This window comes from Aptenodytes patagonicus, chromosome 1, assembly GCF_965638725.1.
Source record: "Aptenodytes patagonicus chromosome 1, bAptPat1.pri.cur, whole genome shotgun sequence".
Taxonomy (NCBI): domain Eukaryota; kingdom Metazoa; phylum Chordata; class Aves; order Sphenisciformes; family Spheniscidae; genus Aptenodytes; species Aptenodytes patagonicus.
The window spans coordinates 184,823,824-185,977,256 of NC_134949.1; the positions used below are offsets into that span (position 1 = coordinate 184,823,824).

The 1,153,433-nt window shown below is 37.6% G+C and overlaps 1 protein-coding gene across 4 annotated transcripts; it reads left to right on the top strand.

Moving 5' to 3' along the window:
* The first annotated feature begins 256,542 nt into the window (after nucleotides 1–256,542).
* On the top strand, nucleotides 256,543–965,482 carry PCDH9 (protocadherin 9). Of its 4 annotated transcripts, XM_076363055.1 has the most exons (5): nucleotides 256,543–257,083; nucleotides 258,292–261,454; nucleotides 557,015–557,080; nucleotides 705,394–705,595; nucleotides 964,294–965,482. In XM_076363055.1, exons 2-5 carry the CDS (start codon nucleotides 258,419–258,421, stop codon nucleotides 964,665–964,667), a joined length of 3,678 nt encoding a protein of 1,225 aa, XP_076219170.1. In that variant the 5' UTR covers nucleotides 256,543–257,083; nucleotides 258,292–258,418; the 3' UTR covers nucleotides 964,668–965,482. The 4 variants fall into 4 exon arrangements, with proteins under 4 accessions (XP_076219170.1, XP_076219180.1, XP_076219186.1 ...); XM_076363065.1 differs by lacking the exon at nucleotides 557,015–557,080; XM_076363071.1 differs by lacking the exon at nucleotides 557,015–557,080 and having other exon boundaries at nucleotides 705,520–705,595.
* Nucleotides 965,483–1,153,433: the final 187,951 nt, after the last annotated feature.

A 1,153,433-nucleotide genomic window follows, 5' to 3' on the forward strand; every position in this document is an offset into this window, starting at 1 on the left:
CACATTCAGGACTCACAGCAGACACAGGCACAGACAGCCACGTCCCCTCCTCCTCTTAGGCTGGCAGAGGCAGAAGGTCACTGGTGCAGCACACACTCCACACTCTCCAGGTTCACAAGCACATGCACACTCACGGATCCCCTGACCACTGGCACGGCCCCTCTGTCCGCCTGGCACCCCTGCCCAGACCCAGGGCCTTCTACTCGCTGGCTGGTCCAGCTTGGAGTTTGCCAGCAAATCCATATGCACACCCCACGCACACCTGGTTTGGGGAAGGTACAGACACTCACCCGCAGCAGCCAGCACCCGGCATGCGAGATGTGACCTGCGGTCCCAATCCAGCACGAAGCCTCTCACTCACCCTGGTCCCCCCCTAGTAGCTGTTTTTTGGGACATGCACTGCTCCTGCCCCAGTGGCTGGAGGTTAAAGACCCCAGTGACTGGAGGGTAAAGACCCCACTGGCTCCAGCAGCTGATACCACAGGCCAGGGGTGCCCCTGGTATGATCCCAGCAACTGGCACCCAGCCCTCCCAGTAGCTGGCACTGAATCCTTGCAGCACTGACACACATGGGATAGAGAGTAAGATTACACAGAGACATCATTAAGAAAGGATTTAATAAGAAGACAAGATAGGCTGGGGTGATCAGGTGCTGGGCTCGGTCAGACAAGCGTACTGACCAGCATAGGTTTACACACGAGTGGCCCCTTTTATACCACTTCTGTCTGATCCTCCTTTGTTCCTCCCCAATCCCTTTCCCCTAAACATTCCTTCATAAACTTTGCAGTCCCACAGGTCCCCTCAAGAATCCCAAATCCTCATATCCCTCTAGTTTCTCCCCTCTTATTGGCTGCAAAGGCCAGGCTGGCCCTCTCCAAAGCTGTGCCTGCAGTTTCTCAACGGCCCATCAATTAATAATTGGAGACTTTGGATTTTTGGCATTGTCTTTATTATCCCTTGTCTACCAGGTGTGTGTCTCTGTGTGTTTTTGTTTATCGCTTCCCCCTTTACTTACAACTGAACATCCTTTTATGTCTTTTGGTCCACAGTTTCATTGTTATAACTGTTACCTACTGTATGGTGCAATAAAGAAATACGACAGCCAGTGTCAAGCCAAGCCTTATGGTGAAGCAACACTGAGAGAATCTGGTTCCTTGAAGAGGTAGAAGTCAAGAGAGCTTCTGGAGCATGCAACCTCAACCTCAACCAGTCCTAAAAGCATGTCCAAGTTCCCAAGGTGTCAGTAAGGACCAGTGACAGAGGCAGAACCTTGAACATGCCTCCAGCTGATGAGGAGGACATTAATGTCTAGTCTCTAGTCTCTCGTCTCTCCCTCTCCTCCTCTTCTTCTTCTTTTCTCTTTTCTCTCTCTCTGCCCCTTTGTCTTCTGTCTTCACCCCCAATATTACTGGGGTGACCATCTAAAATTTCTTAAACCCCAACAACATTCTGCATAAAAAGCCTAGCTCTTATGACATCCATACAAATTTACATCTGCAGCTAAAATGACTATGTCAGTATATTAATCACCAAGCTGTTTGTTTTTTTTTAACATTACTAATCTAATACCACTTATTCCAAGCAGGCTAATACTACTGGATTTTTCTCAAGAAATATGGTCTGGCCTAATAAATATGACCTAATAAAAACAAATTTAAGGAGGAAAAAGAAAAAAGATAGTGCTCCATCCTTTCACAAGAAAAAAAAATCAGTTCTGACCATTTTCAGGTTAATAGAAGTACGGTATATTGTAATATAATAAAGGTTTACAGGCAGATTGCTACAGTTATGTTTCTGTCAGCAGTTTTATAAATGAAATGTCTCATCAGTCTGCAATTCCATTTCTAAAATACAATCCGTATTTAGAGGTTTGAACTTAGAAGGTGTTACAGTGTTTTAATAATCATGGGGTAGCTCTATTAAAAAAACCCAGATATTAATAACGAATTGTATGAAAACAACACTTCAACACTGATGTTACTTTTATTATTCCTGTAGTGAGATATATATATCTACAATATATTTATTAAATCCACAGCACGGGGGGGGGGGGGGGGGGGGGGGATAAATCCCAGACTGATCTCAATTATATATTTTAATCAGTTTTCATTTAAATCACTTCTAGTGTCAGTAGCATCTATTGATAGAAATATTTTATAAAGTATTTATTATGACTATTTTTAGAGAATATATACTAGTTTCCTCTTCAGACTAGAACTTTACCAAGAATACAATTAACATTATATAACTTTTTTCTTTTTTTAAACATGCTTATTCTTATTCATAAATTGACTAGAAACAGAGTTGAATATGGAAGAAGATAAAATAAAAATTACAGAAAGCTCTGAAGAAATCAATATATTTGCTCAATGGCATGAGTATTTAATGTACAAACTGGAAAAATGTGGTATATTTTTTTGGTTTTTGGTATAAAATCGTTATTCTTATAGAAACACAAAAGATGTATATAATAGGAAGAAAAAAGTGCCAGATTTATAATAAATGTCATCAGACCAGGAAAAAGAAAGAACAATAAATTTACAATTTACATGCATTTGGAATTCTGTTCCTTTTAAAAAATAAAACAAATATATATTTACTCATTCTGCACAGATTCTTCATGAAAGTAAATAAGCACAGCATTACTAAATAGAGCTACACCCAGGTACCCTGAATAAAAAAAGTTTTAAATAACAATCAGACAAGAATCAAGCACTGTCCTAGTTCAAAAAGGTACACAAGACGGGAGGCATACCAACCCATCAAATCCCATAGCTTTTCTGACATTTGTACGAGAGGAGATGTCTTCAGCACATGTCAGATCTGTACAAAAGTACATCTAGACTATCTGCATACCTCCCCGTGAGCATCATTTGTACTTACACCACCGAGAGCACAGCTTGGTTCTCAGAGTTGTAATCCCTCTATTGGAAGCACATAATGTGTGCCGTGCCAGATGTCTCTCTGACTAATTTTGGAAAGCAACATCAAAACGGAACCCTTCCTCACTTCATTTGGCCTTTTTTGTTTTGACAAAACATCTGTATTTCTGCCTCTGGCAGAATTTTATTTACTCAATTTAATTAGGCAGCCTGAATTTAGAATCATATTTTAACTGGAAATGCAGAATTTTGCCCAAAGATCCCAGTAACTTTGCCACATATTTCTAAAAGTGGCAAAAAACTTTGAAACTGTGAGGACTTCAGAGTCACGAAAAAAAAGGGTTTGTTAAATGTGTGTCATGGTTTAACCCATTGGCAACCAAGCACCACACAGCCGCTCACTCACCCTCCTTATCCCTGGCGGGATGGGGGAGAGTATCAGAAAAGCAAAAGTAAGAAAACTTGTGGGTTGACATAAGAACAGTTTAATAATCCAAATAATAATAATAATATAATAATAATAATAATAATAATAATAATAATAATAATAATAATAATGATGATGTAATGAAAAGGAAAGCAACAAAAAGAGAGAGAGGAACAAAACCCAGGAAAAACAAGTGATGCAACCACTCATCACCTGCCAACTGACACCCAGCCAGTCCCCGAGCAGCAATCACTGCCCCCCAGCCAGCTCACCCCAGCTTATATACTGAGCATGACATCATATGGTATGGAAAATCCGTTTGGCCAGTTTGGGCCAGCTGTCCTGGCTGTCCCCCCTCCCAGCTTCTTGTGCACCTCCTCGCTGGGAGAGCATGGGAAGCTGAAAAGTCCTTGGCTTAGTATAAGCACTGCTTAACAACAACTAAAACATCAGTGTATTATCACATTATTCTCATGCTAAATCCAAAACACAGCACTGTACCAGCTACGAGGAAGGAAATTAACTCTATCCCAGCCAAAACCAGGACAAAGTGCTACATGGTGAGTGGAATTCGGCTGTAGATGAATAGATGGGGTTTTCAACACAAGAGGGAACAATACAATTATATCAGTTCCATTTTGCATGTGGTGGAGCAGGAGTTTCCTACAAGGTGTCACATATCCAATAAAATGCAATATGGTTGTCAATTTGTCATTGTTAATAACTCAGCTGCTTACCAGACCTTGGCAGTTTTGCTGACCTTATTTTGTGTTTTCCAGCAGGAAATCTGATAGCTTGTATTCACATTTTCTTATTTTCATTCCCCTCTCATTTTTCTATATTAATTTATTTCTGAATAAAATACTAGTATATATTTTCAGAGAAGAGTAGAAGTATAATAGTATATGGTTAAAAATGTGACTATAAAGTGAAAGTTGTGGTTTATAGCCTGCATTTTCCAGTTTTTCTGCATGAAGAGTCTAACTCTACCTGGGTCAAGAAAAGCTAAATACATGTACAATAACACAGTCACAGAATCACAGAACGATGACGGCTGGAAGTTATTGCTGGAGATCTAGCAAGGTCAGCTAGAGGAGGTTGTCCAGGGCCATTGTCGTGGTTTAATTTCAGTCGGCAATTAAGTACCACGCAGCCGCTCACTCACTCCCCCCCCACCCGGTGGGATGGGGGAGAGAATCGGAAGGGTAAAAGTGAGAAAAACTCGTGGGTTGAGATAAAGACAGTTTAATAGGTAAAGCAAAAGCCACACACACAAGCAAAGCAAAACAAGGAATTCATTCACTACTTCCCATGGGCAGGCAGGTGTTCAGCCATCTCCAGGAAAGCAGGGCTCCATCACGCATAACGGTTACTTGGGAAGACAAACGCCATCACTCCAAACGTCCCCCCTTCCTTCTTCTTCCCCCAGCTTTATATGCTGAGCATGACGTCACATGGTATGGAATATCCCTTTGGCCAGTTTGGGTCAGCTGTCCTGGCTGTGCCCCCTCCCAGCTTCTTGTACACCTCCAGCCTTCTCAGTCAGTAGAGCATGGGAAGCTGAAAGGTCCTTGACTAGGGTAAGCATTACCTAGCAACAACTAAAACATCAGTGTGTTATCAACATTGTTCTCACCCTAAATCCAAAACACAGCACTGTACCAGCTACTAGGAAGGAAATTAACTCTATCCCTGCCGAAACCAGGACAGTATCCACCCCTTATTCTATACCATCTACGTCATGCTCAAGTCCCATATTTTCCAGTGCAACCTCATTAACCAACCACCCCGCTTTCCATCCTTTCATATAACACACAGATATCATTCCCTTAGTCTATGGACCACCCTTGTGGAATGTAAAATGTCCAGAAATGTCCATGAAATATCCATTGAGTTCATTTAGTCCGTGACTTTGGGCTCCATCTGTGATGGTGGTCACTCAGGACAGGAGAGGTGGTGTGTTGCGTGGAGTTACTGGGCACCAAAGCCAGCTCAGGTCAGGTCACTGCTGCACTTACACTGCTTCTTGTAAGGCTTGTCCTCCACTTGTTCGGGTGGTTCCTGCTATAGTAATTCCTATAACACGCAACTCAAATCATGGGTTACAACAATTTAAAGGTGTTTCCATTACAATCTCCACCCCTGGTCCCTTCGGATCAAACCATCGGGTTTAACATTGCAATGAACTCCTCCCCTTGCCCCTGCTCCGGCTTGGACTTATCCACAGACTGCAGTCCCTTAGGGTAGTACCTGCTCCAAGTGGAGCCTTATCTATGAGCCACAGTCTCTCCAGGGGTACGCCTACTGCGGCACAGACTTATCCACAGTCACTTTGAGATGCATCTGTTCCAGCACGGCCTTCTCCATGGGCCACAATGTCTTCAGAGATATACCTGCTCCAGCGAGGCCTTACTCGCAGCCAGAGTCCCTTCAGAAGTAAACCTGCTGTAGCACAAACATAACCGCGGCCACAGACGCTTTGAGATGTACCTGCTCTGGCATGGGCTTATCCACAGTCACAGACACTTTGGGGTGTCCTGCTCCCGCATGGACTCATCCACAGGTCACAGTCCCTTCGACTCGAGTTCACACTGGAGTTCCAGCCTGTCCAGTACAGCAGCACAGAAACAGCAGCGATGCCCTGGCCATCTGCCAGCCCAGGCACATCGCCATTGCGTTATCAAAATGTTCCCAGGCACAGCAGAATACGATGATAAGCAGTACAGCAGTACAGCAAACAGCGAAAGCAAAAAACAGCCACTAACGAGCATTGGACTCTAATATACAGTAAGGCAAGCAAGCCCCATGGCAAGCACAGGAGCCTGCCAATTAATAGCTAAACAGCTATAACAGGTATAAATTCGATCTAGCACATTCCAATCAAACCTGTCATTATCTCGAACCCTTCGAGCCCCACGTTGGGCGCCAAAAAGGACTGTCGTGGTTTAATTTCAGTCGGCAATTAAGTACCATGCAGCCGCTCGCTCACTCCCCCCCACCCGGTGGGATGGGGGAGAGAATCGGAAGAGTAAAAGTGAGAAAAACTCGTGGGTTGAGATAAAGACAGTTTAATAGGTAAAGCAAAAGCCACGCATGCAAGCAAAGCAGAACAAGGAATTCATTCACTACTTCCCATGGGCAGGCAGGTGTTCAGCCATCTCCAGGAAAGCAGGGCTCCATCACGCATAACGGTTACTTGGGAAGACAAACGCCATCACTCCAAACGTCCCCCCCTTCCTTCTTCTTCCCCCAGCTTTATATATTGAGCATGACGTCACATGGTATGGAATATCCCTTTGGCCAGTTTGGGTCAGCTGTCCTGGCTGTGCCCCCTCCCAGCTTCTTGTGCATCTCCAGTCTTCTCAGTCAGTAGAGCATGGGAAGCTGAAAAGTCCTTGACTAGTGTAAACACTACCTAGCAACAACTAAAACATTGGTGTGTTATCAACATTGTTCTCACCCTAAATCCAAAACACAGCACTGTACCAGCTACTAGGAAGGAAATTAACTCTATCCCTGCCGAAACCAGGACAGCCATGTCCAGTTAGGTTTTGAATGTCTCCAAGGATGGAGACTCCACAACCTCTCTGAGCAACCTGTTCCAGTGTTTGACCACCCTTACAGAAAAAAAAGTATTTTCTGTGTTTCAACAGCATTCCTGTATCCTCAGACAATGTCTCTATTTTTCTCCCTGGTCACCTGTTCCTGACTTTATTTCTTCTATGTTTCCTTTTTATGTTTAAACTTAGTCAGAATCTCCTTGTTCACCCATCCAGATGTCCTGTTGTCTTTGCTTGAGTTCCTTCTCATCAGGATGGATTGTTCTTGATCCATTAAAATCAACCAGTTGTCCTCTACCCCTCATTTTTCCAGGACCATATCCCTTGGGATTCTTCCAAACAGATGGAACAGGCCTGAACAGGCCAAAGTCCGCTCTCATGACATCCAGGACTGAGAACCTTCTGTTTGCTTTGCTCCCTCCTCTCAGGATTATGAACACTATCTCATGGTAACTACAGCCAAGGCTGCTTACACCCTTCTCATCTCTGATCAGTGCTTCTTGTTAGCAAAGATGAGGTCCAGCAGAATGTCTCCCCTCATTAGCTCCTTGACCACCTATGCCAGGCAGTTGTCATCAGTATACCCCAGAAACCTTCTGGATTCTTGTGTCCTCTTGGGTTGTCCCTCCAGCAGATATCAGGATTGTTGAAGTCCTTCATGACGATCAGGGCTTGTGAACATGAGGCTTCTTCTGGTCATCTGAAGAAGGCTTTATCTACCTCTTCTTTGTGGTCAGATGGTCTGTAGCAGACATCCACAACATGTTAGACTGCCTTCTAATCCTTACCCACAAGCTCTCAGCCGGCTCAGCTCCTGTCCCTAGGCAGAGCTCCATGCATTCCTGCTACTCACTCACATACAGGGCAATTCCCCACTCCTTGCCTTCCCCAGTGAGAAGAGGAATTTGGTCTTGTGGTTTAAAATACCACTAAGCAACTTGTTCTGCTGGCCTATATACAATTATTGAAGTAAATTGTCTTACAAGAACATTAAAAATGCAAACTAAAATCTTGATCCAAATCGTAGAATCATAGAATCCTAGAATCACAGAATCATTGAATAGTTGCGGTTGGAAGGGACCTCTAAAGGTCACCTAGTCCAACCCCCCTGCCATGGGCAGGGACATCTTCAACTAGATCAGGTTGCTCAGAGCCCCTCCAACCTGACCTTGAAGGTTTCCAGGGATGGGGCATCCACCACCTCTCTGGGAAACCTCTTCCAGTGTTTCACCACCCTCAGTGTAAAAAATTTCTTCCTTCTATCTAGTCTAAATCTACCCCCCTTTAGTTTAAAGCCATTCCCCCTTGTCCTGTCGCAACAGGCCCTGCTAAAAAGTCTGCCACCATCTTTTTTATAAGCCCCCTTTAAGTACTGATAGGCTGCAGTAAGGTCTCCCCAAAGCCTTCTCTTCTCTAGGCTGAACAACCCCAACTCTCTCAGACTTTCTTCAGAGGAGAAGTGTTCCATCCCCCTGATCATTTTTGTGGCCCTCTTCTGGACCCACTCCAACAGGTCCATGTCTTTCTTCTGCTGAGGGCTCCAGAGCTGGACACAGTACTCCAGGTGGGGTCTCACCCGAGCAGAGGAGAGGGGCAGAATCCCCTCCCTCCACCTGCTGGCCACGCTTCTTTGGATGCAGCCCAGGATACAATTGGCCTTCTGGCCTGCGAGCGCACATTGCTGGCTCATGTCCAGCTTTTCATCCAACAGTACCCCCAAGTCCTTCTCGGCAGGGCTGCTCTCAATCCCTTCATCCCCCCATGCTGTATTGAGACTGGGGGTTGCCCCGACCCAGGTGCAGGACCTTTCACTTGGCCTTGTTAAACCTCATGAGGTTCACACGGGCCCACTTCTCCAGCTTGTCCAGGTCCCTCTGGATGACATCCTGTCCCTCTGGCGTGTTGACCACACCACTCAGCTTGGTGTCACCTGCAAACTTGCTGAGGGTGCACTCAACCCCACTGTCTATGTCATTGATGAAGATATTAAACAGTACCGGTCCCAATACAGACCTCTGCGGGACGCCACTCGTTCACCAATCTCCATCTGCACATTGAGCCATTGACCGCTACCCTCTGGAGGCAACCATCTAACCAATTTCTCACCCACCGGACAGTCCACCCATCAAATCCATACCTCTCCAGTTTAGAGAGAAGGATGTTGTGGGGGACTCTGTCAAAGGCCTTACAGAGGTCCAGATAGACGACATCTGTAGCCCTTCCTGTGTCCACTGATGTAGTCATTCCATCCTAGAAGGCCACTAGGTTAGTCAGGCAGGACTTGCCCTTGATGAAGCCATGCTGGCTCTCGAATCACCTCCCTATCCTCCCTGTGCCTTAGCATAGCTTCCAGGAGGATCTGCTCCATGATCTTCCCAGGCACAGAGGTAAGACTGACTGGTCTGTAGTTCCCCGGGTCTTCCTTTTTTCCCTTTTTAAAAATGGGGGTTATGTTTCCCCTTTTCCAGTCAGTGGGAACTTCACCGGATTGCCATGACTTCTCAAATATGATGGACAGTGGCTTAGCAACTTCATCCATCTGTTCCTTCAGGACCCACGGATAGATCTCATCCCATGGACTTGTGCACCTTCAGGTGCCTTAGATGGTCTCAAACCTGATCTTCTCCCACAGTGGGTGGCTCTTCATTCTCCCAGTCCCCGCCTTTGCCTTCTGTGACTTGGGCGATGAGGCTCGAGCACTTGCTGGTGAAGACTGAGGCAAAGAAGTCATAGAGTACCTCTGCCTTCTCCGTGTCCCAGGTAACCAGGTCTCCCATTTCCCTTGCCTTCCTTTTATCCCCGACATACCTATAGAGTCTTTTCTTGTTGCTCTTGATGTCCCTGGCCAGATTTAATTCTATCAGGGCTTCAGCTTTCCTAACCTGATTCCTGGCTGCTCGGACAATTTCTCTGTATTCCTCCCAGGCTACCTGTCCTTGCTTCCACCCTCTGTAGGCTTCCTTTTTGTGGTTGAGTTTGTCCAGGAGCTCCTTGTTCATGCATGCAGGTCTCCTGGCATTTTTCCTGACTTCCTCTTTATTGGGATGCATCACCGCTGAGCTTGGAGGAGGTGATCCTTGAATATTACCCAGCTTTCTAGGGTGCCTCTTCCCTCCAGGGCTTTGTCCCATGGCACTCTACCAAGCAGATCCCTGAAGAGGCCAAAGTCTTCTCTCCTGAAGTCCAGGGTAGTGAGCTTGCTGTGCGTCCTCCTTGGTGCCCAAAGGATCTCAAACTATGTCATTTCGTGGTCACTGCAGCCAAAGCTGCCCTTGAGCTTCACATTCCCCACCAGCCCCTCCTTGCTGGTGAGAACAAGGTCCAGCATAGCACCTCTCCTCATTGGCTCCTCTACCACTTGGAGAAGGAAGTTATCATTGACGCATTCCAGGAACCTCTCATTGACGCATTCCAGGAACCTCTCAGATTGCTTATGCCCTGCCATGTTGTCCGTCCAACAGATGTTGGGGTGGTTGAAGTCCCCCATGAGGACCAGGGCTTCTGAGCGTGAGGCTGCTCCTATCTGTCTATAGAAGGCCTCATCCGCTCGGTCTTCCTGGCCAGGTGGCCTGTAGCAGACCCCCACTCTAATGTCACCTGTCCCTGCCTTCCCTTTAATTCTGACCCATAAGCTCTCGGTCGGCTCCTCATCCATCCCCAGGCAGAGCTCCATGCACTCCAGCTGGTCATTGACATAGAGGGCGACACCCTCTCCTCGTCTTCCCTGCCTGTCCTTCCTAAAGAGCCTGTATCCTTCCATTCCAACACTCCAATCATAGGAGCCATCCCACCATGTCTCCGTGATGCCAAAAGGGTTGTAGCCCTGCAGGCGTGCGCACGTCTCTAACGCCTCTTGTTTATTCCCCATGCTACGTGCGTTTGCATAGAGGCATTTAAGTTGGGCCCCCGATGAAGCTGACTTACTGGCTGGAGTTCCTTTGTGCTGCTACGAGTAGGCAGAGCTAGGACTTTATCACTGAGTCCATCAAACTGCGTAATAAAATAATAATAATAATAATAATAATAATAATAATAATAATAATAATAATAATAATGTAATGAAAAGGAAAACAACAAAAAGAGAGAGAGGAACAAAACCCAGGAAAAACAAGTGATGCAACCACTCATCACCTGCCAACTGACACCCAGCCAGTCCCCGAGCAGCAATCACTGCCCCCCAGCCAGCTCACCCCAGCTTATATACTAAGCATGACATCATATGGTATGGAAAATCCGTTTGGCCAGTTTGGGCCAGCTGTCCTGGCTGTCCCCCCTCCCAGCTTCTTGTGCACCTCCTCGCTGGGAGAGCATGGGAAGCTGAAAAGTCCTTGGCTTAGTATAAGCACCGCTTAACAACAACTAAAACATCATTGTGTTATCACATACATACAAACATACACACAAATTAAAACATATATGAGACAGTCTGAGTGACATTGCTTTCTGAAATGTTTAAGGCAGGAGATATTTAGAATATAGAATCATAGAATCATAGAATCATAGAATGGTTCTGGTTCGAAGGGACCTTTAAAGATCACCTAGTGAAATCTCCCTGCCATGGACAGGGTTGGATGGGGCTTTGGGCAACCTGATCTAGTGAAGAATGTCCCTGCCATGGGCAGGTTGCCCAAAGCCCCATCCAACCTGACCTTGAGCACTTCTAATGATGAGGCATCTACAACTTCTCTAGGTAACCTGTTCCAGTGTCTCACCACCCTCCTCGTAAAGAATTTCTTCTTTATATCTAATTTAAATCTACCCTCTTTCAGTTTAAAACCATTGCACCTTGTCCTATCACTACAGGCCATCATAAAAAGTCTCTCTCCATCTTTCTTATAAGCCCCTTTTAAGTATTGAAATACCGCAATATCTAATCAATGACATGCATAAAATGAAGCCAGAGCTATATTAGTTTATCTAGTAGAATCCTAATGAAACCAAAGCTGATCTCAGAAAAGCAGAAGTGGTTATAATCTTTTATCATCTTGAATCCAGACAAACCACTGTTACCAGAAAAATTAAAGTCAGTTAAAACAAATGGGGTGTAGGCTGGTCATGGTCATAACTGACTGGAAAAAGTGGAAGAAATTTAAAGGTTGAAACAAATTTGCTGAAGTAGGCATTCATAGCTCCTATACTGGAAAAAATAAGCAAATAAAAAAGGTAAAACTTTAAAAGTTATCAATTGAAGTCAATAACACATTATTGTTATTGAATGGAGACAAAAGCTCCAGATACCTAAGTTCCAACTTTTCTGTTATCAGAACGGCCCTAACATGAAAAAATTACTTTCGTCCATCCTCTCTCCTCCTGGGGCATAACACAGTGAAGTCTAAAGATTTGTCTACTGCATCATGAAGAGAATAGTTTCAAAGGCCCTCCCTATAGACCATAAAGGAGATAAATGGCACATAACATGTTCTTGTCAGTTCTTCAGCTTCCTGAGGAAACAGTGATGACTCAGAAATCTGTTTCATCAGGGAAAATTTTTCTTTTGCACTGACACACCTGTAGAGGTAGCAAAACCAGCTTCAAGAATCTGATTGCTATGTGTCACACATCTGAACATAACTCCTATCCAAAATATACGATATGATACCACTATAAAAAACTTTTAGGTTGACCCAACAAAGAAAAGGCTAGGAAGGGTCAAAAAGATCTTGTGATGATTATTCTATACCATGCCAGCTCTCCCTGGAGCCTTTCTTTCTTCATTTTTTTGAGGATTGTGGGGTTTTTTTCCCCCTCTGCAGGTTTTTGTCACAATACTGAAGAACACAAAACATTATAACAATGTAAAGCGTTATAAACAATGTAAGCAGTGTGACAAATTGAGGTTAATAACTATGTCAGCTTGTGAATAGTATTCTGGCTTTCTGAATATCCTGGTATATTTCAATGTCTATTTTGAATGTAATTTTAGAGTAGCTAAATTAATTCATCATTCATTTTGAAGGTAGAAATAAGTTTCATATACGAAATCTTAAGTACCTGAAGTTAGATGTCTAAATCTCAGGTAACCACCTTAATCTCCCATTGTAGTCAATAAAGATAAATGAGAATATACAGTTTCTGAGCTCACATGAGCATAAATGAACATATATGGTTTCTGCCTCATTCTGAAATTTGTGTCTAAATTGCTGGGATAATCTTATTTTCCAGGGGATATATTTAGCTGCTCAAGCATATTCATCTACCACCATACGAAATTTTCTAAGCATCCAAGGCATCCATGACACTTGGAAAATCTGACACATAGGTTATAGGAGAGCTGCACCTTCTGGACCAGCAGCTAGAGGTCAGATATAATGATCAATGGCAGCTAAATAATGCTGAAAATCAAGAAAAGTGAAAACCCTCTTTGTAGGGGCAAGATGGCCAGAATGCAAGATCCTCTTGCACAAAGTAAGTGTCACACCTAGCAACCAGAGCAAGGAAGAAAGCTTGGGACATTTAGTAGCATGGGGATTTTGATAGAGGAATAATTATTGAGAAAATAGGATGGAATCAGGTTGCAGAAACTGGAAAACTACAAAAACTGTCTGGACAGATGGTCATAGATGATTTACCAGAAGCATCTTAACTTCCTTTACCTGTTTTTAGAACAGCATCCTCTCTAGGGACCATTTGTAAACAATAATCAGTCTCAGTACTGTAAATGAATGAAAAACATGCAAACAACATCAGTTGTTAACTGGATTCACTAAAGTAACTGGGGAAAACCAGATTTTTTTCTTGTTAAATAAAAATTTTCTGAGGCTCTTTTTTTTAATGTTTGATGAAATTGTAGTAGGATTTAGTGATAGGCAGAATTTGAAATTTTCACAATATGAGTGCTATCGCTAAATGATTCTGAGATCTGTAGAAATTTTAAGTACCATTTTAAGCACCTGAAAGTTTGAAATATTTTGACCAGTTACAAGTTACCTTCAAATATGAAACAAATTTAGAATATATTATACTTTTCTTGTGTAAAATTTTAATGAGACTAAACTTAATGCTCATTTTACAATAACAGCATAATATTAACTATTAATTTCTTAGTAAATGAGTCCATTGTAACTAAAATTGTAATGGACTATACACTTTACCAACTTTATTCATATTTTGCAGGAGAAAATATAGCTGAGCACTGTCTGTGTTCATTGGATTAAAACTAGCACAGTTATCCCCATCCATGCTATAAAGAGCTCCTCAGTTTACTCTAGATGTTGCCCTTAGATGTGGCTACGTAGGGAGACTCAGGAAAATAAATTCAAACTAAGACTGTGAATTTAAAGTAGACTACTTAAACCAGATTAAGCTCATATCAAAAGAAATTGAATTTATCTAAATTTATGAAGTGGCCTAAGTAATCCATTATAAAAAATATTAACAAAATTATTCAGGTGGTTTAAGTAATTTACTCTCAATGTTAATTTGAGCTAATTTTTTTCTGAAAGATCCCAAGTGCACAAGCCTTTAAAGTTTAAGAAAACCAATATTTGATACAGAATACTTCAGAATTCTCAGGTACCTATGTCTGTCTGTATAAATCTACAGAGATACATATCTATGTATAGATGTGAAGTATAAATATAAGCATTTGTTTACTGTTATCATTAAATATTAAATACAAGGTGGCAAACTACTGAACTGAGAAAGTTTTATTTGATTCTATTAAATACAAATCATTCTAAGGAACAGACACACAGTTCAAACAATGACTAGTTAGCAATTTTCTGTCATGAACATTTATTTGCATTGTTTCTAAAACACAGCAAGAGAATTACAGCACATCCTGCTGAACTATGTGACATCTCATTTGTATTTTCTGTCACTCCACAGATGTAGAGAAAATGCTTCAGGGTGCACTATTTTTGCATAGCAAGCAAGGTTGAATAGTTCAATATAAAAGAATAACATTGATTTTGTATATTAGTAAATCAAAAGGTAAATCCTACAACTTTATTAAAATAAAATCTCTGCATTTCCAGGTTTCTTTGATTTTTACATTCTTCCCTTCCACTCTTAACATATCAGACAGATGCACAAAAACCTTGTCTCTTAATCTCTTCTTAGCCTTCTTGCATTCTGAAAAATGAGGCCTTATTATCAGGTTCACTAGCAGAGATAGAGATGTGATCATCCCACGCTACTCAGCACTTGTCAGGCCACACCTGGAGTACTATGTCCAGTTCCAATCCCCACAATTCAAAAAAGACACAGACAGACTGGAGAGGCTTCAAAGGAAGACCACAAAGATAATCAAAGGGCTGGAAAACCTGCCCTATGAGGAAAGACTGAAGGAGTTAGGTCTCTTTTCTCTGGAGAAGAAAAGGCTCAAGGGGACCTGTACTGGTTTTGGCAGGGTTAGAGTTAATTTCCTTCCTAGGAAGGAAATCACAGTATTCCAGTGCTTAAAAGGCAGCTACAAAGAAGATGGAGGCTCTTTCTTCACAAGAAGCCACATGAAGACAAGGGGCAACAAGTACAGGTTGCTCTGGGAGGTGTTTCATCTCGATATAAAAGAAGTTGTTTACAGTAAGAATAATCAATCACTGGAACAACGTTCCCAGGGACATGGTAGAGTGCCTATCACTGGAAGTTTTCGAGATGCAATTGGACAGGGTGCTAGATAATCTCATCAAGGCTCTCTTTCCCATGAAAGGTTGGACCAGATGTTCTTTCAAGGTCCCTTCCAACCTGGGCTGTTCTATGATTCTATGATTCATTGTGATTTCAAAATTCTTCCTATGTTTTACATAGGAGACAAATTTTGAATTATGCACTATACTAGTATATTTCATTTAGATACTTAAAATGGGTACCACTGGGGCCAGGGCTATTTTGAGTCTGTTTCTACCTATTGTATGAGCTGTACATCTATCTTTGTTGTTCCTTAATGCATTTCCAACAAATAGAGTGGGTACAATGCCATCTAGCCTACTTTCATTAGCTAACACTAAATATGTCTTTGTTGACACTGTTTAAGTGAAACTGATGCCATTGCCACTAAATGTATTTGTACTTTTCCTGTAAACATGCTAAAGAGAAAATTGCCCTACACCAGTGATCCATGGCTTCTGAAAGAAGGTCTCAAATCAAAATAAGCATTTTCCTATTTAATTATATTCATCTTCCCTGTCAAATTTAATAAATTCACTACATTGTTTTTAAATGATGCCACTGGAGTCTTTAGAATTCATTATAATTTTTTATTTCTCAGTAAGTAGGCTTTTAAAGCAAATGTTGCTTGGGGGTTGAAATATATTTTAATTGCATATAATTAAATATATTGGTACTTGATTTATATTTAAAACTCCTTACAACGTGTTTTATATCCAGCATTTTCTCATTTTAAATAACTTACCCATTTTAGATCCACTTTTAAATACAATTTGAAGGTTATTTTCTTTAGACAGGCATTGTTTGTTCCAGGCTTTATTTCACTCCAGATTTTTAAGTTAAGTTTATTAGATGGAAACTCTAGATCTCATTTGTTTCACTTAGAAAAACATACAGAAGACAGGGAGGTGATTAGAGACAGCCAACATGGCTTCACCAAGGGCAAATCATGCCTGACCAACCTAGTGGCCTTCTGTGGTGGAGTGACTACATCAGTGGACAAGGAAGGAGCTATGGATGTCATCTACGAAGACTTCTGTAAGGCCTTTGACACAGTCCCCCACACTATTCTTGCTACTACGTTGGAGAGACATGGGTTCGACTGATGGACTGTTAGATGGATGAAGAACTGTCTAGATGGCTGTGTCCAACGAGTTACGGCCAATTGCTCAAAGTCCAAGTGGAAACCAGTAATGAGTGGTGTCCTTCAAGGGTCCGTACTAGGACTATTTAATATCTTCATCAACGACATAGTGGGACTTGTTGCACCCGCAACAAGTTTGCAGATAACACCAAGCTGAGTGGTGCAGTTGATTTGCTAGAGGGAAGGGATGCCATCTAGAGGGACCCTGACAGGCTTGCAGGGTGGGCCCATGTGAACCTCATGAAGTTCAACAAGGCCAAGTGCAAGGTCCTACACCTGGGTCGGGGCAACCCCTGGTATCAATACAGGCTGGGGATGAAGGGATTGAGAGCAGCCTTGTGAAGAAGGACTTGGGGGTACTGGTGGACAAAAATTTAGACGTGAGCTGGCAATGTGCACTTACAGCTGTCATGGTTTAACCTCAGTTGGCAACTGAGTACCACACAGCCGCTCACTCACTCCACCCCCCCCCCGCCCCGGTGGGATGGGGGAGAGAATTGGAAGAGCACAAGTGAGAAAAACTTGTGGGTTGAGATAAAAACAGTTTAATAATTGAAATAATATAATAATAATAATAATAATAATAATAATAATAATGATACACAAAGCAAGTGATGCACAGTGCAATTGCTCACCACCCGCCGACTGATGCCCAGCCAGTCCCCGAGCAGTAGCCCCCCTGGCCAGCTTTCCCCAGTTTATGTACTGAGCATGATGTCACATGGTATGGAATGTTTCTTTGGCCAGTTTGGCTGTGCCCCCTCCCAGCTTCTTGTGCCCCTCCAGCCTTCTCAGTCGGTAGAGCATGGGAAGCTGAAAAGTCCTTGGCGAGTATAAGCATTACCTAGCAACAACTAAAACATCAGTGCTTATCAACTTTGTTCCCATCCTAAATCCAAAACACAGCACTGTACCAGCTACTAGGAAGGAAATTAACTCTATCCCTGCCGAAACCAGGACAACAGCCCAGAAAGCCCATCGTATTCTGGGCTGCATAAGCAGAAGCATGGCCAGCAGGTCAAGGGAGGTGATTCTGCCCCTCTACTCTCGTGAGACCTCTCCTGGAGTACTGCATGCAGCTCTGGGGTCCCCAGTATAGGAAAGACATGGACCTGTTGGAGCGGGTCCAGAGGAGGGCCACAAAAATGAGAGCTGGAACACCTCTCCTATGAAGAAAGGTTGAGAGAATTGTTATTGCTCAGCCTGGAAATGAGAAGGCACTGGGGAGACCTTATTGCAGCTTTTCAATATATAAAGGGGGGCCTATAAGAAAGATGGAGAGAGACTTTCTACCAAGGCCTGTAGTGACAGGACAAGGGGCAAGTTTTAAACTGAAAGCCCAATCCCATGGACTAGATAATCTTCAAAAGTCCCTTCCAACCCAAACCATTCTGTGACTCTAAAATTCTATGAAAGTAAGAGGTCTCAATTCTAGATTGTATAAAGTTTCTTAGATAAGACTTTTCCTGCAAGCAAAACATTTAAACAGAATATTGTATTAATTATTGACTAGTAGAGCATCTTTTTTCTGGCCCTGTTCACTGCAAGTCAGAACACTATCCAAAACTTCATTCATAGTCTATATCCTTCACTGTATCAGTCAACCCTTTGAAACTCCCTGTTCCCTGTATTTCTCCATGCTTAAATCAAGGTACTTAGCCTTTCAATGTCTTGCCTTACCCTCTATATTTGCCCTTATTCATTGTTATTACCTTGACTCCAGTCTCCAACTGAGCAGTCTCAATTGCTTGCTATTATTTTTTTTTAAGAAACATTCTCTCATATTTGAAAGATGCTCTCCAAATACTTCTGAAAAATATCTCTTTATTATTCCCTGATCTGCTGTAAAAAGTTTCGACAACAGTTAGGCTGCTGGTTTGATGATACCACATGCTGATTTAATATAATGCCTCAAATTAACCTTTCTATGTGAAACCAAGTGATAAAATTCATCTCAGGTTTTGACAAAGAACTTGTAAGACAATAAAGCATCCTTTAGTTCCATGTTTGTATAGTATCTAGTCCCACATAGACTAAAATAATAAGGAAAAATTAATACTAAAGAAAAAAATTACTAAAAAAGCCAAGTATAGATTTCATATACATATGTGTGTGTGATTACTATGAAAAAGTTGTGATTTTGGAAAGATGTTACCTTACACATTGAATATTGGATTGCAGGATATTCCAGTTGCTTGGAATAGGGAACTGATTTAAATTTGAGTATCTATCCTGCAAAATAAAGTATATTTCTCACCAAAAGCTTATTATCAGATGTTTTGCCAAAATGCTTCAATGTAAGGAAGGAAAAGAAACAAGGGTACATTTAATTGGTATTTTAATTTGAAAATATTTTGTACTGTGGACATTACAAGTTATGAAACTTCACAACTGAAAGCAGAATCAGTTGGCGTTTTTTGCCTGGGAAAGGTACAGAAAAGTATGATATTTATTCCAGCACAAAAAGCCATCAAAAAACCAATATTCCAATTAATTCTCATAATCCAATGAAGCAGAATATTCAGCAAAATTTGTGCATTCTGTTGAATTTATGCATAGGGGCAAATTTCTGTCAAGGAACAGTATTCTGTTATAGCTTTAGTTAAAGTTGAAGGTATTTCTAAGTCTAGTTACATTTTATTTTATTGCACTCGTGTCCCCAGACAAAATTAAAGAAAGTACTGAAAGCAAGGTGTTAGTTACATGTTGCTGCTGAAAACTTGGCAGGTAATAAGAAGGCCACGTAATATAATAGGAGGAATATTTTTCTGTAATCTGTCCAACAAAGGGGACAATAAAAATACTTTTAACTTATCTTCCCACATTTTCAATTGTAAATCATTGCATCCCCTTTGTTTCTTCTTTTTCTTGTTGTAGAATTACAGTATATTAAATTTTGTTTTATCTTTGCTACTTCACAATTTCTTCAGAATCTAGACTTCTTTCTTCTTCAGCCTTCAATACATAGTCAGAGACTCCAAGCTGTTAGAATCCAGAAGTCGCGTTTCATAATCCTTTTCTTCACTGCATAAAAAGAAAAGGCTGTCATGGCATTTTTGTATTTATTCATGATGTTATTTATCTCTGAAACACTCAAAACAGTGCTCAAGAGAGTTAGTTTGAAAATGATATCAAGTTATGCCATGCAACAGCATAATGAGTGTGAATGAGATACAACGGTAAAGGATAAAAACAGCTTGTTGATTTTTTTTTTAGGTTTTTTTGTGTTTTGTTTTTTTTTTTTTTTAAATTTGAACTCATCCTTTTGAGTCAGAGAACAAAAAGGAAACAGTAGACAGTCTTCCTTTTACAGAGCTTATGACACACATAGTTAAAATTTTATACCGACTATAAAAAAGACAATGCAATGTATTGTGTAACTTAGGAACATCCTACATGCAGTTTGAACACAAAATATTCGTACATCATTTATGTTTTGATTACACTCTAAGTGCTGACAAGGTACTGCATTTATGAATAATGCAAAGAAACTGGAAGAACGGGCTTTTTATACTCCATTCTGAGCCTCTGTTTTTCAGCCAAAATGATTTAACAATGTAAAACACATGCCATTGATGGAATATGATTAGAAATACATTGTGTTCTTGACAGTTAACAATTATTCCTGTGTGCATTACTGATGCAGTCATAGCAGCTATAAAAGCTAAGTGTCAGGTATCTCCAAAAATATAAGACCACAGTCATTTCCGTAACACCTCGTACTTCTGACTCCATCTGAATAATGTTTTGCCATTAAAATAAATAATCAGACAGGAAAATTAAAATATAACTCTGTGGCATTTCCATTGATCAATTTAGTAAGGAAAAAAATGCAATCACATTAGAAATATATTCAGAAGCACAGTGCCACATACTCAATTAATTCAAAAAGAAACAAACAAACAAACAAACAAAACCCCTTAAGAACCCATGTACCCTCATCCTGCACAGTGAAGCTTAAAACTCTGAAAATTTCTTGTATTTTTAATTGAAATGCATTGCATGATTAATCTTGATTTATGCAGAATCTAATGTCTCTGCTCTTTTCATTTCCCTTTGCTGAAAATATCCTTAATCATCTTTTTAATCAATATTAGGAAAAAATCAACATTGTCACAGTTACAGTAGGATCCCACAGAGCCTAGCTCCAGCATAAGCAAAATTCTCCAAATGGCGAATATTTCATGTTGGGCTACACTAAGAAATCAGCCCACTTCAATGAACAACATCTATATGTTAAAGGATTATTTGTTTCAAGTGACTTAAACAGTTACTATAAGTTTGACATCCACAAATGAGACAATCCTTCTCATTAAGATTTAATGAGAATGTTGTTTCGTCACTTTAACTCTACGGAGTCTTCTGTTGTAGGATGTTCCTCAAGGACTTCTATTCCCACCATTTAATTAGGACAGAAGTCTATTCAGAGCTATATTCTATAATCAGAACACCACCAAGATGTGAATGCCATATTCAGACTTGGTCATAGCTAGAAGAATTTCTGTTTTTTAAAAATAAACCAAAAGCTGAAGCAGTGTGACTTGCGTGGGATGGGAAAGTACTGTGCACAGACTATACCAGCACACTAAGACTTAGATAGGTATGTTAGTATGCCATTAGACACTCACCTGAAAAAAAGGGGATAACTTTTTTTTTGTTTAATCTGTTATTAAGAGTGTGTTAGGATGAAATTTACTCTGCACTGCAAGTGTCTCTGCCTTTAAGGGAATTCTAGACCCCTTGTTCAGGTATAGGTGTCTGCACTGTAGATGTTTATAATTTGGCACGATTTTGCTGATGACCTCCTACCACAGATGGTTTCATTCCTTTCAGTATTCTTAAAGATGAAGGAGACTGTGCATTGCTAGGTTATGATGCTCATATACCACGGTGACGTTAAAATATTCAGAATCAAACTGCTTTCTATTAGATACTTTTGAAGAGGTGCCCCCTTTGCAATACCCAGCAAGAGGTTTAACTTCCCATTTCTACATATTGCTTAAAATAGTTCTGAGTTGTTTGTTTGGGAACACAGAGTATCAAATGCAAGCCATGGGAAAGCAGAGTGTATTTTAGACCTTTATTACAGCTTGCAAAAAAATCTGCTTTCATTCTGACTGTGTCAATGCTATGGAAACCCTTCTTAACTCAAAAAGAGCACGGAATGCTTTGGAGCTAAGGTGCCAGGAAATCAGAAGGAAGGGTGGGACCATCAGTGGTGGCACTAATGAAAAATGTATCCTCTAAGAATTATATGGAATATATGTTAATTATCAGTTGTGAATGGTAGACAGAGCTCTTGATCAAATTCACTGAGTCCCAGACTTTTTTCTTCTCTGTAACCTCCCATGTCTTTCTGCAAGGAGAACCATCTACCTTGGAAAGAAGTTTAAATAGATTTTGATCTTCCTGATAAAGCAAGCAGGTAAATGCCTAACCTTATTTTGTGCTTTTTATTGACTTTGAGGTATATTGTAGTGGTAACTCTTTTATAAATACATTTTCAACCATAGTTTGTTTCTTATGTCAAACAGGATATTAGATTTCATCACAAAATCTTTGAGAATATGCTACAGGATGGAAAGGAACCACTCAAAAAGTGTCTGCTGAGACTCAATAAAATTTGCTTTCAGGCATGAAGGCTTTTTCTAATCTTATGCAGTCATTAGAGATAAAGATATAAAACCTTCTACAAAATGAAGGGAAGAAAGGGACAAAGAAGTTAATTTTGCTTTTATTCCAAAAAAGTCAGTTGCCTGACAAAAGAAGAACTTTGATACATGTACAGTACATGTTATTTTTTTTTAACACAAGTGTGGTTTTATCTCATGGGTAATGCTCCTTGCGATTATTCCAAATTGCTCTGCAATATCCATTTTTATTTTATTTAGTTTAGCTGAAGTCATATACTAGAGCTGGTTACTGATCTCCAGTCAGGAAGACTTTTCCTAACCTATAATCATACCAATGCATTCCAGCTGAAAATGTTTGGAAAGCTGTTCTCAAGACTCAGGAAGGCTTAATTTAATATCAGAATTTTCTACTTTTTTAGACTATCAAATCTCCAGCAAGGATTGAATATCGTTTTAATGCAGTTCATTTTGTATTTATATTTTTCACTCAGAATGCACAGAGTCAGCAGGAAAGAGAGATGTATTTGAATAAGGGGGAGGTAAATACATGATTAAAATTGTTTGGTTTACCATTTTTCAGATGTCAGTCTGCAGTTTACAGTCAAAGTTAACATGCTTTATCTAGATTTCATGAAAACAGGCCTTGTGTCTCTAAGATATCTCACACTGAAAAATCAGAAACAGGTGATAATAGTGCCATCCTTCTCATCATTTGTACCGTTTCTTTTGAGATGAAATTATCTGTCATTCTCACTTACTGGAGCTGTTGCTCACATTCTGGAGCTGTTGCTCCAGAAGGGCAAGGACCTCCTTTAGGTCCTGCTCTGTATATGATAGACTGATGTGGATGGCTTGGATACCTTGTGATGTCTCCCATGGCAGTAGATGCCTGCATTTCAACAACTGAATCGGCCCCGCGAGTAAGATTTAACTCAGATTGCAGACAGCTTAAAATAGATGTCTATGTACAGGTGTTTGCATGTAACCTAGAGCTCTAAGCTCCCATTTTGGGGCTTGAAAAGGAGCCTCTGATCAATGAACCTACTGGAATTCTGAAGAGCTACTCACTTCACTCTAAAAGACATCTATGTTTAGCTAGGTGACTTCTCTCTCAGTTGTATTTCCTATATTGACAGGATCTGCTGGGTTTTGGCATTTAGTTCCTATACAGACACCTTCCTTTAGACCTCTACAGTTAGGTATCAACAGTGTGGAACAGATTACTACCCCAGCAGCATGATCTGTCTTACCTAATTTTAGCCATGAAAAAACTAGTTTACTTGTCTAGACTGGTAGCCTAGTTTTTTCCATATTAACAGATGTTCCAGTCTTCAAAGAATCAATTATACCACTTGTCTTAAGGCAGGAGTAATGGCTTCCTGGAATGAATACTTGTCATTCATTGCAGAAGAAACATACATACTTAGGTTAGACTAATTAGGCACAATTACGATAAACTTCAGGAGATGCAGGTGAGATTAGACCAGTGATATGTGTTTCTTTCTCTGCTGCTACAGCTTCTTTATCAGTGCACTTATATGCATCAGATGTGAATTCTATTTTTTTTCTTTAATTATATGTCAGCTGATGCTAAAAAAATCTGTTTTTTTAATTTTTACTCTCAGTGATCACAATTCAAGTTTTTTCCTGTTAGATATTATCATTATCAGCATCAATTATCATATATTAAGACTTTTAACTGATTTCTGGATTATATATGAGCTGTTTCAGACTCTAACTTTGCCAAAGGACTGGAACTTTTACAGAAAGACTAATTTGGATGTTCAAATATGATACGTATTTTGTTCACCAGTTCATTCTCTCACAGATAATACATTTGGAAATAAACATCTTCTCTGAGATAGAGCCATGATTTTCTTTTTTAATATTGGAATTAATGAATCTAAAGAAATATTGGAATAACACTATAGCAGAGAATGATTACATATCCCACTACTGAAAGATAATATGATTTGTATACAGAAAATTTCACCCACTAACATATTCTTATGTATAGCAGTACAAGATAACAGAATAACTACATTAAATTGTCTGTAAAAAAAACAAACAAACAAAAACCCCAGCAAAACCATTAAATTTTTAGCCTCCCAACTATACAGCTCCTTCTGCAGTATTTCTTTTTTTTCAGGTTTGGTTCTCCCTGAAAAAGAGTGACTGTAAATGACACCTTCATTTCAAAGAGCTGTTTCTTCCGTGTATTCATTTGTAAACTCATATAAACTCATGTAACTCAGCCTAGATACTGAGTTTAGTAAGGGAGGGGGAAGAGAGGAGGGAAGTGACCTTAACTTTTTTTAGGACCAGACAGACACTTCAGGAAAGACACTGGAAAAATGAGAATAGCTGAATTCATGTCGCTCAGGTCATAATCTGAACGTGGGTTTGTACTAGTGGCTCTCTGACCCTCCTCTGTGGAAGAAAGTACATTCTGTGTCAGATCATGAGAGCTGGCAGTAGCAGAAAGGCAGTTTCTTGTTTGAGAAGTGACTAAGTTGAATCTTCAGCCACTGAAAGATGAGAAAAGGAATCCCATTATGTCATTTTTTCAGTCATTTTATTGTACTGTAATAGAATTTTGTTCTTCTGTATGAAGGTTTTAGAGAAAATAAAATTTTGTATATCATCTCTGATATCTATAGAATTTACACATACCTAATGAATTTTAAAAAATACTGAAAGCTATTTACCTAAAAGAAAAATTCCTCACAAAGGCCTTTTTATTACAGAGAAATCATTAACCCACATAGGATGTTCTTACTTTCTCAGTCTAAAGACAATTATTCAATCTATTTTCAATAGCTCACATAACACTGAATTCAGTTCTTGGGTGTTCATGAAAGCCACGTAAATGGTTACTACAGCAAGCATACCATAATGCACCACAGAAATCATGCCAATGAAATAACACAGAATTAGTGACAAAGCATAGGCAAAAGCTGAGATCAGCTCCTGACAATTTGTGTCCTGATATCTATTAATGGGACTAGGTAAAACAGAATCTGCTTGTTCTTGGACTTGATCCTAGGCACTTGTTGCCTGATTCCTGAAGTGCCAGTATAAGGCAAAGGCTGATCACTCAGAAATCTTGTGCTATTTAAGAATGTCACTGCTAGGTCTGACCAAAAGTCCAGCAACCTCTGTTGAGCAACATTAATGTAGCAGATACTTAAGGGCAGAAGTTCAGTATGGATAGAATAAATTCTTCTTGTTTTCAAAAAAACAGTAGATTAGAGACTTCCTGGGCCAAAAGCTGAATTCAGTTTCAATTTGTTTAAGTCTTTTGTGAACCCATTTATGCTTTAGGTCTCCACAGCATTCTGTGGTGTTCAGTTCCATGACTCAACTATGCTGTAAGGAAAAGTATACTTCTTTCTCTTTGTTTGAAACTGTTGTGGTTTAACCTCAGTCGGCAACTGAATACCACACAGCCGCTCCCTCACTCCTCTCCCCCCCACACCTGGTGGGATGGGGGAGAGAATTGGAAGAGCACAAGTGAGAAAAACTCGTGGGTTGAGATAAAAACAGTTTAATAATTGAAATAAAATGATAATAGCAATAATAATAACAATCATGTAATAATAATAATAATAATAATACAGAAAGCAAGTGATGCACAGTGCAATTGCTCACCACCTGCCGACCGATGCCCAGCCAGTCCCCGAGCAGCGGCCCCCCCGGCCAGCTTTCCCCAGTTTATGTACTGAGCATGACGTCACATGGTACGGAATGTCCCTTTGGCCAGTTTGGCTGTGTCCCCTCCCAGCTTCTTGTGCACCTCCAGCCTTCTCAGTCGGTAGAGCATGGGAAGCTGAAAAGTCCTTGACTAGTGTAAGCACTACTTAGCAACAACTAAAACATCGGTGTGTTATCAACTTTGTTCTCCTCCTAAATCCAAAACACAGCACTGTACCAGCTACTAGGAAGGAAATTAACTCTATCCCTGCCGAAACCAGAACAGAAACATAATGCTTGAGAATTTTATTGCATGTCTTCTCTTCTTCTTTGGGGAAAAATATTAGACAATTTTATTTCTGGTGCAGCTTTTCAAACATTCCTTCCTTTCTAGATGTCTATTTCTTTATAAATATTGTGTTCCAAATCCCAGCCTCTTAAGTTTCTCCCCATATAGAAGTTATCATAAAGCTGACCTTTTGCCACCTTTTTTTCTAGTTTTGTCTTTGAAGAGGGGATGACCAGAACTGCACACAACATTACGATGTGGAGGTACCATGGATGTTTTGTACCATGTCAATGGAGCCAGAAAAACTAACACCTGTGTGGAAAAGACACATTTTTACTGAGGAGATGAAAGTTAATGAGTCCCTCTTGATGAAGATCAAAGGATGGATGCATGGAAAAAGAAATTAATAGAAAATGAACCCATAAAATAATATGTTTCTCTAAAATTTAAAATTCTATTCTTTCATAAGATATATAGGAAGCATGAAGAAAAGGTTTAAAAAAGCAAGTAGTTTTCTGTACTTTTCTGAAATTTCCTCAGGCAATCACAGCTACTTGAGTTACAAAATTTAAAGGCAATTTTAATGGTAAATATTCTATTTTACTGCATTTTTTTAATATATATGACAGGTTTTTGCCTTCTTTTGTATTTTCAGTTAATGAAAGTCAAGTTTGATTTAATATTTTTGCACTGTTTCTGCATAGTTCTAACTAACAACTTTTCTTCGATGATGTAGTACTTGTAAGAAACCTTACATTTCACTACTTTCATAGTTATAGCTTCTCCGTGGTTTAAGACCGTTTTTCATCTTAACTATATAGTCTAGCCCTAATGTATTACATGTTTGTCCAGATTTTCTGGGAACACACTTGCTTTGGTCAGTCAGTTATATTATTTGAAGGTATACTAATTAAGCTTTAGATAAATTAAATAACATTTGAATGTAAAATGATGTAAGACCCATTCTATCAAAATTATCCTTTGAGTAATGCATCTTTATCACAGGTCTTTGCTCTGATGAAATTAATCTGCAAAGCCACCTGTGTGACAGAGCTAATGATATATTAGTTTGATTCATTATTAGTGATCATCAACAGCCGATGATGTATTAGTATGTTGCTCCAAGGATGGCACTATCCAGAAAGAATGAACTTCTATAATTAAATTATGGCACAGAAGTCAATGACAAGACCATAGTCTAACACAGTCAACAGCAGGTAGGAACACTGGCACTAAATCAATTTCTCTATATTTTTTTCTTTTGGCTTTGCTAGTGGCAGCTTTGCAACTTTGTTAATCAGGTCTCATTACCCTTGTGGAAAATTATATTTGCTCTACTTCCTTCTCCAGTAGCATTTGGCAACATTTACACTATTGAGCCCTCCAATACTTGGAGAGGGGAACATTTTTCACATAATATAAAAAATGCAAAGCCTTTTGCCAATAGCACTGCTATGCTTTTCTGCGAAGGTGGCAAACTAGGCATCTATAAGAAATTTTTACACTACCACATAAATTAAGTTAATAGACACTTTCCAGCTTTGCCAATTTTTATCTTTGTCATGGTAACAGTCAGCAAAAATTAGAGAGCAGGAAGCTAAGACCAACAAAATGTATTGGACGAGTAGACCACTCAGACCAACCTAATCATTTTATAGCTTTAGGATTAGGTCACAAAATTCAGTTTGGAATGACAGAACTATGACAACATAAAATTACATTCTCCTCCCCTTATATTAGACAAAAAGTCCTCTGGAAGTCTGCTTCTACTACTGAACCACCTTCTTTTCATATCCCACCTAGATGATAGGCACCTGTATCCATTTTTTTTTTCAGAATCTTCCTTCCCATTTTAAGCTTCTCCTAATTCTTATGTCTAGATCCTTGGCCTAACATCTGTAAACAGGTGACGAGGCAGATCCTTGTCTCTATGTTTTGCCCAGCGTACCATCTGCTTATGGTACAGACCCACCGCTCTTGGTATCTAGCTTTCTGTCACTCATCCTTCTCTTTCAGCCAGGTGGACTAAATGACAGGACACAAAAGCATTTCCCAAGGTAACCCAAACTCTAGAGTAAAAATTCTGTAAATCTTCAGAATAGTAGTTTGCAGGTGACCTTGGTTACTGACTGGAAGAGGAAGAGCCTGTTTTACTATAGCAGTTGGGTCACAACCCTCAGGTCCTGCAGAGACTTATGCACGGTACAGGTAACTTAGCCTGAAATATGTTTGTCCATACTGCCCTCTCCTACTTCCAAGAGCCCTGATATGACCATAAGCTCTTTGGTATGCATTAAACAGTTTTACATTAAAGTTTATGAAGAGCATTATTTCCCATAAGACTGTTGTACCTCAAACCCCAGGGAAGAACAGTCCTTTTCCTCTTCTTCCCCCTATTTTCTAGTGTCCAGCTTTTGAGATTTGTCCCAGGAATTCCTCAGGTTGCCTTCAGGACACTCCTTCATTTAAACAACATCTAAGTTCTCCACTTCCAAATCACAAATTAAAAATTGCTACTAAGAACCACTGCTCCATATACTCAGTCCATCCCACCCAGGCATTACCAAAAGCTGGTGGTGATACTAATAAAATCAGCCTTTATCACAAGAGAATCTGGAAGTTTTTTCACAAAATTCTGGGCACACATTCACCTGAAGAGGTCATCTGCACATATGATTTCTAGGCCACAAAGGAAATCTTGTTTCACATATATGCTGAGTATATCAGGTTCCAGACTTTTCTCTAGCTCCTCCAGATTCTGCTACTTTTCCTTTTATATTTTTGCTTATGCAATTCTTATCTGGGACCTCACAAAGCTAAGAGACTTTCTCATTAGTCTCCTTCTGACTGTGGCCAAGCTGGCCATCAAAAGCAACAGAGGGCAGAACAGAACTTTGAGGTGCATTTCCTGAAAAATATGTTCTCATGCCCCCAAGCAGAGCATTTATGGCACCTTGCACATCTCTATGGAGCCATATAGAATAGAATAGAATAGAATAGAATAGAATAGAATAGAATAGAATAGAATAGAATAGTTCCAGTTGGAAGGGACCTACAGTGATCATCTAGTCCAACTGCCTGACCAATTCAGGGCTGACCAAAAGTTAAAGCATGTTGTTAAAGGCATTGTTCAAATGCCTCCTGAACACTGACAGGCTTGGGGCATCAACCACCTCTCTAGGAAGCCTGTCCCAGTGTTTGACCACCCTCTCAGTGAAGAAATGCTTCCTAATGTCCAGTCTAAACCTCCCCTGGCACAGCTGTGAACCATTCCCGCATGTCCTATCACTGGATACCAGGGAGAAGAGATCAGCACCTCCCTTTCCACTTACCCTCCCCAGGAAGTTGTAGAGAGCAATGAGGTCCCCCCTCAGCCTCCTTTTCTCCAAACTAGACAAACCCAAAGTCCTTAGCCATTTGTTCCTCGTAGGACATTCCTTCCAGGCCTTTCACCAGCTTTGTTGCCCTCCTCTGGACGCATTCAAGGACCTCAACATCCTCTTTCAATTGTGGGGCCCAGAACTGCACACAGTACTCAAGGTGAGGCCACACCAATGCTGAATACAGCAGGATAATCACCTCTTTTGACCGGCTGGTTATGCTGTGTTTGATGCACCCCAGGACACAGTTTGCCCTCTTGGCTGCCAGGGCACGCTGCTGACTCATACTGAGCCTGCTGTCGACCAGCACCCCCAGGTCCCTTTCTGCAGGGCTGCTCTCCAGCCACTCCTCTCCCATTTCATACCTCTGCCTGGCGTTACTCCGTCCTAGGTGCAGAATCCGGCATTTGGGCTTGTTAAATTTCATGCCATTAATCATAGCCCAATGCTCCAATCTATTTAGATCCCTCTGCAAGGCCTCCTGTCCCTCAAGAGAGTCAACAGCACCTCCCAGTTTGGTATCATCAGCAGACTTGCTAATGGTGCATTCGACTGCTGCATCCAGATCTTTGATAAATATATTGAACAGGACTGGCTCTAGAATTGAACCCTGACGAACACCGCTGGTGACCAGTCACCAGCCAGATGTAGCCCCATCCACTACAATCCTTTGAGCTCTGCCTTTCAGCCAGTTCTGCACCCAGTGCACCATGAACCCGCTCATCCCACAGCTGGACAACTTGTCTAGATGGATGCTGTGAGGGACAGTATCGAAAGCCATACCAAAGTCCAGAAAAACTACATCCACCACCTTCCTGTCCCATCATCCACTAGGTGGGTGACCTCATCATAGAAGGATATCAAATTAGTTAAACAGGACTTTCCCTTTGTGACCCTGTGCTGTCTGTGCCTGATGATTGCATTGTCCCTTAAATGTCTTTCAATAGCATTTGAACTATCAGAGTGCTCTGCTTCAAGTCCCTGATGGTTTTTGAACCTCTGACCTCATCTTGTCTCTTTTCTTTTTCCTTTTCTTCCCATTTATTACACCTGGATTTACATGGATCTCACTTTCATGTCACCCTCATTTGGGGAAGGCTTTGAGTTTGACAATATTCTCAGGTGAAACACTCTCCTGAGAAACTGAGTAGAAACAATGGCCAGAGCAAAAATAAAGTAAAAAAAAAAAAAAAAAAAAAGGCAAGTGTAATTGATAGTTCTCCCAACTTTTGACAAACTACAGCTCTGGGATTTCTGAGCTGCAACTTGTCCACATCATGAGCATAATGTCCACATCACTATGTCTAATAACCTTTAAAGTACTTTTCTTCTGTGAATGTGTCTAATCTTTGCTTGAACACCTTTAAATATTTTTAAAAATTTTTATGGTCTTGATCCCATTTATATTTTTGGCCTCCACAGCATTCTGTGGTAATAAATCTGACAGCTTAATTATGTGTTGGGTGAAGAAGTACTTCTTTGTTTATTTTAAGCTTGCTGCTGTTTTAAAGTTCTCTGGCCATCACATTGAAGCTGGACCATATTGTAGTCAGGAAGGGATGAGTCAGTGCTGAAATAAATGCAAGATTCATGGAGATAGAAAGGCATAGAGCAGGAAGGTGACTGGTTTCATTCCTCACAATTAACAATTGTTTTTGGCACAGACAGACATGGGTTTCCCATCTATACTCCTGAAATTTCTGCTACAATTTTTGAATTTTTTTAGTAAAGAAATAATCCAAGAGCCATAGCACTCCAAAGTGGAAATGCCTACTGATTTCACGTGCCTGTGGGAGTCAAATGGCATTTGACAGTACAAAAACTAAATCACTTTCCCAAATGTAGACAGTCTCCACTACTGTGAATTCATTTGGCTGGATGTGAATGTTTGCAAGACAAATATCTACACTTGAACTAGTCATCTTCAGTTCTTTTTATAGTCAATGGGAACAGACGGAGCAACTTTAGGAGAGCAGTTATTTCATCCTAGATTAGATATCAGAAGAATCACATTCTAAAAGTGTCAATTCTCCTACATTTTAGAGTCCTAGACAGAACACAAACTAAGGTACTAAAACTTTCTTAAAACCAACCCTACTGTCCCTGACAATGAAAGGGCTCAGGTAGAGAATCTGAATTTATAGCCCTGATAAATTCTATGATGAAAATTGACAAGTATGGTCAGGATCATGTTGACTGACACAGTACTCTTCCAACCATATACACTTGGAGGAATCAAAAAGGTGGGACTAGAGTAAAACACTCTTCAGATACACGATCTGATTAATATCTATCTTGTGAAACACCTAATAAACAGAAAGGAGAATGAATGATTAAATATTCCTATCTTTCAGGTGGAGAGGGTCCTAAATCAGAAATCAATTACCAAAAACATTCCAATTCTGAATTAATTTTGTTTGATCTAGATGGATCACAGCTGTCTATACAGACTCAAGTTATAGCAACATGACATTTTATACGATCTTATAACTCTTGCTGAGAAGTGTGCCACTTCCTTTTCATGGAGAACCCCTCCTCTTCCTTTTCTGGCAAGATGAACATGGCATGGGTGGATCAGAGAAAAGAAGAGGAAGCCCAGTGAAGACTAATGAAAGTACAAGTGCTTATGGGAGGGGAAAGATACAAAATGAAAGGGAAAAATGGTATGGGCACATGTACCTGAATGTACTACATCTTTGCTAGTGGGAAATAGCTTGAGTGTGCTCTAGTACTTTCAGAGGAAAGGTGGAGAAAAAAGTGGACACACAAGCAAGGGATAGATAGAAAAAGAACACACATCCTTCGGTCTTCTCAGAGAGTCCTCTCCTAAGTTAATTGTGTACCTTTTTTTTGGTGACAAGAGGCCTCAAGATGTCACAAATATCTTCCTTTCCTTCTTCCATGGAGAGATCCATTATTTCCAGATTACATCAGACACACAGCAAGACATAGGACCTGCATGGTCCTTGTGGTTGAAAGGGATGCAAGAACGTCTTCCATCCCTCCATCCATCCTGAGTGGTCAGGTGTAAAGTCCTAAATCTTCACATGGTCATCAGCTTCCTGCTCAGTATTAATCTTACCTAAAAATTCTTGCAGAGGCACCTACTTTCCCTAGTAAGATAGGAAGACGTTTGCTCCTACATTGTTCTTTCTAAAAGCTTTATGAGGTGTTCTTTCTGCTTTGATCATAAAAGCATTTTTGGTGCATTACCTTGGCAGTGTAAATCACAGTTCAAGGTACAGGAACCTAATTTTTAAATAGTCTCAAAAAAAAGTAAAGACAAATAATTTATGCTACATGAACATATCCAAGAGATCTTACAATACTCTGAAACAAAAGAATGGCCTGTACAGACTTTAAACCTCATTTGTCCTGTCTTAATGAGGGAAACAAAATAAAAGGAACCCTGAAATCTCATTGGCCTGGCCTGCTTTCCTCCAGACTTTGTAAGATATTTCATCTTCAATGGGATAGAGAAGGCAGAAACCCCATGCACTTGAATTTACATAGCAATGAATAATTGGTCATCCTCAGAGGGAATAATCCAAGTAATCCACAACCTGAAGTCCAGATAAAATTATCAAATGAAATTAGAATAGAAATTCTTTAAAATATGGCTAGTATAGGTAAAAATAAGCTAAGCAGTACAAACCAGATTATGATTTGGTTTTCAAGAAAATAGATCTAAATTGACAGGATAAAAATGGAAATTGAAATTAGAATATCTCAACAACAAAGAGAGGATACTATGAACTGAATAATTTATTTTTTCAAGGACTAACTGTGAGAGTCCAACAACAAAAGAAATACTGCTATTGAAATAAATGTTGGGACATCGAAGGAAAATTGCATCTTTTCTCATTTCTTTGAAATTATCTTCATTTCTAGTATGATATCCAGAGACAAAATTCATTCTGTTGAGTCTTTTCCAATATCAACTTTACTATCAATGCATAATAAATATGAAATAGCATTTATTAAATTTAAAGCTGCCAAAACTATATTCATAGTCAAGTAAGTTGAAAAGTAGAGGAAAAACCACATACGTCATAGGACTGATCTTGTGAAAACTTTTTCGATACACAGCTGCCATATGTGAAAAAGGGGGAAACATAAACATCATAACCATATTGTCACACTTTGGTAAGTACAGTTCATTCTTAATGGACTCAGCATCAGTAAACAGAACAATTGTATCAGTAGAAGAAAGATGTAAATCCAAGAAAAATGTTAGAAAAATACATGGTCATACTGTAAAATTTGCTTTGATGTTACGAACTCTGTGTGTTGTTCTAGAAAACCAGTTCCATCTCTCCAGAATAAACAACAAAAAAAAGGTGTGCCAGGATTTCTCGGAGGAAATTACTGACATTAGAAAAGCTATGGCAGGCAGGCAACACAGCACACTTTCATAACACTGGATTCCTCTATTCCTGTTAAACAAAGTGTGACTAGGTCAGCAGGCCTAGCAGAACAGATTCTGTCTTATTCCACGAGGTCCTGAACAGGCAAGTTATAAAACAGAGCACTCAAAAATGGAAACTGTTGGAAAGAATACATGTGGTTAAGCCATGGGGATATCTATGGCAACTGAGGTTTGGAGTCTGAAGCATCTCAGCCAGCAGACTTCCACACATGAAGAGATAACAGTGAAAGAATTGAAGGGAAAGGCAGACCTGGGGCCTACTCTGCTCAAAAAGCAAAAAAGAACAGAGATTTACTGTTTGAGATCTAAACCAAACAGCTTTGTGGGTGTCCAGCAATCCCACTAGTACTGTAAGGCCAGTATTGAAAACCTTCAATGTGGGTGCTGATCTTTAAACTAGAAAATCTGACTCAATTTTTCTTGTATATGTTTCAGCCTCTGTAGCCTCTGCACTATATAACAGTGGTCAAATAAATGTTGGTATTCTTGTCTAAATATTGTGAAACTGAAAACTGCCTTTGTATTGATTCAAAAGGGAATTTTAATCTCCTTTAACACCCTACAGTAAATTTTGTCCATACTTTATTATTACATCAGTAGATCAGTTTCATAGTGACAGGGGATGTCAAATATATAAACTGAAAATGTGATAGATCAGAAATTTGTGTTTAAATTTAACAACATTTCAAGCCAAAGTGCATTCAAATTTACAATATGTTTATTTATACTTCTGTGTCTGTTGAAAAGACATACGAACTGTGCAATGTCAAGGAAAGTGAAGAATGCTCTGGATATTTATGTTCTTTCAAAGCATACACTGTAACAAAATTTTTACAAGAAATGTACTCTTCCTCAGTATCAGCACTTACTTTCAATATCCCAAAGTTAAGAAAAGGTTTAAAGACATTGATATACAAACAATATCGTCTCCTATAAGGTATTTTAAAAGTTTGATTCAATATTTTAGATGTTGAACTATCATTAATAACTCATCAAAATGAGTAGATTTGTAAGTCCCATAAACAACTTTAATCAGTATTCAGTTCTTGTGGATGATTTTCATGTTTAAGGAGCTGTATGAATATTAGAAAAAGTAGAAAAATTTCCTAAGATTGGTTATTTTCGTATCACTTGGGCACTAGTAAGAATCTGGAAAAGAAAACAGATTGTTCATGGGTATGCAATTATAGAGAGGGACTCTAGGTCACCCAGTTTAAATTGTAGAGTAACTATGGACCCTTTCCATTCCTTTTAATCCAACTAGAGTGGCATCTGAAGGCAGTTCCAACTTTTGGCTTCACAGTTCCTAAAAATTATGTGTCTGAACAATCATTCAAAGAGTTGCAAATATGCTCTTAAAATCTGTCTATAATGCACGGCAAAGTTACAGAATTCAGACATCCTCTAAGTCAAATCTGCTGAGTAGATCGGACTGCTAGAGAGCTCTACTAGTCAAGAAGAAATTATATTATAGTTAAACTCCCAGTGTTCTCTAAACAATAGTCACTTTCCTTAACATGGGAGTCAACAAGTAAATTTCTTCCAGAAAATTGGAAGCCTAAGTAGAACGTAACTGGAGAGAAAACACCGAGGCAAGGCAAGAAATTGACATCTATCTGATTATGAATAGTGATCAAATTTCACAACAAGGAAATAGCTGACCTCAATTCTAGCTCAGATACAACTCTTGAACTTGATAGGATTTGACCCCAACCCCAAGCTCCCACTTTTCAGGAAATATTCTAATTATATATGTCCTTCAACATCCTTTGTTGAATCTGGAGCACTTACAGTCCCAAATACAAGAGGCATGGAAGCAATGGGGAGATCTACTTTATATCTTCAAATTCAGGGCATTTTTCCAAACATTTAACTTTTTCCGAAGACACTATGACTTAGATAGTTTGGATGACCTCCTTAAATTTAGGGAACAAAATTTCAGCCTCGCTTATTTTAGATACCACAATAGTCTTTCTGGATCTGTTCCAAAATCTCCAGGCCAGCTAGTAAGTCATCTGTCATTGTCTTCAATTATGTGTATCATACCTGTCTAAAAAAGATGTAAGAAGGAAGCTGTTCTACATTGATTTTGAATTTTACCACAACTTCCAGCAGTAAGTGAATGACATTACACAATCATCTCCAAACATTTTGTTGTTAACAGAATACAATATTGGTAATCATTAACAAATAGTTAATTGCAGTTAATTAATGCAATTTCTGTGAATTTATATTCACAAGACCTCTACTTACATCAGCTTTTACTGTGATCCTGACTGTTCTTAGTCGCTTAGAAAGGTTGAGGTCAGCTCAAGTGGAAAACTTCCAAGAAAAAGCTAGATGGTACAAGAAATAGTACTAGTGATTTAGTAGGCAATATTTTCCCCTCTGATTCAACACTGGATCAGTGCCTCTGCTTTTAAGGAGCATTCTGCAGTTGTAAGGATGATATTTCAGATGAAAAATTAGTTCTAAAAACTTGACTTCACTATTTCTGGTGAAATGAAGTACAATTGCATATATTTATCTTGTCTTCCTTGCCAAGTTGTCTCCTGCAGAGTTACATTTTGTTGTATACTTCTTTTTATATTACATATAAGGGTGGCGGGTTTTTGTTTTGTTTTGTTTTGTTTTGTTTTTCTTTTCACTTTATGGCTTAAACTATTGAGTATCCACTGGGCAAAGTTACTTTGCCCCTTGAAAGAGCTTTCATGTTCTATATCCTTTTCAGTGATGACGTTTTCCTAATGTAATTTTCACTGCTGCATGGGTATTGTAAAGCACTGGAACAGTGTTCTTAGAGACACTGTAGAATCCCTTTCACTGGAGGCTTTTCAGAACAAGTTAGACAGACTCTTGTCAGAGACAACGTCAGTGCACCTGATCCCATTTCAGTGCAGAATAGGACTGAATAGTGAGTGGTTTCTCACGTCCTTTCAAGCCCTACATTTGTCTTATTCTCACTTTTAGAGTTAATTAGAAGTGCTCATTGAGTACTTGAAATAAAGTTGCCTCTGTCCATGGAAAGTGTCAGTAATAGTACAAATAATAAAAAATAAATAAATAAATAAATAAATAAATAAAGCGAAGTGGCTAGTCTTCAAGTGTTTCAAATGGTAAAAGCCTGAAATGAAACAAAGTATAATTGCAGAGGCTTTCAAGCAATTCTGTACAGGTATGTCACTGAGTTGATCTTTGACCCACAAATACTGCTGACTTACAGTACAGTATAAATATATTGACCATCTACATAGTCACTTTTTCTTCCTGAGCAATAATTGCACTTTCTTTTTGCAGTACTCCCTTAACATTTCTCAAAATACCAGAGGAAATAAGGAGCACAATATCACAGCATCAACCCTCAGGAATAAAGTTGATGCTGACAACAATAACCACATAAGTCACTTAAAATACACAAGAGTTCAATACTAATTTTTCATTAGCAAATAAAAGCAGTCAAATAGACTCTTGAGATAAATTATATACAAAGAATTTTGGGCAATAAAACGTGTGTTTTCCTTCAAAAATGAATGAAACCAATGTAGTGTAATATATATGTGTGTAAAATATTCCCAATTCTCAAAGTTTAATTTTGAGATTGATATATATTTTGCCAAGCTAAATAGTGCCACTTATTTGACCTCTTCCTTTAGGTTGTGCAGCATTAGTTCATTTACTTAATAGTATTCTTAAATATATTTTATCGCTCCAGTGAAAATGATTTATCTAGTAAAAAAATTATGTACAAGAAAATACCTGGGGCAAAATCTAAAATGGACATAAATCAAAATTGTTCTATTAAATTGCATGGCAAGTGGCCAAATTCTCAACTGGTGTGAAAGACTTCAGTTTTGTGAAAATGAGCTCAACCAACCTGTGGAATTATTTGGAGGAGTTTCTTTAATATATCAACAGGCAGCAAAAGTGAATAAAACATAGAGAAACATGAGAAAACAAGAACCAGGGAGGAGAATATATATATTAAATATATATATATAATATGTATATCTTTCTCTCCAGACAGTGTACTAGCATAATACTTATGAGACAGAGAGAGAAAAAGCAAAAAAATCAACTGAAAGATGACTTACACAGGCTACCTTGGGCACTAGTGCTTGATAACGACAAAATAAAATTATTGGATGATTACAAAATGGTAAGAATAATCACAGTGGCCAAATTCTTTTAAATGGAATGGCTCCCTTCCTCTTTCTAGTGCAAATGACAGAATACTCCGTGCGCTCATAAACAGTTAAAGACTCTGAATGTGTTTCAGCTGAGCTTTCCTTATTTTTGTTTGTCTTCAAAGGGTATTCTGCAGAATTACTTTACAACCAGAAAATGAATGGGGAAAAAAAAAAAATAAAACTATCTGAATTTGGGAGGAAATTAGTAAGTCAGTATCACAAACTGACTTTAACACTTATGCTTATCCTGTCAGGAAAGAAAAAATTGCTGCATGACCTTAATGTCCAGTGAAAATTAACCCAGACATCTCAGCTTTACACACTGGAAAGTTATATTGCATATATAGACACTAAGGAATATTTTATAAATTATTCTTTTTTTTAAAAAGAGTAGAACATAAAAGCCTGCTTATGATTAGAAAAGAGAGGCAGATGAAGTTAATTGAATGCATTCCCTATCTGAAATTATTCACTGAGCTATATAGATGTTAAGACTTCTGGCAGCTGCCAGCAAATAAGGGTAGGATTAATCTGCCCTGGTTTCCAGTCATCTGACTAGGCATGTATGTTTGAGCTAATCGCTCCAGGCTTTTTCATAGTCTGTGGAGAATGATCAGTATCTACAGAGCCAAATCATCTCCCCTTAGGCATTTAAAAGAGGCCAATGAATCATCCTTAGCTTGTTTCAGTCTACTATCTCAAAAAGGATAACTAGCTGAGGTATAGACCTATAAGCTTTATATACCTCATCCTAGGGCAGAAGAATAGCAGAATTAGTTGAGGAGTAAGAAAAAAAGACTGACTTAATTACAAAGATGGTTGAGATTTGGTGTTTTCTAAAACAGCAAACATGGACACTATCAGAAGGAAAAGGCTTGTTCATCATTTCCTACCTGCTTACTTTTGTCCTTGGGCTATAATCTGTCAAATGCATTTGCAGACAGTGTGACCCAAATGAAACATATCTGAAAATTTCATGATTTTATTTTTAGGCAGAAATTCAAGTAAAAACATATTTGATATATTCTCCACTTTAAATGCATCATTAAGCTTTCATTATATGCCAAATCCTGCAGCTCTTACTTAGTCCATATCCAGATAATATTTGCTTTTGAAGTCAAGTATTTGGCAAAAAATGCAGAACCTGAAGAGACATGATGAATACTTCATTTTTAAAAATGAAGATGCCAATGAGATCTGTGCTCTCTCACCATTTCAAAGGGACCATCATTAAGAACTGTAAAGGGCTTGGTTGTCCTAAAACATTAGGCTTTCTGCTGAAAGCCAAAAGTTCTGTTTGAGAAAAAAACAGGAATGAGATCCTATTCCTATTTTCATGTCACAGTGGCCTTCTCAGGAGTTACTCTTTGAATCCTCATGTTCCTGTCTCAGGTTTCTGCAGAGTGAGTTCCAGAATTTCCCTGAATATCTTTACTACTAATGTGACCTTGGAAGAACTGTGATATATATCATCTAGTTCTATTTTCCATTTTATCCAAGTTACATTTTTAAATATTCTGGCAGCGATAGATGTTTATATTCCAGAGAAATGTCTTGAACAGACAGAGAGTTAAAAGTTTTCAATTCATAAGTTTTAAGGAGAAAATGGAAAGGGGGGGGGGGGGGGGGGGGAAATGTGTTCTTTAATTTACTTTGGGACTTTCTCCAGAATGTCACAGTCAACAGAAAGACACTGACTCACCTTTAGAATTTGCTTCTAGAAAAGAGAAGGTTGTCTTTGTGGTTTACATGTGCCTGGAATACTGCCTATTTGTCCCTGAGAAATGTTGGGCTCCTTTTATTGAGCTTTCAGAAACGTTAAATCTTATGGTGCTATAAGTTTTCTATTGTTGCTTTGACTGTGTAATTTCTTCCATCTAATCAGTAAAACTCAGATGTTCTTCAGCTTTACATCCTTTTTTGATCATACTTTAACAACTTAACATTACTTTAACAATAATAAAAAAAAGCTCCATCTTCATCTTAGCCCTTGTTTCTAACCCCTCTTCTTCAAATGCTCTGTACACTCTTCTTGCCTTGCCATCTGCTTTGCCACTTCCCAATCTGAAAGAAGTTCAGTCATATTTTAGCCATTTCAGATCACTAAAGCTTGGTTGCCAATTGCTCTCCAAGTGTGCTCACACATCTTATTTCTTTTTTTTTGTATTATTCTGATCATGAGGAAGGAAGTTTCTCTGATCTAGAGGTGGCAATACAAAGGCAGGGATTCTGTAACATTCACAAGAATAGTTTCACAGCCATTGTTAACTTATGAATAAGTAATACAATAGAGCTGGCTTAACTTTCTCATTTAAAAAAATGTGTGGGTTTTTTGTTGTGGTGTTTTGTTTTTTTTTTTTCCCCCTACAGGAACTACATTGCACTGGCTGACAAAGTGACTTGGAATCAAATGCTTGTCTATTTTTTCAGTTAATAAACATCTAATGGAAGATATGGCTTCTTCTGGCACACTCTGCCTCTAAAATTCCATTAACGTCTTTGAAAAATGAGTTTTCCTATTTTTTCACAGAATGCTTTTGATCATGTTCTAGAAAGTAAAGTAAGCAAAGAAAGTACCAAATCCTTTAAATATGTCCTCATCTCTCAGGTCATTTATCCCATTTTCTTTCCTGTATCCTATTTCTTTACTGGTCTGGCTTCTTTGGCAGCTGGAGAAGAAATTGTTACATTAGGTACTATATATCAGCTTATTTAAACAATGAAACTGAAATTGGATATTTTTTCTGAAGATGAAGAAGTTAGAAACTGCTATAGAACACATGGAAAAAAATAGCTTTTTATAATTAAAAATCAAGATGAAATTAAGACAGATTTGAATAGCTCTAAAATATGAAATATTATACAGCAGCATGTTGTGATTGGACACTAAAATAATTTGAGGGGCTCCACACTATAAGGCAAGGGCTAAGAGGTGGGTACAGAGGATGTTTATTATTCTGCTAAAATTACTCAGAAAACTGTTGGGTAGAAAATGTGTTACCTGTACATAGGGCACTGTAATTGTTATCATCTTAAGCTATTTTGAGAAAAGAATGTGTTGTGAGGCAGAAGATTTGTGGAATCCTGTTAGACATTTCTAATTTTCTTCAAGTTTGTTATAAAATTTTGAAAATAATTAAAAGAAAGCTATCTAACTGGGCCATCATCCCATTTTTAGTGATGTGGCTCAAAAGACAGAGTTCAGTAGTTGAGGTCTAAATCCTTTACAGAAAATTTTGCAAAATAGTATCAGACTTCGTTATTTTCATTTAGTTAAAGTAAATTTGTTATTTTCATTTAGACTACTAAAAGTAGTCTAAGGAAATTCTTTTAAATTAAAACAAAATTTGTGAGGTCCTTTGTGCAAACTGCACTATGTTGACATGATATTTAAAAACTATAAATGTTTTGAATACTGCTAATTAAACCACCTGACAACCTGGATGAATTATTATGTATTTGATATGTATGCTCTGTAGAATGAATTAAATTTGAGGTCATGGTAACACACAGTATCTGGGTTGTTACCTGATCAAATATGGCTACTGGTTCTATTGCTTGATTTGCTGTTAACTATTTTTGGCCAAGTAACATTATCTTAACACAATATAGGTGGTGGTGGGTTAATAAAAACATTTAAAACTACTGACATTACTTAAAATACACCTTCTGTGTTTAAAAACATTTATGTCTTATGGGTATGAAACATCTAAAGATAAAAGCAACTATTTAGCACCATTTACTTTAACAGAGTAGTCCATAGCTTTTACAACTTGTTTTTTAAAATCTCCAATAACATGTACAGTTGAAAATAAGTATTTAACTATAAAACAGAAAAGTAAAAATTGATTGGCTACCTGTTCTGATGGCTGAGTTATTTCATAATTAATTTTAGATATGTAATAATTAAGTATCACCCTAAAATGACTAATTTTAAAACACCTGCCATAATATGTTCTTGAAGGTGTGTCTTGTGTAGATTTTAATGGAATGAGCAGTTTTATTATGCTCAATACAACAGCCGATAATACAACCCCTATTGTTATGTCTACATTGCTGTAATATGCACTATAGTTCATCTATGTGTGTATCACATTGGTATGTCTGCTGTATTCTGATATAATGACACATGGTTAGAACTAACTGAATGTTTAAAACATTTCATTTATATACAGAATAAAATAAGTTAGGAGAGCTATGTCTTGCAAAGCTGCTATTGTCATTCATCTGAACCAACTTTTTTTTTATTATTATTTATTAACTTACCCTATGATTCAATTGGTGCAGCAGTCATTTTTTGTATGTGATTGTTTTCAAAACTGTGTTTGAGTGTATGTATATGCATATTTTCAATAAAATGAAAGACAATTCACCAACAAAAGTATTGCATAGCAAACTACATGTTCTGTTGCATTCAGAACAAGTAATCTGAATGCTGAGGATCTGCCAAGATTAGTCTTTGAAATCATATCATGTTGTCTGTTGTGCACTTACTGTATAATAACTTGCCATAAAGCAAAACCTGCAGCTCAGATTCTTAAAAGCCCTTACAGTTTAAACTGGTCTGTGGATAACTCACTTAGATTATACTGATGTAATTTTCAAGAGTGCCTGAGTTGATGCAAAACAACATTTATTTCTCAGACTCTAATTTTCCCAAAACACATAGACAGTAATAGGTAATTATTTTGGGGAAATAAATTTATTTCCTGAGTGTAAATACATGTACTTTCAGTAAATTACATTCAAATTTAAATAATGTTACTTCACTCATGAAGGAAGCAGTTCAAACATTACTTATTGGTCTCAAGATGGTCACAGGTATTTTAATGTAGGCACTTCTTAGAAGAGTAGAGTAGGACATACAAAGTGGAATTGCCTTCAGGAAAACTACAAGGCCCTTTCAGCTGGGAAAACCCGTGGGATAAGTAAATCTGTGGGTACCTGAATTAAATGAATAGGAAAGACTGAAAGTCAAAAACCTAGGTAGACTGAGGGCTTGCACTTCATCAGTCACTGTCATTTAAATGCATGCAAGATACAGGTAAAGCTCTTGCTGGAGAGTCCACTTGAATGAGAATTGTGTACAGGGCCCAGTGAGTCAGAACTGGAGCTTAGTATCAGGTTAAATATGGGTTGGCATGACAAAAAAAAAAAAAAAAAAAAGAAAGAAAAATTACTACCTGGAGTTTCATAAAAGGAGAAATTCAATTATTGAGGCATAAGTTTTAGGTCACTGAAGAAAGCTGTAAGCTGGTTGAAATTATGCAGAAGCAGAACTGGCCATTATTGAAGACAGTGGCAAGCCAAAAGACTTGTGATAGAATCACAGAATCCTAGAATCACAGAATCCTAGAATCACAGAATGGTTTAGGTTGGAAGGTTCCTTTGAAGATCACCTAGTCCAATCCCCCCTGCCATGGGCAGGGACATCTTTTGCTAGATCAGGGTGCTCAAAGCCCCATCCAGCTTGACCTTGAAAACTTCCAATGATGGGCATCCACAACTTCTCTGGGTAAGCTATTCCAGTACTTCACCATCCTCCTCGTAAAAAATTTCTTCCTTATGCCTAATCTAAACCTACCCTCTTTCAGTTTAAAATCATTGCCCCTCATTCTATCAGTACAGGCCCTGGTAAAAAGTCTTTCTCCATCTGTCTTACAAGCCCCCTTTATACATTGAAAGGGCACAATAAGGTCTCCCCGGAGTCTTCTATTCTCCAGGCTGAACAACCCCAACTCTCTCCAATGAAGATTGGTATTTGCTCATCAAAACTATTGTATACATCAAATTTTAGGGAAGATGGACACATTTCCTTACCTGAGAGTTGATGCAGTTTTTAAACTCGTGTTAGGAAGTTAACTTTTTACATACAAAACCATTCAAGGGAAACCAGACAAGCTAGTCACTAGTGCCAACTTGTGGCAGATGACCAGATGACGTGCTCTTTGAAAGTGTCTGGTGTATCAGGGAAGGAACATTGTTTTCACACCAGAGAATGTGGCAACTTAGTATTAATGTTTACAGCAAAGTGACTACCTTCTTCACTGAAGTTTTAACCCTGACAGGAGGAAAAGGCAATGAGGTCCAAGCAAAGCTAGGCACCTGTTGTGATGGGTCACAAAAGGTAGTAACAGCCATTCACTAGGTAGAAAGAAGGAAACAACAAATGATGACCTGAAAAATATTTTTTGCCAAATCGCTCCCAGATGAGTAAATAAAGTTGTGTCCTAATTTAAGTGCATGTCCTCTTGCAGAACAGTGTACCACTGGAAACTACAGTCATCCCACTTTACAATCTTTCACTCAGCCTCATTTCAAAGGGGTATTTTCTCCAACTACACTAAATTCCTTTCACCTTCAGTAGCATTTAATACTTGTCCAGGATTTGCAAGCTCACATTATTTATAATTAATTGTGCTAGCAAATTATAGTCAACAAAAGAGATTTTTTTTTTGGCACCTGAATAGTCATTTGAACTTTTCTTTACTATCAATAAAATGGGAAGTGGAGCTCAGATTCACCAGTTAGTCCTTTCAGTTCACCAGCAATAATTGTGCTCAACAAATGCCAAAGAAGGAATGAGCTTGCAGAATGAAGGGGAAGAAAAAAAAAAAAAAAAAAAACAACCCACACAAAACAAAAGGAGAGTAAGAGAAAAGGGAAAAAATTAGGAGGCGAGGGGAAGGGAGGGGAGGGGAGGGGAAGGGAAGGGAAGGGAAGGGAAGGGAAGGGAAGGGAAGGGAAGGGAAGGGAAGGGAAGGGAAGGGAAGGGAAGGGAAGGGAAGGGAAGGGAAGGGAAGGGAAGGGAAGGGAAGGGAAGGGAAGGGAAGGGAAGGGAAGGGGAAAGGAAGTCACAATAATTCATACAATTTTTGTTTCCTGTGCATCAAATACAAAGGGAATCAGTGGATAACTGGTATTCCAAAATACTCTTTCTGGCATTTATTTTCTCCTTATCCAAAGTCAAATAAAACTGTTTCCAAACTGACAAAGAAATTTCAGTCATACCTGCAATAGTGTGTTGACTAGATGTTTGACCCAATGTGGACAGTATTATTAATCACAGCAGCAAAAAACAATATCACTGAACTACTTAAAATTTTAATAAATTTCCCTGGAATTTATATACATTTGATTGATAGAAACTCAACAAAACATGGCAGGAGTTACTGATGAAATGTCAAATAGGTTTTATTATCACAGGCCCTTTTAGCTGCTGTTCTTGCATGAAAGGTAAGCAGATTAATGCAGTGAATATGGGAAATGTCTGAAAGCTGTTGATCGCAAATTCTGCCTTAAACTATATATTACAGAGGTTGACAGAAACCATGTATTTTGCTAGGATTCTGGTAGAACTGTTACTGACTTCTATTCTGACCACAGTTCCACCCAACACTATTCACAGCGTGTTCTGACACTGTCCCATGACAATAACCATAATTACGACCTCAGGCCTTAAGATCCAGTATGTATTTTCCTGCAATTCCAATGGGTTGTTTTGATTATGAAGTCAGGAAAACAAGCTTCAGGTGCAAAGCACTGGCCAGTTTATACGATTTCAGCTTGAAATACTTGTGAGCATCAGAAACTGAGGCACAAAGAGGGTATAACTCTGAGCTGTGATCACCCAGAAAACAGACAGAAGAGGTAAAAACCCTTCATCAATTGCTTCCTCAGTCTCCACTTCAGTACTTCCCGAAGAATAAAAGCAAGGCAGTGGGAAACTTCTCTTTCCTATGCTTGTACAACACATAAAAAGGCACCTATGCCTCAGAGATGTTATCTCAATACCAGTAATGAATGATAAGAAAGGCAAAGAAACTGGGGCAGCATACTCAAGAGTCAAGAAAACTAAGCATTATGTGATTTATCTAACATCATGTCCCTCCTCTAACGAAATTACTCCAGAAGATGTCTCAGTATATGGCTCACAAAATGTGCACAGAATGACCTAAAAGCCACTGAAATACTGAGGGAAATCACAGTTTCTAATGTATTTCATCTATTATGATCAGTATCGAAGTGTTTTAAGAAACTTCATCTTTTCAGTAGGTATTACCCCTGTTTTGGATAGTTCCGTTTGTAAATGTAGTAGTGATGCCATCTACAGGTTAAATGGAGATGAACCAAAATACCCCAATATACTACAAGCTTGACATACTAATTTACACAAACTGAAGGTTTTATTAAAGACATAAAAATAATAAACAAACTAAAATATATTGAGTTAACTAAAACACGAAAAAGAAGAAACTTTGCTTTTCTACTCAGACTACATTACTGATAGACATTTTTCCTCTACTAATTCTTTGAGAAAAAGAGGATTTATGAGTATGCATCTCATATCCTTATATTGATCCTCAGAGGTCAGATCACATAATTTAATCAGCCTCTTCTAGTTCTCATTGCTACAATAAGGTTATTTCAAATATTTTTTTTTCTGAGGGGGAATTTTGTCCATGGAGTTGAAATTTTATTCAGGCTTTAGTTATGTCAAAAGAATTAAATATTTACACAATGCAGAGGAAATGCATGCTGTTCATCTTTAGTGCCTTTCTTTTTATAATGTGTAGGAGAACATGACTAAATCCATATCCAGATGTCTAAATTATAAAAGCAAAGTGGGAAAGACAGCAAGGGATGGAAGATATGTGGAAAACAAGTAACTACGATACCAAGGTAAACACAGCTAACTCATAACTAGCTGTGAAATTTAAAAAGCTTTCAGAAAGATTATTCCAAGAAACCACTCTATGATCCTATGAAACACTCAGGATGTTATTTTGGTTCCCTTTAATAATTTTATTCCAGTGAACTCACAGCTTCACCCTCTCATACACATTTAAAAGGACTTGGAATATTTCCCCCACAAAGTCATAAGGACAACACCCTTCCTATTTAAATGTGAAAAAAAATTATGTATTGAATATTTAAAGGTTTTTTTACATTAGTTGAATTCCTGCAACCATGTAACTTTCAGTGCAAGTCACTAAAAGGCATATGTAATGCTGCATATAGGAGCTGTATTCAGCTAAATACTTTTCTAATATTACTTGGATGAGGGGCAGAGGAAAGAAAGGAAGGTGAGAGAAAGGCAAGCTTTCCCTCCAGTAGACCTGGCTTTGCTGGAAAAAAGCTTCAAAGCTGTTTTTAAATCTGTATCTACAGAAGTAGGTTTCTCTAGAGTGTTTCCAAACCTTTGTGTTGAAATGGGTTGTTAGGCAGTGCCTGAATATCATTATTCTGGAATAGCATTTGCAAAACATTTTCCTTGCTATCCCAGACCAAACAACTTTTCTGTATCAAAATGATCCTTTTTAATGAAAAGTGTAGATGCTTTTGCATACTTTTTTAGCAGCTTGATCATATCTTGGCATAATCAGCCTTGATGTAAATCTAGTCTACCTCTCAAAGGAGAGTGTTATACTGAATAAAAAAATTGCATAGACTCTGGTTTCCCATGCACAGTTTTAAAAATAATGGTAAAGAAAATTTTACAGAACTGTGCTGTTTAGGCATACTTTTAATGAATCCAGGTGATTGATCGGATTTTCTATAGACAAACAGCCACACAGAAGCAGTAAAACGGAAAGGAGGATTCATAGAATAGCGTTATGCTAATCCCAGGAAACTAATTCTAGTGATGTACTACAACAGCCGCTGTATACGTTCCATTCACCCACACCAAGAAAATATACTGCAGAGACCACTCAAAAGTTTAGTGTTACCTTGCAGTGCTTTACAGCAAATCGATGTAATATGTGTTTCTAGTGCCAATATTAGGAGTTTGTAAGCAGCTATATAAGCTTGCCAGTTCCAAAAAGAGATGGACAACCAGCTTCTCTTAATTCATGGAGGGTAATATGGCACGTGTCTTTCATAATCTAAAATTTCTAATCCTAATGGAACTTTCTTGCAGCAATGTAATATAAACCAATCCATGGATGCACTTTCAATGTGAGCACAACCTCCTGCATCCTCCTCTATTTGTCTTTCCCAGAATATTACTTTTCCTCTCTCTTCCTTTCCCTCCACCACATTTTACTGAAAACTTTTGAGCTTTAGAAAATTTGCCACATACTAATTTCAAAACTTACCAAAAAAGGACTAGACAGAGCCTTTGTAAAAAGCTTCAGAATATATGTAATTTGTATAAATCTCCATTATGTATGCAATTGGATTAGAATGCACGTGCTGGTCTTAAACACATCTATACTGCTACAATTATGTGGTTTTTTAGTGTTATAGTGTAATTACATATGTTTTTAAATTGATTAGACATTTTAACTATCAGTCTCTGCTCTTCTCTAACAGCACTTAGAATCATAGAATCATAGAATTGTTTAAGTTGGAAAAGACCTTTAAGATCATCAACTCCAACCATTAACCTAGCACTGCCAAATCCATCACTAAACCATATCCCTAGGTGCCACATTTATACATCTTTGTCGTGGCTTAATCTCAGTTGGCAACTGAGCACCACGCAGCCACTCACTCACTCCCCCCCCACCCGGTGGGATGGGGGAGAGAATCAGAAGGGTAAAAGTGAGAAAAACTCGTGGGTTGAGATAAAGACAGTTTAATAGGTAAAGCAAAAGCCACGCACGCAAGCAAAGCAGAACAAGGAATTCATTCACTACTTCCCATGGGCAGGCAGGTGTTCAGCCATCTCCAGGAAAGCAGGGCTCCATTACGCGTAACGGTTACTTGGGAAGACAAACACCATCACTCCAAACGTCCCCCCCTTCCTTCTTCTTCCCTCAGCTTTATATATTGAGCATGACGTCACATGGTATGGAATATCCCTTTGGCCAGTTGGGGTCAGCTGTCCTGGCTGTGCCCCCTCCCTGCTTCTTGTGCATCTCCAGCCTTCTCAGTCAGTAGAGCATGGGAAGCTGAAAAGTCCTTGACTAGTGTAAACACTACCTAGCAACAACTAAAACATTGGTGTGTTATCAACATTGTTCTCACCCTAAATCCAAAACACAGCACTGTACCAGCTACTAGGAAGGAAATTAACTCTATCCCTGCCAAAACCAGGACAATCTTTTAAATACCTCCAGGGATGGGGACTCAACCACTTCCCTGGGCAGCCTGTTCCAATGTTTAACCACTCTTTCAGTAAAGACATTTTTCCTCACGTCCAATCTAAACCTCCCCTGGAGCAACTGGAGGCCATTTCCTCTCGTCCTATCGCTAGTTACTTGGGAGAAGAGACCGACACCCACCTCGCTACAACCTCCTTTCAGGTAGTTGTAGAGAGCGATGAGGTCTCCCCTCAGCCTCCTCTTCTCCAGGCTAAACAAACCCAGTTCCCTCAGCCGCTCCTCATAAGACTTGTGCTCTAGACCCTTCACCAGCTTCATTGCTCTTCTTTGGACATCCTCCAGCACCTCAATGTCTTTCTTGTAGTGAGGGGCCCAAAACTGAACACAGTATTTGCTGTGGAGATGCATGATTGACACAACCAGTAATGACATATCACAGCAGAGAATGTGGGCCTGGAGGGGGAACTAACAAAAGCTGCTTGTCAAAAATGCATGATCAAAGTAGCTAGAGATTTCAGGGATTTCTGTTAAAAGAAAATAGATAGAAAAAATAAGTGCACATACACAAAGAGGTCTGCAGTTAGAATTTGCATATGCAGAACATAGCAGAGGGAAAAATTAGATTTTAATGTCATGTTTCTCTACAACCTTTTGTGGTAAAACAAATTCCTTATGTGGTACATATCTATATAGTTTATGCAATTATGAAACTAAGTATCTTAATTATTAATGAGCTTTTATTCCCCCACATCTGTGAAACATCTGTCTTCTTTTATGTCATGAGTGGCTAATACAAAGAAGAGGCCAAGCAAATTCTTCAGATAAAATTATCTTGTCAATAGCATATAAAATACCATTAAAATGTTTTGATTTTTCATTAATAGCAGTAAAACAGAATGTAATTAAGAGCTTGTAAGATGGCTTTAAAACAAAATTTTAAAAGAGATCATTTTTAAGGCTTGAAAACCTGTCAGGTTAGAAAGCACAGAAAGTATATGGACTGCTTGAAGGATCCAAGTACAGAAACAAGTATATTCAAAGGGATTATTCCCCAGCAGTGGCTGTTTAATAAGTAATGCTAATTACATATTAATAGATTTTAAAGTTAAAATTGACTTCTAGCATCAACTGGCCTTGCATGTGATACAGTTTACAGAGATTCTCATTCTCTGCCATGTTTTTTTGGTTTTTTTTTTACATTCAATTAAAAGTCTTCAAGGATGGAGAGAATACACTCCAGTCTCAGGTAACCTGTTTTGTTGAAAATTTCTGTTATTTTAAAAAAAAAAAAAAAGGAATTGCAGTCAACCTCCAACTAGGGGTTCTTGATCTGCTTTTATAGTTTAAGGTAATCTTTAATATCATAAATCCTATCTCTAGGTGACTTGGAAAGGTGCATTAAGTTACTTCTTGACCTTTTTTTTTAATAAGATAAATAAGATTCTCAAATCTCTCTGTAAGATATATTTCTCAGCTTCTGAAATACCCTGAAATCTCCCTTCTAGCTGGGGAGGGCTTAACTTTAGATGTTTAATATTATTGACACCTGTACATGAACTGGCAGTCTGGCATCCTTTTGCAGCTAACAAATAGGCTCTCTAAAGGTCCAGTTCACCTGACCATTTAAGACCTGTGTTTTGCTATAAAAGCTGATAACAGAAATACAGTTAGATTTAGTTAAATTTAGTAAAATCAGTCTTGCACTATGTACATCTTGGTTTCGACAACATGGATGACAAATAACTTGTTAACAATTCTTGACTGATTTTATATTAGTATAAATGACAAAACTGTTACTGCTATAAATCTGCAGTCATAGCACATACATGACTGAGAACATGCCCTGAAAAGGGCACTATGTTTAGGTTGTCTCTTGTGAGCTGTCTGGTCCATGAGCTTGAGTTTATGGAAACCTGGACACGTGTGTCATGTATGGTTGGTACACATCTTGGATTTTACCTGCTTGGAGGGGGGGGGGGGGATATGTCTGAGATGCACAGCTGAGCTCTGGAATTTAGTTGTACTTCAAGCACTAGTGATATTTAAAAGGTCAAAATTATGACATTCACATCTGATCTGAATATGTTTAGATTATTTTCCACTATTTTAAACTATACAGTGTGCACATTATTGTCTTTCAGGACAACAGCATACACTGTTCATAAAGGGGGTTATATGTTCTGAAGAGTGCAAAGATTATTTTAACTCTGCTAGGAAAGAGATTTATGCGTTCTCCAAAGAATAAGAAATTCCTTCAAAGAAACTCAACAAATTCTGTATCCAACCTCTAAGAAAAATCTTTTCAGTAGTTTCCAGTACAGTAATCTCTAACAAATTCCATTACAGTGGGTCAAGATGTAATACTAATCTATGCATAGTCACAAACTCTTTTCTTGAGCTCTTTGGCAATTTCTTACAGCTGGCAATGCTTATGTATGTATATATTTTAGAGACATGACAGAAACAGCTGATCATAAATATGATTTATTAAAAAAAAAGGTCATATAACTTTGGTAAAAGATAAATTTCAAAATGTTGCTTGATCCTGAAAGAAATACTAAAAGTAATAAAATACTTAATGTTTCCTTTTGCAGTTCACTTTTAACTGATAACAGCTCTTACTGTAGGTCTATGTTGGACGTGTATTTTCCTGACTTCAACTTCCAGTCATGGAATCTTCTTTGGCTTTCTTGTGAAATTAATCATCCGTTTGGGAGTTTATATTTTCTCTTTTTTGCAGTACTGAACTATATCTTCATCACTGGGTTTTTGTTTTGTGGGTTTTGGATTTTTGTTTGATTTGTCTTGTTTTGTTTTGTTTTGTTTTGCTTTGTTTTGGTTTGTTTTTATTGTGGTTATCATAGGCTTTGCCTGTGCAGTTTTGAGGTAGAGAGAAGCTAGGTAAGCAGTGGCAATGTTTTGCTCTGTTCCATAGTCTGCAATTTAGAGTCCTTTTGTTGAGATAATGTTCTTTGGGAGCATACTCAAACAGATAGTTCTGCAGATGTCCTAAGGTGCCTACATTTCTTTTACAATGAATTTGGAATCACAAATTTATTTACGGTGAATAAAGAGTTTCCAAACCAATGGAAAGAGTCAAGAGATGTTCAGGAAGAGACATCCAGATTTTTGTCTCTCAGAAATATTATGTACTTTCCCTTAGATTATCACTGGCTAAAATGCCAAACACATATCTTGAACAGGAAATGAAATATCCTGTATCGTTAGTGACTGAGCTGTATAATCATGTGTCCTTTCTCTGCCATCTGATGACCAGAAAAGGGTCCTAGGACACGGAAGAGGTAGATGAACCCCTAAAGTTCTTTCCCAGATAACTACATTAGTATATAATAAGGTGGTCAATAATTATTTTTTCATTGAAATTTTGTATTGTTGTTCTTTTATATACACTTGCCATTATATACTACGAATAGTCAGAGCCTACCCATCAGATAAGATCTTCAAGACATCTAGACGGTTGAAATACCTACTCCAAGATCCTCTTTATGTTTAGGCATCCTAACAACACTAAGCTACTCACCCTTGTCAAGACTATTCAGAAACATACAACTTGGTTCACATAATGAATTCTATTAGGAGTTTTTCAGTGTGCTTTTGGGTTAGTTAGTATCTACATTACATTTTATTTCCATTTTTTGTCTTTTTGTGATTCCTTAAAAGATATGCCCGTCCACTTCCTAAAAGATTTTGAGAACCAGAACAGTAATAGTCCAAAACTAATTATGACCTTTCTTTAAACTCATATAATGGTAATGTGAAACCAATATGTGTCAGGCAAACTCTATTTCAAACTCCACAAAGGATGGATTGACAAAATGGCTTAATAATTTCTAGTTTCTAATTTCTTGTATTAAACTTAATTGTATTGGCAAAATATTCATATCAAAACACTTATGCTAATGAAAACAATTAGTTCCAAGCCTTTAATTTTTATAGCATAATTGCTAAATGACAAAGAATGTGGAATTTACATATGAGTCAGTTAAAGCATGAAGGACTTCATGTTCTTAAATTACAGAATTATGATGATGATAATAATAATACCTTTCATTTTTATAGCATCTTTCATCTTGGAGTATCAAGATGTGTAATAAATAGTAGTGATTCTTTCAAAATAATTCATGTAGTAAAGTTGCAGATAAGAAGTCACTATATTGAAGTAAAAAGTATCAAAAATCCTGACATGGATAAAAATCCAATAAAGTAAATGAAGTTCCCCTGGTTTTTTTAGAGTAGTCCTTACATCAGAAGCTTACGGGAAGTTCTCCATAGTGGCACTGATATGACTGGGATCATAGCAACATGTAATACTGAGAACAGACATTATATACAGATTGAATTTTCAACAGCTACCAAGTACCTACAACTATATGCAGACTATTTGTATCATTGAATGATTACTTTATACACAGGAAAGAATATTCTACAAACACAAGGCTAGTTAAATATTTGGTCCTAGGAAATTCTGTTAACTAAATTAACCACAAGAACATTTATGAACTATTGCAGATATTTAAGTCTGAATAGATCTCATTTAAAAGATGACATAAGTATATGCTCATGTTGCATTAGGCTTGCCACGTATTATTCTTCTTTTTCATTCTTTTCCATTTGCAAGCAAAATGTTAGCAACTTTTACATATTTTCATGCAGAAGAACAATATCAAATTCACTTGCAACTGTTAAATGTCATCAGTGGTCCCTTTGGAAGGAACAAAAGGGTAATTTGTATAAAGGGTAATATCTCCCTGGATGTTGTTTTATGACATGTCATGACCTGACTGAAAATCATAATTATCTTTAGGGAATAGCTGTAATCTTTTGATCAATAAGCTTTCATGACTTGGAACTGCTTGAAGTTTGGGCTCAGATTTAGATCTCTTTTTCAGAAAAATAAATCATAAATAATTATACTGAGTCTGAGGGATTTAAATTAGTTTAAATTTAATATACTAAAGATCAGAATAGACACCAACTTTCCTGAAATTTTTAAATGGCCTCCTTTCACTGTATTTCTTGAAAAGGAAGAAAAATCTTGCAAGAAAAAAAAAAATCTTTTATTATCACTTAAGATGACTGCAGAAACAACTCGAGCTTACAAATAGGAGTATGAAAGTTTGTCAACAGATCTAAAAAATGGGCTGCATGTTGTCTCTTTGGTTAGTGAAGTTACATACCAAGAGGGTTGGGGATTTTTTGCTGGGGAAAGATCACTAACAAATGCAGTCAACGTATTCTGTATGTCATCTCTTGGTATGCAGCCTCACTAACTGAAGTGAAAAAAAGCCAATGATTCTAGAAGTCTTCAATTACTGTCATGCCGTAGTCTTCTTATTCTCCTAGAAATGAGAACTTAATCAAAGCTCTAATGACAAGTTCCAGACGTGGTAATAAAAGTAGTCTGAGTCATAGTGGCAATGTGTTGTCTTCAAACAAAAATTTTCAAATCCATTCTGCACAGCTTTCCTCTTGGAAATCCCCTGCTGTAATCAGAAGAAATATGCAGAGCCAGCTGTTAAGACACAGTGTAGGCATCTCTTAATTACATTCTTCTTTCTGTGGTTGCATTTAGAATTCTTCTAGTAGGCCGTGAAATTCTTATACGCACACAGCTTCTATATTTACAAAAGACAAGTAGCCACACATAAACAACAATGAGCATAGTTTCTTATACTTAAAAATATAACAAAATATAAATATTCATATATGGCATCACTTTTTGCCAATTTGGTATTTCAGATTGAAGAAATAGTATGTGAAATTAAGTCCTGGAAGGTTAAAGAATGATCTTTTTCTAAAAGACAACCTTTTTTGTATTTCTTCTCAGATTTTAGTATTTTTTTTATCCAGAGTTTTTCTTCTCTCAGATTGTAAATGTCTTCCTACAACATAGTCCTTGTCAAAATAGACAGACTACCAGTTCTACCACTAAGCAACAAGAGAAACATGCGTTTGTTAGAAAAAACTAAGAAATATAGTAACAAAATTACTTATTGCAGTTGCCTTTTTTTTTTTCCCCAAAACTCATGTCCTTCATGGACTTTCTATACTTTCAGCACACCACAGAGACAGCTGATGAGCAGAATCAGAGCATATACTACTGTCATCTACAGGAACGGTAAGTCCAAAATATTCTACTGCTGCTCTGTGTTAGAAGAGCAGGTCTCCAAGACCTTTTTTTCCCTTTTTTTCTTTTTTTTTTCCTTTTTTTCTTTTTATATGTTAGTAGTCACTTAGCTTTTTGAGGAAGAAAATTAAGATTCCATTACTTTTTTATAATAAAACTATATCATCTGGTTTTCTCCAGTGTACTGACAAACATTAGTCTTTAGTAATGTCTATATAAATAAATAGGAAAGGCCATAGGCCATTTTCTGACCCTTGAGGGAGAACCATAGCTCTTTTCCATATGATTAAAGTGTCTCCCTCTCCCTGAGAAGGATGGCCTTACAGAAAACGCCAGGGATAAGGTCCCTGGCCCATGTTGTTCCCCAAATCATCCCTGTGTATTGTGCATCAAAGTGCAAAACTATGGATCATTACATACCAGTGCTCTGGGGCCATGCCTTCATTCTGTTTTCACTAGCATAGATACAGTCTCTGCAGTATACCTGGAAATTATGTGAATATTCATGGAGATGTTAACTGCTAGTTCTTTAAAAGGATCATCCACTTTTAAGCATTTTTTGGAGCTGAGTGAGTCTGTAGAAGTTCAATGGCATATAAGAATACTTACTAGCTTGTCACAATTGTCTCTTCTGGTCTTAAAAGTACTAGTGTTTTAATGTTATCTAATGACAACATATACCAAGATATTAGTAATATGCAGTTACAATTGGCCCATGTAACTGCATGTACTCACAAAAAAAGAAAATTAAATTTTCACTTCTGATAGCATAAACAATACTCAAAGAATGTAGGTTTTTATTTTGTCATGTGATGCATTTACTTGCAAGAGTGACCTTAAACTTTTCTTTTGCCTCAGAAGTTTGTATCTTGTTTTTAAGGAAATATCATGCTTACTCTGTGTTTCATAGTAAAGGCTGGACATTTTTGGTGATTCAGTTTCCTAATATGCAGAAGTTAACAAAAAATTCCTGTGTTTTGACATTCAGCCCTTAAAATTAAAGGATAAATTATGTCAGATTCAAATTAATCAAAATGAAGAGTCTTTAACATGTTAAATAATTTTTTTTTCATTCTGTTTTGTATTGTTATTGGCTTTTCTTACTTTTTCTGACTTGATGGAGAGTGCTGAAAAATTACTAAATACATAGAAATTTTGAAAAGAGTAAAAAATAGAATTTTCTTATAAAGTAATTTGCTCATTTTTATGTCTACTCTAGTCAGATGACATCTGTTTCCTAATTAGATGTAAAATTCTGAGAATTGAATGTGTAGGACAAATACTCGTATTTTAAGGTTCAAAATTCATATTCCTTAATGCAGGCTTAAAACTTGTTTCCATGAACATCCTGCCAATAAGGTTATTCAATGAAATATTTACAGACATCTAGCACAAAGGGGATGCAAACTCAGCTTAAGTATACTTCCATCTCTTATTTAAGCAAGTACATAAAGACAGTTTTTGAGGTATTAACCAAGCTGTACAAGTCATTGACCTATATAATTCACAGAACAGTACCAGAGCAGACTTCTGTCAGTGGCAGATAGACTTGTTGTTAAACAGTCCATCACATCCTCAGCAAGTATATCAGTCTCAGCCTACAGTAGGAGTATCTGACAACAACAATCCTGTCATGCTAATTGCTAGGCCAAATTTTATGCTAGCTTTATGTGGAGATAAATTATTTAGAGCAAATAACTTGGAACACCATGAGCTGGCAGTTTAGAGTGCTTTAGTGAAGATATTTACTGAAATTAATTTATGCTTTAAGAATAGGAACAGCTAATCAGAAAATGTGCACAATATAAGCTGTCTAAAAATATTAATTTTTATTTTTGTGTAAAGCTTATACACCAATTTTCATCTTATATTTGTGTGTAAGTAAGAAGTCATCCAGAATTGTTTGTAATATAATCTCTAAAGAAATATAATTTTAAAAGACAGTATTGATATTTCATTTAAGTATTTTTGTTCTTGTCTTTTTTCACCACATATGTAGTTTAACTGTCAGACCGCCATAGGATATTCTTGCTTTTGCTAGGACTATGAATAAAACATATGACAATGTATAAAATCTAAATGATTAATTGATTAAAGAAACCAGACATTATGTTCTTCTAGAGAAGTTCAACTACTTGTATGAGAGAATACGAGTGGCATCCCACAGGGGTCTGTATTGGGACCGGTACTGTTTAATATCTTCATCAATGACATAGACAGTGGGATGGAGTGCACCCTCAGCAAATTTGCAGATTTTGAGTGGTGCGGTTGACACGCCTGAGGGACAGGATGTCATCCAGAGGGACCTGGACAAGCTGGAGAAGTGGGCCCGTGTGAACCTCATGAGGTTTATGAAGGCCAAATGCAGGGTCCTGCACCTGGGTCGGGGCAACCCCCAGTATCAATACAGCATGGGGGGATGAAGGGATTGAGAGCAGCCCTGCCAAGAAGGACTTGGGGGTACTGGTGGATGAAAAGCTGGACATGAGCCAGCAATGTGCGCTCGCAGGCCAGAAGGCCAATTGCATCCTGGGCTGCATCCAAAGAAGCATGGCCAGCAGGTCAAGGGAGGTGATTCTGCCCCTCTCCTCTGCTCTGGTGAGACCCCACCTGGAGTACTGCGTCCAGCTCTGGAGCCCTCAGCAGAAGAAAGACACGGACCTGTTGGAGCGGGTCCAGAGGAGGGCCACAAAAATGATCAGGGGGATGGAACACCTCTCCTATTCAGAAAGGCTGAGAGAGTTGGGGTTGTTCAGCCTAGAAAAGAGAAGGCTTTGGGGAGACCTTATTGCAGCCTATCAGCACTTAAAGGGGGCTTATAAGAAAGATGGTGGCAAACCTTTTATCAGGGCCTGTTGCGACAGGAGAAGGGGGAATGGCTTTAAACTAAAGGGGGGTAGATTTAGACTAGATAGAAGGAAGAAATTTTTTACGTTGAGGGTGATAAAACACTGGCACAGGTTGCCCAGAGAGGTGGTGGATGCCCCATCCCTGGAAACCTTCAAGGTCAGGTTGGATGGGGCTCTGAGGAACCTGATCTAGTTGAAGATGTCCCTGCCCATGGCAGGGGTGTTGGACTAGATGACTTTCAAAGGTCCCTTCCAACCCAAACTATTCTATGATTCTATGATTTTAATATAATTAAAAGTTATTGATAATGTAGACCAAGTAGATCAACTGTAATAAATTAAGTGACCCAAATACTTATAAAAATACTCTTTCTTATTTTCTTATTTGTAGTGATAAACTAAGAAATAAAATAGATCTTCATACAATATGATTTTTATATCAAGCTCAGTTAGATTTTCTGCAGTTCACATTGCCCACTGTATCACTTGGGACACGGATATCCAAGATAGCCTTTGTTGTGCACTGGTTTATCCCACAGGGCTGGACATCTGGCCATGGATCAAGATATGAGAGCCATGTGATTTTAATAACTCAGCTGCTTTCCCACCAGCACCTATCCAAGAGACACATACTTTTTCTTTTAGCTTCCAGTTTCACATTCTGGGCAGGGTTTCACCACCTAGTATTCCTTCTTGGAAGGCAGACTCCACAGTTCACCTCAACCCCATAAATTCAAGTACTTGCTTTTCAGATCTCCATTTGACTTGTAATATTCCTTCTTTAGTGATATCTGATAGCTGGAACAAAGAGACAAAGACTTCTCAGAAGTACACACAACATGATCACTCTGCCATTAAGAGGGCAAAAGATACACACCATTAATCTGGATGATTACCATGTCTGAGGGATTCCTGTTGGAAATACTGCAAAAGTCTTGCTTGCTTTCTCCTTTAGAACATTACCTTCCCATAGATGGATTCTTGATACTGAGGAAGCTCACTTTACCTTCTTTTTCCCTCACCATAAAGCTTTTTATTCATCTTTCTGTTGCATTCCTTTTAATTAGCACATTTTTGGCTCCAGCTTTTGTCTCTGATAGAGCCTTCTGCGGATAAACTAGTAGAATTTTATACAACTTTACTGTAAGAAATATAACACAGCCTCCTTACAAGATTTAAGCGATGCACTTTAAGCACTACATGAGGATTGAAAATTATACCACAGATGGTCAAATTGGGAAAGCAATGTTTAATTTGATTCCAGTATGGCCTTTGTAACACAGGGTGTGCGAGACGATGGCATATGTCCATTATTGTCACTATCATTTCTAATGAATGCTCAACACAGGGGCTCATGGATATATAAGTGAGTTTTTATAGCATTTCTTCTTGATACTCCACACCCCACCCCACACTGATGCAGTTTAGGTTAGCTAATGGCAAACTCCAAAGGACTAAACTGGTTTTCTTCAGATTAAATACAAGTTTTCAATAATTTATTGTTATAATCTTGCAAAATATTTTACACATTTCAGATGAACGTCTATAAACTCAGTTGCCTCATGGTCTATACAGTATTTTTAACTGTACTCATACTGCTTACCCATCACATTTCTCAAAGCCTAGGTAATGTATGGATTTCTAGGATTTCTTCAGTCCTTTAATAGGATTTTTATTTTATTTTTATTAGCTCATTAACTGAGTTTCTAGTGTTGCTTGATTTTCTAGTAAATCTGCCTCAGGTTACTAGTCTACCTTCTTTCCACATCAGCATCTCACCATAATTTTTATTCTAATCAATTGCAAAGATTAATTGAATATGCAGTCTTACTTTTTGATTAGTTCTTAAAACCCAAAACTTTTCTCTTTTTAGCAATTTGTTGTTGGTCGTATGTGTACATGAACAAACTACAGTCTAGAAAAGTTCTTTGCTCCTAATCTTTGGTGTTTACTGATACTTTAGTTCCTACACCCTCAACAGACAAAAAATAAATCAAAGAAAACTGAATACTGCTTCAAAAACAGCAGTCCCTAAAAGTCAGTGTATAACTATCACTTCTATTTCAGAAATTAGCCCCTGGTAGGGCAAAAGAAACTCCTGATCTGATGGCTGTTTCCTGAGGTATGCTGACACCTTCTTCTACTCTCCAGTATCAGAGACAGGAAGGACAGAAAGCAAAACTCCAGACCTCTCTACCATATCCTTTCTACTATATCTACTTATCTCCTCCTTCCAAAAGGTCTTTCTGTGTTTTCTGCAAATGAGATTTTCCTACCTCCTGCTGGGGGGAAGGCTTTTTCTTTTTCCTTTCCCTTTTCCCTAATGTATCAGATTAACATTTCTATTGTATACCTTAATTAGTACATCCTTGTTTTAGGCTGCTTGGCTCTGTTACAACTTTCTGAAGGCACTTTGCTAGAACCTTGAATATAATTTAAAGAAACATTAAATGTGCAGCCTTCTTTCTCAATTTATAATTGACATTATTCTATAACCATCACCTGCTGGCCACAAATGTGGTAAACGGAATGGGATCCTCTGAGTAAATATCCTTCCTTCATCATCCAGTCAGTCCTTGGCTTTACATGGTCTGTTCTTGGGGTCCCCACCACAGGAAGCAGTCAAGGTTTCAGTTTAACTTCTAAAAAGGATAGAATATAAGCAGATTCTTAAAGACAATTGCAGTATAAGGATATCTCTCTGAATCCAAACCTTAAAATGTTTTGTCAAATGTAAGTAGATTTTTATTCTTTTAAGTACAGAAGAAAGAAGCTTCAAAAGGCCTGACAGTGTATCAAATAAGCTTGCTACAAATCCATTAATAATTAAAAAGTGAAAGAGGAAATTAACTGTTTCAAGAAATATGTGTGAACCAACATTGCCATCATCATCATGGCCTTGATTCAACACGATCTAAGTTCCATCATCATCCTCATGCCCTTGATTCAACAAGATCTAGGTTCCATTGGAGTAAATAGGACTGCTGCATGTGTCTCAGAGCTTTACACTTTTTATAGTAGAATCATGAATATAAAGAGGAGGACAAGCAATCTTAATTATAGTGTTACTAAATTGAATAGCACATATGATTACAAGTGACAACTGTGTGTGTGGCTATGAAATCTAATGTGTTAAGATTTTTTATTTCAATTTTTTGTTAAAATTTTCTAGAAGATAGGGAAGAAAATTTTTAATCTGGCCACTCACTTTAATATGAAATCTGAAAAATATCTATTAACTGGAATTTTATCATTATGAAACATATTTCAATTTGGAATACAAATTATTAGAATAAATTTAAAAAGAATAAGACATTTTATATGCAAAGAAATAGTTTCATTTAGCTTATGATGGTAATATTGTAATAGTATCTAATTCTTTTCTCTATTTCGTCAAAAAAAATTTACTTTTACAGGTCTATTACTGACAGAACACTAATATACATATTTATCCTGATATAATCAAAGATACAAATGCAGAAGCCAAAAAACAATAGAGCAATAGACATACTGTCTAATATTTTTCTTTACAAAAAAACCCTACAATACAGTGCAAATAAAGCTGGTGGCTCACGGTTTAGACGGGTGTACTCTTCGTGGGGTCAAAAACTGGCTGGACGGCCGGGCCCAGAGAGTTGTGGTGAATGGAGTTACATCCAGTTGGCAGCCAGTCACGAGCGGTGTTCCCCAGGGCTCAGTTTTGGGGCCGGTCTTGTTCAACATCTTTATCAATGATCTGGATGAGGGGATTGAGTGCACCCTCAGTAAGTTTGCAGACGACACCAAGTTGGGCGGGAGTGTTGATCTGCTCGAGGGGAGGAAGGCTCTGCAGAGGGACCTGGACAGCCTGGATCGATGGGCCCAGGCCAACTGTATGAGATTCAACAAGGCCAAGTGCCGGGTCCTGCACTTCAGCCACAACAACCCCATGCAGCGCTACAGGCTTGGGGAAGAGTGGTGGGAAAGCTGCCTGTCAGAAAAGGACCTGGGGGTGCTGGTTGACAGCCGGCTGAACATGAGCCGGCAGTGTGCCCAGGTGGCCAAGAAGGCCAATGGCATCCTGGCCTGTATCAGAACTAGTGTGGCCAGCAGGAGTAGGGAAGTGATTGTGCCCCTGTACTCGGCACCGGTGAGGCCGCATCTCAAATCCTGTGTTCAGTTTTGGGCCCCTCACTACAAGAAGGACGTTGAGGTGCTGGAGCGTGTCCAGAGAAAGGCAACGAGGCTGGTGAAGGGTCTAGAGCACAAGTCTTATGAGGAGCAGCTGAGGGAACTGGGGTTGTTTAGCCTGGAGAAGAGGAGGCTGAGGGGAGACCTCATCGCGCTCTACAACTCCCTGAAAGGAGGTTGTAGCGAGGTGGGTGTCGGTCTCTTCTCCCAAGTAACTAGCGATAGGATGAGAGGAAATGGCCTCAAGTTGCTCCAGGGGAGGTTTAGATTGGACGTGAGGAAAAATGTCTTTACTGAAAGAGTGGTGAAACATTGGAACAGGCTGCCCAGGGCAGTGGTTGAGTCCCCATCCCTGGAGGTATTTAAAAGACGTGTAGATGAGGTGCTTAGGGACATGGTTTAGTGGGCATGGTGGTGTTGGGTTGACGGTTGGACTCGATGATCTTAGAGGTCTTTTCCAACCTCAGCGATTCAATGATTCTACAATTCTATAATGGTATGCACGTATACAAGAAATATCAGATACTAGAAAAATATTTGAGATATCTCCCAAAATTACAATTTTTTACAATTTTTGTGTGACTTTAAACCATTATTTTCTTCTTAAAACATTGGCATTGAAGGTTGACCTGATAAGGAGCTGAGCCCAGAAGACCAATTCAGGGATCAAGTTCAAGATGAGTTAAAACCCTGCCTAATTCTGCAGGTATTTGAAAAACAGGTACTTATTTTTTAACTAATAAAATGTGCTACATGCCCAGAGTTCTGCACCTGGTTATGACTAGAATTGTCAAGACTCTTTTCTGCTTATGACTACTTCACACAAAGAAGTAGGTTTTGTGTCTATGTCTTGAGAAGTGTTTGAACCAGTTTTTGACCACAGCTAACCCACACTACAAGAATTAATTAAGCTTTAAGCAACAGTCATATCAATTTTTGTGTAAAATCTCTGGTGGAGTAACACCTGGTAGTATACAGGGGTAGTGATAGGGATGTAGTTATTTTTTGTGTTCAATTTTGCATAACAGATTAGTGGTTAGAGTTTATGTTCAAGATGGAAAAACACTAGATTCTGTGTCTTCTTAAGTCTCTAAATACTTCCTCTGGATTCAGATCTTAATTTCTCCTTTCCCAAGAGAAGAACCTAACCACCAGTCTGGGAAAGAAGGAAGGTATGCTTTCTCTGTCATTTGCTAAATCTGTAGAAGCAGGCAGAAAGATATGAAAGACTCTTAAGAACATAATTAAGGCAGAAGAGGAGGCATGACCTGGTAGCCTGATAACTGGACTTTTAATTTGGGAGCAAGAAAGTCCTTAAATCTGATTTCTGCTGCTACAACTGCTTACGTGTTTTCCATTAGATAATATACAAATAAAATGCAAAACAGCCACTTTCTCGGGTGAATGGTCCCATCAGTGGGTTAAGATTCAAGGAACTTCTTATTCTCTCTCATCTCATAAATCTTAAATTCTCAGCTGCAGTGTCAAAGCTCTATCAGAAGAGCTGGAGAGAAAGCTCCCTCCCTTTCCACTGGTTAAGTCAACCTCCTGGGAAATTCAGGTTTGAACTGCCTCAGGCTAAGAAAACCACAGAAATGAGATCTGTTACATCTTGAGCGTGTGCTCTAGGATATCATATGAAAGGTGGACAACAGTGACATTTTCAGACATGTTTCAAAGGAGGCAGAGGGGGGAAAGATCCAGTTCTCCACACAGAGAAAGACTGTCAGCTTAAAAGGAGAAATTTTAACCCTGTTAATTGCCATCTTAAATAACCAGTGAATTTTGGGCAGTGAAGGAGATGCCTGAGTTCCCTCTGCTGTTTTCTATTAGCTAATTTGTGTGTTTCCCTGCTTACTGTGCTGGCTAATGGAAATCTTGTTTCCTAGTGTTGAATTCTTTCCCTAAAATGTAGATGGAAGTTTAGCAGCTGATGAGAAATTACAAATTTTATTCTGGGAGCCAAATGGTTGCATACATTTCCCTAGTATAATTCTGAGAATGGTTTTTGATTTTCCATGTGTATATTTCCCATGAGTCTGAAGAATTCACAATGTACCTCTAGGTCCAGTTTCTTTCCCTGACAGATTACTTGTCACAAAAACTACATTCACCTAACCAAGACCAGATCTCCTGTTACCTCTACAGTGAATGGAGAAAGACTAATAACTAGAGAGCAATTCACTTCACCAATAGATTATTTTGCCAAAGCCACTGTTCAGATGTGCTTAGCTCTCTTTTGGGACTATAGAGAGAATGTAGATATTTAACTAGTTTAAGACTGTATGCTTAACCCTGGTATACTTACATTACATTACATGAATTCTACTTTATGTGCTGTTATATAAATTCATATACAAACCAGGTTTTAATAAAGTAAAATCTGAAACTGATTCGTGTATAAACAGTTTAGAACTCTCAGTCCTGATCCACTGGAGTAGCTAACTAGTGCCTCTGTACAGAAGTATATAACTGATTGATATACAAACAGAAATTATACATTATATGGTAGTCAGAGATGCCCTATCTTTGGGATGCAGTATTTTTTTTAGAGGTCAAAAAAGGATCAGATCACGGTTTTATTGAATACTGTTGAAAATACATTATTTTTTAAACTTTCCATTCTCATTGTTTTCAGCCAGTTTTATAACGTTACATAAAGAAGTCTGGGCTGGTGACAGAATGCTGAGTAATTGCTCAGTACACTTCCAAAAGATCTGGAAACAGGGGTACAGATTACAATTATTTGCCCTGGTGTTCTGAATTGATATTTTTAATACCTTGAATTGATATTTTTTACAGAGAGAACTCAATTTGCAATGAAGAACTGCATCTAGTGATTTGTAAACAGAGAGAGAAACAATTAACCCATATAATTTCTATGAATTGCATGCTTGTATACTGGGGGTGGGGAAGAAACACCACACTCTAGAATGTGTATAGTGCCAAAAGATAGTTGCTTTCTCTGTTAGATGCAAATTCCAAAAGAAAATTCAAGGAGGTCTGCATGATACTAAATATTATAACACTGCAAACAGTGAAACACTGATGCTTTGTGGAAAGTACACAGACTATTTGGTGTGACTACTATATTTATTACATCACTACAGTAATGAGAACATAATTTGGTGGAGGCAAAATTGTACTAAACACTTCTGAAAACCTATCTTTGCTCTGAACAGATTATTGTCTAACTAATAATTAAAAAAAAAAAACCCACATAAAAAGGAAATGTTATTATCTCTATTCCACTAGGAATAGGTCAAAGAAAACAAAACATTCATCTTCATAGCAAAGTCAGGTCTGTTTCATAACCACCAATGAAAACAGTTTTTCTAAGTTTTAAGCAGAAATACATGAAAAGCCAAATCTCATGAGTCATGGGCTTGAAGCATTAAGGCCTTCTTTATTCTCCAGTTGTTCTTTTCTAAATTGTTTAGTATTATGAGTGTTGAAATTCTAATTTTTCATAGTTCCATGAAATTGTTCAAGTACAAGCAAATGTATGAACATGAACAAAATAAGATCAGTCTTCATCAGCAGGAACAACAGTGACACTGCTGTGTCACTACACAGTACTAAAAGTGCGTATGTCAAATGCTTATTTCACACTTGGTCCTGAACACTTCCTTTATGTAAGAAAAAACAAAGATTTTAAGCATAGCTTATTAGCCAAAGGAAATAAGCACACTAAAATCATAATCTGATTATGAAATTGATTAGATCTTGTCAAACAAACCAAAAATTCCTTTTAAATTTTATGTATACATTTATGAAGGCCACAGCTGTGGCAAGGAAGAAGGAAAAAGGAAAGTGAAAAGGAAGTAACCATAATCAATAGATGTGATTAGTGTATTTATATTCTAGACTGCAACAGTTTTCAACTAAAGCAAATGTAAAGTTACAACTGTGATGTTATCAAAGGCAGCCTGGCCAAATTATGAATGGTATAACATTAGCCTGTCTACACCCCCACCCCAGCATGAAACCTTAGAGCGCTGTGTGAGATGGCATACCTCATTTTATTTTGAAATGCAAGAAAAAATTGTTGAAGAATGATTTTTCATGATTAAATATATAAAACCCAATAAAAGCAACTTCAGAACAACAGGGTTTTTTTAATATAAGTCTGTCTTAGGTGTTGAAGAAACTATTCTGTAGGCATCATTCTCAGACAATTTCTTTTTACCCATTTCTGCACACCTTTATTCAAGCTCAGTATCTACCAATTGCTTGAGTTAATTGCTTAGGAAGCAGAGTATTGAGTAAAGGCACCCCTCTATTCATGAAAATTAAAAAAAAAAAGAAAAGTGCAAAAGGCTGTCACTTGTACATCACTTAATATGATTTTTGTTACAAGTATGAAGGTACAGAGCTAAAATAAGAAAAAGGCCATGATTTTTGCAGGTCAGTTGGTTAACATCAATGGATCACTAGCTGGAGATTGAGTTTTTGTAGACATGGTCAGCCAGTAAGGCACAGGGAACACAGGACTATGTCTGACATGGTGGTATCCCCTGGTCGGAAGCCATAAAACAATAATAGTGGCAATCATGAGAGCAGCAGGAGCTTAAATCAAACCCTAACAGCAATGTGTAGATGGTGAACACCCCTGTGGATTCTTCCACAGACGTTTTCTGGCAAATCATCAGAGGTCCCCTTCTTCTGAGGCCACTAATATCACCTAGTCTTACACTCAGCTTGAAAAAGTCCAACTGAACAGCAGAAATTTGGCAGGGCTATAAGCAGTTGAGAACAGTGACTTGCAAAAGTAGGAGTAGGCAGCCTAAAAAACCAGCAGTACTACTATCCTCATATATGACTCAAATGTTCACAGGTATGTATACATCCAAACTCTTCTGTTCCACAAGAATTTTATGCTAAGTTTTTCTAACAAAGTAAAAAAAAATAAAATTGGAAACCATAGATATAATTTCACTTCTTTTGATTCTGCCATTTTTGCTCAGTTCTGCACATGCGTATGTGAAATCAGTGAAGCATGTTGTCCAAAGTGAATGAGGCTTGTAATTAGAATCAGCTTCTCCCTTCCAATAATTTTGCTGATTCCAGGAGCAGACCTGTATCATTTCTAATACTCCAAATGAGTAATATGAACTGGGCAGGGGTACATCTTCTCTTCAGGCAGCTAGACTTTAGATGATATCTGTATTTGATGTCTACATCTGAGCTCATTGTCTAGATTTCAGTTATGGTCAATGAAGAGAAAGGTGCAATTAGAGGCAGTAACACATTTAATTTTAAAATAGGCATATAAAATCACTTCTCTGAACTGACCCTTGGAGAATTCTGTTTCTCTCCACAAATGATAAAGAGAGCTCAGTTCATTTGCACTAATGACATTACCTGTATAGAAGGTTTATAAATTAATTTGTGATAAATCGCACTCTAAATTGAGATTGTTTTATTTTCTCCCATTAGTAAAATAAAAAGTTGTCCTTCACTCTACAGCCACTGCTCTCCTCTCTATCTTAGTTCAAAGTCTCTCCAAATGTATTTTTCATTGTTTTTATTTTTAATAAAATTTTACTCATTCCAAAGTCAGCATGTCATTTTAAGCTTCTTTCCTACCTTCATTTTCCAGGTCATATATCACTAGTTTGTGCTTTCTTTCTTAGGGGAACTCTTCTGCTCCTTTTGCTTATCACTTCCGCCCAATATCTTTTTTTTTTTCTTCAAGCTCATTCTGAGTTGAAGATGAATATACAGTTAAGTGATTATTCATCCAAATGTAGAAACTTAACACAAACAGCTGTTTGCCAACTAATCACCCAGATCAGCTAATCTTAATTTAGTTAGTTTCTAAACTTTATACATCTACTACTCTTTACCGCAAAAAGCAGCCTATAAACAAATTAGTCCTAACTGAATGCTAATCTCTGCTTTCACGGAGAAAGAACTATCTTAGGATTTCATGACTATTATCTCCTCAGTTACTTGCCTGTACAAGATAGCACTGCTACAGGGAAGGTAAAAGATGCTTTCTGTCTTCTCTCCACTGTACTTCTTTCAAGAACAGAGGAAAGACAGATATCTGTCACAAAGCATTATTTGGCTGTTTGAAAATATCAGAGGCTCTTGTTGTCAGTTTTCATTTAGGGGAATCCAAAGTTTTAGGTGCTTTAAAAAGTATATTAAGTAAGAAATGTGTCAGCATTTTGAGACTTTTTATTCCAGTTTTGTTTTTCCTGTAAGAAACAGACTTAAAATAATACTGCATTGTTCACAAGTAGAGCATAAAACAAAAACAGCAGATTAGTTCTTCATAAAAGACTTAACTATGATTGCTATAATTAATGGTGGTCAACAGAATACTAAAAAAATCAGAAGTGCCAGATAAGCCTGATCTCTTTTTTATGTGATTATGAGTAAATTGAGTTCCAACATGTTGATATAATTTACTTAAACTATGATAATGCTCAACATAAATGATCATGCTATTATAATTAAAAATATACACACAATTCATGTACTGTATTTTAAATGGATTAAAATTCCCTGACTGATAGACCTTAAAACATAACTAAATAGAAAATTATAATAAAATCAACTGTTTCTACTGGAATCCTGTAGTAATCTGTGTTTTTCCCAGTGCTAGTCTACTTTTTATCCATTGTACTGATAAAATGAAGGATCAAAAATATTGCAAGAGACATGTAAAATTGACAAAAAAGTTCATAGAGTTGGAAAACCAGGAAATATAAAACACATAGGTAAACTGATAGAATCCTGCCTAGCTTTTCAAAGTTGGAGTATAGTGTCTTCTAAATCATCATACCGAATTACAAATCATTAAACTGCCCATATCAATGTATTATGCTGTGTAGTCATTCTTGGATAGTCTGCTACTCTCTACTAGACCAAAGAACACAACATGACATCACTGGTCATCTCTTTCAAACCAGTTGTATTATTTAATTAGTGATGTGTTCTTTTTTGAACACTACAAGAATCATTGTACCATTTCATTTCAAAAGCTGTAAGTCTTTGGGTGATTGTTTTCTTAAAGTTTTTCATGTTTGATACATAAAGACTCATTAGATACACATCTTGAGTGGTCTGACTGCTGGGTTTAGCAAATTTTTATATACGTATATATATATCTTCCTTGGCAGTTCCTAGGCATACTTACAACTATGCCAGATGAATCCTGCTCATGAGCTCCTGAGATAAATCACTATGCAACATGAAATGCAACTTTATAAGCATTTTCCATTCAGTCCTTCACACTGTAACGAGAGCTTTCTTTGTCCTTAAAAGGTAGTTGGAGATCTTCCGGTTGACCTATCCTTGTCCCAGTATTCAATACCCAGTATTTGACAGTAATACTACTGATATGAGCTATAATGATGATAACAGAATGCACTTAATGATTATAAGCTAGAATTGCAATTGTTTAAAATTGTAAAGATTTAGCAACTTGCATAACAACAACAACAACAAAACAGAAATCAGTAGAGTTCACAATTATTCCCGTAATGACTAGTGTTGGAATCAAACCTGCATATAAATTGTGGACACCTAGTAAACCAGTTCTCCCACAGTAAATGACTGAGTTCCCCCTGTTTGCCAAGGGAGAGGGCAGAAGTATTGAAAGGTTTATAGAAGAGTATCGCCTTCATCTAGCTTACAAATCTGAGTAAGGGATACTGATTCTTACTCTATAATATTAAATAATTATTTTAACATATCAGAAGTTAAGATGTTATAGAAAATACTTCAGAAACCACATTGCATTAGTGAATTTGTTTAATTTAAATTTAGAATATATTCTTCTTTTTGTTCATTGGGACCTGCATCAATTTTTTTTCATTATTTATTTTACATAGCTTTTAAAATACAGTAGATTAGGGAAAAACTATAGAAGATTAAGCAAAACTATAAAACTCTAAAAAATTAAAGTTCTTTTTAAGTAGCTGGTCAGATATATAATTACCTGATATAATGTTTGTTTGTTTTTCATAAAATAAAGCCTATATTTTATTTGTGGATCATTTAGCAAATCAGCATAAACCCATATATATATTTCAAGTGCATTAGTTATAGATGATGATTAATTCTACTGATCCACATTAGAAGAGTTTTATAATGGCCGCATTATAAATAGGAGGAAAATGACATTGTATTTCTAGCTATTTCAATTATCTGAGTGTGGATAATTTTTCGGATGAAGTCTGAGCAATTATATAAACAATATTTTTTCTATGAGATGTCTTAGTGTAAGGCCAAATAATGTCCTTGGTCAATGTACACAACTGCCGTTGAAATCACCAGCAGCTCCATTGTGCTTATAGCTTCATATATAGCTTTGATTGCCACATTATAAGTGATGTTACACATCAGCCATATTGTACTCCATAGGGGAAAAAAAAATGTTGATAATATGCCTCTAAAATCGCAGATTCTTCTCACAGCCCCAAAGAGTAAAAACATACAGATTCATGTGGGGATTTTTTTGTTGTTATTTCATGTACCAGATATCTATGAAATAAATTTCTCATCCATACTTAAACCTTGTATCTGGAATGAACTTATAAATGCAGTTTTGCATATTAAAACATTTATAAAAAAAACCAAAAAAATAATAAAAAACAGAACAATATGGGGGTGGAAGGAAAAAAAAAGCTTCCTTTAGGAAAAATCTCCCTCAAAAATAAGTCACAGAAATTAATTAAACAAGGTGTTTCAAAATACTCTGAAAAGTTTGCCCTCTGTACAGCTCTTCAAATAAATATGAGGTCAAAAGTGGTCTTTTTGTGTTGGGTCTGGAATTTGGGCAAATCCTTTGTGTCTTCTTTTACTGCTAAGGTAAGGACATTAAACCAAAGTGGTATAAGAATCTGCAGACTATAGTGGCTTTACTTCTTTCATTATTTACTATAGACGTTGTCATTCGTTCATCATCATTTGCATTTAAATAATCTGTCCTTCACACTTAGGTATTTTTGTATTTATTTTTACCAGGCAAGGTTTTACATTTTTGGTGACCTCCTTCTCAGTTAGAAGATTGCATAGATTACCTGTTCCAGCTTTAGTTTACATCCAAATTAATGTCACATCTGTAACAAAATGGTATGCTCTCCTATTGTCAAACATTGTAGGGCCAAGGTTGGCAAATTAGTTAGTATTAGCATATAGACCTTCTGGCAGGAAAAGAAAGCTTTCTACATGGAGCTGGGCACTCAGCTGGGTCTGTCAACTCAAAGCTGCCACTGGCCTCATTATCTCATTTGTCTTAGTTAGTCTAAATTGGCAGTTATGTCTTCATGGCAAATGTTTGTTTTTACAAATGAGCAATAGAGCAGTAAGTGGAAGACATAACATGAGGACTTTTTCCCTGAAATTTAATTGGAGAATGCTATAGTTGGTGACTGGCTTCTCTGATTTTAATTCCCAGGCAGTTTTGAAAGCTATCCTTCCTTCTCCTGACTCAGTAAATGTACTGTAAAGTTATGGAAAGAGAGGTTATGAAACTAATGTTAAATACACTTCTCTCTCTTTTGGGCTTTTTTTTTTTTTTAAATAATGTCAACATGTCTTGCAATGAAGTATTTTGGAAACCATAACTAGATCAACAAAAAACATTGCCACAGTCACGATGATGTATGTACTCCCCATTTAACAGTGCCGACAAGAATAGGCAGGAAGGAAGGTTATACATCTTATTAAATAACATCACATTACACTCTGGGCCATAAAATGACAATGATAGAATTTTCCAGTTAATCAGCATAGAAAGACATTGCACAAAAGAGAGCTATAAAAGTTACATAATATGCTTTTATGCTTAGTGATATCTGGCGCTGCAGTCTCACTTCCAGTCATGTTCTGAAAATGACATTTCTAAAGCCCATTTTAAGTCCTAAGAACAATTTCCTGCTGTAAGAAAAGTCCTTCCCCCCCCTTTCAAATTTGCGTACATCTCTCTTCAGAATGACAAGGTACTGTAAAGGGGGTTTGGCCCATCTTTGTGGACAGTTATGCAAGAACAAGTGAAAATGATTACGCAGAATAGAACTTATTAACCACATTTTTCTACAATATATAATAAAGCTAGAGCAGGGTTTTTTTCAATGGCACAAAAAACTAGGGAAATAAGTTATTTACCTTTTATAAAATACTTTTATGATTTTATCATCTTTCACTTAAGAAATGCTCTGCTGCCTAAGAGCTGAACTGTAGACCTGTGAATCAGGTTTAGTTCTGTTTTTCATCCAATGAGTGTATAATATAAAATGCATATAGTGTCTGCAATGCATAGTTGCCCTTTCCAAGCAGAGTAGACTAATTACACTGTTGAATTAGGCCATGGCTTGCATATTCCCATCACGGACCTATGAAATTTGTCACTGCATAACTGGAAGATCTGGAGGCAGGGAGGATCCTATTCCAGTTCAGCCTTCAGGCCCATTGACAGTATAATTTTTCGAAACAAAAAGTCTTCCTGTGAGTGTTTATTATACATTTCTTACATATTGCCATGTTTTTCAATGACATCTACAACTGCTTTTCGTGAAAGACTCAATCCTATTAAGATTTATTAGGCATGCTGCCAGATTATCTATACATTCAGGTTCTCCTTTAATGTGCATATACTTTGCCTAGCTTATAAATAAAACTGAGGCTCAGGCTACGAGATAGATCCTTGGCTGTTCACACAGCAATTTTGGACATATGCAGAAGCAGAAAATCAAGTGACCAATAAACTTTTAAGTCCAAAAGGAGGAAACATAAGTCATCTAACATCCAGAGGAGAGGAAGAAAGAAAGTATGTTTTAGCTTTTCTAGTTGAACTCTAAAATGTTTTGGATTTTCTGGAAGCTACTAACAAATGAAGTTTCTGGACAATTTCCTTAATGTTTCTTTAATAGTAATATTTCTTCAATAGTAATATTTCTCCAATGTTATTTAGACATAACTTATTTAATGGATTTATTCTGTTATTCAGAACCAGTAGTTTACAGTATTACATAGTGCAACTTCCTAGAAAGATATGTGTACTGTATTACCAGATTATGCAGTTATGTATTATGTTTCTTCCAAGATAATTGAACAGCTAATAAGAATTATATGAAATTTAAGACATTCCAACATTTTTGCTATGGGGAAAAGTTAGGGTTGTTAACTTTAACTGATGTTAAGATCAGCTATTTATTTACCAATAAATTTAGTGATTTATCAATTTTTGACATGAATATTAGTACATAATTAAAGCTTTTCAAATGTCATGTCTCTAATGTAATATATGTATATTTAAAATATATATGTATAGGTGTGACATTTAAATAAAAACCTTTAAGTAAAATAAATAATTTGGACTGTGCTATTTACAAACACCACCATTTTCAGCAAAACAAGTCTTAAGTTGTTTGACAGGGAAAGATATCATCTGTTACTGATTTGTTACTGAAAAAAAATGACTAAGCTGAGGCCAAAATAGGTGTTTAACATTTATTAATCTGTTTTATGAACTGATTCTTTAATAGCATGTTAATTATAGTTTGCACTGCCTGCTTCTGATCCCCTGCCTAATTTTTTAGAAGCAGCACAGCCCTTGCAAGATACAGCTTTTCCTGATGATCAGACAAGCATGTTAGGACACGTTGCATTACTTATTTAACACAATATGCAGAAAGCTAGAAGAATGCACCAGTTTAAAGGCATTTGTGATGAATCTTCAAGGTAGAAAAACTGTATTCTCTTCAACCCCATCTTCACTGACCTAGAACCCTCTCAAGTGGAATCTATACTTCATCCTATCTTCAGGACGTAAAAAGAGACTGAAACCATTAGAAAGACAGGATTAGAGCACAAGAGTCAGCACTAGAGGTATGCCAACCGAGCAACTCTCTGATCAAGGAGTAGCAGCTGGAAAAGAAGGCAACAGAGGCTCATAAGAGGGGAAAGCTCATGGAGAGACCAGAAGTTGATAAAGTAGTTATGGAGCAATGATTTTTCAGTAGTATACAAACCTTTACAAATATGAGGAATCACAAAGACATGGAAGAAAGTCAGAGGACTCCTGACGTGCAACCAAGTAAGCAAAGACTTGAAGAAATACCAAGAAGATAGGTCAATAGGAACAGCACAGCAGAGCACAAGCAGTCCAGAAGGCTTCTGGAGAGCATTGATGATAAATTCCTAGCACAGATAAATAAGGAGAGATACAGTCTGCTGGACATTATACAAACAAGGAAGCACTTGTCAGGAATCTGAAGGCTGAAGGCAACTTTGGCTGCAGCGACCTGACCGGTACCCCCGGCTCCTGACACCGGGTACACAGTGTTGCCAGGGTATGATGACACCCATTACGGAACAGGAAAGCATAACAGCACATGAGATGATAGTCCAGACGGCAAAACCTGTGATCCCCTGGTGGTCACGGATGCCTCCTGTGACTGTTCACTTAACACTTGCTCAGATTTGACTAACACACCGCCCATGCTAAGGCCTGATGTATCCTGGGAGCAGCACCATTAGGTCAAACTGAGAGCAACAGGTAGGCAGGACCAAACGTAGCAATGGACAGGAAGAGGTAAAGATCATTATGCAGCCATTACCCCCTGCAGCTTGCTGTTTCTTGCAGTCAAAATTCTTGATTGTCCGGCAGCCTGTCCTGGTTTCGGCTGGGATAGAGTTAATTTTCTTCCTAGTAGCTGGTACAGTGCTGGGTTTTGGATTTAGGATGAGAATAATGTGATAACACACCGATGTTTTAGTTGTTGCTAAGTAGTCCTTACACTAGTCAAGGAGCTTTCAGCTTCTCATGCCCTGCCAGCGAGAAGCTGGGAGGGGGCACAGCCAGGACAGCTGACCCAAACTGGCCAAAGGGGTATTCCATACCATATGACGTCATGCTCAGTATATAAACTGGGGGGAGTGGGCCAGGGGGCAGTGTCCGCTGCTTGGGAACTGGCTGGGCATCGTTTGGCGGGTGGTGAGCAATTGCATTGTGCATCACTTACTTTGTATCTTCTTCTATCATTATTATTATTATTACTATTATTTTCCCTTCCTTTTCTGTCCTATTAAACTGTCTTTATCTCAATCCATTAATTTTACTTTTTTTTTTTTCCTGATTCTCTCCCCCATCCCACTGCGTGGGGGAGTGAGCGAACAGCTGTGTGGTGTTTAGCTGCCTGTCGGGTTAAACCACAACACAGCCTCCTTAGAATCCACTAACTTATGGAAATGGTAAAGACCAAACTCCAAACTGAGAGGTATAAATACATCTGCTTATTCAAAAGGCTTTTGAAGCTGATCCAACAGCAGCTGGACTACTAAGGACTTCAAGCTTCCCAGTGTGGTAAAGGGGATGCCTGCACCATAATGGAGGGGAAAGGGGGACCACCCTCGTTGGCTAGAGTAACTTTACACCACCTCTGCTGTTCTTCCTCTGAGGATTGAGTGACTTGTGTAGTTTTTAAAGTCAGAGTCTAGATTATGATTATTGTATTGCACACTAATTATTAAGAATTTGACCCAATCTGCAGCAGGTCCAGGTGACTGAAAAGTATAGGTAACGGAAATTTTAGGTAATAGGAAAGCTATGCTAATTGCTAGAAATTCTGCACAACTATAAGCTATGCTGATTACTAAAATCTTCATACAACTATAAGGCTCTAAGTATAACTACAACCCTGTAGCCAGTTCTCATTCTATAAAGGATACTTAAAAGAACATGTCTGTCCCCATAGCATTGGGTAGCTTCAGATGACAACCACCATGAGATGGTAGAATTCAAGATCCTGTGAGAAGAGAGTAAAGTAAATAGCAGAATCACAGACCTGAACTTCAGGAGGGCAGAAATTGGCCTGTTCAAGAATCAACTTGGAAGAATCCCACAGGAAACAGACCTGCAGAGAAGAGATATCCAGGAGAATTGATTAATTTTCAAGGATTTTCTCCTTCAAGCTCAAGAACAGCCCATCTCAATGAACAGGAAGTCAAGCAAAGGCACAGGAGCCTGCATGGATGAACAGTGAGCTCCTGACTAAACCCAAATATAAACAGGAACAATACAAGATGTGGAAGCAGGGACAGGTACACCAGGAGGAATATAGAGGCACTATGCAAGTATAGAGGGATGAAGCTGGGAAAGCCATAGCCCACCTGAAGTTGAATCTGGTGGAGGACATGAAGAGCAACAAGAAGGCCTTCTAGAGGTCTATCACTAGCAAAATGAAGACTAGGAAAAATGTGATCCTGCTACTGAATTGGGTGAGGAACCTGGTGATAAAGCATAAAGAAAAAACCTACATATTCACTATCTCTTTACATCAGTCTTTTCTTGTAAGATCAGACTTAGGGATTCTTAGGTCCATGAGACCTGTGTGAAAGTTTGGAGCAAGAAAGACCCTCAGGGGACGAGGTTAGGGAACATTTAAAAAAAAATGAACATGCTCAAGTCAATGCAACCTGATGGGCTGCACCCACAAGTGCTGAGGGAGCTGTCTGATGTCATTGCAAGGTCAGTCTTGATTATCTTTAAAAGGTCATGGTAACTGGGAGAGGTTCCTGAGGACTGGAAAAAAAGCAAATGTCACATCTATCTTCAAGAAAGGCAAGAGTGAAGACCTAGGGAACTACAGGCCAGTCAGCCTCACATTGTTCCCTGAGAAGGAGATAGAGCAAATAATCCTGGAAACTGTTTTCAGATGCATGAAGGTTAAGAAGATGATTGGGAGTAGTCAGCATGAATTCACAAAGTCAAAATCATGTCTGCCCAACCTGATAGCCTTCCAATGATCAGATGAATGGTTTGCTGGATGAGGGGAGAGCACTGGATGATGTTTATTTTGACTTTAGTAGGACTCTTGACCATCTCCCATAATATTCTAACAGACAAGCTGATGAAGTATGGGCTAGATACACAGAAAGTGAGGTGGATTGAAAACTGTCAGAACTGCTGGGCTTGAAGGGTTGTGATCAGAGGCACGAAGTCCAGGTGGAAGCCAGTCACTAGTGGTGTACCCCAGGGGTCAATACTGGGGTAATACTGTTTAACAACTTCATTAATGATGTGGATGATGAGACAGAGCGCACCCTTGGCAAGTTTGCAGACAATACAAAACTGGGAGGAGCGGCTAATACACCAGATGGTTGTGCTGCCATTCAGATGGACCTGGACAGGCTGGGCAATTGGGTTGAGAGGAAGCTCATGAAGTTCAACAAAGGCAAACAAGTCCTTCTCCTGGGGAGGAGTAACCCCATCCACCAGTACATGCTGGGGGAAAAAAAACATTAAAAGCTGCTTTCCAGAAAAGGACCTGGGTGTCCTGGAGGACACCAAGTTGACCACGACTGAGCAATGTGCCCTTGCAGCAAAGAAAGCCAACAGCATCCTGAGCTGCATTAGGAAGCGTATCACCAGCAGGCTGAGGGAGATGATCCTTCCTCTCTACTCTGCCCTGGTGAGACACATGTGGAGTACTGTGTCCAGTTCTAGGCTCCCTAGTACAAGAGAGATATGGACATGCTGACAAAAGACCAGCAAAGGGCCACAAAGATTATTAGGGGACTGGAACATCTGACATAGGAGGAGTGTCTGAGAGAGCTGGGTTTGTTCAGCCTGGGTAAGAGAAGGCTCAGCAGGGATCTTATCCTTGTGTACAAATAGCCGATGGCAGGGAATAAAGAAGATCAGTCCAGACTCTTCACAATAATATCCAGTGACAGGAAAAGAGGCAATGTGCACATACTGAAATACAGAAAATTCTGCTTAAACATAAGAAAAAAAACCCTTTTACTACAGGATCGATCAAACATTACAGCAGATTGCCGAGAGTCCATCAATGCTATCTCCATCCCTAGAGATATTCAAAACCCAACTGGACATGGCCCTGAGCAATCTGCTTTAGTTGCCCCTGCTCTGACTAGAGCTAGACTAGGTTGGACTAGATGATCTCCAGAGGTGCCTTCCTACCTCGGCCATTCTGTGACTGTGATTCAATGGCTAGTCCAGGCTCTGATATCTAAGAAATACAGTATCATAGACACAAAGCATTACCCTAAAATATGATCTCTAAGTGGATATTGGATCCAAGACTAGTATGTCATTGTTCAAATTTCTAAGAGGCAATTATATACAACTTCAACTCTGGAGACCCCCCAAGTCTAATGCTATTACAGCTGGAACACCATCGATCCAGTGGCTTTTGAAAAAATGCTGAAAGAACAGAACTTGACCTCAAAAAAATTTGGGTTAGCAAAAGAACAGGCTGGAAAGGGTATCTATTGACCTGAGAAGCACTATTGAACCACAGTTTTGGATCAAGTTAGGAATAATTGTCATTTACCTTTAGATTTAACTAGCAACATTAGGTATTTCTATTCTTTCTATTTTCTGCCAGCTAGTAAATATTTCTTATGTGACAGGATGCATAATATTGCTGAGCAGTTCTATGGCTTATAGAATTTGAAGTACCTTCAGAATTTGTCTCCAAATCATTCTGCGCTTGCACTTCATTAAACACAATGAGCACTTCAGCATACCAAGGCCCTAACAAGCACTAATACTTTCAGAATATGTCTCTCAAAATAAGGAGGAACTGAATGAATCATACAATTTCTTTGTGATTGTTGAATTGATGGCCATGTAAAGTGAACCTCTCCTCAGAGGGCTTATATCTGCCCTCAGGTAAAAGTTAAACCTCCACCGAGTCTGTATCTTCACCAGATCCCAAAGACAAAACAGTGGCAAAGGCATTGCAATTTCCACATGGATCATGTCTTATCACTGCCTAAAGAAAACACATTTACAGAAGAGAGAACTGTGCTTAATGAATCATTGCCCCCTCTGAGAGTACTGCCAAAACCAAGTGTGTGAGTTCTTTGTGATGTGAACATCTATAAAGAAGAATCTGACACTGAAACAGTGCCACCACTTCATATCACATAAAGGAAGGAAATAGCCGTCCAATGACAAAGACTTGCAGTCAATAGCAACTCCCTTAAACAGGTATCAGAAAGTTGAAATGTCCTACATTACACTTTCCAGTATCTTGAGCCATTATGTCTCCAGGTCTCTCTTTTCACACACTCAGCTCAGAACCTTATTTTCCTGTTAAAAAGCAAACATTAAGCCAGCATAAAAATTGGAATTTGTAGCCTTGGAAAATGTAACATTGGAAAATGTAAGCCCAAGTATTTAAATAATTCTGTTTATCAGAGCAGAAAAGCTAGCTGAAACAAAGGTTGCTATTGTAAATTTCAAAACCCAGATCCTGCTACTTTTACTACACTTCCACTATCATTGTATTGGTCTTTGCTTTAGACAATGTCTATGATTTTTAATTCTTTCATATTTCAGTCTTTTCAGAAGACTTCAGAATTTTGAGTTTTTTTCCTTCTCCAGCAAATTTTGAAATGCTTATATCCTATTGTCACTTTTTTTTTCCATTTATGCATTAAGAATGAGTTTCTCTTAATGTCACTGATCACAGTGTTTGAAAAAGTAGTTTAAGGACTAATACTGTGTCGTGCTTTGTCAACAGTCACTGATATATGAGCTGTTAGCTTCTGAAGGCCCCCTGGAGCCATGTTCTTATTAAAGAAGAAGTGTGGAAAAGCTGTGTTCACTGTGGTCACTGTGTTCACTCCTCTCTTTTTTTTTTATAATGATTTACATTACTGCACAAAACGGTTGTTATAAATAAACCAACAATGTGTGTGACTCATGCTGAAGGACAATAAGGCATCGGATTCAAGCTCCAAAAGTCACCGTCTTGTTATATGAAGTTAATATTCCAGTTCTCATTTTAGTTTGTGGCAGGGTCTTTAAAGACAGACTTTAGGTGTTGGATCTGCTGGGGTGGGGTGTTGGGTTTTTTTTTTCTTTGTCTTTATAATGTTGTGAAGCTCTATCTGTGCTTGCTACTAGTATGACACTATCCTTTAAACTCTATTTTATTTGTTCATGTTGTAGCCTTGTTATCAGGCAAGGGTTGTCTGAGCTTCTCTGAGAAAGGAAGCCTCTGCTCTCCAATATCAAACAAATGGAAGTACTAACGTAGAACATGTCATTCATATTTTCTTCATCTCATGGTATATTTGAGTCTCAAATATGAATAGTCTCTCCTAGACTATTAACAGATCTCCTAGACTATTAACAGATCTGAAAGTCTTCTGTGAGGATTTACTTGTCACCGTTGAGATGGGACTTGAGTCTGAAACTAAAACCAGGAGCACAGCAGAATACACAGCAGAAGATTTTAATTTCCACTTGTTCAGCATTCCTTCTAGTATGGACATCTCCAGCGCCCATTATTTCTTTATGAAAATGCTTGAGCAATGAAGTGGGGAATTCTTCAATTTTTTGCTCCTAGCAGTGTCTCTTCTTAACTCTTTTACAAGAGACTGGAGGCATACAAGTTTTCATTCTGTCTAAATTACTAGTTTTTACTTTTAATCCTATAGATGTTCTCATTAGTGACAAATTACTTTCTGAGTCTTGCCAAGCTCTTGGTCTTGGTGATATAATTCTCCTCATTACATAAAGTTCCTTTTCTATGCAGTCAGCTACAGTTCAATTTGAGGAGACATTACACTCTGTACATGGGCATATATGTATTTACATATATTATTATTACTATTATTATTTTGGAATATTGTTGCAAACAGAATGGAACCCTGTGCTTTGCTCTAACCTTTCCATAAGAGTGAACTATCACAGTGCCTTAACAATGGTACTTCAAAGAAAAAAAACTTCCTGCATTCCTGAAAGAAAGGCTTGCTTTTACACTCTCTGAATATATCTGTAGAAAGATCAGCATAAATAAAGTAAATAAAACTAGTCATACAGATTCTGTTCAAGATGCCATCAAAACAAAAAAATTAACCTGGAAGACTGAAATCTACTGTTCTTCATCAGACTGTTTTGAGCATCTTGGCAACAAGTTCTGCAGGACAAATGTCCATTTTGCAATGATTTTTTTTTTTCATTTTTAACTTTAAATTTTCAAATTCTCAGTTAACTAAACATACCCTTGAAAGCCTGAAACCATTTGTGTTCATATAAACCTTTCTACATTACTCACTTATCAACATCTACTAATTTGTGTCTACTTCAATAATCAATAGAGACTCAATAATCTGTAATGCAAAGATAGATTATCAAAAAAGTTTGATCTGTTCATCAGTTGCAATATCTCACAGCAGTCTCATGACAAGTACCTCACTTATCCTCTAATTCCAGAGAAATCAATGAAAATTTATATGAAATTAATTACTATTTGTGATAAGCCATAAAGTAATAATGTATGAAAAATATTTATGTGAAAATGATGGATCTCTGAATTTTTAAGACTTAAGTGCTCAAAGTGTTTTGTATATTACACATAATTTTGTTGATCAGTTATAAAATGTTCTACAAATTAACTGTGAAAGTGATTGTCAGCACCTAGAACTTAACAGGAAGCATTCTGACTCTTAAACATGATTGGACAAGTTTCAGTTTGAGTATTTCATATAGTTTAAATTAGCTACGAAACAAAACATACATAAGAAGCAGAAAGTTGTTGTATGTCATATACCTATGCTAACAGCATTTAAAACTATGCTTTGGAAGAATTCCTTCAAAAGCCCTATTAAGAAAATATTTCTGAAACCAAACTGTAAGTACTTTTATGAATACTGAAGAATATCTATTCAATATCAGTACTGCGAATTTTTACATTAGCAAACTCAAACTTCTGCCACTTTGAAATTTTCTTAGTAGGAAAGGTCAGATGCTCAGAGATATCTACATATACCTATCCTTGAATACCTGAACAACTCCTTATACGAAAAGCTGGGCCTAAATATCTGGTCCAGTGGTATCAGAGAAGCTTGCATATTCTTTTCTAGTGCTAGGCAACCATTGTCCTCTGTCTACTGACCTTCATACTGTCACTAAACTCTTCTATATCTGTTTCTGCCCTGGTTGTCCCTAAATTGCATCTTTTGACTCATATACCCTTATGACTGCTGAGCTCTCTGAGTATGTTCTCAGAATACTTCATCAAGATGGGGTCAGCTTGCTACTGCATTACTTGGAAAACTCAAAATCAATCCAGCAACTTAATCTAACGACAGATGGTACCAGTACTCTTTTCCTCTTGAACTTTGCCTTGGGAGTGAGTTACCTAAGTTCTCTTTTTCACAAGGCTGCATGCAGTCTTAATGGGATCTAGGATCTCAAAAGCAAAGAATCGGCAATTCTAGACCAGGGTAACCTTTCACAGTCTTCTCTGTTGTTAGGAAAAAAGTTTTCTTCTTCTACCAACTTCTAACTACATGATTACTGTCAATTTAGATCTATTAAATGCAATTACCTGTAATACCTGCAACAGTTAGTTTTTGCCATGACAACAGCGCTTTTCACCCATCTCTAGTACTCCCACTATATGTTTTTATGTAAGTGCATTGTGGACAGCTATCCCACAGTGCTGCAGTAGCGAGTCTCCAGGAGGAGTGAAATCTGCCTAATTTAGGCACCCAACTTTCACATACATTTTTTCCTGTAGAAAATACCTGTTACTTTTCCACACAGACAGATGAAGGATGAAGCTACTTCTGAATACCACAGAGGAAGATCCTGTATAGCTATATTTAGATACCAAAATTTAAGTATTTGGGTGAGTTTTAATTAATGGAGACTGGAAAACTTCAGATGAACAAAAATAACTGTCTATTTTCCAGTGAATTGAATTGCTCTCTAAACTCCCTTCACTAGTTATTGCTAGTTCTTCATTGACTGTAATGGTAACATAAATACCTAGATAGATGTAGAATTGCACACTGAGACAACTAAATTTAATTATCTGCAATCAGCATCTACAATCTACAATTTGGGAGCTGAATCCAGTCCCCAAGTACAAAGAAAAGCTGCTTAAGAATCGGATTCAACTCTTGCAGCATTTAGATGTATACAGTGATGATATCAGCTCGAATCAATAACCCACAGCAAAGTTTAGATTCTGGATGGATCTGAAGACCAAACCGAGATTCAAAGGTGCCTCCACAGTTAGCGTAGAGGATTATTGCTGATGGTGTTCATAGTGATGGATAAGGAACAGGGTAGAGGAAAAAGTAGGAACTGGAAGCTACAAATGATGATGTATTAGTGCTAGAGAAAATCCTATAAATCATAATGTAAAACTGCTCAAAACTAATGTAGTTCACCACTTAAAATCATCTTGTACTCTGCAAAGTTTATAACATCCTATTTTGATCACAGTTTAATTCTTTATCCTGGATGTTTTATGTCTAGCACATCTTACACAGGCTTTGCCCTAATTACCTAAAATAGTTCTCCCATAGTAATGTAAGGATTTCAATTTTACACCTACAGGATTAAAAAGCCACAACAGCAGGCTGTATATGTGTGATTATTTCCTCAAACTGGATTTTAAATAACTTTAAAACACGATTAGTCAGTTATTGTAACTGAGTTTTTTTAAATTATTACTACTGTTACTCCTCTTAGTAATTCAAATAGTCATTTTCTGTAATTTTATATGTACTGTTCAGACTGGCCTCTTCCAGAATTTAACTGACAAATATGCGACAAAAAGCAGCCTGTAGAGTTAGAATTTTTTCTGTAATATTTCACATTAATATGTTGTAAAATTATTTAGTTTTATAATTTCCTGTTCTGATCTGAGGAAAATGATGCACCAATACCTAAAACAGATATTGCCAACCACTAAACTAGTGGCAGAAACAGGATGAGAACTCTTTTGTTCTCAGTCCAAGAATAAAACTTTCTTTATGAGTGGCAAAAGTTCTTAACTCATGGGCTTGAGATGTCTGCCTCTGGTTTCCTTATCAACATTTTCTTCTTCATTGCCTCCTCTAAATCTATCCTTTCCAGCTCTGCTGTTCAAATTAATTCATCATGTCAATTGCATCTCTTTAGACCCTTAAACTGATATGCCAATCCCCTGCTCACAGACCTAGTAATGCCTGATACTCCATTCTGAACCTGATGCTTCAGAAGAACCCTGACTTTGCAAGCGCTGATGCCTACCTCTCAGCCTATGCTTGTTTTACAGACAACGGAGAGAAATAGTCACATATAAGACCTATTCACCTGACCTCTTTCAGAGCTCCATTACTGGAAAAGATTCTTCACATCTAGAAGTGCTTTCTATCTCCATCAATTATAAAGAGTATTTAAAGTAGCTAGCACAGATGTAGATGCCTGCAATGTAGCTATTGTCATGTATTTAAAAAAATGTCACCCTGTCTTTTTTCTCTGTCCAGGTTGCCTAATCACAGTAACCGACCATCATTTGAGATACGCAGAGGTATATGGAAATCCACATGGGCCTGGCCTCTCTGTGTCACAGGACCTACAGGAGACCCATGACCTTCTGCAGCAGCTGCTGGCAGCTAAGCTGTTTCCTCTTCTTCTTCAGAACAGTGGCCTCTGTAGGCAACTGAACTGAGCCCAGTCAATCTCCTCTTCCTCACTTCCACTTCTGTAAATATCTTTCAAACTGTGTTCAGTGAATATGCAAACTGTCATGCATCCTTTTCCTCCTCCTCCAGCTAGCCCAGCTTCAGCTTTTCCTATTCAGCCTCAAAATGAAAATTTGCTCTTCTTCCAATCTATGCTGAGAGCTAACTTATTTTTATCTTCTCCTGCCCTTCAGACCTCAGTCTAGACACCATCTATGCAGCCACTAAATGAATATAAAGCTAGAAGCAAAAGAAGATATAAAAAGTATGTACATACCTATAATATACATCATGTTTATCATACATCTTGAATTATAAAAAATTCCATGGTCCCATATTCCCCATTTTGTCCCTTCTCTCACCCTTCACCTTGCATCAGATTATGCCAAATCAAGAACATAAAATCTTTGGGGATTTGGGGAGTTGTTGTGGTTTAACCTCAGCCGGCAACTAAGCACCACGCAGCCACTCGCTCACTCCCCCCCCAGTGGGATGGGGGAGAGAATCGGAAGGGTAAAAGTGAGGAAACTCATGGGTTGAGATAAAGACAGTTTAATAGGTAAAGCAAAAGCTGCACACGCAAGCAAAGCAAAACAAGGAATTCATTCAGTATTTCCCATCAGCAGGCAGACGTTCAGCCATCTCCAGGAAAGCAGGGCTCCATCATGTGTAATGGTGACTTGGGAAGACAAACACCATCACTCCGAACGTCCCCCCCTTCCTTCTTCTTCCCTCAGCTTTATATGCTGAGCATGATGTCACATGGTATGGAATATCCCTTTGGCCACTTTGGGTCAGCTGTCCTGGCTGTGCCCCCTCCCAACTTCTTGTGCACCTCCAGCCTTCTCAGTCAGTAGAGCATGGGAAGCTGAAAAGTCCTTGACTAGTGTAAGCATTACCTAGCAACAACTAAAACATCAGTGTGTTATCAACATTGTTCTCACCCTCAATCCAAAACACAGCACTGTACCAGCTACTAGGAAGGAAATTAACTCTATCCCTGCCGAAACCAGGACAGAAGTTAAAGTCTTTACCCTTGAAACAGGTCAACTATATATGTCACTAAAATAAAAACATAGCCAAAAACAATGTTAATGATTCTTTGCATTGTAAAAGCTGTGCAAGGTCTTGAACCACCAGACCACGAGTCATGCACTAGCTTAAAGTTAGTCATTCAGGTTGAGGTAACAAGAACATCCTCTTCCTACTTTTTCTATTATGTGTGCCCATTCATTGCAAGGAATACTCATATTCATGCACAAGCCCATGAACATCAGCAGCAGCAGTAGCGCAGAAGATCACTATAGTGACAATTTTAATATTAGCCACTTATTTAGCATTCAGAATTGTTTGTCCCTTGAGGATTCTCTTGACAGACACTAAAGAGAGAAACTACAGCAACACATTTTTAAAAAAGATTGTTTCTTGAGTCTTTTTTTTTTATTGTTAATTCAGTTCATTTCAATGATACAACTAAAAATCTTTAAAACATTGCTTTGTAGAAATCACAGATTTTGACCTCGAAATACTGAAGTACCACTGTTAGTTATTCTTATTTTTTCTTTTTTTTCTCTTTTTTTAATTTTTCATTTATAATTTCTGTACAGAAGTGGTTTATCAATGAGAGGAAAGGAAAATATATATCAATATTTTAATTTCCCTGGGTTAATTCCTGGCCCTGCTGAAGTCAATGGCAGAATCTTAAATGTCTTCCATGAAATTAAGATCTGACCATATTTTTCTTTGGTTTAAGGAAATGTGTCAATTTTAGGCGTATGGCCTCTTCTATGAGAGATCCATTCACAGAAGTGGTCTAAAGGAAGCTGCCACAATCTTTCTCCCACTCCCAATGCAACAGAGCTTTCCATTATTGTCTGTACTCAGCAATATTTTGCTTCACAATTATTTTCAGTTATTTTAGCAGCTTTAAATATGATACTAGAAAAAAAAGAATGATAGAAATATGGAAAATTAGATACGTAGTAGAGCTCTTAGGCTTAATGTGGTTGCTTACATATAGCAATTTTTTATGTTTGAGATTTCCTTGGAAATCCTGCCCAGCCTCTGGCTGCCACTCCAATAGATTATGAGTCTCTCATAAGTACTCTACTCCACCTGTTAGCTCCATACAGATGTCTCAGGCATTTGGGGTCCTCTCAGGTGGCACTAGATCCCTATGTCTGGCTGAGTCACAGTGCTCAGGCAGGATTCTGTGCCAGGTAATGGACATCTCTAACTGGGGATCCAAGCTTTCCTTATCATTAAGGCAGCTCCTCAGAGTTTGATTTGGCTGTTCACACTCAGCTGCTCTGGGTACTGACTCAGAGCACTTTGGTCGTCCTCAGGGCATCCAAGGCAGCCACACACGTTTCTGGTAGATATGAGATACACCTTGCAAAAGACCAATACCCTTCTAGCGTGGTAGATAGAGGTGAGGTAGGATAGCCAAGGACATGTCCATTGGCCCTGGAAAACTATGTATGGACTAACAAATTGCCCCCTACATTTACAGTCCTGCTAATGGGAACTTAAACATCTGTAGTGGGATTCAGTTGACAAACATGGGTATCTGATGTCATGCAATTCATTCATATGGTGCTGGCAGATATCACAAGGGACCTACAGAAAACCTTCATTCATTTATATCAGCATCTATAGGCTAAATAGGATGCTCAGCAGTGCTAAAATGGCGCTAGATGCCTATAATAGGCAACTAAAACCTTCAGTTTTGTTACCCATGGGGACTCACTCACACAGAGAATAGAACTGCCCAAATAAAGATGTCTAGTACTGTTTTAGATTCACTGTGCTGTACCTACTGACAACTGCTGCAGCTGAAGCTACAGCAGGACATGTTCTTTCAGTTCCATGTGTATTTGGATTCTTTTAGCTGTAAGTCATTTTTTTGTGGAACTGAATCCTGCCCCTGTACATAGAAACTTATCTCTAACTGCAAAGGTATCACATATTCCTACCATCACCTTTTCGAAAATCAACTTGTTCTGTTCAGTACCAGACTTCAGAATAAGGTTATGCAAAGCTGATCTCAGGTTACATAGGTACCTGTCACTTCATTTTGGCTCCCTGCTCTATCAATCAAGATAGCTGGATGCCTCATTTAAGTAGATTGAATCTCCACTCTTGTGGATATAGATTTTAAGCATTTCCAACTGGTTTTCTACACAGGGAATAGAGCAAGATGGTTGCCTTACTTGAGTGAATTATATCATATGTTCCTGGATATATCTAGCCAACTTCAGTGATTGAATCGTTGAACAGGTGTGTTGGGTTTAGAGTAATGGCATCCTGGAATACCTATTTTTTTCTATTGACTATAAAAGGAGTCAAGATGAGTAATGCAAATGCAGATATTGCTAAAGTTAGCTGATGTGCATTTCGCCTTGGATTCCTACCTTTTCCTGTCTGCTCTTCACATTAAATTGTATTACATATTCACGAGCTTCTGACATTGTTCCTGCCTATTTTCTTTGTTAAAGCCCAAAGCCTAATGGTTTTCTTTCAAGTTATTTTTATGGAATTTTTACATTATTTTTCTTCCTAATCACACTCCTAATTTATTTTGTAAATTTTCAAGCTATGCAGTGATATTTTACAAAGCAAAATCAGAAACTTTCTAATTAAAATATCCTTGCACGGAAGAGTTTAATCTTTTAAAGAGTGGATATTATACTTGCTGCTGTATCTTTGATCAATCTTACAATGTATGATGCTCATTCTGAGTTGACCAGTATTTTTTGTCTCTTGTAAAGAAATATTTTATTCATTTGAAAAGTTTTGGGATTTGTATTACACCAAACTATTTATTAGAGATCTACAAGTTCTGTGGAAATTATTTAACTCATACAACTTATATAGACTTGATTGCCCAATTAATATTCAACACACATTTGAATTATGAGAAACAGAGATGACTATTTCAAACAATCCATTTCCACAGGGGAATGATTTTTCATGAGTTAGAGGACAGGAAAGAAGGTAAATGTTAGCTCTGTGGGAAGATTGACTCTGGGTCCCATCCTGAAAAACTACATACCTCCTTTACTTAATATGCTAGCTGTCCATATAACCTCTCTATATGAGCTCCTATGTACTGTACTCTCCACTGAGAGGGTGTCAACCTATAATCAGTCTCTTTCAGGAAAGTGCTTGCAGTCTGGAAGGTCTGGGGCCAAAGCTACTCTGGAAGAAAACACTTTGCAATAAACTATAGCTGAAGGCTCTGAAGCTGTTATCACATGACCCCATTTGCCTGCCTTTTTGACAAAAACACTTTTGTTAGATCTGCCATGGATCTACATGAATTTAAACAACTTAATAGAGTTCTCATCTAAATGAATAGACATATGCTGGCCTAAAACTGGAATGATACAGAGAGAGATTATGACCCTTGCGTACCAGATAGCTGTTCTGGTCAATCTCTGGCAGCAATATGTAACAGAAGCTGCTAAAATTGTTCCTGGGGCAAAGCAATACATAATGAACTTTTTTTATAAGCAAACCAGCTTTTTTTTTTTTTTTTTCATGTTTATTAATGGAAATTGGAGAATAATGGGAGTGCTTCTATTTAGGAAATAAGGGTAAGTCATAAATTATATTTCCTTTCATAAGAAAGTGGTAACCAAAAATAGTATGATTTGTATATATTAAGTAAATAAGTATATTTGAATAGCCTTCGATTATTGCTGATATTAGCAACTGTCACTATTACTGTACTTTTTTATACTCCATTGAGCTTTTAGAATCTCAGCCCACTTATACACTAAAACTGTATTAGTGTGTATGATCAGATTGCATGTCTGGGGCTATAAGGTGATCATCAGTTACAAATTATTTGAAAGGAATGTACCATTGTAATATATTCACCTGATGGATCCTCCATAAAGCTCACAACTAGCATAGAATGAGATGGTGGGGACGTTATTCAAGTTAAAGTTTCCATTCTTGGTTTCAAAATCTCTGGAATCTGGCTTCTATTTACATCATACTTACAGGAAAAGCATAGAAATGACCCTAACAACAAGAATACACATTTAATACTTCCCATTGTATAGTGTTTTTCAAGATAACAAAGGAAAACTGTCTCAAATGAGAAAAGAATCAATCATAGTATATATGTATGTTCATGAAAAGAGAAAGTAGGAAAGAAGTTTCACAACTATTCTGGGTGATTCCCCAGAACTCGGTTACAAGAAACAGGAAGGAATCCTTTATAATCGGATAGTAGGAAAATTTAAGGAATATGAAAACAGTCATAACTTTTAATCTGTGTTCCTCTCTTCTCGTGGTAGAGATTTAGAATAATGAACAGCTATCTTAGCACAGTAAGACAACTTCTATCAAAAGTTAGTAGAGCAAAACTCTACCTCAGAGAAGAACAATCAATATCAGCATAACTAACTACAAACTTCTGCTTCTCTTTTCTCTTGTAATTTTCTTCAATAAATAAGCATATTCTACTATTTCTGAATAATAATACGTATAACCTGCTTCATTCCTATACGTATGGCAGGACCTGTGAAACAAATACCCTGTTTCCTTGCAAATTGTTCCACTGTATCCAAAGGGCCATATTGGGCCTCTACAGCACCTGCAGCAACTGGTTAGAAAACTAGAGTTCAGGAAAAAGTGGATTCTTTCAATGTCCACTAGCAGCCAGGCAGGACTCTTGACATGCAGAAAAGTTGTAAGGATCATACTGGAACACAGGAAGTATGGCATATTGATGTTATCAGCTTTAGAAGGGAGTTCCTCTTTATAGTAATGATAATACAAAGATATGTTGAAGGTATTTGTGATCTGTTTCAAAGGTTCTGCAAGCTAATGGAACTGACGCATGACAGATCTAGTTATTTAAAAACAAGAAATCAAACACCCTTGATTCGTTTAGGAAAAATCTTTGCACTGTGCTCCAAATTTAAGATCTATCTAGATCATCCAGATGCACCAATCACATTTTGTTGTTACACTGCAGTCACAATAACATGGAGCTGGCTACACACATTCAGTAAATTGAAGTATTACTATGCCAGGGTTAATCCTTAGCATGTGCAGTTTTCAATTATCAAGCTACATGTAGTTGTACATAACTTTCAGCTTAAAAAAACCAACAAAATGTGAAATAAAATGTCTGACTGCCTTTTCTATGATTTATGATGCGTTTTCATCCATAGATGAAGACAGAACACACAGACTATTTGTATTTGTGACTGATTCCCAAAATAAACCACATTATAAAAGAGAAAATTCCATTAGAATTTCCATTTCTAAACATGATGGTAAACACTGGCAAAAATAGTCGAGTAGAAGTGTAAGACGTAGGTATACTGTGCATACTATATGTATGACTTTACTGAAATATGGCATTAAACCATATCAAATTATACTGAATTGTACCCTAGTTGAGGTAGGGTGTAGGGATTTTCATAGTGTAGTGTCACCATAAATAAGGCAATAGGGATCAGATTCTTCTCAGAGAATGGTAGGCAACTTACTTTGGACACTAATTAAGTGGGTGTCCTAGTTCCTTCAGAACATAACTGGCTCTGTGATAAAATCATAGGGGAGTTATTCTAGACCCTGAGCACAATTGGTCAAGTGGGATTACTATAGGAGTTAGACGAAAGCAATACTGTGTGTAATTTACCCTCACTTATTCAGTATTTAAAGGGTAGTCTTCTGAAACATCTCATGTATAATTAGTATCAAGCCCTTAATTCATCTTTCTTTATGCATTTAGGACATCATCAATGATTACAATCTTGTTTCATTGTAATAAAGGGCAAAAAACCCCAAGAAAATGTTATATTACGTATGAGTTCCTTTCAAAAACCTGATCTCTTGAGTCAGTGCTCACCCAGAGATTCAAGTGCCACTTACTGAGTCAACAGCACCATTTCTTGTCAACTTAGTTGTTTTTTTTTTTTCCTCTGAGTTTTCCAAGAACATTCTAGTAGTGAGCAATTTTAATGTTAGCTAACCTGCATAACTGACTGGAATGAAACAAGACAGGAGAAATGTTAAAGTTGTAAGCCTTGAGAGCCAATCATTACTTCTTTGAAACCCTAAACCAAGTCTGAATTCTCATTTAGATGCTCCATTATAAAAATACTTCCTGAACCAAACAGGACACTGAATTAAAACCTGCACTGCTTAAGAGTCTAACATTAATCCACCAAAATAAATGAAAAAAAATACTATTCATTTCAAGAGCATTTTTGGACCAGATCCAAGAGGCATAATTTTCCCCCTCTTACAAACAAGAAGTGGTTCTTCATGCAGCAGTTAATTCCTGAGCTTCAGTGAAAGCTCTGAACGAGTAAAATGTTATCCTATATACGTTGCTGGATCATAGTCAATTTGTTGTCCACTGGGACCCCCAGGTCCAGATATTATATACCCGACCATATTTCAAATTACAATAAAAGTCTTGTTTCACATTTCTGGCAGGCACTGATTTTTCAGAAAACTCTTATCTGCATTAAGTATCTGAAAAATTCTTCATTTTCTTTCCAGCTGGAAATTAATAAATTTCACCAAGGGACAGATGCCTCACCTTTCAGCCTGTGAGCATTTTCAATGCTAGAAAGCTCAGCAATCTCATATATCGTGGGGTTTATTTAAGAACCGAGCAGATTAGAGCTTTTACTCCATTTTTACTCACTCACACACTCACTCATTCACTCACTCAGTCCCCTCCAGCATTATGTTCTCTAGGTCTGGACATCCTTTCCCTGCAGGGAGGTCACTGCTGGTCCAGGAAACCACGTTGGTTCTTGCCATGTTGCTGCTCACAGTCACCAGCCTCATGTATTACTGCCCAAAGTCCCTGGCCATCCCCCAGCGTTTGTCTCCACACAGCTCTCTGATCTCTGGGATGTTCCCCCACTTTGCAGATCTTTCCTTTGGCCAGAATCTTCACCGCCTTCTTTCAGAGACCACTTCTTCTTAAATCTAAATAGTCAGCATGCAGAAGCACAATACATGATCAGCCTCCTGACTGGCAGTTCTGCTCATGTCGCTGTCAACTGGAGGATTCAGGACATGCCACTTTTTGTTCAGTCCAAGTTTTATCAAAATTTTCAGACACACATACACCTAATTACCTGCCATGTTAGCATTCACATTTTAAGCTGTTTTTTTCACCTGTGACAGGGCCTTGCAAGAAATATTAGGGTTTTCAGTTTCAGATCATAATACACTATGAATGATTGTAAAAGAAATGTCAGTATTCAGAGGTGATTCCTCCATGTTCAGAATAGATCTTTTCTTCTAGATTTTTGCTCTGTCTCTGCAACTTTGTCTTTGGCAGAATAGATCTTATTTTCTAAAAAATGGATTCCACAATGCAAGTACTTTTTGAGTATTCATATTGTTTACCATCACTTTTTGCCTGTGCCAGATGATGCAGTTATATACTCATAATGAGATAATTTATCAAAGTGAAAGCCATTAACTCATTTCAATATTTAATCACCAAATAAAAATTGACTAAGCAAAACAGCAGTTAAAAAGAAAAAAAGATAAAAATTAAGTAATTTACTTAGTTTCAGTAAAATGGTTATGTCTGGAAGTCAAGACTGAAGGTGTAACTTGTACTGAAGTGCTTAACTTTTTCGTAAGAGCCCTGTGGGGTACTATTCTAACAATAATCATGAAGGATTCCAGATACTAAAAGCTATAACCAAACCTGTGTGTTCAGTTTCGGGGGTTATATAGGAATGGTTTGTGATAAAACAAATGTCAGATTAAGACCTATTTATAAATTTAAATACCATCATGACAAATTTACAAGATATTGCAAAATATTGCATGACAGAACAGTTGAATTTTTCAAAATTCTCTGTTACTAAAGCTGGACTGTTCCATATTCTAGACAAAAAGCAGCATAATTTTGTTTCTTAAGAAATTTCTAGTACTTTTATTTTGTCACATTCTAGCACCCCAAATGTTCTGGATGCCAAGACCTCTGAAAACACAAGTCATTATATGGCTGTTTGGTCTGAGGGCAAAAAATTCTGCCTGCAGAAAACACAGGTACTCCATGAAAGCAATACTGAAAACAAGGCTCAGAGAAGGCTGACAGATGGACAGTTAATTTGGTGAGGCTCATTGCAGGTCAAATAGATTTGTGTGTATTCGGGGATCATAATTTCTTTGAGGCAGACAGACATCTCTGCTTATTTTTTATCTTCTTAAGGAGAGCTGATGGAGAATTTGTATTGTCCAGCTCAGAAAAAAATGTGCTTTCTGTATCCCATGATTATCATGTATTGGAAATGAGTAGGATGATTTTATTTGCAAGGTCACTCAAACCATCCAGCCAACACCAGGAAACTTCAGGGAAACCACTTTGCTTCTATGCTCTCTACCTTGCACAACCACAGAATTCAGTATTCTTGCTTCATTAGTCACATTTATAGACAAGTACACAATAAATATTTCTTCTTAAAACTGCCACATCCTTTCACTTTGCAAAAGAATCACAAATGAATGCTCGGCTTAACTGTTAGCTACACTAATAGCTGTGTTTAGATCCTTCCTCTCTTCTTCCAAAGTTTATGAAAACTTCCGGACTGGCCCTTCAAAAATGACAGATATGTTTTGGCACAGCTATATCATTTATTCCTTTTATACTTATTCTTAGGTTTAGCGTTGACAATGCAGAGGTCTGGTAACCTTCAATGGGTGGAGGAAAGCACATATTGGGTACTAGCAATGTCTCTTCTTAGAGAAAACTATTTATAAAAGTTGTGCTGTTGCAGCATTTGTTTGCAATTCAAATTGCACTCTTCAACAGGTAGTCCACCTGGCATAATTTTCAACTGAAGTGAATGACCACTGTAAAACAAATTGATTTTAACTTTGTAAACGTATGCCACAAATATTTCACGCTTTCAAGTGATGGGCATTTTTAGTGGATTATTATAATGAATATTGATTATTTCTAACATAAACCAGATAAAATTAGCTTAGAAATGTTTAATGCATGGCAGTCAAAATTCTTAGTTCTTCTAGTGTTACATTTTGTTCTAGAAGTGTATGATTATCCACCCGAGAGTGCTGAGGGAGCTGGCGGAGGTGCTTACCAAGCCGCTCTCCATCATCTATCAGCAGTCCTGGTTAATGGGGGAGGTCCCGGATGACTGGAGGCTTGCCAATGTGACGCCCATCTACAAGAAGGGCCGGAAGGAGGATCCGGGGAACTACAGGCCTGTCAGCCTCACCTCGGTGCCAGGGAAGATGATGGAGAGGTTCATCTTGAGGGCGCTCACAAGGCATGAGCGGGACAGCCAGGGGATCCGGCCTAGCCAGCACGGATTCATGAGAGGCAGGTCCTGCTTGACCAACCTGATCTCCTTCTATGACCAGGTGACCCGCCCAGTGGATGAGGGAAAGGCTGTGGATGTGGTCTACCTGGACTTCAGTAAGGCCTTTGACACCGTCTCCCACAGCATTCTCCTAGAGAAGCTGGCGGCTCACGGCTTAGACAGGTGGACTCTGTGCTGGGTCAAAAACTGGCTGGACGGCCAGGCCCAGAGAGTTGTGGTGAATGGAGTTACATCCAGTTGGCAGCCAGTCACGAGCGGTGTTCCCCAGGGCTCAGTTTTGGGGCCAGTCTTGTTCAACATCTTTATCAATGATCTGGATGAGGGGATCGAGTGCACCCTCAGTAAGTTTGCAGATGACACCAGGTTGGGTGGGAGCGTTGATCTGCTCGAGGGTAGGAAGGCTCTGCAGAGGGACCTGGACAGGCTGGATCGATGGGCCGAGGCCAACTGTGTGAGGTTCAACAAGGCCAAGTGCCGGGTCCTGCACTTTGGCCACAACAACCCCATGCAGCACTACAGGCTTGGGGAACAGTGGCTGGAAAGCTGCCTGTCGGAAAAGGACCTGGGGGTGCTGGTTGACAGTCGGCTGAATATGAGCCAGCAGTGTGCCCAGGTGGCCAAGAAGGCCAGTGGCATCCTGGCCTGTATCAGAACTAGTGTGGCCAGCAGGAGTGGGGAAGTGATCGTGCCCCTGTACTCGGCACTGGTGAGGCCGCACCTCGACTACTGTGTTCCGTTTTGGGCCCCTCACTACCAGAAGGACGTTGAGGTGCTGGAGCGTGTCCAGAGAAGGGCAACGAGGCTGGTGAGGGGTCTGGAGAACAAGTCTTCTGAGGAGCGGCTGAGGGAACTGGGGTTGTTTAGCCTGGAGAAGAGGAGGCTGAGGGGAGACCTCATCGCTCTCTACAACTCCCTGAAAGGAGGTTGTAGCGAGGTGGGTGTTGGTCTTTTCTCCGAAGTAACAAGCGATAGGACGAGAGGAAATGGCCTCAAGTTGCAGCAGGGGAGGTTTAGATTGGATGTAAGGAAAAATTTCTTTACTGAAAGAGTGGTGAAACATTGGAAGAGGCTGCCCAGGGAAGTGGTGGAGTCCCCATCCCTGGAGGTATTTAAAAGACGAGTAGATGAGGCGCTTAGGGACATGGTTTAGTGGGCATGGTGGTGTTGGGTTGACAGTTGGACTCGATGATCTTAGAGGTCTTTTCCAACCTCAATGATTCTATGATTCTATGATTTATATTAGCTTTTGAATACACATGCTGGTGGCATGAATGTGTACATCCCCTGTGCAAAATCTTCTTTTCTCCTCAAAGGACTTTATTAGCCTACTGAGAAATTAAAGTCTACACCAAGAGCTGATAATGTGACAGAAACAGATCTTTGTGTTGGAGTGTTCGTTTACTCTATTACATATGTGCCTCATTCATGTCTCATTCTTGCTATCGAGAGGTACATTTTACTTTTCAATTTTCCAGGTCTATTTGTTGACAAAATATTTTAAAATCAATATTTTCTTGAGTGTTCCCCCCTCTCTTCAGTTCTTGGTGGCTTTGCTTTTGGATTTTAAGAACTGGAAGGTGAAATATATTGGATGACACAGTCAGCCTTGTCAAGTACCTTCAGCTTTGAATAGCGCATGTAACGTTGCAGATTTAAATAGACTTCAACTTAAATAATATTTTAGTAGATATGTGGATGGATCAGATCAAAGAAAAAAGAGGCTCACATCTGAGACAAACCAAATCAATAAAAAGATTTAATTCAATTGGGTCATAATTTCATACAATTTATTTTTTAATGCTTCCTTGTTTTCAGAGTATGTTTGTTTGGTCCTTGTGGGAGGGGCATTTGTTTTTATGCTTCTCTTCACTTTCTGATGAATGGATATTGCAGGGAGAACAAAAACACCGGGGGGGGGGGGGGGGGGGAAACACAAACAAAGGATTTACCTTAATTTCTGTGCAATAACATACAGATTATAAAGAACAACAGCAGCAGAAAATGTTACGCAGGGCTATACTGACAACAGCTGTCAAAAAGCAGAATCACAAACTTAATAGCACATACAAAAGCTGTGACAAGTTTAAAATTGTATTCCGGGGGGGGGGGGGGGGGGGGAGAAAGAGAAAGGTTTCACAGCTCCATCCAGCAAAGTGATGATCAGTGATTATCCATGTTTAAATTAAGGACATGATTCATATGCTTAGTTTGATCTGATCTTGAAAGCTTAGCTTCTTGTAAGTTCAAGTTCTTAACTGACACAAATTGTTTCATATGGGAATTCTGAGAAAAGAACTGTAACTTAGAGTAGACCTGTTCACATGTAAATATGTTTTAACCTCCCAAAGTGAACAAGAATAGTAAAACATAGATTGTTCACTTTCTATATAAAATTAATTTCACACTAGACCTTCATACAATACATGATGTGAACTCACAATTTAATTTTTCATAGTGTTGCCAAAGCCGGTGCTCTAAGAGGACCAAGTCAGAAAAGCTCTACATGAAAGAAACAAATTGTTTTGCAAAAAGCTCCTAAAAATTAATAAAGCATCAGGGAAAAAATAGACCATTTTTGCCATTGATTACTAATAGAAATTTCATTATTTAGATTTCTATAAATTTGTTATTTTTAATTATCCATTTAATCGATGGACAATAAATGTGAACAATTGCAGCCTATGGATTGTTTCCCATAGCTACTCAAAATTTCCTGTACGTGATTAGTCACCACCATCACATGGTATTGTTTCTGCTTCTGGTATAGTTGACTGTAAAGAGAACAGTAGAGAATAGCAAACAGCAAAGAACAAATGCGTATGTCCATATGTGAATGCTTTTCTTCTCATATGAGTAAGTATCTACAGAAAAAATGGTATTCCCCCAAGCATCCTTACAAGCAAAAACTTGTTCCTGTAAATATTTACAGTTAACAAATAAAAGCAGTTTGAAAACAGTTAAAGCAAACACCCATCTGGAATTTAAACAAATATTTGTAAACATTGTTCTAATACATTTCTCCATATCTGTTTGCACACATATTTTACCCTCTTATGCTTTTTAAAATGAAGAGGAAAAAAAACTTATGAACCATGGAGCTTTTAAACCAAATTTTATATTATCTTTTTTCTATTTGCCTTATTCAGTATATGATATAGAGCTAATGTTTTCTACAGGGGAGCTTTGATTGTTTTTTTTTTCATTCGTTAATCTTATGTTTTTAAAACCCACAGCAAGTACATCACATCTCTCTGTGAATGTTATCATTATATTCCCTGATTGTTGTCTTATGTAATATGGAAAGTAATCAACTATCCAATTTTTGTTGAAAATCACAAAAAGACTGTCATATAAGCTATAAGAAAGTAATTTCCTGAATTCATTGACCTTTCAATTGATATCATAACACAGCATAATCACTAGGCATTCAAATTAGCAATGTAACTCAACATGGACGGGTAACAGTGAAATCTCAAGGGTTTGTTGCCTGAACAAGATCACAGCACTGTAGCTAAAAGGGTAAATGTGCTTCATGTTTCGGGATGACCTTTAAGTCCCACAGCTGCCTGTCATACGTCTTGTTAATCAGCCCTGTTGTTGGGTTCATCTGCTTATTTTATCCTTTTTTGTGGAAGAAGTTTAGTTTTCAGTCAGGTCTGACACTTCTACCATAGGTGCAGCACAGGTCTGTGTGCTTTATTTTGTCTTAATCTAGGCTTACAGTCATCTGCCTGAGGAAAATGTTCATGCACTGAAAAATAAAAAAAAAAAAGGTACTTTTAAAAACTTCATCTTTTAAACTAAATGTAAAATACAAGGAGGGTTTCATAATGCTTATTCTTTGACACATGTATTTGATTAATAGTAGGATTCATCCAACAGAATTTTAACTTCCTTAAAGTTAAACATCTAACCTAACTGTTTACAGTCTGAATAGTCAACAGAGAAGAACTGGCACTCCCAACTTATTCCAGATATTTCAGTACCTAACCAAAGATGAGGTGAAAGAATGTCTACATAGAGGTGTCTCTCCCTTTCTGTACTGAGGATAGAGAGCAGCAGCCTCTCTCTCTGATGACAGGGAGAAGAACTTGAGGACAAGCAGGGAGAAGAACTCCAGGACAAGCTTTTAGAAGAGGTCACTTCTGAGTGGAGAATTCAAGGTTTACAAGATTTTGTTTTTTACAATGCCTCTTCCATTTGCGCTTACAGACTGTGCGTGGAGACAAAAGTGCAGCTGCACAATTTCCTTTGTCTGGACCCACAAAATGAGAGGTTTTCAGTTTGCGTGCCTTTGAAATTATATACACACGTGTACAGAGACTGGATACATCTTGTAGGATCATGGTTCAGCATTAATCATGTCCCATGAAAACAGAGGAGATTATTTAATGAAAAACAAAATTAAACCAAAACAAAACGAAACAAAACAACTGATTGACTTAACCAGTACTTAAGTCTATGAGGTCAAATTCCATAGCCATTGACTGGAAAAACTTTGGAAGAAGCCTAAGGAGGTTTGTTTCTTGAAGGACTGGAAAATTTTATTAATTGGTGTCTGACGTTGGTGTTTGAAATGGGTTTGGAATTGCTTTCTGATCCTTAGCAGACAAGTGCCCACACCACTGAAAACCCTTGGCACCAATAAAAGAGATGTTAAGAACTGAATGCAAAAGGCAGTTGGACAAACATTCTTATCCTACAAATCACCTCCTCTGGGCATTCACAGCTATGTTTTTGCTCCAGTTGAATTTCTACTGTTATTCTTGCTTTTTACAGAATGAACTCTGGTAATCTAAATAAAACCTATTTACTCAGTATTACTGTCCTGGTTTCGGCTGGGATAGAGTTAATTTTCTTTCTAGTAGCTGGTACAGTGCTGTGTTTTGGATTTAGGGTGAGAATAATGTTGACAACGCACCGATGTTTTAGTTACTGCTGAGCAGTGCTTACACAGAGTCAAGGCCTTTTCTGCTTCTCACCCCACCCCACCAGCGAGTAGGCTGGGGGTGCACAAGAAGCTGGGAGGGGACACAGCTGGGACAGCTGACCCCAACTGACCAAAGGGATATTCCATACCATATGACGTCATGCTCAGTATATAAACTAGGGAAAAGCTGGCTGGGGGTCCACTGTTCAGGAACTGGCTGGGCATCAGTCAGCAGGTGGTGAGCAATTGCATTGTGCATCACTTGTTTTGTATATTCTTTTATCATTATTATTATTTTCCCTTTCTTTTCTGTCCTATTAAATTGTCTTTACCTCAATCCATGAGTTTTACCTTTTTTTTTTTTTGTCGATTCTCTCCCCCATCCCACTACGGTGGGAGTGAGCAAATGGCTCTGTGGTGTTTAGCTGCCTGCCGGGTTAAACCACAACAATTACCTGCTGATTAGCTGATGATTCCAACAAATCTGCAATGTACCAAACTAACATCCCACATGAGCTGACAATACATGACACTTGGTAGCCTGAACAGCAATACCAGAATGTTCCTCTTTGTAAAGGAACACAAGTTAAGTGATAAAATTTGAGTTAGTTTTCCTTTTAATTGGGGGAATAACTACTGTTTTGTGTACACAAATTACTCTGTTCTTTTAATTTTTTCCTCTCTGACATATAAACTTTTCTAAAATAAGCAGTAATTTTCAGGGTTTATAACATTCATTATCCCCTCTGCTTATCTTGTGTAGCAGGCTTGTGCTTTTTAAAAGGACATTTTTGTTCTTGTACTGTTGTTTACTTCTCACACAGAACTTTTACAGAGAAAATGTCATGTTGTGAAGTCTCCAGGTAACCTCCACACAATGATTTTTTTACCACAACTTTATTTTACAAAAGGGCTTTTTAACAGCAAACCCAGTTCAAACCACTGCAGAGTTTGGAAACAAAAAAGTTCCACAGTAAAGAAAAATCAATGATCTTTCAAATAAATCAAGATTAAATCAAATCAAGACAGCTTTAACAGAGGATGTTAAAGCCAAACAGTGACTTGGCTTACCTGATAGTCAACCATAGGTACAGCAGATCAGATTAATATAAAGCCAGTAGTAAATGGCTGTACCTTCTCCAATCAGAGGTTATAAACAAATAAAAAGATATTGAGTTAGCTCCTGCCACCTTTATTCACCATTGGCAGCCACTTATTCCACAGGATGTCTTTCTAATTCAGTGGGACTAGACTTAAAATAAGATGCTATTTTATATAAGATGGCAGAAATTGGCTTTTATCATCAGATATATCACTTTGAGTAACTGTGAAGTACTAAAAGTCAATAAACTTATTCAACATCCCAATTAAATATTAGAATGGCTAAACTGAAATTCAGTAAGCTGTTTCAAAATATGCAAGCCTTAACTACTTCTTTTTGCACAAAACACATGCTAGATAATTTTTTAGAATAGTATGTCTCATTAAACACTATATTTATTCATCAGTCCTAGTGGGGGGAAAGGTTTATAGCACATAGTCAGCAGTAGGAGGAAAAATATTTGACTTGAACTTGTACATTTGTTCTTATACTGTAAGTGATTTTGGCATTTATAAAGTGATTCTTTTTCTGGGCTCTCTAAATCTCAGCTAAAATGCCAAGCTAGTCATTAGCCATCCATTTCCCTTTCATCCAAGTGCTCTGCCCAGTGTAGAACTCGACACATTAGACAGTGTGGTGACATTCTGCATACATGCACAGTCTCAGTTTATTGTTTTAGTTGCCAGCTAAGCATGGCTAGTTTTGCACAAAATAGCACATCTGTTTTATCAATTCAGTCATAAAATATAAAGTGACCATCATAGCTGAAAGACATGAAGTTTCTTTTTAAGCTACCTCCAACATTGTTAGCAGATAGCTAGCTCATAGCAACAAATTGTTAAGTTCCAACTCTCTGATGATAGTTCATAGTTTATGATCTGTTGGGTAGTCTAATGTTTTAAATGATCATGATCAGGGTTTACCTCACAAAGGGGAAAAGAAGAGATAAGACCACATTTCAGTAATAAAATACTACTCAAATCTTGCCAGTGAAGTCACCAGCCTCCCTAAAAGCTGTCAATCAATGAAAAATATCTGGGTATCTTTAGCCATACAAAAACTTAACACAGAATGTGGGATTCACCTCACTTAGCTTTATTAACATAGAAGTTAGGCATCTAACTTGAGCTAGACATCCACTGGATGCTCGGTACACTTCCATGGCAAGAAAGAAAGAGGGCTTGGATTTAGTTATCTGATTTTCACATATCAGAATGCAGGTAAGAGGAATCCTATTCCTCATTGTGCAATATGTTCATTGCCCACATTAAAAGGATAAATATTTTAATCTGCTACTGATATCAATAGATTCAGGAGGCATTTACCTCCATCTCACTGGAAGGTCACACCTCCAGTCACATTGACGAGTGCTGCTTTTTTTTCAGCTAGACATTGATTTCTATAAAATAAATTATAAAGTTCATTTTCAACTCATCTATATTCATTCATCTGTATGATTACTCCTTTTCAAGAATTTCATCTGGTTAGTGCCTTAAAACAACAGGAGAACATAGATGTGTTTACTGAGTGTCAGGCAGGACAGGTCTGACCTTGGTTTTGCTGTTCGTTTAATAATTTGAATCCTCACAAATCACTGTATATTCTAATCGACTCTTACAGTGCCTTTATGATGATTTGCTATGTGATTAGTGGTAACTTCAGGAGAACAAAAATCCTAAACTTCTTGCAGAAAAGACTGCTAAATGCCAGTATTTTTCCCAAAGCTTCTGCTCACTGGTGGCTTTTTCAGTTCAATTTTCCAGTGCAGATCATCTTCACAACAGCTGCACTAATAGCCAATACTCCATGCCAGGTCTTATTTTCTGATCCATAGAACACATTAAATCACTTTTACTCACTAGTTTGCCAATTAGGCTTTTCCACTGAATGAGTTTTCTTCATCAATTAAAATTATTGGTGATCATCTAAAGTCATTTCCCTAGTTCATTGCCACTGTTTCTGTGCCACTATTAAAGCTGGCACATTATGCCTTTGCCAGCTGCCTTTAATCTGTCTATTGGTCTAAACAGACCAATGCTGATATTTAAGTTACAATGCCGGATCTCAGTCATGCACTCAGTAACAATTTGGGATCCACTCAAAATTTCCCTTTTTGTTCCCTTTATTTCTTCTGCTTGCTGGGTCCTTGCTTTTCCCACACCTTGGATCCTGTCTAGCTTCTGTCACATTAACTAGATTGATCTCTTATCCTTTCTTGATTTTCACTGGCATGTTTACTGTGTAATACAGAGACAAATCTAAAACTTCTTTCATATAAATCTTATCTAGCAATTTCATGACATGCAAACCATCATTACAATCAAATATAAACAACCCAAAAATCATTATTTCCCCTAATTTTTCTTTTTAATGAAGCCAGTCATCAAAAAAAAAGATTGAGGCATAATCGCAATGTTAGTTGAGTATAACTGAAATATATGTGACCAGCCATAGAGTAGTATCTATTAATGAATCACAGAATATGAATACATGGAAAGTGTCGCTCCAGCCCCATGCCCATGCATGATAAGTATGATGTGATGGGGGGGGGGGGGGTGTTTTGTGTTTTTTTTCCTGAGGCACTTTCAATGTTCTTCCTATTTTAGCTTCCTTTTTTTTTTAAGTCTTTTTAGAGATATCTGTATTTTCTTGGTGCTTCGGGAATCTGCAGAATCTTGTTCTGTACCTGAACTGAAAGATGGGAGAAGGAAGGTATCATTAAGCTATTTAGCAATGAAAAAGCAATCAAGCAATGTTGTTCATTACCCACTGCTTCTGAAATTCATGATAAAACTATTCAAGAGTAAAAATTAAATGAGAGTTAAAAACCAACCTGATCTAAACTGCTTTAAATGAATAAATAGTGACCACATCAACACCACAGGGCAGGTGTGCTCTACAATCTTGGATCTGTAAGTATATGATCTGGAAGCATCCCAGATGCATGCCAGAAAGACATCTGGGTATGCATTGTGTCTCTGTACACTAAAGTTTCCTTTGGAAGGAAACTTGGGCACACAGAGAAAGAACTACAATGTGTTCCAGTCTGGATGACTGGAAAAGCAGGTGCATGACAGAGCACATTTGCTCAGCAATACAGACAGCAATTGTGACTCAAGAACAAATAACTTTAACCAAATCCTCTACAAAAGTTACAGGCAACTTTCTCTTACCTTGCCTGGGATTCCAATCTTCTTTCCAAAAGAGAAGATAGTTGGCTCTGCCATTGACCAAGACATTTTTTTCTAATATATTACTAGTTTCTAGTCATGAAAATATTGGGGGTGTGTGGAGGTGGTGGTCTTTGGCTTCAGTGCAATTTATAGTTTATTTATTCCAGAATTGAAACTGCTAATACTACTTGCATAGAATCATAGAATCATAGAATCATTGAGGTTGGAAAAGACCTCTAAGATCATCGAGTCCAACCGTCGACCCAACACCACCATGCCCACTAAACCATGTCCCTAAGCGCCTCATCTACACGTCTTTTAAATACCTCCAGGGATGGGGACTCAACCACTTCCCTGGGCAGCCTCTTCCAATGTTTCACCACTCCTTCAGTAAAGAAATTTTTCCTTACATCCAATCTAAACCTCCCCTGCCGCAACTTGAGGCCATTTCCTCTCGTCCTATCGCTTGTTACTTGGGAGAAAAGACCGACACCCACCTCGCTACAACCTCCTTTCAGGTCGTTGTAGAGAGCGATGAGGTCTCCCCTCAGCCTCCTTTTCTCCAGGCTGAACAGTCCCAGTTCCCTCAGCCGCTCCTCATAAGACTTGTTCTCCAGACCCTTCACCAGCCTCGTTGCCCTTCTCTGGACACGCTCCAGCACCTCAACGTCCTTCTTGTAGTGAGGGGCCCAAAACTGAACACAGTAGTCGAGGTGCGGCCTCACCAGGGCCGAGTACAGGGGCACCATCACTTCCCTACTCCTGCTGGCCACACGATTTCTGATACAGGCCAGGATGCCATTGGCCTTCTTGGCCGCCTGGGCACACTGCCGGATCATGTTCAGCCGGCTGTCGACCAGCACCCCCAGGTCCTTCTCTGCTGGGCAGCTTTCCAGCCACTCTTCCCCAAGCCTGTAGCGCTGCATGGGGTTGTTGTGGCCGAAGTGCAGGACCCGGCACTTGGCCTTGTTGAACCTCATACAGTTGGCCTGGGCCCATCCATCCAGCCTGTCCAGGTCCCTCTGCAGAGCCTTCCTACCCTTGAGCAGATCAACACTCCCACCCAACTTGGTGTCGTCTGCAAACTTACTGAGGGTGCACTCAATCCCCTCATCCAGATCATCAATAAAGATATTAAACAAGACCGGCCCCAAAACTGAGCCCTGGGGAACACCGCTCGTGACCGGCCGCCAACTGGATGTAACTCCATTCACCAAAGTGTATACGAGTGAGCGGAAAGTAATTTCTTTGATATTAACCCACAAAAATTACTAATGTCAACTTTTATTTTCTTTGGGAAAGCATTACTTTTAGTGTAGGCTAGAAGTTGCTAAGACTAGCACTGATGAATAATCTGATTCAATTTAAAATGTATATAAAAAGTCATTTATGAAAAAACCTTATAATAAAAATCTTTAATGAAGTAGTTTAGCTTCTCATGAAAATGCCAAAGTTTCTCTTTCCTCCTTTCTCCCTTTTTTTACATTTTATGCCATTCAATGGCATAGGAAAAATGTAGTAAAAACCAAGGCATTTTCCCCCTTTTCCAACGACTGCTACTACTTTTTTCTTTTTCTTCTCCACTATTCCAAGTTTTGGAAAAGTACAACAGCAAAAGGAAAACATACAAAAGAACATCAACAATGAAAAACATTTTTTTACTATACATATTGTTAGTGGCAGAACCAAGAATTTGGAATATTAAAAAAACCCAATCAATGTATTTTAACCCTCTAACTAGAATCCTATTTTTTATTCATTTGGCTGAAAAGAAAAAAAAAAAAAAAAGCACTATAGTCCCAAACTTCTATTACAGCCAAGAAATGGAGATGCTAAACTTTCTATATATTTATAGCTCTAATTATAGTGGTTCATTGTCACATTCTCAGATCTAGAAATTGATTTAGTAGCAGTTTCAATGAAAGTTCCTCTAACATTATGACAAAGATCTTCCCTAGTAAGGCAGTTTTCTTAGTGTCAAAACAGGTTGGCTACCTATGATCATATGTTTTCTGATATTTTAATCAGGATTCTATGAGTTTCTGGTTCAGCAATACAGCATTCATTCTGAAACATATTTTATTTAATAATAAGATATAAAACAATACATCTACTAAAGTAAAGTCATGTAATTATCTAGGGCAGTTGAAACATTTTAAAAGAAACCACGTAGTCAGTTTTTATGAACCCAACCATAAATTTAAAGTTAGACTGTAGTGGCTAAGCCACAAGTGGTGGGTTGACCTTGGCTGGAAGCCAGGTGCCCATCAAGCTGCTCTATCACTCCCCCTCCTCAGCTGGACAGGGGAGAAAAATACGACCAAAGGCTCATGGTCGTATGGTTGAGATAAGGACAGGGAGATCGCTCAGCAATTACCGTCACAGGCAAAACAAACTCAACTCAGGGAAAGTAATTTAACTTATTACAAATCAAAATCAGAGTAGGGTAATGAGAAATAAAACCAAATCTTAAAACACCTTCCCCCCACCCCTCCCTTCTTCCCAGGCTCAACTTCAGTCCCAATTTCTCTACCTCCCCGCCCCGAGCAGCGCAGGGGGACAGGGAATGGGGCTTGTGGTCAGTTCATCACACATTGTCTCTGCCACTCCTTTTTCCTCACACTCTTCCCTGCTCCAGTGTGGGGTCTCCCCCATGGGAGACAGTCCTCCATGAACTTCTCCAGCATGGGTCCTTTCCACAGGCTGCAGTCCTTCAGGAACAGACTGCTCCAGCATGGGTCCCCCACAGGGTCACAAGTCCTGCCAGCAAACCTGCTCCAGAGTGGGCTCCTCTCCACAGGGCCGCAGTTCCCTGCAGGAGCCTGCTCCAGCACAGGCTCTCCATGGGGTCACAACCTCCTTTGGGTGCATCCACCTGCTCTGGCGTGGGGTCCTCCACAGGCTGCAAGGTGGATATCTGCTCCACAATTAACCTCCATGGGCTGCAGGGGGACAGCCTGCCTCACCACAGTCCTCACCACGGGCTGCAGAGGAATCTCTGCTTCGGTGCCTGGAGCACCTCCTTGCCCTCCTTCTTCACTGACCTTGGTCTGCAGGGTTGTTTCTTTCACATATTCTCACTCCTTTCTTCTGGCTGCTGTTGTGCAGCAGTTTTTTCCCCTTCTTAAATATGTTATCACAGAGGCGCTACCACCATTGCTGATTGGCTCAGTTTTGGCCAGCAGCTCTATCGGACATAGAGGAAGCTTCTGGCATCTTCTAAAAGAAGCCACCCCTGTAGCTCCCCCCACTACCAAAACCTTGCCACGCAAACCCAATATGCCACATTACTTCAGAGCAGTATAATTTTCTTCCATGTTTCTAAATAGTCAGATAAATGCCCTTATTTTTCACTGCAGCTGAACACCAATAATGTAACATGATGTCACTGGAAGCCTTGAGTGTGAGTTCTGACTGTTGCACAGGCATTGGACCCCCATTTAAAAAACTATATAAGCATTAAGCCACTCAACAATATAAGGCCTAAAAAGTTACATGCCTGATCAGTAATGAAATATCCAACACTGAATTATGTACTTCCTTTCCATTTATATTGAATGAGATCTGGAGTTCACAGCAACCACCCTGGTAATACCTGATAGATCCTTAGCAAACAATGGTAAGTGCCCAAGAAAGGATTTATCAGACCCCTCTCACATCAACTTTCACAGCTCACCAAAAGATGCATTTTTTTATTCCTCTCAGGCAGGGATTTAAAATTTAAAATTTAAAATTCCTTCAGGAGCTCAGGCACTTAAGTGATGTTTTTAGACACAGGCAAATGGATCATTGTTTCTCTTAAATACAGTTCAGAATATACTCTTACACTGTACTTTTATGTCGTACTCTTTGTCATATTCGTACATCATATACTTAGCATTAGTTCAGTAAACTGTTTTGTGACCTTATATTCATTTTATGCTGGATTATTATTAGTTTTTCGTAGAATCATAGAATCATAGAATGGTTTGGGTTGGAAGGGACCTTTGAAAGTCATCTAGTCCAACCCCCCTGCAATGAGCAGGGGCATCTTCAACTAGATCAGGTTGCTCAAAGCCCCGTCCAGTCTGACCTTGAATGTTTCCATGTTTTTAATATCTTAGATCCTATTTCTCCCTTCAGTTCCCTCATCTTTAGGTTAAATGTAGTGCAAACAATGTGCAAGAAAAGAATAAGGTCTCCGTTATTGCTCACTTCAATTTTTCAACACATAAATAGGATTAGTCTTTCCCAGGATGATAAAAAATAGCCCAAGATTTTCAATAATTGTAAAGAAGTAGAAATGAGAACTGGAACATTTTCACATCATGACAAAGCTATTGCATGTATCTGAGGTATTCTAAGAATACTAAGAATTTGTTAGGTTGTCTTATCATGTTGCACATGATATCATGTTGGAAGCCACCGAGGCGAAGGGCTCCGGAGCGGAGGATCGCGCCGGGGGACCCTTCCTGAAGCGGCCAAACCCGCGAAAAGCAAAAGCGCAGGGAGCGAGAGGGAGCCCCAGCCCCCCCATTCCCCGAGCCGGAGGAGGGAGCTCCTGACGAGCGGCAGCTCTGACTCAGCGTGGGCGGGGACAAGAGGGGCGGCGGCCAAACCCCCTCACTTACAAGAGCAGCACCCAGGGAGCGCGAGCGACCCGGAGCACGGCGAACAGGGCGGGCAAACAGGGCGTGGCGCGTCAGAAGGGCGTGGCGAGGCAGTTTGCCCGGCAGTTCACGAGGGAGGGCACGCAGGGACGGCGAGCGGGCAAGGCGCCGCCCCACTCCCGGCTCTAGAGGCCAACTCAATTGGTAATCGTCGGCTTCCGAGAAGAGGACCAGCTATGGTTTCCACTCGGCCGAAAGCCGTCGCCAGAAGGAATGTGGCGACCCAAACAGAGCCCTCACACAAGCATACAGCTGTCCAGGTCTCTGGCTGCAGGGAGTGCCTGAGCCTGTCAGCTGTGCCGGAGGGCAGCAGAGACACCACCTGTGTGCGGTGTGACCAGGTGGATGATCTGCTCGGCCTGGTGGCAGAGCTGAAGGAGGAAGCGGAAAGGTTGAGGAGTATCCGGGAGTGTGAGAGGGAGATAGATTGGTGGAGCTGCACCCTACCATCCCTGAGGCAAAGGCAGCAGATGGAGGCTCCACGAGAAGCAGAGGATCCCCTGCCTTCTTGCCACCAGGTAGAAAGAGGGGACCTAAGTGATGGGGGGGAATGGAAACAGGTCCCTGCTTGGGGTGCCAGGCGAACCCCCGCCTGGCCTCCCTCACCTTCCCGGTTGCCCTTACACAACAGATGTGGGGCCCTGGAACTTGAGGGCGAGGCAAACGAGGATGTAGATGAAGGTCTATCCAGGGGGTCGCCTAGGGTGAGGCAGTCAGCCCCACGCATTATGACTGCCTCTGCTAAGAAAAAAAGGAGGGTAATTGTCATAGGCGATTCCCTTCTGAGGGGAACAGAGGGCCCGATATGCCGACCGGACCCGTCCCACAGGGAAGTCTGCTGCCTCCCTGAGGCCCAGGTCAGAGACATCACTAGGAAGCTCCCTGGTCTGGTACGGCCTTCTGATTACTACCCACTGCTGGTTATACAGGCTGGCAGTGATGAGGTTGCAGAGAGAAGTCCTGCAGCGATCAAAAGGGACTTCAGGGCACTGGGGCGACTGGTTCAAGGATCGGGAGCACAGGTAGTGTTTTCCTCTATCCCTACAGTGGCAGGGAAGGATACTGAAAGGAGTAGGAAAACTCACCTGATCAACACGTGGCTCAGGGGCTGGTGCCATCGGAGGAATTCTGGCTTTTTTGATCATGGGGAGGTTTACACGGCATCGGGCCTGCTGGTGACAGATGGAGTCCAGCTGTCTCACAGGGGGAAAAGGATCATTGCTCATGAATTGGCAGGGCTCATTGAGAGGGCTTTAAACTAGGTTCGAAGGGGGAAGGGGATAAAACCAGGCTCACTAGAGATGAGCCGAGGGGTGGCGTGCCGATGCCGGGGGCGAAATCGATAGCCCAGCTCAATGCACGCAGCATGGGCGGCAAGCAGGAGGAGCTGGAAGCCATTGTGCGGCGGGAGAGATATGACTTAGTCGCCATCACAGAAACATGGTGGGGTGACTCTCACGATTGGAGTGCTGCAATGGATGGCTATAGACTCTTCAGAAGGGACAGGCGAGGAAGGAGAGGTGGTGGGGTGGCCCTGTATGTTAGGGAGTGTTTCGATTGTCTAGAGTTCAACGATTGTGATGATGGTACGGTTGAGTGTTTATGGGTAAGGATGAGGGGGAAGGCCAACGAGGCAGATATCCTGCTGGGAGTCTGTTATAGACCACCCAACCAGGATGAAGAGGCGGATGAAGCGTTCTACAAGCGGCTGGCAGAAGTCTCTCAATCGCTAGCCCTTGTTCTCGTGGGGGACTTCAACTTCCCGGATGTCTGCTGGAAATACAACACGGCAGAGAGGAAGCAGTCTAGGAGGTTCCTGGAGTGTGTGGAAGACAACTTCCTGACGCAGCTGGTAAGTGAGCCTACCAGGGGAGGTGCCTCGCTCGACCTGCTGTTTACTAACAGAGAAGGACTGGTGGGAGATGTGGTGGTCGGAGGCCGTCTTGGGCTTAGCGACCATGAAATGATAGAATTCTCCATTCTTGGTGAAGTAAGGAGGGGGGGCAGCAAAACCGCAACCATGGACTTCCGGAGGGTGGACTTTGGCCTGTTCAGGACGCTGGTTGAGAGAGTCCCGTGGGAGACGGTCCTGAAGGGCAAAGGGGTCCAGGAAGGCTGGATGATCTTCAAGAAGGAAGCCTTAAAGGCGCAGGAGCAGGCTGTCCCTGTACGCCATAAGAAGAACGGGCGGGGAAGACGACCGGCCTGGCTGAACGGGGAGCTCTTGCTGGGACTCAGGAAAAAAAGGAGAGTTTACCGCTTGTGGAAGAAGGGGCAGGCAACTCAAGAAGAGTACAAGGATCTCGTTAGGTCATGCAGAGAAGAAATGAGAAAGGCAAAGCCCAGCTAGAATGCAATCTGGCCGCTGTCGTTAGAGAACAAAAAAAGTTTTTACAAATATATTAATGACAAGAAGAGAGCCAAGGAGAATCTCCATCCTTTATTGGATGCGGGGGGGAACATTGTCACCGAGGATGAGGAAAAGGCTGAGGTACTCAATGCCTTCTTTGCCTCAGTCTTTAACAGGCAGACCAGTTATCCTCAGGGTACTCAGCCCCCCTGAGCTGGAGGACAGGGACAGCGAGCAGGATGAACCCCCCATAATCCAAGAGGAAGCAGTCAACGACCTGCTACGCCACCAGGATGCTCACAAGTCTATGGGGCCGGATGGGATCCACCCGAGAGTGCTGAGGGAGCTGGCGGAGGTGCTCGCCAAGCCGCTCTCCATCATCTATCAGTGGTCCTGGTTAACGGGGGAGGTCCCGGACGACTGGAGGCTTGCCAATGTGATGCCCATCTACAAGAAGGGCCGGAAGGAGGATCCGCGGAACTACAGGCCTGTCAGCCTGACCTCGGTGCCGGGGAAGATTATGGAGCGGTTCATCTTGAGGGCGCTCACAAGGCATGTGTGGGACAGCCAGGGGATCAGGCCTAGCCAGCACGGGTTCATGAAAAGCAGGTCCTGCCTGACCAACCTGATCTCCTTCTATGACCAGGTGACCCGCCTAGTGGATGAGGGAAAGGCTGTGGATGTGGTCTACCTGGACTTCAGTAAGGCCTTTGACACCGTCTCCCACAGCATTCTCCTCGAGAAGCTGGCGGCTCACGGCTTAGACAGGTGTACTCTGTGCTGGGTCAAAAACTGGCTGGACGGCCAGGCCCAGAGAGTTGTGGTGAATGGAGTTCAATCCAGTTGGTGGCCGGTCACGAGCGGTGTTCCCCAGGGCTCAGTTTTGGGGCCGGTCTTGTTCAACATCTTTATCAATGATCTGGATGAGGGGATTGAGTGCACCCTCAGTAAGTTTGCAGACGACACCAAGTTGGGCGGGAGTGTTGATCTGCTTGAGGGTAGGAAGGCTCTGCAGAGGGACCTGGACAGGCTGGATCGATGGGCCCAGGCCAACTGGATGAGGTTCAACAAGGACAAGTGCCGGGTCCTGCACTTCGGCCACAACAACCCCATGCAGCGCTACAGGCTTGGGGAAGAGTGGTTGGAAAGCTGCCTGTTGGAAAAGGACCTGGGGGTGTTGGTCGACAGCCGGCTGAACATGAGCCGGCAGTGTGCCCAGGCGGCCAAGAAGGCCAATGGCATCCTGGCCTGTATCAGAACTAGTGTGGCCAGCAGGAGTAGGGAAGTGATCGTGCCCCTCTACTCGGCACTGGTGAGGCTGCACCTCCAATACTGTGTTCAGGTTTGGGCCCCTCACTACAAGAAGGACGTTGAGGTGCTGGAGCGTGTCCAGAGAAAGGCAACGAGGCTGGTGAGGGGTCTGGAGAAGAAGTCTTATGAGGAGCGGTTGAGGGAACTGGGGTTATTTAGCCTGGAGAAAAGGAGGCTGAGCAGAGACCTCATCGCTCTCTACAACTACCTGAAAGGAGGTTGTAGCGAGGTGGGTGTCGGTCTCTTCTCCCAAGTAACTAGCGATAGGACGAGAGGGAACGGCCTCCAGTTGCTCCAGGGGAGGTTTAGATTGGACGTGAGGAAAAATTTCTTCACTGAAGGAGTGGTGAAACATTGGAAGAGGCTGCCCAGGGAAGTGGTGGAGTCCCCATCCCTGGAGGTATTTAAAAGACGAGTAGATGAGGCGCTTAAGGACATGGTTTAGTGGGCATGGTGGTGTTGGGTTGACGGTTGGACTCGATGATCTTAGAGGTCTTTTCCAACCTCAGTGATTCTATGATTCCCAAAACGTAAGCATCAGCAGCTGTCTGATTCACTTTCCTGTAAAAATACTAAATTTGACTAGTTCATAATGTAGACCATTCAGTTTCCAAATATTTTTAAAATAGAAAGTGGCTTAGAGACGATGTCTTAGAAGATGTTGTGAAGCTACTCTGGGAATGAAGAGTCTGGTCCTAATATCACAAATCAATTCAAAACTTGCGTATATTTTTTAATGGCTCCCAAACTAAGACAAACTTTGACCTGTATCAATCGACAAGCTTTGTAAACTCAAAAATTCTGCTGTAATAACAAGTTGTTTAATAGGGGTGTGGTAATTTCTTTCAGTAATCTCATAATAGAATACTTAATGATCATAGGCACACATACTATCTGTTGCTACAATTTAGGATGCTCAGTTATCTTCTTTCTTATAGTACATACACATTGATGACTGCTAGTCTGGATGCCAATAGTTTCAGTGTGAGAAAGGAACTGATTTTATTCATAAACCAATCTGTTCTTGTAGTAACAGAGACAGCAAGAAACAAAGGTAATAAGCTCGGGTGCTTAGGTCAGTGCAAAATAAACCTCTGTATTTACAGAAAAGAACAGTTATTTAAAAATATTAAAGGATATGTTTTGATAGTAGTCAATTAACACAAATAGACACAAATTGTCTATTTGTTGTGTGTGATTGACCAAGCAGATGATCTGCTTTCTAAAATGCAAGCTCCGGGGCCTATTCTGGGAAAGAAAGAAAACAACATAAAAAATCTTAATATTTTGTATTCTCTCTCTTGACAATGTATTCTGATTTGCAATTAGTTTTCAATCTGATTAGGTCATTTCTTGACTGTAAGAATATCTATGGCTCTATTTCAGCCCAGGCATTCTTGAGTTGCAAGGCTAGCTACTTCTGACAGCTCTATTTCCAAAAGATATGAATGATTCTCATGTTTTGATTAACTTAAATGTGCTGTTGTAGTGGATTGGCCATGGCTAACAGTCAAGCACCCAAACAGCCACTCACTCTCTTTCTCTCTGGCCCCTACCCTGCCCAGCAGGACAGGGGAGAAAATATGAAAAGCAAGAGCAAGAGAATTCATGGGTCAAAATAAAGACAAGGAATCCATTCTCCAGTTACTTTCATGGACAAAAATGGATTTGACTTGGGAAAATTAACTTCATTTAAAACATTTAATTACTAATTCATATATCGGGAAACAGACAAACGTTGAAATACTTAGGGAAAACACCTTTTCTCCCTTTCCTAGACTTAACTTCACTCCAAACACCCTCATCTCCCCTTCCCAGACTCTACTCTCCTTGTTATCACCGCAGATTACACTCTGTTCCTTAGGTGAGGCGACAGGCAGCACAGGAGGTTGGGGTCAGGGCACAGTGGTTTCCTTCTGCTGCTGCTTGTTCCTTACTCTTTTCTTCCCTTGCTCCTTCCTTTTTACTCATTTTCTCTGCTCCAGCATGAGTTGTCTGTCACTTTGGGGGTGAATCTGCTCTGGCATGGAGCACCACCTACTGCTCTGGCCTCTTGTTCCTCTCTTTTGACATTTTCTACTCTTTCTTAAATATGTTTTCACAGAAGCACCATAAACTCCTCCAATTGCTACAGAGAAGCCACCAACTTGGCTGATGGGCTCAGCTATGTCCTGCAGTGGGTCAGTTGTGGAGCCAGCTGCAACCAGCTGTGTCCACCACAGGGCAGCACTTGGCCTCTTCTCTCAGAAGCCACCCTGTAACCACCCTGGCTACCAAAATCTTGCCACATACACCAAGTACTGCTTTATGGGAATCTTATGTTCAATTGTATTCTTCACAATGACATAAAATTGCTTTCACTTAGGCCATTAAAACTTTATGTTTTGGAGTGAGCATGATTTACAGGGACACAGACAGAGCGGGTGAAAAAAGATAGGAGGGGAGTGAATATCAGCTTTTGAGGAGGACATTAAAGAGCTAGAATTAACATTTCCATTCCTTCTATATAAGCAAATAAGTCTGTTGATTACTTCAGTTTTCTGTAATCTTCTAATATTAAATCTTAGATCGAATGTTTTCTTTTAAAACCAAATGCAACTTTCATCAGTAAAAACTCTGAAATCCATGAAATAACTCTTCTATAGCACTTTGCGTCCATCTGTCCTAGAGAGTTTAATAAATGTTAGTATGAGAAATACTTTTTCACAAATAAAAACATAATGGCACAAAAAAAGGAAACAAGCAATAGTAAATACTGGGATAAACCCAGATGTCCAAGTCCCATCCCAGAAAACAAATCTTATAGATGTCACCAAACCAGTCTAGTCACATAATGACTCTTAACAGTGAATAAAAAAAAAAAGGAACACTTCTTCTGAGGCAGCTATTCTGAACAATTTTAATGCCTGCCTTACAATGAGGTGAATCATGCCCTAGACTCCACTGACTATATCAACCAGATTTTATTGACTATGAAGTAAGACCTGCATGAAAAGCTCAGATAGACACATCTAAACTCTGTACTTAGTGAGGCAAATCCCACCTTAAGACTTTGAAATCATTATGCAATACATTAAACACTTTTTAGCTTCAGTCCTCTTCACTAAAAAAATAAATGAAAGTCATTGTAAGAAGTGTCTTGTTTTCTTGAAAGCTTTATATTGCTGTATCTCCTGGGCTTTTTTGTTGGATTGTTGGTTGTTGGTTGGGGTTTTTTTATTATTTTTATTTTTACCAGGAAATTAATAGCCTAAGAAAACCTAGAGCAAGGGAGAGAGGATAGTATAGCAAGGCAATTTTTGATCTTTCAGTAATGAGTTGATATATTTTTCACTGGAACCACTTATAAAAATTATTTTAGCTTGCCTTGTATTTGCTAGATAGTTATGACAACAAATTAATTTGATTATTACTGCTGCTTACTCCTCTTTCTATATGCTTCGTTCCCCTTGTGGATTTCAATATATGCAAATATCAGCCTATAATTTCTCTATGCACCATGAAACTAATATCCTGTGATGGAATATTAATTTAATTGAACTTACTTTGAAGTGGATGTTGAGCTGTCATTCCAACCAAAGTTTCAATAAATCTTGTCTAAATCCTGTGTAGTTCCTTAAAGAATAGTCTTTGCAAGCTCAGAAACCTCTTCATTAATTTATTTTCATAGGTTTAGACATCACAAGAGAACTCTTTGTATCAAACTCTTGTTCAAACATAAGTTGTCATGTTAGGGGAAATAAAAACACCTCAACTATTATGTTCTTTAGTTCAGTGTTTCCAAGAATACAAGCATTATAAAGGGTCAATGTGCCTCTGGTACTGAGGTAGGTGGCCTCTACAAACCACTTATTAAGAAAAATGAACACAAATTGGACTCTCATATTGTATGTTGACAGAAGCATGATTTCTTTACTGAAATTCCCTGAATTTACTGAAATGCTCACTGAGTTACAGTGAGACCCAAAAACTCTCTAGGAAGATTTTGCATGACCCTGCCCCATAATGGTTGAGATCCCCTGTCGTGGTATCGTTTTCTAGCATGGATTGGCTGGCTTTATCATCAAAGTATAACTAACTGACAGCACCAACTATTCATAAGTCTTGGAAAGGTCAACAAGATGCATCTATAATGTATATTTGCAATTGAACTGCTGCTTGAAAGGTGAATTAAAATAATGGAACTGTAAATAAGGAGTTGCAACAGAATATAAATAAGAAAGAAACTCTGAAAGACTTCTGAGAGGTTTCTTTAGTAGGACAGGAGAATTACTTGTATCTAAGGCATCTATACAAGGATTCCTTTCCAAATTTTTCAGACTAAATTAAGCCTCTGAAACATGAAACATATCTTTCCAATTTTCTGCCATAGCAGCCATGAAATGCCTCTCCTATACCACACTTACAATCACAAGATTTTTCATGTTCAGTGTTATTGCCTAAAATAGAGAAAACTGTAAGAATGAGAGACTTCATTCCCAAACTATAAGAAAGAAATTCTCAGAATATATAGACTTCATAACTGAAAGGTTACCATGCTGAAGTTGAAAGTTTCCACCTTAAAGAACAGTAATTTGCACAACATCCAGAGGAGAGGATGATCTGAGAGAGATACTGGTAGTTTACAGACACTTCCAGGATAAATAGCCATCTCTGTACTTGCAGTGATTCTTCAGTAATTAGATCAGCGTGAAATGAAATTAATAAATATGTGGGATTGTTTGGTTTTTTCCCCAAAGAAATATAGTAAAGATGAGTTGGAAGCAGACTCCTGAGAAAGACTGAGAAATAAAAAGGAGGAAATAAAAAAACAAGCCAGAAAAGTGCATTAGTATCACTATCACATAAAGGTAAGTCTACCATTTTCTAGGCTTCAGAATTACAGTTATGCAAAAGTGCAACTTTCACACTGACTGGCACAGAATCTTGAGTGTCAAGGCATGGTGAACAGGACTTCCAATACCTCCTACAAAAACTGAATAGCAAGCTGTTTATCTTCAGTTATCTGTGATATGAGTCAGCCCTGACAGGACTTGAATCTGTGATCAAAGGGGGCACATAGACCAAAATTATTAATGGTACAACTGAAGCAAGTACAAGCAAATCTAAGTATTGCCCCAAGGGGTTTACATTATATATTTTAAGTTCTATAAACAAGGTATATGATATGATATGATTATATTAATTTGTTATATTTGCAATATTTGTTATAGTTATTATGTTATTTGACACCATATGTGTTTGAATGTGTGGATCTTTTACATTATATGTGGACTAATATATATGAAAGATTTTGCTCCTGCCTGTTGCAAACTATTCTTGAAATCCCAAATATTTGTATTCTTTCAAGGCTTCAACTACCAAAGACTAACAAAGCTACATTTAATTTTTGCTAGGTTCTCATTAAATGTCTGTGATTAGATGCAACTCTACTCAAGTCAAACATGCTTCAGGGGAGCACAGATTTGGACAACTTTAATGGAATCTGGATTTCATATATTGATATACTTCTCATCAGCACACTAAATACTGACACTACCTTACACTGACATAAAGAGCTAAACTTTTCTAGGAAACATATGCAGCTGACAGTTACATGTCACTGCAAAACAGAAGTTTTCAGCTGTGTCTAAACTGCAGTGAAAATACATGCTGTATCCCAGGGACCCAGTGCCTTCACTTTTCAGATAATCACTCTCTTCTTGTCAGATTCTTTGCCTTCTTTCCAGTAATTCCAGCTCATTGCTTATTTTTTTATGTATTTATAAAAGTAAAATTAAAAATGATCATTTAATCAAAGTAATTACTCACGAATTTTACCTAAAGTAAAATTACTGTGAATGCTGCAACATACTGCTGTCTCATTATATAACACAAGTAATTTTTGTTTTAAGTAAATAAATTTCTGAAACTTCTTGGTTTGTATCCTTGAAAGTTTTTAGCAAGTCCAGAATTACTTTTCTCTTCTGCTGATTTTTATTCAGCATAATGAATTGTTAGGCATTTTTCTTGACTTCAACTCTTTTCTAGATTGTCTCCAACTGGTGCATAACTTTCTAGACATATGGTAACTAAAATGAGACAAAATATCAAGTTGAAAACTTGCCAGTCCTGGGCATGTTAGCCAGTTATTTCATATATCTCACAGATTATGCTATTCATAGATCACAATATGGTATTAGGAGGGTTTTTTGCAACAGCATGATTTTTTCCATGCATGTTCAGCTTGTGATCCACAATAAACCCATTATATTTTGCAATATATTGCATTTCTTTCTATCAAATATCGTTCTATGTTTTTCAGACCAAATCACCAAGATTTTCCCAAAATTAGATCTGCAGAGTTATGATACATATATATATATATGATCTATTCTACCACTGAAGTCATTAATGAAATTATTAAATTTTACCGGACCCAGGAGATACCATGCAGAATTCATCATAAGAGCAGCTACATCAACCTTCAGTTAACTCACAGAATGGTTGAGGTTGGATGCAACCTCTGGAGGTCATCTGGTCCAACCCCCTGCTCAAGCAGAGACACCTAGAGCAGGCTGTCCAGGACCATGACCAGACAGATTTTGAGTATCTCCAAGGAGGGAGACTCCCAACCTCTCTGGGCAACCTGTGCCAATGCTCAGTCACCCTCACAATGAAAAAGTGTTTCCTGATGTTCAGAGAGAACCTCTTGTGTTTCAGTTTGTGTCCATTGTGCCCACTGCCTCTGATCCTGTCACTGGGCACCACTGAAAAGAACCTGGCTCTGTCTTCTTTGCACACTCCCTTCAGGTATTTATGTATATTAGTAAGATCGCCCCTGAGCCTTCTCTTCTCTAGGTTAAACAGTCCCAGCTCTTTCAGCCTTTCCTCACATGAGAGATGATCTGTTCCCTTAATCATCTTTGTGGCCCTTTGTTGGATTCTCTCCAGTATGTCCATGTCCCTCTTGTGCTGGGGAGCCCAGAATTGGACACAGTACTCCAGGTGTGGCCTCACCAGTACTCAGCAGAGTGGAAGGATCACCTCCCTCAATCTGCTGGAAATAGTTTGCCTAATGCAGCCCGGGACACCATTAGCCTTCTTTGCTGCAAGGGCACACTGCTGGCTCATGTTCAACTTGGTGTCCATGTTTACATGTCTCCTTGTTGAACTTCATGAGATTCCTCTCAGCCCGTTTCTCCAGCCTGTTGAGATCTGTCTGGATGGCAGCACAACCCTCTGGCATATCAGTCACTCCTCCCAGTTTCATGTAATCAGCAAACTTGCTAAGGGTACACTCTGCCCCATCATCCAGATCATTAATGAAGACGTTAAACAATTATTTATTGTTTAAACTATAAATAAATAAATAAACTATTATTTAAACTAGACCTAGTATTGAACGCTGGGGTACACCGCTAGTACTGGCCTTCAATTAAACTTTGTTCCACTGATCACCACCCTCTGGGTCAATCCTTTCAGCCAGTTTTCAATCCACCTCACAATCTGCTCATCCAGCCCATACTTCAAAAGCTTCTCTGTGAGGATCTTGTGGAAGACAATGTCAAAGGCCTTATTGCAGTCGAGGTAGACAATAACCACTACTCTGCCTGCATATACCAAGTCAGTCATTTCATCATAGAAGGTGATCAGGTTGGTCAAGCATGACTTCCCCTTGGTGAATCCATGCTGACTACTCCTGATTATTTTCTTGCCCTTAATGTGCCTGGAAATGGTTTCCAGGATTAGCTGCTTCATCACTTTCCCAGGTATTGAGGTGAGGCTGACCAGCCTGTAGTTTCGTGGAGTAACAATAACAGATTCCTGCAAAAAGAACAAGATTCAGGGCAAGTATACAATTCAAATTCCCCCGAATACTCTCCCAGATTCAAACAACTGGTAACTCAGGAACTTCCTGAGTGAGAGGTGATGTCTTACTATCTAATATCACGCAATAGAATTTTCTGCCATTAATTTTTCTTTCACTTTTTGAACCTGCGTAACAATCACAGACCTCCTAGTACATTCCTGGATGTTGACAATGAACCATTACAATTTATTCCCTGATAGCATTTGGCCAATAATCTTCACACACGTAAAATATTTCATCTAGACTTTAGACAGAAGACATTGCTTAGAAGAAATTACTTTCCTCCTTTGCTTCCGAGAAAACAGGAAGAAAAAGAGTTACACCATATCTGTTGAGGGTTCTGGGTTTCCTGCCCACAAGGAATATCAACCTGTTGTTGAAGAAAACGAGACCAAGTTGAGACAGCTTGTATGTACCATGTCCATGTGGACTATTATTCATCTGCTTTTTCTTCTAAGTGCTTACAACTAGTTACTGATTTTAATCTTCTTTGTAAAGGTCTTCAAGATCAATTAGTAAAAGAGGGCTATATAGGAGTGTGGTATCAAAAACGATTTTCAATTACTGTTTAGGTTTTCCCTTGTGCTCCTGAGTGATCTCTAAGTAAATGCAGGGAGACATTAATACTAGGAAAGTAAGGTTTTTGTCAGTAACATATAAGAACAAAGATGCATTAATTCCAGTATTTCTATCATATCTATGATTTTTAAAATGTTAAAAACCAGTTAGAGCAACTAATAATCCTCACATGCTTGTACATAGCTGTTCAGGCCCAGCTATTCCCTTGTGTATCTTTCACATGCTTGTCATTGTGTAAAGAAGAAAATACACGAATATAACAATAAGGCTGGAATTCTAATTCAATAATAGAACTGAATGCAGAACAGAGAGGCAAAGATAAGAAGCCTGGGGAGAAATGATGCTTACTGGGACTCAGAAAAATTAAAAATCCCAACAAACCCAAAACTCTTACTTTCCTGGGGGTAATTTATCAGATATTTCTAAATATCTGATAAGTTCATTTAATAACTCATTCCAATATAAAGAAATTATTGGGGGAGGGGGAGGGGGGGCAAAAAAAAAGGTTGTTTTCCTGTGTTTGATACTAACTTATTACTTGTTGCATAGACACATTGCATTCCACTGAATTCACAAGTAAACTTTGAATTTTATCAGAAATCCTGCATAATTTTCGCTCTTTAAAGCCACTGATATGTGTAGAGTACTTCTGGGTTTGTAAACAGATGTAGAAGGAAAATGAAACAATTTCTGAACACATTGCTGAATTAACAAAATTAACAGAGAAATATAATCTCAGACTAAGTTTAAATGTTAAGTTGGCCATGAAGTGTACTCCATAAAATTAAATAAAAATAAGTACAAACTGCGATGGATTTGACACTAAAATAGACACAAAACATTGCACAGCAGGAAAGCAACAGTAATAGTGATCAATTATTTCAAAGAGTAACAGTTTTGCAAGACTTGTGAAATATATAAATGGTAGATCAACTAGGAAACAGCATTTGGACAATGTGTGCTTTTGTAGGGAAACAGAGTTGCAACAGGTACACGTCGTTCATTTACCAAAGGATTTCTGAATAACCTTGCAAATGACAACACACAGTACACTGAAAAATTATAGCAGCTCTCCAGCTGTTTAATTTAGGATATGATAAATGGCATGCTGTTTGGATTTCTTTACAACTAAAAAGGATGAGATTCAAAATCAAGCTGAATATCTGCCTGCTCTTTCTGTAATTTCACAGTAGGGTTATCGGAGTCTATTCAGTCTGGACTAATTGAAGAAAAGTTCAGTGCTGTTAGAAATAGGTAACTGTAAAGTAATGTTTCATTTCAACTGGGAAGACAAATTGTTCTTTGTCTTATACTTGAAATAATCACAGTGACACCTCTACAGAAAGGAGGTAATATGCTAGAATACTCATTTAAGTGTGATATGTGATAAGTTATCCCTATGAAGCTTAATGCGTTCATACAACAGGAACTACATGAAAGACATTTGAGAACTGTGATGTCATTCCTTAGCAACTGCTATGCAATGGCAGTACTGATAAACAAATGAAGGACATCATAGCAAAATAAGGTCATGGCTTACAGTAAACAAAAACATTTTTACATTCTTGGGAATGGCAAACAGTTCCGCAGATCTTTTGTTTCATAATTTTATATCAATATCTAGTAATCATGATGATATGTTACAAAAGCCTAGAACGTACAGTCTACCCATATCTCTAATCAGTTAACACCAAGAAGGACATAGACAATCTGAAAGCAGGATATCTTTGAAGAAATTATACATGGAAGAGGAGTTTGGATTCACCATCTATTGGAATAAAAGGAGATTGCACATCCTAGATATCTATTTCTAAACCAGAATGATATGAGGCTTTTGACACTTAGAAGTAAAACCATTTTGAAAGATTTGAAGAATTCTCTTTCCACCTTTATCAAAACCTTTGTTTAGAAGTGCCAATGCCTATTTTCACACAATGATTGGACTTTAACCCATCAAGAGCTGGCAGTTTGGATAATATTTATAATCAGCATCTAAAACAGAGTTTATGTTTAGTATCTTTTCATTATCAGCTGAGAGCTTCCAGATACTTTCACTCTCCATAGAGTTAGATGAGGTTATTTATGGGTATTGAAATGGAAAATTGGGTGATATTTTATCTTATTTTCAGATCTATTTCAAAACTTCTGAAATTCTTACCAAACTAATAGAAAGGCACTTTCACAGGAATACATCTCTGCTTGAAATGGCTGGTTCCTAGCACTAAACAAATACACACAGTAGCACAAAATAATAGTGATCTATTACTTGTCTCCATTCTTCATACTTTTGTGATCTTTGTATAAGGGAGTGCAAGATAATTAAATGCTACCTCCTTGACCCTTGATCTTGAATGCAACAGAGACTAAGAACTGAAGAAAGAGTTTCTTCCAGAACTAACAATTATGACATAAAGAAAGCGCAAGATTTCAGGAAAATTCTTATCTGCTCAATTAGGGCAGGTCATATTGTACTGCTGCAGCTGCTGGAAGAAGTGTTAACACTAAAGATCTGTTGCACACTCAGAAATCAGATGGCTTCATTGCTTTAACTTGGCCTAAAAATAATAAAAACTGACTGCCAAGTGCAGCAGCAATCACGGGTACACATCTGGGTCTAACTCAAATCTCAATTATACCTGTGTAAATTAAAAATAACTTGATCAAGGTCATTACATTTAGAGCAATTTAATGGTCTATGCACTGTGCACTCCAATGCACAGTTAGAATTAGGCCAGTCATTAAAAAAAAAAACAAATGTATCTAGTAAGAGTATATCTTGAATAGATTTTTTTTCTACCCTTCTTGACTTGTTTCCTAAATCCTAAAGACATATTTGTGTAACATTTATTAAATGTTAAATCATGGTATAGTATAGATGAAACTCTGGTCTGAAGCTCTCCAATCCTAAATCAGCTAGAAGACAACATATGCTTGGCTGCTCCTTTAAAACAGATTTTGGTATTCCACAGCTCAAAATTATATAAATGGCAATTTCAACTCTAGCTGAGACCTGCAATGAAAAGACATGTTAGAGGTCAGATATAGACAAATACCTGAGCCAGCAATAAATAAAATATTTCCTTTCACCTGAAAAAGTATGTTTATATTACACCTATGCTTTGACCCCTCACTTGAATACTGTTCATTCAGTCCAAAAAACTGCCCTTAATGAGTAGCATGTGTTGGCAAGTCTGCACCACTTCCCATATCAATATAGCCATTATAGTCATACCAGCTTCTAAAATGTGGAAGAAATGATGCAGTGGTCTATATTTCAAAATATCCTTGCTCTTTGGTAAACAGTTATTTTGTATAATTATAACTATTTATATTGACTGAGCCTTCTGGTAATTGAAGACTCTTCACTCCTAATAAAAACTGTCTGCACACCTTCAGAGAGAGCATCAACCATCCTTGTAGCCATCATCCCCAAATTTTTTGGGGTCCTTTCAAGTGTGCTGCCTTAGTCTTTCAACATGTGGACACAGACAATATTCAAATGCAAAACAATTTATCTCACCTCTTAGCTTCCACTTCTTTGCTTACCCTAAATCAGTGAAACAATTGATTAGTGCATTATTGAAGTATAACTACAATAACAGTTGCAGTACAGTTGAATCTGAATTGTAGTTAGATACCTTACAAAGGCTATATGTCGTCCCTCAGGCTAGGGATTACAAGGGTAGAGATTCTTCCTATGCATAACACTTCATAAATTATTCAGGACATTGTTTAGTATTTTAGAAATAGAGAAGGAGTCATATCTTTTAAAAGCATACCATTAGTAGCCAGTTCCAGGAAGCCAAATTCTGTTTTTCTAATATGAATTGAAGAGCAGCTATGTGGCTTTCATTCAAGCTTCACCAGTTGATTGTTATCTTTTCTGGAGTTAAACTGCTTGCTATAATTAATGCTGCCCCCAGGTAGTTGTAAGTTTTACAAATAGCGTTTACCCAGCATGTCATCATAGGTCTCACTGGCCATGATAGCAGCATGGGGTTACATTAATACAGATTAAATGGTCTTGAAAAAATTCTTCAGTATTAAATTTATCTCTCCAGCTATTTTCTCTTACAAATAAGTCTGTTGCAGAAATAGGAAAAAAGAAAAAACCCACCAAATGCAAATAATGTTTGTCATCTTCCAATTGTCTTGAATTGCCAAAGTGCTGTTCATACCTATTCTTGTCTTTATTTTATATGGATCAGGCTTCATCTTTCAAGTGCTGTATTTAAAGTGCCTGCTAGAGTACACCATATTTAAATGGCTGCTCACACAGCCAAAATATTTGTTCAACTGTCATCTTGGTTTCAACAGTATGCACTTCATTATTCTTCCAGTCCATCATATCTCATCTCGGCCACAGCAATATAAAATTAATAATACTAACATTTAATTTGCTCTTTTTACCGTACCTGAAAGCACAAAGATGGGGTAAAGCACCTTGTTTTCATCTCAGTTACCAGATGAAAATTGAAGAGCTAGTGGATATGTCTACAGAGTTTTTGTGACCTCCTGGAGTATTTGTAGAGGTTTGCCCAGGCCAAAGAGAAGAACACAGTATATATACAGTATATCTGATATCTATCTAGACACAGCTGATGTCTATGAGGAGCTGTCACTATTGAAATCTATAATTTAAGCCATGCCCAAATTTTATTCCAGAGACAGATAGCTGACTCTCTCAAAACAAAGTCCAGGAGTAAACCAGCATGGGTGTAATTTTCACAGTCAATGGACCAATGCCCTGGAGCAAAACTGGGAAAGAAACTGACCATATGGACACACTCATTTCTTAATCCTTTGTTTTCATGCCACATCCACTACCTTGGAATTTAAGACAACATTTAAGTTACCTGCTAAAAATTGTGACGTAATTGATACACCAAGTCAGTGACTGAAATAGAATGAGAAATCTGGTGAGTCTTAAGGAGCTTAAGTTACTTTGGCTAATTGGTGAGAAAATTAGTAACTCTTCTGAAGGCTGAAAGGCTGAAGAATCAGCTCTCTCAGGAACTGAGGACAATCACACGCCTCCTCAAAGTACAAGATGTAGGTAACATCTTTTGTTTTCTCTAACAGAAATATACAGAACTGTGAACGTTTTTCTAGATGTAAGTATGTGTATAACATAATATTCATAAATGTTTCTACTGCTGGGGAGTGAAAGAAAAAATACATATTACTGAAAGACTCAGACATAAGACATGTATGACAAAATCACCTACATAGCGTAGACTATAAAACAAGTTCAGACTGCATATCTCATTTCCAGTCCTCAACATAATGTCTATATAACCTCATTTCCCACCCTTACAGTTTTATCTCTGTTGTGTTCTCAAGTGTGTTGCAAGAACATCTTCATAATCTAACTTAGTACTGCTAAACATCACTTCTTTACAAATTAGCAGCTGCACTGCTTATTAAATAGTTATTTTATATGTAAGTGGGATTTTGCACTGTTGATAATCACTGTATACCAGCAAAAAATGGGACATTAAAACCATAGCAGTCATGTAGGCATCATTTCAGTAATGACTCATGCCATTGCTCTGGTGCTCTGACCTCACTGTGCCTCCCTAGATCAAGTCTGGCATTATGACACTGATATCTTTAACACTAATAGCCCTCTTGAGACCAATTGAGGCAGTTTGAGATGATCTCAGAATATTCAACATCCAGGTCTTGAATAGCTTCTGATTCATGAGGAGGATACTTCCGACAGTCAAGCACTCTCCTCCAAAATGAGCTCTAAGTCTCAGATGTGGTTAAAGAGTGAAAAAGGCAGGTAGAAGTCAGAAAAGCTTGAGCCTTCTTTGTATGACACTTGGCCTGGTTAATGTTAGTGAATATGTCATGGGCTAATAGAGCAGTCACTCACAAATTCACAATGTTCTGATTTTGTATTCTTCCCATGAGGTTAGGATAGCTTTTGCAGCTGTGTTAGTTCAACTTTGCAATTGAAAAAAAAAAAAAAGACAGGTGCCATTTAGGACACACAGATTATCCATTGCATTGTCGGAAAGACAGAAAATAGGATGTTTTCAACCTTCCTTTGATGTAGCTCGAGGCCTTGACCAAAACGAAAGCTGCAGTGTACTTGCCCTTGTACTAATAATGAAGACATTACAATTGAAATATAGAGGTTAAAGCAGGATAAAAACAAGAGGGGTTTTTTTTTCAGGCGGATAAAAAGGTACAAAGTAAATAGCAGAAGGTTGAAAAAGATTTTGTCTCAGAGCCAGATATTCAACAGTTTTACAAATTTTATGCTAAATGAAACAAAAATGGGGCACAGGGGAGAATTCATCAGTACTCTGCTGTAGAATATTCTTAGCTCATGGTCTTTAAAAGTGCCAAGAGGTTAGTACAGGCCTTTCCACTGGTTAGCTCTCTAGAACTTTAAATTACCTTATCACAATAACAAACTAAAGCTGAGTTTTAAGTGCTCCTGTGGGAATGGATGCCTGAAAGGGTTATTATGGGTTTTGAAGACAGTGACCTCTTGGCCATTCATTTGAATTTAATTTGGCTAAGTAATAGCAATAAACTGTTACAATCCAATGAATATTTAATGGAATAAATAAAATTGCATGTGTATTGTTATTTTTGATTAATGATTTGTCTGATTCTCCTTGATTCTTGGAAAAAAAGGTTAAATATCCATATTACCATTATATGCAAATACATTTTAAGAGATAGGTCTATTACATTCTAAATTAGACATAATAAAGGACTGCTTTAGAAGACATATGAAGGCAAAGAGAGGGTGATACACTAAAGAGAAATGTGTGGTTTATTTCATCTATACACCAATATTTTATAAATATGTGCTGTGAGGGCTCTGCAACTGAGTAGTAAAGTTTTAATCATGAACCCTTGCCTCTTCTCAAATTATTTGAGATAGTTAACAGATACATCCTAGGAAGAAGTCTTGTGACGGTAGGAGAGTAAAAAAATGAGACAGCTCCTTATTCTCTCTTCACACCTACTCAACCAACTGAAAACAAACCTTAAATTAAACCCAGCGAATATGCTTATCATATAGTCCATAATTAATTGAAGGTCCAGTCTTCAAGAGGTTGTCTCTTGAGGATCAAAGGTTCCAGCTACTATATCACTGTCCTTTTTAAACCCTATTGTTGCTTAGATGAGAGTGACTAAGCAAACATTTAATCCATCTGTTTATGGTTTTGATTATGACAATTAACAGAGACCCTCAAAGAACTGCATTAATTATTGACCTGGCTCTTCTCACTATGAAATTTCAATACCATTGACTGAGGTGATGAATAAAATCACGTCTATAAGGCTTAAAAAGGTACTTCTGGGACCTGGCTGGTGCTCCAAAAGATGTTTGCATAACAAAACAAAGCCAATGAATGTGATTCTCAGAAATCTGAGTAGATCAAAGTTTTCCAGATGCTTCAAATCAGCTGAATCCCAAGGTCACTCCATGGCACTTCTTTAGTATTTTATTTGCATAAGCAGAACAGGCTTGGTGATTTGCTAATACTGATCACAAACAGAAAGAAAACAATAGTGCCTATTTTTTCTATATAGCACTTTTTTCAGAGGTTAGTGTGATGCACAAATAGTTGAGCAAATTAGCAAAACTACAATCTCTGCAGCAATTTTTGAGAGAGCAGAATCATAGGACTTCAAGTGCTACTGAGAGTGAAAGTTTGAACAGCAATGAATGAAATGGCATCTTGCACTGGGGTTTACCACACATCCAGTGCTGCTGTACTCAGCCATATTACCCCTTGTCTTTAAATCCATAACACACAAAGAATGCTCATAATTGAGCAGCAATTTCATCTTAGCTACTGTCATTGTGTGCAATTTTAAATTGGACATAAATACCAACTAGAGTCAGACACTTTTCTTTCTGAATCATTAAGTTTATATAAAGAAGCTGCTCTCCAAAATATGATAATAGTTGCTGATTTTGGAGATCAGCAATTAAATATATGTATATTTCTACTACCTGTACAATCACCTACTACAGAAAAAGTGCTTATAAAATGAGAAGCTTTATTTTGAAAAAAGGCAATTTTATGACAACAAAAAAGTAAATTTTTATTGAATTCTGTTATTCTCTATTATGATAAAGTATTTTCATATACTAATATGTTCTGTTTTTTTCAAATGGGGGAAGTTTTAGCTAAGTCTTCGATAAACAAACCTGGGAATCCAGTTTGGCTATTTCTTTTTAGGCAGTATACCTTTAAATACTGCCACTGAAGGACTTTTCAGACAAGAATTTCAAGCTGAGAGGTCTTAGAAAGTGATTTTGTTGTTCTTAATCAAACGTAAAAGTCATCTATATTGAAAGTAATTGTTTTGACTTTTTATGTATAAAGCAGAAAGACATTTTCTGTAAGGGCTGTTATTTGAAATATATAAATAGTTCCTGGAACTAGAATAATCATGCCATGGCATTTAAAAATCCAAACACTCAAATTCTTCTCTTTTGCTTTTCACTGATTTTCCACTTTCTTTTACAACTAAACAAAAAATTTAAAAAAAATCAAAAAACAGCAGTGCTTTAATATATTTCCTTTAAAAATATTAAAGAAATATTTTCTATTTTTTATTTTACAGACAGTAATGAAAGCAAAGTTGACAGATATTGCCACTATAACATACTTTCTATAGTCATCTTAAGTGAATGCTGGGGTTGATTATTCACCTTATTATAGTTCCAACATTAAGAAGCTCAGCATATGGTAGGATATCATAAGTGACACTCACATGACTCAGAAGTCAGAGGTCTGATACGTAAAGCAGGAATCAGAGATCTAAATCCCTCTTTGAGGAGCACACGGGACATGGGAAGGCTTTTTTAAGTTTATTTTATTTCCCTAGGCAATCTGGCTCCACCAAATTTATCCAGGAATTTCCAAGATAATAGAGCTCTTGCTTACCATTGTACCTTTGGTTATAATGAAAACCTCAGACAAGTCTCAGTATTTCTTCTTTTTTACCAGTCAGGAGAAGACAGTTTATCGCTCACAGCCTATGTACAACTTACTTCTTACTTTCACGCAGCTGTTTAAGCACTGACCTACAGAGACTTTGCTAAGCTTTCTCATACATCCTGGATCTCCTTTTTTCACAGGAAAACATGATTTAGAGTCATGAGCTTTTAAAATTCAAGACTGTTTGAATCCCAAATATCTTTAAAAATAAACCCTTGTAAACTTCCTAATTACATTTATTTAGCCTTGAAAATGCTGAATTGTGTTGTTCAGAAATCACTAGAAGCTGTTTTTCAGCAGACTGCTTCACTTAGTATATGAGATTTGGTCGTCAGTACTCAACATGAGCTTCTGGAGAACAGAAAATATGGTCCAGCTCATATACGTTAGACCAGTTATGTTCTCTCACAACACCCTTTTTAGGCATACAATATTAACTAGTAAGCCACAACATTAAAATTTGAAAAAAATATTTTCTTTTACAAAACACGTAGTTCATCTGTGACCTAAAATTAGCTAGGAATATGAAATCAATTTCTCAAGTGCCTGACACTGTCGCATGTATCTGAGGACCTTCCTTTAAAAAAAAAAAAATCACAGAAAAACCCAGCTGCTGTTATGTAGTAGCTCCATTAGTTCTGATCTTGACTGGGAGTTTATTGTCAAAAATGACAAATGATTGAAAGATCTCCAGATCTCTCTTTCCTGCTGGATGATGCTTCCTAGAGTTGGGATCATCCTCCTCTAGAGTCTCTCCAGTTGAGCCCCATCTTTCTTGAAAAACTCTTTTTCTACTAAGACTTTACTTAGGCCAGGCATTGCAGAATATTTACTTCATTTCTTGGAGTCAGAAAACATTCCTTTTTACTGTCTTCTCTCTTTCTGTAAATTGGAGAGAAACAGGTATTTCAGAGTGAGCTTCACCTGGACTATTTTAGATTTCTTACCTTTGGATGAAATGAAATTTGCTTTTAAAAATATTTTCTACACTGTTCAACTCAGACGTTGATGGTACATTGAAGCTATATAAAGTTAGGTGAGATAAATTCTACCTGATGTTCCAGCTGAGGCCCTCCTAGTGTTCTACAGGACTAATGGATTACATTGCAAGCCATACATACTAGTCTTATGTTTACTTAGCTCCCTATAAAGTCTTGAGTAGCAGGACATTATTGACTTTAGTGCAACATGAGATACATCAGAAAAACTTACTTTTTTCAGAAACTTCTAGATTTTATTTGGGCTCTATTTGTATAGGTGATGATTTCTGCCTAAGATAATACCTTGACTTGTTCCTAATGAACATGTTCCATTTTTTCAGGCAATAAGACATATAAAGGTGATCTGAAAAACAACGAAAAATATGCAACCATTTACCTGAAAACTGAGTTAAAACAAAGATTAAAAATTAATATTTTAAGTGGAACCTAAGTGGATTTTTATGTGTCTGTGACCAAAAATCATGAAAAATAATGAAAGCAATGTATAAGGTGTTTTCTAGATGATACATAAAGGTTAGGTTTTCACTGTTTTTTCAAAAATACCGTTCTAGAAACTGGATCTCAAAGTCCAGAATCTGTCCAATCTGTACATTTAGGGTGGAAATCTATACATTTATAGTGGAAGATGTTTGCCAACACAATTTGAAATTCAGGAATGAATCCCAGAAATTGGCAGTAAGCACCTTACGGTCAGTTTTAGCTAGCAATTTCCCTCTAGAATTAAAGTGAAGTTTTTCATACCTAACACTAAGAACAGATTTATCGTCTTTATTTGAACAAAATAGAACATAGTTGTTTAAACATTTAAATATTTAAATCCATGACATTTAGAACCATCTATGATGAAACATTGTTTTTTAACATTCATGTATTACTATGAATAAGTTAAGGTATGACTGCAACGCAGTCAGAGCAGAAAGTCAGGTGTATTGTAAAAAATTCCCAGGCAGCTAACTTACCACCACGGAGCCTGCAAAGATATATTTTCTATATTACAGCAGACACATATCCTTAGTTTTTTGTTTATCACAACAGTTCTAAAGGGCTAAGGTTCACTAAGATTTTTGATCAATTATGTAATACTATGCAATACTATAAAAACATTAAAAAGAAATAAATAAAAACCATTTCAAGTCTTTAAATTCTTGGTTAGAATTTGTATCTCAGCTTTATTGGACAATTTTGCACAGTAGCACTCTGGGATTACTGATGTAGCCATAGAATTCTAGCGTTTATTTTTACCACAAAGTATCCTTTCTTCTCTGTTATGGTAGCCACGCTCAGGATCAAAACAGTTTTACTGTCATCTTCTATTACACCTTCATTTCTTCCCAGGTATATTTCCAATAACAAAAGCTTACAGGTTTTTTGTTTAGCTTTAGCCCAGAAGCTATGGTTTCCACCGGGACTGCTTGGAGTCTCCAGCCACACTCTTTTACTGTCACTTCTCAGACCAAAATATCATCTCTACAGAAATTATTTGTCTCTATGCAATAAAATAAACCTGTTGCATTTCCCAGTGATATGCAACAAGTGCTGAACATCATACAGCAGTCAGAGAAAATGGTACTTTCCAAGAAACTATGCAGTGTGCATAAACATGAGCTCTAGTTTTCTGTGGTCATATGCCAGGACCTGGATGCTGAATCAAATTAGAAAATACCTGGCATCAGCCATCTCTCAAAAAATGTTTCTCTTTGTAGCTAAATGAAAAAGTTCATTTTCTAGGTATTTGCTTCTTTGAGCCTATCTATAAGCATAAATACCTTGTTTTCTTAATTTCTCCATGATTTTGCATTTTTCCTATGGTTCTATAACAATAAAGTGTATGAAGTAATTATACATTTTCTCTTCAATCTCTGATATCAAGATTAAAACAAAATGTCCTCTTTAAACTCTACTTCAGTGTATGGTGAACTTTCCCAGAATCTTCATCTGTGCTGTCTGCGTACTCAGTGATGGGTTTTTTTTTTTCATTTATGTTGAAGTCAAGTGAGTGACCATGTATAATCGAATTATTTGTGGTACGGTTGCTGGTAGAAAATAAAAATTGCAACTTCTTCTATATATTTGTACATATATTTGTCTGACATACTTACGTTTGTGGACAAAATAATCAAGTTAAGACCCAAATAATTATCCTGCCTCATTTTTGTTACCTATGGATCTCTTTAACAGTACTAATGTCATTATTTCTGGCACCACAGTGCCTTTTGTATCAATTTAAATTAGTACAGTTCCTATGTACTTTTCAGCTGTTCCTCCATTGCTATAAAATCTTATGAATAATTCTTCTGAACCAATGGTACTTTATCCACTTTGTCAATATGCACATTCTGTTCTGATACTTGCAATCTCTTATGGTCATGATCATTTCCTCTGTCTTTTCCCAAATGTTAAGTGTTGGCTTGGTCCTCTGCCATGCAGAGTTTTGGATGGAATCCAGTTTTGAATTTCTTATATCTTTCTGTTTCAATATAATTCTTCATAGTATATTCTCCAACAGTTCAAGAATCCTATCCATTCTCCATCACATTTAGTCTCGTTTGGGTAATTTCCTTTGCTTAGTAAATTCTGCTTATTTTGTTATGTCCAATTTGTTTTCATCCAGGTTTTTTTAATGTTTGTCTTGTTTGGTGTTTTTTTTTTTTTTTTTTTTTAATTTCATTTCTATTTCATAATAGGGGATTCCAATTACTCCCCCAAATTGCAAGATGAGAGCTCATCCATAGATGCATTGCAAATTTCTCTCTGCTTTTATTTTAATAAACTCTATTAAAAGCATCTTTCCATCTATTTTACATGAAGTACAGTACTTCTCATTTCTATAATAGTTCTATAGTTAACCTCCTCTGCCTGAATTAACTGAGCAGTATTAAAATCAGGTAATGCTTCAGAAATAGGTGCTTTAGAAAAAAGACTGCCTCTAAATGTCTTCTTTTCTGCTGTCACCCATTTATTATACATTTCAAGTGAAGTTTAAATCTTCCACATTTCCGAATACTTTAAAGTCTAGTGAATTTTTTCATTACTCCAGTCTTCTTTTGCAGTTCTCATTTCATCTTTTTTTTGGTGCTGTGCCTTGTTCAATAATCACTGAAAAGTGAAGTGTCTAAGAATGGTGGGGTACCTTGAGTCACACAAGATTTCTAACTGATCAGCATTGTGAAACATGGGCCATTGCATCTTATAACATTCAGTGACAATTAATTCAAGACAGAATATTCTTCCATGGCATCCTAGTTTAGGCATGTACTTTAACAACTACCTCATCAAAATTTTAGGTATTTGGCCTCACGGAGGCTATTCAGTCTATCTAACATAAAGTTCTCTATTGAGTCAAAAGAGGGACTCCTTTAAAGATAAGCAGAAAGGCATACAGTCCGTCCAGATAAGGTGCCTGCCTTTTTTCATTGAATGTATAAGGAACCTTCAAATGAGTTCTTTCAAAAAGAAACTCAGTTAATTTGGTCAAATATCTAGCTCTTTCTACTAGAGGGAAGTCATAGGAAATTATTATCTCAAGCTTCTTGTAACTCAGTCCATCTAACCCTCTTCACTAAAAGAGTGGAGAAAAACTTTTTGCCTAATAATCTACTAGTCTGAGCATTCACTCAAAAAGGTGGTTGTGAGGGGACTTAGTCATTTCCATAAAGGCAAAGGTGGGTTACAACCATAATTACATGGAGTATTGCTCTTCTTCTCTCTAGTTAACTTCAGGCCACTGTGAAGCCCAGCATGCAAGCACCATAAGACCAACCAGAGGAAAGAGCCAAATTAACAGTACATACAGCTGAGTGCAAAAAAGATTGATGGTTTCAAATTTGCTCTCAGAACCCCCCCTTTTTTTTTTAAGGGCCATCTATCTCTAGTTTGAAATTAAATTTTACAGTTGGACAAAAATTGCCCATCTCCGCAGAAAACACATCTCAAGCATGTGTTGGCAAAAAAAATTAAGTCCATAAGGCATTTTCAGAATAACGAAAACTAGATACTCAAGTAGATGTCTAATGAATTAAAGTACTTACTGTGTTAAGCAGTCCCCTAAGATAGGTGGACTAGATTTCTCCTTGTATTTTAAGTGGCTTTTAGGGACACCAGATTCTATGTCTACCACTGTCTGCAGGTAAATACTCCATTTAATTTCTTTTCTTGGCTTTGCAGATTTCCTATAGCAATGAGTTCCATACAGTTTATGAGAAAGTATTTATTTTCATCATTTTTGAATACGCTACCTTTAATGTCATTAAATGTCTTCACTGTTCTTGTGTTCTGAGATAGACATCATATTTTTATGACTTCGCCATTCATTAGTTTAATCTCACTTTAAATGAGAATTTTTCTGTGATTGTGATCATTCTTATCATAGAATCATAGAATCATAGAATCATTGAGGTTGGAAAAGACCTCTAAGATCATTGAGTCCAACCGTCAACCCAACACCACCATGTCTACTAAACCATGTCCCTAAGTGCCTCATCTACTCGTCTTTTAAATACCTCCAGGGATGGGGACTCCACCACTTCCCTGGGCAGCCTGTTCCAATGTTTCACCACTCCTTCAGTAAAGACATTTTTCCTCACGTCCAATCTAAACCTCCCCTGCCGCAACTTGAGGCCGTTCGCTCTCGTCCTATTGCTAGTTATTTGGGAGAAGAGACCGACACCCACCTCGCTACAACCTCCTTTCAGGTAGTTGTAGAGAGCAATGAGGTCTCCCCTCAGCCTCCTTTTCTCCAGGCTAAACAACCCCAGTTCCCTCAGCCGCTCCTCATAAGACTTCTTCTCCAGACCCCTCACCAGCCTCGTTGCCCTTCTCTGGACACGGTCTAACACCTCAACGTCCTTCTTGTAGTGAGGGGCCCAAAACGGAACACAGTAGTCGAGGTGCGGCCTCACCAGTGCCGAGTACAGGGGCACCATCACTTCCCTCCTCCTGCTGGCCACACTATTTCTGATACAGGCCAGGATGCCATTGGCCTTCTTGGCCGCCTGGGCACACTGCCGGATCATGTTCAGCCGGCTGTCAACCAACACCCCCAGGTCCTTCTCTGCTGGGCAGCTTTCCAGCCACTCTTCCCCAAGCCTGTAGCGCTGCATGGGGTTGTTGTGGCCAAAGTGCAGGACCCGGCACTTGGCCTTGCTGAATCTCACCCAGTTGGCCTCGGCCCATCCATCCAGCCTGTCCAGGTCCCTCTGCAGAGCCTTCCTACCCTCGAGCAGATCAACGCTCCCACCCAACTTGGTGTCGTCTCCAAACTTACTGAGGGTGCACTCCATCCCCTCATCCAGATCATCAATAAAGATATTAAACAAGACCGGCCCCAGTACTGAGCCCTGGGGAACACCGCTCGTGACCAGCCGCCAACTGGATTTGACTCCATTCACCACAACTCTCTGGGCCCGGCCGTCCAGCCAGTTTTTGACCCAGCGCAGAGTACACCTGTCTGCTGTACATCATGCTGCAGTACATTTAATGCATATTGCACTCTCTAGTTTTCACTAATGTGACATACTTTTTATGAGAGTCACAGCACAGCTTTGCTACAAGACTAATTTACTACTATTCCTCTGCACACTGTATACAGGTCTATCGCACTAACATTAACTTATGTAACCTCTTAATGTAAAAATGTATTTTTTATATGAAGACTATATATCTATATAAACACTTGTGGATATATGTGCATAGTTCTACACTGCTGAACAAATGAGAACCAGAGTACAAAACTTGGTCCTCATGCTAAGTGTCCCATATTAATTTGTCTCCGCAGTCCTTTAGAATGATGCCCTTCAGAGAAGATTTGTCTTTGTGTAAACTAGCCAAAAAGACTGAAAGCAAAAATCAAAGATGCAGTTAACTATTAAGCAGCATGGGAAATCAGGGTACAGTGATTTCCTTGGTGCTGTCTTGTTTGCAACGCAATTATACCCAGATTAATCAAAATTAATGTCTGAAGAGTGCCACCCATTTCTGAGTAATCCTAACTCAGCTGGAGTGAGTCTTGCTGAAACCCTGCTTAGAGTGAATCAAACACAGTATGTGATAATGTCATGTAAAAATGTTTATCCAGGACAGTGGACTCTGCCATTATTTAAAAACTGGGAGAAATGTCATAAATGTCCCTTGTTGTTCTGATCTGTCTGTTCTTATTTTCTCAAAGCCACCAGAGGCAGGTTTACCCTGAGCAATTTTAACTGGCCAACAGTTAGGTTGAAAATATACCTAAGACTAGTAGGAACATTGCCTTCAAAAACTTGACCTTTGTTCCAGAGATCTGTTTACCAAGTATCAATAAATTTACATAGAAAACATCTCATGAAGATAAGATCACACAGTTCCTCATTCAAATATTAATTTAGAAATTGGTAAGAATTCATAAAAAACATCTTTTTCTGCCAACCACCGACCAACCAACTTAAACATTCTCTTCACTTTGGAAGATGGGAGGAAGCAGCAAACGGTGCAGGGGATAACAGTATTGTCTCTCTCGCTTTTATTCAGTAGTGTGACATCTGCTACATTTGACTATCTGCAAGTCATAACACTTTTTACCACTTCTGCATAATGTTTTTAGAACAATATGAAGCATCATTAGTGTATTTCAGTTCCCAACATTATTGTCTCATGTTGTTTTATTACCATAATAAACTTGTGAATCATAGTAACTAACACAGTAGGGCTCCTGTAGTGAATTCATTTTCATAACCTATTTTTTTATCATAAATGTGATCCAGAAAATTGTAAAGTCAGCAGTTCTATACAGCTTATTAATAAAGCACATTACAGGGATGCATTAAAGCCTCAACAGCTGTATTATAATGAAACACTCTACTTATAATTACAATTATGCTAACACTTAATAATAATTGGGCCTCTGTGTCTGTAGCCCATTTACTCAATAGGAGATTGGGTCTTGTCAGAAGTAGCCATCCCCTCAGCAGGTGACCTGGTTGCAAACATAACAGAGTTTAAACAGGGCATGAAGTTAGCAATGGCATGAAAAGGGCAGATCTGCAGGTGGGGTTACCATCTGTGAGGAGGAAAAGATGAAATAATGAGATATATGGGCTTCTCTCTTTGTGGAGATCAGCTATCCAAGGGTGAAAAGAGGAGAAACAAAGATAATAGATGAGAGAGGGAACAAGGTAGGCAGGTGAAGAAATATCCTAACATGCAATGCACAGCTTGCTACCATCAACAATATGTAGGACTACAATGTCAAGAGTAAACAACTAGTTACATATGTCCCAGTAATGCTACCGACTTTTCTTCTGAAGTAGAAAATTAGTTTGAGAAGACTGGGAGTTTATTGTTGAATCCCAACTTTCTCTCCAAGGGTGACAGCAGGGATCTTGGAGATAGATAGACTATTGTCCATTACAGCTTCTTGGTCTCCAATAAAAAGATACTGATATGCTCTTATCTTAATCAAGAAACAGCAGCAGGAGTCAAGCTGCAAAGCTATTCTTACACTCTAGAGATGTATCTGTGTAGTCTGGAAACTCTTTATGTTCCTATGGTGGTAGCAGGTTCTTCACAAGAAGCCAGCACTTCTCCAGTATAAAAAGGAGTGCTTTGCATCCAAAAATTTAAAGGAACAGAGACAACTCAAGTTTGCATGCCTCATTATTACCATCCCTACCAAATTACCAGAAGCAGGGGCGGTGCACAGTCTTGCCTCATGAGATGAAGTTGCAGTTCCTATTGCTGTACCAGCCCTTATCTAGATCAGGGCTGCATATGCTTTTGGACTCATGGTGGAAAGATGAAGAAGATTCCTACTTCCAGTAAGAGAATCTTTATACGGGATTATCCTTTCCCCAGTATTACAAATAGGATTATTGAAATTGTATTGTGTAGAAATATACACATTGTGAACTCTTTCGGACGATGTGTGGAAATAGTGACTGCACAAGCATATCCTCCTGTACTGTATTCTAAAATGACTAACCTGTTCAAGGAAGGTCTGTCATATCTTGTGGAAGATTGACTGAGGGTCACTGGAGCATTATCAACTACTGGTCTATTGCTAATGGGACAAAAATATCCCTTCCATAGTCATTCTCCAAGGTATAGTAAGTGTGGTCTGGTGGATTCATACCTTCTCAGTGTGAGTATATGGCATGGGAAGAGCAGCCTATCTCAAAGCAGAATGTATCCTTTGTAGAATCTTCCATTGCAGTTAAAGACTTGTTGGCAAGAGAGAGAAGGAAGAATTCAGTTCAGCCTGAAATACTGGTGAACCTCTGATTCATGAAAGGAGGGGAAGCTGACAGCTTGCTTGTAATTCTCAGTTGCTTTAATAAAAAGTAGAAATAATTAAGAAGGTGTTTTCTGCTCCTAACTTTATGTTTCTTCCTGCCAAATTTTTTGGAAAAATGTAAGAGGATATAACTGTGGCTTGGGAAAGATCTGAAAGAGTATGAGGAAGTAATAAGGGAGCTCAGGAGGTTTGAAGCACTTAATTTGAAGCGTACAGAGGCTGGATCACTGACATAGCATCAGGCATATAACTTGAGGTCAGGATTGTGCACCAGAGATTCAGAAACAAGAACAGTCATCTGCTCTGGCTTATACATCCGTCTTTAGTTAGGTTGAATGCTCCTTTGGAGGTATTTATCCCTCTTCTTGGGGAGGTTTATACAACTAGCTTAGACTAATGTTTACCTGTTTAGGAGTACATGAAATGAATCTCACTCCAGGCAAATTGTTGAAAGATGATATAAGAATTAATCTCTAGGAAAAGAAAAATGTATGAAAACTGGTCTTCAGATACTGAAAGGACAGAAATGGGACCATACAAACCCAGCACTGATTCTTATCTCAACCTTTCAATGATATTCTGAATTAAATAATCTGAATGTCCTAGTTCCAGTCCATATTGGCCTAAAATAAGTGCCATAATGCCCCAGGTGTATCCATTTCTAGTGGAATATTCAGAGCTAGAGAGATCTGGGGTCTTTATTTAGTGAAGCAACTTAGGCACCTTTAAAAGATGAATCTGTACTCCTACATGATGTTCCCACCTAGAACTAGAGTTGTGAAGACACAGTTGGTGATCCCTCAGAATTACTCTTAGATGCTGTTCAATTAAGCCCACAGTATGCCTTTCTTAGGATATATGAATATCACGATTCAAAAAAGCATACTGGTGATATGTTCCTTTGATGGAACTTTTGAGTCCATCAAAAATTACTGTCAAGTATTTTAATTTTTGTAAGGGGTGGTTACAGCATAAGTGTCACACACCCATGTTGCTTTCAGTAGTAAATATTTCTAAGGACAGATTCTATATGACAATCAGTGTAATGCTAAAGAATTGAGTAAATCAGCATACTTTAGATGGAATGAGTATTCACTGTACTCTTGTTTGCTTGTAGGGAAATAACCTCGAAAAAAACCTTTTTCAACTGTTCTCTGGAAAGAGGTATCTGGACTTAGTTAATAAGTGATCTCCTATGGAGAAGTGAATAATGGGGTTTGTTCATAGAGAAAAGTTTTCAAAATCTGGTCCCTCTAAAAAGATTAATATAGTTGTATTTTTATTTCTTAGCAATTTGATCTTTGTTTTATTACTTAAGCATTCTTATCCCATCAAAGGCACTTGTATAAAAAAATTAACTAGTAGACTGATTTTGGATATTCTTTTACCATATAATATTTGTCTTCACAAACTGTCCCACCTACTTTTGTGAAACTTGTCATATAGTAATCATGGAATCATAGAATCATTCAGGTTGGAAAAGACCTTTAAGATCACTGAGTCCAAGTGTAAACCTAACACTGCCAAGTCCACCACTAAACCATGTCCCTAAGTGCCACATCTACACATCTTTTAAATACCTCCAGGGATGGTGACCCAACCACTTCCCTGGGCAGCCTGTTCCAAGGATTGACAACCCTTTCAATGAAAAAATTTTTCCTAATATCCGATTTAAACCTCGCCTGGCACAACTTGAGGCCATTTCCTCTCATCCTATCACTTGTTATTTGGGAGAAGAGACCGACACCCACCTCGCTACAACCTCCTTCCAGGTAGTTGTAGAGAGTGATAAGGTGTCCCCTGTTCCTCCTTTTGTCCAGACTAAACAACCCCAGTTCCCTCAGCCACTTGTCATAAGATTTGTTCTCTAAACCCTCACCAGCTTCATTGCTCTTCTGATTTGCTATTTCATCTGATTTAGGAAGACAATAGAAAACAAAAACAAAAACAAAAACAAACCCCACCCCCCACACTATATTAAAATCAGATATTCTTTTCAAAAGACATCAGAAAGCACAATTACAAATACACATTAGCAGAGCATACACATTAGTATATTTTTAATTTTATCAGTCAAATTATTTTTGTAACCAGTAGGATAACATAGATTTGACATTATGGAATCATAGAGTATCTCCAGTTGGAAGGGACCCATAGGGATCATCGAGTCCAACTCCCTGCTCCTCACAGGATTACCTAAAACTAAACCATATGACTAAGAGTGTCATCCAGATGCTCCTTGAATTCTGACAGGCTTGGTGCCGTGACCACTTCCCTGGGGAGCCTGTTCCAGTGACCGACCACCCTCTCCATGAAGAACATTTTCCTAATGTCCAATCTGAACTTCCCCTGATGCAGCTTCATATAATTTCCTCATGTCCTATCACTGGTCACTAGAGGAGATCAGCACCACCCCCTCCACTGCGATGTTGTAGACTGAGGATGTTGTAGACTGAAATCAGGTCACCCCTCAGCCTTCTTTTCTCCAAGTTGGATAAGCCAAGTGACCTCAGCTGTTCCTCATAAGTCTTGCCCTCGAGACCTTTCACCATCTTGGTTGCCCTCCTCTGGACACAGTCTAGTAGCTTGATGTCCTTATACTGAGACGGCCAAAAATGCACACAGTACTCAAGGTGGGGCTGCACCAGTGCAGTGTAGAGTGGGATAATCACCTCCCGTGAAGCTATGCTGTGCTTGATGCACCCCAGGACACAGTTGGCCTTTTTTGCTGCCAGGATACACTGTTGACTCATATTCAACTTGCCATCAACCCAAACCCCCAGATCTCTTTCTGTGGGGCTGCTCTCCAGCTTCTCATCCCTCAGTTTGCACGTATAACTAGGATTACTCTGTCCCAGGTGGAGAATCCAGCACCTGCTCTTGCTAAATTTCATACGGTTGGTGATTGCCCAGCTCTCTAGTCTATCCAGATCTCTCTGTAAGGCCTCTCTACCCTCAAGGGAGTCCACAGCTCTTTCTAGTTTAGTATCATCAGCAAGCTTATTTAATACACATTTGATTCCTGCATCCAGATCATTTATAAAACATTAAAGAGCACTGGCCCTAAAATTGAGCCCTGGGGAACCCCACTGGTGACTGACCACCAGCCTGATGCAACCCCATTTACTATAACCCTTTGGGCCCGACCTGTCAGCCAATTGCTTACACAACATATTATGGACTTGTCTAGCTGTCTGCTGGATATTTTGTCCAGAAGGATACTGTGAGAGACAGTATATGTGAGAGACACTGACATATATAACATTGAAATATACTATTGGAATATGTGTTCTAAATTTTCTTCATCTTGAGTATTTTCACTAATGAATTAGTGAATGATGGGAATAGATTTGAGTAGGATTGCATGAAATGTTACTTGCAATGATTAAATTTAGTCTAGACAGGAAATAACCCTGTCATACAAATGTTTTCCATCTGATCGTAATCATTTATCTTCAGGTTTGAATGATTAAGCCTGACGTATCAAAGCTGTAAGTGAATTGTCTTCTTTTGATTTTCAGGTATTATGGAAATGTATTTGCAGATTTGTATAACACTATATGGGTTTATTTATGGATTTATGGATATAACAATATTTAAATACATCCTTAAGCTTTTTAGACTTAGGCTGGCTTGCTTTATATAAAGCCCTTCTCTGAAATGCGCCAGCGTTCAGTTTTGATTGTTCACTCGGAAGATTTAGCATTCAAGAAAACATTTTCTTATTAGCTAGACTGCTTCACTTAGGGTATTGTAATTCCACAGCAGAACTCTCAATATTACTACATCATTGTTCATACATTATTATTGATTATACAATTTAGAGACAGTATATGGCCCTTATGTTTTAAATCTTCAAAATACATTGCCAAGCATTTCACTGTTATGATTCACACTTCTGCAATATGGTCAACTGCCCTCTATTACTTGAGTCCATCAAAACTCAATATATTTTTATCCAGAACTGGTAACAGGTTCTTCTGCCATTGCTGGAAGAAATGGAAAATTGTTAGCCTAATAAATAGATTCTAGAATACTTTATAGCTAAAAACATCTGTCACTATATTCTAAAAAGTTTCCTTTAATACTTAATCATCTCTTCATGACAGTTAAATATATTGTAAAAAAAAAAATACAAGGAAAACAGTTTATGCATTCCACTGCTCATATTTAATATTGAAAATTAAAACAGATTCTAGGAAAATTATCTGCCAAATTCTACTGAATTTCAGGTTAAATCATCCCATTACTTAAAACTCTTTGCAAGAACTGATGTGTCCTCAGTGTCCTCACATTGCATGGATACTTCACCCAAAGTCATCCAAACATCTTCTCTTTAACTTTTGGAATAATATATTACTCAGTACACATAAAGACATGAATGTGTAGGAGGGTAAAAAATAGTATTTTAAATGTGTAAGTCACTAAATAATTTATAAAAATGTTTTCTAGCTCTTGATTTTTTTTTTTCCTTTTTTTAGTAATTCATTCTTAAAGAGTATCTATGTTCTTTCAATGTCACTAGAGACACTGTTGTATTTTCTTCTTAACAACTGTTGAAGACATGGCTCTCTTGTTTCCTCCTTTCACAGCTTGGAAGGAAAGTTGAGTAATTAACACCAGTTAATTTTGTAAATTAATATACATATTTTAAATTCAAATAGCATATTACAGCTACATTGCTGGAATATGTACTACATTAGTAGAAACTTTAAAATGAGTTTCTTGTACAGAAACTGTCACCATACAAATGAAAGGAATCAGGAAAAAGTGTGAAGAAGTATGTAAAGACATACCATTTTCCTCCATATATCTTACAAATGCACTCGTAGAACTAAATTTTGGTCACAAGGAGACCACCAATGGTGGTATGGGTCAGATGAAAGATGAACTAAAAGTAATCAACATTGTTTATAAAATAGTTTCTAGTCAGCAATATTTTATTACAGTTTGAAGGAATTAGTGTTTAGAAATTAAAATTTTTCAATAATAAAATCTTTCCACTAGGAATTTTTATCATAGCTTTAGTCAATTTAAATTGAAGTTTCATTTGCAATATGAGAGAGGAAAGTCACATTTTACAATATAGTTTATCACTGTAATGATTCCTAACTTTCTCATAATTCCTGAATAGTAAAATACATTATTTTAAGTTTATTAGTAGTAATAATATATCAGTATTATTTTAAAACCACAAATATTATGTAAGGTTCACTTTCATGAATTCTCTATTAGAATAGTGTCTTATACAGAGAACATGGTTCTATAAAAGAACTATGATTTGATTGGTCAAGAGTTCTTGATAACGTATTTTTAACTTTCCTATATATAAACTGTAACATATTCAAAAGACTTCAACTAAATATATTCAACCATGCAACATTCCAATGACATCCCATATACATTTTGCAAAATACTCTGGACAATATTATATAAAGTTAAAGTATGAGAAACATATTAAGAAATCCCAGAATATATAGAAAAATATTGAGATTCCATAATTATAGGTGTTATCTCTTTAGATATTCAAGATTTTCTGCACAGTGACTGAAAACAGAAACACCAAAATTTGATAGTTCTTTTGATCATTTAACAAAAAATATACCTATTTTTCAAGCATCACAGTTTTTTTTTTTTTAAGTTCAGTAGAAGCATAAACTCATAATAGCATTACATGATATGAATATATTACACTTATTATATTAACAGCCACTCTTGATTCAAAATTGATGTTTTCCACTTCAGTGAGAATATGAATCCTAATAAAATATGCATACTTAAGTATGTAAGACCTAAAGAGCAATTTAACACTACTACAACGCAGTTACTTAATCTCTTACTTTTCTGTGTTATGTAGATGTTCAAGAGACAACTTCAGAAATCTATCTTTTAAATAGATTTACCATCATAATAAATGATCAGGTTAATAGAAATTCTGTTTGGAATATGCTTTTTAACGTTGCTTGTCTGACTCACAGTACACTGTTCTCACAGCTTCTGAATTTTAATTTTTTATATTAAAAAAAGAAATTTGTATCAAAAAGTAAATACACATAGATTGTTATTTATAGCAGTTTCATATTAATTCTTCTACTTAATCAATGAGTATTAAAACTGGAAGTGGCAAAACAAGTTCGCACTTCTTTCTCCTTCCAAAACACAAACAGTAAATCATAACCATGCATAATTTCTGCTGTTATATATTGTAAAGGTTATGTTTATACTATGAGCTGTGAATTAAATTAATGAGTTTTCTCAGCACCATAAACCTCCTCCACCAAAACAGGAACTAAATTGCAATAAATCACTGTTTATGTTCACATATTTATGGGACAGCAAAGATTTACAGTTCCTCTATAGGGAAAACTACCCCAACACAAGAAGAAAAAAATTACAGCTTCTGTATTGTAAGGTGGATGAACAGGGGCAAAAGCATGAACATTGTTTTCACTTCACTATAATAATGCCAGTAATTTATTAAAAGCAATTGCTAGAGCAAAGCTTTTTGCCAGTGCTTCAGCCAAAGTGACAATACACCAACCCAATATGTTTTCTCCTTTTGTACCACTGAAGATCAAAACTACACATCTTTTTACATTAGTCTTTGAACAAATATTTCTTCTTTGTCAAAAAATTATTAGTGATGGTATAAGTGAGCTGTATTCTTTATATACTGCATACATTAAAAACTCCTTACACGAGCTTGAACAGTATTATTTACTTCTACACATTTACGTTGGTGATTTCAGATTACTGTGGCCGTGATTTCTAAATGTCTTCCTCATAGAAAAGTACTGTACTTTCTGCATTTTCTGCATTTTCTTTCATCAGTCCTTCATTCTACATTTTCTTTCATCAACCACACATAAAATTTTCTATTATCTGTCCAAAAGAACAATCTTATTAAGCCCTCTTTAAGTTTTAAAGAGGGTTCTTGTCCTGAGTTTTTTTTAATATCTGGTCTTAAAAAAATAAAACCTCATATATTTTAATGGGAATCTTATGCAAATACACCTACTTTCCAATGTCTATAGTAATATTATCTATTTATGGAGAAACACCTGAAATTACAACAAGAATGTTTTGTGGAGCTACTACATTTTATTTTTTCCAACAGCTTCAAACAGAGGAGCAGTGCGGTGTTTACTCCCCTGCCCAGGCATAAATGCTAGTGCCAGCAATTAAAGGTGGTTAACAGGCACCCTTTTAACATAAACACTTGCAGACAAGTTTTCAAAACAACAAAGAAGGGGGATATTCTTATCACACCATGCATTGTTAAACTGTGGAACTGATTTTTATAGAATGTAGCAGATGGCAAAAACTTGTATGAAATACAAAAGTCATCAGATAAGTTCAAAAAAGAAAAACATGCATAAATAAGAAGTTTTGTTAATGGAAGTGATATTTTGTGCTTCCTACACTGCAGCTTTGTGTTCCAACACTCTTCTCTAAAGTATCTATTATTTGCTATCAACCAAGACAAAGTATGAAACTGTATGGTCTTTAGTTTACGTCGTATAGTTCTTAACCATACACTGGTTCTTATGGTTCTTATTTTACATTCTTATGCAATTGCAGTGTCTTCTTCATTCCCTAACCTGCAGGAACCAATCTGCTGCCAGCTCAGCTGAGAAACGGTAAAATGGTGGTAGTTACTGAGTTTTTTATATAAGCAGGAAAGTGAATGCAAGATCTTTCCTAGAAATAAAATTAATCATTTTAAATTGAAGTGATTGGTTAATAAAAAGTAAAGTTTTGAAGGAAAAACTGTTTAGTTTGGATCTATATGCAGAAGGTGGCACACAAAGACACATGACCCTGCAAAGGTGGATTTCATTTTCAGAACTTTGAGAACCACTGTATGCATGGAAACATGTTGCTATGCTATAGATATTATTTCAGGTTTGTAGCTTCTTAGAGACCAGCCATGTCTTTTAAAGAAAATAAATCCCAAACCTTTAGAATCTATACTTTTTAAGAAGAAAATCATTCTGTTGCCTAGTGCAATAAATTTCTGTTGCTCTTCCTTCTCCCTTGAACCTCCTCAGCAAGTTTACACATCATACTCTGGTTATTTAAAAAGACTGGAAAATGTCACTTATTTATAGTCAATGAAGAGAGAGAAGACCTTCTAGTAAACAGCCAATCTGATCTCTGCTGATTGTGTACTTCAGGATGCTATACTCATGTCCTACAATTGCCTATTCCTCTTCACTGATTGTAAAGGGAGCATAACGCTCCCTATCTATTTCAGTCATAGTTGTCTTCACTGTGGCAGTCTACGTGTAGTCGGGTGATGACTCCCACCTGAGGAACAGTAGCTCTTTAATACAAAATGAAAAAGCACAAGTGTTTCTTGGGCTGTAGAGGGCTGAAATTAGTGATGCCTACTCTAGAAGCAGAATGGTATGCTATGTAGTCTTACTCAGTCCAAAATTAACAAAAAAACCAGAGCAAAAAAAAATTTCTGCAGTTAATCACCAATCCTAAATGTTCTTACTCAGGTCACTAACCCAGAGTAATGTCTAGCACAGGTAAGTTTATGGGTACAGAAGTCAGATAAAAAATTCTAATGAGATTGAATTCCTTAGACACACTACAATGTCATCTAATTCCAATATTCAGCTACTCACTTCATCACTCTTACTGGGTTACTGTTAAGACCCTGCACATCAGAAGAAACAGAAGGAGCAGCAGAATATTTTCAATTCAATAATTAATTATGCTGTTGATCTGATACAACAGGATCATTCTAAAGGACTGATACCTCTTATCAGTTTTTAAATGAATTTTGTCCTTGGAGATAGTATCTGCCATGCTAAAAAGCCATGTACACAAATTGATGTGAGGGACAAATTTATGGATCCCCATTCATACTGGGTAAACCACACTTCTTGAGCAGAGACCATTCTTACATTTTAAATCTATATGATATTGACAAAATGCTGCCACAGATGTCATGATTTCTATTCTACAGCTAGTGTTCCCACACGCAGCAATGCGCACGTTTCAAATTCAATTTTCATCAACATAGCTGACAAATTCTGGAAACATCCAGCTCCTTATGGCTTAATTAAGATACTTCTTAGTCATCTGGATATGCAATTACTCATCTCTGCAGTTTTTCTGTAAAAGAGTTAACCACCCAGAATCTTTGAGTTTTTAGCATATAAAGGCTTGCAGATGTATCCATCTCATTAAAAGCAAAATCTCAGGAATATTTATAGACTTAACAAATTTCCAAGCTGTGCTTTTTTTTTCCCCTGGGAGGAGCAATTGGTAATTGCATTCTCTGTCCCCAGAAGAAGCCTTGAGTAACCTAGGCTTTTCCAAATTTTTTCCAGTTATTAAGTGGTTTGTGCATGAATGCTCACCTGATTCCTGATAGTTTGGTTAAATAAAAAAGAAACCTAAAATCCAGTAGCATTGTAACTGTACTGGCTGGTTTTGTGAAAATTTTTTGTCTTTCTCCAAGTAAAATACAAATTTCATTTTTATTATATTGTATAAGAAAGAAGCAGTTTCCTCCATGATAAAGAAAACAAAGAAAAATATACCAATGGCAGGGAAGAAAAAATGTAAAAGTTCTGTTTATTGACTAAAATTCCATTAAATTCCATAACATCTCTTGGTGTTTTGCTTCACTTTGTTTGCTAATCCTTCTGTTAAAGCTGCTATTAGGTATATCGATGTCCTGGTTTCAGCTGGGACAGAGTTAATTTTCTTCCTAGTAGCTGCTACAGTGCTGTGTTTTGGATTTAGCATGAGAATAATGCTGATAACACACTGATGTTTTAGTTGTTGCTAAGTACTGCTTACACTAGTCAAGGACTTTTTTCAGCTTCCCATGTTCCACCGACTGAGAAGGCTGGAGGTGCACAAGAAGCTGGGAGGGGGCACAGCCAGGACAGCTGACCCAAACTGGCCAAAGGGACATTCCATACCATGTGACGTCATGCTCAGTACATAAACTGGGGGAAAGCTGGCCGGGGGGGCCACTGCTCGGGCACTGGCTGGGCATCGGTCGGTGGGTGGTGAGCAATTGCACTGTGCATCGCTTGCTTTGTATATTACTATTACTATTATTATTATTATTATTATATTTCAATTATTAAACTGTTCTTATCTCAACCCATGAGTTTTCTCACTTCTACTCTTCCAATTTTCTTCCCCATCCCACCGGGGAGGGGGGGAGCGAGCGAGCAGCTGTGTGGCGCTCAGTTGCCGACTGAGGTGAAACCATGACAATCAAGTAAAATCATGTTAGATTTGCTTGGGCATAACAAGTCCTCATTTTACAGAGTTAAGGTCACATGCAGAAGTGTTAAAATAAAGAGTCATTTAATTTCCATAGTAACAAGAATAACATTTTTTAAAACAGAGATATATAGATATCTATAGTTGATAAAACTTGTGTTATTTCAACATAACTTAAGATCATTACAGTATTTTTCCTACTTTTCTGCCCTTTAAAAAGCATTATGCTCAGAAAATACTCTGCATCCATTTCTCATGAGGAAATAAAGAATTTTACATGACAAAAGTTTCTACCCTAATGGTTTTTTTTGTTTGCAAGTGTATCCCAGTTGCTATCTGGAGAACCAGGTTGTTTCTTAGATAATGGAAAACCACATGCAATTTAAATGTCCAGATTGTCTCACCAGATAACTCAGGTATTACACTAACACCTAGATGCTATGTGACATATTTTATTATGATTTATGGACCATCACTTGCGACTTGCTGAATTGTAATGTACTGATGTACAAACAGGTAAACAGGAGGAAGGATAAACAGTCACAGGATGGCATTGCATATACAGAATAGAAATTTCCATCTAAATGATAGTGACTATTCTCTATCCATCCTTTATTAGGCAAAAAAAGTAAGGGAACTCTGTAAGGTACTCTCCAGAAAACTACAATTCATTATGAAATTATTGATTATTGATATTTTATTGGATTTCTAAAAAGGAAAGTTCCTTTTTTTTTTTTCAGTTGTGTTTATAGTTATTTACTATTTGGTGAATTAGTGCTGTTAAGTCATGCATTAGCTTGAACTTGATTATAATATCTCTTTCTGAATAAAATCTGTAAAAATATAAATAAATAGGTAAGAATAGTGAAAAATTTGAAGCAGAGCCTGCCAAAATCATATTCAATTCATAGATTGGAGGTTTTAATTATATTAAGTACCTTCAGAAGAAACAGAACGTACTGTTTACACCACAATCCTCTTTGTGAATGCTAGAAGAGGAAAGTAGTTTACAATGTGCGTTATATAAAAAGGTGATCACGGCTGCTGCAGTGCTGCAGTCATCTTTGATCAAGCAAGGAGCTCTGTGACATTGATAGTTACCAACAATGGCTTTTGAGTGGAATCAATTCCCATAGCTTTTCATTTTCTTCTAGTAAAACTTTTGGAAACAGCAACATTTAGGGCCTATGTAAATTTGTGCTATGAAAGCATTAGATCATCTTTCAACTGGTATTTTTAGTTTCACACCAGATATAATCACTAGGTGATCACTATTTTGCTATTTTGAATTAACTGAGTCATCTAACTACTTGACAGAAAGATTTTTGACATATTTATGAGTTCTGGAAGCTAGAGGATTTTCTCTCTCTTTCAACATTTCTTCCTACACCTAAGACACCTCCTAGCTAAGTCTTTCTGGATTGTCTGTTTTCCCATGGGGCACTCCTTTCAGGGGGTTTTCAGGGTTTCTGTTGTGTTACTCATTTTATTTATCATAGATTTCTTCTGGACAAGAAATTATTAGACAATCTGGCCTATAGTCAGACTGTAACAAGCATGATTAATTTACTATATTGATTAACTTACTGTCCTGGTTTCAGCTGGGATAGAGTTAATTTTCTTCCTCGTAGCTGGTACAGTGCTGTGTTTTGCATTTAGGATGAGAATAATGTTGATAACACACTGATGCTTTCGTTGTTGCTGAGCAGTGCTTACACTAAGTCAAGGACATTTCAGCTTCTCATACTGCCCTGCCAGCGAGGGGGCTGGAGGCGCACAAGAAGCTGGGAGGGGACACAACCAGGACAGCTGATCCAAACTGGTCAAAGGGATATTCCATACCACATGACATCAAGCTGAACAAAAATCTGGGGGGAGTTGGCTGGGGTGGGGTTGGCCACTGCTCGGGAACAGGCTGGGCATCGGTCAGCGGGTGGTGAGCAATTGCATTGTGCATCACTTGTTTTGTATATTCTTTTATCATTATTATTATTATTATTTTCCTTTTCTGTCTTATTAAACTGTCTTTATCTCAACCCACGAGTTTTACCTTTTTTCCGATTCTCTCCCCCATCCCACTGAAAGGGGGAGGAGTGAGCGAACGGCTGTGTGGTGTTTAGCTGCCTGCCAGGTTAAACAACGATGCTTTCTATATCCCTCTTAACTTACAATAACTCTCTGAAAGATTGGACTTCTCATCTAAGCTATTTTAGGTCTCTCAAGAAGCGGAGATAAATAAACATGTAAAGGAAGTGACTTATCCCCTCTTAAAATAGGTGCCTAAGTTGGATAACGCATCATCTAGGTGGCCTATCTTCCCCTGTTAACCAACTACAGTGGAAACCAAGACAAATAGCTTAGAGCGAACACTTTGGAACTTTCTAAAGACTGCTATTTATACACCTCAGCATCCTGTTCCAACAAGCTTCTTGTAAATATAAACCTAAAACAAAAGATGAACCTGGTCTTGCTCTGAAACTCTTTATGCTTAGATAGAGATATTGCTTTAATTTAATTATGAAGTAACTTGCGATTTGTTTTCTGTAGTGCAGACAGTGGTTTTTTAATAATATGGTTCTTCAGTGTAACAAACCTTACCCAGTAACACATGTGTAGCCAACACATCCTAACCTGACAGTTGACAAATTCTGGAAGCTCAACCCATGTAAACCAGTAACCTTTCTGGTTCCCTGGAAGATGTGGTAACAATATGGTGAGGATTATACGACTATTCTCATTCTTTAGCACAGATTTTGTTCTCCCTTATATTTTCATAGAGACCACAAATTACATGAATAATGCAGATGCTAGATTTGGCATTTCAAGTATTTTGTCCCTGGCTTTTGTTAGCTGTGGGACCCATGTTGTTTTAAATAAGCAGGTCAGGTGACAGAGTAAAATACAAAGAGCATGAAATAATGGTACTAGCTCTCCAGACTTAAATTACAAATGACACTAAAGAGACAGAAAATACCTATATGAAAGGAGAATCCTAACTGTGACCTAGTTGGTTTTATTAGAGTTAATTAGGTCAGTGGAGCTGACCTAATTTTTTAATTAATAAATTGATTCCAAAGGAACACATGAAAATATTGCCAGACTTTCATAAACCAGGCAGGATAATTACATTGTAGAGATTACAAAAACAGTTTGGAACCACTGATTTTTCATTTGAATAACTAGGTTCTTACACAACAGTTTTAAACTATGCCGTAGTGTAGCTGGTACTTCTAATGGAGTATAAAAATAAAACAGCAAGTATGCATTTTTTTCTCTCCCAGATTCTCTAGTCCGTACTATTTGGGAAAAGTTTATAAGCAGATGCTCTTTTTATACCTTTCATATATATTTCCAAATAGAAAATACAGATAATTTTAGCAACAGAGGACTTTATCAAAAATGTGGATAAATTTCCCAGAAGTTTTTTTCTAATAATGTCTTACAATTAGTATAGTTATTCTTTATACTCAAGTTCTCTGCTGTTATTTTAATTATTTTCATTTTTATATTGCCTTAGAGAAGATTAAATATTCCTAATAATTAGAGGACATTTTAATTGGTTTTGACTATTATAAATAAATCAGCAAGGTTCTTCCCCAGAAAAAAAAAAAAAATCGTAGACCTGATGAACTGTTTTATATTCCCAAAGGAATTCTGAACTCATTTAGGTTAAGTTACCACTAAGATTAAACACATTTTTTTATACGCCTTACAATTTGAAAATTAGTTGTAAAAAAACTAACATAGGGGAAAAAATTTTGATAACATGAGTAAGAATGTTCATATTATACCATAATATCAGATCAATTTCTTTAGAGGAAATTTTAAAAAATGAGAATGGGTGAGTAGTTGGAAATCACCTTTTATTAGCACTAGATCTGAAGCCAGTTCATTCCTGGCTTCACCTGGTCCATCTCTGCTCCGTCTAGTAAGGTCCATTGCAAGTTCTTACACAGTGTGTAAAAGATGACACTTTATTTTGTGGTCTTTCTGCACAGGAAAAGCTATATAATTCTGATTCTGCAATGCCTTATACAGGGTCATCATCTGGGAACTCCAAGTTCACAAGTTTTTTGAGCCTGATCTCTCAAATCCTATCACACAAAACTGTTGAAGTCCACGAGTTTTAAGAAGTACAGAATCTAATACTTAGATACGTACAAACTAATACATTCAATTCAATACTATTTAGAAATATCTCATTTCTGTACCTCGTAAGATTTGTACTGCACCTTACCTCTGGAGAGATAACTATCTTCAGAAAGCCATAAGAGATGTTGCCTGCAATTTTTCTGTAAGACAAATACAGAGCCCAGAAATCAAGAACTCTAAATTCACAGATAAATTAACATGTACTCATCATCTTATTTTGGTACACTAACTCTGCTAATAACTGAGATATGTAATAAGGTAGGTATTTATTTGGTTAAATAATTTTTTTAACAGTAAGGAACAATGAATTCTAAGTATATCATGGAGCATGATACAGTGCACAAAGCACTGGGTTCTAAGCCAGGAGAGAAATGCTATGTCGCAGGCTGGCTGTTATCACACACAAAATGTTGACGTCACTTCACCACTCTGTGCCTTTGTTTCCTTGATTATAAACTGGAACTTGTCTGTATAAACCAGACTTACATTTATGTATTAATTTAATACATTACTTCAAAGCTGACTATGATTATTATTATTAATTATTATTATTGGCAGTATAAATTCATGGATATAGGCTCACCAAATATTAAAATTAATCTATGAATCTATGATTATCAAAAGACAATAATAGCAAGTGAAACAAATTAAGATTTATTTGATTTCCTTTATAAAAATAGGAAATTATAATGTGGGTTTAATGAAATCCATGTTATCTAAGATCTTTTGGTATCTTAATCATTTAAAATCTCCATTCATACTTCCTGAGCTAGGGAAATAGCTGTATATTAATTGGGGACCCTGATCAAGAACCAACAACAATTTCCAGGATCAGGGCATGCTCTAGCCTGTGCCCATCAATGCCTTCCCAGTTCTTCAGATTATCCTCCTGACACTCAAAAATGTCACTGATACAGTTAAAAGTTATAATGCGTAGTAATGTGGCAACAGCAGTATGTTGTTTTAGACATATGTTATGAGTGAAACCTACCCAAAAGAACTACTCAGATAAAATGAATCTTGAACTGTATCTGCCTGGTTCCAGCTCTTAAGATTGCTCCGGCATCCGCTGGGGAAAACAAAGAAGCAATGACAGTTGTCATGGGCAGGCCTATCTGAAAGCACTAGCCTGGACTACATTGGCCCTGCACTAATGGATCTGCACAGGAAAAACACACAGAAGCACAGATGAACAGTTAACGTTACTTCCTTGTAACACACTTGAGGAGAGACCGCAGTGTGACAGTCACCCATGTATCATTGCGTTATTGGACTTGGGGAAAGTCAAGGAGATTGGCCTGGGGCTACATGAGAGCCCATGGGGGGCTTATCCAAAACAATAAATAGTTATATCGTTAGCTCCTTGGAAGGAAACTCATCCATGGATGTCCAACACCATGCGGAAGGCTAAACTGGAGTGGGAACAGCTGCAGGTAGAGGCCAGGCTACCAGCCAGCCCCCAGCCACATTGAAAGGTCAGACTGAGTGTCCTGGTCCCCCAGTTTTATGGTGCCGGACACAACTGGACCAGAAGAGCAGGAGCCTTGGCTGGCATGAGTACATTTGTATAGAGTGTATGCTTGTCCCAGAAATCTTAGAATAGAAATTACTACACACACACTATACTTATCTTTCTTAGTAAATAAATTTTAGATTTTATGTTCCTGAATGGTGTGGTTTGTTCTTGTAGCTGCTCCACCCTGTTACCTGGTGATGACATACTATTATGTGTTGGTGTGCACTTATACTCCTATACAGAAAGCGGCAATACGGAATTAAGTCCATATAACTAATCAAAATTCCAACTTCATGGACACTCTCTGTAGAGGTAGCCAAACACAATTTAGAGGCACAATAGTGTTTCCCAGTTCCCAAATAAAAGATATTTATCATCATTGGAACCGAGTCCTGGTGTTACCATCAGGAAGTTTGTCAGCACATACGCTTATGACTTCAAAGCAAGTCCATGGTATAACTCTATTGTTGATGATAAGACCACAGGTTCTTCATGGCACTAATTGATGATACAAAGGAGAACAAGCATCATATAGGCTTTTCTTTAGAATCCTACTAATTTTTTTTAATCAGGTTTCTTCAAGATAAGCATGTCCTTGCAGGAAGCAAAACCATGTAGTAGGATGATTTCTTTCATAAATCTCACTATGCTCCCTAGTATCATTTTTCACTATCCTCACGCTGACTTCTGACTACATTACTCCTCAGTTGCCCTTCTCATGAACTCTAAATTTTATTCATAACTCCTTAGTAACAGAAAACATCCCTAATCAACAACTAAATATGAAGTGGAGAGAGAACGAAATGCAAAAGGGTAAAAAGTAGAAGCAATGCTTCAAAAATCTAGCTGAAGTTTTAAGCTGAGGGCTGACAGGCAGGTATATTTCAGAGTTGTGTTACTTACCTCATCAACTCGTAATAGCTATAATTTCCTAATTATCTGCTCCAGTGCAATAATGAACCCTTTTAGTTGTTCACTTTTTCCTGCAAGAAAAGAATCTCAGTATCTGCAATGCTACTGGTTTGCTTTACCTCAAGATTCAGAAAAGAAAGACCTTAGCAATATGTTATCCTCCACTAGCTATCCATCCTGCTGCTGTAACATTCTTAAGTGTAGTATTTAACAACTTTTTTTCTTCTTTCTCACTTCCTTGCCAATTATCATAGCTTTTCCTAAAAAATTTAATTCTAAAATTATTTTTACACTATGTGCTCTCTTACACTTTGGAGACAATAAAGTTCCAAGTTTCTTTCTGCATGGGGTATCAGCTCACACTATATGAAAACTCAGGAAATTGTTTGCATTAATCTTAATAAAAACAAGAACTTAATCTTATCTGCCTGCATATACTTAATTAATCAAATTTGACTATTAGAAAGAAACTGAACAGAATGTAAGTATGATGTGATAAGGTGCTATCATAGAGAATACTAACAAGAAAAGGGAGCAAGGGTTATTATGGGGGTAATAATGGGTAATTTGTGATTGGGAAAAGTCTCTCAAAGTAGCCAAAGGTGTTTCTCCTAACCATGAACCAAGCCTCTAGAAGCTTGAAGCAGCTGACCTAGTAAGAAGGTCAGTAAGTTGTAGCACGTTGGGAAAGAGACATGCAGAGCACAGAGAAAGCAATCCTATTTCTAGATAGTTGTGGGGTTTATTGGTATAGGGAAAGTTTAGAAATTATGGGAAAAGTAAGTAAATTGCAGCTAGTATTCATAGATATTAAGCTCCTCTTCTTTTTCCTTTCTTTTATATTCCATGAACCTTGGGTGAACCAGTAAATTAGATTTTGTTTTGCAGGATAGAGTTTTTGCCATTCACAACCAACTACTAACATCAGTGTGAAAGAGTTCACAGATGCCAAGCTCTGCTATGCCTGCCATGTTAGTATGATCAGGAAATATGGGTCTCAGTGCAGAGATCCAGCTTACCAGTTCTGGAATGGTATAGTGCTATCCAAAGAGGAATGAAGTGACATAAAACCTTTCCCAAAGGACTGTACTTTAAAGGAACTGAATGACTCTGAAGTTGTATCTGTACGGGAACTGGGATATGCTAATGGTAATTTCCTTGCTAGTACCACCTCAAACAGTACACTTGTCCCTGCGGTGCTGAATAGCAACTGCCAAAATCAATGTCCCTTTCAGTCACTGACAAAAAGCTCTGCCTTGAGCCAGTTTGCAGAACAATGGACCAAGGAGGTCAGCAGCAATAAGAAGCTTAAAAACAACAGTGAGGAACTGAGTTTCTCCTTGTGCTGTTCTGCGACTCTTTTCACATCTCTCTGACACGATGGCCACATTTTAAATATACATAGATAATTTAGAAATTATGCGAAGACTCCAACTGACTTGGGTACCCAAGTACTCTCTCTTACTAGTAAGAACATGAGCCTCCTGTTTCACAGAACAATATGTTATTGTCCTCTAACTAAAATTTTTACTATCCCCAGTGACAATACAAGTTAAAGCAGATGCAAGTCTACACAAGAGTTCTAATTGCCGTATTCGGCAACAAATTAAAAAAAAAAAAAAATCTTTGTCTCAAATATACAGGATCAAACAAACAAACAAAAAACCCCAAAACACCAAAAAAATCCCAAACCAAAACCACTACTGTTTTTAAAGAGAAACTGCAGCTTTTTACGTTATGCTTTACTTACTCTGGCGTTCTTTTTGTACTTTGTAGAGTAAAAATTATTAAGGATTACCTTATTCATGGAACAATATATACTACAAATGAAACATCAAAAGAATAGCCCTCTGTAGCAGATCATATTGTAATGCTTGCAAATACATTGCTACAGCCTAAGAATTTTGTACCTATATCTTCATTTTACAGGCAAGGTTGATAATGACTGTGCATATAATATATTTTATTTGGATTTGTAGCAAGCCTTTGATCAAGTTTTACATGACAGGCCTCAGCTACAAGCTTCAGAGATCCAGATTAAGACACAGAAAAGGATAAAGAACTAGTTAAAAAATAGACTAGCGATTATGTGGTGGAAAAAAATAACTTACTGTGGTTTTATGTGGGTCAATGTTCAAGTCTGAAAGTGTTAACATCTGCAGAAAGTAACAACAGCTAACTAACTGCCCATAAATGCAAGGATGACACAGAATAAATGGAGAAGTGGATGGCAGCTTTCCACGGGGTGGTAGTGTGAGAGGAGCTAGGGTACATCCCCCTCAAGAAGCACAGCCGCCTTTTCTCAAGGGTAATTTGGGTGGCACAGGCACACTGCTGCACTCAGGGGTGCTAGCAAGTACATTGGGCATCCTCAGTTTATGACTGGACGCTGGATTATCACTATGAAAAGTTGCTACCTACATACGTGCTTAAACCATTTGCTTTCCTGCTCACTTTCTCATGACCTGTATCATTGACATGGCCACTAGCGCTGTCCCATATGCACTGCCATGGGACAAGGAGGGAGGTAAGGATACATTATGTCACTGAATTACCTATCATGGGTGAATATCCTTCAGTGAGGTGGATAAAGTCTGTCAGTTTATGGCACAGAAAAAAAAATACAAATAAAATTATATCAAAGCCTACAAGCCTTTAAAAATGCTTATATTTGTTCTACAGAAGTAAAACAGTTCTGAGTTCCTCATGTTCATTTACGTGCATTGCTTCAATGTAAATTAAGTTCATAAATCCAAATGTAGAAATGTAAATAAAAGCAGACCAATTTTAAAGAGGTTTAGCTCTTTCACCTTTCATTGATTTCATCTGTGGGTACTTAGTTCTTAGGAAAAAAAATAATTCCAGTGTAATATTTAGGTGCTTAAGCACTAATGAAAGAGCTTAACATAGCAACTTGAGCTTAAAAATTTGCACTATATCTCACATGTATACTGTAGTAAAACACTTATGTTACATATGTTTCAACATTTCAGAGATGAAATACTTTAGGTTATCATTCTGGGGGAAAAAAACATAATTTAAAGGTGTTTGGATTTGCAACGTAGCCTCAAGGCCTTACAGGAAAGCATGTACAAAGCTTAGGCAAAAGCTATTTTCTACCTGGAAAATGGAATCAAAATTAACCAATGTGGTAGCACTGCAGTAGAGATTTGACAGAGCAGTTGGGAAGGTGACTTGTATTTTTTACTGGTTTTGGCTGGGATAGATACCTATCTACCTCTCTATCTTCACAGCTCCTTTAGGACTACCCAATGTACTGACCTTATCATGCTGCCCTTTGAGTTTTATCCAGATGAAAGATCTGGGGAGACACGAGAAGGCAGAATGAGAGTTTTGACGTTCCTGATTTCAGGTAGAAAGACATTTTTAAAGTATCTGAATTTTTGTAATTTTTTGTCCCACATCACTCTTGAAAACTTTTTCCTTCCTGTAGCAGTACTTTCCTCCATTACTCTCCTGGAATTAACTAAATCAAATTGGGTTTAGTACCTTCAGAGAGCTTTGTATATATTTTTTTTTAAAAAATGTATTTTATTTTATTTTTAAGAAAGCATGTTGATTTTATTTAAATTTTCCAGCCCAATTAAATAATAAACACAGGAATAAAGATTGACTACAAATCTTTGTAGGTGTCTGCCAATTTGTCAGACAAAAATATGTCCGTGCATGCTGTGTAGCTCATGCACAGTGTCTCTCGCCCAGCCAAGGTGGTGTGCAATCTGCTGCCTACAGATAGCCTGTTCATTCACAGCAAACCTTATGCACCCTGAAAATCATACACATGTTGTAGTGGGTAGACCTTGGCTGGCTGCCAGCCACCCACCCAGCTGCTCTCTCACTCCGCTCTCCTTAACAGAACAAGAGGAGAAAGTAAGATGAGGAAACTCGTGGATCAAGTTAAAGACAGAGAGATCACTTACCAATTACCATCATGGGCAAAATAAACTTGACTTGGGGAAAATTAATTTAATGTATTGCTAACTAAAACAGAGTCGAGTGGTGAGAAACAAAGACAAAAAAAAGTAAAACAACATCTGTCCCCCAGCCCCCTTTCTTCTCAGGCTCAACTTCACTCCTTCCTTCCCAACTCCTCTATCCCTACCTGGAAGGGTGCTGAGGGTGGGAAATGGGGGTTGTGGTCAGTTCAGAACACTTTCTCTCTGCCATTCCTTCTTCTTCATGCTGTTCCCCTGCTCCACCGTGGAGTCCCTCCCACAGGATACAGTCCTTCACAAACTTCTCCACTGTGGGTCCTTTCCACGGCCTGCACTTCTTCAAGAACTGCTCCAGCATGGGTCCTTTCCATGGGGTGTAGTCCTTCAGGAACAGCCTGCTCCAGCGTGGGTCCCACAAGAGCCAAGGTTCCTGCTAGAAAACCTGCTCCTGCATGGGCTCCACTCCATGGGCTGCAGCTCCTTCCAGGAGCCTGCTCCTGTGTGGGCTCTCCACGGGCTGCAACTTCCTTCAAAGGCACATCCACCTGCTGGGGCGTGGGGTCCTCCATGGGCTGCAGGTGGATATCGGCACCACTGTGGTCCTCCAGGGGCTGCAGGGGCACAATCTGCATCACCATGGTCTTCACCACGGGCTGCAGGGGAATCTCTGCTCTGGCTCCTGGAGCACCTCTTCCCATGCCTTCTTCACTGACCTTGGTGTCTGCAGGGCTGTTTCTCACACTTTTTTTCCTCACTCCTCACTGCCTTTGTGACATTTTGGCCTTTCTTAAGTACATTTTCCCTTGAGGCGTCACCACCTTGGCTGAGGGGCTCAGCCGTTCCCTGCGGTGAGTCGGTTGGAGCCGGCTGGAACCGGCTGTGTCCGGCACGGGGCAGCCCCGGCCTCTCCTCACAGAGGCCGCCCCTGCAGCACCCCGCTGCCAGCGCCTGGGCACCTGCACCAGGTACACATGTTCATTACTCGTGCAGAACATCTTCACTGCATAGGCATAGTAATTCAACATATTTGTGAAGTTTCACCTTTATTGTGTGCATAGACCATTTGTATAATGAGCGTGTGTGAAGTAAAACTAAATTGTGCCTGTGTGATAGATATGGCTGACATTGCTGAATGTTTAAAATTCTCAGATACTTCATGGACCAGAATTTAGACTAGAAAAGAGAGACCAAATTGTGAAACAATCAATCTTCCTGTTCAAAGATCTGAGCAGCAGAACTCTTATTTCTGCATAAATAGTCCAAATTTGGCACACTTTAAGTATTCCTTTTCTCTTCTGAGTTTTTCTTGTCTGAGCACATTCAGTTCCTCTTGAACACTATAAGTGGTTCCCCTTATCTCCAGATGCTTACTATTTTGTTCATTCACTAAAGTGTGAATATTTACACATTTTATTTTTTTAATCCTACCTATTATGCATGATTATTCATATAGTCCTTGTCTTAATCCAGATGACTTCATCTCATAGTGAGTTTTATTCACCAATATTTCCTCTGTACACGGTGAAAATTATTCTTTTCATTGCTTTTTAGTCTATTGATTTTCAATATTGCTGGTTGCTCATCAGTCCTTGCCTGTGAAAACAGACCATACTTACGAATTTAGTTTACTTTTTCTTTATTGTTATTGTATGCGTTCCTTTTAATTAAGTATCAGCCAAAACTGCACTGTCCCACTGAGTTTCTCAAATGCCTCTAGGTAAATTTCTCTCTGCCTTCCAATACTTGGACTTCATGCAAGGGATATATTACAATTTCTCTTGGAGAAGTATCCCCAATTCTACTGAGGTTAATTACTTCAGGTAGGTTTTCTTAGAAATTGTTTTAGAGTATATGCTTTTGGATTCTTTTAATCACAGAGCACATGCTTTCACCTCAGAGTTTCCATGTGATCAGTTTCCTCAATGCTCTTAAAACTGAAGGAACAGCAATATACAGAAAATTAAAATTAGCTCACTTAGGCCCAGAGCCTACGCTTATGTTATCACACAGAAGCCTGAGGCATTTTAATCATTCATATCATGGCTGACATTACCCATTCTGCTTTAAAAAAAGAGATGAAACTGCAGAATGTTTAATAGCACAGGCCACAGAATAGTGTTGTATTTTTATACATACAATAATTGGAGAAGGATCTTCTTCAAAAAAAATACTGGGAGAACATTGTTAGTGGTTTGATTAAACCTCTCCAACTCAGTAGGATAAATTGCATCTTTTATCAAAAATAGCAGAAATTATTAAACTTATTAGGGAAGCCTCCAAATTGAAACAAAATAATTGTAGTCACTTAGCCACTTGAGCTTTCTGGACAGAAGACCACGGGGATATAATGTTAAAATTGTGGAGGCCAGAAAGAACTGAGAAGGATAATGTCCTGGTTCCAGCTAGGATAGAGTTAATTTTCTTCCCAGTAGCTGGTACAGTGCTGTGTTTTGGATTTAGCATGAGAATAATGTGATAACACACTGATGTTTTAGTTGTTGCTAAGTAGTGCTTACACTAGTCAAGGACTTTTCAGCTTCCCATGCTCTGCCAGCGAGAAGGTGCACGAGAAGCTGGGAGGGGGCGCAGCCAGGACAGCTGACCCAAACTGGCCAAAGGGATATTCCATACCATATGACATCATGCTCAGTATATACGCTGGGGAGAGTTGGCCAGGGGGCGGCGACCACTGCTCGGGAACTGGCTGGGCATTGGTTGGTGGGTGGTGAGTGGTTGCATCACTTGTTTTTCCTGGGTTTTGTTTCTCTCTCTCTTTTTGTTGTTTTCCTTTCCATTACTATTATTTATTTATTTATTATTATTATTTCAATCATTAAACTGTTCTTATCTCAACCCATGAGTTTTCTTACTTTTAGCCTTCCGTTTCTCTCTGCCTTCCCACTGGGGGGGGAGGGTGAGCGAGCAGCTGTGTGGTGCTTAGTTGCCAGCTGGGGTTAAATCAAGACAGAAAAAAAACAGAAAACAGACAAAAATGGAGGGAGGAGAAGGAAAGAAGCAATCTAACCATCAGATTAAATGTAATTCTGAGAAAGCACTACAAAGATTTTGGGGCATAATGAGTGAAGGAAACATGTTTCAGTAAGCCAGGAAATTGTCTCTTGTAATTTCATTTCTCATACTATTCAGCAAGTCAACATTTTGAATGGGTTTTTGGAAATACAAACACTACCTGAAGAAGGTATTGGATCCTCTCAACATGTTCTTCTCCTAACTGTAATAAACTAAACATCTCAAACGTTTTAGTGTCTCACATAAAAAGGGATAATATTACAATCAAAAAATTAAAATTATCAGGTGATATAATTTATTTTGATCCTGCACAGCATTTATATGAGAAAACTGTCTTACAGCCTTCATTTGGATTTTCATTGGATACCTTCCCCCCCCTATTTACCAAAATTAATCCAATGAGCACTAACAAGTTAAGATTAACATTTATTCAGGGACAGCAAAAAAGAGTTCTGAAGTATAGACACATATAAAGAGCAGAATGCATTTTCATCCCAACAGAATCAGTAATAAGTGAGGGACAACTAAAACATCAAACCAGAGCACAAGAATTTTTCAGAAATTTGTCCAGCAATCTAGGCCTCTGCACTACAGCACCTGTCCTTCAGTCCTGCTCTCAGTCTAGAAACCATTCAGGGGCTCCCCGAGTTACAGCAAGCTCTGCATCATCTCCTCTGAATCTCCAGGAAAAGTCTTTCTTTCCCTCATTTTGAGGAGCAGTTATGCATCTGTTCCATGCTTTTCTGAGATACCTATTATCTAGCAGAACTGCAGATTCTTACCTCAGGAGCCATCTGGGTCTCCTTTTTGGCCTTTGTCACCCTGTTCTGAGCTGCAGGCACCTCACCCTGGTGGGCAAATGCTTAGGTGGAGAGGGAGCAGGCAGAAAGCACCACGCTCTGCAGATAGAGTCATAGAATCATAGAATCATTAAGGTTGGAAGAGACCTCTAAGATCATCGAGTCCAACCGTCAACGCAACACCACCATGCCCACTAAACCATGTCCCTAAGCACCTCATCTACTCGTCTTTTAAATACCTCCAGGGATGGGGACTCCACCACTTCCCTGGGCAGCCTGTTCCAATGTTTCACCACTCCTTCAGTAAAGACATTTTTCCTCACGTCCAATCTAAACCTCCCCTGGAGCAACTTGAGGCCGTTCCCTCTCGTCCTATCGCTAGTTACTTGGGAGAAGAGACCGACACCCACCTCGCTACAACCTCCTTTCAGGTAGTTGTAGAGAGCAATGAGGTCTCCCCTCAGCCTCCTTTTCTCCAGGCTAAACAGCCCCAGTTCCCTCAGCCACTCCTCATAAGACTTCTTCTCCAGACCCTTCACCAGCCTTGTTGCCCTTCTCTGGACACGCTCTAACACCTCAATGTCCTTCTTGTAGTGAGGGGCCCAAAACTGAACACAGTAGTCGAGGTGCGGCCTCACCAGTGCCGAGTACAGGGGCACGATCACTTCCCTACTCCTGCTGGCCACACTAGTTCTGATACAGGCCAGGATGCCCTTGGCCTTCTTAGCCGCCTGGGCACACTGCCGGCTCATGTCAGATGTCTCTATCTGACCCAGAGTGCAGGACTGTTACTTTCTGTGGGCTTGCCCCATGCTTTTTGAAGAAGCAGTACATGAACAAATCAGATATGCCCTGTTACAATCACATACTTCTGTAGTTTCATGAATGTATTCCTAGAACTCATGCTTGAAATTGAAGGTATGTGGAAAGCTTCAAAGAAACAGTTTTGTCCATTGACTTCAGGAGATGCAGTTATGGACTGTGATCATGGTATAAGAAAGGTATTTTGTGCTGACAAACCAGAGGTCAGATAGTTAATTAACAGTACATTACACTGAATCTTCCTTTTTTACACTTTTGCAATTTCACTTCACCCAAATTATAAGATCTTGAGGCTCAGGATGGATAGCACAGGACAATCGGTATTCAGTGAAGTCTGTTTCAGCAAAGGGTCTCCTACATGCTAACCCACAGAGAGTCATGGATGGTGGGGGAAAATGTAAAGGTAAAGTTATTTTGGATTTCATACTCAGCCTAATTACAGATATATAATGGGGTGGCAGACTCACTGAGTGCCAAGTGTACCTGCAGAGAACAGAGTCCGTTTTCAAACTTTGCCTCAGTTTAGTGAAGCTAAGAGCAAAATGACAGAAGCAATAGCTTTGAGAAGAGAAGCACAAGACTGGAATGCTTTTCCTTTTAAAAAATAATCATAACAAATATTTGAAAAAGAAAATATCCAAGCCTGAATATTTTTTAAGTATGTATTTGATAAGTACAAAAAAGAACAAAACACTTAATTCTGGTTACATGCATCTCTTACCAATTTGTTGCATCCAGGTTACAGAATACTTGAATTCCCACCAGTTACACACAAAATCTTGTTCTGAGCAAAAGGAACGCATCATATATGCAAAGCTGAGAATTTATTGTTAAAAGTCTTAACAGTGTAATCAAAGAACTATTACTCCAGTTACACATTGATTTTAACACTTCTAAGTCAAATCATATGCAGGTAGAATGATGTATACACAAACTCTGTAGTATCTATCCCTTCCTCTGGCATTATGCTCAGCATGCTCCTCTGCATCCTATGGTCAATGGCTTCAGGTCTTCGGGGGTTGGGGTGGCAAATCATCAGTGTACCAAGTCCTTTGATGGAAAAAGTATGATGCTAATGTTAACGGTTTCTTCCTCCTCACTCTAAGATCCACTTGGGGTCATTTTTATATATATATTATCACATTCTACATTCCTCTTTCACCTGCAAGTCCACCATACATCTAAATTTACTGTATATGGTGTGATTTACATATAATGGATACTTGCTCGCTCTTTTTTTGTCACCCCTATAACTGGTTTTTCCCAGCTCCCAAGGTTGCATTCCTTTGAAGACTGGTAGCTGAACACTGGTGAGTGGTTTAAAGATGTTGGAGTCTGCTTTCACCTTGTGCCTGTATTTTCCAGGCCTCTGTGATCACCCTATGTCTCTATTCCCCCTTCTATTCTAGGTCTGCAACCTGTCACAGACAATAACAATAATGTGTTTACTGGGTTACAATGTTACAGATTTACAATACAGGAATTTCTGATCCTATTTCACATTGAGTAAGAATGTACTTGTCCACAAAAATAGTACAGTACTTTGTCTAAAAGCAAAATATTGAACTATTTTGACAGTGATTAAATAACATATTGACACTGCCATTTTCAACATTTTTTTCATCTAGCTAACTCTGGTAGCTCAATATTTTTTGACTGGCAATTTTAACCTGTTAATAGAGAATTAAAAGAACCTATGTCAATGACATCCCATATAATTGTCAAATAAACCTCTCAAAACTGAATGCTATATTCTATTTCCTGATAACAATCATATTTTTAGTGATTTTATTTACTTTCTCACAAGTGTAAATATCCTATGATAAATGTATTTACTTAAAGTTTCTAAGATCTATTACCCTTGTTATGCTTCCTCTTTCCTAGTTAGCTTTAATGCCACTTTTATTATCATAAAATCATAGAATCATAGAATCATAGAATGGTTTGGGTTGGAAGGGACCTTAAAGATCATCTAGTCCAACCCCCCTGCCATGGGCAGGGACGCCTTCCACTAGACCAGGTTGCTCAAAGCCCCATCCAACCCAGCCTTGAACATTTCCAGGGATGGGGCATCCACCACCTCTCTGGGCAACCTGTGCCAGTGCCTCACCACCCTCATAGTGAAGAATTTCTTCCTTATATCTAACCTAAATCTACCGTCTTTCAGTTTAAAGCCATTACACCTTGTTCTATCACTACATGCCCTTGTAAAAAGTCCCGCTTCAGCTTTCTTGTAGGCCCCCTTCAGATACTACAAGGCTGCTATAAGGTCTCCCCAAAGCCTCCTCTTCTTCAGGCTGAACAACCCCAACTCTCTCAGCCTTTCTTCATAAGAGAGGTGCTCCAGCCCTCTGATCATCTTTGTGGCCCTCCTCTGGACTCACTCCAACAGGTCCATGTCCTTCTTATGCTGGGGGCCCCAGAGCTGAATGCAGTACTCCAGGTGGGGTCTCACCAGAGCGGAGTAGAGGGGCAGAATCACCTCCCTTGACCTGCTGGTCACACTTCTTTTGATGCAGCCCAGGATACGGTTGGCCTTCTGGGCTGCTAGCGCACATTGCCAGGTCATGTTGAGCTTCTCATCAACCAGCACCCCCAAGTCCTTCTCCTCAGGTCTGCTCTCAATCCATTCTCTGTCCAGCCTGTATTTGTGCTTGGGATTGCTCCAATCCATGTGCAGGACTTTGCACTTGGCCTTGTTGAACTTCATGAGGTTTGCACGGGCCCACTTCTCAAGCCTGTCCAGGTCTCTCTGGATGGCATCCCTTCCCTCCAGCGTGTTGACTGCACCACACAGCTTGGTGTCATTGGCGAACTTGCTGAGAGTGCACTCGATCCCACCGTCCACATCGCTGACAAAGGTGTTAAACAGTGCCAGTCCCAATACCAACCCCTGAGGAACATCACTCGTCACTGGTCTCCACTTGGACATTGAGCCATTGACTGCAACTCTTTGAGTGCGACTATCCAGCCAATTCCTTATCCACCAAGTGGTCCATCTGTCAAATCCATGTCTCTCCAATTTAGAGACAAGAATGTTGAGCAGGACAGTGTCAAATGCTTTGCACAAGTCCAGGTAGATGACGCTAGTTGTTCTTCCCTTATCCACCAACGCTGTAACCCCGTCGCAGAAGGCCACCAAATTTGTCAGGCACAATTTGCCTTTAGTGAAGCCATGTTGGCTGTCTTGAATCATCTCCTTATTTTCCATGTGCCTTAGCATAGCTTCCAGGAGGATCTGCTCCATGATCTTCCCAGGCACAGAGGTGACACTGACTGGCCTGTAGTTCCCTGGGTCTTCCTTTTTTCCCCTTTTTAAAAATGGGGGTTATGTTTCCCCTTTTCCAGTCAGTGGGAACTTCACTGGACTGCCACAACTTCTCAAATATGATGGATAGTGGCTTAGCAACTCCATTCGCCAGTTCCTTCAGGACCCACGGATGGATCTCATCGGGTCCCATGGACTTGTGTACCTTCAGGTTCCTTAGATGATCTCAGACCTGGTCTCCTCCTACAGTGGGCGTCTATTCATTCTCCCAGTCCCTGCCTTTGCCTTCTGTGACTTGGGTGGTGTGGCTTGAGCACTTGCCGGTGAAGACTGAGGCAAAAAATTGCCAATATTTAAACAGGTGTGAATTTTAAAATACAAATTTTATTTAGAAAAACCTCAGATTCAGCAGGTGAACAACAAATATGGTATGTTTTATTCAATACTTCTGTTTTATACCATCTTTATGTTAATGACATTTTATTGATCATGACTATTCTTCAAGAGACAAAAGTAATTATTGGCTAACTATGATCTTTCCCACTGAATTTTTGAAGCTGGTCATACTACCTGCTGTGGTTAGACAATGATATTTAGCACCAAAGTGGCACTGTAAAGGGGTAACTGCTATGTAAACAGAAGTTAATTTATGAAGTTTCAAGATAAAACAAAATAATCCTTCATATTTTCCAAATCACCAGCAATACTATTTCAACAGCTCTACACTATGCTTTCAAAAATGGATGCACTTTCAGAGAATTTTTTTTTTATCACTTTGCCATGGTGATAAAGAAAATCTTCAAGATTACAATCCTTGGTTCAGAATATTACAGAGCCTCCGAAATAAGAAAGTCAATGCTTATTAGACAAAGAGATGACAGAAAAGCGAGGAAAAGCAACAAACTAAAGATAAGGGAAACAACAAGAGGTTGCTTGTTAAGCCTAGTGACCTTATTTGCTGCTCTTAATATGCTAAAAATTGTGACAATCACAGAAAAAAAGGGAAAAAAAGTCCTTTTAAATTCAATTTTTCAGCACAGCGGTTGGATATTGTTGGGTTTTTGTTTCCTGCATCAGTTTTCAGCACCTTTATTTTTTTCCCTCAGGGTAATACTTTAAAATGTAACTCGGTGTAAGTGAAAATGGAAAAAAAAATCCTGATTATACATGTGTAAGTTATTATTACTGACATGTATGGAAACTGCTAACTAGTGCTGTGTGCCCTTCATTCAGCTTGTATTATTTCCTTGACAAGCAGCACCAAAATTACTTGGGAAGAGTGAAATACAGCCTTGAACTAGTCTCAGAGCTTATTAAATATTTAATAAGTAATAAGAATCCATCAAAGGATGGACTTTACCTTACCTGTGACAGCTGGAGGCAAGAATTGTTTTACAACTTGGCCTGAAAAGTGATTCTTTATGAAAATGACATGAGCATAAGAGGCAGGAAAAAGGAAAAACTATTCTATTGCTGGCATTTAAATGTAGAGTAATCTACAAATAGCTGACTTATTGGCTTTTACATTTATTATTATGGGCCCCCAGGAGCTAGGAGCTATGACTGCAGACATAGTTATGTGCACTTATCTGTGTGTGTGAATATGAGTTGAGTAACATGGAAGGCTTTGATCCAGTTTCAGATGAAATTTCATCTTTCCTGCTTGTGCTACCAACTATTTAGACCCCATAATATCTCAAGAGTTTTAGTGCTGTTACTTTACACATAATTAAGATGGAGTATGTAGTTCAGTGCTACTTTTGGTGAACGATACATGCATTCAGCATTGCATATAACTACCCTTATCCTGAATAAGAAAAGAAGCCTGTGTTTCAGTGAATGTGCTAAACTTGGAGTTTCTTTCCCATAATTTCCTATCTTGTGTAAATCTAGATTATCAATTCTAAGAGCTACTTATCGCTTTTGTAGCATTGGAAACTGTTCCCTTAAATATTTTTGACTGGAGGGGGTAAAAATTTAAGAAGAGATGAAAGTTCCCAATAAATTACCAACTTCAAAGGAGCCTGAAGTAAGGGAATGGGTGGTTAAAAACTGTATCTGTGCTGAAAAATCCCTGAAAAAGCAAAAGATACCCAGGTGAAACAGTGCTTCACCCAGGGTCTCTGAGCAACAAGCACCAGTGCAGAACAACACAAAGGCAGCAACCTTATCTCATATGATCACAGGTCCCATTGCATTTGTTGCATTTTTTTTCCCGTTAAATCAGACAAGGGCTACTTTAATAAGCAAGGAATTTTAGAACTCTGGCATTCTGCATATAATTAAGCATGTGGGAGACAGGGTTTCAAACAGTGAAATAAAAGTATAACAAAATTTTTGAATGTCATAACCATCATTCTACCACCAAGAGATGGTAGAATTCATTTACCTCTGATAAGTGATAAGAATTGACCAAGTACTAGAAAAGGGTCTGAGAGACTCCTGAATTAAAATTAACCCTTAACAAAGTAGCTAGAAATTCATCAAGCATATTAAATTATAATCAATAATTAAATGTATAGAAAGTACAGAAATACTCTGACAAGACTGAAAATTCTAATTTAATCCAAGAAAAGGCACTCGATATCAACAGCATGCACAGTTCAGAGCTCAGGAACACCAACAGTACACCAATTTTATCAAAATGAGTACAGGTTAAGACAATGTGCATTAAAAAATGAAAAACAAAAGCTGTCAATTGGATCCGTTTGCAAACTATAGTGCGCACTATGAAGAAAAAAGGACAACTGCAGCACGTCTAGCACAGATGAATTGTTTGGTGAAGCAGTGGAAAATTGAATATAGGTAAACTATCACACTAAAGCCACCATATCATTTACTTACTTAAAATGAGACAAAGGTACACAGACTACTGTTATAGCTGAAGCGGAACTAATACTAAAATACACATAATGAAAGGTGAAATGTAAAATTCCAAACTTCCAATGGTGTGCTTATAACTACTAAATGTATATATGAGAAAGATGTATGAGGAAGATAAAAATAAGAAAAGCTTTTATAAATTAGGAAAAAAAGGATGTTGTTGGGCTAAAAATGCATCTAGCCAGATAAAACAAATGTTTGATTTTCAAGGAAGTATTAGAGTTATAAAGGCAATCCAAATGATCCAACTGTTTCATGAGTCTCATGGAGCCAGAGAATAAGAAAAACTAAATATCAGAGTGTATCTCTGATCATGCAAACCTCTCCAGTTGTTAGGCACCCCACTTCAGGATTAAAACAGAAATTCCAGCCTGCTTCCGGTTTGAATCCAGAACCTGGGACAGATCACTGTTCAGAACTAACACAGAATTCAGAAGACAAAATGCAGAAACAAATCATAGCCACTGGTATGAGCATTCAGCTGAGAAGAGTTTGGTCTCTGTGCCTACTAACTTTTATTAATTTTTGTAATTAGTCAGCAGAAAAAATAGGTACTGATGTTTAAGTTGCCTAGAATAATCTTTTTGTCTGAAAAGTATTAGCGAGAGACCAAAAAAAATAGTTAACTGGAAGATCTGGGGAGGTGACAGTAACTTCCAACAAGGGATAAAGAGTGGCCTTTTTTGCCATCACAGTTAGAGATAGAAAAGGTTGTAAACCTTTGGCTTGGGGAAGGATTGAGCACAGCCTAGCCGGTTATGCATGCAGCAAAATCTTTGTTAAGAACCCTGAGAGTTCAGTAAGTACCGATCACTACATATGGCTCCCACTGGACTTGAATGCACTCTGAGTCTTTCACAATGTGTGTAATTCATTGGGTTGACTACACAAAAAAAAAAAGGATATGTGCAGTATGTTGTAGTTTTAGTGTCTAGTAATACAGGTAACTTTCTAATGAAATAAGGAATACTTCACAGCTTTGGCAGAGGTTTCCAGAAGTCTCTGTGGTATTTATAATGAAGGCAGAAAGATCCAATGTTCTCATGAACTTTTGCACCTTTTAAGTTGGAAAAGTGAATTTAGATATCTCCAAGGGTAAAAAGGCTTAAGCAGCTCCAGGTAGTGATGAAGAGAGTGCATACCAGGGATAAGTTCAACTTGTTTTACAAGACCTAGATTGTTCTCAGACAGACGTTGTCCATAATTGATACCATTCCCATGGATAACTAGTTTAACGGGGTCCTAAGAGGCCCAAAGAAATAAGGAATTCCTCAGCAATGTTTAGACTTTTATCTTAAAAAGTTTAACTGTCAATCTTGACAAGATGATGAAAAACAAATTTCTTGTGCTTTATCACAGATTATGCCTCATACTGTTTTTCCTTCTGCTAAAAATGCATAATTGTTAGTGCTGTGTTAAAAAGCATTGTACATTTTCTGTGAATGTCTTAATTATTTAATATATTTTTTGGTAAAGCAGTGAATTTAGTATGGTGTCTGTTGTTTACCTACCCAACAGTGAACAGTAAGTTAAATAGAAACTATTAACAAGTGCAAGGTACTTAGCAGTGTCTCTGTGGGGTAATGAAACGTTCTCTCAGCCATTCTATCTCAAATGCAGAACTGACTCATTGAGGGTAAGTAATATCTAAACTACGGAGACTGAGACCTAGATCACTGCTAACATCTAGGTACATGATTTCTTCTGATTTTAATGGGAGTTATGTACCTGAATGTTTCTTGGGATTTGGCCTGCTCAGCATACCTGTAATTACACAAAAAGGTGCGGTGACACATGGATGTTTCACATCCAAAACTTGTGTCTTAATAATTCAGCCTGACCTCAAAATTAGTTTTATATCCTTGAAAACTAAATTAACCATTTATATTTGCACAGTTTCTGCTGGAGAGACCAGTATGTGAGAGAGATTGCAACAGAACTATCCATTGCAGCCTTCATTCCATCATGGGAGAATTACATACAGGTGACTATCTCACTGCAAGAAAAGAGAAAAGACCATGATTAAGGTTGAACAGGCATTGTTTTAATTGGTTGCTTCTTCACTATGCTCCCCTGATGAAGGTGTTAGCAAAGACAGCTGATAACATAAGGCTATATCCACACAATTCTGGCAATAAGATTTAAGGGGAGAAAAAAAAAAATCAGTGTTTAGTTTCTATTCCCTATACCAAATTTGGCAACAATATGTCTGAATAAATATTATATTTCATCTAAAATGTGAATTACATTGCATTAAAAAAGATTCCAGTAAACTGAACATTTTATTTATGTATTTCTGAAAACATAAATGTAAGCAGTAAGAAAGGCAGTACTGTCCTCTTCTGTGCTATATTTACCTTTACAAAATAGCATCTTTCAATGGCAAGAATGAAGATGTTTATTTGTTGTTTTCTCTTTGTTTTAACCATGTACCAAGGACAATCTTTGTTAGAGAAGCAGGTGTGGTGTAAAGAATAACTAATGAATTCAAGAGGAAGGATTCATTGTGTAATTTCAGTAAAAGGAACTTTCTTATTCAGTCTTTCAGGACCTGATCCAAGTCTTATGGAAGTCAGTTTGATTCTTTACTCTGACTATTCAACACAGAATCAGCAGAGACGAAGTAAACTAGACACGTTCTAATAAGTTCCACAGGGGCTATGATCTTGCCTAAGGAAATCAATATAACTTCCGTATCTCGCCGTCTCTCATTGTAGCCATTGTGCAACAAGTACCTTGTACCCTCCGGATTCAGACACTGAGAGCACTGATTTCATCTAGTCATCAGTGCACCGGTTCTCAAAATCCCTATCTGCTGAGAAATCCCAAATACAGCTGAACTTCACAACCTGCAGCCTTCCAGCATCTTCTGTATCTCTGAGTTTCTATCTAAGTTTCTTATCTCACAGAAAATACAGAACTTAGCTGATTCAGAAACATAAGCCTTAGATATGTCAGTACCCAATTCTTTGGGATATGGCCCACTAAGACTTACTACCTCGCATTCCCCGTTTATACTGTGCTTGGCAACATAATCTAAACCAGTAAGTAAATGTGGTAGATTCACCCTGGCCAGCAACTAAGCCCCCACCCAGTCATTCACTCAATCCCCCCTCAGTGGGATGGGGGAGAGAACCAGTATGACAAAAGTGAGAAAAACTCATGGATGCAGAATAAAGCCACTTTAATAAGGGGGGGGAGAGAAAAAAGGAGGGAAAAAGGAAAAGAAAAAAGGGAAGGGGAGAGGAGAGGAGAGGAGAGGAGAGGAGAGGAGAGGAGAGGAGAGGAGAGGAGAGGAGAGGAGAGGAGAGGAGAGGAGAGGAGAGGAGAGGAGAGGAGAGGAGAGGAGAGGAGAGGAGAGGAGAGGAGAGGAGAGGAGAGGAGAGGAGAGGAGAGGAGAGGAGGAGACAAGACCAACGCCCAGACAGTCTCCAACTTTACTTTGCAAAGACTTTTATTGCTGAGCTCGTCATACAGTATGGAATATCCTTTTGGTCAGTTCAGGTCAGCTGCCTCAGCTGTGTCCCCGCCCAGCCTCTTGCCCATTCCTATTCTACGTGCTGTGAGGGCAGAGTGAGAAACAGAGGCGGCCTTGATGCTGTGCAAGTACTGCTCAGCATCAATTTCAATAGCTGAAAAATTGATGTGTTATCAACCACATGTTGATAACATAATGGTGTTTTATGTTTTCTCAAACATAAAACATATATCTGAGAAAACTGTATAGTCTGGTACTTCGGGATTCACCTAGGAGAGAAGAGTCCTATTTCCCATTCACAGATCTGTTTCTGTATTTTAACAGGTATAACAGACTGAAACAATCTTATACTTGCCCGTTTCTTTCTTGCCCAGTGAATCTTGAATTCTATATGCAGAATAGCACAGCTTTAGGCACTGCTTCTACCTGCAGAACTCTTATATCTGTTGTTTTAAGAACATGGTCATGGAAGATGCATGTTGATATTCACGTTGCACATTGTGGAAGAAATGTTTGATTTTAACAGAAGAATCAAGAAAATTTGCCTTTAAAGAGGCAAATGGCTCAGAGTTTATCTACACAAACTACAATTGGAACAGATATATCAGTTTTAATTTATTACTTTATTTCAAGGTAAATCAAGTGCAGAGAACCATATTTTTTTGGTAATAACATAATTTTATAAAACATTTTGCTCATGAAGGTGTAAGAGTCTTATCCTGAACTGAGCCATTGCTCAGAAGCAACAGAACTACAGTGGCTGTTCATTTTTTTTCTTTCCCTTTGAGCATATGCGAAAGATCCAGGGATAGTCTAACTCAATTCTTCTCTAGGTAATTACCTCCTAAATAAGTTAATCAGCTTTCTTACCTGCTAAATGGATGCATAAGTAAAAGGCAGTTTTTGACACTAACACCTTGACATGAGGAATAACGTAAAGTGACTGGTGAAACAACATATATAGCAATAAGCCACTAAGAAGATTCACTTTCCAGTTCTTGCAAATGTGATTTTAGATCATCTGCAGTTTCATTTCTTCAGCTAAACTTTTTTGGTACTACAAAAACTTCTGAAGTACAATTTCTACATCTTTGACAGCTAGTGATGCTATATGCTGTCTTTTGCTGCTAATTATCCAGTATAATTTTCCTGGTATTTTAAGACTGTTTACAACTTCCTACTGAATCCCTGTTTCCTGCTACTTTTTTTTCTATTTTTGGGTGCTGCATAGCAGTAAAAACATTCAAAATGTTTACATACAGTAAACTTTATGGGTGGTTATCTGAAAGACTGTGTTCCTATCACAAAAGAGCTGATTGCTGCTGTGCTGTACCTTGACTGTACCTTGGCTTGATTCTGAGAGTCACCACTAAGCTGCAGCTGGCACAGCTGGCAGCAGCACACCTGCTAGCAGAGCAGGCTAATGAGAGTATCTCACACCAGCACACTTTTCTATGGTGGATAATATTGCTCTTTAGCAGAGGAAAAGTCCTTGTCCCTATTTGCAAAGTCCAAACTCTGTGTGGGTCTGCCACAAGCCTGTTCGCTGCTTGCCCTGAAATGACAGCTGCAGTTAGCATGCAGCATTACATAGTGAAACCCTGTATTTATTTATTTGCCTTCCAAACACTCTCTTTCAATCCATTGTATACTTTTTTATAGAATTTTAAAATACAGGTGTACAAACCAAAGCTAAAACTAAACATGTCTCGCTACTTTACCTTCACATGTACAAAATGTTATGAATATTCCCCTCAGGTAGCAAGTATACACCTGGTCACCACGGATTATGAAATGGTCAGTCAATATTTGCTCACCTTCATGTGAGGAACAGTAGAATGGTTAAAAAGTAGACGACTCCAGGAGACTCTTCCATGTCAGTTGTTGCTTAGCTCTAAAGAGCCATACATTGGCAAAGTCATACCATGTGAAATGTCACAGCCTTTGGAGAAAGTGTCTTTTTATAAAGAACCTGTATATTATGTATGGATATATTTTACAAAACAAACACTTTATTAAATATGTATTGAACAAAATGTGTACAGATTTTTCATTTTCTAACAAACAACTACTGGTAGCATTTTATCCTCATAAGAAAATAAACTATGAATCTCTAAGATTTTGGTTAACAAATGCTTGGGGTGTGATTATATGATAAAAAAAAAAAATTCCAATTATTTTTTTCACATTAGGACACCCTAGGTATTATCTATTTACATAAGTTTTGTGTATGTTCCTTATTGTATATAATGATTTGACGCTCACAAGTCTATGGGGCCGGATGGGATCCACCCGAGAGTGCTGAGGGAGCTGGTGGAGGAGCTCGCCAAGCCACTCTCCATCATTTATCAGCAGTCCTGGTTAACGGGGGAGGTCCCGGACGACTGGAGGCTTGCCAATGTGACGCCCATCCACAAGAAGGGCTGGAAGGAGGATCCGGGGAACTACAGGCCTGTCAGCCTGACCTCAGTGCCGGGGAAGATGATGGAGCGGTTCATCTTGAGGGCGCTCACAAGGCATGAGCGGGACAACCAGGGGATCAGGCCCAGCCAGCACGGGTTCATGAGAGGCAGGTCCTGCTTGACCAACCTCATCTCCTTCTATGACCAGGTGACCCGCCTAGTGGATGAGGGAAAGGCTGTGGATGTGGTCTGCCTGGACTTCAGTAAGGCCTTTGACACTGTCTCCCACAGCATTCTCCTCAAGAAGCTGGCGGCTCATGGCTTAGACTGGTGTACTCTTCGTGGGGTCAAAAACTGGCTGGACGGCCGGGCCCAGAGAGTTGTGGTGAATGAAGTCAAATCCAGTTGGCGGCCGGTCACGAGCGGTGTTCCCCAGGGCTCAGTTTTGGGGCCGGTCTTGTTCAAGATCTTTATCCATGATCTGGATGAGGGGATGGAGTGCACCCTCAGTAAGTTTGCAGACGACACCAAGTTGGGCGGGAGTGTTGATCTGCTCGAGGGTAGGAAGGCTCTGCAGAGGGACCTGGACAGGCTGGATCGATGGGCCCAGGCCAACTGTATGAGGTTCAACAAGGCCAAGTGCCGGGTCCTGCACTTCGGCCACAACAACCCCATGCAGCGCTACAGGCTTGGGGAAGAGTGGCTGGAAAGCTGCCTGGCAGAAAAGGACCTGGGGGTGCTGGTTGACAGCCGGCTGAACATGAGCCGGCAGTGTGCCCAGGCGGCCAAGAAGGCCAATGGCATCCTGGCCTGTATCAGAACTAGTGTGGCCAGCAGGAGTAGGGAAGTGATCGTGCCCCTGTACTCGGCACTGGTGAGGCCGCACCTCGACTACTGTGTTCAGGTTTGGGCCCCTCACTACAAGAAGGATGTTGAGGTGCTGGAGTGTGTCCAGAGAAGGGCAACGAGGCTGGTGAGGGGTCTGGAGAACAAGTCTTATGAGGAGCGGCTGAGGGAGCTGGGGTTGTTTAGCCTGGAGAAAAGGAGGCTGAGGGGAGACCTCATCGCTCTCTACAACTACCTGAAAGGAGGTTGCAGCGAGGTGGGTGTCGGTCTCTTCTCCCAAGTAACTAGCAATAGGACAAGAGGAAATGGCCTCAAGTTGCGCCAGGGGAGGTTTAGATTGGACATGAAAAATGTCTTTACTGAAAGAGTGGTGAAACATTGGGACAGGCTGCCCATGGAAGTGGTGGAGTCCCCATCCCTGGAGGTATTTAAAAGACATGTAGATGAGGCGCTTAGGGACATGGTTTAGTGGGCATGGTGGTGTTGGGTTGACGGTTAGACTCGATGATCTTAGAGGTCTTTTCCAACCTTAATGATTCTATGATTCTATGATTTCTTACCATTAGTCCTGCATCTAGACTGTTATTAACTAACAAACCCTCCTCATATTGTCACTGAGAACTAACTAGCATAAAAATTTATAATCTTTATGGAAAATGAGACAACATTAGCACTTATGTGTAGAAACTTTGAATTATAGTTCTAGCAAATGGGTAAATATAATGATTGTGTAAATAGATCTATCCCACATTTCCTTTTACATGATTCACCCTAATTAAACAGGCTTTCAGTGTTGATTGCCTGATATTTCACCTGCAGATTGATTAGGACACTGTTTTCATGAACACTCTGGAATTTTGCCCGTATCAGCTTCAGATTTTTGTCTTTCATTTATACTTTTTCAGCATTAGAAAGCTCTGAAGAGACAAAAAATGGCCACCTTATTGACAGAAGTCAGTGTCTCATAACCTGCAGACTGCATTTTTTTTCCCAGATACTCTGTAAAGAGGTAGGGGAAAAGTACAGATTTTAAAGGTTCTTGTTAACATACATTAGCTGGCAATTACTGAGTTTAGAATGTCACTCTCTGAAGTGATACTCTGAAATAACTTTGATGCCCTTCAACTTCTTAAATTGTTTAAAATCTGTACAAGTGCTATAAAGCTGATTATTAGTTATTCAATAAATTAGATATTTATTTGAAAATAATACTTCTCTTTCCACAAGTCTTTGAACTCTAACAGAACTTATTTGAAATTAAAAAAAAAAAAAAAGTAATTTGTAAGGCTTCTACTCCACAAAATAATTTCAGTTTTAGTATTAAGGAAGCTAGAAATTGGATGAATTGTAAATAGTTGCTCCAAACCTCTATCGAAATAAAAAAAATCTCTCTCATGTACATCAGAGTTCATGGAGCTTTAGACATTCTTCTCCCTAACCTTTTTAAATATTTAAATACTAATAGTTTTGTATCATGTTTCAGGACATTTCTTGTAAAGGTAACAACCTGGATTGAAGAAAATATAGTTCTTAAATGTTTAGTGTTCCTAAAGTTGTTTTGAATTACTGGGAAAATAACAGTAACTGTTACTGCACTTGCTTGTACTTAGCAAATTTTAGGACCTGCCATCACCAACATGCAGATTGTGCGCCACTGCATTTGACTAAACAGAAAAACTATCATAGCATTTTGTGTCTCCTTGAAAAACTAAGGAGCAAAACAGCAACGCAGCAATGATGGTGTATTTGATAACCAGACAACGCTTACATCAAAGATCCAGGTTGGATGCAGTTTTCTGAAGTTGCTGAGTTAGATCAGTTATTTCAGGTACTTAATCATTTCAGTTCAACTACCCGAGTAAGCTAGTTAGAAAAATAATATTTAAATGACGTTTCAACCAAAGTTTTCACACATTTTTTAATACATGGCACAGAACTGTCATTCCCTGCCAAAGCTCTCTACCAGCGTATCAAGTTTATTAGTTTATTGAAACAGCGTTAATGGCTGTCTTAAGTGAGGGACTTGGGAGAACCCCTCTGAACCAATGCCTCTTTGCACAAACCCAGAAGAGGTCAAGATTTTACAAATTCCTCTGTTCTTCATTCTCCTCTTTCTCATTCTGTAGATTACATCGGAGAAGGCTCGGGCAAACAGAGGGAACAAAGTAGGCTTGATCAGGTCCAGCTAGACAGTTAGGGAAAAACTTTAGGGCATGCCTCCCATCATGCCAGTACCTCCCCATGAATTCAGTCAGCATAACATAGTGAAAAACAAAGCAGAGAAAAAGAGTCATAACACAGTGATTCCTACATCATCAAAAAGAGGAAATTCGGAACGGAAACCTGCCAGCACTTTGAGAATACCCAAAGACTTCCACTAAAGTTAATTATTTGTATAGATGCTTTCCAAACTAGAAACAAACATTGATCCTGAAGGCTTTGGTGCAATACATGAAGTTTTATCTGTAACTCAAGTTTCCCACTTCTCTGTAAGACAGTCTAAAAGGTTTGTTTCTACCTGAAACAGGATTTTTCTAAGGTGTCTATGCTATGGTTAATTGAAGCTAAAAATAAGTATCTATTTATTTTGTAAACAAGAGTTGGCCTTGCCCTGGGTGAACCAAAGTTTATTGAAAATGAAAGTGATTAATTAACAATGTCTTTTCCCTGATCCCATTATAGAAAATCTTTTCTTTCCCAAAGAGGAGAACATAAGCTGCTTTAAACAAAACAGAGCATAGCTGCAGTAATTTGAACTGTAGGCTATGCACAATTGAAGCTGGAGCTAGTTCTGCTTACATTCATTCTCTGAGTGTGTGATGCAAGCTAAGAAGACAAAAGATTTTGAAGTGCTCTGCCCAGGGTTGCAAGGGAATAATAACGAAGCCACAAGTAAGGCTGTTCAAGGCACTGCTTTATAGTACATGATACAAAAAACGTAGGTCAACAGAGAAACTTAGTATTTCAAAAGCTGAGGCCTGTACAAGGTGTGCAGCTTTCAGCAAGCTGTTTCAGACAGGCTGAGTTTCATTGGGAACATGCCTGTCACAGTGTGGCAATAACTCGTGATTGCTCCTGCTCATGAGTTTGAAAGCACACAGAGTGTTATTGAATAGTGATTGTCAGTGGGAGAAAATGAAAATGTAAACATTATTTTGCTGCATCTTAGTGCATTCAGTAAGTGCACACAAAGTGTCTGTGTCTGGGCCTTGCGCTGCTTTAACTGTACTTCAGGCTACTTCCCGCTCACCTATGCTCTCTTCAGTAACAAGCGTGCTGCTTTGCTTACTCTGTTGATGACAGTACACATCCCCCCTGCTATGTAAAAGCCTATTAGCACAGGTACTTAGCAAATGGTGTCAGGAAAATTCTGGGCTGTATGGAAATCAATAACAAAGCTTTTCATTGATTATAATGAAACTGGATTTCACCTTGCAAACCAGAATTCTTACACTTTAGCTTATTGCGCTTCTTTTCATCAGCATGCGGGAGCTGAAAGGATTGATCTCGTGACACCTTTTATTTTTAATCTACTTATGATGGAAAATTCTTTAATTAAAAGCCCTTCTTTGGCAAAGAAAGAATTGTGAGAACTTATTTATGAAATGAAATCTCCGTGTTTACTATTCGTATACACCCTGGCTTACTGGAAAAGCAGTTAGGACTTTTGTGAATGTATTAATAGATGTTTAATAAATTTCAAATCAGGCTGAGGACATGCAGCTAGAAATACTCTCTTGGTCTTGCTTGCTGTGAACATGCGGAAGGGATGTATGATAAACACACAAAATTACAACCACCACTGAAATATGTATCTACCTTTTATTTAGTGTCCTAAATAATGTTTAATGCTTAGTGTCGCAAACACTGCTTCATTCTTGAGAATAAAAGTCACAAATTTTCACATTTATTGTTTAATTGATGGTGTTAATTTCAACAGAAAAAAAAAGAATTCTATTTAAATGCATTTTAAATAAGTAATCTGAACTGTTGGATAAAGAAACAGTAGAATACTACTGGAAAACTAGTATTTAGAACTGTTTAGAAGCTGATTTGTTTGTTTCTTTCTTAGCATATTTTAATTTTTCACTGAAGATAGAAGAGGTAATTCTGAATTTAAATATAAATATAAACTTTTGAAATTAACAGTCAAAATTAGAGTCTAAATACATTGACTACAGATCATCAAAATAGTGTGTTTCAAGTAATTTAATTTTTTACTTTAATGTTATTATTTTATGCATTTATTAATGTACATACCAAAAAATACTCTTAAAGTATAAAAATTTACATTAACATAGAATCTACTCTGAAATAATTGTTTTTACTTTTATTGCTAGTGATAAGCCATTACAAAATATTTTATATTCATAAATGCATTTAAACTTAAGACTGTTCAATTTAAAATATTTGAGACAGATCTTTTTGAAAATTATTAGACAGGATAATGAAAGGAGCCAGTCCTGATTCTGTGCCCGATCGAAGACCCGTATATTTCCACTGATTCGGTGGCAGGTGCCATCACACACTGGGATGTCTTTTCAACTGATTCTGTCACCTACAACTTCGATACCTGGTTTGAGTTGGCTATTCCAGAGTCCCTTTGTAGTCAATAGAAAGAAAAATGAAAATTTTAGGGTGTGATTCATATGACCACAGGTGATGTTGTTTCTGCCTAAGGACTCAAACTGTAAATTTCTTTGCCTATAGTCCACTGTTATTTCAGATGTAGATGCACAGATTTTAAAGATGAACTCTATTGGGTCAGATGAATCCTAGCGTCAGTACACCTTCCTTTATTCAAGCTATTAAAATTAATAATGTTGTACAAATCCCGTAGGCCTTCATTGTCTCATTAGAAAGGGCAATAGCCCTCACACCAGCGACCCACATGTGAAGGCATGGAGGGATGCAGCATGGCAGCAAATACCTTGCAGTGAATACAGTGAAGCTCTGAAGACGGACTGATTTCTGTTTTCTAAAATACCGGAGTGAGGATAGGCTCCCAGGTTCTTAGAGCATTGGCTACAGACACATCATGCACTAAAGTGCAGAGCTGTGTAACTGCTGCAGAAAGCGTCTTTTACACAGTGCTTCCCTCTGCTTCAGGGTGCACCAAGACAGAAAGCTCTAGCTCTTAGAGCACCATGGAATGAATACAGATCCTCAAAGGAGGAGACACTCATTTGCACACAGCTTGGCTCATGCTTAAGGTAATTTCTAGCTCACTGCTAGGAAGTCAGTGAAGGGCTGGAGATTTATTTAGACTTTTCTCATACTTTTTTTTTCCCCTTTCTTTTTGAGGGGGACCCATAGTACTTAGACCTGGTTGAAAATGAGATTGTTTCCAATATACTAATAATAAACTAGGACATTTGGGGGGACAGTAAAATTTAAGAGACTGACACACATTTCCAGCCAAGTAGGTGCAAAGATCTTAAATACATCTTCTAATCTAACCAAAGATTTTATTTTAGCTTTCCCCATTTACAGTAACAGGCACCTTTCACTCAAAGCCTAAGTAATCTTAGACCTTAATAGCCTTTCACTGCAACATGAATCATACTTTCCTTTACTCATCCCCAGCAATGGAAATGTGAGTTTGAATTATTGGAATAAGAAAATTATAGGTAATTTATGTTTGTTGTAGTCTTGTTTCTATGATTTCGAGAAAAGATGGCCATAATTTGTAGCCCTGGTAACAGGGACTGCACATCCATTTGTTAAAGCTGACCCAACAAACCGCTTGTCCCTCTGGATTTTAGTTGGGGGGGGGGGGGGGGGGGGAAGAAAGAAAATGAGATTAACTCATCATTTGGGAATTTTCTTCTTCTTGTTGTTGTTTAATTATTCAAGTAGCATTAGAGAATGAAATATTAGGAAAGGATTTCATTAATAACTGTTTCTGATGGAGCTATTTTTAATTGTTTCAATCTTAAAGAAAAAAAAATTAATATTTCCTCTAAATAATGTTTCTGGAATATTCAGATGATAACACCAAAAATCACCATCCATTTAAGAACACACCTGATTTCATCATATGCCCAGTATCACCTATTCAGACTGTTACCTAAGAGCTGGTTAAACATTTACTTGTAGTTGTGGTAAATCCAGACCAAAGAGTGAGAGTAACTGCATATGACCTGAAAAAATCCTACAAAGACCCCAATTTTTTGTGAAAGATGTGGATCATGACTCTGTTCCCACTGTAGTAAATAGAAATCAAAGTTCTTCAAAGCTTAGAAGAGGTGCTTAGTAACTTCTAGCATCTTGTCCTTGATTAGCATCAGTTTACAGCTGAAACATTGGTCTGTTAATTTAAATTGATTTGATGTGATGGAGCAGACTGTGTTCTAAATGCTTTTTCCTAAATCACACTCAATTAAATAAAAAGCTTGTGATGTGTTGATGTGATATCAGTGCCCACATGCTCTAGGTTTGTCTGTATTACATAAATGCTTCTTTTAAAAACAAAATGTCAATCTCTGTACTTCTCTATGATACATCCTTTGAATACCACTGTTGAAAATATATCTATCCCCTGAAACATTCCCATTCTAATGACCACATTCCATTATCCACCTTTTCTCAAGCATGTTGTTCTGTCTGTGAATCTAGTGTACCTTTTAGCCATTACCTCCCTGCATACATCCAATTTCTCAGCCATTTTGCACAAAGTAGCGAATTTCATCCTCAGAGTCCATTTACCACGTATTTCTTCAGCTCTTAAATAAAACATTCAGTTACCTAAGCAACTGTCATACCACTAAATTTTGCTAGCCAGAAGAAAATGCATGCACCTATGCACAACCCCCGATATATACATTTTTTTTTCCGGGGCAAACAAACAAAACCAAACCCCCTCTACTGATACACAGATTTGTTGAGACAATTTACTTGCACTCTATGTCAGGTCTGGATTGAATCACTGGATCCCATACGTTTCTACATCTCCTAATCCTACTTAATGGCTGATCATAACTTCCAGAAAACTTTCTTGGACAGACTTCTTTAGTGCAAAATCAAGTTAGATCCTCTTTAGGTAATGGAACCCCATATGGTGCTGCTGCTAACACCATAAAACCTGTGTATCAGCCTCCATGAGACACAGCTGTCTACAAAAATTTGACTTGGAAATTTTTGACAAAAATTTCTGTGCTGTAGTGTAGTCCGATTTCACAATGGCAACATTCAGGGACAATGCACAGGAAAAGGAAGAACCACTGGCTCAGCTATGCAATTTCTCAAATATGCATACACACTTTCATATTTAAAAAATAAAGCACGAATCTATCTAAAACTAAACATCCCAGAAAGCATTTACCATTCCTGTTCCTTTAGCAACAGAGTGGATTCAGGATTTAGGCCCTGTCTTCGAGTCAAACAACCTTCTGGCCTTGTTGAACTGCTCACCTGGCTACTGAAGAAGAAACTTCCCTGTTTGCACAGAGAACTTTCCCCTTTTAAAACAGCCTGTGACTCCTTTCAACCCCTTGTGCTTATGCTGCAAATTTTCCAGCTCTGACATGAACATGCACCCTTTCAGCGTCTGGGCAGCGAGTTGTTCAAAGTCAATGGCCCTGCTGCTAGCAAGCCCATTGATCCACTGGTGTAGAGCCATTAAGTGTTGATGGCCCTTGATTGCTCTATCAAAGCTTCCCAGCTATAGTCTCTTCACTATGTGTCAACCTCCTGCTTTAAAATGAATGCTCTAAGCTGCACTTAACGTTATCTTCAAAATGAAGTGTAAAATACAACAGGGTATTCACAAAACACAAATGGGAATTATACATTGACAGCGACATAACCCCAAACCCTCACCACTTTTCTTGCGAATTAAAAGAATGTCATTTACTCTTTTCGTCAATTAAGACTTTAAAATCTAACAAAGTGAAGAGCAGAGTTTGAAAGACTACCGCAAGTGCGAGGGTGGAACAGAGAAGTGCATCTCTGAGCAAATGGATGGATAATAGTGCTCTGACTTCATAGCAAAAAGGACAATCTGTTGCTACGGCTGAGCTAAATGAAGGGCTATAAGAATCTTAAGTATTGTCAATCGTGTGACCGAACTATCCTAAGGAGTCGAGTTTTACATGACTTTTTAATGAGCTCTGCTCGACTCACTCTTTGGCATAGTGCACATGATTACCGATGATTTGCACACTAAATCGATGAGTAAATTCTCATAATAAATTATTGATTTATTTCATCCCATTTCAACCAGTCAGGCATATAATTACTCACAGTTCTGCAAAAACATGGACTTGTTAAAATCCAAATATGTATGTAATCACCAGTGCTTCTCAGATTAGTTTTAATTTGTTAAGTAATAACATGCAGATTGATATTCCAACGGAAACAACACTCTCTTCATTGAAAGTACAGCCTTATATCGAAACAGCAAACGGATTTTATATTTTATCCTCTAAATAGATGCCAGATGCTCAGCTGGTGTCACCTGGTATAGCTCTATTAAAGGCAATGTCAATTTATACCAGCTGGTCCATGTGACTACATGTCTAGGTGAAAGTGAAATTTTGTTATTTGTATACAGAGTTCTTTGTTCCACTTACTTGATTCTTCTTTAATGATAGAAAATTAGAGTCAGCTGCATATGTTCTTTTGGTTTAAAAATAAAATGTACAGCCTAATGTTGCCTTTACATTTGTCAAAAGAACTACATTTCCAAACAATACCCAGAAAGGGACAGTTATTCCCCCATGAGAAGGAGGAGCAGTTTTCAACTGAGTTAAAAAGGCAAGTGAAAAGAAAAAAAAAAAAAAGGGTTGCGGGGGAGAGCAGAGGAAACTCTAGAAGGACTAAAACTCAAGAGCGGAAAAATTCATGCAAAAAGAATTTCAGTAACGAGCAATTGCAGTTACAATGAGCTGCAATCTCAGATGTTTCCATACACTTTTTTTTTTTTTACTCTGTGTTTTCAAGAATGACATGAATATATACAACAGACCAGTCTATCCCAGTCCTATTTATGAGTTTTGGTAGCTAGCTTCTTGTTACTGCTTTGCAGTTGTTGTTTTCAAGTTGCTTTTATGTCTCATTTTGATATGCAAATAACAGGCTCAAATGTTAAATCACCTACCAAATAACATGACAATCTTATTTCATTCTACCTCTCAAAATATTCTTTTCTGGTTTTGCTTTTTTAAAGGAAAAAAAGCTCTTCCATTCAGATGAGAAACAGGGCTCCAAACTAGGCTATGTAAACTAATGGGATGATTCTGAGATTAAACCAAGTCAAGAATTTAAACACTTTTTTTTTTTTTTTTTACAATATTTGGAAAAACAGCAAGGTTTTCACAAAGGCATAATTATAAATAGAAAAAAAAAATATATACAGCCGAGTGATCTAAACAGTATTAGATTGCACTGAGACCAAGCCTTCCTCAGAGTCTAAAAGAGCTATGTCTCAATAGAATTTTTCTTCCCCTCGCTTTTAGGCTATTATTTACATATACAAGCAGAGAGTTATGATAATGCATTTGCAAGTGTTGTGGCCAACCAGGAAGAGTAAAGTAAATGCATCTGTTACCTACTCATATGAAGAAATGCCATAGGAGTGAATGCCTGATAGGCAGAGAATCCCTACACCACAGTGTGAGAAGCTACCCCTGAAATAAGGACTGAGTGCAAGCAAAAAAGCTTTCACAGCACAGTATCAGATGAAGTTGTGCTGCTGGGAGAACCTCTTGAAAAACACTCTCGGTATCACTCTCAATGAATAGTTCCATCAATGGAGGTAGCAGAAGTCACGAAGAACTGGTGGCACAGTCACAGGCCAACGTGCCTGTGACTATATATATTCCATATGTATAAATATATATATATTCCTGTGACTACATATATTCCACCCAGGAAATTCCACATTTGCTGAAAAATCATGTTCTCACAGCTGTTTTATATTGCCCTTTCTTTTTTAAATGAGTACTGGACAACACATTCTGCCCAAAAGAACTTCTGTTTGAGTAACTAAGCAACAGAGGCAGACTAGTTAGCAATTATGTCACAATTTGCCAGTAATCAGTGCCGATGACATCAAGGTTTCCTTCTTGTCCTTGAGCAGTTCGCATACCACAGCATGCTAATAACTGGCAAATACTAAGGGCTTTCCTTTATAAATAGGTGAATAACTGCAGTGGCTCAAACAAAGTCAGAGGCAATATTAAATAGGAAATAATTAGCCATGGTAAAACAGTATCTACATAAACAAATCAAAACAAGCAAGGTCCAGCCACCTCTGGAAAGGATCCTGGGACATACTTGAAAGCACTCAGCAAACCAGCTGTCTGGACAGAAAAAAGACGACTAACACTTTATTCAGTTAAAATTAGCAGACAAACTTCAGGGGGCAGAAAGCAATTACTTGATTTGGAATTTGGCTCGGCCACGCCCCAGTTATGTGACGGTAGTATAGATCTTCTGTGGCCACAAACAGGCAAACTTAGTCTGACGATTCACAGAGCTGTACTGGGATTACGGTATCTGCTTGTAATATTTGTGGGTACTTTATAGGCTATTCCAATGCAGAAATTGCAAAGCAACTTGAAGATCAGTACATTAACATTTTATGAAAGTGGATCAAAAAGATTATTTTAAAAGTTCTTCTGGGAAATGTTTATTTGTACGTTCAACATTACAATATAAATTACGGCAAGTGAGTTAAAGATTCTAAACAAAGAGCATACAAAATGCTCAAAAATAATTCATTTTCCTATATCATCACCTGTTCAAGAGGCATCTCTCCCTTGAGTTTTTTAAGTGTAGTTGACAACTAGCGAAATATTGCATAACACGGGCCCACTTGTGCTCTTCTCCCAAAAAAAATCACTGACTTCAACTGAGCTTGCCAAATTTAGATCAGCAGCGTCCAGAGTAGAAACTGGACCTCAAATATCATAAAATTTGTTAGAATTATTTAAAAAAATAGTATTTTTTGGCAATCTCAACTCAGAAGATTTGCAGACTTCCTAGTGGAGGAACTAAAAAAGAAAAATCTGCTGCTGGACCACAACTCTGACAAGTATATACAAGATGTTTTTCTGTTACTGTGCTATTATGTCTACCATGCATTGGACAATATAATGTAGTCCATCGTGCCTGCAGCTTTCCTCAGCTTGCAGTTTATAATGTTCTCTGTGGTACTCATTATACAGCCTGCAGCCACTAACCGTTGCTGAACGTGTTTTTGAAGTTCCGTGTTTGAGCCTTTCTTGCTCTCTGACAGACATTGAAAATGCTGTCTGTGGAGTCAGCTTATTTAGTTAGAAGAAGATGTAGATATACCTAGTGGTACATATAGAGGTTTTCTTGAGGTTTTCTTAGAAACAGCGTTCTCTCTGTTTCAGAAGAAAGTATATGCACTTTTCAGCTGGAGGGACAGTGTGGATCAAGCTTGGGGGATAACGGGGTGTTGGCAGAGGAGAGGCAGAGAGATTTGTTTTACAGAGAGTTTGTTTTACAAAGTTTAACTGGGGAAAGTATCTAACCTGACATTGTAAAATTTTGAAATGGGAGCATGTAATTAGGAAAATGATTCTATGATTCGATGAAATGTAATTAAATCTGTCTGATGTGAAAACTGGATGAGTCATCATTTTCTGTAAGCAAATAATTAGTGCACATATATTTCAAATATAAAGTCTAAGGAGTGCACGCACTGTCTGCAATATACATTAATGACTATAATCTTCTAAATGGGTGCCCAGATATTACTGGGGGAGCAAATAAAACTGTAACAGGGAGTTGTCATTTTTCACAGCATTCTAGTGAGGGAGCGCAAATCTTGTATGATGACTGAGAAGCTGTCACTCATGGGAGTGTTTTTTAAATGTTATACTGTACTAGGACGCTTTTATTTTCTACTGCTTCACTGGAGTGAGGTGAAAAATTATATATAGCTTTAAGGGATGGAGGCTATTTGTAACTGAGTGTACAAATGTTAAGGAAATCAGAATAAAAAAATAAAACACTTAATGATATATTTGTATGAGAGCAGTTAGGCCTGCACAGCAATATTTTTGCTAGCATTAATAGGTCAACATTAATGATATGTCCTCTGTTCCAGAATTAAGCTCTCTGCTGTGGGAATACATGCTCCTCCCTGATAATGTTTTTTTCTTCCTTGAGTACAGATTGTGTTCTTTGTTCAATGCACAGTAAATGGCTTTTGTCACTATAAATATTATATGTCTGCTTCAAGACATGCATAATAATGAGTGAGTTTTATAACTGTACATATATTTTTAAAGAGGCATATAACATAAAGAATGATCACTAATCATGTCTCCAGATGCAGAAATCAAGATAAGGGTAATTCATTTTTCAGTTCCCGTTTATTTGTAAAATATTGTGTCTCTTTCTTAAGCTCTTTTATACACTTCAGAAAACTTAGAATAGGTTTATTGGTAGAACTGTGGCTTTTAAATTATGAACGGCAACATTTATTCTGAAGATTCCACATTTGTCTGAACTATTCTGTATGTATCCTTTTGATGTAACTGCATGGGATTAAATTTTCAGGTATACATTCTATTTATATAGAAATATTTGTAAATATATTGAGAGAGAAATTCTGAATCTCTAAACACAAATAGATGAGAAAATAAATGACCTACAAGTACCAGACACTGAGTTGGTAATCAAATCTATAGCATCATGTCTTGAAAGAGAATCACGGGATTGCATATTAAATACTTGACATTATTTTCTTTGCTCCCAGAGAGAATATGACTTTCCTGTGCAAAACATTCAGGCTGTAGTTTGTGTCCTGTGCTCTCAGCCCTTTAAATTGTTTAAGACTTTAAAATTTAATCAAGGGATTTCTTAATAGAGGCGAAGGAAGAGTAACATCAGAAATACATTTGACAAAAGGGTAACAAATTTCTACTTAATTATTTACAATGGCCCTATACTGCTACTTAGAGACACAAAGTAGTCAGACTCCTGAGCATCAGATCCAACAGTCTGGAAGGACAAGGGCATCAATTCGTCCTCACATCATGCAAACAGTTTTCAAGATTGCATCTTGTTGATCTTGATGAAATTACAAGTCTAGGATCTGATGCAGCATGCCAGTAATTTATGATCACAGGTCACTCCAAGCTGAATGTTTTCAGGGCACATCAAGCCTACTTGTCATTTGCATGCAACTCATTTTATCACCTAAGAGATGTTTTTCATCAGGCCACTGGGCAGACATTTGCAGTTCTGGAAAGGCTGCATTTATAAAAAAAATGACCTCTTTTCATCCATCACAACATTAAAACAAACATCAATGCAAAATGTAATATTAAAGCAATTAACCTATTATCTTCAGGTCAGGTGTTTGTTATTTTGCCATTTACAGAATGACAAACTCTCCCACTTGGCTGCTGATGTTTGGACTGGGCCAGCTGTCTGTTCTTTCTAAATGCTGTTTCAGTTGATTACATGACTATGAAGTGCCCTACTTCCTGCTATTTAGGATCACTCCTAGTTAACTCTATAGCTGAGCAATTTTCCCTATATTGCCTATTCAAGGGGAAAAAAAAAAAAAAAAAAAAAAAGGCAGGCAGATTCTGCAGCTATTATGTTATATTGGTCTCACCCTGCAACCTTTTGGACAGGTTTTCTTTTCCAGAGGAATCTGTCTCACTCCTAATGTACTAGGTGGGAAAAAAATTAAGTTCTTTGATATTGTTATTTCTAATGTCATAGCACTCACAGGGATCACAGGGTTCCTATAAGAATAATAACAATTTAGAAAAGGAAGGCAACATTTCTCAAGACATTTCAACATTAAAGGCTACATGATAAAAGTATGCCAAGCTCCATATAGACTTCATGGAAGGAGTTTAAATATTTGAATAATTCTGATTATGGGGAGGTGGAGAGGAGTTTGCAACAGGAATAGAATTTATTTGCACTAGCTTAGGCATCTTCGGTCTATGTCAGTGCTAGTCATCCTAGGTTCCTTTGCAAACAGCTCCAAAAGGGAATTCATCCCACCCAATGACAGACATCTAAGATAAATCAGAAAAAAAAGCCTCCTGAGGGTTCCCATTTCTGTCTAATGACTATGGGGGGAGATAGGATCATTCATTCAGATTTAGATATAGAATTGATGGTTCTCTGATGTTATGCAGGATAAATCCTGCATCAGGCATATTTCTACTCTAGGTGCAGACTGCCAAGTGGGTCAAATCTTTGCTGTGGCATACTTAGTGCACAGGTTCTGTATATCACAGTGCGCTCCAGCTAGCTACCATGCTGCAGATGTCTTGCTTCTATTCTAGAGAATAACAATGGAAATGTTTACATGGTCAAATAAAAGCATTCTAACACAAGTAAAAAAAGGATTATGCCTATACTGCCCTCACAGTAGTTTAAAACAGACCAGGTTCAAAGTATCTAACTTGAAGCTGTCTCTACTAATGATACCTACAACAGGCTAACTGTTGCAGACTATCCTGCTTCCTTGATCCATTTAGAGACTACATGATACCAGCCCAGTAAGATTTCGATCTTAGTAGTCGAGCTGGAGATCAAACCTAAGTCAGGTACATCAACAGCAAATCTATTTGAATCACTGTTGTGATTGCACTAGTCGTATTTAGTCTCTGATCTCACTCTCCCACAGACCCTGAAACAGAATAGTCCAAAAATGCATGTGAAAACACGTTTACTGAACAATCTGAGTAAAGTTGCAACCTGATCCTGTTCAGACCCATTTATGTACACTTTCATGCAGTTTTTTGGGTAATTGGATGTGGTGCATAGCTTGGACTTTAAAGTAAATGATACGGATGTAGCATTTTAAAATCAGTTCTCTTTGTCCTTCTTTGCTGGTATAACATGTTCTCCTTTGCACAACCTGTTGCCCTTATGCTTTGTCTGTTTTACCGCATCAACTTTCATGTTTCAGCTACTATAATTAGACAAATATCCTTCTCTCTCCACTTTTTGCTATTCCACGTAACAAGGCAAACAGCTCAACCAAACTTTCTGTCATGTCATCCTGTCATCAATCCAAACACAACAGAAGAAAAGAAAAAAAATCACCTCTCCTTCTCCACCGCTACTGAAACTGTTATACAGACTTATAACCCGGGTCATATAATTTCCTCCAGAACAATTTCTGTAACATTCATGGGAGATGAAGGTGCAAAGAGCATCCAAGGGTGTGTTGTCAGCTATAGGAGGAATCCAAATTAGTCTTTCAAAAGTGTAAGGTTTGTTCCTAGTTCATACCTTTTCTGAGTGAAAGACCAAGTATGCTTGGACAAAGAAGTTACTTCTAACCTCTAGCAAATGCAAATAGATATTACAAGAAAAATAAAACATTTTCTCTGTGTTCTATTTTCCTAAAATATATGCCTATCAAGCTCTGAGCAATAGCACCAATTAAACTAACCATAAAAGCTTGGCATTTAATGTTGAAACAAATAATAAGGGAACACAAGTGAAACCTTTCAGGGAAGTGAGGAAACTGAAGGTGAGTCATAGCACCTGGAAACATCCGTTGACTCTGTATGAGACTTAAAGGATAAATTACACACAGATTATAAAAATATTATTTTATAATGGACACAGCAACTTGGGTGCTGCAGTGCCATACATCTGTTTTATAGACTGCTGAATAATTTATTAATTAATTTTAAAATTAGAATATGTTACAATGGGCCATTAATATTTCATGAAGCATTGTTGAATTACATGGTATCAAAATTACATCTGTTATAGGGTGTTTCTTCCAGTAATGGTCAACTATGTTTATACACAGTCACTGCTCTTCTTAATTGTAAGTATTTTAGTGATGTTCTGGAGAGTGAAATCAACAGATGTTATATAGTATATAGCTCTTCCAGATGGCGAACACTCCTGCTTTAATAGCTTAAATCAGCCTTTTTTTTTTTTATCATCAATACCTAAACCACCACTACAAAACTGGTTTTTTATTGCAACTATTAAGGTGGAAAAAACTTGTCATAATTTTTTCAGTGTGCCCTCAGAAAGATGACAAACACTGAAGCCTTAATCCTGTAAATTTCTACTTGATTATGGTACACACCTGACTTTCTCTGAAGTTCCCCAGGGAAAGGTTTGGAAAGTGTGAAAACTGTTGCTGTTGAAGAGAAATAGGCCCTATTTCTTTCTGTATCTGACCAAGTGTCACCATCCTTACCTTTTAAACTGCCATGCTTCCATGTTCTCACCAAACACACAAGGCTTTCTGAAACAGTGAGTGGAGATTAAAACTCCCTCTTTGTTATTAGAATATAGAAGGAAGTCTTATACAGTATATTACTTTCTACTAATATGATATACAGTATTACCCTATAAGGATGATATTGGCCAGTCTTTATTGCTACTACTTTTATTGATTAAAATTTTTTTTTCATATTCTTGTAGTGAATGCCATCTTCATAATATGACATAATTATTGAAACTATTTAAAGATGCTCATAGACTCTTTAATTAGCATTTTGAAAGTAATAAAAGTGATTGCATCTGACCCTTTTGGTTCAGAAAGGCACAACCCTTGGCAAACAGCTACCACTAACTACTTTCCTTATTGAAGCCTAATTACAGACCTATATTCATTTTGCTGCAATATTACTGTCAATCTCAGCACAGCTGTGAAATATAACAACCCAGCTTGCTGTACTAATGAAGCAAAGAGTTTTACGTTTAAAAAAATGGTAAAAATTATATTCAAGCCCGAATTTTTTTGGTTGCTATTAAGGTAACTTTTATGTTTAGTCATCAGGTAACTACTTGGACCACCTTCTGCTTCTCCAAAGCTCACTGAATCAAGTTGACTTCGCAGGTTTCCAGTGAGGTACTTAGCACGGATGCACACTGTTTTTTTCTCCCACTCCTGCCTCAAAACACAAGGTCGTATCTCCACTCTTCTGTCCCTTGATGGGTACTCTCCAGCCGAAATCTGTTATGTAGCCATCTGTTTATTAACTACCAGCATTCTGCAAAATGCATCTGTAAAAGAATCTAGATTTTTTAGAGATACCAACTAGCACTTTAGAAAAACAACTTCCATTTTCTGCACCCCAGTCTTGACAGTGAATTCCCTCTATCTTCTGCCTATTTTGACCTTCCTTATTGAGCAAACATTGATCTTTTCCTTTGCGCTTCTTGAGTGAATAGTGAATGTTCCTCTGTTTCATGTATTTTTGTCTGTGCTCCAAAGTTCTTGCTGATACAATTATTGTGGTAATGTATCCAAGACTTTCTAAAAGCTGTTTTCTTTCTCCTGTCTGTGACTGAATGCCTACTGAGTATAAATCATTAAAGAATTGCAGTGCTAACAGAGGTCCAAATTTTGGAAAATGAACTGTCATCTTTAGGATATTGCAAAGGTTCTTCAATGATATAAGAGGCATAGAAGGAAAAAAACAAAACCACTTTTCTTTGTTTGTGATACTAAAATTTCTGAGATTGACTTTGTCCCCATTATTAAAATTATAAGAGCTCCTTAGTCGATTTGTTCTTGGTCTGATATATATATGTGTGTGTATAAAAATATACTCACACAGAAAAAAGGTGATTTCAGGCAACAAACACAGGGTATGTGTTCAAATTCCTGGGCAGGTTCCTTCAGGTGTTACTGCCTGTTATTCTGCAGTTAGCAGTATGTTGGTTCACAGGTACCGCTCAGTTACCATCTTTGTCTGGAAGTAGATACACACTATACATTTTGGCAGTGGCAAAAGTTGGAGGAAGAAAGATGGTGGTCTTTTACAGGGAATGAGTGGAAACTTTCAAGGCATGATTCTGGTGCAGACAGGAGTTTTAGCAGTAACTTACAAGACTGACTGTAAAAAACAGATGAAGAAGAGAAAAGTATTATCACTGCTCATTTGCTATAGAGTACATTTTGTCTTTTTATTTTTTTAAACACATCATTAAGAATCACTGCATACTACTACTACTTGAAAGTTTCAAATTATAAGCCAGTGAGAGAGCCTCTAACTTAAAAAAATGTATTAATATTATAACCAGGTGTCTGGTTGATAGAGAGAAACAGGCATCTGTAATAAGACAGGTGCTTAAGATCAGCAGTATTGCTAACTTCAGGGGTCAGATCATAAAAATAGCTGACTGTGGAAGAGTTAAATAGACAATGAGCTATAGTGAATACACTATGAGCCATATTTATAGCTAATACAGCAAACTAATTACCATGGCAGGTAAATTACTGACAATCCCATGTCTTACATAAGTGTGTCAGGGTGTAGGTAAATTATCTGAATAAGCTACTGAGCTATGAGTCATTCTAGTTAAGTCTTGCTGAAGGAGACAGAAGGTGGATGGTGCATGCTACAGATACTGACAAAATCCATTCTTACATCCTTCCTTATTCAGGATGCTTGTAGCTAATCCACAATTCAGTGACATCTTGAGTGTGAATACTTCCTATACTGCAGCTTAAATTATCATGTAGTCATGTAAACATATCATATAGCTATGTATCATATAGATTATACAATAATAATTATATTGCATTAAAAGCACCACAATCATGATACAAACGATCAAGAATTCAACATTTTTGCCACCCATACCAACATTCAGTGGTTCTAAATTGTAAGCCTCAGGAACAAAATATGATTTTCACACAGATTATTCACATAGCCACGGCCTGACATTCTCAAAGGCAACACTTGTGGACAGGGGTCTATGTAGTATAGAATATAACTGAAATAAAATATATGAGAGCACCAGGGAGAAATAAAGATGTCTTAAAATGTCTCTAGGCACAGGTATTTTTTATATGCAAAAAATACAGTAAAGCTCTATTGAACACAACATAGAATGGTCTTAATTTTATCTCTTTTATGTTAAATTCTAAATGGAAAATACATTAGTAATGTGTGTACTGTTGTTTATTTAGTACAGGTCCATAGCCTTCATTACATTTCAAAGCATAATTTGCTGCTTTCTAGATTTGAATTAGTCTCTCAGTCTTCCTCCAACAGAAACCTACCAGCTGTGACCATCAGTAATTCCTCTTTTTTGTCATAACAAAACATGTAGTGCCATATCCGGAGATAAATTAGTCTGGTGGGTTCAGAGATGGGAGTCAGCAAAATTAAAGAAGGAATGAATTACCTAAGAGCAGAACAACGAGGCTGAGAACAGACCCACGCTGAGAGTGCCGTGGCACAGAGAGATGTACAATGTAATCAGCATAACAAAAATAAATGCTGTACTTCCAGCTGAAGAGACTCCAAAATTTCTGTCCAAACAATATAAATGAAAACTGCTTCTTCTTAAAATTTCTGGACTTTTTCTATTTTCTGACAAGTTAAAGTACCAGTTATTATTAAAATTATCTCAAATTTTAGCAGGCAGTTCATTCTTTTTGTTTCCACTAACTGCAATAGATATGTGCTTTGTATCCCTACAAGAAGAGATACCCAGTTATAAAAAATAAATGTGCCATATTTAAGAGAAAACATATTTTACACATCTGTCACCACTTCAAATCCAATGTAGCTTCAGAGATGGTGTCTTTACGGGCAGAACTTACCTCAAAAATTATTTCTATAACATAAAGATCTATACTGACTTATACTAACTGGGAATCTACTGTATTTTTTAATGCAAGGATCCCTCTTGACATTGAAGAGAACAGAAGGGTCTGCAACTTTATAGACAGAAAGTTGATGTATTGATGCCACTGAGGGGGAGAAAATAAGACGGAAAACCTCATGAGTCGAGATCAAGACAGGGAGATCCCTTACCAATTACAGCCACAGGCAAAACTGACTTGACTCAGGGAAAATTAATTTAATTTATTGCCAACTAAAATAGAGCTGGGTGGTGAGAAACAAAGACAACAAAAATTTAAAGCAACACCTTCCCTTTTTTCCCAGGCTCAACTTCATTACTTTGTTCCTGATGTGTGGATAAACATTACTTTGTTCCTGATGTGTGGATAAACCTGCTCTGGTGTGGTCGTCTCCAGGGGCTGCAGGGGAGTCTCTGCTCCGGAGCCTAGAGCACCTCTCTTTCCCTCCTTCTTCTCTTACCTTGGTGTCTGCAGGGCTGTTTCTCTCACATTTTTTTCTCACTGCCACACAGCGTTTTTTACCCTTTCTTAAGCACATTTTCCCCTGAGGCGTCATCACCTTGGCTGGGGGGCTCAGCCGTTCCCTGCGGTGGGTCTGTTGGAGCCGGCTGGAGCCGGATGGAACCGGCTGTGTCCAGCACGGGGCAGCCCCGGCCTCTCCTCACAGAGGCCGCCCCTGCAGCACCCCGCTGCCAGCGCCTGGGCACCTGCACCAGGTACACAGACGTAGGCTGCAAACAGGAAAAAAGGATTTTCACCATCTGAACTCTACCAGGTGTGTATCACTGACACTCTCTCTGTTGTTATACACACACAAAAAAATGTAGTCCTGCTAAAGGAGACAAAGTAGTCGGGTTAGTTCATAACTGGGAGTCAGCAAACTAGCACTAGGTACCTCGGCGCAGTTAGGTCCTCATAGAAAAACAACCTTTCAGAATGGTGCTTGCCTGAACTTGTGTCAAAAGTTGCATTCAGCCTCTGTCTAACACTGACTCTGCAGTGCAGCGCGCACATCTCACCCATGAGGAAACAGAGGGGAGAGCAAAACCTCTCATGGGACTTCTGAATCAAAAGTTGTTTCTCAGTAAGGATGTGATCTCACTTCAACCAGTTTTATAGCTCTACTGTATAGATATCTACACCTTAGCTGAACACATTTGTCACCCTTTACAGTCAATGAGAGAAACAGGCACTCTTCAAAGCACTATTCATCTTACTGTTGAATAGATCCGTTGGCTGGTATTACCGTGAAAAACATTCTCTATTTACCTATAGCTGATTTGGATTTAGCCTAAAAAAAGCCCAAGTACTGAAATATAAACCAGAAAATTAATGAAAAACAAGAAGCGCAAAATCTTTGTACTACTCTGTTATAGGAACATGCAGTGCCTGAATAAAACTGAGTAGCTAACTGAAAGTCTCATTTTGTTCAGTTGTTCACAAGCTACAAGCAGTACATTGAACCCACTAGAAATGTTCAGCTACAACAGAGAGACCACCACAGTCACCACTGTGAAGATACTTAAACAGTAAAATACATGGCCTACATCATATGCAACCCACAAGTTCCTAAACTTCCACAGGCTACATCTTTCCTCAGTTCCATTTGTCTTTAAAATAAGAGAAAACAAAACAAAAAAAAATTGCACTAAAAACATTAAAGATTCCATTTAAAACTGAGAAAGGGGCAGTGTGTCCATGGGTCAGTAACTCTGAAAGACTCTGTGAGAAAGAGATGCTTTGACACGCATACCGATGCTCCTCAGCTCGTTCAGTGGGATAGTAAATTTCTGTTGGTCTAATCCAGCAGCAAACAGCAATTCCCTTTATAAGACAGAGGTGTCTTGAACACTGCAGAGTGTTCAGTAGTAGAGTGGAGTCAACATTCTGCTTGCTTCCTATTCATGCCTCACCTGACTTGGGAGGACTAGGCACACCAAATAACATTTATCCCAGCTGGTTGTAGGTACCCAAACAAGCACTGTGCCTGTCAGCTCCTCACACAGTCAGTGGAGATCTGAATCACCTATGGCAGCTCTGGTTGTAATTTAGCCATTTAGGTTAGGTGTCTAAATTTAAGTGAAATGAATGCAGGCCTGATTACCTTCATAAAAATGGTCTCCCAAGGCCAAACTTCAGGCATAAAGGTGTAGGAGGGAAGCTCTTTATTCCCTTGGGCAAAGTTTTTGTCCAAGACATTCAGCTGTGTTACAAAACAAATGTGTGTACATGTGTATAAATACGGAGCTGGCCCAGCTAAGAATAGTGGTGGTGCCTTAGCTCAAAGCTGAAAAATAACTGTTTTAATAGGTGAATTAAGGACAGATTCTTATCATATTTTGTCATGTGTTTTATAATTGAAAACACAGAATAACTCAGCTGGCTTTAGTAAACACAGTCCCCAAAGTACTTTGCTTTCATAGATTTTCAACACAAATGTGGGCAATGTTTAGTTAGTTAACATAATAGTGTTTTTTTCTTGATATACAATAAGTGGCAATGTCAGCATAGTGATAAACACAGACTTGTCTTGGCTAGTATTTTTGTCCCCCATTTCTGAATACTCTGTCAGGCAGTCTTTCTAAAGCTTTCTGATTTTCTGAAATAGACGGTATTATGGAGCTGTAGTAGTCATTCCATGGCTAAGGTTGTAAGTACCTTCCATTATAAGCTCAATTAGGCCCTTCCATCTAATTTTAACATCAGACTGTTCTATTAGAAATTTCTCTTGTGTGGTGTTCTGAATGAAGATGATTTTTTTTTTCCCCCTAGAAAGTTTGAGGGTAATTGGACAAGGCATTTGTGAGATTTGAGAGGCTGTAAAATCAGTGGTAATTTGCATTTGTTACATTATCCTAATGTATTTCAGAATAGCATATCCCCAAAACAGCATGTTGTAGAAATGGCAAATGTGGTTTATTCTCCCGTCTTCACTGAGGAGTGAGGAGTTTATGATGAGCTTTACAGGACTAGACAGAACTACCAGGGCTAGGGAAGAAGCAGAGCTTAAAAGGTTCTCAGGAGCTGGGCTGCTGTCAGAGCTTTTGTTTGGCAGGTACTCAGCAAAAGCAGGCCTTTGGAGCATCTTCCTGCTTGAGAATACTTTAAAAGACAGAATTAGGAATAAATAGAAATATTAGATTAAGTTTTCTCTTACTAAAAATAACCAAATTCCCTTAAAAATCATTGACATTAATTTTCAGATAAGTCTCTCCATTAGTTTAGGAAAAAACTTTATTAGAACATTCTGCAAGAAATAAGAAATTTGAAAGCCAGGAAATTGTAGTATTCTAAAGGAAGATTAATAAAACCTAAAAATCAGAAACTTTAACATTCTTATGTAAGGTACCAACACCTCACTTATTTCTTTCTCCTACTCTTGATCACCATCATGTAGCTTTCAGGTATAGTTCAAATACCATGTATTGACCTAGACTTTTAGGTCATGATCATTTACTAAGTAATAAAACACAACTGCAAAAACATAATGTTAAAATATAGGTACCATAAAGTACTGAAAAAATATTACAAATTTAAGCAAAAAGAAATCATACTTTTATGCTGTTCTATCCCCCTTTCCCTAGCTTATGAAGTATTCTCTGTAAAGTTCTTACAACATATATATAAAAACTACATAGGCTTATCTTTATTATCACAGGTAATTGATATACTTTCTAATGTAAATCTCATGCTTTCATTTTTCACACTTTACTTTGAGGAAGCTAAGAAACATAGATTTAGAGAAAGTGCCATATTATAAGCCTGTAAACTGGGCAACAAAACGTAGCCATTACAAGTTGAAGACCAAAATGGCCCTCCAACTTGCATACAGATCAAAAGTTATAATATTATACACACTATTCTTCATATTAATATTTTATATACCTTACTGTAGGTTTTAATGTACTGTATTTCATATACTTTTCAGTATCATTCACAGAACACATAATTATGTCACAGAGCAGAGACTGGTTATTAATCCAGCTAGTATGGAAGTCATGGAAAAGAAATTATTTCATTTGGCTTCAGTCACCTAAAATTTAGTCACCATGTCCAAAGTAGTTGTCCCAAACTCTGTTTATCCCATGAAAAAAGAGAACACCTCCAGAAGGTAGTTCATCCCCATTGAAGAGTCAAAGATGCATTTCAGTTGCCTCAAAATAGGAATTCTGCTCTGTTTCAAGTGTTCTAGGGTATCTGAGACATCAAGATGGGGTTGGCAAACATGACAAAAAGAAACCCCTTTGGAGACCCCTTTGGAGCTGTTTCTGAAAGTGACACAAGGCATACCAAGAAATTTAAAATGTCACTAGATTAAATGTTTTGGGAACTGAATTCCACCCAGCTGTCAAACTTAAACTAAATACACAACTTTCTTGGTGACTTAAATTAGGTAAAAGTATTGCCACCCACATTCACAGACATAAACATAAGCCTAATGGGTGGGTTTGCTAGTGATGTGACTTTTTTTTTTAAACTGCATTACCTGGAGAACAGTTAGTACAGGTCTGCCAATCTACACTGCAGTTGCAGTACAATTATACTGTCACAGAGAAATAATAAAGTTATAATGAGTGACTTTTACACCAAGGAGAGCAAGCATAGACAGTTCTCTGAGTCCTTAACTTGTGAAAATATCACTATTTAGCAAAATAATTAACCACCTTCTAAAAACATGTTTTTCAATCTCATTGAGTTTAAGTATATGCTTAAACTTAGCAATTGCCAAGCTTTTTCTGAATGAGGGCTTAAAAGATGAAGGATAAATACAAGAGAGATAAAAAGAGATCACTGGAAAAAAATTGAAGATAAGAAAGCTAAAAATATTTTCTTCTCTCTAGAGTAATACATTTTCTTGGAAATACATAATGATCTAACTACTGCGACGCTCCTCTTACAATGAAATTTATTCTTAAATGATTTAGCAATGGCAGTGTATGATGAATAAATTATACATGAAGATTAAGTAAGGCAGCATTAGAGTGTCAATTGCAACTTTTTTTTTAAACAGAATTAAGTCAAGGATACTTTAATGAGAGTTCTAATGTTTGAAAAGGCTGTGAACAATCTAATAGCTCTAATATATGAATCCAGTTTTACACAGATAATTTTGCAGTTCTCCCCTGTATTTATAGTTGTGTTCTAACCAGAACACAACTATATTATCTTATGCATCATATGGAAGGAGTCCTTAAAAGAATTTAAGATGTTTTCTTGTGAAGATACAAATCTTGAGGTCTAGGGAGGCTCCTGTAATTGCAGATTTTTGGAGAGTTTGAGGTGCTTTGGGCAAATTTTACCAACCTACTCTTCCTCTTCATATGCAAATGATGCCTTATCAATATTTGAATATAGTTATATGTGTCTACACTTAATGGACTACAGGAGCAATCAGTTCTAACCAGCTGATTCAGTCTACAAGTTCCTTGTACCGTGGAAGAACTTTGTGCAGAGATTTCAAGTCTTGTTTACAATTACCCTTCTAATTCAATAAACCATTCAACTCTTGTAGCTTAGTCATTTAAACACCAAGTGAGTGATATGTAAGCTTCCTCGGTAGTCAGCTGATGGCAATCATATATTCAGTTAAGGGGATGCCCTGCATGCAAGTGTGAAAAATAGAAAAAAAAATTGCTTCTGTGTTTTTTAACGGTTTCCTAAATCAATATGGCATATTTCGTTCCATAGTACCACTCATCTTTCTTCAAACAATTCTAATTACTATATCCTATCAAAAGACTAACAAAGAGAACCCATCTCAGATCAATTTTTAATGACAGATCCTTTTAATGATTGCTATCCACAGCACACAGATTTTATTTGTTAAGCTGACACAGAAAATGAGCTCTACCTTTCCTTTAAAATCCTCTCCCACAAACAAATCAACTGGCATTGAATATCGGATAGGAGAATAATCATAGAATCATAGAATCATAGAATCATTGAGGTTGGAAGAGACCTCTAAGATCATCGAGTCCAACCGTCAACCCAACACCACCAGGCCCACTAAACCATGTCCCTAAGCGCCTCATCTACACGTCTTTTAAATACCTCCAGGGATGGGGACTCCACCACTTCCCTGGGCAGCCTGTTCCAATGTTTCACCACTCTTTCAGTAAAGAAATTTTTCCTTACATCCAATCTAAACCTCCCCTGCCGCAACTTGAGGCCATTTCCTCTCGTCCTATCGCTTGTTACTTCGGAGAAAAGACCAACACCCACCTCGCTACAACTTCCTTTCAGGTAGTTGTAGAGAGCGATGAGGTCTCCCCTCAGCCTCCTTTTCTCCAGGCTGAACAGTCCCAGTTCCCTCAGCCGCTCCTCATAAGACTTGTGCTCCAGACCCCTCACCAGCCTTGTTGCCCTTCTCTGGACACGCTCCAGCACCTCAACGTCCTTCTTGTAGTGAGGGGCCCAAAACTGAACACAGTAGTCGAGGTGCGGCCTCACCAGTGCCGAGTACAGGGGCACGATCACTTCCCTACTCCTACTGGCCACACTATTTCTGATACAGGCCAGGATGCCATTGGCCTTCTTGGCCGCCTGGGCACACTGCCGGCTCATGTTCAGCCGGCTGTCGACCAGCACCCCCAGGTCCTTTTCCGCCAGGCAGCTTTCCAGCCACTCTTCCCCAAGCCTGTAGCGCTGCATGGGGTTGTTGTGGCCGAAGTGCAGGACCCGGCACTTGGCCTTGTTGAACCTCATACAGTTGGCCTGGGCCCATCCATCCAGCCTGTCCAGGTCCCTCTGCAGAGCCTTCCTACCCTCGAGCAGATCAACACTCCCACCCAACTTGGTGTCGTCTGCAAACTTACTGAGGGTGCAATAAAGATAATATAATATAAAATATAATAAATAAAGGGTGCAATAATAAAGATAGCCCCAGAAACTGGAATTCTTTAAAATGACGTATATTTAATAGACATTAAAAAGATTATTAAATCCCTCTCCTTTTGCTATTTGGCACGAGTAGCCTAATACATTTCATTTTAGTCTGCAGGTTTTTTTGTCTGTACATTAAATGAAACTGAAGAAATGCAGGGCAGACAACTCTTCATTCAGAGAACTAATAATCTCACTAAGCCATAAGCCCTGCCTCACATGAGCTATCGTTTTTCACTTTTCTTACACATCTGGGAGGCATTAAGCAATTTTTCCTATGACGGGGACTTCTTTCCTTATCCAAAGGAAGTACTTTCCTTGTGTAGCGTCTGAATAACAAGGCACTTTAAGAAAAGTATAAGCTGAAGAGCTTGTGTAATGGAAATGCTACGTGCGGCTTATATGTGGGTAAAAGCCCATGGTGAAAATTCTACCTCTCAAATTTCTTCTGACTGCAGGAATCCTGGACACGGATAGAGATTCTGCTTTCTTTCTGAAGTACTGTATGGTTGAGAGTTTTGATCTTTTACCATAAATCTTCACTTCGTAACCGGATGCTAGAAAGTGCTATGTGGCCTGTGATATACAAGGTCTTATAAAGTAGATCTTCTGTAGACCCTGTACAGGACACTTATGTACAATTCATAGAGTTTGAACTGAATTATTTCCAGGTCTTTTTCCATCCTATGACCCTACTACTTGACCTCCAGATGATAGCATGTAAGATCAGTTCTAAAGGTTATACATTTCATCTCTAATACCCAGAAAATAGCTTTGTCCAAGTTTTCAGTCCTATCTTTGCACCTGCACTATGCTTCTGAAGAAAACTGTAAATTCAAAGGGTTGAAGCTTTGATGAAGTGCTTGAACTAGAGCTGAATCTGAGGAGAGAATCTGGCACTGGTACTGAGGAATGTGAAATTCCATGTCTGAAGAAGGACGAGGAGATAGGTAGCTATCGGTGCTGATTAAAAAGCATTTTTACAATCAGACACAGAACCATGCTGCTCTACATTTCATTGCTGAAGTCTGAACATGCACTTGGTTAAATAAAAAATAACATTCCCATTTATTCCAGTGATTGTCGGACTAAGCTCCTGAGAGGGCACTTGTAGAATGAATCATAGAATCATAGAATGGTTTGGGTTGGAAGGGACCTTAAAGACATCTAGTTCCAACCCCCCTGCCACGGGCAGGGACACCTTCCACTAGACCAGGTTGCTCAAAGCCCCATCCAACGTGGCCTTGAACAATTCCAGTGATGGGGCATCCACAACTTCTCTGGGCAATCTGTTCCAGTGCCTCACCACCCTCATAGTGAAGAATTTCTTCATACTCTTTAAATACAGAGCTAACCTTCTCAGCAGCACACACTTCCACTTACAGTTTTCAGATGTTATGTCTTATAGAAATTACAAATGAAAGTTGTTTCTAGTTTGCCATCTCCTGATACAGTTTAGTCTCAGAAATGATAACTGAGCGATTTATAGCAGAGAGTGGGTAAAAAGGAAGTGCCACAGCAAGAACACAAAGACTACCGGGTACATGATAGCTTTCTGTCTGTCAAGGCACTTCTCATGAAATACTGACTGGTACCTTAAGGAAATTAGTGTGAATTATACTCATGGGGAGCAGAGGGAAAGAAAGATGTTAAACTTGTCTTTCTTGCTTTAAAGGTTATTTTTAATTTTTCATTTAATCTCCTTAATGAGATAGCTGTTGTTACTGTAGACATACTTGCCTACTTCAACAGGTGACTGATTGAACCCCAAACTTCAAATATTAGAACATAATAGCTAGTTACAGATCTTTCTATAAGAATCATGAAGAAAAAAAAAAACATCTACAAGTGTTAATGTTCAGGAGTGACCCATTCCTGAGTTTTAAATGTTAATTTTACACAGATGATTTTCAAAATAAAAGCATATATGCTCCAACATAAAGCATTACATGCATATTAAATAGCTTTACCAGCGAATATATGAGGATGTTAAGAAGTCAGTCTATTTACAGTTTATGGGCTATGTTTTATATTCAGTGCTAGTACATAGTGCTAGTACTAAGTGTCAGGTTGCAAACATCACTTTGAACCTGGGCCTTGCATGTCTTTTCTGATGACTTTCAGCTCAGCATTGAGCTAAATCCCACAGGTGGTGTTATGAGAAATTCTTGCTTTTATCACAGAGCAGACAACAAGAGTCATTAAACTTTGATGACTTAAATGGGATAATGTTCAACAAAGAGATGCATGCAACCCAGAATATTTTTCTTTTAAGTTTGAGTGTGAAAGAGATCATTACTTGGTAACAGATTACCCTGTAAAAGCTTTGGTAACTTGTCTGAGAATTATCTGAAAAAGTCGGTTGAGAATTATAACAGAGAGGTTTGCTGAGACTCTTCTCTCCAGGATGGGTGCATTCCATAATAAGCCTCATAGTCCTTGTGCACCAGTTGTCCATAGGAGGGGACCTGATGAAGAGCACAGGAGCTTTCTCTAGCCATCAACTTAACTTTCATCCACAACAACCGATGCATCAGTGATACAAGGGCATGCAGGTCTCTTTCCATTATGTACATGAGAATCTCTCCTGGGTTAGTCGGTTCACATATAGTCTTGTATGACTGGAGTGAGAGAGACTGAAAGGAGAAAGTCAATTGCAGAAATGCAAGGATATTTCATGGCCCGGAGGAAATATTGTATGCCAGAAGAAACACAAAGAAGGGTCTTGGGCTCTTTTACAGGCTTTTCCCCAAAACCTAAGGATGCTCACCAGTCATGATAAAACTGAGGCAGAGAAGCGTGTGCAGGTATTTATTGTTTTATGTGATCTGGTCTTCCATCAGCAGAGCATGACATGTTTATATGAGTCTCTGAAGATTGACTGTAAACCCAGAATGTACTGTTACGTTTTTGTGGGAAAAGGTGTTTAAATGGCAGCAGAGGCTGAGCTGGAGCAATGACACCAAGCAATGTTGCATCCTGCTTGTGCGAAGCAGTAACAGAGAGAGAGACCTGTGCCCTGAAAGGATGCCAGAGGTTATATCCACACTGCTAAATGCACCCACCCCAGGGAGTGCTCCCTGCCTACAGACCAAGAGGTAGAGGACGGTGCTCCACACTGCTGAGCACTAGTTCTCTAAAGCAGACTGGCTATATCCACAATACATAGAAATCAGTGATGGATCTTTTCTGAGACTCATGTAGTCAAGGTGTAATGATTTTTTTTTTTCTTTCTCCCCAGGACAAAGTGAATAATGTGAGGGCTCTGCTGTAGCTCACCAAAGTGATCTTTTTACAGCATGAAAGTGAGGCCATGTATTGCATGCCCAGGGGTTTGTAGTTAGGGCATGTATGAGGCCGGGGTAATATTGAAGGGAGGAAACAAACCTGCTTCACTCTTGTCTACCACACCTTTTAAAAAAAAAAAATCTGGATATGTTTGGAGGTTAGCTGCTTGATGCATTGTGAGCTTCAGCAGGAATTACCATTCATGCAATCTGGAGCGGCAGGGGGCCTGCACACTGGAGGGAATTTGGAACTGAAACTGATTAACACCAGAGATGTACTCACAGCGGGCAGTGAGGAAACATATCCAAGCTAAGAGAAGTTTAGGAGTACATATTCCCCTGTGTGTCTGGGGAAAATGTACCTGGGATAGGTAACAGCTAATTATGCTTTCAACATGTATCTTTTTCTTTTGAATTCAGTCTTACTTAATACTAAGTGATTTCTTTTCCATGATGATATGAGGCAAAGTTTAATCCTGCCAGAGCAGGTACCAAGCTTTAGAGGGGAATAGGAATTCAAAGAAATAGTGATTATTATCACTTACAATGTTTTATACCAACGTACAAGAGCTTTCTGGATTTTTTTTGCTTTTTTTACCTTGTAAAGTTTCATGACGTAACTGTATTTTCTCTCCCTGCCTTGCTGCCATATATTCAAACCTTCTCTCTCCATCCATCTGTTAAGCATTTAGGTGGAAGATGACCTTCACTATTAAAAAATCTTTTGCTCTTTTTTTTATGAAGTACAGTCTCTACATAGTAGTGCTAAATAGAGATAGCCTCTTCTTATTGACAGCGCCCTGAGCAATGCAAAATTCCTGTTTGTCAGTAGACATCCCTGCTACTTCAATGCTTATCACTAAAATGCGATAATAATAATAATAAAAAACCTTTTTTAAGGATGACACCTCTGGCACTGTAGCCTCTGTTGGCACCATATGATCAGATCAAAATAAGAGTGACTTGGGGGAGTGTGGAAGAGCAAATGATTTACAGTGAATAATTTAATAACATTTAGCCTCTTTTCCGTGTGTCAAGTGCCCACAAGTAGCTTAACACTTTCTCAACTATATTCATTACCTGCGACTATTCACCACATATTTTCTCTCAGTGACATGGATTTTAAATTGTTCATTTGAACTGTTTATTCAAATGCAATATTATTTTGCTTGACATACAAATGTTGTTCAATGAGTGGATAAATGCAAATGAAGTCAGGTATCTGGTGGAAATATCTTAGATCAAAAATTCATAATTTACTCTCAAATATTTGCTATGTGAGCAGTAAACATATTTCTAGTTGCAGGTTTTCACTAGAATGCCTGCAAAAATTGTGAGTACAACTAGAAGACATTTAATAACTATATTCTGTTTGTTAAGGTAATCTCCTAGAAGGGGAAACCAAATCAACAAAAAAGATTAACCCAATTCTTCCCCCACCCCTAAAAAAACCACTCCAAAGCAAAATCATGCCAATATTAAAAGAAACAGGTCCGATATTAATTTCTCTCTTAAACAGTTTCTTCTGGGTAGTCTTTAAGGTTTTGGGGTAAGTTCTGATGTCTCTACTTTCCCTCTCTTTCTCTAAAGCACTCAGATATGCACTGAGCAACCTTATCTGTGAAAAGCTATCTATAGCAGCATAGAGGTCAGCCTCACCCCTTGGCCAGGAGTCCTTGGAACAGTAGTTTTAGAAGTGTAATCTGGCCTTTTTTTAACTAGCAAATGTGACAGCCCTTTGGCAGAGCTCTCATAAGCTCTCCCCCCTCTCATTTCAAAGTGCTTTACTACATGTTGCATATTCTTTCTCTAAAAGCTAGTTCAGCAGGAATGATCAAAACAGGTATTAAAGCCGTTTACCAGTTCTGTGCTCCTTGCAATATTTCATGACGGTAATGACTTTCCATAGAGGACTATTGAGATGTTACAGTGTTTACTAGTACCTACTGCTTTTCAATCCTATTACTCTTTTGCAGCATGCTGAACCCATTGATCACTCATTTGTATTGCTCATGGACTCATTCAAGCGCACACAAGGTTGAATTCCTCCAGCTGTTACTACTGTGCTTGACCATAAAGGAGAAGCAGCTCATGCATGACCCCCCTTTTTGTAACTCTGATGCCTGTGGCATTATTTTTCTTTAATATCGTCTGTAAAGAGGACCTCAAGTTTATTTTATCCAAAATGCCAAATTCACTGTAAAGCTAGATACGGATTTCTGCAACTGATGGACACAAGGTTAGTAAAAGGGAGAGGGTTTGAGACAGGTCATTCATTGAAAGCCATTGTACAGACAGAAGGTGGCTACTGCTGCTGCCACCTCATACGCTGACAAAGGCTCTAACTGTTGCTCAGTTTCCTTTTTGTAGCTATATTCACAACCTTTAAGTTGCTGAGACTTGGTTCCCTTTTCCTTTAATGCCTTTTATTTTATCCTTATCACTTCAATATCTTTTCTTGAGAGATTTGCAGGCGGTTATCACTGCAGCAGAATTCTGAACATCTTTTTTGTTCTGATGATACCCATACTCTCCAAAATTGGAAATGCCTGATTTTAGACCAGCAGAACAGGTCTGGTGGTGATAACCAGGATCAGCCGAGTCCAGATCCCTAGACAAGTCTGTAGGGATGGAGAACATCCAAGGTCAAGCTGGGAAGTCATCAGCAAGCCAGGGTCAGGATCAGGTCTGGAGACAGCAAGCAGGGTCGGACATAGCTCAGCAACTTCTGGGCAGGTCTACAGTAATGAGGCAGGACTAAGATCAAGCCAGAAAGTCAAGTCTGCAGTATGCTGTATTTACCCTCGTTTCACTAAACCTTTTGTCCATTTGAGATTTACTCAAATTACAGTCATCAGCAGCTATACTAATCAAGTGGGAAATCCAAACAAATAGTTTGACCTGATAGACCATCTCTTTTTTTCTTATCATATATCTAGCCATACCCTGTGGTAGCTATGATGAGAAAGGAAAGTGTGAACGTTCTTTAGAACACATCTTTTTCATAACAAATTCTTATTCACAAGGCAAACACTGCAGGTCTGTTTCCCTGCTTGGAGCACGGTATTGCATTTGGTTTGGGTCTGTGTTTTGCCTGATTCATAGCCATATTCTGTACTCTTTTCCTTAAGTATCTTCAGTATTATCCTGTTGAATACCTATTCTGAAGCAAGGTCCCATCTTCCACTATCTCTGTAGTGAGGGGATATTACTCTGCTTCTCATGCTGTCCCCAAAGCCATTCTCCATTGCAGTTACTGTGTTTTATAAACAACAGATGCTCCGTGCCCCTTGTCCATCTTAAACAATTGCTGTCAAGATGTAGCATCAGAATAGGCCACCTTGGCAACAAACAAACATAAAATCCCCCATTCCGAAGTCTGGACTATAGGTCATGCTTTTCAGTGCTAACTGCTCTGGCTGGAGATGTGAACATGATTCCAGCTCTTCTGTCTTTTCTCTGGGTTTAAAGAAACAGAGTTCCCAGAACACTTGTAATTCTGGAAAAAGAATTCATTTAATGAATTATGCTCCAAGTAAACACAATGAATCATACATGTAGTCAGTGGGTAAGATTCATACCCATACCAATGCAAAAGAACAGTAGAAAGCAATGTATACCCTTTTACTATTGAGCTAACTTTCCTCCTTTCATTCATCCCAGAATTGTTTTGGCCATGAACTGAGAAAAAGAAATAATCCTCCAGCATAAGAAAAGCTGTTTTCCATCTTTCACCAGAGAAATTCAGGAGGCTGTATTTGCTAATTATAGGTCAAGCTTTAAAAAGGCATGTGAAGATACATCAAATTCTCTTACATCTAGTCTTACTGACTTGTCCTTAGGTTCTGCTTGTACTGTGGAAATCAGTACTGTTTTAATTATTAATTTTTCACAGGTTTTATCTTTGATGCTTTCTTTTCTCAGTGGAAATTTTAAAATATAATTGTATATTTTTCTCTTAAAATCTATGTTCCAGTTATGTACTTTTCAGCACATAGTTTACAGACACTTACAAATTCAGGAAAGCTAGCTAAGTGAAGAAAGCTGTATTGTCAGAGAGTTTAATTCTGGACTTTGCATTTTCATTGTGAAAGTGTGGGGGCTGAAAATCATAAAAAATGACTGTCACTTTATTCCTTCAGTTATATCTATTACAGCTGAGTCAAAAATTTGTTCAAAGAGTCCCCTGGCCTGTGTTAAGTCTGGCAAGATGATTAAGTTGGTCTTTTCTGGCCTTAGAAGGTATGAACTTATGAAATGACTTATATGTGGTACGTTGGAAAGTTATGCCAGTTTAAGCCTTGTGCCAACAAACTGAGTTTATTTTACATGTGAGCATTTTTTTATATGGATACACAGTTGTGAATTTCCTTTAAAGTGGACAGAAGAAAGCTGATTTGCATGAGTTTGCACGCCAAGGACCCTGAAGAAGACATGTCAAATAGGCTGCCAACTTACTTTTAACTTACACCTTCTTCTTGCCTCCTGGCATAATGATTGCACCAATTTACAGTCCTTTATATATCAGTAGAATGAAAGCAAGTAACAAAGATTCCAAGTGAGTTTAATGGGAAGGGCTCTAATTTAGACGACCTTATGAATAATTTTTGGACTTTCCCAATAGAAATTAATGGTGTGGAATGTCCCTTAATTCATGTATTCCATCCCCTACAGTACAATAAGTCTACCCTGGTCTTACATGGTTCTATCTTAGATGAGAAAGCAATGAGAAGCTGTCTTAGAAAGCACCTACTTGGCCAATGATTTGGGAAAAATTTCTGACCACGTAGGAGGGGAAATACATAACAGATTAATTTAGACATATGACTCAAAAGTAATTTGCCATTCAGGAATAAAATATACATAGCAATAGAAACCCTTCTAATGTGTCTAATTTTGCTATACCATTCGTAACAAAGATTGCATACAAAATTCAGCCATTTCCACCCGTTTCTAATTTTCTAACAACCAGGTGCCACAGTGATTTCACTTACAGAATTGTCCTGGTTTTGGCTGGGACAGAGTTAATTTTCTTCCTAGTAGCTGGTACAGTGCTGTGTTTTGGATTTAGTATGAGAACAATGTTGATAACAAACCGATGTTTTAGTTGTTGCTAAGTAGTGCTGACACTAGTCAAGGACCTTTCAGCTTCTCATGCCCTGCCAGCAAGAAGCTGAGGGGAGGCACAGCCAGGACAGCTGACCCAAACTGGCCAAAGGGGTATTCCATACCACACGACGTCATGCTCAGTATATAAACTGGGGGGAGTTAGCCAGGTGACTGCTGCTCAGGAACTGGCTGGGCATCATTTGGTGGGTGGTGAGCAATTGCATTGTGCATCACTTGTTTTGTATGTTCTTTTATCATTATTATTATTATTATTTTCCTTTTCTGTCTTATTAAACTGTCTTTATCTCAACCCAGGAATTTTATTGTTTTTTTTTTCCCTATTCTCTCCCCCATCCCACTGGGATGGCGGGGAGTAAGCGAACAGCTGTGTGGTGTTTAGTTGCCTGCCGGGTTAAACCACAACAAGAATATTACTAAAATCTTTTTACTTTTACAATATTTTAGAACATGTTATTTTATAAAGCAAGAAGTGGCCACTGTGATCATCTATCCTCTGAAATGTGAACACTAATACTACTGTATTAGCTACTCCACCATTGCTGAATGTAGAGTGCAGTCCCAGCACCAAGTCAGTATTGTCCTGTTTGTATATGCAATATTCACATCAGTTCTTTTGGTTCAAGTGTCTTAATGGGAGTTTACATAGAGTTGATGAACCCTCTGATAACTTAATTTATTTTTTCCCCAGTCATGTAGCCCTGGAATATAATTTCTTATCTTCCAACTTATTCAGTGTGTGACCACATTTGGACATACTAAATCACGTTTGTTTGCTTGTTTCTAGTTTAGAAGTATCCATATAACTTTCTAGCAATATATCATTCTTTCCATTATTTAATATTTTCCAGTCTTTATCAGTCATGTTTTATTCCATATTATAATAGTAATGTGAAATAGATGGGTGCAAAAATCCAAGACCATATCTACACATAAGGTGGCCAAGTACAGATCTCTGTTCCCCAAGCCAAGTTTTATGGACTGACTAATGCCAAGATTGTTTAAATCTAGACCCTTGTACAGCAGATTGGCTACAACTACAGTCTGTGGTATCCCTCTAACCCCAAGGCATAACCACCACTATTACTTAGAGAAAAAAATCAGGTCAAGTATCTGAAGTAATGTGAGGACTGTTTTGCAGCCAGTGAGAATGGTGATTTTATACCACGAAACATTTTGTAGTGTGTGCTGAATGCCCTGAGTGTAACCTGAGGACAAACACAAGTATTTGAGGGTGTAAATCCAGCTGATACTCTTGGAGGAATGAGGACAGCGCCAGGACCAGGTTCATTGCCATTCATACAGCCTTTTTTATAATGGAACCTCAAAGAGAGCCATCTGTCTCACCATCCCCAGACACTGTCTTGGAGAAAACTATTTCAAGTGGTCTAAAACAGAATCAGTGATTGATGAGTACTAGTAACACTGTGTCTTGACGATGGTGATTCATTACTTAAAATCATTACTTAAAATAACTTTCTAAGTTCTAACAGATTTTTGTTACATTTAATGTATATCATGTTATATGTTGTGGTTTAACCCCAGCTAAGCCCCACACAGCCTCTCGCTCACTCCCTGCCGGTGGGATGGGGAGAGAATTGGAAGAGTAAAAGTGAGAAAACTCGCGAGTTGAGATAAAGACAGTTTAATAGGTAAAGCAAAAGCTGCGCATGCAAGCAAAGCAAAACAAGGAATTCATTCACTCCTTCCCATCGGCAGGCAGATGTTCAGCCATCTCCAGGAAAGCAGGGCTCCATCATGTGTAATGGTTACTTGGGAAGACAAACGCCATCACTCCAGATGTCCCCCCCTTCCTCCTTCTTCCCCCATCTTTATATGCTGAGCACAACATCATATGGTATGGGATATCCCTTTGGTCAGTTTGGGTCAGCTGTCCCAGCTGTGTCCCCTCCCTACTTCTTGTGCACCCCCAGACTACTCGCTGGTGGGGTGGTGTGAGAAGCAGAAAAGGCCTTGATTCTGTGTAAGCACTGCTCAGCAATAACGAAAACATCCCTGTATTATCAACACCGTTTTGGTCACAAATCCAAAACACAACACCATACGGGCTGCTATGAAGAAAATTAACTCCATTGCAGCCAAAACCAGTATAATTACCCTTTCTAATCTCTTAACTAAAAGACTCCATGTGCTAACAAGACAAATACTTCACAAAAAACCTAAACAAATTATGTAACACACTTACCTTTATCAACTGAACATCCAGAATCACCAAACACAGGTAACAGGCTAGCTTGGCAGACTCTATTAACTTTAAGTCTATGTTGATTGGTGTTAATGATATCACTCTATTTAAGTTGGTTGGTGGGGTTTTTTTGTTTTGTTTTTTAATATTTGCGTCCCATATTAGCAGTTCAGCAATTATTTTTCTCAGGATGAATGTCAGGCCAGCAGACCTATAGTTTTGTAGGTCATCATGGTTTTAAAACATTGGCACTGTGTCTGCTAGTGCTTTTTGAAGTATTACCATGAATAATTAAAATTAAGCTACAACTGTCAAATATAAAATCACAGTTTATTTGTGATGTCTTATTTTTGCCAATGTTTTATTTTGAGGCTTTGTTTACTTCAGGCAAAATTCGACCTTGTTCATTTATCACTTAGCAGAATTCTTGTTTACTTGTGTGTCTGTCTGTAGAAAAAAAAATAAAAATAATGTGCTGATGCTCCTATTCATAATTTCATTGATGTCTTTGCCATATGCTCAGGTTAAACCACTCACCAGATTTGCGCACAAATTTCCCTTAGTTTGGGCTGTCAGTGACAACAAGTGATTTCTCTGCCTTCCCCCGAAACAAGAGGTGTGGTCCAATTCACAAAATAAACTGTGCATTTACTTAAGAAATTCCTGAAAGTTGCGGAGACTTAAGACACAGATGTTTTTGATCTTTTCTTCTTTTCTTTAATTGCACAAAGCAGCTTTTGTTCTTACATACTTAAGATCTTATACCAGCTCAAAAGTTTGGTTGAGCATTTTTGAGTCTCCTGGTGCATAGAGTAGATGGTCAGTGTACCCTTCTGGACTAAAGAAACATTGCAAAGTTGCTTGAGAAGGGCAATGGCCTAGTCAACAGACACACCCAGCTTGGTAGTCTCCTCTGTGCTTCCAAACATACTAGTAATTATTGGGCACTGTACTTTATTAATATGTTGTGAAAAAGAAGCAAAATCTACATCAGTTATGGTACATCATCCAAGAAAAACACTTCTATTTGCTGTGTGAGTAGCCTGGCACCTTCTTTTCAAAGAATATCTATTAAGACCAAGATTATTATTATATATATTTTTGATTGTAGCGAAATCAGCAACTGTATCCCTATGTTGCTTCTAATTCCAGTCTACAGCTACTGCTTATTAGCAAGGAGATTTAAAAAAACATTGACAATGTCTTTCAATGCTAAAAATTTACTGGGAGCTTTTAAAACTGTCAGGTTCTTTGCAGCAAATGAAGTGTACTGCTTAGAGATAAGCAAACGAAGCTAAACATGTACTTGATATTAATTCAGTCTACACAACAGATGGCAACATGGATGCAAATAAAGTTTTTATTATTATTAGTTAATATTTACATCACTGGAATGCCCAGAGGCCTCAGTCAGGAGCAGAGGCCTATTATGCTAGACACTACACAAATACACACCGGAACATTTTGTTCCAGTATCATCTTTCTCTTGCTGCACACTAAACTCATTGATGACTCATTTGTATTGCCCAGAGAGTCATTCAAGCATACAGAGGGTTGATTTCCTCCAGCTGCTCTGAAAAGTTTATAACCTAAGCAGCAAAGGAAGGAAGGAAGGAAGGAAGGGAAGAAAGCAAGCTTCTGAAATGTAAAATTTCACTTTGAAGGTTTTTGCCTTGCATTTCTTATAGCATAGATGTGTTGGAATACCCCTTCACTTTCTTGTTTCTCAGGTTCCCTTCTTAGTTTCCCGCTGCTCCACTGTTCCACTTGTTTTCTTAATCCTGTCTCCTTCCCTTTGCTGCATTCTCCTTGCTTTTTCTCCACCGCTTTCATGGCCTATGCTTTTACCATAGAACAACACCCCACATCCTTCAAGCCTGGTAAGACACTGGGAGCTATATAGGAGTAACAAAACATACGGTATTCATTGGCCCACAAAGACATCTGTAATTATTAACTAAACTAGCACATTCAATTTTCAAATTCAAAATGTTCCACTGTTTTCATCCCAAGTGTGATGTACTTTAATTATGACAATTAATGTATTGCTGTATTGTATACAATCCGTTTTACAATACAACTGATTATTGTATATAACCAGTTGTCCACAGAAAAGCCTCTTTGGCAGTAAGTTTTTGTCTGAGGACCGTTTCTACCAGGTAACAGGAGCAAGCCCCCCAAAATTCATCCTTGCCCTCAGCAGGTGCATCGTTCTGTCTCTCACAATTAAGCCCTAGTGGAGTCTGAAACTAGATTTCAATCAGCTGCTCTCTGATCCTGTGAATGGGTCTCAACTACATTGGTATACAAAGTTTTTTCTCTCCTCTTTTCCTGCTTTCTCACCTCTTAGACGGAAAAATTGAGAGACTTTTTTTAGAAGTCTACTAAGTGTTTTGATGTTTAGGATTGAAACAGGAACCCACTATTCAGCTCATTTCAAATATGGTAGAAATGCAACTACCTAAAAAGAAGAATAGTTTTTATTATTTTCAAATTCAAGAGATGGAAAAATCAGGCTTTGTATGGAAATTTTGTTGCAGCATAAACTACAAAGTACTGTAGTATTAGCCTTACAAAAAAAAAAATCTTAAATGCAAAAGAAAGTATTCCTTTGCAAAATAAAAGCATTTAAACATTCAATTAGTATTGAAGAAATATTATAAATATCATTATGATGTCTTATAAGAAAATTATGTAAATGTGGAAAAAACTTAAGTATTGCTTAGTCTTAGTACTAATAATCTGTACTTCCCAAAGTAATGAAGTGTTCCTGATAAAAATTAAAGGAACAAAATCCGTTATATTTGCAGTCAGTCATCATTAGGGTTCAGAGTTAATACCCATACTGCTACCTTACACCTCTTCAAAAATGTCACAGATAGTGATTTGTGCATACCGTGTCACACAGAATTTATTTGATGAAATGTTAAATAGTTTTATTGCTAGTAGTATCTTTCTTCAGTAACTCTTGGGGCTAAAAGAAATATATCTGCACAGATTGCTGACTGGTACAGTTTACTCTAAACTTACACTCCAAGATTCACTAAAACCAGTTAATAAGTATATTCACACTAAGTTTCTTTGGGAACTATTGGCTAACATCAGGGGGCACTGAGGTCCACTAACAGTCATTACTGAGGTGATCCTTTGACTCATATTTTTGTAGAGAAGAAAAAAACATGTTAGTAATATCAAAACCAAGGATAATCATTTATGTACAATCTTCATGCAGCTACTCTTATGCAAAACTGGTAATTACTGTGGTAATACACACTATTACTGTGCTGCATTATTACAGGAAATGAGAAGCACTGCAATATTCCCCCAAAGAAAACATGCTGTTCTATACAAATACTTCCCTTTTACTGATACTACCTTTTGTCAGGGGCTGTTGCTTGTAAAATAGTTCTGGTAGGATTATTTAGTTAGCTGTATTTACTGTAAATCAAATAGAAACACTAGGTCAAGCTCTCACCTGGAAAATTGGAGGAAACAACTGCATATGTTTAATAGTAATAATTCCTGATTCTTTAGTAATAATTCTAGCTTTAAAAAGAACAGGGAATAGTGAATGCAAAAATTAACCTAGAAGTTAAGATAATAGGAGGGGAAGAGTGATCCATAATGGACTGGCAAATAATAGAACAATGTTATTTGTGAAAGTTCCCACCTCAGGATGTTTTGACAACAGATACTGTCTCATGACTGTGAAGAGCTGTTGCTATTCAACCATTATTCATCAACTATCCTTCCTTGTATCTCCCACGGCTTATTGTCCAGTATTGATAATCCGCATTTTGGACAAGACCACCTCTTGTCCTTCTGACACATGTGGTTCCAGAGGATCAAACAAAATTATTATTGCTCTCTATTTGGCAAGGTTGCCTATAGAGAGGTTTCTGGCTTCAAATGAAGCACTCCCACCTTCTCTGAATATTGCCTTATAATACTGCCATCTTACGCAGGTCTAAAGCCATTACTATAATATCAAGTGGGAGACTGTAAGTAGACACACATGAGCCATACATGCTCGTAACTAATGAGATGAACATTTCTCATTCCTTCTGGAATAAAGCTTTGGATCAAATCCCATCAAGTAGCTCTAGTGGTATCAGTTACATGACTAGATTCTATTGCTCAGCTCTTTTTATCGTCAAGTTTGATGCAAGCAACAGTTCTGGAATTAATATCCAAGCCTTGATTTTTGTAATTAAATGTGAATGTGGTGGCCTGACTCTGCACCAAAAATGCCTTAGAACATGTGCTGTGAACTGCACATGTTCTCCGTAAGTCCCTAACACTAGAGCATTTTGGTAGCACAATATGAGCGTTACAGTAATCACAACTCTACAGTCAGGAGCCTATTATCTATTTCAGAGCAGTAATCTGAACTGTGTTCAGCTGGCATTTTTTGGCAGTGGCACACATCTAATCAGAATTTCTTGCTCCCCAGCTCATGCCAACTATGGTAATGCCATAACCCCTCACTGACAGCCTTGATGACCTTTATAGGCAGTCCAATTGCACAAGGTAAAAAACTGGAATGACAAGAACATTGTGTAAGGTCACAAATTCAGATACTAGCAGTAAATCATAGGCTTCAAATGCCAATAAAGCTAGAAATAATGAATGCCACTGATAGCAGCTCTCAATATGAAAACGTTATTTTTAATGGTTTTTAGTAAGTATGGCTTTAGAAAGTCGTACAAGCTTATTTTGGTGATGCAGATAGTAGCAGCCTCTGCAGCAAGGAGGTCAGATTCTATTCTGGTTTATGTCAAGGACTCAAAACAGTATTCCAGGTTGACACTGGGGACAAGGAAGGAAGAATCTGACCCTTAAAAGCTTGTATTAAAGACCGGACAATGAGTTTCTTGTCAAAGACACGTGGTTTCAATTTGTGTGTAGTTTAGCCTGTATTCTTATCATAGTTCCGGATGGTAGACATAAAAATATCACTTTTCTGAATTCCACTATGACTTACTTTAGCTTTATTACAAGCTACGTGTAATTAATGTGTTTTTTTCAGTATGGAAAAAGAGTCCCAGATAGATTTTTGATGTATCTATTCTGTATTGGGCCTGATCTCTATCTGTTTTTTTAATTGACACAATTCAACCGTATACTGATGAGTCACTCTTACTTTAGCCTAGCATATATGAAAGAAGAAAGGTTCAAACAGTATGAAAAAGCAAATGTAAGGCAGACATGTTGCTGGTATGGGTTAGAGGAATTTTCTTAATTATTTTGGCACTCTTTTTGCCAGAAAAAGTTTTAATATGTTTTGCTGCTGAAAAGAGGAAGACAGGCTATAGATGTTTTCTGTTACAGTACTTTATGAGCCATATAATTTGCCATGTGTCACATTTGTCAAATAATGCTTATTAATAAAGTTAATCCTGAGCTATTGGCTAATTCATCTGAAAATTCCTTAGCACCCACACATGACATAACCTTTTTGTAAACGTGAGTCATTTGCTTAAACTAAGGAAATGTTTATGGCAGTGTAAAACATTAATTAGTTATCAGTGTAAGAAGATTACAGGAATGAATGTTCAAACTCCTTGTATTTTAACAGATGACAAAGAGATTAAGTCAAATAATTAACCTTCATATGACAAAAAATGTCATAGAGGAGAACAAGTCTTTAGTGTATCTGTTAAACACAGAGAAAGAGCATGCAAAAGGAAGCAAAAATCTAATCAGCAAAAAGAGACTCAGTTATTTCTATACAGAAATATATTTACATTGGATGTCATTCAGGGTACTTGTAGCCTTCAGTCTATGATTCACATTGCTTGGGCAGCATGTGCCAGTGCCACAGCAAATCCATTCCTTAGATTATAGTCTGAAATAAAACAAATTTTAAATTATGGTCATACTTTACTAACCCATATTAAATAATATGATGTAGTGACTCTACATGGCCTTCCATTTTGGGGACTGGCTTGTCCTTGGTTAAATAATGCCCTTGTAAAATTGCAAGGCAAAACCAAACTGTTTTCCTCTTAACTAAACAGAGATAGCCTTATGATGTGAAATTACTGAAAAGATGTGATTTGGGGAAATTACAGTTCCTTGCTTAGTATGTATTGTGCATGCCCTACAGCCTTCCCTAACCAGTAGCTCCCAATTTCATTTAAATTGTAATGATTTCCTTTAAGGACAATTATGTTGCCTAAGAGCAATGCATGCATAATAATGCTGCTTTGGCATGGTTCAGTATAGAATGAGAGTAATAACTGTTTATTAATATGATAATTAACTGTTAATGCTTAGCAACCTAATTACATCTGTTAAATAACTTACATTTTTGAGCCAAATTCTAGCAAAAAGAATTCTATTAAAAATAATAAAAAGCTATGAATATCATAGTAAAGGCACAGTTACCATTTAAAGTGCTGGATTTTGACTTCACTTACATGAAACATTCTGGATTTCTGCATACTGTGAACAAAAGTGGCTGTAAGGCCTTCCTTGTTCTAATAGGAAATGGCTCGATGTTAGAATTTGGGGCTTACTTCAGGAAATACATGAATGAACTATGAATACCATAAAATACGAAGAAATTAATAAAATCATGTGTACTCTATAGGGTTATTAGAAAAAGTGTAGAAAGAGAAAAACTCTTTTAGCAAGAGTTGCACAAGTTTCACCAATGGTGATCTTAGTAAATTGTATTATTACTTTTCCTTTCTTTGGTCTAGCCACAAGAACTGCCTTGATATTGAACAAACACATGGACACATAGAGCCCTGGCAAGGTCTTGGCTAGGAGCAATAAAATTTCAATGCCATACCTCAAAAAGGTGGACTAATTGGTGATAGTCTGAAAGAGAAAAATAAGGATGATCAAATACCTAAACGGTATAACCTATGATAGAAATGCATTTGTTTAGCCTAAAGAAGAAAAAAACTGAGGAGGAACATGACAGTCTTCAAGTCAGAAGATAAGTAGAATTGAGCAAGAATTGAATTGAGTAGAGTTAGTGAAGTGAACATGAAGCATCGTCTTTAACTGAAGAAAGAAATGTTGAGACGAGGCATTAGAAAGTATTTCCAACGATAAACATAGCAAACCCATGCAATAGTTTTTCTGTGAAGACTGTAAAATCTCCACTATTGGAGGCCTTGAAGCTAGTTAAGCAGCTGTCAGGAATTACACAGGCTGAGCTGACTCTGAAGCAACAGGGTGGCTCAGTCAGCTCCTGGAGACTCTCCCAGCCCTGGGACCCTTTGGTAGTCTTTCCTCCAGAGCAGCATCATAGGACTGACTATTGTTTCAAATATTCAAAATTTTAAGTAGTGGCCTATGAACGGATTGTTTGCATTAATTTGGCCAATTGTTCTCTGAAGTACTATCGCTGCACTTAAGATATCTGTGCCATTTGACTATCCCTTTTACTATTCACCGGACCTGCAACCTGTGCAGCAAAAGCCGCATTTTCACCTCTGTGGCTGCTAACTTTTTATGATGTTCTTCTCATTTCTTGACCATACAATGCTTAAAAACATTGCGATTGCAATTTCCATTATCCCTGCTCTATAGACCTCAGAACAAAAGCTCAGGAAATAATTCACCTCAGAATATCTAGAAGCACAGATAAGAATGAATCTAGGTATGCCGAAGACAATGCAGTATCATGGGATTCTGTTCTTTAGATAACCCATTCTGAAACAGTTGTTTAAGATGGAAGTGGAAATTTTACACCTTACTTTGTTTCCTACAGCATCTTCTTTTGTTCCATAATTTTGAGGACTATTATTTTTCACGTTTGGTCTTACACTAAGCCTCAGTTCAGAATTTTATAATAGTCTTTTTGAAACCCTGACAACCCCTAATAAAACCCAGTAAGAATCTTCTGGGGTTTCCTTCCCCTAGTGCTTTCCTCTGCTCATCACTATTAAGTTAAATAAGAATATAATGTAGAAAAATTTTACGTGATCCTTTTGATCTCCTTTGGATAGCTCTGAAACTGGTTTTATAACCCACCTCCTATCAGCTTCATTATCAACATCTACAATTCCATTCTTCAGGATAAACAATACAACTGGATTCAGTATTTCAAGTAAGGTCTCCCTGTCATCCAAACATAAGTCATTGAAGGTTTTAATGATCAACAGCAAACATTTGAATTTAATTTTGTTCCAGAATTAAGACCAACTGTCATTTGCAGAATACAGTGTCATATTAGTCAATGTCACTTAGTTGGCAGATAGACAGTTATTGAACTGGTACAATTTTTCCCTAGGAATTCATTGGCACGCCAAGGTCAACATACAAGGGGTATGTTGAAGAAGATTAAGGATGATAGGTAATACAGGGATTGATTCAGAATCCGCTCTAGTGATCCAGAAGTTTTATATTAACTTACTAGACACTAGATTGTACTTTACAATGTAGACATTACAAATGCCAAAAAATTAAAATAGATCTTAATAATGGTCATTTGAATCCCAAAGATAATGGTAGGAGAACTGACACAAAGTGTACTCTCAGATGTCTTATTAGCTCTACTCTAGAGTTTCATTTGTAAGAATTGAAGGAAGCAAAAAAGGAACACTAATTTGTGACCTTTCATCACAACTGGAATAAATCAGCTCTAAAATAAAAGGGCATAACACTAGCACTCTGCATTCTCCACATTGAGGAACCTCATCTATCTCTTAGAAGAGAAATGGATTCTTGGCAAACTGAGCTGGCTGACAGTGTTCTGACTTGTTTGAGCCAGCTATTTCAGGGTGATTCATTCAGATCTATTAACACAAAATTTAAGATCCCTGACTTTTCACTTTTTATTTCAGAATTAGAAATTCTGCTGCAGAGAGGTCAATTAAACCCTGTATTATTACCAAGCTGATAAAGTAAAAAAGACTTTTATTTTCCTTTAACTAATTTATGGATGGTGCAGGAAGATTGTACTAGAACTGTACTGCAATCAGGATTGGGAGATTCAGGAATCACTGGACTTATGTCCATGGCTCTGTGAAACATACATATACACAAATATATATCTACATAAAATAATTATGATTGGCATGAATCACAGTATGATTTGAGTGTTTACCCCCTTCAGGGGAATTGTACTTCTATCCCTTCAGTTCTCTGTGATGCAAAGAGAAAAAGAAGATTACAGTTGCTTAGAGGAATCTAAAGCTCTTACCAATGCAGTGCTGGTTAGTGCCTATACAACATGACGACCTGACCCTACTGGTCTCAGCTCATCCCAGATACATTCACCTGGCCCTAACAGAGTGTCTCACAGATCCTGACTTAAGCATCCTCACAGACTATTTTGCAATGACTAGAGACAGCCTGAGAAAGATGATCTACAAAACCATTTTGCATTTGTTAAGGAGCTGCGTAAAGCTAGTCAATAGAAAACACTCCATACATACTTCTGGATGCAGACCTCCCTTCTCAGAGACAAGAAGCCTCTATCAATCTAGGATCAGACGCTAAGCCCATTCCTGAAAGTCTGGAGGCTTAACTGAGTGGGCTTATATTCATTAAAGAGTAGATGTCAGTGGTCCTCTCTGACTGTATACACGACCCTAGTGGCTAAGTGCACTCACCCAAACAGTGAGGGACCTGTGTTGAGTTTGCAACTCATCTTGAGGAAATGCACATCCGCATTTTAGTCTGGGTGAGCGCAACATTTGGCTTTCATGTATAGCCAGATGACTACATGAAAATGAATGCAAGACTTGTGGTGGCAGGTGAACAGGAGAGAAGGATAACTCGGCAGTCCGGTTTTGAGAGTGCACTGCTTGGATGTGGAGGAAATTGGGTTCTGCTCGTTGTCAGTCTGCTTCTGATTTTCTAATCCAGTTACCATGCAGTGTAAAAATACATTAACAGTTCAGGGCACAAGGATTCAAGTGCAAGCCTCTTTTTATCAGCAACATGTCCCATCCACTCATCTGCAAAGCCCAGTTTCCTAAATTCTCTCCACCTGGTCCCAGGAATCTCACATGTCTTTTTGCACATTGGTGCAGGTGCAGCAGTGGGAAACATCCAGGATAAGTCAAGCTGTCATGGCTTTTCCCTCACCTGAAAATCGGAGAAGTCTCTCAGGAGGAAGGTGTGGGTTTAAGTACTAAGCAGAGAAAAAAACTGGCACTAGGTTTCTCATTTCCTTCCTAAACTGCAAGTTGTTTGAACTGGGAGCTACCTGGCTGAGTACTGCTGAAGGGACACCTTTCCTCTGGCCCTGCATTTCAGTGGAAGTGTCCACAGCTGCTACTCTCCAGAGAAGGCCCATACCCTGGGTGTGCTTCAGTAACGCTGTGAGCATGGCCGCGGGGCCGGGCTCGCCCAAGGTGCCCATCTGCCACCAGCCCAGGTCACAATGGAGCACAGGTGAGTGCTGGTCACCTCAGTCTCCAGGGGCCACATCTCCTGTACACGTGTGGGCACCTATGAAACTTTACAACTCAAAATTATGGCATCAAACTAGAGTAAACAAGTGCTGAATTGTGTGGTTTTGGGATACATTTCCACATATGGTGGGGGTTTTTTTTGGTGCTGTCGTGGTTTAATTTCAGTCGGCAACTAAGCACCACGCAGCCGCTCACTCACTCCCCCCCACCCGGTGGGATGGGGGAGAGAATTGGAAGAGCACAAGTTAGAAAAACTCATGGGTTGAGATAAAAACAGTTTAATAATTGAAATAAAATGATAATAATAATATGATAATAATAATAATACACAAAACAAGTGATGCACAGTGCAATTGCTCACCACCCGCCGACCGATGCCCAGCCAGTCCCCGAGCAGCGGCCCCCCCGGCCAGCTTTCCCCAGTTTATGTACTGAGCATGACCTCACATGGTATGGAATGTCCCTTTGGCCAGTTTGGCTGTGCCCCCTCCCAGCTTCTTGTGCACCTCCAGCCTTCTCAGTCAGAGCATGGGAAGCTGAAAAGTCCTTGGCTAGTGTAAGCATTACCTAGCAACAACTAAAACATCAGTGCGTTATCAACTTTGTTCTCATCCTAAATCCAAAACACTGTACCAGCTCCTAGGAAGGAAATTAACTCTATCCCTGCCGAAACCAGGACAGTGCTCACTCCTGGTTTGCACCACATCAGTAGTTTCTTAATCTCCAGGCATACAAAAAAAAAAAAAAAAAAAAAAAAAATTCCAAATGGATAAAAAATGGCTCTCCAATCTTTCAATTTCATTCTACCCAGTGGTCTAATGCTCTTCCTAGAAAAAATAGGAAAAGATTTGTTTGTATTATGCACAGATTACTGGTCATGCAATTTTTTGTAACTTGTCTGTAAAGCACCAGTGGAGCGATATAAATAACAAGGAGAAAGTAAAAATGAAAATCACTCAGTGGTTGATATAATCCTCTCCACGTTGTTTTGTATCATTGAAAATCTTTTCTTGTCTCTCGGCATTTTTTTTCCTAAAAATCAGTAAAGTGGAGAAAGGTTGGGCTGTCATATGTCAGCCTCTCTAACAGACTCTTGCTCACTTTCATTTAGTGAATGACATTGAACCTCACAAGTGATCCCAGACCATATTCTTTCTTAGTGTCATTTTATTGTTATTTATTGTGTCGCTAGAGCCTGTATGCAGCAATTTGTAGAGTACGAAAGGCAACGCTGCTTGGCACTCCTCAGCTTAGTGAAACAAAAATAATATCATATTCATAAATTAATACTCAAACACAAAAAAGATATATAAGTCCCAGTGTAAAAAGGAGAAATAAAATCACTGCTTTATTTATTATTTATTTTTCTCATAATGTTTTTCTGTCCTGGCAGAGTTTTCTTAGCACACATATGAATACAGACATGATTAAAATTGTTAATGACTAAAAAAGTGTAGCAATAAAGGCATTGGGAAGGAGAAGACTATAAGGTGACCTGAAGAGACTGGGCGATTGGTTGTGGGAAAAGTATACAGAAGTAAAAGGAAAGATATCTGGAAATGGAAGGTAAAATTAATTAAAGGCTTACAAAGCAATATCCTTGCGAGAGATAAAAAAAACATTTTTTTAATAAATATATTGATATATCTACATGAGCTCCATGTAAACAACAAAAATTAATACTGTGCCATGTTCTCATCCATTTCAGGCTGATGAAGGATTTTAGAACAATAAAAGCAATATGTTCCTCAAATTTAGGAAGAAGAAATATAACATAACAAGCCAGACAGAATAAGGAGAAGCATATAGCACTGAAAAAAACCCCTTTCACAGAGGAAATATTTCCTTTCTGCAAAATGACAGAGCAGACTGTAAAAAATGTAAAAATCTGTTTATAAATAAAAGTATTCATGATGATATGTAGCTATATTCAAAATCTTGAGTTGTTAACAAAATGTTCTCAGCATCTCGTTAATTTTCTACCATCATTGTAAATTAGTTCTAAGCTCTTTTTAAAAAAAAATGATATCATAGGTAACAGTGTGTAGAATAATTGTCTCTACACAGCTGAAATTGACTTTATCATCAATCAATGTCACATTTGAGCCATAAATATTTGTACGATGTCACAGCTGTTAAATGATGTCACAGCAACCCATTAGCATTATGCAACACTAAAGAGCTGAGGGTCACCAGTTTTGAGACTTTACATTTACAACTTTTTGGCCACTTGGAGCCATTTGATACTATTTTCTCCTCCTGATCCATGCATGAATAACAGAGAAATACATTTGGTACCTGCACCTGAGTTAATCACACTCACTAGTCTTGCTTTAAAATCAGTGGAGAAAAACAGAAACTTTAGGACCATCGTTCATCTCATTTTAAAGTAAGCATCTAAAATAGGTCAGAATTATTGCACCTTGAAAGGTCTTATTTCTGTCCCTTGATTAGAAAATAAGCCTATAAAGATTACATCAGATGTAGATGTCTCCACTGTAGATTGCTAAAGTTGTGAGATGAATCCCATTGATACATTTTAAATCTTTATTTTTCTGTATAAAATCCTGGTTACCTGTGTCCAAAAGTACAGGTAATGCTCCTGTGAGCAGCAGTGCTCACTCTGCTTGCTTCATCAAATCTCCCAAGATTCTGCCAGAGCAGCATATAATATTCCAAATATATGTACACTGAGTTGTCTTTAACATTTTGGGTCTCAGTCAAAACACTATTGTCTTAAAGGTAATATTTTCCAAAGGGAATTAATTATTCATATCCTCAGAAAATGTTATGTTAAGGAAGAACAGCTTATGTCACTTAACTTCAGACATCTAAAAGTTACAAATATAAGACTGAGCCAGTTGCCCTAAGTTCCCTTGATAGTCACTGGAAAGAAATTGGCACCTCCAAAGGGCAATCCATCTGACCTATCCTAGATACTGATCTTAGGATGAGATGAATCATTCCCTTGAGGTGCCCATTTCTCTTTGTTGACTACAAAGAAAGAATAGGGTGAGTTAGGCAGAGAAATTTAATTTTTTTTAAGCCTAAACTAGGGCAGATTAATCTTACCCTAGGAGAAAAAATGTTAGGCTACTTTGTACAGAAAGCTCATAAGAATAAAACGGGCCAAATTGAACTCTGTTCAAAACAGGGCAACAGCACAGAATTTGGTGAATTTCTTAGCATTTGAATTTCTAGGCTGAATATATACTCAGAATAATTGGACACTCAAGAAAACTCAGGAAAACTGTAAACAAGAAGGACTTTCTGATCAAACACAGAATGAAAGTATCTGTTCCAAAGCAGCCACATATTGCATATTTAATGCTAAGAATAATTTTAGGAGTTCAGACTTAAAAAAAAAAAAAAAAAAAATTGATTAAGTTTACCTGCACTTTTAGAGTAATAAATTAACCCTTCTGATAGTGGTGTCATACCCATAGAAAAGATTAAAGTCAACACCCTCCCTGTACGTAGCAGACTTTCAATAAAGAGGTACAGGCTTAAAGCCAAATGCAGAACCTGACCTGCAGTGAATGCATGTTTGGAAGCTAGTCAGGGTTGGGTAGAGGGAAATGGTAGGTTTGGAAGAAACTGACTGGAATATAAGAGGAATACCAATTTCTTGCTCCATTAATTTACAAGAACTATCCTATATCAATTAAATGTATATTTAAAACTTGCAATTGAAATTGTTCTTAAAATATGGAAAATTACTTGTAAAGTAGGGAAAGTTACTTTGTCCTATCTTGAATTTCCATTGCTATAACTTGCCAAATTGGGCATGAAATAATTTAAAGCTTTTTGCCAGGGTTTTGTGGTTGGGGTTTTTTGGTAATACTAGCTTAAAATATAAACATCACACCTTCATACAAAGTGCAAATGAAACAAAGCATTCTAAATTTTTTTTACCATAAAAACCAAACAAAAAAGTCCTCATAGGATAATATTTAAAAAATCTATAATAAAGGATAATTTATGGAGGAAAAAGAAGGAAGATTCCTTACATTCTTCAGCTAGATATTGCATAAGTAAGTATTGTCATAAATGTTCATGACTTTCTGTAGAGCAAACATACAGAATAGCTGTCCTGAAGTCAGTAGGAACATTTCTAAAAAATTGGATAGGGTCAGGCTTTCAAATGGCTCTGGGTGTATTGAGACTGTGTTTTCTACCCAGGCTATTGCACTATCGGTGCTCTCTTCCCTCACTCTATTCTGTTCATTATACTGACTCTTATTTGCACAACGCAAATACCGTAGCTGATATTTTACTGAAAAGAGACAGGACTTGCATTGGTCAGGTGTGGGGCATGGGGCAGGAAAGAAGGGAGACATGCATGAGGACTAGGGAGTGAGAGAGCATCGGGGTAAAGACAAAGACAGACCAGGTGCAAAGTAACACCAACTGAAGTACAAGACTAGTATCGTGAATACCTCAACACCTCAAAAACTTCAATAGCATTTGGTTTTAAAGTACATTTGACTACATTTAGAATCATGATATAAATGCACTATCAACAACCTACACTGAAATTTTTTTTTTTTTTTAGTCTGTTTGATTTTACAAACACATTTCCCTGGTGGAAAGTTAATACTCTACGAAGTTCTTGGAAATCTCATTAAATCATCTCTTTTAAACTGTATTAGATAGGAACAACATCTACACATTTTTTTCCCCCAGCAAAGTCAAGTTATCTAAGAATTTGTTTTTAAACTCTGGTGGACATAACTATGCTTGCAAAATGTTACCCAGAGTATATGGCCTGATGCATTGACAAAGGACGGAAGGAAAAGACTTTATCAACCTTGAATATATAGACTAAAGGAAGGACAGCATTATACTATGATTCTGTATTTGGGAGCACCACAGAGACACCGAACTATGTACAATATGAAAGACATGATGCAAGATTCTATTTTTCTACTCTGGAGTTTATCAAAAGTTATATCAATGCTAACTAAATGAGACTAGGAGTAAAATTTTCCATAGCAATAAACTTGTTTCATAATGGTTCTTTTTAAGTGTCCCCAGGGGACACTAGAAGGAGAACGCCAGGTCAGATAAGCCACAAGCTGGATAGAGTATAGTTATTTTAATGGTGCAATAAGGAAGACAGAGATACGATCCAAAAGGTAGGAACTGAGCATAGAATTTCTCCAGTCCAGACTGGTGCAGGAGCTGAACAGAGTAAGATGGAAAAACCTGAAGGGAAAGAAGGATAAAGGATATATTTGGAAAACATATCAACGTTAGATAGCTTAGCATTTAACATTTAACATAGCACAGATAGAGGCAAGTCCAGGCAGGAATATTCACCTAACTGAAAACATGCACTTGTGTGTAAAATGTGCTTTTTTCTTACACCAGACTTAATAAAAGAATTCAACCACAACATAACATTTCCATTTTACAGATATCATGGCTTTCATGAATCTTTCTTTTACGTTTTGCCTACACACTGTATTCAGCAGAATGTTCCATGATCTTTCATACTGGATAAGCACACAAAGGTCATGGACTCAGGCTCCACACCTGGCTGAACTACTCAGCAGAAATGCAGCTGGACTGTGGAAACCAATTCTGTTAAATTCAGCAGGTGTCCCCCACAGTAAGTAGCTAGGAACTACTTATTTCACTTAGACCAGTTTCTTTAATTTCATCCTTCCCATGCACCACTGATTCCAACAGGCCTCACAAACAACCTCCTATAATGGAGAAGACTTAATGAGAAAATGAAGCCAATGTTCTGGATTAATGCCTTCCAAAGTCACAGGCTGTTAAGTAGGTGCCCAGAACAATTTTTAGACACGTTTTCTAATCATCAAAAGGTCCTTAGTATCTAAGCAATGACCTCAAGCATGATTTTATTAATGCTTATCATTAACTTATTGCTACTGCATTCAGATTTTGAACAGAAAGGTGCTGCCAATCAGCCTTAAAATAAGCTTAAAAATCTTCCTACTTGTATGAATGACAGTTAAACTGCTTATAATATTTGATGGCAGGTTTTGACTATGAAATTAGAAAAACATTGGATGATGATGTACTAGTAAGCACAGGACACAATTATAATGACAGTATTTGTTACCATAAATGCTAGGGTATACTATCAAACACAAAAATTCAGGGCAAGAGCTTAAGAAGGAAAGATTTAAAGTATATTCTTTTCTTACATAATGTAATTTCTTAAATGTAATACATGTTTCTGAAGATCACTGTAGAGGAAGTTGTTCTCTAAAGGAATCTGAATACGTAAGAGCTGGTGGTTAAAGACTTGCTGACACTGAAGAAAATCTGAACATGAGGATCGGGTGGAAAAAGAGTAAGGAGAATAGCGCGAGAAGGGAATGGATTGGGTATGAAGGTTAGAGCAGAAAACTGGGGGCAATTACTCTGAAACACTGCAGAGAGGCCATTGTTCCTGGCTAGGACATTTGCTGAGACTGCAAATCACATATTTATTTATTTCTGCTGAACTAGCCTTCTAAGTAATAAAGTGCTGCAAGGGCACAGACCAAGAACAGTAACATAATTCATTTGAAATTAAGTCACAGCAACCAGCTTACAGATAAATGGATAAAGAGCTACATATCCTCCTGGCATAAATTGGGTGTAACGTCATTGGAGTCAATGGAATTCTGTCATTTTACATCAGGAGAAAATTTGTTCTACAACACAAGCAATAGTTTTGGCAGTTATGTCCCATTTTCAGTAACACCAAAGCTACAGAAAAATCCCATTTGCAGCTTCTTGTTGATCTGTCTAGTAGTTCTGTCTAACAGCTGGAAGGGTCCCCCAAGAATTAAAAGAGAAATCAATTTCCCTGCTGGTGACATCCAAAGACAAAAGTATGGAATGAGATTCTGACACTATTTACACCTGGAAGTTTCACTGAGCTCAACAGCACCATTTAATGACACAAAAATTCGGTACATTGTTTCGTATAGTTCTTTGCCATTTAAATGTCTGAATATTTGTGTAGTAATAAATACAATATCTGCATAAATGTAGATTCTTTGGCACCTTCAGCACTGACATTTCCTCCATATAGAGCTTGATCAATAAAGGAATGAGCTGGGGCAACCTGTCAAGAGTGAACATTTAAACAGTTTTATTCTTTAATGAAATTTCCATATTATTTTTTTCTTTAGGCATTTAGAAATTATGTTGCAACTTACAGCAATGATAATTCTTTATTTCACAAATTGCAGAATTTTACAGGGATCCCAAAACTCTTCAAAAAATAATTGAAATACTTGTCTCTGCAGAGGTATTGCAATCCTTTCTTGCTCATATTTTTTTATGTATTTGTTTCTTTCTTGTTATCATTTTTTGTTGTTGTTCATTCTGATATTTTTCAGATGAAGAAAGAAACTAAATCTCTTTGAGAAGACAGATGGATCTAAGAGCAGCATAAGCCTTACTAAGAATATGCCTTTTATTCTAAAATATTTCTATATTTTTAATTCATGTTTCTGACAACTCATGGAATCCAATAGGAAAACAGAAATGGCTTTTGCCAAAAGGGAAAGCTTTGTTCCAGAAGCTATTAGTCATTTCCTAAATATTGCTACATATTTCTTCATGGTCTTTCAACAAGCTACATGGACTTCTGAGAGTCTTATACACTCTTTAAATTTCTTCTTCGGTCTGCTTAAATGCAGATAAAAATAGGAAGAGAATAAGAAATTGTTATTGTCAATGCTGTTTGGATCACAGTCAGCTACTTAGAGTTATGACAAGCACCTTTTAATCTTTTTAGTAAACAAGAAGTCTTAAACTGAGGCTGTCCATACCCTGATGTGTAACGTTAACAACAGGACAAGAACTTACACTGGATTCTTGTGGAATCTGGAAACTTTAAGAAAAAATGTAGCCTGCAGTGCTGAAGAATTCACAACAAGTTTAGACTGTATGCTAGTGATCTGCCATAAACATATTTTGATGCTGGAAGTACTGTGACTGTGTCACTGTCATACTAGGCTACATCTACAAAGGGACTTGCACACCGAGCACCAACATTGTGGCTTTACTATGTAGCTCAGAAGCCTTGCTGGACTGCCACCTGCATCTACAGGCAACTGAAGACCCTTTATTCCCTGTCCAATGATCTCCATAATAGAGGTCCTGATGCTATCACGCTGCTTCATGCCTATGTCCTGTAAGGCTGTTAAATGGCTGGTCTCACTGGGGACTTCCAGTATGGTCAGCTCTCTTATATGTTTGAACAGCATCACACAAAACGCTTTTATCCGATATCTTAGTAGTCTCCTAGGACAGAGACTGAGAACTGAATCCTCACCTTTAACCTTGGCCTCCTTTGAGATGAGTATTACTATATCCAGAGTGGCTGGGACTTTTCTGTAGGCTTTCTTGTTCAGTTTTTATTTGTCAGGTTTTGGGTAGCAGTGTGTAAAAGAGGTGTCTCAGGCTCTTATATAAGGGAATTCTTGTGTCAGAGAAATAATTATGTCTTCTTGAGGAAGGGGTTGAGGTCCTACCCTTCTCTATCCTCAGTATTTTCAAAGAGCTTGACTATTTCATGTGAATCCCTGTTCAGTTTGCAAGTCTCTGTGACACTTCACTTTCCCCATGCATTGAAAAATGAGAAAATATAGTTTGTCTGCAGAGCTCTCAGAGGTTAGGTATTGCAGAACTTAAATTCTTCTCTGGATCCCTATCAATCTCCCTGATGACCTGGGAAAGAGGGAAATCGTGCTGCGTTTATATCCAGCACAGCATCTGAATTTCAACACATAACTATACTATAATTACAGTTAGGTACATAGAGATGCAGATTCAAGGTATCCATTTCTGACGGCCTCACATCCACACGGAGAGGTAAGTGAAATGTCATAGCTGTGCAGAATATGCTTCCTCATTATCAGTGGCCAATACACGGTATTTGTAAATATTAAAACATTTTATTTCCAGTCCTTCTCTAGGTAATAACGGTTTTCAAAGTATTAGATTAAATTCACCCTGTTGAAATGCGATAAAATCAGTGGACTTTCACCAGGAATGTATTTGATTTGGCAACAAAACCAACAACAACAACTTTTATCTGTGTTTCATTCATATCAAAGAATCCAAACTGTTTTATAAACAAAGGAATGAGTTCAGATACTAATGAAATGCCATCACCCATAGGTCAAATGCAACAGCTTTCCTCTTTTAAAAAAAAATAAAAATTACATAACTGTTCAGCACTGGTAGTGGAAAAGAATCTCTGAGACGAGAGAAATTCTCTGCAATGGATTTTCTTTTTTTTTTTTTCCCCCCTCCCCTGACCACAGCAAAACATGTTGTGACGTTTCAGGGTGAACTACAGCCACAGTTTTAGAAAAGAGGAAGGCTAAATTAGGCCCTTAACACATAAACAAATGTATGAGAAAAATGACTTACGAAACCACTGATCACTAACGGTTTCAGCTAGGTTGAGAGCTGCTTGATGAGCCACTTATTTGGGTAGGGACACGGGACTGTTATTAACAGAGGTATATGCAAGGAAAGAAAAGGCAGTCTCACAATGAAAGGGTTTAAGATGTCAATAAAGCACATGTTTACGGCAGTAACATTACGCAGTTAACTGTGATTCACGGTTTTAAAAGTAGAAGTCATTTAGCTTGCTAATTACAATAACAGCTGCAAAATAGAAGAATTCTTCAACTATTTATGAGGTACGAAGACAAAGTGTGGAGACAAAGCATTAGAACATTTGAGATCTGACCGTTAAGGGTTTCCTATTAAAACAGTCTCATCTGAGTTCAGCAGAGTCCCACCAAAGGGACTTTAGAAGCACCCTCAGTCTTTCCCGCTCAGTCCCTGTCTTGCGTTATAGTTTTAGGTGCTGCTGGTCCTTCGGCTGATTGTTTTAGCACAGTGGCCGGGTGTTCGGCATGTGAGAGGCCTTGACTGGATATTGTGAATTGAATTCTTATACACCCGCAGAAAGTTTGATTTAACAAAATAGCAAGTCATTTCACAGGTTGACCAGGCCACAAACCACAGATGCCTAAAACAATTCATCTGCGTTGTGGCTTCTGACTTCTTCTTTTCTGCAGATAGCACAACCATGAGAAAGTGGGCTGTGTCCTATGCGACAATTCCTGGTGGTCCACACCCAGGTCTATTTCCTCCTACTTTCTTTTCTGAAATTCACTGTTTCTCTTCCATTTCCTCTACAGATGTGAATCTGTTTTCAATCAGAATATATTATACTATATAACCTAGTAGATAAACAGCTGGTTCTGCGGTGGGATATATACATCTGGTCACACCCCTACAAATATGCCAGGGATGATCTGCACACAGTTCATGCTTAACAGGACTTTGAAAAATTCCCTGTATCTTTTGGCAGCAAAGGGGTTAGATTTCTTTCTGAGGAAACTATAAAAGGGTCATTACTCTGTTTTTTGAGGCACATCCAGATAGAAAAATCTATGAAAGTTACCCTCTGCATAAGGAAGCAACAGTTAAATACACAGTGAAGGAACTTGACGCTTTTACATAAAGCTGATCTATCTCACAGGATTACAAGTTATATTAAAAAGCAGCACAGGGAAATGAAAGCCAAGGCACAATATCCATCAAAGTAGTGTAGCAAAGTATATAAACAGCCCTGTGATAGCTATCAAGCATTGGATGCCACTGCAACGGCACTGGCACTAAATACAATAAAATCCTGTAGTGGTCATCCACTGTCATATGTTGGGCAGTCTCATACTAAGTGGTACTGTGCATGCTACGCTATCCTTAGGAGAATGCAATTAACTCTCTCTCTGGAGCCTTGTTCTTCTTATTTCCCCTATGAAAAAGATTTCTAGGGGGAACATGTAATAGAAGCCACTCCTACAACTGTCTGGACAATACCTGGGGGTTGCTTTTCTATGGAATAAGTAAGGGAAAGGAAAGAGGTAGCTGGCAGATGCTCCCTCTGTGCCTGGGCAGGAGCACCTGGAAGTCAGGTTTCATTCAATGCATCACCTGTTGCCTATCTGCCATCTTAGCATGTTTTTCTCAACAGCAATTAACTCTTGTTCCTCAAGAATAAAGACTATAATGAAATCCACCATAGGAAACAGTCCTTGTCCTTTCATTTTGCATCTTCATTGGTTAAACATTTTGGGTAGGAAGGGCCCCTCTCTTGGACTTCCTTTCTGTCCTCTGTCCATCTTTTTTTTGCCCAACTGCCAGCCTATCTACATGAATAAAATCCACATTAAATATGCAATGGTTAGCAGAGATGTAGTGGAGAACTTGCTACTAAATAATGTCATTTAGCTAATTAAGTTAGATTGCTAATAAAGCTAATGATAGAAACAATAGTTTTGGCAACAAGAGCCAGGAACTGTGGAGGAGAACGTGACTGCTGCTTGGATCATACTCACCTTTTAAAGTGCCATTTTGACGTTCACAAAGCAAGCACTGCTTGGTGGAAAAAGAGTGCTTTCAGAGCTGCATAGATCAGTAGTAACTACAGAATCAGGGGATAAAAAAGGCTGTTTAAGATTCTGGGTGTCTCTCATGCCAAACTCTGCGTTCTCCAGAGACTTCAGAAGCTCACAGCCAGCGTCTTCTGGAAACGTGTCACCTCTGGTTGCTATTGATCAGTAGCTACCTACTGTTGTGCTGGAGATTCAGCTCACCAGCAACAAAGTATTGTCGGCACCAAGGGTGTTGCACAACAGTGCACAGAGCTTTTTGATGACTAAAGGACAGAAAGAGGTATCTTTGAATAAGGTCAGAAATTACTCAGTGATAACATGGTTTCATGTTATCTGTGAAAGCAACACCATGGCTTAGTTGACAGAGGTGAGAGACTTCTCCAAAACACTCAGAAACAATCACATAGGCTATCTTATTTTTTTTAATACTGGAGAAGAGAGCTTCTTTCTCTTGTTTTTATCTTCATTTTTATCAAACTTAACTTGTGCTATTTTACTTAAGTTTTATGTAATAATACTTTGTGAAAAGTGAGTTATTTTTAATGTATTAGCAAAATACTTTCAAAAAGTGGTCTTTTTAAAATACAAAAAATGGAAGTGTATAATAATTTCTATAAAAAAATGAATATCATCTGAGATAACTATACATTAAAAAAGTTAAACCTGTGCAAAAAAGAACTAAGGTTATGACAAATGGGATGCACACAAGTCACCAAAGTACATACACTCACATCAATTCAGTTTACAGTCTAGTCAACCTATGGACTTTCTGCCTAACTCCTTTCCTGGAAACCTGTGGGCTGTAAGACTTTGCAGTATGTTCCCTCTTGCATTCAAGGTCCAAAACTTGGCTACAAGAAACTGTTATTTTTTGGTATACTCAGTGGAGGGAAAAACCTGTGCGGGTTGCAGTATGGAAGCTGATTAAGGTAGCTGAGCAGCACTAGCTGAAGCCTGTTCACAATACCTTGCTTACCATTTCAGAAGCTGCACCTGCCACCTACCTGTTCTTCTCTGCAGTCCCTGAGGTCATGGCAAGGGTCTATTCAATCCTCTGGCAGGCAGTAGAAAAGTCCTTTTGAGACCATCGCCTATCATACTCAAGCGGAAGAAATCCTTCATGCTTTGAGTAATCATCTGACTTGTTTCCTTGAGGAATCCCTTACAAACCCACACATCTCCACAAAAAGAATGGTAAAGAGGGGGCTGTAGAAAAAAAATGTTGAAGTCAGGAGAGAAGACACCATTACTAGATATACACAGTAAGATGATGCATAGATACTTTATCTCAGGCCAGAATTCCAATAGAATAGCTTATCTTGTCCATCTATTGTGGACTTTTCAGAAGGCTGTATCACCATGGACCTGATTCTCTCTTGTCTAAGTTTCTACAGTTATTTGCTATGTTGTTTCCTCCAACATTTACAAAAATCACATTCAAATTAGAATAATGTTAGCGTAGTCATTATCTAACTGGTTATACTTAACTTTGGGAGGGACAAAGTTACTGAAAGGCAGTATTTTTCTTTCCTATCAGCCTCATTTTTGTGACCAGCAACTGACTGAGTTCCTTTTGCTTTTACAAGGGTATTTGCACTTTTATTCATGATTCTAACTTTCCAACAGCAATTAGGATAAAATTTACATCAATGTCAGGCTACTAGTACATAATTAGTAAAGGTGTTTGTGCTTGAGAGGACACATCAGTGGGAAGCTAGGGAATGGGGGGTAAGGTTCTTAAAGTCTAAGGCCCAGTCTTAAACATACACTGTATATTTACTGTAATGGGGGAAACACTGAGTTATTTACAAAACCTGGAAAGTTCTGCAGCCTGCTATTACAGGAGGCAACGTTCGGCAGGCTTAATAAAAAGATGTGCCCTTCAGCCTGCTCTCAGTTTGTCCTATCATGTCTTTTTCCATCTTCTGCCTTACAACATTTTCTATGCCTTGTAAACTGATAGGAATTCATTCCTCAATGGTCATACACAGAGGTTAATAAGTTCCCAGCAGCAGCTGACTTGGCACTAGAGAAGAAATACTCTCCCCTACATCCACTTCAGAAATGTTACCTTCATATCCCCTTCCCTGTTTTGGGAAACCGTACTGACACTAAGTCTTTTTCCACCTCAGTTCTTCTGGATGTAGACTGGCAATGCAGTAAGTTTTTCCTCGTCCTGCAGCTGAGAGGCTGTTTGTTGTGCAAATTGCTGGTCAGTGTGATGCGACAGTGAGTCAGCCAGAGCCATGAGGTAGGTGTACCAACATTATTCCTTATATCAAACCCGAAAACAGGGCTCTGAGAGTTAAAAATAATCGCTCACTAGGTCACAGGGTAGGACAAGGTAACTATTATAGTAGAGAAAAATAAGATTTTATGAGGGAAACAGCTTAAACTGTTTGAAGACAAATCTCTCCCCTATCCACTGTGTCCGTCCTTCCTTCTGACCTTGTTCTCCATCCAGCAGTTTTCACCATGGATTGCAGCAGACTCCCCTCGACTGTCTCAGAAAGTTTCCTTTCCGTCACCTCTGTGTCTGTGCTCTCTGCTTTCTCGCTGTCTCACACGCCAGCTGCAGGCTCCCTGCCTGCTCCACCCTGCCCTTGCCAAAGGTTTTCCAGCAAAGCCTCTAAGCTCGCTCTCAGAGAAAACACCATCTCCCTCTCCCTTCTGAGGGTGCAAAATCCAGGACAAAACAAAGCAGCAGCTTTTGACCTTGCTGTCCAGCACAGCCTTTCAACAAAACACACTGCGCACGGAAACTGTGAACAAACAAATAACTCAGGCTATTTAACATGTCACAGTGACAGGGTGGTGAATGGTAGGAAAGGCTAAAAGAATTTAAGAGATTATTGGAGGACAAGCAACTAATCCTATGTGTATTTCTCCCACATTTCTTACATCGTAAAATGTCATTTACTTGTGTAGCCAGGAAGCAGAGAACTTGCTTGTTTAAGAAGAACAGATCTGGAAGGTACTGAGGATTTTTATTACTCAGAAGGATTCCTTCTAAGGTGATAAAAGAACATAGTTATCTGTACTGGCACAAACAGCAAGGTGTCTCTGCCTTGTAATATTAGAGCCAAAATATGACACTTTCTGTGCCTTAAAATCAATTTTTTTTTTTATCCTCAGAAGACGTGTACAAATTCCACTATAAAATCAATAGAGTTTTGCACCGAGTGTTGAGAATGTTAGAGGTTAAAAATATTCTCTACCTCCTGCCTCATCCGTGCCCTGCCATCTCTATATATTTTCATACATATGCAAGTTTATGCTGTAAAATGTTCCTAGTAAGAGTTTGCTGTTAAAAATGCTATGCATTATACCTGATAAAATGCTGAGATAAAATGGAATTACAAAAAGCTGTGAAATACACCTCGGACAGTGTACGATGCTGCGCTAGGAAATGTACCTCACAGGAAACTACGAAACCTGTAACCTAAAGCATGGCACCAATGAATCTATGAGGAAAACTAATATGCATGATGCCTGGGTTTCGTGTATTCACTGAGCATGTTCACATGATAAGGCTTTTTATCATTTGAATGTGCTGCACCAGAAGGGAAAGGATAAAAAGTACACTGTCACCAATTTGGAATGAGGTCTGAGGATGAGACTGCTGTCTGCCGGAAAGGGAGCAGCCCATAAATGGGAGAAAGGGAAATGTCTAAATAGGCAAGGCTTTCTACAAAAAAAAAAACAAACCCACAAACCTGGAAGAATGAAGACAATTGCTATAGATTTTTTTTTCCTACAAATTTTTTTCAATTATAATCCTCAAAAGATTTGGAGACGGTAATTAATGCAAATGTTGAAATGTCCTCAATTTACCTTCTTTTTATTTTCTTGCTCCTTGCAATTTAATACAATAATGTGAGCAATGTTGAAGGATTTTTTTCCACCTTTTCCATTCTTCCAGACCCTCAGTTCCTTAAACAGTCATGAAAGCACCAAAAGAAATATTAAGCCATGTAATTTCTCTAGTCTGCTACTCTTCCAGCACTCAATTTTTTAAAGTTACAGAATTCCTTCTTTCACCATTCTGAAGCTTTCATAAGTGCAAGGTTATGAATATAAAAATAAACCCTAACAGAACTGTCACTCAGTGCATTGAATCAAATGGCAAAAATAGGGTAGGAAGAGAAAGGACGAGTGAGGGAAATAAATAAATAAAAAATACTTTTTCCAAATTAGCTGCTTTTAAAAATATGTTTATACATGTATTTTTTGCTTGTGTCTTTTCTTCTAGTTTGATCTTTGCAGCACTGACAAAAACTGCAATATACCATTTATTTATGTTTTTGGCTTTGCACAAATGTTTCTCTGCTTTTCAATAAACTCTATTCATAACATGTAAATATCTGTGGCAAAGACCATCCCCCTGGAGTGATACAGGATGCATTGCTAAGCAACATTTTTTGAGTTTGCTTTGGTTTTGTCCTTTTGTTCTCTCTTGGAGTTCTTTTTGTCGTTTGCTTTCTTACCATATGAACACAGAGGAAAGTTCCTTGTGAGCCTCTTTCTGCAAATAATATGCATGCAGCTAGGTAAAGACTTCAGATAGCCCACACAGAAGATCATGACATTTATTAAATAACTTTGAATCTGATGTTCAGAAGCAGTATCCCACCAGAATATGGCAATACAAAGCCAGAGTATTTCCACCCTAGATGACCATAACTCTCTGGGTGCATGGGTCTGCTGCAGGCTCAACTCCACAGCAGGAAATGATGAACTCTTCCACTTTTTTTCCTTCCTCTGCACTTCGGGTTTTTTGTAAAAGAAATCTGAGCACATAGACTAGATGGGAGCCACAGAGTACTCCAGCAAGGTCACTTAACTAGGTGATCAGCAGTGAGGACTTGAAGATATGGTGGAATATGCAGTCTTTGACCAACTGTTGACACAGCCTCAGCTTGTCTAAGTCTCACCTAACTAAAGACAGGACACACATACAACAGAGCTCCTCGTATCACTGAAAAGCAAGAATAAGCCTGAAGGTCTGAATGTGTAACTCCATATTTAAAATGTTTGAAAATTATTAATGGACGTACATGCTCTAAAATTGCCAACCCAAACAGCAGAAATGCAAGCACTCTTACGTTCATAGATTTGTGGCTGTGCAAAGTGTTCCCATTACAGAATACTCTGCCAAAAGCTAAAAACACAAAATCAAACTTCTTGGCGTTTTCCTTAAAAAAAAAAAAAAAAAGAAAAAAGAAAAAAGAAAAAAAAAAAAAAGTACAAGCTGCTTCTGAAGCTGCCATTTGAGAATATGAAGCTTTTCAGCTCCTCAAATCATAACATGTCTTCCTGCCTTGCTCTTCTATTGAGACCTGCATTTTTGTTGATGCCAGTGGTAGGTAGGACACAGCAGTAGTTTCAAATGGATTTACAACTGACCAGTAGCAGTCAGAAATGGTAAGTTTCCAGATGTTTATGACAAAATGCATCTCTACAGACAAGGAAATCTTATATTGGTATGATACCGGCAGCTCCAAGGCAACCTTGACATAAGTGTTCAGCAAACATATTCCTGCCATTGCTGGCTGTGCTATCCTATCAATTCAGTGTGATTATCTAGTCCAGTATCAGTAATCTACATTTAATAGATGGTTCCAGCAGCAATCCTCTGACACCATCAGCTAAAGTTTGTTCTCGCTATCATCTTCTTTACCCTCATCTTTATTGCTGTCTGTAAGAGAGCTTCCCAGTTCCATAAACTGGTATGTAAGGGCAGGTATTTGCTTCATAAACTCCCGCTGTTTCTCAACTGTTTGTCGGTGCAATGGAGGATTTTCAATAAGGCATGTAATTAACTATTACTGAGCAAGTAAAAACAGGAGCGAGAAGTGTTTGTTGTTGAAGTGTAGCAGAGAAAAATGTGATTTGTCAGGGTTGTTCCTTCCTACAGTTTTTAAATTGCACCATGTGTCTCCCAAAAATGAATTCATGAAAGACTTGTGGAAATGGAAATGCCTGGCTGCGCTCCAAAAAAATAATCTTTCTATGAACAGAAACAACCCCTCAACACTGCATATAACAGGGCAGCAGTGCAGATGATTATAAGACACTTAGGCATGGCGATAATTCATGGACATCCCTACCCATTTTGATACAAATATTCATTTGTATGAGCTAACAAAACTCATTTTGGGCAAAAGTTACATTTTGGGAAGTAGTTACATCAAGAATTTTACTTTGAGGTTTCACACTTGGGGCAATTGTATTTGTGTGATCTTTTCCACTGAGCACAGAAACCATTTTTGCAAGCACCAAAACTATTTGGTGGGGACAGCCTGAGCCACTCTGGCAGTACCTTTAACACTGAACTATAACGTCCTCTAAGCACACTGGAGGTCAAGGCATTAGGCCACTGACAACTTGACGACCGTACAACTTCACTGTGATACTATCAAATATCAGCAGGTATTAAATGTAAATATTCATATCGAACTATCAATTAAGCTTGAAAGTATGGTTGTATAACCACCAGTCAAAAATCTTGTTTCAGTGATACCAAGCTTACATAGATGCTGCTTTCTTTCTCTTTTTGTTTCCTGATTTATATTCTCTCTCTTGCTGTTGCCTTTGTTTCTGCTTCGTTCTTGGCCTTCCTGACTACAGCCCTTTCTTGTCAGAATACTCCCACATCTTTTGCTACCTAGTGCTTCCTAAAAGTCTATCATCTCTACAGCTAAACTGCAGAAAACATTACTTTGTTACCATAAAAAAAAAAATCTACTGTGAGGGATCGCATCTCCCTATTTGATGCTTCTATGGACTGTTTCCATTTCCCCAGCTATCTCAAGATAGGAAGCCCAGCTGTTTGCTTTTTTCACTTCTTTCATTAGATTTCACACTTTACCTCCAGATACCCTGCTAGAGCAACTGTCTTCCTACACCAAAACCCTCTGGAGATGTAGAAACATTAGTGATCATGTTAGAAGTACTAATGTGCAGAAACTTGCCCTGTATTGCATATGCTGCCTCTCGAGTTCTGCACAGGGAGCAGTCGGTCTCACAGTGCTCCTCTGTCTGAAAATAAAAGAGAGTGGATGAAATAAGAAAGGTTCTGTGCAACTGCGGGAACACATTTATTTTCTCCTTATAAATGCATTTACCAGGCAAACATCCAAATCCAGCGGAGTTCGGCCTGACAAAGCGCCTGTCACTGCGGGGCCGTGGTTGCTGTCTCTTCAGGAAGAAGCTCTGGACGCTGTGCACTTCTACCGTCCTCTGCTCCTTCGTCCCTCATAACTGGGTACGCTATCAGCTCTGTGGTCTCTTCCTTACCTGAGAAAGCGAGATCTTTTGATTACGCAAATGGGTTTGAAATAGCATTTTTTATTATTTTAGTTACTGTTACCACTGTTACTTGATCACAAAGAAGATTATGGTCCTATCATCCTTGTCACCAAACCTTATGAGAGAGTCACCGGAATAGGAAAAGTGTCATCTAACTGGCATCCTCTTTCCTTTAGCTTCATTCCTGCAAGTGTTTGCAACTTTTCTTGTCAGGCAATAACGGGCTGGATGCAGTAGTGTTTTTAATTACCTCAGTCACCATTCTAATACTATCATTACTCCGATAATATGTGCCCATATAAATGTAAGCTTATTGTTGAATGCAAGTGATGTCAACCTTCAAAATGGATGGTCACTTTAATTATAACAGAATTATAAAAGGAAAATTGCTTTTTAGCTAGTATTATCCTGTCGAAGATTTTATCTGTAACTACTTAACTTGACAGCTTTACTGAAACTTTGTTATAATTAAATTCCTGTATCATGTAACTGTCTTGTTTGATTTTATTTCATATTACAGTTTTTAATTCATTTAATTAACATTATAGCCTCATTAAGCAATGGTATGTTTTTAATGCAGCTCATTTGTAAAACAGATATTAAGTTACATCCTAATGGACCCATTGCACTCCAGTTCTACACAGATTGTACTCTTGCCTGACCCATGACTGAAATTAGACACAGCCTTAGATATTTAAATTCTTGCAAAATAATGTGAAACTGTGACAAGCAGAAGTGAGGTAACACATGAAATTTTTAAGTCCTCCTTTGGCAAAGCAGGGATAGCAGAGAGTTGCAGAATGTGAAGATGTTTGTGGTCTAGACAGAAAAAATGCAGCTTCAGTTAAGGCAAACAATAACACTTTTCTTAGCAATGTGTTATTTACATATAGGTTTTTTGATTGGTTGGTTAGTGTGGGTTTTTGAATAAAAAAGATCCAAGAAAGATTTTAGCCCAGAAAATGGTAGAACTGAATTATAAAAAAAGGGGAGGACGACCTGTATAACTCATCACCTGTTGATGGAATGAGGTTTTGTTTTAATTGTTGCCACTTGCTGCATCTAAGGTTGGAAATAGAAACCTCTTAATAATGTGAAGTTGTCAATGTAAGGTGACATTCAAAACGTGCTTCTCTTTTAAGTCCTTTCAAAGAGTTCATTTCCTACCATAGGTCCCATACTATTGTTTGATAAGTTAACAATTATTATTTGCAGTTTTACTTAGGTTTTAAAAATATTTTTTATAAATTTCTTAGTGCAATTTGAATTGCATTATATTAAGCACAAACAACTAAAGGCAATTATTTAAATACGCACTGGTCAAAACTACATGATATTACAAATTATTTCCTTATTTTCCATTATGGCAATTTTACATAATATTTTGTCACCTTAGTTGAACTAAACCAAAGATTCACAGTAATAGTAGATGTTAGCTTAATTTCTTTAAATGCCTGTGATTAAATTAACAGCCTTAAGGCATCCAAGTATTTTGTTGTGACAGTGTATTAGGCTTTCTGGTGTCCCGAAAGCAGACCGTATTCAGTAATATTTTTTTTTTTTTAAAGAAAGGATAATTACTATGGCAACTGTCTAGCTTCATGCTTTCGCTTTGCTTGTCAAAATCTTTGTAGGAGAGTTGTTGTAGATGACGTGCAGTACTTAAAAGTATCCTCTAGATGACACTGTTTACTGCATTTAGAAGATGTGCAGGCGTTTGGAAGAAATAGCTGTAAATGGAACGAAATACATTTGACAAGTATTGTTTGAGCCTAAGCCTGCTCTCTTGACGTCAGTGCCCAAGATTTCAGCAGTTTCACTGAAAACAAGAAGAGCTTCTATATTTATCGATAAAACTAAACAAAAATCTTGTGCTTTTCTTTCAACAGACAGGACCATCCTTTAAAATACTATTGAAATAGTTTTCATTGCATCCTAAGCTATAAAATGTACCGTAGGAATGCTTCCTAATTACTAAAACTCCTTCTTACATACTCACACATACTTAATTATTCTGGATGGCTTTGTTTAAAAATGACACTGTATAAATATTAATCTTTTTTTCCAACTATTCTTTGTTCCATGATCTACATTCATTGTAGCACAGTAAATTTGAGTTCATTAGATCAGTTACTGCTATTTAGATGTAAATGTCTTCAAGGAGGATTAATTACTCTCTAATTCTGATTTTTTTTAAGTCAGGATAATGAAGATATTCTCTGACATTTCTCTGATAAAAAGAACCCAGAAACTCCCCTTGTGCCTCCGTATAACACAACTCACAGTAGATAAAATTTTGGAAAGTGTCTGGGTAATTTTTATGGGACTTGAGCTAGTAAATTAGGTTAGGTTGAGCTCCAGGAAGCCATTTAGTGGTCGAAATGTCCATGTTTCCCCACAGGGGCACCTTGGTTGCCTCTGGAACACACGGGAAGAGTGAAAAATTCCAGAGCGCTCTCCTTCAAAAATGAATGAGAGGCCACTCTTTCCTTTAAGCCAGTTAGAGAAGAAGGAATTGTGACTACCATGGTGATTTATCCACAAGCACATGTAGAGCATGTAGCTATACATGTTGCAGCAATATTTTGAACAACTTTTCAATTTGCATCTCCCTGCAGATTCTCTTAAAGAACAGAGCACCCTGTTTAGGGAACTGAAAGTAACTGTTAGTAAGAATGCTTTTGAATTACCTGTTACAGACCTCTTAGAAGTGGTGAATGAACCGCCAAGAGCACTTGGATCACAGGCTGGAAATTCCTGACAGTTCTCCAAGGAAGCGGGACAGCCAAGAGGTTTTTTCCCTCTGTCCTGTGTGATTCAAGCACGCACCACCCTTCCATTAGCAGGGTATCTTACCCTGCAACTCGTTGGTTATTTGTGGAGGGTCAGGCTTACTGACACTACGCAGGATTTTCTTCAATGACTGTTTCATGCAAGGGACGTACACAGTTCATGGAGTAGGGAATGTAAGCCAAGACTCTCCCTCCAGTCTTATCCACTATGCTTGGGAGTCAGCACCCGCACACACACACACACACAACCTGTCCCAGTAGGACTTTTAACCGTATTATCAAAGCGAACAGCATCATCAGGAGACACAGTTAAGATGTTCTTCCAGAAATTAGGAGTTGTGATTTTGAGTCTATAAAGACAAAAACAGTGCCTTCTGGGCTAAAGGTATATTAAAACCATTTAAAAACAAATTTCATGGTTGTGCTTAAAAATAAGGTAAAACAAAACGCACTATGTTTTACACAAAGCTTGATTTTGTAGGCATGCACTGTTTTATCCAGTGAGAAGAGGAAAAACACTTTATTTGTAGATCCTGATAGGGCTTGAGATATGCATTGCTCAGACAGGCCAAGACTAAGAGGCTTTTGAACACCCACAAAAGTACAAGTTCAGCTTCTCAGAAATTTTAACTATTTAAATTGAAGCAAGCTGTGGAGAAAATTCCTCGAGTTTGATGACATTTAAGTTCAGGCTTTCAGGACTGCATTACGAGGCAGATGCCTATAGTCTGTTCCTATCTTACTTCAGACAACTAAGATCTTTTTAGATTTGTCTTTTGAAGCTTTGGGTTTTTTAACCATGTATCTTCTCAGTGGTCTTACAGTATTATGTAAGATCTACTTCACATCAGAACAAGCAGTATCAGTGTTAATGAGAACAGAGTTTGTGACAGTATGCTTTAAATCATAGCTGCCTAAGGCTATGTGGGAACACTGACATAATCATTTGTAATGCTAACTTCATACAATTAAAGAAAGAATTATGAAAATGAGCCTCATGTCTGTATTTTGTGGGGACGATCTAGGTTTTCAACATTACTTCCTCTTAATACTACTAAGACATGCAGCTCCTGATCTTGAAATGAGTTCCAAGTGTCTTAAAGCCCATGTTCAGGCAGAGTGCATTTCAGATTCAAGGCCGATTTACTTTTTTCCCCCATTTTTAGGAAAACTGAAACATTTGAGCTTCTGAAAGACAACCAATTAGGTTCAACCTCTGTAGCCTGATTGGAAGCTTACATCCATTTAATAAAAAAAAAAAAAAAAAAAGATGTATTACTCTTCAGTCATAGACGTGTCACTGCCAAAGAAGGTCAAACTGGCAAAAGCTTTGGCTTTTACATTATGACATTTTAGATTAAATGCTTCCAAGTGACGGATGGGGCTAGCCGAGGAATACCTGGGTAATTGTTCCATAGAGAAGGTACAGGGCACTGACCCATCACAGACCAAAGTGGGATAACAAACACTTTTATCAATGGAATGGAGATTTTCACTCCTGTTCAAAGACTTAGATTCAAGGTCAAATACTTAATGGGGAAGAAAATTGAAGGCTCACAACTCCACTGGTTTTCTCGTAGTAGCATAGGTATGTGTACAGAGATTCCTGCTACACCATCTGTAAAAAATATGTATCTCTAGGGCTAGCAGAGACAGTCTCTTCATTCACTTAAATGTAATCATGTTAATAAGAATTTTGTAGTTTCCAGATTAAAAAAATTCTTATTTCTGTCAGTAATGAACAGCGTATTATTGTGCTGAATGCAACTGGCTACTCTCGTCGTATATCCTGAAGTCCTCTGGCACTCACGTTGTAAGAAAAAAATCCTCTTCAGTAAGATTCCCTGCATTTCTCAGTCAAGAATCAGCTGAACAGTAATGTAAGCCAAGCAATAGCTGAAGTTCACCTTTGAAATGACTGGTGTTCGGTATATGAAGTTTACTAAATTGCGCAGGTGTTTTGGGGGATTGACAGCAGTGCAGCAGTGGGGAAAAAAAAAAAAAAGGCTTTGTAATTACTACTCCTCACTGTATGATAAGAGCATAGGCAGGGTGGATCTGGTTTTACAGTGACTGACATACTTTGTGATGCCTGAAAGTAAAAGGACCTCCCAATTACAGAAATGAGATAAACTTACCACTTTTGTATTATGCCTTCATGTGTCTTCTCTTAGCATCACATACATTTCCTCTGAGTTTTCAGTCCAAGAAAATCTGTAAGTTTCTTTTTTTGTTGCACAAATTTACCATCTTCAGTGACAAACAGTTACATAGATATATACTATACAGAAAAAAGAATGCCTAAATAGGACTCTGAATAAACTTGAGTTACTGTTTTCCAAAATGTTGTATCTTGGAAACAAGTATCCTCTCCTCATTGCAGGCCTGAGGTTTGCAAGCACAGATATAAGCTAATCAGCCAGAAGGCCTTCAGTCTATCCAAGCTTTAGAAAGATAAAGGGGAAAGACAGAGATATGAAAGGGAATCTAAGCACTGATCCCTGTAAATACATCTGAAAATAACAACTTTCTGGCATATGTCAGAACAAACTTTGCCAGGAAAAAACGATGATGCTTCCAAGTGTTTCCTAATATTGCTTTTTTCTGATTCTAAGGTGTTCTCCCCGGGAGGGAGGATTTTTCTTGCTCATGCAACCCGAGTGTGCCCAAGCCCAGTTGCTGGGCAGAGGGAGACCAGTGCCCTGTTAGGCTTTGCTGTGGACCACTGTGGCACCCGCCTGCCTCTGTTAGGACTAAAGGCAATCTAATCTACCTGTCTAGACAAGGCTTTGCTCTGGTCTGATCCCTCTCTTTGTCGTTGCTTGTGACATCCAGAAATTTGACAAGGAAAGCAATTATTGATCAGTCTGAGGTGTGTTTTGCTGTGATAATTGTCTAAGCATGACTGAGTGATGCCCCTATAGATAGGTGCTTACTTATTTCCTGAGGCATGTCGTCCTCAGAACGACAGAAACATTGATAAGGAAGAGGACAAAATGACTAACTTTGATGGAGTTTTTGCTGCTTGTCAACATGGGAGGCAGAAGCAGTGATTTATTAGCAGTAAAAAAGGAAAACCAATGAAACTCTCTGTCCTATTCTTCTCCTAAACTATTTTCTAACTATGAATGCCCAGTAAGTTCCCATGAAGAGAAAGTACTGCCCCATTATCTGTATATTTTTACTTTGCTTACATTATAACTTACCACATGCATGATAACACATTATTTACTTTAAGACTTTGAGTAACTTCTGCCTATTAAGGAACCTGGCCAGTAAGTCACTGAATGGAACAGTGAAAATCTATGGAGAAGTCAGATTGTGGATTTAGGGTCTTTTAGATTTTTTTTCTCTTGTCCAGAATCTAAATATTTTTAGGATATTGAACAGAATGTAAATGAATACAAAGATATTTGATGACATTTCCTATTCCCTGAACGCATACCAAACACGGACCCGTAATTTCCCCCCATTGTTTTAATGAGAGTAATTTCATTTGGATTAATCCTTTCTTTCAGGCTCATCTCTGCATGGGCATTCTGCAGAATTCTGGCTTCCACATCAAGAGGAGCTCCGAGAGGAATTAGCCTCCAGAAAGCCAAAATTACATCAAAGTACTTCCCCAGAACATAGTGGCATGTACAAAGTCGGGGTATTGCTGCCCATAGGAGGAAGACACGCACCTTCTCTTTTTCGGCTCTCAAGCCCTGAAGAACAAAGGTTCTTTGAGAGTCACAGCCATGCCACTGGGGCACAGAAAAGGGATGCGGTTCAGGAATCTGCACTCTTCCCTTCAGTGCATATGGATGGTAAATAGATGGGCAGAATCCGCTGAATGATAGGGTGTAGCTGTTGCAGTATTTCTACCATCATATTGTAAAACATACCACCCCCAAAAGATAAAACCTCGAAACCTTAGATCCCTTGCTTTAACTGGAATGTTAAGAAAAGCAAAACTGTTAGAAATAAGAAGAAGCGATCACAACAGCACAATGCTTTTAAACAGAAGTTAGTCATGTGTCTGCCTGCCTATCTGTAATTTAAAGAATGAAGCTATGTCTATGTATGTCAAACGAGTATTTTTTCCCCAGAGGACACAGAGTTTAATCAAGCTTCACTACCTTAGTAACCTTTTGTAAATGGTGAGGCATGACTGACATCAGAGTAGGACTGAAAAACAGAAGATATTTAGGTTCAAATCTGGATGTAAAGGTGTCAATCTCACTAATGCAAGTTAGTGTGAGTATATATATTGATTTAAATTGAGTATTTTCTATTTTCTGTGCAAGCAAGGAGCAGGTCAGAAGTTGAAAGCAGAAAAACAAAGTAAATGCCTGAAGGAGGTCTCATTCCACGCTTTGGGTCTCATTCTGTCAACATTGCATCAGCATAACTCCATCAATCAGATTTACATTACCATTTTGATAGAAATGAAAACACTTTAGTAAAGCTTTCTTCAGACATTGTTTTGTCTGAAAACCTTTAGACTTCCTTTCTTTTCCTGTCTTTTTCCTTCTCCCATTTTTAAACAATAAAGCATCAATAAGACGTCAGGTTATTTGCAGGTCCTGGAATATTTTCACCTTACACAAAAGCACACTGGTTGGAATCTGCTTCTGTATTCTGATTCATCAGCTACTTCCATCGTAATAAATAATATGAGGGTAGCAAAGAATAAAACATTTTTTTCTTTTTGTGCCACATGCAATTACATCTCTTTTAAGTGGTCCGGTAATTGCATTTTAGATGGCACTTGTTTATTATTGTCTTTTTGCCATATCCAAATTTATTTTTATTGTTTTACTAAATAGTTACTAAAGCCCTGTGAGGGAGGAAAAAACCCCAACACTTTCAAGCAAACAATTCAAGTCTGTACGTTAATCTGTACCTTTAAATAAACAGCAATAATTAATGGGAGTTCGGCACCTTGCTGTATTGTACAGTGACAGGGATTAAACACTGGCACCACAAAATGCCAGTTTTCAGCTTGTGCATTTGTAGACCCTTCAGAGCCATGAACTGACATTTGCAATCTTTGTCAGTCAAAAAAAATGGCAAATTCAGTTAAATTTAGTTCTGCCATTCAAATGGAATAAAGGTCGTCACCTGCCCCTTTTGTGATTTGATTATCCAGGGACTGAGTTTATTTTCCTGAAGAAAAACATATTAAAAGGGCCCGATTCTGCAACTATTGCCCCATCTCAGCAGCTCGATTGGCTTAAATTATTCATCATTAACTGACTTAGCTACTGCTGTTTATTTAAGAGTACAGATTAATATACAGCCCCGAAGTGTTTGCTTAAGTGTTTTTCCTTTCCTAGAGCTCTCACAACCAGTCTGAAAAACAATTAAATACATTTTGAAATTATAAAAATGAGTATATTAAATAAATATAATTTATAATTCAATTACCTGGCTTTTTGAAATGCTGTAGTTATGTATGGTTTACATTACACAAAATATTTTTTATTGACTTCATTTGAACTACTCTTGTAAATAAAGACTCCAGGTTCAAACCCTACACTCAAGAAGAGAAGGAAACTCTGAAGCAAGCTCCTGAAATCCAAACCATTATGTGTATAAAGTCTGGACAAAAGCAGCATGCTTGTAAGGAGAAACACGCTTGTAAGGATATGCAGAAAACAGGGGCTCCACAATCGTCTCCGTATGCTGCTTCCACTTTTGTGGCATTCTCCTCTCTCGTCCTCATAGACTTCCTGAAGTTTTGGGGGTTAGGAGCGCAGCAGATGATAAGCAACACTTTTTGGCCCAGTACTTCTTGTAAGAACTGAGTTTCCCAAGGTTACCAGAAGACCAAATTGTGGCAGAAACCCAAGTCAAGGACAGAGCAATGCCAGTGCTAATTTGAGCAGAGCAAATGTCTGCCCTGTGGAGGTGGACTACTTCATGGATTAAATACTATCTGTAACGGGGGGAATCCTCACTTCTTACCTGCCACACTGAACTCCAAACCTCTTCTCTTTCCAGGGACAACAACATCAGGAACACACTGAAAGATCTCAGCAGAACCGGCAATTCGGCCTTGAGTGTTTCCTATTGGAGATGGGACCGAGGCTGTTTTTGCTAATGATGCAAGCAACATTTAAGAAACAAGGCCTCCAGGGATCATATTAAGGATTGCTAAATAGCTAGCACGTAACGTGCTATTTGAACACACAAGCAAATGTTTATAACCCATTTTTTCGCTACGCTGGACTGAAGGGGACATGCTATAGGTGCACCATAGGTCAGGTTCCAGTGTTGCAGTGAGATGGCATGAAGGAAAAGAGCTCCTTCATTAGCATATGAATCAGCTCTGCATAGAAAGTGGTAGAACTGCAGGAGAGGAAAAGCCATTTTGCTTTAATAATAACAGCCTGTAAGAGGCAATCCCCAGTACAAAATGATCAAGTGACCAGAGCCAGTTCAGTGAAGAATGATAGCATTTTATGCTCAACACTTCAAGATTAAAGTCTTTAGTTAGCTAAGCATAATGTGAATCAGTTTCATGTATAATGTATTGTGTGAGCCTGTAGCCAGTACGATACAATGTAAGCAATTCCATTTAGTGCAATTTGACTATAGCTAGTACAGAATAATTGGAGTCAGTTTCTAGCATGCTAGAATTTGAGTCAAATACGATATGGAAAAGAATTTGGTACATAATAATATGGAGGCAAAGATAACAAGCAGTGATGTGGATGAATAGTTAATATGCTATAATACAGAAGTCATTTTAATAGGTTATGATGTGATTAGGAGTCCAGTGTTCTTATATGCAGACAAAAGCCTAATACATCATGGTAAAGAAAGGAGACTATTAAGGAACAGTATAAATAATAGTACATCGCTGCATTTGAGGAGAGCATAACATCAAATACTGTAGTTTCCTCAAATACAAGAGCGAGCGAATAAACATTTACTGGAGGATAAAACATTGCTACTCAAATGAACATGGGAAATGTTTCAGAGCAGTTCATCACATTTCAGAGGCGGCGTAATGCTGCACTGGGCGATTCTGACTCCTGCTCAGGAACTCAGCACTCTATTCATTTTCTCCCATTATTAGAAGAAGTTGTGACAGTTCTAGCCCCTTTGCTACTCTGGGCCTCAAATTTACAATCTGTTGTGCAAACACTACGGTCTGAAGACCTGCTTCTTGCATGAGGTTAATAATGTATGATTAGTTAAAGAACTACAGCATTTTAAAGCAAGCACATAAACATGACAGACCTGCACATAAACACCTCTGGCTTTCTAAAATAACTTCAGAAAACAGCAAAAATATGCTATTATTGTGACTTGTGACCGTGTTGGGTTTAAATCCAACAGCCACTAGTTCAATGAAATTTTGCTTTTTTTTTCCTCTTCCTAACTTTTCATGAGGCTAACCCTGTGTACATGAGAAGAACTCATTTATGAGCATGTGCTAATCAGTTCTGACTACAAGTTAAAGTCATCCCTGAGCAAACAGAAAACTATTCAGCTTAGCAATAAAGTTAAATAATTATTACCAGGCTATGTGATGTGACTACAATGTGACATTGAAATGACTATGGTGTGATTAGAATGTTATATGTCTGTGATGTTACTAGAATGAGGCTATAAAACGTCTGTGATGCCATACTGCTGTGATATGACTAGTGTCAGGAAAAATGTGTGCATTATTAACGCATACATAAACATGCTGTATTTCAGAAGCAGACTACATTACACAGAATGCTAGCAGTTCTAATTATCTTCTTTATTAATGGCTGTTCCGCTTTGTATTTTAAAAGACAGAAGAATTGCATATGTAATTCATTCACAGAATTCTTTTTCTAAGTGGTTTGGCAGCAAGGTTGCTCCTTCATGTCACTTGCTTGACTTTCAATGCTGGGGCTCTAGCCATCTTTCCTGTATTACATAACGAACATTTTTCTTAAACTATTATTAGATTCAGTTCCGTTTGCTACCATTACTTGATGCCATCAAAACCAGGATCAATTTTTTTCTGTGTGTATCTGTAACAGGAGTCTTTTGGACACAAATACAAAGCACAGCAAAACTAAGTAATTAATCTTCACACATCACGGGATTACAGGATGCGCAATGTTCACATACGCAGTGTCTGCATCCGTACGACTAGCAAGGATATGCACATTTATCAGTATGTACCACACAAAACCAAGCCATGCAAATTACTGACCTCTGACAGATACAAGCAGCTTCCACCATTAGTTAAGGGTGCGTCGTATGTGCACACGCGTATGGGAGTCTAAAGGTAGGAGCCCGCATCTGAAAATGTAAAACCTCCAAGGTAGGAACTCGGATCTTTAGCTGGCCAATGCTATCAACTGAAAATGTGTACATTATCTAGACGTAGTAAGAAAAAGTCAAATGCTGATGTTATCTTTGTTTTTTGTATGCATATGTATTCGAAAGGCTTAACCAGAAACAGCAGCCTGAGTGGCCACGTACCCAGGCATACTAAATTGGATAGGTAGTGTGTCATACCGCTTGCAAGTTCAAGCTGAGAAAAGCTAGCAATAAAAGCACAGCCAAATGAAGGTTCATTCATGCTTCAGAAAATGTTGAACAAGGCACTACAGATAATGCATTATATATAATGCACTATAATCATCTTCTTGTCACACTTTTGAGGTCACTCATACAATAATACATTGGCATTTTATTACACTGTCTTCCAGGCATGTGACGCTTCTTTGTGGCTAGCTGGATGATTCACCTGTGTCATTTACCGGGAAGGCGAAATGATCACTTTTATTATTTATCAAACCACAGAGAGGAATGTTCTCCAGTTCGATGTTTCAGCAGACAAAACCCAAACCAGCAGAGCTGCTCTCTCCTTCCTTCGGCAAGTATCTCGGCTGACCCTTCGGGAAGGGGAAGGAGAGAGGTGTGCAGGCGTAAATGGGAGCCGAGACAGGGCTGGAGTCAGAGCAGCGTGAATTATAGATGAAAAGGCATGTATTAAATATAAAGCCGAACCGCGCGGAGGAGGGCCGGGGCAGGGTGTTTCCTCCGGCGCTGCGCGGCGCCGGGCGGCGGCCCCGCGCCAGGCCGCGGAGGCTACGCAGCAACCAGCGCTCCGCGCCAGACCCGCAACCGCACCGCGGGCGGCGGCGCTTCCCGCTCCCCCGCGCAAGGGGGACCGAGCGCGCTCTGAGGCACCCCCTCCAAAAAAACCCCACCAACAACCCAAACCCACACCAAATCCTTATTTTTCCGGATTACCCCGGGGCCACTCGCAAGCCCGGTGAACCTTTATGCCACCCTCCGCGCCCAGCGGGGCGGCCCCGTCCCCTGCTCCGCTCCCCCCCCCCCCCCCCCCCCGCGGCGCTGCGCCGCCGACCGCGGAGCGCCCGCCCGCCGGATCGCCGCGACCCCCGCGCCGCGCCCGCGTCCCCCTCCCCGTCCCCCTCCCCTCCCTCCGCGGCGCGGCTCTCCGCATCCCGCCTAACCCTTCCGCGCGGCGCGGAGCCGCTGCGCCGCCCGGCCGCCCCCGCCGCCCGGCCGGCCCGGGGAGCGACGTGCCCGGCGGCCAATGCCAGGGCCGCGCTCCGCCATCCACCGCCCCCGCCGGCGCGGGCCAATGCGGTGCGGCGGGAGGGGTGGCTTAGCGCCGCTCACACCCTCCCTCTGGGCTTATTGAGAGTTATATCAAGAATTTCAGTTCAGAGAGAGAGAGAAGGAGAGAGCGCGTGTGAGGGAGAGAGGCTGGGAGGGAGGAGGGAAAGCGCCGTCGCTTCCTCCCGTCACTAAAGCAATAACCTATTAGGATTTTTTTTTTTTTTTTTTTTTTTTTTTTTGGTGGGCAACTATCACCCCAGAGGTAAAGAGGGAGGGAGAAGCACCGCCAGACCAACTCTTGTCATTTCCAGTAAGAAGTTGCAGACTTCATGTAGCTGTCTCTGCCCTGCTGAGAGAGGGATGGAAATTGTGTGCAGTGCAGAGTGGAAAATACCCCCGGTCTAAAGAAGTGCACCGGATTTTTGCTTGCTGTTTGTTTGGGTTGTTGCGTGCACGTTAAACACCCGAAGGATCACCGCTTAATAGAAATGAAACGTGGAGAGGATGACTAACGACAGAACTGTGAATTTGTTCCCTGGAGTTGCTAATTTGCCAACCCGAAGCAACACATATCTCAAGGAGGAAGCGTTTGGCTGCTGCTGATTTCTCCAAAACTGGTGGTTTACCAGATGCATTGTGCTGTATCTGCTGGAATAGATCATTGCTTAGCTGCAGCAGATCGTCAAAGGTAGACAACCAACGTAAGTGCAAAGTTACCCATACACTGTGATGCATTTCATGTAAAGAAAAAAAAAAAGCCAACACGCAGTATATTTATCTAGGGAAAGAATCAGTGTTTCACATTCAGTTGATGTTGGTGGCAAAGGCTTACCTACTCACTGTCTCTGCATCCCTACCTGCATCACTCTGCTGGAAGTAATCACGGGCATCAGCTACCGTGCAGCTTAATGCAGATAAGATTAGTGCTTAGGGTCTGCCTGGTTCTGCCAAACTGTAGGTGCTGGCAGCCTTGCACCCGGATAATTCGCGGTTAGCAGAGCATGCAAACAGAAGTCTGTCTGTCGCTTTCTTTTTCTTTCACCTGCATTATTAGTCTGCAGTATTTATGTGTGGCAGCTGCTAATAACATCCTGAAGGGAGATCAGTGTCAATGGGGAAAGGCTGCACCTTTTTTCCTCCTCTCGTCATCAGAAAATATATTCCTCTCCCCCCCCCCCCCATCTGTAAACATGCTGGCTGCTCCTAAGTTGCATTTGGAATCTCCAGCCTCCTGATTTATATTGTGTTTAAAAACAAACAAATAAAGTTTAAGGTTATTAAACAGAAGGAGAAGTATCCGACATCTGGAGAGGAAACATTGAGCTGAGAGTGTAAGAAACTGTAAGTCCTGTTATTGTCTCACCAGTTAATAGGGATGTGAAGTAGCCAGTGACGACTGCTGCAGCAGCAGCATGTCCGGGTGGTTATTTCCCAGTACGATAGCTACAGAGGGGGATGCAAGGCACAAGGAGCAGAGAAAAATCTGGCTTGCAAGAGCTAAAAAATATGTATGGAAGCAAACAACAAATTACATTTGGCAGCTGACATAGCAGTTAGAATCCAGAAGTAGTGCGGGAAGATTTTTTACTTGCACCAAATCACTGGGTGGAGGAGGGTAGAGGGGGAATGCACGTTACGGATTACATGGTGTATCAAGAAATTATTCAGAAAGTACGTGTCGAAACTGTAGCTACCCTTAATCCTGCAAGTAGTTATTTCCATTCTCGCTCTGTGCAAATGCAGCCAACGGGATATTGGTGCATTTGTCCGGAAGGATTGCTTGTAAAAGGGAGCAGTAGGAAAATGTACTGCTGCAAGTGTGGATTGCAAAAACAAGTAGTAGTTGGAGATTGTGGATTTGTCATGCCTAAAAAACCAATAATGCTGTTCTGTGTGGTTGTGTTGACAGTGCTGTCTCCAAATGAGATGTAATGCATCCTGCAGTCCATGCATGCCTCCTCTTGCAAATCGCGCATCATTCCTCTCTGGAAACCTTTAAGTCCTAAAATCTGGGAAAAGAGATTAAAAACATTATCATGGACCTGAGGGATTTTTACCTGTTGGCCGCTTTGATTGCCTGTTTAAGGCTGGATTCTGCTATAGCTCAAGAACTTATTTACACTATTAGAGAAGAGCTGCCTGAAAACGTACCCATAGGGAACATACCAAAGGACCTGAACATTTCTCACATCAATGCTGCCACGGGGACCAGTGCCAGCCTTGTCTACAGACTGGTGTCTAAAGCAGGGGATGCCCCTCTGGTCAAAGTGTCCAGTACCACCGGGGAAATCTTTACGACATCCAACAGAATAGACAGAGAAAAACTCTGTGCTGGAGCTTCCTATGCAGAAGAAAACGAGTGTTTCTTTGAACTTGAAGTGGTGATTCTCCCCAATGACTTTTTTAGGCTGATCAAAATAAAAATCATTGTAAAGGATACTAACGACAATGCACCTATGTTTCCATCCCCTGTCATCAATATCTCCATCCCAGAAAACACTCTGATCAACAGTCGCTTTCCGATCCCATCAGCAACAGATCCTGACACAGGTTTCAACGGTGTGCAGCACTATGAGTTGTTAAACGGGCAGAGTGTCTTTGGACTGGATATTGTAGAAACTCCAGAAGGAGAGAAATGGCCTCAGCTGATCGTGCAGCAGAACTTGGACAGAGAGCAAAAGGACACCTATGTGATGAAAATCAAAGTGGAGGATGGAGGTACCCCCCAGAAATCCAGCACAGCCATCCTGCAAGTCACAGTAAGTGATGTCAATGATAACAGGCCAGTGTTTAAAGAGAGTCAAGTAGAGGTTCATATACCAGAGAATGCCCCTGTAGGCACTTCTGTGATTCAGCTTCATGCTACAGATGCAGATATAGGAAGCAATGCAGAAATCAGATATATTTTCGGTGCCCAAGTCGCCCCTGCAACCAAAAGATTTTTTGCTTTAAACAACACCACAGGGCTGATTACAGTTCAGAGGTCCTTAGATCGAGAAGAGACTGCTATTCACAAAGTGACAGTGCTGGCTAGTGATGGTAGCTCTACACCGGCTCGGGCAACCGTTACCATCAATGTCACTGATGTAAACGATAACCCTCCTAACATAGACCTCAGGTACATAATAAGTCCCATCAATGGCACAGTGTACTTATCTGAGAAAGATCCCATCAATACAAAGATTGCCCTAATTACAGTTTCAGATAAGGACACTGATGTGAATGGCAAAGTGATCTGTTTCATTGAGAGAGAGGTCCCCTTCCACTTGAAGGCAGTTTACGACAACCAGTATCTGTTAGAGACCTCTTCCTTGTTGGACTATGAGGGCACCAAAGAATTCAGCTTTAAAATTGTTGCTTCTGATTCTGGCAAGCCCAGTTTGAACCAGACTGCCCTGGTAAGAGTTAAACTGGAGGATGAAAATGACAACCCTCCGATTTTCAGCCAGCCTGTAATTGAGCTGTCAGTTTCTGAAAACAACCGTCGTGGCCTATACTTAACAACTATTAGTGCCACAGATGAAGACAGTGGGAAAAATGCAGACATTGTTTATCAGCTTGGCCCTAATGCCTCCTTTTTCGATCTGGATCGAAAGACAGGAGTTTTGACAGCCTCCAGAGTTTTTGACAGAGAAGAGCAGGAACGTTTCATTTTCACTGTTACAGCCCGAGACAATGGCACCCCTCCTTTGCAGAGTCAGGCAGCTGTAATTGTGACCGTGTTGGACGAAAATGACAACAGTCCCAAATTTACTCATAATCACTTCCAGTTTTTCGTATCGGAGAACTTACCAAAGTATAGCACGGTGGGGGTGATCACGGTGACCGATGCGGATGCCGGGGAAAATAAAGCGGTGACCCTTTCCATCCTGAATGACAATGAAAACTTCGTGCTGGATCCATACTCTGGAGTTATAAAGTCCAATGTTTCTTTTGATCGAGAACAGCAGAGCTCCTACACCTTTGATGTTAAGGCAGTGGATGGAGGGCAACCTCCTCGCTCTTCTACAGCAAAAGTAACCATAAACGTCATGGATGTTAACGATAACAGCCCCGTTGTCATCTACCCACCTTCTAATACTTCTTTTAAGCTAGTGCCACTCTCAGCAATTCCAGGATCGGTGGTAGCCGAAGTCTTTGCTGTGGATATAGACACTGGAATGAATGCCGAGCTTAAATACACAATTGTAAGCGGAAATAACAAGGGTTTGTTTCGGATTGATCCAGTGACAGGTAATATCACTCTGGAAGAAAAACCAACTCCTAATGATGTGGGGCTGCATCGCTTAGTTGTCAACATAAGTGATTTGGGTTATCCCAAATCCCTACATACTCTTGTGCTTGTATTTTTGTATGTAAATGATACTGCTGGAAATGCCTCTTACATTTATGACTTGATACGCAGGACTATGGAAACACCTTTGGACCGGAACATAGGGGACAGTAGCCAACCCTACCAAAACGAGGACTATCTCACGATCATGATCGCTATTGTGGCAGGTGCCATGGTTGTCATAGTGGTGATATTTGTCACAGTTCTCGTTCGCTGCCGACATGCATCCAGATTCAAAGCCGCCCAGAGGAGCAAGCAAGGTGCTGAGTGGATGTCTCCAAATCAGGAGAACAAGCAAAACAAGAAAAAGAAAAGGAAGAAAAGGAAATCTCCGAAGAGCTCTCTTTTGAACTTTGTGACCATTGAGGAGTCCAAACCTGATGATGCAGTTCATGAACCTATCAACGGGACAATAAGCCTTCCAGCGGAGCTGGAGGAGCAAAGTATAGGAAGATTTGATTGGGGCACAGCACCACCAACAACCTTTAAGCCTAACAGTCCTGATCTTGCCAAGCATTATAAATCTGCCTCTCCACAGTCTGCTTTTCATCTCAAACCTGACACTCCAGTTTCAATGAAAAAGCACCACGTGATTCAGGAACTCCCGTTGGACAACACCTTTGTTGGTGGTTGTGACACCCTTTCCAAACGCTCTTCCACTAGTTCAGATCACTTCAGTGCCTCAGAGTGCAGTTCCCAAGGAGGCTTCAAGACAAAGGGCCCCTTACACACCAGACAGGTAAACGAGCACTTTTACTGGTCTATAAGTACTGCATACAAGTGCCCGATCAACCAGTATTAAAAGTGCCACTATGTTGTGGGTTTTTTTTGTTTCAGTCTAATTTAATTTAGTTATATTACGGGGGGAACAAAAAAAAACCAAAACACAAACCAAAAAAACTTGACCCCTTTATCATTTACCTGGGGCTTAACCATGCATTTGCAAAATGCCTCTGATACTTTGGGTTTTGAAGAATACTGATTGTTAAAGGACTGTTATGCATCCGTGCATGTGCACACATACATGTGCATAAACAAAACCGAAAAAAAGACTTTTTTTTTTTCTCCCCAGTATTTCACTGTCAAAATGTAAAAGTTATTGAAGAAGAAAAACTGTTTCCTTATATGCCAAATTTCAGTCAGAAAATTTGACTGTTTCAAGATTGAAGGGATATGTACATTCAGTTTCAAATTTCGAAGTGAGTTGGCTTGGGTTTCTGTTATAGTTCAAGCTGATTTGGAACCTTGTTAAGTTAGTGTTACTAAAGGGGCTTAATTTTTTTCCCTAACAAAGACAGCCGAATTTCCAAGCTACTTCATCTGTGAAGCACATGGTTTGTTGGTAGGATGTAACTAAGCCATACGGAAGTCTTCCTCTGTTTTGAGTTCAAAATTATTTTGTTGTAATAGATTAAAGTTGGTATCGCATAGACAGTTTGTTGCATATTTTAAAAAAAATGGCCAAAGCATACTTTTGAAAGGAATGCATTCTTTGAATACATCTGAATTCTGCAGAAAAGTCAGCCCATTGTAAATACTTTCTCATCCTAGTAATGCATAAGTGATCTGTCATAACTCATTTTAAACTGTGAAACATGCCATATGAAGAGGGATTAGGAGGCTGAGAAACTCATATTTCAACCAAATCCAGCATTAGTTTTTCTTAGGCCTAATAATTCCTTGCTAATAAAGATTTAAATGCGGCGCTGTCTAATTTATTTTATTGGTGCTTGTCTTTTTCCACTAAATTAGCGTGTCGGGGTAGCCTGTAGATGGCACTACGGTACCGTGTCGCTTACGCTGGCCCGGCGCCAGCCCTGCAGTAGCTAGGGGGAGGGGGGGGGGGGGGGGGGAGGGAAGGATCAAGCTGGTATTACAGCCAAAGAACCTTTTATTTAATGATAGTTGCACTGGAGTGGTCAGTAGTTAAGTTTGCGTGTTTGCAAGGCAAGCTTCCTTAGCGCTTCGCTTTCGCTGCACCGACTTTGTAGGTGTTAGGAGTCAGGCTCGTATTCCTGCTGGCGCTGTACCCTCCAAGTTACGGTGATTTGTCTGAATTTATTAGAGATGCGAATCTTAGAGAACCAAGTGAGACACATTTAGGCTTGTCTTTGCAAAAAGATTTTGACAGTAGCCAAGTTTAGGATAAAGTCATCCTCTTGCTGTTGCATTAGCCTTATCTGAGATGAATGTGATGTTCCCAGAACTGTGTCTTGACTTTGGGTGTCTGTAAGGTGTCACACTAACAAGATGCTAAGAATAAAACAAGCACTTTTGAGGCAGTTCTGCTAAAGTAACTGCTCTAAAACTACTCGTACTTACAACGAGACACTGAAAACATCGCAGAAGGTTCTCACAAAACCTTAACCTTTCTAAGGACTTTAAAGAAGGGCGTACTCCCAGAGCCGTCTTCAGGCTGTTACACAGCACCATATACATACTGTCAGCGTAAGTTAAAAAAAGAACCAATTTAAAAAACAAAACAACAAATTTATAGAAGAGCTCTGCGTAACGTGTGGTTACTCAGCTGAAGTTTTCTCCCTAGTTTTAGTTACAAAATGTAACACCCCCAACCCACATATTTCTTTCCTGTTCTGAGATGTTGTTAATTTAGCTTAAATTAGCTTTCCAAAGTCTATTAGGAAACTCAGACTTAATCCCCCCCCAGCATCGAGAGGCAGTTAAGACCCAAAAAATGATTTACCTGACAGAATGTATAAGCTCTGCACAGTGAAATTGAATATGAGGGGAAAAAAAAACAAACCACCAAACAAAAACTACTGGCAGTATTTTCAGAGTTACCTGTGTTCATTACATTAAATATACTGGTTTCAGTTGAATAATAATATCAATCATTATACCTGTATATGGACCTGATTCAAATTCCACTGAAGTCTTATAGAATCCTTTTTGAAGTCAGCAGATACTCATATGATTTGGATCGCTCCCTGCAAAAGCTGTAATATTATATGAAACTCAAAATATAACTCTTTCTTAGGTAGAGAGTTATCTAAACTGAGCTTGTGTATTTTTATTCTGTGGGGAAGGAGACAGTGTCTTTTTTTTCTTCCCAATGATGAGTGTTACAGGACATAACCTTTTTGTGCCCCCTTGCCACTTTTGGCTGGAGGAGCATAGCCAGCAATGACAGTAATCTTTAGCAGCCTTCCTATTATTCTGTCTGTAATTCCTGAAATTAGGATGCATTTTAGCTAATATTCATTGGCACAGGAGTTAAATACACTTTCATGGGTCTTTTTTTAGATTTGTGATAGAGTATGGCTTTTAAGCAAAGTATTCAGACTTAAAAATCTTAGTGAATAGTAGTGTGTGCTAATGCCACAGTATCTGAAAACCATTTTTAAAAATTCCTTTAGGAAGAGATACTTAGTTCTGTGCCACTGTGCTGTTTTCATGAGGTTCAACATAATTAATTTCTCTGTATCTAATGTTAGAAGTTGTATTAAGTTACCTATATATTCGGCAAGTTTTCTTTATGTGGTTTGCAAAGGGTGTGGGAATTGCTGTGGAGGATGTTAAGACAGGGAAAGAAGAAATACTTTCCCTGAAAGTATTAAGAAAGGATTAATATATATCTAAGAAATACTAGCATCTTCCATTTTTACTTACAGTTTCTTTCAGTCCAAGGTAAATACACATGCAATGTATCTTGCAGATACATTAATATTAATAGAGAGCTGAGACCGAAGTCCACGCTTGGACTTCATTCAAGCAAAATCCCATTACTTGTAATGGGAGCTTGGCCCTAGAAATCTGTTAGAACTGGGTCCTAAGTCGGAAAGCTTTTAACATTCAAAAATAGATTGTTCAATACAAATTTCTTAGTATTTTTTTGCTGGGCAATTTCTGTGCAATCGTCAATAACTTTAGTGGAAATTCTGTGGTTAAGTCTTCACATGTCACTTTGAATTGCACAGGCTGATGTTTCAGAAGTACCCAGTATAAAAACCAAAGCCTTCTTCAAGTGCCTATTTTGCAGTAAACCTGGTGGATGCTCTGAAAAGAGCATTTTTGAATACTTGAACTTGGGATTGTTCTAAATGGTAATTCACATAATTAGGAGTATGGAAAGGATGTTGCACACCACCAGCTTATATAGCTAAGCTTCCAAAATCAGTGTTATGACTCATAAAGAATACTGAAATCTATGCAGGCTTCTCAATCAGTGTTCTTTTCAGTATTTGATTGAACTTTAAAATGCACTTCAAATTAGTAAGTCACTACAACAAACAGCTACACAGAAATTCAGTAGAAGACGACATGTTGTATTCTTCTATGTGAAAGACCTCTTACAAAAAGCAAATAAACAGACAAAAAACTCCTACTCAGTGTCATTAGATTAACAATAGATTAAATAATAAAAGAAATTAGGGCCAATTTACCATGGTTATCCCAGTTTTAAATTATAACAACTCCATTTAATCAGATTTGAAATACAGCAGTGACAAATAACACAGGTTTAAAAATATGTATCAGTATGGGTTATGAGCAAAACCTTCAGTCTTCATTCCTAATCAAATAGCATTTAGGCATGTGCCTAACTTTCATTTAAAGTGGTGGGACTGCAGCAGATTCTTAAAGTCCAAATGACTTCAGATGTTGTCTTCAAGAGAGACAGCCGTAAGCACACTCTAAGCACTTTTCTGAATCAAGATGATAATTTATAAATTTTGGAAATGTGCACAGTTCTAGTAGATTCAGGAAAGCTAAATATGTGTTAACACTGTCCTTTTATTTCTGTGCTCTGATGGCAGAAATTAAGGATTTGGGGCTTGACTGACACATTAAATGCATTCCATACTAAGGTATATTTTTAATCATGTAGTCAATAACATAAGCTCTATGGAGGTTGCTTTACTCCGTTTTCAGTCAATGGAGTTTTTGCCTGATCAAGAAATGAGTAGCCAGGCTCCCGCTGATCAATGCACATCACTTGAGCTTTCTGTGGCAAATGTAATTCATGTTATCTTACCCTGGAGTGTTTAAATTTGTAACTTTAGGGTTTATGTAAGAGAAAAGAAAAGCTAAAAACATTAATGACTTTTAATTTGATACGCTGAGAGTGGCAATTTCAAGGTGCATAAGTTGATGGAAATCTGCATTGGAACAGCAGTGCAGAGTCTACATCACCTGCAAATATTAACATTCTGTAAGCATAGCATTCCATAATTCTGTGCGTGGTATTATTTTTAGTGGCCTTGTTTTACCGCTTAGTATAAAAAAAATACAATTCCATTGTTTCTTTTTTATGCTTAATTTGTTTTATGTGTTAGCATGGATATTAGTCTTGGGTGAGGACTAGTCACCTGGAAAAACGTCTGCATGTAAAATTCAATTGTTTTTTAGTTCTATATATTTATATATCTATATCTATACTAAAATACTAGAAATGGTTACAATGTGCAGTGTATTTTTTCTATCCTTGTATAACTGAAAAATAGGTTAACGGATTTTGCTCAACTGTCTAAAGGAATTCATCTTTGAGCTGAGACCAAGCATGGAAAATTTCAGCTGAAAAGAAGAATTTTTCAGAAAGTTAAGAGCATGTGAAAACTGAGGGTTATAATGGAAATGTGAACATAACCCTAAGCTATAATACCATTTTCAATAGTGGCAGTAGAAATGCTAAACTAGAGCAGAGAGCATTTTGTGTATACAGACACAGACAGTAAAAGCTTAGCAAGCTTCATTTCTCTTTAGTTTCCCATGCAAAAGATTTTTATCGGAATCACTGAGGGTCTCATCTGTCCTGAATGTGCAAAGCCAAAGTTTCACGAACGCTAATAAATGTGTGCCACACACTGGAGTGAGAACCGGATCCCGAGAGTTTAATGCTATTGGAATTCTGTGATAATGTTCTTTTGCATATAGGAACAAGGAGGGATCTTTTTAGTTTCCATTTCAGATTTTCACTTCCAAAGAATCTATTCTTCTAGCACAGCAAAACCATATCAGCCACACTTTATTGACAGCAATTTTATTGTAGCTAGAGGCTTACAGTAAGCTGTTTATTGCTGTTCCCTAACTCGTTTGACAGCAATTGGGGAATTAATTTTCTTGCCCCTGATGTGCTTTCTTGGGTATAAACAACAGATGTTAAAGATATGAAAACTGTGACCCATTTACATTCAGCAACTCTTTACAGGCACAGTCTACCTGTCTGAAGTGCAGGTTTCAAGTCCTAAGTAAGAGTCCTTCATGGGTTCTAGGATTCTTATTTTTGCAGTAGAACTGTTCATCTATACATATTCTATACAAGGGCAGATACATAATACCTAATGGACCAATCCTCATCTAGGCAAATTCAGTTCAAGAATAGCTGAGTTCAAGTTTCATTTATTTCAGGAGATGCTGTATCTTCTTACTCTAGCATTTAATTGCACTGAACACACAGAGTATAACTGAAACAATGGACATAGCATGTTCTGAAAGATCTAACAGGAATGACAGGTGATACCTGAATTTTTGGTATCACTTCTCCCATAAAATATCATGGTGGTCTGTAAAATCTATACTCAGAAGTTTCCTTAGTTGCTACTCAAGTACAGCCATCTCACATACATTCTGTAATGTCCATGTCTTTGCTGAAGGAAAAACACACACACACACAAAATCATATATTAATTTATTCTTCCTTTATTACTTCTTTAACTTTCCAGCCTGTGGTAGAATCTATGTAAAATGATTTATTCCAATAGACTGATGTGGGCATTTAATCAGTTAATTTCTGGTTTACATGAGATAACATCCCATTGACTGGAAAAAGATTTCCCAGGCTGTAGCTAAGAAATGAATGGATGCTAGCGTATTTTACTGAAGTATGGGACAGGGGGGCATCTTTTGTTCATTTCCATTGGTGTCTTTTAGCAAGACATTTGCAACATAAGGGGCTTTAGCATCTTACCTAACCAAGATTTTAAGTGCTTGTCTACATGCAAAATGCATATCATCTTAACTGTTCCTTTATAATTAAAATATCCTACAAAAGAGTTCCTTCTAATATAGTTGTAATAATTTTGTTGTAATGGATTGTGTTCTAGTGAGCTATAAACTCTCTCTGGAAACAGAAATAGCCATTACTGACAGAAGACACCTTAAATTGGTATTACTGCACTATTACATTGGTCGTGCGATTATGAAAACCTCAGATAAATAAATAAATGGAATTGTTTTGTATAGCAACATTGTTGTAGACATAAAAAAATGTGTAGATTATTTCTAGGACGTAAGCATTCAGGAAAGCATTGGGGCCACTATAATTTTGATATTAAATTCATACTGATCTGACTAAAAAAATCTGGAATTTCAAATCTTGGAAAGACTTGGCCTGCGTTCTCAATTTAGTTTTCAGTTTTGTGACTACCGTTAATTATTTGTGATAATTAAGAGAAAGACGGTTAAAAATCTGATTTGTAGTCATACTGAGGTGTCCAAATGGTACCAGTCTCAAAAGTTACCCATTCTTTCTTTCTTCTTGTTGTTTCTTTTGCAGCTAGTGAGTTGCGGGGGAGATTTGTTTTAAAGTCTTGGCATGGGTTGTCCTGCATCTTGTGTTGCACAGAGGGAAAATTGAGTAATTCAGCATTTGTCAGGATGTGTTCATGTGTAGTGTCTGTAGTTTCCTATGAGCTGATGTTGTAGTTTAGCCATTTCTTTTGTGAAATGCCACACTGAATTTTTTTGTGCACAAATATTAATATTATTACTTGAAAGTTGTTCTGGAATATGCACACTTCTTGCTACAAGAGCACTATAAGGAGCCCTTTCTTAGAGTAACAGTTCAACATTTGAAGCTAAATCCAAACTGGGGTAAATCTGCCGATTTACGCCATCTGCAGCTCTTCCTGATGTTAACATCTTTATAAAAGCAACAGGATGATGTTGAGATAATATTTCCAAAATCTAAAAAATATGTAAAATTAATCAGGAGCCAAGTGAATTAAAAATAATTTTATTTTCAGCTGAATTTGATAAAATGTGGAGGATCAGCTGTCAGATTTTTCTTCCTTCCTTTGTTTCCTCCCCCAGGTTCGCAGAAACAAGATCTAGGTAGCATTTAAAAATAGCAACCTTTCTCCACTCCAAAAAATTAAATCGGATATTCTCACTGGCTGATAGCTGAAAGAGGATAGCTATCGATACTGATTTGTAAAACACTTAGTAGCCTGAAACTGATATTTGTCCATTCTCCCTTATTCCTTCCAGCCAACTGAAGTGTTAGATACAACTGCTTTTATTTGTAATGTTGCAGGATATTCTTAGTACCTCCTAGGTTTTCATGTGTTACTAGTAAGAAAATTCTGTGATTGGTTTTCTTAATTTTTATAAATTGTTAAATATCTGCCTGTACAATATTTTGATCAAATGAGCTACTTTAGCCTATGCCTTATATGGTCACATAACCTTTAAAACACCAAAAAAAAGTAAGAGGAAGACCGTGTTTCAGTTGTGAATGGTATTTGTCATTCTTATAGCCTCTTGATTGGTACCTAGCAGTAATATCTCTTAAATGGCTAAACCTGATAAATGCAAATTTCTGTCTCATAATCTGTGCTCCTTCAAAACACATAAGGTTACGGAGGCAATTGTGTTTCTGATGTAAAGGCATCTGTAGGATACATATGTTTCTCTATATGACCTACATATCAGGTTATTATAGGGAATGTTCACTCAGATTCCTTAAGAGAAATAAAGGATTTGCTACTGAACTTCATAGTGGAATACTTTCACCACTGAGGTTTATGTGAGTCTCTATCTTCTCCTACCAGTATTTTTTGGAAGAAAGTTTTAACAAAAGTTTGGTTTTACAGGAAGGTGCCCAGGAGCCCCAGAAAAGTATGCAGACTCCTGAATTTTGATTTAAGAGAACACCTCCTTCCTGTGCAGAATAAGATGCAGAGCCTGAAGGGGAGTGTTTTTAGTAGCTTTCCATTCAGTCGGGTAGGTTTTGGGAATACTGGTGTTATGCCTGTCCCTCTCCTTGCAGCATGTAATGAATATATCTGAACATTAGGGTTGCTTCAGGTGCCCAACTTTTGATTGTGGATCTAGCCTAATTTCTGTAAATGATGTTCACAAAAAGTATAATTTGTATAATTTTCAACAGTATACTTAGCTGGTAGCGCCTGTGCACACAGTACCTGATTTTGCTTCTGTTGACATTATGGTGGGATTCGTATCATCTAACTTCTAATTGTACATCAAATCTAATCTGCTTCACTGGGCTCATGATTTACTCCACCCTAAAGAAAATCTGCTGGTTTAAACTAGTTGCCGAAGCTGATGGATACAGTTGGGTGAGATGCATCCCACTCCAGTGAAGAGTATGATCCAATGTGATCCATACTCTTCACTTTACCAGTGGAGAGCATGACCCAGTCCAGTTTTCTCACTGAAGTCAAGAGAAGGGTTTTAAGGGTATGTATTTCTTTAAGTAAAGGTATTATTTGAATAGTGTACATGCGCACAAAAATGTATAATGTGCACAGTTGCCTTTGGGAAAGTCTCCTTTAGATTATGGCTCAAATTCAAAGGCTCCTGAATCAACAGAAAGACTTACTGACTTTTTATTAAATTGTTACCTGGCCATTTGTACAGCTGTCTATTTTAGGAAGATGGCACAATGAAACACCAGTTATTTTGTTTTGGTGCTGTGCCAAGTATTTCTGTTTTTCTTCAGCGCTGCATGTTCCTTGATACCTTGTTCTGTGAATGTCAGTAGAGAAAGAGGAAGTTGTAAACTTTTCATCTCTACCCTCGGTCATATCTGGCCATTCGCATTATAGTGTAAAAATGCTTCTTTTCCCTCTCTGGTTTAGGGATGTGTCTATAGCAGTATGAATTTTCAGTCACTTGTCAGATTGTTTCATTTTCACAATTTCAAAAATACAGGTCAAAATATCAGTGAAGTGCTAGTGTTACCAGTAAGAGAATTTGAAATTGCCTTCAGTTTGTGACAACAGTACCCTGAAACATGGAACGCATTGAAGTCTGTGGCATCCAGAGCAGCAGGAGGTAGACTATGCACCAACAGCAAAGCCTTAGTCATCTCCCATATTTTTAACAACTGCCAGATAAATAAAAAAACAAAGGAAATCTGCATCTGTCTAAGGACAGTAAACTTTGTCTGTTGAAATTTAATCTCTCCCCTGTACAGGCGATGGACTTTCCTATTTGAGATTTCATCAGTTTCACTTCAGAAAGCTGTTACATCTGTCAAACATTTCAGTTTGAAATGAACGCCTGATTTTTTTTGCCTTTGTATGCTACAAGAGCACCAGGTTGTCAATCAGCAGAAATACAAAATGAGACAAGATAGGTGATCCACTACTATGATTGGCATTTTATTTTTATTTTACAACCCCTTTTTTCTTCCTCAAACTGCAATGACTTAAAAATGGCAATCCTTGTCTATACTGTGGAAACGGATGTGAAACATGGATATAGTGAAGGGAAGTCACCCGTGGTTCGCCCTGATCCTGTTTGTCTTGACTTCTGATGGCCATCCTTTTGAGCATCCTGGTACAGTCCAGGTGGACAATGAAGCTGTAGGTGACTGGCTATGAATTGTGGGAATGTCAATCTCGTGTGAATGAGATGAAAATATATTGTATGAATGAGATTTAAATACACTTACTTTTGTTTTTCTTTATCTTTGCTATAGAATTAATACATTGCAACAAACCTCATGCAGTCCATAATATTTAACTGGTAGAGCAGGACCACGTCTGGGTGGGCTGTGTAGGCTTTCAAAGCGCCTCCAGGCAAAGGGGTGGTCCAGAACCTTCAGCAAGTAATTTGAATCTCGTAACATTTTTGGTTTTTTAATCTGCTTCCCTGATTAAATCAGAACTTTTGTTTCTTAATGTGATTTTTCAAATTCTGGACTAAGAAATTGTCAAAATGGTAGGTGCTTTTCAAGAGTTTAAGAAACTGATGCACTTCTGTGGTTCTGTGATGTGTCTATTGATAGCATCCCTGCTGAACATCCCTGGATTTCACTATTAGTCAGCTTTGCTCAAATCTAGGCTTTGGCCTTCTTCTGTGCTTTAGCAGTTGATTAAGAAATATTCTAATCCATCACAGAGTACCTAATGGCTTGTGGAGTATTTTAGTCTTCAAGCTTCCACTATAAATGATATGAAAAATAGTGTCATTTGGCTGATACTTAAATACATCTCTTTCTTTTATGAGATATTTTCGCTGTCCTTTCTTTTTTCTCTTTTTAATCTCCTCTTTCATTCTCTGAGCACACTTATTTTCGTAAAACATATGTATGCACATATTAGAAATCTGAGATTTCCCCTCAAATGAATACTATCACAGTAGAGAAGTGGCACATTTTGTGTACGATCTGTTGTAGCATACCCAACTCGTAACCACATGTTGCTGTAGGTAAGGACTTTTAATGAACCAACTGGCTTCATTAAGATTCAAAGATTTGAAGCATTTGGAAGCGTATCTGGATAGACGCATAATATGGGAATAAAACACTTCCTAAACTAGATAGATACTTGCTTTGACTTGTTCCAGGAGGTTTAAAAGAATCAAATTAGAATCAATTGTAGTTATTAATACAAATCTGAGAAGAAAATCCATTCCTGCAATACGTATCCCACATTTTCCCTCTGAAGCTCATTTTGATTGCAAAACTGAGCTGAAGGTTTGCCAGAGGAGAAAGTAGGGCCTAACTTCATAACCATGGATTTGCAGAGATGTTAGCTGGGGCAGCTCCTTCTGGTTGTAATTGGAACTGAGGGAGTAAATGTATCTGGCCCTAAGTTGCATGTCAAAATCTGAATTTTGAATTTAATTTAGTGGACTTGTAAGTACTAAAAGCAGGTATAGGATGAACAGAGATGTCTGGTTTTGTAGTGTTATGCGTCTGCATTTTAATACTGACCAAATCTGATTCACTTGCAATTGATATTATATGGGCATCCTAGATGTGCATTACGGAGAAGTGAAACTAGTTTTGTATGGTACAGTGGCTTGTATGAATCATTTTCCTTCAGAGCAGTTAACATCTGTATTATAGACATACACAACCAAAATCCTCTGTATCTATCTTCACCTACAGCTGCTGGAGTACTGTGCAATGCTGTAGTACCAGTTAGCCTGCTGGATTTCACCAGCTATTTTTGTAGCCATCCTGTATCTGTCATAGTTAAAACAAGCAGACAAAATAATTCTTTAATATAAGTTTTGCTTTCTTGCTTTTTTTTTTAATAAGATTGTTCATACTTTTCTCACAGATGGCATAATGTAGTCACAATTTGTAATAGGTGTAGTATCTCACTGAGACTTAGGACAGAAAATTGATTCTGAAAACAACAGCAAAAAATGTAAATCGCAAAGCAGAACACTGGAGATTGCAACTCAGTAACTGGATAGTGCTTCTTGAATTCAGCAATTTGAAAGGAAGATTCGGGTGAGAGATGAAAATATTTATGCATCTTTAAATTTCAAAATGGTTAAAAGCTCAGTGTGGATGTCTGGACTTGTAGGAAAACTTAGTCTTTTAATAAGAAAGCTGGCAGTGCTGCTGTGATATACAGAATGTCAGTGATCCTTGAGTCTGCTTGTTTAAAGTAGCATGCTGGGCACTTTTCAGCAGAGCGGTTTCATGCAATGCCTACTAAGATGCTTTATAGATGGTGCAGGTCAGCTCCAGACAAAGTGCTTCTTGTTGCCATTTATGATTTTTATCTGTAATAAATATGTCACAGAAGTGATTCCCGGTTTCAGAACTTTCATTCTTTGGATCGGTGACCACATTAAAATATATTCTGAATTCACTCTCTCACACTTGGTATTTTTAACATTTTCATGTCCTAGTGCTAAACAGAAGCCTAGCTTGTATTCAGTATTGTTGGAGTTCCTTTTGGGAAGCCTCTAGCTACTGAAGAATGTTATATCCTCCTTCCTGCTGTCCTCAGTAAAGGTAGTTGGGGGTCAGGAGAGCCCTCTGCACTGTGTGCTGCTGCTTGCTACTGCTCATGACATTTGGAGTCTGATAGGGATGCTGAGATAGCACCTTCAATTAAAAGCCATAGGCAACAAGCATAACAAAGAGAAGCCTTAAGACTGCTTAACATTATGCCATTGCCTCGACTAGAATAAAACCAGCATGAGAATAAATTGGCTATGTTAGCTTAATTGTCATCTTCACCTCAGCGCTGCCCATGAGACTTTAGACCTAGCAGAAAACCCTAGCTGAAATATCGAGGGGCTTTTTCTGAGATTGCTTAAATTTATCATATTTCCATTAGAAAACACTAACACAATTCTATTCCAGTTTTAAAGCCTTAAGCTTTTGCTGCCTGTTTTGGGTTTTCATTACTTTTACGTGTATACAGTTACACAGATAATGAGAAACCCGCAAAACCTGCATATCACTGCATGTAACATCGCTCTGCAACTATTTACCACCTCATTAGTTTTTTCAATAGCAAAGATAAGTTAGCATTCTGTCATGAAATTTGAACTGCCATCACATCCAGCTGAAGCTTATAAGCCACGGCATAATAAATTTCACAAAGTGCATTAACTCTTGCACCAGAAGATGCAATCTTGTAAACACAAAAAATTCGTATGACTTTTTGTATCTATGAAGCCAATTTGTTTGACATTGTCTCCTGTAAATTTTGCTGCTCTTAGAAATCTTTTAAAATACAAAGGGAGAAATTTAGTTTTTGTGTTATTCTGCACGACTCAATTGACTGAGGTAGACTTGATCTCATTTACATTTGGACTGCGCTGTACACTCATTACTCTTTAAACATGATGTGCCTTTTTCTCATTTTTGTTAAGGCTTTATCATCACTGAAAAAAAAAGGTGTGTTTTACATCAAGATTGCTATTGTGAAGTATCTGTCTAAATGTAAAATCCTTGTGGAGATAAGAAGCAGGCATCTCGTACCTTGATGTAGCTGGTTGAGGTCAGCCCTGAACAATACACCTGGGGTTGATCTCAACTGGCTATGTACAGGTGAAACTACAATACCTTATCATTAGCAGGATTTTATACTGCATTACGTACTTCAGTGTAAAATCATGTTACACTATCTTGCAATGTAAAGGTGCCTTTGAGGATATGAATTACATATGTACTTATTCTAGGTCCTTTTACACTTCTAAAGTGATGCAAAGTGAATCTCTGCCCTACTGCCTGGCAAAACCATACAATTTGGTCCAGTGGCTGAAGTAAAGTCCTTGTTGGACTTTCACATTTATCCCTGGTGATATTAGCAGCAGTACCCCTAAAACTTCTTGCCAGGCTTGCATTACCATCTGGTATAATTCCAGTGCATTTTCACACCTTCTTCAATGTTGGTGCTACCGTTTTGCAAACTACGCACAATTGCATCAATGATTGCAGCTGCATACAATGGTTATAACTCAGTCATCCCCCCAACGTGGAGTAATATGAAGTGTCAAAATCAAACATTAATTTAACACAGGCCATTAAGTCGTGATGGTGATGGTATAGATGTGCCTGTATTCAATTTTTACTTCAGTAAAACAAAGTGCTTTATAGGAAGCATGATCAGAATAAAACATTTCCTCCACGGTCTACTCCATCTTGGCAATAAATGAGTAGAATAGGAATAAACGCCAGTTCCTTTGCAAGTGAGGTGAGCAGTCCTGAGCATGAGCTGCCTTCTCCATTTTTTTTTTGCTGTAGTTTGAATCTGCCTGCTCCTAAGAATGCACTTCTCAGTTCTCCTGAAATTGTCCATAAGTTTGGATTGCCGTCAACTGAAGGGTTACCATTCCTTTAAAACCACCTTTAAGATTTGCTGGTTATTTTAGGTAAGCAATCTGGATAAACAGTTGTTTTATACCTCTTAAAATGTTCCTTTACTGTTGTCTCATCTCTTCATTTTTTAGCTAAACTCAATGACTTTTTTTTGTACTTTCTGTTTCTGAACTTTCTAGGTAATGTGCTTGCCTCATATCCTGCACAGATGCTCCACCCATCTAAGGATCCTCTCCTTTTCAATATACTTTTTTCTTCTTCTTCTCCCCCCCCCCCACCCCCACCCCCCCCCCCAAAAGACCGCATATTTGGTTCACAGTCAGTAGTTACTCAGTGGGAGACATTTCCCGTTCACATGTGATACCTGCTGGCTGCTGCTTCCAATTATGCCATATGCTGGAAAGCTGAGCTGTTGAAGTATTCGAGTCAATGTTATAATCAAACTAGTTAAGAAGGTAGCAGTGTGTCTCCTAAAGGGTTCTGGACATTGTCTGATTTCTGCCATAAGCAAAATACTGACAAGTCCTGCTTTGTTTTACTGCTTTTTCAGGTGGCAAAAAGCTAGACATACCTTCATTATATTGCAAAATCACAACCTTCGAGATCTTGCTGAATCTGCCCTACAGCTATTTATCACATGATTGCAGGGAATGAAAATAACATTTTTCCTTCTACTAGGAATATGTTGCTAACCTTGAAGCAAGATAGTGCATAATTTTATGTGTGCCTAGTCTTGCTGTTATATATAGACTGTTTTGAGATGAATCAGTGTTATCATTTCCCAGAACTTAGCACTAGTGTTTTAGCAGAGCCAAGGAGATTTCATGTACTTAGGCTCTTGGCGGTGACAGTGACCAGGGATCCCAATTCTGAGTCACATTTACACTAATGCCATTTTATAGTCATGGAAAAAGGCCAAGAAAATGCTAACATAATTTACTCCCAAGTTAAGGGGTGGGTTTTTTTGAGGTTAGAGCTGCATGTAGTAATCTCTGTGTAAAGGCTATCTGAGCCCAATTCTGATTTCATATCCATTAATTTTATATTTGTGAAATTACAGCTATTTCACTGATGGTTTTGCTTGTAATCAAGAGTTGGATCTGTCTCCTCATGTCCGTGCAATAACCCCCCTTTCTTCCTCCCACAACCAACAGTCTGCAGGAGACTCAGAGGTCTCTAAGACTCTTTTTCTTTCCTGCAGCACCCATCCTTCTGTTGCGGCTTCTTGGGTAATCTCTGTTTTTTAATATGAAGCATTAATTCACTTTAAATAGCAAGAATTAGGGAAACTGGGGCTCAGTCCCTCTCCACAATTACGAGTTTAACCATCAAGTTGCCTATCTGACGCTTTTATAAGCGTAGCTCTTCTATAGCTGTGTACCTAATACGTAGATCTGACTTCTTGTTTGCAGGGTGACCTGCACTGAGTAGCTTTAAGCACATTGAAATAATTTCTGATACTACATGGACACGTTCTGTGATGGCCCGCTTTTGAACTACTTATGTGTAGAGACAGCATTTTTTAGATATTGTCTAATGATAAACATTTCCAGAATGCAATTTCCAAGCTACGTAAATTGAGTTTCAGTTTTTAGTATTTGTGATACTTTGACATCTTAAGAACAGCAGGAAAGCATAAAATTTATAGAAAAAAAATTGAGGAATATACTGATGAAAACAGTTGAATATACAAATCAGGCTATATCCACTGTTTTAAGGAATAAAGTACTTCTGAGTGTAGAGTTGTTAGGATCGTCTATGCTCTTAACAGGAACTTGTACACTAATAAAATAGATGTCATTATTTTCTAAGCACAGGGGACAAAAGAATCACATTTTTAGTCCATGGATCTGTGGTATTTTGAGGTAGTTTAACCCAATGGTGAGATGCATTATACTTAATCCAAACCCACTGAAGCTTCAGATTATGCTGTTCCAACTTGATGTGTGAATTTTCTTTAGGGGATTCCTAGTTGATTAAAGCTTGATAAAAACAAACATCAGAAAGGGAGAAGTTTGGTTTTACTTTCTTCTGGATTGGGGTAGCTGTCCCAAAATACAGGCATGAAAGCAGCAGTTCACTTTTGCAGACTTAGCTGAGACACAAATATCTTGATAAATTCTGCAGAACATACTCGGGCAAAATGCCCATTTGTTTTATTGAGAATTTTGCCTGATTAAGACCTGTTTTCCCCTTATCTCAGAGTTTCTTGGACAAACTGTTGACTCTGATCCAGTAAAGTAGAGCAAGCTTCTTAATCTGGCACATTAAATAAAAGCTCAGCTGGGAAAGGAATGCAGTATTTTGTCTTTGCATTTCAATTGAGTTGAAACTTCTTATTTTAAGCTTAGGCTGTGAGAATTATCTCCAAGCAATGTAACATCGTTTACAAAGTCAGGTGATAGATGCTTGGACTGAATACAAGTGTATGATGGGACACGTCTTTCCTGTTAATAAAAACAAAAATAAATAAATGCAACGTTCAGACTTCCTTACTCAGTTCTTTCAGGCCAACTCCATTCTGACTTGCAGCACTCTTGCTGTTTCGAGTCATGGACTTTTCTTTTAACACAGACAGCGTATTATGCTAATCTGCGTGCTGGGCTTTTGCTGGGCAAAAGCCCAGTGGAAGGTAGCTGAAAGTCTAAAAGAAGTTTCACTTTTGACCACATCCCTGTTTTGAACCAAGATTGCTAATGTAGAAAGGCTTGCTACCTCTAGAGGTGTGGAGAGGGTCTTGCACTTCTTCCTCAAAACTCTGGCATCCTTTTTTCCTCTCATTTTGCTTGCTTTTCTCTGTGGAAATTACTCATATTTTTACCAGTGTAATAACCAAGAGTTGCACTTTTTATTTCTAAAACAAACGAGCATTTTTTTCCACTTGTACTGAGACTTCAATCTCTGCCAAAAATCTGAAAAGAAATCACCAACTGTTCTGTAACTCTTTAAGCAATTACCGTTGAATACACACGCTATGGTTCAAAATGCAATAAATACATAAAACTGCAGCAAGGGAAATCTAGCACAAATCATGAACAAGTAACTGATGCAAGTACTAACATACATATTTTTGATGTTAATACATATAAATTATGCAATGTAAGTACATTGTCAGTAATCCCATGAATTATTTAGTGTGTCATCTTATTACATGGTGAATGAGGTGAGGCTGCATGTGCACTGAATGCTTGTAACATAATTTATCTTCCAGGAATACTGAAAATACTCAGTTTAATATACAGAAGTATTTGTTGAGAAGCTTACCAAAACAATATGGTGGGCTTAGACTAAGATCATACCAGAAGGTCCATCCTTCAGTTCTCTGAATCATAAGAAGAAACAGATTGTGTCAAATGGAAAGTGAGAAATAACATAATCTAACGACTCTGCACTTTGGCAGAGTTGTCATAGGCTGGCTGAGGTTTCTTGCCTATTCTCAGTTGATGTAGGTATTTGGCACAATACTGAAGAGCTGACCGTTTGAATTGTGAATATGTTTTCCTGGAAAGCAAAAGTTTTGGTAGTCTCAGAGGAGTCTTTATCAGTGGGCTAGTCACACAGTGCTCCTCAGGGTCAACCAGCAGGGTGGACCAGCTGGTTGCATCAGTAGTTGCACTAACCCTCATTTGGGAACTGCAGTATTTAAGAGGGCCCAGGAAAAAAATTGATACTTGCTTCCTTCACAGTTTTTATTGCTTCCCCTGAAGCCTTCTGTCCATGATTCCTGTTGGTCTTTGAAGTCCATGCAGGTTTTTTCTGGGGCTTGGGAACTGTCAATTTTTAGACATCTACTGATGAAAGTTTTGTGACTCCTGCTCTTTTTGCTGAGGTTGCAGACTTAGTTTTTCTGTCTCTTTAAGGTGCTTTGGCTTCTCTTCCTATTCTCTAACCAAGGGTAGCAAAAGTATTCTTACCGTTTTCCTCTGTCTTGCCCTGATGACAGGCTTACTGTTTTTCACTTTTGCTGTATTTCACAAGAGAATGAGCAAATACTCCCACAGAGTAACCATTATTTGTTATGAAGTGAATCATACGTCTGTTGCATGTTACTGGCTTGTGCTGTTTTAGCAACAGTTAATATTAACTATGTAGGCTTAATTAGCATATTTGGTTTTGGAATCTTAAACTATAAAGCTTTCCTGTTTCCTAAAACAATCCATTTAATTCTGCATAAATGAGAGCTATTTCAAACAGAACAGGCAAAAATACTTATATGGGATATAATGTTGCATAGCTCCTAAAATTTTGTTTTAAAAAAAGTTTGTTTATATAATTTATATAAATTTTCAAGTGTTTTACAATGGAGAAATATCATTACTGCTATTTCAGTAAAGGGTAGACGGAGGTATAGAGAAACAATATCTTAAAGGTGTCACTTATTTTCAAAGCCAAGAATAGAACATGGGTTAAAGACTACGTACATTAGATGCAGTGGCCCTTATGTAGAATAGTTATTGAACTAGACGTAAAAGTTTGATGTTTTCATGGAGGAAAATGTAACAGTTTTATAAAGCTGAGAATGCCAGCACAACTTCAGCAGTTATTTGCATAGTATTGTCAGGGACAAATATTCTGGAGACAATTCAGTGAATCAGAGCTGTTTGATTAATCAAATCAAGTCTCTCTTGTAGCAATGCGAAGAGGTTATGTCTGCTGGCAATCTGATTTGAAATCAAATGTTTATGGATTAATGAACATAAGACAATTGCTTCTAAGCCTCCATTCAAGCAAAATCTTAGGTCTTTATAAATGTGGATAAATAGGGAATGATTAGCCGGGTCTGACAGCACAAGTAAGAATTTATCCCCTCAAACATACACTTTTTACAATTAAAGAAAATCCAAGTAATTAAAAGCAGCCAAAATAAAGCAAAGAACAAAATTTACAAGTTGTGTTTGTTATTTTATTATCATATGGTAATGTAAGCAAATTGTAATCATAGTTACGTTACATTCTAATTGAACAATAGACTTAACAGAGCTATGTCATTTCATATCAACTGAGGATCTATCTCACAATCTGCTTTTTAAAAAGCAGTCCAGGCCTCATCTTCAAATGACCCTTGCACTTTAATGTATTGAAGAAAATCATTCTTTCTTTCTTAACAGTTGTTGTTCATTACATTATCTTTAAAAACTGTGAACAATGTGCATATTATAAAGGGAAATGTGTAATCCATTTGAGCATAAAAGAAAGTTCTTCTGCTTTTATAGGAATTGACTCAGAAATAATTCAGGTACAATTTTGTGTTCCCTTTGGTGTCTTTCTTCTCTGAGAAGGCTCTCTGCTTTGGTTTGATACTAAATTAGTTATATCTAAATGCCACCTTCGTTTCTGCCCCCACTGAGCTTAAGTTAATTTTCCAGGCTAGAATAAAGAAATCTTTGCTTTCATTTTTTTTCCCATCCCCATGGTGCAGTAGACCAATGAGAAGCATATAGTTTTTACTGAGTTAAAAGAATAGGAGCACTTCTCTGAAGAAAATTGGCTGGCTTTCGCTCACAACATAAAAAATCCTCAATTAAAAATGGAAACAGCTGGAAATGAACATCTTCCTCTTGTTGAAGGTGAATATTAAACTGCTCCCTGATTTGACTTTCCCTTTATTTGTTTTAAGATGATCATCATTATTTTGCAATGACTCTTTTATTTGCCAAGGTAACAGCGATAGCATTACCTGCTTGGGCTTGTTGTTGGAAAACTGACTATGCATAGCATTTGATCTGCAAGTAGCTGCACTGGCTTCTGTGCACAAGGTAACTGAATCCTAAGTTCATAGGGGGATGAAATTGTTATCAGAACAGTTTAGGGTTAGCAAAAGACTTCCATTAAAATCTGTGGGAATTTTACAATTGATACTAAGTGCTTTTGAAAAGCCTACCCTTTTGGCTCATGTTAGACTCATGAGGATCACAGAACTAAATCCTAAGGATGTTGTCTGCTGCTTCACCTGAAAGGTGGTCTACTTTGGAGGTTAGAACATTTTAAATGGAAACATTAGTGATGACAGTAGTTAATCTGAAAAAAAAAATTAGCAAGACATCAGCCATACTGTCTTAAGACTACAACAGGGAGGTGCTGTTTTGTGCAAGGAGAAACTCTCCATGAACTGGCTACTTTGATTAAGTTTCATCCTACATCATCTTCTCAAAGTTGTGATTCTTTTAGTGTGTAATAGCGACTGTACCTCACATTTTTTAATTCCTTACTGTTGTGGTTTAACCTCAGCCAGCAACTGAACACCACAGAACCATTAGTTCTATTAATTTTATTTTTTTAGTTTTAGTTATTTTAGCTATATTAGTTAGGCATAAAAATAAATCAAGCAAGGAGAATATGATATCACTCATCATGTCGCCTTGTCACTATGCATATGCATGTGTAGATATGTGTACAGATATATACACGTGCATGTATGTACAGGATTATATATACTTATTGAAGTATACTGAGGATTCTACCTTAAAGAAAAGACACAATGCTGGCCAAAGGTACATTATTCATGTTGCCTAAAGAACATGCAGTGGTATATAGTTAATAGATAAAGAGTCATAGGAAGGAAGTTCAAAGTAATTTTCAACACTTTCAGAAAGACCAACATTACTTCTCTTATGACTAACCCAAAACCGCTTTACATTTTCAAGTTGATCAGTGGACCAAGTCCTCAGGTAGTGCTTGACAATCTCTTTGTTTATGAAAACAGCTGAGGATCTAATTTAATGACATTTGAAGATTTATTTTACCGGGTAAAATCAGATGCCAGACACTCCAATGAACCATCTGAAAATCTAGTGCAGTTGCAGTCCTAATCAGTGTGAAGCTTATCCCACAGAGACCTATGGCATATATATATCAGAGGTGAATATATGCTGTAGGAATGCCTTTAGACAAAAGCACTGATAGAAGACAGAAGGGATGAACAGTTTGTAACTGCCAGGCTCCTTAGCAGGCAGTTCTCTGACTGTATCCCTGCTGCTTACAGTCTAAATGAGAATTAAAACAGCTAGGCATGTCATTAAGGCATCGGGTAGCACGTGAAAGGAGAGAGTTTCTAACTGGAAGAGATCACGAGGTACCTCCACATGAATATTTCTTATTCCATTTGGGTTTACTTCCATTTTAGTATTTTCTTGATGTGAAAGTCTTCAGGATTGGAACCACAGGAATCTTTCCTTTTGTAGGAGCCGGGCAGATATTCTCGTCAAACTTTCAGTCAGGGAAACACCGTGCTGATACCAAGAGTGAGCTGTCAGGTACCACGATTTCCATGTGTAGGGGTGTAGCACTATTGCACTGTGCTAGAAGATAAACTCCTTGTCAGGAGTGGCTTGTGCAGCTGGTCTCGGCTTGGTTGGGTCCTGCCTGTGCCGGTGAGAAGGTCTGCCCTGAGCATCTACTTAGGCAAAGTCCATGTGTAAATGTAGTTTGGGCTAATGTAAGCAGCAGTGCAGACTGGTGCGACTTGTTCTGAAGTACATGGTATCTGCTACTACTAGTATGTCTTTTAGAGAGCTGCTAGGGTCAGAATTGGACACCCAAACCTTCTTTGCCAGTCAAGTTTCTCTATCAGTTATTGAATGTGTATTGTTGCTCAGCATGCATTAAGATCTCTTAAACTAATTGCATTTGAACCTTTTATTTTCATATAAGAAATTGTATTTTGCTAACTGTTTTACCATAAGAGTATCCCGCTGTTTTAAACAGTGTTGCAAGGACACATGGCTGGTATTACTGGTAGATCATTTCTGATTATATTTAATATTATAAATGTTGAAATTTGACACTGAAATCTCAACTATTTTTTAAACTAGTCATAGAAAATAATTCCAGTTTGCCTTTTGGTAAAGAATGTGTTAAGTTTGGGTTAGGCTTTAGTAGTCACATCAACTTCAAATACGATTCTTCTGCACAGATTTTTCCACATGTTATGCTCTGTGTACATCAAAAGAAACAAAACTAGCTCAGTGATCTGGAGGTAGTATACACTACACCCATGGGTGAGTAAGATTGATTCATGCAACAGTATGCTAAGAAATGTAAGTGGTGTGTGGCGAGCATGTAGATCATGTAATCACACTCATGACTGCTATTCTAGCAGAAAGGATAAGATCTTGCTGGACTTCTGAAGGATGAGATAGTAGCGAAACTACAATACTTCCAAAAGACAAGTCAGCTCTTAGAAATAAAATGTTACAACTTTAAATATCTGAGATAACTAAGAAGAGGTTTATTATAAGATTTCCTGTATTTTGTGGTTGATTGTGAAGCTTTGGCTGTTTCATTTTTTTTTTTTTTATTTATTTGCTTATTTATTTCCCTATTTATTTTAGTTCAGAATTAAAATATCTAAATATTTAGTCAGTTTTTTCTTAATTAAAGATTGTGGTTGGATATGTCACTGAATACAGACTTTAGTACAACTAATAAGGAAACAAGCTTTTCTGTAAAGGCATCACTAGATATTCAATCACAAATCCTGGCTAGGAGCTTGTAGCTGTTACTTTTTCATGTCAGTATTATTAAACCAAAGTTTACAGGTTTAGATTAATCGAGCTGATGAAAGGCTGTTTTTTTGTTTGTTTGTTTTCCTAAAGAATAGGTGAATCTGACTTCAGTCTACATGGGAAAAAAAGATAGGGATACACATACTTGATTTGGAATAGAAACCCTGTGGCTTTGTGCATGTGCCTGTGTGTGCACATGCATATGAGAGAGAGAGAAGATCCAGATAGATTACTTTGCAGTGTAAAAATGTTAAATTGAAAAGAGAAACGCTGGTGTTTATAGAGAATCTCATATTTAACGAGAGCAGCCCTGGAAAGGAATGCTCCCAGTAATCCCTCTTTAACAGACTCAAGTGGAAGAAAGCCAAGTTGTTCAGTTGCACAATAGGTTGCAATCATGTGGGAGAGTTCCCAGTTGGGAGTTGAAAACTGAAAACCTGACATGCATAAGTGAATGAAGCTACCTTACGTGATGTGTTGATTTAAGATTTTTTCCCCCCTCCTTAAAAATACAGCTGGGCTTCCGCCTTTGTCTGGGCACTGAAGAGGCGACACTTTGTGAGACACAAAATTAGTTTAAAATTGACATTTTGGATGTCGGTGATAATTTGTCCTGACGTTATGGCTATTGGTTGTGACTGTGACAAGCGGGCTTGATCCAAGCGGGCACTGTAAGAGCCAAATTTAATAGACGACCATTGTAATTTTCTGCCTTGCGGACAGCAGAGACTTTCCAATATTCCTTCACCACAACAATCAGGGATTACTAAATAACAAGTCCACAGGATTGGGGGAGGATTGAAAGGATTAATGGAGTATGACAAAATTGCACCTGAGGGGGAAAATCTGTAGCAGTTTTTTGTATGGTGATGTGGTAGATCAGGCAAATTGGCAATTGTTACTGATCTTTACACATGCATGTCTTCAATTAAAGTGTGTGAAAGTCAAGCGGATGCAACTATGTGGCTAAGGAGGCTGTCATAAACATTTGTCATCAACCGCATACATCACTTAATACTATTGTTTTAAGTATTTCGATGATCAACTATATTAAGCATCAGTGGATTGTAGGCAGTGTACTAAATCATTTTTTTTACTCTGCTATAACCTCTTATCCTGCTAAACTAAATCCTAAAAAAGATTAAAAATGTAGGGTTAGTCCAACCCTTCTCTTCAAAGGTAATTAAGGAATACAGTTCCTGTTTAGAAAGAGTGTTTCCAGTTTCAGAACTTAAAAATATGTATATATATAAATGGGTTTGCAGTCTGCATTCATGTGCTGACCTGATGTTAAATAAACCCTCTCTACCCCTTTGATAAATATCCATTTCAAAACAACAATAACAATCTTAGCCCCAAGTCCTTATGCGATATTAATGTATTTTTAATAAACTGTTTAGCACTATGAAACGTCAGAAGTTTGTTAACAGCTACTTGGTTTCTTTTCACACTGGTTTAAACCAAGAATCCCACCACTGACAGCAGTGGATCTACATGAAATAGAAACAAGGAGAAGCAAGAAGAGAGCTATTCAGCTTTATTTTTAAAACTCTAACTTTTCTTTGGAAAGAAACTTATCTATTAAACATTGTTTATTACCTCTCTAAGAATAATCTAAACTTGGGAGTATTTTTTTTACTTAAGTGGACGTTTTAGATTTATGTTGTGTTCATGATGATAGCTGAACTTAGCCTTTAGAGCAGGATACTTTACCTTTCTTCCCAGTTTGGTATAAATGCTTAGTCATTAGGGAAAATAGCAACTGGTGCAAATGGTTAAACTTTTATCTATGTAGATCTACACAAGGGAGAGAAAATTAAAGAAGAAAAATCACAAACATATTTATAAGTTGCTGTCCGAGGTCATCTCTCATGTATTGTGAATTGTTTAAGGAAACGCTTCTTCGGCAGCGTTGACTGAAGGTCATGTTGTTATTTAGACTTTTTACTAGTGGAAGAGCAAACGATTCATTAATTCCATTAGCCATCCTTTCTGCGCACTGGGAAAAGCAAATGTAATTGTCAACTCTTCCTACTGTATACTTAAGCTGTCAAGGATCCTGGAAGGCTTCAGTTTTCCTCTTTGAAGGTATCAAAGGAAGGGGTGGGCTATTTTGTGTCTTTAAAACAGAAATAGGGAAGAAATGTGCCACATAATGTAAGCTGAAAGATTTCTTTTTAACCTGAAGTGACACCCTAATACAGAAACACTGGGCAGGTTTCTGACTGGTAAAGCTTCTGGTTATTATTATTATTTTTTAAAAAAAGAAGTCTTGAAGTACAGCATGTCAGCATGCCATTAGTGTTTTCTCTAAACCTGTCTTGTCTTCAGGAGCCATGCCAGGGACTTCTCATTTCCCTTCCCTTGGGTTCCCGAGGCAATCCACAGGTCTCGTCCTGCTGCTGTGTGTGGTGAACAGGCGAGCGTAGCATGACTGAAGTTGGTGGGCATGCTGCACTCTTGCATAGATATTAGGCAAAATCAGGGTGCATATTTTCATAGCTTTTCACTGTGAAGTTTCTGGTGGGTCAGTGGACAAACATCAGGTGAAAGGGAAAAACATCAGGTGGATCTGCAAAATTACTAGCATTTCTTCCTGCTGTTAACGGGGATGACAGCTGAAAGCCTAGTCTACTACATTTAGCATGAAAAAGCAAAGAGAGGTTGCAGGATTAGTAGCCCAGCCAAAAATGGATTACATCTGTATTGGAGTGTCTGCCCTCTAAGTGATCGCTGCTATTAGGTAGTGTTTTGCAGAGAGAGAGTAAACTTTTTCTCCATAGAAGAGACAGTTATATTGAAAAGACAGTGAAGCTCTTTGGTGCAAGAGGCTTCATTTTAACTATGGTGAAGAAGTCCAGGAAAAGTAGGTAAGCAAATCCACATAGGGTGGATTTTTGTCCACCCTACCCATGTGCTTGAAAGAAATAGCGTGCTCTCTTCTGCAGATCTTAATGTCCCAGACATCCTTGGTGATAGTTAAAAATCCACTGTCGGTTATTACACATTTCAGCATATTCATTTTATTTTAGCAATAAGGAATGCAAAGCTGTCTTGTCCTTTGCAATGCTTTGAGCTGTTCAGATAACACGTTGCAGAGTGGTTGCACACAGATCACATATCCCTACTGTGCTCTGTTTGAAAGGAAAGTACAGCTTTTAATTCATTATTGGCTAACTAATTTTCTGGTATGCTTTTCCCACAGTTTTGAGTGACAGTCCCACACCCCCAATACATGGTTTGTTTAATTGTGGTGCCAAAAACTTGACTTTCTCTTTAAAGATGTAATTTTACATCCTGATTGTAAAATAATTAATAGTTTGCTGCTCACTCTTCGATCCTGAAAAAGGAAACACATTTTGCATACTTCTCAAGACATAACTTTGTCACTGTGTGATGATTTTTCTCTAAAACATAAAAAACTGTGGAAAAGGAGGTTCATCTGTTGGGAAAGTTTCGCTCTGTGTGTGATATAATGTAATGAGTAATCATAAATGTAAAACACTTGATGTGACGATTTCCTATATAATGATTATGCAGTAGTTAGTAGCCACAGTATACTATATTACTCCTGTTATGTATTTTGGAGGTGGGCACTATGGATTCATAATATGGTTTAACTTGTATAAGTAGTATCAGTCCATCTGAGGGTACTCTTCCCCCAGGTTGAGAATTATGAATTTACAGTGTTGATTTTTTAATCTTATGAGCCACTACAGAGTGGAAAATATTTAAGGATAGCAGTGTATGTACTTCTATACGTTACTGAGTGTTAAAATATCAATCAATTGATTGTTAAATAAACTAATATATATATAATGCATTATATTTATGCAAAGAATAGCTGCAAAAATCAGGTGAAGCGTTTCACTTTTATTGTAGTAATAGGCACCATTGCTATGTATTTATCTATGCATAGTTTAGGAGAGAAGAAGATGCTGTCAATGATTCTGTAATATTTTCTTCATTGTAGTGGCCATTGAGTTGAATAAGAATTCACTGATATGTATAGTAATGAATCTTTAAAACTATCGTTCTAATCAGTGTTGGACAGTGCAAACAAACAGGTGTCCTTTAAAAAATGGACCTTTGTACACTTTGAGTAAAGAACTACCTAAAAAGGATATAAAGTAGTTGTACATTCAAAATGTATTAAATTCCATTTTTTTCTTTGCTATATTTTGTAAAACATTTTCATTGTAAACAGTATGACTCTCACACATGTCAAATCAAAACTTTTTATTTTAAAAATATATAACTAATGTAATTGGAAGCTTATTGCACTCTCATGCAATGTATATATTGTGACTTCAAAAAGTCTGTACTGAACTTTGCTTAAACTACTAGTATGTGGATTTCTTTCAAATTTATTTTTAATTAATTATATTAAGGATAAGATCCTTTCTAAATGTACTTTAAAATTCACAATAAAGTTTCAGAAGTTGTTTTGTACAATGTTGAGGCTTTGTGTTGAATTTTCTTGTTGAAATCTTTATAAACTGGTACCTTGACTAAGTTCCACATTCCTCGAGTATGTGTAAATCTGTGTTTAACATCATCATGATTTTTACCAGGTGTGCCATATCACAAAATACAGTATCTCCATTTACTTAAGAGCTGTCTTCATTAAGTTAGGGATTGCTGCTCTGTTGAACACAGCATCTCCTGGAACTTCTGTAATTTCTGCTGGAGATTCAGTCTGTGTTCAAGAACTCTCTATATTGGACTGGAAGGGTGAGATAAAATGTATACTGTATTTTGTGTATCAGCTCAATCCAGGAAAAAATATGGAATGAGTTGAATTAAATAGTGGGGTAAACATAAAGAAAAACATGTGTTTATTTTAGAATATCTAAAAATCTGGTTTATAGCTCCCAATGGAAACAAAAAGTAAATATACAATATTGGAGAAAGATGCAATGGTACGGTATACGGTCAAATCTCTTGCAAGTTTTCATTTTTGTTCTCTATGTCTTCTGTTTTTAATGCTGTTTTATTATTAGATGATTCAGTAGTTATTGAGGTAAAAATGTTAGTGGCCTCAATGGGGAATTTGCCTGAGTAACAAGGTAATTAAGCTCTGTAGTGCTTGGAATAACGATTATTTTTCATTTCTGTCCTTCCCCATCTGGAAAAAAAGTGACAATTGTTTTGCTCAGAAGTAGCAGTTTCTATTTAGCTATGTGTTTAGCAGTGACTGAAAAGGTTAAGAAAGAGGATGATATAATTTTTCTTTTGAGGATAAAATTGTCTATTCCCCATGAAATTTACTACTATTTAGCTGTTTACTTAACCAAGAGAGGATTAGGCTTTTAATTTTATGGATGAAATTTTAAAAAACATTTAGCATTGTCCAATTGATGTCACTATGAAAATTGCTAGTGACACAGTTTTAGGTCATTGGTGTACATGTTTGACAACCCCATATGGCATAGCTGTATTATCATGAGATTGAAATTTTTCAAGATGCTTTCACTAGCACTGTAGATCTGCATATCTGAAAACATATATAGCTTGATAGTTCCCATTCAGAAATCCCAGTATAGCTCCTTAACTATGGTTAGCTAGATTTCTGCACATTAAAAAAGTAATTCTGATGTCAAGTAAATCTGATTTGAGAATGAGGTAGAAATCTATGTCTTTCAAAATCCCCTATTTAACTTGCCTGTTTAAATAGGTAAAACTCTTCTAAAAATTATTTCCCATTGCAAAGCTTCAACTAAGGTCCAAGGCAAAATTAGACCTAATTATCTTAATGGCAGATAATACTCAGCTGAATACTTTACTTAAGAAATGCCTTAAATTTAATGGTGCTATTCCTACAGAAAATCAGATCTTTCTTTTCGAGTGACTCCTTCGTAAAAGACTGAAGAACAGTTCTGAATTGTCTTTGAAAAAGAATCTGAAATTCAGGCTCTAAAGAGAGCCCTCAGATCTCTAAAGAGATAGATAGTTTCACCATACTCGGCTATGTTTTTCAGTCTTTAATAACATTTATCTCATTAAAGATCTGCTACAGGGTTAACTCAACACTCAATTATGGTGAAGCACTAATACTCCAAACGAGAGAACCATTTTCACTTTTAATTCTGGAAATGGGAATGGATGTTCAAGTATTCTCATGTGAGGAAACACTGATGACCAAAAGGAGGTAGGATCATGTACTTTTCTTGCAAATATAGCCAGAGACCAGAAAAAATACACCAGCATTATTCTACAACAGCATAAACAAAAGACTCACTGTCATCAGGAACGAAAGCTGGCGCATTGTCTGTTGCCTGGTTTGACGCTAGTCATCGCCTGCTCGGCTTGCTGGTATTTGAGACTCATAATTGTCTCTTGATGTATGACTTCGTGTCTTTTTGCTAAGGTTCACATCTTCGCCTTCTCCATTATGAATTATGAATCTTTTAATCACAATATTACTGCCAAAGTTAAGTGATTAGCCTAATTTAGAACCTGATTGCGTAACCCAGGCTCGTGTTAGCTGGCAGCTAAATCTGCGAGGGGCCCTGTTAGTTTCAATATCACACTTGGAAATGCTCACTGGCGTGCCAGGGGTTGTGCGATCCCGTGCCGAATAGGTTGATCCCCCTGTGCAGAATCTGAATTTAGCCAAGGTCGAGGGCCCCTGTGTTCATTTTTAAATAATTTAATCTCAATGACAGAAAAATGATCCCTGGTGTCCATAAGCAGAAGTCCCATCCTGTGTTTCATTTTATAAAATTTTACAATACTGCAGTATCTTGGTAAAATGGTGGTAAAAACAAAGTTGTAGTCGAATTAGAGTATGGTAACTTTCCTCAAGTAGGACAGACTTCTCGTATCGGGATTTTTTTTAATAGCTACATGTTAGACTGATGAACACCACTTTCTATGCCATTTATTCATACTGAATACCATACACCAACATAAACCTTGTCTAGCTTAATAAGAGCCAGATTCTGGCCAAAAAAAAAAAAGAGATTGGAGCCAGCTGTAGCAGGAGGTGGGGTAGGATGAACTAAAACTTCTTCACTGATAGACATCATCAAAGGAAAAAAGAAAAACATAGTTTATTATGAATCTAGGGGAACAATTTAATTTAGTTTTTGAACATAGATAAACTCAAAAACAATACCCTACAGAAAAAGCTCTAAATTAAATCTTATTTTGATTTTATGAACATTACATTTTTTTAGTTGTTGCAGGTTTTTGTATATCAAGTGATACGATCAGTCCATGAAGTTAGATGTTAAAAAGCATTTAACAGTCAGACTCAGGCTGTTATTTCTATATGCATGTATTTATTTCAATTTTATTTTCTTAATAGAAGAAAATATTTTGCTGATAAAGTTTCAGGAAGTGCTCCAGCATCTTGTCTTTGCAGCTTTCTTGAAGAAAGAGGGAATTTTCCAGCAGCCACTGTCTAAATACCTGATAAGAGCCTGCTTCATAAAAAATGGAGTAAAACATTTTTGTCTTTGAAAAAGGCTTCCCCTAGATTTTTGATGGGGAGCAGATTTGCTGGAGGAACTTGTTCAATTTCATTCTTGCATATTCGCTTTGCATTTAATACAAAATGTTTTCTTGCTTGCAACATGAAGCAGGATCTTGTCACAGCACTGCAAAGGGAAAACACATAGTGGGCTTGGCATTCCCTGACAACGTGCTTTCATTAAAACTTTAAAATGTAAATGTATGGAGAAACGCATGTCATATCCCATCACAGAGCTTCACAGCTATTGCATTCATTTCCACTAGTATGTGGCAGAGTTGTTCTTTCTTCTTTTTATAGCTTGTTTCCCTTGTAAATGTAACTATATACAGTTGTTTTTTGGAGTGAATGTTTTGCCAACCTTAGCTAATCAATAGGACTCTTAGCTCCAGCTCCATTAGATCATTAGCAGTTTAAATTAGTAACCAATGGTTAACAGATTTTTAACACTGCAATTTTTCTCCCCCCAAGTTATTTCTCAAACTACTTTGCAGCACTATTTTCAGGTCACTACTCAATGTCTTATCAGAAGGAGTGGGTGGATTAGAATTCACATACATGAGAAATGTTAAATGGAAATTGCTCAGTACTGCTTTGACTATGGCCAGAAATATGTTAATTAAAAACAGTGGAGAACATAATCCTTTTCTGAATCCAAATGGCTATGACAGTTCGTATAGTTGGGAGGCATGGGACATTCTTTAACCAGTTACAAAGCTATTTAGATGGATCAGAAAATATAGTGTAGAAAGATTATACCAGTGAATCCAATTCCAGAAGTGTCACATCATCCCTCCTTTTGCTTTTAGTTTCTTATTTTAATGTTGAATACTTGAAACACAATCTAGCATTTGGAACATATGTTAATTACAAAATAACGTAAGAGCTCATTTTGCTGTCAGAAGCATTACTTTTTTGGTCTGCTAGTACACAGCAATATGCCTGACAATAGCATTATCAGTGGTTTGGAAAGCTTTTTTTGCTCCAGCTTCTTCAAACTAGCCTTTGCAAAGGCACGTTCAGAGATCACAGAGACAAGTCTTGTTTCATGCTGGAAAAATCATACGTTCCTGAGTAAGAGAGGGTGACCACAGAGGCCAGTTGCAGAACCTATCCTAGGATATTTTTAATTTGCAAACAAGAATGTCACTACTCTGTCCTTCATGGGAGATGGCGGTGGAAGGAGCTGGAGTTGTGTGTGCTTCAATGACGGGACTAGGAGACATCATTTTACAATCAGTACACTTGGTATTTATCTCCATGTGTACTTTTAAACCATGGTTGTAAAACAATTATTTTTTTGCAATTGATATGCTTCTTTTTATAGAATTCTCTGATCAGAGACTTATGGCTCTGTGGTGACATACCTGCATGCCACAGGGGTACAGTAAGAAAGCTTCAACAGCGTTAAATCTCCATGCTTCTTTGTGATTTTATGCTTTATTTTAAGAAGTATTTTGACATGGCTTTTTTGTGAGTTTCTTTTGTTGTTGGTTTTTTTTCTTCTCTTATGCTGGCCCAGTCTTTCCAGGCTTGCAAAAATATTGATTTTTTTTTTCTTTAATATTCTTTCTTAGATAGTCTCTTTTGCTGATATAGCTCTTTTTTAGGATGACACAGTATTATCTTGTTGGAGGCAAATGTTGACATCACCTAGAGTTATACCTTTAAAAATGAGAATAGTATATTACTGTTCTGATCCAAATCACTATACAAATACCATTGTAAACTTCTTTGCTATAGACCATGACAAGAAATTAGGTAGTCTGTCTTTGTAAGTGTGACAAGAATGTCAAGCTACAGTAGAAATAAATGGGAAAACAGCATTATTTAAGGGAAAAAATAATTCACTCTCATATCCAAAAATAGCTGGTTGCCAAAAGCAAATATTTCACTTAAGTAAAGGTTTTGAGCCTTCTTTAAACAGACCTATTTCAAGGATTTTACCCCCCCCCCCAAGATTTCAAATAATAACCATTAAAAAATCTAGAATTATCAATAAAAATATAAACCTCACTAAGAAGAATCAATTTTAAAACCCTCTTAAATATTTTCTCTAAAGAACTGGTGACACAAAATGCTATGTAAGCGGAATCATTTCTGAGAAGTAAATGCTGTCCTCTAGTATTATCAGCTGCCTGCTTCTGCAATTATCTTGGATCAAATTCACCTGACTGAATGATCTAATCACCTAGTTATAGTTAGTAGAGAGAAATAAACAATTTGGGGGTTTGATTTATCTCATTTCATCCTAAAGTAGGTGCCCAAAATCAGTCTTGTGAATTTAACCCTAAAGGTTAAGTAGCTCATGTGTAGACATGAGCTGTGACATCCCTGTAGAGATTTAAAGCTAGATGAGGTCAGTTTTTTCAGACGTCCTATTTCTTTGCGTGTTCTGTCTAAGTATTTCCAGCCTCAGTATTTCTCTGTCCAAGGCTGAGAGTTCAATATATAGAATAAAATTCATTACTTGCAATGCGCTTCATTCAGAAATGTGTATTATGGAGCTGAATGTTTTCAGTGATGGCAGGCTGAAGCCTTGGTAGTCATTGTGATTGCAGTACCTTAACAAAAAGCATGAGCAATGATCCCAGCATTTCAGTTATTCTTTAACAGTAATGTAAAGTCATATATGTGTTTTTATACCAATTGACCACTTATTGGCAAGTGATTTATATGTTGGTCATTATCTCCTTTGAAGCAGGTGAAGGAGTTAGTTCTTAGGACATTTCTAAGAGCAAGCCCTCTAACCACCAACTACTTTGACCTATTTTTTAGTTTTTTAAAAAAAAGCAGCATTAAAACTAAATTTTATGCTGAAAAGTGGCTCTTTTACCTTTGTCGCCTGCAATCATTGTCTTGCAGCCACCTGTGTCTGACTCGTGTCTATCTTACTCTCTAAATTGGTATTTTTCTAATGGCTAGCCCAGAAAACTCAAATCTGAATGACAGGCTAGAATTCTTTCTTTCTTTCTTTGTTATACATCATCACCAATTAAATACGAGTCAGACTAAATTGCTCAATCAGGTTTATGAGAATCTATCTTGTGTTTTTCTCTGAGGAATTTGCGCCTCTGTAAGGGTTTCCTCACAGATTTCTTTTGTTTACTTTTTTCTGAATGGGCGGGATTTGCTTCATTATTAAACCCTAGATATTGTGACTGGGATGGAAGAAGCTTTATTGAAATATTTCTGGAATTTTCTTCCAAATTTCACCTTACTGCAACATCTCTCCGGAGGGTATGGATTTTTATCTGTGAATCTCAGTGGCAGCGCAGTCCGGTCCAAGCCCCATCTCCATAACACCTTAAGGCACTTAACACCTTAGGTCTAGCTGGGTTTCTTTAGGTGTCAAGGATGCTGGGGACAGGGCTACCTCGGTTGCTCTGTTGCTCTCAGTATTACAGCTTTGAATCCACTGCTTCCATTCTTTTTGTCTCCAGGGTGAAGAAGAGGATTTTAGCTTTCAATGACAGCAACAATAACCATAATGATACAAAAATGAAAAAGGGAAGAGCAAAACTATTTCAAGCATAAATTCTGAAAGAGAGATCAACAAGCCTATGGATATGTAATTTCAACGACCTATAGATTTTCAATAAATGCACTAGCAAAATATTTATTTCACAGCAGGATATGTTCAACAGCCTGGAATTTATAAAAGACTCTGAGCTTTCAATCCATTCTTTTTTTCCAGCTGTTCTGCCTTTGGGAGCAGTGGAGCAGTCTGGAAAAGACTGCAGCAGATGAATCCAGACACTCCTTTAGGAACATAGCAATGAGCTATATCAGCATTTCTCTACTGACAATATGCAGTAGGTGATCTTTTTCAAAACTCTGTTACTCACACAGTATTAAAAAGACATACAAAAGCTTAGCGTGCCCATGGGGCTTGGGAGTCAGATTATTTCTCTCAGTGAGTTCGCATCCGTAAGTTAAGGACTGTATTCTGGATGTTAGCTTTGTTGGTATAATAAAGTCTCATAAAAGAGAAATATATAAAACTAGATCCATTACCATGGAAATAGTGAAAGGTCATTTCCATGGAAACCGTGGGAAGCTCTCATACTATCATTTTGAGGAAGCCTGTCTTTGAAGCTACAATGCATTTATAAAATGAGCCTTGTTTTAAATTAAATTAAATAAAATCTATATATGTAAAGTGATAGACATTTTGAAAATTCTAGCTTAGCACAGTGATTTGCTGGAAAGGGAATGAATATCAAAGCCAGATGTGTCATTCATTTGGGCTATGGGGAAGCTGTTTGGTATCTTTTTGTGCCTCGTGTTGTAAATAGCTGAGCTTTTTTACTGAGAACAGTAACCTTTTAGGATTCGGGACTGAGGTTTCTGTTTTCCATGGCTTCCTTTCCTGTCTAAGCCTGATGCCAGAACTTCAGCCTCAGGAGAATGCTTTCTAGTATATATATATATATATTTGTAATTTGAGAGCTCATTCAGGCATAGTGATGAGACAATTTGCAAGGACCTACCTTTATGAAGAAATTCTATAAAATTAGTACAAAGAGCAGGGCTTTGTAGAAATGTCTGTGAAATCCCGTGCAAGCTAATTTACCCTAATTTTTTGTTCCTTATCGTCCATCACCACAATCTTCTTAGATTTTTCTTTACAGTCTTGTAGGTAGTCCTTTTTAGAGACTTTTGAATAACATTTCATAACAACTAAATAGCCAATCAGCCTATAGGTGTTGTAAAAAATTTTACCTGAATAAGGAATTCACCAGTGTGATTTTTTCATAATGAGAGAGACTTTACTGTTTCTGTAATGCAAGTCTGGATAGGTAGATGGAAAAAGAAGAACACTAAGAGATATTTACAGGTGTTTTTTATGATACTGGAACACCCATACGCCTGCCTTCAGTGTGGATTTCCAAGCAAATACAAAGTTGACTTGTGAAATCTTTGAAAGTTTGCTAAACTATCTTTAAAAAGTAATTCAACTTCAGGATCCTCGAGCACTGGAGGGTAAGAATCCTTACTTAAAATAATTTACATAAAATCATAATGAAGGTTGGAGCCAGACTACTTTCTTTTTCTCTTATCTCATCAGAATCACTGAAGCAAAAGTCAGGGCATCTACTTTTACATACCTGCTTTAGATTTGAAACAGCAGTATGCTTTCAGACATCCTACTCCCCAGGGTTGCCTATGAAGTCAATGGGAAGAGTTAGTGATATCTAAGGTTAGCCAGAGTCTGCACTACAGGTCCTGCCCACAGAAGTATTTAGGAGTCTACGCCCCATTAAAATCATTGGAGTGGAGTCACTTAAATGTCTTCCCAAGTCTGACTATGCAGTTACTTGATTACAGAGGAAGCCCAGTGTTGCAGCCTGGGAGGGCCGTCTGAATTACCCTTTACCTTAGAAATAACAGTAGTTATAGGGCTGTGGCTGCACTTTTGTAAAAGAGGCTCTGGATACTGTCCATACTTGCTTTCCTGTCGGGATTTCAAAATGCTTTCCAAACATTAAACCTTTTATCATTCTATGTTTGAAGGAGTTAAGGATCAAAAGTGTTAAGGCCAGCGTTTCTAAGTTTCCACTAATTCGATGAAGGTTTATCCGTACTCATTTTGAAAAAGCTTGGGGCTGACTTCAGTCTAAGAGTCTAGGAGTCTAGGACAGGGAATTCTTGCTGAAAATAGTATCCGCTAACATCTGCATTAACTGAAAATCAATTTAAGTTGTTTATCAGAAGTTTTTTACAATTTACAAGTGCGAAGGAAGACGTGATGTACTGATCTGATGTCGCTATGAATAAGGTTTTCTTGATTTGACTTCCTGACTTTCAAGGTGCAGTTAAACCGAAAGAGATAAATGAAAACATTGTGAGTTTTCTGCATTATTCGTCTTGTCAAGGGGACAGCCTTGGTTGGAGTCATCATACAGTTTGTCACAAACTACAGTGCAGCCATGCACTTCAGACTTTGAAATTGGAGATTTTTCAATCAAAACATTTACATTCTTTTAAAAGTAATATTCAGTGAGGCAAATGCAATGCAAGGTCTTTCCAAGAACCAGCTGGTGTCATTAAATACTCTTAAATGCATAGAACACTTAAAAATTTTTTGTCATTGTATGCACGTATGTAATTCTTTCCATCTGGGAAAGCAAATATTTGAACTCACTCAGAGCATGTATTTAGTTTATATTAGTGTAGTTCAGTGATAGTCTCCAGGATATCTCATTTTTTGTCAGTCCCAGGTTGGCCAAATGAAGAAGTGTGGATGCTGTTACGTAGAAGGTCCACTTGGCTCCTTGATTGACTGAAGGAGGTTGCTAAACATTGGAACAGGTTTTTTTTTATTATTATTATTATTCCTTACTGCTGCTAATCTCCTCTGCTGAGCAAAGATACAGATCTTGATAGCAGAAGATTCTTTTGACGAGACCACCATGATCTCTCTGCTGAGTGACATTTAGGTTGGGATTTTTCAAAAAGTTCTACTCACATCCCATCTTTATTCACTTGTCTTAGTTTCATGTATGATACAGAAGTCTCCTTTCATTTTTTAATTATTTGAGGTGTCAGTACAATCCTATGGCATTCATCAGAAAGTGTCCTGCTCTACAGATTTTCTGGAAATCAAAATATTTTGAGAATTAAGTCAATAGCAAGTAAAAATCAGTTTATCTTTTCTATCCCATATCTTTTGTCTTAAGTCTCACTTCTCCAGTCTTCCCCACTAGGAAGTTATCTTCAAAGTTATAATATTTTTGGCAGGAAAGTTCTGAACTACATTCAACAGAAAGTACATCTATACTTTTTAATTTATTTATTTTATTTAACCACCTACTGTTGCCAAGGAACTCTAGTTATCCAGTATGTTTTCTTTACATTTGGCCAGATCCAGAGCAAAGTCAAGGGAAGAATCAGAGAAGTTTCAACGGGCTTTGGAAGAAACTCGTTTCATCTGTATACAGCTAGAAATATCAGAGAGGAGTATTTGTAAAGGTTTCCAATGACATGAATCGATCCTAAGGCAAATATTGCAGTTATAGAATTCCAGTTCATAGGTGTTGCATATGAAAAATAGCTTTGAAGTCAATTGGGATGGAGGAGATGGGAAGAGACACACCCATGAGCATTCGTATAGGATTCCCTTTGTGTCCTCCTATGAGTCAGCTTTTAAATATGTAGGCAGCTTTCTTATTTTCTGTAAATTATGGCTATTTCTAAACCACAATTTGGCTACTTTCAACCTTCCCTGCTCCCCCCCACCCTTTGTTTTTCCAGCTAGGTTTTAAGAAGACTAACTTTAGTACAGTGAGTCACCGGCTAGCAATGGTCAGTTGGCCCAAGCCTCCCCTGACTTTTACCATTTTCACTGGTGTAAAGGTAGCACTTTAAGTAGCATTCTTCCATATTTTCCAGCCATTAAAATAAGGAATGAAGCAGGACCAGACCCGTTTGGTCTAACCTTATGGACCCAATCCAAATCTTCTGCAGATTTTCTCAGTGACAATACTGATACCACGATGTACTTTTCACCTTTGGTATTTGGAAGTACTAGATCTGTTCCTTTGTTTATTCATTTTTTAAAGGATATGATTAATAAATGCATAAAAATGGGTCTGCATTTCTAAACTAATAATTTTCATCAAAGGAAGTAGGATATGTCATTTGATATCATTATAACTGACAGTGTTTAATTGACATTTTTGAGATTGAAAGAAAAGAAAAATAGTGTTAAATTATTAAAATGGGTCAAATGGTAATTTGGTGTTTTGAGCTCAAGAACAAGAACCAGAACAGTATTTCTTTGTATATTTCCTGCTCTTGATGATTTGAAAGTGGGAAATTGGAAAATATAAGTTTGATTTCTTTAGAGGATATTCATCTGCTGAAAGGTCAAACAAAAGGTTATCTTGAGATGACATTTTTGAGTATTATATGAAAAAAGGGATGATAAAGATTGTAGAAAGAGATGCAAGGAGTGAAGAAGCTTTATAAAAAACATCAAAAGAGAAATTATCTATCATTTCAAATTTTCAGGAGAATATATGCTAAAATGTCAGAAGGAGAATAGTCATTTTAATTATCAATTTATCAGTAAAAGAGATGAAATACACCATCACCCATTATTGTTATTGTCTGATTTAGTATTTTGATTACAGACACTGTTTATGTAGACAATAACTTCAAAAGCGTACTGTCACAGCCAGATCCCATGTGCCTTGCTCTCTGCATTTGCAGAACATCTTACAGCATTGGCGCCAATTCTACAGAAAATCGCTTTTAGCAAATTAAAGAAAGTTATGTGTATATGTGTTTCAAGATCAAGTCCCCAGTTGAGAAGTAACTCAGGAAACCAGAGACAGAAGTTTGAGTGTGCCAGGCAGTAAACAAAACTGTAGGAAGACGCAGCTGGCAGAGAATTTTAAACTAAAAGCTATCCTCAGTCTGTATTGTATCATATGAATGTCAAAAGTACTATAATTGAAGTGGAGATGAGAGAAGATTGGGCTTGAAACACAGAAGTTTATCGATATTTTTGAGTGGAAGGCATAATGAAAACAAAAAAAAGGTCATGCAAACAGAAATAAAATCTAGCCTCACCCACTCTAATTTAATGTAATTTATCAATTGTCCATAGTATTTTTTTCTGATAGTAATAATAAATATACATAGGGTGCATCTAAAGATTAACAGGTGTGATACCTGATATGATATTCACAAAGAGCCAAAAGACCTCAAGCAATTCCCTTCAACTCAAAATGTGACACTGGTCTCCTTAGGGGTATGCTGGATGCAGGAGAAGGGCAGAAGCAGGAGCAACCAACAGTAGAGGTGTCCATTCATCCTGGGCTCATGAAAAGCCCTCTGTCAGTGACACAAATTCGGGCTGCCTGAGGTCGAGAAGAAGGGGCCAGGAACTTGTTTCTCGTCACCTCCTGTATCCTCCCAGGGCACAGGGAAGGATTGAAGCCAAAGTGATTGTTTATTAGTGCATGCAGTTACTGACACTAGACAGACCAACATTTATGTTCACCCGATTCTCCTCTGGCATATTGTACTGCCCAAAGGTCTGACTCAAGTATAAACATGTATGCAAACTAAAAATCTACCAGCATTTCAAAGTTACCCGTTAGTGGACAGTTGTAGCATTGACTGTGAAGATACAGTTCTTGCTTGTCTACAACGTTAACCACACTGCCAGTGCTAAAGGAAGTGATATTAAGTATAAGACCATAATATAATCAATAATAATGCAAGATATAATCAATAATAATGCAAGATATAAGGCCCACTTCTTCCATCGCTGAAAAATCTGCTGAAGTTAATAAAACTGTACCAAGGTAAATTTGGCTTTGCTTGTCCTTTCACAATATATAAACACAGGATACACAATGAGTTGTTACAGGATCCTGAGGATAAAATTCTGCCAAAGATACTTTCAGGTCTTTTATAAGTCACTATATGCACAACACATGCAGTGTTGTGCATGAACTATATAGCACAGGATTTCTTTTATTTAATGTTTGGTATAGTTTAATTCTTCCTTTAATATTTAATAAACAGAATAAGAACCATTCAGAAGTTTGTTTTGTGGGGTATCCCCTAATCTTAGTCTTTATTTCCATTTTGAGAGTTTTTTTGGAAAGTCTTTTTAACCTTTATATTCTTGTAATAATCTATTTATTTACAAGGTTTTACAGTTATGGCCTTACTGGCAAAGTGACTAAACATGTAGGAAATTAGTAATCCCTATCTTATTTTTATATTATATATCCTTATGTATAATAACCTTGTATAGAACACCCTTTTAAAATCTGTGTGGGTGTGTGTGCATGTATCTTATAATTTAAGTAAGATGATACATTTGGTGTGGCTTACATTTTCCCTGTTCAGGTAAGTAATTTACCTACCTTTTTGTTTCGGAAAATTGTTACATAGTTTTGTGTGACTTCCTCCCATAAGGTTCCAGCTCATCTCAGCGACATTGCAGATTTTGTTGTGCAGGCATTATCGCTGTCATATAAATACCGAAGGCTTTAAAAAACACTTTTTTGTTTTTGTTGTTTTTATTTTCAAAATGAAGCAACAACTATCATGTTCCCATTGATAATAATAGAGATTTTGTGAATGACTGCTGTGGGAGCTGGTATACTGGTGTAACACATCTATCTAGATCATCCAAACGGCATTCAGAATCCTCCCAGAGTTTGTTGGATCCATGTCCAATCCAAATTACACAGTGCAATCAGATGTAACTAACTACACTGGAATCACTAACTTTGTGGAGCATTGAGCTGATAAGTGTACAAAGAGGTGACATATCTTTGTAAATAAGCATTAGAATTACTGTGGTGGGGATATTTTAAATCCTTCTTGATATTGGTTTTCATTTTCATCACTCCAAGTTGCATGCAAATATTTTAGAGAGATAAGATCGCTGGAAATATGATCAGAAAAATTACTCTGAAAAGCCTGTAAAGTTCTGTACTTGCTCTCAATGACTTTCCCGTCAGTGTAGGTAGGAAGTCAAAGATGCCAGCTCTGTGAATACAATATCTGAAAATCCATGCTTCCGACTTTCACATTTAGCTTACTAATAAAAATTCTGCAGTTCAGATTTAGATAAATCATTTTGCTGATGATGCATAAGCATATGCAGAAATTCAGCTCACTTTTAAATGATGTGTAATTCTAACAGTAGTAAAAACTTGGTATTTATTGTTAAAGGAGACTCGCATGATTTTTAGAATGGCTGGGCAGATAGATCCTTATGAGGGGGAAGGGCAAGAACTGGTCAAACAGTGACTTACCTGAGTTTACTTTCAAATGCTGAATGTGAAAGACCTGACCTTAAGCCTGCTGAAAAGAAGATCCCCTCTAATTTCAGCAGGCTTTGAATGTTGAGCTGATTACAGATTACAAAGGGTGCACTTCTCGATTCTTGTAAGTACATTTATGAGAGTTTGTAAGGTTCTGCATGTACAATACGTATCCTGATAATACCCTGCTGAGACCAGACACTTCGAACCTGTCCTCCGTCGCACTTATTCTGACTATGCAGATGTGAGGTCCAGTTACCACCTGGTCTTGCCTTTTTCAACTTTAGAAACATCTTCATTATATTTTCAACTTAATATATTCCAATTTCATTATTCTGTGAGAAAATACTTTTTAAAATCTAAATTTGCTAATTAACGCACAAGTTTTTTTCATGCCCTTAAGGAAAGGAACTTTGAATTGAGTGTACAAGGGAGGTATGAAAGGCAAAAAGTCTTTATAACTAAAACTTTATGCTTGAAAAAAAGTTTGATGGAATCAAACACTTCTTTGAAATAAAGCTCAAATATGCATTTGATACAATGATTTTTAATGGCTAGAGTCCACGGGTGTCATGAGACATCCCATTTCCTATTTCTTGGCAGTTTATAACAACTGATGCCGTGTGAGTCAAATCCATCAGAGGACACCTTTCTGCAAATTTCTACGCTCCGCCGTTGCAGAGCTCCCTAAGGGCTCTGGAGAGACACGAGGAGAGATGTTTATTACGGGCTTCATTTATTGAAGAAAACAGCTCTCGCATTTAGTGGGAGGATCACAGAGGCGCAGTGAAACTCAGAGAAGTCCCTCAGCTCTAGATTTTAAATCTCCCAAGCTTGCTTGTTCTTTTATTTGTCTGTCATTGTGCACAGAACAGCATGACCACTGTTTGCCTCCCGAGCCACAGCTGCCGGCGGGGGATAAGCGAGAGGCCCAGCGCAGCAGAGGGGAGGGGAGGATGTTTACACAGACCCAGCCTGCTTGAAGTTTATGCAGGAGGAACTGGTATTAGAGACGTATAAAAACGTTAAAAGGGAGGATTGCTTGTCATCTAATGGGGAACTTTCTTAACCCCTGCCTCGCTGTCTTTCTGCCTCGCGGAGTGAGGCATTCTCCACCTCCCTCCAGCTCCGCTGAATTTTCTTTAGCTGAAGCTGAGCTGATCAGGTGGCCGGCCCTGAGGAATCTGGTTAAGTGTTAAAACAGGCCAGGTCTGTGGCCCAGTGGGCAGCTGCTGAGCTTTCTGCTCAGCGTAGGCAGTGGGGGCTCATTGCTGCCCGGTTGCAGTCACTCTCCCCTTCAGTAGGGTCGCCTCAGAGTTGTTTCCCCATCGGTGTTCAGGCTGGTCTGAAAATGAAAAAAAAGTCCCCCAGCCCTTCTGGAGCTCCCCTTCCTTCATCCCCCGTGGTTGCTACGGATTTTGCAGCACTTGCTAGCGTGCAGCCTTTGGACCACACACTTCGGTTTCTTGGGAGTGGCACATCTTTGAATACACATCCCAGGAGGCTGGGTGCCACATGCTGTGTCACTCTTCAGAAAGGTATAATTCACTTCTCCTTAGTCACTCAGCAACTTCAGTGGGCTCTTATCATCCCTCTTGGACACCCGGCAGCGTAAATAAAGAGCAATCTCTTTGCTCCCCTGAGATACCCGATTATTGCAGTGTCTGCGTAAGGAAGAGGGAAAACCCTGCGTGTGATCTCATGGATACTACAGCTGCAGCTTGGCCTTTTGCTTCTTCGGATTACCAAACATTATAGATTAGCAAACATATATTTGTATTTTTTTCTAATATGCTACTTTATGTAAGCATGTGAAATTCTACTCAGAGATCGTATCCCCTGAAAGACAGGAGCTATGCTTAGGGTGAGGTTCATCTCACCTGACCCTAATTGTCCACAACTTAGATATTACATCTGAGCTCCATATATATTTGTAAAGAAACAGGAAATAGGGTGTAACAAGCCATTTGGCTTTTTTAACAGCACAAGATGACCTACAATTCCTTATTTTGCTCCACTGACTAAGCATACTAATGCTGTAGCATACGAATATTTCTTTCAGGATCAGATTATTTGGATTTGATATGTTTGCTCAGAGAAGGAGCTGGTTCAGTATAACACATGTATGTCATAACACATTCCCCAAGGGAATGTTACTTGCTTTTATAAAAAAAAGTTTAAAGCTTTTTTTAAAAAAGGTGTTTGTAATCTAGAGCAGCTATGTTATATGGATACATTATCCTTTATAGCGTGCATGATATTTAAAACTATGCTACTACAGACTGTTTTTATAACCAAGCACAAGCTTTTCCTCAGATTGAATCACATTTTTGTCTCTCTGTATTTATTTCTTTTCAAGCATATTTGTCTCTTTCATACCTGACTGTGTATTTTATTTGCCTATGGTTTCTTTCTCTCTGTTTAATCTGCCAGTCTAATCTGTCTAACCTATTTTAGGTTTTCATAGCAGGCTTATCACTACAGTATCTAGGCATTAAATGCTTCAATGCATTTCTGAAGGCTTTCATTTTACTTAAGTGCCTTTGAACACACTTAGGAAGTGTTATTAATTAGAATCAGCAGCCCAGTACAACTTCAGGTACTAATTAGACATTGCCCTTCCATAAATTCTTTATAACTTTCCCACACAGAGAACATTTTAGCTAACTCAATAATTTGGAGATGGAGAAAAGCATTGCATGTGCTTTTGTCAATCTTTACTGCATACACATTAGATATGACATGGTTAGGTTATGCTTTTTTGTAGAAAGCAAACATAAATCTTAAAGTTCTATGTTGCCAGTTATGTATACTTAGGTAAGTTCTACCTTTGGACCCCTTCATGGGGAATTTAACGAAGACAGTGAACTTCAGAAGCAGTCATCCAATGACAGTTTAATGCTAACATTTTGTTTCCTTTCATGTTTGGTGTAGTTTAAAGGGTGTGTTTGTTTGTTTGTTTTATCTCTTTTACCTCATAGAAATAACTTGCCCAGAATATTTTAAACAACATTTCCTTCTTCAAAACAGTATGACTGTACTTATACAAGTCCTGTAATTTTCAAGCTGAAACCTCAACAATGGAATGGTAAATATAATGTCCAACCTTTTATGTGAGTATGACAGATTGTTTCATGTGTCTGGCATTGTATCAGTGTTCCTAGCACAAAGCCCGGTGAGCAAGCATTTAAATACTTTAAACATCTCAGAAAATACCTTACTGTTTATTGAAAGCTAGGCTATCACTGGGAACTAACAGAAGCTGTCCTTACTTCACTGGAAAGCAAAGCTTCCTTTGCACTGCTACAGCAGTTAGAGCTACAGAGCTTGGATGCACCTTTTTGCCACCCAGGGGCTGTATGAGTTACGGGCAGCGCAATGCTGTTAGGCAAGGCTGCCTTACCCTTGATCTCACCACCTGAGCTACATCTGCATGCGCATCCTTTCCCCAGAGGTTCAGTGTCAGGTTTGTTACTAGCGATCCACCAGCTGTAATCGCACTTCGCTGTCCTTCTCACAAGATAAGGAATGGATAATGATTTCTCCTGGTACTTGTTCGGATACAAAAAAGAAGTCAAATATGAGAGACTGCAGTTACATACATAAATGATTGCCTCGGCATTTTTTTAATGTGTGGAAGTACTTGCAGGACACTTCAACAGATCATGCGCACTTAAGAAAATAAATTGACTTAATGTTATAAACTCAGTGGGGAAAAACACAATACGTGCTAAATGTGAGCTGCTTTAAGTCTGATTCCGCACTAATGGGTTTGAAGAATAATTCCTCTGTCTTTTGTGCTGTAAATTTTGAACTGCATTTTTTTAACTTTGAAATTGTTACGATGGAAATGAAAATTGGATGTTAGAGTAGATGTGAGGCTATTGATGAGATGAGGCTAAGATAGATTTGCTTAACTTAAACAATAATCTTTTATTTGCACCACATTAATCTTTACACCAGAACTCTACTTCTGCCTTGCATATTTCTATTCTAGTATAAGCGCTCAATATTGTTTCCTCCAAATAATTCTGTAAAAACCTGAGCCAGCTTGCTACATTTGGGCAAAATTCAGTTTATGACGACCCATTTTTATGTCCTTTTTCTTTCAAATAGGCCCTATACTTCATGTACCTCATAAAGTCAGACAAATGTGAGTATATTCTGGGATGAAAATTGCAACTAGTATAGTTTAGCCTCTTGACACAAGTTTAAAATGAACAAGTTTTTCAAATTATTTTGCTTTCCATTACTTAAGGTGCTGAAAAAATAACAAGTAGATGTGCTCGGTTTATTCTTTTGCATGAATCAACATTACAGTGAGAGATATCCCCAGTGTTTAAACTGAAGCAAAAAAATCTCCTAACAGTAGCACTTACTGGTCTTGAAAATCGTAAGAGATTCTTCCCACTATGTTTACTACAAAGACATCAAGGAAGGAGCTTGCAAGACATTTAAACCTTGCTTAGATTTTGGCTAGAAATTCAGCACCAGCTTTTGTCAGGAATGGACCCACAGGGTTTGCAGATGTCAGATCAAATGATAGTCATTGTTAAACCCATGTTTAAAATTGCATCTGTATAATACCTGAAATTAATTTATGAATCTCTAAGGAATGCAGTAGTGCATTTGATGAACACAACTCCAGAGCAACATGCCAGTTCTAAAGATGACTGTCTCCAGAAAGGTTTATCTCAGCAGGCTGACTTCTCTACTTGAAAATAAAAGTATCATAGAAAGGTAGCACAGTGATTTATGAAATATAACAGGAACTGAATCTCAGATCTCAGAAATCTCCACATAACCTCTGCATGTCTACAGCTATCCCTGAAGTCATGATGCTGAATCCTAAAGAGCTAGGAAAGAAAGCAAGCTTTTGTCAGAAGTAGAGCCTTTGCAGTTCTTCAGGAAGGAAGCTTTTGTTCAGCTCAGTGCAGTGAGTTGCAGCTCAGCAGAACTTTTTGTACGGTTTTTTTTTGGCTGACATTGGACTGCAGCTGTGATACAGATACCTTTTCAATGGATCTTCGCTGAACAAAATGAAAGGTTGAGACAGGGCAAATATTTTTATGAGGTCCTTGGGGGAAGTAGGATCCCTGGAGCAAAAGGAGTGATGATCATAAATTCACATAGTAATCTGACATTCACAGTTCACCTGAAATCTGAACTTTAAACTAAAGGACATATAGGTCACATTTAGTACATGGAGTGTCACGACCACGGCATCTCTCTTCTTTCCTCATTACTTCCAGTACAGCGTACCATGTACACAGCAATCTATGTGAATCATAGCTCCTTAGAGAGTCAGATTCCTATGAAATAGCTGCTCTTCTCTTAAATCGTATGAGAATGAGTTCTTCTGCCAGCAGACCACCAAGCCCACGATGTCATTCATACACAGAGACTTATATGAAGGAGTGATCTGGAAGTCTGAACTGGGTATGTATCGGCCACAGTACAACACTGTGTGTGCTTCCAGTTGTGTCATCTGACCTCAGAGCATCTGCTGCTACTTCTGATGCTCAGAATACATACTAATGCACAAAGAAATGCAATTTGTGTCAATGTGTACATTTAATGTATATTTGTATGTATACATACATTTCTGATAAAATTCAACATTGTAGCTACGCTTTAACAATGAATGGAAATTAGCTATGTGAAATTAAAAAAATCATCACAGTATATAAACTGTAAACTTAGAAATACCTGACACATTTTCAGAAGAATACACTTGTATGTATATTTTAAACATGTGGAAACTTCTCTCACTTTATTGAAAAGTGGTGTTGACTGATGACAGGCATGAAATACAGTTTGGGGCAAATTAATTCTCTGGAGTTGAAAATTATCTGTCTAATTGGTAAGAAAGATTTCTTTCTTAAAACTGATTGCTTTATTTATTCAGTTTAGGAGAGCAAGTCTTTATTGTGCAAATTGCATGCAAGTTGTTTGTTCTGTCCTTTTTTTATTCCACAAAGATTTCTCTTGTTTTTTTACCAGAAAAGACTTTTTCTAAAGAAAAAAACAGTAAGAAAAATCATTCTTCATTTAATCTGTTCCACCATAGTAGAGTAGTTTCTCTTGAGTTGAACTTTTAGTTCAGGTTGAAAAAGTAAACCTTCCTTCATTTAAGAAAGCCATTTCAATTTTTAAAACATATAATGTGAAAAATAGTTTTACAGCTCAATCCACATTCATCTAAGCATTGCAAGGTTGCTTTCCTTCAAGTGTGGATGAAATTCCTTATATTTTAATGGCAAATATGTTAGAAATATATGGGTTCAATGCCTCATGCTTTGTCCAGGGCAAGTGACTTAAATAAATCTTTTTTCCAGATCTCTCCAGGGATCCCTCAGTGAGAAGGATGACAGGGCTAAGCATCCTATCCGAAACATGAGCTGTTACCCTCTCCACTCTGACTACTTTGCTCCTGGGCATCGTAGTCCTTGTAAACAGATGCTTGCAAACTTTGAGATGAACATGACTGAAAAAGATTCCCTTTCTTCTCTGTGTAATAAATACCATAAATTCCTAGTAAGAGAATGTTTTCTCTCTCTGTAGGCCTAGCTGACCACTGGTGTAAAAGATCCTTGATTACTTATGAAAAAGGCAACTTTCATCCTCTTTGGTTTTTTCTTTAAAAATTGTTTAAAAGACAGTTTTTTGGTTTGTGATGACAGGAAAAATAGATTATATTTTTCAAAGGAGTCTCACTGGAACTCTAAAACTTTCTGACATCAATCGATTTAAAAAACTCCAGCCAGTTCTCTGTTTATCTTGTACAACATATAGAAGAAACAGCTTATAGCATCATTCCTACTGTCATACCTGCATCCAGCCGACCATCCACATAACTCTTTAGCATGAGAATTTAATGGCCAGAACTCTTGGATGAAAAGCTGTAGCTATTTGACTCCTGCTGTTCTCTCAGACATTCTCCAGATAATGTAGTATCTCTTAGTTGACATCATCCTAAAAATGCACCTTGGATGGATTTTTTTTTTTTTTAAGTGATAGTTTCCTGTACAGTCCGCTCCCTCCTGGATCCAGTTCAGTACGGAGGAAGGTAATTTATCATTCTGTAGACTGATTTCATAAGATGGCACAGGTTGGCTCCTGCGAAGTCAAAATTACTGCAGTGTCTGCAAATACTAGCACCTGGGAGCAATGGCCTTGCAGTGATCTCATGCCTAGTGAATTAGGATTTTTCCAATTCTAGAACTCTCCAAAGCGCACTCATCTTCCAGTCCTCTCCCCAAAAACCCGAGCCTCCAAAGACCCCTGCCTCCGATACAATAGCTGTGTTTCCAAAACGGACCCAGTGGCATCATGCCATTGCATCTCGATGGATAAGAGGTCACACCTACTACTGTGGACCGTCACTGTGAGGCCTCCACTTCCTAAAAGGGAAAGACTGTCCTGTGAAATGCCCAGGTTCTCTCTGTCCCCTGTTCAGCCTAGAAGGGAGGGAGCGTGATGGCAACAAAGCTGACTCTCTTAAAGTCTGACAAGAACTGTCATCATCACTGGTTGGTAAAACGAAGAGAATACGTACTGTCATGTGACTAACGGTGGTTATGAAAGATCTGAAAGATCCTTCTCCACAGATTTTCCTGCTATCCAGCAGGAATTAGAAACAGTTGCTTCCAGTGCTTTTCCTTATATGGCAGCAAAGCCATCACACATTTTGTTTCCCAACAATTTTGGCTCGTATCAAATGTGAAGCTGGCTCAGAAACAGCTTGCAAAAGAGAGAAAAGTAAGACTCTTAGCTCCAGTAAGTGCCTGAACACTCTTTCTCATTAATTTGGCATGAGTATGATGGTATTTCAACTTGACATTGACATGAACATTTCAATGGCTGGACAGTAAACTCTCTGATAAAGCCATTGTCTGACTAGGAAACAAGGCTCTTTTACAGGGCAGCCTCTTTATAGCAATTACAGTAAAAATTAACCTTTCAGAAGTTAAGTTTCGGTTTGAGGGGCCATAACAAGGAGTGAAAGCAAGGATTAATTTCCCAGCAACAATCTAAGCTCTCTCCTTTTCAAATGAAAATAAAACTCAGACAGGATTTTATGAGAGGTGTTTAGATGAACATGAAAATATCAGTCTCTTATTTTTCCTGATTAGGCTCTGCTTCCAGATATGAATACAAACGAAGTGTTTACATGTGGAAAGAACCCTTTCCCGAACTTTGGAAAATTTGAAACAAAATAAAGAAGAAACCTACACAGAAAATAATATTTTTTAGAATATGACAAGGCTGTATTTTTAGGAATAGACTTTGACAAGAGTTGCCTCATTATGCTTGCAATTTTTTGGCATGCAGTTTGAATATAGTACTCCTTCTGAGTACACTGAATAAAAACATAACTTTGATACGGCTTAGGATGTCTGTTCTGTGGTTCTCTGTATATTTCTTAGTTTTGCATTAGTTGCCATTCTGTGTTTTTCCAAAATGTACATGCAACTCTTTTCGTCTGTCTCTGCTTCTTCCTGTTCTATGTTTCCTTCCCTTTGGTTGTAAGCATTTTATATCAGCCTTCTGAATCTATGTTGCTATACTAGAGCAGTGCCATAAAGTGATATCATCTGGAAGTTAAGTAGAGGCATTATGAATTGAAATGATTCCTAAATCATATATTCCACGTTAAGAAAAGTCTGGGGGAATAAAATTTCTGTCATGGCTTGTAACTAATGTGCGAAAGACTTGCCCAATACTGTCAGACAGTAAGTGATATCCACAGTGAGAGTCCATCATATTTAGTTCATCGGTTTGCAGTCCTTTCAGTTATATTTTTTTCATTTGAAGGTTTATTATCGGTTGTTGTACATTCATCCACTTATTTAGGTTTCAGTCATCTTCTCTCTGAATGTATGATCTTAAACCATTTATTAATCTGAAGATTAATCTGCTTTTAAAGAATACTTTCCCCCCCCAATTAGCATCAAGAAAGCCTTATTTCTTGCTACTTTAGATGGACGCAAATTGTTTTGGTTTGTACGTGATGGCAAACTAGGATGTCTGCCAGTTCCCTTGATTGTTTTAGAGAAATTCCAGACAGCTAGAAAGTAGTAGCTCCTTAATGCATGTTTAGTATTGTAAGTCTCCTATTGATGGTGCATTAATAGCTGTCATCAGAAGTATCACATAAAAGTGTTGGTGTCAGCAATGCTATGCCTAATGGCAGTCTCCTTGTGAACAGACTACAGAGAGAGGTGAAAAAGGATAGAAGATTGTTTTAGACCCTTGTCCTTTATTTAGAGGAAAAGAGGGGTGAGACTGTCACTTTAAATAATAATTTTCTACTTCAGGAAATAGTTTGTTGGTTATTCTCTTTTCATGTTATGCCAAAGTTGATTTTTGTGTACTGGAGACAATAAATGTAATGTGGGAGCCTGATACATATTCATAATTTTGCTCTAAGGCTAAAGTGCTTTTCTTGTAAATTCATCTAGCTACAGATATTGTGAGCACCAAAAGCAATTACTTCACCCCATCAGTTTGGTCTAAAAAAGAATACCATTAAACTCCTTGTTCTATATTTATTGTTCTAACAGGGAACAAGAAGAACATTTTGCTGAGACACCAGTGCAAGAACCAAAATTAGGATGCTTTTATTCAATTATATTTGACAAAGCTGGACACCTTTTTTTCAATCTGTAACATAGTAAATTTATGTACCTATCAAAAACAATTCATAGAGCTCTCCAGTGTTAAATAGTGGTAAAAAGGAAAGACTAGGCAAATTTACAAAAAGAAAAGTATGCTTTCCATTTGCAAAGGAAGACATGAGACTCAGGAAAGAGTGCTAATTTTTCAAGTTGGTGTTTCTGTTGTCTGTTTTTTCACTATATAACACCTAGAAACAAGACTGTACAGAGATCAAAAAGGTGTGTCCTGCCCCCAACACTTACATATAACACAGAATTAAATCTGCATAAAATCAAAGGGACAGTGGAAAACAAAAAGATGAGGAGTTATTTTATGGTAAAGGACTAACTATAAGTGAAAATTTAAAAAAGAAGAATGAACTAGCTTTCTAAGTGGGTAGCTAGGAGGCATTCCACCAAGCTTGATACACATATAGAGAGGTATTTGTTTGAAAGTGAATAGAAGACAGAAGTTGGGCTCACGGGCTCATCAGAGGCAGAGGTCAAACTCTTAGTATGGAAGAAAAATTGATGGAAAGGTGGAGGGTCAACTGTGAAAGTTCTTGAACATTAAAAAAAATAATAATAATTCATATGGCAAAGTAAATAATACAGATGAGACAACCTTTAAAAGGAGCATAAAGCAAGGAATATGATGAAAACATCAGACCAAGTCAATTATCTTTTGCATAAGTATTTTGTATGACTGCTCACGTGTCAAGATCACAGTTGTTGAGGCACGGAGGGACTGTGAAGATGTGAGATGGGGAGAAGCTATATGATAATTTTTCCTATGAGCTTCAGGAGATATGATACAGATACTGGCCTGGAACTATCCTAATTCATGGAGCTGCCTACATTAACAACATAGTGGTCACTGATTCATTATGCAGTCAAAGGACAGAGGCACCTCCAAAACATCATCCATCGTAAACCAGGCAGGCAAAGTAAATGAGATGAATCATTTTTCAGGGATTCCTGGGGCTTTTGCTATACAAGGCGGTTTAGCGACTACCCCAACTTATAACATAAACATCTTGTCATAACATTATGCCAGATGAATCTTACCAATAGTTGGATGATGAATGTAAATTTTTACTGCAGTACTGCCAAAAGGCTCCACACTATGTTAAAATCTTGTTGTGCAGGTGCTGTAAAATACAGCAGTTTATACAGAGTCATGTATCTTTCTGTGCATGCATCATGCATCTTACTTGAAGACTTCTGAAGACGGAATCTTGTGGACCAGAGGCAGAAGCTTTATGAGGTGAACCACAAAGAGCTTTTGAAATGTTTCTAAGTGGGCTGAATTGTGTCCAAAGATGTTCATAGACCTTATTTCTTCTCCATTTAAGGTATAAATTTCAGGAACTGTTCTTCTGCTTGGAAATGTAGGTAATGTGAACTGCTGCAAAACAAACTGCATTAAATATATTTGTATACCGTATCAGATGAAATACACGATTAAAATTACATATTTACCATGAAAAAGATAGTAAAAAAGAAAATTATTTTTAAAACTAATTTAACTGATTTTTTTTTTTTTAATGAGTACTGCCAGTTTAGAACTAGTGTATACAGACTTAATATCTACAGTTGTCTTTTTTTAAAATGTGCTCTAAACAGTCTGAGAGTGTCTATGAGTGAGTACTTGTAGCTAAAGAAGAATTTAATGCATGTGGAAAGAATATATTTCAAAGTATATACAAGGACAAATCCTATTTTTACACAGATTTTCAGATTTTATTCTTTCCTGCCTCAAGACAAAAAGATTTCTTCAGGGAAATTAGAATTTTCATATTTAATTGTTTTATTGTTTTTAAAATTAACCTCAGGACAAAGTAATTTCCTATGCAGCACTGGACTTCTGGGTTCACTTACTACTGTGTAAGAAAGAGACTGTATCACCTAGATCTGTATCTCAAGAAAGGACTCTCCAGAGGCTGAGCTACGACATGATGGTGAGGAATGGATGTGCCATCTTGGTGGCATCAGAAATGTGGTTAGAAGCTGTTGTTGCTCTTATCACTGTACTATCTCAGCATGACAGTTTGAATTTAGCTATTGTCACTATCTTCTGTGAAATAGGAAGTTGTTGTCCTTTCCTCTGAGCTGGCAAACATGCTGGATTAAGTGATTTGGCCAAGATGACATAAGAAATTTGTAGCTATAGTAGAAAATGAACGCATGCCTCCTTAAGCCTATTCAGTTACTTATCAAATAAGATCATTAAAAAACCCCCACCCCAGCCCCATTTTATTTGTTTTTCATTAGGACAGGTGTCTCAGTAGTGTGCATAGAGAAAAGCACTGAACTCTGCTGAAGTTGGGGTTATATGTCACATAATTCCTAGAACCCAGTAGCGAAGATATAATTTTATGAGATTGGTTAATTTAGGAGGAATGTTTCTCCTTGGTGTGATATCTGTGAAAAGGAAGTCTTGCCTAACTACCAAAGAACTGGAAAGAGGACCATGAAGTACAGGGCCTCCACAGTGGAAACCCTTATGGTTAATCTAGGAGGGAGCAGACATCTTCATCTTTTTGTCATGGTTTTTTTTTGCTATTTAAAGTTCTCAGCTGTTTTTGTATGCCAGTTTTAAAAACATGATTTCAAATCCTAGTTGGCTTCTCTGTTCCTAACAAAGCTTCCCACCCAACACATTATCATCTCAGTATGTTCTCTATCTGGACACCCATGACAAGGTCTCCTTCACGTGGTAGGATGCATTTCACATGATCTGTTCCCTCATCTGTCCACATACACAAGGGCTGTTATTTCTGTGAGCGCTTTTTGGTTTTTAAGCAAATTCTTGGCAGTGTGAACAGGATCTGCCTGTGTCAAGGTGGGAATGAGAACTAGATTTGACTCTGGATGTCCATCTGAAGTAGGTAATTAAAAGTTTGGCTTCTGTTCATCAGCAGTACTGGCCATCCATTAGTATTCAGGAAATATTTTGGATGTTAACCTCTGTTGCTTTAGTTACATCTGTACTAATGAAAATTCCTGTAAAAGTTTCACAGGAAGAACTATCACTGGTAAATTTGAGATAGGGAAGCTTTTGATTCAGTGCTTCTAATAAATTCAATAATATAAGAAATTAAAAGAAATCAGGTCTTTTCTGTGAAGATGCTGTAGTGCAAATAGGATAGTTACAATAAGCTATTGCAGCCATTGTCAAAAGCCCTTTAAAATAAGATTAGATCATTTCATTGTTGTACCATTTTCAGTTGGCAAATTGTAACTTTGTTTTATGAGGCCTATTTAATATACAAATTTCACTGGAACTTGAAGAAGTGAAGTAATAGTTGTGATGATTTAAGATTATAAGTGTTTGGATAAACACAGATGATAGTTGTAATACATCTGAATTGTCACCTGAGATTATATAACCTGATTTATCATTTCGCTGAAGAATTGCATATAACAGTTTACAATATATTTTCATATGTGGTCTTGTCATTGTTTCCCTTAGTAAATTATGCTCTTCTATATAACAGAAACAAGAGTTTTATTTTGTCCTGAGGACATGTAAGATTTATGGAAAACAGTTATTTTCTAGGTAGAAGAACTGATATTATTTGCTCATTCACTTTGATACAGAGAGGGACAGTTATGATCTTCATGTACTTGTTTATATTTAATGCATTTTCTTTCTCCTTCATGTTCTGGAGTTGCTAGAGTAACTGCGTTTGTGAAAACTTGCAGTTAATTTAATTTCCATTTGCCAAAGTTAATAAAACCACTCTAAGAAAATTGCTTCTTTGTCAACCTATTCTAATGACTACGGTGACTAGACAGGTCATGTCTCTTAGCTTCTGGAATCAGAGGGAGACAAGAAAGGATTCTGGTAGGAAAGTATAGTTTGTGCATAAGTGTTTTTGCGTAAGTATTTTTGCATAGATTTCCCAGCCAACTTTTCCAAACTTTACTCTTAAAATTTAATGGCTTGTTTAACAAAGATTTTCTGTTTCAGTGGTCATGAGTCAGACAGATAGCTATTTTCTCTGCTCAAAGCAGCAGTTTGTTTGACATAGGAGATCTTTTTTTCTGAACGCATGATCACAAAGAGTGCTGCAGACAAACGAACGCACAGTCACTTTCCATCCTCCTGCTACGTGTAGAGCGGCGCAAAGGCAAGGTTGCGCTTTATTTTCCTCACCCACTCAGGCCCGTAGCCTTTTCGTCAAGGGCACTGAAGTACGTCCAATTTTTATTTTCTAATGCAATCTCCTGCTGACTGAAATCTAGGTCGAAACATTGTGACCTTACTCCATGTGCATTCTTTCTGCTCCTCGGCAGCAGTGCTGTTTGACGGCTGCACCGTGAGCTCGTAGATCAGCTGCTGAGAGGCACGTGGCACCAAACGGTTTTGGTTGCGCATGAAACTGTTGTTATAAAACTTTCTTATGCAAAAGCTTGAGAGTTAATGTGCTGCCTGTTTAAAAACATCATATTCCTCCATGAGTGCTGAGGTATTTCAGTAGCGATCCAGCAGCGTCTCCTAGAAGAGGAAAATAGCTTTCTGGGGTCACAGCAAAATTCCTGCTTCTGGCAGTGGACAGCAGCAAATACCGAAGGAATGGTGTGACGGCGGGGAGATCACAGAGGTGACCTTCTGAGGTGGGGGGTAATTTATTTCTTGCTGCTCCATTCAGAGCAGTTAGCAGTTAGTACAGGTAAGAATCAGACCTCCTTCATTTGATAGCAGGGGCAGAGGAAGTTAACGCAAAGTAATGCGAAGTAGAACATGAATCAAGCAGGAGAAATAAAGCTTGAGTATCGGAGAAACTGCTTAATGGTAAGCTGTATTACAGAATCAGGCAGCTTCCCAAGGAGAGATGACGGATTTGTATTGCTTGTGGCATTTAAAAGTGAGCTGTGCGCAGCACATGAAATACGTTAAGAGGTATCTCACCATCTCTAGCAGAATGCAGATTAGATTAACATCTCTAGATACAAATGTGTCGCTACCCAGAAAAAGATTTAAATAATTTCCAGAATAGCTTAAATAAACACAACAGAAACAAAATGCATTAACTTTTCTTTGAGATTGTAAAAAAAAAGTTTCAACTTCTTTTTTCCCATTTGTCTTGCAGAAATTACCTTCCTTCTCTGAACCATAGTTTTGCATGTATAGCTTAACTTTTATAACAGTTGTTCAGTGTTATAAAGGTTGTATAATGATCTGTATTCAATTACATGCTGCAAGACATGTACTTAAAATATATATGCATTTTTAGAGCACTAGGTGACTGAAAATATCTTGTATCATTTTATTTTACAAAACTAAATTAGTATGTACTGTATTCTAGCTAATGCCAAACAGTATCTTACACCAACTCTAGCTCCATGGGAGTAGCATACTGTTCAATCTAAATAAGCATTTCATAACCTGGGCTTTCATTTTAACCAGTTGAATGCATCTGCCTTGTGTCTTTTAATGAATACGTTGTCCAGAATGTCATACACCCTTTAGTGAATTAAATTCTCCATAGTCTGAAGCATTTACTTTTAAAAATATTTAATATGCGGCTGCCTGCTAACATACATAGCAAATCCCCATGTGAAGCTATCAAGTAGAAATAAGGCACTTAAAAACTTTGAGACATCACACAGTTTTGCCGTTGAAGACTGCTTAAAGCTTTAGGCACTTAGGTAACTTAATTTTTATATGAGGGAAGAAAGAGATTTGGGTATTCAGAAGAAGATGAAGTCAGAGAGTGCTGTGCCAGGTGTTTCAGCTGTAGGAAAGCTTAAAGCATGGAAGGAGCAATGTAGCAGCAAAGCAGACCTGCTGAATAATTCATCACTGTCTTACACACTTCTACTGCTGTACCATTATTTAGGAAAGAATATTGTATTGTTATTGATTACAGCACTTGCTGACACGTTTCATTTGCTGGGAGGTGTGTGTGCATGCTTTGTATTTCCAACACACCATCACCAGAGAAACTTATGTATGAGCTTGATTAAAATTTAAGAGGCTGGATGTTACACACACACGCACACAAGCACACATGCACACATACTCAGTATTTATCCCTAACACTCCCAGTTTGGGGAGGGAGAGCTTGCTTCATGTGTCAGAGGAACAATCTTCCCACAGATAGTGTTTTCAAAGTGATGAAAAACATTTCTTAAGGGAGTACAAGCGGCTTTACCTTTACCATAACACCGCTGGAAAAGCAGCTCCTTCGTAATACCGACCTGCCAGCTCGCAGTGCCACGGGAGCGCGCAGGAAAGGACCCAGAAGCATCCTCTGCCAGCAGGAGCCGGCCCCACTGTGCTGTGACCACGGACAGCCCCACTTACACAAGCCAAACCCCAAGGGTGCCCTTTAGTTAGGCTGCTGCAGTTGCTGATACAAATAAATTTTTGCCTGTAGTTGGCTAAAGGCCAGAGGAACTTGATGGCTGTTGCAGCTAGTACATGATATTTAAACAATGAAATGAAATCCTGTTCCTTACATGCTTGAAAACAAAGATAGATAGATAGATAGATAGATAGATAGATAGATAGATAGATAGATATGCCTGCATATCTATATAGAGAGAATTGAATATCTACATAGAATATAGATAGAAGTGTATACAAATATAGAGATATGCCATTATTTATGCTTTCAGATTTATACTGGAGCATTGTGAGATGTTTCATTATTAGACTTCTGAAACAATGAAGAATATTTTCTGCAGTTAAGGAGAGGGGAAGGGAAGAAACAAACCAGATATATTTTTCTGATTTTTTTTTGTTGTTATTCAAGGGAAATCTGGTATAGATGAAAAAGGCGTTGTGACAAAATCTAGATTGTCTAGAAACAGTATTGAGAAGACCCCAAGTGGCTGTGGTGAGCTTTCTCTCAAACGTTGAGCTTGTAGGGGATCCTGTGCCAAATTCTGAACAGCACTGGAGGTTGACAGAGAATAAACTGCTTCCTTTCCTTACCTCTCTTTGCATGTCCAAATCCATAAATAGCAAAAAAAAGACTATAAGCAGAACACAAGGGACCCTGAATGCTTTACTAAAGGAGTAATCAGGTTTCTTTCCCCATTTTGAAAATCAACTTGGTGGAAATAAAATTCATTTTATACCAGGATTAATCCACAGTAAGATAGTGATCTGTTGAAGCAAATGGCTGCCCTCTCAATGATTTCAAAAGAGTCAGGGCTCACTCCTAATGGCCAGTTTTCTCAGGTGGCAAACAGTGATTAGATTCATAAATATTTGTTTCATAAATATTTGCTTCTGCTCAGATTTTGGAAGAGCCAGTTCACATTTAGCAGGTCCAGAAGCTTAGCAGATTACATGATCCCTCAACCCATCAGGCATACGTACACAGTGTATCCCTGTTTGATGTATGCAAACTGATTTTGCATAGCTTGGATGTTTTTAACTCTCTAAATACTAAATGAGGACTGCTCAGTAGAATATTCAGTAATATGACTAGCAAGTGTTACTTGCAGGTTTGTTGTTGGTTTTTTTCTCTCTCTCTCTTTCCTTCTTTGCCAGGAGGAGAATTAGATGGACAGTTAATATTTGGTTTTGTAGATTTTTTTATTTTACTCTTAAAAGTGAGATGGCAAGACTGAAGGAAAGCGATGCGCTTGGAAGAGAAGATTTTAAAAAGATTTCTCATGGTTTGTGTTTGCAGTGACTCTGGATGGATATTGGATCAATATCCGAAAAGAAATTTGTGAATATAATTTTACAAAACCATTCTTCAAAATACTTGGCTTTTACTATGGCAAAAATGGATGAATGCTGCAGATTTAGAAATAGGTGCTTCAAGGCTTTGATGCTTTTGCATCAAAGACATCTCTTACTTCCACTATTTAGTTATTGTGATTTACCTAGAAGAAATCCATACTCAGATTTAGTCAGTGTTTTGATTCTTGGCAGATTTAGTCAGTGTTTTGATTCGTGGTAACTAGTTAAAATGAAAAGCAATAAATCTCTGAAACTTATCAAGAATGTTAAAAGGTACAACTTAATCATTATTTATTGTCTAGAGCTTTTGGCATGTCTGATTCATTTTCAAGACAAGTGCCAAAAAAAAGGAATGCAATGTATCTTTTTCAAAATGCTCAGCAGAACTCACAATAATATGGTAGTGATTAGTGCAGAGCAATGCTTACAGCAATCATATAGTGCTAGTGATTATACTTCGGATCCACTATAAAAACAAGCTGTTCCTGATGTGCTCTTCAAAAGTAGGACAAAATGTTCTCCATTAGTCTGTTGCTACTTAACATCTTTCTCTAAGTCACGTCTTAATTTTTCTCTCATGCCATCTGCAGAAAAACATGTCTCTCAACCTTATAGATCCTGAGATGGCAATATTCAGAGCTGTAAGAGGAATTAGGCCATGTGAGAAGAGAATCTTGTCATGGTGGTATTGTAGAGGCTTTTAAAAATATACAGATAAAGAACAAAGTTGCCAGCACTGATTTTTATCTTCAGTAAAAGTAATTATATCATTATTCACATACAAAGTCAAATGTAAATTCACATATAAAATTAAAATATAAATCATATTCTGTGATTTTAATCTATTTTTGCTGCCAAACTATACGAATGTTTACACCTTTAATCTTGGCCTTGGTCATTAAGTTTGAGAGCAATGTGAGAACAGAATGCATTTTGGGGCCAGCTGAATGTATCTTTTCTTTCTCTAGAAATGAAAATGTTTCATAAATAATTACACGTAAAAACGTACTCATTGTGAAACACAGTCTTGTACGCGTATATATATCTTGTATTCCACAAAGAGGGCTCCCACTAGGTAGGGAGCATTGTGGACCAATATGACAATCTGCGTATGCTCCCTTGCCAGCACATCCTCTGCAGCAGAATGCTGATGAGATGAGCCTGGACCCAGGTGTCCTGCTGGACTGACACTGTGGTGCTGAGCATCCCACCAGCCCTGGCTGCCTCCAGGCACTGCCTTGTACATTTTCAGCTCCTTTTATAGCAGGTGAACAAGGAGCAGGAGTGTGTTTCTGCTGCGGGGCAGCGCTGGGACCTCTCAGGACTGGTTGGTGATGAGTGTGGACTGGGAGCAGTGTGGGAAGGACTTGAGTAATACACCTAAATTCATTGGGCTTTTCAGAAAGAGGAGCACTTGTGACCTAGTGACACAGTGAATGATGGCATTTTTCTATAACATACGTTGCTTCCTGACATGATAATGCCATCTGTGCCCTAAAAACTAATGCCGCTCAGCTACGCTGAACAACTTGGCTCAAGCTATTCAAGGTATTATTCTACCTATGAGAAACAGAGCTGGTTTGGAAAAGATTACAGGCCTTAGTGGGGCTCAGAACTGTACTCTGTAATACACTGACAAACTTGAAGCTTCACAGTGAATTATAACTGTTGTGATTGTAAGGAAGCACCTATGGACAAAGAGGCAAGGCAGCTAGAAAACTTTGAATGTCTGCTGAGTTAAGAGAGGGCAAAAAATAATGGGAGATGCAGCTAAGGATCTTATGACAGGCTGAGACACAGTATGATGTGAAGTTTTGCTGAAGTCAGTGAAAACTGGTGGAGCTGAGCATTAAAGGAACATCTCACTCACCACATGTCCATGTGTCATCTGGCAAATCCCTGAGACTTCTAGCATGTACAGTGTTCATCTCCTTTGGCTCTTTTTCCTATTTCAAACATGCTCTCTTTCTCTCTCCCATGTGCCTTCAGTTTTCTTTTTACAGTGAGTTTCTTCTTGTGCTTAACAGTGAATATTTGATTAGCAGCTACTCAAGTACTATCCAACTTTCACTCCAGGTAGCAACAGTCTTTCCTTTTTTTTCGCATCTTTCACACTGGCTTTTTATCCCGGGAGTTTTTATCAATGCTGCATTTTTGCAACTCTCACTGGCATCACCATTTTCTTTTTTCCTATTCCATTTTACTTTCCATTATATATTTCATTCAGTAGTGAGCAGGGAGATTGGCAGGTATTTTATGCCAAAAATTAAAGGGTTGGAAACAAAGGGTTTTAGGGAAGCAGATAGAATTATTTATTGTTGAAAAAATCTCAGTGATCTTTTAAAATTAATTGAAATACCTTCAGTACTGGAAGCCCAAATATCACAAGGTTGTGAAAGAGCTTAGCCTAAAGCAGACTGATGCCAATAGAAGGATCACAAGTGACTTATAGTCAATTGGTATTAGAGCTGATTGGAATCTGTGACACTTCTGTGAAAAATATGTCCCTCTCTCTGGGATTAACTAGCCTTAATTTATATTTACAGTGTGAATATAGCTGCTGTTGCCATAGGATATGATTGCCTTTCATATTCTGCAATGTACTATGTCATGTACTATACTATATTATGTAGCATGGTTTTAAAGATTTTTCTGTTTTCCATTTTATAGTTAAGAACTGAGGCACGCGCTGCTTCTATGGCTTGCTCAGGGTAACATGTGGAAATCTGTTTCAGAGCAAGGACTTGAATTTCAATCTTGTGAGTCAGTGCTTTAGCACTCAAACAGTTGCTACTCTCTGACACCTCTCTAGTAATCAAAGACCAAAAAGTGAAGAAGGGTAAAATGCCTATGGTATATCAATCTTTATGTTGAACAAGAAACAGGGGAATTAACCTGAAAAAAAACCCCTTCTAAAATGTTCTTATTCTATTGAAACTGGGCCACTTGGGCACCCAGGGATTCAAGATTCATGGATTTAGGACAGCAAACACGAAGGTGCTTGGCTGTATATCCTAGTCGCTGAACAACTCCCTGGGGATACAGGAGTCTTAGAGATCTGCTCATTGCACTGTTCAGGCATTTTATATTAGAAAGTTGTTAAGTAAAGAAAATTAAAGGAAGAATAATGGAAACTAATTTTCCCCCCTCCCCCTGAAATATGCTCAAGTTAAATTTTAGCGATAAATGTAAGGTTTATTCTGCATTATTCCTGCGGAAAGTAGGTATCTAAGACTGCTTAAAAGAGAGGTTGCAGGCATGCTCAGAACAAATACCTAGAACATGGTGTGGTATGCATTCACAGTACAGATAAGGCTGACCAGTTTAGGCATTTTTTCATCCTTTATGCAAATATTTTATTTTATATTTGTTTAAAAAATGTTATTTGTGCTTTCTGTGCATAAAAAGTACAATTATGTATTTCTGAGTGACAGCTCTCTGCAGTTTACCATGTTACTGTGCCTCTGAACATGATGGATAATGGGTGCAGAAAGAAAATATGGTCAGCAATAATATTGTCTCTTTAGTTAATTGCACATCAATACAAGTACACATGGACATGTGTCTTCATGGACATGATTCCCACATAAGAACTGTAGAACTATAGAGGAAAAATGTTGCAGCTTTAAATTCCACTGTCTTATAATAAAGTAGACATGAAAATGTGGAGCCCTAACAAATGTGTACACCAGCCTTATTTAAGGAGTTGGTATTGTTACAGAAAACAGAGTTTCAAGCTATGAGACGGTGTGTTTAGGAAAGCTTTTTGTGAGACACTAGTCTTTTGGGAGCAATGATCTGGAAAGGTATGTGTCAGGAAGCTGAGACACAATCATGTATGAACTTTACTGAGAAGACAGTGCTTTGTTGATTTTCTGATTAAAATACGTGCTAATGGGTTTTGGGGATTTTTTTTTCCTCCTTTCCCCTGTGAATTGCAGCAATGTTGGAAAATTTATAGAATAAAATTGAATTGGTTGATTTCCCCTTCCCTTCTCTTCCCTTTTGCCACTATCTTCTATGTCCATGTATATCTGTAAGGTGCTTTTTTCTATTTTATTGTGGTTACTTCTTTAGCAAATTTCAGCAAATATTCCTTTGCCAGTATTCTTGAAAAGTTTTATTGCTACACTTCAACCTCTTCCTCCACTTAGGGGAAGAATAATGTCAGTCATCTTGCTCTCAAAAATAAATAAGGTAAATGCCATTTCTTTCCTCATTCTTCCTTTGGCAATATGTGGTTCTCTGTTTTCACTGTGAAAAAATGCTACTTTTTGGACAATGGCCCTGTTTTGGAAGATTTCATAAAGACTAGTATCATGGATTTTATAGATTTGGACAAGGGACAGCATCATCTTGACTGACACAGTGAGGATTTAAGCAATGACTTGAGTAGATGTGCCTACGTTTACATGCATCTGTAATTTTAAAGAGCCACACAGGATACAAAAAATTGCTCAATGTCTGTTTCAAGACTAGTAAATATAATCATAGAATCATAGAATCATAGAATCATTTAGGTTGGAAAAGACCTTTAAGATCATTGAGTCCAAACATTAACCTAACACTGCCAAGTCCACCACTAAACTATGTCCCTAAGTAAGTGCCACATCTACACGTCTTTTAAATATCACCAGGGATGGGGACTCAACCACTTCCATGGGCAGCCTGTTCCAAGGCTTGATAACCCTTTCAGTGAAGAAATTTTTCCTAAGATCCAATCTAAACCTCCCCTGGCACAACTTGAGGCCATTTCCTCTTGTCCTGTCGCTTGTTACTTGGGAGAAGAGACCGACACCCACCTCGCTACAACCTCCTTTCAGGGAGTTGTAGAGAGTGATAAAATAAAAATAAATAAAAGAGCTAAAGCCTGTTCTTTAGCTCTGAGGACAAGCAGTATGTCACAGCTCACATCCATGCACCTAGACTGTCCTTCCCAAAATCAAGATGGCCACTGTCCTGCAGTTTGGGAACTGTCCCCATTCCAAGGTAACCCCTGAACTATGCCACAGTGTTGTCCTGTGACAGCAATAGTTGCCTTAAAACTGACAAGGACTGTGCCACTAAACATACTGAATGTGCCCTACTTCTGTTTATTTTATGAAGGTGGGTGAACCTTTCATTTTGTATGGTTCAATGACAGTGTGAGAAGGCACACTGCATACTGAGAAATGAGCTACATATATTATTACAGTTTTCTGCCCACTACACTGAATCTCAGCAGTGTCCTACTTCCACAGTGGTTGATATTTTGTGATTAAAAACCCAGAGGATGATAAACCTCAGGGATTGTAATTCCAGGTGATGATGAACCCCTGGGATTAATCATGGATATCCAGAACTCAAAGTCTGTGGATGCTAACTCACTCAACTTGGGAGCAGGCCCAAAAGGGACACTTAGTTACGGGGTAAAACAAGCAGGACTGACTCGAGGACACCACATGTGTTTGAAAAGTCGTTATGAGAAAAAGTGGTCATACCTGAAGAATTAAAGCTAATATGCTTAATATGCACCTTCTGATCGTTCTGCATGTATTGACAGGTCTAATTACAATAGTCACTGTTAAAAAAAAGATATATTTTCTTTAGCCACATATGTGCATGCAACCTGGGTGCGTTAACTTGATAGGAGGCTTCAATGAGTGAAAAATAGTGAATAGCGATCAGATAGCTATCTATCTTCTGTATATACTCTTTTAGTTTTGAAAGGGGAAAGTATTATTAAATTTCAGGCATTGAGCTGTTTTCTCTAATCTAATTGTATTCTTTTGTGGAGTGCTATTTCTTTTTCAGAGGTATCCCCTATTTCTCAGTTTTCCTATCTTATGTTATAAAAGACAGCAGTATTAGCAACATATATTGCTGGACTCATGGCTGCTTCTAAAATATTAATGTCTATTAAAATCCTTATTTAAAAAGTTATTTTTTGTATATAAGTGCACATGCATGTTGATATAAAAACACACCATATATCTTCCTCCTTCCTTCCCTGCTTCCTTCCTTCCTTCCTTCCTGCCTTTCTTCCTTTCTTCCTTCAGACATAACTGCTTGCAGATTGCTCTCCTGTCTTGCCATTCAGCAGGGACATAAATCATTTTGAAGCTGAAGATATTTTCAGGAAAATGCTCAGGTCTTTTCATATTGAAAGAAGCTTGATTTAATCAGAGATTTGAAAACTTCTTTTATCTGTCCATGGAGTCTATGAATTTGACTGCCCTTACGTTGTCACTGTAAAATAAAAGCAAAAATGCGTATGTTTGTTAAAAAGACATTCCTTCAGTTTTACTTTTTTATTGATAAAGCAGCTTGAATGGCACAGCATGGCTTCAGATACTGAGGATACATAGCTGTGGGAAGTATATTGTTAATTTTATCATCTCAGAGAGAACCAGGCCTGGAATTAATTATTCCATTTTGGTACTGGAGCAGAGGATTCAGCTGAGGCTGACCTCTGCATCTGCTGGAAGCCCCCCAAAACCACTCAGGACTTAATCTTTGAAGTTAGCTGAGGGATGATACTCTCAGCCCAAAGGAAGCAGACTGTGTTTATTCCTTTTGTGTATTTGGTGTGCTCTCTTTTCTTCTGAATGTGATAGAGTCAAATGAGGTAGGCACAGGAGCTTTGTAAGATCTGTGACATGGTGTGGCTCTTAAGTTTATCTAAGATCATATTTACATAAGCATGTTTGATTTTATTCAGCAAACATTTTACATTCATATCCTTGTTGAAAAGGCAGAGGGTCTAACTGCTTCTATAGAGGTGACATGATACTCTGGCTGTACCATAAGTCACCTAACTGAATCCTAATGCGTAGTTCCTAGAAATACCTCCATTATTGACCTCTACATGCCTTTCTTCTTTTCTGACTGAACTCTTCCTGAAGTGAGATACTTTTCTGAACTAGCATAAAGTCCCTCAGAAAAATACTTACAGAACCTTTAAAATGAAGTCAAAACAGGAACCTGTGCAACTAAGTAGTGTTTTCCCCACTGCTATTGTACATTATTGCCTTCTTGTTCTGTCCCTGTTGTGTTTCCAGACTAGAAACTCGTGGGGTGAAAAAGCTGTTTTTGTTGTTGCTGTTGCTGTCTGAAAAAAAACCCCAACAAACAGTAGCTTACAGTGACCAATGATAAGGAATAATATCCACTGGTTTGTTAAAAAAACCCCCGCTGTGATTCCAAATTTGGGCAGACTGGTATTACACTAGATTGAAATTCTCCCAATCATTTAATTTGTGGGATAACAGAAGATTTAATAAAAGTCTTATCCGTATTGCATTGAAGCCAGTTCACACTTTCAATGACTGCTGAGTGAACAGGATCAGCTTTTACACATGCAATAAGGTAAAACTCCTACAATACTTTTTAAAAAAAAATTACCTCTCTGATAAAACCAAAATTGAATTAATCCTCCTGATTCTTTTCTGAGACAGTAGTGGCGATAAATCATGACTGGTACTGAAAGTCTATTTAAAAGCTACTGACTACCAGCGCTTTAATGTCTCAGTTATCACAGAATTTCTAGGTTCATAAAGAAGCAAAGGCTACATGCTGCTCTCCTTGAGTCAATGAGAACTTTGCATTGATTTTGAGGGAAGCAGGATGAAGGCCCAAGTGCGATATCTTGGATTGTACATTCTGGTTATCAATGATAAATATTGACTTCTTTCATGGCAGGTACTAAAGATTATTTTCCCCATTTTACAAGTGACAAAAATCAAAGCTGAGAGGTTAAATGCCTTGTATTCAGCCACAGGTAAAGAACATGGAAGAACTAAGAGGCTCAGGGAGCTCTTGACGGTCAACTCCGAACTGAATCTTCCAGAAATTTGGCAGATACAGCAGGCAGCAGATGAGAAAGGAGGCATATACTGACTCAAGGGCCAGGGAAATGCACAGAGATTCTTAGTGGATCAAGTGAAGCATGTGCTAAAAAACGGCCAAGAAAAATTTCCACGCATTGAAACTGCAGTATGTGCTGTTCATAATGGAGGCGTGGAAGAGCCCCTTCAAAGTCAGGACTTTAAGGGTGTGGGACCCCTGGCTGGGGATCCTGATCTTCACGTTCACTACTTGATGAGGTTTGACAAGGTCATGCATTGTTTCACTGGCACAGTGGGAAGTAAAATTGCAGCGTGCAGATACAGAAGCACCAAGTGAGCCTGCCTGTCTGGTATACTGTGTTTAGGGAGGTTGAGATTGATTTAGCCAGGTTTCTCTAGATGACAAAGTAAGAGAAGGAGCTGAATGAGCAGGTTAGCGGCCCTTTTAACCTTAGAACATGGAACTTTTTGCACTGATCAGCTTTTCCAGAAGGCCTCCCAATGAAAAAGAAAATTTCTTTAGTATTAAATGATGTAACCAGCAGGATGCACAGCACAAGGAAGAGGTTTTTGTTAGCTTTTTGCCTAGAAGAGTTTTGCTGTCTGGAGTTTCTGCAGAAGGGAAAAGGGGAAGAAAATAACAGCTATAGGAGATACAAGTTGCACAAGCTAAATTGATATGTTTCAGATTTCTGCTTTTCTTTCATGAGGGTTCTAGTTTACTTTACAGTAAAAATTATCACATTAAAATAGGTGGTAAGGATTACTTATACAGAGCTAGAAGAACACAGTGTGTTTGCCTCGTATTCCCCACGACACATGTAGCATCCCTGTTCCCTAGGAGAGGAAGGCATGTATGTTAGGTATAGAAATTAGAAGGAGATGGGAAATGTCTATAATTGGTCCCTAACTGTCTGTGAAAAGAGGTGTTTCAACAACAAAAATGATCTTGTTAGGCAGTGGTTTTGCATCTTCATTAATAGAGAAAAGGAGGAAAAAACCAACAGAAATTACAAATCTTTTGCAAAAAAAATAGTCTGAATGTACTGTCATCAGCCATAAAGAAGTGATATGCATTTTATATATATATATCTGTATCCATGCATAACTATTTATAAATTCTCAGTATCACTGAGAGCTACTGGGCTGCTGAGGACTTACGTTAAAAAGATAGACTTGCATTTAAATGCTGATCTCAACTTTCCACTAGGGACCACTAAAAAGTCTTTCAGTAGAAAAGGCTGGGATCAGCAAAACATGAAATCATTATAGCTGCAGACTTTCTAGACCTGCTTTGTATTAAGCTTTTGAAAGGGACATTTGTTTAAGGATAAGATAGTTTTATCCTGCCTCGAATGCTTAATCTTCTGCTATGGCAGAACCTCTGTGTTCTCACAGCAAGGTCACTGAGCAAGGACTGAGGCACATACCTGTCCACCCCGTCCAAACTAACACCCGACAGGTCCTGCTGCAATCTGACTCTTAAAGGATGCCTACACTAGGAAACCTTGAAGTCTTTGTCTTGATTCCATCATTGTTTACATTTTACATCATCATTTATCAAAATAGCTCTGTCTTAAGATGTAACATGGATTTAAAACAGGTGAGGGGGCAGCCAGGTGAGAATTTACCCAGGTGAGTGCCTTAGGGGATATGTCAGCTTTTTCCTTCTTCACTTCCTTTACTACAAGAAAAGTGAAGGTAATACTTTGTCCTGGTTTCGGCAGGGATAGAGTTAATTTTCTTCCTAGTAGCTGGTACAGTGCTGTGTTTTGGATTTAGCATGAGAATAATGTTGATAACACACCGAAGTTTTAGTTGTTGCTAAGTGGTGCTTACACTAGTCAAGGACTTTCCAGCTTCCCATGCTCTACCGACTGAGAAGGCTGGAGGTGCACAAGAAGCTGGGAGGGGGCACAGCCAAACTGGCCCCAGGGACATTCCATATCATGTGACGTCATGCTCAGTACATAAACTGGGGAAAGCTGGCTGGGGGGGGCTGCTGCTCGGGGACTGGCTGGGCATTGGTCGGTGGGTGGTGAGCAATTGCATTGTGCATCACTTGCTTTGTATATTCTTTTATTTCAATTATTAATTATTATTATTACTATTTTACTTTATTTTATTTCAATTATTAAACTGTTCTTATCTCAACTCATGAGTTTTCTCACTTTTACTCTTCCGATTCTCTCCCCCAGCCCACCCGGGGTGGGGAGAGTGAGCAAGTGGCTGTGTGGTGCTCAGTTGCCGGCTGAGGTTAAATCATGACATACTTCCACTGTCATGGAGTGAGTAGGACTTTTTCAGCTTGTTAGGGTCTTTTTGAATTCCATCATAAATTTGGTTGTACAATGATGTTGTCATTTCCCTGCGGCAGCTGAGTGAGGGGCTAGCATGATGTGACCTGCAGCACCAGGGTGACCTGCTATTAAATATCCGAGTACGTAGCTCCTGAGAGGAAGGAACGTCTGCCCGCCCTAGATTCAGTTATAGGAAAAAATAAAGTACCCACATTTATGGTAGATATTTTTGTATTTGCACAATCTGAAGCGCCACTGAGGAATTACACGGGAGCACAAAAAGGATCCCATACCAATATAATCCTGTGGAAATTTGGATGAATTGTAGATCATCTGGGCTTTACCTGTGAGCTGATTTATCCTCCAGCTGCACTCAGGTCATTGGGATGATTTGCAGACCTCGGTGGTCCTATAGTCAGCAACCTACAGAAGACAGAGACAATGCTATGAAGAGACAGTTGGTAAGGCAATTTGCATTAGGATTTGCAGAGATAAAAAACATTCAGAAAAGCTATACTATGAAAATGAACACTGCTTAGAGTAACTTTTTTGTCCCCCAGCATGTGTTTTTGGAGTTAAAGAAACCCTTTGTCCTGACTTCTTGTTGCACATCCCTTTCACCTGGCAAGAGATAACTCCTCGTTCTTTTCTCACCTCTTCATGATTCTTGAAGAGGTAGCACATTCCAAGGCACTTTTTTTATACATCCTTTCTGCATCTTTTTATTCTACTATTTGCCTTAAGTATTAAGTTCTTCAAAACAGGGATTTTCTCTGGGTAGCTTACCAAATTCACCCATCCAATACTCAAAAAAATGTAAGTAAAAGCCATAGCAATCACCATGACTTCATAAGCAAGCTGATTCTTGCTCCCTTCTTCTGAAGTAAGAGTGGATGGACTTCTTCTAAAGTAAAAACTGTGAACAAGAATGACAGATACACTAAAGGGGGTGCTAAAAAAAACCTGTTGCATGTACGCGGTAAGCACAGACCTCGAAGAACAATCAGTTATCTCATAGTAGCCATACACAAGATCTTTGATTTGTTCATTTTCAAAACAAGACTAGGAATTCAACATGTTGAGAGGGTCAGAGCTGAACTTAAGTTCAATTGCCTGTTTAATATCTGCATGTATTAAAAATAGCAGCATAGAAGTTGATTGTTTAAGCTACTCATTGATGCATGCCATGTATCTGAGTCTATAATTTGGCATCTGGGATATAGAAACTGTTCTCTCTAGAAGATTTGCTTATAATCTGATGATAAATGGCTTAAGAAGTGGCTTTTCCTAGAAATGAAGGGTGGTCAAGGAAACCAGCTTTGAAATCCTTATTCTCTTCCCCTTTTTTACAGTAACTATGAGCCCAATGAAGTATTCATATACCTGATGAATGCTGAGCAGGAGCATTGTGACAGAAAGTGCACTACTTGGTAATCCAAATGCATAGAGGTAGATCACATCTCCTGAGCTGCTGAATTTTAGCTATGTGTAGGTGGAATGTAACAAAACAATGTCCGCATAGTTTGTGCACTAGTGTATAATTAGCCAAGTACTTAAGCTTTCCTTTTTGTTTTTGATCTTTTACATGTGATAGGTAATGATGTTCTGTACATAAAAATGAGACAAAGTGCTTTCTACAATTCTTTCAGAGTATTTCCGTTTATAGAGATGTCAGAGAGCTTTTTTTTGTTATAATTCTGAGGAACAAGAATGTCTGAGCCTCTGAACTGATTAACATCTCGTACATGCAAATCCAACACAAAAGAATCTATTTACAGCTTGACTTCACAGCAGACTGCTACCATATTAGCAAACACCTTTAAGTAGTTTGAGAAAATGATGATTTGTTATTTCCTTTGGGCTGTGTATCTCTTGCTTGTATATGGCTGGTTTTTTCTCTCTTTTTTAATGATCATCAGCGCCACCACCAAAAAAAAAAAAAAAGAAAAGCCTTTAATAGGTGCTCCCCATGCTCCCCATGCTGAAGGATAATATACACAAAAATAATTTAAAGTGTGGCATGGAAACCAACTACTTCAGTCTATCTGTGGTTGTCTTCTCTAAGTTTTTACAGATGGCTGGAAGATAACCCATAGAATCTTAATTCAAATTAGAATTTCAATGTGAATATGACTGAGTATGAATAGAGTGTGTAACCAAATACATCAGAATAAATTAGTAAAGAAAACTGTTTTGAAAAGATTTTTAAAACAAATTTCTGTTTAGCTGTCTCTGCTATACATGTATTATCAATTTAATATTGGATAAATTCAATTTCTGCTGTATAGGTAAAAAATTATGTGCATTAATTAGCTTACAGACAACAATAAAAGGAAAGCTGAATGAGCATTGAGACTATTTTACAATCTCATGCCTAGGAGTGGTTACTTTGGGTCAAGGATATTGTGAAGGAGAGAGCAAGCAAGGACAAACAAGAAAGCTTGCTCATTGCTCCTATGTTGTGCCTGCTCTAAATTTGGCTGTTTTCAGGCAATTCAATCCTAGCACGTTCAAAAGCAGTGCTGAATGAACAAAAGCATGTCTGTGAAAAAGGGACTAGATTCTTAGTTGATGTGAGTTATCATGGCTGCACTGACATCAGTTAAACTACTGGTTGCAAAATACAATGTTCTAGAAAACGTGTACACACACACACACACATATTATATATACGTATATCTTTATGCTAAGATATTTAGATGAATGGAGGGGAAGAGGAAGAGGGAATCAGATAAATGTTTGCATTTATAATGGGCATGGAGAGGAAACCTACTCAAAAGTAACACAAAAATATTTTTATAGTTAAATATAGCCTTAGAAATGGGAAAATAAAAACTTCTAAAAGTTTCATAATAAATTTGTAACTTAGTAGAAATTTCACAGTGAAATAGAAGGAAGATTATTTTTAGGACTCCACTCATAACTTGTGTGAGCTGTTTCCAAGCTGTCCAAAACAATATGTTGTGAGGAATTCTTTGGAGTAAGTGTACCTTAGCTAAAACCAATGCCTCTCATTGCTTACTCTTACTGATATAAAAATGACACTACAAAGAAAAAGTCAAAAAATGGAAGAAAAATATGTATCATCAAATACGTATCATCATCATCCTTCAGATTATGATGATGGTGCGTATTTCCTTGTGTACTACCATTGCACCACTGACACAGTTGTGGTTTGATGGTTGATATTGAGAATGCCCAAATGACAAAATAACATGGTTGCAATACTGTACTGTGGTGCTGTGAGTATAACATGATGCATGACTGAAATAAATTTATACAGCAGAAGTGCTGTAAATTTGAAGTTCTAAGACTGATTCCTAGCCTAAGTAAGTGGGAATACATTGACATTGCAGTGGTTGGATACTTAACTTATTGTTTTATTGGTCTGCCATACCATTTAGGAGCCTTAGTCTTGGGGATGGATTCTGTTGCATTAGATGTTATCCAAGCACTGTTAAGGCCACACCTGAAGTAGTGTATCCAGTTCTGGGCTCCCCAGTACAAGAGAGGCATGGACATAGAGTCCAGTGAAGGGCCACTAGGATGATGAAGGGACTTGAGCATGTCTCCAAGGAGGAGAGGCTGAGAGAGCTGGAAGTGTTCATCCTGGAGAAAAGATCATACTTGGGGGGATCATACTAATGTGTATAAATACCTGAAGGAAGGGTGCAAAGAAGTGGGAGCCAGGCTCTTTTCAGTGGTGCCCGGTGACAGGACAAGAGGCAACGGGCACAAACTGAAACAGAGGAGGTTCCTCCTGAACATGGGGAAGCACTTTTTCACTGTGAGGGTGACCAAGCACTGGCACAGGTTGCCCAGGGAGGTTGGGAGTCTCCATCCTTGGAGATACTCAAAAGCCGTCTGGACATGGTGCTGGGCAACCGGCTCTAGGTGACCCTGCTTCAGCAGGGGAGTTGGACCAGATGACCTCCAGAGATCCCTTCCAACCTCAAACATTCTATGATTCTGTGAAACAGAGCTGCTAACTGGTGAATTTTTGAGGGTTCAGAGCTTGCTTTATGGTGCTGCTCTCTTGCAACAGTATGAAATGTGAGGACTATGTTAGGTATCCATCTGAATTTACCTACTAGAAGACTTTTTTAAACTCAAGGAAAAGAAATAATTGCCTTATGTTAAAGTGAGAATTAGTCTTATAGCACTTTATATGCAGTGGAAATTATACTTGTGCAAATAGAAGTGTAAAGTATATAGCTGTGCTAACTAACATGCTAATTCCTCTTAAGGTACAAGAAACAAACCAGGTGAAAATGAAAGCTAAAATTAGAGATTCACACGAATGAAAAACATTGCAAGACATGGGGGAGCCAGTGTTTCTAAGAAGGATGTGAAATAGACAGAACTGAAACTGAAGCTAGCCCTTGCTTGAATTTGAACCTTATCATTCCTTTTTAATTAAGAGGTCTTTTTCCAGTAGATTGATGCCATTGAGGCCATTCTGTGGTAATAAGAAGATATAAAAACATTGTGTCCTGGGAAATACTGGTCATATGTGTGACATATTTTTTTTTCCCCCCGCAATACTTCTACCCATGAAGTACCTTAAATTACAAAGTATTAAGAGTAGGATAGAAAGAGCAATCAGAAAGAGAAAAGCTTGTATGAGAGGCTGACATCACAGCTTTTTCAGGTATCTCTTGAAGAGACAGAATATGGAAGGGAAGAGCAGGTGTTCATCTGAAATAAGGTCACCAACGAATAGAATACCAGACACAGTTTTACTAAAATTGGGTCTGACTCATTTTGGAACAGTATGAAACATTTTTTTTCTCAAAAGGACCAGTCCTCAAAAGGATTTTTCTCCGAAGAGCTGGTTGGTCAGTCTGCTTTTAGAACATCATATGAAGGGACGAGGAGTTGAGAAGTGCTGTCATTAAGCCATTCAAGTTTTCATTATAAAACCTTTGCTCTTCCTGTCTTCATGAGAGTAGTGAAGGTTTGCTAGCATGATAAAATGATGCTCAAGTATTTTGTCTTTTCAGTTCTATTATATTCTGTTCTGCCAGTCTTCAATCTATTGTATGCCTACAGAGCATTATAAATGTATCAGAATATAGTTTGCAGTTTATCATTGTCAAAATATAATGCAGCTGTGATTAGTACAATAAATGTTGAAAGCACTGAAACCCAGTAAATAATACTAAATCTGTAACAAAATTCCAAATTAAGAATTTCTAGTTGTTTACAAAATGTAACCCCTGTGTTTATTGTCATACACAAACACGATGCTAAACAATTTTTAACATGAACAGACCTTAATGAGCAGAGATTCAACAAAGGTGGCTATATTAGGCTGCCTTTTAAAAGACAATTTCTTCTCTGTGCCTGTCTGAAAAGAATGGCTATTAATCAGTCAGAGATTGTGAGTAACCTAAACATTGAGTTAAGTCAGGGAACAGAGAAAACACACTAAAGTATGGGAGGTAAAAGACTTTGGACAGCTTGTGGTACAGAAAAAATTGATTAGGAGGGTTTGGGGGTTCCAACAAAGCAAACAAGTTTCCTGTGTGGTCCTCCTTCTGAATTCTTATCACTCATATCTGCTGATGTCCTTTGCCAGCCTCCCATTCTTAATCCTTGTTCTCAGTGAAGTCCTTCAAGATGCATAGATTAGTTTTCTTGGTTTATTCTAGCCTGGTTAAGCTCAAATAGCTGTTTCTCATGTGGACCTGGCTCATTATTTAGCTCTTGTGCTCACAGTTTTAATTTTTTAGGTTTGTCTTCTCTTTCAGAAGAATTGACTAACACTTTTTTAGCAGAGCAAAAGCTAATGGAGCGTCTCAAAGCAAGGTAGATAGCCTTTTTTTTCTCCATTTTGGCAATATCAGATGATGTGTTAACTCTAAAAATCTTGGTGATATGGCTGATATCACCTTTACTGACATTACTTCTAGCTACTCTTGTTTTATTACTTGTTTCAAAATGGAAGAAGACCTCCTATGAAGAACTTCAAAACTAGAACAGTAGAGATGGAAGGGGACCTATGTCTCTGCATTATTCTGCAAATCCTAATAAAAGCAAAATACTAAATCCTTTGAAATCTTAAGAATTTTATGCTGAGACCATTTTTACGTTTTAATTTTACATCGATTTACATTTCACCCTTAATTTTTATGTTTTTACAAGCATGTAAATTAGCTACTAATACGGTTATGCTATATCCATGCATATTTTCAGTTCTGTTGCTGCATGTTCAGTTACTGATAAATTACAGAGGAGATCATCCCAAGTATGATGTCATTTACTTCTGATTAGAAAATGCAACCGTATGGTTCACACTTAGATAAGATTAATATCTGTATACTATGGTACAGAATTTTCTTGCTAGCATGTTGAAGAAATCTGTTGGTTTTATGTTAAAGTCATTCATAAGGTTGATGATAAGATTCCTGATGCTACCTATATATAAGATTAATTTGCATTACAAGATACTAGGGACTGTTCTTATTAAGGATGACAGTCCATTTCTAGCTTATAAAATACCCAAAAATGTTCTGTCTTCATTAAAATTCTTAAACTATTACTACCTTAACTGATAATTAGTAAAATCCTTTATCAACTCCATTAACTATGTGAACCAACGAATGACAAACCATCTATTCATGACTTGTCTTTTAAAATACAAAAATGGGAAAAGTGGGATGATATAACATTGCTTTGGCTTTAGAGGTGACCACTAATTTATCCTGGTTGCCTACAGAAAGAATTTCAGAGAACCATGAATGTAAATGCTCCTAATTCACTTACATTGTGGTGACAACCTAACCTGAAGTAATCTTGTAGTCCATATTATTTTCTTCACATACATATTTTGTATTTTGACATTTCCCTTAAATCTCTTTGGTTTTAGGAGTGGATCTTTGTGTCTTGAGATATTTTCCTAACAATCTCAAGGAGTTTTATTATGAACTTGCTGTAAAATTTCAAGTATGATTTAGTTTCTTTAATTCTTCTATTTCTCTTTGCCTATGTATTTCAGTCAGTCACATCCTCAGCCTGGATTCTCTGTCAAGTCTATGGACTTTGGTTTCTCTGTGGGAGCTATGAACAGGAGATATGGTCTGCTTAGTTAGAAAAAGCACTCAGCTGTATGCCAAAAGCAGCGGTTATTATTTAGAATTAACAATGCTGGAAATGCAGTGCTTGGTTTTTTCAGTACTTATTTTGGTTCTGTTTGAAGGCAGTGGGCCAAAATCAGGAATAATATGGAAAGCTATAATTCTATTGATGTTGGTATATTCAATCCTCTAACTCTGAGGCTAAATTGGCCCGTTGCCTATGCATTTTAACTTCCAGAGGATCTGATCCCAGAGCAATGGACATAGAAGGCATTTGCCTGTCAGTCTTTTTCAATTACTTGAGAGTCAGTATGGTATATTCCTCTATAGCTGTAATTATAGTTCTCAAGGGATAGTCAAGACACAGAGCTTTCCTTTCAGACAATGCTTGTTGCCTCAGGGGGGAACAATAAACATGCAGATATTCTTAGACAGCCACTGCCACTCACAATAGCTGTTCCTAGATGTATAGGATCATAATGCTGAGGAATTGCATGGTTTGTTTTAAGGATTTTTTTATATAGTTGCCAGCAGCCTCAAACTGCAAATTAGTCCAAAGACTGTATTCATTTACTAAACTTCATCTAAGCTAGTATCAATAGCCCATTGAAATGGTAAAGACAGTCACATAATAAGTTCACAAATATGCATATATTGCACAATTAATTTCAAAGTTAGCCTTATCTGCCTGGCATTTCTCTTTAGATAAACACTTTCAGATTGGTAGGTCTAGACTGAAGGTGAGAGATGGAATCTGCTGAGGGTTGCCTTCTCCTGGGTTAGAACTTGCCCACGCACTGGGAAGAGCATAGGCAAAGCCACCCAAATGCTGATAGTCCTCCGGTGCCTTCCTACATTCTCCCTGAGGATCAGCCAAATTTGCTCATAATTGACTAGGAGCAAATGCTGGAACATCTTAGCACAAAGAATCACGGGCTCTGTCCTCATTGAATACAGCTGAGTGTGGAAACAAAAGATTCGTCTATTAATGGGATCACTTTGCTATAGGATGCTCGCACGCGGGCAAGGTGGGCCTGGATGCTCAGTCTTGGGTGCCAGTCCGTCCGCTCGCTGGCTAGTGCAGATAAGACCTTGGTGCCAGAATGAGCTGCCCTCTCCCTCTCCCTCTGCATGTGACAGTATGACCTGGCTACAGGAATCAGAGATAGAAATGGAAATGGTCTGTCATTCCTTGTCATAGGCAACTGCTGTTCAGAAAGGAGAAAAAAGGGTTCTAAAGTGGAGGCAAAAGTGCATTCCTATTATAAATGTCATTTATTTAAATACCAGGATCACTGAAAGGGTATTTTATTAATTTTCTTGCTTTTGAAAAATTGAAGGAATATGTCTGAGAGTTTCACCTCAACGATCACAGTATAGAAAGCGAGGAAACAGGTCAGCTGTTAGTTGTTGGTTTTCCCATTACATTATGCATCAGAAAATTAATCTCTCTGTGGTTTACCATTTGTGTTTTTTATTGCTTTCATCCAGTTTTGAAAATCCATTTTTTAAAAATTAGTCTTAAAACCGCAGAATCCTTAATTCTGCCAGAATGTAAGTAAATTAGCAGAATTTGTAATGAAATTGTTATGACTCCTGGTTCTGAAGGTACCTTGAGTACTGTTGCTAAGCCATTCTTTCAGGCAGTACAATGGTTATTGGTGCAACAGATTCTTTATCCAATACATTTTGTTAAAGGTCTTTGTTCTTTTAATAAAGATAAGAATCTGAGGGGCTGATTACTTGCATTGTCTTAGGTGGAAATTACAAATGGATGACAAAGTTTTTCAGAGTTGTGTTTGAGTAAGTTTGGACTCCTTTCACAGGAGTCTACACCTTTTCCGTTGACAGAATTCCCACAGAAGCAGTGATCTTAGCAACTTTATCTCCTTAAAAATACTTGAATGACTCTGTTTCCAGGTTTGTCCCAAGATTTTATTATGATCAGCCAAGCCTCTGTATGACTACAGTGAAAGAAGAGTGAAAAGTCTCTTGCATCTTTTCTTCGAAGCAGTACATCTTCCTCTTCATGTGACTTTATGTGTATGTCTGTGTGCAGGGCAGAAATGGTTTGAGGATGAATGCATGCTGGCAAAGGAAAGGATTGTCTGGAGGCCCCATGTGGCCTACATCTATAAAAATGATGACAAAAATGAGGGCAGACATGAAAAAAGGTTTAGGTATTTTTAGGGACATATAATTGCTCCACTCACTCCTTCTGTGGGTATCTGTAAATGGAAAGGTGGAGGATTAGGTTTTGAACATTCAGTATTGCAATTCTTCCACTGTAAACTCTCATCTGTGAGTTGTCCACTGTTGTTCTGCTGAGACAAAAGAGGAAAGGGAAGGAGAATAAGTTAGAGGTCTGCTGTGAAAAAATAATGAGCATAATGTAGTTCTCCAAATCAAGATATTTAGTGCTACATTAAACACCCTTGTTTGAAAGGTGAGCTTTGGAACAGGTGAGGTTATTGTGGTCCACAGCTGAAAGGCAAGGAAGATCAAATTAGGGGCTCCTAAAAGAAATATAAATATCTGGCATCAAAATTCATCTGCCTTGTCTAAACCCAGAAGAAAAAATTAACTCAGTCCTGTCTGTCGGAAACATAGTGGATGGATTTAAGGTTAATTATTCTTAATTTGTGACATATTTTTAACTGCTGAGGACAGGTTTTTAGTTAATAAGAACATCATAACTTTACTTCCCAAGATCTCATCTCCACATCAGGTAAGTCACTAGAGAACAGACGTATGTGCTGTGGGAAATAAACTAGGCTTATTACTCTCATTGTTTATGAATTGGTCAGAGTAACCAGATGAACCTCTCAAGCTCTTTAAATAAGGGCGACTGACAGTTGCTTTTTTTTATTATTTAAATGATGTATGTGCCTGCAAGTTTCGGGAGCCTTAGTGATCATACATAGTTTAAGTCCCATTTCAGAAGTTAAATCCTTAGAATCATTTCACTTCTTTTTTATCAGGGGCAGATGAGTGCTGGCTGACAGTAAAATTGAGAGACAAAGACAGAAGTTTCTCAGAGTTACTTTGTAAAGTATTTGTGAACTCCCATGGAACTAAAATACATAGAACTTGCACTAAATGCATCCTTTATTTTTGAATATCAATTTAAAATATCTGGTAAGAAAAATGAAAAAAAAAATCTTTTCAGATCAACAGAATTTTTAAATTTTGGTAGACATTAGTTTTAATTGTGAGCTTTTTCAAATGTTTTTAATAATTTTGAATATTAAATTAAGTTTTGAAATTATATAATGAACACATATCGTTTAGATAACAGCAGAACTAAAAGTAGTTGGCCAGTCCCTTGGCTTTATAGGGAAGTTTGGTTTGATTGCATTCATTTGCACCTCTCCTTCATGGATTACTGAATGTTTCAGTGCTGTAAAGCTGTATTTTTCCCCACCTGTCTTCTCTCTAAACTGTGCTCTTGGGCTGGTTTTAGTGAGTGTGCATAACTAACTTACTTCACGTTGGTACAAATAAAATTAACTACTGGAGCCTTTCTTCCCCCAAGTCGATAGCTGTGTAACTGCATGACTTCTCTTCATATTTATCTGATCGTACATATTGCTTTACGCAGAAAATACCTGCTTTATATGCTTATCTTCTCAAATATATTTTTGTTTTGTCTTCCTGAGTCTTAAGCCATATATATTTTTTTTCTTTCTCAGAAACCATCTCCCAGAGAGAGCTAGTTTCTTTAAGGGTTGCCCCTTTCAAGGTGACCCACTGCAGACAGACTCAGTGACTTTAATTTGTCTTTACCTTCCTTGGGCAAAGCAGAGATCACAATTCAGTAGTCTGCTGGCAAGAAAAACAAACAGTGACAACCTCAAGCACTCCAGACTTCTCAGAGAGCATGCAGTGTATAAAAATAACCAAGTTCATATTTATTTTGTTTGCCTTTTGGTTTTAGAACATTTTGAGTGCACCTGGGTGATATTTTCAAACTATTCCCTGCAACTAGGGAGCTGCACGTATATTTTATTTGCAAGCCACATGGCTTTCTTCCCTCAAAATGCTCATGCATTCTTATGAGTAAGAGCCCAAAAGCACAGGAGAGGCTACAAAATATATGATAAATCCTGAAAGTTGATCCAAAGCAAATTTGAAATGTGCAACTTCCCTTGGCCTGACTATTCCTTCCCTTTATTGAGGACGGAGAAAAAAAGAGGGGGGCATATTTGCAGTCCTTTACTCAGTCATTTTATTCTCACTTCTGCTCCAGCAAAGGTGAGACAAAGGACAGTTTATCACAACAAATAATCTGTTGCTACAACAGGAAGCTTCACTTAGTTCAATCAGTCTCATATACAAAATAGAAATTGAAGTTCCCCTGTGCAGATACTGTTTATCCTCATTGTATAAGTCTCTTTTTTTCACTTATGTTACTTCAGAATTGAGCCTGAAGTAAATAAAGTCAGTGTAAGTGAGGATAGTGTTATAGAGGACCACAATATGCTTATTTTAAATGGAAGAATATTCTAGAAAAAAGACTGTTTACTGTCCCATTGCAGGTACAACTGAAGCTGAGAGAGTTGCAGTAATGCTACCTCTGCCATTGCAGAATGGGAGCGGGGGGCGACACTACAGAAACAAAAATTTGAAATCTCTTTAGACAGCAGAGACACTGAAAGCCAGCTTGCATAACAGGATAGAACTGTACAGACATTTCAAGGTGTGCAGCCCTCTAGTGTTTTAAGATGAAATTCTGTGAATAGTGGGACCCAACAGCTTTTCTCCAGCTAAGGGAGCTTTCTGCTGTGCCAAACAACTTTTGCATTTTCATTATTAGCTGAAGTGTAGCAATGAAGACACCTGATTCAACTAAATTACTCACGCATCAGCTGCTTGCATGTATGTTACTTATATTGAACAAGTTACAAGTTCCAGCAGCTTTTATAATCAGTGCAGCAGCTCACTGAAGAAGACATACTTTGTGCAGACAGATTTTGTCATTTATTCTGTCAGTTCCATAGTTGCCAGATATGGTATATCACATAAGATCTCTTTATATTATGGTGCTTTGCTATAATCCTGAATTTCATTGAATTTCATTGAAAGCAATAGAATTGTGCTCTTTTACTTTCAATATGAATTTGACCCATTGATCTAATTTGGTCCATTCTATTTCATCAGCCACTTCATGTACCAACTTTCTGAGGCAAAACATTTCCATAGAGGTGCCTGCGCGCACATTATGGAAACTTAACTTAACAATACAGAATTTTACCTACGTAAAAACCACAAGATAAAAACAGCAAAACAGTTAAGGAGACTGACATGACGCGTTTTCTTTTTTGCCTCAGAGTGGAAAGGACACATTCTCAGGGCAGAGCCTGTGGCTCTGAATGCAGTATTTAAAGCACTGCATACAGTTAGGGTATTATGCGCTTTAAATGAACCTGAACTGAAAAATAAACAAAAGGATATTTATAGGTATCAAATTAGAGAATTATAATTTAATGCAAATTTACAAGTAATAAAAAATAGGTGTAATTACCTAAATACACACAGACAATCATCTCCTGTGTTTAAAAAATTTCTGTGGAAGCTTGGCTTTGCAGAACAACTCTGAATTCCTAATTTTGAAAGGTTTTTTTACTTATAGTAGAAAGTGGTGCATCCATAGCCACTGTGTTAGCCTCATATGGCACAGTAACAGGGGGTATATAAGAAGGGATATATGAAAAAGATTTGATAAACTAGTACATTAAGACTGCTTTGTTTCCAACATTTATTTGTAAATCTGTGGTTGAAAAACATTTTATACATCATATTACTGTAAGTGAAAAAGAGATGCTGAAGGTGACAGGAAGAGAAAAATAAAGCTGCTTTGATTTTTCTCTAACTTAAGCTAAGAAAACAGAACCCTCTCAAGTTCCCAAATGTGTCTGTGTGTGTTGGCTCTGTGTGTGGGGTGTTTTATCTGTGATGCTGGTAACCTAATGGCAAACATCATAAAAGCTGCACCAAAAAAATAAAAATAAAATTGTTGGCAGAGCATATGCAGTCACCCAGAGCAACAGAGGGGATTGTTCTAGGAGAAGTGACAAAGTTTCTTCTGGTATATACTGATTTGTCACTTCCCTTGGGAAATAAATACGTCAATGCATTTGCCGCCTTATATGCAATAAAATACCCTTCCAGCCAAAGAAACAAATAAATGTTCCCCTCCTCCTTCCCTCTCCAGATAATAAGCAAAACTGAAGTCAAGCTCACTTTTCGTCTCCCAGCAATCCCTTAAATAAGAAACAGTGTCCTGTACTTTGATTCAGTTAAAAACTACTCTCCATTCCTTTATTCAGGAATGTCAATTCTAAGCTTATGGAAGAAGGATTTTGAGCGAGGGTGGTTTTTACGTGGGTATGGTTTATTTTGATTTTATATGCAAAATAATGAAAAGTCAGGCACAGCGAATCTGAAGTCAGTGTGTGACCTGCGTATGTGGGTTTGCACCTCTGCACGGTGTGCACAACATGTGCGGTCCATACAACAGGGTGCAGTCACACAGTAGCAAACGGCATATTCATTGAGTGCTCACTGCAGAGAGTACTCCTCGAGTGCCCAGCAAAGCTGCAAATTCAGCTTTATATTCTGACATGATCCTCTGTAGTGGAGACTACTGTAGAGCTAGTCTGACAGCGCCCTTTGCTTGGTCTAGGCCATCTGTCTCTTGGACTTTATTATTCCTGGCATGGAGGAATTTAAGCAAAGATGGTTTGTGACTTTCTCAGTATTGCCACATTGAGTTTCCATCTGTTTTGTTCCTGTACAAGAACGCGTATTAGTGCTACCCCAATGAATGTACGTAACTGTGAGTTCAGCCTGGTTCTTCAGGTGTGCTTTATGGGAAGTGTCCAGCTGTGCTGGAGTGCTTTAGGTTACCTCAGTTAGATCATTTCCATATTGCTCTGTTTAAGGAAACTTTTGGTGGACTTTGGTGCATGCAAGTTGAGTATTTTTAAATTTTTAATTTCTGGGGGGTTTCGCAGTCATTGGCAGTGCTAAAAAAAGTATGTAATAAAAATTGGTCTCAAAAACTGTATTCTCTATAAAACATTTGTTATGAAGGCTCAATCTGAGCCTCAAAAGCTTCAAAACCTTTTTTTTTAAGACAATCCTGTATTCTCTTGATCAGAAAAGTGTAACTAGCAGCCATTTTGTTGTATGCTTAGATTAAAAAAAAAAAGGCTGGAACGGGAGACAACTGTTCTGTTTAGTGCCAATCATTTATTCTTATGTTCCCTTTTGGTTATTCTTTTTTTGTTAGTTACTTCTGTTCCTTTTTGGAAATTTAGTTCAGTTAATTTATGAAAGTAAAGATAGGGAAAAAAATAATTATAAATATCTGTCATATTCAGGAGATAAATTTTGCCTTTCCAGTTATGACTTGTTATTTGACAGTGTCTTAGTTCACAGTGTCGCATCTTGAAAGCTCTACAGTCATTTTAGACCTTTGAAATCTCTTCATGAATACTTAGTTCCGCATTTGTAGGAGAAGAGTCTGTGCTGGAGAGATCTGTAGTACTGTTCAATCTGTTGCCACTAGCTCTCAGTGCAGATTGTGCAAGGCTGCAGAATAAATTAGTATTATTTTGAAACATTGTTTGTCCACTGGAATGTCACCCCTTCAGATCCTCACACGGAGCATACGAAACAGCACCAGATGTAGACAGTGATGTGTGTTCCAGCGTGGTTCTCCCAATTACCGTCATGAAGCTCTCCTGCCTGCACTGATGTTTTGTGAGAAGAACAGAGAACAGTGCTGGTTCCTGAGTGTATGTGTGTGATGGATGGCATTTATTTTCATTTCTTTGTTCCTCTAAAAGAGGACTGACTGGGTAGGAGGGAGGTAGCGTTATTTTCTTGTGTAGGGGAGATCCCAGAGCAGAGGGTAGAGAGCATGTGGCAGCTAAGCAGGAGCCTGTGGCACGGGCAGAGGGCAGGGAGCTGGTGATGTGCTGCAGAAGTGCGGAGATGATGGAAAGAAAACTTTTGAGGGACGTAGAGGGTACTGCACGGAGTGTGCTGCAACCCAGATCGAGTCATTTGGTCTGAAACCAAGCCTAGAGAGAAGGAATTGCTTTCAAATATATGATTTGGGATACACTGAAGGGAACATTCTTTATAATCCCATTTTATTTCTGTTGTTTTACTTAGCTGATTCTGAGTTTCTCCATTAAAAAATATTTTGTTTAGTGTTAGTTCAAATACAAACTTGCTTTAATGATTAAGAACCTGTTGGGGTTTTTCGCGTATTCCTTATACTGAAAGGGAGTACCGTTTCAGTATAAGTAAAGGGAGTACTTCAAAGGTCTGGCTGCCTTTGGCTCTTGTCACAACAGATTGAATTTTTCAGATCAAAAATGCATATTTATTTTTTTAAACAACCTCCCTGAATTACTTGCTCTAAAAATGGATTCTGTAATCGTTGAGCTATCAGGGTTAGGCAGACGTAAATCAAGAATGGCATAGCCTCTGCCCTAGATTTTTTTTTCCTTTTCTCCCCCCTGCCCCTTTTGCTTTTAACTATTTAGACTTTTTCCAAAAGAAAAACAAAAAACAAAACTAGTTAGTATGCAAGGTGTGGCTCTCCATGCCTGTTAGAAGTAGTGTCTTGAAAACACTAATCTGCTTCTGGAAACTGTAAAAATAAGCAGTAAGAAGAAAAAAAAAAAAAAGTATTAAATTATTTTCTCTTTTTCATAACTTCCAACAGAATTAACTTGTTTGAGCTACCCGTGTATGGCATCCTTAATGTACTGAATGCCATGCTGTTTAGACAAACCAGAACCCGTAATAAAAACAATTCAATTAGACAAGACACTTAACCACTTTACCCTTAAGTGTAAATTGATATGTGAACTGAACTCAGTGGAATTTTCCCACTGAGCTTAGTTGTGCTGGAATAGATAAAATGTTACTGGTTTGTGTACACGTCTTTAAAGTGAGAGGGTTTGACACATGCTGCAGCAATTCTGGCAAACATTCCCTCTCACCCTCTTTTTTACTTTTGAATTTCCTGAGGGTCCTAATTAATAAAGTTAGTAAGAAAAGCAGTCACAGTCTATTGGCGTCCCTAATGGACTTTCATTAGAAGGGAGGCCAACTTCTTGCCTGTTTCTGATCCTCAGTTTATTGGCTGCAATATATGGTTTGGATCTGAAAACTTTATTTTCTTTCAGGATTTCTGTAATAGTAAATTCCTTGCCAGACAACTCCATTTTCTAAATTTCATACTGAGTTAACCTCTCTACAATGATGTCCTTTCTTTTGGTAAAAATTAGGGGGCTTTGCGGTCACAAATCTTCTCTTTGGTCGCAACCAAACATCTAGCTTCTTTGCCAGAACACCTGAGAGACACAGAAACCAGTATATTTACAAAAAATACATACATATAGGTATACATACCTATAAAATAGCAGTTAATCAGCAGAGCTCAAGTATAACCTTGGGGTTGGCTCTGTAAGAATGGCTTGTTTAAAACCTCTCAGTGATTAAAAAATAATAAATACCTAGTCCTTACTTTGGTATTTGTTTGAGTAGATTTAAAAGCTTTTTAGAGGAGGTAACCTTGACTAACCATGTTTTACAGATGGGAGGAGAAGGACGCAGCTCTCCTAACTTCGCTGAACAAACCAATAGCAAAGTTACAATTAGAAATTCAGGCTTCCAGGCTGCCTGTCAGGGCCGTCTATGCTAGATCCCACTTACAGGCAATAATATAAAATGAAAGTTGTCTCAGTGCCTATTCTGGATGAACTATTATTAGTGTCATGTATTTACAGAGGTTTGTGTCCTTTGACATTTACACACAGGCGTCACAGTTTGTAACAGGTGCCTAATGTAACACCAGCAACACTAAACCAAATGCAAAGTGGTTAGAAATTAATGGGGTTTATGGCAAAGACACTTGGGTGGCAGACTTTGGCTCTTGTTCTTGCTTCGTTAAGCATTGAAAGAGGGGAAAAAAAAAACAGCACGGAAGAAGGCAGAAAATTGGCAGTAATCGATAGGGATAAAGAGCAATCGCCAGAAATTCTGGAGGTGTGTGAGTAGACCTCTGGGAGCGTGAGGGGAGAAGTCCAAAGTTTGAGTGGTCGCAGGGAGAGGGGAAGTACATTGACACTGCAGCATTATTTGGTTAACAAGAGGGAGGAGGTCAGAACGGAACAGTGACATGGACACTCTGGTTTAAATCAAACTGAGAAACAAAAAGCTAAATGCAGCAACTAATATTTTCCTAATAAGGCTATGTGACATTCCTGACTCATTTTAATATGAACCAGAGTAGACCCCATGGTCAAGGTTTTCCATGCAAATTTTAACTAAATCAATGTTAAATTTAAGTTCAGTTATGATAATTTTTCTGTACAGATCAAGAAGAGTGCACATCAGGGCATTCCTGCCCCAAAACCAGGCAGTGAGGAAGTGGCTGCTAGCAGATGGGACAAAACAGTGGATTTTAATCTTGTAGTCAGACTGGGGTCTGAATGTGAATTGAACAAGGCAGATTCAGAGTATTGGGCGCAACAGAGCACGCAGCCAATTGCTGGCAGCCCGCTGGGCTGCATCTCTCGAAAGGAAGATCAAGCACTCAGCAGTGGAAGGGAGAGATGATTTACTATGGGAGACTTAAAACTGTATTCAATTTAGGCTCTGCTTAACTTCCAGGATCTTTGTGAAGACAAGAGACACAGAAGGAGTGAACAAAGAGATGGGAAAGGAAGGATAACTGAGTCAAAAGTGATACAGGAGAAAAAGTCTAGGACATGAGAGAGAATGAAGTGGAGGAAGGATGGTGGAAGGGAGAGAGGGGACCATCTTGTGCTAGGGGAGAAATATGGAAGAAGTTTCCTTTTAGAAGTTTTCCACCCAGCAGTATCTAAGGCCCACAATAAATATTTCATTATTCGTACTACTTTTAGTAGTACGTACTAAAATGTAAATACTTTTAGCATCTGGGCTTGAGCCTGCCCTGCTGCACAGTGTCCATGTGGTGAGTAGGGGGGTGAAGGTGGATGCCCCCCAGCACCTCACTTCTTCCCGGTGCGGGGCAGTTTGTCCCAGGCTGCAGGCACAGCGTGGGGGGGATGTGGCCATGGGTGGCACGGGGCTGCAAACCATGCGGGGACTGGGGCTCAGGGTGGGCTCTGTGCTGGAGCGGCAGTAAGTCAGGGCTCTTGCAGTGGTGGGATACTAGGGCACCTCTTAGAGTTACCATTTAGAAGTGCAAAGGAAGCAGAAATGGCTGCTAGGTGAGTGACTCAGAGAGGCCATTCATACCTCTGGTCCGTCCTTTCTCCCAGCTCAGGAGCTGTCATATTTTTAACCATCTTCATTATTTTGCTGCTTTGCCCTTGATGAATTTTGTTTGTTTTTTTTTTTAATTCTGCTTTTTGAGACAAGGCAAGAGCATAGACTATTTAAGGTCACTGTATTTAAAGGCTTTATTTTCATTATTGTTCTCTCTTTTAGTACTCTGAATTCTTCAGGCCTTAATAATATTGTTGGGCTTTTTGACTACCGTTGTACATGGAACAAATGGTTTTATTGAACTGTCCAAAATACCTTCCACATCTTTTTCTGTGAATAGGTGCACTTAATTTAGAACCCATTTGTACATAGGGGCAATTCACATTATTTCATCCAGTGTGTATTGCCTCTTGTCTGCACTGAATTTTATCTGTTGAGTTTCTTAAACGCATAACTTTGTTCAGCTTTTCTGAAGTTCTCCTTGGCCTTCTCTAATCTTGAGTAACCTGCATCACTTTGAATGTGAGTTTTAAAGGTTCCATTAATACTTTAAATGGTTTTTAATTTTTTGTTTTGTTTTGGGACTGGCAAGGCAGTATCAGAGGTACATTGAGAATACCTTTGTTCAGCAAAGCTGCAGTAATTGCTTCTGTCTCTTGTAGTTTGAAGAAAGTGAAATAAAGGGAAAATACCCATTCATAACAAGAAAATGTAAAGTCAAATAGGCACAAAGTTTTTAATATTTAATTTTCCACATTATAAAGCAGACTATTCTTCTCCACCTTCCCATAAATGCAGAAATGGATAGGATTAATTAAACATTAAACCATTATTCTTCCTAAAAGAAAAGTCCTTGCTGGTCATGTTTGATATAATATATTCCCAAGGTGATCTTTTCCCCATGTGACGTTTCCCCATCAGTGGTTTAAAAAATAATTAATAATAAAGAAATAAATATTTTGTTATCATATTGCTCTTATCTTTTTACTGGAGGAGAAAGGGGTATTATTTGGTAAACCTTCCTTTAATTAAATAATTGACTGGAGGACTTATTCCATAATGGAAATGTTGTGTGACATTCAGTGCAGGCAGTGATTTACAAATGAGACAGTGAGTCTGTGGAAGGAAAAAGGTTTCTAGGTCCTTAGGCTCTAGGGAAGAAGCATATTTACTTTCTAGACTGTTTGCCTTCTAGAAAAGGAGGAGGAGCAGGGAATGAAACCAACAGAATAGGGCCACTAGCATTTTTAGCTAATGATATGCAGTGTCAAGAAGGTGCTATTTGTATCTGTGAGATATTGCTATGGGCTGACAGAATAAGAAAACAAGAAACATATGAAGTAAACTCAAGAAAGCAAAAATATGCCATCCAGGAAGAAAATAAACCAGAGAATTCCTTTTTTTTTGGTATAAAAGTAAGTCATGCTTGCTTAAATTACTTAAGGATTGCATTTTGTAACCAGGAGCATATGAACATAAGTATTGCATTGGCTGTATCATGTATTCTTTAATTTATCTCTATTACTAGCTTTGTTACCTTGCAGAGTGTGCTTAGGCTCAATGGATAGTTCTGGTCTACATTTTAACCATAATAGCACTGAATAAAAATGATAGTTACTGATGTATTTACACAAATTAATGGGAAAAAATAAATTGTCTTTATAGACCTACAAAATTAGGGGGTGGGTGGGGTGGTGACAGAAGGAGATATGTCCACGTAATGTATTTCCTGATGTGATACTTGGTAACTAATAAATTGTCAGGAACTCTCCAGACTTAGGGAGATAGGAAACTTTAAGAAACAGTTTGAGCATTTACCTACTCCCTTTATTGCTCCATGGAAGCTCAGAGGACTTCTACTGATCCTTTAACTCAGACTTCACCTACTGTCTTTTGAGCAATAACTCTACAATTTGTAGCACTTTCTTTTAATCTCCCAATGGTATATTTACTATCTTAGATCATATGTTAACAGCACAGTGAGTCCCAGAGGAGGAAACGGAGACCTATCGTTACTCAGATGTATAAAACCTCTCAGGCGGCATCCACCAGTATCTTTCTAAAATGAAACCAAAAGAAGAGTGGACAAATGATACAAACTTGAGGTGCAAATGTCAGTGGGAGAGGAAGTGAAAAGGAGATAGTGGCCCAATCACTGCTGGGACTACAAGAATTCAATCTAAGGTAGGGTCTTTCTAGCTCCTGACTGCCATAACTTTGATTAACCTTGCAGTGTTTCAGCACAGGGTCATGCTATCCCGTTGACACTTTTCCTTTGAGATGTCAGTCACATTTCAATAACTTTCCAGTGTGGGCTTGTAAGTCCTGTCTCTTCATTGACTTTGAATGAGGCAGGTTGCTTATGAATGCAGCTTGAAGTGTCACTCAGATATTCTTGCATTGTGTGATCTTTGATTGACGTGTCTGGAGTGGTGGAAAATTCAGGGTATCTAACTGCCCCTGTTTTGACAGTGAGGACCCTCCCTTTTTTTATTTTTGTTTTTAATTCCTGAGACTCTCTTGCCCTTCTGATGATAATGAGATTTGGTAGTGCTTTTTTCTTTACACTATTAAAAAGCACAGGAGAGTCCTATCCTGCAGATGTAGCATCTTAGCATTTCTGTCTGGAGTTTAGGTTCTCACAGCATGAAAAACATAAGCTCCACTAATGGAAGATAATACGTTAATGATAGCAGAGAAAGCACCGGTTCAGGAAACGGCATAAAAGAAATTCCTATCGGTTTAGCCTTCAAGATAGCTTTTAGTTTATGTCTGGCTTGTGTAATTCCTAAGGGTTAGGCCCAAAGCCATTTAAAAAGGGCCAGAAAGAAGGAAGGAAAAGCATTTCTAGTTTTTCAATGTTTATTATTAGCAACATAGAGTGTATCTGTTTTTGTGGAAGTTTCACTATGTAGTAGAAGGTTGTGTCCCAGAACAGTGATTGTTCCAAGGCTGTGTTATTCAATAAGCTGATTTATAACATATGACTCCAGTTATAATCCAAGAGTTGCTCCATTTATTTTAAACAAAATAAATATTTCTCTGCTGTAGCCACTTGAGGTTTATAATCTTGTTTTCAGGAGTGCCCTGGCTCACATAAACAAACTTACGCCCTTCCAGTGCTAACAGAAAATTCAGGGTCCGTGGTGGAGGAGGGGAAAATTCTGTAATATAAAATAGTTCATATCTGTTCCATAGTGTTTCATAAATCTGGTTCCCAGGCAGTGGAGGAAAATGAATAAGAAGCGTTTTTATTTTTTTCAAGCTACTACTATAGCTTTTTTGCTCAGCTGAATGGAAAGAAGTGTAGAAAACCAGCTAGTGCTGGAAACTAAATGTAAAACAATAGCAAACAAAGAACTCTTTAACAAGCATAATCTGTTGTCAGTGAGAGGCAAAGACATCATTAAATTCACAACAGTGCTTATTTTTTTAATGTAAGCCATGGAGGAAGCAGTCATGCTGAGATGTGAAAAAGGAAGCAAGGGCTGTATCCTGAGCATTGCCATGCCAAACTCTTGCATGCGTGTCCATCTCTGAGGCTGAACCTTGGTTAGATCTGTAGCCACCCATGTAGTGCACAGGGAGAGTGCCGTGTCTGGGGTGGAATCCACAAAATTTACTATGATGAGGGGAGAGCTATTTAAGCAAACTAATATCAGGGAGAAGGAGGTGTCTTATGGATCATCATGTACAGTTTCAGCAGCAGGAATGAAAAATACCTCATCATAGCTCATGGGCTGATGGCTATGGCACCTTACTTGGCAATAGGTGTTGGAATACTCTTAAAAGACAATTGAACTGTATCCTCTCACATGTTACGTCAGTGCTTGAACTACTGGATAATTGGGACCAATGGTTCTTCCTGCAGCCAGGTTTTATTTTTTAAGTGGTACTTACAGTGGCACTCTGTATAGACCTCGATCTGCTACAGGTGCTTGAGAGTGCCCGTAAGATCAAGCCCTCAGAAAAAGGCGGCAGAACATCTGATGTGGCTTAAGTCTGCTCTGGGTGTGAAACTGTTGAGCTCTGTTGAAACTGAGACTCTTCCCTGTGTCTTCAGAAGCAGGACCTTAAATGTATGAAAATCTTCGGTTTATGAAGCGTGGTGGGTTGATCTTGGCCAGATGCCAGACGCCCACTCAGCGGCTCTCTCACTCCCCCTCCTCAGGAGGACAGAAGGAAAATAAGATGAAAAAGCTCATGGGTCAAGGTAAAGACATGGAGATCGCTTACCGATTAGCGTCACGGGCAAAACAGACTCGACTGGGAGAAAATAAATTTGATTTATTGCCAATTAACATAGAGTTGGATGGTGAAAAACAAAAACATACTAAAACAACACCTTTCCCCCACCACCAAGTGGTACAGGAGGATGGGGAATGGGGGGTTGGGGTCAGTCCATAACAGCTCTTCTCTGCTGCTCGTTCCTCCTCACATTTTTCCCCTGCTCCAGCATGGATCCATCCCATGGGCTGCAGTCCTTCAGTATAAACCTGCTCCAGCATGGGGTCTCCATGGGCTGCAGTTCCTTCAGGGCATATCCACTTGCCCCAGCGCGAGGTCCTCCATGGGCTGCAGTGTGAATATCTGCTCCGGCATGGCGCTCTCCATGGGCTGCAGGGAAATACCTGCTCCAGTGTGGTCTCCTCCATGGGCTGCAGGGGAATCTCTGCTCCAGCGCCTGAAGCACCTCCTCCCCTCCTTCTTCTCTCACCTTGGTGTCTGCAGGGCTGTTTCTCACACTTTTTTCCCTCACCCCTCACCACCTGTGCAGCGTTTTGCCCTTCCTGAAACCTGTTTTCCCCACGGTGCCACCACCTTGGCTGAGGGGCTCAGCCATTCCCTGCGGTGGGTCGGTTGGAGCCGGCTGGAACCGGCTGTGTCTGGCACGGGGCAGCCCCGGCCTCTCCTCACAGAGGCCGCCCCTGAAGCCCTCCAATATCAAAGCCTTGCCACCTGCGCCCAGTACACCAAGATATGGCACCTGAGAAAGGTAGATGGGTTCACAGACACTGTAGAAACTGGGTTTTCAGGACTGTTATTTTGTCTTAACTACCTATGAAAAATTGTCCAAGTTCTGTCTTGGGATCAGGAGAATCCCAGCCTGACTTTGTAAGAAATAAGGAGACACTATTTTAATTAACTTGCCTTTAACTTACTATAAGATGTTGGACTAATCATTTAACAATTCTCAAAAGTTCCTCTTCCCTTTCTCTCTATATTTTCTCTAATACTTATCACCAAAAGTTTATGCATCTTAATTAATGTTTGCAGAAGCTTTGAGAACTTTGGCGGAACCAGTAAGTTCAAATTTGTCCAAAAACTAGTGCTTTGACTGGAAATTCCATCTTCTTCTTCTAATACACATTGCAAGCAGATGTTATGTTTTATTATGTGTCACCTAATGGTACCAAGATTAACCTTAGTATGCTTTCCTTATGGCTTACACACATGAAAAAGGAAAACTGATCTATGAAAATTTGTCAGGTACATATAGACATTAGTCCATTGGCTGGCTTGGAATCATGATTTTTAAATGAAAAGCAGATAGATGCATTCACAAATACCTAGATGCCCTGGCTAGTAATTATTTTTTATGATAATTTCATTTCCATGAGTAGTTACACGTGTTTCTTAATACTCTGATACCTCTTTAAACGTTTTGGGAAAGAATGTTAGCATGTTTTCTTTGCAAGTAGTTTCTTTTGATTTTTATTCAATTATTTTTATATAACATATCGCATATAACATTAGTGCAAAAAATGTGTACGTATGCATATGTGTATATCTGATGTGTGTAGTACAATATGCATAATATAATGAAAACATTCTTTCAGCAGCAATATTACGGCCACCCCAGTGATAGGAGTTAATATGCTCAAGAAGAGACCTTTCTAAAACATACTGAACCTCCCTGTGATACTGACTTCATTCTTCATTCACCTGTCTTGAAATGTAGCAAAGCAATAAGAAAAAAAAGGAAAAAAAAAAAAATTCCCAGCGGACAGTCATGAGCAAAAAGACAGAAAGCTGTGACATGGCTTGAGATATCACATGGGGGGCCTTTGTCTAACTGTTGAGGTCTGTGTATTATCACAGTAAATGGCTGTGGAAAGTCTTTTAGTTATCTTTCTGAAAGAGGTGTTCAGGAGCAATTTTCTAATGTCGCCATCTAATTTGTGCTTTAATATTCGATGCCTACTGAACTATTTCTCCTGACCTAAGTGCCTGTATTTTTATGCAGTTACTGAAGAGATTTAAAGTGTGTAAGCAGGCACGATCTCTCTGTAAGCCTGTGAAGGTGCGTAAGTTCTCTTCGTTGCTAAGTTGATCATAAAAGCAACTTAACATATTTTAGGAAGTTGAATTTGCCAGTTAGTCACTATGTAGGTGTAAATAAGTTGTTAAGTTAGGCTGAGTGCTAAGGATCACATTTAACTAGCATAATCAAATAGGTAGTGAATACTAAGTAGAGAAAAAATGAAGGGAGGGACTAGATTTTTATATTAATCTTTGCGTGGGAACATAAATTTGCATTTTTATTTATTAGTCAGAATTTTCTAGGACTCCAAATTTTAGAATTGTACAATATCACCACGAGATTTAGCTTATTTCAGGATGAATAGAAGAAAGATGTTAGAAGGCATCTGTCTCTGTATCTAGTACTTTTTGCTCTTTGCAGCTCTCTACTTTCTAGCAGTCTGACTGAATCCATCTCATATGTGCTAAGTGTCTGTGTTTAAGCCATTCTTGCTGGGAGATCATCTTCAAGTCTGGCAGATGTGGTAACATTAGAAAGTCTTCCCTCATATTTTGCCAGCAGGGCTCTACTGAGGCTTGCAGGGTAGTGCTGTAGCTACAGGACTGCAGGACTGTACCACACAAGCAGTGGCAAGGTGGTATGCATTTCTGGGATAATGACAACAAATACTTCCTAATCACTTTGGAAATGAGTGAAATTATTTTTTTTTTTTTTTTTTAATTTTTGGTTTAGTGATTCTACCTGACTGTATGCGAGTGCTGTTTGACCGCTGGCTGTCATCTCTGACTTGATAACTCTGGAGCATTAGCCTACTTTTCCAAACACCTCTCATTTGTCCCTCTCTTCTGAATGCAGCAATGATGTAGTAGTGAAATGTTAACCTTTTCTTAGTTTAATTCCACTTTACTTCACTGCATAGGTCATATAACTTGTGCATGAATACCTCCCCAGGAGGGTGGGAAACACTCGTTTTGATTCCCATTAAGAAAAATGGCTTCAGCCCAGTTCAGAATATGTGCCCTAACCCGTTAGATGAAGCAGCAACAACTGTTCGTGCATAGTGCCAGATTTGTTAGGTGTGATCCAGGAGTGCTCACTACCAAAACAGAACTAGCAAGCCTCCTTCATGGATTTGGATGGACTAGAGAAGGAGATGCTCAGTCCTGAGAAGGCAAGGGAATGGATTTTATGCCCAGATCAGATGTATGACTGAGTTACAGAAGCTTCAAGGTCACTGCACATCCTTTGAGCTTCAGTAGGAGACTGTGTGAGTACTCTTAGCCAATGTTAATAGAAGTATAATTAGACATGATCCGTTGACGTAGCTCAGCTCATGTGTGGTATGTCTCTATACTAAGGTCACTTGAGATTGTGAGTAAGCCAGCTTAGATAAGCAAAAAATACTGATTTGAAATGGAAGGGGTTTTTAGGTTAGATATTTAGAAAAGCTTTTCAGTGGCAAAGATGGTTAAACAGCAGAACTGTTTTGTGATATTGCTGTCACTGTGGATCTGGAAGACATGAACATGTTAAACATAGTAAGAATTGTTTTCTTATGGGTAGAGGCAACTTCCAGTTCTAGGACTGAAAGGCCCATGAAAGAATTTGCTTGCTCTAAGCCGTTTAGCAGAAGTTCTATGGTAAGCCTGTTGTGGAAGAGAGAACCTAATTGTGGTTTCCCAAACCCTGCCCTTCATTTGAACAGAATCTTTGGTCCACAGCTTTTGTTTACAATCTTTTAGATATTTTTTCAATCTGTCTGACAGCATTTGTATTTCTATCCTATATACATATACTACTTTCTGACTTCTATTTGTTACTTATATGTTTTCCATCCAAATTCTGAGCTAGTATGGTTTTGCTAAAATTGTGGTTGCCAGAAGAACTGCGAGGGCAAGATACATATTTTGTTTGAGTTCTTTCATTTAATCTTGAGGGGAAATAAAATTATTTGCCTTCGATGTTTAGAAAATGTTCCGTATTTTAAGCAACAGCTATCATTCCTGCCTCTGTATGCACATGTGCCTCTGGAGAGAATAGCTGTGAGGAGTACCCTTTTCTGGAAGTCCCAGGGACGATTCTGGCTGGAGTTTCAGTGCCATAGTCACTCCTGGCTTGATTCTCACCGTGCATTTATCCTGGGGCAAATACAGTTTTAATTTCAATAGCATTTGCTTTTTATTAATTTTACTTCATTGTATATTTTCACTTTAATTTCATTTGGGCTTTCTTTTCCTATAGAAAAGTTGTGTAGAAACTAGAAAATAAGTTAAAAAGAATCACTGACACACTAGAAGACACACAGCTCAATAACTCATTAAGGTTTAGAGAAGCTTATTACATATATTCTCAATTTTCATTCACAACATGTGAAGTGCAAACTCCATCTCTCTTTTGACTGTGCACTGTCGGTAAAATGGTTTACATTTTTTCCTTGCGCAGGATATATTGTCTATTGAGATCCATGAAAATAAACACAATAAAAATTCCAATGAAATGTTATTGTATAGAATAAGTGGTTGCTTTTAAAGTCTCACTGTTTCAGCTGCATTAATTGTACAAGCTACAGAGTTTAATATTTTTTGAGGAAAAAAATTAGGAACTTGTTTGAATTATTCATGTTTCGAAAATGGCCTGTATGACAGCTATTTTCATAACTCATTTTTACTGCAAGTTTAGCACATACCAAAACTCCCACTGAACTGAGAAATTAGAATAGTTATGATTTTACCTAAAGTATTTTCATGTTTTCTTTTAAAGAAATATCTTCCTTACTGTTAATTTGCTGCACATTGTCATGAATGGGGAACTACAGACCTATGAAATCATATAATGCTTTTCTTCAATTCATCAGTCTATAATATTTTGTCCTTCTTAGCATTAACAGGATAGCTTTCTAATTAAAAGATTTTTAATCTCCCTTTCTCTCCAATGCAGGGAAAACCTAGGCACCCACATAAATGGTAGTTTCATAATACACAATGAGGAAAGTAGTAGCAAAAAGAACAGTATTAAGCCTGAGATACCTTTTCTGGTTTTGGTCTGTAGAAGGGGAGAGTCAGAAACTGAATGCTGTGTCACTCTCCTGTCTTTGTTCTCCCTCCTTGGACCACATGGAAATAATTTGATAAAGGGTCTTGATCACCTTGAGTGTAAAGAGGGAGTAAGAACTGAGAGGCAGGATTTTTCTCTTTGGGGACCCAAGTTGCCTAATGCATGCAGATTAGCCTGGATCTTGGTTCATGCTTCTCACAGTCTGACTCCAAACACTTAAAGTTAGTAGCTGGAACCCTAATATCCTCCTTGGAAGAATGACACTGGATCCATATTTATTCAGCACCTTTTTAGGAATCTTCTTTATGCAATCAAAAAGGATACTTTACTTCCAGCTTGCCGCTCCTCTATTGCTGCAGCAATTATTTTCTCCTTGAGTACAGCCAAATTAATAATTTCTTGATGTATGTCAGGTTATATTGCTCTTTCCTGACCAAATAAACTAATTTAAATATGTTGCTTGTACTACACTTGGATGCTGACCCTAGTAAATTGTGGTGACATCCAGAAAATTACTCATTAGGAAGACGTATTTAGAATAAATGAGCTGTAGATTGAAGGAGCAAATGTGCTATAAATCTCATTTTTTTTATGTGTTTGATTTAATTCACAGTCCCAGTTCTGGTCCATCTTCATCTGGATATTGCTTTCTTCTTAAAAGGATTTTGAACAAAATATACATCCACCTAGCAGTATATCATGAATATGTGCTTACAGACATATGACAGACCCTTGGGCTTTAAAGGAAAGTAAGAAAAACATGTTTGCCCTAATAAAAGGATTTTTTAAAACAAAAGAAAAACACTAATTTCTAATGAAAAACTGCTAAACATAAAAAAAAAAAAAAATGTGCCATATGGCAATTATGCCAAAAGATTGAATTTATTACCAAATAAAACTGTTGGCTTGTGCATTTCACAGTTTCCCCCATTCCCAACCAGTGTGTTTTTAGAAGCTTTCTGTAGGGTTAGTTGCCCAGACTTCTGCAAAAACAACAGTTTGTCCTTATTGCAGGAGGTGTTAGGAAATCAAATCCAACTGGAGCACCGAATGAAATTACAGACTGGTTTTGTCCCAGCTGCATGACACATGCCAAAAGCTGATTTTTCAGTGCAGACATTTAAAGAAATGAATACAGAATTCTATTTGTTCTCCTGCTGAATGAATTATCCTTATTGTGTTTTTCATACTTTGACGTGCTATTTAATATTTCAGCAAAGTCACTGTTCACTTTCACTTCAGTGAAAATGTTTTTACATGTCATGTTTTCTTTTAATAAGTAATCTTTTAAGGGGAGAAAAAAGTAACGACCTATGTAAAACTTGAATTTGATTACTAAATAATGTTTGTGTGTGACAGACTTATTGTATCAGTGATAGCCAGATGATAGCCATAATGACTTTTAACAGCTTCAGATGTGACAAGTTTCATTGTTGCTGTTGTTTTATTGAATGACATTTTTTCTAAAAAAACCTATGGGATTTCAGAGCGATTCAGTCACTGGCATTACAGAAAATTCCTGTGAAATTTCTTCTAATGCTCCCTGGTCTCACAGAGCCTGCTAATGAATACTCCCATCCCAACATGATTTTGAATCTTTAAAAATATGTGTTTAATATCTGAACTTTTGTACCATCAATTTCCTTTTTAATCTACAGTTTTAATTAGGTCACATTATGGAAAGTATTTCCCTTCTTCCTCCCCCTCCCACCTACTGCAGCCGTTCATCTGTGAAAGCGGACATTTGCATTATCACCTCAGATAAGATTTGTACTCTGAAGTTGTGAGGCTGAGATGCAGTTAGCATGCATTTAGCATGCATATTTAGATGACATGCGTACAGAGCTTTCAATGTAGCTTACATCCAAATTGTAAAATGACGTTTTTTTTGTGTGCAGGCACCTACTGAATGAACTTTCTTGGTGTGTTCAGCAGTGCTTACTGCATTCAAATTCTATTGCCAAAAAGAGGGTGAAGGGATAAATTTGAAGACGTGAGATCCCCTCACTTCCACTTGGGCACGCAGTGTGACTCTCACAACTAAGTTGGCAGAGATCCTTGAGACATGAAAGGGAATCCTTCAGCAAGGACAATGGTGTTTTTATTTGGCAGTAGGAAAAGATGCAAGGGAACACAATTAAGCTCCATACTCTTGTACTGAATGGCTTAATTCAGCTATGTTTGTTCACCAATATTTCACTCCTGTTCCCGTGATTGGCATGGGGAGGAATACAGGAAAACGAGTCCACAGAAGCTCTCTTCACAAGGACAACTTACTTATCTATAACCTGTCAAATTCGCCAACAGCTAGTGTCAGTGTATTAAACCCGTTCTGAACATACTTGTGCAGTTCATCAAATCGGTTCTGTGAACAGAACTCATCCTCGAATCTCTCCCCTCTCTCAGGCCTCTCCTAATTTGCCGTCTTTGGCATTTAATGTTAAGGAAATAATACAGTCTGAATTTGTGAAAAATATTTTCAGCAAGTTCATGCTGATATAGAATTTCCCTGAGAGGCAACATTAATAATGGGTTGGCACAACACATTTGCTGGAGTAGGTTTGATGCCTTGATTGAGTTTCCGTGGTGCGTTTGTTGTTGCTTTGGGGAACGTGCGGATATTGGGTTCAACAGACCATAGAATTTTGAATTAACCTCTCTTTTTCTCTTCATGAATATAATGGCTTCGCAATCTGTTCTTGCTTTGGCCTTTTATTTAAGGGAAGAAGAGAAGCTTTGATTTTTAAAAAAAACTGGCATTTTTGAGAGCATTGTGAGGAAAAATAAATATACTCTTAGGCTACTTTCCCTCAAGATTTTCCTACACTGATTCTCTATAAAATATTCAGTTTAGCCCTAAAGTGCAAAAGATGAAAACCATTAGCACTAAGTTCAGACATGGCAGCTCCAGTTATACCCTTTGTTAGGAGAAGCCTATGATGATTTTCAAGAGTCTTGTTAAAACCTGTTAGGGGTGTCATTTTAGGTAAATTTCTCTTTTTCTGGGAGTGGTAATTTAATAATATAAGTTTACAAGGTGAAGACTGAAAAAAATTTTTTTTTTTTTTTTTTTTTTTTTTTTTAATTCCCTGCTGCCTTGTTCATAGTATGTTCTGGTTGCCTTTTCAGTCAAGGAATTTGCTTTGAGGGTCTCAAACCACCAGAGTAACAGTCTGATCTTTGCATTATTTCCAAAGCCTAAGAAGCTTCCTTTGTGTGTGTGTGTGTGTTTGTCTGAGAGAGCTACACATTTGGATGGGGGAGAGGATAGCTGCTGATAGAAAATAATAGTTAGAGGCTGTATCTGTATCGCAAGGTGAAAAAATGTGCTCAGGGTTAACTTAAGGGAAAGTTGGTATAATACCTACTAATTTGGTGACTGGTAAACTGAGGCACAGGGTGAGTATGAAATTTGTGTTATTTAAAAATGGCATAACTGGCAAAGTACATAACCTTCTTTGCATATTATTTTTACTCCTTAGATTGTTATAGTACAAAGAAGGTAAACATTAAATTTACTCTTTATCTTCAATATTTCACCATGCGTTTACTTGAAGCCCTGTTTGCTTATCAAGACACATGTTCAAGTTATTTTAATTTACTAGCTGCCTACTTTAGCTCAATCGCACAGTATTTTGGTTGTTCCTCTCACAAGCAAATGTTTATATCTAAGCTTTTAATTCAAAATAAAAAAAAAAATAGCCTGGGATAATATTATTATTTAAGTTTTTGGTTTTATTTTAAAGAAAACCCATTATGAAAAGTTTTTCAAGTTTACTAATTTAACTCTACCTTAACAGCAAGCCATTGGCATATTCCTGAATGTTCTTTCTCCCTAAGTGCTGGCCGTGATTACAAAGAATTAATAAAGCTCTTTCATACTTTAGCGATTTGTTTCCTGAGACCTTCATTCAAAGTTGTGTGGGTTTTAGAGAGCAAGTTAAATTGGGGAAAATTAAATTAACCTTTGGGACAGTCTGTCTGTCTTCCAGACTTGCAGTAAATAATTTGCGTGAAATTTATTTACTCTAGGAATTGGCTGAAATGATGCTGACCATAGTTTAGCTCTTAAGAAAATGGTGCTTAAGACTTTGAACATGCTCCCCCCCCCCCCCGACAGAAAGGCCCCAAACTGTCTATGATTCTGTCAGTTTCCTCCCTTTGTTTATAAATCACTACAGCAAGCATAAAAAGGCTTTTCATTGGTTATTGTATGCACCAGGATTTTTTCAAATTTTCTTGTTCTCACTGTTTTAGCTCCCTTTTTGGTAACAGTAAGGAAAGCAAGAAACAGATAAATAGATCTTTGCAGCAAGATAGCTTAAAGTAGCATAAGCATAGGGAGAAGCTGGAGGAGTAGGGGGCACTGTTTTTTTGTTATCAACTGGCTTAACGTTCCTGCTCGTTTTTGCTCTTGCCTTTGCCCCTACCAGCTCCACAGGCAAGAGATAGAACTGGTTGTTGAATGGACCTGTTTTTCTGAATGGTCAGCACCCGTTACTTTAAGTAGGGTACACAGAACTGAGAATCCCAGCAATCCTGTAAAAAGATAAGAAACATTTCTTTAGTACTGTCTTTTCCACTCTTTTTATCTACTAGGCTCAACTGTAATAGTGACAAAGGAAAATTTTAGCAAAAGTTGTCATGATGTTGCCAAGCCCACACAACTGCACTTGATTTGGTAATCCAACTTCTTGCATGACACAAAATGTGGGCAGTTTTGGTATCAGAAGATCACGCTGCTTTTTTACACGCAAATAGAAGGCACTTAGCTTGTCACCATATGGAACAAAAGTAATTACTGAGGATGAAAGGCAAAGCAAGACAATTAGCACGCTTGTTGTTTGTCAAGAAGCAACCTTCTATATCTCAGAAAGCTGTAATTCAGGTTTCATGATGAGGGTTTTTGTGAATGCACCAGAAGTAGTGATTTGAAAGATTTATTCATTTATTGCAGTGACAAATGCAATGGAAACCTGTTCAGAGGCTTGCTTTATACTCAATTGCTTCTTGTAACTGATTCATTTATCAGGTATTTGACTAGGAGGAACTCGGTATAACATTATATTGATGTACATCAGTGCAGAACAAAATATGTTGAATTTCATAGGCTTGCCTATACAGCAAAGCTGATTATCACTGTATCTTAAATATCAGGTATTTTCTTTGATAGTGTTTGCCACCTGTTGAACATGATCTTTCTGTAGTAGTCTTATGACATGGTAATTTATAATGATAACTATAAGGAAAATTGTAGATCTATAGAAACAGTGTAAAGATATTGCTCATAATTTCCTGTCTTCTCTCATGTGATTTCGGTCAAGGACACGAGGGGGGATATCCTTTTTTCTGTGGCAGAATATTAAAAAGTGAATGTGTTTTAAAGCATATTTTCAAATGTTCTGTGATCTAGATTCAGCAAGACCAGTTCATCTTCATAGGATAATTCAATTTTACAGTCACGTTCTTCCTTCACTTGTTTTATTCTTCAAGGAAGCTTCAGCTCTTAAAATCATAAAGAAAATGGTCTCAACAAAAGTCCCAAGCAGAAGAGTTTGTAACTGGACACACAGAGAGAATAGGTTGGCAGTCTGCAGTCTTCATGGTCCATATTAGGTGCTTTGATGCAACTCTCTGAGAACTAGGTATGCTGTTTGCTACCACAGGTTCTTCAATCCTGAGTGAAAAAAATCCTTAATGTGACATGAAATTCTCTTTTATCTGGGTTGCAGTCTACCCATTTTCCCCCACTCAGGAAATGCCCTGGCATTTTCTCCACCCTCTGTGGTACATTGCTTCGTCTTCATGACTCAATGTATTGGATAGGGAATCTAGGGAGAATGAGAAATCTGGAATCCAGTGTATGTCCTTATCTATTTCAGAAGTCTCCAGGTGACATTCGTAGGATTTATAGTTATTTTTTCTGAGTAATACTTTCTAATTTTGGGATAATGAATATTCAAGCCATGCGTTTAGACATGAGTATGCTATTTTCCTTTGTTTCCATTTTCTTGCCACAAAATTTTTCTTAAATGTTTTCTTAAATTTCCCTGTAAATGTTTCATATATGTAACAATAAGAAGATGGAAAATTACAATACAGAAATTGACCTTTTCTTGAGCCTTTCTTATCAAGGAGAATTTTTTAATATATTTTGTGGAGCATATTCATAAAATATTGTCTGCTAATTGTGAAATGATTGAAATATTCTGAGAATAGATACTATGTACTTAAGTTAAAAATTAAGAATGTGTTGATAATCTTTAACAAAAAATACCAAACCTGATTGAAAAAAATAATTAAAACAGAAATTGTATTGTATGCAATTAATTTTCTGAAATGGTATATTGTACCATCGTGTATCAGTCTGCTTCAACCCATTTGTATGCCTGCATATGTATATATCTATTACTTATGCAGTTACTATAGTACTGGAGTTATGATGAGAAAGTGAAGCCAGAGAGGATAGGTTACACACACAAAAAAGGGTTATTTTGTAGTTGACCTGGGTGATATAACTGTTGACTTACTAGTTGCCAACAGAGCTACAGTACATTTTTTGATTGACTTGCATGAGAATAGCAGCAAATTGTCCAAGGGTTGTGTTTTTGTTTTCCTTTTGTATTTCAAAGACAGCAGCCTTAATTAAGATTTGTGTGATGACTTTAGCTGAATTTTTCTTCATTTAGTCAAAGCTTTTAAATTTCTTAATAGTGCTGTTTATAGTATGCTAATTTGAGTTAATTTTACTGCACTAGATGATACACTAATTTAGAAAGGCATGTAATAGTCCAATTTTGAGTGGAAGGAGACCCTTTCTTGGTTTATTCTTGTAGGCACGTATTTTCTGCTCTGACCTGCAATTCATGTAATAAATCATTTTTAACGCTGGCACAGGTGTCCTTTTGAGTTTAAGTATGATTTCTGCTCATATTGTCTGCTATAATTTTTTTCTGATGTATGGCTCATTATCACATCATTGCGTGTGCAAGTATTTTTATAGCATCAACTTTTGTAGCTGTTTCTAGTTTCATAGCTGAATTTCCTATACTCATTTTTGAGTTTTGTATTCAAACTGTATGCATGAGCTTTAAAATACCATATTCAAATCACTCTTGCAATTTTTCAGTGAAATTTGAATCTGTCTGAACCTGATTTATTCTCCAGTCTGAAAACAAATGGTCTGATCAAGTAATGGTTGAAAAAGTAGCAAAGAATTCCAGAGCTCTATAATTTCAGATATAGATAGCTACCTATGGCATTACAGCGATGAGGGCTTGACTGCAGAAATGGTTTATAGTAGTTCTTAAACATACAGTTAGTATTTCTGGCAGGCTGTGTGTGTAAAGGACTACAGGACTTTCTCTAAAAAAAAGTAATTTTTTTTCTCCAATTTGAACTGAAAAAAAAAATCATATGGTTGATGATCCAGTCCCTTCCAAAGCAAGATCAACTATACCTAGGTCATTCCTGACAGGTGTTTGTTTCTTAAAGACACCCAACTGTGGGAACACCAAAACTCACTTAGCAAACTGTTTTAGTCTTTCAGTAACCTTCCTTACTGTTAGAAAGGTTTTCAGCATCTTACTACAATTTAATTTCACTAATTCTTTATCATGGACAAGACATTCCTCTTTAGAGCTACCTTTTATACATTAAAAGATTGCTATCATCTTTATCTTCAGCCTCCTCCTCTTCAGCTTTAACAATCTCAGGCTGTTAAATCTCAGATCTTTCCTTGTTGGTCAGACTCATGAAAGTTCTCCTTTGGACTTCTTCCTGTTGGTTTGTATCTCTTTGAGCTGCCCAAAACAGGACAGAAACAATCCATCTCAGGTTTTCCCAAAACTGGAGCAAAGTAGAAGATTTATCTTTTGTATCCTGCAGGTAGTTTTCATCTTTACATATCCAAGGATGTGTTTCTTGCAACAGAAAGACACTTTTCATTTATTTCCACATTGGATCTCCAGATCTTTCCCTGAAAAACCTCTACCCACCTAATTGCTCTATATCTTGCATTTGTACAGATTTGTTCTGCCTTTCAGAATTTTGCATTCTAACCGACCTTCCAACACAGTGGCAAGCCCAGTTATGCGTCTTCTTTAAATGCAGTAAGCACTCTCTCCATCACCCACATTATTATTAAAACTTTAAACAGGCCTGCTAGAGAAAAAAAAAAAGTAAAAGAAACAAATTTTTAGCAATAACTTAGTCATGATTACACTATACGTACAGTTATCTAATCAGTTTTAGTACCACTTAGACAAGCTTTCCCTTTTTCTCTTTTTTGTATGTTTGAGAATTTTCTGTGAGGAAAGAGCTACATAAATGACCTTGCTTGCAACTCACCTCTCTGCAAGGACTGTTACCATTTTGTGGAGAGATTTAATTCTGTTGACACGATTTGTTCTTAAAGGAGTGACTAATTCTTAAGTAATTGATTTTGCTTGTTCCTTACCTCCTTTTCATATTTCCAGCTACTTACAAATCGTGTTGTCCATTTGTTCCAGAACTTTTCTGAGACTTAATGGCTGACAGATTTGTTATTCCTAAGCTCCTGCTTCCTTACTTTTTCAAAGATGAGTATTGCGTTTTCATTTTTTCCATTTTATTGATACCTCCTGTGTCCTTCACAGACTGCTTTTCTGATGACAGTATGGTTCTGAGATGGCTTTACCAGTTCTCTAAATACCCTAGGAGGAAGTTCATCAGGCACATCTGTTCTGAAAACTAATTTACTTAAGTACTTTCTAACCTTTTCTGTCTGTATTTTGAATTGAAATAATTCCTTTGCTGTTTGTATTAATTATGCTAGTCACCTCCTCATTGTTGACCTTTTTAATTAAAACTAATGCAAAAAAGACATTAAACGCTTTGGCTTTTACAGTGTCATCTGTCAGTAATGTTTTTCTCTATTGGATAACAGAACAACACTTTCCTTTGTCCTCTTCTTAATCAGTTCGAATAGATTCAGTTTGATTAGTGCAGGATGTGGATATTTTAATTATGTTTTATCCTCCTGGTAGGTCAGTTTAAATTTTCACAGAAAGGATTTTTTTTTCATTGACCATCCTATGTTCATGTTCATGCCGAAAGTCAAATTGCTGGTATTCCTGGAAAGTTTTATATGAGTAAATACACAATATTTAAAAAAAAAAAAAAAAAAAAAAAAAAAAAAAAGAGGCATTCAAGCCAAAATCAGGAAAAGGCAAACTCCAGAGACTTGACAGTTTTGTTTGCTGAGTGACACATTCAGCCCCTCATTATTTGCCCACACTGAAAGTGAACACTTCAGCAACTGGAAATCACTTTGGCATGATCAGTCAGTCAGAGGATTTGATGGTGTGAACATTCCTGATTCTCTAGTCTACTACTGAGGACCTTTTATATGCTGGAATGGTTTTTAGTACATCTAGCAATTTTCAGTCTTAACTGTTCTACCATGAGAGATGAGACTATCGTGAAACATGATATTAAGATGAAAGTGTTAAAAAGAAACAAACAAGAATAAAAATAGCATCACAAACTTATCTCTTTCAGAATTAACTTGAACCGACTCTCCTTCACTTGTTTAAATTTCATAATTTCTTAATATCATCCCTTTAGATTTACTCCTGATATTGTTTTAAAAAATTAAATACTTAGCAGACATTCTCTGTGACAGGACATGTGGGAATGGTTCAAAGCTGTGCTGGGGGAGGTTTAGACTGGACATTAGGAATCATTTCTTTACTGAGAGGGTGGTCAAACACTGGAACAGGCTTTCTAGAGAGGTGGTCGATGCCCCAAGCCTGTCAGTGTTCAGGAGGCATTTGAACAATGCCCTAAACCAACATGCTTTAACTTTTGGTCAGCCCTGAATTGGTCAGGCAGTTGGACTAGATGATCACTGTAGGTCCCTTCCAGCTGAACTATTCTATTCTATTCTATTCTATTCTATTCTATTCTATTCTATTCTATTCTGTTCTGTTCTGTTCTGTTCTATTCTATTCTCTCCTCACAGCATGTATACTGGCCACAACAAAGGCTTTCTACAGTTGAATTAATACAGGTCTTACTAAGCAGTACATTACTGTAAATACGTTTCTCTTTCTCACATTGTCACTCAAGCAGCATGATCTCAGAATGATTTTTACATGAAAATCTCAATAGTAGAATTAAAAATAAATAAACAAAAAAAAAATGGGTTTGGTAATATCCGTGACAACACTTTCTGTAACACTTCAGTAACATCTGTTTGACCTTCTAGAAACAACTGTCCCTTATGTCACAGTAACATCACTACAAGATGGCTGAAGATGGTTTAAAGTGAGGACACTTAGGGAATTTTCATGAAGCAAGTCCTTCAAAAATTTCTCTACTGCCTGAAGCAGAATGAGGTTTTACCACTGTATGTGCAATTTGCAGGCTGCCTATGAGCTGAAGAATGGGAAAGTTGACAACCAAGAGAATATACTCCTGGATCCTTTTGTCTTCAGATGGAACAAGAGTGTTGAACATGATGATATGGACTCTGTAACTATTCATATTTACTATTAGTCATTGGAAGAGGAGCTTCCTGGCTAGAGGAGACTGAGGTTTACAGTGCTGAAAATGTATTAAATCTGCCCTGGGGAACTTAAAGGAAGACTCCACAGCTAGAGGAGACATTTGTCTTTTGGTGTGTGTGTAGGAGGGAAATGACTGTGGAAGAATGAACTTAAGAGTTAAGTTGAATCTTTCAACTTATAATATATGTTCTTCAGGATGAATATATCAAGAGGCTTTTATTGGATATATAAGTAAAAGGACACAGAGCATCAGATACCCATGTAAAATACTTTGTTATCAGGTCATAGGAGATTTCAGGATGTTTTGTTGTAACTAGACAACTTGGAAGAAAAACTTGCCCTTTGTTATAATACAGGTTGTCAACAATGCCAGGACTGCTAATGTACCGTAAGCACTTACGGGCAATTTACTAAAGCTGTGATAACTAACTTTCATGCCAAAGATGTCTAAATTATTTGTGAGATTTTAACAGCCTAAAATGTAGCTACAATATTTTCTAAGGAAAACATAAGATTGTATTTTACAGTGACAGTAAATTTAGTCTAAGAGGGGAAAAAAAAATTAATTCAGCAATATTTAGATAGCGTAATGTTATTGCCACCAGGGTGGGCCTTTTTTTTTAATTTTATTTTGTTGGTTGAATCCTATGAACTGCTTGCTGTTGCTTGGTTAGGTATGTCAGGTGCTAACTTGCTGTAGGCAGCACAGCAAGTGAAACGAGTGAAATGCTGTTACAGCCTTGGGCACCTAACATCCATGCTGTTTGTTAGCATCATCAGACAGGTAATTCTGAGTGTAGATGATACTAGCTTGTCACAGCCCCACGTATCACAAGGATGAAATCAGTCTCCTCAAGCTAATCCTGAAAGAGTTGACGACATATGCTAGAGTATATAGGTAGTACCTTTCATCATTCTGTTCATCAAATACTGTTTTGAATAGTTTACAATTACAGGCAAACAAGGCAAACAAAAAACAACCAACCAATAACAAAATAAACCCCAGTTTATTTCACTTTATGGCTTTGTATTTCAGAAAACATATTGTGTTAATCCCTCCGTTGTTGTCATATTTACAACATTCATTCACCATCTTCCAGAAAATTTGTAACCTTTCCACTAAATCTAAGAACTGAGTGGAGGCAACAGTCCCATCAGCCTCATGATAACTGAAAACAATCTACCCTACTTAAACAAGGTCTCAGATTTCATTGTTTGGGGGCAGTATGGCATGAGAAGACTTTTCACAAATCCCCATTCTTCTTAAACCTTGCTTGTGTCTTTATTAGGCTGTGTTTCATTACCAATAAAACTCTTTTGCATTTAACTTTGGATTAAATTGCAGGTTTGTGCAAATGCTAAATAAAGTTTAGCTAATGCTGAAACCTGCTGCGGGTAGTGTGCATTGGGGTCAGTGTAATTCCTGCAATAGAACTTGATGCTACAATTACTTGGCAATCAAAATAAAACCTAAGATTTTCAAGGGGTAAGTAACTATCTAGTAGGTACCACAGTATGTGTGTAAACATTGTTCTCTGACTCAGATGCACATTAATTTTAATAACCAATTTTGCTCTATAATAATATTATATTTTCCTGTTTTATCTATTCAGTTTATCAACCTTAAGCCCTAGGTGCTATTATTATTATTATTATTATTATTATTATTATTAAATTTTGTATGCACAAATGTATTGAGTGACTTCAAAACCAGATAAAATTTTGATTTTTTCACATTTAAAAAGGACATGGTTGAAGATAAGATTAAAAAAAAAACAACACAAAGCTCCTGTTTGGTTTGTTTGGTTTTACGCAGTAATTTGTTCTTGATAATGCAGTGTGAATTGTTATGGCCAGATTATTATGAAGAAGATGAAGTAAACCCCACCAGTTCTTTGGTCCTTTTTGGTCAGGTTGAGAGGTAGCTTAGTGGTTTAGCAGGAGGCTGGAAATCAGGAGGAATCCATCTAAGCCATAGTATGAGGTCCACAACATTTGTTCAATATTTTTGAAAAGGACTGAAATGATTGCATCCTTCTCCACCTACACTCCCAGGTTCTGTTCACTTAACAGCCATCCCTACAGCAGTTATGTTACAATAGAATTTTTTAAACTTAACACAGTTTGTTCCCTTTGCTTCTGGACGCTTTTGCATAGATATTGAACATGCTATGTGTGGACTTATCAGTGCATAGGCCATCGTCTTAAGAAGATTTTATTGTCATTGGCTAGAATTTAGTGAAATAAAATTCAACACTTTGAATGGTGAAGCATTAAGACCTGCTATGCGTATTGAGAAATCTTTCCTCTTACCAATTTTATTTCGCTTGGAGAAAATAGTAATAAATATGGATTCTAGAATAAATTTAGTTTGCAGTTTTTTTCTCTACTGCATAAAAGCATCCATTTTTAACTGTTAAAAAGCTGGTCTTCTTATCCATATTACCAAAACAGAACACTGTGCTGTTAAATTGCAGTTAAATTTGTGGTATAACTGTATTTTTATGGAGGTAAAAAGACAGCTAGCTGAATTGGAAATGAAAGGACATTTCTTTCTTTCTGTGTTGATACAGAGGACTCATTAAATCTCATATCAGGCTTGCAGGCACTGCAGAAGGACAGCCATTTCGGAGATCTTCAACCTCTTAGGAACTTTGGAAGTTAATGAGCCATCCCATAGTTATTATTTTGTATTTTATCAGGGGTTTGCTCTAGGCTTTTATTTGATTTTCAGATTGTAGTGTGATCTCCTATGTGTGAGTGCTGGATGACATCAGCTCTAGAAATGCTGTGTTTTCAAGTAATGATGGGCTATATCAAAATCTTTTAATGCTATTTGAGACTTTTATGATCCTCCAAGTACCCCAACACCATTAAACATTTCAGACAAGAATCAATACGGCTTCATGGAATTCTTCAGAGACCCAAGGACACTTTGGCCATGGTGAAGTCTATAGCACTAGAATCTGCCAGGTGTGCTGGGACCTCCAAGTATTCTGGTATCTAACCATAGCATAAATAATGCTTCATCTCCTTCAGAGCCCCCAGGCTACCTTTGGTCCCATGCTTGTCTCAGAAGTGCGCTGTTTGAGGCGTTTTGATGTCAGGATGAAGGGCAACAAGTTAGTACGGAGAGGAGGGCATAGCTGCCTCCGCTTCCTCCCCCTTGTCCCTGGCAGCCTGGAGAGGCCAGAGCGGGAGCACTGCCTCAGCTAGAGAAGCAAATGGAGAACAGGAAGAAAAGGGCACCAAAAAACTGTATTATGATATTACTGAAGGATCAGAATTGAATAATTTTTGTGTCATTTGGGGTCATCCACTGGTGCTAATTTCCTGTTTGTTTCTCCCTCTGACACAGTCAGAAATGCTTAAAAAAAAAAAAAAAAAAAAAAAAGAGGCTGCTTTTCTACCGACTGTTATAAGGCCATCAGAATATTGTTCTAACAAAATCTTCCAGTAAAGAAAGAAGTATATTGGAAGTTATTTAAACATCTGGCAAACGTGAACCCACCCCCTCTAAGGCTAGCTAAGAGCACCACTACAGTCACTGGTGTTACACCATTAGGGTAGCTTGATTTATCCAACCTGTTCATGTAGACCTGTAAAGCACAGCAGTAGCATCACCATTAGAAATGATGATTTGTCTTGCCCATGTCACGTGTTTGAACTAGCAGGTCTATTTCAGAGGAAACTGAAGTTCATTCCTGGATTAAACCAGGTCCTTCAGATATAACACTTAGATGTCAGTAGCAATCTCTCCATCTCCTTCTTTGAGCTTTTGATCAGAAACTCAGGGTCGATTTTCTTCAGCTAGGAGCATCCTTTTGGAGAATTTCAAACAAAACTCAAAATTATTCCTCTTCACACATTCTCTCTCCTATCCTGCAAAAGTCTGTCCTTTATTCAGAGACTTGTATTCAAGTTTCTCATCTTACTGTTTTTGATTACTTAAATAAAAGCAGAAAAACAAAACAACCATGATTTTTTCTGAAAATATATTTATCTTTTGAGATAAAATGAGTACTGGAGCTCATTATCTTTTGAAACTAAGTAAGAAGTTAAAGAACAAGAGTTGGTTGAGTGAACATTTTTTTCATGTGGGGGAGGGGGTTAAGGAGGTGAGGAACTAAAAAGATATTTGTTTTATAGCAATCAGCCCTTCTCATGCTGACATGCAGTGTTTTTCCACTCCAGTTGACATGGTTAGGCATCATCTGACACCCTGGGGGATGTAAATCAGAGACTGAAAATTTTAGACTTTTTACTCTCTGGAGAAATGTACCCAGTATTTTAATGATTATTTATCTTTCCCAACTGTACATTTGCTTAGATGCATGCAGGTTTAAATATATATAAATATATCTCTCCTCTCAAATCTTCAGAAGACAAAAAAACTTTAGTCTGTATGGCTTGTTATCATTTTCCTATACATTTTCTAGAGGTGTACTAGGAACAGCCTGCTGTACAGCTGTTCTGCTCCAGCTGAACAGGTTCGTGGGGAACGAAGAGCTTAGAGCAATTTGCAGGCAACGAAGCAAAAAGAAAAATCCACAAAGAAGCAGCTGATGCTAGCGCCTTTTAAAGAGATTGAAAGAAAAGGGAAAGAATAGGGAGTTGAATGTAGAACAGAGAGAGCGAACATGATTTTGGAAGAAATCTGAATTACTATTTTTCAAAAACAAGGAGAAGCTACAGTGCTTACCTTATAAGCCATACTTTATCCTTTCATGCTTTATACTGCTTGCTGAACAATATCTATGCTTAGAATATGCAGACATTAAGCCAACTGTTTACCTTCGTTGCACAAATGGCTAGGAGCTTGAGACTGGCAGCCAAAGTTTTGTGTTACAGCTTTGTCACTGACACACACCTAGGCCTCAGTCAGGAAAGTATTTAGGATGTGTTAAATTTTAAGCACATGGTTAAATCCCACTACTTGCAGTAATACCTTTCTGGAATGAAACCTGCATGCTAAACTCTGCAAACCAATCTTGCAGTACCTGTTTTCCTATTTGTAAGCCGGGAATAATAATACCTAGTTCCTGTGTGTGTTTTGAAGCTTAATGCAGGGCATTTATGCACCACTCTAAGCAAAATTCTTAACATGACAGAATTGTGGTTTATTACTATATTTCATTAGCGTTAATAGGAGTTGTTATGTGTGTGTAGTTCAAAGAGATAAACACCTACATTTTCATGGCATTACACAGTATTGAGAATTTTAAAGGGAAGACTGTCAGTATTAATTGTCATTAAATCAATATCACAGAATCAAGTTCAGTTCCTTAGCTCATATGAAATCACATGGGGATTACTTCAAGAGATCCTTTAGTGCTTTTTTTTTTTGCTTTAGTTATTTACTCTCATACAAAGTGAGTGTGAGATATTAACAATCAAAACTGTATTTCAATATACAGTTTACTTTCCAGAGGGGCCTATGAACTGAGGAAAGTGTGGATGAGGTGAGAAAACCTATGAACAAGGTGTAAGAACAGCTGTGAGAATACTAGATATTTTTATTTAGATGTTTTTATGCAGATATTGTTTAGAAAGAAAATAAATACTTCATGATGTACAGATAATCTGATAAATCATTAAAGAACAAAAAAAAAACTGTGAGAGAAAGAATGAAGAAAAACACTTAAAAATGCTTTGGCTGCTGCATTTTTTAAAACACACGCTAGTGGTTTCGAATTCCCCATAAAAGTACATTTGATATTCCTGAGCTATGTAGTATTTGTGATGCAGTGTCACGGCGCAGAGGGACCCATTATTATATTTCATTGGTTCTTTTATTTCCTGAGGGTGAGCGCAGGCAATAGAACAAGGTGTCAAACTTACTTTTAACCTTTGGTCTTAGAAGAAGCTAGATGAAGGGTTTAAGTGCATTTTAAGTTATTATCCTTAGAATCATCTCTCTCCTCTCTGTTTCCAATTGGTGAACATGAATGTTATCCAGTTTGCGGTGTCATCCCCTTATATTGCGTTCCACTTAGTCCTGTTGTTTTCACCACAGGTCCCTTCATGCTTTTTTCTCTGCTTTGTGTGACAAGCTATAACTTGTGTCAGATAACTTCAACACCATTCCTGCTTAGGGGAAAAAAATGTAAAAAAAAAGAGAAATATTTCACTTTTGAGTGATGGTAAAAAAGCACAAGACTGGCATATTTTTTTGAAACATACACAGGTCATAGATCAGAGGAGTGTGGCGCCCATGCTTAGAAAGAGGAATAGACTGTTCTTAAATACTGGAGGATAAAAAACTAGAGAAAATGGCAGAATATTCTTCTATTGCAGAAATATTATGGCTGTATGTTAGTACTTGCAATACTGCTAAAGCTTCTTCCTAACTGAGCTTCAGATATAAACTGTTTGTGAAGGTCAGACAGAGGGTAAACCAGGCTAAATCTGCCTCTGCTTTAGAGAAGGCATGTGGACTGTGGGCCAGGAGAGCAGGGAAATTAATTTTACTATAAATTTGGAATGGAATCAGAGCCATGTATTTTCTCCTACTTCCCTGCCTGTATCCCCTGCCACACAGTCTCCAGTCATCAAATAATGTGAAAAGTAATGATAGAGGCTGATGGAGCAGGGACCACAGTGCTGATAGCCTTCCCTCTCTTCCCTGAGAAATTTGTGTTTCACAGTAAGATATTAATGTGAGTATGTTAGTGTCTCTTAAAAAAAAAAAAAAAATTAAGAGAGAATAATGTGGAGAAAAATAATGTGGAAAGCATTTTTTTAGCAGCTTTAAAGTTTAAGGAAGCAGCTCCAAAAGTCCATTATTATAAGCCAAGGAGACCTCTTCTGTGTTGGGTAAAAAAATATATAAGATCCTCCTATGACTTTGACATTAGAAAGCACTGAAGATGCTCATAGCACTAAGCAAAGTGGTAATAAATATTTTACTACTGCTAACTGCTTAATCCAAATTCATATTCTGGTGTTCAGATTCATTATTTTATTTTCCTTGTCTGACAGTTGTTTTGGGGTGGTGAAGGATGGAAAGTGCTGAACTCTCTCCTCACTGAAGCTGATGTCATTAAGTGTCCTAGCCTTTACCCCATACACATAATTCTGCCTGTAGTTTTGTTTGAGTAAAGCCAGCTCAGCAACAAAGACAATTATTTTGAGAGAACTTTTATGTTACAGCTCTTTATTTTACTACTGAGGGTTCTCTGTGTTTAGCGACTCCATCTTGGGAATCCACCTCATTTCTTGGCTGCAATGACCTTTGTGTTTATAATGTTTCATCAGTTTCCAAGCAGTCAGTTGGAGGTGAATGCTGTAGTATTAATATATTTATCATCAATTCATGTGACCTGAACATAATTCCTTACCCCCCCGGCCACTTTCCCTTTTAAGCTCTGCTGTAATGCATTTCGTTGAAATCCAGGGTAAGTATTAGGTTCATTGCTTTTCAGACAGATAGGAGGTTTTATGATTTTAGGTTTCTGTTGTAAATATATGTTTGCACTTTCTATCGTTGTACACTATTTTTTTCCCTGCTAGTAGTTTGAATACATCTAATATCTGTTGATTATATCATTGTATCAGTGTTTCACCCTTAATACTAAAATAGTAATACAGTATTCTGCTTTTCTTAATGTTTTTCAACTGTAGTTCTGAGAGTGCTTTACAAAGGAGTTCAATATTGTTAGCCACAGTTTACATATTGGGAAAGTGAGGTACAGGAAGGGAAATGTCTTGCATCAAATTAAACTAAGAAAGCTAAGATAGAACTGGGGATAGAGGCCACATTTCCTAACACTCATTACCATCTTCTGCTTCCAAAACATTGAGGTTATTATGTTCCCATGAAGATAAAGAAAGAAGAAACACTCCTTAAACGTATGAGGAACCATTTAAACCACATTCCATTCCTTAATTTTGTTCCTCAGTAGGATACAGTATCCTTGCTTATTTCTAAGGAAATTAACTGCAGGTTACTTACCAAAAAAAAAAAAAAAAAAAAAAAAAAATTGTATGGCCTTCTCCAAATACTAACAGACTCAGTTTAAATTAAATTAATTCAAATTAAATCTTTATGTTCAAAATACCTCTACTGGAGAATAACCAGCTTTTTAACTTTGTTTTTAATTTCATTTCTGGCTTTTTGCTACTTTAACGGGGTAAAGATGAGCTGGAATAAGGCCTTTGCTATGCAGGACTATCTGAGAACGTTCCTTGTGTATTGTCTAAATAGCATTTTACAGCACAAAAAGAAAAAAAAAGATGACATTTTAAAATCAGCTGCAAAAACATACACACCTCTTTTTGATGCGGCAGTGCCTCTAAAACATTATTTTAAATAAGTAATCCTTTAAAAACAAGACCATTTCATTAAAAAAAAAGCCAGTCAGTTTACTAGTGACATTTAAATGGATTAGTGTCATGTTGTCTCTGTGATATATTCTGGTAGTCAAAGTTTAACGAGAAAATACATACCAAAACACAATCCGTGTTTGAAACAGAATGAGATTTTGGTAATAATTTACTGAAACTAAATTTAGTTCACTAAAAGCTTATTTATATGGAGACTTTCAGGAAAATTAATCTGTAAAAACAAATTTAAAGTGGATTAGTTAAACCTAATTAAGTCCCTGCATAGATGTTCATTCAGAATAAAAATTACCTTGATTTGGTTTAACTTAACTCCCTTCCAAATGAATTACGACTACCAGAGATTTAACGTAGTTTAAATAATCTCCTTTAAAAATTAAATGCAGAATAATTTTGCTGCATGTCTCTATGTAGACAAGGTCTCTGGGAGAAATCTGTCTGTCTGACCCTTTTCCAGATGTTAACATAGGTGTAGACATTAACTGAATTTCAAAGGTAGTCTGAAGTCTTGCAAAAGGTATTAAATCGCTCTGAATTCAGAAATTATCTTTTAAGAAAGGACGGGATACAGACAAATAAGCTGTTTAATGGGTATGAACTTATGATAGGAGGGAAGGAATATCTTCTGATTGTACTTGCTTCCAGTAATTGTGGGGAAAGTCTTGACTTCAGCTTTCAGGCTAACTTTTGGTGAGGTGAAGATGACACCCTCCCCTGAGGAGGAATAAATTGGATAGGGTCATCCTCTATAGGGTGATAGGAAGTTGGAACTTGGCTGGTAATTATCATAATTATCTGTCATCTGTTTAGAACATGATAGCTTCTTTATTCTGAGATTCCTGTTTGAATACATCCTGGTGATAATCCTGAATTACCAATAAAGTATTTATATGGTCCTTTGACTGTGTGTTTTTTAAAAGGCTAGCACTTCTTTCAAAATTTTACAGTATCACTGCATACTGCAGTTTCTGAGTGACAAATGAGTTAAGCAGACATAAGGCCAGACAGATTCCTAAAGAAAAATAACACCCATTTCTGCCATAGCTGTGCTGTGTGCTTGAATGAACATGGAAGCTTGGAGGAATATAGAGGCATGGTCAAAATGAATTTTGAAAAGACCTCTCCCATGAATGAGCTTCTCAGTGTTTAAAAATGAAGTTTCTTATGGGCAGGAGAGACTTACATTGCAAATGATGGTAGTAGCTTTTGTGCAGATTATTTCATTGACTCTTTTGGAGCATTGTAGGCAATTTCTTCCTGTCTTAATTTTTTCTCTGCCATTTATGCAAGACATTGTGTGATTCCAATACTTTCCCTTCAGTTGCAGTGGATTGTACTTTTTCACAAGGGACTTAGGAACCAGCATTATTTGGGGCTAAAATATTTTGATCATTGGTAGATTATCTCCCATTACTTAAAGCAACAGAAAGAATGATGCTTGTGTAAGACCTCAACTTGATAAATTTCCCAGTACGTTGAGGATGTTACCAGAACCACTGTAAGTTAAACATACTGGAGGTGGGGGAATAAAAAGTTATTGAAACTTAAGAGAAAGACTGATAGTTCTGTGTATACAGAAAGCACACAATGATTCCAGATATAGGTGATTTCATTTGCAAAACATCAGCAGTATTATTGTTCTCTTCAATTGATTTTTACATGGCACAGTTTAAAAGCTGGGTTCATTTCTCTTCGCTTGCTTAGTAACAAACATCAGTGGAGAGCAAACTTCCAATCACTGTAAAGAGAAGTGTCACAGAAATGCTCATTTCAACACTACTAACTTTACACACTGATTGTAGTACTGGATTTTGAAAGAAGAGGAAGGAAACACAAAATATGGAATGGTAATAGAAGGAAACAACAGAACAATTTTGAGAACTGAGAACTACCTGGTAATGTCCTTCACGTTTCACCTTTATGTAAAATAAACCACAGAACTTTAATGAAAGCCATTACTGGTGCATAAATATACTTCACACATATGGATCAACTCTGGAGTAACAAAAAAATTGTAACGGGGAAAAACAAAGTTAAACTGTGCAACTGCAGAACTGCAAACATACACTTGACCCTTTCAGAAAAGGATTCTCTCTGCTGAGGGTCTTAAGCAGTATGAACCAGCAAAATCTGCCCTGCGGAGGTACCTCCTCCCTCGCCCCCAGGTGCAAGTCCCCATCCTCTGCTCTGTCTAACCTCTCTGAGCTGTTGCTGCTTGCCATGTCCACAGAAAACAAACCATATGAAACAAAGTAAGTAATTTTCTTCTGGCTGAGCAAGCTAAATATGCTTCCTGGGGAGTCAGATGAACACTGGTACCTGAAGGCGAGGAGGAGTGGGAAAATGTGCCCTGAGTGAAGGGGGAAAGGGCAAAGGTCAGTTTAAACCGCTTTCGAGTACACCTGAACATTGAGTTCAAGAACAAATATTAAAACGTTTGTTGTCTGTATAGGTACGTATTTTTGTTGTTCTTACACAATCATGAAATACATCTGAACTGATACATCTGTTTACTTCACATTCATAACTTCGGATTTGAAAATGCTTCTTCCTTTGTTTTTTTGTGTTTTGTTTTCTTTTTTTAGTTCAGCATCTACGGTAAAATATTTTGTTAAATATTTTCTGAAACCTCTGAATTATTAAGGCATAAATTAGACGAGCAGAATATTGCTCATAAAAGTGCACTTGTCAGTGTTGGGGAGGTAAAAAAAAATAATCCTACCATGACAGTAGTCCCCTGGGAAGACCTTACCTTCCTGATACCATCCATGTTTCTTGTGGTTCAGAACACTTGTTAAGCTGAAAGGGGGGAAGAGAAGTGCATGACATTTAGACTTGTTGTAACATAAACCATTTCTTATCTCTTCCCTCAGTCCCTCTCCTCTGCCTCCATTCTGTCTCCATTTACAACTTCACTATCCCTCCTGCCTCCTGGGACCATACCCTTAGTGTAATCTTTGTTCTTTTTGCTTCCCTCTGCATATCTAAGACAAACTGTTTCTTTTTTTTTTTTAGTCTCAAAAAAAAAAATCCACATTTCTCTCAATGTTTGTGCTGCCAGAAGCCCTGTTCCTTTTTTTCAGACTAAATCTTCTCCTATCTCATCTCTCTGCTTCACAATTCCCATATCAGCCAGCCCATGGGGCTAAAATCCCTGGTGACACTACCAATTCTACCTGCTAGTTCTAGGGTTTGGTTTTTTTTTGTCATAAAGTGGGCATTGTCCCATTGGGTTGTAGAACTGAACTCCTTTATTTCTTTTCTTTTTCCCAAAAGACAACCTGAGAGATATTTAATTATGCCAGAATACACTATTCTTCCAACCTGGACTGATTTTCAATAAGCCTGGAAAGCATCCTATGCCATTATCAACTTCTCAAATATTCACCAGCCATTTTACTCACACTGGTTATATATTTCATGATTTTCATGTTAATTAGACATTTGGCAGTGTAGGTTTTCATTTTTCAAATTCCCAAGTGAGCCAAAAGTTCTTTGTCAGGATTTTCCCAGAAGTACTGATATCTTGGAAGAGCAGTCCAACTTGCACTTTACCCTATTTAGATTTACAAAGTAAGCGTCCCTGTGCCTAAATCCCCTGGTGATCTGGTCTGGATAGGTGCTCTGCAAGGGAGCTTAACACACGCAGACAGCAGTGAGTTTAGCTGCAAGTAGTCATGACCACAGACACTTTCATTCCAAACATGTTTAGAATATAAAGTGGTGCCGTATTTCTTTTGGAGCATTTGCCCAGGAAGTGACAGACTTGGGAAGACCTGAATGATGCAAAGTTCCTCTATAGGTTTCACCCTAAATTCTGTTGCTTCACTTCTTCAGAAGAATAGGAACAACAATATTCCCATATTTTGCAGAATGTTTTGAGATCTCCTGTTGAAGACAACTGTTTAAAAAGATACACAGATTTTAAAAGAAGCTTTGAAGCATCCATAGTTTTGCATTAAAAGTTCTGCATTGATAGTTTTGAGGTTCAAATTAATGCTGTTATAAATGGCACCACTTAGATATGCCTTGTATGTTCCTAACTACGCAATCAACAAGCAAATGCAGTAGTTAGATATCTTATGGCAATTCTATGTGGGAGAACAACTAAAAGTATGAAGTTAATGCAGCTAAATTAAGGACCATTAAGCCCCTGTATGAAAACTCTTACTGAGAAGTACAGTGCTTAAGGGAGGATTAAACTACAAAAAATAAAGGCATTTTAATTCAGAATGAGAGCATCTACATAGAGTTTAATGTGATTTAATTTCTCTGCATTAACTTCATAGTTTTATTTGATTCATTTTAACCTTCCCAACTGCAGGCAGTCCCAAGTGATACTACTTTTTCACAAAAGTATAACTTTGGAAGCCTTCTCTTTAAAATTTTATAACCTTGTATCCCACTCTTTGCAAGTAACCCAAGAAAATTATTGTTTAAAAAATAAATAAAAAAGAAGAATAGTAATATGCATTCTGTGGTCAACTGATTATGGCAGCAGACATGACCATCTGAGTGAGAAACTACCATATTAAAAGAAATATATAAGCTAAAATTAAATTCATATTTTACAAGTAAAGGTTAACAGCTTAAGGGGAATTCAAAAGTTCATGAATGACGGACACAATGGAAAATCACAGAGAGCAGCAAAAGAAAAAGCAAGATAGCAAAAGGCATCAAATACCTACCCACTGAAACTGAATGGCTGAGTTCAAACCTGATGATTATGGCTGAAGTAAAATCACAGATGTTCGTGTGTTTGGCACAGCCCATGGTAAAGGAGTACATGAAGCTGTGCTATGCCAAAGCTGGGATGCATCCTGTTACTCCATGCGACTTGTTCCCAAAAGAATATTTCTCTTCTTTATTTCTATGGCATCTCCTCAAGCTTTATTAACTTTGGAGGGATTCAGCTTGGCTACTCAGTTGTCATTATATCATCCCTTAACCAGAAATATCAACTCTACGCAAAGAAATATGTAAAACTGCCAGATAAACCATCCCACATCTTATACTCTATAGTCAATAGAAATTTATTCTCAGTCATTAACATCGTAATTCTGCAACCTTTTCAGCACTGATAAGGCTGCATCATGGACATGAGCACTAATACTTCTGTTCACTGGAATCAACGCTGTTTGGGTTAGAATTTAAATAATTAGATTTTGGTCCTATTTTTGGCACTTATAACAGACTGACTTAAGTGGCTTCCAAATATTAGATTTCCAATTTTCTTTCCCCTGGCATTATTTATAAAAGTTCATGGAAATTAACAGAATTGTGTCCATGTCCACTGGCCGGGTAGTTGGTTCGAGTTACATTCTTCACTGACGTTCGTGTTATGCTGATTATAACACTTAAGTAAATGGAAAAACAGCCATAATGATGATAGAATACAGTAAGAAACAGAGGCATCAATATCTCACATAGAAAGCAAGCAGAGTATTTTCTAATTCTAGGAGTTACCACATCTGTGAAGGACAAAAGTCGTGCTGGTTGTTATTGCTGGTTTTAGATTTTAAAGGACCTTGCTAATGTCACTTTAAGGTATTAGTATGCTATTGATTTTTTTAAAATAATAGCCTGTACTATTGAGAAGATTAGAAAATTTATATCTTCTGAAGTTACTAGAGAGGTTTCTTATCATGCAGTATTGATACGGTTTAGGCTAAATAGATTTTTTTAATGTAACTTGTTCATTGTTATTTTTATAATATTTAATTAGACATTAACAGTAGACAGTGGGGAATAATATTTGAGAACAGTGCAGCATTTCAGTTTAGGGTCACATAACTAAAATTCAGTGCAGATCTTCACAAAGGTGTCCTGCTACAAGGGGAGAAGCACAACAGTCTTCATAGATAGATGCCAAATCCCATGCATTTACTTTATCACGAGTTACAGTGGACTGCCAGTCCTGGGGCTAGTGCTTTTTCTTGTGTATTTTGTTGTTAGAGTGTGTAGACTTGCATTCTCCATTTAGAGAAATCAATGCTTCCTTCCCTCCTCCCCTTTTTTCCCACTGCAGACCATTTTTCTTGTCAGTTTGCTTTCCCCATTGCTGGGTGAGCAGCTTATGAGAAATAAACCACTGAGGCACATCAAACCTTATAAGAAGGCCAGGGCAGTAATTCAGTGGCTGAGTTTTTTCAATCCTTTCTCTTTCAAGTGGCTTGTTTAAAAACAAACAACTGAAATAAAACCTTACTGTGTCCCTTGTTGATATTTAACAAAACTATAGAAAGACCTTTTGCCTTAATAATGCCAGTGACATGCATTTTGTTTATCTTTCTAATTATTTATTTATCGTTGACATGAAAATGCTTCCCACTAGACATCGCTGACTGCATGAAACCCAGTTGTGTATTGCTTTTGTGAGACTTTCGTTATTATAGCATGATTAAAATAGTACATTAATTATGCATCCTGCTATAAAACTGGATACAGCAGAGGAAATAAATACATATTAATAATATATTAGTTATTAATCTGTATACTTGTCATTTGAATGAGATGCAAACTACTACATCTTCAGTTCATGAAGACCACCACTCATCTGCTTTTTAAGTCCACTTACATTTCACTACCATGGAAGGACAAGCTTTTGTTAAAGGTCACCTTGTGCTACAAATCAGTAGTCCCAAGATTAAGTAGCCAGAACAGCTATATTACAAAGCTAAAATTTTACCTGACTGTGAGATATGATGGTAGCATATTAAAGCAGATTGGCCACTAGGCTGAGCCGTGTGCAGTCAACTTTTACTCATTAAAAGTGGTAGAGTTTATGGTCATTACAAGGGAGACACCTTCCTGGAGGAATAAGAGTGATTCTGACTTTTTATTCGTGAGCTTCCTTGTACCACTGGAAAGGACACTTTTATACTAAAGGGAAGCCAGCTATACTTTGCTGAATGGATGAAAAATATTGTAGACATGGGTATTTAAAAAGTAGTAGGTCTTGTAAAGTACATCATGTAATTGGCTTGCCTTAAAAGAAGATTGCAAGGTTGTATGTGGATAGCTCAAATGTAAGGAAGTTGCACCTATTTAGTAGTAACACAAAAGGTTCCTAAATCTTTGCACATGAAGCTGTCATTTAGTTCAAGGATAAAGCCAATAGATTAAGAAGTAAAATTGCAGCCAATTAGCTGCAGCAAACTTTTATTAAAAGAAACGATTTGCTTTCTTTTTGGCTCAAACTAGAATAAAAATTAGTTTATTTAATGTAAGAGCTGCTTGGCAAGATTTGCACTAGGAAATTAAATGTGCCTGGGACTGTTGATGCCAATGAGGTCAGCTATCATGGAATGACCCACGTCCATATTATTAAAATTTGCTAGTCTACAAAAGAAGGTGAGTGCAGGCAAATTGCCTGTGGAGAATACTGTTAACTCCTAAAGCTTGTCTGAAATATAGTTTGGGAGAGGCCTAGTTGGCCAGGAATAAAACTATGCCAGGGAGTATTTGTGTAATTTAACAGGTGGTTGAGTTTCAGTCCCTTGGTACGTTTGCTAGCACTGATTATTTTCCTGGTAGTAGTAGTGTTGTTGAGTAAATGCCCAGAAGACGGAGTTGTCCAAAGATAAATTTTCATTCAAGATTTTAGTTCCATCGTTAGATGGCATATGTATGACTTCTCTATTGCTTGGAGTTTTTAGATATATTTTAATTATTGGGCCAATGCATGTGAAGGGGAAGTTAGATACTTCTGCTGAGGCTAAGTTGAAAACAGACATAAAATCCTTAAACTGTCAGCTACATTATGGCTATGTTTTCACATAGTCTTAGTATTGAACAATGACAAATAGAAACCTTCATAGTGGGTATGCAGTTTTAAAAGTTGTTTGATTAGCTTGATTTAAAAGTTATGTCAGCCAAGACAGGTTAAAATAATTCATATTAATATTAGTAATAGCAATACTACAACAACAACAATAATAATAAAATGTAGCTCTGACTTGAGATTTGCACCAATAGATCTGGAAGCACATGAACAAGAAATTAAATATTATTTTATGGACTGTGAAAGTAAGACTGTGAAAGTGAGACAGAGTCAAGTGGAGTGTCATGACCAGAATCACCTTTTAGGTCCCGGGCAGCATTGGGAATAGGATGTAGATCTCTTGAATCGCACACTAAAGCTCTGTTCACTGTTACAGCACCCATGGTTCAGCACAGAGGTTTAAATTTTTCCCAGATAAATTCCGAAGAAGGTTTGGAGTCATGTGACGTGGACAAGCCATCTTTAAGGGTAGTGAGTCAGAGCAATATATGAAAGTGTATTAGGCTAAAATGGCTTTCTCTCTTCCTGTCTCTCCTTGCTTGTATTTTCATATCTTCTTAGTTTTCTCTGGCAGAAGACAGAGGAGATCACCCAGTCAGGAAAGCTGTCTGCCAAAAAAACAGATTCACCTATCTATAAACCTGTCCTGATAAATATTTTATACACTTTTAAAAAAAAAACTTCCAGTGGTGGAAAATAACGGTCTCTTTTTATGTAATCATCTCAGTCCATCATTATCCTTACTCTTGGAAAGTTGGTTTTTTTTTTCTTAGTGTCTAACCTACATTTCCTTTGCTTTGAGTCCATAGTGTCCTCTTCACAGCTGGCTCTCTTCTTTCTGAGACCGTTGCCTTCCCTTTTATAGTAACTGTTGATATATTTGAAAATTGTTAATGGTCTTAAGTATGGAAAAATTTGACTACTGAGTATGCCAAAGAGTGCATCTATTCCTTCTTTCACCATGAATTGCAAACCTTTCCATCACTTTCATTAGAACACTCAGGAAACATCTTACTATTTTTCCTTGAAAATGTGGTTATCATCTTCTTCCCTTCTAAAAACACTCTGTTCATTACAGTGCAGACCCCTCTAGTAAGGGAGATGAAAACACATGAATAGTGGTGAATACCAGTTCACAAACAAGAAAAAAGCAAGCTGAAAAAACCAACACATTGATGTTGTAACCATTCAGATCCTGTACTGTTGAATTTCCTTAATTTAAAAAAAATGTTGCACAATTATATATTCACTGTTTGCTTTGTTTTGTAAAAACCCTGCAGTGATTTCTGTGAGAGGAAATGAAATGATCTGGCTGGCTGCTGAATGCTTTGGCTGCTCTAGGGCACTTCGGTAGAAGTGGTTTTGCATTAGCTGTTTGGATTTTTTGTTCCCTTCTTTATTCTCTTCCTTTCCTTTTTTTTGGAAGGACAAGTTGTAAAGAATTATACTCCAAAGCCATGATACCATAGCATTTCTATAAGAATCATGTCCTGCTGTTTGCTAGCCTCATATAGCAACAGTGCATTCATTCAATTAGTTTACAGGGATGCTTTGGCAGTGCTGTGTTTTCATAAATGCATGCAAATCCTTCTGTTTAAAGCACTAGATTTTCTTAACTTCTCCAAATACGCTAATGGTGTTGTAGCTGACAGAGCACAGAAAGTCAAACAATATCAGAAGAGTTATCCCTTAATTCCCACACTGCTACATAGATGCTTTCCTTGTTTAAACTAACTCTTTATTTGTGCTTACTTTGGTAATGTTTATATTTGTAATTAAAGCCCCTCCCAGTATTTCTGTAAGTTGTTGATTATGCTGCACTCATCCATCAAGGTTGGTGAGCCATAGAGAAAAAAACCCCTGACACTCTTAGGGGATTTATTGGTGGGGGAGAGGAAGTTGGAGCCATTTCCCTGGGGCTTTATAATACTCCTTTAGTTCCAGGAATCTGTAAATTTCCTTCAATTAGACCATTTCTCTGGAGCTATCACCAAGAACTACTCTCTATATGTACAGGCATTTTAAGGTGTGGGGAAATGAGCAATAGAAAACAATAACTGTCTCAAGCAAACTTGAAACCTCTCTCTAATTCCAAATAGAAAATGTTCCAGTTGTGTCTCAAGACAGCACAACTTTGATAGATCTTTTCAAAATCCACTTGCAGGGGAAGTTCTGTGGCATCTTTTAAAATTTGCTCATATGACTATGCTGAAAGGAACAGTCTGCAAAGTAATCTGTAGGGTCTGGTTAGACTAATTAAAAATTCTTTGTGAAGATAGAGAAAGGTGAACTGGAGTTTGACAGGCTTCCTACCTTACACACTGGTCTGAATTATATGATACTTGTTTTATAATACAGAGCAGCAACACAAGCTTCAGGAGTTAAAGGTTAGGTGGTGGTCATATATGAGATATGAACTTAAGGAATATGGTTTCCTGAGGATTTGGGGTGGTCCTTGCCCTCCCTCCCTGCCTTTGCAGCCAGTTAGCTTTCTTTCTCAACAACATTGGTGGCTTCTAGGTTTTATGTGGCTGGTAAGGTCACAGATATTTTTGGGTGGACATCATCATTACATGTACACACATACAAGCAGACACACACACACACACACACACACACACACACACACACACATTCTGCCTAGCAACCATAGAATAGATGTCCAGTTGGTCTAATGTTAAAATAGAAATGCTATACAAGTGAAGCTACTGCTTTGTAGTTTCTTCATACTAATACTTGGACAATGTGCCAAGGCATTGCAACTCGGGCCCGAGATACAAAGAAAGTCTGGAGTGAAAAAGGAAGGGGAAAAAAACCCCGACAATGTAACACTGAAGTGAGCTGAATGTTATTCTGAGAAGTGCTAGCAGCTGAGAAAGGAAACAATGGTGTAATATTCCTCTTCCATTTTCCGTCCCTGCTTGTTATCTTTCATGTTTGCTTGGAACCCCTTTTAATGAGTGAGATATGCTCTGATAAAGGAAACGATGATACATGAAGTAGCACTGTGACAAAGCACAAAGTGATCATTGCCCTCACTTATTCTCGTTGCACTTTCACAACATTAACAGTGTAACTAATAAGACTTACACTTAGGATCTCACCTTTGTGCTTTCTGTGGTAGTGCCGTACTTAAAGAGTGATGGCCCCTGCTAAAGCACCGCAAAATATTAGGTAATTCTCATAACATCACTCTAAACAGACACATCTTATTATTTCCCATTGTGTAGGAAGGTTAAGTGACTTGTTTCAGCTCAAACAAGAAGTCAGTGATTATGATCGGGAATTCATATACTTTTTTTTGGTACTTAGTTTACTTGAAATAACATTATAACATTAGCAAACATGAAAAATAACTGTGCATATTTGGCAATTGAGGCAAATTACCAGACTGTGATAACTAATTTTAGAATTATTTACACAAGCAATTCACTTCTCTGTATAAAAGTTTTAATTATCTTTCTGCTAATATTGAGATTTCTTTTTTCTGGTTCCTTCTCTTCATTCCCTTTGGTCTGTTTTTTTTTTTCCCCTCAAAGCTCTTTCATCCCTTTAGCCAGGATCTGCTCCTAAGTACTTTGCTTTCAACAAGAGACTGTCTTTTTGTAGCAGACGCCAGTTCCAGTCGGTGGGATTGTAAACAGAAAGTACCCATGACAACTGATTCATCCCCCACAGAGACCACACATACTACCTAGGAAATGTCTGCACTTACAAAGAGTGGATCCTGTCCCCAGCTCAGGTTTGCAACACAAAGTGCCAGAACAGGTGCCAAGAGAATTCGTTTTGGCTTGAACTTTATGAATAAACTAATGTATGATGAGGAATGCAGTCTCCATTGTCGTTGCTGCCTGCGTTCTCGCTATTTAAAGAACAGAGGATCAAGCTTCAGTTCACAATGTGTGATCATTTCCCCCAATACCTGATTTAATAGGAGTAATTTCTACTTACACAGTGTCTTCCTTTTGAGAAACTCACACTGTACAAACATAAATTAATTAAGCTTTATACTCCCTCTGTGCGGCACAGGTAGACTCAGGAATAGAGTGTTTTAACATTATACTAGTGTGCCAGTTGGGAAATAGCAGAAGTCTAGTTTTCTTACTTTCCACGTGCCCTAGGGCAGATTCAATGCGTGCCTTAAATGCAAGGACTGAAAAAGACCATGAGGAATGTGGTATTGATAGCGCCACTAGGCTTACAGTTTGAGACAAGGAGCCCTGCCTGGAAGAGCTGAAGTGCATGTGGCAGTGAAGTGATGGCTGATTCCTTGTGAAAAGGTGTATGGGGGATGAAGGGACTGAGAGCAGCCCTGCCGAGAAGGACTTGGGGGTACTGGTGGATGAAAAGCTGGACATGAGCCAGCAATGTGCGCTCACAGCCAGAAAGCCAACTGTATCCTGGGCTGCATCCAAAGAAGCATGGCCAGCAGGTCGAGGGAGGTGATTCTGCCCCTCTACTCCACTCTCGTGAGACCCCACCTGGAGTACCATGTCCAGCTCTGGAGTCCTCATTACAGGAAAGACATGGACCTGTTGGAGTGGGTCCAGAGGAGGGTCACAAAAATGATCAGGGGGATGGAACAGCTCTCCTATGAGGAAAGGCTGAGAGAGTTGGGGTTGTTCAGCCTGGAGAAGAGAAGGCTCTGGGGAGACCATACTGAAGCCTTTTAGTACTTAAAGGAGGCCTATAAGAAAGATGGGGACAAACATTTTAGTAGGGCCTGTAGCGATAGGACAAGGGGTAATGGTTTTAAACTAAAAGAGGGTAGATTCAGACTAGATGTAAGGAAGAACTTTTTTACAATGAGGGTGGTGAAACACTGGCACAGGTTGCCCAAAGAGGTAGTAGATACCCCATCCCTGGAAAACTTCAAGGTCAGGCTGGCCGGGGCTCTGAGCAACCTGATCTAGTTGAAGATGCCCCTGCTCATTGCAGGGGGGTTGGACTGGATGACCTTTAGAGGTCCCTTCCAATCCAAACTATTCTATGATCCTATGATTCTATGCTAGAGCCTGCTGAGATACACAGCTTTTCCAGTGGTCCTTGAAGAGACTGTTGCAGTGGCCTGTACAGTTCTGCCTTGTTGCCTTCTCTCAACCCAAACCAAGTAAATTAGAGACACATCTCCTTATAATGATTTCCCTAAGATTAAGGTGGTGGCTGTGTGCAGGTATGGATTTCCTGGTGGGGTTGAAAGGGTAAGAGCATTTCTGTTTGGCATCACCTGCTATGGCATATACTCCTGAGATATGACAGCCATAAAAGCTCTGGCCAGTCAGACTGGTACTGTGTATACCCCCTGGTATGGGACACAGAACAGCCAGTTGAGCTTAGGAATCCTGTCTCCCAGTTTTGTTACTATTAAAAATTGTCTAATAAATACTTTTTTTTTTCTTTTCTCTTTGAAGCCCTATTTTTTTATGTGCAGTAACTTTTGGTTTTGTTTTCCAGAGTAGCAGCTCTGCACTGTATAAATTATTACCTCAGGCACTAGGACACTGTTGCTAAGAAAGCGAAAAGAGAGACTGTAAATGGGTGTGAGAAAGAAAGGGTTTCTGCTGTTTAAGAGTAATGGCTAAAAGACAATTAAGGCCTAGCTTTTAAATCATAGGGCTAGGCCAATGTATATTGGGACTGCAAATGGGAAATGTTGCATTATTTTTAAATGGCTGAATACCTGGTGCAGCATCTATAACAATTGTTTCTTCTCTAAAGCTGCATAACTTACTGCAGTGAAAAAAAGGAATGAAATGTAGTCTACCTAAAGAGAATATATCTTGACATTTACTCACCATTAAGTATACATCCTAATCCCATGCTATCCATACACTTTGGTTTACAAACAAATGACTCAATTAATGTCTCTTAAAGCCTTCTGGGAGGGAGAGTGGAGGACATGCACTGCTTGAGCAATGGTTGCTGAAGGCAGCGCTTTCTTTTCTTCTTCTGGAAAGTGTTTGCATGCTCCTGCAGTAACTCAGTAATCCCCAGGGGGAGGCTGTGGCGATTCTGCCACCCAAGGAGAGACAAGCTCCTCAGGTCACTCAATACCTAGGGAAACATGAGGAGCTCTCCTTCTTCTTTTTGTGCTTACCCAGTAACCCCGTACAAATATCTCAAATATCTCTTCCCTCTAGAGTGTAAGGGGGCAGAGGAAGACTTTTTTTTTTTTTTTTTTTTTTAATAAAAACTGGATAAAATCAAGTTATTTGATGTTTTTAACCATTAAAAGTCATCAGGGATTTAATCCCTGAGATTAGCATTGATCCATGGCTAGTGTTTCAGAGGCCTGGAAGCCCCTGATTTCTGAGCCATAGAAATGGATTCCAATCCTACCTTCTCTCACTTCTCCCAGGTGAAGCTGATCCTCTGCTTTCATGAGGCTTTTTTTATTTTTCTAAGTCTGACAAGCAGCAGAAAGCAGCTCACTATTCTTTTCAGAAGTGTCTCCTCTATTGGTGGCCAGTTTGATGTTCCAGTTGGCCAGTTATATGTTATTAGGCTGTGTCTGTCCTCTTACTATCTCCAGCTAGTAGAAAGAACATCCAAAGATGTGAACCTTCTCTCAAAAGCTCCGGTATACATCTAGCACAGAGTTGTCCAGGATTAGCAGAGTCCCATTACTCAGTATGGGTCAGGTTATATATAAATTCTGTTTGTAATTCAGGGTCTAGCCAGAACTTCATGACAGACAAGGAGGAAAAAAATGGAGTCATTCTACCATCAGAGTCAGTTTGCCCACCCAACATTACCATAAAAGTGATTGGACTTGTCAGTTTGCTTTGTAGAGGTTCTGCTACTGTCATGTACCAGCTTGTCCTAAATGGAGACCACTGGTCTAAATCAGGGTATGTCAGGTTTGAGTATTAACTATTACTTCTGTCACAGAATGAATCCTCCAAGGGAAGTAGAACTCAGAAGGGAAAGAAAAACCTTTGAAGTCCTCTATCTGTACCTGTGATCACTGGCGAACTCCTTGAACAATGCAACAGGAATCTTTCCAAAACCTTTTGCAAATTCTAGTCGTGGTTTTACTAAAACTATTTCTTCACACTTCCAGAGCTTCTGGAGCAAGGGATTCTTTGTAATACCCACTGGATTGCTTTTAGGTTTATGCAAATTCACTGACATAGATTGTTGATAGCTGAAAAAGCAAAAAAGGGAATGTCTTTGAGTTTGATTTCCTCAAGTTACTTCTGAGTTAAAGTTGCTACAGTCTGGGCATCCCTGCTCAGTTTAGTTTCCTGTTTTGGTAGGTGATAGTGTTAGGGGGAGGTGCTTGCGTTTGTCCGAAAATAAGTTCAGTGTTGTAACTGTATCATGCTGAGAGGGACTGAAGCGGTACAAAATGAGAGAAAAACAAGAGGTTACGATGTCAAATTCCCCAACTGGTTTTGAATTAGAAGCAGAAATATGCTTTGCTTTATAATCATGATTCAGTTCCACCACCCTAGTCCCCACCCCAAAGATGACCGTATTCATTCTGTTGAAATGCAGAAAACTGAAAATTAATTTTGATATTGTAGGAGGAAATAAAAAGGGCTGAAAGATTAATAATAGAATGTCAATGTATACATGTAATCCAGGCTTGAACCTGAGGGCAGTCCTTTCAAGGAGCTGAATGACATCTGTGTGTAATTTAATAAATGACTGTTGTAACACAAGTGGAGAAGCTCTCAAACACATAGTTTTTGTGTTGATTGCTCAGTTCAATTACTGTAAACAAATAATGTAACATTATAATAGTCACTGAAATAAATCTAGCCTAAAAGGGTTGGAAAAAGGTTGGAAATATCAAAGCCACGTTTATCCATAATTCAATGATTTGATACCAGACTCACCTAAAAATAAAAGGCCATCCTTGTATGAGTATATCAGTAGCAAGGTTGCCAATTTCAAGAGCTTAATGACAACTTTTAGAGGATGGTTAAAATAGATTTTTTTTTCCAGCATAAATGTTTACAAGTTACTGTACACACTGAAACACTTAGCAACAGGTAGAGGTTAAATATATTAATTGGTAGGCTTTTATTTCTATTTACAGACACTCCTGTAAAGAGCTGGATTTACAAAGAAAAGACAGATGAACTAAACTATAATTTAAAATAAAGCATATTTTTTTGCCATTAGAAATAACCTGGTGGTTCGTTAGATAAAAAACCAAGTTCCTCTGGAAAGTTCAATTTCAAGACTTAACAGTGCTCTAAAATATTTTTTTTTCCCATTCTGCTTTTCCCACAGACTACAGACTACAGCTGCTTTCTTGTATTAAAAAGGTTTTGTTTGCTTAGTAGATCTCCGTATGCCTGAATTTTCATGCTCTTTCACCTCAGATTTTTCCTAAACCTCTTGCATAATTTGGTTACTTCACATCCCCAGCTTTTTCAGCAGCAGCAGCCTTCCCTCCTTCCCACAAGCTAGCCCTACCTAGAGCAATGCATTAAGGCTGAGAGGACAGGATGCAGCTGCCTCTAAAAGCTTGTCAATGATGCTTCTTTTTAAGCCACTGAGAACTGCTAGCACAGCTGCACAGTGAGGTGGATTTACACTTTATACTTTTTTTTCCTATAAAAAATTTTTATAGAATTTCTCAAAAGCTGTATAGAATAATGAGTTAAGTGCTGATACATGAAGGCAAATGAAGACACTGCCTTATGCTTAATGGCATCCTATGGACAGCCCTGCATTTCAGAGCCAGTTTTTCTGGGGAGACATTGTCTAGGTCAGATGCTGGGGTTATTCTTTACAGTGAATTTGAGGAGATTCTTAACTTCAGATATGACAGTCCTAGAGTAGGAACAAATTTGACTTAACATCAAATCTACAGCTTGTATCTTATTTCCTTTGAGCACATAATTGCTTCAATCTTGATGGCTCACACAGTACCATTAGACTGCAGCAAAGCAGTTAATTTTGGGCTCTAATTTATGAGTTATGATGCATTTTAACATCAGTGCAGAATTTTTTTATACAGAGCAGTACCCAGTGGCCCTAGTGACCAGTGTGCCCCCCTTTCCAGCACTCCTCTTTTCCCTGCAGGCTCCATTAGTTACTAGCTTCATCCAGTCTGAGAAAAGCAAAAGGCAAGGGAGCAAGACTGGTAAGGCTGCAAGCTGATATTTCTTTGCCTGCTTGCTTCCACTTTCCCTTTTTCTGTTTATTGAAGTTGTAGCTGTCATCGACATGGCAGCTGTGTCTGGTTGGAGGAGGGCAGCAAGGGCAGAGGAAGACCCAGGCAGTAACAGCAGTGAGAGTGGATGCCGCTGCATGTTTGTTGCTGTGGTTAAAAATGCCAAGTTAAAAACACATCTTACATTGCAAATGAAAACAAGTCATCGTGGCCTTTCTCTAATTTCCAGCTAGGCTGGTTATAAAAGAATCAAACATACATTTGATGTGATAAAGGACCTCTGTCCAAATGGCAGTCAGGAAGAGTGCATGTACGGTTTGGTAATGAGTGACCTAATGACTCGGACAATACCTAATGCAGCTATGTGGGAAGAGGCTTGAATTGCCCCTGCCCACATTCCTTCAAAACTGAAGCCAGATCTTCAAAACTGAATTCTCATCTTGAAAAAACAACAAATCAAGGGCACGTAAGTGAGTTTTGCAAGGAATTGCAAGCAAAGGGTTGTATTAGATTCTCTTAATTCCACAACATTATTAATGTCAGAGAATCTATTTGGATTTCTGTTTACAAATTTCTGTTTAATACATTTATGTTTTTCCATATGCATCATGTTAAATTTTTCGTGATCTGTGTTCTTGTGCTATTGCTTGTGACAGAGGAAGTCACCACCTTTAAATAGGATAAGGATTTCACTAAAAAATCTCCTATTGCAGAGATCAAACCCTTTGCCTTGTAAACAGGCTGGAAAAAACATTCTCAAAATGATTAAAAGGTCTTTGAAAATGTAACTCTAACAATCAAAACCAAATTAACTACCAGTTAACATGTTTATGTGCATTAAAATGTGACTATAAAGTGTGAAACCAGCAGCTTCATATGATGTAAGTTCATAAAAAGGAGACATCAGAGAAACCCACAACTATAAAATATTAACAAAATATTTGTAAAATTAACTTAAGGTTGTACTGTAGGTGATTAGAATTCATTTGAAAATTCTTTAAAAGAGATGTTCTGACTCGATTTTAATGAAAACACTTGCTTTGGTGTCTTTAATAATTTGGGATTAGTTGGTAAGAAAACATGAAATGTCAGATGCTCCAACATGATAGAAAATATCACCTTTCAAGCATCCAGTGGAATTTCAGAGTAGCGACTAATCTGTTACTTTGCCAGTGCTGGGAAGTGATTGCTGTATTTCCAAATGTCATCAGAGTAGTTTGAGTCATGCCATACACAAGTGAATTTCTGGATATTCTTATGAGCTTTCCAAACAACTGAGTTCCTCTGGCTTTGGCAATTCTCTAAGCCATAGTTTAAATACCCCACAAACTCATTGAGCATTTTGAGCTAAAGGACTTTAATCACTTAAATCACAGATTATGTGGGTATGTTCATCACTTAGATGGGAATGAAATCCTGAAAGCTCTTGATAGCTACCATTGTGTTGAAGTTCTCGTGTGCCAAAATATCTGCTGATAAAACCTCCAGCACTGCTGCATCAATATATGCATACAGCTGTTCATGTACTGAAGATTCTGGCTTGCTAAAAGCCCTGCCTTTTGCATGTGGTATTTTCAAAGCAGGTATTCTTCCTCCTGGGCTCCCTTCCTGTTGGCTTTGTCAGGATAAGAAGGCAGACTAAGCCTTTACTCACCTGTCCAGAAAGCCTGTCACTAGAGCCTCTGCCCAGGACACGGTATGCATGCTCGCATGGAGAGGGAGAAGTAGCAGGGACAGATGACATTCCCCATTCCTTAGTTTTGCTTAAGAATTAAAGGCAAGACATGACTCCTACTCCTTTTGGAGCACTTGACTCCAGAAGGGGGAGGCAGTGTGTTAGGAGGCACTACAACCTGAAGTTAGGTGACATACTATCTGAAAGGTGGGATTTACGCATCCCCTTCTCTCCTCTTTCCTTCTGATTACTTTCTGCATCTCCTTGTTCAAGCTGCTGGCTTTTACAAAGCTATTCTCAAGCACTTAACGCGCAAGGAGAACCTGACAACATAACACAGATCTACCCAGTCCTGCAACTGGGTGCCAGACAGATACGTCACCACCAAGTATTGCAAAGGCTTAGTCCTTCTTTCTTTTATCCTGAGCTAATTAGCACTATGATTAGGAGAGTGGCTGCAGGCCATGACTTGCACTTCTGTTACCAGTGGTGGAGTTAGACCAATATAACAAAAGAAAGTATATCTTTCACCATTAAGTCTCCTGTGAAAAAGGCAGCTTTTACTGGCACATGATAAAAAAAAGCAAAGTCCCTTTTCATGGAACAGCATTGCGTGTTGTTCTGGCAATGTTAGATCAGATAGTGAACCTGCTGAGAAAGCACTGAATGGGATTTGTTGGGGCAGCTACCTTTTACAACTACCCAGGTATAAGGGAAACGGTTAAACCTTTCAAGTTTGGTGCACAGGATTCCCAGAAGCAGACAGCACTAGGAGAAAGGCTTAAGTTTCATATACAGCAATATTAGTTTTGGATCGCTCTTTTTATTAATAAATCAGGTGCTTGATAGGGTGAATGTTTTTCTTCTTTCAAGGAGTTGGCATGTACTTTTGTTTGGAACAGATTAGAAAGGTGGTTTCACAGAGGAAATGTATCTCATCTCAAATATTTACAGGATGCTAATTTTATGCTTATACGTTGGCAGAAAAACAGAATGGCATTAATTAGTCTGAATTATTTTCTAACAGAAACATGTTATCTTACTTTGGCTAGGACTATATTAGTAAAAAAAAAATTCAGGCCCATTCTCTGGCCCTCAGATAATGCAACACAGTTTGCATCCATATGGCTAAATTCTTCCCTGTTCTTTAACCCTCCTCCAAAAGAGGGTTTGTACCACCAGGTGGAAATTGCTACTGGTTCCTCCTGTTTCACATGCAATACTTAGGCACTACTTGGGAGATGCTATTTTGCATGACTAAAGGAGTGAGTATTGATAATTTTGTGCCAGTGCTTGACCCCATGTGTTTCATATTATAACTATAGAGAGAGCCTGTGGCAGATGCCATACGACCAGCACACAGGGCTAATACTGAAGGAATAGTTAAGTACTTGCACTGAACACACAACTTAGTTCACTGGTTGCCTACATAGATTGTAGACAAAATATAGCATTTCACCATACTTTTAACTAAAAAGATTCTCCAAGCATGGAGATGGGTTACTCGGGAGGCTGTGAAATGCCCATTTCTGCAAGTTTTTACGTATAGGCTCGGCAGACATCTACTAGGCATACTTAATCCTGCTTCACATTAGGGAGATGGACAAGCTGGTGTTTTATCACCTGTAGCTTTCTGTAATGCTGTGATGATAGGAGGCTTCTTTGCTGGCAGTTATGGCATATGTGGAAAAAAAATTTGCAAGCCTGTCTTGTAGTGAGTACAAACCAGTTCCTAGGTTTGTTGTGCTCACTGACATGGACTTCCAAAATAGTGAAAAATATTTTTTTTTCTGTCTCAGAAATACTGGTGTAACAAGAGATTCCTTTGGGTATTTTGATACTGAGATTTGCTCTGTATCTAGAAACTGATCTATAGCCATGGATGCAGATTAATTTTTAAATAGCAAAAAAGAAATTTAGAAATACGTGTGTGCATTTTTCTTTGATGGCTAAAGACTGCCCCAAGGAATATTTCCTATTCACAAAAAATCCTTAAAAAGATAAAATGATCAACCAATCCTTTACAAGAAAAAGCCATATAAACATTTGAGTTCATATGTATTCAATATAACGGTTTCTGATCCATAAATTGAAATCCCTTAATGTTAATCTCTTATCTCCTCTTCCTGCTTCCCCCCTCCAGAAACACACAGGCTTTCACATAGGTTTGTCTCAGGATATCCAATGCTAGGAAATAAAAAAAGTCTTGCTCTCCCCTGTACAATTATTAGTATTTTAGTATACCACTAATATGAAATAAGTTACACTTTTTGGTTAACCATCATGATTTATGTTTTCCTGTTTTACAGAAAGATTGCTTGAAAACTCAGTTGTAGATTCAATGAAAAAAAGGGGTCCTTGGAATCCTAATCACCAAAATCTTATCAAAAATCAGCATTAAAAATTAACTTTCATTTTTGTGTTAGTTAAACATCTGACACATTCTTTTGCAGTTTTTCTTTTATGAGCATAAGAAGTTAGAGGCTTCTCAGATTGTGTTTAGTGTTTATAATGCATTTGTCTGGGCAGATGTGCTTGTAAAATTATCAAACCATTCAAAGTTATAAACATAGTTCAAATAAAGCTTGTTTCATCTGTGTGAAGGAGACTGATTCCTTCCTCTCCAGACTTCCTAGAACACAGTTTAATGGATGCCACTGTTGTATGTGGATTGTGACTGCTGGTTCTCCCTTTTTTTTATTCCTTGGTATGTTTATTTATAGAGGAGTTATGAGACTGTGATTGAAGTTGGAAAAGACGGTCCCCTTGGGCTTGAAAAGTGACTGACCCCAATCAGCAGGGCTTGCTGTCAGTGATGCTGGAATCTCTTAATGAGTGAGTGGAAAGTAGTTTCCTGTCAAGTTTAGTTAGGATTGGGATTTCTTATTTTCTTTTTTTTTTTTTCCTCCAGCATAGACAATCCTTGTTGTTATGTACAGTGTGATTCTTGTGCTTCCTTAAAGATACAAAGAAGAAAGCCTGTGTTTGAAATAGAGAGACTATTGCAGCTAAATTTTGGTTCAATGGAGTTGTCACGTAAGAGCTTTCTGTGCATTGAGAGATAGATTTCTCCAACAGCGAGTGCTGTCAGGGACCCTTAAAAAGTACAGACTTATGATTGAGTTTCCTATCACAGTCCAGTCTCCTTTATCCTCTGCCTCTGCAGTTTGAAATGAACCTTGATTGTCTCTTTGCACAATATGTTGTACAGGTGATATGTGAGGCTACACAGGTAGAGAGTAGAGATGTGTCTGATGATGCTGTGGTTGGATGAAGGAGTAAAGAACATGCCTTTGAAGAAGGACATTTTCTTCATTCTCCAGTGAAGCAGCTGAAGGGGGGTGGGGTGGGTAAAAAAGCAAACAAAAAAACCCTTCAGTTTTCCACACTGAACATGTATACACTTTACAATTAATAAATGTGTGTTTAGGATTGTGGTTTGCTTTCCTTTCTTCATTTGTTGAATAACTTCACAAAAAAATGTACTTTAGTTGAGGGGATTGGATCCATGTTTGACAAGACATTATTACCCCTTTCTGAGAGTGACTTCTAATTTCCTTTTGACATGCCTTCTGTAAAAAACCCATTTTCCTTTGCAATATTTTTCTCGGTATGGTGGTCTGGCATTGACCCTTTACATTTGGCAGAACCAAGCAGATACAGTTCTCAAGTAGCCATTGTATTTCTGGATGTTGCTAGCTATTGTTCCTTTTATTGTTCCAGTGGTGAATGACTTTAACTCCTGTCATTTTCCCCCTCTAACTTCTGCTTTAGGAGAAAAAAAAAGAAAAGAGAGAAGGAAATTACTGAAGGAGAATGACATTTTTCACACTTACTTTTGATGGTCAGAGAATTTATTAAAGTGCTGTTCTTGACAGGATGGTTTCAATTGCAATTCAAGCCTGGCCTCACATCTGAGTCAGAGCCTGGATCTGACTAGGACAAGAAGGGGTTTTGCCTAAAACCTTCTCACAGTTCCGACTACATCAGCTACAATCGCAGTTTCCTGTTTTTGAAGATTGTTGTCAGACTTGGTTATTAGATTAAAGTGCTCTGAGACAAATGGTGCTTTGTCATAGAAGTGCCAAGTGTTTTTAATTATTAGTAAAAGTATTTAATTAGATACCACCTTGCTGGTAGTGATCATCTGCAAATCCAAGGGTCAAGCTCTCAGATGGTTGGTATATAAGTGGTCTGAAGCTTTTTTTCAGGATTTTGGCCCATTGTCACCAGGAATTGTGCTGCCTTATGAAAAAGCCAAAATGCTACACTATGTCAGAGGATTGCTTTTGTTTCCTACACATCTCGAAGCAACGGCTTCCTTCTCCCTTTGTTTGCTACCTTTTGACACGCTTACAGTGAGGAATGATTGAATATCTGATTAACATCACGTAAGGAGCATTTTTGCCCAGTTTTCTGACGAGATGCTGAACCAGTCCAAATCCCTTGAGCCTTATGCGGGAGGTAATCCCACGATCCAATGTCAGCATAATCCCCCCAAGACAGCTTAAATATTTGTAGTTCTTTCTTAAATCAAGAAATCCCTTGAGGTTTATACCAATCCCAATTTAAAAAATGACTTGACCTGAAAACCCTGGAGGAATGTTTGAATGAGGTTGTCTTGCCTCTGGCTTCTTGGCCAACTTGCTCTAATAAGATATGAATAAGATATACGAGGTCATAATTTATAATATGATATGAAAATTATGCATCCAGTGAAAGGCTAGGGGGGAAAATAAGGAATGACAATGGTGGTAGAGACAGCATTTATTGTGATTACTAGAAGGGGGCCTCAGTGGGCTGGGATTATTGTACTTTAAGTGAAATTGATTTTGTTCATGATTTGATTTTAATCTAGTTTAGATGAATCAAATTCTACCAGGAACAGATATTTAATTTAGTACATTAGGATGAAAAGGACATCAGTTCAGAGAAGTTTAATGCATATGATATGATAAAAGCAGTATCTGATTATGAGAGGGGTTTTTTATAGTAATTCCTTGTTATTTCATTACTTCTTGGATATTTTTTTTTCTCTCCGTATAATATTTTTATTAAATCCAGCCAAGATTCTAGTCTTCTTAATGATATTTAGGCTGATTGCCTGAGCGAAAATAATAATAATAATACTAAAAATTGGAGGAGGACAGGGAGAAAGACAGAATTCCAGACTTATCGCACTGATTTTTGCTAGAGATCGACTATTGGAACAACAGAAGATCCTTGCTCGCCTCCAGGGCACTTGCTGCAGGCGAGCTCCTTTGCAGAACGAGTCATAGCTGTCTTGTTACAGACTGCAGTTGTAAACAGAGAGTCTGTAGAAACCAATCTCCTGCAATTTTCCAGTCTACTGTTTTCTAATCTAGGGGAGCTGGAATGCTTTGCAATTTGGAAGAAGTTGGTTGCTGTTGAAGAGAGGTCTCCTACACTTTAGCAGTCAGGACCAGATGGATCTGTTTTCTTAGGTTAACACCAGAGTTGGGAAAGCCATCCATGCTGAGAACGCAAAGTTCAGCTGACGTGTGTGTGTGTGTATATGTGTTTTATATATATATACAGGTTTCTTTTTCTTATAGAATAATGTAAGTGAAAATATTCCTATTTCTTTCTCTCTTTCCTGACATCTGATTACTAGCGGCCTCATGTTGGAAGAAGAATACTGTTGATTCACTGGCTTCCTTGCACCTTTTTAGCACTGTTCTTTGGGTTGTTATAGATAAATCAGAGAACTAGTTTCCTCACTGAGGAATGTTTTCTGTTTGGATGTTTAATGAACAAACCTTTTATATGCTTAAGGAAAAGATTTGCTGTAATGGAAGGGACTTTGTATCACCATCTAAATTCACAAAGATCGGCACAGGTCACAGTGATCTGCATGGGAAAATAATAAAAAAGAATAATGAAGGAGAATTCTTACATCATAGATGCAGGGCAGGAGTTGGCAGAAAAGCATTTTAATACATCAGTCTGGGAATGCTTGATTATATGTCACCTTGCTGCGCTTGCTTGTGTTAAAACAAATTACGAGTGTTTTTGCCTTCTTTGTAAAAAAATACAATTAAGATTTTTTGTTTTCTGAAATGCTTTTCAGCAAAAGGCAAAAAAAGAGGGGGGGGGTTTGAAGAAAAAAAAAAAAAGCAGCTGTATGGGTCTGACAGCCTGTGTCCGGAGGATGGGACCTTCCCTTTCAATGCTTAAATCTAATCATGTGTCTCAGGCAAAGCTACATCCCCCTTCAACTCCCCCTTCCGTATAACAAGTTGTTCCAATTTAAAACCAATTTAGTTAAACTGGGACACTGGTGGATAATTGTCAGATGCCTCCTATTTGGAAGCAGAATTCACTCTAGAGAAATCTCTGGAGACAGGTTTACATTGACGTAAACAAAATTAAGATTTTAAAAGAGTGCACACTATCTGTAGAGAATGCATTGGGTTTCCCCCTTATTATACTGTTTTAAAGCTAGTACCTGTCACCTATTGCCCTAGTCCAAGAGCTGTGGTCATTGTGGTTCCCCATCAGAGGCTGAAAGCCACCATAGGAGCCATTTGAAGGACACATTGAGAATATGGTCTGTCATGACAGAGAGACACTGTTTCCCTTTCTGGTTTGGAGGCTTGGCTCCTTTTTGGAATATCCAGTAAATAACACTCCCTGAGAGCCTGATGAATCAGCAAAAGTAGATTTTTTATATTTTAGTATCTTATATAGACACTGTGCCAATGAGTAGATGTATTGTTTCTTTCTGTCCTTATATACTTGTGTGTTGTAGGCAACAACTGCAATTTTAGCTTGTTGTTTTAAAGTATAACGCCTTTATCCATCTACATTGTTTTCTTTTCTGTCATTGACTAATTGGCATTGGCAAATAAGGCTGTATTGTTTTGGATCATATGAAGTTCACATGAGGTTTGAATGAAGCAGTGTTAGACATGGTATGGGGTAGAGCACTGAGTTTGGTCTGTGCCTTATCAATAATCTTGGATTTCTACCACCTGCAACAACTATAGTTTCACTCCATCTCTTGCTTTTTCCTTGAGATGCTGGGAGTAATGAGAATTTTGTTGTCATTGCTGACTATAAGTCCTGTACTGAGATTGCATCAGTTCATTTAGCAAGAGCTTTTCATGGATCTACTGGCAGGAATTGATTTCCTTATTTTGGTCCTTCCATTTTGTGGATTCAACCCAAAAAGCAGTCTTCAGTGAAAGAGATTCTACTCTTGTATCTATTTAAAAAAATACCAGAACATGTTATGCTAGGGATTTTCTTTATATGTAAGTGTATTTTAAATTTGCTGAATGCTTTAAAACATTTTATTTCACATTGCAGTGCTAACTAGTACGTCTTTAGGAAGAGAAGGATAGAAGGGAGCAAAGTAAACATGCAAATCTGGACATTGTGTTGATAAGATAAACTAATCTGGTGCAATTAAAAGCTTGAGTATATTCTTATTTTTATAGAAGCATATTTCCTAGCTTTTACTAAGCTTTAAACTGCCTGAAACCATGAAAGGCTATATTCAATGTCACAGATGTGTGCGGGAGAATGCAAATGGGTTGACATGTACTTGTCAGTGTCAGCTGAGAAAAGAGCTGGCATGGATTGTTCGGTGGAACAATAAAGGAGGTGGTGTCTCCGGGACAATAGCATTAGCTGGTGGAGCAGATGGACTGCTAGCTTGGGAGGTCTAACTAATCCTCTGTCAGAACAATGAACAAGAGTTTATGCTTTACTTGGCTAAACTCCACTAAAGTGAAACAGAAAAGTGGATGTATCAGGAATCCTGACTTAGGGCCATAAAGTGCAATAATTTTGCCTGTAAAGGCTCTTTGAAATGTTCCAGAACGAGTGAGTGTATCAGCATAGGGATTCATTACAGTTAAGCAAATCCAGAAAATTTACCCATATGAGCAAACTCTCGTAGATGAAGTGGTAACATAATTCCTTGAATAAAGAACCTTTCACTAGGAGACTGTCTTCAGTTCCTTTTAACTTTGCCAGAATTAAGTTATCTGACATTTTCCTTTGCCAAGATCTGCCTAGGCTCAGATTTTTGAAAATGTGTAGAGAACTATGAGATAAAGGCAAAATATATTATTAAAATAAAATTAAAACAAAACAAAAAAAACAACAAAAAAACCCCCCAAACAACCCTTTTGTAACTGTTTACTAGAGGAAATTTAGTCCCTCTGTGCTTTGGAAGATGAACCTGGAATTGGTAAGAATGTATCTTTTGCTCTTTCTTTGGGAAAACCACTCACATTTAGTCCACTCATAAGCACTGAAAAATACCTCAGTTTGCCCTGGCTCAGTAGCAGCATTAGCATTTGGCAGCTAAAGTCTGTGATTTGTGTCTGAATTGAGCTTGCTTTATCTCTCAGAAATCAATGGTGTGACCTGACTGCACATGAACCATCCCTAAATAGCGATATCTCTGTATATCAGGGTGAGCAGCTCTTTTCTTCCAATATGGTCCTCACAGAGGGCTCTCGGTCTCCACAGGGAGATTCTCTTCTGAGTTTTCAGTATTTGTCTGCTTGATGTCCAAACAGAACTGAGAATTGCAGTCTGACTTTGTTGCAGTGAGGTGAGGAACAGGGGTGGAGTAGGAAACGGGGGAGTTGGGGCAAAGAGACACCTCAATCAGCAGGAGGAAGAGATGGCAGGAGCCACCTGAGAGGCATAGGGTGGCCCGTGGGCAGTGCCGACTGCAGCTGCAGCTAAGCAGGAATGTGAAAACTGGAGATAAGAGCAAAGGTGACGAATGATATTGGTAAGGTAAACGGGGCTTATGAATCTGGGAGAGCAGTAGTGGAGACTGGACAGGAACGGTCATTGAGGAAAATGTAGGTAGACAGGTCGATGAGAAGCTCAGAGTTGGAAAAGAACTATGAACTAGAAGCTCAGAGTTAGAAAATATTCATGAGGGCTAATTGGAAGGCTAGAAGCTTGCTTCTGTAGGATCGCTCTGATATTGATGGTGAGAAAGCCAGATCAGCTGCCTGTGCCAGATATGCTAAGTCACCCTCTTCATTGGCTGGAAAGGGAATTTAGGAAAGAGAATTTTTTTATGCCTGAAGTTAGCCTGGTGACAAGTGACTTAAATGAAGCTTTCATTTCAGTGAAGGCTTGCTCACTGTGTTTTTCTTATTATCTGTGCGACAGCCTGCGATGCACCGATTCTGACGTGCAGAATGCCTTGCACTTGCCCCGGCAGCTGAGACCGAGTGGTTTGTGTTCAGAGCCTGTGGGAGGCTGCGCAGTGCCAACTGCTGGAAAAAGCAAGACCCTGGAGCTCTGAAATTTATTTCACACCTCTGTATTTTTGGTTTCAGCAGATGCACACCAGCTTTTCTTTGTGAAATATGCCCAGCAATGCTACCGCACACTACACAGTGAAGTTGTGTGGATAAATCTGTTAATATTTAGAAAGAACTAAAAAGCTATAGTGGGAGAATCAAAACCCCTTGAGGAAGTTAATAGTTTGGTATCAAGTCATGATTTGAACAGCATGCTGGAAAGGGTGTATGGTGTATTCACTGAATAATGAGGATAAAGTAAGCATGGAATAGCTGATATTTAACAAACAGTGCCTGATCCGTGCACTCAGTGAGAAGAAATAGCAGATATCATTTACAATGTTTACATACAGAGAGGGGAAAAGAAAATGGAGCAATTGTTATTCTGGCATTCCCTAATTTCTGGTTACCTGATTTTGTGGTGTTAACAGTCTGCTGTATTATTTCATCAGTGCAGCTTTCACTGACGTTCAGGCTAGGCCCACCTACTCATCTTTCTTACTTCACAAGGCTTTCTTAAAAAAAACCAAACAAAACCTACCACAAAAATCCATGCTTGCTGGGAAGGGGTTAAATAACACAAGCCTTTTTTCTGTCTACTTTGCTAATCTGGACACCGTGTTAGATTCACAACTGCCTGTGAGGTTATCTACCCTGTTAAAGCTCAGAAGAATTTTCAATGATGCTCATTTGTAGTAATACCTGTTGGGGGAAAGAAAGAGCTTGTGCAATTACAACTTCTCTTATAGCCATTGCTTATCTGAGTCTGCCTCTGAGTCAGGAAGCCTTTTCTGGCTTGAGCAGTGCAGTGAAGAATGACTCCACTGCCAACAGAATGGAAACCCAAAACAAGATTGAGTTTAAATCCACAGCTGGGACTTGAACACTTGGCACCAGAGATCATAAGGTCATTGCAGTAAGACAGGGAACGTTCATGCGTAGTGTGTAAGAAACACATCGGCTTGCCAGTCCTCATTGCAGATTTTCACTATCTGGTATATGTGTGCTGTACAATAGATGCCCATCTTTTCAACCTGCAAAAAACCCGAAGTCTGTATGATTTTTTTCTTTTTTATGGTCAGACAAAAATATTTACCTGCAGTAAATATTTATTTATTAGAGTTGTCACTTCCAACACAGTGGAAAATAGATTTTCATATTCTTTTTGACAAATAAAAGATACAAAATATCCTATGAAATATGACTGCATTGCTCAGGATATCAAAACTCACATAACTGAAGGCAATTGTTCTTTCCTTTTTTTTTTTTTTTTTGTAAAACGTTTGGGATTTGTGTATATCTTCTAATGCCTTGCACATTCAAGGTTACATGGCTACTAAAGTTATTAATAATATTAAATTCAGAAAAAGAAATAAACAAGGATTGTTTGCAAAGGTGAAGCTATAGTAATAGATAGCTACAGTCTTATAGATTTTCTTTTCACTGTTTATTCCAGGTTAGGTGTATTACCTTGCATAATTCTTGATAAATTCAAATGACCAAAAAAGAAAGTGCTTCTTTTTAAAGAGCCAGTGTGACCTCTGAAACTAGAGGTGCATATTAATCTTACAGCCAATAATCCTGACTGAAAAATACATAAAATGCATTTTAATAGAATCAGAGGTAATTGTTTCTTGCTGTGAAGGAAAGGTGAAAGCTTCACTGAGACAGAAAGCAGAAAACAGTCTGGCTTCAAGGACTTAGGGTAGCTTGGTACGGTACAGGGAAACAGGCATGGGAGCAGATTTGGGAATCTGCAGAGGACTGAGTTTGCAGGAATGGAGTTGTCTGCTAAGAATTTATTAATGAGAAAAAACATTTAGTTGACATTATTTATAAGCTCTTTGTAACTTTTGTATTTACTAATGCACTAATCTCCCAGACATTGAACATGTTTTGTCTGTCTTCTGATAAATATGACAAATTTGTCAGAGGTTACATGTATGTAGTTTATACAGTATAAAAACTATACTTTTTGACTTCGGAGTCCTCACAAGAGAGAGCTGTTGAACCCCCTAAGCTTTGAAAAACAGAGCTCATATAGGATAATTTAAATGCCAGACATAAAGCCATATTAAACTGGGCTTCGTCGGTTAAGCCTCTCACAGAGCTGCATGTGCTGTATAAAAACTAGCAAACCAACCAAATGGTATTCTAACTTTTGCTTTCAAATTACACGATTAATTGCTTTTTTATGGTAAATGGGGAATAACTAGGAGCTAATAATGCAAATAATGCACACCAAGGCTGGACTAAATGTATGAAGAAAGCCATAAGAACTACAAAAGGTAGAGCTGACACCTCTATCATTTGATTTAAATAGCCTGTAATACTGGAGACTATTAGAGAAAGGAATCCAGATTTGGGAATCTTATGGTTTGAGAAAAAGTTTGGTCTGAACTGGATGAAAAATAAACCTTTTTGCAATTTGCTGAATCAAAAATTAAAAAAAAAAAAAAAGTTTCAAGAGTGCTGGCACAGTGTTTTGAATTTCAATAGCCTCCCTGCAGTTGCTCAGTGAAGCCGGCATTCTTGACAGACCAGCAACTTCAGTTTAGTGATCAGCTACTTTGGGGTTTAGGATCTGTAGCTCTGATAGTAATTGGGATTCTTGAAGCTGTCCCTGTTGCAGAATGGGAGATAAATACAGTGAGAATTGGACCTCTCAGCGCTTTCAGTCTCCAGGCTCCTTCACAGAGCACCCCTGGCATGACTAACTGCCCTGATGGGAGCCCTTAAAACTCTCTTTTGGATTCATCAGCAGTTCATCTATTGCAGCAAGCATGGACCCAAATATTTTTTGGGGTCAATGAATACACAGTCAGAGGAACTCCTCAGGGAAGCTGAATAGAACTTGCAGTAATAAGGAAAATGTCACTTTTCAGTGACTTCCCTGTCATTTTTTTCTGTTTTACAGTAGTGTCTTAACTTCCCTTGACAAAGCTTCCCATCTAGTCCAAGACTATTCAAACTTTAATTTACACTGAAACTTTTTTGACTGCCAAATTCAGAGTTTATTCAGTAAAACAAAATTTTTCTGGCCGTGATATGTTGTCTCTTCTTCCTTTTTTTATTTCCCCCCTTTTTTTTTTTTTCTCTTGGCAGGACAGCTTTTCTGGCTGCAACTTTTCATGCTTCTCAAAATGGTGATTAAAGACTCACAACTCAGATACTGATTTACTGCTGAAAAGTCATACTCCCCCCCTTCAATTAAGTGGTTTATCCATTCCTTATCACAAGATGTGATCATGTCTATTTAACAGTTTCCCACCCTGCTTCCACTTAGATCTGTGTTGCGTCATTCACTGACAACCAAGAACCCTCTAAATAAATAAGTAACTCAGTTTAACCTTTGCTTTACACAATGTTCTTACAAAACATGTTTTGTTATTTTAAGGATTGTTCTACCGAGTGAATAACACCCAACATCTTCATACGTAAGTATTAAGGCTAGAAATATGGACCTGCATTTACTTGGCACTACAGTTACCTTGGAAAAATGAAGATCAGGTTCTTAAAATATGATAGGACAATAACCATTAAGCTCCCACCTCTTAACCTTTCATTCTGGCTTTCCATCTTTATGTATTAACCACAGTGCTTTCTTTCATTCTGATTTATTTTTATTGTACTTTCCCAGCAGGTTTGCAGTAATGCTGCTTTCTGTGGCTTCTGTGTGCAAAACACACTCTTGCAGTAATCCAAATTTTGTTTATTCCATTTCAGGGGCAAGCAGATTTGAAAAGAAGTACCATGATGGCTAATGCTCTTCATAGTTTCTCTTACAGCAGGTTGCAAATTTTCTTTGACCACTATTGTAGGCAGAAGTATACTATAATGACAAAAGAGTATTGCTATATGAAGGAATCCATTAACTGTTTGTGGTTGTGATTTTTCTCATCTATGGTGTGCACGTTTCAAAATATATTCTGCCAAACAAACCCATAGCTCATACACACTACAAAACAGTTTCAGATGGTTTCAGTCATACAGAATACTTTTGTCTGCTAAAACTATTGTGGAATTATGCTGCTGACATTTCAGCCATTGAAAGTGGCCTTTCTTTGCTCTAATTAGGCAGCTGAGACTGTCAGCTTTTTCTACGGAGCAAAATTTTTGTGAGATTTATGGTGGCTTCTTCTTCAAGAGGAATTAGCTGTGAAAGACACATCTGAGTAGAAAAACTTGCCACTGTGCAAACTGTTCAGGTTGTGTTTGAGAGTGTGAGGATTGCTGTTAAAGACACACTGGTGCAGGATGGATGGTTGGTGTTGCTCTGCCCAGCCAGTAAAGGCAGGGTAGTTTCACAAAGTCTTCTTCAAAAATTAGTTGTATACATCCCAGGCTTGTCCTGTGGGTACAGCAGTCAGGGCTACCTTTGGCGGCACTGTAGAGACTTTCATGACCATTGGCAGGATATACTCTATAGACTGTGTTTAGTCATTGTATGGAATAGGCTTCTTTTTGGTGCTTTTCTGAGGTTTGAGGGAAAAGGCTCTTCACAGTCCCTTCCTTCTCTGAAGCGGTGCATCTGTACACCACACGGTGGGATTTGCTAGCTCTCAGGCTCCTGGGCACTGTGAAGATGCTGGACTGTATGAAGAAGGAAGGAAAGTGTTACACTGCTGAATTCCCCCAAATACCTCATCTACTATTTGTTTCACTTTGAGTTAAGTTTTTACAACTCTTGAAAGAACAAAGCCTGGTAAAGTTTTCAATTAAAATAGACAGCAGGGTGGTATACTAGCAGGAGCTGTTATTTTGTTACTGAGGAAAAAAAATGCAGAAGTGATGTATATGAAAACCAGAGCTCAGATTGCATAGTGTATGTAGTGCTGCAAGACCTACCATACAAGATACATCTCTGCTTGTCAGTGAGACTGGATTTTTAGGAGCAGATGATTTGATATTTAAAACAAGACAACTTGCCAAAGTCATTACTTTAGTATATTCCAGTAGATACACTCCTTGTTCAAATCAATAAAATACCCATCCTCAGCTTTCATTAAGCATGAGCCAAATGTCACCATCTCCTAGAAGTGTGCTGCAAGATTACAATATGTAGCTGCCTTCTGCTTATACACGAGTAAGCTTGTGATAAGTTCACTTTAAACTGGATTTTCTTCCTCTTCCTTGCTTCCTCACCCTCCTTTCTTTTTTTCGCCTTGCTCATAAGGGTTTAATTTTCACTAGCTTGTCAAAAGCATAATTATACTTGCTGCATATAAATACCCAGTGGAGATCAGAAGAGAAGACAGGGAAAGTAATTTTGAGAATTCTAAAAAAAAATTGCAAATGTAAACTGCAAGTGCTGACAGGATTGGAAGTGTGTGGGCTAGATCACTAATTTCCACTAGGGCAGGCTTCATTCAAGGCAAAAATATGGTTAAATTAGATACACTTAGGTAATGAATTACTTGCATATCTCTAATGAGCACTTCAGATTACCTATTAGAATTTTAGTACACCCAACATAAATTTGGATGGGATACTGCCTACACAACTCTCAATTTCAGGAAAAAGAATTACATTTACTTTTTAGTATATGGGCATTTCATTTGACTGTAAGATGTTGTGTGTCTTAATCTAAAATGCTGTCAGTTTATATAGAATTTAACTATACATATACACAGAAAATACAGGCTGGATTATGTGGAGAGTCCTTGTTCTTCACGTTAAATTGTGATTCACTGAATTCCGGTGAGGCAAGTTTAGCAGATTGAAATAGCAACAGCCCCAATAACTTTTAGCAAGCTCTGCTTGCTGATCCATGTTTGGAAAAGAACAGAGTAGTTCTGTACGTTAGTACCTACTAATTTTAAAGTTGTCAGGGCATTCATTTATCACTTTATGTTACCTTTGATGGAAGGTATGGTCTCTAGGCTGGACAATGAAGTCACAGATACACAGTTTACATTATTTAGAGTTATGGTGATATTTTGTCACAGGCTGTATTCCTGTTAACATGGCTTAAAGAAAAAGAAAATGCCTTCAGATCATCAAGGTGAAATTCACATGGTCTGATCAGAAATCCCCTGTAGTAAATGAAAAGGCTCTTGTTAATGCAAACGGACTTTATATTAGACTGAAAACCTTCTCCTTCAAAGCTCTTCCCAGCTCTGCAGTCGCTTATTTTTATAGATTGCTTTTTCTCTAATTCTCTTTACTACAGAGTGTCTCTTACTGATCTCTTCTTCTCTATTTTGTCCTAATACCTTTCTCCTTCTGGGCTTTTATTCTGGATCTCACTATTAACTTTTGTAGACTTCTATTCATGAGTTAAATCACTGTCTTTTGTCTTCATTCAAATAACTCTTCAAAACTCATCCCTTTTATGGAGCCTTTAGGGAGAACCCATTGACTTAAAGAAATCTGAAATGGAAATAATTAATACACTTGGCAAATATACAATATAGTTAATCACTTTCACTGGAAAACTGTGGTTTAACATTTTAAAATTTTTACACAAGGTTCCTGACCTTATTTCCCTATGTGTGTGATTCACACATGGGGTTAATATATCTGTGTATATAGAAACCCATTAGATCTTATGCTTAGAAATACTCTGCTTCTGATGTACTGTCATACTTCACTTTTATCAAGCAATCATATTTTAAAAACACGTGTACAAATTTACCTGAATATCTGACCAAGGTCAGAAGTAAAATGCATGTTAACATTGCAAACACTAATAAATTGTCCTGTAATCTTTTCTGATTTTTGAACATTTGTTTTATGTTGCTCCATGCAAGTATAATGAACCTTTTCCATTACCTTCTACGGATATTGCTGAAGGGTTCATTAGAAGAACACTGACACTTGGATAGGAATGCATTTTAAACCTCTCTGAATACACAAAAGATTAATAAAGTAGTTGAAGGTAAAGTATTTCTCTAGCCTTTCTGTATGCTTTAAAATGTATGTCAACCTTTCGCTGTCTGTGTCAGGTCATGAGTGACATTGGAACAGCAATTTTTTTCACATGTGGCATATCTAGGCTGTCTCTGGATTTCTCTTAAAAAAAAGAACAACGTCTTCCTCCCTCGCCAAGCCCACCATCCCAGAACAATCCCACAGTGATGCCATTTCCAAAGCCCTTTGTGTCGCCACTAGAAACAAATATACAAGTCATTCTTTTGTTATATAGAATCAATACTGTATGTTATTTGCAAGAAATTTGCATACATATAAAGATTATTTTGTTAGAAACAAAGACTACCAGCATCATTTTAATGGTAAAATGTTTCAAATACCACTTGTGTCTTATCACCAGAATAATATCATCAAAGTTGTTCAGTTTTTAACAAATCCAGTTAGATGCTAGATGTTGGTTTATACCTTGTGATACCATCACAAGAAGGGAAAAACTCTACTAATTTGCACTAAGATCCTTTTGTGCATATAATGCTTAAACATTAAATAACTTCTTTCTACTGATATTTTGCAACCGAAGTTAAAAGTAATAAATACAGAAAACAAATTAAATCTAGAAATATTTGAAATGACAGGCTCAGATTTTCCTCAGCTGAGTTAGAGCTCAGACTTAAATACAAAGGGGTTATTTTGAATCTGCTTACTAATAATTGTGATTATCACAAATGAAAAGAACAATTGTTATATTTATTTTGCATATGGGTCCTCACAAAACAGCATGTTATCTCAGGACCCATGTGCAAAGCAAATGTAACAGGGCAGTTATTCTAATAAGGCTTACTGAACATCTACTCCAGCAACTTTCTTTTTTATCAAATGTGTGAAACCAAACACTTATCTATGAAGAAAATATAATGAGAAGAAAAAGTAGGGCTGCTTGGCATAAAATAATATTAAATGCAAGACACTCGCGTGATGTTCTCTTCAAGATCAGAAACTTGTTGGTTATCATTGGGTACGTTTCAACAGGAGGTCTGTTTTTTATTTTTGTCTTGAGAGATGTTTCTCTTTACAGTTGACATCAAGCTTTCACATCAAACCTTCACATGTATAAACAAGATCAAAAGTTTTGAAAAACTTTAAATTCCTCAGTCAGCATCTCTTTTTATGAGCTCAGTCATAATGTTACTTTACACAGTGTGGTATGGCTGTTTTCCCTGATTCCTTTTAGTTATTTTTTGTAACCATGTGAAAGAATCAATGGTGTTACACCCTGAGAAATGGAACAGCATCAGAAAATGGGGTAAAAGAATGGTCTGGATCAAAAGCTCTGGATGTAACAGTATAGCTTTCATGATTGATAAGGAATAGACAAAATGATTGGGATTGTCATACTCTGTTGCTTTCCAGTTCTCAAACTGCTGTATTTAAGTTAAAGAACAGTGGATCTTAATGCGTAAACCTGCATCTTGGATAATCTATGCAAAATCAAAGCTAGAGGCAGGTGGATCAGCAGCAGGGGTGCTCCTGGGAGGCAAAGGAAGTGGGATGTAAGGGGTTGACGGGAAAGATGTTAAGGAAGGGGAGTCTTTGTGTTAAATTCTCCTTGCACGATCACACATAGGTACTTTGCAGAATCCCTTGTTTCATTTTGTTTTACTTGTTTTATAGATAACCACAGGATCAGAAGATGAAAAATCAGTAAAACTTTACCAATTATATGATGTTTTCTGGATACCATATAGTCTCTTCTGTCATTGAAGGGCCAGATTTTTTGCTGGTGTGAGCCAGTATGGTTCCATCAACTTTATGGAGTAACTGCTAGCATCAGCAACAGTGGGATTCCAGGGATTTACATCAATTAAAACTGAATTTCAGACTGAATTCCCTAGTTTTGTTTTATTTTATTTTGCCTTAATCTGTACAGAGACTCTTTTAAATACCATTGCATATTTCTTCCCCATGACTGTCACATTTGTCTGACCTTAAAAAAGTTAAAGTTGACACCCAGATAGGATTTTCTTAGTGCACAAGGCATTGTGATATGCGTTTAGGTGTTGTCTGTTTCTGTTTGACTAACTTGCTGTATAGTTCATCTAACTTCTCTGAGTTGAGCTGAAAGCCTTGTATCAGGAGCTGTAGCTATCAGTGGAAGTAAATGAGTTGCCACTAGTTACAACACATTTTTTTGCCCCTTAAGCAGCAGTAGTCAGGAAGCCTGGGACAGGATAAAAAAAAATCAAAATAATTGGATGTAAGAAATCTGAAGGTACAGCAGAAACGTCATTTTTTTTCTACAGGTAACTGTAGAATTTGAATAATTTAACCTTTAAAATGTTGTTTGTTCTGTTGTGATCAAGAGGAAAAAATGTCACTCCTTTCTTTTGCTGATGCCATTTACAGGGTATGATTACAGATGCATGGTGTAGGTGCTTGTGTACAAGGAGCCTTCATCTCAGTGAGGAGCCTTGCTGTGTGAAACAAATCAACCAGAACAATTAAAAAAGAAAAAAAGAAAATTACACTCAGATTTACCTAGCATCACTCTGGGCATTTACAAGGTGAAGAGTTTGGCTTGTGAAACTAGATAGGAAAAATCTGGCATAAACTAAGAAGAGCTTTTGGGTTTATCGCCAAAATCATGACTATTTCTTTGCTTTGTTAAATAGGTATTTGTGGTCACCCCATCTCTTGTACTGTGGAATTGGTTGCTGCCTGGGCACTACACGAGACAGTGGCTCCCTGCAGGCTGGGGCTGGCAGCTGGGGGTGTCCCCATGGGGGTGACAGGGAAGGGCCCCACCGCCCCAGCCAGGAGCAGGGCAGCTGGGGGGCAGCCCCAGCCCTGGGCATTGGGCACCTCCCTGGGGACTGGCTGAGGCCAGGCTGGGAGTCAGGCCAAGGGCTGGACCAGTGGGAGGAGCGATGGGTGCAGGCGGGGCTGTTGATGCAAATGGTGATGATGAGTGGTAGCACCTGCTCTTCAAAACATGTTGTGCTCTGCTTGTGCATCCTTTCGTGCATGCGCAGTGGTGCACACCATTGAAATTGCAGTCGTAGGTGACTAAATTGAAAGACACATTGGGATGACTGGTTCCAGGTGCTGTAAAATGGTCCGGTTTACATTTTGCAAGCTCCTGAAGTTGGAAAGTCACTATTGTCTTGCCTTTGCTTGAGGAGATGCAGTTCAGACTATCATTGGCTGTCACACTGCATATTAGCAGTGCTATGTGCCGCCTGGTACTAGTCCTTGTGGAGCTGGGAAGATCTTTACTACAAAGACCCTTATTCATAGAGTCATACCCATATGTGCTTTGCCAGCACTACTTCACCACTGGTGGGAAGATGGCGGTGTGCTGGCTGTCTTTAATATTCCTATTCTAGGAAAGCCAACAGAAATGTGTTCATGGAAAAGAGAGAATAAATAAAGGAACAGATCTCTTACCCAGAACTTTGTAGTAGAACTTTGTGTGCTTTAAAATGCGACTGTTACACTCTGAAAAATGGCCTCACAATGTGTTATCCTTGTGCCTTCCAGAAAAAAGTGTTGTATTTTCTGGAACGTATTGCTTCACCAGGTCTAGAATATGTTCTGTTATATGCTATGCCACTGCAGCTAGTCCACTGAAAATACTTTGCCTGCCTTATGAAGCATGGCCTGTAGCATGCCTTAGGGCATGGCACTTGCGGGGCTCGAGTGATAGCTGAGTTACTGTATACACACTGTATAGTTGCTTATACTTACTTCAACATAAACCAGCACATTTACACATTAGACAAGCACAAAATGGTCCATGTGGAACTACTTTCACTTGAGGCAAAGTGTCCTTGTAGAGGTTTGAAGTGTGAAGTGAATTTTATCATTTGAAATTGTACAACTAAGCAGGAAAGAAAATTAATTTGTATTCTTTTTCCTGTTTCAGGGCAGTCGAGGGGAAGGTTTTCCCTTTTTCTCTGCTTCTTTTTTTTCAGTTTTTTGGGAGGGGTAGGAGGGCTAAGACAAATTATCTTTTTCTTAAGGGTGTAAACCAATTTCCAAAGGAATATAAAATATAATAAAGAATGTGGCAGAGTGAGCCTCTCAAAGCTGACTTGACATGTGTGATAAGTAAATTTGTGTTTTATTATGTGGAGCTTTTTGTTTAGATGGGTGGAAAGTGAAAAGGAAATAATTGTGTTGGGTTCATGGTCTATCGGAAAAAGCGCTATGCATTTCTCTTTCCCTGGGAAAGCCTTAGCCATTGGACATACCAGTTGCATATTTGAATATATTTAAAGATGAATCTTACAGGTTGTATCACTTGCATCCTACTTGAAACACTGGCATGTGCAGAGGGGTAGTGCAGTGTGGAATTTATCCCTTTAACCTTACAGGTTTTTGGGCAGGCTTGCTGTTCCTGGGAGTTTTTAAAAACTTTTTCACATCTTATGATCTAGTTCTTTTTATTCAAAATCGTATTTTTCCCTGAGGAGCTTTCCAAAAGATGCTCACCGAAATGTAGTAAACAATTTTAATTATTTGGATTTAGTGATTCAGATGGAAGTATCACCAGTGTGCAGTGGCAGATCTGAGAAGACTGTGATTCATGAAGAGCAGCAGTAATTCAGAGACCAAAATCTGGTCCTTTGAGCTTGGAACATACTATGACTTGCAGAGGAGTAAAACTGAAGTCTCTCCATGGAAGGCATTGGAACTACATCTGAGAACGAAGCCACTGCGTCCCAGTCACCATACTACAATAGTATGCTGCAAGTAAAACGCCTGCTGAAACAGCTGAAGATTCCTTTTTTTGCTGTGACTATGAAAGCTTTGGCAGTTGCCTTTTCAAACCTAGAATGTCTGAGTTTCACAGAGAGCTCAGGACCGCTTAACGAGGGGTGGTCTACAGCTGCCTGAGCCTGAATAGACAGGGCAATCTGGAAATCAGCCTCTTTAGCATGTAGTTCACTATGTGTTAAGCCCCTGTTTTAATTTACAGTCCATAATATAGTTTCTTTGGCAGGGATTCATAAATCTCCATTTCATCCATACGACTGCTGCATGATAATGGAGGTTTCTCTGGTGCTGCCTCTATCTCCATGAGGCCTGCCTCTTAGGACATGCAGAATTCAGCGGTAGGAGTATCACCTGATGCCAGTCCTCGCAGATGCCTAGCGTTATTGAAAAAGTGCTGGTGCCTCACATTGCTATGCAGGTCCACAGTCATTAAAATTTTATCATATAAACCCTGCCGTCTGCACTGAAGAGGAATTGAGAGCCTTGGCAGAGGATGATCATGTATTTTATCAGAATCTTCTGAAAGGGAAAAACCAGCAAGTTCAGAGCAGGAAGGAACCAGAATAACATTCCCTTTAATTTAAATATAATATAATGTCAAACCCCCTGAAATTGACATTTATCTACTGTAGTTCATTTTAACTTTTTCCCCAGAGTGGCTCAGTGTCCCATAGTTGCACAACAGTTCAAAACAGTTGCACATGATATAATTTTCATATGTTTCTCCTGCAAGGCAGATATTCATCAAAGCATGCCACACACAGCTAAAGCAAAAGGCAGCAAGCTACAGATTATAACATTGATTTATCAGGGGTCAGACTTCAGATTAGTAGGTTTAGAGGCTAGGCCATTTGTGCTTCATAGCACCGATGCAGACAGAAACTTGCAGGCAGATAATTAAGCAGAGTATTCTGCAGGTGAGACAATTAAGAAGTTTCAATTAAAAAAAAAAAAAATTAGCGAAGCCATTTATTGTTCAAACTCTTTTGGTTTGCTGTTAACAAAGGATCAAATGAAATTAGTTTGGCCAGCTTGTAGTTTTACCCAGATTAGTTTTTATTCTTAATATTTTGCTTGTGTATGTACGGTTTCCTTTTCAGTTACAATTAAAAAGAAATTAGAGAAAGAACATCATAAAATTAATTACTTTTTAAATATATAGGAAATATTTAGGAAATGCTTATTCTGGATTAACTAGAAAATATATGAAAAAGGTGAATTTGAGCTAAGTTTTCCAAAGTGATAATCCCTTCTTTTTTTCTCTACTATCTGAATACATATTTTGAGATGACTGATATACAGAAAATACACCTAGCTCCCACTGAAGACAAAGAGAGTCTTTCTGAGTTTCTCAGCATCTCTTTTATTAGGGTCTAGTTCCCACAGAAGGAGTATGCAAAATATAATACTTTGAATCCACAGCCCGCTGGCAAACTTCAGATTCACTGGTTTGCCCCTAAAGAGAGGTAGAGTCCATAAGCAAATGTTTCTGGCCCATATCCTGTATTGAGATAAATAAAACATACTTGTTCCTTAAGTGAATAAAGATAAAGACAAAACCAGATCTACTGCAGGTAAAAAGTATTTCCATTCTCGTATTTCATGCATACACAAACTATTTCAGTGTTAGGTGGACTTCAATGATTAATGAATTCAGGAAAGGCAAACCCCAATTTTCCTGTGGGTAGAAGACGACTGGCATCTAACTGTTCTTGCTTTAAAAGCTAAAAAGGGGACTTTTTTCTGTAAAACATTAGGACTAGTGCCAAACACTTCAAAGGTACTTAAAAGAAGCACAAGTGTTTTCATTATTTAATGAAATTAAGGACCAAAAAAATTGTATTTTCTTATTGAGAAGTAATGTTTATCCCTAGAATTAACAACAGTGGGTATTGCATGAATGTTTCTTCTAGATTTCTTCTTACTCTTTAATGTAACATTGGCTTTAGATCAGATGGCTAACTAGCAAGTTCTTACCTTACCTTTGTAAGTGTACATATTATCACAGTGATTTTATTTTACTTAAAAGTGCTTGTTTTTTCAGCTCTTGGCTTATCTTGTCTTTTTTTTATACAGATGAGTGCACCTTTGTTTATTTCTATTTCAGGCTAGCTTTGTCTAAATAGAAGTACTTTGTTATGTTGGCTTGCCCCAAGTTTTTTAATAACTTAAACAACGATTTACATCAGGGAGGGTCTGGCACTACAGTAAGAAAAAGTTGGGAAACTATAGACAAGCAAAGACACGTTGATGTTCAAAAAACTACCCATCCTCTCAGAACAAGGTTATATTCTGAGCTACGGGTTTTTTTTCCCTTTCCTAATTTTTTATAAGTGAGCGATTCTGCCTGTGTGAGAGTTACTCACGCTTTTACAAGTCTCTTGAAGCTCTGGAAAGAGGATGGGAACGGCAAAAGGACTGTGGAGCCACTGTCTGCGAAAGGACAAATTGTCTTTTCCAGTGTGAAAACCTCCATAGCTTCATCTTTGTCCACCCTTGCCTTCTACAGTAGACGCCCTCTGAGAAAGGAGGGTGGCAGGTAGACCACGGGGTTTGAAAAGCTTTGGAGGAACCAGTAGGCTTCCATGAGGGCCTGCTTCTGGTACCAGTCTTGCAGACCACTGAGCTTATTCCTGTAGGTTCAAATGCATTAGAAATAAATGAACAAGGGATTTTGCATGAGAGATTTCTGTTTACTTTTTTTACTTTAAAATCTAAAATTTGAAAATATTTTGGCACTGTCAAGTTTACCTTCCAAATATTTAGAACATAATTTTTCTTGCTTGTGCTTGGTGCTTGTAGGAATGTTTCATATACTCGTAGCTAAAGTCTGCTTCCTTACCAGAAAAAGATATGCCCTGTTTTCTGAATGCATATAACCTTTTGAAACTTGTAACTTGATGAAATCTATTTGACTTGTTTTCATGGATATAGCAAAAGAAAGGTCTGTGATCTCAGTATTCTTTCTTTGCTTAGTATCAGGTTGTAGCTCAAAGCCTTCATAAAGCTCTTCAAAGAAAGTACTAGAAGAATTACCATTATGAGTATTAGCTAAATGATTTGGTTCTAATTTGTTTCATTTTCAAAACCAATAAAAAGCTATTTCACTGAAATATTTGGTAAAATCAAGTCAACACAAAACATCAATTAATAAAAATACTGAGTCAATCTGATTCAGATGACAGGCATAATTGTGGTTTCATACAGTAAAAGTTGCACTAAAGTGTAAGTAAATGAGAACACAGCTTTCCCTACATTCTAGGAAACTTGGCAGCCTTCACTAGGGGCATTTCTACCAGCTATAATCATCATATCATTATTATTTCTTGCATTCCCTTAGCTGTGGGAAACATGATGAGTAAGAGCAGTCTCATAATGTATATTGATCACCCAAGTATTAATCTACTCAAACAATATTTACCACTCGCTTAGCACTTTTCATTTCTTTAAACATGAAAGCAGTTTTAAAAGGCTGAGTGTGTCTGTATTTTTCCATTTTACTTATGGAGAAAACAAAGCAGAGCACAGCTAAGTGACTTTCCCAAGTCACAACCTCAGACGGGCAAGTGAAGTGACTTGGGCCCTCATGCTCCCAGGGCTGGAAGGGGAGACAAACTTGGCCAATTTCTCCAACTATGGTTGTGCCTGCTATTTCTGTAAAAGTACCTTTTTGTGTACATGCCTCTCTAGATATTTATTCTCTGAAAATAACAGCTTCTTCCATGCTTGCTCTATCTCACAGCTTTTTTGTCTCTACCCATCTTTGTGCCATTTCTAGGCTTGAAAAACACATGCACACAAATCAACCATTGAAGATTTCTGGGGCTGAGTGCGAGATCCTCTTGATCGTGGTGTACAGTCAATCTCAGGAAAAGGTGCTTGTAGGGAAGTCTAGTTCAGCACTTCAGCTTTACCAGATGTAGTACTTCATTTTTATCTCTTTCTGCCAGTACTCCAGCAGGAGTTTTCCAGGGGGCTGGGACGATGTTTTGCAAGAGATAAGATAATATAGTACACACACACTGATTCCCAAAAAGTATGCTTCCTAGCATACCACACTGATAGCACAGCAAGTAAACAACAATAACTACCTCTCTGGCATACACATCCACAGCTATCGCTAAGGGACACTGCCATCCAAAACCTTTTCTTCCATGCAGTGCTGCACAGCTGGGCATCGGCACTGCGATTTATGGTCCACTGACTGCAGTTCCAGCTAGCCTCTTTGAACCAAATTTTGCTTTTAAAACAACCAGTCTCTGCTTTGTTCTTTCTTTGAAAAAAAATCAACTGAGTTTTCCACCAGATTTGTAAAGTTCCAAATCCTTTTGTTTCAGTGACAAATACTTCTTCCATTGAGTCCTTTTACATGTCAGGGTGGAACCATCCCCAGGCTGATTTAAAGGCAAAAGACAGAAATGGGCCACTCCAGGCTTCCTGTAAACAGTTTAGATGAGAACAATGTGCTAACAGTTCCATGCAGTTTTCAGAGGCGGCTGAATTTGCTCGATTGCTGAGTCACTGACAAGCTGTCGCATGAACAAGACAATAATTTCTTTCAATTAGAAACTCATACAGGCAGGAATATCCTTCAAATATCATGGAGGTAAAATAGAAATTCAGCTCCGTTTTAGTGATGGATTCCTCTGCTGCCATAGAGCAAGCGGCAGATGATGGAACTGTGCATCTACTTACAGACATCAAACTTCTTTCCTTCTTTTTCTTTCTTCCTTTCAGTACTTCCTAACTATCTTTTCTAAATTCATTTTACTGTTGGCTGACTGTCACCAGTTGCCATAGTAACAACCTCTAGTAGCAGCAAGTCTGGGATGCCCAATGTGAGCATCTTCACATTTGAGCCTTGCCAAGGCTAGCTATTAATCCAGGGTTATATATTGGCTCAACACTGTAAGATTGCTCTATTTTTTCCCCCTTTAGCTGGCTGCCAGTCTGCTTTTCCTGAGTTGATTACTTCTCTTTCCTCACATATCTATTGGGCAATCTGGTATTAATTTTCATTCTTTGATCTTTTCATGTTGGTTATTTTGGAGGACTGGTTAGCTGAAATATCTTTTAACAAAATAACATACAACACAATTGCATTAAAGAACCTCTTTTTCACTATGGTTCTTAATGAAAAAGAAAGATTTGAGGTAATCTTGTTCTTTGGACAAATATTCACAGTTTATTAGAACAAATTTCACTTGCAAGCTGTTTAAATGCTTTGCATGGCGTAAAAATGGTTAGTTTTTTATTAGGGTAAGGGGGAGAGAAATACATTTAGTTGTAGCGTATTTGGAGACAGGCAACTAGTATGGAACAGATGTGAATGATGCAGCTCCTAATGGCAGCGGTGGAAGGGTATAACAGTCTTAAAAAATTTTTAAACCCCCATACCATCACCATAAAACAACCCCTAATAGCAGTTGAAACCTTGCTGTAAAGCAGAAGTAGCAAAGTGGTTAAGAGTAGTTGGCTGGGAAATGAGAGCTGAAAGACAAAACTGCAGTGCAGTGATTGGTTTGATTTGCTGAATAAATTGCTATGTTCAGATTCAATTTGTATCAATAGGCAAAGCACTGTACACCTGCAGAGCCTGTCACACTTGGTATCCAAAACTCTGACACAGTTAGTCTTAAACAATCTTTTTACTGTTGTCAATAATTAAAGCCAAAAAAACCCAAACCACCCCACCCAAAAAACAACCACTAAACTTACAGTATTTGCATTTTTATCCCATATACATGAAAAAAGAGAGTAATGTTTCTTGGGGGTATTTCCTTGAAGAAACACAATACTTTTTATAAATATATATATGGAATATTGTAGTATTCTCAATAGATTATTTTAAAAGTAGCCAAGGGGTACTGTTCATTCAGTAGAAGCATTTCTTTTTATTAAACGTGACTGAAAGCTAGAAGCATAATGTGCTGTGTCCTTAATACAGTGGAAATTGCACTTTGATAATTTCCAGCTATGATGTAAAATGGGTAAATGTGAAGGCTTCTACATTTGCACCCAGGCAATTGATGTTTATCCCTCTCTGCAATCCCTGTAGCTTTTCAGGATTGAGAAAAGCTGGTTTCTAGGGAGTGCTTTTCTTGGTTTTTGTTTTGTTTTGTTTCATTTTTTTTTTCTCAAACCTCTGGATATGTTTTGCAATGAGTAATTCATTCAAATTCTGAACTCTTCATTTTCTGGGTTTATTTTTTGAGTTTGGAAAAATCCCTGCAGGTTTGTTTGGAAGTTTGAATTCAAACTGCTGTGATGGGATTTTTCAGGAGAAACAGGACTGAACTCTTATAAATGATTGATGTAGAGCAATATTTCTGGAGAAAGGGGAAAGGTGAATCTTGAGAAGAGTTATAATGGCTCCAACGTGTAGAAGCTTATTTGGACCAACCCTAGCAGATTTTAGGGGAATTCCTCAGGAATTTAGAAAGTTGCAGGCCTGACTGAGAGGCCTATCAGCTTAATATTTTCTATTAGGTAATTCCATTTATTTCTAGGATAATAGAAAAAGTGTAATTTAATTATTTGTTTGAGAGAGTAAGTAGGGTGAGTCAATGCTGAGTACCTTTTGTCCTGACTCTTTGAGCTGCTACGCTCATACCTGATTTTAGTCAGAATCCTGCAGATTCTGTTTCTTATGGTAATCATGCATCTTTTTTAGCAGCCCAGCACTAAGTACAAACTTTGAAATGTTGCTTATTGATTACAGTTGACATTTGTGAGCTTGGGGTCAGACTACTTTTGAAAAAATGCCTACATGGCAAATTTCAAAACACATTTTTGGTAGTTGGAGCTCAAAAGACCTATGGACAGTTCTATAAACTCGTTTTCAGCCTTCCTTAATATTAGTTTAACACTCTAATGTTTAATCAGAATGTTTGATATTTAAATATTAAACATTGCCATTTATCTCTGGACACTTAAACCAATATTAAAACGGAGTGAACATGAGCATCTTGTTTAATTATTGTTAATGGTCCAGGCAAATTCCAAGACTGAAATATCAGCAGTTATTACGCATCTAAAGGAAACACGATTCTATTTATCCTTGGTGACAGGTATTTTCACCATGTGAACTTAAAATATTTTGAGCTGCTGTAGCCTTCTTCAATAGAGAATTCCTTTACACTGGAGGGAAGGTTGGTGTCAGGATGAAAATGATGCTCAGTTTTTGATAACTGACAGAAAGAATGTCTCCTTCTTAATATATCGATATAGGAGTGACAGTCTGTGGTCAGAAGTATATGATCAATGTGGAGTATATATCACTGAGTATTCTGGGCAAAATTTTTAAGCTTTGCCCTGCATCTAATGAGAGACCTTCACATTGCAGGTTAATAGTCTCAAAAATACCCAAAATATTATGGAAAATTAATCTTAGAAATTTGTACTTCCATGCAAAACAATATATTTTAAAGGTCATATGTAACTACTTGGATATACTGGATCTTCTGCATTTGTGCGGGGAAAAAAAACAAACAAAAAAGCAAACAAAAAAAGAAAAAGCAGGAAAAAAACCCACTTGGTTTTCAGTGGTGGATGAAATCCAGAAGGCAGTCCAAAAAAAAAAATAAAGTGGGATAGGGGAAAGACCTTTGGCAGTGGGTCTGACCAGTCTGTTAAACTGGATTAAATTAAGTTCTTTAACCTCAATCCCTAACTTTGTTCACAGACCTAGTTAAATTGGTGGGTAGGCTGGCTCATCATATTTCCTTCAGACTACACAGAAGGAACAATTAAACACTCTTTTTTGTAGTCACTGCTGGAAACAGTAGAAGCTGTGCCACAAAGTGTTTGGCTGCGTGGCAGAACTTGTACCTACCCACCTGAAGAAATAAAAGGTATTTCTGAAATAGAAGTTCAGAGGCCAGTGGATTTACTGGCTGCAGCTGTGAAGGTGAGTATCTAAAAGCAGGAGCAGTAGTCATGGCCATTCAGCTGTGAAGATGCCAAAAAAAAAAAAAGCACTCTTTCTGTGTTGTAGGGATTTTTTTTTTTGCTGATAATTTTTACTTCTGAGCATGCAAGCTGTATTTTATTTCCAGTTTTTAGACAAAGTCAGATGTCCTGACATTTATTGTAAGTAAACAGGATTGTTTGAAGGAAGTTTTGATGACTCCTTTGTTTCTCCTAACAGAAACAGCAAGCAAATTCTCCAGTAATGGCAAAATATTCAAGATAAAATATGCACGACAGCAGTAATTATTGCAGTATATTAAAAACTAGATGGATTGTTGTACTTGTGTCATGCCTCAAAAGCATGATAGAATCATAGAATCGTTTAGGTTGGAAAAGACTTTTAAGATCAAGTCCAACCGTTACCTAGCAGTGCCAAGTCCACCAGTAATCCATGTCCCTAAGCACCACATCTACACATCTTTTAAATACCACCAGGGATGGGGACTCAACCACTTCCATGGGCAGCCTGTTCCAATGTTTAACCACTCTTTCAGTAAAGACATTTTTCCTCACGTCCAATCTAAACCTCCCCTGGCGCAACTTGAGGCCATTTCCTCTCGTCCTATCGCTTGTGACTTGGGAGAAGAGACCGACACCCACCTCGCTACAACCTCCTTTCAGGGAGCTGTAGAGAGCGATGAGGTCTCCGCTCAGCCTCCTTTTCTCCAGGCTAAATAACCCCAGTTCCCTCAGCCGCTCCTCATAAGACTTCTTCTCCAGACCCTTCACCAGCCTCGTTGCCCTTCTCTGGACACGGTCTAACACCTCAACGTCCTTCTTGGAGTGAGAGGCCTAAAACTGAACACAGTATTCGAGGTGTGGCCTCACCAGTGCCGAGTAGAGGGGCACGATCACTTCCCTCCTCCTGCTGGCCACACTAGTTCTGATACAGGCCAGGATGCCATTGGCCTTCTTGGCCGCCTGGGCACACTGCTGGCTCATGTTCAGCCAGCTGTCAACCAGCACCCCCAGGTCCTCTTCCGACAGCCACTCTTCCCCAAGCCTGTAGCGCTGCATGGGGTTGTTGTGGCCGAAGTGCAGGACCCGGCACTTGGCCTTGTTGAATCTCACACAGTTGGTCTGGGCCCATCGATCCAGCCTGTCCAGGTCCCTCTGCAGAGCCTTCCTCCCCTCGAGCAGATCAACACTCCCGCCCAACTTGGTGTCGTCTGCAAACTTACTGAGGGAGCACTCCGTCCCCTCATCCAGATCATTGATAAAGTTATTGGACAAGACCGGCCCCAGTACTGAGCCCTGGGGAACACCGCTCGTGACCGGCCGCCAACTGGATGTAACTCCATTCACCACAACTCTCTGGGCCCGGCCGTCCAGCCAGTTTTTGACCCAGCGCAGAGTACACCTGTCTAAGCCGTGAGCCGCCAGCTTCTCGAGGAGAATGTTGTGGGAGACGGTGTCAAAGGCCTTGCTGAAGTCCAGGTAGACCACATCCACAGCCTTTCCCTCATCCACTAGGCGGGTCACCTGGTCATAGAAGGAGATCAGGTTGGTCAAGCAGAACCTGTCTCTCATGAATCCATGCTGGCTGGGCCTGATCCCCTGGTTGTCCCACTCATGCCTTGTGAGCACCCTGAAGATGAACCGCTCCATAATCTTCCCCAGCACCGAGGTCAGGCTGACATGCCTGTAGTTCCCCAGATCCTCCTTCCAGCCCTTCTTGTAGATGGGCGTCACATTTGCTAACCTCCAGTTAACTGGGACCTCCCTGGTTAGCCAGGACTGTTGATAAATGATTGGAAGTGACTTGGTGAGAACTTCCACCTTCATTCTGCTCCCTATCTCTGTCTTCCGGCTCAGGGGGCTGGGTACCCAGAGAACAACTGGTCTTACTATTAAAGACTGAGGCAAAGAAGGCATTAAGTACCTCAGCCTTTTCCTCATCCTTTGTCACTAAGTTCCCCCCCCCCCCCATCCAATAAAGGATGGAGATTCTCCTTAGCCCTCCTTTTGTTGCTAATGTGTTCATAGAAACATTTTTTATTGTCTTTTACGGCAGCAGCCAGATTAAATTCTAGTTGGGCTTTGGCCCTTCTAATTTTCTCCCTGCAAAACCTCACGACATCCTTGTAGTCCTCCTGAGTTGCCTGCCCCTTCTTCCAAACATTGTAAATTTTCCTTTTTTTTCCTGAGTTCCAGCCAAAGCTCTCTGTTCAGCCGGGCCAGTCTTCTTCCCTGCCGGCTCGTCTTTCGGCACATAGGATGGCCTACTCCTGCACCTTTAAGATTTCCTTCTTGAAGAATGTCCAGCCTTCCTGGACTCCTTTGCCCTTCAGGACTGCCTCCCAAGGGACTCTGTCAACCAGTCTCCTAAACAGGCCAAAGTCTGCCCCCCGGAAGTCCAAGGTAGCAATTCTGCTGAACCCCCTCCTTACTTCTCCAAGAATCGAAAACTCTATCATTTCATGATCGCTATGCCCAAGATGGCCTCCAACCATCACATCACCCACAAGTCCTTCTCTGTTCATGAACAACAGGTCCAGCAGGGTGCCTTCCCTAGTTGGCTGACTCACCAGCTGTGTCAGGAAGTTCTTTTCCACACACTCCAGGAACCTCCTAGACTGTTTCCTCTCTGCTGTATTGTATTTCCAGCAGACGTCTGATAAGTTGAAGTCCCCCATGAGAACAAGGGCTAGCGGTTGTGAGACTTCTGCCAGCCGCTATGTAGAATATTTTTTCTGCCTCTTCATCCAGGTTGGGTGGCCTATACAGACTCCCACCATGATATCTGCTTTGTTGGCCTTCCCCTTGATTCTTATGCAAAAACACTCAACCCTATCATCACCGTCATGAAGCTCTAGACAATCAAAACACTCCCTAACATACAGGGCTACCCCACTGCCTCTCCTTCCTTGCCTATCCCTTCTGAAGAGTTTTTAGCCATCCATTGCAGCACTCCAGTTGTGCAAGTCATCCCACCATATTTCCGTGATGGCAACTATATTATAGTTTTCCTGCTGCACAATGGCTTCCAGCTCCTCCTGTTTGTTGTCCATGCTGCGTGAATTGGTGTAAATGTACTTCAGTTGGGCTATTGATCCTGCCACCTTTTTTGGGGGAGAAACTCTAATTCCTACATAACCATTCTCTTTTCTTACATCATTTTTAATACATCATTTTGTTAGAAATGCCATGGATATGCAGCACTTGCCGTACACAGAGAGGTTTGCCTGAGTTCCTGTCAAATCTCTGTTCATTTATAGAAATCTTTAAGGCACTTTAGCCAAAAGGGATTTTATCCTGTGGTGCCAGTGTGTGCTGCCAGTTTTTATTGTTTTACTATACCTATGTTCTTTGTGGATGGGCTGTTCCCTGTCTTCCTCTAATTTTAGGGAGCTTTGCTCCTTTCAACCGTGTTGTTAATGAAGGTGAGGAATCTCTTCCTACACATCTTTATTGACTCTCAAGCTTTTGAGTGGAGGAATAAAGTTTTGATTTCTTGTTGTTTCTAGAACAAGCAGACAAGAAGCATTGACTTATTGAACAAAAGAGATCAGACTTAGATGATGATGCAAATGATGATTCAGAAGAAGTTTTAAATGAAATGCCAATAAATATGATCACAGGTCATACCTATTCAGCTATTTCTTGATCACTTGGCACAGCTCTGTATGTGTTTGCTACCCAAAGCCATTAAGCAATTTGTTTATGATGAAGACAGTTAAACTGCAAAAGACAAATGTCTGAAACAGAATTACTATGCTAGTCATGCAAATATTTCTCGGTTTACAGAGACAGACAGCTTCCTGAGGCTGTGGCTTCTTGATAGGTAGGTAAAGACCTACAAGTCAAGAAGAAATTGAGAGGATATTCAAGGATCTTTCTGTTTTTCTTGATTGTGAGGGAAAGGATAAATAATGAATAACAACAAAACAAGTCTAGCAGTAAGAGGTGAGTGGCTTTTTCTGCCATGTGACGAACATTTGCTTCATTCATGCATCATAAGTCTGCATCTTGTTGTCAGTGTTTTCCTTATTCTTCCAGTACAGAGCCCTGGAGCATACCCACACTACTTGTTCCTGAACGTATATTGAAATAATGACTGTGATTCAGGATGAGGTAAATGGAAAAGGGAGGGACTGATTTGTAGTGACTAGATAAGTACTGTTCATGAGCTTGCATTTACTTGCTCTTTGCAAAGTTTGTTTTTTTTTTTTTCCCCAACGTGTTACCTTGCGTGTCTTGCTTTTTACTTTAAACCAGACAGAGCCACTGACATCACAGGGAGTTTATGAGGAACAACTCTTGAGGCCTGATTTGCTACTGGCTTTCTTTAACACTGAGTAATACTAAAACACTAACAGATCAAAATGGTAGTATTTACATCGCCAAAGTGTAAAAAATAGATGCAAACCAGTAATTTATTAGGAGTTTGCTCATTAACCCTCCTGAACAATAAGAGCTGCATCAGTTCTTGCAGAGACTGGGATGTGTGGTGCTTGAGGGAGTTTACCTAAGGAATAACGTTTCAGCAAGCCTGGCAGGTGAATTGGTGAGCTTTCTGAGGTGGAGAGCTTACACCTGTGAGAGGGATGTGTTTGCTTTCTCCCATTTTTTGGATTTGGGAATGGTTGCAGCTGTTAGCCTTCCTCTAAATTCTGCCCCCTAGACAGCTAGTATTACTGCTGTGCAAAACTCCAGTTGACTTTCTCTGTCACAGGCATTTTGGGATGGAGTCACCTGGTAATTCTCAATGACTTCCCCAAGAACTCATTTGCAACACACAGTCATTTTAGGTACTTGACAATGATTTGATTGGTTATTATTTTGTTTCAATCAGATCACATATTGCATGTTGCAGCAAATTGAAAAGATTTCATAAACACCTGTTCCAAATTGTGGTTTTATGAGTTAAATTTAGATCTAAAATATTTTTAACTATGATTTTTTGTTATCTGTGGTTGTTTTTCTTCTTGTTGTTTCTTAACAGGACTTTTTTTTTTTTTTTTCATTTGCTTTGTTGGGATCTTTCTCAATTCCAATTAAATACATAGAATTTAAATATAAATTGGGAAATAGAGATGAGCTACTTGTTTATGAATGTTAGGGATCTCAGGTGATGGCCACCCGTTTTTTTTTGTTACATTATTTTTATTTTTTATTTTATTTTACTCTATATCTTCAATTGCCAGATAACATTATTTGCAATGATAAGTGATGAAGGCAGTGGGTCCCACTAGTGGTAATTACCTACAAGTCGTGCCCAGTTTGCATTCTAATCCATTACTAGCAAGTGATGTTTTAGGTTCATTTATATAAAAATCTCATTGTATTTCAAAATTTGTAGTCCAGTAAGACATGCTACTTTAGAGAATGTAGGGATTTACAAAATCTTAAGCTTTAAAAATAAAGGGAGAAGCTTTCCAAGTTTCTTTTCAAGCAACTCTTTGCAGAGTGAAAGCAAACTGCATACACATCAAGAAAGTGGCGTATGATAGACATCAAGAAAAACCTGGAACATTTCTCTTTTTTTTCATCAGATAGTTTGAAAACGTCAAATAAAGGTTATGTTGTTCTTTTTATTTTAACTAGAAAATTCTCAGCAATACCTAGGTAGCAGGAAGAAAATATTCATGGATTGTTACGTTATAGTCATAGTTTCTCTCATTTCCTAAAATGCACAGCTGTTGTGTCATTTTAAGATTTAGAAGTCACTGCATTTATGTTTTAACGATCAATGGCAGCTGTTGATCTGAGTCATTAATGGGATTTTGACTGCATCTGCATTTAAACCTTGTATATTCTGCAAGAGACAGAGTATGCTTGGAAAATGAGATTTGTGTCATGGTAATAATAAAGAGTTTTACATGCTCAAGCTGAGAGGATTCACTCTTGTGAATCCTCTGCTCTACCCTGTGGAAGGTTACACAATACAAACTTTCTGTTAAATGAGAAAAGGCAGAGAGAGAACTCTTGCTGCGATTTCAAATAGAGTCCTTTGGTCTACGAGCACATAGAAAATGGCCCCTAGGTGAAGGTACCTGCCACTTCTATGTTGAGAGTAAAGTAGTAGGAAAGACTCTTCAAAGTGAAATGTGATTTTGTAGCTCACTCATTTATTAAAATACTATCTATTACTTCCTTTGAGGGCAGCAGAGTACCTTGAGAATGACAGACTGAGTGCATACAGTGTCACTTAGGGGATGTTTAATATAATGTCATAGATATTTGGGTATAGTTAAACTGCTCTTAAAAATGGCAAATAATGACCTTCCCAAACAATGTCCAAATTGTAATTCTGTTCCATAAAACCCCTCCTTATAATTAAGTGTTCTTGGGGTTTTTTTTTAAGGTTGTAATTATCAGTGGGTTTCTGTATCAGTAATAACTTGCTTACAGGTTAGCAGAGAAAAATATAAATCTTTTTCAAGCTACAGAGTGAATTTCTAACAGGGTTTGCTTTCTTGCACACTGCCGTCTCTGATGTATGTATTTCATTAGCCTTTCTATCCTTTCACTCAGAGACTTGCTCTGTCTACTTCAGATCCTTGGGAAATTGCTCTGGTTAATTTCTCCTTACCAATAGGCTAAATTAAATTCCCAATATAATAAAAAGACAGAATTTCCAAATTAGAAGTTGGTGAATATGTGCAAAAAACCAGAGTGAACCATGATAAAGTTTTCTTGTAGAAGTGCCATAATGTTGTATTTAGTCCGATTGAACAAGGAGTAGTTATAGGCACCTCACTGGGTCTTTAGTAAAGCCGTATCTTTTTCAACTGATGGCTAATTATAGTCTAAACAGGCTAATTGCTGTTGCAAAGCCCAAAGTACTGCCCGTTAGGACATGTGAGAAGTAGCTTGGAAGAGCTATAGGAGGATGTTGACATGTAATTGTTTGCAGAATGTTGGGACCAACATACAATTTCAAATATCTCACTTTTGTGAAGACTAAATCTGTAAATTGCCCAAGACATTAGGTAGAGAAGTAGCACACAACAAAGTAACAAATCAACTAAATACTAGCTTTCTTTCAGTCACTATACACCTGCTACTGACTTCTGGTAAGGCAAAGAGTCACAATCATAACCACTGCTTTATAAAAAGTGTGCTAAAACATCCGAAGTCATGAATTATAGGTTATTCATTATCTGGAGTTAACTGTGTTTGAATTTGGCTGGTATGGACAGTTTAGGACCAGATACTACTTCTGATTTGGCCAGAGAAATTAAGGACAATGAGAGAGAAGGTTGACAGGAACTATAACATCCTTTTGTTATCTCTTTCAAAAATTATCCACTGCTGAATAAGATTATTTCTTCATCCCATTTGTCCTATACATATCTTTGATTTGGCCAAATGCCTGCTCTCAGTTCTTCAGCATCATCGTCTCGTTTACAGTGGAGAGCTTATCCTTTGGCTTTTGACATACTACGTTGCAATTACAGCCTGTGTTAGCACTAAATCTTGCCACTTGGGCATTGCAGAACTTAATAACTAGTGAGAACTAAATAATTTCATACAAATAACTGCAACTGTAGCAGACTCATTCTCTTGGAGAATTTATGACTATGTGATTGTGAGTCTCAGTTCTTTATGAGCTTGGGTAGAGGACAATATCCATAGCCCAAATGTACCTTACCTCATCATCCAGATGTTGAAAAACTCAGACTGTAACATGTTTAGGACTTTTCCCATCTCTACTCCTTCATCCCATGTCAGGAGTTATGCTGGGAAGTCACAGAAGCCTCTTGTGATAATGGTGTCCACTTGCATCCTCTTCTGGTGAGATAACTGGCTGCTTCCTACTTTGAGATCTTTTGGAAGAAACGTGTGCACTAAAAAACCCTGTTCTTATGTCTGAACACTGACAGTTTTGGAGATTAGGAGAAGGGAGATGAAGAAGAATAGTTCGAGAGACAGCTCTGGTTACCATGAACTAAAAACCCAATGAATTTCATAAACTAAGTAAAAGAATGATCCAGAATGCCTATTTCAGCAGTGGTTCAACAAAGTCTTATTGCCCCAGAGATTGCTTTGCTTTTTCATAATTTCTCTTACTAGCAATTATAATATCAGGGAAAACAAACAAACAAACAAACAAACAAAAATCCTATGTAGTAATTGTCCACTGCATAGCATAAGATGACCACTCTGTAATCATAGAATCATAGAATCATTAAGGTTGGAAAAGACCTCTAAGATCATCGAGTCCAACCGTCAGCCCAACACCACCATGCCCCTAAGTGCCGCATCTACACGTCTTTTAAGTACTTCCAGGGATGGTGACTCAACCACTTCCCTGGGCAGCCGGTTCCAATGTCTAATCACTCTTTCAGTAAAGAAATTTTTCCTCATGTCGAAATGCCCCTTATAAACTTAGAACTTAGAAAACTGACCTTCCTAGTTAAATAACTACTGGCTAAGAGCAAAATCATGATTTCAGGCCTCACCCTACAGACAACTTACACGTGTAAGTAGTGAATATCATGGGATTAATTATATGGATAAGCGTTGCACATCTGGGCCCTTGGACACTTTGGAGTCCTGAGTAGAGGCTGATTTTGAGATATGAGTAGTTTTGTGGAAGCCATTACAAATCTGATATTACCTACATTTTAATATTGGAAAATTTTAACGTTCATTCCATATCAGTAGATATGGACAAAGGAAATAGTAACAGATCATATTCTATGCAGTAATACCCAGAGTTAAGTTTATGCTGGAACAGTAGAAGCAGAGAATTCATTATTATCTTTGTTATTGCTGGGACCCTATGGTTTATTTTAGTATTTAAAAAAAAAAAAAGTATATATGCATAAAGCATATATTTATGTTAAATATAAGTTACATTTATAAGTATACTTAAGTATTGGTTATGTTTAGACTTATATTAAGTATGGTTAAGCTTTTCCAATTCCTTAACCATTTTCATGGAACTGTGGCTTATGTCCTGATGAAAACTACAAAATAAAAAAGCTCTCCTTTACCACTGGTGTCTTCCAATCACACCATTCCTGATTGAAATCTTTGAGAAAAAGGAGCTTTTCAGCCTTAGGAAAACCAATTCAACACCATTAATCATAGCTCAATCTCCTGTACTGAGGGGGAAAAAAATATCACTTTTGGATTGAGGATAAAGCATAGTGTATGCCAAATCCCACATAATGTGTAGAGAAAGCTACAAGCAAATGAAAGTGTTCTGCATAGAATTGAATATGATTATGTACATTATATAGATGAAGTTGTAGTAGACTGGAGGGCATAAAACTCAGTAGGCCTTTGTTTCAGTACGCTCAAGAGCATCCCTAAGTTTCACCTTTGGTACTGAAGTCTAACTTGTAATTGGGTAAGTGAAGTTTCCAGGTTTGGAAGGTTCACTTTTTAGAAGTGCTGAGTGCGGTCTTGTAATATTCTGCACATTCACTTTTTTATCATTTAAAATAGGCATGAATTCTCTTTTCTGTTTTGAAAAGACATTTGCCATAATGGAAGCAGATGTGATATACTTCTCATTGGTACTTCTGCCAAAACTCATTTTCAAGTATACAGTGACACCAAACAAAACAGTGTGCCCTTTCTTCAGCTGGGATGCTAAAATCTGTCCCATCCGTATTTCATTCCATGCACATTTCTACCTAATCTAATTGGATCTGAACTTCTAACGTGAGAAAATTGTTTTAATGGTAAGAGAAGTGTATTTATTTGTCCATACCAGGCACAATGTATAACAAAATAACACATACCCAATATGAGGTTTAGGAAAAAAAGCACAATAAGTTGTTTAGATTTAATATGCGAAAAAAGAAGATAGCATGCATTTGTGTAACATGAATGAGGTAATATTGTGGAGAACCTAATTTTGCATAACTGTAATGAAATATTTTATCTTTTATTTTAATAGTTGGCTGACATTTATGCTTCTTTGCTAAGAAAGGGAAAGTAAATTAGTTGGAATAGTTTTCAGTAATTGTGTACATTTTTTATATGAAAATAGTATTTGACTTCAGGCCATGCTTTTTAAATGATGACAAAAGTTAGAACAGAGGGCTTGACTTGAAAAAGTAGGCTGGCAGACCTCAAAAGCATGGGCATCTAGGTGAAAACTTTTTGTTGCAAAATAGTGATCGTTTAGCTAAATGTGCTCTTCCTGATAAGATATTCTGCTACTTGTTTCACAATATGAAACATCGAGAAAGAAGCTACCTTCAAACTAAGTGGTTGTTAGTAAAAATAAAATGCCCAAAATATGGCTGGAAATACGGTATTTATGCAGCATTAGGGTATATTATTTGCATTTGTGTAGTCCTTAATAAGAAAAAATACAATACACTCTTTTCCCAGTAGGTGGCTTTCAAATTAAAGGTATTTCATTGTTTCATGATTGTGGAATTGTTATCAGTGAGAATTAAGTCTTAATAAAATTTTAAAAGGTGAAGAACAATACACATACCAATTATGTTGAGCTCATGTTTGTATATACTCATAGGCTGGAAACACCTCTCATATTCCTGTGGCACCAGCAGTATTCATACTTTTTATTATCCCATGTAATATAGGATCCATTTCTTCTAGGCTTTTAGAATTAAATTCCGTGTTGTTGCTAACCAACTCCTCTTTTGCTATTGAATGTTGTACTACAACAGCATATTTTTGCCAGAATGTGTTCACTGCATGTCCTGTGGACTGGATTCAGCCTAAAACCAGTCTTGCAGACTAACTGTAAGCCCTCAGACATATATAAACCATATGATGAGTGCAATGTGGATGTCTCAAAAGACAGCACTGACACAAATATGTAATCCACATGGTGCTTTGTAGTGTTGTGCAGAATATACCAGCTCAAGATGGGAAAGACAGAACATAAACTTTTTATGCTACTTTAATATTTTTTCCTGGAAAAAAGGAGAAAATAATCATAGGACCATGTCTGATTAGTGAGGCATGCATCTGAAAGTTGAGAAAAATGAACAGTACCAAAGCAGAGGCAATTCATAGAATCATAGAACAGCCCAGGTTGGAAGACACCTCAAAAGATCATCTGGTCCAACCTTTTGTGGGAAAGGGAGCCTCAACAAGATTATCTAGCACCCTGTCCAATTGCATCTTGAAAACCTCCAGTGATGGAGGTTGTTGGGGAAGGAGAGGAGACAAAGCACAGCACATCTTTCTTTGTAGTAGCTAATCACATCTTAGCTCAATTGGGGCTGCCCATCTTCTCTCAAGTATTATTATCCCTGGGTCAGGTATCTTCACAGCCTCTCTCCAGCTTCCATTTTGTGAGCGCTGTCTGAATTCAGCTTCTCTTCAAGGCAGTTACATCCCTCCAGCTTTTTGTTCACCCAGCCAGCCCTACAAATGCAGCTACTCTATATGTCCCCACCCCAAATATCTTCACTTACTTTCTAGCTACCCTCAAACCCCCACAGAACTTACCAGGTTTTGTGATGGGTAGGTGTTAGATGAAAGCAACAGTAGCAGGTAATTGAACCCCTATAAAGACACCAGTATGGTTTATCTCCCTGCTATCTAGTTTAATGGCTTCTGTTGAATGAGACCTGTGACAAGTCGGTCGAATCTGAATCTTTGAAAATTGTAGGTGGTTTTAATGTTATATAATTAAATTCCTTTTTAGTATAATACCAATAATAATAAATAGACTACTACCATTTTCTTCCAAAACCTCTAACAGATACTTACAATACTTAAAGGTTTTCTTCCCCCCCCCCCCCCCCCCAGCTTTGAGAATGTAATGAAATTAATAACAGTGGAATAAAGACTTATTTGAGAATACTGTTCAAAATCAACGATCCTGCTTCTACCAAGTATCTTTCACACTCTTTTTTTGATTCAGTTTTCAGTTAACAGATCTGATTTGAGGAAAAGCTCTTTTGCTTGTGTCTATCATTATTTACTTGCACTGGAAGTCTTCATATAGGAAAGAACTAGGGAAAGAAAAGATAATGAATTAGAAAAGAAATAGTTTAAGAACAGAATGGGGAAGAAGAATACCTTATCTCTCTGAGCAGCAAGACAGGCAGAAAGGAGAAAAAAATGTGGTAAGGAAACTGTGGAGAATAGGAAGCATAAGAAGCAAAGTGTCTCTTGTTTGGAGACGTTGCGTATGTTTTCCAGCTGCAGGATGTGAAGCAAGATGTCAATAGCATAGCTGGAGGTTAAGGTAGAGCTTGAAGACAATTGGGACACATGGAATCAATTGTATAGCTGCCACAGCAAAAATGTATTTGGTTCTGCATCTAGAAATTTCACAGTTGCTCCAAACACATGCGCAGTGCTATATGGCTTATGGCAATGGTTATACTAAGTGACATTGGGTGACAAATCCGGTCAGCTAACTCGAATGGAGTGGAATACAATAGAGCATAGGACAATTATTCTGCAAAAGGGAAGACCAAAGTCCTAATACTAGGATTTCCTAGGAGATACTAAAATACTAGGGTAGTACTAGGATAATAGTAAATGGATCAGAATAGTGATTCATTATTACAGTCTCCCTCCAAGACTGCCCAGATGTCTCAAGAGAAAATGCAAACAAAACAAACAAAGAACAAAATAATCAAATAACAAGAGATGGGAAAATCCACTTCCAGGGAACCTTTATCCAAATTCTTTTTAAAAATATTGTCTTTTAAATCATGAAACATGGCACATAACCTCTCTTTCAAAACTTTTTAACAGTTAGTCTGTGCAAGATTCCCAAGAATATAAAGAGTTGTAAGTGCCGAGTCCTTCTTTGAATCTTGGTAAGGTCTTGACATCAGTGACATCCTGTGGCATTGAGTTCCATAATCTAATTATGTGCTGCATTAAAAAGTATGTCCTTTTATCAGATTTGGAGCTGCTGCTTTTCACTTTCACTTAGTGTCCTTTTGTTCTTGAATTATGAGATGCAGAACTACAGAAGCTCCTGATCTATTTTCTCTTTGCCACTTACCATTTTTATACTTTCATCATATCCCTCCTTATTCATCTTTTTTTCTAAGGTTAACAATTCCAATTTTTTTCAGTCTTTTCATATGAAGGCTTCTCTATATGCCTAATTATCACAATCACTCTTCTCTGAATACCTTCTAATTCAGTAATATCTTTTTTGTGATGGGGTGACCAGTACTTCACACTATTCCAGAGGAGGGAAAATTATTGATTCATATAATGACATTATATTTTCTTTCTTATTCTCCAGCTCATTTCTTATGCATCTTAACATTTTACTTGCTTTTTTGAGTGCAGCTGCACATCGAGCAGGGCTCTTCATTGAGCTGTCTGCAGTGAGGCCCAGGTATTTTTCGTAAGTTGGTGCTCTTAATTGAGATCTTTGGTAAAGTGAATGATTTGTTACAGGCTTTTTTTTTTTTTTTCACCAATATGCATTACTTTGCATTTAAATAAATTATTTTCACCTCTTTTAAGATGGCCCATCCATCTAGCTTGGTCAGTTACCTCTGAAGTTTCCTGTCTTCTTCAGACTTGGTTAACAGAATTTTTTTGTGTTATCTGCAATTTTTGCCACATTGCTGTTCACTCATTTTTTCACATTAATTAATATATTTTGAACACCTGGTCCTTGTATGGTGCCTTGAAGCACCCTGCTGTTAACTTTTTGCTATAATGAAAAATCAACAATATATATGCATTTTTTTACCTTTGAGAAAAGTTTTTCTTCATTTTGCATCCTATCCCAAAATGACTTCATCTCTGACTGAGATGGAGACTGAGTTAGTCTCTTGAGAGGAACATTGTTCTTGCCACATTTATTAAGTGACTCTAACAAGGTTAAGGGCCAGATACCTTCACAATTAAAGCTAAATGTTTGAGAGACAACTATGCTCTTTGTGATCACAAATATGGAAATTAAGGACAGAGGATGGAAAATTAGTTAATTCATTCAGTATGTTTGGTAGACACATTCAAAATTAAGATGGGAGCAAGCTTTTAACATAGCAGTTCTTAACACTGTCTTGGTGATAATCCTAGAAAACAGGAATATAATCATTCTAAACAGGCAGGGGTATAAGCGTCTACTTCTTACACCCAAATCTTTGTGTGAAAATAAGGAAAAAAAGGAAACTAGTGGTAAGGTCTAGGCAGCTGTTAATTTTCCAGACTTTCTTTCAAAATCTGATGTGAACCAAAATATTTTAAGATTTGGAATCCTCATAGTTCTTGTGGAAAAGGGGAAAGGCAAACATATTTTGAGGCTTTATATGTCCTGACATCCCCTAGGCCTGCTTATTTCCTGGTATCTCTCTCTCTTTCTCTCAAGTGTTCCCCATCCTCTCCCTGAGAGAGTCTATGTCTGCTTCATCAACCCTGACTGCCTACAGTATGCAACAGACTCCACCACCTTTCCTCACGAAGAAGATTGCTTGCACAGAGGAAGGCTCCTCAGACCGCTTGGGACACCTTGCACAGATGCATGCTACTGCCTTGAATTCAGAACGGACACTAAAAGAGATCCTGAACATATTGGTGGAAATGTGATCAGCCACCTGCAACTCAGACCCTACCTGTTTGGTAAAAGAACTATAAGGACAACTAGAACTTCTTGTGATATTGCCAAAGTTTTATCTGAAGGAAATACAGTATTTTCCATACCATAGTCCACCCAGCCCTAAAACAAACTATTCGGGGTGGAATGGAGGTTGACAACAGGTATCAAGTCTCCCTTTTCTGAACGAGCTTATTAAAATGCTAGTAACCTCTCTACAACTAGTACTGAAGCCTAATAAGATTTGAGGGCAGAACATGAAATATAATCTGTAGCTACTTGTGGACCAATTATACATACATATATATATGCACACATACATATCTGTGTGTGTATATGAGTATATATACTATATTTATTCTTTTTCCTAGAGCAAGCTATTTTGATATAGTCAAATATAGGATACTGAATTATAAGAGAGTAACCGTAAAACTTGCCACCGTGACCTTTTTTTTCATGCACAGCAACACAAAAATTATCAGTATAATATAGCACAATCAAAAATATAAATAGAGTTTCTTATTTGGAGGAAGAATAGGAAGAAAACTTGGTGCTCTTCACTTAATTTTGGAAGTTTCTAAAATACCACAGTGCTTGTGCAGCATAAGGAAGTGACAGGGATAGAACATAAATTGTACAGTCACACCTATTAATGAACATAATGTTATATTAATGATGCTTTTACATCAAATATAAGAACAGAAACTGTACTGTGTGCCATTTAGTTAATTTAGAGGAAAAAAAAAAATGTATACCAAAAATATGAGCTCACTGCAGTGAACAATTCAAAGCTGAATACTTTTCACAATACATTTGCAAAATAAGCAGCAACCTAATAAATAGTTATGTAAGTCTTTACAGTTTGCCAGCCAAACCTAAGAAAATGACTTAACATTAAGTGATTGAAAGCTGAGTTTTGCAGAAACAATGCATATGGAAAACAGTGAGAATACTGTGCCTGCTGCTGGCTTCATACCGAAAATATCCATGCTTTGCATTTGCTGTGGGTTAATATATCTCTTGAAATGTGTGTGTATTCAGATAGTATTAAGAGATAAATATATGCCTTTTTAATGGTGCATTGCCATTTGGGAGAATATCACAGAATACTTTTCAACATTTCTAGGAGGCTGTCACTCATTAGACGAAGCCTGTAGCCCACCGTTTTTCATGTAAACCCACCATGATAAAATGTATCAATAAATAAGCATCAAAACGCTGTCTGAAATCCGTATCCTGATAACATTCCAGTGCAGAATCGGCACATTTTTTCGCAGGATTTGTTTTTTCTTTTCTTTTTCTCTAGAACATATATCAAAATTAATCTGAACATAGAAAAGATTTATCAGTGCTTTTCAGACAGGCTTCTTGGTTCTCTCCTTTCCTTAAAAGGCTGTGCATCCACCTGTGTTCCCCAGACTTTAGTAGGATATCAGAACCCATGAGAGATGCTGCATTTTTCAAATGAAATGTTTTAATACCTTCCCTCCCCCCATCCTGGTAATGACTGCTTCTTGAGGAGTGGTATCAATGGTTATAATTTTAATGTACAAAATAATAAGTGAAGCAACAGAATGGGAATAAGCAGTGAAGGATTGTATTGGCTAACATACCTGTTTGTTTGGAAGGTCCTGTTTCATACCCTTAAATCTAGTGAAAAGAAACCCATCAGCTTCAGGTCATGGGAGTTTCTGTAACTATTGGGAGCAGGCTTGGGTGGTGTTTTTAGTACCTCTGCATTTCAAGTTCATATAAACCCTAAAATCATTATGATTTTTATTTCTCTAGGCTAAGCAAACTAATAGAATTATGAGGCACGAAAGGTAACCTCTCTGAATTTTAGCTGCTTTTTTCTTTTGCTTTTTTTTCCTGGGATTCACAGCTATAAAAAAGTTTCTGTGGAAGATCCTTACTCAGCTATCCTACACTTAATCAAGAACTGGGACAATGTATTGTTGCTGCCTTTACTGGGGATTTTCCATCTATATACAATCACAGAGACATAAACATATGCAATTGTTCTGTTCAGTTCTTACAAATTTACTTAAAGGTAGAAATTGTATCAGTAAAAATCAATAAGAATTTTGTTTTTTACTTCAGTGGAACTCAGATTTCATCCAGATGTGACAAAGATATAGTTGAAAAGCTGTTTTTTATGAACACTCTCAAATCACTTGTGATTTCACTTTTTTTTGTGTGATGGCACTCTATTTTTCAGAGACATTGATTTTTTCCTGACACTTTTAATTATACTTGTCTATGTAAGACAAACTGTGATCCTCAACCCATCCAGTCAAAACTCTCAGAGCAGAATTATATATGGTTCCCAGAAGGAAACAGCTGAAAACACTAAAGCTAGATGGACAGATACATTAATTGTTACATTAACTTCAAATATTTTTTTTTCCATACCAATTCCACTTTGAGAAATGTAGAATCTATCAAATCAAGTATTTGACAGGTAATGTACAAAATAACATGCCATTTATCTGTTAGAGAAGAAAATACTCTCCTAGCTGAATCTTACTAAAAGAAACTTCTATGTCTTCTTACTAACAAACACAGATTTCACAAGATGCTTAGGTCTTGCCTATGCACAAAATGTGCATATCATGTTCATCCATATTCAGTGTTATTTTAAGTATATTAGCATTGTTAGCAACATGTGAACAACAGCAGGTGTGAATGTTGTCCGTCCCTAGAGTGGATTGCCTTTTGAAAACATAACTATCAGAGTGCTTCCTTTGAATTTTCCTAATTGATATGGAACCCGGGGCTGAATCAGTGGAAATATTTAATCTTTTCCTATCAGAATTAAATATAGTATTGCAAATTCTTGTGATATATTCCCAAGCTTTTACTGATCGTTCATTGGAAAAGCATATCAAATAAAAGTGTCATTAAAATTCAAGATATTCTAGTATGAAGATTTAATGTTGTATTTATCTTTGTAGGTTTGTAAGAAGGATGCTGCCCTATGAATAATATATTTATTTTAAAGCTGAGTCTTTGGTGTGTAACTTAGTAGAAGTTAACTGCCTTGTCATTTAATAGCAATGGTAACTGTCATAGCTTCACTCTGATTTGTTTTTCACTGTTCATCTTTTTTTTGCTTAATTTCAGATCTCACTGGTTTTGAACAGTGAAATCAGATTGGCCTTTAACTTTTAGGTTCCATTTCATATTCCATTGAGCAGGTACAACACAGTGCCACTCATGCAATAGTAAGTTAGGGCTACAGGAGGGGGGGATGGAAAAGAACAACCCAAAGCAGCAAAGTAATAAAGTTTGTACTGTCTTTTTCCTTAAAATGTAAAAATATATCAGTTCAATTAACTTCTTTTATAACTTCAAAAGTATGTGTATATTCAAGGTACTGGAATTTTTTGTCCCAGACTTATTTTAGGAAAGCAACTTAAAGATTTAGAGTACAGCCAGAAGTGTTGATAATAGTGTCAGTGTTACATCATAACTTGCTATTATACAATACATTTTTTCTCACCAAAAGAAGAAAAAATATGCCATAGTACTTAATTTACAAAGGAGACAACTGGTAAAGAAACATTTTAATCCTGTGCCTAACTGTAAAAGAAGAATTCTAATGAAGCAGTAGTTAGTTTGCATGCAAACATCTCTGAACTGCCTTGTAAATTTTAGCCAAACGTTTGAAGTTTGTCCATAACATTAACTGAGAAATGTGAGGTTTAAAATAGGGTATGTTATATAAGTTCTTCCCACCTCCCAGGAATTGGTAAATCCAAGTAAGTAGCCCTATCATGACTGTCAGACTATGTGCCTTTATACATATTCAATTTAAAACACTTGTACTTAAAACCTGCTTGGACAGATTTTGCATCTTTCTATATCCTTGTGGTTCTCCCTAGATGGTCAATTCCTAGTAATTACTGTAGTGGAAAGCAGATCTGATTAGGAAGGAAAAACAATGTTGTGTTGAGTAAAACTAAATCCACTCATTTTAATTAAACTTTTGATAAATAGGAATTAATAGTAATTGCTAGATGTACATTTTTTGTAAATTTAAAGAGCCATGGATAGAAATGCCTTATTTATTTCAAAATCATTCTTTGTGTGCCTATGTCAGCTAAACATTTTCCTGTACACTTAAAATAGATTTGTGGTCTTTATATTATATTGTCTATGGGATCACCAACATGTCGCCTATTAATGGAACTCCAAGATAAAGCTTAATGTTATAATATAATCCCATAGTCTTTTCCCTACCATTAGTACACAGCACACTGCTTTTTTATGCTGTGGACAGTCCATATTCAACTATACATTGTTTTCATCTTGCCTCTATAAGTTTTGTCTAAATTACATGCATTCATTTTGCAACTGAGACATAAAAAAAAAAAATTTTCTTCTTTTTCTGTCTCTCATCACCTTATCACATTTAACATTCTTTAACTAAATAAATTGAAAGCTGATACATATGTTGGTCAAGCCTTTTCTTATGGCTTGGTTGAAGGGGAGGTTTTCAGAAGCTGATCTTGAATACCTGGCTTGCAACTCTCAATATGTTGAATTAGGATGCAAAATTTATGGCGACATAATTAGTTGTGATATGTGGAAACAAATAGTTTTAACATTAAATCCTGATATAAAAGGAACTTAGTAAATTCTTAGATCACTTAATTTGTGTGAGAGAGATGATAAACTAAACAAAATCAACGATGTACCAGGAAATCACTCAGACATTTACAGTATAAGCTTTTCTGTGTCCCAAGACATCAAAAGAAAAGTATGCGAGTGGTGCACTTACCTGCTTCTCATCTTGAGACTTACCAAAGTAGTTGTCAGTGGAAGATCTGTGTTGAGCCAATCAGGAATCCAGTGTTAAGCAAAATGTTTGATCTTTGCCCCCTTGGTAACAGTTGTGTTTAGCACAACACAAAATGTGTTGCTCTAATCATTGCTCTAATTGGCACCTTTGTTGACAGTCTCAGAAAAAAGGTCAAGACGTGGTTAGGCATGGGACTGATGTACTCTCTTTCTTACTCACAGCTGCAGCCTCCTTGGCTGAATGCTGCAATTTATTGAGCAGCCATGTACTTTTTAAATTCTATTAATGTTTTAGCAAATTCCATGGATAAATACCATATGCATTTAATCTTTTTATTTTATTTTTTTTCTTTTATGCTATCCTACAGATAGTGTGCTTACTGTGTTAAATCTAGGTGAGAGAAAATGAAAGTGAGGTGCTAAGCTGGTGAAAAAATATCTGCAACCCGAACACTTCATAAATTCGCTTACTGGTGACAGGCAGTGTTTTATAGAGTGGAATATTAACACCACCTAGGCCAAGCTACTTTGGGTATTTGAAGAAAGTACATATTAGAACACCTAAGTTTAAAAATGTCTATTCCATATATAGTCATATTCTATGAGATAGGCACTCCTAGAGGGTGATTCAGAGCCCTAAATTAGTTGCCTAAAGTTAGACAGTGTGAATACCTCCCACAGTAGCAATATGTTGCAGAGGGACAGAAAGGAGACAAGTGAAGGAAGAAAGGGAGGAACTGAGTGATAAGGACTATAAATGAAGTAAGTCTATAATGAACTTTAGAAACTGTTAGAAATGAGCAGAAGTTTTTTGACAAAAGGGAGATCAGTTTGCTTGGTATAGCACATACTCCAAACCGAGTAGCATCTTCATAGGTAAGCATGACAGTAGTGTAGGTATGACACCTTCAGCTGTGAATATCCGTACATACATTTATTATATCTTATTACAATTGTTCCTGGAGTCCCCAGTCAATACTGGAGGACTAAAGTACATATATAAATAATTCCTGCTTCAAAGAGCTTACAAGAAAAATAGGATTCATAGGCGAAGAATAGGAAGGCAAAGGGGAGAAAGAAGAATGAAATTACCTGCCCAAAGTCACCAAGGATAATAATTCTTTCTCACTGTAATATGGATTGTAATCTATAATCCCCATGATTTCCATGTGTGAAAGCATTTATAATACACACAACTTCTGGGAATTCATTTGTTTAAAAAACATTTGCCTTTAGTAAAAGACCAAGTATTTATGCTCACAAGTAATGGTACCACGGTAAACAGTCTCATTTATGTTCATAAGGGTTAGGTAGAGGTCTTGAAAACATAGTCCTTTCACAGTATTTATGGCTCTTTTGTTTTTGATTAAAATAATTCATTTGGGTTGTAGGCACCTTTTTAAACAGAAATCAAGAATTCTGCATTCATCTGTGTAAATTTATTAGCTCATTAGTCACTGTACAAGTGGATGGCAAATCTCAATTTTTCATCCTCAAAACCAAAGGTTACTAAAGGACAGACATCCTACATGTCACAGACTTTCAATTTTTTAATTTGTATTTAACATCCATTTAGAAGTCTTTGTGGCATTTAATGGGATTGCCAAGGAGCTTTCTAGTCATGCATGGACATATATGCACACACATACTAATACTTTGTATCTATCCATTTACCTATCTACCTATCCATCTGTTGTCTTATGTTGTGTAGGATAAAAACATTTGACATGTAATCATCTATTGAGATCCATATATCTCTGAGAAATTTTCCGTCATTATTGTGCACCTTATAAAAAAAGTATTGTGGTTTGGGGAGAAATGGGAAGCAAATTCTTCTGTTAAAATTGGTAAAGCCATTATTTCACTTGCTGTTCTCTTTGATGGCCTTTCACTTTGCTGACTTACTGTAAATTGGCTCAGTTGATAAAGTTTTGAAAGTTCATATCCTCAGTTTTGGTAAAGCTAATATGCGAGTCATAGGTTGTAGATTCAGGGTTTCCCATTTGTAAGTACTGATAGTACAGATAAGTCTGATATCAATCTATATCTAGTGACTACTTTTACAGCTGTACACTATATTGAAGTAGAGCAATACATTCTTGACAGTATGAGGATTTTCTAAATTTTATCATATTTTAGATTTGGGTTTATATTTGGCCTGGGCCAGCTGTTGTAGACATAATGGTACTGTATATATTGTGGATGAAATTGAGCATCCTATGCCAGTTATTATGTCTTTTTGATCTTACTGGACAGAAGGCTTCAGCTGGATACCCGTTTACTAGCAGAGAAGTGTGAATTTCAGCTTGCATTCTTTTATTTGGTAACAGGCAAGAAAAATATTTAGGCAAGTTATCTTCTGCCTGAAAATATTGACTAAATTGATATGGCCATTTATCCTATTCCACAAGAATATGTGATCTTTTGGTTGGCTACAGAAAAGGCACAGGCTGTATTTGATATCTGATGGCTATAGTTTTCTTTAGACAGGCTCATAAATTTTGCCTCTGAATAGAGAGTGAACTTGACAATGCAACTTGACATGTTGCAGTGTCACATATTTAGCAATGTGAGCTTTATAACTACTGAATATTGCGATTTTTACAGTTCTAGAAAATGCTAAATGTTAAAGCACTAGAAAAAGATTAAGATTTACTTATGATTGTAACTATCACTTTATAGTCCTTCCCCTGCCTAACTTCTCATACTTTGTTGTCATTTTAATAGAGAGAGTATTCAGATATATTGGATTGAGAGTGTATCCTTGGGTCACAACTGCTATAATCAGTCACTATTGTCTTTGTTCTGGAGTAAAGAGATAAGCCCTTTCATTCCACTACTATCAAATTTCTCTTCATTGTGGAGCAGGATCCAGACACTAGTTGAGCCGCCTAGTGGATGAGGGAAAGGCTGTGGATGTGGTCTACCTGGACTTCAGTAAGGCCTTTGACACTGTCTCCCACAACATTCTCCTAGAGAAGCTGGCGGCTCACGGCTTAGACAGGTGTACTCTGCGCTGGGTCAAAAACTGGCTGGATGGCCGGGCCCAGAGAGTTGTGGTGAATGGAGTTACATCCAGTTGGCGGCCGGTCACGAGTGGTGTTCCCCAGGGCTCAGTTTTGGGGCTGGTCTTGTTTAATAACTTTATCGATGATCTGGATGAGGGGATTGAGTGCACCCTCAGTAAGTTTGCAGACGACACCAAGTTGGGCGGGAGTGTTGATCTGCTTGAGGGTAGGAAGGCTCTGCAGAGGGACCTGGACAGGCTGGATCGATGGGCCCAGGCCAACTGTATGAGGTTCAACAAGGCCAAGTGCCGGGTCCTGCCCTTCGGCCACAACAACCCCATGCAGCGCTACAGGCTTGGGGAAGAGTGGCTGGAAAGCTGCCTGTTGGAAGAGGACCTGGGGGTGCTGGTCGACAGCTGGCTGAACATGAGCCAGCAGTGTGCCCAGGCAGCCAAGAAGGCCAATGGCATCCTGGCCTGTATCAGAAATAGTGTGGCCAGCAGGAGTAGGGAAGTGATGGTGCCCCTGTACTCGGCACTGGTAAGGCGGCGCCTTGAATCCTGTGTTCAGTTTTGGGCCCCTCACTACAAGAAGGACGTTGAGGTGCTGGAGCGTGTCCAGAGAAGGGCAACGAGGCTGGTGAGGGGTCTGGAGAAGAAGTCTTATGAGGAGCAGCTGAGGGAACTGGGACTGTTTAGCCTGGAGAAAAGGAGGCTGAGGAGAGACCTCATTGCTCTCTACAACTACCTGAAAGGCGGTTGTAGTGAGGTGGGTGTTGGTCTCTTCTCCGAAGTAACAAGTGATAGGACGAGAGGAAATGGCCTCAAGTTGCTCCAGGGGAGGTTTAGATTGGACGTGAGGAAAAATGTCTTTACTGCAAGAGTGGTTAAACATTGGGACAGGCTGCCTAGGGAAGTGGTTGAGTCCCCATCCCTGGAGGTATTTAAAAGATGAGTAGATGAGGCACTTAGGGACATGGCTTAGTGGGTGGTGGTGTTGGGTCGATGGTTGGACTCGATGATCTTAGAGGTCTTTTCCAACCTCAATGATTCTATGATTCTATGATTCTATGAATGTATCTGTAGCATTGGACATATCAGCCCTGCAAATGTCCAAGTCAGGGAGCATGTTCCAAACAGGATGTAAATTTCGTATTTTGGCAACAGAAGGACATCTGCCATATCCCTCTTCTCAGTGTCCTGATAATCCTGGAAAGGAAATCAGGGTACATGGACTGGGCAGAAGATGGAGTCATGTTCCAAGAGGGTAAGTTTAGTTGCAGCTGGAACATTTTGAGCTATTTATGCTGTGCTTGATTTTCTGCTCTCTTATAACATGCGTACTAAACATATTTATTTGCTTGCTTATATATACACTTACTCTTGCTTAAAAGTGTTAACATTTTTATATGCCTGAGTTACAAAGCAGTGTACCTCAAAAACACAGTCAAAATGCAGTAGTTTCTTAGAAAGTACTAAAGCAACTGTTTTCCCTTGGTAGCTGAAACTGTGTCTAAAAGAATTTCTGTTGAAATAACTTCCTTTAGAACTGAGTCTGTATCTTCCTTCCCACCACCAAAGAAAGGTGATTTGGTAATAAAGTATAAAGAAGAAAACCACTTGTGAAATGAAAGTGGCCATTGTGGGTGGGAAAAAAAAAAAAAGGTGTTTTACCTGTTACCAGAATAATTAAAAACTGGTTGTGGTTTAACCCCGCAGGTAGCTCAGCCCCACACAGCCACTTGCTAACTCCCCCACAGTGGGATGGGGAAGTGAATCAGAAGGGTTAAAGTGCAAAAACTCATGGGTTGAGATAAAGGCAGTTTAGTAGGTAAAGCAAAAGCCACACATGCAAGCAAAGCAAAACATGGAATTCATTCACTACTTCCCTTCAGCAGGCAGGTGTTCAGCCATAGAACCGTAGAATCATAGAATAGCTTGGGTTGGAAGGGGCCTTTAAAGGTCATCTGGTCCAACCAGGAAAACAAGGCTTCATCACACATAATGGTGCCTTGGGAAGAGAAATGCCATAACTCCAAATGTCCCCCCTTCCTGCTTCTTCCCCAAGTTTATATTGCTGAGCATGACGTCACATGGTATGGAATATCCCTTTGGTCAGTTGGGGTCAGCTCTCCTGGCTGTGTCCCCTCCCAGCTTCTTGTGCATCCCCAGCCTACTGCTGGTGGGGCAGGGTGAGAAGCAGAAAAGGCCTTGACACTGTGTAAGCACTGCTCAAAAATAGTTAAAACATCCCTGTGTTATCAACACTGTTTTGGTCACAAATCCAGAACATAGCACCATACAGGCTACTATGAAGAAAATTAACTCTATCCCAGCCAAAACCAGTACAAAACTAAACTTCAAGATATTATTAATCTCATTTATTTGTTGAACCCTGTGTATTCTTCATATAAATATATACTGCATAATAGTTTCAAAACCGGCTTCCATTCTTGGATCCAGCACTGTACACTTCAGGAAAGCCCACACATGTCTAAGTTATCCTCACAGAATGAAAGAAAAAACAGGACATTTTCATTTCATACATTTTGCTTCACATTTTGAATACAAAAATAAAATTTCCATATAAATAATATGCGGTTTCTGTTATAAACTGTGACTACTCAGCTGAGGTTATAATATATTCCCTTGGGTCAGCTAAAGACAGATAGGATTAAATATAGTGTAGCTCAACTTTGGTTTTTTTGTCATTTTTACTGGTAGCAAGTTCATCTCACTGCTTATGTTTCCATGCGACCCTATGTCTATGTGAAGTCGCATTTCATTTTTTGATGAATAAAGTCCTTCTAATTTCCTCTCACATCAGCTGTAAGACTCATAAGTGGGGTGGCAAGTGTCATGTAGTTAGATCAAGAATATCGTGTATTTAGAACTTCTAAGCACAGTCGTGGGCTTTGTTTTTTACTCGCTTTCCTTTATATTGTTTACATGCTGGGAATTTGCTTCCTGACTTTCTGGAAAAATGCCAGGCTCAAAGGAAGTTTCAGGGTCTTCTTCCTTTTTACCTTCTCATTCAAATGTTCTTGTGCATTCAGCAAGAGGACGCCAGCTGCATGAATTCAAGAAGCACCGACTGCAGGAGAAGACATTTTTGGCATATCTCACTGCTTTACGTGGTTTTGCGTGTTGCTTATTGGAACCTGTTGTTCTTACGCTGTCTAACAGTGTAACGTGTGGCAACGTGAGATGGATAGCTATTGAACACCAACATTTTAGAGTTCTGGGAAAAAAGCATGCTAAGTTTTTTTTTTTATTTGACAGTGGTGGGGAAGGGGACTTTTCTGGCAGTTTTGACAGTCATTTACAATCATTTAGTATAGTGTCTCTGGAAATATATAGTACAGCTTGTTTATGCTGTGAAAGCCTTTCATTGCTTGAGTGGTAGTGTTGAGCTGTCCTGCCTCATGTAAGCCAAATGTTTTCAAAATGGAGCTGCTTGCGGAAATCTTAGGATGTCTCTGGAGGGATGTGCCAGGGCAGGGGCATACTGGTTTTGACTAAGGAACTTGTAACCATTTTTCCTAGCCAAATTATATATTACTAATGACAGCAGTTCTACAGCGAAACACAAGTGAGAGAATATATCATCTCCCTGCCTTTTGTTTTCAAAGTCTAGCCTTATAAAATTAAAGGACAGGAGAAAAATAAATTATTAATAGTGCTCATGAAATTTTAAACGTACAAACACATCCTGCAATATAGTAGCAGGAGGGTGATAAACCCACACCCTTTCCACTTTTTTTCAGCAGTGGACATGTTCATGCAACAGCACTCAAGCACAGCTTCTTACTTACTGCAGGTGCTTTTCCCATTTTGGGAGTTCATTGCCCTTGTTTTGTTAGCCTCAGCATTTTGAAAGTGTTGGCTCACCCACAGTGCTTGCAAATATATCACTGTCCATGCTGCCTTTGCTTTTTGTATTTACTGGTGTCTTATGCTTCAGGGTTTCTGATGCCCTTGAGAATCTGTGACCATTTTTAACATCTGAAAGAGTGCCAATTCATTTATTAAGACAGAGTCTGTGAGGCCTGGATAAATTTATTCTATCTAACATTTAATAAAACATTAAATTAAAAATGTGACTTATGCTGTGACATACCCAGCATTACCCTTCCAAGGTTTATATTTGAGTGTTGCAGGGCCCCACTCTCCAGAAGGTAACATGCTATCAATCTAGCTCTGAGGTGACAAGGCCACTTATGTTTTCCTGTGGTGGTTGTTTAATAATTAATTTTTAATTGCTGGTATGTTCAATAAATAGATTGCAACATTTAAGACCAGTTTAATATGTTTATAGGTTCCTTATAAATTCCAATAATGATAATAGTTAATAAGAGAATAATGAATTTGTGCTCAAAGATCTCAAGATCAAGCAAGCAAATTAAATCTGGCCTATGCCTAAGCTGTGGCTGCTGGGGTGGGGTTTTTTGGTATGTTTTGGGTTTTTTTTACTATGAAATGTACCCTGTGTGGATAAACCTATCTGGTGATTTGTTGAATTTCTTAGCGTTTCACTTGTCATATTAATTTAAATCTTTAATCTGAGGACGTGGCAGGCATATGAAGTGGCACATTAAATCAATATTATGTTACAGACGATGTCTCTGAAGAGGTTGCCATTGTGTAGGGGAATGCAATAATAGGAATAATAAAAAAGAAATTGCATTTTGATCTTTCCACATATGTTATTACAATGCTCTTCACCGATTTTAAAAAACATACAGCTCTGCTTGTAAAGGCAATCCCTTGCACGGTGCTTTGTCACATACTCAAAATGCAAAGTAAAAAAAAAAGAGTCCAGATGGGGAAGTCTTGTCAGTTACTATTAGGATTTGAGAGCATCAGCCCTATGAAGAGAGAGTCTGTTGCTTAACAGGCATTTGCTTGGCATTTAAAATAGATGGTTGTTGGTCTCGTTAGAGTTCCTGATAGTCAGAGATAACCTCATTGAGAAAGTTAATAAAGCAGGAAGGTACATTTGGTTTATCTACTTGCTTTATGTCTCATCCAGGGCCTGATTTTCCACTTCTTTTCAAACTTTTCTATATAATCACTTGAACTGGGGTGATTCTGTCATTTCACAGCCATCTCCACAGCTCTTTATTATTGCACACACAGTACACTGGAAAGGGATTCAAAGCACTGCTATTCATTCCTGGCTCCAAAACTATCTTACTGAGCATCCATTCACTTAATCATCCATTTTCTACATCTGTAAAATACAAATCAAGCTGATGACCTCAGTAAGATGTTTGGATTAAAAATGCTAGATAAGAGCATATTATGTGAGATGCAAAACAGTGGGAAATTGGGGCATTCATTTTTCCAGAACTTTAAGATCTGACTTAAGATCTTTTTTTACCAGTTCTTTTTTTAAAGTAAGTCTGCTTAGACAGGACCTTGCCAAAAGTCTGTGATACAACCTGAAAAGCAAGGGAGAAAAAAAAACAAACAACAACCCACAACAACCACATCTAATATTATCTAGATTCTAAAGAAATCAACCTTAGGAAAGACTACGTATCTAAACCCCTGGCAACCAATACTTCATGTGACACATTAAGACATTTCTTTAGCCTTCCTCGTTCTTGCCATAAACCAAGGCTACCACCTCTCAAGCTTGCAGGCAAGGAAAAGACAGCGAGGTAGCAAGTAATCATTGCCTGGGCAGCAGTTAGCTGTAGCTGCTGCTCCAGTTTATCTGCTGAACAACTTTTAGAGAGATCATAGGCTGGGTACCCATATGTAGGTGGAGAAAAGAAGAGAAGGGCTTGGGAAATGTAGCTATTGTGGTTATTGCAGATAGAAAGACATGCAGCTGGAAAATTATGTTGGACTACTAAAGAGTAAAAATAGGGTGGGAGGATGTTGGAGTGAAATGTAAGAGAAAAACTTGGGCATGGGGGTATCATAAGATGATAAAAAGAGGTGAAGGGCTGGTAAACCTCCATTGCTATAAAAGAATTAATTATTTAGCTGTGGTTAGTGGGGACTCCATGTGTTTAGAACAGGTGCTACTTGTCATTAACTGGTACTAGCCTGTTTCTGGTTTTGGCAGTAGCTGATTAATACTAACTATCAATGGTGATGTCTATCCTGAGAAAAGTAGATATCTCACTACTGTAAGCCGATCAGGTGCTGCAAACTGGATTTGCCATGCTGCAACCCCTCAGTGCTGCCTGCTGTTATTGCAGTATTTGCCATTTTCAAATTTGGACACACAATAACTGCTTATCCTGTGGTAAGAGATCACTGCTGACCCATTTCTGCACACAGCAGTTGCCAGTCAGTGGCTGGCAGTGACGTTTTTCTCCCAATGGTGAATGGTCATCACTGAGAAGCAATTGGCACTGACCAGTGAAAGCAAATTGAACTTACTGCATAGCAGCTCACTAGCAGGGTATACTCTGTGTAGGCCCTTATTTTGGGGCAAAGAGCTGCAGAAAGCAGTTACTGCTTCTTGCCAGCTATAGGTCCCTAATTAGTTTCTGCAGTGACTTTGTGATTCACAGTGAGTGGTGAGCAGTGATAGTTTACTAGTGGAGTATGTAGTGTCTTCAGGTAAGAAGCCTGGGGCTGAGGAGGTAGGAAATGTAGTAGGAAAATGGGTTTATTGTAGCTAGAAGGGAATCAGGTAGCAATATTTTTTTTGTAAGACTGGAGATGTAACAAACATGCTAGTTTAGATTTTGAAATAAGAGGAGAGAAGAAAGGAGGCAGGAAGAGGGATTACAGCGTGGAAATCTTAGGCTGAAATTTTAAGTGGCTTACTCATTCATTTGCCTTGTGCACTCTCATTTAGTATAACAAATGTCTTGATATTGCTGTGACTGAAATCCACTTAATATTTATACTCTGAAGACCCATGCAATTTCAGTGAAGTCATTCCTGAAACACAGTGGGAGATTCAAACTCAGTGCATGTTTGTATACAAAACAGTCACTAAATCCCATGAAATGCTCTTTTCTAAAGGATGGAAGGAGCAATGGTGGGTGGCTTGACTGAAGATAAGCGTTGGGAATAGACATAATAACAAGATTTCTCCTTGATGTACAATAAGTGCATAGAAAGAATAGCAAGAGCAAACCTATCAAGTTGGAAATATTTAGGGGAAAATCAGAACATTTAGAAACTATTCTCTCTCCCAGAAACTGTAGGAAAAATTATTAAAAGTAGTATCTTACTGATGGCTCCATATAGGCAAATGGGAGAACATAGTAATTAGTTTAGTATTTCTTTTTTGACTTCAATTTATGAGGTTAGCAATAACACTGCAGTGATGCAGAATGATACGTGCAAATGTTTGCATGAATTACTGGCCCTTTAAAATTTATCCTGATCCTGCAGAAGGCAGGCAGGCATTTATTACAGTATTCCTTAGTGTTGAAGAGAATTTTACTTGATGAGTAAGATATCTTTTTGTAGCCCAAAATCAATTTTGAAGAAGGGATGACTAAGTAGTTGTATTTCCTTACCTGTTAGAACTGTGATGAAATAACTCCTAAGAAATCAGCAAAGTGTGAGTTTTATTTAAATTGTACACTTAGTTGATTTCCATTCCCTAGGTATGTAACTCATATGTACAATTAAAATTAGCTCAATTACAGTATGGTCACCTTTAATTCTCCTTCTCTTAGAGCTAGTTATTTCAGTGAATCTGGGAGTGACATCCCATTCCTTGCACTCTGCCCAACACTTAGATCTGTGCAGGAAACCTTTGCTGCTCATGAGTGAGAGTCCTTCTTTAGCCTACCCAAAGTACATTTTTTCTTTCCCTTAGTGCTCTTAGCCTGATATGATCGTAACCTTCTCCAAGTCGATGTTAATATTAATTCATTTAGGGTATGGAATCTTATGTCCCTCCTTAAATATCTCCTATGGTTGGACATGCTATTTAAAAGCCTGGGCTTGTTAATAAAGTATGGTATGTGAGGCCTCAGTTCATTCTACTTTAAGTTTATGAAAAATACCATTTCAGACCTACAGTATTGTAACATTTGAAAAATACTGACTTGTTAAAGATAACCATTTCATTTTTATGCAGAGAATGCTTTGAGGACATTTGCTTTTAGAAAAACACCAGGTTTTAGGCAGAAGAAATGGTTCTTCTAACTCCATCTAAATTATTTCTTCCATGTTAGTGCTACTTTCAAAGGACTCTGGGGGTGTTTAAATGCCCACACCATAAATTTTATGTGGGTTATTGGTGCCTCACTTTAAACTTGGGATCAACACACCACTTTATTTTTCAAAAATAACTTTGCAAATAAAATGTAGCAGTTAGTTAGGTTTTCATTCCCTGACTGGCTTCCTTGATTTTCAGGCCATGCCATGGAGGATCAAAGTGGCATTCCCTCAGGGTCCTTTTTTAACAGTAGGCAGTGTCAGAGGGAAATTAAGGGAACTACAGAAAGCTCCAAAATGGAAACATACCAACATTTCCACTGAGCCTGTTTCTATCCCGCGTTTCTGATAGCAGGGTTTTGCACTAAAATGTGAGAGTTTCTTTTCTTACAAAAAAGAATGCATACTGTCCAGGGTAGCAGTTGATGGTCTTGTTATCCATATAAATATCTAAACCTCCTTTGAATCCTGCTGGGCTCTTAGCTTCAGTGATGTCTTGAAGGAATATGATAAAACATGCTTCCCAACACCAACTTCGTCTTCTCTTGGGAATGGGCTACTCATTATTATGAGAAGGTATTCACCATGGTCTTCTGGCTCTGACAGACCTGATCAAATACCTTCCTACCAGAAGTGGCCAGCCTCTTACTCCCTGGGATAGAAAAAAATGTGCTTCTCTCCCTCCACTCTATTAATAGTGTTTAGATACTAATGGATTGGTCTTGCGAAATTGAATTCATACCTGCTGGCAGCTACCAGCTCAGGCTTGATTCAGTCAGCCATATAGATCATTTATGGACCATGGACAGATTCAGGGCAATGCTTCTTCAAAAATAAGTAAGAAAGTATGGTATGAATTCTGTATAAATCCACATCAGACTTATAACAGGTGGGTTGAAGTAAAAGTAATTTAGAAAAAAGATGGGTGTACATTGCAGGAATATGCAGATTAATGTAGTAATAAGGACAGAGGGCCAGATCCTCAGGGTGTTGTAAATCATCATCACTTAGCTGAAGTTATCGAAGCTGTGCTGATTTACACCACCAACAGAATTGATCCAGTAGCAAATCCTTAGTGCTAATGCTGGTGTTTTCTCCCGATAATGGAGCTGCAGGCATCGGGGATGACAGTTGGTTCGTGGGGCAAGTTTAGAACAGAATATAGAGAAAAGACAACATGCATATTTACAGCATGTGGGGAACTTAAGGCTAGAGAAGACCTTCTGGAATTTCTGTGTTCAGTTCCTTTTTACTGTTGCAAGCAATGACATCGTATCATCCCATTCAATTCTTTTCTTAGAAAGGAAGTGGTTAGTCGAGGGAGAATGATATTTTAAGCACAGCTTTACTCTGAAAAACAGATTGAATGGAACTTTTATCACATGCTGCCCTCTGGTTTCTTTTATGATAACTTTTGCATCTTTCATTTGAAGAAAATTATATATTAAAAGTGGGGGGGTTTGTTTTTTTTCTTTTTCCTTTGCTATTGTGGTTTTGGGTTTGTTTTTTTGTTTTTTTTTTGGTTGGGTTTAGAATCATAGAATCATTAAGGTTGGAAAAGACCTCTAAGATCATCGAGTTCAACCATCAACACACCACCACCATGCCCACTAAACCATGTCCCTAAGCGATTGTTCTTGTTTTTTTTTTTGTTTGTTTGTTTTTTCTTAATACTATTATTAACCCTGTAAAGCTGGAGGAGCTGTGGAAGAACAAAGTGGATGGTCTTCTAGTTCATTCATCTTTCAGGATCTTAATAATGTTCTCTTTTCAGAGCAGATTTTTGTAAAGGCTGAGGGACCTCTATACACTACCTATGTAGCTAGAACTGGTAGCATTGAGGAACACGATACGAATGCACTACAGCTAGTAAATTGACTTGATGCTGCATTGTACTGCAGCATGGAGCTGCACTTAACTTACCATCTGAAGTATCTGTTAATCTGGGAATGTCCAGCACACCCCAGTCCACTGTGCTGTGTCTACTAAGAAAGGAATTTTGTCTGCCAAATCTTTAGTGCTGGCAGCAATATACAAAGCCAGAAGGACAACAGCTTGGCTTACAAGTAGCATGCTGAGTCTGCAAGGACCAGATAGATTGAAAGACTGTCTATTGACTTGTAAATTCAGAAAATTTGATAGTGAATCTTGTGTCATATTGAAAATGCAAAAGTGTTCTATGCTGTTTATGAATGTCATTTACAGATTAGGATTACACTTTAGGAAAACATCAGCTTTTTATGTAGAAGTTTTGAATAAACTCTGAAAATTTTTGGTTAGTAATGAAGTGTAACTTCAGCTCCAAAAACATTTGAAATTGTGTGTTGCTGGTTTTAGCTAGAGATTTTTACTTGCTTCAAACAGTTACTAGAGGAGTGCATATGTGACAATGTTGTGTGTATGTGTGTGTCTGAGATGTGAGACAAGGAGAGAAACGAGCGCTTTTTTAATCTTCCAAAATGCAGTTCCTTAATAACTGATAGAGAAGATATCATGGATAAGCATTTGGTGTTCATTCCCTAAGCTCAATCTGTTTTATTTGAATTTATCAAAGTTTCCCTATCTTCAGAGAAGAATGAAAATGAACATTTTGCTGAGAAATGTTTTATGATATTTCTAGATTTTTTTTTTTTTTTTTTTTTCCCTGGCTAGCTTTGAGAGCCTCTGGGGTCTCTTTTTTTGATGTTTATCAAATTCAGTTAAGGTACCATCAAATCTTTGCAAGGCAACATATACAGAAATTGACTGTTATGAGAGACTAATAAAAGTTATCAAGCTTGTTGTCTTTCCAAAACCCTGTGTTCTTATTTTCCTGATCAAATACAGCAAATTGTGAATGAGAGTTGCTTTATTTATTCAACTAAATTGTTTTGAAACAACAACAATAACAAAAGATTTCTGTGAGGTGTTTTGCTGGAAAACTATATTTACTCCTTCTAGGAAAACATTGGGTCTCCTGCAGAGGAATAGTTATCAGCTGTTTGAAGTTTGGAGCTAAAGTGTACTGACATTAAAGATGTAACCCTATAGTAAACAGTTTAAAATATCTTCATATTTAACTGGTGAGTTTTGGGGGCTTTTTTGGGGGGGAAGGTGTTGTTTTGCTTTGTTTTGTTTTGTTTTAATACTAGGCCAAGGAATTCCGGTCATGAAGAAGTTCATAGCAGTAACTGCTAAATCAAGAGTTTGAGACAGAACAGTGTCACATGCAGGAATAACAGAAATTCAGACAATATTTTAAACATCTGTAGTAGTGCACATGTTCACTGGCTTGGTGGAGGGTGGAGGAGGGTGCACCAGAGTAGATAAACTCATCTAAGTATTTAGAAAAGTGGCGGTGTGAAGGAGCTTCAGAGGGATGTGGGCTAATTTTATAAAGTGCTACTTCCATTATCAGACAGTTGCATTCATTACTAGAAAAAATTAGTTGGGGAATGAATTGCATAGTTTCTTAAAGAGCTCACACATGTGAAAATACAATTTGGATAATGAAACCCCAATTTTGGAATCTCTTTGCTAGCTATAGTATTTAACTAATGGAAAATGGTATATGTTAAATCAGCAGCAACACCCAACAGTTATTTTAGGATATCACCTGATAAAGGACACTTTTTAGACTTATACTATGCAATTAAAGTGGTTAATTGAACCAAATTGATTATACCAAGGAAAGTGAGATTAATTTGGTAAACTTGACTATTACACAGATATGTTAATATACTCATTGTTATAGACTGATAATCCATTTTCATAGTACGTTGCATTAATGTGAAGTTGTCCTGGTCTGCAGGGTGATGTACAAACTGTCTTCAGTTCCCCTGGATAGTACCCAGCAGTGAGTCTGTCTGTGGACGTATTTCTGTCTGTGGTTTATACTGTACAAGACAACAGCTGAAACAGGTCTGCTGTACTTTGTGTATGGTACAGAGGTTTTGATACTGTAGATACCAGCAATTTATGTGGAACAGCACAATTCACATATGTATGGAAAATCTTAGATGCTTGGTCCAATTGCTTTGTGATTATCTTGATCAAAAAAATATTTAGTTAGCCAGTACAAAACTGGTGCTACAAATGTGCTTAAGGACATCTGAGAAAAACAGACAAACAAGTCAAAACCCCCAAAGAATTAAATTAGGTTAACAAAAACAAAAACAAAAACAAAAAGAAGAAATTCATTGACTCCACAACTTAATAGAATGTAATCTTGTAGATCTGTGAATTTAACATCATGTTTAGTAGGAGATTCAGAACAAGTTATATGATGGAGTCACTATAGGAAATGCTGATGTAAAAAAAACTGTAAAGAAAAATAAAAATCTGGAAGAGTTCTTAGACAGACTAAATTTCCATGAAAAAGTCCTTATAATAGAATATTTCTATTTTATTTATTGGTTGCAATTCACCATAGTATGTTCCATTAAAAAGATAGCAACTGGGCATTTGAGAAAGAGACTCTTGTTTCGGATTGATCTGGCCTCTGCACTTTGGCTCAGGTGGAGTATCTGCAAAGAGAAAGTGTTTACCACTTTGCTGGGAGCAGCTGGACATCATGTAGGAGGAGAGAGGGAAGAGGAAAGTGAAGGCAAAGGATGGGACTTGCCACACAACAGAGACCTGGAGTTTGCTGGGCAGAGTGGGGAATAGAGGTGCGATCAAGTTGTAGGAGGTGTGGAGGGAAAGGTTGCTCTGGGGTTTTTTGTTTGTTTTCTTCCCTAAGGGACAGTCAGTTATACGGAGTTTTTTGCAATATGGCAAGCTATTGAAAGATAGCTGATCTGAGAGGAAAGCATGAGGAAGAGACACAACAGGCAAGAGAGAGATTTGTCTATAGTCTTCTCTTATTTCTGTTACATTCTGAGTTTTTTCCATGTTAATGTATTTGTTTTTCCAACTTATTTCCTAATACAGCTCACTCTAGAGAAAAAAAAAAAAAGGAAAAAGAAAAAGAAGCCTTATTTTGCATTGCTTGTAGAGCTCACCTGAAGGAAAAGGAATGGGGAGGCTTACTTCCAAACTGTTGCTGACTGAAGTCTAGTCATAGTAAAAAAAAAAAAAAAAGAAAGTAACTTGATTAGAGATGCTATGCAAAAAATTCCAGATTCTGAAGCCTCAGGAACTTTTAGCCTGATTACAAGCAGTATGGATAACTGACTCTGATAGTTAGTTACCAAGACACCAGCCACCACATCTGGTGGCTTTCCTTCTTCCTTACCATCAAATGGGTTTGTTGTAGACATAGGTGGAAAATGGGGCTGGACTTACTGCCAGTGCCAGTGTTTTGGGAGATTGCATGTTTCCCCCAGGGAACTGACCACTGAAGGATTTTTTTCTTTCATAAATGGATTTGCACCTGACACTTTGGATGGTGGGTTGGGATGGTGTCAGGGTATTGTCTTGGCATTTATCCTCAAAAATCCAAATCCTGTGTTAGCCAGTTTGGTGCTATGTGCAGTGCATGAGTTAATCGGGAGCAACCAGCCATGTCTGACAACCACAATAACAAGCATGATAATTTGGAAGGTGTTTTCAACATGAGGCATTCAGGTATTTTGACAGCATACATGCAACAGTTTTGAAGTAACTTATATATGTAATATACTTTGGGAACAGTGACTGCATTGCCACTCAGTAAGGAAATATTTAGGGTAATGACAGCTACAGGTGAGTTACTGGGTCTAAAAATGCTTCTGAAGAAACCTTAACATATTGCAGTGTACGGGTAGATGAATATTCTAAGAATAGGACTGTAGAGTCAGCATGCACATGGATGTCTGTCTTTCTCTCTTTCCATAAATGCTGGATTTAGGGAAATTTTTTCAGAGTTATTTTCTCACTGGAACTGACCTTTTTAAGGTTGAAACAGAACAGAAAATACCAAACTCTTTCTACCTCCCTGTGCACTCCAGTCAGTTCATAAGGGCAGGCTACTCTTTGAGAGGTATTTGAAGTAACAGGGTTAGTTACCTTAGGTATTTACACGATTTCTAAAGCACTAAATTAAGAATGGATTTTATGTATTTCATTACAAAAGTAATTATATCTTCATTTAGATATAGACTGGCAATTAATAGGAATGAAAATGCAGGATGATTTTATATAATTTGCAGCTAGACAATTCAGGGAGGGGATGATAACATGTTCTCCAGTTTTTGTGCATAGTATATTAAGTCCAGAATGGGTTTGTGGCTTAAAGCCTTTTCCAGCCATCTACGAACAGCAATTTTCATCCGCTATGATTAGGACTGAGTTTCATATGAGGTCAGCAGCTGATTCACTAAGTCGCTTGACCTCCTTTCAGTGTCTTATTTCAATACTGAATCCTGTCCTTTTTATCTTTTGCACCATCAGCTGAGTTCTCATCTCTGTTACGCTTAGAGGCTTTTCTACCGCTTTGTGTTTTTTGTTTAGTCAACAGTACTCCCTTTTATATATGTATGTCTATAAATACATGTGTCTATTTACAAACATCACATTACTTCTCTTGTGACATAATATTTTATATATTAACTGACATTTTGCCTCTAGAAGGTAAAAGTAGTGCTTCCCATGGAAGAACCAAGCTGAGGTCACACAGATGTCTCTTACGGTGTGCATATATCTATGTTAAATCACTTGATACTTACAAGGGATCCAGAACCTTTCTTGCAATCTCTGTGCAGCCTCAACTCTATAACAGAATTGCGACAAACCTGAAATTTATGTTTTACAGAGAATTTGTCAAATTGACTTTCTATTTGAATTCCAAAGTGAATAGGTAACACAGAACATTTTTATTTTTTTCTGCAATTTGTATTTTCAAAATATTTTGGGAAGATTGGAAATAAATTTTTAAAAGGTTGACAGCATCAGGGCAATCTGGCATGACATTATATATGATACTTTACCAGTCAGCCTAGATTTCATACTTTTTTTTTTTTCTGGATGTCATAACATTTTTGACCATAGCTACATGTGAATAAATATTACAGGCCTTGTTCTTCCAGTTTACTTTTATTATAGTTTGTGATGTTCAGAAGTCTGACATTGTGCATATATGGATTTTATTTTGGATATTCGAAGTCTTGATTGTCTGGGCATTTTTTTGCTCTGTAAAATCAGTCTTACTGAAGTCAATAGGACTACTTGTGTGAAGGTAATGGCTGTGTTCTTTTTCTTTTTTATTACATATATCTATTATAGTATTAATGAATATAATTTAGGTTATTGAACCTGGTAATTCTTTGGGTGAGTTCACAACAAGGGCACATCGGGCTGAATGAAAAGTTGTAAAACTTTAAAATAGTCAATAAACCAATTAATGTATCAACAGTATATACTATTAGGCAGCAGTGCAGTAATACTGATTATACAACAGTCTTTAAGGTTTAATCTGGAAGAGGAATGAGATATTACTGTTCTTTTTTATTTCTGCTGCTAATTTAAAAAAAAATAAATTGATGTGAGAGTAGTGGAAGGGAAGAACAAGTTTCTTCAAATTATTCTTTTTGAATAAACCACTTCTGAATAGGTCCTAACTTAAAAAAAACAACAACAACAAGTATAAACAATGAAAATAGTGTAATTTAAGAGGTTGCTCCAGCTTCTTAAAACACCATTTGTTTAGGAAATTAAATGCCTATTATAATATTCTGAGTGCTATCAATGGAATTAAGTGAGGTTTTTATTTTCAGTAAATGACAAGCTGTGTAGCAGACTATGCCACACCCTGCAGTTTCTCTCCCCCTCTGTTTTAAGATTAAGAGCCTCAAGTATCATTAACAATCAAGGCAGGCTTTCCTACAGGAACAGTATCATTACAAATAAGTAGCTTAACACTCTGTGCACGTTAATGCACAGAACAAATCCTAGCACCGATTTGCTAGCACTAAAACCCATTAGAACACTGGCCCCAAAAGGGGAAAATCATTGAAAATGCACTAATTATCAGACAGGCTCTTTGGAAAGATCTTGGGTCAATGCCAGGCATTATTAAGATTTTCAGTAAGTTTAGACTGAGTTTTCTGTTTGGTTCTCTGAAAGAAACTTGTAGGTAGAGAATTTGCATAAATTGAAACCTTATGGATTTATGGAAGTTTTTGTGTGAAAAGAAAATCCATATTTAGTGAGTCCCAGTGTACTGCTGGGATAGGAAGTGCTAGTACAGTGTGCCATCTCTGAAACCTATGTTCAGCCTGTGCTTGGGTCTTGAACCTGGCCCAGGTTATATCACCATTGTTACTTGCCTTTCCTTTGTCAGGAAGCTGAAAAGCAGTCAGCATAAAATAATAAATGAGTAAATGTTTACACCGATGTCATGGCTGGTGCACTGCAGACTGTCTGGGGCGGGGAGCTTGTCTGTGAAAAATGGACAATGTGTGAATTTATGGCTCTGTCAGGTCATTTTCATGGCTAAGGGAATGGGTAGAGTGGTTATCGACCAGCGGAGAATTTATATCTAGGATTGACTATCGTTGTTCAGTACAATGGATTGTTTCTCACACGTCTCATAAATAATGTGCAGCTTTTCATTCAAACTGATGAGTAGACCAAAAAGTTGTATTTTCTGCTTTCCCCTTGCGTGGTGTTGAAACAGTGATGACATCTTGCCGCTTTCTTCTGCTGCTTTTACATCTATGAGGCCTGAGAGAGAAAAGAAGATAAACAGCTATAGAAGTGCCTACTTGTTTATTTTTTTTAAGAGTCAGAAACCATCTGTTACAGGATGTGTACCGATACTGTCTCTCATCCCCAGCTGAGTCAGTGGTGGGACTGGGTCCTCCACACTTTGGCATCTCAGGATGAAAATGTTCCAGGAAGGTGGTAGAAACTGAAGTTTCTGCTAAGTAAGTGGGATGTTCACTGGCTTCAGTGAAACTTAATTCATTTTTACAGCGCTGGATAGCCTGGTAAGGTCTTTAAAGCACATATTCCTTCAAATAAGCAGAGAAAAATCATCCTATAGCTGTTCAGTCATGTATGAACTGATAAAAGCAACCACTCATGGTCAGGTAAGATCATGCTACCTAACCTGAAGAATCCATCATTTACCCTTTTGGTGAGAGGACTGTAGTCCTCTCCTCCTGTTCCTTTCAGCTGTGTTCATGAGAGAAGGTGGGAGGGGGAGGAGACAGGGGATGCTTCAAATAGTTGTGGAAATTCAGTTTAGGTTTTTCCAGCCTACATTCTTCATTTGTGAGCAGCTTTCACACAGGCAGTGGCAGAAAATGTTGACCGCAAAACTTGTGGCTTTCAGGGATTATCAGGGAAATCAGACGTCAGTGTTAGGTATCTGGAGCTTCTTCTGGTGTGACTCTCCCTCTGTCCTCTTCAGAGCCAAGGGAGTATTCACTCCTTTTGTCTGCTAACCAGGTCAGATCCCAGATCTGCCCGTCCACTTAGTGCTTGTCTAGCAACTGTGTACTGTGGCGGGCCACCTCCGTGGCGATACTGCAGCTTAAGTAGACATTCCCCATTAGCTTGAAGTGAGCCAGCTTTGCTTTTGCTAGCAATGTAGCCACGGGCAGTACATGGGAGCTATTTGCTGAAGTGCTTACTCAGCATCTGCTGGATGGGGCTGTCCTTAATGAACTGATATAACAGTTACACTATTATGTAAAAATGTGAGCGGTAGCAACTGTGGTATAGTTTACACCACAGCGGTAACATGTCTCCTGGGGATTTGCACCTCAAAATGCACTGAGAGCTGTGCAGGATTTTGGGTTGGGTTTTTTTTTGGTTTCATTTTGTTTTGGTTTTCCCTTCAGCTTCATTCTCCCTCAGAACAAAGACGTACCCATTCTTAAGATGTAAAACTGTATCCTATTGTATTCCTCTCAGGAAGAAAATTCCTTTCTACTAATTTCTAATGCTTTACCTGTACTATTGTACCAATGAAAGTACTGCATGGGTTTATGTTAGAATGCATTCCTCTTCATAATAAGAAGACATTTGATTTTAAAAAGCCTGAAGTGGATAAACAAATAATTTTTTTCCTACTGCTTTATATTAATTTAGTTTAGTATTCTTCAGGTGTGTTTTAACTGCTGTATATTAATTTGGATTTTTTTTTCCCTACATCTTTGTGAAGGCAGTTTGTGGTTGCAGTTGCAGTAGATCACCAATCAACACTAAAATGTTTTGCCTGGATTTTGAACTCTTAATTTTGGGATTAAAGAATATTTGGATTTGCTTTGGTTTGAATTATTTCTTCCTGCTGTTTGAGGAAAATATGATTAAGGCTGAAGCAAGATCTTTTTTGCTTAATAAAAGGAGAACAGTGCGTTCGATATGTGTATCATTATTCTCCATCTCAGAAGTGAATTCATTAAAAGGGAAACTAAACTAGTGATTCAGTGATAAAGCAGCATGCTTCCATGTGGAAGATTTAAGTTCAGATTTACAGCTTTTTCTTCATGTTTTGGAATAGCTGTTATTAAGCAGACATACTATAATTTCTTAACCATTTTCTCCTTGTCATACACTGAATTCCTGTAATCGAAAATGGGTGCAGAACCTCTATTCAAAGGATGAAACCTATCCAGGAGTTCCTGCACCAAGCATCTGCTGTCCCATGGCAAGGGATCATGCTAATAGAAACGCTGCAGAAATGCAGGGTGAAACTATTTCTGAATGCAGGTCCAATGTTAGCTGTGTGAGACATTTTTATGTTTGGATTTGAGGGGGTTTTTTATTGTATTTTGACTTGAAAAGAGAACTTAACTGTAGCTGAACCATAACACTTCACCAGGCTTTGCTTGCAATAGCCTGCTAGACATAGTTCCCTCAGGAACAGCAAACTCCCCTCAGACGCTTCTGAACAGCCAAGATTTCTTTTCCTTGACCTATGGATTTGATCCCAATTGACAGGGATCCTGGAGCACAACTGATACTCTCGCCCTTGATCCATCTGGAAGCAAATCCTGCTGCTATACAGCTGGTGGGCTTAGGCAATGTATAACATAGAAAGGTTCAAATAAAAGTCATCACTGGCCTTGTCTGCTTATTTGAGCATGATCTTTTGTTACCCATTATGAAACTGAGATCGAATGCACAGTAGTGCTGAAAGCAAAAAGCCTGTAATGGACAACCAAGAGAACGTGTGTCCAGTGATGAGGATCAGTAAAAGAGCTGCACCTTGCTGATGTGATATGGAGTTAAATATGCCTCAAGCTCCCATATATATGAGTGACAAAGAGGCCTTGCCATCCTTTATGAGCCTCATCCTTTATGAATTGGTATACTTTAGCCCAGTATAGTAATTCCTTGCTGTATCACCAATGCCAGTGTAAGTTTTGTGTTTAATCCCCCAGATTCTATCCGTGTGTCTAAAATGCATCCCATAAGCTCTGTGAGAGCTTACATCCAGTATTTTGAATAAGCAAGTAGGATTTCTTGAATAGTACTTCATTTGTAAAAATGTCCATGCATGGTTCTGTGGTCAAAATTGTGTTGACAGCACACAAATTTCTGAAAAGAAAGATTACGTGTTCATGATTTATAAAGAAAAATTATTCTTCTTTCTCATGATATTTACTTGTGGGTTGTTTGTTTGTTTGTTTGTTTGTTTGTTTGTTTCCCAATAGAACAGGTTGTGTATTTACAGGAGGCTGTAAATATGTGTATTTTTAATAGTGTAATAGATCTGACAGACATTGTGCAACTCATAAAAACAATATGCTGATAAAGCACTGGGCTGAGATCTGGTGTTCAGTCTCTAACTTCTCTAAAGATTTTGAATAACCCTTGGTAACTCACTTATCTCTGTAATTAATTTCACATCTGCAAAATGAGAGAGATTCTTGCTTTTTCTCTTCCTTATATATTTCACTATTAAGATTTATGAGAGAAAGGTTTTTTTTAAGCATGTTTTTATTGAACAAATTGAACTAGCTGTATCTTATCTGGGTTTTTCAGATAATCCTCTAATTTAGTCAAATGAGAATATTGCAAATAAGAATTAGTCCTTTTTTACTGTTGTGAAACAGATAGGAGAAATATAGTCTTTTTAACTATAATACAAATAGGAATCATTGTTATGGTTTTTTAAATAGAGCGCTTTATTCTTGCATCAGAATGAGGACAAATCTTACTTTTTTTTTCCTTTTACAAAGTCAAAAACACTTTTCCATTTGTATCCCATTGATCAGCTTGTTTTTTACACATAAAAGGATAGTGCTTGCTAAAATTAATGTGTATTTGCATTATATAGAACAACATATACATTTTTAATGCCTTGCATTCAAATTCTAGCTTAGACTATTTTTATGGCTCTCCTTACTATGAAACTCATGTGCTGTTCCATCCAGTGAGTGATTCAATCTCTAAAGTCTGGTGAAGAAAATAAACATCTAACAGCACAATCAACAACAATGTTGTATCTTTCAGAACAGCAGTATTATTCTTAAATCTCAAATTTGTCTTCACAGGACTTGATATAAAATAGTGCATTGTATTTCGGTCTCAGTGCATACTGTTACTAAAATAAGTATTCAGGCAGCTTAGTAATGAGTAAGAGAAAAACAAAGTTCAAGTATGTTGTCCCAAAACCTAGCAAGTAAGTCCCTAAATAATCAAATATTGGGGTAGGATCTGGGAATAACTAATGATCTCTAAAATGAAGGTTCTGCCACAGCTATGTAACATGGACACTTCCAGGGTTTGACAGCATCTGGGAAGACGTTTTTAAAATTGCAGTTTTATACCAAGACACCTACCTTTTACGATAAAAATGTATTTTCTTTACCTATTAAGGTACAAAAAACACTTCAGCTTCCAGCATAGCCTGCAAATAAACATTTTATTTCTGACATAAATTTTCTTTTGCCTTTGAATATGCAGTTTGTCTGAACACAAGTGCTTTCAGTGACTTTAAATATTGTAAGTACCCAAAAGCAGGATTTAGATTATTATATAATTTCTAGATATTAGTCTGAGAGCCAAATAAAAACGCCAGAGCTAAACTTTCTAAGATCTTTCATCCTATTGGCAATAGCATATGTATATGCTTCAATTTCTAAATCTTGGTGCATCCAAAATTGGAATTTGATAATCTTGTATGACAAGCACCTATTGTGTATGCTCAGTGATCAACATTATTACTGCTGTGTTTGCAATAATGATTATTAATGCTACTATTATTTTAAAATAAACATTATAGAATAGAATAGTTCAGTTGGAAGGGACCCACAACGATCATCTAGTCCAACTGCCTGTTGGACTGTGCTCCCTGATATAACTCAGGCTGATGCTGAGAGAACAAGATAAATACTTAAAATAAGTAAAATCTTTATTTAAAAGGTAAATATTCATAAAATGATAGAGATTGTATATATACAGATAGTATTTGCAAGTGATGAATTTCATACTAAATCAAAATTCAGGGCATCTCCAGTAGCTACCTGTTGGCAAGGCCAAGTTGCACAAACAACTTCAAGCTGATTGGAAAAGGGGAACACATCCAACAGCAAACCGTTTACCTTGCACAGATCACTTAGATACTCAGCTAAGGCAGTGAAATACTTTTTGGTGCATGCTGATATAAAGATTCCCTAAAGTTAGACAAAGGTTTGAAAACTAGAGATAGATTTTTCATTTTGAATTTTTGGTGAGTTTTAATTGCTTAAATGCCAGCTTCTCAAAATTCCTATTGTTTGCTATAGAAGATCAATCCTCGGCTTGCATTAGAGCAAATATTTTGATTTTCATGCACGTTGCAGCCTTCCAAATCATTGCTGCATTAAAAGCAACCTTACTCTCCTCTCTCCTCTCTCTCTTTTTAAAAATATTTTATTTTTTGGTCTTTGTTACCATGCACATGTTGAGAGTTGTTACTTTCACCTATAGGAATTTCTGTGATTCTTAGTGCTACAGTACGCAGCCAGCCAGCTTAATTTAAAAGACTAGAGGAGGTGTTTTGGAAAGTTTTCTACTTAAATTGATTAAGGGGTATTCAGACAATTCCTTCTGCTAGCACTTCTGTGGGATGCTGACAGCTTAAACCATTGAAGCTGTTACTAAATTGGTTGTGACTATACCTTTGCAGTGCAAAAAGCTTAAAATATAAGAAAACAAATAATCCGTGAGTCTTTTTTAAGGTATTGTTGCTATTTATAAAGATTATTTTAATTTCCTTTGTACCAATTTTATATTACTTTTTTGGATAAGTTTTTGCTGGTAGCTGATTTTAGGTTCTACTTCAGTGGTATATGTTTTCAACGTAAAAAGAGAATCACTAAAATTTCAAATTTGGAAAATCTACATTTCATATGACGATATTTGAGTTGTTACTACAATATGGTGGTTTTTTTTTCCTTTTTCTTCTGGAAAAGACAAAAATGAAAGGCTAGCTTTGGAATCAGCTAAGTCTTAGTGTGCTCTTACTTTTTATGGTGGGCAAAAATAGAAGGAATATCTTAGTAATTTTTCTTGTTCTGTTTGGGCAAACATTTTGGAAAGGAATAAGAGATTTAAGGAGCTGCTTAGAAAACAAGTATCAATGTAGCCAACAGATTTTACAGCAAACTGTTTGCTTGTAGAACCTTTCATGACCATACACCAAGACAGTATGGATAGTCAGTGTCTAGCCTGACTAGCATCTTGCTGGGGTAAATCCTCTGAGCCTTTTTTCAACCATTTTTCTTAGTGATGTTTATGGAATTTTTTGTTGTTCAGGTAGAGAAATAGCATGTGCTTGTTGCATTAAGGGAAGCTGAAGGCAATTATGTTGAATCAGATTTGGGAAAGACGATTGTACATGAGTCCAGTATCACCTGCAGCCAAAGTCAGAGTCCTTTTAACTTGCAAGTTCTCTGTCTTATAGTAACTTCTATGTATTTGAGTACCAAGTCTTTTATCTCTGGCAATGTTTGAGATAGCATAACATTGTGTCAAAAGCAAGTGGGGAAATTTTGGAATGTGCCTCCAAGTCCTGGTCTGCCAAGTGCCTAAATTGGTATCTGTCCGCAGTACGGACAACTGGAGGATGGAGTTATGGGCATGAAGGAGATATGTGTTGGTGCATACTGAGAAGCTATACAAGTGTAGAAGTTATAGTCCCTGGTCCCTAGCCAAGATGAGAAGTGACATTGCTTTATAACTGTACAGTTGCACTTTTTGTTTTGTGTTATGTTTCAATCTGTTTTGAGAATTAATTAGACAAATATTTCAGTGATGCGATTTTTTTCAGCATCAGTGATCTCCCACACATAACCAACCTTAAAATAGCTATTATGCTGGTTTGATGGACAGGAACATGACAGGAAAACTTAGGTTAGCTTGGAATTTGCAATTAAATAGTATGACAGCTAACTTTAAGGCCAGTGACATCAACCCAATGCTGTATTAGGAGGAGTGACTTCAAAGAATATGTGACATCTTATTTCAGATCATTTCTTCAGTGTCCAAGAAGATCATCTTCCCCATGTTTGCATATGTTGAGTAAAATTTGAGTCCCCAGATAGTCTGTCATTATTCATTCTCGTGGAAACTATTGAAACTGCTATTTCTCTTCAAATTTGGCACAATCTCTTGCACAGTTTAGCAGTGCTCTGTTTTTATCACCACATTTTTGTTTACTGATATACTTTATTCATGTTCGTCAGTTACTCTGTAAATGATAGATTTCAGACAGTTTTTGAAAAATGAAAACTTAAAGTTGTTCTTTGGAGGATTAATTAATGCTTCTGTCCCTGTGTGCTCTCTACCATGCATAGTCTGAGATTTATTTTTTAAATGCAGCACTTGAAAGTGTTGCTGTGGGGCTCATACCATGCTGCCTGTTCCTCCTCTCTCCGTGGGAAGTCCTGGTTAGGCCTCAGGCTTGTCTCACACATGCACCAAATTATCATTCAGAACAAGAACACAATGAGTTGCTATTGCTCAGTGTTAACTTACATTTTAGCATCCTTCAGTTGGAGGTGCTTTAATTGCTGCTAACTCAGTGGGCATTTTTGGTAGAATCATAGAAATTAGGATTTGTAAAAGCCTATTGGATTGTGTAGCATCAGACCCTGCTATAACAGGAATTTTCTAGACTGATTTTAAATAGTGAGAACTCAAAATCATGTGGCTTTTGCCTTTCACCTTACTAGACCGTGTTTTTTTGTGTGGGAAATATGGTTTGTTTGTTTTTTTAAACTTTGTTTCTTTGCTTTTGTCGATTCTTATGTTTAGCCTTCAAACAGCTTTTGTCAGGTATCTTAACTTTTTCTTGGGGTTTTAAGCCCTCACCTTAGAGGTTGGTATTGCAAAGCAGCATATTAACAAGAGCTGAAAACAGTATTAGATATTGGAACCCTTAGAACGGTGGTGAGAGATAATTTTCCTGACTTCAGGGGAACTTACAGTTATTATTACCAACTAAAGTAGTATGCATGTATATGTTAGTACATAAAAAGTTTTTATTTAAAAAACATTTGTGCTTTCACAATATAGTAAGTAGTATGTAAAGCTATCAGCTGTTAGTGGGTATTTTGAAGTTGTCATATTTTGAATTTTCTAGTGCTGATGAAATGAGATAATTGATGAGGCAATTTGCGGTACAGCATAAATATATAGCATTCATCAGATAAAAATGGTTGCTGAGGAATTATACCATATTTAGTAGCATTAACTTTTTTGCCCTTTATATAATAGCATAAATGCTTCTGGAATGAAAATGGGTCTTTCTTTGAAATATATCCTCCATTAATATTGCTTGTAATTTCTATTATGTATCACCAATTATATCTTGGCACTTTGCCTATCATAGTGGATATGCTGTTACAGTTGCAAAACCATTTCATCTGGAAGACCTGGTGGCCTGGAACAGTGCATTACGTTTACAGCAGAGAGAGAGAATTTAGGCAGAAATGCAATTTTCCAGAAAGTCTTGCTAATGGAGGTTGGATGACTACCAGAAATGATGCTAAGGAGATCTGAGGTATGAGAGAGACAGAGAGAGAGACCTTCTGCTCAGTTGCCATTCAAGCTGTAACCTGCTATGACAGTTGTCAACATTGCCCTTTCTGATTTCTCCCACTTGTATTCCATTTATTATAAGCACTTCAAAGAGACGCCTGCTGGGGAATCCAGAGGAGAGTCACTGCAGGAGTCTGGCTAACAGATTTAGTCAAAAGTATCCTTGCCCCCTGCTATGAGCAATAATTTAATGAGCACTTCACGACAACAATATCAAAATAGGCATGCCCCTTGCTTTCAGTGGAGGGAACAGGTGAGAAGAGCAGGCTTCCAAAATGCATCCTGTGTTTCTGCAGCTGGGATCAGGGCCCCTGTCTTTTTGCCTTGTTACAGTGAACAAAGAACAGAAGTAAGTTAAAAGCTTGACCTGTTTTACAGGATGCATAATGTTTGAAAGCAGACAAACGCTGTAAGGTTTTCTTACTGACTCCTCAAAGATCTTTTTTTTTTCTCTTTGAAAATGAAAGAGATGTGAGAAGGCCTGTATCTAAGCAGTTTTGTGTAATTTTGAAGGGAAGATGCACATTACTAAAGCAATAGGCAAAGGGAAATGTACAAATCTCAAAACTGTTTTGTGGAATGTCAGATAAAAATGAGTGGAGTAAACCAATACAAGGCCTGCAGATTGTGGGAGAGACCTTTATTTAAAGTTAGTAGTTCTACTTATGGGGTATCTGAGTGGCTTACTCTGACTGGTTTAGAAAGAGGATCCTTGTGCCCTCTACCAGTACAACCTCTTGCAACTCCACTTTACTGAAGTGGAAGAAAAAACATAGCCAAAGAATCACAAAACATTATTTTGAAAAAAGCAATTTCCTGTCTGAAGAGCGGCTGAGCATGACCGTCTGTGGTACTTGTTTGGGGGAGCAGTGTTGGCCCTTCATTTAAAAAGACACTTCTGAAAAGTACATTTTAACCTCAGTTGAAGCAGTGGGGCTTTACGATGCAGTAATTTTGCAAATATTGTGCAATAGTTGTTCAATGGTATCTCCTCCAAGCTCAGGTAAAACAACTAAATGACTACTGAAAGAAATGCACATGTGCACAGCAGAATCATCCACTGGAGTACCAAGAAAATAGCATTATCTAGTGAAGGGTTATGTAGTTTTGCAAAGAGAAGGTATTTACATGAAGAAAGTTATTTACTCGTCTAGTTAGCTGTCTAAAATATAGACACATGTTAATACCTGGCACACATTTCACAGGCACAGGCTTGATTATTTAACTTTTGAGCCACAAAATTATCCTTATATTAATGTCCTATATACTCGTTACACATCAGTGCCTGTCTTTTAGATTATTCACTAGAGTTTACAAAATCTGTTGTTCTGTGATCCTAATTTAGTTTCTTTTCAAAGAGAAGCTGTAGGAGGCCATCACCAGTACACTAATATGGGGCAAGCTGTTACTAATATCAAATCAGAACTCATTAAACCACAATGTTGGAGATACCAGTCCGTTATTAAAGTCAGGTTACGCCAGTGCATTTCTGTCAATGAAGAAGGTGAATAGTTCACTCAGGATTACTAGTGCAGTTGCTCATAATTAGCCTACAGGATGTTGAATGTCAGTTCGTTACATCTTTAGACTATTTATGTCCCGGGGGCCTGAAAATTCAGTTTAACATATCATATCACAGATCTTCCTATTATATCCTGCCTTGTTTGTTTCCTGTTTTTTCTTTTTCTTCCAGTGAAGAAGGAAATCTCTTCTTTAGTTACTTACCAAAAAGCCTCTTTTTATGCAAAACAGCATTATTGAAATGAACTTGATCAATCTCATTTTCTCACTTTTCCTGGGTCCTACTATGACTTTTCAGCTTCACAGAGAACAGACAGCTGGCTTTGTAGCTTGTAGGAGTGTGGATATCACTGAGGTCTAGATAACATTAATGTGACTGGGAGTTAATTTGCTTGTCTACGTGCTCTGCATTGTGGGGTACATCTTTAGGTTTAACAGTTGTGCTGGAAAAGCAGTCTGCCTTCAGAGCTGGGTAGTATGAATAAGAGGAGATAAGAGGATTCACAGCCAGAGTAATTTCTAACTGATGCTGTTAAACCTTGATTTAGGATATTTCTGCACAGCTTGGCCCATGCTCACAAAATGAAACTGGTGGACTGTGCTGAGATCATAGGCAGTGATTAAACATTTATAGTTAACCGGAGTATACTATGGTATTGCTGCTGCCCAGAGGCAAAGCATTGTAATGCAGATTCAGTATAGCTGCTGCAAGAACTCTAAAACAAAAGGGGATGTAGAGTGTCTTCTGCAGTACTGACCCTGGCTGTTCTCAAAACTACGTGCATTTATCTTCTAGTCTTCTTTATTTTAGTAGGGGGGCAGGGGGAAAAGTAAGTGGAGGCTGCTAATAATGTTTCAAAAACTGCAGCTTCCATTCTTTGTCTGTCCTTTGCAGATGTCCTCTGCTTAAAGTTTACTCCTGTGTATGTTAGGTTACTCTGCTTTTGTAAACTGGTTTATGCAATTAAATTCTGTAACCTTAGTGCAAGTATGTAGCTGTGCTGGTGGTGATGGCTCAGTTGCAAGATAGATAGATTAATTAGAATGTCTGCTTGTAGAGGGCCACCTTTTGTTAAAGAAATGGGTGTAGACATTTGGATTTTAAATGCATTCCTGTCATATCTGTGATCCCTTTAGGTATACATATGACAATCGTGTTTAAAACGGGGGGGGTCTTGTTTGTTTTTAGGTGATTATAAGAAATTATTTCTTGACTGCCAGCAGCAGCTGATATTATTCAAGAGTTCCGTGTTTTGCTTTGTTTGTATTTATTTGCATACCAGAGACTATTGTTTGCGTAATGACTACTTTTAGTTTAAGTCCCTGTATGGCTGATCACACAATCATCGCAATGTGGTAGTTTTTTTATGCTATGTTGAGATCCAGTTCAGCTTTCTGTCTTGCAAAGAGTTGACTTGTATATGTTCACTGTATATGAAGAAAATAGTAGGGTCATAGCAACATGCTTTCGATGCTAAATGTCATAATTGCTGTGCTGTGAATTTCCTGATGCTGGCAGGTTGGTGGAAGAGGGAGAGAAAGGGACTTAAAAGGCATAGATAATCACGTCTTCATTATACACATGTAGCAGTTCAGATAAACAAGTGCAAGTTTACTGCAACAAATAGCATTGAGGAAAGAAAAATGGTTGTCTGCTAAAGTCTCTTAGAGGAGGAAATTCTAAGATGAGTTCCTGTGGGACATACAGAAAATACTTAAACCTGTTTTAGTCTGCATTTACTTCTACAACTTTGGAATTATACTTTTAAAATCACTTGTAAGCATGTATACGATGTTCTCAGAGAGGACTTTTATGATGAAATTATATAACCTGTGATATGATTAGCTAGTGCCACACTTGGCCCTAATAATTAATGTGATTTAAAAAGAAGTAGCTGCTGGGAAGGCACCTACTGGAGGGGTAATTATGCATTGGTAAGTTCTTAATTCACATGAAGCTGAATATAAGCATGTCTGAAAGCTGTCTGACCTTTTCTCTGAAAAGGATTGGGGATTTCAGCTGGTTTCTTTGAGAAAAACATGGTCCGATTGGCCCCTGTGTCATATAAATGGCACCATCTCATAGAAGAGGTGCTGCTGCTATCCTTACTGGTATTTGTATTTTCTGTAGAATTTAGATGCCCTAATAATTCCTTGAGTGGCAACTGTGTTTCACAAGAGCTTGACTCATGTCAGCATTTGAAAAAGGGAAGAAGTATATAGTTGTTGGCCAAAAAAAGCAATTAAAGGCAACATCTTGTTTTAATGCAGCATTTTGAAAACAGGGATGACCTTTGAAAGTTGTATTGTCTTTTTGTTAGCTTATGACAGAATCTATACAAGCCTGATTTGTCACAGCGCAGCGTCATCTGTTGAGGAGAATTGTGGAACCGCTTGCTGTTGCTTATCTTGCTCTTTTTCATCTTTCTTATTTCTTTCTGCTTTTGTGTTTACCCTTCCGTTCAACATAAAGACACCTTAAGCTTTACCCACTGGGAGGAAAAGCGAAGATGATGTGCAAAACCACATCTATATGAACATCAGCATGTCAGAAAAAGAAACATTTGTGTCAGAGGAGGATTAATGTCTCTTTTCTAGGGCCTGGGGAAAAGGAAAAGGAGAGATGGAGCAACTGCAATACATAGAAAATGAAATGAGGGCCTTTACTGATAATGTTATTACAACGTGCAGGTGTGTCTTAAGGGTTAGGGCAGGGGATTGGGAATTAGGTCTCCTGGAGACATACAAGCTTCTTCAGTTGACTTATCCTTGACCTTAGGTAACTTTTTTGTGGCTCGATTTGCTTTTTTGTTTTGTGTGGATGTGGAGGGAATTGATTGTTTGCAAAATGCTTTGAAATTCTCAGATGGAGCCAAGTGACTCTTACTGGAGGTGGTTGGCAACATTTTTATACTTGTGTTCTGCTGAGAAATGGCAAAGGACCGGTAAAAAGTAACGCCTTTCAAACCCGACTTTCACTGCCTTGCAATGTGTGTAATCGTTTACCGTGGTGTAAAGTGAGTGTAAAAATGCTACTGAACTAGAAGAAAACAGCATTTTATGCTCATTTTATCCGGGTACAGATCACTACACAATGATCAAGACAGTAGCAAATCAGGGTTTTGTGGTAGATATAGGATACCCATGCTGGACAGGGTATGCTGCTATGCCCACAAAGTCCCCTGAGAAACCCTCTTTCTCCTCAAAGATGACATTTCTCACAGGAAGTTTGTAAGCAATGAGGCAACAACTTTCCTCTCGCTGTACAGTCTGCTTCAGTGATGGCTTGAGACCTCATCCTGAAGATGGAGCAGGAGAATATAGCATAACTTTTGAGCTAATGGTGCCTGAATTAGCATTGGTCATGAGTCTAATTTATTGCCTCCTCCTAGGTGTGTGCTGTACCTGATGGAGATAAGGGCTAGATTAGAGTCTATGCACTGTCTTGTGTTTAACAGCAAACCTATGCTTTCCATTGCTGCAGAGCTCAAGATCCTCTTTTCTGGGTGAAATGACACTGAAAGAGTGACCTGACAGAAGAAACAGTGCTTTCATGCATCCCCTTCATTGCATACCACATTGCATAATGATGTGGGATTAAACTAATTGCATTATCTTATCAGCTAGAATCCTTAAATCGCTTCGACTCCTAGCATGGCTGGAAACAGGCCCAGAGAGGTAGAAGGCTACAGACTTAGCAGAGTCTAGAAAATAAACCAGTTTTCCCAAATATTAGTCCCATGTGGCTTTTTTTTTTTCCCCTGGTTGGTTGGTTGTTTTGGGGGGGGGGGGGGTTGGTTGTTTTTGGTTTTGTTTTTGTTTTGTTTGGGTTTTTTTTCCTGATTATAACATATTGTCTATATGTAGTGATCATTTTCTATAAACTGTGAAGAGATGGCTTCAGATATGTGGAAAATAGGCTATGACATGAAGTTTTAACTCTTCAGCAACATTATCAATAGAATCTGTGGTTTTAAAAATTAAGATGGGCTAATTCCCATGAAGCTCCTTCAGTATAAAAGGTTGTTAAAGACAAACTGTGTCTCAACCTAAAGTCGTAGTGTATTCTTTAGGGAATGCAAATTTCAAAAGCTTGCCAGGTGTATTTCAACTCAATAGTCAATATTTAGAGCAGATGCCTATTCTATAATTGATTGTGGGTTTTTTTTTTGGTTTTTTTAATGACAAATAGTAGAACTGTGTTGGGAGAAAGGCAGGTGATGGACACTGTTGATCAAAGCACTGATATTTACAGATGTCGTCTCTCTAAAGGACCCTTTGAAGTTAGTCTCCTTGCTAATTCATTCACCTCTTTCCTTAGAAGGCAGCTTTGAGAGTGGCAGTGTTTAATTTGTGAGTGAGCAATATTTTGTTTGGTTATGACTGGGTCTCAAACATGATGGGATCCCAGCCCTGGAGGTCAGATTTCTTTGGCTGATAGCTGACTCTGGTTGACTGCTTTCTGCTGTGATTCTGTGAACCGTATCAGTATCGATCAGAATAAAACTGCTTTCATGTCTGTGATCTCTGACTGTGCTGTAGAATAACTTTTATTTTAGCCAAATTGTGCTTGGGTGGTTTGCCAAAAAAGTTTTTCTGTTTTTTTGAAATCTTGCTTTTGTATGATATCTGGCGATATAGCTTATCAGTTATTTGCATAAATGGGCAGGCTTAGTTTTATCAGCCTCTCTTAGGTAGCGTAGGAAGACATTAATCTTTTCCTCAAGAGTCATCAGTGCCCAGTTGTCCATACTCTTTCTGTAAGGATGTTTTGGAAAATTCTGTTGAAAGAAAAAGGTTGCACTTGCAGGCATGTTTTTTAGTGTCTTTGGAAAGCTACATGTGCCAAAATGACCTGTTGTGAATGTTGGCATGGAGAGAAAGGAAAACAGGTTTGTTACAGAGCGCAAATCCCTGCAGTGCAATGCTTAGAGGGGTACAATGCAATGTTTAAGGAGACGTTTTATGGATGACCTCACTCTCCAGGATAGCAGGTTAACCAGTGAAAGTCAGAGTCAGATTTTGAGGTGATCAGTGAAGCTTTCTGCCTGTGTATGGGAGGAGAGCGTGGCTTCATATTTTCACTTATCTGTGCCCCAGTATTACTGCCTGGGTTGGAACTGCACAGTTTTTTAGTGGCAGACAGTGAGATGGCAAGTTTAAATAGGGATGTGAGGGTTGATTATGAAAATGTGCTCCTGAGGAAATTGAAAATTTCGATACTGAGAAGTCCTTAGGTGGAAAATGGTTGTCAGTAGCTACAGAGATGTTTTAGAAATCACCTGTGCCATGTTTAATGAATCTCTTTGACCTCTCCGGCTGGGAAGATCAGACCTAAAAAAAGAGAATGACTCAAAATAGGAAGCAGAAGAGACAGGGCGAACCTACTCTAGTTGTTCAGACAAAGCTTTGTGACTAATTTATTTTATTTCTTCAACAGCTGTAAAGGAACAGTTTGGGAATCTGCTAGACCAATTAAGATGCATGTGTATACACATTCAATCTTTATTCTAATGGTGTATGGTTAGCTGTGTTATATTGATATATGAGCAAATTCTTTTTCTTTGTTTTCTTTTTTTTTTTTTAAGGAAGTCTAACGGATATGACCCAGATGAGTTTTACTTGTTTATTTAAAAAAAAAAAAAAATCGAAGACACCTATTTAAAACAAGCAGCATGTCTATATAAAAAAAAAAAACAAACATACCAAAAAGCAACTTAAAAGAAGAAATGAGGTCAGTTATTTAAAGGTGAGATAATCTATATAAATAGATACAGGACTTGCTATTAAAATAACAAAGCTAAACAAAACACTGTCCTTACTCAAGCATCGGCAATCTCTAAACAAATTGTAATTTTTGCTTGGTTCCCTATCAAAATATGTAGTTTTTTTCTAAGCAGTGTGCTATGTGGTTTACAGCTCACAGGTAATAGCAGCATCCTTCTTGCTGTAGAGTAGAAATCTCTTTTTTGCAGCCCTAAGTAAAGCAAATAACAACTATAGACAGCAGTAAAACAGGCAAGGGTGGTCATTTTTTTCCAACAAGAATGACTTTTTAACTTTATACTGATAAAAAATACATTTTCATACGATACTAATGCTGGAAGGTTTTTTTGGCCGATAGATGGAAATGGATTACAAATGAATGTCAGTGAAACTATTACAGGCGATCATTTACATCTCCATGACAAAGTATGTATTAGTGTAACTGTACTGTGTATACACTGGATTTTTTTCAAAAGCTTCTTTGGCTTTGTAGAGATGTAATGGTCTGTGCATGTTGCTAGCAGAGAATCTTATCCTTAGGTATGCAGTTCATTTAACAAGAAGTGAAGTAGTCAGTTATGTACGCAGATGTGACATAAGTACATATCTTTTTTATATACGGGGTTGTCTAATGAGACATACAACATTTCACCATTTTATTCTGTTCTGCTTTAAAAGTGATTGTGAGGGGATCTTGCCTCCATGTGTTTCTTCACTATTTATTTATTTTATTGTTTTCTTCTAAGGGTAGTAAGCTAGGAGGTGCATACTGCGTATCATGCTGTGTTTTCATTGCCATTTTGAGATGATCTCCAGACAGTAAGGTCAGACAAAAAGTGTATGCCAAATGAGCCAGACAGAAAGAAGCTGGTCAAATGAATTAAAAATAGAATAAACAGATAAATATTCCAGACTTGTAAAGCAGTTGGCTTTAATCTCTAAACCTTCATTATTGCTTTTCTTCTCCTCACATACAGAGTTCCTTTTGAACTAGCAGGTATACTGCACAGTATAAGAACTTTTCATTAAGGCATCAGTTAAGATTTATTCCTAAATCTCAAAAATATCAATATTTTCATAACTTTATCATCTTACACATTAAAGATGACTTTTCATCAGCTTTTGTCTCTCAAATATATCTACATTGTTTTGTATTTAATGAGCATCTCAAATATTTTTTGAATTTTAGTAAAAAACAATCTTTCACTTGTGCTTTGCATCTCTTGAGTAAAAGATGTGCCCAAACATTTCTTAATTAATTAATCTGAAAATCTCATACTTTTTTAGTGAGGAATAGGTGTTCCTATCTAAACATTTCAGCTACCTCATAAGGAATAGATATTTCTATCTAAACATTTCAACCACTTCATACTAGGAAAAATGTGTGGTACATAAACAAACAAACAAACAAAATTTCTCTGACTCTCCATATCTAGGAAGCATGCATAGGAAACAGTGTTTAGATGAAACTGAAATTTGAAATATAGCCACCCACCTATCTATCCTTTCCTTTATTATTGTATTTTTTTTCTCTGTGGCTATGGTACCAAAGCAGCTTCAGCTGTTACTGAATTTGCAAAATTACAGAAGCTGATATCTGTCATCCAAGTCTCACTGTGAGTGCCACCTTATACAGCAGTGTGAGAGTTTTACTGCACAAAGAGCATCCCTGGTCACTCTCTCATGTCATATATCTGAACACGTTGACAGAATTCCTGCCCAAGGAGCTAAATTGAGTATCTGGATTCTGAAAGTATACAGTGATCAGCATCCCATCAGAGAAAATAGCCTAATTATGATATTTTCACATGGTCTATATAAATGAAACATCTGCATCAGTATAAACTCACAATCTGCAGTAGCTAAGGGTTAAACACACATCCAGTCGAGAAGAAGGTTATCCCGGAATGCTCTTGTTGCGAGTAGTCTCCTGCCTCTGATCCTCCATAGTCTGCTCCCTCTACTGCAATGACCCCTTTTGCTATGATTGATTTTTTTTTTTTTTTAATAAGTAGGTTATCTGAAGTGCTGGTTGTAAGGAAAATTGTATATTTTTAAGATAAGGGGTTCATAAACTGTAAAATACTGGATAGTTCAAGTAGTTTTGTTTCGTTTTGTTTTCCTTTAAATATACATGAACTTATTTCTCAGAGGATAAATTAAATTCTCTACTATGGAAGTGCAGAAGAAAACATGAGATAGGTGTTGTTTACAACCCTTACAAGTGTGGTGCCTCTATCTTGACAAAGAGAAACTTCCTTTAAAAAACAGGATACTGTTCCTACTCCTTTCCTTACTAAATTGTGGTTTGACATGTTTATTCTCCCTTCTGGATCAGAGTTAGATTTTACGTAAAATGAAACAGATTTATATTTATAGGTTAAATGAAGATAGGCCTATCTGGAGCTTCAACTTTTAAGACTAGTCCGGATGAATATCCAGCAGAACCAACTTCTCTTTTATTCTAGCAATGCTACAAAAGAGAGTAACAATTCATTTTGAAACTGAAGCACTAATGTATCTTTAAAGATTCATATTTTATTTGATTTGATAAAGGTAGAAGACTGCTTTGCTTGCAAGCTCATCTCAGCTTCTGTTTTCTCTTACAGAGTGTAAACCTAAGTGGTTAAAAATCACCAGTTGCCACAGTTTATTGTTTTTTATGAACAATGAGATCTATAGCACTGAACAGTGGAATGAAACTCTCTCTCCTGCCTTAAATGTAGGACACTAAGACTCTATGCTGTTGGTGCTTTCAGATGGATGGTTAATTCATTTTTAGCAGGTAACTGCCCATTCAGTATTGTGGGTAAAGTTCCCAAAATGCATCTTGCACTGCCCAAGTTCCTTTTAAAATGACGGTATTTCATTTATTGTGATTTTAAAACAAACACACACAAATAAAAAAATCAACCCTCCCAACTTTTTTCCTTGTCTGGAATCCTGTTCCTGTCATAAGAATCCAGTGAGAATAAAAGTTGATAGTCAATACTCATGTAAACGGTTTCACAGAGGAAAGACTCGTATGAATACTTGGGAAAAGAGGAGTCGTCCAAGCGACAGTGGGTAGAAAAGCGATAAATTCTATGAAGAAAACGTGGGGAAAGCTTTTATATTGCTGTTCTACCTCATCTGTTACTCTCCACCCTTCTTAGGGCAGGATGTCAGAACAATTTGTTTCTAGAAATTTATGGTTAGTAGATTGAGATGCTTCAAGATAAAGATAGATTCTTTTTTGAACAAATATACTTAAATCTTAAACCATAGTCTTGCAATCAAATTCACATAGATGGGAGCTGGAGGAAATATCTTTTGAAGAGTTTTTTTCAGAGAGTGGAATGGGGTCACTGTTTATTAAAAAAAAAAAAAAAAATCAGGACTGTTAACCTGTTCCTTAAAAAACCTGCATGCTTTGATTCAGGAGCTGCAAACAGTCACCTCGATTCCTTGCAGAGCACAAAGTTAAGTATATGACTGAGCTATTGCTGGGGTAGAGTCTTAGCTCCAACTGCTTCTGGAGATGAACTGTATGTTCTTATGAATTTTTATCTAAAATATCTTTTTCCCTCTTTAGCTGTTAGCTGCTTTCCAAGAAATTCATCTGCTTTTTTATCAGACTGAAAGCTTGTGAGGCTTCATTTAGTGTTAACCAGTAAGATCTCTTACACAAATAAACAGTTTTTTATTGCACTAAATTCTATGAAAATACTTATTTTCTTTCTGGAAGGGGAAACAGTATCTTCTGTATCATCTCTGTATGTTAGTTGCAAAGAAGAAACTGTTATGCATTAGAAATTCATGACTCCAAGAATTTTCCACTTTTTTCTGCTGAAGATAATTAGAATTCATGTAACCAGACTTACTGTGAAAACAGCATAAAGTCTGAATAACACAAATCTGCTTTTACAATAACAACAACATTGTTGCCTGTATAAAAACTGAGGTATTCATTTTAGTATTAAAAAGCAGAAAATAACCACCAGATATTAATGTTCCCAAAAGGCTGTCAGTAATGGTTTCTAATAAAGCAAATGACTGTGTGTATAAATCCATACTTTCCCTTTGCACATTAGGCAGTGAATGGGAAGTGTTAGCTCGGAAGGATTTGTTGCTCAGCAGTTCACATGGTAAACACAGGTAAGGATTTGATTAAACAGCTTAAGACAATGTTTCCTAAAGCCAGTAACTTCCTTAGCTCTTCTGCATGGTTCTCTGAAAGGCTATGTATTATTGTTGCAAAAAGATTGCTTCTGACAGCAATGTTCTTCATATTAGAGCATTGTCAAAACAGGTATATACATAAGGACAAGAAACAGCTGAAATACATCGCTTGCTGAACATATTGCTGGGCGCACTCAATCTGGCTATGCAACTGCATAGCAAAGCTCAAGGCAGTTACACAACAGATGTAGTGACTTTGGGCGGTGAATCTATACTGTTGGAATTTATTTTTTTTTAATAACTTTTATTGAGGCTTGAAATATGTTGTTCATATGTTGAGTAAGAAGGCGAAATTAATCTTCTTATTCACATGAATTCACATTCAACTTTTGTATTTTGACCAACATCATTGCTCTGTACATACTAAATGATGGTGGAAGGTATTAAAAAAAAAAAAAAGAAAAAGTAACCTTTCTTACATTCAATTTCTGATTTGATTTTGTAACTTGCCCTTGTAGTCATTGAGTCATATATTTACAGCATGGCTGCTTGAGGAGTTGCATACATTATCATGCTGATTAGACAACAAAGAGACAGGATTGAGTTAGCATAATTGTCATATACCATCCAGGTATTTATTCTTCCTTACTGAAGTGAGGATGGAAATCTGTTTTTCATCAATAATAAAGGAGTGACTTGTTTCAGATCTCTCTCTGAATCATTTCTGACTGTTCACACTCAGCTGGGAATCTGGACCTTGTGTACCTTCATTCTCTTTGTCTCACAAAACTTGACCTTGTCACTTGAGTGTGTTGTCTTTAACTTCTGCTCCAGGAAAAACATCTTAACATGTTTATAATCAGGTTTAATAGTCAGCAGAGAGATAAAATTCTGAGACTAACTCATCTTGACAGAAACTTTTGAACATTTGCTAGACATGTTTGGATTAGGAGGTCAGTTCTTTTCTCTCTAGGAGGGTAATAATGATTAACAACTTATGTAGAGGTGAAATGGACTTTGGCACTGTAGGCTTTTGCAGTGTCTCCTATCCCAATTTAAAAGATGACTAATTTGGAAATACTTTATTTTGCACCTGAGAAAGCCTAAGAAGTGTGGGTCCTTATCTGAGGCCTGTAGAAGCACATGTGTGAACTTTAAGTGTTTGGATTTCCAAATGCCCAAAACACTCTTCAAATCTGTGCCTTGGTCTTTTTGTGACTCAGTTTACAGGTCTGTAGTATCAGTAGCAGTAACAACTCTGTGTTGTTTTGAAGCATAGTTAGGGGACAGGTTCTCTGAGGGAGGCACAGAAAGTATAGATTACACATTACTAGACAGGATCTGTGCGCCCTACTTAACATGTAAAGAAACAACCTGTGTTCTTCCTTGGATCTGGTTGACTTGGGAACTGCAACAGCAAAAATAGACACCCTGCCTTAAGTGATGCTGTTCCTACCTTTCCAGTGCAGACTCTTCTCTATTGCAGACCCACATTCCCATCTCCCTTCCCACCTCCATCATATCCAGGCGAAAATAGTTGAGCCACCTGGCACAGCATATCTTCAGGCATCAGTTTTCATTTCCCGCTGGCACGTGAGCAAGGTGAGTCAGTGGGAGCCGGCTGCTCCTCTGTTGGAAGCAGTCCATGAATTACAAAGCATTACTGCTGTGTTGTGGAGTAGGGGAAGCGGCGTCATGTAAGTGTTGAACTGTCTGGTTTGCAAGCAGTGTTACTGTAGTTAGCAAAAGGTCACACCAGAGTGCAAAAGAGGGATTTGTATCACTGACTTTCCAGCCTGTGAAGTGCATTGTGCTTTACTCTGTAAGAATGGAAGGCATGGTACAGCCACCTGTCAGCAGCCTGCTACTCCACGCAAGAGTAGCTGGTAGAGTCGGTATTCATCTGTGAAAACATCTGTGTAATTAAGCTGAATGCCGAAGAGCATGAGAGTTCAGATGACAGTAGAAAGCTTCAAATACACACTTAGATAGAGAGATTTGATTATCAGATGGTTTTCCCAGACTTGGCTACATAACTCAATAGGCATTGATCAATTGATAGGTGTGTGTGCCAAATGCATTAAGAACTATTATACTGAAGTTAGGATGGAAAGAGAAAGAAGTAATCTCTTTAACAGATACTTTCTTGTAAATCCACATCATCCTCACCTTCTGTTCAAATGGGAATTATGTGGCTTTTTACTTTTTGTTCCCAGTTGCAATTAAAAAAGGCGCATACAATTTGTGATATAAAATAAGGATTTAGTTAAAATAATCCTATTTCTTCTTATAAATAAAAGTGTATTCTAATTGCATTAATGACTTGTAGGTGGTGCATACTCTCATTATATCAGTATTAGATGAAGTATCGGTATGGGGTGCATAGGATGGGAATACCAATGTGTATGATGTGTGATTGCAATGTGTTGTTTTTTGCAGAATGTAATTTTCTATAAAATGCCTACAGATGTTTTTAAAACAAACATGATTCTCAGAACACATGCTTTCCTGAAGATTAAAAGTGCATACAGCTGTTGGGGCTTGTTTGAGTTTTTTTTCCTTTTAAATCACATTTTTATTTTTAAGGGATTGTGAAAATCTTACATTAAGAATTAAATTGTGCTTAGTATTAACTGAGTGTTACTGTTTTCTTTTTTGAAAAAAAATACAAACCCAGATTTTGTCTAAAATCATGACTTCTAACTTTCTCTTATGTATCAGATTCAGCTGGGAAGCTAGTGAATATGAACAGATGTGAGAGAAGTTTTGTGCTACTCTGAAGTTTTGTTGGGAACTTTCAATAGGAGCCCATTTAGAAGAAAGGCTACATGATTATTCATTTATTGACTTTTTTCTATCATATTGCAATGATACTATTCATGTTACAAAATTCAATTTCTACTATTTACATTTTAACCTCTGAATATTGTCAATTTTGCTATTGAAAAAAGAACTGCGTAGTGTTCCAGTAACTCATCTGCTAACATAGTTGCTTGGTTTTGATGAATGGACTCAGTCTAAAGGATTCTCTACTATGATGTGTGGTACCTCAAACAAATAGAAATACATTTTTCATCAACACATTGGAAGGAATAATTTATATTGTCACATATAAACGACTTGTTCTGAATGTTGTGTTGCCTCTGTCATACTGAGCTGCTCTTTTAAAGTGTGCAGGGAGAACTTACTGGATAAAAACTGTTGTTCAGCTAAATAATGATATCCCCAAGTATTTAAAGCAAATCAATCCAGTGTGACTTTGTGTTTGTTTGGTTTTTTATAGAAATGACAGTTCTTTTTTTTACTAGCATTCTGAGCAGTGTTGAAAACTAAGAATAGTGGCCAGTCTTTTAACATTAAATGATAAATCAGTATTAAAACTTAGATACTTTGACATGCACAGCAGGCAAAAAACTGTGGTTTCTAGCTTAAATACCTGAACATCACTCAGAAATGTTTATTAATTAGCATTGTTGAGGATCAATTTTTTTTTTATAAAGACTTAACTTGACCTAGGAAGTACATTTGCAAAGTAAAAATGTTTGTGTCTGTATTTCTTTTGTCAGTGGAAGAAAAGCATAATGTATGCACACAGTATTTCTTGTGCAATTAATTAATTTCCTGTTCTTTGTGTGGGGCAGAATTTCTTAAAAACACACACACACGCTTGTCTGATTTGCCTCTCATTTTAATACTTGCATAAAGATTCTCTAGGCTTTCTGATCTTCTCTTTTACATATTTCATTTTCCTCAGATTCTGAGAAGGCATTGTATTGAGGGAGTCAACTGGCACGACGCCAGCAATTAATGATAAGCCTTCCCTTGTCATTCTTTCTCTGCATCACTGTAGACATTTATGAGTAAAGTAAAATAACATAGTGTATTTGTGCTTCTGAATGCAAAAATCTATCACTTCACCTTTTCTTCCAGGGAGAAGACGTGTGTAGTTGAAGGGGCAGGCCAGGACAACTGATGTAACTAAGAAATGCGTAGAAAGCTTGCTTCTTTCTTTTTCTCTCTCATATTTATTTATTTTTAGCAATTTTTTTTAGAACTATAATATTTGCTCATAATTAGGAAAAGCTTTTGTAATATTGTAGTTTTAGTCCACTTACGGAATTTGTTTGAATGGGACTGTGGGAATAAGCCTTCACAGGCATTGAGATACTACAAACTGATGTCAACAGGGTATCACAGTAGATTTGGCTTAATAATGCTAAATGCAGGATCATGACGTTTGGGGATATTGTTAAATGTTTGCTTGAAGATCCTGTGCGGCAAGGTGGTGTATTTCCTCAACTTCTCCTATAAACACGAAGAAAATTTTTAAGGACTGATCTGATTGATCTTAGTGTGGTGTGTACCTGTTCTGTGCTTCACAGAAAAGCTCTGAATAACCCCTGTGCAGAGAAAGGTTTTGAATAATACAATGTTTAGGGCTTTATGTAATGCCACTTCCATTGGTCATGTTGTCTTGTACCAGTCTTCAAGGTCCAGATTCAAAATCCAGTGAAGTCAGTAAAACACTTTCTTCTTGGTTCAGGAGATTTTTTAATTGGTATACTCTGATTTTAATGCTGCTTCTAGGGTTAAAATTTAAGCCTCTACACCCAGACTTCAAAAATATCTAGAGAGCCTTCAAGGTGACAAGAGATTTCTTGCATTCTAGCAGTTATCATAGCTTACAGTTAATTAACACTGGATTTCAGATTTTCCGTGAAGAGGAAAAAACAAAGTGATTCTTCTGATTCAGGGTAAAGAAAAGAGTACATGGACATAGTATATGCTAACTCTGATTCTCTGCTGTAAATTATAGCAATGGCCAGTAGAAGGATCTTTCCCAACTGTAGAATGTGGTTTTGGTACAACATGATTTTATTTAGAATTGAGTCAATAGCATATAGTCCCCTACTAGGGAAGTTTTTTTCTGATTTTTCTTACCCTTTAAAGAAGAGGGACTGTGTCTTAATGATTTCTCAATCGTGTGATGGTGCTAAGAGACTTATTACGACAAAAGAATAGAACTGTTACTAGGAGTATAGCATGACTTGTCAAAAGATTCATTTTCAGTAGATTTAATAGATTTCTTGACTGAAATCTTGATGGATGCTGGGTCTATCAAATTACTAATGTAACCTAGTTGGTACCTGGGTGTGTTATACAGGCTGTGAGGCAAAAAGAATATGACAAAAGGATGCCTATAAGAAAATAACACTACTATGTCCTATCTTCTCTGCAAAAAGTGATATTGTTTTGCAAAATATATATTGTGACATACACAGAGGATAGCTTTCACAGATAACCATCACATGTTCAATATAAACAGAGGACAAAGTGATATTAGTTGATGATTCAGTCTTCTCCACATTGTGGCAGTTTGGGATGGCCTTCCAAAATAAACTCCATGGAGTTACTAGGATGTAATATTTTTAAATAATTTGTTTCTAAACATTTTATAAAATCTAGAATATTATCAGCCACATTCAGATTGCCTTCTATACATGTCTAAATTTTATATTTGTTGAATAAATATGTAGGGATGGTCATGGATAATAATTTCAGTGACTTGCTCTGTTGAACTGAATATCTGCTAGGGGAAATAATACCTGAGTACCATACCTAGCACTTTCAGTGTATTGTCTTGCCATATAATCCTGTTAGAAAATTAAGTAGGTAGATTTAAAAGATGCCCATACACCATGGTTGTTTTGTGCATGTTTAGAAAAAACTTCTGTAGAACTCTATTTTTATCTGTATTAAATTCTGTTGTGTTTTTCCACTGGAGCATTTTTTGCCAGTTGGTTACTACCACAGAATTGATAGAACTATCAATCAGAAATATTGTAAAAAGGGAAAATAAAAAGCAAACAAAACAACACAGCAGAACTGGCTGTGAACAAAACCTATGGCCTTTTTTGTACTGTGGAAAGGACACCTATCGGAATGCCCTCATTTGCTTGGATGTAACTGAGCTTCTAAAGGGCAAGACAGGTGTGCTGTTTTCAGGAATGTTAATTTATTATGTGACACAGTTCCACAGTTAACCAGCAGCTAAACGTGAGAACAGAATGCATTTCTGGGCCAGCTCAAGGTATTTTTGCTTTCTCTAGAAATGAAAGTATTTCATAATTTTTTCATACTATTAACCTTCCGCACTTGAGATGCTGTGGCATCACAACAGAGTGGAGAGCCTTCTCTGAGAGATGTGCCAGGATGCTGTCTGCTTGGCTGGGACAGCTCAGTACTTCAAAAACCTGGACAGATGGGGTGCCATCTCATGAGAGGTAACATTCTGCTGGGCTTCAAAGGCGCTAAGAGGTGAAGGTGGGGCACTGTATCCAGTTGACGTATCAGTTCTGCTGCTAGCTTGTGTTACAGCAAATGAGAAGATGATGGCACAAAAAGGAAAAAAAAAAAAAAAAAAAAAAAAAAAGGCTAGGGAGCAAAGTTATACCCAACAGAGCCTGGTAAAAAAAGAGTAAGTTTGCCTGTTGTGTTCTGTCTCTCAAATCTTTATATTGACAATTTTTAGAGGTAGAAAAAGTATTTGAATAGACCTTTACTTCTTCCATTGTGCTACTCTGTCTGGTCCTACACTTTCTGCGTGTAAATGTCCAAACCAGTACAGAAAGAACTTTCTCAATCCTCTGAATATCTGAGAATCTCTTCCACTTTTGTGTTTTTGTTACTATTCCTACAAAAATTCTAATGTACTTTCCTGTTTCCGTGGCCTTTATTGAAACATGAGCTGTGCTTCCTACACTTAGTTCTTTCTTTCTGTACTATTTACTAGCACAACTCTTTTTTGTCTTTTTAAAGAATTTGTATAGCAACAAATCAGCTGCATACAAATGGATCTGCAGTGACATACCTTCTGCTTGCAAACAGCATAAGGCACCCAAATTTCTACAAGAGATCAAAGAGTTAGGTTACGTGGGTAAAGGTGTGCATTGGAGACAGAGCAGCTGCTCCAGAGTCTTTTGAACTTTCATTTACCACCTCCCCCTTCACAAGCATGGTATCATGGCAGCAGTTTTCACAGCTATCAGAGACTGCATTCTTTCCCAAACTGTAACCAGATCTCTGGTGTAAGACCTCTGGCATATGCTTGTGCTGTGTAATTGCGATTGAGCACGATCAGGGCTTACGCAGGTTAAAGTACTGCATGTTGAGGACTGAGTTTAGCACTTACCAAGTGAAGTCACTGAAAGTAGGTAGTGTTCCTGTATGTGGGAATCAAAAAGCAATCACTTCTTCCATTCGTACCCTGGTATAATAGTTCTGAGTTGTCCAAAGGAAGTGATATTAAAAAAAAACACTTTGTATTTTTAAAAGTTATGTAATTTTCTTGCCCTAATTGCAATTAGGAAAAAAACTGGAAGGCTGCTTGCTCTTTCCAGAGCGACTTGCGCCTATAGCACAGTCCAGTGGCCCTACGCTGACGTGGGGCTGGGCGCAGAGCTGATTGTGGCTGGAAATGAAGATGACTCTTTGTCTCTTCTGTCATGTTGAATTCTAGGACTGGCATTTAAGAAGCCCTTTTGAATGAGTAGCTTCAAATTGATCCAGTTTGTTGAAAAGCTTGAGGCCCACTGAATTGAAAAATAGCATTTGGACTGGAAAAAAATGATAGATTTCAAGTCACTATGCAAGCTTTGTGAGACTAGATTTTGCATTGCAGCAGTCATTTAGAGTGTGTAACTGCTTGTTTCAGCATTCTTTTAATTCAGTGACTTTCCCCCCACTAAACTTAGAAAAGTATTTCTGTATGTGTGTGTGTATATATTTGTCTTTGTGTGTGCATGTATGTATTAGTAACAGCTATATGTAAGAAATAATTATTTGAAATACCTCCTAATTTTTAAAAAGGGTTGGAAGCTATTTCAATGTATTTTCTGAGCATGTTGCAGTTGTGAATACCATGTGTTATGTATGGCTTTATGCAGATCTGTAGAAGTTGCAATATGTAGTTGAAACCCATGGTTACAAACCTAAATGCTGAATTATAAGACTTGTGGATATTCAGTTACTGTGGATTACAAATTTATTAAGACATTATTAATTTATCAGCTTTAATAAATACACAAATTGTTAATGGTGTCATGTGAACACACAATATGATAATTTCATTTCTAAGCTTTACTATTTTTCCTTTCAGGAGATCTTATGACTAGAATCTTGTGGATTTTTTTCTAATAGTAACATCATGAATCAGCAATTAGCGTTCTGTTTGCAGAAAAACTTCAAGCTGTGCACTTCAAAATTAGATGTGGAAGCTTTTTAGTAAGGTTGCATGACACATTATCTTTTTTGAAAACAATCTATGATGAGGTATGACAAGGACAGTTAAGGCTTACTGCTTAAACGTTGATTTAAAGCACATATTTTCATGTGTTGTCCATTTCTCTGGAATTTGTTGGGTTTGATTAGAGGTTAACAAAAGGATTTAGAAAATTCCATTCTTTAAATGTCACAGCACTGATCACAGCCATACACCTAAACATTTATTGTCCACCTTCCCTGTCTGTCTGTTCTCCCTCCCCAGAAAAGGTTGCCTGCTGAGAGAGCAGTCTCAGGCCGTACTGACAGCTGGAACCATGTAAAGGGATTGTAAGAAGTTTTCACAGTCAAAACAGTGGACAGTTTACAGGCTAGTGAACAATTTGACCATGCGGATATATATGTGCCAGAGTTCAAGGCTGTGACCTGCTGCTGTTCAGATTACTAGGACAAACGTAGCCATTGGAAGCACGATTAGCAATTCAGTTAGAACACCATGTAAAATTCATATACTATGTCATTTGCTGAACAGGACCTATATCATTATACATCTATTATATCAAAGTTAAAGGAAAAGGAAAGTCAAGTAGTATTTATGTAAACAATATAATTAGAAGTCTATATTTTTTGGAGTGTCACATTATAATCTTCAGGTTTTATAATTTGCATGAGTTGCCTATGTTTAATCACAGTTTCACACACTCCAGGGTGAGATGCTCTCATGGAAAACAGTAACAATTTGGCACTGTCGTGTATTACAGTTTGACATAATAAAAAACATAAACTCCTAGAAAGTTTGTAGACATTTAAGTGAAGAGCAAGCATATCAATCATTACAATAAGCAATGCTAGCAAGAATAATATTGGGGATAAAATTCCCCGTTTTAAGGTTTAAACTAATTCCTCACTATTAAAAATTAGGATGAAAATATGATAGGGATGAGATGACCTCAGAGGTGCCTAATTGGTACAGTGGGTTTATTCTGCATGATACTGGTAACATCTGGAAAAAAGATGCTGGGTTTAAATGAAACATTCATTTGTCTGAAATTTTCTTATCAGTTGCTAAATTCCAGAATGGAGCTGTATTCTGTTTTCCAAGGTGGGCCAGTAAGTTCTATAGCCTACAGACTGGCATCCTAGGTAACTGTTAAATACCAAGGCCATTCAGACTTCCAGCTGCTAATAGCTGGTGAAGCTTTTGTCTGTCCTCAGACAATACAGTGACACTTAGTCCAGAGTGATGCTTGTACAGAAGGGAGACACATAGTAGGACCATGGGGAAGAAAACGGAACAGTTGCATCAAAGTGGTAGTTTACTATGGCTGCAGAAGGCGTATTCTTACAAAGACTGTAGCTGTAGTTGCTTATACTTTTTGCATTTATAGATGCAGTATGCCTGAGAAGCTGGTCAAGGCAGTGACTTGCAATCTTGTGCTTAGTTTATGGGAAAACTCAGAACTGACATTTGGTGGCTACACATAAATAGAATAATTTGCTCCTAAGAAAGAGTGTCATACTTAAAATTTGATACTTTTCTTTTCAAAATGAAAGAAGCCTTTGGCATAAAATTTATTCAGGGTCACATTTCACCCATAACCTGTTTTTTTTTTTCTTTTTCAAACCTGTACCTAGTTACACTTTAATATTTGCAGTCTCTCTAGATTGTCAACATCATTGTATAATAACCAACTTATTACAGAAAGCAGCAAATGCCATGCTGCCAATCACTTGTCCATCACACTAACAGGTGCACTGCCATTGTCAGTGTCAGGCTGAATACTGGGGATCAGTTAGACAGGTGGAGTAATTTACTCATCTTGTAGTGGCAGAAGGGGACACCTTATCAAGGAAAAAAGAGAAGTGGCTTCCCCTGGTGCATTTGGTATGTGGCTATATAACTTGGATTTATAGTCTCTGTGTAGAAACTGATGCACAGAATAAATTTTACTGTAAAGGGGGGAAAAAAGTTCTTTTAGGTATTATGCAAGAATATTTGTTTTTCCTCTCTCTTCATCTTATCCACTGTCATTCTCACCCTCTCCCCCAGCTCCCCATCCTGAACCTTTTACTATTGTCAGCTTAACAGACTGATAGATGCTAAATCCTTGAAAGATCTGTCAGTCTATTGGAGTAAAAAAAAAAAAAAATAAAGACAAACTTCAATGAGAACTAGCAATTCTGTGCATTAAAATATTTCCCACTGCCATTTTTTTTGGCAGTGTTTGGAAGAGAGGTGGCCAGAGCATGCTTTACCCTGTCATCCGAAGGAGAATAAATGTAGGAGTTATTATAGCAGTACTGATGCCAGTCTTCACCCGTCCTAATCTCTGTAACCATGACAGCTGCTGGTTAATACCCAGAAAGTTTCTGGGGGCAACAGAGAAAGAAGTTGCTTTATTTACCTGTCTTTCTCTGTTACTATCAGTGTGCTGGACAAATTTTCCAGTACCATCTGTGACCTCCTGACTGGAGCTTTAAACAGGAAAGCTAAGCCTGGTGTGTTTGTACTCGTAGCTTCTGACTAAAACCGTCTGTGGTCAGGTACAACCAGTAATTGCCCGGGCCAGTAAATAGAGCTATTACTTATAACAGGGATCTATGAGTCTTCAAAGTCAGAACGGTAGAGGCAGCCTCAGACTAAACAGTGGGAAAGAAGAATTCATGGTAATGGTTTTGAAACCTCACTTTTATTGCAGCACAGAGAGCAGTGTCTGGTTGGTAGACAAGATACACTGGAGGTTAATTCTAATTTATTCACAGAAGCATTGCTAGGAGTGCATGTACCCTCACACTAGAAAATTTGGGGTTTAAACAAACTTTACCTTGCTAAAGTGTCAATTTTCTTTAGGATACTGCTAATAATAGGCTTGACCTGGGGGTTGACAGGGGGATTTGTAGCGCTTTGACTGTCTTGTTTAGCAGATGGCTCCCATAATCTCCAATTCCATCATCTAGATATGCAGTTCAGCAGTTCTTGTAAACAGCAGAGCTTTCCCTTCTTCTCTTCTGTCTACCAAAATGTAATGGGCAGTGCTAAAACTTCAGAGGGCCTTGAGCATAGTATCACATTGTACCTAATCTGATGTAATTACAGGCTGCTGCCAGCAAGGATGCTCCCAGCCCTTATGCCCTTGTGCTTCCTGTTGCTTATCTTGTATCCCTTAAAAGGAAAAAAATATGTTCTTTTCCACTAATCAGTAAGAACCAACTATCTCCTAGCTGCAGGAGTGCTGGAAGATGAAGAGGACTAGGATTATCTTTTTCAGTGGCAGGCAGCAATTAGGTGGAGGGTGAAACTGCACCTGTGCAGTCTTTTCCTGTTCTGCATGCGTCCCTCGTGGATAGGCACCTAAACCTTCCCTCTGTTTAATTTGCTATTATTCCTCATAAAGTGGCACAAGCTCATTACCATCATGCATTAATTTCTGTGGTGAGATTTTCTGACAGCACTGTAACGTTATCTCTGTTTAACTAGTATGATGTTTACTGCTGTTAAAAAACATTATCCCACCTGAACATTCTGTTTACCAGAACAGCAAGCAGCCCCAAAGCCTGTGATTGTAAAAGAGATTATTTTTCTTTTTCTTTTTGATGTCATTTATAAAGTTCAGAGCCATTGACAAGTTTGAAGGATTTGATCCAGAGCATTTTCTTTTAGGTTACTATTTTGAAATTCAAGTTGCTAAACAGGAAAAACAGGAGAGTATTTTGCATAGGTGGAAAAATGAAACAAAAACCAAACTATGCTGAAAATAGCTCTTTTTACTCGACACTTAAAGAAAACGTTTTGTTTCTATTAGAAAACTGGGCTCAGAAATCACAGATCAAGGTCAGGTCCTGGAAATGAGCTTGAGGCTTTAGCTACACAAAGCCCCAGGGCTGGACGCACATATCGACTGGTCACATTCTGACTCTGCAACTAGCGCAAGACTTTCATATTCCAGGCTTTCCCCCTTTCGAACCCCTTTCATCCTAGAGGAAGGAAGTGTGGGTACACACCCTGACTGGATGCTAATCTGTATGATAATTCAGTTAATCAGGCCTCTAAGGCATGCTTAAATGCGTGCAGCCACAAAATTTCCATCAGCATCAGGACTTTTGTCTCTGCATCAACAAAACCAGAAGCCAGGTGATCCCCAGCTCCAGGTGGTTTGCACGACAGGGCTGCCAATATGGAACTGCAGTTCAGTAGAACACAAGGCTTAGAAACAGGAGAAACCTGGTTTTGGTTAAATGCCATTTTGGCAAAATACATGTTTTAGCAAATGCCACTACCACTTCTGTTTGAGAAAATATTTGATGTCTGAGAACTGAAACACTAAGAACACCCTCTAAAGTTATAGATCAGGAAATACATTTATTGCTATTTATTCATAATAAAATGTTCAACAACAAAATGACTAAAAATTAGGTAAGAAACCTCTGCAATGACATGGACTGAAGATTTAGATTTGGAGTCTCCTATATATATTTTTCTCTCTCACTTGAATGGAGATTGCAAAGATTAGTTCAGTTATCACAGCTATATTGACTTTTTTTTCATTTTCAGAGGTACTTTTAAAGGTAAATTATGCTATTCACTGACAATAAGCATGCTAGTGTTCTTTGCTGCTTGCAGTTCTCTCTATAAATGAAAACAGTCTCTAATGCTGGCAGTCCAGCTCTTTATATGAGAGCTAAATTCCCCTTTTCTCTCTCACTCTTACAGTTCAGTTTCTCAAAAAAACCACACCACACCACCTCTCTTTCAATGCCTTTTAAATATTTCTTCTATTTCTGCTATGTAGTACAATCTAAAAGGAACGTGGTCTTTCATCAGTTCTGATATTATGGTTTCCCACCCAGTGATACAATTTTGTCTGAACTATAACCAACGCTTTCAGATCTGGTGTGTAAAGCTAAGTGTCTGCACCCATAGTGAATTGAATAAAAATTGCAGTTAAATATACCCCACATGGATTCAGGAGCTGAGCCGTTAAGTGTCAGATCTGAAAATGTTGGTCTGTGTGTTCTATAGCAATGAGGGGAGAAGGAAAGGATAACATTAAGGAGAAATAGTGAGGACTTTTTTTTTTTTTTTTTCTCAGAATACATTTATGATGCTGTCATCAAAGGGTGCATGTGGAAGCATCTTTTTAGAAAAACTGAATTCTTTAACTACATGCTGATGCTTCAGTAGCAAAGCTGCACTGTAAAATGCTAGGAAGTTCTTCCTTCATCACTGGATTGCTTTTATGTGTTCATAAAAGCTCTAATAATAACTTCATTTTTTGAGCTCTGTACACATTGCAGGATTCAGGTAGTGCTTACCACAGTTCAGAGGAGCTGTATACAGTGTGATGTGTTCAGGCACTGTTTTGTGCGTGTTTCTTGTTTTACTTGTTTGATAGAGCAGTGAATTTCAAAGAGACACCAAATTTCAAAGGGCTTCTGGTTTAAAGAGTGAATACCTTTTTCTGCCTGGAAATTTATATTCATAAATTTCGTTGGCGTGATAGGGAAAGTAAAACACTTAGGATATGTAACTGTCCTGATGAAGACATACGGAGCTCCTAAAAACTTAATCTGATGCTTAGAGTACAGAAGGCTGAAATTTTGCTTATATAGCTAAAATTGTTACAAGATTGAAACCCCAGAGGCCAACTCCAGGAGAGGAACTGTGTGCTTAGCTCATGTATGTGTGGTGGTTCATTTTTCAACAAGTTTTTCAACAACTTGTGATTTAAATGTTATCACATAAAGGCACAGGGGATTTCTCATCTTCTGTTGTTAACTTGAGGTGCCATACTGGCAACTGCATGTAGAAAAATATTTTTCTTTTTTTTTTTTTTTTTTTATACTCCTGTTCTTAGAGTATACTTTAAAAGAAATGTCTCAGTTGCAGTTTTTTGGGGGAATGCTTGTATTGCTGCCAGCTTACATCTCCCACTGGGAGCCACTGTGGAGCAGGGATTACCTCGAATAGGTTTTAACAGGTTAAACAAGCCACCAAAAAAAGCTTGTCTTCATTTTTTCTTCCTCTCTCTACAAATAACATCGTAGACAGAAGGGGATGAATTACAATTTAGTATGTCAACCATAACCAGCCTGTATCTCAGGAGGTTTTTTCCCAACTTTACTAACATATGAGTAAGGTATCATCTGAAAACTCCAAAAGATAATAGCAAATATGTGTATGATATCAAACTTGTAGGAACATGCAGCTTTTGCTAAGTTTCTGCACTGTTGCTACATTGTAATTTTACATTTCTGTTCTCAGTCAAGTGTTCTCTTTTGTTTTGCCTCTGCTTTCTGGGACTGAAAGGCATTTAAATTTTGAAGCAGTGTATACTGACACAAACCAGTTATACTAAACAAGATCTTTGCTAAACAACAAATTTTACTTGCTTTTATACTGAAGGAAAGATCTTTTCTTTTTATTTCATTGGGAAAAAAAGAGTAAAACTTATGCCTGCAAGCATGGACTGAGGTTCTGTAGATCCAGTTGCGATTCTTGCTCGTTTGTCTCCGAGGGCTGCAAAAAAGTCAGTTGACCTTTTTGCATTTAAGTTGATCATTGAGTTTCAAGACTGAGAAAATGTTGTGCGTATGTACTTAGAGCCCACACTTTACCTGGTGTAGAGAAATGCAGTCCATACAGTCTCTCATGGTGCACGGCCACAGATCACTGCTGAGTTTCTATCCATAAATGTCGCTCTGTGTGAATAAAGCAGAAGTGGCAGAGCATCTTTGAAATTCTTCTTGGAGAGTAAAAGTAAAATTCTGTTTGAAAGATAGGCCACATACAAAAGATTTTATCTTGTCAAATTGTTGCCTCATGTCCTATCTGTATGTAACTGCAGGCATTTTTCCACATCATAATACTACCTTCGTTGTTCTAGCTGATTCCGTTAGAATCTGTAATCAGTTTCACATTTGTCTCCAGACGAAATCTCTTCTTCAGTAACTCCAGCCATTAAAGGTGAAGTGATGCAGCTTGCTCTACTGATGTGTGATTATATTAATTACACAACATAAATTCATATGTTTGAAGACACTTGCATTTTTCCCCCAAATTGATCAAGGATGGTTATATCTTTTGTTTCTTCTACAAGCTTTATGAACAAATTATTCAAAAAACAATTCCTAAGCCTTTCAGAAAACAATTGCATATCGTTTGACTAATAAAAAAGTGTCCTGTTTCTAAAGAAGTAAAATGTTTAAAGTGTATGCTTAAGGTCTGGTTATAGATTCTCACAAATTTTTTGCAAGGGAAAAGCAATCACTTAATGCTTTCCAATCCTGAATTACTATAACAAGTGCCCAGAAAACGATATCAGTTCCTCTCAACCTTTGCATTTGTGCACTCCACATATTTTATAACAACATTCTTTATGCTGTTGTTGGTGATATTTTATACTGTAAGTAAGAACAAGTGGAAAGCATGATTGCTGGTTATGGCTGAATTGGGGAAAAGGAGAAAACCAGTTAATTTTCCCCAAAACTTGGCCTAAGCTCCTGAAAAGTTTGTTTTTAAAAAAGTTCATTCATATTATTTGGAAACTAAATTAACCTTTACAGCAATATAGTTTTTTTGTGGATGAATGATAATGGGATTAATGCTCATACACAGAAAGTATGACACTGTAAATCATGTCATTCTTGAAATGCAGTTACAGTCAAAAAGGTAACTATGCGAAAATGACAGCATGGAGTTCCATATTTATTCTTTCTCAATGATTTCCCTGTTAAAAGTGTTTAGCTTGCAAGTCAAAAAATAATTTTTCTAACTGCCAGCTGTTCAAACTGAACTTGAGATCTTAAATCTGTCTCTCATCTCTTACCCACAGAATAGAGTTTACTTATTGAAACCTAGATGCCAGTCCTTTTTGGTGATGGATGAGGCAGAATAGGACCTGGCTCATTCTTCCATGTGGTAGCTGGAGTGACTTTACAACTGCATTACAACTAGTTATGAAAACTTTGCTAGATGAGGAAACAGATGCAACTCTGTAAATAGAAGCTGTTATGTGGACTGGAAATATGTCATTTTTACATCTTACGTTTTGTCTGTGCACGCCAAAGCAAGTTAGAACAAATGCAGGTGTCATTATCTTTCCTTTATAAGGAGAGAAAATACAGCTGAGAGGTTGGAAGCTGGGTTATCCAAAGCCACAAAGTATTTTCATAGTCTAATGTGTATCACTTTAAGACTGATTTGCTTCTCTCTATGGTTAGTAATAATCAAATATTTTAACTTCCTGAGTAGTTGCCTTACAAGATAGCGCAGCTGTAAATTGAAAGGTTGTCAAATGGTACTTTCTTGTCCGGGAAGCATATCTTTAAACTCATTTTTATGTGCACTGGGGTCTTTTCTATCACTTTCCCTTTCCATTCCTTATTAGTTTTCCCCCAAGACAGAAACCATGAACATCTCGATCTCTTTCACATGTCTTCCCTAGAGAAGCCAAAGCCTCCAGGTCTTAGTATGACCAGAATTATGGAACTGTGTAATCTTAACCAGCTGGTAGAGCATCCATCATGTTTGTAGGTTCCTTTTCTCCCTGTTACCTATCTTCTTTTCCATGTAGCACAATTGGGCCAGTATTTGATTCAGTAAAACATAAAGATTTAAAACAAAACTTTCAGTCCACACTTTTGCTAAATATTTTGCTTGGCAGAAGCTTCATTACACAATAAATGAGTCTTTTGGAAACAGCCAACTGCTTCATATAAAACAAGCTCCTGTTCCTTTATTGCTTTCAGGGGAGAACAATGAAAATTCACTGTTACTGGCCACATCAAGCTGAATGAAAGCCAAATAGGAAAATTGAAAGTGATTGTCAAGTTCATCATATCTAATACAATAGAGGCAAATTAGAGTTATCTGCAGCAGCAGAAGTAGCAGCAGATTGCATTATAAATCATCATATCATTGACAGTCAATTACATTCAAAACTTTTCAAGCATGAGGCAGCGGCAATGTTTATCTACTAACAAACTTATTCAAGCCAGAAAACACAGTGTGGGTGAGGAGAATTTCTTGGGGGTCTGAAGGGTTTGCATTAAAAAACAGAATTTCAGCAAAAACATATTCCATGAAGGGTAGAAAGAATGAACCCTGGTTTGTTGCAAAATTATATCTTTAAACCTATTCTGCCTTTCTTCTTCCACTGCAGTAAACCCTCATTTGCCTGTTGTCTGGGAGAGCCCTCCAGTAATGTCAACTTCTCTCCAGTCTTTTCTGCTTCATTACCACTTCTGCTTTCACAGTACTTCCAGCTCCCTTCTGAGTTCCCAGCATTTGCCCCCTTCCCTTGTTCTTTTGTTTGTTTGTTTGTTTGTTTTCAATTTGAAGTACATTTTTAGTTTGTCTCCATCAGGAATGAAGAGCTTTCTGTAAATTATTCAAAGTAAGTAACCTTGCATTTTGGGGAATCAGTGACTCACGTAATGGATAATGTGATTTTAATTAAATAAATTCTCATCAAATAGATTGTATAAAAATTAATATAAGTTGAGAGAAAAGTCTTGACAATATTTTACCAGTCAGTTTATTGTATGAACTCTGAGAGTTGGACCGAACCCTCAGTATTAAATGCAATTTTTGCTCTACTGGAAGTTGCAATGGTTGTACTTTCTGGCTGTTCCCGTGGACACCAGGAAGAGCACAGAGTAGGAGCAAAAACTTCAGGCTCTGAGAAGAGGGTTTGTGATTTTACTGTAGTGCAAAAGAAGGGGAGAGTGCCATATGATGGTCCATCTACTTTTCCGATAAGCGTAGAAAGCCCTGAAGTAGTAACAGAGTGTAGTGCAGGGTTAATATTGATCTTATATCCACACGCCTGTATGCGGTGGGAGAGGTTGTTGGGTTCTGGGGAGAAGGTCTTAAGTTTATGTTTATTTTTTTCTAATCGAATCTGGGTAAATCTCCAGAGGGCCTCTTTTAGGATCAGGTCTCTTCATATTTTCAGAATGACTTGAAAAAACTATCATGCAGTAGAGCAATGAATTGCTTTAACATTAAATTGGGTAAAGAGTTAAGGTTGAGAGCTGTGCTGCTGTTTTGCAGAATAAATGGTTTATTTTTAATAAGAAATAATAGAATTCATGTCTGAGTTCCTCCTCCTGCAAGAGCTCTCCTTTGTGCTCTGAGTGCCACTGTCTCCATCCCATCCCAGTCAGCTGACTCCAATTATACTGCATGGAGACATGCCTGCAATTCATTCTCAGTTCCAGTCCTAAACCACCAAGTAATTTTTGTCGTAAGCCACCCAGCCCTTGGTGTATCTGAGATGAGAGGAGCACGAAGGTGAAGAGCCAGCTTGTTACAGTTGCCACACATCTTTGCTGAATTTTAGTTTTGCCTCACCTGAGAATTGATCTGTGGGTCCCTCTAAAATTAAGTAGCCAGCTGAAGTGCTAAACTTAGCACTTCTTGGATAGTTAAAAGGAAAATAAAGGTAACAGCAGAAGGTGGTTCAGATATTAGGTGGGTTAAATCATGCTGAGAATCTACAACTAAAACTGAATTAATGTAGATAACATAGTTAGTAGCCTGAAGATAGGTAGGATGAACCTATTAAGGCTAAGATCAGAATGAACATGAACAGAAATTGCTACACTGGCATTATTTTAAAGCACTAATAAATTAGCCAAACAGGTAGAAAAGAAAGGCTTGTGCATAATGGTGAAGTCAAAAGTGTGTGTGCAATTTTACATGTCTGGAAACAATAAAAAAGTCTCTTAGCCAATGTCTGTACCAGCGAAGTAAGGAATAAAAATGTGGATACTTTGGATGGAATTCAGATGCCTGAACATAGTTGTCCCATGCAGTTTGGAATGCCCTGGCATATCCCAAGTATGCTGCTCTTCTAGAAGGGTGTAGTTGACCTAATAGTCCTATGTTCTATCTACCTTATGAGACAGCAGATACGTCATAATCTGTCATGTGAGGGAGTCTCTAGGGCATTTTAAATGGCATTAGACATCTCTGTTTAGGTAACTGAATCTCATCCAGTCTTTGGACAGTTGTCACATTATGAAATGCCAACTACAAAATAGAAAACAATTATGCTGTCAGTGCAGTTGTTTGCTTTTGTTTTAGTAGATGTTTCATTGAGTCTGGGCTGAAACATAAATTTCTGTGGTTAGCCAAAGTTTAGCATATTTTCAAAGATTTTCAGTTTTACTAAGTCCTTCATACAATTCTGACTGTAAATCATATCTTTATTTATCCATCTCCTCTGCCTCTTTTAGCTTTTTATGAAACACTCTTGCACCCACTATTGAAATAGTGAATACTAAATTTAGTATGTAAGTAGTTTTGTAGAGGATTATGTTCCATATCCTTACCATATTAAGAAACCATGGCGTTTGGCTTGCTTGTTTGCTTTTAATGCTTCTTGACAGCTGGGGTATGACAAAAAAGCTTTTCTGTATGCTTGTTCTGAAATTTTTTGGACTTACTTTATCCAGTAGCCATAAATAAGCCCTATTGACCCAGGTTATTTTACATTTGCTTTCACACATTTCACATACTGAGTTCTGTTGTATGCTTTATTCCAAAGGAGAAAGTCAGGGTTAGTAACTCTGTGGGTGATATTCTGAGAATGAGTTAAGCCAGAAGGACTTGATTATGTTTACAAACATATATTTCAGTAACCATCATGAATAAAATACTAGATTTCAAATTATGTTTTTGATTACTTGAAAGTTATTGCCATTGTGTATCATAAATACAAAAGCAAACTTGTGATAGGAACATTAGTTAAGATCAAGAGTAGTGATTTGATCTCAATAGCATAAAAGGCTATTCAAAACACAGTTTGTTTTTTTTTTTTCCTTTTAAATCCATTATTCAACTTCATTAATCTTTTGGGACAGTTTTTCAGTGGTTTTCTTTTTAGCTATGCTCATAAAAAATAAATAATATCTTCATTTTTTCACCTGTACTGAGCTACATGATCCTGCTAGTATTGACTGAAATTTGTAGGATACCTATCTTGCTTAATGCTGTGTACGATCCTTTATTTTAAATACTGGAATTGGTTTTGGAAACCCAATTTTCTGCTTACTAGCTTTAAATGTTTGGTTTGATTTAATGTTCTGAGCAGACACGGACAGGGCTTTTACAAAGCAGTTCTGACATATTGATAAGTAGTATTTAGATTGTAGGAACTCATTTGATACTTTGTTCTTGCTCTCCTATTGAAGTATATGTATTGCCAACTAATCAAACTCTTGAACATATCAAACCCTCAAAACCATCCCATTTTATATTAATGCATCCTGAATTTCAGCCTTATCATAAGACTTTGTATTATAACAATATCTTTCCTACAGTTGCAGGCCCTTGATGTCCATCTTTAATAAATGCAACACGACCCAATTCCTGTACTTCCAAGGAAAAGTTTAAAAAAGCTCTTCTGTTTTGTAAAGTGATGCCATCTTTGTGGGTTTATTTTGGATTTTATGGTGGATTGGGGTCACGGTGGGGTGGGGACAACTGTCTGTCTTTGTTTTTAACTGCTTCCCAGTGGGAAACATCTTATCTGTAAAAAGTCCAATTAGAAGCTACGGAAATGTATATGTTCTCAGAATTCTGTAGTGTATAGATAACATGCATAATTTATGTAACACATTTGGGATTTGCACCTTCTTTCTATTATTTTGTAGGAAGGAAAATGATGGATTGTCAAATCATGCTACATGTTTTAATTTTTGGTAGAAAGAGTGAATATGTTTATACAAGGTCACTCAACTCCTGTAAGAAAGGTTATTAAGATGAGAAATTATTTGCTGAGGTAAACCACCTCTGTTAGAGAGCAAAATTCATCACTCCAGTCTTGTTGAGGCATGTACAATATACACTGTAAACATTAAAAATTCAAGGGAATTAATGTTTTAGCCAAAATATTTTCAGGTTATCCTAACAGTAATGCTGGGGTTCAATGAGAACTGGTTTTGATGATGTCGACACAAACGGTTTCTCTGACGTGATCCAAGGTTTAGGTTGCCAAATGTCAGCTACAGTATGCTGACACGTGGTTGATTGTACAGTGACCCCACAGCATGTATTTACCCTCCTCCTGTTTGCAAAGGAGTAAGACCAGGCTTGCAGGTAGTTATTGTGACATAGCTAACAAGATGTAAATTGTGGCAAAGTGAAATTGCACCTTATTGGACAAATTACATGCCTTCTAATAATACAAGATTTCTTTTATACTTAGGCTTTTTTGTTGTTTTCTTTAAATAAGTTTGCCTTTCATTTTGTGGTTGCATTTTAAAACACTTCATAGTTTGTCTGGCACCCAAGTCAGTCTTCTGGAGTCCCATAATACTAGTACTCATCTTGTTCCGTATATCTATTCTCTGTAGTTTTAAGGAAAACAACGTAGATTTTTTTACCAGTTGCTAGCAAGTATTAAAAACTGTGTTTCCCAGGACTCCTGAATTCAAATTGCAAGTGAAGTTTCTTCAAGATGGTGATCACAGAACAGAATGCTAACTGCGTCTAGTTATCAAATGTTTTTCCCTCTAGATAATACAGTACCAGTATTTATACTAGCCATGCTTTTGGATGGTCAACCATTAGTACAAAGGGGAGAAGGTTATTTTGAGACACAAGGGTTTTCCTGGAAAAGTGCAAAAGTTCTTGCAAAGAAAAAGAGTTGTGGGATAGGGTGTGGGGTATCATTTTAACATTCTGAAGACCTGAGATTATTAGTCCGAGCATGACAATTGTTTGTGACCCTGTCCAACTGTCTAAGACTCAAATTTTGAACATGTTTGAATAACATGGTTGAATAAACACTTGGAACCTACATTTCACTCTTCTTCCTCACAGAGAGGAAGATGCATAACAGTAGAATGAGGATAATGGACTTTGACAAATTTAGGGAACAGATAAGTAGGCTCCTTGAGGAAGATCATCTGAGGTATATTGAGAACTGGAGACACAGACTCTGGTAAAAGTACAGCTGCAAACGCTTTTGAGAGGTGCAAAACGGACAGGCAACACCATAAAATACCGTTATGACTGCAGCAGAAGCTCTTTGATAAGCTGAATCAGAAAGAAATCATATAAAAATGGAAGAAAGGTATGCATAACTAGGCCTAAGAATAGAAAAATAACCTGGAAATAAAGATAAAATGAAGTAGTGCAAAGTGAAAACTGTATGTTAGTTAGAAAGTGGTAGGAAAAAAATCATGAAAAGGCTAGGTCGATCTTATAGACATATAAAAATAAGAAAATAATATCTTTCCATTATAAAATATAAAGAAGAGAGCAAATACAGGATGATGTAGAGAAAGCTGAAGAATTCAGTGCTGTTCTTTGCTTCAGTCTTAATGCACCATCATACAGAATTATTTGACCAAATACGCAATGGAAGTATTTTAATGTATACATAGGGTACGTGAGAAACACGAGGACATAGGGTATATTATGAGGTACATGTTGAAGTATGGCTGCCTAAAAGAAAGACCTTAAAAAATAAAATTCATGAATAAAAGTAAAAATTCATGAATGAGAGCTTTCTCTGAATCTTCTACATTTTGAGAACTTGTGGAGGTTGAGGGAGTCCTGGGGGGGTTAGAGGAATATAAATACATTATTGGGCTTCAAAATAAGGAAAAAAAGAGAACCAGGGTGTCATAGCCAGTCTGACCTGAATCCTTGGAAATAGTCTAGAGCGAGCTATTAATATCTACAAGAAGTGAATTTAACCCTAGAATGCTTTTGACAGGGTAACAGAGCTATACAAATCTATAGATGTAACACACCTTGCGTTTAGTACACTCTTTCATCCTGTCCCACATGACATTCCTGTAGGCAAACTTGGACTCCGTTTAATCAATATCATGTGATGTATAAGAATCAATCAGTTACTGTTAGTCTCCCTTCAAATTATGAAAGCATGTCAACAGAGTTCTGCATTTGTCTGTCCTGGACAGAGTATTCTTTTCAGTGTTTTCATTAATTTTGATGATAGACTAATGTATCCTTGTAAAACTTGCAGACAAAATCAAGGTTTTAAGAAAGTTCATGTCTAGGGGGCTTGTTGGGGATCAGCATTCAAAATGTTGGAAAACACCTTTAAAGTGACAAGTTGATATACATTCAAGTTTCATGGGAAATGTTACACTCAGAAAGGAGAAATTAAATGCACCAAACCAAAAATATCTGGCTAATCAGGTGATAGTAGGTCAGAAATGAAACATGAATTAACAAATGTGATCCTGTAAAATACATGAACGGGTTTCCTGTGTGCAAGATGTGGAAAATGATTATTCAAGTCAGTGCTTCTGAGGCCATATCTAGGATGTTGTTCAGTTTTGGTCATCATGGTTTAAGGAAGAGTTGAGCAAGCTAGAGAAAGTCCAAAAGAGACGAGTAAGAATGATGAGGGGTTTTGAAGACATGACCTATAAAGAAATGTTGATAGAATTTGTTTTATTTAATCTAGACAAAAGAAGACTCAGAGAAAACATGAGGTTTCTGTTATGCAAAAATTTGTTGCAAACAGGACAATGATCAATTGCTTTTCTTGGCCATTGAATGAAAGAGAAGAATAAATTTGGTTAACCTACAGATTAAGGTTAGCGTAAAACACGTAAAAGCTTATCAGGCAGTAAAACACTGGAATAAATTACCCACAGATATTTTCCTTCCTGGAGTTTTCCTCAAGTTTGCCAAATGTCTAGCAAATAAGTCAAGTATAATTGCTTTTTTTCATTTTATGTAGTTGAAGTAGATGTTCTGTGAGATCTCATTTCCCATTCATTAGTATGAATCCATAAAATTTAAGTTTATTGTACCAGGTTTATTTTGCATTTTTGTGTCTCTGTTTCTTAGCCTTAAAATACAATAATAATTTTTCTACATGTGGTAATCATGGTGGGAGTATATGTACGTGAAATATACAGTATCCAATTGGTTGGATACTGTGAGAATGGAAGCCATATGCGTTTACACTGTAGAGTGATAGACAGCTACTCTATGAAGTCATTGTGAAAATGACATCTCTTTGTCTTGAATTCTTGCTTTCGATTTCTGGGAGATTGGATGATACAGTGGCTTCACAGAGTTGTAAAGGAAGTATCTAACCTCAGTTGTGCCTCTTGGGAACCCTTGGACAATTTTTGGAGAAGTGTTATTTGCATATCTCCAATCAACTCTTTGGCAAGTATGGGAAAAGTTCCCAGCTGCCAGTTTTGACAGCCACAATTCTGGCAGTTGTTAGTATTGAAGGGGAAAGAGGGGGGAAAAAAAAAAAAGTAATAGCATTGGTATTTTTGTAGATCTTGGGTAACAGTTAATATTACCTGCTGAAAATAATAAAAATAAAAAAGCACGAATAAGAAGGAGAGAAAAGCATTCCAACTCATGGAGCAGATAATAGTAATTTAGAATTTTAAAGCAACTCCATGACTATTTCATCTCTGAACAGTTCCACTTTCAGCTTGTTAAATTAGAATTGGAAATAAGAAATTACAGGCTGAAGGAATGGGGTTAAAAATAAATCCTCAAGTGGGCTGGCAAACTTCAACTTCTTGGGGAAAAGTAGTTTAGCTAATGTCAGTTTCTGTTGTAATTTTCACAAGAAAAGGTCTGGTACTGCTAAGTATTTCTCAAAAGGGAGGTTGCTTTAATATAAAGGTAAAAATATATAATCATGATTATATAAAATAAATAATTTTTTAGGCGTTTGAAGGATTTAGAGACAAAAATTTATGAAAGGGAGAGATGCTGTTTCATATATTTTATTTGTACTTGCAATATTTCGATTGTACTTCTAAACAATAAAACAGACTTTCTTTAACTTTTCAATTAACTGTGTGGTAATTTCAAGAACAGATCATGATGTGGCTTGGCACTGGTTGCTGGTCATTTCAATGGGATTTGTATTTTCATTCACTAGGAGACTACAGTCTTCTGAATGCAAAACTGATGTTATAAGAAATTTTGCTTGAGTAGGAACCACACAATTTGACCTGGAGGTCACATTAGATTTTCTCTTGTATTGAAGTATCATGGGTAGTATTAATCTGTATTTGTCTTTTGTTTTCTGCTATATGTTATCATGATGCATTGCCATTATAATAACAAATAGCCTGTCAACACATTTACTGGACCGCAACCCTCTTGGGATAATCACTGAATTTTCATCAAGACTGCAATGATTAGTGTTTCTGATTATGATAATCAAATAACTAATTAGCTATCATGTTTCAGAAAAGACATAAAATTAAAAATATTTTCAGAATATGTTGACTGGAGTTTTCAGCTACTTCCACTTTTTTTTTTCAGAAAGCTTAGAGCATGTGGGAAGAAATGGAAGTTGCTAAATTTTATTGAAAAGGAGCTGAGTTGTTTCTCACTCTGTCCTGCCGTGTAAAGACCTGTACTTATGTTCCTTCCCTGTATTTTTGAGCAGAGCTGATTAAAGAATATGGTGAAAGTACTATTGGACTGTGTAAAACGAGATAACACATTTTGTTTCTGGGGTTTGTATGCTTCTTTTCCCTTTTCTTTATATTTTGTGCCTTTTTTTGCAAATTTTCAGAAGTGTTAAAGTCTGATTAGACATCAGTGTAGAGGTAGAGAGAGATCTCATCTTCACAGATTGCCTCACAGCGGTGCTGCATTGTGGTGCTGAGATGGTGTTCTTCTCACCTTTACGTGTGTTTTCTCTTTTTGTATTTATACATGACAAAAGCTTGTGGTGGTCTTTCCTTCAGGTTTCCTGCCTTCAGAAGTGAGTGTCTGACTGGAATTTCTGGGTTTTGTTTTTTTCTGTTTTGTTTTGTTTAATGGTAATGACAGAGAAAGAAGGCAACACAAGGAATGCTGAAGCGTGTTAAAGGATTCATTACATGCAGTTCCAGTTCCTTGCTCATTCCCAGAACTATTGCTGGATCCAGATACTTGTAATTGCATTGTTTTCCACGCTGTCCTTCATCTGTGCTCATTTGAAATGTCACAGAGAGAGGTGGTGACATTATGCTAATTTGTAATGGATTCCAGTGTTACATTGCCCCATTTCTTTGACCTCAGCAAAGAGCACTTGCTGAGAAGAACAGAGGATGATTACCTCCCCTCTGAGCATGAACTAGCTGCTATGGCTACATGACCTTGGATTTAAAGAATAAACTCTAAAATTGCTGTGCAGAGGTTGTACAGGTTTTGTGCCTGAAACAAAGAAAGGATTTCAAAGAGAATTTTTTCCCTTCTGTGGCTGAGTTTATAGATTCTTCCTCATACAATATATCTCTCATTCAGAAATTCCCCTGTCTAAGCTTGTGAGATCAGTTTTCAGTGAATGTGAAAAGAAATGTGGCTCACATATATTTAGAATATGCTCTTTAAGAGATATCAAGCTTTTATAGGAGAATTAGATGAAAGACTAAGTATTGCAGTTTGTTATGAGTTCGTGGCTGGAGTTAGACTGTACCTGTATCAAGATAAGGATCTTGCCTGAAAGATTGCTGTGGTTTGATCCTCCTGCAGCCTAAATGCAGGAATTATTGAGCACCCAACTACAAAAAGACTCTCAAAGCAGCCCCTGAAACTGTATCAATTCTATACTGCTAGAATATAAAAAAATGGTGGCAAGATCAAAGGCATAGTTCAGCCATTACTGCTCCTTTTAAAAGAAAACTGAACAGGGTCATGTGGGAGGACCCTATGAATGGTGGAATTGAAGGAAGATTTCAATCTCCCTTTGAAAATACACTGGCATTAATATGATTTTGAAGAGCATGAATAAGAAGCTCTACAGTCAAAGCACTGCTGCAGGAGCAGGTTTTTGGCCTTTTTTGTCAGTTACAATTACACGGGAGCTCCAAACAAGAGGTGAGAAAAGCCTGAGGACACGATTCTGCATTCATTCCTCACCCAAAACTCCTCCCCACGCTCGGTGGGAGCATAAGGGGGAGTTATGTGTTATGTGACACTACTTGGGTTCTTGATTCTGGTTCACAGTGAAAGATAAAACCATTGTGCAACTTCCTTATTTCTCCTGAATCAAACAAATCAAAACCAAAGAGAAAAACCCAGTAAGCAGATTATAATTCCTTTTGGGAAAAATAATCTGGTTTTCTCCAGATGTGTTCTGGTACTTTGATTTTAAAAGATTAGGTGCTTCATACTTGGTGAAAGTCAGAGGCTATTGAGCTCTGTCCAAGGAATAACTGATATTTTCATGTAATACCTTTGATTTTGGGTCTTGACACTAATTATTTTATTTTCTCTTGATGGCTATCAGATTTTTAATGGTACTGAACTGAAATCTCTAAGACTATCAACAACTTGATGGATTTGATTTTTTTCCGTCAGCAGAATAGGAAAAGTAAAATTGTGTCCTGAACAGATGCAGAATGAACGTCAATTGTAGGTTACTATAGCATTTTTCCCTCCATCTTGAAGACAGATTTTATTTGTTCTTGAGGGAACAGACCTTAGTTTTGGTACCCCTTTGGGCTTCATAGATTTTAAAATTTCAGAGCAGGCTAGACTGCTTTGTGGATTGAAAATGAGGGAAAAAACAGTGATCTTAGTAAAAGAAACCCAAGCTTTTCAGTCATATTGAATGTCTTCCTGTCTTCGTATTTAATATCTTTTCTCCCCCTTGAAGCTTACTTGTAATTGTTTGTTCTGCAAAGTTGGCAGAGAGTAAAGCTTCAGGCAATACAGAAAGATGATTTAAATGTCCATTATATTGTTATGTTATATTATAGCCCAGGTTCATGAATCAACTTATTTCAAAATGTCATCTTTATCCTGATGTTATCACATTTGTTGTCCTAAGGTCCAAATAAAGAATACATTCTCTATCTAAAATCTAAAATAAAGACTTGTGTGTGTGTGCACATGCATTCGTGCAGGTAATGAACAGGGGTTTTTTTCTGTGCTGAGAAGGTCCCTAATTTTAAGACCCCAATACGTTATTAAAATCTACTAAAAGAAATCATATTTCTGTTAGCTTTCTATTCCCATAAATATCTAAACATATTTGAAGAAAAATTGTAGTTTGAACTGTTTGCGTACATGTCCAATCACATCTATAACAGCTGCTGAAATGCATCTGCTTTTGGGTGGATTGTGACGGGTGCTTAGAAAGGTATCTTCCATTAAAATTGTATTACAGTTTTTATAACGAGAGGTAAATTTGAACTTTTAGCTAAAATACAGCTAGTTTCCATATTTAGACAGGCAATCACTTATTTTAATCAGATACCAGTATTATAGTGTTGTACTTCACCTGTTTCAGAAATAAATTTCTGTTGAAATATACTGCACAGGAGATTGGGGTTTTTTTTAGCACTGCGGTAAGCTCATATTTCATATTAAATATGTAAAAGGAGTTAATTCTGCAGTGTAAAGATAAGTTCATAAAACTGTACAACACGAATAGTACGTTCACTATACTTACAACACTTCAGTTCTTTAGTAGAGTCAGTCTACTTAGCAGCAAATGGAATGAATTCCCTTAGCTATTAATGAAAATATCTGATGTATTCTTCCTAAGGCAGTCTTTGGACCAAAATGGCATTCGTATTCATCTGGTGTTAAAGTTACAAATGCCTACATTTCTTGTCTTAATTTATTTAAAGCATAATGTTGAGGAGATCACAGTGGCCTGTAATGCAGATCTGTAGAGCCAGTTCAGCATGTTATCCTATTGTAATTTGAAACCTTTCATTGCATTTTCCTTCTATGAAATCAATTTTTGGCAAGACAATAACTGTATGTGAGGAAGTAGCAAGGCAGATCCCATTATTGTTCAAAGTATATTTTGATGAGAATTTTTTTTAAATGCATACCCTTGGCAACTTGGTCAGAACAGAGGTATAAAATTAAAATATAATGGTTATGAACCATTTAAACCTGAGAAACAGGCGCAGGACATCTAAAAAGTGTGATCCATACCAAAGTGTTTCTGCATTCCTTCTGCTTTGTGAGTAAAGACTGGAAATTGCATCCGGGTTGGATATAGTAGGAGGAAGAGATGGACAGTAATTGAATGTGAATAATCTTTGCAGTTGGACTTTGAAATACAAGATTGGCTTTCCGAAGTGCAAGGTTTTGCCTACCATTCTCTAATCACTTGTTTCTCTGCTTTTTTTTCCTTGGCACACTTAATGCTTTGTTGGATTTTAGCTGAACTAGTCTGGCATGTATATTACAGATCATTTACTAGGAACCTGCTGGGTTACTTTCAGAAAGGGTGCTGTTCTTCAGTTCTTAATTAAATCACCAACAATTCCATTGTAATTGTACTTTTAATATATTATTTGCAAACCTTTGCCGGATTATTTTCAATGGGTAACTGAAATAGTGGTTTATTTTATATTTCTGCAGTATGATGGCTGTTACATGTGCAACAAACACACTGTTAAACTTGAGTCAGTTTAATTTAAGTATTATCAAGTAATACTAGTTTAATTTTTCTCTTTTCTTATTCACTTTAAAACAAGACATTTAAAAATAGATCTGGTTTAAGAGTAATTTTCTCTGATATTTTTAGGTGTGTTTAGTTATGAACATATGCCGCGGTGCTGAGTGTTCTAAACATATTCTAATTGGAATAAAAAATGCAGTGGAAAAACCGTTATCAATATTTGATATCTTTATGTCTCAATTCAGTTTTACTATCACAGTTTCAGAGTTAAAGGAATGGAATTATTCTTATCATGACATATATCCTGACTCAATCCTCATCTACTGCTGGTTGTTGCTTTCCACTGTGAACACTGTCCCTCTTCCCAGGGGCCTGGGAGCCCTTGTTGGTGAAGACTCGGGCAAAGAAAGCATTGAGTACCTCAGCCTTGCTTGTGCCTGCTGTCACTAAAATACCTGCACTATTCAGTAACAGTCCCACATTTTCCTTGTTCACCCTTTCGCTATCAGCATCATAGTAGAAATTCTTCTTGTTGCCCTTGATGTCCATTGTTAGTGTCAGCTTTAAGTGGGCTTTTGCTCTCCAAACACCAGCCCTTCGTGCCCTAGAAGTGTTTCTAAATTGCTCCTTTTGTAACTTGTCCTTGCTTCCACCTCTTATAAATTGCCTTTTTTACATTGGAGCAATACAGTACTGTACAACTATATAAAGTTGTGCAATATTTCATTGTACAAGTTTATGATAATAAATGTATTTATTTGGGATGGGATTCTGCTAATAAAATTGCTTCAGGCCTAAAGGAAAAAACAAACTTTGACTGACATTTGGTTGTTTGGCTTCACTTCACTTTGGTGCTAGATTCTTTCAAATCCTTTTCCGAACACATATACTACTTATTTTTAAATGTCCTTTAGTGATATACCATTTAATAAACACCAGTCATTTTGCATGATGGAATAAATAAGTTTTTATGGCAACAGATACAGTTGTAAGTTTGACAGGTTTAATTGTAAGGAAAATGTATGGTATTCTTCTGTGATTCATCCTATTTCTGTGTTGTGGTTTAACTCAGCAGGCAGCTGAACACCACACAGCCGTTCGCTCATTCCCCCCCCGCCCCAGTGGGATGGGAGAGAGAATCAGAAAAAAAAAAAAGTAAAATTCATGGGTTGAGATAAAGACAGTTTAATAGGACAGAAAAAGAAGGGGAAATAATAATAATAATAATAATAATAATAATAATAATAATAATGATGATGATGATAAAAGAACATACAAAATAAGTGATGCAGAATGCAATTGCTCACCACCCACTGACCGATGCCCAGCCAGCTCCCAGGCAGCGGTCACCACTCCCCAGCCAGCTCCCCCCAGTTTACATACTGAGCATGAGGCCACGTGGTATGGAATATCGCTTTGGCCAGTTTGGGTCAGCTGTCCTGGCTGTGCCCCCTCCCAGCTTCTCGCTGGCAGGGCATGAGAAGCTGAAAGCTCCTTGACTAGTGTAAGCACTACTTAGCAACAACTAAAACATCAGTGTGTTATCACATTATTCTCACCCTAAATCCAAAACACAGCACTGTACCAGCTACTAGGAAGAAAATTAACTCTATCCCAGCCAAAACCAGGACATTCTGTCAGCATATCTTCTTTCTGAGACTATCCTTCCAGCTTTAAGAAAAACTTGAATGCTGGTTTTAACACAGTGTTAAGCATCTTTATAGAGTGTGACATAACAAACTTGCTACTACAAAAAAAGGCAATTCACTGCCAACAAACACTGTGAGTTTGTTTCTGTAGACCTAGCAATTCTTGAAATTGCAATTTCTGTTGGTCTTGTATAGACATGCAGATAAACATTCAGTAGAAGACCTTCTCATGACTTCCTTAAATCATCATTGTGTTGCACATAGTTGCAAAATTTTTTTTTTTTTTTGCCTTCCACCTAATAATATTCTCATAGCCTTCAGGATTTATAGATGTGTTTGTGCACACTTAATGCTTCTCTGATTTACAAGTCATTGATAACAATTCTGAATATATTCTGACAATATTCTACAGACCATATGTGCAGATACTTAACACTACTAGTATATGATACTAAAAAGAAATTACAGCTTTATAAATATTCTGCTTCTTGGGCTATTATTATGCTGTGATATTTGCAATGATATAAGTCAGTGCATGTTTACTTGTATTTATTTATTTGCTGTTATGGTCCAACAGCCTTTCGTGGTATACTTCAGTCTTTGTCTGAGTAATTGTGTGCTTATTCAAATTGGTTGGGATGTATTCCAAGAGTATTTAACATGAACCAAACTTGACTGAGTGTGCATCAGGCATAATGGATAAGAGTCTACATCCTTTTTCAGATAAACACATAATGTGAGAACTTTGTAAGAATTGTGACTGACAAAAGTTGTTGAATAAGCAAAATGGAAATCACAATCTTCCATCTTAAGGTTTCAGCCCTACCAAAATTTAAACGTCAGTTAGGTGCTTTGCAGGAATAAAATGGCTATTAAGGGTAGTAAGATGCTTTTCAGGTGTAAAACTATATAAATATATGCATATGGGATATGTGTTTGTGTATATGTATACATGTATATCTAAACACACATAAATGGTTGTTTGATTCCCTCCCTTCTCCCACAAAAGAAGGCCCTGTTTTGATCTCCACTTAATTTTGAAGAAATTTCCCACTTGTTTTAGAAGGAACTTGGAGTATAGTCCCTACCTATTCGCTAAACTCCATGTTCTTTAAACTCTCTTTCCTCACCAAAGGATGCGAAGAAATACATTTCCTGCAGGGAAATTTAGAGCATGGGGTTCTTAATGAGGGAGTAGAAATTGGTGGTACTTGAAGCAAACAAATAAATAAAACATGGTTTAGTGAGGAATAACTGGTGTAGCTGAGAGAGTGCTAACTCAGTCCTGACGTCTGTTGGTATTTTAATGCATCCTGCAGCACAAATATAAGACTCCTGCCTCCTTAATTATAGTGAACGCATTTTATAATGGTTCTATTGATCTTTTGTGAACAATGTTGAACTTGTAGGAAGGGAAGGGTAGGTGGAGCAACTAAATAACATCATACACTGCTATTGCTTTCAAGCAGGGTAGTGGCACTGAAGTGCTTCTTAAACAAAAATATTCAATTATTTCTGTAATTGATGTAGCATATATTTTCAATATTCTAAAAAGTAAGTGAATATCATTCTCAATTTCATGACTTGGACTGTTATCAGCTTCTGTCATTCACAGGAAATTACATCCTAAAATCTCAATAGATAACATGTAGCTGCTGTAAAAGCTAGTGAGATGAGGTAATGCTATGTAGGCAGTACAGATTGTCCCTGATTGAATACAGATTGAATATAGCATTTGGAAGAACTTTTGCCAATCACTGAAAATAGTCATTACATAATTAAAATGAAAGAAATGCCTTCCTGAAGTGAATGACTTTTTTCATAAGGAAACTAATTAGTGATCTTAAAATAACAATGATATTTCAAAGTTGGATAAACCCTTGCAGAAAAGTGGTAACAAGGACCATAAAGTACAATAAAATTCAAGCTATTCTACTTTTCTTTAAATCACTATCAGCACCTTTTTCCCTCACAAGTGCTTAGTTCTGGTACTGACAAGGAAATCTCTGAGTTTGGTTAGAGAAACTGTTCTTTGTATTAAGCTATTTTTAATTACTGATTAGATATAATAGCTAATCCTGAGACACAAAACATAGAGCTCTGTAATTTTTTCCTGGTTTTGCACTGTTTTTGAATCTAATATTTTCTTATTTAAGTAGAGTTTGGAAACACAAGCTGACTGCATAAACTGTGTCAAATATCTCATTCGAAGAGACGGACAAAATCCTTCTGACATTACTCACAAGGGATAGTTTTGCATAATTCAATGAAATTGGAAAGAGTATTTGATAATAAGAATAAAGGTCAGAAGCATGAAAGGAAAAAAATGTCTTCCTTTTGCAAACAAAAAGCATAAGTATGTTATGTGCCAAATATCGTGTGTCATTGGATGGGGGAATGAATTTTGTGGGATCTGACAAGTTCTTAGCACTATCTAATGGTATTTTAAACACCTATGTTTTATTGTGACTTTTCAGAAATACTGTTTGTTACAATTTAGCAGATCCCTCAGAGAAATTACATGCTCTTCAGGAAAATGAGCAGTTATAACAGGCAAGCATACTTGCTTGTACGACTGAGGCCTCCAAATTCATTCTGTCTCTCTCACAAGATAGAAAAGCAGCAGCATTTCAAAAGAAAACATTTAGAGTTCTACAATACTGCTGTAAAAGTACATTGTTTGTTGGCAAGAAAGTAGAACCTAAGGGTCCTCTTCAGGGACTTTTAATGCAAAGCAATACCCTACTGAAGTTGGTAAATCATTTTTGAGCATATTTATCATTATGGAGTATTCTTAGCTTATGTATCCTTTGTTAAATATCCCCTATCACAAGACAAAATGCTGCAAAACCCATAAAGACTTATAATAAGTAGGTTATTATGGGGGAAAGATACCATTTTAGGAGAAGTTCGATCTGGGTCTGGCAAGGACTCATTCATTCTGAAAAGGCAAGGATTTTTATGTTGTCCTTTCTTTTGGTCTCCAAAGTCCTTGTTCCAGTTCTTAGCTGAGAAGAGGAATTGTTTATAAATTTGCCACAAACTAGTGGGGAGGATATAAGCCTTAACTCTGTTCTCTTCAATGCTGAGTCACACTTCTTCTGTTGATGCATGCTGAGTTCTGGTCTGCCAATAATTTGGACCACTGTAGGGTCAAAACTGCAGCTCTCATCATGGCCTTGTGTCCTGCCTGTTGTGACAGCCCATGTTCCAACTACATATTATCTCTCATCTTTTTGAGATTCATATTATTTGGAGGTTTAAAGACTGCTGCCATCTGAATAGGAGTCAGTGACTGATGTAAATCATAGAATCATAGAACCATGAAGGTTGGAAGACCTCTAAGATCATCGAGTCCAACCGTCAACCCAACACCACCATGCCCACTAAACCATGTCCCTAAGCGCCTCATCTACACGTCTTTTAAATACCTCCAGGGATGGGGACTCCACCACTTCCCTGGGCAGCCTGTTCCAATGTTCCACCACTCTTGCAGTAAAGACATTTTTCCTCATGTCCAATCTAAACCTCCCCTGGCGCAACTTGAGGCCATTTCCTCTCGTCCTATCGCTAGTTACTTGGGAGAAGAGACCAACACCCACCTCGCTACAACCTCCTTTCAGGTAGTTGTAGAGAGCGATGAGGTCTCCCCTCAGCCTCCTTTTCTCCAGGCTAAACAACCCCAGCTCCCTCAGCCGCTCCTCATAAGACTTCTTCTCCAGACCCCTCACCAGCCTCGTTGCCCTTCTCTGGACACGCTCCAGCACCTCAACATCCTTCTTGTAGTGAGGGGCCCAAAACTGAACACAGTATTCGAGGTGCGGCCTCACCAGTGCCGAGTACAGGGGCACCATCACTTCCCTACTCCTGCTGGCCACACGATTTCTGATCCAGGCCAGGATGCCATTGGCCTTCTTGGCCACCTGGGCACACTGCCAGCTCATGTTCAGCCGGCTGTCGACCAATACCCCCAGGTCCTTTTCCGACAGGCAGCTTTCCAGCCACTCTTCCCCAAGCCTGTAGCACTGCATGGGGTTGTTGTGGCCAAAGTGCAGGACCCGGCACTTGGCCTTGTTGAACCTCATACAGTTGGCCTGGGCCCATCGATCCAGCCTGTCCAGGTCCCTCTGCAGAGCCTTCCTACCCTTGAGCAGATCAACACTCCCGCCCAACTTGGTGTCATCTGCAAACTTACTGAGGGTGCACTCAATCCCCTCATCCAGATCATTGATAAAGTTATTGAACAAGACCGGCCCCAAAACTGAGCCCTGGGGAACACCGCTCGTGACCGGCTGCCAACTGGATTTTAATAATAGGTAATTATATGTTGATACCCTTTGGATGGTGAACAAGGTCTTGACTTTCCAGCAATATAGAAATAGGAAGGAACAGAAAATGTGAGATGCTTGGGCTTATGTATTCATTTATTCTCTTGGGAATTGGACAGTCACATTTTGTATTAGCTTAAGAATTGTAACGTATAGCAGTGTATATAGTAAATAACAGTAATCTAGTTGGACTGTTTTAAAAGCACATAATTTCCCAGATAGCTGGCAGTGAAGACTTTGCATATAGTCAGTGTATAGTAATGTAGGACTAGGCAGAACTCTAACGGAGATTCATAGTCTTGAGCTGAGTTTTTATGAACAATTCAGTTTTCCCATGTAAAATTATAGGACTTTCTGACTTGCAGATATTTTCAGTGATTTCCGTGGTTTGCTTTGTCTGGAGCATTTGATGTTATTTTTTCTGCAGTCAAGCTCGTTATTGGTAATCACCTTGAGCTATGAGTAGCTGACTAGTTTTTCACAATCATTTGGCAGTCAAATTCAGTGCAACTCAGCCTAGCAAAGTTGACAGTATTCTTCTCACAACTGTGCATGAAATTCCTATGTGATAATTTCTCATTTGCAAAAGGCTGGAAAAAGACATTATGAGGTATGTTTCTAGGGAGTCTTCATGTTTGTGTCACTGACTTTCTCCTTGATCACTTGGAGGGTTGTCTTTTATGTTGCTGTTTCCTCATTAAGTTTGTTGCCATTTTCAACCATCTATTTTTTGGGGGGTTTTTTTGTGGTTTTTTTAATGATGTCTTCTATACACTATTAATTTATTACTACTGGTTATCTAAAACTAAACAAGGGAAAAATATTTTACATTAATGCCATGAGGTAAAATGGTCATAAAAATATGCTGCAGAAATACTGTTTTTCAGTCAAGCGGTTCAAAGTACTGATTAAACTTGGCAACTCTTATTAGATTCCGTAGTTGGAAATTTCTTGCAGAGGTAGCTTAGTGCTTTTCTATTTTATTTCTATTTTATTTCTATTTTATTCAGTTTTGTTGTTTGTTTGTTTGTTTGTTTGTTTTTTCTATTTAGCTCAGTAATCTGATTTCCAGAATTCTCTGACAAATGACCACTGAGCATACCCAGGTCAGCTCCTCATTACATGATCAGCAATGCATCGCAGGCACATTGGGCTCGCGGTACTTGTCATTGGAGGGATAGGATAGTCTTCATTTATACAATAATTTAAAATACTTAGAGTATGCAGTTTATTGGTACGTGCAACATAGGTCTTTTATAAGGCCTACCAACATTAGCGGATTTGCTAGTAGTATCAAACTCAGTCATCTCATAAAATTTTGTGATTACCTTTTTCTGGTGTTCTCATCTCATTTGATTAAAAACTTGTCCTTGAATTCTAAGTGCTTCCCAAGTCTCAGTCAGAGCTTACGTAGACTTAGACATTTTCTCTGGAAGAAAAAAAATATCACCCTTCAGTATTGCCAGTGAAGTAAATGACTGTGTCTAAATTGATATACGTGGGATACTTCCAGCTTGGGGTGAACATTTTGCCATATGTCATTTCTCTCAAAGGATGGGACCTCGATAGCTGCACATGTGGTTTTCCGTGAGACCAGCACAAATCTTAGTCTCAACACAGACAGTGAATCTTTCTATGAGCGAGCATTTCTTCTGTGGTTGAAGGTGGTTAAATCAATTCCTTATGATTGGAAGAAATAGGAGACACAATTCAGAGGAACTGAAACCAGATTATTATAAACAGAGAGGGAGCTCTATGTAAGGTTGAGCACATATGTAAATGTTTGTCATAATGGGTCATAATCAGGTGAGTCAAAGCGTGGAGATCATAAAATTAAAAATCCGACATCAAAAGGTTTCAGAATTCATCCTGTGAACTCCAGAAGTGCTTTAAATCTTTTTGTAATGTCAGGTGGTCTGCTTTTTATCTAAGAATGTACTTTAATTAGGGGTCACATCACTAGTAACAGGGTGAATCACAAGTATTCGAAAATAGAAATCCTTGCAGATTTATAGAATAATGCTTATTTTCAGGAAGCTTAACAGTATGTGAAAGCAGGTGGAAAATTAATGTAGTTCGCTTTACATCTGGGAACAAATGGAATTTGAATGCAGTGTAGAACTGGCTGGAAAATGGGGAAAAAAATACCATTCCACCCCCCTCACACCCTTCAAGTGGGATTTTTTTTTTCTTTAATGGATGTTTCTAACACTTTCTCTTCTTCCCCTGTTCCCTTCTTAGAGGACATTATATATTTATTCTTCCTCACTCCTCTTCTCTTTTTGTCAAAACAATTGCATTTTTGGTTTTCCAGTAATTGTCTCTTGGTTCCACCTGTGTCCTCTGGCAGTTGCCACAACAATCTGTGTATTTTCAGACATTTCAAATACACAGTTGTGGTGTTTCTTCCATAGCTGCTACCTCATTCTGCTGAATTTAAAAAGGGAATTTTAGAAACACAATGAGTAAATGATTTACTTCTTCCCATCACAACAAATTTTTTTCACTGAAGGTATGAATGAATGAGTGAAAATTTATGTTAACTAAAACAATTTAATTAATCTCAGTATCCATCTCTTTTGATTAATCAATTAGCATACATAAGAAAGGTCTTACAGCACTCTGGCCAAGAGTTGACCTAGCCTATTATGTGGCCTTCAATAATAAGAAAAAAAAAACCCTAGAAGATCAGGACAAACATATCGTGTATGTATCACCTATTTTTGTTTGTGTGGGGTTTTTTGTTTCTCTGTTTGTTTTTAACCTTTATAATCTGTGGTTTAAATGCCTGCTGGATCAGGGGCTGTATTTTATACTTGTATTCTCTGGATCTTGATGGTCTTCCATTCTGCAGTTATATGTGGAAAAAGATTTCTTTTTGTTTTTTCCGTGCATTTAGGCATACCAAATCTTATTTTACATTTCACTGAATTCAGCTGACAGCTGAAGTAAAGTAGTTGTTGTTTCTTTATTTCTATAGTTCTGAATTGATAATTTTCATCTGGGAGGTAAAACGCATGCACTTCATTTGTTTTCTGAGGTACTTTTATGAAGTAACAACTGAGCAGTGTATATAACTGATCATATAGTAAGGTTTTTGACAAAGCTTTTAAATTAGGCTATTTGATAACTGTTTTGAAATAGAAGACAAAATATAGAATAATTTTATGCTGTCCATTTTAGGCAAACATTTGGAACTCAAAGTGTGAAAAATAGCATTAGGTAAAATACTCCACTTTTCCCAAATGCTGTGATCTTAATTAAAATCCCACTGGAAGTCACATTAGGCTGTGTTTCAATGCAAGTAGCTGTTCCCTGTCACTGTCTTTGATGCTTCAGCTGAAGCAGTTTTACCAAGTCATCTGGTGTGCAGTGTATGAGTGTCTCTGATAAGACTTCTTCCTTGTAGGGATGAAATCCAAAAATCAATGTCAGATGGAAATCAAAGTTCTCAAAGTTTGAACGATTGATGGAAAGAGATTTTAATGAGTGCGAATTTAAAGCTTTACCTTCATAAATTTGGCAGAAAGGGCAAGCATGAAATTCCTGGGTGCAGATGTCTGGGAGAGATGTTTGAAAATAAAGAGGTTAAAAAAAGTTTAAATGAAAATCAGGAGTAACATTGTGATGCAAAGAAAGAAATATTTTTTCCATATTTTACCTGGAAATGTAACTTAGATTTTCAGGAAATTAAGTATATGCCTGTACCTTTGTGAAACTGGATGATAACCACATTCCAATTACCTCTCAGTAATAAGAAGCATAAAACTTAATTGCTTCTATTCAAGTAGCTATTTCTTCTAATTTAAAATAAATAAAAAGTCCCACCACCCAGAAACAGGGTTACTGAAGACACCGCCAAGTTGACTGATTAAGGTAGAAGACACAAACAGAGGGAAAAATATTTCTGGGAAATGAGGGAATTTAGCCTACTTTTTTTTTCCCTTTTTTTTTTTTTTTTTCTTAATTTCAGCATGGCATCACACAAAATATTCTGTAAGCTAAGGGTAATTTTGTCAGTGATCAGTTATAGCCATATGGAAATAAAACCATTTTACTTGGTAGTACTGCTGCATCCATATTTTTTAATATAAAAAACATTTTTTTCTAATAGTTCCATTCTGATTTTTTTCCTGTTCAACCCAGTCCAATTTTTCTTTGCTAAAAAATTGTGTGCTTGTGCCATACACTGGATATTGGCACTTAAGGAGCTAATTTTAAAATATGATGGGCAAACAATTCAAGTGAAAATAAACGTAGTTGCTCTTTCTTCATGTAACAGTGTCAAATGAAAAGTGAGTAATAAAAACAAAAGAGAGAAGTAAATGGGAAGCTTATTCATCACAACAGTTGTGTTCCATAGCTACAAATTCTAAACCTGAGATTTGCCTTTTTCAAGATTTACTCTGAAATAAAAATGCAATTAAGAAACAAATTGGGGAAAAGAGTTTTTAAAAAAATAACTGCAATGAGAAAACCTTTTTGAAGCAGGTTATATGCTTTACTGAAGTAGGAGCTTGGTCCTTTTGATATTCTGGATATTTTTTCTTTTTCAATAGATATTGCACCGAAACACATAGCCTTTTGATATTTTTCAAAAGTCTGTGATAAAGATGTCCCTTTCTTACATGAACTTGGGCAACAGCCATGCCTGTGTTTTCTGAAGTACAAAGACTTCACAGGTAGTGAGAGTTTGAAAGAACTCTGCATGCCACAGGCATAGTCTTTTCCCAGGTGTGATTTGAGAGAAGAGCCATTTTGTACTCAGCTGCATGAAGCTGAAACTGCAATGGAGAATCTTCATCCTTGGAGATTCCCAAAACTAGACAAAGCCCTGAGCAACCTTGTCTTGCTCTGAAGTTAGCCTCTGCTTTGAGCAGTTAGACTAGATCTCCCGAGTTCCTTTCCAACTTAAATTATTTTACAGTTCTAAACTGCACTGTATTTTAAAATTTGGCATAATGGCTGTGCTCAGATTGCATCTTCCTGATGCAATGGCACCATGCTCACACTAATGGCCACAGCTAAATATTGTGCCTTAGCTCTGACAGCTCAGATGTCTAAAAACCATTGAAATTAAATATGGCAGCTCCCCATGGGCATCCCAGACCTTTTGCTCTATAGTGACCTAATCAGAGATTTACTTTCCTTTCTTGTTCTCTTCTAAATTTTCATCTTCTTGAAAAAACGCTTCCACAATCCAAAGGTTGTCACTTTGACTGGAGTTTGGCTTCAGCTAATTACATGTGCTTGTAGTGCTCAGTAAGCTTTGCTGTGGAAGGAAAAAAAAAATTACAAGAAATTGTCTGCTCTTGGTTGTTATTTATTAGAAATAAGATTTTTTCTGGAGATTAATACTTTTAGAGGATAGTTTCCAAAAACTGTGATCACAAATACAATGCCAGTTACAGATGTATTAGCCTCTATTTATAAAAAAAAAAAATACTATATCCCGCCTTTGCATTTTGTGCCTTGTTTTGCTGTCATAGTTGTGAGTTTTTAGTAGAGGAGTTAACTGGAAGAGACAAAACATATGCATAGAAAGGGCTTTAGTAGGTATGAAACACTTCTTACTGAACACTGACAGAGCCTGACCCTCCACTTTCTCTCTACTACCCATACTCCACCATCTTTCCCTAGCCATAAAAAGAGGCTTTGCCAGTCCCCCTAAATGAGGAACCAAACGTGACAGCTCAGCTGATGGTGTTGACACTGGCAGCAGATTTGACGGACGGCACCAAACCTTGCTGTGGCCTCTCCCCTGCTAATCAGCTGTTCGAAGGAACTCTGTGTGCCACAGGCACAGTCTTATCAGAAAAGGACATCTTTGCCGATCACCCTGACAGCTGTGATGCAGCTGTTCATGGAACGAATTGAGCATGAAGGGGGAGGGTGGGAGGCGGAGGAGGAGGATTTAGAACAAGTGACAGCTCCGGTGTCTTGCATTGAAGCCGTCCTGAGCTATAATAAACAACTGGAATGGAAAAGAGAGAAGATGGGAATAAAAATTTATAAAATGGAAACATAGGTTAGTCATGAAACAAGAGGAGGAGTGAGAACAGGACTGCCCCGTGAGGTCTCTGTAAGGCAACTGGAGCTGTATGCTCTTGTGATTAATGCAGGCTGAGGGATTTAACGTACAAACGTTCGTGATTTTCTATAGGTTGTGTGCATGTCCGTGGATATTAATGGGGATGCATGCCAGGAAGTCCCACAACTGAGCAAGATGCGGAGCAGCATGGGCCTGAATAATTTATTGAGGTGCCATAGATCTGATGGCTTTGGAGACAGGGAAGGCGTTTTTAAAAAAAAAAAAGAAAAAGAAAAGGTGCTTGCTACATGCTCTGAGTGATTATGGGTGGGGAATGAGAGAGTTTGAGGAAGTGCTCCTACTGCTTCTCAAAGCAAATGCCCTTGCTGATGCAGAAACTCTAAGTGGTAAAATACACTGTTGTTATAACTTTCTTATTCAAGCTTGTAACGTTTACTCTATTGACACTTTTGAAGACAGATGTCTAACTTAGTTGAATATTAACTAGATGGTATAGAAGTAAAGGTGTGGAGTTGAGGATGTAGAAAATTCTGTTGAAACAGTGACATTTTCACTGGTGTATTTTTGTTAGTTCCCATTAATTTTTATTTTCTAGTGGTTTGATTTTTAAAGGAGAGAGTGAGACCAGACTTTGGACCTTTTGTGATGATAAACTGTCAGTTTCAAACTTACCAATTGTTTCATAATATAACTTGAGAGGGGCAATGGAATGCAAAATTCAGCAAATAATTTTTAAGATTAAAGTGGGTTTGCAATTTTTCAAAAAGTTGATCTCATTTAGAAGGTAAAAAACCAGTTTAGATTAAATAAGTGAAATAAGGATGACAGCAACATTCCCTTCCCCAGAACTCAGACTAAACACTTTTTAATGCTGAGTGTAAAAAAAAAAAAAAAAAAAGTTTTTACAACATTAATTGATTTTCCTCTGTGTTTTCTAGAAGCAGAAAGATTAAGACAAATATTTTGCTTGCAATATATCTGTCCTAGGCAAAGGTAAGGAGTGTTAGATTGCCTGGGAAAACTTGCTTGTAAAAAGCTTCTGGTATAATTTTACAACTGAGTGGATTAGTTTGTGATAGCATTGAGATTTGAGATGTTCCTGCAAACTAATTCTTTTTAAGGTTTTCTCTTTTTATTGCTGATTACCTATGGGTTTTACTACATGCAACTTCTCTTTTCTCTACTGACATATAGACAAAATAGCTAACAGTATGCTGCAGTCAGTAGCCAAAAATGTCCCAAAGCAGATGTTTCTATTGTTATAGCAAAACCCCCACACATATGCTTATACACATCTCCAGTGCTTTGTTTTTACATTTACTACCATGCTTGCTATTACCTCTTATCCTGCACTGAAGAAATCATCTTGAGTTGTCCCCCAAAAAATAACATATATTCTTAGAATATATATCAAAGATGGTTTTCCTTATTTATACGTATATAAAAAAAACCCAACCAAAACCAAAACACTCAGAAAAGATGCACTTATACTTCAGGCACTTTCTCAATCAAAAAAATACACATCCTTGCTCTACTTTATAGTGGGACTGCTTCTGTAATTTTTATTTGTGTGTCTATAATGTATCCTGTACCATATTTACAGAGACATGCAATGCCTTACAGTGTCATTTTGTTTATTTTCACTCCTGACTTGTGAGGTAATCCCAATTATGGTACTGAAAACTTTAGATATTCTTCATAAATATTTGATGTGCCCACATAACCTGAGGTTTATCTTTCAGATTTTATACAAGTCTAATGACAAATGTGAAATAAATTTTTAGTGAAAGTGATTGTGCTCTGTAAAAAAAAAAAAAATAGTTTAAGTGTTCACTCTAAATGGTTTGTCCATTATTTCTGACCTTTTTGTTATGTTTTTTAATTTTTAAAGATTTCAGGATACCATTTACAAATAAGTGGTTGTTCATATTTCTCCTGCCAACACTTTCCAAAATTGTACAAGATTAATGTTTTTGAGTGTTTAGGTTTTGACACCTGTTCTGTGCAACTGATCACTCAGCTTAATAATTTTAATAGTAAATCTTATATCAATAGCTGTTCATAACCAATTTAGGTGTTCATTGTGCAACTTGAGATTTGGAAAATGCTTACGTTTATGTATTTTCCAGCTTTAGTAGTAAGAAAGCTTTAGAGGTTTTAATGTACTATCATACTACTACTATTCCTGTGTCCGGAATTGTGTGACTTTGCCATTGCACAGAAAATTGGTATTTTTGTACAAGAAATTTTTTTGTAACTTTATATTATTGGTCTAGTTCACTAAAATTGGACTAATTTTGCATCTAATTATTTTTGCTATGGCTATATTTTTGTCTGCGGGAAAATTGTTCTATATTCACCTATTTTTCTGTTGGTGATATAATGCAATTTTGTGTGGCTTGTGCATGGATGGCCACAGCTGAACCTTTGCACACTATGCTGTATTAACAACATAAAATTAGATTTACTATTCTTAATGGGTAGTTCTCGTACGGGAGATAATGATCTCTTTCACTTTTATTTAGGTTATGCAGAAGCCAAGACGATATTGGTAGGTTCTTAAGAGGTATACCTTCACGTACCTTGTGAACTGCCAAAGTTCTTGATGTTGAACAAACTTAGAAGCTGGGAATGTTAACTAACTTAAAAAAAAAAAAAAAAAAAAAAAAGAAAAAAACTAGCCTTAAGGTTGAGTCAGAGTTGTGCCCAGAAGATGGACACAACCTGCCAGTCATGAAGAGGTGACTTAGAAAGGCCTTTAAGGGTTAAGTGTTTAATAGTCCTGCTGCATGACAGTATGAGCTGGGTAGCAAAAAGAGGAGGGTGGGAATTTTTAACCTTGTTGTACTGTATAAGAGACAAATCAGTGAGGTGAAAGGAGAATTATAGTTTCTTTCATTCTGTTTTCACCACCAATATCTGTTGTTTCTTTACTGCTGATGTGACTGAAGGGCAGCAGCAGAACACCTCTCTAGATACTGGCTGTTAGACATACTTATGAAGAACAAATACATCAGTAAGAAATCTGATTTTTTATCTAGCGTTTTTATGGTAGTGAGTTTTGTTTTGATCTGGGATCTTTTTATTGGAGATATTATGATAATCCACAAGCCACTGATGCCTACTGCAGTCTTAATCTTTCAGATTTCTTCTTTCTCTGAAATTAAAATGGTGCCTCTGGATGCTGCAGATAGATACAATCTGTTTGATGGCATGTCTATGTGTTTATGAGTTTCTAAGAGATGAACAGGAAGGAGTTGTTCAGAGAAGCACAGCTTTTCATCTAATATATCAGATATAGTCAGTGTCCATTTCAAAATCATAAGTATATGTATTTTCAATGTAGTTAATAGATATATATTAGGAATGAAGCTACCAGAAGCATTAAAATGCCTTTTTTTCTAAATAATACTGTAAGTAGTAATAAGCCATAGAGGGAAATTTCTGTGTCTTTTTTTCAGGAAGGGAGTTTCCATGTTTAGTTTCTTCTCGTTTATTTTCCTTTGTTTTCCTTGTGCTCTTCCTCACTCTCAGTCTCACTTTCTTTTACATGTTCCTCTGCACTATTCCTGTCACACCTGTTGCGCGCAATGTTGCACTCTCTCTTTCTCACATGCATGCTCGCTCTCTCTCACACTTTCTCAAGAGCGCTCTGTCTCTTTCATGTGCTGTCTTGCACGTGCTCTCACTCAGTGTCTTGCTTGCTCATTCTCGCACACTAACTCTCTGGCCCACTTTCTTTATCTTGCTTTCTCTTGCTCTCTCGCATGTGCGCTCTCACTCTCGCGCTCTCGCTTTCTCGTGTGAACTCTTGCTCTTACGCTCACTCCCTTTCTCACTCATGATCTTGCACTCTCATTCTCTTTCTCGCTCCCATGCACTGCGTCTCTCTGTCTCTCTCTCTGTCTCTTTTGTTCTCTCACTCCTCTCAAACTTATTGTATCTTATTTTTTTTCTAGGGAAAATATGTCCTTTTTGTTACCCAGCAAGTGGTCAGGGATTAGTAATACAAGATAGTTCAATCACCAGGGATAATACTGCTTTATGAACCTTCTTAACTGGATTCACAGTTGAGATTTTTTTTTTTTTCCTTTAAGGTATCCCCCCCCTCTTCCTTCTACCCCCTCCCCTCCTTCAATCACATCATGGCTTGGAGGCAAGAGAGCATGGGGAGAGGGGAGAGAAGCTCATTTAGCAGCCCTGGTAGACATAGGCATCACAGTACCAATCAATCAACACACATGCTTTCCCACTGAGACTCCCCTGTGACCTTGAGGAGTGTGACAAATGACTTAGAGGACGGAACAGACAGAAGGTTTGTGATAAACTAAAAAATTATGTTCTTCTGGGTGATGAAGAAAAATAAAAATGAAAAGTGAGGGTAGATATATATTTGGTTTGAACAAGACTTTATAAGTTCTGTAACTGCCTTTCGCTGTACTGGCTGTGGTTAGAGGAGTTTACTGTCATGGTAATCAAGACTTCTTCAATAAACCTCACTGCAGTGTTTACAGTATTTTTTTTGTGCAGTACTGCAGTACTTTATGGCTCTGAGCCCTCAACTGTGGCTGGAGGTTGTAGCAGTTATTGATAACAGATTCCAGAGGCAACATATCTCATCAAATTCATGTTGAGGGAAAATAATCAGCAGAGTGAATCACTTAACCTGGATTGACTTGACTCATTCTGAAATCTGCAGCACGTTAACACAGTCATGAGAAGGTTATTATTAATAATAAATGTTTGATACATTAATAAGTGCAGCAACTTACAGTCTGGCTGTAGATACCATTTCAGCAGATTTTTTAAAATTATTTTTACATACATTATATATTTTAATTTTTTTAATAGAGCAGTTGGAGTCAGCAATCTTTATGTGTCTATTATGTATCTATGTATCTAGTGCACTATTGGAGAAGGGGTGCATTTTCTTGCACCCACCAATGTGTGTCTAGTCGTAGCAGAAAACAATGTCTGTTGGGAGAAAGACAACTTTTGCCACGTTACTCATTCTTTGTGTCTCCTTCACAATGCAGATTGGCATTTTCATTACTGATTCCTACCCATTCCTTTTTTCTCTAGTTCCTTTAACCCTTATCAACACGACTATCTGTATTTGTCCCGTGTTAAGCCCCTAGTAACAGTGATCACTATTACATATTTCAGCCAGCCAAACCACTGATACACCTGGTTCTATACTTAGATTCCTCTTCTTTGCAGCTCAATAAAAAAAGTAGTGACCTTCTTGTTGAAATATAGGCTGCCAAATATACATCAGAGGTCAGTAATGCTTGTTCTCCATATCTGTCATTGCATTCAAATCCATACAGGCCATAAAACTGAATTTCTAATCACATTGCCAGAGTTTAGAAAACTATTTCCATTCCAACTTTCTTTCTTCTGGGAAAAAGAGGTCTATTGTAAACAAATTTGGAGACTACATTTTTTCTAATGACAGGCTACACTTTCCAATACAGCAAAAGGTATTTTGGTTCATTAAGCTCAGTAGCAGTGCTAGTAAACCAAAGGCTAAATGAAAGGATGTGGCATGTGTTTGGGGAAGCAGGCAGTAAAGTGTCATCATCCTTCTAATCATATTGAAGCTGGTCAGATTTACTAGTAAAATGCCCAGATCTCCCTTGTAGCAGCCGTAATCCGGTATATGTCTGATGTTTTAGTGCCAGAATTGCAAATCAGAAAAAAATAAAGCATTACTTTGTGGAGAGTTGAAATAATTTAGAGCAATATAATCTTGTTTAAGGAGTGAATGACAATCACTATAAGGTCCTAGAAAGTGGCAGGAGAAAGCAGTCTGTCACTGTTTCAAAAGGTTTGTGTTAAATTTACCAACAAGGGATGTGCTATCAGAGGGCAGCAGATACATATCAGGAAAAAATTCAGAAAGTTGATTGTTCCTGGGTCTTTTAATGAGGTCAGTAACCCAGTCCTGTAGAACAATTAATTTCTTCAGCACCTTGCTGAATGTAATTCTGTTTTGAAAGTGTTAGGCTTTTCTCCCTCAACAGATTTAGCTGCACTTTTCATTCAGGTAAAGCCAAATTGGCACTGTGTAACTTTGCTTCCCACTCATCCCCTCATTTGCTCTAATGAGGGCCTTCAGAATGGGTCTGACAATGGAAAATGACAGACAAGTGGGATTATAGATTAGTCTGAGGTAAAAAAAAAAAAAAAAAAGAAAAAAGTAAAAGATGGTTTAGGTTGTAAGCCAGTAAGTATGAATTGTATTTACTAGGTGCTATGCTCTATTAATATGAGTAACTATTCAGAACTGTAGAAAGCAAGACTTTGTATCCAGTAGATGTTTCAAATTCAAGATATTTTACCTTACAATACCAGAAAGATATTAAATGGTTTTCAAGAGCTTCTGCTTTTCTAAGGAAGCTGGGTTTTTTACACTGGATATCATGTTTAAATGTTGTCCGCTTGGAATTCATTTATTTTAGTTGGATCAAGTCTGTGTCTACCAAAAATAGTTACCTCAAAAAACTTTTGAAAGTATCCTCAAGGACAGGGAATCATTAGCATCTGGGTATTTTTATTAGTTTGGGAACACAAGTCATGTAGCTTTGTGTCTCAAAGAGATAAGGAAAATAGAACAGAGACTTGAACCCAGGTCATTAAAGTCCTAAGATAACACTTTAATCACTGTACCATCCATCCTTTGGAAGAAGATTATTAATGCAAGTATTTTCATCTTCTGCTTTTAAAAGTCAGTTTTCTCATAAAATAGCAATACACCTCAGTGGAGAGTTTCTGAAGCTCCTGCCTGGATTTAATACAAATTAAATAATAGGTTCTTTGTGTTATAAATGCCAAAAGCTTTCAGACCAACCTCTGTTTTGGTTTATCCTGAAAAAGAAAGGTTAGCACATTTGAGAATAGAATACATATCTCTTTATAAAATTTGTCTTCATATGACAGAAATATGGATCCATTTGGCTCATTCAATTTACTGTTGAAGGCACAAAATACTAGAGGCCAAATTCTGAGACAACTATTTAGTCTATTTAATGGAAACACACAGTTTTGTAGGGTGAATACAAGGTCTGAATTTAGCTTTAAAACTAACAGTAATTCTGGGAAGTGTTAAGTATGCTTTTAATGCAAAAATAAACAATTTTATTTTGGGGGGGAATAAAATAAAAGTTTTAAGGGGAGAGCACAGTAAAACTGGAGCTTAACAGACTAATTTCTTAGTGCTGTTGAACAAAACTGTGTGCACATCAGTTTACATAGATAGACTTTGCTGTAGCAAGATTTAGTTCATAGGAACATTATGAATCATAGTGATGTTATGTTTGTTAGAATGTGGTATTTTAGGTATAGTCTAATTTTGTGTGTCAGTTATGCTTCTCCATAGATTTATAACTGTGGAAAACTTGCTATATGTGGCAACATAAAACCAAAGCAAACAAAAACGTACTTGTTTTGTGGTATCGGAAATCAGATTTTAGGTTTTTCTTTTTTTCCCCCAGTGAAGAGGTCCAGTGACAATGGATCCTGGTTGGTGTTTCGTAACCTTTAAATGGTTATTAAGCTAGAATCACCATGGCTGGGTAAGGGTAAATGAGTAAATAGGTAAGGGTAAATGAGTAAATAAGGAGGAACCGAAGAAGAAGAAGAAGCCAATATATTACTCAATCAGTGGTGACATTGATTCTGAACAGAATTCCTTAAAATAGGTGCTAAGAAGTCATGAGACCATAGCCGGGGTTAAGGGAAGGATGTACTGGATTTACTGCCAGTAAATTTAAATTTAAGACATTGGTTATCCTTTTAGTAACAGATAAAAAACATAGGTGTGTTTTAAAAAAAAAAAAAGGAAAAAAAAAGAAGAATCCCGTAAAGGTTTGTGATCTGTATGTTCCTGAGTCCAGTCTTTAAGAAAGAAAAGAAAAAGAAAACCTCACAAACTGTAATGAAATGAATTTTATTTTTCGGGCACTAGGCCCATGCCGTTTCATTTCATTACCAGGATACGCTGAGCGGGCTGGAATCAGCAAGAACTACAGGCAATGCAAGCTGATGATAAGCATTTCATCATGGCCCTAAACATATTAAATTTTTAGCTATAAATTTTATCAACAGTATCTACATGGCTGGATAGCATTTCGCCCCCTTCTTTCTTCACCACTTCCCCACCCCCGTTCTCTTTTGCTCTGCAAATACAACTTGTACTTGACTGTTCTGAAAACAAATTTTAAAAAATCAATAAGTAAAAATACAACTACAATTTAGCTAGTCCAGTAATTATCATTCAGGCTATCTTCTATACTTACTGAAAATGGGAAAACAAAGTTACAGCATAAGCAAGGGTAACAATAGACGAACCTCATTAGATTTTGTGACAGTCTCCAGAAGATTTCCTCCTAAAACTAATAGCATATCCCAGGGGAATATTTTTCAGTTGAAGACCTCATTCCCAGACATTTGGTCTTTGTAGAATACTGATAGAGAAATAAAAGGTATAAATCGAAAAGAATAGGTCATAGATTTGATATTTCTATTAATATAGTCAATAAAATTTCACCAATTTCAGATGGCTGCAATAGTTAAATGGCCAAAACCAGAAGTATACTGGAGACTACAATGTAATTTTTAATTAAAAGTTCCTGAGGATCAGGACCAGGACAAAACTTAATCCTCTGCATTACCAGGTGATATCCCAGTAATCAATGACAGACAAAAAAGGAACATAGAACTGTGAAACAGAGGGAGCAGGTAATCATTTTGGTTTAGGCTGGAAAAGGGCTGGTCTTTCTGAGCAGTACTCTGCGTAGCTGTAGTAGCATCTTTAATGATGAGAGAAAGAAAGGTGCATATTTCAGAACTCTTAAGGCATGACAACCCTGGGGCTGGTTAGAGGCTAATTAGCTTCAGAAGTGAAGACTCTGGAGTAGCTGAGGGAAATCTTAATTGTGTTCATAATGAATTCTGTTCTTACATAGTGCTATAGTACAGTTCATCATTGGAAATGTGATTTTAAACAAATATGTTCTTTAAGTTTTGCCTGGTATTTAATGCTGTCTGAGTTGTCTGCTGGGGAAGAAGACCACACTCAGATATGTTGACCGCTAAAGCCAGCATGTCCAATGTCCTGATGTGACTCGGGAAAACCTGAGAACTCATACATTGCTTCTCCACTAAGCTGTATAAGCTTGTTTTGAAGCTTGAGTGCAAGAATCTAGGGGGCGAGAAACAGCTAGTGATGATAATTATACAAGCAACTTACTGGTCATGTTGCCATACAGGGAGTAAGTAGGGAGAACGCTTCAAGATCCTAAAGAAGTTTGTAACAAGTATATACAGCTTCTCCTTTTTCTCATCCTTTATAAGGAAATTAATCCTGTTCTTGTATCTGGTATTTCTGGTTCTTTTTCTTACTGTTAAAAATAAAATGTGTTTGCCTGTGAGGGAGTACGGACTGATAAGCAGTGATGGTTGGAGAATCAGTAGGCATACCTGGATTTTATTTAAAAAAATACCCTGTAGTTTGTGAAAAAAAAATTGTTACATGAGGCCTGGAAATATGGCTAGGATAGGCTTTTCTGATGGTACCTTCACCGTATTAATGTCATCATTGCTTACACTCAAAAGTGAAAAAGATGCATTGTTAAAGGAAAAATTACTGAAAAGCGCTTCTGTGTCAATAGTTATGTAAAATATTAATCTTTTTCTTTAAACAACATTTTTACTATTAATTTCACTTCAGGTTTTGTTATGTAGTATAGCTTTTTGACTAGATTTTATTGGTACAGCTCATCCTATGCATATTGCAAAGCCTGGTGTAGGTGACATTTTTACAGGTTGCTTTGGGAAGACTTCAGAAAATAGCAGCTGCCATTGCATTTCTTGGAAGCGGGGCAAATTATTCTTGAAAGAAAGTAGGGAACCTAGCTAACTTCTAATATTGTTTTCATCACTGCAGTATCTGAGTATTTCATACAAGTAAAGATAGCAATAAAGGTTTTTCTCCTTCTTTCTTTCCTGCTGGGAAAAATGCAGCAATGGCTCTACGGACATCTGGTGCAACATATAACAAATTATTAGAGCAGTATCTATGCACTGAGTTTATCAGACATTGGATCAGGCCCTATGTGGCTACATCACATTTGTCTCTATAGAAGAAGTTTAGCATGTAAAATGCTACTGTAACTAGGGAAGGAATAATCTGTTCTCTGTGTTGTGTCCATGGTCCATGTCCATACTGCTTAAACTGCAGCACTGAAAACTCAGGTTAAAACTTTCTTCCTATAATAGTAGTAAAACATCATCATCTGAAAATAGGTTACCTGGAGAGACAGAAGACTTGTCATCACTGGAGTTTTATTAAGGGCAGAGTCGATGAATATCAGTTAAGAAAACCATTGCCAGAATTCGTCGTGTCCTGGAGTAGGAAACGGGGGGATGATGTCCTGCAATTCATTCTAGCCTTTTAATTTCAGGACTCAAAGCAAACACTAACGGTGTTTCTTTCTTTAGATATGCAGTTAGAATTTCAGTTATAGGCATTTGCACACTTCTGCAAATGGCAATCTCACTGACTTCTAACTCCTTCCCAACTCTATTGCAAATTCAGAGCTTATTCTTTTTTTTTTTTTCCTTTCTGCTAGCTATTCAGTCAATAAATTCAAGAGTAGTAACCATCAGGTTGCTCAGAAATACTACCCCTGAGCATTCTAGCTCACTAACAGATTTCAGCTTCATGGCCAAACCACCTCAAAAGAAAAGGCAGCAAAATTTTCTGTTTCTTTCATAAAAATATTTTGTTTTTTCCTTTCACCTATGGCATGTTAATAAATACTTAAGCTGTGTCTTTTGCCTACTCTTTCAAGCATCAACAAGGAAAAGTTCCTTCCAGTGGAACCCAAGACAAGAAAACTTTATGAAAAAGTAGGTGAAAGTTTCAGGCAAATAGAAGGTAACTAAATTTAGAGAGTGGCAAGGGCAAAATGAAAAAATTGTGTAACCCTATCTAATAATTTATTAGTTAGTCTTGTTTCAGAGCCAGATAAAATCTTTATTCCATATATCCTTTGATTTTACTGGAATTGTTTTCAATTAAGATACAGATGAAGCCTTGTGTGTTCACCATCTTTTGTTGAACTCTTGACATATAAAAAGCTACTCTTAGAAATATAGAAAACAACAAATTAAAAAATAAGTACTATTTTTTAAATTAGAAAATTCTTCAGAAACTGAAAACAATTATTTGGTTCAAGAATGTTTAAGAAAATAAACTTTACACAAGAAAATAGTTCCACATTCTAAGATGGGAAAACCCTAAGCTTGCCTTAGACTAGCATGATCTTTATTATTTATTCAACCTTTTCCTAATCTCTCCTGTCCTCATTTCTTTCTTTTTGTTTTATTAATATACCAGCCTAGCATTCATTTCTCCTTTCTGTTATTTCTGTAATTTTCACAAAGGCAAAATAAATCTGTTGCATGACAGCGTTATGCAACAGTTCAGTAGTTTCACAATTCCTACAAATATTCCAAGTCTATTGCTGTCATAAGTGATGGTCTTCTCTGTGACTTTCAGAGAGCAAAAGCTTTTTATAGGCAGCTGTGCTAGTTGTCCCATTCTCAGCTCTTCAAGTGAGCACAGTGGAAGAATTCATTTCTGGTATGCCAAAACTCCCCGAGAAATCATCTCATGCCCATCATGGATTGTACACCTCCTGATGTCATGCAATCCAAAGAATCTTTTCAATTTCCATATGCCTCTGCTGTGCCTTTGGTCTCAGAACTTGTTTGTTTTTATTTGCACTGAATGGTCTTCAAACCAAGGCACCTAAATATATCAGGAATTGCACGAATTTCTCATGATTATCTTATGTTTCCTTCTGTTTTCTTAGCAAAACCTTTTGTTCTGTGTTACTGATGTTACCATCCTAATAAGTATACATTTTAAAATAAACAACTATAATTAGATTTTTGAGGAAAATTTCAGTTTCCCCTATTGGTATTGTCTTGTAGTGATATAATTTTCCATATGACATTTTTAAATATTTAAAGCTACCTGGCAAATATCATTGCTAATTTGTCCTTCTGCTCATTGCTACTCTCATCAATGTCATTTGATGAGTTATAAAGAAGTATTGTTTTGTGGTATGATACAGTATTAGACAAATGAAGCTATTTTGTCAATGTCCAAATGCTGTTTTTGTTTACTTCCAATGAAAGCACTTTGAGTTATGAAAAAGAAATTTGAAGTTATGGAAACAAAGTACAATGGGTGGTGGCAAACCAAATTGTCACCTTGCAGGCTGTCAAACATACATATTTTATCTGAAAATTTGGAAAACATTGGTCTCTCTCTCTCTCTCTCTGTGTCTATGCGAAATTCATTTCTAGATTAAAATAACAATTTTTAGGTCATAAGTCCTAAAACAGTTGTTGTCAACCTTCATCGATTTATTAGTAATTCTGCTCCCCTTCTGCACCCCCTTGCCTTCAATCTCCCCCTACCCAAAAAATCCTGTGGAGATGCAAATTCTGGTATATAAACTACAAGCCTCTTGTCAGTATGGTTATGTGGTATTTTCAGTTACTGTCTATCTACCTTTATGCATCTATGTCCTGGAGTTTCTAAAATAGCAGTGCAAAATACTGGTAGTGGTGTTAGATGGTGAGAGAGGCCGTGTAGACACAACAAGCATGTTCCTTGGCCCTGGAACATGACTTAAAATATGGCTGCCATCCATCTGTCATACAGCATTGATTGAAGATCAGTACCTATTTTTACCCTTTCTAAATAATCACCTTTTTAAAAAGTGTAATAATAATAATATATAAATGTATAGTATAGTAATAATAATAAACTAGTCTTGACATTACCTGCTGCAATCTCTTGAGTTTTTCAATATCCCTCCTGATGCATTCTCAACAATACTGAGTAAAGTGGGATAGTAACTTGTAGCTACAGTGCTCCTAATGTATGCAGCTTGCCTTATTTGCAATGATATGCACATTTGACCTGACATCAGCCATAAACTTCAGACCCCTGTTAGCAGGGCTGTTATTCAGCCAACCACTTTCCAGTCTGCACAGAGTTATTTCTTAGAACTGCGTTTTTCCTTATTGAGTCTCGTAAGTTTCCTGTTGGTCCAATCCTCAAGTTTATCCAGGTTCTTCTGGATCGAGTCTCTTCCATTTGTTGTGTCAAGCACTTGCCCATCTTCAAACTTGTTGAGGGTGTAGTCTGTGTCATAGTCCAGTTTGTAAATTAAGCTATTGAACAATATGGGCCCCATATCAACCATTGGGGTACTCTGCTTGTTACCATCTGTTAGTCAGATGTCCAGCCTTCGGTTTCATGGCAATGCAATCAACTTTCATCCCACCTAACAATCCTTCTTTCTGGCCCATGCCTCTTCAGCCTTCACATGAAGAAAATGTGGGATGTAACATCTACAGCCTTACTAAAGTCAAGATAGGCTACATCCATTGCTCTTTGCACCTGGTCATTTCATCACAGGTATCAGGTTGGTCAAGCATGACTTACTATTGGTAAATCCATGTTGCACATTCCTTATTACTTTCTTGTCCTCATGTACTTGAAAAAGAATTCCAGGGAGACATACCCTATGATATTTCTATAGTCAGGGACCTCTCTGAAGCTCACATCATTATTCTCTGCATCATTTTTCTTGCCTTTTTAAGGATGAATGTAATGAAAGCCTTTTTATAGTCATCAGGGACCTCATCTAATTGCTATGCAAGTTATAAGCAGTGGACTACAGTCACATCAGCCAGCCCTTACAGCATTCTCGGGAGAATCCTGTCGGGTCTTATGGATTTGAATACATCCAACTTGTCAATATTGTCCATAAGCTTTTGTAAGTTTTTCTTCTGGTGTGAATAATACATAATTTCTTGCCCATTAATTACGTCATAACTTTGCTTTCTTTTGGTTTTGATACAACTGGTTTTTTTGTGTATTTAGGTAATTTGATTTTAGCAATCCATTTTTCACAATAAAACTGTTATCTTAATAATTTGGCTAATGTTCTGGATTCAAGAAACTGGCTTTACAACATAGTTTTGTGTGTAAAAATCATGTAATTCATGTGATTTCTTCATGTGTAGGTTCTCCTTCTGTTATACTACTTTTCTTTCATCTTTCTTTCCCCCTCCCTGCCCCAAGGCTGTTGTCTGTTGTCACCCTGCCTGTAACATTGAAACTTCAGTCTAGGCTGAGACCTTGAGGTTCTGCAGTAACCCAAACACTGTTAATAGATCAAATGGCTTAGACTATTAGGTCATTGTTCTCAAATCATATATATTTCTTGAAAACTCAGTTTTTATACTCTCCTATTTTTTTCTTATTTTCTGAGTCAGACAAATGGCAGGCAGAGTTGGTTAGTCTGAAGTAGTCTGCAGTGTAGTCTTTCCTCTACCACATTACAATTAATAATTTGCTAGGACACATATGCTACAAATTACATCTTTTGCCTCACAGATATGCAAACATATGACAATACATTTAAAAAAATATACTTCTAATTCTAAACATTTCTCAGAAAAATCTGATTTAAGACACTTTCACATCTGAACTTTGAACCCTTACAATGATGCTGCCCAAAGTGTAGATTACCGAGCATTGCATTATCAGATGTAAAATTTGATTAACACAGTTGATCATTTCTGGTAAGTTGTCTCTTTTCAATGGCTTTGCAAAGTTAGTTATGGTTTGCAATGAGGAATCTTGAAAATGCTCTCAAACCTAGGTTTTTTGGCCTCTCACTTTTCTGTTGAGGTGCAGACATCTGCATTTATAGTTAGATGGGAAAAAAAAGACTTCTACCATCAGGACTTTTACCATCTCGTCTATGGTAGGTGCTTGCTTCTCTTCAACTGACAGTATGGACAGACTACAAGACTCCTCTGGTTGCAAATGGCCCACAATATAGGTATGGCCAGAAACCAGATGAATGCCATCCATACAAATTTAATTAAATGGTCACAGATGTTAATATCTTCTTAAATTCTTTTAGTCAGTTGTTAAAGTTCAGTAATCCAGTGTGCACAGATCAAACTCAAGTTGCTGATTTTGGATTAGACGTTACTCACTCTGTGTTGCTGTTCTCACTGCCAGCAAAATATAATTGGTTGATTTGCAAGGCAGTAAGATTTCGTTTGTCTGGCATAGGTGCAATAAGCAGATTTCCAAGATGTCTGAAGAGACAGAACATAATAATAAGAGAAACAAAAAATTGAAAAATAGGTTGATTTCAATGGGACAAGAAGGGGATTGATATACTGGGGGCATGGGAAAGGTTAGAACCCAAAACTATTAGAAGAAATTTAGTGCATAATACTATCAATAAAAAATCACCCTGAAAATCTCATAGTTTCATCCTTTCTTTGCCACCCCCCCAACTCCAATATCCTTTATAGGAACCCTTGCCAGTCATGGCAAAACTTACATTCTGGCCAACGCTTGGACATTTTCAGTGTATTTCAGCATTGCTGGCGTCTTTCCTAAAAGTGAAAACTGTGACATTTTTATAACAAGACAAAAATAAAAGAGGAAAAAAGTGTCCTATTCACCCACTTCTCTGTGTGGAGGTTTCACATTTGCGGTTTTAATGCAATTAATCAAAGACTAAGTGCATTTGTATTCTCTGCACAGTTCGGGAATACTTTCATATTTTCTCAGTGTAGCAGTGTGAAATGGTGCAGGATGCCAATGGATAATAGTTCTGGGAAAGATATCTTTCATGCTAGGACAGTTCTTACGGGTTTTGTTTTAGATGATGGATTGCAAGTTCTCAGTCATTTGCAAGCCACAGGCTTTACATGTGCTCTCTACATTATCAAATTTCTCACTCAGTTTGAAAATCACAGCATTTTAATTGAAAGGAATGCTAGACCTTCCTGCCGTATCAATGTGGGAAGGTTGTTAGACTCTGAGAAATAACCTTCCCATTTCAAAAAAATGAACAAATACCATACAAATGTTTTTACCTTAGTAACCAATGGGGCTGAAAGGTGAGTTGGCACATGTTCAAGTGCAAAATATCAAACACTGAACCCTGTGCTACAAGGAACTCTTTTTAGATTCACTGACTTGGAAAAGATTGAATATCTGAGGGCTTAGTAATATCTAACAATGGTGTCAGTCTCCCTAGAAGTGCCGTAGAAAATACTTTCTCCTTTGAGGCTAGTTTCAGTGTACAACAGAGATTACTGGATCTGTTTCAGTAAGAGAAGGGATCAGAGCAAGGGAATTGGGCATTTGTACAGCAAAAGCTCTAAGATCAGATCGGTGCAGCTCATCAAATGTTGGAGTTTAATTTAGCTCAGATCTCACACAGTAAAACAAACCTCAGTAAGAAGTGAATGCTTTAGGGCCTTGACACTGTGAAATGTCTTACGATAAGCAGTATGTTGGATTTAAAAATAAAATAAGGACTCTACATCCATACTGCCTTTTTCTGTGGTTGAAAATACTTCCTTTTCCAGTGGTTGCAAAGTTACTTTTAGAGTGGCAACGTATACATAGTTTACACAATGTTTAGGCATAACTGCTGAGGTACGAGTTTTGTAGGTAATGAATTTAGCTTCACAGGCTGCTCCTGATGTTCTGGCTCCCCTCTTCTAATCCTTGTTCTGAGAATCTACCTTTTACAAGTTATTTTCACAGCTGCTTTTGGAAAAGCCAAAAGCTTATTTTAGTTGAGTTAATCGGTGCAGATTTCTAGAAATGTGAAAACATTCTTTAAATGGTTTATTTTTCAGATACATTTATTATTTGAGTATATATTAACATTGCTAGGGTATATTCAATGTTTGTCATTATGGCATTTATGAAGACAACAGTTTAACAACTGTGTAGATAATAAGGCTGACACTGAATTAGGGAGGATGGCTAACAATGAGATTGAAATACATCTGGAAAAATATCAGGTTTTGGATCTTCACCTAAATAATCCTTAGTATTGTACAATGAGTTCTTCATTAAAAAATAATGGCTTAAAAGAAAGGTCTAAATCAGAATTTTTGACTGTTGTTTTCAGGTACAAGTTTTATAAGACTTACAGAAATGTACTTACCCTGAAAGTTCAGTTGTAAGATTGTCTTGTTGCAAATTACTCTTGCTGGAAAGAAAGACCACAGTACGTCTCCAAGTCCAGGCACTTATTTGAAGAAGTGGTTACTGATACTGTTCAGTAAATATTCAAGGCAAACAGTTCAAATCTGCAGTGTTTCAGTTAAGTAAATTTTCTAGAATTACACTTCCAATAATTGTCAGGGGTGAACCACCAATAGGAAAAATCATTACCTTTTATTCTTGAAGCTTCTTTGCCATGTTTTGTTTGAATCAGCATTAGTATTAAATAGCTTATCCATTTTCTTCATAGAGACATATTTTTATTTTATTTTTTATGATTTCTCTCCCATTAATGTGAAATTAGAAGTCATCTGGTAGACCTGAAGAGCCAGCAGTTATAGTGTACTATGAGCACTTTGCTTTGGCTCTCTTTCCTTCTTTAAATGCAATATAGGTACCTTTTATGGGCTTTATTGTGGTAGATGTCTGATGAACCTTTTCTCTAATAGCTCCCAAGGGAACAGCAAAGTGACTACTTTGGCAGGTGCTCCTGACCAAATCCTCTGGTTCTGTGGCTACTTGTTCTTTTAAAGAACTTGTTTTCCTAAGTTTTAAAAAGTGAAGATCCTGCTCAATGTGCCTCTTGTGGAATGATAGCCTAGCTTGCAATACCATAAATCATCAGATCATTGTTCCAGATAGTGAAAAAGTACTGGTGTTAGCTGGCTGTATAATAAAGCTAGTTCTAGTGGGAATTCATGTTCATCTCATGCTCTTCCAGTTCAGGAGAAGAATACAGAATGAGATACAACTCCTGTCATATAATATTCTAGCTTTCTCTTTGATCTCTCGGCATCAGTTTTGACCACACTACTGCCAAAAAGGCAAGTAATGCTCTTTTCCCTGCCTCCAGCTGTCTATTCCCGCCACCGCTCTTGTGTCAGCACTAGTGATTGTTCAGCTGTTCTGGGAAAAATAATAATTTGGGGAGGCAGGTCTAGTTTTTAGTCAGTTCAAGGAACTGACATAACTGGTGAGCTACGTGATTTAAGTATTGACATAGCAAAGGATGTGCCCAGCAAAAGAGAAGAAAGTGAGGGCTGTCTTTCTGGTGGCAGTGCAGTCTGAGATCACATAAACCTCAATGAAAGTTTACAGAGTGAAAAAATTCCCTTAAAAAAGCTTTGGCCAGGGTTTGTGAATGTTTGTTAAACTCTGGAGTTTAGCAAATGGCAACTGCTTAATTCTGTTGGTATCTGCCCTTGTACCCTGCTCTGCTACTTGCATTTTTTGTTTTAGTGATATCTGAAGATTTTTATTAGAACAAGTGGATTAGGTAGTCAGGTTTGGTTTTCTTTATATTTAACAATGTATCCTGATGCAATCCTTGATTAATTTCTATGTAGGAGTTTTCAAGAAAAAACTAAATAACATTTTGCTTTTAGTTCTGAAAGTGCTGAGGTTCAATTTTTCTGGTGAAGTCAACAGAAGGAAGAATGGAAAATCTTTCTACTACTCTTGTCACCTTCTGGTGGTACTGTTTGTTTTCAGAGGAGCCTGGTTGTCATGGGAGACACAGTGGGAAATGTAGTGTTTTGAGCTAAAGACATTCTGTAGCATCTTTCTGTTGAACTTTGTAATGGTGACAATATCACTGCATGGACAGAATACTAAATTAATATGTTGCTACTATTTATATCAGCTGGACTTCTTAAAATTGTGGTTTGTTTGGGTTTTTTTTTCTGTTACTAAATGCTTAAAGAGTAATACCGAAGAGTCCAAAATATATGAAGTTTGAGTCACTAAGTAGTAGCTATTATTAAAGTCAGAATTAGAAACAGACAAATCAAAAACATACCCTAAAGCCTCACTCTTGCCTGCATAGACCAGTTCAGCTTTAGCTTATTTCTTTCTACTCACATGATCACTTTTATCAGTTGTTGAAGAAATTATGCTGAATAAGTATGAAATATTGAGAAAAGTGGTGGGTTTCTAAATAGCTGTCGGGCTGATTTTCAAATAATCAGAACCTGGGAGAAAGCTTGAGGGATGCTTGCTTATTTCTTGTTCTTCCTAGGGCCAGTGTGTATTGTTTGTTGTCAGTTTTGGTTTCCGGTCTGTTTTCTGAAATAAAGAAGTGCCTGTTCTTTTTTTCTCTAGAAGAATGACCAATGCTGCATAATGTATGCACACAAGAAATTGCACATTTATTTTAGACCTGTGAAGGAATAAATCCACTGTAGATCGAGATTACTGAGTGTTCCTGAGTTTGTACTGCGGTCATTTCACAAAAATTGTCAAGATGGTTGGAGACAGGATACTAAGCCAGGCAGGTCCTTGGCCTGAACCAGTATGGCTGTACCTCTGGAGGTCATCGGATCCAACAACCCACTACCTGTCACATGGCACATTCAAATATTTATGGCTGTTTGTTTGTTTGGTTGGTTGGTTGGTTTTTCCCCCTTCAAGTTGGGGTTACTGTCTGTCAGGCAGAAATGTGATGAGATGGGGTTGTCTTAGTCATGACACCCAGTTATGTTGTACATGCCTGGACCTGGAAGCTAGGCAGTTCTCCTAATTTCTGCAATTCTGTAAAAGTCTATCTCTGTTGTAATTAGGATCATACTACTTGCTACAGATTATGTAATTTAATGCTGAAGCAGTAAATAAGTGATATTGGCTTGAAAACCACACTAGAAAATTTTAAAGGTGAGAGGGTCTTCCTCTTTAGTATGTAATCTTCACAGAGGATTTTAAAGTCTCAGGCAGCTTAATGTGGATCTTTAGCTCAAATTTTAAAGTATTTTGCTTTCAACTATTGAGGTTTTCCTCCAATCCCCAATCAAATGGAGGCCAGGAATTTGATTTCTTCCTCCTATTTATCCAAATAAAAATAGATAAGTAATATATGTATACAAAAGAGAGAGAACATAGGGTGACCTGCTTTATGTAATCAAATAAAAGCTATGATGTGGGGAAAAAAGATTTGTGATACACTCGGTGATTAGAATTTGTCTGAGGAGTAAAAACAATTAGTTGAATGATCCATATAATTAATTTGAAGAACTTTGTGCAATACTACTGCAGCAAATGCTTTTTAGTAAACATACTAAACAAAATTTATGCCATCAAAAAAGTTAATCTATACATTTCCCTTCCCTGTCTTTAACTTCCAACATGATTTTCACAGTTTCTTTCAGACTTCATAAAATTATTTTCTTTTGGCACTAAACTGATCATTTGTATTTTAAGTTTAGGGTTTTTTAAATTATTTTATTTTCCTAAATTCAAAATTTAGAATATTCTGTGTAATTAAACATAGGAGCTGTATCATAGCACTAACTGCAACCTACCTTTGTGAAATCTGACATAAGTAATTATCGTGGTAAAATGGATTCTAAATTCACCAGTGTGTTAATATTTTCTTAAGATAATATTGAATTTTATGAAAATAATGAAAAAGTTATGTTGGATTTCAGAGTTAATAAAAACTTCAAATATGTTGCTGTGTTATCAGCTGCTATATTACATCAGAGGATTCTGTATCACATCAGAGAATATTGAATTTTCAATAGGACATTAAATGTCAATGTAATATAAAACTTGCACAACTGATATTTTTTAAAGTTGTTAATAGACTAATCGAGTGAATGATTTTTATATTTTATCAGTAGCTTAATGAAGAGGCTCATCTTGGCTGCTTAAACTGAAACCGAGTCACAGAACCGTATCATCCTGGTCAGTCCTAGTTCTGTATGATTGTCTCAGGGAAAGGGAGGGAAAGGAAAAGTCATATCTTGTTTCTCTGTATTTTCATGCCAGCTGCCATAGAAATGAAAGCTGTAATAGATCTCTAATTTTCACAGTCTAAGCAATCTGTAGATGGTGGGGATCTTGAAGGATTTTTTCCTCTTCTCTAAGTGGAATATCTCACTACAGGAGGGATGATGACCCTGAATTCAAGGATTAAAATGTTGCTTATTTTAGCATAGTATTACTAATTGTTAATCATCAGCCACTTAAAATGTAAAAATGTTAAATTAAATCAAAACAGGGCAAACAGCAGTAAAATTTCAACTCAGCCCTGAAAGTAGAAACAGATGACTGATGCATCTATGTAAGGGCAAGAGAGCGTTATTTGAGGGTCAAGGGAAGGATTCTGTTTAGGATGGCTCACCCATCTTTTCCATTTTCTTGGTTTCCCAAGCAAGAGGTAAAATTTAAAAGTCAGAAGTGGTGAGTTTTGTTACTCAAGAGTATGATTTCTGTAAAATGATTGTGAAGGTATTGATAAGTGGCAACATAGAAAATATTTAATATTGTCACGCAACATGAAATTTCCTTCAGAGAAACTGTGTGAGTATACCCGTGAATGTAAATTTCCATCAATAATAGCCATAGTTAAAATTGTTTGTTCTTTCAAAAAAAAACCCCAGAAACCATCACAATAACAACGCCCCAACACCCCCCCAAAAAATGCTCAAACTCACACTTCCATTATATCTTTGCTTGCACTAACCAAACTGTAAAAATTTGGACTGAAATATTCCGTGAAAGAAATTGACTATAGACATAAAAACTTTTGAAGAGCACTGAGTTAAAATGGTTCCACTGTTTCTAAAAAAATTAGGTTAGAGAAAAATCTGTTTTCCATCTCTATATAATTTAACCTGACAAAACAGACTTTTCTCTAACCTCGTATGCAGCATATCATAATGTTAAGGATACCTATTGGCATTCTGAATGTCTTATTAAGCTAATAGTTCTGTACAAAGTGGAAAGTGAATCAAATCAGCCAACTGTCTGATGATATGGAAAATATATTTGAACAATGATGATAAGATTCCTCTTGCTGAACTTTTCGACAGCAAAATGATAGATGCTGAAGTTGGAACACCTACGCTGGGCTCCATCTGTAGTAAAAGGAGTGGCACTTCCAGAAGGCAGGTCAGCATAATACCAGTTGGAAAACTGAGTTACAGATCATGTCTCTACCTTTGCCAATAATGTAGCATCTGACTGTAGTGAGTTGGGCACCCTCAAATTATGGTAAGATATGCAGCAAAAATACATGAATTTCATTCTGGGTTTGGTTTTGGTGGGGTTTTTTGGGGGGCGTGTGTTCTTTTTTTAATGGTTTGAGGACGGTGGCTAGTTTAGGACTCCATCCAAATTCTGGTGGACTTCAAAGACTTTGGATCAGACCTAAGATGCCTGCCCTACATATCTGTTAATCTACTTTGTTTTCATTCCAACAGTCCCTGTTGAAATACTGTCAAAATAAGGTTTTGTGCCGTTCAAAGGGCACAAAATTTGAAAATGAAAAGCATTCACTGCACTGCTAGACATCTTTTAAAGAAGAAATTCATTTGATGCTGTGGTACCTACAACCCTATCCCAGCCAGCAATAAATACAGACTATTGAACATATGCTTTCCTGGCTAGCAGTCAGACTTTAGCAGAGATTCTTTTATGCATACAGTCCCTTTTGAGCTAATGGAATAGTGACAACATGTTTTCTAAAGAAAACCTGTGTCTGAGAAAATTGCTTAAACACGCATAATCTTTTTTTTCCAGAAGCTGTCAAGGATTTGTATTGATGCTATGTTATTAACATGCTTACAAAACTAATTTAAAGGCAGTAAAACAGGTCTGTTTTTACTATTTGTGGTAATATTACCATTACTAATTACATTATATTGTAATACTCACTGATACAAATCAACTGCTGGCAATGTCAGGATTAGTGTGGGATAGTATAACAAGCCAAGATTTTAGACCTTTGAGTTCAGTTTGGCATTATCTTGTTGAAAAATGTTTTTTGTCTTGTTCTTTAACATGAGTAGAATATGCTTGCTATCCAAATTACTGCAAAGACAGCATTTATTTATTGACTTCTGTTTTCACTTTCAGCTTGACTTTTGTAGAATTAGAAAAAAATTAAAGAGATTGAAGACTATATTGTTTATTTAAAAATGTAGTCATGTTTATGAAGGAGCACAATAGGGAAGGTGTCATTTTTTCTTAATATGGTGATAATGGACGACAATGGGATCAATACAGATCAGTTAAGATATCTCAGGGTATGAATCAGCCTTTGACTGATTAGGCAGGCAGCTGTGTTAATTGTATTACTAAGTATGTAATGGGTTAAACCTCAGCACAACCCCTTCCTCTCCTAATATTCACATCTGTGTAAGAACTGGGATAAAATTTGTGACATTCAGACAGAAGTGAAAATAAGATTAGACTTACTAGAAACAAGGTATATGAATAATTGAATAGGAATGTCTGTAACAATGTAGGTTCTTTATGTAAATCTTGACAAAATATTTTTCTCAGTTTGTGAAAGGGAAAAGTTACTAACAGTAGGCTCAATCAATCATATCCTAGGCATTCTAATCAGGGTAACTTCTGAAGTTTCTTTCAAGCATTGCTTTGTTTCTTTGATATCCTGATGGTCTTCATTAGGATTACTTTATCACTATTCTTTGTAGTGAGAAAAATAAACTGGTCACAATAAACTCCTTATGATTTTCTTCTGACTATTGTCAAAAGTTTACACTTATTTTCTTTGAATGACAACAATAATTAACTGTACCCCTCCTCCTCAACCAGAAGGCTGCTGCTCCCTTCATAATTTGTTCACTTCATAACAGAGAATTGCCATGCTACCTGTGCAAATCATTACCAGAAAGTCTCAGTGTATATGTTTATTCCCAGCATGGATTCAAGCTTATAGAATTCACAGGACTGGAGTCAGAGCATTAAATTGGGAAAAAAATTAGTACATTGACTCATAGTGCCAATTTCAAAGCTGAATCACATTTACCTTTGGGATTTTAGTAAAATGTAGCTTTGCATGACTAAGAGTCTTCCCACCAGACTAGAGTCCTCTTCTGAGGTGTGAAAGATTGTCCTTTGCAACATAATATTCTGCCTCTGAGAGAAAGAGAAAATGAGAGAGAGATTTTATTGCTTTTAAAGAGAGATTCTATTTCACTTCTTTTCTTTTTTTTTTTTTCTTTAGCATACTGTCACTTAGCATTTAGAAATATCTGGAGATTACAAAAGTGTGTTCTTTTTTTCTTTTTCCCACTGCATATAGTTTGCTAACTTAATGCTACAGTTACTGAAACAATCTGTCCCCTGGATGTTGCTGTGCTTTCATATAATTGACCCTTCTGTCAAACTCTGAAGGGAGTTTCACAGTCATGAGAGGTGGTATATAGACCTTTATCATCCACTTTTATCACATTGTAGCCACAGAATAGGTGCAGTGCAATGAACAGCAGTGCAAAGAGCCAGTCACTGTTGGTCAGGTAGTGGTTTGAATCTTTGACCTTTTTGACCTTAGTTACCAATAAGTAGTCTACTTGTGGTTTTTCATTGATAAATCACATCTACTTTGAGCTAAATTGAAACCACCAATTTATTTCATGTAGGAGTAATCCACACAAGCCTAAATAGTGGTTGTCTATTTCTCAAGAGCCACACATTATTCTTTGTCTTATATGACCATGTCTTTCCTTTGCCCTTAGGATGAGGATGGAAGACTTCACAGATCGTAATTTTAGTGAACACTGAAGAGGCAAAAAACCACAATAATTGGATATTTGCAGGATGATAATATAATATTTTATGGCTGAAACCAGTTATAAACTGTCATCTTTAACAGTCAGTCCAGATCCATTTCAGCCATAAAGAATTGCACTGTAATAGAAATACCAAGGGGTTTTTAGTTAATAATCGGATTATGTTGTCCTTATGTGTGGATTGCATCTAGATGTCTGTGTTCAAAATAAGCAGTCTTCTGTTGAAATTATATATTCAGTACCTTACATGTGATAAAGTTTTATACCTGTCAAATGGTCTCACATCAGGACATCAGTGTTAATTAGACATTACATAGTCAATAAATAGATGAGAGCAATGAATTGACTCTTATGTTTGCACTGTCTTTGCAGAGTTAGTTCCTCTTTACATCTCATTTTGACAGTTACTAGGCAAGTACCAGAGATTTATTTAACAAAGGAGTCTGGGACAAAGGCAGGGAACATAGGCCCATGAGGCAATGGTAACTAAGAGACATGACTCTAACAGTACAATTTTGATAGCGTAGAGTATTATGTTGCACGTACAGGGGATGCATGGGGGAATGAGCATGCTCTGAGAATCGAAGTTGAAATATGAAGTCTCTTTTTGCTTTCTTCTGATGGGGTAGAATTTCTCTGTGATCCCCAAGACATTTCTCTTACTAGATTTTCTGTGTTCTGTATTCACTGCTAACACCAGTACAGGTAGATTCTAGAGTAGGTTTAAAAAAAAAAAAAACAACAGTGAAAAATGTACTTGGTTTCCTTATCTAACAAAATGTTCATTTGTCTTTCTAAAAACATACTTAATTGCTCACACAGGAAAATAATTGCATGTCTTGTGAACCTTTCAGTTCTAACACTGACATTATATTCTTAGTTTCATTCTTTTTAATAAATTACAATTTGCCTTTGTCATGGTTTAACCCCAGCTGGCAACTAAGCACCACACAACCACTCGCTCACTCTGCCCTGGTGGGATAGGGGAGAGAATCAGAAGGGTAAAAATGAGAAAACTCGTGGGTTGGGATAAAGACAGTTTAATAGGTAAAGCAAAAGCTGTGCACGCAAGCAAAGCAAAAGAAGGAATTCATTCACTACTTCCCATTGGCAGGCAGGTGTTCAGCCATCTCCAGGAAAGCAGGGCTCCATCACACGTAACGGTTACTTGGGAAGACAAACACCATCACTCCAAACGTCCCCCCCTTCCTTCTTCTTCCTCCAGCTTTATACGCTGAGCATGACGTCATATGGTATGGAATATCCCTTTGGTCAGTTGGGGTCAGTTGTCCCAGCTGTGTCCCCTCCCAACTTCTTGTGCACCCCCAGCCTACTTGCTGGTGGGGTGGTGTGAGAAGCAAAAAAGGCCTTGACTCTGTGTAAGCACTGCTCAGCAATAATGAAAACATCCCTGTATAATCAACACTGTTTCCAGGACAAATCCAAAACATAGCCCCATGTTAGCTACTGTGAAAAAAATTAACTCTATCCCAGCCAAAAACCAGCACAGCCTTTTAAGGTTTTACTTCTTCCTTTCAGAAAGTGACTGTGCCTATGTGTTTTGTTTTTTTTTTTTTTTGAAAACAAGCAAAATTGCTTATCTCTGTAACTGATGTAGTTGCTGCTTTTACTTCCTGGTGTTTTTTTTCCTCTTCCATGATGAGCAACCATCACCAGTAGGTATTATCTATTTAATATTTTTCTGTGTGTTTTCAAGTCCTGTAAGTTACAGCATTTAAAAATAAAGGCAAGCTGTAGGCAAAAGAATGCCAAAATCAATTTAAACCATGCCAGCTGGCAAAGAAGAGAACCCAGTGAGTTGGACAGGACTTATCTGGTGCTGCTTCTTCAATTGAATGTTTATTGTGGAGGTGTTTTGTGTGTGTGTATATTAATGTGTCAAAGTGCAAATCAGCCCGTCATCCTTATTTCTCCTTCTTTCTGTCGTCTGGTGGATCTTTTATTTCTTCACTGTAATTAAAAGATCAGTAGTTCATTATGCTTGAATTCTTCATAAATGAGGGCAATGTTACAGAATCTTCACAGATATTACAGCACCTTCACAGGAAGGTATAATCCTATGTAAGAATCCATGCAGAACTGTATCATTTCTATAGTACAGCCTCTCACAGGCTCTCTAAATCATAGAATCATAGAATCATAGAATCATTGAGGTTGGAAGAGATCTCTAAGATCATCGAGTCCAACCGTCAACCCAACACCACCAGGCCCACTAAACCATGTCCCTAAGCGCCTCATCTACACGTCTTTTAAATACCTCCAGGGATGGGGACTCCACCACTTCCCTGGGCAGCCTGTTCCAATGTTTCACCACTCTTTCAGTAAAGAAATTTTTCCTTACATCCAATCTAAACCTCCCCTGCCGCAACTTGAGGCCATTTCCTCTCGTCCTATCGCTTGTTACTTCGGAGAAAAGACCAACACCCACCTCGCTACAACTTCCTTTCAGGTAGTTGTAGAGAGCGATGAGGTCTCCCCTCAGCCTCCTCTTCTCCAGGCTGAACAGTCCCAGTTCCCTCAGCCGCTCCTCATAAGACTTGTGCTCCAGACCCCTCACCAGCCTCGTTGCCCTTCTCTGAACACGCTCCAGCACCTCAACGTCCTTCTTGTAGTGAGGGGCCCAAAACTGAACACAGTATTCGAGGTGCGGCCTCACCAGTGCCGAGTACAGGGGCACGATCACTTCCCTACTCCTACTGGCCACACTATTTCTGATACAGGCCAGGATGCCATTGGCCTTCTTGGCCGCCTGGGCACACTGCCGGCTCATGTTCAGCCGGCTGTCGACCAACACCCCCAGGTCCTTTTCCGACAGGCAGCTTTCCAGCCACTCTTCCCCAAGCCTGTAGCGCTGCATGGGGTTGTTGTGGCCGAAGTGCAGGACCCGGCACTTGGCCTTGTTGAACCTCATACAGTTGGCCTGGGCCCATCCATCCAGCCTGTCCAGGTCCCTCTGCAGAGCCTTCCTACCCTCGAGCAGATCAACACTCCCACCCAACTTGGTGTCGTCTGCAAACTTACTGAGGGTGCACTCAATCCCCTCATCCAGATCATTGATAAAGATATTAAACAAGACCGGCCCCAGTACTGAGCCCTGGGGAACACCGCTTGTGACCGGCCGCCAACTGGATGTAACTCCATTCACCACAACTCTCTGGGCCCGGCCGTCCAGCCAGTTTTTGACCCAGCGCAGAGTCCACCTGTCTAAGCCGTGAGCCGCCAGCTTCTCGAGGAGAATGCTGTGGGAGACAGTGTCAAAGGCCTTGCTGAAGTCCAGGTAGACCACATCCACAGCCTTTCCCTCATCCACTAGGCGGGTCACCTGGTCATAGAAGGAGATCAGGTTGGTCAAGCAGGACCTGCCTCTCATGAACCCGTGCTGGCTAGGCCGGATCCCCTGGTTGTCCCGCTCATGCCTTGTGAGCGCCCTCAAGATGAGCCGCTCCATAATCTTCCCCGGCACTGAGGTCAGGCTGACAGGCCTGTAGTTCCCCGGATCCTCCTTCCGGCCCTTCTTGTGGATGGGCGTCACATTGGCAAGCCTCCAGTCTTCCGGAACCTCCCCCGTTAACCAGGACTGCTGATAAATGATGGAGAGCGGCTTGGCGAGCACCTCCGCCAGCTCCCTCAGCACTCTCGGGTGGATCCCATCCGGCCCCATAGACTTGTGAGTGTCCAGGTGGCATAGCAGGTCATTGACTGCTTCCTCCTGGATTACAGGGGGTTCATCCTGCTCGCCGTCCCCGTCTTCCAGCTCGGGGGGCCGAGTACCCTGAGGATAACTGGTCTGCCTGTTAAAGACTGAGGCAATAAATAAATAAATAAATAAATAAATAAATAAATAAATGAGCAATTAAATGCTCTCCTATCAGTTCTCTTTCATATATGCACTACTGTGCTGTTGAAGTATAAAAATGAACAAAAGAAATTATCCTTGCTAAGGCCTATTAATGATCAGCCATAAACAAGTCTCATAGTTTTTCTTAGGACACTGTTGTTAGTACTACCTGATTTGACACGTTACAGTGTATTTTATTTTTATTTCTGTGCAAGAGCCTCCTATATTATTTCAGTGGGAGAAAATTGAGAATTATGGTGGGGTAATGATGCTACTGTATTACAGCCAAAAAGACAGTAAATTCTTTTGAATACAGAAATTTCTTGCTGGCTTTTGTTGTGTTGTTTTTTTTAAAAACTGTATAAGAATTGTCATTTTCCTGAAATGAGTGACCAGCAGTCTGCAAATCAAAGTGATTTATTGAGGCATACAAATAAGGATTTAATTTTTTTCCTTTTAGGCACTGAAATGTCAGACATACGTTGCAGGTTGTGTGAGGCTAGATGGGAGAAATAGGCATTGAACCTCAGTCCTTAACTCCTTATTTGCTGGGAGTGAGAGACAAGGCTGTTCAGAGGCCCTTATGTTTTAGTCCATTTGTTTCAGAGATGTTTGCCTGATTAGAAAGTTTATGTACACACATTTCAGTTTTGTAATTCAGACAGCTTAACTTCCACAGGCACTGTGCGAAAACACCTGTATAAACTGTTTGAAGAGGCCAAAATTAAGTATTTGGTGTCCAGGTAACCAAGGTTCCTCACAATCAGGGTTTTACCTGTGAAATTGAGCTAAACTTTTGAGGATAAAAAAAGTACAGCAGGCTTTCTTCCTCAGACAAGGTTATGATTTCTGATGTCTGTATTTTTTAATATATGATCCTAGCGGAAAAGAAGAGGAAAAAAATAAGTTTGATTAATGGAAGAAGCTTAGAAAGAGCTAAGTTTGAGGACTGATCTCAGAGCTCTTAGGCTGGAAAAAAAGGTCCCATTAATTTTAGTGGGAGTTTTGACTGCACAAGGACTTTCAAGATCAAGTACTTTCTTGTTCATTAAAGGATAGAAGGTAATTAGAAATAAAGCACAGAAAAGATTTTATATAGTATTGCTTTTGTCAGCTGAAAATATCCATATTATTGTAGGAGTTTTAGGCTAATCTTCTCTCTCCCTTTCTTGCATAAAATGATGACACAGTAGGTTGTTTTCATTATTCTTAGAGGTCTGTGGTTCTATCTGTTCATTTTATTGGGGAAAAGAAATTGGCAAGTTTTTTCTGTGTTATCTTCCTTGCTGTTGGATTGCAATCTCATCTATGATGCTGACTTTGTCATTTCCCTCCTCCATCCAAACTGTTTAGCTCAAGATATTCCCACAACATTTTTGTTTGTTGGATGATAAATGAAATAAAAAGCCAGTGTGCATTTTGGTTGAAGTATTTTGCCAGTGTCAGCTCATGAAATAGAGGAACAGTTGGAAAGAAAAAGAGAAAACTGTACTAAGTTTTACAGAAACAAGTCTTGCATGTTTTATGATACCTTAAATTATGTTGACTTTTGAACAACTTTTAGGGAAGAAGCTATATATACTTAAGTCCTCTTGAATCCAGCCCTGAATTTGAAATGTATGGCAGTCATGAGCCATTTCAGGAATCATGAATTAAGGCCATCAATTGATGGGAGTACTTTCTACACTGACCTCAGGGACAAGGGACTCATCTCCTGTTAGAACGTCAAACCATTCTTTGTAATATTTAAAAATATGTTTCATGTTACTGTTTCTACACAGCTACTTTTTTTCTTCCTCCCCCTCCCCCCTACAAAACCTTCTTTCCCTCAGCCTCTAGCTTTAATTTATTTGACAGAAGAGTATGGTCTAATTTTAGTTCCAGATGAAATTGCCACTGGTTGTAAGACTGAGAGCAGGAGTGCCTTTCTTTACAGCTTTCTACCATGTACTGATGGGCACAGGGAAGCTGTAGGAGGATTCGGAGCCAGAGAAGCTGTTGCGAAGCTGTTGCTTTGCTGGTTCTCTTTGCTGGCCCTGCAATACATAATGATCTTAACCATTCCCAAAAGCAAGGAAAAGTGAGAAAGACATATTTCACTTTGGATGTAGCAGTAGTCTGCTTTTTGAGAAAGTAGCTATGTAGAAAAAATGCATCCTATTTAATGATGCCATGCATTTGTCTTTTCAAGCTACAATTATTATATGAATGACATTTTATTCCTGCTCATTGCTGTTTTATTTTGATGGTCTCCCTAAGCTTTCAACTAGCAAAAGGGATTGGGAAAGCATTCATTATTTATGGTTATTGAAATTACTCTTGTGATTTCTTTCCAATTATTTTCAGGAAACAACACTTATTTTTTCTGCAAAGGTGACTTGTTTCTGTAAAGGTGACTTTCTAACAAGTAAGAAGGTATTTGCTAATATGGCACACAGTCTGCCTTCAAAAACTCATCACTTTATCAACGTGGATAAAACTGTGCAATATACATTCTAAAAAGAGCTTGATCTACAGGGAATCCCTCTCTGCTTTTTTTACCAGTTTAATTCTGTTGCCTTTGGGTGAATTGCACTTCATTTGTACTCATGTAAATGAGGAAAACAATCATATGTAAAATATCAGAGGAGATACACGCAGATTTTAAAATGAAGCATTCTCAGTGGCTTTTACCTTTCTGTTAAGCTATAGTTATTAATCTCCATGGATTTTGTAAGTGTCTTTTGATTCAGACTGTAAGACCAAATAGAATTTCTGCTTCTGTAAAGCATTTTGGGTTTGGTTTTCTTTCAAATGAAATTTTAGATGACAAAGAAGGGACTTCCTGAAGTTAGTTGGAAATGTGACTTCACATATCAGAGGAGAATATTTTTGGTAGATAAAAATACTTAAGATGACTTTCTGCTTTCAAGGGGATTTCTCAAAAAAGCTTTCAGAACTGTGATATAATTCTCCGAGAACACAGAACCTGTGTGAAATATCTGAGGTACCTGTTGGGAGTACTTTGGAAGAGACGTGTTTTCCATTGCGAGTAAAAGTACTATTAGATGTAAAGTTTTCTGAGGATTTTGCTCACTATACAATGGTAAAGGAATGGATAAACCATTCTGTACAGAATACTGATGTCCTTTCTGAATATGATGCACAGAATGTTTGTTTGCAATTTGGGCATATTACTCTACAGAGAATGAATTTGAAATTGTCCGACTTTCCAGAAACATTACTCTTAATGTAATGTTCTCTCTCTGGGAAGCTTTCTTTTCTCAAATAAAATAGAACAGTACAAAGGCCTGGTGCTAGGTTGATACCTGGGTTTCTGACTGTCTTTCCAAATGCATGTGTTGCTCTGGCTTAGACTGTTCAGAATTATTGTGGTACTATTCTGCTGTCAGGTCGGATAACCAATTCTGTTCCTGTAGGAATATATGGTTTTGAAGGTTTTGCAAACTTGGTAACCTACTGAACTTTCTCTGCACAGTTCTCCTACAGTCACATACACACAGAGTCCTTATGACTCGAGTCCACGGAGACATGATATTCTGGGGTGTCTTGAGTATTATACTCAGGAGGGAACCTGAAGTACATAGTGCTATTTATATTCAGCAGTTAGTAACAGAGCATGAACATCCGTTAATGCTCCCACATTAAACACAGCTTTAATTGCAGTTTTAAAGATCTGCTGGTTTTGCTTTTTAGAGTCTCAGGGTTGATTAATAATCTCTTAATAAAAAGCTTAATAGTGCATTAAATTAAAAAAAAAGTTTCTTCTTATTATAAGACAGCGATTTCAGTTGGTGGTTCACTAAACAGAACAATAAAAATCCATCTGAAAATCTGTTGCCTGGCTGCAGCAAAATGTTATACAATCAGCCTTCAGAAACCAAACTGAGGCTTGATGTAGCATTTTAAATGTTACCGCGCATATGTTTGGTAACACTAGGCTATGGCCTCTGAAGTTTGTGAACCCTCGTAAAAAATTATTTATCTATCTTCAGTAGAAATTTGCTCACATTTTGCTTTCTGTATTACTAATATTGGGCCACTGGGGAGGTGGGTTATCTGAAGAACGGTAGTAAGAATGACAAACCTTTTTTATTTAAATATTATTGCTTTTTAGGCACTGAATTTTGGAGATATGCCGAAGTACTTGTGGGAGATTTGGGTACCTGACAAACCGTGGGTGGTAAGATATCAGATCCACTGAAATAAATAAAATAAACATTTAATTTTATGATAGGTATTTTGGGCCCTGCTGTCACTGAATTCAATGGGCAAAACTCCTGCAGGGCTTGTAAGAAGTGCATTACTGCAAATTTATGCAAGTGTGTTTCCATTCTTTTCAATATTGTCACACTAGTGTGAAGTTGAAGTAATGCCTGTAGTGAGCTAGAACTGTGTGGTAGCATCTGACAGGGGGAAGAGGGACTTGCTCAGCTGAAAGTTATAATAAGACCTTTTCTCTTATCTTTACTCAGTATCTTTCTCCAGGCATCCTCTTGTTAGTCTTGTTTAACACTTGCTCTAGACTGCGACCCAGTAAGCCAAGGAAAATAACAGTCTCCTTTTAGGCACTATGTGGACTTCTCAGAAAGTGAGTCTGGCAGATGCTGTCTGTCCTCCACTTTCAGAGGCAGTAATCAGAGAAGAACCAGGGTTCAATGCTTTTATTTCTAAAGCTCTGCAGTAAGGAGGAGCCATGGTCTATTTAGATGCATAGTTTCTTCTCTGTGCAGAACTCCAGTCTAGTCCGTCGGTTTCCATGCTGGTTTTTTTGTGTGAAATAAAGGGCTGTAGTATCCGTCCACTACCTGTGCTTTTTAAAGAGAGTCTCTCTAAAATTAATACCAGAAAACTCCATGTAGAAGTTCAGAACTTCCAATCGTTTTAAAGGTTAAAAGTAATAAATGTGATTTAAATATAGTTGCATCTTATGATATATTTAATTACATTTGTTCAACTATTCAAACTACAAGATTACAGTAAAAAGTTGTTTCCTTTATAATATAGGCCTCTTTCCCCAAAACGAAGAACTCTGTGGCACTTGCTTTAAGCTACATCAGAAGAAGGAAATTTCCTGGAAACTGGAGTTTCCAGTGTCAGACATTAAATTTAAAACTATATTTTCTAACTACCTACTGGGTATTTGACTTTTTGGCCTTAACAGTAGGCTATTTTAGCCTCAATATAGGCATTTCAGAGATAAGGTAATTGCTTTCATTTTTTAATGTAAAATATTCTGAATAAATTTTGTTGAATCTCTATTAGTGTACTATAAAATTGATATAGATACATAAATCTAGATATCTATCTTATCTATCTCCTCTCTAATGATCCAGAATGCTGTGGTTATATATTCAGTAACACAAGAATTTTGAAGGAAGTCTTGAATGAAAAAAAGCCATCATACACGGTTAGGACAAAGTAATTTAAAGTGAACACAATAATAAGGGGGATTCGCAGTTGGACTAGATGATCATTGTAGGTCCCTTCCAACTGAAATATTCTATTCTATTCTATTCTATTCTATTCTATTCTATTCTATTCTATTCTATCCTATCCTATTCAGCTTCAGATACTAGAAATTTATGTGCCTATCACTATATATAAATTCTTATTAAGGCAATGGAGAATTGTTAGACCACACTGAGGTGGATTCAGACGGTAGAGTACCATATGAGACTAAACGTGCACTTAAGCTCTTAGCTCAGTTTTGGGATGTCTTTTTTTTGTATCACTACTAGAGTGTAACGTTTTAGCAGAAGCTGTCACTTCTAATATTTTAATTCATTGGATATTAATTATAAAATAAAGAGTCCTGATGTACTGTTTTATTTAAAGCTCTAAGAACAGTATATGTAATGCTTCATGATTGAGTCCACTTTTTTGAGGGAAAGTATATTATTCTATACATTACATTGTAAAAGCTGGTCTTTCAAGAGTTACAGGTGTTAGGAAAGTATTTTTCGTGGAAGTTGGAGTTTAATTATTAGAAAGTAAGTTCTAAAGTAACTAAACAGGAACAAAGTTCTAAGCTTTTAAGCTAATTCCTGGAACATTTTGTGGATCTCTCTCAGCCTTTCCCTAAGAATTTTTGCTCTTTGTCAGACAAATATTTTCAGCTAGGTTCGATACTTCAAGAGAGTTAAACAAATGGGTAAACTATTTCCCATGCCTGTTCTAGGTTTTAAAAAATGTGAAAATTTATTCTCTTTTCTCTACCAGCTGATATTGGGCATGGAAAACTTTGTTGTTTTTTTTTTTTTTTTTTTCTAGCTGACAACAGCAACCTGGCTAATCAGTTTTATTAAAGCTTCTTTTCCATCCATGTGAATGTTAGGCTTTGAAAAAATCCTCCAACCCTTTACTTATGGAAAGCATTTTAAGTATTTTAATTTATTTTTATCATTTTAATATTGATAGATCTTCACAGTATGAGCAATAACTAAGTAATGTTGATGGTCTATAGAGTGAATGAGGACTGCTCATTTTGCAATGCATTATTGAGTATGACTAAAGATGTATTGTATTCTTGCTTTTTAAAAAACAGTTGAATTACCTGTGAGTACTTTGCTCATCTAAATAGCAATTACACAGTCTTTTTCTAAAGGATTCTTGGCAAAGCAAATCTCCATTAACGTTGTATGTAATAGAATCTAAAAAACCTCTTGAAACAAGTTTCAGACCTAATGGATTTTCTATTTCTTGAAGTTAAATTTTAGTCATTGCCTTTAGCGTTGGTGGTAGCTGGACCTAAAGATTAGAAGCAGAAGTTCTTAGGTAAGTGTCTGGTATACCTGATTAAGCAGCAGTTCAGACAGCATGATTTTGTGGGGGAACTGGGCTGGGGTGGGATGGATGCAGGAATGGAAACACAACACTCAATGATGAATAATCTAAAATGTATTTAGCATGTGGGAGGGATGGCAGCGCGTGGATAGCAATTTGTCTTTTAACAAACCTATTCTACAACACACACACGTGCACGCACACACACATAGACATCAGTCAAAGGTGTGTTTCCTCTAGCCCGGTTCAGACCAGCATGCAGGGGTACAGAACGCTGAGTCCAACAGTGCAACATGTCTGGGTCCTGGTTGTCAGCTGGACTTCTCTGTGCATGGTTCAGGCTCAGCCTTCTATGTGATGCTGGATGACCATGGATGTGTCCCCTCATGAGGAGTTATTGTCTTAACTGTTTATTGCTATTTTTAGCAATTTTATTGCTATTATTTATTTATAAAATCATGTTGTTGGCATAAGCCACTATAAGCCAAGCTAATAAGCCATGTGGCCTCACTAGTCACATGGCCTCGAGCCAGTCTCCTTGATATCATCCATATGTAAGGCCAACTAGCTGTTGTCACTGCGGTTTCTATCAGTCTGGTCTCCCAACCCAAATGTGTTACAGAAGTGTGAAGTCAGCAATAATTATATGATAGAGTTCAGCTAGTGCAGCTTTGTTTTCCATCTCATACCAGGTTAATTTTGTTATTTGCAGATGGGCAGATGTAGTCATTGTCCCATTTATCTGAGCAATGCTTTTGGGTAGACTCTATCTTGTGACGTGTGATCAAAATGATCCCTTCTAGGAATATAATGGTACTTTGGCATTGATAACATTAACATCTGTTCCTTTGTGATGGAAACACCCCCTCCTGCCCCAACACACAAACACACAAATCTGGGAGTATGCATGTATAAGAGGGAGAAAACCTGCATGGAATAATCAAAAGCAGGAGGCAGATTTGTGAAGGATATATTTTGAGCATGAAGCTTATGACTGAGCTTGTCCTAAAGTAACAGAACCTTTCTTCGACAGAGGAAAGAGATGCAGAGCTGTAGGAAATGGGCTAAGGTTAAAGGAAAGAATCTGAGACTAATCAAATATCTCATTTGAGTATGTTCTGTGTAAATGACTTGGTTTCCAAACAGTAGATCATGCAGGAATATTTTTTTTCCTGTAAAAAGAAAAAAAAAAGACAGCTTTTTCTCTGCTGTTCAAGCTAGATGATAATAATTGCCTGAGTCAGGATTCTGAGAAGAGGAATGCTCTGTACATTTTATTTTTTGGAGTCTGCATATACAGATATTGTTATTAACCCTGGCAGAAACTGAGCAACCTCAGGTTTATATAAAAATAAATGTTTACATATATATCTTGACTTCATTTTTCTCCCTAATTAGTAGCGTGCAATGTACCATTTTGATTTTTGATTCGCCCCCTTGGTGCCTGCACCTCCCCTTAGGGATCCCAGCTGTTTTCCTCTCCTGCTGTAATTGAAATCAAGCTTGTTCCAGCCTGTAACTGAGAGTGAATCTAGCCATCTAATGTTTTCTATGAGACAGATGCACAGCAGAAGCACATGAAGCGGCATATGGAAAACCAAGTGTCCTACTGGGGTGAAGATAGATCCATTCTTGTTTTGTTATACAATATTCCAATACTTTCATCAACTAGTTGACCTACATTTTAGTAAATTAGGAGTGTGATAAGTATAGAAAATTTGGAGTGTATGTGATGCATTAAATGAAATGGTTAGGCCAAGTCTCTCTGTCCTCATGAATAACTGTGCCTCCAGACTGCTCTTACATATTATCCTCTTCTCCTGCTCTTTTCTGTTGTGATGTTAAGGAAAAGTATTCTAGTGTCTGTCTGAGCGTTGTTATGACAGGTCTAATGGTTCATATGGGATTGTAAATCTAGATGTTCTCTCTCACCCTTGTTTTGGCATCTAGTGCAAATCATAATCTTGTATAAAGAGTGCATTTTTTTTTCTCTGGGTGAAGACATTTGCTAGGAATCTGCCATTGGAAGCAGGATGCTGCTGTCTGTCAGTACTTCAATGTATTCCTGTTTTTCTTTCTCTCTTAAACCATATAATGCTTCGATTCTTAGTGAATAAAATAATAAGACGTTCCTTTATCCTATATCTCTCCATCTCTCTCTGTATATAGTATATAAGAGAAAAGAGTGTCAGTCATGAATTTTTATATTTAAGTAATATTTTAATGTTTTAAAACGTGGGGTTTTGGTTGTTTTTTTTCCCCTCTCTGTTGGGGATCTACTCTAGTTCCTACACTAGAAGTGTTACATAGTTTTAATAGCATTCTTCTACTTCTAGCTTCTCTTCATGGCACAATATACAGTAATTAAATATAGAACTAAAGAGAAGTCGTAGGTTAATAATAACTTCATTGGCTGCTGGATTTCTTGAGATATTTTTGAGGCATATTTTCTTAGCAGAAATAATATAATAGTCCTCTGTGTGGATTTCCTCATATCTGGTTTTGAAAGAAGCCTCATGTGTTCCTTCCAGTGCTACTGATAACGAGGTGTTATCAGTACATCTGAGTCAGGCAGACTAAGGCTTTGAGCGATTGCATCTGTAACTAAGACTGAAGACCTAGCTTAAGTCAAAAATCGCACTTATTCTGTACTGTTCCTGACTCTAAGTATGGTTGCCCTGTGTAAAGTTCAGCAGGATTTTTCATCGGGTTGCAAAGTTCCTTTAGGTATATCTAAATAAATATTAGCTTTCTGGTGAATACTTATAAAGAGATTTGGAGGAAAGCTAGTTATTCTGTAACTCCTCAGATTATACCTGGTTTCTCAGGGACCTGAGGAAAAACAGAGGTGAAATTAACTTCTTTACGCTGTTCACAATCACAGTGGAGATTATTCTCATTAAATATTTATCCATCATGGAGGAGAAAAGAGTTGAGTAATCAAACAGTTGGTGTTAATTTAAAAGTCATAACCACAATTAGAAAAAACATCCTTGCAATTAAATTTTATTGTGGTTTCCCAATCTGTGTTCTGAAAATATCCTTCACTCGAGGATTTCCACTCTGCGGAAAGAGAGTACAATATGTGTTTGACTCAAGTTTCCTGACCTTTTTCCTCTTTCTCAAAATTCCATAAACTTTCTGTGACTCAGTGATCACTTTATAAGATATACTAGGTTAATTTGGGGTTGTCAGTTGTTTCCTGCAAATAGATTTGCCTCCAACTTGATCACCCTCTACCCTGAAAGAATGATCTGAAGCCACTAGCTGTATTTTCTGTGTGACCTTAATGAAATACAAGTGACAACAGAGGGAGAAGTTGGTGTGTATTTTTGATTGTTTGTGGTTGTTGTATTTTTTTTAACATCTCCTGTTTGTTTGTTTTTGTGGAGATGAAGCTTATATACAAAGTAGTGCAGTTTTTTGAAGTTATTACAACATCAACTCATTTCATGCTATCTCTGTCAGATTATTTATCTGATACTATTTCTAATAGCATCATCAGAACACTAAGTAGTTAAAAATAGTTCTAATATTAAAATGTATAATGTTTAAACAGATTAGCTTTGATGTATGATTAGCTTTTCTGTGTATTACATGGAAGAAAATGATTTATTATCCATTGAAATGTTATATAGAAATGAAAAGTACCAAATATATTAAGGCTAGACGTGATTATTCTTAATAGTCTTGCTATATGCATGGAGTACTGTTCTATTATCATGTAGTAATCTAAGTTGGAAGGGACCTTCAGAGGTCATTTGATACAATGCCCTACCCAAAGAGAGCTAATTTAGATCAGGTTGTTCAGGGCTTTGTCCAATCAAGTTTTGAATATCTCCAAGGCTATCTCCAAGGCTTGCCACAGCCTCACTGGGCAACCTGTTCCAGGGTTTAATCATCCTGTGAAGATTTTTTCCTTCATATCAAATTAGAATTTTCCTTCTTGCAACTTGTCTCTGTTGCTTCTCATCCTATCACTGTGCAAAAAGAGTCTGGCTCCATATTCTTCAGGCCCTCCCGTTAAGTGGCTAAAATTGCAATAACTTTCGCATCTTGAAGGTGAGCACATGCAGCTCTCGGAGGCCTTCTTTATACTCTCCAGCCTCCTGACCAACTTGGTGACCCTTTGCTGGGCTTATGCCAGTTTTCTTCCTGTACTGGAGAGCTCAAAACTGAACACATCATTCCACATACAGTCTCATACATGCTGAATAGAAAGGAAGAATTGCCTCCCTGAACTTTCTGGCTACATTTTTACTGATGCAGTTTGTCCTTTGTTTAAGGACACACTGCTGACTCATGCTGAAATGGTTGTCCACCAGGACCAACAGGTCTTTTGCTGCAAAGCTGTTTTCTATCTAGTTGGCCCCCAGCCTGCATTGTTGCATGGGGTTATTCTCTCCTGGGGCAGGACTCCGTGTTTGCCATTGCTGCACTTCTTGAGGTACCCGTTGCCCATTTATCCAGCCTGTCAAGCTCCCTCTGAATAGGAGCCTGGCCTTCTAGGCTGCAGAGTGCTTGCCTCCAGCTTGGTGTCATCTGCGCACTTACAGAGGATGCACTCTGCCTCATGATCCAGCTTATTAATCAAGACATCAGATGCAAAAGCAGTATTGGCCCCATTATTCCATCCCGATTAACCAGCTGCCCACTGGACTGTACGCCTGTGATCACAACCCTTTGAACCAGGCAGTCCAAGCAATTTTCGAGCCACCTGCTAGTCCACCCATCCAAACCATATTTCATCAAGTTGTTAGCATGGACGAAATAAGGCGTTGCTAACATCAAGGTACCCCTTTTTCACCAAGGCAGCCATCTTATCACAGAAACCAATCAGGCTGATCAAGCACACTTTGCCATTGGTAAATGCACGTAGGCTGTTTCCAGTCTCCTCTTCCTTTATGTGCCTCGTTGTGGCTTCCAGGAGGATTTGTTGAGTAGTAGTGACTGGCCTGCAGTTCCCCCGATGATCCTCCTCCTTCTCTTTGAAAATGGGCATTTTTTCCAGTCATCAGGAACCTACCCCTATCACCCAGACCTTTGTAAGACCATAGACAGTGGCCTTGCAATGACATTGTCTGGCTTCCTTGGCACCGTTGGAGGCATCCCATCTTGTCCTATGTCCAATTTACTTAATTGTTTTCTACCTCGATCTTCTACTGCAGGTAATTCTTCAGTCTCCCAGATCCTGGCACACATTCAGAAGACCTGGGAGGCTTGAGGAAGTCCTTACCAGTAGAAACTGAGGCAAAGAAGGCATCTAGTACCTCAGCTTTTTCTGTGTCCTTTGCTGCTAAGTTCCCTACCACTTTGAGTGGCAGCCCCACATTTTCCTTTGTATTCCTTTTGCTAATAGCATAACTTTCTTTTTATGCTTCACAGTCCTCACTGGTATCAACTCCAAGAGAGTACTGGCTTTTCTAATTCAGCTGAGCTCAGTCAGGATTTCCCCGTTATCCACGCTGACCTTACGCTGTGCTTGTTCAAGTTCCTGGGCATCACACTGGACTTTTCCTGTGCTTTGAGGAAGTTGTCATTGATGACCAATCAGATCTCCTGAGCTCCTTTACCCTTCAGGGCAGTCTCCCATTAGCCCCCACCAAGCAGATCCCTGAACAAGTTTAAATCTGCTTTTCTAAAATCTAGGTTTGTAATTTTTTTCCTTTTTTTATTTTTTTTGAGTAATAGGTCCAACTGAGTGTCTCCTCTGGTCAGTTTGTCAGCCTTCTGTACACTTGTATCAAAAAAACAGTTCTTGATGCTTGCCAGAAAACTCTTGAACTTTTGTGCTCCACCATTTTGCCCTTTCAGAAGATGTTGGGGTGGTTCATATCCCCCCTGAGAACCACCCTTGCGATTATGAGCCTTCCCCCAGTTTTCTAAAGGAGGCTTCATTTCCTCTCCTTGATCAATCAGTCTTTATCAGACACTCATCACTGCACCCACCCTGATCTTGACCCATCAGCTCTGGACTGGTTGGTCACCTGCTCCAGTGCAAAGCACCATGAATCCAAACTGCCCTTTTCCATAGAGTGCAACCTCTCCTCCTCACTTGTCCTGAGGAACTTGTATGGGTTCCCTGCGATTTGTTTTCCACTTTGCATGTGTTTGTGTACAGGCACTTGAGGTGAGCCCCCAAGCTGCACTGTGTTCACAGGGGATGTTCCTCATGTGTCATGCTTTCTCTTGAGCGCGTTCTCACTTTCTCCTATCCCTGCTCTAAGTCTCAGATCTTTTGTCCACCATCTCCAGATGTTTAAAGCCCCTTTCACTAGATTAGCAAGCCTCTCTGCAAGGCTGGGTCTTGCCCCACTTTATTGAATATACCATGACATAGAAATATTTTGATATATATGTTTAACGTGTACATACAACATATCTATGCATATATTTAGTGTCTGCCTGTGCTTAAATACTGTATGCAAGTTTATGAAGAGAACAGACACTTTGTATATATTGTTATGCATTTGTGCACAGCAAGAGAAAGAGGAGAATGTAAAAAGCTTCTTAAAGTACTGAATAATTATCTTTTTGTTTGGGAGTATTTTCTTCAGCTTTTTATCTCCTACATGCTTTACTGGCACTCTTATCTTTCAGTCTGATTTTTCAAATGGTACAATGTGGTTTTGTTTTTTTTTTTTTGAACATCAGTGAAGTGTGAAACAGAAAGCAGTCATACATATGCCTGGCCAATTTGATGGTGATGGTTTAATCTTCTTCGTAAAGAAGGTGTTGAAATGCTTTAGAAAGGCTCGTCCTGTATAGGGATTCAAAACACAGGAGTTAGAAATACAACTTCCATGTTCTTTTCTTCCAGAACTATAAGCATACATAAAATAAAATTAAAAAATCATCAGCATATAGTATTATAAACACATTTGAACTGTAGTACTGAATTGTACTATCAAAAAAGACTCCCACAGATTTATTTTGTTTAAAAGCTGTTTTTCTTTGGGGAAAAAAAAAATCATTTTCATGTATCTGAATATTTTAAGAAAGATATGTCTGTTATTTAATGTTACTAAGATGCCAGTCTTTTTTGGGAAGGATGATGTCACAGAGGTGATCCAAGTGGTTTTGTTTGATAGTATATTCATATGAGAAGCCTCTTGGACATTCCTGTTTGTATATCATTGTTTATGCTGTTTTCTTAAACCAATAATTATCATTGTAGGTGGGAGAGGTGAGGAAGCATGCATGAAAACAGTTCTTCACAAGTTTTCTTCCTCTGTTCTATCCCTATTAAAATAAATTTACTTTCCATAATGAAGGAAATGCTTTCAGTTGCATTTTCCTTTGGAGGAGGAGAGAATTAAAAAGAGTATTAAGTTCCATAATTCAAAGGTTTTATGATCTAGTGTTAAATGCAAAGGTGGAGTAGGATAAAAAAAAGTACAAGTGTGATTCACAATAATATCAATTTTACTTTTTTTTTGGGGGGTGTGCATTTCCTTTGATTGAAGATTGTAGTGTCACAAAAAGAAGTTGTTTTTTTTTTCCTGTTGATGTTTACCTGAGATGTTGTTTCTTAGGTATCCTGTCTTATATCCTTCTAAATGGGTAGTTGACTGTATTAGAGAGCATGCAGCATATGTTATAGTATCTCAAATGTTAGCAGACCCCATGTTTAGACAACTGAATGAAGTCCTAGTACTTCACTGCCACTAACTGGAGTTTAAACACCCATATTGTGGATGCTTAAGTTTGGGTGTCTGAGCCTAGAGTTGAAACACAGCCTTCAAGTTCATCCTGTTTTGTTTTGGGGTTTTTTTTGGTTAGGTTTGGGGTTTTTGTTTGTTTGGGCTTTTTGTTGTTGTTGTTGCTTTTTCCAAATCATATCCAGTGAATTTGTTAAAGAAACTTGAGAAAACTCTGCTCACAGAGATTGAAGTGGTGTGTGGATGCCTAACATTTTTGTCCATCTTTTTTGTGCCATGTGACATCAGATTATGTCCTCAGCAAGACCTGTAAAAAAACAGCTCGCATGGTTGTCACTGAAAGCAGAATTTGATAAGCTTTCAAATGCAGAAATTGAATAAGGACATGAAATGTCAGTACAGGCTAGCAAGAATGTCTTGTGGGGATAAACAGAAGTGATACATAAAATGTAATTCAGCACCATCTTTGTCAATGACTGAAGAAGCATAGATAAGAATACCTTTATCCTGATTAAAATCAGCGGACATTTGCCATTGACCTTCATAATGCTTCTGGATTTTACCCACTCTATTTGACTGAACTGGAAGTTGGCCAGGTATGTGCCAGTGATTACTCTCATCTGTAGAAATTTAGTCTGTTCTGAGTAAAAGCTTTGTTACTATTCCCTTCATCAGGGTGAGATATGCAGACATTACTTAATAGCTTAAAAAAGTTTTCCTCATTTGTGGTGATTCACCTGATTTGAGCAGAGTAGGATGAAACATTTGTAGTGAAATTAGTAGCCTCTGAGGATCCAAAATATGAATAAGAAAGAGGTTTCAATTTTTTGCATGCATGATGTATGAGATTAATTGTTTCTGCTTTAGGATTAATGAGGCTTCATGGATAGGGATAGAGTGGATAAGCACTCAGTGATCTCTGTAGGAAAGGAATGGAAAGTATTTTGTTCTGAAATGTTTCAACAGTGTTGATTCCTTTAAATCAATTTTCTGGGTTTAATACAGTGCTGTTTTGAGCTGTCATATTTCTTATATATTGCATCACTGTAAACCCTCACAGCCTGGACCTTCCTTTAGAAGATTGGGTATATACGCTTGGGTACATGAATGTAGCAATCAGGAAATAGCACAAAGTGAAATGGCTGTTACTGCATGTTCTTCAGCATGACAATGTACTGCAGATCACAGGGATTTATTACAAGAGGTTTTTTTTTTTTAGTTGTGGGGTTTTTTTCCCTGTTTTTTTTTTTCCTCCAGATGATCTCCACTGTGCTTTTTTTTCATTATACCATTCCATTGTCAGAAACAGTAAATCCACTAATATCTACCCTTCACTCACCAAATACTTCCTTAACATAGAGTAAAATAAAACATTACATTTTGCTTCATACTCTTTTTGTTTCCCCTCCTCCCAAAAAACAACCTGACCTCTACCAACTTTTGTTAGCTTCAAAATCAGAGGCTTTACAAAGATGAAAGCTGCCAAGTATACTTGCTAGCAATTCATTTGTACGCTATTCAATTTACAGAACCGGTCCTCAGTCTCAGTTTTTAATTTGGTGCTTTAGATGAAATCCTATTTGGGGAAATCAATGAGAGGTTAACCAAAGCCTAGGCAGCTGCAGTGGTTAGAAGTCGACAGCTTTGATTGCACGCCAAACTGACATCTAGGTTCAGTTTTTCTGTTTTACTTACTCCTCATTCTCCAGCCTTATGCCATATCACATGACATTATTCTATCAAGTTTTGATACTGGGAGGGTAGAATTAGTATGCTTAACAGAGCATGGCTTGTTACCTTATACTATAATTTTACAAAGTCGGAAATATCAAGTGAAAAAAATATATACAGCAAAAATAGATATTTAACACAGAATTTCTGACAAGGTTCCAGCTGCTATGCCTGTTGCTCTGACACCCTTCACTGCTGCTGATTTAAATCAGGCTGGTGATTAAATCATATCATTTGTGGAAGGTAAAAGGCCAAAGATGAATTTATACAACACAAAATGATACATAAAAAAAATACATTATTCATACTTTTTTCATGCAAAATTAATGTGGGCCAGTTCATGTTTTCCACAAAATTTCTTTACCTTTTTTGTGTTAAAAAAATAAAAATGTTCCTGATGAGTTAATGTGGCAGTTAAACTGAATGTTAGCAATGAAATTGAGACAGTTAATGTAACATAATGTAAATTTCCCTCTCCTATCTTACTAATGGATTTAAGTGGGGGGAAAAAAACCTCATAAAACAAATAAAGACAGTTCTCAGCTATAACATTATCTGCATATAGCCATGTGTATACGTTATTATTATATATATTATTACTCACGTAAAAGCTGGTATGCAGAGATCGGTCAAGAAAGTGAGCAAAGCGTCACGGGAAGTCACCAACAGCCCTGATAACAGGACCCGGATTTTCTGTGAACCCTACAGTTTCCATATCCATTTTACCATGGAAATCCAGCTTCTGGATGTCCATGGTACCGAAAACCAGGCACTGTAAACAATGTATAACAGAACAGCTTTTGATAGTAGTACAGTGACAGAATGCAAAGGCTAGAGGGACAAAAGTTAGAGACCATGCTGCTGAGAGAAGGTGGGAGCAACGGGTGCCTGCTTGTAGCAAAGATCCTTCACTACTTGCATGAAGGCCCCTGACAGATGCACTGCACAATACTCATTGCAGCCATGGGTTATGAAATGTAGCTTTGTGTTGAAGGCAAACACCTTTTGATAATGCTGTTCCATTACAGGTATGACTAACATTGAAGGCTCTTTCTGGGAACCTCTTATGTCATGCTTTTATTTTATTCCGGTTGGCGGGAAATAGGTCTGAAAGAAGAGTAGGTGTTTGATCTTGCTCTGATTAAAGTCAATGCAAAATTGGTTTTGAGTTTAACAGCATGAGTTCAATCTATAGAGAGAAACCATTTAAGCCCTTCCAGCACATTTAGAATATTTCCAATGTGAAATGGGAAATCAGAAAGTGAAAGCTTACTGTTTTTTACCTAAACTTCCTTTTTGCTACGCATTCGTTAAGCAACTGGAGATTGCTTTGACATGATATTATTCACTGTAAGTTTGGCGTTTAATGGAATGAAAAGCCAGGAGCAGTAAATTAGATCATCTTTTTGTATTTCTTACTGTACTTTAAATACTACCTCAATATTAATCCCAGAACATAAGGCCATAGTGTGGTTTTCAAATGGTGGCCTATAAACTGCTAGTGACTCACTGTTTCAAAAAAAAGTATGCAAAGGATAACTAAGAAAACCCTAAGAGGTTAAGTTAGTTATATTAATATTGAAATTATTCATCATTGTCTGTGATTACACCTGGCCGTGTCTTTTCCACATTGTTGTCAAAGGAGGTAACAACTGAAATTAAGTACAATATCAGCAAGAAGTGTTTCTTTGGTTTTTGGGGTTGTTTTTTTTTTTTTTTTTCATGAACATAACAAATCTCAAATTGACCTATGAGATTTCTTCCCTAAATTTCCTTTGGGGTGTCTTCTTCAGCTAGCTGGGGTAATTTCTTTTTTTAAAATCACCTAGTAATTTTAAGTTATCTTCCACCATATTTTTTTTTTTTATGACAACAGAATGTACAGTCATGTAAGCAAAGAACTGTTTATATTTATCAGAGTAATAAGTGCTTGGCATGAGAATTTGGCTTTTATCTAAGGTTGGAAGTACAACTAAAAATTGGAAAGACTATAGAAACAGTGAGAGAGCAGATTCCCAGACATAGATTGGTGTTTAAAGAGGTTAGCACCTAAGCTGTAGAAGGCAATTCAGAGGAAAAACAAAACAAATTACTTTATAGTGTCGATGCTGGAGAGTCTGTAAGCACCTAAGGTTTTTCAGGTAAATTTTATGTATCTAAAAATCTGCCAATGTGGATGCACAGAGGCAACACTCAAATTGGCTGAACTAAATATTTTGTTGTCAGACCTATGAATTCCAAATATGTTTAGGCACAAAGTGGTTGCCCCTGTGAACGATCCCTGTGAGAAGATATATCATCCAGCAAGTGGATTTTAGGAATGCGTAGCATGTGCTGACCGCACTGAGTACAGCATGAAGCACCAGCCATCACCATTTTTGCTTGGAGATGGACGAAGGCAGAGCCAACCCGCAATACAGGACTCCAGCACAGTGGTGTGCAGTGTTCTGTTGGGGCAGAGCACTGTCCAAGGAGGAGCATGTGTCATGACCTGTCACATAATGACCATAGCACACATCCTTTTCCTTCGCATGTGAAGAATTAAAGTTTTGAATCTATTGTATTTATTCAGTGAAATCGTATCGGGCAATGAATCTGGCATCACAGACATTTAGTGCCTTTCCTTGAAGCTAGTGCAGTTTCTGTATGGCAGGGAACCCAACATTTGTGGTGTAGGAAAAGAGAGTGAGCTCAAACAAAAGGAATCATGGCTTAGTAGCATATTTTCAGTCATTCTGGCACATGTGTGCTCTTCATTTTTTGGGTTCAGTTCCAATACTATTATTTGCCCAAAGATTTCAATGCAAAAGCAGTTTTAAAAGAAAGGTATAGAATCCAGGGCAAAAATTCAGGTTGTGAACCTCTAACCCACCTCCCATATTTCAGAAAAAAAAGAAAAAGGAAAAAAGAAAAAACGACAATTTTTTTTGTGAACAAATGCATAGAAATTAAAGGAGAAGTGAATTAAATTTTAAACTGTAGTCTCACAGAGATGTTTAGTTCAAGATTGCAGGTATGATCAAGTCCAGGAGAGAGATATGCATCTATTGGGTGTTTCCTATTGATCAGCATAGCTCTTCTCCTCCATGACTAGCACTATCTGCCTGTCCCAGCAAACAGTTGCAAATTCCATTCCAAGAAGTTCAACATATTACAGAATTCAGGTGTGCAGCTTCTTCATGAAGTCTGCTTGAGAGTAGGTACCTAGACACCTACTGCCCTTTACGGGTCTTTACAGAGATCTATGGCATATTTAGAAACAAATTTCTCATTTGTCAGGTTACAAATTTCTTTTGTAATGCTACTTAAAGATGTGGAAACATGGCATTAGGAAGCTTTTGAACAAAACCAAAAAGATGAGAGAGGAACATGTGTATTGTTTTTGTATTATTACAGAGCCTACGATCTCTGCAATGAACATACTCCACTCCAAGCATTTAATTATTATGTAATACGTACTACTGATTTTGAAATGAATTTGACAAGTTGAAATAAAGAACTGATCATTCTAAAGTTTGCTTTACACTTCTATTTCAGTGACTAGATTGAGACTTACAACTGATTGAAAATTACAAAATACATGGTCCTGCCACAAATCTTTATCCTAATACTGCAGCATTCAGAGGGCCTGAAATCACTGTCTGCAGATTACGTGCAACTTCCATTAAGTCAATGGCAATTTTTCACATGTTGTGTAATGAGACTTAGGGTGCACAGCTTCAATTCTGCATATATTTTGTTATATTGTGTTATCATGTGATACTTCACGATTCTTTCCCTTGGAACCAGCTGCTTCCTTATTCTATTTATACAGGTCATGCTGTGTAATCCACAAAGATTCTATTGTCTTTGCTTCTGTGAGGAAAATATGAATTAGTTTATTGTGAAACCAAAATACAGCTCAGCACCCCACATAAGATGAACTCTGAATTGCAAATGTTAGCCGTGTTAGGTTTACAAACACTGGCAGGATATATCAAAAGATGGACTGCTGCCTGGGCTCTCTGAAATGCGTTATTGAACCCCAGAATGCTAGCATGAAATCCATGGAAGCTTCACCGTCGTTTTTGTAAAATGTCAAATTATGCCTGAAGAAAGACTGACAGCTGTAACTCATAAGCACAGTAGGAACATATGAATTGCAAGGTCAAATTTCATTCTGGAGTACAGCACTAAGATTGATTTTTATTTCATTTTTAACTCCACCTGAAGATTAAAAAATAATGAAATTAGGTTTTCAAGCTTATGCATGAGTGTCCATAGAGTGGAAGGGCCTTCTCAGAAGTCTCTCTTTTTTTCTCATGATTTGTAAGTACAGATTTTTTGTGGCTATATCAATGAAGATGACTTAAGTGAGTAAAATTTCTGGGAACAGTGCACATCTGTAATTTTGAGGAAAGGAATTCATGACCAATTTTCATGCAAGTTTTCATGTGCAAAATTTAAACTCATACATGAGTTGTACAGAATAAATTTACAACAGCTCTATCAACCTGCTCTCTCTTGAAAAACAAAATCTGTAAAAATTATGTGAGCTGCATAGGGGGTGTCACAGCAAAAAAATACATTATATTTAACCCCTTAATATAAGGGTAGGTAATGAACTAAGTAATCACCATCTGATACTTCTGGAAGCTTAGATTAAATGAGCTGACCTCCATTTAGGTCCCAGAAAATAAGATATTCTTACTGCCCTTTTGTTTGTTTTTGGCAACCACTGCCAGGCCAAATTAATGAATTCACGGACTCCAATATTCCTTCATCCTTCAGGTCCCGTTTCAGGAATGCTGAATCTGATGCTTGATCCATCTGTTCGGGGCTTGGCACGGGATCTGGATAAGGACTAAAATTCAAGGGCAGCTTTTCAATTCACTTGATCTATCTGTTGATCTTGACCCAAAAGCAATCAAAGGAATTGCTTTGCAATTGGGGGATGTCTGAGCATGGAAGGAGATTGCTTGTAATTTCAGGTGTTGTATTGTTCTGTGGGGCTGTCCTGGTTTTGGCTGGGATAGAGTTAATTTTCTTCCTAGTAGCTGGTACAGTGCTGTGTTTTGGATTTAGCATGAGAATAATGTGATAACACACCGATGTTTTAGTTGTTGCTAAGAAGTCCTTGACATAGTAAGTCAAGGACTTTTCAGCTTCCCATACTCTGCCAGCAAGGAGGTGCACAAGAAGCTGGGAGAGAACACAGCCAGGACAGCTGACCCAAACTGGCCAAAGGGATATTCAATATCATGTAACCTCATGCTCAGTATATAAGGTGGGGGGAGTTGGCTGGGGGGCAGCGATTGCTGCTCAGGGACTGGCTGGGCATCAGTCAGTGGGTGGTGAGTGGTTGCATCACTTGTTTTTTTTTCTTTCCCTGGGTTTTTGTTTCTCTCTCTCTCTCTTGCTGTTTTACTTTCCATTACAATTTATTATTATTATTATTATTATTATTATTATTATTATATATTATTTCAATTATTAAACTGTTCTTATCTCAACCCACAAATTTTTTTACTTTTGCTCTTCTGATTCTCTCCCCCATCCCACTGCGGGGGGGGAGGGTGAGAGAGTGGCTGTGTGGTGCTTAGTTGCTGACAGGTTAAACCACGACAGGGGCTAATATCTCATCCACTACATTTTGGAAATTAAGCATGGGCTTCCTCTTTCTTACCTTTGCCTACCTAAAAAGTATTTGTATTTTCTAAGCTAGTTATCACAGTCTTACTCTATAGTAGGTGTAAATTTTCAGAGAATGTTTCTTTTCTTCTTCAGTAAGTTCTCGAAGATAACCGAAGTGAGGTGCACCAGGAGTGTACTCATTTCCAGCACAAAGTCCAGCTTTTGAATGTCTAAGATCAGCTGAATCTCAGCCTGAAAAATGAACTTAAAACCATAAATGGTAAATGCAGTGTAGTTGATTTTAAACCAGAGTTGCTGTCTTTGTCGCTAACAAGTGAGAGCTAGGTATGGAAGTAGCAGAAAAACTGAACCAAGTCAAATACTATCCTCTAAGCCTATTATAAAATAAAGCAAACATATGGTTTGGCAAGATGTCCTCCTAGAGATTATATGATAGAATTCCTGGTGTCGCAGATATTATTTATTGAAGTTTCTAATTTGTCAGTCATAGAATCATAGAGTGGTTTGGGTTGGAAGGGACCTCTAAAGGTCATCTAGTCCAACCCCCCTGCAATGAGCAGGGACACCTTCAGCTAGATCAGGTTGCTCAGAGCCCCGTCCAACCTGACCTTGAAGGTTTCCAGTGATGGGGCATCCACCACCTCTCTGGGCAACCTCTTCCAGTGTTTCACCACCCTCATCAGCGTAAAAAAAATCTTCCTTATATCTAGTCTAGATCTACACCCCTTTAGTTTAAAGCCATTCCCCATTGTCCTGTTGCAACAGGCCCTGCTGAAAAGTTTGCCGCCATCTTTTTTATAAGCCCCCTTTCAGTACTGACAGGCTGCAATAAGGTCTCCCCAAAGCCTCCTCTTCTCTAGGCTGAACAACCCCAACTCTCTCAGCCTTTCTTCACAGGAGAGGGGTTCCATCCCTCTGATCATTTTTGTGGCCCTCTTCTGGACCCGCTCCAACAGGTCCATGTCTTTCTTCTGCTGAGGACTCCAGAGGTCGATGCAGGACTCCAGGTGGGGTCTCACCAGAGCAGAGTAGAAGGGCAGAATCACCTCCCTCCACCTGCTGGCCACGCTGCTTTGGATGCAGCCCAGGATACGATTGGTTTTCTGGCTGCGAGCGCACATTGCTGGCTCATGTCCAGCTTTTCATCCACCAGTACCCCCAAGTCCTTCTCCGCAGGCCTGCTCTCAATCCCTTCATCCCCCAGCCTGTAGTGATACTGGGGGTTGCCCCAACCCAGGTGCAGGACCTTGCACTTGGCCTTGTTGAACCTCATGAGGTTCACCTGGGCCCACTTCTCCAGCTTGTTTAGGTCCCTCTGGATGGTATCCCGTCCCTCAGGTGTGTCAACCGCACCACTCAGCTTGGTGTCATCTGCAAACTTGCTGAGGGTGCTCTTGATCCCACTATGTCCTTGATGAAGATATTAAACAGTATTGGTCCCAATAGGGACCCCTGAGGGACACAGCTTGTAACCGATCTCCATCTGGACATCAAACCATTGACCACTACTCTGGATGTGACCGTCCAGCCAATTCCTTATCCATCTAACAGTCCACCCATCAAATCCATACCTCTCCAGTTTAGAGAGAAGGATGTTGTGGGGGACCCTGTCAAAGGCCTCACAGAGGTCCAGATAGACGACATCTGTAGTCCTTCCCGTGTCCACTGATGTAGTCACTCCATCCTAGAAGGCCACTACGTTGGTCAGGCAGGACTTGGTGAAGCCATTCTGGCTGTCTCGAATCATCTCCCTGTCCTCCCTGTGCCTTAGCATAGCTTCCAGGAGGATCTGTTCCATGATCTTCCTGGGCTCAGAGATGAGGCTGACAGGTCGGTAGTTCCTAGCATCCTCTTTTCTGCCCTTTTTAAAAATGGGTACAATGTTTCCCTTTTTCCAGTCACTGGGGACTTCACCTGACTACCATGACTTTCAAATACCATGGAGAGTGGCTTGGCAACTACATCAGCCAATTCCCTCAGGACTCTGGGATGCATCTTGTCAGGTCCCATAAGCTTATGTATGTTAGGTTCCTCAGGTGGTCTTGGGGGTACTGGTGGATGAAAAGCTGGACATGAGCCAGCAATGTGCGCTCGCAGCCAGAAAACCAATCGTATCCTGGGCTGCATCCAAAGCAGCGTGGCCAGCAGGTGGAGGGAGGTGATTCTGCCCTTCTACTCTGCTCTGGTGAGACCCCACCTGGAGTCCTGCATCGAGCTCTGGAGTCCTCAGCAGAAGAAAGACATGGACCTGTTGGAGCGGGTCCAGAAGAGGGCCACGAAGATGATCGGGGGATGGAACCCCTCTCCTGTGAAGAAAGGCTGAGAGAGTTGGGGTTGTTCAGCCTAGAGAAGAGGAGGCTTTGGGGAGACCTTATTGCAGCCTGTCAGTACTGAAAGGGGGCTTATAAAAAAGATGGCAGCAAACTTTTCAGCAGGGCCTGTTGCAACAGGACAATGGGGAATGGCTTTAAACTAAAGGGGTGTAGATCTAGACTAGATATAAGGAAGATTTTTTTTACGCTGATGAGGGTGGTGAAACACTGGAAGAGGTTGCCCAGAGAGGTGGTGGATGCCCCATCCCTGGAAACCTTCAAGGTCAGGTTGGAGAGGGCTCTGAGCAACCTGATCTAGCTGAAGGTGTCCCTGCTCATTGCAGGGGGGTTGGACTAGATGACCTTTAGAGGTCCCTGCCAACCCAAACTATTCTATGATTCTATGATTCTCTTACAGGGGAGGGACTTTGCTCCCCCAGTCCCCGTCTTGCGGTCCATCCACTCAAGAGGTGTGGGAAGAGAGGTTGCTAGTGAAGACTGAGGTAAAAAAGTTGTTAAGTACCTCAGCCTTCTCCTCACCCATTGTTACCAGTTTGCCAGTCTTGTTCATCGGGGGTGTACACTTTCATTGACCTTCCTTTTCTGGCTGATATACCTATAGAAGCCTTTCTTATTCTTTGTGTCCCTTGCCAAATTCAGCTCCAGCGGTGCCTTGGCGTTCCTGACCCCATCCCTACACAACTGGGCAGCATCCCTATACTCTTCCCAGGATACCTGTCCCTGCTTCCACTGCCTGTGTATTTCCTTCTTGCCCTTTAATTTGACCAGCAGGTCTCAAATCAACCATGCCGGTCTCTCCCATTCCTTTCCTGATTTTTTACACCTGGGGATCAAAAGCTCTTGTGCTCATGACTTAATGCTTTTAAAATGTATTCATCCACAGGATTTGTGAAGTCTGCTCCCAATCTAGATTCTTCAATATCAGAAAGATATTGATATATTGGATGTGTTGAGGAAAGTGGAAAAAAGGGGCCTGGCATTAAAGGAAAGTGCAATATAAATAAGTATATATAGCTTGTGCTAAATGGATATGCAAAATACAGCCCCTAGAAAAGCTTTTTGGACATCTTTGGAAGGTAGAATTATTTAACTTTTTTACAAAGAGGCATTTACTCAGTAATTTATACATAGAAGGGTTTTAAAATGAATTTCACTGGAAATATCAGTACAATGAGTGTTGATATTTTTAAATTGGCTTATGTAAATGTTGCAGAAAAAAACAATGAAAGCATCAGTTCTTCAGATATCTGAAACTAGATTAGACAAAGTTCTCAAGGTTGTCTTGTGGGAAATAATTTCCTCTAGAAGAAGAAGAGCTATATGGCTATATTTATTTGTTTATTATACTGTGGTGCTTAAAATCCAAAATCTATATCTTTTAGTTGAATCTCAGCCAAGAAGTGAAACTGCTGTGAGAACTACTAAACCACATAACATTTCATTCCAGCTCAGCATATTAACTGTCCCTTAAATAGCAATTTAGGGTCTTTACTCAGTTCAGGACATTTTTTGATTGTTCTTTTGATATGATACTTGCCAAAGCACTGTGTATTGCAGTCTCCAGACGTTAAATGTCTGCATAGAAAAAAAATCAGAGTTTCTGTAATTTACTGAATGGCAATTTGTTGAATGTCTCTTGTTCTTTCACATCGGTAAATATCATCATGTATGTCTTTTTCTTTCAGGTCTGTTAGGCTAAATGTAGCATACATTCACATGTCTGTAAGGCAAAGCCATGTCTTACATTGTGTCTAAATATTTTTTCTCACCGACTGTGATTTTTGGAGTAATGTTTGGACTAAGATTCAGAGAAGCAGTAGCTATACTTTTGAAACTGTTGTCATGGTGTCACTCTTTATATGATAAAACGACTTTCTGAAGTTCCAAATAGTTACCTCTGTAGAGTCTTTATATATTCTTGCTTTTCTGGCTGTGGATCAAGACCCCGTTAAAAAGATTTCTTCCGATCTCTATTACTACATCTGGCACAGATAAAGAGGCACCTTCTAAGGAAGATAAGATCTAAGGTATAAAGGTCCTCAAAGATTAAAAACAACAACTTGAATTACTCTTCACACTGGTCCAGATTTAAGTGTAGTTTAATCCTTGTAACCACCTCCCCTTAACAAGTGAGTCATACATTTTGTATCACATGAAAGCTATGAGTATTCTTAAGTGTAGCCTGAGACTGAAGCTGTCATATAAATCTAGTCCAGCTGGACAACAATATGACTAATTTTTTCCTTGAATTAATGCGCAACATTTTTGCATGATTTCAGGGGGAAAAAAAAGGTCTTGTTTAGTAAAATAATAAATTATTTGGTTTGGCTTTCTTTCAGTTTAGAAGTATTTTTTAAATATACTGACCATGCCTGTAATGTTATTTGAAAGAGTATACCATGGTCAGCTATCCAGCTCTGACACTGAGTGGTTCATATCAACAGCACTTATGCCTAAAGCCTTCTGTGGTAGATTTGCTTGTAGAGAGATTGTTGAAATTGTCTAGAACAGACCCAAAAGGCAATATAGCAAGGTGAATGATCAGGGGTCTAGTATTGGAGGCTGCTTTTATTTAGCAAAATCGTTTACCTAGTGATATACAAATACAATTTTATGCAACATGATAAATGGTTATAAATTCCTGAGTAACAACTATATTGAACTATAGTTCAATAATTAATAAATAATTCCAAAATTAAACATAGGTTAAGCCTTTGATAATTTGTATTTGGCAGTTCTTTTTTTCTTTTTTTTTACTTTGTTGTCTCAGGTATGCATATAATACTCAGCCCGCGTACATTTAATTTCATTTACAAGTTCAGCCTTCCAGAGGTACTTATGCTTGGCCATTGACTGAAGAGGAGACTTAGGCAACTAGTCTTCTACCTTAACTAAGAAAGGCTGAATACAGAAACTAGTATTTTTGTTTTATTCCCTTTCAGAGTGTTATCTCATAATCCAGATCATTCTGTTATACAGGGAACTGTAAGTCATTTCCTTGACAATATAGGGAAAGTAATTTTTGCAGAAGCTAGAAGTGGAATGACTTGCATGCAGTAATGTGTTCAGCACCTTGTAAGAAAACCTCATTCCAAGCACACTGATAACCAGATCACGTAAATGTATTTGCTTGATTCCCTCACTATAGCTGCAAAATGTAGTCCTCTATCTAAGCAGCTAGTGCTGGCCTAATGTGTTGGCAAATGGCATGCTGGTCCTTTTCCAGTAGAGTTTGCCAGCTCACATGGCTACCGCCCACTCCCTTCCTCTTTCCCCCACCTTACACCTCCTGTATCTTTTTAGTACCCTTGCATCTCCCCAGAGCTCTTGGAAGGTGGTATATTTAGAGAAAGGACAGTTTCATGTTCCAGGAGATTTTAAAACTGTAGCCAACTCTGGCTTAGCTGGCATGCTGAAGTTTGCAAGAGCATCTGTCTAGAAAATATTCTGACTCTACTTCTTACTGATCTCTGTTGGAGGCTTTGAGGGGAAGCTTGCAGTTCTTGTTCTACAAACTGAAAAAAAAAAAAAAACCCAACAAAACCCACCTTTTAAAAAAATCCTTAAAGTATTTGAAACTTGATAGAAAATATATTTTTCCGGTACCAAAAAAAGACAGCTGCAAGACTACTACTCTATCTTCTCTCTCCTTCTCACCGTGATTTATTCTAAGAACTTGTGCCTTCAACAGAAAATTTGGAATAGACTCTTTTCAGGATGAAGGCTCTGGAAATAGACTGTTTAATATCTGAAGCAAGAGTAACACTTTTAGTGTCCAAAATTGAATTATAAAATCTGAAAGTTAAAGTAATGAGCATCACCAAAAAAAAAAAAGAAATTTCAGCTGTGTGGGTGTTAGAGAGATTTTCTTATTAATTATATTACACTTATATTACATTATAGAAAAGTCTGTAATTCTAAGCAAGATCAGATTCCCCATAATGAATGGTTGGCTATGCCTCAAAGGTATACTATTTACAAAGAAAACATGGGCAAATAATGGGTATCAGGAAGTTTTGTTATTCTCAGTTTAAAACCATAAAATAATTTTAAATTTAGTCTTTATTTTTAAGAGTATTTACCAGCTATTAAAAAAACTTTTGGGCATCTCTATCAAATGTAATGACACAATTTTTATAGGCAGAATAGGTTTGGTGTTTTTACATTTTAGCTTATGGTGCACCTAAACTTCATCCACTATTTGCATGAAAAATGTATCATTACATGAAGGTAATTAGGTATCTGTCATTGTCAGATGCTGTTCCCTTTTAAAGATGGTGACATTTCAGCATTGAATTATGACTGGATTTGAATAAGGAGTTACAACAGACCTTCTCTACACTACTGCCTTATCATAAAGCACCCTGTACCTAAGTAATTGTAGTTTTCTTCATGCCATTTGCAAGGAGTGCTGTTCAGGGTGGAAAACGGGACTCAGAATTTGTGAGGAAAGCTGGTACTTTAAAGCTAGCACAAACCGAAGCTGCAGTTTTGACTGAAAGTTGGCAGAAGTAGACTACGGAGTAGTTTGCTCCAGCATGTCTATCCCTGCATGACTGGCTTCATTATTGGCCAGCAAGCAAAGGAACGAAAGCAAAGCAGTAATAATCAGAGCAATGATCTTATCTTTCACTTGGAAGTTTTCAGTGAATAAAAACACGAAATCATATAAAAAAATCTGATGATCACTGCTCTGGTGAATTCCTGTGTTCAAATGCAGGTTGCCTGACCAGGTGGGGTTTTCACAGGGAAGAGACTTACTCTTTTGCACTTCAGTGAAACCCAAGATCTTGTAAGCTTGTTATATTTTCTGTGTCTATGGAAGCAGAGATCAAAGAAATATTCTTCATCACCTCTATGCTCCATTTGAAAAGTTGATGAGCTATAAAATATCTTTTTGCTTTTGTTGGTCTCCACAGCACTTCCTTAGCTGGGTACTTGCTACATGTGGCATTAACAATTCCTATAGGCAATGATGTTTTAAATCACAGAGACTTTCTTTGAAATAAGATACCCAAAATGCAAGGATCCTGGTTTTTTTCTGGATATAGGGGGTGTTTTGTTTTTTGGGTCTTTTTTACCACATATAACTGAATAAAATGTGGCAGACAGAAGACTGGAATGAGTCAGAAATACATCTGTTGACTTAGCATTTCCAGTTTTCATATATCGAATCCAAAAGACGCTTGGTTCTGCTTATTTGTGTCAAGTTATATGATTATGTCTCTCAGTCATCTTCTGACAATTTCCACTGTTGTCATAAAATTGTTAGCAGTGTGTAGGGTTGATACAGTAATATTTTCAAAAATAATTAATGGCTTTGATTTTGGTTGTTGATTTTTGCTTTTTGAGCCTGCTCGGGTTTTTTGAGTGACTGTGGTATAGTACTATATTTTCACAGGTGCATAGATATAACGGCTCTTTTTGGATCTCAAAAGCATCAGGGCATGCATATCCTATCTAGCTTTATGTGACTCTTCTTACAGTGTATGAGAGTGAATTGCTATACTAGGTCGAAATGATAATTTATATAAATTACAATGATTAAAAACTAAATTACACTAGGCCTAGAATAAATATTGCATTTACAGCACAACAGATAAATCAGCAGTCAGTAAAACATTAAAGGTAATACCTAAAGGGAAAAGTCTTATAAACTGTAAGCAGCTGCCTGCACACTGCACCCTCTCATCTTCTAGATAGAAGGAAGAAATTTTTTACGCTGAGGGTGGTGAAACACTGGCACAGGTTGCCCAGAGAGGTGGTGGATGCCCCATCCCTAGAAACATTCAAGGTCAGGTTAGATGGGGCTCTGAGCAACCTGATCTAGTCGAAGATGTCCCTGCCCACGGCAGGGGGGTTGGACTAGATGACCTTTAGAGGTCCCTTCTAACCCAAACTGTTCTATGATTCTATGATTCTGGTCACTGCTAGATCTTTGGGTTTCTGACCGCTTCCTGAACAGCTTTGTTTCTTCATAATACAGGTGAAATTCAGGCCTTCATCCTGACTCCAGACTGTGCTTTTTTTTAGGCTAGATGTTGAATTTGGGAAAGTTTCCTGCATATCACTGGGGTTCTAACTGAGTTATGGTACCCCAGTAATAGATTTTTGGGTATTGCCAAAAAAGAAGTTAATGCATGAATTTGTTTTTAGCTCTGTCTCTCTTAAAACAACAACCACAGAAAAGTGTAGTGAGTGCAGTAATACACACTTACAAAATACAGTTTCACCAGATCCATCACAGGATGTTAAGCAAGTTTGTTGTTTGACGTATCTTTATTAAAATGCAAATTCTGGCACTTTCCCAAGCTGGCAAATCCTTTCCACTCAGCAGTATGAAGCAATAAAACCCACACAACTGTATTCAGAGAGAATGTGATATTGCCAGGGCAATTTGCTAAAAACAGTAAAAATTTCAAACTTGGATAAAGAAAAATTATCAGAAGATTCTAAAAGGAAAGAAATAAAATCATAATCTGGCTTTCAGTGTTGTCATTCTCCCACCTTTCTTACTTATCAACCAGTATTTTCTCAGTATTTTTACTCTTCAATACTGATCTGCATGTTTTGCAATCATACGTTAGAACAAAATGACTCAAATAGTGTCCTAAACATTTTTGACAACACCTTATCAGTATAAGCATTCTAGTGCATCTATATTTGAATATGATTTACATAAATTGGAAGAAATTGTACAGTTACCTTGTGAACTAAATGAAGGAAAAAGGGGAAACATTTCATTAAAAAGGAACTATGTTTGACTAATCAGGTGGTCACTGAAGTATTCAGCATGCTATATAGAAGGAAGTAAAGTGTAGCATATTGAATTACACTCCCTTTGATCAATTAATATCTCTGTAAGCAAAACCTTTTTTTTTTTATTTAAATCCAACCGACAGAATTGGCTTAACAGCATCTAACAAGCAGTTTAATATTCAAAGAAATTTACTATCATTAAATAACTACACAAGTTGGACTGTGACACCAGTGTGAAAAAGTTATACAAGTCAGAGAACATCTAGCAAGTCTTGAAGAAATGAGATTATATTTAGCATAAGTAGAGACAGAGGAATAGTTACTGGTCAGAAGGTCTCTATTTTATAAAAGGGGTGAAAAAGATCTAGAGGGAAGTACTTAATGCTTCTTAACCTGTGCATGCGGGGGTATAGTACTGCAAATGAAGAGGAAATTAGTCCTCAGTCCTGGGATTATGTGCTATCATAAGATATAAAGTAGCACTAATTAATTATAGGTAAGACTGGGCTAAATTAGTTGGTATGCACGGCTGCAATTTATACAGAGAAGTCAAAATATTAGTGTAATGCTAGAATCAACCAAAGCCATTAAAATCATTTAACGACAGAACAGAAACATTAGAGCTCTTTTTGTAGGACACATTCATTACAAGGCATGCTGGATTGTTTAAAAAAGATCATAGACCCGCCCTGGCTTTGTTTCTGATTTATTTTAGAACCAGATAGTTGTGGGATTTACAGTTGCCAACATTGGAACTGTTGGAATCTCAGCAAACTATTCTGAAAATAGAGGCTGAATGGAAGGACTACTTTCTCTCATTAAGACCAAAAGGATGAAATGAGTAGAGTCTTGGCTGTGTCTCTCTTGGAAAAGAGCCAAACAGGATTCTGAAAGATTTTGGATGACGCATGATAAAAAAGAAGTAATGTTTTAACTAAACATGTCATATGCGAAAAGGATTACCCCATATCTCCAGTGACTGCTTTTACATTTTCACAACCAGAGAAGACAGACAGAGAAAAAGGCTGATTTAAGGATTTAGATCTTTATTTCATCCAGAATGAATGGGACTTTCACTTTAGTGGAAGGGCTAAACTTTCATAAGCAACAGCTTAATATTGAGGGTGAAACAAATCACTGCAATTTTAATAATCGGAAACTGGCAGATGAAAAGAACTGTTGCAGGCTTCACCTAATAAAGAAAAGAATACCCTAATCATATCCCCCCAGAGTCCAAAATATATAACAGACATTAAAAGTCTCAACTCATTAGATTCTTTTAAATTGGGTTGTATGAGTACTGGACATTATATTTCATGCTCATTCCCACCTTCAGGAAAACATAACACATACCCTTGAATAAATGTGCTGTTAAAATCTTAGAAAATGGGATAATTCAGTGTTAAGCTGGTTTGATAAAGCAGTCTGATGGTTTGATAATGGAATTTAATTTCCATTTTCAGGACAGCGGTTGTCAATGTAGTCTACAAATATATATATTTAAAGTATAAAGTAATCTTTGATGAGGTAGGTTCAATATTTGAAGAACTCTCAAGTACAAATGATATACAGAAATCTAAGACATTCGTATCGTGAGACAAAGCCAAGTGGTTTTAGTGGCAGGTTAATCTTCATTGCCATGGAAGATTACACTTGGCATACATAATGACTGGATTTCTATAACCAGAACAAAAAAAAATCTGAAAACCCACTTGTGTAAAATGTGAAGTCTAATCATCACATGGTAAGTCCGCAAAACACAGTGACTAATCAGGTATACAAAGTTATTTTGTATATCTGAAGCTCAAGGGCAGCCTGGGCTGCAGTGACCATGAAATGGTGGAGTTCAAGATCCTTAGGGCATAAAGAAGGGCGCACAGCAAGCTCACTGCCCTGGACTTCAGGAGAGCAGACTTTGGCCTCTTCAGGGATCTGCTTGGTAGAGTGCCATGGGACAAAGCCCTGGAGGGAAGAGGGGCCCAAGAAACCTGGGTAATATTCAAGGATCACCTCCTCCAAGCTCAGGAGCGATGCAGCCCAACAAAGAGGAAGTCAGGCAAAAACACCAGGAGGCCTGCATGGATGAACAAGGAGCTCCTGGACGAACTCAAACACAAAAAGGAAGTCTACAGAGGGTGGAAGCAAGGACAGGTAGCCTGGGAGGAATACAAATTGTCCGAGCAGCCAGGGATCAGGTTAGGAAAGTTAAAGCCCTGATAGAATTCAATCTGGCCAGGGACATCAAGGGCAACAAGAAAAGATTCTGGAGGTACGTCAGGGATAAAAGGAAGACGAGGAAAAATGTAGGCCCTCTCCAGAATGAAACGGGAGACCTGGTTACCCGGGATATGGAGAAGGTGGAGGTACTCAATAACTTTTTTGCCTCGGTCTTCACTGGCAAGTGCTCGAGCCTCACCGCCCAAGCCGTAGAAGGCAAAGGCAGGGACTGGGAGAATGAAGAGCCGCCCACTGTGGGAGGACATCAGGTTTGAGACCATCTAAGGCACCGGAAGGTGCACAAGTCCATGGGACCCAATGAGATCCATCCGCAGGTCCTGAGGGAACTGGCAGATGAAGTCGTTAAGCCACTGTCCATTGTATTTGAGAAGTCATGGCAGTCCGGTGAAGTTCCCACTGACTGGAAAAGGGGAAACATAACCCCCAGTTTTGAAAAGGAAAAAAAGGAAGACCCGAGGAACTACAGGCCAGTCAGTCTCACCTCTGTGCCTGGGAAGGTTATGGAACAGATCCTCCTGGAAGCTATGCTAAGGCACGTGGAGGACAGGGAGGTGATTTGAGACAGCCAGCATGGCTTCACCAAGGGCAAGTCCTGCCTGCCTAACCTAGTAGCCTTCTAGGATGGAGTGACTACATCAGTGGACACGGGAAGGACTACAGATGTCATCTATGTGGACCTCTGTAAGGCCTTTGACAGGGTCCCCCACAACATCCTTCTCTCTAAACTGGAGAGGTATGGGTTTGATGGGTGGACTGTCCGGTAAAGGGTGAGGAATTGGCTGGATGGTCGTATCCAGAGGGTAGTGGTCAATGGATCAATGTCCAGACGGAGACTGGTGACGAATTGTGTCCTGCAGGGGTCTGTGTTAGGACCGGTACTGTTTAATATCTTCATCAATGATGTAGACAGTGGGATGGAGTGTACCCTCAGCAAGTTTGCAGATGACACCAAGCTGAGTGGTGAGGTTGACATGCCTGAGGGACGGGATGCCATCCAGAGGGACCTAAACAAGCTGGAGAAGTAGGCCCAGGTGAACCTCATGAGGTTCAACAAGGCCAAGTGCAAGATCCTGCACCTGGATCAGGGCAACCCCCAGTATCAATACAGCATGGGGGAATGAAGGGATTGAGAGCAGGCCTGCGGAGAAGGACTTGGGGGTACTGGTGGATGAAAAGCTGGACATGAGCCAGCAATGTGCGCTCGCAGCCAGAAAACCAATCGTATCCTGGGCTGCATCCAAAGCAGCGTGGCCAGCAGGTGGAGGGAGGTGATTCTGCCCTTCTACTCTGCTCTGGTGAGACCCCACCTGGAGTCCTGCGTCGAGCTCTGGAGTCCTCAGCAGAAGAAAGACATGGACCTGTTGGATTGCGTCCAGAAGAAGGCCACGAAGATGATCAGGGGGATGGAACCCCTCTCCTATGAAGAAAGGCTGAGAGAGTTGGGGTTGTTCAGCCTAGAGAAGAGGAGGCTTTGGGGAGACCTTATTGCAGCCTGTCAGTACTGAAAGGGGGCTTATAAAAAAGATGGCGGCAAACTTTTCAGCAGGGCCTGTTGCAACAGGACAAGGGGGAATGGCTTTAAACTAAAGGGGTGTAGATCTAGACTAGATATAAGGAAGAATTTTTTTACGCTGATGAGGGTGGTGAAACACTGGAAGAGGTTGCCCAGAGAGGTGGTGGATGCCCCATCCCTGGAAACCTTCAAGGTCAGGTTGGAGGGGGCTCTGAGCAACCTGATTTAGTTGAAGATGTCCCTGCCTACGACAGGGGGGTTGGACTAGATGACCTTTAAAGGTCCCTTCCAGCCCTAACTATTCTGTGATTCTATGATTTTGTTAGGAAAGGAAATAAACTATTGCCTAGAGAATGGGTGAGAGAACCAAAGGAAAACAAGACCAAGACATTTAATCTCTGATTACTGATGTCAGATCCTAAGAAATTTTTGAGATATTTAAAGTAGAAGTATAAACCCACTAACTATAATTTCAAGTCTTTCTGTACTGGAAGGTAAAACTGAGCATTCATTCTCTCACTTTTTTATTAAGACTCCAGACTTCTCATTCCAAGCTGCATGTTTCTAAAATGTACGCATCTTTCAAAAGTTGACAGAACAACAGAATTAATCGACTGATGTGTCCTCATTTCTGCTAGTTCCTTGTAATCCATCAAAAATATTTCTGTAAAGATTGAATCAACCTAGAGAGCATTCTAAGAAGTTACAATTGATAATGACCATGTGCTTGAACTCCAAAAGCTTAAAAAATTATGCATATATATATATGTATATATATGCCCAAGTGCACACACTTTTTTTTCTTTAAATCCCACTTTTTGGAGACATTATGGTACTTTCAGTAATTTTATTAAATCTGTTATAATTTTACTAATCTGTTATAGTTCTTTAGAGTTATTACAAGGTAGTGGTCCTTTATATTTAATGTTTTATGACATGAACAAAACAAACCAGTTTTGAGTGTTGTAGTTCTTTTTTGGAAGTCCACGCCCATGTTCCTTATTTGGTCCCTTACTCAGTTCCAGTTTTCTCTTTACCACCATTTTAGATTTCAACACAAGAAAGGAAGTTGCTTCTTAATATTACAATTTTAGGGACATAAAAAAGTAAGATATATGTTCCTGAAGAACCTTTTCTTTTTCTAGAATGTAATAGTTAGTGTACTAATCGTGCTTCTTCTTAAGAGCCATATATGCAGTAATTTTATTTTGTTTATATCTATTTTTCAAGTATACTGTACAGATTGATGGTAGTAGCGGAGTCCACTCTCTGTCATCATTCATATTTGGAAATCAGTTTTTTTTCTTCTTCATCCTCTGTAGTCACCCAAATAGCTACTGCCTATTCCTACAACTCCTTTTTTTTTCTTTTCTTATAATTTTCTTTCTTAGTTACATTTTTATTCCATTTTACTTTAAATTATTTTATTATTTTTAATTATTATTTTTAATTACCATTTCCTTTTTCTTTTTTGTTTGTTCATCTCAGAGATATTAGAACTTGTGTCATGATTATATCTTCCACAAGAACAGAAAAAGTTTTACTATTTCCCATTCGACTCATTGCTTTGCATTTATACGGATATTTACAGGTATTTTTCATGCCTCCTTTTCTATAACCCAGCAGAAAGTTTGTGGATTGTTATCATAAAGTATATATTAGTCTCAAGAAACTGAGAAAAGTCAGTAGGAAGTATGGAACATTTTAATGTTTTAGTTTGGAACATTTTAGCTGTACAGGAAGGCAATGAGCATTATTATGAAGGTTAAACAAGAATAAAGCCTTAAAAAGAGACCCTCTCTTAATCAGTATTTTTCCAGATGATAAAAAGAAAGCCAAAGAGATGAAATTGACAAATGTAGCACATAAATGGTCCTTCTTGGAGCAGTACTACAGGGGCCTCATTAGTAGACATTTTAGTACAATCATTTTACCCCTGTGGCTGTCACTTCAGACTACTCAGAAAAGGTGGCTGTAGGAGCTAATCACAGTGATGCCTTTCTCAATTTTATTTTCCTTGTAAAAATGAGGCACAAGAGAGCTAGTAAGTTCTAATTGAAATCAGAATTATCATTGCCATGGATGCATGCTGTGTCTGTAGGGTATGTTTGTGCCAGTGGAAAATTTCTTTTTTTCCCATAATAAGTTTGGGGGCTTTAGACTTAAATGTAAAGTTGTGTTGAAGTCAGTATTAGCACATATTTTATTCTGCTATTTTGAATAGCATTTCCATCTTGCTGAACAGAAGTACAGTTGTCCATTTATGTTTAACATTACTAACTGTGATTGATAAGGGGAAGGGCAGACTTCAAGGAGATGTGCCATTTACATTACACTTTAAAGTTTAAATGGGCACTCTCTTGCATGTAAATCCTTTTCCTTCAAAATTCCTCTATTTCTCTTACAAAAATAATTACAAGTACCATTTACTGCTTACAGTTTAATTGCCACCTTGAGAGACACTGCAAGATCTCCATTGCTCAAAAATTTGTGTAAGACCAAAGCAAAACATTGTAACGATATTTTGAAGTGGGGGAAAATCTCCATTTTATTCAGCTTCAGGGAAGTATCTGCTTGTAATGGTCCATCGTGCAGATACCAGAATTAAACAAAAAAAAAAAAGAGGGAGATATTCCTAACATTCCATTCCTCCCGCCATTGAGTTTATATGATAGTGATGAAATAATAATCACTTGCTGTAGCAAGTATTCAAAAACATCTCACCCGTTTTTCTCTTGGATAATAAGAATTTGTTAGAAAGCAAAACAGAGAAAGAAAAAATTATTTAGGAATTTTGAGCTCATTTGAAAATGTCTTTTAATCTCTGTTCGTGTCCTAGAACTTTCTAGTTTTGGAGGACTTTCTAGGTTTGAAGGACTGACACATCTACATCCTAAATGGTAAAAGAAAGAATCCCATCTTACTGTATGAGTAACTGATGAAATCTGAAAAAAACCTTGAAGAGTTTCTCTATGAAAGGGGATGATACCACAGAGAAAAAGAGATGAGTCTCTGTGAAAACTTAGGTTAGATAAATTGAAACTTGCTTTGGTTTTAGTACAGCGTTTTGATAATTGAGAAAATGGAGGCTATATGTCAAATACCTTTCCACCCAACATTTTTGTGTGTGTGTGTTTAATCCAGTTTTATCTGTCTTCTAATGTCTAAAATGCTATTTAGAAGTTACAAAGCTTTTATACCATGTGGTTATTCCTTCTGGGATGAATTGTTAAATGTTGCCATAACTAAACATCTGAAAGTAAACAGAAACCACATGATTGTTCTTTAAGTCTTAGAAACCAGAAAACCTTTCAGTAAGTTAATGAACTGTGATTTTTGGATATAAGGGTAAAGAACGCACTGTGGCACAGCAGCTAAGTGTCACTGCTATCAAGCAAAGGCATGCTTAAAAAATGCAAAAACTTAAGAACAGAAATTCTGACAGTATGCCATCAGCAAAATAGATATTCACTGCATGTGGTTCTTGCTAAGGCTGACAGTTGAAGAGAAAGGGTGAAGCTGTTCATTGATAAAAGTTGCTATCAGAATTATAACTAAACGTAGAATTTTTAAACACCACCTATAACATGGCTACTTTATCCATGATCTCCCCATCTTTGGCCAAGGAAACAAAATGGTGTTATGGAGTAATAACTGGGATAGAGCAGAGGGGTTTTTTGAGTGCTTCTAGTTATTCAGAGTGCTATTGAGGCAACAATAAGCAGGGACTGTGAAAACAGGTAGCTATAATAGAAACTATTTTTCAACGTTAACTGAAACTGCTGCTATCACGTACTTTTTGTGATACTGACCTCTGTGGAGGTGAGTATCGGGAGTTATTAACCCAAGAGGTTATACTGACTCAGGTGAAGTTAAGGTCAACAGAAGTACAATAAATCTTTGTTTCATGAATGTCCAGGTCCAAGAGCAGATATTCTGAATGGTTTTATTTGTCACCACTAGAACTATCTTTTTTTTTGGCGGGGAAACAGTATTGTGGGAATGAATTCCTAATGTTTTACAGGTTTTGGGGAGCTGAGAGAAGCAACTCTAAAGCTGATGTATATAGGGACAAATACAGCTTCCAGAACAACTGTTGTAATTGCGACATAATTGTTTGTGTGTCTAATATAACTGAACAAATCATCTTAGCTAACTGGTGGGAAATCACATGGTGGGACTTCACCAAACTGCAGTATAATTTCATAACTGCTATATATTTGTAAGTAGAAACATTCTGTCATAAAAACACTTGTATAAGTGTCTAACTACTTCATTATGGCTGAAGATCTCTGTCCTGGTTTCAGCAGGGATAGAGTTAATTTCCTTCCTAGTAGCTGGTACAGTGCTGTGTTTTGGATTTAGGGTGAGAACAATGTTGATAACACACCGATGTTTTAGTTGTTGCTAAGTAGTGCTTACACTAGCCAGGGACTTTTTAGTTTTCCATGCTCTACCGACTGAGAAGGCTGGAGGTGCACAAGAAGCTGGGAGGGGGCACAGCCAAACTGGCCAAAGGGACATTCCATACCATGTGACGTCATGCTCAGTACATAAACTGGGGAAAGCTGGCCAGGGGGGCCGCTGCTCGGGGACTGGCTGGGCATCGGTCGGCGGGTGGTGAGCAATTGCACTGTGCATCACTTGCTTTGTGTATTATTGTTATTATTACATTATTATTATTTTATTTCAATTATTAAACTGTTTTTATCTCAACCCACGAGTTTTTCTCACTTGTGCTCTTCCAATTCTCTCCCCCATTCCACCGGGGCGGGCGGGCAGGCGGGAGTGAGCGAGCGGCTGTGTGGTTCTCAGTTGCTGACTGAGGTTAAACCACGACAATCTCTCAAAAAGTATAAAGGCAGAACTGATTACTTAAAAAATGGTGTAAAGGTCTATGCATGGTGTCAAATGTATATCAACTGTACATCAAATGTACTTTATTAACAAAGCCTTAAGAAGAGAAAATTCAGTTTTAAGGCATGGGAGAAACAAGATGAAGTGCTTCTGTTGCTATTAAACTTTGATGATTTTAATAATTTTAAGCAAGATTTAAGTCAGAGATAGAAATAGGAAAAAATACTATAAGGAAGAGATAAGTTGGTACTTCAGGAGTTAGAAATGGGAGGCAGAAAGAATTCTTGATCTCTTTTCACATCAGTATGAGACAAGTATCAGAAAATGGTCCAAAAGATGTAGGAATAGTCTATGGGTTGGGGAAGTTTTGGGTGTCATAGAAGGAGCTGGAGTGAAGAAATCAACACAGAAGCCTGCTAATACTGTTTCACTTTTATTGATAGTATGGATGATGATGTCAGTGCTGAACTGAATTTCTAGTCAGTTGTCTGGGTTTTGTGTCTGAAAAACTATATAGCCTTCAGACTAATTTGGTTCATTTATCTGTCTAATCAATTGTCTGGTTCCTTCACTCAGTGCAAGGAAAGTAGCTTTAATTTTTTTTTTCCATTTGAGATCCAAGCCTTGTGTCATGGAACACTTATTATCCTTTCATCCTCTGTTCTTCTGTGAAGATGGACATAGTGAGAGAGGTATTTGAAGCAGTTCTGATACGGATAATAAATTACCTTTACCACTGCCTCCTTCCCCCAAATCCTGTTGCATGAATCCTGAAAGCATGAATGATTAAGAAGGCAAGTACTGAAATACTGGTAAGAATTGATTACAAAATTATTTTAGAGGAAGAAACTACATCATTTACAGATGTAAATCTTCAAAACCAAAATGGCTTTCTCTTGACTTTCCTTTTAGGTTTTGTATTAACCTGTTTTTCCTTACAGAATAGCAGAGAATGCTGAAATGTCATCAGCATTATATTTCTGTACTGAATATTTTAAAGAAAATTTCATGTTGTCATAGGAAGTTATATTTACATATAGCAGTGTCATGTTAAAGATATGGGGCACAGATACCATGAGCATTGCATTGGAGGAGCCATAGATTCTTGCCACATTCTTGTTTCCAAGTTGCATTCAGTGTCTCTTTGTGTGCTTGATTTTTGCATGCTTAAACACTTTTGTAAGTAGGACAGACTTCAGTGTGGGCTTACATACAAGATTTTAATGATTTTTTTCCCCTCTCCTAATAAGTTCTCACTATAAGAATGTTCACTGAGCAGTTTGGGAATATTCTTTATCTAAAAGAGTAGATATTTCCTTCCTTTCTCTTTTTTAGCTTTAATGCAAATAATGTTAATAAATTATGCCTGTATCACACACCCATGAATATCATGAAGGGCTCTGTAGTTCATAGCAATTCCAATTTGTTGCAGAGACTAAGTTTCAAGAGTCATTCCCCAACCTTTGGATAAACAACCTTCTATTATAAACCACAGTGTGTAATGTGTATTATTAATGATGCTCTCTTAGGGCTGTCTCTCTCTCAAAAAAATTTAAAATTCTCAATTGTCAGAATCACATTCAGAGTGAAGGAAGGGAGGGCAGTAAAGGACAAAGAACCAGACTCCACACTACAACTCTATATTCTGTTAATACAGATGCTGTGATTCATCTTTCAAGTCAATTACCCTGCTGGTGGCTTATGGGGAGAGCACAGACATTAATATTTCCAATAAACTTGATTGTAGTCAGATGAAATTTCAAACAGTTTTCAAGCGGGAAAGGAAATTAGGTCAGGAGAAATAGCCACTACAAATTAATGAGCCCACTGATAGCCTTGCCATTAGCATCACTATTTCCATAAACTATTCCGATGATGTAGAATTAAATATCGGACACTATTTCGCTGAATAAGGAGAAAATATAGTCGTTATCTCTATTTTTTTTTTTTCTTTTTTTTAATAAACTGAAAGGTTTGCTGCTGGAGCAAGTGGAGTATAGATTTTAAAAACCATTAAATATAGGGATTTTGGTGTGGTTCCTTTTTTCTTCTTCTATGCTTTTCTATATGCTAAAGCATTTATTCTGTAAAGAATGAATTGCAGGTCTGTCTCATAGAATTGCAACTGTGTGATATCAGATATCCAGAAAGAAGAGACAACTCGGGGGAGAGGAGCTTTAACTATGTATATATAAATCAATCTATTCTGTAAAATGATCACCTAATAATGATTTTATTTCAGAATGTGAGAGAGATGTGAGAATCATATTCTCTCTCTCTCTCTCTCTCTCTTGCTCTATTATTGAAAAGCATCTATGTATCTACAAAATATATAATAATATATGCGTGTGTGTGTGTATACACACATGCAGTGACTTCAAGATGCCACAAGTGATTGTTCATACACTGAGAAGTTATCTCAGGCCTAGATACAAAAATGAATCCTAATATTCCCTATATCTGATGTATATAAGTACACATGTGTACACATATGTAGTCGACTCATATAGGCCAGAACTACAGGCATTACGATCTTTGTTTTTCATGTCTTTCCAAGGTGATTACCTTAGAATAATTTTGTACAGAAAGGAGAAGAAAAACACTACAAAACCATGGAACTTCCTAAAGACTACGTTACCCTGTAAGAAAATAACTAAATCAGGTGGAAAAGCTCTATGTGTTTCATGTTGCTCCTTGCTTTACTGTGATGAATCTTTAAGCATTTAGAAAATTTTGTAAAAGTCCCGTGAAAATTTAGAATGTAAACATAACATTGCAACTGAATATAGGTAGATCTCTATCTACTAGGAAGTTAAGAGAACAGTGTGATGGGAATGTGATGGGAGAACTCCAAAACCAGCCAGTTTCAAGCTTCGGAACAACTCTTGGCTGGATCGACTGGACTCAATGACAATGCACATTGCCAGTGTTTAGTACTTAATCACTATCCATCATCCATAACAAGCTTATCTTAAATTAGTTGCAAGTTTACAATGCCACTGAAGTGATGCCTTTTCAGTTCATACTGACAGCTATAATCCATCAGTCCAGAGAACAATTTGAAATGGAAAGCCAGAACAGAGTCTTCCACCTTCTTTCCTCCCCATCCTTCCCCATAAAACACCACTGATGTTCTGTGCTCCTCTGCCTCCTCCCCAAAAGAAAATTGGGTGATATCAGCTTCTCTTGACATTTATTTTTGGGATGAGGGCTTGTTCTGGTTTTGCATATTCTGCAGGATTATTCTGGTTCCATCAGACACCCTGCCTGCTCTGCAGGATTATTTTGGTTTTACCAGACATCATTCTTGCCTAGTCCGCATCCTTAGTTCTTATCTTGCAGAGTTAAATACTTGCACATTTTTAATGCACCCTGTTTGTGCCACTATATCACAACCCCATCTGCTCCTTTGCAGTTAAGGCTATTATTTTTAGATTAAAGCTGAGCTGCATTGCAAGATGTTATTAATGTTTTTACAATGTTAAAATATGCTTATATACTGTACCTGGTTATGCTATTTTAGTGTGCTTATGTCTGCGTTCCAGGCAAGTAAATAGTAATTTTGTTGCTTAGTAGGCATCTAACATGCAACAAGCCTCCTTTTTGGCTACAGTAAAACCAAATCATGGTTTGGAGACAAGAATATGTTAACATAGGTTGAAACCCAGTCCCATACATGCATCAAATGAAGGTTAAATCTCTAGCAAAGTTCTAATTAAACTCAATTCATATTAAAAAGGAGTGTCTCATTATAACTTGCTCAAGTTCAAATAGGACCTAGGTGGTGTATTTAGGAGACAAAGGCTGAACTGCTCTTACAGAAGAATACACAGATATTAATGTGCTGAAAACTTAGGCAGGTATGAACTTTCTTCATCATCTTAGAGCATGAAATCTAGATGGCAATCACTGAGTTTAAAACAGGACCCTCTTTCCCTGAGCAGCAATTCAAAATCATGAGAGTCTGCCTTAATCACAAATACTAAGTAGCAGGAATCTTGACAATCACAAAGCTATTCTGAATATGTCTATGAAGACTGTGTTAACACTTTTTTTTCTGTATTTTTTTCTTAATATCTATTCATCTAAAGGAGTAAATTTCAATTTTCCACAGGTTATTTATTTGAAAAATTGAGGGAGAGACTTGGAAAAATGTTGTCATTGGAAGCAATGGGGAAACTGTTGCTAATAGGAAGCACCTTACGGTATTGAACATGCTGAATATCCTGTAGCATTTTGGAAAACCTTGCAGAAATTGTGTGTGTAAGTTAACTGTGTGTGCATAAGAGACAACTTTACTTAAAATCACTCGAGGCAGCTAAGCAGCAGATCCCCTTTGGCTGTTACTGTGTTTGGCTATATCAGCATGTCATATCTGCACACAGATATTCAAGCTGTTTTTTTTTTTTTTTTAACAGTTTAGCATTGAGCACATGCAGGCTTTCTTTCTCCTTTCCTTTCTCTTCCCCTTCCCTCCCTTCCTTCCTCTCTCTTTTTCTTTCTTCTAATATGGCAGATATGTGGAGTTTTATCTTTTCACTTTTTTATTAGGATAGAGTGGATAACTTGTAAGGGCTCTCACAGGTACTCAGGTCAAAGTGAGCAGCTAACAGTGCTGTACATCCTGATTCAGAACAGAAAATTAAGTTGTTGGTTTCAAATTATGCAAATTGAAATTCAGGTCAGCTGCAAATCAGATTAGAAAAGCTAGAGGTATTTTAGAAAAGCGTTCAAGGTTTCTCTGAATGTTTTGTGTCCAAACGGAGCCTGTTCAACATACAATGAATGCTTGAATTGCCAGCCACCTCCTGGCTTATAATATTCTGATGCTTATTGTAAGGAAACGTCCTTTGCTTACAGCATTACTTGTTAGGGGCAGCCTAATCCAAGATACTCACATTCTTAGAGGTGGTTTTTACACCCAACTAAGTGACAGAAACTCTTGGAGGATTTTCCTGCTGTTCTTTTTCACTATTTCAGGCTACAAATAATTTAACATCTTTGAATCTCAGTTTGCAGATATGTAAAATAAAAGCTTAGAATCATAAATAATTTCCCTGTAACACTGAGATGCCCATACGGAATAGTATTGGAAAATTTTGGAAAATGTGTGTGTCATTCAGGGCTTGGTATCATATGTGTTTTTTCATAATATCCCCAAGGCTAATTGGGAAGAAAAGGGATAATGGCCTTCCCAATATGCCAAATGGCACGGGCAACATGAAAGAACTGTCTGCTTGACCAGCAAACTACATGAGACTTATGGTTTCATAGCCAAGTAAACTCAAAAATATTTATAATTATTATTCTTATAACACATTTATACCATAGGGAAATACAAATATCCTTGTACTATAGAGATCTGTCACATATTGGAGAACAAGCTTCATTGGAGTAAAGGTAAAAAATTCTGTCATCAACTTCAGTGGAACCAAGAATTCATGAAAGATTATCAGTACCATGTTGTACGTGAAATTTCAAGGAAAAAGAAATTCTCACTATCACCAGATGCTTTGTCCTTTTCTTAGACCAACTTATTGGAATCATACATGTTTTGGGCAAATCTCCATGCTCTGCATGGTATAAAGTGAAAAATAGAAAGACGCAAGAAATAATAATAACAGAATAAGAAACATTTAACTTGTGGCATTTTTCTAGTTTTACTGGCATAGAACTTTAGAAAAGACATATTCTTTTTTTCCAGAAGTAATTCCAATTTTAGGGAAAACAAAGTTGATTATTCTTACTGTGCCATGAGTCTATCCATAAAACATATTTTGTCTTGTTACCTAAAAAGTGTTATCATGAGTAAAAGGTACAGAGGAGGTGAAGACAATAACATTTTGAACATTGGTGTTAGGAGATGTTTTCCAGCTTCCTTTCATTGGCAATAAATTCTTTCAACTAAGTTCAAGAATGTGTATAATTATTTGTGTGATGTGGCTTTTTGTGGTAGGTTGTTTTAGGAAAATAGAGTAGTGTCAGGTAGGAAAGACAGAAGAAATTACTGGAAAATCTTTCCAGTTCAGATTTAAGAGCTCACATTTGAGGAATCATGCTCTGTATACTCTGTTTTAGGAAAATAATTTGACATCTGCATTGAAATGCATTTTCAGTTAATCTTTGTCGGGAGGCCAGTAGAATGCTGTGAATGTTGAACGTTCTTTGGCTAAAACACTGAGCACACAACACAGCCATCCCTGCTGTGTTGAAGACCAGCTGGGAAAAAGATACATACTCTGAAGTTAAAATAGTCAGAACAGGTCTCCTACTTGATAACAGCTGAGTGCTGTAGTCAAATACAGCTATTGCAGCGGGATTCTATTGATTTATACTGGACAAAACCGGTGCTTTTATCAAACGGTTTTGTGGCTACTCAGCAGTCTGTGTCAAGCCATAGGCAAAGATTTTCAGGAAGTTCCTGGCATCCAGTGAGACAGAGAAAACTGGTTATTGTACCAGGCAAATCGCTCAAATCACTTAACAGCATGCCTGCCTCAGTCAGATGGAAAGCACATTCACATTATTCGGATTATACTGCAAGCCAGCACAGCAGAAAGATTAGGCCTCACACTTTTCCAGGTAGTGTTTAAAATCTTTTCCCCAGCTAAAGGATATAGCTGACAGTTTACACTCCAGAGTCAAGTTAATCTGTAACATTATCCGCCCATTTTGCACTGAGCAGTCCCCAAAGCAGTTTGTAATATGCATATGAACTGAACCATTGTTGTGATCAAATTTTAAATACCCTTGTGAAATGGGAAAAAAGGAAAGATAAAATAAAACCCTGCTGCTCTGGTACTGAAGATTGACAGCAAAAGGAAAAGTATTGCTTCATTGAGTGCATGGCTCTGGCTACAGTGGCTGCACGAAGTTGCTGGTGGGACTTTCAGTCCCTCCTCTACTGCATGGCTAATAGCTCAGCATTGATTCTGTAGAGTTGGGAGATGAAGCTTTCCTATTTCAGACTATTATGAAATTGCAGTGGTGTGAAATTAGTGATAGTTATTGTAAATTTGTTTCAGACAAGGATACGTGGTTAATATAGTTCATGAATGTAGTTTTGTGTGGTAGGTGTTTCACAGTAGCTCACCACTGCAGCAGCAACAGTGCAAAGTGATAGCAATATATATTACATTTTCTGAATTTGATGGCTTTTAAAATTATTCCTTGTGCTGGGGATCACACATCTGTTTGAAAGTAAGAGGAGAAATGGAGCACAAGGAAGCAATTGCCATCATGGCAAAAGGTAGAAAACAACACATCCTTGTTCGGTCCTCTGCTGGCATGATGCCCTCTCCTAGAGTGGTTGACACCATAATAAATTATATCCATTTGTTTCATAGTAGTGAAATTCACTGCTGACTTTACTGTGTACTCAGAATTGATCCCATTTGTAAAACTATATAATTCACTTGAATAACCTCAACACCATCAGTATGCCATGAGATTAGTAATTTACTTTATGACTATCTTGTTAAAGAGCTCTCTGTTAGTGTAGTCTCCACAATACAGGGTGAATTAATAAAAACCAACAAACTATGGCATTTGTATTATTGCTACTAATATTTTAGTTCCTTCTCTGGCTTCTTAGCTATTTACTTTTTCTTATCATTGCCTCTAGTATGGCTTATTCTTGCAAAAAGTAAGTTAGAAAAAAAATAGTTTTCTCTCTTTACCTCACATGGGCTTAGCGAAACACAAGCATTTAGTCCAAGTTTCCTCACAGAGAAACAGAGAAACCTGAGACGTATTTCCCCCCACCTTTCATAAACTATATTTAATGTATTATTATGAAAAATTATGTCTCTATTATTTCACAGACCATGTTTTAGGAGCATGTTGAAACAATCTTGAAATTCAAGCAAAGAGAACTGGTATGATTTTTGTAGAACCAATACTGGTTATTCAGTACTGAGGTGATTTTACAGAAGTTTCTTTTCTCCCAAGGCTGCATTAGAAAGACAAAGACATTCAGCTTTTGGTCCTGCAAGCTACTTCTATAAACATCACATGAACAATTAAAAAAAGCTCATCATTTTGGGAAAAAGGGTGCAAGCAATGATGTAGCTTCCACCCACTATTACACAATCTTAGGCTTGGTGATATAAAATGTATGATGAAGTCAACAAAAATGTTCAGTACCAGTTTGCTTTTAACGGATAAGTTAGAATGGCGTATGATGCAATTAATATGAATTGTGTTTGATTCCAAACCAAATCCAAGCACAGTTTATAGAGATAAAATTCTAGGATACTACTGAGTTTTCATAATCATTAGAAATTAGTATGAAAAAATAGTGTTACCTAGTTGTGCAAAATCAGCAACAAAACCATTAGTTTAGTAATACTGTGGCATGTGTCTTAATTGATTTACTCACTTTAGTGTGGAAGGGGTTTTTTTGTTAATATTCATGTATTTTGTCTTGAAATAAATGTAATTATAAATTCTGACACAAGTATTATTTGCATAGCAATTGGTCACAAAGAGTAATTCATTAATATTCAATGAAGTGTTAATTTGCACAGAGCCTACAGTGATTGTAAACTTCATTTTGCCTTTAGATGGAAATTTGTTGCAGTACAAATATAACTATATAATTGTATTAATCAGTCCCAAAGAGTATTTGAGGTTGAAACATATAGTGTTCTTTTATTTTTGACATAGAGTGGCACAATATGAAATAGCTATCATGACAGAGGATGGGGTTACTTATATTCTTAACATTCTGCTCTACAAATACAGTTAGAAGCAACTGGGTTATTTTATGAAGACTTTGTTATCTTTGTTATTTGTTACCTGAGTTATGAATTCAGAAGGATTTTCCCTTCTATTTTCTGTTAGGAATTTGGGAAAAAGGAGAGGGAGAAGGGCATAAAGAATTTACTTTTGAGAGAGACATTTTCAGAACAACATTTGCTCACTCTGATTTTTTTGGCATCTTTATTGGACTGTGAATATAAAATGTAATGATTTTGGTTTTAAACAGATAGAGTAATTCTTTTGTATGCACCTATACAGCTGAAAATGAGTGGAGCTGCACATCAGCAGCTGGGAACATCTACTGATATTAGGCTTAAATTAATGCACTTTCTAAGTGGAAGTAGGCAAGTGAATCCCTGAATTTTGTGAGAATATGGATTTCTTGACTTTTCATAGGTAGGAGTTCAGTGGGAGATATACAATGTGAAGGAACAGTAAGCTAACATAAATCAAACATGATACCCAAAAGGGTTCTTCTTCTAACAAGCTACTAATGACCTGTATTATATGATTATAAAATGTGCAAAGATAATGCTGAACATGCTGCATGTTGAAGGTGCATAGAACTTTGCCACTGCAGCTAGTATTGACCTTTCTCTCAGACCTTATAATCTTCTTGTGCTATATTGTTTCTGGATTGTCAGGAGAAAATGGAAAATTAAGAGAGAGCAAAAGGTACAGACACTGCAGAAATGCCCGTATCACCAAAACCAATTTGAGAGATCAGCAAGTAGGGATAACTGCAGTTCTCAGCAGTTCTTCCTGGAAGATTACTACCTGCTGAGAAGAAGAAAAGCTTGTATCACTGTAGGAGGACATCATGGAAGTAGGTCAAATGCCCACAGGTGACTGACCAATATGGGTATGTTAATACATGGATCTTGCTCATACATTTTCTTTCTGTTTGTTAGAGGTTTGGGGTTTTTTTCTTTTTTTTTTTTTCCTTCCTTTTTTTTTTTTTAAGTGTCTTAATAGTGGGTTCCTTACAGCTTGCCAGCCATCTGTCATTTAGCAGAAGTCTTTTGAGAGCAGACTACTTGCAGTATGTTGATCCCTGCTTGTTATTCAATCCAAGCACTCTATTACCTGACCTTTAGTAGTAAAAACTGCACACAGTATTTTCACATGAAAGGATAACCTAAAAAAGTCTTGTCTGAAAATTACATTTCATGTTAGAGCAGTTGACTGGATTGCCAGACTTGGCAAACTAGGATTATTTTTTTTGAAGCCATAAAGAAATGTAATGATAGGTTCAAAGTTTATTTTTATCACGTAAAGATATCTTGCAAAGGTAATTTCATTCATTGAACTGTTACAAAATGTAGTTCCTTAATCGCTTCCATAAATTTCAGCACTCCAGTTATGATTAACAGGAGTAGCTCATTTAGAGAGAACTGATCAAAAGAAAGTAAGATTTTTTTATAGAATGAACAATGGAAGCAGTGATGGAGTTTATGTACACTCAGGTGTTTAACAGCCATGAGCTTTTGGTTTCATGTGGAAAAACAAAACAGCAAAATAATTACAGCACAAATACAGATAAAAATCATGTTTTCAGAGACAAAGTATACAGATTATATTAAGCTTTCACTGTTACCTGTCTTCAAGCTTTTTGATTCTGTATTCAAGATGGTAGAAATGAAGTTCTGAGCCATTATTTTGAACACTCTAAAGTTTATAATGTTTTTTAAATCTAAAATCTCATGTTGATTTAACACATGGGAAAACTTTGATCTCATCTGATCATATCTCAGCACCAGCTGTTTAGGGGATCTCTTGTACAGATATAGCACCCAAATCTCTTTTTCTATCAATAAATGAGATTCCATTTAACATCAGTTAGGCTATGCCCATTTATTTTGGTAGACTATTTGCCCCACAGGATTTATCAGAGGAACTTCAGTTTTGCATTTCTTTTATCACTTAAGCTAGAATCCTCTTTTCTGCCGATTTGAATTGGATTTCACCTGCAGAAGACAGAACTGCTTTTTACAGCTGACCGTTCAAATCTGTTCTGATATGTCCAGTTGAAAAAAAGTAGCTCTCATAACAATATTCCTTAATTCAAACCTGTCCTATCGTGTATAACTCCTCCCACCCCCTTGAAAACAAACCAACCAACCAACCAAAAAAAGGGATAAAAGAAAACAAGAGGAACTCTGTGAAGTGGCACTCCATAAGTTGTATCATATTAACAGTGTCATCTGCGTATCATGAAGATCTTCTCCTTAATCTTTCCCAGTGCCATTTGCTTACCTGTAAATCAATTGCATAATATTTTCAAACAAGTCTATGCCCTTGTCCTCTTTTCCTTTTCACAGCCAAAGAGTGTGGCTGGTGAACAGTAGGTTTCCCTAGTTTACTTTCCAAATGGGAGACAAGTTTGACTTGGCAATGCTGCCAACAGCTAAAGCAGGCTGGGGGTACAGCCTAACTGACTGTCGCTAATTGAAGGGAGAAGACTAATGGCTACATGTAATATTTCCACAGTAATGAGAGCACTGCGCTGACACTGCTGTGTGGCTCTGTGAAAGACTAAAATGTTTTACATGGATGGCAAGGCAGTACCACTCTCAACCCCTCCACCCACACAGCCTAAATGTCATAATGTAGTGAACAAGCTGACTTGGCTGAGGAATTTCAGGCTGCTTCTTTTCCAGTTCAAAACGGGAAGAAAATTGGGCCTAGCGGAAGAACACTGGCCAGCTACAACTCAATGTCAGGAGCATCCTGTCATCTGATGACAACCAAAAAAATGTCCCCATGCAGACCACAAAAATGACAGAGTCCTAGTGATGCCACGTTAACATGATTGCTTAAATTACTTTTGAAGGTATGCTACATTGGTGACAGAGACATTGTTTCACCAATAAATAACTAATACATCAAATTTAGTGTGAAAAGAAAGAGAGGAAGAACCCTCCCCAATGGGTTCAGTGTACAAGGGAAAGGCTGGACAGCATCCATCATCTCCCACCAGAGAAATGAAGAGGTTTCATTCAGGAAGCTGAAACAAATCACTGCAAGATAGCACAGGGAGAGAGCAGAATTATCTCTTTAGACTCTCCAAAAGGTGCTGTTTAATAGCTCCAGTCTACTGGAGCTATCTCTACTCAGATTTAGTATAAAATATTTTTTCTCAATTGTACAGTATACTCTGGCTTAGAAATTAATTTTGTTAACATGAGCATGTTTACCGTTGATTTCAAACTCTCTAACTAGCTGGCTTGGCAGACAGGCAGCTCAGCTATGGAGAAATGTGGGACAGCAGCTGCATCTGTCTGCCTGCTTTATAAAAGGAAAGGAGGAGACTTCATCTGAAACTTTATAGCCGCCCAGGGCAGTCTCACTGATCATTGTCCACCCTTACACATGTCCTGTTCTAAGGAAAGTAATGAAGAGGATAATAAGGTGTGAATGGTATATTATGATGCATGAGATAGAAAAAAAGAGGAGGTTGTGTTATTCCAGGTAATTTGGACACGGTTATACATTTAGATATCTATCAGGAAGATATTCAGCTAGCAGAAAATTTACCTTTGTAATCTGTTCTCATTGTGTTCCTTTATACCTGAGGACATTAAGCTTTTAACAACCAAAACATTACCATTAGAAAGCCCTTGCCGGGATTTTAACAGAAATGTATTTGTAACTTTCATTTGGCTCTCCCTGTTTATAGAACTGATAAAGTGCTACTTCCAGGCCAAGGACAAGTCATAGGTGACAAAAATGCTTCTTAATTAATACCTTAACATCCGAGAAAGTATAAAACAATATTTATGTGCCAAAGAATTGTCAAGGTCGTATTGTTTCTGGAAGAATATAGATATCACATCACACAAGGGTACTTGCTTGATATTATCTCTTCCATTTGGTCCTACTGCAAGACTTGAACCTGTCTCATATTTTAGGTCCCTAATTGAGGGATTTGAACATGCTTTAAATGCTATTCTAAAGGAAAACTTTTTCTCTCTGCTACTGCAACTTAAAGGCCACTAGCTTATACATTTTCTCACAGCGGTATTGAGCTGTCATCCCTACGTCAAAATCTGTATCTCTTCTGAGTTTGGTCCTGTATGTCTGTAAAAAATTCTTAGCTGCACTGGTACGTAAAAGGCATATAATGTGGTCTGTGGCACCATTTATTTATATATTTATACATTTATTTATTTTAATGAGAAGTAAGGATTAATAAATTGTACTTTCTGGGAAAAAAAAAAATAAAAAACCTCTTTAAAGTAAACCCCTTTTTGTTCACTAATTAAGCCTGAATTTTCATACTATACGTATTTATTATTAATCCATTTGCCAAATTAAGCCTGGATTTTCATACTATACATATTTATTATTAATCCATTTGCTAAATTATCTGATTAACAACTTTATCAATGAAAGGTAATTTAGGATTAGTGATGATGTTACTCCTGTCTCTTGAGATTAGAAGTAAGCTGCCTGTGGGGTAGGTTTGGACACGGTGCGAGGGCTGGTGTTTATATGCATGCAGTTTTCTCTCAGTGTGCAACATGCAGACATTTGTTTGGCAATTATTTGCTGTAACACTTTAAAGAAGTGGTAGACAAAAAATTTTGCATGAGGGATAGTTACTGAATTCATATTCACTGAGTTAAGGTTAAAGGACACATAGAATGAGCTGGAAGTGCTGGGATACCCCTAGCTGTTCTTCAGTGTAGATCTCAACCTTAATCCATAAAGATTGTTAGAGCCTCTGGAGGGGCTGGGTGATAGTGGTGACTGTTATCCTAAAAAACAGATGGTAAAGTGAGTGACACCTATAAATGTGCAGGCTGTATTACTTCACTGACAAGATGCTAAGCCCTTCTGGCACTAAAGTAAAAAGACAGGTGTTTTTGACACAAAAAAGTAGTATTGAAACTATGCGTCAAGCCATGTGGAGAGTCAGAGCCAATTTTTCAAGTAAATGTAACTAAAAATCTAAATTGGGGTATACATGTAAAAGCACGACAGCTTCAGACCTTTCCCGTCGATAATTTTTTTACGAGTTCTAGTGCCTGTCTCATGCCTGTAGAATTAGCCCATCGCCTTTCAGATAAAACTTTAATTTTCAAGGCTTGAATAGATGGTAGCTTTGCACTGGAAACCTTGTGCAGCTCATTTCCAAGTGAATGAAATGACAGCAGTATTTTTGGGCTTCTGTGATAACACCCGTTAAGTTTGGTGGTAGAATTCTTCAATTACCTTTATGTCTGCCTTAAATACAGTATGAAGTTAATCAAGTGTTCACATACCACATATTATAATTGTAATTAACAATGTCAGGTTTAGAGATTCATGTGGCCAACAGGGAAACCACAATGGTGTAAAAAATGATGTAATGAGTATACTTACTTTAAAATCCATTATCACTTAAACAGATTACTTTGTTTAAAAAGGTATTAAAGTTAACAGCATTTAATCTACTTGCTTGAATGTACTAGTATTTTTCAAAAACCAATGATAATAAAGCTTCAATAATCGAGCACTACCAGATGGTAAAATCTCCAGTGCAATTCTTTCTCAGAGAAATTAGGTTTCTATTTTTTTTCCCACTTTCAAATTTAGAACACCTATTTATGTTTATGGATGAAAGGAAGCTGTTAAACAATAAAAACTGCCTCAGGTATTCACCAAAATAAAATTCAGTGGAACCCACTTTAAAAAAAAAAAGAGGAAAAAATGCATTAAAAATAAAGGGAAATGTGCCTTCTGTTTGTTACCGTGAAGTGAAATGAATTACCTCCACTAGTTAAAAAATCTCCTTGCATTTGTATGACAAGGCTTTTATGTATCCAGTAGTCTGCTTCTCATTATCAACAAGTACAATGTCCATTAGAGTATACTAAAATAATCAGTGCCAGAATATCCTGTTCTACTTCCCTCTTGTCTGTTTCTTTCATTTAGTCAGCATAGTTGTCTTCTTGGCGAATAGTCTCCTTGCACATTTAGATTTGTTTCATCTGGATAATTCATTATCACAGTTCTGGTGAAAACCACATGTCCGGCCACTATGTGTTACTGATAGCAGGAACACTTTAGCAATGTATTGTTTTATGCTAAGAGAATTAAACAAAATTATGATTAGAAGGTATAGCTATTTCAGTGGAAGGTACAGAACAACACATGCAGTGAATGACATGCAGGCGACCCTTTGCACATTAAAATAAATCATATGACAATTCTTTTTTATTGTTTCTTGTGTTCTCATCCAATGTCAATACGATAGAAAAGTGACAGTTAACACAAAAAAACATTTATGGGTCCAAAAGAAGACAGCACAAGAGAAAGCATGGCTCCATTGTCTTCTCTTGGGATTACTAACTTAGGAGGGGGAAATCCATTCAAGACTTTTTTTTTACTTTTTTTTTTTTCTTTTCTTTTTCCATTTGAACAGCATTGGATAAAATCCTTGGGAGTAGGGACTGGTGCCAGGGACTTCCCTCTGCTCAGTCTGTGCTTGTACTGTTAGGCTGCCTCATTTGCTTTATTTCATGACTAAAAATTCTGCATTCTTGATTTTACAAGAGATTTCTATAGGAAGAGTAGAGAATACTTATATTCTAGCCTGGTGATCAGAAAACCCTCCAGGGCTTCAGTATAGACCGGGAGGACCAGGTTTCCTATTTCTTGAGTAACTGTCATAACCACATAATTACTGTGCTAAAGCTAGCCATCATAACCACCTCAATTTTCTGATAGCCATGTTTAAAAAAAGAAAAAAAGTTGAATTTTGCTAGAGATGACTGTAATTTACTGCATCTCATCTACTGAAATTCAAGTGAATGTGTCTTCCAAGAAACAGTTTTATGTTCACAGCCAGAAGTTTAGATGTGGTGAAACTAATCTGCTTTTACTGCCATTACTAATACGAACAAGTCTCTTTCCTGATTGTTTTTTCCACCTTTTCTTTACTATTTATGCACTTCTGTTACCTACAATAATGTTTCTGTTGTGCATTTGAAGCACCATATATTACCCAAGCTCATCACAGAATATATCTTTTAGTTTGGACTTGTTTGTTTTGTTTGCTTCTTCAAGGAGTGCATAATATTGATATGTTTGATAGATCACTATCCTTCTAACTCTCAGATAGTTTATTTCCTGATAGTTTCCCAGCCAATAAGTATAAAAAATGTAGTATTGCTCATGAAAAAGTAATTTCCTTTTCAAGTCTTACAATTTTTGCTAACAACAACATGGAACAAGAGACTTGTTTCTCAGCCATCGTCTCTTGTAAGACTGAGATGTGCATATGGATGTCTTTTGGATTAATGCCAAATTTGAAGTATTCTGTGATGCTAGTTCTTTTTCAGTAGTTGCAGACTTTCATCCATATTATAATTCATGGTATTCCAAGACTAACTAGAGGGAAATTCAGTTTTTCAAAATGTGAGTTTTTAATTTGACCTGAAAGAACGCCCGAATGCTTCTTCATCTGTCTTCTGTACTTCACCCAATTTGGCTTGGTAGACACAGCTCTCAGTGAATGTACTTGTTACCTGTATGTCAAGACTTTGGGTGAAATCAAGTCCTTCGTTGTGTGAAAAGTCACATTGTCTATAGGACTACAAGTGTCTAAGACTTCAACCAAGTGTGTAAGCTTTAAAGTATAAAATTTTCTCTGACATATCCTTAATGGATCTGGCAGAGATATGCATAAGTAGCAGTCATAAAATCATAAAATATTTCAGGTTAGAAGGGAACTCTGGAGGTCCAAAGCCCAGCTCAAAACAGAGAGCCCAAAACTGTACACATTATTCCAGACATGGCCTCACAAGTGCTAAAAAGAGGGAAAGAATCTCTACCCTCTTCAAGTGATTACATTGTTAGTAATACAGCCCAGTATGCAGTTGGTCTTCCATGTTGCAAGGCCACACTGCTGAGCTATATTCAACATGTTTTCCATGAGCTCCTCTCAATCCTTTTGTTGCCAAGCCACTTTCTATCCAATTGGCCTCCAGCCTGCATTGTTATTCCCTCCTGGGGCAGGACTCCGTGTTTGCCATTGCTGCACTTCTTGAGGTACCCGTTGCCCATTTATCCAGCCTGTCAAGCTCCCTTTGAATAGGAGCTTGGCCTTCCAGCATGCAGAGTGCTTGCCTCCAGCTTGGTGTCATCTGCGCACTTACAGAGGATGCACTCTGCCTCATGATCCAGCTTGTTAGTCAAGACATCAGATGCAAAGGCAGTATTGGCCCCATTATTCCACCCCTATTAACCAGCTGCCCATTGGACTGTACACCTGTGATCACAACCCTTTGAACCAGGCAGTCCAAGCAATTTTTCCAGGCACCTGATAGTCCACCAATCCAAACCATATCTCACCAACTTATCTGTAAGGATACTGTGGCTGGCAGTGTCAAAAGTCTTGCTAGCATCACTGTACACCTTTTTCACCGAGGTAGCCACCTCATCACAGAAGAGGATCGGGTTGGTCAAGTACATTTTACCATTGGTAAATGCATGTAGGCTGTCTCCAGTCTCCTCCTACTGTATGTGCCTAGATGTGGCTTCCAGGAGTATTTGCCGAGTAGTGAGGCTAGGTTGACTGGCTTGCAGTTCCTCTGATGATCCTCCTCCTTCTCCTTGAAAATGGGCAGGAGGTATGCCTTTTTTTAGTCATCAAGAACTCTGTCATGAGTGGACTGCATAAACTTACAGAGGATTCTTGTTTCTTGGAAAGATGTGTATGTTAAACTTGAAACAACAGTTGACCCCTATGCTCTTAAATTTATGTGGCATTTTTTTAATTGACTAGTGTTAAAAAGAAAAAAAAAAAAAAGAAGGTAATTCATATGTAATTCTCTTTGTCAAGAAAAGAAAGGCATGCACCTTTGGTCTCAAATTCAGTCTTCAAGTATCTTTTTGTGAAATTGGAGAACAGAGGCTTGGATTCATCTCACATACAGTCGTTTAAGCTTCCCATGTAGTTATGGTAGTGATGCAAGTGGATCTGAGGATAAATTCTAATAGGTTAGGTGGTGGTTTACTTCTGGAACTGTGTGGGTTTTCTCCAAAGTGTAGCTAAGGAGATTATCTAAGTAGTTTATACTAGGTGACTTAAGTTGTGACATCTAAAATTAAATGAAATAAAGACTATGTTTGAAGTGTATTTCATTTCACTGACTTCTATCCTTCTATATCCTAAAGACATTAAACTGCATCTTCTAATGTTTCTGTAGGAAGCAGCAATGCTTCATTAAGAGTGGGAAGTTTATAGAAATTATTATTAATATTACTAATTTTAAAAAATAATTCCCAGCTGCTATGGCAATGAGCAGTCTATAGCGTAATTGATTGTGCTGCCAGATAAATGTAAGTTTGGGGATGTCTGAGTTGGGCAAAATTTAATTACTCAAAACGAAGTTTGCAAAGGTCACCAAGTCTAACACTGATAGTATTTTTTATATGGGGAAATATTTCATGAGATTTTAAGCAATCCCCAGTGATCTGGATCTTGATTTTCTTTCTTATTTGAGAGACGGCACATTAGCATTACACTCCACTGTCTATCACCATTCCTTACCAAGCACCTTACATCATCACCTTGCAATTTTCCTTTAAACAAAGAGGTAGATACTGATGAAATATAACATAACCTCCTGGATTGCTGATATTTCCATTGATAGTCCTCCATCCTAGTATTTGCTGACCTGCATGGTGTATAATTTAACATCTGATTCCCTATGCGGATAAAATATATTCTCTTTAGATGCCATATTATGAATTTGTTGGTGATAAGACTATTAATCTACCATTTGTTCACCTTAATGAGGAAGTAATGCATTTTTATAAATTTATTTAATAATTTCATAATCTTTACACACTATAAATTATTTACAAATAAGTTTATGCTGAAATCAACCTCAGAAACTAAAAACTCTAATTGGATTTCATTAGATTACTCTGTAGAGTAATATGAAGCCATTACATATATTGACTAAAATGTTAACTTCAATTTATTTCAACAATGGAACGACACCTGTATGTCAATATTACCTCTTAAGGAATGTAGAACCTGCCATGTGCACAGACATTATGTGGGCTTTATCTAGGTCACTATTTCACCAAATAAATTTACTAACATATCGGTGATATTATTTCATATCATTTCTTGTTTATAAAGACAGGAGGGGCCATGTGATAGTCTAACATGCATTTCTCCGTTACAAAGGCTACAGGGTTTCCTTTTATTGGTTGTTCCTTTAATTTGAATCTCTCTTTTAGAAGAAATTAGTTTTGCTTTAAATATATTCAATGACAGTGAATCTCCCAGAACTTTTGATTTTTTTTATAATTAAACTTATTGTTAAATTAATGTAAATGGCTTTTATTCTGAGTATGCTGAATTTTAGTTTTTAGTCATTTAATCTTGCTGTACTTGTCTGCCAGACTAAAGCATCTCCTATCAGCAAATTCTTAATACAATTAAAAGTTATTATTTGGTTTGTTGAGATTCTCACAGGTGCAGTTCTTGAGCCTTGAAACTGTCTTCTACAGTTCTCTGAAGTCCCTCACTCTATTAGTTTTCTTCCTGATGTAAAGATGAACACCATACTCTAGTAATGGTCACCCTTGCATGAAATAAAAAAAAAAAAATACTGCATTGGTCATATTTTAATATGAAAATCTGCAATAACTATATGAGTTTTTTTAATATAATGTGTGTAAGAACCATGTTAGTCTTCTTGTTTGCTGTCTTGTATTTGGAGCTCACGTTCAGCTGATTATCCGTAACAGCCCCCAGATCCTCCTGGATGTAATTACTTCCCCAGCTGTGTAAACATGGTCTGCAAGGTTTTCTGTTTGTTCATTGTCCACCAACATTCCCATCCCACATTTGTGTTTTTTAAATCTGGTCACGTTAAAATACATAGTTTGCTTGGTCCCAGATTCCAATATGATCCAAAATTCCTCATAATCAGTCACTTGTTTTATTTATTCACTTTCCACTAATCTTTACGTCATCTGCAAACTTCATCCCTAATTTCTTTGTTTCATCCGTTCATGAAAATCTTAAATCACAGTGCCAAAATTTGGGACCTGAAGGATACCAGTAGAAATAAACCTGCTTGATAATGATTCTGTATTTACCTTTACATTTTGACATTTACTAATTACCCATTTTTTATTTATTTATTTAATGCGTAAAGACTTGACTTTCATGTCTAGTTTCACTAGTAAAATGTGGAGAGACAGATTTTTTTTTTTTTACTAGAAACTGATGTCAATAACTACTATTATTTTTGTCACACAGAAATTAATCTTGTGAAAAAGAATTTTATTAGTTTGACTGAATTTGTTTTTCGTGAATCTTTGTTATTTTATTTCCTTCCTACTCATGTCTGCCCTATTTTTTGTATCTAAATCCCTACAGATATGTATTACTTTGCTTAGAATCAGAATGAAGTTGACTTCTACAACCTTTTATATCTTCTTGCTTTGTTCTATGAAAAAACCCAAACTATTTATGGAATATTTTTACCTTTGTGTCATCTTTGACTATTCCACCATGCCAGTCACACCATGATTCTTTTGAATTTAATGTCCATTTCTTAAAGATGTTTTCCCTTCTGTTCTAAGCTACATTTTAAAATGAGTACTACTGTCTGTCTTGATCATTGTATCTTTTGGGATCTAGTAAGACATTTTTTCCCTTATCTGAATCTGACCTATTTAAAGGTATCTACTGTCTATATAGTGTCATGTATGCATGTTTATGTACTATGCTCATCACAGAACTGAGTCTTTAGCATGGAAGACAAACTAGAGTTTTGGACAATAAACATCTCTTATTCATAGTACTGAAAGGTCAGAGATCTTCACAAGAGCATATTATGAATAAAATACTCAGCACAGAGCTCTGCAAAAAATTACAGTGCAGCTTCCAGTGCATTAGAACAATCTGCTGCTGATTCACCTATACACAGCTGTCCCCAACTCAGTATACCTGAAGAGATTGCAGAGGCGCTTATTATACCTTATTTCTTCCCTGAATGAGCCAAAACTTATCACATTAAAGATGGAGAAAAGGTTAGTGCTCTTAGCATAAAGATAGCATTGTCTCTGCAGCCCTCCACTCTTGCAAACAAGAGCACAGGAATCTGTAATGAACACAGTTATTCATGACCTCTTTTATTACTGTTATTTCCAAAACACAGTTTAGAACATTTGGCATCATGATAGTAAATTGGCATAGTATTCCATGAGGTGATGAATGCTGTAACCTGTTCAGTCAAGTATGATAATTCAGTTAACTTTTTTAGGCATAAAATCTGTGAGTTTATAATAGAACTGCTCAAAAGCATAATACCATTAAGCGTGTATAAAGCTATTTTTCTTCTGTGATATCTGCAGGATTTTTTTTAACTGCTGCTCAGTGTGCCACTAAGCACAAACTGCTGCTCCATTTTTTCCACCTTTGGATGGTCAAAAATATTATGTCATGCTTTTGGCTGGTTTCAGTGAGTATTGTATAAGGTATAACAGTTGAGTTAGATATTTGTAAGATTGTGTGTATTCTTAAGGGATAGAAAACAGTTATCATAGCTAATCTGATACGTGTTCCCCTCTGCAAAACATTTTCCACACACCAAGGACAAAATTTAAGTTCTGAACTAATAAGCCCTTAAGAGATAGAGTCCCTGCTAATTATAATTTCCAGTGCTGCTTTTTTTATTCTTTTGTAATCTCAGTAACCATTTTAACACCTTGTCAGGCATTCAGGAACTTCCATCTGTGCAGCCTAGTGCATTTGTGAAATAAACCCATCTGTACAGCTGATTAAAAGTTGGATGTAGTCCATGTTTTGTCTTTATCCTGAAAGAAACAGTATTGCTGCAGCAGTTGTTGATGTAGGGCCTGAATACAGAGTGGAAAGCACAAGGCTAATCGAGCAAAATAGCTTTAGTGTTTTCATTTGTATTTAATAATTGTTTAAAATAAAATCAGAACAAATTAAGTGTGACATGCAAGACCAATTAGAAAGGCTGCAGAGTTCAAGTCTGCAGTTAGATGCAGGAAGCAACTCTAGAATTACTGTCATTTCAATGATGCGTTAAACAGCAAGGTGAATCCAAGCAGACAGCAACTTCATGTACTCTTCTTACTCTTCTACAAACATACTTAAATTTATTCTGAGAGTGCATGTGTGTTTTTCATTGGTGTGGTAGGCAGTTTTCAGTTGCATGTTTTTAGAGAGGTGGAGGAACAGATACACAATTCCTTACCCACAAACTGGGTCAGTAGAATAACTTCATCCATATTTGGTAGTCAGAGATACCGTCTCTCATATTTCTATTCATAATCTCACTGCCACTGCTAAAAGTTTTATAGATGCAAAGCTGTACCTTCAAAAGGTTGTAAGGAGCATCTAATCTTTGGAAAAACAAAAAGAAACAACAAAAACCTACCCAGCCAAGTAGGTTACTAAAAATTTCAGGTGAGAAGACATGGCTAGGGAGTGAATTATCCTCTCACAATTCACATGGGCATATGGAAAAGAAAAAGGAAGAGAAAGAGAAGGGGAGGGGAGTTTAAGAGACAGAATGAGAATCTTTATCTTGCAGTTTTTTTTAGTATCCTCAGGACAATTGTTATCACACATCTTTCTCCTCTAGCATAGAAATGCACACCTACTTTTGGATATCAGGAGAGGTATAACAGAAAGAATTAATTCCACACTGAACTAGGATAAAAAATGACACAGATTTTGATATATGGATCTGTGAGCTGATGTTAATGCAAGCAAATAAATCTGCATCAGATGGCACACCATCACACAAATGTACTGGGTCACATTTTACTGGTGCAATGCCGAGGAACTTTTCCTCAGCATTGCATAATTGTGTCTATGTTGCTGATTATTCCAAAGGTATTTCAGACAATGCTTTCTCAATGATATATGTCGTGTTTGCTTGTGTTTTATGGGCATGCTCATCAATGCTTTCTAAATGACAGGAGGTATAATATAGTGATAAAATAGTATTCATCACTGGATGCTCAATGTACTGCAAGACCCTTTAATCTTATTACACCAATAAAGAATATCATGTGGTCTTATATATGAAACCACATCTAAACTTCCTAAGGTATGAGTTAGGTCTATTGCCCTTTATTCCAACATAAGTGTAGGACTCATATCCATTCTAACTGTCTGCAAGGAATTCCAAAGTCTGTAGACTGAGAGAATTTTTCTGAAGTTATGTAAGTGCAACTGAAAATGGAACAGTACCTTAGGTTTTTAGGTGATAAATATGGAGGATTTTAGCTAGCTAAAGATGCCAACAATACTGCATAAAATGCCATAACTCATAAGCTGAAGCAACACAGTCTTTTATACTGCTAAAAAAAGAGGTGAATAGGGTTTTTTTTGCCTTTTTTCAAGGCATTTACAGTAATCAACTGAGAAACAAGACCTTAATTATAATGTAGATGCAGCTGATAATTATATTTGGTAGAAGTGTCATATATTCAAAAACCAAAACAAAAGAAACCCCAAACCTCAGAACCCAGAGTAATGCTAGAACGGAAGGAAAATACAGATGTTCCAATGAAAGAATAGCATAGGTGAGATTTGTTCAAAGAATCAAGATAAAGAATTGTTTAAATATTAAAACTAATCTCCTTAGGTGGAGAGAAATCGTTCAAGGGGTGGAGAAAGGTGGGTTTGTTTTTTTGTTGTTGTTGTTGAAGTTGAAAAGTGAAAACACATTTAATCCTGGGATGGGAAACAGCAACTATAATTATACACTGCAGAATTGCTGCCCAGTGAGTACTGTTTTGTTGAATATGATTCACTTTTGGTGATAATAACAATACGTCATTTGGTGAATTGTGAATTCCCTCAAGAAATTTATGATACAACCCTGGAGCTGAACAAATCCCAAGTGCTGGTGTCTGACTTAAACTAGATAAATGCAGCTGATTCCTATATAGGACATGTGTCACTAAAATATTTTTAAAATACTGTGTTTGGAATTTCAGTTTCAGGTTGTCCAGTTAAATTGGCTTGAATGCACTTTAAATTTTTTTTTTTTCCTTTTCCCCAAAGGGCACTGTTTAGTAATGTGTAGGTGAAAAGATGATAGACATGGTTTTCTCCTCCCTTTTCAAACACATTGTTTGGTCTATACAGTGCTGAGCCATCAACTTCAAGTGTATCATTTTTACCTTCTCACAGGTGCAGAGAGCGATTCATTCAGGTGTAATGTGATCATTACCATTATTTGAGGTGGTTTTCCTTAAAGTCAAGGTACCTGACTGGTGACTCATATTCTGGTTCCTTTAATAGACTAATATACAGAAAACTTTCTCATTCCATGTGGATTGAATGACTAAAGGTGCTCCAGGGAAGTACTGTACTGAAGACAACAGAAAGAATTAATTTAAGCAATGTCATATGTAAATCCCTGTTGCCTTTTCACACCGGAATGTTAATTCTAGGGATATGTGACCCCACTGGAGTTTGTGTCAGTCTCAGACAGGATAATATAGAGGTATAGCACAACTGAGGGAATAAATTTTAGGTTTGAATAATGCTGACTTCAATATGATAGTGACAAATTCACCAGTGGTTTACACTGGTGTAACATAGGATGTCAATTGGGTTATGAATTGTATAATAAAGAGAAGAACTTGTCCCAGTGTTTTTGCATGAAAGATAAACAAGGCAGTTTTATATACAGTCTAATTTATTCAGTGCAGTGTCAAATCAAGCTGAATGTAAAAAAAAGGTTTCAGGCATCATGTTTGCAATCAACTAAATTTAAGGGGCTAAAACTTAACATTTATGTTCACCTTCCCTAATCTATTTTGTGAGCAGACATCTTTTTCAGCCAAACTGTTTGAGCAGCTGATCTAAACTCATTAATGTAACAGTATTTCAGCAAAAGTCATGCTGATAGCTATTGGTTCATTAGTGCCTGAATCCAGAAGGCATATAGAAATAGTTAATCAGCCAACAATCTTGGTTTTGAATGCAATGCACTTATAAACATTTTAACAATGTTTTTTGAGATTTTTGTCTGTGTTTTGAGAGCTCAAGATTATACGGTATTTTATAAGGTTGCTAATAGATCTACTTCATTATTGTACGTTTATTTCTCACACCAAGTTACAAATTAGATGCCACTTATTAATGATGTGTTTATTGTTATCTTACTAAGTCATGGTGTTATATCAAATTTAACAGACAATTTCATGGACTAAAACTGACATCTGTAGTTATGTCAATTAATGTATCACTCCATGGTATAGTTCTAATAAGACAAAGCTAGAGACTTTTTTGGAACTAGAACAAGTCATGAACAAGAAAAGTTGCAAAGTGTACCGATCCAAAGAGCAAAGTGTGAACATGGTCAGAGGCCGGAAGAATCATCAGAGAACTGGGGGAACCAAGAAATCTGCCAGTCTGTAGGACATGATGATGGGATGCCATTAGTCTGAACAATTTCTTCCATGCCTGCATCATCTTCACCCTAGATTCATGTTACTAATTGGAGTTTAAAATGCAGAAAAGGGAGGATCCTGAGCTGTAGCAGCAGGAGAGAGGAGGTAGGGTAAAATAGACAAAAACCAAGGCATATTCAAGCAGCATCTCAAAGAAAGAACAGTGGGTGAAATTCCCTAAGGTACCTGTTAGCTGAGGTAACCTTATCAGGCTTGTAGGGTAGTTCTTAGTCTTCAAGAAACTCCTCATGCCTAAATGGATAACTACAGATTAATTATGCAGGTAGAGCCTGACAGCTGGAGCTTGACAGCTTGACAAAGACTGGGACAAGATGAAGTGAATGTGAAGCGATTACAAGAAAGGAATCTTAGACACATTTTTTTCCCATTTTAATTCAAGAATGGCTTGAGACCTCCTGAAAATATTTTAGTAAATTGAACAAATAGCCATGAGCCATACCATGCATATTTAGAGAAGAACCTTGTAACATGTTTACAACCCACTGAAATACACATCTCAGGAACATTCTTCAAACTTTTCTAGATTAGATTTTTAGGGGTGATTAATTACACTGATAAGTCTCTGGATTCCTATGGACCACATAACTTGATTTACACCAAAATTATATCACAGTAAATCCAATCCCATGTATACTCCATGGTATTTTAAAACATTTACAGAATTCAACCTTCTTATCTGTTGTATATAATCTCAAAAATAAAGATGGTGACTGAGTATTAAAATAGGTTATTTTGCATGCAAATAAAATTTGTAATTGAAAAGAAATTGTCTTTATCTTGATTGTTATAATTTAGGAAAGAACACATGGTGCTTTTAGAAAATATGTAATTTCTTTCTTCTGCAGGTGTTTTCCTACCACTAAAAGGGGATTAAAGCGGGAACTCTGACCACCTTTTGTGTTGTACTAGTAAAGCTTTCCTACTGTGCTTTCCAAGTTGTCTAATGGACACACAATTCATCAGCTGGATGCCAAAGTTTCCATGACACTTGTATTATGGTACTAAATTGTTTCTGTTTCAAATGGTTTAACTGAAATTAGTCCTTGGAGCAATTCTGAGAAGCAGTTATTCTTTGCAGCAGTTTACCAGGTCTTTATATTTGTCTGTCTTTTTTTTTTTTTTCTTCTTATTCTTTTTCTTTTTTTATTTTTCATTTAGTGTAGTATTCTCAGGGTAGATTTCTCTTGAAAGACATGGTTTGACTGCAGAAACTATCATGGTGTTTGTATGTGTTAAAATAACAGCTCATTTAAACTGTAATCACAGAGGGTGAAACTGTTTTTGAACTACTAATGTACAGAGTAGCTACATGTGGTTTATAGGTCAAAGGATAATAGTGTGAGTATTTCTTGATTGGTACAAATTGTAACCACGGTTGTCAAGTTGGCTCCAAGAATCCCACGCACTTGGGGAAAAATAATAATGTGGTTTTTAACGATGCCAAAGTACTTCAGGATATTGCTTCACCAAATATTAATTCTTCTGCACAAGTTCCACTTTCCTTTTAGTGCTGCCCCCAATTAAAGCTTTGAGCACTTAACCTGTAGTTGTGAAAAAAGCAGTTTATGATGGGTGTAATCTTACTCCCAGAGGTCTAATTATCTCAGTTGGTTCCCAATTAATCCATGAAGTTGTTAGGTCTTCCTTTTAATTAGATCTGTTCTTCTTGAAGAACAGTTTTATTTTTCATATTTCACTTTATTATTTCCTTCACTGGAACCCTGCAGGGTGGGAATTCTACTTTGAAATGTTCTTATTTGTTTGATTGCTGGTTGATGCTTAATGAAGATGATGTTCTTTACCCACAGCTTGCATTACAGTTCAGTTTGGAGATTGGAATGCAAGTCCTTTAAGCATGAAAATTAAATGTAAACATGTACCAAGTGAGAGCGTGAACACTTCCTTTGTTCTAAAGCTGTTATTTAAAGGGTTTTTTTTTCATGTTAAAGCAGAATTATCTAATTGTCTTTGGTCCAGCCTCACAAAATTGAAATTGAGGTAATTCTAAACACATTCTGAATTAGCATTTTACTAGGTTTTTGTGGTTTCTTTTTTTTTTTTATTTCATTAATGCATATATTTAAGAGGATGCATATATTGCATATATGAGGAAGTTGGATATGAAGTCATGTTTTCCTTCTCACTTTCACTTGTGAAAAACCTTTTTATATAACAGGGATCTGCAGGCAGGAATAGAAGCTTCATTAAGTAGCCACAAAAACAGCCAGTAAGTGGAGTATTATCTGAACACTGTTGGGAATTTCACTTACCCCTCCACTCCTGTGTCAGCTCTGCATGATAGAAAGCTATATTGGTTTATCTGACAGTGTCCTTTCCTCTGTTGTGTCTCAGTGATATTCCCTTGCTGTATTCCATCAAAAAATCAAACAGTTTACCCACTGGAACTGTGACTCACTTCTAGGAAAAAAGTGATCATCTGTGGTCTTCTTAACTGTGGATTTAGTCAGCCAATGAAATTGTATTTGATCTATGTATTATACAGTTTCACTGACTGAAATATTTTCTTCCCGTGATGCACAAGTTCTATTTTCAAACCTGCATTAGTTTGGTAACTGTTTATTTTTATATTAGTTTTACAGATAGTGAAATACCTGTCCATTCAGAATTCACTATACCATTTAAGGATTACTTAAAAATCAATTAGTATTCTTTATGCATAAATAGTAAAGTTCATGGATGAAAGCAATATTCAGTAAGACAGGAATGAAAATAATAAACAAAATAGAATCATAATTATTGTTCATAGATTACACTCATCGCCACAAACATGCATTTTAACAAAATTACATAGGCTACATGAACGAGAATAATTGTTATAGAGAGAAGAGTGTCTGATATATTTTCTACAGTAATTGGTGGTAGCGTATTGTAGTAGTGAAGTAGTCATCATTTTGTGTTCTTAGGAGGAAAAGTATATAAAAATACTGGGTTATCTTGCGCCTGGCTGTTAAGACATCTTTTTCTTCTATCTGAAATTAAGAACTGTGAAAATCATTTATAACTCCATCAGGTTTCATTGTATCCCTTTACACTGCAAACTTTGCAGAGACCCTTTGTGAGGTGGTGTCCATATAGAGAAGGTGGTGGCATTTAAGTGACTAAAGAGAACAGCAAGGAAGAGCCAAGAAACGTACATTGTCCTCTTCCTGACCTCTGGATATTAGTTAAAGAGTGGAAGTCTGAAGGTTTTTTTCTGCTCTTTAGGTTTTGGCTAGGGCTATGACCAAGGTCTTCCGTACTGGTACCCTTCAACTCTTTTGCTAGAGAACGATATGGGCAGAAAAAACTTGGAATTCATAGTCTAAGAACTTATCTCACTGATGTTTTCTTTCTTTTGCAAGGACCAGTGTGATGAGCAGACAAGAGACACGTGTGACTCGTCTTCTTAAGGGGCAATGTAGAAAAATGTTATGAGATTTTCTGTGAATATTCCTCCCCTAAGATGAAGTAATTGGAAATGTGTATGTGGGTATGCTGTATCTTTGAAGAAACTTGCTTACTTAAAGTAATCGTGGATTTCGTTTTGAAATTCTTCAAATTTCAATGCAGGAGTTTCTTCTCTGTTCTTTTACCTTCATGTTCTTGTAACAGCTTGTAATTCTGTGACTTCCATAGAAATGGCAGTCATTCTAGGAGAAAGTGACTTTAATACTGGTTTGCACAATCAACATAAAATACTATTTAAAAAAAAAAAAAAAGTCCAGTGGTAACACTTAGCATAGGTAATTTTCTGCTGATGTGATGTGCCTTTCTGCTCTGTGCAAAAATTGCTTTATTCTTAAAAACAAAACAAACAAACAAAAAAGAAAAAGCCAACAAAACCTCCTAAGCCCTACTCACCTTCCTCATTTTGTTGTTTGGGTTTTTTTTTCCTAGAAGCAAGGAGTTCAAATTTGCTATTTTACTCTTTCCCCCAATATGTAGACTACATCTAATATTATCAAGTAGGATGATACAATAGACCACCTTAGAGTGAAGCAACTGATGCTGAGGTCTTAACATCTATACCCTATGAATTTTTAGAATTTTGCTAGGTCTGGTTCTTGTCTGGTCCTGTGCTGGATGCCCTGGAATTCAGGAGCTCGTCTTACCATTCAGCTGAATTCACCAGAAAGCCAGTTTGTGCAATTCCAAACCTCTCCACACTGTAAACCAAGGCTCAGTCAGTGAACACAGGCTGTATGTTGTCTTGGTTTCGGCTGGGATAGAGTTAATTTTTTTCCTAGCAGCTGGTACAGTGCTGTGTTTTGGATTTAGGATGAGAATAATGTTGACAACACACCGATGTTTTAGTTGTTGCTAGGTAATGCTTACACTAGTCAAGGACTTTCCAGCTTCCCATGCTCTACCGACTGAGAAGGCTGGAGGTGCACAAGAAGCTGGGAGGGGGCACAGCCAAACTGGCCAAAGGGACATTCCGTACCATGTGACGTCATGCTCAGTACATAAACTGGGGAAAGCTGGCCGGGGGGGCCGCTGCTCGGGGACTGGCTGGGCATCGGTCGGCGGGTGGTGAGCAATTGCACTGTGCATCACTTGTGTTGTATATTCTATTATTATTATTGTTATTGTTATTATTGTTACTATTTTGGACATGAGGAAAAATGTCTTTACTGAAAGAGTGGTTAAACATTGGAAGAGGCTGCCCAGGGAAGTGGTTGAGTCCCCATCCCTGGAGGTATTTAAAAGACGTGTAGATGAGGCACTTAGGGACATGGTTTAGTGGGCATGGTGGTGTTGGGTTGATGGTTGGACTCGATGATCTTAGAGGTCTTTTCTAACTTCAATGATTCTATGATTCTATTTTATTTCAATTATTAAACTGTTCTTATCTCAACCCACGAGTTTTCTCACTTTTACCCTTCCGATTCTCTCCCCCATCCCACCGGGGGGCAGTGAGCGAGCAGCTGTGTGGTGCTCAGTTGCCGTCTGAAGTTAAACCACGACAATGTTCATTTCTAAAACTCGTTCTTGATTCAAACCAAAATGCTTATGTAGGTGAACCCCTAGATACATGCAGGTTTTGATCTGAATATAATGTGGATTTCTGGCAGTCCAGAAACATTTAGTATGGTTGAACTATTGGTACCACATTGTTAATGTTATTGAAAGCTGTTTGTTACCTGATTTTTGTGCTAATGTGTAATTGGTTGCACACTCTGCAACTAAAGTAACTTTTTAGTTTCTAAGGGGAATTTTTTAATGAACATTAAAAAAAAAAGACAAAAAAAAAAGTTTATGACCAGGTGGAACTGTGGCAGGAAATTGAATGTTGTTGTAGCTACATTTTTAGGAATAAAAGTGTGATATTACACTGCATTGCTGCAAAATTGTATCTAAATGTTTAAGTAGAAATGGCAGTGAAATGCCCCAACATTTGTTCTTGTTGAACTTCACATATTCTGGTGACTGAACCATATGCAAGCAAACTATCCTAACATCAGGTGTTGTTTTAATTATAGCTAATGTGTGCAACATAGGTGTATGAATATTCTGCTAAACTCCCCAACTGCCAAAACTAATGTAACATGAGGAGAATGAAGGGAGCAGAAAGCTGGTGTTATAATGGAGATTGCTGATATTGGACCTTGCTCATGCCTAATCCACAGTCTTTTGACATTTTGGGGAGGCCTTCCACCCTTTTCATGTACCCTAATTTTAAACTTTCACCATGTTATCATGATCTCAGGTCTTCAGGCTAGCAGTGATGCAAATGTATTTTAGCTAGTGCCATTGATGCACAAAGCAGGTGGCACAGGGGATGAAATAGGACCAGCTGCTACACTTTCTGTCTCCATTAGAAATAATATATTTACTGATACCTATGCAATTGGAAATACTGGAAAAAAGTAGAATTTACTTTCAAAAAGCATTGGAGTTTTCTAAGACAAATCATTGAATTCTGCTCCATACAAGCCTGGATGTAAAACTTGTCAGTAGATGGCATGACCCTGCCCCTCAGTTATCAGTGCTCCCTAAAGTAAATGAAAAGAGAATCAAGTTCAGCCGCAGAGTGGTGGTCCATGAAAGTTAAGTACACTTCAGGGACAACGTGATAAAGCTGGGGTTGTGGCTGTTGGCAGGTAGATCAAAAAGGAATGAAGAAAATAGTAATTTTGTGTAACTAGAAGAATTTATACAAATATTTTTAAAAACCCAGATATTTTTAAAATGTTATTTTGTGGTGTAGATTATTTCTATTAAGTGTGTAAAATTTTTAGGTTTATTTTTATTAAAATGGGGTTCCTAATTGTGAAGTCTAACCTCTGAAATTGCTCTGACAGACCTTTGTTCATTATGCAGTAATTAGAAAGGCACCATTAGCATCTATGCTGTGAACTTTTCAGTGTAGTTCAGGACACATGGTAGTATAGCCAATTAAAACAAAAACATTTAAGTGGGTAAGAAAACTATTAAAGCCAATTCATTAGACCTGCATATTTTGGGGTCAGTGGTACAGAACATGCACATCAAAGCAGAAAAAGCTTGAGCTGATAATATGCCCCAAAGCACTGAAGTGAGCAGCATTGCAGATTGTGAATTTGAGAGGTAGGGCAGCCTTAGGGTACTGATTACATTGATGAGGAGATGGTAATGACTTAAGCAGCTGTCAAGAGTTACAGAGACCAAAATCCACAAGGATGTGTGGCCAAGTAACAGATGCCTTTAAAACTGTCTGTTTTGTTACTGTTCAGTAACTTACAGCAAAACTTTAATGAGGTGACCTCCACAGCGTTTTGTACGTAGATTAGTTTTTTTCAGTTTTCAGAAGCTGGGTTTCTTACAGCAGTGGATGAGCTCAGAAAGGTCTGACTTCAAGAGCTACCAATACACGTGTCAGATCAGAGAGCAGAAACAGGGGAAGAAGGTGATTTGGAAGAATGCTGAATAGTGAATTAATTCAATCAATACAGGGCCTTTTCAATGCCTTATACAAATCCAGCTGAGAGCAGACACCAATGATCCTTGAAGGTCTCTTTAAGGCCAATGCTACACCAGACAAATGTGGTCAGGTTGGTCTAATGTCCAGTCATATTGCAAATACTTCTGACAATCTGACCAAAGCCTGCAGACCGAGAATCAGCAACAGAAATAAATTTGTCAACAACTTGAAAGAATCTAGTGACTGAAATAATAATTTGTTTTCAGAGAAATTTGTTTTCTCTCACAAAAGTTAGCCATCTAAAAGTTAGGTGCTATGTCAAAACTAGTCATCCCAGGTCTCTCTATGGTCAGTGTAGAAAAACAAGCATCTCAAGGGAGCGAATCATGCTGCCCAGAGCATCTAATTTCTGATGTTTGCATTATTCTCTGGAGGATCTTTCTCTTTTGTCTATAGAGGTGGACTGGATGAGTAATTTAGATCGGATGCCTAACTTGTGGAAGGCTAAAATAACAGACAGTGGAAGAGGGGTTAAATAATAATGTGCCTGTGACAAATTATCCAGTCAGCACAACTGTGTAACTATCTGCCCATATCCTATCTGTTTTTCTATATTCACATATTCCAGTACTTGCAGACCACTTATTAAGTATATAGAGTCAACTGCCTTTTTCCCCCACGCTGTAGTTCCTACAAATGTTCCACCAATAAAACTGAATTGTGCTACTTGGACAGTATTGTCAGTAGCAGGGTGCAAAGTGGTATTGGCCTCAGGAGAGGTGTGGGGAATCACTGACACCTGACCTCAGTTAAGCTTATATAAAGTGCTGAAAAGGCCTCATACTGATTATAATAATTCTTCAGGGATCACCATCCTTCCCTCCTGCAGTTCATGTGCAGCTCTTTTAATGAGCAGCTCAGTGATCTTATCCACAGCGAGGATAGAAGTGAAGATAGTTGAGAACCAATCAGCAATGCGATTAATCACTGTTAACATAAGAGCAGGGTACTGTCGACTGTTGGTATGCGCTGTTTGATTTGAATGCATTTATCTGGGGAGGTGGTAGTCTCTCTTTATTCTGACTGGAGCAACCCTGCTGCTTCCAACAGCTGCTGAAATCAAGCATGTTTCATTGCTATTAATTCAATGCAAGAAATCATTATCATTGTGCTGAGGTTCTGGACAGCTGTCATTCTTTCTTGTCTGAATTCTAAAGTCAAATTAAGATGACTCATATGCTCCCAGTCAACTAAACTTTTACTAGGTAAATGATTTTGTCCTGGTCAGAGTTCCTGCTGTCGTTTTACCTTGCAAAATGATGCAGGAGGTATTCAAACTAGTAAGACTCAAGAGTAAATTAAAAAGTGCATAGATCTCCTTTATACCAGATGTGAATAGCTCTCAATGCTGATACACTGTGTGATAAAAATCAAGGATTTGCGTATCATTCTTGCATCTCAAAATTACACTGCCTTTTCCCTGCTGCTTTTGTCAGAACATTATTAAGATTTTTTTTTTTCTTGCTTTGGCTCCCCATTGAAGATGATGGATGGTTACTTCCTTTTGCTGTCAGCTAGCCAGTGAATAACCAATTGAGAGTAGGAGAATATAGGACCAATCCCCTTTCCATTTCACGAAGTCTTAGACTTTTCACTGGGAAGGTAAGCATTAAATCTACCCTAATCTATTTACCGTAGGCTGCCGTCCATCACCCTGTTATATGAGTGCCTTCTAAATGAAATAAATGGCAGTAGAGAGTCCGTAGCTGAACAATAGCACTCTCCTTCTTTGAGATAATTAAAAACCCCACCATGCTTACCAAAGGTTTTTATTGTTTGTGGAATAATTTGCTTTCTCTTCCCTGCCCCCCGATTATTGGATATAGATTTTCAATATTAAGTTCCATTTGTATAGTGAAAGGCTTTCTTCGGACAATAATTTTGTAGAACTTTATTTTGTAGAATTTTATGAAATAAAGATCCTCAAGCTTTATATTTCTGAGTTCTTCTGAGAACCTCTTTTATAGCCACCCAGTTACCAAGTGGTATTTTGGACTCATACCTACCATTATAATCTGAGTGTACCTCTTACAAGGAAGGAATTATGATGACATTATATGATTTTGTTTTATTGTGGTGGTTTTATGTTGTCATGAAACAATGAAGTAAAGTAATAGAGTTTTTATGATAATTGATGCAAATATTACTTTAGATCAAAAAGGATAGTTCTCTAAATTGCTAACTTTTTATTGCTATTTTGACATGATTTTGTACAGCTTGGAAGCTTATGCTTTGGTTTCTGAGTAATTAGAAGCTATAAGGTGGTTATTATTATTATTATTATTATTATTATTATTATTATTATTATTATTATTGTTGTTATTATTATTATTATATTCCTTCTTTAAAATAGATGCTGTTAATTTAAGTTACCATAGAGGTGGCATCTGTACTCTCAGCTGACTAGAGAATATTGCTGAGGTGACGTGTTTTGTTTGCATATCATCAGGCTACATGCAAAAAAATTGTTCTGCCTTCTGCTTTTGATAGTATGTAACACATGGGAATATTTGGTTTATGCGGATATTTATGTTTTTTATTTATCATTTCAATTCATCAGTTCTTGAGTTCTGGTCTTTAAACTTTCCCTTCATGTGGTTAAAACAGAAAGTTTAGAAGCCCAGCTATCCTGAATACTATGAACAGAAAAGTGAATATAAACATTTATCAATGTGTAGCTGGTTTTATGTATATATGTTTTGCCTCCAATATTTACTTGCCTGCAACACTTACTATTTCTTGCATATCCCATGTCCATTTTCTACTGTGTCGATAGCCATTCAAGGTGTTTTGTTTGCTGCTCTGGTAGTTTAAGAACAGTAAATAATATGAAATGTTAATGAAGTACTTAGCAACCATAATAGAATACCTGCTTGTACTTTGATTGACAGATCATTATATGAAATAAAAAAAGTCTCAATCAATAAATTCCCAGCCATTTGTCTAGCATAAGTAAAGACAGACTATTAATGCTTCCAATATTTCTTAGAATACTAGCCAGATGGAGACTAGTAAGTACCCTGTAAACAAAAATATGACATATAATGGAATGTTGGCCTGTTGGCATGAAAACTTAGGCATGCTCCATTTTTGCACTGCTGAAATAAACTGATTCAGAAAATGAAGATCATAAATAGTAACTATTTTTGGGATTACTGGTAGTATCCAGAGCATCAGAAACCAATACCAAGAATGGACCATTAAAAGAAAGTTTTTCACATTATAAGGGCAAATAATCTGTGTCACGTGAGATAACCAAGCTGTTTTCATAAAACCTATCCCATAAGGTGTATATTGTAATTCCACTTAGAAAAGGTGCTTAATTTTGATGGCTAAACCAAAATTACATGTCCAGGATAGCATTTTCATGATTAGGAAGTTAAATTTCATTTCTGAAGGTAAGCTTGGAGCCCTGGTCTCCTTCTTAATTCTGTCAGGTTGTATGTTTGAGTTCACAGTTCCATGAATTAACCTGTTCCTGATTTTCCTTGAGGACTCTGCTGACTTGATCATAGTCAAGCCACATTACAGAACAGTATGTGGCACTTTGGACAGCTGATGAGCTTAGGCTGAAGTATGAATTGAGTCCTCATCTAAGATTACACCACAAGAACAACATTTAACATATGGTAAAAATTAGATTCCCAAATTTAATGTAGTTTTCAACTCATTTAATTATACCAGCTTTTTAAAATGTGTTTCTTGTGGCTTAATTTTCAAAATTATGCTTAAATAGGAGCTATTTAATATCTTTTAAACCAGGTGTTTTATATAATAATCTAAATCTGAATTTTAGAGACTATTGAAAATGCTTGCTACCTGATCTTGAAAATGTTGTCCTATCTTTTAATTTTATTTGGCAAATTACAAATTATAATAAGAACAACCTGTTTCTATTGAGTGTATATATTCTGAAATAAGCTTATAAACAGTTATTAGAGAGGGATTAGTATTTATTTTTCTTTTTTTGCTTGTTTGAGATCAAGGAATTCTTTTGAAAACAGTAAACTTAATTGTGTGAGTTTTCCTAATTTGGGGGGGGGGGGGGAGCAGTCTTCCTGATAATTTGTGATTGCTATATGGTGACTCACAAATTGCTTGCATGCTTGAAGTCAACCCAGCCATTTCTGATGCTCCGTATTTAGCTTTGATTTGACAAATATTACCTCTTGACAACTTGAAGTTTGTCAATAACTCTTTGCATGCTGGAATATACAACATGCTTAAGAACTGCAACTATTTAATGATGCTTCATTAATTTTAGTGGAATGCTGGGAGGCATATTTTCAAAATGACACACTGATATCACTGTTCTGGGAATACATCATGTTTTGCAACAATTACAACATCCATAGGGCAATAAATCAGTTAACTACATTCCTCTAGGCCCAGAAAATGAGCTAAATCACTGTTTCAGAAACAACTTTTCCCAAGCTCATTTAAAATGAGAAGGGTTGGAGAGGAAACATTAGTACAGGATTAAATTGAAAGGCTAAGTGAGGTATATATAGTGTGTGTGTGTATATATATACATAGGTACAATAGAAGGCCATCATGGGGACTGTGAGCAGGATTCTCACTGTCACAGTATATAGCTAGAGATAATGAGAATGACAAAAATATGCTGTAAATAACCTATAGCTATGGAGAAAACTGAAATAAGAAAATAAAACAGGTTCTTATGTTCTCTGCATTTTAAACAAGATGATGGCTCTGCAGTTTTCTTCCCGCTGTGGGGTTAGGGGGGAAAAAAAAAAAAGAATAAAACTCTCTGGCCAGTAATTCTTTTAACTCCTGATGTGCCTCTCTCCATAATGATATTCTAAGTTTGTATTCATTTAAAGGTTTTGATCTCTGTGAAATACTGTCATGTTCTGAAAAATAAAAATAAATCATTGAGTACCACGGAATATCTCGTTCAGGAATTATTCCTTGATTATTCATACACACACATTTATTATGCACATTTGTGTTTGTGTATATATAATTCTATAGGTTTTTTTCTGTTTTCCCCCAACTTTCATTTAACTCTGCTTAATGTAAAATGACACAGCAGAATTATCAGGTAGTCAGAAAAAAAAGAAAAATAAGTCACTTAAATAGGAAACCCCATAACTTTGTAACAACAATCTTTAGTGTGGGATATGCTATAAAGTATCATAATAATGTGCTACTTGTGAATTGCTGGTCTTTTATTCATTGTGGGATATGTGTGTGTGCATATATATAGCTATATATGTATATACATATCTATAGATGTGAATAGATATATATACACACACATATATATAGCTATCTATCTATATATATTGCTCAATTTCATTAAGGCTGCCATCTTCTCCAGAAAGTTATACATTAAACACATTTGTGCACCCACACACAAATACAGAAAATTTCTAACTTTTTTATTAAACCAATATTAGGGAGACTCGTTAAGCAGTTTATTATCTTGAAGGCAAGAGAATTATATAAAATATGCAGAAAATATGTCAGCGGACTGCTTCATCTTTTATTGTTATGTAAATGAAGAGTTTTTAAGTTAAGTTTCATAGTTGTAAAACTGAGATATATGTAGAATTGTCCACTATATTTAAAATACAGGAAAATACTGGGGCATAAGAAACTGCAAATCATATAAATAAAGTGCGTATTTCCAGTCCAGTGGGCTGATTGCGGAGATTGGGAAATGTATCTGTAAAAATATTGACAATTTGCTGCAGTTCTGGAGACTGGGTAAACTGCAAATATTTCTTCTAAAATAAGACACAGAAACAGATTTGAGATGAACAATGTCAACATTTCATTGTTTAGTTGGACTGAAGGAAACTGTGAACATGATGGAATCTCCAAAGCACCTGTGCTTCCAAATTTACCGCATTTACTGACACAGTGAGAAATCCATTTTATCTATAGCTAATTTAACTCATGGGGAGAACTGATTAATATGTTTCAGTGAGTCCTTTTCATATGTGAAGATGCACCCCCCAGCACTGATAACTAGTTCATCCTTTCATGGGTATGTCAGAACTGCAGTCAAAGGGATGACTCCTGTAGACATACTCAACCGAACTTTCGATTCATTCGCTCAGTACTGGGTGTGATAAGACCTACATAATCTTGCAAAACACTTGTTTATGCTCGATTCCCTGTTACCACAGTATGTGAGTCTGCTAGATGTAATTAGCAAAGTACAGCTGTGCGAGCTGCGGTACATATGCAATCCCTTGCATTTAGCACATGCAAACTGCAATAATACCTTTGGTTGAAGAATGCACATACATGTCTCCCCAAAATTGCAGGTATGTAATACACGTATACATTAAAATGATGCCATAAAGCATTACAGATTTTTTTTTTTCTCTTTTCCTATATATTCTGCCCTTTTCTTCATGTGACATTGATTCATAATCTTAAATTAACCTACCTGGCAAACATTATTAAAATTAAATATATATATATATATAAGTACCTGTGTTCCAGGATTCTCTATCAGTTAATTTAAAAAAAACATTAAATATTTTCTAGTTTGTGAAAAAGTGCATATATTGGAGCCTCTTACTGACTGGCACACTTCAGTAATTAAAAGTGTTACTACTCTACCATACTTTGTAGTACTCTAGGACTCTACCAAGACCTGAGTCCTTGTAGGTTGTCCTCTGTGTCAATGTGCAATAATAACCCAGATTGTGGTACATGTAGAAGTGCATTTTCTTTTTTTACTCTAGCCTTTGAGTGAAATGCTGGACAAAGATTGGGTTGACAAAGCATACATTTGATTTCTGATATTAGATAATTGAAAGGATGAGGCTCAATTGATGACAATCCAGAGTAGAAAGTTGAAAAGAGTTCACTACAGGTGAGCTATGAGAATGATCAGATGTCTAAAGAAAACACAATCCATGAGGAAAGTTGTAAAGAACTGCAGTTGTTCAATCTAGACAATACCAAAGTTGTGTGGGCATAACAAATAAAGATTAAAATCAGCAAGGGAGAATTAGGTTAGACATTAGGAAATATGTTGTCACAGTAAGGATGCCTAAGCACTGGGTTAGAGATTTGAGGAAGGTTTTGAAAACTTCACTGATGAGAGTTTTTAAAATTAGACTGACATCATCTAGGAGAGAAACAAGTGTAGTTGTTTATATAGAGGGGAAGAGGGATAGAAAATGTGATCTTCTGAACTCTGTAATAGCCTTTTTCTTTCATGATTACATACTCTGAGTCTCCTCAGGATTGCTTTCAGTCTTCTGAATTAAGTAAAATGTATAGGGATTTCTTTGTTAGAAGGAGAGAAATTTTTTCTTTGGTGTTTTTACAAGAAATAAGTTTTCTATATATGTGTGTCTATTGTCACCTCATATCATTTGCAAATGGGAGACTGGTCAAAATTGTTACTCTTAAAAATTATTTTTGAGAAGTCTATAAAATAAGTTGTTGGTTTCTGTCCTAATGAAATCTGCATTTTTAAAAAATTCCCGTAAACAGGTAGCTGTATTCTCTCTTCTGTTATCCTTTCCTTGCTACTTTTTCTTATAGTTCAAAGAGACATGTTTTGATCCTTTCTTGTATTTTTACTTTTTCCACTGGGTACATGATAATGAAGTGTACATGAAAATAATGTTTGGACATTTGAAGTGATTAGCTATGAATAAAATTTGAAGAGGTGACTGAAATTTTATTGGTACTTTGAAAAACAAAACATGAAAATAATGATGTTCTGCAGCAGAATTCCCTAGAAATTCCTCGTGGACAGAGCTGACTTAACAGTGTGGACAGTTCAGTTGGATCTGAACTGTTCAATGAGATGGTACATCTAGGACGAGAAAGAGGAACCAGCAGCAGGATAGCTGCTTTTCTCTTTCCTGTCCTTAAAATGATTCCTAGCCAAAATGCTGTGGGAAAAAATATGGTTTATATGTAGTGGGTATTAGAACCAGCCTATGGCTCAATCAGAAAAAAATAATTTAAACAGGGAGGCTGGGAGGGAGTTCTTAGGACCTGAGTTGGATATTGGGAGGCTAAAGGCCTAGAAATGGAAGGAAAAACTGTAGATACTGGTTTGACAATGGATTGACAGCAGTCTGCAGGTTACAAATTTTGGAAGTAATAGCTTACTGATTTTTTAAGGGGATTTTATGTTATGCAGACATCCTTTTACTGATGTCTGCATTTTTCCTAGTCAAATAATATTCTGCATTAATGTGGCATGTCTGTTTTGATTTAGTTTTAAGGGAGCTGTTCTAGGGATTTAAATCAAGAAGTGAAATTGCTCCCACACCGTATGCAAGCTTGTAAGTGATTAGTAAATAGTATAAATACCTGTTTCATTCAGTTAATTGACACAGGTATAAAGTTGTACAATTGCAGAGACAGAAAAAAACCTCAAGCAATCCAAATGATAATTATTTTTCCAGAGAGGTAGATTATGTCTGAACAGCAAGAAAGTAGATAGAGGAGGCTTGTCAAGACACAGAGGGAAAACTGTCCCAAGTGGCTGAGTGATCACAGAAAACAAACTCTCTACAAAAATAATGAGATTGTGTGAAAGGATGGAGATGCACCTCAGTTGGTAAAAAGATGATAGATAATCAGAAAATATAATTTGGACCAAGTCATGGAGTTTTTATTTGTTGATTGGTTTTAAGGAATTTAAGCCTTTCTTCCTTATAAATAATTAAGACTGGTTCCTCTAATGCTTTTATAGTGTGCAAAGTTTTAACCTCTGAATTTAATAATCTTGCAGTTTATGTAAGTTAAACTGTATTTCTTCATCTCACAGAAAAGATTGGCCTATTAATAGTGTCCTTTTCAACATATGGTATTATATTCTGCCAGTACTTAAACAGGACATCATTCTTTTTTTATCCTGAATCCCACTTGTACTTCTAAACTGATGATGCAGAGTTATCAGCATTAATTTTGTTACAGAAATCTTGCCAGATCTTTCTCATTGCCTAATGATTATCTGTGCTGTAGCTTGTATTCTATCAGTTTCCCAGAATTCAGTGTTCTTTTAACCTTATTGAGTGATTTATTTTTGCACTCAGCAGGCTCTGAATATTCATTTTTTATATCATAGAATTGGATTTTTACATGCATCCGTTCTTGCCATTTTTAAAGGAGTAGAAAGATGTGCAGCATCATTTAGACTTTGTGGTCTTTTGCAGAAATCCTTCACATCCTCTCTGATTCTGTCATAGGAAGAACGGAAAGTATCTCTAAACAACTTGCAATCCATGATTTTTACATTTACCTAGCTTCTTTTAAATAAAAATATAAAAATAAGAATTTATAAAATAAAAATAAAAAATAAAATAAAAATAAATCTTCCTTCTCTCTGGAGCTAATGGTATCTTTACAACATTAAGGAAATTATGCTTCCTCAGAAACATTAATTGTATTTCTGCATCATCCCCACCTTTCTTGTATTGACAGTCAGGCCAATAAACCATTAAATTAAAGGCCTATGGCTAATTCTTACATAATTCTGTTGAAGGTTTATATAAAATGCGTAAGCATGCTGATGGAAAAGAATCATATAGCCTACACAAGCAAATGCTAATAAATTAATATTGAGCTAATTAAGGCATATATGGTAGTATCTGTCCAATATGTCATGGGAGAAAGACTGAATACAAATTAATTCATTTACTAGTACATGGGGAAATAGAAGAGTGTAGATATGACTATTTTTTTCTTTTTTTTTTCTGTAAATGGGATCCAAAAAGTTGATGATCAGGAAGTAAGGCAGAGGACATCTTAAAATATTTGAGATAATAGGAGAAAAGAATATTAGGATCTTCCATTATTTTTAAAGAAACAAGTTGATGAGCTCAAATGAAAGTTCAGTGTTGGAAGAATTTGAGTACTTGGTAATAGAACACTAAGAGTTGTGCTGGGAAAAGAAAACCCATAAAAGAAGCCTGAAATTGTAATGGATTATATGATAATGACATTTCTTATAATTCAGTTTGCCAGATATAAATTTCTCCATGTTTTTTTTATCAAGGGAGGTGCTGTCCAGAGCAGGAAGAGTAACTGAAGTAAACTTTTCACGTTCTTATTCTGTTATAGACATTTAATGGAGTTTAACTGGAGTTATGAATAGCCAAAATTAATCAACCTAGTGTGCCTAGTAAAAGCTGAGGGAATCAAAACAAAGGTCATGCCTTTGATACAGTATTGTTTTGACAAGTTCACCAATACAAGGTTAGCAGTAGCTTTACCACACTGCAGTGTTCACCTTTCTACTGACTAATCTTTATGCAAGGTCATAAGCATTGTGGTTTCTGATATGTGTGAGACTCAGAAGTGTAAATACTGTGGGTTTTTTGGAGGTAAGACAATCTTGACCTACGCTTTTGGAAAGTAAAAAATATAGAAATACTCAAAGGTGTGATTTTTGCAATTTATACGAATACTGTCCCTGTGATTAAAATCTCTGCAGAACTTGCTCTAGTTTCTTCCTGAAGATTAAAAGTAATCTTACTCCATCAAAATACTTTAACATATGATTCACAATGGAGGTAGGATATGAATTCATGATTAGAGAAATCAACAGTCATTTATAATAAATGTATCATTAGTATTTGGCATGTCCAGATATTAAAAAATCCTTCAAAACTCTTAATCCCAAATCAGCTAAAGGCAAATGAAGAACCACGGTGATTTTAGTGAGCTTCTCTTGCAACCCTGATACACCACATTATAAATGGAAACCCTATTCTGTTGCATTTTAAAGCAGTTCAGTATCTTTGCTATGCCATGCTGGAAAATGTTTTTGTTCCTTAGAAGCTAAAGATATTTACTAAGCCTTTTTGCCCTTTACAGCAGTGCACTAAAAAATTGTAAGTGTGATTTCTTGTCTGTATCAAAAATATTAGAGATTTTTTCTTACATGCCCTCTAGGCTCTTGGACACAAACCATCAGGATTATGAGCCTACTAAAGAACAGAGACAAGCACAAAAAAAAAGGAAAAATAATAATACATATGAACATCAAAATCTTCGGTGATTCAGGCTGCGAAGAATTCTTGAAATAAAATCAACTTTTACTTCTTTAAGACTTCAACGCATCTAATGCAATTACACTATCTTACTCTTTTCAGTTATAATTTTGGTGATGTGAGTGGGGAATTGATTCATATTAATCAACAAAGTACTTTCATCAAGGGTGCTCTGTGGTAGGGATTATATATTTTTGTATAGAAAACAAGCAGGGTTTTTTTAACTTTTACATAGCAGCCATTTTTCCTAACTTGAACTTTGCTCTGCTTTCACTATTTCTTTTATTTTACAACTTCAGGAACATTCCAGATAAATTTAATATAACTCTAGAAGCATGAGGAAAACATAGTAACAGAGATGTTTTCTCACAGTTTTCTTACTCAAGGCTTTGCATGTTAATGTCCTTATTTTTTTTAGGATGAACCCACATACAGTATTTGTCCTTCTCAGCCTCCTACTGTCAGTACAGCTGTGAGATTCGAGGCTCTTCCATCTTAAAGTATACCTTAAAATAGCTTGACTGTTTGATATAGAACATGGCAAAATAAACAAAATTGAGTCCTGGAAATGCATGGAAGTTGGCATAAATGTATCAGCTGTTGACAGATCAGGATTAGGTGGCTGACTTTTAAAAGGGATTTGTTCTCATCGCACCTGTTTCCAGTTTTCAGGTTATATTCCTGGTAGATTACAGTTGTTCTGATGTTTCAAAAGCATGGAAAATAAATTCTCTACTACATATTTCATATACTTTATTGTTGTCTTTTACCAGCTTGTAATTCAGAAAACTTTCTGTTTATGGAGAAGAGCTATCTATGTCTATTTAATTTTATTTTATTGTTTGGTTGCTTTTTTGGTTTGTCTGGGTATTTAGCTGAATGTTGTCTGTTGTCTTTGGCTTCTCTGTGGAACCTAAAAAGCTCAAAATTGTGTTTAGAACAGTTACTTGTGCAAAGCAATTGTAGAATTACAAATAAACACAAATAATTGTCCTAAGCCTGGGGGCATACTAGAAAGTTTTCGTCTCTTGTATTTGATATAAGAGAATTGTGTAAGCCTCTTATATTGTATGTAATTTAAATAGATATTCAGTTTTAAACATGCTGATTTCCTTTGGTGGACTAGCTAGCTTCCACATCCTTTTAGGATCAAAGATGTGTGGAAAAGAGAAATATATAATTTTAAAAGCTGAGAGGAAATGTATTATTAAGAACATAGCAAGAGACAGAAATTAACTTAACTTCAGAGATAAAGAAAAAAACAACCGGATAATGTGGAGGCCTTTATTTCTAGATATTGGAGAAGGTCTTTCACAACAATTTTAGGAGAATACACTACCTTGGACTGAAAATATCTTAAGAGAGAGTAGGTGGTTTGAGACAGAGTGACAAATAGTGTTTTAAGGACAGTTTGAATTTTTTTAAAAACTAAATAATTATTAAAATTCCCTGATTAAGAAGTGCATAAAAAGCTTCTCTTCTATTGTATTTCCCCCCTTATCTTCATCATAATGACATTTAAAGCCTCATTATGTTTTTAAAGTGAAAAACTTTGTCTTAAGATGTATGAGCATGACAGAACGATGCTGTACGATTTTCCTTTGAAGTTCTGAAAAAATTCTTCTCATCACATTGTGTGACAATTTCTTAATGAGAAGATGTTGGTGGAGTGGAAGCTCAATGATTTTCTGTGTGAATGGCAAGGATTTCCTTTGAGTTAAAAAGGCTGTGAAAGCAAACTCTAATGTTCATATTGATCTATACACTATCTATAGCTGTCTTTATTACGTTTGCTTATTTTACCATAATTTATTTATGACTAAATTACTTGATGGAGTCTCAGGAAGACCTAAAAGGGATTTTCTGGTTATTAAAAAAGAAAAAAAAAACAAACCACAAAACCCAACCCAAAAACTTATTTTAATTATTAAAAGCTTTAATAGTATAAGAGGAAACTCAAAGGGGTAAAAAGAGCGGATGTGACAAATATAATACGTAAAAGGCCTGCCTTAGCATAATACACAGTTAACAATCGGTTTACTTAGGAACAGATTATAAAATTGCATGTTGTTCAAATGAAGACTTATCACCACTAAATTATTTATACTTCAGTTTGAAAAGTAAATAAATGTTAAGGGCCTCATACTTTTGTCTTTCTTCTGAAAAGACAAATATAATTTCTTGCTATCGAAAGCTCTGTATCATTTATGAACTAGTTTTCAGCCTGATTTGTTTTATATTAAATTGCTTAATATATTTTATACACAATCTGGAGACCCATGAAGGAAAATAAGTAATCAGTTATTCATTGTTTCATTGGAAAAATGAAGTTTTCTATTAAAAAAATATTAAACAAATCATTCAGTACTAAACTCTTCCCATTCACCTTTGTGATAACTCTCTTGACAGTATAAAGCTGTAGATCCTGGAGATACAGTGTATCATGATGGGCAGATGTTGATACTAGCACTTGACACAGTATTGGGCCCTTCATGAACAAATACCAATTCCTTCTTCTGCAAAACCACCCTATAGTCAAATGTGTTGAAGCGCTCTATCTGAGCAGCCTTTCTGTGAGGTTCTGGCACTCGCCAGTCTCAGTCTGTTTGATTACCATCAGACTCTGCTTTGCTCTGCGAAGTTAGGCACACCTGTGCAAAGTGGCTGAAGCAGTCTCAGGAGCAGATCTTCTGCTCACACAGATTGTCACAGTGCTATCGACTTCACAGGAGCTGTGATAACAGTTGCTGCCTTATTTGACTGCTGTCTTATTTGAGTGGATAATCAGATTTAGCAGTGATTTACATTGTCTTTGCAGGAGTGCAAATGATCACTCAAGGTAAAACACCACAGAGGATCAAGTCTCACTTCCTGAGAAGGCTACATTGAAGAGAGAGACTTTTTTGATACACATGGTGGAATTTAATACATAAGCAAATATGCTTTCAGTGTACATGCTTTCTAATTAGGGTTTTTCAGAGTTACTGTTTTATAAACAACTTTTTTCATGGTCACACATGATGAAAATCTGCAACAAACAGGAGGAAAATTTTCACAGTGCATTATCTTTTCTGAAATATCTACTTTTCCCCTCAGTACATGAGGCTTCAATTTGTATTAATTAAAGCTACTTCCTGGGTGGTCAAAGATACAAGGTGAAAATTTCATTAGGATATTTTAGACTATAGCTAAACACCTGGTGTTTTATTGCTAATTTTCACATTTTGTCTGCAGTTCCTCATTGCTTTGGTGGGCTGTGAAATTATTGTTTACTCCTATGAAATGAGGTAGTATACCGTAGTCTGTTAAATGGGAGATCTTTTTTGTGAGTTCCGATTTCAAAGTTCAGTGTTTATGCTGCTTGCATTTAAAAATAGTCTTATTTCTACTCTGCAACAAAAGAAATGAATAGATGTCATCCTTTCACCACTTATGCCATTCTGGTTGAAGTGCATTCCCTCTGGTGTTAACCTGGTTGCAGTAATAAATGAGTCTAACCCGCGGTCTCAGTATGTACCCATTAACCAGAAGATCCCCTCTAAAGGTCCAAATCAAACAAAAAAAATAGAAGTCCAATAAGGTAAACTACAAAGTAGCTTGTTTTAGAGTTTGCACCACTGCCTGCAGGCTGACAATTTTCTACAAAGATTGGCTTTTAAAATCCTAGTAAACCTTCCAAACTCTGTGTTGGTGCTTAGTCTGTGTTTTTTCCTTTGGAGGGCTGTGGAACTAGTTTTGTGATGTGGTTTAAATCAAAAGGTATTAAAGATAAAGGGGACATTGTAAAAGGAAAGCAAAGAAAACAAAAGCAAAGAAAAAAGAAACCTAACCAACCATATACATTACGAAGTTGACCTTGCATTAGCTTCCCTCTGGCAAAGAGGAGATATTATTTATCTAGAAATTGGTTGCCTCTGATTAGCCTGGGTAGGAATTATCTCACCCAACTCAGCTGTCTAAGAATTGTCAAATTTTGAACTGGACATTAGCTCGTCCTATGGTCAGTGGAAAGAAATTGACACCAAGTGATTAATACCCTTCAAAAACCAGCGTCTGAGAGTGGTGGGAATTGTCTGGAAGAAGTCTTTGGACTGGATAAAAAGGGAGCCTGTATACATAGATGAGACTTAGATGACTAATTTTAGATGGGTAAGGCTGAAATGCTTTGTTGGTAATTAGCTTTAATACGTCCCTTGCTCATATACAGTATCTCATACTTAAGATATTTATCAAGTACTTGGTATTAGAACTCAGTATCATTTCGCAGTTGAGTTACAGGACTAATTCACAAAAGTATTTAAGAATACCTAATGGAGGGGACATCAAGTATTTTTCCTTTCTTTCCTGAAGTATCTCTAAGAAGTTTGCCACCTTATCTCATGTTCAGAATTTCAAAGGAAATTTTGCTTTTTTCTTCTTTATCAACATGTTGTGGTTTAACCCCAGACGGCAACTAAGCACCATGCAGCCACTCATTCACTCCCACCATGGTGGGATGGGGGAGAGAATCGGAAGGGTAAAAGTGAGAAAACTCATGGGTTGAGATAAAGACAGTTTAATAGGTAAAGCAAAAGCCACGCATGCAAGCAAAGCAAAACAAGGGATTCATTCACTACTTCCCATCGGCAGGCAGGTGTTCAGCCATCTCCAGGAAAGCAAGGCTCCATCACGCGTAACGGTTACTTGGGAAGAAAAATGCCATCACTCCGAACGCCCCCCTCTTCCTTCTTCTTCCTCCAGCTTTATATGCTGAGCATGATGTCATATGGTATGGAATGTCCCTTTGGTCAGTTGGGGTCAGTTGTCCCAGCTGTGTCCCCTCCCAACTTCTTGTGCACCCTCAGCCTACTCACTGATGGGGTGGTGTAAGAAGCAGGAAAAGGCCTTGACTCTGTGTAAGCACTGCTCAGCAATAACTAAATGCATCCCTGTATTATCAACACTCTTTCCAGCCCAAATCCAAAACATAGCCCCATACTAGCTACTATGAAGAAAATTAACTCTATCCCAGCCAAAACCAGCACACAATGTGTGTGTGGGTGTTGTGTTCTGGGTGTTTTTGGGTTGTTGTTTGTTTGGTGTTTTTTGGTTTTGTTTTGTTTTGTTTTGCTTTGTTTTATCTGTATCTAGTATTCTTGGAAATCATATGCTAACACTGGGAATATCTGTTTTCTGATTCATTTGGTCACAGAAGTATTCAGATCTTTCATATCAGTTTCCCCTATTAGAAAGTATTCGGGTGCCTTTGCCACATAGATCTTTGAATACTGCCATGATAAAAATATTTACAACTGTAGAAAGTATTCATAGTTTTTGCTAAAGAAAACTTGAAAAAACACAGGTTTGAAGGTGAAGGAAGGCTTGAGACACAAACTTCATAGAGGTAATATGCTGTTACATACTAATTTTTAATTAAGAGCAATAAAAGTTTATGTTGCATTTTGTTTGTGGTATTAGGCTACCTGTTACAGCTGGTAAAAAGAAACAGCTTTTGGATACACGGGCCTCTTCTTGATCCTATTATATACAGTACCAATGCACCTATTTGTGAAAAAAATTAACTCAAAGTACAATACTTAAACCTTCTGGAATTAATTTTGTGTTCAATTACCTCTGCTCATACAGCTTTAAGTGTGTTTTATTTTTAAAAAGAAAACAAACAAACAAATTTTATAGATGTGATTCGTTCTGCAAAAGTGGGACTTCCAACAAAATTGAAGACATTGCCAAGAGTGTAAGCCATGCCTTGTTTTAGAAGAATTGCTATAGTGTCATATGAGTAATACACCTATGTTTAATTTCACTGCTGTGGTGGGATAGCCTTGGCTAGGTGACAAACTCCCACCCAGCCGCTCAGTCACTATTACTTCTCTGTGGGACAGAGGGAGAAAATCATCTGAGAAAGCTGGTAGGTTGTGATAAAGACAGGGAGGTTGCTTACCAGTTACTGACTTGGGGAAGATTTAATTTCTTGCCAATTAAAGTAGATTTGGGTAGTGAGAAACAAAGCCAAATATTAAAACAACACCTTTCCTCCTTTACTCATGCCCAACTTCACTCTTGGCTCCTCTGCCTTTCCCCACCACCACCCCCGCAAGCAGCACAGGAGGATGGGGAATGGGACATTGTGGTAAGTCCCTAACACTTTTTGTGGGTCCATTTGGAGGCAGCTGGAACTGGCTGTGTCTGGCACAAGGCAGCCTCCTGCTACCAAAACCTTGCCATTTACACCCAGTACAACTGCCCATAGAAATGATAATGCCATGCATAACTACCTTAAGTACTGAGAACGTTCTGAGTGAATATTTCCATGAGATTTCCTTGGAGAAGCAAGTGGACCCCATCCTGGCATGAACAAAGATTTGAGAGTGAGGTTGAAACCAAGGCAGTATACATTTCCCAATGCATTTGCAATATGAATTTAGAATTTAGTCCTGTTGAATTCTCAGGCTAACAAATTACCATTTCATCAAAAAGATGTGAATTTAGGAGGGAGAGAAGGCTGTAAAGTATTTTCAGGTTTTGCAATCATATGTAGGGTTTTTTTTCTGTTTTCGATAGTTACCTCTGCGTATGTAAAGAATGAAAGTCTCTGATGCCAGTAAGTAATTTTTCACTCCATTTCTAGAAGAAATGTTGAAGTAATTGCAGTTTCAGTAATAGTCAGAGTATGTGTAATTCACAAGTTCTGTGACTTCTACATAGAACCATGTATTAACCAATATATAGAACAACATCCATATTTGCCTGATCGTATTTTTAAGAAATTATAGAGTCCCTCAGTCTCATTTAAAGACTCTGTAAAAATAGCCGCAATGAACATATTTCCCCCCAAAAAAAAGAAAAAAAGAACAGTAGTACTATGACTGTATAAATGGGGAAAATGGTGTAATTTACATGTGTTAACCTGACTGGGATTTGACAACTAATTGTAGCCCTCTTCACTGCTATCTTTTACAGAAAGAAATTTTCAATTTGCACAATTCATGAGATTGTTACTGTATTGCAGGGTATTTTTTTTCCTTTTTTTACACTTCCTGTTAGAAAAGGGTTGTTTGTGAATCTAATAGTCAAAGAAGAAACCACTCTCTGTTATTCATCTCAAATACAAAAGAAAAGAAATCTCCTTGCCCTTGCCTGTCCCTCTGAAAGCAAGGTTAGCCTAGTCATGTATATTTAAGGTGGGTGACTCGTGTGCAGTTGTCATTTATAATAGTAGATCTTAAAAGCGTAAGACTTTTCCAAACTGACTTGGTCAAGATTATGATGAAGGTAATAACATGATTAGACCTGGTATTAACATCATTAGTGATAACATCTTAGAAACGGTTTAATTGTTGATGGTATAGGAAACCTTTGTCTAAATCTTAAAATATCTCCATGTTGCAAGACTGTGTAATTAAGGCAGTGACCAAACATAGTCCTTGTAAAGTATAAATTGTATTTAAATGGAGATTATTCTCCAAGTTTTGTGGAGTGTTTTCTTCTTCATCATTTGTGCAAGTTATTTCAGATGGACAACCAGATGAATTGAAAAAACAGTAGAGTGAGACATGGAAAACAATCAAGGTATTTTCCCTTTCCTAGCTAACCTTTCTAAAATCTTGCTTGATCTTCAGAAACAAAATGAAAAGTGTTCTCTTCTATTAATACTGAGAAAATATTTCCCTTGGTGTACAAGAAGTAGCAATAGATTTCAATAACATTGTGCATAGAAGAATTCTCTGTGGGAAGGTTTTATTTCTTCTTGCAAATAGCTAGTATATTATCTCCTGAATAAGTATAATGGCTAAGTAAGTAATCCATACACATGCACAGCATTTGAAGAAGGTATGAGCTAGTCCACTCACAGAACAGAAAGAGGACACTTGGGGCCCAGATTCATGTCACTTAATATGAGGCACTTAACTGAGACAGCTGAAACATGAGCGCAAGTGCTCCAAGTGGTCAGAGTGTGACTGAGATCCGAATAGACTTATCGAGATACCTACCTGTCATTACTGACTATCCAGGAAGCCTAGGAGGACAAACCTGGGTATTTTTAAAGGCTCAGCTTAGATGTTTTCTATTCCAGTGGTTTTTGGCTTCTGCTAATAATGACAGGAGTAGAATGAACTGTGATTTTTCTTTTCCCCTAACCATCTGATATCGTCAACATAACAACGAAAGTAACAATAACTGTGTTCGAGTTATCTCAAGGAAGTGAGCCTGAGAGCTGTGTCTCTAAAACCATTTTAGTTAAAGGTCAATGTTCATTAGTGTGGAGTCAACAGCACTCTGATAAACCTCTTAGTTTAAACTAAATGACAGAATAAGAGCTAGTAGTACACTAGTGAGCATTACAATAAAACATGATGCATTGCATTTATAAAAATAAAAACAACAGACTCTGGAAAACTGGATAATGCCTGCATTTGATATATTACAAGTGGAGTTTTATTCCCATTTCTGCTTGCAGTGTCATATGCAACATTTCTGTTGCTTAAATTGTATAATTAACGAGTGCTGGATTTCATTGCTTAAGATCAAAATATGAGACCCAGTTGGTAAAGGTCAGGAAATGCATAGCTCACAATAGCCTGTGAAAGGGTGGTAGGTTTGAAGAGGGAGAAAAGACAGTGCATGGTACATTTTCTTGGTTCTGTAGGAACGCATCACTGACTTGCCAAGTCCAGGCTATTCGGCAGATCTACTCCAGCAATGATTTAAGGCAAGAAAGGAACTAACATCAGGAAGAACAAAGCAAATGTTCTCTACACTGAAAAAAGTATTAATTTAAACTAAGGGTGAGCAGAGGCCAACTTTTATTCTAATCTGCATGCTAGCCTTTTTTCTAGACAGTTATTGTTAGCTGAACCCAAGATCAAAAATAACTTTTAGACTGAAACCAGCCAGCATTTACTCTAGCTAATCAGCATGATAACATTTTCTTGAATTACTTTACTAATAATCTAAACGCACAGCAATCACTTTTGGAGGATGAACATGGAATAGGAATGAAAAATAAGTGAATGCTGAGAAATAAGAAGGACCAGACCAGTCTGAAGTTAAAATTAGTTCTGGATTTCCAGTTAGGACAGCTCAAGTTTTATTCCTGTTTTAATGCTTCAGAACTATAAATGGTTAAACAATAAAACTCCAATTCATAAGTGAGTTTTTTTTTATCATGGCTCCTGTTCTGTAATCCATGAAGGAGATTATAATGAAAAAAATAGTTGTTTCATGAGCTGGAAAGGGATCATGAAAAGTGGGAGCTAAGATACAGGTATAAAGGTAAAATAAAGCTGTTGCTTTGGTAGTTTGGATCAAATCTCACACATATCTAACTGTCCACAAGCAGAGGTTAAGTGCCTATTCCAACTCTTGAAATAATCATTAACAACAAATATTGCAGTCAGCTTTCTGTAATAACTTCAGACATTTCAAACCAGAAGCACACATAAAAGAACTCTAAAGATTTTTGTTTATGTTGCAAGTAAAATAGTATTATGTTGATGAAAAATTGATTATGGTTTTGATTATCCATTGATATGGATTGATTATGGTTTTGATTATGATCATCCATCCGAGAGTGCTGAGGGAGCTGGTGGAGGAGCTCACTGAGCCACTCTCCATCATTTATCAGCAGTCCTGGTTAACGGGGGAAGTCCCGGACGACTGGAGGCTTGCCAATGTGACGCCCATCTACAAGAAGGGCCGGAAGGAGGATCCGGGGAACTACAGGCCTGACAGCCTGACCTCGGTGCTGGGGAAGATGATGGAGTGGTTCATCTTGATGGTGCTCACAAGGCATGTGCAGGACAACCAGGGGATCAGGCCCAGCCAGCACGTGTTCATGAGAGGCAGGTCCTGCTTGACCAACCTGATCTCCTTCTATGACCAGGTGACCCGCCTAGTGGATGAGGGAAAGGCCATGGATGTGGTCTACCTGGACTTCAGTAAAGCCTTTGACACCGTCTCCCACAGCATTCTCCTAGAGAAGCTGGCGGCTCACGGCTTAGACAGGTGTACTCTGCGCTGGGTCAAAAACTGGCTGGACGGCCGGGCCCAGAGAGTTGTGGTGAATGGAGTTCAATCCAGTTGGCGGCCGGTCATGAGCGGTGTTCCCCAGGGCTCAGTACTGGGGCCAGTTCTGTTTAATATCTTTATCAATGATCTGGATGAGGGGATTGAGTGCACCCTCAGTAAGTTTGCAGATGACACCAAGTTGGGTGGGAGTGTTGATCTGCTCGAGGGTAGGAAGGCTCTGCAGAGGGACCTGGACAGGCTGATCGATGGGCCGAGGCCAACTGGATGAGGTTCAACAAGGCCAAGTGCCGGGTCCTGCACTTCGGCCACAACAACCCCATGCAGCGCTACAGGCTTGGGGAAGAGTGGCTGGAAAGCTGCCTGGCGGAAAAGGACCTGGGGGTGCTGGTTGACAGCCGGCTGAACATGAGCCGGCAGTGTGCCCAGGCGGCCAAGAAGGCCAATGGCATCCTGGCCTGTATCAGAAATAGTGTGGCCAGCAGGAGTAGGGAAGTGATCGTGCCCCTGTACTCGGCACTGGTGAGGCCACACCTCGAATACTGTGTTCAGTTTTGGGCCCCTCACTACAAGAAGGACGTTGAGGTGCTGGAGCGTGTCCAGAGAAGGGCAACGAGGCTGGTGAGGGGTCTGTAGAACAAGTCTTATGAGGAGCGGCTGAGGGAACTGGGACTGTTTAGCCTGGAGAAAAGGAGGCTGAGGGGAGACCTCATCGCTCTCTACAACTCCCTGAAAGGAGGTTGTAGCGAGGTGGGTGTCGGTCTCTTCTCCCAAGTAACAAGCGATAGGACGAGAGGAAATGGCCTCAAGTTGCGGCAGGGGAGGTTTAGATTGGACGTGAGGAAAAATGTCTTTACTGAAAGAGTGGTTAAACATTGGAACAGGCTGCCCAGGGAAGTGGTTGAGTCCCCATCCCTGGAGGTATTTAAAAGACGTGTAGATGAGGCGCTTAGGGACATGGTTTAGTGGGCCTGGTGGTGTTGGGTTGACGGTTGGACTCGATGATCTTAGAGGTCTTTTCCAACCTTAATGATTCTATGATTCTATGATTCTATGATTATTTGTGTGTCCAGGTTTCCATAATTGCTGACAGTAGAAGGGACTTGGAATAGTACATTTATTTGAAATAACAGTTTTAAATATCACAGTATTATGGTGGGATTAATAGTTGAGGCCTCTGGATGCCTCTTCTCTTGAAAACCCCAAGAAGCTGAAAATTTCCCCATGAATCTTACTTAGCTTTCAGGGAACTCCCACAAGTCCTTATTGTATTTTTATGGTTGATCTCATTTGAGTTCTTTCAACAGGTATGCTGTATTGAGGACTTTGGATTCCCATGTCATTTTAGATAAATAATCTCACATTTTTACTCCTTGGTTAAACAAATTTTTAGAGCTGAAAGCGTGTGAAGGCCTACTTCCTCTCTAGAAGATAACAGCGTACCAAATACTGTCTGGCTTCCCTATTTTAATGTATAATAACACAAACTGGTACACAATAGAACTAATTCAAGACTGAGTGTGATTCCCCCCCTTAGGAACTGTATAGAACAGTATAGGAGTTAAGGACAGAGGAGGTCTGGTGACTCAGCTTGAGCAGTGAGGAGCATTAAAGTGCTAGTGTATGACGATTATTTTGATGCCGAGTTCCTTCAAAAGTGAGAATTAGCCGTGCTTTCAATTGTTTTTCATATTCTTGTTGCTGTAGCAGAACTGTAATTGCTTTCTGTGGGCCCAGAACTTCATTCTCTCTTATGCAGCAACATTGCCTTGCACATATAAAGGTGATGTACCTATCAGTATAAAAAGAAATGTAAACATACTCCAAAAGTCTTTTTAGTAAGTACTTCCAATAAGTAAAGCCAAATGTTATATGTAATTCTTTCTCTGTATATAGGTATATATTTTATAAATATGTTTATATATTTTATAAATACATAAAAAGTAATTTTTTGTATACCTCTATATCTCACAGCAACAGCAATTGGCAATCAACCATTATTTTTGTACAGTAAAACTGTCATTAAAACTTAAGCTGTTCTTAAAACTGCATGGTGTAAGTGACCACTCCAGTGACTAAAATAAGTTCATTTTAATTGAATCACCTAAAATCAATGACTCGCTGTAGCACTCTGTGAATTTGGAGATACTTTTTTTTAAACTGTTTTATGATGTTCTGTCCTCTGAAAATGACATCTGAAACACCTTTTCCTCTGATGTTGAGACATTCCACTTTGATGGGTGTATGACAGTATATGTGTGTGTGCATGTGTACATTCATATTTTTAGACATCTGTATTTATAGTTTTGTGTATCAATTGATTTTTAAGTCAGTCAGTGGGAAAAAATAGAGATTCCATAAGCATCATTTGTTGAACATTTAAACCCAAATTGGTATGTTTTCTTAAAAATGAAACTCATTTGGTTAACTGGTTAATTTGGGCACTGTGAAAGTGCTCCTGTTTAACCAGTATGGGCTTTTTAAAATTTTTTTGTTGTTGTTGTGTGTTTAATACTGGATAGTGCATGGCCAATCAGAGTAATTTACAAATGGGGAAAACTAAGTGTATCACTCACACCACCTCCTGCTGCCACTTATTGTATATGTTCTGATGCTCAAAGCAGTTAAGTTGCTACACTAATCTTGCAAGATTGTTCCAGAAACAAATTAATGCCAGTGATTAATTTCTTGGTATTATTTTTCTTCAATAGTATTTACCTATTATTTCTACTTCCTACAGTATGTTGCGTTTCCGTAATTTCTCTACTCCTTTTGCTTTAGTGGTTTTAAATTCTATATAGACTATATGCACATCTCCCACTGGCATGTTTGCTGCTGTTCTCTGAACTTCCTTTCAAGAAAAGGATACTGAACAAACAACTGAGCTACGGTTGCAGTAAGCTAGAATAGAAAAGAGAATATTTTCGTTTGATTGCATGGTGCTTTTGTTGCTGGAGTCTAAGTTTGCATTGGAAAATACATAGACAATTTACCTCTGTTGGAAAGTATTTTTCAACATCAGAGCTAATAAAGTTTTTAGCTTCCATTAAATATCAATGTTTAGAATTATTTTACTCCAGCTGTAGTTATCAAATGGAACTTGTTGCCCATAGTTTTAAATTTCTTTATAATAATTTCATCTTCTGTTACGATAAGGTCATCTGTGATTTTTGTTACCTGTTTACAAGGATAGTACAAAATGTTATAAATCCTCACCCTGTTGTGAACAGAGGCTATATCTAGCTATTATTACTCAAAGTTGTCCTTTTCTTGGACTATACTTTTGTTGTTAACTCAGATGACACCAAAACATATTTATCTTCCAAATTTAATTGTTTTCATGTGTTTCCTCACAGGACTTTTCCCGTCCCACCTTCTAGTTTCTTCTCTCTGGTTAAGTATTCTAGCAGCTCTCACATCCTAAGAGGTATTAATAAGGGCCACCTGCCACTGTGACTCATTTAAAATGTCTCTGCACAGTCTAAGATGAGAGATAATAAATATGTCCAGGCCATGGGGGATCAGAAAGGAGCCATGAGACAGTACTGGTCAGCATGATGGGCAGTGGTCTCAGCATGACAGCAACCTAACCTTATGTTCCATTATTCCTCTGTGTAAATGCTCAGCAAATGTCACAATCCTGTACATACGCTGTAAGCAGGTTGTGGCAGGTACCACATGCTGCTGTAGGTCTGCACATAACCACCATAGTGTTAGCTTTTAACAAATAATTTTTTATACCCCCCAAAACATTTCTGAACAATTGCCAAAGTCTTTTCTACCAAAAAATCTCAACACTTCTTTTGTATATATCCAATAAAAAGTTAGACGTGCTTTTTTTCTTGGAGGAGAATGGATATGCCTCTCCCTCCTGAAGTTTTGGAATATAAATTAATTCAGTCATACTTCTAGCTCTATGCATCCCTAGCTAAATTAGTTACTTAAATTTCTATTCCTTCTATATGTTCAGCACTTTTTCTGGAAAGTTTTTCCCATTTCTTTAGTAACATTTGCTCTTTGATGACAGTACATGTTACCCCATAAATATACAAATTTTATTTGCTTTAATCTAGCATGTAGTTGAAGAGGGTACAAACAAGCAGTGGATATAGCTTTGTAAAACCTTTATGTAGTGAAGGGCATGGCAAAGGCACTTGTCTTTGCAGATGGAGAACGTGTGTCTGTTTCACACCGAGAGCGTAATTTTGTACATGGCAAGGAATGCATTCTTGTCATGTTGTCTCATGTGTTTTTTTTTCTTTTGAAATTTTTTTTTTAAGTTGAAACAAAGTCAGACATTCTTCAGAGACTCAAGCTAATGCAGTGAATCTGATTTTGTTATGTACCCAAAAAACCCCCCCAAACAACAGAACCATTGTTTAACAATAATGAATTTAAAAAAAAAAAACCTCAAACCCCAAAAACACCACAATGAGAAAGCACTAGTGAGAAAAACTGAATGCTGCTGTACAAGAAAAAAAAAACCCAAACAACTCTTTTAATAAAATACACTAAATAATATGGAATATTTTCTTAATTCTTAGATTTCACTTTCTAGTTGATTTGCTGGGGGTCTGATGTATACCTTCTATTTATTGTAGTATATTTCTTCTGAAGTATTGAAAAGCGCCTTTCCAAATGCTCTTGGCATTAGAAACAAATTTGGAGAATAAAAATCTGAAATGAAGCAACATGATATATTAATCAACCCTGAATTTACAAAATGTAGGCCACACAGCGAAGTCACTGCTATTGAAAGGAGTAGTTTTTAAGTTCAAAACACTTCCTACTTCCCCATATCAACCTCCAGAGAACAAGGATTCAAAAAAGGGCATCAAATTCAGTCTCAGTTGCACCGTGGAATAACATGAATCATAATTTTTTTTGTGCAATGTGAACATTACATTTCTGTAGAAATTTTGCCAACTTTGCTTAGATGAAACACTGAATTGGCAATAGCTGCAAATTAAGTAGTGTGGTATGATAGAGGGAGTGAAGGCTTGCCTGAAAGAGCAAAAGATATATACTAGTAAGACTGCTCATATAGTAGATAAAAATCTTCTCCCCAATTTGAGTGCTAGGAATATTATTAGTCTTAGAAGCTTTATCTGTCCTTTGTAATGTCTGTCTTACTGTAAAGCAGATGCTGGTTTTATTCTACTTTTCTGAGGCAATCATTTTCTACTTTCTATACTTCTTTCTTTAGGATGTCACTCATCATTTGGAAATGATCAGAAACATTCCTTGCCACCAACCCAACCCAGCCTAACACTTTTAGAACTTTCCTCTGTGCCTCTGGAGAGCTAGCAGATAATTTGGGTTATTCAAGTATGCCAATTCAAAGACTGAGTGCAGGTGTTCGTTCATTTGGCCCATTTCCTTTCTTACCAATAAATGAAAAGATTGTGTTTACCCGTTGGGAAAAACATCTTTGTCAAGTAGCCATATAAGGCATTTCAGGTTAAATGTTATTTAACATCTTAGGCATTTTTGTTTCCAGCCTGTGGTAAAAGGGGCATGTTATCAGAAAGACATTTTGTGGTATTTTCCTACTTCATTAAATATTGGTTAGGAAAGGAAAGGAAGATAGTGGGGATTTTGTTTGTTTACAGCTTCAGCTTGTCAGGGAAGTACAGTGTAAGTGACATGTAGTAAGGGTCTCATATAGCAGAAAAAGGTGGAAGAAAAAGATCCCAAAGCTATTTTATGTGCCAAGGTAAGTGCTTGTGACTGAGATTCAGTTAAAGAGCAATTGTATCATTTGCAACCAGAACTTCTTAGAAGGTTTTTGTCACCAATCCATTGCTTCAGAATAAGCTTTATTTTCCTGAAACGGTATATAAGTTGTCAAATGCTATAATCAACCAGCTCATCCAGGCTTATGGCAAAATTAAAAAGCCCTGCGGATTTTCTTATGGCTAAAATATTCTGTCTCACTTTTGATCACATCCCAGAATGTACTGTGACCTCTTAAGTTGTGACAAGAATGCTTCTACTTTGTCATTTTGTGGAATTATAATCGACTTCTCAACCCAACCACCATAAATTTAGTTGGGGGGCAAGTTTCAGTCTACAAGCTTAGTTTCACTGAAGCATGTGGAGTCCTGCATGGTCTCACTAGAGCAGGCAGACACCAGAGTTTTAGCTGTAAGGCAGTTTTCTGTATTCAGGAGATTGCATTCTTCCCACTTGAATGTGGTGCCCAGAGCATAATTCTAGAATTAGTTTGATATCCCTAGGGTACTCGTAATTTTAACATACATTTTTCCATACCGTCCTCCTGTGTATACGCGTATTTTTCAATACATACAATGTGTGTGTATATTAAGTTCATATGCATGTGTCTACCCACATATATAAATTGCCACATAGGAAGCACTGTTTACTCTTTTCTTTCTCATCTTCTGAAGTTTCATTGCCAATAGAAGTGACTTAAAAATATCATGTTCACAAAAATGATCAAATAAAGTTTAAAACAATTTAAATATTTGTCCATTAAAAGAAATACTTCCACTATATTTGCTTTCTATGAACATTAATCTCTTTGATTTTCTGTACTTACACTGTTTGACTCTCTTGCTATGCCAAATAAACACCTCTCGAAAAAGACAAGGAGAACACAATTTGAAAAGGGCAAGGCACGTAGGCTGAGCAAAGACGATGTCAAAATACTAAACACCTGCTCTTGTGACACATCCAGTATGATGAGACTACATTTTCTTTTGGGCTTTATATTAGCATAATCCTCAGAGATGTCCAGTATATAGTCTTCACAGAAATCTGTCTCAGACTTGTCTTGGCTAGGTATTTGTATCTGGGTAAAGAATAATTCCTCCCCATAGATGAGCACGGAGAGTAACTGAGAAAACTGTCTATAGATAGCAACTTCTGTTTCTCCACCAGATCTTGATGTTTGCTCATCCCTGTGTAATTGTTTGTAGTGTTTCATGAAGAGCCTGTTAATCCCTATAGGTTGTGTAAAGTGATTCCCTGTGGATGATCTAATTGAAGCAATTAAGGTGGGTTTATTATCACTGTTTAGTAACTGGACCCATAGTCTTCCTGTTGTATTCTCAGATTGAAACAAATGCTGGCTAGGAAGAGTGATGGGTATTTCTTCTTTACAAGTGTGGAGAGAATTAAGTAGTACCAAAGCTAAGCTGATAATCAAGTGGGCGAGTCAGGGGTTAATTTGCAATTAGAAGGTCTTCAAATTTATTAGCTGCTTTTCCCTTAATTAAATTTCTGTTGAAGGTCAGTTTTTGCCTTGATGGCCTCTTTATTTTATCTGTTAAAAACAATGGCTCTGATAAAAGGTTTTGCTGAAACCCAGAACAGAGCACAGGGAAAACTCAAGGAAGCATATTAGCGTGTAAAACTGAGGGATTCATCTCCAAGGTGACAAATTTCATGAAGTCTAGTAGCTTCAACAAAAGTCAGTGATAACTAGGCCCATGCCGGTTAGGCAAGTAATGCATTGGGGCTGTAGTACTGTGGTATTGCCCATGGCCTGCTGCCTCAGAGGGACCGCTAACATAAACCTCTGGACACCTTGGTGCCACTTGCTCCTTTAAGCTCTACCATTACTGTTTTGTTATGTTAACTGTCAGGTATATTGAGTGGATATCTGAAGGTATGCTTTTTATCCAGTAAAAATATGTCTGTGATAACACACAGTTCTTGTCTTAATATTTTGTCTTTCCCTCTTATTCTTTGGAGGTGAGCTCTGAGCTATAAAATGTAAATGTAGGTAGCAGACCCTTTCTGTTGGCTCCTCTAAGCTTACCAGCCTTTAGCTATCACAATCTTAGCAGATTATAGTATTTCTCAGATTGCCACACCCTTTTAAGTTAGGTTGGCTCTCCACAAAAATAGCAAATGAGACATTAATAACATGTCAGTAAGAGTCAGGAGGAATAAGTGTCTAAAATACCTTTCTCAGTCTTTTTGTCAAAATTGGGAGCTTAGGCTGTCACACAAAACTTTTGGGAGGATTATATCTAATACCTGCCTATAATACTTAGTTAAATGCAGTCTTCAGCCTAATATATACAGAATGTTTTAAGTCGTTGAACTATTATGAAGGCCTTGCAATTTTTGGTAGGCTCCAATGCACTCTTGTCACTCTTTTTAATCTCAAAATGCTATTGAAAACAGTCTATTTATAGTTTGTTGAACTAACTGTAGAGCCACTTGGCCTGTGAATAACCAAGAACTACTATTCAAAGCATGACCCTAAAATAAGACTCATTTGCGTTCAGGGTCATGTTTTCCAGGGACCGTATTTCTTCAGGGACATGTTTTCAATTGGAAAACTAAAAAAAAACAGTACAAAAGCTTTTGCTGTGTAGAACAATTTCTGGTTTTTTAATTGGACTTAGCCTCAAACAGTATCAGATAGGACGACTTTTTTTTTTTTTTCCCAGCTTAATTGAAAGAAATTGTCAACATCCTATCTGCAGTTACATAAATGTAAATCATGAATAGCTGGGCTACTGTCGGAGAAGTTATTCTATATTAACAGTTTGCAGTCAAGAGAGAATTTGGCCTCTAACTGGATATTTTTGCACTCTTAAAGACCTTCAGGCTACAGGGGAAATTGCTAGTCTGAAACAATTAAAATGGACACATCTCATTAATGTTTTTAGTCAACTTTTGTAGCATCAGTCCTCTCTTGATTTATCTGGGAAAAAACAAATATACTGAATCAGGATTGTCAGAAAGATCTGCAGCTTTCTCTGTTAAGCTGTAAGAATACACACAGTTGATTTCTTTTCTTAAATCTCTGTCTGGACCTCCTTGGAATTGCAGTTAGGGACAAAATCAGAGTAAAAAAACCTTTCACTATAAACCACTCCTGCTCCTGTTGCTCTCTGAAACTGCAGGTGTGAAAGGAGGGGAACAGCAAAATGCCCATAGCTGTACTATTTTGGGAAATGTAAGACTTCGGAAGCCAGCCTGGCTGTACCTGCTCCCGAAAGAGGTCTTGTGTGCACATCAGCAGAGGGTGTGTGTGATGGATGTCAGGCTTCATCTACCAGCAGTTTTCACTACCCTCACTCTTCGTGGTGGCAGCAAGCCAGCGCTGTTTTCCTTCTGGCTTTCTCTTACAGGTTTGCCCCTGTCCCTGTTGCAGGGTGAGCAAAATATTTGTCTGTCATACTAAGGGCAGTAAAAATTAATTGTCACCTGAAATCCTGAGAAGTGTTGCGATTGCTCCAGCTAGATGCCAGTGGTCAGCCAGTGTGGTGCTGGGTCCATGTGAACTCATGGCAATAGTTGGGGATCTTCTCTTGTGTTTTGCATACGTTGCATAAACTGCTCTCAGGCAGTACACAAAGGAGCACGAAAAGTGCAAAAAGATCAGCACTGCAGATAAGAGCTTTGCAGCAGCATTGCGGAAGAGATTTTTACCTTAATTATATTTTTTAAAATTCTAAAGGGATTCTGACTCCTTTTGGCATGCTTAGATTCTTATCTGCCAGCCATCCAGAAAGGAGAGGCATGTGCTCCTCTAGGATAAAACGAGTCATAGTTGCCGTTTTCTTTGTAATCTTTTTATGTTCATGTCATTTTGATTGAAATGATTTTAATTTCTTTCTTTAAGAAATAAACTTGAAATATGGTTTTCCCTGATAATTCAGTTAAGGGTTCTAACAAAAGGCAAAACATTTTTTATGGTGATCACTTTGCACTCACTTTCTGCATATTATCTTATGAAAACACAAGCTCAGCATAACTTGCAAACTTGAAGTATCCAATTTGATTGGATATTTGAAGTATCCAATAAAACATGAATGTTCTGTGTGTGTATATATACACAAAAACACGTATGTACAAATTTGTATGTATATATTTGGAAGCTTACAGAAAAATAGCATTAGAAAAGGTCTGGTTTTCTTGACCATTGTACTTGTCACATACAATTTGAGACTTGGGTTTTGTCTTACTGAAATACAGCTGTGTGCTATAGTGAAGGTTATAGCCAACTAGAAAAATTAAGACGATTATTTGATATATTCTTTTTATGCAAAAATCAGCAACATCATCATGATGTGTATACATCAGTCTGTCAATAAAAAGGCTACTTTTTTTCACTTAATTCATCTGAGAAAAAAAACCCAAAACATTCTTTTCAACAAGAAAGCCATGAACAAATTATTAAAAATTGAAAAAGTTATACTAAATATTTTAAAACATAATTTTAAATGCTGTGTAATATTCTATGATACAGATACTGTCTTCTAAAAATGTAGACTGTCCATTGCAAAACTCATTTTTTTAGAAAAAAGATAACTTTCCCTTCCATCCTCCCCCCCCACCCCATTATCTCCATTTTGACCGGTAAGGAAATAATAAAATAACTAACTCACGCTGTCAAATCTGCTATGACAATGTAATTAAAATAATGTGTTCTGATAAATCTTAGAAATAGTATAAAAGCAATTCTGTATGTGTTGCTCTTCTAGATAAAGCAATGCTGCGCATTCATAATAGTGTTGGTATGGAGAAACTTTGTCGTCTTTTCTGTGTAGTTCTAAAAACTTGATCTAATATAGTCAAATCTGTTGTTTTACAGCCTTGAATCTGTGTTGTCCTAGCCACGCACTGTTTATCCAGGTTTCAGACTGAAATCAGTATTCAATTCAATTTTCCTGTCATATTGAATGACTGTATACAGCTTCTGTGTGCTGTTAATACCTTCCATGTGCTGTGCAGCCATTTCAGCAGTAGATGGTTTCTTCTCTCTCTCTGGTATTTACAGTTTGCAAGGCATTCAGAGTTTCTGAATTAAAAAAAAAAAAACAACAAAACAACCACCTAAACAGTGTAGAATGTGACGATATAATATCGTAAAAGAAACAGAAGCGGGATGAGAGATTGCTTTGAAAATGAACATTGAACAATGGGATTCAGACACAGCAGATAATTCGTGTGAGATTTTGATTGCAAAGTTTGGTTTATGCATCCTGTGTACAAATAAACTTTCAAAAAAATTGTGAATTGATTAAAAGATTGCAGAAATTCTGACACCCTTACACTGTTCTGTTCTTACTTTCTTACTAAATTTCCTTACCTGAATTTAGACAAATACGAGCCAAATGACCCAATCCATGTAAAGAAGTAGGTGCCTACCAACCACACTTCATCTCATTTTAAGATCAGTCAGATAGATCACATGAATCATGCTCTGGACATACCTACAAAAGAAGACAAGCTGGCTAGCTTGCATTGAAACATAACTTCTAGACATATAAAGTGAGATGAATTGTATCAAAGTATTGAACGAATGTAGGTATGAAATTTGCATTTTAAAAATTTAGTAAGTATTGAGTGATCTTTATTGGTCTTTGTTGGTCACATTGAGTATCCTGAATTTTAAGGGTATTTGAAAGAACCAGTATGATGTACAGCTGAAAAAACAAAACCACTGGAAAGCATGTCATTTAATTGACTATACTTCAGAAATTATACTCAAAAGTCCTCTGTGCCACATGCTGCGTCCCCACTTCCCAAGGCTGCTGCTATCATACTAGGACTAATTCTCTACATCATCATGTTAGAGTCATAAATATCTCATTCCATGTAGAATAATTGCTTGTTACTGCTATCTATCATCAAAATCATCACCATCAAAAATATGGTTCTGCCATACAAAGACACACAAAAGTAATACAGATTAGCCATAGCCACTTGGCCAATTGGAGAAATTGCTGTCACAACTCAACCAAGTAAAACAAAGCTGCAGGTCCAGGAAAGCTCAGACGGAGCACACCTGACAATCCGCAGTCCAGAGGCCTTGCAGATTTAATACAAAGCTTACGCCTGCTGCTATCAATAACAATACTGTATTACCAGGCTACACAGTTACAACGTGTAAATGGAAGTGATTAAATGAAATTATGGTAAATAAGGGAAAATAATGACTAATGTGTATTTGACTGTGAAAGAAGAAAGATTCATCCCATGCATTTTGTTGCATTACACAAATATCTGCTTACTGCATTCCATCACCTGCAGCATAGATTATTTTTATATTTTCTTGTATATTGTATATTTTTATGTGATTTTTGACATAAGTATGTACAACATCCACAAGGGGTTGTCTGTAACGAAGACTCCTAAGCTTTTGGTATTACGAAGCATCAACTATGGTGCAACTCTTACCAAGGAAAATGGAATTGCTTATTTTTGGCCATTAAATCAGATTACGCTCTTGCCATTTCAAAGGCTGTACAAGAAAAAGTTGTCTGTTTAAAAACTTCACCATTAATGTTGCTATTCTGTTACTGGTTTCCTTTTTAAAAGTCACCGTGATCATACTGGACATGATTCTTTTCTCACACAACTGTAATAATAATATTGATTTCAGTGGAATTATTCTTCATTTGCCCAGTGTGAGCAGAGAATCAGATTAATTCACCGAAATTATTTTCTTGTCATGTTATAGGAACTTATTATTTTTCCCTGTAAGACATTATCATGATAATTTTAGTAGGGAATAGGTTAAAATAATCTTCATCCAGTTGGGCAAATAGAGTCAGCCTGCTGCTGTGTTATATAGCCCGTCTGTTCTGCCAATTTATTTTTGACGAGCTTCTTAGAAATAGCTGCTTTTATGCCAGTGACTTAGGGTAGGATTGTCTGTAATTATGCTCTTAGTAACATTACAAGTATAAAGAAGGAAGGGGGAAAAAAAAGACATAGGTCTTTTATGGGACCTCTTGTAGGCTTCTGTCTCATTATGTTAACAATCTGCCTAGAGAATGGTGTCAGATTTAGAGAGCAGACGAGATTGATTTACTTTTCAGGCCCTTCTACCCAGCCTAATTATTGCGTTACAAATGGCGATTCTTTCACCCCTCTGAAGGAGCACTTTGATTAGTGTCTGCAATGCAGGTGCCAGGGCTTAATACGGTAAGTGCATGTCAACTAGTTTCTTTCATCACATAGTCAAACTGTATAAAACAGTCATTGCACAGTAGGAGCTGATACATGGTTTTACCATAGCTTATATGAGCTTAAAATTGATGGGGTTAGAACAGCTACAAAATTTGCCATCTTGTTTTGTTTAATGGTTTCTTTTGTTATTCTAGGAAACCCAAGAACCACGGGTAGATGTGAAATGGAAATAAAATTGGTGTGAATAGGTAGTTTATCATCATTATTTAAAATTCAGATCAGATTTCTCCCTTCACCCTGCCCCCAAGACAAGATTGAATGGTTCTTGTCACAAATTAGGGTATAGTTTCAACATTACAGGCTCTTTTCTTTGCTCATGTACTTAGTGACTTGACTTATTGAAATAGTTTTATTATTAAGCAATAGTAGAGTGAGGTTCTTTTTAGTTGGTTAAAGATGCATTTATAAATAGCATTTTTTTAGCAGTTGACAATGACTAGGTAAATACCGCCTTGATAAGTAAATAGAAACACAGGATTTTATAGTTCGCACTAATTACTTTAAAAATTAAGAATCAACATCCATGCCAAATTCAACAGGATTCATCTCAGACACTAGACTTCCCATCAGCTTCCCATTGCGAGTTTCTCACTTGTTTGATACATTACCTCATTTGCTAGAGAAACAGTTATAATTCTTTTTTTCACTTTCCATGCACTAAAGGAGAAAAATGTAAAGAATAGCCAGTGTAAGATTCTCTCCTAAATAATTTTACATAAGCTAGTACGAAAAAAAAGGGGGAGAGGCAATGGGGAAATTGTAGGAATGCTGCTATTCTGAGTGGCACACAAAGGTGAGGCTCTTGAGATCACTGAAGATAGTGTGATGTTTCTCAAATACCTGTGCGATTGAGTTCTTGGCTCAGAGAACACCAGCTTCTTCCTCAGCTACCTCATTCACCTTGAATCCTTATTATGAACTCTGTCAATTCTCATCCCACATTTAACCAGCATTGCATGTTAATAGGTATCATTTACACCTCAAATGACTTTTCTGTGTTCAATTTGATACATGTTCCTTTCGAATTATGTCTGAATATATTCTGAATTATGCAAAAATTTCTGGGTCTGCTTCTTAGCTATTTGGTGTGCAATGTATTTAGTGTAATTATCAGGAAACTATATCAGTAATCATTGCAATATTCATTACTTATGCAAGAAATATATCCAATGCCAATTAATAATGCTTGATAATAATTTCTGTTTTATCTTAGAACTTAGATTTTTTTTCGTTTTATTTTCTAATTATGGATCATCATATGGAATGTACCTAGCAAAAATAGTATTTGTATTACATTAACACAATTCTTCTAATTTTAATAAAATAAATGGAAAATACAGACACAAATGTCAAAAGTTAAATTAAAAATATACAACCTGTTGCCTTAGTAAAACGTCCAACAGGGCTTTCTTACACAATATAGCTGTATATTGTTGGCAGTCTAATAATCGATTTTAACGTACCCAAATCAAAATTTTGTCTTTTCCCAATTAAAATAAAACAATAAGATTTTATTTTCACATCTGAACTCACGGTAGTCAGCTGTGTTAAACACAGTACAGTCTTAATATGCATGTATAGACTTGTTGAAACCAGACATTAGTGATGAGTAGAAATACAAACTTAGAAATGAGAGCAGACATTTATAGAAAAATATTCCTGTCCACCAATACTTTAAAATTAGACTACCCTGGTCATATCTTATTTGACTACAGTAATATTGACTCCAGACTTTTTACGCAACTTCCATGTCAATCTATTGAAAATTTATTTGCGTTTTCTCCAATATCTGGATCTCATCAAAATGCATTTTTTAAACTTGTAGTATTGCTATTCACTCTTCTGTAAGACTTCTCCTTCAGCCTGTGAAGTTATTTACAATAGTGTTGATGATTAATTTTGTGTTTTTCTTCTGTGTGGGTTTTTTTTGTGTGTACAGTATTACTGTGCAGAAGTTTTTATAAGCCATGAAATCCTGACCTCATCCTCTTCTACTTTTCCATTTTTTTCCCCTGCATGAAGACCGTTACCAAATCATGAAGCAACTTTCTTATGGAACTTTTTTCCTAAGATTTTTTCCCCTTTGTCTATACATTTGAAACATTTTACTACTCATGTTTGGCCTCATTTCTTAATCCACTTTTACTCACCATGCTCCTCTGGGCTGTGACATTCCATTTCACCCAGATGTGTAGTACAACCTCTTTGCACAATTAAATGGATGGCGGTGAACCTTAATCCTCAATCACTGTAAATCGGAGTACACTGAATTATTTAGTTGGGATCTTCTGTAAGAACTTTGCATATTGTTGTAAGGCTTAACAACCGTAAAAATAATTATATTATCACTGTAGTTATTTTTCTGTTTATACAGCATTTTATTGGTTTAACTCTCCCCACAACTAGATAATGCTATGTCTTTCACTCTCAGCCTGTGCCTGTGCACTGTATAAATATGGTCTAAGAATTCCAGAAGTGACAGGTGAATTTAAGACTCTATATTACTAAATAAAAGAGAACCAGAGACTGATCATGGCCCAGAGGCTGAGTCATCATTTGAACTGTGTAAGGGTATCCCCCTCTCTACAGCAGACTTCTCTTGGAGATCCAATGAGTTTGGATTTTTCAAAAATAAGACACTGAATGGCGCCTGTTTTGAATGTTCCTTGTAAAATCCTGCAAGGCAAGTGCAAGGTACTTTGCAGGTTTTGGGGGTTCTCTTTAAGCTTTGTTTTGTTATATTCCAGAACTACTTCTAACTTCCCATTTTTTGTCCTGGATAAAAGTTATGGAATGCAACATAGTATTATAAAATACTCCCTTTATGTTATATGCCTTTCATAAAGGAATTCAAAACTTTTATAAGCATGAAGGAATTAAATCTTGCACAAGCATATTAGAGGCTTTTAATGTACTTTGGCAAGCTGAAAACTGAAGCAGATTAATGCGGTCTGAACATCAGAGTTAAAGGGCTATTTAAATGCTAACGGTATACAGAGGTCAAATTTTTTCATTCAGTTTAAACAAAAGACAACAAACAAGCAAAAACAGGAATATAATTTAGGGGATACAGGGTAAATGCAAAAAAGCCAGGAATAAAAGGTTACTATGTGTACTATTGGACATTAACTCTCCTAAATTTCTCTAGTCAAATGGTATCTGTAACCTTATTCTTTTGCTACTTTTTTCTATACTGACCCACTAAGTCATATGCAGTCTATGACATAGATAATTTTAGCTTTTGGGCATGGTGTTTTTGCTCAGAGTGTTTGCAGAATGTGTATCATATACTTGAGTATAATTTAAAAAACAATCATAAAGGGGTAGTGCCACTGTGACATATGCATTTTGCAGCAGAATGAGTTTGAAATTTGGTTTCATAAGCTTTTAATGAAGTAGTAGTCAGGAATTGTAATAGAACACTTTCTCACATATACTGAAGAAACCTTACAGTAACTGGGACTAGAATTTGACTGTATATTTTCAGCATTTTAACTAACTAAATAAGAAAATCCAGCTTAATCTCCAGACTTGTGAATTTTAATTCAAACCTTTGATTCAGATTAGGCCTTTACTTATTTTTTGCACTTATCTGCTCGAATTAAAGTATGAGGAGTTTCAAAGCTTTAACAACAGATTATCATGCTTGCAACATTAATTACAATGTAGCTTTTTTCAATAGCATGAGAACACAAAGATCATCTGTGTCATCATTCTTGCTTGATGCATAATTATGACCCAGTGCTTTAATTTGAATTGTCCAAAGGAAGGTTGAATTAACTTCCTTGCTAGTAAATATAACAGCTAGGATTCTGTTAGTTCCCTGCAGAGATCTCCAGGCAATATTTATCAGAAATTTCAAGTGCAAAATAAACTGTTGTGCTACAGCAGTCAGTCTGCACAGTGATATGTGTACAGCTGTAGTAAGTGGCAATATACAGTTAAACAGTGTGATCTGATCCTGTTACACCTCTCCTATCAATAATGAATAAACATTTCAGGTGTTCTGATGCACAAACATTTACTTCATAAATACAATTTTTATGGGAGTGTGTAACACATAATTTTTTCCGACTGTAGAAACCAACTACATTTCATAAAGTTCTTTTCAAAAAGGAGTTAATGGTGGTAACAGAAACATTGATGCTTTGTATATCTCTCTCTTCATTACATGATTTCTGATTTGAATTTTTATTCACCTGTCCAGATTTGTTAATGTGCTTTTATGTTCTCATCTTAAGGATATATTGAAGGCTGACCAGGGAGTCTTGCTCTGGCTTTCTAAGGTTAGGAGGTTTGAAATTGTACTCTTTCATTTGTGCAGAGGCACTTAAAAGTAATAACAGCAAGAGCGACAATAACAATATTAATAATAATAGCAATAATAACAATAGAGCACCACAGCTGTAAAAGTGAGCTGAGGCTCTGTAGCGCTCAGTGCCAGCCCAGCTCATCTCCAGTGAGTTGAACTGTTTTGTCAACAGCTCCATCTGCAGCCCATGGGCAGCTGAGTGCTGTGCACTGCCATCCTGGGATGTGCTCACTGAACACAGTTGTCTGTTAAAATTAGATTTGAAAGGCAACACCTTAAAACACCTTTTTGCAGTTGAAATTTTGGCACTGTCAGGTTTTTTATGATTTCTGAGAGTATAGCCATAGGTTCTGTCAATGGAAACTCGCTGGGAAAGAAGCAGGGAGGGAGCAAAAGGAGAAACGAGCTATCACTGTTGCTGAAGGCCTGCAATCAGGCATAATAAACTCTCCAGTCAGCTATTTAAATACGTACACAGCAAATTAACCTGAATCTTTGATATTCTTTTTTTTTCCTTTCCTTTCTGTGAATATGCTTTTATTTGCAAAGGCCAGTTCTAATCTTCTGGCCACTCGGTACCATCTCCCTTGTGATGTGAGAGTGAGAGCAGTGTAACTCATTCTGCCAGAACTGTGATTTTAGTTGTTTAACTTGTATGCCCAGCAGTGGCAAAGTCAGCAGGGTGTCCTTCAGGGTGTGGGGCAGAAGTTAGCATTGCTTTGGTCTATTTTTAGCCAGGGTCTGTAGTTTGGCAACACTAGAGGGCTGTAGAAGTCTTTTCTAGTCACCTACAGGTGACAAGCTTTTGTTTTGTTTTGGTTTTTTTTCTGGGGCGGAAAGTGGTGGTACTAGTGGAAATGCTTGTGCAGGGCAAGAGGTATAAAAGCACCTCCTAAATAAGTTTCAAACCAGCATTATTTTTAAATGTCTTTAAATTACCAGAATGCAAGGAGTTTAGTTATGAGTGCAATTGTAACTATATCTTTGTATGCCCTGACTTTTAATAATGTAGTATTTATAATTACTTTATAGAATCATTCAGAATAACATTTGTCTCTTCCTTACTTTACTTCATACTTTAATTAATAGCAAGTGAGTGTGGGCTTGTGGGGGTTTTTTTGGGGGTGGGTTAGGTTCACTTTCATACACAGAGCTATTTCTAATGCTCCCATCCCTGTATATATACTGTTAAAATGCTGTGTGTTGTCTTCAGAACACCTTCAGATATCTTTTTTGACCTATTGGTGCCCTTGACAAATTAAAATGCCATTCACGATGGACAGGAACATTAGTCAGTAAGCAACAGTCCTTCCCTGGACACAGAAAACAGTACACACAAAACCTTCCCTTCCCCTTTTCACTTTTCATGACAGCCATCCTACCTACATGTCTGTATAGATGGATGGGGTTTTGGTATATTCTAAAGATTAACAAATTTAGATCACTTCAGATAGGTGTGGAAGTGAATTCTGCAGTGAAAGAGCACTCATATACCTTGTCATTAGTTCCCTATCTTTCACTCGAAGGTGCTTCAGTGCTGTCAGTAATCTTAACGCATGGGGAGTGAGTCAGTCTCTCAAAAAAGCAAGCTTCAAGTCATTTTGGGCTTTATAGGTCAAAAATAGCACTTCAAACTCCACATGAAAAACAACAGGCATCCAGAGCAGATTTGGAGAGCAGATGTCAAATGCTCATAAAGGGATACAAAGCATATCAAGCAGAATGGCACCTTCCTATACCAGATTGTTTCCAGGTTGATTTAAGGTGCATCCCAATGTAGAGCTCATATCAGTAGCCAGATCAGCTACTTGATAAAGACATGTTTGCAAATGCTAAATTATTATAGCATCTCATAATGAGGAAATATAATTATGCATTAAAAGAAAAGAATAGTTTATCCTCATAATTTTGTGTCTTACAAGGTCATGTAAGGTTGCAGTCAGAAGGGAGCAATACTGCTCAGTATATTTTAATTTCACCTAGAAAGAAGCCACCTCTATCCACAACCCTGCTCACTTGGCATTGTTATTGTCATTCTCTCTTTGGGAAGGGGACAAGGATTGTAATATACTTCCTTGGAGATCTCAAATAATATTGGAGGAAGTCAGAAGCAGAAAAAATTGTTCCTACATATTCTTCTGATCTTAAAGACTTCTGCAAGTCTTTGCAGAGTTGTAAGTTTATGTGTATTATAAGTAGAACTATTTTTTTCTGGGAACAATTCCCCTTGCTTTCAAAGACACAGAACTCAAAAATAACTATTCCATTTCAAACATTAGATTTTAAGATCTCTTAATAACCTGCTATATGAACAGTATTAATTAGTATATTCAGATTCTGCTCTCTAGATGAACCCTTCATTTCAGATGCAAATTTATTTTTTTCCCTTTGTATCACTTTATTGTTGCAATATATTTCACTTAATTTTACACATCCATGGCATTTTTGGAAACTGCTACAGTATGCTTGATTTGCTTAGGTGGCTCAGAACGTACGAACTGTGGACAATTTTCATAACACCTTTCATAAGAGGCCCTAGTATGTTTTATAAACTCAGTCAACACATGCTTATATTATTTGTGAGGCCATTTTACATCATGATGAAAGTCAGATATCTATCGAGTAGAGAGTGGCAGCTCTTACCAATGTGTATTGACACTGCATGACAGTTTAAAATAGGAAGTAAAGAATGCAGCATCCAGCATGGAGTATTTTTGGTATCTCTTACTATGGTCAGCTTGTTAACAATGGTTTTTTCCTATTGTGGATTAATATCAAATGGATTTTGTTTCAAACTAGCATAGAATAGCAAAGATTTTGCTAGTGTTTTCAACTGTCAAAATACAGTGCTAGAAGGGTTTGTTATCAGCTATTGCTGCCAGGTATTCATTACAAGAGAGGAAAACAATAGGTACTCAATCTGGGCAAAGGCGGGGGGGGGGGGGGGGGGAATCTTACAAAGCTGGAAACATAAATCACAGTTAGCACTATCCCAACAATTCTTTGTATTTTCTTCCTGTTAGGAAAATACTGCAAAACTGAACAAGCAAAGTAGGATGTGCTTTTTCTAAACCATTCAGAAAAGAACAAGTTAAACATGTATAACAGATTCCTGCTATCACTGCAGCTAAAAGGAAATTTTGGGACAATGTAGTTCAGGTTTGCAAACTATTACATATTTTATTCTGATTTGATGGTGCATACAGTATCAGTAATGTTTATAGGGGAGTTGGAAATCCACTAATCATCTGATTAAAGAGCATCAGGGCTTATTTAAGTAAAATATTTTTGCTTGGCATCAAGCAGGGTTTAATATCCTGTGAACTGACCATTCTGGATGATCTTCTTGAGCTCTTTGTAACATTAATGCATTACTGATGTGTCCTTGAAGAACTGAAGGTAAAAAGAAATTTTGTGATACCAGTTATTTAATTTCTTTTATTGATTTATCTGACTGTATAGCAGGTTTTCCAGCATCAAGTGTGAACAGCATGACCAAACAGTTTCATATTTGATTATACAAATAAAGTGAGAGCTAAACTTTTGAACGTGAAGAAAATGAACCAAGAGGGCTTTGTGCTGCATGAGGGAAATTCATTCTTGTTTCTCTGTTATTTCTCGTGTTGAGGAATTAAATAATAAACTCAGTAATGATACAGCTTTCTGGTGCCACGTAAGTTGCTAAGTGGTCGGTAATAAAGAAATAAATGGCTAATTCTGATCAGACTTGGCAAACTGATACGAATTCCACTGTGAGCACTGTAAAATCCTGGAAAGATGGACCATACTTACAGATGGGAGACTACTGCTTCAGGAAAGCGTTCACTTTCACAAAGTGAAAACTTTGTGGAGAGAAATACTGGATAAACAATGGAATGTGAGCTCACAAAAGTGAAAGGTTTTTAGAGATGTGGCTATGCAAATATTGAGTAAGACTCAGCAGATTATATTGACCTGGCTCTTGGCATTAGTATGACTATTTCATGAATATTGTGTCCTATTCTGGTGCCATCCATTAGAAAAACAAAACACTAAATGTCAAAGAAGCACAAAGAAATGATTGAAAGGACTGGAACACGTGCTTTGCAATGAAAAGCTGAGCTTAGTCTAAAAAAAAAAAAAAGTGGCCTTAGTAGAGATTTGATTAGAAGCTATAAATACCTACATGGAGAACAAAAATTTGTTAATGTTGGTCTATTAAGTCTGTAGGCAGGAAAATGCTGAAGTGTAATGGCTAAAAGCAGAACATACACCAAATCAAACTAAAAATAAGCTGGATATTTTAACTAATCCTGAAAACTACTTTCTGATGCAATTGATAGATTTTCTGTCACTGGAAATAAAAATGTGACCTTTATTCATTTTCTTATTTTAAAGATATAGTCTAAATCAAGCTTAAATATTGAATTTGAAGGAGAAATAATTAAAGTGTGGTATCTATAATATACAGGAAGTCAAATAACCACAACAGTATTTCCTGTCCTTAGAAGTGCATTAACTTAAAATAGAAAGCATGCACACTTTCTGTTTCTTTTAATTTCCTTTCTATATCCTAACTCTTAAACTATGTGCCAATTTGTTGTCTACTCCTGAAAATACTGTGTGTAGAGAGCTTCCATTTAAGTCAATAAGATTAGGGGATATTAGGGTCATACCCTTAATATAAAATATAATTTATTTGGATATTGGCTATCTTCCAGTTGATACCATAACAAATTCTACTTACCTGAAAGCATACAGATTTTTTTTCTTCCACTCAAGAATGTATAGCATTGCACAATTGACCAAGTGTATTATGGGAGAAGTTCATCTTGCTATAGAGGATTAAGTATTACCCTTCCCCAAAGGCAGAATGCCAGACTGATTTGATGGACCAGTTTACCATAGCAAATTGCATATTCCAGAAGCACTTTCGACCAAGAGTTACTGTCTGTAGTGCACCATCTGCTAAAAGTCTGATATCTCTAAATTTAGATGATCAGTGCAGTCAATTTGGATAGTAAATTATTCATTTAAACATTGTAGTGGACACTTCACCACATGAAAGCCTGCTTCTGCTTCTGAAATTTTAGTTAAGTAGGATAGAAAACTGGTAGACAAAAGCAAATACATTTTTCACTACTTTGAACCTATACAGTTGCTTACATCCATAGAAAACTATGTATCAGTAGAATCACAATTACAATGTGAAAACACATAATTTGACACTTAGCACAATAAGTTAAGTAATGAAGAATGAATTCAGGCACTGCAAACTAATGGCACTGTGATTACATTACTTTGGGATGACAGTTTATAGGATGCAACATCACACTGCATATCTTTAAACTGTTCTGAGAATGGAGGAAAGCAACACAGAATGTGCAGCTGCAGATTTTTTTAGTTTTTCTTCCCTGTTACCTATTTGTCGTCGTATCCGATGGGGTATTGTGTAACTCCTTTGAGAACAATGACTGGCGACAAGCCTGACTTGCTGGTTAAGCTGTGTAAATTGACAGTGTGTCTAGGCTAAACTGGTGCTAGGCCAATAGTTTGTGACTGCCCATCGGGCCAAAAAATACAAAGTGGAAGTGTCTCATAGGCTTGCCATCAAACCTGAAGTTTTCTTGATTGTAGGATTTGCAGACAGCCTACTCCTGTACTGCAACATGTCTAAACCCAGATTTAAATGACAGCTGCAGATTAAGCTAACAAGTTAGCAGTTCTCACAGGTGTTACGGGTTTTGCTGGTAACATCTTTCTGTCATTTGGTTTCTCAGTGGCCTATGCACGAACAAATTAGAGAATACCAGGAGTAGTGAGTTGGGTGTTTTGTTTTGTTTCTTTTATACTTCTTGACAGCCCTTGAGACAGGATGGACTCCACCCTCACATGTTCTGTGCTTCTGTCTCAGTATTTCAGGGTTTGACTTTTCCAGCTCTCTGAAACGGGCTTTGCTGGTACTGTGGACCCATACATGCTGCCTATCAGCAGCTTCAAAGCCTTTGTAAGCCTCATGTCTACATAAAGATGGCATTTCTAAGCAACTTTGAAAGGTAGAATTAAAACACATATAGTACATTAGGAAATTTCAGTGCTGTTTCAGATATAATTCATGCTGGAGAATTAAGGAAGTAGCTCAGAGCTGATGCTATTTTTCAGTATCATCCACAGGAGCCAGTAGATGGTTTGTTACTCAGGCATATGCGTGAAAGCAGGATAGGCAGCACTTTTAGTTAGTGAGAGAGATTAGCTGAATATCACATAATGTATAGCATTCACAGGCTTCACTGCTTGTTCAATGGAGTCTTGCACTATAATTTGTTATTTTTTTTAATTCTTGCTGTTAATGGCCGTGTTAACTGTATGGTAGAATAATATAGTGTTAGTATGGTGTGCTGGCGCTGAGCTCTCTCTATTGCTGGGGATAGATTTTTCTGACAGAATTTTCAAATCAGGAACAGAGATAGTTTTAAACCAAAACTCTTGTTCTAGTGAATGGTTTTGTTTGAAGTGATGTGGTGAACACATTGAAATATCTGTTGCTGACTTGGATGTGTGTGTCACTGGTAGTTAGTTAGTGCATTGTTCCAAAGGTGTTAAATAAAAATTTAAAGAAAATGTACATAGAGCTCAAGTAATCATAAAAGCAGAAGTCAGAATTCTGTAATGCTTAATTTATGTGGGTGTTTTTCTGTTTTCTTTCATTCCAGATTAACGATGAAAAATATTGGTCCAATAAGAAGTTTCCTTATTTAGAATAAAAATGAAAATAATTGTAATGTGTGGCTTATGGGGGGTGTGTGTTGGTTGTTTTTTTTTAAGTAGCTACAGACCGCATGTACATTATTATGAAACACTAATTACTTAAAGGTCACAGAAAGACTTTCCAATTTTTTTTTTAATATCCCATGGTTTCCTTTTTATAAAGCATAGTAATTAAATTCCCTATCAACCAATTTTATGTGGTGTCATTTCACTACCTTATTCTAAATGGAAATATGTAGAATTTATGCTGGTATAGGACTTCTTATTCTGCTATTTGCTATTTTTGCTGATTGACACATGTCTGGAAGACTTCTTAAGAAACAATATAATTAGTCCATTTGCATTGCCTGGAATTAGGTGACCTTTGGTTTTGGCAGTAATTAGACTATCCCTGCCACTGTTACTTGCTGGTAGTCACTAACCAGGCAGAAAAGGAGTCCAAGCGGCTCATTTAGTGAGCTACAAAAGCTTTTCAAATGTCATTAAAATGAACAGGAAATTATAATTAATAGTGCGGTATAATTTTATGGATGTGGCCCACAGATAAAATGTGGCCAGAAGCATTTTTTTACCTAGCAAAAAACCCCACCTTAAAATAAATCAGTATTTTTTTGTGCACAACTTCTGTAGCCTCTAATTCTAAAATTCTTCAGTGCTGCAGCACCTGAGAGCATGTGCATGTTCCGAGTGTTTTCTTTCTCAGGAAGTGTGTATGTAGGCATACATACTGAGCCTAATTTTTGCTGAAGGTGTTTATAACTGGTTCTCTAAGGCTACTGAAAAATTTATGTAGTTGTGTATATTATTTATATAATCCAAAGACACATCTCTCTTATAATGCTTCAATGTCATTAATTATTTTTTCATAGAAGATATTAAAAGGCAATATGGTAAATTTTGGAATAATATTTTTTACACTATTCACAGAGACTTAGAAAAATCACTAAGAACCAAATTCCCAGGTACTTGCATGCTTGATCATATATGGATGATATCTTCCTGCATGAATCCAGCCCTGCAATAAGATAAATCTGGATTGCCCTTACAACAAATTGAAGGTGCATGCTTTCATTTCTAGCAGTTAATTGAGGTACTCAAGTTGATAGCCTAGATTAAATAGACTCCTAGTTTAGGTCTCGCTTCTGTGCTTCAAGTTGCATGGTGGAATGAATCAAAATTGTAAGGTACCCATGGTAAATGACTCACCAGAACTGAATTTTATACAGAATATCAGGACTGTGTTGAAGATTTACCAGTAAGTAATGACTGCATTACATCACCTGGTTAAAATAATTGATCTATGCGTTTTTGTGATTGGCTTGTAGCACTGTAGTGTTAGACGACAAATGAGGCATATTCACTGGACAGTATTGAAAAACAGAAATTACCATAGTCAACTAACTTCCATGATATGCTCTCCTTTTGTTGATCATAATGATGTGAGTTAAAGTCCTATAAATTCAGGAATGCTGAATACCAACAAAGAGGGGTTTTTTCAGAGGATAATTGGAACCTTTTTCAGGGGGGTTTGCAAACATCAATCCTCAAATATTTTTGTGAGATAAGTATGCATTATCTATTTTTATATAGACATCAGAAGAGTTATTCTCTTAGCTGAGTGCACTGTATGTATACTATAGCTTTGCGTGCAATTTTATGTCTCTTTTCATAAATAAGCACTAGATGTTGAGAATGTAATTTAAATTCAAATTAATGTTAACATAGTGTAGAATTATATACATTTGAATTAAGTGATTTTTTAATCTAAAGCAGTAGATACGTTTTTCACTGCTGGCAACACTGCTTCAAATCCTCAACCAGCAAGTGGTTTGGAAAGGTGAGCAAGGTGATTTTTCTTCTTAGGAAAAAGATTTATTCTACATTACTTTAAACATCTAAGTCCCACACCTTAGAAGAGTCATCTTTCTGTGGTCAGAGGAGATAAAATAGATGCACAGTTCTGTAAAGATGCCTATTTCTCTAACTGCTTTTGCCTCTGAATAAAAACTTAAGAGTAAGTTGTCCAGGATGTCTAATTTCAACTTAAACATCTGATTCTTAGATTTCAAGACTGAAATACATTGATCACACCGTTCTCTAAACTGACAGCTGTGTCTGAGTATCATCAAAGAGCTCAGCTGAAAGAAAAGTTAACTTCAGTACCTTACATTGCAGTTCTGTAGTTGGACACCGCCGCCCCCCCCCCCCCCCCCCCGCCGAGTTCCTTGAAAGAAGGCTAGAGATCCGTCTTACCATGCTACCCTTGTCTTTCAGTTGTTTGGGGTTTTTTTTTTGCCTTTTAATCAAGAGGCCAGTTTATTAGAAGTATGCATACAGGTGTTCCTGACTCATTTGTCTTGAAAGAGTTAAAACTTTACAGTGTCACAGCTAAGATTTCTGAGCATTCAGAGAACTTGAATCAGTTTTGACAGTAACAGTAGACAGGTGGTCGCAAAAATGAATAAATTCATTTAAAAAATTCAGGATTTGCTATTAAAAACAGAAGATTGACAACTTGCAAGCTTTTTTTTCTCAGGCTTGAAAAAAATCTTATTCTTGACATTTCACAGTCTTTTGAAACACTGGTTCAGTGAGATGTCAAAACTGTAAATGTAACTTTCAATACAAAATGGTTATTTTCACGTTTTATTCTGTATTAGTAAATTTGATTTTTTAAAACTGCCCATCACAGAAATAATCCAGTTATCAATAAAATTACATCATGTGGATGCACACCCAGAACACTGTTGGCAGAGGGCTAGCCTTTAATAGATTCAACTGTCTGAAAAATTAGGTACCTTACAATTGTCTGATGAAATAGAAAGATATAGGCACCTCCACAGGCTGTTTAATCTCACCCATTTTAGATATATTTGTATCTAAATACAAATACGTCATAAACTTTGTTTATTTTATAATTAATTTTTTGACAATGTATTTCAGTTACATTGAACTAGGTTTAAACAATTAGCTGAGATTGGATCCTTAATTTTAATAACTATTGTTAGCTGAGATGCATGCTGCTCCAAAAGTTTCACATTGTTTAGCTGCCAATGGTAAAATGTGTGAAATTTTGTCTCTCATTCAAAGTATAAGAATGGAAAGCAGCCCTTATACAATGTGATTCAGTGACATTTGGTTATAGCATTTCATTAGTTCTACAAAATATTCATCAATCTCTATAATGAAACACAAAGAAATCTGAAATTCTTAAAGGATTTTTAACTGAGGACTGCTCTGAATGATCTCCTCTGACCAGACTTGGACAAACAGCCACTACTTGGCTTAAAAACAAAACAAAACAGATTTTTTTTCTTTCATTTTAGTAGCCTGATAATACCTCTCAAGTTTATTTTAGGAACTTTCACTATCCAGCCACACCATTTTAGTTCATAAGTTGCCAGACATGATGATGATGTCTCATTTTCATAGTAGGAAATCATATAGTGCAGAAGCGAGGGGCAGGGAGTAAAGCTTTAGACTAACTGATGGAATGCCATGTCATGTTACTTTCCTTCATGAACGGATTTTCGTGTTTGTCATTTTAAGTTTACCGAATCCCTCATTTTGTGAGCTACCGGGTGAAGGTAACTGATGTTGATTTGCCTACTTTAAAATGATGTTATTAAAAAAATATTCAACAGAAATTATTTGGCTAGATGAGGGTTAAAATAATACAGACTGGTACTCTTTTCTGTGTATATTATTATTTTGGCAGTATTCCGTGGATCTGTGGAAAAATGAAAAGAAATACCCCCCCCCCCCGCCCTTTTTACAGAATCCAAAACTGTCATTGCAGTACCCTTCCTGGATAATAAGACACAAATATCGATCTTTATGAGTATTTTGTATAATATAAAATCTTTGTGAGCATTTCTAGAGTGTGGTCTATCTGTCTACCTACCCATCCACATGTTTACAAAGACATGTAAATACACAGACCTGCTGTGCAGACAGATACATTGGCTGTGAAACTGTGAAGTATTTTGTCAAGTGTATTTTAGGCCAGATTTTTATCTGAAGTTGTAAATGAAAGCTAACTAGATGTAATTAGAAAAAGATTTTTTTTTTTTTTTAATATAGTGAAACATAAACTTTGATAATTTCTAATTATTCCATGTATGATTAAGAAGGATTTGAAGGATACTCTTGTTTTTTGTTTGTTTGGTTTTGGGGAAAGAGTATATTATCCATGAGCAGTTTACCTGAATTATGGCTGATGTTGGTGTCACAGTTATATTAATGCCACACCTGTTAAACCTGTTAAGATAACAGGTGCAGAGTGGGGGTTGGTCGAGCATGGAAAGTGTTTGCATTTCATGTGCACAGCATTTACTATTTATGCGAGTTTAAAATTGCCTGGGATAACTCACATACAATTAACATTCAGTATTTTCAAATTCATAAAAGGCAAAAGATACTTTTCATCACTTTCAGGTTGGACTGTTTCTAATTTATTTTCCTAATCAACATCTTAAAATATAACCTTCTTATTTATAAAATAGGAGGTGAAATTGTCTCTGACTATAGCCCACAAAAGGTTGTGAATGTTAAACCTACTAAAAAACTACACAAAGGACTATCCACAGGGAATGGCCTTTTCAATTTCTTTATATTTCAGAATTGTTACAGGAGAAACAGTAATGGGATATGCTTGTATATAGAAGTCCCAGATGTACAACAAAGATGGTTGCAGAAAATGTTCACAAAATTGGGATTTTTCTGTGCGTAAGGGGTGGAAAAAATTTTCCCCCAAAAAGGACGAAAAAACATTCTAGCTTTAATGATATTCAGAATGACTCTAAGTTCATTTTACTTTAACCACATAAAAAAGACAATAATTACATTTGTTGCAATAGTTTTTTGAAATTTAGTTTCAAAAGTAACTTGAGACAGTGGCAAATGTAAAGGAAAGACTGTTATGCCATGAATTTCCTAGTACTCTAGAAATACCCACAGATGCATTTATGAGAATATCTTTAGCTCAGAAGGATTTGTAAATTATAAACGTCTGAAATTAGAAATTTAGAAAAGAAACACTTACTGACCCTTAGCTACAAAGGTATCTAAATCCTTTGCTAAATTCACTGTTAGTATTATAGGTTCTGGAACTATTGAGAAGAGGAAAACAACTATAGTTTGGTTCAGGATTAGATTCTGAAGCGATTTACTAGCAGTATCTGAAAGGTGTTGCAGCCTGCCCCCCTGCAAAACAAAACAAGTAGTCAATATGAAACTTTGTATTTTCCTCAGATTTTAGGGTCTTTATTTCTAATAATAATAAGTAGTGGAATTTGCTCTAGCTATAACATGGATGCATACGAGCTATCAATTCTATTTTTACACATAAATATGGCAATTGGAGTAACCCATATTAATTTGTATTATTTATAACAAACAATGCCAAGCTGTTGGCTATTCTTTTAATCTGCATTAGTTTTAATTACCTAAAAAAGGAAACAGGGTTAGAGTATTTAATCTGCAAACATTTTTCCCTTCAGTATTTCTCATTTCTATACAAAGAAAGAAACAGAACACTTAGAAGTTCTTTGGAAGTTATTAAAACAAAGTGTCATCGACAGCCTAAGATGTTAAAATAGAAAGTTGTCACTGACATTTTATCTATGCAAAAAAGATTTCTAATCTCAAGATGTGGAGGTAAAAATGACAGATAAACGGTAAATAGAAGTACAGTATAAAGGTGTCACTTCTCTTTTGCATCTCCAGCTGCTTTCCTCCTCAGCCTTATTCAAATTTATTGCTGATTTTTTTCAAGGCTATAAAATCCTGGAGTGTAACACAACCTCACATAATGCTTCCCTCAACTTTTATAGCAGAGGTATGATTTACTATTGCAATAAAACTCTGCTATCAAGTATTTTCTAACTGCTTTTATCTCTTCTGTTGATGAATAAAATGTAAAATGAGATTCCCATCTGAATATATAATTGAAGACAAAGTTACTTATTGCAAACTACATTGGGAAGCAAAATAGATTTAGGTGTGTTAGTTTAACACTGACACAAAAACGTCTCATGATGTACAATTCTTATCTTTGATACCCAGGAGCCTCAGAATTTAAGCAGACTGGAAAAACCCACAAGACACTGACTCTGTAATCGCAGGGGCATACAATAATTTCTGTGTTTGACTTCTGCATCAAACAATTGGATCATTACTGCTGTTTTCATAATAGAGTTCAAATCTGATCCAAAAGCAATATTGACCAAGCTGTTTCTGTATATTCCAGTTATGCTTCACTTTTTTCGATCAAGAATTACATTTCTAAATGCTAGAATTCTGAATTCTTTGCAAAAAAAAAGCATAAAACAGTTTATTCATACAGAATATTGTCATGCACCAACAAGCAAAATAGATTTTACACCTGCTCACTTTCCCCTTCATTCATTACTCATTAGCTTTGCGATACTTTTCTCAGCAGTGTTGCATGAAGATAAAAATAGAAGTATAAAATGAAGAAAGAAAAAAAAAGAACAATACTGTATATTTCCTCCAGATGTGAGTGCTTTGAACACCACATCTTAGAAGCTTTGGCATCCATTAAACATGCTGCCCCCTGTGGCTTAAAAGGAAGTTTGGTTGATACTAAATTCAGTGAGTTTTTTTTCACAGGCCTGTATGGTGGAGTTGCAGTTTAGCATAAAAGAACAGCTTGTAGTCTAAAATGTGTGGCATGCAGAAACTGTCAGATGCACAGTGTGGACATAGAGAACAGAGTATGTTCTAACCTGCGTGTGCAGGGATTTCTGCATGGAACTAACCTAGGCATGAATGGAGATGGTAGCATACCCTGCTGAGTTGACTTTTGTGCTTTTATTGCAGCGCTCATACCAGACTTACATACTGTTTCTCTGCTGGTTTCTCTTCTCAGATGAACAGTGGGAACTGCACTTACTATTTGCTACCAGTTTTTTCTCCTGTTTGCTGCCCTGACAGATTTATTTGAAAGAATTTTTGGAGCAGTGGAAGAAATGTTATAAGAAGTCTGCCATTTATAAGAAACACTTTTTATTAAAGCTGTTTGAAGGTCTTTATTTTTTCGTGAACCATCTCAAGCTTTTGAAATGTGTCTTCCTTCTGAATTGGAACTAAATCTGAAAATTCGTATGAAGGGATTTTAAAAAAATAATTTCAGATTAATCACTTTTATTTAAATTCTATTTTGTACTGTAATACACAGAATAATATAAATAGAAAATAGAACAGGATGACATTTCATGGCTGCCTGTGACAGCATCGTTTTGGATTTGCTAACCTAGTAGATCTCTTTCAATTCTATGAATAGTAATTTCAGAAGAAAGGATTAAAGACAGTCAACATCGTCAGCTTTTTGCTTCTTTGAAACAAAATTTCAGCAAAATTACAACACTCTGTGAGCTGTTTCGCTGTTCCACTAGAAAATGCTTCCAACATTTTCTTTTTTCTCCAAAATATTCTACATTTTATATACGCTTTAAAAAGTTACTTGTAGAAGTAATTAAACTGCCATTTTGTAAGTAAGGTGTATGCAGAACAGCATTTTCAGTTTGTGCAGCCTTTTTTCTTCAGCATGAATTACTAGAAGGTGAAATTTTGCTGCTAACCTTGAATTCCTCTTATCATAACTCACTAATCCTATAACAATCCTCTACCTGCATTTTTCTTCCCCTTTCTGTGGGGTTTTAATTTAGATTGAATGAATGGACCATCTCATTTTTGGTGGTAGCTTTTAGTGAACTGTGACATTAGCAGACAGAAAAAGGCAGGGTGCAGAACCAGAAGACTCTGCACTCACTGCCTCGTGGCCTCACTGAAGCTAGCAGAGGATTTGAATTAAGAAACAGAATAGCGAACAGCAATGCTATACTAAAGGACTGTGCTACTCGGACTTTCCCTGACTAAGCATTACTTAAAGACAGACAAGAGGTTTATATAAGTACTTAATAAGTCTATCTCATGAACAGTGTAATAATAAGCTTTTAGAAAGGAAATTTTAATTACAACTATTTCGGAAATTAGAACCTGGGGCAAACAAAAGGGAAGAGGCTTGTCTGAAGTCAGTAACCAGAGCAGGGTATAAAATTCATGTTTCCCAATTTTTAGCTGCTATAGCAAATGCCTTCTTAACACCCGAGAAGGTGTGTATAAATCACTTATCTCACTTAATCAATTGTCTGCCATTGCAGAGGAGTTTGGATTGGTAGCATCTGTTTTTCTCATTTTCTGTCTGCCTTTGGCAAAAAGCTTAGTCTTCTGAGAACTGAAGTGCTAACTAAAGTCTTTGGGCTCAATTTAAGAGCTTGTGGGTGAAGCTTAATGGTTTATGATATATGGGAGGTCAGAGCAGATGCTCTAATAGTCCCCTCTCACCTTAAACCATATGAAACTATGTAGACTCCTGAAATATGATAAAGCTAGTACCAATGTCACAGATCATGGTGATAAATGCTGAACTAAACCTTCTGCTTGGCTGCAGCCTGAGAACAAGACTGACTATGAGCATCCCAGTGCTGTTCACAGCTGTTCACAGAGACTCAGCCTGCTGCTGCATGCCAGAGAAGAGCAGCAGCAAAGGAATCTGAAATAGCTGCACCTAATGTTATAGCCAGCATGTTTTATTAAAAAAGAAAACTGTTGGAATGTAAACTCATATTTCAAAGAAGTATGCTAAACAGTACATTCGAGAGTGTGGCTGGCCTAAATGAAAAGCTCATAGGTTTTGGTCTCAGGAATGAGAACTGTTATATACGGAGGAAGTTAATTCTTTTTCAGAGTCTTTTGGTTTCACTTTGGCTACATGTGCTGTGAACAGGTTCTCTTGAAAAAGGTTATTACTGAGTCTCAAGTAAGGGACTGAGTCCTTTATGGCCACTGAGTTAAGGAATTTCTGGAAAGCAGAATGTAAGTGGGTTTCCAAAAGAGTCCGAACCCGTTTCCGTGTTATCCTGCACCCTATATATATACCAGTGAAAAATGCTGCTTGAGAAAAGGGTTGCGTGTCCTTGATGGCAGGTTGAATAGTATGTTTCAGTCACAGCAGGCTGGAAGTGGAGGCTCCATGGAAGTTTGCTGAAAAACTATTGTGGAATAGAAGCTAATTAGAAGATGCTTCAGAGGTGGGATAATTTTACTTGTGTGGAAATATGCCTGCTTTCTGTATGCATATTCCAGACAGGAAAACAACGGATACTCTTAGATGTGTAGAGGCAAAATAAAGATAACTGAAAACCAGATCTATCTCCTGACATATGTACAGAGGCATCAGCATTGCATTTCACTTCAGCTGTCGTCATCCTTTTCCCCATGCCCTCTCCTTCACTGAGCAGCATGACTGCTTTTGCTATTGCTTTGAAGATTTACTCAGCAGGTAGGTCTTGTGATGTGGGACACTGCACTGCTAGCTCTGCTGCCCTTGTGCAGTGACAAGAAGGCCCTAATACCTTATGAAGATCAACAGACATTCATTTAGGGGAGAAGAATTTTGTGGATAAGCTTTATTCTATTCTTCTCTTCTTTTTTTAACTCAAATTCTTATATACTGTCATGAAAACATAGGTAGGGATAATGCAGTTAGATGATCTTTGTGATAGTATTCTGAATGGAAATGAATGGAGCAGGACTGCATTTTATAAAGTGTAAAGAAGAGGTGTTGCTGGAATCAAGATATGAGATAAAAAGATGGATAGGGATTTTTGTTGTGCAGACATAGCTGAGAAATGTCTTTTTAAATCTGTCAAACAGAAAAACTCCTTAAAATTTAGGCAGTGTTTGGATGTAAAGACCTAGAGAAAGGAATCTAGAGAGAAACATTACTTAAAATATAATTATTATTATATAATTATATATATATTATATAATTATATAATTATTTTAAGATAATATAATCCCTACATAAATAGGGAAAGAAATCAGAAAATTGCAAAATAACAAGCAACTAACAAATTCATTTCCCCAAAGGTCAGTTCATACATGCAAATGCAAATTCTAAATTCACAGAATTCTTCAGATGGAAATTACAACATTCTTAGGAGCTAGAGATTAAAAAAAGAATACTGTCTTAGCCAAAATAAAATTGTTTAAGGAAAAAAACAAAAATTCCAATACACATTTATGTTATCAAACACAGGCAAATATCTTTCAGGAACACCAAACTTTCCCTGAACACTCATATTGACTAAGAGACTGTAAATATCTCAGTCTCAGAAAGAAACTAAAAATATAAAAGCAGCTTCATGGAATAAATTCTCAACTGGCAAAACTGGGATTTTGATGGGGTTTCAACAACATATGCTTGGCTGACATAAACTTATTCTGTAGACTGTTGTTTTTCATCTTGCTCGGAGTTTGTGCTTGACTAGGTCTTTAGACTGTTGTCCAGCTTCCTTCTTTCCGGTCTCAGCGCAGATGAAGACCTGTGTCATCTGTGATCTCACTGTGACTCTGCAGGTCTGTTAAAATCTGGCTGGAGGTGCTAATGCACCTTCTGGCTATATTAGAAATGGATAATTGAATGAATTGGCTTGTATGGTACAAACCCATTCTCCTTATAAACATATGGTTCTGTTACAAATATTTTATTAAAAGAATGACATTGCTATGAAAGGCGGGGGGCTTGGGGGTCTTTGGGTTTGGGGTTTTTTTGTTTGTTTTGTTGTTTTTTTTTTTCCCCCAAGCAATTCAGCATTATTCATATTTGTCACTATCCAAAAAAGAAAGAAAGAAAATCTACATAAAATTGCACATAAAAATTGAAGACTAAATCACACTTTTACCTACACATTAAAACTAAATGTTGACTTCTATTTATATAAGTGCACCAGAGTGCAGTTAGAGAAAGCTTATGCTTATACATAGAGAAATCTTATCCAGCTAAGGAGAATGAACATCACTGAAGGACACAATAAAGCTCCTTTTGCCTTTTTAGCTTTACTGAATATTAATCAGGGGTTTTAAGGGTTTCCCTAGCAATGTCACACTAACTAAGGGAACCACATCCCCCCCTAATCAAACACCATCAATAAAATAAGTCAGTCTTGCCATGGTTTTGCAGAAGTTACTCAGCCTGGCACACTAGCTTTTAAATTCCAGGAAGAGTGATTTCCCCATCAGCTCTTTTGGTGATGAGAGGTTTCTTCTCACTCTGTATTTATCAGGCATCAGGCTACAAAATCAATTCTCAGCTACGTAGCTGGCATTGACTTCTTATGTCAGCATTATGTCGCTTAAGTGTGTCTTCACTGAAGAGGTTTTGGGGTGTATGTGGCTTTTATATCCAGTCCCACCTTACTTTTGTAAGATTTAAACCTTGCTGAGGCATTCTATAAGTGTAAATCAGTTATGATATAGACCTCTGAATTTTCCTGAAGAATTCTCTCTTACTTCCCCATAAACATGATTTTACATTTACTAATAGCTCTTTGCTATTTTCTGCCCAGATAGCATATTAGGTTGCCTTCTTATGATTGCTGACTGCAAGGAAATAGTTAACCCAATGTGAAGATACTAATTTCCAGCTATAGAGGTAGAGTCTGAATCAGAGAGTATAACTTCTTTATGCACTGAAACTTGTATTTTGTGTAAACATCCATATATTGGCAATGGCAGGTTATGCATGTAACATTATTAGGTTTTGACTGAAATAACACATGCTGGTAACTGAGCATTTTGAGGTGATGGTGGGTTTAGGCACATAAAATTTAGCCTTCACTCAGAGGAACACAACAAAAAAATTAATTAGATTTATTTCTGGGTATGACACAGAAACTGATGACCTTGTGCAGATAACAAGACAACCTACTTTTTATACAGACTGTGTTGTATTTGTTCAGTGCCTCCTATATTATTAATCAAGAGGTGGAGATGGAGTCTGACAGGGGACAGATGAAGTTGTTCTGGAGTTGTCCTGTTTCTCCCTTGCTGGGATGAGATACCGGGTAGCAGAGAACAATTGCTCACCCTCCACGAAGGTCCTCTTGCACACGAATCGACTTAACCGACTTTCCTGCTTAATACTTGAGGCAATGTAATGAGTTGATAGAACAGGTGGTATCTCTTAACAGATGGATACTGCATGCTATCTGTCTTTAAAGAACCGAAGTGATGATTTTGATTTGCTTATCTAGTATCTTGCTGTAGCTGGGTTTTGAATGAGGTCATCCTAATTATGAGTCATTTCACAGCTGAGTGACTTTATTCTACTATTAGTAAGAGTGATACTAGTCCTCTTTAGTCACATGTACATCTGTTACTGCCAGCAAGTGTCCTTTCTTTCTTCCACCCCGATAGTTAAGGTCTTTCTAGCTGCTATTTGTTTCAGCACAGTAAACATCAGAATAAAACAGCCTCAGCTTACTATGTGTGAGGGAGGAGGCAGAGGGGAGAGTAGGAGCTCTCTGTGTGCATAGGTGAATTTCAGCGTTATCCACATGCAAGCAACATATTCTCAATGCTGGATGTTGGGAATCAAATGTCAATTGGTTGATACCTTCATTTCCCCAGTCTAAAGAGGGCATGGAATAGGATATAGGGCAAATAATTCTGCTGTCCGGTGTAAGATTAGAAGTTTGTGAAAGGTGGGTATGCTTTTACAGTTTGCCATAAAATTAAATTGCATTTACTGGTGGTAAAAATGTTGTGAACTAATTTCACCAGTTCATTTCAGACCTTTTCATTTAAACTGACAGAAGCAAATTATGGTGCTATAGCTCATTCATCCATGATTTCACGCTCCTGCACCCTAGGAAACAAGAAGCAAATCTCAATGGGTTTCTCCATGGTAAAATATTTTTAATTAGTAAATAATTCTGAAGCCGCACATTCAAAACAAATCCTCACTAAGCAAGCCATATTGTCACTTCCAATCACAGCACTTTCAGATTTCTCAATGACTGCATGCATAGGTTCACTTTTCACAGCGGCTTTCTCTCCAAAGAGAGGAGAGAGTCAGTCCTGAACACTGTTGTTGTTTCTTGCCAGTTAGACTAGCATACAAATGGAGCCAAGTATGCCTTTGTGGAAGCATTTCAGTCTGCAATCCATAAGACTTATAAATAGAAACTAAACAGTGAGTGCTGCAAAATGTGAGGGAATGTCAAACAAATATGCATTTGATTTAATGGAAGTATGGTCAAAAATAGTGTTTTCCGGTGATGGCTTTAACAGGCAGAGTGAAAAACAGAAACCTGACTGTCTTTTGTAATGTCAGTTTTAATTCATAAAGAAGAGAAGCAATTAAAACTCCTGGGCTAGGCTAAAGAGGATATAAATAAAACAAACAGGAAAAAGCTGAACCACATTTCTAAAAGATTTAAAAAGTCTTGGCAAAGATGAGAGAAAAAAGTTGTATAGAAAGCACAGGTTTTGTTTCCAATTACTTTGCTCTGCTTCCCCCTAGCAGGACTATATCTCATACTTCTGTGGATGTCTTGGCAAGACGTCCTCTCTCCACATCTGTTTGCAAGTTGCCGTGGTATATCCACTAAGAACAAAGTATATTTAATCATCATTTTAATGTTGCAGAATCTAGCACCCAGATGCCAGTATTAATGTTACTACTGGAAACCCAATTCAGGCCCCCTGTGCAGGAATTACAATACAGTCTTTAATTACCTAATCATATATCAATCATTATTTCCAGAGAACCTTGATCCTTTTCAGTGCACAAAATATTCAGTCCAAGTTAATGAGCTAACCTCAGTATTTGCCTTCCTCCTTGTTGTTCACTATATGTTGATGTTCTTTGTTGCAGTGTTCATATCCTGTTTTGAAGACAGAGCTATTAGTTTTCTCATGGAATTTATGACATTTATCACTACTGTATCTAATGCTTTGCAAATATTAACACATTTATTCTTCAGTGCAGAATCAAAAGGATATTAGTACTCTTTGTAGCTTTGAAGAAGTGGAGCATAAGCCACTGTTGCATGCATGCTCTCAACTCTCAGACCCTAAATTAACCATTCAGGAAATAAAGGACAGAAACTAAAGGTGAAATTACCTAACTTCAGCAACATTTCATCTTACTTAAAGGAGGTCATGTAGACATTGGTTTTAGTCAATGGAAAGTAAGTGGCACTGACAGGAAGTGATTCATCCCATCTTAAGGATGATGTCTTAAACATGGCATCCTTGGCAAATGCCCATTTCTCTCCACTGACTCGAAAAATAACCTATTCTTTTCACCCTAATTGGTCATTTGTAGAAAGTGTAACAACTTCCCTAGTATGATACACACATTTTGTATGGTGAAGGCAAGGACAAAATCTAATTCAGAGTGGGATTCATCATATAGCTTTTCCAGGGGACATTTTTTAATCCTTTAACCTGTATCTTTTAATACCTAGATTTGAAACAAATGATCCATTTCTGATCACTAGAATACTATTCACTACTAAATTTCGGTTCATTCCCAGGAGAGTTTTGTCCTATTGCACTCAATCAGGGAGTGTTTTCTCTTAGACAGTTTCTTTTCTCAGTGGATTTCTCCTTGTCTCTTCCATACATTTCCTAGTACTAACTGTGCAGGCCAGCTGGAGGCTTTTCTCCCAATTCCTTGTAACATCTGCTTCCTTTCACCACCTTCCTCTTCTCCCACTGGTAAATAAGAATTGATATCTATTCTTGTTTTGTCCTTGGCTTGTCATACAGCTTTGGTCTTATCCACTATCTTTGTGCTGCCTTTCATTTCATTTCTTCTTTCCTACCTACAAGTTTCAGACTGCTTCCCTGACTCCAATCCTCCTCTTTCTGTCTAGTTTCATCTCTCCTGTTATGTTTTTATTTCTAGACTCAGCTTCCCTGCCACTTCCCTGATCACAGTATACATGCCTTGCATCCTCTGCAGAGATCTAACTCACGTCCCCATGGCAGTCTAAATATTGCTTCTTACATCTTGCTCCAAAAGACAAAAGAAAGTGTTGTTTCTCCATAAATGACTGTATTCTGAAACAATGTAATGCATTAAAAATTACATTCAGGCTTGTTTTCCTGGATTTTTACTGTTAAAAGGAGAGAAATCAAGAAATTAAAAAAAAAAAAAAAAATACTAAACACATTATGAAGTCTGGTTGAAAAAGTAGCTGCCTTGCTAACTCATCTCTCCAAAATCACATGTGCTGCAATTTACAGGAATAAAGCAGTCCTATATTGTTTACTTTCTTCAGTCTTCCATAGTCTAAACTGCTGCAGAGCAAAATTAACCTCCTTCTCGTCAGTCTCCTACTGCTCAGAGTTTTGAATAGCAGCAGGAAAATATGAGAAAAGACTCTTGTCAGTTTTATCTCTGCTGTAGCCTGTCAAATCTTTGGGCTACAGCAGTGGCACTCCAGCTGTCTGTCTGCTGATTTAGAAAGCAAGCACTGCATTGCCTTCATTCAGTTTATAGTTTTGAGACCTTCTTCTCAGAATTTTTTAAAAAGCTAGATTCTGCAGAAGCTGATAAGGGCCTGGAAGGAGTGAATATATTCACTAATAACTCAGAGCAAATTTCCAGATTGACATTAATTTGATTCACCCATTTAAGTGGACTGGAATTAAGTATTACATTGCATTTTGATTTCTTTATGATGAATATCTCACAGAGTGTAATGAAATTAACCCAAGTACTAGAAACATCACAAGAAAGTGATCCTGCTGAGTATTCAACTGAATGAACATAGATAGGCAAATGGGCTCTTTTAACATTTGAGTGTGTCTCAGAGGAATTATGTAGGTGAGTATTGGCATGTAGGAAGCTAAAGCATTAGCCACTTTCAAAATATGCTTCTTCTAAGATTTTTAAAAGATTTTTTTTCTGCCTATACAGTTATGGTTTGTATTATTGACATCACTTAGAGGATTGCATACAATGATGCTTCATGTAAGTATCAGATAGAATCCTCATCTTGAAATCCTCTATTGCCTGTAGCTTTCTTGTCACTTCAAAAAAAAAATGACAAGTGAAGGAAGATCTTTACTCTGTCAGGCTTCACTAATGTATTGCAGCTCCTGTAGTGTTCTCCTAAAGTGTCAGAATGCTGTGCTGAATGTAGGCACCATTCAAAAATATCAGCTAGCTCACTACCCCCCACACCTATCCTTTACTTTAAAGCATTTTAGAAATAAGCTGTTGTGTTGGAATTGCTTTGTCCAAGTCCTTTAAAGACAACAATTGCAAAGAAATCCAACTGCCCTCTCTCTCCTTGGCCTGGAAAGACCTGAATATTCTAGCTGTCTCTCAGCCAACTCCACTAGAATTTGAAGAATTACTTCGAAGTTTGATTGTTGGTATCCCAACCCCTGTTAAACTCTGGACAATGCTTGGGGAATTAGTTTCAGAGCAATATTTAGGGTCTAAAGGAGCATGTCTGTTTAATCTGGCAAAAGCCATCTCAGCAGTATTATTAAGCCACTGAGGGAATTTTCAAATGCTGGTTTCTTTGTTCTTCTTCCTTCTGGCATCTATCTTGAATTGCTCCCAGATCAGAAAGATGTGAATGTCCCTTATGATTAAGGGTCTCTTTGTGAGAGTCTGTGGGTCGCCCTGTGCTAGACCACTGCCTTTCATTTCTGTAAAACCCTTCACCTGCAGATGACAGACAGCAGAGTGACTGAGCGATAGCTGTTAGAAGGAAGGTGAAAGAGAGAAAGCTGTCATTGGAGTGTTGGCAGATTCACAAATATGTGACTATTCTTCTATACTTATCCCAAGGAGACATAGCGGCCATTGAACTGGGTATTGCTTCGCATAATCGCTGCCATTTAGGCATTGGAAGAGAGAAAAGCTTTTAGGCATCTAAGGTCATCTGCCTTAGTTAGAAGCTATCCTTGCTATTTTGCTCTGCTGGTGCCGCTGGTGCCCAAGCTGCTGCAACTTGTTTTCAAGTGTTGGTAAACAATTTGAGAATAGATGATGCTATTGATTAAAGCAAATAGGGCAATGATTAAAGCTTGTGATATCCTACCACTTCTGTACTCAGCCAACTCTAAAAGAATTTGAAGTGACGCTGTTGGATCCATGTGTTTTGATGTGGACATCTGTATACTGCGACTATCTAAGTTAATTAATACATCTTGTACTTGGTAGGATTCACTCATCTGGAAAAAAAAAAAAAAAAAAAAGAATGGCAAGTGTTTACATTGCCTGCTTTGCCTTAGAAATGGCAAAGCATGGAAGCTGACATATTAGTCATTTCTTCACCAAAATGTGCCTAAAAGATAGGAAACCTGTTTCTGGAGTTTACAGGGGAATTATTGCTAGGCAGAAAGATTAGGATTTTGCAAAATATTTTTGTTTTAGAAATGCTTGGGTTTCAGCTCAGTCCTGTTTCTTGTCAGTCTTTTAAAAAATGTTATTTGTACAAGTTTTTCAGAGATATCTGTGAAATAAACCTTCCAAACCCCTTGCATTACCTATTATCTAGGTGTTTTTTTTTCCAAGATGGATGGTGCTTACTGGTTCATAAGTGAGATTCTTTCCTGATTTGCATTAACAAGGCTCAGAACCTTATTATCAATATGGTTTTCTATTTCTAGAAATTTTGGAGAGTTTGGTCAAGACCCTGATGCAGAACTGCTATATAAGGTTGTATAAATTATGGATTTTGTATAGAAGTGTGCCAAAATCATTGAAATTAGATACATAGATGATTTAGTTAAAGATACTGATAGAAAAAAGAACCCAACAACCCACAAACCTTGAAGATGGTATGCAAACTTATAAACCTAATCAAATTTTTCTTGAGGACAATCCTGAAAGGAGTTTACTGTTGTGGTACTGTATATGAACCAGAGAGGGGTATTTTCACTTGAAAAGTGATGTAAGCATGCAATTTTCATGTAGATTATATTATTGCAAGTGGATACCCTTGCTTCTTTGACAAATTGTGATTCTATAGATGTGTGTGTGTAGCCATAGTCTTCATCAACAAATGTAATTTATAAGTGCACCCAGTGCTATGCTGTGTAAGCACTTTTGAATTCAGGACTCTCTTAATCATAGAGAATAGATTTATTAGAGAAAGGAGAAAATATATATTTTTAATGAATAGAAATAAAAATGGATCCGTTCTTTTCTCCAAAACAAATCATAAATGCTGAGAATAGTAAGTGTTCTAATTGTAATTCCAGAAACTTCTCATGGTATTTCTTATTTATTTATTTAGCAAAATGCATGTGAAAATTTCAAGTCCCCAATCTAATTAATTCTGCTCACTAAGATTCTGACTGGCAAGTCTTCTCTAGGCTGAGCTTTTGTGGTTTTGCTGTTCATATTTCTTAATTATTTTGGTCAAAAACCTCTCTCTATGCTCATTTGCCTCAATTAATTTTACTCAGTTTTGATTGGATCCCAAGCAAAAGTCTTTTAAGAAGAATTTTCCATTAGTTTCTGTTTCTTTTACGCTCTAGACTCTTTCACTGGTTTTGCCAACTTGTCTGCGTTTTTGGCACACCTGCTATTGCTGCCTAGATTGTGTTAGTTCTTCTCTCAGAATCAATCGTGAGCAGCTTGCAACCAAATGCCTGATTGAAAAGTTAGCAGACCTTGAGTGCAATTACTTAAGCTCTATGGCATTCACGCATTAAACCCAGTGTTAATTGTTTCCCATTTTTGTAACGATCCTTATAATAGGATAAAAACAGAAGAGATCATTTCTTGAAGTTAAAACAGCAGAAAATAAAGACGTTTACTCTGATTAATCATCTCAATATGAAATTAAACACAATCACAAGTAAACGTAGAGGGTCTTTGTGCTAGATACCAGTGAAAATTGTCATTGGTACTGTTTGAAGTATTTACTCTGGAAGCTGGCACAACCCACAGATTTGTCATATTTGAGTTTAGACAGAAAGCAGGATTTAGTAAAGCAGTTTTTGAGTTGCTGGTTTGGAGGAGTTTCACACCATTATTTATATAAGCAATATTTGGATATTATCATAGATAAATGTCCATATCATGTAATATGTATAAATATTCATAATTTTCCAGAAATGAATAGTTCTATGGTTTCACTTGGACTACTTGTGTATAGTATCATACCACTTTAGTAACAATTTTTGTACATTTGAAGAAATCTTAGTTAAAAATATCTTTAAAGTGGCAATAAAGGGTAGCCTGAAAACACAGTGAGCTGAGTGGTATCACAGACTAATGACCTCTTCTAAGATTAAAACAACCCCTGTAGTTATTGGAAAACTTACATTTAGGTATTTTCACAACTGTTTAATAGAAGCGTTTAGGTGGAATATCCTGTTCTCACCGTTACTTGATAATGGGTCTTCCTATGTTTATTTTCAAAAAAATGCCCTAGCTGTTTGCAGGTAGATGACTACTGGAATTTACAAGGAAATGTCTAAAGCGGGGAGAAGTAAATGTAATTTCTGTTTGTTATTGTTTTAAAAATCAAAGCATGAAAAGGAATATCTTAAAGTAAAATTCATCATCATAAAAGTGAAATTAGGAGATTAAAGAAAAGAGTAATAGGTTATGGAAAGCATAATTATTTACATCCATCAAGCAGGACAAGTAGCTAACCATAGTAATCATATGGAGCTGTTACTGCTACCTTTGTTATTTCCCATGGCTCTCTTGTTGTCTTCATCCGGTCTTCAATCAGATTGTAAACTTTGTGAGGGAACAGCATTCTTTCCTGTGTTATTTGAGTATTACCTCTCACAGTGCCACTCTTCTATTTTCTCTTCCATCCCTCCCTTGCTCAGTGTTAAGCCTTTTACTATCAAGTAAATGGAAATTATAAACATATTTCTTCTACCTCAAATTATAAAATAATAAAATATTTATTCTTTGGATAGCATTTGCCATCTGAGCATCTCAAATTCATTTGCAAATATCATGTTAGCTTTTATAAGCATCATGCCTAGCTGAAAAAAAGGCAATGATCTTTCCTACTTTTCAATAAGCAAAACGAGTGTTTTGCATCACTGGCAGCTGACAGCAGCTGGCCACTGTCAGGAGGTTCTCAGTACCTGGAAGATAGACCCCAGTTACCTGCTTCTGAGTCTAATGGGAAACTTTCTATTGATTACACTGACTTACATGAAATCTGTCACAGAGTCAGTCTTCTCAGTCCGTGTCCTGTACTTTAACCACATGATCACCCTCCATCCCCTGGGTCAGAATGACTACTTATATCCTCTCACATGTTGGCTTCTCTGTCATTTTCAGTTTAGCTTAGAAACTCAGTATCATGAATTCTTTAAGATGCTACTTGTCTGACCTGGCCCCTGATTTTATTTGTTAAGATTCAGGCTAGCATTCCAGATGGTCCCCTCTACAAGGGCTGCACAAACTGGACCTGGTTGGTGTTTTGCCATTTCTAAGGAAAGTGCCAGCTGTTAGTCATTTTGCTTGTTACTGAATATCGTTTGAGATTATACTAGTGGGCAAAGTCCTAAAGGATATTTGGCATTATTGCTCTGGTGAATATCTGTAGCCAGTGTTATTGAGTAAGCAGTTTCATCTATGCCTGATAGTCATCTTATGGAAGGGGGAAAAAAAAAAAAAAAGACGAAAGGAAAAAAAGATCAAGAAATTAGAGCACATCTGTCTTTCTTTTCCTTCCATCTGTCAACCCAAGGCATGTACCATACCAATTTTTTGCCTACTGTGGGAAACATTTGGCTTCCCCATTATGAAGTTAACTATGTACAGTTTGATGTTGGATTATCTTTGTTACTTTTACTGTTGTTATTAGGACTGCTGTTCAAAATACATTATCCAGAGGGTTTCTAGTTTCACTTCTAGAGATTTCGAACTGTGCATTTTCCTAAGAAATAATGATAAATAACCTTGCCTCTACGGAGCAAAGTCCATACCTTCTGGTCTTTTTCAAAGTGCACACAAGGCATTTCTCTAATCTGTTATAAATACATGTTTTAGGCTCTTGTTTGCATTAGATGCAGAATGAATTATTTAATCATTTTGATTGTATTCTTTTCAATAAATCTAGTTACAATAAATATTATCTATGACTATTCCCATGGAAAATGATGATTTTGTGATAAGCACTTATCCAAATGTAGTCTTACCTGCTTTTTTCCTCAATTCCAGGATATCTTCCAGAGAAATGCCTGATACCAAAAACACTGATCTAACTAGCCTGCCTGCTGTTTTTCTCCAGTATATTGTTACAGCTGTTGTCACTCTGCCTCGGTGCAATGTGTGTGCTGTTTTGAGGAGCAAAGGGAATACATCTCTGCCGAGGGGACTTCTATGACTGTTCTATAACCTGCATATACATGAGGACTGGTCTGGTCAAATGTGATGCATGCTTGACACTTCAGTAGTTTGGCCATTCTGTCTTTGCATAATGGAGGTATTAATGGAATAATTACCTGTCGGTAAAATCAGCAATCTTTACTGCAGTGCCAGGCCTCCATTGCCTTCTGAAGAATAACTGCAGAATTTGCCCTTTAATGAAACATGCCTGTCATTTCATACTGAAATGTTGATCTCGCTTTGACTGCAGCATAATTTTTGACTAGGATTTTTTGGCCATTGTGTAATTCAGAAGTTGAGGGCATGCTTCATATATAGTTCATTAATTACACATAAGAATTTGATCTCCATTTAGAAACTAGAGAGATAAGCTATTAAAAGAATATATATTTAATTGATTCTAAGAAGTACAAGCACAGGAATCTGCACACACACACAAAACACTGACGCACAAAACACTTAATGTCAAACCTAAGTGATCATTTAATATACTTAAAGCTTTTTTAAGAAGCCATAATCAGATTTAAATTTTTATATCCAAAGAACACTTATTAGCACACACTGGAAAAGAAAATCCAACACTACAAAGCAAAAAAGTAGATTATGTATGATGAGTGTCTTCAGTACAAAAGATAATATCTGTAAGTAACATAATTTAGATTAAAAATGTTGGTAAAGTCAGAAATGTTCAGAACATTGACTGTTAGATAACAAGAAAAACTTGGGATTTTATTAGCTTTAGGGCTCATGAAGATGCTGCTAGACCAATCCTAATCCTATTGATATCAGTGAGAAACTTTCCAGTGACTTTACTAAGTTCTAGGTTAAGCCCATGTTTATTCCTTCTAGAAATGAAATTCAAAATTCTGTGAACAAGTATTAAAGTCTTCATTTCAGAGAATTTTCTCAGCCTTGAAATTGTTTTGCCTGCTATTTTCACTGATTTTTTATATTACTAGTAACTGTAATATAAATGACATCTTCTTCCTTTGCTCATTCTCTCTAAAAAAAAGGTTCAATTTTCAGATTCTTGCTGAAGTAGGTGTGGTTATCTGCCATTTTTGGCTAGTTATCACGCTACTTGCTGTTTCTGTGGAAATATCTCAAACTTCCATATCTGTGATCTGTCAACAATAAAGATCAAACGGGGGGGTTTGGATGCATTCTTCATATGCCCTGTCAACCCGTGAAGACTGAGATAAGGTGGCTTCCACAGGCACTGAGCTCTGTGATGTATTCTATAGTCTGATAACACCTTAAATCTCAAAGTACTACCGTGCATTTTCTTCCATCTGTCGTAGTAGTACGAATCAGAAAGGATCCTGATATACTACTATGTGAGAAATTGATATTAAAACAATAATGAAACTCAGTTCAATTTGCCCATAAATAGATATAATTTATTTAATAATTGTTCTAATGCTGAATTCTCACTCAGAAATGTGTCCTGTCTGTTCTGTAGATAGCTAGTAATGTAATGTAGAATGTATCGTGACATAACAGCAATACTCGTAAACCATTGGTTTAGGTTTAGATACAACCTCTTTGGACTTCTTTTTTTAATATTTTCTGGAAAACAAAGACACACAGAGCATGTGCATATATCTTTACAATATTTTTGTGAAGTACAATTTCATTCCTTTGTGCCTTCATGCTTTTATTTTAATTAATATTGTTGCATAAAATAAAATAAAATGTGAAACAGAAGGTTTGTGCTTGTCAGTTTGCCTAATGAAAAGCTAGCATTTGCGAAATACATATAAATTACCCTTGAAATGTTAGTAAATGTTGGGCTTAAAAGTCAGCAGTCTTTGGCTATCTGTATTAATAGACATGGTCGTGTGCTCTAGGTGGAAAGTGCACAAATAACTCCATCAGTTTTAAACATTGGGTTCAAAGGTGATGGCATCCAACAAATTCTGTGAAATGAGAAACTTGCTAGTATGTAAATCTGAAAAAAAATATGCACCAATCACTAAATGGTTTATGTCTAAAGTAACTGTCCAATGTCCTGCTTTCTCCAGTTTTGTAGACAGATAATGTTGGAGAAGTCACAGGCCAAGATCGTATGAAGGTCTGTAGTTTTGAATATGTGACTTAGTGAATCTATTTCTGGTAGAAGCTAAGGAGAAGTAGATGGCTATTACCATCAGTTGATGTAACTTCAAAGACTTCTGCAAAGTTATTCTTTTAGACCACTGAAAGAAAGAAATTAATTCACCAGTGTGAGTTCACTTTACTAACATTAAACTCAGCTGGCACAAATTAGGATAGATCATCAACACCAGAATATGAACACGGACTATCAAACTTATCTTTTGGCCTATTCCAAGGGGACCCATGGCATTGACAGTATTTTCTAAAACTATCCAGATAGCAAGAGTTCTTGTTTTCCCTGTAACTTTCAATGTGTCAAGAGCATGCCATATGTAATTTGTGGAAAATACTGAAAATTGGATGAAGTCTAATGATAATAGTGATTCTTGTCAGCTATCATTTGACTTCTACTTGAGGCCAGCAGAAAATGCATTTCTAACTAGTTACTCTCACAGTAAGATACTTGTGAGAGTATCTGCTGTTTTGATAGTACAGTAGTACCACTGTCTTCTCTGTGTAGCTGATTTCCATGCAAAAAGGCCTTCTTTTTCCCTCTTTCTTTTTTATCTTGTTTATTAATAAATGAGGTTTTAGTTTTCTTACTGACTAAACTGCTGAAGCATATTTTATATTTTTTCTAGAAATCTCTGTGTGGAAACACCTTAATATGTTTACTTTTCATTTTGCATCTTATTTGGGAGTATTATTTCATGTAGCAGAGATTTGCCCCAATAGTCAACATGGCACAGGAATTAAAAAAACAAAAAAAGCCCATTCAACCACTGAAAGTCCTAACATTCTCCGTGGATTTAGTTTTCCAAACTTTGACATCATATTACCAGGCAGATGTACATATGTGTTAAATGTGGTGGAAGAAGAATTTGTAGTCAGTATTTGTTGTAATATGTATTGTTCTCTGAAGAATCCTAAGTGAAAAGCTGGGGTTTTATTTATTTTTTTTTATTTTCTGCAGCATGTGTTTGCATGTGCAAAATGAAAACTCCAAAGCTTTGGGAGTTCAATATAAGAAAAAGTAAAATAAAATTTAGAAATCTGCTCTTAGGAAAGCAGTTCTTAAGGACATCCTGTCCCAAGTAACAAAACATAGGGGTTTTTATGGTGCAAATACATTATTGTCTAGATCCTTTTTTGGTAGAGATGCAGATATGTTTTAACAGGGGTGTTTTAATTAACTTATAGCGTGTGCAATTGATTGGGGTAATAATATTAGTTTCAAAATTAAAATATTATAGAAATTGCAGCTTTCCCAGGATGCACCAGCTTAACCGTATTATCCTTGACAATCATGTCCACTTTCCAATGTGGATCCATTTATCTAATGTGACAGCTATAGCGTCCATTGTGTTAATAGATGTACAGCTGCTTTCTAGAATCATAGCATGTAAAAGGTCTTATCCTCAAAGGGCAATGCTGCTGCTGTTTCTGCTTTCTGTGCTTGCAGGAGAAGACATGACTGATGACTCAGAATTAATTGTAACCCAGTAAGCTGTCAGTGACAGATACCCATTACACACAGTAGTACTAGTTCAGGAGGCAATGTTCTAATGTACTATTCCCCTTACGGCATCCCTAAATTAAGAGCCTCCTTCCTTGCCCTCCTCCCGCCCCCACGCTAATACAGGATATCCTTAGAATCTTTATGAGAGTTCAGTTCTTTTCTGCATATATTAATCCTTGCTTTATTGGGGAGAAATATGATCTTCTTAATTGCATTTCCTCAAACTCACATAAATAAAAGTGAAGACTGACATCATGATGTCACTATGAGCACTGGTTGTTTTAGAGTGTGATCATTTAAAGGGCTTCAAATTTTCCTTTTTTCTTTTTCCTTTTTCTTTTAAAACAGTGTTAATCTGATTACCTTTAAAGCCCTATGATACAAAACTTCCTAGTGGATAGCTGGTCATTTGCTGCTAAACTTGTGGATTTTGAAGTATGGTTTTCTTCCTCTTATATACGCAATTAAAAATGAAATATTCAAATCCTGAGGTTAGTTATAATATAAAGTGGGGGCTGTGTCACCCCAGACAAAAGATTGCTACCTTTACACAAAAGCCATGGCCTGCTTGATTTCCAAGGTTATATGCCATACTAAAGAAAGCTAATGGAACAGAATACTAAAGGGTTTTTTATCACAACTGTCTTTTTTCTGAAGATCACTGGAAAGTTTCCCGCTTCCTGGTAGTGCATAACTCTGCATATCTGCTGTAGTGACTGACTGTGATAAAAGCATACATGGCACTTCTATAACACAGTAATTATCAGCTCCAACAATAAGATGCAGTATCAAGAATGATTATTGACATGATACCACCTGTATCAGTTTACTCAATACAATTAATAAACCTTAGTTGATGGAATACTTCTGTAACTAATTAAATACTATAAACATAATTTAAGTTAATGTTATAAATATAATTGCAAATATAGCAGTCAATATTTTAATTATTTTATGTCATTTATACAAGACAATAATAGGGTTCTTTTTATAAGCGGACTCCAGATAACGTACATTCCTCAGATGGGAAATATTCTCAATTGTTTTTTCTCACATTTAAAAATGTAATTTATAGTTAAAATAAACTCCCAGAAACTTTATTACCCTGTTCACATTACCAAAACCAGATGAGTTTAATGGAATGTAAATCAGGGCAAATTTATTATTATAATTAAACTTGTAACATTTCAGCAACAGCTGTTTCTACATTTTAGTAGTTCATATACATTATTGATCAACACATGCTTTTACTAATGTAAAGCTTCTGAGAGCGTAGAGAAGTTATGCTGGTTATCGTTATAATTGCTACAGTGCTTCTGCAATGCTTCTTCAATTGTAATGTGCATTATCTGTCTTGCTAGGAGGGTCTCATCACCAAAATCAAAATAAACAAATAAATTGAAGGTCACCGAAGACTTTAAATTGCTAAAGATCACATAAAATATAATTATATTACAACTAAATTCTTTATATGTGAGTTTCTTTGCATGCTGTAATACAAATAAGCTCTTATAAAATGTGCCAGAGCAACAGGTAAAGCAGTTCACAGTCAGTGCAGTATCTTTTTGTCGGTGAGATCTGTTTCGTCAGGTTCTTGTATCCTGAATACTTAACGACAGCTAAAATTTCAAGTGATGAATATCTAAATTTGGGTGTCTAAACAGTTATTAACATAATGCAAGATCTACCTTTTCTTACTGGTAGGTTAAATTTGGGCATTTAAATTTGAAAATTCTGAATTTCATATCTCTCTACTGTTGAGTATAACAACAGAGTTGTCAAAGGGATTAATCTGTCTTAAGTCTTCTAATACATGTCCTAAGTTTACCTAGTCATCTATAGTCAATGGTTGAGTACAGACACCTTAAAAGGGCATTTTACTGTTATTTTACAATCATATTTTTTAAGATGACATGAATGTTCACTAGAGCAGCCTCTCTTTCTCCATTAACTACAAATGTGTTTAGAAAACTGTCCTAGATACAACACTAATTTTTAATAGGTATCTACAAAATTATTACACTTTTAATGAATCCTTTCTCAGGGTTATTTTCCACAGAATTTCTGTTAAGAAGCATGTAATAAATATAGCAAACTGTGGTTTACTAATGTCTAGCCATTTGGGTGAATAATGTTTCTGAACTTTAGCTTAGTTGTCTACTGGTAGCACATCTGGCTATTTTATTTTATGTTTTATTGTGTACAGCAGTTTCAATCTCTTTCCCCCAATTGCCTTTCCATGCATCTGAGATATTAATTTGCATAATTGTAGGCTTAGAACTGATTTCTTGAGTCTCAGACAATTAATTCAGGAGGACAGGGGCTAAGACTGAAAATGTTGAAAATTTATTAGTATTTTACCAGACTCCCAAGTTGAACAAGGTAATGCTCTGATTTAGACTAGATTAAATTGTAACACTCAGCTTTCCTGTTAGGTCAAATTTACCTTGCAGTCAAGATGATTGTAGGTAGATAACAATGCTTATTAGGAAAAGAAATATTTGCCTATATTTACCTAAATGGGTATTAGGAAAGCAAAACTTAAAATAAAATATATGATAGTCCTGTGTTTAGTGTCTTTAGTTAAAGGTTTGTCAGTCTTTAGAGTGTCCAATTTAATAATAATAATAATCCAACAAAACCCAGGAAGAATTTATGGCACAAAACCTATAGTTTCATGAAATAAAATGAAGGAACGTCACTACATAAACAAAGGAAGAAAGTGATATTACCTCAAAAGATGACTGAAACCATAGGATTTGACTGGGAGGTTTTCTTCATTTGTTGTCTCTGCAAAACTAAAACAACTCCCAACCAGAGAGGCTGTTTGTTCACCATGTTTAAATGTGCTTGGGACCATCAGTCATTTCCTCCCCAGTCAGTAGGCAGAATGTAATTGATAATATTTTCACCCTGAAGAAAAGACCAGTTCTCTGCAGCCTAAGCAGCAAGAGAGATATAACAGGTGATTGTATTTATGTTTTCTTTTAATGTATTGCAGTGTATTTTACTGATTTCTATGAAATTTTAGTACTGCAAAATTGAGCAGAATAAATCAAATTATTGTCTGGTATAACAACAATTTACATTCTAAAATCAATACCAACATTGTTACCTTAGGGGTTAAAAACAAGTAAATACCTAACCACTCCAGCTATTTGTATGGGTAGCATGGTATGAAGACGTAGCATGAAGATGCAGTATGAATTGCTCTTTCTTTTTTCGTTCTTAGTTTAGCCTGAGAGATTGATGGAAACCTTATCTATCTCCATTATCTTGGTTCTGTGGGTACGATATCAAGATGGGCATGGAGAATGGGTTATCCTGTGATGCAAGTAAGATCCTTGAATAAGGACTGCCATGGGGACTGCACAAGCGAGTTTAGTTTAGAAGTAGCCCAGAAAAAAATAACCCTGTTTCTCTTAGAAAATTGCAGGGATCTACTGCACAATTTGTACATAACGCAGAGTTGAGCCAAGATTATCTGGGAGAAGCAAGGGTGGCTTTTACTAAGAAGGTAGAATGATTTTTTCTCGAATTCATATCTTCTGTAAGCTTGAGTGCAACAAGAAGGAAGAAGGTATGTAAGTGATCACTGAGCTGAATTATATGAAGCCCCATTTGAGGTGCTTTGTGGCCTTCCTGCGAGATACTGTGCAACTACACACTTTCAAAGAAGGTCACAGTCCAGAAGTATATTTTCATTCATCTTTCCAATTTGGAAAGGAGAAGGTAGATTGTAGATCTTAGGGCACTTTCATTAAGTCAATCAGAACTGAAAAAATATATAACAAATCATTGTTTATTTATAAAACAAACTAATACAGCAACCATATGTTAATTCAAAGACCTTGCCAATTCTTTCTGTGGAGCAAATACATAGATAGTTTTTGTGTAAGTTTCCTGTTATATTTTAGTTTTAAAAGAATCTCCTTATCCCAGATCACACTCTTACCACATTAAAAGGTGCACTGTTTGTGCTTCCATCATAGGAATTTAAGAGAAAAATGTGGTTTATCTTATGAGAAAAGAAGGGTTTAAAATATAGTTTGTTAAAACTATATTTTAAAGCTTGGTGGTGCCCAGCACATCTTTTCTCTTCCCCTCTGAAACTGTTATTAGTCTGTTTTTTGTGACTTGACTTCTTCTACTTACAGGCTTGATATAATAAAAAAAAATAATCCATGTTTTAGTACAAGAACCAGGAGTCTTTGTTTTGATCCTGAGATGATGAACAAACTTTATCAGACATCTTCCACAGAGGACCTCCAATGAAGCATAGTTTTTTCTTGTGTCCTTACAACATTTTCTTAAACTTGTGCACAAAAAATATCTTCTTCATCATCATCACATCATAGGCTTTTTAGAGTATTTGTCTACTGTTTACACTTGATTTTATTTTAATATGTTTCTTCTCCGACTTCTTTATTCATGAGTGGGGTTTAAGTTTCAGAAAAGTATGTCAAGTATAGATTCTTCTGTTTATTTTCTATAAAGGTAAATTGTTTTTTCAAGTTTCTCTTTTAAGCCTCCATATCAACAATCTTTCCATAAGGAAGTTATTCCCAGAATGTTTTCTTTGTGTTTGCTTTTCCTTCATAATATTCCTTTGTCATCTTAACACAAAGTATGGCATAAAAGTTCAGAAAGGAAAGGGAAAGAACTTTTGTTGATGCAAAATCTCCATATCTAAAATAAAAGATCTCAACGACAATTGAAGATGTGTCATGCTTGAATATGTATTCTGATATGCAAACATTCTATAAAGCTTAATTTGACTTCCTGTGAATCAGATGTTTTGGTGACTTCTGCCTGTCTGGAAAATCAAGGACAGAAATCAAGGCTCTTAAATTATAACTATATTGAGTGGAGAAGAGGGCATTTTGTTTAAAGTACCTGATTTGTAAACTCAGAAGCCAGCTCAGTTGCTTAAAATTCAGCAGGTTCTATTTGCAACAATCCAGTGTAGAAATGTTTTTTTAATTATAGCTTGTTTGATAACAATGGATAGGATCTGTAGCCAAATCTGTCCCTGTGAGACATTCAGCAACAGAACAATAGTATAATTATTTCTTGGATCCCTGATTAGCAAAAACAATACAATAGTTGTGCAAAGCTTGAAAGTCTGGTTTTCAGAATAAAACAATCTCACCATGCAAAAACTCCTCTTAATGCTTATTTCTGTAACTTGCTATTTGATTCAAGCACATAATTGGAAGTAAAATGCATTTTAGAAGCTAGTATACAGTGGAAAACACTGAACAGTTTTGAAACCTAGTGTTTATACTTCCTATGTTAAAGTTCTGTTTCCAACACAGCTCATAACTCATCTGCCATAGGACATTTCAAACACTCGATATCACATGGCATGATCTTTCCTTTACTTCAGACTTTCAGCACTCAGGTCAACAAAATAACTTACACTATTTACAGCCCACTTTCTGCCTGTGTATGAGGGTTTCTGGGAAAATAAGGCAGCAGCAAAAAGCTTAGTCTCACAAGCAGTGCCCAAACCTCACTGGCATTGGTCCACCTTTTCTAGAAGTCCATGCTGTGGTAGAATTCCTACCAATTCTTTTGCTTAAGTAAGGATTTCAGGATTGTATCTCTAACGCTTTATGCCACTTTCCAAAGCAATAGATTTGTATGGAATGAAATTACAAATTCTGGTATCAGAATATGTTTTTTACAGCTAAGACAGTCAGAAATAAAGTACTTCAGTACAACATTATGTTTTCAGCACTGGAAAATTATGAAACTGCTCCAGATATTTCTAGGTTTTCATTTATTTTCAATTAGAATGCACAGAATCACAAAATCACAGAATGGTTGAGGTTGGAAGGGACCTCTGGAGGCCATCTAGTCCAAACTCCCTGATCAAGCAGGGACATTTAGAGCCGATTGTCCAGGATCGTGTCCAGATGGCTTTTGAATATCTCAAAGGAGGGAGACTCCACAACATCTCTGGACCACTTGTGCCAGTGCTCAGTCACCCTCACAGTAAAAAAGTGTTTCCTGATGTTCAGAGCCTCCTGTGTTTCAGTTTGTGCCCATTGTTACCTGTCCTGTCACTGGGCTCCACTGAATTCCTCATATCAAGACAACAGAAGTGAGATAAATAAGACAGAAGAATATGAGGAAGGGAAAATGATAAGCTGCAACTAAAATATATTTTTTAAAATCTTTTCAGTATCTCCAGATAAAATATCGTAATGAAGAAAAATGCAATATGCTATGTCAAGCACACTTTTCTGTGCTTGATCAATAAGATTAGGAACATCCCCACCCTCTACCATCCATTCCTCCCCTCCACCCAAGAGATCTTGTTGAGATTTTTATTGGCATTTTCAAGTACCACAGCTATTACTTACATCCAGTAATTCCACAAATCACAATTGTTAGAGAGTACATACTCTCTAACATACTACTCTAACATACTCCAAGTACATACCAAATACATACGTATTTGGTTTTGTTGCAGCAGGAAAGAAGCAGCTAGGCAAGTTTCATGTGTGGTTGATTTGATACAATTTTGCTTGTTACTATGATTCAAAAAAGTATCGGCTGGCTGACCACCTGGTCTGAAAACAGAAAAAAAAATGTGTTCCTATTACACTTGAACTGTCTTTTTATCAGCACCAGAGTTTGCTATCCTTTATCACCATCCAAGATACAGAATTAATTATTCTCTGTATCTCTTGTGGGTGTGAAGTCATGCTTCACCTGGATGAGCTTTATAGAATCTGCTACAATAGGTGATTAAAAGAAGAATGATTCCATGTAACTGATACCAATTGTTTTCCTGATTTTTAAACTCAGCCCAGGTTCAAAAACCTATTGAGTCAAATTGTTCTGAATTATATATTGAAATTACTTTGACACAGGTTAAAATCATATTGTTTTGTCTGAATTTCCTTTCAGTTTTGGGTTTCACGTAACAATGTTGTGATATTTCCTGATTAGAAACAAAGAATGGATGTTTTTCAGGACCTGAAGAAAACCCATATTTCTCCCCCCCCCAAATGGTGGTTTATGATTGAATATGTCCCAGATTTTAGATTTGAATTTTGGCCAAGTGTTGTGGACCTGAACCATAACCCTACCTCATGCTGTATATAATCCTGCATATGTTGTAGCATAATTGAAATTGTAATTACTTGTTATCATTAGTCCCAGTGTTGTACCAACTATAAACCTCATTAGCCAGAATAACTTGATTCTGTCTTTAGGTAAAAAGAAGTCAAAGCTGCATTTGGTTGCACAAGGGAGCAGATAAATACAAACATAGTCTAAGCATGTTGTAGGATTTTCTTCTGAAAGAAGAGTCCCTGATACTACTGTAGAAAGAAGAAGTTCAATGTACGAGTGAGGGGCTCAGTGCCGATGGCTGGAGCAGGACCATGGGTCACAGCCCGTGTGCTGGGTGCCGGCTGCTGGGGGCGAGTGTCTGTACCTTCCCCAACCTGGGTGTGCATGGGGTGTGCATGTGGAGTCTCTGGCAAACTCCAAGCTGGACCAGCCAGCGAGTAGGACGTCCCAGGTCCAGGTAGGGGTATCAGGCGGGCAGAGAGTCCATGCTGGTATTCGGGGGGGACCCACGAGAGTGGTGTGCCCGTAGGACCAGTGTGTGAGTGCTGTGTGTTTGCAGCGAGCACCCAGCTGGACCAGCCGGCGAGTCGGGGACCCATGGGGTGGGTAAGGGGGGCTGGGATCTGGGCAGGAGTGCCGGGCGGGCAGAGGGGCCATGCCAGTGCTCAGGGGATCTGTGAACGTGTGTGTGTGTTTGTGAACCTGGCGAGTGTGGTGTGTGTGCTGCACCAGTGACCTTCTGCCTCTGCCAGCCCAAGAGGAGGAGGGGACGTGGCTGTCTGTGCCTGTGTCTGCTGTGAGTCCTGAACGTGTGTGCTGCTGGGGGCAGCGCCTTGTCTGAGGCCATCTGTGTAGCCACAGCTGTGGCTGTGTCAGTGTCCTCTGCCTGTGTGTCTGTGTGTGTGTCTGGGATATGTGCTCAGCCTTGGTACTGCAGCAGTTTTGCTAGTGCAAAAGGGAAAGAGGCAGACACATCCCTCAGCCTGAGCAGAGACCCCAGGTCCCTGGGCTGGGCTCCAGCGGCCGGGAAGGAGTGTCCTGGACCAGGCAGCTGGGGGAGGCAGCCACATATCACATCACTTAACACCCTCATAAGCTCCCAGTAGGTTGAGTGACAGTCTTTCCTTGCAATTAGTATGATATGCCTAAGCTTAAGCATTTGCTTTGAGTCTCTCTTTGTAGAAGGCTTTTTCCCCTCATTGTTTTGATGGCACAGCTTAGTCTAAAGTTTCTTGATGGACTGCATGCTGTCCGTTCATCATCTCTGGAACTGGATCACTGTTTATGTGACCTTTAGATTTTTTTATAATCCTTTATGATTTGTGGGGTCCTCAATGAGAAGCTCAGAAAGCCAAGCTGATTTTTTTTTTTTTTTTTTTTTTATCGTTTAAAGTATGGATTTAAAAATTTATAGCATTATCAGCTAAGAAGTTAGCAGAATTAGTGTTAGGCCTGTGCCATTTTAGTGGCTGACTGGTCGCCTGTCAGTATAGAGTCAGAGCAGATTTTGGCTAGTATGAGGATCTTTTGTTACTTAAGATCAGTATTTTTACAACATAACTCATGAAACTGGACATTTTTGTAATTATGTATTTTTCTGCTTATTTGGGTGGTTAATTAATTACAGGGGTTTAATTATTTTGCAGTATCTTAAATTGAAATTTTCATCTCCTCCCTTACTTTAAGAATTTATTTTCTCAGTCATTCATATTTTCTCATAGAGTCTTTTAGTTTTAAAAAGTGAAAGTAATCTCCTTTTCCTGTGACTCTTACTGATTTTACTAGTGACATAAATTCTTACTTTGGAAAAACAGATCTCTAAATTTGGGTGCAGGAAGAGAAGATTTTAAGGTATGTAGTTAGCTATGTAGTTAGTTATATTTCTATTTTGTTCATATTGAAGGGAAAGAGCCTGCTAGCGATTCCAAAGAAATTGTTCAGGATGGCAATTCCAGAATGAAAAAGTTGTAAGAAAAAGTAACAAAGTGCGAGGTGGAAGTTTGCTTAGTGATAGTATGTAGGGTTAGGTCCTCTGTTGGTGTAAATGAATACAACCCAATGACTCAGAGGATCTATTTGGTTTTGCTACAGCTGGATTCTAATCCTAAAGCTAGAAAAGGAACTTAAAAGCAAAATGCTAATTATAAAATCACAGCCAAGAGCAAATAGTATTACATTTATTTCTATACTGAATTACACAGTAATCCAAAATTGACTTAATCAACTATCTATGTCCACCCAAGGGAGATGAATAAAAAGAAACGTGGTAGAGGATATTGATCATCATGTAAAATGGTAGCAATTACCATTAACAAATAGTTTTTAATAAGCAAACATACAGTTAGTACTATTAACTTGAGGTTTTCCTCATTAAAGAAAAAAAAAAGTGTGAAAAAAAGAGAGTCAGGACCTGATGCTTTTTCCATTAACTTCAGGAAGACTTACTTGGATTTGGGATGGATACAGGACACCTGATTTTAACTACTTAAAAATTGGTAACTAGTGGAAGATACCTGTATCTTCCTGATGTTCCTTTCTCTGCTGACTCTGTAGAAATCTTGAATTATTATCTTAGCTATAACCCATAACTTTCAGATGGCTAATATTAATAAGAAACTAATCACTAAACTAAACAGTTATTAAGCTTAAGGCAAACTTTGTGAATCTCTTCTTTATTCTAAACCAATCTATCTAGCCAGATCACTCAGGCTCCCTGCTGCTGAAAATAATTTTTGTGGAAAGATGTGCTTAACTTAATTTAACCATTCTTTTGAGATGCTCTTGAACTAGTTGTTTCCGATGCTTCAAAGATGCAGTATTTTGATCCATGAAGACTTGTAATATTCCTTTCATGAATCCCACAGTTGCGGTTGCTAAACAATTTGCAGCAGTGCTATCGGCTCTGGAGCTCATGGGGAATCATTCTGTGTCCACAATTCACAAAGTCGGGTTATTTCTTCAGATGAGAGAAGTTCAGAATCAATAATGGTTAACTAAACCAAGTGTACACTGCAGGGTTTTGTTTGGTTTGGTTTGTTTTGTTTTTTTTTTAGATGACTGTGGGGTTTTTTTTAGAAGTTTAGGAAAATTTGTAATTCTGGCTCTCATTCACTGTGTTGTTTTGAACAAAGTATGTGCTGTTTATTTTTATTTCTCTTACCAGTGTGATAATTGCTTATTCCATCATTGCATTCTGTGATTCTTTGCTGACTACTGTGATTTCACAGATATATTATCAATCCTAAATATCCATATTAGTTAGATAATTGATATCAGTTAAATATCCTTATAGTTATGTATTTATAGATCCTTCTATTCCTGGAAGATGACAACCATTTTTACTGGTTTGTTTAACTTGGTGGACTTTTTTTTCCAGTATGAACAGTAATAATACAGGTTTTAACCACAGAAATACATACTTATGTCATTTGCTTTTCATAACATAGTTTGCAACAGTTTCTGCTTCTCAGAGAGAGGTTTTTATAGATCATGCTTTTAAAATTATATGAAATATACCTAACTGTCTACTAATCACTTTCTTATGAGAAGCTTACTTCGCAGATGAGCATGTGCAGACCTTTGAAATTTGGCTCTCCTGCCTGCCATCTTCCCTGGGTTGCTCTAAAAGCGAGCAAAAACAACAAAAAACCCCCCCAACAAACAAACATGATAATAACAATTGCCTCATAAGCATTGTCAGGAATCTATTTGTATGTCAAAAGTTAAAAAAAAAAAAAAAAGAGTCAGGAGAACAGAAAAGAAGAGCACTAATCAGCATGTCCTGTGCTCTTCTTTGTAGTCCCAGCGCCGTGTTACATTTCACCTCCCTGATGGCTCCCAGGAAAGCTGCAGTGACAGTGGTCTGGGAGACCACGAGCCGGTGGGTGGTGGAACCCTGATCTCACACCCTCTCCCTCTGGTTCAGCCACAGGACGAATTCTACGACCAGGCTTCACCGGACAAGAGGACTGAAGCTGATGGCAACTCCGACCCCAACTCGGGTGAGTCACTGTCAGTGCTCTGCTTACCTGAGTTGCTTTGGTAACTCAGTTATTTTTCATCCCTTTCAGCTCTGCAATGGTAGAGATGTTTTTAAGCACATACATGAATATTCGTTCATGATAGCTCATAACGCTTTGTAGGAAATAATGTAGTTTGCCTGAAGTGCCCCATGCAATTTGACTGTAGAAACAAAAATATATCCAGTGAGAAAAAACAGCTCCAGACAAATTGCACAGTAGAGTGAGAACAGCTGGGAAGAAGGAAGTCCTACAAAGTAGCAAGCTTTTCTTGATGTTTGTGGTGCTGTTGCTATTTAGCATTGGACTTTGGTTTAGGAAAGTCATTCTAAACACACATTTAAAGAGCAAGGACATGGAGGTTGTGCTATCTGTTAGACTAACGTAGAAAACAGTAAATCAGCGAAGCACTGAAAAATTTAAAGAATCCAAATTTCTGTAACAAACACACCTACAGCTTCCCTTTCTAACAGCAAGAACCACAGGGTTTCTTTGTTAGGCTGGAATGACGAGATGTTCTGCTTTTTGGAACTGTCAGATATGCATTTTTGTACAAATATTAAGTATGTGCAGTTTGTCTGGTTTGGGAATTTCTTCCTTTCTTCTTCTTTCCTTCTCTATAATAGATATACATTTTTGCAGTGTTTGTGACAGTCAGTACTAAAAAATGAAGCGAGGTCTTAACCAATATTGTGACTAGTATTTTGGCATTGGAATGTGGAGACTTGCACATACTGAAAACTGGGAGGAGGTGGTAACACTGCCCTTAGGCCTCCTGTTTTCTGTCTAGAATGTGGAGACAAAGGTTAAAAGTCTGATCTGTGCTCTTGGAAGGTAATTGAACTTGAGTTCTTTTGCATCCCAGGAGTATAGAAATAAGAATTAGTTTCCCCCCCCTGGCATTTCTCCCTTTTGTATAGATGATTAAGTTGTCACTAGGCCCATACAAACCAGGAGAGAAGGTGGCCCTGGGATCTGATGCACAATATTAAGGTACATGTTCCCATTTGGGCAGAGCTGGATCTGAATTATGACATTTAAATCACGGTAGATGAGAATGCGAATGGTGGAATATTGACCTTAGAAACATTTTTCTCATACTTTTATGGGAGGACAGAGAGGGTGTGTTGGGTGAGACTCTACAAAGAAACAATTTGAAATGCTTTACTGTCTCAGAGTCGTGTTCTGGTTTCCTTTTCCTTTTTCCCCTTCTTCTTTCCTTTTTTTTTTTCTTGAAATGAGACCTGCATTTTATTTTCTTTACCAAAACAGAAATGTTGTTGGAACTATGATCTTAAACCCTAAATCTGTCAAAATACAAAGAACTATAAAAGAATTGCAACTATGAATGGGTTGAGCAAGAATGTATGTCTGCTTAAGCAAGCGAGGAGCTTAAGTGGAATTATCCTGTTAATTCTCTGACCACGTATGAGACGTGTGAAAGATTTAACAAGATCAGAGAGGAGTTTTAAGGCAGCATTGCATGTTGACACCGTCACATTGGCTTCACTGACTCTGAATTGCACATCTCTTCAAAATGTGACATAAAAATTCTCCAGGAGAGTTAGGAAAAATGTGCTTAGTAAACTTTATACCAAGTTATTAAAAATGTGTTGTTAGAAATTTTGTGTCAAGCACATTGTGCAAACCTAGTATATTAATCATGATGATCTATTCATCCCTAATAAAGAGACTAATAGAAGATTAGTCAGAGTGAATACGTGTTCTTAAAAGCTATATGAAAAGTTTTAATATGTCTGTGGTTACACCCGTTTAGCCTTGGGGATGCTAAATTCATGGCAAATTTATGAAAATCTAACCATCCAGCTGTACCGATGATTACTGAAGTATTGAAGTATAGGTTTTTCACCTTTTATCAGACTGAATTAGGACAGACATTGAAATAGTGCATTCTATACCTCATCAAATCTCACAGACTAAGAAGGGAATGATATGGTCATTACTGTGACAGAAATCATCCTAGGAAAACCCAAGGCAGGAAGGGAGTGATGCTGCCCGTTAGATGGATTTGACTTTTATATCTTATTCAGTATCAAGTTATTGCCCAGGTATTGTGTCAAAAGTTATTTTGCTACTGGAGGCACAAGTTTTTGGATGAGATGTGAAACGGAGTTTAAAGCAGTTTATGGTTATTGAAGATCTTGTGGCAATTTTCAGAAGAGAAAAATATTATCTGGTGATTGGGCAAAATTAGTTTGTGGGTATTTACATACATTCATGGTTAAAATAACTGATGTAGTATCATTTCAACATTGTATTCTTTAACACTTCTAAACAGAATTTCTGGTTCTCTTGCAGTGAATTGTTAAACAGTTGTATTTAACAGTAGAGATGATAGTTTCATTTCAGTGGCTGTTTAAGGGATTGCTGTCTATGAAAATACTTGGGGCATGCTGAGGTAAAAGATACATCTGTAAAGTAAGGAAAAAGTCTTAGTGGAGAGTAGTAGTACTACCATGTACATGTACTGCTGCCAGTTTTGGCTGATAAATGTTGCAGAACAATATTTTGGTTTGATTTTAAATATTTTAACTGAAGAGAAAGAGAAATGCTTATGGGAATATTTTCTAATGATCTCCAAGAATAAAATCTGCACAAAAAATACAGATTTATCCCACTGTATTTTTATGAAAGTTCATTCTAAGTAAAGGTTTGCTTCAGCTCATGGGTATATGATGTTAATCCTGATAGTAAAGTCCTTGCCTCATGGTGAGAGCAATTTTGGTTAATGGCTTTAATGCTCAGTGAATTGTGTGGTTTATTATTGTACACTGTGAAGTTGTGTGAATAAAAATGCAGTCATTGTTTCTCAATATTAGTATGTTGCTATTTTAATTATATTTGAAGACTGACCAAGGCCCAGGTCTTCAAAACCTGAAATAGGAAAAAAAAAAGAGCTAAAAGTCTTGATAACTTATTACACAAAGGTATGAAATAACTTACTGCCATATTTTCTTGCAATCATTAGCTTCTACAGAGACACAAGAGCTACAATTACATGATTTAATGAAAGAAACATACATAGTGAGAGACATTCATCTAGCTAATCTTAAAACAGCAATCTCTCTCACCGGGGGAAACTGAAATGAAGAGAGACGCCAAACACTAACACTGTCAGCCACACGCTCTCACTGTGGTTATGAGGAAAAGTCAAAAAGATAAAACTATGAAGTAAAAAATAAAATTTATAAGAACTTTAATAGTGATGTGTATAGTTCAAGTTTGGTTTGTATCACTCAAACCTGTCTTCTTTGTAGAGTCTTTTAATTTCACTGGAGGGTTTCATTCAGTTTGCTAAGATATCTTTTCCATTTCACCACTGTTAATTGATCAGTATTAATTGATTGTCAGAGGACTATGATGTTAACCTGCCAGTTGCAACTTTCTTATATTTCACCTTTGTCTCATTTGCACCTGATAGGCTTTATAAGAATTCTTCCATCAGTGAGCAACAATTCACCATGTTTAAAAAGAACATAGCGCTACAGAGTAACACCAGCACTGTGGTTTTGTTATGGATTATTAAATGATAATAACAACAAGTAATTCAAATTTACTACCAGAAGCCTCGTTATTCAAGAGTCATGGTTATGATGATTTAATTTTGCGCACAATATTGATTTGTAAGGCAAGCCTTGTGTATGTTACAACATTTTATTGCATTTAAGTGCAGTAATTGCCTTGCTGACCATGACTTTGCCAGAAGCATGGGCCAAGAGAAAGGGAAAGCAGCATGACATTATCTGGCTCCATAGTTTGTCATCATGATGACAAACAAAAGGGAAAGATTGTAAATATTATCGTGTTGAGAGTCTGTAAAAAAAGCCAACAAAACAAAACAAGGCACATACCAAAAAGGTGATTTTCTAATTTCTTGGAAACTAATGGTTTTGCATAATCTGAACTGTGCTTTGGTGTGTGGAAAGCTGACCTCACGTGTTCTCCAAATGAACACTGTCATTTGCATTTGAAGGGTGTGTTTTTACACACACTATTACACTTCCTATAAAAACTAGAGGAAGATATTCCAAAGATCAATCAGCTGATTAAAGTTCTTTACCTTTTAGTATGTCAGATAAGAATTTAGAAAACATAAAGTTTCTTTAGGATCTAAAAAAAAAAGGTCACTGTAAAATTGTATTTACTGGTATGACTTTATAGCCTCTCTTATTACCAAAAATCCTGCTTTTTAATGGCTTTAAGTGTGCGTATCAGGAAGTACACTTTTAACACAAACATCTTCTTTATCATCAGTTACATTAAAAGTGTACAGCTGTCTGATGTATTTTAATGTGAATTATTTCTTCAGTAATCACTCAAAAGAAAACTGTGTTTTTATTTGCCAGCAGTCAGGTGCAGAATGTTATTTTTCATTGCTATAAGCGTGGTTTTCATTGGCATAAAAAACCCCCAACACTTTATTAGCGAATAATTCTTCTTTCACTGTGGTTTAGTAAAAGTTGTCAGGGACTTAAATTTAGATTGGAATTGTTAACGTTTCTAAGGGTTTCATGCAGCAGAGCTGTGCGATAGAGCTGTGTGAAGGAAAAATGTGCCTCCTAGTGTAAAGAAGGGGAAATATGCACTTTCATGAAAATGCTTGATAAATCACATTTTGATAGCTGCAAGCTGTGGATGTGATTCATTTTTCTTCAAAGAGATAAAGAGGAATAGCATATATTTAGTGGAGTGTTAGAACTGCTCTGGGGAGAAAACCTACTATACACTGTGGATGAATCTATGCAATAATTCCAATGGTTTAAAACCAGACAGAAATATAATATTTATGTCTTCTGAAATATGTTTATGAAGCTAAGTAAATGCTTGCCTAGTTTCTACACCTCATTAATAAGTAGTATCAATGTATGTTACATGACACAAAGTAACAGCTTTATAAAAACAGGGAGCTGTAGAAAAAATTGTAACAAAAACACTGTTTTGAAGGTCATCCTTTTTACTAAGTGAAAAGGATGACCTTCAAATTAAGTAGAATATTCTATTACATCCTACGTAATTAATTACAGATTCCAAAGCAATTCCATATTCTTGGAAGTAGTGTTATAATTCTGTCTACCAATAATACTGTTTGTGGATAGCTTTTTTATTTCCAGTACATTAAAAATTGTATGGCTAAATGTGGCTGATCAATACCTGAGTTCCCACATTTTAAACCTAATACTACGGTGGTTTAGTCAAGTGATGTCAGGGGTATTAAATCATACTATAATTCCAGTAATAAGTAGGAATATCTCTGTGGCAGTGGTTTAATTATGATCAAAGTTCAGAGTAATGGCAAGACTTGTCTTGTATTACACTTGGTCATATGATAGGGTCCCATGTGGAGAAGCTAAGCCTTTCATGCAAAGAGCTTTGGTTTTACAGTGTCACTATCATTACACCCAGTAGGTGATGATGGTTTAACCTTGCGGGCATACCCTCTGCTTAATCCTGCCTTTCATTTTTCTGCCTCAAAAGTTTCTTGTCATACTCGGTAATATTGGAGTCCATAGCTGAACATCCTAAGGTGTAAGAAGAAATGTTACTCTGTTAGTGCTTATCTCTAGATAAATCACTGTCCATAGTTATTCTTGTGTTTTCATAATATGAGACTCTATGTGAACTAAAACAGGAACATTTGCCTTTGAGTCATTTCCTCTATTTCATTAAACACAAGTTCATACCTCACACAGAATCTAACACTGTCACATTTAGCTACAGGCAAGTAGGAGTAAGAAAAACTGGAGTCAAGTTGGTGAATTAGCGTACTGAAGAGCTATAAAATAGTCTGAAGTCTGAATTCAATCTTAGCCCATGCACTTATTTCTTTAAAAAGAGAAATAAAATCTAAGAGGCACAACAGGTATTGCTATCTCTTTACATCTCTTTGCTGCCTCATTACAGTGAGGATTTTAAAACTGTCTTGGTTTAGAAAAGCCACTGTCCTACATCTGTTCTTGTTCTCCACTCTTTGCCCCCATACACCAAAGCTAATTGGAGTGTAAATCAGGACAGCATAGCCATTGAATGGGCAGTGAGAGGGGAACTTGTCCCATCGCTTCTGTAAGATGAACATCTAGTGTGTCTGAACTTTCTAGCTGCTGCTGTCATCCAAGACAAGAAATTGCAGGTCCTCAGCAGTGAGCTGAAAAGGCTAGATGGGGCATGGGGACTATTCAGACTTGTAAGAAAAATTTAGAAGGGTTAGAGGATTAAAGGAAGGGGAAGGTTGCACATTAGATGAAAGCTGGTGCCTGTGACTGCCATTGCTGCTGATACCTAGGACAGTTTAAAGCCACAGATGCTTTTGCCAGTGGTGCAGGCTAAAACAAAAGACTGATTTAAGGAATTGCTAAGAGTTATTTTCTCCTATTGGAAAGAGTTATCTTCTCACAAGGCTTTTCTTCTTATCACAGTAAGCCCGAATCTACTGCAGAGATTCATAGGTTTTTTAAGTTTTAAAGCATTATCATTATCTAGTCAAACCTCTGTCATAGCACAGTGCATAGAATTTCACACAAGATTTCTTAAATCAAGCCTGTATTTCAAAATAGTCCAGTGATTTATTTCCCTTGGTGTTTGTATTGGGTTTACATGGCAAGGCTGGGGCCGGGGGCGGGGCTGCAGGAGGTGCTGCTATGAGAAGAGACCAGCGGCTGCCCCCATGTTAGACAGAGCCAGTTCCTGCTGGCACCAAAACAGACCCATTGCTGCCCAAAGCTGCACAGCAGCTGGGAGAAAGGAGTAAGAAAAATATGAGAGAAACAACCCTGCAGACACCAAGGTCAGCAAAGAAGGAGGGGCAGAGGGTGCTCCAGGCGCCAGAGCAGGGATTCTCCTGCAGCCTGTGGAGAAGACCATGGTGTCCCCTGCAGCCCGTGGAGGACCCCACACTGGAGCAGGTAGATAGGCCCTGAAGGAAGCTGCAGCCCGTGAAGAGCCCACGCAGGAGCAGACTCCTGGCAGGAGCTGCAGCCCGTGGGGGACCCATGCTGGAGCAGTCTGTTCCTGAAGGCCTGCACCCCGTGCAAAGGACCCATGCTGGAGCAGTTAGTGAAGGACTGTATCCCTTGGAAGGGACCCTGTGTTGGAGCAGGGGAACAGTGAGATGAGGAAGGAGTGGCAGAGACTAAGTGTTATCAACTGACTGCAACTCCCATTCCCTGTTCCCCTGCACCACCTGGCAGGGAGCAGGGGGGAGGAGGAATCAGAAGAGTAGGGAATGAAGGAGTGAAGTTGAGCCTGGGAAGAAGGAAGGGGTGGGAGGAAAGTGCTTTTAGTTTTGTATTTTTGTTTGTTTGTTTCTCACAATCATACTTTATTTTTAATTAGCAATAAATTAAATTAATCTTCCCCAAGTTGAGTCAGTTCTGCCAGTGACAGTAACTGGTGAGTGATCTCCCTGTCCTTATCTCAACCCATAAGCTTTTTCATCTTATTTTCTTCCCCTCTTGCTGAGGAGAGGGAGAGATACAGTGGCTTGGTGGGCACCTGACAGCCAGCCAAGGTTGAACCACCAGAGTTTTAAAGTAGATACTGTATTCCCAGTCTGAAAGCATTTGTCTTCAGTGTCTAGCTCTTGTCTGTGAGACTGTACCACCCTTTGTCAACAGGAAGTCTTTGACTTCCAGAAGTGTATAGATATTTGAGGCCCAAGGGACTATTTTGACTAGTACAGCCTCCTGCATAATACAGGTCAGAAATCTTAGCCAATAACTTATAAAAAAGTGCATATATTCTGCTTGTATCTACAGCATATATTTCAGAATGATTCCTTAATCTAATGGTCTTCAGTGACAGAGAAAACAGTATTCCAATGCTTACTGACTTCGACTGAATCAACTTTCACCTTTTATTTGATTAACTGGATATTCGGTGTCCATAATTTAGACATGGTGCTCAAGTCATCTTGTACCTCGGTTAGTTCTTTGTAGTATTTTGAATGTTGTGATATTTTTTTCTTGAGCACTTTTATTTTTTCTTTCTTTTTTGAATATTAGTCCCATATCTGGCCAGAACAAAAAAGAACAGTGAATCATTCAGTCCTTTCTAACATTTTTACAGATGAATGACATAGTCAAGAGTTTTAAGTTAAATATTCACAATAAGAAAAATAAACCACAACTCTTCTAAAACACAGACTTTTAAAAAATCAGTTTCTCTCTTTATCATTCTTTATTTTGACCTGGGTGGGTATTTTTCCATGCCTCATGAGCATGCTATTTAACTGTACTTTTTTGCAGTAAAACAGCAACAGATTTTTCTATTCTTTAGAGAATTTCCATAGGAAGTAAAAGTAAAGAGCACAACTGAATACATATATCTTTAATCATGGTTAAATATATTAGGAGGGCTTTATCAGCATTCTAGGTGTTCTATCAGATAACTATATGCAAGACAATGCACCTTTTAAAAGTGTGATAGTGTGATTATGGCAGCAATATTTGTTTGAGATTTTTGAGGTTGCTTTTTCTGAAATTCAATGAAAGTTGTTATTGCCAGCTATGACTCTTTGTTACATTGATACTAAGATTCATTTTCTGATGTCTCAGATTCTGTTTCTAATGGAGTCTTAGCAGTGCAACTCCTATTCACAATGGCAAACACTTGTTTAAAAGAGAGATTATATTTGTGAGAATAAAGGTGTCAAGTTTAGCATGGAATTGTTAATTTCAACATTCAAGTGGTTGCAAATTGTAAGTGGAATTAGAATTGCTGATGTCTCCAATGAAAGGAATAACTCCATGCAGGAGAAATAACCCCATTGCACCAGCACAGACTTGGGCCTGATCGACTAGCAGCTCTGCAGTAAAAGAACTGGGGGTCCTGGTGGACAACAAACTGTCCATGAGCCAGAAATGCACCCTTGAAGAAAAGAAAACAACCTCCTGGACTCCATTAGGAAGAATGTTGCCAGCAGGTTGATGGAGATGATCCTTCCCCTCTGCTCAGCACTGGTGAGACACGTTTGAAGTGCCGAGTACAGTGTTGGGCTCCCCAGTACAGAAGGGAAATGGAAATATGGAGCAAGTCCAGCAAAGGGCCACAAAGGGGATTAAGGTATTAGAGCATCTGTCATGAGGAGAAGCTGAGAGAACTGGGACTGTTCATCCCGGAGAAGAGAAGGATTAGGGAGGATCTTATTAATGTGTGCAAATACCTGATGGGGTGGGGGTAAGGAGAGTAGAGATACAGCTAGACTCTTCTCAGTGGTATACCAAACGGAAGAAGAAGGGACAATGGACACAAACTGAAATACAAAGAAATTCTGTTTAAACATAAGGAAAAAAAAACACCCACACTTTCTTACCGTTAAGGTGATAGAACTCTGCACCAGGTTTTCCAGAGAGATTGTGGAGTCTTCATGCTTGGACATTTTGAAAATTGAACTGGGCATGGCTCTATTTGACCCTGATTTGAGCAGGGAGGCTGGACTAAACAATCTCCAGAGGTTCCTTCCAAGCTCAACCATTCTGTGATTCTGCAATCCTATGAATTAATTAAATTTGTCTTGTATAGACTGTGCAATACAGATGTGAAAAAAGGAAAGAAAAAACTGTATTCTCTAAGGTAAATGAATTATAAACTTGTAAATTTATGGTAGGATATCTTGTGTAGTACCATACACAATATATAAACCAAAATAAACGTAAATATGTACAATCCGAACCATACTGGTTTCTAATCCAGTTGCCTAAATATAACACTGTAGTGCCATTTGTGATGTCATAGGGTATGCAACACATCCACATCTGGCATATATGCCACAGGAGCTATTTTCTATGGGAAACCAGGCAGGGTAATGAAAAGATATCTCAAATTACACCAAAAGCAACTATAAGGCATCTATATTGAGACTCAAAACCTACACTAGTTTGCCTAAACACTCTTTACACAGAGAGATATAGACCACGGTAGGCTTCATAAGAACATAATAAAGGAATAAGACCGATGGCGTGTCTAGCCTTGTACTTTGTGTGTGCAGTGGAAGAAGCTAGATATGGAAGCACTTTAGCTCCTAAGGTAGATATCTGAAATTGGTCAAGTAAATTTCATAAAGAAGTGCCTATATCCCACCACAGGTTATGAACGAAGGCTGTAGAAAGTAGCCAAGAGGTGTGTGTGTTAGTTCCTGACATTAATGATGGAACTCAGCTCCATATTATAGACTCCTGAATTTGGATGCTTACATGTAGAGATCTAAAACTTTATGCTAAGTGTCTAAGCTCCCTTTTAATGTGTTGAGCACTAGAGCTTTCATTTCTTCTTAAAGCAGGTAGCTAAAACAGGTTGGCTAATTTTCACTCTAGAGTCCATTTACCATATTTCTGTTGAGTATAATAGGAGCTCAAACACCAAACTCATATATAGATATTTGGGATGGAATTTAGCTCCAGAATGTAGATGTATAGGGCTCAAATAATTTGTTACACATAGGCATATGGTGCTACTTGAAATACCCTGAGGTTACCTAGCTCTTGTTAACTGAGCTCCCTTCTTTCACATTTGACATCCACATGCATATATCTTAGGTACCCCAGGATATTTCTAAACTGGCATTGCATGCTAATGGTTAGGCAGGAGAAGTGAGGTTTAGGTTGAGATTCATTCAGAAAGAAATTAGCAGATTTAGGTGACTACTGGTATTGAGTGCAGGTGTTCTATATGTAAACTCTCTATGTATCTATAACTCATTCAGGTGTGAGTTAGATAATCTGAGCTCCCATTGTTGTCAGCGGACACCTAGTCAATATCATACCTGAGTCTATATACCCACTCAGTTACCAAACCTGTGTGTCTACTTTAATGTGAGAGGCATAGTTTTCCAGACTATGTTGACTAGATTGCCATTGTGTATAGGGGAAGCTTAGACACCAAAATTTAGTTGATTCCAACAAATCCAACCTTTTGTGTGAGATGAATCCCAGGTGTTCTTGTTGCTAAGGGAATACTCTTATCTTTTGGGAGATTTAACACTCTTACCTACCTGCACATAACATTTTTCAAAGGAAAAAATATTTTTTAATTTCCTGCCTCATTTTTACAGTACTAATTGAACACAAATACCAATTTGCGTACCTTACTCTTCCTCTTTTTTTGGTATAACTGAAGTTAAAACATGCTATCTTTTAAAGCACAGTTCTAAAGAAAAATTTCTAATAATGTTTTTGTTCTCTAATCAGTTTTCCTTCCTCCAAACAACCGCCAAATATTGTCTGGTAAGTAGTATAAGTCTCATGCCATTTTTGGAAATAACGTGTCTTGAAGTGAATATTTTGCATTTTGACTGTCTCTTTAAGAATGTTCATATGGGACATTCATGGAATCCAGTCACAGGATATTGAGTTCCTTCCTTAAAGCAAATAACTTGATAAGCTTTTGCTTTCCAGGAAGGAAATCTAGTCCTTTGGTAGAAAAAGTGTGTCATCTTAGGAAATACTCTTATATACCAGTGTCTTCAGATTTGACCTAGTCTTGTCCAGAGACTAGGTGTTCATTTTGTTTATTGTACTTATTTTATGGCTTTGTCTTTTTGTTTTTCTTAGATTTTATATTTGCTTCTTTGTTGTAAATCTAAGGAGAAATCCATGCATATGAAGGGAGGTTCCCTGAACAAGATCTGAAAGTTATCTATTATATAGGTAATGAATATTCTATTTTCTTTCAAATATTTGCCTTCCCAAGGAATGCTTTAAGTTTCTGTGCATAAACATGATCTGTTTGTCTTAAACAAGAGGAGAAGGGGGAGAGGAAAGATGAACTAAGTAGATGGAAACAAATAAGGAATGATACTTACAGTGTAAAACTTATATAAGTAAACCTTCTAGAAATAGTTGAACCTTTTCTTAGTCTACTGATCCAGGTAAATATGTGTTAAAAGAAGATAAGTAGGGAGAATGAAAATAATAATAGAATGCTTACTGTGTTCACCATACACAGCATGTTACATTTGTTTATTCTTTGGTGCCAAGGTGAAGGCATGCCTTCTGGAGAGAAGTCATCCAGATGTGGTAACATCATAAGCAACCAAACTTAGGACATATTTACCTTTGGCAAGGAAAGGGAAATATGTACAAAATCTTTACCAAAGCCTGAAACCTTGTTTTTTTCCCCATCTGCAATCAATTAAATAGATAAATAAAGACATAAATAATATTTCAACCCTTCAGGAAGGTTAGAAAATTTTGCAGTTTTAACAAAAAGATGCTACTTCACCATAAAATTTAAAAAAAAATGTTATTCTCTGTTTAGTAACATCTGGTCATCTTTGGGAGAAAGTAGAAAAAAAAAAAAAACTTCTTGCATATACCTATATATTATTTTTATACCTTAATCAGTGTGGTTGTAGCTACATTAGCAAGTAATATACAACACAGTAGGAACAGGTCTGAGTGTGAAGCAGCTGGTGCTAAGGACACAACGTTTACTGCATACTCTTCTTTGATGTTTACTCTTGACTTGTGTGGTCCCATGGACTGAATGCCCATTAGTTACTGGAGAATAATTCTGGTTTCATTCCATCCAAAAGGAATCCCATTCTTGTGCTCCAAAAGGGCTTCACAATACAAACCCAAGTGTGTCAAGTGGAGATGACTAGGACATTTGTGTCAGAAGTACACTCCTGAAAGTTAATGTAGACATACTGTTTAATATCATACATTTCTTTCTCCATGGGCCAACTCACCTATCATTTTAAAGAAATTTACATTACTGAACTATCATCCAAATACTGCATGCTTAAATATTCTTAGCATATTTATGACAGTTTTGAAGTTCTTCACCCTGAAAAACCCACAAAAATGTAATTTTCAAGATAAAACTTGAAATTAAATTCTATGTGCGTACTACTTAGGAGAAGGATTCTTTTTGCTTTCCTGGTGATATGCCCAATTACTCTTTTAGATTAGATCTGTGTTGTCTTCAAGATCTAAAGAAAGTGTTTAAGTTCATTGAGAAAGATTGAATAACTTCTTTCTTTTACTTTATCCTTACTGAACAGTACTGAAGTATTTCACTGCATAGCTGCATTTATGGAAAAATGTAATGGAGATAGCTATTGAAGACATACTTTTATATTAAATAAAAGCATCAGTTATAAATGATTCATCCATCTAAAATAACTGGAAAAAATGAAAACCTTCTCAACTTTATAATCACTGCATATTTTTTAATCCAAAAAACTCTTGGTATGCATGTTTATCACTTTACATGTCCTTCATTTTTTGCTTATGTAAAATATATATATCACTGACATTAGTGTGATGGAATAATTGACTAGTTTTGATGTTTAGCTTTTATTGCATATCAACAAATCTTTTTCTGTTAAAGAGCAGTGGTCAACTACTGAATTTAAGGGAAAGCAGTTTATTAGTCAAAACACGTAAGTTGTTGTAATTTAAAATGTACTTAAAATATGTAAGCACATATTTCAATATTGCCAAAGACTCATACTGTAACACAGCAAAGGCATACAAAATCAATTTTATTTTCAGTAGAGAAGTCAATACAATTTGGGTGGGGGTTTTTTTGGTTTTTTTTTTGTTTTTGTTTTTTGTTTTTAAGTACATTGGCTTTGCAAAAATATAACAAAAGAGGCTGGTTTTAATTGGTAGTGTTATTTCAAGGCCCTTGAAACCCAGCCACTTACTAGTTGTTGTGAGTGTGAATGTGATCTGGCAAGCACAGCATAGTCATTAACTAATGGATTGTAGCTACAGCCTTTCAATAAAAGTGTGTAGGTGGTTAGTAGTACTGTAGTGTTACCAGCAATTTTAAAGTCATTTGTAGGTTAGCTTGTGAAATTAAAAGTGTAATCAAAAATTTCCCTGCACTGCTGCCTTTTTCAGCTGATTTAACTGCAGATTCCTTGGATCATTCAGAAGAGGAACGAAATAACTCAAAAATAATCATCCACACCACAGTGTGGATTAGCTGTTTGGATGATAGTTTCACAGTTTATATATTTTTTTTTTCATGAGAAATGAAACGAATAGTGTGAGGTAATTGTTTTGTGCCATTACTCCAGGTCTAACTTTTTTTTTTTTAATATTATACATACATGTCCTTTATTATTGCTTCATTATGAATGGAAATCATATATTTTCAGTTGTAAATAGTTAATAATATAAATCTCTATTTGCATGAGCAACTACACTGTTTGGAGACATATTAATGATACTTTTTGCAGAACAGTGAAAATATCTAACATATGTTATAGATTAATATAGGTCATTATGCCAGCTGTAACATAAATATATGCAAATATATGCATACTGACATGCATAGATATAACACGTTCAGCTAGGGTACAGAGAAGTTCAGATAATCTAGATTTTAACTAATGATACTGACCTTTGGCTACCCAACTTCCCTTCAGCATTTAAAGAGATAGCATGACTGATCTTAAAGATGGGTGTAGTTAAAATAACCTGATGCATCAGTGGTTATGCTCTGTTGATACTCTGTGCAGTGGAATCGGACTCTTAGGGTCACATTTTCAATAAATTCTAGCTAGGAGCCTATGCTCACAAGCTCTATTTCTGAATATATGGACTGCTGTGTTAGGGATAGGGTGCCTGTCCATTTCATCTCTGGGATACCTAACAAAAATAGTCTCTTTAACCCTAATTATGCATTATGCACACTTAAGCCTCCTAGCCTTTAATATGAGTCATGCCTCCCAATAGATCCAAATAGTTTGGTATTAAAAATATGTGTTAATAGTCACTTTCTATCCTGAAAGTCAGACAGCATTTTTGAGTTACTCTCTATGTAAATGGTGGAACAAGAGGTCATGTCAAAAGAGGAGAATAGGATGAAAAAGACAACTTTAGAGACACTTGTGAGTTTATCCATGTTATTCTGCAAACAATGACAACATTATTATGAAAGAGTTATACTTTGAAAGAAGTCTGGTTAAGCAAAAAACGATGAAGGATCATAGAATGGCCAAGTAGTAAGTTGCTTTGCATGCTTTATTCACTTTTGCGCTGAAGGGTGACCAGCTGGTTCCACAAGAACATACATGAATAAATTTAAAAAAAAAAAAAAAAAAATCTTTATAAAAGCATAATAAAAGTTAAAGAAACATTTAAGAAAGAACAATTTGATCCTTTGGAAGATATCTCAGTACAAAAGAGACTCATGGGCCACAGTCTTTCTTTTTTTGAGGAACATTTTCTGTGACCTTTTATAAGTCTCTATCTCTCACTTGCTTGCTTGCTTGTTTGACTAAAAGTATATTCTACTCTTCTGTCTAATTTAATTCCACTGCTGTGGGTCTTCACACACTAAAAGAATAAATCCTGGTAGCACTGTATGTTGATGTCTGTCTATATCTCATGTCTTTCATTTAGAAATCAATATGTTTGGGTTGGTGATAAGAGAGTGTATTTTTCAATGGGGCAGGTCCAGACGTGAGTGTTGAGATTGCCTACTGTGTTGCACAAGTGCAGGGAAAGAAAAGGAGAGAGATTAGACTGGTGTTACTGGAGAGGCAGAGAAAGGAATGGCTTGAAAGTTGTCAGGTAAACTGCCAGCTCGATAGATTATGCACGACAGCGTAGGCATGGTATATGAAAAATGGAGTGCCGGAGAACTGACATTGGTATAGGTAATTCTTCCATGTACATTGAAACATTTTAGAACAGCTCTGTGCTGCTCAAAAGTCAGAAAGCTGTTTTATTTATGGCTCAAAAATGTCCATGAATCATTCTGTCAACTGAACAAACTTGAAGAGAAGAATGCTTGTCCTCAGAAAACTGTGAAATTCCAGACCAAACTGGAAAACAACGCAAATTGAGGAAGAAAGCACTTAGCTGGGGGAAAAGATGAATGTCATATTGCTTAATTCAGCCTCCTTCCTTTTTGGTCTTGTCAAGTGTTTGCCTATCACAAGATGCCAGCCTACTCAATGTTGTGTTCTGCTACGAGGTATATGGCATCTCATAAATCTGGCAGTTCACTGACAGCAGTATTCTACTTTTCTACCCTGGTTGCCCATTAAAATCTCTATAATTAGGTTGAGGATATGAGATCTGAGCAGCATGTCTAGACTAGCCAATGGTGTTAGGCTGTCATGGTGTCAGATGTAATGCTTAAGAGCAGATAGCACTGACCTCCGATATGTATTGAGGAAATATTTGCATATTGAACATCTCTGCTAACACTAACAGTAGTATAAGAACAGTTTGTTTTTTTTTTTTCCTTTTCTTTTTTATATCATATGTGGTATTACTTCCTCAAATGTGTATAATTTCTATACGTTCTGAAATTAAAGTATAAGTCATATGCAAATAAATCTCTTTAATGTGGCAGGCATACAGAGTGGTATATTCAGTCTCAGGAAAATATGTTAAAGATAACAAAATACTGGGTTTTTTTTCAAATAAATTTGGCATATATTACTTCTTAGCCCAGATTAAATAATTGCATCATTTAAATTATTTTACTGGATGAAAAAATTCAAATCTCTTTTCCACTGGCACAGATAAGTGACTGTAAACTTGGGTTTAGTGTCTACCGAAGTCATTAACACTGTTTTTGTTTTGATGGAGTTTATTCCACAGCTTTGATCATTTGAATCAGCCGGTCACAATCAAAAAGGGTGGATTGGTGTAGCTAATTGTGTGTCTGTGGATGATACTTCAGTAAAGTCCCAGTTTAAAATACCTGAGAGATAGCCAGTTAAAAAAAGAAAATGAAAATAAACAATTGAAAATAATCTAGAGCTTCTTTCTGTAGTTGAGGATCAGATTTGCTGATAATCTGCATTCTGAAAGGTTTGTCAGACTCAGCCATTGATGTGTGTATTAAAGGGCCAAACTGCAAGTAACTTGAAAATAGTTACTGTAACAGTTCGTTGTGCCCCATAATAGAAACTGGACATTTTTAAAGGAAAGAAAAGCAATGATTTTCATTGTTGGGGTTTGTTTTTTCAAGGTGCTGCCTTTTCAGGCAAGACATTTGAGGAAAGTTGTCCTTAGTTATCATTGTAAGCACATTTGTTTGATGATCAGGAATAAAAAGTTAATTAGTATAGCAATCTAAACTTCCAGCCATGTGTGCACAGACATACATGGATTTTCCTCCTTACCCCAAAAATGCGGTTTTAGGAAGCACCAGAATGATCAGCTAATTATGAAGCACTTTGGGTATTTCTAGATCTTTTTTGCATAGTAGGTTCTTTGATACACTGTACTGATCAAATCATTTCTATTCAGCCATACAAAGTGTAATAAAGAACAAGTACCTTATCTATTGCCATCTCCTCTTTGCTCAAATCTTTTCATGTGTCTCTTACAAAACTTTAACACTTAATGTCCTTCCAACTGTTCACAAATACTACTTTTAACTCATAAGGGTAAAGAAGACCTACCAGTTTTATCTTCATTAGCGTGTCATGTGGTAAACAAATTTGGCATGCAAGAATTTCTCTGTGTTGAGATTAATTCAATCATTAAACTAATGTTTGCTGCACTACAAATACCCATTTCAACCTATTGAATTTATTATCTAATATCTGTGGGCACTGATTAGCAATTTTGCTCATTATCACTCTGAACCTGCTACATAAATCATGGCCTTAAATTGTTTGTGTGATTGTTCCCTGAACTTTTTTTAACCTTTCTGGCTCATGTGTTTCAACTAGATTTTAAAAAGATAAATATTTCATTTTTCATGTTTAATCTTGACTGTAAATCAAAACAATATATGAAAAATTCTCCACAACTACACAGAAAGAGTCCCTGTCTCATTACTCAGCCTGACTCTATGCTATGAAACAAGTGTGTACACTTTTATTTTGCTAAATGCTCTTACATTTTTCAACCTCATTCACTTAATATTTTTTACACACACACCCTTTTTTGTTTTTTTAATATATTGGATGTGGTTTCCAGGATTATATAGAGATGTATTTGTTGTAGGTGTCCAGGCGCTGGCAGCGGGGTGCTGCAGGGGCGGCCTCTGTGAGGAGAGGCCGGGGCTGCCCCGTGCCGGACACAGCCGGTTCCAGCCAGCTCCAACCGACCCACCGCAGGGAACGGCTGAGCCCCTCAGCCAAGGTGGTGGCACCTCGGGGAAAAAGTACTTAAGAAAGGGTAAAAAATATTGCCTGGCAGTGAGAAGTGAGGAAAAAGTGAGAGAAACAGCCCTGCAGACACCAACATGAGAGAAGGAGGGAAAGACGTGCTCTAGGCACCGGAGCAGGGACTCCCCTGCAGACTGTGGTGAAGACCACACCAGAGCAGGTTTATCCACCCATCAGGAATGAAGTAGTGAAGTTTAGCCTGGAAAAAAGGGGTGAGCTTTATTTTTTTTTTCTTTGTTTCCTACCACCCATCTCTATTTTAGTTGGCAATAAATTAAATTAATTTTCCCCACGTCAAGCTGTTTTGCCTGTGGCGGTAATTGTTAAGCAGTCTTCTCATCTTTATCTCAACCCACGAGAATTTCTATCTTATTTTCTTTTCTGTCCTGTTGAGGAAGGGGAGTGAGAGAGCGGCTAGGTGGGCATCTGGCAGCCTGCCAAGGTCAACCCACCACAAGTGGTAGTTTAAACTAGTTGCCTAGGAAAATTGCCTCAGAGTTTAGAGAAAAATATTATTCAATAAATACTCATCCTTACCAGTGAAGATCCCAGTTAAAAGGTTATGACCAGTTTTTAATTTATCCTATATTCTTCTAATTTCTAGCTTTCCACTGTCTCAGTTTCTATTTTATCTTCCTTGGGATGCTCTAGTCTATCTAGTCCATACTTGCATGTAAGAGAAATTTGTCAGATACTAAGTCTGTGACATTGCCATACAGATATATGTGAGGAATTTTGGTAGAAGTTGTCATAACTCTTCTTAATTATACATCATAAAGTTTTGAGAAACTAATGTTTTGAATGTATACATATTTGCATTTCAGAGAAGGATCCTGTCATGTCACTGAGGCAACTTTCATAAATATAAAATTTCAGAACAGGACCTATGCTGAAAGAAGTACTGTTCTCCCCCTGCCTCCACCCGAGGTTTTGTTTAAGCCTTTGCTTCCTCAACAAAATCTTTCCACGCGGAACAGCAAGCTTTCTGCTAAAAAAGCTGTATTATTTTGTAAGTGTTTCCCATCTAGGAAGGCAAGCTTCCTTAGTGACATACAAGAATATTATCTGAATCATAAAACCAAAGATAATAAGCCATGTCTCACTTATATTAGGGTCAGCGGGGAGAGGTAGCAGCAAGAAACTAGAATCTATTAAACACAGATCGTTTTCCTGTTTTCTTAAGCGAAGAAGATACAGACAGTCTAAATCAGTCTGCTATTTCAGCTCCTTGCAAGGGCTGTAACCATACCATTCAAATAAAACACTTCTATAGTATGTTTTGCTTTCCATATAAGTAAAAGGGAGCCTGTGAAGAAAAACCATAACATTTGCCAATCCGCTTTGCGCAACAGAAGCTCTTACAGGTTCCATATGACCTGTGCTATCACCCACCTCATTTACACTGCTTCCCAGAGATTTTGAAGACTGGTTTACACAGTGATAGGGTATAACAACAATGCTTTGCAATATTCATATTAATTTTTTTCAAGGATATTTTTCCTTTCAGTTCTTATAAAACAACAGCTATAAATAAAAACAGAAGTCCTGCATCACTGTCATAAACCAAAATTAAGATATGGACACTCAAAGCTATCTGAAACATGTAGCAGTGCTACCTTTTGGGTGGGAATCTAGCTTTATCTTAAACACATTACTGTAAGAATCTCACTTTCTTGCTTCAGCAGAACAAAAAATGTTGGGTTTTCATACTTGTGGGCTTTTTTCTGGAAATGGAGCAGGAGATGTTGCAGATGCTTTGTACTGTATTCTTTTCCCCCCTTCCTCTCTCAACTATAATACATTGCCATTCTGAATGACTTATCCAGAAACTATGATAATGAATTCTGAATATTAAATAATGCATATCTAAACCTGAAAAGTGCATTTTAGAAACTCAGGGGTTAGAGTCTTTCAATTCACATTGCACAAAACATTTTTTAATCCAACAATACCGTTATCTTCTATTTCCAGGTGAGTATATTTTTATTTCATGCTTGTATCTGGAAAAGCATTCAGATCTTTATTTTTTTTCCTAAAATTACTTCCCTGACATACAACTGTGAACAGCTTAAACGGAAAAACTGTAAACAGCTGTCACAGAATACGTTGATATTTCACAAGGCTTTGCTTGCAATCATTTTTTTCAAAGTATTGTAAGAGACTCTGCTTATGTTTCCATTATAGAAAGCCTCATTCTCTGCTAAATAGTGTGTGGATCTTTTGTCCCTGGTGTTTTATTATTTCATCCTTTGGATCTATTTTTCGCTTGGTTGAATAGTCAACTATTTAACATGAGTTCAGATAACCTTTGAAAATGGCTTTTCCTGATGTTTGCTATGCAAGACCTGTTCTCCAAATGCAAGCAACAGCACTCTTGAGAGGATTTTTGGTTTGTTTTATTTTGGTTTTCTTTGATTTTTTTCCCCTTTCTTTTTCCTAATCTGACTATGAGGCATATTTAGGAGTGTAAGACCACAACTGTTTACATCACTTTCACCTTCTGTCTGTGCAACTGGAAATCCAGATGTACAATACAGTGAGCAGAATAAAGAGGTGAAAAAAAAAAAAAAAAAACAGAGTGTAAGAGAGAAATGGAGCAGTCTGGTCAGGGTGTCCTGTTTCCTGGTGTTAAGAGAGAGCCTTGACTAACATTATGTTACAGTACATCCTATGGGGATGTACAGTGTCTCAATTTCTACACAGGATGTCTTGGGACCCAGTCACCCATTGACCAGGAGCATCCTTTAAGCATATATATAGATGATACTGAACTCTGTGTCATTGTTTTTACTAATATTATAATTTAGCTAACCTGGAAGATGTTTTCTGTCTCTCCAGCAAAATCTTCAGAGCTAAATTCCAAAATGCTACACTTCAGAAAGACTCTGCTCAGTTGTTTGAGCTTTATAGGTAGCTTATGAACTCTCAGGATACTTCCCTTCCCATCAACTGAACCTATTCCTGTTCTTAAATAATTCCTTATGATGCAATGATGTAACTAAAGGCAATATTACAACTGTCATAAATACAGCTGAAATTCTAAATTGCTCCTGCCATCAGGATTTGGCAAACGTGTTGCCTGGTTAGTATGGTGATTCTGTTTTTACACAGGGTATTTCTGTAGCCAAGGAGAGTTTTGCCATGACAGATTAACTTCTGAGAGAAGATTGATTCCATCTTTTGATCTTCATGGTATTTCTCAAACGGGATGAATTCTGAGCCATACAGCAAGAACAGTATCTGACTCCCAGCAAGAAGTTAAAATTGGATTATAGTTTATCTAGACCTGATACATGACCATGACCACATAATTCCCTAATTAGAATTGTTTAGCCTTTTGGGCTTTACATGAAGTTCAATATTCATTTCAGTCAAAACACTATTAAAATAAAACAGAATTTAGACGTCAGTAATTTGAAAATCATGATTCTTGAAACTAAGCTTTCTAAACCATTCAGTTTATTGCTTCATCTGTTTGAAATTTAGCTACAAAGGAGGGGCACTGGATTTTTAATTAGTTCAGGCAAATAATTTTTTTTCATGTGCTATTCCTTCTTTACAGAATTTTGAAAAGTACAGTGTTGTCTGCGTTGAGACCAAAAACATGCTAACCACTGAAGTTGGATGACAGTGTCAGCTGAATTGCAGTACACGAAAAGAAAAGTGCTGCTTTAACCACTCACAAGCATTATATAAAAACATAGCTCATGATGCTAAGAAATAGCATGCTTGCCTTTGTGGTAAGTGCTGATGATCAAAACGAGTCCTGAAGATGAGAAAGATATCTGTGACTACACGTTATGTGAGAATATCTGTATTTAAGGTATTTTGAGGAGAATGTGTCATATGTTTTATTTGGTTCTGATTTTAAGTTTGTCCTTCGCCCCCCGCCCCCAACATTGTGTATGTGTGTGTATGTATGTATTCCTGAGGTTCTCCCCTTTGAGTGTAAAATAAAATAAAAAGTAATAACACTGAAAAGCCGATGGGCAAAAATTGATTCATAAATGAGAAGGTGGCATTCATCTCGGTGCTCTTATTGGAAACCTAAATCTCAGTAAATTTGTAGCCTAAGGATACAATGGGCTTAAAGGATTTCTGTCTCTGAAGAAAAATTAGAACGCCTTTGAGGTAAGGTAAATGGAAAAGGTTGTTTGGGCAAATGTGGAGCTCTAGCACTATTAAATGTTAAGCACCATCAGGGGGTATCTCAGTCATTAACAAGAGTGGCATGTTGAAGATTGTTTCAAGCAGGAGAAGAGTTATGGATGGCTATGTGGAGGTGGCACAATGCCACAGGGAAATTATGTCAAGCAAAAAGAAGATTTTTTTTTAAACTTATTGTGGGGAAAAAAAGAACTGAAATAGTGTCCTTTCTTTATGTACTTTAGAATCTTTTCCCCAAAATAACCCTATGTTGTCTTTTAAATGAAACAAATCTGGGACGCTAACATTGAAGTTCATTGTACAACCTTGTGCATACTAGTCCACCTTGATTTTTGGCATATTTTGTGTTCACTTGCAGTGTAAACATAAGTACTAACTTAATCCAAACATAAGCATGTTCACTTCAAATCCAAGTAGTTAGCAGTCTTGACTGACTTGGAAGTGTTTTATGGACCTTGCGTGTTAGTTTTGTATATAATTAAAAGGGATCTCAGGGGTTCTGTAGGCAGCCAGTAAGTTAAGCTATCTGGTGTGAGAATAATGTGTTGCTATCTAGGGAAGGAAAGATTTAGGAGCCAAGCTAGGATCCCTGTTTCAAGCCAACAGAGCTTGAGAAGTGAGCAGACATGAAGTGTTATCTCTCTAGGCAGTAGTTACCAGCTTTCTCATTACGCTAGCACATCCTCCTGGCTGCTCTGCAAAATGGCCCTGAGATTAGAAGCTCTGCAGGAAGCTATCTGTGTTCTCACAGTTGGAAATATGTTGTTAGGATGACAGCAGTTACATGGAAAATGGGTATTAAGATAGTCTTCGGCATCAAGTATATTTTGCTTTCCCATTTTGCCTTAAGGTATTGCTTAGAGAGAATAGCAGGTAGTGTGGCCTGTGTTGTAATCCTATTTGAGAGTAAATAGTGAGAAATGTCATTTGAAGTTTAGCTTCTAATGTATAGTGTGCAATAAATTGTACTGTGGGACAATAAATTGTACTGTGGGAGGACCTTAACATTTTGCTCATAGAGTGATCATTAGTTTAATATAGAAATACTCTTCCATATCTTCACCACTTCCTATATCATTTGTTATCACATAATATCCTTGCAGCTACTTGTATTGGGTTTATGTGGAAAGGTTTGCTAGTGGGAGGGCTGCAGGGGTGGCTTCTGTGAGAAGGTGCCAGAGGCTGCCACCATGTTGGGCAAAGCCAGTTCCACCTGGCTCCAAGACGGATCTGCCGCTGGCTAAAGCTGAGCCAATCAGCAACATTGGTAGCGCCCCTGTGGTAACATTTAAGAAAGGGTAAAAAACGCTGTGCAACAGCACCTGGGAGAGAGGAGTGAGAAAATATGAAAGAAACAACTCTGCAGACACCAAGGTCAGTGAAGAAGGGGGAGGAGGTGCTCCAGGCAATGGAGCAGAGATGCCCCTACAGCCCGTGGTGAAGACCATGGTGAGGCAGGTTGTCCCTGTGCAACCCATGGAGGTCCATGGTGGAGCAGATATCCACACTGCAGCCCATGGAGGACCCCATGTCACAGCAGGTGGATGTGCCCTGAAAGAAGCTGCAGCCTGTGGAGAGCCCGCACTGGAGCAGGCTCCTGGCAGGAGCTGTGACCCCGTGGGGGATCCACGCTTGAGCAGGTCTGTTCCTGAAGCACTGTACCCCATGGAAAGGACCCACGCTGGAGAAATTAATGAAGAACTATATCCCATGGGTGGGACCCCATGCTGGAGTAGGGGAAGAATGTGAGGAGGAAGGAGCAGCAGAGACAAAGCATGATGAATGGACCGAAACCCCCATTCCCTGTCCCCCTGCACCACTTGTGGGGAGGAGGTAGAGAAGTCCAGAGTGAAGCTGAACCTGGGAAGAAGAGAGGGGTGGGGGGAAGGTGTTTTTAGATTTATTCTTATTTCTCATGATCCTACTCTGTTTAACTGGCAATAAATTAAATTAATTTCCCCAAGTAAAGTCTGTTTTGCCCATGATGGTAATTGGTAAGTAATCTCCCTGTCCTTATCTTGACCCACGAGCTTTTAGTTGTATTCTTTCCCCCCTGTCCCCTGTTGAGGAGGAGGAGTGATAGAGTGGCTTGGTGGGCACCTGGTGGCCAGCCAAGGTCAACCCACCACACTACTAAAGTCAAAGCTTGATTTTTTATAGGGAAGTTGACAACAGGTGACCTTTCAGTTTCCTTTGAATTGTCATTAACAGCTGTGCAGCCCACAGATTACAAGGTTTTATTTATCTTGCTGTTACTGTACACTGGGATTTTAACTGTTTTTTTCATCATCCTTACTTTGGACCCTATTAAAAATGAGGTTGTGGTCCCTTTTATAGTATCCTGGGTTACGTTTGATCCCTTTAAAATGATCCATGGTATAGAACATTTCATCAGTCCACTTAGCTTTTGTCTACCCTTCTCCATCACTTTTGATCTAAAGCAGAATAGGAAACTCTTCCTATCTTTTTTTGTCTTTGGTCCATTGTACAAATGACAGTTACTTTAGACCAGATTATGCATACAGTTTTAGGTACAGATTCTGAGATTGCCATTTACTTTGTGAATACTTTTGTAAGTATATATAGACCAGGGATTGTGTCTTACTATTTTTTCTACAATGCTAACACCATTTGACAAAAAGAGAGATATTAATAGAAACAAAATCACACTGATATGCCAACTGAAGTATGAGCTATCATAAAGCACTGATGCAGTAGTTCCAGGTCTGCCAGACACTTACTAGTGTCAACAGTAGAAACATCAGTCCTGAAAGAGGTTATGGGTAAAGGGGGAAAAGTGCTGGACTGTGACCCAGATTACCACACATTATCAGTTTTCTCAGATGAGATGCAACTACATATATCTTGATACCTTCTCTTCTAAATAAACACCTTGCTATTGATAGTTGTTATTTAGAGATGTCATTAATGTAATTTTGATTGCTAAGACTGTAGAACTGAAGGTAAATTCATGTTGATAAATGTGAATAAATGAATGAAATGACCATTATATTGAATCTACGTTGATACCTCGATTATATCATGGTCTTTTAACAGTATTAAAGAAGGAAAGAATCCACTTTTTGGGATACAAGTAGGAAAGAAACTCTTATTAACATTACTATTAAATGTTGCACATGTTCAGAATATGTAAACACCTTGGCAAAGTGTGTTTACACATACTAACATGAAGGGTTAGCATGACTTGCAGTGTAGTGGCAAGATGCTGGGTGGGTAAATGGGACTTCATTCAGTCATTTTTCATCTAACATTGTTCCGAAGAAATTCAATTTCAGGGAATGAACGCATTCTCAGAAACTGATAACTTAGCAAATATATATAATCATGCATATAGAAAACTAATGTGGTACTTTACTGGATTTGCTAAGCTTTTTTTTGGTGACGAAGTCGCTCTACAATTCTTAACCAGCTTGTTCAGGGTATTTAATGTCTTTAAAAATTAAAACTCATTATTCCTATTTCATATTTAATACAAGCCTTAGAGTTCAGAGACTAAAAACCTGTGGAAGAAAAAGATCAGTTTCAGACTAAGATGTTACTCCACTAATCTTGCAGAAACAGATCCAGGTGATGTGAACTTTTATACAGTTTACACTTAAACATCCGCTTGGCAAGAGGAATTAAAGATAAAGAAATGAGTGTAGAGCCCTGAAACATTGGATTCATTCCTTAACTAGAAGTTTTAGGCTACAGATTTAATGCATAGCTTCTGAAAAATGTTAAATATCATACATATTAAGGCTACTTAATCCAGACTTAACAGTAGGAGTTTTGGAGGCCTGCCACGTACAAAGTAAAGTGAGAGAGGTAAGCACTCCCCCGACGTTAAGAGGAGCCATCACTCAAAATCATTTCTGCCTAATTTAAAACCATAGATGTGCACGCTGAAATCCTATGGAAGATTTGTGCTTCAGTCAAAAGTTTACATTAAACCCAGAATAAATTGTCTCGTTTACAGCATCTATGTATCAGCACGAGAGATTTTTGCTTTGTGTTTTCAGAGTTTGAATAAAAATGCCTGGTAAAACCAACTGAGGCCATTGCCCCTTATGGGATTTTGTTAAACTGTGATTATTGAATGTAAAGAATAGCAATTTCAAGATGTTATTAATAATAACATAATAGCTGTTGCTTCCAAGCAAGTGTGATATTGATTGACAATGAGTAGCTGTAAAGCAAACTTTAAATTACAGTATTTATTATGAATGTGACTTACAATTAATTATTTAAGGGATACATTTTGTCCTCGTTTACAGTATTGAAGTTCTCTGGAGTTGGACATTCTCATTAATAGCAAAATAAAACTCTCAATTTAAGTTTCACATGATTCATGTTTTGAATAAAAATGTTATTCTTGTCAACAGAGTTTAAAGCATAGATTATGTTTACAGGAATCAGATACCACATCTTTTTGAACAGTTACACTGAGATCAATTTTTAGGTATTTGATTTAGAAATAAATTAACAAACATAAAAGAGAAATTAGGCACCTATATTTGATGGGAGGGTACATGATTATGTCATGACAGTCCAGTTTTCCCAGGTTTTTATATAGACACCAATTGGAGTGTTCCACATTTCTGTTACTCTCGCCTATTTTGTATATCGTAATTTCCTTTATGTGGCTAACCATTACTTAACACAGCTGATGCCCTCCTGAGGAGCTAGGAAACAGCTGAGGCATATACCTGATCCCAGGAAGCTGAAAATTTAGAAAATTAGTTTCCACAATCTATATGTAGTTCATACTACCAAAGAACTGCAGTCAAGAAGTCAGTATGCTCAGGAAAAGAACGTCTAACATCGGGAATTAGAAATGGCCAGAACAAAGATTTTGTGTGTCACTAGACTTAATTGTCCATTTGTGATTCAGATTAAATTTCTACAGTGAGGCTGTGATTCACAATTAAAAATCGAGTTCTAAGATTAAATTTAAATAGCTTCTGTGGACCTGAATAAGTAGCTGAGGCAGTAATAATGCTGGGGAAAGAAAATAAAGAATGTTTGCTTTTACATAATAGCCTGTTAAATGGAGCATCACCCAAGAGAGTGGGAGATTGCGTGGAGGATTGCTTTGGGGAAGGAATGCAAAGTTCATAGGGTCAGAGAGACAAGTATTGAAAGATTCCCCTGAAAGAAGCTGGACACTGGAGTCTCACCCTATCACAGGAAACTGCCTCTGCCTTCTGTGGTCTTAGGGAGACCACTGGCTACATTATAACCATAAAGATATAACGTATAAAGAAAAGCTCAAAGGGAAGTACCAGCTGATGCTCGTCCTGCTCCTGGAGTATTTTTCCTGGGTTAACATTTTTCACTACATGTGGAAATCCGGAAAACAAAGTAGAGAGGAAGAATAATGGAAGGGACTGGCCGTGTATAGTAGAGAACAAAGGCTTTCAACCAAGTAATAAGTGCGGAGAACCGGTGCAATCTTCCCTGAGTGCAGAGAGGATGCGGCAACTGTAGAAAAAGGGGTTTTTATAGTGTACCTTCTTGGAACATAGATTGGACAACCCACTGACAGCAGTTCCACAGTTTTATGACATATGGATGATAAAGCCTAGTTATTAGTCTTGGTCTGAATTCAGCCTGTAGACAGGTTTGGTGCCCTAGGGAGAGTGATAAAGCAAAAATGATAGGAAGTAGTCAGTAGAAAGAAGAAGCCAAAAATGTAGTTAATGATTAGGTTAGGCCACAGAATCCACAGGTATATCAGTGAATACATGTGCACCAATCCAAAGAGACACAGCGAGACCTCAGTGCAATGCCAAATAATTTCAGAATTCAACTAATCAGGAGAAACTGGACTAACAAGTAGGCAGTATTGCCTTAGAACCTATGTGAACTGGCTAGGAATAGGAATTAGGCATAAAATAGCACAATTCAAAGATGCAAACTGAAGAGACAGGGTTCAGAATCAAGAATGAGAACCAAGAACTCAACAGGCAGAAAATTACAAGGCAGTCTACAGCTTTCATGATATGTTTATGTAGCTCTCACCAGGAGGCATCCAACAGGTCATGAGGCATAGCAGGCATGAGTGAACCAGAATTTGTGTCCTATGTATATAGCATCCAGGTACTGCCTGGAAAATTACTGTCCCCTCTAGCCTTCTGTCTGCAGGCAGGAAATGATTTTTTAGGTGGTCACACATTAAACAGTTTGGATAAACAGAATTGAAGTGTTTTCTTGGCTGCTTCAACTATTTCAGTTCCAACCACATGGAACTCCCCTGTGGGCTTCACTACACTGAAGAGGAACAGTGAGGATGAAAGAAACTGTGGATGTTTACTATTCCCTTTGTAAATATATCTTCTAGGACAAAAGAAAGCTTTGCAGTCAGTGTAGAAACCTGCCAAGGAGGTCAGAAATAGAATTCAAAATCATCGAACACCCTGGTTTTGCTATTTATAGTTGGGGAGAGGAGGAAAGGGTTTAGTCATCAAACTACAATCTCATTAAGGAACAATTTGATAAAAATTCCATGTGGGAAACCTTAAGGTTTTCATTCATCCACGTGATTTTGCATACTTTCCCTTGGGAAAGGTCAGAATTATTATGCCATCACCTTTTAATTAAATTGAATCCCTAAAGCTTATTAATTTAATATGCAATCATATAATCTTCTTTTGATTATTTCCTCCTGAAACTGATATCTGACTGGCCCTCAGCAAAGGTTGCTGAACGTTATACATCTAAGTTTATAAAGAGTCAAAACTTTTACTCTCTAAACATTTTTCTTTTTTTTTTTTTTTTTTAAACCGGTAAGTCATCCATACATCCATACTATACAACTCAAGTGGAACACCCAATCTTAGTAAAATATGAAAGCAATCTCCTGTTGCTAGAACAGGCTGCTTCTATTTCGGTTGCTATGGAGCTTTACAAGTAATCAAAATGCAGACATGAGCTATGACACACCACACCTCACGTGTTCCATTGATAGAGACTATGGACCCCGAATCAGTGAAACATGTATACAGGGATGTTATATTCCCATATAGGCAAACCATAACCTGCGAGCAAGAATTAAAGTTAACCTTAAAAAAGTAGTTGCATTGAATTTTCATGCTATGGGCAATATACTTTTATGCTTGTAAAGTAAATTTAATATGAGTTCAGTAAAACCAATCCCAACAGTGCTTACAGTGTTTGTTTCTTAGTGAGATTTAGTTGCAGAAGATCAAATATTGCAGAAGAACAAATGATGCAAGCTTACATAATTATATGCTTTTATGTTATTCATATGATTAGATGCAAATTTCCAAAATTATTTCAGTGCTTCCTCATGTTCTTTATGTAACAGCAAGTTTCTACTGAAGTTTTCTCTTTTTCTCAGAAATTTAAATATTTTTGTTGCACTTTGTGAGTACTTAGGTAGTTGTATATTTTTCTATTTGCTTTCCTTTTGTTGGATCTGTTCTATTTTATATTCTTCTTTGACTTTTTGCTTGGAAATTTAAGCCAAAAGATTGGTAGCAAGATTTTTTTTTTTTGAAAGAAGTAAATGCCAGATATAACATAGTTGATATTTATTACTTCTGTATAGACATGTTCTTGAAATTAAACCGAAAATATGGTTAAAGACTAAATGGTATATGAACATAGGGATGATATGCATAATTTTAAATATAAAAATTAGCTCCTAAGGAGTGGTTTTACAGTGTGTCAAGATGGAATAATTTAGTTATTCTTGAACATGTACAATATATTTTTAAATGTAAATCACATTTCAATTTTGCCATCTTATATGAGCTCATAAGAAAAAAAAAAAATCTTTGAATGATTCCTTTCTTCACTATATATTATTCATAAACTCCATTTTATCAGTTAGTGAATGATTTGAAAACACTGACTAATAATTTAGCAGTAGTAATTGTTCAATAAATTAGATCTTTCTCTAAGGTTTTTGGTAAGGATTTAGAAACACAATCAAAACTATTTAAGATGGGAAAAATCTAAACAAAGAAAAATAATTAAGAAGCAAAAGGAAATATTTTGTAGTAATAAAAATGCTTTTCATTGAACATTTTTTTAATAAAGCATATCTATTTTTATTTTAATTATTTGTAGCAACTCTTTCTGACATCCATGCTACATTTGCCTTGCATTTTTTATTTCTATAGTTCCTTTCTCCAAGTATTTAATGCCACTCAGGAAAGGAAAATTGAAAAGGAGTTAGGCTGTGGCAAAATCATTGATGTCCCTTTAGGTTTGCCCCATGAGAATGCTCACATAATAGCCCAAATCCCCTTGATTTAGGTCTCACAGTTTAATTTGTCAATATGTAATTATGATTCCAAAACAAAACAGATTACTTCTCAGTTTCAGTGTGGTTTCAACCATGCAGAATGGAGTAGAAACACCCAAGGCTGGTAAAAGGGATTGTCTCATTAGCAGTTTTTTATATAATGACCCATGGGGCCTGGGACTATGCTTGTGTATATCAGTTCACCAATCTGAAACAAGAAACGGTTTTAGATCCCCTAATTAATCTAAAAGAACTGGAACTTTAATTTTGATTACCACTAATAAATTTACAAAGTAATGGAATATTTTTTTACATACTTATTGTTTATCTTTCTTTAACAGTTGTTGGAAATATCTTCCCAGGCAGACTGGCTAAATAACTCTCTGCAGATGACATTTTTGTCACATCAAAGCACTTTCTGTTACAGATTGTAATTGATTTTTTTTTTAGCAGTTTTATGATGTCTTAACATTAGTATGGATTATCAGTAGCAGTGCAATTTCCCCTACATAGTAAAGGGGATCAATTAAGGTAACACCTCTTCTATTAATATATTTTTAGCAGCTCTGCAAAAACATGGAAAATGTTCATGCTTTCTCAATTCTTACTGCTCTATCAGCCGTTCATCCTCACCTCCAGCTTGGCAACTGGAGCTCTTTAATCCCAGCAAAGAGGTTTCTTGTTAAAATGATTATACTTAGTGAAGTTGTTAAGGGTTCCTGTTTACTGTACTTTGATAGATTACATGACCCTGTGGGCCTTCTATTAAATCAGTGTATTTTAAAAAACAATAACCACAGCAGTGAAAGGCAACTACATCTACACTTTTTTTCTATGCAATATCTATCAATGTAATTACTATAGGTTCATTTTAATCCAGCTGAGGAACCTGGTGGCTCAGGTGTGATCATCAATGGAACTATATTCCCTCCTCCAGTCTCTTCCAACTGAACCACAGCTTTTAATGCTGAGGAATCCAAGAGCTTCTGATAGGAGGAAAATTCCCGCTATTACCCACTGCCTAATTTGAATGCCAATGACAAGCATCAGTCATACACTTCAAAAATCAAGAATGTATGTCATTAAAATTACCTTCAAAGAAGTTAGTTTATATTTGTGTTACTGGCATTGCTGAGATTGACTCATGAGCTGTTACCTTCAGGCAGCTTGACAAGAAACAGCTTCAGCTAGAAATGGCTGGATAGGAAAATATGCTCAAGGAAAGTCTATCAGAGGGGCAGACTGTAAAGGGAATTGTGTCAGGCATATCCAACTCTGTTTTGACCAACCTTCATTAAAAACAAACAAGCCATCACCTTCTAGCTCCATAAATTGACATGAATAACTGAAGTGTTTGTGGTTTTAATTTCCACGTTTTACTTTACCTGAAAGTTTCACAGCTTTTACTACCCTACAAACTCCTGTGATACTAAAATGAGTAGAGGACAATTTCAGGCCTGCTGCCACTGATGTTGAACAACAATAACACGTAAATCAACCAAAACATGCATTAAATAACAGAGATGAAAAACATCTGTGCTACATTTTAATGGCATAAAACTTTATGAAGGCCAAAAAAATTATATGGTGAACACTGCTTTTTAAATAATTGCTTTTATTTATGGACTAGATTGCTTTTACACATAAGTAAAGACATTAGAACTAGGACCAAAGTTTTTTGTAGTGGCTTTCTACTAGTTAAGAGAATTATGCAAGCAATTCAGTTTAACTGGTTATTACTGTGTTCTTTGCTTGAATGGAAATGTTTTCTATTTATTGATATTCCATAAACACTTATCTTTTAAAATCTCATATTGTGTTTAAGTTGTTGCATTTTTCCCTGTGCATACAACTCACTAGTTTTCATTTATACAAATATAATTATGTATGCACTGATGCCGTAATGATTCGGACAGTCAAGGAAACAGGAAGGAAAATATCCTTTTTAAAATACAGATGTCATAATAGGTTGGTAAATGACAATTTTTTAAGCAAATGCTGAAGTGTAATAGACAAAGTACAGTAAATACCATATTGTGTTTGGTTGCCTTGGTAATAGCTTTATTCATGCAGCATAACAAAACATGTAGTTCGGTTACTTGGTAGCTATGAAACTTGCTAGGAAGTGCATGATAGTAAATCTTCAGATATAAATTGTAAGTTCACTTTAATAAAATGTACTCTACTTCCTTCCCAAGTTCTTTAAAACTATTGCATTTATGCTTATCCCTCATACATTCTTTTTAAGTTCTCTACCTCCACTTTCTTTGTTTTTTGAAAGAGATGACATATTCTAATATATTACAAATGGTTTGGGTTTTTTTCCTTTTGTTAGGAATAAAAAGCTACATTAAGGGTATCTGGAGAAAAATAGACAAATGGAATTAAGGTTTACTCTCTCAACTGTCGTCAGCTCTATTGTTTGGTTGTTATAGTCTTTAAGCAAACTGACTGCATCTTGATAATGACCTCAAATACAATGTTAATAATAATAAATTTTGAAATCTGATATTACATTGAATAGAACCGTATTTCATGGAAATTCATATTATTTTCAGGAGATGATACAAGGGAAATTTTCAGAATCTGGGAAGAAAATGTTACTTAAAGAGTTTTCATCTGCAATTCTCAGTCTTTTCAAAGAGGGAATAAGTATTGCTATTCAAATAACACTGATCACAATATGGTTATTTACTTAAAAAGTTTTATAACCTTTTCTTAAGATATAAACTCATAAGAAATACATATTTTAATGGAATTCTGGCTTTAAATATGGTTTCAGGAAATGCTCTTGAAAGCTTATGTTATATTTCATTGGATTAGATTCCTTTAAAATTCTTAGTTTTTGACCAGAAAGCTATCAGTTTTCTTGTATGACTAGTGTTCTGTAAACCATTTACTGCTTATACTTCCGTCATCCTCTGAATGCTTTTCTTAGGATTTTTACATTGTCTTGCTAGGGATCTCCACCAGTGTCACCCCTCCAAAAATGACCACTTTCTGAAGTTTGTATCACACTTTGTGTTTTCAGACCATTCCTCCTACCATCTTCTCTCTAAAATAATGTAATTGGTAAAGTAATTACAACACACATGCATTTTGATTAAGTCACTGAGTTTTAAGTGTTCCATAATTAAATGTCAGTGTACTTGAATAGTAGTTTAGATCTTTCTGTACTTAAGGTATGGTAAAAATGCAAAGGATTTATGCATAATTGGTAAAATAAGTCCTAATAAGCTCTGATTTAATCCCATCTTTTACTTTCTGTACAGTTCCTGTCTTGGGGCGCCAATAGATATTAAATGCCTACTTTGTTTAAGAAATCTAGTAATGTGCACTGCAGTTAATTTATTTGGGAACAATTACTAACAGGGACTTAGAAGAGAACATTACTACTCCTGTCCTCTTGCTGGGGGCACACAAAGGGAATGTGAGTGACAACGTGCTTAGTGGTGGTGAGAGGTTTCAGTCTGTGCTCAGAAGTGGCCCCCTCAAAACCCGGAGGGCGCAGAACAGGCAAAGAGGAACACAACTGACAAGTAACTGGCCTTGTCAGTGTGTATGTAATGGAAATGTCTTATGAGAGCTGCCTCAGTGAAGGTGATTTTAGAGTAATATGCAAAGTATTATAAAGTTATATTAATTCCAAGTGCTTTTGTTGGCACTTTTGAGGGGGGGTTTTTTGAGGAAAGACTTGTACTTTTGCAATTAAATGTTTGATCTTATGTAGCTGTTCTGTGTACCTGGAATTGTCTTTTCCATTTTCTGTGAGACATCTAGAAGTTAGGTGTTTGAACCAGCCAGAGATTTGATGCCTCTGAGAGTATGGAAATCTAGATAGTCTGTTTGAACAACACATAAGATTATTTTGCTTTCAGTATTATAATTTACATGGGAACTTTTAAATTAGATAATGAGTTGCTTTTCTACTGCCTTCAGGTGTTTTCTGTACCATTGTCTTATTGACAGATTTCTCTGTAATCCCTAACACAAAATTAAAATCGACCTGTAAACTAAAACAAGTGTTAAGCACTCAATTCACCCCTCACTAACAGCATTTTTTTCTCCTTTTCCTTTATTAGAATACAAAAATTCCTTCCTAAGTACTTCAGTGAAATTATAAAATTCTTCAACGTTAGGCTGTAAAGATAGGTTAGTTTATAACTTGGTGTCTCCATTGGTAACCCCTACCCTAATATTTAACTCTGTGGGAGAGAGAAAGAGAGACCTGTTGATTTGCAGCACTGAAATATGCTTCTGCTTCTATAGTAGCTGCAGTTTGTAAAAATAAAAAATTACAACAAGTATCATCCCTGCTGTCAGCCCATAACTTCTATTATGTACAGCCTGAATTCTCTCAGAAATCTTCTCCCCACATGAATACTGTAACCCATGATCAAAATGTCACGTAGTCTTCTCACAGAGAACTTAGGCTATCTTAAATCTGTCATTTTAAGAGCAGCTTTAAACTGTTGCTTTATTCCTTTAAATCTTTGGTTGTTTTTTTTTTTTCCTTCTTTCACTTCTTTCATTTTTTCAATGCTATTTTGGAAGCAAGGATTCCAGAGATAGACACAGTTTTCCAGTAATGCACTCACTGCTTATACCTATGCTGGTCCTATTTAAGTGCTAGGCCCTCTGTACTCCCTGATTAACCAATATATCCATATTGGTACTGTGTAAAAAAAGCAAGAGAGAAACATCCAAGGAAGAAAAAAATGTGATTCAGCACTGGACACTGCTGTGCAAGCTCTGAAAAGCGAAGAGGCAGACCTAGACTGCAGAGAGGTTCACAAAGATGCTTTGCAAATGAATAGTCTCTCAAGAGAATACAGCGTTTTGTGGCATCCAAGCTTCATGAATTTGAAGTTGGTTGAGCAATTTAGTCCTAGCTAGCTTGCTATGTGGAGATGGTGATTTAACATAAAGACCAAACACAGAAGTACAGACTATTTAAAATTCCTTTCTTTCTCTAAGAAATTTGATGAAATAGGATAATACTTTGGCTAAAGATGCAAGATGCAGTTCTTTATTTTTTATTTTAGTCACAATTAAAAAAAACAAACACATAAAAAACCTTCCTGCCTCGTGCCTTTTTTATCAGTGTAGAACTGCGGTTTTGAAATTCTAATAAATATTCTCAAAATTGAGTCATTATTATAACTTTAAATATTTATTTTAATTTATTTTTCATAACTAATTAAAAGGAACAGGTTTTTCTTTCAATACATAACACGTTTGTTGGTGAGTGTCATATTCTATTTGTATGTAGAAAAGTATATAAAATTATGGTCACTTACATTTTAGCGAATATTAGCTTTTAGATCAATGATTGATTCAAACTTAGTGAAATTTCTGACAGATCCAAGGCAAAACACCATTAGTGAATAACTTTTTGTTGCTGTTGTTTTTCAGATAATTAACTTATGAAATATTAATCCACCCAACAATAGAATAAATGCTTGAGTAAAACCAAACTTTTTATATCATCTCTGAGAATTATCATTATGTAATAATACATATAATGGCTTTCATGATTTAAAATGATAGAGCAAGTTATAAGAAAATGACTGCTTAATGAAATCCAGATGGAAGCTTTTTGTCTCATTGGGATTTTCTCCCATTCCCTCTGCTATTCCACCAAGCCATTCTAGCAATTTTGATTTACAAAAGATGTTGAGAGTAATACGGTGAGCTTCATTCAGTAAACCACCTAAAAAGACCTAATTTAATCCAGGGGAAAAGGTCTTTCAATATTTTATGTTTTGTTTGGTTTTCAGCTCAGAAAAAGAAGTTAAGCTTTTAAATCTTATGTAAAATATTTTTAAAATCTATGTGAAGATACCAAATACTCATTGTCCTAGTGTAAAATCCTACCAGATTTTTATGTTTTGGTGTGGCTTTAGTTCCCTCTCAGCCTCTCAGTTTCTGATACAGATAGAAGTGTAATGGTATGCTGAACAGAGCAAGTATTAGGTCTGGCAAGGGCTTTCACCGAGTTGCCTGTAATTTGTATCCAATTATCCCTCAGCCTCAAGTTTTGGATTAAGAACTTTTCCCATGAAGAATAATCCTTGGTTTCTTTCTCCCCTCTCTACTCAGCACTTCTCAGTACTCTTTTAAATTAAAAAAAAAAAAAAAAAGATGCAGGTAGGCACAAAATTCCTATTCTAAATATCCACCAGTATTTTGATATCAGTGGTTAAAAAGGGCAATATTGCTACTTTAGCTAAGGGACAGTGGTGTCAGCCTAATAATTGAACTGCATGCCATGATGAATGACAATGCTTAGTTATCACATCAACTTGAACACAAGAAAAAAGGCTTTCTGTACAGAAAGAAAACCTCAGGTGGTGGTCTCTCTTACTATTAGAGTCAAAAGAAGGATTTAAAAGACAAACTGGTCATATTTGTTGCCAGCTGTAAGTACTTTTGTATTCTCAAGCACAGGAATACATTACATTTTTAAATATATATCATCATTTTTTTGCATGGCATCAGAATTAGGACTGTATTTCAGTAAAGCAATGGACAACTATAATGATGAAAGCAAAGACAAATGATGTTGTACAGTTTGGTTGGGCCTTTTTTTACTTTTTTCTTTTAAGATATTATGTTTTATGTTATTGTGTCTGGTTGCAGTGGATTGAGCAAGTAATAAAAGGAAGTTACATCCTCTGTTTGCTAGCATTATTATTTTCAGTGTTTCAAAAAGCCATTAAAATTCTGAGTCTTTTGTTCTGTCTTCCTTCTAGTACTACTTAGAAAAAGCAGTGAAAAAATTAAAACATTAAGAAAAAAAATCCTTAGAAAGTTTTATTAAAAACTTCCAGCACGCTTCACCTCCTCTTTGTTATCAGTCCCTAATTTTCTTTTTTGGCAAAGCATTCCTGTCAAGCCAGTACAAATTATAGTCCTTCCACCATGAAAAATTCATGCTCCTTAGGAAAACTTTTCAAGAACACCTGAAACAAAGTTTCACATGGCTTGAAATATACTTCATTACAACAGCTTATAGCCCCCAATGAGTCAGAGGATATGACAAAAAGTAGTAATAATGTGGGCCAGTTTGTTATGAAAGCCAGAAAAGATTAATGATGAAAACAGTGTTTCAATCTTATGCAGAGAACAGTGGCAGCTCCAGAGGGCAATGGCTTGTCAGAACTTCTGTTCCTTTGCTTTCGGTTAAATTGGGTTGAGAAAACTGTTTCAGATAGTTCCATATGGTGTACTGACAGTGAAGGAATATTGCACTGTATTCTGAGTAATTACATCGTCCTGTATGATTATAGACAGCTTCACTTTCTAAAATGACCACTTAAATGATATATTAGCTTAGGTAGCTTAAACAAAGCAATGTAAAGCCAATTACTTATATGTATGGATAAATCCATTGCAGAAGAGTATTCAACAGCATTGGTTATTTTTTTTCTATCTCTCAATCCTATTAGAATTGTCATCTTTGTGAAGTGTTATAGGAGCAGCTGCTCTATTTTGATCTTAAAGACTCATTACTTTTTTCTTCTATCAAATTAAACTATTTTGTGTTCTAATTTATTCCTATTTGATGGTATATTGTACTGAATGAACATATACAAAGCTCTGCTGGTCTATAAGAGTTAAACATTCCAAGCATACTTACAGATAGATAGATAGATAGATAAATAGATAGATATAGACAGACAGACATAAAACATTAATGGAAACTTAGCAGAGATTTGCATTTACTTCAGGAGAATGTAGATTTCCATTAACACAAAGATGGTGAGAATGTATAGCAGCAATAAGATTATCAAATAGGCATTTTCCTAATACCTTTCACTTCCAATACTCATATTTTTATTTTGCCTTTTAATTAATTACTTGGAAATGACTTGAACACTAATATTTAAGACCTTTGATATATTTAGACAGTTCACTCATTCTACTGGCTGTCTGCCTAATTACAGAAAAAAGAAAAAAACACCTTGACCAATCTACTTGAATGTTTGGTCTGAAAACTTATGTCTAGTATAAAGCTGGACCAAAAAAAAGAAAAAAAAAAAAGTTTTTATTTACATTAGTAATTATTTAGAGTGTTAACATAAAAATATGTAGATGTACAAGGGAATGGTGCACAAAAAGTTGTTTTGGGGTGTGAGGGGTTTTTTTCTCCAGTTTTGGTAATGAAAAGTTTTATTTATGTAAAATCTCTCCTGACTTGCATGCAAAATGAAAATGTTTTTAATGACACAACTTGGCAGTAAAATAACTGTTCCTGTACCTGTTTTAACTTGTTTGAACTGAATGCAATTAAAAAAAGTAATTAGTAAGAAAAAACAGTCTCTTTTTCATTAGTTTCATTAGGGTTTTTTGCTTATTCTACCAAAATTTCTGTGGAAAGACCCTTGTGACTGAAACAATGCAAGACACCCACAAGGGTAGGAGCCTTTCCCACTCCTCTTATTGTAAGATTTAGTATGATAGCAGCATACAATGTCTGGTTTGTTTATTTAAATGAGTAATTTTAAAACGTAGCCTTCAACTGATGGACCGGAGTAATTTTTTGAAGGACTATATGTTCATCCAACATTTGGATGTAGAAGCATTTTTGTTACAGGAATAATTTCATTGTAGTGGATAGACTGTTTTCTTCATCCATGTAAAAAATATATCCTCTATTTATTTCAGGTTAAGGCACTCAAGGGGTTAACTAAACCTCGTTCCTATAGTGAGAAAAATAATTGGTATTGATTAGCAGTTGGTGCAACATTGCTGGAAGGGTTATTAAAGCCCTAAAGTACAGTACAAAATGATACTGAAAGCATCATGTACTCCCTAGACTGTCCTATACCAACCATTCCTGTGTTTGAGATGTCCTCCTGACTTTGCTTATGATTCTCAGGAGCTTTGTTATACTTAGTGATTTCAAATTCTAAAGAACATTTAATTAGTTAAATGGGGGCTAGGGTGAAGGGGAATTACCCAGATGTAGAGGTTGCTGTCTTTCTCCTCAAACAAAACTTGAGAGCTATTTCATTAAGAAAGAAATCATTAAAGAATTGGATCTTATAGCCATATCTTTTACACAGCTTCACTGTATGTGATAACAAAGTGACAGCGAGGGACAGGAAAGTACATGTTTCTTTCTTTCCTTGTGCAGCTATTTTATATTCTCAGTCAATGTATCCTCACAGTGAGCCATGAATACACTGGACTTCGCATAAGTGATATCCCAGCTAATCTACTCATATTTGTCACTTATATTTTAAGAAAATTGCTTGTCAAGAAATTATTTAAAAATTATACTAAATATAGAAGTAGCTCAAGGAAAACTTGTGTTAAAATTAGAAGTTGCATATCATGAGCTTAAATCTCCTTTCACTTAGATTGATGCTAATCCATTTTTTCTGTATATCAGACTGAATATACTCATCATGACAGTTTCTGACTGTTTCAACAAAAATAAATGTAGTTCAGTAAAAATGTCAAGCACAGTTAACTGCTTTAGGGCCTTATTCAGACACTAGGCAGTGACTTAGAACAGTGTGGTTGGACTCTGTCTTGTGCCGGGGTCTGACCCAAGACATATTTCTCCTGCGCTGCCAGGTGGTTGTGACAGGTTGAGGAGCAGTGGAGGGGGAAACTGGGGGGGAGTCTGAGGGTGACATTGCATGGTCCATGGTCCATGAGGAGGTCCCAAAGGAGGGTTCTAATCCCTGTGGCTTCTACACTTGGATTACCTTAGTTTAGAAAATTTGCAATTGATAAAAGATAAACTGCAATTTCATTGAAAGGTGTAGTGGTATTTTTTTAATTCAAGTTCTCTGGTAGTAAGCCATTGTAATCTCCTAGTAGTACAATTGTTGCAACCTCAGTAATTTTTTTCCAGGACTTAGCATAACCAACTGCTAAAACGGACTCTTCTAGCAGAAGTTGGGCAAGCAAAGAAATGCTGTGGCAAAGCTCCACATTTTTCTTCTGCCATTTCTCCTTAACTTCAGTGTACTATGTCACCCAGTTTGCATGAAGTAGTTGGATTAGAAAAATCTGGTCCAACATCTAGATTTTTACAAATAGATATAAATGTAGTAATAGAACACACTTTTACAAACACACTTTTACCTGGTGACACACTGCAATACTTTCTTTATCATGATGGTATTATCCTTCAATTTTAGGGTAGAACATGACACAACATATGCTATGACTGCTGGATATTCATAGTCCATTGGGACTAATGTATGACCAATGCACATAGGGATCTTTTGAAAATACTGTTTTACTTGCATTTTCTCCTGCTCCCTCTCTTCAACTTTACTACCTAATATTCATTTATTGCAACTTAATTTTCCAGGTATTCCCAGAGTTCCCTCTATTTTAAAAATAAACCCAAATATCGTACTTTACAGATGATCTAAACTTCTATTCAGTGATGAAGGAAACTGCAGTAAAATGTTGAAAGAACTTAGCAGTAACTCGAACAACTGAGTTGCCCACTTTACATTATATGGTGACAAATTACACTGAGTACTGAGGCTAAGTACTTCAAAAACATCTGCTAAACAAAGACACAGGTAATGATAAGCTAATCAAATGCTTTTGTGGATGACTGTCATCCAGCTTTACCTAAAAACAGACAAGCTGTCAAATCAAGCTAGTCATTGTTAGGAATTACTCAAGAAAGACTCAAGAAAGCAGTTAATTTTAATCTGTTTCAAGTGAAAGAATATCTTTTCTACCAATTATTTGATCTGAAAAACACATAAATAGAAATGCATCAGTCCTGGATTCACATCTTGCCATGAAAACAGTCCTGTAAAATTTCTTGAGAAAACTGCAGGTTTCAGTCCCAATGTTGGACAGTTCATACAGAACCTTTACTGTTATCTTTGGTGAAAGAAGAATCTGCCATATTAGTGTATTTATAAAACTTCTCATGTGTGTCCATTCCTTAGTGCATGAGCTTTCAGACTTGTAGTTCCTGTGGTCTATTTGGAGTAATGTGAAGAGCAGTAGTTTATTTTGCATTACAGTAGAGAATTTAACAAAGTCTACAAATATATGCAAATAGATATGCCTGTTCTGGTCAATATGATTATTAGGATATTATACTGCCTAAAACTTAACTGATCGCAAGGGTATACATAGTCTCCTTACAAAGGGATGTAAGTCACTGCCATGTCAGTGTGTGTGTCCTATGGGGAATGTCTTTGACCATTTTAATGTGAGAGGGTTAGGTGCACAACATAAAAGCAGGAGGAAACACTGAAAATAAGCTTTCCATCTTCTTTTGACCAAGAATTGTCCTACAAGCAGAAAAATCCTAGACTGTGTCCCTTCACCATAGCCAGGAAATGCTACCAATGGTAAAAGGTGTATCCTTTCATTATGAAGGTATCTAATAGATCCAGGAAATTAAAATTCCTCTTAGCACCTTGTTAAACTGTAGAAACTACACAGTAAGTTACGGGTCTTTTTGATACGATTTTGAGTTTCCCTGCAAAAATTGCAGGTTACCTGAGTGTGTTTGAAGAGCTGTATTTAACAGAAATGAATAGACAGGGCAGCCATGAGGCACCTGGTGGTGCAGAAACATGTTAAAAGGCTCAAAGAGAAGCTGTTCTTTACTCCATTCTGTGGGCACAATGTTCTTTCTAACCCATCAGTCTTCAGTACCTTCACTCAGGCTACTGCACCTTATTGATTTGCATGAAATAAAGGAATTTATTATGTTTTCCTTTGTAGCTTCTTTATACTTTTCCTTCTTATAAAGTGAACTGCCCAAACCCAGCTTCTTAACAGCAGTAAAAATAACATGATGAAATGTAACCCCAATGAACTGTATTTACTACAGCTGATCAGAGAATTTCGCAAAACTTAAAATTTCATTTAAAAATAGAAAAATAAAAATAAAAAAATACATATATTTTTACTGTTAGTATCGCTACTTGTCTTTATCCATCGGTAATGTTTTTTTGGATTCTTAGCTTTCTGCATTCCTTTTCTCAACTGTCTTTGATTTTAGTGAGAGTTTTTTAACACATAAATGTAAGGAGAGAAATATGTCTTTTCAATGATTGAGTTTAGTTATTTGGGACAATGTAGCCTCCTCACTAAGTATTATTTAAGAAATTATTCCAATAGCAAGAACTACTTAATTATATTCTTATACCTATGATTCTCTTAAATTACAGCAAGATATTTTGATATTGTAATAACATGGATACTACAAGAATCAGGAAAAAAAGAGGAGAATATGTATTATGATTATGTATTAATAATATATACTAATAAAATATAATTTCAGTACATACCTTGGTAGATTGTTCCTAGATTTTTTTTTTCCTTAAAAATTTGGAATTGCTTCCACAATATAACATGGGTCATGGGATTGACAGCAACACTAAACTTAAGACAATGAAAGTATTAATAAATGTATCACTTATCTTTCAGCACAACAGACACAGTATGGAATACTGTTTCTTAATATACATATTGATAAAAGTATCTGTAGGAGACCTAATTGCTGAACATTCAGAAGACCATGACTTCATTCTCTTTTGGAAGATCCCAGCTGCATATGTTTGATGTAGCAGAAGAAACATTTTGAAAGTTTTCCACTATAAAGCTGAAAAAAGACCCAAAATGTGGATTATGTATACTCAAATTGTATACATACACACATATATATGCATACATATATGCATATATATATATATATATATGGAATATCTGTCTTTCCATTTCAGTGATGGCAAAATGTGGCGGGGTGGTATATTGGTAAGAATATTTCCATGACTAATGCATGACTGCATTAATTGTTGGATATCTCAAAGTTAATAAAAACAGGTATAAACTGAAGTTTTTGAGACTTTCAGAAGGATTTGTTTTGTTTTTTTGACCGAGAAGTAGATGTCATAACAGATACTGTCATGCATTTCTCCATAGATCTACTATAGTGTCCCTCATTATAAGTTTCTATATTTCTATCATTTATATTTCCATACATCAAGTGAAGTGAAGCAGTATGCAAATATATGGGCCCAGGGGAAGAGATTTTCTCATTGTCTGATCAATCTTCAGAACACCACCCTGTGTGAAAACTGTTCTAGTTCCTTGATATCTGTGAGGATACAAGATGTTTATATTACAGCAACCTGTTAAATAAAAAGTGTAATCTTAGGTTTGAGCAGCATAATCTCAAAAATAGCATCTCAAAAACTGAACAAAGAAAACTTGAAATTTCTGAAGGAAAATAGTGATTGCTGATATACAGAAGAAAGAACAATTCTGTAAACCAATGCAACTGAAAAGGATATAGATTTTCAAGGACTGTGAAAGAGGCTTCTTCTTTCACATAGTTTTACATCAATGCAATCCCACCTCTGGAGTGGAAACTTCTTATTTTATTAATCATTATTTCTATGGTTATTGCAAAAAAAGATAAACAGCCCACTTATTATGCATCTTATCATAATCTGACCTAAATTTCTATCACGGTTTAGTATCCATTCAAGCATCACAGTAGGGAAAGTGTTTTATTACAACCATGAATCTTAGGTGGCATTTTGCAAAGGTTCATCCATTATTACCTTCCATTAACAGCCAAATAATCCAGTATGATTAGCTCTGCATGTCCCCTCTGGAATTATTTAAAATTCAGTCTTCTGGTATTATCTAAAGCTGTAATAAGTTGGACAGGAAAAAAAAAAAATCCGAAATGGGGCAAAAAAAATGGTACCAGGCCTTATCTTGGACTTATTGATTTTTAAGTTTGTTATTTCTGATAATTTTCATAGATGACATGTCCCTAAAGCTAAGTTTCTTCAAAGATATGCCTAAAAATCAAGGGGCTGCAAAACTTTTGTATCTAATTGTATCAGGGCTTTTTATGAGGCTCATGCACATACACTTTCAGAAAAGCATAGCTGAACTCTGAGAATACAATACTTTCAACATCCTACAAATCAAAAGCCTCTCAAAGAAGGAAAAAAAAAAAAGTAAAATAATATCTTCAGAATTACGCAATGGGTAGCAAAACACCAGTTAAAGAATTCCAAGGTTTTATATTTAAAAACCCTAATCATTGTAGTTGATTCTTTTAGTAGATTTAGAAAAATCTTTTAGAAACAAATAGGGAAAAATTATACCTGAGCATCAGATGACATTTCATAGCAGAATAATCTTTTTCATATTTTAGGTCATTCACAAGCTCGCTGGAAAGATGTCGAATAATGTAGCAGCATGAATGTTTATATATCTGTGAAAGACACTCACTACTGACTAACACCCCTGCATTTTCTATTACACGATGTCTAATTAAGCCCCATGATGCCACTCTCAAATCTGACAAAGCAGAGATAATTCTTGACATTTTCAAAAACTTGGCTTATGTTCCTCTTCTTTTTACAGTGACACAAGCTGGGGCTTCAAACTGATAATGACATTGCAGCAAGTTTCTGTTTCTTTGGTCTTTTTCACACAGTAGTTTACTCAGAAGGAAGGGAATCACACAGACCTTTATTTGCCTTTGCAATCTTCAAGCACAGAATAACGGCAGCCAAAAGACCAAATTTTGCACTTACTTGCCTCTGTTCGACTCCCACCAAAATCAATGGAAATTATGTGTTATGCTACCCAGGGAGTGATTGGGTCCATAGCACACAGAGAGAACCGCCACAGCATATATGAGGTGATAGGTCACGTCACTTCAATTGTCCCTATCTTCTTTCAGTACTAGACAAACATCAGAAGAGACAAACATAAAACACTAAAATAGCAATAGTAATACTCAGTGTCCTGGTGCTGTGCCTGTCACTGCTGCTCCTCCAATCCAGCCGTAATGCAGAATTTTCTCTACCACATGTGGTGCCTCACATCTACCTTTCTTGGGCAGCAGCAGGAGGCAGACCAGCAATATTTGGAGGCTGTCTTTAATTTAAGACTCATCTCTTTAACATGAAACGGTGGCTTTTCATATAGAAGAATAAGGACAAGGGTGAAAAAGGTCCTGCATATATTTCTGAAATTATGAAAATTAACAGAGAGGAATATGCTTTCTTTTTTTTAAAAAATCAGGTCTTTGCATTGCTTTGTTTGCATTACTTAAAGGGTATTAATTCCCCCTTCCCTGTCCTGGTAATATCACCATGTTCTTATTTATTTTACTATGTTCACTGTGACACTTAGCCAGAGACTGCACAAGATCAGTTTCTCCATTAAAAGAAACAATAAAAAGGACTGGTAATGACTTACACAATTTTTCCACAAATGCCTTACAATGATTAAGAGCTGGCTTACAGATCTTAGGGGGAAAAATAATAAAACTCAAGTAAAATTACAGAAACCTATACAAATCTCATTAATATATGGTTTAAGAAGGAACAATTTGCCCTTTAATTTCTCAGTCAAAAGGACTTAATCTCCTAGAGTTAAGACTAATGCAAAAATCATTAATATTTTCAACTGTAAACTCCTGAGACCTGTGCACCAATAGCAAACTGTCTTGCTTTTCCAAAATTTTCTTCTAGAAATTGCTTTAATACAGTTTTACAAGAAACATCATTTGTTCAGGTTGTGTCCCAATTCACCCTGCAAAGACAGACAACAAAACTAATTATTTTCAACCCCAACCTTTACCCAACTGTATCTTTTGAAGGCAGACACCAAATTGGTGGAAAATTACATCTTACATTGCATTTCATGCTTATCACAATTTTTCTCTATCTTTCTTTGTACCTATTTGATTAAATCATTTCACATCTTTCAGAAGTCATAAGTTACAAAGGAAAAAAGAATTCACCATAGAAAGATTTAATGTGTATAAATAATATCCCTGTTACAGTTGTGGACTTAGTCATTTGAGCAGTCAAGCTAAAGAGCACACAGTAATCCAACTTATTCCTGAGCAACAGTAGGGTTTCACCAGACATAATCTCTCTTCCAACGCAAACTTAAAGACTAAAAGATAAAGCTATTTGCAATGAGTTCATATTTGCTTTGGTTTATTATTCTTATTATTGTAGCATTAAGATTCTAGTGAAACCAGGTGCTGGGCAGCCATGAAGTAAGAAAAGGCTCCTGACCAAACTGATTTACATTTGAACTGGAAAAATCAGGCACAAAGGTTGAGGACAAACATAAGCCTAGAGCAAAAAAATTACATATCCAAGACCACGGAGGACGTTAGTAGTAAATTCATAACAGGATACAGGTACAAGCCTTCAACTTTACATTTCAACATCTGTTTAAGTCTTTCCATTGCTCCCCTTTCTGTCTGTGAAATTTCTAAGGTAGAATCAGACTTTAGCAACTTCATTTCTGTGGGTGATTGAAAACGTAAGTATGCAGGCCTCACCATGAGGCAAGAGACATATATCTTTTTTTTTCCCCATCTCTTATCTGAAGCCCAAACCTAACAGAGTAAATCAAAAGACAATAAATAAATATTTTTTTAAAAAAACACCAAATGTTTAAGTTCTCTAATGTACAAGCAGAATTGCCTCATCAAGCCCTGTGAAATTTACTTGCAACCTTTATCTTTTGTTGCTGAAGACAGTATTTAGCTCTTAAAAATGTACAGGAGTAGTACTTCAAGGAAAGGAAAAAAAAAAAAAAAAAAAAAGAGTGCTCTATACCAGAACAAGAGAGAGAAAGAAAAGAGTTATCAGAGTCTTCCTATTCCTAACTGCTGCCAACACGTTTTGTGGATTCTAAAATGCTGAAAATGGGACACAAATCCAAACAAGGTAAAAAGCAAAAGCTGTAGTTGTATCCATTCAAAGTAGTTGAACATAGGTTTTATTTCCTATTTTTGATTACAGAGATATGCTTTAGCTTAGCTGGAGTTTCTCTATGAAGAAAATGGAGAAAGCACCATCACTGCAACATGCAGAAGTTTTCCTTTTGCTGGCTCATTAGAGGGAATGTCTGCTTAGTGATCCCATGTCTAATTGTTTACACCTTTTAAACATCTGCTGCATGTGGAGAAATCCCTAGCTCTTACATTAGAAATGAATTATGTTTTTTAAAATAAAAACTGCCAACTTACGGTTTTCTTCTGCATGGGTTAAAAAAACCGACAAAACAAAACCAACCAAAAAAACCCACACAGACAAAAAATAAGCAAAAAAAACACCAAAAAAACCTGAGACATCTTTAACAACCAATTTCATAACAACTGCCTTTTTCCCAATTTTCCAAATAATGTGCTACATTGTAACCTGTCACGTTAGATTATATCCATCATGTAGCACTATAGCACCTGATTTGACATAATGGGATGTGAAGGCAAGTATTAGATATGAAGGGAAGAAAAGGGTTTTATAAATGTCGAGGATGCATTTGCGTGTTTGTGTATCCTCACTTATCTTACTATTAATGCATAAAAGCCACATTTTGCTCACATTAAGGATTTGACTTCAACCTACTATACCAAAGACATTTTGAGTGCAGAATAAGCTGTGTCCTTAGCTTACCCTGCCACACTACAACACATTATTGTCTCTGTTACGCAACATCAGTCATTCCTTCAAAGACTTGTCTGTTGACATTTGAGTGATTTAAAGGTACTGAAATTCGGGGGGGGGGAAGGCTTTTTTCCCCACTTTATATCATCTAGGCTACTCTTGTGTGTGTACTTATGAACAGGGTCTTTTTTCAGCCCTAAGCAAAGCTTGTGAGTCTTACAAGTAACATTCCTTTATTTTCCTTCTCCATCATTTCTTATAAGTAATAATAGACCAAAAACCCAATTTGTGTTCAAAGGAATCTCTGGACGTCATCTAGCCTAGTCTCTTCAAAACAGGGCTAACTTCAGAGTTAGATCTGGTAAGATGACCTTTTACTTTTTAATGTTAAGTATTGTGTTACCATTGTTGGTGACTATCATACAGATCATGCAACAGCATCCAAATTTTTCGCTCTATACATGGATCTTTTATTTCTTCTAGCCTAGGGGCTTGTATTTGTGTTTTGTGCATCATAAGCAAGTTGTTATGCCTAAGCAAATAATATGTTAATAACATGGAGTAATAAAAAAAAAAAAAATAAAATTACACATGAAAATAATGTACTGTGTTGTCAAAAAGGAATACTTTGTTTTATGTGTAATAATGAAAAAAAAGGCCATTTTTGTATTAATGATGACAGTGGGGTGAATTGCAAATTGAGCTGTTTTTGGTCTTGTTCCTTAGATTCTGTTATTTAGAACCTCTTGAGAACTATTCCCAGTCTTAGGTAAGGCTGATGGAAAATGCTCCAGAAAGTTAGCCAAATGCTGTCTTCCCTTAATAAGGAAGACATACAGCTTTAATATTAACAGTGCAGGACATAGTGTCCTGCTTTACTTAAAACTCAGTCTACATAGCCAAGTAGCTTCAGCATAGAATCATAGAATCATAGAATCATTAAGGTTGGAAAAGACCTCTAAGATCATTGAGTCCAACCGTCAACCCAACACCACCATGCCCACTAAACCATGTCCCTAAACGCCTCATCTACACGTCTTTTAAATACCTCCAGGGATGGAGACTCCACCACTTCCCTGGGCAGCCTGTTCCAATGTTTAACCACTCTTTCAGTCAAGAAATTTTTCCTCACGTCCAATCTAAACCTCCCCTGCCGCAACTTGAGGCCATTTCCTCTCGTCCTATCGCTTGTTACTTGGGAGAAGAGACCGACACCCACCTCGCTACAACCTCCTCTCAGGGAGTTGTAGAGAGCGATGAGGTCTCCCCTCAGCCTCCTTTTCTCCAGGCTAAACAACCCCAGTTCCCTCAGACGCTCCTCATAAGACTTCTTCTCCAGACCCTTCATTCACCAGCCTCGTTGCCCTTCTCTGGACACGCTCTAACACCTCAACGTCCTTCTTGTAGTGAGGGGCCCAAAACTGAACACAGTATTTGAGATGCAGCCTCACCAGTGCCGAGTACAGGGGCACGATCACTTCCCTACTCCTGCTGGCCACACTATTTCTGATACAGGCCAGGATGCCATTGGCCTTCTTGGCCGCCTGGGCACACTGTCAGCTCATGTTCAGCCGTCTGTCAACCAGCACCCCCAGGTCCTTTTCCGACAGGCAGCTTTCCAGCCACTCTTCCCCAAGCCTGTAGTGTTGCATGGGGTTGTTGTGGCCGAAGTGCAGGACCCGGCACTTGGCCTTGTGGCATCTCATCCAGTTGGCCTCAGCCCATCGATCCAGCCTGTCCAGGTCCCTCTGCAGAGCCTTCCTACCCTCAAGCAGATCAACACTCCCGCCCAACCTGGTGTCGTCTGCAAACTTACTGAGAGTGCACTCGATCCCCTCATCCAGATCATTGATAAAGATCTTGAACAAGACCGGCCCCAAAACTGAGCCCTGGGGAACACCGCTCGTGACCGGCCGCCAACTGGATGTAACTCCATTCACCACAACTCTCTGGGCCCAGCCGTCCAGCCAGTTTTTGACCCAACAAAGAGTACACCTGTCTAAGCCGTGAGCCGCCAGCTTCTCCAGGAGAATGCTGTGGGAGATGGTGTCAAAGGCCTTGCTGAAGTCCAGGTAGGCCACATCCACAGCCTTTCCCTCATCCACTAGGCGTGTCACCTGCTCATAGAAGGAGATCAGGTTGGTCAAGCAACTTTCTATTGTAGTATTTATTCCTACTGTTCTCTAAGAAACGTTACTCATATTTCCATCTACAGGAGGAGGTGTATCTGCATTACAGAAATATGGGTTGGAAGAGACCTCGGGAGGTTGTGTAGTTCAGCCTCCCCAGTGAAGTCATGAAGCCAGACTCTTGAATATTGACTAAATCAGGTTACCCATGGTTTTCTGTAGCTGAGTCTTGAAAATCTCCAAAGATGGAGATTTCACAACTTCTCTGTGTGACCTGATCCAGTGCTGTACAAAAGTTTTTCCTAATGCCAAATGTAAACCTCCCAAGTCACAGCTTCTAGTGGTTGCTTCTTGTTTTACAATTTGCTACTGCCAAGAATTTGAGTTATGGTCGTAAACATCCTTCAAGTAGCTGTAGGCTTATCCTCCTCTTAGCCTCCTCTTCAACAGGCTGAACGAACCCAACTCTCTCAGTTTCCTCTGGCAAGCAGGTACCTCACTACCTTGGTCATCTTCCACTGAGTACTTTCCAGTTTTCCAGCATCTTTCTTGAACTGAGACACAAAACTGGACACATATTCTAAGTGCAGCCTCACAGGGATTGAGTTGAAGAAGATAATAATTTACCTCTATCTGCTGACCGCAGTTAGTCTTATGTAGCCCTGTATGTGGTTTGCCTCACTTACAATGAGAGCACGGAGTTCGATCCTACTTAACCTGCCATCCAGTGTAATACGCAGATCATTTTCAGTCGGTCTGGTACTCAGCCAGCTGCTTCCCAGTCTGTATAAGTGCATGGGTTTATTCTGTCCTAGGTACATAATTCTGCACTTTTCTTTGCTGAACTTCATGAGATTTCTGTTAGCTAAATCCTCAGCCTTGCGGTCAGTCATATCAGGATGCTCTTTTAATATCCTCAGGTGAATCCCATCCAGTCTCATGTATTAGGTCTACATTTGTGAGCTCTAGGATATACATATATATAAAATCTGAGCAAGAAGGTAAACACAAAGTACAGGTTTCAGAGTGTGAGGAATATAGCTGCTTTTCTCATCAATAGGCAATAGCTTTTCACTATATCCTTGCCCTCACATCTTCCTGTGAGCTACCATCTCTAATTTCATGCTTTGATCCTCATCTGGTACTCATGAATAAAACAGGTTCAGGCAATATTAGTTTCATATATGAACCACAAGGAAAGTTTCATTCCTCATGGAAAATGCAAATCCAAAAACTGACCGAAGGTTATAAGTATTTCTTGTTGTACATTCGGGTTTCTTTTTCCCTTTTTTCCTTTTATTTTTTCTTTTTTTTTCTTCTTTCAGATCAAAGCACAAATGCTATGGACTTTTCTAGTTCAAAATCCAAAGACAAAACTTTTTCGTTTAAATGTTTTTGACTAGTAAAGAATTCCAAAGAATAGAAAGAGCAGAAACAGGCCACTGTGGAAAGGGTATCAGATTTATTTATTTATTAATCATAGTATGAAAATTGAATCTGTAGCAACACTGTTGCTTCAGAAAAAGAAAATAAGTAAGCATAGTTTTCTATGAATAAAGGGAAGATTGCTGAAATCCTCTCTGATCTGTACTTTTGGTGCATATAGCAATGACAGTCAATACCAAATTCTAAAATAGATGGTGTATTTTCACTGTATAACAGGAAGAGCCGGAGTCTTAAATGGAGAATAAAGTATTACAAATAATTAGTTAAAAAACTATGAAAAAAATAACTAAATAATGGTAAGTTGGGTGTTTATAAACACTTTCTATTGATATCAGTTGTGACATCAATATCCATAAACAATACACAATTGAACCTTATGGGTAGCAGTACAGTGAATTTAGCTTCTTCATTACTAAATAAACAAATCTGTATTTTTGATGTTTCACAGATTATGCGGTTATGTGGAGACACATTTTCTTCCAAGGAACAAATTCCTTTTTCAGTTATTATCACTCCATTACTTTTTCTATTTCATATCATCCTTTTTTCTATATGTAATGTTGACTCCATCTTTTGTGGGACTTTGTTTCCTTAATTAACCTCAAATAACCATCAGGAAATTCGGGGGGAGGGAAATAATGACAGCACTAAGCAGATTTTTTCATCAGTTAAACTAGATTTTTACTTATGTTGCACTATTTTTATCCCTCTAGAAATTTGGCTTGGTGATGTTCTGTTAGCAAGACAGATGCAAAATTTTAGTGCCAGATGTGATTAGAAATGTGGGTTAATGAATTGTCATACAATATTTTGACAAATTCTGATGGACAAATTATATACACTTTTCACTTACCACCTGATAACTTTAGTGATCTAGAAGACTGTGTCAGTGTTTCTACAATTTGATGTACAATTGATTTCCCCATTCCCTCATGCCATTCCCTTAGGAAAAGCATTATGCAAAATGAGAAAATAGAAAGGAGGAAACTTTTTTCCCCTGAAATCTCGGTCATATAAATTGTTTATAGCACCTCATTAAGCTAGCTGCTGAATATAAAAGGCTTACTCTAAGCTTTAACATACTTTTCCTTGACATGGAAAATTGACTCTTTCTATTGTTTATGTTCAGGAATGTATCCAAGATAAGCTACCAAGACAACACACAGGGAACTGAGTGTTGAGTAAATAACTAAATGCACTACCTAACAACCATTGACTTTTTTCCTGTCTGTTTACCACCTAAAATAGAGACCATTCCCAGTATCATGCTGTTGTGGCATTATCCTTGGATGATACATTTTTGCTAATGAGAGTTGTGATGGACATTTCTGAATTGTTCTAATTTTACTTTGATGTGTTTTTCTATGTTTCTCACATGATGAAAACTAAAAAAGAGACCATTATTGTTTTGAGAAAAACAGAACATTAACAATTATTTGAAAGACATTCAGTACTGAATATCTTTGACGATATGGGATTATAACTGAAGGAATATTCTGATGACCCAGCAATAGTCCATTATCAGTAAATTTGCTTCATTTTTTAATGTTGCTAATATCCTTATAACAGTATATAATATAATTATACATGGTGAAGTGAAATATTGTCAGAGGTCAAATACTGGATAAAACAGGATGCAAAGAAAAAGTTATGTGTTATGTTTTTCTCATGGGAAAACTTCAGCAATGAGGCTGAGTTCAGGTTCTGTATTTGGTCTTTTACTTTCCACCTTTGTTTTAAATATCCATATTAATAGCCTGAAAATACAGAGAGTAATGAGGTAGTTATATTTGCAGATGACATATTTAATGTCAAAGAAACATTTGTTTGGGATCAGAGAAATCATGGGGTTTTTTAGATATCCAAGGGAGCTGAAACAAATGGTAAATGAAACAATACAATACATTCAAATTATAGGAAAAATAGCTTATAGTTGAATTCAATATTATAATTTATAGCCTTTTAAATTGGATAGTCTTTTAAACTGGATATACTGACTTAAAAAAAAAAAAATTGTGTATGTATAATGTATAATGGTAGAGAACTCATGGAGCAATTCAGCTTAACATATAGATGCAGTAAAAAAAAACCCCAAGCTTTTAACATGTGTAAGAAGACGGACAGCAAAGAATAGAAAAGAAATCATAATGCTTTAAATACCTCTTCTAGAACACTACGTAATACTGACCATCCTGTATCTTAAAGGATATCACATAACAAAAAGAGGTTCAACAAAAGGTAATACAATCCTGAGGGGTGTGGAAAAGTTCTGTTGAAAGAAACAAAAACTACTGCAAAAGAAAATGAGTAAATGAGGAACGTTATAATATTTTTTTCTGATTTATGTTATAAATCACATATTTCCACATGGCAAATTCTAAAAGAAAAAGAGGACAGTAAATTAAAATTAAATGTGCAGTCCAGAAATGCTTATAGGTTTACTATTGGTTTTCATGTACATGTAAATGGATTAATAGAGCTCATTAAGACAGGACATGGTTTAGATCAAATATTGAGGAGGTTTTTAAAAAAAGAATGACGTTGACAACACATTTAACTTCCTGTAACAAATCATAAACCATTGTTTTGAAATGAATATTTCAACCTTAAGGTTAAAGTATTCTCTGTCTTTTAGATTGAATAACCCTAGATCTGACTGTTGTAGGTTTCTTATATCTTCCTCTGTCAGAGACAGGATATTGAACTAAATAGATCTTGGATCCATTCCAGAGTATCAGTTCTCTCTTTGTGCTCAGTGCACCATGTGTTTATAGTAAAGCTCTATTAATACCAAACTAAATGCTGGTTCCCTGTAGTGAGGCACAGTCCCTACTTCAGAAATTCAGAAGAGAAAAAGAGATGGGAACGAAGCCAAGGAAGTTATTGATGAAGGGAAATAGGTGATAGAGGAAATGATGTAGATGGTAGGTATACAGAATTTATCAGTATAATATCAGGCAGAGGAACAGTATGGGAGATTCAACTTTGATTTAACTTGATGTGGTCTTCAGTTAAATACCTAATAACTAAAGTAAGGCGTTTTCAGCTTTGATTTATATTTGTTTCCTTCCACATGGAGAAGAGAAGGTACTAAGTCAGAGGCTCAGTTTGTAGCAAATTGAGGCACAAAGATAATTCCTGGCCCCAAATTCACTTAGTTATACATCACAAGTATTTGCCATTGCATAAAAGATTAGCTTGTTTGAACTCTTTTCCTAGTCTAAGTAGATTTGCCCAAGTCAGTCCCCAAGGTCGCATTGTTCAGTTGGTAGAATTTGTCATCTCTAAATGGTTCATCTATCTGATATATCGGATAGACCTCTGTGCAATTGCCACATTTTCAGAAGATACTGTCTTGGCAGCTTTACAGTTCAGATTGTTCCAGGCCTTTTTTTTCAGAGTCTGGCACAAACTCACAGTCTGAAAAACTTTCATAAACATTTCTAATCAACAAATCTAATTGCACTGCTAATAGCTGCCATTGAATTTGGTGTCATCTGAATTTTAATTTTCAGATTTATTCTGTTGTAAGCCTTCTGGTCACTATCAAGGTAAACAATTAAGAGCTAATCCGCCTGTTGCTCAGCCATCAGTGAGTGCTGAAGAGACACTAGCTTCATAACAAGAGAATGGCTTCATCCTTCATGCACAGTTGAGAACTTGCAGCTGACTTGGCTGCGTTTGGGGCTCAATGGATAAAAGAGTCCATTAAATCATTAACTGTTAAGAGTCCATTAAATCATTAACTTTCTTTCTGGATATAAATTTTTTAATAACATGATTACAGGGATCAATGGCCAAGAACATCTGTCCTATTGTTGCTGTACCAATATCGAAACAAATCTATGCCAAAAAGTTGCTGGATAGAGTCTTCCATTCTCTTAGCAGGCCTGATACCAGGGAATGCATTCCCTTCTTTTTTCTAGGACCTTTTGTTCTTTTGATCCGCCTCCAAATATTTCAATATAAAGAAAGTTTTCTTTCCATAGGCAAAATATTTGTCCTTTCCAAAGTGCTCATACAAGCACCCTTGCTATCTCTGACAGAAACTTTCTAGGCCTGAAAGTAACAAAGATGTTACTGAACTATAATTTGTTCCATTGTTTCAAAAATGTTAATTATGTGACCTTAGGGCTGTCATCTTCTCCCTGTTCTTCATGTCCCTTAGCCTCGTCCTTCAGCAAATCCTGAATGTAGCTGTTAGATGAACCGGGATTCTTAGTGTCATTAAAGATTCTAAACCAGTATGTACCAGGCTACCTAGTAGCTTACCAGTATATCTGACTAATTTGTGCACCAGCTATGCTGCAAATTTATTCTAATGTTAATTCTGTGAATATCATGAAGTCTGATTTAAGCCTTAGCTGTCTTCATTTTATTCTGGGCCACAATGGCCTTAGTTCTCTTCCCTAGTATTTTCTGTGCCTTAAGAACACTTTTAATTCACAGCAAAATTTCTGTCCTGCTTTTACTATTTTTTGCCTTGAGAAAGCCTATCCATTTTTGGGGGCACTGAAAAAGGGACCCTCCCCTTCACTTATGTTTTTTCTGAAGTTCTGATTATTTTTTCAAGTCTTTCAAGGACAGTGTAATTTTCTTTTCATTCTGGTATGGAAGACACAAGATCTGAAAAGAAGAAGAAAGAGAATCTCCAGTTTCCCTAGCTATGCTTGCATCATAAGCCTTTCCCCCCCAGTCCTTTCCTTCTTACAGGTGCTCTATTTAATTATTATTTATTTGATTAATTACCCCTCTAATTGAAACAGGAGGGAAAAACACATTGCATTGAGATTCAGTCATACTTGTGATTTATTTGACTGTTAGGCAAAGTTTAGGAAGAGGTAGGATAATTAAATAAACTATTAGTTTTTATGGTTTTAAAGGGAAGAAAAGATAGGCCTTTAAAGCAGAATGCAAATACTAAATTTAAAAAAATGCATAAGAAAATTTTTTTCTATTTGAAAAGTATGTGAAGGTCTTGGTCATATCTCTATTATGGAAATATTTATTGCAGTTTAGATAAAAACTGATTTAAATTAATTTTAACATAATGAGTTCTTTTATGTTCTGATTGATTATATTGTGTTAAAAAGCAGTAAACAGAACACAAAGACTTGAAATACCCTGACGTGGCGAGTGCAATACACAGTGCCTAGTGAGAGCTATGAGTGTTGACTTACCAACAGAGAGTTGGTAAGTTGGAGAGTTTTACCAATGTAATTATTTTAATAGGCAGCACCAAAAAAAGTCAAGTGTGAAAGATGATTTTTCTGTTCAAACACTACCATCAAATTAAGAGCTCACACATCCCACCAAATTCAGTAGAACCTCTAATACTGATTTTGGAGCGGTAAATAAGATTGTAACATTATGTTCTCACATAGAATCCACTCCAGTTTTATCCAGAATCTTATTGCTGAGACTGTGGAAGTTATCTGCTAAGAAGAAGTTAAATAGCTGAGCCTTTTACTTAATAAATGTTGCACAATAATCCAGTGTGCCAGACATCTATAACCAAAGACTCATTAAGCCAAGCTAATTAAATAAAAATGGTAAGCCAAATAATTAAGATGAAAGTCATGACCTGTAATGACCCCAGGTCCTGTCTATGACACAGAATTAATCTTTAATCATGCCTAATGGCTGCTTGCATATTTAATGCCTCCTACAGTTACTATCCTCCCCAAAAGGAATCCTTGGTTTCTTTTCTTCTTTCAGTAGTTCCTTTGGGAATATGTGTTAATTGCTCTTACAGAGAAACCAAAGTAGTTCAAGTTTTCAGAGCTTTTCCTTTTCTCTTTTTTTTTTCCCTTGATGACTGTCAGCAGTGTAAGCGTACATAAACTTTTAGTTGTGTCCTCTGTGGCTTCACATGTAAGACTAACCCCAACAGTTCCTCAGAGAACTTTAAACTTTAGGTGTTGTGTAAGAAATACCTAATAACTAATTCTCTGATCACATTGCTCAGACAGCATAAGTTGCATTTAATTTGGGTGAATGGAAGTGACAGTTTGATGCATAGTTCAGGTCAAATTTAATTTCTTACTGAAATAACTAAGTTGGCAAAACTGGTACAGCCATGTCAAATGCACTATGCTAATCTACCAGAGGTTTTTGAATAATATTAGGGGATTTAGACATTTTGTTGCCAATTTCATTGTTTTCTCCTGCTCTGATCAGGAGGAGATTGATCATCAGGTTTTGTATTCTTTTTTACATTTATTCCATTTTTCGATTCTGTTTAGTTTTAGGAGGGAAGAAGGTGTTTCTCTTAGAGTTGTAGATCCCTTTGAGGGACAATATACCTTGTCAGATTTTCATAGGCTTTCACACTGCCACTGAAGTTTCTAAGCTCACAGAATGCTTCTCCCCTTCACTGCTGCAGAGAAAGAAAATTATCGTGAACTTAATTTAACTAGACTGCAGCCTTTCCAGGGTAACATACATTTAAAAAAACTGTGATAAAGTTGTCCTTTCCTGCAATCAGTTCCACCTTTTGAAGGGCTGCTGTCTCCATGAAAAAGTGCTGGGGAGCTAGCAAAAAGAGGTTATCTTCTTGTAAAAGACAAACATTTTTTAAAGAAGGTTCTATTCTACTTCCAGTTATCAGAAAAAAAAGAAAAGATTTCTGAGTGACCAGTGCTAAGCACCTACCTATTCAGCTACGGCAACATGATAATCTATTAGACTTACTAAATCCATGATTGACAAAAAGAAAGAGACTGCCATGCGGAACAGAAGAAAACTGTATCACACAGCTCAAAAAAGACCAGCAAAATATGAGATAGTACCTTAAACACCCCAAAATTTTTGTGTTCTGTATATCCAGATAGATGTTAGGGAGGGTTTTTTCCTCCCCATGTATTATGATCTCTTTGATGATGGGAGAGTTATATATAAGTTTCTGCAGCCAATAACTATGTTCTGCATCCTCCTGTTTATGTGATTTGCCATTCAACTGTTTCTCTTCAGCTTAGCCTCTAAAGGAGCTATGAGATTTCCTTCGTCTGCATGTCTAAAATCAGGTAAGCATACTTTTTACATAAGATCTTATTTTTTCCTTCCAAATCTGACGGAGAGAATGCACTTTAACAATAAGTAAATTTCATTATCATCCTAATTCAGTAAATCATTTAAACATGTGCTTAGTCTTCCGTATCTTGTGGACTTCACATATCAGATATTCAGCTACTGTAAATTAGCATAACTTCACTTACAACTGAAACCACTCTGATTTACACCAGCTTTAGAATTGGCTTAACGTCTGTATCAAGAGCTGCAGGTGGTTACTGAAGAGACTTGAATTTGTTACTTATTATAAAGTGTCAGAGTCCAATACTCTCTGATCAAGTTCTTTTAGATGTTCCACGCATGGAGGGTGTAAAGTTTAATATCAAATTTACTTATTTGAAGACAATTGATGTTACACGGGATTTCTGATTTAGCGGAGCAATACAAACTATACTGAAAACAAAATATAAATGTAAGATACGCTTAACAAAATATAACAATTGCAATATTCAATCACAATACCAATGTGATTCCCATTACCAGTCTCTATAACATGTTCAGTGAAGTGTGAGCTCATTTTTCATTTTTTCCTCTATTTTCAAACTTTCCTATATCTTCAGACATAGGAAGGTGTAACATTTGCACCATTTGAACCTGTGAATCCAGCAACTTCATGTTTTTTCTCTATTTATTTATTGTCCCAAGTCATGATATTAATGGTCACAGATTATATAAATCCAAGGAAAGGAGGGAAAAGTTAAATTTAGACAGAAATATGGGGCTATGTCTCAGCCCTTTACAGAAGTACTGAACAAGCATAGCACCAGCACAGTATTAAACACAACTAAGCATTATGAAGCTAAAACAGAACAGATCAAAAGATCTGCACATCTATATCTATACAGAAAGAAAAAGACGTTCAAAGCACCCCATATCATTGTTTTAGAGTGCTTATTGTTTTATTTGAGTGACTTTCAGTCCCCCTCCTTTTGGGCAGCGTACATAAATTGCCAATTGCATGAGCAAGCACCTGACATATATGAGGCAAGTCAAAGCATTCAGAAATCCAGTGGTTGCACTGTTACTTTGGGTGAACTCCTGAATTCATACTATATATTTTCCTACATCTGGACTGGAAGATACACTTCCAAAAGACAAGTAATCTTTAAATGGTATTGGTGAGTTACGGTTACAACACATGTGGGACCTAGTGCAAGTCCTTACTGTGATGCTGTCATCTGGTGATTACTCACCCACACAGCTGGAAAAATCAAGTCTAGTTTCAAGGTTGAATTTGCCTAAATTCAGGTTCAAGCCATTTGATACTGTTTTTCAGTCTGGAAGACTGAAACTTGCCACTGTCAGACCTCTTGCTCTGGATGTGCAAGTACTTGCAAACAATGACCAAGTCGCACACTCACTTTTCTCATAGATGACCTCTGAGCTGGCTCCTGTGTTCTCTTAATATTTACTGAAGTGTGCATGCCTGGTTGAGTTTTTATCTTCTCAACCAGTGTCAAGTCTGCAAAGTTTAAAATATTTCCTCTGCTTATAGCACTGAGTAGAGAGTGATTATTTATGTTGATTCCCAAATACTTGTTGAGGTATCACGTGCACTGGGGGCTCCCTGGGGCCAGGAGCGGTGGGGGCTCCCCATGGGGTCTGTCAGGGTAGGGCCTGGCAGCCAGGGCCCGTCCCACCCCCCAGCCAGGGACAGGGCAACTGGGGGACATTGGGGCAGCCCCAGCCCTGGACATTGGGAACCTCCCTGGGGTCAGGCCAAGGCCAAGCCAGGCCATGGGTGCATGGGTGGCCCCGGCTCAGCAGGGCCCATGGCCGGCCACGGCAAGGCTGTGGGGAGCTGGAGACCGACCCTGCTGCAGTGTCCTGGGGCAGAGGCTGATGGTCCCGGGGGGCTGAAAGGGGGTCCTGGGCCCTGGGCAGGGTACACGGAGGCCCTGGGGGGCCTGGGCAGGGGCAGTGAGTCCTGTGAGTGCCCCCAGGGTCTTGACAATCCTTTTCTAAGCCACTGCTTTCTAAGGTTCCTAATTTTTAAGTACAGCTTGAATTGTTAATTCTCAGGTGCATTAGTTTTTATTTGCTCTATTAAAATGCATTTTGTTCAATGGGGCCTTTGAGCTCAGTGATCTGCATCGTTCTGTAAAAGTAACGTGTTTTTAGTATTTATTACTCCATCAATCTTTGTGTCATCTGTAAGCTTCACTAGTAAAAATGCTAAATTATCCAGTAAACTATTGGTAAAAAGTACAGGAATTGTGTTGGATTTACAAAACCTCTCTGCAGGACCACAGCAGGACTTGAGTCAGTAGGCCAGCACTGGCAACAAGGGAAGTAAGGGAAGAAAAGAAAACCCTTCTTCCTTTTGGGTTTCAAGTAAGATATTGTTCACAGTGAGAGGAGTCATTTGGCCACTGATTCCTCTGTCGCTTTTCTCAGGTTTTGGGGCATTTAAGGACATACGGCCCATTGTGTCAAATGGAGGCTGAAAGCAAGGTGCTAGGTAGTTGTAGTGCGGAGTGGTGACAATGTGTGGCTGTTTTTTGAAGCAGTGAATCAATACTGGTGAGCTTGTGGGAATGATAAAATGATGATGATGATGATGATGATGAAGCAGTGTCAAGGAGGTCACTGCGAATTTACAGTTCTGGATGACTCTGTCTGCAAGGTCAAATTGTGGTATGCTTTAACCATTCTGTATAATGATCTAGGAGAATTTTTTTTTTTTCATTATTAGCTAGAAAGTTTTATTATATTTTATGAACTCCTCTGTCAGATGCCTAGCACCTGCTTACTGCAAGTCACTCTGTTTCCAGCACTTTGTAAAACCTATAGAGGTTTTGAAGGATGATAGGCTGTCTTATTTTAGTTTTTTAAAGCTATTAAAGCTTCTTTAAACTACTGGCCTTATTTGATAAGAAGTCCTGCTGTCACATGTTTTTGCTTTTTCTAAATCAAATAGAACACACAGAGATGAGCTGTACCTGGGGACTGAAAGAACAAACAGTTCATCTTGTGATCTGAAATGTCTGCTATGAAAATATCAGCATCTTCAAGACACAATAAAGTGCTAGCAGTGGTGGAACATTAAAATGTATGTGAGTTTATATAACTGTTTGCCTCTGTCTTTTCCTACTCTTTCTCTTTGAAGGTAGATAGGAAAGTAAGCACACAAAAGTGAGCTAAATTAATGAAAAGCATGAGCAGAACATTTGCATTGTCTACTCGTGTCATTAGGATGGAAAGCTTTATTTAAGTGCACCTTTGTCTCTTAACTAGACAAGTAGGATAAGTCTAATGAGTGTGAGCAGCCATTGCTTGTATCTGTATAAACCCTATCTGTGCCTTTTGTGAGGCAGAAAAATAATGATAAAAAGGAAAGAAGATTAGCCTTTGACAGTGACAATTCTCTATAAAAGACTTAACAGTCATTGATGATGTTTAATGTATAACTGTACTGGATAACATTTACCTTTACGATGAAACTGCATAAAGAAACAAAAGCATTGGCTTAGCGGGTTTTAGCTATAGTTGGACATTATGTGCTACACAAATCCCAGCAGAGCCTGCTGTTCGAAGACTTCATTGTTATTCAGTTTGTTAACATGACAATGATCAAAGATATCCAGGCTAAACCAGTCATTTATTCTAATTAAAATAACTGTTCTGATCTGTTATAGGTTTTATCCTTACAGTGTGTATATCTAGCAAAAGAGTAATTGGTAACCTTAAAATGTTACAGAGGAAGGCATAGTGCATTCTGTCTCCAGGGACACTGTGAGTTTTTAAGAGCAGTCCATTTTTGCTTCATCTCACTTGTAATAAAAGCATTGGTCATTTACTGAGAGGTGGGCTCCCAGCAGTCGACCAGGTAGCTTGACTCTTTATTTCATATTACACTTGAAAATATGACAATAAGAAATGGCACTAAGCAGGCTGATTTATACCTACTTTAAGCTTTCTTTTGTTTCAGAAAAAAACATGCAAAGGCAGGCTTTATGTGATAGTCCAATTGATTTATTTGAATCAGAAACAACTCTGTGGTATATTGATTCTTGGTACATTTTATTTGCTATGTGTCATGTCCTGCAAATTATTTGTATTTAATTTAAATTACCTGACCTTTTAGAATTGCAGAATAATTAAGTGTCTTTCTTACAGTGAGAGATGGGCTGGCACTGATCTGATCAGCTTGCTCAGCAGTTTGAACATCATCAAAATATTCAACCAATTGCTTAAAAATAAAGGACTGATGAGTGTGCATATTCTTTTCCATTTTATACCAGCTCTTACACCACTCTCATCTCAGAACGAACCTCAGGAGCTCTAATTAGGTTTGAGAATGATAAGTGATACAGTCTGCCTTCTTTAGGAATCTAATTTAAATTGTATGATTAAAGTTATGTGCTGTTAAGTGTCCTGGTCTTAAATCTTTACCTTTGGTTAGGCAAGGCTACTGATTTATCTGCTATGTCCAAATGACAGTTATTGGACAGAGCAAAGGACAAGTTAAGGGGGGGATCCTTTTGGTGGGGAAATAACAACTGAAACTACCACTACCATTGTGAAAGTTTTCTAGTTTTCTTATGTTCACTCAGCAGGAACCAGCAGACCAAGTGACCTCTGCGAGTCAATGTGATTCTCTCCATCTTGGAGAGAACGCAGCACTAGTATAGTATTCATGACCAGTTAACAGCACTGGTTCACACCTGAGACCTGCATCCCACCTAGGTGGATGCATGCATGGCTTAGAAAGTGCAGCTGGGCATCAGGCTCAGCTGAGAAACTATACTTTTAGCTGCCACCTCCAACATATGAAGCGAAGCAGGAATACTCATATACTCAGGCTCTGTTCTCAGCTGTGAAGCAGCAATTACAAGCTGAGATAGCTACAAGCAGATTTCCAACTGCTGCTGCCTGTAACTTGCAATTCTGTCTACTTGACGTATTGGAACTCAGGAGGCTTTCCTTTATGTCTGGAAAACCCAGTGAGTATCAAGAGATGAAATCTATAGTCTGGAATTAAAGATTTAAAAGTATGTTCAGTTGGTGAATTAGGGCACAAACTTGAGACAAATACTAAGTCATAGCCTATTTCCTGTCCTTGGCTGCATCCAAGAACCAGCCACGAATAATACTCAAAATTGCTATAGCTGTCTAAAATGCAAGGGTCACAGTGATTGAATTTGAAGTCTGGATTGCTTCATTGCCCTTTTTTTTTTTTTTTTTTTTTTTGTTAATAAAGAGTTAATAAATTTTTCTCTTTTCTTCAGGAAGAAAATGCTGGTTGATGTATTACTATTCTGCTGGGATTGTGTGTCTTTCTACAGACACAAATTTCTTTAGAAAATTAATTGTCTAAATACTAAACTACATTTTCACATTTATAAAATCAAGGTCAAAGCAGCTGCTTGCTGTATTTGTAATAATGAGGTTTGTAAGAAAAAAGGTGTGTCTAACTATCTTAACAGTGTAAACTTCCCCTTTATTTCTGAAACCCCAATTAGTTTTTCATACATCCGTTCCCTGCCCTCCCAGCCCCACATGGTTTTATAGTCATCTTAAGTAAATATTGGTTTTATCTTAAGAACAAAGTATAAATAATAATTTTCTGCTTTTATTAGAGATATGAAGTGCCACTGAGGACAACTTGAGCACAGCCCAACTATATAAAACTCACATTTATTTTAGTGGAGTCTGATGGCAGAGATAAGCCGAGTTCCTTGTTTTTAGCCAATTGCGTGAACAAGGAAGATTTTCTTTGCAACAGAGAGTCTTGTTCCTCAAACTTTATCTCTCTGTCCATATTTCCTGTATAGAACATAGCTGTGAAATAGTATTTATAGTAAATTTTCTCCTGCAGTGGCTTAATTCTGTCTCATAGTTTTGTCACAACAGGTGGTGGAAAAAACCCAAATAAGCATACAAACACAAGAAAAGCCTCAAGACCTGAAAATAAATGAGAATAAAAATATAGCAATGTTATTTATTTCTACAGTTTACTGTGATATAATAAACAGACTAAAAATGAATGATGGGGATAGGAACTATATATTATACTTTAAAAGCACTGTTTCTTTCTGTCAGAAGCAAATCAGGCTTACCTTTTCCTGACTTTTTCATCGTTTCCCTTTCTTCCCTCCCTTACCACTTAAGCTTTTCACCTCATCAGTTAGGCCAACAGCTGAATCAGCTGTTGATGGAGATAAACATTAAGTGAGAGAATGAAACCTAGCAGTGAGCAGGAGCTCAGTGGCTGGGCATAGAGAGATAAGTAGATAGAAATAGAGTAGCAATCTCTAAAATGATAATGAGAGATAAAGTGTTTATAAGTCATGAAATGATAATTGGGAGATGCTTCTGGTTTTACAGCTCCCGTTGATAGCTTGGTGTTCAGCTTTCTACTTGGAACATATTATGCCAGAGCATCTTGGAACTGTCCAGCCTGAGGTCCTTCCTTAGCAGTTTTTCTACATTATTTTGCACTGTTATTCTTAAAACATAAAATTAGCCACCCAGCTGTCAAAGAGAAGGGAATAAACTAGTCACAGAAGAGTATTAGCACTGTCTCCTTTACATCACTGACTTGCCAGTTCTGAATCACTACTCTAGAGATGCCTCCTATCTCCATTAAACATATGGGGAACTTAGGATCCTATTTTTATTTTCTAACTAATAAGCAGTGTGGGCCAATACAAATAAATTGGCAAAAGGCACAGCATTCATACTGTCTACATTTCAGAGTTTTTATTTGGGACTGGTTTTATTTTCATCTTTCAGATTAAATGCTGGTTAGTGGTTAGAATGCATTAGAAATATATCACAGTAGTAAGTGGAGTGGCCCAGTAGGAGCAGATGTATAGAGTGAAAGAAGTGGTGTTGAGGACCCTGTGTCCTCACTGAATATGTTTTGGGGTATGTATGTGTACTCTTGAGAGTAGCTCTGGTTTGATCACGTGGACTGAGTACCCATTATGATTAATGGTGGCAACTAGAATGTCTTTTGTGTCTTAATTTCATCTAAGAAAAATTCTATTTGTGTGCTCCAAGAATTTTCTATGCTGTGAGTCAAAGAACAGTAAATGGGAAGTTCAAGAGATTTGCTTCAAAAGTGCACTCCTGATCAAAACTAAAATGCTGGTGTAGATGTGCCTTACTTAAAATACCTAATTAGACTATATGAATAGGTAATAGTTAAATCTTCACTCATATTGAAAACTACTTAATAAATAGTCCTATTGAAATCAATAATGAGACTATTTCACAGTGAAGTGCTACCCAATATGAGTAAGAATATTAAAATCTATCTTAAAGTAGTAATAACAGTGTTCAGGATCCATAATTGATGGACTCATTTGCAGACCAGAATTAATATATGAGCTTTTGTCGTACTGAAAAAGAGAAATTTAAGCTGTTGCAATGTGTGCTTTATGCCTTTTATTCATAGATTTTCTGGACTGTAATTGTTTACTTACCCACAGTTAATATAAACTTTAGTAAAAATCAGTCATCTCAGTATTAAACATTCATGGAAGCGGCTGGTTACTGACAGCAGTTAATATAGTAGTGATTAAAGAGCACTTTGAAGGTATGTTCTCCAAAGCAGAATGTTTAGGACATTTAAGCTTAAAGGAAATGGCCAATGGCAAATAAAAGATTTGTCTCATAAGAAGATTTCTAAAGTCACTAGTCAATGCCAAGCAAGGTTGACAAGAATAATAATATATAATTCCTTTTTAAAAAAGTAACCCCAAATCTCAGGTGTTTAATTATTGATCCAAGTAATATTTTCCTTTCAAACTCATCTGGGGGCTAAGAGCCATTAGTTAAAGCATCTGACACAGACTCTTCCTAAAGGATTAATGAAATGAACTCTTCAGCAGTTTGCAAAAAAGGATTTTTACACTAGTAGATTAAAGAAAAGAGACATGTAAAGCATACTGATTCACTTAGAAAGAATAATAATTACACTAAAGTTTCTTCTATTCCTCCTTTCCCTGTACACCACTTCCAAGTGATAAGTGGTACATTAGTCTAATCCAAATGGTAATTAATGTTGCATGTGAAAACAAAATCATTTTCAAGCCAAGTCTGCTACCTTTATTCATACTTTATTACTTTACCACCCAGTATGTCTGTTTATATAAATAAGATTGAGTAATAAGACACTGCTCATTTTAAGGAAAGATATCATAATTATGGACCTGATTGTCACTGTCTTCCTCTTCTTGTGACTGTTTAGATGTTTGTGAATTATGTGAACATAAATATTTCACAGTGCTCAGTATCTTTATGTTTATGAGGCATGTGTAAGGTATGCAAATTCTCTTATGGCCATCTTAGAAATCTATACCTTTTCCCCCATTCTGTAAAGTCAGCATAGAAGTTGAAAAGAATTAGATACCTTAAATGCTTTTTGAAAATCTAATCTTGTGCCTGTCTGTATTTCTTGAAGCCTAACACCTTTAAAAATTGAGTCCAAAGTGACTTTGCCAAGATATTACTGGAAGAGAAAGGACTTTAACACAGATCCTAGGTTTATGACCCAGCCCTTGGATCACTTCTTTACAGTAGTTTTTTCAGTCTTTCTGAAGTCACAATTCTTATAAATGTCAGTAGGAGCAAAATTACTAATATTGGAGTTATGAGCCAAGAGGGGGGAAAAGCCTACTTAGATAAATTTTATTTTGCACTCTTGCAAGCTGTTTTTCAATAATCCACTTTATGGTCCTCTACACCCTATTGAATTGTGGGATAAAAAAGTACAGCTGACATAATTCACCACTGAGCACCTAAAGGCAGACTCTCATTTTGAGAGTGCTGAAGTAGGAAGACAAAATTAAATTGGTTTATTTTAAGCCTCAGGAGCTGTAATGCTGGCTTATGCCATTTTACCTAAACAAGTATTTTCAGTGTTTTGTGTAGAATCAAAAAGCATACATCGGAATTCCTATCTATTGTAAAATTAAATAGACATTTTCACTTGAGTGTACACCAGGAGTGAAATTATGGCCCCTTTCAATCTGATGAAACTTTTTGCAATTGACTTCAGTGGGACTAGGACTTCACCCCAGGAGTGTACTTTCAGGCTAGCTAACATCTTTTTTAATGTACCCCCTACATAGCCTATTAAATATTCTTGTCATTACAGAATACAGAAGAGCCCATTTTCCAATTTGTCACGCTCTGACGAGCACTGTTTCATAGAGCTCCCCTCAACCCCTGTTGTTTCCTACTTACTAGTTAGAGCATGAAAAAGCCAGTGGGTCAGAGGTTGCTTTCTCAGACATCACGTATACCTTATAGCAGCTAACGGGGTATGAAGGCTTCCTAACGGGCAACCCAAATTTAGTTAGAGGCTTTTGACATACCTGGTCCATCTATTATTTGAAGATTTTTATTATAGGCATGGTTTAGTAAAAAACCGTGATTTGAAACAGCTGGCCTATGGAAGTCATAGGGAGAGAAGGCACCATGGGAAAGAACAGGAAAAAAATTTCTGAGCGTCTCTTATGCAACCACAAAAGAAAGAAAAATGATGCTGGGTGCTAATGACTATATCTTTTGTCACTCTTTACAAAAGCCATTTTTAAATTTGTGGTGCATTTCGATAACTCTGAAAACAGATTACCTTGGTACATTCGTAGAAGCACCCTAGAGTCCGTGAGTACCGATGTGTGCTGCCATCTCTGTAACAGCGCTGTGGCTATTGCTGTTCCACAACGCTGCCTACAGCTAAATGGAGTGCAGAGGTGAAGGAAAGACACATAAAAACAGTTATTTTCCCCCAGTGATGTTTACTAAGGGATACAGGAGGGTTGGACTTCACCACAATTAAATTTGAGAGGGTAAAATATGACAACTGTGAAATAACACTGAAACTGACTGCAGGTTTACCTTCTGAAGAATTTAAACTGCTGTGAGCTCAAAGTGATTTACTTTGGATTTGATGGGAAAACTTAGGAACCTCACCTGATGTAGTTAGTTTAGTGAGCATTTATATTCTACTCAGATATTTATATTTAAGAAATGTTTCAATTTCTTTGTGTAAATAGAATGAAAATGAAAATCTTAATGATAAATTTGGGATTGCCAAAAATTTGAATTAAATACCTGTTTACTTAATTGCAACTGAGAAAATATATGGTCCTCTGCTCTTATAGTGTTCTTATCATACAAAATACATCAAGAACCATATAAATTAACAAAAATAATAATGGATACAGTCTCATGAGGACATAATTATTTGCCTCATTTTTATGGATACATTCAGAAACCTAATCCCATGTGATCAAATACCAGGAATTAGATTAAGTTCTCTAGTTTTCCTTTCAAATATTTTAATGATCAGCACGGATTTTCAGCTCTTAAAAATGTGTAGGTCATAGTCTGAAGGAAGATAAATAGCAAACAATTGTGGTTTTAGATCGCAGAACTTCTATTGTCTTTTAAAATTTATTTTAAAAGATTTTTTTCTTATTTGCTTTTTAGAACACTGCATTAATCATATACTTTCAAAATAGTGTTTTCCTCAAAATCACCCACAATATACTGCTCCAAATTTTCTCTGATACAAATATGTGCAGGCCTGCACTTTATTTTACTGCTTGTGTAGATTAAAAGCTCTGCTTAGAATTTATCTTCAAAGCATTCTCCAAACAAAGCATTCTCCTATCTGTATTCAAGTGTGCAATCATTTTTAGAACCTGAAGTGATTCTTGCTTAATTTGGGAAGGTTTAAGGACTTTTTATGTATAATAGAGCTGGTTCATATAAAGCACTAGTATGGGCCTGATCCAACAACAGGATAAAAAAAACCCTGTATGCCCTGTATATCTAAGGCACTCAACGATTTTCAAGCTGATTTACTCAACATATTGTATTGTTGCTATGGTTACTCTACATTATGCTGTCTCACACAGGGCCAATATATATGTAAAGATAAAGGCCACTACATCCTTACATCAGAGGATTTCATATAGTTTATCTTTTGGGATGTTCTAATTCACTGCTTGAAAACTTATTAATGTATACGTACAGTATTCACGAAGAAAATGAAACAAAGCCCTTTCTTTCCTTTGTTCATATTCAAGAAACACCAGAAACCTCAAATGCTATTGCAACCCCATTGTATGAGGGGCTATAAAAAATATATAGTAAATCTTTTTTTTTTTTTTTTAAACATTAAAAAAAAAAAAAAAAAGGGTTGGAGAAGAGAAGTGTTTATATCCCTCTTTTACATCCAGGAGTAAGGTTGGAGGACTGGGTCACTCAATCAAATATCTTGTTAAAAATGTGTTATCTTATTCCTGTTCACTTTTGTTCCCAAATACAGCTACCAGAAAAGTGGGCTAGTGAACTGGGTGTGTGATTGGGTGTATGTTTGTTTTGAATTTTTAAAATTTATTTTACTTCTAGAATCCTATCCAGCAGACTCTCTGTTACAGCTAATTTTATAATACAAATCAACCATGTATCTGTTTATGTTTTGCCTTTAAAAATCAAAATAAGAACAAAACCTTTCAGGATGTTGGGGAACAAGCTCTTAATAAGGTTCAGTCTGAGCACTTTTCAAGAACATAATTTTAGCAACTTCAATCCCTTTTGTTTTCATTATTTATTATATTTTAGATAAATGCAAATGATGCGATAAATTAAGGATAACACCACAGTGATTCTCCATCCAAAGGGCAGTAGTTGGATACTTGAACTGAAATGCTTTGTTGGCAATGAGAGCGGGTCAGTCTTTGCCTCTATTGGTCTGTTTAATGTCTATGTATTTAGTTAACTGTTTTTACCATCATTTAAAAGAAACAAGACTAATTCTATTGCTGTTACTAAAGTGAAAGAGAACTGGGCATGATGAATATATGGATGGGGGACTATCTCACAGTGCTGAAAGCCAGATGGGACCAGAAAGGCACAGGGCAATATTTGTAAGCAATGCAAAGCTATCCTTTTGCACTGAAAGCTCAAAAAGGGATTTGCCTCTCCAATAGGCAGTCATCCATCACCTTTTATATAGATTTTTTTGTACATAACCACATTCACAAGAGTTAATGTGAGTGTATGGAACTGGGTAGGAAAGAGAATGTAACTATCCTGTTCTTTGGATATGCAAATTATTCCAGTACATAGCCATAGATTTAAAAGGACTTTGGGTCATTCACAAAGACTTCCACTTACCTTTCAGTGCTACAGAAACAAATGTGCAATCAGGGCTTAGACAGGTCTTAGTTGTGCCACCTTCTGTAGTAGTTATCACTGGTTTAAGTCAAATAAAATTATTTTCTTTGCAACCTACAGAGTCTAGTTTTATGCATTCTTTTGTTTACCAGTACATTTACTCTCAGATTTTCAGTATGGCTAAATAACTGGTAGAAATAACTGGTAGTTAATGGGATAAAAACAGTAAAGGAATCAGTTTAAAAATCAGCAATCTCAGAGGGGTTTGGATATCAGCCTACTTAAAAACATCTTTAATGTGTATTCTTGAGAGATTTTTACTGGTGGCTTAAACTGCAGCCGATCAATTTCTCATTCTCACAGCATTTCTTGTACACCTTAAATGCACAAAGGGAAAAGCAACTATTTTCCATTCATCTCTACCTCTTTTCAAAGCTAGATTACCTCTGTTGTCCCTTTAAAAGCTCTGCAATCATTACAATGAAGAAATGGTAAGTAATGAGGTATGTGAACCATCAAGAGTAGGATACTGAGCCTTTCCGGGGAGAACTGCAACTTCGTCTGAGAAATTAGGATATGCTTGGAGATCTAGAAATATTTTTAGTAGGTTGTGGAACAATAACTGCAAAACAGTAACGGAATAATCTTATGAAGATTGTAGTTACTTTCTGTTTAATCAGAATGGTTCATCTACCTTATTTCCTATATTGCATTGCCATCTCTCTAATATGAACATTCAAATAATGCGAAAGAAACAGGGTGACTAGATCTTGGGTCATGACAAATGAGGGGTTTTTTCCCATCTTTGCTGGTATATTATGGGAAAAGAGATGTCACTTGTCATTGCCTTGTTTTCCCAGGGGTAAAATGATTGTATTAACAAAGCACTAGAGATTTATGGATGAAAAGATAAGTAAGAATCATTATTATTAAAAATTTACATTCTTGTAGTATCTCTTCGCAAGTTGAAATTTAAAGATATCACTGTTTTAAGGATAGGGTGATAGCCTCATACATGTAGCACTTAAAATGTGTTTATAATTTTTATCCTTTTTGTGATGTTCCTGGAAAATATTTAGCATTGTACATGGACTAAATTGTGTGGTTTAAATATAACCAAAGCTAACATTCCTATTACAATGTACAAGTCTGCAGCCCAAAATCTAGCACAATTTCTCCTTCTGAAAGTAGGATTCAGGAGAAAAATCATTTAACAAATATTTCTATGTTTTCCTCATATCCAGGTGTACAGGAATACATTAAGGAAGAGCAGCCAATGATTGCTGTTCTAACTTAGGCATTAGGAATTAGTTTCAATCATATAAATATGTTGTATGACCTAATCCACCCCAAATATCATATGCTACCGTGGATATGTCAACAAAACCTCTTTCAGGATCTGACTGTTAGCATTTAATTGTCATCAACCTCACATCATCAACCCCCCTAAGGTTAATTGGTATCAACCCCCCTAAGGTTAGATACCTTTATACCTCTAAGGGACTATGTCAGCATCTCTGGCTGTATCTGTATCACAAGGTGAAGAGAGGGCTTTACTCCACCAAGTCGGGTGCCCATTGTTTCCGACCACATTGTTTTCTATAACACAGCTGTGGCAAAGGCTCAAAGCACCCCTACAATACTTAGGAATTACTATATAGTCTGGGCTATTCTGTGCTTGGCTGTGATTGTGCTTGGTCAACACAATTACAGGAACATACTAACATGCTGAGAATGTTTAGGAGCTTGGGCTATGCACATATCTGAACACACCCTTGAGGGTTTCTAAAGTAAATAGGGGGTAAGTCTAGCCTTGAAAGTTGGCATGTATGCTCATTACACTATTGGCAGGTACCATATGTCTTAGTTCCCCTTCCACAATGCTGTATGTTAAAGAAAGGAAAGTAATTCAATACTTAGAATTGCAACAAATATAGATAAGCCCTTCATATTACTTTCACCTAAAACTGTGGGTAAAAAACTTTCTGGTTTATTTGCTTTGTCTAAAAGGTGATGTGGTCCAGACAAAGCATCTGCACTAGACAAGGACAAACAGTGAGACGAAGCGAAAGACATAACCAAGGACATTCTGTCTATTATGATATTATATTGAACTGTCAGGAAAAATTAAATCAAAAGGTTGTCTAATCTCAGAGGAGAATCATACAGAACTTTAGCTAACATATATGCTATTCTGCCTTATTTTTACTTTTAATCAACTCCCTCTTTTTTTTTGTGCTCTCAATTTTCAGTGTTATGCAGGACAAACAAATGGGCAAACCTGACACAGATACCATTTTGAAGGATGCAAGGCAGGCTAAAATCTGTTCAGAAGGGAATATTAGGCATCATAGTTTGCTCAGCATTGGTTTTATTGCCACATTAGATAGAGAAGATATATATATCATAACTGAACTATTGTCACAGTACAAATATTAGTGAGGGAATGTTCCAGTACAAAATGCTAGTGTGAATTTTTAAAAGCTGCCTTAATCCAGTAAAAAATACAAAATGTACTTTAGAGAGTGTTAGGCATACAGACGGTATTTCAATAAAATATACCTAATAGACATAAATGGGTATTATCAATCATTGTTTTAGATCTTCAGAAAGTCAAAATTTGAGAAAGAGTAAACGTCTACCTAGAAGTGATCTACAGTGAAGCTTTTGTAGTTTGAGTCGTGTCAGCAAAGGTGCCCTCTTCAAAGTCAGGAAATTTTAAATGGCTGTTTCAAGATGAAAAAGATGGTATTTGAAATTGTATATGGCTACTTTCTGAGTTTTATGTGACCCTCCTGTGTCTTAAATAACATTGCTATATCTTCCCACTGGTACCATCCTCATTCTGTAGTCTCAGTAATGCTGCAGTATTATTATGTACTTTGCTGATGTCCGATTGCAAACAACCATTGCTAATCGGCTTACTCCAGCTTCCATATATAACTTTTAAAGAGCTTATGAAGGTAACCCATTGAGATTAAGGAGGGATAAGGCCCGTTGTTTTCAGGTACCTGACAGGGAGATGGAAATGAACCCACCTTCCCATACAGCGAAGGCAAAAGCAAAGCAGCTTTCTATCAGTAATTCTCGTTTATCTTTAGTGTGTCAGATTCAGTGCTTTATCGTCAAACTCACTGCCTTATCACTGCCTAGTCTTATATCAGGAATACACCAAGAATTGAGTTGCAAGAAGTTCAGAGGTTGAATACTTGGTTCAATATGTAGCAGTATGTTTTTTTTTTTCCTTAGTGATTTAAGGTTGTCCTTTATGAGTTTTAATGAAAACTATCGGCATAGTAATAAGTATTTAGAAAACAAATGTGAAGTTAAAAAGAAAATCAGTGTTTCCTTTCAAGACAGCGTGAAAGTACTGAAGGTGAGTGAGGAAAAAGCAAAAACCTCCTCTAAAAAAATCAGAGTTTCCACACTGATTTTACAAACACTTCAAAAGAAAAAGTGATTAGTAAAGTATTTCAGAAAACATGTTTAGTACTTTCCACCCAGAGTAAACTCCTTTGGATTACAATGCAAGAAAACAGCACTGCGATCATACCATTTCACTGAATAAAACGTGCAACACCTTTTTTTGGGTTATAATTGAGAAAAGACAAAAAATGTATGTCAAATTTTAAAAAAAAGGTAATATAAAAAAATTATACTGAAATGACACTTGGTACGGTTTAGGACACATACGCATTTCTGAAAACAGGCAAAATTCTTAGTTCCTTTATCTTATTCCCAATTGTGCATTTTCTCTGCAAAGGGGTAGTGTTTAAGAAGCTAGTACGTTTACTGCACTCATTTGCATTTCCGTAGTGGCAAGATATTTTGCCAGAAAAATGTTTTAAATATGTAAATATAAAAATATATTTAGGATTTAATATGACATTGATGGGCTTTGATGATGTAAGTATACAAAATTGTGTAGATATCCATCTTCAGTATAATTAAGAGGAAATACTGGTTCTCAGAAATTTTAAATTGGAGTATTTGGGGATAAAAAAGGGCTATTTTGTACAGCATTAAAATTTTCATTTTTCTGAACATCTTCAGGTTTTCAGCAGAAATTAGAAATAAAAACATTCCCCCCCCAAATAGTCTTTAAGTGACACTAATATATTGCCACTGACTCCCTGTGTTGTTTCTATGTTTCAGGCTTGTATACACACGATCAGGGTAACTGAAGTGCTAGCCATGTCAGCACAAAGCTCAGAGCAAACTCATTTACCTTCTTTTTTTTGAGTGTCCTTCCTCTGTCTAACCAATCAACAGCAGAGTAAAACATTTTTTCCTCCAACCCATGAGGTATATGAACGCATCAAAGCAGGTTACTCCTGTCTTTCCTACCCTCTCAAGTTTGAGGTGCAGAAAGTGACATTCAGGTGCCCTGAAATGATGACAGAAATTTGGTTTTAGAAAGCCAAAACAACTAAAATCAGAGGTGTTTTGAAAAAGCAGTCATTAAAAAGAGGTAAAAGTAATCTAAAGATTCTCCTTTCTAGCATACACACACACACACACACACACACACACACACACATATAATGTCCACTGAATGTGCCCATCTATCTATTCACCTTGTAGTACTGATTGGTGCATACTTTCCAAGTTTAACATCTTTGCTGCAACAACTGTAATAGTACCTGTATCATCTATCATATCTGTGACGTGTCACTGTTGTGTTGCTATATTAAAAAGAAAAGAAAATGTGTTTGCTTTACATAAGCAAGTACATTTGACTAACAAAGTTAAATGTTTTGAAGAAGACTTAAGGAAACATAGGTAGCAGGAATAAGGTTTTAATTTCTGAGTATCTCCAAATCATTCCTGCATGTTGATTAAACCTAAGGAGACAATAAAACATAGCTGCATGAAAGTAATGTTTTGATGTCTGATGGTTTCTAAGATATCATGAAAGGAAGATTATTTTTCCTCTGTGGATTTTTTTTTTTTTTTGTTATGTAAATAATTGCCTTCCTCTTTATCTGATCAAATCCATTTACCTCAGATCCTCCAATGCCCAAGAGCTTTTTGCTTTTTGTTTTTGAATATTTCTCTGTATTAAAACATTAGAACTCTTGGGCAAATATCTCCTCTTTTCTACTTTTAAAAAGACTTGAAGTTCCACTGCTGAACTAAAATCTTTAATACAAACCTTTTGAGTCTAAATGTGTTTTATTTCAGGTAGCTAAAGAAACTGTAGGTCAGAGATTTCAGTTCCCCTTTTTCTCTCTCATGATATTATCTCCCCTGATGTAACTAGGCTTGTAGCCCCTGCTGAGAAGTCTAACCAATAAAGAGAAGAGAAGCACAGGCATCCAAATTTAATTTCCAAGAGTCACTGCAATTTTTTTTGTGTCATGTTTTTAAAGAACTAATTGAAAAGTTTTTGATTTTGAGGGTTTTTTTTCTTTTTTTTTTTCCCCCCATCACTAAAAAGCTCATCAGCTGATCAGCTGTATCCTGCTGATGATGTCTTGAATTGTGGGCAAGATCTCAGCACTGCCCTGTAGCTATGTGAGATGAATGTAACTGCTATGGGAACACCTAGGAAATAAGTGAAAAATGTGTGTCTCACACTAAACATATGAGACTTGGCAGGTTCTATAACTATTCAGGCTAAAATTTTCCATGCTGGCTAGTCACCTCAGGACGACGACTTGGAAAAATCTGCCAAAATGGTTCAGCTGTTTCCAGCAGCTAGGCTGGAGAAAAATGTGTTGTTTTTCAAAGCTAAATTGCAAGTGACCTTGAAATTTGGCAGAGGACTGGCATTTCTGTCATGGATATTTCTTTTGCTATCCTGTGACAATCCAAGCAAATGTAGCCAAGTTGAAAAAGCACATATGTTCAGTAGATACTTACCAGGACTTCACTACTATCACCTCTTAAAAAAAGTCACTGAACATGTTTTGGTCTCTTACAGTTCCTAGTACTATCCAGATGATGAGATGCAATGCTCAAATATGACAAAAATACTTCATTCTGGTCAGAGCTGCAAGGGTGAAACTAATCATACCTGATGTGATCTGCTTTGGGCAAAGGCTAGTTAGGAACTCAAACGGGAGCAAGGGGATTGGTCTCTCTTTCACCTGCTTTCTCCTGTCCCAGTCCCTTTTCTCCTCTCCCTCCGCAACGTGGCTGAAAAAGCTGGCTAGCTCAGCCAGCATCTAAGATGGCTAAGATGCTAAGATGCCACGGCATCTAAGCAGCCAGAGGGATACATTGGTAATAGGAGTTTGGGGAAGGTTTGGCTGGATAAGGAGCAATTGTGAGGGCAGCTGGGGAAAGAGGCAGTGAGTGAACTGATCGAAATTGAATGAGGAATTATGGGACTCAGTAGTACACAGTTGCAGATCAGGTGGAAAGCAAGGAGCGCATAAAAAAGAGAAGGTTACTTTAAATAATGTGTAATAATGATATCTGACATAAGAAGCTGCAGCACCATGACATTTTTCTCCAGAGCCTGGTTGCTTTTGGTACAGTGTTTCCTCAAAATCACTCCTGTTGTTGCTGTAAAGCTAAACTGTATAGCTAGAATTTTCCATTTCCCTTAAGTGGAGTATCGGTTTCTCTGAAGAAATGGTGCATTTCAATCCCTCTCGGTCTGTCAGTATTTGAGGAGTTATTAACTTAGTATCCTTTTTTCTCTGCCTTTCAAAATCTGACATGGATTTGTCCCACATCTCCCAGAGGCTTCCGTGTGCAATTAGCCATTGGATTCACCGAGTAATTACTTCATTTTTCATGTAAAATGTGTTTGATTTATTGTATACTTGGGAGGGGATGGCAGAGATAGGTCAACAACAGTCAGAGGAGATTAGCAGTGAGATTCTCTGCTGCTGTGGTAGCAATCAATCCCTGGGGAAGCTGACTGCGTGGGAGCAGTGCCACTCAAGCCTTGGCAGTGGTGCACCATTTGACTTTGCCACTCCTCTGTGGAATTAATATGAGTGACTGCCAGGCAGATTTTAATCCCTACATAGCTATAGGAGCCAGCAGATTGTGGAAATGATGGAGGTGTCTAAAGAATGTGCTTGGAACAAAGCAGATACTTTTTTCTCAATGGGAGTTGTGAGCTGTTTTACAAGCTATCCGCCAGGCAGAGTAGTTAGAGTGTACTGGGGGAAAAATGTAGACTGTCATATCTTCTCAGACAGGTATTATTTGCACTCACTGTTCTGGGTTAATGGCTTTTTAAACAGTGGTTTCAAAATAGTTATGCTGGAAAAATGATATGGAATAGTAAGACTTTTTTTTTTTTCCTGAAATGCAAAAAACATGGAGGGACTTCTTAGCAAGAAGCATGAGCTGCTGAAGATATATGTGTAGTAGATTGCATTCTGATAAATCCTATAATGAAAATAATTATATAACGAACTCTCCAAAAATTTCAGTTCTTATGGAACACCCCATATTTACTGTGCTTTTATATCAAATGTATCACTGTTGATAATGATTATCCCTTTGGTTTTGTCATTATTTGTTTTATTTTAAAATCCTTCTAAGATCCAGATTTTTAAAATTGAATTTTGGAGATTAAAGGAGAATTATAAGGAGAACGAAATGTCACTTTTGAAGATTAAGGTATTTAACCATAGGCATGATTTACCAACAAGCATAATATATTAACCACTCCTGAAAATCTGTGAAAGGTTATTGGATTTTTTTTTAATAAAAAAATAGTAAGTACTTTTACATACAGAAGTAAGAGACTGGTACGTGAATCTCTACTGCTTTTGTATATGAGATCAAATACATGACCCAAATAGTACTATTTACCTTTAAAATTAATGTATTTGGATGGTCCTTATCTACTAAGCTTATGCTGTCAAGTCTGTCTCTCAGTATTCCTTTTATAAGAAACTAGTCAGAAATATTAGATTATGATGGTGGATGCTTATAAGCTTTCTGAAGATAATGAAGATAATTTGTTACACGATTTTATTTTGTCTTATTTTGGAACATACTTAATTTTTTACTTTAATTCTATCAATTTTATAATTCTAATCAATGTCAGTGTATAAAGAGGTCATTGCACTGAGAAGGATTTTTGCTATCACATGATATTTATGATACACAAACAGCTCAGTGTGTACATATAAACTCAGTATTCCATAAAAGCTCAGTGTAAGCATTAAGAAATGAGAAATAGATATGTACCAATTATAAAGATGCAGTAAGACAATATGATGTTAAAACATAGAACAGTTCAACACACTTCCAGTATTTAACTAGCTTATACTTCAAAGACAAAGGGCAACTTACTGTTCCAAGGACCGTCCCCACCTCCCCTCCTTGAGAAATAACAAGTAATTGCAATGTTTTTCTTCCATTTATATAAGTAAAGAGGATGACCAGCTAAATCTCTCACTAACACTGACTTACAGTACTCTGGGAGTGATTACAACTTGTACAGGATTCATAGAATTACACAACAGAAGTTTTAAGTAATTGTATATTTCCTGAAAGTTTGCCAATACTGTGAAGCAATTTTCTCAGAAAAGCTTTGTTGAGGATTAGTGGTTGTCAGCGGTGGCGTGCAGACATGAAGCAGTCCTGTCTTGGACTGAGTAAATCCTATGCATATCTACAGTCAGATAGGTGTATCTGGCATTTTCAGTGCATGACGTTGTTTTCTATATCCTTTTTTTTTGTTATTGTTTTTCTTTAATAATATTGTACAATATTTTTTCATTGAAGGGTTTTGTTTTTATAATTGTCTGTGTTTATATAATTTTATTTCCAACAAATCACAAAGTTAATGCTCTTTTTTTCTTCCTCCCTTTATTCTAACTCCAAACTTAAAATAGAAAAAAGAATAAAAGGCCCCCAAAACCAGATTCCATAAATTTCTGTGACATAAAACACATAACATATGATTGCTAAGTGATGTCAGTAAGACTCTATGAGTATAATTTCTGATATGCTGATGGGATTTGAATGTCTGATTTATGTGCAGCAAATCCAGACAAGTGATTAAAGTGCAAATGTACCCTTTTCTTCTAATTTTGGAGCTTTCCAATTTTTCCTGTGCAGTGGAACAGGAAGACGAAAACTGAAGTCCTGTATTAGAGTTGGAAGACATTTTGCTGTTTTTTCACTACTGAATTGTGAATCATGTGTGTAGAACAGCTTGCTTGGGTATTACCATTGTAAGATTTGAAAAATGTCCATCAGGAAAAAAAAATAATGTCTCTTAAAATAATTTTAAAAATCAGCACTGATCAATAGTTGTGCCTGTGTGGTATCAAAATTATGGTTACCACAGTTTTCCCATGTGATTATAATGGGCACAATCTGTGGTATCATTTTAGCAATGTTTAGTAAATATTGATTTTTTGCATGCTTTCCCTTTCATTCAGGAAACATAACGTATGTGCTTGACTGAAATGGGGAGATGAGAGAAAGGACAAACAATTCCAAAATTCAAATTGTAGTGATTATTTTAGGCCTGATCCTTTAGGCCTCAGCTTTAAGTCAGCTTTGCTGGAGATGCTCTGTCTTCAAATCCACCCTTAACCTTAGCCAGGATATCTTAAAATTGATGCCAATTTTTGGCTGGTCTTCTGAGTTTGCCCAGTTTGATCTGATAGTACAGAAATCGTCTAGATGCCCACACTCTCTATTTTATAACAAAACACTGAATGGTGTTTTGGCAGCTGATAGTAAATGTGTATATCAGAGACAGTACTGGACATTTGCAACTAATAACAGGTTTCCTATTGGGCCAGTTTTGAACTATGTTTTTCTAAGGTTCCCTAAGCAATTCAATAGCTGTTAAGATAAACTTAGCTTTAGCTACTTAGCGTTTTCTTGTAGCATTTTTCAGAAATCGGAAACTAATCAAACGAATCCTGTCTCTAGGAAAAAAAAAATATTCTCTTATCCATAAGGGAAATAAGAAACAAAGAAACAAACAAAACCCAACCAAACAAAAACCCCTCTCATTACTTTAGAGTTTAGTTATCTTCTATATTTAATATTTCCTCAATTATGTTGTTTGTTTTTATTTCCCCTTTACTGTCACTGGACTTAAGTGCCATTTAGGAGGAAAGTGAGATACGGAGTATGTTTGTTTTCTGTCCTTTGTGATCCTTGGTTGGCTTTGTGATGGGTGACTGGCTATCCAATATTCTTAATGCTCATTGGAGAGGCGTCAAAGAACACCCAATGATATTGATTGTGAGGGTGTAGTCATGTCAGAGTCCTGATCTTAATGGAGCTGTATTCCTTCATGAGGAATGTAGTGGAGCTACATTATTGCTACAATACCTGAAAATGGGGTAGCCAGACAAATGTCTTCTCATTCATCTTTATTCCATCACTAATACAATGTTTGCTGTAGGATAATTGAAGAGCTGAATCTAAGATTTCCCTTTCCTTTATATTTTCTCAGATTGTCTTCTCTAGAGCTGAATGACATTTTCTCAATGATTATGTTGTTCAACACTTGTGTTTCTGTTATCTTGGAACTATTTGCAAATTTCAGATAGCATTTGGTGATTATCTTGAGCTGAAAAGGTTGTAATGACTTTCCTTTTACACAAAGCTTCAGGGACTAAACTTTTCAACAAGAAACAGAGAGCAAGGTCCATTCTGTGTCTGAGGAGCTTTAAATGACTATTTTTCATTTTCCAGTACAGGTTCCTAAATATTAAAGTCTAAGGATTTTAGACTTGGATTTTACTCAGTACATCCTGCTGCAGACATTCTGCTCAATATAGGAAGTTATTAAAATACTTAAAGGACCCAAGAGTGAAAATGTTGTTATTGCCTGTTGATTAGAGCATCCATCCAGCAGATAAACATGCAGCTTGCTGTTTCTCTTCCAGTTAATTTTTAATTGTTTATATAGAGTAGATTGACAGGACCTCCCGAAAATGTTTCTGGCATAGCCTTTTGTGAAGAAGTAGAAGAAAAAAAAAGAATCACATCCCTTCAGACAAACAAATAAGTCAAATATGTGTTCTCATAAGACTGGGCTGTTTCTAACCCTGTTCCTCCTTCTCTTTTGTCAATTTTGAAAATGCTGTGATTTACCCCTTAATATACTCTGTTTTTCTTAAAAGTTTCCCATATAAATATTTAATTTTACAAATATTTCAAGACTCTGTATCAAAGAATGTTAAATGTATTGCGTGTTTCAGTAACACAGGTATATATTGCTTTAGTCTAGTTTGTTTTTGTTTGTTTTTTTCCTTTGTTCTCTACATATTCTATTCTGACTTTTATCATCCTGTGTAAAATATTAGTATATCTACACTTACCAGAATATACAATGTCTTTATTTACACTTTTTCAAGGTAAGAATTTTGCCAGATATTGTCAGGGTTGATTACTCATTGTCAGCATCTATTTAGAAGATTAATCTGTGTACTACTTTTTGTGTAGATTGCTTTTGACTTCCTAAATTTAGCTTTTTGCACTTTTTCCTCAACTGATGTCAAATTGATTAGACACTAATGCCCTGGTATGTCCCTAGACTGTTTTCATCCGAGAAACAGAGGTAGTATAGTCACTTTACAGCCCTCAGAGACTTCCAGTTGAAATGAGTTAACGTGAAAAAGCTACTAAAGTGTCCCTACTTTCTATCCATTCTGCTTAGTCATAAGAACTATTAACTTTTGATTAACCTTTCTGTTAACTATATATTTTCAAATTCCTTGTAAGCTCTCATGAGAATTGAAGTCTAAATTTCAGCTAATGTTCACAGTGTGTTTAATTTTCAGGTAGGTAACCTGATTTTCAACAATCAGACCATAAACTTTAGAAAAAAATAAGTTCATGGGCCATGCCAACAAAGAGATATTCAGGATAGCTGTGTGTAAAATATAACCAACTAAACCCATGGATGTGAAGTGCATTCACTAAAATACGATTCAGCATCGGCTGAATGGTCTTATCTTTCAAAGGAAAGTGAATGTAGGCTCTGAGCAAGCTTCTCAGCAGTGTAGGCAAATCGAACTTTGTCTCCTATGGGTAAGGTGACATATAATTTATTTGGTCCCTACTGCAGGTGACGTTGGAATTACATTTTGAAGGTGGTTTCCTAGTCTGTTGGGATAAAGTCTACTCCAACCAGTGCATTTAACCAGTTCATTTACATTTTTGCATAAATTCCTACTTTAGTGTTTTATTACCAACTCCTTCCTTCTTTATGATCACCACTTATTTTATCCTTCCCTTTTTGCCATGTGTTTCTTTTATTTTCAGTCTACGGCTCTTCTGATATACTTTGAAAGGCATTGCTCATCTTTTTCACCTCTCCTTTCTCTCCTTTTCATCTCTCTTTTTTTTTTTTTTTTGACCTGTCTCTCTAACTGTTCCATAAAAATTCCTAATATTATGCCTTATGCCTCATCTCTTCAAATTAATCTTTTCTGACATGATCTTCTCCTAATCTCTTCTTAGTTCTCTTGCTTGCTCAGTCTTTCTGTCTCCTTTCCTTTAGCAGTGTTCCTGGTTCTTTTTTTTTCCTTGTATGTCTCATCTGTGACTCCTCTGGGGACTTGTGGCTGATCTGCCCTTCAGAGCTGACCGTTCACAGACAGACATGATGAATGGGACAGAGGGGTGGCAAGGAAGCACCAGGTAAAGAAGGACAGCACTTGCTGTTCTTGTGGAAACTACAGTGGGACAGCTAGGTAGTTAGATAAGTAAGTGAAGAAATGTGTCAAGCTTTCAATCACAATATATGAGAGAAACAGACTACATTTCTGAAAAATCTCTGTAATGCTGGGACCAATCTTGTAAAATGGTATATTCTTGACACACTTGGATAGCCAATCACCCAAAGTAAATAAGCATCAACAACTAATGAAAAACAAAATCAAAACTATAATCTAATGTGTGTGAGAAATGGGAAATTAATAACCATTGTACAACATTGTTACTTATTAAATTCTGAAGTTCTATCACAGACATTTCAACTCCTTTTTCATTTTCCATTACTTTCCATTTATTTGAATATAACGCAATAATTTCTCTAACACAATGGTGACAAAATAATGTGAACATGAGCTTTTCAAAAACAAGAACTTATGATTGTCTCCCTATTTATGACTCATATTTCTTGTTTACATAACTAAATAGTGATGGATAAATAAATTGTTAACATTAGCTTATGATGGGAAAACTTAAGCTACCAGTAATAGACATTTCATGTGGTGAGCTATATGAAAATACCCCAAATTACTCACCTTCAGGATGATTTGTAGTAGTCTTCCAGTATGTGGTGTTTTCGGAGAAAGCACTCAAAAACTATGTTAACAGAGACTTTTTTTCTCCTTGTGCATCATTTATGTACTGAAACTAGACATATACAGAAAACTGTACATGAAACGAGAGATGGAAAGGATGCTGGCCCATACAAAATCAAGGTATCAAGATATCAAGATACTGTCTTTTGGCTTATCTTTGGTGATGGCTGCAGACAAGTCCTATCTCACCTTTTTTCTGCAGTCACATACCTAGAAATAGGTGAGTTTGGTACAGAAACTCCTAAACTGGCATATCTTGGGTCTAGAAGAACCAAAACTATTTTTGCGCAGCTCTGTGTCTACATGGTAACTCCTGACAGCAAAATGAACACAGACATGAATTTTCTGTATCCCAACTCTGCTGACAGGATGAACACAGACGTAGTATTCCAGCTCAGAGGTCCATTACCCAATGCGGGTGAGCAATGTATGTCCCAGGTTCAATTGATTATATCAGGATTATAAAAAAAAATTCTAGTAATGATGGATATTTTAATGAGGTCATTTAGCTAGCAACACCTAAGAAAAAATCTCAGATTTTGATTAATTTCACTGAGATTTCATCTCTTTAGCTTGACTTTAAGAATAATTGCATTTTTAAATTAAATACATGTTATGTAATAACTGTATGTATGTTTAAAAAAAATCAATGTCAATAGATTTTACATGAGTATATGGAAAGTATCAGGAAAAGTTAATCATATAATAATTATTTTCCCAAATAGGAAAAAGGCAGAGTTTTGAAGGCTACTGTATTTTGTGTAATATTAAGCACATTGTCAATACTATATATATTAAATCAGTTCATGTATTTTCCACCAACACAGAAGTGCTTCCTCTTATCTATTTCACAAAGCTCAAGAGTGTGCTTTCAGATAACAGCTGAACTCCACAATAGATATCGTATTTTATCTAACCACCATCCCCTGGTTGACCTGTAATAGCTGTATTGTAATACAGTTGTGGTATGCTGTAATTTTCACCGGTGGGTTTTTTCATTGAATAGAATGCCTTGTGTTGGAAATTTCTTTAGATATACCAGCCAAACAAACTTCTACATTTTGCTGTCAACTTTTTATACAAAAGAAGGTACAAAGATTATGAGTGATGCAATGCTGGTTTTTTTCTTTCATTTAGTTATTAAAAAAAAAAAAAAAGAAAATCTGTAAGCTAAATATGTCTCTTTTGTTTGAGATATACTGGAAAGTGAGAAGGAAAAATCCGGTTCTCAATGTCAGAACAGCACATGATGTGACTGCTATTCAGTATCAAAATGGCCAGTATCGCCATGACAAATTTTTTTCTGAATCTTACTAAACCACATTACATTCTTAATCCTATTTACTCTGTGATTCATTGTACCTTAATTAATCTCAACATGTTTAGAACCTTAGCAGATTTAAACTCAGCAAAATTATCTTCTGTGTTTTTGCTCTTTACACAATACAAAGAAAAAGTAAAAAACACAATTTGATTGTACATATCATTGATTCCTTATTGTAGATACATACATGCACAATAAGTTGTGCATGGACAAAATGAGGCAAATTCACACCACGAGGAGGAAATTACACAGCAAATTAAGATGTTCTTAAAGTTTTCTTATAGGGTAACTTTTGCATCCCTGATCTCTTTGGCAGTCTCTGAGGTGTCTTTTAATTCCTGCTTCACATTTTTAGGCTGGAATTAAGGGAGGAGGAAGGGAAAGAGAGGACAGTTGGGAAATTAGAACAGAAATGTGTAAGAAATGGATTTCTGTTCATTCTGCCATCTATCCAAAAGCGGTCATGTTTAGAATGGTATTCTTATCCTACAACACTTTTACTTAGTCTAATCTAAAAACTACCTTGGTGCTTACAATATGTAACTACTGTTGCATGCTTGCATGCATGTGCACCTAACACCTAACTTTATCAGTATTGTGCTCTGTATCAGTACTGTACTTAGAAACTGAACGGATACAGAGGTAGAGGTGCAGAGTTACAGAGGCTGAGTAAACACAAATAACTTGTTATTTACTGAGCTGCTGAAAAGCCCTCAATGACACTTTTTCGCATTGTTCGCTATACTATTTGTTTCATACTATCTAAATGCTTTGTCAATAGTTAAAAGCTGAACTCAATATGAAAGTGGCGTGTCAGAACAGTTGTGAGTCTCACAGATCTAATACTTCTGTTCCATTTTCAAAATGGGATTGTATAGTTTCTAGAAATGACTGACAGGAAACTTCTGTTTATAGCCTGGTGCAGAAGCAGCAAACCTCATCACGGTCCATTTCCTTTCAAATTGCTCTGGAAAATAAAAGCTGAAAAATGTGAAGGAAATGCTAAAGAAGCAATTTTTCACTCTGCTAATAATGTTCTACAGCACACAAAGCCAAATACTGCATTTTATCTCTGTGAGTGTAACTCAAATTCAGACTTGTAAAGGGTGTGAGGGAAAAAGATTTAAACATAGGTCTTAGTTTAATTTAGAACTGATTGCTCATTAATCTTTGGAATAGTTACCCAAGCTGTCTTCCAACTGCAGGGGAGGCAATTGGCTGCTAGCATCAAACCCTGCTGTGCAGTATTCAGTTCTTCTTTGGTACAATATTTAGCCTTTTGTTCAATGTTTACATACACAAAATTATTGAGAAAAATTGCTTAATGAGATAGTATATTCGGATAAAAGGAGTTAGACATTCAGTGTCTGCAAGTGGGTAGCCAGTGTGAACCCGCTTGAGTTGTTAGATGTAAAGCGTCATTATTTCACACTTTTGATTTGGTGAGGCAGAAACCTCTGACTCCACGAAAAACTGAGGAACTGCTTGAGTTGCTGATTCAAAACCAGGGATAAGATGTGCAAAGTCTAGATTTAATTGTGATTATTACTTTGTGCCTTCTCTGAACCACAAGAATTTGATTTTTCTCTTCTGCGAGATAAAGAAGCAACACTTTGTAGCTATGGACTGAAAGATTCTGTGGGATGGTTAAGCCTGTTTTAGCTTTTGGCTTTTCCTGGTGGCTATGTCAGCTGGCAATGTGGAAATGATGAACTCTGCTGTGTCCTTTCCACTAAGCAGGAAAAGAATTGGCAAGAGTGATTTCCAATCAGGACACACATTGTTTGCTTGAGCAGGTGGGAACCTTTCTTTTGGCTCATTTAAAAAAGACAGGCTATCTGGTGACCCATATAATTCTTTCTGTGTTGACTGAGGTTCTTCTTTAGTTTGTGTGACAAAGACTGAATTCTTTGAAGGTCACATAAAGTGTTGAATGATGTAATGTTGGTCACGTTAGAAACCAGATCATGAACTCTCCATCTGAGAGCAGAGGTGCTAACTGACCAATTCCACTGGTGACCTTGGTTCAATATCACTTTTTTTAGCTTAAAAGTATCATGGAACAGAACGAGTTCATCAGCCGTTACCTTCTGACTTGTCACAGAAATAAAATACAACAGAAAAATAATAGTATAACGTGTTGAATGACAAAAATTCTATTTTTAGATGGGTATCTGAGATGAAAGAATAGTTCTGTACACATGCAAAAATGTCAATATAAAACTGTTATTAGTGAATTATCAATCAGAATGGTATTTATTTTTGAGAAATGCATTTAAATGTTAGTATTATCATGATTAGAAAGCAGCACACTAGTACAGCTTAAATAAATAATACATATGAATTTCAGGACTGCTGGCCCCCGAGTAATTTCAAGGAGCCTGAGGACAAGGACTTTTCATGTTATGTTCCTTTTTCTATCCCTATTCTGGCAGCAAAGGACAAATTGAGTAATGGGAAACTCATGCCAGTCAAAAACATTTTATTTAGTGTAATCCCTTGTCAGGCTAATGTAAAAGCATATATCTTATTTTAATGGGACTGCCACTGATCTGTCAAATAAAAAGACTAAGCTGTGCAGCTTAAACATGTTAGTCTTTCTGTCTTGAAAAGACACCCAAATGAGAGCTATGGCTGCTGTCTACAGCCATATAACCAAAACATCTGACAAAGGTCAGAGAAATCAAAATATATGTTCTACAATGCAATCAAGTCAGAATTAAAAGAGTTTTACCTGTTGTGAGCCCTATTATTGTAGACCAAAAAATTTTAAAGGAAGGAATATTCCATAAGGGTATAAAACAGAATAATCGTAACAGGTACTTTCAACATATGTATGGAATTTTAGTTACTATTACATCAGCATAGAACTATGAATTCTGTAGAGAGATATTATATTACATTAGTTGTCTATCTATCCCATTTGATATATAAGACACACCATTTTGAGAAATAAATAACAGATTTGGGTTTCACTGGTGAAATATTTAATCAATTTTTTTCTGCCAATTCTGTAAATTTTAAAAATTTCCCTTTAAAAGTAATCAAGTGTCATTCTCTTTTCTTTGTTGATAAAGATAAAGCAAAATTGTATGTATGTATGAAACTTAGGTTCTGCACCAGAGTCATGGAAATGTTTTTTATATATTTATATATATTTATAGTCATAGTATATAGTATAATATGTATAGTCTCATATGGTATGAAATACATCTATTTTCCACAGAAAAGTTGAAATTTCTGTAATGGTTATGTTAGTGAAAGCCAAAAGCTTCTGTCTGAAAACTTGTTCCCATCGTAACTGAAATTTTCTGTGGGAAATATGTAACCATGTTTAATCTGGTGTGGGGTATCATGTTGCAGTCTCTTCCCTCAGAGTGTTGGCTCTGAAGGAAGGTAAGAAACTTACAGGTAAGAAGCAAATCTGACTGCGTAGGCCCATTTGTTCAGACAGGGTGTCTTGCAAGCTAGCTGTTGAGCACCTTATAAACGGTAGAAACAGACAATCTCTTATCTCATCTGTCTCATTCCAAATAGTTTCCTATTATCTTTGAGCCTTATTATGCTCCTACCATGTTTAGCTTCTTATCATTTAATTCTTCTAATCTGAATGGCTAGCACCAATTCAGAAAATAAAATATTGAGATATCTGTTTTTCTTTCTAAATCTTTGCCAGCAGACCAGCCAGATCCTTTCCTCTGCAACTCTAATACTATTCCCAAAGCATTACTATTTTATGCTTTTACCCATGGCTGTCAGAGTAAATGCACGAAGCCATGTTTACACGTATTATAAATACATATGAAAACATGCATGGGCCCCTCACTACAAGAAGGACGTTGAGGTGCTGGAGCGTGTCCAGAGAAGGGCAACGAGGCTGGTGAGGGGTCTGGAGAACAAGTCTTATGAGGAGTGGCTGAGGGAACTGGGACTGTTCAGCCTGGAGAAAAGGAGGCTGAGGGGAGACCTCATCGCTCTCTACAACTCCCTGAAAGGAGGTTGTAGCGAGGTGGGTGTCGGTCTTTTCTCCGAAGTAGCGAGCAATAGGACAAGAGGAAATGGCCTCAAGTTGCGGCAGGGGAGGTTTAGATTGGATGTAAGGAAAAATTCCTTTACTGAAAGAGTGGTGAAACATTGGAACAGGCTGCCCAGGGAAGTGGTGGAGTCCCCATCCCTGGAGGTATTTAAAAGACGTGTAGATGAGGCGCTTAGGGACATGGTTTAGTGGGCATGGTGGTGTTGGGTTGACGGTTGGAGTCGATGATCTTAGAGGTCTTTTCCAACCTCAATGATTCTATGATTCTATGATTCTATGATTCTATGCTAAGCCCTTATTTTAAAGTACTGTAACTTTACCAGCCCAGACATGTAATGGTAATAATGGGATAGCCTTTAGAGATCACATATTTTGGTGCTTCTCTTGTCCTGTGAACACTGAGAAGTGACACAACACCTTCAGCCAGTGAATTATTTCAGTCTGCAGGTGTGTCCACATGATCTTAGTTAAATATGAGAACTCTTGTGCAAAGACTCATTTTAAATTAAAACATGAATTATTTTTTATGATTTCAGACATTCCCAAACTAGTAGTATGGGGTCTTTTTTTTTTTTTTTTTTTTTTTTTTATAAATCTTTAATTGTTTTACTGACCAGACATAAAAAGGGGCATCCCTGACAGGACAGAAACAAAGGACATCTGTCAAAAGTCTTTCTGAAGATAAAATTAGAACAATTAACAAAGAAAAGGTGGTGGGTCAAAGGCTTCCATGTGGTGATTTGACTGCATAAAGTCTTCCTATGCTGGGGAGAAAAAGTAATAACTTTTACCTATTAAATATTTAGGCATGCTTTTTAAAATTTTACTGGGTTGTTGCTGATCAAAAGTGAATTTCTGAGTCTGATATTCTTGACTATCTCATGTCCCAAGCAGCCATTCTGTAGAGTTACAGTCATGACTGTTTCTCACCATCAGACACCACAGCTTGACAAACTCATTTCATCCTTCGTTTTTATAATCAGTGCTTCAACTCTCATTGCTTGGCTTCTGACTATGCTTCTTCATGTGACTGACTGCGCCCGTGATCCCTGCTCTTCCAATGTGTTGCTGCTTAGATGGGAGATTTCATTGTTCATCCCACTTGAAAGAATGACTCTCAGCGTTAACAAAGTTTGTGTTGACTGGAGATCAGTGTCAAGCATCATTTCAGTGTAATGATTACAGGGAAGACTGTTCTACCACTCTTCTCTGTGGACAGCATTTCTCCACTGTACTCAATGTTTCAATATTTCTACAAATAATCAATATATCATATACAGAAGCAACATTTTAATCTAAACAACAATTTTTTTTCTGACTTGGACTAATATCCAAATATTGAGGAGTAGAAATAGGTGAAACTGTAGAACCAGTCACAGTAAAGATATTCTTCAGGTATCACAAAAGACCTGGCACACTGGTAATGCTATTATACTCTCTTAGTAGATGGATTAAGCCAACGAACATTTCATAAAACATGAATTCAACAATAGTAATGTAGACTAATTGTGAAGAAATGGCAAATGCAATATGGCCTCTGGTTATTAACTAAATAGCATAGGCAGTGTTTCTGTTTTCTCAATAATATCTTAAGCAATAAAATGTGGAACAGCAGGTGAACCTACCACTTTGGGAATTATCAATAGTTTTAATCATAGCAGATAAAGGAGTCCCTCAGCTTTGCCTCAGGGTCCATTACTTTCCTAAGCACTACAAAGCTGCTGATATAAATGCTTCTGTCTCAGGTCTTCCTACTTAATTGTAACCACTATGTACCATATGTATTCTACTGTCTCCAGCTAGGTATTATTAATACAGAAGTTTCGCATGTATTAGCCATTGAATTACACTTCTTCAGGGAAATATAAATTAAATTGAATTATTACATACTTCCTTAGGTTAGTAATAAATGAGAAAGAGAAAAGAGAAGTAATCTTTGTTGATACACTAATTCCTTTTAAAACAGGGGGATTCAAATCACATTAGGATGACATGTAAAGAATTCTCATAATATTAAAAAGATATTTTCTCAGCCTTAGCAAGGATCAGTTCATTTCTTTTAATACCATCCTGTTTTGCCATATATTATACTCAGCTTAGCAACAGAACATTCAGCTAGCCCCACAGAATAAAGGAATAAAAAATTATAAATTATGTAATCCACCAGATACCCCTGATTAACCAGGAAATCTTAAAAAAAAAAATGGAGTGCAAAAGGGAACATTAAGTGTCTTTTTCTCTATGCACAGTATTCTGGGTTTGAATTGGTGCTGGTGTATTGGCACACAAAAAGCTTTCAAGACAAAAAAGTTGTCTTGAGAGGTTAGATGTCTGTCTTTTCAGTTAGTATTGGAAAGTGATGGACTGTATCTTTGCCTGGATCTTGCATTTTAAATGTCTATATTTCATTTTAAGAAGGAGTCAGGAGTTCCTAACTACAAGTTTTTTTAACACGAAGTACTGAAATATTTATTGCCAGCCTGTGTTATAGACCAATTAATTTGCACAGAACTTTGGAAGACTTGCTTAGAGTAGGATTTTGCTTTGTATTGTGAATTTTAAGGAGTATGTGTTCATACTAATCCAAAGGATGACTCTCCCACAATTCATAAGACTATGACCTGCATAGAAGCAGCCATTCAGATGCAGGGCTGACTAGATGGTCAATAAACTTGCAGTGCTTATGCTTCTGAAGGTCTTACCTTTAAAAACTTTATTCAAAATGAGTTAAATCTGCTGCAAATGTACAGCATTACATGTGCCCTGCAATAATTAAGATTTCAATAAGTATGCATATATACAATGTATTGTTTGTACATATTTTATATACATTCTATGTGCATATATATACACATGTATATATACATGCATACAAACTCATATATTCTATGCGATTGATAGATAGATAAAAATACATTCTTCTTGTGGGTTAACCCTGGTAGGCAAGAGTGGGCCCTTGTGAAACACATGAAGTTCACCAAGGCCAAGTGCAAGGTCCTGCACCTGGGTCGGGGCAATCCCCAATATCAATACAGGCTGGGGGATGAAGGGATTGAGACCAGCCCTGTGGGGATACTGGTGGGTGAAAAATTGGACATGAGCTGGCAATGTGCATTTGCAGCCCAGAAAGCCAGTTGCATTCTGGGCTGCATAAAATAGCAGCGTGACCAGCAGGTCAAGGGAGGTGATTCTCCCCCTCTACTCCACTCCCATGAGGCCCCACCTGAAGCATCCAGCTCTGGGGTCCCCAGTACAAGAAAGACATGGACCTGTTAGAGTGGGTCCAGAGGAGAGCTATGAAAAAGCCTGATCAGGGGGCTGGAAAACCTACAAAGAAAAGTTAAGACAGTTGGGGTTGTTCAGCCTGGAGAAGAGAAGGCTCCAGGGAGACCCTATTGCAGTGTGGTGGGTTGACCTTGGCTGGCCGCCAGGTGCCCACCAAGGCACTCTATCACTCCCCGCCTCAACGGGACAGTTGGAGAAAATAAGATAAGAAACTTGTGTGTTGAAATAAAAGCAGTTTAATAAAGAAAAGCAAAGGCTGCATGCAGAAGCAAAGAAAAACAGAAATATTTATTCTCTCATTCCCATCAGTAGGCGATGTCCAGCCACTTTCTGGGAAGTAGGGCCTCAGTGCGAGTAGCGGTTGCTTCAGAAGACAAATACCTTAATAATGAACGACCACCCCCCACACCTCCCCTGCCGCCTTCTCCTTTTTCTTAGGTTTTATTGCTGAGTGTGACATCATATGGTATGCAATATCCCTTTGGTCAGCTTAGGAGGCTATGTCCCCTCCCAACCTCTTGCCTACCCCCAGCCTACTGGCCTTGGCAGGGGGGAAGGTTGGAGAGGCAGCCTTGATGCTGTGTGAGCACTTCTCAACAGCAGCCAAAACATCGGTGTGCTATCAACACCCTTACAGCTACAAATACAAAGCACATCATTATGAGGGCTTCTATGGGGAAAGTTAACTCCGTCCCAGCCAGACCCAATACATGCAGCCTTTAAGTATATGAAGAGGGCTTATAAAGGTGGTGAAAGACTTTTTACCAAGGCCTGTAGTGACAGGACAAGAGGAACGGTTTCGAAACTGAAAGAGGGTTGGTTTAGATTGAACAGGAGGAAGAAATTTTGTATGATGAGAGTGGTGAGACACTGAAACAGATTGCCCAGAGAAGTTGTGGATTTTTTTTCTGGAATATTCCCTCTCTTCATCTTAGTAAGTTTTGTACTAATTATATTGCTGCACTCAATGGTGAGAAAAAGATTTTAATTTGTGATATCACAGGATGATGAGTTCTGCTCCTTTCAAGATAGCATGCAACAGTTGGTATTTCTCATTGCAGTCAATGACTATATCTGTTCTTTTATAAAGGGTGGTTTCCAGTTCGGTCAATGTGATCCCAGTTCACATACACATTATTTCAGAAAGCATACTTTGACCAAATTGGATCTGTTCTTGCAGTTTTGCCCTCTGTACAGTGTCTGAGTCTACTTTTAAAGATGCATCTCAGCTGGCAGTGCAGACACATCCAAAGAGTCTGTACCTTCTCTAAGAATGAAACTGAACAAACAATCATGATCCATCCCATATTAACATAGAAACTTTTCTAGTTTTAGTAAATCAATAGCAAGGCATGACCCAGGTTTTGTTTACAGAACAGTACAGGCACAAATAACCAAGATAGATAGTATTGCTGTCTTGCAATGCTTCTTTAAGCTTCTTTAAAACTGTCTTAATTGAAGGACACTTCTCTTTCAGTTTTAGAGATAGAAACTGGTAAAGGCTTGTTTGGTTTTTTTTCCTTCTTTTTTTCCTTCCCATAGGTCTTTGTGCTTCTGATTTTTCTTAGTTTTTTTTTTTTTTTTCCTACTAGGAGAAAATGAATTGTTTCATAAGGGAGTAGATTAGACCTTTGCAAAAACTTAAAAATGGAATTTTGCAAGTCGTTGTTATATCCGAATGTGTGAGTGCAAAAGTACAGAAGTGCAGTTCACGATCAGGTCCAGAAGGTTAAGGCTGATAAATCTGCTTTTTATTACTAGAGATTTAATGTCATACTCATCTTTTTTCATGTTTTAGGCTTGAAAGAAGAACAATTAATTTATTTTTTTGTTAGTGTTTTTCCAAATTACAGTAACTTTTGTTGATTAAAATAAAAATATGTAATTCTATTAATAGAGGGCTCTTGGTTTGCTTAAGGACATGCGGTAGCAAAAGCCCCTTAGGCAATTACAAATTGTTATATACTGGATACAGGCAGTAAAGAAAGTCTCCTGTAGCACCAGGTTCTTTAAATTAAATCTACTGTTTATTAAATTAAGTCTGCATATGATTAGGTACTTTTATTTCATTATGGAGCTGTGAGAGAAACTTTTTCTTTGAACTTTGTGGGAGGGGTGGTAGAAATCCTGACTTCCACAATTTCAAGGACAAAGCAAAGCATAATCTTTTCATTTTCAGGATATTTTTAAGCTAAAGAGGGTCACATCATTTGTATGCTGACATCCTTCCTATTGTTTTCATTAAAGAAAGAATGAGAGTCTGAGAAATCTTGAGCTGCACCTGATAAGAAATTTTTAAAAGATGACCCCAACCTGTGGAGGATGATTTATGAAATCAGGGTTTTCATTATTAGACTTAGTGCTGACTCTGTTGGTTTTGATTGATATACCTGAAGCTTATAGGTTTCATATTTTTTTGTCTGAAGCGAAGAGCAAGGGCATTGGAATTTTACTGGAGAACAAAGTTATATAAAAGACATCCAGGTACAGGAACAGGTGTCACTGAAGATAAAAGGGCTACAAAGAAAAAATATTTATGCTTTTTAAATTACAATGTAATGTATGTAAAGTTTAAATTTTAAATAAAACTTTAGGGATAACAATATTGAAAAAAAGGACAATTTACATTTCATACACAACCACTGAATGTAAGATATTCTAGATAACTTGATTCCCATCTGCATATCCGTCACTACAAGCAAAAAGATAATAAAAAATTCCCTTAAAATCCCCCCCCCCAAAAAAAAAAAATCCCAAATGCAGAAACTGCAAGAAAAAATAGTATAGTAATCATATTTACTCATATTGGTATATGTGTGGTGCCTAAACTGATATTTTGCATATTTCTTCTATTGGGATTACAAAATTATATGACTGCTGTTTAAGATACTGAAGATGTCTAAACTGAGTTGACAGCAAAATATGTCCTACATTAAGCTGTAGTTTAAATTTCATAGACAGTTCACCCATCCTGTTATCAATGTCCAGGCAAATGACAGTGTAATTTGTCTCTCATTTTTAAAAGTTAAATTGTCAGAGTAATATTTCTCTGTGAGAAAAAAAAAAAAAATAATCCTGTAGTTTTGACTTGTGCCGAATTCAAACTAGAGAGGGAGAAGGTTACTTTGTTTGGAGAGCTAAGAGAACAAAATGATTAATGTATTTCTATGAAATGAAATTATTGATTGAAAGTAAAATATGTTTATGGAAAACATGATACCAACATGTACTATAGTAATATTTACGATTGTTGATATTATAGTCCTGTTTGCTGATAGTTCTTGTGCAAGTTAAATTATGGAGGAACATAACACTCTAAAAGAAAGATTATACTGTGACTCACCTATCAGCATCCAAAATATTTATTAATATTTTCTTGTCTTGTGATACTTAGATTCACAAATGCTCATATATATATGGCACCTATTGCTAAGCATCATAGCAGCTGAGGCAAATAATTTTACATTGGAGTTTTCATCCTCATCTACTTGTTGTAAAAAATTCCACTTTACTGCAGAACCCATTGGAAATGAACAATGGGGACAATTAAGCTAGATACAGAATGGAACTACTGGTACAGCCAGAACACATTATCATGCATCAGTTGCACTACAGTAACTGACAACGAACTTCAAACTTATGGATTTACCTGCATTTGCTGTGGGATAAGAACATACAGATGGTTACTTACCACACAGATGGGTTGACTCACCCGTGTTTGTAAAACCTCATTTCCTTGATCGTATGCCTTAGCCCTAAGTAAGCCCTATTGCACCAGTAAGAGTTAAGGTGCATATACCCACCTGAAAAAGAAAAGAAAGGGATAAGGGAGATGTAGAAATATGAAGAATGGAAAAGAGGTTCTTCTGATGAAAGGGTTCTAAATCTCTTCTTTACTTATACTCATTTGTGTATATGTCTGAATATCATGTGCATAGTGGCTTTTAGACACCAAACCAGTAATAATTATGTTATTAACATGTGCTGTGCAATAATAGCTTAATGCTGTAAGTAGAAACCTAATAAACCATGACCTAAGCTACTGATTTTTTGGAAAATATTGTAGACATCAGTTGCATTCTACACTGCAGACATGCATACAGTGTCACTTGTATTATAGTAATTTTCCATATGAATACAAGAATCCTAGTGTATTTTTAGTATGTGCAAAATTTTATACTTTTGAGAGGTTCAAGTTTTCTCAAATCGATATGAGGAAATTGCTGGTCTGAAATATCACTGATAATAATTAGATTATTGCATAAATTGCTTTGTGCAACTGTCTCTTTTTAGCACAGGTGCCCATAATTGCAGTGCCAAGCATAGTAGAAAATAGTCATTATACAGTAGTGATATGAGTGAGGAATTGGTGAACTTCAAGAAACTGAAGATATGTTCTTGACACCTCAATTAAACATCAGGAATCTTTTAGATCATTAGAATAATGAAATGCACCATTCTTCTAGTGCTTATTTGTTTTTTATTGGTTCAGTTGTTTGTGGTAGTTTCTTAAAAATAAACAGACATATATTCAGCTTTGTATTTATGGTCTGTTTTGTTTGTATGCATGAATTTTCTTTTGGCAGACTAAGTACACAGTCCAGGAAACTTATTTCAATAAGTTTTTGGATTTTTCCTGGTGTGTTTTTTTATTGAAACAAGCTATACTGAACTGTATTCAATATTGGGCAGTACAAGCTTCAATTTTATTGTAATCTATAGTCTGGTAGATGAATAAAAGGTTTGGGGACCATAATAAGGTAGCTTGCTCAATAGTTGACTACTAATATAAAACTGTCTTGGGACTGGAAAATTTATTCCATTCCTTTTAATGTAATTGTGTAAGAAATTTTGCTAATTTTTAAACAAAATCTCTCAAACGATGTTCCTTCTAATACCAAAGTCACAACCCATAGATTTGTAATCTCATAACAGTTTGTATGCAGGAATTTAGGCAGATCCGTGTATAATATATCTGCTTTCTGCTACAGAACAATTTGCTTAGGCAAAATATGTTTTATTAGCAGGGTTTAGGGAATTTTGGCGGTTCGTTAATCCCCATCTATTGTTTTTTTTAATGAAGCTGACACTTACTTGTGTTTTCATTAGACATGATCATTCCAAGAAAATGGAAGTCTCTTCTTTCTGATTCAAATCACAGCTCTGTCCAGTCCTAGTAGAAAAATGAGTTTTTAGAGGTATATCAGGTACTTTTTTTTTTAAGTTCTTATGTGAATTCATACATTATTTATTGTAATACTAAAAACATTATAAAAATTATACATAAAACCAAACAGACCTTGTTTAGGACAGTCAATATGATTCTGAACTAAAGAATTGGTGCATGGCTTCTGTGAATTCTCATGTAACTCTCGTCCGTGTAAATGAGTCCATGCCACTTCATACATATTTTGTTTTACCCTTTTTTAAAAGCCATAATACTAATTTCAATAGCTTAACTGATTTCAGTGGTTTTTTTTCTTAAGGTAATACAGTGACATTTTTGTACAAGCAAAGTACACTACTTTTTCATTAGTTTTCTATTTGGTATTTCAGAAAATTACATTACAAATCTGACTCAGCTGGAAATCTATACTTTTTTGTCACATTTATAACATTGGAGAAAAAAATATGTTGCATTAAAATAAATGTTTTATACACCCTGGTATAGTTTGATCTACATTAATTTAGACTTCTTAAATTGAGCTATCATCCATGGAACAAGACATACTCAACCATATTTATACTAAGTGAAAGGACATAGGCACCACGAGAGCATGACCCTTCCTATCTGTTAGATGACTATTTAAGACACTTCTGTGCTGTTCTCTGATTCTCCACATTGATCGTAAAGGACGCTAGCATCACTACTGCACACTTAAACATGTAACTTTTAAAAGTTCTAAAGTTAAGTGAGATGATTCTCTCTTTATGTTGTAAATGATCACTTTAAACTAATAAAGCTGCTGTAACATCTGAGAAAGTAGAGAATCCATATGTTCATTAATTTCATTTTCAATTTACAAACAGATTTGTAAAATGGCAGAACATGTATTAATTTTCCCTCATAGAAAAAAAAGTGTTTCTCAATTTACTCTGAGGATGAAGTATGCTAAGAAATAAACTAGAACCATCCAAAAGGATATAATAATGTTTTTATCAAGGGTGATAGGTTTTTTTTTTTTTTTTTTACATGATCTGGTTTAACTTAATTGAAAAAAAAAAACCACCAAGTTTCTTGATATAAACCTCAAAGAAAAATGATCCCTTCTTTTTCCTATTTTTTGTAAAGGAACTTGCTGGGACCTTCAAAATTTATTTTAGTGTTGTTGTAGATATGAGAAAGATATGCTAATTATGTTAAACATCGATAAATTGTGTCTTTATAATTGTGTCCTAGGTAGGTACCCAGCTTTCTTCACCACTGGGTTGGAACATGGTATCTTCCCTGGGTCTTCTAAAGGATTGGAAATAGATGATTCCATAAATCAAGAAAGCATGTCCATTATGAAAGACTATTTATGAAATTCAGAAACCCTGACTCACCTTATGTTTTATGAAATTCTAATCCTTTTGTAACTTTTTTTTTTTCCCCTTGTTGCAAGGTAAAGTACGGTCCTGTGCTGAACTTATCTGAATCAATTGGAGGGAAATTATAAGTAGTAGTATGATAAACAAGTAATCTTTCTTCGAAGTACCTATATTTAGATACTTTAGGCTTAGCCCCAGAGTGAGAGAATTAATTTGTCTGGCATGTGAAATGGGCATTTAATAGCTAGATGTTGTTGCTTTTATTATCTCACCTTGGAGATGAAAAATCTGTTGGGATTTCAGGTACACGCAGTCTAAGAGAATGCACTAATGATATAGGGACAAAGCCTTAACCATTCTCAGGGACAATTTGTGATGCCAGGGGATAAAGAATTCAATCACATTACTGATACTTGTATCCTCTTCAACTAGTTTCCCTTTCTTTTAAGTAGGAATTTTGATCCATGAGGAACCATGAACAATTTCTTGGTTCTTGTTATGAATATAAATTAATAGGAAAAAAAAGTATCTCTAATGACAGATAAGTTTTAGTTTTGTATTCTCTGCATTGACAGCATTGATTAAAATTTCTTTCCCAGAATTCATCCATGGAAGATTATAGTTTTCAGATATACTTCTGGTAAACATAATTAAACAATAATTAAATATTTCTAGTTGTGCTGTTCATCAAAAAAAAGCAGAGATAAAACATGTGTTTTCTGCAATTAGCAGTTTGAGTTCGTCCTTTCATAATTTGGTTCCGACACCTGCTTAGGCAGAAGTCAAGTTTAGTCTAAAAGTAATTTTCCTACACAGTACTTTGTACTGGGAGGAAAAGCATGAGGCCAAGACCTTCTTTCATATAGATGAGAAGCCTAGGGAGAGAAATACTGTTATGTCATACAAGGAAGATAGCATGAAAGTCACATCTTTAAACATAAACCTGCCTGGCATTTTAAAATCTTAGAAAAGCAGAACTTGTATGTACGATATGGATCAAAGACAAAGCAGATCATTAATTTAATAGATGTTGGAAATTCTTGTAAAAATGGGAATGTAATCTAGAAGAAAAGTCTTACTGATTATGCTATCTTACTGGGTTGAAATTCTACCTGCAAATTGAACACTATGTAATCATACTGAGTCCTTCATTAAAGAATGAAGTAAAATCCCTTTATGCGTGACAAGTTGACCCAAAGACTCCTAGACTAGTTTTCAGTGCTTGTCTTAGTCTTCTTGACCAAACAAGAGAAACTGAAAATCCACACTTTAATATTAGGAGAAATGTCTCATTGCTTAAGTGAGAAGTCCCAAACCAAGGGTTAGAATTTGTGCTTGAATCAGGCTATTGGCTGAAGTGTTCTTGACTTTTTTTTTTTTAATTGGAAGTTGGGATTTTACTCTTAAGATAAATGAGCCAGTACTCACTAAAGGCAACAACTATTCATTATAGCCAGTGGTTCTCATTTAAATCCAGTACCAGCCTGAGCCTTGAATATGTGTCATATATTTTGCTGATTTTCCGAAAATATGTTTCCACTTTTTTTGTCTTTCTACTGAAATTATTTTATATCCCTCCTCAACCTTTACACCTTATCTATTGTAAAGCAAGGAGGAATCCCATAAAATATGTCCAGAAGTATCTTTAACATACAACACAAAGTTATCTTACACAGAGAGAAAGAAATGTTGTGCTAATGAATTTTAGAGGGGAAAGCCCTTCTACGCATAGAAAGTTGGATATCTGAGATGGTTGTAATTTTTGGAAAAAGATATGAATGTATAAACATATGCACTTTTATTTCCTTTTGTGTCTCATACATTTTTATTTTTCTGATTTCACAATTTTATAAAATGTGTATTTACTTATTAGTGTTTTGACTACTTCATGATGATAGTAATGAAAGGAGGGAAGATATTAAATATTACCATTTTTACTATTGTCTCAGAGTCCTTTGAGAGCGGTCCTGGGGGGACAGCCATGAACTGAGCATTTTCCCAAATCCCTCTGCCTGTCCTTTGTTCTGCTGCCTGGATACGGTTGGTCTGAGGCTGCCTGGAATTTATTAGCTTACTAAGTTTCTTGATGGCTTTGCCCATGTTGGTACCTGCAGTATCTGGCTCACTCTTTCTCTGTGTGAGCATATATGGCTTTGAGACACTCCCAAAATATAATGTATTTATATCTAACAAAATTTACTCTGAGTAGAATTTAGTAATATGAAATTAAAAATTACCAAATCCTATGCTAGATTCCCAGTGTTAGAGCAAGAATATTGAGAATAAAACAAGAAAACACTAAATAAAATAGTGTTTCCCCCTTTGAGAACTGTAAATGAACCAAATTTCAAGTCTGTGGGCCATTTTCCAATAATTTGGCTGCAACTGCCCAAAAAAGAATTTCGCTTGTGAGGAAGAATTCTTTGCTTCTTCATCCTGGATCAGTGAATTTTCTCACTTCTTATATTCAGAGGAAATCTTGTCTAGGGGGGAATTTAACATTTTATCTTTATTTACTGAGACATTTTTGGTTCCAGAGTGGGTAAACCCTGAAGTGAATCTGTAAATTGGAAGTTAAGTCTCAAGACATTACCTCCATCTGAGGACTTAACTGGACTTTAGTCATTACTGTAATCACTTATTCACAAAAGTAATTCTCCTTAATTTCAAAGGCTGCCACCTGCGTAAATGTTCACCTCTTTAAGGAAGTTCAGATGGTCCAAACTTGTTCTCTTCCACAATTTATTGTCACTTTATCTGAACAGAAGATAGCGGATCAGTCTGGATGTTCGGTTTGCTAAAAGTAATCCATGTTGGAGAAGAATTTACCTAGCCAAAACAATAAAAAGCATGCTGCAAAACAGGGAAAAGAATATCTGTGTACAAAAGTTCCAGATAAATTATTATTTGACTGTCCAGCCCTGATAAATAGACATTCTGAATTTTTGAAACTGAAAAAAATCTTCTACAACTTAAGTACATTTTGCCTGGAGGAACTTCAGTCAGTTTGAACCTGAAATGCAGTCCAGGGATGAATATTTAATTTCACTTTCCTTATAAGTGAAGTTGAATTACTTCTACAAGTCTGTGGGTGACAGTTTCAAATATCAGCTCAGGCAAGCAATCATCAGAGAATAACATTACAGCAGGGCAAAAAGTTGGTGACTCAGTAATGGCATTTTAATATTACAGAGCAGTAGTAAAGAGATCTGCAGTCCCTTGTGAAAGCTTCTGTTGACTTATTAATCAATATCATCATAATAAGCAGCATATGTAAAATCGTACAAAGAGCCAGTGCCTGAGGATAATGGAGAAATGCATTTCTCACATTTTCATGGGTTTGCAGTTTATGGCTTTTTCTTTATGAATGATTCAGAGCAGTACTATTTCAACTGCAGCCCAGATACAAGGATTGAAGGCTCTGTGATCCAGTATTGGGACTTTCACACTTGTGGTCAGAATTACTCACATTTATCTCAACCCTAAATTAGTTTTCTCTGGGGTATCTCCTTACCTCTTCTAGGGTTAGGGTCAAATCAGAGCATGGTTGACCACAATATTGTTGCAATTAGTATAGTAGAACCTGCTAGCCAAGCATTGGTCTTCACTACTATCTTCATAGGCTGAACCCTCATTAACCATGTCTGCATCCGGGATCCAGAAAAGGGTTTGGTGCAAAGGAAAGGAACCTGTCACTCTGGGCAAAAAAGAGAAATGACAATAAATTAAATGGAGTTGAAGCAGAGTGAGAACGTAACTTTAATTTTCAAATCTTACATGGTTTTGCAATGTTTCATTGTGATGTAACATAAAAAGAGACAAAAGTGAGTCCTGATGGTGCAATATCATAGCATAAATCCGACACTGACAAGTTGTTATGACAAAAGAATTATATGATCTCTTAGTTATTCAGTTGCAATGTTGCAGTGTGTCCTGAACAATCACAAAGGTGCATAAATAATTTTTATTTGTGTTTAATAAAATAACAGAGCTGTGAGTTGTTGAAAAAAATGTTTCTAAAACAATGAAAACTCAATAAATTATATTTTTAAAATTGATTTAGAAATTTAGAATATTTAGAAATTATTCAAATACTCTTTGAATAGTTTCAGATTAGAATCTCGGTTATTGCCTGCTTAGCTCCATTTGGTTTCATAAACAGTATCTTGTCTATATACAGATATTTGCATTTAGATATTTGTGTGTGTGTGCTGGGGGTAAGCTTATGTGCAATTTTATTTATATTTTCCAGGGGATATTTTGCCCACTTTTCCTGTAAGATTTCTAATAAGAAGAACAGCTTTACTATTTGGATTTCAGAAATCAGTAGGAAAAATGAAATAAAGGAGTAAAGACCAGAAAGTAAAAAAGGACAAACTGGTATTTAAAACAGTGAGCCTCATACTAAATCATTTGTTCATATTAGTTTCCTTCCTAGTCATATGTGATAGAAAGGAACAAAATAGTAAAAATTAGGCTTATATACATGGGAGAGGGAGCATCATCTCTCTTTCACTACTTCAAAGTGTAGTAATATGTGCTAGTTTGTTTTTTTTCTAATTGTTTCTAGTAGAATGATTCCTGTAGCTTACTGAGATCGGTGGATCTCCTCATACATTCCAAACTCAAATATTAAGTGCTTTGCTGGATATGGTCCTAATCACTTAGCAGAGTCTCTGTAGTCATAAAAACAAAACTTCAGCAGTTGGGTCTGAGTAAAAAAAAAAAAACCTAAACAAGCTTCCCCTCAATAATTGTCCTTGTGATTTTAAAACAATTTTTGAATCATTTTTGGTTTTAACATAGATCTGTGAAATACTCAGTTAAAGAAGACTTCTAATGTGTGGAGTAAAAGAGTGTTTGCTGGCTCACCCAATGGTAAGGTTGCTTCCTAATTAACCTACCAAATGTAAATGACTGTCAATACAATAGATCTTGCATGCTTCACAATAAGGGAAAATGCAAGTAACCCAAAAGGGAAACAAAGCAGAAATGAAATGCTAGGGTTAATTTTAATACATTTTAACAAACTTAGGGGACAGCAGTCTTCAGTATACAACATCCTTTTTAGAATTTAAAAGAAACTTCAATATAGCATTAATTTTAACTCTAGCATAAAGGTGAATACATAAGTAAATCTAGGGAGGCTTTCAAATATTATCATTGATGTGATTTATAATTCCTTTTGATATTTCTTACCAAATCCCATTGGTCAATTTTGTACTTCAAAAAGTCAAGTTTCCTCTTAATAAATGTATTGAGATCATGCTCTGTGTTACCTCTTTGAAGGGTAAGTGCCTAAATAAAGAAAACAAAGTGGAGTATTATTTTTGCCAAAGGTGTGAAGGAAGGCAGAGGCTTCTTGATGTGGTAATAATTAAAGAGTCACCAAAGGGTGAATGCTATTTGCACTGAAGTGAACATATTAAAATATTGGTAATATATCCTTGAAGTACGTACTGCAGGGACATTGGTAAAATATAATTTTAGAATGAATTAATAAAGCAGATAATTATTTAGACTTTTGATCTTCAGTATGTTTCTACACATTTTCTTCTACTGAGGCATAACTAAGAGGAGCTTCAAACAATATTCTGTACCTTCAAAAACCTTTTTGCTATCAGGAGATTTGTGTTAATATTGGCATTTACTGAGACTATGCTGTTGCAACTGGAAATTCAGCATTCAAGTCTCCTTTGCCTTCAGATTAAAAGTATATGGTATTAGACTTTTTCTTTTTCATTTCTTTCTTTTGTCTTACTTTGCCACCTTATTTCTTTTTATTTTCTAGTCAGGTATCTGTAACTTTTCCACACACTATGTAAGTGTCCTCAACAACACAGAAATCAGTTGCTATTTCTTCATTATATGTCTTGTTGGATTGCTTGAAAATGGCTTTTTGAGCTTCTGCCATGAAGTATTTTGGAATCAAATCCAAGTTGTGTGCATGTCAGATAAACCTCCACCATTTCAGAGGCTGGGGGTTTGTAGGTGACAGGTGAACCACTGCATACAAATTTTTTACCTTAATGTTTATGATAGTCTCTCCTCTTAAGGTTTTTAGCTTTTACTGATAGAATGTTGTTGTGCCCCAGTGAATATAGTCCATTTATATTGGGTTAGGAACTGCAATAGCTGAGAATATTTAAAAAACAAATTAATAGTGCAAATATCATCCAGATGTTGATCTTTATCTCATCCCATTAAAACTGTTGATGTAATTCTCACTGATTACAGTTGAAGAATACTGACCACGATTCTTGTTTTGATCCATATTTTTGCAGAAGAAAGGATGCACCAGTAAGAAACAAGCAAATCTTTTACATGTCAAAAAAAAAACAAAAACAAAAAAACCCAGAGAGAATAAACTTATGTAAATGGGAGTATTGCCAAAACCCAATATTTTATTCATAGATAGTCTCTTTAATTGAATTTTATTTTTCCACCCAAGAGAAGTAAACGGGTTAGCTACATATTGTGTGTTTGCATTATATCAACATAGAATCATAGAATCATTTACATTGGAAAAGACCTTTAAGATTATAAAATTCAACCATTAACGTAATACTGCCAAGTCCACCACTAAACCATGTCCCTAAGTGCCACGTCTACACATCTTTTAAATACCTCCAGGGATGGGGACTCAACCACTTCCCTGGGCAGCCTGTCCCAATGCTTCACAACCCTTTCGGTGAAGAAATTTTTCCTCACGTCCAATCTAAACTTCCCCTGGCACAACTTGAGGCCATTTCCTCTTGTCCTATCGCTAGTTACTTGGGAGAAGAGACCGACACCCACCTCGCTACAACCTCCTTTCAGGGAGTTGTAGAGAGCGATGAGGTCTCCCCTCAGCCTCCTTTTCTCCAGGATAAACAACCCCAGTTCCCTCAGCCGCTCCTCATAAGACTTGTGCCCTAGACCCTTCACCAGCTTCATTGCTCTTCTATATGTATATAAGTATCTATCTCAGCTATAACTAGTTGTTTTGTGCTTCCACCAAATTCCCGAGTACACTCACAATTACCCTGAATATTTTCTCTAATCTGGAAGCTACTGCTATCAAGTAGCATTTTGAGAAAAGACATTGATGTAAAAATGTTGTTACCCTGTGTTCCTCATAGTGCAGAAGTCTATAGCATCGAATATGACTATCAGTACCCAGGATATGTCTTAAAATATGCTAAATTTTATTTTTACTTTTATTTAAGCAAGAAATGTGCATTATCTCACTAAAACTGGAAGCAAGAAAAATCAGTACCACATTATGCTAAATAATTAATGTTCTTAATTTTGCATGCATCTGTTATCATGAAACTGAGTTGAATTAAAAATCATAGAAAACAAATAATGACCTAAAAGCTTATGTAATAATTCTGAAGAATTTTGTGTGGCTTTCAGAAGAAGAGTCTCAGTCCATGCTATGTGTTAATTTAACAATTTTAGCTATAGTCTGATAGCAGCAACAATATAGAGCATATGCAAAATAAATATTAAGTAGATTTACATTTTTCATATGGAATGTCACTTATTTCTTGTCAAAATGAGAAAATTGTGTATCATCTGCCCTGCAAAGCTGTGGATTATGTCTGTAAGGCAGCTATAAACAAATTCATAACAGCCTTTATCCCAATTTTGGTTGATTTAAAGGCAGTTCTGAAGTGCAAAGTAACTGGTCTGGTCCTGTAGTGGCCTTGAGGTTCTGCATTTCTGTAGTTGTATCCTGGGCTGCATCCAAAGAAGCGTGGCCAGCAGGTTGAGGGAGGTGATTCTACCCCTCTCCTCTGCTCTGGTGAGACCCCACCTGCAGTACTGCATCCAGCTCTGGAGCCCTCAGCATAAGAAAGACATGGACCTGTTGGAGCGGGTCCAGAAGAGAGCCACGAAAATGATCAGGGGGATGGAACCCCTCTCCTATGAAGAAAGGCTGAGAGAGTTGGGGTTGTTCAGCCTAGAGAAGAGAAGGCTTCAGAGATACCTTATTGCAGCCTATCAGTACTGAAAGGGGGCTTATAAGAAAGATGGCGGCAAACTTTTTAGCAGGGCCTGTTGCGACAGGACAAGGGGGAATGGCTTTAAACTAAAGGGGGGTAGATCTAGACTAGATATAAGGAAGAAATTTTTTACAGTGAGGGTGGTGAAACACTGGCACAGGTTTCCCAGAGAGGTGGTGGATGCCCCATCCCTGGAAACATTCAAGGTCAGGTTGGACGGGGCTCTGAGCAACCCGATCTAGTTGAAGATGTCCCTGCCCATGGCAGGGGGGTTGGACTAGATGACCTTTAAAGGTCCCTTCCAACCCAAACTATTCTGTGATTCTATGATTCTAAGTGCCGAGACTTACTAAGAGCCCCGCAGCAAGCATTGCTGTGTCTGTAGTAACTATGTTTTGTTTTACGGCTGGCCAGTCATGTTGGGAAAAGCAAAGGAAATAAAAATCTGTTGTGCACCATAGGAGGTGGACAGCTCGTTTCCATAATCTCTTGACCTCCCAATCTGATCTTGTGTTTTCAGCCTTTTCAGAGCAATTTATGTTTTCAAGGCATTTGCATAGTCGGCCTCCTGCAGAGCCACTATCCCTGGTTTCTGATCTGGACCTGTTCTGCTAGTTTGAGCACTAAACATTTTAAAATGTACTAATTCTGACAAGTAACTGGTGGCATTATGGTGGAAAGTATATTTTTAAAGCTATTAAGTACTTACTGTGTATATATCCTATATTTCACTTATCATTTGACAGCAGAGTAATTGCAAAATGAACATTTAGATTGGATTGAGGACACCATAAGCTAGAACAGCTGTGGGTGGGAAGAAAAGCAGGCTTGGTGGTACATGCTTTGCAGTATGTCAAAATAATAAATAAATAAAGTTTGCCATGCTGACAGAATGCACAAGTTAGCAATGGTACTTTCTTGTTAAATCTTCATGCCTGACCTTTTATAGCACTTCCCATATGACAGGTTAATTCCTGAGACTTGGGTGAGTGAAATCACCTTTTGGACTATCAGTTGGAATATGTGCTATTCATTGACTATTGAGTAGACTGCATAGCAGCTCTATCCCACCCTACAGCCCTTAATTAAGTTTCGAAAATTGGTGTTGGTTGGATTACTTATGCTTAAATTTAAACACAAACAAGTATTTTGCTAGATCATCATCACAAATATTTATCAATTATATTTTATTATATTATATAATAGAAATTTCACAAATATTTATGAATAGTATTTGCTGCAGGCCTTCATTTAATAGCAGTTTGTAAATACATAAGTTTGTTATATGGCCAGTTTTATTTTCAGAAAACTTGGTTAGGAAAGTTGTTGGGACTGTACAAAGGAAAGAAAATTGTAAACAGTCCCTTGAGTTGCCCAGAAAAGAACACTCAGAAACCTCTATAAGCAGTCAATCCCAAGCTTATTTTTAGCTTGAATATTAGGTTTTGCAGAAAATATTTCTCAAATGTTTCAAGATTACTATATCCCAAAATATTGGTGTATGCCTTATGTATTTCTTACTTAAATGTAAATTTTCTTGTTTTGCCGGTTTTACTCTCAAATGTAAACTCAAAAAATACTGTTTCTTTTAATTTTGGCTCCGAATAGTTCAGCTTCTTTTAATGAGGTGGGCTATTTGCCTCATTAATATAATTGCATTTCTATTCTACATTATCTTCAGCACTAGGCTGTTTTCCAGCAACAATTGTTATACAAGTCATACTAATTTGTACATTTTTCAGTGCCCTAATATTCCACTGAGATACTACTTTAATTAAAACATGACCTTATTATTCATAACTAAATGTGAAGCATAACCTTTTATCCTCAAGGAGTGTCATCAAAGGTTGCATCTTAGTTCTGCGTAAGATCAATGACTGTCATGCAGGATGAAGCTCCTATCGTCTGTGAATGGCACCCGATGGTAATTTATAACATTACCTGCCAACTCATCTATCTTTAGAGACACACTGCAGTCATTCTCAACCTGCCTTAGATGCTTTCATTTAGCACTGCCTAACCATCACTCCCCAATGATAGTCAGGAGACAATTCATAAAATCAGAGTGAATTGCCATGTTTATGTGTGTCTGAGTATGAAAGGCAGTAAGCAAGTCTCCGAAGGCTGAAGTAAGTTTGTATATGCTGTACCATCAATTTATTTTGTTATTGTACCCGGAGGGGAAGCACTTTTGTTTTAAAAGGTGAGCAGTTCTGCTACAGAGTTAGGGGACTGTGAAGCAAAACTGAATGGTCGGATCTATCTCAGAGGAAGAGTGAATGGAACACCCTGCAATAAAAATAGCTAGCCTCAGGTCAGCATAAAAATTCATTACGATGGCAATTGAATATGTTGTAAGAAAAATAACTGATGAAATAACCAAATGAACTGCATACTATCATATATGAATGTTAAGTAAGGATTTTTTTCCTAAAACCAGAGGCTTTTCCAAGAGTTAAAGCTATGGACTGGAAACCCTTAACTTGTCCATAATGGATATCGCTATCTGCATCATGGTACACGATCCATTCTACAGCTAGTTCCATCAGGCAAAACATCCTTATGCAAAGTGTCCTTACGCACTGACCCACATGCAGTTCTTTGGGCTCCTGTTCTCCACTCAACCTTGGCATTTGATGGGCCCTGTTGAGGTAGGAGGGGTAAGGACGATGGAAGAGGAAGGGCTACATAGGAAAATGTAGAAGCTGTTTGACGAGTGTTGCTGGGTTTAGATAACCATCGTGATTTTGTCCTTATTGCAGTTGGACATCTTTACAGGGGATTATTTTGTTTTACTTTTATGTTGCAGCCAAGCTAAAAACAAAAGTATCATTCTCGAGTTAATACTGTTAAAAAAGGTCATTTAATGAAACAATTTTGCTCATTGTTTAGTACCAATTGATTACTCTCATAACATTTAATAGAACTAGGTCTAATCAAAAGATCAGCTGACAATTATTGGTACTCTCTGGTACTGTTTAGCTCAGATGGCAGAACACATGCGGCTATGGAGCCAAGCATTTCAGTAACTTTTTGCAGCTGTAAAGATATTCTTAAGGTTTTTTGGGTACTCACTATTTCTGTGAGGAACATCTAGAACAAGGTGATATTTTGCTTTTTTGTAGCACAATGAAATAGTATTACAGAAACTTCAAATTTATAAATTTGCAAGGGAATAAAGTTTTAATAGTGGAGGAGTCTATAATTAGAAGGCTCAGTAAATTGCATATTGTAGAATATATTAACCATCTTTAAATTGACTGAAACTACAGAAAGAACATGTACTAATAAAAAAAAAATCTGATTTTCTACTACAAATTAAATTAGCTTTCCTAAAAATCCATGAATTTTAAAACCAAGTTTCAAAGACCCAGTGAAAGAAACATTACATTCCAAATAATTTAAGAAAAAAAGTTACTATTTCTATCCATCTGGGAAAAGACAAACATTCTAATTAAAACCAGTAATTCACATCATATGCATTACACCAGCTATGCAAGAAGCTATTTTAAATTCTCCCAAAGTATTCCTCTTTTTCCCTTCTGCCTCTAATTTTTTCAAAGGTCAGTCATTGGCACTTCATTTCTTACACAGCCTCCCACTGTTGTAAAGCATGCAATCGTATAAGTATAGCATCACTCCCTAAGAAAAAAAAAAGGAAAACAAGAACAGAAAAGCCCTACATAGGTAGACATTGATGAAAAGGAGAAATGGTGTATTGTGATAACTAGTATTTTCATTGTACAGCTTAGTAATGCTTTGTTGAATTCCTTATACAGGAGTTAAAAAAAAAAAAAAAAAAAAAAAGTTAATTCTGCTGTGAGAATGACCTATGGATTAGTGTTATACACCATAGCACTGAACTTTGCCATTGCTTTTGCTTAGTTTTCTTTTAATTTTCACAAGATAACTTACCTGGAATGTTTCACAGTCCTTTTATTGAATCTGTTTCATACTAGTTTGCCAGTTAAGGAGGAAAGCATTTTTTCTTCCTTCAAAGCAGAGGGTTTTCTAAATCTTAGCAGTATGTCATTTTGAGAATGTACTTCAGAACAGAAAATAAAAATAGTAATGAAGCATGTTCATGTCCTAAGAACTGGCTTTAAAAGTGCTATGCCAAGTTCCATGGGTGTTTTTTAGTGAACTCACGAATTTTACTTAATTTCTAAGTGAAAAATATGTATGTATTTCCTGGCTTTATGGCCTTTAATGATCAGTTTGAGCTTTAATTTTGGTGGTGAAGAAGCCATATTCCAACATTAACCCAGGGTTCCGTTCTTGACTGGAGTCTTTGAGAGTGCTACAGTAAAATAGTCACGAAGAATAATAAATATCTGCTAAAGGAAGCTTAGCTTCCAGTGCATCAGGATTTAGAGGTCCTTTTCAGCAGAGCTGCTACCAAGCCAGTCCATCTGTACCAGCACAGGGGGTTCAGCCTTTGCAGATCCAGGTCTATCACTTTGTCATTTTTTAATTCCCTGACATTCCTGGAAGCCCATTCTTCCAGCCTGTAGAAATCCTTCTGAATGATAGTCATGTCCTCCAACATATTGATTGCTCCCCTCAGTTTAGTGTCATCCACAAACTTGATGAGAACACATATCTTACTTGTTTAGACTTATGTTGTTTACCTGTGACAGATGTAATTGTCATAATCATTTGTGCAAAAAAGCAACCTTTAGAGCGTGTGTGTGTGTATGTTTGTATGTATTTTTAGAATTGCTTGGTTGTTTGAGGTAACTGTAACAGAATATTTAGGATGCAACATTTATTTTGTTATGAATTGTTTTCTCATAATTTTTAGAAATCATAAGGATCATGAGGCTTCCAACATATACCATTCAAGTTGAAGTCACACATTTTAATGCAGTTTTTCCATCTACACAGCAGAAATCAGTGCTTTACAGGTTAGCCATCTTTTTCCCTAGACTAAATTGTTGGTCTATTACAGACACCAACTAGTACCTTATCCAAGCTTTTTTTGTTTGTTTGTTAGAGCATGAATCTATGAACATGCAAAATGGTTTTCTTCTGAGTTACCAGAGAACTCAGGAGCAGGTAATACCCCTTTTTTTGGTATAAAGTACCTTTGTTCCTTTTTGCTCACTAGATCCTGCCTAAATACAGTATATCAGTGATTTTAACATTCTGCTCATGCAAATCTTCCCACCAGGTCTCAGTAATACTAGCTAGATCATAAAAGAGCAATTCCAATTCCAATTTCTCTTTTTTATTACCCATGCTTCTAGAATTCATATATAGGCAACTAAAGCATTTCTGTTCAAGCTTCTTGGTGCCTTGATTAATTTTATTCTAGACGTCTTGATTTTGTGCTAAATGAGTGTTCATTTCTTTCTTCTCTACACTCTCCTTGGTAGTTGTTAGTTTAATGTCCTTTGACTGGCTGAGTCAGCTGATTCTCCACAAGCTCTATGAATTCAGATGGCACTTGTACTAAGATGGACCATCACCAATAAATTCTTGCACAATGACTAGAGGTGCATAAATAATCTTGTTTTTATGCTGTGGATAACATTTATTTTAGTAATATAAGTCAGGCATCTGGTCTAAGCTGCTCTCTAGGCTTTCTCTATAGTCAGTGGAGAACGCTATCTCCATTCTCCAAATTTAGAGGCACTCTTAAGATGGAATGAGTAATCATCTGGAATCTCTCTACTGGTGGAAGAAACAGCCTGGATAAAGTCTCGTTAACTGGAAAACCATCTCTCATGTTCAGGGGTAGGACTCATTTAATGATTAGCTGAGTCATCTTCTGGAAATGGTTATTTCTTTTCATTCACTAGACATCCCAGCACATTGCTGACATTCTTAAGTGAAGACAGTTAAATCCCACCCAAAGAAAAAAAAAAATCCATCCTATTATCTGTCTGTTAATGCAGGATACTCTTTCTATCCTCAGTAATGAGTCCTTGAAAAAAATATTTTTCTGGTTTTTCCAACTCATTAAATTCTTTCTGTTTGTGAGCAGCCATGGTTAACCTGCAAGACTAGCCAGGCAGCTGTTTTCAGCTATTTTCTGTTCCTTCCCATAAAACAGGATTTATTTCCTATAGGAGGACCTTCTCCACATATGGAATTATCCCTGGACCTCTAAACCTGTTTCTCATGTCTTGTTCATTCTCATCTCCCTCCTGTCATCTAGAATGTTTCCATATCTTCTAACCTGGAGGGTTATGTTGGCACTCTCTTCCTCTTGTTTCCACTCTTTGTTCAGTATAAAGTGGGTATAATTCTTAAATCAGATTATCAAATTGTCCTCCTTCGTGGTGCTCTTTTTTATTAGAAGATACATACTAACACTAATCTCTGCAAACCACTCATCTATTTTGCAACATGGCCACCTGTTTGTACAAAGAAAAGTCCTTTTGACTTCAGAAAAGAATTAAAATAGAGCATCAAAACGTCTTGTAAGTCATATCCTCTGTTTCAGTGCTGACCAGTGCAGTATGAAGCAAATGACCATACCTAGAAAATGTATCTTCCTCTTTTAGACATTTTGTTTGCCTGTTCTTAGTAGAAAGTGTTCTGCATCTCAAATTTCTTTTGTGTCATTTCTGTAACCACTTACCAGCTTCAAATCTTAGATAAGGTTGTGCACTAGGGTTATTCTCATTTTACATTTAAATCACAAAATTTTTTTCCGCTATCTACTGCTTTGTAACATTTCTTCCAGGCTTTGGGGGGCATAGAGAGGGGGACATGTACTGTGATTAAATTAAAGCTTATGATGTGATTAAAGCAGTGGCTATTACAGTCTAGTGTCATAGTAAGGAAAAATATCTGGGACTCCATTTCAGTGGCTGTACTGGTTGACTTCATTGTGTCTATGTTAAAAATTATTTGTGGAAGAAAAAGTTAGTCTTTAAATGCCCTGGAACAAGACATTTAAAATAGGTTCTCCTGTTCTGCACCAGTTCTAAGTCAGCTGACAGTATTCTGAGAAGAAATCGCATTTAGTCAGCACCCTCTACGGGCCTTTGTAACACTTTTGTTTCAAACAAACAGTTGGAGTCTCCTGGAATAAAGAATTTATGAAGAAAGAAAACTTAATAACCTGTTTTGCAAAGATTGAAATTCAATCTTTAAGTTCATTCAGTGCCTCAGTTTCCCCATCCATAAACTGAAGATAAGTATATCTCCATTTAAAACTTATTGAATTATGTTGATAAGAGAATGCTATAGGAGAGCCAAGCATTCTTATCATCCCTATTACTGTTACATCTATAGATTGTAGTCTACATACTGACTCATGGTATGAAAGCAATTACTTTGCATAGTGTCCTATGACTGAAAGTACAGTATGGTATTAAAGATAAATATGTACAATTAGATTGACAACATACAAAAAAAAAAAAGGGGGGGGGGGGACCCCAACCTACCAAACCCTAGAAAAGTCCTTTCTTTGCGGATAATACATGACTCAAAGTTTGCTTTTCCCCTGATAGCTCAATGTTGGAGCTTTACCAGTCTCCAGGGGAAATCAAGATCTGCATTTAAATAAAGATTTTAATAACTAGAGCTAGGTTTTATTTTGCAAGACTGGTAAGTATTGTAAAGTACTTTGTATAAAAGAGCATGTGAAGTGAATTCCAAACGACATTCCAAAATATTCTGAAGAGTTCATCTTTCGTCATTTATCACATCTTGTACAGTAAATTATAGGTTATATTATAGGGAGTCTAATAAGTGCATTATTCAGGAGTAATTTGTGGAATTCTGTTAAAGCAATTCAAGTTTATCTTTAGTGTGTATTGCTAGGACTGTTCATACACTAAGAGGCAGCATATGTTCATTAAGGTTTGTCACCATTACATAAGAGAGAAACAGAAAAAAAGCCTAAAAGAAAAAAAAATAAAGAAAATAAAACCCCAGCAAAACAATTTTATTGGTAGAAGCAGGCAGCTGTGTAATTTAGTCTTGGAATAAATGTTTAATGTGAAATGAGAGTAACAGTCTTCTGAAGATTATGTAAAGGTTAGGTTAAGGAGACTTTTGAGTGTTATGCAAACAAAAATTTGGTTCCAGAATTCAGTGTGAAGAACAAGAAGCAACAGGGTTTGCAGTGATACAGGGCTGTAGGGTGGTAAGCAGTGGTCAGATCCCTGTACCATACTTCCGTGATTATCTTTTTTAGTGGGAAATCCTCAAGAAGTGTGACATCTTTCTGAGTGTTAATGGGATGCACTAAATTATAGTTTCCATCTTTACATCTAATCGCTTTACATAATAGTGCAGGACATTGTGCTGCACTTGGGCCCCATTGCAAGTTACAAAGTAAAGAACTAAAGTCCTCTTTGCTCTTAAATAAATCTTCATCACTGACAGTTTTGAAATTCCTATGCCTTTTTACCCTTCTGGAACTGTAAGTCTTTTTTTTTTAATAGTACTTTGAAATCATAATTTTTTAAGGTGGCCATGAAAGATGTCATTTCTACTTTTAGACTGCATAACTCTGCTCTGTCCAACAAAAAGTACTGCTAGGGATTTAATTCTCAACAAGACACAGTCAGCATATTTCCTCCTAATTTTGCTTACAAATACTATTTCTATCTGTGTGGATTGGGAAACTGAGAACTGGGAATGATCCAAAATCAAATTGTTTATATTCTGTCAACTTACTATGTCTTTTGATTTCTCATTGTTTAAACTATATAAATCTTTTCAAAGCTTTGCTATTTAAGATTGATTTCTTGAGACAGTGTCCAGCAGTGCAAGTACACTGAGGCGATCATATTTCGTGCTGTGTTTAATCTGCTTTAGGACATACCAGAATGCAGCCTGTGAAATAGCTGACTCAGCTCCTCATGAATTCCCCTGGCTCTGGCTGGACTGGCTTGGATTTCAGCAAGGGTCCCTTTTCTTAGTGGGTGGAGACATCCTACTGATGTTTTCATAGTGGTTGCTGCTGGTCAGGTGAAGGAGTAAGCAGATGATGACCTTTGCCTCTAAGTTTCCTCTTCCAGCTGCAGAGGTTGGTGCAGGAGCAGGTGGCTCCCTGCCTTCCCAGCACCACTCCTCCTTGTTTCAGCTGTGTGAATTGGCTAAGAGGAAGGGAATGGTGCAAATTTTGCTGTATTTCGGCTTCAAATCCCATGTGCAGTATCAGAAACACCTGGGAAATACTGTGAAAAAAGATAATATTTTAATATTGAACACAGGGGTTTAGATCACAACATAGGAAATAAATTATATGAGAAACCTATTTTTTAAACAGAGCAATAAAATTTCTGAGGATCCCCATCCATCAGGACCTTGCTTTATTGGTATTTTTCCATAGAAGTAGAAATGGAGATAGCTGTTAAGCTAAGACAGGTACTAGTACAAGTTAGTAGATAGAATATCTGGTTTCAAGTGAGTTTATCTTATATACCATTCATGTTTCTCAGGCAAATACTGCTCCAACACATATTAATTGCAGTCATGATCAATTCCTGGGCTTGCGTAAGACGTCAGTAAGTGCAGAATCAGGCCTTGTCTTTGGCCTGGCCTTATCCTGGTAGAGTCAGCTCTAGTGGAAGCTAGCTGCAGATAGCAATTCTTTTTTCATTCTCTAACATTTTGCCACTATTACAATTGTGACAAAAATGAATTAAAGAAGCCTGTCACTTTAGCAGTTGAAGTGATAGCTAAAAGTAGATTAATGCTTATTCATGCATGAGGGGGAAGAACGGCTGAATGTATTTGAAGCTTTGTCCTTTTTAAGTTATGATCCTTCTCTTCTCTAGTGAACCTGTAAGTAAAAGAGTACCATGCCCCAGCAACCTCTGATGTGTAATATTCATAAATAAATTACACTAGAAAAAAGATCTTTGTCATATTTTCACTTTATATTATTATGCTCTCAATAGTTGTTTCTGCAGCACTTTCATTGTGAGACAACATAATGCGCTTTTGTTGAATTACAGTGTTTCTTTGTGCTGAAAACAGGTATATTGCTGTCCTCATTAAAACAAATTAAATTGTCAACCACAACTATATATCTAATTATTTAATTTGTTGGCTTTTTCTAAGGAAATGTGGTGAAAGGAAATTATTTATAAGTCTGACTGAAATGCTGCTTTCCAGGCTTTCAGTATTTGATATATACTGTAGTATGCCCATGTAAAGACAGTATTTTCTTGGCTTTATTGTTCTTTCTGTTATAGCAAGGACTTTTGGGGTCAGATCCTTTGCCTGCATAAATCAAGAGAGCTCAGCTTGCTCTCACGCATCAACTTAATTTAATTAGGTGTTTCTCTAATAAATACTGCTGGTTAAAATACATTTATAAAATATTTTGAAAAATATTTGAATATTTTCTCAACAGAGTAAAAGTAGCCTAACTTTTTCCATTAAAAGACCAAACTTTTTTTTTATTATTATTATGTAGCTGAAAATGCTGAAATAAGAAAGCAAAGTTAAGGAGGGGGTGGGGGACAAGAAACAACAACAACAAAAAAATTAGGGGAAAAATGTTTAATGGAGGAAAATATTCTTAAATGCAAACACAATATCTTGTGAGTGAAGAGGAAGTAAAGATATACCATTTCTGTAATGATAAGCTACACTGGGGCAAGAGTTCATCAGCTGAGATCTGGCTCAGTGTGCTCACTGACAAGCCTTATGTTCGGTTTTCTAGTATACACCTGGAACTGTAAGAACTAATTTTTCAAGAAAGAGGGTTTTTTTTGTTGGAAAACACAAGTTCAGCAAAATCATAGTTTGTTCGGAAGCATGCTAGTTCCAGTGAAGATTGTCCCAAGAAATATTTCCCACATCCATCAATCATTTTCAGAAAAGAGAGAGGAAATACTTACTCTATAACATTCAGTAACGGGCATTCACTGGGATATTGAGAAAAGTTCACACCTCTGCTTTGCCTCATTAGTGTAAGGGACTTGAACATAGGCCTCCTGGGGGATGCACGGCTCCAGTCCCCGCTGGCCTCTTCTCGCCAGTTTGTCATACTGGAGCGGACGTAGCTCTCTCCCTGCTCCTGAGAAACTTTGAAAGGCCTTTGTTTGTTCAACTGTGGTATGAGAAAATTTATGAAAACTTACAAAGTATATCTTGATAGGAAAATTATTTCCTGGGCAGCTTTATTTGTGGTGAAGTCTGGTTTACTGCCACGGTTAACGGTATGTCCCTATCTCAGATCAGAGCTTGCTCCCACTAAAGTGATCAATAAGCCTCGGATTCTTTAGAAGAGAAGTTTAGAGTTTTGGATATAATATGAAAAATATTTATTTCTCTCTTGTTACTTTGTGTAATTTTGTGGTGTTCTGCTAAATGCAAATTGCTCCTCATTACATTATTTTCGTGGCTTGTTTTCTGCTGTTCGTCCACATGTTTATTTATAAACAGATTGCTATATATGATAGCAATTACAGTGCCAGTAAGAATAATAATCCAGCAAAGCAAAGCCAATAATAATTGTGAAGAAGTATATAGGAAGAGCTAAATTAATACCAGAAAAGTGTAGTCATGCTACAGTGAAAAAATACCCACTTAGGATACTGTGCTTATGACAGAATCTCTCAAGCATTAATAACAACATGCTCAGAACAAGAAAATTTGATAGTTGAAGGAAAGGAGTACTAAATACCTATTATTATAGCAATGCATATTATTAATGAACATAATAAAATATGTGAATTAGTAATACAAAGGAGAATAGCATATGAGGAAAACTTAATGCTAATAGTCTTACAGGGGCGGAGGTGAAAGCCCCATTGCTTGAGTTATTTAAAATGGGAGAAAATGCAACATTTTAAAGAAACAGCCTGTGCTGCTGCAGGTTTTTGCACCAAACTGAATGCTACACTGTTTTTGCAAAATCAGACAGAAGTGGATAGTGAATTTAGCAGATGATGATGGCAGCGTGAGCCAGGTGCTGAGTGCATACTATCACATCAGTAAGCTGATCTTTTGAGAATATCCTCAATGAGTCCCAAAGGAACTGAGATCCAGAAGATTTATTTTATTTTATTTTATTTTATTTTATTTTATTTTATTTTATTTTATCAGTGCTAATGACCAGACAATGAAGAAAGACAAGCTTTCCCAGTGACTGTACCCATTTCAATTCTGAAATGCCCTTAAGGTGTTTCTTTTCCTCCAATGACTGTACAGAGAAGGCAGAGCAACTAAAATGCCTTTCTTTAAAATTATCTGAGTGCCTTATGTATCCAGCATAATTTGGAATTTGGAAGTGGTTTTGGTCCCTTATAAATCTTTGTTGTTTGATAAAGGATGAAAGGGACAGTACCTATGGAGGCATATGTACTATGCTTCTGTTGCTTTGTGGGAATAACAGAAGAAAGAAAATTGGTCATCAGATTGTGTGGGTTTACAACACACATTTTCTCTCCTTTCGTGTGATAAAATATTTGATACTGTTTCCTAGGGAAAAGTGGTATAGAATATTAATTTTTCACAGGTTCTCAGGGAGTATAATGAATAGCATTAGATGGGGCTTGCATACTCAAATATATGCTTACTTTGTAATATAGTCAATTTGTATTAAATTACTAGTTTTCAAAACAATTTTGTTTCAGCTTGAACTGACATTTTCAGAGTCAAGGCAATTTAAATCTACCAACTTGACTGCACTTCTTAATTCAAGTGCACGTTTGAAAAGATTGAAAAAGCTGTTACAATAGCTTAACTCTAGCTCAACAATTTGAAAGTCAAGAGTAATGGAGAGTTGAAGTCATTCCTCTCTCAGCACAGGCTGCTAAAATAATCTGAGGATTAAATCTAGCATTTTGGAGGTACACCAAAAAAAATAGAACTGACACTTTTGCTGCCCATCCAATTCTTCAGTGAGACAACTGGACTTCCAGGCTCTTCCAGTAAAACATAAGTAAGCCTTTAATGCATCCACAGGAAAACTGTGGGCAGGTTTGTTTTGCTTGGTTGTTTGGGTTTTTTTTTAGTTTAATCAAGGGGAAGACTGAAAAACAGGAGAAAAAAAACCAAACCTTTTTCTTACGCCCATACTTTTCTGGACTGTCCTGATCACAGCCAAATGGGATTTTTGAGAGGAAGCTGAGAAAATTAAAAATATATTTGAAATTGCTATAACTGTGGGTTGTAGCATCATTAGATGTCTACAGATTTCTAGATGTAAAAAACCCCCAACATCTAGAAATGGGTTTGATAGAATACTAGACTTAAGGAAAATCTATCAGATTCCATTTTGCAGGCTGTACTTCTTGCATTCTCTGATCTGTTAGGCAGTGTTCTCAATCTATAGTATACAGGGAAAATCTTGTCTTTAATATAGCTCACACTCACTGAATATTGATAAAATAAAGTGAGAAGCAAGAAAAAGAACATAATACGATGTTGCAGATTCTTCTTACAGAGTGCCATTGCCCATGGATCTGTCGAGGTAGGGGAGTATAGCTTTAGGACTGATGCTAATCCATTCTCATTATCTTTCTCTTCACTTTTGCATGTTGTAAAGCATACATATATTAATTATTTATTTTCTGGTTTTTTTTAATTAAAATTTAAAATCTATTATTTATTTTCTGATTTGAAAAAATAAACTTTGTTGTTGTTTTTCTAAAGTTACTGCTTGATGATTTTAAAAGTTCACTTCAACCCAAATAAAGGTGAGGTATACTGATAAATGAGCTGTGAGTGACTTCATAATGAATTATTCATTGATATACATGAAGTAAGACGTCCTTACTACTTTTCAGAATTCTGGCTCTTGCATCAAGATCAAAGCAAACGTAATTGGAATGATGCTAACAATGCTATAAAATATAGAAAAATGAGAGATGGAGAGCCCAGTCCCTTTAGGTTGCAGCAGAACAAATCTTGAAAAATAAGTGCTTTCACAGCTACCTAAAAATCAAATACAGTAAGCTCTGTGGAATATTTTGACAGTCTGTTTATCAGAAATTCAGTGTGTCTGGGAGGAACTCAGGAAATCTATTTACATTCCTGCTAACTTTAATACATTAAAGATTTGCAATATATAAACATGTGTGGTGGCAAGAAGCTGAGCAGTTTAATAGTGACTCACTTTCTTTTACCCTACAGTTATGTATTTTCTATCCATCACAAAAAAACTGGAGAATTAATTTGGAGTTATTCTGGTCTGAAATACCTGGGTTTGTGGAATTCTGTCCTTCTACTTGAGAATCTCAGAAGTATAATGAATTTACTTATCAAATCTTCATGAGCAAATGTTATTGACTTTTCAGCAGATATCACCTGTGGCATGGAAGGATTTGAGTCCATATTTTTCTTTGGTGTAAATTACAAGAAAGCCTATGAAGTTTGCCCAAGGGAATTTCTAGGCTTTGCAGAAACATGGACCCAGATATTTCAACTCTCTCACTAAGGAGAGATCTGTCACTCTTTGGCTATTTCAAAGTTGAGATGCGATGCAAGAGTGAATCCCATTTCATGGGTTAGGCTACATGCTCCAGTCATGTCCTGACTTTATTCTGGGATGAATTCTGAGCTATTTGCTCCTACTCCTTGATAAGTAGACCTGGGTTTCTAGGTTAAAAGAAACTGTGTTGTTCTGCATGTTCCCTGAGAGGAATGATTGGGAAACCAGGTATATAGACCAGTGTTGAAGAGCACCTGGCTCTTCATAACATCTGTGTATCCTTCTTGACTTCTGTGATTTTTTTTTTTTTCTTGTTGTTGATAGAAGGTAAGCTGAGAAACATACCCTTGCCAAACTTTCTCTACGTAGGAAAAGACACTGAAATGTTTCGTGGTATCTTTTGCTTTGATACTGTCATTGATTTAAGGTTAACTGCATTTGTGTGCCATCTGGAGACAGAAATCTCTCTACAAATCTATCCAAAGGCAACGATTCCTTTGGGAAGTAAGTTAGGGTAAGAGTAAAATTAATGAGTCAGAGACTATGCTTTTGCAAGTCTCTGGACTAAATCTTTCCTGAGATGCGCATTGGAGGACAGAATTTGACCCTTAACAAAAAATCTGAATAAATATAGAGGATGTGAGAGTGTTCAGTTACTTTCTTCTCATGTTATGGCTGGGTTTGTTTAAATTAAAAACAAGAAGAATAAAAATCCATTCCTAAATATTTAGGGGTTTTGTGAGGATTTCTTACTTAAAAAATAAATTATCTCCACTTTTGTGCAAAGGACATGAGTTTGACCTATTACAGTGGCCTCAGTTAACACCAAGTATGCTGCTGGGTCTCCGAACTTACGTCATCATTCGAGATTTTCTGTGTCTTTCTTCTGTGACTTACTTCCACTGTAACATAAGGACAGTCAGTCTTTCCTTGGTGTTTTAAAAAGACAGAAATCCTGTTTTGTTTTCACAGTAAAAAAAGCAGTGAAAACTTGCAAACAGAAAAATGCCTTTCAGTTACAAATTCATTTGTTCACTGAAAACTGTTAATTTTTAAAATATTTACAGTACTTACTTCCCTAAAATACTTTTCCATATGATTCAATCTCCCTTTATGTCTCCCTCTCCTCTGTAGTTTAGATCTTCCTTGGTCCTAATAATGCAGTATGAACACCTTTTTTGCCTCTTGCCTTACTCTTATGCATCTCTAACAGGACCCCCAGCATACTTCCAGTGTAAATTCATGCCTCGATTTATCCATCTGATTTAAGGCAGCTACTTGAAGCACTGAAATCAGGCCACAGTTACCTAATTTTTCTCCATGAAGAAATAGGCTTTTCCAGAGGATGATTCATTTATCCTCTGGAAGGAGTCTGTGTCTTTTCATAGAGGTCTATGGGAACCTACCATGTTTTCAGTAATTAGCTGAAGTTAAGCTGGCTAAACCGAGCCTTCATCCCTATGTGAAGTGACCGTGGATGGGCAGATTTGGAGATTTAGTTTGAAAAAGGAAGTAGCAATGCAAGTTTCTCCACAGTGCCTAGCCAGCGTGCAACAATCCTGAGGCCATGGCTATGCACGAGGCCATGGCTATGCATGGCTAAGCACTGAATGCTTGCTCATTCGGTGCTTGACACTACTGCTCAGGCTGCCAAGAAATGTCACATTTCTTCTGGATGTTTTATAAGAAGGACAGGCTTAGCCACAAGGAAGTTAACTAAGACAACTGCATTTCAAGATGAGAGAAAAAGGAAGCATCAAAGAATTAACTTCAGTCCAATGAATAGTGGACTATTGCTAAGCCAATAAAAATGCCAACTTCTGCACCAGAACTGTTTAATTTGGATGTGTAATGTGTTTTGATAATAAAGGTTAAAAAAAATAAAAAAAATCCTTCAGAATGGAATGGAAACATGAAAGAGAGAGCCTGGAGCACAATCAACATGAATACAGAGTGTCAATAAATTTGTACTTTTTATCAGATTAAAAAGTATAGATATCAAGGTGTTTATTCACATCTTATTAATGAGGCAAAGCTGGAACATTGCCCCTCTTCCAATTTCATGGAATTTAGGTATTAGCAAAATGAACCCTGGAGAATGATTGTGTTAACCTCTTAATCAATCTTCCATGTCTTTGTATATAGTTAGATTTTATTTCAGAATCTCTCAATTTTACAAACATTAGAAAAATCACCCAGGAAAGCCTCCATGTAGTCCCCTTTAACTGTCTTAGGGCATTCATTCTGCCACTGCTGTTGAAGAGAACCCTTCCCAAAATAATCCCCTTGCAACTTCTCAGCAGCACAGCGTTCTGAGTCATGCTAGCCTTTCTATCAATAAGCTAACACGTGTCAAAACTGCAGAATGGCTGTTCATATTTGTGATCACAAAATATGTCTATTGCATTCAAATTTTCCTACGACCTTATGTAAAACTGGACAAGTGCTTCAAAATTTCTCTGATCTGTACTCCTATGTATCAAACGGCTGAAGCAGGCATATTAAAACCTTACCTTGGGTCACTACAGTTTACTGAGTAGATTACATCCTGCCTAATTATTACCAGGACTGTAATTCCACAGAATGAAGAATTTTTGGAACTCTTCTAGGGGTCCATTTGAATAAACGGTTGTAGTGTTTATTTCTTTTTTTCTTAATATATTTTACACAAAGCTTTTTGTGTCCACATTTACCCATGTTGGTGGTTAATTAACATTAGGGAACATACGGAAAATATGGAAAATTCACCTTATCATGTATGATTTCTTTCATATTCTTTTTCTGGGGATATATAGCAGGAAAATGTGTTGAATAACCTATTTTACTAACAAAAATGGGTACCACAAAAATCAATGAATTTTATTCTTTTTCATCTAAACATGGCATAAGGCTGTTCCTCCTTATAAAGCCTGGGAGGCTGACCTCAGTCTTTCAAATCTGTGGTCTTTCGCATATGACTTTTTTAGGGACTTCACTCCTAAATGAAATCGCATGGATTTTACTCTTTGCAGTAAACCACAAAACCATTGCTGTGGACAGTTAAGTATTTTGTAAGTAATGATAACTTCTGATTTTTTTTATAAGTGTAAGCTCTATAATTGACAGACTTAAAGCATAACTTACCACTGTGCAGCTGTAAAATGACTGCAGTGAATTCTGTTTCCCAGTTATATATTAGTGGTTTATTGTTTACACAATGCTTTTAATCTACTTATAGTAAGATGGCAGGAAGATAAAGTGAATTTGTCTTTTTTGTTTAATTTTGCTTATTTCTTGGTTCTGATCAGAATGAATAATTATTACCAAGTGAAGGGGGGGAAAAAAATCCTTCTTTTTCTTCTTAACTACCTTTTCCATTTTCTAGGTTTGATAGCCTTTCTAGTTAATCAGAGAAAGGTGAGTGCCTTCATTACATTATGAATGTGCAGCTAGTACTTTTTTTTTTTAATGTTTAGTTGCTTTTACCAATTTTAGTACACATCATAAGTATACAGAGATACATGCACATTCCAGCATCACACTGAAACATGGAAATACACTGCGGGAAATATTAATAGTTATAAGGCTAGCTCTATAAAGAGACAATGGTTGACTTAAAGAATCCTTATTCCCCAAGTATCTAGATATTCTTTGTAAGTTTGGTGCATTACCTATGCCCCAGAAGGAAGAAGGAATAGTTTTTAAAGAACATGATCCACAAGAACTTTAATTTTTTTTTTTTTTTTATTTATTTAGTAGCTTATTGTGCACTTGGCATTTTCTACTGAGTAGCTTGAGTGCACAGATTTACTTGAAAGAAGAGAGAGGAGCAACAAACCCAGTGAATTTAGACTCCTATTTAGCTTGGGGTTGCATTGAGCACTGAGAGGAGTGTCCTTTAAGCCTCACCTTTTCAAGAGTATTATCCCTCTCACTGGATTCATAGGTGAACATTTCCTGAAAACAGGGATCCAAGCCAATCTCTTCACACAAAATACAAAATAACAAGGTTATGTACCGTTTTTCTAACAGTTCACTGATTAAAGAACCATTCACCATATGAGAAACTTTTCTTTAGATCCTTTTAGTGCTTGATGAAACTTGAATGCATGTTTCCTACAATACTGCATCAAGTACTAGGCTATAGATATATTTGAATAAAGACTTTCTCAATCTCTTTTCCTCTCTCTCTGCTGTACTTGTATGATCTTTTTAAATATTTGTTCGAATAAAAAAAAAAATGAAGCAGGATCTTATTTCATAAACTGAAAAGGCTCAATACCTCTCCACAAAGATGGGATATATGGTTTACAATCTTTTTCTTTTTTTCTCCTGAAAATGGATCACTGTACAGATAGAAACGCAGAACTAGAAAGATGGCAGAACTGAAAAACGTGTGATTCCAGTCCCAGCTCCCAGGACTGGGTTTCTGAAGTCAATGATTTTTGTATAAAACAGGTAAATGCTCCTGGAAGCTGTGACAAGAATGTTAAAATAAACATCCTGGACAGACCAGCAGATTCTTTCAAGCCATTTATCCTATCTGTGATGACAGACAGCCATTTGAAACCAGAATTTCATCTTCCCCTGCAGGACAATGGCAACCTTCTTCTCTCCCTTTTGGGCCTTTCATGATTCCTTCAGGCCTAGTCACACAACAGTGGCACTTATAGCAGGCCTCACCCCTTTTTTTATGTCTTTCCTCTGCAATTCACAAAAAAGTTTTGTTAACATTCTTTGTGGAAATGGCTTTGTTGTTTGTGCTGAATGTGATAGATATCTCCAAATCTACTGAAAAAGAAACCATGTAAGAGGCCATGAGTATAATATGGTCTTTGATCTGCTTTCAGATTTGAAGAAGCAATTTTTCCTTTGGTGGTGAATTAATGTGCATAATGGCCAGGATTCTACATGTCTTGCGGGACACTCGCTGGCAATGCCTAGAGTTACATTTTCAGTTTAGTGTTCTGATAGGTTTGGCCTCAGCAGTGGCACTGAGGTACCCTACATAATTCCTATTGCCATTGCTGTCATCCTTAGACAGGCTTTGAGCATGGATTTCCATGGTTTCAAAGTGGAAGGAAGGCCTGAATCAACAGGAGATATTCCCTGGCAGGGCCTCCTACTTCTGCATGTGAACTAATTTAGCCATACAGGCAGTTACAGGATCCAAAGTGGAAGTGTTGATGTAAGGTAGATGCTTCCAGGATTTGACAACAGAAGGCATTTTTAAAATCCTGTCTTCAGCACCAAAGTAGGAGATCAGTGTCTCTTCCCTTACTTTGGATCTAGCTTATTATTCTTTTATAGCTGATGGAACTTTTCTCATTTACACCAGCTGAAGATTTGCATTAAGTATGCACTTAGTTTGGACCATTGCATGCTTTTACAATAAATGTTCACCTAAGCATAGTGTGTATTTAGCACACTATGGCTCATAGAAAAATATGGGCCCCGACATTAATTACTTATTATTAAATGACTGTAGTAATAATTGCCTTCTAACTGTGAGTGTAATTGAGTGAAAGTGACGGCTGTACCTCTCTAGCTACTGTGTTATTTTGGATTGAACTTGGTTAGTAAAGCAGATCCTAATGCAAGAATAGTGCATTTACAGGTTGCTCCTGCATGCCTTGAGGGCTACCACTCAAGCAAACAGAATATTGAGGTTGGTAACACAATAGAACAAGTTTTACATGGCATGAAAATGTTGACATGAGAATAGGAGCTTCCAGGAGGGCTATGTTGTGGTTGGAGTGCAAAAGGAAAAATAGGGTTGAAGAAGCAGGTGATGCTGGCTTTCCTTTCTAAGCCAGCACACTTCAGATAGAAAATGTACTCTGAGAATTCTTCATTCTGAATCTCGGCTTAACTATCAGCATTGAAATTCTCTCTTTCCTGAACTTGTTTTCCTAACTCTGCCTGCCATCATCTCTTATAATCACTAGTTTAGAAGGGTACTCTTGCCAATCACTCTGTATTGGAAAACTATAGATTAGTTTTCTGTATGGTTTCTTTGGGTTAGAATCACTTCAGGCAGGTAAAGCCTTTCAGGTGTTTCTAGTAGTTAGAAAAAACTGCAGCTCTATATCTGTCTCCTACCACTAATTTTTATAACTGTGGCAATTCACCTTTCCCTGTCTCTTTCTCCATATTACATTCAGTTCCCTTATATAGGTTCATAGACAACCTAGATTTTTCTTGCTCTTTATTTAATCCAGTTTTGGTTGTTGAGTTTTTTTGAGATATGGATCTCCATTAGATATTTTCTTTGAAAATTTTTGTGTAATGTACACAGTATGTATTTCACTAAGTCTATAAAAATTTACAATGTTATGCATAGTAAAAACAAAACAACAAAAAAATGAAGTGATTTAGATTTAAGAATGCTAGAATATCTAATTTAATGGCAAAATTATTTTCCAGACTTACTGACTTGTTTCAAAACTGTAACATATATATCATTGTAGTCAAGAGTCTTTAAGGACAATTTAAAGTCAAATTCAGGATGCAGCTGCATTACATGAAGAAAAAATTAGAACATCAGAAGATACACATTTATGCCTACTTTACTCCTTTTTTTATGTTCCCTGTGTTTATGTAAATTTTTAACATCTGCAGATATCACAATTTGGCACTAAGTGTGAGATACTGAATTTAAATTGAAATGCAACAGGAAGATATTTACTAATTGCTGCAATACTAAATACCTGAACACCTGAAAGAATGTTATGCTAGATGATATTATGATGAAAAAGAGAGACATAAACTTTTACTGAAACTGCTCGATAGTGACACAGTAAATTAATTTAAATTGTTTAGATACACACCTATGCATCCATGAACTAATTCTATTACTGTAAATAGTAATCTGTTCTACAGTTTTATTCAGCTAATTCCTGACTTTCATACTAAGGAGAGTAGCTGTCAGAACTACAACAATGGCTGAACAAAGACACCCTAGATTTTTCTTGCCCTTTTAAAAATACAGAGCTTTTCATCATGTCAGAATCTATCAGTATGAACAGCTACGGAGGTATCACCGAAAAGCCATGTATTTTTTCTTCATGGAATCATAGAATTGTTTATGTTGGAAAGGACGTCTAAGATCATCAAGTCCAACTGCAAACCTAACACTGCCAAGTCCACCACTAAACCATTTCCCTAAGTATCACATCTACACGTCTTTTAAATACCTCCAGGGATGGGGACTCCACCACTTCCCTGGGCAGCCTCTTCCAATGCTTCACAACCCTTTCGGCGAAGAAATTTTTCCTCACGTCCAATCTAAACCTCCCCTGGTGCAACTTGAGGCCATTTCCTCCCATCCTATCGCTTGTTACTTGGGAGAAGAGACCGACACCCAGCTCGCTACAACCTCCTTTCAGGTAGTTGTAGAGAGCGATGAGGTCTCCCCTCAGCCTCCTCTTCTCCAGGCTAAACAACCCCAGTTCCCTCAGCCGCTCCTCATAAGACTTGTACTCCAGACCCCTCACCAGCCTCATTGCCCTTCTCTGGACACGCTCCAGCACCTCAACGTCCTTCTTGTAGTGAGGGGCCCAAAACTGAACACAGTATTCGCGGTGCAGCCTCACCAGTGCCAAGTACAGGGGCACCATCACTTCCCTACTCCTGCTGGCCACGCTATTTCTGATACAGGCCAGGATGCCATTGGCCTTCTTGGCCACCTGGGCACACTGCTGGCTCATGTTCAGCCAGCTGTCGACCAATACCTCCAAGTCCTTTTCCGCCAGGCAGCTTTCCAGCCACTCTTCCCCAAGCCTGTAGCGTTGCATGGGGTTGTTGTGACCCAAGTGCAGGACCCAGCACTTGGCCTTGTTGAATCTCATAGACTTGGCCTGGGCCCATCGATCCAGCCTGTCCAGGTCCCTCTGCAGAGCCTTCCGACCCTCGAGCAGATCAACACTCTCGCCCAGCTTGGTGTCATCTGCAAACTTACTGAGGGTGCACTCAATCCCCTCATCCAGATCATCGATAAAGATCTTGAACAGAACTGGCCCCAGTACTGAGCCCTGGGGAACACCACTTGTGACCAGCCGCCAACTGGAGTTAACTCCATTCACCACCACCGCTCTTTGGGCTCGACCATCCAGACAGTTTTTTATCCAGAGAAGCATACACCCATCCAAGCCATGAGCAGCCAGTTTCTCTAGGAGAATGCTGTGGGAAACGGTGTCAAAGGTTTTACTGAAGTCCAGGAAGACAACATCCACATCCACTAGGCGGGTCGCCTGGTCATAGAAGGAGATCAGGTTGGTCAAGCAGGACCTGCCTTTCATAAAGCCATGCTGACTGGGCCTGATCACCTGGTTGTCCTGTACGTGCCAAGTGATGGCACTCAAGATGATCTGCTCCATAACCTTCCCCAGCACCGAGGTCAGGCTGACAGGCCTGTAGTTCCCCGGATCCTCCTTCCAGCCCTTCTTGTAGATGGGCATCACATTTGCTAACCTCCAGTCAACTGGGACCTCCCCAGTTAGCCAGGACTGTTGATAAATGATTGAAAGTGGCTTGGTGAGCATTTCTGCCAGCTCCCTCAGTACCCTTGGGTGGATCCCATCCGGCCCCATAGACTTGTGTGTGTCTAAGTGGTGCAGTAGGTCACTAACCATTTCCCCTTGGATTATGGGGGCTTCATTCTGCTCCCCATCCCTGTCTTCCAGCTCAGGGGGCTGGGTACCCCAAGAACAACTGGTCTTACTACTAAAGACTGAGGCAAAGAAGGCATTAAGTACCTCAGCCTTTTCCTCATGCTTTGTCACTAAGTTTCCCCCCGCATCCAATAAAGGATGGAGATTCTCCTTAGCCCTCCTTTTGTTGCTAAGGTATTTATAGAAACATTTTTTATTGTCTTTTATGGCAGCAGCCAGATTAAGTTCTAGCTGGGCTTTGGCCGTTCTAATTTTCTCCCTGCATAACCTCATGACATCCTTGTAGTCCTCCTGAGTTGCCTGCCCCTTCTTCCAAACATCGTAAACTCTGCTTTTTTTCCTGAGTTCCAGCCAAAACTCTCTGTTCAGCCAGGCCGGTCTTATCCCCCGCCAGCTCGTCTTTAGGCACATAGGATGGCCTGCTTCTGCACCTTTAAGATTTCCTTCTTGAAGAATGTCCAGCCTTCCTGGACCCCTTTGCCCTTCAGGACTACCTCCCAAGGGACTCTGTCAACCAGTGTCCTGAACAGGCCAAAGTCTGCCCCCCGGAAGTCCAAGGTAGCAATTCTGCTGAACTCCGTCCTTGCTTCTCCAAGGATCAAAAACTCTATCATTTCATGATCTCTATGCCCAAGATGGCCTCCAACCGTCACATCACCCACAAGTCCTTCTCTGTTTGAAAACAGGTCCAGCGAGGCACCTTCCCTAGTTGGCTGACTCACCGGCTGTGTCAGAAAGTTCTCTTCCACACACTCCAGGAACCTCCTAGACTGTTTCCTCTCTGCTGTATTGTATTTCCAGCAGACATCTGATAAGTTGAAGTCCCCCATGAGAACAAGGGCTAGCGGTTGTGAGACTTCTCCCAGCTGCTTATACAATATTATTTTCTGCCTCTTCATCCTAGTTGGGTGGTCTATAACAGACTCCCACCATGATATCTGCCTTGTTGGCCTTTCCCCTGATTCTTACCCATAAACACTCAATCCTATCATCACCGTCATGAAGCTCTAGACAATCAAAACACTCCCTAACATACAGGGCTACCCCACCGCCTCTCCATCCTTGCCTATCCCTTCTGAAGAGTTTTTAGCCATCTGTTGCAGCACTCCAGTTGTGCGAGTCATCCCACCATATTTCCGTGATGGCAGCTATATTATAGTTTTCCTGCTGCACAATGGCTTCTAGCTCCTCCTGTTTGTTGCCCATGCTGTGGGCATTGGTGTAAATGTACTTCAGTTGGGCTATTGATCCTGCCACCTTTTTGGGGGAAGAAGCCCTAATTCCTACGTGACCATTCTCAGGTGCTTCCATGGTTTCTAACACATCCATAACCCTTGCATCTTTGCTGCTGCATGCATCTCCATCCCCTACCTCCCCTGAGATGGCAGACTGAAACACCTCGCTAGCACACCGTCCCTCAAACATTGGCGTGCTGCCCTCAGGCTTATCTCTAGTGAGCCTCGTTTTATCCTTTTCCCCCTTCAAATCTAGTTTAAAGCTCTTTCAATGAGCCCTGCTAACTCCTGTGCAAAGATCCTTTTCCAACTTTGAGACAGTTGTATCCCATCTGTTGTCAGCAGGCCTGGTGTCATGTAGACTGAACCATGATATAAAAAACCACCAAAATTCTGCTGGTGACACCAGGCTTGGAGCCAGGTATTGATCTGTTGGCTCTTCCTGTTTCTTTCCTCATCATTCCCTGCAACTGGAAGGATAGAGAAGACCACTGCTTGTGCTCCTGATCCATTAACCAGTCGTCCTAAGGCCCTGAAATCTCTTTTGATTGTCCTTGGACTTCTTGTTGCAACTTCATAGCTGCCTACCAGAAAAGTTAATAATGGATAATAATCTGAGGGCCATACCAGGGTAGGAAGTTTTCTCTTCACATCTTTTACCTGGGCCCCAGGGAGGCAGCAGGCTTCCCTAAGAAGCGGTTCTAGTCTGCATATTGGGCCTTCTGTTCCCTTCAGAAGGAAGTCCCCTATGACAATGTCTTCAAATCATACAGAATACCATTAATTATTTTATTTGTCTTTTCATCCATTCCTCTCTGCTTTTATGTACATGCTGACAGCTGTACTTAGTGACATGACACACAACCTTCCCTGGAGCAGAGCCCTTTGAGCATGTGCATTATTGTGTTGCTCATCTGGATGGAATCTATTGCTCTAGGTCAGCCCATCCATGTAAGCAGCCACTTAAGGGAGACTGATTCACTTCTACTCAGGATGTAGCAGGACCCTAAATTTGTGCTGGCAGCATTGTCAGTACTAAGCAGAGAAAACTGTCCAACAAAAAAGTGTGAAGATCAGGATGCTCTCCTGCTACTCCTTACTTATTATTAGCTACAGTAATTGAAGAATATTGCTTTAGTTTCACATTCTGTTCCTGCATTAGTCTAAATAAAGTGTCGGCGTTTTGACAGTAGATGTTACAAGTCATCATCTGAAACATAGACTATTCAGACATTCTTGGTAGTTTGGAGATTTCTTTTGGCAATTAATATACTGAACCAAGCATGATTTACATAAGAGAGTATATACTAGGTGAGTTCTTCTCACCTTAAGTTCATCTAAGAAATGCAGTCCTAGTACATATAAGCCATGTCACTGTTATGGGGAGAACACATTGGCTGTTCATCTGCTGTGCAAAATGGAGTCGTACTTCTGGCAAACCACAGTTTACTCAGCGCAAATGGTCTTCAGATAATGTTCCAGAGTGAATCAAAGTTTTGTCATATTTTTCTGTTGATGCAGTTTTATTGTGTTCAACTGGCTTTTCAATTCAAATGAGACAAGTACTTACTCACTTGTCTCTTACCTCCTGTTCAGCAGGAGGGTGGAAAAAACCAAAGTAAAATGGTAGCCAAACCACAGAAATTAAAAGTATGTTTTCTATTGTAATTTATAAACAAATAAATCAGAGTCTATCTAAAATGAATAATCTTATTTTTATGCTTGCATCTTTCCTTCAGAGGCATGAAAGCAGGGTAATAAGTAATGATGCTCTCTTTCTGTGATATTGTAGCTTAATTATCTTGTTGCTGCTTAGTAATGCCATGGATAACATTTTGAATGAGTCATCATTAAATCTGTTTCGGTTTCCATGTGGTAATCTATAGGAAGAGAGCTAGTAATGTTGCAAGAACAAGTTAAAACCTAATTACCTGCCTGCAGCATCAGGTTTTTGTAAAGTCTCATTGGAATGATAGGAAGATGTCAGAGCTGAAGTGCTCATTCTGTACTGTCTGCTCATTGCCGGGACTGGGGAAAAAAAGACTCTCTATAGTCTCAGTATTTCTTAAACAACATACTTCCATTGAGAATGGTGCATATTCTGGAATTCCTGCATCTTCCTCTGTGCCATGAAGAAACATGGCATGACAGTATTAAGAAGCCAAACATCACAAACTGGTCAGAAATTTGTTAGAAAATGTATACTCTAACAATTGTACTAAATTAAGAGAAAATGGAAAAGCTGCAAGAAGTTTATGCTGAGTACTCTGTTGTCTCCCAACAAATCTGTATTTTAAAATGGGTAAATGCTATAAAAGTGTATTTTCAGCTTCCTGTGTCTCTGGCAGATGAGCACAAATTAATTTTTGCTATAAGCATGCAAGCTTCTGAATCCTTCACTGAATTTCACCAAAAGCAAATAACTCTATCAAAGTATTTTCATGCTTCCATAGCTGTGCAACTAAACTGAACTCTTTTACAATATTAGCCAATGCAAATCAAAATTGTCAATATTCTGTAAGTAGAAGGAAAAATATTTTATTGGTCTCCGTGTTTGAGTGAAGCCATGTGTGAGGAGGTGTTGCAAAAGCATTTGATTTTCTGACTCAAGTCTGTCTTTTCTTTCAGTAAATCAATTGCTTCACTAATCTATACAATAATCAGACATTTCAGAATGATCAATTTCTTTTCATATGCCTGGCTATTTAAATTGGTTTTATAGCTTCTTTATCAACAGGAGAATAGAGTTTGCAAGCACTTTAATTTTCCTTAACAATCATTGCTTCCTTTTGATCTTGCAGTCTTTACTGAAGCAAAACACCCATTCTTACTAAAATAAGGGCTACAGAGCCCTCTGTTCTTGCTAACAATTTTATCCAGTGAAAAGGATTGGTTGAACAATGTAAAACCTCTGAACTATGGCTAAGAAATCTTGAATTCTATTAATAAATCTGCCACTGACTATTATAAGACTTAGAACAATTCATTTAACCTCTGTTTCCATCTATCTTTCCATTCTTTGACTGTTTTGTGTACGTAGGTAATATTAGCCAATGGCTTGTCTCCTCAGAAGTTTGCGAAAAAAATCTTGGATACCTGGTCTCAGTCAAGAACTCTGGAGACATATTATCATACGAAGAAATAATAAATCAAATCTATAGGAGGCTTGATAAATGAAAATAATTTATTTTTATGGGCATCAAATAAATTAGACTTGCAGTCCACTTGGAGAAATCTGCATGAAAACAAGAGCCTTTTGCCTGTCAGCTAATTATCTTTAATTTCTGCTAATTTTTTTTTTTTTATTTTTCTGCTTAAGAAATATAGTTTTTTATCTGCTCACTCCCACCTGCAATTACATAGAGATTGAGGAAATGTTGCTTAAAGCTGTATTTAACTACCCTTCCAGCAGCACATATCCTTTAAGACCTGTGTTTACTGACAACACAGTAAGCAAATGCTGTGAAAGTTAAGCAGAGAAGTTAAACAAAAAGTGATTGTCCTACATGTTCTTCCAAGGACACTGCCAGCAGATTACAGGGGAGGGAGGATGGAAGTATGACATTCAGTGAGTAAGTGTTCTCTGGTTCAGTCAAACTGAAAGATACACAGAAAATACCTTTTTTCCCTCTCTCTTCACATGTACGCCCACGCTCTTTATTGGCATTTTGCATATGGTAGTTACGTCTCTCTAAACAAATGCTTATGATTTGTTATGTCTACAGAGAACAACTATTGATTGAGGTATGTCTTAAGACATAGTATATTTACTTATGATGCTAATCAGAGGGAAAAAAATAGCATTCTTTTACATAAATGCATGATCCTGAAATACAGATCATAGGATTAATAAGCCAGATGACCCATGCATTATTCATTCTTTCATTTGCCAAATTCTTTAGCAGAATAAAGCACTATTTCACAGTAATGTCATGGTATGAAGCTTCCGTTACAGGACCTCTTAATCTAGTACAATAGGACAGAGTATTTTTTAAGGAAAATGAACATCTTGTATTTGTAGTTTGGCCTTAACTTGTTAAAATACTTAGGCCTAAATTGCTTTCATAAAAATAAAGGACCTTGTGTAAAAGATAGAAGAAGAAGAATTATAAAGGAAGAAATGTATGGTAGTGTTATCCATCTCATTACTAGTGTTTGTGGTGAATATTTGAAGCAAGGTACCTGCTACCTTGAGGACACTTATGTAAAGTACCCACGTAAAAAAGAATTATTAGCATACTTAGTCCTTATTAGTATACTTAGTTCTGCTAAACACTGCATTGCAAAACAATAGGACCTTCAGCTAAAGTTATTCATAATAACCAACAGAGACAGAATACTTTGTCTGTTTCTAGGAAATTAATAAATAGTTTGTTGTTAACCAAGGAAGAGGAAATTATTTCAACAACTAGGGAAATTGTAGCACTCTGCCACTGAATCCCAAAGGAATAAATCCAGATGCACTTAGTAGAAGTTCTTTATTTTTAAGTCAGCTGTAGCAACATATGAAAATTCATTAGGGGAGAGGAAGGAAAAAGGGGACTGAATACCCTAACATTTATTTTCTAAATTTTTTTTTTCTTACAAATGATTATTTACAAAAGCTTGCATTGATACATTTTGAATCTCTTTTCCTAGCACTAATTTCTTGCATCTTTAATTACTACCCAAGTCAGTCCAGTGCTTACATATGAAATTTAGGTTAAATCAAGCTCTCTTAGAAAAGTATAACTTTCAAATGTTTGCATGTACTTTAAAATATTATTAACCTATTATCTTTTTAAAGAAAAGGGTCTTAGTATTACCTTTATGATGAATCTGTGTAATTAAGATACCACGTAAGTGGCAAGGAAGTATCTTCATTTTCACATCTATTAGAATGAATTTGCTCTATCTCAATATTACTGAGTCTCATTTTGGAGTAGATGTTTATCTTTCTTTGAGCAAAGCCCATACAAGTGAACTGTGAGAGAGGAGGATATAGAAAATAAATTCATCATCATATATTTTTTTTTAAATTAAAATTTTCTTGCCCTTGATTCAAACAATTACCGCAGCATTATTCAATAAACCTTTCCTCACTGGCAGTACTATTACATTTAACAGGGTTTTCAGCTAGGCGACACATTTTTCTATAAAGTTATTTTGTATCATCACCATATCATCTCATGCAAGAGTGAGTAATGGAAATTAATATTGTAGTGATACCCAGTGACACTAATTGGACTAGCTTACTTCACTATTATTGAGGAAAGAGGATTGTCTAAAATTTGTTTAGAGGACTTGCAGGAGAAACAAATACAATGCATAGTGTATGCATTTGTCTGAGATACTAATAATTTACTTGGCTTTGCAGAACATTATTAAAATACCTAAGTACATGGTGCATAAAATTACATTTTGTATAGAATTGAAGAAACAAAAAGAGCCAAAGGAGTAATGAGAAAGGCTTAAGAGTGGAGGTTTAGGAAGATGAGTGCATGATCACCACATGAGGAAAAAAAATCCACATCAGCTTGAGTGACATGCACTTAAAAGTAGCTTTCCTCATTGTAATTGCCTTCTTGAAAATGCTTGCCAATTTATAGAAGATTTACTAGTTAGATTTAAATTTGTCTTTTCCATTTATCATAGTCAAGAATTAAATAATCTTGCCTGGATACAGCTAAAGGGATCACTTAATAATACTAGATAGACCATTTTATTTGCTACTGATTTTATTGTCAGCTAAATCATGCCTGCAGATAATCCAGCTGAATTATAGTTTGTGTAAAGTAAACATGTCTCCAGCCAGTGTTGGACATTTAAGTGGGCTTTTGGGACTTGAAATGGCACTTAAGGTAATATACTTCTTTTAAATATATGTGTACCTTCTGAGTATTCGAGTTTAGTCTCAAGCTGTTAATAGGATCTTTTATTCATTCATAGTTTTTGCAGAAAAAAAGCTATAAAGCGTTTGTTACAAGACAGGTGCTGGGAATACTTGTATGTGTAATGGCATATAGTATTATTTTTTTATAAGGTGTGAGTGAAATAGCTCCAGACTTTTTTACCCAGAGGCCTTTTCTCAAGGTACAGGAGCTATTTCGTTCCTCACTGAGATTATAGTAATATTAATGGCGAGTGAGATATCCCCCACCTCCCATCCTCCCAAATGAGCGGTAGGTTTTTGAATTTGGTTCCTTTCAGCAAATATTTGGAAGAAAGGCTGTAGGATGGGTCTCAGAATCCCAGAGGCTCACAGGAGGTAGACTAGGTCTATTTCTAAGTAAGTCACACAATTTTTGGTTTTGTTTTTTTGGGCTGCTTCCCCCAACCCCCCTAGATTTTGTTTACTTTTAATGACTCTGTGACTCTACTGGCATTTTCCTGTCGTAACTGAGCTTTGTAAAAGCTAGGCTTTTATTTTGGTCTGAGTTTATGCTTGAACTAAAAAGGATGAGAGGTTGTGCATGTATCCACTCCAGTGCACAGCCCCTAGGAAACTTGCATAAAAGCAAAGATACTGGAACTTGGAGTAAATCAAAAATCAGAAAACCAGATTAACCTCCTGTGACTGCTAAGCCTCAGGGAACCAGGTCACAAAGCGACAGAGCTATTATAATTGAAGTAATGGTGTAACATACTGTAAACATAGACCAATGGGACTGTAAAAATGGCTGTCCATAGCAAATACCCCCTGTACTGCAATTTTGAAGAGGTTAGATGTAGACTTTCCTTTTGATATGATTGCATGTACAGTGTGATTGGAATTGATCAAATTTAGCACAAAAGATGATTCATAGTTCATAGTTCATGTATTTTGGAGTTTTCACGTGTGAAACAGAAAGCTGCTGCTTTCTAAATATTAAGTATACAAGCAAGGGCTAAGTGCACTGTTACTGTATGCATTGCTGGTAGTAGCTGGAAACATCTGCTTTGTGTCTCTTGGAATGAAAATGCCACAAGCCCGTCTTGCACTGTCACTGCTCAGACTCTCACACTGTATAAAGCTAAAAGGCCATGTCGTGGCAGGAAGGATGATAGACACCAAAAAAATCACATGTGCATTATCTTTTGAACTTACTGATTTCCTGTCAATGAACTCACACCTCATGGATTTGGAACTGCTTTTAGAATGAGTTCACATGCTTATCAGAGTTGACAAAGTGACAGGGGAATGAAAAATAATTCCCTGCTGTTTCCTTGATCTGCTTTCCTATCCCTTGCATTAAGATTTCATGGGTTCAACGTGGAAATAGGGCTTTCTTTGAGACTTCAAACATAACCAACCATTGAAAGAATGAAAACTAAAGCTTTCAGTAAAGTACTTGATTTCTTTTAAAGAAATAATTAACTACCTAATTTACTTTTAATACAAGTTGGTTTTAACATTATTTATGCTCGGTAATTCTGCAGAAAAATATACTCTTAACTTGCTAACCTATCAAGCATATCTTACTGAATTATTGACTATTGCATAGAATCATAGAATCATAGAATCATAGAATAGTCTGGGTTGGAAGGGACCTTTAAAGGTCATCTAGTCCAACCCCCCTGCCATGGGCAGGGACATCTTCAACTAGATCAGGTTGCTCAGAGCCCCATCCAACCTGACCTTGAATGTTTCCAGGGATGGGGCATCCACCACCTCTCTGGGAAACCTGTGCCAGTATTTTACCACCCTCATCAGCATAAAAAATTTCTTCCTTATATCTAGTCTAGATCTACCCCCCTTTAGTTTAAAGCCATTCCCCCTTGTCCTGTCACAACAGGGCCTGCTAAAAAGTTTGCCGCCATCTTTCTTATAAGCCCCCTTTCAGTACTGATAGGCTGCAATAAGGTCTCCCCAAAGCCTTCTCTTCTCTAGGCTGAACAACCCCAACTCTCTCAGCCTTTCTTCAGAGGAGAGGGGTTCTATCCCCCTGATCATTTTCATGGCCCTCTTCTGGACCCACTCCAACAGGTCTGTGTCTTTCTTCTGCTGAGGGCTCCAGAGCTGGACGCAGTACTCCAGGTGGGGTCTCACCAGAGCAGAGGAGAGGGGCAGAATCACCTCCCTCCACCTGCTGGCCACGCTGCTTTGGATGCAGCCCAGGATATGGTTGGCATTCTGGGCTGCGAGCGTGTGGGGATTAACGGCACGGACTCTGGCAAGCAGTAACCAAAGACCTTTATTGCTCTTTGTTAACATCTTTTATAGCAAGCAGAAGTGTACACGCGCTACCTGCAGCTTGCAGATAGGTTATAGCCTTGTGTTCACGCGCATCTATGCTCTAGCGGATTGGCCCATTCTTCCTGATCACACAAAATGCCTTCATGGCCTTTATCTTGTTTTTCTCCTTCCAGCTGCACATTCCTTTCTCTGTTATCTTCTGCTTATGTGCCTTCTTGTGCCAGGTGGCACAGTGCTTGCTCATTAAAATCAAACTCAGGAATGTCCATCGTTAAAATTCCCATCCCCACACGAGCACACATTGCTGGCTCACGTCCAGCTTTTCATCCACCAGCACCCCCAAGTCCTTCTCGGCAGGGCTGCTCTCAATCCCTTCATCCCCCAGCCTGTATTGATACCAAGGGTTGTCCTGACCCAGGTGCAGGACCTTGCACTTGGCCGTGTTAAACCTCATGAGGTTCACCTGGGCCCACTTCTCCAGCTTGTCCAGGTCCCTCTGGATGGTATCCTGTCCCTCTGGCGTGTCGACCGCACCACTCAGCTTGGTGTCACCTGCAAACTTGCTGAGGGTACACTCGATCCCACTGTCTATGTCATTGATGAAAATATTAAACAGTACCGGTCCCAATACGGACACCTGAGGGATGCCACTCATCACCGGTCTCCATCTGGACATTGAGCCATTGACCACTACCCTCTGGATACGACCATCCAGCCAATTCCTCACCCTTTACCGGGCAGTCCACCCATCAAACCCATACCTCTCCAGTTTAGAGAGAAGGATGTTGTGGGGGACCGTGTCAAAGGCCTTACAGAGGTCCAGATAGACGACACCTGTAGCCCTTCCCATGTCCACTGATGTAGTCACTCCATCATAGAAGGCCACTAGGTTGGTCAGACAGGACTTGTCCTTGATGAAGCCATTCTGGCTGTCTCGAATCACCTCCCTGTCCTCCATGTGCCTTAGCATAGCTTCCAGGAGGATCTGTTCCATGATCTTCCCAGGCACAGAGGTGAGACTGACTGGCCTGTAGTTCCTCGGGTCTTCCTTTTTTCCCTTTTCAAAAATGGGCGTTATGTTTCCCCTTTTCCAGGCAGTGGGAACTTCACCGGACTGCCACGACTTCTCAAATACGATGGATAGTGGCTTAGTAACTTCATCAGCCAGTTCCTTCAGGACCTGTGGATGGATTTCATTGGGTCCCATGGACTTGTGCACCTTCAGGTGCCTTAGATGGTCTCAAACCTGATCTTCTCCCACAGTGGGTGGCTCTTCATTCTCCCAGTCCTTGCTTTTGCCTTCTGTGACTTGGGCAGTGAGGCTCGAGCACTTGCCGGTGAAGACCAAGGCAAAAAAGTTATTGAGTACCTCTGCCTTCTCCGTGTCCCAGGTAACCAGGTCTCCCGTTTCATTCTGGAGAGGGCCTACATTTTCCCTCATCTTCCTTTTATCCCCGATGTACCTATAGAATCTTTTCTTGTTGCCCTTGATGTCCCTGGCCAGATTTAATTCTATCAGGGCTTCAGCTTTCCTAACCTGATCCCTGGCTGCTTGGACAACTTCTCTGTATTCCTCCCAGGCTACCTGTCCTTGCTTCCACCCTCTGTAGGCTTCCCTTTTGTGCTTGAGTTTGTCCAGGAGCTCCTTGTTCATCCATGCAGGCCTCCTGGCATATTTGCCTGACTTCCTCTTTGTTGGGATGCATCGCTCCTGAGCTTGAAGGAGGTGATCCCTGAATATTACCCAGCTTTCTTGGGCCCCTCTTCCCTCCAGGGCTTTGTCCCATGGCACTCTACCAAGCAGATCCCTGAAGAGGCCAAAGTCTGCTCTCCTGAGGTCCAGGGTAGTGAGCTTGCTGTGCACCCTCCTCGGTGCCCTAAGGATCTTGAACTCCACCATTTCGTGGTCACTGCAGCCCAGGCTGCCCTTACTTGTTACAAATATATTTGTGTTACATGAATATTGCAAGTTAATCATATCACCATGTGCTCAGCATCTGAGGCGGGCAGATTCACTTCTAATTATTCCTCAAATCTTTTCCCTTCTAGGCCAATTTTTTATAATTCAGTATAACCATTTCTTAACTTAGCTTAATCACTGGATATAGGAATCTTCTAGATGCTATCAACAAAGACTTAGAAGAGCACATTTAAGAATACCATGATATTATCTGTATTTACAGAGTGAGTTTTGTCTTCTGAGGAGCAAAGGATTAGATGGGAAAATAAAATATTTTTAAGTCTGCTTGAAGTACTGAACATAAGAATGGCCTTCTAATGGTTGTATAGCTTTACTTGGGTGTGGGTATTTTAACTTCGGTAAAGTAAAAGCAGGATGAACTGTACCGTTCTCATTTTGCAACATTTCAGGTAAGCAGTGAATCAAGCTCTTCTTACCACATAAAAAATGTCTTCTCCATTCCTGAGATTAGTGTTAAGAGAAAGTCGTATCATCTATTTTGGACAGCTATCTTGAAATGAAAGAATTGTCCTCTGGAAATACCCCACTGGATATAGAGTGAGTCTGAGGCAGTAGTGAATAGTAGATACACAGCTTTTAGGTGGATAAAGCTAAGGAAGATGCATCTCACTTTTGTTTTTCTCACACAAAAAGTCACAGCAACCATGGTATAAACAAACTTGCCCCTTCATTATGATATGCTAGTAGCTCACAAACATCAACTTTGACATGCTCAGCTGATGAGTGGTAACTCATTAAGCCAAAGTTATTTAGTTACATCTTGATTTTTCCCTTCTCTTTCCTTCCCTTTGCTTCTCTCCCTTCTTGAAAAAAGGCTGCTGTGCCTCTCACCCCTGCCTGATATTTTCCCTATTTTAAAAAAACACAAAACCAACACATTAGCCAGAAGCTGCCCCTGCAGTGGACTCAGTGGTGTCCATGTATCAGACATGCCTATTAGATAGGGTCCCTTAGGGATCTCAGGTGCAGGTCCATTTCTGACTTTCAAATGGGTTTCAGGTGTAAAACAGATACTGAAATGCTCAGATTAAGTAAAGTAGCCTTTGGGGTAGACTCTGGGTTTGAGCAATAGCAGAACCTGAGGCAGCTATAAGCTTTCCTGGCAAAACCTGCCAGTACCTGGATATTAACCAGATTTCTATGCTCTACCTGTTTAAGGTACATTCTATTTCCACTGGACTTTGTGCACTAACTATTTGTTTGGTCTACCTTTGCCTAAATTTTCTATCTTTGAAATATGAATTTTAATGCTTCATTACTAACAAAGATATTGGAAGGCTAAAATTATTAAATAGTCTAAAGCAATCTGGGTCTATGGTGACAGAGGTCAGCTATTTATTAGCTTATAATACCTGGTTAAAAGAAACCATTTATATTTTACTCTGATGTATCTGTCTTAGCTGTATCAAAGGAATAGAAAACTCTGCATGTGACCCTCGGGTATTTCGTCTGAGTGACATAACTGAAGGATACTTCTATGAGGGCTGGAGTTTTTGCAGAAACGATTACAAATACAACATTTTCATTGATTCAGTACCCTTCCAATAATAAAAAATGTTAGTTATTGAATTTTTGGGAGGATTGATGGCCAGTTCTTCATGAACTACTTTGCAATTTATGCTGTTATTTTGCAAAAACAATGCTCTTGTTCATAGTTGTAAGCTAGTGGTTTGGGGAAAGACTGGAGTGATAAACTATGCACAAGTACTTTTGCACTCATCTTGTCTGCTGGGCACAGGAATGTGTGTTCCTATGAGCTTATATTTAGAACATAAAGAGCTAGCCTTCAGGAGGTCTGAAAAGGAGAAATTATATTCAGTATTAGTATGCAGAAGTGAAATATAATTATATATATAACACTATATTACTAAGTACAAAAGAGTACAAATCACAGCATGCTGGAGATCCCATTCATTAAAGAAAGAGAGAGAAAGGAAGGGATAAGGAAAGACGGTGTACCTGGTGAAGGTAGAGTTCATTTTCTTTATAACAACTCATATGGTGCTGTGTTTTAGATTTCTGACCAAAACAATACTGCTAAGACACTTATGTTCTAGCTTTGTTAGCATCAAGGCCTTCTCTGTTTCTCACTGTGACCCCCTAGTGTAAAGACTGGAGGTTGCACAATAGGTTGGGAGCTAACACAACTGTGCAGAAGACCCGAACTAACCAGAGATACTCCATACCATATAATGTCATGCTTAGCAATAAAAGGGAAAAGAGGAGGTTAGCCATCTTTTCTTTGGGAACTTGCTGGGCATCTGTCTACCCTTGGGAGGTGGTGAATGATTGCCTTTGCATCACTTGTTTTATTCTGTTTTCATCTCTCTTCTTCCACTTATCCTTCACTTATTAATCTTTTTTTTTTTTTTTAATATCTAGACACCCAAGTTTTCTTGCTTTTATTCTTCCTTTCCTCTTCCCCCATCCCACAGGGGAGTGGGGGGCAAGTGAGCGAGTGTCTGTGTGGTACTTAGCTGCCCACCAGGGTTTACCAACAACAGAAGGGAATGGAAAAGGGAAGGAAAAAATTCATATTAATTTCTGATGCTCATTATGCTAGGGTATATGGATTTTTCATTTGTAGCATATTAATTAAATTGTGAGTGAAAAAAAATATTTTTTTAGGGCAGTGAATTACACTGGTTGTTAGCTGGTACTTCAAGATTATAATGTCAAGGAAGAAAAAAGTTCGGTATTGAGAAAGCATAGCTTTGTACTCTGAGTTGTACAAAACTATATTAATCTTAAAACTGTAACTGTTCCATTGTGTAAAGGACTGAATTCTGAAACTGCTTTTACAATCCTTACTATTTTCAGGTTCTTTTGACTGCTTAGTAGCACCACAAAGCAGTTATCATTTTTGAAATTATTGAGCTCCGTGGCTATCCATGTAGTTGCTCTTAGAAAAGCAGATCATATTCCTATTCAAATGCCTACTGTCCCTTTTTATACGTAAAGTAAACTTAGGAAGTTTCACTGAGAGGAACAGATGCTCTTGCAGTTTATCCCTAATGTACACATTTCTTTCTGAACTGCATTAAAGAGATTGTCTTCATGGTTTAATTTCTTTATATTAGGCTCCTGTCCTCTGACAGGAAGCTGGATAGATGATAGAAACTGAAATAGGCTTGTACGATAGACTAAACAACAACAAGTGTGACCTTCAGTGGCAGCCTGCAAGACAAGATTTTTAAAGGATTTTTTTTAAACAGTGTTATCTTATTGTACTTCTAGACAAAATCTGTTAGCTTATTTGCAATGGACAACTACTGTAAAACAAAATCACATAGGAACTAATCCTTTCTAATACATTGCTGCCTCTGCAAATAGCCCTTGGTATGTATCTATCTGCTACTTCCTTATATATCTTTTTTTCATAGCCCTATTTCCAAACATTGATTTCCCTTTGGCTACCTTACTCCATTGGTTCCTTAAGTCTTGGTCAAGTTTATTTTTCTTCAGTCCCATTTATGCCTCTTTAACTGATTTCTTTGAAGTGCCCTTATCTGAACTAAATATGAATTTTTCTACATTGCTGAGAGCCAGTATATATAAATTTTCCTTTTTTATTTAACTTTAAGGTTTTTAAACGGTCTACATAACTCTTTCCCCTTAACCCAGGGACAGACCTGACTAGGATTTTTTCTTGCAGTATTACTTCTGCTAGATGTAGTAAATGGCAAAAGCCTTCATGGCTTTCTCTGTCTTCAGAAGCGAGAGAGTACTTCATCAGAGCAAGTTACACTCACAGGAAGCAGAACCTTATTGGCTGGAAAGGACCACTGGACATCCTCTATCTGACCCCTGCTCAAGGGAGGTCCAGTTAGAGAAAGAGTTGCTCAGGGACATGTCCAGTTGCATTTTGGATGTCTTGATGTCCCTGTGGAGACCCCACAGTCCCTCTGGATAATGTCTTCCAGTGTTTGTCCACTCTCATGGTAAAAAGAACCCATGTACATTCAGAATCTCCCATTCTCCAACTTGTCTCCATTGCCTCCAGACCAGTCATCATGTACCTCCAAGAAGACTGGCTCCATCTTCTCTGTGCCCTCCCACAAAGTATGTGAAGACAGCACTGAGGTCTCCCCTGAGTCCTCTCCTCTTAAGGCTGGAAAGACCTCGCAGCCTCTCCCAGCCTCTCCTTGCACACCATGTGCTCCATCCCCCTCACCAGCTTGATGACCTTTGCTGGACCCACTCAGTGTACCAGTGTCTTTCTTGTGCTGGGGAACCCAAAACCAGACACAGCACTTGAGATATGGTCTCACGACTGCCAACCAGAGAAGGATTGCTTTCCTGGACTTGCTGACTACACTTCTGCTGATGCATCCTAGGTTGCAGTTGTCTGTCTTTGCTGCAAGGGTGCGCTGCTGACTCATGTTCAATTTGTCCACCAGAACCTTCAGATGCTTTTCTGTCAAGCTGCTTTCTATCCAGCCAGCCCACAGCCTATAGTATTGCATGGGGTGATTCCCTCCCAGATGCAGAATTTTACACTTTGTTGAACTTCATGATGTTGCTGTCAGCCCATTCCTCACACCTGTCCAGGTCCTTCTGAATAGAAGCCTTGCCCTCAAGCGTATCATCTGTTCCTCCCAATTTTGTATCATGTGCAAATATGCTGAGAATATCCTCTCTCCCATCCTCCAGGTTGTTAATAAAGTCATTGAACAGTGTTTGCCCCAGTAATATTGCCAGTTGGCTTTTTTACTGCTGATCACCACTCTGTAAGACCAACAGTCCAGCCAATTTCTCTCCCACCTTATTGTTAACTTATCTAGTCCATAGCTCATGAATTTGGCTGTAAGAATACTATCAGAGACTGTGACAGGTGCCTCGCTAAAGTCAGAGTATGCCACATCCACCATTCTCCTCTCTCACACACAGCCAGTTTTCTCATCATAGAAAGCAGTCAGGTTGGTCAGGCACAATTTGCCCATAAGGGGAACTCAGTTATTAGTATGTTTCCTGTCATGATGTAAATGGCTGGTCTGAGGCTGGCTTTGTTGTAGGCTAAATTGTAGAAAGGAGTGTTCTTCTGCACAAAGAGCAGAGGGATGAGAGAGGCCTTTGGTTCCAGACATTTTCTGTGTGAACATCATGACATAGAAGGATCACTTGTCAAGTCTCAGTCCATATTAGATATGATACAGGTCATGATAGAGGCTTACATTAATTTGAGCCTCCTGTCCCCACTCAAGGATCTTCAGTAGAGATTAGCCAACCCTATGAAAGGTTGGTGTTCCTACTCTAAACCGGATGATATACTTTGCCTTTTTTTCCCCCCAGTTACACATCTTGTCAGTTTCATCTTACCTAACTTTATCTTGTTACCTAGATTAGCTCTTTAGTTACTGAAAAGAAGTAGGCTTTTCTAGGATATAATTCAACTAATTTATTACAAACAGCTACCTGGTAGTGAAATCAGATCATACTCTAAAAATACTAGTTCTTTTTACTGAGTATAAGGAACTCTGTCTTAGATGTAGATTTAGTCAGATAAATCTCACATAGAAACATTTCTTTTAAATTTCCCCAGGATATTTCTGTTACAGTTTGGTTGTTATTAAGTGGATAAGAGAAAGTATAAATCTAGATTTTCCTCACTTCTAAAATATTCTAATCCAGAGGTCCTTGAAGATTTTGTATAGCTTATGGTACATTGTGCCTCACACTAATAAATAACATATGATTGAGTTTCCTTCTGGTGCTATTAGTTGTGTTCTATTTGCAACATCGGAACAATTTGTTTCCTTTTGCTGCTGTTAGTCATTGTTTAGGCATTTTGGAAATATGTCAGTTTTTTAAGGGGTCTAATCTTGCCTGAGTCAAAAACAATGGAGTTTTGCTATTGCCTTCAATAAATGCAGAATCAGGTCTTCAGTCTTCTTACTTTAACGTGATTCTAATTATGTTGCACTTTTGTCCTTCTTCTGTGCTTTCTCTTGCAACATTAAACTTAATTTGTTAATTACCTAACATTTGCAAATTATGAGGCAAAGCCGGAACTCATTTTATTTCCTTTGCTGCTTCTCTGTGTCCTCCCTCTTAAACAAATGGAGTGATAAGCGTATGACTATTTTGCTAAACTTTGTGTCCTTTATTAAAGTCTGGTGTACAGTGGTCCCTGTTATAGTCTTGTCAGTTTACCTTAGACAAATTACTTTACTCTAGTTTGCCCTGATTCAGAAAGATACTTAAGGTGACAACTATCCGCAGTTGTGTTAGGAATAATACTGAATTTAATGAGACTGCTCATGATGAAGGTTAGGGTTGTCTGTAATTACTATTTGGTAGTAGGGACTGCTTTCAGAATAATCTATTGCAAGGATAAAAGCAATTATGAAATACTGTAAATACTGGAATAGCCATTTACCTAATGCAAAAATGTCATATCTAAAAAAGTAAGTTTTGAATAATGAACGTGATTTAAATGCCAAATTCTATCCTTTACATATATTTCTTGAAATATTGCTGAGCACCACATTTCTACTGGGGAGGGGACTACTGTCAATCTGAGATTAGCTACAAAGAATATCTTTTGAAAGATTATTCAAAGTCATATATTGAAAAAGCCAACCAAACAAACTGTTTTCTGCAAGAAATCAAAATCTCTTTATTGGTTTTCTCCACCTCTGCTCTATTCATGGTGTTCTTGATACTGTCAACAAGAATGTCAGTTGTAATGCAGATACCTTTCCAATAGGAAGTGAACTGAGACCTTGGATCAATTTTCATAAGCAATTGAATAGCCATCAGTCAGTAACGATGTTTTATTTGGACACAGTAATGAACTGGATCACATACAAACTAATGGTTTATCAGAAGTTGAAAGGTCATAGTCCTTTTACCCATCTTTATACCCTTTAGTTCTCTGAAATCTTTTATTTCATTTTCCTTCTGTTTTTTCTCTCAACTTATTATTTTTCGTAATATTCCTTTTTAACTGTCTTCTAAGCCTTATTTTTAACATGATATTTTTTATTCCATTGAATCAGGCACATTATGTCCTCAAATTTGACTGGATCTCTCGGGCATTAAACTAATAAAACTAATAGTAAATAACGACTCCATCTCCAGGCAAAATTAGACCTGAAGAATGAAAGTAGCAATGCTTGCTTCTCCGCAATCATCAGAATTATTCTTTAACTGCTCATAGCCTCTGGATGCACCATCCTGGAGGTTCAGATCTCAGATCACATTTGGAAGATTTCCAGGTTTGGAGTCTTGTCTCTGCAGTGGGAGTTCCCCGATGCTCTGAGAATCTTTACTGTAACTGCAATACTGAAGAACATGACTTAAGCCAAGGATTTGGGGCTCCTTCTTCCAAGAACAGAGAGCAGTGAGGGTCTGGAAGACCTGCAGCCATGAGTCTGGGACTCAAGGAATCCTATTGCAGGGCCTTCCACCTGCCAGCATCTGTCTTCAACACCACAGCTCAAACCTCTGCCCATCACCTGGTATCTCTTGGCTGCAGAGCATGTTCATGGTGTGCACTCACTGATCATTTATACTCCATAAACTAGAATCATGTTACATTTCTGGTAGTATTTTTAGGAAACTGACTTCTGACTATATTCTGGGCTGCTCTGTTACCTCTGGCATGAATTTTAGCAGTCTTAAGCTTTATATAATATCAAACTTGAAAAATTATAGATTTGCAGTATTTCAACATCTTTCTCCTGTGCTTTCATGGCAACTTCTACAGTCATTACTAGAAGGAAAAGCTGCATTACCATTCCCTTTTGTCATTTCCTGTTATTGACTACATGCCTTACTGTGAAGGTCATAGTTTCAAAGATGAGTCTCTGATTTTGGGTATGTACAGCTATAGCTGTTCATGTAATAAAAATGCTTGCAGTTGAATGTGTACACAAGGCCTATAGGCTGAAAATTCAAGTTTGAGCCAAAGCCGCCAAATTTGTAATCCTAGAGTCTCATCAAATATGCATTCTTTCTCTCCATTCAGCCTTATCCCACGTCTTTCTCACCTGCAAAATAAACTCCATGTAATGAGCTCTTAGTGAGAGAGCCCTTCTCTCACTCTTAAGTCTATCTAGAGCTTCCAGGAATACTTACTGTAAACGTACCACCATCTTTTGAATTAAGCTGTGCTGTGGTAAATGTAGGCATATATAGCAATTTCCAGCTGCCTTTTTTCCAAGTATAATTCGTATTCTAAACATGCATCAACCAACTCTTGAATTTGCCACTAAAATAAGGATTAAGTATTCATTTGGCATGCTTATTATACACTGGCTACTGCTATGCCAGGGGAACCAGCTGGACTGTGGAATAAAAATCTCATATTGGATTTTCCCAAGGACATTTTCTTTAAAGAAACAAACAGAAATAATCAGAAAAAAAAAAAAAAAAAAACAAACCAAACCCAATACAAATATTGGTTGAATGAGTTGGAAAATGTGTTTGTCCTTGCTGCTGGAATCACTTATTCTCACATTTAAACCTACTGTTTTTGAAGATACATGATTTATTCTGGCATGAAATTCCTAAGACCTGCAGCAGTTTGAGTTGCTCCCATTAGCACATGAAGCACTGACTAAAAGTCTCAGTGTTATACAGCAGGTGCATCTTAACTGTAGTTCATCATATTTCATTCCTTTTATAAAAATCCTCAAATTCACTACACTCTTACCTGGAAAAAACCCAACCAAACAGACAAAAAAAGCCACCCCAAAACACCCTCAAAAGCCCCAGCTATTAGAACAGGGCACTGCAATTTCTTTCCTTGTGGAAGCTTTCCAATAGTTAAAACTGTCTTTTTTGTATGCCTCTCAGCTACAGTATGTAAAAGTCAGTCCTACTAAGATATAATTAGAAGCATAGGGTAATTCTAATGTTGTTTTACAACTGATGAAATCTGCTTCGGTTCTGTCTACCACCTGATTACCATGGAAACCATTGCTGCCCAACAGAGTAATTCTGATCAAAAGGAATTATTATTAATCTTCCCAGTCAAGGGTGGATGGAGATTTGCACAGTTTACGTTAAAGTTTCTGGTACAGACTGAAAGGTTCAGTAAGGGTAAATATTAATTCTCACTGTGTTAGAGAGCAAGAGTGTTTTGTTATGAGAAAAGTACAACTGGCTGTCCAAAAATCAGATATTAGCAGATTGCAATATCGGCTGTGCACCATCCAGGAACTGGACATAAATAAAGGTAGTTTTCTGGATGGCTACAGGAAAAGCTGACATGAGAAAATTAACTGTTTCAAGGATAGTCAAATGCTAGTTTAAAACTTAGTGCTGGAAGGAAAAAGTAGTAAGAATGTTGTACACAGGTTAGCATTTAGACAGGTAAATAGCTATTTTTGCTGAAATACACTCAGTTAGAAAAGATGCTTTTGTTTTTCTTTTATTTTAAAATATGTTTGATATACAAAAACAATAGCCATGGTTTGTAATAAACACTGAAATTTAAATATTTTACGGAGGTTTGAGAGGAGGTCATAGACTATATCAAACTTCCGCTATTAGAACAGCATTTCTTGTTTATAGTAAGAATGTCAAGGCAGAAGAGAGGCCACCATTTTCCAGGAATTCCTTATCTCTTGAAACAGGTGCAAATTGAGCAGCATTTGGTGTTTCTAGACTTGAGAAATTTTTCAGTTCACAAACTGATGTTTATACCAGACACCAATGCCACCAAAAACATGATACTTGTACATTAAAACTACGATTCCAATTTCCCCATGGTTCATATCCCAGAAGGGCTAAAAAAAAAGAGCCAAAAAGTCAGCAAACATCACAAAGCTGGAGTGAGGGAACAATGTATGAGGAATCTATATGGAAAATAATTGTGATAATTTTGTTCTGCTTTATGTAGAGCAAAAAGGTATTTTTACCTTTTTATCAGTACATAACTGTTGTTTTACCACTTTCCTCTCTCCTTTAATGGAGGAAAGAGTTAGGCACTTAGTTCCCAGTGAACTCAGTTACAATGAAATACGTAGATATTTAGCAATTAGTTGTCTCAGTCAAGCTATTCTTCCAGGCTGTTTCTGTAGACAATGGAGATGGTACTTTCAGACAATGATTTAATGCAATTTTAAAATGGTGTAATTAACCTGAATTTCAAAGTGGTTTTTTATTTCCTTTAACTATAAAGGCAGCATGGATGATATATTCAACTTGCTTTTGGAAGACTAACCTAGGTGAATGTATCTTGCACTTGAGGATCTTCATAAATGACTGAGTCACTTGGTGGTTAACTGCTTGCTCTCTTTGATATTGCCCCAGTAACTTTTAAAAAAGCACAGGCCACACTGGTTTAAGTATCCAACTGCTTATAGCTTTCTCTGTAAAACAGATTGGAAGATTAATATCAGGCTGGGATGGAAAGCTGTTGGGAATGAAAGGGAATGGATCACTGTTAGTATAGCAACATACTAAAGCCACACTAACAGGAGTGTTGTTTTGGGGTTTGCTTTTTGCCGTTTTTGTGTGTGTGTGTGATTGGATTAATATTGACTATATAAACAGTTATTTTCCTGGATTTTGTATAAATAAAAAATGAAGAAGGAAACATTTTGCCTAGTCTAATCCTAGTCTAATGATTTGGAAGATGAGAGGAAGTACTGATATGTTGGAAGCCAAAAACATGGAGGGACTCTGGAACTCATCGTTGTACTTTATAATATCGGACTCTCAGTCTCCCGATGGGAAATAAAACAGGACTTCTTTTCACTCTTGGTTGCCAGTTAAGAGCCTTTTTGGTTCCAGCTGAATATTTGGCAGGTCTACTGTTTTGGCCACAATGTGGTGAGGAGTGTAATGAAAGTTAAAGTTAAATTAGAGTTCAGCACCTGTGGCTGGCTTGGCTCTGTGTTCACATTTGACACTAAGCCAAGGCAGAGCCAGAGTGAGAATGTTCTAATGTGTTTCTTGGCAGTCAAAGACACCTTAAATATCAGTTCATACATTTATGTTTTCTCATTTATATAGTTAGCTCCAATGCTTTGACTTCCATCTTGCTCAAAGGGACAAACTAGGAACTTGGCATGTTTCTATTACCACAGGTTTAGCTGGAGGAGTTATGCAGATTGAAGAGAAATTTACTTTCTAAACGGCAAAGATGAACCCACAGTAGTTATTGAACTTTATTGCAAGGCACAATGTTGTTTTCTTAAAATCTTTTTTGATCTCCTATTTGAATGGAAAATGATTTTTCTGTTCTGTGAAGTCTTTCAAGATTTTTTAAGTTTTGTGGTCTGTATTTAATAAAACTGAGACTTTTGAAGCTCCTCAAGAAGAAAGAGAGACTTGTTTACCTCAGAATAGCCTTTTTTATGAGGACTATTGTACTTTCAGAGAATGGGTAATACCTCTTTTTCAAAATTGCCATGAGTGAGGCAAAGCAGACACTCGGAGCTGGCTCTCTAGAGTAAGTAAAATAAATCCATTTATTGACTCTCTTGGGTTGGTTTTCTCTCAGTCTCATTGTGGTTGTCCCTCTTTGAACCTTTTATTAAATAAGCACTGGAACAGGATCTTGAATGTAGTTATTCTTTATCAGGAGGGAGTATTCTAAATCCTTCATTTTATGTAAATCAATATGCCAAAAAAATGAAGTAGATGATACACTTAGAGAGCAAAAAGAGATGGTATTTATCTTACAGGTAGCATCTAGGTCTGAACTACCTATCTAGACTCTGATTACAGGCTAGAGAAGAAAAAGGCAGTTCTAGGTGTAATTCATCTTATCCTAAAGCAGATATCTAAGGGATCAAATAAATTTCATGCTAACAGTATTTGTTTCTCTCCATTGATTATAAAGGAAGGTAGACTGATTAGTTCTGTTGCCTACATTGTAGTTTTGTTTAAAGTAGATAAGATTAATTGTACCCGTGTTGTCTCTATGGTCTAATGTTTTGACTATTCATCTGGAGACAGATGGGGAGACTCAGCCCCCTCAAAAAGACTGTAATGGAACCACAAAATGATGCTGATACTTTACAGAGAGATTAGATTAGTGGTAGAAAATGACTGGGGTAGCCAAGTATCTAACTTGAGCAAGGTGTGGTACTGAAGGCAAGTGTTCAGGCTACACGTTCAGGAAAACACAGTACCTTTAATTTTCTCTTAGTGTAATACATGTAATTCTTCAAAAAGTATCTAAAGCTAGAACTATGCCGTTTAATTACTTACTTTCTTAACTATTACTCTTATTTTCTTATCAAATTTGTATATATACAAGGCCTATTAAAAATAGTTAATTTTTTGTTCTTTCCATACCTCTAGTGTTTTCAATTTTAAGGATGATTACATTACAGAAATGGTATGTGAGTAGTAATAGATTTATACAATGCTGTCCTTTGACAGTATCAAAATAAACCACTGATATTAGTGGAATACATGCATATAAGTATTTATGAATGTATATATTCAACCACATAATACATAGGCAAATGTATACTTATGTAGGCATAGGTATATGTTTACATATCTGTTATCTTTTCTTCTTAGTAATGGGACCTACAGTACTAATCAAGACAAATGTTCCCATATCACAGTACAAAGATTACAGGTTACATGCTTATTTTTCATGGCTATATAATTTTAATCTTCATCTCAATCTCTTTCTGAATGCGTCTCTACCAATTTATATTGGGAAGTTGCTTATTTTATTTCTATTTGATTTTGGGGGGTTGTTGATTTTGGTTGTTTATTGGAGGTTTTGGTGGGGGATTTTGTATTCTATTTTTTTATCCATTGATTTCCAGGTTACTGCTAGGGAATAATATATTGTATCTGTTGCATCTCCTACTTCAAGACATTTTTCTTAGGAAAATAAATGTTAAACCCAAAATTAACAAACCCGATATAACTGGAGGAAACACTATAAACATTTAAATAAGAAATCTGGGGCTCTATAATGTAAGTCATGCCTAAAATGTGTGTTGAGGCACAGTTCTGCTTTCATTCATATGCAAATATTGTGCGTTTGAAAGGGAGGGAATCATAGGTGGTTTATTACCTATTAAGATTTATCTGTCCTATTATAGCTACAGTCCAGAGGGTGGAATGCTACAAAGAAGATATATTAACACAGCTGACTAAAAAAAGAAATAAATTTAGAACTGAAACTTTAAATAATGGGTCACTGCCACAGTTTTCAAGACTGTAGTTCGATCTGCAGCATTGTACCTCTATTACAGCTTCTGCTGAAAAAATACTGCAGTGAAATTTTGCCCCTAGAAAAAAGAAGTGCAATTCTTGCTATTCAGGAGTAGAGAGCTGAGGCCAGATTGTGCTTTAGAAAACCATAGCAGTCGTTTTTTCTACCCTTGTTCCAAAAGGAAAGTAAACTATGCCAGTTGTGGATATCTGACTCATTACTTCTTTCTGCACTAACTCAGCTGTGCTAGCCATTTCAGGGTGACAGTTGAGTGAAAGCCCTGACTGTGTCTCCATCCACTCATTCTCACCTCTCCCAGATTTTCAGAAAAAGTTGCAGCCCACAGAGATAGTTCTTATAAATGCCTTTGTGTTCATTTTACCCTTTTCTGGCCTGCATGCTAATGTGGGTAATAGCAGATAGCAGTCTTGTCTGTAGATTCAAAAGATGGATACAGATCATTCCATGAATACAGTCATAGGTAGAGGGGTACCTGTGCTGAGCTTATGCTTAGCTAAATAAATCTGGTGTACATGCTAAGTGCAATAGGCATTCTACAGATAATTTTTCTGTGGACATGTGCTATCCCCTGTGAAATTTGTGTTGACTAAGGAAATGCACCTTATGAAGCACCAGGAATTTACTGATTGTTTAATCAATATTTGAACTGTCTAGTCAAAATAAAACCAAAGTTATTATTAGTCAAATTACAGTGCTACTAACACCTATAGACAGTTTTATTAAAATACTGCTAATTCCCATTAATAAAACAGTGAGCACTGATGCATACAAACTTTCTCATATCTATTTGTTTTTGCTGATGTTATGGTCACCCTCCCAATGCTCTGCTGGATCCTGAGGTAAACAGCACCGCTTTCCTTCAAGGAGAGTGGGAGGCCATTTGCATTATGCACTATTTGCATTACAGAATGACAAAATACAGCCTGCATATTCAGTTATGAGAACTCCCTCTTTGGCAATTTCCCTCAACTTTCTTAATGAATAGAGATGTGTTTGTGTGAGGAAATTTAGCAGCCTCTATCTTTTCAAAAATGTTGTTTCATTTTTAATTTGTGTTAATTCAACTCAGAATGCTTTTCTTATTCAAATGAATAAACCACAGCTGTAAAGCCATGTTTATATCCTTTGTCAGTGATCATATCAGCTCCAACATATTCCTTAATTAAGATACCATGCTAGTGTGGTAGTCAGTTATCAGAGAACAACCAACTGGAAATACAGGAAAAGGACGGAGGACATCATAACCCCTTGATGCAACAGTTGTACATCAATGGACATATTCCAGGAACCTGAGTTATTATAGTGGCTGCACTGTGAAGAGCGGATGCTAAGACTGCCTTTCATTTGACTGTTATATGAAACGTAATCATTTATCATCATATTAATGATATGAGGGAAATATTGCCAGTAGAAACACTTTCTGTGATCTAGTGTAATAAAATATAAGCCTGTATACTTAGGAAGTTACTTAAACAGTGAGACTTTTATATCGTATCTTTGGCCTGCCTTTTGTCTTAATGATTTCATTTAAACTAATATGATATGAAAGGTACTTGACAGTATATGATCTGAGAGCTTTACTGTGCTAGTGCAAAAGGAAGAAGCTAATCTCATGAAAGTTGTTAATAAGTCTTAAAGTATTATCAACGTTTTAACATATTATTCACTTTTGTATGCTATTAGGGAGAGGGGAGTTGGCTAATGTGATAAGAAACCAATTAATATGATACAGAAGCAAGTATACGATAAGACCTTTGTTCAGAATATTGCTGGTTTTAATAAAACCTCCAGCACAGTCATTCAATACCTTGTTCATTGCAACTGTGATAGTCTGGGGTTTTTTCATGTCCGCCATAGAAAAGCATAGGGATTTGTTTGTTGTTCTTTATACAGCTTGTAGCATTATCAGCAATGAAGTAACAATCTGGAAAACATTAGATTACTTCTTTCTCTGAAAGCACTTCAATTTCCAGCCAACAGCTAAAACTCGTGGGTAACTGACACTTTTTAATTGTATTTGAAATATTCAGCTGAAATGTTATTCCTTCCATTATTTTTTGTGTGACCATTTGGAATATTACAATTATCATCCCCCTAAAATACAAATATTTTATAATTTATCCTGGAGTGAAAGAAGAGTCTGATTGCATGCTTCTTAGGAACCTCATGATAATCTTGTTTTTGAGAGATGTGGAGCTCAAGTGGTTCAAATAATAGGCACTGAGTGTGTTTCAGTAAACACATGAGCTTGAACACATTCTTTAAATACAAACCCTAAAAAATCTTATGTACTGCTGGATGTTCTTATATTCATGTTCAGCAGTCTATACTTTGCCAAATAGTTTATCAATAAATAAGAACAAAAATAATCAAATATGTTTCCTTTTTATTGATGCTATTGTCCTATGCGATGTGCTGTTTCAGTGATTTCTAAGTGCATCATTAATACTCCTACTGGAGTTTAACAGTGGTGTGATTTAAAAGCTTAGGTTGATAGATTTTCCTTTATTTTTTTAGTCTCTTTCATGTGCTGCTGCTTAACATTTTATTATGCATTATGGTTAATTTCTCCTTACTACAGATATTGGTTTCCTCAAATATTGTTAGGTCATATTGGAGTTCTGTATCTTTAAAACATGCAATAAATCCTACTTTGAAGCAATGTTGAAACTATTTTGACAGACATTTGTCATTTTGGATTGTAATTTATCTGGGATCTCCAGAAGTTTGCCATGTTGTATCACTATAAAACTATAGTATGTAAGACAATATATATTTCCATTTCTGATTTTTCCCAATAAGTCTGTTAATGACTCCATTAAAGAAAAAAGTGGAATATTTTAAAAAAAAGATAGTTAAAGAGGAGTTCTAAAAAGAAGAAACAAGCAGTGCAGAGCAGGTGAATAAGGAAGCTTGATGCTACCTCATAACACAGATAGGCAAGACATTAAAAAGAAATGAACAGTGGAAAGTCGAAAGCTAATGAAAGAAAGTGAAATTTGCTCTTTCCATACACAAAGTGCATTTTCTTTAATTTATTTCAGATCATAAGTTTGGCACCCTGTGCTGGAAGAGAGAAGGACTAGCAGATGCTGCCTTCTAAGGCATGTTCAAATATGTTCTCAGCTTGAATTCGGAAGACACAGCTGACTTGATTTTAAAACTCGGGGAAAAAGATGAATGCAAGATTTAAAATCTGGGTGACAGCAGTTAAGGGAAGCTAATCATATTTTTAGTTAACAATTTTTTGAATTGGTTGCCAAAAGGAAGTTGTTAAACACTCATTTGCTTTTTCAAAGTAAAGAATTAAAGCCTCCACCAATGTGTTTCTTTTCTTACTTCCCCTCTCCCCACAAATGAGATGAAGTTGCCCTTTCTGAAATAGATGCTGAACTCAAGGAGCCTTGAGATTAAAGCATTGCTATGTGTATTTTAATTCTATTTTAATTACATTACATTAAATATTTTCTTTTAAATTGTTCTTTTGTGATTTGCATTTTCAGTTCACTACATTCTATTCTAAACATCACTGAGCTTGTAATTGTTTGAGGCACAAATAATAAAAGCTAATTTGTTGACATTCCCTGAAACACCAAGGAATCCAGCCGAGACTTAATGGATTTCTCTATCCCCTCCTTAAGAGGCAGTTTCTAGTTTAATTCCTTCTCTGGCAAAGTATGTTTCACTGATGCGTAAATTCAGGGATCTAAAGGATATGAATATAGCTCTTTGCTGTCCTATTTATTCATCCAGGGTCATGAAAGCTCACCCTGAGATAATAATCTCTTTTTAATCTTTAAGACAAAAATAGAGAATACAGTAGACAGAATGAATTAATTTCTCTGTGTAAATGACAAACACATTCAATAATCTTATTTAATACTATTAAAAATTTGATAGATACTATGAGTGGGACCTCTCAAATAATCAAAATACCTGACTATTAAATCTGCAAAATATGAAAAGCTAATCTAAAGGGACTTCTTCCTCTGGATCGTCCAAATGATCGTGTCTTTCTGAGCTTGTTGTCTTCTATATTGTTTTTAAAAAAAGTTTCCTTGATAAATGCATACATTATTTAGCTCACAAGCTGCTTAATAGTATTATTCAAAAACATAATTGCTAGCTCTGATTGTTATAATGATATTTCCCCTTGATCGTCTTAAAGTCATTTACCTATTTTAGTTGCTACATTTCATAATGCTCTAAATTTCTAAACATGAAGTGGATTTTTTTTTTTTTTTGATACATATAATGTGACTAGTTGGGACTGATATAACTGTAAGAGAAAATTGTAAGAGAAAATGATAATGTCTTAGTGACTGCTCTTTAAATGCTTTCAATCACTGACACTGTAACTATCACTGATTTTGTGATTCCTGGGAAATTTGTGAGTTTTGTAGTAAATTTAAAAAATGTTATTTTTATCTGTGGTTAATGCTCCTCTATCATGTCTTCATGTAAAAAGTAGTAGTCAAGATCATTCTGGATAGAAACGAAGAATTTGGTGTTTCTAAGGTGTCGTGGTTTAACCTCAGTCAGCAACTGAGCACCACACAGCCGCTCGCTCCCTTCCCCCCTCCCCAGTGAGATGGGTGAGAGAATTGGAAGAGTAGAAGTGCACCTGCAGCCTTCTCAGTCGGTAGAGCATGGGAAACTGAAAAGTCCTTGACTAGTGTAAGCACTACTTAGCAACAACTAAAACATCGGTGTGTTATCAACATTGTTCTCATCCTAAATCCAAAACACAGCACTGTACCAGCTACTAGGAAGGAGATTTACTCTATCCCTGCCGAAACCAGGACATAAGGGAACAAGCTTAATTTTATCTTTCTTAAACATATAATGACAAAGAGCAGGAGTGCTGAAATCAAGCAAGAAGTGGAAATATTCCGTACAATTTTCTGTCCCATATTGCTGCTGTCAGCTGAACTCAGGAAAAAAAATTGAGGGGCAAACCCAAAGATTATAATTCCTAGGAAATAGAAACCCCTAAAGGTATGTATACATACAGGAAAAACCTTAAGTACTTTAAATTTGGTGCCCACATCTGAGACAGATGTGAAAGCTCCCATTATAGTCAGTGGAGATCTAGCCACAATAAGTAAGCACCTAAGGCTTGATTTAGCTGCTCACACAAAGGTGCATGATATTACATATGATAGAAAACTTCATTGCTCAGTCACGTAAGACAGATAGCTCTGCCAGCTTTGATGGAAGCTTTCTTGATGAATTCCACTAAAATAAAAAAAAAATAAAATCACATTTTGTTAGTTTATTCATTGCTTAATACTCTTCTGCTTAACAATAATCAATTGCCACTGGGATAAAGCCGTTGGCTTTTCTCCCCTAATTTATCCTCTTGGGAGCCACATAAGTGCCCTGAAAAGCTAAAAGTTTATTTCATCCTTCTTTGATTGCACATTAATTTCATGTAACTTTTACATGAACATCATTGAAAAGCAAATTAATTTGACCTATTCTTTTATAATTAAAGAACTACAAATGCAAAAGAAAAAATTTGCTGAAATTCTCTTTATATTAATGAATTAAGCTTTTAACTGATGATTATACATTTAACCTGCCATTTAAACCTATGATAATTATAGGTTAGCTTTTTAATTTAGCTGATAATCTGTTAATTTTCATTTCATAAATGTATTAATTAAAATATATAGTGCTTTATCTTTATTTCTGTGTGACAGCTATCAACCTAAGTTGATAATTTATGCAGTACAACATCAGAGAACATGCACAATAAGTATATCATTCTGTACATAGTTTAGAGCCATCATAAAGGGAGGCTAGCAGGCATGATTGCTAAGATTAAAATATTAAACTGCAGTTCTTTCAGTGATTTATTAATCTGTAAAAACTTAACCTAAAAACTTATTCTTGCTACAGTTGGTCTGTGTCTACAGGGGTTTTCTTTGCCTCCCCACCTCCCAGCACCCCACAAAGAGGACTGAACTTGAGTTTGAATTCAGCTGGTTTAAAATCTGAAGGTAGATGGAAAATTTGTAAAATATAGTCTTGAAACCCCTGTTTAAAATGGAAGCTGTGCTGATGTTGAAGAGAAATACCCAGTAATATGTTCTGCTTTAAATTAATTTACCTGTTATAAACATTTAATATTATGCATGTGTACTGGGCCTGGCTAGGATAGATTTAATTTTCTTCATAGCGGCTCTTATGGTGCTGTGGTTTGGATTTCTGACCAAAACAATACTGATAAGTCACTAATGTTCTAGCTTTTGGTGAATAGTATTTGCATGGCATCAAGGCCACCTCCGCTTCTCACTCTGCTCCCCCAGTGAATAGACTGGGGGGTGCACAATAGGTTGGGAGTTGACACAACTGTGCAGATAACCTGAACTAACCACAGAGATATTCAATACCATGTAACGTAGCAATAAAAGGGAAAAAAGGGGGGTTTAGGAGGGTTAGCCATCTTTTGCTTTGGAACTAGCTGGGCATAGGTCTACCCTTGGGAGGTGATGAGTGATTGCTTTTGCATCATTTGTTTTGTTTTCTTCTCTCTTCTTCCACTTATTAAATAAATCCTGCTTTAATCTTATTTCACTTTTTTTTTTTTTAATCTTGACTCCAAGTTTTCTTGCTTTTATTCTTCTTTTCCTCTGTCCCCATCCCACTGGGGGTGGGTTGGGGGGAAGTGAGCGAGCAGGTGTGTGGTGCTTGACTGCCCACCAGAGTTAACCCACAACAGTAGAATCATAGAACCATAGAATCATTGAGGTTGGAAAAGACCTCTAAGATCATCGAGTCCAACCATCGACCCAACACCACCACCCACTAAACCATGTCCCTAAGTGCCTCATCTACACATCTTTTAAATACCTCCAGGGATGGGGACTCAACCATCCTCAACCCTGGGCAGCCTCTTCCAATGTTTCACCACTCTTTCAGTAAATAAATTTTTCCTTACATCCAATCTAAACCTCCCCTGGCGCAACTTGAGGCCATTTCCTCTCGTTCTATCGCTAGTTACTTGGGAGAAGAGACCGACACCCAGCTCGCTACAACCTCCTTTCAGGGAGTTGTAGAGAGCAATGAGGTCTCCCCTCAGCCTCCTCTTCTCCAGGCTAAACAACCCCAGTTCCCTCAGCCGCTCCTCATCAGACTTGTTCTCCAGACCCCTCACCAGCCTCGTTGCCCTTCTCTGGACACGCTCCAGCACCTCAATGTCCTCCTTGTAGTGAGGGGCCCAAAACTGAACACAGTATTCTAGGTGCGGCCTCACCAGGGCCGAGTACAGGGGCACGATCACTTCCCTCCTCCTGCTGGCCACACTATTTCTGATACAGGCCAGGATGCCATTGGCCTTCTTGGCCACCTGGGCACACTGCCGGCTCATGTTCAGCCGGCTGTCAACCAGCACCCCCAGGTCCTTTTCCGCCAGGCAGCTTTCCAGCCACTCTTCCCCAAGCCTGTAGCGCTGCATGGGGTTGTTGTGGCCGAAGTGCAGGACCCGGCACTTGGCCTTGTTGAACCTCATACAGTTGGCCTGGGCCCATCGATCCAGCCTGTCCAGGTCCCTCTGCAGAGCCTTCCTACCCTCGAGCAGATCAACACTCCCGCCCAACTTGGTGTCGTCTGCAAACTTACTGAGGGTGCACTCAATCCCCTCATCCAGATCATCGATAAAGATATTAAACAAGACCGGCCCCAGTACTGAGCCCTGGGGAACACCGCTCGTGACCGGCCGCCAACTGGATTGAACTCCATTCACCACAACTCTCTGGGCCCGGCCGTCCAGCCAGTTTTTGACCCAACAAAGAGTCCACCTGTCTAAGCTGTGAGCCGCCAGCTTCTCTAGGAGAATGCTGTGGGAGACGGTGTCAAAGGCCTTGCTGAAGTCCAGGTAGACCACATCCACAGCCTTTCCCTCATCCACTAGGCGGGTCACCTGGTCATAGAAGGAGATCAGGTTGGTCAAGCAGGACCTGCCTCTCATGAACCCATGCTGGCTGGGCCGGATCCCCTGGCTGTCCCGCTCGTGCCTTGTGAGCGCTCTCAAGATGAACCACTCCATCATCTTCCCCAGCACCGAGGTCAGGCTGACAGGCCTGTAGTTCCCCGGATCCTCCTTCCGGCCCTTCTTGTGGATGGGCGTCACATTGGCAAGCCTCCAGTCGTCCGGGACCTCCCCCGTTAACCAGGACTGCTGATAAATGATGATGGAGAGTGGCTTGGCGAGCTCCTCTGCCAGCTCTCTCAGCACTCTCGGGTGGATCCCATCCGGCCCCATAGACTTGTGAGTGTCCAGGTGGTGTAGCAGGTCATTGACTGCTTCCTCTTGGATTACGGGGGGTTCATCCTGCTCGCTGTCCCTGTCTTCCAGCTCGGGGGGCCGAGTACCCTGAGGAGAACTGGTCTGCCTGTTAAAGACTGAGGCAAAGAAGGCATTAAGTACCTCAGCCTTTTCCTCATCCTCGGTGACAATGTTCCCCCCCGCATCCAATAAAGGATGGAGATTCTCCTTGGCTCTCTTCTTGTCATTAATATATTTGTAAAAACATTTTTTGTTGTCTTTAATGACAGCGGCCAGATTGCGTTCTAGCTGGGCCTTTGCCTTTCTCATTTCTTCTCTGCACGACCTAACGAGATCCCTGTACTCTTCTTGAGTCGCCTGCCCCTTCTTCCACAAGCGGTAAACTCTCCTTTTTTTCCTGAGTCCCAGCAAGAGCTCCCCGTTCAGCCAGGCCGGTCGTCTTCCCCGCCCGTTCTTCTTACGGCGTACAGGGACAGCCTGCTCCTGCGCCTTTAAGACTTCCTTCTTGAAGATCGTCCAGCCTTCCTGGACCCCTTTGCCCTTCAGGACCGTCTCCCAAGGGACTCTCTCAACCAACGCCCTGAACAGGCCAAAGTCTGCCCTCCGGAAGTCCATGGTTGCGGTTTTGCTGCCCCCCCTCCTTACTTCACCAAGAATGGAGAATTCTATCATTTCATGGTCGCTAAGCCCAAGACGGCCTCCGACCACCACATCTCCCACCAGGCCTTCTCTGCTTGTAAACAGCAGGTTGAGCGAGGCACCTCCCCTGGTAGGCTCACTTACCAGCTGTGTCAGGAAGTTGTCTTCCACACACTCCAGGAACCTCCTAGTCTGCTTCCTCTCTGCCGTGTCATATTTCCAGCAGATGTCCGGGAAGTTGAAGTCCCCCACGAGAACAAGGGCTAGCGATTGAGAGACTTCTGCCAGCCGCTTGTAGAACGCTTCATCCGCCCCTTCATCCTGGTTGGGTGGTCTATAAGAGACTCCCAGCAGGATATCTGCCTCGTTGGCCTTCCCCCTCATCCTTACCCATAAACACTCAACCGTATCATCATCACAATCGTTGAGCTCTAGACAATCGAAACACTCCCTAATATACAGGGCCACCCCACCGCCTCTCCTTCCTCACCTGTCCCTTCTGAAGAGTCTATAGCCATCCATTGCAGCACTCCAGTCATGAGAGTCACCCCACCATGTTTCTGTGATGGCAACTAAGTCATATCTCTCCCGCTGCACAACGGCTTCCAGCTCCTCCTGCTTGCCGCCCATGCTGCGTGCATTGGTGTAGATGCACTTGAGCTGGGCTATCGATTTGCCCCCCTGCATCGGCACGCCACCCCTAGGCTCATCTCTAGTGAGCCTGGTTTTATCCCCTTCCCCCTTCCAACCTAGTTTAAAGCCCTCTCAATGAGCCCTGCCAATTCATGAGCAATGATCCTTTTCCCCCTGTGAGACAGCTGAACTCCATCTGTCGCCAGGAGGCCCAGTGCCGTGTAAACCTCCCCATGATCAAAAAAAACAAAATTCCTCCGATGGCACCAGCCCCTGAGCCACGCGTTGATCAGGTGTGTTTTCCTGCTCCTTTCAGTATCCTTCCCTGCCACTGTAGGGATAGAGGAAAACACTACCTGTGCTCCCGATCCTTCAACCAGTTGTCCCAGTGCCCTGAAGTCCCTTTTGATCACTGCAGGACTTCTCTCTGCAACCTCATCACTGCCAGCCTGTATAACCAGCAGCGGGTAGTAATCAGAAGGTCGTACCAAACCAGGGAGCTTCCTAGTGATGTCTCTGACCCGGGCCCCAGGGAGGCAGCAGTGTTCCCTGTGGGATGGGTCTGGTCGGCATATTGGGCCCTCTGTTCCCCTCAGAAGGGAATCGCCTATGACAATTACCCTCCTTTTTTTCTTAGCAGCGGCAGTCATAATGCGTGGGGCTGACTGCCTCACCCTAGGCGACCCCCCGGATGGACCTTCGTCTACATCCTCGTTTGCCTCGCCCTCAAGTTCCAGGGCCCCATATCTGTTGTGTAAAGGCAACCGGGAAGGTGAGGGAGGCCGGGCAGGGGTTCGCCTGGCACGCCGAGCAGGGACCCGTTTCCATTCCCCACATTGCTTAGGTCCCCTCTTTCTACCTGGTGGCAAGAAGGCAGGAGATCCTCTGCTTCTCGCGGAGCCTCCATCTGCTGCCTCTGCCTCAGGCATGGTAGGGGGTGGCTCCACCAATCTATCTCCCTCTCACACTCCCGGATACTCCTCAACCTTTCCACCTCCTCCTTCAGCTCTGCCACCAGGCCAAGCAGATCATCCACCTGGTCACACCGCACACAGGTGGTGTCTCTGCTGCCCTCTGGTACAGCTGACAGGCTCAGGCACTCCCTGCAGCCAGAGACCTGGATGCTGTATGCTTGCGTGAGGGCTCCGTCTGGGTCGCCACATTCCTTCTGGCGACGGCTTTTGACTGAGTGGAAACCATAGCTGGTCCTCTTCTCGGAAGCCGACGATTACCAATTGAGTTGGCCTCTAGAGCCAGGAGGGGGCTGTGCCCTGCCCGCTCGCCTTCCCTGCACGCCCTGCCTGCGCGAACTGCCGCGCAAACTGCCGCACCACGCCCTTCTGACGCGCCACGCCCTGTTTGCCCGCCCTGTTCGCCGCCCTCCGGATTGCTCGCGCTCCCTGGGTGCTGCTCTTGTAAGTGAGGGGGTTTGGCCGCCGCCCCTCTTGTCCCCGCCCACGCTGAGTCAGAGCTGCTGCTCGTCAGGAGCTCCCTCCTCCGGCTCGGGGAATGGGGGGGCTGGGGCTCCCTCTCGCTCCCTGCGCTTTTGCTTTTCGCGGGTTTGGCCGTGGTTTTGCCACTTCAGGAAGGGTCCCCCGGCGCGATCCTCCGCTTCGGAGCCCTTCGCCTCAGTGGCTTCGCTGAAATGGCAGGTACAGTGGGTTTTAAACTGCCGCCGCCGCCCCTCTTGTCCCTGCCCACGCTGAGTCAGAGCTGCTGCTCGTCAGGAACTCCCTCCTCCGGCTCGGGGAATGGGGGGGCTGGGGCACCCTCTCGCTCCCTGCGCTTTTGCTTTTCGCGGGTTTGGCCGCGGTTTTGCCGCTTCAGGAAGGGTTGTAGAGAATGATGAGGTCTCCCCTCAGCCTCCTTTTCTCCAGGCTAAACAACACCAGTTCCCTCAGCCGCTCCTCATAAGACTTCTTCTCCAGACCCCTCACCAGCCTCGTTGCCCTTCTCTGGACACGCTCCAGCACCTCAACGTCCTTCTTGTAGTGAGGGGCACAAAACTCAACACAGTATTCGCGGTGCAGCCTCATCAGTGCCGAGTACAGGGGCAGCATCACTTCCCTACTCCTGCTGGCCACACTATTTCTGTTACAGGCCAGGATGCCATTGGCCTTCTTGGCCGCCTGGGCACACTGCCGGCTCATGTTCAGCTGGCTGTTGACCAACACCCCCAGGTCCTTTTCTGCCAGGCAGCTTTCCAGCCACTCTTCCCCAAGCCTGTAGCGCTGCATGGGGTTGTTGTGGCCGAAGTGCAGGACCCGGCACTTGGCCTTGTGGAACCTCATACAATTGGCCTGGGCCCATCGATCCAGCCTGTCCAGGTCCCTCTGCAGAGCCTTCCTACCCTCCAGCAGACCAACACTCCCGCCCAACTTGGTGTTGCCTGCAAACTTACTGAGGGTGCACTCGATCCCCTCATCCAGATCATTGATAAAGATATTGAACAAGACCGGCCCCAAAACTGAGCCCTGGGGAACACCGCTCGTGACCGGCTGCCAACTGGATTGAACTCCATTCACCACAACTCTCTGGGCCCAGCCGTCCAGCCAGTTTTTGACCCAGCACAGAGTACACCTGTCTAAGCCGTGAGCCACCAGCTTCTCTAAGAGAATGCTGTGGGAGACAGTGTCAAAGGCCTTGCTGAAGTCCAGGTAGACCACATCCACAGCCTTTCCCTCGTCCACTAGGCGGGTCACCTGGTCATAGAAGGAGATCAGGTTGGTCAAGCAGGACCTGCCTCTCATGAACCCGTGCTGGCTAGGCCGGATCCCCTGGCTGTCCCGCTCATGCCTTGTGAGCGCCCTCAAGATGAACTGCTCCATAACCTTCCCCGGCATGCAATAAGTATAACACTTATTTTTTTTTATCCCAAGAAAAAATAACTCATGGCTCTATGTTCATGTCTAATTGGATCACTATGGTTAAAAAGAGGGAAATGATACTATATTTATTAATTCTTTTATGGTTTTTACAGGGAATGAAAAAAAGCTTATCCAACTCATCTTGTGGTCAGTTTTTTAAAGAACATTTGAAACACTTCTTTGATTAATTGTGGAAAATGGATTATAGTCTATGCTGAATTATGTAGATTTGCTCTAATCATTGTAAGCACTGCTAAAGACAAACATGCGAGATATGTGTGAGGGACAAATCATGCTAGCTTTGTGATTGACTTTTAAGTGGAATCAAGGGGAATAGTAACTATGAAATACTTGAGTGGGGTTCCTTATCAAGCTGGCAAGAGAAATCACACATCTAGCCAATATTCCAAAGCAGTATTCTTGGCAGTTACAAGACTCCATGAACTTTTGTCTTCTTGTTCCTGGTTATCATATCCCCCTGTATCTATTTCATTATTCCTCCTCTCCCTTCTCTTCTAAGCCTCTTTATGCTTCCTTCCTACCCAAACTGTTTATTTAATTTTGCAACAATGCCCTACCATTTTCCTGTCACTGAAACAAATTATTTGTTGCAATTTATCAAAAGATCTTTGTCAGATTTGAACCTTTCAGATGTTTAATACAGTGCAGATGCAGTAGCCACAGGACGTCCCTTGAACTATTAAGTTCATGTGAAAACTGGTGGACTAGAGACCCTCTTGGCGACTATCCTTGTGTGCTGTAATCTCTCTGGTGTACATCTGTCCAAATTGCTGAACGCTGTGAATAATATTTTCAGTACTGCTTTTCTCCAACGGTAGTGGCAGGTGTGCACGTATTGGAGAAAGTATCAGGCAACACAAAGCAGATAAAAGATGATAGAAGCCAATTTGAGTTCCTTACACTAAAAGCAAAAAGCATGCTTTAGAATGTCTACTGTATGCAACTTTGTTTTTATTCTGGGAGCTGTTCCTGAAAAAAAACCCCACATGCTAAATTAATCACTGACTAGAATCACCAATCCTAATTCACTTTCTAAGTACACATTCATTTTAAGGTAAGCCCCCCATGGAATGGAAACAAGAACACTTAGTAAAGCTACTTTTTAACAGCATTTTTAATTTCACAGAATTATCAGTCTAAAGTCACAAGTTTACCATATCCAGCATACGTTACTTATTTTCAGTATCTAGGTGCCATACAGTTTTGTTAACATCTATTTTTATTACAATTCTAAAAGGCATTTAGGAAAACAGATTGTACCAAATCCTTCATATGACACAAGGTTAATGTTTTATGCCTGTAACGAAGGATCTGGATCATATAAAGACACAAACATTGAATCTGATGAAAGATTAAGGAGTAGGACACTTGTTTGCGAAGTCTACACAAGAGTGTAAAGAAGAAAATGAGTTTTCCTTTAGTAAACAATATTTAATATAATGACTACTAGAGCATAAAGTTTGGGAACAATTATTTCGCAGGTCTTCCTAAATGACCTTGTTGTTGAGAAGTGGTCATAACAAAATATTTGAAAGGACTAAAACATGGGTTTTGTTATATCCTGGACACTGCACAGTGAGAAAAGTAGTAAAGAAAATACTGCTTTGAAGACAGTGTAGCTCCACGTGTTTAGTAGAAAGAAAGAAGCCTCATATATCATCTTTGCAAAAAATCCCCAAACATAGTCTTCTTCAATGATCCTAGCTAGCCCAGTTGTATTGCAATATTGTACTGTTAGTTATTAGCTGCTGGTATCAGACTTTGTCGGAGCCTGTAAATAAGCTTTGCTCTCATACTAACACAGCACAGTTACAGTGCAGGCAGTTGTGTTACCTTTGCTGTTGTGTGATTGTGGCTTGGCATATGGGCATGTTCACTGGATGCCTATTCCATGTCATTTCCTATCACTGTAACCAGGAAAGTGCATTTGAAATTACACTTTCTTTCTGCAAAAACACACAGTACTTAAATGTTGGTTAGATCTGTTTAATAGCTTATCAGACATAATAGGTTTAGTTGTTACTAGGAGCACAAATTCATAGCATTACACAATCTGTTTTTATTTAATCCTATCATTTTAATCTGTGTACTCATGGGGGCTGGTGTCCATGAAATTTAATGAAATCCTGATCTTGCTAGTGTCAAAGGATTTTTGCGATTGTCTTCTTTTAAATAAGGAATTCACACAAGATACTCAGGACTTCTGTGGATTCAGATTTCCCTCCTATTTGTTTCATTTAAAAAAAATATTGCTTAAATAATGGCTCATCTACAAATTTTTATTCATGAATGAAGAAAATGGCTTCCTTCTTAATGGCTGTTCCTTAACAGTTTATACTTCTATGGTCATTCCTTGCCACATCTCTCAAAAGCATTTGAAAAAATGAAAATGAAAATGAAATTTTACCAAAGACAGTAACTTCATAAGAAAAAAGACATGCTCCAAAAAGTTACTTTTAAATGATGAGATTTGTGGTTAACATCAATCTAGCTGGTGTTGACAAATATTTCAACTCATGCATAAAAAAATGGTGTAAAATTAGAGTCTCAGCAGTATCTAAATGAGATCCTAAAAATATAACAGTTAATTCTTGAGACTTTCAAAACATAAACAGCTGGACATTGAAATGAACAGTGTCTCTCCTATCTTTGGTCTTTTTTAGACCTGTGTTACAATGAAAATGTGAAACCTAGGGGCAAATGAGCTGTATGTATGATATTATTTCTGCAATAATAATGCTAAAAACCATCAGTCTGGGCAGCTACTCAGCCCCTTGCAGAACCATGTCACATCATTCCAACTAATGATTTGTCTAGCCTTCGCTGTAGCATCTGCAACGACAGTGCCTTGACCAAATGCCCTTAAGGGTTTTATTTCTGCAACCAATTGATCTTAAAGTTAAGACCTTTTTCTTATTTACTGCCACCACTTTTCTGTTCTTTGCTTTGGCCAATGCCCCCTGTCTTTACCATTTTCTAGATGAAATAAATCCCTTCTTTCTTTTATATATTATTACCCTGAAGGTATTTAAAGAGACTGATCATATCCCTAGAGTTTTCAGTTTGGTAGATGACACTAGATCATTTATTGTACCTTCATATGGTTTCTTTTCTGGTTGTTGTGTTTCATTTTCGCTATTGATCCTTATATTCCTTTAGTTTGTTCTGTGTGACTAATTATCTGTGAAAAACAGCATTGCAGATGCTGGGCAACAAACTCATGGTCAGGACATGTAGCTTCCCTGCCTCAAGCAGAGCAGTAAAAGGGGTCCTTGGGATGCTGGTATCATAAGAGACTGATCCATGGGGTATGCCACATAGTGCAGTCCCTAATGAAGGAAAAGGCACAAACCCAAATAACACTTAAGGCTCCATTTAAACTTCAGGAATGTTTTGTGAACTTTGCCATGATCTACACTGAGGGATGAAACTTATCCCATAAATGACACAGAGTTATTAAGGAACAGTGAGGGAAAGATTTACTTGGGATGCTCATACTACAAAATGCCAATCAGTTTTTGTTTGCAGATTCAGACATTTATACTCTGTAAGCTTTCATCTTCTTTTTAATTCTGTTGTGATACTCTTCCATTGCAGCTAACTATGCATCCAATTGTACACATACCCTCATGGAAAGGCAGGGTAATAATTTCTACCTGGGCTGCTTCTGAGGGTATAAATTTGGGTCTCTCTGCAGCATGTTGCGTTTTAGCATTCCTTCAGTGATGAGACTTTCGCTGCTTCTAAAAGTGAATGGGCCTGGAGAAACCAGGCCTGATATACTTCATGCCCCCCTCAGCTGATAGCTTTATAGATGTCTTGAGGATGAGACAGATAAATTTGTGCTGTCTTTCTCTGTGTATGTATGTGCTTATAGACATACTCTCCTCACGTACCGTTGGAATATAGACAGTGGTGAAATTACCTCCAACGTGTCTTACAAATCTCAGCTGCAGTGCAATAAAGTAGACCTTGTTTTTTATGTGCTTTTTTAGTTTTGTTTTGTTTTCTTTCTCTAAGTGTGTGCAGCTGAGGTGTTGACTACAATGATGTTGAGTACAAGCGTGAATATTTACATCTAAACAGAAAATAATCTCCAGAATTTCAAGGGAGATTTAAGACTTTCATGATAGTATTACGAAGAGAGCAGGTAGCAGAAATCTGGTATCAGCTGCCACACTTTCTAGTGCTGCTTTCAGCTTGGATTCATTTTTAGCAGTTGACTGCACCTGCACCCACCCCAAGGGGCTGATCCCATGCCAAGTGGTGCAGAATGTGCAAAAGCATCACTCAGGGCTACCCCCTCTCAGACTAGACTCACTGCATCCATGCTACATAGCACACGGTCCTGGCTCTCTGTAATGCCTATACCACCCTAAGACAAAGCAATCATTTCTTGTGTGGTTTCTTTGATCAGGGTGTCTGAAATACTACGAAGGGTATGCTGCAATCCTCAGCATGAGAATTTTAAAGCACAAAAGAAGGTGTGAGGGTGGCCTCTCCTTTGATGTGGTTTGAGGGCAGCCAGGAATGCTTGCAGGTACACAACCCTAGGGAAGCGTGTTAGAGGACTGCGTAGGGCAAAGGAAGCAAATCTGGTGTAATTGTGTCTGTACAAATGATCCCTGGAGCAAGCTGTCCTCACAACCACACACAGGTTTTCTTTTGGAAACAATTAATTGGTTTCTTCTAGAATGTTACGAATTAACTGAGATTTGTGTAGTAATGAAAATTAGGGAATGAGGACGTGGAAGTCAACTGGGCAACAAAACTATTTAGCTTACATAAAGGTATTTGTTGGGTATGGTTTAAGATGTTAGTTATTCATTCCCTATTGCTCATAAAGTTGTATTCCATAGGTTTCTCATTGGTAGATTGGGTTGCAGAATATGATTTCACATGTATCAAAGTTTTACATTGCACGTAAGGCAACAATGCATTTTACCCTGGGTATCTATGAACAGTGGTATTTAATAATCAGACAGCCTTGTTCAAATGAAATATCAATTACTTTAACAGCAGATACAAAATTCCAGAGAAAAAATATATTTTAAACAAAAAAATGATCTATGTGTGGGTGTGCCTCACTCAACATTTATCACCCTTTATGGCAACTCAGGCAATTTAAGATAGGCTTCTTCCTACCCCAGTGTATCAGCCTGGTTTTTCTGAAGAATGTCCGTTCTCTACAGAAAAAGCATGGATCATTAATCCCATCATAATGTTGTATCCCAGCATTGCATTTGTATATATTTTGCAGACCATTCCTGTGCAGATTTAAAATCAGTTTAGGAGGTTGGTATTAGGAAGAATTAATTGATAATTTCAGCATTATCCCTTAGCAAATCTTTAGCTGTTTATTTACGTATGGTTTATCTTGAATCATTCGTTTGCCTCCTACTTGTAATCTAATTAGCACAGCTGAACTCTAGTGTGACTGTTTAAATGTTATAATGATCTGTATATATTATTTATTAATTGTGTTTTATTGCCTGCCAAAAGGAATATGTGTTGAGATTTCAGGGTTCTTGTTGAGATTGGCTGTGGAGAAAGATATCTTAAATATGTATTTTCTATTTCACCATAAGAATCATACCAAGGGCAAAGTGAATCTTATTTTCTTAGAATATTTCTAACTGTGTTTATTTGCACAGTAAATACTCATGCCTCCTGCCTATTGTCTAAAGAAACTCTCTGTAATAAAAATTGTCACGCATGGTAAAAAAGGTGAAAATAACAAAAGCAAAAGATGACCACAGTCATTCCTATGGGAACCAATTTTCCAGGCTCTGTGGGTTCTTCTGGTTCATCAAACATATCTGAGGTAAAGGGGCAAGGTCCTGCATCAGTTGTTCTGTCCAGTATCACTGCAGTACTGTATGTCAGAAGAAAACTTCATGGACGAATGCAGTGTCAGGCTGACTTCCAACTTGAGACTAATAGCACAGCGCTGCACCTTCTCTTATGGCTGTATTTTTAAATAGATGAATAATATAAATAGTTGAAAATTTGATCTAATTATCAGTTGACTTTTTTATGTCTTTCAAGGTTTTGCATCTAGCCATTATAAATTTCATTCACTACCTCATTGTCCAGTAGTACACATATCCACTTTACAAACACATCAATGTCAGTTCAATCATAGTCTGTGAATTGGGTATAAATTTAGGAAGATGTAGAGATACATTCCTCAACAAAGAAAGGAGCAGTCAGTGATATCAGTTGAAAGCTTGCTTAGACAACAGAGAAAGAATATGGCCTGGGATTTAATACATTACGTATTTTGGTTTTAATATTTATAGTAAACATGATTATTCACAGAAAATTACTGAAAAATTAAAATATTTTAAGAGTTGTACGAAATTCTAGGAAAATATTGGAAAAGTTGGAAAGGAGAATATTGTTAGGGTCAACATAGCCGAGTTGAAAATATGCTGTTCTGAGAACTAAATTGCTAGGTTTTATTTTTCTTCTTCTACACTCTTCCATTCTTTTTCTTCTCACTGAGAGCCATCTTTTCTTCTTCCTCATAGGAACTTCTTGCTTTTACTTCCTGCTAGCTACACAAGTCAAAAGTAATGCCCACTTTAAAGTTTTATATATTGGCTTCAAGATCAACAGATCCAATAATTAATGAGTAGTATGGATCTCCTCTCTTTGACTTATTGCTTAAGGCCATCTTCAGACACAAAAAGAAAGGTTTTTCTTCCTAACTGGAAAGATTCTGTTAAAACCAAAAAGAGTAGAAAGATGATAAGTAATTCTGAACCTTTAAGTAAATGGCAAAACTTTCAATTGACATCAGAAAAGGCCAGGTTCACCCTTGCTTCTTTGTGAGGTTTGAACAAAGCCTGAAGATAGCAAGCTACAGGAAACAGACCAGGTCTGCCTCCTTGGCTGTATTTGTCGCCCATGTGTTCCCACATCCCAGTTGGGAAATTGCGACTATAACTGCTCTGCTTCCTTAGCCATAAAAAGTCTGTAGTGGAAATACTGATTCAACAGCACTTTAATACTTGTGAGTGTCTCTCTCTCTCAATGACTTGGAATTTTTATAGGTTCTTCATCGTGACTTGGAATTTGAGCAGATGTGCAGAAAGACGAACACATCATTACTGAATTCTGAGGGATTTTTCACATCAGTGCATTCTAAGCTGCTTAACTAGATGGCTTTTTTTTCCTTAAAGAAAAAAAAAAGATAAGAACATGAAGCGTAAGCATAGGAAGTCTGTCATATCTGTACTGATATATCTATATTTCAGCCTGTAAAACCAGAGTTTTACATGTGCTTTCAAGGGAATTGTAGAAGTTCTACACCCAAGAGATAAGACAGTATTGTAAGATAAATAAAACAGGGTGAAAGTCATCTCTGGACTAGGTATTCCATAAACTCAGGAGACTTACATCTGTCCTTATCACAAGGTTTAAACACCAAAGGAAGTTACAATTACAGAACTGTAAATATACATAGAACTTCAGTCACAAATAGTAAGACAAGGTTACCTTCTCCAGTCAATTTTTAATGTATCGAGTGACCTAATTACAAAAGTGCCTGTTACCCCTTCAGCTCACTAAAGGCAGCATGAAAATATTCACTTCCACGGTTCATTCCTTGTCCTAACCTCCTTCACAATCAACTCAGCTTAGTGGAAGGAGGAATTCTTTAAAAGGTTTCAAACATTTACAAGATAAGGGTGACATTTACAAGATAAAGGGAGATGCACTACATTTGTATATTTAGAATTATCTTTATTTTTACATGCTTTAGTGTGCTTAATTTCAAAATTAATTAAATCATTAATTTAAACATAGACAAGAATACAAGTCTATTCTCATTGAAGTTGATGTAAAGCTTCCCAAGATTTCTAAATGAGCAGTTCTGAACCTATCTGTCTGTGAATTTTGCTTTCTAAGGCCATTATTCTAAAATAATATGTATTATCTTATTAGGTGTTAATGTGGGTTGGTATTGTTTTGCTTTGCATAGTTGTTTCTTAATGTTGATTAATTTTGAAAAAAATAAGATATTTACTGTCATGTCATATGTTATTTATTATGCCACATAGAATTTGAATGGAATAATGCAGAAATTATGTGATACCAATGATAAGCAAACCTTTCTGAATGAAGTAAGACTGAACTAAGACCTTTAATAACATTGGCACGTAGAATTAACTGTATTGTAATTTAAACAAGGGACTTTTTCCTTTTTTTTACTTCTTATTATTCATGTTGATCTACTTCTCCATTTCATATCACCTGTGAGGGGGAATCACATTTACCAAAATCATGTACTACATATTTTATGATACAGTATATACTTTATAGCATATAGCATATACAGAAATTTCTGACTTGATCAGAAAATAATTGTGCAAATCTTTCAAGAATGTGTTTTCATTAGATTTCTGCTTATTTTATGGAAAGCTGAAACACATTTCACTGTGCAAATTATTTTAAAGTGATATAAACTAAAATGTCAAAACAGGATACTAATTTATAAAATATGCTCAATGGTATGTCAAGTTTATAAACAGAATCATAGAATCATAGAATAGTTTGGGTTGGAAGCAGAGATTTTCAGTGATTAACAGTGGCACTAATCTCTTCTTGACTATTTCAGGTGTATATTCTTTGTAGCTATCTAAAAGTGCATGCCACTATTTTAATCTCTCTGAAAATTTAGCGTTGAGGGCCCAAATCTTCCATTAGACATACCTGAGCAACTCCCTCGAAGTCAGTAAGAGTTAAGTGTGAAAGCATTTGAGGGCTGATGAAGCCTAAAGGCTCTTCCTTGAAATTCTTGAAGAAATTTAAGGTTAAAGGCATTCAACTCAAAGAGGTTTCAATAGTGTATGAAAACAATAATGTGATGCTAGGCTTAACAATTTGTTTTACTTCATCAGAAGCCCTATAGTCAGTATCTGATAATGTTTATGAAGGTTAAACAGAATTTTGAGTAGTTTATTCTCACCCCTCATATTGCAAGTATCAGCCATCTGTAAGTTCAAAACATGGCTTTGTGGGAGTTAGTTGCCTCTTCTAGCAATAATAGGATAAACATGAAAGTCTAATCCCATGTGTCCTGAAATACATGTCTTTGTGCACACTGTGACTATTGCAGGAGAGAAGTTACTGTATGTTTTTTGTTTGATATTAAATCACTGTGATTGGGACAAAAGATGGAAATACAGCTATTTTTACTCCTTCTGTTTTCCACAAAAGTGCTTAGTGCAGTTGTCCTTCACTTACACCCCCTCATCACACCCACAACACACACTCATTGTATAATGCTTATTGTTTAATCATTCATTTAACAAAGGTTTTAAGGCATGAAGTTTAATTTATCAATTGTGTAGGATTCTCCTCCTCCTCCTTTCTTCTTCTCTAAAGTATGGTTTGGTACTCCTTGTGCAGTGATGTGAAAGTAAAAACTGAAGTGTTGTTTTATGTATTTCCTCAGGGTTTTCTTTTACATCAAGAATGTTTTGTTTGTTTGTTTGTTTGTTTGTTTTAAAGAAGTAGAAACATAATCCTTTAAAATGCTCTACAGTGGAATACTGTTATTTCTTTTCCTGTAGAAGCAAGCCAAATTGTGGTGCAGAATGATTAGTTTCAGTTTCATTGCTCTTAGAAGTATCTAAATAACTATATTCAGATCAATATGAAATAAAACAGGTGAAGTAGGTAAAAATAGAAGGATATACAATCTAAACATTATCTGAAAAATCAAAATCTTGCATATGTATATGCTCTGAATTTTTGGGGGGTTTTTGCTTGCTGAGTTTTTGGGTTTTTTAGGTTGCAGGGAAAAGACATAATGTGGCAATATATGGGACTGAGGATAAAAACTGCTAGTCTTGAAGTTTCTCATTGGTTTCCAGCAAAAACAAGAAGAGCAAGTTTATTAGAAAAGTGTATAGAACAAAAACTATTTAAAATTTCCTACAGCATTTCATGAACTTTGTGCTGGTGCTCTTGCTTTCAATTTATCATCTAAACACATTTTTTTTCTCATAGCCACCTGTTGAGAAAAAAGATCACAGTAGTTCACTTAACAGGTTTGTAAGGGTGTTTTTTCTTTCCACAGACTATCAACACCTTACTGTATTGTTCAGCATTTCAAACATAAATTTTGTCTTCTTTTGTTGTTCTGTTACATTTCTTCTCACACATTCACACTCGCTTGCTCTCTCAGGCTCTCAGTTCTCCAGGATTCAGAAGTGTCTTACCTAAGTTTAGGCATTTAACTATGTAGACCTTAATTTGCCTGCGGAAATATGGGGCTATGCCAGGCCCTTTCCACTGCTTAGGAAGGGTAACTGAAGGCGTCCTAATTTATTTGTCCGAAATAAGGACCTAAAGTTAAATAGTGATCCAGGTTCTGTTGTCCCAAATCTTTTGCGTTTCTAGTCCCTTTTTTAAAAAAAAATATTTTTTTTTCTTTCTTTTACTTTACCTCTGAGTTATGTAGTAAATGTAGTAAGTCATAAATACAGTAGTACTTTTACTAATGCTGGTGAACAACTGGATTCTTTCTCACATGTCCAACATATGTTATTTACATATAACAAGTACTGCAGCATGGTTCATACCTGCATTATTTGGGACTGTGTCCTCTGGAGAAGACTGGTTGTGTCTACTCCACACAGCGTCAAGCTGTGGGTTTTCCTAGAGCCCCAGCTGGTAGTCCTGTATGAGGCATTAGTACCAGTTCAGAACATTTTGAACTGATGTGAAGGCTGTGTTGTAAACCATCAAAGCAATGTTTTTATAGCATGAAACAGAGGATGCGTGTTGTGTCTCAGCTGTGGGCATATGAGGTCCTAAAGAATGCCAAGGCTTTTTTAGGCTACCAGCATTAGCCTGCTGGGACAGTGCTGATAGAGAGCAACACAGGGCAAAGGGATCCAAAACTGCTGTGGTTACATCCATGCTGAATTTTAGGGTCTCTGACATGAACGACCTCGTGATCTGCGCTGGGGTTGTGTCCTGGCAAGATCTGTTAAGAATGCTGCAAACACTTCTGCAGTCGCGATGGCTAGTGCTCCAGCTTGCTCCCTAGTCTCATTTATTTATCAGTACAGATATACTCTGTGTTTATTTCTTCTTATCTGTGTATTCCTATAGCACTACTGAACAGTTGCGTCACTGTTCTTAAGGCTGATCCAATCTTTGGCATTTAACTTATTTTTTTTCTACATTCTATATGAAGATACATCTATACATATATACACACACAAACCCAGAAAAACCTGTTTTCAGTGCTTTCAGATATCTTTCAGCAAACTTAAAAGAATGGCCTCATACTTAGTGTTTAGAACTATATCAGCATTTCTTTGCTGTAGTTACTTTTTTTTTTTTCCCTTTCATTTAACATTTCTCCCACCAGCTCCGGAAACTTTTGAAGTATTTGCCTAACCCTGGAATATGTTTGTACTGTTTCCTGACTTTGTTCATCAGGTTTTATAAGCCATAAAGCAGATACTTTATAAACCATAAAACAAACTGCAGTACTGGGTTTATCTTGGCGAAAAAAGCCTTAATGCTCTAACAATTTTTCATTTATAAGCAATGTCCCTATTGCACTGAAGGTGCCAAAAGCATCACATGCTTCTTTTTCTTAATCTCTTTAGTAGGCCCTAAATTTTAGTTGTGATTTATAGCTTCTCAGTAACTAGTTTCTAGTTTCATACTCAGCAGTATCACAGTCCTCAAGTTGCTGACCTGCTCAGCAAGCAGTTTAGGGGAAAATTGTGGCGCCTGGCTGGTTTCCTAGTGTGCCTGGACCGCCATTATTCTGGAACTCCAGGGTTCAATTACTTCAAACCAAAGCAACTTATCCAGAAAACTGAAATAATAATTAAAAAGAAAGAAAAGAATGAACAAGTGAATTTGAAAAAAACCCCAAACCTTAGTGAACTCTTAAGTACATTGACCAGTATTTAGGGTACTGTCTAACAGGTCATCAATGTGGTATTTATGCCTTCTATCCTTGTATTGTGTCATCCATGTCAAAGCTGACTCAAAGGAAAATGCAACATGGAGATTCCTTTTTTGAAAAACTGATTGTCCCATTCAAGGTTTTGACCTTTTTTTTTCAGTATTGTCATGTCCCACCTACACGAAGGGGAGAGTGACTAAGGTCCACAAATCCCCTCGGTGTGGATTAAGGTGAGATAACACTCAAGGTCCATACATGAACATCAACTTTAATGGAATGAACACTCTATAAGCATCAACCCTCCGTGTATTAATATGTCACATAAGCTAAGTAGCTTTATGAGAAGTTGAGGTAGGCCAGGTGTTACTTAGCAGCATCAAAGGCAAAGAACAAGAAGGGGGGGAAGGGGAGAAGGGGGGGGGAGAGAGAGAGAGATGGGAAGCAAGAGAGAGAGATAGATCACCGATCCAGCGTCAGACCTGCCAACAGGGGTATCAGTGTGGAGAGCACCCTGAGGAGGCTCGTGTGTGCCCCTATTTATTGGCTCCAGTCCAAGGTTTCTAGAATCTTCTCTCACCCTGGTTTCAGGAGTGGTTGAGACATCAGTCAGTCAAGGAGAGTGACACTGGGCCCCTCCCCATGGCTGGCTTCTGGAGCTTTCTCTTGGGGCATTGCCTGTGCTCACAGCATAGTCACTTGGGCCTCGTCCCTTACAGTATTAACATAATTTAAAAATAAAGCTATGATTTACAACTCCATTACAGGGTAAAAAAACCTAAAGAAAAACACCTTTTTTCATTACTGCTTTTTGATATCCTTCACCTGATCAGGGGCTAAAGCTGAAATCTAAAACTGATTGTCCGGATGTGATGAGTTGAGACTCCTTTCTCTTGAAAGAGAGGGTATGTGTAAAAGTGCCAATTGTCTACTAATTATCTACTTTATTACTTCATTTTTGAACACCTCTACCTAGCTAGCTTTAGGAAAACCCCTGTGCAAGGTATTAACACTGCACATGATTTCATAAAAGTTCTTAGTACTGAGATGTCTGAGACAAATGACAGCTCTGTCCAAAGTGTCAAGCAATCTCAGACAGACTCCTTTTTAATGCCATAAAAATGTTAGGTAAGTTTCGTGTTCAGAGCTGACTTCTTTTGTGGTAGATCTTCACTGCTGCAAAAGATCTGGAATGAGTTTATTCTGAACTGTAGGTGTCCACCTCCGGTTATTCTCTGTATTGTCAGTGTAGATGAATAGGCACTTTTCAGGAACAATTCATGTGACTTGGTTTAGATATCCCCTTCAGTACGACATGAATCACATCCAGGAATTTTCTGTTTCTATGAAATGACTATAAAGGAGCCTAACTTGTCTTCAGATACAGACACCTCTGTAGTGTAGACATGTGACATTATTTGACAGAAACCCTGCCCTTTCAGTCTGCTAAAGCCTCAGATTTATCAATGAAAATGACATTTAATCTGGGCAGTAACACTAGTATGGATTTAACATTCAGATAGCATTAAAAATCTCTGCAGAGTAACTGAAAGTGCCAAAAAATAATCCACAATTTTACCCTTATTTTAAAGATTTGTGCATGTAGTTTACTTATTTCCTAGTAACCAACCCATGATTAATATTTACTGCCAACACTTGCAGCAACCTCAGAGAAAATATTTTTTTACTACCAAGTTTAGAAATCTTAGTCACCTCATATCAGGAAACATTAAACAGTTTTTCCTTTGGGTGTCTTTCCCCTTCAAAAGCTACAGAGGCATACATTGCCTGCTTGTGCTCTTTACTGTTATACACCGTCTTTCCCATAGGTGAACAGACTGAACCAGTCTTGCCATTAAGGGGAACGCTCAGCTTCTGGTTTCTTCTTGCTAGTCTCTCAATCTTTTTATGTGGTGTTTTTTTTTTTTTTCTTTTTTTTTAACCAGGTCCTTTTAATCAATTAGTTTCTCTCCATTACACAAAGGAAAAGTAAATAGATTCAAAGACTATTCATGCCAAGCCATATGCATAATTTAGGGGTCTTCAGTCAACTTGCACCCCAGGAATCAGAGGCCACCACAGCTGATAGGATTTGTAAGACTCAAAAGCTGGTTCATAAACAACCCTTTTGTATGGAGAAAAATTGCTAAAGAATCCATTCCTTGCAACTTTATTTGTCTTTAACTCTGTATTTGTTAGCTGACACAATACTTGAAAGCATTTTTTAATTGGGGGGGTGTTGTTTGTTTGTTTGTTGGGGTTTTTTGTTTTTTTTTTTTTTCCAGGGCATAAGGAAACATCGCTTACTGTCCTGCAAAATACTAATTGGAAATGTTAGCATATAAACTTCAGTAGATGGTCAGCAGGTTCAGATAAGTAAATTTCTGCTCTGATAGCTGATAAATGCAAGCACTTTAAACTTCTGTTTTATTTTTAAATATCAGTGTGAATCTTGTTAGAGATTCAACCAAAACTGTTTGCCTGCAATGAGTCAAGCTAAATCTTTCATATAAGAGATCAGGTATGACTGTAGGGAGCTTACTTGATTACTTTGGAACCAGACACAATGAAAATAAACATTTTTTTCTATGAAATCGGTAAGTTATAATCAAATGGTTAAGGCTGTGATGTGTGGCAAAGTCCTGAATTATGTTTACCCTAGATTGGGATCACATGTGAGGCAGCAGCAGATTTCTCTATGGCTGTTTGCATTAGATGAATGCTGCTCGAGGGCATGGCAGTGGAATTGGCTTCCATCGCTTACACAGTTATATAATGTACTTGGAATGGAAAAAGGATGCTTCTCCATTAAAGAATCCAAAAAGCTGTGTCCTTTACTGAACCCAGTGTTTAATATGCAGGGGAGAGCCTTGAGAGGGGGAAGGCAGGGAGACAGTGAGCTGTAACATAGTGCTCTTACATAGCTTCATAGCAGTCTGGGTGTTTGTTGTTTTTTGTTGTTTTTTTTTTAATTTTTCTTTTCCTATGCTGTGCCTGAGCATATTAATTACTTCTTTTCCTCTTCCTTGTTAGTTCTGTAAGTGCTTCAAACACTGTACTGTGCATAATGCCTTACACTGAAGGTGAAAGTGTGAAGGTCAGCTGGTAGGACGACATCTCTTTAGCAGAAAGGTTTTACCCTCTAGTATTCTTTACACATGGTCTTTTCAGTTATAGCTGTACTGTGTATTTGATTTTTAACTTGAATGGATGGTCTGTTACTGAGGGACATTGTTTCTTTTTGTTCCTTTGTTGGGCGGTCTTTTTTTCGAACTGGTGTGTGTAGGTCATGTGAATCGTGGCCAGAAGTTTTCCTTGGAAACCTTGGCTTGAATTTATTTGACTGAGGGGCCCAGGCACTGTTCTGTAAGAATGCCTTTATGAAAGCTCCATTGTTGAAATTTTGGAACAATGGACAATATATTACTGCAGTCCTGAGATACAAAGTGACTGTAAAAATGATAGTATGGTACTATGTATTTGTGTTTCTTTTACTCTTTCTCAGATGAGCTCAATTATCAGTCAGAAAAAAAAAAAAAAAATCTTTTCCAAATGCCAGGTCGACAAAATCAGCCTAGAATCGGACAGCCAAGCTAACATGTTTTCTCATGATACATACTTTGTGCTTGTAACCTAATTAAAATCTTTGCTACTGTTTGAATTTGAAAAGAAATCATGCTCATTTTCTTGTATGTGAACAGTGAGAGTGACAAACTCTCTTTCCTACAGAAAAAATAAGTGTGGGAAATAGAAACAGTAGTCATTAATAAGATACAGATTTACCCTTGTCATTGGTTTGACCTTCTATCTGCTTAGAGTCGATGTTCCTGGTGTGCCTTGTAAAATAATTTTAATTCACAAGACACACATAAATCCTGATGACTATTAGGTATCAAAGAAAATGAAGCATTTGCACTTATTATTCTGATCTATTAGCTGTCAGTGATATACAGGTGTCTTGAATAGATACAGGTACATTTTATAATAATAGTTATAAAGAATACTTGTAAATGGACTGCCTATATATCACCTGCTGTACCACAGCTGCATCAAAACAGCATGATCTTGAAGGTTTTGAAAATGAATACAAATAATGTACTTTGCAAAGCCAATTTGTACTTTGTTTCTTATAGTTTGTTTTGTTGATAGGATATTAATATTGGCAAGTCTGAGATACATTGTCTTTCTTTTTAAGTTTTGGTGTTCTAATGCTTTAAGTGCATTTTGTGTGATTAAATACAAACATGGTATTGATTTAAAGTGTTAGGAATGAAGTATTTTAGTGTAGGTGAATTTAACATATTACATTTTTCACAGCACGTCGGCTTTAATAGCAGCTCTACTATGTAACAACATGAATAGTGATATCTGTGCACTATCCATTAAGAAGATTTAATAATTCAAAAATCCAAGTCAATCAACAACAATATTGCAAATAATTATAACTTTCAAATACTTAAATTAGGAGAATGAATATTAATGGTCAAATCAAATTGCATTGGCATATACAGTTTATCAGTACAAAGCACAACAGAAAAATCTGGAGTCATTTATAAAGATTCAAAATGCTGGAATTCTTTTTAACCCCAAAAGAAAGTTTTGGCATACTAAGTATGAAGTAGCTGGACTGCTGAGTAACTATTATACCTCTATTTACCCTGAATTTTCACTTCACAGTTTTGATCTTCAGAGCTAAAATTGCTTCTCAGATGGTGCAGTTTTCTCATATGTAATAAGCAAGAATACAATTAATTTATTGTATATGTCTGTTGCTAAACAGCTAAACAGCTACTAATCAGGTATTAGAAATAGGCTGTCACAGAGAACATCCTTTGTTTGGTGTCTAGTTTTGCAGGATCTTAGTTATCTATATTTATTTTCACCCAGCCATCCACATGTTTATCTTTTTTTTCCCCTTTGCCTGCAACCTTTGGACTTATAATATGGCTTGTTTTGGCAATAGCTGGCCTATATAACAAAATATTATGAACAAGTGTGTAATCATAAATATTTACACTTTCCTTTATGCAGCAATACTTGTGTGTTAAAATTACACAAAGGCTATTTACTGATTTTATATCAGTATAATAATTAAATGGTTCATAAAACATATGCACTGTAGTTTTATACCAATATATATCCCTCTGTACATCCATCTGGCATTAATTAGTAATAGGTAAATTACTGTAATTTTAGCACAAAAGAAATGTGTCCGCTATGGACTGCATAGTATTACTGTATCCACTTACCTTTCACCACAGATTTCACACACAGGGATATACTAGATGTAAGAAACTTTATCTTTACTGATACTCAGTTTTGTTAGCATAGATCTAATATTTGTTTTGAATGAGCTGTACATACATATATATAAAAATTCTTAGACACACATATGTATGAATTGGCCAAAGACCATTCTTGATAGCTATATATATATGGATATAGGTATAGATATGGATATATATACACACACATGCACCTACACACGCATATGCACAAAGCAATGTATATATCCAGTAACTCTAAGAATAATCCTCATATCATCCTAGAAACAGATTTTTTTGTTCTGAAAAGCCTCTGTTGTTAAAAAAGCCAACATATGAACAGTAAGTGAAAGGGATAGGTTAAACAATCAAAGGAGTGAGAATTGGGACAGAGGGAGATGAAATGAGTTGCCAGTGATTACAGAGGAAGTCTTTGGCAATCGGGAAACTGGACTCAGATCTCTGCAGTTTCAGTAAGCACCTTAACCACACATTTTCTGTATTCATTTCCTTCCCATATAAAAAGAGTTCACCAAAATTAATTAAGTTCAGTATGTTGTAAATGGGAAATAAATAGATGGAGTTTCCACTTAATTGAATTAGATTAAACTATGAGATCTGAGCTTTTTTTCTGGAAGCTTGTTCATTTATACTTCAGCAGAAAAAAGAAAAAAAACAGTTTTCAGCCAAAAAAGTGTATTCAATTTTGTAAATGTCCTTTGTCATGGAATAGAAAACGTGTGTCAGTCAGTAACATACAGACTGGCATTGACTGGCGGTACAGGTTGCCCATTGAGATCACAGTGAGTCAGGAGACAATTTGCTTTTAAGCAGAGATGCAGATCCAAGACAATGACCGTACATGCAAGAGGAAAGTGATGATTTGTCTAAATCAGGCCTTTATTTAGCCATCTGGCGACAGCTGATACCGACTGCAGTGGGATGGATGGACTGGATCGTCAGGCAGCTCTGCCTCTGGTCACAGGGGAACATGGACCCACCTGAACCATCAGAGGACAAAAAGCTATGCCAAGTGGAAGTAGAGAAGGATCTTGAAATGAAGTTATATCTTAGGCCACCTTTTCTGTAGTAATAGATTGGATTTGCATATCAGAAAATACAAACAAAATTGCATGTTCACTTTCTAATATGACTCTCTGCTTTTCTGTAGAGCTCTTAACCACTTAATATTGAAGGTCTTGCAAATAAAACATAGAGTACTTCGTGGCTGAGACCAACTTATGGCAAATTATTATTCTAAAGAACATTTATTCTTGCCCCAATAGCTTTAACTCTTAAGCACCTGCACCTGTTTCTCATCTGGCAGAACAGTAAATCACTAGAGAATATACAAAAAGCATTTCCTTCTTTCGTTTACAGATTTGTCTTTACTATTCTGTTAACAGTTGTTCTGTTTCTAAGTGGGTATTGAGTGGGTAGTGTCAGGGTGACAAGGATCTGTAAAACTTTAGGATCCAGTACAGGGTTTTTTGTACAAGGTGGGTAGAACTTTTGGCTTACAAGGAACTCAGTTGACCAGTTGGCAAGTGGTTAGTGAATTGAAAAATATTTATATTCATATAGAAACAGAATAAGGGGTCAGAGACATCACTAGGAAGCTCCCTGGTTTGGTACGGTCTTCCGATTACTACCCGCTGCTGGTTATACAGGCTGGCAGTGATGAGGTTGCAGAGAGAAGTCCTGCAGTGATCAAAAGGGACTTCAGGGCACTGGGGCGACTGGTTGAAGGATCGGGAGTACAGGTAGTGTTTTTCTCTATCCCTACAGTGGCAGGGAAGGATACTGAAAGGAGCAGGAAAACACACCTGATCAACGCGTGGCTCAGGGGCTGGTGCCATCGGAAGAATTTTGGCTTTTTTGATCATGGGGAGGTTTACACGGCACTGGGCCTGCGGGTGACAGACGGAGTTCAGCTGTCTCACAGGGGAAAAAGGTTCATTGCTCATGAACTGGCAGGGCTCATTGAGAGGGCTTTAAACTAGGTTGGAAGGGGGAAGGGGATAAAACCAGGCTCACTAGAGATGAGCCTAGGGGTGGCGTGCCGATGCCGGGGGAGAAATCGATAGCCCAGCTCAAGTGCATCTACACCAATGCACGCAGCATGGGCGGCAAACAGGAGGAGCTGGAAGCCATTGTGCAGCGGGAGAGATATGACTTAGTTGCCATCACAGAAACATGGTGGGGTGACTCTCATGACTGGAGTGCTGCAATGGATAGCTATAGACTCTTCAGAAGGGACAGGCGAGGAAGGAGAGGCGGTGGGGTGGCCCTGTATGTTGGGGAGTGTTTCGATTGTCTAGAGCTCAACGATTGGGATGATGGTACGGTTGAGTGTTTATGGGTAAGGATGAGGGGGAAGGCCAACGAGGCAGATATCCTGCTGGGAGTCTGTTATAGACCACCCAAGCAGGATGAAGAGGTGGATGAAGCCTTCTACAAGCGGCTGGCAGAAGTCCCTCAATCGCTAGCCCTTGTTCTCGTGGGGGACTTCAACTTCCCGGATGTCTGCTGGAAATACAACACGGCAGAGAGGAAGCAGTCTAGGAGGTTCCTGGAGCGTGTGGAAGACAACTTCCTGAAACAGCTGGTAAGTGAGCCTACCAGGGGAGATGCCTCGCTTGACCTGCTGTTTACTAACAGAGAAAAACTGGTGGGAGATGTGGTGGTCGGAGGCCGTCTTGGGCTTAGCAACCATGAAATGATAGAATTCTCCATTCTTGGTGAAGTAAGGAGGGGGGGCAGCAAAACCGCAACCATGGACTTCCGGAGGGCAGACTTTGGCCTGTTCAGGGCGTTGGTTGAGAGAGTCCCTTGGGAGACGGTCCTGAAGGGCAAAGGGGTCCAGGAAGGCTGGACGATCTTCAAGAAGGAAGTCTTAAAGGCGCAGGAGCAGGCTGTCCCTGTACGCCGTAAGAAGAACGGGCGGGGAAGACGACCGGCCTGGCTGAACGGGGAGCTCTTGCTGGGACTCAGGAAAAAAAGGAGAGTTTACCGCTTGTGGAAGAAGGGGCAGGCGACTCAAGAAGAGTACAGGGATCTCGCTAGGTCACGCAGAGAAGAAATGAGAAAGGCAAAAGCCCAGCTAGAACGCAATCTGGCCGCTGTCATTAAAGACAACAAAAAAGGTTTTTACAAATATATTAATGACAAGAAGAGAGCCAAGGAGAATCTCCATCCTTTATTGGATGGCGGGGGGAACATTGTCACTGAGGATGAGGAAAAGGCTGAGGTACTTAATGCCTTCTTTGCCTCAGTCTTTAACAGGCAGACCAGTTCTCCTCAGGGTACTCAGCCCCCCGAGCTGGAAGACAGGTACGGCGAGCAGGATGAACCCCCCATAATCCAAGAGGAAGCAGTTAATGACCTGCTACGCCACCTGGACGCTCACAAGTCTATGGGGCCGGATGGGATCCACCTGAGAGTGCTGAGGGAGCTGGCGGAGGTGCTCGCCAAGCCACTCTCCATCATCATTTATCAGCAGTCCTGGTTAACGGGGGAGGTCCCGGACGACTGGAGGCTTGCCAATGTGACGCCCATCTACAAGAAGGGCCGGAAGGAGGATCCGGGGAACTACAGGCCTGTCAGCCTGACCTCGGTGCCGGGGAAGATGATGGAGTGGTTCATCTTGAGGGCACTCACAAGGCATGTGTGGGACAGCCAGGGGATCCGGCCTAGCCAGCACGGGTTCATGAGAGGCAGGTCCTGCTTGACCAACCTGATCTCCTTCTATGACCAGGTGACCCGCCTAGTGGATGAGGGAAAGGCTGTGGATGTGGTCTACCTGGACTTCATTAAGGCCTTTGACACCGTGTCCCACAGCATTCTCCTAGAGAAGCTGGCGGCTCACGGCTTAGACAGGTGGACTCTTTGTTGGGTCAAAAACTGGCTGGACGGCCGGGCCCAGAGAGTTGTGGTGAATGGAGTTCAATCCAGTTGGCAGCCGGTCACGAGCGGTGTTCCCCAGGGCTCAGTACTGGGGCCGGTCTTGTTTAATATCTTTATTGATGATCTGGATGAGGGGATTGAGTGGACCCTCAGTAAGTTTGCAGACGACACCAAGTTGGGTGGGAGGTTGATCTGCTTGAGGGTAGGAAGGCTCTGCAGAGGGACCTGGACAGGCTGGATCGATGGGCCCAGGCCAACTGGATGAGATTCCACGAGGCCAAGTGCCGGGTCCTGCACTTCGGCCACAACAACCCCATGCAGCGCTACAGGCTTGGGGAAGAGTGGCTGGAAAGCTGCCTGGCAGAAAAGGACCTGGGGGTGCTGGTTGACAGCCGGCTGAACATGAGCCGGCAGTGTGCCCAGGCGGCCAAGAAGGCCAATGGCATCCTGGTCTGTATCAGAACTAGTGTGGCCAGTAGGAGTAGGGAAGTGACGGTGCCCCTGTACTCAGCACTGGTGAGGCCACACCTTGAATACTGTGTTGAGTTTTGTGCCCCTCACTACAAGAAGGACGTTGAGGTGCTGGAGCGTGTCCAGAGAAGGGCAACGAGGCTGGTGAAGGGTCTGGAGTACAAGTCTTATGAGGAGCGGCTGAGGGAACTGGAGTTGTTTAGCCTGGAGAAGAGGAGGCTCATTGCTCTCTACAACTACCTGAAAGGAGGTTGTAGCGAGGTGGGTGTCGGTCTCTTCTCCCAAGTAACTAGCGATAGGACGAGAGGAAATGGCCTCAAGTTGCATCAGGGGAGGTTTAGATTGGATGTAAGGAAAAATGTCTTTACTGCAAGAGTGGTGAAGCATTGGAAGAGGCTGCCCAGGGAAGTGGTGGAGTCCCCATCCCTGGAGGTATTTAAAAGACGAGTAGATGAGGCACTTAGGGACATGGTTTAGTCGACATGGTGGTGTTGGGTCGACAGTTGGACTCGATGATCTTAGAGGTCTTTTCCAACCTCAATGATTCTATGATTCTATGTTTCTATGATTCTAAGGAATCTGTGTGGTTCATAGAAATGAAATGTGCAAAGTGCTTTGTTCACACTTTAGAGTGGATATGCTTGACATAATTTATGAAAGGTTAATAATAAATATACATTTACACAAATGGATTATTGCATCACAGAACCCCAAAAGACAATACGCATATGACTTTTCACATGTGTAGTGATTAAAATAAATAAAACTACAAAGTGCAAAAAATAAAAGATGTTTCACTCAAGTGTTAAGAAATGCTAGGCTTAAGTTTTTCCAAGCAACCTGAATTTGATACTTCTGTGTGACTAAGTTACCTTTTTAAGGCAAGATTTGGTACCTGTGGAGCAAAAAATAATTCAAGTGCTGTGTTTTGGTGGCAAACATACATGGCAACCAAAACAAAAAGAATCTCACATTTGTTTCTGTTCCACTTGTTTTTTTTCTATCTTTTTCTTGTAACTGTTTTTTATTTTAATGAAAGTATCAAGGTCTCATCTGCTGTCAAATGTCTTTAAATCCTCCTAGACATTTATCTGTATCTAGAATGCGATTTACACAGATGGATCCAATCCTTGGTTAGGCAGGAAAGCCTTTCATATAACTCAAGATTGATATAAAAATGATCTTTACATTCCTCCAGTCTTTAGTTGTTTGGATTCCATGCTGCTTCTTGACAGGTATCTTCTCTTGCTTCAGTGCTGTAGTTTTACCATGGCTTTGGTGATTCAGTTCAATTATTGTTTTTCCAACTTATTTCAACCCATCTATTTTTATAATCTTTCAAGCCCTGTTTGAGTTATGACCTTATTTTGGAAATATATTATCATTTTGTCTCAACATTCTTGCTTCAAAAACATTTTTTTAGGATTTAATTTTTCATAAAACCATCTGGGGTTTTTTTGTTTGAGGTGATTTGTGGTTTTTTTGTTTGGTTGTTTTTTTTTCAAAATAATACAATATGACACCCTTTAAAGTAAATAGCATTAACAGAATAGTGTGTTTCATGATAGTTTGCAAATGGGTTATTTAAAGCTTAATAACAAACAGTTCTTTACATCCATATCATGTATTCAGTGCATTAATAGATTTTTCCTTTTTACCTCTACAAAAAATTACAAATGTGCTATTATTTTGTCACTATTAATGTTTCTATTGTATCCTCTAAACTGAATGGGCTTTGTCTAGCATCTAGCTTCAGTGCTGAAATAACTTATCATTTTTTGTTAGTGTTAGTTTCATAAACATTTTAATTAATCTTTTTCATCAACATTATAATGAATTAATGAATTCTTACTACTTTCTTTAAAACAAAACAATAAAAATATAAAACAACTTGATCAATTCACATGTTTAAAAGATCAGGCAAGTCAAAAAAGTCTGTTCTATGCAGACATAGATTTAATTATTTAAATACTTAAATAATAAATATTTATGTATGGTAGTTTTTCATTCTAGATACTTGCTTAGTCTTCATCACCACATTATCTAATCACCTAATTTAGCTCTAATTTATTTCCCACATATGGTTTCACAAGGGTAAAGCAAATTAATCTTATTTATTTAATGTTATCATTTACAGTTTTAATTCCCTCCTACTGAGCCCATATTATACATATATCATGATAATGTATTACTGATTTCCTGGGCTGTTTCTTTACCTGCTCCTTTACCTGCTTCTGAGCACAAGAGTAGAATTGTATAGTATTTCAAATTTTAAAAATATCTTATTTTTATTATTATTATTTTTTACTCTGTTTGTCTGAATCTACTGATAAGATTACCTAAAAGAAGGCATTTTCCTGTTATTCCCATTCCTATTTTTCCATACGTCACAGTGGCATTATCTTTAGGGCATTTGTAAGTAACTACTTTATATGAATTCTCCATATTTTTATTTTAGCAGAAACTGTCCAAGCAGCTACCACAGGCTATGCTTACAGAATTTGTTTTAGTGCTCATACATAATCCTGGTCAGTGAGCTCCAGGCAAAAAATGGAAATCCCATGAACCTAATGGAAACAGAGGCACCAGAGCATACTTTGATGGTTGTATGTCCTCACATGCACAACCAGTGTTCTTTGCTTCCCTGGATGCCCCAAGTCAAAATAACCCAATATAGTAAGGAAGAAGATGAAGAGATAAGGATGCTTTGAAAGAAAGTAAAATACTGTGATTGAAAGAGGATCTGTTGAATATAAATATGACTTGTATCTAGAAAGCTTAAGAGGGTCTCTAGTTCCTAGATAATATATCAAATATGTTTTCTGAATGTCCAGAGTAGCTGTGTGCTCTCACGAACAATTATGCAAATACCATGGGACTGGAAGCAAGAATATTCGTATGCATGCTGGTATCTTGTTGGCAAAACTGGACTCTTAAAATACATTTCTACACAGTATATGATGAATTATTCTGCAGATTAATTCTGTTGTTTATAGGTTGCTGTAGGCCACTCATGAAGTCATGAGCATGGTCATTCAAATACAGAATACTTATAAATTCTGGCATCAAAGAATACACATAAACTTCTTGCTATGCAACAGTAACTTGAAACACTCAAGCTGAATACTCTGTGCCAGGTATTGTGAAATAAGCTGCTTTTTCTTATGAAAGCAAGGAAACACGTGACTGTAACTGACAATTCTTGTTGACATTGATGTTCTTGAAACAATTACTTTGTTCACATAACAAAAGAGAGATGACAGCAATTTCTGGATCCAGGAAAATTATTCAAATAAACCGTAGTGGCAGTTTAAAGAAATCACACATGTGGTCAAAATTGTAGGCTCATATTATGGAAGATGATGAAGTTTTAAACTGATCATATCTCCTTCCTTTGGTGCACTTAGACCTTAAAAATCCTTGAAGAGTTTTTTTTTTTTTTATTTTATTTTATTTTAAATGCTATAAATATATGCTCTTCAGTGCTAAAACACTAAGTGCTATGTTTAGCCCAGAGTGATTCTTTATGAGTAATAACGCCCTGACAAGAATGGAAGTGCTGGCAAACCCTTGATTAAAATATTGTGAAGATCATGGCTGTTGTACAGGGCTTTTAAGTAGGAGTCTCTCTGCATCTGACTGCGATGCTGCTAAGAGCAGTGAGATGCTGGGGTGTCTTGTGCCTGGGCAGGAGAGGGGTCTGTGAATTTAAAAAGGACATGCTCCATGTAAGTGCAGCAAGTCAAGATATAATTTGAAGCATATTTACCAAAGCCTCTATTAGTAGGCTTGGATTTAGGCTTGATCTGTAAATTAATTGTGAATGAAATTGTATTATAATGTGGATAAAATATGTTGTTCTTGTTGTGATTTAACCCCAGCTGGCAACTAAGAACCACACAGCCTCTCGCTCACTCCCCCCCCCCGGTGGGATGGGGGAGAGAATCAGAAAAGTAACAGTGAGAAAACTCATAGGCTGAGGCAAAGACAGTTTAATAGGGAAAGCAAAAGCCACGCACGCAAGCAAAGCAAAAGAAGGAATCCATTCACTCCTTCCCATCGGCAGACAGGTGTTCAGCCATCTTCAGGAAAGCAGGGCTCCATCATGCATAACGGTTACTTGGGAAGAAAAACTCCACCACTCCAAACGTGTCCCCTTTCCTTCTTCTTCCCCCATCTTTATATGCTGAGCATGATGTCATATGGTATGGAATATCCCTTTGGTCAGTTGGGGTCAGCTCTCCCAGCTGTGTCCCCTCCCAACTTCTTGTGCACCCTCAGCCTACTCGCTGAGTAGTGAGAAGCAGAAAAGTCCTTGACTCTGTGTAAGCACTGCTCAGCAGTAACAAAAACATCCCTGTATTATCAACACTGTTTCCAGCACAAATAGCCCCATACTAGCACATACTAGCACATAGCCCCATACTAGCTACCATGAAGAAAATTAACTGTAACCCAGCCAATAGCAGCACTTTCCTCTGATGTGCAGTGTGGTTGCAATTTCAAATGTGGCTTTAACAAACCTTTTCTGCTCATTATTTCTAGCCACCTTTTGAGTAGTCACATATTTTCTACAGGGTAAAGAATACTTGCATGGTAAGAATAGAGACAAAAGTGAACAAACAGGCCACCCAGAAAGCACCTGAGCTGCTCTCCCAGCAGGATCTCAATAATGGTATTTGAATTCAGTGATTGAAGCCATGAGATCTCCTAGCAAGGAACTCATATGCACTTAGTGACTCCCTTTTAAAAATCCATTTGTAATAAATTATTTCATGGCATTCCTTTAATTATTTATGATACCAAATGATCATTCAACATTCTGACTCATGGCTTGATCCACTTAGATAAGCACAGCTATGCACTGCATGGCTTTCAAATGTGCTAAGCATTTTTACTTTACTGAAGCCTGGTTGCCATACAAATTGCAAGAAGAAGCCAAAACTTATTAGCTAATTATAAATCTAAGCCATACCTTAAGACTGTAGCACTGAAAGTATGCCTATATTTTATATATATATGTATTTATATTAAAGTAGCTATACTGTGTTCAGAGTAAGTTTGTTTTAAATAAATACATAAAAAATTGTTTATACTCTTTTAAGGTGTTTTTGTTTACTCATTCTCCTTAAACATGCTTACTTGATTAAAACTCTGTACTATGATTAAAACATAAAATAATACATTTATGATAAACTCAATACTGCTAGTATAACCAGCAACTAGTGAGGTAGCATTTCAGATATTTCTCTCCCTCTTGGGAATTAAGCTATGAAGAGCTACCAGGACAATCTTCTGTAGTAGTTCATAAACCCTCCAGTAAATTATGGTCTATCTTGAAGAAATTGTGCATTCAGAATGGAAATGGACCTGCTTGCAAAATTGGAGAGTATCCTGGGATAAGCAGCTTTGAGGTGAAGAAACTTTTTTTTTTTGTTGTTATGTAGAAAACTAGCTAGCATCATTAGAGTCTTCAAATATGACATTGACAATTGAGATGAGCATCTGGTAGCATTTGATAATGGTCTACCACTAGAAATAAGGTAATATATTTCTCCATAATGGTTCACTGACAACAGTGCTCATTTATGAGTGAAACAAGATGACCATTTATTTTCCCAGTTGGGCAATGTTGCAGATTCGTGTTCTGTTTCTTTTGGTGAAGATCTTAAATGGCTATTAAAGATATATCATTGCAAACTAAGTGCATTGCTTTCAAGTACTCTGTGACAATTCCTTGTTGTAATTATGTTTTAATGCCAAACACTTTGCAGATATATTCACATAGGAATATATCTGAAGGTGCAGAATCCATCTCTTTCCTCCTTACTACAAATACATGCTTTCCGCATTCAAAGGGTAAAAACATACATTTTCTGTTGTATGCTGGAGGAAAGCTGTGAATTGTGTTCTTTCAACAATGTAAAAAATCAGCTTAAAGCTGATTCATATGCAATTAAAACAGTGTCTTTGTTTCTGCCACCTCTGAAATAGAAAATGCTCCTGGGCCTGGACTCACCACCAAACTTATCTAAGGGAATGTTGCTGAAAAATGCACATTTAGGAACAACTCCTAATTATGAATCAAATGTTACTTTTTGTAACTTTCATTTTCAGCAGTGGTGGTGTGTTTCTGAGCATAGCAGAAATTCACAACTGTTTGGGCAAACATCTAATGTTGGTTTAGGTCAGGATCTAGCCTCTAGACTTCTTGTATAACTAAGAGAAAAAGCAGGCATGCTTCTACAGTGCAGGAGTAGCTGAGTTAGATCTCAGCGTCCTTGTGTTGTCATAAGATTATGAAAGCTTTGTTAAAAGCTTTCTCCACTTGTCTCATTTCTAGTGTGTCGAGAGGAGAATTCCAGTTCTCTATAAGAACATCTGTGTTGAAGTGCCAGCTAGGACCAAGACTGTGTCAGGAAAGACTAGCAAGTAGCAACCGTTTGTCATTGCAGTAGTCTGGATTTGATGATTTAGAAGATCACTTCTGCTGTGCTTTTCCTAGCTGAGATACTGTGCAAAAGTCTGGGGACTTTATATGATCACTGAGGGTGTAACGTACTTTGCTGAACAAAGGAATAGTGTATGCTACTCATGCTTTTTCAGTTAAAAAGACCTTTTTCTTTTTTTAAGCATGTATGTGTGTACGTGGGAGGGTGAAGGACAGTAAGCTTGTTCATGATAAATGAGTTGCTGCAGCAAAAGGCATTGTATTGCTTACTATGTCTACTTGTCGTTAAGGAGAAATACAGTTGTAACAGCATTTCAGTTTCTGCATTCCATGCCTTTAAGTGCCTGTCCACTAAGGACGCCTGCTTCCACTGATTCAAGCCAGGAAAGTTGGCATATTATTCCCCAGTGCTCTAAACTCGATGTTGGCTTCTATTAAATGCTGCCAGACAGGCAGAACAATATTTGAAACAAGACTGTTTGAACTAAAATGTAATTTGACTCATTTAAAGTCTTATTACAATGAAATCTGACTTCCTCCTTGTAATTTGACTTGTAGAAACCTCTCAAAAAAACATTACCTTTTGCCACAGGCTGTAAATTTAAATTCTGCACTAGGTAAGCATAATGAGAAAAGAAAGTTCTGATATGGCTGGAGATCATATCAGCTCTGGTTTGATTAATTATTTCCACACGATCAATCAGCACCTTATTTAGATAACTGGAGGCACTCACTAGTTAATTTGTGAGAGTAGAACAATGAGGGCAAGCATTTATATGGTCAGTCAATACTCCAATTAGTGTTAGAAAGTCAAATGCAGGTTTGAAAATAGTTAGTAGAAGAAAAGGTACTGAAATAAGACAGCAGCTTCTCTGTTCTTAGATATACTCCTTTCTATGATTACACCCCAGTGACTCCACTCACCCTCCCCAAAAGTATTTGCCTAATCTTTCCAGTTATCTGCTTCATTAAAAAAAATATAAGTTTCTGTATACTTTTGAAACTAGTTAAATACCAATGCTGCATTCAGGTAACAACCCTCAAATTTACAGCTGTATATCTACTCCCTCTGTTTCTACCTTAACAGGACTTACTTTCACCTGCAAGACAGACACTAGTTATGAGAGGTAAAATCTAGAAGTAAAAATGGTGCGCTTTAAAACCTCAAAACGTTGCAAGGCATAAGTTTTGGATCAGTTACTGCTCCATATACTGCCTGGTGCAGGGATTAATTCGCCTGAAATATGTGATAGCCAAATCAGTAAACTAACTTCTGCATTCAGAATAAACTCCCTGGACACAATGTCAGATATAGGGGGATAAACTGGCAGAGAGGTTCAGGAGAAACATTGTCCACAATTATATTGCTGCCATTCCCCATAGCATCTAAGCACTGGCAAATGTCTGTACATGAGAAAAAGAGAAATAATAATTTTGTATAACATCATATTTCTCCACCTTCTGCTTGAGAAAGGAAAGAAGCCAAATTCACAATCTGACATTTCAGCTAAACCATTTTTATCAGCATCAGACTGATTTTGACGGAATCTTCTAGGGGGGGAAAGAAGTTTAGAAGATTCATAAACTTGTTTAAAGAAAATTTTTGAAGTTTTGAAATATTTAAACATTTCTAATAATAATTTATTATTGCTGTTATTTTTGTTTATTTTTCTATATAATCTAATATAATTTGAACCAATTCATTATGGTATGAAATCACCTATGAAGCAACGTTGTTATATTTTTATTAGATACTAAGTAAGGCAAGGCTTGGAAGGAGAATTTTGTTTTTGAGACTGATGGAAGAAAAAGGCAATCTTTTTGCACACACATTTCTTAGGTGACAACAATATCATTTCTATTCTTAGATTTTGACATAATATAATAGTAACATATTATATTTCTTTTATATTTGATATAACTTTTTATCTTTAAAATCATAATGTCTCCATAACATCAAGCAGAGGTTAATTTAGATGAGATGCCATCACAGAAATCACCATCACAGTTACAATTCATAAGTACTTTGGCATAAATATAAGTACAAGGATCATATGGGAAAGCAAAAAAAAAAGAAAAAAAAGAAAGATTAGGTTGCCTCAAAAGCCCTCAGCTGATCAACTCAAAATGAAGCTGAGGAGCCTCATTGTTAGACCATTGAATTGGCTTCCACAGCAATGACTTTTGCTATGGTGTGTGTTCCTGGTATTGCCAACATTTGAGACAGAGAAATGATTCACTGTAACATAAATAAAATTATTTATCTTAAAGTAGGTGGTAGGTGGGAACTAATGAGAGGTTTTTATCAGAGCTGTGATTGTTCTAGATTGTAAATGCAACAAATGTGGCAGGGAAGAGCTATTCAGCTCACATGGGTTAAACCAAATCAGGATCAAAGAGATTTATCGATTTCTAACCACCCTCCAATAACCGCAGGAAGCTCTAACTGCACACGCACAACCACATGGTTATGTGCACACCCCACCTTGTCCATGAGTGCGGGTTCCCCTCTTGATACACACCTCCTGGTGGGATTCACGTGTGCTGGTTTTATGCGTGACCTGTACCCATGCTGCTCCCTACAACCTACTGCTGGCACAAAAGGTCCATTGGGCTCACACAGGTACTCTGAGGTGTGGGTCCCAGCATGTGGCACCCTGCAGTGTTGCCCCTCTAGCTGGAGTGCAGCTGCCTATGCCGTTGCACGGGGAGGAGACTCCTCTAGGCCCAGGAGGTGGGGATGGTGGTGGGGTGACTTCTGACAGTGTCATGCTGGGGTTGGACTGCTGCTCTGTTACCACTTTTCCATTCCAAGCTGTCCCCCCATCACAAAATGTCATGCTGTTTTATTCTTCTGGTCAAACTGATTCCTTTTCTCAAAAATCCCTTTGCAATTCTCTGATTTCTATTTAATCTGATTGATGGTAATTTCACCCAAAGCTTGTCATCGATAATTTCCTCTTTAGGGGTCTCTGGTTTGGGGCAACATTGTCTCAGAATAGATAGTTTAGGATATTCCATTGACACACTGTTAAAACTCACTTTCCCATCTGTTGTTATCATCCGTTGTTAACATGAATGTGTTAACAAGAAGATTCCTCAACAAGAACAAATCTAACAAGTGTTAAGGAGAAAAGCTTCCAAGAAAAGTAAAGGAATCTCAGGGCATCTGTTAATACCTGGATTTGGACGCATACTCTAATATTGAATACCTTTGGTCTATTAGCATGGCTATACCTTGCTTGAGAATGAAGTAGATAAAATAGAATTTGGTTAAGCTTCCTCTGACAAAGCAAGAATTTATTTACAAGATGAAAAATTGTTGAAGGAGTATGGAGGGCCAAAATAAGAAAAGGTGGCTATATCTTTAACTGTGTCTCATCTGTACCCTGTTGCTGTGGTTTAACCTCAGTCGGCAACTGAGTACCACACAGCTGCTCGCTCACTACTCCCCCCCACACCGCCCGTGGGATGGGGGAGAGAATTGGAAGAGCACAAGTGAGAAAAACTCGTGGGTTGAGATAAAAACAGTTTAATAATTGAAATAAAATAATAATAGCAAAATACTACTACTACTACTACTACTACTACTACTACTACTACTACTACTACTACTACACAAAGCAAGTGATGCACAGTGCAATTGCTCAACACCCGCTGACTGATGCCCAGCCAGTCCCCAAGCAGCGGACCCCTTGGCCAGCTTTCCCCAGTTTATGTGCTGAGCATGATGTCACATGGTATGGAATGTCCCTTTGGCCAGTTTGGCTGTGCCCCCTCCCAGCTTCTTGTGCACCTCCAGCCTTCTCAGTCGGTAGAGCATGGGAAGCTGAAAAGTCCTTGACTAGTGTAAGCATTACCTAGCAACAACTAAAACATCGGTGTGTTATCAACATTGTTCTCCTCCTAAATCCAAAACACAGCACTGCACCAGCTACTAGGAAGGAAATTTACTCTATCCCTGCTGAAACCAGGACACCTCTCCAGACTGATTCTCTTCCAACAGCTCTTGGAGAAACTGTTGAAGTGCTAATATATGCCCTTTACACATGGCTGTAGGCCAAGCTGTAAGATTTTGTTATAATTCTCCTTTCCTACACCTCTTACCATATTGAATTTGTCCTTGGAATGGACAGCATCATTAGGAGTGAAGATTTAATTATAGTCACTTAGAGACAACTCAAGAACTGTTGTTTAATTTACTGGAATTTTAAAGTGGAAGCTAGATGGTAGTTCAGAACTTCAGCAGTTATAAAACACTGACACTTAAGACACTTAGTCAAAGGTTTGTGTAGTGCAAATTCATTCTCAAGGAGAAATGAAAGGAGTAAGGACTCTTAGAGTGATTTTTTTTTTTTTTTTTTTTTTTTTAAAAAACACCAGTGGATATACCTAAGAGTAATCTGACCAAATCTTTTCAGTATACTGGATTTTTATAACTGACCTACTGGTGTCTTGTTTAACTAGTCAGATTAACCGGAGCGCATTAAGGAATTTATATCTGTTAACAGTTGTGGGTCACAATGTTGGTTTCTCTTCTCGATATTGATTTGTCTAATCTGCATAGTACTTAGCTTTAGACATCTACAGTATATGTATCTGCATCAGAGATCATTGCCCTTTATATTTAAGAGAAAGTTGTCCACTTTAGGGCATAATTCATTTGACCTGTTCTAGATGGCTTCTTTAGGTAGAAGTGAATCATGTGTTAGATAAACCTATTTTTCATTCATTATAAAAGGCACCTAGTGTGATTAGCTCATATGTAGATATTTAGTTTTGTTATAATGAATTCCATTCCAGTTGTCTTATAAATCATAAAGCATTTGCTTCTATTTAAAATACATGTCTATGGGCGTTTTGATAGATTTATTTTTTATTTCTGACAGTATCTAATTGAATCTTATTTCTTTAGTGTCTGTAATTCTGGGCTCTCTTTTTCAGTCTCTATACATGTGAATTTGAAAATATCCAACATCTGTCACACTACTGAAAATGCTGTAAACTCTGTTAGCCTATACCAATTATGTATCCAGATTGAAGTGGACTATTTCAGAGTGGTTATTGTTAAAGTTTGTTGTTGTTGTTGTTGTTGTCATCATTGTTTTTCTCTGTGTAAGGAGATCCTACTGGGCAGTCAGATATCTCCAGGGATTTTGATTACTTTTTCAGTAACTTGAATGAATTACAAGTTCTCCATTTCCCTTTATAAACCAAGAACAGGGCAACATAACATAACACAATGTACTTGTACCTTAATACAGAGTAAGATTTCCAGACTGGTATTGGGTGAGTATGTATTTCTCTATTTGAAATCAGTGAATAACCACATCCTTAGCAGCTTTAGGAACACTGTCACTATAACCAGATAATTTCCAACTCTAAAATATTCAGCGTAGAGAAAGAAATAAATAAAATAAAATCCCTGTGGCTTGGAAATGAAGAGTTGATTTTGAGTTGGCACACACCATGCCTTCCTTAGGTAAGATCTGGCTGGTAAATGTGCTTCATTTTGTCATATTTCACATTATTTTCTCATTCAGTCATTTATTTCTACATAAAAGAAATACATTTCTATTTAGAAGAAATACATTTCTACAGCTGACCTTGCATTAGGTTGTTGGTTTCTCTAAGTGGATGATATTGGTGTTTTTGGCACTGGTACAAATTTTGTTTCCAGTTTTCAGTAGCAGGCTAGCACAGAAATGGCTTTCCTGGCCTTCGTCAAGGCTAAAAGCTTCTATGTGAACATGTCAGAGAGGAAAGCAGGTAGAATCAGGTCCTGAGGACCACAAAGGAAATGTTATAATGTGGATTATGGAGGTTTTCCAGTTTGTTTATTTGTTTCAGTGTATTTTATATAACAGGACACAGCACTCTCTCGTGTTACAAGGCTAAACTCAGTCTAGAAATTAATAAGGTGGGGCCATATGGACCTTTTTTCATGCTTCACCTCAGATCAGCAGTGAGCCTAGTGCAGATCTGAAGGACAGGAAAGCACATTTCATGGTTTTACACAACATTTTACCTTCTCTATAGTTTCCTGTGACTGGCGTACAGATATCTTGAACAACTCTACTTGCTGGAGCTGTGGAAGGGCTAACATTAGAAGTTCAGAGAAAAAAAAGAGTTTTGTGCTATGAACATGTGCTAACTCTGTAGCTGGGGAGATAGGCACTAATGGGGAACAAAATTTCTTTATTCTTCAGTCTCCTGTTGCTGCCCCTGCCCTGCTGAGCATAATGGTGGCATATAATATTATTGGGCAGAATATTATATAGATTAATTAAAGTTGCTGTCTCCTTCAAAAAAAGGTATATTTTTTAGCTTTCAGTGATCTACTCTTGATATGTGGCTGGTGATAGTCATCAGAGAACCTTTACAAATGCTCTTTAATGATACCTACAAGAAAGTAATAACTTGATACCTAATGTGACGAAAATTAAAGTAGTCCCTAACAATACCACTTTCTCCCTTTTAAAATGTTTTGTTATAATCAATCTTCATTTTGGGCACCTTCGTATGGAAGTACTTGATAAACAACTTTCAACAACAACAATATTAACTATGGAACAATGTTTTATTCTAAAGGATACTGAAGAAAAATACCATTTTCCTTACCATTGAATGTGTTTTTTTCTCTTGCATATACACTTCCACTTCTCTCACAACTCTCACTTCTCTCGCTTATTTTTAGCTTTGACTTAGTATTAACTGGTGCATATTATCAGTTTTAATGCATTTCAATACATCTTTGCTTTCTGAACTTCAGTTCATAACTCTTTATGCATATAATTGAAATTAATTTAAATCTCAGCCTTAGCAGAAATTATATTTAATGGGCTTCTACAATCTGCCTGAGTCTGTTTACACAAGAAAAATATTTTCTCCATTTGATGTAGCAATGGACTAAGTAAATTCAACAAGTTTTAAAGCAATTAAAAAAGCTGGGATTTTAAGATAAAACATTAGACTATTTCTTAACAAGATTTCTGAAGCATGCAAACACACAGTCCAGTATTTCTCAGACAATTAAACCATTTTCTTTTTTTGCCAGACTTTGCCATTCCTGCAGTCTACAAATCTTTAAAAGTTTCTTTTTTTTTTTCTTTTTTCTTTTTCTTTCTTTTTTTTTTTTCAGAAAAAAGTAACTGAATCAGGACGTAATAATTTTATTTCCTGAAAGCAAGACATGAAGTCAGTTAATTGAGCATGATTGTGTCTTTACAATTCTTTTTCATTTTTCTTCTGCTTTGCCCTGGGGTGTTTTTAGATAAAAGTTATGTTTATAACCAAATTAATTGTCATTGGTTCTTTGTTGTCAGGTAATCTTTCAGTGATGCCAGAAACCTGAGCACGTATACGATCAAATTTCTCTAATTTAGAAGCTGTATCATAAAAAGTTTTAGTACATGCTAAAATACTTGAAAGTAGTACTTAGTTGCTGACAAGGTCTTTTTGTCACCTAAAAAGAACTTAAAAATTATACCTGAGCAGCCAGCCTCTCTTTACAAGAGTAACTTTTAATAGCTAGAAAATTTGTAAACTTCCTTTTAAGCGTAAGTTACAAAGAAAATTGGGATCCTACCTCAACATCCCTGTGTATTCACATCTGAAAAAGTGAAATGTCTCCTCTTGTTCTTAAACTAATAATTTGGTAGATGAGAATAAGTTGTTTACTATTTTCATTACACAACCTTAAAGATGACATTATGACTTGCACGTAGTCGTGATCACTGAGTGAAGTAGTTTTATACATTTTCAACTACCCTTAGTTTTCAACATGGGATTATTTTTTCACGCCTAGGATCTCAAGACACGATCCCATGGAGGCTGGACAACTACTATCCAGCTGCAAGTGGTGTCAGATCCCATATGCAGTTCACATGATATGCAATTTATCTGCATGCATACTACTAAGAGTAGATTTACTAAGCAAACGGTGTAGATTTATCTCTGCATATCTGGCAGTGAGTATGTATGGATGGAGGGAGAAATTTTTTCACCGTGAAGACAGTCAAGCGCTGGAATAGGCTGCTTGGGCCGTCTCTGCAGTCCCCATCTCTAGAAGTTCTCCTGACTGGTAAACCCTGAGCAATCTTGACTAATCTTACAGCTGATGCTGCTTTGAGTGCAAGGGTGGACTAGACACCTCCTGAGATCCCTCCCAACTTGAACTCTTTGTCTGCTCAATTCTTTCGTGCAGCAGATGTGCTGTGCCCAGGACCTGCTTTCTACCATGACTTAAATGTCCAGAGCAGGTCTGGTTAGTAACAGGCAAAACAAATTTTATCTGCTGGTATTAAAATATCTGATCAAAAGGAGATATTTGCCAGCTCAAGTACTTTGTCAGTGGGGGAACATCCTGGAGTGCCTCTGTAGTTCTGGAAGTCATTGTGTTCATCCTCGTGACCTCATTTCACTGCTTTCCAGCTAGCAGTTGCAGAAATGAGTGGGAAGCCTCAGGTAATACAATCACTTTGATTGAACATGTGCTGTCCCATTTATTTTCTGGAAGTTCAAAGAGGTCAAAACAGAATTTCTGCATGTCTTATAGCACAGATACAAAAGGACAACTTGGCCAAGGACTGGTTACTTTTCTTTATTCTGTAAACAGAAAGAAAGGCTGCTTTCACATTTTTTATGTAAAATAAACAAGATATTTTATTTTTCAAAAAAAAGAATTAAATATTTATAAGGAAGTAGGTTTAGATTGAATTTGTTTTGTTTTGGGGGAAGTGAAGAAGAGGAATGGGAGTTTCCAGATTTTGATCCATTTGTCTGGAGTGAAGAAGGCAAACCAATTTTTTTTTATTAAATCTTCCAGTTACAATGCCATTCCACAAGTAATCAAGTTGCCTTTTTTTTTTTTTTTTTAGCTTGTGGTTTTATTATTTATATAGGGCTTCCTGATAGTATCTTACAATGTCGAGTGTGCTACTTTTATCAGGTTCTTGTTCTTGATTTTTGATCAACTTGGAAGTTTCCTTACAAATTAAAAAAGTGTTCACAGTTGGATTATGCTCTAGTAATACTTTTTCTTTGGTGCATTAGTTCTCTCATAAATAGAAGTCTAAGAGGTTTTTTTAATCATTCAATAAAATTTGTATTTAATATATTTTACTTCTGACATCTCTGACAAGCCTATAGACTTCCCTGTAAACACAGACATGTTGGTATATTTGCTATGTTTGGTAATACTGCTGTCAGAGTGTCACTTTATACCTTAAAGTAATTGCTTCTGAAGTTAGAGGGTTTTTTGTTTGTTTCTAAAAACATGCAGCTTAGGGTATCTTGAATTCAGAAATTGTTGATGTAAATGCATATTTTCTAAATTAAAGTTGATTATTTTAATGATATAATCAATATAATAAATAATAAATTAGTTAATATATTATTTTAAATACGGTATCTTTTTCTCTGTATAATTTCATAAACCTGTAAAGGTTTATTTTGTGCATTTTATATTAGTAGAGGCTTCAGGTGCCTTTTCCTGATTGTATTCTGTAGAGAGCTATTGCTTCATAAGAAGTGAAATCTGTTCAATGCTTCCCTAAGAGATCTGTCTTTTATATTACAGCTGTACACTGTCATTCACAAACATGTCATTGAAATACCTTCTACATAAGTTGACTATCAATAGCAAATCTCTAGTGACAACATAGGCTATATTTATACTAAATAAAACAGCTCCAAGGAACGTTCCCAGCCACTGGAACCAAATTGTCTACATTGTTAAATTGTTAGATTTGTCCCTTGATTGTTTTGGCCCAGGCCATATAAGGCTCTTCCAAGCAGCTCCTGGGCACAGTCCAGTAGTCAGAGCAGACCAGAGACCATCCCCAGTAGGCAGTTCAGATGTGCTTTGTCCTGACCTGACTGTTCTGGAGAGCAAAAGAGTTAATAGCAGCAGCACAAGCTTTCCCATGCTGGTGAACTCATTGCCAGACAGCAGTGCCCGGATATTTAAGTCATAGCCTTAGAGGCTTGTTCTGCTGTCTTTTCTGTATCAAAAATGACCAGGTGAAAATCTTTTATTCCTTTATTTTTGTTTGTTTGTAATATGATTTGCTTATTATTTTGGAGGTCTTTTGGGGTTTTGGTAGTTTATTTTCACCCTTTTGAGCTACTTGTACATAGCAAGGTCAGATAGATGGATCTATTGATATGTCATTGACAAAGTATTCTGCAGGAAGGTCTTTACCAAAACTGGATATTTTGCACAGCATATGCTAGTTTTCTGCTTTTGCTCAATCTCTTCTGGATCAAGTCTTTTCTAAATATAAACCAGTCAATTTTTCCTCACCATTGTATATTCCATCTTGAGCTTTGTGGACCATTTTGTTCTAGGAATGTTACTGTCTAGGTATTTCACATGAAAAGGATTTGAACCAGTCATCACTATGTAAATTTACATCCTTAATCGAGTAGTAGGAGACTGGCACATGAGTGAAATATTGATTATAATGGTTGTACAACCATGGGGTAAACTATGTCAGTAAAGCACATGCACAGCAGGAGTTTATGTTTTATTTTAATACCACACTATAAAGTGGGTAAATGCCAGGGAACGTGGTTCATTCTTAATGTGCAAATTTTGTTTTCTTTTGCTTTCTTATTTATCTGAATATATTTAGATTAATTGCAGCAGAACATGGATACTTGAGTTGTAGCAAAGTTATTATGTAAAGGAAAAACAGAGGTTGCACACTGATCAGATCTTAAAGCTGAGTATAATTATATTGTTTCTTGGTGCCAGAAATAAGAGAGGAAAGGAGCGTAGTATACTTACATCTGAACTCTATGAGTTAACAACTGTTATATGAATCAGAAATGGATTATTCCTTTACTGAAGGATCTGAAAAGTCTTTATAAAATATTATTAAATTGCCAAAGTGTTGAATGACAACAATTCCAATATTTCATGTTTAATCCTATTTTCATTTAAACACACAGTTCTGTGCTCTACTTTCTCCTTGGGGCTTTTCAGCAGTTATTTCCATAATCATTCCTATAAAGACAAGTTAAAAATGTAGCCCAGAAACACATTTTGAATGGGTATTTCTATGTCTGTGTAATTCAGCTTTCTTGGGAAGTATATTTTTAATATCTAATCACTTTTGCTTATACAGAGAGAAAGAATGTAACATCATTTACAGTTTTGTTCCCAGAAAGGTCCATTTTCAGTCTCCCTCTAGCAGCATTACTCATAGAACTATTAATATTGCTTTGAAACAACTTCTGAAGCACTTACAACTGTCTGGAGAAAGAGGAGGTTTCATGTGATTTAACTCTTCTGAAAAACTGTGAGGTCCTGTTGCAACCAATTACTCTATTTTTTGCTATAAGTTTGTCATGAATTAGTCCTATGTAAAATTCAAGGAATGTAATATTGGGTTAATGCAGACTGTTTTCCAGATTTTTTTTTTCCTAGGTTTTGAGAGAAATAACCAATTCTTTACAAAAAACTATTAATAGATTTCTAATAATCTCCTAATTCCATGCATTGGCTTTAGGACAACACTAAGTATAGTTTTCATACACTGGTTTCTAAATCTTGTTCTGAAATGTGATTTATTTGAGGTTCTCTCTGTCATCTCATTGTACCTCACCAGTACAAAGTAACTACTACTTCTCAGACCTCTGAGGGGTCTACCATTTTTTCACTAAGTGATTGCTTTTGTTAGCTGTTGTTTAAGTAGTGTATGGTCTGTGATGGTCTGTGATAACTATTTGGATGCTGATTATATTGTACCTGTTGACATGTGTAAGAGAGTAACATAAAAAGTGAACATGTTTGTATAAATTTCCACATTTAACCTACAGCCCTTCAGAAGGCTAGTCATGGTTACTGTTTATTTCAAACATCTGCAGCCTTAGGTATACTCTGGGAGATTTTTTTTTGTTTTTTTCTTTCCATATGTTATGCATACTGTTGTCTTTTGTTTTTATTTGACTTTAAATGTGGTTCAGTAGAAAAATACCTACTAAGCAGTAGAGAACATGTGGTTATGTGTGATATTTTAAAGAACCACTCCCATGAACATTCAAAAGACATCATTGGAAACAGAAGTGCTCAGAGGTCTTGTTATAATGAGCATTCAGACATGCATGGTTTCTGCCCAAAAGTGCTGTCTAATCTAAGACCAGATAAAACAATAGATTGAAGGTGATGAACAAGGGCATGGTGAGGAAGGATCATCAGGCCAAAGCAAACAACACACGATGGATGTTACTTGCAGTGACTAGGACTTCCCTGGAAGTGCTTATATATGACAGAGAAAAGCAAAATATAAGAATGTACCCAGAATAGCCAGCAGCAATAACTGATTCAGAGAGAAGTTAGGAGAACAATTCAATGGGGAATTCTTCAAAATATCTGCTACTAAATCCAGTGCTATGCTCTCACTGATCTTATATAACAATAGATGCTACAATTTATCTATTGTTGCTGGTAGTTGTATATTGTATGAACTTGCTGGTAATATGTTGCAGATAGATTTTTATCTCATTTTTCAAGTTGTGCAAAAAGTTCTGACAAGTTTCAGACAGGTTTTATTATTATTTAATAGTGTTTTGAATTTTAAGTTCTTGTGAATCAGCAAGTGTTGAGAAGTTATTTTACAAATACCCAAAAGCCTAAACAGTGGAAATCAGTACATCCAAAATTTTGTAAAAAAATGCCTGCTGGACTCAAAGGTATGGATTATTTCTAGATAAATGTTGATATGTTGTAAATGCTTTGTACAGCTTCAGTGACATTCTCCAGCAGGGGAAAATGGAAGTTCCTTTCCATTCTTTTCTAATTGTGTTTTAAGCATCAGAGATAAGATCTCTAACTTGAAGTGAAATTCCAGTACTAAAGCAGATTAACTACTGGACGGCAGCTTCTTCATTAGGTCACATATTTTTAGTGTTCTATGTAATGTGCTATTCATTGCCAGAAGAGATTTTGGGAGGAGAAATGGAAAAGAGAGCAAAAGGGTGAAAATAATTAGGAGATGCAGATTAGAAAGCAGTACAGTTAGGAATATATGTGATGATGAATGCATTACAGTATTTTAGATGGATTAGTATCAGTGTTAACTTTTTTTGAGGAGACCTTCAGAACACAGTGAAACGAATGGGTATGGTTGGTACTTTCCTAATTTTTAGGAGTGAAAGTATTTGGTGATGGTCAAAAAGTTTCTGTCCTCTCTCTGCTAGTCTTACCAGATCTTACCAATTTAAGATGGATTCCTTCCCCAAGCCACGGTTCAGTTTGTCTATAGAGAAACTTCTCAATTTGTGCGCTTCATTTACTTTTGTTTTTGAGCACACATGTGGGTGTGAGTAGGCAGGATAGTAGCCAAGGTTCAGCTTTCTACCAGAAAGCTGAGCACATAGTATATTTCAGGCTTTTGCCTACCAGAATTTGCCAATAATATGTTGCAGAGAGATAGTTACCTCATTTGATAGCTAAGAATTTGTTATTTAAACAGCTTATTAGGCTGAAAGCTAACAATTAACTGAATTCAAAACTAAACTAATTAAGACTACTTTAATCTATGTGATGCTTTAGGCCATATCTCTATTGTGTGTAGGAAGAATTTAAAAAAAAAAGCCTGTAAAACCTTGCTTTCCATTACAAAAATTTTGTTTTCTGTGGAAAACAAATGGATGTTGATGATCCGTTCATTACAAGGAAAAGATGATGTGCATAGAAGTAAAACACAATGGAGGTAATTTGTGAATACTGACAATAAATTACACTAGTTCCAAATGATGTCTTTGAGCAAATTGGAAATATCAGAAGCCTTTCTTTAAATATTGTTGTTCATCTCTCATGTATTTCATAATAAGGATTTTTATATATTTGAAGTTAGGAAGAGCTATTTTTGATTAAATACTCCAGATAGACTCTTCTGGATTAGCTGGTTTTCTTACTCTGTTTCTGCTTTAACAAAATTCTTCTGTTAAAATAGGAAAATGTCTAATCTGAAGCCTTTGCACATAATTCATCCAGAGAATCATAGCAAATGAGTGTGAACCAGATCATCTAGTTCAGTGTTCTGCCCTAATTCAGTAAAGTTGTTCTCTTTCTGATTTTCACCATAGATTATTTCAGATTTGATTTGATTTGCAGACAAGGCCTGAGGTGAGAAAACATTTGTTTTAAAACATAAGATTTAGAATTTGGGTAAAATATAAGGAAAAAAAATAGCTGATTTTTAAACCAAACCATTTCTATGGGCACTGTAAGCCTTTTATGAGATTCTAATGAAAAGTTGCTCCTTCTTTACAAAAATGTTTATAGAAATAATTTTTTAAGTAGCAATTCTTGCAAAAGAATACCGAGAAAGTGCATTCTCATTTAATCAGGGAACGAGGTGCTGAAGAACTAAGACTTTTAGAGATGGAAAATTAAGTTTGTGGTTAGCTTATTTTCAGTGAAGCTTCTTAGTGGATTAGAAGTTGTCTACAGATAGGATTGTCTATGTAATTAGGCTTAGATTCATCCTATTACTTCGTATCTTGTCAAGTGCCTCACTGGAAGTTTTATTAACTGCTAGTTAGCTGTTCTGTAAGAGAGGATAGTACCTGCAGAGGGTGATTCAGTATTTAATATGCAGAACTATCTAAAGATGTGCTCACCTTTGACTGTGCTTGCTCTTAGATGCATCACTTGCCAGAAGTGTTGGTGTTATAAGTCTAGTCGCCCGATTCTGGACAGGGGAACAATATAAATTTCTGTGGTAACAATATCCATTTCTGCAAGTAAATTAGATTTCTAAGCTATTTTGATACTGAAAAGCATTTCTAGACAGACCAGGTTTTACTGAGATGTTTTAATCTGTCTTCCTGCAAAAACATGCCATGTTCCTTGTTGAGCTTTTTGGAAATTTTTGGAAAAATTTCCAAAACAGTTGTTAGGTGTTCTAAGGTCCTTACTCTACAACAGTGTGAGATTCACCTCATCTAACTCTGGCCATGTAAATGTTTGTCACCTAAATTTAACCTAGTCTGGATCCTTCTATCATCAAAAGAAAGAAATACGCCTCTTCAAGGGAAAATTGATACTGCCTGTCTTTGAAAATCATTTTGGAAATGAAGGAACGGCCATTGGAAGGTAACAGCTTGCAGTGACTATCTACCAGCTGATGTCACTGGTACACACATAAGGTTAGGTGAGATGAATCCCACTGATATCTAAAATTCTGAATTGCTGTACTCTTCTGCTGTTATTCATACCCTCTTCTAATAATCCACACAGAGCAGCTTCTGACCAGAATGTTCATGTTTAAAGTTTAATGCTGCATACAATATTCTTTCCAAATATCAATTTTCTGCATTTATTTTTATTTTTAATTTGGGGTTGTAAATATGTTTTCTGACATTCAGCCTGATCATCTTTTCCACATATTTCAAAAGTGCTTCCTAGAAAGATTGCACACAATTTATCTTCTGAATTTTTCAGTTCACTCAGCAAAGCCATTACTATGAAAAATTCTAATTTTTAACCAAGTTTATTTTTATTTCTATTTTTACTTTTACCATTACAATAATGTCTCTGGTTCTTTGTGTGTTTCTATTAAGTATTTTCTTCCTCTTTGTCTCTGCTTTTGTTTTCCAATATTTGCATGTGTATATAGACTTACTGATTTAATTTATTTTAGTCATTTAGTAAAAACTTCGATGTCTGTTTTTCCTCTATTTAAAAAAAAATATTTTTATCTTTGTCTTACTTTTACAAGTCCATTTCTTTCCTAAGAAAAATGGTTCAGTCTTTGCAGCTAACCTGGGTTTCTGTTGGTGTATATTCAATTTCCTTCTTCACATAGATTTCCAGTGCCACTTTGGGCAAATCATTTGTGTCTTGGCAGTTCATTTCCTTCTACTGTGCAGAGAATAAATCCATTAGCCTTCTTCAGATCTCATACACAACACCTGTAGAGCCAGTGATAGTCTCAGGGTCTTCTGCTGTTCCCAATATCAGCCACAAAACAAAAATACTGGTCATGACTCTCTGATCATGTCTTGCTAAAATTTCTTTCCTACCTTTGTTGTTCTCAAAGCCACTGGGCATTCCTTTCATAATCTTCACCTCTTTTGTGTTGTTTCAAGCTGATAGCTTGTTTTGGATCCCTGAGAGATGGGAGGCTGCAAAACTTTAGCAGGTTTTTTCAAGGAGGTGGACCTCCTTTTTTTACAAAAAAAAAGTTTTTGTCAGGTTCATTCTTCCTGAGAGCCATTAGGAAACTACAGTGTAGTCAGGGTCTTCAACATGGCAACAGAAGTGGGAGAATCATTTTATTCCTGCCTGTACTAACAGATGAATCAAATCAGACAGGAATCTGGAGACAGGAAAACACTTAGGAATCTGTGGGACATACACACAAGCATAGGGGAGGCCTTCCTAACCAGGAGTATTTGAGAAATGTGGTTATTTACGGCAAAATTTTTATGCCTGAATATGCTGTAAATTCTGCCTAAGTAGTGTTGTTTTCTATTCTGCTTTTTAGACATCGAGCTACCAACACTGTTAAAATGCTACTCTCATTTCTAGCATTCTCTCAATTTCACCACTTGCAGGTACATAGCAGAAGTCTCCTTTCAGAGAAGCATCTCTATTCAATATAGAGCTTTAATTACATGATTACATTTTAAGCTTGTGTTTAAGTTTCACAGAAGTCAATGGCTCTTAAAGCACGTGCTTGAAGATGAGCATGTGCTAAAGTGCTTCTCTAAATGGAGACAGATTTAAACACATGCTTAAGTGCTTTCCTGACTCAGGGACCAAATTAATCCAGGGCTAAACTCAGGTAGCTTTAGTGAGATCAATCTAGCATAAACAGCTTTTATTTTTAATTTGTTCTTTATATCTTAGCTGTTTTTTCCTCTAGCATTTCACATTTGATACTTTGATATTATTTATGCTCTTTTAAAATTAAGACTGTACGAGTTTGCAATCCTTTTCTTGAAATTAATCACACTTTGCTGAAATTATGTATCTCAGCTTGTCATCTCACTCTCTGATTTCTCATAACGCTGTCACTTAAAGCTGTCTTTCATTCCTACCCCACACAGTGTAAGTAAGATGTGCTAATGGAAACCACTCTGGAGCTTTATACCTTATTACAAAATAAAACAGTCAGGTAACTCTTATTTACATCCCTGAAAGTGTGTTTGGATATAGAAATGGGTGGATAGAGGAATGGGGATAGTGAAAAAAAAAAAGGAGCGTTCTTTGGTAGTATGTTTTAGTTGAAACTTATGTTGGATGTTTTAAAGAAATGGAAAACAGGAAAGAAGGTTTGAGCGTCTAGATGTGAATAAATTCTCATTTATTCTAGATGAAACATGGACTAATGTCGTGGTTTAACCCCAGCTGGCAACTCAGCACCACACAGCTGCTCGCTCACTCCCCCCCCCCCGGTGGGATGGGGGAGAGAATTGGAAGGGGAAAAGTGAGAAAACTCGTGGGTTGAGATAAAGACAGTTTAATAGGTAAAGCAAAAGCTGCACACACAAGCAAAGGAAAGTAAGGAATTCATTCACTCCTTCCCATCGGCAGGCAGGTGTTCAGCCATCTCCAGGAAAGCAGGGCTCCACCACGCGTAACGGTTACTTGGGAAGACAAACGCCATCACTCTGAATGTGTCCCCCGCTTCCTTCTTCTTCCTCCAGCTTTATATGCTGAGCATGATGGCATATGGTATGGAATATCCCTTTGGTCAGTTGGGGTCAGCTGTCCCAGCTGTGTCCCCTCCCAACGTCTTGTGTGCCCCCAGCCTACTTGCTGGTGGGGTGATGTGAGAAACAGAAAAGGCCTTGACCCTGTGTAAGCACTGCTCAGCAATAACCAAAACATCCCTGTATTATCAACACTGTTTTCAGCACAAATCCAAAACATAGCCTGATACTAGCTACTATGAAGAAAATTAACTCTATCCCAGCCAAAACCAGCACATTCTCCACCCCTTATTCCATATCATTTACGTCATGCTCAGGTCCCACAGTATCCAATACATCCTCATTAACCACCACCTCCCTTCCCATCCTTTGATGTAATACACAGATATCATTCCCTTAGTCTATGGACTGCCCCTGGAAAATCGCTGTAAAATATCCAGAAATGTCCACAAAATGTCCACCGAGTTCATTTAGTCCATGACTTTGGTCTCCATCTCTTATGGTGGCCACTCAGGACAGGAGAGGTGGTGTGTTGCGTGGAGTTGTTGGGCACCAAAGCCAGCTCAGGTCAGGTCACTGCAGCACTTGCACTGCTTCTTGTAAGGCTTGTCCTCCATTGGTTCAGGTGGTTCCTGCTATAGTAATTCCCACAACATGCAACTCAAATCCCGGGTTACAACAATTGAAAGGTATTTCCATTACAGTCTCCACCCCTGGTCTCACTGGGTTTAACATTGCAATGAACTCCTCCCCTTGCCCCTGCTCTGGCTTGGACTTATGCACAGACTACAGTCCCTTAGGGGTGTACCTGCTCCAAGTGGAGCCTTATCTATGAGCCACAGTCTCTTCAGGGGCATACCTGCTGCAGCATAGACTTATCCACAGCCACAGTTGCTTTGAGGTGCACCTGTTCCAGTGTGGCCTATTTCATGGGCCACAATGCCTTCAGAGATATACCTGCACCAACATGGCCTTGCCTATGGCTGCAGTCCCTCCAGGGGAGTACCTGTTATGTCGTGGGCTTATCCCTGGCCACATGCTTTGAGGTGCTCCAGCATGACCTCATGCACAGGCACAGATGCTTCAAGGTGTACCTTCTCCAGCATGGACTTAACCTTGTGCCACAATCCCTTCAGAGGTATACCTGCTGCAGCACAGCCATAACCACAGCCACAGCCACTTCGAGGTGTCCTGCTCCCATGTGGACTCATCCACAGGTCACAGTTCCTTCAACTTGAGTTCATACTGGAGTTCCAGCCTGTCCAGTACAGCAGCACAGAAACAGCAGTGATGCCCTGGCCATCTGCCAGCCCAGGCACATCGCCATTGCTGTTATCAAAATGTTCCCAGGCACGGTAGAATACGATGGTAAGCAGTACAGCAGTACAGCAAGCAGCGTAAGCAAAAAGCAGCCACTAACAAGCATTAGACTCTAATATACAGTAAGGCAAGCAAGCCCCATGGCAACCACAGGAGCCTGTCAATTAATAGCTAAACAACAATAACAGCTATAAATTTGATCTAGCACATTCCAGTCAAATCTGTCATTATCTTGAAACCTTCGAGCCCCACATTGGGCACCAAAAAAGAACTGTCTTGGTTTAATCCAGCCAGCAACTAAGCACCACACAGCTGCTCGCTCACTCCCCCCCCACCAGTTGGATGGGGTAGACAATTGGAAGACTAAAAGTGAGAAAACTCATGGGTTGAGATAAAGACAGTTTAATAGGTAAAGCAAAAGCTGTGCACGCAAGCAAAGCAAAACAAGGAATTCATTCACTCCTTCCCATCGGCAGGCAGGTGTTCAGTCATCTCCAGGAAAGCAGGGCTCCATCACGCGTAACGGTTACTTGGGAAGACAAACACCATCACTCCGAACGTCCCCCCCTTCCTTCTTCTTCCTCCAGCTTTATATGCTGAGCATGATGGCATATGGTATGGAATATCCCTTTGGTCAGTTGGGGTCAGCTGTCCCAGCTGTGTCCCCTCCCAGGTTCTTGTGCACCCCCAGCCTACTTGCTGGTGGGGTGGTGTGAGAAGCAGAAAAGGCCTTGACTCTGTGTAAGCACTGCTCAGCAGTAACAAAAACATCCCTGTATTCTCAACACTGTTTCCATCACAGATCCAAAACATAGCCCTGTACCAGCTACTATGAAGAAAATTAAGTCTATCCCAGCCAAAACCAGCACAACTAACTTCACTGGTATCCAGGGGAACACTACTTTAACATGTGCACAGCTAAGGCTAGCATTAGAGTCAAAGCATTTTGGAATGGCGTATGCATTACACATTAAAAGTAATGCATCACGTTGCCTCCTTCTGTCCAATTCCTGTATGCTTAATTCTGCTCCCACCAGTTGAAGTTACTCAAAAAACAGGCACTCTGCTAATGGTATCTTTTTAGAAATCTGATTGCTGGTCAGTATTTTATCAGTTTCTGCCAGGAATTACTTGTATGTATGCCCACTCTATAGAACTGCGCAGTCAAAATCATGTCAGAAAAAAGCTTTTGGGGTTTTGTTTATTTTTGTGTTGTAAGTGAAGCTACTCGTCTATTTAGAATGTACCTTTGAAAACTCAAAGCTTAGTACTTCACATGAGACTTCACTCATATTCAGTGCCTCTGGCTTACAAGCAAGTGTCATATGGTTGCAATTAAAAGGATGTCACAAAAACTTCATTGTAAGTAGGGTAACATATGCTCTTAAGGGGTTTGTTTCGGTTTCCAGTGCTTTGAGTCTTGCTGGGGTTGGGAGTCACATCTTTCACAGCTAGTCAGCCTTCCTGCTTTAGATATGTCAGCTGACAGGGTGCCAGTTAAAACATCTTCCGGAAATGTTGACAAGTATCTGAAGGGAGAAAGCCAACTGCTCCAGATAAACAAAGATGACTGAGGAATGGGAGTGGCGAGTTTTGCTCCAGAGATGGTACATCTCTATCAATCAAGCAGACCATGGGCAGCATTTGAGAAATGTTTCTTGTTGAGGGATAGGAGTGGGAAGGATTTTCAGTAATTCTACCCTCTGCTGTAGGAATGGCTACAGGATTGCCAAATATGAGCCAGAAATAGGGACTGTGAGTAATTAAAGAAAAAAACACAAAAACCAAACAGCACTGGTAGCACAGAAAAGAGAGAAATATAAGGAGATGTGTGACATTCCTGCTTATCACAGAAGGCTAAAGCTGCACGAATTCAGTCATGTTACAAGAACAAACTGAATTAGTGAGGGAAACTCATCCTGCATGCCTACACTCTTAAAATGCATAGCTGCAAAATTAGTTGGATGTGTTTACGAAGAAATGCCTTGCAGAGCTGTTTTCTCATTATGAATTTGTTAGAGCAGGGGCAGGCATTTGACTCAAGTTCTCAATTCACTTTGGCACATGTACAATCAAATTTTCCTAGATTTCAGCATAATCTTTACATTTACTATGCAAAGAGAGCAGGGAAATCAATCTGCAAATTGCACGTTCGAAGGCTATAACAACATATTACTATTTGGTCTTCCTTCATGCAAATTTTTTTCCCTGGCACAGATTTTTTTTTTCCCCTTTCATTTTAATCCTTTATTTGGCAATTGTGCTTTCCTTCCCATACGGCTCACTTCTCAGTGTACACTAGTAATTCTGCTCTGGCTATCAGAAAATTTAGCAATTTAATGCGCTGGGCAAAAAGTAGCTATTCTTAATTATTTTCCCATATAACCCAAATACATTCTTTCAGTTATGAACATTAGGGGAAAAAAAAAATCCTGCTGCAGATAAGATCCTGTTTCAGTTTGTTGTATGAATGAACTCATCATTACTTCCATAAAAGCCTTAAACATATTCCCTTTACCATCTGTGTTAAAGTTCTTACAAGGAGCTAAGATTCCAGCTGATGTTCATATCAACTAATATTTTAGCTCTGCTGCAAAAACTTTACTTGGTTACTTAGCAGTGATGAAGATTATTTACTAGGTGAGGTTTATAACAATAACATCTCCACAACTTATAATAAAATAAAATAAAAATAAAATTAAAATCCTTAGCAATTTATCACAATGGTAAGAAAATATTTTTCTGAAATTAATAATTTTTTTCCCCAGTGAATTCTGCTTTTATACAGGGGGAAATCTGTTTAGAATGGCAAAGTTTAGTAATGCATCTGCTCTACTGTCTGTCTTAAAGTTGGCAGGGGTCATAATGTTGAAAGTTTTAAACATGCAAGTACTACCAAGAGTATTTACAATTTCTGGGTGATGTGCTTTTTTTTTTTTCTGAATCTAGCTGAAAAATTTACAGATTTATTTTGTCCTGTTAATTATTGTCAGTTAAGTTGTTTCATTGCACTCTGCCTAAACCATACTCATTTTTTATGACTTTAAGATATCCTTACAATATCATATCCTGCTGGACTTGTACTATCTGATTTAAAAAAAGCAAACAAATAAACAAAAAAAAACAGAAAAGGAAAAAAAAAAAAAACATCCCCCCAAACCACACCCACACCCCCATTTATATTAGGAGAACAAAACATATGTCTGAGGAAGAGTTAGATGGGGAAAGTCCAGAAACTGACCCTATGGACATGTTTTTTGGAAACAACATTGATATTCATTAACGAAAGTATTTTTTTCTTAATGGGGTGACTTTGAAAAGGGTAAAAGCAGATTTATTTTGAATAGTGCAAGAGCAGTGTCAACATTCAGCTTGCGATGGCCTTAGTCAGAAAAGGGGTCCCTCTTCTCACTCAATTTAATGACTTGCAGTGCTTTGTCAGGGTATGACCGCATCATGTATCTGGGGCAGGAGAGGAGATTTGGGCTCACTGTGTGTAAAGTATGAGATCATGGGACAAGGACCTGCTCTGATTCAGGACATGACATTAACCCTGTAGTAATCTACTTTCTCTCTCAACAAAATCTAGCACTGTGTTGCTACATTTGTATACCTTTAAATGCCTTGAGCAAAAGAGGAATGAGAATAACTTATCCAGTTTGTGTTTACAATTTAGTCTTACAGAACTATGTGTTAATTTGGGTTTTCCACCAGTTGCTCACCTCAAAATAAGCTCTGTTTCTGAAATATTCTTGGGATGCTTTTGTACTTTCCTGACAACAGTATCAATGGTCATAGCTGACAGACATCTATATTTTTAAGAAATGTGTCATATTGACAGTATTAGAAAATATGGGGAAAAAAAAGAATTACAGCATATTGCTCTTACATTGAATACATAGAATTTTATTATTTCTCTTGATAAGGTGTCCTGATTAATCATGTCAGACTGAACAGTTGCTCAGAAGTAATGTGGAATTTTTAATGCTACCACACAGGACCTGCAGCTTAGAAGTGGCTTACAGTTCCTGCTCTGCGAAGGTCATTATTAATTTTTTTCTGCATGGATGAAGAAAAAAGTAACAGTGATTCTTCAGTGGATATAGCTGCATTAGTATTTTGGTTTGGATCAGTTGTACTGTTTTAAAGCAACTCCTCTGTCCATTTTTTTCTGCGTTGTTTTGATCTGCAGAACAGTTTTGGTGCACAGAATTCTGTTGTAAGGTAGACTTCTTTCAGAGAGAGCTAAGCTCTGGCAGGTACGTAACAAATGCTTTCTTACCCCTAATGGGATAAGGCATCTGAACCAAACACTGGACCTTCGGGGGTCTTCAAGTAACACATACAGTAGGGATGTTCAGTCCAGGGGGACAGATAGAATATAATTCAAAACAACCGTCCTCCCCCACCCACCAGCTTTTGTAAGGGCCTTAGTACTAACTGGTGTGATTTACTAAACCGCTCCTGTTGCTCCAAACTACTTGCTATTGTGGGCATGGCCAGAGGTTACAGACTGGACTCTGAAAACTGAAAGGGAGATACCCCATCCATTATGACAAAATAAGCCTAGCTGTGAAAGGACTGAAACTTATAGTTTACTTCAGTGAAAATTCAGCATAAAACGCATTAGAACATATACTCTAAATTTACAGATTTCTTCAAGAAGTATAACTTTTCTGGGGGAGGGGGCAGAACTATAATTATCAATTCCAATGTTCTGAATCCTATCTGAGCACTGAGGCACATTTAGTAACACAGCCTCAAGGCGTGTATGAGTACCATTTTAAAATTCTAAGCGGATATCTTCTCAAATTTGGCATTGTGAAGTGATATATTTAATAACTAAAATGAAAAGCATATGTTGTATTATGGAAAAAATCATCTACACAATTCTCGTTCATCTATTAAAATCAAACCATTGTATTCCTGTGCAGTATACTTCAATTTATGCAGAAGAAAGACTGGTTTGAATTATACACATTTACTCTTAAGATGCAAAATTTGGAACAAATGGAGGACTATAGGAGTGAAATTGTGTGATTAGCACACAACCCTCCACATCAGTTGAGAAACTCATTGTGAGAGTGCAGTTTCTCCCTGCTTAATACATGCTGGTGGTGCTTTTGTGTAGACTGAGAGTTGCATTGATTCAGTAGAAACACACAGTGGGAGTATGTTATTATGTAGATTATCTCATCAGTTAGCCAATATAGGAATATAGAAGATCTTGAGTATTTGAGAAACCAGAGTGGTAGTCCCATTTGAAAGAATTGTCTTCAGCTTGTTCTCAAAGACTCTCTCTGATCGGAGACTGTGTCAAAGAATTGGCTTACCTTTTGGGTGTGTTACAAGTAAAGACTTTTCAGTTGCAAGCAAAAAACCCCAACTTTGACAGAGGTGGGATAATTATTTGAGGTGTCAAGATCAAGCTGCCTGACAATACAAATAAAACAAATATGTTTTTATGGTAGTAATTAGAGAGGATGATTACAGATTCTACAATTTATATTAATCACTTTTACCTTGGATTTTTCCTATGTAAGTTCAAGTACTATTCAAGTACATGAGTAAAGGCTGTTTTCGGTGCATTTTCAAACTACCCAAGATTGTTAGTTTGAAATGTGTGTTTTAAATTTATGGAAGATTGGATTTGTCCTCATTCCTTTGTAGTACAGATTTGTGAGTTCTTTGTGTGGAAACTGCTACTTTAAAAAATAATGTCAAAAGCATGCTCTGTCAAGTACAATGACAACGCACCTGTTTTTGCGATCAACATTTGCTCAACATAAAGAGATCTGCAAGATCTACTGTATGGCAGTCATGAAGGTGAAAACCCCTTATAAGTATCACATCTTGAGATTAATAAACACTCTTCTGGTTTCAGCATCTGGAGTGTGAGTTCCATTTTGCATAGGATGACCTTGGTTGAAGCACCGAAACAGAAGTGTGTGTTACTGAATTTATAACTTGCCATTAATACCAGCTACAAGGAAATAACATGCCTCGTTGTTTTCTGCTTTCTTACTTTATCAATATTATTTTACAGCTTTATTCATCCAGGGGATATACAAAAGCGCATCTTTACCTCTGTTGTTCTCAATGCTGTTTCTTTTAAGATAATAAAAAGGAAAACTCTCTGAAAGATGCCCTCATATAATCTTTTCTGATCTAGGGCCAAATTCAATAGCTGCTGATGTCAGCTGAAAGATTCATATTGAATTCATTGAGTGCCTAACCTTTATTAACCTTTATACAACATGAGATACCACACACAACCTATTGCAATAGACAGACAGCAAAAGGTAGTGTACTAGAAACTTCTTGTTATTGTATGTATTGGGTTTCTGAGTTTGTATTCTTCCACACGGGGTCTTCTGGATGTTTCCTTCTGAATGCAATTCATCTTCATCAGTTCTGTACTGAGAGAACAGAACCTACTCCCCAATTTTATAGCCAGCAATATTTTTACTGTTGTTCAGAAAGGAATCCTAAGGGTGCAACTATTTTATTTTTTTAGGGATATACTGTATGCTTTCACTATTATGAATGACGACTTCGCTATACAAGTGGAAAAATTGTAACTGTCATATATGTTTATGGATTGCCCAAGTATTTTGATTTATTGTAGTAGTGCCTTTCAAACTGTCCCAGAGAAGGACAGGGTGGTATCCATTCTATGTGTACAGCGTTTCTTAGCTGCTATAGATAATTAAGGAACATTAAGAAAATAATCTGTGAGCAGCAACATATTTTTAACTTTTCTGAGGCAATAAGCAGCGTTAGAAATCTTATGAGGCAACATGTTGCTGAAGAGCCAAAGGTGGGCGAGCTATAGAATTTGCATCCTGATGGTATAAAAATAATATTCTGAAGAGCCAAAATCAGCCCTGGTTTAGATCACATGATTGAGTTACACACAAAAAAATAAAATAATTAAAAGAAATTAAATTTCTTCTCAATGAAATAATGATGAGCAAAAGAACAGCATGAGATGGAACAGGTTGCCGAGAGAGGTGGTAGATGCCCCATCCCTGGAAACATTCAAGGTCAGGCTGGACGGGGCTCTGAGCAACCTGATCTAGTTGAAGATGTCCCTGCTCATTGCAGGGGGGGTTGGACTAAATGACCTTTAAAGGTCCTGTTGTGGTTTAACCGGGCAGGCAGCTAAACACTACACAGCCGATTGCTCGCTCCCTACCACCAGTAGGATGGGGGAGAGATTTGAAAGTAAAAAATAAAATTTGTGGGTTGAGATAAAGACAGTTTAATAGGACAGAAAAGGAAGGGAAAATAATAATAATGATAAAAGAATATACAAAATAGGTGATGCACAATGCAATTGCTCACCACCTGCCAACCAATGCCCAGCCAGTTCCTGAGCAGCGGTCACCCCTCCCCCGGCTAACTCCCCCCAGTTTATATACTGAGCATGACGTCATATGGTATGGAATATCCCTTTGGCCAGTTTGGGTCAGCTGTCCTGGCTGTGCCCCCTCCCAGCTTCTTGCTGGCAGGGCATGGTAAGCTGAAAGGTCCTTGACTAGTGTAAGCACTACTTAGCAACATCTAAAACATCAGTGTGTTATAAACATTATTCTCATCCTAAATCCAAAACACCGCACTGTAGCAGCTACTAGGAAGAAAATTAACTCTATCCCAGCCAAAACCAGGACAGGTCCTTTCTGACCCAAACTGTTCTATGATTCTATGATTCTGTTTTAAGATACAGGGCCTGATTATTTCTCAATGAAATTTTTCTTTAAATAGTTTGTACCCAGTGAATGCCTTCTGATTCATAACATGACGTAGAGATTCCCATCTGTTGAATTGAAGTATTCCACATGGTAAGTTTAATAAAATAGATGAGTAGCACACTTCAGAACCTAGTCACATAATAAAGCCACATAGTTGTGGATTTTGAGACCGTCTGTATTGTGAATATAGCTACAAGTTATTCACATCATTTACCATACAATAACAGTCAGGGAGCTATTTTAGGAGCAATGGTCCTTACATTGCAGACATCCAGCAAGAAACTACAAAATATAATTTATTTACTTCAATGCTTCACAAAGATTAACTTTATCCTTGGGAGGCTAATAACCCTAGTCTCCCTTAATAGTCCATGGAAAGAAATAAGCTCTTTCAGTTGATTCTGAGCAGAACCCTAACTTGAATGATGTAAACCATTTGGAAAGAGTGCAGAAGAGATCAAGAAGAGATTTCAAAACAAAGATCTGCTTGTAAAGATTGTAGAAATTAGACTTGTCATGAACGGGAGATGACGGGGGATATCAGCATTTTAAAATACATAACAGACTGCTGCAAAGTCTGTTCTCCATGTAGACAGTGAATAAGACAAAGCAATAATACAGCAAGGAAGATGTATATTAAACAATAGGAAAAAATCTTCCACAAGTACAGATAGGGAAGCACGCTGAAAGAATTTCTCTGAGTAGATTACAAAGTCTCTGTCGTTGGTGGGCTATAAGAGCAAGTGAGACACAGATTTGTCAGAAATGCCATAAATATAACTGATTCTACCTGCAGAAAGGAGTAGACTAGTTGACCTCTGGAGGTTTCTTAAAGTCCTGTGATTTTATGGCTTTCTCAAGAAGGGACCTCTTTTATGGGATGGGTTAGGGAGATTTGTCTCTTTAAATGAACTTTTGTAACCATTCCTTGTTTAGTGTGCAAGAATATCCATTGAAAGTTTGTCAGGATGCAGGATGCCCATAAGAGATCATCAGCCCATGAATTCTGTGCTTGAATTCTTGCCTATGAATAGCACTTCATACATAATGCGCTTGATACTATATCATCTTACAATACACATACGTATTAAAGCATTTGATGTTACTGCCTTTAGTATTGTCTTAGCTCTCTTGTCCTGAGAGATTTGATTCCACGGTGAATCTATTTTTACTATGATAATTCAGTACACTAATAAAGTGTTCTGAACTGTGAGTCAAGTTTTATACCCAGTTTTCATTCTAATACTTAAAGCTTTTTCAGTCATCTCTTCATTCACTACTCTTACTGAAAAAGTACAGGCTTCAACGATATCTTTTCAATGTAATGAGTTTATTGTTGTTATTGATATAGAATCATAGAATCATTAAGGTTGGAAAAGACCTCCAAGATCATCGAGTCCAACCGTCAACCCAACATCACCATGCCCACTAAACCATGTCCCTAGACGCCTCATCTGCACATCTTCTAAATATGTCCAGGGATGGTGACTCAACCACTTCCCTGGGCAGCCTGTTCCAATGTTTAACCACTCTATTATGTATACATATGTAATAGATGACATATTGGATTTATTTCTCCATTTTTACCAATGAAGTAAAAAATAATTCTTATGAACTAAGATCACTTATTGCAGATTTATAATTCAATACTATTTGTCTTCATGTGTTTGTTTATAAACAATTTTGTGGCTTTGGTTTTACAGGATATGTTAGTATGTGCACGCTTTAGGTGCAAACTATAATAAATATAAAAAAAAGTGAGAGATTAAGATTTCAAATGAAAAGGTATGTGGCTATTTTCACATTTAAAATTGATATAAATAGCATTATTTTCTTTAATCAACAATTCCTTGAAATTAAAGTTCTTTAGTATTTCCCCCAACTTGAAATTCTGAAGAAGTGTTTAGAATTGAGATCTTACATTGTCATTTCTTAATGTTCAAATTAAACCTATAATTTTTGTAAGCAATTTAATTATGATGTAGACATAAGATTGAGTTTTTGGTTGTATCAGACTTTTAATAATGATAACACCAAGTGTATTGCTCATTAACAATTTTTCAGTAAGTACAAACCCACTGAATTTCTGTCCAACACTACCTTTTGTCCTTTTGTTATGACATTTATTAAACTTTCCCAGGCATTTTAATTTAAGTATTTTACCAAAGTTTACCTGGTTAAAAAAACCCAAAAACCAACCAAAAAAACCCCACTATAAGTATTGCCAAATATGTTGTACTAGAGAAGTATTAAATAGGGAAATATTAAAATGGTCACATACTTGCCTCTGTGGATCTGACCCTGCAATCACATACTCAAGTTATTAATATTGCATTTAAAGGAAAGCTCATGAATTCACTAAAAGTATACAAATGTGAATGCAACTGTAGACATTTTAAATTATGTTAGCTTCCTACAATAATAGTTTAAGATCATCCTAATCTTGCTTCATTATACTTTAAATCATACTCAGCAAAACTATGTGTAAGTGTTAAGCAGCATGACTTCTTATTTCTTTTTATTTTATTTATTTTCTTTCTATAGATGATGAAGAGCAGTTAATCTTTTTTCTTTTTTTTTTCTCACATAATAGTTCAATAAGTACAATATAAAGAGCCTGCACATCTCCCAGCTCAGCTGAGGTGTTCTTCTGCTATTGGAAGCGCACAACAGTTATACATCATACAGCAGCCGAATAAAAAAAAAAAAACATGGCTTCGATAATTACGTGGTAAAGACATTTACTAGAAAATCTGTTATATATTCTTAATAGTAGTAGAGGGCCCAGGAAATGAGAATGGTAAGTTATTGTCATGCAAAACATTAGCAAGTTGCATAATGTCCAACAGCACAGAGGACATAAATCAGCAATAGTATGGGCAAGAGAATATAGAATTCCATAGCATTGTGTGAAGGAACTGCAGACCACCTTCATTGTCATTCTGCTCAGCATTTCTCTTTGTTTTGTTCTGTGGGCCTACTTTGCTAAGAAAAGTTAGATGATCTGAATTCAGGCCACAGTATGTAAATCAGTAGAATGCTGCAGAGTTTTATGTTTTATTAAATGTTTAGTCTGTTGAAAATTTTCCTGTAAACACATTATTTCTGGGCATTTTCTACAGGGGAAAAGCAGTGCCAGTTCTTTAGGGTTACATGTTCATACGAGCGGAAGCATTTTTTTCTTAAAAGTGCAGAATGATGGGAATATACATGAGCATATAATCTTTTATTACAAAAATAAATAAATGCCTAGTACTTGTGCTCTGACAAAGAAACCTGGAAATTAAAAGTTATCTTAAGAACTGAAAGAAAGCAAAAGGCATATCTAACCAATCAAAAATGATATTTTTTTTCTTTTTTCTTTTTTTTTTTTTTTGTAAACTAGCATGAATTTTGATCCTGGACTCAGGATTTTAAATGTTTGAGATTGGCAGTGCTTCATGCATGTAGTCTTCTTGGGAGAAATTTTCTTTCAGCTAGTACATGAACCATGAAATTGCTGAAATCAAATGGAGTTTCAGGATTGTACATAGAGCACAGGAAGTTTTTCTTTGTTTACAGCAGTGGATAAAACAATGTGCCTGATGAGCTAAGCCAAGGAGAAACATTTCTGCAGAGATATGTTGGGTTTTTTTTCTCTTGGATTGAATCAGTGAACCAAATTCTCTGCTGCTATAAATTGTTGCAGATTACAGTTTTGTTAAAGGATTGTTAGAGTGCAGTCTGTGCATCTTCCATTTACTTTCCTGTGCTTACTGTCCTATACTTCTAGCCAGGGTTCCCTCAGAATTAAGTTTACCACTAATATATCTGATTCCCTTGACAAAGCCAATTTTTGATCACTGAGGACTTCAGAATTGGCATTGGACTACAGTGTAGAAAGGAAGAAAATTTCTTTTGCATGCATTCCTCCAAAGGAAATAATTAAAGGGGGGGGGGGGGGGGGGGGGGAAGTGGTTGGAATTGCTTTGGGATAGAATTAAGTATCTGATGAAAAAACAAAGTTGTTGTCATTGGCAGAAAGATATGGACAGTCTTTCTGAAGAATTAACTGATATTAAACTATGTCTCTAGCAGGAATAATTACATTTTGTAAATGATGATCTTCCTAATCCCCATAAACAATAACAATCCACAGTAGGTGCTATAATACTAATGATAATTATGTAAAAAGTGTATTGAAATTGCAATTATTAGAATTTTTTTTTTCTTAAGGTGCTTTATCTGTTGTAGAAATTCAATCTAATTAAATCTTTAGGTTTAGAAGGTATTTTTTTAAACAACTTCTTTAAATGACTGTGGTAGTTCAAGCAATAATAACTATCAAGGTCATACTTATCCCATTTTTTTTTGTCCATCATATCCTACAGAATGAGTCGGTTTCTTAAAGCCTCTAATCATTTAGAGGAGAGGCAATAGGCAATGTACTCAGAACACATGATAAGGGGATTTTTCTTTGGGAGAATTTGCAGAAGAAAATTGCCTTTTTTTTTTCCTTTTTTTTTCTTTTTTTTGTTTTACGTATGAACTCACTGAAATTTGCATGGCAATCAGGAAATGTTTTGATGAGCGTAGGGAGATGTCCTCTGAAAAAGTAAAAGAAGTCCATTAGATTTGGGAAACTAATACCATAGATTCAGAAGATGCAAAAGGAAGTAGTCCTATAAACTGGAGTACATTCACTTATACATTAATTAACATTATAAATAATTATCAAGGATTTGCACATGTGCTAAATTTTATTTTACTCATAGTAAGTAGTTTCACTGAGTTCAAAAAATGTGTTTAATTCCATGTGCAAGTCTTTTCGGAGCCAGCTTCTAACTGCAAGTGCTGCAGTGTAATCTCGGGTGTCCATACAGGAATGAACGTAACGTGGTGAAGAAAAAGAACATGATTTTTGCAGTTGGCTTTCCTTTAAAGAAGAAAAAAAAAAAAAAGCAGGTGTTTGACAGGTGCTCAGAGATTTGGAACACTCACAGTGGTCCCAGTAGAACAGAATTTGTAGGCCAAGCACAGGTGAGATGATGCACGGTAAATGTAATATAATTTTACTCCTGTGGAGTTTATTGCATGTGTCTCATCATATCAGATTTAGCTGGAGAACCTACTCATTTGACTTTCTACTTGATATCCTGTTTCTTGCAAGTTATCGTTTATTGTCATCTTTAAGGTTTCCAGAATGGACTGTCTCACTGCTGTTGTCTTGGGCTTGAAACAAGCATGGTGAGAGGGTAACAGAGAGTGTAGGACTTCAGCAGAATTTTTCATGTATGATGCTGTTCAGTGTCACTTGCTGTAAAACTGCTGTAAAACCTCTAACAGAAGACTATAGTTCTGGTGACACGCAAAGTTTGTTGATCCTAGTTTCATTTTCCTCCTTTATATTCTTTCCTGTTAAGACAAGCAGGAGAAAAGTGGTAAAAAATAAAAATCACTCAAGTTTTACACTCAGTTCAAATTATACCTCAGAATCATGTGAAAAGATCTGTTTAGAAGAATAAATCTGATCTTTTTTGGGCAAAAATTCCAAACCAAATATTTTCTAGCCAAGGATCAAGTATTTTAATTCACAGATATGTGCTGGTACCTCAAAAGATTTGCAATGCAGATTCCTTATGCTCCTTTCTGTTGTTTGAACTTCCTAATTGGATTTTCTTCTACAGTAACCTTTCTTCCCTTTTAGAAATGGCAGACAGTTACATCATGAAAATGTCTATTTTCCATTGGAAAAAAAACCCCACATTTTTATGGAAAATTTTCAATTAGACCTAGCATATCTGTTATAAAATATATGCTTTGTTCATGCTATCTCAGGTAATTGTTTTCTCACTTCTGTTTCTGTTTGACCTATAGAATAGTCTGGCACAAATACATAGGCAGGTAGGATGTATATGGCATAGGAACAGATGACATTAAAGGACACTAGCGTATTTGAGAAGCTATGACAGTTTCTATTTTATATTGAGCTTAAAGTAAATTTTAAAAGCATTGTACAAAGGGATTGTCTGTGTTGGTTTATGTAGTCCCATAAAAAGTACCAGTGTCTCGTTTAATAAAAACAGGACATAACTTTTCTTATTCTTCTTTTCCTATGGGTTGGGGGGGAAAAACCAACCAACCAAAAAAACCAAATAAGTAAAACATCATCAGGCAAATTATAACAGATTACATTAGTGAGACAGGCAAAACTCTTAAATGTGCAAGTCAGATGCACTGCTGGATTCTAGTAAGTGGATTTGCTATTTAGCCATTGTTTTTCTTCACAATATTCGGCCATCTAGTGACTGATTTGCGCCAGGTGGCATTTCTCCAAATATGTGATATGTCCACGTCTCTGTTCACAGCTTTCTGGAGACAGACAGATAAAAATACACCAGCATATCATTCTACCTGTGGATAGATGAGAATGCATATGAGACTGAGACTAATTTAATACCAGCCTAAAAATGCAGTAGAAAGTAAGAGTTTATTAATGATTTCAGGGTAAATGAAATTGGTATTAGAAAGCTAGAGAAAAGCTAAGACAACATATTAAATGTGTTTGAAAAAGGAAAATGTGCATACCGGAAGGATGGATCTATACCAAATATAATAAATCACTGTATTGTAAAAGCATAAAATAGTAATACTGTTAACCTCCCTCATTATCAGTATTCATAGCAGCTCATAGTGAACTTTAGGTAACTATTGCATTACGGTCAGCTCCTTGAAGTAAAAAAAGACACTAGATGACTGTCAGATTGACAGAGCTGTCTTGCTTATTTTGAATCAGAGAACCCAGAAGTTTGCTGTGGTATACGTTTAGTCCCTACCAGGTTGGAGCTTCAAAGGTAGGTCTCCCACATAGAACTGCAAAAAGGCAAAGAAATCAACGTTTCCCATTCCCTTCCCTGTGCTGAAGACTCCCATTCAGAAACTTGATGTAGGGCATATCTGGCCACTGTGAGACTTCATCAAAGGGACTTTGTGCTCAGAGAGAAAGTCTTACAAGAGAAAAGCTTGGAGGTGATCTTCTTACCAACTGGGAAGGAATTTTGTCATTTGCTTTTTTTAGCAGGTCTAAAACAGGAGCCACATGTTGGTGATATTACAAGGTTTCTGAAAGGGAAGATGAAATAACTTTACTTTGCAGACAAGATGTCCTAGAAGAGTGTATAAGAAAAATGATTAATAAAAAATTGCCTTTTATGTGAATTTGGCCATGAATAAAAGGATTAGAAAAATTATGAACACTAAATGTGGCTTTTATTGCAAACAGTTTTGCATCTGAGTAATTTTTGTAATACTTAATATTTCTGCTTTCCAAACTGTGAATGCTACTTCTTCTCATTGAAAATTTTATAGCAACAAAAGAACAAAGAACAAAAAAGCAATGCATAGCATGCTTAACCTGTAGTGATGTCTTGGACTTTTGTGTATATTCAAAGAAGAAGATTAGACTGTAGCAGAGCATTAGCATGTTCAAGACACAGAAAGGTATTCATTAAGAGCACCTTACTCTTGCTCGTTATACCGTTTTAGACTCCCCCTCCACTGTCCGTGAAGGAAGCCTAAAATTAGCTTTTGTTAGTATTCCCCAACTACCAAAATATAGTTATCTGGTATTTTCTAGAAAAGTTCATGGGATTGTCAAACCCTGCTGTTTAAAAGCTGTAGAAGTCAGACCATTAGTGGATTTTGAAAAATATGTTTTCCTCTTTATTTTTCTGTCTCCAAGGTTTTGTAGCAGTATTGATCTTCAAGTCAATGCATCATTAAGTTATTCTGTGAGACCACTCATATCCTATTGCTATGTAAGTGCAGCCACTGAAAAAAAAAAATGTATTTTTAAGGAAATAATACTTGGATTAAAAGCAAAATCAAAAGAAGGAAAAGCAACAAAAAGAATTTCACTTGAATGTATGATCAATAATATTTGACCTTATCCAGTGTTTAATTAGTTGGTTCTTCCAGTCTTTAAAATGGTGGATTACTTACCCTGGTTAGTGGAGCTGTTTTATAGCAACTATGTACCTTTGTATTGATCAGGGCTGTGTGCTCAGTCATGATTACACTGTAAATGAATAGTTCAATTGGAAAAATTTACTTGAGCACTGTTACCTTTTAATAAGTTGCCACACATTCAGAGAGTGGTGCAAATCTTCAGTTCTGTTCCAGAACTGAAAGATGCTAAAGCAATAATATTATGTGACCATTTATAAGGCAGTGTTATCAAACTGGAAAGATTAAAGTTGAAGTAGAAAGGACTTGTGAGCTGTGAAGTTTGATGGAGTTCAACAAAAAGCTGACAATACTTTTGCTTAGTTTTGTTTTTCTCTTTATATTTATTTCACTACTGCTATATGGAAGTATACATGTATTGAAATACATGTTTATCCATGCACATGTGTGTGCCTACACAGTGGATGAGTCCTGTAAATAGAATTATGATCAAGCAATTGCATTTATACATCTCCTTGTGCTTTATGTGGTCTTCAGTAAAGAAGGAATTTTTTTTTTTTTTCCTTTCTTCTTCTTCTTCTTCTTCTTCTAGTTCTAGTTTTAATTTTATCCTTGCTAAAATTTAGGACTTCAGTTAAAGGTGGATGATTACCAGCTACTGACAGCAGATATTTAGCAGTTAGAGATACTTTGCCCAAAAGAACTAAGATGTTTATTACCTATAATTTTATCATTTTCTTTACTGCATTAAATTTAAGTATATTTCTTCAGCTTCTGTGAAATATAATAATTTAAATTAAAAGCTCTTTAGATTCTTCTCTTAAGTCAGTGTTACCTTCAGAGTATGTCTTTCTCTTGCTGTCATTAACAGGAATTCCTCTACTTACTAAACCTCCAGCTTCGGGAGGATTCCAGTAACATCACAGCCAAATATAGAAATCCTAAAAAGAACTTATTATCTAAATTGTGTGTCCTTGTATTATTATACGAATCATTCAGCAAAACATTTCTGTTATCATTAAACAGCCAGCTGGCTCTTGTGTGCTGGTATGCAACCACGATGACTTCAGCTGAGGAGATATTTAGTGTTGCAGCGCATAAAATAAACACATAACTGTTGACATGACATATTTAGGACAAAAGAAGCATACATACAGTATTTAAAAGAAAAATTGCATGCTGAATATTTCTGGTTTTCAGACACTGTACAATTTGTTCATATAAATCCTTTGTGGAGTTTATTTTTCAGTTATGAATTCAGAGCATACCCTACAGCACATTCTCATGCAGGAGCGACTAATTGAGGGAATTCTTTCTATTATTTATAGGCCTTACATTAGCTTAAAATTCCTCATATTTCACAAACAGTTTCTCTAGGATGGAGGAGCAGAACCTTGATCGAGATTCTCCAGTTACATTCAGTTAAATTCATGTAACGTTACTACTTCTCAGCCTGTGTAACAACACTGGTTTTATCTGAAGAAAACGTTCTTCTGAGCTGAGAGAGCATGCTGCATCTTTTAATGGAATTATTTTTCACTGGAAACATGGTGGGACAGCAATTACAACAAAGAATGGGTATAATGGAGTATGGATTGCAAAGCAGTGAGACAAGGGTAGAGGAAGCTTTAAAGATAGCTGATTACTCAAGACTGTTTTGTAGATTGTAGATTCATACCATAATCAGTGTTCACAGTGCAATTGAGTAGATCCATTTGGAAAAATTCTGTTGTCTTAAGTAAAAAATTATTTACAACAAAGAGCCTAATTATCTGTGTATATGCATATAAAGGAAGCCAATAAGAGATTTATATGTGGATTTTTTCCCACCGGAAAGACAGCGTGTTTTAACAGTGAAATGTGAGTATTTGAACAGTGAAAAACTTACTTTCTTGATGTAAGTAATAAGTATAGCAATTTTTTGTCCTACAAGTGTTGTTTTCTACACTAGATGTACCTTTTTATTTTGGAGGACATTTTTCTTCTGGGTGACCTTTCAAACAATCATCTGTAAGAAGACAAGTGTAATGAATCATCTATTTTCACTTTTCGTTCCACTAGGTATTTGTGGAAGGGTAGTTCATTACAGTTTTTTTCTTTTGGAAGTTGCCTCAAACTTTTTTTCTAATGAAAGGAATTTTTTTTACCTCCTTTAAAAAAAAAAATAAATCAAGTTTTTCTGGAAAAGTCTTGACAGAACAGTGAAATGCAAGCAGTAATTCCAAGCACTGGATAAAATGTGACACAGGCCAGGATACTATTTGTGGCAGTAATGTTTGATGTAGGAAATTTACAGTTATATGGGTTTTCAAACGCAGACCAAAATCTTGGGGGGGGGGAGGGGCAGGGTGGAATTCTTGCCCTTAGTCCAAGTTTATTTTTATTAACTGAACATTCTTAATGGTTTGTTCATATATATAATTCCAGTCAACCAAAATTACATTTCTTTTTTTAGTAGCGGAAAATTACACAAATTACAACAAAGTCTTTGATGTATTTTATTGTTTTTTCTACAGAGAGTCCCTATCCAATAAATATGCCTGGGACTGTGTCAAGGCAATGAGACCAACTGGATAGCCAGCATCTATATGAGCCAGTGCAGTCAGTCTCCAGAGCAGCGTGGCTGCATGCCGCCTGCCTGCTGGGAGCAATCCCTGCCCCGTGCTCTCCCCCCCGCTGTGCATGGGAGAGATTGTTCCAGGAGGAAACCATTCCAGGCGTAATCTCACTCAGGCACTGTTTTTTTTTTTCATTTACTGACCATGAGCCTCTGAAATAACAGAGAGGTTGCCTTTAGTGGGTTAGCATTCTAGGCTATTTGACTGGGTTACCTAAAATAAAAGGGAAAAAATAATCCCAAATCTAAAATAATCTCTGTCAGAGACATATATATGGCTAGACATGAAATTACACCTGTTTTCAATCATACACATTTCTCTCATATAAAGAATATCATCAAGTTATTCATAAAGACTAATTAATTGAAGATTTTATATAATAAAGTGCATATTTGTCAGTGGTATAAAAAGCAAACTACTGTTTGAAACTATTCCCCCACTAGTCACTGTTTTATTGTGAATAAAACAAAAAAAAACCCAAAGCTAAACTTTATTTTCACAATGATTACTCAGATCCAGAATGTAAACCCCCAAAATTAAGTTAAAATAAATCCAATTATAATTTATATTTTTTTCATAAGCTTATTTGAATGAACTCCCAATTATGCACAATTTCACCTACATTATTGGAGGCTATCCTCTGAAAAGTAATAAAATTAATTTTTACTCTAAGTTATATTAGTCATATGCTCTTTCCAATCAGTTTATTTAGAAACACTTTATTTCATACTCGTTGCTCTGCACAACTTTTATAATTCTGTGATTTTATTTCATTTTCTTTCCTGTGCTTAGCATGTTCACTAAGGAGAGGGAGAAATACTTTACTTTGTGTCCATTTTATCTCAAAATTCACAACTCTTCAACAAAAATATGTTTCCCTTTTTACTTTTTAAACATGCAAATGTTGTTTTATAGTTGATATTCTGATATTGTCTTAAGTTGTGAAATAGTTTTAGCAGTATTTGCAAGACTACGTATGCTTACCACATAATTAAAAATCTGCATCAGAATTTTGAATATTTTTGCTTATGATGGATTAATTTCTTTAAGAAGTTGTCTTTCAACAGCATTCCTTCTTATTTAATACTTATCAACTGATTTCTTTTCCTGAATATCATGTATGCTAAGAAGTAAAGGTATAGCAGAGGGTATTATATATGAAGATTTCAGCATGAAAATATGTGAAAAACTGAACATACTCCATTGATTAGTTTTAAAATTTGTCCTGAAATATCTTGCCTAGTAAACATTTCATTTGCTATATTTATTACTGGACTTTGCAGTCAAAAATGCCATGGCATTAAGCAGCAAAAATGTTGGTAAAAGACGTTAATTGCCAATTAAAGCCAGGGATTCTGATATTATTTACACCACTAAACTTGATATAATGTTAGCGGAGCACTTATCAGTTTGAGCTCAACATCAGGTTTTTGCTGGGAATAGGCAGTAACTCAGGTAAGTATCTGAGAACATTTTTCTTTAAAACACTTTTTCTCAGATGCTTCAAGGGGGACAAGCAAAAAAGGGGGCTAGCTGCAGCTTTCTTCAAATAACAAAGAGCAGGGAAAGTGCCATTCTCATTCTTTATTCATTATTTAGCCCTCATTATTTCTTCATTGCATTTTCAAAAGTTTCCAAATGCAATTGATGAATACTAAGATCTGTATCATCAGTTACTCTGAAAAGTATGAGTATTTCAAACCTTTTGATTATAGATTGACAGGAATGTAGCCTTCCATGTGTCTATTTTATATATCTAATTTGGCCTTAGAGAATCTAAAGGAGCACCTCACGGGCTTTTTTTGATTAACGTTTATAGTATGTGAATGTGTTGCATTTTTTCTTTTCTTCTTTGAACACCAAAAGTTCATCTGGATAAAAGAAGACTTCTGTAAACTTACTTGGAAAGTAAGTGGAAATTCTCCAAGGAAATCCTGTGATTAAAAAAAAAAAAATCTGTCTATACAAGAGCTATAAACCTGATCCTCATGACTACACTATTCAAATTAAATCATATATAAACTGGCATTGGGTCATAGCAAAAGACACAGCTGTTATTCCTGTGCAATGATGGATGGATTTATATAATAATGTCAAAAACTGATATTGATTCATGAAGGCTCTGTTACTTTCAGAATAAGCAACCTTCACCTTGCTTTCAAAATTTTGGGGGGGAGGGAACAGTTTCACTTTCTTGTTCTAGATAGATATTTCAAAAGCTCATTCCCTGATACTTGTTATACCCACAAACTATTTGTGCTAGCTGTTTGCATGATTTACAGAAGAAGGGATTCAGTCTACATGAGAAATCATTGTCTGGAATAAATAGTACAGTGGTGGTATGCACAGCATAGAAGATAACCTGAGGTGAGCGGCAGCCAAGAGGGTGTGATGCGAGTTAAGTTACGTATGCTTTACTTATAACTGTTTTACATTTCTTTGTGATGTGTAGGTGATATGATGCACACTGTGAATCTTAAACATTTGCATTTCTGTTCCAGCTTCAAGGAGGGAGAAATACTGTGTTCTGTATTAATTGGATGTCTTTGGCTCAAGCTTTTAAGTGTGACAAATGGAGATGTGCCAAACTGCCTGAAAGTAATTCAGGCTGTCAGTGAACCACAGTGGCTGCCAGTTTGCAGACAATTTCTAGTCTTCTTGGGTCTGTCACATCTCTTTCACGCTACCTATTTACCATCTGAATAGAGCCAGAACTCTACGACATAAATAAATGTATTCGTCTTTAAAATGAAAGTGTTTCTGTGAGGGACTTGTGTTACATTGTGCCACACATCATAAACCAACCTGAGCTTCTGCAGTGACACAAATTGGAGACGGGTCTCCTCAAGCAACAATTAAAGTGCTGCTGGAAGCCAAAGAACGTAATTAATAAGCAGGCAACTTTGAGGTTGCAACGTAATTTTCTCATGTTGGAATGGTGTTTGTGTTAGATTAGCTCATTCTCTCCAGGACACCTGAAAGTATATTTGTGATAGAACAGACAACCTACCCCTGCGGATGCAACAGCAGAAGGCTTTGTTGCTTTATGAGTCTGGTCCAAAGCAGCCTTACGCTCCTTGGTTTACAGGAAATCCAGGGTAAACCTCTTATTTACAAATAGGGAACACTTGCCAGAACAGAATAAAAAAGCAGCTGATTAATCAGCATGCAGCTTTCATCTTGAAGGGCCTAACTGCCTGGACCTTTTTAACATTTGGAAGATTAGCCTTGGTGAGAGAAATGTTGTGTGGAAATGCCTTTGATAGCTCTGTGATTAAGTCTATTATGCTTTGGGAAGGGGATAGCACCGGGTTTGAACAAGTCTGCGTGACAGAACAGAGAATGTTCATGGCTGGGGAAAAAAATTACCTCGTTATAGTTCTGTACTGCTGCCCTTTGAAGCAAAATGTGAGGAAAGCTTGCTCTGGTACTTCAGCTGATAAAATCTGATTTCTGGAACATGACCAGGTCTCAACATATATCATCTACGAGAAATAAGGTAGACAAAGGATTGTATTCCTAAATAGGCTTGGAATATCTTGGCAACTGCTAAGAAAACACAAATAAGGAACAGTGCCCTGCTAGTTCAACCCTTAAATTATGCAGCTGTTCATTACCAGAATTATATATCTCATGCTGCCCTTTGGAAGGAAGGCATGGTGCACAGAGCTGGAACAATTACTGAATTATAGTACAATAAGAAAGACCTCCTAAAGTGTCACATGCATGTAGAGGAAGATAAGAAAGGCCAGCTTAAGTTCTTGGCATTTTAAAGAAGGCAATCAAGAAACCCTTTGAATTCTTTGGTTTTCTTTCCCTGCAGTTCATCTACATTTTTATGCAAGTCTGACAAAGCATCCCATTCATGTGTCAGCACTCTCGTCTCTGGATGCATTAGTGTTTATTACAGGCTGAATTTGCAGATGCTACCATTTGAAAACAGTAATAGAGCCAGTTGTGTGGCCTTAATATTTATATAATTACTAATGATTTCATGCTTCCCTCCCCAGTGCTTCTGAAATAAAACCGTCTGCATTAGCATGGTCAAGCATAACAGTGCTCGATACAATCCTGTAAGCCTAAATTGTTTTGCCATAACAGGCTTTGAATTTCATTCTGAAATAAAATATGTTGTGTTAATCAGCTTACTGTTAATGAATGATTTGAGTGACATATTTGGCACATTTTTGCATTTAGCTATGATCTGATTTTTTTATATTAATCATACATAAAATGTATATTCTGAAGAGTGTGCTGGAGTGTCTTGAATCTTTTGTATTTGCAGATTTGAAAATAATATGTTGTATTTTTCATCTCCCAAAAACTTATCCGGGACTATAGTCTGGAAATTAGCCTAATAAAATATTTTTTGTGTTCCTTATAGTTATATTTTCAGATACTGTTTCTCTTCATGCATTTGGCTTGTACTAAGAATATCCATAATCACACCCATTCTTTTGATGAAGCAAAAGTCATACAATATTTCTAGTTAACATACTACTTATACAGAAATAAAGCCTGTTAGTAAAAAGTAAGAATTGCACTCTCCCAGTATATTTAGTACAGTAGTGTTCAATATAGCTGTGTGTTAAACGCTTCCTGATTACCTAAAGAAAGGTAATTTAAAAATACATCAGGTTCCTTCTTTTATTTCATTCATTGCGAGTAGGAGATTTCAGTTATTTCTATGTTTTAAAATAAAAAAAAAAAAAAAAAAAAAAAAAAAGATGTTGGTAGACTAGTAGAGCATTTAAGGATGTATGTTTTGTTGTTCATCTGTTGGTTTTTATTATATTATTTTGTCCAGAGCTTTGAAGGTGATGGGTTCAGTAAATTCTCTGTAAATCAGAATCAAATTCTAAGTAATCATTCTGTAAAAATATAAAAAGGAATTATTAAGGAAGATTAATGTTTTAGAATCTGTCCCTCTGTTGTGTAAATATTATATGACTTAATCAAAACCTTTTGATTGTTAAGATGAAAAAAGGAATGACTTGCCCCTTAGAGGATCCAGCTAACAGGGTCTATATGTCTAGAGTTTGGGAAGGATGTGTGAACGCAGAGGGAGCTCTGATAGGCTTGCAGAGCGGCTATGCCTAAGAAACAGCATCCCCATTATCAGAGCTGAAAGGCACTTTTATTGCTTTTGTCTCAGATGCTCTGTAACTATGTTCACAGAGTAGCTTTACCAGAACTTCTAAGGATTGTGTTGTGAGGGTTCTTGTGTCTTTTGTCTTACATTCCATTCATTTTGCTCTGCTGTAAGCTAGTCATTAAAAGCTTGTATCACTGCTAATATCAATAAAATCTCTGTTGTGTAGACTGGGCAGAAGTCACTTTTCCCTTTGCTGCTTTCTCGGTGACCCAAGAATAGGACGCTTGAGAGGGGAAATAATTAACAAAGTCATTAATGCTTGTTGCTGGCTACTTGAACAAGCACCTAATCACTGCTCAAGTAGTAAAGTGCTTACATTACAAGGGAAGGTGTAACTGTCTTCTGCAATGAGAGCTCAAATGTCTTTTAAAGATAGAAGACTCTTATTTAAAAGTCTTCAAGACATCTGTCCATCTTGTACTCAGTTTCCAAAACTTAAGCACACCTAAATCAGAAGCAAACAAAGCCATATGAAAATCCACCATCAAGAGAGTAACTCTAGTTCTCTGCCAAAACCACGCTCTGGCGGAGGAGCCCCTGCAGGGAGCTCGTGTGCAGGCTTCTGGACTCAGGTCCACATGCTCATGATGCAAGTCGCACATGGACACCACTGTGCCTGCACAGCTCCTGTTCTGATTGGTGTTGGTTTGTGAGTGGACTTGCTGTTTATTATTTGCTTATATTATTTGTTTGTGGTCAATAGATACGGTCAACAGAAGGGGAACTTCAGAAAAAGCAAGTGCGTTTTGAAAATTTTGTGGGGAATAAAAGAGTTCCTGAGAGGAAAATAACAGAGGAAGGCTTATGGGTTGAATGGAGGAGAACAGAGGCTCCTTAGTCCCCTGATAAATCTGCAAATAGCATAGGCATTATTTTAAAAGTAGAAACTGTATGCTATTAAGATCTTGCCAATATAGATTTGAATGATATTTGCAGTTGCAAATGAAAGCCATTACTAGGACACTCTCTTAGATTGCTTGCTGAAAATTAAACTGGGAAAGCTTGCCATTGCACTGATAGTTTTAAAAGTCTCTCTGATGGAAGCTCTTTTTAAAATAAATAAATAAATAAATAAATAAATAAATAAATAAATAAATAAAAAATTACTCATGTTTCTAACCATGTATTTTAGCTGTTTTAGGAATATGTTTGATCTCATGGAAATTTTGTTTTTAGATAAGAGAATTGCCAAACTGGAGTAAGGTAGTTCTGGATGCCTTTCAGTTGGTAATGTTATTAACTTTCAAGATACAGAGCTCTGGTTTTGATCTTTCAGGATACGGTTTGAATAATGTGAATTGACATGTATTGATATTTGAACTTGGTTTCCCAAATTTCCCTATCTTTTTAATCTATAAAATTTCTCTACTTGTTATATTTTATTTAGGGTGATAATTTATTATAACAAGTAAAATGCTGTGTAAATGCTTTGAGAGAAAGTCAATCTTTCTATTAAAATACAACAGCTCATTAAGTCATCAGTTTTTGTTTCTTGTCCTGGCAGTTGTCTGGTTAGCAATAATGTATGTTGAAATGTATAGTTACAAATAATCTGACCTCCTTTCATTGGTTTTTATATGGCTGAGATTGAATAGTATTGGCTTGTTCTTATGTCTCTCTTACAGAGACAGATAGTGGGGACACACACCTAACTTTAGTGGTGCTATAACCATTGATATAGCTGGGGATCTGCTTTATGATTTCTGTGAGCTGTTCTGCCTTCAGAAGAAAAAAAAAAGATTTACATTCATTTTGTGATTCTTTGTTCCTATGGAAATTGAAGAGGCCTTTTTTCTGTGAGATGAATTTCAACTTTTCATATCTCTTGAGAATGAATTTCAGGCACTATGGGAGAACAAAAGAGAGCATTTCTAAGTAAGAAGAGTGCTTTCAGCCCAGACACAGAAAACATGACACACACCCCCAGGTCTGGCTTGCTGGAGAGGTTACTAGTCTGTCATCTCTAGCACAGTTATCTCAGTACTTCTTTTGAGTGACATAAGAAGACTCAAATTCGGGCCTGTGAGCTGTAGATAACTTTTCCTGAGATCAAACAGAGAAAAGAATGTCTATTTTGGCTTTAAACATCAGATTGTAAATATAGTGCTGTTGTTCTTAATATTGACAAGTACTTCTTTGTACCTATTTCTCTGCACTTTTCAAATTTTATCATCAGCCATTGGCTCTAGACAACCTAATAAGAGATTTTTTTATTTGCAGCAACTTTGAATGCTTGCCTTCTCTTTATGGTGGCTGCTGCTGTTAAAATATTTATATCCTTGATTTTAAATAAATAAGGCCTCTATGTTTCTCTAAATCAATGTGGTTAAAAAACCCTTTCTCCCAGGGAATTCTGGATGAATGCCAATTTAGCCTTACAATAAAATGGCACTTTCCTGCTGGAGATTTGTAAGCTCTGGCTGAAATATGAGGATGATTCTTACAGTGGTTCTAGGGAAAATTAGGAGTAATGCAGCTGAAGTCAACTGGTATTGGTGTAAATGACATCAAAATCAGCCTTTGCATGTATGAAACAAGCACATATTTTATCACAAAAGTCACAGTATAACACTAGAAATGTGTTGCAATGAATTTTTCCCTAAAGATTTGAACACTGGCAAACATTTCACTGATAGCTGTCTTAAAAGAGGTCAAAGAAAATTTAAAAGGATGTATCATGTATCAGTGGGCAATGAACACAAAGGATTCTTTTGTTGTAGCAATTGTTTACCTAAATCTTGAGACAAATAGAACAGCTTGTGAAAAAAGGGAAAAATATATCCTGTGTGAATTCTCTTATTCAGGAGGGAGGGATACCCCCTCTTTCAAAAACATCACTGTTATTGTTATGATTAATCATAGCGTGCTTTACACAAACCCAGTCCTTCAATGGTGCTTTGCTTCAGGGAGACGTCAAATGGCCCTCTCTGAAAGGAAATTGGTTTGCGAGTTTTACTGTCTGTTCTTCTTGGTTTCCTCATTTAACAGTCCAGAAGAGGCTTAAGTACTTATAGGGCATCCATTGCCATGGTATTAGCCATGTAATCCTCAACCCACTGCATTGCCCTGTAAGGTCTGGAAATTCTGATATCCTCATTTTATAGGTGAGCAATAAAGACACAGAGGAACTAAATGACATAGCTAAGGTCACACACATTGTCTTTGATTCAGTAGGTATTTTGAAAGATCTGCCTTCTGTTGCTTCAGCTGTAGAAGCTAAGGATCCTATGTATACATCTGATCTAGGCACTTTGAGTAATTTAGTAGTCAGCAGGGAGAAGTAGACACTTCAGGGCGCGATTCATCTCATCATAAAGTAACACCTAAAGGAGTTCAGATGAATCACATTGTAAAAGAGCCTGTGTAAAGAATCTAGATGATTAGCTGAAAGGTATTCTTCAATTACAAATGCCAGTATTTCATCAGATCATTCCTACTTCTATGCCTTCTTTTACTAGATGAGATTTTTCGAAAGTACGTGAATGCTGGACAGCATTCATACTGAAAAATCCCACCTTCTTGCTAAGAATTCTTATCCTTAATGCTGCATATTCTCTCTGTAAGGACTTATAGGTCCTTTTATCTATCTTGTATTAGAAACAGTACATTGTGACTATAGTGTCTTAATACTTTATTATAGTGCAAACTTCTATTGTAGATCAGCTGCCATGACTGTAGTCAGACATTAAGAAATGAAATGTAAGAGTATAAACTTCCACTGATATGCACACTAAAAATAAGTCTATTGTTTTTCTTGTGGAATATTTGCTAATATAAGAATCTAAATGTTAGGAAGGGGTCCAGTAGTCTGTTAACATAGACACCATGTCATCAGATTTTTTCTCATAACAACACTACCTCTTAATTTACAAAGTCATTTTACGTCTCTATTTGTTTACCCTTGTTCTTAATCTTTTTCTCTCTCTGTTTTCATTCTCATAAATGAAACAAGCTAAAATCTCCTAGTCTTCCTTAATAAGAAAGATTCCTGTCTTTTGTCTTTCTCTAGTTCTTTTGATAAGATAACTTGGTCTTTACTGATGGTACTTACCAGTTTTGTGTCAGGAGCAGACTGTATCAGCCCTTCGCATATATTCATACCAAGGTAATTACTGAAAATATTATTCAGGATTAGTTCTGATATTGAATACCATGGAACCTCTCTCCAGCCCCATACTTCCCCTTTCAGGATCATCTATTCACTCCTTGAATCAACCTACAGGTTCTATTACCATATATTCTAGCTAAACTAAACTAATTTCCTATATTGCACTTCATCACATGTTTTACTGAAGTCCAGAGAGATGAGATTTACTCAATTTCCTTTGCTTCTAAAAATGAAGTAATTTATTATGGTAATTTCACATTATCTGTCATTCTTAAAATTGATGTGACAGATCTTCCCATTTTTCAGTTGTCACAGTGTTATATTTTCCTTTTTAATTCTGTGTAATTCCTTCAGATCAATTCTTATAGATTTGTGGTAACTTGTGCTTTCTCTTCTCTCCTCTAAGATTGGCTGTACCTTTATGACATCCCAGTCAGGTAGCATTCATCTCATACTTCACATATTTAAAAAATTGGTTGGTGTTGAATTTGGATTTTTCCTCTGATTAATCGTGCTTGTTTGTCTGTAATAAATGCCTCTCCAGTAAACAGCAGGTATTAAGACAAAAGCACATCAAGTATGGACAGGACACCTTAGCTGATATGCAACAGAGTTAGCATCAAGTTTAAACAAGTATTTCTAGTTGGTGCTGTGACTGCTGCAGGCCATGCTGAGGTGGGCGTTTGTGCAGACAAGTGTTGCAGTGTTGCTTAATCAGCCTTGTCAACAAAGAGATCTTACTACCTCCATCTTTCAGCTGTAAAATAGTAGGACCCTGAAGGTTTACTTAGTAAACTAACATAGATCCAGAGAATACATTGTCAATACATAACCATTAGGACACAATGTTTTTAATGTTACTGCCTTCTGGAAAAAGAGCACTGTGGAAAGGATATGCAAGCCAGCAGTGAACAAATTACCAGGATGTTTGTGTCATTCCCATGTTCTTTGACAACACAGGTGTAGCAACTGACAGAGCATAAAGTTCCTTTGAAAGTCAGACTACTGAGAAGTTACAAAGTGATTACCTGAGACTTTGAAAGAGATTAATTAACAAAGAAAGAAAATGCAGTGCTTAATAAAAAGTTTCATATTCAAGGTGTCTGCCAGGTGTTTTCTGCTTTCAGTGCTATTTTTCTCCCCACAGCAGGGAACAACATTTTCCATTTTAATCAGGAATACTGCTAGCACTTAATGTCAGAATGGGGGACCAAATGCAACTTACGATGTAAACCATCTTTTCAAACTTTTTTGAAGGGTTTGTCATCTTGCCTTGCACGCAACAAGGCCATTAGTGTTAATGGAATTTTCAGTTGTTGACTGTTTTTAGTTTTGTTGGCCTGGCCCACTGTCCTACAGCTACAGCTTTGGTCCCTTAATACTGCAGAAATCCATACTGCTATGGTGACAGAGATCTGCAATACTGTGAAAGTGAATGCTGTCCCTGGTATTTCTATGAAATTCCATTCTATTTTTGTGTCACAATGCAGAGAAAATGAAAATTTTCTCTAGAGGAATTCTCCTGAAACTCTTCAGCATGTGTTTTGAAACCATCTGAAAGCCTTGCTAGAGTGGAGGCTCTGTTCTGTCCAGATGGAATCCACTTGCAAGTAACAGAGCTCAGGAAAAATTAATTACTTCAATGGGCTTAATTTTGTGAGTAAAAAAGTCAGCGGTTTGATATAGCAATTAGTTTTAAATAAATAATTAACTGCGTAAAGGAAGGTTTCCTAATCTGTGTGCGCACATTAAGAGATCAAAACGATGAAGTGTTATGGCAAAGCCAAGGGTAGGACATAGCTCCAGATTCAAACGCTAAATTTAGCTATCTACAATGAAGGTGTGTACATAAGAGTTAGGTGCCTTAACTTCTCCTTATGGTTAATGGAGATCTAGTCAAAACAGTCAGTATAATATAGAGAGCTGCTCAGATTCATTTCTCTACATTTGGTTTGGTGAATTACTATATTGTATTGACTGGACCAATAGGAATGACAGGATCTCTGTTAATTAAATGAGAGATTAGAAAATACATGTCTATGGTTCCCATGTAGATATATACATTGTAGACATCTAAATTTTGAATCTGAATCTGAATCTCAGTCTTATACTTGGCTCCTCTGCAACACTTCATCACCTTGATCTTTTAAGTTGCAAATATACAAGACAAAACCCTCTCTTTGCATAATCAGTTCAGATGACTGTCTCTAGAGCTGAACCCTAGGGTGGAATGAACCCTACCTTACTTATGAGACTGTATTTAAGTAACCTTAAGTTTTATACCTAAATGAAGTACAAAAAGAAGCCCCTCACTCATTTTAAGTGAAATCTGATAACTAAATTCAGTGATATAAACGTGTAAAAGAAGGAGTTATCATCCAGGCAGCTGAGAAGATGGTGGGAGGAAATAGTTTTTTGGAGAAAAAAACAGGAATACTGATAAGACCTGAGTTGAAAACATGTCAAAAAGAGAGTAAACAGAACTATACATAGACAACTTGGAAAAAGTAGAGTCTTGAGCTAAAGAACTTCTAAAGGAAGAATTGCTGTGGTATATAGGGAAGCTAAATGCTAAAGGAATGACTTGTAGTTCACAAGGGAATTGATCTGTTTCTTTCAGTGCATGCCTTCCTAAATCAGGCTTGCCGGTAAAATTCATTTGGTGTTCTACAGAGACAAAAGACCCAGTTTTACACCCAACAAAGGCAGTAGCAAAACTCCAACTTATTTCGAAGGAGAAGAGGTTATGTGTCTAATGAATGTGTTGAGAAACAGCTGCCTATCTCTGTTATCCCATCGAATGATTTGGCCTGGAATACTTCTGTTTGTCTACCATCTCAGATAGGTCATTGTGCTCTTAAGTGTTTGGCATTGTTTCTAAATGACTTGCTGCCTCTGAAGTTACCATTTAATAAATTAACTCTCTTGATGCATGGGTAATAATCTTCTTAAATGTGACTGTTAATTCCCTCATAACTACAATTCTATAATTGTTCCTCTTCTAAAGGTAAATTGTTGGCACAAAACCGTGTATTACTGGCTGGGGTTTGCAGGGAAAGACTGGGTGTCCTAACCAAGTGTCAGTGATCCTTTTCAGTGTTCTTTAGCTCAAATCAGTCACTGAACCCAAACACAGGACAAAGTTATTAACGAAACAATAATTCTTAGTTGTTTTGACAAGATGTTCTATAAACGGTAATTAACATCTCTACCACAGTTCCTGTCAGGGAGGTGAAAGAGTGGAAACGTTAAGTGAACTAAATCCTGCAACTGGAATTCTTCATTTACTTTTCATATTTTGGTAAATCAGTTTTTTGGTTTGTGGGTTGTTGGGGTTTTTTTTATGCAAGAAGAAAAATATATGATTTCAGGTTGTTAATCTTAGTTGCTTCATAGTTTTTCAATTCTATATTTCTATTCAAGTTCAGTAAGCACAAAGCTATTCATACTGCCCATTATTTTCAGAAGCCTGAATGTGATAAGTCTATAACATACCTCATTAGGTATGTGCCCAAAATTATATTATGCATTGATTTTTTTATTTATTTTTTCTTTTTCTTATTATTACAAGATGCAAAATAAAACCAGTAAATTCAAATATATGAAATTACTGGTTACCTTTATGTTCACCTTTTATCTCAAACTGGAGGGAAAAAAAAAGGTCCAGTGAACTGCCAGGTATTCGCAACTCTCATGTTATAGGAATTGTCAGATTCTTCTATGATTGGGCAAGGAATATAAGTTTCTAGCCACATTTTATAACAATGAAATGAATTCTAAGGAGGTAAGCAGGTCTCAAATCTTGTCTTTTGGTATTATACAAAACCAATGGCTTAAGGAAAGCAAACCAACAGTTTTTCTTGGTATGCTCCTGCCCCAAAATTGCTTTACACATTAACCAAATTTCCCAAACTTCTGATGATTTTTTTTGATTACTTGAGAAACCAAGCTGCATGGATACAATCATAAAGGAGAATGTAAACAGCCTGTTACATGTGTAAGTGTTCATGATCTGTGCTCATAGTAACAATTCTTCCTTCAGCATCTCTCTCAATCCATTTTAATCCATTTAAAAATCAATAGTATTTGTTAATAATTGTTTGCTTGAAAAAGTTCAGGCACCTGGAGATGCCATCCCGGATATTCCTCTAAATGTGTTAGTGGAGACCTACCATATGTGCACTTTATGCACTAATTTCAGACAATCTTTTTACTGTGTACTTAGATTTGGATGCAACTTAAAGTGGCCTACTTTCTAGCTTCTCTTGCATGAATAAATATAATACAGTACAAAACAAGTGTAAGAGGTGTGGAAGGCTTGGTTTACTGAGATTTTTCATTAAATGAAAAGAAGACAAAAGAAACTTTTCAGCCTCCATTAAAAGTGGATTCACTATTCATGTGAAATATGGTTTGACTTCCTCTTTAGAATCACAAAGATTTTTTTCTTCAGTCTTCCAGGTAAGATTTGAAAGCCTGGATGTATAGCTTTTGCCAAGGATTACAATAAGACTGCGTGACTAACCAAAATTATTTGGAAAATAGTGTATACAGACATTGCTTCCATATTAATTTTCAGTATATTGCATGTAATGACTAAATGCAGCACAGATTAATTTTCAAGCATGGTTTAATAAAAAGTAAGTGTTTTGACTCAGGAACATTTGTTTAATGGGAGTTTTACTGTAAATTATATAAGCTCATTAAGAGACATGGATATCTCTTCTGAAAAAATGATGCAAATCAACATAGTTGTTAAAGAAAATGAAGGAACTGTAGCATGGGTGCAGCTCAGACATAACGAAGGAAAGCACTTTCTAGTATTCTCTGTGTAATATGCCTGCAGTTCTGACAACTCAACTGGCACTGAACTGAATTTTACAAAATGAACTTAATGAGATGCCGTTATACAAGCAGAATTAGGAAATGGTTCTTTCGTCTCTGGATTAGTTTAATGGCATCTCTGACATCTGTGTCCTGTGAAACTTATCAAGCATATATTTTTGTGTAGAATGGAAGACAAAATCAAAAATATAATCAAGCTTACTAGGCACCTAATTTAAGCATCTTCTTCTGTTAGGTACTTCAGTTATTCAGATTCACGTAGCTTAAGTTCGGAGAACGAGTTCCCAGATTTAGGTCCTAATTCTGCAAAGAGAAATGTACTTCAAAAGGTCTTTTCAGTTAAGCTACTTATTTACATAATAGCACTTATACATAAGGCATCTGCCACAAATTTGCAAGAAATTCAGTTTAACCTAAATTTGATTTTGTTCTGAATAGTATTGAAGGAAAATAGGAAAACATGAAAGTGACAAGAAACATACATTAGTAATAGGGCTTCATAAAAAACCCGATGCATTTCAACTTAAATTTAATGTTTGTTTAGACAGCTGTAATTAATCTAATTATGGAACGCATTTCATATTTCCTTGCAAAAATAGTCTTAATTATATTTCTTAATTAACATTGCATTTTTAAACACCATATTTTATGTCTGCATTTTCATTTTGCTCTTAGATGAATTGCTGTCTGGAGTATAAGTTTTGTAGCTTTTTGATATTGTTTGTTTATTTTTTTCTTCATTTTTCATTTATTCCTTAAAGTAGGCAATTGATTTTTCCTCTTTTTTATTCAAAAATCATGGGAAAAATATTTACTTTGGCACTTTCTGCTGTATAGAGGTTAATCTAGTGATAAAAAAATAATACTTAGGAAATAGAGCTGAATGTTTAAAAATACAACTAAGTGATAGAATTTGAAATGAAGCTACACTGATTGTTCCTGGTGGCAGCTTTATGTTATAAATTTGCTAAAGGTCATGAAGTTAATAACTTGGAACTATTTTTCCCGAGATTAAAACCCAGACTTGTTACTTTGGAGAGAAACAAACTGACAACCCCAGCCATCAATGCCTCATAAAACTGTGGTTTGTTTGATTTGAGAAAAAGTGAAACTTATAGGATTGCAGAAATATACTGAAATCTGGGACCAAATTCCTGGAAGCCTGGAAAGGTTGTAGGACAGTGAAGTGAGTTGTATGCTTATGGTAAAATAACCTTTTCCATAAAAGTTATTTTTAATGAAGAATGTTACTATTTGTGATTAAATAAGAAGATAACTCTTGCTGTGGTCCCTATCCTGGTTTCCTCTTGACATGTTTCTGTGGTGGATAATAAGAGTAGTAAGCTTATGTTTTGGAGACTCTAGTTCTCCAGTCTTTTTCATCAAGTTCTGTTGGACACTCAGCCTACTGCTATTTCTAGAACTTGCTTGAAAGAACAAAGTTTTATGCAACTTTAAAACATGTAGTGTCCTTTTAAAGGAAAAGTTATATTTTATTAGAATACAATACCTCCTATAAAAAATATTCTTGCAATAGGATAAAGAAACCCTTGTTCTTAAGACTATCAAGTATATATTAAACTAATGGCCAAATATTATTAGTTATATTTCAAGATTACAGGAAAATTGGCAATACTTGGGGCTTACAACAGACCTGGAGATGTTTGGGAAGAATTACTGAATGACTAATCAAGAAGATTAATATAAACTAACAAAACTACTATAATTTAATAGATGGTTTGCGCTTCATTAACCCTATGTATGGGTTGAGAATATCCTGGAGATAAGTACAGTAAATAAAGCCATATGCATCTCTGGATATAAAGATTTTCCTTAATTTAAAACTCAAATAGTATTGTGGCGCAGTAAATAACTTACAAATATACCTTTCTTAATCTGGCCCATAAATTTAATAATTTTCACTTTTTTTAAGTTTTATGTTTTCCAGGCTTTTAATTGTATGATCTGTCCTACTTTTAAGACTTCAGGAAACCTCAACAATCACAGTCTTCTCTCTCTTATAAATAGCAGCATTTCAGGGTCTTCTACCTATTTCAAAGTGCGGAGAACTAGAATCGTTTTGAAGTATTAGTTTTCTGAAAGATAACTTGACTATAGCAGGCTCCCTCCAGTAAGTCTCTTCCAGGTTTCACAGAATCTTCCTTCCTGAGTATGCTTGAGATGCACTGCCATGTGGGTATTTTGGATAGTGTAGCTGTTTGCTGGTTTATTCACTGGCTGCTGGAACCATTTTGCTTATAATGGAAAAACTTTATTCAAATGCATTTTCAAGAGATCAGAGTGAATTAATCTAACATCATCTGGAATGGCAACAAAGATCTAGACTCATCACATCCATTTTAAATACATAGAGCTAGATGTAATCACCATCCATGGGTTCCCTTTTTATCAAAGGACAGAAGCTCACACCTCCAGAAAGTGAGTCAGGTCTTCAGAGAGCTGAATCACTTTGTGCAAATGCTTCTCTCTCCGTTGATAACAGAAAGTTAGGATGACTGCATACCCAACTTGAGCACAGCAATTAAATCACTCATTTTGTGATTCCATTCACTTCAATATGCATCACTCCATTCATTCCATTCTGTTGTTAAATGAAGATAAGGAACTTAGATGGATAGATAGAATATATATATAAAAAATATATATAAAAGCAAAAATATAGAAAATATATGTGATATATATAAAAATAAAACACATCATATATATTTGTACAGATAACAGTTCATCATATATATGTATATGATGATGAGTCATGCTTTACGCAGTTATGGATTAGTAAAACCAATATTCTTCCTTCAATAAAATCACAAGGTATCATGCCTGCCCTCAAGGCATGATCTATATTTATCACAAACCAGATCAGGCTTTTACTGTAAGTTGGAAAGCGATCAGTAGAAACAACTCTAATTTAGACTTCTTTTAAAAATCATAAAAATCAAATGAAATTCAAGTTGACTGGTTTTATTTTTTCTGCTGTACATGAGTTAATGGACAGGCATAGAGCAGTTGCATAAAATGTTTATAAAACTGTACAATGTTGAAATAAATATTGTTCAGCTCAGTTTCACAGCATTCTGCCAGTCTTTCTCATTTTGAATAATACCTTTTCTCACATTGAATCCTACCTTTTCTCACATGCAATTTGTAGAAACTACTCACCAAAATTTGATTTTATGATAAACAGTTGACAGAATCTTCCAAATTGAGACTTAAGTTGTTTTTGACTTCCAGCAGGTTCATGTTTGGGGTATATTAATAGATCAGAAAATGTGACCGTGTCAAAAGTGGTGCTGCCTCAGCAGGTTGCCTGTAAATCAATTCAATGAAATATTTTGGTCAAGTACCATAAATATTTAGGTGTGAGAAAAAAAAAAGTAAATGATTGTGACCATGGGATGCTTTATAAATATTTTATTATCACCATCCATCATCACCTTTTGGGAATAAAGACTTTTTTAGGCACCAAAATGACGAGCTACATAACGAAAAAAGATTCATGCTGAAAGTGAATATTATTCCAAATACTTGAACACTGACTGTGCTTTGGTCTCATTAAATGATTCAATCAAATTTAACAGGTTCATTTGAATCCTCTGTGGAACTTTGATTTCTTAGATTGTCCTGCTAAAATTAAATGTATGGCAGGAAAAAATGCTAATTTTGAGGAAATAAGATTAGATGAGATAGCATTCTTCACAGGAGTAGCTTCAGTGGACAAGAAGATGGATGAGTTCTATGCCATGTTGAAGATGGGTGCAAATTTATAAAGATACGCTGTCTGCTCTTTGTGTGCCATAAAGTCTGTCTAAATAACAATATCCTCTCAGGGAGAGAATCTGCTGTTCTGGCTGCCCATGTATTATTGTATTTGGACTATCTCCATTTGCAAATGTTGACTTTTCATCTGTGACCAACGAATGAAATCTGTATGGGAAATGTGTAAAATATTTAATCTTTATTTATTTGTTAACAAAAGGGTTTTTTGCCAAATCCTGTTTGCACTTCTTTTCTCCCACTCTCCCTGGAAGGTGACTGTCTGCATCCACAGTGTGACACTTAAGCTGAGAATACAAACTGCAGTCATTTGTGGGGTTTTGTTTGTTTGTTTGGTTTTTAATGACAGAATGCATTAAACCAGAATAACAATCTCAGGTATTATTTTGTTTCTTCCATATTTCTAAAAGGTACGCCACAATTGGCTACATCTGTCAGTCAAAGTTTATACAGAATACAGTTTATGTTAGTATTTGCTGATACCTAGATTTTTAAGACCAGAAAAAGCCACTAGATTATCTAGTAAGCCTACATTTTTTTACTACAAGTTATAAAGTTTCACCCAGTTAAATTCTAAAAAAAAAAGGATGGCATAAGGATATGAACATAGGCAATGTGCAGTCCATGATAAGTAACAGAGATGGAATTTTATAACCAGTGAAGAGCACTGAATTATCTCGGTTTGAGCTGTTCAGTAGAGAGCTCAGCACCACTCCTGATCATGACTGCTTTGGAACGCCTCCTGTGGCATCTTCCTACACCCTTCATACCCTTGTGATTTCAGAGTGTTGTAACTTGCCTGCAGAATGGTTGCAAGTCTAACATTAGTCAATTCATCTATCTATTCATAAAGACTAGACAACGCTAAGCAAACTTGACCCCTAGAATCTCGCAAGCTTGGCAATCGCATAAGGTGTATCCAGTAAAGATTAGGAAACGGGCTGCTTGCTATCTTCTGTGGACAACCGAGGGTTAGAATTTGGTTAAATCTCTGTGACTTTTCAAGCAAAAAAGAGGAGCTACCATTAGGCTATAAAAATGTATTTCTTACTCTGAGATGTCGCTAAGAGTTAAGTGCCAAGTAAATTCAGTATTAAATAATTTCTGTTATTAAAAAAAAAAAAACAAAACCAGAACTAAACCAGAAATGTAATAACATACAGCTGAACTAATTTCAAGGGTGTGTTTATATGGTGGGACAGAAAGATGTAAATGTGGCCTGCCTATATACTGAACTTTCCATTTCCAAACAGGCTGGTTTGGAAGACTTCATGGGATTATTAACAACTCTAAACTACTAAACTCTGCTGAAATTCCTTATGTGCTTTCTCTAAGTGTATTTGCTTAGGCACAACAACATGCAAACTTAGTCTTGTGACACCTGCCCTGTATCTAGCTGGACAGTAAATAAAGCAGCCTATTCATTCCCATCTGCAGAAATAGGCCACAAAATTCCTTCCAAGGAATGTGTAGGTAAGCAGGTCTAGGAAACCAAAGACTTGATTCTCAAAAGCATTGTAAAATGAATTCCATTTCTTGGAAGTTGTCAACTCTTGGAAGGTGTCTTGCCTTGGAAAATGCAAGGAACTAAAGACTTGTCTAGGTTGCCAGTGCTTCAAAGTATGGATTCTATGGTATATGACTATTTTCTGAACATGCACACATGGAAATATATGCAGATTTATATACATGTATGCCAATGCAGAAAATGTAATTGGAAATGGGCACAGAAATTTAGGCCAGATAAAAATAACATATTGAAAACAAAGCCATTACTGATGGAGGTATAACTTGTAAATGGTAATGGTATTAAATTTCTAGGAAGGATAGCAGAAAAAAACCCAACCAAGCAATCTAAGTAACACTCTCTTTCATTGTAGCTTTTGCACTGGAGCAGCTATAGGAGAAACTCAAGACAAGAAATACAGAATATTTTCTAATACTGATCATGGTGTTAACAGACACCTTTTCTACAATAGATTAGTAATTTCAGCATTTCCTAGGAGTGTAGTATAGTCTTCTTTCCTGCAGGAGGGATTACAGAACTGTTTCTCATTTATCAGAAATGCTCTTGTTACCAAGATAGAGGTTGATTCTTGCACATCTATAGGAGAGAGGGGCCAGAATCTATCAGGATGAAAAGAGAACCTGAACTGAACCTTCCAGAAATGTTCTAACCACAAGTAGCCTCTGCACAAAGTTTGAAACAAAAGGCAGGTGACCTTTCTGTGATCAGCCTATGGGTATAAACTGGAAGGGGGGGAAAAGCAGGCTACTGCACTGCTGTATTGTTCAAAGCTACAACCTGTTGGCATACGTTGTTAAAATGCCAACCACGTTGAGATATTGAAGGTATGAAGAGAAGGAAACACTCACTTTCTTAACTCTGGAAAGATTTAGGCATGAAGCAGTCTCAGTCACCAGAAAACTGAGGCAATTCTGTGTAGAAGCAGAATTTCAAGTAGCTGAATAATCTTGCATATCAAAATTTAGCTGCCCATGGAATCAAAGAAGTCTCGCATTATTTTTGAAATTATAGTTTGGATCTTAGACACCGACGTTTCTGTGGAACCCATCTGGATTACTTAAGTACTTCACAGAATTGTGTAGAAAATCTTATTCTGCCAGGCTTTCCTGTCTTTTCAGAAAATACTTTAGTTGCTGAATTTCTGGGCAGTACCTCCCACACACCCTAACCCCCCCGGTTTTCTGTCCCTCCTGTTATTGTGTTAATTAAGGATTCTGGCAGCTTACCTTTGCTAAGTAATGCAACTATAAGCTAACCTTACTGTATTATTTAGTTCAGTAGTGATGAAAAAGAAGCTTGGGCCAAGACAGGGAACAGGAACTAGCAGGGGTTTCTTGATCTGTACCTAAGTACAGAAGATGCAACTCCAGGAGGGGGAGAGAGAAGCAGCAGGTTACAAGGTGGTGGTGATAAGTCTACCAAAACTGGTAGCAGCAATGGTAGGAATCCAGGAACCCTGGAACAAGGTGATCTAGGGACAGAATGTGATTTTATCAGCACTGACTGTGCCAGGTGGAATGACCATGCAACAAGACACTAAAAATATATTTTTAGTAGTCACTGAAGAATCTTGCTGTTAATAATACCAAGAAAACACATCCAGCACAGCATGTATGTGGCTCTGTAGTCTTGGATTATTTTTTTAACAGACTAGAAATAAAGAACAGTCTTTCTCATTTATTTGGCTGATATTTAAGAGAAAAAAAAAAGTCAAAAGAATTTTTTTCATTATGAGCTGTTTTCCAGCTTTTATATTTATTATATACAGTAGTTGCAAACCCTCTATGAAATGTGATAATATCTTTTCAATTCCAATATATGTGGGGAAGGCTGTAAAAGCGTGTAGTCTCAGAAAAGGTCATTTAGTAAAGTAGCCCATGAAAGCTTAACAAAGCTTCCTGTATTTGAGGTTAAATAGAGCTGAAAATGTTGTTGCTGTTGTTTTCTTTTATTTTTTCTTTTTAAGATGCAATATGAAAAGTTAAATAAATATGATTGTCTGAAACACAGCTATGGCCATGTTCAAATCCACTATACTTAATGTTAGTGCCCTCAGGCAAAGAGCACGCATTCATTTTTTTGAGGACAAAAAGTCTCACTGAATGGGAATTATCTTGTGGTCTTGACTCTTTCAGAATTGAAGAATGAATTTTCTGGCTTTAAGCAAGAGAGTTTTAAAGAAGCAGGTTGAAAAGCAGCTGGTCAACACTCCAGAAGCTAGTTGCTAATTGCAGCAGTAAGTTAATCAATGAAAAGCAGTTTAGCTTCTGGGTATAATAAAAAGAGATAAAAGACCACACAGAAATTCCAGCATTAGGGTATGACCGACTCTTGAGTGGCACACATTATTTTCCTTCTTACACCTGTCTGCTTTTGAGTAGGCAAGTCATGCATCTGCTTGACAGCTATTAACAGAATAAAATAACAACAAAAAAGCATTTTGGGGTAAGATCTGATATAAATATTTACAAAGACAATTTAAGGGAGTGTTTGTTATGCACTTTTCTGTTTGCTTTCAAAACATTTAACTCCAGAGACAGATGGCTTGTACAGTTTTATCAGCACTTGTGTCATTATATATTCAAGCAGCCAAGACTGATAACCAGCCTCATGTATTACGGATTGTTCAGAGAACAAATACTTGGAAAAAAACCCTACATATCAATAAAGTACTTCAGTGTGGAAAAACTTGATACAGAAATTTCAGTGACATTTTTATGAAGAGAAAGGAAACAAATTAATGCAATTATAAAATTAAAGCAGCAGGAGCAGGTTTTTAAGTGGTGTCATTGTATGTGGTAATGAAAAAACTTTAGAAAATTGGGTGAAAGCTATTGTTCAGCAGTGGTGGAGGAGAAAGATAATTACCATTAAGTCAATATTATGCTTCCTCAATACAAAGCAGCCAACTCTTCAGTGCAAGCTACCCCCAGAAGATCTCTCTCCCATCATACTGCTCATGATCATTTCACTTTATGCTACTGAATAGCAACCTGAATAATAAGGAGTCTTAGAAAAGAATAAACTGTCTATACTTGAGAACATAATTACACAAAACAGGTGCTGAAAAAAACCATATTGTTGAAAGACTGTATTTTTTTTTTTTTCGTAGGTGAGGTCCTTTTTTTCCCAAACCCATTTTTTATCTTCTTCCTCTATCTCACAGTAGGACATTGATAGAGTCCCCTAAATCATGATCATCACCATTATTAGCAATAATATTTACAAAAATATTATGCTTGTATCTAAGGGCCTTAACTGGAGTTCAGGTGTGACAGGCACCACACGCATTATGAATGAAGCTGCCTTTTTCCTGAATCAGTAAGCATGATCATTCCTTGCAGTAACTCAACAGTAAAATATATTATTTTAACAATATGCAATTCTGAAAAAAAAATACTTTGTGGATTTCTTTTTCTCTTATGATGGCTTAAACCAAAAGTGATTAAAATAATAATTGTTAATTATATATTAGATGAAGACTTGCAAGGCATTTTGTAAACTTAAACCTCACAATATTTTAATAAGGCAAGTAAATCTTCCCTGTATTTTACAGATTGGAAAGCATGAGTCAGAGTACTTGAAAATATGCATACTCACTTGAGTAGGAGTCTGAACCTGTTATCAATTCTAGACAAGCATTCTATTCATAGATTTTTACATACAGGTATATGTAGAGGTGTATGCAGATTTACAGCATACCTCACATGCCATGGTTGACTGGAGGAGGACTTGTACACAATAATTAATTTTGGAAGTCTAAGTGGGACAGTGGTATTTTGTTACACCAAAAAAACCCAGGGAGCTGCTCCTCCCGAACAGGTGATCATTTTGGCATTGTTACCCCATTCCTGTCTGCTGCTCACAGTAACAGATATCTGAATATTCCAGTGCTCTCCAGAAAGTTTATCAACTTAAAGATGGCTAAAGCAAAGGATGTTTATAATCCATTCTGAGTTTAACAGCATTAACTGCCTAGAACTGTTACTAAAGAAAGCAAAACATATGAAGTAAATCTTCCAAAGAGTTTGACATGTAGCTTATAGGGCCACAAGCATATTTAGTCCTAAGTAAAACCAGCTTATTACTCATTTAAATTTTAAATGGAAATAAATGTCTTATCTCTCGAAATTTATTTAACTAAACAGGAAAAGTAAGTTATCGCCTTCAGAACTATAGTACTGAAGGCTCTCCTGTTAACCTTTTATTCCACTGTAGACTGAAAGCACTGAGTGCATGCACTGTATTTCTTGAAATGTGTCATTATGTGGTGAAGGGTTTTCTTTGTGTTTTGAAAGTTTTAATCCCTGCCAAACCTTTCCTCCCTGGTCAGCAAGATAGTATTGTACTGTGAGAGTAGGCAGGTTGAAAATAGTTCTGCCACTTCTTGCTTTCTTTCTCTGAAAATTGGAAAGAACCTAATTAAAATTAAATTTCTGTTGTCAGGGAAAAAAAAAAAAAATCAGCTTTTAACCTGTAGATTAACCTTTGGAAATGTTAACAATATACCATGAGTACTTCCTTTACTTATTATTGCTAAGTACCTGCCTCAGTTTGATTATAACTTCATACTAGAAGATTCAAAGAAGAGCTTTATAGAAAAAAGACTCTCTCTCTTCCAGGGAATTATCAAAGTTCTCATTTTAGCATCAAGGTTCTTGGTTCTCATTGAAATCTCTGCTAAGCTCCTACTTTACAGTTGCTTTTTCTTTTTTTCCTAGTGGTTCTGGCTTAATTATTTCATCTTGTATTGACCTAAATGGAAAGTAGCATTGATTCTATACATTTTTCATGTTCTCATTGTCAGCAATAGGACACTTTCTTATATGGGGAATGCAGAAGCAACTTTTATTATAGTTTATTATATTCTGTCACATCAACAGCGTACTGGATATTCTTCAGATATTCAAAAAGAAGAGCTACTCAAAGAGAAGAAGATTAACTAATTACATTGTAACATGTAGAAATATACCTGATTGGATTTTCTGTATGTGTGTGTAAAAGCAGTCGGTTGATAATCTGTAGAATTTACTACCATAAGTTATTATGTGCCAGTTAAAAAAACAAAAAACCACACAACTGGAAAGAACAGCAATTTCCAAAAAATTAATTGGGATAATTTCAGTATTGAGAAAAAGATCTGTTACTAAGGGTAATTTATTATATATGCATGGAGTACAAAAGAATGAAATGTTCTTTGGCATCGTAACACAGAAATCTTTGTTAGAGTGTCCTCATCATTTTGAGTCTCAATTGTATTATTATAAAGATACACTTTTTTTGCTGATACACTACTGACATTTTTCTTCTGATTAGTACTGCTTTTTAAGATGCTTCATAACTTCACTATTCATGCCTACCTACTAAGGTTCTTTCTCAAAAATCAATCTATAATTTCCTTCCTGTCATTGGGCTGTTTAATCAAGGAAAAATGTCTCCTTAACTCTTCGAATGTCTACAGCACTAGCCAGTTGATTTACTCTGAAGTCAAGAAAAGGCATCTCAAAATTCTTGCTCAAAATTACAATACGGTTAGCAAAGAATCATGACAAAGCATATCTCAGATATTGAGAAATATCTAAGAAATACACACAAAGTGATTTCTCTGTTTTTTTTCCTGGCTTGCCCTTCCAGTCTGATCAGATGAGCAAATTCAGCCATTTAGAAATGCAGTAAGACTGAGAGGAAATTAGTGCTGCTGAAGACATGGGTTACCTGTCTGCTTGATTGTAAGATGCCTGTAGCTGGCCAGCTGTGTCCTCAGTAGCATGTGAAAAATGATGTGGATATTTAACATGCATAGTACTTCAGCAGACCTCATTTGTGTCTCTTGTGGTCTCATATTCCTGACTTACAAAGAACGATAAGAACAGTTCTTTACCAAGCACAAGATTTGCATGAGCCTTCTTTTTTTTATTTACCCCTTGATTTTTATGGTTGCATAGCAGCTATCTGAGATGTGTTTAATGGTCAGAAGAATTATAGATTTTATTCTCTTTCCTGTTGCAACGTTTTGAAATGTTTCATGGTTTCATATTAAATCCAGCAGAGTTTAACTTCTCTCTTACTTGTTGGGAGTGTGCACTGGGTAGATGTCTAGAACTATGCACCAATCCAAGTTTGTAAAATAGTAGACATTAGAATAATCTTGCATACAGAGGATTCCTTTGGGCAAGCACATTTCTGGATAATATAAATGTTTCTCAGTTTAGTGGTGCTAGTTCACCAGGGCTCTGCAGCAGTAAAGTGAGTTGAAAGCAGAAGAGAATACATCCAAACTGTAGGCCTTTACAAGCAGCATTATTCTCACTCAGTATTTGCAAGGGTATGTTTACTTCATCTGACTTTTTCACTTACCAAGCTCTGTTTTCTTACTGTGATTGAAAAAGGGAATTAAGTTTATTCACAGTAGGATCTGAGACTGATAACTTAGGGCTAATTGAACTGTATTTCCACTTTTGGAAGCTACGTAGGTAGCATATACAGCGAGTATAGGCCCTACAAAGCAAATAGTCTATAACAAAATGAAAATGTATCTAGGATTTACCAGCACAATATTTTGTTGCAGAATCATTGTTTATTTTCTCACGAGCTATATGCATACATTTAATGCTGAATATCATGATTTAATATTATGTCTTTTTTTTTTTTCCTCTCTCTCCCTTTCTTCTTTCTGTTTGTTTTTCTTCTACAGATGGGCCTCTTGGGCCACGAGGATTAGCTGAAGCTACAGAGATGTGTACTCAAGAATGCCTGGTTTTGGGTCACTCAGACAACTGTTGGATGCCTCCCAGCTTGGGCCCATACCAACAGCCAAAGTCTCCTCTCTCCACCTTTGCACCTCAGAAAGAATGGGTTAAGAAGGACAAACTAGTTAATGGACACACATTGACCAGGAGCTGGAAAGAAGATAGCAACAGAAACCAGTTCAGTGACCGAAAGCAGTATGGTTCCAGTGAGGGCCATTTCAACACTGGCAACCACATGAATGACATTCCTCTGGCCAACTTGAAGTCTTATAAACAGGCCTCAGGAGCTGTTGAGAGTCCAAAGGAGCACCAACTATAAGAAATGGTTACTTTGGACCAAAGACTTTAGCCTACTTAGACTTGCTAATACTGTGTGTGTGTCAGAGCTTTATGTACTGGGTAGACCTCTAGAACTATGCTTCACCTAGCAGAGATATGCATATCTTTATGTTAGCACCGTGGAAGGTATGATGTCCTGCAACATGAAAGAGTGTTTCTACTAGTTGTGTGGTTTTGTTAAATAGACATGATTAAAATCTGCAGAGATCTCTCCAGTTTGCAAATATCCTTTTTTTGTGTGTTTGTTTTTTGACCCTGGACTGCTGCTATGAACAACAGAAGATGCATTTGGAGAGTGAGAGAGTGAGAAAGTTCAGTGGATTGCAATGGTTGAAAAGCATATCCAGTTAGAAAATTGTGCTTTTGTTGTCATTGATCTATGCTGGGACCGTTATACTTGAGATCATATTGCAAACAAAACAACTGAAACTGTAAACATTAAACCTATTGTGCTATTAACAATGTTAGTGGACACTTATAAGTCGATCAGTGTTCAAATACTTGTAAATAGAGACAATTATTACTTACAATTTTTGTGTACTTATAATGTTCACTTGAAAAGATACTGTAGCATATTTCTGTGTTTCACAGTTGCTTTTTACTTTCTTTCATTTGCTTCCTGTTGTTTTGCTTTTCTTTTCAGTGATGGTGTTTCTGTGTTAGTAGTCTGTCTGACACACAATGTTCCAAGGAAATCAAAACACTTGTGTTAAAAGTGAAAAAAGGAGTGATGGGGTGGGAGGGAAGGTTGGTTGTAGAAAGGAAAAAAAAAGATTTTTCTTTCTATGTAGTACCAAATGATGCCAGCATTCAGGTAGAATTTCTTCTTTTTCCTTTTTTTTTTGTTTGTTTTTTAATATTAAGAAATGAAAGGACTTGTGTAAGGGCTTAATAATTTGCAATTTTTTTTTTGAACTTCCATTATGTTTCATAAAACAGGGAAACTGCAAAACAAAAGAATAATATTTAAATTTGTGGTGGTGGGTGAGAGAGAAAGCTGTTCGTTTGGAATCCTTGATCAAATTAGCTGCAGTCTGTAATTTAATGAGTGGTAGCTGACATTGATTTCAGCTGGACTATAGGGAGGAAATTCTACAGGAGCAAAATACAATAATCATGTTTTTCCAGTTGGGCAGGTGTGTGTCTATACCTAAGACAGTTTGTATCGCTGAAACAGCAGCATTTGTGTTGATCTTCATCTGCGTTAATGTTGTAGTAACACAAGTGTTTTTAGACCATAGCCACAGAATATTTAATGTGTTGTGCCTTCATGATGTAACAGAGCATTCTCCTGGTAGGCTAGTTGGGGGAACTAAAGGGTTAAATCTCTAATTATTGCTGTTTAACTGTTTGTTATCATAGTCGGTCAATGCCTGGCAGGTACCAGTATCATGTCACCTCAGTCAAACCAGCAGAGTGACTCCTAATGTTAATAAGATCTAAGTTGCACGCAAAGCAAATCCAAATCCAAACATTTTTAGATGGTTTTTGTTAAGGCATGACAGATGATTTACACAAATAAATAGCATGCAAAAAAAAAAGAAAAAAAAAAGTCCTTACAGAAAAAAGCAAAAGTTACTTATGCCACAGTGAAACATCAGTCTTAAAGTAACAAATTTAGCTAACCTGAAGGTGATTTTGTTGTTACCAAAAATACAAGCTTTTTTTTTCTTCTTTATTCTTTTGTATATAGCAGTTCACTTTTTTTTTTACTTTTTTTTTTCCCCTCCACAGTATAAAAGGCATAAAAATGGGTTAGGGGTGCATTGCTTATTGCAGTACTTATGTCAGTTTGTGAGGGGTGTTTGATGACTTTGACAGAATAAATATCTAACCAGTTATCCTTGTTACTGCTTTGCCAGTTCAACGTTATTTAGTTATTCAGCTCTTGCAATAAATGTTCTGAATTCCTGATTGTGTTGTGTTAGTTCTTGGGCAGATGCCTAAGGGACTTTATTCCTATTAATTTCCCTTTCTTTCTGTTGTTGTTGGTTGGTTTGTTTCTTTGTTTCATTCTGAATTTCCAACTATTTTTCTAAGTGTTATCATGGTCCATTTGGTTCATATAGATATGTACAAGAATGGAATATACGACAAACAATAAATCCTGAGGGCCATATTCTGTCATTCTTATGGTAAGTAGGAACTTATTCAAAATTAGTTATTTGAATTGGGTGAAGTGTTACTTACCCAGCGCAAAAGTGACAGAATCTAGCCCTAGATTTGTTAGGCATACTTAAGCACATGTAATAAGCATCCTTGCATGAATCTTTGTAACAGTACAGTGGTAGCATGTAGAAAAGTCAGCACTTACCACACATCAGTCTTTCTTTTGAGAGTAGAATAAAGTCATATCAAAATACAGTAAATACTTTCTTATAAGGAAAATTTGTGTGGTTATATAACCATTTTTGTTGCAACACAGTAAAAAAAGAAAAAAGAAAAGAGAAAAAAACCCAACCCAGCAACCTTGAAAAAGACGTATCAATAAAAGTAACCCATTTTTACTCAGCACAAATGCTGAGTTTTATAGCAGAGGTGTCCTGAGTCCTATATTAAAACCAGAAATATAATAATTATTTGAAAACCCAAATGGCACCAACTATTTTAAATTATAAGTGCCTTTTTAAACAGAATATATTTGAAAAAAATTCTATCAAGGACAGAAAGTAAATGATGTGACTATTGCTGCAGAAAGAGAACTATATTCTATTCCAACCTTCAATACTTTGTGCTGCCATCAACCTGTGCAGGAGGAGCACAAACGAATATGATTTAAATTTCTAGCAGGTGAAAATTTTCTCATCCCATTTTCTCAAATTTTCTTTTGTGTAATTTTAGGTTCTTAAGGTCTTATCTACCTTTTAAATAGTTATTAAAAAAAAAAAAGACAGGAAAGAGAGAGAGAAAGAGGGCGGGGGGAAGGAAGCAAGCAAGCAAGCAAGGAAGGAAGGAAGGAAGGAAATACCTGCAGCACTGAGAACTGTATCTTAATCTCATTTAAGCCAAAGGAAAGTTTTCCAGAGGTTTCCACAGAATCTGGATTTGACCCTAAACATGTACTCAGTAAGTGCCCATTCATTCACAACCATTTGGTTTGCTCAATCAGTAATACAAGTACTGCTGTGTAACACTCACAAATTAAGAAAAAAGAAAAAAAAAAAAAAAAAGGTTAAATCCTGACAGGAATTCAGTGATATGCCAGATGAGGAGCTTAAAAAAAAAAAATTGAAAAATCCCACTGCCCAGAGTGAGAAGGCAGCTGAATATTGGTGACTATTCAAGTTGACTAGCTTTGAGGCTAAACTATACTTAAAATTATTGGTAACCTGGCATGATATGGATACCTCTCTGATGCCAGTTCTAGCTTTTTTAATTCAGCTAGGAAGATTGGGTTCCATTTATTTATTTATTTATTTATTAATGCACACATTTGAAGGACTGCTAAAAAGATAAAACAAAGGTTTCTTCAGGAGTTCTTTATTTTTACTGTTACTAACCAAAGCACTTTTTTGAAATAGAAAATGAAAAGCATGCATAGATATAATTATTTAGTCCCACTTAATCCTACGCTGTGCCAACTCTTACTAAAGATAGAGCAGTCGGGTCCTCTTTCCCAAGGAACTGTCTGAAGGCAGATAAAGAAATACATGGAACAGAATTAAGGAGGATGCAGAAATATACATCAAATTTATCAAATAGACATGAAGAAAAATATATTCACATTACTTGCTTAATGTGATTATTACTTTTTAGCAAGTTATTAATAGGAATCATGATCAGAAAGAATCTTAAGGACTTGAGCATACGGTAGACTGAAGTCTAACGGAGAAACTCAGGAAGCGCTGAATACATAAATGGCATAAAAGCAGGAGATGCATATCTGTGTGAGAGGAAAGAACAGGAGGGATAAAAACTGATGTAGATGACACGAGAAAACAAAGAAATAGGGAAAAGAAGATCACAACAGTGATGAGAAGTTTAATCTTGGGACTTTTGAACAAAGGGAGACACTAGTAGCTTTAGCGAAATAGAGGACACAGTGAGAATCACGGGACATGGCAATAGGTGATGTCATGGGATCCATGGGACTCATGACATGACAAAAAGCATAGGGGTAGGGTCTAATAGCCTTAGGCCGTAGTGTCTGATACCTCAAAATAAGTTACAAAAGTATTCCTACTGGCCTGAGAGCACAGCAGTGATGTCATATCCAGTTCAGACAGAAGAACGAGTAGTCTGTGGTGACTGATTTCCTGTGACCACAAAATATTTACCTGACTCAGCTGATAAAACTTTCTTAAGGCATGTATCCTTGCTGTAAAGTAAAATAAACAGTGAGAGTTCTCTACAGCACGTGTGCTCACGTGTGCCAATTCAGACAACGAAAGCAACTGAGTGCTCATGGCATTATCTCTGAATGCTCAATTCTTTCCTGTTTAATACACTTCCTCAGCAGAACTGTGCTCCAAAGTCTCAACTTTATTTAATTTATATGCTTGCAGTCCTTGTTGCTGTGATGAAAAACTTCAAAATGGAAACCAATTCTAGAGCAGAGCAAGGCATTTTAGTATAGAGAAAACATGATACAATATCACCCAGAGGTGTGAATCAACTCAGTATATCATGGACAGTTAAGCTCTAACTCAATTAATATTAGTTTTATTAACTTTCACTGCTGGTCACCTTAGTGGACACATCCATCAAATATAATTACCCCAAAATCCAAAACCACCTTCGACTTTTCCTCTTGTTCCAAAAAAACTCTCATTGGTAGATGCTTCTTTGTAAAATTATAAGATATCCTTTTTCACACATTACTTGGGTGGATCAATTTTTTTCCAGTGTGGCTTCTCTGAAATATAATAACTTATATAACACAGCTGCTTATATTATAAACTGCTTTTCTTGTGAAAGCACGCTTTATACTTTGTTTTCAACCAGTTGAGCATAGTAAGAACATAACATAGAGTGCCAGATTCTGATCCTTCAGGCTTTATTGAACCTCTTATGAAGCAAAATATCAGGACCTGTCCCATAATTAGTAACAGAAATAGCAAGTACTTTAGTATGCAGTGGACTAGCAAATGCCTGAGAAGCAAATTTGTAATTTCCAGGTTTTTAAAACACAATGTAGTTTATTTATAAACTGAAATTAATGCTAAGAAATGCAGAACTATGAGCTTTTTTTTTTTTTTTTTAATTGATACAGACACATCACTTCACTGGACACTAATAGAACTTATGTGCTGATATGTATCCTCATCCTGCCAAATACTGTGCAGCTCTTTTGAGACACTGAGTGCACTTAATTTCTTTAGAACACAGCAGTAAGCATCCTCTTGTAGGAGAAGCTCAGCATTTCACAGGACTGGGTCCCCAATGAGCATGTCATATGCTAAGTTTTGAAGCAAGAATGCTTTCTCTATCTGCAGCATCTCATGGCTCTAACTACATCTTTAAATTTTTACTGTTACCTAACTGTACAATAGAAAAAGTATGTCTTTAACTACCAGAAAGGATCTCAAATTCTCACTGTATATTATGAAAAGAAAGAACTGAAAGAAAGTAATGTCCCTCATTTACAAAAATAAGTTGTTTTTTTTTGTTTGTTTGTTTGTTTTTTACCACAGCCATTCTTAAATCCACCTGTTTTGCCTAGGTATTGCAACACATTCTAATATTGCATGGCATGTAAATAGATACCTTAATTACTCATAATGATATGATTATATACACATATATATATATAGATTATATATATATACTTAAATATTATCAATCACATAATTACTCAGTATTATTTAATGGAATTTTTGGATTATGGATTTTGTTGTTTGATGTACTTTAAACTGTATGAAGCAGCATATTCTTAAGACTACCCTCACCAATGCTTTTGATTATTTATTCATTAAATAAAGTGCTTTCTTTTGCTTGTTATAATCCTGTTTGTACAACCATGTGATAATGTTAAAATGGGTAAGTACTGTACGGGAATTATAACTGCTTCTTTTCTTGTCTAAATATATACCTATAACAATATTTATTAGTGATCTGAGTTTTAAGAATGTGTCTTTTTATGTGTTTACTATCTCCTTGCACATGGTCCAAATTTAAAGGAAAGCTGAGATAACATTTCTTCATGTAACTCCGAATGCCCCAATAGCTTTTAAATGTCTTTTTGCCTTTATTTACAAGTGAAATTAGGATGAGATCTGTACTTTAAATCAGCCATAAAATAAATGCATAATACAGTACTTTAGGTTTACTTACTGTAGTTATCATAAGCAAACCTACATACTTCATTTCTCAGGTAAAGATATATTAAGCTTCAGATGGGAGAGGGAGAGACTCTGCACTCAGAGGACAATATTTAGAACAGCTGATTTAACAGAAGATGAGTCAGAAATCTTGTACACTAAAAAGTGTTTTTTTTCATGTTTCACAGTCATCTTCTGTCTTTGTTTTGTAGAGAGGATCAACTAGAATGTGCGCCTCTTTGAGGAACTCAAACATTTATTGTTGATAAAACTGGGAACTGGTTTTGGTAACCCTTAGTTATATCAAAGTCAGTGGGAATTTTCTTGATTATTCCAAAGAGCCAGTATTTCACCAGCATTTAAATGTGTATTTGTTTGAAGGAAACTCATCTTCTGCTTTCTTTTCACTTACTGTAATATTGCATAGAAAGATTCTTCCCTTCCCTTCCCTTCCCTTCCCTTCCCTTCCCTTCCCTTCCCTTCCCTTCCCTTCCCTTCCCTTCCCTTCCCTTCCCTTCCCTTCCCTTTCCCTCCTCTCCCCACCCCTCCCCTCCCCTTTCCCCCACTTTTGATGTTTTCTGGAGAGGTAAGTGCTGCAGTACCATGAAATGGTGGACTGAACTTGAGATAGTTGAGGGTTCCTGGTGCCTACCCAAATTGGACAGTTCTCTTAAGTCCCTTGGTTACTTTTCAGGGAACGCCAGATGGGCACTATTTCCACCAGCCACCAAGGCTCCCTCCTACAATTTGCTTTTTTTCACATCACTTGAGAACCCACCTGTACTCCTCAAAGATTTCAACATTAAGCTGAATCTGTTTCTATGTTTTATTTACCTGTACCACTTCCTTCCTAGAATATAGAGAGGCATTTTTTTCCATTTCTTTTCAGGTAGGGAATTGAAAGTGGGATCTGTGTGGTCCTGCAGCTATGCAGACATTTTTGACATCTTGTCACATGGATGCTAATAGAAAAGAAGGCTGTTGACCTCATTGCTTTCACAATGGAGAGCAGGAGAGAGGATGAAGCACAGACAGGAAAGGGAGGGGATAGCAGAAGGCCGTATATGTTACACGTGTTAGGGAAGAAGTAAACTACAGCAGCAATGAAAAGAGTAAGTTTAAATGTGATGAGGAAAATTATTATGAAGACCCTTAAAAATGTGTCCTAAGTCTTCAATCTCTGTAACACTGTAAGAAACGACGCTGCTATCTGAATAGGTTTGTGTACACACAGCACATGTAACACTATTTTCTTGTGAAAAAATGGTTAGTCAGAATTATGGCAAGGCTGTACCATTCTTCTACTGAATTTCTTCCATTTGGTATTCACATTCCTTCTAAGAAATGCTAAATTTTTTGAGACATTGCTCTTCCGCCTGCCACATGTATATAGAGACCAGATTCAATACTACACGATTTCAGTAACTGAGCACTGAGTTTGACTAATGAATTTTTAATATCAAATGCTTATAAAATCATTAGCTACGGATAACTTACAAATAATCCATAGGCCCAAATGAATAAGAAATTATCTGTTACCAATTTGCAAAGAGAAAAAAGGCAACCAAACAAAAAAAAACAATACACAAAGGATTACACTCCTGATAAACAAGTCAGACACTTTTACCTTCCACCTGCCTGCAAAAGGGCACAGATGATAAAGACACAGGTTTAATGCCATAAAGTGATCGGTGGATTCCTTTTCAAGTGCAACATTCTGCAGAAAGCTCTGGGTTGTGAATATGTTTGTGTTTTCATCTGATATTTAAATTAATTTAATGTGAGATTAAAGAACTTCAGTCACATAAAACCAAAAATCCAATATCACATTAATAGAAAAATTAATTATTTACTTTTTTCTATTGCAAGTCACTATTTAATCATTATGTGACAAGCATTATATCTTTCTTAGTACTGGGTAGGGAGATTCTTTAAAGAGGGTATTCTTCAGGTTTATATATATTACTTTGTATTTTTTATAATGTAGGTTTAGAGTTTATTTTCTTTTGGGGGACAGAAATTTTGAGTTCTGTTTACAATGTTTGTACTTCTGATCTATTTTTTTTTTAGATTTTTTTTCAGGAGTATTATTTACCACAGGGAATGGCATAGGCCTGTGTTTTTACTGCATGATCTTGTACTCCTAGGACACTTAAGCTGCCTTCAATAGAAAGTTGCTTCTACATTATTGATAAAGATAATGCATAATTACTGTCCACCATGTGGTGTTAAGCACCCAAGAGAAAAACAAAAAAGAAAAGGAGGCAGCCACATAAAGACAATTGTTTTATTCACATGAAAAAAACCTGTACTGTGTTATAAAAGCAAAATTTACATGGTCTCTTCATTCAGCCAGAACTACCTACTTACTGATGCTGACTGATTTAGGAGCACACTGTTTCCTTCTTTAGGAACCACACCGAAGGAAGTCATGAACAGTTATGCCTCATGGTGCGTCTAAACCTCATTCTGACAATGATTTGAAACATGAGAAGCCTCTGGATATATGGATTTTGGGGGAAGAGAATCTTAGCTAGGTCTCTGGCTCCTTAGTTTTAGGTGCATAGTGGAGCAACCTTTTAAAATAACCTCAAGTTCTCTAAATTGTAAACAGCTATGTTTGAAGATCTCCAGAAAGAAAACTTTTATTCCCAAGTTTAGACACACTAGCCCTCTGCTTTATGGAGAATCAGACTGCAGAACCTATTCCAAACTTTGCAGCTGACAGCTGTCTCTGGATACTTTACCACGTCAAATTACCCATCAGTAATATTGAAAACAGGAAAACCCATAACCAGAACAACAGTGAAAGAGAGATTGAAGCTAATATGTGCACCCTCTGGTTAAAGGGTGCACACACACACAAAAAAAAAAAAGGCAAACAGACTTTGTGGAAGGATGAGGGAAAGACACATTTAAGATTTTTAGATTCTTTTTTTGTAAAACATGTAGTTGCAGGGATTTATATTGCTAATATTGCATTTTCTTTGGATGCCCTACTATGTATGGTTCAATTACCATGCTAAAGGCTAAACTCAATAAACTTACAAGCAATAATTCTACACAAATATGCATTCAGTTAATATATGGTTCTTGTATGGGAAGTACAAAGAAATTGAGTTTCTCTGCATTTTCAGAATATCAAATGCATGATTACTGTTTATAATAAGCTTGCAGTCACAGACTCTGTAATTCTTTAGTTCTGAACAATTGCATAATTACTAATTCAACTACATTAGCACTGGGAGTAGACATGGATGATTTCAAAAGGGATACTACTGATTTAATGAGGTCTCAGTCTGTACATTTCCAAAATTACAGAAATTCTGTTTAACACCCATTGATGGTTTTGGGTATTTGAACCAATAACTCAACCAACTGCCAACCAAAAGAAGCATTAAAAAATTAAAACAGAAACGAGAATGAAATTGCACTTTTCATGATATGCAGCTACCAAAATATTATTTCCTGACTAGTTTCCAACAGTCTGGCTGGCTTTACTATGAACTGGTTGCTGCTGAATCTATTAAATAGCTAAAGCTGTCATTTGTGACAGTGTTTTTGTATTTTGAATGTTTATGGCATTGTGTTTATGCTAGAAAAAACATTACAATAGGCTGTGGACACAGAGGAGCTATTCTGAATTCAGTGCCCTTCTCTTGCATTTGCCACCTCATTTTTTTTGTGTGATAGGCAGCAGCTGATTGGATCCTGAGGTTGTGGAGCTGGTATTTTGCCAAAAGTAAATAGTTGGCAGTTCTGTCTAGAGAGGAATTTGTAAAATTTTGTGAAACAGCACTTTTTTTTCTTGAAGGTGTCTTTATTCTGCAAAGGTCCCTGTTTTAAAAACTCCCTTTGATTTCAGTGGGAGATGGATTAGCTCAAGAAGCAGTTTTCATGTCAGCGGTCATTACACCAAATAAGGATGAAAGGATATGTCAATCAGAGACATCGTAAAATCCTTAAACTCATATGCCCCCAAGTAATCCTGCTGTGTAACCGACAATTACTTTACACAGAGGAGTAAAGGGGAACAATGATCTTAACATAGAAAGATTCAGACTGCCTAAATTGTAGCATGTAGTTGCAGATCTACCATACAGCACCCAACTGTACATCAGCACTACCTCTTCCCATCGGCACTAAAATTAATGGCTGACCTCCATCAGTTTTAATGTTTTTTTAGTGCTTGCAGAGTAGGCTCTGCACTTGTTCATAACTTCCTCATACATCTCTATCCAACAAGCTGTTCATGGACTTAGACAAATGCTGGCTCCATGGATATGTTCACTGCCTAAAATCAATAAGATTCTTATCCTCAGAACATCTGAGCCTGAATTGCAAGTGAATGGGGACGTCTTCATCTCTTCCTAAGAAGTGGAGAATGGTGAGAGCTAAATCACAACGTTTGCCTTCCAGCTAACAGACATTCTGAAGATCAGGCTGAGCACTATGAACTGAGTACGAGTGTCCTCAGCTTGCTTTTTAGTCCTTTCTAGGAACAAACATAGGTAATATGGGTGGTAAGAACTATCTACAACTTTCTTTAGCATTACCTAGAGGTGTTATGTTATATTAGTCCCCAAATGGTAAGCCTACAATAGGGTATTTGTTACATGAGCTCCTACTGCAGAGGGCTGTAGTGTAGGTGGCAATGTGTCACATGACAAAGGGACCTCTCTACTCTCCCATTACTGAGGGACCTCTCAGCACCTCCGTTGCTACTACTGGGGGCAAATGACCCCTTTAGACATCCTGGGAGAGCCCTATAATCACTACCAAAAAGCTAGGATGAGCATAAGAGTGCAGGGTGATGTGTCTTCTTCAAGCCAGAGCACTCTACTTCCATGACAACTGCATATAGTGCCACTGGAGAATGAAAAAGAAAAAGTAAAAAATTTACCTGAGAGACCTTCTCAGATATGAAATGTATTTCTTTACCGTCTTTAATTTCTGCTGGTGTGTGAAATAATAATATTTTTCTTTTGATATGATCTGCCTGCTTGTTCCCAGTCTTATTCTAGTAATGTTTCAGCCTTCTGGCTGCAAGAAATGGATGTCAATGTTCTTGTGTAGTCTCTCACTGTTGCTACTTATCTTTGCTCTACTGAAAAATCTCCTAAGATATCCAGGGTAAGTGCCACATTTTAGCAAATCATAAGCCTCCTAATCCTGCAGAACCTCCTTTTCCCTGAGTCTTTGTAATATTGGCGGAAAGACCGCTCCTTTTCCTCCTTTAGACCCTCAGGCAACCCAGATTGTCCATGAATTCAAAGTTTTATGCAACAAAGTATGTCCTAAAGATGACGTTGACTTGCTGCAAGACTTGCTGTAGATTAAGTTTACATATATGCAGGCAGTACCTCCATATTTTGAGGGGAAAATCCTACTTTTCAAGGGTATCACAGGGTGTACACTTGTAGATAATTATGCAGAGCAGCTGCTTTCACTAAGTGTGAGGGTTTTTGGAAGGAGCAAGAAGCCGAGATAGGATGGGATGAGTGTGGCTGCCTGTAAAGAAAGGGAAAGAGAAAAAAAAGGTGTTATATTTGATGTTTGTGCTTGCTGTAGCCAAGATCAGGATGGATGTGTTCTTGGGGAATGTCTCTCTATGATGTCTGAGACCATTATGCATAACACAGGAGATGTAGTACTAGACCTTGTAAATGTTGATGCAGATGTTATTACTATTCCCCCCAAAAAAGTGGAGAAGAGTGGGGAAATAACTGCAAAGAAGGAATATGCAGTCCAGTTTTGGGCTGTCAGGCCCATGGAGCAGGTAGACTGCTGTGTATATGATGTAAGTGAAGCTCTTCCCCAGAACTCTGGGAGGTTGCTTGGTGACCCAGCAATGCAGCTGTGCTGGAAGGAGCTAGAATTATTATGGCAGTGCTGATTCAAGCTTAGAAGGGAGGTGGTGATATGCTGGGAGGCTTTCACTTATACAAGTATTTCTTGACTTCAACACTGCCTCAAAACTCGTGAGTTTCTCTGGAGTCTGAGGAGGTCAGGATGTCTTAAATGCAACAATGCTCCAACAAAACAACCACCAACCAGGGTATACTGGAGATGTACATATATATACACACATATGTGTGTGTGTGTGTGTATACACACACACAGGGTATACCACCATCCTGATATACTTAAATCATCACTTTCCTAACCTCTCTGAACTGTAACTTGCTTATCCTCCCTTGTCCATGAGCAGCACCTCCTCATTTCCTTGTTCAAACTTTGCCCTGTCTGACCATAGATCCCCACACAAGTTCCTGTCTAACCAACCACATTAGCCATGTGTTGCTAGACTTAACCTCAAATTTCCATTAAAGCCTACCATGATCTGTAAACAATCTCCACCTAATCTGTGCATCTTCTGTGTCAGTCAACTTCACTTCCCCCAAAACCCATGTCCTGTTTGTTAAGGTCCTTAAAATATCACCATAATTCAGATATCAAGATAAGCATGCATGATTGCAGCCTGAGTAACAACAGAACCTGGGTGTCTCCTCAAAGGCTTTATTTTGGACAGTCTTAATTGGTACTAACAGTCCAGGCAAAACTGAATTAATGGCTATGTAGCCAGTGTGAACATATTATGAATATATCAAGTTGGATATTAACTGTAATATATGTGAGAAGGCTGAATTGCCGATGTTGATGTTTTCTAAATCTCAATATCCAACTGCAGATGCCTTCTGACTATAGATTTTTTTTTTAGTGTGTGTGTGTGAATATGGGGAAAAAGCAGTTGTTATAACTCTGATGAGTACTAGGACATCTACAACCCTGAAAGACGTCTACTTTTAGTCAGATGAACCACACCTATTGTGACCATTATTTTGAAAGAAAAATAAGATGAAGCTTTTCTTTGATTTTTTTTTTTTTATAATTTAGTCATGGGACAAATGGTTTCCCTATATATTTACCAACCTCTGATAATTAATTTCACAACAAGAATTTCAAAGCCAAAAAGTATAAATAAATAAATAAATAAATAAATAACATATAGTGAAGAGAGACAATATATTCATTCCTGTACTGGCTAATTTGAGATGAATATTATTAAAATGCCATAGAAACATTTTATTTTACTTTTTAGATTGGAAGAGTTTTATTGGAAATGCAGAATGCAATTGAGGGCATACATAAACATATAATTTAGTTCCAGGAATTCAGAGATATTGAAAGTCTGACCTCAAATGTATTGAAGTTAATTAAGCCTTTTCTATCATCACTTAGAAATCAAAATAATTTTGTGAACTAATTCATTAGTTTGACTATTTAAAGATAAAATTTGAAACTAGTTTTATTAATTAAAGTGAGGCTTTGAAATTAATACCTAAACATTTAACTTCTGTTGTTTCAACTGCAACTAATGCAGACACTTAAGACTTTCTCATCAACTTAAGTGCAAGACAATGCCTACTAGGTGGTTTTCACAAAAGAATCCATTATCTGACATTTACCAAATTCTTTTTGTTACATTGTCTTTCAGGAGTGTAGAGAATACCTCTCATCGTATTGCCCTGAAATATTGTAAAGGGTGGAAAAGAAAAAAAACACCAACAAACAAAAACCCAAACCAAACACAGTGCATTACTGGCATGTCTTTTTTTCCCATTGGTTTCATGTGTAGTCCTAAAGGTTGCTGTTGATTTTTTTTTCCTTTGATGTCTGCTTTCTTCACTATGGATGCAATACTTCTGCTCAGATGTGCAGGATCACGAGCATCAGAATTGCCTCTGAGTTGCCAAGTTCATATTTGCATTCTGCCTCCGTACGGGAACCAGATCTAGCCATATTAGCCTGCCCCACCTGCACTCTGTAAGGAAATCAAACACAGAGGTTAGGAGGGAACAATAATGATCTCTTAACTGGAGACCTCTGTCCTTGACAACAGGTTAGCAAGACCATGCATGCTTCTGCTAGTAAGTTTAGATTCAACTGAGTCTTTTCAACCTGAACTGTGGTGTACCAATCCTACCGGTCTGCCGTCTTAGCAATTTTTATTACTTGAAGTTGTATTTCAGTGTATCCTTGAAGTGGTTCATCCGTCTGTCCTGGCTGTCCGCTGCCTCTTCAAGTCCACAGCACACCAGCTGCTGCAGGATGCTGGTGTCTTCTATCCTAGATGTGCGACCAGCCCAGTGCAGCTGTTCTATGATGATCATGGCTACAGTCCCTGGAACATAGCTCTGCTCTGAAACTTTCTTATTGCAAATTTTATCCTGCCATCTGATGCACAATATGGTCCACAGATGGTGCAGATGACATTTGTCTAGGAGTCATATATGTTGTCACTAGTTCATGTGTTCAAACCATTCAGCAAATTGGATAACAGTGCAGCTTTATAGACTCTTAATGTGATCTACCATTTAACACCGAGCTTCTATTTGACTTCAGAGTAGCCTGAATCCTGAACCTCATGCTGCGGTACAAAAAATTGTATGTTTTCTTGGACTTTTCAGAAGAAAAAGAAAATAATAGAAGAATGAGGGGAAGGGAATTTTATTGTTTCCTTCTAAAGGTTTGTTTGGGATATTTTTAGTCTGGTTTCCATTGTTTAAACCAGGAAGTATTCCACTTGCCTACTTCACATATCTGTTAAGAGTCAGTACTTAACAGGTACAGCGTACTTGTGTTTCTTATTTATTGCTATAAACTGGTAAGTGTCTCATGTAAGGGCCAGACTTCGATCACAGCAGGAAGCAGGGAGTTAAATGTCTTATGAATTTGAGTGTATAGATAAACAAGTAGGCTGACGCTGACAGAGGACATCTGCTTATATGTAACAAATCTTATATATAACTAAGGTTATAGAGCTTATCTCTCACGTTCATATTCATAGAATCATAGAATCGTTTAGGTTGGAAAAGACCTTTAAAATCATCGACTCCAACCATCGACCCAACACCACCATGCCCACTAAACCATGACCCTAAGTGCTGCATCTACACGTCTTTTAAATACTTCCAGGAATGGTGACTCAACCACTTCCCTGGGCAGCCTCTTCCAATGTTTCACCACTCTTGCAGTAAAGAAATTTTTCCTTACATCCAATCTAAACCTCCCCTGGCGCAACTTGAGGCCATTTCCTCTCGTCCTATCGCTAGTTACTGGGGAGAAGAGACCAACACCCACCTCGCTACAGCCTCCTTTCAGGTAGTTGTATAGAATGATGAGGTCTCCCCTCAGCCTCCTTTTCTCCAGGCTAAACAACCCCAGTTCCCTCAGACGCTCCTCATAAGACTTGCTCTCCAGACCCCTCACCAGCCTCGTTGCCCTTCTCTGGACACGCTCCAGCACCTCAACGTCCTTCTTGTAGTGAGGGGCCCAAAACTGAACACAGTAGTCGAGGTGCGGCCTCACCAGGGCCGAGTACAGGGGCACGATCACTTCCCTACTCCTGCTGCCCACACTATTTCTGATCCAGGCCAGGATGCCATTGGCCTTCTTGGCCACTTGGGCACACTGCCGGCTCATGTTCAGACAGCTGTCGACCAACACCCCCAGGTCCTTTTCCAACAGGCAGCTTTCCAGCCACTCTTCCCCAAGCCTGTAGTGCTGCATGGGGTTGTTGTGACCCAAGTGCAGGACCCGGCACTTGGCCTTGTTGAACCTCATACAATTGGCCTGGGCCCATCGATCCAGCCTGTCCAGGTCCCTCTGCAGAGCCTTCCTACCCTCCAGCAGATCAACACTCCCGCCCAACTTGGTGTTGCCTGCAAACTTACTGAGAGTGCACTCAATCCCCTCATCCAGATCATTGATAAAGATATTAAACAAGACCGGCCCCAATACTGAGCCCTGGGGAGCACCGCTCATGACCGGCCGCCAACTGGATGTAACTCCATTCACCACAACTCTCTGGGCCCGGCCGTCCAGCCAGTTTTTGACCCAACAAAGAGTCCACCTGTCTAAGCCGTGAGCCGCCAGCTTCTCGAGGAGAACACTGTGGGACACGGTGTCAAAGGCCTTGCTGAAGTCCAGGTAGACCACATCCACAGCCTTTCCCTCATCCACTAGGCGGGTCACCTGGTCATAGAAGGAGATCAGGTTGGTCAAGCAGGACCTGCCTCTCATGAACCCGTGCTGGCTGGGCCCGATCCCCTGGCTGTCCCGCTCATGCCTTGTGAGCGCCCTCAAGATGAACCACTCCATCATCTTCCCTGGCACCGAGGTCAGGCTGACAGGCCTGTAGTTCCCCGGATCCTCCTTCCGGCCCTTCTTGTAGATGGGCATCACATTGGCAAGCCTCCAGTCGTCCGGGACCTCCCCCGTTAACCAGGACTGCTGATAAATGATGATGGAGAGTAGCTTGGCAAGCTCCTCCGCCAGCTCCTTCAGCACTCTCAGGTAGATCCCATCCGGCCCCATGGACTTGTGAGCGTCCAGGTGGCGGTAGCAGGTCGTTAACTGCTTCCTCTTGGATTATGGGGGGTTCATCCTGCTCGCTGTCCCCGTCCTCCAGCTCGGGGGGCCGAGTACCCTGAGGATAACTGGTCTGCCTGTTAAAGACTGAGGCAAAGAAGGCATTGAGTACCTCAGCCTTTTCCTCATCCTCGATGACAATGTTCCCCCCTGCATCCAATAAAGGATGGAGATTCTCCTTGGTTCTCTTCTTGTCATTAATATATTTGTAAAAACATTTTTTTTTTGTCTTTAACAACAGCGGCCAGATTGCGTTCTAGCTGGGCTTTTGCCTTTCTCATTTCCTCTCTGTATGACCTAACGAGATCCCTGTACTCTTCTTGAGTCGCCTGCCCCTTCTTCCACAAGTGGTAAACTCTCCTTTTTTTCCTGAGTCCCAGCAAGAGCTCCCCGTTCAGCCAGGCTGGTCGTCTTCCCCGCCCGTTCTTCTTACGGCACATGGGGACAGCCTGCTCCTGCGCCTTTAAGACTTCCTTCTTGAAGATCGTCCAGCCTTCCTGGACCCCTTTGCCCTTCAGGACCGTCTCCCAAGGGACTCTCTCAACCAGCATCCTGAACAGGCCAATGTCCGCCCTCCAGAAGTCCATGGTTGTGGTTTTGCTGGCCCCCCTCCTTACTTCACCGAGAATGGAGAATTCTATCATTTCATGGTCGCTAAGCCCAAGACGGCCTCCGACCACCACATCTCCCACCAGATCTTCTCTGTTAGTAAACAGCAGGTCGAGCGAGGCACCTCCCCTGGTAGGCTCACTTACCAGCTGTGTCAGGAAGTTGTCTTCCACACACTCCAGGAACCTCCTAGTCTGCTTCCTCTCTGCCGTGTTGTATTGCCAGCAGACATCCGGGAAGTTGAAGTCCCCCACGAGAACAAGGGCTAGTGATTGAGAGATTTCTGGCAGCCACTTGTAGAATGTTTTCATCCGCCCCTTCATCCTGGTTGGGTGGTCTATAAGAGACTCCCAGCAGGATATCTGCCTCGTTGGCCTTCCCCCTCATCCTTACCCATAGACACTCAACCGTACCATCATCACAATTGTTGAGCTCTAGACAATCGAAACACTCCCCAACATACAGGGCCACCCCACCGCCTCTCCTTCCTCGCCTGTCCCTTCTGAAGAGTCTATAGCCATCTGGAGCAGCACTCCAGTCATGAGAGTCACCCCACCATGTTTCTGTGATGGCGACTAAGTCATATCTCTCCCACTGCACAATGGCTTCCAGCTCCTCCTGTTTGCCGCCCATGCTGCTTGCATTGGTGTAGATGCACTTGAGCTGGGCTATCGATTTCGTCCCCGGCATCGGCACGCCACCCCTAGGCTCATCTCTAGTGAGCCTGGTTTCATCCCCTTCCCCCTTCCAACCTAGTTTAAAGCCCTCTCAATGAGCCCTGCCAATTCATGAGCCATGATCCTTTTTCCCCTGTGAGACAGCTGAACTAATTGTTCAGGACAATAAAAAAAAAAGAAAATTTTAAAACAAACAAACAAAAAAAACAACACATACTAACTTATCAGATTTCTTCTCTTTGCTTTGTCTATGGAGAAAACATAACATAAGGAGAATGTTCCATCTCAATGGCTGTCTTCCTTCCATTCCCTTGCCTTCAAGGAAAGGGCAACCACTAAAAGCTCAAGATTGCATGGGGCTAGGCTTCAAAACCTTTATTTCATTGTCACTGTCTGGCTTTAAGGTCGCAGATGTGGTAAGCCCTCAGCCAGCCAGATGGATGAAGAGCAGTTACTTCTGCAGTGAACCTCAGTTCTGCAGTGAACTTTTTTGTGGACCCACCATCCTGAAAAGAAAAGGAGAAAAAAAGTCTGGAAATTCTGTCCCTGCCTTTCTATAGCCTGATGGAATGAAAGGTTAAATATTATTTATGGATGATGGAATTTCTCCTTTACCTATTTTTATGGAAGAGAATAAAAGAAAGCTCCTAACTTCAAATTATGCCATACTAATTCATTACTGGTATAGAGGGTACCTTTTTTCCTTCAGGTCTATTTAAAACTATACAGTGCTAGGCTTTTAAATTTCTCATATGGAAAATTTCTTCTGGGTAGCTGTGTTGTCTTCTTCTGGACTATTATTTTTCTTTCTTTTTTATCCTGGCTATAAACTATATGACTGTGGATGATCAGAGCTGACTGATGTTTTAGGTGATGGCACTGTTAAATAATATACTACTTCCATAGTACTTTTTCTTTTGCAATATATTCTATTCAATTTTAAGGTTTCTTTAAAAAAAAAAAAATAAAATTCTAATTTACAAACTGAACATATGTTTCCAGTGAGCTTCCTAGGTGTTTAGCCTCAGTGACTATGGTTAATTTAGAACCCAGAAACATATAAGAGTAATTCAACTCAAATTATTCCTTATTATTTGTTTTGCCTATAACATACCTTATCTTTTATTCACTGAATGTCCTCCTCATTTGTCTAAGTTTATTAGCTCCCATTGAAGTTCTTGTCTTTTGTGTTCTTCTCTGAGGATATAAACATACAACTCAATGTATTTTATTGAATTGACTTAACAAATATATGGGGTCAATTAGGTTTCTACTGTTTTTCATACTTGGCTAGTTCTTTTGAAAGGTAATATATCCCTTCCAGTTCTTTCCTTCAATATGACTGTACCATAGTCTTAACAGTCCGCATACGTTCCTCACATGCGGGCATCAGATTGTTTACCATCTTGTCTAGGCTAGTAAATAACACTAGTGCTAATAATACCTAGTGTAAGCCTATTTCCAGTCTGACAATGTATCATTTTTCCCGCCTCTGAGGTTTTATGTCCTAAACAGCACGTTATCCACAATAGCCTTTAATCCTCATCCTAATCATGTCTCCTTAACGGCTTCATAGAAAGTTGACAAAATGGTGTCTTGAAACCCTGAAGGAAGTATATGTACTAGTTTGCCTTTATTATTTTGTTGGCATGGCTAGAAACATTTGACTCACTTTGTACTCTTTACAAAATTTAAAGCGAGTTGACAGAAGAAACGAAGAAACAAAGCGCTTCCTAAAAAATAAAATAAATCATTAACTGCTTACTTCAGCAGAAACCACATTGACTTTCAGGCTTTTTCTCCTTTTGTGGCCACACAAACAAAATTAAGTCCTATCCTCTGTATTCTACTCTCCATTAAATATTGCTATTATACAGTAGTGAGTCTGTTTCTCATAAGTAATGAATAAAAATGTTTGTATATAACATTTCCCTTCCTTTCCAATTCATCGTCCTAGGACCAAAACCAGCAGTGAGTGAAAGGACTTCCAAGTACAAATATTTCAAATGAATTGAAACCCTTCCTCTAAGTATGCAACAAGTATGTTTTTCTCCCTAAGGATTTATTAATTTTAAATTTCTCTGTATACACTTGTTTGTTTCTACTTTTAAAATATCCTCAGAGGATGTGCCGGAAATTTAGAGCACAGATAGAATGTGCTGCAGGGGAACTGCACTGTTAACTGCAGAATATCACAAGTCACACAGATTTAACAAATACATTTCTGATGATGCTTGATCTGTGTCAAGAAAAAGCCAGAGCTTAATCACTTAATGGCATGTCTGTGTAGACATAAGCAAAGGTCTAGCTGGTGCTGCTTTGGGGCATTACGACTGTCTGTTTTCCAAAATTCTTTAAGTGTTATTTTCTAAGCTTCTGTTTTAGAGCAAGGATTAAGCTTTTAGAGTTAAAATACAGCATATCGGTTCAAAAGTTATAGTCGCTGTAGTACTACTAACTCAGCTATGTCACAAATTCCTATTACTTTGTTTCTAGTTGTCTTGTTAATGTTACAGTAAACAATATAGATGAATTGTACATATTTTTCAAATAATACAAACTTCAGATATCAAGTGCAATAGTTTATTTTTGCTCCAGAAACCAATAAAAATTGCGCTGTTGGAAAATGAAACAGTTGTTTCATGAGGAAGGGAGATACTGAAGCCTAATCCTTCACAGATTTGCATCTGTTTTTCCCTAAGCCTTCTTCCTGTATCCTCTGTGACAGGCCTACGGAGCAAAAGATAGCATATCTGAAACTAAACTTGCGCTGATTGTCTATGCAATAGACTTGATGGGTCAACCAGTTTTACACTAAGTGAAGACAAGTTCCTTGCCTCAGAGAGAGGAGGAGGACCTCCAATTTAAATGAGTTGAAATTGTGTTTACTTACAATTGAATATTTAATATATTTTACATATCTCAACAGACTTTTTGAGTGGATTGAAGATGGGCTTTTTTCTGACATTATGATTTTCAGAGAAGGCAGATAGTCCATACCTTTAAACAACATTCAAGTCTCAGGCAATTCAAACGAGAAAAAATTAAAATGTCTCATTGAGTCACTTTTCCAATTCTTTCATTGCCTGAAGATGATAAAAATCCTGACTTATTTGAGTTTCATTTTTAAGGCAGTTTTCAAAAGTATGATGATAGATTTCTGTCATTGCATGGTGTTTCTAGAGGTTTAGTGATGTGATTTGTGTCTTGTTGAGTAAGAGTGCTGCATGTTTAAGTTTATTGACAAATCAGGTAATTTTATAATGCGCTTTTTTTTTTTCCCGTTTGCTGAATATTTCACAGGAACGGCAGGTTTCTGTAGGGCTTCTGCTGTATTAGTTTGTTAATCTTCATCCTTTTGAGAGAGCATTTCCAAATGACTTCGTTTATTTTGCCACGGTAGATTTTTTGGGGTATGTTTTTTTTTCTTTTTTTTTTTTTTTCATTTTTCTCTAAGTAGTGGATAATTTTTTTAACACTTTCACCTCTGAAAAGCTTTTTGCTCTGATTTTGACCTTCTGCTCTTTTGGGGAGAAGCAGGTTCACAGAAATAAAAATTGTGTAACTGAAAAGTTAAACACCTGTTTATTTTTGCTATGATGTAAGCTCATTATTTTTTATTATTTTTTGAGAGAAAAATCATAGGAAAGTTCTATTACTTATACAAATAAGGGGCAGTTTTTATTAAAGCAACTATTACTTGCTCTGACTGATAGGAAATGCATGATGACTATAGATTTTTAATGTAAAAAGGGTGCCATTTAAGAAATGCCGTTGCTGAAATAAACTGTTAGATTCAAGAAAGGCATGAAATATTTTATTTCCTGTAGGTCATGTTGCTACAATGGCGGGGAGGTGTTGATACTTATCTCTACTGCCTGTTTCAACAAGAACTGAAAGGATTTTCCTGGGCCAGTTCTGCCAGCTGGTATATCCCAGAGACATTATAAAAAAGATGGCGGCAGACTTTTCAGCAGGCCCTGTTGTGACAGGACAAGGGGGAATGGCTTTAAACTAAAGGGGGGTAGATCTAGACTAGATATAAGGAAGAATTTTTTTACGCTGATGAGGGTGGTGAAACACTGGAAGAGGTTTCCCAGAGAGGTGGTGGATGCCCCATCCCTGGAAACATTCAAGGTCAGGTTGGATGGGGCTCTGAGCAACCTGATCTAGTAGATGTCCCTGCCCATGGTAGGGGGGTTTGACTAGATGACCTTCAGAGGTCCCTTCCAACCCAAACTATTCTATGATACTATGATTCTACCCCCCCAAAAGCAGCCCAGACAATCCAACCACCCCTGAATTATGAAGGTGCATAATGAAGGGTTCTCTTTCAGGAACACATTTCACCCTCCATTCTGTCTTTTCCTTGTCAGAAGGAATGGAGTTAAATCTAAAGCATGTGTTCAGTCTTATATTGCTGAAAGAGATGGAGGCCAGGAGAATGCCCTGTTTAACAGATTGGATGCTTTTTTCTCCTTTTGCTGTTCATCTTATGTATACATACAGACCAATATGAGATAAAAAAGAAACAACATGAAAAGAACTACAGCTCTATATTCTAATGTTTAATGCGCTTTCTTGGGTGAGACTGAGACTTTGCTTCCAGATGCAGAAACACCTTATTAATTTTACATTCTACAGTCATGTCATAAATTGTTGCAACAGTCCTCTGAGCCAGGATCTGAGCCGTACAATTTAGGGTGCAGGTGTAGTATGTATGTATTATGTTTTATTATTTTCTGAGTGGGCTATAACAAGGATTAAGACTTGTTCAGTTCAAACATATACTCCTGATCGTTATTACAAAAAACACCCCAAAACCACAAGGGAAAAAACACTAAGAACGCTAATTTCTGTTCTGCTAAGAACCCTACAAATGCCAGAGCTCTGGAAGTGTTAGCAGGTTAGTCCAATTCCCTGTGCCATCTTCAGTCACAACTCCTGTCTAAAATTCCTCTGCTGAGAAAGGAAAGGAAAGTAGAGCTGTCAGGCAGTAAAGTTAAAATGCTCAACCATTTAGGAGGACTGCTGAGACCGTCTCAACCAAATTAGTTCCCTGTTCGTCTGCAGCCGCTGTCTTCTACAGAAGTTACTGTGAGAGCTGAAGAGCAAGAAAAGTGTAAGCTGCAGTGGAAAGACATTTCTGTCTCCTTCACTGGGATATAAAACCAGCTCCCCGTTATGCTTTTGTTCCACTTCTCACACAGAGAAATATTCATATTTCGATGAGTGACAACAGAACTGCATAAGCACGATTTTATACAGTATCTATATCTGATGAAGTTTGCCTATCGGCATGCCTTGATCATTGAACTTTCTTCAGTATCTCTATTCTATATAGCCCCTGAAATATGATATAGCTCAGTTGCCTTAGGTTTGGGGGACTTTTTCCCGATGTGCTATTTTCTGGGAACAGAAAATACTTTTTCCTAGGGCTGATTAAAAAGTATTGTTAGTAAACAGTGTTTGTGACCTAAACTGACACTCCCAGCAGGAAATCATTGGGACAGAATAACTGTCTCAGTGGGACACATGGTCTGGGGGGCAAACAGCAGTGCTGTATCACACTGAAGTAACTTAATGAGACTAGAGCGGATCAGGAAATCTGATAATTTTTCCCCCCTTCTGAGGTTTCTTGTAAAGATTCTGTAACAGAAAGTTGTGACCTAGCAGTGTAGAACAGGGAGTTTAGAATAGCTCTTTTTTTTAATAGGAAAATGCTTTAATTTCATATGAAGAAGCACTGTGGTTTTCATTGTTAGGCCGAAAGCAGTGTCAGCATTTCTACATTGCAGTAACCCTGACCATAACTTTGTTGGGTAAAGAAACTGTAAGACTGCTTGCAATGGCAATCATGCAGAGAGACTCTGCAGGCAAGCTGCTGGACTTACTCCAGTCATTACACATTTGGAAAGAGCTTCGCACAAAGGTATTTTGTGCATGAATAGTCCAGAGGAATAGGTTTCTGGACCAACTGGTGTGTAGCTAATTTTAAAAAGTCAGTTTACCATAACAATTATTTTATGGGCTATAGAGCAGATCTCATTAAAGTGGGGAGAGAATCATAAATTAAAGGAGAACCAAACACGTTAATATGTCTAATACTGCCTCTCCTTAACAGGAACATTACAAATGATAATGAGGACACAGTTCATCTTTGTGGGGTATGGTGGTAAATATGGTAAAAATAGAAAAGTGTTATATTCTCAAGCACAAATAACTGATGATATTTCTTCTGTACTTTTTTTTCCATGATACTATATAGCAGATTTTTTGTACTCAGAGACAATTAGCATTGTCATCCTAATTATTTTGTTAGGTTATTTTCTTATTATCACATTACTTTCTCCTTTTTAGAAATGCCTATGTATAAGTTAACCATAGTTTTGCCTCTGCTGGAGCTTGGAGCATTTAATTCTTATTACTATCCATTCTCTCATATATCTTATATTTTTGTTGTTTTTTTCATTTTTCTGTAAGTCTCAAAACATCTGGGCTCATCTAGTTGTGTATAACAAGTACACATGTATATATGTTGGTACACTCACAAGCTATTTAAGCTGATTAGATAAAAAGGCAATGAAAAACCCCAAATGACAGATACACATTTTTTCTATGAATCTGAATGCATACTTCTCTCCAGGAAGATCATAAAGTGGATACAGTGTCCAGAAACAGTACAATGTTATGTAAAAATTTGGGGTTCACGCTAATAACAGAGTAAATCACTGTATGGAAGACTGAAGATCACTTGTATCTGCTTCAATGTGGTCAATAACTGAATTATTAAGCTTTAGTTTTATATACTTATTTTCAGATGTAATATATTTCTACAGATTTGTCTATATTTACAGTGCTGATTATTTAAAATATTAGAAAATTGACTTTTCTCTTTGTTTTCAGGTGCTAAATTTATTAATTTAATATTTATTTTTTTAAAAGTACATTTTTATATATCAATTGCATATAAAAGCTGGAGATCTTTTTCCGGTCCTTTACTATTCAACATTTATTCTTCCAACTTCAGCAGTAAGTATTAAAGAACAACAATAGTAGTCAGTGGGAGTTTTCCTATTGACTTCAATGAAATCATACTTAGATCTGAGCTGCGTACATTCGAAAATCTCACCCACTATTAAGCAGTTCTGAAAAACACCACATGGGTGCCTACAAATCATCATTTGCCATCCAAAAGGGAGAAAACTCTTCTCAACCTTTTCTAATAATTGTAATAATAGCTACTTCTTTCATACTGCTTTTATCAGTCAGTCTTGGATCTCTGTGTGTGGGAGGTTGATTTCATACTTCCCACTTTATGGATAGAGAGATGGAGGTAAAGTGAGGGAAGTGACTCGTTCACCTCAGCATTTGTGCAGGTTTTCAATACTGATCTATGGCCCAAGGCAACTTAGCAGAAGAGTGGTGCTTAAACAAAAAAATTACTGTTTGGGGAAATAATCATATGAATTGTGAAACATACTGGAAATGAGGTAAAAATGATATCTTGGACTGGTGTAAGTTAAGTGAGTACTGTAATTATATGTAAAACTACTTACAGTGCCATGCTCCTGAGTTCAGACTGGACCCTCAGTAATGAAGGGCTCCTCCACTCTGCCCTAGCTGCTATAGGACCTTGCACCAGTGACTGAGGTGAGTAGTTCTGACTCTTCACAGAGTAGTGATAAATAGGACAATAATGCTTAAGTGGACACAGGTTTTGTCTGGCTTTCCCTTGGGCACATATATTTTTGGTTGTCCTGGTTTCGGCAGGGATAGAGTTAATTTCCTTCCTAGTAGCTGGTACAATGCTGTGTTTTGGATTTAGGAGGAGAACAATGTTGATAATGCGCCTATGTTTTAGTTGTTGCTAGGTAGTGCTTACACTAGTCAAGGACTTTTCAGCTTCCCATGCTCTACCGACTGAGAAGGCTGGAGGTGCACAAGAAGCTGGGAGGGGGCACAGCCAAACTGGCCAAAGGGATATTCCATACCATGTGACGTCATGCTCAGTACATAAAATGGGGAAAGCTGGCTGGGGGGGCCGCTGCTCGGGGACTGGCTGGGCATTGGTTGGCGGGTGGTGAGCAATTGCACTGTGCATCACTTGCTTTGTGTATTATTATTATTAATATTATTATTATTACATTATTATTGTTGTTATTATTTTATTTCAATTTATAAACTGTTTTTATCTCAACCCACGAGTTTTTCTCACTTTCACTCTTCCAATTCTCTCCCCCATCCCTCCAGGGGGTGGGGGGGAGTAGTGAGCGAGTGGCTGTGTGGTACTCAGTTGCCAACTGAGGTTAAACCATGACATTGGTGTGCTTTGGGTTTTCTCATGTCTAAGGAGTAGAGAAATTCAAAATCAAACAAGAAAATGCTGTTTAAGTTCATATGAAGCAGCACTATAGTTTTCATTGTTAGGTTGAGAGCAGCATCGGCTTTTTCATTATTTATTATTGCAGTGATCCTGAACATAACTTTGTCAAGAAAGGAAACTGTAAATCTACATTTTTGATGCGGGTTTTTTGGTGTTTTTTCTTGTCTACAGTGTATTTCTATCTCCACCTGTAGGTGCTAGTGTGTTAGCCTGGGTGTGTAAAAGTATTATAGTATCTGGTACAAACTCTGGCAACGAAAATAATAATGGAATAAAGACTGGGCCTGAGCTCCAAACACCCACATTAGGTTTCCGTGTGTCTGTGGTATGCAGACTAAGTATCAGAGCTTTCATTATTGCCAGTGGAGCCTAGAAAGAAATTCAGCTTGTGGCTTGATTCAATTACCTAAACATAGATCTTTAGCACTAATTTGAGACTTCCAAAGGTAACCAAGAAGGCTGCATGCGTCTGCATATATGACACAGGACCTATAAGAACCCTGTATCACTCTGAAATGTCAGATAGGTGCTAGCCAAACTATTCTTACAACTCAAATGGCAATGGATATAAATATGTGGGCAGCCAACTGAGCTGATTATTGACCATAATGTCAGCTTATAATTTCAATATGTAGAGATACAGATACCTGCATTAAGGTTTCTTAATTAAAAATAGAATTTTATATCCTATATCAGATATATTACATGAGTTTGCAGAAACCAGGTTGATGGAGAAGGTCAAGTAGTATTCCATATTTAAGTTTTTTTATTTATAGGAAGAAAAGTAATAATAAATCCAGCACTTCTAATCTAACCGGTTTACCTGAAAAGAATGCAGACCAGAATTCACGTAGGCATAGAGCCAATGAGCTAACAGGCAGGGTTCAGTTCAGTTCACAGTACCAGCAACTAACGTCATGCTGGTTGCCCTACACAGCCTACCTTGACTTCCAGTGCCTTTCCAGACAGTATGATTCTTCTGTAGATGCTATGCTATACTTTTCATCCCTGTGGGGATATCTCAGGTAACCTAGAGTATTTAAAAAAACAGTAGTTGTCTTCTGTGTTTAGGCAACTGAATTAAGCCCTTAATGTTCTAGCTGAGAGGAAAAATAAATAATATTGATGCCTGAGTTTCTTGAGAAATGATGCTAGAAGTAGCAGAAAAGAAAAGGTAGCATGTAACAATAAGCATAAGCATATGCTTACCTAGACTCTTACTAGTAAGTTTTATAAAAACAATTAAAAACAAATAATGCACAGAGGCTGAGGGTATTAGCCAGAAGAAATGTGCTTGACCAAAAGACAAAGTGCAAAATTCAACAAGTTGATTAGTTAATCATTAATAAGTGCTATCCCATTTATGCCTTATAACATAGGAACATTTTTAAGGAAATAAAGACAAAAACATCCATAAATGAACACTTGGAATGAGAAGAATACTTTGATGTAGAATTAATTTAATCTCTTTGTATTTCTCTAGCATAAACACCCAAATCTGAGCTAGCAACTTCAATCATACTTTATTGTCAATGGAGAGAAAGACACCTTCACAAAGCCAGTAAGCCAGCCTCACTTAGACATCTGTATTAAGATGAGATGAATCTTGCTTTAGAACTGTTTCTTTCCACTGAGTAAACTGACGACTTTCCTCTTCTTACTTTCATGAGGAAAAGCATGTCTCAAACAATGCTGTCATTTGATAACCTTCATCCTCTAGAACTTTCATTTGTACAGTCCTGTAAAACCTCTGTTTTATCTATTTTATATGTAGGAGAGAGTAATTAAAAAACTCATGGCACTGTAAGTTTAATTGACACGAGCATCCTGAGCATTCCCAGACACTTATCTTTATCCTTTTAGATGTGGCTTCATCAACAACAATATATGTAAGAATCTGAATGAGTGTCAGCTCAATGAACATCAAACTGAGTAAAGCATAAGTAATAACAATAGGAAGAATAAGATGTTCATTTTAGCTTCTAGTTAAGAAAAGATGCTGACTGGTGAAGTCAAGGAAGGGAGAAGTGAGGTCTACTTTAGATACTTGCAACTTTTCTCTATTATCATCTTGGACTAGTGTAAAAACTATCATTGCCATTACTTAATAAAAAGAGAGACAACATGTCTCTCAAACAAAATATGCATGTGGCACTGTTCAGAAAGGCAGGGACCAGGAAAAGTATTACTTGTATCTTCACTGGGGCATCTGGACACTACAGTAATAAAATAGTAAAGACTGTTTAGCTGATAGATAGTAGGGAGGAAGGTAAAATTGTGCTTTAGTGTTAGCTCACAGGGGCCAAAAAGGGGAGGAATGGATTCTATTTCCAACTCACTCACTGCATAGGTATGTTATTAGCAGACTGTGGTTTGATTAACATAAATAGGGTCATAAGAATTTGACCCTTAAACTCATTATCCTTAAAAAACTATTCTGAGACTGACCTAACATTTAAATACACTGATATCCTAACAAGAAAAGTATTGCAAAAATTATAAATATGGTTTTTTTTTTTTTTTTTTTTTTTATTAGAGAGCTGATGGTCAAAAGAAGAAGCTATAAAGAAGAAAAGATTATATTGTCTGAAAGCTAAATGAAAAGACACAGCAGTTTCCAATGATAGCAAAAAAATCAATAATAGGATACTAGCTGTCTTCACATTGGCAAGATTTCTGGAAAAGAAAATTAATTTGAACTGAAGCTAGAGAAATCACATATGTAGCTTAAAAATCTATAAGAGGAAAAAAAAGAAAATAAAAAAATGCAACAATGCTGAATCAGTCTCTGCTTTCTCTTGATCACTTTTTAAAAAATCATCATTTAGTGATATTATTTAATTATTTTGCAAATGTACCTGTCTTGTTCTGCTGGAGGAAGAATTTATTGGGTTATAGAAGGCAAAATATGAGCTTAATTACACAGATAAAGCCAGAAGACTATATTCGCCTAATAAAAATACATTGTCATAGCCTATTTTGTTGTAGTGTTGGATACACAAAGAACAATTGCCATTTCAAAATTACACACTTTTTTCCTTCAGCATTATTCCTTAAGACGAATTACTCTGAATAAATGTTAGCATATGTTCAATGTCAAAAAGTGTCCAAATATTATCATAATTTTTTTCCTGTAGAGAAGAGAAAAGCTTATAATCCATATGGTAAAGGGTGAACTGGTTACAGATCTTACTGTAGCATGCCTCTTGAGCATTCATTTATTTAAACTGCAAGAAGCAAATGAAGCTGAACTTCCTTCCTCCATGTTGATTGTGTTTGCTGACCTCTGCTAGGGCCAGAAGTACTGCTGTGTGGTGCTGTCACTTCCTTCACAGTTGTAGCTTGGCACTGTGGCTACTGTCCCTTCAGCAGGGATCCCTTGATTTGGTGGAAGATCAGAAGGCATTGCCTGCACATAGTGTGTTTATAAACTAACATATGTTACTGTGATTCTGAATCTTGAGTGTCCAGGGCAATAGAATGAAAAATAACAGTGCTTATACATGCCTACATATACACTTTGTAATTTTTTTTAAACAGACCGCTATATTGTCTATCCTTTGATTCATTTCTCCTCTGTTCAAAATCTTGTTCATACTGGATTTAAATACTGCATTTAAATATTACAGCACATGGAATGAAGTCAGTGGTTTTGCTAATCCTAACCACTTCATACGCAGTAAAATTGACAATTCCCATATAAAAGTGATGTTTTGGTTCATTCCAGTTTTCTTACCTTTCTTTTCTACATCATTTTGCTTTTGTTGCAAGATAAACTAATGTTAAGGATCCAAGTATAACTCTGCTGTTGGTCAGGTTCCTTGAAATGTATCTGTGTTCTGTTTATAGGTATCTGTCTGTAACCAGTGATTATTAAGATAAAAAATGTATTTGCTTTTAGTCGTTTTACTAGCATTTGTCACTGATCTATTTTTTTTATTTAATAGCAATTTGAAAGCACAATTCAAAACAAGAATTGAGGTGTTTACACCGTGAAATGTTTGCATAACTTTGCAAGCATTTTATCTGTCCTCAGTGCTATGAATACTTCTCAGTAAGTAAGAGTATTATTTAAAACTTAAATTATTCTCAACCAAATAATTTCTTATGTAAAGAAATACAATTGAGCTTCATAGGGTTATTTTCTAGGCCTCAGCAAGGTGGGGTCTTTAGAGTACATGAAACAACCATATTGAGGTTATCAGAGGGTAAAAGGTAGGCATGGTAGACATAAAAACACACAACAGAAAGGAAGGCCTGATTTGAGTGCACCAAAACCAAAGTTATTCATCTGATATCCTAGGATTCTGAAACAGTCTTAATTGAAAGAAATTTTTTGACACTACAGAAACATTAAAACCTTCTGTTAGCTAAGTCCAGAGAATGCCCAGAGAGATTGTTAACAGTTAACAGCCTCAAAACACTTCAGGTAGAAATTTTTGCATGGAGCTGAAAACAGCTCTCATATTTCAAGAAGTTACCATTCCTTTCTCTGGGTCCAGTTATAATTTTAGGTTTGATCAGAGGAGTTTGCACTTCAAGACTGCAAATAGCTGCCAGAATTCTCCAGAGGAAACAACAACAACAACAACAAAAAACCAAAGCCAAAACAAAACTCCCTCAAGTATCATATGTTACGAGAGTTTAAATCCACAGCAGAAAAAAAAGGTACTGACTTGATATCCAACAAAGATTCAGCCATTTCCTGAACTCATGTAGTTGACTTAATTGGAGCTTAGTCTTATTTCAAATTAATGCAGACCCAAACTTCCCCTTGTTCATGAAGACAATCCTTGACTTAATTTACACTTAGTGTTGGCTTATAGTTGAATCTAGGCTATTAATAAACTGACAAAGCTCAAGATACTTGTGAATTTTCATGTCTAACTTAGGAACTGTGAGCTACACCAAAAACTCCCCAATGCTTATTTTTGGTGTGTTCCTATTTCAGTAATTCATATATTCATATTCATATATAAAACATAATTATACATATGCACATATGATTCATAGTTCATTTCAGTATTCATACATTGCTTATCATATATATCACACAACCTGAACAAAGCATAAATGGCACAGGAAAAAATTCAACCACTACAACTGAAGAATCATAGAATCATAGAATCATAGAATCATTAAGGTTGGAAAAGACCTCTAAGGTCATTGAGTCCAACCATCAACCCAACACCACCATGCCCACTAAACCACATCCCTAAGCACCTCGTCTACACGTCTTTTAAATACTTCCAGGGATGGTGACTCCACCACTTCCCTGGGCAGCCTGTTCCAATGTTTCACCACTCTTGCAGTAGACATTTTTCCTTACATCCAATCTAAACCTCCCCTGCCGCAACTTGAGGCCATTTCCTCTCGTCCTATCGCTAGTTACTTGGGAGAAGAGACCGACACCCACCTCGCTACAACCTCCTTTCAGGTAGTTGTAGAGAGCAATGAGGTCTCCCCTCAGCCTCCTTTTCTCCAGGCTGAACAACCCCAGTTCCCTCAGCTGCTCCTCATAAGACTTGTTCTCCAGACCCCTCACCAGCCTCGTTGCCCTTCTCTGGACACGCTCCAGCACCTCAACATCCTTCTTGTAGTGAGGGGCCCAAAACTGAACACAGTAGTCGAGGTGCGGCCTCACCAGGGCCGAGTACAGGGGCACCATCACTTCCCTCCTCCTGCTGGCCACACTATTTCTGATAGAGGCCAGGATGCCATTGGCCTTCTTGGCCACTTGGGCACACTGCCGGCTCATGTTCAGCCGGCTGTCGACCAGCACCCCCAGGTCCTTTTCCTCTGGACAGCTTTCCAGCCACTCTGCCTCAAGCCTGTAGCGCTGCATGGGGTTGTTGTGGCCCAAGTGCAGGACCCGGCACTTGGCCTTGTTGAACCTCATACAATTGGCCTGGGCTCATCGATCCAGGCTGTCCAGGTCCCTCTGAAGAGCCTTCCTACCCTCAAGCAGATCAACACTCCCGCCCAACTTGGTGTTGCCTGCAAACTTACTGAGGGTGCACTCAATCCCCTCATCCAGATCATTGATAAAGATATTGAACAAGACTGGCCCCAATACTGAGCCCTGGGGAACACCACTCGTGACCGGCTGCCAACTGGATTGAACTCCATTCACCACAACTCTCTGGGCCCGGCCGTCCAGCCAGTTTTTGACCCAGCGCGGAGTACACCTGTCTAAGCCGTGAGCCGCCAGCTTCTCGAGGAGAATGCTGTGGGACACGGTGTCAAAGGCCTTGCTGAAGTCCAGGTAGACCACATCCACAGCCTTTCCCTCGTCCACTAGGCGGGTCACCTGGTCATAGAAGGAGATCAGGTTGGTCAAGCAGGACCTGCCTCTCATGAACCCGTGCTGGCTAGGCCGGATCCCCTGGCTGTCCCGCTCATGCCTTGTGAGCGCCCTCAAGATGAACCTCTCCATCATCTTCCCCAGCACCGAGGTCAGGCTGACAGGCCTGTAGTTCCCCGGATCCTCCTTCCGGCCCTTCTTGTAGATGGGCGTCACATTGGCAAGCCTCCAGTCGTCCGGGACCTCCCCCGTTAACCAGGACTGCTGATAAATGATGATGGAGAGTAGCTTGGCAAGCTCCTCCGCCAGCTCCTTCAGCACTCTCAGGTAGATCCCATCTGGCCCCATGGACTTGTGAGCGTCCAGGTGGCGGTAGCAGGTCGTTAACTGCTTCCTCTTGGATTATGGGGGGTTCATCCTGCTCGCTGTCCCTGTCCTCCAGCTCGGGGGGCTGAGTACCCTGAGGATAACTGGTCTGCCTGTTAAAGACTGAGGCAAAGAAGGCATTGAGTACCTCAGCCTTTTCCTCATCCTCGGTGACAATGTTCCCCCCTGCATCCAATAAAGGATGGAGATTCTCCTTGGCTCTCTTCTTGTCATTAATATATTTGTAAAAACATTTTTTTTTTGTCTTTAACAACAGCGGCCAGATTGCGTTCTAGCTGGGCTTTTGCCTTTCTCATTTCCTCTCTGTATGACCTAACGAGATCCCTGTACTCTTCTTGAGTCGCCTGCCCCTTCTTCCACAAGCGGTAAACTCTCCTTTTTTTCCTGAGTCCCAGCAAGAGCTCCCCGTTCAGCCAGGCCGGTCATCTTCCCCGCCCGTTCTTCTTACGGCACATGGGGACAGCCTGCTCCTGCGCCTTTAAGACTTCCTTCTTGAAGATCGTCCAGCCTTCCTGGACCCCTTTGCCCTTCAGGACCGTCTCCCAAGGGACTTTCTCAACCAGCGTCCTGAACAGGCCAAAGTCCGCCCTCCGGAATCCATGGTCCAAGACAAACATGGCATGGTAAACCAGCCAATAGATTTGATATTACTGCATATGGTGCTTGGAGAACTGCATTTAAATTATTGTCTCAGTCTTGCTTTGATTTGCACTAACTTTCTTATGGTATAAATCTGTTGTCTACAACGATTCTAGACTCTTAAAATAGTATAAATCAAAACAAAATTTGACCCTTAAAATATTTACTGCCATTTTTTTGTTACTTTAGTGTAGTTCTATCCTTTGCAGTCTGCTAAGACACAAAATACATAGGAAAGGACAATGTACTACATTTTCACTTGTTTATCACATTTCAAAATGTAATTTTTAAATATGCAAACAAATTAAATGGTTATACTTAGATTCTGAACTGCCATTTAGTAAAAGCACGGTATACACAATTGTCTTTTTTTTGTTTCATCTCATGATATGTTTGCCTAACAAATTTAAAATATAACCCTTGCTACTACTGTTGTATATTATAATATAAAATATCTTCTGCAACACTCTAAATAGGATAGGCATTACTTTTATTAGCAATGTGCGTTTGCACCTGTAAAAGTCAGTACAGGGGCAAAATTGCAAGACTAAAACTTCCATGGTATTTTTTTTTCTTTTGTGTCAGAAATTGCAAGAAATTGCGATTACTTGTTAGATGTGGTTTCGTGATGACAATATGATAGTAAGGAACAGTATATCAGTGTACTGTTGTCTTATTAGCACTTTCCTCATTGAATGTTTGCTAATATGTCCAGAAAAAATATTCTTAATAAATGATGTATGAGTCTATATGCTTTCAATTTTACATCAAATCAGCTTGGCTGAAATATTACAGTAACCAGTAAGGTAACCACCTACGTATTTTCACTTTTGCTTTGAAAAATGAATCCTTGTTAAAAATATATACTATACTTTAAATTGTAGAATTGCTTTTTCCACAGCGTTACTCTTTCTGAATCCAAACTGCCGAAGATCAGCTCTATCTATGAGCCTCTTTGAGCTTGTCTGAATTTTTTTGTTTGTTTGTTTCTCATTTATAAATAAAAAAGGGTGTGGAAAAATGCATTTCTATTCAAATGAATCCACTTCTACATAATAAAACAAATGCTGCAATGTGATCCCATTCAGGCAAACAGAAGCAAGAAAGTCAGAAAAGCAACTGCAAGCTTTTTCTTACTTCACTGCTATGCTTTAATGCTGAAGTAAAACACTTCAGGGACATATTAAATATGCATGCTATTTCTTTTTTCTAATTTTAGTGTGAGAATTACCCTCAGAACTGTGTTTATACAGTATGCAGAATGTAACAGATCTGTGGCAGAGTTAAGAAACCCGTGAGGAGTTATCAAAGTTTATGCATCTTACTTCAAATTAAATCTCTGTATCAGCAGGGTGTTTTTGTCTTATCTTTTATAGAGGCAAGGAGATGGGTTGAGAAATGTATGAGGTGCCTTATGCTTCGATGTCATTTTTATCCTTTACTTTCTAAAACTAAAGACACCCGTTAAAATTGTTCATGATAAGCTCTAAAATGTTATTTGCTATCATTTGTTTTTAGAGTTCTGTAAGGTATTTTGCTTTTTTTAGGAGTCCTGACTTGGAATAATTTTAAGTATCTGCAACAACAAAAATTATTCTTTACATAGCCTCCTTTTGTGAGTTTTTAAAATTTCAACTTAGAACTAGAAGAATCAATCTGAAGTCCAATTTTGCAAAAACTTTATGTTTCACTAGGACTTGATATTTTTTGTGGGGTTAATTTACAACAATCATTGCCCAAATTCCTTTTCTAAATGATGTATTGACAGTTTACTTTATTTGAAATTGGAAGTTAAAAGTAATGTAATCTTAAAAAAAAAAAAAAATCTAAAAATGGCACTTAATTAATGACTTTATCTGGGGAGGCATATAAGTACCTGCTTCAAACTGATTACTTAATTTGAGTCCCATCAAAGTCAGTGGGAGGTAAGCACCTCCTTAAAGTTAAACAAGTATTAATGTGCCTAGAAACAATGTCTACAAATACATATTTGGAGGAATACAACATTAATTTGCACATCCGATGACACTGCAGGACTGTGTCCAATTGAGAGTCAGTGAACTCCTTGCAACACAGCCCCAATAGCTTATTAAGGACACTTAACTAGGTTGTAGGATACTAATGATCAAGCTTTTGTTTCTAGTCATGGGTAACCATGAGAAAATAGAGATTTCGTTACTCAGTTAAGTGTTTTGAATCATTAGGTTTTTTGTGATAATATGACAAGAGATACCTGCATGAATTGCAGAGTGAATCTGTGTGCCTCAATTGGGCTGAAGTTTCTGCTAACACCTGCGTATATAAAAGCTAAATGATGAAATACCTAATGGTCTTCTCTCTTGAAGGCCTGATCTAAATTCCATTAAAATAATTGGAAAACTTCCCACTGACTTCAGTCACCATAGGAGTCTGCTTTTACAGCTTTCACTCAGGCAATGCTCCCAGAGACTCAGTGTGAGTTGTACATGGCCAAGGCCTGGATAAAAAGAAATTGACTTGGGCAACAGACTTATTAGAATAATTGAATGTAATTCCTATTTGTTGCATTAACATATACTCTTTCATAAGGTGAGATTACACATAAATGTCTTTTATCCAAACTGACAGCAAATCCATTTGAAAAAAACAGTTCTGTTCCATTATGTCTCTTGATGGTGGTGTGTACAACCACGTGAAGCTGGAGCGTGTGAGATAGATGCAGTATGAAACAGCTTAATCAAATATGGCAGCATCATACAACTGCATTAGAAATACAAATACCACATATTTTTAGCATATCTGCCATTATCAGTCCACTGCTGGACACAGGACTCCCCGTGTGTTGCATCTTCTGCAGTATCTGGTAGTCTGTACCCCTGCTGTTCTCGATTATCTACGAGGTTCTCTCTCTCTGCAATTCTGTTTAGTCTCTTCTGCTGGGATTCCCAGGCTTTGGCAACCATTCCAGAACAGTCTTTATCAATCTGTCATTTTTTCTTTTGGTGACACTCTTGTACGTTGCCGTTGCTGCTCTGGCTCTTCTCATATGTTATTTCACATTACTGTCCAATCCATTGATTTTGCTCCTTAAATATTAACATAATTCCTATTAACAATAATTTATTTCATTCTCTGAAGGAACTTATATTTTTATTTTCTTTTTCAGTTGTGGAAATAGCACAACTAGATTGTGTATTATTAACAAGCAAATTACTGTATCAGTTATACAAACTTTCTTTCGGATGGTTAAATGCACTTCTGTGCATACAATCAACACAAGACTATGCACTATTTAGATCTCACTTACAGTTTCAAAAAGGTGTTTAGTAAGGATCTTATACTTTTTAACAGAAGAATGAGATCTGCATTCAAATCCCTGCCAGGTAGAAACGGATACGTTTTCCAAATCCTGAGTGAATGCTCTAGTTATAATGTTAATGGCTAGCATGATGTAACATGTTCATTTTGGTTTAATTCGTTTTGTCTTATGTGTCTGTTCTTTTTGCTTGTTTTGGGCTTCAGGTGTATTCCATGAACTCTATCTGCATTTGAACACTAGAATTCATTGAAAAAAGCAATTGCTTCAATGAAAAATGTCACTAACATTTCACAAATGTGAACATTTTTGCTGAATGACTGAAAACACTTCTATTTCTCTATAGAAATGACAGTCAAATAATCTGGTTTCATAACCAGTAATTGGAAGAGTGGAACTCTGATAATTTGGGACTGGCAGTGGTCTAAAAATCTTCCCTTTTCCATATAACTGAATTCAATCTGGCCTAGAGCTGTAAGTCAAAGTTCTTATTGTACAAGGACTATTCAGTGGTAGATACAGCCTCAGCCAAAATGAAAAAAAATCCTCACAAGAAACAAGAAAAAACATACTAATTGTCACTAGCTGGCATTACTGATTGGCAGGCTTAAACAGAGGAAAAAAAGGTCTTTTATTCTCCACATCTTTGAAAATATATAACCAAACAAAGCACAGCCATCAGCATAGTTTGTTTAGCACTAGTTACATACCCGTTATAGAAAAAGCATTTGCTATGTTAAAATGAATATTGCTTAGGTTTATGAGTTTAAATGGAATAGAAGGCTGGTCACAGTAAAGAAGCCCCTACATATCAATACTGTTAAAAGGGAACAAATACTTCTTTTTTATGCTATTTTTTAAATACACATAGCATTTATAAATTATATGGATATAAAAATATAAATTATATAATAAAATATATACTTATTACATGTATGTTTTATATACATTTATATATGGTATATATGTTTACATATTTGTATATATTTGCATGCACACGTGTGTGATTCCAATAGTAAAAGCAGTTACTAAGCTTCTGTTTTTAACCTGATACTTGCAAAAATAATTCATTAGTTTGTAAATAGGTTTCTTGGTGTGCAAGTATGAGGGAGACACATAAGAAAAATCCCTGATTTTGAGAACTTCTGAAATATGTCAATTATTTAATTATTGATAGATTAGTAGAAAACTGAACCCAGTAGGTACACATAAGCTCCACTTCTAGTCTGGAAGAACATGTATATACACATAAATATTTTCCTTTAGGAATCAAACAAATGTAAAGCCTTATTTTTCCTTTCTGAAAGGGACTTGAACATCTGGAGGTGTGAGATGCCCTCTTATGGAATTAAAAGCTGGGAAAGTATCTAAGCTATTTACATCTTTTGAATTATATGCAGGGGTGACAAAATAAAAAAAAGTGATCTAATAAGGTCCTTTTCATAAACTGATCAATATCACCTTTATTTTCAGTGAGAAATGAGATCCCCAAGCATCTCAAAAGTTGAAGTGCTACTATAGCAGTACTCATGTAATTTCTAGTGATTTTCTCCCTTTTCCTGTATTTTTTGATCACAACTTTTAAAATCTATGGCTTCATTTTTTTGAAACTACTTGGAGTTTACAGCTGAGGTCCTCCCTCAACTTGCGTAGGTTATGGGCATTAGAAGACATCAAGTCTGATTTATCTGCTTCTGTTCAGGAGCTGCTGTACTTAACTCTAAGATGTATCCCTCTCATTCTGTAGGCAAATGCAAATTAGCCTTCTTAATACGTCAGCTTGACCAATATCTCATTGTGAAGTCTTTGTTCATTGATTCAAAACCTATCTTGCACAGCTACTTTAAATATATAGTGATAAGATTCAAGTCTGCATTCACTTCTGGCCATCTCTTTACCAGAAATACATTGATGAATTGAAAAGAATGAAGCAACAGAAGTGGTCAGGGAATTAAGTTGATTTGATTTAAGATAAGCAGAGATTAAAAGAATGTAAGTATTCACAGATTTGCTAAAAGACAGCAAAAGAGGTTCCATGATAATCCCCTGGCTATCACTCAAAGATGTACATACCAAAGATAGAAATGGAAAGGATCACACAAAAATGTATATGTAGTAGGAACACAGTACAATGAAATTAAAGCAGTCAAAGTTGGTGTGAAGATCAGAAATTTCTGAGCCTGAGATCAGATGAATTAGACTATAATTGTGGTGGGAAAAAGCTGTATCAGTGGGATTATTTAAGTCAAACTGGACAAAGCATAAATACAAGTAATAACTGTGCAGAGAAGAAAGGCAGGAAAAGATGAGTATTTAAAAAGAAAGCACTTCTAATCTCTTGAATTCGTGACATAGATACTAGAGATGGAGGAAGAATGAAGCAAAAAACAAGTGTATGTTAAGGCTGAATCAAGTAAGTAGTATAGGGTGCTTGGATTGACTTGAGATTACAAATAAGAGGAAAAGATTGTTCATGTCATGGAGTTCAATCGACAAAAATCCCCATTAACTGGAGTTTAGTCACCTATAACCCTCTTTAGTGCCACACAGCATCTCAGTCTGCCTACTTTATAAGACTGCTTTACCCTGAAATTCATTACTTACTCTTCTTAGCCTGAATGCTCACTTGCCAATGACAGTTAATTCGTCATGCCTGCTCAGAAGTGCCTGTTTTGAGGGAACAGGTACTTCTCTTCAGGCTGGAACTCAGATGTGACTCATATGTAAGATCCAAGTCCAGTGAGAAACCCCAAAACATAAATGTGATTTGCCACTGTCAAGTTTGTGTATAAACATCATGTCTCATTTGATAGCTGTGATGTAGCTTAAGCATGAAGTAGGAATTTGTAAACTTGTTTTTTTGACCCTGTCAGATGGAAAGGCTTTGAACTTGCATCTCCTAGGACACTGCTGTGACAACCAATCTGTGGAGTATCCTCAGTAGGAGATCTTACTTTTTTTGAGGCTACATCACTGTGCAGTTACAGATGAGAGTGTAATGGAGTTAGAAGAAATGCAAACTAATCTTATACAACAGTTAGGGCTCACTTGTAGAGATGGGTCTATATGTAGAAAGATTACAAAACCCATGGTACACTCAGATGCTATTTTCAACTTTTGTTTTGTTTTGTTTTTTTTTCTATTAGAAAGAAAAATCCCTACTTGATTAAGTCTTATCCTCTGAAGGTAAAAAGAAAAACTGAGTCAGGTAGGTGAACACAGTGTGTATGCCTAGCATTTCTTATCAGTTCCTATGCAGAAATTAGAATCTGAATCTTCACTGCATCTGTAGGGAATTTGATCACTCCTTTTCTTGCAGGCACCTAAAATTTTGCTATAAAAGTGTTTAAATTTTGTAGCTAAATTAAAAGGTCTGTGTTTGACCTACAGTGGTATTTCATTAACTGAGGTGAGTAGACATGCACAAATATTAATTTAGTAAATAAGTAATCATTTGCCTGAGCTGAAAGTGTATTAATACATGACATATATTGACATGTATTAACATGTATCAGTACATAACCTATAAAGAAAATTGGGAAAATGTCCACATCTGGCTCATATTACAGTATGTTACTGATAGAATATAACATATGAAATTTGGTAATATTCAATCAAAGAGCAAATAAATTCACCTCTCTGAAATACGGAAGAAGAGTTTTGCTTGTGTTAAAAAAAAAACAAACAAAGGTGCCCTACAAATGAAAAGAGGAGAATAAAAGCTATGGAATAACTGATGTAGTAGAGAAAGATAATAGGAAAATGTAAAATGAAAGTATCTTATTTGGCACCAATTTTTTTGATGAACTTAGAGGTCTAAGTTTTTGGGATTTTTTTTTTAATTAATTATTCTTTCCTGAAATCTGTGAAAAGAATTTTTTAATTTTTTTTTTAGATCCTTTCATTAAATCTATTCATCTATTTGTAATCTCATTCTTATCCTTCTTAATCAGTAAAGATTATGTTGACAATTGGCTTAGTTATGATAACATTGGCTTCAATAGGTAAGGAAAATACCACTACAGTGTATGTGTTTAAAGGGAAGACATATTCTATTTAGCACACATTTGGAAATAGCCATATGTATACACAGAAGAGTCTTTGGGAAAAGGGGCACTCATATTTCTTATGGCTGGGAGATAACAAAATCCCTTGGTACATTTAAGAACTGGTTTGGGCAGAGAATTAGCTCATTCTATTTAGCATCTGGCCTATATTATGTCTTTTCCTGAAGTTCAAGGACTGTAAGCCTGGAATCTGTAGGAACAACTTGGTTACATGTTGAATGCCAACACTTTCCTACCATAGTTTTTACTTCTGAAGTCATTTGGATGCACTGGATACTGTCTTCTGGGATTTTCTGTAACTTATTGTAGCAAAGTAAACAGCTTCCTTACCAGCACTACTTTTATTTCCTGTTTTGCAATGGAGAAGTTTAAACTAAAGAAGCAAATAAATTAATAGAAAAGTGATTTGATTCTGGCCAATCTAACCATATGAGAAAAATTCCTCTGTAGTTTACTGCTGTGTGTCAGTGTGACCATTCCTTCAGCCTTGTTAAACAGAGTGTCTGCATGGGCTGTTGCTGATTCCTCAAGCTTTAGTCATGTCTAGTACCAGCAGTGACCTGGCTCATAAGTTCATCTGCTCACCCCGATCTGTGGGCTTTTTAACTCTCTGTATTGTGTTTACGTGGCAAGGTTTTGGTAGCAGGGGGGTGGGCTACAAAGGCGGCTTCTGTGAGAAGACACCAGAAGCTGCTCTCAGGTAGGACAGATGGACCTGCTGCTGGCCAAAGCTGAGCCAATCAGTGATGTTGGTAGCACCTCTGTGACAACATATTTAAGAAAGGGTAAAAAACCACTGCGCAACAGCAGCTGTGAGAGGAGAATATGTGAGAGAAACAGCCCTGCATACACCAAGGTCAGTGAAGAAGGAGGGGCAGGAGGTGCTCCAGGTGCCAGAGTAGAGCATGCCCATGTAGAAGACCATGGTGAAGCAGGTTGTACCCCTGCAGCCCATGGAGGATCATGGTGAAGTAGATACCTACACTGCAGTCTGAGGAGGACCCCATGCCAGAACAGTTGGATGTGCCCTGTAGGAAGCTGCAGCCCATGAAGAGCCCACAATGGAGCAGGCTCCTGGCAGAAACTGCAGCCCATGGAGAGGAGCCCATGCTGGAGCAGATTTTTTGGTAGGACCTGTAACCCTGTGGGGGACCCATGCTGGAGCAGTCTGTTCCTGAAGGACTGTATCCCATGGAAGGGACTCATGCTGGAGCAGTTCATGAAGAACTGCAGCCTGTGGGAAGGACCCACATTGGAGAAGGTCATGAAGGACTGTCTCACGTGGGTGGGACCCCATGCTGGAGCAGGGGAAGAACATGAGGAAGAAGAAGCAGCAGAGACAAAGCGTTATGAAATGACTGCAACCCCCATTCCCCATACCTCTGTGTTGCTCAGGGGAAGGAGGTAGAATTGAGAGTGAAGCTAAGCCTGGGAAGAAGGGAGGGGTGGGGGGGAAGGTGGTTTTAGATTTGTTTTCATTTGTCATTATCCTATTCTGTTTAATTGGCAATAAAGTAAATTAATTTTCCCAAGTCAAGTCTGTTTTGCCCATGATGGTAATTGATAAGTAATCTCCCTGTCCTTATCTCTACACATGAGCTTTTTGTCATATTTTCTCCCCCTGTCCTGTTGATGGAGGGGGAGTGATAAAGCAGCTTGGTTGGCACCTGGTGGCCAGCCAAAGTCAACCTACCACACTCTCTCATAAAGTGCCAGTCAGGAAGAGGGTCAGTAATGATTTACCTAGGGTCAAACATGTCCACCATGTGTCTACCTCAGTCAAACACATCCACAGCCAGTCATCTATCCACATTCTAGCCAGCACAATCCACATTCTAGTCAAAACACCACAATGTCTCGCTTCACAGAATCTGATCCCAAACTGAAACATACAGAAACTGTGTAAGTGTAGGTTTAGAGATTAAATCTTAGCTACAGGTATAAAAGGTTTTATTGGTTTTTTGTCCACCCCCCTGCCTCTTCCAGTTCTATTATTGGTGCTCTCTGTGTGGCCTACAAGAACACAGCAGATTAATACCTAGCTCCAAGCCTGGTGTCACCAGCAGAATTTTGGTTTTTTTGTTCATGGGTTGGTTTACATGACAACAGGTCTGCTGGGAACAGATGGGGAATGCCTGTCTCAAAGGGGGAACAGGAGTTAGCAGGGTTCATTGAAAGAGCTTGAAACTAGATTTGAAGAGGGAAAGGGATAAAACGAGGCTCACTAGACTTGGGGGAGGCACACCAAAGTTTGAAGGATGGTGTGCTAGTGAGGTGCTTCAGTCTACCATCTCAGGGGAGGTAGGGGATGGAGATGCATGCAGCAGCAAAGACACAAGGGTTATGGATGTGTTAGAAACCATGGAAGCACCTGAGAATGGTCACATAGGAATTAGGGCTTCTTCCCCCAAAAAGGTGGCAGGATCAATAGCCCAACTGAAGTACAGCTACACCAATGCCCACAGCATGGGCAACAAACAGGAGGAGCTAGAAGCCATTGTGCAGCAGGAAAAATATGATATAGTTGCCATCACGGAAACATGGTGGGATGACTCGCACAACTAGAGTGCTGCAACAGATGGCTAAAAACTCTTCAGAATGGATAGGCAAGAAAGGAGAGGCGGTGGGGTAGCCCTGTATGTTAGGGAGTGTTTTGATTGTCTAGAGCTTAATGATGGTGATGATAGGATTGAGTGTTTACAGGTAAGAATCAGGGGAAAGGCCAACAAGGCAGATATCATGGTGGGAATCTGTTATAGACCACCCAACTAGGATGAAGAGGCAGAAAATAATATTGTATAAGCAGCTGGGAGAAGTCTCACAACCGCTAGCCCTTGTTCTCATGGGGGACTTCAACTTATCAGATGTCTGCTGGAAATACAATACAGCAGAGAGGAAACAGTCTAGGAGGTTCCTGGAGTGTGTGGAAGAGAACTTTCTGACACAGCCGGTGAGTGAGCCAACTAGGCAAGGCACCCTGCTGGACCTGTTGTTTGTAAACAGAGAAGGACTTGTGGGTGATGTGGTGGTTGGAGGCTGTTTTGGGCATAGCGATCACGAAATGATAGTTTTTGATTCTTGGAGAAGCAAGGAGGGGGTTCAGCAGAATTGCTACCTTGGACTTCCAGAGGGCAGACTTTGGCCTGTTTAGGAGACTGGTTGACAGAGTCCCTTGGGAGGCAGTCCTGAAGGGCAAAGGAGTCCAGGAAGGCTGGACATTCTTCAGGAAGGAAATCTTAAAGGTGCAGGAGCAAGCCGTCCCCATGTGCCAAAAGATGAGCTGGCAGGGAAGAAGACCGGCCTGGCTGAACAGAGAGCTTTGGCTGGAACTCAGGAAAAAAAGGAGAGTTTACGATGTTTGGAAGAAGGGGCAGACAACTCAGGAGGACTATAAGGACTACAACTGGGGTTGTTTAGCTTGGAGAAAACGAGACTCAGGGGTGACCTTATCTCTCTCTTCAACTACCTGAAAGGAGGTTGTAGCGAGGTGGGTGTTGGTCTCTTCTCCCAAGTAACAAGTGATAGGACAAGAGGAAACGCCTCAAGTAATGTCAGGGGAGGTTTAGTTGCGCCAGATTGGATATTAGGAAAAATTTCTTCATGGAAAGGGTTGTCAAGCATTGGAACAGGCTGCTCATGGAAGTGGTTGAGTTACCATCCTTGGAGGTGTTTAAAAGACGTGTAGATGTGATACGTAGGGACATGGTTTAGTGGTGGACTTGGCAGTGCTAGGTTAACAGTTGGACTCGATGATCTTAAAGGTCCTTTCCAACGTAAATGATTCTATGATTCTATGATTCTAACAGAAGACAGACCCCAGAATCAAAGACTTACATGAGCATAAATATGTGTATGGAAGGACTGGAATGAAAAGCATAGGTGAAAAATTCTTCTTGCATGGCTTTTGTATATGCTGAAACTTGGTCGTAACAATAACTATTTCAAATGCTTGCAATGTCAGATCACTTGGAAGTAACTACTTTCAAAGTACTGACTCTGAAACATGAACTCCCGAAGGCCACTCTGACCAGAAGTTCTTTCCTTTGAAGAAAGATCTAACAATTTTTGATTATTTAAGTGAAGTCACAGTATGAAGAGGTATCAAACGTAGTATTAATCACAAATATTCCAAGTAGAAATGATGAAGGTGGCAAAAAAAATCACACTAACATAGCTTTCTGTTCATTCTTTGCTCTTTAAGGTATATAGTAACCCTAACTCTATAGTTCACAGAACATCACTCCTCTGAACTGGAGTGCATCTTGTCCTTGAATTCTTCTTCATACCTCTGCCATATTAGATAAAGTATCAGAAGCTTCTCAGCTTCTCTAACCTGTTTTAGAAAACAGACCCGAGTTTTTTTGAGGTGAGAATGACAGAAATAAATGGAATTATGTAGTATTAATAGTGAATATTAATTGCTTACTTGAGAAATGGAAAGTTGAACAATACTTTTGAAAAGGATTGCCTCATTTCCGCTTACTACATCTATATTTAGACCCTTTTAATCTAGCACTCAGCACCTGGTTGCTAATACTGCTTCATAAAGGCTTGTACAAAATCTGGAAGGTCATCCCAGTGACACAGTTTTGACTGGCCCCAAGCTGCTGATTATTTTGTAGGCTCCGTTTAATTCTCTCTTGTTTTCAAGAAAGCCATGTGTGCCTGCAAACGATGTGTAATGTTTGTTATTTCTGGATGAATGCACTTAATTATCTCTAAAAATCATTTAATCAACAGATGTCTCCTCCTCCTTCCTTTGTACTAATCATTCTCCACATTTGCAAAACTTTTTTTTCTGAGTCCTTGTGTTCGCTTTCTTCTTATCTCTGAAGGATTTCTCCTCCAGGGCAAAGCTCTCTCAAAACGAAAAATGTGTAGCTGCTTAAAGAACACCATAAAAGCTTTGCAAACATTCCCTGGTGCATGTTTTAATACATCCATGAGATCTGTCCAAACAGTTTAAAAGAAAAAGAAGAGGGAAAAAAAAAAAAAGCACATCATTTTAGTAATTGCTGCAGTGTGTTGTAACAACTAATGCTTCAAAATATCCTACAGTACTATTAGCACTACATTATGGGTAAGACATCAGAAAAGTTCAGGGTTCACAAATCAGGAGGTGTACAAAGGGGAAGTTACCTTTGTAAGGTTAACACCACAATTAATAGAAGTTATATTTTCTGGTAAATCTTAATGACTATATGGGTAAAAATTTAGAATCATATTTCAAAGTGGAAAGAGAAATAGAAAGCATTGCCTTTGCAAAATGACTGTTAATATTGTGGAATCAACTTCATATTTTTTATACAATCATAACTTTTTAAGCACTGATACTGCAATATTTTAATCTATTGCTATTATAGTACCTGTGAAATGAATAGAAGAACTACTTAATAATAAAAAAGAATTGTATTTTGTGTATATAGTGTGAAACAAAACATTGTCAGCTAAAAAAATTCTGCTTTTGTGCTTCAGAGAAGCATGAGGTTCTGACATGACCACTTAGGTCATGCGAAATCCAGGAAAATAGTTACCTAGAATTGTTTAAAAAGGATATAATTCTCCAATTTGAGAGAATTATTTTCATGCTTTTGGCCAACTATAAAGCTGAAATGATGATCAAGTCTGAAAGACAAAGCAATGACACAGTTTTCAAAACTACATTTCTTTTTAGAATCTGTTTATTCACAGAAATGCCCCATAGGCTTGTTGACATAGAATACAGTCTCTTAAAGAAATACAGAAACAATGTTACAGAAATAGCAGTGTCTTTGACAGAAAATCCTAACAAGTTTTTTCAGCCCCATGACCAAGAAAATTGCCCTACACTTTTTTTTATAGTATGTCATTTATCTGTTTCTATAAATTCATATAACAACCATATCCACCTCATCTCAATGAGAATTTCAGACAGCTTGTTATCATAATTTATGTAGGCTTATTTTTCCTGGATCCTGCATCCCAGTATATATTAGACTATTCATTTTAGTATTAGTACGACTTATTACTGTATTATTATTACCCATGGTGCCTAAAAACATTTGCCATGGATCAATACTTTACTGGTTTTTACATGGTACAAATACATATCGAGACAATTGTCCTTTCTCTACAGAGCTGACATTTTGAATACAGAATAGGTGGATATAATGTTTATTACAAGGTATGAACTTTATATGAAAAAATACAAGTATAAATGGCTCTATCTGAGTTAGTCTGCCATCATAGTCAATGAAGAGAAATAGGTACTCTTAAAGTGCAGACTTAATTTAGAAATCTAAACCAAGTAAAAGGTATTGCAGCATATGCATGGCTATTTCGCTTCATTAAGTACAAAAGGATTCCAGGGATACCAGCTCAGACAGAGATTTCTGCAGTGTAGACAGTGTAAGTTACATGAAATAAATCCAAGTCATGGAAAGAATGAAGCTATTCTTAAGGATATTGTGGATGTTTCTACAGTCAAAAGACCTAAAGAGGGAAAGGAAAAAATAGCATCATTTAGCATTACATGACTTAATTTTTTTAATATTTTATGTCATGGTTTTGGTAGAAAATATCTGTACCATAATCTAAACAGTAAATTCAGACCTGGACTGTACTGTATAATTTTGTTAGTACAGCCATATTGGAGCAAAATATCTGAGCTGTTAAAACCAGATATTATGCTGGTTTAACTAATATTACATGGGGAAATTGTGCACATTTGCTAACAGAAAAAAGTCCTTTTTGGCATACGGTTTCTGTACATATGGGTTCTGTTGATATAACTATGGTTGTATTGCTATTATGGCAATAGACAGGCTGTAGAATATTCAAGCCTCTCAGGGAAACAATTGCAGAAATCATGAAGGAAATTTGCATGGGCCCCAAGTTCCCTAAACACAGTCTCCCTGTTAAAAGTCAGTTTGAAAGATAGCTAGTGCTAGCTAACCTTAAATACAAATGTTATGCCTTAAAGAATAAAGTCTGCTATCAAAGAATGGGTGTAACATGTTTATTATGTATTGAAACATCAGTGTTACATGGTGATCTTCAAAACACACAAAAAATAGATTTCAATGATTAACTTTTTGTCTAGTAACACATTTGGTAACAAAAATGCTACCTGAGACAGAGGTTAAATTATTCTGTAGTAATAAGACTATTGTAAATTTACCTGACTCTTGAGACATTGAACAAATGACGTGATTATACAAGGTGTGTAGCCTTTTTTATACATCCTAGGGAACCATCACACATAGGAAACTACTTACTGAACTGCAGAGCAGTTATCTTTAACTACTAAAGATTGAGAACATTAGGGTTAGATTCCTGTCATCACTCATCAGATTTTCACCTTCTAAATATTATGTGTACAGCAATCTCATCTAAACTTCTTCCACAGTCAACAGAGAAATAATGGCATCTTTAGAGAGTGCAGATCATCAGGATGGGAAGAAAGGTAGGAACTATACAGAGGAGAAAACAGTCATCTTCTCATAGTTAGTCTCCTAACTAAGTACTACTTTTTGTAGTGACCTTAGCAGTTTCTCACAATGTGGTTTGAGGCCCTCGTCAACAGCTTTACCTCGAATCTGATTGCAGGTCTTATTCCTCAGGTACTTGTCCTAAAAGTAAGGTCACTAGCAATCTTGAGAAAACATTTCTCTGTCTCTTCTGTTGAGGTTGAAACACTGGGTGGAAGAAACTGGGGAGAAAACTGAGCAAAAAAGAGTCTTTGATTCTTTGATTCAAATCAAAATCTTTGATTTGCTAATGAAAACATGGTTATGGAAGGAAGAGAACCTGGGATCAGATCATTGCACCATGGCTTGGTCATGATTTTTACATCCGTCACAAACATGTATAAATATGACTCTCAGGTCACTGAAAACTGGAGTGTCTTTTGACTTAGTAATGCTTTTTTTGGGATCTAACTTCTGTGTCACTAAACTGATCCTTCTGAGAGAAAGAAGAAACTGTGTTTTAAATTAAAAGAGGGGTTTGGACCAGTATTTATTTATTTAGTCCTTAGGGAAAGTAATACTAGGGCCAGAACCCAGATTTGACTGGCTCCCAACAGGGAGCCAAAGAGTTTATGATGTTTGGAAGAACGGGCAGGCAACTCCGGAGGACTGCAAGGATGTTGTGAGGTTATGCAGGGAGAAAATTAGAAGGGCCAAAGCCCAGCTAGAACTTAATCTGGCTACTGCCATAAAAGACAATAAAAAATATTTCTATAAATACCTTAGCAACAAAAGGAGGGCTAAGGAGAATCTCCATCCTTTATTGGATGCGGGGGGAAACTTAGTGACAAAGCATGAGGAAAAGGCTGAGGTACTTAATGCCTTCTTTGCGTCAGTCTTTAGTAGTAAGACTAGTTGTTCTTGGGGTACCCACCCCCCTGAGCTGGAAGACAGGGACGGCGAGCAGGATGAAGCCCCCATAATCCAAGGGGAAATGGTTAGTGACCTGCTACACCACTTAGACACGCACAAGTCTATGGGGCTGGATGGAATAATCCAAAGGTACTGACAGAGCTGGCGGAAGTGCTCACCAAGTCACTTTCCATCATTTATCAGCAGTCCTGGCTAACTGGGGAGGTCCCAGCTGACTGGAGGTTAGCAAATGTGATGCCCATCTACAAGAACGGCTGGAGGGAGGATCCGGGGAACTACAGGCCCGTCAGTCTGACCTCGGTGCTGGGGAAGGTTATGGAGCGGTTCATCTTGAGGGCCATCACTTGGCACGTACAGGACAACCAGGTGATCAGGCCCAGTCAGCATGGATTTATGAAAGGCAGGTCCTGCTTGACCAACCTGATCTCCTTCTATGACAAGGTGACCCACTTAATGGATGGGGGAAAGGTTGTGGATGTCGTTTACCTGGACCTTAGTAAAGCCTTTGACACTGTTTCCCACAGCATTCTCCTAGAGAAACTGGCTGCTCATGGCTTGGACGTGTGTACTTTTCTCTGGGTAAAAGCTGTCTGGATGGTCGAGCCCAAAGAGTGGTGGTGGTGAATGGAGTTAAATCCAGTTGGCGGCCGGTCACGAGCGGTGTTCCCCAGGGCTCAGTATTGGGGCCAGTTCTTTTTAATATCTTTATCAACGATCCGGATGAGGAGATCGAGTGCACCCTCAGTAAGTTTGCAGACGACACCAAGTTGGGCGGGAGTGTTGATCTGCTGGACGGTAGGAAGGCTCTGCAGAGGGACCTGGACAGGCTGGATCGATGGGTCCAGGCCAATTGTATGAGGTTCAACAAGGCCAAGTGCCGGGTCCTGCACTTGGGTCACAACAACCCCATGCAGCGCTACAGGCTTGGGGAAGAGTGGCTGGAAAGTTGCCCAGTGGAAAAGGACCTGGGGGTGTTGGTCAAGAGCCAGCTGAATGTGAGCTGGTAGTGTGCCCAAGTGGCCAAGAAGGCCAATAACATCCTGGCTTGTATCAGAAAGAGTGTGGCCAGCAGGAGTAGGGAAGTGATGGTGCCCCTGTACTCGGCCCTGGTGAGGCCACACCTCGAATACTGTGTTCAGTTTTGGGCCCCTCACTACAAGGAGGACATTGAGGTGTTATAGCGTGTCCAAAGAAGAGCAAGGAAGCTGGTGAGGGATCTGGAGAACAAGTCTTATGAGGAGCAGTTGAGGGAACTGGGGTTGTTTAGCCTGGAGAAAAGGAGGCTGAGGGGAGACCTCATTGCTCTCTACAACTCCCTGAAAGGAGGTTGTAGCGAGGTGGGTGTTGGTCTCTTCTCCCAAGTAACTAGCGATAGGACGAGAGGAAATGGCCTCAAGTAGTGCCAGGGGAGGTTTAGATTGGATATTAGGACAACTTTCTTCACCGAAAGGGCTGTCAAGCATTGGAAGAGGCTGCCCAGGGACGTGGTTGAGTCACCATCCCTAGAGGTGTTTAAAAGACGTATAGACATGATGCTTAGGGACATGGTTTAGTGGTGGACTTGGCAGTGTTAGGTATACAGTTGGACTCGATGATCTTAGAGGTCTTTTCCAACCTCAATGATTCTATGATTCTATGATTCTACATTGTTAACAGCAGTTAGGAGCGGCCAACTCCTCCAGCTGCCCCTGCCCAGGACTGTTCTGCCCAGCTTCTGGAGCCCACCCTGGCGCCTGGGGACCCGGGGTCTCTGTCCAGGCTGAAGGACATGGTTGCTGCTTTCCCCTTTGCATTAGTGAAGCTGCTGCAGTACCAAGACTGAGCGTGTATCCCAGACACATACACGGACACACAGACACACACAGAGGACACTGACACAGCCACAGCTGTGGCTACACAGACGGCCTCAGACAAGGCACTGCCTCCAGCAGCACCCACATTCAGGACTCACAGCAGACACAGGCACAGACAGCCATGTCCCCTCCTCTTGGGCTGGCAGAGGCAGAAGGTCACTGGTGCAGCACACACACCACACTCGCCAGGTTCACAAGCACACACACATTCGTGGATCCCCCGAGCACTGACATGGCCCCTCTGCCTGCCTGGCACCCTGCCCAGATCCCAGCCCCCCTTACCTGTCCCACATGTCCCCGACTTGCTGGCTGGTCCAACTTGGAGTTTGCCAGTGAATACACACACACCCCCTATGCACACCCGATTTGGGAAAGGTACAGACATTCACCCCCAGCCGCCGGCACACGGGCTGTTGAGCCGCAGTCCTGCTCCAGTGCTGAGCCCCTTACTCATCCCGGTCCCCCCTAGTAGCTGTTTTTCGGGACATACACTGTTCCTGACCCAGTGGCTGGAGGTTAAAGACCCCACTGGCTCCAGTAGCTGATGCCAAGACCCCACTGGCTTTAGTAACTGACACCGCAGGTCTGAATCCAGCAGTTGGCACCCAGTCCCCTCATGTTGGTCCCCCCAGTAACTGGCACTGAGTCTTTGCGGCATTGGCACACATGGGATAGAGAGTGAGATTATGCAGAGAGGTCATTAAGAAAGGATTTAATAAAACAGGACAGACTGTGGTGATCAGGCGCAGGGCTCAACCAGACAAGCATACTGATAGGCCCCGTTTTGCACTCAACCAGCCCTTTTTATACCTCTTTCTGTCTATTCCTGTTTTGTTGCTCCCTTATCCCCCTCCCTTGCACCAGCTGACACAGTCTCACTGATTCACACCCACCCACCTCCAATATCCCAGACCCTCAGGTTTGCATCCTTATCAGCTGCAAAGTCTTGGTTTTCCTGAAGTTTCTTGATAGCCCGTCAGTTACTGTGACTAGCCAGGTTTGTTTCTTGTCTTTGTTTCCATTATGTTTGTCTGCCAGGCTTGTGTTTCTGTACATTCTGTTTATGGTTTCCCCATTTTCCCTAGAAAACCATTTGATAATGTTCTTGATCAATCTTAGTGAAATAAACATTTTCACAATTTCACATACTCTTACCAATTTGTGTGACTGACCAGGTTTGGTTCTCCTACGGCCCCTCCTATCACTTGTCAGTGAGGTTTGTGCTCTGTATGTTCTTGTTTATGGCTTCCTACTTTACTTATGACCCCTTTTTGCATTGAAAAGGTTGTTGCCCAAGCACTCCTAAAGGAGCAGACACTCCTTCTACATACATTTACCAACGTTAAGTGCTATTCAGAGGAATATAACAAGGGCTTGGTATACGGATAATTGTGTGAGGGTATCTTATGTTTATAAGAAGCTGGTAGCCAGAACCTGAGGGGATGCTTACTTAGAAACAGAAGAAAAAAAAGACATAGGGGCTTATAGGAAAGATACAGAGGGACTTTTTACCATGGGCTGTAGCGACAAGACAAGGGGCAGTGGTTTTAAACTGAAAGAGGGTAGATTTAGATTGGATATAAGGAATAAATTTCTTACAATGAGGGTGGTGAGACACTGGAACAGGTTGCCCAGAGAAGTTGTGGATGCCCTGTCATTGGAAGTGTTCAAGATTAGCTTGGACGGGGCTTTGAGCAACCCGATCTAGTGAAAGTTGTCCCTGCTTATGACTGGGACTAGATGGTCTCTAAAGGACCCTTCCAACCCAAACCATTCTGTGATTCTGTGATTCTATGAGTCTAGTATTCCATCTGGAACAATAACATGTAAAGAACCAGCAAATACATGAAAAGACTTTAGACCAGAAATTTTAAGTAGACTTTTCAAATAATTTATTTAATTATATACGAAGAGATATGAACTGCACAAAATTAGTTTTGAAAGTAACAACATCTAGTTTAAACTCTACTTTGTGAAACTGTCACGGAGGCTTACAAAATCAAATTAGGCAAGCGATAGATTCAAAAATAAACTTTATTTAAACCAAAATTGTTTAACAGAAAACTAACTAAAAATGAGGCTTAAACACTCCAACAACTTCAGTAAACCACAGGTTCAGGATGGTGTACGAGGAATTAATACTGCACAGTCGGCTTTAGAAATGAAGATCCAAAATGTGCGCAATCACTCACCTATAAAATGAGGGCTCTCAACCTCGAGGAGTTTCTTTGGGTGGCGTCCCAACCCAAGGGGAGAGTGCCCGACTGCAGACCCACTGCTCCGAGGAGGACCAACCCCACTTGCCCTACGGCGGGGCTTCATTTATACCCTAGTTGAATCTGACCTGTGGTCAATTCTAATTGGCTGAGGGCCTTAACTTTCTTACTCCTTACCCAAGGTGTATACGTGACTATAATTACTGGCCCAAAGTGTGTACATGATGGTCAGCACTCGCCATCTTAAAGGCAGGAAAGTAAGGGCACGGAAAGTAAGGACACAGCAGTCTTAATGCCCCCAGTATTTGTCAGGGTGGGTACACCTGCCACAGAAACCTTTTATTGCTGTCTATACTGTTAGCAGTTGTGGATTTACAGTGGTTTTGGTTCATCCTTGTTTCTAATAGCCACAGATTTTCCCATATAATTATTATAACATTCCATTTTTATGGAATTTAAGTAATCTCTGAACACTAGCTGTAGCCTTCCTTCGCTAGGGCTCTGCTACTTTGATCCTCCTAGCACTGTGGTCTGTTCACATTATCTAAGGACAGTAATTGTGAAAATATCTTTTTTACCTTAGTTCACATTCACCTTGTACTTACTTCAAAGGTACAAATAATTACACTTGCTGAAAAGTGATGGAGAATCAAGCCCAACTGGTTTCATTTACACCTATGTGATACAAGTGAATATACCGCACAGAGTGCAAGGAAATTGAATAGAACTGAAAATGCTGGTCCAGATTTCATAGAATGCATAATAAAGTACTTTCTTCTCTATTTTCCTGCCTTCCCTAGCTGTACATATAAAGAGGAGTGGAAGAAGGAATTTTATCCTGGGTTTTCTGTATTATTAAAGTATGGGGAAAAAAGAAATATAATTTCTTGTGGCAGGCATATGAGATATCAATGAAAGTGAAGTAGGTCTAATTCTGATTCAGATTGTGTACTGCCTTGAAAGAACTTTGGTCCTCATCCTGACTCTTTTGTGCTCATTCTTGGAACTGAGAGCATTATCCCCATTGTGCAAGAGAAACAATTTGTTCCAGGGTCCTTAGCCAGTAGTGTTCCAGAAACAAGATGAACTACAAAGCAATTCTCCCAACGCATTTATCAGAACAATGTGATACATGCCCAAGTGCAATAGTAGCAACAAAGCACTGATGATATTTCTAAAGCACCACTTAATTAAGTTGTTGTTCATGCAGTAAGTACAGCATCAGACTCCCAGGCCTGTCCTACTGTGTTGAGGGACATTAGTGTTACATAGCAGACATTGGAAACAAGGACATGCTTCTCGCATAATGAGGAAACCTTGGGAAAAAAAAATCCAAGCAAATGAGGAAACAAAAGGAACCCACGACAGATAATGCAGTAAAAGATATTGGACCGAAAGCTATTTCTATTACTTTTTATGTAAATGAAAGTTCTAAGGAAATTTTCTGCAATAGAATGAGTGGATTGAGGATTTTATACCACGAAGGCGGCAGTAGCAATAATAAACACATAAGAATGTGAATGAAACTAAACTAAACTAAACTAAAACTTTAATTTCCAGTGATAAGGAAAAATTGATCTGTAGTTACAAACAACTAGTGTAATTAAGAAGGACTGAATAGCTTTACTTTCTTGGCTATTACCAAACTAGGTTATTTCTCTGTTCTGATAGACCTACTTAAAGGGAAAAGGTATTCCAGATGTTGTATTTACTGCCCTTTTAAACCTCTAAATCATAAATCCAGATATATGAGAGAGATGGGAAAAGTTAATTTGTTTATCATATTAGCACTTAATTATTTGTTGTGTGAATTGTGGTGCAAAATAGCACTTAATGGAAATACTAATGAGAATTTTACTTAAGTCTATATTGCTCTTTGAAGGACTAAGAATGGTTTATTGGAAAAAAAAAAGTCCATTCTATTTGCAAATATATTTCTCAGCTTCCAGGCTTATCTGAGTATAAAAACCGTAGCGGTTCTTTCTGCAACACTTTCAGCAGGTACAGGTATGTCTCGCTGTTTCATGACAGTGATGCTATGAACTGACACATTCATGCTCATGTTATTTAGGTAGAAAATCCAGCATATGTATGCCTGCCTATGCCTGCCTTTGTTTGATTTCATAGGTAGGGAGGCTGTGGAAGAATATCTGCCATTAGTTTGGCCTTCTTCCTCTCTATTCTCCTGAAGGAAACAAGAATCAGAACAACTGGCTCTAGAAGTCAGATTTTTTTTTTTATATATGCTGCCAGACAGTTTAAAGCATTTGATTGCATGGAAACATATCACTTAAGAATTCTGTGGTTTCTGTCCTTCATCCTGCATTGTGATGGAAGTGGTTTGTGATCAATGAACAGCATAAATTTGTCACTTATCAAGTAATACTTTTGTAATTCTACATTCCAGTTTGAAATCTAATATTTTTAATGGCAGAATATTTTTTGAAAATGTGGGTATAGTTTTAGACATAACCATAGTCTGTCTTTCTTTGTCCTTTGCTTGAAATCACATCAGTCTATTTCCTCCACTGATAGCATTAAATTGTGAATTAAAACCTTTTCAGAAAATGGGATTATGCAGCACTGAGAAAAGCCTGAAGAGTTATTGTATATAGAAGGACACTACCTAGTATTCCACTTACCTGCCCTGTATAACAGTGACGGCTATTGTTTGTTTTAAGTTGCTTCTATAAGTTCCAGGTATTTATTGTGGATTGTCCATGGATGAAGATGCTTTGGGGCGGGGAGGGGGAGAGACGAAAAAAAAAAAAGAAAAAAAAAGCTGTATCAATATGGATACAAACAACAACAAAAAAAAGCCCTGCTAAGGAACTGCTGACAGTCAGTCCCTCTGGAAGCGCAGCCCATTTAGTAATTGCTGCTAGGGATTGATAGTGGAACTTGATAGTTGTAGAAATGTGGAAAAGAAAAGATGTGGTTGAAAAAGGTGGCCTCAACAGAAGGATGAGAAATGAGAGGAAGAAAAGCAAACAGAAGCTAAAAGAAAACAATGTGGCTTTTTTTCTGTTTGTTTTTGTTTTTCCCAGAGAATACAACAGCTTGGTCAATGTAAATACAGTTCAATATGTACCTGGTATTTTCCTAATGTTATTTTCAATCTATACAGGTATTTCTTCCCCCCCCCCCCCTTTTTTTTCTTTTTTCTTTTTTCTTTTTTCTTTTTTTTTAACCCAGAAATGCTGTATTTTTACAAATTGATTTTTAAGATAATGTCTCTATTCTGATGTATAGAAAAAAATGCTATGTACAGTGTTTCAGGAAATAATGAGTATACTGTATTAAAAAAGCACTGAATGGAATCTTGGGGTTTTTTTTGTTGTTTTTTTTTTTTTATAGTATTGCTTGAACAAGTAGAACTATAAGCCTTGTGACTAACAAAAAGAAGTGCCCTATGCATCTGGAGCACTGATCAAAACATTTCCCCAGACTGATAAATTTATAATGTTACATTCAAAGTCTTGCAACCAAAGTACAGCAAATAGTTACCAGGTTTGGGTAATAATGCTCTTAAATTTGTTATGCAAGAAAACTAAGTTTTATCTACCCCTTTTCTCTAGTGTTATTCTCACCCTTCCAGTGTCCCTCTGAATTGTAAGGTTGTAGGTGTCACAACTGAGTAGTGGCACCCAGAGTTGTAGCTGTGAGGAAATCACTGCTGGTGGTGGTGGTGTGTGTGTGGGGTGTCAGTGGCTCCTCAGTGCTGTGGTCTGCTTGTTGTCGTCTATTTTTTTTTCTAAGCACTGTCTGCCTCCTACTCATGGTATCACAGATGAACCTTGAAAGTTGCACAACAGCATCTCCCCAGCCTCGGCTGACACAAAATGCTACTGTCCAATGCAGTGACTACCTGACAGATAAAACAAGCTCAGAGAAGCCCTGACACCCAGCAGGGTCACATAAATACAATGCCTATGGCCTTCTGCTGATTATGGTGAACATCATATTTACTGAGCTACAATAAGGTCTCTTTCCCATCTTCCTTCTCTCTTTCTCTTTCTCTTTCTCTTTCTCTTTCTCTTTCTCTTTCTCTTTCTCTTTCTCTTTCTCTTTCGCTTTCTTTCTCTTTCTCTTTCTCTCTCTCCCTCTTCCCCCCCATTTTCTCTCTCTCCACCTTCCCCTCTTCCTCTTCCTCTTCCTCTCTTCAACTTTCTCTTCCTCCATCTTCCCTTTCCCCTCCCCCTTCCCCTTGTCCTTTTCTTCTCTCTCCCTCCTCTTCTGTCTCCCCATCCCATGATGATTCTCGGTTACTGAGTAGGAATTTACCTCAACATGCAGCCTTTCCATAAGTAGTGATTATAGAGAGCACTTCCAGTATCTCCTCTCTCCCAAAGAACTTTTTTTCCTAATTAACTTTGAAACCCCTACCATTCTATCAAATATGGGTGAAAACAGGCTTTTGGGTTCAGACTTCATTGAAGAGGGACACACAGACAGACAGCTGGACATATAAGCACATCTGTACACAAATTACACAAGCTGCATTATGATTTGGTAAGTCTCAGTATCCTAGAGATCCATCTGATACAGTAGTCTTTAATAAATGCTAAGGAAATGCTTATATATTTACAGCTTGTACAATTTTGATATTGAACTGTTAAACTATTAAACTTCATGAAAAAAATACATTTGAAAGTTTAAATTTTGAAAGTGTTTTTTATTATTTTATTTTTTGTCTGTGTACTACATCTCACCATAAAAGCTTATTGTGGAAAGGACTTATCTTGGAAATAGTATCATCCTAAATCTACCAGTCTTTGTAATATCTTTAACAATAGTGATATATGAAATCATAATGAATAGCATTTCTAAGCACAACACCATCTTTTATAACCACATTGTTTTATGTGATACTTCATGGTTATTTGCATTAATTTTTAGCACATTTATCAGTCTTATGCTTTCTATGACTAATTTAATCTCTCAACATTGAACTCTTAGACCACTACTTTCTGAGGAACTGCAGTGACTTTTCATCTGACATATCATATAGTAACTCCAGATAAAAGAGTAATGTTGCACTTACACTTCTTTATAGCTCTTATCTTCTGTAGAAAGTCTGGAACTGCTTCATGGAGATCTCTGCAGGATGATTTCAGTTTTCTCTTTGAGGAATTTCAAAGATGTTTTCCTTCAAATAGGAAATTTCTATATTTCTCTGACACTTTCACCATGAGAGCAATGTGCCACAGTCACACATGACAGAGGACACCATAATATGCTTACACAGGAGATGATACTATGTTGCTGCTATTGAGGTTAATCCTTTGGTATTTTCCAGTAGCACTTAAAATATTTGCCTGAAGGTCTTGTTCATGTTTCTTTTTACCCAGTGCTTCCAAATAAATCTTCAAGTTCTGCATTGGTCTGAAATAGATCTGAAAGTACCTTTTAGATGTAGAAAATAAAAATTATTGTTTTTTATTTGTGCTAGATTTTTTGTTCAATAATTCAGCTTATAACCACTTTTCTCCAAATATTTAAAACTACAAAATAAGTAAATTAATATCTGAGCAGACAAATTCTCAAGATCAAGCTTTCATCAAATTGAACCTACTTTCTTTAGCAAGCTTTTGAAAGACATAATTAATTAAATCACTGGCAATTTCAAGTACATTTACAAATGAAATTGCATCCTGGTAAATAACATATTTACATTTCTAATAAAAGGCAATAGTGTTTGTACTGACTTGACAGTCCTCAGGGTGCTCAGAACTCTTCTGATCTAGTCTTGGCTGAGCTAGTTTTAGCTTGTTGTAACAATTCCCTAGTGGTAAGGGAATCCCTGGCTCCCTTCCCCTTAGCAGTATAGACATAGTCTATCAGACAGGCTACAAGGAGTTGAGAGAAATCTGTCTGACATGCAGGGAAGATAGTAGCTGAACCTCATGGTAGGCTATGGATGATGAGGGGAGCAAGCCAAGATTTGATTCAGCTCAGAATTGAAAAAGAGACATTTTGACTTGTTAGATAAGAAGGATGGTAAGGGAGAAGTGGCTCGAAGGGTAATGGGATGAAGTAGGCTGGAATAAGGACACAAGCAATAAACAAGTGCATATTCTTTCCATAAGAGGAAAAAGAGTTCATTCAAGGCATAAAATAGGACCCCAGCTTTGTTAGTCCTATAATTTTTCTTATAACAGGCAATATTAATCCAGTAGGATGATAAACCTAATATAAAAAGATTGATTTTTTTAAAGGTAGGGTTTGTTTTCTGATAACTATAGAATGATGAAGTGGGATACTGAAGTAACGTGATGGATTTGTTCATGTACAATTTCAGTAACAGTGATATGAAACTTGATGAAGTCAGGCTTGGAAATAAGAGCATATAACTCTAATATGTAGATCATGCTTTCCTGAAAATTTCTCAGCTTCTTGGAGATGTGAGTACTCAAATAACTCCAAAGCAACCAGTCCTAGGACATACAACATCTGTTAACCACTAGTTCAACACTTCATTTGTTAGAAGAATACAGAAATAAAGATGGAGCTGACAGAAGGGTGAAGCAGAAGCTGAGACTTGTATATGCTTCTACTAAAAACCTACTTTAGAGATAAAAATGTTTACATTTATAGAGAACTTCATTAAATAAGCAAGGCAGCGCCTTTAAATTTTGATGTATTGCATTCAATGCTCCTTTAAAAATTTTAATACATGATGCTGCATATATCTGCAGACCAAATTGATATAACAGACCAACCATACAGACAGGAGCAATTGCAGGACTTATATTTCACAGGATAACAACAGTAATGGCAGCTTTATTGCTTACTGTATGGGGTAACTACAGGAGTAGATGTTAAGAGAAAGTGGAATGGAAAAAGTATTTCATAACTTCACAATTTAAAAGTTAACCCTCCAGTGTAAGCTAGTTATCCAGATTCCTGATATATTCTGTGGTGCAAATTGTACCTTTAAAAACAATCTTTTGGTGATAGATTTATCATCCTACTGGCTTAATACTTCCCAATCTGAAAAAAAAAAGAATAAAAAAAAGGAAAAAAAAGAAATAACTAACCCCAGATGAATCACTGTCTGGAGGTGCTTATTTCTGTCCACTGAGTGCAGAGGGAGTCTGGATGACACCTTTGACCACAGAACTAACTTTTATGCAGATAAGCTTTTTTATATTAATTCTACCTATGCTTGTACACTGAAAATATGATATCGTTCTGAGTAATCACATATTCTGGAAGAGAATTGCTCTAAACAGAACAGCATGATGAATACTGGTAGAGGAGCAGGTGACTCCTCCATGTTACAAATATACTAAAGGTTGGTTTCACCAGTGATTTATTGGCATACAGTGGAGTTTCACCTGTTAGGGGTTCATTCACCAGATCAGATCTTTCAGTGAGGCTGATGTGGAGAAGGACATGTCAGTTCGCTTGCTTTTTTTGGGGTCATACATACAGATACTTCAATATTTTCCAAACACTGGAAATTTACAGTGTTATGTCTTTACATAGGTTGAAGAAAATAACGATAGACTCATGAGAGTTATCTGCTGCCAACTTGTTCCAGATTTAATCACAATGTGAATCTAAAAAAGAAAAAAGAAATGTTGTACTGGGTCTGGTTGGAAACATAGAATCATAGAGTCATTTAGGTTGGAAAAGACCTCTAAGATCATCGAATCCAACCATAAATCTAGCACTGCCAAGTCCACCACTAAAACATGTCCCTAAGTGCCACATCTGCACGTCTTTCAAACACCTCCAGGGATGGTGACTCAACCACTTCCCTGGGCAGCCTGTTCCAAGGCTTGATAACCCTTTAGGTGAAGACATTTTTCCTAATATCCAATCTAAACCTCCCCTGGCACTACTTGAGGCCATTTCCTCTCATCCAAGCACTTGTTACTTGGGAGAAGAGACCGACACCCACCTCGCTACAACCTCCTTTCAGGTAGTTGTAGAGAGCAATGAGGTCTCCCCTCAGCCTCCTTTTCTCCAGGCTAAACAACCCCAGTTCCCTCAGACGCTCCTCAGAAGACTTCTTCTCCAGACCCCTCACCAGCCTCGTTGCCCTTCTCTGGACACGCTCCAGCACCTCAACGTCCTTCTTGTAGTGAGGGGCCCAAAACTGAACACAGTATTCGAGGTGCAGCCTCACCAGGGCCGAGTACAGGGGCACGATCACTTCCCTACTCCTGCTGGCCACACGATTTCTGATACAGGCCAGGATGCCATTGGCCTTCTTGGCCACCTGGGCACACTGCCGGCTCATATTCAGCCGGCTGTCGACCAACACCCCCAGGTCCTTTTCCGCCAGGCAGCTTTCCAGCCACTCTTCCCCAAGCCTGTAGCGCTGCATGGGGTTGTTGTGGCCCAAGTGCAGGACCCAGCACTTGCCCTTGTTGAACCTCATACAATTGGCCTCGGCCCATTGATCCAGCCTGTCCAGGTCCCTCTGCAGAGCCTTCCTACCCTCGAGCAGATCAACATTCCTACGCAACTTGGTGTCGTCTGCAAACTTACTGAGGGCGTACTTGATCGCCTCATCCAGATCATTGATAAAGATATTAAACAGAATTGGAAGGGAAACAAATGGAATTAATTTTCTTCATAGCAGCCCATATGGTGCTGTGTTTTGGATTTGCCACTAGAACAGTGTTGGTAACACACCATTGTTTTGTCTGTTGCTGAACAATGCTTACACAGCATCAAGTTTTTTATTTTTCCACTCTGCCCCACCAGCGAGTAGGTTGCCTGCCAATGAGGTCTAGTGAGTAAATTACCTCTTTGATCTGCTTGAATTATTAGCTTTTGCTTCACCTATTAAACTGTCTCTGTCTCAGTCCATGAGGCTTCTCGCCTTCCACTTTCTCCCCTTCCACTTTCTCCCCATCCTGCAGGAGAGGGGAGTGAGCAAGCAGTTCTGTGGGTGCTCAGCTGCTGACTGGGGTCAACCCACCACAGATGTAGATATAAAAAAGGAGACAATAAAACAGATTAAATATTTTTTCGTCATGAGGCTTCTTTACTTCCGTGATTGTTTTCATAAGCATATGCTTGTTTTAGTCTTGATCGTATTACAGTCATGCTAGCTTTCAGTATGTTTGGTAAATGAGAACCTGTCTTTAGTTCAAACTGAGTGAGGCGTTGACTGGACCAGGAGAAGATAGCAATGTAAAACTAACAAGGGAGAGAGAGAAGAGATAGCTGAGAAGTATGTGCAGTACAAGGTAGCAAACAAGCACAAATACTTTGTAATGTAAACTCTTCTATATCAAACAAGGTACAACAGTCCACGCTGTTAATAAATCCTAAGGGAGAAGCAAGTAAGAGATGTTACCTGAAAAAAAAAAGATAAAAACCTGAGAAGAACATATGACACCAGTTTTCTCCTAAAACATTTTAAAGTAGATTTTTTAAGCAGAGTTTTATAGTGAGTGAAGGGATTAAGTTTTAGTAGTTACAAATTCCTAAGTGTGTTTTGATACAGTCTTTAGGCATACTAGGTTGTGCCAATCGCTTTCATGAACACAATATGCCAAATAAGTCAAGTTGCAGCCTAGTACTTTGTCACTGTTTTACCATGAATGATCAGAAAATACAACTTCTTACATATTTTTCTTCCTTTTCCTTTAAGCAATATTAATATTTATTTTAATGTTCTTTTAAAGTAACATTAAACATAAAATTAAAGTAATAAAGCCAACTGTCAAAAAATGAAACTGCAAAATGTGCATGAGTGCAGTCACTGAGCCGGGACAACAGTGTTGTGCAGATACATGGAATGCATGTGTTCCTTCATTCTACTCAGAATTTGCAGCTCCATCTGGTTAGGTCAGTTTTCAGATGTTAAAGGACTGAGGAAGTTCTCACAGGAAAAGTTACTTACTCTTTTTGCAGCCTTTGCACCTTTGAAATTTCAATCACAGCTATGCTTCTCTAAGCTTCCTTCCAATAAATGTACCAGTATGCATACATGGAATGTAATCATATTACTTTCACCCACATATCCTCTCTTTGTAACAAAAAGTCATGCAAGGCACTCACTGATTTTTTACCATCTACTGCAGTCTCTCCAAACATTCTTTCCATTATCTGGAAAAACACATCTCTGGTGCAATGCAGGAATGCCAGTTCTGTAGCTGGGACACAGCAATTTTTAGGAGCCTTAGTTTTTTCCTTGAATCAGACTTTTCTTTTTTCCTTTGACTTAGAAGATGAATATAGGTTTCTGAAAATGTTAATTCTAACCTGACTCACTTCTTCCCGTTACTCATTATTAAGCTTAAACTTTAAAAGGTGCCATGATCTCAGAACACAAAGCTTATCTATTGTTTTAGCTCTATTCAGCTAAATACAAGAATTTTATAAAGTTCAGTACACTGAACAACTCAGTGTTCTTTAAGTATTTATTAAGACTAAGACCTCGATTTTTATTCAAAAGTCATTTTATTACTAAAAAAATATTACTGATGATCTACTCTAGATAAGAAGTAGCAAAACAGAGTTAAAAGGCTCTTCAGATATCCAGTCTTCAGAGAATTATATGTCATCTAAAGTACAGGGAGGCTATTCTCCACAATCCATTTCCTGAATTCTTTTTCTGTATCTCAGTGTCTGTTGCAGAGTGTCACGGAAATCTTCATTTTAAAGTTTTAAATAGCTTACCTATTTTCTAGATATCATTTGAAAAAGAATCCCTGTTATCCAGGGAAGCCAGAAGAAGCCATTTTGAACTAATGTGTCAATTATCAGAGAGTACTGACAACAGCATGCAAAATAGTATAGTGAAAAAATGTTTCACTTTTACCTGTTCCCTCTTGAGATGATCAGCAAGAAGTCATTAATGGAACTTTCCACATTATGCTGTGTAAGTGTTGCTCCAATAGAATATGTTGAAGTTTTAACAGGACTTTCATTTTAAAAGAAGAGAAAAAGATGCTTGAAAGATTAATAGCATAAGCTCTTATTTTATTCAGTGTAACCATGCTATATTGCAAGGTTTATGTGACATACAGAGTTGCAAACTGTGTGTGCTTTAATAAGGGGAGTATGCTATTATAGTTTTGCTGAAGAGATGGAAATATATTTCATGGATATGGCCAAAATACCGTAGCCAGATGGTGCATGTTTCACTACAGTCAGTGTCATTACTAAACGCTTATTTAAAAGCTGTGGGAATTTTAAACAAATGTGGTTACAGCACATAACCAAGCTGAAGTCAGCCATGTCAAAAGATGGGTCAATAAGGTGATGTTAGGATCCATTTTTTGTTTAAATGAGAGCTTGGATTCAAGTCCAGATCAAGGATAGAGATGTTCCAAGGTGTCGTGGTTTAACCCCAGTCAGCAACTACACCACACAGCCACTCGCTCACTCCCCCGCGCGGTGGGATGGGGGAGAGAATCAGAAGAGTAAAAGTGAGAAAACTCATGGGTTGAGATAAAGACAGTTTAATAGGTAAAGAAAAAGCCATGCGCGCAAGCAAAGCAAAAGAAGGAATTAATTCAGTACTTCCCATCGGCAGGCAGGTGTTCAGCTGTCTCCAGGAAAACAGGGCTCCATCATGCGTAATGGTTACGTGGGAAGACAAACACCATCACTCCGAATGTGTCCCCTCCTTCCTTCTTCTTCCCCCAGCTTTATATGCTGAGCATGATGTCATATGGTATGGAATATCCCTTTGGTCAGCTGGGGTCAGCTCTCCCAGCTGTGTCCCCTCCCAACTTCTTGTGCACCCTCAGCCTACTCGCTGAGTAGTGAGAAGCAGAAAAGTCCTTGACTCTGTGTAAGCACTGCTCAGCAATAAAAAACCATCCCTGTATTATCAACACTGTTTCCAGCACAAATCCAAAACATAGCCCCATACTAGCCTCTATGTAGAAAACTAACTCTACTCCAAACAAAACCAGCACACAAGGTTTTGGAAACTGCTGTCACAACAGCATGACCACAGCATCTAGAAACTTAAAAAAGAATTTATCTTGTCCCAAAGCTATTAACATCCTGGACTAAAATTTTATTATTATGGATATTGGCACTCTGATTTTTACCTTTGTGAAAACAGAAGCTGAAGAGAGACTCCAGTCAGCTTTGGACCTAATCCCAAATCATAAATCTAAGAAGGAGCTTCAGCTAAAGTAATCACACTAGAATTTTATTTTGTATGTTTCAAGTATTGTTCTTGAAATTTTTATTTTAGTTATCTCTTTTAGTATGAAGCTATCCAGTTCAACAATGGAGTAGAACTAACCCTTTTATATCTCACTTACAGATTGTTGGGGTTTTTAATGCATTTTCCTCAAAATCTGCAACTCCAAAGATAACATTTTGTGATCTCAATTTAAAGAAAGTCTTGTTCTTGTTCTTAAAACACTGTTATGACGTCTCAAATATGGCAGAATATATCTGGTAAATCCATATGTGACTAGGACTGATCAAAATACTTGAAATATAAATTTAAAGATGAATACGTGTTTAAAATACAGCTATATTAGCTTGCTCAAATGAAATATTGATATAACTAATCAATGCACTGCAATAAAAATATCTGTGCCACAGAAACTGCAGAAATATTTTTTTAAGCAGTAAGTTTATTAGTAGTGTATGTAGAAATACAGTAATTTTCTGTTAATCTAAGGCTGGTTACCATAGTGCTGTGCAATTTCTTCCAGGATCCTTAGTAGGAACTGGTGATTTCTCTCTCTAACCTTGATCTATTACATAGACATAAATAGACAAAAACCTTCAAAGATTTTCAATTACTGAGATGGGCACTTCAAGAAGCCATTCAAAAGTCTTTGCAAGTACAGCTTTTAATAAGAACTTTCCATTCTTAGATATGATCTATAACTGCAACCTCCAAGGCAAACTTCTGAAAACTACACTTGTAGACAAACACAAGTTTTGGGGTTCAAATCAAGAGTAACTGCATGAAATCTTACACCATACAGAAAGTTAGACTAGATATTCTAGTGATCCTTTCTGGCCTGATAACCAATGAATTGGTGAATCTTCTCTGAGGTTTGAATTTCACTCCCCATTACAAACTTACACTCTGGAAAAGCACTGGAAAAACATTGGTAGCAGAAAATAATATATATCCTCCTAATTTTTAAGAAAACCTTTAGAACAATCTTTTTGTTACTTGGCAATTAAGAATATTCCTATGTTTCTAGCTAAATAATTCTAGGCTTCTTATATATTTTAAAGAAAATTACTCTTTTTTTTTTCCTCCCAAGAGCATCTTATATCCATTCTCAAAATTAGGTTGGCAGTTTTTGCAAGTGCCTAAGAGTCTAAGCTCTTTAATGATGCTAGAATTTGTAGTGTGATCTTTGAAAGAGGAAAATTAACAGTAGAATATGATGAATTTTACGTAGTAATTATTCTGTGTGCCTTGACAGACAGATTTGGGCAAACAGACTGGGATTCAACTTGGATAATAATAGCAGATAGTTATACAATTAGGACATTAGTTACTCAGATCCCATAATTCAGTTAGCAAATGTCAATAATATGTGGGAATTATACATTGGAGCTAGAAAGTTCAAATGTGTTTGTTATAAACTTCTGTGATTTTGATGTGGTTGGTGGGTGTTTCAGATTTGTAGCTTATTGTGATCTTTGTTATTTACACTTCCTTATATCTAAGTTGCCAGCCATATGAGAACAGGACAACAATCTGCTTGTGAAAATGCAGTATGTAGGTAACTCTGCTACGTACCTACTTAAATGTAATGGCCATTGATTTCCTATATGAGAATCTCTGTGTTTTTTTATAATACATGTAAGGTGGCATGTCAATTCTGTAGTTATTTAAAGCCCTGTACCAAAACTACAGACCTTCCTGAACAGATTGTTGGCTCAATACGTTGTCAAAACTGTACTAAGAGCAGGAAAATTTAGCTGATTTGGACCTTATTTATACAACTGCAGGAGTCCAAGACAAGCAGAAAGTCATTCTTAACAATAACTGTCCTCTCTTAACATATTCAGCAAAACCGATAACCCAACTTCAGCGCTTACAGAAATAAAAAACTGAATGCTCAGGGTTACCTCCCCCCGGCCCCCCCCCCTTTTTTTTTCTTTCTTTAGATATAAATGAAGTTGAGCTGCAAGGAGAAATTTCTCATCTTTCCGAAACACGTGTTATCCCATTAAATAAAAAAACATGTGTGAGGGGAAGGACTGGAGTAATCTTAATGAAAGAAATAGCTATTAGACTGAGTCCAAATGGGGAAAAATCTCAAATTATTGCATGATATAGTGAGCCAATAACCCTGTTTATAAACATATTTGTCTACAATTTAGACAGCTGACACTGTAAAACCAAATGCATCTAAGCTTCTTAATACAATCCATATATCACACTACAAACCACTGGACTTCTAAGAGTGAGTCACAGACCTACTTTTTTGCTTTCTTTCTCTTAGAAAACTGGTTTAGTTCAGTCTGGAAGCAAGTATGCATTATTTTCAAGATTTTTCTTATTACATTTTGCTGTTGACATAATGGAGATGTAAAAACTAACATAAGGATGCTGTGGATCACTGCAAAGCCGTTGCTTACTTCTCTGTGACGAAAAAAAAAAACAACGGTCCTTAGCCACTTTCAACAATCCTTTTAATCTCCAAATTGGGTATTATGATAACTACTTAAATCAGTGATGCCATCTGTCTCATTCTGAAATTTTTATGACTTGCAATGTAAAAATAGTTTACTAGAGAAATAATTTTAAAATCTAATGCATTTTTTTAAGAAGCTAAATATTTGTGATTATGTCTTTGGCTATTTGCATTTATAAAGCTTTGATCTTGTGCTCCATCAAATTAATTGAAAATCTGTTTCTGAGGCATACTTTATTTGTGTTCTGCTAGAGCCATACAAGTACCTGGCAAAGGTACAAGGCACAAGGCAAACTTCTGTACATGTTTGATTTCAAAGAGGTGGTGTAGGTTTCAAGTCACACTCAAAGTGTTGATCACTGCAGATCTCCATGTTGAGAATGTTGGAAATGCTGTCTTGCCCTCAAATCTACAGTTATCAGGATGGATTTTCCTTCTATCATCAGAATTTACAATCACATTAGTAAAAGAGGTGGGTGCGAGGAAACAAAGCCATAATTTATAAAACTTAGCTTAGATTTTCTTTGAGGTGATGGCAATGTGGAGGATGCCTCAGTCACTACCTTTTGACAGTGATTCCTATTGAACCACTTAGCATGGAAGGATACCTGGAAGACAGAAGCCTCCATTCTTTCTGCACAGAGATGATTTCTAGTGAAGATTCCTAAATTAGCGGTCATACCTGCCCATTCCAGACAGCTTATGAATTCCCATGCATCAAGGCAATTACAATCTGGAGATTGATAAGATTAAACTAACAAACTTATTTTAATGCAATAAAAATGAAAAGAAAGGTAGATAAGGTGGGAGATAGATAGATAGAATCATAGAATCATAGAATCATAGAATCATTGAGGTTGGAAAAGACCTCTAAGATCATCGAGTCCAACCATCAACCCAACACCACCATGCCCACAAAACCATGTCCCTAAGCGCCTCATCTACACGTCTTTTAAATACCTCCAGGGATGATGACTCAACCACTTCCCTGGGCAGCCTGTTCCAATGTTTCACCACTCTTTCAGTAGAGAAATTTTTCCTCACGTCCAATCTAAACCTCCCCTGGTGCAACTTGAGGCCATTTCCTCTCGTCCTATCACTAGTTACTTGGGAGAAGAGACCAACACCCACCTCGCTACAACCTCCTTTCAGGTAGCTGTAGAGAGCAATAAGATCTCGCCTCAGCCTCCTTTTCCCCAGATTAAACAGTCCCAGTTCCCTGAATCGCTCCTCATAAGACTTGTTCTCCAGACACCTCACCAACCTCGTTGCCCTTCTCTGGACACACTCCAGCACCTCAACGTCCTTCTTGTAGTGAGGGGCACAAAACTCAACACAGTATTCGCGGTGCGGTCTCACCAGTGCCGAGTACAGGGGCACAATCACATCCCTACTCCTGCTGGCCACACGATTTCTGATACAGGCCAGGATGCCATTGGCCTTCTTGGCCACCTGGGCACACTGCCGGCTCATGTTCGGCCAGCTGTCGACCAACACCCCCAGGTCCTTTTCTGCCGGGCAGCTTTCCAGCCACTCTTCCTCAAGCCTGTAGCGCTGCATGGGGTTGTTGTGGCCCAAGTGCAGGACCCAGCACTTGGCCTTGTTGAATCTCATCCAGTTGGCCTCGGCCCATCGATCCAGCCTGTCCAGGTCCCTCTGTAGATCCTTCCTACCCTCAAGCAGATCAACACTCCCGCCCAGCTTGGTGTACTCTGCAAACTTACTGAGGGTGCACTCGATCCCCTCATCCAGATCATCGATAAAGATCCTGAAAAAGACCGGCCCCAAAACTGAGCCCTGGGGAACACCACTTGTGACCGGCCGCCAACTGGATGTAACTCCATTCACCACAACTCTCTGGGCCCGGCCATCCAGCCAGTTTTTGACCCAGCGCGGAGTACACCTGTCTAAGCCGTGAGCCGCCAGCTTCTCTAGGAGAATGCTGTGGGAGACAGTGTCAAAGGCCTTACTGAAGTCCAAGTAGACCACATCCACAGCCTTTCCCTCATCCACTAGGCGGGTCACCTGGTCATAGAAGGAGATCAGGTTGGTCAAGCAGGACCTGCCTCTCATGAACCCGTGCTGGCTGGGCCTGATCCCCTGGCTGTCCCACACATGCCTTGTGAGCGCCCTCAAGATGAACCACTCCATCATCTTCCCTGGCACCGAGGTCAGGCTGACAGGCCTGTAGTTCCCCGGATCCTCCTTCCGGCCCTTCTTGTAGATGGGCGTCACATTGGCAAGCCTCCAGTCGTCCGGGACCTCCCCTGTTAACCAGGACTGCTGATAAATGATGATGGAGAGTAGCTTGGCAAGCTCCTCCGCCAGCTCCTTCAGCACTCTCGGGTGGATCCCATCCGGCCCCATAGACTTGCGAGCATCCAGGTGGCGTAGCAGGTTGTTAACTGCTTCCTCTTGGATTATGGGGCGTTCATCCTGCTCGCCGTCCCTGTCTTCCAGCTCGGGGGGCCGAGTACCCTGAGGAGAACTGGTCTGCCTGTTAAAGACTGAGGCAAAGAAGGCATTGAGTACCTCAGCCTTTTCCTCATCCTCAGTGACAATGTTCCCCCCCGCACCAATAAAGATTCTCCTTGGCTCTCTTCTTGTCATTAATATTTTGTAAAAACCTTTTTTGTTGTCTTTAATGACAGCGGCCAGATTGTGTTCTAGCTGGGCTTTTGCCTTTCTCATTTCTTCTCTGCATGACCTAACGAGATCCCTGTACTCTTCTTGAGTCGCCTGCCCCTTCTTCCACAAGCGGTAAACTCTCCTTTTTTTCCTGAGTCCCAGCAAGGGCTCCCTGTTCAGCCAGGCCGGTCATCTTCCCCGCCTGTTCTTCTTATGGTGTACAGGGAGAGCCTGCTTCTGCGCCTTTAAGACTTCCTTCTTGAAGATCATCCAGCCTTCCTGGACCTCTTTGCCCTTCAGGATTGTCTCCCAAGGGACTCTCTCAACCAACGTCCTGAACAGGCCAAAGTCTGCCCTCCGGAAGTCCATGGTTGCGGTTTTGCTGCCCCCCCTCCTTACTTCACCGAGAATCGAGAATTCTACCATTTCATGGTCGCTAAGCCCAAGACGGCCTCCGACCACCACATCTCCCACCAGGCCTTCTCTGTTAGTAAACAGCAGGTCGAGCGAGGCACCTCCCTTGGTAGGCTCACTTACCAGCTGTGTCAGGAAGTTGTCTTCCACACACTCCAGGAACCTCCTAGTCTGCTTCCTCTCTGCCATGTTGTATTGCCAGCAGACATCTGGGAAGTTGAAGTCCCCCATGAGAACAAGGGCTAGCGATTGAGAGACTTCTGCCAGCCGCTTGTAGAATGCTTCATCCGCCCCTTCATCCTGGTTGGGTGGTCTCTAACAGACTCCCAGCAGGATATCTGCCTCGTTGGCCTTCCCCCTCATCCTTACCCATAAACACTCAACTGTATCATCATCACAATCGTTGAGCTCTAGACAATCGAAACACTCCCTAACATACAGGGCCACCCCACCGCCTCTCCTTCCTCACCTGTCCCTTCTGAAGAGTCTATAGCCATCCATTGCAGCACTCCAATCATGAGAGTCACCCCACCATGTTTCTGTGATAGCGACTAAGTCATATCTCTCCCACTGCACAATGGCTTCCAGCTCCTCTTGTTTGCCGCCCATGCTGCGTGCATTGGTGTATATGCACTTGAGCTGGGCTATCGATTTCGTCCCCGGCATCGGCACGCCACCCCTAGGCTCATCTCTAGTGAGCCTGGTTTTATCCCCTTCCCCCTTCAAACCTAGTTTAAAGCCCTCTCAGTGAGCCCTGCCAATTCATGAGCCATGATCCTTTTCCCCCTGTGAGACAGCTGGACTCCATCTGCTGCCAGCAGGCCCGGTGCCGTGTAAACCTCCCCATGATCAAAAAAGCCAAAATTCCTGCGATGGCACCAGCCCCTGAGCCACGTGTTGATCAGGTATGTTTTCCTGCTCCTTTCAATATTCTTCCCTGCCACTGTAGGGATAGATATGTAGCTTCATTTCTGGTTACAGAGCACCAATTCCTTTCCCAAAACTCTCTCACTATTTTGCATGTCCGCTATATTCTTATAATTGAAACTCAATCTTGGCAATTTATGCCATATTTCCAGCACCATCCTGTACATACACCCACAGTACCCAGCTTAACCTTCCATGTCACTGGAGTAAATATCTCAAATGCATAATATGTGAATGCATTTTGAGATGAACACTGCCGATTTGGATGACTTTGGTGTTATGTATAGGCATGTAAAAGGCATTGACATCATCCATATTAACAGTTCTTTTGGAGTAGTTTTTTTGTAAAATGTCAATGCAGATTAAGAATAATGTGTTTTGTACATGGAACCTACTGAAATCAATGCTATATTGCCAGAATAGTGTATGCATAATACAATTAATTATGAAAAAATATGTAAATTAACAACAGCTATTTTATTAATATTAAAATTACTCTGCACACATTTTCATCGGACTATGCCACACATTCTAAGTTTAAGCCACAAAGCTTTTTAGATGCCTGTGTTCACTCTTTGGTTAATATTGACATCCTTAATGCCACCACTGAGCTGCTGTATCTAAATTTTAGATACTGGTCAGTATCTAAAACCTCCATTACCATAGTGAAGATTCATACCCATATTTGTGACTGTCAGATGTCAGGCATGCTCCCTGGCTTTAATCAGTTCATTGCCATCAGACACTGGAGTAATAAATGATTCAAATTACAAAAGCTCCCAATCCATATAGCTTAATTTGAGAAACATCCTCCTACCATTTGGATACTCTCTTCAAAAAAGTATTGAAATTCTAGGTGATGCATGCATAGTTCAGACTGATTCCAATTATTAGTTACCACATCCAAAACTTTAGAATGCTGGAGCATTACTCTGTTTTAAGATTAAAGTCATCCTTATCTCAAGACATGTTAAAAGAAATGAAAATATTTATTACAAAATCCAAAACATATGATGTACAAACAAGTGGCAGATGTATAGAAATAAATGTTAGAATACACATAATTTTCTTAAAGATCCAATTCAAAAGCTTTCTCTTCCCTTCTCTGTACACAAATGATGGATTGTGGATGCTTACCCAAATCCATTATGCTAATTTCCCTGGGTTGCAATTACAGACTTTTGGTAAATTAAGCTTCCTTCTGCACTGCATCCCTTTCTTGAGGTTCTATTGATATCTTCCTCTTAAAAAAATGTCTTTTACTTATTTAGTACCTTTGATATCACCTCATGTTGTGTACTGTCCTAACCACTTCAGAAATTCTAAGACCCCCTTGGTAGACTGTCATATCTTAAACTTGACTCAACTGTTAGGAAATCATTATCCATTGAAAGATAAACACTTTCCTGTATGGAGAAGCAATGAGCTACTCTCATTGTAAAGCCTCTCTGTATACAGAATTCTGTGGGACCGTGTGAATTGACAAGCATACTTGAATTAAATGTGGAAATGGAGTTAATGCATACTACTGACGCTAACTCCTGACCGACTCCAGAGAAAAAAGCTCTGTCTATACTTCAAAACAAAAAAGGGCCAGGGACCAATCCCTGTCTCAGAGCTCATGTGGAAATGACTGGCTTTCATCAACAATGCGTGGAGCATATTGCCACAGAGCTAAGACAAACTGGATGCATTAGCACTTATTCCATTCAGCCTGGGTCTCCTTTGGATCCCAAAAGAAGCCCACACATCCATAAGACACTATTTTTTGCATGTTTTTTCATGTAAAATGTTTATAATAATGTGAAGATACTGTTGCAGTTCAATAGAGGGGTATTTTTATGGTATGAAACTGAAATTGTATGCTGCATGCAGTCTACTGAGATAGTTTTGGAAGATTGTGTTGCACTAAGGGAGCCAAACCCTGTTCCAGTCATACTCCCCCTTGAAAATGGTCCCTTGCAGTTGATATCTCCTGATCAGAGCTTTAGCCATGTTTCTGGGAGTACTTGTTGACAGGAGCAAAATTGTGCACAGCAATTAAGGTAACACTGGCTGAGTACTGTGGATTATCAGTGCTTGAACTTCCGCCATGACTTTCTCAAAAGTATGAATGTAACCAATAACAGTAGATAATTTTCATTTTATAATGAGTTTGCAGACATCAAGCTTTGAGGGATATCATAACTTCACTGTACATTTTTAAGTAGTGATTCCCTACCTATTTTAGCAGATGAACATGACTCCTTATGCAGTAACATCTTCAGAACAAATTTATGTCAGATGCCGTTTTCATGCAATACAGCTAGACAAGTTCTTTTTCAATATTGTCTATCTTTAGGAATATGTGAGTGTTTAAACATTTCACTTTTCAGAGTCATTTACTGGGAAAAGTATTCAGCCTCAGTTGGGTGTGTTAGCCATTAAGGACTCCATGGAGTACTCTGTAGTAAATGTCTCTCATTGACTTTTATTTGAAGTATGGCGCATTAAAAACATAATTAAATATCAACTAAGTAGATCTTCTGTATTTCAGGGTTGTCTTTTTCCCCATTTTAGGTTAGTGTCATAGCCACTGAATTGTAAAACAAAAGTGGGAATCAGTCCATGTGACCTGATCTGCTTTGGGACACATGTGTCTAGGTCTGTCTCACCTTGTCATCATCTGAAGGACATCTAATCTACATTAAGAAAGATTAGATGTAGACTGCGCCATCCTCTGGTGGCCGAGCCTTAATATGTGTGTAATGAAAAGAGGTAAGAAGCTGACTAAGATGTCCTGGATTTCACTTTGCAGGTTTACAAAATGCATATATTTCTAGATTAGCTTTATTGAAAGCTTAGACACTTACTTTAGGTGGCCTGGATTGCCTCTCTGCCAAATTAGGTGCACTAGATTTTACACTCAATATCTTGACTCTAATGCTGCCTTCTGTTTGGAATCAAAATCTAAAAGTGGTCTTGCTTGCTTTCTGCAAAATGACCATGAACTGACCCTTAATACTGAATTTAAATGTGTTAACCTTATTCACAATCATCTTTAAATAATAAAATGGTACAAAAAAGCAATTAACATAAATTAAAACATAAATTTTAAACAGCCAGCTCTTAAAAAAATTCTAATCAGACACCTACTGACTCATGATCTAATCCTGCTGCCATTGAAGTCAGGTCATATATTATTTTAATTTCTTCTAGCGAGCATGCTAGTTTCTAGTTCTTATAATAGCATATATCACTGCAGCATCTAAGTGTCACTGAGGAAATAGTAACTACTCTAACAACTGGCCAGCGATCCAATTTTTTCTCTCTACTTCTCTTAAGGCAGTTAGAGCTGGGAATATATTTTTATTTATTGTGTTTTAAACCACATCTTATTTTTTTCTTTTTCTCGTCTTCTGTTTTAACTCCTCTTCCATTCCTCAGTGCCATCTTCAGTGATATTTGGAGAAGTTTATATTTTAATTGAAAGGGTGTTAAATTTAGGCTTAATTTATTCTGGTCAGATAAAGCTTTGGTCCTGTTGTTAAGAAAGTGGTGTACCACAATTTTTTTAACTTCCCCACTATTGTCAGGCTGACAGCTCCCACAGAAAACAGCTGTAAATGCAAGTCATCATTATGAGGACAGACATATTCTATGAGATATCACAGGCATTAAAGATCAACAGAGATTAATTTTGAAGGTGGCTGATATGGGATGACTGTTTCAGGAGTCATGACATGAAGCAGTGTTCTAGAAGGAGAAGGTGGTGATTTTTTTTTTTTTTTTTAATATACATATATAAATAAGAAGATGTCCACATTCTGAATTTGCTTAATTTTTTATTGTTATGGTGCTGATACCACAAAGCCAAATATTAACAAGATTCCAGGAGAATGCCAAAATGTGATGATCTATCACTACTACGATGGGATGGAAGGGTATCTTTTATTAGCCACTACTGAAAGGAATTATTAATTCTCAGTAAAGACTCATCTGACAATCTTGTCTGAAAGAAAATAAGAAATAAGAGAAAACAGGTAGCTCACTTGAAATCCACAAATTTAAGACATTTTATTAACAAATTAAATAAGATGTAACTGGTGGAAGATAACACCAGAGACATATACCAAAGAAGCTGCAAAGGATAAGAGAAAGATACAAACAAAAAAAGCTTTCAGGTTAGTTTAAGGAGACTAAAACAAATAGGCTGCTCAACCACCACAAATACATAAATTTTGTATGTACTAATTAAGACCAGTGACACCTTGAGTCTCCTGTTTATGTACATTGCAATATCCACAGCACAATTTAGATTCTCACAGCTGTTACCAAAAGTGAGTTTTAGTTCATTACTTTAATTAATCTATGCTCATTATCAGGATGGCAGTCTTTCTGTGAACAGAAAGTCAAAGGAGAAGATGTATCGTTAGTGAAGTTTTTAGAGCAATTTGCAGAAAACTGAGACATTAAATATTTTCCACCCCTAGTGAAGTTCTTTGATCTGTAACAGTAACAATGACATCTCTAAATACAACCTTGAAATAAATACTTGAGGGCTTGCAAATCTGGTGCATAAGAGAAGATGTCATTCACACTAACCAGCTGCTTTCTCATTTCTTAATAAATTAAGGGGTGTTACCTAGAACATATGGTTTTATGATGATCTAAATATTCTTCCAAGATTATGAAAAAATACCTCTTGTAAGAAAAGAAATATGTAATTACAGCAACTTATTAAAAAAAAGTGGGGAAAAAGGCAGCTATAAGGTGTGGTTGGAAATCAGTGCATTCTGTTGAAGAAAGCCTGTACATTCTACTTGATAGAGGAGCTGCAGTTGTTTCTCTCTCCCTTTCTCACCCTCTTCCTCACTTTATGTATATTGTATAGCTACGTAAGATATATAGCATGAAAACATATGTTGTGTTTAACTCCATTTTCTTATGGTGAAAATATGTACTTTACTCTTATTCTATCAAAAAGTTGAGTACATAACCAAAAACTACATTAAATCTGAATTAAAAGTAAAAATGTAAGATATAACCACAGGGAAACTTGTAACAGGAATATTTAGTAATCATAAACACATATATTACAACTCCCAAAAATTAATTCTAGATGTTGTACTTCAAAAAAAAAAAAAAAAAAAAATCTGTAAACCTGTGGATATCCCCCATTGAAGTAACAAATGATGATCCATCCAATAACCAAATAGTTCTGAAAAATACACACCGAAATATTTACATCATCTGCCAGTTAAGAAAGGACAATGAAAAGCAAAGCAAAGAGGAGGGCACAAAGAACTGCAAAACTCCAAGATGACAGGATGCAGCAGGTATGTTTTGCCATATTTTTTTGTTAAACAGGCAAGCAAACAAAGCCCTCTTCAGCTCATTTATTTCCTGTCAACAGAACAACGAATACAAGCTTTAAGAAGTACTAATTTTCGTCCCAAATATATCAAGGGGTACCTGTCACCCCTTTGTCTAAAGTATTTCTAATTCTGTCTATCAGTGATCACATGATTAGAGTTTAAAAATGGACTAGAATATGATTAGAATCTGGTCTATTTAAAGTCTCAAATTGTTATGGTGGAAGAGGTTAATGTTGCTCTCTATAGGATTCATTCTTGGACTGCATTAAGTGATATGTTGAATGTCTTGGTATATTTAATACGTCTTTTGATCTGGAAGGATGGGTACTGAAATTGTAACAAAACCAGTCAAAAATAATCTTCAAAGGGAGGTAGCAATGTATGTTACTGGGTAATACTGTGAAAACAAAGCTAAAGTGGATACATAACAAGTAATCAATATTTTTAAGAATGGGAACTACTGATGTATATCAATCTGTTCTATGCTAATAATAACTATATTAGGCATCATTATGAAATGTGTATAAACCCTCAGAGTAGAGAGGGGCCAAAGAAATATTAATTAAAAATAATACTGCTATTATGAATTATCCTGTAAAGATGCCATCTTCAGCATGTTACATACATGAAAAACAAAAAAAAAGGAAAATAATTTAGTTATGGAAAAGTTTCCATAAAAGATAACATTTTAAAAATTACAGCAAAGGCTGTCAGCACTGAATTCTGATAGTGGACACATCAGGTTGTGTGCCCACTATCAGGTCATTAAAGTGACCAGATTTTAAATTACCACCCAACATTTGAAGTCTCCAGCATTCACCCCGTTTTCAAAGTAATTTGGATTAATAGTACATAGTTTAAAGAGTAATGCATAATTCAAATGCTCCTGCTGACTTGGTCACTGCTCAGATCACAGATTTAATGCTTTTTTTAGTTGAGGACATAAATAGTGGTGCATCCCAGTAAATATGATTTTGCCATTAGTAGTAGAAGGCTGTAGACTTTGCATCGACCTGACTGCAGGGTCTCAGCACTTGTCTGAGCTTGTCCTGGCCTGGCTGGTTTTAGCTCATCAGTACAGCCAGCAGACTTCAGAGAGAAATTAATCTCACCCTAAAGTAGACATTTACGTTTGACCAACCGATTTGTGGTTGTTTTAATTATATTATTACAGATTTAATTATATTATTACAGATTTCCCCCACGTACACTGCTCCCTTTCTGATTTGGCAGTCTGCCTGTGCCAATTGACCTTGTGACAGTGTAACATAGCCCGTGTTGGGAGACAGAGGCCATCTAAGTCCTTCCTTGGCAGACCTTGGTGTTTCCTGATAAAAGGGCAGAGAAGATTTGCAGGTAGCATAAACTTAGTTTGAGCTCAATCTACCTAAAAAGACAATACAGTTATACATAAAGTCAGGTCTGGCAAATCTCGACTTTTAGACTCGGGATTTGACAATTCAGGGAAGTGCACATAAGATCAGAAGGAATAGGAACACTTGCCTGAGCATAAAGCTTTAATAGGTCTTAAAAATATCTTTGAGGTATGTTGTATTTTTGCTATTTAACCCGCAACTTTCCACACAGTTTTATTCTCTACAAATGTTTATATTCTGAAAAACATAAAAGAATAATTTACAATATTTCATGTCTATAAGTTCATTACATAAAAAGGGAGTAAAAAAGAAAAAAAGCAGGAGAATATACAATAACTCAAAAAGAAGAATAAAAATAAGAACTGATATAATTTTTTTAGGTGGATACAAATTTTATATGCATATTTGGAAAGTTATAAATAGATTTTACATGTACCAGTCACAGTACTGGATATTCAGGTATTGTTATGCTTGTTAACATTGTCTATTTGATAAAAAATAATCCTGAGCTCACTAAAAATGAAGAACCAGACGTTAATACTGAAGTCAGTTATACACATGTACCTTATTATTCATAAAATTGATGAACTTAACTTTAAACAGTTAAGAAATACACCTATGGAATAAATCCATTAAACATTTACAAAGGCATCATTTTAGTGAATAAGAAGGGTCTCCAGACACATAAATCTATGGGTAAGATCCTATAATTTGTCATAGCTCTGCTGAAGTCAGTGGAATAATATTTTTCACCAGATGAAAATGAGTTTCTAAATATTTTTATTCTCTGTTACCATATTCATTGCTTGTTGTCTCAATATTACCTACAATTTTCTATTTTATTTCTAATTATATAGAACTGTTTTGTGTGTGGTCTGAATTTTGGTTAACTATTTGCCATACAATACCTTCCAACAACAGCTATGTTTTTAAATCTATGCAATGAGTTTTAGCTATGTGATTCCCATTAAAGTTGATGGGAAATGCACTACTAAAATCCTTGTTTGTCACTTTTTGAAAATTTATGAACAAGAAATGAAATAAAATAGTTCAGTGGCTACAAAGGCAGTCTTTGTTGTTAAACTTGCTCAGTATTCAGTGGCTCATCTTGCTGAACTGCAACCTGTGTGCTTCACTGGACACTGTAGTTTCATAATTGGCACTGCTGGTTACCTCTAAAAACATCATCCACCAATTCAGGAGTCCCAGGATAATATGGAATGGGCCTCGATGTGCACAGTTGCTTTCAAATTAGGAAGGAAAATTCCAAGAAAGAGAAGGATACATCATTAAAAACACCTTTAAAAGAAAAAAAGGGTGAATAAAAGGCAAAAAAAAAAGCAAAAAAAAAAGAAAAGCTTCGTTCTGGGCATTGCTTTTAATCTCCAGCCAGAAACAAGTCTGAGGCTACTTGCAGCATACCATGTATTTTTGTTTACTTGTCTGGAATCCAAGGAATGAGAAATATAGAATAATGAGAAATTTTAAAAAAAATCCTAAATGCATAGTCTGTCTTTTTTTTTTTCCTTGAAGGATATGATCACTGAAAGAGACAGCATACTTGTAGTGAGCCCATCTGAAAACATTGCTTGGCAAAGAAAGTACTCAACAAAGGATGTTCTCCATTTTATAAGACATGAAGACAAAAGAATGCAAACCCTGAAGCCATTACAAGAGTCAAGTTAGAAACATTAGACTACAAAACACATACATTATTAAGTATCTATCTCAACTGTGGCATCTGAGTACTTCTTAATTCTCCTTTCCACTGAAATAAAAATTTTATTTGTTAATCATTAAATGGGACAATAACTCCAAACAAAAAAAGAAAACATCAAAACATTTGTGAACACAGGAAGTTTTGAGATAATAAAATCTCAGATAATCTCCAAATACTTTGCTATTTTGGAGTAGCAAAATAGGGTATGCTAGTACTTCAGAGGTCTAACTCATGTATACTACATGCTTAGGGTCTTAATTTTGGTATAGTACATTAAAAGGTGTTTGGGGGTTGGATATGTAAGGAAGAAGTGTGAAGAGACAGAAGGGAGAAGGCAGGCAGGTTGCCTGCACATTTACAGCATGAGGGAGAGATATTGGAGTGAGTCTTAGACATTATAATTTCTTTACTTTGAGACATTACCATATACACACTCTCCTCATGATTTACATTTATCTGATGGGTTGTAGTAAATAACTTTTTTGACCACCTGCCTGTTTGGCACTTGTGAGCAATGACAACACTTCTGTTTGGGGTGTAGAAGGACTGCACCAGCTGAGTTTCAGTTTTTCTCCATCATCACTTGTCCTGCCATCAACTGTCTTGCTACTTCATTGACACCACCCTTATTCTGCTAGTTTGCATTTTTAGTTAGGTAATTTTGTTAATGCATGAGTTTTGGTTTACTTAATAATGTTAGCTAAGCTGAACATTGAAAACATTCACTTTGACAAGATAGCCCTGGGTCCACAATAGTGTCAGGGCCCTGAGGGCACTCACAGGCCTCACTGCCCCTGCCCACCACCTTGGGGCTCCCCCCAGTCTGCCCATGGCCCAGAACCCCATTTCAGCCCCCTGGGGCCATCAGCCTCTTCCTCAGTGACGCTGCAGCAGGGCCGGTCTCCTGCCCAGCCATGGGCCCCACTGAGCCAGGCCCACATGTGGGCCCATGTCCCAGCCCAGCCTTGGCCTGTCCCTGGCCCCAGGGAGGTGCCTGATGCCCGGGGCTGGGACTGCCCCTGGTGCCCCCGGCTGCCCTGCTCCTGGTGCCCCAGCCCACAGGGAACAGATGGTTGGTGCAGTGTCCTGGTAGTAGTCACCCTGAAATTGCCCAGGTTCATGTATGGATTGTCTTGGGATACTATCCAGCAATGAACTACCCACAGCTTGGGCATATTTCACTTAAGAACTACCCCTGCATGAATCATCCTCTGGGTGCACCTATGCTTCTGTAGAATAACAAGGCTTTTAGCCAAAGTAGGTCAGTTATTAAGATATAGTCAGAAAATTATTTTTCTCGTTTTCTTTGAAACCCTTATGGACATGGAAACTGTGCTAAATATACCTAGGACTTATCAGATGGGATCCCAGTATCTGTATTTCACACACAAACTCCCTTACAGAACACCCATAGCTCCTCAGGTGCTGAAGTGCATCAAAATGAACAAAAATTGTCAAGAAATGAAGTGAAAGTCAAGAGGAGTTTCCAATGGCACATATTTCCAGTAATAAATCTCTCTCTCTCTCGCTGGCTTCCCCCCAAGTCTTCAAGCCTGCAAGCAGTTCCAAGTAAAAGTCATGTGCCACATGGCGACAAGAACTCAACAGTGAAATCCTAATAATTACCATTGGCTTGGCTTCATTTGCTCCTTGCTTAGTGGTACCAACCTCTGTGGAAACGTCTTTGAACACAAATATATTCCTGTTGTTTGGAAGTTCAGAAGAAAATGAGGGAGAGTATTCCACCTTTTTTGTTCTGTGTGTAAAACATGCAGTAATTCAGGGGATGCTGTGCCGTGTAGATACCATGCAGCACACGATGAAGGCACCTATTTCTGTACTATAAACATCTCACATAAAACAGACAATAAAAGGGCCTCATCTATATCTATGAGATAATGTGAATAAACTCAATGGGCAGCACTTAGTAAAAACATATCCTTGGAAATATAATGCAATATCCTAAGGTAATTGCATAAATGTGAGTCCCCTAATACAATTATAACTTTATAACATGCCATTTCAGAGGCAAAAAATCTTCATGCATGATTAAATAACAAACTTTGCCTGAGCATACTGAGGATTTTTAAAATTGCATCACTCCTTTTATTTCAGTTTCTTCTTCAGATATAAGATGATCTTTATATAGCCTTATCTTCAGTTTTTAATTTTCTAGGTAGTGTTAACATTCTCTCTCAAGGAAGAGATGAAACAGAAATAAGACCACTAATGCATAAAAATCTCTTTCCTGCTTCTTCAAAGACAAGGGACAATACACTTTTCAGTTTAGTGATGGAGTTTTCACCAACATAATTCCTCATTATTCATGACATTTTGTCCATTATAGCATGCGATTCCTTGGAAGATAGAAATAATCATCCAGAAGTAGAGTCTAGTTAATTATCTATTGCCTGAGAAATCGAGTTGGTATAATGGATGAAACATCAGTTACAGCAACTGGCGGTGTCTACTGACAGAAGAAATGCATCTTTGAAATTACTGTACCAGAAATCTCAGAAATCTTCTCAGTCTTCCTTACCTAGCCTTCTCTAGCTGGGAAGAAAGCTTGTTTGCAGCAGAAAAATATATAATTATATATATACATATGTGTGTGTGTGTGTATAAAAATTAAATGCCTAAAAAGTAATTATGGAACATGACATAAACATTAGTTTTGTAGAAAGTACAAGCTATTGCCTTATTTCTTCCTGTTTTCATAGAGCAATTAGTGATTCTGTAAGAGCTTAGGAGGTACTATATGAAAGGAACTTATGTTTTTACAAGTTTGACTTTAGTCCATTTTTTAAACATATACTATTAAAAATTGTTTGAGCTTTGTTTGTTCATTTTAAATACACAAAATACTTTAATTACATATTAGAGTTAATGAAAGGGCAACATAATATAAATGCTTTAGCACCTAAGCATGACTGCTTAGCAACTTTTTCAGTCCTAGGGCAGCTAAAAACATTATTAACTAAAATTAACAAGTAACTAGCAGGGAAATTTAGACACTTGGGATTCCACAAAGGGGAGCTTTGACATTTGTACTGGGAACTTCTAAGACAGCTGGAAAGAAAATAAGGACAAAGGCAAAGAAACTTTCACTAGAAAGTGAAGGAATGGAAAAAAAGAAACCAGGTACACAGAAGTTAGAAATGGACAATGAAAATAACAAAATTAGATAGGGGTAAAGTGCCAGAGTCAGGGCAGTCATGTGAAAAGATAGAAGATAAGATAAGACATTTAAAAAAACCTGATTTTTATTAAGTTTGAGAAATAAGACCTGAGGAGAAAGGGAGATGTCCTACATTAAATGTGAATAGATTCTACTGTAAGAAATTTGGGCCTGAGTTCTGCCTCAGTGAGGCAGTGAGAAATGTATATAACATATAGGCAGGATTTGGCCCTTTTTTTTACTATTTCGAGGTGCTTGAAAACAGAGAGAGGTCAGAATAAAAGAAGATAGCTGGAGGATTATAGGCATAGTCTCTTTTCTCTCTAGTCTGTTCTTACTTTCTTTAATCCATTTTGAGCTGTGCTTCATTTGCTGTATCTGGAAAGGTTACAAGCTGGCATTCTCATAGGAAACTGAACTCTGTTCTCAGAGCTGGAAAGGAAAGGAAAATGAGTGCTTACTAATCAAAAGTATAGAAATGGCTGTAGATTTCTGATGGAACGGCACCAAAGAATATTTGCACTGAATCAGTTTTTTGTGTGCCTGTCTTGCATTATATCATGGTGGAGGTCAAAACTGGCTACCAATTTTTATCGAAATACTACTTTTTCACTAAAAATGTTTGTAACATTGACTTTTCTGTATGCAAATATTATTATCCACACAGGTAAAAAAAAACCCAACTCATCTGTAAAATAAAAATAGTACACATGAAACTCCTTTTTATTTTGAGAGTGTTCAAGGGATCAGTATTCGTGAGCTTCTGTGGGTTTAGACCTCTGCTCAGTTCACAAGTTGGAGAGTATTCTCATGAGAAATTGTCTCCTCTTCCCTAAAACTAAACCCATGATTAACTGTAAGACATACATTCTGAACAGTGAGTGATAGCATGAAGATTCAGCACAATGGCAACTAAATATCAGTGTCTCAAAGAAATAAAAATATGTATTTGAATCTAATCTAAAAGCTAAACATTTTCCCAGAAAATTTAGACCACCATTATTTCTTAGAACCGTTCTAGAGGCAATATTGTTTAGGGAAAACCACCTATATCCCATATAATCACCTAATACTCTTTAGAATGTTCTCTTATGGCAGAAAGTTTCCCAAGAAAGATTATTTTTGTTCAGGTTTTATTGTATTCTTACAAGTTAGGAAAAATGAAGCACATGAAGAAATGAATTGACATCTTCAGGAAATAAGCTAGCTTATACATAGGAGTATTAAAGTGATAATAAGATAGGTACACCGTACAATGAACCTCCAAGGACAGGAAAAAGAAACGGAAATGAAAACTTGTATGAAGGAGATAAGGAGGGCAAGTTAGGTTAACAAGATTGTGCTTATGGATGATTTGATTTCAACCTATTTCAACCTCCATGGTATTAATTGGGAAATCTCTGAGGCGTGCTGTAGAATGGAGACAAAATTGAAAGATTTAGGATTTAGTAAATGATTGCTTTCTTAAACCACTGTGTTAACAGCCCAACATGGAATAGTTTTTGCCTAATCTAGATTGAATTTTAGCCAGTGACTAAGGCAGCAGTGGTAAATTATTGAAACAATAGAAGACAATAAAGGCAAATGTCCACAGTCCATAGTACACTTATTTTGCTGCATCTTTAAAATAATGTTATTGTATACAGAAACAGCAGGTACACAAAGATATTGGAAATATGGAATAAGAAGATGATGGTAAAGAATAGTGTAAATAGTGAAGAGAGGAACAGTAGGTGCTATCACCAAAGACACAGTAAATTGTAATATAATATGGGTTGCTTGATATTTTGAAACAAATAAAATATTATTATGACAGTCTAATCTACCTATAAGTCATTGATTTAAAAGGGCTGTGACATATATCCAATTCTAAAATGTATTTGATGTACATGAAGTCTTAAATGGTGTAGACAATGTCATCACTAGTTACTGTTTTCAGTCTACCACGCATAATAGTACAAGGAGGCATAAATGGATATGAAGGGAAGTGAGACTGGACTGTTGTCATCTAAAAAAAAAAGACTGGACCTGTTGTATTCCTTACACAGGTCTATAGCGGTATACAAATTCCCCTCTTGCAATATAAGTATCACGGCCTATGCACGTAATTTGATATAATTAACTGCCACATAGTATTGTAAAAAAAAAAAAAAAAAAGAAAAAAAGTCCTTACTCTGAAGCTTTAGAACTGTTTTATGAGCTTGCTGAAAAGTAGTAAGATAAAAGACTACAGAATCTTTAAAATCTTTACTGAGTCATGTTGACTGAAGAAAATAAAAGTCTGCAAATTAATGAGCATTGACATAAAGAAAGGCAATTGTCTCTTAGGAAACAAGTGCCTACTGATTTTTTCTTTACATTTGCTACAAGTTATACAGATGTTTTGTTATTCAAGAGACATAGCTCCTTGCTGAAGCCCAAATTAATGACTTATTTGAGATACAATTTTATACATGAAAATTTGTTGGTTTGTAGTATGGCATTCAAAGTCATGAGATCTCTGGAGTCCTTCTCCTGATTGATGTTTCATTCTGTATGTCTTAAAAAAAATGACTTAAAATATTTGTAACATTGAAAAGAAAAAGGAATAGCTTTGAACAACGACTAATATTTACAAAGACATTTTATTACGGTAACTGAACCCTGCTATTGGTATTGGATAGTAGCAATATGTTTGGTGCAGGTATGAGATGATTGAAAAAAGAAAAAACTGTTTTCACCATAGCTACAAATGGCCTGAAAAAATGAATCTATAATTCTGGTGTACACAAATATCTAGTATACACAAAGAGAAAGATGGTCATACAGTCAAAGTGCTCTATCTTTAAGATCCTTTGATTCAGCTCATGGTAGGCACTGCTTAAATAATTTAATGGGTCTATGCTTTATTTCCCTAACTGCAAAATGAGATAATATTGTTTCTCTATACTTTACCTACTTTGTCTTTGTGAAAGTTAAGTTCTTCTGATTGAGATATTTCTCATCTTATAACTGTATCTATAGTTGTAACACGGTGAGAGTCTGAAATTGGTAAGCATCTCTGAATGTTACTTTATCTAAAAATAACGCAAAACGTATTTTAGAAAGTCAGTTATCTAGAACATCACCCTAGACACTTACTTTGAGAAGTTAAATAATTAATACTTAATATGATACACTGAAACAGTCATTAGAACAGAGACTGGAACTTATTGTCAAATAGTAGCAAGAGGAGGGATGCTCTGTGAAGATAAACCAGCAGGTGAGGGTGACCTCAGTGCAGGAAGAAGTAGTCACCTCACTGATAAGGGTGTAGTCCCAAAGTAACCGAGAGGGGTTATCACTAAATTTAAGGTTACAAGTTTCCTGAAACTTAAGGTTACAATATGGAAAAGTGTGTTGAATTTAATGATTTAGAAAACAGTTTAAGTGAGTAAAGGAAAAGGATTTGGCACCTAGATAGAATTAAACAAAATGGGGTCATCATTTTGGCACTCATGCTCATACAGGAACATTTATTGCCTGGAGCTCCAGTAGACTCTTGCAGAATTTATAATACCAAATTATTTTTTCTCTCTCACTGGTGTATCTGTCTTAATATTAAAGCACCTGAACAGTGAAGATTTTCAGGAATATTTTAATGTGTGTTTCAATAAGAAAAATGTTGATTTAGCATTTTTGAACCTAATGTCTTTTTCAGTGAAAACTCTTCTGGGAACTGTAATGCATACACGATGGAATACCTTCTCAAAACTGGAGATAAAGAGAGGACCCAAGTTCATTCAAGAACAACATCCCCCTATAATAATAATAATAATAATAATAACAACAACAACAACAACTGCCTGAGACACTTTCACTGCGAAAGACAGTATATTGTTCTAGACAGACCAATGGAAAACACCTAGATTTAGGTACAGTGAGGTCTTTCATCTGTCTCATATCCCAGGGGAGAATTCTAACCAAAAGTGTGTAAAGCAACCTTCCAAACTATCTAGGCTTTTAAGGAAGTGAAAGCCTACTTTTCTTGTAAATCCTACTAATACCTTTGCAACTCTGGTCTGTTCTTACTCTGGTGAATACAAATTATTCAGCCTTAAAAGAAATGTCAAAAACAGACTGAGTCAACCCAGTCTTTAACTGATTGGAAATGTATTTGTGCTGACAATACCTTTTAAATGTATGAAAAGGAATTCATCTTTTAAATAGCATGTAGGACCTGCTATTGCTAAGTAATAAATTTAAAAAAGGATTGACCATTGATACAGAAAGTCTTTTTGGTATTGCTGTCTTGTCCTACTAGGTAGACATTTGCTTAATCCGAATGATATGGTAAGGAGAAAATTGCTGACACATTAAAAAAGCCAACTGATAACATGTATCTGTTATCAAATAGTTTATAGAAGGTTACATTTTACTGCAAAGCAGTACAGAAACACATGTTGATGATGCAGTCTGACATGATTTGCTTCAAAATATTGTTTTCAAATACATTTATTTTTTCAGTTCTACTAACTGGAAAAAAATTGGAAATACAATCCGGTAGTAGAAGGCATTTTTCCTAGTAACACAAGTATTACACCTACATTTCTTATTCTTGTAACTTCAAGGAATGTTACTTTCCATCTCTTTCTTTATACCTCTGAATATTTACATTTTATTAAATTATGCAAAATTTTAAACTTAATGTCATACATTTTATTAACTTATTTTAATAGGAAAACTATATGGCATTCAATGATTTTATCTTTATAAGACATGTTTATTTTCCCTGTATACATGTGAATTTTAAAAAAAAAATCTTAAAAAGAGATAAATCAGTTTAATGATTCACAATACATTTTTTGCCAGGTTGAATAAGTGTTAAAACACATGAGACAAAAAACATTTCTAAATCACTGCTTCTCATATATTGTGGCAATTAACATTTGTGATACAGAAACAAATGCTTATGTCTGTGTTAAATGTAATGAAATTAACTGCTGTTATTATTCATTAATGTTTTAACCATTTTCCCCTAAGAAATATTTAGTAATCTAAGGAGCATATGTTTGTGCAAATTATATTCTCCCTTAAGATTTTGTAAGAAGCTCATGATAATAAGTAATTATACGGTACTTCTTTAGCTTAAACTTTTATATTAATCACAGAAAGGTTTTGTGCATAACCTTATTGCCAAGAACACGCTTTTAATGTGACAGGTTTATCCTCAATTAGGTTTTTCTAAAGAGTCTTCTTTGTACTATCATGCATGTTTTGGTTTAGTACAAAGATAGTTTATTCTCTTTACAGATATACTAATCTAAAAGTTATTCTGTTGAGCATACTGCTTTTAGTGAACAATTAATTTGATAAAACTATTTTTTTCTGATCGGTTTCTTTTGTATGCACAGCCTAGCTTTTGATGATCAAGATAGCAAGATAATACAATATCATCATGCAAACACTGTAACCAACAGGTAAGCCCAATGCTGCACATTGAAGAAATATTTATTTTGTAGTTTTATCTTACTGGTTGTAGATGTCAGCTGAACCCTATTTAGTATCTTTTCTCACAAATAATTTGCATGTTTGAATGGTTCCATGTCTTTAGGCTGAGAAAGAAGAAAAAAAAAAAAGTCTAACTAAAAATTCCAGTGTTCTGTACGTTTATTTGACATTATCAAAATGTACCACAGAGGCAATATGTCATGTTATGTCATAGTAGAAAATGACAAGCTCTGTACAAACACATGAACAGCAAATCTTTTATCTGGTATTAGTGAAATAAGTAGCAAAGGTATAAATGTCTTCATTTACAAAGGGAGTAGATACTGTAACTAAAGACAAGTGAAACCTTTTAAATGACTACATGCTCATAAAGTAACATGGCAGAATTAGAATGGGAATGTTCTTTGCAATAAAATAGATGGTGTCACCATTTAAGCAGTTGCTTTTCCAGTGATAATTGTAGATTCCTTCATGTTGACTGAGCATTCTGACTTGACTAGGTGGCACAAAACAAAGTGGATTTCTGGTGTGTCTGGAGCACAGAGAAGAGCTTTCCAGTGGCAGGGTGTACTTTACCAAACAGCAGATCACTATGAGAATATACTTACCACCGCAAGTTGATCACAGGTGAATTCTCAAGAGAAGACTGATAGTTGTGAATAAGCTTTGCCAGCTGTCCTCTCAAGACAGATGTGCTCTGTAGCAATTGACACAATGTAGAGAAGGAAATGAAGCATTACAGTACAGAAAGCAGTGGGATATGACCTGTAGTCTTACAGAGGTTGAAGTAATAATAGCAAGGATTGCAGTAAAATAGGTATCACTTAGAAACAGTACAAGAGCTCAGATATAGGTGATCTTCATCCAGGTGAATATAAAAAGAAAACATACCCTGTTTGAACAGATTTATTTGGATTATAGTAGCATAAAGTAGGGAAAAAAAGTGAAGAAATAGACATTATGGAGAATTATATATTAACTGTTAATTTTGTATAAACAACACAGAGATATAATAGTTGTCAGAGCATAAGTTACCTAAGCTAGAGCATAAGTTACCTAACTTATCTCAAGTACTTATCTTAAGGTACAATGATAAATTTTTCTTATGGATGTTTCTTCCCCCCCCCCCCCCCCCCCCCGATTATGAAGAGAGCTTAACTCAGGACAGATAATTCCTCCCCCATGACAATTCTCTGATGGCAGCACAAATCACCCTCCTGCGTTCTTGTTTTCCTCTGTCCACTAGAGGAAGGAAGTTACATAATTATTTCATATGGATTGAGGGAGAAGGATGTAGTCCCTGGTTCTCAACTGTTGCTGAGTTCTGCTATGAGTCTATTAGAAGATATAGTGATTATCTTTTACTTTTTTGTCTATTTTTCTTTCTGTTAACAGAATAAAAAATGTTGAGAAGGTAAACTACTGTTTCTCTTATAAGAAGCCACCCAACTTGATTTCTTGCTTGAGATTTATACTGAGGTTTTACCCAACAAATTCATTCAGAAACTAATAAAGTACAAATATGTGCATAAAACTAACCTTGCCTTCCATCCTGGTTTTATCTGGGGTGGGGTTAATTTTTTTCATAGTAGCTTGTATGGAGCTATGTTTTGGATCTGGGATGAAAACAGGGTTGATAAACACACGGATGTTTTAGCTATTGCTGAGCAGCGCTTACTGAGCATCAAGGTCTTTTCTAATTCTTACACTGCCCCACCAGCGAGTAGGCTGGGAGTGGGCAAAAAGCTGGGAGGCAACACAGCTGGGACAGCTCTCCCCAAATGATATCCCATACCATTTGATGTCATGCTCAGCAATAAAAGCTGGGGGAAGAAGGAGGAAGGTGGGACGTTCAGAGTTATGACTCTTCCCAAGTAACCGTCACGTGTGATGGAGCCCTGTTTTCCTGGAGATGGCTGAACACCTGCCTGCTAATGGGAGGTAGTGAATGAATTCTTTGTTTTGCTGTGCTTGCACGCATGGCTTTGCTTCACTTATTAAAACATCTTTACCTTGACCCATGAGTTTTTTGCTTTTGTCCTTCTAATTCTCTTTCCCATCCCACTGTGGGGAACTGAGTGAGCGGCTGTGTGAGGCTTAACTGCCTACCAGGGTTAACACACAGCCACCCCTAAAATCTTATGAATAACCTATTTTTCAATGATTTGTGTAGTGGGGGTCCTTTTAAAGGCTGGCTTACTTGTTGCAAATGCATTTGCACCTACAAGCATATTTAGCATTATTTTATTTTTATCTGCATACACTGTAGTGATAAAGTGACTTAAGTATTCTATGAAAATATTCATCCCATTTTACAGAATTGCTAGGCTAGCAACAGAATTCCTTGTCAAAAAAAAAAAAAAAAAAAAAGTCTGATTAAACTTCATCTCTAATGTTGCATCCCTCTTTAGAAAGCTACATATTCATTACAAGCATTTATTCCAGTCCTTTAGACACATGCACAGAAACATATGCACACACACACATGCACACACACACATACACACACAAATCACAACTCTATAAAATGAATTTTTGAGACAACTTGGAAGTTTTACTGGAACAGCTGAACTATTTGCTTACCAAGGAAATTTTCCACAGATAGTTACAGATCTGTTGCTGAAGTATCAATTCCATTAACAACATAAAGCACTCACTGAAGGAAAAAAGTAGTGGTTAGTCACTTGAAATTCTGTACAAATGAATGATCATTGTGATCAGACATGTCCAAAGGTCAACGTGAGTTCTGTAACAATATTCTAAGACTTTGACATGGCTTAATCAATCTCATCTAAAACACTCCATCTGGGCCAATTATCTTGACTTTAGGTGCTGGCTTGGCTTCTTTTCATCAGTGGTTTTGCATTGCTGCATTATAATTTGTTCGGTTTGTTGGTTGTTTTTTTTTTTTTTTTTATGGAGCCTGAGATATTCAACACGTTAACTAAAGAGACAACTGTATGAACTATATGAGCTTCCTCTATAAGGATAGTGTGTCAAATGAGCTTTCCAGTGGTATTGTGTGTCTGAGAGGCAGAGTTTGAGTAAGAGTTATAGAGTTTATTGCAGTGTGGTAGCACTGTTTACTAAATACAAATTTTGCACTAAAACACAGTGAAAAGAAAACTTGGATGACAAATACCACATGTTGACAACTTCTTCACCTATAAAGGGTATCAAAAGTTATCCACAGAAAGAAGTGTCTGCAAGTCCTTTTAAAGCTATGAAAAAATAGAAAATTAAGGAAAAATACTTTTTTTTTTTTTTTCCTAGAAATGTTATTTCTGGCCTGAGCAGAAACTAGAAGAACCAAAAATCTCTATGAAAACTTTTTTTCACTTCTACTCTTCCAATTCTCTCCCCCATCCCACCGGGGCAGGGGGGTGGGGGGGAGGAGTGAGTGAGCGGCTGTGTGGTACTCAGTTGCTGACTGAGGTTAAACCACAACAATCCCCTAGGGACCAAGTCATTTGCCTGCAGCACTAGCAGAAGTATTCAAGTCATACTGAAGGTGCATAACCAAGAATCACATTATCATCATCAGTATTGGAGGATCACACCCTTGTGTATTATGGATAAAGATTGAAATAATACAATAAATTAGGATCTGGATGAATCTAAAAAACTATCTGACATTCAGTAAATTGTTTAAAGGTCATTTCTAAATGTGCTTAATAAATCTTTTTTTTTTTTTTTTTTTTTTTAATATGTCCCACCTTAGCTCCCTCTTTCTGATGGCTTAGATGGCTTATCACATAAGTTTACAGTATTGTCAGAATAAAGTAAAAAACCTTTTGTAGCAGAAGTAAGAGAACTTACAGCTGGACTGATTTGGTCTTCAAATTAACTATCATCTGTACCAGAAATATATTGGCATTGCTAAGTACCTAAACAGCAATGTATTTATTTCATTCAGCGTTTTACTTATAAACAATGCTATTCTGTGTCATTGTCAGCAGTTAGGATTTTTAGTGGATCCTACATAGATTTATAAGGGAGAATAGTCCTCTTCTGCATGTCTCACTGTCTTTTCCATCTGCTGCCTGGTCCTCCAGAATGTAAATCAAAAAAGCAGATGTATAATTTGGGAATGTCAGTAGCAACACTAAATACTGAGTATGTTTTGTTTTGGCACAATTTAGAATCAGAACAGAATCATAGAATCATTTAGGTTGGAAAAGACCTTTAAGATCATCGAGTCCAACTGTAAACCTAACACTGCCAAGGCCACCACTAAACCATGTCCCTAAGCACCACGTCTACACATCTTTTAAACACTTCCAAGGATGGTGACTCAACCACTTCCCTGGGCAGCCTGTTCCAATGCTTCACAACCCTTTCGGTGAAGACATTTTTCCTAATAGCCAAACTGAACCTCCCCCGGCACAACTTGTTTTCCTGGCCTCTGCTTCTCGTTTGCCAATTATATGGTTTCCCCTTGTGCAAACAGACATTTTATCATGTGCATGCTGTTTAAAGTAACCCAAATGGCAGATTCTGGAAATAAAATGTATAGAAAGCAAAATTTCGTGGGTATGTTATTAATATAATCTGCAAAGACAGCATGGAGAAGAAAGAACAGACCCTGTAAGCTGCCTTCTCTGCTTGACATTCAAGGCAAAAAGATCTAATGAAAACTGCTGCAGGAAGCAGGGACACTGCTTCCATCTTCTGCTGTTGACTTTTATAAAAGAAGGAGAAAAAAAGAGTTTGGAAAAAAAGATGTTTAAAAAAAAATCATTCTTTTCTGTGAGAAATGAAAAGTTTTCTCTGCTCCAAACATGCCAGGTTTTGGGAAGCGGAGGAGCTAGGAGCTTGGATTACAGCACTCCCAAGGTATGAGAAAATTTCACTCTGGGACTGTAAGCAATACAGAGTAGAGGTGAAAGTTTAAGGCAGAAAAGGTTTAAGTGCAAGGCACACAAAACAAATAAACGTGTAGAACTGATTGCATGGCTGGATGTCAGAAAACAATTCACAAGACTTGTATCGATTTTGGTATTTGTGTGAAAATTACTATGTAAAGGACTGAGATTCTTAGGGAAAAGCTGTTGTTAAGATAGAGCTTCCACATTTTTTCATCTCTTCAAGCACTGCAGATACATATTTTTTCCTTAGTATAGTGGCAGACTAAACTTGCCTTAAATATGACACTATTTGTGTGTGCATGTGTGTGTGTGTTGCTAGCACCTTTCCAGACTTATTCCTTTCTTCTGGATAATGCTGACACTAGTTCTACTTTGAAAAGAACTTAGAAATACTTGTTTCTAAAATCTGCAACAATTAACCTAGACAGAAGGTTTGAAAGAAGTGTGAGATGGTACTGTAAGGAAACAGAAGGAGATGGGTGAAAGGCAGATTAAGATAACATATATTGAGATAAATAGAAACTTCTCATTTACGTTCTTCTTTACAAATTTATGCAAACTATTTAAGCTCATGTTATTAGCTATTCCTATCCTAAAAGCTAAATCAAATATCAACAGTCATTCTTATTAATAATTTCATTGAACATAGATTCTGTAGATGCTTTGCCAAGTAGCTTTTGTGTAGACAGTCTTAAAATAATAAAGTATGAGTTGCAAAGCCTCAAAGATCTTCTGTGTCTACTAAATGCACAAGACATGAATTCTGTTTGTTAAGCCTTAGCAAGCTTTGTGATTAATTTGTTGGTAAGGGTAAATAAATTTCTACCTTCACCTCTTTGAGAGTGCATACAGAAAGCAGGTGGAGAAGTAGTCAGGATTCTGAGGTGGAGATAGGAATGATGGCACAGCAGAGATGTAGAAATGTTCAAAGGTAATGCAGCAGGGTAAAAGCATCAGCTGGGCCTCAGTGCTTAAGGTAAGTAAGTGACTGCAAAGAAGATCCAGAGGTGAAGGGAGTGAAAGGAGAGGCAAGGCTAGGTCAACAGAGGCAGAGATTACTTAAGAACTCTACAAAACCTGAAACTTAATGAAAAGAAAAGAAGGAATTGAAAAGGAGGGGCATTTCAATTGCCATGCTTGGCTAAGGTAGAAACACTATTGCTTGCTGCAGATGCTTGTTGAATGGTGGAGCTCCAGTGTTGAGATGATTTTGAAACCCACGACTATCACTTCCTTTACCATCTACTATTATCAAGACATCAGACAGATGGGGTACAAATTAACTGGAATCTTCATTGCATGCTCTGTTTCTTGTTTGTATCATCAGCCATTTAGCCATTGAGTTTCTTTTCTTAGTGTCATTTTTCTTTTCCTACTCAATGGCATTTACTTGCAAAATGACATTTACCTATAAAGTGACACTCTTTTTCACCCTCAAGTGACATTTCTGTGGCACACTGTGCAAATGTTTGGCAAAGGTTTGCTGGATCGATTAGAAGAAACAAAGGAAAAACATACAACAGATGTTGATTTTCTTGTTGCTGTGACTATTGTTTTAAAAGACTGTCAGAGAGTTTTCAGGTTTTTCTGTCTTCGTGGCAACATTATTAAAAAGCTTGCCCACACATACTTTCACCTTCGTTAAACTGGCTCTGCAGACGCCTGATGAGGGAGGCTGCATGTCATCTTCCACAAAACCATTACAGGGCAGTCACGCATCAATCGTGGCATTGGATGTACTAGCTTGCATGTATAAAACTGACCTTACAAAAGCCTTTTCTACCATCATAGTGGCCAAAGAGCCATTTCCCCAGTCATTTCCTTTACTTAACTATTGCATTCATTTTTAAGAAAAAATAGATTTTGGTGGAATACTCGTATTTCAAAGTCTCAATTTTCCATTCCTCTGGTAATGAAAATTTTCTGAAGAAGTGGATACATGAATGAAAAAATGAGTTTATTACATCAGATGACCTTCAGGAACTGTTTGCCACATGTTCTTTTTGATTTGTGCATTTTCCAATTCATTGCAGAAACAAGAAATAATTAATCTGTTCTTGGCAAAAACTCAGTCATAAAAGACCCCATGCTTTTGGCTGAATCTTTAGTTCACTAAATTTGGTACCGCTAGATCATAATCTTTAAGCTCAATTTTAAAGAAAACAAAGCAAAAAGTACCAAGTTTCCACATTGGTTTAATGATTTTTAATAAAATTAAAAAGTCACAGGAACAAAAGCTGTCTGGATGTTTATGCTAAACAAAGGAAACACTCATCCAAAATGAGAGGTTCCATTAATTGTCTAACCATAGTCATCTAAAGTAATTTTATATGCCTAAGAATCTCTGGGACGTGCACAGGCCCTTGTGGGATACCCAAACACTTTAGAGCAGCAATTGGGGGCCAAAAGGAATGCTCTAAGGTATCTCAAATGGCATTAAACTCTTAAAGTCCAAGATGCTTGATTTTCTTCTTGCCTTGGATTTTTTTTTTTTTTTTTTTTTTTAGTGAGAGTGAAATTCATTGCCTAGTGTTCTTCATCAGACCAAATATGGAATCATTTTCACACTTGCATTGAAAGTTTTTTCCTCCCACTTTTCCCAGTTTCTTCTTTGTAATGAAGATTTTCTCATCAGATCCTTTATGTATTCAAAAATCACTGCTTAGGTAAAAAACTGCTCCTCAGAAAGGATAAGTCAACTAGATGCTAAACTGTATGGGCAGACTTAAATTAGTCAGGTCCCAGACTCACCCCACCTAATTATATTCAGTTAGTGCCTTACTTCAGAGGTTAACTGAGCCACAATTTTGAGTCCAGCCCTAATTTAGTTTGGGACTCTAGTGCCTCATGTGACATAGAAGTGAGTGTCATGGTAGTGCTCAGCCTGAAGACATCCGGCTAAAGATGTCCAGAGAGTAAAAATTACTATCTAAGCTCTGCCTTGTCTCTTGAAAGGAAATCAGTCTTCACTTACTTTAAAAGGAGCTTTCAGTAAGTATAATTCTTAGTTCAGTGCTTACGTAGATGGAATGAATCTAGCTTTTAATGTACTTCTGAAAGCACTGCTCTCAAACACCCTTAAGTAGAGGCTCCATTCAACAAGCAAGCTGTTGCACGTGGCTTGTTTCTTTTTCCTAATTATAATCAGGTATGGTCCTTCTATCAGACATAACGATATTTTAATTGGAGAAAATACAGGCTTTCAGACATGAGGCCAAGAAGAGCTGACTAACTATTACTGAAATGTGGCCATCCACCAGCAGCTGGGGGTCTGGAGTAAATCCTAAATGAGAGCACCAGTGACAAGAACAATCATATTCGCTCATTTAAAGACACTGATATAAATTCTGCAATAATTTCCAGGTGTTTTCTGCAGCTCACCAGTATCATGTCAGTTTGGTCTGAGGTGAGTTTCAGACAGATTTCTCTCATTCATGGAGTGTTATTCTTATTACCGGGTCTTTATGAAATATATGCCTCCTTATGCAACTTTATGTAATATATGTAATATAGTAAATTCTTTAATAATCTGATTGTTTTCATATGGTTTAATTAATTTTCCTGAATTTCTTAAATTCTGGTTATGGGTATGTGATTTTTTTTCCTTTATGTGCTGGGATGGATGCCTTCATTTTGGATATCATGAAGTTCTCTCTTGTCATAACCTCAGAAAGGCTCTGGAAGTGTCATTTTTAATGATGAAAAAGTAAATAAAAGGATGAAATTAAAACTGAGACTAATGCTCTGAATTGCTACCATCTTGTGAGTATGATTCCATCTGAATTATTTTTTATGTTGGATATGAATTCATGCAATATAAAACAGAATTGAACAAATAATTTACTTTACATTATGAAAATGTTAGATTTTGAAATTAAACACAGCAGGCTGGACAATGCTGAATAGATTTTAAAAGGAATTGCTGCCCACACAATAACACACATTCACATTCCTATCAGCATCAAACAAATTGCAGTTTATATATTTTTTACCCTATGCAGTATATATATTTTAAAATATTTTTATAGTATATGAATACACAGACTTCCCATGGTCATTTATCTTAAATTAATGGTATGAATATTTTTAATATGTTAAGGCTACAGGTAGACTATACATATCAGATAGATTTCCTCTGAGGAGTTATGTGCATTATTATGATATTATTCTATTTAATTATTTCTACCTTTAAGAAATATTCTGTGTGCAAAGTACAAATTCCTGTTAAAATAAGACAATAAAAGAAGTGTTAGTGAATTTTGTATTATGTAGGCAGATGGTAATGATATAATAGCTGCTAATGCAGTGAATCTTACTTCATTTTAAGTTTTGTACCAAAGTCTGATACAGTGATAAACCTACTCAGATTTAATATCCTTATATGGTGGCATATTTGATCACATGAAGTTTCAAATATATATAAAACAGAACTCTGAGGGTGCAATTAATCAACTCAGTTGTGCTACAAGAGTTCCAGTCCATTCCTTTCTTCTTTTTTTTTAGGGCTGCTATCAGTGAATGTTAAAGTACCAGCATTAACTGCAGTCTGTTAACAGGTGTTTATTTAGTTGTGCCTTGGAGTGAAATATTTCTCCTGAGACTAGAGTATGAAGGAACTCATTTGCTAGATAATTTCCTACAAGGGTGTATATTTTATTTTATTTCATTTTATTAATCTAATAGAAACTAGATCTAGGTTCTAATGACCTTGAGTTAGATAACACTCAGGCAAAGACACAGACCGAGATAACAATACTGCTTATATAATAGATTGTCAGCCATAGACAATCATTGCCAAACAATTTCTGGTCAGTGCTCGAAGTCATGTGATTAAATTCTGGCCTTTTCTGTTAGACATAGATTGATTTAGCAAACACTGCACTTATTTTTTTCTAATTTAACTCCAAGCTCACTCTTTGCTTCTGTGAGCTGGAAGGGACTTCCTTGCTTCATTTGTTTTTTTAATCCTTTCAAACTGATACCTGAGAACCCCTTAGGCACTCAGGTAATTGGTGGGGATATAGGGGGAATTAATACTAAACAAATGTCTTTGAAGGTCTTGAGGGAAGACAAAAGAAAAGAGTAAGGAATAAAAGTCAGATGAGACATTACCTCAGTGAAAAATTGTTATGCATATGAATCATTGGAAAGTATGTGTGCTGGTTTTGGCTGGGGTAGAGTCAATTTTCTTCATCGTAGCTAGTATGGGGCTATGTTTTGGATTTGTGCTGGAAACAGTGTTGATAATACAGGGATGGTTTTGTTATTGCTGAGCAGTGCTTACACAGAGTCAAGGACTTTTCTGCTTCTCACTACTCAGCGAGTAGGCTGAGGGTGCACAAGAAGTTGGGAGGGGACACAGCTGGGAGAGCTGATCCCAACTGACCAAAGGGATATTCCATACCATATGACATCATGCTCAGCATATAAAGCTGGGGGAAGAAGAAGGAAGGTGGGGAACACATTTGGAGCGATGGTGTTTGTCTTCCCAAGTAACTGTTATCCGTGATGGAGCCCTGTTTTCCTGGAGATGGCTGAACAGCTGCCTGATGGTGGGAAGTAGTGAATTAATTCCTTCTTTTGTTTTGCTTGTGTGCACAGCTTTTGCTTTACCTATTAAACTGTCTTTATCTCAACCCATGAGTTTTCTCACTTTTAGTTTTCCAATTCTCTCCCCTACCCGACCGGTGGGGGGGAGTGAGCAAGAGGCTGTGTGGGGCTTAATTGCCGCTGGGGTTAAACCATGACAGTATGTAACTGGGTCACTTACCAAAGGTACAGGAGATTCTAGAGCTTTCTGAAGCCCACATAAAAATATTTTTCATTGTTTGTAATGTACAAACAAGGTTCTTTAAAATGTGATGCGTCAAAGTTGCTTTTCTATGTCAGAAAATGAATAATCAGTTCTCACTCAAAATTTCCTTGGAATTCCCTTTGCAGACTTTTTTTTTTTTTTTTTCCCCTCTCGTAATCATTACGTATTTTCTGTTTATTGCAGTTTGGTCACGAAAATTATCAGGGGGATGGAACACCTCTCCTATCAAGAAAGGCTGAGAGAGTTGGGGTTGTTCAGCCTAGAGAACAGAAGCCTTCGGGGAGACCTTATTGCAGCCTATCAGTACTGAAAGGGGGCTTATAAAAAAGATGGTGGCAAACTTTTTAGCAGGGCCTGTTGCGACAGGACAAGGGGGAATGGCTTTAAACTAAAGGGGGGTAGATTTAGATAGATATAAGGAAGAAATTTTTTACACTGATGAGGGTGGTGAAACACGGGAAGAGGTTGCCCAGAGAGGTGGTGGATGCCCCATCCCTGGAAACATTCAAGGTCAGGCTGGACGGGGCTCTGAGCAACCTGGTCTAGTTGAAGATGTCCTTGCCCACAGCAGGGGGGTTGGACTAGATGACCTTTAGAGGTCCCTTCCAACCCAAACTATTCTATTCTGTGATTCTGTGGTACTGGATTCCAACACACTCCAGCTAAGCCCGATGGCCCAGATTCCTGAAGGATTTAGAAACAAGGCTATTTTGGATAATCTGTACACCATTACTTCTTATTTTGTCAGCAGTCTTGAAAGGAATGAATTCCAAGTACTGTAATTCTCATGGCTTCCTGTTCTGGGTGCATGATAACATGGTCATAGGATCAGGTTTTTGAATTCCATGTTAATTACTCTTTGGGGCAGATGCCTCTCGGCATTCATAGTAGCTCTGTGCTCTAGAACCAAAGTTTCTGATGGAGGAGTTGTAATGTGCTTAAATTGGTACATGCTAGGACTTAGATAAATGCGTACCACTAGGACAGTATTGTAGGATAATTTAGAGAGCCTGAAATTTCATTTATAAACCTAAATTCAGGACTGCAATCTATAAATGCTACCTAGACTTCACAGGCACCTGATATGCCATAGGTGACTGAGACTTCTGTCAAAACTTTCCCTGCAGGCTTAAATTTGAACTACTGAGCAGGCTTAGTGTAGTCTTCAATGTCCTTGATCAAAGACTGTTCAATTAAAAAAAACCCAACACATAACCTTGCAAAACTCTCTTTATTCAGACAGATGAGATCAACCTTACCTTATTGAACTCATTTCAGTCTCTCTCTGTGTAACTGGTGATCTTTGCACAACCACTTAGTGGCTAGGTCACTCTTTCAGAAAGGAGCCTAGAGTTTTAGGCCTTCTTCTCCTTTAAGTTTGGATGCCCAAACTTTGAGCAAATTTGCTTGCTCAAAGCCACATGCAACCTGACCTTGAACAGTTCCAGGGATGAGGCATCCACAATTTCTCTGGACAACCTGTTCCAGTGTCTCACCACCCTTATCGTAAATAATGTCTTCCTTATGTCCAGTCTAAATCTACCCTCTTTCAGTTTAAAATTGTTGTTCCCTGTTCTATCACTACAGGCCTGAGTAAAAATGATGATAGCAAATGTGACCCTGGAGCCTTCCCCCTTCCATTCAGCCAGAAGGGAAAACAATAAATGAATATTTTCCTATGTCCTTAAGTTATTTTTTTTACATTTTGCCTTTTTTATCCAGTGCTTCTCCAGTGTATAACAAAGACAACAAGTGATGACAAAGACCAACAGAACTGGAATGCCAGGGTCTATCCTGCAGTGCTGTCTTCATTTAGAACAGTCTGCAGTCATTGGAATTCTCTCTGTTTAATATAGTGAGTTTGACACAGATTATAGATCAATAGCAAATACTTTGATTCAGATCACACTTCAATACACAAAAATTTACTGTAATTTCTGATTATTATATATTTCAGATATTACTATTACATGTATTGTACTTTGACTATAGTGCTATCTTGTTTCTTATATATATGCAGACAAACCACATTGCTTATAACAACACATTCCTTTTTCTTCCTAATCTCCTTATAATGTTTGTTATTATTATTACTATTATTATCATTACTTACTATGATTTTATATATATATATTTATAATTTCTTTGTTATTAATCATAGTAATTTGTTCTGGTATTACCATAATGCCTAGAAATCTAAGTTATATGGTAAGAACCCCAGCTGTATCTGTGCTGAATAACACAGGGGGAAAAAAAAGTGTATGTTTATAACCCGAAAGACTTGGAAGTTAGTGCAAAAGAAGTGATTCAGGTGCCAATTTAAATGTTTTAAGGTGTCTAAAACTTCAACACAGAACTGGAAATAGGAAATGAGCCTATGAAAAACCCAAATCATTCTATATCAGAAGCTGAGGACCAGCCCAGCCAAGCCCTATGACATTGAAAATGGCATTATTGCTGGATAACTGCCAATGTGAAAGAAACAGCTGTATGTGTCCTATACAGTATCTCTGCATTGAAGTACTAAAATATAAAAAGAATGAATGAGGGTTCCCCCTGATTAAAGATGGTGTTACTCAGACTATGTTAAGAGTATGTGAGGAACAATTTAACTAATCTGCTTCCATTTTAACGTAAGTGTGGAAAATGTAAGACTCCCAAAACAAGGCTCCTTTGGAATGGAGTGGAATGATAAAGCACACCACCATCCAGACCTTACAGTGATACAGCATCAATAACATTTCATTTCCAAGAATAGTGAGTTGCAGAATATCTTTTATCTGAGAGTGAATGGAAAGTGTATTTATGTCTATTCTCTACTCATTTAAATTACAGACATTTCTCAGCCCTGCCTACTCTATAACAACAGTTTTGACCTATGTCTCTTTCTCTTTTCCTCAAGTGTGTGATATTGCATCCATACTGGTCAGGCCAGATAATAAATGGGTATTTTTTACTGCAATTTCAAAAAGCAGCTTTAAAAGGAAACCCCAAAGTATGCAAGATCTGAATGCTGTCTAGGGACAGACTTTCTCAGACCTTGCAGAATTACCGGAGTTTGCCATAGGTCATCATACAGAAAGAATAATTATTGAATGGATTTAGTCTTTAAAAACTATGCAGAATTTCTTTTAAAGTTTTCTGTGAATTTAACACCAAAATTCCTCTCACACATACTACAGACATTCACAGAAACTAGGCAGTTTATATATACACAAAGGCATTAGACAAATAAACTTGTAAAATTAGGAATCCTTGATAAACAAGTTATAAACAGAAATAAGAGTTAAATTTGCGAGTATTAGTTTGACTGTACTGATCTAGCCATTTTTTTATTTTATTTAGTGGGGTTAAAAACCACTGATACGTCTAGGTGAGCATTCCAGATCTGAAAAATTCCCAAGCTAACATTTCTGAAGGATAACAACCTTCTTTAAAATAAATTTAATTTATGATGAGGTTTTTAAAGACAATCCCCATCTTAGGTCTGCCTGTCATACGGTAAGCACCTTCAACAGCATATTTGCATCTGAAACTGGTTTTCAGATTGTAATGCACTTGTTCATGATTTTCACAAACTACATTTAAACTATTTTATAGGAAGAATACAAAAAAACCCAGACTCCCAGCATGCATTAAAACTACGCCCATGCATATCCAGAATGACACCGGAGTGACTCTCTGCTCACCTTGCCTTCATTTCCAACAAAAGTAATCTTGATTTTGGTGTTACACGTTACACTCTAGTTGCAGGTCTCCCCTACTCAACGCCAGTGGATTGAAGGGACACTCACCACCTACTAAAGGGACTAGCCAACCAAGGAACACCCAATGGGCTCACCAGTCAGTGCTTATAAGGAGCTGAGAAAGGCCACCCTCACACAGGGTGAATAGCTACTGCAGCTTATCATGAGACTCTCAACCAGATGCAGAATAACACACCATGCCACCAGTCAATTAATATGGGACTACACTTATTTTTGATTGCCTTGTTTCTGTGTGTTGTTAGGTCAAGGACTTCTGTCTTCTGTTTTCTTCTCCATTCTCCTGTCTCTGATTTTTACGCTTAATAGACTGCTAGTTATCACACAAAACCAATTTCATTTGTCCAGTCAGGGGTCTTGTCATGCCTGCCTCAGTATTGATCCTTATTTCTCCTGTCTTATGGTTTTGACACCTGTCACCTCACCTACTCTTTCTTCCTACTTTTTTGTGATCTTTGAACTGGCTTATTTTGGTCTATACTAAGACTGTGTTACACTGAATACAAATCACACTGAATTATTCCAGGGACAGCTATTCTTCCCAGAGCTTTCTTTGGCCTCTTTCCAACTGGTTATTTTGGGGTCTACACAAAGGCAAACCAGAAGCCACAGTGAGAACCAGTCGGTCTCCCAGTGTGGAGAACAGTGAGAATGAGATTGTAGGAGTTGTAAGAGACTGTCTGCATGACATTTAGGCCTTCTTTCTAAGAAACAAGTGATTGGATTGCTGGACAGTAAGTTGGCCCATGAAAAAGCCCTCTGTTGTGAAGTGGTCAGTGAAGCTGAAAGGAGGTAAAATATTGAAATAAAGTATATATTCCAACAATTTCCCACCTAGACTGGGAGACTGCTTCAGATTCACAAATGTAGGCATCTATAGTGTAGGGGTCCTTATGCAAGGTATGTTTCTAAGCTCCCATTATAGTCAGCCAATACAGCCAACAAAGCCTAAAGATCCATTTCATCTGAATGCAGACACCACAGGTTCCAATAAGTTGCTTTAATTTAATTGTCCAGCATCATTTGAGATATCCTAGGGTATTTTTATATGTCTTCAGTTGCTGGTTCAGAAGTGTGCAGCTCTCTTGCATGTCCTGCGTCAAATATAACAGCCCTGTATGGTTATCTGGCTACCCTAGTATGTCTCAAAAGGCACTCCATGCCCATGTTTAGGCATCTGAATTAATCTATATGTCTTTTAAGCATCTGAATCAATCTATATGTCTAGATATTTTATATAGTTTAAATTTAATGTGGTTAAATTACAAAAGCACAAGACGGGAGTCTATGCAACTGTCTTTACTTGAGTAAAATTGGTACAGAGAATCACTAGTTTGACCAGGGATCCTTTTGGTTAGCTAAGATTAGCTGAATTCAAAAGGGGTTTATCATCTAGATTACTTAGTTGAGTACATAAAACTAAAAAAATACTCCAACAGACCAAAGTACTTGATAAAGCACAATGACCCATAGTCAACATGATTACATACACACCTAGCATATGCTTAAGCATTTTCCTGCTTGAAGAGCAAAGAGAACCTTGCAAGAGAACTGACTGCTTTCAAGTAAGTTGCCTCCCATCTAAGAATGAGAATCAGTGTGTGTGTGGCACAGCTGTGACCATCTGTTTATACCAGAACAACCTTATATTTAGAAACAGAAGAGGACTGGTCAGAATAAGAGATAACTGGAAGAAAAGAATATCATTAGCAAATTTCTGTTTGAAGTTTTGTTGTTGTTGTTGTTGTTGTTGTGGGTTTTTTTTAATTTTATAAGAATGTTAGAATAGGGGTTGCTCTTGTCATGAAAAGGGGACATTTGTTTTAAAATTCACACAACTTTTTTCACTAAATGAATTATAAACAATTGAATAGCCCAAGCTTTTTCATCTTTGAAAAACGTTTTAGATGTCCATAGTCAACTGTAGGCTGCTTCTGCGAAGGCAGCTACAACCATTTAAGAGATGATAAACTACCTCTCACTGACGAATGCTGCTGAGACATATCATCTTTCTTTATCATTTACTCCTTCAATTTGAATAGCACTCTAGGTGTAGCTAAGGGTTAAAGCTAAACTCTGAGTCATAAATAATGCATATTATGAGATTATGTGCATTTTTTTTGTTTCTGTTTTGGTTTATGTCTCTCTCCTTTACCACAGTTCAAATTTGACCATAGGGCTTTAAAAGATTTCTCTTTTTTTTCCTTTTTTTTTTTCTTTTTTTTTTTCTTTAACTTCCTTCATTTTTAAATAATGTAAAGATCCTGGCATGTACCATCTTTGACAAGTCAGAATGATTATTTGTAGAGTACTGTCAGGTTAGATAAGCTTTCTATCCTGTGTTAAGCCTGAGTTGGAGTGTTTAATTCTAACACAACCTTCCAGAGTTTGACAGCATGACGCTAGGAGTCTACTGATACACAGAGGAAGTACATCTGGAAATTGAATGATTCATTGAACTTTTGGAAAATGCCTCCCTCTGCAAGTTTGAAAATTTATTAACATAATGCATGTTAAGTGATAGTATAAGGTTTCATAGCATTAAAACTTTTCCAGGTACACAATATATGTATTTTTATATTTATGTGTATGTGTATATATATATTTATATGTAAGTAAGCAGACACATAGTACTGTGTAAGCATTAGTTATGTGCATTCCCTATAGTAAAATTAATATTTTGAACAGGTTTCAGAAAGTGTTTTTATTATTTTGTTTTGTTTCATTTTTAAAAAAAAAATATTGTTATTATTTCATTAGTGATTTTATGTTTCTGTCAGTACTGGATTTTTATTTTATATACTTTTTTGGTTTTCTTTTAGTATGTTTGTCAGATGTTGAAGGTCAGTTTTATTATGGTGTAGACATGGAAATGCAAGTGGCATATCCCTGTACCTAGAAAGACAATTTGACTACAAACCTATGGAAATTAATGGGAAAATTAGTGATTTACCTAACTCCATAGTTATGAATGACTGAAAAAAGGTGACTGTGTCACAATAAATTTTTTAATACTTTGCACCATGCTAGGAACTAAATAATAAATGAATTCTCAAAAAAAAAATTAAATATTTGAAGCAACAGATGAAAAAATTATTGAGATTTAGAAAACTGATTTGGAGCAAAAGACTGAAGACAATCAATTAATTTAAGCCTTAAAAGACAGGCTGATTACACTCCATTAGTACCTAACATGAAAAAAATATTTCTAAGATATACATTTTTCAATGCAATAAGGAAAAGGTTTCCAAGATCCAGTGAGTAGGAAGTAAAGCTAGATAAATTTAGAGTATTAGCTAGATAAATTTAGACCTAAAAGGCAATTGTTTAATAGTTAAGTTTTTTAATCAATAGAACAATCTACCCTTGGATGTGTAGGATTCTCTCTCACATAAAGTCTTTAACCAAAGAAAACCAGTTTGTCGCTGAAAATTCTCTGTCTCATTGCAAAGCTATGAACTTGATGGAGGAATTTTCAGATGAAATTCCAATGGGCTTGGTTGTACAAGAAGTGAGACTAGATTAAGGCAGCGATCCCTTCTGGTCAAAAAATCTATAAATGAGTACACACCCAAATAACTTCTATAATCTAACAGTTCTCAATTTGTGGTCTTTTTTGGTTGAGGTTTTTCTTTTATTATTTTCTTCTTTTTTCTGAATTTCTCCTTGGGAAAGGAAAGTGGCATTGACTTTCTATTTTGCTGATGCCTCAGCAAGTACTCTCTGTCATGTCATAGCCAGGGAGTGAATCATATGAAAAAAAAACAGGAGAAAAGAAAGTGGAAACAAAAAACAAACCAGCTAGAGCTTTCTAGATTTCTTAGAGTGCAGTGAAAAGTGAAACAGGAAAATTTCTTTGTTTTGTGTTTGATTGTAGATTTCTGTGAAACAAGATAACAAATTAAAATGTATTTAGAAAGAAAAAAATATTTTTTTCCGGTTCATTTTACCTATCAATCTTGCGACAGAATAGATTAGGATGTTTTCTGTAGCTTGGTGCAATGATGAATGTATATGATAACCTTGAAAGAAAAAAAATTAACAGCATTGCCTATGTTTATTGTAATTCTTTATGCTCAAACCATTTAAAAATAAATCCTTCTTTCCGTCTTCCATACCCACCCACTATCGTACCTGTCTCAACATTTACAAATTCCTAATTCTTTGATTGGCAGTTAGATATCCCTTGACAAACTTCCATCTAGTGGTGTGCAATAAAGAATTCTGTAGGGCTCTGATTTGTAACTTTAAACAATTGTGTCAGACAGATGCTTCAATTAATGTGATTACATTTATATAGGTACAGGTGCCCTGTCTAGGAATATAGGACAGAATTTCTCACATTAAATGAGATTGAAATTCCAGAAGGTATGTTTTATGTCTCAAAGTAAAGTGAATTTCTTGCAGTCTGTAATTTCTTGCAGTTAAGGACTGCTTTATGAATGTTGTTGGTAAAACGCAAGGCTAGATCTAGCAGTTATTTTGCAAGTGCAACATTTCTGCTGGTGAATATTCAGATACGAGAGCAGAGAATCATACGTACATCTAAAACATTGTAAATATTTTCTTCCTATGTCATCCAACTTGTCCTGATCTTTTTAACTTTCAGCCAGTATATGTTATGTTATTGTATTTTACATGTCACAAACCTTCTACTAAGCTAGATAAAATGTGTAATTTCAAAAAAATCCACATATTTTCTTGTTTTCCTCTCACAGAATATTAATGTTGGTTATTTAAAGAAATTCAGCATGACTAATATTGCAAACCACAACATTTTTTACATGGAAATTGTCCTAGTAGTTAGATAGATATTTTTCATTAAAATTACTACCTATTATTTATATTACTGTCTAATAAATAGAGCTAATGAGTATGGTTTCTAGTAAATATCAATGGCTTGATCTAATAAAGGATGTGAGGATTCTGCAATTTGGTTTCTGAAGAATCTAACTTTATTCTGGAGTGGGATGAACATTTCTGATTTAGGTGCCTAAACACCATGCAGAATACCGGCATAGCCAGGTACCTCAAAATAGGATCTGGAAAACAACATTCAAGAAAGAAAAGACAGAGACAGAGGTGTATCTCTTCCTAAGTTGTTGCCAACAGGACTGCCACTTGGAATTGACAATCTGGAATCCCCTCTCAAAAAAATCCCCCCCCCACCAACCAAGAACCAACGTAGCGTCCCAAACCCCCAAAATCCCACAACCAAAAAAAACCCCACCCCCCAACTTTTCTATTAAAGTGTGGATAAGAATTTGTAGTTCTGACTGTTACTCAAAGGTCTGTTGGTGAATTGTTTTGGTGAAAGTAGACCAAAAGGCAATTTTCTCTCTCTCTGAGAGAGAATATAACCTATATTAAGTTCTGCTCCCTTGGAAAATGTCCTAACTTGTGACTATAACAGGCACTGAAATAATCTCCTTTTGGTCCAGTCTTGCTGTGTAATTTGTAGGTTCTGAATATATTAGGCTTTGATCTATTCACACTCATAAGAGTAAATCTGTCTGAGATATATACAGAGGTACACCTTTAATACTGAGGTGAGCATCAGTGATAAAAGGAAAGTACTAGTATAAGTTAGGTGACTTTGAGTTAAAGGGAAAGATGCTCAGGAACTAACAAGTTTAGCCTGTGATGTCTAAATTCTGCCAAATTCCGACGCCAAGGACTGTGGTTGCTTGTTTCCTCTAATGTATATTATGTTTTCACCTGTTATGGATATCATTGTCACTTTGTTTCTGGGAATTGGAGATTAGCTTTGAAGAAACAAACTATTACTCATCAATATAAATAATAAAGACAATAAAAATATATTTTAAAGTACAGCATACATAAAGTACAGAAACTAATTGCATCTCTTTATGGTATCACAGTTAATTACCATTGCAGAATGTAGACTGTCATTTTGCTGTCTGTATAATGAAAGTTTAGACTCCTTCTTGAATTTCCTTTGTTCTCTGTAACCATGATTTGATATTTATAAAATGTTAAGATAACATACTTTTTTCATGCTTTTTAAATTCTTAAGGGGATGTCCTGGTTTCATCTGGGATAGAGTTAATTTCCTTCCTAGTAGCTGGTACAGTGCTGTGTTTTGGATTTAGTATAAGAACAATGTTGATAACACACTGATGTTTTAGTTGTTGCTAAGTAGTGCTTACACTAGTCAAGGACTTTTCAGCTTCCCATGCTCTACTGACTGAGAAGGCTGGAGGTGCACAAGAAGCTGGGAGGGGGCACAGCCAGGACAGCTGACCCCAACTGGCCAAAGGGACATTCCATACCTTATGACGTCATGCTCAGCATATAAACTGGGGGAAAGCTGGCCGGGGGGACCACTGCTCGGGGACTGGCTGGGCATCGGTCGGCAGGTGGTGAACAACGGCAGTGTGCATCACTTGCTTTGTGTACTATTATTATTATTATTATTATTATTATTATTATTATTTTATTTTATTTCAATTATTAAACTGTTTTTATCTCAACCCACTATTTTTCTCACTTGTGCTCTTCCAATTCTCTCCCCCATCCCACCGGGGGTGGGGGGAGTGAGCGAGCGGCTGCATGGTGCTCAGTTGCCGACTGAGGTTAAACCACAACAGGGGAAAACCCTTAGACCTCAATATTGTAATTTTGAGACTGTAGTTTCTAATGAGAGTTTTCTAGTTTCACCGTTTTAGGTATTTCTTGTTCATTATCTCGTCTGTGACCTTCAAACATTCTGGAAGGAGATATTGAGACGATACCATTTCTACTTTTAGCATGTCTGTTTTATGTACATTGCTCACTCCTCTAAATGGAGGTAAGGAGAGCAAGAAGGAATTACCATCAGTAGAGTATTTATTGCTCTTATCAGATACCCTCTACACCACCATGCAATAACTCTGTTTTAAAAGGTCTATTTTTTTTAATTTCTCTCTGTGTCTCTCTCATATCCTGCATCTGGGTATGATTTCATGAGGATCTTGTCAGAGAAGGAGATTAGAAAGGATGGATAAACTGAAATGAAGGGCAACAATGACCCTTCGGTGGTGATTGCCACATAGACCTGGATTTAACCAAACATTGAGAAGACTGAGCTGCAGGAAGTTCTGCAGGTTATTACAGCTCATGCTCACCAATGGCTATAGTATTAGCCGTGAACACTCGTTAGGTTAAGCAAATACTGGAAAAAGTACAAGAAAAAAAGTGATTAGAATGACTGTGGATGACATCCCATTAAAAAAAAAGAAAAAGTCAGATGAAAAATTTTTAAAGCAAACAAATGCCAATCCTTACCTAGGAAACCAGATATCAAGAAACAGAAGAAAAATGATTCTAGAAATGATATTGCCCCCTTTCTTTTTGTCTAGTAAAAGTGTGAGCATGAATGCATATGCATTGTACCATGCCAGTATAGCATACACTCTTTGCCATTGACCTTAGAGAGATAAGATGCCTATCTAGCTGATATTTGGTAAGTTCACTCACATCAAAGATGTAAGGTAGGCTAGATATGTTGAAAAAAATCCCATTGAACTCATTGTAACACTTGAACAGCAAGACCTATGTTCCTTCATGGCCCACAATGGCCAAGAGTCTGAGAGTATCAACTGTCTTATCCAAGGGAGTATAAATACCCTTTTTCAGACAAATATCTATACATGTAACAAAGATCAGCAGAGTACCCTGCTGCTGCTATCTTTGTAATTTATTAAACAGAAATGGCATGAACTATGTATTCAAGGTGAGAAACACAAGCATTCTGATAAGAGATGACTTTTACTGGTCTGGTCACAGAGTAAAATTTATGCCTAAAAAAATTAAACTTTTGGTACTAGATATGTATTTATTGTTTCCAATATCACAAATATCAGTAAGCAAGCTTTGACAATGCAGGGATGAATTGCTAATGTCAATAATTGTTATATATGATTTGACCTCAGATATTGAGGAAATAAGAGTAATTAATTGTCAAAAGTTAAGAAATACAATGACTAGTGGCTGTAACACCTCTTCTAGATCTAAGTGTTACCTTGTTCCCAGAAAGACAACTCAGAAAAACAAGGGCTGCATCTTCATTAGCTTCAGTAATGAGGGAAGAATCTACTGCTTTTATTGACTGAAAGTTCTTCAAGAACTTCAATTATTTATGGAATCTGGGATGAGTCAGAAGGGTATCAATTTTGTTATTTAATAACTCAAATTATTAAAGATTCATTATATCCTTAATGAAGCAGAAGCAGTAGTGTTGAAAGTCCAAAGACCCATTCTGTTAGGTAGTAGGCAGCTCCTACAAGATGTTTGAGAAACATCTTTATCTTTCAAATTTGAAAAGCTGCCATCTGGGGCTGTATTCCCACTTTTTGCTGGATAACACTCTCTTGGCTGAGAAGCAGTCATATGTTTTTTTTGGGATAGCTTATTTATGTACTCTTGAGCTTCCCTTCACCAAGTAATTTTCAGTGCTAGTCAATCTTCCAAGAACAGGGGTTTGCAGAGGCAAATGTCCACAGAGATTGGAAGGATTTCATGTGGAATGGTCTGGGTATATGGCCTCTGCATAGCCAGTTAATCCACCATCTTTTCTTTTTCAGAGTTTTTGGTTGGTATTTCATATATACTGATAGGAAAAATAAACTGAATGAGACTGGAACCATAGTCCCTTGTGGAAACTGTTATAATACAGTGAGATCTGAGATAGACTGACATGCAGCACTAGCAGTCACTGCTTTCTAGTTGTCCGTGCATGTGACATGGCTGAAATACCTACTTTCAAAAAAGTATGGTTTTGCAGAAGCAACATACTGGTAAAACACTTATTTTCAGGTTAGTGGATAAAATAGTATATAAATAGCAAATCTTAAAAGCACAGCTTGGCAGCTTTAATTAACATTCATTATTAAAGGCAGTCCGAGATAAAGCACTAAAATATTTTTAATCTCAGTGGGCTTTGGGGGTTTATAGGGCTTAAGTGTTTTTCATCTTATTTTCCTTAAATCAGGACATACTCCTTTTTGTGACATATGATTAAGACCGGAAATAAGAAAATCATTGCTGTAGCCCTGGCATTAGTAAAGTTGCATACATCTGGCAGTATGGAGTAGTAGATACTTTGGAAGCAAAAAAGAATGTTTACTGTGTTTGTGCCAGAAAAGATGTTTAGCCCACAGCTATTTCATGGCAGTATTAGTGTCCAAGATCTGGGAGCAATGGAATAGAACTTGCTTGCTTGTGGAATTTGGTTGTTATTTTTGCATGGAGAATATCAGCAGAAAGTCTAAAAAGTCCTTCTATTAGAATATTCACAGCATTTCAGGAATGACACTAAGCATAATGATTTTACTATACATTACTGCAGATAAATCCTTTTAAACTTACTTCCACCTCCACCCCTTTTTCACTTGGCCTCTTTAAGTAGCAGTGATGCAGCGGAATCCAGCAGAGCACAAGCTCAATTGATATCTATCTCAATTGATTAACTGTCTAACAGATTTGATTTTCAGAATAGATACCTGAGAGAGCTCCAATTCATTAGTGGTCGTCCACAAGTGATTAGAAAGTGTGGGAGGGCTAACCCCCTCTTTTAATTGATCCAATTTCATATTCCTTGTGGTCATTAAGTGTCTTAATGGTAACTTAGCACCTGCATTAAGAAACCAACTTAACAACATCCTATAAATGACTTTAAGTCAGGTGCCAAATTTACAGGGAAAAAAATGACGATTGCTGCTGTAATATTAGTGCAGGAGGGATATGAAGTAATAAAATGTTGCAATTGTTTAATCCATCACAATCAAGCAGTCATCATTTGATGATAACATGATTGTTATATTATTACTATCCTTTGTTACTGATTGCCCCTTCTTCACTCAAGGGTATCATTCTTGTGTTATGTTAATAACTACACTTTCATTTATACTACTTTGTAAGGAAGTAAGGCCTTCCACTTTCTTCACTATAATGAGATTGCAGATAGCAGGCTGTATTAGTTATAGGTTGCGCCAGAAAGGCTCACAGATTTTTTTATTCTTGTGCTGTATATATACAGAAATTTTGCTTGAGAAATCTTTCTGTAAATCATATAAAAGGAAGCTCTCACTCTAATAACATGATATTTCTAATGTTTTCTGATTCCAGCAGGATTGGCAGCACTTTAAAATAAATTCTGAATGCTACACAACACAGATTTTTTGAGGGATTATACTTAATTTTTCATTGTTATGTTATTTTTAATGAGGGATGTGAGAGTTAAACTTTTAGTTTAGAAAGATTGTCCAAAATTTTCTCCTTTCTTCCCCCAAAATACATGTGCAGATGACTGCTACCTAAATTTCAGGGCATGGCTAAGTTCCACAAATACAAATTATTAGAATTGTACCTCTTCACATGCTAAAACTTGCCCCATTCTGAGCATCCATATGCCTAAACCTTGTTGGTTTCCAGAAATGAACTGGAGAAATGTCTACACTCCCTAAAGGGTTCAATCTGTGAAGCATTTTGAGAATGGTACATTTAGCATGCACCTATTGGATTAGGTTGTCATACAAAATTGAGTTACTCTAGGCTTTGTTACCACACAACAGAGTAATTGGCAATAATTTCCCCTAATATCTGAGGAATCAAAAAGAGTTTTGAGAGAGAAGGGGAAATGGGTCTGGTTTAAGCTATTACGCTGGGTATCCCATACAGTTAAAAGACAGAAGGAAATAGCAGGATGAGAATTATTCCTTGGAATTGGTTAGCATTTAATGAATTTATGTAGGAGAACGTGGAAGATATAGGTAAGGAGAAGAAAAGAATAGAGAAGGTGAGAAGGAAAGAGAAGTGTTTAGGGTGGATGGCTGGCAGGATAACAGAGAAACATCATGCTCTCAGAAAATGGATGAAGATTCTAATGTTTCTAATGTTACGGAAAATCAGCCTCATTGGTTTCTGGGCATAGCCATAATATACAAATGAAGTAAGTATAAACTTTAAACCAAATGCTCTTCAGAAAAGAAAAGAAGTGACAATTCAAAACAAAGATGTACAAATACGGAAAGATATTTCTCCTTTCCAATAACAAGTTATTAAAATTAAAAAAAAAAACAAACCACACTGCACATATGTTGTGCCACTGATAAACTGCTAGACCCTAGATATACCCTAGATGGTTCCTTGAAACACTGGAACATACAGGGTCAAAGAGGAACCATCATAATGTACTGAGGGTTATTATAGTAAACAGGAAGACAAGCATATCTGAGAAAATAATTGGAATGCCTGATTGCTATTAATTGCTATTTCCTAGATGAATGTGGAGCTCTACTGACAGAACACACCTCTTTCCTCCTTTCCTGGAAAGCAGAAAGCACTTCTCTTGGTTGTGAAATTGTGCCATTTTCTATTACCCTGTGTGACAGATGCACTCGACCCCTTAACCAAACTAGCAGTAGTTTGGTACAGGCTCCAAAGAGGTAAAGGCCTGAGCCATAGCCAGGCCAAGAACTCCTCTATTTTCAATCTGTGCTCTAAGAACCCACAAAGGAGTAGAGTGACACAGTGAGCATCGATGTATATGAGCTTGGAACACCAATCATGTAATTAACACATGAATAGCAGGTGGCTTCTCCAAGACTCGTTTATCAAAGAACAAAGAAAGTTGTGGGTACAAGGAGTCTCATGCATACCTTTCCTATCACATGTAATTTGACTAAGAGCCAACCACTTTATTCCATAAATATGACAACCTAAATGAGCCTTCTTTGAGCTCTCCCTGCTATACAGCGTGACTGCATGGCAGCGATCTCCCCTTGAGCTGAGACTCCTAGAGGCAGAAAGACCTTTTACCAATGGCAGATCTTTGGTAAATGACTGATAGCATGCTGAATTAATACTAATGAAACATTATTAATCCATGTAGATATTAAAAATTAATTGCTATAAACTTTGTATAGATAATTCCATTAGATGTAAACCGTTGTCCAAGTCTGAGACTAAGACTGGACCTAGCTGCACCTAAGCTCCATCAGGAGTTTAGAAAGCAAGGGAGTCCACTCTGAACCTCATGACTCAACAGGAGGGTCTTCCTTACCCCTTTCATCTCCGGTCTCTGTGTGAATCATTCTAACTCAATTCTAACTCAATCTTACTTTGTGTTTCTTCCATGCAGTAATTAATAGAGTGAACCTTGCCATCGAACTTTATTAAGTCGCACTTTCACAACTTCATATTAAAACCACTTCTGCTAATACCTTTGACAGTGATTCTTTAAGTGATCTAAATCACTCATCCGCAACAAAGTGGCGTAGTCGGCAGGATCCTAAATCAGGATTCGTGACACCCTGCAGGAATGGTAAGGAAGAGGTTTGTTCCTACCGCTGGACTCCACGCTTAGCTGAGAAGTGCCAGCTGAGACACGGTGTTAAATGCTACTTCTTGAGAGAGACTGAAGCTGCCTCCCTCAGAGAGGAGGAAGTGAGCTTTTTGGTGTTGAGTTCAAGCCAGAAGCTCCTTGTAGTTTTACTTTACAGGAATGGTGTTTCCTATGATGTATCCTTTGTTTATTAATTTCTCAGGAGTCAGAACCCTTTGGGTGATTGGCTTTAAAAAGAATAATTAAGAAAACTTGAGTCTCATATAAATATTGGCAAATACGTTTATACATACATACTTATATAATTATATTAAACTTGTTTGATTAGTTCAGCTGAACTAACAGATTGTCATGACTGACATAATGGCATGTAATCAGCAAGTTGGTGTGTCAAAGCCCGGAGTTCAATTTTAATATGCATGGGAAATGTAGCACTCTTCATGCTTATGCTTGATGCCACACTATTTTTCTCTTGGGAACTGACAATACAAATATAGTTGGTTAAAGAAGGTATAAAATATGATTCTATTAATATTATCTCACGCAGTAAGTTTATATAATCCTTATATTCCCATCTGTGTCACATCTTGATGCAGAACAAAAATGTTGTGAGACATTCTTCAATTATGTAGTTAAAGGAAAAAATGTTGAAGCCATCTGTAAAATCCCACTGTAAAGAAATTCCAAATGTTTTGTATTTTTACGCTTTTTGACAAAAGTGTAAGAAAGTGCAACCATAACTATAGAGAAAACTACAAGCAGCAATCTGAGGGGATTAATAAGATCATGAACTTCAGTAACAGTGATCAGGCCAGAAGGTGGGCATTTGGCTTCAGTCTAGTAATGGGAGAGGAAAGGGAATGATGCAGGTATAGGCCTAAAAGCTTTCATAAGACTCTAAGAGCATGGCTAAGCAAAACTCCCCAGAATGTCTTTTTTTGTTTCCTGGCCTCTTTTTCCAATTTTCTGATCTTCTTTGTGCAAACTCACACAGGCTATAGTGGTAGAAATAATTAATAATTATCCTGCCCTAGCCTTTAGGAAAACTTAAATCTGTTGAAACTTTTCATTAGTATTTCCCTGCTTGTCTCTTTATTTCTTAATGAATTTCCCATGGGGAAAAAAAAAAACACTATTAACTGACTAATGAATACCTGGGTCATAAATATAAATTATGAAGATTCTGTAGACAACTATTAGGTACAATGTGAGTCATTTAATTCTTCATTAACTCCTTAAAGTGAATATTCTATTATCTTGCCAAATGTTAGTTTTATTAGTAAATTTAATTTAATGCTTATACTTCTAATAGAATATCAAAACAGATATAAAAACAGCTACCTAAATACAAGCTCATGTAAATAGGTTTCACAGAATTCCAGCCAAATTCTCAGTTAGCATAAACTGATTTTCCTCTAACAAAGTCAGTGATGAAATGCCAGTTTATAGCAGTTGAGGGCTTGGCTCTTGATATCATAGAATCCATATCTGTTTTGGGATCCTACCTGACATTGCATTTGCAAATTGCTACAAGCCTGGTGCATTGATATCCTGCTGTGAACAATTCAGACTTTTTATTTCACTGCAAAATGGGAAATGTAGTCTACACTGAGAGAGCACAACTATAATTAGAGCTATACAATGAATGAATAATTTGGAATGTATAGTAACTTCAGCTGATGTAGAAAAAACACATTCTGCTGACTTGTCCTCCCTTCAAAAAGTGTTGCTTTATTCTAAGCAATGGAAAATTCTTGATGTGTGAAAATTGATGGATGAAGATAACTGTCTTACTTTATACTGTACTGTATACATACGATAAATTTTCATAGGTTACCATTTAAGTATCTATGTGCTCAATATTTTATTAGAATATTTATGATGATGAACAGTGAAGAAAGCAGGAAACTGTTTGTCTTTACCTGCTCGCAGGACTTTGAATCAGCTGAAATGCTCCACAGAAAAGAGAAGAGTACTCTGGAGTTCAAGGTAGGGCAAGCAGTGAATAGGAAATATGGTGTGCATATGTGCATTTATCAGCACATATGGAGACACCGAAATGCAGGCATTTGAATCTTCTACTGTATCCTACCCCTATAATTCTTTGGCAAAAATTTGCCCTCAGCAGAGCAGCTTGCTTGCCTAGCTTCTGGTTTCACAGGATTTTGAAATCAGGTGAACTCCAAGTCACTTGAAGGACTTTTTCTAACAGGCCTTTTAAGAACAAGCCTATCAGGAAGACAGAGCCCTTCACAACATGCAGCTGTGCCTTTTCCTTTTGGAGTGTTCCAAAAAGAGTTGCTCGCTTTTTATGTACTTACCAGTTTGAGTCCTCACAGCAATTCACAGAGCAACTAGAATCATAGAATCATAGAATCATTGAGGTTGGAAAAGACCTCTAAGATCATCGAGTCCAACCGTCAACCCAACACCACCATGCCCACTAAACCATGTCCCTAAGCGCCTCATCTACTCGTCTTTTAAATACTTCCAGGGATGGGGACTCCATCACTTCCCTGGGCAGCCTGTTCCAATGTTTCACCACTCTTTCAGTAAAGAAATTTTTCCTTACGTCCAATCTAAACCTCCCCTGGCGCAACTTGAGGCCATTTCCTCTTGTCCTATTGCTTGTTACTTGGGAGAAGAGACTGACACCCAGCTCGCTACAACCTCCTTTCAGGTAGTTGTAGAGAGTGATGAGGTCTCCCCTCAGCCTCCTCTTCTCCAGGCTAAACAAGCCCAGTTCCCTCAGCCACTCCTCATAAGACTTGTTCTCCAGACCCCTCACCAGCCTCGTTGCCCTTCTCTGGACACGCTCCAGCACCTCGATGTCCTTCTTGTAGTGAGGGGCCCAAAACTGAACACAGTAGTCGAGGTGCGGCCTCACCAGTGCCGAGTACAGGGGCACCATCGCTTCCCCACTCCTGCTGGCCACACTATTTCTGATCCAGGCCAGGATGCCCTTGGCCTTCTTGGCCGCCTGGGCACACTGCCGGCTCATGTTCAGCCGGCTGTCGACTACATCTATACTATTCTGCATAACAATATTTTGTCCTTCTACAAGTTAATTCGTTTGGCTGAAGTAATTTAGAGCAGAATCAGGTCTTGTATGCACACTTCAGGAATGAGACAGCACTTTTTTCTGTTTGGAGAAGGTGATTATGTTTAATAACTAAGCATAAATACACGATGTATTGTTATTATGGTGTATGTATATGCTTTCATGATAACCATACTTTGGATGATTACATGATGTTGGGGGATTGTGTTTTTTAATTTACATTCATGATTATTTGTATTGTTTATGGACATTGTAATTAAATTTTGGATCTACAGATATAACTTTATATATCTGCCAGACATGTAATTTTTGTCTTCATTTGCCAAATAGTTAAGATTTAAGTAGTTTTCTGACAGAGTACTCCTTTATCTCTAGGTTAAAGTTTTATATATTTCTTTTTCATTGTTCATTTTTCCTTCTGTCTCTTTAAACTCAAAGGGAAGGAACAGGAACCGAGTGTTTTGTCTGAATTTTGCCTGAGTTAACCTGCTTTGTTAAAAACTTCATACTTAGGCAGTGTTTGTAGCAATGATCAAAGGTTTAACAATTGCTTACATTCTTACAGAAGTAGTTCCACTATGAGTAAATATTTAAATGTTGGGTGGGACCTCAGTAGGATTCTGAGCCAACCTAGCAAAGCAGGGTCAGCTACAGGGCAGATCAGGTTCCTCAGGACTTTATGCAGTCGGGTCTTGAAAACCCCCACAGTCTCTCTGGACATACTACTCCACTGGTTGACTGCTTTCCTTCTCATGAAAAAGTTTTTCCTTCTAGCAAATCTGATCCTCTCTTAGTTTAGTGTATGCCCATTGCATTTCACATTGTGCTTATATGATGTATTGGTATGTGTATGTCTGGAGCTGTTTTAAGTAATTTATTTCACACATTTCTCTTAGAGTACGGTCAAACAGACAATTGAATTAGCAGACCTGAAAGGTAGCATCGGTTTCCTCATCAGGGCACAAAGCAGTCAGGAATACCTTATGCTGCGTCTGTCAAAAAAAACCCTATAGTCTTCTAATAAATGCATATAGACATCTCAGAGCGCCTTTACACCAGTCATTCTTAATGGTGGCCTTTATATAGCATTTTACATTTTTCATCCCCCCATCATTTTTCACCAAAATGCCAGAGACTCCTTTTTTTAATTTTTTTTTTTTTTTAACCTATTTTTATAAAGTGTTTTGCATTCTCAGGCAATGTAGTTCTTGTTGTTCTACTCTCTTACCTGTTAGGAATTTAATACTTAAATTACAGGAGACTTCTTTCTTTGAGCTTTTACATTCACAGTAGAATACACAGATTGGAAAACATAAACTACAAATAAACATCACTACCCTGAAAGTTAAAATGAAATCCTAGTTTTCATAGTCCCTCTAGACTTGCTATGCCAAAAGCTGAGATTTCACTAAGGTTCTTGTTACACCAAGTAACCTCCACTTCTGCAGATATAGTTGTACAATGTCATTTGATTGTGCTCTGTCCACCGATGTTCTGCTTACCTGAGAGTTTTGTCACTTTTTCTTTCTTTTTTTCCTTTTTACTTTCAATGTATTTCCACCTTTTCTGTCTTTTTATAAAAGTACTTACAATTTCCTGGGTCTTCTAATTGAAGTGAAAGACACTTGTTTGCACTTAAAAATAGATTTCAGTGAATTTGTCATGTACTGGTAATAGAAGAACCATCTTTCAGTTATTAGCGCCGCAGAATAAACCTATGGTTAATACCTTATTTACACAAACTGAAGACTTTTGTATCCATGTTTGGCGACCTTGAAGCTGCATTGTGTTCAGTGCCCTTTTTATAACCTTAATTACCAGGGAATACAGAGCTTTAAAGAAAGACTAACATTTCACTTTAACATCCACAATAATCTATTATAAAGCCAGCTAAGCCAGTCCCCAAATACAGAGAAATGTTATTACATGCTCAGCTAGCTGTCAAGGGGCCATGAGTCAGTGGCTTACAGTTATCAAAAATAACAAGGTTGTTGAGAATTTCCTCCAACAAAGCCAGCCAGCTTATGAAGGGATTAAGCTCTCTTTGATTAGAACAACTGGAACACATCCTGCCCTTTTAATTAGCATTCCCTTTCGCTTGGTTTAGGCTGGTAATTTGACACTCTTACTAGCCAATGCAAGAAAAGACTTGCATTTTTTGCCTACTCATACGTATTATACCAGTAGTATATTAGCATGTGCTAGCTAAAGTGAACAATCTTAGAGATCATGTTCAAAGGCCTATGAAAATCCCAAGGGCCTAATGTCAATAGACACAGTGTAATAATATACGAATGCAATGTGTGACAGGAGGCTCCATAAGCCTTTAGGTACAGTGTATTGCCCTGAAGCCGCAATCTTTTTACCTTCTATCCTAGACAACCAAAAAGGTTTTATGTCAGCTTTACTCATATTTTAGAGATTTACATTTTAATTTCTAACTTAAGGCAAGTCAGTCATAGGGACCTCTGTTTATATTGGTGAAGAAATGAGTGAAAAATATGTACAAAAAATGAAGTGTTGCTATGAAGACAGTTTGGTGTGGAAGAATCATCCTTGCCATGTTGAAAAGAAAGAAAAAAGGCTATTTCATTGGAACACAAGTACTGGTACCTTGAATTTGGATTTCCTGCCCTCACCTTACCTCTGTCCTCCCTCTCCCTGCCCTGATACCTCAGTGTTGATTGGTATTTGATAAAGATTAAGGAAACTATAAATGATCAGTGTGCTCTCCCGACTTCAGTCAGTTATGCAAAAATCTGAGTGTTATACTGAATAATTATCGAGTGAAATGTTTGTCAGTGTTTTGCAAGTTATCTGCTTTTTCTGGTACATTTCATTGTACGTGGATTTAAAATAAACCCCACTGTTGCTGGGGGGGTTTGTTGCTCCTCATTGTCTCAGATCAACTACTTAAACGTGTACTTGAGAGTGTCCTCCTGCTCTCCCTCATGTCCTATCCTTCCCTACTTTCTTCTGTCCTTCCTTCTATACAATATTAAGTGCAAAAAATTCAGTTTTGTTCAGCACAAACAGTGGTGAGAGTCAGCTAAGGCTGCCTCATGTTTCAAGAGCAGCTGTTCATCTCCTACTCTCCACCCACCAGACATTACCCCACCCTCAGATCTGCCCTGTGATCTGCTTGTGTAATCACTCCCTAACTCAGTTCAATCAAAATTATTTGTGTTAGAGAAGTTCTAACTTTTAAAAAGTTTGAGCTAACCAAGATCCTGAAATAAAACATTTTGTATTTCATAAATTTACTAATTTGATTTATTTTGAAACTGGGTGATCAAATTCAATAAAATATTCAATTTTTACTTTTATTTTCTGTATTTCTTATTCCTAGAAGTACAAAAGTAGCATAGAATCTGATTTATTATATAAACTTCTGCTAGCACACTAAACAACTAATTTGAAAATATAGAGCTTTTTTTTTTTAAATGAAATATCTGAAACATTTGATTTCTGCAGATCAACAGGAATTAGATTTAACGTATTGCCTCCTAAAGCTGTTACTGTGTATCCTGTCACCTCTTCACTGTCTTGCAGTGGAGGATTGAAGTAGAAAATATGGGCCATATTTTTGTATGTATTTAGACCTTGATTTTCAGTTCATGCCAGAATTTTGGGCTCACTAGAAGTGCATAAGGAAGCTTAGTTACCACTCCTCTCAAATTTTGTAAGTTGGCACTGTTTTCTAAGGGCAGCAGAGCTGATTATTTGATGTCTCATAGCAGTATTAGATTTAAGAAAGAATGCTGGGAATTACAGAAAGTAGCCTCGGTTTTGTCCATTGGCCTTTTACTTTAAATGCTTCATCTCTTATTGGGTTATTAGGTTGCCTTCAGGCAGGAAGCAGTATAAATTACTGTAAAAATCAGTAGCTGAAACTGCTCTTATCTTTGCACAGCTCTTGCCCGTTTCCACAGTCTGCATTTTTGTGTGACCCAATCCATTCTGCCTGACAGAAACATTCAAAGGATATACTTGAAGTTCAGTTTTCAGACCTCTACAATGTCCAAAACCATTTTATAAGCTAAATTGTCCATGCTTAAAAAATCTACATTCTAACAGATGAATCCAATCCATTTTCAGGGATAGCATTTTGGAAAGAAAAAAAAAAAAGTTCAATATGGAGAATATTTCTGGAGATAAAAACATAAAATTATTTGCCCTTTGGAATGAATGATCTTCAGAGAGCTGATTAATGTAGTTTTTTGATTTAAGAAGAATTTCTGCTTTCATGAAAGAAAGAATTTGTTTCAGATTGCCTGCCAAAAATAAGATACTTTACAATGATGTATGAAATACCACCACAATGATTTTTCTCCTTGATGTATATTTTTAAAAGGTGAAGGGTATGTTTTAGTTTGGGCATAGTAATTTAAGTCATGTACATCATTGTAGCCTTTTTGTAACTTCCTGTTTCTTGTTTTTCAGTGTTAGTTTGGGTTTTTTTTAACATATCTTGGGATGTAAAAATAATTTGAAAACTACCTAATTTAAGATAGACATTTTCAAAAAGAAGTTTTCTTGAAGGACAAGACAATGAAATTAAGTGAAAGAATTTCTTTTTCTTTTTATAGAGGCTGTTAAGACATTTAATATTCTATGAAATAGTATTTTTTATATTGTGGTTCTCTAATATATGAATAACATAGAAGTAAAGTAATTCAGTGGAAGATATAAGGTAGCCATCTTGTTTCAAGAATACTAATATAGAAACAAGCTGGATAAGTTGTAGTATTAAAGATAAATATAATAACAGATTTCATCATTTGGAAACTGGGAAAAAGGCAAACATAAAATACTCATGGATATATCCAGAATGTGAGGAGAGGTGAAAAAGACCGGGTATGACTGTGTTTTATGCAGTTTCTTAGACATTTGTGTTCTTTCATACGACAGGATTGTGCACAGAGAAATACTGTGAAAAATATTGTTTGTTTTCTCTTTTATGTGTGCCATGAACCCCTAATAAAGAATTAATTACACAAAAAGGAAGGGTGCACGTGTCATTTGCTGGTATGACTAGAATAACACTTTAATTTCATCTGTAAATTTACACACAGCAGATTAAAAAAAAAAAAAATAGTAGAGTAAACATCTAGTAAACAAATTACCTGGGAACAATTCAATTGCTAGGATACTTTGCTTATGTCCCACACACCCACGTGCACATATACAGACATATAGTGTGCGCACAGACACACATACATTAGTGTGTGTTTATAAAGACACACACACCCATATAGATACTGGAGAGAAAAATATAAGGAGACTCTTCACTACAGGTGGAAATATTTGTATATCATACCAGATATCTACTTGTGCTCAGCTGTTCTCAACTGATTGTTCATTTGCTTCATTGATGCAAACAATGCAATTTCAGGGTAAACTAATAAAAGATTTTGTGTTTATATTAACAATTCATAGCCGAACTTCAACAACGAGAGAAAAGAAAATATCCATTAGTCTGTGCCAATGTAATTCAGTCTTTCAGGTTGCCTTTCTCTTGCCTCTGAAGGGGAAAATTTTAAGAACATACTTCTTTTTTCTATAAACTGCTTGGAAATTTGAAGTCTGTTTTTTTCAGACGTGAATCTATACTTTTCTCTAGTTTTAAAGGAGGTCAGACTTTGAGTTTTCAATGAAGCTTATTGGAGATAAGCTTCAGCTGTAAGGTAAACAAACATACACTACAAAACTCGGGTGTGTGCATATGATGGAAATGGAGGGATACAAAAGAAAAAGGCTGGCATTAGAGCCGTGTCTAAAGACTGCTAAATAAAGGAGAAAGAAAAGGAGCCATTTAAAGTCAAAACAATATATCCCTGCTTCAGCCCAAATATGTAACACAAATTCTTTGTTAGTTCAGTTCATAACATATGATTAGATCTTTGATGTACTCATTTAGTGTGCATCACATGTACAATAAATAAAGCTAATTAAATTATGCTTGATCAAATTAATTTGATCTGGGAGGGAGGGAACTTAAATTACTTTATTGGGAATGCTATAAAAGCTCTGCAGAATAAAAACAAAACTTTTTTATTTAGGCAGAATAGAGGAGGCCTTCTCATATCAGAAAAATTTTAAAGTGAAGTTTATCACAAAAGATGATTCCTTCTACTTGTTTTAGAAGGTACTAATATTGCTAAAAGATATGAATAAGAAATGAATATTTAAAAGGAATGCATCATTACAAAATACTTCTGAAATAACTTTAGTTTAATAATAATATAGATGCAAACTGGGAAATGCATACTACAACAATGAAACTATTTAAGGGCCTGGTAAGATGTTAAGTATTTCAGCTATGGTTAGCTTTGTATGAATATTCAAAGACGCACAAATATGTTTGGATTGTATTGCAAAGTGACTTTTATTAGCCAGACATCAAACAATGCTTCCTTCATAAAAATACAAATATGATTGTTTCTTTAAATTTTCCTCTTTTATATGATACTTAAATTGCTGGTATTCCGTAGGTGCTAAGATGAGCTATCATATCTATCAAATTCTAAATTGTAACCTGCACAGTTAGTGTAGACCAGTATGCCAATGAATTTTTTTTTTTTTAAAAAAAGCTAAGAAAATGAAAGACTATTTTTAAGTACCTAGAAAATGCCATCTGAGCAAAACAGCAGATTTTTCGTGATACTTGTTCGCCACAAATTTGAGAGATCTTATTTTTGCAAACTGCAGACAGTTCAAAAAAAGGGAGAATTAATTCTACAGTAGTTAAGATAAATTCAAATTAAATCATATAATGATTACATTATTCTTCCTGTTACTCATTTTTAGTGATAAATTGTGTAGAAAGCAGTATAAATATAGTAGACTGGTGGACTCCTAGAGTTGATTTTGTCAGAAAAGGAACGCTTTGCAAACAAATCTCATGCAAATTCTTTTTTGAAAGCTCAAATACATATTGATAGAATTTATTCCACTTATGTAAAACACTCCTGCTAGCTATAAATTTGGTAAGAATCAGAACTGTCCAAATGCTACTTAAGGAAATATTCCTCTGGTACTTGTAGTCTGGCAGAAAAAAAGAGAGAATTGCAAAGCCCACAAGAGAGCTGATGTTCTGTCTAATCACAGGCGTTCACAGGTCATGTCCATAGCTTCTGAGCTGTGCCACAGCGTGCCTCAGGATACTAATCATCTAGACTGGGAATCTTTGGGTGCTGTAGCTCCATTTAGCTTCAGTGTATCTAGCAACCTTGAGAAAACCAAACATATATGGGGTGCAGAGGAGTCTAGTGTGCTGGATGACTCCTTCCATTGAGGAATGGGAGTGGGGAAAGAGAAAGAGAAGCTGGGAGGCATTTTTGACTCCCCGAATCCAGATGCAGTGAGGGGGACAACCTGGCATTTAATTTTAGGCCTACAGTTTAGCTTAAGGCACAGTTGATAACAGTACATATGACTCCAAATTGAGCAGTTTGGTATCATATTGAATATACATTGAATTCTTACTGAATACACATTTTGTCTGCAATTGACTACAGAGCTACATTATACAGAGCTGGAAAATTTGGCCCAGCAGGCAGATATTTTGGATAAGACTCTCTTATTACACATCTGTACTTTTCAGCACTTAACTAAACTGAAAATTCTCCATATATCATTACTTGTTATATTATTCAGATGCCAACTTTTTATTATTGTTTTTCTGAGACAGGCTTTTATTTGTGGAAGCAGCTGCAACACTGTATTCGTAATTGCAAGTCACACACTATATAGGAATAGTACATATAATAATACAACGTATGAAACAAGGTAAAATTACAGCTCTTAAGTTTCTCTTTACTAGAATTAGTTATCTAGCAGAATCAGTTCTCTGCTAACTGGCTAGTGAAGGTAAAACATCCTACTGATGTGCTGACAGACATCTTTTTGCAAAAGATTAAGCATTAAAATTGATATAGGCTGCAAGTAAATTAGTGTCTTATGGCTTTGGAGGGATGAGACCTACATCTATCCTAGCAAAAGAAGAATGGCATGGTTCTTTGGCCCCGAAGCCAAATAACATGGAAATAATTTCATCCATACAACTATAATTTCTTCCTCTGCAAAATAGTTTGGCGCTATTGAAATACATAGGAACAAACATCTTAGCAATAGTGGTTTTTTGTGCTAAGTCTCAGGAATATCTGAGTTTTTTACAAGAAAGCACTGCTTGACCTGGACCAAAGCTATGCTAAAAATCAAATAGTTTGGACTTGTGCCCTGGCCAGCTCAGCATTTCAAGTAAAAGCACAGCTGACTGGTCTCTAATCCATACACACATACACTGTACAGTGAAAGAAACAGTCAGAACTTCTATAAAAACCCACACACTAACATCCATCATTCTCTTTGCTATTAAAAAAACCCCAACAACAAAACTCAACAAAACCAACCAACAAACAAATCCCAAACAAACACCCCCCCCAAAAAAAAACCCAACCCAAAAAAACCCCCACTGCTTGCCAGTGTTCTTCTTTTCCTTAGTAGGCTCGTCTCTCTGATCAGTATGGGCAACAGCTAAATGGGTTAGTCTGTGTTTATATGTTTATTCAAAGAAATATTATGTTCCCAAAAGGTTTACATGCTATTCTTAACATTTTTGTTTTCTTTTCCTCTCTCTTAAAAAGCTTAATTGATCTTTTGTGACTTTGGGAAAAGAACAATTGTAGTTGTCAACATTTCAGTCCTTTGTGGAGTTCTGTGAAAATCCTAATATTAAGCAACAGTTATATTGATCTGTTGGTAGACTGCACACCAGCTGAAGTCCACATTGGTTCTCTTACTTCTTCCAAGACAGCAGTGTTGGGAAGATGTGAGGCAGGATCATTGGCTGTCAGCGAATGTCTGTTTTACCAGATCATGGACGACTAGTGTTACCTAAAATAGCTCTGGTATTTTCAAGAAGCGTTTTTATTCTTCAGTTGTCAGAAGTATGATTAATAAACATAGGGCCTCCTTTATTCCTGGCAGCTTTTCAGCATCAGAAGGCTGATTCCTTCCTCAGCTAAGTGTCAAATGCATGTCTCATTTAGTTTTAGTTATTTAGCTTCGTATACCTAAATATACTACTAAAATGGAAGCAAAAAAAATTAGAAAGGGCTGCCCCCAAAGATTTCTAAAACCTGTAGCTGTTCCATATTTTCAGTATTTCCTTAATATTTCTGAGATATTTTAATAATAAAAGGAAACTGTTATTTTTAAAGAAGCAAAATTAAAGTTACTGAAGACATCTTTTTGTATGTGATAGCACATTCCAAATTTAGTGTATATCTGTAAGATCATTCTTTCATAAGTTTAAGAAACTGAGAAACATAATTATATAATGGTACTGGCAGGTTGTTTTTTTTTTTTTAAAGTTTCTCTTTGTTCTTCAAATGAAATGAGATGGCTGAACACCTGTCTGCCGATGGGAAGTAGTGAATGAATTTGTTTTGCTTTGCTTGCATGTGTGGCTTTTGCTTTACCTATTACCTGTCTTTATCTCAACCCACAAGTTTTCTCACTTTTACTCTTCGATTCTCTCCCCTATCCGACTGGGATGGGGGAGGGAGTGAGTGGCTGCGTGATGCTTTGTTGCTGGCTGGGGTTAAACCACAACATTTCTAAAAAACTTCACAGTTATTTTGGAATGACTGGGAACCTAAAGTTTAGATAGATTGGATCCATGGTAAAGCTGCACAGCAGTTTAATGGTAAAAAATGGCACACTTTAAATGGTGTAGCATAACTGGACAGAAGAGAAAGTTGTGATAGGACACAATATGATAGGACATCTCAGATAGCTATAGATGCCTATGTTCAGATATCTGAAATTCAGAACTGAATTTCGTCATGTCTATGACTCATCTCATGTCCTTGCGTCAACTGCCCTAAGGACATGGCATTTCCTTTGTGTATCTTCCCTGTATCCCCAAAAGATTTGGGAAACTGAATCATTTATACTGAATCATACCATTTATATTTACAAATCATAGAAAGTTGTCTAAGTCTGCATGGAACAGAATATGTTTTTAGTTATGATAGGGCAGTATGCAGTATGTAAGCACCTGTTAAACCCCAAATCCATTTAAAAAATAAGGAGTCTTTCTCAGGTGTTTATGAAAGAGAGAAAGTTAATTGAAGAACTGCTGTAACTGTTATGTTTAATAATTTTTAAAAACTGTCAGGTCTCAAAAAGTTTTTGTGGTACTAGAAGGTGGACCATGACTGACCATAAAGTTCAGAAAAAATGCACTGAATGAAAAGAACCAGTTGACTATACACATGCTATTTTCACTGCTAGGGAAAATAATCAAAAATTGAGCAAATACTTCAGATAATCCTGAATAAAGAAATGGTTTGGTTTTGCAAAACTGCACGCTTCCTTATTTGCTGTATATAAATATTCCACTGATGAGTTTACTGTCTGGAATTTGTGTTGAAATGTCATATTCTGAGCAAGTATTAGAGAATATGCCTAGACAGTGAAGTGTGAACTCATAAATGTGAGCAATTGTACTTAAAGGTATTTCTTATTATCTTAAGCTATGTTCATCCTTTGAGCACTGTTAGCTGATGTTACTATTCATAATAAAATACTCAATATCGCTTACTTCACTACTCTTCCTGCCCTAATAATTACTTGCTCCACAGATCAAACACCAAATTCTAATGACATGGTTACAGCAAATGTGAATGCTAAGGTATTTAGGCTCTAGTACTTCAAATAGGAAAGTAAATTTCAGAGTCAGCAGGGCCGATACCTAACCAGTGTTTTCTTCTAATTTAAACTATGAGAACTTCAGGTTAAGAACCTCAGTGGACACTGGCTACCATAGCTCAAAATGGAACAGGGATTCAAAAATCCCACCCAAGATTAGTTTTAACTGTATGGATTGATGCCAACTGCTTTAGTCCTGGTAAAAACTCTGAGTCATAGATCATAAAGCATTGTTATATGCACCCATCTTGATGATGTTGCACTACCCTGTGTCTGAATAATATTGGGCTGCAGCTCCACAATATCAGAACTTCCATAATTTTGTTTTTAAACATCTTATCTCTCTCACAACATCTTACAGAGGAAAAGCTTAGACTAAGTCATCTTAGATGTCCTCCAGCATTTGTTTCCGGTAACTCAGCCAAAAAGCACAGTTGTTTCTCCTCTTAGGGTCCTTTACTATAAAATTTGTACAGTGCATAGGAATCTAACATCCTTCCTCTTAGATGACTTATTCCTGCTTTGAGTAGCAAACAATATACAATTTACTGATATCCCTTCTTGTAATGAACATCTTGAACTTTGTGAAGATGATAACACTTACACTTACAAAAGGCTTATCTTTTGGAAATCTAGCTACCATAATCACGGGTGGGTACCACTACTGTGACTGAGAGGACTATAAAGTCATTCAGGCACAACTGAGTCAAATACTGCTAGAATATGCTCCCATCTGTCAATGGTACTAGTTGGAGTTAAGCCCAACTTACAGAGATTTATGAATTTAATACAAAAAGTAGAAAGCAAATAACTCAATGGTTTAATAGAGTCTCAAAAATATGTCTTCTAATGATAGTCACCAAAATTCAGAAGAATCCTCTTTTTCTTATATTACAATAAAAATATTCATTATACCTTACAGAAAACATGAGAGTGCAGCTTTCGTAATACACCTAGTCACAAGTACAGGGTTGCTGAGCTAAGGAAATAGAATAGAATAGAATAGAATAGAATAGAATAGAATAGAATAGAATAGAATAGAATAGACTAGACTATTTCAGTTGGAAGGCACATATAACGATCACCTAGTCTAACTGCCTGACCAATTCAGGGCTGACCAAAAGTTAAAGCATGTTATTAAGGGCATTGTTCAAATGCCTCCTGAACACTGACAGGCACGGGGCATCAACCACCTCTCTAGGAAGCCTGTCCCAGTGTTTGACCACCCTCTCAGTAAAGAAATGCTTCCTAATATCCAGTATAAACCTCCCCTAGCGCAGCTTTGAACCATTCCCACATGTCCTATCACTGGATCCCGGGGAGAAGAGATCAGCACCTCCCTCTCCACTTCCCTTCCTCAGGAAGCTGTAGAGAGCAATGAGGTCTCCCCTCAGTCTCCTTCTCTCCAAACTAGAAAAACCCAAAGTCCCCAGCTGCTCGTCATAGGACATTCCTTCCAGCCCTTTCACCAGCTTTGTTGCCCTCCTCTGGACACATTCAAGGACCTTCACATCCTTCTTAAATTGTGGGGTCCCGAACTGCACACAGCATTCAAGGTGAGGCCACACCAATGCTGAATACAGTGGGATAATCACCTCTTTTGAGCGGCTGGTTATACTGTGTTTGATGCACCCCAAGATGTGGTTTGCCCTCATGGCTGCCAGGGCACGCTGCTGACTCATACTGAGCCTGCTGTCGACCAGCACCCCCAGGTCCCTTTCTGCAGGGCTGCTTTCCAGACACTCCTCTCCTAATTTATACTTGTGCCTGGCATTACTCCATCGTAGGTGCAGAATCCGGCATTTTGACTTGTTAAATTTCATCCCTTTAATCGTTGCCCAATGCTCCAGTCTATCTAGATCCCTCTGCAAGGCATCTTGTCCCTCAAGAGAGTCAACAGCACCTCCCAGTTTGGTATCATCAGCAAACTTGCTAATGGGGCATTCAACTCCTGTATCCAGATCTTTGATAAATATATTGAACAGAACTGGCCCTAGAATTGAACCCTGAGGAACACCGCTGGTGACCGGTCGCCAGCCAGATGTAACCCCATCCACTACAACCCTTTGAGCTCTGCCCTTCAGCCAGTTCTTCACCCAGTGCACCATGAGCCCACTCATCCCACAGTTGGACAACTTGTCCAGAAGGATGCTGTGAGGGACAGTGTCAAAAGCCTTACTAAAATCCAGAACAACTGCATCCACTGCCTTCCCATCATCCACTAGGCAGGTGACCTTATCATAGAAGGATATCAAATTAGTTAGACAGGACTTTCCCTTTTGTGAACCCACGTTGACTGTGCCTGATGGTTGCATTATTCTTTAAATGCATTTCAAAAAGAAAAATGAAAAAAAAGAACAAAACCCAGTCCTCCCATCCTTCTTTCATGTTTTCTCATGAATAATACACTGGTTTTGAGGTAGGATGTCCTCTCTGTAAATAAATAACAAAAAAGCTGTGCTGAGTGCCTTACCTGTTTCTAAGCTACCTATGAGAAGAAAGGAAAGGTAAATTTGATCGATTTTCTTCCACCAGCATCATGTAAAGGAATGATGGTTCACACTTTGAAAATTCGTTTGCAGGATTGGGTTTACACCATGGGATCCAAGAATTATAGAATAATTTAATAATTTCAGTTGTGAGGGACCTGTGAAGGTCATCTGATTTAAATTCCTTCTTAGCTAGATTTGACTTTGAAGTTAGAGCATGTGCATCAGAATCTTGTCCAGTTGAGTTTTGGGTATCTCCAAGAATGGAGATTCCTCAGCAATTCTGGCCAACCTGTTCCAGACTTTGACGGCTCTCATTGTGAAAAACCTTTTCCTAATATCTAACTTACTGCAATTTTGTCCACTGATTCTTGTCCTTTTGCTGTACAACTCTGAAGACTGTGATTCAGTTTTTCCCATAAATGCTTTTCAAGCAACTGAAGACACCACTTGGATCTCCCCTAGCCTTCTTTTCTATCCTTATGCGTTGTGTTTCAGGTCCCTAATTGTCATGGTGTCTCTGTTGGATTCACTACTCTACATGCATTCTCACAAGTGCCAAATAGAGAAAGATAATCACTTCTGTTGTTTTGCTGGCTAGACTCTTACTAATACCTGCCAGTTGGTTGGTGGTGGTCTTTGCTACAACAGCACACTTTCCTCATGTTCAACTTACTGTCCACCAGGATGTGTAAAGTTGCTTTCTAGCAAGATGGTGCCCAGCTTGTATTGTTTCATCGAGTTATTCCATCCCAGATACAGGACTTTGCATTTGTCTTTCTTGAACTTCATGAGGTTTCTGTTCACAGTATCTTCAACCTTTTGAGGTCCATTTGATTAGCAGCCTTAGACTCTAGGATATCAACAGATCTCCTCAGTTTGGTATCATCTGTGTAATCAGATGGGACTGGTTTTTTTTTGCCTAAATATAGATATGTACTGGCATTTGAGACATCCTGGAGTAGTCAAGATATCCCATTGGGCTAACAGTTATGACACAAGACCTTCAGAAAATTAGGTACCCTTTGGCACCAATAAAAGCGGACCAGAGTGAGTTTCCTATGTCACCCAGACATGTGTAAGCACCTGAAGTGAGCAACTATAGTGAAGTAGTCCTCATGCACGTGTTGACATGTGAGCTGTCTATGCTGTCATCATAGTCGGTGGGGATCTGGAACTTTGTTCGCTTGCCACATACAGGTGTTTAGTGTCAGATGAAATCTTTAATGATGTCCAAGGTGTCTGTGTGGAGCTAGCAGATATAACAAAAGACCTGCATGGGACACCTGTGTAGTCCTATATTGGCACTTGAGGTCTAACAGGACATGAAAATGCATTTCAAATGGATTGTGTGCCTATTTTGGAAAAATGAATCAAGTGTCTATTAAAGTGGATCTGAGGAAATCTAAGGAACTATTCAGTTCAGCCTTTAGGAGACACATAAATGTCGTCAGCTGAACAGCTTTTTAGCCTGTATAGACATAATTCAATTGCCTAAATATAGGCTCCTGGTGCCATTTGAGATATGCTAGGATATCCAAGACATCCACACAGAAGTGACAGATGGTACATAAAGCAGACCTATATCTTCCTGGAGTGGCAGCTGGAGGATTTGCAAATGGCATGAGATGAACACATTTAAGCAAATTGTTCGAGTCTCAGTGACTGTATTGACCATAAATTTAATCAGTTGACTTAAATGTAGGCACCTACTGCAATTTTGCTTGCCCTACAGTATACAAGCCATCTCACAGGTATGGTATTTAGGCCACAATGCTTTCAGGAGATCTGTATAGTTCTGAAACAGAAACTGAAGGACAGAAAAAAAAAATGCCCAACACCAAAAATGGCACTAGTATTCTGTGTGTAGGCAGCTGAACTAAATGTGTGTGGACCTGAATTCCACCTCCATATAAGATGAGAAAGTATACAGGAAAGAAAAGGGAGGAGGAAAAAAGACTAATTAGAAACAGAATGACCCAAGTGAACAAAATATTGATGTGGTTTTTACTAATAAATATGTGATTATGCACTGTGAGCCTTATGTAACACAGAATAAATTGTGCTTTATGTTTAGCAGTATAAGGCAAGAAAAATAGAAAAAGAAAATAATGCTTGTCAACCAACCCATTTAAAAATCTACCATATAGCAGTATTGAAGCAACCACTTTTTTGTTTTTCGCATAAAACTTCAGATCAATAAGAAGAAATAATTTTTTACACCCAGTTTACTATGCACAAAAATGGTAAAACCTCCAAGACTTTTCTGAAATGATACCCCTAACAGAGATACCAGGTGTGGTTTACAAGAGTGTAAATCTTCCATCTGCTGCATATACTAGTGTCTCTGCCTTCACATTTCTGTTAAAGATGATCCCAAACTCTTTCATGAGAACAGGTAAAATGATGGGTTGGGTACACTGGGAGAAGAAAAATACTTTCTTTATAGATAGATGCTGTTGAAAGTTTATAACTTCAATGTGTGTGCCTTCAGGGGATCACTGCTGGAAATCCGGGAACATATGAAAAGGAGGTATAAAATATCTCATTCTGAATTTATACATTATATTAATGAGTATTGTAAAGTTGCCACTCATAACTCACCTGTGATTATGTTTGCAACAATTTTACAGTAAGATTAAATAAATAATTATATTTTTAAATAACTGTATGTGCATCCAGAACCACAGAAGAATTCAGGTAATTAGCAGAGCTGAAATCAAATTTAGTCACCTACAAGCAACATTCCGGAGAACTTGCCCCCTGTCCTGTTACTTAATTCAAGGTTTGTTGCCACTTTTCTCTTTTTATCAGTATAGTGCCTATTGATTTCAACTGTACCTTTGCCTAATTCTAGAACTTTTCCCCACTTCAATTTTCTCATGTACGTGGAACAAAGAATTTGTATTATTGTCTTAAAAAAAAACCCATCATTTTCTGTTCTTATGTATTTCCTTCTTGAAAATGTATCTTCAGATTTATTGCCATCTCATCAGAGCTGGGAATAATCTTGATTGCAACTGCAGGTTGCGATACAATAATGTGATATTCAAACAACATCTGTAAATCAGAACTTTAATTTATACTCCGGCTAGCTGGTTGGATTTCTTACCATCATTTCTCCCATCCAATGCATACATTCTTATTTTGGAATTTTCATAATCTATGTTCATCAAGCTCATTGCTTTCTTATAGTTGTTGCCTTCCAGTTTACTAACAGTAAAATAATGTCCTATTTCCTTGGTTAGGAATGAAGATGAAATAGCTTTGACTTGCAAATGCATTTTTTTAATAGGAAAGAGGACAATAAAAAATTTATTTAGAAAAAAAGATCAGGTTTTCAGGCACCGTGTTTAAATAATACATCAAAAATACAATGAAGGCGATGGGTGACACAAAAAAGAAACATGACAGTTCATTAATCTTGTAGGTATATCACACAGTGAAGGAATGACAAGAATTCAATATTTCTGAAAGAAAAGATAATTTTAAATGTAAGTAAGTTTTACTTTTTGAAGCAGGTGTATTTAAACAGAGTTGAACAGCAGAAGGAAATATAGCTTAGCTTGTTGCTTTATATCTGTGTGTGTGTGTGTGTGTACATCTGGCATTGTGTTCCTAAATTTACATCTCTGAGGCTGTTTGAAGGAGGTACACTTTAAAGATGTATGTAGGGGTAGGTTTTATTTTAATTGACTGTTCATAGAATTGAGTGAAGGTCAGTGTTAAGAGCTAATGGAATTCTGAAAAAAATTTATTACAGAGGAGAACTTTTCAGAGCATTATTCCTATATTTTCTAGTGAATGTTATGGTCTGTGAATTATAGTTTGTACTGAAAGTTATCATTGTGTAAGCTTACATTAAGTCATTTTTGAGGGGTCTGGACATCTTCTGCATTTCAGATGTCTTATATTACACAAGTATGTAGTTCAGAGAGCTGGCATAGTCTTTCTAGCATCTGACGTACTTCTTGCTCCAGCCCAGTATTTTAACTTGTATATCTTGGTTTGAAGGATGTTTCTTGTAGCATTTTTTTCCCCCTGTTTCCTTTTCTTCAAGCAGAACAATCAATTTTGTTCTAAATTTGCTCAGGGTTCAACTACATTTTACAAGGTAATATCCTGTTTTACTTTATTTTGGCTTGTTCTGTTAGCTGCCTATTCAGCTAAAGGGAATTTGTGTTTCTGCCTACAAGCTGTTAGTTTGTCCTATGTTAATCCTATCATTTTCCCTGTAGAACATTATACCATAACCTGGTGTATAAAGTCGTAGTAAACTGTAAACATGAGTGCAGCTTAGGAATCAAACTTAAGAATTTCATTGGTCTTCTGACGATTTAAAGTCTGAGGAGTCTAATCTGTTGATGTCCAGCTACTACAAGACAAGTACTCACAGAGGGTATAGTTGGCATATAAAAAACCATGTATGCATAAATACCACATGTAATTTTAGCATAAAGTGCAATACAGATATCCATGAGAAATAAATCTCCAGTTTAAAGAAAGCAAAATTGATTGATGATCTATTGATGATATCGGAGTTCTTTCTCTATATAAATTAATCTGAAATTCTTGAGCAAAAAATTCAGATGGAAGGACAATTTAGTCTGTCTCCCTAGAATACTGGATCAATAGTTACTATTTCAAGGCATAGTAAAATGACAACTAGTCTGGAAGATACTGTTGTAAACTTTATAAATCCTCTGCTTTTCAGAGATTTTCATAAATTGCTTAGTTTTGAGTCTTTGTATATTTCTCCTGTGAATAACTCCTAAATAGTTTATTGTCATTAAGAAATATTAATATTGTGCTTTTATGTTGCCCATCTAAGGGGCAACCTGTCTGAAAGAGGAATGAATAACTTAGGAGTACTGAATATTCATTGAAGCATGTATTAACTGAAGTCAATAGGATGTTCTTTAGCATGCTGGAAAAATAGTGAGATAGTTTCACAATGCTCTGATTTAGGTAAGTAGGTCCTCCACACTTTATACAGAAGCATCTACAGAACTGCATAAGAGTCATGATTTATTTTTGCTTAATTTCAGTGGATAATTCTATTCATATTTATAAAAGGTAAGTAAAACTGGCTACGATTGTAATTGAAAAATAGGTGCTTCAATATCTATAATTTCAACATGTCAATGATACCCTGCAACAATGACAATGTGTTTCCAAACTCCTGTTTAACACAGGACACTGTGACAGATTTGTCCAATAATGTAGGACCCTTCTTTTGTTATCTGAGAAAATGTCATGTTTTGCTTTGAAACTCAGAATAATAATCTGATATCTGAGTTCAGGGACTGCATTTTCAAACCACCGTATTTTAGTGCAAGCTACTGACAAACTGAAATATGAAAAATATGAAAAATCTATCAACAAAAAGTGAATCCAAAGGACCTTTAAAAGTAACCTTAAACTGAGTAACTGATTGTAAGCTTATGATATTGGAACTGCTCACAGCTATCTCCTAAAAGACTTCTGTAGGCCTCAAATACATTTCATAACAGCCTAAGTAAAGCCAGCTAACACAATTTTTGCAGTGTCAGACTTGCCAAGGCACTCAGCTGATCTGTGCAATCATATGGATTTATGATCCAAGAAAAGTAGAAATTCCATGAGGGGAAAATAATAAAGAGAGAAGCACTGAAAGAAATACCAGTTTCACACAGAAAATAGGAATCAGTTTGTGATAAGTACTTTCAGTCCAGATATGTTCATACTTTCAGAACTATTTATTTTATAGCGAGCATCTTACTAGGTTTCCTAAAATAGTTATAAATAGATGCTGTTTTCCCATTAGATGACAAGCTCAGCCTAATGGGAGAATAGAGTTCATTTTTACTCCTGGGATTTTACTGACTTAAGTATATTGTGGCAGTTTGCTTCAGTTCACCATGCAGTGTAAATTCACTGGCTAAGCACCAGATCAAAAAAGTACAGTACTGTTCAAAGTGTTATGAGCTACAATCTGACTTCCAGAGGCATGAAAGGAAAAGGAAGGGAAATGCAAAGAAGTAAGGGATGAGACAAATTGCTTAAGGTTATAGCATAGTGGCAAAGCCCATTGGTATAATGAAAAAAGCAAACAACAAACCCACACTACAACTCTCCAGTAGCAGTTTTCTTTTCATTCCTATGGGGGAAAAAAAAAAAAAATCCAAAAAATTGATCCAAGTATTTTATAAAACAGTAACAGTGGTATTGGAGAGGCTAGGTCATGAAGCAACATAAACTATTGGCTAGAACACTTTCCTGGAAGATGGGACTATTTGGTATAAATATCTTCTCTGAATCTGCAAAGCCATGTATATGAGCTCCAGAAAACTCAGGAAAAAATCTTGGCAGGTGATTGCTGTAACAACCAAGCTAGAGAATGGTTTTGAGTCAGTGATGAAGAAGCTTGTCCTTTTCTACTGTGTGCATTTCAGGATAGCAAATTATATTTTTCACTTACAACTTTAACAGTCTAGAGTTAAAATATTTATTTTACATTAGTAGTATTGATACATTCCCTAGGACAGTGAGCCAACTGGCAACTTGTAGCTTTTTATGGTCTGATGAAAACTTCTCTTCCTCTGCAGTAGTACCATAGTGCTTTAGCCATACGAGCAACTTGGAGTCCAACTATGATTCCATTTGCTGTCAGTATGGAATCTCCTAATGGAATTGTTACATCCATTGGTGCATGCTGGAGTCTAGCATGCTCCAAATCCCAGCGTACAATAAAAATGTGCAGTTTTTAAAAAATCACATGGGAATAAGTTATGTACTTAAGCAAAAGAAGAAAAGCATATTTCTAGCTTGCAGGTATATTGAAACAGAAACTTAATAACTTCAGTTTGTAGGCATTACAAGTAAAACTGATGCATAATTGAGTTGTGTCCCACAGGGAGACATTCACCTCAAAATTACTACTGGAACAGATGAAATACTTGCTACAAAATTATGGTAATGCTGTTTACACCAATCAACTTACCAAAAAAAAAAAAAAAAAAGAAAATTAAAACCCCTTAAATCTCTGTGAAAAGTTTCAGACTCATTTGATAAGAGAAAACAAACCTGCTATTTTGCTGGGGAGATCCAGTCTCTAGATTAATTTAGATAAATTTATTTGGTTTTGGACTTTTTTCCCTATACAGTGAAACAGATTACAGTTAATTTTGCTACAAGTCCAGCCATCTTGCAGACATCGCTATCTAAAAAATAAAATGCATGAAACTTGTTTATTGTCACTTCTCTACTTTCAACAGATTTCTGAGATACAAGCATTATTACCTGTTTATATTGATTTGCATTTCAAATTATGACAATGCTTCAAGATGAACTGAGGCACTATATTCCTGTGTTAGGCAGTCCATCACAGTTTTTTAGTTCCATTTATTCAGTTTATTTAAATGCAAGGATGGTGTACAAGGACTACAGAATGCATGCTAATGATCTGTATCACAACCTGCTATTGGCCATAAGAACAAAATGGAATAAGCCATGACACTGGAAGAGTGATATTTGACAACACTGCTAAATAAAAGAGGACCAAGGAATCGTGTTTGTTTTCTAAGTTCCAGTGGCATGCCCACTCTCATCTCTCATTAGAGTCAGGTCATTCTAGAAAAAAAAAAAATATTTAGAACAGTCAAAAACAGTCAGGGAAGATGTTAATGTATTGGGTGTAGATGGCAAGGTTTTGGTAGCAGGGGGCTGCAGGGGCGGCCTCTGTGAGGAGAGGCTGGGGCTGCCCCGTGCTGGACACAGCCGGTTCCAGCAGGCTCCAACTGACCCCCCACAAGGAACGGCTGAGCCCCTCAGCCAAGGTGATGGCATCTCAGTGATAACATATTTGAGAAAGATTAGAAATACTGCACAAGCAGTGAGGAGTGGGAAACAATCCTGCAGATACCAAGGTGAGAGAAAAAGGTGGGAGGGGAGGAGAAGAGTAGGTGCTCCAGGCAGTGGAGCAAAGATTCCATTGCAGTCCATGAAGGACCACAGTGGAGCAGATATCTACACTGCAGCCCGTGGAGGACTCCACTCTGCAGCAGATGAATGTGGTCTGAAGGAAGCTGCAGCCCATGGGAAAGACCCATGCTGGAGCAGGGGAAAAGTGTGAGGAGGAAGGAACAGCAGAGAGAAACTGTTATGGTCAACCCTCCATTCCACATCTCCCCTGCGCCACTTGGGAGGGGGAGGTAGAGGATTCAGGAATAAAGGAGTGAAGCTGAACCTGGGAAGAAGTTGTGTGTGGGAGAAGGTGTTTTAGTTTTTGTCTTTGTTTCTCACCATCCTATTCTGTTTTAAATTAGCAATGAATTAAATTAATATTCCCCAACTCAAGTCTGTTTTGCCTGTTACAGTAACTGGCAAGTGATGTCCCCTTCTTTATCTCGACCTATGAACATTTTTATCTTATTTTCTCCCCCTGTCGTGTTGAGGAGGTGGGGAGTGAGACAGCAGCTGGGTGGGCATCTGGCAGCTGGCCAAGGACATCCCACAATAATGATGAAGCAGGATGGCCAATCAGTAGTCCAGTACATGAATTCACACACACTGCCTTTCTTTTACTTAAAAGTAATGGTATACCCAAAGATAGAAGGTATAAGAAAAAAAGAGTGTCAATTGCTTTCTTAAGGTCTGAAGAGAAAAAGCTTTCAGTGTGTGGAATAAAAAAATATTTTTAGGAAGCTACAGTTGTATTCTATAGAAGACAACAACATCTGTTTTTGTAGATTCAGAAAATGTTACTGTCATTTAGTCTGACCTCTTATATAACATGGGCCATAGGATCTCATTCAGTGATTTCTGCAACTAGTCTTTAGCCAAGGAATGCTATCTTGACTTTTTCTGATTTAGGTCTACTATTGACCTTTTGTGTTTATAGGGTAATTTTAATTTTAGTTAGAAATAAATTTTAGCTGGTGAGATTTAGAACTTTTTGGAAATTGTTCCTTTAAGCCTCACTTATCATCGTCCCTTTAAGCCTCACTTATCATCATCCCTTTTTATTGTTCTGGGATGATTAGTTCTCTGATGCCATGGAGATATCTGCCTATAAGTTGCTCGTGACATATTCTTTCTTGTAGTCTCTTGGTAATGTGACAAGCAAAAAATAGCAATGTTTATTGTTATTTCTTTCCTACCAATCCAGGTATCAGTACGTGAGTTAGCCTACCATTAAAAATGCCAACCTATAAAAATGCCAGCATTTATTACATTATTGTGGAACTTGAAATACTGGAGTGATATTTAGCTACTAAAACTTATTATTTTAGAAGAGTATCTCATACAGTAGAGTGTTGTAACTGTGGGTAACATTTTCTAATAGACCAAATATATACAGTAAACCTAGAAAGGCTGAGGAATGCAGATCCACTGTCTTTGGATGAAAATTTGTTACTGAATATACAAAAATTCAGATCCTATTAAAATAAGCTGTCCCCAACTGCAGGCTGCATAAGTCTTCATTTAATAAAAAGGCAGAAGCACATTGTTCCCATACCATTCTAAAATTCCTAATCCCAGCATATAGTGTATTTCTTGATAAAGAACTTTTAATGCATAGATGAGGAGAAGAAAAGAATAAGCAAATGAAAAATATTATTCCCATGCTATCTTAGTAGCGGAATTTGAGCAGCCCTGAAAGATACCCTGTGCATGCACATACACCCACAGAGAAGGCTGTGGATGGTAAATTCATTGACAAACAGTTAAAAATAAAAGTCAAAGCCCCCTTGGATAATTGTTCTCGTTGCCTGCTTTCACAGTTGGCACTTTCTCAAATAAAAATGAAGTACTCTTTTCTAATATACACTTTTAGGACAACAGAAATGTTCAGCTATTTACAAACCTAGTAAACCATTTTCAGAAATGTTGCTACTAGAATGTTGTTAACTTTCAGGTGTAACATAGGAGAGAAACAGCAGAACAATAACGGTCACCGTCAATTTTAAAATTTTAGGTGAATGTATAAATTTGAACTGTTAATTGTGATGAGTGTCTCTGTACAATGACACAAGGAAATCAGATAAATTAAAGCTGTTATATGATGCAATAGGATGAAAATCCTAAATTGTTTCACTGCTTTCCAATGAACAATCTACAGTTATTTATGTAGTGAAAAATCATTTCACAAATTCTGTGATGAAAGCAGTTGTAGTTCTTTTAATATCCAGTTGGTGAGTTGACCAAAACCATTCCCTGAACCAAAATTATTCCCTCAATTGACTGACCTGATTGGTGAGTAACAGCAGTCCTCAATTGGTATGCAGCAGATGAATGATGTACTCCAAGTGTTTCTTTTTCTCCACTGACTGTAACTGACTCTCTGAATGACAATTGGATTTCTTAGTCTGCATTGTTGATTTCAACAGCTGGATGAGATGAAACCCCTGGCCATACTGATCCACAAATTCTTGGAAGGCATTAGTAACAATTCTGTACTTAACAATGTACAGAAGGCACAGAAAACATCTTGAGAATGTGATTCTAATTAATAGATTTTATTCTAATTCATAGAGAAGAACTGATTGGGAATATCGAGGTGGGACCTAGTTAGGTAGACTAAGTACGAAATGTTTACATTCATAGTCTTCAGAACTGGAAAGAGGAAATGCAATAGAATTGAAACAGGAAGGTAGGCCTGAAGAAAAACAAGAATTTTTATGAAAGACTTCCCAGAAGCTGTGTCACCTTGTAGAGGAAAGTTTGAAGTGTTATGAGTGATAAACCTCGCTACATTGCATGCTTTTAATTGAACTCAAACAAAATGGAAACTGTCTTATTGGTGCAAAAATAAGGATGGAAACACAGAACAAAAATGAAGAAATTAAATAAAAGACTAACTGCTAACTAAAATGAGCTAGTAACTGTTCTCTGGTTTTCATTACTGAGCTGGCCACATAAGAAATATACAGCACTTAGTTCTGGATCTGATATAATACGGGGACTCTTGCAGTGGGAGACTGAGGCTGTATCTACACCAGCAGAGCTGTTGTGCTTTAACCTCAGTCGGCAACTGAGTACCACACAGCCGCTTGCTCAGCCACTCACTTACTCCTCCCCCCTGACCCCCGGTGGGATGGGGGAGAGAATTGGAAGAGCACAAGTGAGAAAAACTCGTGGGTTGAGATAAAAACAGTTTAATAATTGAAATAAAATAACAATATAATAATAATAAAATAATAATAATAATAATAATACACAAAGCAAGTGATGCACAGTGGAATTGCTCACCACCCGCCAACCAATGCCCAGCCAGTCCCCGAGCAGCGGCCCCCCCCACCAGCTTTCCCCAGTTTATGTACTGAGCATGATGTCACATGGTATGGAATGTCCCTTTGGCCAGTTTGGCTGTGCCCCCTCCCAGCTCCTTGTGCACCTGCAGCCTTCTCAGTCGGTAGAGCACGGAAAACTAAAAAGTCCTTGGCTAGTGTAAGCATTACCTAGCAACAACTAAAACATCGGTGCGTTATCAACTTTGTTCTCATCCTAAATCCAAAACACAGCACTGTACCAGCTACTAGGAAGGAAATTAACTCTATCCCTGCCAAAACCAGGACAATAGCCACCCCTTCTTCTATACCATCTACGTCATGCTCAAGTCTCATATTTTCCAGTACATTTTCATTAATCACCACCCCTTTCCCTGGGTTTCTTTTAATATATATATATATACACACACACACAGATATCATTCCCTTAGTCTATGGGCTATCCCTATAAAATGTTTGGTGAGTTCATTTAGTCCATGACTTCGGGCTCCATCTGTCGTAATAATCTTCCAGGGCAGGAAAGATTGAGATGGTATGTGGTGTTGGATTGTTTCATGTTGAAGTCAGTTCTGGTACCATCATCACTGTGCTTTGCTTGGTTTCGCTGAAGTTATTCTTCATTAATCTGGGTGATTCTTATTGTAATAACATTAGTATGGCATATAATACTATGTAGCACTTAACATCACATAATTCAGATCATTGGCTATTCTCACCCAAAATCAAATCCCCTTGAGGTACACATCGGACTTCCCCATCCTCCAGCATTATCCACCAAGTGCACCCGGGTCCTTGAGCAAAAGCAATCCCACAGATGGGTTTGCCTTTGCCCGAGGCAGGAATAACCCAGACTGTTTTCCCCAGCATATTTTTTATGTGCACTACAGGGACTTTATTCCCATCTATAGTACGTAGAAGTTCTGACTGGGCAGGGCCTGCTCGATTGGCAGATCCCCGAGTGTTGACTAACCAGGTGGCTTTTGCTAAATGCATATCCCAATGTTTGAACGTCCCACCACCCATTGCTCTCAGTGTAGTCTTTAACAGTCCATTGTATCATTTGATTTTCCCAGAAGCTGGTGCATGATAGGGGATGTGATATCCCCACTCAGTGCCATGCTCTTTGGCCCAGGTGTCTATGCGGTTGTTTCGGAAAGGAGTCCCATTGTCTGACTCAATTCTTTCTGGGGTGCCATGTCACCATAGGACTTGCTTTTCAAGGCCCAGGATAGTGTTCTGGGTGGTGGCATGGGGCACAGGATATGTTTCCAGCCATCCGGTGGTTGCCTCCACCATTGTAAGCACATGGCACTTGCCTTGGCAGGTTTGTGGGAGTGTGATATAACCAATCTGCCAGGCCTCCCCATATTTACATTTCAGCCATTGTCCTCCATACCAGAGGGGCTTTAACCGCTTGGCTTGCTTGATTGCAGCGCCTGTTTCACATTCATGGATAACCTGTGCAATAGTGTCCATGGTCAAGTCCACCCCTCAATCATAAACCCATCTCTGTGTTGCATCTCTTCCTTGGTGACCTGAGGTGTCATGGGCCCACCGAGCTAGAAATAATTCACCCTGATGTTGCCAGTCCAGATCCACCTGAGCCACTTCAATCTTAGCAGCCTGATCCACCTGCTGGTTGTTTTGATGTTCTTCAGTGGCCTGACTCTTGGGTACGTGAGCATCTACGTGACGGACTTTTACAACCAGGTTCTCCACCCGGGCAGCAATATCTTGCCACAGTGCGGCAGCCCAGATGGGTTTGCCTCTGCGCTGCCAGTTGCTCTGCTTCCATTGCTGCAACCACCCCCACAGGGCATTTGCCACCATCCATGAGTCAGTACAGAGATAGAGCACTGGCCACTTTTCTCGGTCAGCAATGTCTAAAGCCAGCTGGATGGCCTTTACTTCTGCAAATTGGCTCGATTCACCTTCTCCTTCAGCCGTTTCTACAACTTGTCGCATAGGACTCCATACAGCAGCTTTCCACCTCCGATGCTTTCCCACAAGACGACAGGACCCATCAGTGAACAGGGCATATTGCTTCTCATTTTCTGGTAGTTCATTATACACTGGGGCCTCCACAGCATGCGTTACCTCCTCCTCTGGCAATATTCCAAAATCTTTCCCATGATCACTTCTAGGATTCCTGGGCGACTGGGGTTTCCTATTCGAGCCCGTTGTGTGATCAGTGCGACCCACTTACTCCATGTAGCATCAGTTGCATGATGTGTACAGGGGATCCTCCCTCCCTCTGAACATCCAGCCTAGCACCGGCAGTCGGGGTGCCAGGAGGAGCTGTGCTTCAGTGCCGATCACTTCTGAAGCAGCTCGAACCCCTTCATATGCTGCCAATATCTCTTTTTCAGCTGGAGTAGAGCGGGCCTCGGATCCTCTGTATCCCTGATTCCAAAACCCTAGGGGTCGACCTCGAGTCTCCCCTGGTGCTTTCTGCCAGAGGCTCCAGGTAGGGCCGTTCTCCCCGGCTGTGGTGTAGAGCACATTTTTTATATCTTGCCCTGCCCGGACTGGCCCCAGGGCTACTGCATGAACTATCTCCCGTTTAATTTGTTCAAAAGCTTGTCGTTGCTCAGGGCCCCATTTGAAATCGTTCTTCTTCCGGGTCACTTGATAGAGAGGGTTTACAATCAGACTGTAATTTGGAATGTGCATTCTCCAAAAACCCACGACGCCTAAGAAAGCTTGTGTTTCCTTTTTGCTAGTTGGTGGAGACATGGCTGTTATTTTGTTGATCACATCCATTGGGATCTGATGACGTCCATCTTGCCATTTTATTCCTAAAAACTGGATCTCCTGTGCAGGTCCCTTGACCTTACTTTGTTTTATGGCAAAACTGGCCTTCAGCAGGATTTGGACTATTTCCTTCCCTTTCTCAAAACAACTTCTGCTGTGCTGCCCCACACGGTGATATCATCAATGTATTGCAGGTGTTCTGGAGCTCCACCCTGTTCTAGTGCAGTCTGGATCAGTCCATGGCAAATGGTGGGGCTGTGTTTCCACCCCTGGGGCAGTCGGTTCCAGGTGTACTGGACGCCCCTCCAAGTGAAAGCAAATTGTGGCCTGCGCTCTGCTGCCAAAGGGATTGAGAAAAACTCATTAGCGATATCAATTGTGACATACCACTTGGCTGCCTTTGACTCCAATTCATATTGAAGTTCGATCATGTCCAGTACAACAGCACTCAGCAGCGGCATGACTTTGTTCAGGCCACGATAGTCTACTGTTAGTCTCCACTCTCGATTAGACTTCCGCACTGGCCATATGGGACTGTTAAAGGGTGAGCGAGTCTTGCTGATCACTCCTTGGCTCTCCAGTTGATGAATCAGCTTATGGATGGGAATCAGGGAGTCTCGTTTGTTGCCATATTGCTGTCAGTGCACTGTTGTGGTGGTGATCGGCACCCGTTATTCTTTGACCTTCAGCAACCCCACAACAGAGGGGTCCTCCGAGAGACCAGGCAAGGTAGACAGCTGTTTAATTTCTTCCGTCTCCAAGGCAGCTATACCAAAAGCCCACCAGTACCCTTTTGGGTCCTTGAAATACCCTCTCCTGAGGTAGTCTATGCCAAGGTTGTACGGAGCGTCTGGGCCAGTCACAATGGGGTGCTTCTGCCACCCATTCCCAGTTAGGCTCACTTCAGCCTCCAATACAGTTAGCTGTTGGGATCCCCCCGTCACCCCAGAAATACAGATGGGTTCTGCCCCTATATATCTTGATGGCATTAGGGTACACTGTGCACTGGTGTCCACTAGAGCCTTATACTCCTGTGGGTCTGATGTGCCAGGCCACCGAATCCACACAGTCCAGTAAACCCGGTTGTCCCTTTCCTCCCCCTGGCTGGAGGCAGGGCCCCTCTAGTCCTCATCACAGTATTTGTTTCTCATTTCTTGTAAATATGAGTCAGAAGTTTCTTCATTAAGATCAGAAGTAAGATCAGCCCTTCTACTCTGTCTGGGGAACTGCCCGCTGGAAACTGGAGCAGCAATTTTCCTGGAAGAACCCCCTTTTGTGATTGTTTTTCCTTGCAATTCATGCACCCGTGTCCCTAGGGCTGAGGTAGGTTTTCCATCCCACTTCCTCACGTCCTCTCCATGGTCACACAGGTAAAACCATAGAGTGCCCCATGGTGTGTACCCTTTATATTCTCTCTCTTGAGCAAAAGAATGCTGACTCCTAATAGCTGAGATATTGGTCTGTACAGGTGGGAAGTAAGACCTATCCTCTTTGAGTTGCTGGACCTCCTGGGACAGTTTTTTGGACAGTTTCTCCACAGCTGAGATGAGGGAGGAAGAGACTTTCCTCATATTGCCGGAGTTGACCAGCCAATTCATCTACCATTTGTTCCTCTCCATCTTTCCAGGTCATCACTGCCAATGAGTTGACATATGACGATGGTGTGCTCCGTACAAAATTCCGCCACATGGGTCATGTGCACTTGACTTCGTCTGGATCTTTGGATAGCTGTTCTTTGTTCAGGTCACTACAAATCACCTCCAGCACAGCTAATTCCCTCAGGAACTGGATACCCTTCTCCATGGTGATCCACTTTCTTGGGCGACATATGACATCTTTCCTTTACGCTTGACAAGAGTCGCCTCCAAAGGCTGAAGACTCGTGTCCCTTTTCCAATTGCTTTGTCAATGCCCCCTTCCCTAGAAAGGGATACCAGCTGCTTGGCTTCTTTACCTTCTAATTCCAGGCTACTGGCCCCATTATCCCAGCATCGGAGCAGCCAGGTGACAATATGGTTGCCTTGGATGACGGCTGAAATCTTTTCGTATATCTCGCAGCTTACTCAGGGATAGAGATTGGGTGGTTACTGCCTCGTTTAGGAGTTCTTCCTCTTCTTCCTCCCCGAGCAGTTGCCGGCCCTCCTCCTCCTGTTCTCGTGATGGTCATTCTCCAGGGTAGTCTGCCTCATCCACTTCTTCCTCTGGCTCCCTTTTAGAAGTTTCCTTCTCCCTTACTAAACGAGCCGACTTCCGCTTCCAAGATTTCTTCTTGTGTACAGGGGCGACTGATACCTGCAGAGGTTGGCTTTTTGGTTCAGCCACAGGGCATGTCGCCGGGGTCTGAGTGGCCGCACGGCGTGTCACTGGGGTTGGAGTGGCCGCAGGGCATGTCACCCAGGTCTGAGTGGCTACAGGGTGTGTCGTTTTACCGTCAGATCCAGAGACCTTCTCTTCCCTTTGAGGGCACTGAATGGTGTTGAACAGGGCTCGGTAGGCATGGGCCAGGCCCCAGCATGTTGCAATGAGCTGCATCTCTCTGGAGTTGCCAGGGTGATAGCATACTTTGTCCAAATGTTCTACTAACTTTTCAGGATTCTGCACTTGCTCAGGGGTGAAGTTCCAAAACACTGGGGGTGCCCATTGGCCTAGGTACTTGCCCATCTTATCCCACACACCCTGCCACTCATAACTATCCAGCCTTGGGGCAGATCTCTGGATGATATTCTTAAATTGCTTACCAACTTTAGACAAAACAGAAACAATATTCCCAAGAAGTATTAATAGAAGTATCTTAACTACTCAAGGATGTTCAAGATACTGAAAAGTTACTGTAATGAAGGAGGAAACATCATAGAAGAAGTTAGTGACACTGCCATTCTGTATTTCCTCCGTAAATCCTCTCAGAAAAGTCACTGTACTTGCTAGTTGTCTCCACAAAGTGGTATCCGTAGTACAGTAATGGCTTCATTGTGAAATTCAGATACCAAATTAAGACCAAGGTCAATGTTTTAAAAATAAACCTCCCGAGCAGAATATCACCAATCAGTGCAGACCACAGCAAACTGCAAAAACCAACACCAATCTTTAACATGTACAGCAAAGAAATGAGCATGATGTAGATTAGACAAATCAATATCAAGAACAGAGGAAGCAACATTGTGACCCACAACTGTTAACAGATATAAATTCCTTAATGCGCTCTGGTTAATCTGTTATTATCTCAAACCTTCGAGCCCCACGTTGGGCACCAAAAGGGACTGTTGTGGTTTAACCTCAGTCGGCAACTCAGTACCACACAGCCGCTCTCTCAGCCGCTCGCTCACTCCTCCCCTCCCCCCCCGGTGGGATGGGGGAGAGAATTGGAAGAGCACAAGTGAGAAAAACTCGTGGGTTGAGATAAAAACAGTTTAATAATTGAAATAAAATAATAATAACAACAATATAATATAATAATAATAATAATAATAATAATAATAATAATAATACACAAAGCATGTGATGCACAGTGCAATTGCTCACCACCCGCCAACCAATGCCCAGCCAGTCCCCCAGCAGCGGCCCCCTGGCCAGCTTTTCCCAGTTCATGTACTGAGCATGACATCACATGGTATGGAATATCCCTTTGGCCAGTTTGGGTCAGCTGTCCTGGCTGTGCCCCCTCCAGCCTTCTCAGTCGGTAGAGCATGGGAAGCTGAAAAGTCCTTGGCTAGTGTAAGCATTACCTAGCAACAACTAAAACATCGGTGTGTTATCAACATTGTTCTCACCCTAAATCCAAAACACAGCACTGTACCAGCTACTAGGAAGGAAATTAACTCCATCCCTGCCGAAACCAGGACAAGAGTAAACATGGCCAGGAATATTTCCTGGCACTGAGGTCAACTAACTCCATATAGCTTATGTGTAGCTTGCAAACTGAACTTCCAAAACTGTGGATGCAGGCAAATTCTCAATTGGAGATGGCCCCAGCAAAGTTAAAACTCCCAGACTGTGCTCAGGAATGGCCAGTGCTAGCTGGAATGTGCCAAAACCCTGCCAGGAGATTCTCTGGCAGTTTGTGAGCGCAGAGAATTGTGTTCCCATGCCTGAGACTGGTCCTACACACAGCTGAATTTATAGACATAGCCTGAAGATATGCACTGTTGGCTTCAGTGTATGACGTGAGGGTATGTAGTGGGGATGGACAGCGTAAAGCTTACTGCAATAGTTTGGGGGAACTGTAGAAAGCTGAGGGAACCAAATCTGATATAGTCTTGTTCAAATTACTGAATTGTGCCTTTGTATTGTCTCAGGCAGTATGAGATGTAGTGAGCCAAACCAGTGCCAAACAATGTGTAAACAGTTATCGATATCAGCAATAGGTGTCCCATGTCCTATTTTCTTTAGTAGCAGGGATCTAGCTGGAGAGTTGTGAGGGCTTCTATTTGTTTTAACAAAAAGATCATCTATTATCATGTGGTTAATGCAGTCTGTCTACAACATCAGCATCAGATCTCATCCTTGAATGAGGAAGAACTGGTTAGAGAGAACCTTAACAAATTTCAGGTTTTCAGATTGTCTGGGACTAATGAGTTTCAGCCCGGACTATTTAAAGTATAAGCTGATGCAATCTGAAAACTATTAGCAATTATTTTTGAGAACTCATGAAGTCTTTTTGAAAATACATGATCTTCTATCAAAAGTCTGGAGGAAAGCATTTTTGGTCTCATCTTCAAAAAGAGGAAAGTAGGGAATTATATACCTGTCACGTTAACTTTGACACCCAGGACAAGTAATGAAAGAAATATTTGGAGACACCTATAAGAAAACAAGATGAATTACAGCCAATATGGATTTATTAAGAATCATCCAGTTTCTATAAAATTATGGAGGAATTGTAAACAATGGAGCAACAAAGGTAACATATATCTTGATTTTAGTAAAGTCTTAATCAAATTGGGCAAGGCCATAAAAAAATGTAAGTATAATAGACAAATGTAAACAGGAAATATAACCTGGAAGATATGAAACAATCTCTCTACTCTGCTTAGTGCTGTACAATCTCAGTAGGAATACTACTTCCAGTTTTGGGCACCACATTTCTAGAAATATTTGGGCAACTGTGAATAGCCAGGAAATAGTTAAAAGAAGAATTAAACATCAAATGTTTGGTCTACAGGATCGAATGAAGAAACCCTGAATAAATTAGTATGAGCAGTTCAAAAAGAAAAAAGGAAGGCTGAGGAGTGAATGTGGTAAGCAGCTCATAGGCATAAAAAAGCATCTGTAAAAGAGAACACAAGAATTTTCTTTTCTTTATTCCAAACAGCATAGGCCAAGAAATAGTGAAGTTTAATTGCACTGAGGAAAACTGGACAGTAGGAAAGAATTTATAATTTAGATGCTAAGCCCTGGAATGGATTATTCCAGGGGTTCAGGAGCCTCTTTAACTGAAAGGCAGACAAACGTGTCTGTAGTGACTACATCTACTTGATGGAATACCTTATCTTTTGGGGTCCCTTCTAAACTTATGATTTTATCAAGTACAGCAGCCTTTTGTAAAGTGTCATCTTATATTTCTGTGAATACCCATAGGAAGCTTAAACCTGATTTTACGTTCCTCAATTCCTTTTTTGTCTGTGTTGTTTTTTTAACTCAACCCTCCCACCTCTTGGCATGTTGTGATGTAGTTTAATAATTCCAAAATATCCTGAGGACCAAACTGAAACTGGCTTTTTTTTGTTGGGTTTTTTTTTAGCTAACTTTCAGGTTCTACTGATTTACTGTAATACAACATACCTGAAAAACTGTTACAAGTATCTTGACTTTACAGATGGTATTAAGAACCTGGTCAAATGTAGTGCAGAATAACTAGTGAGATCTCAGAGGAATACACTTTCCTAAAATATGAAGAGAAAAAGTGATGAAATAGAACAGTTTAAATTAGTTGTTGGGAACTGATGTAGACAATTCTTCCTGTGGACTGCTTATGAAAATTCATTTATAAATTTTAATTAATTTAATTTTAATTAATTATAAAAAAATTAATTATGTATTTAAATATTAGGGACTTAATTTTCAGCTTGTAATTGATTGTACATATTGCATTATAAATTCTGGTTTCTCATTAGCTGTGTGGCCTTTTGTTAAGCAGGAAAATACAGAATGACAAATCAGCGATGGCTGTAGCTCCCAGTCTTCAGATAATAATTTTTTTTCCCATTACTTCCTCCTTCCCTTTATTGAATCATATGGTGGAAGTGACCAGCTACACAAGGCTGTAAGAGCTGGTGGCAGACAAATGATGACAGTAGCAGCTGTGCAGAACTGCAGCTTGAAAGGAACTCAAAAGCATCTGCAACATTAAGCAGCAGCCAAAGTTTGGGGTGCCACTGAGCACACAGAAGAAGTGAGGACAGATGGGTTAGCGAGGTAGGCAAAAATCTTCATAGGCCTTCAAAAAATTCACAGCTGTGATGACTAGCAAATAACGAGTTACAAACACCTATATTCAGGAATGCATTACCTCATTGACAAAGTATTTAGAATTGATAAAATAGATTTATTTGTGATTTTTTTGAAAGATTCCTGCCCATCACTTCTTTCTTCATCAAAACAGCTCTCACGTTTTTCAACTGTTTCTAGTTTTCTCATGAAAAAAATGTCTTTTTCCTCTAATGTAGGAATCTTTTTTTTTTCCTGAATCTATTTTACTATAAGAAAAGCAACAGACTTCCTCACATTTGATTATTCCTTCACAAATGGAAGAATTTAGAATATATTTGGCGAAATATATTTTTGAAACAGAAATACTTAGCAGAAAGCTGATGGTTTCAACCAAAACCAAGAAACTCCCACTTTTCTTTGTAAGACACTAGGCAATAATGATGAAAACCAGCATTGTATCTGTACTCTGAATGACTCAAATTGACCTGGGATGGTGAAAGCATAGCTGAATGAAATAGTACAAGGGCTTGAACTCACTTATGTAGACAGGAAGCTTAGGCAGATGTTTTATAACATAACATCTTATATTGATAGCATTGAATATTGATACTACAATTCTATGCACTTAATTTTCTGACAGAAAACTGTATTTTTGATGTTTGGGGGGTTGTTTTTTTTTTTGGGTGGTGGTGGTGGTGGTTTTGTTTGTTTGTTTGTTTGTTTGTTTTTCCCACATGTGATTAAACAGATACTGAGACTTTAAAAGTTTCCAGGGAAATGGAATTGTCATTCTCTAGTCAGCACTGCTTTCTAGGGCTATTTTTATAGTGGTTTCCAAGTCTTGATTTATATATTTTTTCCTTTAAAAGCTCACTGAAAATTGTTTTGGGTACATACACTCCTATTTGCAGTCCAAAAATGTTTTCCATCATTCTGAGGACTTTATATATATCTGTGAACTCATGAGCTCGTGAGTGCAAAATATCTTTTGCTACAGCTGTTGAAATCAGTAATACAGCTTTCTTGACATGATTTCTCATACAAAAAGTAAAATGCGGCTATCTACTGAATCAGTAAACTTCTTTTTTCCCCATGTCTTCTGTCTTTACAATTCTTTGGCCTCTAGCCCTAGTGTAATTTCACTGTCTACACATTTGATAACCATAGGATATTTAATGCCAGAGAAGAAAGGAAGAAAAAAAGCTTTCTGCCCTACTTTATGTTCTAGTACTGTCACTAACTCTTACAAAAGAAACATCTTACAGTCTGCACATGGGTCTTGTAAAGGAAAAAAATTAGCCTTTAAATACTGTAGGTAGTTGCTGCCTTCTGCTTCACTGAAACCTTCTGAAGGAAACTTCCTTACAAACTGTTCTTGAAAGTTACACAGGATAATGTGTCCCTTAACAAGCCAAAATAAAGACGTACAAATACTGAAAACATTCTAGTCTTGAAAATATTATGAGATCTTCTGCACAGATGGACTGCGAGTTTAATTACAGCAACCTCTGAGTGTCATAGACACCACTGTTCTCTCAGAGTTAGAGACACAGCAACAAAAATATCCATCAAGAGCTAGTTTGACAGATCTGTATCAGTTATGATTGCAACCAGATGCTATTTCGTTTATGTCACCCAAACATCCAAAAATGTTGCAATATCCTTATTACTGTAGGGATATCTATTTTTAGATATCTAATAGGGTATTTCAAATACAGCAGCAAAAAAAGTCAATATGCAAAGGCCTAATTAATGATGTAGTTACTTAAAATGATGTTCTGAATACTTGCTTTTTGGCACATAAGTGGAGACAACATACACACCACTGAATTCTCATTTGAGAATTCCCACTTGAGATGCTGCATTTTAATTGAAGAGCTCTTCTGCAATAGTGTTCTAGTAATAGTCTAGTAATAGTCTATGGTCATGTATACAGAATTGCAGTGTATTGTCACGTATTTTTCTGATAAAGGGCAAAACGCTCTGTCAAAACTGGAATGAATCTTATTATAGTGAATATGAATACAAATGACATAATATTCCTTTTGTTTTGATTTTTTCCCTACCACATATAAAAAAACCCTCTCTCTGTTTGCTATTTAAAAAAAAAAAAAAAAACCAAACTAAAAAAAATGGAAACTAATGACATTGTTTATAATGGGAAATATCATTTTGAAAACCACAGTTAGTGAATAATAACCTAAGTAGGCAGCACTGTGCCACAGTGGAGCAAAACAATAACTGTTGTGAAGAAAAGCACTCAATAAAGTAAATATCATTCCACCGAGTTTATGGAATAGTACATGTGTAATGTCACAGCAGGTAGCATTTTAATTATCCTCAAAATAATATACAACACATACTATCTTTTGGCTTAATCGTATGACAGTACTTAATTGTAGGTCCTGCTTATATATATGTGGGTCCTGCTTGTATTGCAAGAATCAGTGGGGATTTGCACTTCCCTTCAGCTTCTGCAATATCCTGCAATAATTAGGAAATGCTTAAATGGGTGGATGCAGACAGGCTGAATTTATTCCAGTAGTGCTTAGAGGTGGCGGGATGTGAGACAGCTATAGTATGGAACCAGCTATTTTGATGTGAAATTGTGCATGAGCTAGTATACCCTATATACTTTAAAAGTATAACTTTTTGTCAGCAATGTTGACCTGCCATCAGCATTTTAGTTTGTTCACAGGGTGTCTTAGAATCAGGATGAAATACTCAGTATCTGAGGAAAATATAAGGACAGTTATGTTTTCAGAATGCTGATGAAAATTCAAATTACATTGCTTAGTTATGCTATTCATGATAATGTAAACTGAGCAGAAGGAAGACAAAGTTCCCACTGTAGTTTCTACTTTAACTCTTGGTAAATTCCTTAATCTAGAAAAAACACTGAAATTTGTATGTAAATCTTGAAAATATGTCAAAAATAAGTCTGATTGTGTTGCTGAACACAGGTGGGGCTGAACAAGTGTTTCATGTTCAGCGCATAAGCTTGCACAAAGACCATTCTGCATTTCTCAGACACTTTATTTTTAAATGCAGATGTTTTGTAAAGTTCATAACTTTAAGGCTTTGGTATTTCATTTTTTTATCACGTTTAAAAGGATCATAGTGGAAGGATTTGCCATAATTATTAAATCTCCCTTGTGTTTTATGGATAGGACTTACATAGCCAGGTGCTTCTTGTAACCACTTTTAATCATTCATTTCTGAAAAGGCAATTATAAATTCCCTATCCATGGTAAACTTTTAACCTCTCATGTCAGCAGGGCCTATCTTCTTGTCCTAAAGAGATTTTAGCTGCGAAGTGCAGATGGATTGTATTAAGTGTTTCAGCTCCCTGGAAATTATATGAGCATCCTACCAACATCAGTCTAATCAGAACACTATTTCCACTCTTCTGCCTTAAATAGTTTCAGTCCAGGATGTGTATAGGGAGGGGAAGAATTGCTTTAACAAATTTCACTACCCACTGTTCCTCAAACGATACAAAGTGACATTGCTAGTGAATAGAGGGTGCTGACTGTTATCGGTGGTTAATAACATCTCTCACTAGCCCCCATTCATCTGTCAGTTAGCACAAAGCCACGTCTGCATGACTTTTAAAGGGTCTGCATTAATACACCCAGCCAATCAATGGTTTCTGCCCCTTCCACAAGGACACTGGTCTGTTACCATTACTAGATGCTGTCAACAGAAAATGACACAGGAGTCACAAAAGGTAAAATGGTGTCAATTTAATCAGAGAGCAGACAAAAGGCAAACAATGCTGCCCTGGAAAGGAGTATAGCAAGGAGACTCAGAGGTTGGCGTAAGCCACACTCGACAGGTCCCAGTGAAACCAGATTGAAATTCAGTGATACAAGATCCAGCAATGTGACACGGAGGATGAGAGCTGTTGTTTCCATTCAATTAAAATCACTGACTGCTGCTGGCGTAAAATAAATTTGACAAAATATCAAGAGAATCTGTATTGGAGGTCAAACTATTTTCCTTCTAAACTGAAAGAAAATAACAGTGGTAAATGAGTTAGTGCAATTGTTGTCTAAATTACATGAAACAATAATAAAAAAAGTCCTTCTGCAATTTCCTGTTCACTGTGAAGTTAAACAAAACTTTACTGATTGAGATGATTCCACTGTAAAAACTAAGCAATTTAAAGTGTTTACATATTTATGAAAATGGGCTATAAGAAGTTTAGGATTCTTACTTTTGGAGTTCTGTGCTGCTTTTGGCTGGGATAGAGTTAATTTTCCCCATAGTAGCTAGTATGGGGCTATGTTTGGGATTTGTGCTGAAAACAGTGTTGATAGTACATAGGGATGTTTTCGTTATTGCTGAGCAGTGCTTACACAGAGTCAAGGCTTTTTCTGCTTCCCACCCCACCCCACCAGCGAGTAGGCTGGGGGTACACAAGAATTTGGGTGGGGACACAGCTGGGACAGCTGATCCCAACTGACCAAAGGGATATTCCATACCATATGACGTCATGCTCAGCATATAAAGCTGGGGGAAGAAGAAGGAAGGGGGGGACGTTTGGAGTGATGGCGTTTGTCTTCCCAAGTAACCGTTACGCGTGATGGAGCCCTGCTTTCCTGGAGATGGCTGAACACCTGCCTGCCGATGGGAAGGAGTGAATGAATTCCTTGTTTTGTTTTTCTTTTGAGTGCAGCTTTTGCTTTACTTATTAACCTGTCTTTATCTCAACCCACAAGTTTTCTCACTTTAAAAGAAGTGAGTGACTTTTCTCACTATAAAGTCTTCTGATTCTCTCCCTCATCCCACGGGGGGGGAGTGAGTGAGAGGCTGTGTGGTGCTTAGTTGCCAGCTGGGGTTAAACCACAGCAAATTCATCCTGTGTTGTGCGCATAATTTCTCAAAAACTTGTTTATTTTCAAGGATTTATAGAAAAATAACATGATATCAGTTCATGTTTGTGTGGAAAATTGAATATATGGGTTATTATCAGACCACAGAAGGCTTTACAGCCAGTGTAGTTATGCATTTCTTTAATGTGGGTGTCCTATACTTTCAGGATAATGTAACCTGACTGTATGTCAACACAAAGTGTGTAGCTTCCTCCTTCCTCTCTGTGATTTTTCTTTTAAGGAAACCTTGGTGCTCAGTCAGGGAGGGATCCAAATAGTGTCTGATCTGATCTGCCTGGGTGTCGTGGTTTAACCTGTCGGTGACTGAGTACCACACAGCCACTCACTCACTCCCCCCCCACCCTGGTGGGATGGGGGAGAGAATCAGAGTGAAAGTGAGAAAACTTGTAGATTGAGATAAAAACAGTTTAATAATTGAAATAAAATAAATTCCTAATAATAATAATAGTAATAATAATAATAAGAATAATATATAAAGCAAGAGATGCACAATGCAATTGCTTACCACGCGCCAACCGATGCCCAGCCAGTCCCCGAGCAGCGGCCCCCCCCAGCCAGCTTTCCCCCAGTTTATGTACTGAGCATGACGTCACATGGTATGGAATGTCCCTTTGGCCAGTTGGGGTCAGCTGTCCTGGCTGTGCCCCCTCCCAACTTCTTGTGCACCTGCAGCCTTCTCAGTCGGTAGAGCATGGGAAGCTGAAAAGTCCTTGACTAGTGTAAGCGCTACTTAGCAACAACTAAAACATCGGTGTGTTGTCAACATTATTCTCATCCTAAATCCAAAACACTGCACTGTACCAGCTTCTAGGAAGAAAATTAACTATCCCAGCCAATACCAGGATACTGGGTTAGGAGAACGAATCTCACATGTCAGGAGAATGGATCTCACATGTCCTGCAGCCTAGATGCAGTTTTACAAACATTTAGGCTCAGGTTCTTTTTGTCTAATGTTGAGCACCAAGCAAGAATTCCTACATTTGTTTTCTAGCTGATATAAATTCAAAGGGCTATTTGATGTTCCCAAGCTCTGAATCAGTTAGAGATGTTGTGTGTCTCTCTCCACTGACTACATAAGAAATGGAAAGCTTAGTTTTCTAATATTAGGTGGGATAACTTTGGTCTTTAATGTGTGTACATAAAAAACAGTAATATGATGAACTATAAAGATAATGGTTACGGTTCAGAAAACTCCCCAGATTCTTCTGTCTTCCATGTAAACTATAAAGGTAAAAAAAGATTAGAAAAAAAGTCTTTATTTGGTTGCAAATATGCACTTTAAAAATTAAGATTGCAAGCTGCTCAATTTGATATAAAAAATCATGGTCAGGTGAACTAGCTGTTAATCAATTATTGGTAATATATGAAAGCTTATATTAATGAACTCTTTGACTAATTTATCTGTTAAACTTTCCTGTTCTGTTTTACTGATCATTTATTGGGGTATAACAAGGGTTTCTGAGTACTTGCAAAATTTTACACATGTATATTTTGTTGACCTACTTAATATGACTAGAACTGAGTTGAGTATTCTGAAGACCTTTTTGGTCATCTGCATATCATTTCTGCATGTAAACTACTTCAAAAATAAATGAAAGTAACTGTAATCAAAATGACTTTGTAAGATGTAAAGTGATAAGGGGAGGTGCCAGCCTGGTAATAGCTCTTCAGTAATATGGCATCCTACTGTGAAAAACAGCTGGACTGTGATTTATGAATGAGGATTAGTTAAAAAAGACATCAGTATAATCTTGCATAGACAATTAATATGGTGGGAAGCCACCTAAACTTCGATCCAGTATAAGGCAGACAGACCTCTTCTGAAATAGCATGGTCACTCTCCTTGTTGAGGGAGTAACTTGTGTTGTAAGCAATCACAAGTAAGTAGACAATGACATGAGTTGAAGATAAAACTGCCTAAATCTAATGTATTGTTCAAAACAGGTCACTTGTCCTCGGCTTTATCTATCGTAACATCAGGTACCTGAAAGATAAGCAGTTATCATAAACTAGGTGTCTATGCCTCCTATAAAACTGATTGAAAGAGGTCTCTCTAGGAAGACAGACACATCCCATACTAAAACTTTGGATGGGATCACTTGTGCCCTGGAAGAGCGTCTTTCTCTCTGTTGACAGACATTCTGTTTTTCAGCCTAAGCTCCTTATTTTCAGGAGCTTTAAACTTAGATAACATGAAATGGAAGCCTAATTTGATGATGTTCTAGTTAATTTCTGAGCAGCATCAAAGTTTACACAAAAGTGTGATTTTAAAAAGCTACTTTAGTGAGCTTTAACACTGTAACATATCAGAAAATATGTTTGGAAATTAGAGTCATGGTGATTAAAACATTACTAGAGTAAGAAAAAGAAAAATTGAAGAAAGTTTTTCCATCTTCCAGTGTACAATCATTGGATCTCATGTGTGACAGAAATTTTGTACTTAGATTTTATCTATTTGAAGCAATATCTTTTCTATGGAGTGTGATTCAAATTGATTTGGGTAATAATACCTTTAGTGGATCCAAGAAGAGAGAAAAAAACCCCTTCAATATTGATTTTTGATGCAGATTGATTTACATGCATAAGAGATTAATTTTACTACATAATGATACATACATGATAAACAAATGCAGTGATTGTATTAGCTTATCCTTAACATATAAAAATGATAAATTTTGCATTCAATTTATTCTAATCTTTCTGACCAATAATTATCTTTTAATATTTCTCTGCCTATAGGTTATTCACAGAGAAGCAAACAAGATATTGCATAACATTTGGCATTACAGTACACTCACTGGCTCAGAATGTTTAAGGTAACACTGGTCTTTTACATTTGCTTGTATTTTATCTTGCTTTTCTAGAGGTTATTTCGTTTTATATTACATTGTAATAGCAGCAATTACTGATGAAGTATAAATGTACATTATAACATTTATATTGATATTATTTTTATTTATATTATATAAATTTATATATATTTATATACATGTCTATAATATAAATTTATATCATAGTGGGCATAAAGAGTTGGAGTAGACATGACACATTTCTTTACTAGAATACATGATTTCCACTGTATCTGACTTTTTATTGGGCTATGTCTAGTAATTATTTTTAATTAGACAATTGATATTTGATTTCTAAATCACACAATAACATTTTTATATCAATATGGATATACCACTGAAACAGTAGATGCTGAATAAATTTATGAACCTCCAGGGTGTTACTCAGCCATGTAACCCACGTTATACATCCTCTTTTATGAGGTGTGAAGGAAAGTATTCTGTTTTTCTAAAGTAAAGCATTACTCAGGTGTACACAGACATTTCTTCCAAAATAAATGTAATGAAACTCTTTAAACAACTTGCACACACTTTTTTCTGTGGCTGAGAAATAAAAAACAATTAGACCCCCTTGGAAAAAAGCACAGTGCTAATAGTTTCAGTATAATAAAAATGTTGGATCTAGAGTTGTAAGAAATGGGATTTCAGACACTTGAGACATGTGAATGAGCTTCTACAGATTTCCAAGCCTGTTCCTGTTTATCCATCAGGCTTCTGTATGAACTAGAAACTGAAGTCATTGAATTACTGCACCTTCAAAACACCTAATGCCTAACTTTCCCAACTTGGGAATGAGTGGGCACTGAAAATCTGATATGACAATCACCAGATTCTAAGTTTGAGTCACTTTCCAAATATTTATATTTAGTTTGGAACTGATTTTTATGTATCCATATTACAAAGTGACTAGCATGAGAATTTTTTAAATGTGTGACCCTTTGTATTCATAACACTGTCAGCAGAATTCTTTAACATTAATGAGAATAGAATAGAAAAAAATGACACATATATTAAAAAAACAATTGACGTTTAAATGGTAGTTACATATAAAGCAGTAAACGTTTAAAAAATCACAAAAAAACTCTAGTTGTTTTGTGCTGTTTTTTGTTGGGATTTTGTTGGGTTTGTGTGTGTGTGTGTGAATGGATCCCAAATGTAGCCACTACAGGCATTCTGGTTTTGTCATGAGTCTGGATTAAAGACTTTTTCCAGACAGCATTTTTTCCACTCTTGAGGTAGAAGTTTAAGGTAAGTCAAGTCAAGTACATCTGAAAATTCCTATTTCTCTTCCTGAATTCTTAAGGGAGTCTAGGTGATTAGTTCGTATGGGTATCTACATAGCAGATGTCTAAAGTTATTAAGGTTAATCCCATCCTATGCATATGTTTGAAGAGAGATGTTACACTTGGTTTCAATGCAGATGTCAGCAAAATCTTGCATATGGAGCTGCAATAGAGAGTCACAGAAATACTGTAAATGACTTTTAGACTTCTTTACACTATGTTATTCTTGTTTTATTTACACTATGTTGAAATCCATAGGATGAGTTTTGATTTGTTATATTTTTAGAGTAGAGCATTAACTACCTTACTCGTTAATATAGCTTGGACATTTAACACCTTAAGGGAAAGCAATCTGATCTAGTTTCTGATCTGATCCTTTCATAGCATTTTTGTAGACCCTAGGATTTTTGACCAGAAAAGTGTATTAAAATGTCATACAATCATCACAGAATCATAGAATAGTTTGGGTTAGAAGGGACCTCTAAAGGTCATCTAGTCCAACTAGTTTTTTTCTAGTCAGAAAAAGAAAAGACATTTCAAAACAAATAATACAATAGATGACATATTTTGCCTGCTTTCAGACAAAAAACTACCTATTATTGATGCAGTAAATGGTTTTCGGTTTGAATTGATTTATTTTTCAGCTTCACTGACAACTCAGAGGGAAAGAGAATAACATGTAGGAATACTTAAACAATAAAGCATCAAACTTTAAAATACAAGGGGACTGGGACAACCCAGCCACTTATTAAAAACCACTTCTCCGTGGCTGCATTAGATAGAAGATTGTGCTCATACATTAATCTCTGCAGAAATAAAGAAAAAAAAAAAAATACAGTTCAGGATGTGTTTCTGATAGTTGTACAGCTCAGATACACAATGCTCGTATCCCAAGTTAAGTCCAAGCTTATTTTATGGCTATTTTGTAATTCTAGTATTAAACTTTACAAATTATATTTTTCTGTAACTTCATTCAGTGAAAAATGTCATTTAATTAAATTAAATTGTAAATTACTTTCTATTTGATCAAAGGGGTTGTTAAAATAGTACAGGACTGCAGCTGAGTATCCAGACTGGATGACGCCCTGCGTAACTAATCCGATCTCATAGCTGACCCTGTTTTCATCCAGAGATCTCCTGAAGTCCTTCCAGCCTGAACTATCATACAATCTTATTCAATTCTCGTCATAGCGATACTTTTTTATTCCTCCCCATTCCAAGAATTACATAGAATTTATAGTTCAAAAGTACTTTTTTGCTTACCTATACACCATGTTGTGAGATACATATGTCTCATTCTACGTCTGCAATGTAAACTGTGCCAGACAACATTATAGACAGAATCATCACTGAAATCTACAAATCTGCAAATCTGCACATCACTATGGTTTCTACATGCCAAACAATGAGATATTTTGATGAACTTTTGTACAATAGTTGCCTCAGGAAAGGTAAGAGAGTGTTATAGCAAAAGGGGAGGAGAATTACACAGACATCTGTAAGCTGAGAAGTATTCCACATTATGAATGCGTCTCAAAATCTCTACAAGAATGAAAATGTAACAATTCAAGGAACTAAAAAAAGGTCAAGCTGAGGGCTGTGTGAGGAGTCTTTATTGGTACAAGGGCAAAACAGGTCCTGAAACGTGCACATGTAGAGGACAACAGTCGTATTTTCAAGAGGCAACAAGAATATTGTTGTGGACAGCCTAAGCACCTCTAAGAGGAGATGAGAGAATCTGTGTGTGCAAAGAGGATCTGAGCTGAACCCTGAGCTGAACCCTAAAGGCAAAATGCAAAGTTTGGATGGAAGAAAAGAGCTACTTAAGACACATAAATATATGTTGACTTTAAAATCTTTATTCAGTTGTTTTTGTTGTATTGAGATTCTATTTATTTCTGATTATGATGTGTAAAAAGAGGAAAAGAAGTTTGAAACTGGTGATAATGTGTTCAACGCAAAATAAAGTTCTGCCAGTTAAGGGGTTTTCAGGTGTGTATTGGGATGTCAGTATTGAGTTTGGGCCATTTATTTCCTTGAGTGGATTGCCTGCATAGTCTCCACTTTTACTGTTGATCCAAAAGGAGTGAATGAATTTTTCTTCAGCAGATGCAGCAGGCACACTTTTATTCTGGCTCTCTGATACTTGGGAATATTAGATACTGTGCCACTCAATTTTTCCCCATTGGGACCAGGGAGATACCAGCTTTAAACTGTTGACTGTTAGCATTGACTTCTTTTTAATATTTAAAAATATTTTAACTCTACCTATTAGCCAAAAAAAAAAAAGAAAGAAAATTTTGCTTGTGGATTAAAATCCCATTTGAAGTAATTTATGAGAAGCAGCTGACTTTTGTTCTTTGTGATGATGATGTACAAAACTTCCTTGAAAACAATCAGGATGTAGTACTTCCACATATTCATATCCTTCTCCTTGAAGATGACAGAAAAAAACCCCAACTTTGGTAATTCTTACATCTAGTTTCTGTTTTTCAAGAATACTGTAATTATCTTCCATTTTTTCCAAGTGCATGAAGTAACAGATCACCTCTTGACAACAAAATATAAGAGCGTCTCAGACTTCAAATGAATTTATCAGGTCAGTTGACCACATAGAGGCAGGATCTTCCATCAGGCTATCTTCCACGTTACAGACACAACAAGGGGTAAAATGATGCATTCCCCCAGGATGCTTATTCAGGTTTCAGATACCTGATTCAAACAAAGTGTTTTCAGACTCTACCTATTTTAGGACTGTAGTCACACTAAACTATTTTTATGGTTATTGAACGACTATGGCATATTCCTACAAGTGATTCAGTCCAATTCTGACTGTCATTTCTGAAAGATTTTTCCTCTTTCTCTCTCTCTGGACAAAAATATGACTAAGGTTCCAATTTAAAGCTTTTCTCCAATTGCACAGAAGGAATCTGTGTCCGAATGTCCAGTATCTTCTTCAAGAGCCAGGTAACAAGAAAGAAGAAATATTGAAGAATGAATTATGGCATATTTCTTCTAAATCTCTCATGTCTTTTCAAAGACAATTTTCATATGAGATTTTGCAAACATAAGGTAAAATATTTTGTAAACAATGTACATTTCAAAAAGTTGTGGTAGTCATTAGAATGGTTTCTACTTTCATGGCCTCCTTGTCCCAAGATATTCCTATAAATGGGGTACGAGTTCTCTCAAAGCTTTTTGCCTTGTACCAAAGGTGCGACAGCAAATGTAATTTAAAAGCACATTCAGAAAGGGAACATTACCATCTGTGGACTGTCTCAGAAAAATGTATGTCTTTGATACTATCAAACTGAGGGTTTATACTATGCCCTCCAGGTCCCCCTGCCAGGTTGCTCTGCCACGTTCCCTATGCCTTTTGTCTAGAAGTGCAGATTTGGATTAGTTTATTAGGCTTGTCCTGAACTTTATCTTCCAATGAAGATAACCTAACACCTGCTGAAAGAATTATATACCGGTTACCAGAGATGGAATTTGTCTGAACAATCACTTTAAGAAGAAAGAATGGTTTTCTGAGAATAACTACTTCCTTGAGCTTTCGTCCTCCTTCCATTTTTATTTGTACTGTATTAAGAGGTGTGAAAGGTTTGCTGTATGTTGGAAATTGTTATTCATGAGGAATCCAGTCTTGGATAGATGCACAAACAGTGCAGACTTTTTAAGAAAATGTTTTAAAGAATCATACGTACTATGTAATTTTTAGCCCAGTGTAAGTAAGTGCTATTCTGTGCTTAAGATTGTTGTATACTGAATGAAGGGTTGAACAAACTCTGAAAGATCTTTCTCATTTCCCACTACCATGCATGCATTGGCAAAATCAGTCAAGCTAGGAAAATAAGGAGATAATGAGAAACTAAGCATCTATTTACATTCCCAAGAGGCTGTATTTGTTCAGATGTGATAGTTCCTCTGTAACTTTAGAGCTTAAAAGGAGAATTTCACCTGAAGTCCTGGGTGAAGGATTATTGATCCAGAAGAAAGGAAAAATAAGAAAAATAGCAAAATAACCTTCTTCCCCAGAGGTGTAAAAAGTATAAAATTAGGGTTTTTTTTCTAATGTTCTGCATCCAAACCAAGAAAAGAAAAAAAAAAAAAAAAGAAAAAAAACACACAAGAAAAACTAAGCAAAATTTTAAAATGGGATATGCAAGAAGTTGTCAGTACATAAGGCAGATGCTGTAGATGTACAGTTTTTTCTGGACAGAGAGACAAACTGACAGATTCTTAAAAACTTCTATGTGCATAGATAAAACGAGCTTGCTATTCTGAAGGAGTAAAGATGGTGGAGCTTTTTCAGGATTGCAGAGTATATTATTTCTATTTTAAAGCTAAAAACATTTTTAAAAAAGCTAAAACAGGCCAGGATTTACTTTTTTTTTTTTTTTAAAGAAAAGTTCCCAGAATATCTTGGTAGATTATTTAAGTACATTTACATTTACAGATAATTGATGAAACCCCCCAGTCACAGACAATCTTACAAGGTACAGGCTTGGGAAGAGTGGTTGGAAAGCTGTCCAGTAGAAAAGGACCTGGGGGTGTTGGTCGACAGCCGGCTGAATATGAGCCAGCAGTGTGCCCAGGTGGCCAAGAAGGCCAATGGCATCCTGGCCTGTATCGGAAATAGTGTGGCCAGCAGGAGTAGGGAAGTGATTGTGCCCCTGTACTCGGCCCTGGTAAGGCCACACCTCGAATACTGTGTTCAGTTTTGGGTCCCTCACTACAAGAAAGACGTTGAGGTGCTGGAGCGTGTCCGAAGAAGGGAAATGAAACTGGTGAGGGGTCTGGAGAACAAGCCTTATGAGGAGCGGCTGAGGGAACTGGGACTGTTTAGCCTGGAGAAAAGGAGGCTCAGGGGAGACCTTATCACCCTCTACAACTACCTGAAAGGAGGTTGTAGTAAGGTGGGTGTCAGTCTCTTCTCCCAAGTAACTAGCGATAGGATGAGAGGAAATGGCCTCAAGTAGTGCCAGGGGAGGTTTAGATTGGATATTAGGAAAAATTTCTTCACCGAAATTCAAAGGGTTGTCAAGCATTGGAACAGGCTGCCCAGGGAAGTGGTTGAGTTACCATCCTTGGAGGTGTTTAAAAGGCGTGTAGATGTGATACTTAGGGAAATGGTTTAGTGGTGGACTTGGCAGTGCTAGGTTAACGGTTAGACTCGATGATCTTAAAGGCCTTTTCCAACCTAAACAATTCTGTGATTGTAACCACTAATCAAATATATGGAGATTTAGCACCTGAACTTGAATGAATGCAATTACACATTTTAAATAAATGCGTAAATACCTTATGTATTTATTCCAGTATATTTTATTTGTTGTGATCTTTCTAAATGCTGAGGTGAAAGTTTCTGCTTATTATGCTGTTTTTACAAAACCGTTTGTTAACCACTTCATGTAAAATTGATGAATATCATTGGAAGACTAAGCTGAAGCTTACTGATATAGAATCATAGAATCATAGAATCATAGAATCATTGAGGTTGGAAAAGACCTCTAAGATCATCGAGTCCAACCGTCAACCCAACACCACCATGCCCACTAAACCATGTCCCTAAGCACCTCATCTACTCGTCTTTTAAATACCTCCAAGGATGGGGACTCCACCACTTCCCTGGGCAGCCTGTTCCAATGTTTCACCACTCTTGCAGTAAAGACATTTTTCCTTACATCCAATCTAAACCTCCCCTGACGCAACTTGAGGCCGTTTCCTCTCGTCCTATCACTAGTTACTTGGGAGAAGAGACCAACCCCCACCTTGCTACAACCTCCTTTCAGGTAGTTGTAGAGAGCGATGAGGTCTCCCCTCAGCCTCCTTTTCTCCAGGCTAAACAGTCCCAGTTCCCTCAGCCGCTCCTCATAAGACTTGTGCTCCAGACCCCTCACCAGCCTCGTTGCCCTTCTCTGGACACGCTCCAGCACCTCAACGTCCTTCTTGTAGTGAGGGGCCCAAAACTCAACACAGTATTCGAGGTGCGGCCTCACCAGGGCCGAGTACAGGGGCACCATCACTTCCCTACTCCTGCTGGCCACACTATTTCTGATAGAGGCCAGGATGCCATTGGCCTTCTTGGCCACCTGGGCACACTGCCGGCTCATGTTCAGCCGGCTGTCAACCAGCACCCCCAGGTCCTTTTCCGACAGGCAGCTTTCCAGCCACTCTTCCCCAAGCCTGTAGCGCTGCATGGGGTTGTTGTGGCCGAAGTGCAGGACCCAGCACTTGTCCTTGTTGAACCTCATCCAGTTGGCCTGGGCCCATCGATCCAGCCTGTCCAGGTCCCTCTGCAGAGCCTTCCTACCCTCGAGCAGATCAACACTCCCGCCCAACTTGGTGTCGTCTGCAAACTTACTGAGGGTGCACTCAATCCCCTCATCCGGGGAGATCTTGAGCAAGACCGGCCCCAGTACTGAGCCCTGGGGAGCACCGCTTGTGACCGGCCACCAACTGGATTCAACTCCATTCACCACAACTCTCTGGGCCTGTTCGTCCAGCCAGTTTTTGACCCAGCGCAGAGTACACCTGTCTAAGCCGTGAGCCGCCAGCTTCTTGAGGAGAATGCTGTGGGAGACAGTGTCAAAGGCCTTACTGAAGTCCAAGTCCAAATATATAATTTCTGAATAAGAGTAGAGAAGTGAAAAGAATTTGTACTTGTTAGTTCTTATCTAATGTCAGTATTATGTGATGGTGGGAAAACCAAATTTATATATTAGAACGCAATGTTATGGTAAGATGGCATGTAACTGTTTCAGTTAGATAACAGAGATGCACTAAATATTGTAATAGGCACATAGCACACACTTCTTATTCTTTCACTGACCAGTCTTTCTCTCTTATTTGGTCCAAATCAAAGCCTTGTATGGCTTTTTAAACCAATTGAACTCCTCAGTTTTCAAAAGCCTTTTGTTTCATCATTGTTTCTTCAACTAACTAAACAAAGCGGATGGTGACATATTTCTTTTCTATAAAGGATACAGGAGTTATTACAGCATGTATTTGTCATAAAGTCTTGTTAATTGAAACATAAAGTGCAGATTATGCACATCAAAAACACCTTTCCAGTAACTAAATTAATCCATGTTATTCAGAGTACAAACACAATGCTAGTGGTTCCTTTAAGAAATCTGGCTTTCTAAGTCACTTAAACATCAAACACAAAGTGCCTTCATATTAAACAAAATACGCCACTCAGATTTTATGTCTTCTGCATGTTATGGAATCTTTCTGTAGAAAGACTTTGGTGACGCCTCATGGAAATTTGAAAGTTCTTCTTTTTTCAAGTAATTCTGTAAATATTATCAAATATTTGTTTTTCCTTTCTCGTATCTAAGATAACAGCTGTTGTATCTCTGTTATGAATCTTTCTCTCTAAAGGTAATAACCCATTATTTGTGCACGACACCTATTCTGAGTCACGATATACACTACCATTTCATTCCTTTTATTATTTAAGGGCAGGAAGGGGACATTAACGGCAGTAATTCCATCTTGGTGTCTATAGTTGTGAATGTCTTTGTCAGTCTTAAAGCAATTTATCTAGCCTGAGGCATCCCTAGAGGACTACAGTAATGCTTTTTTTTTTTATCCTCCACCCCTCCAAGTTATGAAATAAAATAAGTTTATCACTCTACATTATAGCTAACCCAGTAACACAATCTCTATATACATGGGCTAAACATCAGATATGGCACAATTCCTGTTTATGCTTGAGCATTTCACTCTCTGTGATGGCACTTTCTTCATATCTCTCTGTTAATTATACTTCTCTTAAGTGACAGTTAACTGGTGAAAAGAAAGGGTGAAGGCTTGTGGGAGTGGACTGTTTAAATATGATTGGAAAGAACTTAACTCTGAAGAAAATTATGTGCCTATGTTGGGTCAATTTACCACCCATATACTTTTTGCATGTAACTGAAAAAGAAGAGAGAATGGATGGTGTAAGAAAGACAGGAAAATTAAATATTGTAAAGATATCCATAAAGAATCAATTTAAAATAAAAGGATTTTTTTTTTTTCTTTCTAACCAGAAAAGGGGAACATTCCGAGGAAACAGAATTCTAGATGTTGTCTATTTCTTTTTCTTTAAGCATCCTTTACTGGATATTATCAGAAGTAAAATTTGGGCTGGACTGCAGTTTACAGACACAGTATGGATGGTCTTATTTTTCTTATCTGGATTTGTTCAGAAACATACCTGTTTCTATAAAAGACTTTATGTGAAATCTAGATATAATAATATAAGGATTTTAACATGTAAATCAACTACGTATCTGGTTTTTGTTCTCTTCCACTCCTCTGCTGTGCCCGTTGCCAGTCAATGGAACAAAGGAAGGAAAGAGAGCAGAAAGGCACTGACAGTGGCTTCATGATGAAGGCCAGTTTTGCACTTAAAGCAGGAATGTACTTGTTATGTTTGAAGTACACTGTATACTCCCCAAAATTACACTTTTTACAACCAGCACTTTCTGTTTGAGATTTTGAGTATGGATAGAATTTTCTTAGAATTTGCAAGTAAATCTGTTTCTTAGTATATGAGTTAATTTGAAAATTGATTTTAAAAATTCAGCACTTTCTATTGGAATTTGTCACAAAACTTTTAAACAATAAAATAGTTCTTCAGACCTGTTGCTTGGCAAAATCTCATTCATAGTTGCTATGCAGGCATTACATATTATCTGAATAATCATTTTAGGATTATTTTTTCTTTCTTTTTTTTTTTCTGGTATTACACATAAATGAGAATTTAGAATTTTAGCCTTGAAAGACTGACTACTTTTTTTCAAAATAACATTCAATTTCATTTTGGACACACAAATAGTACTATTTTTGAGGAGATGTGTAGACCTAATTTTATTCACTTTAAAATTGTTACTGTTTGTGCTACTTTCCATTTTCTTTCCTTCTTTCAGATACCTTCCCCAATTCTACTATTTTTATATATTAGAAAGATATATAAATATATATATTTATATATTAGAAAGACAACTACTTAGTACATCTTTTTCTATCCTTGAAGCAGAAGAGCGAGTGTTATATACCCCCAAATTTTAATTTAATTCCTTTAGATGTTCATTATACAGGACCTGGAAGGCTAGAACCTTTATCCTGTTGATTTCAGAGGTTCCAGAATTTCAGTTTCTTCCTGCTCTTGCATAAATAGGTGAAAATGAGAAAACTTTACTCCAGTCAGTTCAAAGGTAGCTGATTAGGTTTTACAGAGAAAAAAAACCTAGCAATGTCAATCTGTGAGCTCATTCAAGTTTCCTCTGACAAAAGCATCAAGGTTAGCTGAGCAGAATAGAAGTGATAAGAATATAGTTATCATTCTTATTACCTGTTTGTTATTCTTACCTGTTATCTGCCGCAGATCACTAATAGCAGGAACTTGACAGAAAAGAGTGAAGGCATAGTAAAGCTAGTATTTTGGTAAAATAGTTCACCTGACTAATTGGTTTCTTGGTTCAGGTTATTGTAGGTAATGCAATGGAAAACACAAATGTTTTCTTACAAATTTTCAGAGTACTGTAGTTAAAAACGTTAGCTTTTTTATCTGGGGGAATCAATGGACATGTTCCCTTGCTTAAAATTATACATTCCTTTGTCTGATAGTTATTCGGACCAGGTTCCCTCCCTTCAGCTCTGTAGAGTAACTCTGTCAAGAGATACTGTAGAGTAATTTTCCAGAATCAATAAGGATACCTCATGTCATTCTGATTTTTGACCGCACATATACTCTTTAGGTCTTTGGCACACTGAGAATTTAGTAAACTTGAAAAAACCTGTTATTTGGAAGTCTCGTGGGATGTCATTTCCATATATCATTAGTTTTCAACATGTCTTTTTAACCACTGTTATCCATGATGTTGATGCTACTCATTTTCATATCAAAAGTGTTAATTAAAATTATACAACACTTAGTGAAAAGGTTTAATATTATAAAATGTTATTTCATTAATAATTTCTTCATTACATCTAAAACAATCTCAGATTGATTACTCTTCCTTTTCTTCTTATTTATCTACAAATGAATGTTTTAAGTTCATTTACTGCATTTATTCATAAAAAGATTCTTATGAAATGTTCTAATAAGTTAAAAAAATATTATCTGAGTTGTACATTGACAAAACTGAATGTATATCTTACTGATTCTTATACATGATCATTTCTATCTCTAGCTTTGAATTAGTTTTCAACATCTATCTGATTTAGAGATACTTTGTAATAGGCTGGAAACCCTGTACAGTTAACACTAGTACTGTTTCAGGTGATCTAGTTAATGTTGATAGCTATAATGACTTAAGGAGCTTTCCTGGCTAAAAGGATTGGTTGAATTAAAGACAAAGGAGTCTGCTTCAGCAATGAGAAGCCTGGTTAAAATACTGGCATTCCTGTAATGTTTAACAGATACTACCAAATCTAGTCTTCACCAAGAAACTGGAGAAAAACATTGTCTCCCCAAAGTATATACGCATTTATATGCATGTATGTCACGTGCATAAATATGTTTTCACTTGTAAGCATAGTGCCCATATAAAATAAGGAAAAAAAAAAAAAAACCCAAACCAAACCCCAGAACAGGAAAAGGAGCAGGCAATAGTGCACTGAATTTTGAAAATTCAAAATTAATAAACCAAACCAATATGTGTGTGCACGTTTGTGTACATTTTCAAGTGAGACTCATCTTTAGCACTGTCTTAACATAGTCAGGTTCCATACAGAGAGTGAAAATGCAGTAATGCAAATTTATTTTCACAGTCAGTTTTGGCTTCCTCCTTCCTCTGTTGTATGTTCATTGTATATACAAACATAGGAAAGCTCAGCGCTTAGAAAAGACCTTTTCTGATGTCCAGTAGACATATTGCTTGCATTTCCCAGGAACATTGCCACCTAACTCAGTTATGAGATTTTATCTTGTGGTACTTATTAAATATTCTCAGCAGGTTACTATGTTCTCCATGCTCAGCAACAGCCAGCTCTTCACTTCCATAAAACAACACCTAAGCTCCATAAAGGATCCATTGTCTGTAGAATCCTAAATACAGTCCTTACACAGAGGAAGCACTCTCATCAGACACCATCTGATAAGAACTTCATAGGAACTTCATCTGTTCCTCAGGGCGGGGCGGGGGGTAGTATCTTTAGCCTAGTCATGTAGAACTGTGATAACTGAGGTCTGTCAGCCTGGTCACAGCTAGTGTCATTCTTCTGCAGTTAGCCAGTGGGAATAATACAGCTGTATTGCACCAAAAGTCAAATTGTATCAAAATGTACAGAAGTATCACTCAGGAAATGTTTTTGGTGTTTTGCTTATCTACTAATTTCTTCTTGCTTGCCAATAACTGTTGCCAGAGATTTCTTTCACCTTTCTTCTAACCTTTTTCCACTTTAGCTTGTTAAGATTTTTTTACTTTTTTCTTTTTTTTGCCAAGATATGCGCTTCTTCATGGAAGTCAAAAGTTTTCATGGAAAATACTAGTTATGATAAAACTTTCTAGGCTTCAGGGTGAAATTATTAATTATAAGAGGCCACTCTATAGAATAGCCACAGGCTTAGTTATTCAGTTAATAATCTCAAGAGTGAACAAAGTTTTAATGTCTACACCAAGATATTTAAAGCAAGAATTTATTTTGGCTCTTCCTAATGTCAAGCAAGTACCCTACATGTCTCTGTGTCCTTGAAGAGATTGTTTACTTTATGATAAATTTCAGTTTTATGCTGGTGGAAAATGAAAATAAATTTCAATCTTTTAACATTATAAACATATTACCAATTGGAATGGCCAACAGTATCCCCAACAGTCACTAGTTGCTTCTCCGCAGGTCTCCCATGGATTCTGTATTATATCTGCCAGCTTCTTATAGCTTGGATATCTCAGAGGAACTCAGACGACACTTCAAGCCTCTGTTTAGGCTACTGGCTTAGGTTCTGTATATTTATTTCTTTTTGACCAAGGATAACGTACGAATATAAGCCTAGAATAGAATTCCACTCCTCATCAGTGCAATTTCATTCTGAAAATGTTACTGTGATGTAAAGTTACAGTAAATAGAGAATGATTATTACATATTTTGGTTATTTTATTTTTAATTACAATTAATCATTCTAGTGGTAAATATGTAATCTTATAGTCACAATAACATACAATTAGAAACTACCTTTGATATCTACATGTAAATTTAGAAAGTCAGTAATTTAAACCAAAATGATTAGTTAGTATTTGAAAGTAATGTAAACAGGCATGATTTCATATTTAAATAACAGTAGCAACTTCCATGCCTCTGAGCATTCAGGGAGACTTTAATTCTTAAAATGAGTTCCCAATGCCAAAAGGAAAGTGCAATTTATATCTGCTGGAACATAAAGCATCTGCTATGCTCTTTTCCCCTATTAGGTCTTTCTTTCTCTCAGATACAAAAGCAGGGGGTTTTAAACATCATTCTCACCAGGCTTTGTGGCAAAAAGTCTCAGTTCAGAAAACTATACTTATGAATTGTTTAGTTTTGTCTTTCTCTTGCTTTACAAAGAGGACTCCATAGAATTTCTGAAATATCTTCTAAGCCACAGAATAGGAATCTCCTGTGTTGCCTAGGAAACAGCTTTAGGTAAACCAAAAAGCCACACTTGGTTTGGTATAAAAATGTTGACATGGAGAATTATACTGGTATAAGTTCAGAATTTTAACTGTGTTGGCATATATTATGCTGGTGCAACTGGTAAAATTTCTGCAAACATGGATTGTTATTGTTGGTGATTGGCACCTCTGTATTATGAAGCTTTCTGGTGGGCCCTTTGTCAGAGTAGCATTGAATAACATTATGGACTCAGTGGACAGTTGCCAAGGAATTTTCTGCCAGGCAGTTTGTGAACTGATTATAGATCCTTCATAGGCTACAGACTAGTTCAAAGAGATCATTACTTACATGAGATTCAGGCCAAAAGTTTCAAGTATCTGCTTTTAAAAAAGCATCAAGATCAAATGAATCATGGACTCATCAGTTAACACAGCTCCAGACAGAGCACTGCAAATCTAGTAGGTGCCATCAGGATTTCTTTGGATTACCATCTCAAGTGCTTTTCTCAGGACACACTTTATTTGCCTGACTGTTAGCATCTAGTGTCCTTTAAAATGCTCTAGAGCGTACCTCCTGTAAGACCCCTTTATTATTTGCCAGCCTGTTTGGATGTCCTAAGTACCCTAGGGCATTTCAAACAGTATCAGACAAGTAAATTTAGGTAACTGAATAGATCCCAAAGTCAAAATATTCAATGGAATTTGGAGACATTAGGCTTCACATTAGAGATATACTCATTTCATTTACTCCTGTGCAGGAGTCTCATGTCATTTTAGATGCCCCATGGAACTCACTTCACCTCTAGCTGCATCATATCTATCAGCCTCTGTGGATGTCTTGGACATTATAGTGGTACCAGGCACCTGTGTTGTCTAAACTCTGCCCTTGATTTCTAAAAGCTAGAAATCTGTGTCTGAGAGAGTTCTTCCAGTGACCATTTCAGTGCTCACACATATTCACCAAGTGTCATTTGCGATGCCCTTCAGCTGCCTGGCTGCCAGGCATACCCGGCAGACTCTAGCAGGTATATGTCTTCCACAGGTCTTCTGACATATCTACTAACACATTTTGGATGTTTTGGATACCCTAGGTTCTCCAAAGATCCTTAAACTCCCTGTACAATCAATCAGTGGAGAGAAATAATCTTTCCGGGGCATTGATCTGAACAGTCTAGGACACCAATCTTAGGATGAAACTAAATGAACCTGGAGGTGATTTTCTCAGAACTTAAATATCCAACACACAAGTTTTCATCACTGTTTCAAATGCTGTAGGATATCCAAGACTTTCACATGTGGCTGATAAATATGTCTTGGGAACTGTGGGAGACCTGTGTCCTAGAGTAGCAAATGGAACACAGACAGGATAGCCAACTGCATTTTTAATGGTACTGCAAAAGGACAACTGAATCAAGACCTTAACTTTTAGAAACCGAAGCTGGGGCAGAAGGATCCCACCGCTGGCCTAGTGGCTGGAGTTGAAAAGAATGCTGAAGTTGACTGGAATTATGTGAGGTCTTGAAAAAGGACTGAACCTTCAGACTTTCAAAGAGAGGGCTTTCATGCCTGATTCCAGGAGGGGATTAAGGCTGGTGAAATTTGGCTACCTCCACCTACCCAGTGGTAAAATATAGATGGGTATAATTTCAGATACATCATGCTCCTCACTCTTCCCTGTTGTGTGAATTATGTTCTGAGAATATTTAATCTGGAAGTATTTAAAAGACGTGTAGATGAGGTGCTTAGGGACATGGTTTAGTGGGCATGGTGGTGTTGGGTTGATGGTTGGACTCGATGATCTTAGAGGTCTCTTCCAACCTTAATGATTCTATGATTCTATGATTCTAATATCTGAAAGCACTGTTGTATGGATGTGTGCAGATAGATGCAAGTTTCTCTATGATCTGATGTGTCTATATCCTGGGCTGATATGGCTGTAAGCCTTCTAAAGTGAAGCTGGTTCATAGCCAACTGGTTTGGAGCACATGTAAAGTAAGTCTGCATCTTTCTATGTGTACATGTGTGTACCTACACCCTCTTTCATTTCTATAGAGGAGAGGTCTGATTATGGCAGAATTTATGAAAAAGCGAGTTTTGAAAATAAAGTATGAAATAATATAAGACCTTCTGAGGAAAAAACTGTTTTATTATAAATGGGGAATGAGTCCATAAAAGGGTTAATGCTGAAGCCTTTTAACCATGTGTTTTGATTCATGTAGATGCCCTTGAAAAGTTTGTGATGAAATATACAATTCCTATACTAAGATTTATTAATTTTACTTAACCTTTTTGATGGCTGCATCACATAAAATAATTTGTCTCTACTATTTCAGGATGTGTTCATGACATCAAATACTAAAATATCTTTTCAAGAAAACATTAAAATACTATAAAAGATATTCAGATATTGTATCCCACTGATGTTTGCCTTGTTCAGAAACATATCTGGGACAAAACCTGGGAATTTTTTCACAAATTTTTAAATTTCTGTGTTCACTCATTAGTTTTGATGTGATTATTTTTTACTATCCTTGCAAAGCAGTCTGTGTGGGAGTGTGTGTAGTGTGTGTTTGTGTGTGAGAGAGGACTAGAGGAAAGGAATATAAACAACCTTTAAACACTTTACTTTTGTGAAAAGTAGCAAAATAATGCATTTTCTGGAGACCAAGCTGACTGCTGGATAGAACATCTTGGTACTCACCAGAGATGCATAAATCTTTTGAAATTCTCTCACTAATTATTTATTGTGTTCTAGCTTTTTAGTATATTAAAATCATATATAATAAAGTCCAGAACTAGTCTTCTTACATAATATTAATTATGCCTATTAAGACCCCTATGGGAGAGTCAACCCTGATTAAGTACTTTCAGCAGTATTAGCTATAATAAATCCAATATACAGTTGGCTTTAAGTATTACTTATACATACACAATTATGGGCTTGGAGTTTCCAACTCCTTTAAAAATTTTTTAAATTTTTATCGGTTAGTAAAAGTAGCATCATGCACTTTATGGTGAACGTGAAATATATCAAGAAATTCTGTAAACTTACTTTTATCATAGTTGCCAAGATGTTGTCCTGGTATATGGAGGCTGTTACAAAATATTAGTCACAGAACTTCGGGAGAAAATAGGTCACAAATAAATTATTTTTAGGATGAGGATAAATTTCAACTCCACTATCAAGAACAGGTTAAATCTTTCATCAATATTTTATTGGATCAATTAATTTACAAATAGTAAGAATGTTGTTAGAGGAGGAAATCGGGAAAAATCTTTGGTTATGTAGCAATTATACTGCAATACAAGTGCAATATCTAGAAGGCTCTGGCTAAATTAGGTCAGAGTTAATTTCAGAGCTGTTGACAAGGTAGTAAGAGACAGACAATTTCTGTAGGAACTTGCAGTGTATATTCCTCTATAGCCCTCTTCTGGGTAGCAAGACAGACCAAGTTAATAGTTTCTTTTGCCATACAGACCAAAGTATACAATGTGCTTACATATATATGTGTGTAAGCATATAAACGTTAGAAGAAAATAGAAAATATATTAAAAATATATTTTTATGATTAGCCAAGGCTTTCCATCTAAATAAAAGCATGCGTTTCTGGATTTTTCTGAGACCTGATTCACCTTCTGGAGATGTATATCTGTTTTAATAGACAAGGTGATTTCTATTATATGTTTGTACCTAAAATTAGATGAGATCGATTGAGGTCAACAAGTAAAACTGGAGGTTTGAATCACCAACTGTACGCATTGCATCAGTACAACTAGAATGAACCTTGTCTTTATCTATATGGGTTTTTTTAACGACTTCCTTTAAAATACACATTATAAATTATTTCTCCTTGTTTTGTGAAAATTAACGCTCCTCAGCTCTCATGAGAGTTGTCCTGTGCTTCAGTTTGCAGTAGTTTGTTTTGTCTTTTGTTTAGCTTAAGTAACTTTGGCAGCTCAGAATGTTTCTTTGTAAAGCATAGCACATCAGTTTTATATAAATTTTTGTTAGTAATAATAATATAGCTATATTTTCTATTAGTGCTAATATTTACCAAGGATGAAATTCATTCCCTGTTCCTTAGACAGTCTGAGTGATAGGCTTTTGCATAAAGCACAACAAAACCAAGATGAGAGTATACATAAATATGAGAGGTTATTAATAGATAATTCAGATATTTTGAATTTTACTGAAAATAAGTCAAAGACAGTAATACATTTATTTTCATTGTCTAATCCTAGTGTACAAGTAGTCTCAGGGTTCTTAGGAAATTAGGTAGTTTATCTTTATTCTTAGTACAGCACTAGAGCTTCAGAAAGAACTATTGTCCTTGGTTGTCCCTCCAGTCTTGAAAGTTCATAGCTGTGAAAGCAGATGAACAGGCTGAGTGTGTACAAGGGCACAAAGACTTGTTACAAAAAGTGACATATAAAGAAATTGATATCAGAAACATGACAGTCCTTGAGGACAGTAGAGAGATCATAACAGGAATAGTGTTGTACTTAACAATATTTGTTTCCTGTGCCTTGGGCAGAATAATTTTGCTGCTGATGTGCTCAGTGAGAGAGACAATATGATCTTTTCAAGATCTTTCACTTGTAATATAAGACTTACCATTTTTTTCCCAATCCAAATTACCCAAGTACAGCAAATACACTACAGTAATAATTCCATTTTAAATAAAGTTCAAATTAATAAGCTGCCTGCTTTCATGGCAGAATACTTTAAACTTTCACTATTCATCTGTTGTCTTGGTTTTAACTATCAGGGCTTTTTAAAAAATGTTTTTTATTTTTTGTCTTGTATTGGGTTTGCATGGCAAGGTTTTGGTAGCAGGGGGGCTACAGGGGTGGCTTCTGTGAGAAGCTGTTAGGTGCTTCCCCTGTGTCCCATAGAGCCAATGCCAGCTGGCTCCAAGACGGACCCGTCACTGGCCAAAACCGAGCCAATCAGCGACGGTGGTAGCACCTCTGTGATAACGTATTTAAGAAGGGGAAAAAACTGCTGCACAACAGTAGCCAGAAAAGAGGAGTGAGAATATGTGAGAGAAACAATTCTGCAGATACCAAGGTCAGTGAAGAAGGAGGGGGAGGAGGTGCTCCAGGTGCCAGAGCAGAGAGTGCTCTGCAGCGCGTGGTGAAGACCACGGTGAGGCAGGCTGTCCCCCGGCAGCCCATGGAGGTTAACAGTGGAGCAGATATCCACCTGCAGCCTGTGGAGGCCCCCATGCCAGAGCAGGCAGATGCACCCAAAGGAGTCTGTGACCCCGTCGAGAGCCCATACTGGAGCAGGTTTTCTGGCAGGACTTGTGACCCTGTTGGGGAGGGGTCAGAGATTGCTGGAACAACGTGTTCCTGAAGGACTGCACCCCATGGAAAGGACCCACGCTGGAGCAGTTCATGAAGAACTGTAACTCATGGAAAGGACTCACATTGGAGAAGTTTGTGGAGGACTGCCTCCTGAGGGAGGGACCCCACACTGGAGCAGGGGAAGAGTGTGAGGAGTTCTCCCCCTGAGGAGGAAGGAGTGGCAGAGACAATGTGTGATGAACTGATCACAACCCGCGTTCCCCATTCCTCTGTGCAGCTGAGGCAGGGGAGGAGGTAGAGAAAATTGGGAGTGAAGTTGAGCCCAGGAAGAAGGGAGGGGCGGGGGGAAGGTGTTTTAAGATTTAGTTTTTATTTCTCATTACCCTGCTCTGATTTTGCTTGATAATAAATTAAACTAATTTCCCCAAGTCGAGTCTGTTTTGCCCATGACAGTAACTGCTGAGTGAGCTCCCTGTCCTTATCTCAACCCACGAGCCTTCCATTATATTTTCTCTCCCCTGTCCAGCTTAGGAGGGAGAGTGGTAGAGTGGCTTTGGTGGGCACCTGGAGGCCAGCCGGGGTAAACCCACCGCAAGTCTACAAAATAACCCCATTTGACCTGAACTACTAGTCAAAGTTCAGGATTCAGTGCATTGTTTCTAGTAGGAGAAGAAATTGATTAAATTGAATCAGGAGTTTCTGATGCAGTTTTGGTTGTTTATAAAAGAGGTATAAAGTTTTTTATCCCTGAACACAAGATGACTCAAACAACAAGGGACTTTACTTTTATTTCCTATATCTTTTCTACTGGTCAACATATAGCTCCCCAAAAGCTTCTCCCCCCACAGCCCGAATTCTGCTGTTACTACCTGGCTTCTGCATTTATGTATGATTAATTGTCTGCTTTGTCTCTCTGCTGGCACTTCTACTCATGCACTTACAAATAAACTTAGAAATTCTCAGTGATGCTCTCATCCCATTAGGTCATATTCTTGAGCAGATTTCATGTACCTTTGCTTGACCACAGAGTTTTGCCTACTGCAGATACTTCAGTTTCAGAAAGCGTTATTGTTTCTACAGTATTAAATACAGGACACTGACTATGACCACTAGTTTCAACAGTATTTTCTTTACCTCAAAGAAAGCTTTATTCACATTTCGCTAGCTGAGTTACCAACTATACCTGGGCTTACTAGTATGTGACTGGGACAAGTAATCAAGGTGGCTACATAAAGCAGGCTCAAAGCATTAGCTCAATCACTATCAAACTTCTGGGAAGAAATGTCCTGTTTCACTTAACACTTTTCCAGAAAATACCTTGGCACAGTTCCTAGCAGAGTGCCTTTCAGGTACTGTTAATATTAAGAAAATGTAGATCTGGCTACTCACTTGGACTAGATGACCTTTTGTTGTGGTTTAACCTCAGTTGGCAACTGAGTACCACACAGCTGCTCGCTCGCTCCATGCCCCCGCCCCCGGTGGGATGGGGGAGAGAATTGGAAGAGTAGAAGTGAGAAAAACAGTGGGTTGAGATAAAAACAGTTTAATAATTGAAATAAAATAATAATAACAATGATAACAATAATAATTATATAATAATAATAATAATAATAATAATAATAATAATAATAATAATACACAAAGCAAGTGATGCACAGTGCAATTGCTCACCACCCAGCAACCGATGCCCAGCCAGTCCCCGAGCAGCGGCCCCCCCCACCAGCTTTCCCCCAGTTTATGTACTGAGCATGACGTCACATGGTATGGAATGTCCCTTTGGCCAGTTTGGCTGTGCCCCCCTCCCAGCTTCGTGTGCACCTGCAGCCTTCTCAGTCGGTAGCGCATGGGAAGCTGAAAAGTCCTTGGCTAGTGTAAGCATTACTTAGCAACAACTAAAACATCAGTGTGTTATTAACATTGTTCTCCTCCTAAATCCAAAACACAGCACTGTACCAGCTACTAGGAAGGAAATTAACTCTATCCCCGCCGAAACCAGGACACCTTTAAAGGTCCCTTCCATTCCAAACTATTCTATGATTCTATGATTCTATAAGGGGCTGTCCAGGTTTTGGCAGGGATAGAGTTAATTTCCTTCCTAGTAGCTGGTACAGTGCTGTGTTTTGGATTTAGCATGAGGATAATGTTGATAATACACCGATGTTTTAGTTGTTGCTAAGTAGTGCTTACACTAGTCAAGGACCTTTCAGCTTCTCATGCCCTGCCAGTAAGAAGTTGGGAGGGGGCACAGCCAGGACAGCTGACCCCAACTGGCCAAAGGGACATTCCATACCATGTGACGTCATGCTCAGTACATGAACTGGGAAAAGCTGGCCGGGGGGCCACTGCTCGGGGACTGGCTGGGCATCATTCGGCAGGTGGTGAGCAATTGCACTGTGCATCACTTGCTTTGTGTATTATTATTATTATTATTATTTTATTATTATTATCATTTTATTTCAATTATTAAACTGTTTTTATCTCAATCCATGAGTTTTCTCACTTTCACTCTTCCAATTCTCTCCCCCATCCCACCACGAGGGGGTGGGGAGTGAGCGAGCGGCTGTGTGGTGCGCAGTTGCCGACTGAGGTTAAACCATGACAGTCCTTTTTGGTGCCCAATGTGGGGCTTGAAGGGTTTGAGATAATAACAGATTAACCAGAGTGCATTAAGGAATTTATATCTGTTAACAGTTGCGGGTCATAATGTTGGTTCCTCTGTTCTCGATATTGGTTTGTCTAATCTGCATCATGCTCTTTTTTTTTGCTGTAAATGTTAAAGATTGGTGTTTGCTGTGGTCTGCACTGATTAGTGATGTCTTGCCTGGGAGTTTTGTTATTAAAACACTGGCCTTGAGCTTAAGCTGGTATTTGAGCTTTGTACTGAAGCCATTACTGTACTTCGGGTATCAATTTGTGGAGACAATTAGCAATTACAGTCCTTCCTCTGAAAGATTTTTTACGTAGGAAATACAGAATGGCAGTGTCACTACCTTCTTCTATGATGTTTCCTCCTTCATTACGGTAACTTTTCAGTATTTTGAACATCCTTGGGTAGTTAAGATACTTATTTTGGTATTTTTTGGGAATATTGTTTTGGTTTTGTCTAAGGTTAATAAGCAATTTAAGAATATCATCCAGAGATCTGCCCCAAGGCTGGATAGTTATGAGTGGCAGGGTATGTGGGACAAGATGGGCAAGTACCTAGGCCAAGGGGCACCGTTGTGCACAGCACTGTACCAGCTACTAGAAAGGAAATTAACTCTATCCCTGCTGAAACCAGGGCAGGGGTAAATGGATGGAGAACAAAATTTGGTTATGTGGTCTGGACCATGTCACTTGGGAAAAAGTTTTCTCTGTTTTATTTTATTTAGATGTAAAGGTGTGAATATATAGCTTAGGACTAGAAATGGCAGCATGTATCTGTAAGATATAGTACTGTTCACATCTTTTTCTTCATTGGTTTAGCTATAGAAAGTGAAGCCTCACATCTGTCTATTCACTCTTTACTTTATCTTTCCACCCCACGTGTAGATGAATGCAATAAACAAAGCAGGCGGTATCCGTACTTAGATTTGTACTAAGTTGTAGGAAGCTGGCTAGAATGGGAGAGTCAAATGAGTATGTCTGAAATGCCTTTTGAACTGAAACCTGTCATCCTGTCTACTGTATTTGTTTTCATTCCCGTACTCAGATTTAGCCCTTGTGGGACTGTGGGACAATCCAGCACAAACACTTTATGTGCATGATCCCCTTTATCATGGTCTCTGTTACAGTCCTGTCTACACTGTGAGCACTAAGATTAGTTAATCATTCACCATATATTTTAATGGGTCTGAAGTGACCAATCTCAGGTTGAATAGCTGTCTGTGGGATCATCCCTATAAGGCATAATTATCATGTGTCTGCATGACAGACAGCGTTTCAGGCAGTCTCAGGATGGGCTATCAATGGAAAAGTGTAAATACATCTTGCTTAGCTACAGATACACTCTAAAAGCGATGGGAATATAAATTTCTGGCCTGGATCTTTTCTTATGTTCATAATTTCTTTTGGCAGTGCTGATGTAACTAGTGCTTCATTTCTTCCTAGTGTACCTGCATGACATATAGTCCCATTACTTACTTTCCACCCTTTGCTTTGTACTTGGTGGCATCAATCACATAATCAGACAAAATTGATTATACTTAATTGAAAAGTCATTGTGGCATGTGTTGTGAGGGAGTTTGCAGTAGTATAATAGATAAGGGACCTTCTATAATGAGAAATTAGACACCTTGTTCATATTTAGACATTTCAGACAGCTAGTGCTGAGTTCAGCTGATCAAACTAGGCACCTATTGCCATTCAAGATGCTATTAGTGTATTTCTTCTGTTCCTCAGACATAGAAAACAGGTTTTCAGTTGGTGATGCCTAGTGTCTACCAGCTCCATGAAGATGTCTCAGACATCTTTGGGTATCATGAATGTATAGAGAAATAAATAGAGTTCCTAAATTTAGATGAAGTGAATGCAACTCAGGATGATTTCCACCTGTCTTGTGATTTAGCTTGTTTTGTTTGCTTGTTTGTTTGTTTTAAATGAATGATTGCCCCAAGGCTTCTTTTGTTTTCTTTATTACTACTGCTTGTTTATGGATACTGTCATTGATGTCTGCATATATTCTTAAGCTAAATAACCAGCAGAAGGATTTTATAAAACTGTGTAAATAAGCAGATACTTGTGAAAATTTGGAAATGTACCAATACGTTAATTAATGGACAACTAGAAATATATAATAAATATAGTTCTAATAAATTGCTTTAGCTTCTATCCAACTTTAGAGGAACCTATGCTGACTGCAAAGAAATTTTCTCATAGAAAAATACGAGTGAAAGATCATTAAGGTATACGTGGACTGGAATATACTTGTAGCTAACACAAACTTACCACCTACCAATATGCTAAGTTCTGAACCTTCATACTAGGTGAACTCATCTGTTTTGTGGATGCTTTTACAAATACAGCAAATGATCACTTTTCTACTGTGTGTAGGATGAAGAAAAACAAAGGTAGGGGGACAAGACTATCATTTTTTCTTAGGTTAGTTGCATTCCCTAGTGATTTTACTGAGTGATGGAGGTTTCATATAAAGATCAATGACACTGAAAACTGGTTTATAACTCAGTTTGACAGTTAGTATGGTCTCAGAATTGCTCTGTTGTAATCTACCCTGTCTTCCTTGGTTAGCAAACATTATCCCAATTACAGCTATGCCAAATATAGGCAGAACAGATGCTCCTCATAACCAACAACTAATTTTTAACTGCAAATTTATAAATATAAAAACACTAATTGCCAATTCAAAGTGCCTCACATCAATGGTTAAAAGAGAAAAATGTTTGTTAAACTATGATGTGGCCTCATCAAAGCAACAAATACAGACAAACCAAAATCTTTATTGATGTTTCTGGGGAAATAGGATTACAGTGATAGGGCCAGGTAAAGATTAAACTAAAAGGTGGAAGAAATCCTGACAGAATCCATTCAGACAGAATTTCAGTTCAGTTCCAGTTGTCTCTGATGGAGAAAGCTACATTAAATAGAACAGTTACAGTAGATGTAGAGTTATAAAATAAATTAATATCGACTGAATAAAATATACCTGTAATTTCCACATACGTTAATCATAAACAACTAAGCAAAACTGTCAAGTTAGATATGTAAAAAAAAAAAAAAAGAAAAAAGTAAAAGACATATTTTTGTTTCTATGAATGCTATCCTTTGGGTACTAGCACTAGACCATTATTAATAAATACTTTCAGATAGATGAAAAGTATTTCCTGTGAAACTGTAAGAACAGTTGTACCAGATCTCTAGCCCAGTATCATGATACTAAATGCGTTTAATAGTGGATGCCTAGGAAACAGAATAAGAATGTAGCAATCTATATAAGTTCTTGGAATAGTTTATTTTTCTACATAATAGCTGTATGGCCAGAAATAGTCTAGATACAGGTTGTTCAAGATTCTTGTTCAGAACCAGAAAAGTAAATGTTTCTTTGTTAGCTGAAGGAATTAGAAAAAGACTATAAAAATGTAAAGGTTTAAGGAGAAAAAAAGGGAAAAGTTGATTTGTCAAATTTATCACAGATACTGACAACTATGTTTTTATTTCTGTGGGAATTCTCTTGATCATATTTCTCTTTGGTTTTCCAGTCAGCCTGTATGACCAGAAAACAAAAGTAGACTGTTGTTTTTCATTTGAAAGCTTTATAAATTGAATAAACAGTGTAGTATTCTTTACTTTTCATCAGCACAGGTTCCTCAGAGGCATGTAATAAATTAACCTGTCGATCCTTGCCACTTGCTGCAAGCTTGGGATGGGAACCTGAGTATGAACATCCTCATGTTAAGAAGGATATTGAGGCTGGATCTCCCGATTTCTGACTGAGTACTAATATGATATGATATTTAATAAGGATAACCATATATTTCTTTTTTCAATCCTTGCTTCCACATTTTTCAATGAGCATAGCAATGGCTGCTGAATATTGTGTTGACCTGATTTTTTAGGGTGTTTTAGCTGTACTAAAGAATATCTCCCATTCCAAATGAGGCCTTGATCAGAGCATGACTATGCAGATTACTAATGGGACTAAGTATCAAACAAGTGTGTAGTAGCTCAGCCATGCCAAGATAGCAACAGTCCTGGCCATTCATGGCAGCAGCATGTTATGTATCTTGAGAATTTTCCTCAGGCAATCTTATGTATCAGCAGTCTCTTCTCAGGATGTTCTGAGAATTATAGACTTGAATTTTGGTACTTACATTACTTCTGAGTGCCACCTTTGGTGCCCAGGAGCCTCATATCTGTGAACCAAAGCTTAGATTAAAAATATTGTCTGCTTTCATAGCTCTTAAATTCAAGTTGCTCTTTTTATTATTTGTAGTTGCAGATACTTTGGAAGCACGGAATATTCAGAGACTATAGCATAATTGTTCTTTATGACAGATGTATTTTTATTTATTTGCTTCCTATTGTATTCCTGCTTAAATGGTTCAGACAAGGGATATTTTCAGGAAGAGAGTCCCAGAAGGGGTAATTAACACAAGTTCCCAAGTCTGGATTAATGAAGTTGTCAGTTTCTTTGAAGTTTTACAGCCAGTGGGAATAACGTTTTATCCTTTGTAATAGACTGGTAACACAAAGAACCTGAAACTGCATTAAGAGGCAGTGCTGACTTACGTACAGGGCAGATCACACTCAATTCAAGGAATGATGTAGGGCTCTGACCAAGACAACAAAATGTTTTAGTCCTACCTGTACTGATTGGTTAAGATTGACTAAATTGTTGAGAGATTATCTGTTTAAGAAAGTTAAGTTTTATCTCTTTTTATTTTCTGGTAGGCTTTATAGGTTTGTTTTTGTTAAAAAATATTTTTTTTCGTATGAAAGCTAGCTAATTTACTAAATAATCCACTATTAAACCCTGAGAAAAGACAAAAGTAGAGGTACAAGGTTACTAAAACCATTATAAATTTCAGAGACTGAAACATAAATATCCACTCCAAGGAGAAGACCTTGGCTGCCCATTCTAAGAGGCAGAAACTTATGTGGAAGTTTTGCAGAATCCTGAAATTTATGTGGAATAAATGCAGTCAACCTAGCAATTGTGGCACAATTTATTGCCTTTTTTTTAAAATTTTTCTTTTTACTCCTATGCAAAACAGATTATGAAATATATTTAAACAGGGGATTAAACAAAAGTGTAATATGCCATTATATAAAGCTAACACATGCTTACAGTTTGAATATTGTATGCAAACCTGATGTCTGTCTATTCCTCTCTCTAACTATATGACCATAAGTAGATATTGATGTAAAATATACATAGAATATTACATAAAAGAAGTATATGCAATAGAACTACACAACACAGAGAGATGAGGAAAGGTCTGAAACAGATTCTGTACAAAGAAACATGAAATACACTGGACTTCTAAGGCTGCAAAACGCATTGCTGGGAAAAAGGTGGAACAGAAAGAGAAAAACATAATAGAGATCCATGATATAATGTATGACATAACAGAAGATAGAAAAGGAATGGAAATTTACTACGTAAGATTTGGATGACACCAAACGAGAACGAGCAGCTAATATTTTCAATGAAACTAAAGAAAAGACTATCACACAAAACATATTAAAGTGGAGAACTCATTCCTACAACATGTTGTCATGTGTAAAAACAAAAATGTGTTCAGAAAAAAAATGGACAAAATCATAACAAAGGGTAATTAAACACGATGTTTGGATGTGATCTAAAACTAAACCCCCCCCCCAACCCTAAAAAAAAAAAACAGCCAATTGCAGAGTCAGGAGTTTGTACAGGCAAAAATATTACTCTTTACTCGACCTGTTGTTTAAATATTTCTCTAGTTGAAGCCATGAATTTACATGGGGGTTTGATCTAGCTAAGTCTATATCACCTTTTTTTTTTTTTTGAGAATATGTGATTTTCGAGCTATAATTTTCTTTTTCTTAATACCTTCTCACATCTTGCAAGTCACTATTGTACTGGGGTTCCAAAACTGCTGCCTACCTTCCTGCTCAATATTGATGAAGAGGACATCTTCGGCAGGTTCCATGAATAGGCCTAACCAAGGCAGACTGCTGGCTTTGTCCATTTCAGTGAAGCTTAAAGATCATCTCTGTGATCAGCACGCACTTCCTGAAAAGCCCTTTTCCTCTGTGTCATCTGCACAGTCCTCTACCAACACTGAGAGAGAGATTGGGGTCTGGGGAGCAGAGACTTCTGTTTGGGGAGGAGGATTATATGCTCTGTATCCATCTTCATCCTCTCACGCTCTGACAGCACTAGAAGGATCAGCCACTTGCTTCTGGATCTTTGGCCTCACACCAGGACTTGTTTTTCTCCCAGTTCATCCTATCATTGCAACATCATTAGGCATCAGGCAAGCTCCTCCCTGCTGAAATAGTAGCAGCTTGAGAAGGAGCTGCTGCAGAGGTTAGGAAGTATAGAAACAATTGTGCGAGAGGAGGGGGTCAAAGGGAGTATTTTTTGAGAAAGCAGTTGCTGGCAAGCAGAATGCTTGTTCCTCAATTAAGAATATAAAGATGTAGCGTCA

Bases quoted from the DNA above. Each gene is read 5' to 3' on its own strand.
- PCDH9 (XM_076363055.1), top strand. From the start codon at position 258,419: ATGGACCTGAGGGATTTTTACCTGTTGGCCGCTTTGATTGCCTGTTTA. The intron at 261,455-557,014 runs GTAAACGAGCAC...ATTGCTTTTTAG, and splicing joins GCCCCTTACACACCAGACAG to GCACTGAATTTTGGAGATAT. The intron at 557,081-705,393 runs GTAAGATATCAG...TCTTCTTTGTAG, and splicing joins TACCTGACAAACCGTGGGTG to TCCCAGCGCCGTGTTACATT.